Here is a 1,115,917-nt window from a genome sequence, read left to right as displayed (position 1 = left end):
AGAATAAAACTGGATCACTTCCTTACACCATATACACATATAAACCCGAAACCTATTAAAGACTTAAGGGTAAGACCTGAAACCATAAAACTCTTCAGAGAAAACATAGGCAGTAAGCTCTTTGACATTGGTCTTAGCTGTATTTTTTGGATCAGTTTCCTTCAGGCAAAGGAAGCAAAAATAACCGAATGGGACTACATCAGACTGAAAATATTTTGCACTGCAAAGGAGACCATCAACAAAACGAAAAGGCAACCTACTGAGCAGGAAGCGAGGTGTGCAAATGATATGTCTGATAAGGGATAAACATCCAAAATCTGTGAACCCATAGAACCCAAGAACCCATACAACTCCATATAACAAAAATAAATAATCTGATTAAAAAATGGCAGAGGACCTGAATAGGCGTTTTTCCAAAGACATACAGATGGCCAACAGACACATGAAAAGATGCTCAACATCACTAACCATCAGGGAAATGCAAAGCAAAATAACAATGAGCTATCACCTCCCATCTGTCAGAATGACTTTTATTAAAAAGACAAGAAATAAAGAGTATTGGTGAGGATGTGGAGAAAAAGGAGCTCCTCGTGTACTATTGGTACATTTGACAATCAATTGGTGCAGTTACTCTGGAAATCGATATGGAGTTTCCACAAAATAAATCAAACACAGAATTACTATATGATACCTACTTCTAGGTATTTATCTGAAGAAAAGGAAAATGCTACTTTGAAAAGGTGTATGAACTCCCATGGTCATCAGAGCATTAATGGACACTAGCCAAGATACAGAAACAACCTAAATGTCCATCACTAGATGAATGGATAAAGAAGATGCAACATATATCTAGAGTGGACTATTATCTAGCCATAATAAAGATTGAATTCAGAGGGCACCTGGGTGGCTTAGTCAGTTAAGCATCTGCCTTTGGCTCAGGTCATGATCCCAGGGTCCTGGGATCAAGCCTCCAAGTCAGATTTCATGCTCAGTGGGGAGTCTGCCTCTCCTTCTCCCTCTGTCCCTACCCTCCTCTTGTGTGTGCTCACACTCTCTCTCTTTCAAAATAAATAAACAAAATCTTAAAAAAAATGAGTTGAGAGGAAATCGAACTAGGGACATGGGTGGCCTTTGGGAACCAACCCCTAAGCTATGGTCCGGTTTACCAAGTCACCATATGGGAGACAGTCCCCACTCCAACTCCAACAATGGAAATACCATAGGTTATTTCCTCAAATGAAACACATTTATTAACACAAAAAAGCAAGGACAACAGCTTAATTGGTAATAGTAAAAAAAAAAAAAGAAAGAAAGAAAGAAATAGAGCAAGTAGAAAAACGGGTAAGTGGTGGTATGCTCAAACAATGAAATACTACTCAGCAATAAAAATAGGTGAACTGATGATATGTACCAACATGGTAGACTCTCAGATGCTTTATTCTGGGTGAAAGAAGCCTTCCATGAAGAGTACATTCTGTATGATTCCAGAACACTAGTTACCTGTAAGGTATGTTGTATGTGAATATGGACCGTGAAGGGACATGAGGGAAACTTCTGATGATCACATTCTGTACCTTGACAGGGGCTTGGATTACTCACTTATATGTATATGTCAAAACCCAGCCAATGTACCTCTTAAGATGCGTACACCTTGCCGTATGTAAATTTCACAACAAAAGGGAAAAGAACGTTAGTCAATTATGGAACTCTAGGTAATGACATGCATACTGAAATGCTTAGGGGAAGTGTAACAAAGCCTGCAACTTAAGTTTAATGAATATATAGATAAGACAGCTAGATGGAAAGGTGTATTATGAAGGGAGTTCTGTAAAATGTAGAATAGGTGGTGAGTATACAGGTGTTCACTGAAACATTCTTTCCACTTCTCTGTATCTTTGAAAGCTTCACAATAAAATGTTAAAAAAAATTTTTAACCGGAATCTTCCCCTCAGAGGGAGAGTGGGAAAGAGAGAGAGAGAAGAAAAGAAAGAAGATCCTTCATGAATCCAAGTCAGCAGCTTTCATTTAAAACTGAATTGTACCACATGCTTTCAGCACTGGGTAAGAGCAAGGTGAAATGAGAAATTAATCAAGGGTAAACCTTGGTGCTTTTCAAATGAGTTTCAGGGCTTTGATTTATTGTGTGTGGGGGGGAGGGGGCTTATTCCTCAGAAGACAAGAATCAGCATTTCTAGGAAAGAAAAAGTGATCCAGGTGCCTATTTCCTGATTCATTTGTAAAGCTGCGTGGGCAAGTGCAAAGAAAAAAAGAACAGAAAAACAAGCACAATATCCAGGAGTCCTTCTCTCATTTCCTGGGTTATGTACTGCGTATTTTATCAGGGATGTAGCAAAGGCCCTCCTGCTCCCTTTCTTAACCCTTCAAATCCTATTCTTGTCCTTTTCCCTAGATCGAAATCCAAAATCCACTTACAGATCCTAGCCTTGAGGTAAGGCTTTGATACCAGCTAGGTACACGAAAGCTAAAGCAAAAATGCAAGATTTAAATGCAGATAGGGACCTTGTGGGGTAGGAAGGGAGGGAGCCTTGCAGGGATAGGGCAGAGAACAGGGAGGATGCAAAGACCATTTTGATGATTCCCCACACTTCTGCAAAACAACACAAATAAACACACAAATACTGAAGTTCCTATTAGACAACCACAAAAATCATTTAAAGCTCAAAGGGAGTGGGGGGAGCCAGCAATGATCCGATTACCCTGAGATAGTATATTTCCATTCATAACTTTTTTTCTTCGTGTGCATTCTGATTTTCTAAATTGTATTTTTATTTTGAGCTAACTGGAGATTCACATGATATTGTTTCAATAGGAAACAATGCTGAAAGTTTCCATATAACCATTATCCAGATTTTCCCCCATGGTATCATGCTGCAAAACTAACATACAGTTATCACCACAGGGACATTGACATTGATACAATCAAGATACAGAACAGGTAGGTCAGTGTAAGATTCTGCAGCAAGAATTCCTCCCGTTGCTCATTTATAGCCTCATGGGTTTCCTTCATACCTCTACCCACTTAACCTCTGACAATCATTAATCTGATCTCTGTTTCTATATTTTTTAGTTTAATTATTATGCATCTTGGCATAGATTACTTTCAGTTTATCCTGCTTGGGGTTCACTTCTTGAATCAGTAGGTCAACATTTTTTGCTAAAATTAAGAAGTTCTCAGCCGTTATTTTTTAAAGTACTTTTCCAGCCATGCTTTTTTTCTGGTACTCCAACAACACAAATGTAAGATCATTTGTTATAGTCACACATGTCCCTCAGGCACTTTTTTTCAGGTCACCTTCTCTCCCTTATTCAGACAGTAATTGCTATTGTGTTACTTCCCAATTCACTGAGTCTTTCTTCTATCCACACCTTTCTGCTGTTGATATCCATTTGCTTTTTCCTTTTATCTTCTATTTATTTGTGTAGATTTTCTGTTTCACTGTTGAGGCATTCCTTTCTTTTTTTTTTTTAACTCATGAGGGTTCATAATTTGTTTTGGAGAATTCCATAATGACCTCTTTAAAATCTTTGTCAAATAATCCTGACATCCCTGTAATCTCAGTATTGAAATCTATTGACTGTCTTTTTTCCCTCCGACATTTTCCTGGTTCTTGGAAGGATGAAGGCTTTTTTTCAAAACCTGTGCATTTTCACATTATGTCCCGAGTCTCGGGATCTTATTTAAACCTTCTGTTTTAGTGGACTTTTTCTGACACCATTCCAGCAGGGGAAGGAGAGAGTGCCACCTCAGGAGTGGAGTTAGAAGTACAAGTTCTCCACTTGGCCTCTGCTATACCCCATGAAGGAGGAGCTCCTCCTTTTTGCTGTGTGAGGATGGGACTTCTAGTTCTCCACACAGCTCCAACTGACATAATGTGAGGCATGGATTCATCACTCTTGACCTGGCTACCTTTGACATTACCCCAGTACAGAATGTGAGGGACATTTTGCTACTGCAGCTTGAGCATAGAAGTCCAGCCCCCCAACCTCAGATGGTCTCCCCAACATTACAGTGGAAGGAGAGCTAATTACTGCGTGGTGCAGCTGAAAATCTCAGCCCTCAACACTGACATTTTCTGGAGAGCATGTTCTACACAGACTCACAAGAGTGAAAGTTTATACTTCCCACTAAACCTTTGCTGGTGTGGGTGGAGGTAAGGTCGTGGATTTTTCTGGTGTTTGGCTGGAGTAGCACAATTATTTTATGAATATTTTCTAACATGTTAATCTGTCCCTTTCTTGGTTCTTTGCCTAGAGAGAGCAGGCTTGTGTTGAGTTTTTCTGGTTTTTTCCATAGCTATTGAGGTTCCCAGGTTGCTGGCTTCCTTCAGCTTCAACTTTGGGAAATAGGAGATAAAAAGAAAACTCAGAGAACTCACCAATATGTCATTCTCTGGGTCCTGAGGTCCTAGACCAGTCTGCCTTCTTTGCTTTACCTTTTAGAATTTTTGCCCGTTTGTTTTATATGTAACGTTCCAGGCCTTTTACCAGGACTTAGTGGGAAGAAGAGGGAAAAGTACAGCTCTTCTATCCTCCTGGACCTGATTTATGTTCCATTGCCCCAGTCTCCCAGTCCTCCAGTGTGGCAGCCAATGTTATTTCTGTTAACCTTAAAGGTTAAACTGCTAGTTATTTTTACCAGCAAAAGATGGGTTTCTTCAGCAATAGAAGAGAATTGCAGTCCGGGACAAGAAGCTGCGGCAAATCTGCAGGAAAGTCCTGAGAACAAAGGAGAGGTATGTTTTTCTTAAGGAGTAAAGGGGTAAGTTGGGAAGGCTGTTATGAACTAAAAGTCCCCTGGAGTAAACTGGGAGTCTGAAATATGGTAGATTTTCATTGGCTGAGCTGTTGCCCAGGGCAGAGGCTGAGGAAAGTGTTTCTTCATCCTTCTGGAGAAGTAGAGTAGTATATCTACATGCAAGGTCAAGTCCGTGTAAGGTCAAAGACATCTCTTCTTGTTGGATCTGCAGTTGACTAAGAGTTATAGAGCATGAGAGCTTCCCCTGCCAAAACTTCCTGACTCCATTTTAGTGAGGTTTCTCATGACTAATTCTCACATTTCACACAGGAACCACAGGGTTGAAGAAATAAGAGATCATAAATCAAGAGTATCTTTGATTGTGGACAAAGGAGGGAAAGGAACATAGCTTGATTGATCTGCAGCTGTGGGTTTGGAGACAGAACCCATCCAAGAGTAGTCACTCTCATTACCACTGCCCCCAAATTGATCAAACTTTGTGGGGATGGGACATAGAACAAATTTTTTTAGAAGGGACAGGGAAGAATAAGATGGATACGAAGATGGGAAAAGAACAGTGACATTTAAGAGGCAAAGCCAAACGTAACCCCCTATAATAAGAATGGCTGCTACATGCACCACTCTTCCCAAATCTCTACTTGTGCACCTACTCAGAAGCTCTGGGAAGCCTGTCCTGTTGGATTTTTATGGAAATTTCATTCCATTGGCATGGTAGATTAAACCATTGGCCACTAGTGATGGATTCAACCCTCAGCCTTTCTCTCCTCCCCAGAGGTCAGAGGGGTGGCACTAAAAGTTCCAAGTCACTAATCACAAACTGGATTCTTCTGTCAACTGGGGTGGGGGATGTCCAAAAGCAGCCTCATTAACATAACAAAAGACACGTTTCTCATTTTCCTTGCTTGGGACCTTCTGAGGGCTTTAGGGGCTCTGTGCCAGAAACAGGAACAAAAATCAAATATAGTTTTCTCATTATAAATCTAATGAGCACAATATAGTGGAAAAGTCAAAGCTGATACATGAAATAATGTGTTGCCTGTTATAAGGATGCCATTACACAGTAGTGTGGCTGGTATAAGCACTAGAGATTTGTCCGGGTAGGAAAGGAGCATTGACTGAACTAACACAAGGGAGATTAGGATGGGGCCAGATAAAGATATAGAAAGCTTGGGAAATCAGAGCAAAGTATTTGTCCTCGATGGCTGGTGTGGTAGGGCTGACGATGGTTGATTTACCTGGCACAATGACGGGGTAAGTGACCCACAAGAGCTAAGGGGTACACGCTGCCACTCTTGGGAAGAGAAGTGGGTGGGGGGGATTAAAATTGCTGCCTCCTACTCCGAGTAAAGCTTTGGTGCTGATCAAGAAGAAAATGGAGTTCTGGAGTCCACAGAGCCACATAATTAGACCACCCGGCTAGGGTGGAGTATAGGAAATATAAATAGAACTGGCCTAAGGCAAACAAACCCTTGCTTTCTTTTGGCTCTCTGGGAGCCCTTTTTCTGCATAATTTGCTCTTTTTATTCTTTCAGATCCCAGAAGGCTCAGGCAGTAAGACACCCTTCCCCAGCTTTTGGTAATTTGAGCAGGATCAAGGTGCAGCCCAGGAGAAAGGAGACAGAAAGTGGGAGGCTTAGCCCATCAAGGTCTTATTTAAAAAAAATAAAAAGACAGGGAACAGTGAAAAAGAAGGGGAAGGAAAGAATACTTTTTCCTATGTCCTCAATGACTTCCTCTTTTTGGTCAAGCTGTCAGATCCAGTGAAGAAAGGTAGGGTGTGGGTCATGGAGAGAAGGACCAGAGAGAATCCTTGGCATCCTGTTGAGCTCACCCTCTCGTATGGGCGCCGTGCTGGATGGGAAAAAGGAGCCTTTGCAAGCACACATGGTCCTTTCCAGGATTGAATAGAGTGTTTTCTCAGTGGCATTTTATCCCCTGGTGCAGTTGAGGTTTTTGAAAATGGCCACAAATTCACCAAAACTCCTCCTATCCAGGTGTGGAGTCTACATTCCCTCTCCTTGAATCAAGGTGGCCTTGTGACTGCTTCAACCAATGCAATATGTCAGAAGGGACACTATATTAATTTTAATATCAGTCTATAAGAAGCCATGCCACTTCCACCTGGTCCTTTTAGGATAATCCCTCTGAGGGAAGCTAGCTGCCCCATTTCAAAAGCTCTGAGACTACCATGCTGGAGAGGCCACATGTGGGTACTCCAGGCAATAGGTTCTGCTGATCCAGTCTTCCAGCCATTCCCACAAAGGCACTGGACACAGAAGTGAAGCCATCTTGGATCCTCCCAACTATCCCATCTATCACCTACATATCTCAAGTAACCTCAGTTGATACCTCCAGGAGTAAAAGAATCACTCCGCCAAGCTCTGCTTGAATTCCTGAACCACAGCATAATAAAATTGCTGCTGCGTCCCTAAGCTAAGGGCAGTTTATTATTGAGCAATTGTTACTGGTGCAAGTACTTAGTTAGGGTCTCCAGATGGTTAGTTGAGGTTTGAGAGACCCAAGATACCCCACTCAAGTCTCTTTCTGTGGAACATACCCCTGGCTTTGTGGTGATGCTGCTGTTCCACCCCATTTTAGTCCATTTTCAAAAATAAAGCCATGGCCAAACACTATATGGTGATATGGCTCACCTGACCTGGTCCAAGAGATAGAAAAGAAGAAAGAGAAAAATATAAACATTGGGGAAAAAATCAATGCTTCTTAAGTGATTTTGTAAGAAAGAAGTGCCAGGTAGAGAAGGATCACTTCGGAAACTGTCGCAGTATCTCCTTATCCTGAGAATTTCCCTCTGTCTGCTCCAGCTTCCAGGGAGATGGCTCCAGATTTTGGTTCCTTCCCACCATCAGCACAGCTGCCTTCTCTTATCAATTCATGTGGATTCACTATGAAAAACTGGGAATGTTAATAAGCATGACATCTCATCTCAGAATCCTTGGAAGGGCCAGGGAGGTGAGAACAAACTAAAAGGAGGCCATAGAAATGGCCAAGGGAACCAATGTCTTACCATCTGGATTTTCAATCATAACCTTTGACAATCTGATGGATGTTGAGGTGTCCATAAGGTAGTGTCCAAGGCAAGGTGTCCACTGTTAACTGGAATTCTAGAATCTGGGGGCATAAAGACACTCAGAGGTCTTCTAGTCTATTTTGCTCATTGCACCCACGAGAAAACTGAAGCTCAGAAAGGGGAAGCAATTCAGATCTATTTATTAAGCCTGTAAGTAGAAGAAAGCAGGAAGAGAAACCTGGTTTTCCAAGTTCTAACCCAGAGTTATTCTCACCAGTTATTCTCATCAATGCCTCACAAATATTAACATGCACGCAAATCACTTAAGGGTCTTTATAACATGAGATATGCCAGGGAGGCCTGGGATAGATTCTTAACCTGTAACAAGTTCTCAAGTGATGTCAATGCTGCTGATCCTTGGATCCCACCTTGAGCATAATCCTTAGGAGAGGCCAACAAATCCTCCTCTTCTTGAAATGTGGGGGTCATGGCCAGTGTTGTGTTAGTCGTGTCTTTTGCTCCATGAGTAGACTTTCCTTTGCCATCTCCTTATGATTCCCCTTCCTTTTTGACCTTCTGGCTGCATGCCTTGGTATCAGCACCAGGAGAAAATGAAAGCAACAAGCACCAAGAGAAAAGAAGAGAGGCGACAGCATGGCTAGCTAAGTCAATTTTGCTTCTCCATAGTGGCTTTTTGCAGAAGATTTGTTGAAGGTGGAGGTAGAAACTGGCTTAAAAACAAGTTTGGGGGTTATTTCTGGATTTCCTGTCCCCTGTATTCATGGAAAATCCAGAGCATGAAGTATGAATATATAATAGTGTGCCCAGTTTTCTTGTGTGGTTTGTGGAAACTGGTCACATTGCTTTATAGCCACACCACATATATTTAAAGGCTAAAGCTATGCAGTGGGGTTTCAGTCCAAATGATTCAGAAAATTGCTTCAATCCTTTACTTTGTCAGTTGAGTTCTGGCTGGTACTTAGAGAAGAAGTGGATGAAGAACAGGGAACTTATGCCTTCTGTTTATGCTAGCCAGGAGCTTTGACTGAAGCAAGATTATTTTCCTTCCCAATTTTAGAAACTATAAGCTCACACTGAAGATGGTTCTCTGCCTTTTCAGTTCTGTGACCCTCGTGACCTTAGATCATTCACTTTTCTCTCTGGAACTCAGTTTCTTCATTTCTAAAATGAGGAGCAGGACTACTTCTAAAGTTCTTAGATCCTAAGTACTATCTCCAGGCCTAGGCAGTGGTCACTAATAAGCAAAAACAATGACTAAAGCTGTGAAAATGTCTGCCTCAACCTTGTCCTCCAGGTGCTCTCACTTCCTAACATAGAAAAAGAGACATGCCTATGAGAAATATTTTCAGCCACGAGGATCAAAGCAACATCCTTTCTGGTTATCCTATACTTACCCAGAAAAGTAAATAGGCTGGAAGCCTTCTCTCAACCACCAAGAGTTCTGGTATCCGGAGGCTTCTTTCTCTGATAAGCTCTTCTGCTTGTGTCTTTTACGCTCACCAGAAGCAAGCATGGGGGAAAGAGGTAGGACCAGGGAAAGCTGGAGTCTGTACCCTATGGGCCACAGAGTGGGATGACAATCCTTTCCTGTTAGGGGTCAGGAATGACCCCAAGTAATATATGAGATAGGAGTGATGGGTAGGAAACATTGAACCTCTTTCAAAGGTTTAGATTCAAATTCCTCCATCCCCATTTTAGAAAGAGAACCAAGGAGAGGAAATAGCTTAGACCTTCTGGCATCCCCTTGGTGAACCAGTACTGCACCTTCCTTGTTTGTACAGGCACTTAGTGTTTTAAGAACTGACTTGAATGCTTCTGATCTAAGAAGAAATTAAAAAGAAAAATATGTAATAAAATGTGGATTAGCTCTAATCTAGCTGCATCATTTGCCTTTAGGAGACAGATACTGGAGTTCGATACTGCCTAATTTATTTGGGGGTTTTTCCCCCCTCTTCCTCTTCCTCCTCCTCCTTCTTTTGTTATCTGGCTTACATGAGAAAACAGAAAGACCTTCTAAGGAGCCACATTATTTCAGTAGGATCTAATTTTATACTGAGCAGGGGTGTTTTTTTTATTTTTTTAGGGTCTACCTAAACTTTATTTGTTTTATTTACTTTTTAAAGTAAGCTCTAGGGATGCCTGGGTGGGTCAGTTGGTTAAGTGTCTGTCTTCAGCTCAGGTCATGATCCCAGGTTCCTTGGATCAAGTCCCACATTAGGTTCCTTACTCAGCAGGGAGCCTGCTTCTCCCTCTGCCTGCCTCTCACCCTGCTTGTGCTCTCTCACTGCCAAATAAATAAAATCTTCTAAAAAAATTAAAGTAAGCCCTATATTCAACACGGGGCTTTGAACTTATGACCCCAAGATCAAAAGGGTCATGCTCTACCAACTGAGCCAGCCAGGCACCTCAGAGATCAGAGTTTCTTTCTTCCTTTTTTTTTTTTTTTAAAGAGAGAGAGGGAAGGCAGGACAGGAGCAGCAAGAGAGGGAGAGAGAGAATCTTAATCAGGCTCCACCCACAACATGGAGCCGGACACGGGGCTTAATATCACTACCCTAAGATCATGACCTGAGCTGAAATCACTGAAATCAAGAGTCAGATGCTTAACTAACTGAGCCACACAGGTGCCCCTAGAGTAAGGTTCCTTAACCTCAGAATTCCTGACATTTGGAGCTAGATAGTTCTTTGTTTTGGGGGCTGCCCTGTATTACATGCATTGTATATGTATATGTATGTATATGCGTTTGTATGTGTATGTGTTTATGTATCTGTGTTGTGTGTGTGTGTGTGTATATATATACATATATATATGACCTATGTATAAATAGGTCCATTTGGTCCCCGTATAAAGAGCCCACCTTTTAGTTAGAGGTTATCAGAAAAGATTGCAGTGCACACCTTGGAGCCAGCTGACAGTCTTGTTCCTCTGCTGGATGGGCTTGTCCTCATCCATTAAGGGACCTCTTTGTAGGTCCAGGATAGGAGGGCACAAATCTTTCCTCTCAGCTTGACACTTTCATTTGCCACATGGACTTTTCTCCTGCGAGTCCTCTGCAATAATGACAAAGGAATCACAACAGAGGGAGCCAAGGTCTGGTCTGTTTAATAAAGCCATTGCATTGGTTTTGACCTTTAGATTCTGAGAGGCATTGGTGGCTCCTGTGGTTTAAAGATAAGAAACCAGGGAGGAAGGAAAGAAGGGAGAGAAAGGAGGGAGGGGAGGGTGGACTGAAAGAAACAAAGACAAGCAGAGAGAGAGAAAAAAAATATCAGAGGATATCTGGTCTCTCCTTCACATCTAAGGAAGTAGAAACCTAAGCCAGCTCAGGCAGGATCAGCCATATGATGCTTTCAAATGTCCATATATGGAAATTTCACACTGCAGCCTGTCAATTCTGCCAATTCTAGTCAGGAATTTTCTATTCCGTTTGAAACTTCTGTTTTCTGGAGTTATAAAAAAAAAAAGGCACTTCTTCTCCATAAATGTCTTATTCCGGGCCACGGTAAGAAGGGAACAGAGCTGAAAATAGGGGTTTTTGAGCATGGCAGAACAAGCTGATTGCCCAGATACCTGGGTTTCCAGCCCAGGTCTTCTGACCGGCAGTGTGATCTTGGGCAAGTCATCCTTCTACACCTTTATTTCTTTCACCTGGAAAATTAGAGAAGGCCAAACTGTAAAATTTCTAACTTTTCTTCTTTTCAGACAATACACCCAAATATTCGGTTTTGAAACTCTGCTGAAGAGCACCTTGGAATTTGATTTCCAAGCAACTAATAACGCCATCTTGTGGCCAACTTCAGGTTTTCTTTTTGTTCTAAAGATGACTCTCCTTGAGATAAGGCACCAATGATATTTGCATTCACTAAGTACATTTCTACCTACCTACCTATCCGTCCATCCATCCATCCATCCATCCATCCATCCATCCTTTTTTTCTTCTTTATTAAAGTATAACACTATTCATAAGGGTGAATTTTCACAAACTGGGCCCACCTAGCACCAGATCATGAAAGAGAACATTATCAGATCTCAGAAGCCCCCTTTCCAGTCACTTCCCTCCCACAGACAATGGATTTCACAAATGTAATGTCAAAGCAAAAGGAGCCATGTGCAATTACTACCTGCTCTTCCTCCAGTAATTGTTATCCCAATTACCACTGGCATAGACTAGTTTTGCTTGATTTTGTACTTTACACAAAGCAAATTATGCACTATGTACTCTTTGGCAGCTGGCTTCCTTTGCTCAAAAGTATGCTTGTGAAATTTATCCATGTTGTCACATGTAGTTGTGACTTATTCTCGTTGCCGTGAAACACTCCTCAAGGGCCATTTAAAAATCATTCTGTAATTAAAATCAATTTTGTGGTTTTCAGGAGCAAAACAATGTCACGGGCAAGGTAGAACAGTTTTTGGAAAAGTTACTTATAATCCTCCACCCCAAGGCAACCATTGTTAATATTTTTTAGTATTTCATTTCATCCATCAGTGTTGTTTCATGGGTTCAACATACTTGAGTATAGAATTGTATATGAAGATTTTGTTCCCCTAATACTATAATGTAAGCACTTCATTATGTCATTGAAACTCTTTGTGGATGTCATTTTTAATAATAACACTCCTTTACTGTGAGAGATTTGGGGTATTCAGAGTTTTGCTTGTTCTTTTGTTCGTTTTTCATACTAACAAACACAATGAACATCCTTGGCCGAAAGATGTTTTCTGTTTCCTGGCGGGGTTTCTTCATGATTGAATATCAGAAGGAGTATGATGGGATGGAATCCTTTGGAAACAGCAGACAGCTACAGTTTGTGCCTGGAATGGGGAGAAAAGACTGCGGCAAGGAACTTGCACATACTTGGCCCCTCGTAGTACACACACCAGACACTGTGCTAGGTGCTTGGCCAAGATTCTCTCACTTCATTATCACAAAACTCTGGAGGTACAGACAAAACTGCGTTTTGGGGAGAGAAAAATCAAGGCTCAGAGAGGTTAGGTAACTTGTCCAAAGGCACACAGGAAGTGAAGTGGTAGAGACAAGATTTGGACCCTTGTCTGTCTGGCCACAACACTGGAGATCTTTCGGCTCTACCACACTGCCCCCCAGAGTGCAATTTCAATGGTGCAACGGACATGCACCCTCTTCTGGGATTATCTTTCTCAGGCCTATCACAGTGTCTAATTAATTGCATGTTATCTGGGCAAAGGCAAATTATACTTTTCTCAGCCTTTACACTGAGCCAAGATTATCAGGCTGCTTTGGTCTTCTAGTAGGTCCAAGAGATAGAGATCAGACCCCAGGAGAGTATGAACAATGTTACTCACCTATGTTCAGAATTTTTAAATGTTCTTTCCCATGAGCTGAGAGTTGGCTTTTAAAATTTTGTTTCCTTTATATTAATGCCTTTGAGTAGTCTCTCTTCCCTGACTCTTCCTCCTCCTCCTCCTCCTTGTCCTACTACTACAACTGTTCCTACCAACACCATCACCACCACCAATGGAATCTTAGTTGATCTCCCAGGTTACTTGGAACCACTTCAGGAGGCCAAGGGTAGAATCTTGAGAGAATGAGAGAGAAGAAAAAGCCCTATGCTTGGGGCCACAAGCTGTCAAGGCCTCAGCTTCAGGCCCGAGATATGTTAGATAAGTGTTAGCCAAGTGCCAGCCTTTCAGCACCGGCTTAGGGCCGAGGCCTGAGAAAGATGTCCATATGTTCTTCCTTGTTCTCAATGGCCCAACGAGTAGAGCTTTTCTCTGAGGAATGTGCTCCCCTCTCTTTCAACCTGACACCAAACTAAAACTTCCTGCAACATCCTTACTCTGATGCTAAAGTCTACATCAAGTTTGGGAGACCAATGGACACAAGGCCAATGGGCAACAAAATCCTATTTGTTTCAAAAATGGTCGCAGTAACAACTGGATACCCACATGCAGAAATAAATAAGCATTAATGATTATCTCATACCATACACAAAAATTAATAATGATCATGGACTGAAACTATAAAAGTCTTAGAAGAAAACATAGGGATAAATTTTCATTGCCTTGAATTAGGCAAAAATCCTGCAAATATGAAAAAACCATAAGTAAAAAAGAGTAGAAAAATTGAACTTCATAAATATTTAAAACTTTTGTATGCCAAAGAATTAGATAACCTAGATCAAATGGGTGAATTCCTAGAAATCCACAAATTACCAAAACTGACTAAAGGGTAAATGGAAAATCTGAACAGATCTATAACAGGAAGATTGAATTAGTAACTTTAAAAAATTCTATCAACAAAGAAAAGTCTAGGACCAGATGCCTTCACTGGTGAATTCTACCAAACATTTAAAGAAAAATAAACACCAATCCTTCTCAAACCCTTTCCAAATATAGAAGAAGAAGCAACATACTCTAACTCATTCTACAAGGACAGTTATACCCCAATACAAAAGCCACACAAAGGCATCACAGGAAAACAAAACTATAGACAAACGTCCTGTAGGAATGTAGATTCAAAGGTTCCCAACAAAATACTAGCAGACTGAATCTATCAGCATATTAAAAGGACCAGAGCAAGTAGGATTCAACCCAGCAAAGCAAGGATTGTTTAGCATAAGAAAGCTAATCAATGTAATATATCACATTAACAGAAAGAATGATTAAAAACACATAATTACTTTAATTAAGGCAGAAGAAGCAACTGATAGAATCCAACTACTCTGTCTTGATAAAAATTTTCAACAAAATAAGAATAGAAGGGAACTTTCTTAGCATGCTAATGGGCATTTATAAAAGCTTGCAGCTAATAGTGTAATCATGAAGGACTGAAACTATTTTCCTAAGATCAGGAACAAGATGACTGCTTTCACTACTGCTATTCAAAATGTTGAAGTTCATGTCCGGTCAATTAGTCAAGAAAAGAAATTAAATGTACCAAATGTTCCTGAGTTGCTCACTTTAAAATAGTTAATTTTATGTTATGTGATTTTCATATCAATATAAAAAATTTAAAACTTCTGTGCTTCAGAAGATACCAACAAAAAAGTAAAAAAACAACCCATGATTTTGGAGAAAATATTTACAAATCATATATCTGATCAAAGACTTGTATCCTGAGTAATTAACTTTTACAACTCAACAATTAAAAGACAAATAACCCAATTAAAAACTCAAGGAGCAAAGGATTTGAAAAGAAATTTCCCCAAAGAAGATCTAGAAATGGCTAACAAGAAAAAATGCCATGTGGTGCATAAACAATGAATCTTGGAATGCTGAAAAAAAATAAAATTAAGATGTTAAAAAAAAAAAAGAAAAAGTGCTCAACATCACTAGTTTATTAGGAAAATGCAAATCAAAGCTACAATGAGATACTGCTTTATACCACTAAGATGGCTATAATTAAAAAAATGGAAAAAATAGCAAGTGTTGGAAATAATATGGAGGAATTTGAACACTTATACATTGCTGGTAGAAATATAAAATGGTACACCCTCTTTGAAAAACAGTATGGCAGTTCCTCAAAATATTAAACATAGAATTACCATATGATCCAACAATTTCACTCCTGGATATATGCCCAAGAGAAATGAAAATGTATGTTCACAAAAATATGTGTACAGAAATGTTCATAGCAGCATTACTCATAATAGCCAAAAAATCAAAACAACCCAAAAGTCTATCAACTGGTAAATGAGTAATAAAATGTGGTACATCCATAAATGGATATTATTCATCTTTTAAAAGATAGTCCAAGTTCAAAAAACCTTATTCAATTCTTGCCTAGTCTGACTCCAGGGATCACTGAACACTCCCTTCTTCATGTTCTCACAGTACCTCACACATGTGTCTATTATGCATTTCCTCATGAGAAATGAACTTATCTACCACCACACTGTTACCTACATCAACATTACCATTCCAGGAAATTCTTGCCTGAAAAGATTAAAGTTGCAAATAAACCTCATTGTACATTCCAGGAACTTAGTGAGAGAACCACATACTCCTCAACAGAAAACAACCTAGTGTTTATACCCAAAGACTCATTGGACCCCCTCCTCCAAATCCTCACCTGCAAGTTCTACCAATCTTAAGCTGTTTTATCATGATTCTTATCCAATCATAACCAAGACCCTTCTCCACTGAAAGATGTACCGCAAACAAGACTTCAAAATCTCATAAATATCCTGACTTCACCTTCACAGCTTATAGATGGTACTAAGTTTATGAGCTAGTTCTCCCCTTCACTGTGGAGAACATACACTCAGGTTTGTCTCATCAGCAGATTGTTTTGGGATATTCTGGAGGAACCAGAATTCCACATTTGTTTACAGATATGCCTCTTTCTACTAGATCTTTAATTCTATAATACATGGACCATGTCTCTTAATTCTCTGTATCTAGCATACTGCCTGGGATATGCCAGCATTTAACAAAGTATTTTATTCCAGTGAATGGAGAAAGGAAGGGTAAGCAAAAGGCTTTTGAGCAAAAGGTAAGCAAAAGGGTAAGCAAAAAATAAGAGGCTGCTAAAAAAGATTGAGTTTTACATGAGGGCAGTCCAAACGGAGAAGAGAGTGAAACACATTGAGAAGACAGACCATGAGACCACATGACATATTTTATGGGTGGATAAAGGAGAGGTCATAATTAAAACCGACTTTGAGTTTCTGTCTTGAGTGTCTGGGTAGATGTCACCCACCAATAACTCTTTTATTATTTTTTAAATTTTTTAAAAAATTTATTTATCTTTAGAGAGAAAGAGAGATGGGGAGGGGCAGGAAGAGAGGGAGAGAGAGAATCTCAAGAAGACTCCTACTGAGTGCAGAACCAGACCCCAGTGGGGGAGTGGGACTCGACCTCACAACCTTGAGATCAAGACCTGAGCCAAAACCAAGCATCAGACTCTTAACTGACTGTGCCCCCCAGGCGTCACACCAATAACTCTTTTAATGTTGGTTATGATTTTAGGAGGGAGAAGAGTATTAGGGCAAGATAATAGAGTCTGTTTGGATATTTAAGTCAAACACACTGTGGGTGTTTTTTTTTGTTTTTTTTTTTTACTTCCATATTGCCATTCTGACTAAACAACACTGAATCTGGAGTCTAGTGCCAGAGTTCTGGCCCCAGTTTGACTGATTTAGGTACTTCACCATTATCTGTGCTTTGTTGCCTCACAAATGAGACTAAGTGATCTCCATCTATCATTCCCACTCTAATAGTCTTGGACAGAATGATGGTACAGACCAAATCTATTGTATAATCTGAAGTAAAGGGCACAACTCCTGATCTCATTTCAGGGTCCTGAGTTTGAGCCCCATATAAGCTATAACGATTGCTTAAAAAAAATTTTTATTGGAAAGATACATGAACTGGTCAGTTCATGCAGAGCAATGAATATGGGTCATTATCTTACACCATATGCAAAAATCAACTCAAAAAGGATGGATTAAAGACTTAAATGGGCGACCGGAAACTGTAACAATTCTAGAAGAAAACATAGCAGTAAGAACCTTGACATAACTCAGCAATATCTTTTTTATCTGACTCCAAAGGCAATGGCAAATCAACAATAAAATAAATAGGACCACATCAAACTAAAAGTTTCTGCACAGCTAAGGAAACCATAAACAAATAAAAAGACAACATATTGAATGGAAGAAGAAATTTGCAAATCTTATATCTTTCTGATAAGTGGCTAATATCCAAAATATATAAAGACACTCACACAACTCAATTAACAAACAAAAACTTTGATTAAAAACTGGGCAGAAGATCTGAATAGACATTTTTCCAAAGAGTACATAGAGATGGCCAACGGGTCCATGAAAAGATGCATAATATCACTCATCATCAGGAAAAGTCAAAACCACCATGAGATACCATCTCACACCTGTCAAAATGGCCATCATCAAGAAGAAAAGAAATAACAAGTATTGGTAAAGATGTGGAGAAAAGGAACCTCTTGGACACAGTTAGTAGGAATGCAAACTGGTGCAACCACTGTGGTAAACAGGAAAGAGGTTCCTCAAAAAAATTAAAAAGAGAACTACCATATTATCCAGCAATTTCACTTCTGGGTATCTATGTGAAGAAAAATAAAACACTAATTCAAAAATAGATATGCACCTTGTGTTCATTGTAGCATCATTTACCATAGCCAAGATATGGAGGCAACCAAAGTATCCATCGATGAACGACAGGACGAAGTGTTGTGTGTGTGACACGCACAGTGAAATACTATTCAGCTATAAAAGATAATGAAATTTTTCCATTTGCATTGACATGGATGAAACTAGAGTGTATTATGCTAAGTAGAATAAATCAGGCAAAGACAGATACCACATGATTTCTCTTATAGATGAAACCTAAAAACCAAAATGAGCAAACAAAACCAAACCCATAGATGCAGAAAACAAACTGGTGGTCATTGTAAGGGAGGGGTTTGAGGGGTGGGAGTATGGGAAAAGGAAATCAAGAGATGCAAATGTCTAGGCATAAAATAAGTAAGTCATGGGAATGTAATGTACAGCATGGTGACTATGGTAATAAATTTATACGGTGACAGGGGAAACTAGACTTCCAGTGATCATTTCACTGTGTATACAAGTATTAAAAGCACGCCTCAAACTAACATGTTATATGTCAATTATACTTCCATTAAAAAGAAAAGATATCTAAGAGAACAGCAGAGGGCATCATTATATAAAAGGTAGACTCAGGATTAAAAAAAACGAACAGTCTGAAGAGTCAATCAGCCTTTTCAGGCCATAATGGATCTTTAAAAAATAATCTCATACTTGTATAATATTTTGTAAATTGAAAAAATAAATTTACATATGGGTGTTGAAATATTTGATCTTCCTCACCGTAATCATGTGATGTGCACAGGAAATAGATTGTGCTATTTTATGGATGAGGAGATAAGCTCTGACGCCAGCAAGTTTTCCAGGCACACAAAGCTAGTGAAAAGCAAAGATAAGACTAAAGCCAGAGCTTTCAACTCATCTGTTTCAATGCACTGGCTTGGAAGTTGACCCAAAGACTATAAAGAGGTTTGGATGGTTTTGTGAAAAGTAATGAGTGCATGGCCTCTTTTCTGTATGGTGAATAATTATTATACTACACATACATATATATAAAATAAGTTCTCTGTATTTTCTGTAGTTGGTCTAATCTTATCCAGGAGCTCTCCACCTCAGTGGGACACAGGTGGTATAGGGGAAAGTTTACAGATCCTTCTAGAAATTGGAATATGGAAAGCCAATTGACAGTGCCATCCCTCTCTGCTTGTCTCTGCTTGTCTTTGCTGCAGGATGACTGGTCTGGTATTCTTTCTGGACTTACATACACTGCATGCAAGTGGTTCTCACCCTCAGTGGCCTTGTCCAACCTCCAAGCTTCCTTTGGTCCAGTGATCCTGGCAGTATCTCCATGACCCTTCAAGGGGCACATGATAGGCAGATCAATTTGGGTCTTACAAGAAGAAGATACTAACATGGGTTTAGACGTGAAAGACAAATTTCACCCCATTCTAGGGGTCAATGCAAGTTACCAGGCCAGCCCAGATTCAAGGAGGAGAAATAGAATCCACCTCCTCAGAGGTGGAATGACATGCATATACCATAATGGGAGGCATTGTTGGCCATCTATATAAAATATTTGAAGTCATGCAATTGGAATAAATCACTCACGGACTGAGTATAGATAGACATAGGGTAAGGATTGAGGTGAGGGACACTCCAGTGATGAAGAAAAACCACTAAATGAGACTGAGAATAGTAGTAACCCATGAGATGTAGGAAAGTCAGGCCATAGACCTAGGTTCAAATCCCAGTGTTACCTTGGATACCTCAGTGAGTTTCTTAAACTTGCTAAGCCTTAATTTCTTCATCCATAAAATAAGGATCATAATAATAGCTACTTTTCTATTCCTTTTCTTCATCACAAGCAGAGAAAGAATAAGTAAGTAAATAAAATTGTCTTTTCGATCAAACACAAGGAAGCCATTGGTGACTTTGGAAAGTGGAATATTGGGAGCAGAAGAGAAACCGGCTGAGGAATGAAGTGGAGCTTCTTTCAGGAATCCTAGCTATAAAGAAAAGGTAGGGGCTAGAGTGGGACAAAGCATCAATTGTGAAGTTTGTTGTTCTTTTTAAAGATAATAGAAAAGAAGGCAATCCTGCCATTTGCAAAGACATGGATGGACCTTGAGGATATAATGCCAAGTGAAATAAGTCAGTCAGAGCAAGATGAATACAGTATGATCTCACGTATATGTGGGATCTAAAAAAACAAACAGCCTTTGGATACAGAGAACAGATTGATGGTTGCCTGAGGTGATAGCTGAGGGGTGGGCAAAATGGGGAGGGGCCCCAAAAGGTACAAACTTCTGGCTTTAAAATAAATAAGTCATGGGGAGGCAACATGCAGCATGGACACTATAGTCAATAATACCATATTGCATAGTCAAACATTGCAAAGAAAGTAGATGTTAAAAGCGCTCATCACAAGGAAAAAATATTGTAACTCTGAGGGGTGATGGATGTTGACTAGACATCGTGATGTTCGTTTTGTAATTATACATGAATACCAAATCATTCTGCGGTACACCTGAAACTAATATAATTTCATATGTCAATTGAATTGCCATTTTTTTTAAAACAGACTAGGTATTTGAATATGTTTAAAATGCCTATGAGAAGGAGCTCGTAGAGAGGGAATGGTTGAAACTACAAGAGGGAAAGGGAGTCAAAAATGGGGACATGGTACTCAGAGTATGAAATTGGAGGGATCCACGTACAAGCGGGATGATCAAGTTTGGGCAAGAGGCAGGACTCATCTTCCACCAAACCTGGTTGCAAAGAGATAAAGGAAGAGTGCAGATACAGATAAACTTATAGGCAGTATCTGTTTCCTTACTGACTCAGAGAAGAGGTGGTCTGTGATGGAGAGAGGCTGGCAGTGAGGCAGAGTTTAAGGGGTTGAGAGAGTGTGGGGCCAGAGACTGCCTAGGAGGTGGGACAGATCGAAGGGTGGTCCCAGGCTGAGGGTTCAGTTGTAGATCTTGCAGCACCAAGGAACTTGCTGGTGCAATTAAATCCAGCAGAGCTCTGCTGTTCTAGGAAAGGAGCAGGGATGACAGATGGGGTGGCATTATCCAGGCTTGGGTTTTATAGGGCAGAAGCTTGTCTAATTTTAATGCAGACTTTTAGAGATACTGAGAATGAGAAGTCAGGTAGGAGGTCTGTGCCAAGCTTGAATTCTTATTTTGGGTAATAGCCAGTGACCTAAAAATGTCCAGGGACTGAGGAAGGGGGACCTGAAAATTTCTGGGCCCTTACCATTCACCAAGGCCAAAGGACGCATAGGGGCACCTTCTCATTTAGTCCTCAAAACCTGGGTTGCCTTGGTGGCTCAGGTCATGACCTCTGTATCCTGGGATCAAGCCCCACATTCTGGCTCCCTGCTCAGCAGGGAGTCTGCTTCTCCCTCTCCCTTGGCTGCTACCCCTGCTTGTGCTCTCTCTCTTTCTCAAATAAACAAATAAAATATTTTTAAAAATAAACCTCAAAACCACCATGAAAGTTAGCTACAATCATCCTGGTTGTACAGATGAACATCACCAAAGCTCAGGAAGGCTGAGGAACCTGCCTGAGCCTGGTTTTCTTGTTTTGCTTCCTTGGGAATGTGAAGGCAAGTTAGAATATTGAAGGGCAAAGTGCGCATCAGGCCATGATTAGCTTTATGACATTATTTTGAGTCTCCACACACAGTGCATGTTTGGTGTTCCTCTGGGAAATAACAGAGAGGAGGCCAATCAGCAGGCCTCTCTCTGCCTGGATGAGGGGAATGTGCTCATTTATAATTCTGTCTTGTAAGACACCAATATTGTCACTTAGAAACTCCATCTGGCCTACTCTCTTTTTCATTACATTTTCTTGAGGAAAAATGTCTCTCTCTCTCTCTCTCTCTCATCTGTCTCTATCTCTCTGTCTCTGTCTCTCTTTCTTCTGGCAGCCCTAGCCCCAGACCTTGCCCTTAAAAATCTCATTCAGTGGGGGTGTCTTGTGGCTCAGTTGTTGGGTGGCTCTGCTTTGGGCTCAGGTCATGATCTTGCAGTCCTTGGATCAGGGCCCTCCCACCCCCATTCAGGCTCCCTTCTCAGTGGGGAGCCTGCTTCCCCTTCTCCCTCTCCCTGCTGCTCCTCTACTTGTATTCTCTCTCTCTCTCTCTCTCTCTCTCTGTCAAATAAATAACATCTTTTAAAAAAATCTCATTCAATGGCTTCTCCAAGTTCCCTTTTTAGAACAGTCTCTCTTTAATTTCCCTTTGACTCAGGTCAGGATGTCATCCCTCTTTGTCTCTTCATAGCTGATTAATGATGTCACCAGTTCCCTTCCTTGCCAACTTCCGGCTTAATTATAATTACTCTCTCAGGTTTTAGAGAGAAATGACGCAGTGTCTAGCATGACCAGGTCTGTGGGATACTTACTAATCCTAGGTCTCAGGTGTATATGATCAAGTGATGGAATAATCCTGAGGAAACTTCCTGCTGGAGCATCCCTTCATCTTTAGTGTAGGGTGGGTGTCAAAAAAGGTTAGCCCCTGGATTGGCCTTCTGTAACCAATTAGAATGAACTATGGCTTAGCCCTGGACCTGGACCAGGCCTTAACCCGTTAGTTGCTGTATGATGGGGAATATAGTGAAGGCCCGGAGGATGGGCCCACCAGGGTTATGTATAAGTAGGGGTTTTAGAACATTAGCTACTTGTCGGACAGTAGGGGAGGATTTTAAGGATTTTACAATTGGAAGAATCTCATGTGGACAGACCAGCCTTAGTGAGCCATGTGACCATGGCTTCAAGGATTGGCTGAACCACAGGATAGTGAGAGTCTGGATCCTGAGACAAACTCATGCAGCAGAGTCACCATGCAGCTCGGAATGCCACCCTCCAGCGTGAGAAAGAAACTTCTATTTGCTTAAGCCACATTGGTCTGGGTCTCTGTTACAAATAGCTGAAACAATATCTCAAATGGGAGGGTTTTGTGGGTTTATCTCTTTGCTATTTTTGGATTCCCCTGAGCCGAGTACATATATATACATTCAGCTCAGAGGAATCAAATATATATGTATATGTATATGTATATGTATATGTATATGTATATGTATGTATTCCCTTCTAACTACCATGTTAAGGAGAAGTGATGCTAGAAAGTCACAGGTGCTAAGATCTGCCATTGATTTAAGGTCTATTATACCCTCTGATTGAGTGACAAGACACTCACTTCTGCGGTGTACATTAGGCCCTCTTAAAGGTTGTTGTGGTCATTTGGATGACCCCATTTGCCTCTCTTGGATCAGGAATCTAATATTAAGGTACCATCTGGGAGGTAGAAGGAAACAGACCTTGATCTTCTGTAGTCTGTAGTTCAAATAGAGATAGATTCACATTCCCCTTGAACCTGAATATTCCCATGAGAAGAAGGTGATATGAAATAACACATGGAGCCGTGAGAGAGGAAAGGGCCACCTGTTCAGCCAGCCTGGTCAAGCTAGCCCTGGGGATCACTGGGGAGAGAGATGATGCAATTGGAATGGAATACTGTTTGGCCACATTGAGCAGTAGGATCCTCTAGGCTCAGTAGTAACCGGATACCTGTTAGAGTTAATACAGACTTTGTTGCAGACAAGCTGCTTTCTCCCTAAAATAATCCGTGAATTCACAGTTAGCAGAACTCGAAAACAAATGAAATGGTAAAATACTATAAGCCTGTGCTCTCTGGTTAGAGAATTTGAGCTGGAGTTCCAGAGCTGCTCATCAAGAGTTTATTGTAAAGTTGCAGTCAGAAATAACGATTTCCCCCAAGCAACCCCAACAAACATTTCTGCAACTCCCTTCACCTTTACTGAGCATGTATACACATGTGATCTCACGGAATGCTCCCAACAACCCTGTGAAGTAAGTACTGTTATCCCCATTTAACGGATAATGACATCAAGGTTTGGAATGGTGACATGACCTCAAAATGACTTCCAGCCAGTATTGGGAGGTATTGGGAGAGAATCAAGCCTTGAACCCATGCCCGTCTTCCTTCAAAGCCCAAGCTGACAGTAAAGTTCTGCATGAAGTTAATTTTGAAGGGCATGTGAGGGGGTGGATCTGACTGATTCACCTCTTGAGCCCTGGAGTTTGGAGTTAAGGGCTTCACTGGAGACCTGTTTTCACAGAAATACACAATTTCTTATGATTCTTGAGATGTGAGTGACAGTTGTCAGGGACAATATGTTAGCTTTAGTGACTGGCCTGCTATGAAGTGTCCACAGACCTGGCAACATGGGGAGCTCGGGGAGACACCAGGGGTGGGAAGGATCCACAACTCAGATCACTGGTTAGCCTAGGAAAAAAAAAATGATTGTGTCTCCATTTGTTGGGAGCTCATCATGGGAAGACAGATACCTGATTAAAGGAAAATTTTCTTCCAGGAAATGGTTTCACTTCTAGGCACGGGGATGACTTATGTTTTCCAGAAAGTGGTCTTCTACCTTTAAAGTCAGCTGGAGGGTCTTTTACAAACTTTTTAGCACTGCTTGGTAATTCCCCTCACTCTCACCTGAGCATACAGGCAGGAAACCCAATTTTAACATGATTCTAGACATCAGAAGAGGAAGGGACACAAGCTTGTCTGTTTTGGCTTTTTGGTTTGGCTTAAGACGAGGACTTTTGCCCATCCAAGGTGAAATCAGAACCTGGGCCTAGGGAGCTTACACAGTGTATGTTTCATTAGTGATCTGGGGACTTGGGGTCCAAGGTGAGTGGACTTGACCTCTTTCCTCTGGGACCTGATGAGAAAGATCTGTTGTTTGGGTACTGAGCTCAGCCTAGTGATTTAATAACAAATAACAGGGAAGGAGAAGGTCCCCGAGGAAGCAAGATAGCATTTGGAACAGAGTCTGAATTTATAAGACAAGTCTCTGGGGCAATAGTCAACTTCTATGCATATTCACTCTCAAATACACATGCCAACTCAGAGTCTGGTGAGGAATATACAGCACCCACAGGTCAGTAAGACAGAATCACTAAACCAAGGAGGAAATTACAAATACCCATAATCAAATTAAGCAAAAATATCTCATTCATTCATTAATCAAGCACTTGAGTGTGATTCTGGTTTTTCTCTAACCATAATGTACATCAGAATTTCTTTTCCTAGCCACTCCCTTATTATGAAATGACTGCCTATTATCAACCTCCCTAAGCATGGTTGCTATGCAGTTAGAATTCACTAGAAGTCTGGGATTGGCTGTTTTATGGTTGGTTACCTGATTTACCAGTTAAGATGCTCTTGGCTATTAAAAAACAAACAAACAAACAAAAAAACAGAAAACTTTGTCCTCTTTTTAAATCAGGTGATTTGGATTTTTGGGTGTTGAGTTATAGTGGATGATACCTTTCAACTGCTGAATCAACCCACCCTAAAGCCTGCTCTGACTTAAACAGTCAGGTAGTGTATTAGTTTTCTATTGCTGCTATAACAAATTGCCACAAACTCAGGAGCTTAGAACAACACAAATTTATTATCTTATAGTTCTGGAGGTCAGAAGTCTGAAGTGAGCCTTGCAGAACTAACATCAGGGTGTTGGCAGAGCTACATTTCTAAGGATCTAAGGGGAAATTCATTCCTCAACTTTTTCATCTTCTGGAGGCTGCCCACATCTTCTGGCTCATGGCCCAGCGTCACTCTGACCTTTGCTTCCATTCTTCCTTCTCTGACTCTGACCTTGCCGCCTCCCTATCATAAGGAGTCTGATGATTATATTGGGTTCACCTGAATAATCCATCATCATCTTCTCATCTCAAGATCTTTATCTTAACCATATGTGCAGAGTCCCTTTTGCCTCATAAGGGAACATATTCACAGATTCCAGGGATGAGGACATGGACATCTCTGATGGGCCATTATTCTGTCAACCATGGGTAGTTCACTACATTACAAAACCAGGAACACAAATTCAGAGCAGGCTTCAAGTCTGGTTTAGTCAGCAGTTTAAAATGTCATCAAGGACAGCCCAACAATAAAAAAAAGACAAAGGGACTAATTTAAAAAGGGGCAAAGGACTGGAATGGACATTTATCCAAAGAAGATATACAAATGGCCAATAAGTACATGAAAAGATGCTTAAATGTCTAGCCATTAGGGAAATGCAAATTTAAACCACGGTGTGAAAGCACTTTACTTCCACTAGTATGAATACTATTGCAAAGAAAAATAAACAAACAAAATAACCAGTGCTAGTGAGGAAGTGGAGAACATAGAACCCTCATCCTTTGCTGGTGGGAATGTAAAATGGTGCAGCTGCTAGAAAAATTGGTATGGCGATCCATCAAAAAACTGAATGTAAACTTACCATATAATCCAGCAATTCCACATCTGGGTATATACTCAAAAGAACTGAAAGCAGGGACTCAAACAGATATTTTATACACCTGTGTACATAGCAACATTATTCACAATAACCAAAAGTTGGAAATAATCCAAGCATCCATAGACAGATAATGCATAAACAAAATGTGGTATCAACAGACAATAGACATTTTATTCAGCATTAAAAAGGGAGGACGTTTTTACACCTGTTACAATGTGTTTGATCCTTGAAGACATTAATCTAAGTGGAATAAACCAGTCATAAAAGGACATATATAGGGTGCCTGGGTGGCACAGTGGGTTGTGTCTACCTTCAGCTCAGGTGGCAATCCCAGGGTCCTGGGATTGAGTCCCACACTGGGCTCCCTGCTCCACAGAAAGCCCGCTTCTCCCTCTGCCTCCATCTCACTCTCTTTCTCTCTCAGTCCCTCATGAATAAATTAATAAAATCTTTTTTTAAAGGACAAATATTTATGACTCCTCTTAGATGAGGTTCCTAGAGCAATCAAATTCATAGATACAGAAAGTAAAATGGTGCTTGTCAAGGGCTGGGCAGGGAGGGAGAATAGGGAGTTTGTGTTTAATGAGTACAGAATTTCAGTTGAGGAAGAGGAAAAAGTCCTGGAGAGGGATAGTGTTGTGGTTGCACAACAGTAAGAACAGACAGAACAACACTGAACTGTACACTTAAAAAAGGTGTGAAGATGGTAAATTTTATGTTCTGTGTGTTTTACCACAATTTTTCAAAATGTCACCGGTGACAGTGACCCAGGTTCTCTGTATCACTGTGGTCTGTTACCCAGAGATCAGCTGCTATTATTATTTTTTTTAACTGTACTCAAAAAATTTTTATTAACATATATCATAATGTTTGTTTCAGGGGTACAGGTCTGTGAATCATTAGTCTTACCAATTCACACCACTCCCCATAACACATACCTTCCCCAGTGTTTATCACCCAGCCACCTTATCCCTTCCATGCCCCTCCCCTCCAGCAACCCTCAGTTTGTTTCCTGAGATCAACAGTCTCTTATGGTTTGTCTCCCTCTCTGGTTTTAGAGAAAGACAATCATCATATGATCTCACTGATATGAGGAATTGGATAAACAGGACAGAGGATCATAGAGGAAGAGAAGAAAATATGAAACAAGATGAAACCAGTTACTATTATTATAAGGCTCACATGCTCCTCACAGATCATTAGAAAATTGTCAGCAGCATTCGGAGCCATGTATTTTCCGGCTTACAACCTAGCTCTTGAAAGCAAGGACGTTTCCTAAAAGACTCCAATAACCCTTTACTTGAATTTCAGGCAGGTTGAAGTGTCTGAACCATAACAGGCAAAAGGGATAAGTTTATCCTCATACCCATTGGGTTTGCACCTTGAGTTGAGAGCAACTTCCCAACTTGCCTAGCTGCAATTCAATGGAAAAGAGATGAAATGAGTAGCGAAGAATGAGCCACAATGATCATTATGGCAATACTATACGATGTCTGCAAAAATCCCGACTCAAGGGCACAGACCAGGGTGCAAAACCTCTGTGCAAAATTCAAGCCCTCCTTCCAACTCCTCCCCAGCACTCCCATCCCAGTGCCAGCAACACTCCCCTACATCTCAGTTCCATTGCCCGCCCCCATGTCTTACCTTAAGTCAATAGGGGAGGTCATACCTCTGGGGCACGTGTGTAGACAGAGAAGGCATGAGAAAAGAGGCCACACTTACAGTTGTGTCAATATCACCTGGGAAGTGCCTTGAAACTAGGGCTTCCTGAATCCAACCCAAGGAATGCTGAATCAGAAACTTGAAGATTAAATTTAAGTTGCTTTTCTTTCACGAATTTGAATTTTCAGAGGTCCCCTAGGTGAGTCTGATGTTTGTCAATGGAATATGCTTCGGGAAACACTGGTCATGTGTTTGCTAAGAACTGTCCTGGATGGGGCGTCTGGGTGGCTCAGTCTGTTAAGTGTCTGCCTTCAGCTCAGGTCATGATCCCGGGTCCTAGGATCAAGCCCTGCATCAGGCTATCTGCTCAGCGGGGAGTCTGCTTCTCCCTCTCCCACTGTCCCTTCTCCCTGCTTTCTCTCTCTCTCTCTCTTCCCCTCTCTAAAACAAAAAAAATAAAATCTTAAAAAAAGAAGAAAAGAACTGTCCTGGGTGCTATGGATAGAGTGACAATGATATGGGTCATGTCTGGAGGAATTCTCAGTCCATTGGATAGAACAGATACCTTGATAAGTATGACCTGATAGGTGTGATGGTAGAGATATGAATAGAAACTTATGAAGCTTTATCACTGTATTGCACCCCTGAAACTAATACAGCACTCTATGTTAATTACACTGGAATTTTTTTTTAAAGGATTCTATGAGGCTGATACTGTCTAAGGGAGTCAGGAAAAGATTCACAGACTCTTTGGCTATAGTGAGATAGCATTTACAACAGTGACTCCATGTTAAAAGAAAAAAAAAGAGAGAGGCAGACAGAAAGAGAGAGAAAATTTTAATAATGCAGGCTACCAGGAAGACTCAGCACATCCCAGAGTTTGGTGATCATGAGAAGATAGAAATACATTTGGGATTCCCTAATGGGATCTCCCTTCTCCACTTCTCATGGCTTTAGCATTTTACTGCAATGCTCTAAATGTGATCCCGGGATTTAATGATATATAGTTTTCACATACCTATTTATGTCCCAGACTGTATACACAAACCATGCATCATGTGCTTTCAGACGATTCAGTAAATTTTCAAGGGCAGTTTTGACTATATGCAGTTAAACCTGATATTGCTGCCTTTAGACTAAATTTCCCATCTCCATCCCTATCTCATCCTGACACCTTAACCAGCAATTTTAGACAAGGAGTGTCAGTTATCCAGGTGGAGAAGTAGGAAGAGAGATTCCAGGCAGAAGGACCAAAACGTCAGACAGAGGAGTTACCAAAAAGCAGAACCCACCACGGGGGAACAGCCTGTCCGAGGTTCCTTCCACTGGGGTCTCAGAAGATATGTAAAGTAAAGGAGCAGGAGATGTGAAAAGGCAGGTCAGGTGAGTGGAGATAATTAAAGACCAAGCTGAAGAATGTGGTCTTTAAATGGAAGAAATTAGCCATTGAAGAAGTTTAAATAAGTGGTTCACCTATTTATTTATTTTAAGGTTTATTTTATTTTATTTATTAGAGAGAGAGCACAAGACGGGTGGGGGGCGGAGGACAGAGTGAGAGGGAGAAGCAAGCTCCCCGCTGAGCAGGGATCTGGAGTTGGGGCTCAATCCCAGGACTCCAAGATCATGACCCCAGTGGAAGGCAGATGTCCAACCGATTGAGCCACCCAGGAGCCCCAGTAATTCACTTATTTAATTAAAGTGATCTGTGTTCTAAAGAAATCATACGTAGGCCAGGTGGTAGCCAGATATCAGAGGGCCAGGGAGGCTCAGTTAGGTTCATTTCACTAACACCCTTGGTCTAATAAAAGCAACAGAACAGAACAAGCTGCCAAATGTGTAAATTATTTGAGATGATTATGTTTAACCAATTAATGCTTTTAATGTACCCACGAACTGGACTACTATTTCTCTGATCTCATCTGGAGGTGCTGATTCCAAGTTGCAAGCCCAGGCCACACCCCTGCCCCAACCTGGTGTTACTCGCAGATTCCTTTACATCCTAAAACCAGGAACCAGCCATTTAATCTCTCCCAGCCACAGTTTTCTCACCATGGGGAAAAATAAACACTTTATAAGGACTTGGTGCTCGGCAAGTGTTATCTCATCAGTCTTGCAATATAAAGAGTCCATGGCCATGTGCACCCACGCAGGGGCGCCCATGCGCAGACACCCATGCACTTGTGCCAATGTACTGTCCTGGGGCCAAGGTTCGAAGGGAGGATGCATCCCCCAGGCTCTCCCAGTGCTTCTTCCTGCTTCTGTGTTGAATCCCCATCTACAAAGAGAAAGTAGAGCCTCTACCACAAGGACTACCCATCAGAGCTCCCTGCCTGCACCTTCACCTCTGACCAGCTGAGTTATGCCATCACCTTGTTCCTTCTCCCAAGAGTGTTTGCAAAGCAATTTCTAGATCTGGCTGCAGAATTAAAGAGTGCCCTTTTCCATGCATGTTAAAGAGATTTCCGGTCTCCGTTCATCTTTACTAGGAATCCCTCAGAAGTAAGGGTGGGAGGGGCGTTTCTCCCTGCTGGTGAGCTTACACCTGGAAAGGCCCTCATCCACAGGCGCTTTTGGGGTATTTACCCTTCCCCCACCTCCCCCCACCCCCAGCTCATAGGCTCATAGATCAGCACTCCCTTTGGGCTCTGTGTTTTCATCTGAGACCCAGAGACCCGTAACTCACAGTAACAATTCCCCAGCTGAACGACAGCAATAACTCACAGTGGCCGCAACAGGCTTTCCAAGTTCCTGGTAACTTTGCAGAGTCGAGTCATTGAGCTGGCGTGAGATCCAGTGCTTAGAAACTCTGCTTTATAATCAGGGTGATTTCAGAACATATCGTCACCTAAATGGGTCCCTGGGCCTGAGCCAGCCTCCCAGGGCTCCAGTTCCAAGACTCACCATTTGCAGGATTCTGTCACTCAGAAGTCCTCAGGGATTTATTAAAAAAAAAAAAAGATGTTATGTATTTTAAGAGCCAGTAAAGGACCGATCTGAAAAGTTGCTTTGGAGGTTTATTCATGGGACCATGGTGAAAAAAAGAAATCTCCACTTACCATCATTATACATGATGATAGATAATACTTGATGGTGTCCTGATTATACCCAGATCTTTTACTAATGTACATGGCAGAAAATTTGAATGCAAACATAACTGGTTCACTTCTAACTGCCCATTCTCCCTTTAAAAGGAGGTTAACCACCACTGTCTCCTGCTCCAACACGAAATGATTTGGTGGCTGAAAAATGATTGCATAAATGCAAATCATTTTTTGGCTGAAAAATGATTGCATGGTCGTTTCATATCCCCCTACCTTTAAATACATCTGGACTGAAAATCACCCCACACCACTGAGCATCTCTTCCTTTTTGGTGACCCTCTTCGGGGTTTAACAATTTGCGCTACCAAGAGTGTTTGCAATAGCTCTAGCTAAATCCCTCCAGCTGCAAGTTAATCTGTTCTTTAGTTTTAGTCTTCCCATTGAACATCTTCCAGTTGCTAACTGGTCATATGCCATCTCTGTGGGTTTTCTTCCCCACGGTCCTTGTTCTTTGAAACATCTCTAACAAGCTCTGTGCACCAACCTTTTAATCGACTCTGTTAATCTTCATAAAAGCCTCTCCAAATCATCCACGTCTCTCGTGAATTGAGTGACTATGACCAAAACAAAAAAGAAAATTCAGGAGAATGAGAAAAGGAGTCTGCAGGAAGCTTTTCCCCATTCCCACTGTTTATATCTCTGATCTTTTGAAGAATGTTATTTGGTGTTATTTTCACAGAACACACGTAGTACATGTCCAAAGTAGAACATGTTTAAAAAAATAGAACAAAAAGAAGGAACGACAATCTCCTATCATCAGACCACCAGGTCATATGGATTTCGTGTGTGTGCACACATACATGCGTGTTTACTCAAATTGAGATCACACTATATTTGTTGTTCGTATCTTGCTTTCTTCAGGTTGTATTTCACTGATATTTTCTATATCGTTATCTACTCTTCCAAAGTATAACTTTTTTTTTTTTTTTAAATAGGCTCCACACCAGTATGGAGCCCAATGTAGGGCTTGAACTCATCCCTGAGATCAAGACCTGAGGTAAGGGTTAGACACTTAACCAACTAAGTCACCTAGGCACCCCCATCCAAAGTATGACTTAAAAAAAAAAAAAAGATGTTATGTAATTATTTATTTGACACAGAAAGAGCATAAGCAGGGAGAGTGGCAGACAGAAGGAGAAGGAGAAGCAGGCTCCCCACAGAGTAAAGGGAGCCCAATGTGAAATTCGATCCCAGGACCCTGGGATCATGACCTGAGCCAAAGGCAGTCACTTAACCAACTGAGCCACCCAGGCACCCCAAAGTATGACTTTTTAATGCTAACCTAATTCTCTACCTTGTGACTGTATCTCAGTTCATTTCATCATTCTCTTATCACTGGGCATTTAAATGGTTTCTAATTTTTCACCATTTATAAATAATGCTGTATCAATATCTTTGCACAAGTCTTTATCCACATTCCTGATCTTTCCACAAGGCAGCACTTATGTGTGTGTGCATATGTAAATATATTTGCTTTCCATACCCCCAATAAACTGTCATTCAGATTAGATCTCTGGATAATTTTCTATCAAATTCATATGTAGACTCTGAATAACAAATAAACCATGGTTTTCAATACTTTTTTGTTTTGTTTTAAAGATTATTTATTTATTTATTTATTTGAGAGAGTCAGCGAGTGAGCACACAAGCAGCAGGGTAGGGCAGAGGGAGAGGGAGGAGCAGACTCCCCTGCTGAGGAGGGAGCTGAATGTGGGGCTCAATCCCAGGACCCCGAGATCATGACCTGAGCCAGAGGCAGGTGCTCAGCTGACTGAGCCACCCAGGCGCCTCTATGGCTTTCAATTCTTAAAAATCTCCTCCATAATTACAGGAGAAAACTCCAATTCTTTAGCAGACCTCTGAGCTCTATGTTTTGCCCCTGATGTCTGCAACTGTGTATTATACTTCAGTAATTCAGACTTCTACTTACTCACATACTTCATGATGCTTAATACCTTTGATTACACCACTGGCTCTGCCTAGAAAGCATCTCCCATCTTTTTTTTCCCCTCCAGAGTCCTAAGTATTACTTCAAGGGTCCGCTCATGTGTCCTCTCCCTCAGGCAATCTTCCTTGACTCTCCAGGTTGGTCTAAGTGCACCTCTAATGTGCACCCAAGATACCTCGTGTGTGTTGCTAACACGTTATATTGAAATCCATTTTCCTTTCTACTTTTGCCAGTAAACTTGAGGACAGAGACCATGTCTAATTCATCCCCCAGTGTTTAGTAGAGTCTCTAATATATGGTCATAGATACCAGTTCTGCTGAACAGAACTAAGTACCTTTTCGTGGCTGTACCTATGCTCAATGCTCAAAATAGTAGTAGGGTAGAGGAGATTTGTTTCAGAATATGTAGTTATAGAATAACTATCATTCAATGCTACAAATTACTCTGGTTTAATGGAGGAAGGAGCAATCAGTTCTGCTTGGTGCTGGATAGTGATCTGGCTCATATGTTTTTGTTTACTGCCTCTAGGAAGGAAGCATAGGAATCCCAAAGAGTCCCCATGATGCTTGATCAGTTGGATCTATCTGTCTCCTTAATTATAATTTAATTTTAATGGGATTTCTATCGTTGTCCTTGAATTTTTTTTTAAAGATTTATTTACTTATTTAGTGGTGGGGGGAGAAAGAGAGAGAGCACACGTGAGCATGCTGGTGAGGGTGGGGCAAGGGGAAAGGGAGAGAGCAATTTCAAGCGGACTTCCTGCTGAGCACAGAGCCTAAAGCTGTGCTTGATCTCATGACCCTGAGATTTTGACCTGAGCCGAAATCGAGAGTCAGACGCTTAACTGACTGAGCTACCCAGGCACCCCTGTCCTTGAAATTTTCACATGTACAGTCAACGCAATCTTGCTTCCAATCTGACACCATCTTGCCTCCCTGGAAATGTATTTTGAAGTGTGGAACTAGCAGAAGAAAATGGGTCACTAGACTTAAGTATGTCTAGATAGAATGTGTCTGAGAAGTATCCTACATCCTGTGTTTCTCTTCTGACTCACTCCCCTCAGAAGAAGAATGGCTACTCTACAAGAGGGAGGGTCCTGGTTCAGCCACAGGGACTGATGTTGCTTCCTCCTTTAGCAGTAGTGCGATCCCCAGCATCGGTTACTTGTCGATTAGTCCTCAATGACTGCCATGTTCCAAGGCCTGCAGAATGGCAACTAAACCAAAATAGCCCTCTACCAACTAACTTTTTCTAGGAGAAGGGTATGAGAGGGAATTATGGACCCACGGTCCTCTTCCTAGATGGGAGCCTTGAGGCTAAGACTGAAGCAGCTGACACCTGTTACAAAGCGAATCAGCATAGTCCTTCAAGAGCTGGGGCTGACCAACTCTGTTAAGCAAGAGCAGATGGACAAGCCGCCCACCAGCAGATGAAGCTGATACTGGGGCCCCCACATGGAGGACAGATCTGTTCCTATATGCTTTAAAGACCATAGAGCTTTTTAGAAAGGCTGAATCCAGTGAAACAGGCTTATAGCTATGATTTTAATACACACAGTCCCTACCTTACAAATGAAATGTGTTCCAGAGGTTTAATGGTTTGGAACTCCAAACACATTTTTCCTCTAGAATTAAGGTTATGCACTAATTCTGAGGTTCCCATCCAGCCCATAAAAACCGTATTAAATCCTGCAGTGTAGCTGAGCTATGATACTGGAATAGTATTTGGAGTTTTATATTCTAATTCTGGACTAGTTGCTGGGGGCCATGTAATACAGAGAAGCGAAGAGCCCAGAAGAAGTCGTTCTCTTCAAACCCCCACTTCTCTCTTGGGAGCAGTCCTGGCCTGCTTGAGGTAAATTTTCAAACATGCCGAATTGTTTTTGAAAAACCTTCGCCCTCCTTTCTGCACCTTTCCAAGGCAGGGCCTCCGTGCCTTTGAGGCTACACTAAGCCCCCAACTTGACAGCTCCCTAAAACTGTCTTAGTGTCTTCTCCAGTCTCCCTCATGGCTCCCAAATCTCCTCTTCTCCCTCAATCTCCATGAAATGACTCTTTACTCTCAGAAGTCCCAAACCTAGCTCCTCTACTCTTATGCTAAACCTGTCTGCTTCTGATTTTTCAGGCTTGGTTAATAGCAATACAATTCTTATGCAGTTAAGTTCAAAAGCCCAGGGTCCTCTTTCATGTCTTTTTCCCTTGCTACACGTGGTTCCTCAAATGCCTTGTGAATTCCATTTGTGGAAAGATATCACCATCCTTCTTTGGGATCTCATCAGTGTAAGGGATCCCCCCCCTTCCCCCCCCTTTTTTCCCCCCCCCCCCCCCCCCCCCCCCCCCCCCCCCCCCCCCCCCCCCCCCCCCCCCCCCCCCCCCCCCCCCCCCCCCCCCCCCCCCCCCCCCCCCCCCCCCCCCCCCCCCCCCCCCCCCCCCCCCCCCCCCCCCCCCTTTTTCCCCCCCCCCCCCCCCCCCTTTCCCCTTTGTTAAAAAATACAGGTTAGAGAGAGCTGTACTGGATGAAAATCTCAGCTCTCTTATGCATCAACTCTATGACTTTTGGCATGTTGCTTAATAACAACTTTATTGGGATATAATTCACATACCACAAAAATCACTTTTTAAAGTGCAAAATTCAATGTTTAACATACTCACAGTATCAAATCATCACCACCAATTCCAGAATATTTTATTACTAAAAAAATGTCCCATGCCCATTAGTAGCAGCTCCCCATTTTCTCCCAATTCTGCCAGCCCTTGGCAAACACTAAGGTACTTTCTATCTGTATGGAATTGCCTATTCTGGACATTTCACATAAAAGGAATCATACAATATGTGTTTTTGTGACTGGCTTCTTTCTTTCTTTTTAAGATTTTATTTATGTATTTGCCAGAGAGAGAGAGAGAGAGAGAGCAAGAGAGTACAGGAAGGGGGAGCAGCAGGCAGAGGTAGAGGGAGAAGCAGGCTCATGACCTGAGCCAAAGGCAGACACTTAACCGACTGAGCCACCCAGGCATCCGATGACTGGCTTCCTTCACCTGGCATAATGTTTTGGAGATTTGCCCATGCTGTAGCATCTATCAGTCCTTTTTATTGTTGAATAATATTCCAGTGTGTGAATCTACTCATTTTCCTTATCCATTCATCAGTTAATGCCTATTTGAATTCTTCCCCTTTTTTTACTATTAAGAATTATGTTGCTATGACCACTCATGTACAATTATTTTTTGTAAACATATGTTTTCTTTTTTTTTTTTTTAAAGCCATATCCAGCATGGAGCTCAATGTCAGACTCGAACCCATGACCATGAGATCAAGGCCTGAGCCAAGGTCAAGAGTCAGATGCTTAACCAACTGAACCAGCCACATACCCAGTGAACATGTTTTCAATTATCTTGGCTATTTACCTGGGAGTAGAATTGCTGGGGCACATGGGAACTCTAATGTTTAACTTTTTCAGGAGCTGATGAACTGTTTTCCAGTTATTCTACCATTTTAAATTCCCACCAGCAATGTGTGAGAGTTCAAATTTCTCGAAGTCCTCACCAACACTTGCCATTTTCTGGGCTTTTAAAATTAGAGCTATTCTACTGGTTGTGAAATGGTCTCTTGTGGCTTTGATTTGCATTTCCCTAATGACTAATGTTGTTGAGCATTTCTTCATGTGCTTATTGGCTATTTGTACAGCTTCTTTGGTGAAATTTCTAATCATATTCTTTGCCCATTTTAAGATTAAGTTATATATCTTTTTATTGTTGAATTGTAATTGTTCTTTATACATTCAGGATACAAATCCCATATCAAATATATGATTTGCAAATATTTTCTCCCATTCTGTCCTTTCACTTTCTTGATGGTATTCTTTGAAGCACAAATGTTTTTAATTTTGATGAAATCCAATTTATCTATTTTTTCCCTGGGCTTCTTGTGTTTTTGGTGTTATATCTATGAAACTTCTAATCCAGGGTTTTGAAGGTTTGCATCTCTGTTTTCTTCTAAGAATTTTATAGTTTTAGCTCTTACACTTAGGTCTGCAAGCCATTTTAAATTCGTTTTTATATGATGTGAGGTAGGGGTCCAACTTCATTCTTTTGCATGTGGATATCAAATTGTCCCAGAACCATTTTTTGAAAAGACTAAAAACAAAACAAAACAAAACAAACAAACAATCAAAAAACCATTCTTTTCCAATGAATTATCTTGGCACCTTGCCAAAAATCAGTTAGCCATAAATATAAGGCTTTATTTCTAGATTCTCAATTCTGTTTCATTGATCTATGTGTTGATAACTATATTCTAGGCCAGATCACACTGTCTTAATTACTGTTACATTGCAGTACATTTTGAAATCAAAAAGTGTCAGTGTTCCAACTTTCTTTTTTCTTTTTTTTCTTTCAAGACCATTTTGGCTCTTCTTGTTCTCTTACATTTCCATATGAATTTTACAATAAGCCTGTTAACCTTTGGGGGGAAAAAAAGACAATGAGGATTTTGATAAAGACTGTGTTAAATCTGTAAATCAATTCAAGGAGTATTGCTGTCTTGACCTTATTAAGTCTTCCAATCTATAAACATGGGATGTAAGTCATTTAACCTCCCTGGACCTCACCTGCTTTATTTCTCAAACGGAAGTAATAAAAGTCATTCTATCTCACAGGGTTTTTGTGAAAATGAGAACATTCTTCTTAGATGGATTATTTATGACAGCATTATAGGAATCAGTATAACTTCTGGATGTGATAACTTTGAGGAACACTAAAAACATGAGTTCACGGTCATCTTAAAGCCAGTTCAATTTCTTTACAGCCACATTTTCTATTTACAAAGTGCCTATTATGTGGTTGGTGCTTAATAGGCTCCATGGTAGGAGCAAGTTCTAGAGCCAGATGACATGTTTTCAATTCACAGTGTATCACCCCAATTGACCTTAGACAAGTTACATGCTTTTCTGGTACTCAGTCTTCTCATTGGTAAAATGGGGATAATAATAGTACCTACTTCATAGAGTTCTTGTAAATATTGCATGAATTAATTCATCTAAAGTGCTTGGAAGTGTGCCTGACACATAGGATTCAATAAATGTCAACCATCATTCCAGCATCATATAGAAGTACTTTAAGGCCCTATACCAAGTGGCATTTACAGCCAGATGCTTATGACACTGACTCCCATTCCTTGGTTTGCACCATTTGAGTAAGTCAAACATTTGCTTGGAGCTGGAGTAACTACCCTTTGTAAACTAGACTGGAATGGAAATTCTCACATAGCAAGCTGGAGTCTCCAATTTCCCTGGGTGGATATACGAATAAATAATGGCTTTTAAAATGCATTTGACATTGTGCAAAGTAAAGCCCTTCTTAGTTAAGCAGAAAATATGCAGATTGCTTGGGATAATGGTTTCATGGAAAACCAGTGCAATGACATGGCATCGTTTTCTTTCTCAGGAGTCTATTTTCCTCTGCTTCTAAGTTTAGCTTATTAGAAACAGCTAGGGGAGAGAGTCAGAGCTATAGATGTACATCCTTGCTGTGCCTATCTCTATGTCCTTAGACACAGTCTGATCTCTGATGGCATGTGGTTCTAGGGAGGTTGCATTAGATTGATTGCTGGGAAAGCATTCTGCCTGCTACCAGTCTTCTTGAAGGCTGAGCTCAGGGAAATCATTTTTGAAATTGTTGTAGTCTGGAGCATACTGGAAATCAGGGCATCCAATGCCATAACAAGAGCATGAAAAAGAAACAGAGAAATTTCTCATAGAACCAGAAGACCAAGGGGCTTGTAGGGACCCTAGACAGGCCCTCTGTATCCTAGTTTATTCCTTAGCTTCTAGGAAGGCCTAGAGTAAATTCATTCAGAACAGACTGATGTATGGTCCCCAGCCCTGCACTGTCTGCTACTTAATCCATTTCTCAACTGAGGAGAGAAGGATGACATAGGAAATCTTCCCACCTCAAATCCCTCAATTCCCCAGCATGGAAAACCTAAGAGACAAAAGGCAGGGGAGGAAAACCCAAATAAACAGATCCCTTGTGCCGGCCAAGTGTTGCTTCGCAGAACAACCTGGGTATTGGATGTGGGCATAGCCATGTGGAAGCAATAGGAAAACCAGCAGGAGCCTTGTAATCCAACTTCAGAAGAAGGCTCTTACAAATATTTGAGACATTCTGATGAAATGATTTCCTCTGTTTACTGCTAACAATAATTAAAAGCACTTTATGGAGTGAAAAGCTGATAAGTACTGGCGAGAGCTTAATGTGAGCCCTGAGAAGGGTTGCATTCATCTCTTTTGAAACCTAGGATGGTGCTCTCAACCCCCTTGGTCTCTTCTCCCAAATTCTGTTTTCTATTTGGCCCCTGTTTTCATTCCTTGCCACCAAAAAGTGCTTCCATTTCCCCATGTTTACAAATTAGGCTTCCATTCTTCCTGCTCACCATTACAATTCACTAGCTTTATAGTGCAGATCCAGCTAAATATAAGGTAGAGAGAAATCTGATTGAATGTATTCAAGCTAAGGTGGAGATGGTTGAAAGCTTTTGAATGATCTCAGGACTGCATTTTAAAAGATCAGCTTCATCCAAATTAATTTCTGATCCTGAAAACATTGGAAACTAAGTGTTTTGATGAATTTTTCTAAAGGGAATTCTTGGTGCCCTTCAGATCACACAGGACTCTGCCCACACTGTGTTGATTACATTCAAATTGCAAACTCATCCATGGCAGGGAATGTGGTCACAACCTCAAAAAGCCCACTGACTCAGAAGCATAAGTCCCTGAAGCATTAGATTTTAAAGGGAAGTGAGAATCAGAGCTTTGGAAGTTGCTTATTGAGTCCCTGTAAAACTTCCCAGATGGTGTCTCCCTGTTGGAAGCCTCCTCTCTGTTTCACATCTACAGAGCAGTCTGGCCAAGGCTAATGATTACCCTATCATGGAGTTTCCTTGCTGAGAGGGCAATAGGTAAGAGACAAAGGAGAAAATAAGCATCAAGGTGGCGTTTAGATTTTGAGATGCTCTAAACTCAGGGGGGAAGAGAGAGAGCCGCTTGGTGTATACATTAGCCTCAGCCAACTGGGAAGATGGCATCCTCATTGCCCTCTCAATTTGATGGCTGGTGAAACTCAGCATTGGATTGACACACATAGTTGTGATAAGGGCATGCATTGCTCAGCAGCAGCAGGCCAACTCGCTACAGACTACAGGTGACAGATTCTTCAGTGAGGTTCCACCTGGCTGGCCTCTAACTGATTGTCAGGTGCATGACTGGGTTCCAGCTTTGGAAACACACTCTACTGTAAGCATTTTCACTTGGAGTTTCCATTCTAATCATTGGTACCACACTCCTCCCCTGCTTCCACCTCCAGAGACACACTCTGCAGTTTGCAAGGGTGTTAACTGTACAGTTAACACAGTAAAGTATCACCATCACTCTGAATAACAGAACAGCCAAACAAGAACCCAGAGAAAGGGAAAGTTAATGAGCTAAAAGATTGGATAACTTTCAAAGCAGGCTACCCGAAAACCTTGAAAGATCTTTAATGCTGATAGATTTAGCTCCTTGATATCTTTCATAGAAGCAGTGATACTTATTTTTTATTAATAATTGCTTTTTAAAATCTCTTCATTGACACCTACCCTGCTCCTTTACCTGTCCAAAACACCCTGCCCATTGGTTCTCAATCATGATTGTGAATCAGAACTATGAAAGAAATGTTTGTTTGGTTTTTTTTAATCTAGATGGAGGGACCTGGGTGGTGCAGTCCATTAAGCGTCCAACTCTTGATTTCAGCTGGCATCATGATCTTGGGGTTATAGGATCCAGCTCCACTCCATGCTCAGCATGGAGTCAGCTTGTCCCTCTCTCTGTTCCTCCCCTCACTCGTGCTCTCTCTCTCTCTCTCTCAAATAAATAAGTAAGTAAAAATTTTTTAAAAATCTAGATGACCTCGTCCCACCCAATAGCTACCAAATAAGAGTCTTTGGAAATGGGGCACGAATATTCACATTCAAAAGCAAGTTCTCCAGGTGTTTTTGAGGCACCACCAAGGTTTCAGACTAATCTTATCTTTATAACAACATTGCAACGTATGTATTATTGCCTCCATTTTATAGACAAGGAAACCGAAATTCATGAAAGTTTCATGATTGGCCAAGGTTACAGAAAGAGAAATGCGCTAAACTAAGATTCAAAGCCAGGCCCATGCACAAAAGAACATGATCTTTCCACTCTGTCACACTAATGAGCTGTGCATAATTTGTCTCACTACTCTGATATTGACCTTTTTAAAACCAGATGTCTTGATCTTTAGAGTAGCTACAATCTCTAGTAGTTTCTATCTCTTTCTTGATTTCTAATTCTATCATACTGATGTTTGTCCACTCTTTTAATTCCAACCGTCATTTTCCTTAACAGAAAAGATGGAAACCAAGCAATTCTATATTGTCCTTATATTTATTAACACTATCCTATTATGTTATTGATCTCAAGCCACAATCAAATACTCTCCTTCTTTGGTGGTATCGAGAGGTTATTCTTAATAGTTTCTAAAATCATTGAGTCATTCCAGTTATTGGCTTTGCTCATTACAGGGTCATTCCACTCACTTATATTTGTGTTTGGATCAGTGCCCCTTCATTCATCTTTTGTGAATGTATATTATAACTATTTGCACATGTATGGGTTATATGTACATGTGTGTATAGGTACTTCAATGCTACAAATCATGAAAGGCTTTTTTATGGAAGGAGTTTTTTCATGTGAGAAAGAGAGAGACCAGGGGAGGGGCAGGGGGAGAGGGTGAGGGAGAGAGAACCCCAAGCAGGCTGCATGTTCAGTGCTGAGCCCGACCTGGGGCTTAATTTTACATCCCTGAGATCACGACCTGAGTTAAACCAAGAGTCAGATGCTTAACTGACTGAGCCACCCAGGTCCCTCCTGGAAGGAATTTTAGAGATCTTATTTGTTCCAGTGTTTTTTTTTTTTTAATTTTTTTCTAACCACAGAACACTTTCTCCAAGCAAACTTCAGTTCAGAATCCCAATGTATAAAATAAATATCAGTGGAACCTTGGTAGAGCAAGAAAAGATCCATCTTTTTGGACCTTGAGGCAGCTGCACAGCACAATTCAAAAAACACAGTTCTAGTCAACTCTGATTAGGAAATTAGAGTCCAGAGAAGTAAATCAACTTTCCAAAGTGACACAATGTAATAAATCAAGATTAAAAATCAAATTTCCTAATTTGAAGTCCAGTTTCTAACCCGCTTGATATGGTAAAGATGAAAACCAGCATCAGGTCCAGAAAGTTCTGGAGAGCACTCCAGTTATAGGTGAGAAGAGTAACATTAACAGTTAATATATCTTGATTACTTATTATATGCCAAGCACCTTTACTGCTGTACTTCTGGCTATCTTCTGACTCTTTTAGAGTGCCTTTATTTGAATTGCAGTACTGTGCCTACTTCATTTTCATGTCTCTAAGTGGGACACCTGGGGGGCTCAGTTGCCTAAGCAGCTGCCTTTGGCTCAGATCATGATCCCAGAGTCTTGGGATCCCATTGGCCATCAGTTCTCAACCTCCCCTCCCTGAAACTTTGGCTACCACTAATCTACTTTCTGCCTCTATGAATTTACCTCTTCTGGACATTTCATATTAATGGAGTCATACAATATGTAGTCTTTTGTAACGGATATTTTTTTTATGCAGCATGAGGTTTTCAAGGCTCAACCATGTTGCAACATGAATGAGTGTTATATTCTTTTTTCTGACTGAATCATTATATGGATATACCACAATCTGTGCATTCATTAGTGATAGACTCCTTATATCTTATTTGAACTACTGAAATAGCATTCTTTTTAAAAAAATTCTTTATTTGTTTATTTTACAGAGCAAGAGAGGGAGAAAGAAAGTACAAGTAGGGGGAGAAGCAGAGGGAGAGGGAGAAGCAGACTCCCCACTGAGCAGAGAGCCCGATGTGGGACTTGATCCCAGGACCCTGAGATCATGACCTGAGCCAAAAACAGATGCTTAACTGACTGAACCACCCAGGCGCCCCTGAAATAACATTCTAACCAGTGTTCCTATCTACATTATCTCCTCTACTCTTCCCATTGCTATTAGATATTTTGTGTAAGTACCTATTTGCTTTAGTGGTTCCCCATTCTCTGCAGGAAATCACAAACTTAACTGCCTTGAGAGGCAAGACATGATCATACAAAAATGTGAAGTTGTGAGTTGCAAGACAATTATGAGTGGTAAGTTCAGCAGTCAATTGAGAGTGCAAACCCTACTTAAAGGCAACAAAATATTCAAAGTTGAATTTTAAAAAAAACAACACTTTGCTCATATAACAAATACTCATGCTGCTTCTCTCCATGTTTGGTTTACAGAAGAAAAGCCAAACCACTCAGCAGAGCTCTTTATCATGACTTGGCCCCAGTCCTATTTCCAGGTTCCTCTGCTGCTTCTCGTCTTCCTCCTCCTACCCGTTCCCCCTTACTCCATGCTCTAGCCATGTAATGTTTTTGGAAGGGCCCCAATTCATACTTTTAGACCTTTATGGCTTTTTGTTCCCTCTGCCTAGAATGCCCTTTTCTCTTCCTAGAGAGGTAATTCCTCACCCATTATGATCCTGCTTGAACTGAGTGTCACCTACTCTAGCACCCTTTGAAGTATACCTTTATTACCATGCCTACCACACTGTGGTGAAACATCCTGTGTGCAGGTCTATCTCCCCAGTCATACTGTGAGCTTCTCCAAGTCAAGGATATCGTTCTAGTCAATGTTGTACTTTTTAGAAACCTATCAAACTACCAGCAAAACTCTTGTGGTAGTTTGTTGGTTTTCTTGTCCCACACAGCACATGTTTCCAGCTACCAGTGTTCTCCAGCTAGTTGTTGCCTGGGTCTAGATAATCCCCTCTGCCTGGTGGTCCATAAAGAGGAGGCTCCTGTTACCATATCCGGCCAAGAAGGAAGGAGATGCTACCTTCCCTGCCTTTCCCTGGAGCAACTATTCAATGGACCCAGAGAAGGCTGAAGCAGTTCTTGGTTCAAAGCCATCTGAAGTTGGTGTGTCAGGGTCTGAAACTAGACACTATGATCTTGGGCTGGCTACTTCGGTGTCTCATACCTCATAGGGGATGAACCTTATTGTCAAGGTCTGGGAAGTGGAGTAGAGCGCTCCTAACCACATGATCTCTGAAACCCTGGAGAGTTTTCCACATGAACTTACCTCCTTGTCCAGCTTGCCCCCTCCCCTCTCCTTCCCCACAGCCCCCAACCCTTTGTCTTTTTGTCTCAAACTGCCAAGCCACCTGCCAAGCCACCAGCTTACCCCTTCTCTCAGCCACTTTTCCCAACAACAATATTCAAGCCTCCCTCTGAATTGCAAATTGTGCGGCCTCAGAAGATGCACTGGAAGTCAACATATTTTCTCCTTTCCTCAGTTTCTGTTGGTCTGCAGAGGCCAAGGTCAGCCGTCTTAGAGGTGAATATTGATCACAAAGGAATTTTTTTTACTCAAGTCTGTAGGTTTGTTCACTCCCCAAAAGTTGGTGGTTAAATAGATACTTCTTGTTATGAGAATTTCATTTTCTTCTGGAATTTAACTAAGACTCTGAGGGCACCTGGGTGGCTCATTCAGTTAAACTTCTGACTTTGGCTCAGGTCATGATTTCAGGGTCTTGGGATCAAGTGCCATGTTAGGCTCTGTGCTCAGCAGGAGTGTGCTTCTCCCTCTTCCTTTGCCCCTCCTCCAGCTCATTCTCTCTCTCTCTCTCTCTCAAATAAATAGATAAAATCTAAAGCAAAAAAAAAAAAAGACATAACTAGGACTCTATTTCTTATGAACTAGTACCCTTGTTTAATGCTAAGAAAAGATTTGCTATTTCCCAGGCTAAAGTCTCAATCTTTCCCTTCTTTTTTCCCCTCCCTCCCTTCCTCTCTTTCTCCCATCCTTTCTTCTACCTTCCTTCCTTTCTTCCTTCCCTCTCTCTCTTCTCCCAGAAACAGTGGGAAGGGGAGGACAAGAAGACAGTTAAACATAGCTTGTTATATATTTTATTTGTCCAAAGCAAAGGTCTCAACAAGGATAATTTCTGTTAGTGAAATACAATTCCACACACGTTGATTGAATGGCTTCTATGTGTCAAGCAGTGTCCTGATTGTGATTTGTTTCCATGAGCCAATATTATAAAATTCCTCCAGAACTGGCCAAATCCAAGGACTTTAGACTTGATGCCAAATCCCAGAATTTGCTCTAATATTTTTATACAAGATCATTTGCATTCAAAATGTTGCATTCTAAAGATTGGGTTATATTTTTAACAGCCTAGAAGTATTACTCCCAGTGTTTTCATCCAATAGACCAGTGTGGATTTATCACCTACTATGTTCTAGATGCTGTACTAACAATCATGGCTACCATGGTGAAAAAGATACCTCTGTGTCGTAGAGAAGGCAAATGCATACACTACTAAATGCATTGCTTTGTGTTGAGTGAAATGAAAAGAGTGATTTAGCGCAGAGGCTTGCAAACTGCCCACCACCCATTTTTGTGAACAAAATGTTAACCAGCACACAGACACTCACATTCATTTACTTATTGTGTATGGCTACTTTTATGCTACAGTGGCAGAGCTGTTGCAATAGAGGCCATGTTTGCAAAGCCCAAAATATTTACTACCTGGATCTTTAAAAAAAAAAAAAAAAGCTGAGCATCCCTGCATTAGAGAAACAAAGTCTGTTTGGAGAAAAGTAAAAAAGCATCAAAGAGATGGCATGTAAGCTGGAACTGTTAGAATTCACCTTACATTTTTGGGTGGGTAAGGAGGAGAAAATATTACAAGCAGAAAAATCCTACAAAGAAGTTGAACAGAGATCTAGAGGTATAAAAAAAATAGCCTTTACAAAAAACCATTAAATTCTGTATTTTATTTTTTTGGAATTCTATATTTTAAATGAGTGAATTGTAGAGTATATGAATTACATGTGAATAAAGTCCTTTTTAATTTTTTAAAAGATTTTATTTATTTGAGAGAGAGAGTGAGAGAGACACAGCAGGAGGAGAGGGGGAGGGACAGAGGGAGAGAGAGAAGCAGGCTCTCTGCTGAGCATGGAGCCCCACATGGGGCTCGATCTCAGGAGCCTGAAATCATAACCTGAAGCAAAGGCAGCCACTTAACCAACTGAACCACCCAGGTGCCCCTAAAGTCTTTTTTATTTAAACAAGTTGGTTGAGCGTTTGACTCTTGATTTTGGCTCAGGTCATGATCTCAGGGTCCTGAGATTGAGCCCTGCATTGGGCTCCTGCTCAGTAGTGGGTCTGCTTAGGTATTCACTCTCCGTCTTTATCTCTCTCTCTTCCTCCCTCCCTCTAAAGTAAATAAATAAATCGTTTTTTAAAGATCTTTTTAAACACATTACCTTCTTGGGAACTGGCCCCGTATGTTTCAATGGAGCACTCCATTGAGCGGGTCGGTTCTATGTAGTGCATTACAAGATACTTAAACTCTCTGGTTCCCAGACTCTATGACAACCAAAATCACTACTACACATTTCCAAACACCCGTAAGAAGGTGTTAACAGGCTCACTGAGAAACCCTGATAGTCCAGGGTGGCTAGAGCACAGGGTGTATGGAAGGGGCAGCAGGAAGTGGCAGGCTAAGATGTTTACATGTTATCCAGCAGGCAGTCCTCTGCTCTACAGTTCAAGGACCAAGACATTTCCCTTGGAAAAAACTGGTCTCTCTCTCTAGAGAGGGCCTTCTCATAATATCCCAAGATCAGCCTGAGACAGAAAGTCCAGAAAAATTAGATGACTTCCATATTTCTATTTCCTGCCATTGCCCATTCTGCAGAACACTGACCATCCTACCAAACCATGGTCGAGTCAAGTGAACAAATCAGCTATAATCATAGACACAGCTGAAATATGCAGCTCCATATGGAAAAAAGTGGGTCTTTCAGTATGCATTACCAACTGGGAATCCTCCCTCCAAAACCACTATTAACATGCTGATAAGACATCTGAAACAATAAATAAAAGGGACCTTAAGAATGGTGCAAATACATTCCTAGTTTCCAAAGCCCCACAAAGTGACCATGACTTATTTTCATCATTGCTTTTAACCCTTGCAACTTTTTCCTTTTCCACACTTATTCAACACTCATTTGAGAGCAGGCACAAAACGGCATTCTCAGGAGGGAGTGGGTTAACAGTATCCAAATAACAAGCATTTCAACATGCTAAGGGTATTGGGAGGCAGAAATAAAGATCTCTCTTCTCCCTACTCTCAAGGTCAGCCAACTCTAAGCAGCAGTAATGTTTCCTGGGCCTTGATGAGAAGGGAATACTTCGAACAAAATGACAGCCTCTCTGATACATGGGTTTGGTTGGGTGTCCAAGAGCACTCAAGGAGAAAGTTCATTTTCCCAATATAGGAGAGGGAGGGCTAGGGAGGTTTGTAGCTGCTTCCACTTTAAAGACCCTTTCCTGAATATGTTGCAGATTAGAGTCCAATCAGCATAACTTCTCTTTGTGCCTCCATCTCATTCACAAATTAAAACAACATTTTATGGGGTCCAGTTTACTCAAAATTGTTGTAATTATTGCTTCATTGATTGCAAACCAGGAACCACCCTCTTCTCTTAAATACAGACAGCTGGGCCATCTGTTCCCTATGAATCATGTAAACAGAGAAGACTTGAGAGAAGGATTTAAACACTTTCCAACCTGGTTCTGCCTTATTTCAAAAATGCAATCAACTGTCCAGAGACTTAACAGATGCAATGCTTAAGATCTGACCTGCCAACTTGATGCTCTTGTGTAACATAGAAAGTTCTGGTTAGAAAATGAGGTCAAAGCCTTCAACTTAGTCACATTCATTTGCCCTGTTCATTTAATTAAGGTGTTTTTTTTTTAATTATATAGGAAAATACATGAACATGAAATAAAAATTCAAGCAATACTGAGCAGTACAATGATAAATAAAGTGTTCCCTCTCTGTCCCTTGTTCCAGGAAAATCCCTTCAGACTTTTGACTTTTCTGTGTTTGGTACTTTTGGTGTTAATTCCATTATTCTATTTTTTGATTTACCAACTTCAATCTGTATCTATTGAGGCTACCCACTAAGAAAGATGATGAGTTTGGCTCCCTCATCTTCTCTCTTGATGCAGCCAAGAATCTAACTCATTAATCCTACCTCTCCTGTCTTCCTTGAAATTTCTGTTGTAGTCTTTAGTTTTAGCTTTTATATAAGTGAACTTCAAAATTTAAATAATACACAAAAGCCTTGATTTCTTAAGCCATCTCCTTGGGTTTTATTTTATTTTAATGCAGTCAAATTTAATATTTTCCTTTAGAGGGTTTACATCATTTGTCTTGTTGAGGAAATCCTTCCCTGCCACAAGGTCACAAATACATTCTCCTATATTTTATTCTAAAGTTTTATCTTTTACACATAAGTCCCTAAACCATCTGGAATTGATTGTTATTGTTGTGTATAGTGTGAAGTAGAGATCCAATTTCATTTTTTTCCATATGGAGAATCATTTGTTTCAGCACTATTTATTAAATAGTCCAAGTTTGCTTCCCTATTTTATAATGCCATTTCTGCTATATATCAAGTGTTAGATAACACTTTCAGGGTAAGTGTTGGTCTGTGTCTGGGATCTCTGCTCTGTCTCATTAGTTAGTTTGTCTGAATTGAATTGCATACCTTGGAGTCACCGTGCTCTCTGGGCATTGCTTGCCTCATCTTTAAACAGGGGATGACAATATTTTGTCTTAACTACCTCAGAAAGTTGTTGGGAATAATGCATGCAAAGATACTTTGTTAAATGGAGAGTGTTACTCAAATTATGAAATAAAAACATGCTGACAAACATGACTTTAGTTATCATTTATATTTGGAGAGGAGGAAAGTGGGGTTTAGAACAGACAAGCCATCTGCCCACATAAAAGCTATCTTTATTATGTTTCTAGACTATGCTTCCCAAGGCTTCAGCATAAAGCAAAGGGCATTGCATTTGATCCTCAAAAACAAAAAAAAAAAAAAAAATCAAGTCAAGGACTTAATCTGCTATGACTGCGGGACATTGTGCATGTTTTTCCCAAAATGTGATGTAATTTCTGAAGTTTGACATATTATTTCCTGTAGGAGTCTGTGCCTTATGGCCAATTTCAAGGTTGAATGGTACAAATGCAATTTTGCATAAGCCACCTCTGATTTAGCAGCAGAGATTGATACACATTACAACCACTTAAAGAATGGCATCTATCCAGTTGGTGCCAGTCATGCCGCTATTATGTGTTAAAATAAAAGGCACAGTTAGGTGATTTATATTGATGCTTTATGTAAAACAAGAACATCTATTTGTAGACACTGGCCCATCTGCAGATTGGCAGACACAGCTGAACAAGAAGACAAAAGTTTGATTTAAACATTAAAGGGCAACAAGGATAATTAAAATCTATCATTTTCCTTAAGTTAGAAAAAAGCATGTCTTAGTCAAAGACTGAACTTAGGCAGATAGTCTATAAACAGAGAATAACCATTATCATATGATAGAAATATGCTAGTCACCCAAAATAGATTAAACATGCCTATGGTTTAATGATTAATAATAAAATATAAAATAACCAATGAATGGGTCAACCAAGAAATTAAAGAGAACATTTTAAAAATATGGAGAAAAATGGGACGCCTGGATGGCTCACTGGGTTAAGCCACTGCCTTCGACTTGGGTCATGATCCCGGGGTCCTGGGATGGAGTCCCGCATGGGGCTTCTTGCTCAGCAGGGAGTCTGCCTCTTTCTCTGCCTCTGCCTGCCTCTCTGCCTACTTGTGTGCTTTCTCTCTCTCTCTTTCTGGAAAATAAATAAATAAAATCTTTAAAAAAAATATGGAGAAAAATGAAAATACACTGGTCCAAAATCTTTGGGATACAGCAAAAGCTGTTTTAAGAGGGAAGATTATAGCAATACAGGCCTGCCTCAAGAAACAAGAAAAATTTCAAGTAAATGACCTAACCTTACACCTAAGGGAGCTAGAAAAAGAACAAACAAAGCCTAAAGCCAGTTGAAGGAAGCAAATAGTGAAATTAGAGCAGAAATAAACAAAACAGACACTATAAAATACCCAATGGAACAGATCAATGAAAGCAGGTGCTGATTCTTAAAAAAGTGAAACAAAATTGGTAAATCGTTAGCCAGACTCATCAAAGAAAAAAAGAAAGATAACTCAAAAATCAGAAATTAAAGAGGAGAAATAACCACTGATACCACAGAAATACAAAGGATTATAGGAGAATATTATGAAAAATTATATGCCAACAATTTTGGACAACCTAGAAGAAATGGATAATTCCTAGAAACATATATCCTTCCAAAACTTAATCAGAAAGACAGAAACTTTGAACAGATCAAGTACTAGCAATCATAGGGAATCAATAATAAAATAATAAACTCCCAACAAAAGGAAGTGCAGGGCCAGATGGCTTCACAGGTGAATTCTACCAAACATTTGAAGAACAGTGAATACCTATTCTTCTCAAAATAGTTCAAAGAATAGAAGAGGGGGCGCCTGGGTGGCTCAGTTGGTTGAGCAGCTGCCTTTGGCTCAGGTCATAATCCTGGACTTCCAGGATCGAGTCCCGCATCGGGCTCCCAGCTCCTTGGGGAGTCTGCTTCTGCCTCTGACCTTCTCCTCTCTCATGTTCTCTCTCACTCATTCTCTCTCAAATGGATAAATAAAACTTAAAAAAAAAAATAGAAGAGGAAGGAAAGCTTCCAGGATCCATTCTATGAGGCCAGCATCACCTGATACCAAACCAAAGACACTACAAAAAAAAAAAAAATAGGCCAATATCTCTGAGGAACATAGATGCAAAAATCCTCAACAAAATATTAGCAACCCAGATCCAACAATTCACTAAAAAAATCACTCATCACTATCAAGTGGGATTAATTCCAAGGATGTAAGTGTGGTTCAATATTTGCAAATCAATATGCATGACATATCACATTAACAAGCGGAAGAATAAAAGCCAAATGATCATCTCAATGGATGCAGAAAAACCATTTGACAAAGTACAACATCATGATAAAAACTCTTAACAAAGTAGATTTAGAGGGAACGTATCTCAACATAATAAAGGCCATGTATGAAAAACTCACAGTTAACATCATATTCAATGGTGAAAAACTCAGAGCTTTTCCCCTAAGATCCAGAACAAGAAAAGGGTGTCCACTCTAACCACTTTTATTCAACATACTAGTGGAAGTTTTAGCTACAGCAATTAGACAAGAAAAAGAAAGAAAAGACATCTAAATTGGTAAAGAAGTAAAATTTTCACTATTGGCAGATGACATGATACCACATATAGAAAATCTCAAGGAACCCACCAAAAAACTACTAGAACTAATAAATGAATTCAGTAAAGTCACAGGATACAAAATTAACAGACAGAAATCTATTACATTTCTGCGCACAAATAATGAAGTAGCAGAAAGAGAAATTAAGAAAACAATTCCATTTATAATTGCACCAAAAATAAAATACCTAGAAATAAACTTAACTAAGGGGGTGAAAAAGTAAATAAAATTAAAAAATAAAACAAGTCCTCTTGTATCTACCACTCAGATTAAAATATAGTACATTATCAATACCTCAGAAGCTCTTAGTGTATGCTCTATAACACCTCCCCACACCCGGAGGGTGAGGTGACCCCAATCCTGGGTCTTATGTTATTTTCTTGCTTTTGTTTGTAATTTTGCCACATAATGTATGGGTCTCTTAAAAATGCATTGCTTAATTTGTATTTTAATACTTACATAAAAAGGAATCAGGTATGAATGGATGACCCAGTTGGTTAAGCAAATGATTGTTGATTTCAGCTCATGTCTTGATCTCAGGGTCATGAGTTCAAGCCCTGCATTGTGCTCCACATTGAGCATGGAGCCTATTTTTAAAAAATCATACAGTTTGTATTCTTCTGCATTTCTTTTCTCTCATTGAATGAGCCTTAGATACTTTTATAACTTATACAAATTCAACTGTATAATAGGAAAAGGAAAGAAGAAAAAAGAAATAGTAGGAATATTAGAAGAATGATCATTTAAATACTGTTAGCAATTCTCTTCCCCATCTAAAATTATCAAATAAAATACAGGACACCAAATTGCATTTGAATTTCAGATAAACAAAAAGAAATTATAGTGTAACTATTACCTGGGACATATTCATATAATCTAATATTCAAATTTAACTGGGCTTCCTCTTTTATTTTATTTGTTCTCCCATCTCTTTCAGTGACCCTGCACCCAGAGGGCATGAGGCATAAAAAAGTGACTCTCCTTTCTTTAAGCCTTTTCAAATATCATGTAACTTTTATAGTTTGACAATTTCACAATGTTATGTGTAAATCCAGTGCTCAACTGCGGATATGGTAACGTGTTCTAGTGCTGGAGGTAAACAGGCTTGTTGGAAGATATGTTGGTCTAGAGCACAGCACCTTCCCTACCTTATTTTTGAAGGTAATTTTGGTTATACACAATTTCACAGTAAGCACACACAGCCTCTAATAACAGAGACTCAACTACAACATTTTAAATACAAGAAATTACCTCCTCATATGGAGGTAGTCTAGAGATAGGCAGTTGAGAAGATATAATGGACTCAAGTGTCTTCAGGGACTCAGACTCCTCTGTCTTTCTGCTCCATCATCCTTAGTGCCAACTTCTTTCCTAAAGGTTACTTCATGGTTCAAAATGGCTACTGAAGTTCCAGGCATCAAGTCCACATACCAGGAAGGAAGTATGAGAAGTAAAGGTTAGTATGAGCATTCACCAGCAGTCTGTCCAATTTTAAATGGCTTTCCTGCAAGTTCCTCCTAATAAGGTCCACATTGATCTCATTAGCCACCCCTAGGTGAAATGGAAGTTCAGAAATCCAGTTTTTAAGAAGCACATTACCATCCAGGGAAAATCCCTTTAACTAAGGAGGAAAGGGAAAGTGGATATTGGATAGGCAATTAGTAGTCTTTTTCACTGATTTTTTTCCTATCTAATGAATTAAAAACCTACCCCCTGAGTAAGATAGGATTCCACTGCGACTGTTTTCAGAAAAAAATTGTCTAAACTCTTATTCATTGCTCTTTTGGTCATATTCTTTCCAATTATATTAGCATGTTTGAAAAACAACATGTAGGGGATCCTGGCTGGCTCAATCCATAGAGCTGGAGACTCTTGATCTCAAGGTTGTTAAATTCAAGCCCCACATTGGGTGTAGAGATTACTTAAAAATAAAATCTTTTAAAAAAATAAAAGAAAAACAATGTAAACAAATTTGCCATAGACTTTCCTTCAAACTACTACTATACTGCTATAAATAAGTAACCCCTTCATAAACAACATACTTTTGTAACACCTAAATATTAATGGTTGACACTAATGAAAGCAGTCAGTCCTTCTGAGGAACACTTTAGTTTTAGTAACAAATCTAACATCAATTTTTATACCAACAATCTACATTTAAAGTATCTTGCAAACAAGTCATGTACAAGTAATATGATCGTGTTTCCTAAAGTCTCTAGAAGGTTCTCAGAGATACACTATTGAGCCATGGTTCTGGTCTGACACAGGTACATACTGGTGCTACACCTTATCCCCTTGAATATATCAGCAAACCATCATATCCAGTTTGTGGGTTTCCAGAATCCTTGTTTCCTCTCTGAGCCACCACTTGAAAGGGGTAGGATTGTGCAGTATTAAAAAAAGGGAAACAAACAAGAAGTTTAAAAGAAGTTACAGAGAAGTCAGGTAAGGAAAGAGTTTGAAATAAAGAGACAAAATGTCGTTATAGAGCTATTTATATATGCTATTTACTCATGATTTGCTATGACCAAGAGTTAGTTTACAGCAGGGGCACCTGGGTGGCTCAGTGGGTTAAAGCCTCTGCCTTCAGCTCAGGTTGTGATCCCAGGGTCCTGGGATGGAGCTCCACATTGGGCTCTCTGCTAGGCGGGGAGCTTGCTTCCTCTTTCTCTCTCTGCCTCTCTCTGCCTACTTGTGATCTCTCTCTGTGTCAAATAAATAAATAAAATCTTTTTTTTTTTTAAAAAAAGAGTTGGTTTACAGCAAAACTCTACTGTGTTCTGTAGGATGGCTGCTGGCTCCCCAATCCTCAGCTTTTCCAAGTGTGAGAACCAGTTCTAGGAACAGGAAGTGTCTCAGTCAGCTTGGGCTGCTGTATCAAATTACAACTTTTCATTGTGCTTTCCCAAGAGGGAGAACAGAGTCAGAAAGGAAGCTCTCTCATGTTCCTAGAAGTCCATGCCCTCATGGACTCAGGGCATCCATGAGGGCTCTATCCCCATGACCTCATTAGCTTTCAAAGGCCCCACCTCTTAGTATCATCAGTGCAGGGGTTGCAGGGGTTAGGATTTCAACATATGAGTTTGGATGTGGGGGCGGGGGGACACAAACTTTCAGTCCATAATAAAAGGGCTGCCAACTCTTCATCACATTCTTCCCCATTAGCCTCCAAAGCCAAGTCCAGGAACAGAGTGATGAATGTCACTGCAGTTCATTGCTTGGCTCCCACTTTCAGACTCAGACTGACCAGCTACCAGAGATGGCTACTACACACACCGAGATGTACTCGGACTACACAGTGATACAACTCACTATAGTCAAAAGGAGAGAAACAAAACATGTTGTTTACCTTCACGTGTTTCTGCCTTTGATCACAGGATTTCCTCAGCCTGAAATATCCTTTCCTGCATCTTCTTTATGAAATCTCAACTCATATTGCATGGCCCATTCAAGGGCTAACTCTTTGGCAAAGCCATCCCTAATCTCCTTAAGCAGAATTAATTTAACCTTCCTCCATACTTTCAAGTCTCTTTAGTTAGTGCTGGTAATTCTGCCTGGCATGCACTTTATTCTACCTTGTATTAAATGTATCGACATGTTTTTCTCTTCCACTAAATTGTGAGCAACTGATGATCTGGGAGCTGAGGTTAGTTCATCTTTGCTCATGATACGGAATCTCTTGGTCCCCATGGCTCTTCATTCAAAGTGGTCATCATCCCGTGATATTATTTGGGAAGAAAAAATAAACAGTCATTCTTTCTTTTATTCACTACCAATGAAGCCTGCATTGAAACAGAGTCATAAAGTTCTCTCAAGACATAATCTGCTATGAACCAGTATTATATTTAACAAAGGACCATCTTGTGCTCCATCCAGAGGAGTATTTGTAGGGCAAGCTCAGCAAATCCTTTTTAAGATGCACCCCTAAAATCCAACCTGCAGAGTATTCTGGGAAGTCTCCGGAGTACTCTTTGGAAACCATGAGCCAAACACCACTAAAATTTATGTCTGTGTCTATTACCTATTCCTCGACATCTGTTCTTGCTGTCTCCATGGAAAAGAATTTTTAAAAAAAATGAACAAAGCATAACTGTCCCTATCTATCAGCCAGCTTCACCATCAACTGTGATCTAGTCTCAATCCCAGTGGTGAAGTTAGATGAGAAGCTGCATATTTCCAACCCACAGATGTTGGGAGGAGTTCAATGCTGATCTGGCTCTTATTCTAGTTTAGTGGTACGTTCAAGGGAGGAACCATCTTACCCACTCATCACTTGGCCTTTCTGCTTTCATTATTGCAGACACGTTTGTGCAAATGCCAAACCTCTAAAGTCAGCACTTTGAATCACAGTTTAGTCTATAGTCTGGGCCCAGTCTGAACTCTGGGAACATGCATTTCAAAATGCATGTCAGGGTTTTTGCCCCTGCCATCCTCTTGGCTGGATAGGGCAAGAGATTAGCCAGGGAGGTGCAGGAATCAGAAAAATGTTCAGCAGTCTCTTTGCTTCTTCAGCCAGGCTACCAGACAAACCTCTGAATCCCCAAAGTGATTTGTGCTCAGTGACACTGTGTTCTGAGAACAAACACTTTGTAAACATTGTAGAGTTAGAAAGGGCAGGGGATTTGAAATTAGATAAACCTGGGCTTAAGTCCTGGCTCCATCCCTTAGGAACTATGTGAATCTGGGATAAAGCACTTAAATTTTTTGAAGGACATACTATTTTTTAAGCAGTAAAATGGAGTTAATGCTTACCGCATAGGATTAGTAGAATGCATAACTGAGATAATGTAGGGCCCGGCACCCAGAAAGCATTCATTTAGTAATGCCTACAATCTGTGCTTCTGAGTCGTCAACAAAAGCTGAAGGGTAACACGCACTCACTTCCATTGGCGCACAGTATTTGGGGGATTTTTTTCATGTATTCACAGCTCACGTTTTTCTCACAATAACTATGCAATACTAAATACTAAGTAGGCCCTATTAGCTTCAATCTGAGATCTGAAATGTCCTTTAGTTCCAGCTAAATTGCAAAGCCTCAAGGACAACTAAACTTTTAGGCAGCATTTTCAAAGGGCCTGAAAGCAGGAATTCAAGACTTTAAAGATAAAGATTCTAGACCCTAGAAGATGGCTAACACCAGAGAGTAGGGGATATAACCATGGCCTATCTCAAGATTCTGGAATAAAAATAAGAATATTTAATTACTGAACACCAGCTATGTGTTAGGCACTGCTTGAAGCCCTTTGCATGGAAGGTTTCATGTAATCCTCGCAATAACCCTTGAAGGTCATATCATTACTGTCCCCATGTTGCAGACGGAAATACTGAGATATGGAGTGGTTAAGTAATTTTGCAAGGTTTTTTATTGGCAGAGCCAGAATTTGGATGGCAACTAGACCTTAAGCCTGTGATTTTAAGCAACATATATGATAGCAGCTGACATCAAGTAGCCGTCAATGGCAAAATGCACGGGATATAGTTCTAAGCACTTCACATGAAGTCCCTCATAACAATCCTCCAACAACCCTTAAATGGCAGTGCCATCATTAACCCCATTTGACCGATTAACAAAGTGTGGTTCAGAGAGTTAAGTTATTTGCCCAAGACCACACTGCAAAGAAATGACAAATAAGCCAAGATACCAACCTAACCAAACACTTTGGTTCTGTGGCCTGCGCTCTTGACAACTATCTTACACTGGCCCTCCAAGTAGAAGCATGAACCACATCTAACAAATGAAAAAAGCTAAGGTTTCATAGTCACTCAGCAGAAACAGGACCTCAATTCAGGGTCCCTAAATCTTGGCTTCTACTACACCACCTGGCCTCTTTCCATGGAGAACTTGACCACTTCCGGTGGGGAATCTGACCACTTCCCATGAAGACTACCTGCTGGCTTGGGCCTCAGACAGGCCTTTCCAAAGTTCAGCCTCTGTCAAATAGGTAAGCTCAAAGGCAGCTTCTCGGTCTTTGGTTATGTCACAACAGTATGGCTGATCCATTGCTATTCTTTTGTGGTATTCTGAAGCCGAGAACTCCCAAAGACCTGATCTAAGAAGACGATAAGGAATAAATAAGCCCAGAATGTTTCCCCCTAATCTTCTCCCTTTCCCCCTTCAGGCCTTATAGGAACTACACTGGCAGTTATCACAAAAAAAAAAAACCAATCATTCAGCCAGCGCTACCTAACAAATCGCCTTGAAACTATTTTAAAAGTGACAGATGAGCGCAAGGTCCTGGAAGGCACACGTTCCCGCTTCCTTAATTGCCGCTTGACTGAAAGCATGAGGCAAACAATATTGAGAATCTTATCTCAGAAATGCACTACCTCAGATGGCAGAAGACGCTGTACATGTACCTATTAAAAGGGCCTACAGAAACCTTGTTTGCTCAACATTAATTAAGAGATGCTAATATAACCCAGCACCTGCAAACGAGCCAAGAAGACATCTATGGATTACTGGGACAAGTACTTCATATTTTTATAACCCTTTTATTGTTTATTTTTTAAATAGATTTTTATTTATTTATTTGACACAGAGAAGGAGAACAAGCAGGGGGAGAGGCAGGCAGAGGGAGAGGGAGAAGCAAGTTCCCTTACATTCTAGAGGTATTAGAAAGCTAAATTCCAGTGTTTGTTTATCAAAGCATCTTGAGCTACTTCAGCTATTAAAAGGGTTATAAAGGGGTGCCTGGGTGGCTCAGTCGGTTAAGCAACTGATTTCTACTCAGGTCATGATCTCAGGGTCCTGGGATGGAGCCTCATGTTGGGCTCCCTGTTCAGTGGGAAGTCTGCTTCTCCTTCTCTCTCTCAGCCCTCCCTATCCACCCTGCCTCACCCACACCTTCCCCCACCCCACCCATGCTCTCTCTTTCTCTCAGATAAATAAATAAAATCCTTTTAAAAATGCAGTTTTCTACTGGGTCACACAAGGATGATCCATACATTCAGATAGGTCATTAATAGCCATTACTTCCTCAGGCCTAAGCATTTTGAAAAATGTATCCTAGTACATGAAAGAATAGGGCAATCTGGAATAATGTAGAATTACAGTGTCCTATTATACCAAAACACATAAACGCTCAAAGAGAAATGAATAGAATGAGAAGAATAATAATATGAAAGCCAACAGGCATTGCTTTAAATTTCTTTAAGGTGGCCTAAAAAGAAAAGCCTAATCCAATTGCTAGTGAGGTTGGACTAAAACCATGTAAGATAATGCTGAGCCAGGAAATTAAAATTTTAAATAGGTAACGGTGTAGTAGAGCTGTTTAAATTTGATGGTGGTGTAGAACTTTGATAGAAACAAGTTCACTGTATGATATATATGAAAATAAATAAAAGTAATTAGAAGACTATTCCAGTAAGTGGACTACAGTCACTGCAAAAATTGTGCTTTGGGAGTGAAATATGTCATAGAGGAATTCAAGACTTTAGGCGAGTTGTCAATGTCTCAGGACATATTTCTCTTGAATGGAAAAGTTACCAATGTAAGAAAGGAAGGAAGAGTAGAAATTAACTGCACCAAGTAGGTAATGGTGATTCTTCTTGACTTAAAGGCATGAAGGAGAGCTTCACTTTTTCTTAATGCTCTTGTCTCTTTTCCAACTTTATCTACAAATGAAATCTAGTCTTTTGTAATCAGAAGAGACAATCATTATTACCTCCTGGCCATCACCAGAGGTAGTGTGTAGAGAAGGGTTGTACCAATACAGTATTTGTGGGAATGTAAATTGGGGACTCCTTTTGGAAGGCAATTAGCTGTATCAATAAAACGTTTAAGTTTAAATTTCTTCAACCCAACCGTTCATCTTTTCTGTGCCCAGATATGTACATATAAGGACAATCATTGCAGTATTGTTTTAACAGCAAAACTTTGAACATACCCCAGTGTTCATCAATAGGATATTGGCTAAATAATTTAAGTTACATACTAAGGGATAAAAGATTTTATTTTATTTTTTTTTTAAAGATTTTATTTATTTATTTGACAGAGAGAAATCACAAGTAGGCAGAGAGGCAGGCAGAGAGAGAGAGAGAGGAGGAAGCAGGTTCCCTGCTGAGCAGAGAGCCCGATGTGGGACTCGATCCCAGGACCCTGAGATCATGACCTGAGCTGAAGGCAGCGGCTTAACCCACTGAGCCACCCAGGCACCCGGATAAAAGATTTTAAAAGAACAAGGTGAAGGGCGCCAGAGTAGCTCAATTGGTTAAATGTCTGACTGTTTTGGCTAAGGCCATAATCTCATCCGTCATGAGATCAAGCCTCCCTCTGCCTCACCACCATGCACGTGCACACACTCTCAAATAAATACATCTTGGGGAAAAAAGAACAAGGTGAATATGTAACTAATGACATGGAATGCTGTCCACATTATATAGTCAAATGAAAACCAACTGCAGAACAACGTGTGTGTAATCTCATTCCTTATATGTGTATATACACAGAGACACATATTCACACATGAATAGAAAAACTCGAGAGATAGAGAAACTAAATAAAGTGTTAACAGTGGTTAGTTCTGTAAAGGTGAGGGGGAAGAGTGAAGAGGACTTACACTTTTTATATTTATATATCGCTTAAGATTCTTTTAAAATCATTAGCATGTATTGTCTTACAAAAAAAGTTTTTCATCCAAAGTAAGCAATTTGACAGTAGAATAGATACATGCTGGTGTATCTATTAAAAAAAATACTTAAGCAGTAAAATGATTCAATGTGGGTGAATCTCACAAACATAATATTGAGCAAAAAAAAAAAAAAAAAGCTTCAGAAAAATACACCCAGCATGAGCCTATGTATGTAAAGATCCAAAACATGCATACAACCCAAATAACATTGTTTAGAGATATATAAAGAGGAGCAAGGGGATGGCAAACACAAAATTCAGAATCATGGTTAACGCTAGAAAGGAGGAAGGATTACCCAAGGTACTTCAAAGATTTGGGTTATATCGTATTTCTTAGGCTGGATGCTGGGTGGACGGATGCTCATTTTATAATTACTACTTAAACACTATGCATATGTTATATCTACTTTTCTTATATATAGGGCAGACTTCATGCATGGAAATTAGAGGAGAGATTTAATAATCAAAAATTTAAGCAGAAGGGGAAAAAATGCATCTATGTTATCCTGAAAAAAGCCATTACACACAGATACACAGTCAAATTAACTCATTCACATTGAAGGTTTAGAAGCTGAGTGGAGCCATAAAAGTCTGACCTGGGGGCAGATGCAATTTAGCTGCCGGTCTCTAGAGATCTGAAATCCTACCACCAAGGAATGAATGGATGGCATAGATTTGAGTCAGTAGAAAGAAGAGGGGAAGCGTTTCGGGTGAATTGAAGGCAAGGAGTGCTCCTGGTGTTCCCACATTGCATCACAGCACATGGAGAACAGATAAAATCTTCTCCCAAAGAGCTCAGGAAGCCAGTGACTGTATTGTAAAACTTCTCTCTAGGGTTCCTATCGGGAAACCACTCTCAAGTCTGATGTACAGACTGCAGTTACGTCAATGGAAAGGCTTCCAGGACGACCAGTGAACTCTAATAACTCAGCGAAAATAAGAACCCAAATATTTGAAGTGATAGCTCTAGAATAACATGATTTTTTTTATATTTTCAGGCTTCACAGAATATTCTTTTTTTAAAAAAAGATTTTATTTATTTATTTGACACAGAGAGATCACAAGTAGGCAGAGAGGCAGGCAGAGAGACAGAGGGAAGCAGGCTCCCTGCTGAGCAGAGAGTCCAATGCAGGACTGCATCCCAGGACCCTGAGATCATGACCTGAGCCGAAGGCAATGGCTTAACCCACTGAGCCACCCAGGCGCCCTTCACAGAATATTCTGCCATGAGTTCCTATTAATTAAATTTAACTGAAACAACTCTAATCACCCCCACCACCTTCACTCTCCCCCACCAAGGGAGAGAAAACGGAAAAGAAAAAAGGTTTTCATTTGCTCAGACATCCTGGTTTTGTGGAAACGACTTCAAATCCTTTGTTTCTTAATTGATACTTTTCTCCCAGTAATTAAAGCATGGCAATAAATAAGGACAGAGCTTTTTATATTGCTTGACAATGATGGGGTCAGGCTCTCAGTCTCATATTCATCAGCCCGAGATGGGAAGCGGCAGCACGATGGGGGAAACCCATCTGTCTTTATTAAGACTTGGCACCAAAGGAGGACAGAATAGAGAAGAGCTCATTTAGTAAATGGCACTTCCCATTCTGCAAAGCGACAGAAAATTTACGGCCCTGTCAGCAAGAAAAAAATAATCCACTCAAAGAAAGTTGTTGTATTAGGGAGATTTAAAGAGAAAGAGCTTTTTGGTGATATTAGAAAGGATAAAAATTTCTACCTAAGAATACATAACTAAGCAGGACAAAAAAAATCTGCTCCAAGCCATTGTTCACATGGCCTCCTCTAAGACCTTCCCTTCTAGATCGATTGATATCTTTTCTATTATTCAAGGCCAGAAACAAGCCCCAGTACTACCTGAAGCCTTCGCTAATTTCAGTCTAAAGTACTTTCATCTTCCCCTTGCCCTACTAGTGGGCATAATCTAGCATCATAACAATTCAGCATTTTACTATGTATTTTCATTCCCTGATTGTTTTATGAACTGATTGTTTTGTCCCACCAGACGAGAAGTTTCTTCTGGACAGAGACTGTGTCTTCAGTATTCTTAGAGCTCCTTCCAGCACCCAGCAGGTCGCTGGGCCCATCATAATTGTTCCATAGATGCTTGTTAATTGGTTTTTTCCCCTGATCTAAATCCCACTCTCCATGGTGACCATCTTCACTAAACAAAAACCTGAAAAAAAGATAGGATAATTTCTTACATAACAGGTATTTATCAAGGTAATACACAAGCAGGGTTAAAACCTAAGAGAAGACAGGAGGGTCTCTGATGCAAAGCAACAGGCTTCTGGTCCACCATGCCACATCCCTTAGTCATGCCCTCCAGGATAACCTCATTTACCCATTCTGCTGTTTTGTATTTACCTCTTCCTACCCCTACATAAAATGCCTCTACCACCGGTCTCATTTATATCATTCTCTTTCATCCCCCATTCATATAATAGAGTTACATAATTATTTTGATTCCTCTCTAAGTTGCTTTGAATCTCACATATTATGGGTGCAATGTCTTTATTATATGTTTCTTCCATTCTCTTCCTTTTACATTCCTAATGTGCTCGTCTGTTACAAGCGTCGCTCAGAGACATTGCAAGTTCAGTTCCAGGCCATGGCAAGAAAGCAAAAGGCACAATAAAGAGAGATAAATTTTTGGCTTCCCAGTGCATGTGAAAGTTATATTTAAGGTATACAATTGTCTACCAAGTGTGCAATAGCATTATGCCTAGAAAAAATATACATACCTTAATTTTAAAAATATATTGGTGCTAAAAAGTGCTAACTGTCATTGGAGCTTTCTTTCCTTTCCTTTTTTTAAATATTTTATTTATTTATTTGACAGACAGAGATCAGAAGTAGGCAGAGAAGCAGATGGGGGGGGGCAGGCTCCCTGCTGAGCAGAGAGCCCGATGTGGGGCTCGATCCCAGGACCCTGGGATCATGACCTGAGCTGAAGGCAGAGGCTTTAACCCACTGAGCCACCCAGGCACCCCGAGAAGGAGAATCTTAAGCAGGCTCTGTGCCCAATGTGGAGCTGATGTGGGTCTCAAGCTCATGACCCTGAGATCAGCACCTGAGCCAACATCAAGTTAGATGTTTAACCGACTGAGTCACCCAGGCGTCCCATCATTGACACTTTCAGAGAGTCATCATTATTTTGCTGGTGGAGAGTCTTTCCTCGATGCTGACAGCTGCTGACTGATCAAGGTGGTGGTTGCTAAAGGTTGGGATGACCATGGCTATTTCCTAAAATAAGACAACAATATAATTTGTTGCACCTATTGACTCTTCCTTTCAATTGGACACTTAGAGGCCATTGTAGTGTTATCAGTTGGCTTAATTTCAATATTGTTGTGTCTCAGAGAATAGAGAGGCCCAAGGAGAGAGAGACTGGGGAACAGCCAGTCAGTGGAGCAGTCAGAACACACACAACATTTATCAGTTAAGTTCCCTGTCTTAAATGGGCACAGTGCAGGGTGGCCCAAACCAGTTATAACTGTAACATCAAAGATCACTGATCACAGATCACCATAACAAATATGATAATAAAGAAAATGTTTAAAATATTATGAGGGGGAGCCTCGGTGGCTCAGCTGGTTAAGCATGTGACTGTTGATCTTGGCTCAGGTCCCAATCTCAATGCTGTGAGTTCAAGTCCCATGTTGGGCTCCACACTGGGAGTGGAGCCTACTTAAAAAAATAATAATAAAATATTGTGAGAATTTCAGTGCACATATGCTAAATCCATATAACCATATATTTTCTCCAACATATTGAAAAGTTGGATGGCATTCATATGATTTTTCTAAATAGGTGTTGTGTTCAAATTTGCACTTGTTGTCCATGCTTGAGCAATCTTTCTTAAACCATCATCCCAAGTCTGAAAGATAAAAATAATTGAAATGGAATTATGGATATTTGTTTGGATTAAAGTTTTTCTAATGATTGTCATCAATTCAATTTTGTTTAAAGTTATTATTTTACTAAAATATAGTTTTATTTGGCATCAAAAAATAATGTGAGAAGTACCAAAATGTGACATAGGGATGAGAAGTGAACAAATACTATTGGAAAAATGGTGCCAATAGAACTGTTCATCACAAGGTTGCCACAAACCTTCAATTTAAAAAAAAAAGCAATATTTGCAAAGCACAATAAAATAAGGTATGCCTATATATTTCTTTTTTAAGATTTTATTTATTTATTTATTTGACAGAGAGAGAGAGAGAGAGCAAAAGCAGAGGGAGCAGCACATAGAGGGAGAGGGAGAAGCAGGTTCCCTCCTGAGCAGGGACCTCCCCTCTCCCCAATGTAAGGCTTATCCCAGGACCCTGGGATCATGACCTGAGCTGAAGGCAGGCACTCAACTGACTGAGCCACGCAGGTGCCCCTGCCTGTATGTTTCTTTTGCACTCTTTCTATAATCATAATTAAGTCTTCTGTGCTTTGTCTGTAGGTTAATCTGAAATTTAAAGTTAGTCATCAGTGTGTACTTTATCATGACTATGGACATAGCATTTACCTCAGAGCCAAGAAGTACGTTATACTTTCTTTCTTAGCGAGCTTTTTTATTTTTTCTGGAGTTTCTAGTAGCTTTTTATCCCCACCTTATTTTATCTGCCTGTATTACATTTTCAGTTTGGTTGTTGATTTCTTTTCAAAGTCTCCATCATAACCAATAAATGGAAACTTTTTTCTGGAAACTTTCTTGCCACAGGCCTTCAGCTACAGACTCCACTGTGGGCCATTTTCTCTCTAGACTTACTTCACAGCTATCATCCTGGAACTTCATTGCTTAATGGGTCAGAGCCACTCTTCAAGAGTTGATGTCTTCCTCCCTCTCGGTTTATTTCCTTTTTTTTTTTTTTTTCCTGGACTAAACCCTCAATTTCCTTTGAAAGTATTTGCTGCAGATTAATTCCAGAAGACATCTGTATCTGAAAATGCTTTTATTCTACTCACACTTGACTGATTATTTAACTGGTTATAGCATGCTGTGCCTAAGAAAATCATTTTCTTTTTATTTTCTTTTTTTAAAAGATTTTATTTTTAAGTAATCACTACACCCAATGTGGGACTTGAACTCACAACCCTGAGATCAAGAGTCATATGCTCTCCTGACTGAGCCAGCCAGGCACCCTGAAAGTCATTTTCTTTAGAATTTGAAGGCTTTGCACCTACGTTGTCTCATCTGTGAAATTTCTGATAAGAAATCCTATGTTGGGGCGCCTGGGTGTCTCAGTCAGTTGAGCATCCAATTCTTGGTTTCACCTCAGGTCATGATCTCTGGGAAGAGGGACTGAGTCCCACATTTGGCTCCAGGTTCCAGGGTTCATGTTCAGCATACTTGAGATTCTTTCCCCCTTCTTCTCCCTCCCCCTATGCTCCTCCCCAACATGCACTCTTTGTCCAAACTAAATAAATAATTTTTTAAAAAAAGAAATCCCATGTCAATATCATTCTCATTTCTTCCTAGGTTACCTGTTTTTGTGAAAGGTTTGAGAATGTCTCTATACTTTGCATGCTGAAATTCCACAAAAATATACTCTGAAAAAATTCTCTTGTTTTATTTCTTTGATCATTCTGTTTTATTCTCTCTTGAATTCCTTTTAGTCAAATGTTGGATCTCCCAGGTTTACCCTCTATGGATCATTTTTTTCCCTAGCTCATTTTACTTTTTTAAGTCTTTTTTGTGTTACTTTCTTTGATATTTCCTCAACTCTCTCTTCCAGCTCTTCCCTTGAATTTTATCTCAAAAACGATATTTTTATTTCAAGAGAACTTTCCTTTTCTCTGATCATTTATTTTCAAATATTCTATTCCTCTTATATAAACGAAATGTTTTCTTAAAACTCTCTTACTATAGTAATTAGAGTGTTTGCCTCTCTGTTTTTTTTCTCTCTCTCTCAAGGATTCTGTATTATTTTTTTCCTATTTGTTTATCAAATTTAACTTTGAAAGCTTTCCTCAAATATCTGGTGGTCATTGATTTTTTGTTGTTGTTGTTCACATGAGAGAAATGAGGCAATGAAAAAGTGATTGAAAGCTTCATATACATGAATACAGAGCTAACTATTTTGTTGGGAGGATTCCTAAGTGCAAAAAATGTTTAATACTGGGCGCCTGGGTGGCTCAGTGGGTTAAGCCTCTGCCTTCAGCTCATGTCATGATATCAGGGTCCTGATCAAGTCCTGCATTGGGCTCTCTGCTCAGCAGGGAGCCTGTTCCTCCTCTCTTTCTCTCTGCCTGCCTCTCTGCCTACTTGTGATCTCTCTCTGTCAAATAAACAAATAAAATCTTTTTTTAAAATGTTGAATACTTTTCTCTTGGACCTCCCAATATCTTTAAAGAACAATATTCTCGTCTTTGAGAGGTCATGGAGGAAGGCATTCTGCCCACCAGAGTGGGGAGGGGATAGGGAAAATCAGCTCTATTTTAAAAAATGACTTAATTTATTCTCCCCACTGCTGCTTCATACCTCACTCATTCTCTTCTTCAAACCCAGCATTTATGCAGGAAAGAAAACCTTTCTCTTTCACCATCCCACCACTTTGCAAGTATCCTAAGCTGTGGCTTCATCTGTCACCACTCCTCCATCTGTTTCCCAACATTCATCCATCTTTTATCCACTGATGGCCTTTTTCACCCAATCTCTTCATCATTGTGAAATTACATCTTTTGTATTCCTTTGTTGCTTTGGGATGAACAGGCAACATATGCATGTCATCTGTCTGCCATCTTTAACTTATTAAAATACATAAACTTGCTTTCATTACAATCTGAGCTCTCACTGTGCTATTCATCTCATTTCTTCTGGAAGCACTCAAGAGCATCATACTCGGTGCTGGGTTGGCATCCACCTGATTTAGTACCAAAAACCCATGATACAGGATCCTGAAACACTACAACAGTAAACTTCTATATACTCCTTTCTTAAGCAGAGTTTTCTTTTCTTTTCTAGCTCCTTTAAGATATAATTGACATATAACATGTGTAAGTTTAAGGTGTACAACAGATGACTTGATAGGTATATATATTGCAAAATGATCACCAGCATAATGTTAGTTAACATGTCCGTTACTTTATGTAGTTATGACCTCACATAGTTTGCTGGTGAGAACTTTTTTTTTTTTTAAGATTATTTATTTATTTGACAGACAGAGATCACAAGTAGGCAGAGGCAGGCAGAGAGAGAGGGGGAAGCAGGCTCCCTGCTGAGCAGAGAGCCCGATGCGGGACTCGATCCCAGGACCCTGAGATCATGACCTGAGCCGAAGGCAGCGGCTTAACCCACTGAGCCACCCAGGCGCCCCATCTGGTGAGAACTTTTAAGATGCATTCTTAGCAGCTCTTAAGTATATACATACAATGTCGCTCATTATAGTCACCATGCTATACATTACATCCCCAGGACTAATTCATCTTCCACCTGGAAATTTGTGCCCTTTGACCACTTTCACTCACTTTCCTCACTGGCCCACATTGACAGCCACCCAGCCATCTATGTTTCTATGATTTCATTTTTTTTTAAAGATTCTATGTATAAGTGATAACGTACAGTATTTGTCTTTCTCTGATTAATTTCACTTAGTATAATGGCCTGAAGGCCACTATGTTTTTGCAAACGGCAAGATTCTCTCCTTTTTATGGCTGAACAATATTCCATTTCATATATAGATATAGATATACATTCATCTGTCAACACATATCATTTTCATTTCTCCATTGTTGTAAATAATGATGCAAAAAACCTGGGGGTACAAATCAATACAGTAATTTCTTTTTGTTTGAATATATACCCAGAAATGGGATGGCTGAATCATATGGTACTTGTATCTTTAGTTTTTGGAGGAACCTGATGTACTGTTTTCTGTGGAAGCTACACAGTTTAGATTCCCACCAAAAGTGCAAGAGCGTTTCCTTGTCTCCACGTCCTCACTATCACTTTTCTTTTGTCCTTTTGATAATAGCCATTCTAATAGGTGTGGGGTGATAGCTCATTGTTGTTTTGATTTGCATTTCCCTGATGATGAGTGATGTGGGGCACATTTTCATATGTCTGTTGGTCATTTCTATATCTTCTGTGGAAAAATATCCCTTCAGGTCCTTTGCCCATTTTTAATTGGATAACTTGTTTGTTTTTCCCGTGAGTTGTGTAAGCCACGTATATATTTCAGATATTAACCCCCTATAAGATACACAGCCTGCAAAATATTTTCTCCTATCCTTAGGTTGCCTTTCCATTCTGTTAGTCATTTATTTTTCTGTGCAGAAGCTTTTTAGTTTGATGTTGTCCCACTTGTTTATTTCTGCTTTTATTTTGTTGCTTGGGCATTTTGTGTCATATCCAAAAAGACTTTGCCAAGACCAATGTCAAGGAGCTTTTTCTTTATGTTTTCTTCTAGAGTTTTCAGGTCTTACATTTAAGTGTTTAGTCCATTTCAAGTTACTTTTTGTGAATGGTATATGGACATTTCATTCTTTTGTGTATGAATTTCATTTTCCCAACCCCATTTATTGAAGAGGCTATCTTTCCTCCATTGAGTATTCTTGGCTCCCATGTCAAATATAAGTTAACCATATATATATGTATATATATGAATTCTTTTCTAAGCTCTTGGTTATGTTCCATTGGTCTATGTTGTCTGTTTTTATGACAGTACTGTACTGTTTTAGTTACTATAGCTTTGTAATATAGTTTGAAATCAGGAAGAGTGATACGTCCTGCTTTGTTCTTGTTTCTCAAGATCGTTTGGGTTCGTCATGGTGGCTCAGTCAGTTAAGCCTCTGCCTTCAGCTCAGGTCATGATCCCAAGGTCCTGGGATGGAGCCCTGCATCAAGATTCCTGCTCAGTGGGGAGTCTGCTTGTCCCTCTCCCTCTGCCCCTGCTTGTGCTCTCTCTCTTCCTTACTCTTTCTCAAATAAATAAATAAAATCTTTTTAAAAAAATAAGCAGATTTTCTATGTATAGACCAAGGTGTCTGATAAAGTTTTAGTACAGTCAGTTCATTAGACAACTACCTGTCTTATACCCCCAGGGCAGTGTTTCTTAACCTGAGGAGCTTGTTAAAAATACATATTCTCAGGGCGCCTGGGTGTCTCAGTCAGTTCAGCATCCCACTCTTGGTTTTGGCTCAGATCATGATCTCAGGGTCACAAGATTGAGCCCCAAATGAGTTGGGCTCCCTGCTCCGTAGGGAATCTGCTTCCTCTCTCCCTCTCCCTCTGCCCCTCCCCCTGCTCATGCTCCATTTATCTCTCTCTCTCTCTCTCTCTCTCTCAAATAAGTAAATAAATCTTTAAAAAATACATATTCTCAGTTCTCAGTCATGGAGAAGATCTGGGATAGAGCCAACATTCTATATTTTGGAAGAGCCCCCTAGGTAATAAAGCATAGCCCTGGTTAATAACCACTGACCACTGAAATGCCCACAACAGCAAGGCTGAGCCTTACCCATTGTCATTCCTCCCGGTTCTAAACCCTATTATTGCTGACTGTCAGGTGACATGGGAGGCTCTAAGGTGAGCATTTTCAGAGAATAGTTGCTGCATGGCTACCTCAATAAAAACCCACCAAGCAATTAACACGAAATTAACAGATTTAATCTGTGCTCAGAAAATTCACATGTCCGAGGTCATCCATGTGAGCGATAAAGGTAGGAGCAGTACTTGCACCAGTCTCCATATGTAGTCCAAGCCGGATAGTACTATCCCTTCTAAATGCCTAAATATGTAACAAGAAGGTAAGAAATTATATTATCATTGTGCTAAAGCTTAGTTACCAGAAAAAGAACAAAAACAAAAACAAACAAAACAACAACAACAAAAAAAGCACATTCCCGTAAGGATAAAATGAGCAAACTCTGAATTTGAGCAATGTACTCGGTTTGATTAGGTGGAAGTGTTATTTTTAAAGGGGAGCACTAGGGTTCTAATCAAGACAACCTGACATTATTGAAAAACTGTCTTATTTTTAAGACCTATAATAAATCCTTTTGGAACTTTGACATCTTCACCCCCAGGGGAATCAGAAGTGAGCCAGACAGAGCTGCTGATTTGGAAATTAGGAAGGGGCCTTAGGCATAGCTTTCATACCAGGGCAAGAGTATACTACAGTGGCTAAGAGCATGGGTTTAGGGTCAGACACAGCTAGGCTAAGAGATTAGGCTCCATCACTTACTAGTTGTGAGACCTTGATCAAACTGCTTAACCTCTGCAAGCTTCATTATTCCTTTCTGTAGTTTCTAAAGCAAACCAAACTCTGTCAAGCTTTGGTGTTTCTATATAGACAGCTCCCTCTGCTTAGAATACCACTTACCTCCTTTTACCCTAAATACTACTCATCCTTCAGGTCCCAAATTGATGTTGCCACTTTCAGAAAGCCCCAATTCCCCAATCAGAGTCAGGCAATGCTCTTCTGCATCTCTTCCCCAAGTTCATGAAACACAACTTCAATTATAACATACATATGGTAATTGGAAATTTTAAAAAATTTGTTTCTTACACACATGAGGAACCAGCAGACTAGGGCTTATGTGCAAACTCTGATCCATGACTTCTTTTTGTATAGCCTTCAAGAATGATTCTGGCATTTTTTACAGAATTGGTTCAAAAAAGAGGAATATACAATAGGATCTTTAGTGTCCCATAAAGCCTAAAATATTTACTATCTGGCTCTTCGCAGAAAAATTTGCTGACCCCTGCCATAGACTAGCAGTCTGAAGGTGAAGACTAATTTTCATTTCACTGTGTGTCCTATTTCTAACCCAATGCCTGCCACATAATATGCACTCAGATGTTCATTGAATGAAAGAATGAATTAACTAATCCAATCAATATTTTTTAAAGTGTAACTTATGATAAGTTCAAGAAACGATGTTATTTTGTCTCCCGATGTGCAAAGAAAATGTACTCCATTAGGGTAAATTTTTCCCTTGGATAGAAATTTGGGCAGACCACATGACTTTTCTGTTCATTTCTTCGAGAATCAACAGTCATCAGATCACTCAAAGTCACAAAACACGAACTTGGTTCAGTAATCAGGGCATATTCAGTCCGAGATATGAATCAAATTATTCAGGCTCACTGAGAAATAAGGTTCCCCTTCCTACTCCATGCTAAGGCCTATAGGTCATGGCCACCTGCCTTTGGAGAAGGAGAGGCTGTTGGGTTTTCTTCTTTTTCTCTCCACTTATCAACTCCTATTTGGACCCTCACCAGGGCAGAGCAGGAATAGAGAAGACAGTAAAGGTATTAGTCAATTCTTCCTTGGTAGAATGAATGGCTTCCCACTTTCTGGGTCTTTGGCTCTTCTTTGGCTTCTTTAAAGGCCCCCATACCTGCGGATTCCTCCTGTACAATTTGGGAGCCCTGGGTTGATGCATCTCTATTCAGGTTCATAGTTTACAACTCCTTCTTCAGCCCCTGAGAATGTGACTGTTATCTCCAGCTATTTTTTGCTGGGGTTTCTCCACCCCTCTAGGTGGTTCTATTAGACAGGGTCCAGGGTGACCCCAGCTTGGCTCTTTCTTTTGAATGACCCCCATTTGTTTTCCAGGAAACACTCAAACATCCTGGGAATGTCAGCCAATCCCAACACAGCAAACCCTGTTCTCCTGCCAAGGGCCACATTAGCTTTCTCAGAGTGGAGGACAGCCCTAATCCTCTGCCTTTACTGCAGGGAACAAATGTCAAGCTCTCTGCATGGTCCAGTGAAACACCCTCTCACTAGGGTTGAAGTGAAGGAGGTAACATGTCATGTATCCAAGCACTCCTGTGGAAGGTGGTGTGAAGCCTTAGCCTGGCAACAGATCTCTCGAAAGAAATGTTTTCACGAGTTTTCCTTCCCACTTTCCTCCACAATCAGGCTTCTTTTTATTTCTTGGAATCTGTTCTGGAACATTTTCTCTATAAATTCTGTATATGATAATCTGAGATAGGGGAACCTTTTATGTCTCCCTGGAAACTTGACTTTCAATAATATCATGTTACCTAGGGCTTATTTTGTTCTAATTAGGAAAGAAAAAATTAGACTTGGTGAAACCTGATATAAGTAGCCCTATTCTCTTCGGAGCATCTAACATGTAGGGCTTGCTTCAGAGATATTTCCTCATATCATTCTCGTGATGAGAGTCTTTCCTACCTTTACACATGAGAGAACTTAGTCTCAAAGAAATTTATTGGCTTTTTCAAGGTAGCCCTGAAAATACAGATGAAGGTTGAGGCTGAAATCCAGGTCCATCTGACTTCAAAATCCATGGTGTATTTGTTACACTATAACCTTCGAATTTCTCCACTGAAATACCCCAGATGGCAGAATAGAATGAACATGTTTCCACAGAGAAGATGGGTGGCCTGAAAAGGTCCCGCCCTAAGTGCAAAATTTCTCTTAAGTCTCACACTTGATTGTAAAAATGCTTATCAAATGTGTATTTTGTTCTACAATATGTGTTTTTCATAGAAACTGTATTGCAAATTATCGCTCAAATTACCTAGGTCCTCCCTGCTGAAGTTTCAAGTAAAACTAATCCTCCAGAAAAATGCATTATGTTTACCCTGTAATTTCATGAATCTTGAGCATACCACTCCAGTTTGAGCAACCCCAGCAGAGTCCATACGGTATTAGATTATGCCAACAAAATGTTAAGGATTTGAGGGGGAGGGATGCCTGTGTGGCTCAGTTGGTTAAGCATCTGCCTTCAGCTCAGGTCATGATCCCAGAGTCCTGGGATGGAGCCCTAGGTCAGGTTCCTTGCTCAGTGGGGAGCGTGTTTGTCCCTCTGCCTGATGCTCTCTTTTTCTCTCTCTGACAAATAAATAAAATTCTTAAAAAAAACCAAAAAAAAGGATTTGAAGGGAAGACTCCACCCACCATAACTCCCAGAATGAGGAAAATACAGAAGATGCAAGGCTTGTTAGAATTTGGGGATTAAGGGGAATTTCTTAAATACTGGCATAACACTATTATTATATACTACCATTATTATACTATTATTATTGTATACTATTATTACCAATTTTGTAGTAAAAATTGCTGATGACCATGAGTTGTTGAATGAACAATGCACTAATGTTATAATATTGGAAAAGTGACATGAGGTCCATTCAGCTGCTCTTAACCCATGGGCCATGGAGCATGGAAATTCTATGCCTATTTTTGAGGGGGGGAAGGCCCACAGCTTTGATTAGGTTCTCAGAGGAATCCAAGACCCACAAGGGTTTAAGAACCACTGCTTAAAGAGCAGACAATTTGAGATCATGCTGCCTTGTTGTTGAATACTTGCTCCAAGCTTACTAAATTGCACAAGATACTGCCTCCTTGAGCCTCAGTTTCCTAATTTGTAAAGTGAGGATAATAATACCCAGGTCATAGGGCTGTTGTGAGGGTTCAGTGAAGTTCTCTACATGAATCACTTGAAAAGAGTAGGCACCCAAGAAATGTTAATCCCCTTCCTCCTACCACAGTATCTATAACACAGTAGAACCATTTCAAGTACAGGTGGACATGCCATTTATAATAGAACGCATACCCGGGACACATACACTTTCGATAAAGATATTCTGCACTTGCTTAGACGTCCAACGAGAAACTCAGACCTAGATTCCAAAACTGATGTTACATTTCCATAAGAATTCAAAATAAAAGTATTCAGTAGGTGCCAAAAAAAAAAGAAAGAAAGAAAGAAAAAAAGAAAAAGAACGAAAGAAAGAAAGAAAGAAAGAAAGAAAGAAAGAAAGAAAGAAAGAAAAAGGTTTCCCGAACCTGGGAACACACCTCTGCATCCACTCTGTTTGCAAAGATGAAATCATGTAAATCCCACTACATGCCAGCATGCTTGGTTTCAGTTCTAAGCATCTATTACTATCAGACCTTGGATGAAAAACCTCCTGATTTGAGCAAGACCTCTGATCCTATTAAATGACACATGGAGAAGCTTTGACAAAGACAGGGAGTTTTTGCTAATCCTACAGCTGTGTGAGGGAGGCTCGAAAGGGTTAAAGTGGAAGGCTTATACAAACTTTGCCTCTCAGCTTCTCTCTTATCTCCTCCCTCTCCGCGGCACACAGGCACACACTGCGAAGGCAGAGCAAAGCTGATTCACTACCTTTCCTGCATACTCTAAACTGTTGCCTGCAGAAAGAGGACCTGGGGACTTAAGTGCTCAGACTGCTTGCATTCAAGTGTTCCAGACGGTATGTGCACATCCACACAGGCACCCCTCTTGGCTCTTTGGGGTTTATAAGGAGCAGGCATCTGAAACTGCCCTCTGAAGCCATAAGTGGCAACTGGCATTTTAAGTAACTAATGCAAGGTGCTTTTCTGGGTTTGCGCTGGAAAGGTCTGACTCTTGAGGAGACTGAGAGAGAAAGCATACTTTGCACGAACATTGTCCTGCTTCTCTGGCAAAATGAGGCTTGCATTTTATTTTCCAGATATGCCAGAGGTGTTCCCGAACAAGTTGCCTGTCGGTGCAAGCTTCAAAAGAGATACTTAAATGGCCAACCCCATTCATCCCGTAAACCAGGAAAGGTAAGAGAGATTTGGAAATATTATGATGTTATTCACGGTGAAACGAGCGGCATTATCTTATTTATCGGCAGGTGTGACAAATAGGCACCATCTGCAGCAGAAGATATAGCAACTCCCACTTGAGAAAGCTTATTACTTAATGGCTCTAGCCATTGAAGAAGCACTTGCTGCTGGAATTGTTGTTTTTTTTTTTTTTTTTTCCATGGGGCTCATGTGAAACTAGATACTCTTAACAGCTTCTCCCTCAGTTTTCTCACACTCACACTGGGCAGGTAAATACGAAATGGAATGCCTGCATTCACTCCTGCAAGCTGTTGCAATTGATCATTTGGGCTCTCTTGTCTGAATTGTTTCACTGATCATTTTCCTTACCTATCTCTGGGAATTGCAGAAAAATGCAAAGTTACCAGGTAAATTGTTTTCAGAACGTTATCATGTTAAATAACAAAGCAAAAGTAACTACTAGGAGCTCCTTCAGGACCAACAGTGGGGTCCGGGTCCATTTTTCTCTATATCCTGAGCACTTAGCCAAGTGCCTGGTAGGTGGTGGGTACCCAAAGCTTTGCTGAATAAATATGGAACTGATTTAGGTGGTCCAGGCAGAACTTTGTTGCTCTTATTAGGAACAAGCTTTACCCAAGGGATCCCTTTCAGAGATGGATGGAGAAAGCTCCACATTCCCTTCATGATCTGGGTGGGCACATAATTTTACCTCTGTGAGGTTACGTATACTATGTTGATCTGGAACATTGCCAAAGACTTAGCATTATGATGTTTAGACCAAAACACAATAATTCTTTTTTTTTTCTTTTTTGGTTACCAAGAGTTTTATTTACCAAGTTAATGACAAAACATGCAATCAGAAAACCAAAGGTGCATTCACATCCCTTGTGGGTATTTTGATTTACATTAGAAACGTGAAGAGAACCAAATGTTCAAGTTAATGGTGGACATTGGACCATTATTTAAATTAATCTCTTTGCCTTTGTGATTCCCCCAAACTTCCCTCCCCCTTTTTTTCCTCCTCTCTCCTTTCCCAATGTTTTCCTGCATCCCTACCTCGATCTCTGCTTCATAGTCAATCATTCTCTCCCACCTCTTATTCATACATCCCTCATCATCTTACTCCTCACATTTCCTTTCTTCCCTTCTCCCACTTTCTCTCCATTTCCCCTCCCCCCCTAATTCCTTACCCTTTTTCCTATTCCGCACTCCTCTCCTTATCCCTCCACAGCTTTCAATCACTTTTACAAAGACTGGAGTCTGGTGATTATTTTATAAGCTTCTAAGTAAAGACTGCAGGATACTAAAATTGTGTAAGGGTCTTTCCATGAAAATCAAATCCTTCAGAAGCAATAGAATGTCAATTCCTTTTGAAATTGCGCTGTGCTTTTTCTTCACGAATAGTGCATAGCTTTGAACAGAGCAATCACATTATCTGTGCAACCCATTAATTAGTTAGCAATGGGAGCTATGGCAATCCTGTTTGGAAAGCTCTGACAAGAAGCTGTCACAGGTACAGGACCAGAGTAACAAAGGGGATTCCCCAGTACCTCACTTTTCGTTTACCCATCTCAAAGTCCTTAATGGATTTCAGAAATTAAATCAATAGACCTCTCTGAATTCACCAGGGTGTTTGGTCTCCTGCAAAACTATAGAGGTTTTAAGAAATATGTGATTAGTTTTCCAAACCCTCAAATGGAATGTGTAAAGAGATTGACAACTGGACATGAGATCACTGTTCTACACGACTTCTCCAAGCTTTAGAGAATTCTAATAAATATTTAATAAATATTCAGACCTTTAGAAGATTCAGGGTCAAATGTGCAACAACGTATTATCAGTTGTTACTGAAAAGCATCTATAGACACAATTAAACTTCCTAAAATGTAAGTCTATAAACCCATCCCATGTTGTTCTTTAAAATTATATAATGGATAGTAGTAATTCAAGAGCAGAGTTTCTAACAGTGATTATTCCTTAATTCCAGATTATAATCAGGAATGTAGTTTCCTTTGCACAGTAAGAGATGGGAAAGAGCAATGAAAAGAAAAGGGAATTTCCAGCTGTTCTCCAAGGTATATGAGCAGTCAGAACAAAAATAAAACTATGCTTCTCTTCAAATTGTCAGTGCAGGTACATTTCTTTGTACCCATGCATTTATTCAATAATTATCAAACAGCTACTGCGAGCAAGGTTAAGGGATAGAATGTTGAAAAAAGATCCTCAAGGGGTTTATATATTACCACTTGGGGGGAAACACATAAAATAGATATTTACAATATTAGACATGTAAATTCTCTTAGAGTGATACAGAGCATGTGGAAATTAGGATTTAGGTGGGAAATTAAGGTCAGTTTCATGAGCCAAACCATGAAGAATGGTAGCATTTCCCCAAACAGAGATATGTAAAGATGAAAGGAACTGGTCAAATAAAAAAGGAAGGCAGGGATGTAGGTGATAGTGAACATTCCAGCTTGTTGAGAACAGAAGGTAGTGGAAGGATATAAGTCAGCCAGGACCAGGGCATTGTCAGTTTTGAATGCCAAGCTAAGGAGAATGGTGTGAAGTCCAAAGCAATAACAATCCACAAAAACAATATGTGGGCCTCCAAAACTTGACTCCTTTGTCACCCTATTTGATAAGTTGTAGAGAAATCATATGGTAATAGAATGCAGAATAAAAAGAGCTCGATACTTTTTTTATGAAGTTAAAAACAAAACTAAACAACATATTATTTAGGCATAGGTGTGTGTGTGTGTGTGTGTGTGTGCAAATACAAGCAAGGTAATGATTCACAAAATTTGGAGTATTGATTATTTTGGGGGGAGCAGTAAGCAGTAGGACAAGATGGGGAAGAGCTTAGGTAGATATCTATGGAAATTATTAATCATTGTCAATCTGAAAGTTGGTGGGTGTTTGATCACAGATGTTTGTCCATGAGTGTTATTTTTTTTCCATGCATGTTATGAAGTATGCAAATCTGTGTGGTTGAGGTCTGCAGTAGACTAAAAAGATACTCCAACGTTAAAGAGGCATCTCCCCTTGGCTGACACCAACAGTGAGTGTTTATTTTCCTTCCACTTCTCTCCTCTATGTGGGCTGCCCAGGACCATCAGAGTCCTGAATCTGAAGCACTCTCCTGTATTTGGAGAGGGGTGTTGCTCAGCCCCGGCTACAGATCAAGGTCACCTGTGGGGCTTTAAGTATTACAGACATTCATGCCCCACACAGACCTACTGAATCCGAGCCTCTAGGGGAAGGACCTGGTGCACACATTTTCAAACCTCTTCCTAAGGGATCCTGAGGGCAGCAGGGACTAGAAACCATTCCTTGCAGAGTGTGCTTCGAAATTCGAAGTGGTTACCTTATCACAAATGTAGATTTCAGGGTCCTAGCCCCAGAGATTCTGATCTAAAAAACAAGGAAGAGGACCTTGCAGTCTGCATGTCCTAAGCATCTCCCAGTGATTCTGATGAAGGGACTTCCTGGGACCACATCGAGAAACACTGCCCCAGGGGTTCCAAAACACTAGGGACTCCGGGTGATGACTCTGTGTATTCGTTTCCTAGGGCTGCCATAAACAAAGTACCACATAAAGGGTGGCTTAAAACAACAGAAATTTATTCTCCTAGGTCTGGAGGCCAGAAGTCTGAAATCAAGGCATCAGCAGGGCCATGTTCTCTCTGCAGTCTGTAGGGTAGAATCCTCCCTTGGCTCTTCTAGTTTCTATGGTTTGCTGGCAACCCACAGCATTCCTCAGCTTGCAGATACATTACTCCAATCTCTGTCTCTGTCTTCCCTTCTTATAAGGACACAAGTCAAATTGGATGAGGGCTAAGCTAATGACCTCATTTTAACTTGATTGCATCTTCAAAGAGCCTATTTTAAAGTGAGGTCACATTCACCAGTTTAAGGTGTTAGGACTTCAGCATATGTTTTGGAGAAACACAATTCAACCCAGAACGCTGTTTTAAATAGTTGTTTTTTTTTAATTAGGGCCCCAATCCACTGATAAGACCGATTAGCTATGTTCTTTGGCTGGGATATCTAGAGAGAAAAACCTACAGTTACCTTTGAAAACTCGGTGTACGAAGAACCACTTGAAAAACTTGGGCTTAGGATGCATATTCCTGGGCCATGATCCAAGCTATTAGAATTCAGGAGGCCCAAGGAGAGGCCTAGAAATCTACATTTCAAATGACATGGGGGACTTGAGCCATGTATCACGCCCTTGAGAAAAACTGGATTTAAGAGAACAAGCAAGGTCAAGGACCAAGTCATTTGTGGAGGAGCAGCTCCCAAGAACAGACCTGAAATCTGCATTGGTAACAAGCTGCTCTGATGAACCATTGCCTTTGAGAGATGGTGTTTCTAGGGAACTAAAGGATATCTACTGTGATTGTCTTTTCTACTTGCTAGTGAAACAGAAATCAAGATAAATGTAGCTTTAAGTAGTGGAAAAATGTTTCCTAGACCTTTGGTCCAAAGACAGTGAGAAGATAGCCTGTCTTTTCACCCTTGTTTCTTATGAACCAGATGGCTCTGCTAGACAGAGCAGTAGATTGGTAGACTAAGAATGCTGATTACAGAAAGTATAGTATGGACAAGTGAATACAAATTTTAAGTGCTCCCAGGCTAGGGGCACAATTTCAGATTATTGTAAGAGTAGTATGATCGTAGGAGCTATTTCTATGAACTCTCTTCTGGTATGTTAACAAGAGACAGAACTAGGCTACATTGTCAGCTCTCTCCTACTACTACACAGAGAAGCTTGATGGGTGATGGGGGTTTATATCGGTTATTTTAGTCATCCATATTCAAAATTCATGTTCAGCATGACAAGCTAAATCATTTTGGAAGATGTCAACATTAAGTAGTTGACCCCAATCACACACTGCAATGTTTTTACCAATAAAGACAAGGCTCTGTCTTTACCAATAATGGAAGGTATAGTTATTTGTTTGGAACAGACATACCCTCTCAATTCCTTCTGATCTACAAATACTGGGGAAAGAAAGTACATTCTTGGGGCACCTGGATGGCTCAGTTAGTTAAACATCTGTCCTTGGCTCAGGTCATGATCCCAGGGTCCCAAGATTGAGCCCTGCATCAGGTTCCCAGCTCAGTGGGAAGCCTGCGTCTCCCTCTCCCTCTGCCCCTCCCTCCTGCTCTGCTCCCTCTTGCTATCTCTCTCTCAAATAAATAAAAATAAAATCTATTTAAAAAAGTACATCCCCACTCCACAGACCTAAATGAGAGAGAAAAAACACAAAAACAAAGTTGGGGGAAGCCTGCGTTCCTAAAAATTCTATGATTCATTAAAGTGAATCATGGCAGGGGGACCTGGAGTTTGAAAAATGAAGCCTTAGATTTGGGTCTTCTTTATTTTATTTTTTTAAGTAAGCTCCATGCCCAACGTGTGGCTTGATCTCATAACCCTGAGATCAACAGTCACATGCTCTACCAGGCACCCCTAGGTCTTCTTTATTTCAGCACTAAAATCTCCTGGTTAAACGAGAGCAGCAGTTCTCATCTTGGCTGCAATGTGAGAGTCACTTGGGAGCTCTTAAAAAATACCAGTATTTGGACCCCACCCCAGACCAATAAAATCTGACTCTCTAGAGTGGTTTCCAGGCCCCTACTATGGAGGTTATGATTTAGGAATTCTACTTTGGGGCCCTTGGTCTTTATTTTATTAAGTACCTTGGGTAAATCTTATGACCAATTAGTTTGGAAAATACCATCCTAATCTAACCTAGCTATTAGTTGCTGTACAGTGATCTGAATTTTTCCTTTCTTTAATAACCATTTACCACTTAGCAAAAGGCATGCAAATTGAAAACTCAGGATATCATTTTAAAATTACTTTGCCCTTAACAAACATTTTTGCAACATGTCCCTTAATTTGTATCCCAAAAGAAATTGACATCTGTTTCTCTTAGATACCTAAATCTTCTGTTTTTGTTTTTGATTTTCAGGAGTATAAATCTGTTGAAGAATCTTAAGAGTCAAATCTTCTGAGCCTGGACAGAGTGCTGCGGGCATCTCTGAGGTCTCCTCCTTCTGAGAATTACCCAACACGTTCCCTGCAGCCTACAGTGAGGGACGTCAACACACGTTCTCTCGACTTACAGCCCTCAAGCCGTGGCAGCTGGGCAGGAACCTTACCTGCTCCATCCTGAGGGGAGACTCTGAGAGACAAGAAGGGTGAAAATTCAGATATGCTTAGCCTGAAATACACAAAATCCTTTAGAAAGTCTCCTCACAGAAGAACCCAGTTAAATCCACGTGATTAGTGTGCACACTTAGATGAACCGTAGGTAAAAGAGAGAACCTTTCTCCTACCATCAAAGTAGAGTAAAAGCCTGATATCACACTCTGTGATCTCTTGTGCCCATACCAGTATTATAGAGCAGTTTCACCATTATTTGTTTTAATCAGTATGAGAGTAGGACTGTGGAAAATAAGAGTTATATATATATATATTTTTTAATGATTAAGAATTTCTGACAAAACCTATTGAGGGATAGGGGTGCTGGACAGAGTGTGGCCATTGCCAAATTAGAACATCACCATTTTCCTGCTTGTGCACCACTGACTTGGTTCAAGTCGTAACTGCTTTGTGTAAGATTATTAGAACACCTCCAGTGTATTCAGAGACGGTCTGAGTGACTGTGGAATGCCTTGAGGGCAATAGAAGGCAAAGAGAAACAGATACCCACAGAAGTCTTGAGTGATGACGGAGGTGCATTTCAGGTACCATGGAAATCTCACTGGCCGGGCCCATTTCCCCACCCTGGCAACAGAGGTCGACACCACCTCAGATAAGTATTCCAACCTCTACATGTATGTGGGCTTATTCCTGAGCCTCCTGGCCATTCTCCTCATCCTGCTCTTCACGATGCTCCTTCGGCTCAAACATGTCATCTCACCCATCACTTCTGAGAGCACCGAAAGTGTCCCTCAGTTCACAGATGTAGAAATGCAGAGTCGAATCCCCACTCCGTAAAGCCAGGCTGACGACAGGCTTTAGTGGATCTCAGTAAACCCTTGGATGTTGATGTCGGGGAAAGTTTATTTTGTTGCACGTGGCTTCTCGTGTAGGGAAATCAACAAGTTGTTTATTGAATAAGCTGTTCATGGTTTGTGTGTGTGTGTGCGCGCGTGTTGTTCTTTATCTTGATTCTGCTTGTGGGATATCTAAAAGGCTTAAGACTCATTCTGTGCCAGGAATAAAGGAAATGGCAGCTGGTTGGGAGGGCAGGTTGCCATAGTAACCAAAGAGAGCCTGGGCCCTGAGCAAACCTCAGACCACAGAAATTCATATGCAGCTATTGTAAAAAACACAGGATCCCTGGAAGTTCCGAGAACAAGAAAGATCTGCTTTCACGGGGGTTAATGGTTCAAAGAGAGTACCCCTGAGAAAAGGACAAGCTTTAATTGAGCACTTGGACCCTAAAGACTGGCCTCTGCTGACATGAAGCTAATTCATGTCAGAGGTTAATAGAAGGGACCACAAACCCTTTTCCCAAAGAAACTATGATTTTATCATCCAAGGCCATTGGGTTTGTCCCAAACCAAAGAAGAGATTTAAAGAAACTGTTGATGTTTAAAGAGCAAGTTTGCAGAAAGAAGCTGCTAGTCAACAAATTCATTTAGAGAGGGAAAATGTGCATTTTATATCTGTGTTATTACTATTACTAGACTTTCAAAAACTTAGATAATGGCAGATGTATTACAAAAATCCGGAATCATGAGCTTCCCCCAAACCAAGTGAAAAGTAAGTCCAAATGTGGTCATGACAACGAAACCTCCATTATACGTGCAGTTTCTTTACCTTTTTCCTCCCTCCCTGTCACGTTCCAGGATTGAGTTGCACCAAAATATGAATTTTGTTTAAAGATGGCCCTGGCAAAAAAGACCCAACTAGACTTTAAAGCAGAAATGAAATAATCTTGGTATTCTGTCACTGTATGATTGTGGCTTTGGACAAAACATTCAAGCCTCTGGGTGCCAGGTTTTTTTTTTTTGGTTTTTTTTTTTTTTTTTTTCTGAAAAATGATCAGAGAGCTATTTAGTCACAGGGCTCCTTTTAGATCTGAGTGTAAGAAAAAGACAAAGGAGGAAAAGACTAAACACCACCCTCCTGCAAATCCTTATTAAGATCAATGTCCTCAAATGTCACATTTGTCTTTCCTGGAAAAGGCGTTTCCCTTCCTGATCCCTGCCAAAAGAGGAAGTGTTTTGCTTATTACCTATAAGAGAAATATATTTTTAAGAAATTCCACTCCCATAAGTAGCCTAGTATGCCAATAGTACAGAATTTGATTTTTTTAAAAAACGAATGTTCCAAAAGGGAACCAAAGGAGATGAGTCCTGTTTACAAATTAGAAATGAGAAGGCGGGTCATCTACTTGCCGCCAAAAAACGAACATGCACATTGTCAATTTCTACCTGCTTAAAATAATTCTACCCGCCTTAAAAAATAGTCAGTTCTCTCTGGCCCCTAAAGGAGGGTCATCAAATGTCACAGGGTGCTCCCTCGGGAACTGCGGGTGTGGTGAGGGAGAAATGGTCTGGACTGGGTTAATGCGCCCTCCGCCAGACACACAGAGCTCTCTCTAGTCTGTTACCAATTTAGATTGGCCCCTTTACTCTGATCTAAATCTAGCTTGGTGGTGAAATTCCCAAGTGCTTTCTACTTTTATACAGAGTCATTTGCCAATACTCTTCTCTCCAAGGGGCTGCAAAGTGTGAAATCCCCACATGCAGAGCTAAACTTAGCAGCAAGTCTGGTGCCTCTGGCTCACTTGTTACAATAAGCGGACCTTGAGAATTGGCAGCTGATTTCTGCACCATTCAGAAGAGATCGGCAGGCAGGCTAAGACTCCAATAGGGCATGTACTTCCCTTTAGGCATTACGTTTTCCAAAACGCATAGTGACGCTTATATTATTACATTTGGTAGTTCAAGTTGTGTCTGCCTTCAAAGCCAGACTCCACATACCCTTCAACATTTTAGTTCTTAGCAGCCTTACATGGACTTCATCGAGGGCTGGCAATGTTTCCCACAATTTCTTAAGGACATAAATATCCCCTTGCTCCAGGCTCTCTCTTTTGCACTTGCAGTATTTGAATGCACTTTACGGTTAGGAAGTCAGTGGCTGGATAACATGAGGGAACTGATGAGACTTTCAACAGCAGTGACTAGCAAGATATTCAATATCTTGTTCCCAGAGCTGATGAAGAGACAGGCTACAAATTCATTCCTGTTCACCTGACCTCCTGTACCCTAATTTCTGGAGCTTAAAACTGCTCTTTAATCACTGACTTGGATGAAGAGTCCTGATTTATGATTAGGTTACTCACCTGGAAAACAACCACCCTCTTTCATCACAACTTCCCCATGGGATCCAGATCTTCACTGAGCATTAACCAAAACCCACAGCACAGTTGCACTAAAATGGTGACCTAACCAACGCCCCCCCACGCAATTTCTAGTGATAACATAAATGGAGCTGCATCTAAGCAGATGTGTCATTATGGTGACTCACATGGTACTTAATCTTTAGGAAAATAAACCGAATGTTTTCATCATAGCAAAATTACTGTAAAGACAATTATTTTTCCATTTGTATTAATTTTATTCTATCCCTCGATATATTAATTAACATATATTACTACTCAAAGAGGCAGCTAGAGCAATCAGTGGGCATAATTTGAATTTATCCATCTATCCAAAATGCTGACTTGGCAACTCCCTCCCCCATCCCCACTCTCCAAAAGTTGCATGATAACCTAAATGTATATAAACAGGTTATTTATGTGTAGATGTACTCTGTTTTAAGGTGAAAGAGTGATTCTTTACTTTTTATTATGCGGGCCCATAGGAAATTGTCATTTCCATAGGTCAAAAGTGCTCAACTCTCCACAATTTCATATAATTCAACTTAATAAAAAGAAGACTCACATATGAACTTTCTAAATGGTACACTCTCCTAATACGTTTAAAAGTAATTCAATTTCTAAAAATGTACTTTGAATACATTTCAGAATCATGGGTTGTATAAAACAAGGTATATTGTAAAAAGACGTGTGTATTATGTATCAGGCAGGAAATATTAAGGTTAATCAAGTAAAGATGGGTTCATCCAGCCTAACCTTTCTATCCATGCCAAATCTGAAGTTTTGGACTCATAAGTGACTTTGACCCCACTGTACTTACTACGTAGGTCAGAGAGGTCCACTTGATTCAATGAAATGGCTATATTTAGTAATACATTTATTCACCTGCATTTGTAGTAAAGGAACTTTTTTTAACAAAATGAAGAACTGTGTAAAAAAAAATTTGGTTTCTTTTGTTTGAAGTTGTCAATATTTCAGATAGATTCATATGGTATAAAAACAAACCTAATATTTCAATTATTATTTAGCATGTCATTTTTGATCCCTGGAAAATAAACTTCTTGGTTTGCTGATAACACATATCTATTGTCTGAAGAATGTAAAGAACATTAGTCTCTTCACTCTGATATAAATTGGAACAGCTGCCAATTTGTGGAGTTTGTAAATTTTTATTTTTATTTTTGAGAGAGAGTGAGAACGTGCACACTCAGCACATTGCCTGATTCAGGGCTTGATCTCATGACCTGGAGATCATGACCCGAGCCCAAATCAAGAGTCATACACTTAACTGACTGAGACACCCTGTGGGATTCATAATTTTGAGATGTCGTTATTTCTTCTTATTCCCCAATTTCCCAGCCTTTATTTTCTTCTGATTTGCAAAGTTATTGATGCACTTGTTTCTATAGTAGTAAGATGTGAAAAATAGATAATGAGTGCCAGCTTCCAGTGAAAGTGATCGAAGAGTGAGATAAGGCATCTAAAATATCAGTCTTTCAACATTTCCCTCCCCTCATAGGTTATCATTCTTAATGTACCTTTCCCTGTGCTTTCTTTATTTGATCCTCACAGCCACCCTGTGAGTAACTGGGTGGAGATATTATAGTCTGTGTTACGTGAACACAGAGGTGAGGGAGGCATTCATGGTTACACACAGGCTGAGTCAAGGTGACACTGTCAGTCTTTGAACTCCTAGTTTAGTACTCATCCCACCATGCTTTGCTTTCTGAGCACTGAATAGATATTTCAAAGCTTTCCATGCTGGAATACTCCAAGTTCTGCCAGCAACAATTGAGCTCTCTAGATGATTAACTCCCTGTGCCCAAATTCAAAACAAATAGGCAGAATTCCTCCATCTCTTCAATTTTATAGCCAGAGCAATGCATATTAACAGACTGTAGGGAAGTTTACACAAAGGCAGATCCTGCAGCTTTAATTTACATGAATGAAGGGAAGAGGCAGAAATATGGATGGATTATCACCCACAATGCAAATCCCAATCCTCTGATCAGTTGACTTAACACCCACAGTCAATGCCAATCCCTCATCATATGCATGATTATCTCCCGTCTCACCCCTAGAAAAGAGAACCCCCCCCTCTTAGGTAAAAATAGTGCACTTTTAAAAAACTGTGTAGTGTTCTACATGTAAACAACAGTTCTATTTGTGCTTTATAATAGATGCAATGACATTAAAAGGGAGAGAATTGTTGGCAAAAAGAGGGTCCTCCAGCCACAAAGAATGAATTGTTGTACCTGTAGGAAAAGGAGACAAAAATATGGAACATAGGTACGGCAGGACAAGGAAGTACACCTATTAAATATAAGTGAGGAGATTTTGAAAGATAACTTGAGCAATTCTAGGTATTCTGATTCATTTTCACATCCAGTAATTATTGAGGACATCAAGTATGGACACAGAGGAGACTAAAAGAAACAGATTGTACAGTATACTAAACTAGGTTCTGCAGATCTAATCTGCAGTGGGCAAGTTTGCAATCTGGCAAAGATAATGAGTACCTAAATTCATTCATTCATTTATTCTCTTATTCAACATTTATTCAGCACCTCCTAGCACTGCTAGCCAGTGAACACAAGGCACAGCCTATGCCCTGGTGAAGGTTATAGCATACTGGGATAGACAACACCAATCAGATTGTAACGGGGATACTGTGTTCTAAAGACAAGGCATAGAGTGCTTGGGTACAAATAAAATGGCAGGGATGCTGCCCTTCCAGGCCTAGAGTGTCAGGAAAGACTTGACTGAGGAGATACTATCTAAACTAAAATCTAACAGGTGTATAAAAGGAGAGAAGGGGGAAAACCTTCTATTGTGGACAATGCTATAGGGTTTTTTTTGTTTTATTTTTAGTACAAAGAGGAAGAGAACTCTTGCAGGACTATGGAGGACAGATTGAAGAGTGGCAAGAGTAGATGTAGGGTGACCACTTGACAGACCATGGCAGTGGTTCAGAAGTTTAGTAATACCTTAGACTTGCCACCAAGTGGTAGTAGGTAGGGATAAAGCGAAGTGGGTAGCTTGGAGATAGACTTGGAAGATAAAATCAGCATTACTTGGTGGTGAATTAGATAAGCAGTAAGTGGGGTAAGTAAGAAGAAGGAGTCTAGAATGACTGGTTTGAACAAGAATGGTGGCTTTATTCACTGAGACACAGAACACTGGAGGAAAACTGGATCAAAGGAGATGTGAATTTGGTTTCAGATATGTTCAACTTAATGTACCTCTGAGGCATCTATATGCAGTGTTGAATAGACCATTGAATATACAGGTCTGGAGCTCACATGAACATATACATCAGAGGTGTTCGTGGATGTGGTTGCCCAGGGAGGAGGCTGTAGAGTAGACTGAAGAAAGGACAATAATGTAATACATAATAAGTCCAAATATGCTCCTCCCTGTTTGGGGATGATTAGGGACTTATCAAGCAGGTTGGAAAGAAGATTAGGCTTAAGGGTTTTCAAACTAAGATTGCCCAGAGAAGCTTGGGAGCAGAAATAGAAAGTCCTTTGGGGAGAGGGAGGACTTCAGCCTGCGGAGACCAAAATCAAACAATAAGTACAAAGGTTCAGAGCAGGACCAGAAATAAGACGGGAATAGAGCCAATAATCAGAAGCCAGAAACTAAAGGAGCAGTGTAGGTACAGGTATAGAATAATATAAGGAGGATCCCAAAAGTCTGCAGTGACAAAGCGTGGGTTGGCAGACACAAGAATGTGATTGTGTGGATCATGGCTCCAGCTGAAAGCAGGTGGCATTATCAAAAAGGGAGAGTAAAGAAACTTTAAGGAAAGGAGGATTTACAAAGGGGTTGGTAAGATTAAGGGCTAACAACAGATGGCAGAGCACCTAAGGACTAGCAGCAACAGAAAGCTTCTATGACCACTCCTGGGCTTGAAGGGGGCAAGGGGAGGGAATCATGATTGGAATCTGGCCTGACATGTAGCCATGAGGAAGAAACCAAAAACCTATGGCCTTAGATAAAGAGACAAAGCCAGTAGGGGGTTGAAGAATTAAATATCCCACTTTGTCCTCCACCTTCCATTCTGCTGTTGCAGACAGAATCTACCTGGATGCCACAGGGCAAACAAGCCTAGGTAATGCAGTTTGTAGAGGTCAGCCTCCTAAACAAAGAGCAGAGTGGAGAAGTTTTATGCACATGCACGTGGGGAAGACAGGGAATCTCCAGCACAGAAGTAAGTAGCCATACTGGGATGGCTTAAAGATCTGACTAGCGGTTTCCTGAGTAAGATTTTACCAAAAAGCTATAAAGCATACTACTGGCTTTAAAAGTAGTTATATCATTCAGTCCAATCAGAAAAACCAAAACCACTCTAGCTTTCCAATGGAGGGAATTTAATACAAAGACTTGATACATATGATAGAAGAAAACTGGGAAGAGTGAAACAACCTACAGATGAGCAGAAGCAGAAAGGCACCACCAATCCTAGAGCTTAAGAAGTCATGGGAAGAGGTAATATCATCAGAGCTCAGCAGCTGGGACCTTCTTTGGTTCCCAAAATCATGGGACCACAGAAGGGGATATCTGGTAGAATCCGGGACCCTTAATGGAAAGGGATCTTCGGCAGGAGCTACAACCATGAAGGAGAAAGATTTTGAGCCATTTTTGGAAAAGCATGTTGTGGCTGATTCATGTCTTCTGTGGCAGAAAGGCTAGTGGAAACATACATGCCATAGATCTTTTGTTATGGACATTGGTATATTTCCTTATACCATGTCTGTGTAGCATGGGTAGAGTGTTACTGTAAGAGCTAGCTAGAAGCAGAATTCCTCTCAGGAAGAAAACTGTCCTTATCTGGAAGAACACGTATTAATAGGCCATTTCAGTTGTGGAAAGATAACACTCAGAGTATAGCTGGTTTGAGCTAGAAGCAAGAAATAGATGGATAAACTGTAACGTAAGAAATGAACATGCGTTTGAAGGATTGTTGGGCATGAACTAGACATGACAGGTAAAAAAAAGTACAAAGTAGACAAGGGGACCTAGCAACATGGCAGGAGGCTAGGGACCAAGCAAGAGGGAGAACCAATGAAGATTCTCCCTTAGAAGAACTTTGAAGAACAGCAATGGTTAATGTTCAATTTTAAGCCTTTTGCTGTGATAGCCTAAAATATAACCCTCCTCAGTACCCCCCCCAAACCTCCATTAAAGTCTGCAACTCATGCTGCCTGGAAATATCAGTACTTTGGTAAACGAAGGGACAGAAGATGGACTACAAACACAGAAGGCAAAACAGAGCAAAAATGGTGAGTTTGGCAAAAGCCGAAACTTGGACACAAAGGTTAATAAAAGAAATAAAAGACTTTCTTTTACCCCAAACCTTAGATACTAAAACTCATTAGATGCCTAGAAACAGGTTAATTACACACCTAAATCAAGCCCTTTAAATGTTAACATTTCAGACTACCAGAATATCCAATACTTGTTTACCAGTCTAATAAATATGCAGGTGATGCTGAAATCTGCTAGCTATTTTTTTTAAAGATTTTATTTATTTATTTGACAGAGAGAGAGATCACAAATAGGCAGAGAGGCAGGCAGAGAGAGAGGGGGGATGCAGGCTCTCAGCCGAGCAGAGAACCCTATGTTTGTAATTTAAAGGGAGTGGAGTTGGAAAAGTAAAATAAAATAAATAAAGGGAGTAGGGTTTACAGACAAAGACTTTTAGCTTATTATGTTTCTAGTAATGAAGATTCCCCAAAATACAGCAGGTTTTTGTTTGTTGTTTGTTTGTTTTTTGTAGAATAGGCTATTGTTGAAACAGGTCAAGAAGGCTAATGACCATTATGAGATAATGATAATAAAAATCACTAACATATTTTGAAGACTCATTATATATTAAGCTATAGGCTTAATATTCTACATGCATTCTTATTTAAACAACAAAATCCATTCTTACTTAAACAACAAAATACACATTAAACAACAAAATCCATTATCCTCATTTTACCTAGAAGAATATTGAGGCTTACAAAGGTTAAATAACTTGCCCTAGGTCATGCAGCTAGTAAATGACACAGAACTGACATTCTAACCCATCGCCAAATGACTCCAGAAGCCATTTGCTACCATTATCCTCTACTTCCTACTTAATTCTATAGGAGCAATTCATATACTGGCTAAGAAGATGGCCTGGGAGAATTCTAATTGTAAGATTCTATATGTGTGCATGTGTATAAATATGTACATACAACATATGAGCTGTGTGTGTGTGTGTGTACATCTCTACATAAAGACACTCTTTAATCCATGGAAAATATGAATACAAGATGACCTTCTCAATAGAAAAAAAATCAACATAAATTGACATTGATACAAATTGAGAGGAGGTTGTAAAATTTTGGTTGACAAGACATGGGAAGTGATGAGTTCCTATGAAGTTGACCAAGGTAGAACTAGATGGCCTGAGAACCATGATTAGAATGTACTGAAACATCAACTACTTCAATTGTAATATAACTGGACCATCTGTGATGTTGAATCAGAAAAATAAAGATCTATATGGCATCTGAAAAAAAGGACATAAAGAATTGGTCATTGTTTATGAAACAATAGTACCTTTTTAAAAGTTTTGTTTGTTTGTTTTTAGTACTTTCTACTCCCAGTGTGGGGCTTGAACTCATGACTCTGAGATCAAGAGTCACATGCTCTACTGACTGAACCAACCATGCACCCCACAACAGTACTTGGCTGCCTCAGTCAGTGGGGCATGCAACTCTTGATCTCAGGGTTGTGAGTTCAAGCTCCACATTGGGCATAGAACTTACTGTAAGAAAAATTTACTCAAAATTTTAAGCCTACAGAAATGTGCAAAGAAATACTAGAAAAGATATCGCATTTTACTTGTAAACCCATTACTACACCTTGGCAAGTCTTAACACTTTGCAATATACTAGCTTCAGCTTTTTGGTTTTTTTTTAGCTTCAGCTTTTTTAAGAGAAATAAAATATTATAGGCAGAATTGATGTTTCTGCACTCTCCCACTTAATTCTATTCCTCTGCCCTAGAGCTAACTACTGAGAACTGAAGTCATCACCCGTACTCTCTTTGGACACTGAGGACTGAAATGACTTACCCCCCCCCCACCCCACAAATGCCTTATTCTTGACATTAATATGATGACTCTTTCAGGAGATTCTTGTCCAAGCAAATGGCTTGATTGTTTGTTATTAGCAACTTCCTAAAAGACTCACCAACTTTTCAATAGAAAGTTACAATGGCAGTTTGTTTGTTTGTTTTTAGGTTTTTATTTATTTATTAGACAGACAGAGATCACAAGCAGGCGGAGAGGCAGAGAGAGAGGAGGAAACAGGTTCCCCGCTGAGCGGAGAGCCTGATGCAGGGTTCAATCCCAGGACCCTGGGATCATGACCAGAGCCAAGGGCAGAGGCTTCAACCCACTGAGCCACCCAGGCGTCCCTCAATGACAGGTTTTGCCCTAAGATTCTTTGACTACCTCCCAAAATCCTCCCATTGCTGTTGTCACCAGTCCTGCACTGTTACATCATGGTCCTTATCCAGTCCTAATCAAGATCCCACACTATAAGACCCACATTGAACAAAACTTCCAATTCTCAATAAATTCTGACCTTTCCTTTCTCCCTCTGAGATACTACCAAAGCTTCGGGAAGGTGGTATTATCCCCAAATAAACTCCACAAGTTGTTTTTATGCCATTTGAGAAGCCAGCATTTGACACATTATTCTCAAATTGGTATTCATTATTACAGTGCATGATTTAATTTGTTTCCTACATAGGTATGTGTCCATATGATATGTAATATCATATTAAAATGCATGCCTTTAAACTTCATATGAATATACTATAATGTACATATCCTTCTGCAACTTATGATGATGATGATGCTTATTAGGTTTCTGATATTTATCATTAATTTTCACTCTTGTGTTCCATTGTATAAATATACAGCAGCACACCCCCCCCCCAGTTTGCTTTCTGCAGTTTCATTTACCCATGGTCAACTGTGGTCCAGAAGCAGATGATCTTCCTTTTGATGTACAGTCAGAAGGTCAATAGTAGCCTAACACTACATCACAATGCCTAATCATTCACCTCACTTTATCTCATCATGTAGAGACCACATTTACATGGCTTTTATCACAATATATTGTTATGATTTTTCTATTTCATTGTTATTGTTGTTAATCTCTTACTATGCCTATTTTTATAGGTTAAACATTATCACAGGTACACACATATAGGAAAAGACAGTACATACGGGTTCAGTACTACCCTTGATTTTAGGCATGCACTAAGGCTCTTAGTATGTATTCCCCATGGAGAAGGGGAAACTACTGTATCACACTTGCTTTATCCACTTTCCTTGATGAGTGTTTACTGTAGTATTATACAAGTACAACAGCTTTCTTGTGGTTAGTATTTGCCAGGTATATTTTCACATACTTTTACCTATAGTATGTGTTCTTTTTTTAACTTTGTATCTTTTTTTTTTTAGCTTTGTACCTTACAAGTACAATATTAGTTAGATTTAGCTTTCTTATTGCATCTAAAAGCTGTGTGTTTTAACCGGTGAGTTCAGCCCATTTATATTTACTGGGATTACCAATATATTTTGACTAATCATTATCATTGTATTATTTCTCTTGGCTTTTATTTGCTTCCCCCTTCCCATATTTCATTCAGTAGCTTAATTTTTTATTGTTTTCTGTTCTCTCTAGTAATTTGGAAATTAGGTATTTTATTTCTATTTTTTAGTGATTCACCTTACAACATTAAGATATTTTACTTAGTGTAAAGGGTAAAGTTCATCAGCATGTTTAGTCTCTTTCATAATACAATGAGCAGTAGAATTTTTCAGTATAATTTCTTTTCTCTCATCTTCTATAATACTCTTTTTAAACATCTTATTTCCATCATTTCAGTTTTTATTTCTCATTTTTATTAAAGTGATATGTGAACAAATATTAAAATTCTTGAAACATCTTGAGTAAAAAAAGCCTTAGACAAATGGTAGGTGTTTTATGATCACATTTATATTAATTTCTAGAACTGTGCTATCCAATCCAATAGTTACTGGCTATGTGGGGCTACTGAGCACAGGGAGTTACTAAGCTACATGGGGCTTCTGATATGTAATTACTCTAAGTTAAGATGTACTATAACTGTAAATTGCACACTGAATTTCAAAGACACACCATGAAAATAAGGATGTAAAATATCTCATTCATGATTTTTACGCTGATTAGATGTTGAAAATGGGAACATTCTGGAAATTTTGGATTAAATAAAACACATTATTTAACTTAGTCATCTGTTTCTTTTTACTTTTAGTAACATGGTTTATAGAAAACTTAAAATTGCACATGTTGGGGGGCGCCTGGGTGGCTCAGTGGGTTAAAGCCTCTGCCTTCGGCTCAGGTCATGATCCCAGGGTCCTGGGATCGAGCCCCGCATCGGGCTCTCTGCTCAGCGGGGAGCTTGCTTCCTCCTCTCTCTCTGCCTGCCTCTCTGCCTACTTGTGATCTCTGTCGGTCAAATAAATAAATAAAATTTTAAAAAAAATTGCACATGTGGGTTACAATTTTGACTCACATTATTTTTCTATCTGAGAGTGCTATTCAAAAGAAGCAAATCTTACCTATGGTGAAAAAAGTCTAAACAGTAGTTTTTTTGGTGAGATGGGGGTGGGTATCAACAGAGAAAGTCAAGAAGAAACTTCTTATGGTGATAGGTATGTTTTACGGATTGATGGAGGTTAGCATTACACAGGTTTTTAATTTGTCAAAATTTAGACTTTTAAGCTCTAATTAATGGTATGCATGCTAAACTGTTTAGGGTGAATTATATTGCTATTTTCAATTTATTTTGAGATGCATCAAAAACTAAGAATATTTGAGGGATGGATAAAGGGATGCATAAATAGGAAGTTGTATGATGAAAATATTGCAAAGTGTTCATTTTAGAATATAAGTGGTGGGTATACATTTGCATACTGTACAGTGCTTTCAATTTTTTGGTTATGTTTGAAAATGTCCATTACAAAACGATGAATAAAATTATACACATGGATAATTTTATAAGTTAAACACATGAAACAGTGGTTTTCAAGACACTGGTTATCAGGCAGTTAAGGATAGTTGTTTGTAGATATGAGTAGCAAATGAAATGACTCCTACAATGGCCTTAGCTTTAAGAGATTTTCAAAACCATAGCATAGGGTATTGAGGCAAAGGCCAGTGGACTTTCTCTATTGATATGGCTGAGTCTGGAGACACCAATGCAACAAAAGTTAATAAGAAAGAAGCAGGACCCCAGAGACCAGCAGAGGACTGCCCTTAAGTATATCCAACAAATGAGATAAAATGAGATCCATATCAATAATCATATGAATGCAAATGATCTAAAGATCTAAATTTGTCACATAGAATAAAAAACTGAAGGGATGCCTGGGTAGCACAGTCGGTTAAGTGTCTGACTCTTGGTTTTGGCTTAGGTCATGATTTCATGGTCGTGAGATCAAGCCCCATGTAGGGCTCCATTCTCAGCAGGGAGTCTGCTTGAGATTCTCTCTTTCTCCCCCTCTGACCCACCAACTTATTCTCTCTCTGTCAAATATTTTTTTTCAAATTATTTTTAAAAAGATATTTTTAAAATTTTTTTAAAAAGAATAAAAAGTTAAGACTCAATGATATGCTACTGGCAGGAAAAACACTTTAAATATTAAAAAATACAAATAGGTCCCAAGTAAAAGAATAGAAAAAAATAGCATGAGAACAATAAATAAAAGAAAGTGGGGGTAAGGTCATGGGGCACCTGGGTGACTCATTTGGTTAAGTGTCTGACTTCTGCTCAGGTCATATTCTCAGGATCCTGAGATCAAGCCCCACATCTGGCTCCCTGCTCAGAGCTTCTCCCTCTGCCCCTGCCCCCTGCTCATGCTCGCGCTCTCTATCTCTCAAATAGATAAAATCTTTTTAAAAAAATACAAAGAAAATTGGAGTGGCTATAGTAATATCAAAGTCAATTTCAGAACAGAATATTACTAGGGATTAAATATTTAATTTTGTAATGACAATGGGGTCAATTAATCAAGAAGACACAACAATCCCAAATGTTTATGCACTAAATTACCGGGCTTTAAAATTCATGAATCAAAAGTTGATAGCACTGCAGGGAAAATCAGATAAACCCACAATTATAATCTAGGAGTCCCTATGCTCCTTCTAATAATGGGTAAAACAAGTGGGTAGAAAATTAGCAAAGATACAGTAGACTTAAACACCACTATCAACTAGCCTGACCTGATTGCCATGTATAGAACACATAATCCAACAACACCAGAATGCAGTTTCTTCTCAAATGCTCAGGGAATATTTACCAAGACAAACCATATTCTGAGCCATAAAATAAATGTCAATAAATTCAGAAGGATTCAAGTCATTCAAAGTTTGTCCTTTGACCACAATGGAGTTAAATCAGAAATCAGTAACAAAATGATCCTTGGAAATTCTTATAATATTTACAAATGAAATAATATTTCTAAATAAGGCATGTATCAAATAAGAAATTAAAAGTAAAATTAAATAATAATTTTAACTAAATGTAATTTAAGCACAACTTATCAAAAATTACAGGATGCTACTAAAACTATGCTTAGGGAAAATTTATAGCACAAGATGCCTCTATTAAAAAAGAAAGATGGGTTCAAAGTAATGTCATTGTGCACCTTAAGAAACTAGAAAAAGGGGGCGCCTGGGTGGCTCAGTGGGTTAAAGCCTCTGCCTTTGGCTCAGATCATGATCCCAGGATCCTGGGATCGAGCCCCGCATCAGGCTCTCTGCTCAACGGGAAGCCTGCTTCTCTTCCTCTCTCTCTTTGCCTGCCTCTCTGCCTATTTGTGATCTCTGTCTGTCAAATAAATAAATTTTTTTAAAAAGTTAAAAAAAAAGAAACTAGAAAAAGAAAAAATTAAGCCTAAGGTAAGCAAAAGAAAGGAAATAATGAGAATCAAAGCAGAAATTTATGAAATAGAAAACAGAAAAACAACAGAGAAAAATCAGTGAAACCAAAATCTGGTTCTTTGAGAAGACCAATAAAATTGGAAAACAACTAGTGAGATTAATCAGGAAAAAAGAGAGAAGATGCAAACTGGAAATAGCTGGAATGAGAGAGGGGATATCATGACAGATTCTACAGATAGTAAAAGACGTGATAAGGGAATAATTTAACTCTATTCCCATAAATTTGATGAATTAGGCAAAATGAACAAATTCACTGAAAGACACAAATTACCAAAGTTCACACAAGATAAAGCAGAATAATCACATAAGATAAACTGTAATATATATATTACAGGTAAAAATCCTCCTACAAAGAAAACCCCAGCCCTTCTGACTTTACTGATGAATTCAATCATAGCTTTAAAAAAAATAATAACAATTTTATATAAATTCTTTCAAAAAATTTAAGAAAAGGAATACTTGAACTCATCATTACCCTGATATGGAAACCACACAAGGACATTACAAGAGAAGCAAATTATAAACTAATAACCTCATAAACATACACATAAAAATTTATAATATATTTTAGGAAATGAATCTAGCAAGGTATAAAAAATATAGCCCATCATTATCAAGTGGGTTTTATCCCACAAGCACAAGGTTAGATTTACATTCACAAACCAATATAATTCATCATATTAGCAAACTAAAAAGAGAAAAATATGATCATCTTAATAGACACAGAAAAAGTATTTGACAAAATTTATTCATGGTGAAAACACTTGACAGACTAAGAATAGAAGGGAACCTCCTCAACCCATTAAGGGTCATGTCCAAAACCTTACCACTAATCCCATATTTGATGGTGAAAAACTTCATGCCTCACTCCAAAGGTGAGGAACAAGATAGGAATGTCTGCTTTGCCACTTCTATTCAACACTCTGATCAGTGCAATCCAGAAAGAAAAAATAAATACATAAATGGCCTCCAGTGTGGAAAGGAAGAAATAAGACTATTTTCTGATAACATGGTGGTCTATGTAGAAAATCCAACAGAACGTACCAAAAAAAAGCTGCTAAGATGTATAAGGGAGTTTAGCAAAATGGCAGGATATAAGATTAATATAGATCTGTTGCATTTTTGTATACTAGTAACAAGCTATTGGACTAAATATAACCAATGATGTGAATGACCTGCACACTAAAATTGCTGAAAGAAATTATAGAAAACTAAAATAAATAGAAAGATGTTTCCTGTACATGATTTGGAGAATTCTATATTGTTACGATGTGAACTCCCCCAAAATGATTGATAAATTCAAAACAATATCAATCAAAATTGTAGTAAGCTTTTTCTTTTTTAAAGAAATTGATGGTGAGGTTCTAAAGTTCATGTTGTTGGAAAGGGAGAATCCTTCCTACCCTCATGCCCTCAACGTTTTCCTGCTGGACTATGAATTCAATCGACAGGAGACAGATTAACAGGACGTAAAAAATCAAAGTTTTATTACATATGCACGGAGGCCCAATAATGAAAATGGAACCTAAAGAAATGACTAAGACAGGCGGGTATTTTCAGAGAGACAATAGATGTATGAGGAATTTACAGGATAAGGAAAACAGGGGTTTTGGGAGTCCTGTTTTTTGTTTTGTTTTGTTTTAAAGACTTTATTTTTACTTAATCTCTACACGCAGTGCAGGGCTCAAACTCACAGCCCTGAGATCAAGAGTTGCACACTCCACCAACGGATCCAGCCAGGCGCCCTGGGAGTTTTAATTAGTAAGAAATTCTAAGCAGAATTTGGGCTGAGGGAGTAGATTAGTAAAAAGTAACAAGGCTTATTTCTACATCTTTCTCAACTTTAAAGTCCCTATCTCAGGTGGTAAGAATGTTTTTTTTCTTTCTTAATATGGGGAGGGTATTTTTCATATGGGTGATTTATTTTCTGCTTTCAGGGAGACAGAGAGGGGATCTGAGTGTCCTTGCACTGGCTTTTTCCTGAGTAGCTTCAATTCAAAGTAATCAGTATGCTATTGTGGTGTATTTGAGGGTAGGCTGCCCTGGGCCCCTACAATATGGAAATGCAAAAGACCTAGAATAGCCAAAATCATTCTGAACAGAATAAAGTTAGGGGATAACATCTGATTCCAAGACTTATTACGAAACTATAGGAATCAAGACAGTATGTTATTGGCACAAAGGTAAACAAATAGATCAACGGAACGAAACAGAGTCCAAACATAAACCAAGACATCTGCAGACAACTAATTTTTGACAAGTGCAAAGTCAAAGCAGTAGATAAAGAAAAGCCTTTTTGATAAATGACAGTGAATATCCATAAGCAAAACACACCTCCCGATCCATATCTTGCACCATATAAAAAATTAACTCAAAATGGATCTTGCACCTAGATGTACAAACCTAAAACTCCTAAAGGCAAATATAGGAGAGAATATTTGCGACCTTGGGTTAGGCAAAGATTTCTTAGGTTTGACAGCAAGAGCACAGTCCGTAACAGAAGAGAATGATAAATTGGATTTCATCTAATTTCATCTCTTTATTTTTTTTTAGATTTTTATTTATTTATTTTCCAGAGAGAGAATGAGTGGGGTGGAAGGGCAGAGGAAGAGGGAGAAGCAGGCTGCACGCTGAGCAAAGAGCTCCATGTGGGACTCAGTCCCAGGACCCTGGGATCATGACCAGAGCCGAAAGCAGACACTTAACCTACTGAGCCACCCAGGTGTCCGCAAAACTTTGGCTCTTTAAAAGACAATGGTAAGAGAGTGAAAAACAAGCCATTACTTTCTCTTTCATGATACATTCCAGATCACATTCTGCTCCCTCCATCTGGAAAACCCCTTCCACGTCTGTACCTTTAATGTACTGCCATTCATTCATCAAAATAGCTTGGTTTGTCCCCAATATCAAGGTCTATTGCTTCTGTGTGACTCGATGGTTATAATTGCTTATATTCTTGCATTTAACCCACTGAGTCACCCAGGCACCCCTTATATTCTTGCATTTAATCACTGCACTGCAATCTATTCATTTACATAGACGTGAGCCTCTTGATGGAAGACATTAATCTTTACATTCTCAGTGACTGCCACAGAACCTGGTGCCTAGCAGATGTCCAGTCATACTGGATAGCTGACTGCACGGCTAAATACCATATGTTGACTCTCATACTGTATTTCCTCTGGGGTCTCTAGCTGAATTTGCTCAGGGGGCAGATCTAATTCCATAACCTGGCTCGCCTACTCTGTTCCAACCAGAAGCAGTTCATCCTGGTTACCCCCAACTGGATGCTAAAAGACATCAAAGACTGATACATACTGTGAACATTTTAGTTGTCATTACAGAGAGGGTAGGCTCCTTTAACAGTTGGGAGGTTGCTTTAATAAACAAGTTGTTCACTTCCAAGCCTAAATGTGACAGTAACATTGTTTTTTATGTATTCATTATTTACCAAAGTTTTTCCTCATTGTTCTTCGCAGTTGTTGAATTCTGAATATTTCTGATTTGATAGAACCTAGGTTAGGAAGATTTTACTTTACCTGAGGAAAATAAGGATAATCATAATAATTTTGGAATAAAACAAATGTTTTCTTCTAGCATATATCCTAGGACCGCTTTATAATCTTTTTCATTTGTTAGTAGGAATTCAGGTTTGAATGTCTCCATTTATTTTTTTAAAGATTTACGTATTTATGTATTTATCTTGAGAGAAAGAGAAAGCATGCACACATGCTTTGGGGGAGGCACAGAGGGAGAGAGAATATCAAGCAGACTCCTTGCTGAGTCTGTACCTCTCGGAGGCCGATGCAGGCCTCAATCCCAGGACCCTAACATCATGACCTGAGGCAAAATCAACATTTGGACGCTCAACTGACTGAGCCACCCAGGTGTCCCTCCATTTATTTTTAATCAGAGTTTTCATTTTGCTTGATCATTATTAAATTATATGTGTGCTATTGCTATCATAGCAGGTTGTGATGGGAATAGTGGTGCTGTCATAAATGTAGCCCTGTAGCACAAATTTGAAGGTAGAAGAAATGACAGTGGACATAACAAAGGAAAACTTGCTGCCATTCAGATACATGTGATAATTAGGGAAAGAACCATGGGAAATGTTTAAAAAGCAGTTTAAATATACTGATAACTGTTTCTTCAGAATGTAATGGAAGGAGCTCATTTATATTGGATTCATGTATATAATCAATCTGAACAAGGTAGTTACACAGCAGTGACTAATGCATTAATGATGAGATTCGGAATCAGGGACAATTGAATATGTATCACTTGCTTTTCATATGTAAATCCCATCACTAAACAGAACATTACTGTTCCCTTGTATCTCCATATAGCATTGTAACTAATAGGAAGAGCATGATAGAATAACGGGAGAAAAGGTCCCTGTGTTACATCTGCAAATTGACAAGAAGCCACAAACTCCAGATTTAAATTATACCAGATCTTTCCTACAGGTAATTAGCAAATAGTTTAGGATGAGACCGTAACCAACAGATTTGTATCTAATCTACAATTCAATGACAATTCTCTGGTGGGTATTGATTTCTGTCCTTTTCTCCAGGAGCAAAATGTGCAAAGTACTTTTTTAACTCTAGATTCAGATGAATGTAAATATCTGCATCCAGTGATGATATCTGGCCAATTTGCCTAGAATGACATCAATAAACGGGTCATTTTATCCCCTGAAGGAAAATGTAGATTTGCTAAGTGTTCAGCATTTCTCACACTCAAGTAGCAAGAAGGGGCAGGAAGTAATAGAACAGAGGCACTTCAATTAGAAACTGCCTGGTGACCTAGCATCAAAAACTTTTTTTTCAATTTATTTAGCAGAATCAGTCAGAAATATTCCTTTAAGTTTGCCCTGGATATATAATCCTCTGGTAAGCACAGTGGAAGGAAAACTTGACTAAGTGCCACTTTTATCCTCAAGCAGCATATGTCATCTGCATAGGTAGACAAGATTTCATGAGGGAACATTCACAAACTTTTTCTTCATCAGTAATGTTAGGAGTTAGTTGGACAGATGGGTAGTCAGGGCTGGTGCCCCCAACAAGAAAATATGGAGTCAGGACAGCTAACATAAATGAGCCCTAACATTCTGCTTTGCAGCCTTTGCAGAAATGACTTCTGCACAATGTCCTAAAATAAGACAAGTAACCGCAAAAGCACTTGTCAATATCATAGGCAAAGGGCAGCTAACACCTAAGCCCCCAGATGTCAGCAAAAAAAAAAAAAGTCCATTAGCAATAGATTTTAACCTAATAGGTAGTTAGATACATGACCAAAACCTTGACTGACAGGACTTAGCATACCCTGATTGCTTAAGAGAGTTCCATGTATTGCATGGAACACTGGGTGTGGTGCATAAACAATGAGTTCTGCAACACTGAAAAGAAATAAAAAAGAAACAAAAACACTAATTCAAAAAGCACCCCTACATTTATTGCAACATTATTTACCATAGAAAGGATACAGGACAATCTGTGTGTCCATTAATAAATGAGTGGATAAGGAAGTCACACACAAACACACACACACACACACACACACACACACACGAATACTACTCAGCCATAAAAAAGAATGGGATCTTGCTATTTGTGATAACATGGATGGACTCAGAGGATATTATATTAAGGTGAAATAAGTCAGTCAGAGAAAGACAAATACCATATGATTCACTTATATGTGCAATCTTAAAAAACCCACAAATGAACAAATAAAAAGGACTCTTGAAAAAGATTGAGTGATTGGTTGATTGATTGATTGAGGTGAGGATGGGCAGAGGGAAAGAACCTTCAAGCAGACTCCATGGTGAGCACAGAGCCTGACCTAGGTCTCAAACTCATGATCCTATGATCATGATCTGAGCTAAAAACCAAGAGTTGGATGCTTAACCAACTGAGCCACCAAGGAGCCCCCAAATAGACTTTAAATACAGAGAAAAAACTGGTGGCTGCTAGAGGGGAGATGGGTGGGAGGACAGAGCATATAGATAAGAAGGATTAAAAGGTACAAACTTCTAGTTATAAAATAAAGAAGTCACAGAGATGGCAATTACAACAGAGCAAATAGTCAGTAATATAATAATGTTTTATAGTTACAGAAGATGACTACACTTGTCATCATGAGCACTGAGTAATGTATAGAATTGTTGAATTAACATGTTGTACACCTGAAATTAATATAACATTGTATGTCAGTTATACCTCCATAATAAATAATAAAAAAATAGAAATCTGCCTGACAATCTGCAAAAACCAGCCCAAGAACCCAACTTATTTTCTGTAAGCTAGACTGGTAGGCATCTAGTCCAGGAAACAAAACCATAGTCTGTAACAATCAGCGCAACACAGCCAGGACTTGATGTATAAATGACAGCTTTCCTAATTTTCGTCCTGGCAACCAATGTAGGACCAATCGGAGACAGTGAATATGTACTTCTAACTTCCCCATGTGAATAGTCTCCAATCAGAGGATACCTGACGCTATCCTTTTCTCCCACAATAAAGCTTTCCTACTCCTTACCTGCTTTTAAATCTCTGTGAAACACAAGTAACGGTAGCTCTCTCCCTTGCTCTAGTAACCTTTGAGTAGCCCTTTGCTTTTCTCATTTGGGTGGTCTCATTTATGTCCATATGTTCATCTTTGCCTCAAGGTCTTGGCACTTTCTGTACCTTCTGCCTGGAATATTTTTTCCACTTCACATGGGCTGTTTACTTCATGAATTCAGATCTCTGTTCCAAAATGACTTCCTCAAACAGATCTCTCCTGGTTGCTATCTAAAATACTCTTCTTGAAACCATTGGTTCTAATCATTGATGTTCAAAAAATATGTACAGACTAGAAATATTCTACAGGAAGTTCTACCTTTGCATAAAAAGGCGTATAAAGCCCATGTGAACCCAACAGCCTAACACATAAGGAGTACCTATGACAACGCTGAAATTTATCTGAACTGTTTTTCTGGAAGTCAATGTAGGGGAAAAAATATTTTTCCTTCAACCCTGCCAAGTTCTTGGCTGGATTTCTACAACAAAAGACAGATTAATAAGAGAAAAGCAAGCACATTTAAGTTTTACATAACATGGGAGACTTCATAAGGAAATTAAGACATTCCCCCCCCCAAAAAAAAACACTTAAACCTGAGTGTTTTTATATTAGGCTTGATGAAGAATGAAAAGTCATGGGGAAATATGATAAGATAAAAGGGTTAACTTTAAAAATAAAATTGACAGGGGTGTCTGGCTGACTCAGTGTTGTATGTGACTCTTGATCTCAGGGTTGTAAGTTCAAGCCCCATGTTGGATGTAAGATTACTGAAAAATTTAAATTAAGGGGCACGTGAGTGGTACAGTTGGTTAAGTATTTGACTCTTGATTTCAGCTCAGGTCATGATCTCAGGGTCGTCAGATTGAGCCCTGCATTGGGCTCTTCTCTCAGTGGGGAGTCTGCTGGACATTCTCTCTCTTGCTCCCTCCGCTCCCCCCCCAACAATCAATCAATTAATCAATCAATAAACAAACAAACAAACAAATAAATAAAATATTTTTAATATTAAATTAAATTTTAAAAAATAAAAAATAAAATTGTCATTTATTTCACTAGCAAAATTAGTTTACTCATGATTAGCAAAGAATTACAATCCAGGACAGGCAAGCTATGGCAAAACAATGGGCAAGTCTGAAGAGCAAAGAAAAGAAACACTCTTTAATAGAAGAAAGCAGGGAGTTGAGAGGAGCTGTTATAAACAAAATGTCTGTTGGAGTAAACTGGGAGTTCAAAATGTAGTGGTTTTTCACTGGCTGAGTTGTGGCATTCTCTCATCAGCTGGGCTGTTGCTGGACAAGAAGAAAATCTCTTTCTCCTGCTGGGGTAGTGAAGTATAGACTCTTTCCTGGGGGAATGAGAGGTACATCTCTTCCTTTTGGGGTCTGCAATTGACAGCTCTTGGTAGGTTGTGAGACCTCCCCCTTCTAGCCTCCTGACTCCATTTTAAATTACATTTCCTTTTATTAATTTTCACAAAGCCAAAGGTAGCTAACTGGGAGAAATTTTAGCAAGGTCTCTTTGGTCAGATTCTCTCTATCTTCAAAGATAAGGATCCTGCTTTCCTTTGGGTATATGGTGAATAGGCACCTTTCACATGAGGGTCTTATGACCTACTTCAAGGAAAGGTTAGAGAGTCTTTCCTGACCTACTATTTCTCGAATCCCTTCAACTTAAAATATTTAATATGCCAAGGTGCAATATTTTGTTGTAGTGTGTTCTGAACTCCTTCAGTAGCAACTCCTCAGTTAATAAACGCCTTTATATTTCAACTAACATCAAAGGACCATTCTCTTCTCATGTATTTCCAGGTATGACCCATCTACTCCTCCTTTGTAACTCCCATATGCCTCTTGGATAGCTCCCTTGTTTACTTGCCAGTATAAAACCTCAGGTTCCATTCCTTTTGTTTGAGATGTTCCTTATGTATAAATATTCTCCCTATCACAATAGCCTGAATAAAATAATTTCTATAATTGTCTGGTACATTCTGTCTTTCACAACTTACATCTGAAACTCCTTTCCTTTATGTACTCCCCCTACACACACACACAGACACACACATAGACTAATAAAAAGGGATTTTGTTCCATGACCCAAATAGATTAGCTAAGCCTACTATGAGAACATTTGCTTTGGATTGAAATTTCCATGCAAGATGCTTGTTAAAGTGCTCAAGAAGATGGAGCAGTGTCTTTCCCAAGTTTATTTTAACAGGTTGTAAGACTTTCTTGTGCCTGCTTAGTAATAAATATGTGTGGGGGGTAACTCAGTTTAGAAGTTCATTCATCGTTATATGCAGTGTGGTAGCAAAGCTGGGCACATCAAGATCTATAGTCTTCAACTTGTAGATACTGAATCCTGAAAGTTCAATGGTGGACTGCTGTGTCCACAAATCTTAAACTATTGTATCATGATTCTTAGTCATAACCAAGCTGCTTCCCCAATTGAAAGGCCTGCCTTATAATGAATTTCAAAAACCTCATCAATCTCCTGACTTCACCTTCTCCACTTATAGATGATATCAAGTCTGTGTTGAGGTGGTGTTCCCCTTACTATGGAGAGAACAAGCTTAGCCTTGTCTCATCAAGCAGTTTGGTAATATTTAGGGAGCCGATGTTTATAACAAGAACGTTCATCAAATCTTTTATAAGCTCAATTTCCTTAGCTTGATATTTCCCACGAGGTCTTTGGTTCTGCAACCAGAAATTGCCTTTCCAAAGGTGTTTTTTGGAACTCAAGCTGCACAGTTGGGGGACTGTGATTTCATATCATGGTTAGCTTTTCATATATCTCTCTCACTCACATACTTATCTTTAGTTATTTATTTGTAGACATGAATCTGAAAGGACCAGTTTAGAACCTATGTCAATAATCCAGGTGAGCAATGGTGAGGACTCTGACTAATGCAACTGCTATAGAAAAAGAGGGAGAGAATGTTTTTTAAAAAATTAAGATAAAATCCATAGCATTTTTGGGTTAACTAGATTTAAGGGTGAGGGGGGTAAGCCAAGAATTGCACTGAGGTTTCTAATTTTCAAGAATGGTAGAATCGTATGTCATTCAAATGATCAAGATTAGGGACACCTGGGTGGCTCAGTCAGTTAAGCCGCTGCCTTTGGCTCAGGTCATGATCCCAGGATCCTGGAATTGAGACCCGCATCGGGCTCCTTGCTCGGCAGGGAGCCTGCTTCTCTCTCTGCCTCTGCCTGCCACTCTGCCTGCTTGTGCGTGCTCTCTCTCTCTCTCTCTTTGACAAATAAATAAAATCTTTTAAAAAAAAGATCAAAATTACTTTGGGACAGCTGACTGGCTCAGTAGAACATATGACTCTTGATCTCAGGGTTATAAGTTTGAGCTTCATGTTGGGTAAAGAGATTACTTAAAAAATAAAATCATTGGAAAAAACAGATCAGGAATACTTCTATTTTTTAATTTGAAAATTTATTGAGCAGCTACTATATGTGGGGCACATGTAAAGAGAAAGACTACAATGGTGGGAGGGGTTATGTTAAATGAGAATTTCCTGGAGGACATTCAAGTGGATACAATTAATGAGTAGTTGATAAGGCTCTGAAATTCATAGAAGACATTGATATTGGGGAGAAATGTGAGAACCATTAGCATGGAGTTTATTACTGAAGCTATGGGATAACATAAAAATGAGGGGAAAAAACTATAAAAAGGTCTGGAGAGATAGGAAAAGAACTAGGAAAGAAAGTGATGTCACAAAGACTGGAAAAGTAGAACATGTTAAAAAAAGAAGCAATTGGTTAACGAGGACAAATGTTGCCTAGAGGTCAGCTAGGGCTTGCATTCTGTAAATTAGAACATCCTGGGTAATTTCAGAAAAAAATGGTTTAGTAGAGCGGTGGAAGGAAGAATAAATTACTAGTCCTCATAATTAATCTATTTCAAAGGAAGCCTAATAGATTTCAGTTACTTTATGTTTCTGTAAGTTTTCCTTTGAAAGATTAAGGGCATTTTGATTGGAACATTTCAAGAATATTCTCTTTAATGGAATGGATGATCTTTGAAAATGTATTTATTCAACTTTGTATTAACCAGAACCTTGGCCATAGAAGGCATGCAATAAATTATTGTAAAAGTGAAGATAACATTCACTCACATCTCTCTCTCTCATGCTCTCTGTCACAATATATCTCTGTATATACATATATATGCTTTTATTTTGAATAAAATATATTTTGTATTTTAATATATCCAATTTTATTTGGAAATAATTATAGACCCATAGGAGTTTGCAAAAAAAAATGCAAGGGGAAGCTCCATGTACCCTTTCCCCAGCCTCCTCCAAAGCTAACATATTATATCACTATAATACATGATCAAAACCCCAGAAAAACAACTTTGGCACAATCCACTGAGCTTTTTCAAATTTCAATGGTTATACATGCGCTAATTTGTGTATGTATGTAGGGGGTTGAGGGAATTCTGTGAAATATTATCACATGTGCAGCCTTGTGTAGCCACAACGACAATTGAAATACTCAACTGTGTCATTACTACAAGACTTCCTCACTTTACCCCATTATAGCCCCACTTGTTTCCCTCCTCCCCATCCCCAACACCTGGCTACTACTGCTAAGTTCTCTACCTCTATAATTATGCTACCTCATGAATGTTAAATAAATGCAATTATGCACTATCTTTTTGAGACTGGCTTTTTTCCACTCAGCATAATTTTCTTCAGGTTCATCCAAATTGTGTGATTCAATAATCCATTTTTCTGAAGTGCTGAGTAGTATTCCATGGCTTGCATATATATACCACAGTGTGTTTAACTATTCACCCTTGGAAGGACATTTGTGCTGTTTCAAGTTTTTGGCTGTTATAAATAAAGCTGCTACAAGCATTCATACAAAGGTTTTTATGTGAAAATGTCTTCATTTCTCTGGGATAGATGCCCAGCAGTGTAATTACTAGGTTGTAAGTTTCGTGTTTAGTTTTGTTAGAAACAGCCATACTGTTTCCCGAATGGCTGTACCATTTTACCTTTCCACTGGCAATGTATATGAGATCCAATTTCTCTACATCGTCCCATTATATATACATTTTTTTCATTTGGCTATTCTGATAGTTGTGTAGTGATATTTCCTTTTTTCTAGTAAGATTTTATTTTTATTTATTTGAGAGACAGAGATAGCAAGAGAGTTAGCTAAAGAAAGCATGAGCAGGGAGGAGACAGAGAAGCAGGCTCCCCATCGAGCAGGGAGCTCCCATATGGGACTTGATCTCAGGACCCTGGGATCATGACCTGAGCTGCAGGCAGATGCTTAACGGACTGAGCCATGCAGGCACCCCAGTTGTGTAGTGGTATTTCACTGTGGTTCTAATTTGTATTCTCTAATGGGTAATATGAAATATCTATTCGTGTGCTTATTTTCTACCTGCATATCTCTTCTCCAGTGAAATGTCTCTTCCTATGTTTTTCCCAGGTTTTAATTGTTGAATTTTTTTTAAGATTTATTTATTTATTTATTTATTTATTTGAGAGAGAGAGAGCGTGAGCGCGAGAGAGCAGAAGCAGGGGTGGGGGCAGGAGATGCAGAGGGAGAGAGAGAAGCAGAATCCCCACTAAGTAGGGAGCCCAAAGTTATGGCGGAGAGGGGCACTCTCTCCCAGGATCCTGGGATCACGACCTGATCTGAAGACAGACATTTAACCAACTGAGCCACCCAGGCGCCCCTTAACTGTTGAGTTTTGAAAGTTCTTTATATATTCTAGATAACCACCTCTTTGTCAAATGTGTGGTTTGCAAATATTTTCTTCCATTCTGTAGTTTTTTTCATCTCTTAACAGGGTCCTTTGCAGACCAAAAGTTTTCGACTTTAAGGGGCCAATTTATCCTTTTTAAATTTTTTACCTTTATAGATCATGCTTTTGGTTTCAAGTCTAAGAACTCTGCTCAGCGCTGGTCCCCAAAGGTTTCTTATCATGTTTTTTCTACAAGTCTTACAGTTTTTACATTTTACGTTTAAATCTGTAATCCATTTTGACCAGATTTGGGGATATGGTGTAAAATGTAGGTGAAGAATCATTTTCTTTTTGCCTGTGGATGTCCAACTGCTTCAGCACCATTTGTTAAAAGGGCAATCCTTCCTCCATTGAATTGATTTTGTTCATTTGTAAAAAAATTAATTGGGTATACTTGCATGGATCTCTTTCTGGGTTTTTATTCTGTTCCACTGATTTATATGTCTATCTTTCTGCAAGTACCATGCTGTCTTAATTACTGCTAATAAATTATAATACTTAACAGTGGGGTAAGGGATTCCTCTCACTAATATATATATGAGATATATATAGCATATATCACATATATATACACATATATAATTTTTTTTTTACTTTGCCATTTTATAGTAATTGCTGTGTGGTATGAGTTACAAATTACTTCTAACATGGGTTATAGACTTGCAAAGAATTAGAATACAATAAAATACATGTTAATCTATGACTGTATAAGAAATAATTTAATATTAGGTCCTGATGAACTGATATAATAGAAAGAGCATTGGCTCAGGAATCAGGATACCTGGGTTTCATGTCGAGATTTGACACTGACATGCTATATTACTTTAAGCATGCCTCTCTTAACCTCTCAGTCTGCTTTCTCATCTGTAAAATGTGTAGAAAGTAGATAGTCCCTAAGGTCTTTTCTAGAAAACTAAAAAATTCCTGAGTTGATTTAGTCCATATAAATTATGTACACAGCTACCACACTGTATAAGTACAGGAGACACCATTTACACTGTATTCTCTGTCAGGGTTTAGAAATCTATGGCCTGGGTGGAGTGGGAGGTAAATACAGATTATAGCCATTTTTTATGTTAATAAAGTTTTATTGGAACACTGCCATACTCATTCTTTTACATTCTGCCTGTGATCACTTTCTCCACTACAGTTCCAGAGTTGACTGGTTGCAATAGAGACCCTATAGTCACGAAAGCCAAAAATACTTACTTTACAAAAAAAAAAATTGCCAACTCCATATGAATCCTGTTTCCTGAAATTGTGTGACTATGGTTGACCTAATTATTTAAATGTCTATCTATGAGGGATAAAGTGCTGATTTGGCAAGAATGAAACTCCTCTTTAGCCATATTAATTTATCACTACAGTTAGAAAATAATCAGGGTAGGGAACATTCTTTTTTTTTTTAAAGATTTTATTTATTTATCAGAGAGAGAGAGAGAGGGAGAGAGCGAGCACAGGCAGACGGAATGGCAGGCAGAGCAAGGAGCCTGATGTGGGACTCGATCCCAGGACGCTGGGATCATGACCTGAGCCAAAGGCAGCTGCTTAACCAACTGAGCCACCCAGGCGTCCCAGGAACATTCTTAATTTTAGTGACATCATGCCATTATTATCAAATTAATATATTGTAACTAAGCCCTTTCAAATAGTAACAGAAGTTTAGTCTAGGAGAAATAGGCCTTGATGTAGTAATTTAAATTTTCTTTTCATTCAAGTTCTTTCCAGTTCAAAAAAAAAATATCTGAGCACCAATGAGCATCATGAGATGCAATGTGTGCTGTAAGGTAAGAAATGAGTAAGGCAAGCAGCGCCCAGGTAGCTAAGTCGGTTAAGCGTCTGCCTTCAGCTCGTGATCTCAGGGTCCTGGGATCGAGCCCTGCATTGGACTCCCTGCTCATGAGAGAGCCTGCTTTTCTCTCGCTCTCTGCCTGCCGCTCTGCTTACTTGTGTTCTCTATCTCTCTGTAAAATAAAATAAAATCTTTTTTAAAAAAAACTGATATTACAGAAATGCATAGAATCGTAAGAGACTACTGTGAACAATTATACGTCAAAAATTGGGGTCAAGGCCTTCATAAGATTCCCTGCTCAGCGGGGAGCCTGCTTCTCCCTCTCCCTCTGCCACTCACCCTGCTCATGCTTTCTCTCTCAAATGAATAAATAAAATAAACAAAACTTTTTAAAAATTAAAAAAATTTTAAAAAAAAAGAAATGAGTAAGACAAGATTCTTGCTGTCAAGGAAATCACAGCCTAGTAATGGGGGAAGGGAATAAATCAGAGAAAAAGTCAACATGATTAAGACTCATTGTGATAAGTCAAAGGGCTTCTAAGAACATAAAGGCTATGTTGTCCTTCATTTCTTAGCTTCAGTGGCTTGCTTCTGCGGTGGGAGGTAAAAGTTTTCCTCCACCCGCTTAGGGTCTCTGGCTGAGTCTGGAAATTAAACTGACAGGGAAAGATTTACAGGAGAAAAGGTAAGATGAACAAAAAAGCATTTAGGTTTTATTAATTTTTACCTGTACGTAGGAGCCTTCACAAGAGAATGAAGACACAAAGAAGTGGTTGGAACAGGACGCTTTTATACATTTTAGACAAAGAAATTTGTGAAGAGTTGATAAGACAAAAGGGTTTGGGCTAGGGTCGTTAATGGTGAAGAAGTAACTAGGAAGATAACAGTTAGTTTAACAAATTTCTTCTATACGGATTTCTCTGTTGCTCTCTGGGATGATTAGAATCGGTCTCCAGTAAAAGGAGAATTTATATCCTACCTTTAAGCTGAAAAGGAGGAGCTTTTTCAGTGTTTACTGCTTCTTAACTCTGCCTTCAGCTCAAAAAATTTCTTATGTCATATTTTAATGGTTCCTTTAAGGTAAGCTTTCAGGGCGCCTGGGTGGCTCAGTTGTTAAGTGTCTGCCTTTGGCTCAGGTCATCATCCCGCGGTCCTGAGATCAAGTCCTTGGATTGAGTCCTGGATTGGGTTCTCCACTCAGCAGGAAGCCTGCTTCTCCCTATCCCACTCTCCCAAATTGTGTTCTCTCACTGTGTCTCTCGGTCAAATAAATAAAATTAAAATCTTTTTTTTTAATGAGGTAAGCTTTCTGTGAGTCAATAGTATTAATAATAGTTACCCATTCATGACACTTTTGAATTCCAGAGTTTTTAGTTTTACTACATTTAGAATATTTGAACTGAATAAAGAAAATGTGATGTATACACACACACAGAAATACTACTCAGTCACAAAAGAAGAAAGAAATTCTGCCATTCACCACAACAAAGACAGGCCTTGAGGGCATTATGCTAAGAGAAAGAAAAATCCTGCATGTTGTCACTTATATGTGAAATCTTAAAAACAAAAACAAAAACAAAAACAAACAAAAAAAACCTCATAGAAGAAGATGTCAGATTTTGGGTTACCAGGAGTGCGGGTGGGAGAATCTGATGGCGGTGGTTAAAAGGTACAAACTCTCAGTTATAAAATACATGTTGGGGATAAAGTACTGGGGGTATAATGTACAACCTGATAACTACAGTTAACAATGTTGTACAGTACATTTGATAGTGGTTAAGAGAGTAAATATTAACAGTTTTCATCACAAGGAAAAAAATTATTGTAACTATATGAGGAATCAGATGTTAACTATACATACTGTAGTGATCATTTCACAGCATATGTATGTCAAGTCATGATGTACACCTTAAACTTTCATAAGTCTTGGAGCACTTAAGTGGCTCAGTCATTAAGTGGCTAGCTTCAGATCAGGTTATGATCCCAGGGTCCTAGGATCGAGTCCCACGTCAGGCTCCCTACTCAGCAGGGGTCTGCTTCTCCCTCTCCCTCTACCCCCTCCCCCTTGCTCATACTCTCTCTCCCACCCCAAAATAAATAAAATCTTAAAATCAAGCCAACAAAACTTACACAGTGCTATACGTCGATTATATCTCAATAAAACTGAAAGGATAAAAAGAAAAGAAAGAAAAAAAGAAAACAGAATGTCTGACCAGTACATACGTATATATGTGGTTGTTCTCCTTCCCGCAAAATATGCCTGGCACAGTAAGCCCCAAATATGTGATTATTATAAATACCATCCCTCCTCCCTTTGCTCCCTATCTTTATTTAGGTGTTGAGCCATGCATATGTTTTCTCTACCATGCCTCTCCAACCCAGCCTCTCTGCTCTGTTCTCACACGCTCTTACTACTTTTCATCTGGAGGATTCTCCACCCCCCATTCAATTCACCCCACCCAAAATCAAATTAATCTTTCTAAAATGAAGCTCCAGGGGCACCTGGGTGGCTCAGTGGGTTAAAGCCTCTGTCTTCGGCTCAGGTCATGATCCCGGGGTCCTGGAATCGAGCCCCGCACCGGGCTCTCTGCTCAGCAGGGAGCCTGCTTCCTCCTCTTTCTCTCTCTGCCTGCCTCTCTGCCTACTTGTGATCTCTCTCTGTGTGTGTCAGATAAGTAAATAAAATCTTAAAAAAAAAAAAAAAGAAGTCAAGAGAAAAAAATCTTAAAAAAATAAAATAAAATGAAGCTCCAATTATGTGAAACTGCCCCTCTCCGCATACATACAACAGTGGTTTCCAAGTTGTAGACTCTGGACCCCTGGGACCCTAAGAAGCAAAGGGAGGAGAGATTCTGGAATCCGTATGCACAGAAATGTTTTCTCAATTGACAAAATATACTACAAATACAAGATGTGATTACATTCCAGAGACAGAATTCTGTGAGCCTTATAGTGTGTTTCTGGCAACAAGAAATTCTCCAAACCAAAGGCTGGACACTGGACCCCAATGAAATTTCAGTTCAGAATTTTTTTTTTTTACCCTACTCATACCAGAATGAAGTGTGTCTTCAATATATTTTAGCCAATCCATGTATTTTGAATATCTTTAATTTCATCAATGAGAACTCATTTCTAACATTCATTAGGCTAATTAACAAGCCACACAATATTGAAATTTATTTAAAGAAAAATGCCATGAAACGTTTGCATTGATGAGCCCCAGAAAATACTTTTTGTTACAATATTGAAACTTAAAGAAAAAAATGCCCTAACTAACAAGCCTTACATTTCCCCAATAAAAACCAGCTTCCAATAGTCACAATTGCTAATTAGTAAAACACCTGGTGTTGTTATAGATAGCGTTGCTCTAAATAAAGGAAGCACTTGTAGGAGCAACTTTAGGGGTAGATAACTCCTCATTAAAAAGATCTGGCTCTCCGGACTATGAACTTCCAAGTAGAACACTACTTGCATCTGGGTTAGTAACATCAACTAATACACACAAACAATGTCACACTGTTAAAGTTAGGCTGAAGTGTTTTAACTCACAAGTAACCTAACAGTTGTGCTCTGATTTCTACTTGTGGTTATCCCTTCCTTCTTCCTAGGTCATCTCAGATGATTGTTCCGTAAAATCTTTCTACACAGCTCTCTCCTGTGAGCTTCTATTGCATTGAGGACTTCTTTTATGATGCTCACCTTAAGCCCTTATAGTACCTTAGCTCACACTGATCCTCAGAGTTAGTAATAAGGCATAGTCCGTTAAAAGCATGAGCTCTGCAAAGGAAAAAAAAAAAAAAAGCATGCGAACAAGAAACAGACTTTTTCTATGCAGGCTCCATGCTGGGTGGTGCTTGAACTCACAGCCCTGCAATCAAGACCTGAGCTGATACTGAGAGTCAGATGCATAACTGACTGAGTCACCTAGGCGCCCTGAGAAGCTGGCTCTTAACTGTAGAGAATAAACTGATGGTTACCAGAGGGGAGGTGTGGTGGGGGGGTAGGGAAATTGCAGGTGAGGATTAAGGAGTGTATTCATTGTGATGAGCGCAGGGTGATGCATGGAGTTGTTGAATTGTACAGCTGAAACTAATATAGCACAATGTTAACTAGACTGGAATAAATAAAATCAAATAAATAAATAATAAAATAATAAAATAAATAAATGAATGAATGAATGAATAAAATTAAAAACATAATAAAAAAAATCACATCAAATGGAGTAAAAGTATGAACTCTGGATTCAGGCTACCAGAATCTGAATCCTAATTCCACTTGTGACCTTGGCAAGTCCCACAAGTTAGTTAACTACTCTGTACAATTTCTTTATTTGTAAAATGGGGATACGGCAAACTAACTATAATAGGAATATGTCATATTGACCAAGAATATTTAAAGCCGCCATAGTAAACAAGAAAACAAATGGGAGAAATGAAATTCATATGTATGTTAGGATGAGACAATGAGGTTAGTAGCCCATGAGACAGTTTAGACGTAAGGTAGGATGTATGTGTACAAAACATAAATCAGAAGGGATAGAAAAACTAAGTAGGCACTAAATATTCATGAAGCACGGAAGGCACCTAATATTCATGATGCAGTAAATATACATCAGGCCCCTGAGACACCAAATATTCACAACACACTAAATATATGAGGCACTGAGTATTCATGAGGACGTAAATCAGCCACCCACGAGGGACATCTATTCTGTGCCAGTGTATCCTTTGGCAAGGAAACAAAAAAATAAAGTCCCTAACTGCCCATGGGGCTATGGCAAGTTTCAGCTGTGGACAGGCACACTCGGCCCTACAACTCTCCAAGAGAGAATTTGTGCCTAATTGGCTTCACGGTTCTTTCATTCACAGAGCCTCTTTGCTCAACCTCACCGTTGGTTTTCATAATCACACCATCAGCGCACAAGGCTAAGGGATGAGAGAAATAGGACATACAAACATTGCATAACCCGGGTGTGGTTCAGCTCGCTGGCATCCTATCCTAAGTGTGTTAACATAATCCATTTCTCTCCCCTAACATCTTACTGTAAACGTCAAATTGATTGAATAAATTATGTGATTTGAGTGATCTCAGACTTACCAAGTTTTTAGGAGCCCAAGCATTCATTATTCTCCCACACTGTAGTTTTTTTTTTTTTAAGACATTATTTATTTATTTGAGTGAGAGAGAGAGAGAGAGCACATGAGTGGAGAGAGGCAGATGGAGAGGAAGAAGTGGGCTCCCCACTGAGCAGGGAGCCCGATGTGACCGCTCAATCCCTAGACTCTGGGGTCATAACCTGAGCCAAAGACAAACACTCAATAGACTGAGCCAGGTGCCCCAGCTTATTTTTTAAACAGCCTTATTTGAGATATAACTCATACCATTACAATTCGTCCATGTAGTGTGTACAACTCAATATTTATTGGTATATTACATCAACTTTTTAAAAGTCGTGGTAAAATGTATAGCACAATTTGCTATTTTAACCATTTTAATTGCACAATTCAGTGGTATTAATCACATTCACATGCTGTGCAATCATCACTGTTTCCAAAACTTTTTATTTTTTATTTTTATTTTAATTCCATTTATTTAACATACAGTGTAATATAAGTGTCAGGTGTGCAGTAGAGTGATTCAACACTTCCATACATCACTCTGTGCTCATCACAATAAGAGCTCTCCTTAATCCCCATCACCTATTTCCCCATCCCTCCCACCCCACCCCATTCCCTCTGGTAATCATGAATTTGTTCTTTATAGTTAAGAGTCTTGGGGTGCCTGGGTGGCACAGTCAATTAAGCATCCAACTCTTGGTTTTAGCTCAGGTCAAGATCTCACAATTCTGTGCTCAGCTGAGAGTCTGCTTATGACTCTCTCTCTCTCTCTCTCTGCCCCTCCCCCATCTCTAAATTAAAGATTTTTATTTATTTTCTTAAATGATTTTATTTATTTATTTTGAGAGAGAAAGAGAGCACACAAGTGAGGGGGAAGGGCAGAGGGAGAGGGAGAAGCAGGCTTCTTGCTGAGTAGGGAGCAGATGGACATGGGGCTTAATCCCAGGACCCCAGGATCATGACCTGAGCCAAAGGCAGACACAACCAACTGAGCCACCCAGGTACTCCTAAAATAAAGAAATCTTTAAACAAAAAAAAAAAAAAAGAAGAAAAAAAGAAAAGAGGGGTACCTGCGTGGCTCAGTCAATTAGGCATCTGCCTTCACCTCAGTTCATGATCTCAGGATCCTGGGATTGAGCCCTGCATCAGGCTCCTTGCTCAGTGGAGAGCCTGCTTCTCCCTCTCTGTCTGCCTGCCACTCCCCCTGCTTGTGCTCATGCTCTCTCTCTCTCTGTATCAAATAAACAAACAAAAATCTAAAAATAGAAAATGAAAAAGTCTGTTTCTTAAAAAAATGTGGGGACAAGAACAAATAAGAGTCTGTTTCTTGGCTTGCCTCTCACTTTTTTATTACCCGCAGAAGAAATTCTACAACCATTAAGCAGTAGCTCTCCAATCTCCCTTTGCCCCAGCCACCATAATCTCTAATCTACTTTTGATTTCTATCAATATGCCTAATCCAGATATTTCATACAAGTGGGATCACACATTTGTCTTTTTGAGTCTGACTTCTCTCACTTGGCATAATATTTTCAAGATTTATCCATGTCGTAGCATGTGTCAGAATGTTTTTTCTTCTTTATGGATGATTAATATTCCACATTTTGTTTCTTCATTCATTTGTGGATGCACACTTGGATTACATAAAGGAAAAAGCTCAGTCTTCCATTACCTGTGTTTCTCTCCCACGTGTCTCCTTTGCTACTCACACAGAATACTTCACTTATGACACTTCAGGTCACCACCCCAGCTGGGTTTTTCCACCCACCCCAGCTGGGTTTCCTATACCAGTTGGGGGTCCTACAATTCAACTCAATTCTGACACTATCTACCTGGAGATAGTGTTGGATCCCAAATTCAAGGGCCCCATCTCGCAAGACTGCTCCCACCCCTCCTATTACAAGTGGTAGGTCTCCAGGTTACCCTCAACTTCTGTCCGTTTTGGCTCCAGAGGAGAGGTTCTCAGGACTCCCACCTGGGGTTTGATTCATTTGCTAATGCAGCCCACAGAACCCAGGGAACACTTATGTCTGCCAGTTTCTTAAAGGTTATGATAAAGATGAACAGCCTTGGGGTGCCTGGGTGGCTCAGTGGGTTAAAGCCTCTGCCTTCGGCTTAGGTCATGATCTCAGGGTCCTGGGATCCGGCTCCGCATCGGGCTCTCTGCTCCGTGGGGAGCCTGCTTCCTCCTCTCTCTGCCTGCCTCTCTGCCTACTTGTGATCTCTGTCAAATAAGTAAAATCTTAAAAAAAAAAAAAAAAAAAAAAAGGAACAGCCAGACGGGAGAGATGTATAGAGCAAGGCCTGTGGGAAAGGGTGTGGAAGCTACTGGGGCGGCCACTCTACCAGAACCTCAACGTATTCACCAACCTGGAAGCTCTCTGAATCCTGTCAGTACAGAGGCATGATGGATTAAATCATTGGCCAATAGCAATTCATTCAACCTCCAGCCCCTCTTTCTCCCAGAGGTGGGGGAGAGGGGCTGAAATTTCCAACCCTGCAATCACAGGAGTTGGTTGTCTTGGCCATCAGCCTCTAAGCTTAAGTGGCAGTCCAAAAGTCACACATTAACGTAACAAAAGACACCTTTGTTATTCTCATTGCTTAGGAAATTCTAAAGATTTTAGGAGCCCTGTGTCTCTCAAAACCGTGAGGAAGACCAAACATAGGTTTCTTCTTATAAATCACAATATCACACTTTGTTCCCACCTCTTGGCTATTGTAAATAATGCTGCCTACAGATCTTTGAGGTCCCTGCTTTCAGTTCCTTTGGGTATATACCTTGACACTGAATTGCTGGCTTATATTGGTAATTCTGCATTTAGTTTTTTGTGGAACCACCAAACAGTTTTCCATAGCACTTGACCATTTCACAGTCCCACCAGCAACATACTAGGGTTCCAATTTCTCCACATTCTGGCCAACATTTGTTATTTTCATTTTATTTCTTTATTTGAGAGAGAGAAAGTGAGCCTGAGCAGGGGAGAGAGGTAGAGGAAGAAGTGGACTCCCAGATGAGCAGGAAGCTCTATGTGGGACTTGATTCCAGGACCCTGGGATCATGACCTGAGCCAAAGGCAGACAGTTAACGGACTGAGCCACCCAAGCGCTCTGTTGTTTTCATTTAAAAAAATTGTAGCCCTCCTAGAAGTTGTAAAGTGGTATCTCACTGTGGTTTCTATTTGTTTTCCCCCAAATGTCCCCTTTAGTTTTGCCTAAGCATATCTCCTAGAGCAAACTTGAAAAACTCTCCCAGTAAAAGGCTGACAGTAAATATTTTAGGCTTGCTGGGCCACAGTCTCATTCACAACTCCTCAACTCTGCTGCTGTAGCATGAAAGCAGGCAGAGACAATCTGTAGACAAATGAGCCTACCTATGTTCCAACAGAACTTTATTTACAGAAACAGGGAGTGGGCCAGATTTTTTAACTCATGCTCCATAGTTTACAGACCCTTTATTTAGAGCTATAGGGTCACTGTGACTAAATATGGTCCACATATAAAAACTTAAATATGAAGGGTCACATTTTTGTTTATTTAAAACAATATTTACTGAGTACCTACTATATTACCTCCAGGTGATAGCTGCTGGGTGGACAATAGTGAACAAGATTGGGTTCCTGCTCTCAAGGAGCACTTTGGTTAATCTGAGACACTTCGAGCGAAATGACTTTTTATTATTTTTCTCATGCAACTGAACAGTTAGCTTTGCTATGGAATATTGTAGTTTTATTACAACAGGGAACAAAACAAAATACCACAACTAAAGGTCTAAATTCTCCTGGGAAAAGTTTTTGGGTCAATCCATTTGCTCACCTATTTGTTTCCCCCCCCCCAAAAAAAACCATAGTAATTACTTAAGGGAGCAAGAGATGCTCCAACCCCAAATGATTTCCATGACTACTTCTCCACTTAAATTTTAAGTTCATTCAATGTGTTAAAAATCCTAAGGATGTGTAGTTGATAATCTTTGCAAGTTTTCCATGTTTAATCCTCTCCATTACACCTTTCACACTCAGTGATATCACTGAGGTGATAGAAATTGACTGTACAGGGGCGCCTGGGTGGCTCAGTAGGTTAAGCCTCTGCCTTCAGCTCAGGTCATGATCTTAGGGTCCTGGGATCCAGTCCCACATTGGGATCCCTGCTAAGCAAGCAGTCTTCTTCCCCCTCTTCCTCTGCTTCTCTCCCTGCTTGTGCTCTCTCTCCTTCTCTCATTCTCTGTCTGTCAATTAGATAAATTCTTTAAAAAAAGAAAAGAACTGACTTTACAAAAGAAAATTTAAAGGGTGAAAAGGACAAAGATCAATTCAAATATGAGTAGAGATAATCATGTTTTAAATCTTATAATTAATTTAACATGTACAGTGCACAAAGAGATGCTGGCAGCAATAGAAACTTCCTGGATTAAATCAAGACAGTCCGGGGATTAGAAATGACATTTAATAGAATTATTGTAAGCATATCTTATTAAGATGAATGAAATTCGTGTTTTATCTGAGTTTCTGAACACATACTGAGCAATTACGAGAATGCTTAAATAAATCATTAGAAGCTTCCACCCAGGTTAATCCCCTTTAATTAGACAAAAGCTTAATAGAAAAGATTAGTCTTTACAGAGCTATTAGTATTTGAAAACTAAATTCAATTTGACAAATGAAAGAGAGTAAATTCAAGGCAGAGGATAGGGCAAGGGTCCCGCAATCGGGAAGTCTATTCGTGAGTCTGATCCCTTGTCTAAGCCTGTGAAAAGTACTTTAAACCCTCAGTTCTAAATTGATTCATGGACAGAGGGAGGGATGGATAGGTAGATGAACAGGTGATAAGGCAAGTAAAAGAAAATGTTAATCATAGAATGTGGGTGGTGGGAAAATGGGGGTTCACTGTCAAATACTTCTACCTTTTCTGTATCCTTGAACATATTCATCATAAAATCTTGGAAATAAGAAAAATCCTCAGTTCTGTGTAGTAAATGACAACAGCATCACAGTCCCACTCCGACTATAAAATATAGGTGTGTGTGTGTGTGTGTGTGTGTGTGTGTGTGTGGTGTGTATTACCTGACATGCTAACCAACTTGAAGCACCTTCTATACATTTCCCACATATTCCTCTATTGTATCTCTAATTTAGCACATTAGACTGGAAGAGATTGTGGAGATGGTATTCCTTAATCACCTTCATTTATACCCACTTCCCTGGTTTAAGGAGAGCAGCCACAAGAACAATCAGAAGAGCGTGTGCTGGAAGCTCTGTGTCACCACCCTTTATAGAAATTCAGAGTTAAGGTTGTCAGTCCATCAGAGTAGTGCAATGGTAGAGTTCACCATCTGTGGTGAGAGATGAACCATACTTCTCAGGAGGGAGAGGATAATGAAGAAAGACAAGGTTGCTTAAGCAAATGCTCATTCCTTACTATTCAGTTGACAAATTATCCAATTCTACGTTTGTACCATCAAGAAAAAAAGGGGTCTTGTTTTAAAAGGATAACTCTGTCTTTTCACATGGGTTCTTACCGGTTCCTGATCATTGAAGGGATTAATAGTCAGGGCACTACTTAGAAGCCTTCTGGCTAGAGACACAGAAAAAAAAAAACAAAACGTTTAATGCAAGTTAGGTGGAGGAAGGAAACCATGAGATGCAGCGGGGTATTAAAGCTCTGTGAGGCAGAGACTTTGGGGCTGTTCTTGTTCGCCGCTGTATCCCCAGGTGCTGGAACAGAGCCTAGCATAGTAGGTTTCAATAGATACTGAAAGAAGAGATTGTCCCCAGTTGACTGGGCTGTAAACCCGTTTAGGGCATGGATCCTGGCTTATCTCTGATCGTGTTTTAAGAAAACCAGGTAGCCTAGCCCAAAAGAAATCCCCATGGGTTGAAATTAGAATCCCAATGGGATGCAGCTTTTCTTATCATAGACGCTGTGATCACAGCTTCCAAATTGTTCATTCAGCAATGTTAACATCGTAAGAATTTACACTAGATGAGGTTTGCATTTTGAAAAATAAGGAAAGAAAGGAAACTTCAACTTTCTGATGTTTAGAGGACTAATATTTCCTATTTGTAATTTCAAGGCATTTTAGGCAGACTGGAGTATATTCCAATAGACTATTTTCTCCAAAAATTGCCTATCCTTATGTGGCTCTGACTTTTAGATGACTGGCAGAGCACTTTTGAATTAGGAAGTATCAGTGATTGCTGTTCCTGAAAAAGAAAAGAGAATTGATATATTTGCAAATTTTTCACTGACTGTTTGAGATAGAGCTTATAATTCATCCCTTATTCATTCGATCTTTCAACAGATGTTTAATGAATTGCTGTGATGCTTCAGGCATTAAGCTAGGCCCTAAGGAAACAAAAATAATAAGACTTGATTTGTCTCCTAAAGGAAGCTCACAGCCTAGTAGGAGAGAGATTATCAACTATCACAGTGCAGTGTGATAGAAAAGTCCTCTAGAAAAAGAATGGAGGAATGGAAAACTTGGGCATTTTTCTGGCTTACTTGATTAACAACTATCACTAATAATAGAATCATTTCAACCAAAAATGGAATCTTTTTCATATGAGAACAGTTGTTGCAAAGCTATGAACCAACTACATTTTTTTAAAAAAGAAAATGCATTTTACATTATTATTTTGTTAATTATTGCCCATGATTTTTTCAACCAAAAATGAAGAATAAATTATTATAATGGAAGTACAAGCTTCAAAAAGTAGCATAATTTTTTAGACGGGGTAGGCGGAAGAGGAGAGAGAGAGTATTCAGCATGTTCCACAGCCAGTGCCGAGCCCAACTTGGGGCTCAGTCCCACGATCCTCATGATCTCACAACCCTGAGATCATGATGTGAGCCAAAGTAAAGATTTCAATGCTTCACTGACTGAGCCACCCAGGCATCCAGTGACATAATTTTTTAAACTTTCTTGAAATATAATTCATACACTATGAAGTTCACCTTTTAATATGTGTAACTCAATGTTTTTTTAGCATATATACAAGATTGTGCAACCATCTAATTCCAGAATGGTTTTTGTTTCTTGTTTTTTTTTTTAAGATTCTATTCATTTATTTGACAGAGGGAGAGAGATCACGAGTAGGCAAAGAGGCAGACAGAGAGAGGGGAGGAAGCAGGCTCCCCACTGAGTAGAGAGCCCGATGTGGGGCTCGATCCCAGGACCCTGAGATCATGACCCGAGCCGAAGACAGAGGCCTCAACCCACGGAGCCACCCAGGTGCCCCCAGAATGGTTTTGTGTACTCGAATAAAAGTCTTCCCCATACTCATTGGTAGCCACTCCCCATTTCTCTTCAAAACCTCCTTTCCAACTCTAAGCAACTACTAATCTACTTTTAGTCTCCGTGGATTTGTCTATTCAAGACATTCATATTAATGGGATCACATATATGACTTCTTTCACTTAAGATAGTATTTTCAAGGTTCATCAGTGTCAGAAATAACATCAGGACTTTATTCTTTTTCATAGGTAAATAATATTCTGTTTTAGTAGCTATACCATTTTTGTCCCTTCCATTAGTTTATGGACATTTGGATTGTTTCCACTTATTGCTTCTCATTATTGACAATATATTCACTTACTTGCTCAGTCCCCAAATGCAGAATGGCTAACCCATTCTCCTGTAAAAATCAAATCTACCAACAAGAGTACAATATTTGTTTCCAATTCTACTTTTCCTTAAGTTATAGCAAGCATAGTAACCTCACTGTGTCATGGGAAAGTTCCCTCCCAAGGTAAGGTTCAAATGGTGAAACTTATGATGGTAGCCTTTTAGTATGAATAAAATGAAACTGTCTCGTTCAAAAAGGTAAGGAAGCTCCAAGGCAAAAGGTGGGGTAGATGGATGTATGGGAAAAAGTTCAGAACTGAGAGAGAATGAATAGCACTCCACACAGGCATTTTATAAAAAGAAAGTCCTAGTGGCACAAGATTTAGAAAAGACAGGCAGAAGATGCATGACCTTATGGGATATGTGGGTGTTAAGGGGCAAATCTTTTCAGAATCCTGCAGGAGGTGACAGACACAGGTAGAAAATGAACCTTAGAGGTTGTTGGCTGGGAATTATGCGTCATTGGGAGGCCAAAATTTTTCCCGTAGTCTTCATGTAGTGTATCATCAAAATACTGTCATTTCAGTTACTTATGTTAATTAAGTCTTAGATGCCCATAAAAACACACGAATACTTTGATGTGGTCATGTTATTCATTTGAAATAAAGTTAGGTTCATTTGTTTCTATTTCTATTCCATTTTTGTCTTGCCCATCCTTGTTGATTTTATTTATTTTTATGTATGTGAAACATTAATATGGTTCCTAAAGTCAGAACTAGACAAAATGTACATTCAGAGAAATATAACTCATTCATATTTCTTCTACTCTTTTTCCATATCCCCTACTTTCTACTTTATTACTGCCCAACCATTGTAGGTAATCAATCTCATTAGTTTCTAATTTCTTTTCCCATTTTTTTCTGCACAAATAAGCTGATACATGTATATTTTCCTATCTCCCCCTTTATTTCTTATGTGAAAGGTAGCATAGTCTTTTGCACTTTGCTTTTTCCCCTTAACATTATATTCTGGAATATAATGTCAATTATAACATGTCAGTTCATAAAGATCTTCCTTGTTCTTTTTTGTATCTGCACAGTGTTCTATTTTGTGATGTACCTTACTTTATTCAAGCACTTTCTTGCATGAATATTTAAGTTGTTTCCAGTAATTTGAAATCACAATGCTATAATGAATAACCTTGTGTGCATATATTTTATGTTGTTGTAGGTCTATTCTCAGGGTAAACTCCTGGGGACAGGATTGTTTTGTTGAAAGACAAATACACATGTAGTTTTGTTAGATATTTCCAAACATCTCTACAAAATGATTGTACTACTTTGTAGTCCCACCAACAGTGTCTGATAGTGACTGTTTCCCCACAGCCTTACTAATAGCAGGTATTCACATACTTTTTATTTTCACCATGAGACTGGAGATTTTAATCCATCTATACACTTATTTTTTGTTCTCTTGAAATAAAATAAAAATTAAAAATTAAAAAACTTATGCAAGGCAAAAATTATGAAAATAAAGCAGATGTATAAATATTAATGCCATATAAAATAGAATCCAAGGTGAATAAACTTAATGGAATAAAGAGGGATACATCATGGTAGTTTTATCCACCAAAAAGATAGAATAATCATGAACATTTAGGCATCTAATAAAAGAGGGGTGAACTGTAGTAGAAACTTAAGGAGAAATCACTCTCGTGCTAAGCGACTTCACCTTGTGTATATTAGTGATCAAAAAACCAAGCAGACAAAAATAAGGTCTCTTAAGTTGGATTACCCATAAAGCAGACTTTAAAGCAGGACTCAGTGTGGGTAGTTTATCTGGGAAGTTGTCCCAAGAATCACTTCCAAAGAAACAGAGTGCAACCACTGTGGACAACTAGAGCTCAATCCTGTTAGCAACTCTCTGAGAAGCTTCAATAGAGCAGGCCTAAAATGGGCTCATCACAGAACAGAGAAACTGGGACATTTATCCATTGACTTTTGCCCTCCTTTGTTTGAGCGTTGTCCTCCATCCCTGGGACATTAACTCCACATACTTTTAGGTTTCACCTGTACAGTTTAGAAGCCTTCCGCAGCTTCCAAGAAAGCAATAGTAGAGAAATGCTATGACTCGTGCCTGGTGCAGGAAATTGGCAGTGAAACAGCAAGCTTTTACCTTGCTGAGCTAAAATCAGATGGATCCAGCAATCTGGCATGGTGGACCAGAAGCACCAGCCACCATGCAATTACTGATGATTTGAATGATACGAATCATCTTACACGGGGGCTCATGGTTAATAAAGTATAATGAAGCTTAAGTAAGTAACTAAATGATAAGTAAACTTTATCATTTTGCAGGAGGGAGCCATTTCAAGTGTTAAGCCAGGGACTGGCACCAATTGTGTTTTCAGTATATAACTCTGGTAAAGGGCAGGATGGTTTGGAAGAGGGCAAGAAGGAGGGGAGGCTGGCTAATTTATTGCAACTGTTCAGAAAACAGATAAATTGGATCTGATCTGAGCTAATGAAAATGGAATTAAGTAGAAAGACTTGTGAGATAATTTGGAGCATAAGGGACAAGATTTGTGGGAAGGAGAGTTGGGCGAAGAGATGGTGGCTGTAATCAGTTAATCTTGGGACATGTTGAGTTTGTCTTTAGAGCATCCTGATGACATAGATAGGAGAGATATGATGATGTGACAAATCAAGAAAAATGTGGTCCCTGGGTCAGGTTGTACTTGCCTCCAACTACAGAGCTATTTCATTTAAGGCTAACGACTAGAAGCCATGCTTCCAACAGACATCCTGTTTCATGTTCCTTCATTCAAGTAACTGACATGGGTTATGAATGGTGTAAGGGCCTATTTAGCCAGAGTGATGCCATCTGGTTAAACAGTGATTTTGTTGTTTATGTTGTTAAGTAAAACTTAAAGTGTCCCTGCTCGCCCTGCCCCCAGGGGACTTACTTAAAACAAGTCCTGGAAACTAGTCCCAGGTAACAAAGCCCAAATACAAGGGTGGGTCAGGCCAGGTGGAGGTATCCAGTCAGTGGGGGTGCATGCTGTCTCCCTAGCTACCAACGAGTATGGGCCCCGCCCTTTGGGTGTCCTTTTGGGTGCCAATTCTGACCAAGGTGATAGGCTAGCTCAAATATCTACTATAGGGTAATTGTAATTCAATTGGTCACTTATGTGTGACCTAGCAGGACTGTGCAGCTTTCTCTGTGTGTTACAATCTCACTGGCCACCTGTGCGTGGCCAGGCCCAACCACATGGCCTTTGCCCTTAAAACCTAGTCTGTAAGGCAGAAAGAGGCCACCTCTTTGCAAGAGACGGCCCTGGATGGTCAGTTTGATTCTCCATGCTTGGCACGAAATAAAGTTTTGCATGACCTTCACTTTGTATCAGTCTTGTTCATTTGACCATGGACTCAACAATGACACTAAGTTGCTCTTCTCAGTATCCATTTGTGAAGAATATTTTCCCTGTTGCAACACATGACTGTCTCATTAAAAATTGTTTTTTAAAAAAATCAGAAGTAAAAAAGTCTACATTTTATCATACTCTAAAAATCAAAAAGGTGCTAAAAATTCTCATAGAAAATGAGGAGTTTAAGATCAATGTGGAAATGGAAAGTATTAATTGTGGCAACAGTATAACAAGAACATTTTATTTTTTTTTAAAGAGAGACTGAGTGCAGAAGCAGCCAGAGAGGCAAGCACAGGCCAAGGAGAGAAGTGGATTCCCCACTGAGCATGGAACCTGATGAGGGGCTCATCCCAGGACCCTGGAATCATGACCTGAGCTGAAGGCAGATCCTTAACCAACTAAGCCATCCAGACACCCCTAACAAGACCATTTTAACAAATAAGAATATACACATTTGTGTGTTCTTCTAAGTGGGAAAAAAAGAACATTTATTCTATGGATGCCATATCACCTGCAAACATTTTACTTCTTTTTGAAATTGCTTCTGAGCCAGTTTTTGAGTCAGAGAAGGAAAACTAAAAAGAAAATTTATAGCCATACCTCATATACAACTGATGGGAAATTTTTAATTAGTATGCAGCCAGTACTTACAAAAGCTACAGACATGAGAACTGATTCAAGGAAAAGTATTAAAATGCACAATTAATTCCAAGTGAATTAGCAAACACTTAGTCTGGGTCGATGATAAATTGTGTGACAAGAAGTTGGCATAGAACCTAGCTGAGTAATGTGCTTTAGCGTACCTTTACGGTATTATGGTGGGCGGAAAGGGCAACCAAGCTATAAATACCCTGCAGGTTGATTTTATGTGAGATGAAAATTTCTGCAAGTGACTATAAAGCAAGTAGACTAGGAATTATATCTCTCTTTTGTTGAGCTTTCCCCGATAGCATCACACCAGAAATCAGAGAACAATGACTAGAGTGCTGTACTTAGCCTTAGATTGTGATCTTAATGTTCACATTGTGATGCATTCGCCTTACCACCCACAGGGTTCAAAGCATTTTTGAGCTATAAATGAGTTACCACTCCGGATCTCCTTTGGCCACCATGAAAATGTTTTAGAACTAGAAAGAGGAGATGGTTGCATAACATAGTGGATGTACTAAATGTCACTGGATTGTACACTTCCAAATGGTTAATTCTTTGTGAACTTGACCTGAATTGGAAAAAAAAAAAAGACCACCCATTCCTGAAACATACTTCTGGCACTTTGCTTGACCTTATCATACAGCAGCTCACTCTCTCAACAATCCTGTGAGACAAACATTCTAATTTCCGTTTTCAGGATGAGGAAGCTGAGGTTGAGTGTTTTGCCCAAGGTAGTTTAGTAGAAGAGCAGGAGTTCAAACTAAGTCTATCTGATTCCAATTTCCAGGTTTGAATATTAATAGAAGTCCATAAGGGGAATGGTCAGCTACCACTTAGATGAAAATCCTTGAAGCAATTTAGCTCAATATGAAAAGAAGAATGTGCCTGTTGAAACTTGAGTTCTTCACCCACTGTTGTGGTGAAAGAACTATTTGTGAGGACTTCCCCTGAGGAGACCATTTTACTGGAACTGGAGTATAAAGTAGAAATGTATTCATAAGGAGAAAGGTGAGAGCCCATTCACTAGACTAGGCTATCAGGTCAGAAAGGGACATGGTAGGGGCGCCTGGGTGGCTCAGTGGTTGAGCCGCTGCCGTCGGCTCAGGTCATGATCTCAGGGTCCTAGGATCGAGTCCCACATCAGGCTCTCTGCTCAGCAGGGAACCTGCTTCCTCCTCTCTCTCTCTCTCTGCCTGCCTCTCTGTCTACTTTTGATCTCTCTCTGTCAAATAAATGGATAAAATCTTAAAAAAAAAAAAAAGAAAGAAAGGGACATGGTAGGAAGACGAGTTTTATGCTGAGTGACTGACCGAGATGTGAGTAGAGGGTTCTTTACTTTTCCCCCCTGACAACCAGATTGTTCCTAGAGACTGGGGCAAAGTTGAGCCAGCATGTCTGGGCACGTGACAGAGGTTATAGGAGCTAAACTGGAACCTAGAAGCTCACCTCTAGGAACACTTTTTCTCCTCTAGGAACACTTTTTCTCTAGATGGCCAGTTCCTAAACTTCCCCTATGATGGAGAATTTACACATGTGGCTTCCAACACTTTAATTCTTTCTTGCTTTGTCCCCACCCCACACACACCCCCAAGGTATTTGCAGTGTCTGGTGGAAAAGAACTTCCCAGAAGGTTCTGCCATCTGACCTGTATAATCTAATCTAAAAATAGTCAATAAAACTATAAATTCAAGGAATTATTACTTCATATTTCAATTCTAAATATAGCATTTTTGTTTTTTAAAGATTTTTAAAAGATTTATTTTCTTTTTTTATTATGTTATATTAGTCACCATACACTACGTCATTAGTTTTTGATGCAGTGTTCCAAGAATCATTGTTTCCGTATAACACCCAGTGCTCCATGTAATGTGTTCCCTCCTTAATACCCATCCCCAGGCTCAACAATCTCCCCACTCTCCTCCCCTGTAAAACCCTCAGTTGGTTTCCCGGAGTCCACAGTCTCTCATGGTTCATCTCCCCCTCCCATTTCTGCCCCCCTTTCACTTTTCCTTCTCCTAATGTCCTCCATATTATTCCTTATGTTCCTCAAGTAAGTGAAACCGTATGATAATTGACTTTCTCTGCTTGACTTATTTGACGTAGCATAATCTCCTCCAGTCTCATCCATGTTGATGCAAAAGTTGGGTATTATTCTTTTCTGATGGTTGAATAATATTCTATTGAATATATGGACCACATCTTCTTTGTCCGTCGGTCTGTTGAAGGGCATCTCGGCTCTTTCCACAGTTTGGCTATTGTGGGCATTGCTGTTATAACACTGGGGTGCATATCGCCCTTCTTTTCGCTACATCTGTGTCTTTGGGTTAAATATCCAGTAGTTCAGTTGCCAGGTCATAGGGTAGCTCTATTTTTAACATTTTGAGGAACCTCCACACTGTTTTCCAAAGTGGCTCTACCAACTTGCATTCCCACCAACAATGTAAGAGATTTTTAAGTGATCTCTACACCCAACACAGGGCTCGAACTCACAACCCTGAGATCAAGAGTCACATGCTTCACTGAGTGAGCCAGCCAGTCACCCCAGTATTTTTCTTAAGTAAATAGTACAGACAGACATAAAGAATAGGTTGTATTCTTAAAATTCCTTCAAAACAATGGTAGAGCAAAAAAGAAAATAAAGCTTAGGAGACAAATCTGGATTCAAAATCAGATGCCATTATCTTTGAGCAAGTTACCTATCCTCTCTGGGCTGGCTTCTTCCTCTGTAAATTGTAAATGCTCATCCGCCCAAGGGTTGTTATTATTTTTAAATGAGATGTGTCATTATATGTACAATAGTGCCTAATACGTAAGTACTCAATAAATGTTAGTTTCCCTTCCCTTCCCTTTTATAGCAATAATCTTAGAAATGTCTGATTTTACCGTGAAAAGTCAACAAGGAAACAGAGAAAATGGGGTAGGACCAGAAAATGTTTCTAACTGAGAGAGAGGAAAGAAAGCCCTGACATCCAGATCCCTGGCCACCAAGGACAACTAGATCTTGGTGTTCTCCTACTGAATATAAACAGTCTTACAGATCATAAACATCAAAAAGGCCATTCTGTGATTACAGTATATCAAGGCCAAAAAAAAAAAGACTGCTGTGTAATCATGTTTGAACCTAAACTAAATGAGAACACTCTCCAAGGGGCACCTGGGTGGCACACTCTCCAAGGGTCACCGGGGTGGCATCAGTTGGGCATCTACCTTTGGTTCAGGTCATGATCCTAGAGTCCTGGGATCTCATCCCAAGTCAGGCTCCCTGCTCAGCAGGGAGCCTGCTTCTTCCTCTCCCTCTGCCTCTCCCCTTCTTGTGTGCTCTCACTCTCTCTGTGTCAAATAAATAAAATCTTTTAAAAAGTGGGGGAGCACCTGGGTGGCTCAGTGTGTTAAGCGTCTGCCTTCGGCTCAGGTCATGATCCCAGGGTCCTGGGATAGAGCCCCGCGTCAGGCTCTCTGCTCAGTGAGGAGCCTACTTCCCCTCTCTGTCTCTTCCTGCCTCTCTGCCTACTTGTGATCTCTGTCTGTCAAATAAATAAATAAAATCTTTTTAAAAAAAGGACACTGTTCAAGCCATGCAAATGATTAAACATTCCCCTATCCTAGCTGATATTAGTGACTGATGCTACTGTGCCAATTACAGCTCACCCTTGGGCTAGTCTTCCCTTCTTGTAAGTAAGATATATTAAAATACCTAATCATGGGATTACCCCCAATTCCTGACAGCATCCTATATGGATGGCTGCATATCCAGAGAAAAGACTACTTCCTTCAATACTTCCCCAAATCACCTAACATGGACCCAAATCCTATATACTAAGCCCTTTCTGAACACTCTTAATGAGATGTCCCATGGATCCCCATGGTGGGCATTCTCCCTCCCTGCTACAAGCAATAAACACAAATTATTCGATTACAAGTATGCTGCTGGTGGGCCTTGGCTGGAGGGCATTGATGTAACTGATTGTGTGATATCAGCTTCAAGGTCTGAATAAACCAAAAACACCCCCATTTTGTGCTTTTTATACTAGTTCCTTTCCCCACTTTCCTCAGCACATACTTTTCAAAACTTTGCATTTAATCTCAATATTATTAAGATATATCGGGTAATTTAATCCGTACAGAGGATATTCAGAAGCTTCCTTGAACTCTGTTATAGATTCCTGAATCTCTGCTTACATAACAAATTTATGACTGGGCTAGATGTTAAGGGCACATGATGGGTAACTCTATCTTAATTACTAAGTTTAAAGCCATAACCACTGTTTTCTCAATTTTAGCACTACCTTCTGATCAATAGCTCAATTTCCAGGTAGATGTAGCACATGTCCCCCGCCCCCTTTTCATAGTAGCCAAGAAATCTTTTGTGAATGTTTTATGTAAATTTCATTGTTTGTTAGTGTAACATTGTCATGATATCCACTACCTACTCAGAGAGAGGAAATGACACAATCAATATAGATCTTGGCATACACAAGGAAAGGATAAAAGTGAATAAAATGAAGGAAATAGTAAGGACCATATGAGAAGTAAAAATCAGAAGCTTGGTAAGATCCCTCTAAGTTTTAGAATTAGCAATGTCTTTGGGCTCATGTAATGAGGAGAATTAGGGAAAATTTCACCTGAACTGAGACAGCAGAGCAGAGGGCTAAAGAGAGGTGAATGAAATTAATGTTAACTGAAAATCTACCATATACCAGGCTCCATGATAGAAACTTCATATAACTTCATCCCATTTAGTTCTTGCAACACCACCTTGAAATACATTATGATTCCCATCATACAGAGTTTCAGTTCAAGACAATAAAAAGTCTTCCAATCCATAAGTGACAGTGGTCAAATTTTGCTGGTGTGTCCATCTTCCCAGGTTAATTTCTTAATACACTGCCACTCCTGGAAATTATAGTCCTTAGACTCAAAAAATTCATTATCTAATATGGAAGACCAAAAAAGATTACCAGAGGGCTAACTAAAACAATTGCATTCAAACATGGCCTATTAGGAGAAATAGCGTTCATAGGAAAAGAATCCAGATTTTTCTGAATCAGGTAGAAAAATACTTGAGCTAGGAAGGGCTACTTTCTGAGGCTAAACTAAAAATGTAGAACTCAGGAAGTTTCTAAATAAAGTATCTCCTGTGCAGACACTGTTGTTTGCTAACTCATCAGCTTTTCTTTCCGACTTTTCTTTTTACTAGTTCAAAACTGAGTATGACACTTCTTGTTACAGATTGCCATTATATAATGAATTTACAATGCCATGGGTAAAGAGTTCTTCCTATTTCTCTATAATTCTGACATTGATTTCCCCATTTCAAAATTGTTACATAGGCACATATATGATTAGTATTTTAAAGCTGTTTGCATTTGTTTTTACACACTTTTGCTATGTTGAATTATTGTTCTTATTTCATTAGATATAAACTCTCTGCCAATTTCCTCCCTGTTTTAACAGCTTAATTGGACTAAAATTCACATAACATACATTGTAGCCATAAAATAAGTGTATAATTCAATGTTTTGGGTATATTTAGAAGGTTGTATAACCACACTAGAATCTAACTTCAGAACATGTTTGTTTTCCCAAAAAGAAAACCTGTACCTATTAGCAGTCATTCCCCATTTCCCCCAACCCCTCACCCCAAACCTAGGCAACCACTACTCTACTTTTTGTCTCTACAGATTTGCCAATTCTGGAAATTTCATATAGAATAATACAATATCCGGTCTTCTGTGACTGCCTTCATGTTTTTTTTTTAAAGATTTTATTTATTTATTTGACAGAGATCAGAAGTAGGCAGAGAGGCAGACAGAGAAGGAGGGGGAAGCAGGCTCCCCACTGAGCAGAGAGCCTGATGCGGGGCTTGAACCCAGGACCCTGAGATCATGACCTGAGCCAAAGACAGAGGCTTAACCCACTGAACCACCCAGTCACCCCTGCCTTCATGTTTTTAAGGTCCATCCAAGGTATAGTATATATTAGTGTTTCATTCTTTTTTATTGCCAAACAATATTCCATTTCCCTCTATCTTTTGTTTGCTAACAGAACCCTGATTTTGATCATGTATAAGACAGGCTTATACGTCAAGGTAGGTCACATCACCCGATGGTCAATATTAATTAATCCAAACTAGGATTTCTCAAAACCAGGCTGGAATCCATTAGCGAGTCATGAAACCAATTTAGTAGGTCACAGTCAAAATGTTTCTTATTTTGGTAAAAAAGCACATAATACAAAATTAACCATTTTAACTATTTTTATGCAACAGATGTCTAGAACTTTTTCATCTTATGACACTGAAAATCTATTAAACAATAACTCTCCATTTTCCCCCTTCCTCCACCCCCTGGCAACCACCATTGTAACTTCTATTTCCATGAATTTGACTAGATAATTTTATATCAGTGGAATCATGCAGTATTTGTCTTTTTAAAATATTTTATTTATTTATTTGAGAGAGAGAGTTGAGGGAGGAGCAGAGAGAGAGAGGGAATCTCAAGGAGACTGTGTTGAATGCAGAGCCGGATGCAGGACTTGATCTCTCAACCTCGAGATCATGACCTGAGCCGACATCAAGAGTCAGATGTCTAACCAACTGAACCACCCCAGTGCCCCATATTTGTCTTTTTGTAACTGTTTTCTTTCATTTACCATAATATCCTCAAGGCTCATCCATGTTGTAGTATATAATAGGACTGTCTTCTTTTTTAAGACTGAATAATATTTTATTGTGTGCATATACCACATTATCTTTTTCCATTCATCCTCTGATGCTCATTGAGGCTTCTAACTCTTGGCTGTTGTGAGTAATACAATAGTCATGGGTGCAAAAGTACCTCTTTGAGATCCAATTTTCACTTCTTTGGTATGTATATCCAGAAGTGATATTGCTGATGATATGGAATTCTGTTTTCAATCTTTTTGAGGGAACTTCATACTGTTTTCCACAGTGGTTACACCGTTTTACATTCTCATCAACAGTGTGAAAGTGTCCTAATTTCTCTACATTATTACCAACTTTGTTATTTTCCGTTATTTTTTAAAATTTATTTATTTTTTATAGTGGCCATCCTAATGGGTAGGAAGGGAAAGATAGCTAATTATGTTTTTGATTTGTATTTCCCTGACGATTACTGAAGTTGTGCATTTTTTCAATATATTTGTTGGCTTTGTATATATCTTCTTTGAAGCAATGTCTATTCAAGTTTTTTGCCCATTTTAAAAGTCATTTTGTTTGTTTTCATTATGGAGATGTAGTTGTTTTTTTTAAGATTTTATTCATTTATTTGTCAGAGAGAGAGAGAGAGAGCGCGCGCGCACACACACATAAGCAGGGGGAGCAGCAGGCAGAGAGAAAAGCAGGCTCCCTGCTGAGCAAGGAGACTGATGTGGAACTCAATCCCAGGACCCTGGGATCATGACCTGAGCTAAAGACAGATACTTAACTGACTGAGCCACCCAGGGAGGTATAGGAGTTCTTTATATATTCTAGATGATAACCCATTTTCAGATACACAATTTGCAAGTATTTTCTCCCTTTCACATATTGCCTTTTCACCCTGTTCATTGTTTCCTTTGTTGCACAGAAGTCTATAAGTTTGATGTAGCCCCATTTGAATATTTTTGCTTTTGCTGCCCATGTTTTTGGTGTGATTTCCAAGAAATTATTGCCAAATTCAATGCCATGAAGGTTTTCCACCATGTTTTCTTATGGGAGTTTTATAGTTTCAGATTTCAGATTTAGGTCCTTAATCTATTTTGAATTAATTTTTGTATATGGCATAAGATAAAGATCCAACTTCATTCATTTGCATGTGGATATCTACGTTTCCCAGGACCACTTATTGAAGAGACTATTTTCCCATTTTGTTACCTTGGTGTCCTTGTAAAAGTTCAATTTTTCTACATATAAGATTATATAATCTGTGAACAGAAATAATTTTAACTTCTCTCCTTTCCAATTTGGATGGCTTTTATTTCTTTTTCTTGCCTAGTTGCTCTAGTTACGATTTTCAATACTTTAATAGAAGTGGCAAAGGTGGTCATCCTTCCCTTGTTCTTTATCATTAAAAAAGGAAAAGCTGGAGCACCTGGGTGGCTCAGTGGGTTAAGCCTTTGCCCTCAACTCAGGTCATGATCTCAGGGTCCTGGGATTAAGCCCCACATCAGCCTCTCTGCTCAGTGGGGAGACTGCTTCCCCCTCTCTCTGCCTGCCTCTCTGCCTACTTGTGATCTCTCTCTTTCTCTCTGTCAAATAAATTAAAATCTTTAAAAAAAAAAAAGGAAAAGCTTTCAGTTGTTTACCATTGAGTGGGATCTTAGCTGTAAGCTTTTTTTATGGCCTTTATTTTGATAAGGTAGTTTCCTTCCATTCCTGGTTTGTTGAGCTTTTATCATCAAAGTGTGCTGACTTTTGTCAAGTGCTTTTTCTGCATCATTTGAGATTAACATTTGATTTTTATCTTTTGTTCTGTTAATGTAGTGAATTATATTGATTAATTTTCATATGTCGAACCATCCTTGTATCACAGGGATAAATCCCACCTGGTCATGAGCTATGATCCTTTTAATGTGCTTTTGAATTTGTTTAGCGAGGATTTTTGCATTGATATCCATCAGGGATATTGATCTATAGTTTTCTTTTAGTATGTTTGTCTAGCTTTGGCATCAGCCTAATGCTGGCCTCAACAAATAAGTTTGTAGCTGTTCCCGCTTTTTCAGTTTTTTTTTTTGGAAGGGTTACCATCAACATTTTTAAATTAAAGAAATAGAATATCATAAATAACATCAAGACATATTGTGTGAATTATGGATAAGAGTTATTTTGTGAAGTGTGTACAGGCATGTGCATGTTTGTGCATGTGTGTGTGCATGTGTGTGTTATGTAATGTGTAAATTATTTTCTTACTGTGGGTTCTGGTTTTAAAGTTTTAATATTCAGTGGTATAAATCAGTCATGCTAATGTCATTCCCCTTGCCAGAACTAAGCAGAGGTTAGTGAGGCAGTTCTGGACAATGAGATATGGAGAAGTTATTTATTTTATGTTTATAGCTATAAAAGGACATAGAGAACAGAGCACTGTTTTGCTCTCTTCCAGTCTGTAGGTATTTTTGGTGACTAGGAGACATGTGAGGCTGCTGCATTCATCTTGTGACTACGTGGGAAGTAACCAACTTACTAAGGAAACAGATTGGAAAAATACAATGAACCTGAGTCCTAGTAACACTATGGAGTCAAGCAATCACTCCTGAAACTGCCCTACCTTCCAGATTTCCTGTTACGTAAGATGAAATAAATGTGTTTCTTTATTGTTTAGCCACTTTTAATTAGATATGTTTAATTTTGTGATAAGTGAATCAGGGATAAAGATACTTTTTAAAGGTTTTATTTATTTATTTGACAGAAAGAGAGAAAGAGACAGCACAAGCAGGGGGTTGGCAGAGGGAGAGGGAGAAGCTGGCTCCCTGCTGAGCAGGGACATGCAGGGCTAGATCCCAGGACCCTGGGATCATGACCTGAGCTGAAGGCAGATGCTTATCTGACTGAGCCACACAGGTGCCCAAAGAATGAAGATATTTTGTTCTTATTTTTTAAGGTTTTATTTATTTATTTAAGAGAGAGAGGGAGAGAGAGCACGAATAGTAGGGTGAGGGAGAAGCAGACTCCCTGCTGAACAGGGAGATTCCGGGCTCGATCCCAGCACCCAGGGATCATGACCTGAGCCCAAGGCAGACACTTAAATGACTGAGCCACCCAAGCGCTCTTTATTCTTCTTTACAGTTCCTACATCACGCTGTATATATTTGGTGGTCAGGACATTTTTGACAATCAATAATCTTATTATGATGATAAGAGCAGAGTGCCAGAGTGGGGCATTTCTAGAATTTCACCATATTCTTTACAGTGTTTTCTTTGATTTTTTAAAGACTATTTATTTGACAGAGAAAGAGAAAGAGGGAGATAGCAAGAGAGGGAACAGAAACAAGGGGAGTGGGAGAGGGAGAAGCAGGCTTCCCACCAAGCAGGGAGCCCAACAAGGGGCTCTATCCCAGGGCCCTGGGACCATGACCTGATCTGAAGACAGGCACTTAATGAATGAGCCACCCAGGCAACCCTTTTGCAGTGTTTTCAATTAAAAAAAATACTGACCTGCTTATTTTTAGTAAAAATCAGTCTCTAGTACAAAGATTATGTTTTGTCTACGCAGAAAGCTAAAACTGCATCAAAACAATTAAATGAGAATATACCCAGAGCTAAGCATCCTTGAATGCAAATATGAAATACCTATGGCAGTCTTTATCCTAAAAGTAATCTTAATTTCTTTGACAAAACCAGACTTGATTTTTAACCAATGTATACACGGAGCTTAGAACAGTTTCTGGCACCAGTAAGTGCTAGATAATTATTTGTTCAAATTAATCAAATGAGCATAATAAAATTACTTAATACATGATTCAAGTAATGGTAGAGGTAATGTCACAAAATGATGCATGATAATTGCCAAATGAATAGTACTGATAAGTGTGTGCCCTTCCTTTTCTTTCCTCGTTTCGTCATTTGAATTTATATTTTTCTCTAAGTTACATTATGGGTTTTTCAATATGCATATTGATTTACTTGCTATAATGTGCTTAGCATATTAAAAGTAGGCAAGAATTTTTTTTTTAAAGATGTATTTACTTACTGTAGAGAGAGAGAGTGTAAGCGTGTGCCTGGTGAGGGGAGGGGCCGACTCTCCACTGAGCAGGGAGGCCAATGCAGGGCTCCATCTCTCGACCCACAAGATCATGACCTTAGTGGAAACCACGATTCAGACACCCAGCAGATGGAGTCACCCAAGTGCTCCAGGCAAGGTTTTTAAGCTGAATGTTATATAAATCATAGTCTCTGATAACCCTTCATTTTATAAAGAAAGAAATTAAGTCCTAGAGGGATTTAATGATTTTTCCAGGGGGCATGCTGATCTATTAATAGTTGGAATGGCTAAGACTATAAAGGTATCCCCCTCACTTAACAACATTTTTTTTTACATTACCAAAAAAATAGTAGCTATAATCAATGACAAAATTCTATACTTCCGTAGGTAGTGCCAAATAATAAACTAGAACATTTGGATAATTACAGATCAATAGAATACATACAAAGTTCAATCTTGTTCATTTTAAGTGACAATACATACAGAGTTCCTTCAGTCAGTGCCCTGATCCCAGTCTGTTCTTTGTATAGGGTTTCTTTTGCTCCCTGAGGATTCTGTAATCTTGCTCTCTTTCTTTGCTCTAAGCTACGTCTGAACTACATTTTATCAGTCTGAATCTTTTCTAGACCTTAGACTGCTATTTTATCATGTGCTCTTCTTGCTTTTCTTTATCATGGATTTCTTCTGACTCCTAGATGTGTAGTTAAGAGCACGTACTCTGGAAATTCTTAGAAGTTAACTTTGTATGGTGATAGATGATAACTAGACTTATGTGGTAATCATTTTATAATGTATGCATATATCAAATGATAATGTTGTACACCTGAAACCAATATAATATGTCAATTATATTTCAATTTTAAAAATTTAAGTAGGCTCCATGCTCAGTGTGGAGCCCAACATGGGGCTTGAACTTATGACCCTGAGATCAAGACCTGAGCTGAGACCAAGAGTTGAATGCTTAACCAACTGAAAAATGCAGGCATCCTTACCCCTGCCCCCCAATTTTTCTTTTAAATAAGAGCATGAACTTTAGAACCAGACTGCCTGAGCTCATATTCCCAGCTCCACAGCTCTACCAGTTATTAGCCATATGACTCTGGTTAATAGTCTTAACCTCTCTGTCTCTCACTTTCTTCATCTGTAAAATAGAGATATTAATAGTGGTAAGGATTAAGTATGTTAACCTTTAAAAATAAAACTGCCAGTTAGTTTACCAGTGAAAATAAGTTTATTAGGGAATAAAACATTGTGATTTGGACAAGTAAGCTACGGCAAAATCATAGACAAGCCCAGAGGACAAAGTAAACGATCCCTCTCTTATGAAAGAAAGGGAGGAGTTGGCAAGGACTGTTATAAAACAAATAATCCATTGGAGTAAACTGGAAATTGGAAGTATAGTGGCTTTTCATTGGCTGTGTTGTGACAGTCTTTCATTGGCTGGGCTGTTGCCAGGGAAGAGGAAAACTTTTTTCTCCTGCTGGGGTAGTAAGGTAGTAGTAGCTAAAGTAGTATTAATTTGCAAGGTATGTCTCTCTCTATTTTAGTTTGCTATTGACCACCAGTGGTAGGGTATGAGGCCTCCCACCGCTGGCTCCCCAACCACATTCTAAATGAGGTTTCCCTTGATTAATTTTCACAAGTAAAATATTTGTTCTACATAAATATTATCTGCTATTATTTTTAGTACTACAGTTGAGCCTTGAACAACAGGGTTAAGGTGAGGGCTGCTGATTTCCCACCCCAGCTGAAAATCTGCATGTAACTCTTAGCTCTTCAAAACTTAACTACTGATAGCCTACTATTGACTAGATGCCATCCAATAACATCAGTGGTCGCTTAACACATATTTGAGATGTTACATGTATCAGACACAGTATTATTATAATAAAGTAAGTTAGAGAAAAGAAAATGTTATCAAAAAATTTGTAAGGGAGAGAAAATACATTACGGTACTATAAAAAAAATTGTACAGAACAATGTGGTGTGTGAGAAACAGTGTGACTACCAAGCCACATGGACAGAAGCAGCCCAGGGAAGTTCAGTGGCCTCACTCCTGCCCAGTCACCAAGGCCCCACTCCATGTTTCTCAGGCAAGGCCAGGGGTGAGAGCCAGGCCACAGCAAGGCAGCCCTCAGCCAAGGGCGGGTGAGCCACCACTGTCAGATCTCATGCTACTCCCACTGCCACCACCTCTGCCATCTCCAGAAACTCTGATGTCCTTGGTGGCCAAGCTGTACCTGAGTGATTGGTGGGAGTCTGAGAGGCGTTCCAGAAGCTGCAGAGGTTCATCATTGAGGGTACCACCTTGGAGTACCAGGCCCTGGTGAGCCACATCGGAAGCTGCCACTATGGAGCAGTTCACTTTGAACTTTAGGCCTCAGAAGACTTGCACATCTTCACTACTGCAGCATCTGCAAAAAAGCGGAATACACCCTTCGTGGTACTGGCTTCTCGTTTCAAGCTCCTGAAGGAAGCTGAGGGCACAACCACATACACACTCAGCAAGCACAAAGCACAGCACACCTTCCGTAAGAGATACGCCATTCAGAGATTTACACTCCCCCATCAAACCCTGGAGGCTTTGGAATCATTCCATACTGCCTGGCTAAGGATGCTGTGTGGAGTGTGAGCATTGAGAAATTCAGTGGCAGTGACTGCGGAAAAGCCACGAAAGAGCACAAGACCATCAAGAACATGTTTAAGGAGTAAACGCCTGCTTCTCCCTTCCTGAAAAAGAGGAATGACTGGGGTTAGCAGCTTTGCTATCCCCACTGCACCTCAGTGGTGCTTATGAAAATGGCTGACCCAGGCTGCTGGTTCCATTTGGAGCAGCCATCTTGATCTCTGCTGTTTGCTCCAGCTACTGTTTCTTTATAAAATTTAATTTTTTTATTTGAGTATAGTTGCCATACAATATTACATTAGTTTCAGGTCTACAACATAGTGATTCAGCATCTCTATATGTCACACTATCTGCTATATGTCACACACTGGCTACCATTCGTCACCACACAACACTATTATAATACCATTGACTATATTCCTATGTTGTACCTGTTATTCCCATGACATTCATTCCATAACTGGAGGCCTATATCTCCCACTTCTTTTCACCCGTTTCACTCACCCTCTTCCTTCTTGCAACCCTCAGTTTGTTCTCTGTATTTATAGGTCTGATTCTGCTTTTTGTTTACATATTGGTGTGCTTTGTTTTTTAGACTCCACATATGAGTGAAATCATATAGTATTTGTCCTTCTCAGTCTGACTTATTTTATATAGCAAAATACCCCCTAGATCTATGTTGTCACAAGTGGCAAGATCTCATTCTTTCTTATGGATGAGTAATATTCCATTGTGTATATGTATACCACATCTTCTTTACCCATTTAACTGTCAAAGGAACACTTGGGTTGCTTCCATATTTTGCCTATTGTAAATAATGCTGCAATACACATAAGTGTGCTTTTATCTTTTCAAGTTAGTGTTTTTGTTTTCTTTGGGTAAATACCCAGTAGTGGAGATATTGGATCATTTAATATTTCTATTTTTAATTTTTTGAAGGAAACCCTGTATTTTTTCCACAGTGGCTGTACCAACTCATATTCCCACCAACAGTGCACAAGGATTCCTTTTCCTCTAAATCCTCACCAATGCTTGTTATTTCTTGCTTTTTCTTTCCTTTTTTTTTTTTTTAATTCTAGTCATTCTGACAAATGTAAAGTGATATTTCATGGCGACTTTGATCTACATTTCCCTCATGATTAGTGATTTTGAGCATCTTTTCTGTCTGTTGGCCATGTGTATGCGTCCTCTGGAAAAATATCTATTCAGGTCCTCTGCCCATTTTATAATTAGATTGTTTTTGTGTGTGTAGGTTGAGTTGTATAAGTTCTTTATGTATTTTGGATATTAACCCCTTATTGGATATGTCATTTGCAAACATCTCTTCCCATTCAGTAGGCTGCCTTTTTGTTTTGTTGATGGTTGCCTTCACTGTGCAAAAACTTTTTGTTTTGATGAAGTCCCAATAGTTTGTTTTTGCTTCTGTTTCCCTTGCTTGAAGAGACATATCTAGGAAAATGTGGCTACAACTGATGTCAAGAAAATTACTGCTTATGTTCTCTTCTAAGATTTTTATGATTTCAGGTCTCACATCTAGGTCTTTAATCCATTTTGAGTTTATTTTTGTATATGCTGTTAGGAGGTGGTTCAGTTTCATTCTTTTGCATGTAGCTGTCCATTTCTCCAGCACCATTTATTGAAGAGAGTGTCTTTTCCACATTATGTGTTCTTGCCTCTTTTGTCATAGATTAATTGATCATATAAAGCATGGGTTTCTTTCTGGGATCTCTATTCTGTGTCACTAATCTATGTGTCTTTTTTGGGGCCAGTACTGCTTTGGTTTCTATAGTTTGTAGTGTATCTTGAAATCTAGAATTGTGATACCTCCAGGTTTGTTCTTCATTCTCAAGATTGCTTTGGCTATGTGGGATCTTTTTGTTTTATGGATTATGTTGCCTCAGACTGCAGTCGAATTCGCCTCTTTCCTCATTTTGAAAGACTTAACTGATAAGCCTTCTGAAATGGTACTGCTTATGGAATAATCACTGCAAGTTGGTGTTGCTATAAACCATTTTTACTTTTTAGAGTCTTGAGAAGTTCACAAAAGCATGGGAAGGAAAGCCACTTGAACTTTGTGAGGAGGAGTTCAAAGCTTCTTCAGAGTTTGCCAAGAACATCCTGCATCAGACCGTGAGCTGTGCGGAGAATTTCAAGTGCTGATCTACCATATCCCTGGGAGCCTCCTAAAAAAGAGACATTCCAAAAGACCACATCAGCAAAAATACATTTCTTCAATGAAAAAAAAAAAAGGATCTTTGATTTATTATAGCATAGCTTCCTGGTGGCATGCAATTCACTGAAGTTGCCATTTGCTCATCATTTCCAGGTGAATCTTATGAAATGGAGGGAACTTCTACGCATAGCTCAGCTATTTCCTGTTTTCTTGAGTCTTTTTCATTCTGTTATTCCCCATGTATTTCTTCGCCACTGCTAAATGGATGAAGTGGCACCTTCATCTACATGGTAAGCAAACTAATTTTTTAAAGATTTTATTTATTTGAGAGAAAAAAGAGCGCATGCACGTGTGCATGTACACATGTGCACATGTGCGCATGCGTGCACACATTGGGGAGGGCGAGAAGGCAGGCAGAATGCATGCAGACGCACGTGTGCAGGAGCATGGGCAGGGGGAGGGGCAAAGGGATTAAGCAGACTCCTGCGGAGCACAGAGCCCAATTCCAGGATCCTGAGATCATGACCTGAGCTGAAGTCTGACCCACTGAGCCACCCAGGTGCCCCTACTGCTAAGCAAACTATTAATGAGAAAGATCAGAAGGTCTTTTTCTCTGAAAACAGCAATGGAGGTATCAGGCAGGCAGGATAACATGCACTCATGAGCACATACTTTCTGGAATATGATACATTTGGGCTTGCAGTCCAGCTGTGCTACTTATTACCTGGATGATTTCGGGCAAATGGCTTACCATTTCTGAACCCTGTTTTCTCATTTTCAAAATGGGAACAGTTACAGTACTTATCTCTTAAAGCTATTCTAAAAGTCCGCTGAGATAATTCGTGCTAAATTTTCTTAGTAGTGCCTGGCATCTGGTGGCCCCAAAAGGTAGTCTTGGTGAATTTATTGCTATATGATAAGGTCATGGAGTTAAAAACAAGAGCGTAGGTAATCCATTCTGCCACGATGTTTATTTTCAACGAAATACTATTTGGTTGTAATCTGCTCCTTTAAGACTCCCCCCTGTTGATGGGAGCAGCCAGAACATTCAAATAAGGGGAATGAAACTACATTCCCACTTCTTTGAGATGAGTTTCTGAATGACCCTTATCCTGCACACACCCACCAAGCTCTATCCCAGCCTGTTTCATTAATGCTCACCTTGAACTTTTCAGCCTCCTATTACCACTTCTTTGATACCCTGGTGTTACTGCTTCTTTACCCTCTGCTCTACTTTGTCTCCTGGATCCCTGCTCTCCTTCTCTCTCTTCCTTCTGGTTGCTCAGAATGATTTCCTGGGATCTATCCTTTCTGGCCAGGCCTCAGGATCCTCTCTTATTAACTGCCTGCCACAGTCAGTCCAGGTAAGGGCAGCCAAGCACTCTTGGGACCTGTCCTTTTTTTGCATGGTTCTGTTGTCAGAGAATTCAACACCAGATAATTAGCATTTGGAGGGGAGCCTACTATCACCCACCAGAACTATTCCTTACCATTCTGTTAGTCATCTGTTTTTCACACAAATGCTTTCCCATATGCAGCCTCTTTATTTACTATCTACAAAGCCCTTTTAATTGTATAAAGAGAGAAATCATTTCACAGACATAGGCTCATATATGAGGGAAAGCACAAATATGTGCGCATATGTGCGAATTTGTGTATGCATATATTAGTTGCATGGAAGAGGGACAGCTACCTGGTCCGAAATCTGGATACCCTTATAAACAGAAAGGGAGGAAATGAACGCTGGGCAGGCCATCGAGAAATACTCATGAGAGCAAGTGGCTGCAGACAACTTATGAAATAAATCTTATTTGTAATGAAAAACATGTGTATTTTAGCTCAGTATATGATGATGCATAATGTAAGTTAAATATAATGTGTTGTCTTAGGAGTATAAAGTGCTTGATTTTGAGGTGTAAAAATGCAGGATTTGGGTTGTCAACCTGGCAAGTTTTCAGTCTGCAGCTGTAAAATTTCCTCCAAAGTTCAGACCACTGGGCAGAGCAGGAAAGGAGATGAATTCCAGGGTGCAGACCTTCAAAATTATCCCAGAAAGAAGAAGTATAATATAAGGGTTATGGTATTATCAGTAAAGATTTATTTCAATAAATATTAGTGCCAAGCACACACTAGCCATTCAATATCATTCTAATTTTTTTAATGTGCCTTTTTTTTAAAAGATTTTATTTAGTTAGTTAGGTTTTTTTTTTAATTTATTTATTTGACAGATCACAAGTAGGCAGAGAGGCAGGCAGAGAGAGAGGAGGAAGCAGGCTCCCCAGTGAGAAGAGAGCCAGATGCGGGGCTCGATCCCAGGACTCTGGGATCATGACCTGAGCCAAAGGCAGAGGCTTTAACCCACTGAGCCACCCAGGCACCCCCAATATCATTCTTACTGAATTTATTTGAATAATATCATTCTCAACAGACAGACCTGGACATCTACTTTACTGAGTAAATAGTGAACACAGATTACTAAGTTTCACAAAGTAAATAGGGGGTACAGTTACTCATGTCTTATCTAGCATAACAATTAGGAATTTACATTTGGCTGATAGTTACAGAACATGGAAAACCATGGCTCAAACAAATTGGTGTTTTGTTTTGTTTTATTTTGTTTTCTCATTTAGAAGTCCAGAGGTGGGCAATCCAGGACTGGCATGGCTTACTGCCATCCTTAGTGTATGGCTTTGGTCATCTCACCTACCTCTTTTAAGTTATAACCAACAATTTCTCCATCATATCTTTGACGAGAAGTGTGAAATACAGTTGTTCCTGCCAGGGATATTGGAAAGTGTTTCCCAAAAGTTAGTGTTCTGTTAGTGAAAAAAAGAAAGGGAAATGGATATAGCATAAGCATCTTGTATTCTCTGCTCTAGACCACTACTCTGACTACCAAACCTAAATTAAAAGCTGAAGGCTGAAAACATCTCTCTTAAGTACATTTATTGTTCCTTCCATTTCTGCAGCCAGAATTCATCACTTTCGTATGAAGCTTTTCAAAAAGCCAAAAGAAGGGGCCAGTACATGCCAACTTCTGAAATTTCCTACCATTTTTCTTTCTTTTTTTTTAAGATTTTATTTATTTATTTATTTGAGAATGAGGAGCAGTAGAGGGAGAAGGAGAATACAAAGCAGACTCCAGCTCTGACTCAGTGCTGGACTCCACCACCCCGAGATCATGACCCAAGTGGGAATCAGGAGTCAGATACCCAACTGATTGAGCCACTCAGGCGCATGCCCCCCACTATTATTCTTAATGCTACAGCCTTGGTTAACACTTGGTTTATACTCCGAGAAAAACTCTAGCTCCAAGGATGAGAAATAAAGATTTCAGCAAGAAGTACGTTGGGTGAGCCACTCTATAGTGTCTGTCTCAACTGATCTTTTCTTCTCTTCTCAGAAGAAGGGATGTTTCTATTTCTTTTCAAAGTGCAATTCTGATCCTACTACTTGAATTTTTCAGTAGCTGACTCCATCAACTGTTGTTCAATCTATTTTTAATCACCCCTCCACTATCTACTTTCTCTCTATCCTCAGTCTGTCCTCACCTAGACATTCCCATCAAGGTTTTTGCTTTCCTTCTCTCCTTTACTTCAATATCAAATTTATAGAAAATAAAATCTATATTAACTTTTCAGCCCACAGAAATCTGGACAGGTCTGTGTAGCTAACTTTTTCTTGAAAATCTGAATGAAGAGAAAACTCTGATTTTGCCTGAGGTAGTCAGAGTGCAGATAAAAATAGGAATTCTCTTGATTTATCAGTGCTATGATAATAGCACAGTCCTGGTGTTTATATTTTGGAACAAAGTAAGATTTCCCCATAAACCTTGTGTTTTGAGGATACAACGTGTAATTGGGGAAATATGCAAGGAGTTATTTTCTTCTATCTTGGTCCAAGTTTTCTGACCTTTAAGAACAAACCTTTTAGTGAATATATTTGGGTACAAAAAGTACATAAAAGATTTAAGTATATTGAGAAATTCCTAAGTATGTGATCATATCAATAGACTTCTACAATGAAAAGAAATAAAATAAAATGAAAAAATAGCCTTCTAATCTCATATTTTATGGATTTTAATTATGGGTAATTTCTTCCTATAACTTCATATATATAGGAAAATATAATTCAAAATCTGAGACCATTTATCCCCACCTTTCCAAAGCACCATATTTCAGGGCTCCCAGAAACAAGTTATTTGTAAATATTCCCTACCTAAGAAATTAGAAATCCCCCTGCCCACCACATTGGAAGCTACTGAATACTGCAAGGGCTGTGTGATGGGTTGCTTCTGCAAAATAATCACTTCTAGCACAGTGCAATAATTGATGGGACAATAAATCATGAACTCTGTAACCTAGATAACCAGCCAGAAGTAGAATCATGACTAAAATGCTAAAACCTGATATTGACAATGTCAGAATCAGAAAGAAAAAAAATCAAAGATAAGCATACATGTTAAGCCCTACTAATATGATATCCTTTTGTTGGATAAAACAGATTTTCTGAGTTATCCATTTGTTATAACAATTCTTTTCTTTGCTAGTAAGAAACCTACCCATAAAATAGCTTCCCTTCACCTTAGAGGAAAGGCATAACTTTTTCACACCTAGAAGGTTTACTTAAAATGACTAAGTGGGGAAAACAGATTGATATATGTCAAAATAACTTCACAATTGGGGGCTAAGGTAAGGATTGCATTGACATTGTATATGTGTATTCTGAAAAAAAACTCTGATTTTAAACTTTCAGGATTAGGAATGTTTTGCTTGATTTAACTGCATTAATATCACCATTAAACACATGAGATATTCTGGCTAAAAATTCTTTATGGTTGTATATTTAAAAGCCCTTAATTTATTGATTCTTCTATATATTCAGCTATTCCGAGGAAGGGAGAAAATAATTTTTGCTTGTGATCAATAGATCATTTAAAATATGATTATTATTGCTGCAGATGCCAGTAAGAATGAAGATAATCACATTTATTTGCTCAATGAGGTTTTTAAGAACAGCTTTAGTGGGGTGCCTGGGTGGCTCAGTAGGTCAAGTGTCTGACTCTTGGTTTCAGCTCAGGTCGTGATCTCATGTCATGAGATTGAGCCCAGTGTCCAACTCCAGGCTCAGTGAGAATTCTGCTTAAGATTCTCTTGCTCCGGGGCGCCTGGGTGGCTCAGAGGGTTAAAGCCTCTGCCTTCGGCACAGGTCATGATCCCAGGGTCCTGGGATCGAGCCCCACATTGGGCTCTCTCCCTGGCGGGGAGCCTACTTCCTCCTCTCTCTCTCTCTCTCTCTCTCTGCCTGTTTCTCTGCCTACTTGTGATCTCTCTCTGCTGAATAAATAAATAAAATCTTAAAAAAAAAAAAAGATCCTCTTGCTCCCTCTCCCTCTGACCTTCCTTTCCATGCTTTCTCTCACTCTCGCTCTGAAAATAAATAAATAAATCTTTTTAAAAAGAACAGCTTAATTGAACAAAATAACATAAAATGAACCCTATATCTTGAAAGTACACAATTTGTTAGTTGCTGACATATGTATACACATATGAAACCATCCCCACAATCAGGATGGTGAACATATCCATAACTCTCAAAGTTTTCTCTTATCCCTTGGTCATCCTTTTCTTATTCTTCTTTACTCTCCTTCTTCAAGCAACCACTGATCTGCTTCCTGTCAATACAGGCTAGTTTGAATTTTCATAAGATCTGTATAAATAGAATCATGAGAAGGTGCTCTTTGGGGGCTGGCTCCCTTCATCTACCTAAATTGTTTTCATGTTCATCCATATTACTGTATCAACAGTTCATTCCTTTTTATTAATGAGTAGTATTCCATGGTATAGGCATGCACCATTTGTTTACCCACTCACTTGTTGGGTGGATATCTGGTTGTTTCCACTTTCTGGCTACTACACAGAGAGTTTCTTTAATATTCATGTACAAATTTTTGTATGGACATCTTTTTTCTTGGGTATATATCTAGAGATGGAAAGGGTGGATCAGATGGTAGTTGTGCATTTTAAGTTTTTAAGAAACTGCCCAACTCATGGTTGTATCATTTTACATTCCCACCAGAAGGGTTATGAGAATTCCAGTTCCTTCATATTCTTGTCAATACATACATTTTGAGAGGTGTATACCTGGTATTTCATTGTGGTTTCAACTTGCAATACCCTTAATGACTAATGATGTTAACCATCTTTTCATGTGAATATTTGTAATCCATGTATCTTCTTTGATGAAATGTCTGCTTAAATCTTTGTCTTTTATTTTTATTGGATTGTTTGTTTTTTGTTAAGCTTTGAATATTCATTATATATCCTGGATACAAGCCTTTTATGAAAGATATCTTTGCAAATATCTTATCTCAGTTGGTAGCTTTTCAGTCTCCTAATATTATCTTTTGAAGAGCAAAAATTATTTTCCATGAAGTCTTTGATCATTTTTTAATGAGTTGAGCTTATGATGTTGCATCTAAAAGACTGTTCTCTAACCAAAGGTCACAGTGATTTTCTCCTATGTTTTCTTCTAAAAGCTTTGTAGTTTTAGGGCTTATATTTAGGTCCATGGTCCATTTTGAGTTAAATTTTTGTATTGTATCAGGTTTAGATTGAAGGGTTTTTTTGCATATGTATAGTCACTTGTTTCAATCTTTCTTATTGAATTGTCTTTGTACTTTGTCTAAAATTAGCTCTCCATATACGTGGCTTTTTTAAAAAGATTTATTTATTTGAGAGAGAGAGAAAAAAAACAAACAAGTGAGAGGGGGGAGAGGCAGAGGGAGAGAGAAAGAATCTTCCAAGCAGTCTCCCTGTTGAGCCAGAAGCCTGATGCAGGGCTCGATCTCACAGTCCATGAGATCATGACCTGAGCCAAAACCAAGAGTCTGATGCTCAACCGACTGACCCACCCAGATGCCCCTAGATATATGGCTTTGTTTTGGGACTCTGTTCTGTTCCACTGATCTGTTTATCTAGCTTGATGCCAAGACCACATTGTTTTGAGTACTGTAGTTTCATAAGACTTAAAATCAGAGAGCATTAACCCCCAACTTTGTTATTCTTGAGTGACTTTAGCTATGATAGGTCCTCTGAATTTCATAATCATTTTAGAATCAACATGTCAATTTCTGCAAAAAAGAAACCTAGATTTTAATTGAAATTGCATTGGATCTATAGAACAACTTGGGGAAAACTAGCCTACTAACAAATTGAATACTCCAACCTATGCACAGGTTCTATTAATTAAATGATATCTTTTATTTGTCTCAGCAATGTTTTATAGTCTCATCTCACACACCTTTTGTCTTCTTTATCCCTCCCTAAGTATTCATCCCTAACCATCCTTAAGTGTTTTTGAGCCCTAAGTGCTATCACATATAACAGTTTGTAATTGAAGTTTCAATTCCTGATTGTTCACTGCTAATATATACAAATGCAAATTGATTTTTGCATATTGATCTTATAACCTGAAACCTGATAAATTCATGCATTAGTTCTAGTAGCTTTTTTTGTGCATTTCATCAGATTTTCTATACAGACTTTCATGTTGTCTATGAATAAAGACAGTTTTACTTTTTCCTTTCCAACATAGATGTCTTTTGCTTATTTATTTATTTGGCCTTATTGCACTGGCCAGAAGATCTAGTACAATGTTGAAAATAAGTAATGAGAGTAAATCCTCTTGATTTAGTCTTGGTCTTAGGAGGAAATCATTGAGTCTTTCACCTTTAAATATGATGCTACCTATATGTTTTCATTGTTGCTCTTAAGGTGATTGAGAAATTTTCCTTTGATTCCTTTATTGCTGAGAGTCTTAATGAGAAATGGATGTTGATTTGTGTAAAATGACTTTTCTGCAATCACTGAAATCACAATATGTTTGTGTATGTATTAATTCGTTAGTATGATGAGTTGCACTGATTGCTTTTGAGGGTTAAATCAACTCCATATTCCTGGGATAAGCCCAATTTTGTTGTGATGTATTACCCTTTTTATGGATTCAATTTTATAAAGTTTTGTTTAAAATGTTTGTCTCTAGGTTCATAGGAATATTGATCAGTAGTTTTTTGTTTTGTCTTGTTTTAGAGAGAGTGAGCAAGTGAGCTTGGGGGAGGGGCAAAGCAAGAAGAAGAGAGATCTTCTTAAGCAGTTCAATACCCAGCGTGGAGTTCAGCTTTGGGCTTGATCTCACAACTCTGAGATCATGACCTAAGTGGAAATCAAGAGTTGGCTGCTTAATGGAATGAGCCACCAAGGTGCCCCCTGATCAGTAGTTTTTTGTTTGTAATGTCTTTGTCTGGTTTTGGGATCAGAGTAATGCTGGCCTCATAGAACTTTCCCTCCATTTTGGGGGAGAGTTTTGTAGAATGCATATTATTTCTTCCTTAAATGTTTAATGGAATTCACCAGTAATCATAATTTTTTCATATAAATATTTTTAACATAAACAAATATAAGAGAAAAACATAATGGCTTTTTGTGATTTGGTTAATGTTTACATATAGCCATAACTTTTCCAAAGTTTGTCCTTTAGGATCATTAGTTTTCACTGTATTCAATCAGACAGAATGAAACTCCTGTCCACTCATTATATTTTTAGTAAGTGTATCTAGATAGGATATATATATATATAGAGAGAGAGAGAGAGCATAAAATTCACCTGTTTATATAATTTGGTGCTTTTTAATATATTCAGAGTTGTACAATCATGACCACAATCTAATTTTACTTAATTTCTTTTTAGAGAGAGGGTATGGAAGTGGGGGTGAGAGGGGGCAAAGGGAAAGGGAGAGAGAGAATCTTAAGCAGGCTCCATGCCCCGGAAGAGCCCAACATGGGGCTCAGTCTCATAACCCTGAGAGCATGACCTGAGTTAAAATCAAGATCCAGATGCTTAACCAACTTAGCCATCCAGATGCCACTCTGAACATTTTTACCACCCTCAGAAAAAACCCTATACATTTTAGCAGTCACTCCTTACATACCCCTCCCCATTTTCTGACAAACACTAATGTACTTTCTGTGTCTATGGATTTGCTTATCTGAACATTTCATATAAATGGACAGATGGAATTATGCATTTGGTCTTTTGCGGCTGGTTTCTTTCACTTATCATGATGTTTTCAAAGTTCACCCATGTTATAGCATGTATCTGTACTTTAGTCCTTTTTAGTGCCTAATGATATTTTACTGTAAACACCATGTAATTTTAAGGAAAATGCTTTCAACTTATATTAGATACACTAATGCTACAAAAAAAAAAGTCAAATTCTTCAGGAAAAAAAATCAGCAGTTCCCAGTCAAGACAGTGGATTCACAAGGATACCAGGAGCCTAATCACATTAATGCTGGTGATAAAATATACTCTTTTTTCACTAAAAAAAAATAACAAAAAAAAAAGGAGACAAAACCGAAAAACAGACTATTAAGTATAGAGAACAAACTGATGGCTACCAGAGGTGAGGTGAGTGGGGGGGTGAAATAGGTGATATGGATTAAAGAATACACTTACCATGATGAGCACAGAGGAATGCGTAACATTGTGTGATCACTGTATTGTATACCTGAAACTAATATAACATTGTATATCCACTATAATGGAATTTTAAAAAATGAAAAGCAAAAAAAGAAATGAAAAATACAACAGATTATAGTGATGGTTGCACAACCCTGTGAATATACTAAAGCCACCGAATTGTAACTTTAAATAGGTGAATTGAAGGTTTATATGACTTATATCTCAATAAAGCTGTTTTTTAAAGTTGTAACGGGGATGCCTGGGTGGCTCAGTCAGCTAAGCATCTGTCTTCAGCTCAGGTTATGATCCCAGGGTCTTGGGAACAAGTCCCGCAATGGGCTCTCTGTTCAGCAGGGAACCTGCTTCTCCCTGTGCCTGCTCCTCCCCCTGTTTGTGTGCTTTCGCTCTCTCTCTCTCTCTCTCTCTGACAAATAAATAAATAAATAAATAAAATCTTAAAAAAAAAAAAAAAGCATGAAAAATGTCTGTTTACCAGAAAGGGAAGGGAGGTAGCAATGAGCAGAAAACTGAGGCCACAGGCTTGTGTGAGTTGCTCTCAGGAAATTCTACCGCACTCAGTACAGATTACTGCTTATTGTTTCACGAGTTATATTCACTATGTGTGATATAGAGAGAATCACAGGAATTAGGACTATAAAATGGCCCTAAGTAGTAACAAAAGAACTTGTTTGTTCATCCTATGTTTTCTATACTCGATAAATATTGTCTTAGAATCCACTATGTACCAGGCACTATTCTAGGAACTCGTGATCAGTGACAGGCATGGGTGATCATGGTATATGAAAAAGATGCATACAAACACAGCTGATACAAAAGCCTCCAAAATGCAATGTGTCTTTCTGTGGTTTTCAAATTTTCTAAAATGAACATATATTCCTTTCATGTAGTCATTAAAAAAATAAAAAATAAGAGGACTAACATAACTGTTTTCTCTAGAGATTATTTTTATTTGATTGGAAGAGGCTCAGCTGTCATTCAGAACATGCAGTTATGGGGCACCTGGGTGGCTCAGAGGGCTAAGCCTCTGCCTTCAGCTTAAGTCATGATCTCAGGGTCCTGGGACCAAGCCCCACATCAGGCTCTCTGCTCAGCAGGGAGCCTGCTTCCTCCTCTCTCTCTGCCTGCCTGCTTGTGATCTCTCTCTCTGTCAAATAAATTAATAAAATCTTAAAAAAAAAAAAGAACATGCAGTTATCTTTTTTTTAAGATTTTTATTTATCTACTTGATAGACAGAGAGAGATCACAAGTAGGCAGAGAGGCAGCCAGAGAGAGAGGGGGAAGCAGGCTCCCCGCTGAGCAGAGAGCCCGATGTGGGGCTGGATCCCAGGACCCTGAGATCATGACCTGAGCTGAAGGCCGAGGCTTAAACCACTAAGCCACCCAGGTGCCCCCAACATGCAGTTATCTTAACCAAGATCTCAAGTTATTCTTGTGGGTTTTTTTTTCTTATTTTTGTTTTTGTTTTATTTTGTTTTGTTTTTGCTTGCTTGTTTATTTATTTATTTATATCTATATTCATCAGAGGAGGGGGCAATTCTTAGAAGAAAGGGAAAGTGTACTAGTTTTCTTTTGCTGCGTACCAAAATACTACAAATTTAGCAGCTTAAAAAAATACTGTTATTTCAACGGATCAGGATTCTGGGCACAGAGTAGCTGGTTTCTCACATCATCATCTTGTTAGGGTGAAATCAAGGTATTTGGCGAGGGCTGACGGCTCACCTGAGGCTGTAGGCTTTCTCCAAGATCCCGTGGTGTCGGAAGACTTGCTTTCCTTCCAGCTGCTGAACTCATGGTGACTGTCTTCAAGGCCAGCTCAAGGAGCACAACTGTTGTTTGTTTTTCTCTCCTTTAAGGGCTAACTTGATGAAGTCAGGCCTACCCAGTATAATTTCCATTTTGACCAACTCAAAAGCAACATCTGCAAAATTCCTTTGCCATTGTATTCATAGAGCCCACCCACAATTAAGGGGAGGTTATTACAAGGGGTGTATATACCAGAGGATGGGAATCTTAGGGGCTACCGTAGAATTTCACCTACCACAGAAGGGTTCTTTAAAGGATTATAAGCTCTCCTAATTATCTTTCAGTTCACTCATAAGAAGAAGTGAAGTGTGTTCTGTAAATTAACTGCACACACAAAATTAACAATAAAATTATGAATTACAATAGCAATATAGGACTATGTTTGAAGAAGAGAAGTCTTAAATCCTTTAAATGAAATTAACCATTTCTTGCATATACAAATTCCATTGTCATGAAAAATTATAAAAGATCAAAAGGAACAATAAGGTATTAGTTGGTGTCTTGTTCAGTTTATTCATCAGGGTTATCTGCACCTTTCATTGTCTTTCAATTGTTTTATAATTCTAAGTTGTGGGATACTGAAAGCACTACGAATAATTTTTCCATATGCAAATGAAATCTATTAGTGGAAAGACAATTGATTTCCCTCTCCCTTTGTGGACAAAGCCAGTTTTGAATCTATTTGTAAATTCATTTCATAAGCTGTCCCTGTTCTTTGAATTAGCCTTGAACTAATAACATCTTTCTGGCACTTTCATTGGATAATGAAATAAGATCTTTGACACGTATTCATTTTACATTTGTATGATCATCATGATTTCTAAAAAATAGGCTTTAATACTACCGACCTTTCAAATTCCAAAGAATTTTTTAAAATATTCAGTTTCAGCAATGATAATTAGCCATAGCACAGGATTTCTGTTCAGGTCCTGAGCCAGCTTTTGTGATGCTGATTATCTGTTTAGTGGCAAGTATTTTGCTGCTTCCTTGCTCAATATATTTAAAAACTGCCTCTCTTTGTTTTTAATTTTTGAATCATGAATACTTGAAGTAAAGTCATGTTGGTAAAGGAATGATTGCATTAAAACCTGGAAGGCAAGCTTTTAAGAAATCAGAGAATTTGTTCCCCTAAGATTCTATAGCTTACTTCTTCACATTAGGATAAAGGGGATAAATGTTAATTCTCCTTCACAGTTCATTATTTAAAATGTGCTTCAATAACCAGTCTTTTCTGATTCCATAATTCCATCTACCAGTTTTGGTATGGGGAATTGGTATGGTATAGGGAATCTGGCCATATATATATATATATATATACTGAAAGCTTAATTTCCAAAAGAAATAAATCAAATGCAGCTTTTTGGAAATTGGAGCTATTATGCTAAGTTGATGGATCCCTGCAGAGGAAAAGAGCAAAGCACTTGGAACTAATAGAATTGGCTGAATACTGAGATTTTTAAAAGGCCCTGGCCCATTTCCTGGCTGACCTCTGTCACAGCATAATGTAGCAGTAAATTGGAGTGGCATCTGAGTAATACAGACTCACACATCCTTGACATATACTAGTCACAATCATAATGTTTTACAAAGCACTTATTATGATTTTATTCAGCTTAAAATGTGTGCAGCATGCACTCACAAGTAAAATTTAACATTGGATTATTTTCTCGAAATTGATTGGAGTAGTAGGTAATAACTATGTTCCCTAGCAACAACAACACTGCCTAATTTATGAACACTGCCATTAGCCAGCAGAATCAAAGCAGCATTGAGAAAATTTAAGGTGACAGAAATGCCATATTGTTGAACTCCACCTAATAAGACTAAGAACACAAAAGATTCAGCCAATCATCCCTTTATCCTACGTAATTGTTATATAAGGCTTTTTGTTTTGTTTTCTGTCTTCATTAATACTTACAACCTAAAAGAGGGAACTTAATTATCTCTTAGATTTCATCAATTTTCAAAGATGTCTAGCAATGCATTGAAAGCCATCTCTTATCCAGTCATTAACAAAAATTGTTAGAATGCATATATCTTTAGTTTATCACTGTTAGGGGAAATGCCTGATGAGGTCTTAGATTATACTCACAAAGCTGGTTTGGTGTCCTGTGGATAGAGATGCTTAAGTGTATAGATAACAAATACTTGATTAATAAGTTAAGGACTGAGGTCACAAAAAGTAATCACACCATGTCTTCCACTCTGCAGAAGATTACAGCCTACCAGGCAAGACAGACATATAAGAAATTAATTACCATACAAAACACATAATGTGGACATACACGAAGTGCTGTGGAAAAAACAGAGTGAGTGATTATGATGAAATAGAGGGATAATAAAAATGGGAAAAGGCATGTGTCTGATAGCCATTTGTATGTCTTCATTGGAGAAGTCTCTGTTCATATCTTCTGCCCATTTTTTTATATGATTGCCTGTTGTTTTGTGTGTGTTGAGTTTGAGGAGTTCATTATAGATCCTGGATATCAACCTTTTGTCTGTACTGTCATTTGCAAATATCTTCTCCCATTCTGTGGGTTGCCACTTTGTTTTTTTGACTGTTTCCTTTGCTGTGCAGAAGCTTTTGATTTGGATGAAGTCCCAAAAGTTTATTTTCGCTTTTGTTTCCTTTGCCCTCAGGGAGATTCAAATTAAAACCACATTGAGATATCACCTTACACCAGTTAGAATGGCCAAAATTAACAAGACAGGAAACAACATGTGTTGGAAGGGATGTGGAGAAAGGGGAACCCTCTTACACTGTTGGTGGGAATGCAGGTTGGTGCAGCCTCTTTGGAGAACAGTGTGGAGATTCCTCAAGAAATTAAAAATAGAACTTTCCTATGACCCTGCTATTGCACTCCTGGGTATTTACCCCAAAGATACAGATGTAGTGAAAAGAAGGGCCATCTGTACCCCAATGTTTATAGCAGCAATAGCCACGGTCGCTGAACTATGGAAAGAACCAAGATGCCCTTCAACAGACGAATGGATAAGGGAAATGTAGTCCATATACACTGTGGAGTATTATGCCTCCATCAGAAAGGACGAATACCCAACTTTTGTAGCAACATGGATGGGACTGGAAGAGATTATGCTGAGTGAAATAAGTCAAGCAGAGAGAGTCAATTATCATATGGTTTCACTTATTTGTGGAGCATAACAAATAGCATGGAGGACATGGGGTGTTAGAGAGGAGAAGGGAGTTGGGGGAAATTGGAAGGGGCGGTGAACTATGAGAGACTATGGACTCTGAAAAACAACCTGAGGGTTTTGAAGTGGTGGGGGGGGTGGGAGGTTGGGGTACCAGGTAGTGGGTATTATAGAGGGCACGGATTGCATGGAGCACTGGGTGTGGTGAAAAAATAATGAATACTGTTATGCTGAAAATAAATAAATTTAATTAAAAATTAAAAAAATTTTAAAAAGTACCTGCATTAAAAAAAATAAAAATAAAAACAAACAAACAAACAAATAAATAAATAAATAAAAATGGGAAAAGGCAGCTTTTGGGGAGGGTAAAAGAATTATCAAGGAGGGAAGAGGGAAGGGGCATTTCTGTCAGAGGGAACAGCTTAAGTAAAATGTACGTAACACTGACTTTTACATCACAACAAAAAAAAAATGTACATTTTCTCCCATTGGCATTACAAAAAATACATGTTTCCATTAGCCCCTTGAAAGGGGTTGATGGATTTGCTTTCTCACATCAGCAGGTCCATAAGCAAGATGCTTTTATGTCTTGAATAGAGAATTAAATAGGTATCAGGCCACCTGAGTGTCTCAACTATTAAGCATCTGCCTTCCGCTCATGTCATGATCCCAGGGTCCTGGAATGGAGCCCAGTGTGGGACTCCTTGCTCCATGGGGAGTCCCCTTCTCCCTTTCCCTCTGCCTCTCCCTCCTGCTCCCACTTGTACTCTCTGCTCTCTCTCAAATAAATAAATAAATAAATAAATAAATAAATAAAATGTTTTTAACCCACTGAGCCACCCAGGCACCCCTGAAATAAGTAAAATATTTTTTAAAAAGAATTAAATAGGCATGTATTCCAAACCAGCACTAGCCATAGCTACTTTAGTTGACAAAAATATGTTAATGTTAATATAACCAGTGTTGACTTCTTTACTTTAATATTTTTATTCTCAAGATAACAACCATATTACAAATTTCCCCAGTATTTGAAAAAACATTGAGATTTAAAAAGAAAATGACTTTATTTCTGAATGTCTTTTTTAAAGGATTTTATTCATTTATATGACAGAGAGAAAGCACGAGAGCACAAGCAGGGAGAGCAGCAGAGAGAGAAGGAGAGCAGGCTCCCCACTGAGCAGGGAGCCCAATGCTACGCTGGATTCCAGGACCCTGGGATCATGACCTGAGCCCAAGACAGTCACTTAACCAACTGAGCCACCCAGGAGCCCCTATTTTCTGAATGTCTTATTTAGATATATTTCGTCTAAGTAATTTTGGTTTTCAGACTCCCCTTCTAAAATGTAGCAAGCTGGGGCACCTGGGTGGCTCAGTGGGTTAAACCTCTGCCTTTGGCTCAGGTCATGATCTCAGGGTCCTGGGATCCAACTGGCATCAAGCTCTCTGCTCAGTGGGGAGCCTGCTTCCCCCTCTCTCTCTGCCTGCCTCTCTGCCTCCTTGTGATCTCTCTGTCAAATAAATAAATCAATCAATCCTTTTAAAAATAAACAAATAAAATAAAATATAGCAAGCTTAAATTTCATACCTGCAGTACTTGTTACAAACCTTTACACTCTTGCTTAGTGAGTCACAAATACAAGAGGGGAGACACAAGAATTTGTACTTTCTGCCAATTCCTCCGGTTATATTTAGATACTACTGATTTATTTGACCTAAAGGTGAAGCTAAGGCAGACTTGCTTCCTAGATCACCACAGAACTGAGAAGCAATTGCAAATTAATTGTTTAAAAAATTTGTAGACAGGCTTAACTATAACTTATAGTTATACCTATAAGTATAATTTATACTTATAGGTTATACTTATAAGTTAAGTTATACCTATAAGTTAGACAGGCTAACTTATACCTACAGTATGAGAAAGGGTAAAAAGAAAAAGTTCAAAATTGTTTTATTTTAATTTATTTCTTAGTAAGAATAAGAATTCACAGAATACATATTTACCCAAAAATGATTCTTAGGATTTTAAGAAAGGGGTGGGGCGCCTGGGTGGCTCAGTGGGTTGAAGCCTCTGCTTTCGGCTCAGGTCATGATCCCAGGGTCCTGGGATCGAGCCCCACATCGGGCTCTCTGCTCAGTGGGGAGCCTGCTTCCTCCTCTCTCTCTCTCTCTGCCTGCTTGTGATCTCTATCTGTCAAATAAATAAATAAAATCTTAAAAAAAAAAGAAAGGGGTGCTTGGATGGCTTAAGCAGTTAAGCATCTGCCTTTGGCTCAGGACATGATCACAAGGTCCTGGGATGGAGCACCACAACGGCCTCCTTGGCCCACTTCTTCTCCAGCTCACCCAACCTGTGTTCTCTCTCCCTGCGTCAAATAAACAAATAAAATCTAAAAAAAAAAAAAAAAGTATTTTAAGAAAAAGAAAAAGGCAGCTATATACAATAGTTGGTAACACCATGTTTCAATTTGCAAGTGTAGGGGAAGAAAAGCTTTTCCTCTAACCTCTCAGGTTCTGCTTCTAGGGATATGTGAATTAAACTGACAAAAGACAGATCTTCAAGAGAAAAAACAGTACGCATGCAATGTACATATACAAGGGAGTACTTAGTGATGAGTAACTCGAAAGGGTAGTTATAATTTGGGGCTTATATACTTAACTTAGTAGAGGAAAGGGAATGGGGGACAGGCTTCTATGGGAAGAACAAATAGGTTTCTTTAGGAAAGATAAATGAGTTTCTAAAAGAACAAATACTAGAGAAAAATGTCTGTGATAATTTTGTTTATGCAGCTGTGAGTGGTCCTTCTGTCTTCTTCATGGCCAAGAAACTCATCCCGAGAGGAGATTTATGTAGGTTTATTATTGATCTCCCTCTTGGCAGTAGAAGCTTCCCCCAAAAGGGAATTTATGGCAGTCTTCATTTCTCAGAAATTTCTGTTTTTAAGGGAAGCAAGTAAGGGAAGTTCTGAGAAGGCAGGCTTCTTTCTGTATCTGCTGAATTTCAAATGTCTTCAGCTTAAAATAATCTTTATACCAACTATGGGGTTCCAAGTATGTCCTACACACAGTAAGAAGCCATTTTGGAATGGACTGTGTTCAACTACTTAAAGTCAGGCCATGTATCTTTGCTTTAAAACAGGGAAACAGAGCAAGAGTGTATACAAATAACTGGGCAAGGCACACTGGTTATCATACACTAGAGAGAACAGAAACCAGTGTAATTCCCCATCCATTTATTAAACAACTCTAAGAGCAGGCATATTTTCTAGTCCCTCTGTTAAAGTATACTGACACCAAACATACTTTCCTCTCCTTAAACTGGAACCTGGCATAAAAACTTAGCTTCTTACTATAAGAAATAGTTTTTCTTAGAAGATAAGCCAATTTAAATAGCTTGATCATCAAGATTCATTTCAAGATCCTCATCAACCCCAAACTATCTTGTCATAAACTCTGCCCAATCTATAGCAGATTCATGCCTTCAAAATTACCTTAAAATCATCCTTTCCAGGCTCTAAGGCCTCTAAGGGCCTTCCTTAATTTCTCCATCTTGGGACAATACTAAGACTGGCATGGTGTTTTTCTCTTATGCCATAGTAAGTCTAATAAACGTAGCAAGAGGTTGTTAAATAAAAAATGTGAAACACTAACAAAAATGGGAAAAATATCACTAGTTGTCATTTCAATGATATGTTAGGTGTTATCTAGCAGACAGGGATTTATCTAACACTATTAGGGATCTTCTGATACTATTAAGAGCTATGCTTTTCATTCTCTTTGGTCTATCTTACTATTCTGTATATAACAGAAAATTGATAATAATGCAAACTATTTTTATCCATAGAGATGCAAGAAAATCTTGGTTTTTTCTGGTTGGGGATGCAATTGAGATGATTCCACAGGTTACATTTTTACTTCCCAGTGAGTGTTGATCAGTTTTGTAATGGTTAGAGAATTCATATGATTATATATGTCTCTGTTCTTTGGATTCTCCTTTGAACTATTATTTACTTCTCTCTTGTTCAATTATTGAATGAATTAAATAAAACTTTTACAGCATTTTTAAAATATTTTATTTATTTATTTGTCAAAGGGAGAGAGAGAGAGAGAGAGAGAGCCAGTGTACAAGCAAGGGGAGCAGCAGGCAGAGAGAGAAGCAGTCTCTTTGCTGAGCAGAGAGCCCAATGGAGGACTTGATCCCAGGACCCTGGGATGATGAACCAAGTAGAAGGCAGGCACTTGACTGACTGAGCCACCAAGGCATCCCTTACCTAAAACCTTTGATGGGTGTTATTTTGTATTTGTATAAATTGCGATTTTACTTTTGAAGTTATCCTTTAACACTGATGATCTTTTGGGGAGTTGAGTCAACCCTAGGATGGAACAAGTAAAATACATGAGACTTGGTTGAAAATCTACATGAGTAATACGCCGGAACTAAAGGGTGAAGAAAAAGAACATATTTGAAATTAGGTACCTAGGACCATGATAAACAAAGCAGGCTGTATTAGGGTTTTCCAGGCAAACAGAAATAGAGTTATTTGACTCACATGATTGTGGGGCCTGGCAAGGCTGAAATTTGTAGGGTGAGCAAGAAGACTGAAAATGCAGGTGGCAGTTGATATTGCAGTCTTGAGTCTGAAATCTGCAATGCAGGCCAGCAGGCAGGAAACTCTACAAAGTTTCTTCTGTGCTACAGTCTTTTTTCTTTTTTTTTTAAAGATTTTATTTATTTATTTGACAGAGAGAGATCACAAGTAGGCAGAGAGGCAGGCAGAGAGAGAGAGAGGAGGAAGCAGGCTCCCCGCTGAGCAGAGAGCCCGATGCGGGACTCGATCCCAGGACCCTGAGATCATGACCCGAGCCGAAGGCAGCGGCCCAACCCACTGAGCCACCCAGGCACCCCTGTGCTACAGTCTTAATGCAGAATGGCTTCTTTGGAAGACCTCAGTCTGGCTCTTAAGGTCGTCAGTCGATTAAATGGGGACTACTCACATTATACAGAGTAATTTGCTTTGCTCAAAGTCTACCAATTGGAAATGTTAATCATACCTAAAAAATACCTAACAGAAGGGACACCTGTGTGGCTCAGTTGGTTAAGCATCCAACTCTTGGCTTTAGCTCAGGTCATGATCTCAGGGTTGTGAGATTGAGCCCTGAATCTGGCTCCATGCTCAGCTTGGAGTCTGTTTGAGATTCTTTGCCATCTCTTTCCCTCCCACTCTGATCCTCCTCCTGCTCATGCTCACTCTCTCTCTTAAATAAATACATGCATAAATAAAACCTTCACAAAAAACAAACACCTTCACAGCAACATCTTTACTGATCTTTAACCAAATAGTGGTGTACCATAGCCTAGTTATGTTGCTACATAAAATGAACCATCATACAGCCCACAACTTTTTCATATGCTTACAGCTGGGGCAAGAATCAGTCTTTGTTGAAGTGTCCAGAGCAGTGCTTCTCAAGCTTTAATTCACAAAGGAATCACCTGTGGATCATGTTATATGCAGATTCTGATTCAGTATTTCTGGGTAAACCTTAACTAGCTCCCAGCTGATGCTAACAATTATGGTCCTTGGACAACACTTTGATAACAAGGGTTTAAACCAGCACTGTACAATAGAAATACTATCTAAGCTACAAATGTGAGGCTCATATATAATTTTAAAATCTAGTGACTACATTAAAATGTAAAAATAAATAGGTGAAATTAATTTTAATAACTTCACAACCCAAAGTATCAAAAATATAATATGAAAATGGATAACATTTTACATTCCTTTTTTCATATCATATCTTTGAAATCAGTGTGTATACTTAAAGCACATCTCAATTTGTGCTAGCCACATTTCATTGTATTTGCTAGCCACGTTTAGCTGTTGGCTATCATGATGGATAGTGCAGGACTAACCCTTGCATGTAGGAGCCATAAAGGAGCATCTGGCTGAGTCTTGGAGATATTTCCTTTCTTCATCTTTTCATTTCTTCTTTCAGCTAAGTCTTTGTTAAATGAGATTAGTATTCTGAAATCTAAGTGAATTGAGCATAGACCTTAATAACATCCAAGCATGAAGCTGAACTATGCAGATCAACTGTAGCCTTTGATTTTTTTCTCCAAGTAGAGAAATATCTACATTCAGCAAGACATAGTAAGAGATATAAACTATTGCATTGGTCCCTGATGGTTAACTGCACAGATGACATTTGCCCAACTCTCTCTTGGTTCTGCCAGCTGAGACTAGGGTCAATGCAAGTATTCTGGACCATGATGTTATTGTCTCAGAAAAGCTGATCAAGACAGCTGGCCAAAGATGTCCAAAGCAACTCCAATCCCATTCAGTACCCTCATACTCACCTGCAACCCAGGACTGATGCCTTTTAATATCACAGCCCACAGCCAAAAAAAAAAAAAAAAAAAAGAGAGAGAGAGATCCCATCTCCTAGGAAAAGAAAATGGATCATGAAATGCTTTTGGTTGCATTAGGGATGGCACTTGATGGATTGGCAAAAATTTTGCAAGAAAATTCAGAGGGAAATAATATTCTAGAAATAAGGAAAAATATTTTAAAAGGTTTGTATAAGCCTGGAGGAAAAAAGGAAGGTCTTGAGTTTAATCTTTGCTCTAACACTTATAAACACTACAGTGACTTCCATTCCATTTGCTTCTCAATGGGAAGTTCTTGCTCTATTCCTTCTAGTTTTTTGATCCCCTGTTATATAACCCTATCCCTATAACATGCACTCAGTTAGTTTCTGATTTTCTGTTTCTGGGTAGGAAAATTCCCTTATGTTTTTGCACTCCTTTCCTCACTCCCCCACCCCCCTTAATGCACAGTTGAAGTTATCTATTGGACAGCCATTTTTATCTCACTCCTTGATATACAAAGACAACTAGATTTGATTTCACACGAATTATGTTTTCTCTTATCTTTTTTTACTATTTTGTTACAATTATTTAGCCTCTTTGAACCATTTTCTTCATTTATATAATAGTGATAGTAAAGTCTTCCTCATAATTTTGTTAGCATTCTATACAATATGTGAGAATAAATACCTATTAGTAGATCTTCAATAAAGAATGCAGTCACTCTTTAAAAATGTATGAGAAAGAGAAGTTAGCAACTTTTGGAAGGCAGGTCCTTAAAAAATGAATCTTAGACCCTTCTGAGATAGAGTATCAAAGGATAAAAGGTATATTTCAATAATTTAGCTTTTCCTCAACTTTTTACCTTCTGGAAAATTTGCTTACATGCATTTACAGCTAGAAATTCAGTGCATAAGGGGGCGCCTGGGTGGCTCAGTCATTAAGCGTCTGCCTTGGGCTCATGATCTCAGGGTCCTAAGATGGAGCCCTGCCTCTGGCTCCATGCTCAGTGGGGAGTCTGCTTCCCCGCCTCTGCCTGCCTCTCTGCCTACTTGTGATCTCTCTCTCTGTGTCAAGTAAGTAAATAAAATCTAAAAAAAAAAAGAAGAGATGTTCAGTGCATAAAAAGATAAAAAATAAAAATAAAATAAATGAAATTCAGTGCATAATTGTAAGTTATAAAAACATTAAAATATATTACATGTATCTAAAAATATTCATGAGAGTAAATGAAACGGTATTATTGTTGAATTTAAGCCTTATAATAGCTGGGATTAGTATGAGCCAGAATTGCAAAGTCAACCCTAAGAAACTCGTCCAGGGTCAAAATGCCAGTGGTGTATATATGTAATAACACCTTCATAGTTTATGTGCTTAAACTGAAGTTCGGTATGACCTAGGCTAAGGGGATAATTTTGGGTTTTCTAACTCCAGGAAGCTTCAAACTGAAAGGAAAAAAGCTCCAGGCACCTAGACATTGGTCAGGATACAGGTGGTTGAGCATAATTCTCCTGGATAGCAGTTATTTTCTTTATGGTTACAAATTTAATGTCTGACACACATACACTTAAAATGATTATTTCTCTGCATAAGTGAGATTGGCATAGCTCTCTGTTCAAAGAAATTCATTAATTTCACAATATTTCTCTCAAATGAAATTATTTTTTTTTAATTTTAAAGATTGTATTTATTTGAGAGAAAGCAAGCAAGCATGAGTTGGGGGATGTGTGCAGAAGGAGAATTAGACTCCCCACTGAGCAGGGATCCTGATGTGGGGCTCAATTCCAGGATGCAGGGATCATGACCTGAGTCAACAGCAGACACTTAACTGGCTGAGCTACCCAGGTGCTCCTGAAATTATGTTTTTAATGACATAATTTCATAATTATGATTATGACATAATTAGAATTTACATATAATTATATACTTGACCATTTTGCTAGGATTTATAGGAACTTTGAGTAGATGTTTTTAAAATATATCTTCTACCAGCTTTCAGCAATGTTATATAAATATACTTAGATTCATTTGGCAATTTTGCAAGGTCCTATTCATGCCAATGAGAAAAATTCAGTATAAAAACACTGTAGTGGGAACAGACCCAAAAGAAAATTAGTAATAGAAAGAGATACTTTGAGATGAATGGCAAAATTCAACGTCAACCTTGATAAGGACTATTACTAAAAGTGATGTATGTGAGTTTGGTATAGGAATCAGAGTCATTTAAAGTCTCTGAATATTTTGAGTAACCGCTAGAGAAATCACAAGTCAAAAGTATGGTCATGGATTTACTATGCCTCAGGTCACATTCAATACCATTGACCAGAATAGAATTGATTACAATGATATCCTTAGTTTAAAAAATATTCTTAAAAAAAACCCTTATTTTGGGAAAATAGGCACAAGAGGGAATGAAATGATGGTCAGTTGAAGTCCAAATCAGTATTTTGGGAGAATTATTAAACTGATGTTTTTCCTCCCTCAACCATTTACTATTGGGCTCTCAGTCATTAAGGGAAGAGATTACATTTTAAGTACCTGCGATTTTGGCAATGAATACAATACAATTTTCAGGATCACTGAGAAGTGCTATTAGACCAGCAGTTTCCAAAGTAAATATGTACAAAATGATTTATGGGGCATGGAAAGGAAAACCGGAACTTTTATTTCAAATTTGTATTTATTTTACTTTTTAAATAGTTTCATTGAGACATAATTTACATACCATAAAATTCACCTGTTTAAAGTGTTAAACAGTGGTTTTTAGTACATTCAAATTTGTGCAAATATTGCCAGAATCTTATTTTAGAACACTTTTAGTATTCCAAAAAGAAACCACATACCCATTAGCAGTCACCCCCATTCCGTCTTCACCCCATTTCCAGGAAACCACTAATCTACTGTCTCTATAGATTTTCCTCACATAAATGGAATCATATAATAGGTGGCTCTTTCACTTAGCATGCAGTTTTTAAGGTTCATCCATATTATAGCATGTATCAACACTTCATTGTTTTTAAAGCCAAAAAATAAAAAATAATTGGGGCGCCTGGGTGGCTCAGTGGGTTAAGCCGCTGCCTTCGGCTCAGGTCATGGTCCCAGGGTCCTGGGATCGAGCCCCGCATTGGGCTCTCTGCTCAGTGGGGAGCCTGCTTCCCCCCTCTCTCTGCCTGCCTCTCTGTCAACTTGTGATCTCTCTCTCTGTCAAATAAATAAAATCTTTAAAAAAATAAAAAATAAAAAAAATAATAATTAAATTTAAAAAGCCAAAAAATAGTCCATTGTATGGATATGTCCCATTGTATTTATCCATTCATCTGCTGATATAAATTTGGATTGTTTCCACTTTGGGGTTAATATGAATAATGCTGCTATTCATGTGGACACAAGTTTTCAATTCTCTTGATTATGTACCTAGTAGTGAAATTGTGGATCATATGGTAACTCCACGCTCGACATTCCGAGAAACCACCAGACTGTTTTCCATAGCAACTGTACCATTTCACGTTTCTACCAGCAATGTATAAAGGTTCCATTTTCTCCACATTCTCATCAACACTTGTTATTTTTATTTATTTGACTATAGTCACCTAGTCAGTGTGCAGCGGTATCACATCGTGGTTTTAATTTTCGTTTCCCTGATGACTGACAATATTTGGCAGCTTTTATTGTATTTATGGGCTATTTTTTAAAATCTTCTTTGAAGGACTATCTATTTGGATCCTTTGCCCATTTTAATATTGGGTTGTCTTTTTACTGTTAGGTGGTAAGAGTTCTTTATGCATTCTGATACCAGTCCCTTGTATTTATATTTATTTTTATCTTGTTTTACAATGTTTCATTTTTTAATAGGTTTTATAATGAACATAACAGTACAATAATTGCACATTAATTATAACTAAATTTGGGGGAGTACTCCAAGTATTTTCACTGCTAGGGACCTGCAATGAAAACTCCAGAGAGTGCTGCATTAAGCCAAAATTATTATTTTTCCCTCCTGCCTGTTCACTCTTTCCAAGAAGGGGAAACTGAGGGTGCTAAAGACAAACTTCAACCTTATATTTTTTTCTAAAAAGATTTTATTTATTTATTTGACAGAGAGAGATCACAAGCAGGCAGAGAGGCAGGCAGAGAGAGAGAGAGGGAAGCAGACTCCCTGCTGTGCAGAGAGCCCGATGTGGGACTTGATCCCAGGACCCTGAGATCATGACCTGAGCTAAAGGCAGCGGCTTAACGCACTGAGCCACCCAGGCACCCCCAACCTTATATTTTTTAGTCACTCTCCTACTGAACTGTGTCTGATAAATACAAAGCATTTTAGCTTATGCCAGATAACTCACACATGTAACTTAGGAAACCCTAAATATGAGAGATGAGAAAATGTGACTAATATGTGTTACCTTAGTAACACATATTGCTTCAGTAATTAGCAGCCACAGTAAACATCATCATTTTGATTCTACAGATTAGGAGATGAAGGGTCATGATAAGGAACAGGGACAAGGTCATACAGCTCAGGAATGATAAAGCTAGAATTTGAATTCAAGTCTGACTCTGAAGCCCATTGTTTTCCATGTGACACTACCTATCCGTCAAATTACATGTGAGATTTCTGCAATGAGTAAGAAATTGGACTAGATGACTTCCCTTCCAGTTCTGAGACATTATGATGACACTGATGTAAAGAAGCATTTAGGTCTCTTTCAGTGATGATTTTCATAGCTAATAAATGTCTAGGGTCATAAACCATTTTTTCTTACAGCCTCTGAATAATACCTAGTACAGCAACATGTGTAAGTGGAATTAATAACTTTCTACCATGGTAACATGATAAACATTGACTTAAAGTGATACATGATGATTACTACTTTAGGAGCTTATAATTGTCATTTATATAATAATCATTGAATTTTATTTGTACATATTATATTCAGAATAGACACTGTATTTAGAGTAGCAATTGTATTTGTACTTATTCAAAGTAGATTCCACAAAATAAATGTGACATACTTTCATTCTAATTGAGGAAATAATATTCCATGTCTAAGAGAATGAGATGAATGGATTACAGCATGAAGGTCAATTCATTTGAGCCAACTTAACTAATTTTTACATCTCCTCACAAATAATTAAGCTATTGTGATCAGTATGAATGAAATGGCTTCATTAATGTCTGGTTAAATCATAATGTGTATCTTTAGCCAATAGTCTAGGGGCTTAGATTACATCACCACCCAAATTATACTATGGGTGATAAATCCATTTCTTACAGACATCAAACTAAAGGAGAGTGAGCAAGAGTACAATGTATTTTATGAAATAGGGAAAGTTCATTTAACTTTCCCAATAGCAGAAAACAGATTTAAAAACACTTCAAATTTAGTGAAGCAAAATCAAGATTATATAAAACTAAATGAGTTATTTTGTATGCTTAATGCTTTTTACTTATTCCCAATGTAGTTATCTTTCCTTTAACCTCCTTTATTTTAATGCACTGACTGGTACATGACTCCTTTGGCAAAGGTATTGAGACGTGCATAATAATTAGTGTTCTATAATATATAAGATTTCTGGTGGGAATTACTTCTTTACAGATGAAGAGGTTTTTTTTTTTTTTCTCCATTGAGGAATTTATACCATAATTAGAAAAATGATAGTTTAAACCCCAGTGGAAAGATCATTCTTTAATTGGTACTCATTTGTGTTAGACAAGCCCATGGAGAAAACTGGGAGTCACTTTTTACTGAAGTTAAGTTGTTAACTGTGAAATCAACTAAATCATATTCCCACTTAAGTATCTGAAATAGCTGGTGTTTTTAATTGCTTTTTTAAAAGCACTAGTCATGGGGAGCCTGGTTGGCTCAGTTGGTAGAGCATGTGACTCTTGCTCTCAAGGACATGAGTTTGAGTCCCATGCTGGGTGTAGAGATTATTTTTAAAATAGGGTGCCGATGATGCTGGACTAAAATATAAAAAAGCTAGCCATCTGACATTAACTGAACAATCTCTTAGGACATAAAGTTTTAAAACACTTCAGATGAAAATATAGGCTCAGTTAAAGTTGGAGAGGCAGTACAATATTTTGAGTATACTTAAATTTACTTTCTTTTAGAAAATCACACGTTTTACAAATATCTCAAGATGAAATGGTATGTTCCATATTTTGAGGGTTTCTCAGCAGAAAGATTTAGCCTAATGTCAGAAAAGCCAGGGTCAAGACCAAGATTATACTTGACCTTTTCATATATAAAATAAAAATAATAGCATATGCTCCCAACCTATCTCCTAATCTCCCATGATAAAATAAAACCATATTTCAAATTAATTCAGATGGTATTTATTGAGTAGAGTACAATTTTCATGGTAACCTGAAATTTTTAGAACAATAAGGTAACATTCAGTCTGCTTATCTGCATAAACCATCTAAACATCCTGGAAAACCTGAAATTTCATGATCTAAACTATATCTTCTAGACTACATGTTATACATGAAAGTAACAAAACCTCCTTTTGCCAAATGTTTACTATGTGTTGATTTCTAGCAAAAATAAGTGCTAATAAAATGCAAGCTATTTATCCTAGGTTCCAAATAATCAAGTGAGTGGCAAATACTATTCATATCACAGAGATGAAGACACTATGGTACATTATAGATAAGAGATTGTATTTTTCAAAATAATAAATTCAGCAGAAGAATTTATAATATTTTGCATTTATATAAGTTTACATAGGACTTCATTCACTTGTCAGTTACCCTTCCTTGTGGTTCTCCCTAAGCAATCCCAGGCTCCAGGCTTCCCGGAGCTTCACAGTCACATCTTAGTCTTTTTTTATTAATTTTTTTTAAATTTTTTATATTTTATAAACATATATTTTTATCCCCAGGGGTAGAGGTCTGTGAATCACCAGGTTTACACACTTCACAGCACTCACCAAAGCACATACCCTCCCCAATGTCCATAACCCCACCCCCCTTCTCCCAATCCCCCTCCCCCCATCAACCCTCAGTTTGTTTTGTGAGATTAAGAGTCACTTATGGTTTGTCTCCCTCCCAATCCCATCTTGTCTTATTTATTCTTCTCCTACCCCCTTAACCCCCCATGTTGCATCTCCACTTCCTCATATCAGGGAGATCATATGATAGTTGTCTTTCTCCGACTGACTTATTTCACTAAGCATGATACCCTCTAGCTCCATCCACATCGTCGCAAATGGCAAGATTTCATTTCTTTTGATGGCTGCATAGTATTCCATGTGTATATATACCACATCTTCTTTATCCATTCATATTTTGATGGACATCTAGGATCTTTCCATAGTTCGGCTATTGTGGACATTGCTGCTATAAACATGCGGGTGCACGTGCCCCCTCGGATCACTACGTTTGTATCTTTCGGGTAAATACCCAGTAGTGCGATTGCTGGGTCATAGGGTAATTCTATTTTCAACATTTTGAGGAACCTCCATGCTGCTTTCCAGAGTGGTTGCACCAGCTTGCATTCCCACCAACAGTGTGGGAGGGTTCTCCTTTCTCCACATCTTCGCAAGCACCTGTCATTTCCTGACTTGTTAATTTTAGCCATTCTGACTGGTATGAGGTGGTATCTCATTGTGGTTTTGATTTGTATTTCCCTGATGCCGAGTGATGTGGAGCACTTTTTCATGTGTCTGTTGGCCATCTGGATGTCTTCTTTGCACAAATGTCTGTTCCTGTCTTCTGTCCATTTCTTGATTGGATTATTTGTTCTTTGGGTGTTGAGTTTGCTAAGTTCTTTACAGATTTTGGACACTAGCCCTTTATCTGATATGTCCTTTGCAAATATCTTCTCCCATTCTGTCAGTTGTCTTTTGGTTTTGTTAACTGTTTCCTTTGCTGTGCAAAAGCTTCTGATCTTGATGAAATCCCAATAGTTCATTTTTGCCCTTGCTTCCCCTGCCTTTGGTGATGTTCCTAGGAAGATGTTGCTGCAGCTGAGGTCGAAGAGGTTGCTGCCTGTGTTCTCCTCAAGGATTTTGATGGATTCCTTTCTCACATTGAGGTCCTTCATCCATTTTGAGTCTGTTTTCGTGTGTGGTGTAAGGAAATGATCTGATTTCATTTTTCTGCATGTGGCTGTCCAATTTTCCCAACACCATTTATTGAAGAGGCTGTCTTTTTTCCATTGGACATTCTTTCCTTTGTCGAAGATTAGTTGACCATAGAGTTGAGGGTCTATTTCTGGGCTTTCTATTATTTTCCATTGATCTATGTGTCTGTTTTTGTGCCAGTATCATGCTATCTTGATGATGACAGCTGTGCAATAGAGCTTGAAGTCCGGAATTGTGATGCCACCAACTTTGGCTTTCTTTTTCAATACTCCTTTGGCTATTCGAGTTCTTTTCTGGTTCCATATAAATTTTAGGATTATTTGTTCCATTTCTTTGAAAAAAAATGGGTGGTATTTTGATAGGAATTGCATTAAATGTGTAGATTGCTTTAGGTAGCATAGACATTTTCACAATATTTATTCTTCCAATCCAGGAGCATGGAACATTTTTCCATTTCTTTGTGTCTTCCTCAATTTCTTTCATGAGTACTTTATAGTTTTCTAAGTACAGATTCTTAGCCTCTTTGGTTATGTTTATTCCTAGGTATCTTATAGTTTTGGGTGCAATTGTAAATGGGATTGACTCCTTAATTTCTCTTTCTTCTGTCTTGTTTTTGGTGTAGAGAAATGCAACTGATTTCTGTGCATTGATTTTATATCCTGACACTTTACTGAATTCCTGTACAAGTTCTAGCAGTTTGGGAGTGGAGTCTTTTGGGTTTTCCACTTATAGTATCATATCATCGGCGAAGAGTGATAGTTTGACTTCTTTGCCAATTTGGATGCCTTTAATTTCCTTTTGTTGTCTGATTGCTGAGGCTAGGACTTCTAGTACTATGTTGAATAGCAGTGGTGATAATGGACATCCCTGCTGTGTTCCTGACCTTAGCGGAAAAGTTTTCAGTTTTTCTCCATTGAGAATGATATTTGCGGTGGGTTTTTCATATCCAGGCTTTGCTAATATTGAGGTATGTGCCCTCTATCCCTACACTTTGAAGAGTTTTGATCAGGAAGGGAAGCTGTACTTTGTCAAATGCTTTTTCAGCATCTATTGAGAGTATCATATGGTTCTTGTTCTTTCTTTTATTAATGTGTTGTATCACACTGATTGATTTGCGGATGTTGAATCAAACTTGCAGCCCTGGAATAAATCCCACTTGATCGTGGTGAATGATCCTTTTCATGTACTATTGAATCCTATTGGCTAGTATCTTGGTGAGAATTTTCGCATCTGTGTTCATCAAGGATATTGGTCTGTAGTTCTCTTTATTAATGGGATCCTTGTCTGATTTTGGGATCAAGGTGATGCTGGCCTCATAAAATGAATTTGGAAGTTTTCCTTCCATTTCTATTTTTTGTAGAATAGGAATTAGTTCTTCTTTAAATGTTTGGTAGAATTCCCCTGGGAAGCCATCCGGCCCTGGGCTTTTGTTTGTTTGGAGATTTTTGATGATTGTTTCAATCTCCTTTCTGGTTATGGGTCTGTTCAGGTTTTCTATTTCTTTCTGCTTCAGTTGTGGTAGTTTATATGTCTCTAGGAATGCATCCACTTCTTCCAGATTGTCAAATTTGTTTGCGTAGAGTTGCTCATAGTATGTTCTTATAATTGTTTGTATTTCTTTGGTGTCAGTTGTGATCTCCCCTCTTTCATTCATGATTTTATTTATTTGGGTCCTTTCTCTTTTCTTTTTGATAAGTCTGGCCAGGGGGTTATCAATCTTATTAATTCTTTCAAAGAACCAGCTCCTAATTTCATTGATTTGCTCTATTGTTTTTTGGTTTCTATTTCATTGATTTCTGCTCTTATCTTTATGATTTCTCTTCTCCTGCTGGGTTTAGGGTTTCTTTCTTGTTCTTTCTCCAGCTCCTTTAGGTGTAGGGTTATGTTGTGTACCTGAGACCTTTCTTGTTTCTTGAGAAAGGCTTGTACTACTATATATTTTCCTCTCAGGACTGCCTTTGCTGTGTCCCACAGATTTTGAATGGTTGTGTTTTCATTATCATTTGTTCGCATGAATTTTTTCAATTCTTCTTTAATTTCCTGGTTGACCCATTCATTCTTTAGAAGGATGCTGTTTAGTCTCCATGTATTTGGGTTCTTTCCAAATTTCCTCTTGTGATTGAATTCTAGCTTCAGAACATTGTGGTCCGAAAATATGCAGGGAATGATCCCAATCTTTTGACACCGGTTGAGACCTGATTTATGACCCAGGATGTGATCTATTCTGGAGAATGTTCCATGTGCACTAGAGAAGAATGTGTATTCTGTTGCTTTGGGATGAAATGTTCTGAATATATCTGTGATGTCCATCTGGTCCAGTGTGTCATTTAAGGCCTTTATTTCCTTGTTGATCTTTTGCTTGGATGATCTGTCCATTTCAGTGAGGGGAGTGTTAAAGTCCCCTACTATTATTGTATGATTGTTGATGTGTTTCTTTGATTTTGTTATTAATTGGTTCATATAGTTGGCTGCTCCCACGTTAGGGGCATAGATAATTAAAATTGTTAGATCTTCTTGTTGGAAAGACCCTTTGAGTATGATATATTGTCCTTCCTCATCTCTTATTATAGTCTTTGGCTTAAAATCTAATTGATCTGATATAAGGATTGCCACCTCTGCTTTCTTCTGATGTCCATTAGCATGGTAAATTATTTTCCATCCCCTCACTTTAAATCTGGAGGTGTCTTCAGGTCTAAAATTAGTTTCTTGTAGGCAACATATAGATGGGTTTTGTTTTTTTATCCATTCTGTACCCTGTGTCTTTTGATTGGGGCATTTAGCCCATTAATATTCAGGGTAACTATTGAGGGATATGAATTTAGTGCCATTTTATTGCCTGTAAGGTGACTGTTACTGTATATTGTCTCTGTTCCTTTCTGATCTACTACTTTAAGGCTTTCTCTTTGCTTAGAGGACCCCTTTCAATATTTCCTGTAGAGCTGGTTTGGTGTTTGCAAATTCTTTTAGTTTTTGTTTGTCCTGGAAGCTTTTTATCTCTCCTTCTATTTTCAATGATGGCCTAGCTGGATATAGTATTCTTGGCTGCATGTTTTTCTCGTTTAGTGCTCTGAATATATCATGCCAGCTCTTTCTGGCTTGCCAGGTCTCTGTGGATAAGTCAGCTGCCAATCTAATATTTTTACCATTGTATGTTACAGACTTCTTTTCCCGGGCTGCTTTCAGGATTTTCTCTTTGTCACTAAGACTTGTAAATTTTACTATTAGGTGACAGGGTGTGGACCTGTTCTTATTGATCTTGAGGGGGGTTGTCTACACCTCCTGGATTTTGATACTTGTTCCCTTTGCCATATTAGGGAAATTCTCTCCAATAATTCCCTCCAATATACCTTCTGCTCCTCTCTCTCTTTCTTCTTCTTCTGGGATCCCAATTATTCTAATGTTGTTTTGTCTTATGGTGTCACTTATCTCTCGAATTCTTCCCTCATGGTCCAGTAGCTGTGTGTCCCTCTTTTGCTCAGTTTCTTTATTCTCTGTCATTTGGTCTTCTATATCACTAATTCTTTCTGCTGTCTCATTTATCCTAGCAGTGAGAGCCTCCATTTTTTATTACACCTCATTAATAGCTTTTTTTTATTTCAACTTGGTTAGATTTTAGTTCTTTTATTTTTCCAGAAAGGGCTTTTATATCTCCTGAGAGGGTTTCTCTAATATCTTCCATGCCTTTTTCGAGCCTGGCTAGAACCTAGAGAATCATCATTTTGAACTCTAGATCTGACATATTACCAATGTCTGTATTGATTAGGTCCCTAGCCTTCGGTACTGCCTCTTGTTCTTTTTCTTTTTTTTGTGGTGATTTTTCTGCCTTGTCATTTTATCCAGATAAGAGTATATGAAGGAGTGGCAAAGACCCCAGGAAAATATGCTTTAACCAAATTAGAAGAGATCCCAAATCATGGGGGGGAGAAAAAGGATAAAAAGAGGTTCAGAAAAAAAAATTAAAAAAAGGAAACAAATAAAGAAAAAATATAAAAAAGAAAATATATATATATTAGATAAACTAGTTAAGAAACGTTAAAATAGAAAAGGATAAAGGTTAAAAAATTTAGCAGAAGAAGAAAAAGAAAAAAAATTGAAAAAAAAATTAAATTAACTGCAAGACTAAAGAATCATGGGGAGAAAGCCATGAGTTCCTTGCTTTGCTTTCTCCTCCTCTGGAATTCCGGAGCTATCCTTGGTATTGAACCTGCACTCCTTGGTAGGTGAACTTGGTCCTGGCTGGATTTCTTGTTGATCTTCTGGGGGAGGGGCCTGTTGTAGTGATTCTCAAGTGTCTCTGCCCCAGGCGGAATTGCACCGTTCTTACCAGCGGCCAGGCTGAGTAATCAGCTCGGGTTTGCTTTCGGGAGCTTTTCTTTCCTGAGCACTTTCCATAGAGTTCTGGAGGACGGGAATGAACATGGTGGCCTCCCAGTCTCTGGCCCGGAGTAGCCGAGAGCTCATGGCCCCTCTTCTCAGTGCGCCCTCAGAGAATAGCGCCCAATTACTCCCGTCTCTCTGGCCTCCGGCCATACTCCGAGCTCACCGAGCCTGTGACCTGTTCAAGGTAACCCCGAGCTGAGAGCTCACTCCTCGGCTCTGTCTCTGTAGCCGGCTTCCCCATTCAAATACCTGCAAGCTCTGTGATACTCAGACACCCCTGATCCTTCTGTGACCCTGTGGGACCTGAGGCCACGCTGACCCCACGTGGGCTTCACCCTGGTTTAGCCTCTGGAGTGATGTCCCTCAGCGGAACAGACTTTTAAAAGTCCTGATTTAGTGCTCCGTTGGTCCACCGCTTGCCGGGCGCCAGCCCCTTCCCCCGTGGTCTATCTTCCCATCGCTTTGGATTCACTTCCCCGCCAGTCCTACCTTTCAGAAAGTGGTTGATTTTCTGTTTCTAGAATTGCTGTTCTTCTTCTCTTCAATCTCCCGTTGGATTTGTAGGTGTTTGAAATCTTTAGATAAGCTATCTAGCTGATCTCCTGCTACCTGATGTAGTCTCAGCCTGCTACTTCTCCGCCATCTTGACTCCTCTCCCACATTTTAGTCTTGATTCAATTCATCTTCACAAAAATGCATTGAATATCTACTCTTAGCAAGGCACTGTGATAAGTGCAGATACAAAGATGAATAAGATGTTCTCAATAATCTTAAATCTAGTAAAGATCACAATACCATAGTATAATATTATAAGAGATGCAAATAAATATGTGAACACAAAAGGACACTTCCACCATGGCAGAATCAAAGCAGTTTCAGAAAAATTGAAACTTAGGTGTGCCTGGGTGGCTCAGTCACTTAAGCATCTGTTTTTGGCTCAGGTCTTGATCCCAGCGACTTGGGATAGAACTCTGCATTGTGGGGCAGTGGGCCTTGCTCAGCAGGGAGTCTGCTTCTCCCTCTGCCACTGCCCCCACTTGTGGTCTCTTTCTCTCTCTCTCTCACTTTCTCTCTCTCAAATAAATGAATAGCATCTTTTAAAAATTTATCTGGAACTTAGGAATAATGCAAAAAGAGTGGGGCCATGAATTTTCAATGTCATAAGAAAGTGAAGGCCACCCAAGGATGGTCTAGGGGAACGCTTGGTCTCAGAAAATGCTTTCTGTCAATGTCTACGGAGTAAATATTTTGGGTTCTGTGGGCCAAATACTCAACTCTGCTGTTGCAGCAGGAAAGCAGTCATATGTCATATGTAAACAAATGAGAGTGGCCAGATTTGGCCCACAAGTAATTTGCCAATCCCTGGTCTAGGGGACCTAGGATAATAACTCATTCAACTTACTGTTGACTATTTATTTAAGGTTTCAAATTTAGTAAAGTTTCATGTTCACTTGTAGATTTTGTCTATTCTAAATTCAAATAATTTTTAAAAGATTTTTTAAAGATAATTATTAATTTTTTAAAGATAATTATTTTCAAGATTTTATTTATTTATTTGACAGACAGAGATCACAAGTAGGCAGAGAGTCAGGCAGAGAGAGAGAGGAGGAAGCAGGTTCCCTGCAGAGTAGAGAGCCCGGGGCTCAATCCCAGGACCCTGGGATCATGACCCGAGCTTAAGGCAGAGGCTTTAACCCACTGAGCCATCCAGATGCCCCAAATGCAAATAATTTTCGTTTGTGGACAGATAACTCCCAAGTTTTATAGCTCTGTTGGACATTACCCAGTTCCTATCTAATCCAGCAATCTTTTCTTCCTAGTAATACTCTGTTTCAAAATGGTCTTTGACCCTTTCAGTGCGCCTTAATGGTTCCTTTATTAATTAATGAGTTAAATAAAATCTGACATATGAGTGTTATGATTTTACTCATTTGAAAATTGTACCTTGAAAAAAAAAAAGAGAAAATTGTACCTTGACAGTTTTGGAGGAGGTACCTTAAGATGCTCTTATTGACCCACCTGATGGAGATGAGTAAAGGGCATTTTGGTAGAAATGCACCTCAAAGCCTGTTTGAGCCCAGGTACATTTTTCTTGGCTGTCAGCATGAATTCCAAGCAGCAATAGAACTTGAATTATGTTTATTCTGTTTTTATTTTCTCCCCTCTAGATATTTTTATGTTTTTGTTTCTTGTTTGCATGTGACAAAAAAGCTCCCTTGGTGGTAGCAATGATTGGAGATTTGTGTTTATTGTCTGATCATTTGGTGACTTCTATTGGATGGATGGTGGAGAGCTATTCTCTATTGGTTGAGAAACAGAGAATCCAGTTTGTTTGGGATTTCTGTTATCTATTTGTGAATTAAAATCAATAAACTTTTGTGCCCATTGGGAAAGAGAATAGCTCTTTCATATCCAGACCTATGAGTTTTGTGTTTATGTTTTTTGTGTTTTGTGTTTATGTGTTTACTCTCAATCTGTGGCAGAAGCAGTAAACTCTCCCTATATCTGTTTCTATAAATCTAAGAATCTTCCCTCTCTCATGTGGGTGTGAAATAGTTTCCTACCTATGATGGGTAATAAGAAGTAAGGTTGTAACATTTCTTTAAGGTGAACTGTGGGGCATCAGTTAAGCCTCTGACTCCTGATTTCAGTTCAGGTCATGGTCTCAGGATCCTGAGTTCAAGCCCTGCATCAGGCTCTGTGCTCAGTGGGGAGTCTGCTTGAGATTCTCTCTCCCTCTCTCTGCCCCTCCCCCCCACCACACGAGCATGCTCTTGCTCTTTCTCTTGCTGTCACTCTCTAAAATAAATAAATCTTAGGGGAAAAAGGGTCAACTATAATCTACTTATAGTAAATAAGCAGCTGTATAAATCTAGTATTTCTGTTAATGAAAAAATGAACTTGAGATACTTCAAATGTATTATACATTTATGAAATCCTTACAGAAATGGCTGAGAAACATTTTAATAAATAATGTTTACATTATTAAGAATCCTTGGACAATTTTGATTGGTTTGATAATTTAGGCTTAAGAACTAGAGGAGGCATGGGTGGTTCAATGAGTTAAGCGTCTGCCTTTAGCTCAGGTCATGCATGATCCCAGGGTCTTGGGATCAAGCCCTGGAGCCTGGCATTGGGCTCTCTGCTCAGGAGGGAGTCTACTTCTCCCTCTCACTCTCCCTCTGTGCTCTCTCTCTCTCTTTCTTTCAAATAAATAAAATCTAGAAAGAGAGAAAAAGAAAGAAAGAAAGAAAGAAAAAAGAAGAGAAGAGAGATGTTTGGGTGGCTCAGATGGAATGTCTGACTTCGGCTCAAGTCATGATCTCCAGGTCCTGTGATCAGGCTCCCTGTTCAGTGGAGAGTCTGCTTTCCTCTCTCTCTTCCTCTGCCCCTCCTCCCTGCTCATTCTCTCTCTCTCTCAAATAAAAGAATAAAATATTTTTTAAAAAGAAAAGAAAACACCCCCTGGTCTTTTTCTCAAACATATATTAAGTATAATAAAATTTATGTTTTATTTTTATAAAAATTTTGTCTTTTATAAAGAGTACTTAATGTGAATTTCTTAAGCTTCTTATTTTGGTTTACCAATCAAATTAATATAACGCCTGCATAATTTTTAAGAATGTGAAAAATGTAAATTTGTCATTTACTAAATTTTATAATTATTTTGACAAACTTTTAACATCAGCTGTAATTATGTTTTGTAGCTTGAACATAATTTTCAAGATCCTTAAGTAAATTGAGTCATTGGATTAATATCAAATCAAACTAACAAATAATCTTTGATTGCTAGATAATTTCTAAGTAAAATGGAATACTGAAAAAATTATTACTGAGCATAATTTCAAGCTAATGTACATCTTCATATTTTTATATGTGCTATAGGCTATGTCTTTGGTCATGGTCATGTGAACAGACATGCTCCTTTTTGAAACTTTAAGGCGTATATGTGAAGCTATAAAAAGCTATGTACTTATAAGCTTTGCTATTCCACTTAATTTTAGTGTACAACAGGTTTCAGTTACTTACCTCCCAGAGTTTTCTGTGAAATATAAGTTGGTTATTTTGGTTAAAAGCTACAATATGCATATACTAGGAACAACAGTAATAAAGAAATAAACTTGAGTACATCAGGTAATGCTTTCGTTTTTGCTTATCAATGTATAAAGAGACTAGGTTTTTCTCTCTAAAATATCTGATTATTTCAGAATGTGAAAGAAAGAATAAAGACAAAGCCTTAATGGCTGTACAAAGTTGTAGAAGATTTTCAGGAAGGGAAATTTTTTGACCTTGATTTATATATTGAATATGAAAAACAGCAATAAAATGTGTTGAAATTTTGAGAAGGTTTGGATTAGTTTTGATGGGTTTGTTCATACGGAAAAAACAAAAACTTCTGAAATTTTTTACCAATGTTATATTAATGCAAAACTGGATCTCAATTTTCTTTCTGTTAAAATGACAAATTGTAGAGGGATAGACACATAGATCAAAAGAATAGAATATAGAACCCAGAAATAACTCCTCACAAATATGCCCAATAATTTTTGACAAAAAAGCAAAAGCAATTCAGAGGAAGAAGAACAGCCTTTTCTTTAATGTTTTTAAAAGTTTTTTTAAAAGATTTTAGTCATTTATTTGAGAGAGAGAGAGAGAGCACAAAGGGGGGACAAGCAGAGGGAGAGGGAAAAGCAGGCTTCTTGCTCAGGACCCTGGGATTGTGACCTGATCCGAAGGCAGATGTTTAACCAACTGAGCCAACTAGGTGCCCCAAGAATAGCCTATTCAATAAATGGTGGAGAAATTGGTATCCATTGGCAACAAAAACAAAAACAAATCTCACCTTGAAGTTAACTTTATATGAGAACTAACTCAAAATGGATAATGGGCATAAATGTCAAATACAAAACTCTAAAACTTATAGAAAAGAATATGAGAGAATATCTTTGGGATCTACATAGGAGTAGGTCCACTGCTAAGACTTGACATCAAATAGAACAATTGGTAAAATGAAAAATTGATAAATTGTACCTCATCAAATTCAAAAAACTTTTGCTCTTTGGAAGATTCTTTTAAGAGCATGAACAGACAAATTCCAGTCTGGGAGAAAATATTTGCAATTACATATCTGATATGTACATAGACCTTACATCTAAAATATATAGAATAGGGGCATCTGGGTGGCTCAGTGGGTTAAGGCCTCTGCCTTTGGCTCAGGTCATGATCCCAGGGTCCTGGGATTGAGCTCCGCATGGGGCTCTCTGCTCTGCAGGAAGCCTGCTTCCTCTTCTCTCTCTGCCTGCCTCTCTGCCTACTTGTGATCTCTGTCTGTCAAATAAATAAATAAAATCTTTTAAAAAAGTGAAATAAAATAAAATAAAATAAAACATATAGAATATATAAAGAACTCCCAAAATTCAACATTACAAAAAAAAAGCAATTCAATTAGAAAATGGACAGATGACATGAGCAGATATTTCACCCAAGAGAATATTAGAGATGGCAAATGAACACAATAAAGGATGCTCAACATCATTAGCCATTAGAAAAATGCAAATTAAAACTACAATGAAATATCACCATATACCTATCAGAATGACCAAAATAAAAAGTAATAATAACACCAAATGCTGGTGAGGATGTACAGACACTGGATCACTCATAGATTGCTGGTAGGAATGTAAAATGATATAGCTATTCTGGAAAATAGTTTTACAGTTCCTTTCAAACATAAAAATGGACTAACATATGATCCAGCAACTGGACTCTGAGCATTTATCCCAGAGAAATGAAGGTTTATTTTCATGTAGGAATTTGAACATGAATGTTCAAAGCGGTTTTATTTGTGATAGTTAAACACTGGAAACTACTCAAATGGCCTTCTCTAGATGAATGGTTAAATAAACTGTGGTACGTCCATACCATGACATACTATTCAGCAGTAAAAGAGGATGAGTTATTGATACATGTAATAACCTGAATGGATCTCAAGGACATTATCCTGAGTGGGGGAAAAAAGCCATATTAAAAGTTCATATACTGCATGATTCTATTTATGTAACTGAAATGATATAATTATAAAGATGGAGAAGATTTTCATGGTTGCCAATAATTAGAGGTGGATGATACTGGTATGAAATAAATGAGTAACATGAAGAAGTCTCATGGTAATGAGACATGCACTTGTGTGCACTTGTGTGTGTGTGTGTGTGTTTGCAGTTTTATCTCATGTTTAGCCTTATGTAACCACCACCTCAATCATTAACGCAATGTTACAACTGAATTATCAAGCTGGTGGTAGAATACACAGAATTTCCCTCTATATTTTCAGCCTCCTATGAATCTATAATTATTTTGAAGTAAAAACATTGGGACGCCTGCGTAGCTCAGTCACTGGGAACCAGCCTTTCGGCTCAGGTCATGATCTCAGGGTCCTGGGAACGGGTGCATCTGAGTTCCCTGCTAGATGGGAAGCCTGCCTCTTCCTCTCCCATGCCCCCTGCTTGTATTTCCTCTCTTGCTGTCTCTCTGTGTCAAATAAATAAAAATAAAAATATTTAAAGATAAAGAAAAAGAACAAAGTAAAAACAAAAGATGATAATTTGGTCCCATGCTCTTATCAAAAGGCAATGAGAGGTTATATTTACCTTCCGTGTAATCTGCCCAATAGCAGAGATTTCACATATCACAAGAATAATTTTGTCTGCATTTTATTGCCTTTTTCATGTTCTTGATATAAAAAAAAGTACTCCAAAGTGCAAAGAACAAAGGCAGAAAAACTAAGTTTTCCTATAAGCATGTTACCTTGCACTATGGTTATTTTAGAACATTATATTATCATTTTGATTAAATTGATAGCCAAGTGTTGTTTCTCAGGTACCCATGAAAATATTTCAGAAATTGTACAATTTTGTAAAGGCACTAGAGATTTGTCAGTGTCTTTTGCTGTTAAATATGTTCTTATACCTAGGCAAAACCTTGATCAACTCTTTCTTTTTTAAACTTTACCTTTTTTAAAAAAAGATTTTATTTATTTATTTATTTGACACAGAGAGATCATAAGTAAGCAGAGAGGCAGGTAGAGAGAGGGGGGAAAGCAGGCTCCCCGCCAAGCAGAGAGCCTGATGCGGGGCTCACTCCCAGGACCCTTGAGACTATGACCTCAGCTGAAGGCAGAGGCTTAACCCTCTGAGCCACCCAGATGCCCCAAAACATTGATCAACTCTTATGAAATTGTTTTGTACTATGTGTAAACAGAGAATTTTACTCTGCTCCATTCTTTTATTACTGGTGGCTATAATAAATTAACCATAGCCTGTTAGTCTCTCATCAAACAGATTTCTATTTCCTGATGCATGTCTGAAATCTTTGCTGGAATTTGTGTCTACAACAAAGGAGGACTGTTGCTGAGACTTGGGGATGAGACCTTACCAGATACTGTGGACTATTGCTTCTTTAAGAATATACTCTTGGCGGGGCGCCTGGGTGGCTCAGTGGGTTAAGCCTCTGCCTTTGGCTCAGGTCATGATCTCAGGGTCCTGGGATCGAGCCCTGCATCACATCGGGCTCTCTGCTCAGCAGGGAGCCTGCTTCCTCTTCTCTCTCTCTGCCTGCCTCTCTGCCTACTTGTGATCTTTCTGTCAAATAAATAAATAAAATCTTAAAAAAAAAAAAAAGAATATACTCTTGGCTACGGGCATCTGAGCTGACTTTGCTTAGATGAGTTTTAGACTGAATGAATAGAGTGAGTCAGAGTTTCTACTCTTTATAGTCCAGAAATAGATGTATTTCATGAAGGCAAACTGCATATCCATGATGCAGTGGACACAAGTGGAACAAGAATTAATGACACAGGCATGAATGAACTGATGAGGGAATCTTACTAGTTATATCCTTGAAATATGGTGGGCATTACTTTTTTCTGATTTACTGAGTTATCACTTATAAGCTATAATATCAACCCATTTTAAGTGTATGACTCAAAGATTTCTAGTTCTTTTATGGAATTGCACAACTATCACAAATACTAGTGTTTGAATATTTCCATCACACCCAAAAATGTTCTTGGGTTCTCTGGCAGTGAATTTCCACTCCCATCCCCAAGTCCGGGCAACCACTGATCTGCTTTCTGACTTTATAAATGGCCTTTTCTAGAAATTTTGTATCAATAGAATCATTCAGTATGAGGCCTTTTGTATCTGGATTCTTTGCCTTAGCATGTTTTTGAAGTTCATTCATGTTATAGCATACATCATTATTTCACTCTTTTTATAGTTCAACAATATTCCATTGTATGAATATACCAAATTGTGTTTATTCACCAACACTGCACAGTTGAATTGCTTCCAGTTTTTGGCTATTATGAATAATGCTGCTATGAATTCTTGCATGCAAGTCTTCATGTGACATATTTTCTTTTCTCTTGGGTTGATTCCTAAGGGCTAAATCACTGGATCATGTAGAGGTTCTTTTGGATCATATAGTAAGTTTATTGCAACTTTTTATGAAACTGCTGAATTGCTTTCCAAAGGGACCATACTATTTTACCTTCCCACAAACAATGCATGAAAAATCTTGTTTTTCCATATCCTCCCCAGCACTGTTATTGGCTTGGTTTTTCTTTTTTAATATAGCCATTCTAGTATGTGTAAGGTAGTATCTTACTATGTTTTTAATATGCATCTCTCTGATTATTAATTCTGTTGAGCATTTTTTTTGTGGGCTCATTGGCCATTTGTATGGGGTTTTTATGGAGAAATGTCTATTCAGACACTTTGGCCATTTTTAAATTTGTAGTTTTATTATTGAGTTGTAAGAGTTTTTATTTTCTAGATTAAGTCTCTTAATGGTTAAATGATTTGCAATATTGTCTTCCATTCTGTGGGTTGTCTTTTCACTTTCCTAAGTGAAAAGACTTAGGAAACTTTGTGTTTCTTTGAAACACAAAAGTTTTTTATTTTGTTGATGGGACATTTTTCCAAAGAGGATATACACATGGCTAACAGACACATGATAATATGCTAAACATCCCTAATCATTAGGGAAATTCAAATCAAAATAATGATGAGATACTTCACACCCATCAGAATGGCTAAAATAAAAAACACAAGAAATAGCAAGTGTTGGCAAGGATTTGGAGGAAAAGGAAACTTTATGCACTATTGGTGGGAATGCAAACTGCTATAGCAACTGTGAAAAACCTTATAGAGGAAAACAACTGGCTATTTACCCAAAGAAAAAAACACTAATTAAAAAAAATATGCACCCATATGTTTATTGCAACATTATTTACAACAGCCAAGGCATGGAAGCAACCCAAGTTATTGATGGATGAATGTAAAAAGATGTGGTATATACAATGGAATATTCCTCAACCACTAAAAAAAATGAAATCTTGCCAATTTCAACAACACTGATAGATCTAGAGGGTAAAATGCTAAGTGAAATAAGCCAGTTAGAGAAAGACAAATACCACCATATGATTTCACTCATATGAAGAACATAAGAAACAAAACAAATGAACAATGAAAAAAGACAAACAAAAAACCAGACTCTTAAGCATAGAGAACAGTGCTCACTTTGGCGGCACATAAACTAAAATTAAATATAGAGAACAAACTGGTGGTTGACAGAGGGGAGGTAGGTGGGGGTATGGGTGAAATAAAGAGGATTAAGAGTACATTTATCATGATGTAATGTATAGAATTGTTGAATCATTATGTATCATTTATATTGAAACTAATATGAAACTGTATGTTAATTATACTTGAATAAAAAAATATTGAGATTTACAATCCATTAACATAGGGGTGCCTGGGTGGCTCAGTCTGTTAAGTGTCTGCCTTCAGCTCAGGTGGAGAGCCCAGGGTCCTGCTCTATGTCAGGCTCCCTGCTCAGTGGGGAGTCTGCTTCTCCCTCTCCCTCTGCACCTGCTCATGTGTTCTCTCTCCCTTACTGTCTCTCAAATAAATAAATACTTTTGTTTTAAGAAAAAGGATGTTTCTCCCATTTATCTAGACCTTTTAAAATTTATCTTAGCAATGTTTTGTAGTTTTCAGTGCACACACTTTGTAATTCTTTTGTTAAATTCGTTCCTAAGTATTTTATTATCTTCAATGTTATTAGAAATGTTTTCCTAATCGTTTTCTTCATTGCATTTTTTTAAGATTTTATTTTTAAGTAGTCTCGACACCTAACATGGGGCTTGAACTCATGACCCTGAGACCAAGAGTTACATACTTTTCTGACAGAGCTAGCCAGGTGCCTCCTTCATTGCATTTTTTAAAAAGATTTTATTTATTTGACAGAGATCACAAGTAGGCAGAGAGGCAGGCAGAGAGAGAAGAGGAAGCAGGCTCCCTGCTGAGCAGAGAGCCCGATGTGAGGTCGATCCCAGGACCCCGAGAGAGCTGAAGGCAGAGGCTTTAACCCACTGAGCCACCCAGGCGCCCCCTTCATTGCATTTTTTGATTGTTCACTGCTAGTGTATAGAAATACCATTAATTTTTGTATATGGATCTGGTGTCTTGTGACATTGCTAAATCCATTTATTAATTTTACTAGTTGTGTATCTGTGTGTATTCCTCAGAATTTTCTTTTTTTAATTTTATTTATTTGATAGAGATCACAAGTAGGCAGAGGGGCAGGCAGAGAGAGAAGAAGGTAAGCAGGCTCCCTGCTGAGCAGAAAGTCCGATGTGGGGCTGGATCCCAGGACTCTGGGATCATGACCTGAGCTGAAGGCAGAGGCTTTAACCCACTGAGCCACCCAGGTGCCCCATTCCTTAGAATTTTCTTAATATAAGATTGTGTCACCAGCAAGCTTAGACAGTTTTTGTGACTTCCTTTCTAATCTGAATGGCTTTAATTTTATTGTTGTTGTTGTTGCACTGGCTAGAATCGCCAGTACACCACCGAATATAAGTGGTGATAGTCTTGTCTTGTTTCTGATCTTAGAGGAAAATTATTCAGTTTTTCATGATTACATAAGATATTTGCTAAACGTTTTTCAGAGATCCTCTTTAACAAGTTAAGAAAGTTCCTTTCTAATCCTACTTTGTTGAGTGTTTTTATCATGATAGGGTGTTAACTTTTGTGAAATGCTTTTTCTGTGTCTATAATTATGTGCTTTTGTCCTTTATTCTATTAACATGGTGCATTTAATTTTTTTATTATTATGCCAACTTGCATTTCTAGAACAAATCTCACTTTGCCATGCTTATAAATCTTTTTAATATGGTCCTGAATTTAGTATGTTAATACTTATTAAGAATTTTTGCATGTGTATTCACAAAGGGTATCAGTCTATAGTTTTCTTTTCTTCTAATGTCTTTGGTATCAGAGTAATGCTGGCCTTGTAGAAGTTGGGAAGCATTCCCTCTTCTGCTTTTGAAAGTGTCTGTAAAGGATTGGTGTGAGTTTTTTCTTTAAATATTTGATCAAATATACCACAGAAGCCACATGGGCCTGCGCTTTCTTTTGAAGGGGGGGAGAATTTAAATTGCTGAATCAATTTCTATACTTTTTTGTCAATTTACATGTCTTAAAATATCAGACATTTTAGATAATATATTTTAACAGCTCTGAATTGATTTGACTCCTGATGTTTGTTATTTTTATTGTTTGCTTGTTTCTTTACTAACTTACCTGAACTAAGTTTATGAACTCTGTCTCTACTACAGTGTGTGGCTACTGAGGTCTCTGTTCAGATTTTTTCCCTTTGTTTTATTTTCAAAAACTAGCTCCCTAGGAGTGCATGTATACCTTGCACAATGTTTAGCTAGAGGTTGCTTCAAACAACTCTAGCCACTATGTAGCCATTATCTGATTGGGGAGCATACGCATACTTTAAATTGCTGTCACATCTGCTCCAACTTTTTTTAAAAAAATGATTTTATTTATTTGACAGAGAGACAACAAGTAGGGGGAGTAACAGAGGGAGAGGGGGAAGCAGGCTCCTGGCCAAGCAGGGAGCCTGATGCGGAGCTCCATCCCAGGACCCTGGGATCATGACCCACGCTGAAGGCAGACACCCATGACTAAGCCACCCAGGCGCCCCACGTTGGCTCCAGCTTTTACCTTCTGTTGGTCTCACTTGCTTTTCCTCTGTATATTCACAAAGGTGCCGAATTCCAGGGATCTGTGGGCATGCACACAGGATATGTGGATACCTTATCAAGTCCACTATGGCTGTCTCACTTCCTGGAATTCCCTATTATGTCCACTGGTAGTCCATTGCCTGCCCCGAACAGTCCAGTAATCTCAGGGTCTCAGGCCTTCTTACCTGCTTGCCACTGAGATCACTACTTGAACCATTGTTGCTCTAAATCAAGTGAGTTCTTTACAGCAGCAGCAGCAGCAGCAGTGAAGTTGCTGGGTTTTATTTTACAGCCTGCCTTACCTTGGTTCAACTACTGTGCCAATAGCAGGGGTTGGTGTTGGTGAGTAGGAAATTGAAGTAAGCCCAGTATATTAGTCAGGATTCTCCAGAGAAACAGAACAAATAAGGTATATAGAAAGATATATAGAAAGTGATGTATTATGAAGGGTTACTCACATAATTATGGAGGCTAAGAAGTCCCACAATCTGCTGTCTGCAAGATGGAGGTCCTGGAAAAAAAATGGCATAGCTCTAATCCAAACCCCAAATCCTGGGAAACAATGATGTAAATCCAAGTTTTAGTCTGAAGGACCAACTACTGGGAATGCCAATGTCTGAGGGATGAAGACGAAAGTTCCAGCTCAAGCTGAGCAAATTTGCTCTTCTGCCTTTTGGGCCCTCCATCCAGTGGATTGGATGATGTCTACCTATACTGGTGAGGGTGATCTTAGTGACCTTCTTTATTCAATTTATTGATTCAAAGGCTAAGAATACCATATAGACTTGCTCTCTTCTTACTCAAAGTTCAGAATTTCTTTTTTTTAAGGTTTTATTTATTTATTTGACACACAGAGAGAGAGATCACAAGTAGGCAGAGAGGCAGGCAGAGAAAGGGGGTGAAGTAGGCTCCCCACCGAGCAGAGAGCCTGATGTGGGGCTCAATCCCAGGACCCTGAGATCATGACCTGAGCCAAAGGCAGAGGCTTAACCCACTGAGCCACTCAGGCATCCCAAAGTTCAGAATTTCTCACTTTGTTGTATCTTTGGGTCAATTTTCAGTGTTGAAATGGCTGGGTTTTTTTTATAATTTGTTCAGCTTTTTAGTTACTATGTACATTGGCATAAATTCCTCAAAGTCAGGAATTATTCAATTATTCAAATTATTCAAATATGGGAAAATTTCTTCCATTAAGGTCAAATAAACTCTTCTAACTGAAGGAGACATCAGTTCTTGGTGACCATCTATGCAAGAAACAATAGTAATATTGACCTGGAGCTTTTTCTATCGTTTCATAATATAGCCTTTAACCCAAACATATGAAGAAGGGAACTAATATTTAATAGAAGATGGACATCAGCTTTTATGTACTCTTTACTGATGTGATTTGAACTTGGAGCCATGTGGGCAAATCTAGATGGCAGAATAAGAGAACAGAAAGTCATATGTCTGAGGGATGAGAAAGAAGAATTAGGAAAGAAAGTGAAAATATGAATGAGGTCTTAATGATCTTTCCAGAGGGCTCTTTATACCTAGATCAATTTTTTAACTACTTTTAAATCCTTTAAGAGAAGGGGTGTTTGGGTGGTTCAGTCAGTTGGGCGGCTGCCTTCGGCTAAGTTACAAGATCAAGCAGGGAGCCTGCTTCTCCCTCTCCCTCTGCCGCTCCCCCTGCTTGTGCTCTCTCACTGTCTGTGTCAAATAAGTAAATAGAACCTTTAAAAAAAGAATCTTAAAAAAAAGTCCTTTAAGAGCAAGAATAGTTTTCTATGTGCTGTAAAATGTGTTACTATTATGTATTACACATGTATTAAATTAAAATAATAGTCACTAGCTCCAGTGGTCTGGGTCATACTGAAGGATATATTTGTTAGTATTATATGACAATGAAGTCAAAATTTCAAAATTCATCTGTAATGTGATGTAAATATGTTCCTACCTTCTAGAAGATGGGGGACTGAGACACTGATACTAACAAAACTTCAGACACAAGAGTCAGATTTTCTTTTTTTAAAAGATTTTATTTATTCATTTGACAGAGAGAGGGAGAGAGAGAGAGAGCAATCGAGCGTGCGCGAGAGAGAGGGAACACAAGTAGGGGGAGTGGGAGAGGGAGACCAGGCTTCCCGCCGAGCAGGGAACCCAATGTGGGGCTTGATCCCAGGACCCTGGGATTATGACCTGAACTGAAGGCAGACGCTTAATGACTGAGACACCCAGGCGCCCCAGATTTTCTGAACTTCATTTAAGTAAACAATATCTAAAAGCAGGCATATTAGAAACCAAAGATAGCTGAGCTGCCAAAATGCAGCATACTTTGTCATGTAATGAGGAGCTGCATCTAGGTACAGCTATGCTATTTCAAAAATGCACAGGGGAAAAATACACAGGAAACTTAAAATTTACTAAAAATCATAGAATTGTACACTTGAGCTGGGTGAGCTATATTATATGTAAAATATGCCTCAATAAAGTTATTAAAAGTACCCAGAAGACTGAGAAAAAAGCATATTTTTCAAATATGTACTTTGGAAATACACAAATGCAAAATAAAGTAAATTATAGCCATAAGAAAAAGGCAATCTGTTAGGTGGTATAGATATTTAATTCAAACAGATGTCTTATACTGCTGTACTTTAATGTAGGTGAAATATGCCGCTTTTGAAAAGGATTTATTAATGAAATGTCATTTGCAATTAGAATTCCAGCTACTCAGGACTAAAACTTTCAACGAATCAGTTTTTTTCCCGTTTTCTACTGTATCTACCATCACGCATATTTCCAGAGATTTGCAGCACATGTAACCAACACATCAACAACTTTCACCTTGGTCACAGATTTATTTGTATGGAAAAACACAACAGTATTTGCTAAGTCTATGCAGTATCTTCCATCTAATTAGTACCTCAGGGCAGGTTGTTGATAAACAGAAAACAATAAGGGACATATTAAATATCCCCAGCAGTACTCTCTGCATACTATCAGGTTTAGAAAGAAGGAAGACAGTTTGCATATCAAACAATAAACCAGCTAGCTACAGACTGCCATTAAGTACAAGGAATCCAACTAGAATAAATTGCGATTCAGGAAGAAATAATCCTGTCTGCAGCTTTGTAGGTTAGAGAAATAAATATGGTTCCCTTTAGCTTCAAATTAGAAATATGTTTAGAAGGCAACATGGAAATAGCTACTATTATTTTTGTTTTCAATATTAACGATAAAAGAATGTCACTAGAAGTATTTCACAGTTGGGATGCTCTATGCAACTCTGCACATCCCCCACTGCCAAGTGACTACCTAGTATTCATTTACTGGGATCACTATAGAAATCAGCCATTAATCTGGGAACATTTGGCTCAAGGGACTTGTAATGGGTTGCAGAGGAGTGTACATCATGTTTCACATGCAGATGAGGTTGCCATCTGGTGGATATTCTCTAACTAAAAGCTAACATTTGTAGGTATACATAGAACAATCCTATTCTAGGTCGGAAAATAATGCTACTTTTAGCAAGCATTTATTAGATGTCTATTTTATGATTTGTGCTGAATGGATACCTGTTTTTGTACCTTATGTATGAGTAAAAAAATGCCAGGAAAGGAAGTACAATAAAGCTTTGCATTTAAAAGGTAAATAAATAAAAATCTTAAAAAAAAATAAAATAAAAGGGGTGCCTGGGTGGCTCTCTGCTCAGCAGAAAGCCTCCTTCCCTTCCTCTCTCTCTCTGTGTGCCTCTCTGCCTACTTGTGATCTCTATCAAATGAATAAATAAAATCTTTTTTAAAAATTAAAAAATAAATAAAAGGTAACAGAGGGGAGCCTGGGTGGCTCAGTTGTTAAGGGTCTGCCTTCGGGTCCTGGGATCAAGTCCCCCATCGAGTCCTGCGTTGAGTCCCGCATTGGGCTCCCTGCTCAGCGGGAAGCCTGCTGCTCCCTCTCCCTGCTCCCTCTCCTTGTGTTCCCTCTGTTGCTGCCTCTCTCTCTGTCAAATAAATAAACAAAATCTTTAGGAAAATTTTAAAAAAATTTTAAAGTAATAGATATGGGATGGAGAAAGATACTCCATGCAAATGATAACCAAAAGAGAGCAGGTGGGACTATACTTTTATCATATAAAATAAGACTTTCAGTCAAAGGGAGTCACAAGAGATAATAAGAAGGTCACTATATAGTGATGAAGAGATCAGCTCAGAAATAAACAGCATTACAATAATAGTAGGGGACTTCAGTATGTCACTTTCAACATTGGGCAGATCATCTAGGAGAAAATAAACAGTGGACTTGAATAACCAAGAGACTAATGGGCCTACCAGACTTATACTAAACATTCTATCCACCAGCACCAGAATACACATTCTTCTCAAGCTTACACAGAACATTCTCAAGCACAGATCATATGTTGGGTCACAAAGCAAGCCTTAACAAATTTAAGAAGATTGAAACCATATCAAGTATCTTTTCTAACTACAAAGATATAAAACTAGAAATCCATAACAGGAAGAAACAGAAAAATTAAATATGTAGTGATTACACAACATACTCTTTCCTGAAAAACCAATGCGTTAAAGAAGATATCAAAAGGGAAATCAGAAAGTGATAAAACAAAACCAGAACATACCAAAACTTATGGGATGCAGCAAAAGCAATCCTGAGAGGAAAGTATAGCAAAAAATGCCTACATTAAGAAAAAAGACAGGGGCACCTGGGTGGCTCAGTCAGTTAAGTGTCTGCCTTCGGTTCAGGTCATGCTCCCAGGGTTCTGGGATCGTGCCCCACATCCATCGGGGCCTTGCTCAGCAGGGAATCTGTTTTTCCCTCCCCTGTGCTGCTCCTCCTACTTGTGCTCTCTTCCTCTGTCAAATAAATGAATACAGTCTTAAGAAAAACTTTAAAAAATAAATGAGCAAGCAAATACATATGTTCATATATACATAAAAATATCAATACAAATGGGCGCCTAGGTGGCTCAGTGGGTTAAGCCACTGCCTTTGGTTCAGGTCATGATCTCAGGGTCCTGGGATCGAGTCCCGCATCGGGCTCTCTGCTCAGCGGGGGGCCTGTGCTTCCCTTCCTCTCTCTCTGCCTGCCTCTCTGCCTACCTGTGATCTCTCTCTGTCAAATAAATAAAATCTTTTAAAAAATAATAATAATAAAATAAATGAGCAAGCAAATACATATGTTCATATATACATAAAAACATCAATACAAATGGGTGCCTAGGTGGCTCAGTGGGTTAAAGCCTCTGCCTTTGGCTCAGGTCATGATCCCAGGATCCTGGGATCGAGGCTCTCTGCTTGCTGGGGAGCCTGCTTCCTCCTCCCTCTCTCTCTCCACCTGCCTCTCAGCCTACTTGTGATCTCTCTCTGTCAAATAAATAAATAAAATCTTAAAAAAAATCAATACAAATTTAATAGAAATATTAGTTCAAATGTAATGGTTAGTACTGAGACTATGACATCACAATTGCAAATGTGATGTTATGTGAATGTGTATTTATGACTTGGGATAAAATTTCCTTCATGGTAAGATGATGCAAATAGATTCAAATGTTAGAAGTGAGGACACTGAGCTCTGGAAAACAGATGGCAAGAATAGACTCTAATAATGATGCAGACACTAATGTTGAAAATGCATCTGGAAAATTAAAGTTAGTTCATGAAATATGAGGAGAAAAATCAATAAAGCCAAATTAACATTTTTTATAATATAGCTATAGTTATTTCACTGAAGGGAAATTTTAAGTGCTACAAGTAGATATTTGACTCATTCATCTGTATCTCTAAAGCTTGTTATAATCTGGTTGACAAGAAAAATTTTTTAAAAATATTTTATTTATTAGAGAGAGAGAGACAGAGAATGCATGGGGAGTATGGGGGGGGGCAAGGAAGAGGGAGAAGCCAAGTTCCTGCTAAGCAGGGAGTGCAACGTGGGGCTTGGTCCCAGGACCCTGAGATCATGACCTGAACCAAAGGCAGACGCTTAACAGACTGAGCCACCCAGGTGCCCTGACAAGAAAATCTTTTTCGTTTTTTCTTACTGAGGTCTCCTTATATTTGAGAATGTAACACATGCTGATGACTGCGAGATCTGTATCTCTAGCCTCTTAATACATCTAAGTATTTCCCAGGTATCTCCAATGGCATGTTCCTTAAGAGAGACAGCAGAGACAAATGGTTAAGAGTGCAGATTAGGGGGCGCCTGGGTGGCTCAGTGGGTTAAGCCGCTGCCTTCGACTCGGGTCATGGTCTCAGGGTCCTGAGATCGAGTCCTGCGTCGGGCTCTCTGCTCAGCGGGGAGCCTGCTTCCTCCTCTCTCTCTCTGCCTGCCTCTCTGCCTACTTGTGATCTCTCTCTGTCAAATAAATAAATAAAATCTTTAAAAAAAAAAAAAAGAGTGCAGATTAGGAGTGAAACAGATTGGATTCAACTCCTGACTCCATCATTTAGGAGCTACTTAACTTTGGACAAGTTACTTAGTTTCTCTGAGCCTATTTCTTCTTTTGAAAAACAGGATAAAAATAGTACTGACCTATTGTGAAAAGTAAATGAAATATATATATTTAATGCACTTGGTTTAATGGAATCTAGTAAATAATCAATAGGATATATATTCCATTAAAAGAAACACACATATGTATCTCTTTAAATCTAGTATTTTTTTTTTTCTCGTAGTGTACCATAGCTGGGAGCTCTTTTTCTGGACTTGTACCTGACCTGTTTTTTTTTTTTTTGTTAATTTTTTCTAGATTTTATTTATTTATTTGGGAGAAAGAGAGAGAGAGCACTAAGAGAGGGACAGGCAGAGGAAAAGGGACAAGCAGATATGGAGCTTGCCCTGGGCTCACTGCTGGGCTCCCCAGGACTCTGAGATCATGACCTCAGCTGAAGTTAGATGCTCAACTGACCTAACCACCCCAGAGCCCTACCTGAACTGGTTTTAATGATGTTTTACAACTGTCATCAAAGGTCACCACGTATAAATATTATACAAAGAAACGTATTTGGAGTTCACTACATAATTCATTCCATTTATATTGCAATTTGGCAAAACAAAAAATCAAAATACTTTTAGTCATTCAAGTGGCATTTGTCACATAATGCCATATGTAGTAATTTTGCATATGCCTTATCTTGAACACTAAATTATGACCTTCTTGATAAAACAAGACGTTCTTATATCTTCTCTTCCATAATATAACTTATATACAGAGTAGGTACCGTACATACCAATTAAGTAAAAAACAAATCTATTTTGTTCTTTTACAATAAAAAATGCAAAACTTTCAGGATGCCTGACTGGCTCAGTCAGTGGGAGCATGTGACTCTTGATCTTGGGGTTGTGGGTTCAGATCCTGCTTTAGGTGTAGAGATTCTTTTAAAAAAATCTTAAAAATGCAAGATTTTTAATTTTAAATAATCTGCAGGCTCAAATATATCTTATTAGTCTTTGGGAGAATTATTATTTTTTTAAACTAAGCTCTATGCCCAGTGTGGGGCTTGAACTCACCACCTTGATCTCAAGGGTTGCATGCTCTCCTGAGCCAGTCAGCCACTTTGGGAGAATTATTATTTAAATTCTCATTTCCTCTATCTAGATTATTTCCTTTGATCTATGCCACTTTTATACATGTTCAGACCGATGCATTCTTGGTAATTTGACTGAATATACATTAAATCACTACAGGTTCCTATTATCAAGAAGTTTTCTAAAAATTTGGTCACTTGGAAACATCAACTATATTACTTATAAAAACAGATTTAAAAGTTATAGCAATGCCTTGGCAGGTTACTCTTTCTTCTTGTCTTGTTTTATTCCATATCTTCTCTTAAAAAATATTTCCTGGTACATTTTGCAAAGCAGTGAACTATTTAAACCAGAACTCCTGCTTGAAGTTCTAAATCATTAACCTTCAAATTCGAGTATCTAAGATAAACTATTTAATATTATCATACTGAAAAAACACCAAAGGTAGGGATAGTATACAAAATTATGCTATGAATATAAGTCAGTCTAGAGCATATGTGAGAAAGGGAGGAATGGGGGAGAAATAGGAAATGAGAACATTATGGAATTTTTGGTGGCATTCTTCCCTCATCCTCCTTCTCATTCATTTGTCCTTCCTTTTTTTAAAAAAATTCCATTCATTTATTTGACAGAGAGAGACAGCCAGAGAGGGAACACAAACAGGGGGAGTGGGAGAGGGAGAACTAGGCTTCCTGCAGAGCAGGGAGCCCGATGCGATGCGGGGTTCGATCCCAGCACCCTGTGATCATGACCTGAGCTGAAGACAGATACTTAATGACCGAGCCACCTAGGCACCCCTCTCCTTCCTTTTTAACTGTTTAAATTCATTTGTCAAATAATCACTAACAATTTACTAAGAGATAATTCATGAGGGGCACCTGGGTGGCTCAGTTGGTTAGCCATCTGATTTCAGTTTAGGTCATAATCTCAGGGTTCTGGGATTGAGCCCTGTGTTGGGCTCCCCACTCAGTGGGGAGTCTGCTTGTCCTTCTCCCTTTCCCTCTGCTCCTCCCCCATCCCCGCTCATGTTCTCTCTCTCTCAAATAAATATATTTTTTAAAAAAAGATTATTCATGAAAAGTGTTTACTGTGGTTGCCATTACATAGTAAGCACTTAGTAAAAGTAAATTAATCTTAGTGATTATTATTATTGTGTGCAATCCCCCCATCTTTTCCTTTACCATGACCTCCTTTCCCAAATTTACATACAGCTAGGATGTGTGGTCTGGGCTGGGATAGAGAAGGATCATGCAGACTTTTTAAAGATTTTTTTTTTTATTTATTTGTCAGAGAAAGAGAGCAAGCCCAAGCAGGGAAGGCAACAGGCAAAGCAGGCAAAACAAGCAGAGGGACAAGCAGGCTCCATGCTTGAGCCCAATGGGGGACTTTTTTTTTAATACTTAAGATTTATCTGAATAATTTTTTTTTAAATTGTGTCTTGAAATCACCCATTTCATGAAATCCACAACATTAAACGCCAGTCAGGAGTTGGTCCTTCTAGTCAGTAAATGGCATGCTTCTTGAAGTTCCTTAATGAGGACAGTTAATATCTAAAGGTAGTTTTTTATTAAAAGGGATTCTGCATCCAAAAAACACTAGACAAGCCAATATATCTTTTTTTCCATTTATTTATTTATTTTTAATTTTTAAATTTAATTGATATACAGTGTATCATTAGTTTCAGGGGTAGAATTTGGTGATTCATCCAGTGGCATATAATACCTAGTGTTTATTATATCAAGTGCCCTCCTTAATGCCTATCACCCAATTATCCCATCCCCCCACCCACCTCCCCTCCAGCAACCCTGTTTGTTTTCTATATTTAAGAGTCTCTTATGGTTTGCCTTCCCCTGTGTTTTTATCTTAATTTATTTTCCCTTCCTTTCCCCTGTGTTCATCTGTTTGGTATCTTAAATGCCACATATGAGTGAAATCATATGGCATTTGTCTTTCTCTGACTGACTTACTTCACTTAGCATAATACTCTCTGGTTCCACATCATTGCAAATGGCAAGATTTCATTCTTTTGATGGCTAAGTAATATTCCATTATATATATATATTATAACATTCCATTATATATATATATATATATATATATATAATATTCCATTATATATATAGAAAGGGCCCGGATATCCATTGACAGATGAATGGATAAATAAAGATCAATGGATATCTGGGCTCTTTCCATACTTTGGCTACTGTGGATGTTGCTGCTATAAACACTGGGGCACACGTGGCACTTCTAATCTCTATTTTTGTATCCTTTGGATAATAACCTAGTAGTACAATTGCTGGGTCCTAACTTTTTGAGGAACCTCCATACTGTTTTCCAGAGTGGCTGCACCAGCTTGCTTTCCCACCAACAGTGTTAGAGGGTTCCCCTTTTTCTGCGTCCTTGCCAACATCTATTGTTTCCCAAGTTATTAATTTTAGCCATTCTGACTGGTGTGAGGTAGTATCTCATTGTGGTTTTGATTTGTCTAGACAAGCCTGTGTGTCTTATATTTCTGTGTTATCTTAAATTATCTATAGTTGTGTTTGCAAGTTGATATAATTCAATTTTTTGTAGTAACAACTTACTTTTTCACAGTGCAGTGAATAGTCATATATTTGGCTTACATATCATAGAACTGCTTATTTCAGTTTCTGCAAAACAGATTTTTATCTTTTTGTTGCAAAAGTGGGCCTCTTAATCTCCCAACCTCAATGTTATTAACTTTGGAATGTCTTATTTGTCGATACGGTGTGTGCTATAAGACTTTCAGTTAAACAAGGCAGATGAGACACATGCATTTATCTCTGTGGCATCATGAAGCACCACTAAAATGACAGAAAGGGATTTTTTAAGGGTATTAATAGAGAAGGGCAAAGAGAAGAGGAGAGGAGATGACAGCAGATAGATGGAGTCAACAGAATTGTGGAAGTTGGAAAGTATTAGATGAAATGAGTGCTAAGCTAATTTAAGAAACTAGAGAAATCTGAAACCTAAGGCTGGTAGTGATGGGTTCAGTACTTAGGTACAGGATGAAGGGAGGATTTTAAAAGGGAAACTTAACAATTGACCAAAAGTAGATATTAGGGGAAAAAAAAAAGATTCTCAAAGCCCCTTACCTATTCCAACAAGAGATTCAAGTTTTATTTTCTGGAGTAATTGAGACAGCTTTCTAGGGAAAAAAAGCTCTAGTCTAGGAAACAATAGGCATAGCTGAAGGCGGGGGTGTGAACTTTAATGAAAATGAGGATGGAGTCTCTATGTACTAAATAGTAACTCCTCTGGACCCTGTCACCTTTCTGCTGCTTGTTTTTTTTTGGGGGGGGATATTGTCAGCTGAGCATTCTGGAGAAGCTGACTAAGCACTAGTATAAAGCCCTATAGACACTGACATCTGGGATTCTCCCATTGAAAAGGCTGCCCACTTACTCCCCATTGAAACTCAAGAATTCAAAAGTCCCAACAATGGAGACAGAACTTTTTTGTGCCTCACTCTTAAATTTTTATGGGCAGTCAAATCCCTAAATATTTGAGGAAAGTTTCTAAAATGAAACACAGACAAACCATAAAAGACTCTTAACAATAGGAAACAAACTGAGGGTTGCTGGAGGGGAGCTGGATGGGGGAATGGGGTATCAGGGTGATAGGCATTAAGGAGGGCACTTGATGGAATGAACACTGGGTGTTACATAAGACTGATGAATCACTAAACTAATAATACACTCTATGTTAACTGATTTTATTTTTTATTTTTAAAAGATTTTTATTTATTTATTTGTGAGAGAAAGAGAGAACATGAGTGGGGGGTATAGGGGAGGAGCAGAGGGAGAAGCAGACTCCCCACTGAGCAGGGCGCCTGATGAGGGGCTCAATCCTGAGACTCGAGGATCATGACCTGAGTCAAAGGCAGACACCTAACCAACTGAGCCACCCAGGTGCTTCTAATTAATTGATTTTAAATAAAATTTTAAAATTAAACACAGAAACCAAAACTATAAAAGTAACAAAAGTCAAGGCAAAAAGAAACAAAAAGACTATAATCAATATTTTTCAGAGATATGAGAAGATATTTGAAATATAAGAACAGTACTACATTTGAGATATAAGAACAGTATGCTGTAAAATGGACCTTTCAAGGAATGAGAAAGAACTTTTAGAAATTAAAATATTATTGTAGTGATTTTAAAATCATTCTAAGAATAAAAATTTAAAATTCAGGAGCTCTCCTAGAGAGAGTAGAATAGAAAGAAAAAGAAGTGGAAAATAGAATAAAGATGAGACAATTCAAGGATTCAGTAATGGAGGGTCAAATTAGACCAACAGAAATTCCAGAAAGACGATACAAAAAAGGAGAAGGGAAGAAATTACTAAAGGAATAATACAAGAGAAACTCTTAGTACCACAATATATAAATGTCCAGATTAAAAAGGTCTACCAAGTTTCCGGAACAGTGAATGAGAAAATGATTTTCAGTAATGTACATTACAGTGGAATTTCAGAAGATGGAATAAAGATAAGATTTTAAAATTTCCGGCGGGAGGGACGGGTCATATACAAAGGATCACAAATAAGATTAGGAACAAAATTCTAAACTGTAACCCCAGAATCAAGAAGATAAGTTTTCAGGGAAAATAATTTCCAACTGTGGTAGCATAAATAATGCCTTCCCACAAACATGTCTTAATTCTAATTCTTGGACCTGTGACTTTGTTACCTTACATGGTAAAACATGGTAAAGGAATTTTGCAAATGTGATTAAGTTAAAGATCTTGAGATGGGGTGATTTTCCCAGATTCTGGGTAGGCCCAATATAATAAAAAAGGTCCTTATAAAAAGGGGTCAGGAAAATCAAAGTAAGAAAAAGAGATGTGAAAACTGAAACAGAGGTTGGAATAATATGCTTAGAAGATACAGGAAGGACTACGAATCAAGGAATGCAGGTGGCCTGTAGAAACTGGAAAAGACAAAGAAAAAGATTCCCCTCTATAGCCTCTAGAAGGAACCAACCTTGCCAATACCTTGACTTTAGCCCATTGAAACTGAATTCAGATTTCTAATCCAAAGAAAATAAATTTGTGTTTTCAGCCACTGAGTTTGGGATAATTGACTACAGCAGCAATAGAACACCTAATACATCAACCTAGAACTCTATCACTTGAACTAACAATCAGATAATAGATTAGAACAAAGTGTTTTCAGACATTCAAGCTCTCCAAAAATGTACCGTGTTTCTCAAGAAATTACTGGAGGGTATCTGTCCATGAAAATGAGGGAGTTAAAGCAAAAGTGAGGGAAACATAGAGTCCATAAAATGGGGTCCAACACAAGAGAAAGGCAAAAGGAATTTTCAGGATAAAGGTGTGGGGATAAGCCAGGAAGGCAGCTATTCAGAAAGACTAAACCAGTTCACATTGGAACAGAAGGACAAAAAGCCCCAACACAGACATCTTTAATTTTTTAAAAATGAAAGTTATAGATAACTTGATGTATTTGAACACAGAGAAAGGAGATGTGGAGATTTCTTGGACAAACCTATTTGAGGATGAGTAGGTGATAGAAGCATAAAAAAATCCTACACAAATAAAAATTAATTTGTCAAAACAAAATTTTTAGAGGAAAGGAAATGTAACAACATACTCAATACTTGGTTAAACTTTGAATAATGTTTACAAAGTCATAGAAACATCATCACTGAATATGGATTTCACCAACATTTTTGGAAGGAGGGGAAGTATGTATTTGTAGGTGCATAAAAGACAAACTTCCACCTTTCATAATAGTTAGTAGATATTATCTGAAAAGCTGAAAAGTCAAGAAATAGTAATATTACATAAAAACGTGGTAGTAAATATTATAGGGAACAGCTAAAACTGTTTTATTGCTCTTCAAGAGTGAGAATCAGGAATGGAGAGGGATAGGATAGAGGGCTGTTGTTTTTTTGCTGTGCTATTTTTAAAAAAATCTGTACAAGATATAAATTTAGTAAAATTAAACATTTAGTTTAAAGATGTTATTCTTATGAACAATGCATTTTTGGGCTTAACTTAATTCTTCTGAGATACATTGTGTACATGTTCTAATTGAAAAATCACAATTCTTAAGACAGGTAAAAATCCTCTTATATATACGGTGGCACATTTGTCACTTACTCAGTTCTCGAGGAACACAAATAAAAATCCTCACCACTGGGTGCCTGGGTGGCTCAGTTGGTTAGGCAACTGCCTTTGGCTCAGATCATGATCTGGGAGTCCAGGGATCTAGTCCTGCATCAGGCTCCCAGCTCCATGGGGAGTCGGCTTCTCCCTCTGACCTCCCTTCTCATGTTCTCTCTCACTCAATAAAGAAAATGTTAAAAAAAAATCTTTACCACAACCTACAAGGGTATTTGAACTCTCTAATCTCACTGCATGCCAATGGTTCCTTTGTTTATTTCACTCTACATTACACTGTCCTTTTTCATTTCTTTGTTCAAACAAGCACCCTTTCTGATGACCTGCCCACAATCAATTAATTTTGCTTGGAAGGTTATTCCCTCAATCTTTTCCTGGTTAGCTCCTTATCTTTCAAGTCTCAGCTTAAATGTCACTTCTGCAGACACTTTCTCTGACCATTGAATTTAAAGGAGGTCTCCACCCCCAGTCTTCCTGTTATTCTCTCATGCCTTGCTCTGTTTTTTATTGTGTTTTACCACAATTTATAAAAACATATCTGTATGCATGTTTGTGTGTTTTCACTAACCTCTAAGCTGTCTAGTGTAGCTGTGTGTAGCAGAAGGACTTGGACATAGTAAGTGTTCAATAAATATTTTTAAAAAGATTTTATTTATTTATTTGTCAGAGAGAGTACTCTCTTTCCACAAGCAGAGGGAGCATCAGGCAGAGGGAAAGCAGGTTCCCCCCACTGAGAAAGAACCCTCGATGCTGGACTCAATCCCAGGATCCTGGGATCATGACCTGAGCCAAAGGCAGGCACTTAACTGACTGAGCCACCCAGGCGCCCCTATATAAATATTTTTTAATGAATTTCTTATTAAGTGATATATCCATATCTCTGACATTTATAAACAATGGCATGTTATGTTCTGTAGTTTTTGCTATATGTTAGCAATAACTAGATAAAGAGATTAAATAAAAACGAATATAATTTAGACCTTTTGAAAACTTGATTTCTTTTAAGATTTTCTTTATTTGAGGAGAGACAGAGTGAGAGAGAGAGAGAGAGAGAGAGAGAGCATGAGCTAGGGGAGAAGCAGAGAAACAGCCTCCCCACTGAGCAAGGAGCCCAACACGGGACTCAATTACAGGACTCTGGGATCATGACCTGAGCCAAAGGAAGACGCTTAACCCACTAAGCCACACAGGCACCCAAAACCCGAGTCCTTGAAAAACATTAAAACCTTAACACTTTTGGTTCATCTAAACGCTGGCCTCCTCTTATACAATGGATTCTAAGCAATGTCTGGAATTACATTTTACTCAGTACAGTCTCCTTTAATCAAGCATTATATCATTTGTACTTAAGCTGATTATGATAATTTTATACAACAAGGGGTTAATTAACATCACTGATCCACACAGGAGGCACATACCCATATAATCAGGATCACATAAATGTCTTTTCCTTCTTCTGAAAATACATGGTAATGAGATGTATAACTTAGTCTTGTAGTCACTGTAATAAAATTAAATGCTTCATTTAGGTGACTTGTTCCATACTCAATTTGATTTTACTTAAAGAGAGAATTTCATGGTTTTTGATCTTTTTCTTTGTAGTCTGGGAAGGAATGTGAGGTGAAATTCACAAAGGTTCATTTTAATTATTCCAGTAATAGTGTAGCTTTCATATGATTTCTAGTATAATTTCTATGAGTAGTAATTTCATGTACAGATCAGATTTGTAAAAAAATCTTACTATGTAAGCCTAATATAAAGAGATCAGACATGTCATATGTCTACCACAGTGCTTGGCACATTAGGAATATTCAATAAAAATTAGGGGTTTTTTTTCTTCTGACTGATAATTCAAGTAGTGATCAGCCAATCATTCATTACAGTTCACTAAAACCCCAATTTTATACTCATAGAGGGTTTTTTTAACCTTAGCCTAAGACTTCGATCTGATTTATCTGAACTCACTGTTTCTGTTTCTTCCTATTTTCTTTCGTATCTTTTTAAATATATTATTGAATCCTGATTTTATCAGCTGCCTTGTACTCCCTTGGGTAAATGAAGTCCTTTCTTTTACTCACTAGGATCTTGAAGAAACTAGGCAGCCTAGTCTGATTTTTTTTAAGATTTGTTTATTTATTTATTTGAGAGAGAGAGAGTGAGAGAGAGAGCGAGCATGAGAGGGGAGAAGGTCAGAGGGACAAGCAGACTCCCCATGGAGCTGGGAGCCCAATGCGGGGACTCGATCCCAGGACTCCGGGATCATGACCTAAGCCGAAGGCAGTCGCTTAACCAACTGAGCCACCCAGGCGCCCTAGTCTGAATTTTTTAAACACTGTTAAGATAAAAATATTAATTAATAAACCATAGAAGAGGAAAAAGATCTTTTTTGTACTCTCCCCTTCTAGAGTCTCTACCTTGGGCCTTATAAATTAGACTGGCAAAACACAGTTTAGCAAGAGAAAAACTAACAGAAGTTTACTAATATATACATCATGTATAGCACATGGGAGTACTCAATGAGGAGTAACCGAAAGGGGTAGTTAGAACTTGAGTTTACATAGCATCTTAACAAAAGGACAGTTTTTATAGAAGTGACAAGACAAAGGAAAAAAGACTTGTTTCCTGGGTGGCAAACTGTAGGAAGGTTAAAGATATAGGGGAACTAATACACCATAAGGGTGAATTAGCAGTTTGTTGTGTAGATCCTATAGTGCTGACTCCAGGTTTATAAAAGTGTAAAATTGTCTCTGGTGGTTAATTTCTGTCCTTCCTGGTACAAAGGGGAGGACGCCTGTACAGCTACTTTTAGGCATAAACGGGAAGGCAGAGACTTTTTCTTTTCTCTGCTCTGTCAGTCAGCAAAAGACAAAACTGCAAGATGCAAAATAAAATATGTGTGTTTATTTGGGGTTTTAGAAATTGCAGTCTGGGAGACAGATTTGCCTGAAATTGAAAGCATGCTCCAGAAAGACAAAGGAGGTTAGAGTTTTTAAAGAGGAAACAGGGGATTTACATAAGTTGTTTTGAAGAAAAGGTGATTGGTGCTGGTTTCTCTACAAGTACACTAATCTGTATGTGATTGGTTGCTAAGGCTGGTGTTAGGCAGAAAGTCCCATTATGTCCATTTTAACATATAGCAGATGCCTTGGCTTTTAGCTGAGTTCAGCAAAAATTCCAAGAATTTGAGACAGAAGATATGCATAAGCCCCATCTAAATGTCCTCCCAGCTCCATTTTAAATAACTCTTTTAGCAATGGTTATTCCATTTTATTCTCTCTGCTGTCTGCTTTTCAGTTGCCATCAATCTGAAATAATTCTTATGTCAAAGTACATTTTTTGGGGTGGCGTGGTCTCCTACTCTTTAAAATTAAGCCATTTCTTTATGGTTCTCCAAAAATTGACTGTATTATAGTATAATTTTAATCCAAGGTTTTACCAGTGTAGCCAAGAAATGGTTATTTTGGTACCCCTAAAAGTAAGACAGTTGTGTCAATAACATTTTGGAAGGACAAGAAGAAAGGGAGAGTCAAGTTTTGGCAACTTTTCAAGAATACAATGGATCAGATTAAAAACAAATGTTTTATAACATGTGACTTCTCAGCTTTGATAAGATATTTACCATAATAATAAAGAAAAGGTAGACGCAAACCTTTCATGAATGATGAAAAATTAAAGAAATCTAAACACAAGTTAGCCAGCTCAAAGATTCTATGCTGGGCTGTGTTTGAAAGGGTTAAGAAGAAAGACTTCTGATTTATCTTCCTTTAAAAATTATATTGCTGTTATTGCTTTATATCATAATGCATATCTCATTGTTGTCGGCTCATCATTAAAGGATAACTGAGCATATAGTATAGAAGAGCACTTAGCAGACATCTGGAAGGTTGGGTTTAACCCTTTACTCTGCTATTACAATACTGGAAAAAATTACAATCTATTTGAACCTCCGTTTCTTGTCCATAAGATAAAAAGAATGGATTCCATGGTTTCTTAATTCTAAAAGTCCACAAACCATTTGTCAGCCAATGAATAAAACAAATACTCTATTATTGGAACAGAAGAGGAATTATGTTTTAATTACCTCTAATACCCACAGGACCTAGCATGGTACCTAATAACTTAACTTTAATTGAATAAACATTTATTGAGCATCGTCTAAGTTCTAGGAATAGCACTGAATCCTGGGAATTCAGAGATGAGGTAGACGTGGTCTCTACCTTTTAGGATTTTATAGTCCAGAGGAAGTAAAAAGTATATAGGTAATTTAAACATCAAGAATTATGACTGAGGTAGGCCAAGTAGTATTTTACATAATGGACATAACTTACAAGGGTCAGAGAAAGGCTTCAGAGAAAGGCTTCCTGGAGGAAATCACACCTCTGCTGAATCTTGAAGGATTAGTTTTCCATAATGATGGAGAGGCAGAGAAAATAGCAAGAGCAGAAACAAAACATATAAAAAGAATATGAATAAAATGATATGGCATACATTCATTATAATTCCTGAATTACTTAAAAAATCAAATAGCTCTTCATTATATAAAATAATTAAGAGACCACACTTATCATGAGGTAACTAATGCTACCTTATTTTCCATATTTCCTTTAGATTCTCAACAACAGTTCCACGTTTGTTTGTTTGTTTGTTTTTTCTCTGGGAAGGGATATATGATTTTTTTTTTCTAAAATCCATGTCAGGATATCTGGGTTTCATGTGATGAAAAATTCTGAAATATTTTGAAAGAGAAAAAAAAGAAAAAAAAAGGGTTACTAGGCATCTGATAGGAGACTAGGTATTGTTTAGCATATCCTTCCTGGTTATCTGATGCTATGCTATCTGTGCCTTTCATTGGATTAAAATGAGCCCTGGAAATCTTGCCTCAGTCCACTGGTATAGTCTGAAAGTTATCAAAATGATGTCAGCTCAGGAGCCTGAACCCTGAAGTATATTCTTCGGAATGGCAATCATGTGATGCACCTGGTATGGTCTCTTTCCATGAGGTTCTGAGATTGTTCTTTGTTCAAGATGTAAATTCTGGCCTGTAGATTACAGTAGAACGTTCAGATAAGATTTAGAGTAAAACAAGAACATTAAGAGATTTAACGGCTGTGGTCAATTTATTACTATTGCCAATTCTATATATTGCCAATCCTCAAAAGAGAGAGACAAAACTCTGTACTAGAGTACAGCATATAATTATTTCTTCAGAGTTTTGATGAGGGTTATCCCTGAAGGTAAAACAGTATTATAGGCAGAAAGGGCACTGACAAATCCAGGGACTTCCCAGAAATCATACAATTTCTAAAATATTTATATTAATAATATTTACCAGAAAATCTTAATTTAGGGACAGCTGTGTACTTTCTGCCCTAACAACTCTTCCCATGCAACTTTATAGTAGGAACATGTTAAACAAACCTAGCTATTTCCAGCATCTTTCTTTATAAGGTGACAGAGCAAATCCTTGTGATTCCAAAGGCCCTCTGAGAAATCTTAGTCATTTTACACCTAAAAGTTTAGGTACAAAATATATTTTGAAAATATTATTTGTTTGAAATTCAGGAACTGATTTTGGGAAAGCAAAACCAAGAGTTGTCACAAGAGATCTGTGCATTTGACTGGATCATGAGTGACTAAAAAACAATATTTACCTATTTAATCAAAGCACAGAAGCCTCCCCTTATTCACAGGGAATGCATTCTAAGACCCCCAAGTGGCTGCCTGAAACTGCAGATAGTACCAAACCCTATATATATACTGTTTTTCATACCTATAGACACATATGATAAACTTTAATTTATAAATTAGGCACAAGAGATTATTATAACTAATAATAAAATATAATTAAACAGTATACTGTAATAAAAGTTATGTGAATGTGGTCTCTCTCTCTTTCAAAATATCATACTGTACCCACACTTGTGATGATGTGAGATGATAAAATACCTATGTGATGAGACGAAGCTAGGTGACTGACCTAGGTAGGCATTGTGATGCAGCGTTAGGCTACTGTTGACTTTCTGAAGATAAGAAAGAAGTCAGAAGGAAGATTTTCTGTTTCTGGACTGAAGATTGAGTCGGGTAACTGAAATCCTGGAAAGAGAAACAGCTCATAAGGCGGGGGGTGTTCCTGTACAAATAAAGCATTTGAAAACAAACACAGAAGATAACACTATTGTTTAAGTGTTTATTGTTTAAGTGGGGTTTCCCCCCTTTAAATAATCAAGTACCTAATAAAGGTAACTTAAATAATACAAGATTATTCTTGTGAGACACAGAATCTCTGCTATCTAGGCAGACTTCATGTAAAGAATAACCTTTTGTATTGTAGGTAGAGCAATTAATTACTAAATGAGGAAAGCAGGATCATCTAAACTGAGGGGATAATGTAAACATTTGAATATATTTCATAGCCACATTTCGGACTCAGGTATTGTAAGCCAAAGCAAATAAAATTCACTTTCTTAGTTCTGTCTTTTTTTTTTTTAGTACTCTCATATTCTTTTAGATAATCTGTGAGGTTGAAATGATTTCCATAACAATACTAAGATATTATTTGTCTTTTTAACTCTCTTCCTCTCATGAATATACAGTGGAGTTTTCCAGAGGCTATATAATGTGTACAATGCAGTGGTTTAAATGCAGAAGTAGATACAAAGATCTGAAGATCTGGCTTTCTGTCATTAGCCCAGATAGTAAACAATGCTATTACTTCCATGAAAATATTTTTGGGGGGGAAAAAACTATTTTCATAAAAAAAAAAGTCATTTACGTTAACATGCAATGTGCTCATCATAGCTACTTTCCAGTGAATCAACAAATATTTTTAAATTTTCTCATTTTTATCCTGAATATGGTAAACATCAATAGTTTAATGCACATTATAATCCACATAAACAAAAGCTCTTCAAGGTTCTTGGTAATTTTTTATAGTATATAAAAGGGTCTGAAGGGGCGCCTGGGGGGCTCAGTCGTTAAGCGTCTGCCTTTGGCTCAGGTAATGGTCCCAGAGTCCACGAATCAAGACCCCCATCAGCGGGCTCCCTGCTTGACAGGAAGCCTGCTCCTCCCTCTCCATTCCCCCTGCTTGTATTCCCTCTCTCTCTGTCAAATAAATAAATAACATCTTAAAAAAAAAAAAAAAGGGTCTGAAAATGAAAAAGCTACTTTAGGCAAAAACTATTCTTTTTCCTTGAAAAAGGAAAGCCATATAGTATTATAATTGTCACTGCTACTCTTTGGAGAGCCTCCATATTAATTATAGCTTTGGACCAAAGAAACTAACTTCTATTTTAAGAGAAAAGTGAAGGGTGGAAAACAGAACTATATGGCATATACAAACATTTTTACAGACTAGCAGGGCTTAGGAATACATGTGACAAAACTTCCCACAGCCACACAAATCCTTTTTATAACTTCCCAAAGTGGCAAAAGTGAATACATTATACAATTCCAAAATATAGCTTCCCTACAGCATTTCAAAATAAGATGCAAAATTACATAAAAAATTATACTGGAATTATGCTTAGTTCAAACCAATGTTTCAATATTCTATTTTACTTCAAGAGCATCTAGTGGTGCAATGATTATGCATTCATTAACTCAATTTAATATCAGTCCACGATTTTGAGTTGTTTAAAGATCTTGAAAATTATCTTCAAGCTGGCATACCACAAAGCATATTTGCAGCTTAAATAAAGTCTGTCAGAATACTGACTTAATGTAGCTGAAAACACTTACATTTTTCATAACTGTAAACGTTTTTACAGGTAATGTTAACTTATTTGATCAGTAAGCCTGTGTACGTTTAGGAAAAACATAGTCAAGTAAGATAAAATGCATTCTTGTATTATACTTAACACTGACAAAACAGAAAAGATTCACTTGCCAAAATTTTACATTAATTATGTAACCTTGGGTCCTTAAAGCATTTCTGGATTAGTTTATGCAAGAAGATGCTTTACTAAAGTCCAGCACACTTAAAATATTAGAAATTCAATTTTCTGGGAATTTAAGAATATTCAGTTTATATGTGTGCTTATTTTCTCTCTGCTAATCAGAACAGTGCTCCTTTAATTTAATATCTTCTAGATATAGAAAAGACTTCACAGATACAACAAAAGGTAAAGGTCTTTCTGAATTACAGAATGTTTTGGAATATTTTCTCTTCATATTTCAATAAATATTCATAGTTTATTTCTTTTATTGGGCAGAAAATTTGATTATGCTTATGTTTTATTATTTAACCGTGCATGACCTTTCTACATTTGTTATTCTGAGACTAGTTCGTTTCACCATATTATTAATTCATGAAAATCGTTATCAAGAAAGGCATAGCAGCATATCGCTCCTCAAAAAGACAATTACTCAGGCTACAAGATTTAAAGGTTTTTTCTTCAGCTTAAGTTCTAGGCCTAATTCACCTCTAATCCTTTTCCTCTTTATTTTCTTCTCACAACTTCCCTTCTGTATATAATCAGGCAGGGGAAAACAAATATGAACGAAAGTGAGATTTTTAAGTAGGAAATACAGAAAACAGAATGAAATAAATCATCTTAGTAATGGTAGGAGAAAAAAGGGGAGTCTTGAGAAATTACCTCCAGGATACTTGACTACTCAGTATAATGTATCTGTAGTATTTATTCATGCTAATATATAACTTTACATTTCATCATAATTTAAATTTATCATAATTTTACATTTTAAAGGGCTCAATGGATGGGTTCAATGAATTATAGATGCAGGCTTCAGGCCCTAGTGCCTCTATTTTACACACAATGCTTGCTAATGAAGGCGACCGACTTCTTGCAGCTTCCAAGGGACCCTGTAGGGCTCTGGCTTCCTGAGAACAAGTTTGAAGAGCCTATGCTAATGAGCGATCTTGAAAAGGCCTTTTTTTTTTTTCCCCACATGCTCTCTACAGACTCTAGGTAAAACCATAGCTCAAACGAATATTGGCAAAACAGGGTAGCAAATAGAGTCCCGAACTCCTGAAAGATTTCTGGTACTCAAGCAATGACGCCAGCACAGGTTTAGGTGTGAGGCTTCAACGTTTTTCTTAACTACCTTTGGAAAAAAAGTAAATCTGTCAACTGCCACTTTACTGTTGTAATGGCCCGCTGAACTCATCCACGCATCAAGTTTGTGACACGTAGGCCATTGGTACTCTTCGGCCCCACCCCCGCCCCCGCGCCACACCCCCCAGTTCCCACCGCCCTCTGGCGCCTTGGTCGACTTCCGTCTTCCCCACTGAGCGCGGCCGCTGCCGCCCACGTGGCCCCCGCTACGTCACATCCGGCCCTTGCGAGTCGGGGCTGGGAACCCGCGCGATGAAGTGCGTATTTGTCACTGTAGGGACCACCAGCTTTGACGACCTCATTGCGCGTGTCTCGGCGCACGACACTCTGCAAGTGAGTGGGGGAGGTGGGCGTGCGGGCGCGTGGCGGCTTCCTTCGCCGCTCGCCGCCGCTAGCCCTACCACTAGCCTCGGTAACCTTGCCTGACCGCAGCTCTCGGGAAGAAGCCCCACAGCTCTACCTCAGGTGCCGCCGCCCCTTTTCAGGCTCCGCCCTGCGCTCGGCTGGGCCCTCCTCCTGCTCTCCCTCTCCTCAGCGTCTTCCGCCTCCTCTTCCCGCTTTCCCGCCGCCCTCTAGGCGGCTCCTCCCCGTCCTTTCTCCGGCTCCTCCTTTCCCCGGCTTTTCCCTCCCGACTCTCCGCCTCTCCTGCCTCGGGCTTCGCCCCTCCTTCCCGCTGCTCCGCCTCTTCAAGTGGGGCTTCTCCGGTCCGGGCCACCCTCCAGCTGTTCCTCCGTCCGGTTCGGGGTCGCGTGGTCGGTGTCGGGCACCTTCGCGCGCTCGGCCCCGCCTCTCCCGGCCGGGCTTGGCTCGGCTCAGTCCGGCCGGTCCCAGTCAGCGCGCCGTCGCCGCTCTACACTCGCCGCGCTCCGGCGAGCCCGCCGCGCCTCGCGGTCTCCTCAGGGGCTCTCGAGGCGGGCGTCCTCCGGCTGCGGCGGCTCTTCCTGGCCAGTGGTTCGCGCAGCTTCAGACCTGAGGCAAATTGGGGCCGTTTCTTCGTCTCCCCTCTAGTCTCTGACGCCTTTTTCAGGGTCTCGCCTGGTCTTCTGCCTGTGGCGTGGCCAGTCCTCTCAACGGCTTGGTGAGCAGGGTCGCGTAAATCTTAACCGATAGGACTTGTGAGGTACCTTGTTGGGGCCCGGTACGGGGGCAGAGCGTCGTTCTGGAAAAGTAAGATTGGCTGCAGGTAGATTCTGCGGCCCGCGCTCCGGTCTGAACACCGACTTTAGGGTTGTTTTTACAGTAGCTTGTTTAAAAGTCCCGCTTTTTCTTTCTTTCTCCCCCCCCCCCTTTTCAGATCTTCAAGAGCCTGGGCTACAACCGACTTGTCCTTCAGATAGGTAGAGGAAAGCTGGTACCTGAACCATTCAGTACTGAGTCATTTGCTCTGGATGTTTACAGGTACAAGGATTCATTGAAAGAAGATCTTCAGAAAGCGGATCTTGTTATTAGTCACGCAGGTAAAGTGCCTTAGAGTACCACGGTTTGGGTTTTGATAGTAAAAACAGAAACTTGAAATTTTCTGAGGTAAAGTAAAATTGCTAGGGTAAGGCACTGTAGCCCTTTTGAGTATAATACTTATTGGAACGTACCTATTGAGAACATTATTAGAGAGTTTATTATTTCGGGGTGATACAAGGAAAGAAAATTAACAACATAGACCACATTTAAAGTAAGAAACTCCAAACACGGGCAAAATAATTTACCCACCGTTGTGCGTAAAGAGTTGTCAAATTTGAAATTAGTATTTGGGCTTAAAATTGCAGGAATGTTCTGCCAGCTAATTGGTTGGATTGGACATGGAGAAATTGGCTTGGAAAGATTTTTTTTTTATATTTTAAATGTATGAAATGAATGCAGTCAAAAGTATTCTTTAACCAGATGTTGTGGAAACCATTGCCTGTTCTTCAAAAACCATCCTGATCTAGTTAGACTACCAGTACCTTCACAAGAACTGTTTTTGGGGAGCTTTGCAATTTCGATTGCTGGGTAAGTGAGGGAGGAAGCTTCCTGGTTCTTAAGAGTGTAGTTTGAAGGGGGAGAAGTTATTAGAAATAAACATTACTAACACATTAGTGATTAGTAGCATATAGGGTAATATTTAACAGTTCTTGGTACCATTCTTTGTGCTTTGTGTGTATAAGTTATTGAATCCTCCCAGACTTACGAGCTGAGTATTATTAGTATTCCTGTTATACAGATGAGGAAACAGACACAGATTAACTGTAACTTGTCCAATCAAGTTAGTAGATAAAAGTCTGGCGTTGGAGTCTAAAGTAGTCAACCTAAAATCCTTTGTCTACTTATCCATCTCCTCACTCCCATTTACTTTTTTAAGTTTTTTATTGTTTATTAAGATTTTATTTGAGACAGAGCATGAGCGGGAGGAAAGGGAGAGAAGGAGAAGCAGACTTCCCACCGAGTAGGGAGCCCAGGCAGCCCTAAGCAGGGCTCCATCCCTAGACCCCGAGATTGTGCCTTGAGACAAGCCAAAGGCAGCCCCTTAACTGACTGAGTGACCTAGGTGCCCTGGTCACTCCCATTTAAAATACCTAAAGAGTTTTAGATTTCAGAGTTGAATTGACCCAAATGTTGTATATATGCACATTTATGGAGATTAATTCTTGACATTTTGGGGATGGTACCTCACAGGCAGACTTTTAAGGATCGTCAGAATTTTAAAGATTTTACTTACTTGTTTGACAGAGAGAGATCCAAGTAGGCAGAGAGGCAAGCAGAGAGGGGGAAGCAGGCTCCCTGCTGAGCAGAGAGCCTAGTGCGGGGCTCAGTCCCAGGACCCTGAGATCATGACCTGCGCCTGGCTCAACCCACTGAGCCACTCAGGCACCCTTGAACTTAAATCTTAATTGAATTCAAGGCTCATGCCCAGGGCATACTAGTGGAGGGCAAGTGGCAAAGCACTGAATCGTAGGTCGTAATATTGTGGGCAGTGGTAAAGAATGTATTTTTCAAGTCAAGTTTATAACACATAGAGCAACTGATCACTACATTTTTCTGTCATTTGAATGTGTAATTAAAAGGCCGGGTTTGTAGTTCTGCCAGCTAAGTTCATCATCTTCATTTCTACCTATAAAGCTTGGTGGAGGACTTTAGGTCTTTTTTTTTTTTTTAAACTATTAAACAATTTTGACCTAGGTGCAGGAAGCTGTTTGGAGACGCTGGAAAAAAGAAAGCCCCTTGTAGTGGTTGTAAACGAAAAGTTGATGAACAATCATCAGTTGGAATTGGCAAAGCAGCTGCACAAAGACGGGCATCTCTTCTACTGTACCTGCAGGTATACTACAGACTGATAATTTGACTTCTTACCTTAAATCCTCCTTAGCTGTTCTTACCCACTTACCTAACCTGTCTGTCTTTTGAACCTCTTACCTTCTGCTTATCAAATATACTTTGATTTTTCTCACCTGTGAAGCTCTCTTATTTGTCTTCCACTGTGAGTGGGATCTCTGTTCTATTTCTTTCTGTGTCTGTGCCTGCTTCATTTCATGTGAATATCTCTGTGTGTACGCATGTATGTAAGTTCCGTCTGGTGTGCAAGTCTGTGAGAATAAAATTTTTGAGTTCATTAGATTTTCATTATTTGAAGAGGGTATTTGATTATTTTTTATAATTAAGGTTTTGCCTTTAGTAAATCCATTTGGATCCCTAAGTGAAATTTACTCACTCATTAATTAAACTACACCTAATATGTCATATGCATTGTTTTTAAATGCTATAGATAAAGTGATAAACATGAGGTAAAGCCCCTGCTTTCATGATACTTAGATTCCAGTGGTGGGAGATAGAATACTGCTCATAAATAAGTGATGGAAGATAATTTCATGTGGTGAAATGTGTTATGAAGGAAATAAGGCAGGGTGATATGATAGCTGGAAGTGAAGATTAATTAGATTGGTCAGGGAAAGCATGACTGAGTAATGACATTTGAGCTGAGACCTAAAAGACAAGAGCTAATCATGTGAAGCTCTAGAGGAAGAAGGAACAGCAGCAACTACAAAGGTCCTAGGTTAGGAACGAGCTTGGAGTTTGTTTTGTTTGAGGAGCAGAGGGAAGGTTAAGTGTGGCAGGAGTATGGCAAGCAAGGGAGAAGATAGTATAAGATGAGACTGGGTGGAGATAGTTCACATAAGAGTTGTGATTTTATTCTGTGTTTAGTGAGAAGCCATTAAGTATTTTAAGCCAGAGGAATTACAATGGTAAGGAGTATTATTTTCTAGAAGTATATTCAAATTCAACAAGAACTGATCAACATCACTGTAGAAGGATGAAGAAAATTGCTGGTTGGTTTTCTATTCTTCTTGAGACATTAGAAGCTTGCAAAAGGGTCAGGTCAGTAATTCCCAATTATTTGACTTAAAAAGCTATCCTAGTTTGATGTTTTAAAAAGTAAAGACCTCATAGAAGTATTATAAAGTACTTATTTTTATGTTTTAATAATTGAAATTAATTTTAAAGTGAAAAACCTTAAACTGGCTAGAACATAAAAAGTTTGTCTTTTAACTTCACTGCGTGTCTCTTATGCACTCAGTAAATACTTTTTCTTTCATTAAATATTTATTGAGCATCTGCGATGTGCCAGGCATTATTCTAGGTACTTGTCATGTATTGGTGAACAAAACCAACAATTCCTGTTCTCATTGAGCGGGGAGGCAAGTTCATTGATTGCTTCAGGGACAATTATTGATGTCCTAATCCCTGTATGAGATTGGAGGAGAGAAAATATCAGGGTGGCAGTGCAACACCGAAGCCATTATTAAAAGTATTGTGAATCTGGAGAAGCTTGGTAGTAAACATTATGTAGGCTTCAGATAATGGGTATAACTGTCCTTGGATAGTTGAGACTGATAGGGTTTAACATTTTTAAATGAAGAATAAACTCCTCCTCCTAAAGGGGGCACACAAGTCAATTTTTCCAGACACTTTTAATGAGTATTTTTATTCTACATGTTAATTCAGCTTTGATTTTATGTCAGTACATTTAAAAGGAGAAAGCACTGATATCAGAAACATCCTGATTCTTTACTCAAGGTGAAAAGGAAGCTCTACAAGTCTCCCAATTTACTTTTTACAGTTTTAGAAGTCTTTTTCTTAATATTAATTTCAAGAAAGTCACACACATGAATGCTGTAAAGATCAGTAATTGGTTGTATTTTCATTTTAGGTATGTTATTTATTCCCCCAAATCTAGGCTAGGTAGCTGTATATCTTGTTCTAATTTAAGTGGCTGCTTTACTTAAATTTCTGAAGTAATACTTTTATGTCATGGTTTGGAATCTACTTCCAACATGCATGGTGATTGTATATTGCTTAATTATATATGGATTTATGATTTATGATTGTGAAATAACTTTTCTTTGCCAGTAATTTACTACCTTCATGCATGGTCCAGTAGTCTCCCCAGCTTACTGTTCTTGTCTGGCAGCTGTTACTTTTGTTTTTATTTATTCTGTTTTTATAAATTAATTTTGCTTTGGTTTATATCTGCTCAGTCCTGAGAAATGTTCAAGAGCCATGTGATCACATCTTTCATGAAATAGTATTTCTGTAATATTTCAGTTGACATGATATATAGTATGTGTTGAATTGGTATTGATGTGTACTACATAGTGCTATTCATAGTGCTTTAATCTTTGTACGTATGGTTGACCCTCGAACAACACAGATTTGAATGACATGGGTTCATTTATATGCGGATGTTTTTTCAGTACAGTACTGTAAATGTGCTTTCTTTATGATTTTCATAATAATGTTTTTTCTCCAGCTTACTGTATTAAGAATTACAATGCATAACATAATGTACAAAATGTATGTTAATTGACTCTATGTGAACAGTAAGGCTTCTGTGCAATAGTAGGCTATTTGTAGTTAAGGTGTGGGGGAGTCAGAAGTTGTATATAGATTTTCTTTCTTTTAGGATTTTTTATTTATTTGAGAGAGAGAGCACAAGTGGGAGGGAGGGGTAGAGGGAGAAGGAGACGCCGAATCCCTGCTAAGCTGGAGCCCAACATGGGGCTCCATCCCAGGACCCTGAGATCATGACCTGAGCCGAAGATAGATGCTTAACCTACTGAGCCACCCAGGTGCCCTTGCAAGTTGTATATGAATTTTCAATTGCGCAGATGGTTGGTTTCATTAACTCCACCTTGTTCAAGGGTCAACTATACCTAAAATAAAGTTATATTAAAATTCATATGTACAGTTTGAGAAGCATCACAATATTTTTGGAAGTTAGATTCAGTCATCAAGTGGGCAGCAGATGAATTACAGGATTTTCTCCCTTGTTACCTAATATTTTTCTTCTTTTGTTTTAGCACGCTTCCTGGGCTGTTACAGTCAATGGACTTATCAACACTGAAATGTTTTCCTCCTGGCCAGCCAGAAAAATTTTCTGCATTTTTGGATAAAGTTGTTGGATTACAAAAATAAACACTAATCTCTGAACACTTTAAAAACACCCCCCAAATCCAACCTATGGAATGTGGTTAAATCAAGTTAAATATATAGTATATATTTACAGATATAAATTAATAAACTTACACATCTATAGAATGTACAGAAAATTTTAATGGTGTGAATGTTAGCTTTTGGGTCCAAATCCTTACTGCAATTTAGTAAATTCAGTAGATTTTTACTTTATAGTTTAGTTAAAATATGTAGTGAGCATTCACAGGTTTTATTCTAGAATCCCAAATTGATTTAGAAATCACAAAAAAAAGATGAGTTAAATCTGGAAACTTTGACAAGAACCTCAAACGTAGTTATTAGTTTGGTGTTCCTTAGAATAAGAAAAATGAAGCAGTAACAAATTTGTAAAGGCATTTGAGAGTCAAGATCATTAGCTGTACAGTTTAAAGAACCAGTTTTTTAAAAAGCAGAAATGATGAGTTATGTTCTGTGAAATAAAATATTAAATAATTACCTTAAAAAGGTTAATTAAAGGTTAATAATATTAAATATCAAGTCCATTGATTATGGTACTTGGAGAAATTTTAGTGGAATAGATTTGTTCTCTTTCCTCAAATGCAAATAGAAAATGACAAAATAATCTTGTTCTATCTATATCAAAGTTTTATTGGTTTGAAAAGAAGTCAAAAAGGACTTAGGCTAATAGGACTTGATGTTATTTTTAAGGGCCCCTTCTCATAGCAGTGCTGAAACATTTATTGTAACAGTAATTTATAATTTATGTACTTATAAAATTAGTTTTCACTCTTCAGATATACTTTCCATAATATTCCAAAATGTTGGCTATTCTAAGCATTTTACTTGAGATGCTTTATATAATGTTTCTATAGATTTATTTTCCTGATTGTGTTTTACTTAGGTTAATATTAAATTATTAACTAGTAGTAGAAGGTGGTGGCTGAGAAATACTCTGGGTAGCAGGAGGAAGCCAGCTTGGATTAAAATTTTGCTGAGACTAATCTAACAAGTGAGTAATTAACATCTGCTTAGTTGAGAATTCACAGCACCGGAATCCTAAATGTACATTAGTCTAATTGCTAATATTATATAGGAAAGGCCCTTTTCCAATATATGGAGAGAATATACTGGGCTCACTTACATGTTCTAATTTGAGAAAAATTGTGGCTTAAAATGTATTTTGATCACTTGGTTTTTAAGTCATGAAGGACTAACCACAGAATCAGAAACAAAGGGTCTGCTTAAACATCAGGCAACTGTGAAGTGGTATGAGACCGCAAATCCTCTGTTTTCTTTCTCACAAGAGTATATAGCCCTGACTCCATTATTTCATTTAGCAGAGACTTAAGTCAATGGTATTGTGTGTAGTGATACCCCTTAACTATATACCTCTGAAATATTTTTATCAGTTGTTCAGCTTAAAAAACCAGGGATCTCTCAGACTCAATTTGATTTGACAGGAATTCTTGGGATCATCTCATGCAATCCCATCATTTCATAGATGAAGAAGGCCAGAGGTTTGCAGTTGTCTATCAGCCTCTGACAGAGAGCTGCCACTGGAGAAGCAGCTTCTTGACTCCTGGTCTTATACTCTCTACCACACCATAATATATATTGTAAGCTTTTTGATTCTTCATAATTGTTTGTCTAGTATTTAGTTACTTCCTTCCAGGGAGAGTTTTGTTCATTTATTAGAAGTTGTTTACTTTAGTAGGAATTTCACACTTAATTGGGTTTTTCTTTGGTGTTTGATAAACTTATCTTAGACTTAGAAACCTGTGATTCCTCAGTTTTTGGAATCTAGCAAAATTCCATGGGTAGGATTGATACTAGATTGAATAAAGGAAGACTTTAAGACTGAATTGTAGATTTTTGGAGTTGGAAGACAATTTTAAACATAATTAGTACAAACCATTTTTTTATATATGAGGAAGAAGGCTAAGATAAATTAATTGCCAAATTTACCTGCTAATGGTCTTAGGAAAAATTAATGGTAATCAAGATTCTATTTGGAATATTCGCTCTGAATGAAGTTTATTTGGTTTCATTGCATGGCAGGGCTTCAGGTTCTTGAAGTCAGTGGGTAAGTGGAATTTAGTTTATTTAGCAGTTTTCTGTTGGAGTTACTTAAATTTCCAGGGATAATCAAGCAAAAGAGTATTTTGAGAAATTGTGGTATCATGGATAGGTTCAAAGTTGGACAAGTAATAGTAGAAAGTTGATTCTGGAGTACATGAAAAGTGATGTGGGGTTATAGGATGACCTTGGGAAGTAGGGAGTTCAGATGACTGCTTATGATTTGTGAGGAAAAAGCTGGAAGGATTTGGTGGGAGGTAAGATAGTGCAACTGATGAACTTGATGTGGGATTTTGGAACCTTAAAAGGTATAGTTGAGTCTTGAACAATGTGGAGGGTTAGTGGTGCAAGACCTGTGCACAGTTGAAAATCCACATAAACATTTTGACTCCCAAAAGATGGGACTAATATCCTGCTGTTGACTAGAAGCCTTACTGATCACAGACTGTCAATTAACACATATTTTGTATATTATGTGTATTATATACTATAATCTTAATAAAGAATGGAGAAAAGGAAATGTAAAGAAAATCAAGGAAGATACAGTTACAGTACTTTACTATATTATAAAAACAGTCTGTTTAGGTAGACCTGCACAGTTCAAATCCGTGTTGTTCAAGGGTCAGCTAGTCATTATTTGAAAGTACTGCCAAGTGTCTGATTTTAGACGTTTGAGAGTACTACTCTGCTTTTAAAGGTAAATCATGTAGATAAAAAGGGCAATATAAAAATGTGTACCACCACTTTGATAGATCGAGGAAGAGTTTTCTAAGACTAAAAAAAAGTCTAATTACTACATGTAATGTATTCATTTTTCTTGGCCCTTTATTATGGTATAAGCAGTTAATCAGTCTGATTTCACTCAAATTGCAAAATTTTCAGACCAAAAATCTGCATACAGTGTAAGAAGTGAAGTGTATGGGCAGACTATTTGAAACTGATTTGGGGAAAAGGTTTGGAATGGATGGTCCATATAGTTGTATACTAATCTGTTTTTTTGCTGTACAATACTATGTTTTTGTGGGGGAGTGGGAAATGAAAAATAATTAACACTTGTTACTTGCTTAGTATCTCTCATACTATTTAAAGCAGTTTAGGAGTTTCTGGGTGGCTCAGTCATTTAAGGGTCTACCTTCGGCTCAGGTCATGATCTCAGAGCCCTGAAATTGAGCCCCATGTCTGGCTCCCTGTTCAGCCGGGAGTCTGCTCTACCTTTCCCTCTCCCTTACCCACTGCTTGTGCTCATTCTCACTTGCTCTCTTGAATAAATAAAAAATATTAAAAAAAAGTTTACAGGTACGAAGTTACTTAATTTTTACAATAACTTTATGAAGTAGTTACTATTCTTCCATTTTGTGGATGAGGAAACTGAGCTCAGCATCATGCAAAAAGGAAGTTTTATGTAACTTAAGTGTCCGATGGACTGGGAATTTTAATTGCTAGAATGCTGATTTCCACTGTGTTTCTTCCATCATTTATTGGTGACAGGACAATATTTAAAGTCAAGACTATTCCAAGAAATTTTGATTGATAACCACAGATATATTTCAGTCTTTACATTGTTATTTTTAAAAGCATACTGAATGCTAATCAAAATCCATGTGGAGAAACTCCCAAATGGTTTGCCTGGTTGCAACTTACTTACTGTCTCTTTTTTCTCTAAATATTTTGGGTTCTATTTTTGGTCCTGTTCTCTTTATATATATTTTTTTCTTATCATTTTCATTACTCTCAGAGATACCATTGATGCTCCTATCTATATTCCCTGACTCTTCGATTTGAGCTCCTGAATGTATTTCCAGTTACCTGAACTAAAATCTATTTCTCCTTCCATCCTTCTGAAATCCTTGCCTGTGTTGATGATATTATCATTTAGTCCTCTAGGCTTATATCTTTAACCCATTATATCTGATCAATCACCAGGTTCTCTTAGCTTTACTTTCTGAATATCTTGAGCCCATTTATTTGCTCACTTAGTCTTGTAACATAAATGTGTAATAAGCATCTACTTTTTGTATCAGCACTCAAGACATCGATTCCTGCTCCGGATGAACAGTCTAGTTGAGGAGGAACTGTCTTACTCATTGAATCCTCTGCCCATAGCACAGTAGGCTTTCCATAAATGATAAATGTACTTTTTCTCATTTTCTTGATTGGGATTAGGTCTTTAGGAAGCACTGTCATCTTGCACACAGTCATTATATAGAGTCTAGTATGTCTCTTGTTCAGAAGAAAGATGTGACCATCACATTGTATGGTGAAATTTGTAGGCTTAAATGTTCATAGGACTGTCATTAAAACAGTAATACTGATTGTATGTAATATCCTAATGCTATTTAAGTGTCTGTCAAATAAGGGAACCTATTGGGGATTTTTGGTAAAACATGTTAAAAATCAAGAGGTTTGTTAAAAGCAGTAGCTATAGTGTTTTCCAGTAAAAGATTACATGGAGAAAGATTTTTAAGATAACTACCAAACAACAATTTAATTCCTTCTTAAATGGTTTATTCCTTATGTGAATATTCTAGCACAGTCTTTATGCTGAATAGTTCTTTAAATTATAATTTTTGTAGGTGGCTATATAGAAGGTGAGCAAACCTAGCTTGCTTCAAACAGGAATTTCCTAAAGAATATGTGCTCCTTGACTGATAATATTGATTCTCAGAATATATTTAGGGTCTTTTATATCATTAAATACCATCTATTGTGGTATTTTTTTAAGATTTTTAAAAAAGATTTTATTTTTATTTATTTGACAGACAGGCATCACAAGTAGGCAGAGAGGCAGGTGGAGAGAGGAGGAAGCAGGCTCCCTGCTGAGCAGAGAGCCCAATGTGGGGCTGTATCCCAGGACCCGGAGATCAGGACCTGAGCCGAAGGCAGAGGCTTAAACCACTGAGCCACCCAGCTACCCCTCTATTTTGGTATTTTACTTCTAGCTTTTTACTGTGTTAATTAATTTTTTACCACAGCCAGACCAAACTTATTTTGACTGACACTGTCATTTTATTTTGATGGCTATATAGTCCTCCTATTTAAGGCAAACCCTCTTTGGGTCTTAGAACCCTTCAAAATTTCTAAAACTTGCCTCTCTCTCACCGACACACATTTTGCAGTGAATTTCAGGGAGTTTTTACCAGGTACCCAGGCACCAGGTTAAGAATCTCCAGAATGGTTAATTTAAGTATTTTCATTCCTCATTCATTGTTTATTAGTACTCTGGTGATAAGGAAGTCCTCTGATTAAATACATATAAATTTAGCAATTCCCAGTTTTATCACATAACAAATTAGAAACTTAACAAGTTTAACACCTGCCAAACACAATTTGAAATAAATTTTAATATTTATTAACTGTCTATAACCCATAATGTCTTATGTAGCACTATTTCTAATTGATAAATGGAACTAAATGGAATTTTTTTCATTTGTACTAATTCTAGGATATACTAGGTGAGGCTATTTGGAAAAGCAGTACAGTTCTGTACCTTGTTAACTGTCAAGTGTGTTTCTAATGATTTTGCTGAACTGATAGTCACTGTTGGAATGATGTCTGTGAGGCCATATATTGCATCTTCTTTACTGTTCATTTCTTTTTTTGTATAGAACATACTGGTTGTTTCTCCACTGCCAGTGTGCAGTGGGTGGATAGTACACTTCCCAAATTTAGGAGTGAAAAACATTCTTAAATCCTTGGCCTAAGTGATTTTCTGAATCTCCGTTTTCACATTTGTGAATTAGTAAAGCTTATAATTTCCTTCATAGGTGATTTCTAAGACACAAGACCAATTATGTGACATGTTTGAAAATTAAAAGAATGTCACTGAAATAGTGCATTTTCTCGGTTTGAGTTTTTTGTTTTAAGAAGTAGGAGTAGAGGGGCACCTGGGTGGCTCAGTCTTTAAGCGGCTGCCTTTGGCTTGGGTGATCTGAGACCCACATTGGGCTCCCTGCTCTGCAGAAGGCCTGCTTTTCTCTCTCCCAGTCTCCTTCCTTGTGTTCCTGTTCTCGCTGTATCTCTGTCAAATAAATAAAATCTTAAAAAAAGGAAGTAGGAGTAGATTTAGATTTCACCTGGAATTCACAGTATATACTACTAAGTGATACAGAAAGCAAAGCCTTCCTTGAATTTCATATTCAAATTCATTGTCCGTCTCTAGCTGGGGTTATAGTTAGAGAATTAAAGATTATTTAGAATTTTAAGTGCATCAAAACAAGAGTGTTCTGGTTTATATTCTCCTTTCCTTCAATCCCCTGTTTGTTGATAGACTGTTCAGAAACTGTATTTTGAATAATAAACCAACCCCTAGTATTTCTGTGCCATTAGGATACATTTTTAAACAAAGCATTACTTTTTTTTTTTTTAATCTATATCAGAGTGCTTCAGATGAAGTGGGAAGAGTAGGAAATGAAAGCAAGTGGGTCTTGGTAGCGTTTCTTTTACTTTGCATATCTGAAGGATCACTGCTCTGGGAAATCAATTCTTTATTGTCTCTTTACTAAAGCTTGAGGAGGGAGGGTGAATAGGATCGAATGGCCAGATTTTGTTTTGGAACCATTGTGTTCCCTTCCCTCATGAATCCTGCTTTGTTCATTTTGTTTAAATGTCTACTATGAAGAAAGGCAACAGGTTCTGTTGCCAGTGTGCTGTTAAAAATGTTTTTAAAACATTTTTCAAAATGTTTACCATCACATTTTTTAGAAATGAAAAACCTTAAAAAGAGGTCCTGTAGGGTTGAGTTCTTTACCCCAATTGGTCCCATGTTATTTTGGTACTAAAAATAAGTGAAATAAATGATTTAATGTTAGGGTATTTTAAGAGAGTTTATTTGATGGAGAGAGACACAGTGAGGGAGGGAACACAAGCAGGGGGAGTGGGAGAGAGAGAATCAGGCTTCCTGCTGAGCAGGGAGCACAGGTGGGGCTCAACCCTACTGGAATCATGACCTGAGCCAAAGGAAGCTAGGCGCCCCTGTGTGCGAAGTTTTTTTTAATACTGATTGCCTTTTACCAGTTTCCCACAAGTCTTTACATACATGTGATTGTCATTTTTATTTTTTCCAGTTTTGGATAAAATTGATAATAACTGTAAAAGTTTAATGTATATGACATATTATTGAATACATGTATATATTGCAAAATGATTACCACAGTTAATATCTATCACCACACATCGTTATAAATCTTGTTGCCTTTAAAAATCTAGGTCTGTATTTCATTTCTAAGGTAAGATTTACTCATCTTTATGTGGGTCAGTCAACCCCACAATTTGCCAGGATAATAAGTTAATCCCCCTAGATACTGTTTTTATGCTTAAATGTTGATCACAAATTTGACCATCTAAAGGGAGGGCAAATATGTTATCTACCATTGAGTCATAGTTCCTTAGACCTGAAAGAGCTTAAAAATGCAGCATATCTCCTTTCATAGATGAGGAAACAGACTCAGAAAGTAGAATAAGCAAGTTCATAATATTCTTTTCATGGTACCATGTTGCCTCTCAAACTAATAACTCCTGTCCTGTCCTATATACATTGACAACTAAACCTATGTCACAGATACTGTATGCTTTAAAAAAAAATTTGAGGCATATACCTCATTTAATTAGTTAAAGCATGGAGTGTTAACTCAGAACTTAAACCAATAGTATTCATGTGTTGTACTACAGAGAATTTTTCTATGTGATCAGTGAAGAAATGAGACAATTCTAGCAATTAAAACAAGTCACATTTGCAGGTTAAATTTTAATATAAAATGTAGTAATCAAATTAAAGCATTTTGATTTCATAGTAAGTCAAATGTTAATTAATTTTATTTTCTTCAATCTGTTTTTTTTGAACTGGTACCCAGAGTACAGTGCCTAAAAGTTTTTAAGGCGATTATTTTTCTTTCTATCATTTTCAGAAGTGCAAGAAGCCTTATCAGGGTTGGGGAAAGCTCCTCTGCAGAGCTATATTTGAACTTCGGCTTGATTTCCAGAATTTAGGTGAAATTGTTCTAGTTCTTACCTTTTTTTTAAACCAATGAATTTCTTAGTGAATTGTTTTGTCAGGTAGCCCCTAAAAGCAATCAATATGTACACTTTTGTACTATACACTTAACATTTGGTATCTTACCTAATTATTCCAGCAGCCTTAGGTATAGATGATGAAAAAGTTAGTACAGCATCATTTTTTCAAACTGAAACAATTGAGAAGGAAAAGCTATTGTGCATTAGCAGCTTATTAACTTGAATGCTCAAAGTTACCTGCTTGACTTTGAATCTGGCTTTTCCCAAATCAGAAAAGGCCCCCATGAAAAGGCCAGTTCAAAGTTAAGCAGGTGATTTTAGGGTTCCTTAGAGCCTTTAATATTGCTAATGGGCATTGTGAACCTCAAAGATTGGATTATAGTGTGCAGTATTTGCTGAAATTTTCATCTCAGAACTCTTTTTAGAGACACTTATTAATAACTTGTGAAACAACATCATTCGAGGATGCTAGTTCCCAAAGCGTGGCCCAGCAGCATCAGCATCACCGGAGAACTTGTTAGAAATACACAGTCTGAGGACACACCCCAGACCTGCTGAATCAGAATCTCTGGGCATAGGGTAATTTGTTTTATGGAGCCCTTTCACTGTTCTAGAGGTTTACAGGATTAGTTTGCTTTAGAAGAATAGTAAGCCAATTGGGATTTCAAGTGCAATAGATACTTCGAAGGACAGTATTAAATAATATGAAATAGCTATTATACACGGGATGGAGTCTACTATTGTCCTTCAGGTCTTTTTTGAAAAGTCTATTGTACTGATTTGGGGAATATAACTTGCACTTAACACCTGAGCCTTTGTTCATCTTTTCTTTTTTGGTATGTGATTCTTCTTTGTAATAATTGTGTAAGAATCAGAACAATATATAGTTCTTGTACTATTATTGATAGGATGTGAAAACTTGGACACATTTCATAGTCATTTGAAACTTGTTTCTTCATTTGTAAAATAGATCCCTTGTAGCTCTAATCTAAAATTCTGTCATTTTCCCAGTTTATTATGCTATTGTTTCTTCACTTAATATTTTTTAAAAAAATTATTTAAGATAATATACATAAATAGTATAAAATATTAACTAGTTCTACAGTGTGTATAACAGTTCTGTGTCCCACTTCTTCCCATCTCTAATAAGCTTTCTGTGGTTTGCCATAATACATTTTAAGTTTTGTAAGTGAATATGTTCAAACTTGTTTTCATTTATTTAATTTAAATAGCATCTTTAGATGTGCTAGTATGGAGGAGGACACTTTATATTCCTCTTTCACAGTAGGGATTCTGTGGATGATTTATTTTTTAATGGATGATTTTAAATAGAGAAAATAATTTATTTTAGTTCTTGTGAGATTTGTTTACAGTGTTGACATAATTACTTAAGTACAATATTCACATCTGAGTCCTATAGTCAGTGTGTGTTGATTACATTCCTTTTTTTTACTTACATCATTTTTATTTTTTAAAATTTTTTTAGATTTTATTTATTTGACAGAGGGAGAGATCACAAGTAGAGACAGGCAGAGAGAGAGAGGGAAGCAGGCTCTTTGCTGAGCAGAGAGCCCTGGGGCTGGATCTCAGGACCCTGAGAGCATGGCCTGAGCCGAAGGCAGAGACTTAACCCGCTGAGCCACCTATTTACATCATTTTTTTTTTTTTAGATTTTTTATTTTTTATTTTATTTATTTGACAGAGAGAGATCACAAGTAGGCAGAGAGGCAGGCAGAGAGAGAGAGAGAGGAGGAAGCAGGCTCCCTGCTGAGCAGAGAGCCCGATGCGGGACTCGATCCCAGGACCCTGAGATGATGACCTGAGCCGAAGGCAGCGGCTTAACCCACTGAGCCACCCAGGCGCTTTCATTTGGTCGATTTTCTAGAAAAATACTCCCAAACTCTCCAAAAGAGGTATACATCTTTTCTAGTATGTTTAAATAAGGTATCTGTAACTTTATAATTTATTTTTGAAATGTCTGTGCTGGAGTTCTCCTATCCTTTTAGGTAAACTGGTCATTCATTCTGTAGTCCTGCCAAATGTCTGCCCTCCTGGGATTTCCCCTTCACCCTGACCCTAGAAGTTCCTTTTGCTTCTCTCTTGCATTGAATCTCTGTTTCTAGGACTCTCTGCCCCCCCTTTTGTGGTTTAACCACTTTATTTTGGTTTCAAATACCCTTCATAGCTTTCTGAGAAAGGATGGTAATTTTTTTAATCTTTCATGTTTGATAGCTTGATATGGAGTTCAAGGTTGGAAATAGTTTTCCTCACATAATGAACTTTTTCCCTAGCTTTTAGTTCTTTCATTGAGAAGTTTATTGTTATCATATGTGTGATCTTTTGTATATGACCCAGTTTTCATCTCTGAAAGTTTTAGAATCTTGATCCCTGATTTCAGAAATGGTATGTGCATTGCTGATTATCTTTTTTGCTTTTATTTTTCTGGTACTTCATGGACCTTTTCAAGCTAAGTATAGGTACTCCAATTCTGCAGTTCTAGAATTTTCTTTTTTAAAGATTTTATTTATTTGTTGCAGTTAGAGAGCGCACATGTGAGAGAGCGAGTATGGGCAGGGGTGAGGGACAGAGAGAGAAAGGCTCCCAGCTGAGCAGGGAGCCCAATGCGTGGCTCCATCCCAGGACCCATGGGATTGAGCGAAGGCAGCTGCTTAACCAGTTGAGCCACGCATGCACCCCTAGAATTTTCAGCATTATCATTATCATTTCTTCCCCTCCACTTGATCTTTTTGGGGGCCTCTTGTGTTAGATGTTGGCCATCCAGTAGTGATCCTCTGATTTTCTTTCTTTTTTCTCTTCAATCTTGTCCGTTCTGTGAGTTCCTCAACTCTAAATTCTTTCTGCTGCTTTTTCTTTGATTTTTTTCAATTTAAATACAGCAAAATGAGCCTTTTTCTTGTATAGTACTATAAAACTTGACAAACGTATAATTGTGTAACCACTTCCACAGTGAAGATAAAAATTACTTACATCACCCCCATACATCCCCTTTCTTCCAACTCTTTGTAGTCAACTTTTTCCTACAATCCTAGCCACTGGTAGCAACTAATCTGTTTTACTCTTTTTCCAATTTGTCATAAATGTAGTCATATAGTATATAGCCTTTTGAATCTTCACTGAATACAATTCCTTTGAGATTCATGTATGTTCTTTCATGTATTTATATCTCATTTTTTATTACTGAGGTGTATTCTGTTGTATGGATGTGCCAGTTCATTTACCAATTGAAGGATGTTTGAATTGTTTCCAGTTCAGGGTGTCATGAAAATGAATAAAGGTGCTATAAACGTTCATGCACAGGTTTTTGTGTGAGCTGAAGTTTTCATTTCTTTTGGGTAGATAACTAGAAGTGGGATTGCTGGGTTATGTGGCAACTCTGTTTATAGACACCACTAAACAAATTTTTTTGGAGTGGCTGTACTATTTTATTCATACAAGCAACATGTGAGAGTTCCAGTTGCTCCAAGTCCTTGGCAACACTTGTTATTACAAGTTTTTTTTTTTTTAAACGTAGTGATTCTAATATGTATATTATGGTATCTCATTAAAGATACACAGATGGCCATTAGATACAGGAAAGGTTTTCAGCATTGTTAGTAAGAAAATGCAAAACAAAACCACAATGAGGTACCATTTGATACCCACTATGATGGCTATAGTCAAGAGATGGACAGTAATTATGGATAGGATATAGCAAAATGGGAACCCTCATATACTACTGATGAGATTGTAAAATGGTGCAGCTATTGTGGAAGATAGTCTTGTCAGTTGCTCAAATAGTTAAACATAGATCCAGCAACTCCATTCCTAGGTATTATCCAAAAGAATAGAAAGACAAAAAAGAATTTTTGTCCAAACAAAAATTTGCACATGAATGTTTATAACAGCATCAGTCATAAAAAGCCAAAAAAAGTGGGAAGGACTTAAATGTCTACTAATTGATGGATGGGTAAATAAAATATAGTTTAATTGTTGGATTGAATTATTGATACATGCTACAACAACATGGGTGAACCTTTTTAAATTCTGTTTTCAGTGCAAAAAGGTGGCTTTATTTAAGTACAGGGAGAGGACCCATTGGCAGAAAGAGCTGCCCATGGGTGAACTTTTAAAGCCTGCTAAATGAAAGAAGCTAGCTACACAGGACCATATATTGTATGATTGCATTTATTGAAATGTCTAGAATAGGCAAGTATAGAGAGACAACATTGTTGGTTACCTGGAGTTGATGGGCATGGGGGATTGGAGATTGGTGGTTATGGGGTTTGGTTTCATTTGAATGTAATAATATTCTGAAATTGATTTCCAATGGGTACCAGCTCTGTAAATGTACTAAAAATTATTGAAATGTATCACTTTGAATTGTATGGTATATGAACTTAAAAAGCTGTTAAAAATCACCACTTTTAAGTGCTTAATAATTTTTTTAAAGATTTTATTTATTTATTTGACAGAGATCACAAGTAGGCAGAGAGAAGGAAGCAGGCTCCCTGCTGAGCAGAGAGCCCAATGCGGGGCTTGATCAAAGGACCATGGGATCATGACCTGAGCCGAAGGCAGAGGCTTTAACCCACTGAGCCACCCAGGTGCCCTGAGTGCTTAATAATTTTTAGTGAATATATAGAAACGTGCAAACATCACAGTTTTAGAACATTTTTTATCACCAAAAATGATACTTTGTGCTTGTTTGCAGTTAATATGTATTCATACCCCAACCCCAGGCAGCTATTTATCTGCTTTCTATCTCTGTAGATTTGCCTTTTTGGTATATTTCATTTAAATGGATTCTTACATCTTTTTGAATCAAACTCCTTTTTGACCTAGCTGCTTTTACTTAGGTTTCAGTTTCTCTACATCCTTGTTGACACTTGATACGGTCTGTATTTATTATAGCCATTCTAGTCGGTATGTATTGATATTTCACCTTTCTAATGACTAGTGAAGTTGAACATCTTTTTAGTTGATTAGCCGCCATTCCTATATCTTTGGTAAAATGTGTAGTCAAATCATTTAGGCATTTTTAGTTGTGTTTTTTAAAATTATTTTTTAATTTTTTATACAAAGCTTTTAATCAGGCCTGGGTGGCTCAGTCAGTTAAGGAGCTGCCTCCATCTGAGGTCATGATCCCAGGGACCTGGGATCAAGTCCCATATCTGTCTCCCTGGTCAGCAGGGAGTCTACTTCTTCCTCCCCCACCATGCTCTGTCTCAAATAAATCTTTAAGAAGAACTTTTTAGTCAGATGTGGGCTATATTAATATTTCCTTCCAGTTTATGGCTTGCATTTTCATTTTCTAATGATGCCATTTGCAGAGTGAAAGTTGTTGTTTTTTAAATAAAGTCCAATTACCCATTTTCTTTTTATTATATCATTTCTAAGAACTCTTTGCCTAACTCAAGATCTTGAAGATTTTTCTCCTATGCATTCTTCCAGAGTTTTGAAATTTTTGTCTACATTTAGGCCTTTGATCCATTTTAATTCTAGTAGTATAAGATGTGAAGTATAGGGCAAAGGTAATTTTTTATGTGTGAGTGTGATTGTACAGCACCATTTGATGAAAATACTGTCTTTTCTCTGTTGTACTGCTCTTGAACCTTTGTCAATAATCCATTAACCATATTTGTGTTGGTTTTTCTGTGTCTATTTTCTCTGTTTTTCTGTCTTTTCTTCTGTTTCTTTCCTCTTTTTGTTTCTGACTTTTGTTTCCTGTTCTTTCTTGTATTACTTTTCTCATTCTTTTTTCCTCTCCCAGTTTTCCCTTTTATTTCCTTCATCAAAATGAAGTATGTGGATTAGTATTAATTTAAGTTTTATGTAGCTTATTTTTAGTTTCAGTAGCAATAAATACGAAGAATCGGCATTTCTTATCTCAAAAAAACTGCCCAAAATGAGTTAACCTTTTCATTATAACCTTTAATTTTTCTCAGTGAATTTGTGGCCTTAGAAAAAGATGGTGATCCCTCTTCCCAAACCATGTTTCAGGACTTTTTCAAAAGGCCTAATTTCCCTGGTGTTCTGGTTTCTTTTTAAGAAAAGGTAATTTCAAATTAATATGCTAAAGGAAGTCAAGATTTTCTTTTATTTTTTACCGTGCTTTTATTTCATTCCTAAATTATTAGATTATTGATCCATTTCTTATAGGCAGGGCAGTCATGATAACTACTGGATTCACAGATAAAAGAAAAACAGTTTTCAAAGCAGGTTAATTTTGCATCTTCTCCAAAGCCATCTTTTGATCTGTTTCAACATGCTTGTGGCATTTAAATAAGAAGGAGACCGTTGACAGTGGCATCAAGTAATGCAAGTGATCAGTCCTGTTTTTGAACCTTAAAAATACAGCTGTATTTTCTTTGGCTTTCTTAGAATCCAGAGTAGTTTTTCCAGAAAATTGTCCTAATACATGGAAATATCATGTTCAACACCTCTAATGCTGTGCCACAGCATTTTAAATGCAGTCTGTTAGAAAGTTTGTGGGTAAGACATTTTCTTTCATGCTGCTTCAGTTTAAACTTCAATTTTTTCCAGTTTTTAAGAAACACTTCTTGCATTTTCTCTTTTTGTTAATGCTATACAATAATTTGGGGATATTAGTTAAGAACTGTATCTGTTTCCTAGTATAGTTAATTAGTTTCTGTGATCGTAGCAGAGGGTTATTATTATCTAGGAGAACCAAATGAAATTACTTGAAAACCGGAAAACTGTTTTGGCACTTTATTTTAAACTGTGATCTTTGTCCCTATAGATCAAGGATGCCCTGGGCCCTGGACTTTTTTAGTTTTTGGAGATGTTAATACAGAAGTTTACTAGTTAATTAGGTTTATAACTTTTTTTCTCTCATCTCCATTGAGGGGAGCAGGGAACTTGGGCAGAGACTGTATTTGAAAATTTTCAGCAGACATTTTAAAGCAATATAATGTGGGCCAGGCTGTATCATATACACCTGAGTCTTGTTGCAGTTCTGTTGGAGCCTCCTGCAGCAGTTGCCCTGAGTTAAGCTGCAAGCTCCGCTTCTTTTTGGTCCCAAAGCTCAGCTGCTTGTGCATACTTCTCTCACCCTTGGGCTGATTGCGTTAATCCCATCCTTCCCCAGCAAGGTAGCTCCCCAAGTGCCTTCTCCCTTGTCTTCTCAAGTCCAGTTCTCTATTCCTAGGAGCATCGGCTCTTCCTCTTCTTTTCACAGGATCCCGACTTGTCCTGGGCAAGCCAGCCCTTTGCTTCTGCTCCTGAGAAGTGCCAAGATTCTGCAGCGCTGACTCCAACTGCCTTCTCATCCCTAGACTTTGGGCTGCTTTCCGGATACCTGCATAAGCAAGCCCTTGTCACTGCTACCCATTTCTACCTGCATCCTGCTTTTTCTTTCTTGCCACGTTTGTGTTCCTTTCTCCCCCTCCCCACCTCCACCTCTGCCAAAATGCATAAAGGATGGAAAAAGTACTGCGGCCAGAAGTCTCTGAATGAGGCATCAATGGATGAATATTTAGGCAGCTTAGGGCTGTTTCGAAAGCTGACTGCCAAGGATGCCTCTTGCCTCTTTCGGGCTATTTCGGAGCAGGTAAAAGGAAAACAAATATATCTTCCCTATACTGAGTTTTCAGGGTTTGACATGTGGCATGGTACTGGAGCTAGAAGACCTGTAGTACACGGAAAGAAAAAATAATGCCTTTTCTCTTTGCTAGTAAAGACATCCAGGCCTGTCTGCCACTTAGTAGCTTGGTGTATGCCTTTGTTGATGAGTCCAAATATATTGCTTTGCCTTTGCTGTCTTTTTCTATTTTCTAAATGCCAGTTTAGAATGTAAGAATGGAATTTTAGAAAACTGAAATGAATCTTGATCCTTTAGAAGCAATCCCTACTTTTCTAAATTTAGTGCCTAAGGAAAAATTTATAGGTTATACCCAAAAGAACTAAAAGAAAGGGTGGGGGTGGTAAGACATCCATTCTCTCCCAACCCCACCAAAGGTGGCAAAAAGAATTTAGAAATGTTAGGACTTAATTTGTTAATTTCCTACATATGTTTTGAATAAGGGGGACTTAGTGCCCGGTCATCATTTTAATTTAAAAGCTATTTCCAATGACTGTTGACAGCTGGTCTTTCTCTTCTTTTTAGTTGTTTTGCAGCCAGGTCCATCATTTGGAAATCAGGAAGGCTTGTGTCTCGTATATGAGAGAAAACCAACATACTTTTGAGTCTGTAAGTAGAATACATAACCTAAGGTAGAGATGTTAGTAGAGTGTGTAGCAAATGGGAAGTGAATTTTGAGCCATCTACATAATGAAAATTATGTCATGCAATCTCCTCTCAGTGGCAAATATTTAATTTTCAGCTGCCTTCCTCCTAGCTAGCATGCTTCTGGACTACCTCCAGAATTAGACTGTTGTGTACTCTAATCATAAAGTTAAAAAACAATTCATCTGTGTCCTTCCCACTCTCTACTTTCCCACTCTCTATTCCCCATATACCCTCCATAATCTTGCAAGCCCTAAAAAGTTACATTTTGACTACTGTTCTGTATTATCCATACCACTGTTTTCTGGAACAAGTAATCATAGTTCACAGAAAGTTTGGCTATGTTAATGTTTTTAAATGTGTATTCCCAAGTATGTATAAATGGGAAAACCCCTCTGTACTCTTAATTCTGTACACAGTAATCATCACTCAATATGAAGAATCTTATAAAACACAATTATAAGGAAACAAATTAGGTTCTAAACATTTATCTTTATGTGACAAACTGGTAATTGGTGCTCTGCCACTAATGATTGGCTTTAAAACAACTTGTAGAAGACATCTTTGAATGTTTTGAAATATTTGAATTCTTGTTAACAGAATGAGGTTTTATCAAGATCTGATTTGTAGTGTGCCCTTTTGTGTGGCTTAAAAAAAAATTCTTAGCCCTTCCAGTACTATTTTTTTTTTCTGACTATATTGTGGGTATTTGCCTGCTGTTCAAGGTTTACTCTTAATTTTCTCAACAGATTTCAGTGAATTTTAAAACTTTGCGAAGGCTTCTTGACTTTAAAGCTTATTACCTAGGAGTTAATTACAGTCTTTACTACATCTGGGGAAAGGATTATACATGAAATTACTTCAAATGCAAGACCGTGGTGTGAAACAGTGCATCTCAAGTATTTTTGTGCATACAAATCACCTGGGGACCTTGTTAAAGTGCAGATTCTGATTCAGTAGGTCTGAGCTGGGGCCCAAGATTTCTGCATTTTAACAAAGCTCCCAAGTGATGCTTGCCTTGTTCATGATCGAGTAATAGTAACCACATTTTGAGTAACAAAGATTTGTGTAAAATTTTAAAACTTAGATGGATAAATCTCAAAATTATTATGCCAAAGAAGGTAGCCCCTCCCTCAAAGTACATACTGTATTATTTCATTTTTATAAAACTCTAGAAGAATGCAAGCCGGTTTCTAGTGATAGAAAGTAGATCAGTGGTTGTGTGGGGGTCAGTCAGTGGAGTTACAAAGGGACACAAGGAAACTTAAGGGGGTGATGGATCTATTCACTGTCAAAATTGTCATGATGGTTTCTTGGGTGCATACGTATGTCGAAATGTATGTGTGCCGTTTAAATATGAGCAGCTTGCTCTATGCCAGTTATACCTCAGGCTGTTTGAAAGGCTATTAAGAAAAATTTTAAAAACTTTTATCTAGTGATATATGTACATGGAACTAGAAATATATTCTGTTACCCAGGTTTAATTTTATTTTTATTGAGGTATATTTTACACACAATAAAATTAACCATTTTAAGTTCAGCACTTTCAGTTTCGGCAATATATAGTCATGCAACTGCCACTACAATAAAGATACAGAAGATTTCTGTTACCCCAAGAAGTTCGCTTGTGCCCTGGGCTTTTCTGAAACTAATAAAATTCCCTTTAAAGTTCCTCAGTTTGGCTTTGCAAATGCATGTCTTCTATCAGATTTAAAATCCTTGAAATTATTGGGCTTGCATGATTTTTGAAAATTGTCAAGTTAAATTGGCATTTCAAAAGAAACTCAAAGGTGTTATATTTGATGAAATGCACTCGTATCTGGATAAGCCAGGACCATTTCCTAAAATAGTTTTACAGTCCAGCTTTTCTCCACTCATAACTTTTATGTATGTGCAAATCTTCTTGAGGTGCTGTGCAGAATATTAATTTAATACCATAATTATTGAGCTGAATAAAAACCCATTGGAGGATAATATTGCAGAATATAATCAGATTTTTAGTAATGCTATGTATTTGGTTAAGTCAAGTTTGTTTTATTTTTGAAGTATGTGGAGGGATCTTTTGAGAAATACCTGGAACGGTTGGGAGATCCCAAGGTAAGATCAAATATGGGGGTTTAATCTTTTCAGAGTATTTGGAATAGTAAATCTAAATATTCATTCAGCGGTGTCACTTTAGCTAGACGCAACCTATATTCTTAAGTAGCCAGCTGTGTTGAATCAAATAGTTCTTGGAAAAGTTTAGAGGCTGGCAATTGATAAGTTGTTTTGTGTTGAGTATTGAGAATTGTGTGTCAACAATTTATTGTCCATGAACTGTTTGCAAACAGAACAAGCCTAAGCCTTTTCACTTTAATGGGGGAGGAGGGATAGTAATGAATGTTACAAGGAGGTCATTATTTTTTTATTAAAAAGTTCCCCTGATTTGTATTAATCCTTTTAGGTAGAAGTAAGCTCTATAGACACATATTTAATTAAAAATAATTTATATGACTAATTCCATAGTTCTGGACTTAGCACTTACTAAGTACACTGCTAACTTCATATTCCTATCATTAATTCTGTTTTTATTGTGCCTTTTAAATCTCTTATATTAACTGTCCTTGTTACTTAATAGCTAACTGAGAAGGTCTTTAGGACTCCTTTTTTCAAAATAAGTTTATGTTAATGAATAACAATATTCCCAAACCTCACAGCAAGTTATAATGTGTTCTGCAATTCTTCATCTAAAACAAGGCTAAGCATCTAAAATAACAAATACTGAACTTGCAGAAACTTTTATATCATAGCTACAGAGTGTTTTTAAAACATTTATGTACTGTTTATGTTTAGGAAAGTGCTGGCCAGCTGGAAATAAGAGCTCTTTCTCTAATTTATAAGTAAGTTAAATCTTTTTTTTTTTTTTAAGACTGAGTGTGTATGTGATTTGTGTGTAAAGTTTCTATTCAAGTCTCTCTGGGATTTGGGAAATTTGGATTTAATGTAATGATATGTAGAATGAAGAGGTCTAAGCACAGTTAATTGGTGTTAATTTTTAGGTGGAGAGCCTCTAGCATTTATGTCCATTTGAATGAAATAAAGGACTTTAAGAACTGCTGGTGTTCCTATAGGAAATCAGAATGTGTTTCTTAGAATTCTTGTGTATTTAACTTCGTGCCTCTTGCATGTGTCTTCACTGGGGCAATATAGCTTCTAAGAGGGTAGAAATTGGTTCTTCAAGACAAAAAGTTATTAGATACTGCAGTGCTTTGTGGGTGTTCAAAGGGTTACAGTACCTAAACAGATATACAGTCTATCTGTGGTATTAAAATTTCAGAAGGAAATTATGAAAAGAAGACTCTTTAAGGACATAATAATTGAACATTTTGAGAAACATTGCTCCATAACTTTGGTCTTTAAAACTGCAAAAGTTGGGGTGCCTGGTTGGCTTGGTAATTGAGTGTCTGCCTTCGGCTGAGGTCACGATCCCAGGGTCCTGGGATTGACCCCTGCATTGGGCTTCCTGCTTGGCCTGAAGCCTGCTTCTCCCTCTCACACTCCCCCCTGCTTGTGCTCCTTTTCTGTCTCTCTCTCTCTGTCAAATAAATAAAATCTTTAAAAAAACAGCAGAAGTGGCTATTTCTGGAAGCTGTGCAGTTTTGAAAAATAGTTTTATAATGTAGGTTAGAGGCTCATGGGAAACTTGTTCATTTGAAGAAGTTGATTTCTATACATAAGACTCCTTCACAGTTTTTAGGATGGTGAGCTGGCATATGCGGTAGAGTCCAAACCCTCTCATTATGGTACTCATTCAAGTTAGTGTTTTGCAGCCTGCTCAGTTCTCACTAAATCTATCAAGAAGTCATACAGAAAAGGTGTTGGGCAGGTAGCCAATCAGTTGCTTTTAAGTCAGGGGCCAGCTTTTATTTTTTTTAATTTGTTTTTTAAGATTTTATTTATTTATTTGACAGATCACAAGTAGGCAGAGAGGCAGGCAGAGAGGCAGGCAGAGAGGAAGGGAAGCAGGCCCCCTGCTGAGCAGAGAGCCTGACAGCGGGGCTCAATCCCAGAACCCTGGGATCATGACCTGAGCCGAAGGCAGAGGCTTTAACCCACTGAACCACCCAGGCGCCCCAAGGGCTAGCTTTTTAAATTGGCCTTCTTTCTGTTTATGTATTGCCCTCGAGCTAGGAATTTTTATAAAAAGTTTTAAAATTGTTAAATCAAAAGTAGAATAATGTTTCATGGCCTGTGAAAATTATATGAAACTCATTTCTATGTCCATAAGTAAATTTTTATTGGAACAGTAATGTGTACTTATTTATCAGGGTCTGTGGCTGCTTTCATGCTACAAAGTCAGAGTAAACCATATGGCCTACAGAAGCTGAAATGCTTATTATCTGGTCTTAAACCAAGTAAAATTTGCCGGCCAATGCTTTAAATAAGTGGGAGCCCCCAACACTCAACTAACATGCATACATTTGGTAGTCTATCTTCTTTACTCCTCCTTTCCCCAAATTAAGGTTCATTTTTTTAAACAATTTTATTTATTTATTTGATAGAGATCACAAGTAGACAGAGAGGCAGGTAGAGAGAGAGGAAAGGAAGCAAGCTCCCTGCCGAGCAGAGAGCCCGATGCGGAACTCGATCCCAGGACCCTGAGATCATGACCTGAGCCGAAGGCAGCGGCTTAACCCACTGAGCCACCCAAGCGCCCCAAGGTTCATTTTTTAAAGGATTTTCTTCATTTATTTGACAGAGATCACAAGTAGGCAGAGAGGCAGTTAGAGAGTTGGGGGGTGACAGGAAACAGGTTCCCTGCTGAGCAGAGAGCCCTATGCGGAGCTCAATCCCAGGACCCTGAGATCATGACCTGAGCTGAAGGCAGAGGCTTAACCCACTGAGCCACCCAGCACCCCCCATTAAGGTTCATTTTAAAAATCCATAGAAATTTAGTGGCAGTTAGTGGTCTACTTTGAATTAACATTATTTAGCCTCTTAAACATTTGATTATTTTGTATGAATAAGGTGGACACTTTAAAAGCCCAAATACTTGTTTTTACAACTGTCTCTGCATATATTAAATTATCTCTATTCAACCACTTATATTCTCTTCCCGTGTAGTCGGGATTTCATTCTTTATCGCTATCCCGGAAAGCCTCCAACTTACGTCACAGATAATGGCTATGAAGACAAGGTAAGAAGATGAGTGAATGTTTACTAAAATAAAAGAAATAGATGCTGCTGGCTTATCAAAATAGTGAGAAATGATCCTTTGTTACCAAATTAATGGGGGAAAAGCATAGTCTAAATGCCAAGCTTCTCTACCGCCAGCCTTTTCCTTTCCATTCTCTGTTAGCCATCCTCTGAACAGACCTGATCTTACCACTCCTGAAATCGGTTAACCCCCTCCAAAAAAAGCCCACCCAAACCCTAACTGGCTTCTTGTTGACTAGAAGGTAAGGTTCAAACTCAGAAGTTAGGCATTTAGTGTCCCCTAAGGGGTCCCAAACTTTCTTTTCATCTTCACTGTCCTACAACCTTGTATACTATGATTCCAGATAGTCCAATAAGTATAACTTTTTTTAATTTTCCTTTAAAAGTTTATAAAAAGTTATAAAAAGTATAACTTTTTTTTCTTTTCTTTTCTTTTCCTTTGTATCTCAAATGTTAATTCCTTTGAAACTTTCCTAACTCCCCTGGAGTTATTTCCTCTGTGTTCCTCTGGCATCACCCAAGTATTTACAGTATTTATCACACTGTATTTGTTTTCATGTCTGTTCTCATTATTCTGAAAGTTTCTTGAGTGTAGGACAGTGTGCTATTACTGGCTAGTAGGGTACTTGGAAAATAATAGGAGGTTGTTTTGTTTGGTGAGAATTCTCGGCAGTTATATAGATTGTTCTTCAGCATGTAAGTTTTCTTCCAAAAAGCTTTTAAGAAAAGCCTTTTATCCCAATTATTTGATTAGTGAGTATAGACTATATAGTAATTGCATTTTGCAAGTCTTGCTTCATACCATAGACTATAATTGGGGCAACGTTTTGATGATAGTAGGACAAGACTAGACACTGGGAGAACTGTTAGGATATTAAAGTAATCTGGACAAAAGACCTGAACCAGGCAACTGGCATTAGGAATAGAGTAGAATGCAAGAGATAACTTAGAAAATAAGTATAAATTGGGGCACCTTGTTTTATTAGTGGTACTGCCGTCTAATTTGTTTGGCAACATTAAGCTCTTGTAATGTACCAGGAAGCTCACTGGGCTTTGGGGACTCCAAAATGAAAACAATATACCTGTTCTCTAAGGGCCTCACGGACTGTGAAAGCAGACATGCAAATAGTTAATTTTACAGTGAAGTGATAAGTGTTAAAATAGAAGTATGTACGAAGAGCATAGAAGAAAAAGTCCTTTGCTCTGCTTCAGAGAGTTTAGAAAGTTTCATGGTGGTAGAGGTATTTAAGTGGAATATCAAACAATGGATCCAACAAGTATGAAGGGCAATCTATTCAGAGGACTTCTGCAAAGACATGGAAGCAGCAGATGCTTTCGGACTCCAGTAGTTGGGTGGGGGAGAGGCCAGTGGTGTGAAGATAGGTTAGAGTTACATAATGAGCAGTCCATTCCAAGAATTTAGCTTTTTGGAATAGTTTTAGTTTTCTCCCCAATATTTTGTTATAAAGATTTAACAAAATACAGAAAAGCTAAAAGAATTTTATAATGAGCATTCTAATTCCCACCTTTTTAGTATCCTTATTTTTTCACCTATCTATTCATTCATCAGTCCATCTTAATTTTTGGTGTATTTTGGAGTAAATTTCAGACATTCTGTACAATTGCTCCTAAACACTCAAAGTTTTTAAGCAAGGGTGTGACATAATCAAAATTCTTTTAAGAAGGAGGAATGGTAGCTTCTGTTATTTTAGCAATTATATACAGCATTGCCAGAGAGGAGATCTAGACATTTAGATCTTTACCAGGACTCTAAGCCTGCACTTCAGTTTTTTCCCCTGACATTTTATTCTGTGAAAATTTTCATACAGAGAAAAATTAAAAGACTTGTATAGTGAACATCCATAATCCCTATCACCTAGTTCCTACAATTATATAGCTCCATTTTTAAGTGAGTCCTGTATATTTTACAGAGATATTCTATGCGCTAACTAAGGGGAAAACCTTACGCATTGGGAACCATAAGAATACAAATTAGAGTGTTTGCAGCCATGAGAATATCACGTATAATTCTAATCTGTACATACACACAAATACAATACCAGTAGTTGGGCATTTGCATGCACAGGATAGTGTATATATGTATGATTTGCAAATGTATAAAGTATGTTTGTTTATCTTGAAATTTAATTATGAAAAAGCCAGTTGGCAGCAGGGTACTTGTGTGACACCTTGCTTTCTCTAAAACTTGGTTACTGTATCTCAGTTCAGGCTTCTAAGGATTTATATCTGAATTATTTGAGTTTTCAAAAATGACTTCACTTAGCCTCTTTACCTAGAAAGAATTGATATACTTCTATTAAAGATAAAACTTAAAGGTAGAATAAAAAGCCCCCATTTTTACTTTTCATTCTCCTGTGCTTCAAAATAACTATTAAGTTTGAGTGGGTATCCTATATCATTCTCTTTGCATTTTTTTTAATGTAGATGGGCTCATACTAAATATATTGTTCCTTGTTCTTTTCACTTATCCTCATCAGTACTACAGATCTACCTCATTTTTTCCATAGGTAAATGCCATACATCCCACCTACTTACCTATAAATATATATCAGAGAACTATTATTTTATGTTGAGATACTACCAGGAACATAAAAGCCATCATGTCTAGTTTTACCTCTTACACTCAAAGTGGAACTTCTCGCCACATGAATAAATTACATCATTATCTCTGGGGTTTTTTCCTCCTTGTTTATTCAGTTCTAGTTAGCTGGATTCCTTTACTCCTTAACAGCTGTCTCTAGTTATTAACCTTTCTTAGTTGGAGTTTCAAGTTTTTCTAGTCTGAGGTACAAAGGGCTTCTCTGCTCAAAATCTTGTGTACTGTTCTTTCGGATTAATAAACTCTTAAAGGCAAATAACCCTTGGGGCATGTGAAACTTCATAACCTAAACTTTATAGTGTGTGTTACTTTAGCTTCACGCTTGCCTTCAGTACTCTGAAATGAATTATACTGATGGAGTTGGAATTGTGATTTCCAAAAAAAATCTGGGGAAGAATAACAGACCCGAGATAGAGAACTTTATTATTAGAAGGAGTTAGCCCAGAGTAGGTAGGAAGGCAGCAAACAGGGTGCTTATAGTTTTCTGCCGAAGAAGCTTGGTGGAACGTGGTCCCATAGAACACAGAGAATCATCTTTGGTACCTTAGGTTCCTGGTACCAGAGGTAGCTTCAAAATAAAATAGACTTAGTTGCTAGGTATTAATTCTTTACACAAGATGAATTTTTGAACAAAAATTTTAAGTTTTGGGTGCTATTCAAACACATTTCATTATATAGAGCTTGCAAGCATTTTTACTAAAATAAATTTGGTTAGTAAGCATGGCTTTGCATTATTGTTTAGGAAAACTAGAGATTAAAGATCAAAGAAATTAACTCATTTTGTAGCCATCTTAGTGCCTTGATTCATTAAGGAAGTCTCTTTAGCAGTATGGCTCCTACATGGTGTATTCATATATTGCTACTTGGTACGGGGGATAACATTTTGAGTAGACTGTCTCTCCCCCTATAGTCTGAGTTTAGAATATTTGGGTATTTGACCTAATTTCTCCAGCCGTTTTTTGAAGGTAAGCTGGTCTTTTGACTTGATTTACTCAGTTTGTAAAAGTTTCCATTTTTTGTTAATTTATAGATCAGTATTTGGTATATTAGTGGGAATGTGTTTAGGCTCACATTGTTTCCTTTGTAGTGATTTTAATCTTGGCATTTAAAAGTCAGTTTTAAGAAAATCCGTTTGAGTTCTAGCTTGCACTTACCTGTATTTAAATTTTAAAGATCACTTTGCCTCAGCTTTATTGAGATACAGTTGATGCATTATGTTAAGTGAAATGAGTCAGAGACAAGTACTGTATGATAACACTTAATCTGTGGAATCTAAAAACATGTTTTTAAAAACAGTTCATCAGTTTCTGGTTAGCAATTTAATTCCGAGTATTTCATGGTTGTAAGATGTAACATTCACTTTATTGTTCTGTGTCTTTTTCTTTTCTTCAGATTCTACTCTGCTATTCAAGTAATGGCCATTATGATTCAGTATACTCAAAACAATTTCAGTCAAGTGCAGCTGTTTGTCAGGGTATGTGAAGGCTTTGTAAATGCTTAGCTGTATTTCAGATGGTTTTTGTTTTTCTGCCCATTTGTAAATTGAGGGACCCATCATAAACAGCTCTTTTAAGACTTTGTTGGCACCTATTGAAATTGTATACTGGTTTATGGCTATTTTCACATTGTTAAAAAGAGATACTATTTTGACAATTGGAGTTTTGGCTATTTTTTTCCTTTAGCTGTATTGTATGAAATTCTCTATAAAGATGTGTTTGTTGTGGATGAAGAAGAGTTGAAGACTGCAGTTGAATTGTTTCGAAGTGGTTCCAAAAAGAACAGAAACAATGCTCTGACTGGCAGTGAAGATGTCAATATTGACTACAAGAGTTCAACTCAGGATAGGTAATACAGGGAAAGGGGGTGTCATTTACATGACCACATTTAATGTTTCTGTGCATCACCATTTGAAAGTAGAAGGGCCTTGACAAGCTTATGACTTACACTGTGCACACATATGTATCTAGATAAACATTTTTTGATGGGGGAAGAGAAACTTTATCAAGAAGACATGTTGTATTTTGAGATGTTCAGGCTTTGGAGGTTTGATCCAAGTCAGAATCAGTTTTTTTAATTGCTGGAAGTGATTTTAGAGCTACCTAACCCCATGATTCTCAAACTTCAGTTCTAATACAAAGGTATACTTCATAGTGCTTATTAGAAAGGCAGATTCTTAGGCTAACTTTCACAAAATTTGAGGGGCTTCAAATCACAGTGGGGCTTAGGAATCTGCTTTAAGAAAAAAACAAGTACACCCCAAGTGTTCTGATGTAGGTAGGCTGTGGACCATACTTTAAGAAAAAACTGATTCTAAACTAGTACCATCATTTTTGTGGTAACTGAGGTTCACAGTGGTTACTTGACACACACACATCCAACTAAGAGAAAAGAATCTCTCAGGTTAAGGGAAGTCTTAGGAGTTTTCAAAGTGTCTGCCTTTGGTACTCACTAGGAAGGTAGTTTGTGGCCTCTGAGGAAATTGCTGTTAACAGATTTGGTCAAAAATTTTGTGTTAGAGATAATAAAATAGGTGTTGTCTTATATTTCTTCTTGATTCCTACTTCTGTCTAGGAAATTCAGATAGGCTTGGGGCCAGTCAGGTGTCACCTTGTCTTTTTTGGTCTTGCTTGCAATTTTATTCCTTGGATGTTTGTGGCTTGTACTTTTTTTGGTAGAGGAGAGGTTTTTAAAACTTACTTGGGAATGCAGGGGTAGAAGTTGCTTCATTTTTTACTGATGACTTGTCCTAAGGACCTTAGGCTTTATGGAAACTATAGTAGTAAAAAGGTGAGATGTATTAGTTACTGAATTGCTGCGTAACTGTGTTACCATAGATTTTGCAATTTAACACACTTATCTCAAAATTGTATGGGTTAGGAATCTGGACATAGTTTAATTGGGTCTTCTGCTTAGGATATCAACAGAACTTCAGTGAAGTTATTGGCCAGGATTGAGTTCGTATTTTGAGTTTTGACTGAAGAAGGATCCATTTTTCTGCTCACATAGTTCTTGGCAGCATTTAGTTCTTTGCAGCTATAGGACTGAGAATTTATTATTATTTTTTTTTTATGTGGCTGTCAGCCAGAGGTAACTAACCCTCAGCTCCTTGCCACATGGGCTTAGTGAACATGATAGTTTGCTGCTTTATAGTCAGCAAGAGAGAGGCCAGCAGTGCAGGCACTACATTATTAGGCTCTATAATAACATATAGCCTATCTATTGGTTAGAAGCAAAGTTGAGTTAGGGGAATCATACATTGATGTGCACTCCAGGAGGTAAGAATCATAAGGACCATCTTAAGAGATGGAGGTATGAAATATAGGAGATAATCTGCTAAGTATATTGTAGCACATACTTAGAAAAAGGAAGCATAAATGTAACTGTTGGGGTAAAAAAGTATTTGCCCATTTTTAGACCTGAGCCACTTGACCACTAGGTGGTGATGTAGTCATTAGACTTAAAATTTAACTACTGCATTTATATAAAGCTCTTTTTTAATAAATCTTTTCAATTAGGACTGAAGAGCTGGGTGCCTGCTGCAATGCTGAAAATATCCCAGAGGGGTACAATCAAGGAACAGAAGAAGCAAAGGTTTGAGATTTTCTAGGGCAAAGAATTATCATAGTCTTGGCTTGTAGCATCATAACTTAAACAAATTAAGGTCAGGTGGTCCATTCTAGTTGTATGGTGTGAGGGAGGAGTTCAGGTTTGCCTTTGTGGAAGTTTTAATTCGAAAATGTAAAACAGGTGCTTAATGTTCTCTGTATTTTTATTCTTAATGGAATTGTATAGATTATTTGCAGGCAAACTCTGAACACTTTAGAATTTTCAGAAACTTCTGTTTTTCAAGTTAAAGTCAAATAAAGTTACAAATCCAGTAGATACTTAGTTTGTAATCAGTCTTCTGATGCTAAGGTTTCTATTTGCCATTAAAGAATATGCTTGTCCTATTCTATTCAAAGAAAATAAGTAATAATCCTGTTTAGAAAAACAAGAAAAATGTTTACTATCTTCATAGGCCTAAAATCAAGCAGACCTTTAGGTTGAGGCTTGCTAAATAAATACTATTACAGTACTTTTTATGTATGCCTCAGTTGCTGGTAATTTGGGAAGAGTAACAGTATTGGAATGGTGAAATTCTAGGAAAGCAGAAGAACAAGGTAATTTTCTTTGGAAGTTGTAGTAGATTCTGACCAAAATGAAAGGAAAATTTCAGATTTTTGCAGATGATTTTAAGATATAGAAACACTTGCAGCTCTGTATTGTATATATCAAGATGAGATTTATTGAATAGCCTGATTTAATCTTTAATTGGTCTGTGTTGCACTGATTTATATGAGCTGTATCCTGAGTTGCTGGCTGCTTTAGGCAATATTTCCCTTCCTCCATCTAAAACCTTTTAGATTATTTGCGTATTGCTTCTTTAATCTCTTGATTTTTAAGATACACGATAAAACTTAACGGCACTTAGTTTTTTAATAAAAAAGGAGGCATATGTATGTAGTTCAAAAAAGAACTTTCTTTTTTCGTAGAAGAAACATTAAAGCTAAGGATGGTGAATCTGTAGCATGATTATTTTTGTTTTAGTCTCCAGAAGGCCCATCAAAGATGCTCTTTCCCTATAAGGTGCTCAAAGCCCTGGATCCAGAAATCTATCGTAATGTAGAATTTGATGTTTGGTTGGACAGCAGAAAAGGTAATGAAATACCGACAGTGTACTTTTTTGAATCCTGACAGATCCAGGGGAATAATTTTGTATATTGCTTCTGATGAGATGTTCTTAATGTACTATTATTTAAAAAAAGTTGCCTGGTACTTTTTAGCTTACTTGATACATTATTTTATTTTTTTAACAGATTTTATTTGAGAGAGAGAACATGAGCGGGGTGGGGGGCAGGGGCAGAGGGAGACAGAGAAGCAGGCTCCCTGCTGAGCAGGGAGGGGAGCCATATTCCGGGTTGGATCTCAGGACCCTGAAATCATGACCTGATCCAAAGGCAGCCGCTTAACTGAGCCACCTAGGCACCCCATATATCCTCATGATTTTAAATCTAAAAAAGGAAAGAAATAGGTTTAGAAGTGGGAAGCGATCTTTCAGAATCTGATGTTGATCCATGACTTTCAGTTTTGTAAAGACTATGTGGAAATAACTTTTAGATAACTTTAAGAGTACCTGAAACTTGTAACTGCAAATAATCTTATCTTAAATTTAAAATGTTAAGACTCTCCTCATTGATAAATGAATAGGTCAGGTGTCTGCAAACTATGGCCCCCAGACTAAAGCTAGCCTGTTATCTGTTTTTGTATGAGCCTGTGAGCTAAAAATGGTTTTATATTTTTAAATGGCAGAAAAAATGTAGAACAGTGTATTGTGACATGTGAAAATTATATGAAATTCAAATTTACTGTTCATAAATAGATATATGGCGCAGTTGAGTAGTTGTGACAGGGTCCATATGGCCCACAAAGGTTGAAATACTTACTGTCTTGCTCCTTACAGAGAAAGTTTGCCAACTTTTGAAATAGGTAATTGTTACCTCCTTCTAAGAGAAGTTGATGAAATTAGCCCTTAAAGCTCTCTTTTCAAGATAGCCTTTAATTTTTCATACTCAACTTCTTGAACCTTGGTGAACTTAGATATAGTTAACAATCTAACAATCTATAATGAGGTTAAGACCCTGTGGAACACAATAAGTTGTTAAAAATAACAGTCTGCTTTGAAGTAGCTGTGTAGTGTTTTTTTTCTTTTTTCTTTTTAATTGAGGTGTGTTACTTCAAATTGTATCTTACTGGTGCTTGACCAACTAAGATTATAGCCTCTCAGTTTCTATCTGTGTTTTATAGCAGAAAACTATTTTGGGTAGGTCTCCTTAAATTGACTACAGAAATGTCCTTATCAAGTGTAAGAGAATGACCCTTTAGGAACCCCCCCTGACCCCAATTTTACGTTATAGTAGTGGCATTTTCAAAAACACTGGTAAAAGTAAATTAGAAAACTAAATGATGTAAAGTGGGAAAAGAATCAGTTCGGATGAGCTTTAATCTTCATTTTCTTTTAATAGAACTTCAAAAGTCTGATTACATGGAGTATGCTGGGAGACATTACTATCTGGGAGACAAGTGTCAGGTTAGTTTGTCTTTTAAAAACTCAGTAATTTGTTTTCTAAGGTTGTGGTTTTAGTCATTAATATAAGTTTAATAAAGCTCATTTACATAATGCTAAAAAAATTTTTAATGTTTGTTTTAAATTTTAATTACCTCTGTGAGAAGATGTAAGGGTCTTTAAAAAAAAAGATGTAAAAATCTTCTAGTATGTGCCACCTCTTAAATCAGACTGGGTGGCAGTGTTGATTATCAACCACTTTAATAAGTAGATACTGAATTCCTTTTGGGGAGAAGTTGTATTTTTGTTTGGTAAAAGACATATCTGCCAATAGATTCAAGATGAGATGTATTTTTACTGTCTCCTACCTTCTTTTAGGTTCGCTTGGAATCAGGTGGAAGATACTACAATGCTCATATTCAGGAAGTTGGAAATGAGAATAATTCTGTAACAGTCTTCATTGAGGAATTGGCAGAAAAGTAAGAATACAATAGTTTGTTAAATTACTAAAATCTTTGGCTCTTGATGCCTTTTTGTAGTATTAAATTAAGAATTACCAGGATGCTAGTAAGAAATCCAGTTACATTTGGTACCAGCTTAAGATGACTTACCTCAAATATTAAAAGCACATGCTGAAGTATGAAATCTCAGTACACCCATACATGAAAAGTTTTCAAATCCCTAGGCCCTAGCCAACTTACTAGAGATATTAAATAGAATAGAATTCTCGTATAAAACTGTTCATACTAATTGGAAAGCTAGCATGCTAACTGAGCCTCTGCCTATACCAAGATAAACTAATCTAGTCATTCTCAAACTTTAACATCCCCCAGAATTATATGGAGAGCTTGTTAAAACAGATTGATGAGTTCTATCCCCAGAGTTTCTGATTTCAGTATGTCTGTGGTAGGGCCTAAGAATTAGAATTTGAACTTCTGACAAGTTTTGAGGTGATACTGATGCTGTTGGTCCACTTGAAGAACCATTAAACTTTGTTATGCTGCCCTTATAACCAAAAACAATCTCAGTTGCTTAAAATAATAAAGTTCGTTTTTGCTCCTCTAGTATTTCATAGTGCATAAACAAAGGGGAGACCCAGGCCAACAAAGGCTTTATCTAGACAGTTTTCCATGATCATAGGGAAGAAATGAACATGACTAACCATTTGCTGGTTCTTAAAGCATCTGCTTATGTTTCATTGGCCAAAGTGCATTACATAGCTGAGCCTGAAGTCAATGGGGTAGGAAAATATAATCCTCTTCTAAGGAAAGGCAATAAATATTTGTAGACTAGTCTGTCACAGTATTTTCTCTGGAACATGGTATGTGCTACAAGTGGCTTTGAAATTGTTAAAACTACTCTTAAGTTTTCTTGAATAGCTAGTGTCAACAAGTTTAAGTAGAGTACACTTGAAAATGAAGCGGGATGGGTGAGGGTATGTATATCCAGTGAGAATTAAGTCTGCGCTGCAGTGGCTTTATGGTGGTATCTTTAACTTAAAGGCACATGGTTCCGCTGGCTAACTTAAAACCAGTTACTCAAGTCACGCCTGTTCCTGCCTGGAATGCTATGCCCAGTCGGAAAGGAAGAGGTTACCAGAAAGTTTCCGGGGGCTATGTCCCAGAAATGGGTTTGTATGCTGGAGGTTTTTATTATATCCTTCTTCTTGTACTTACATTATATCTTCAAAAAGAAAAAAAAAAGACAACATAGATAAATCTTGTTCTCAGTTAGAGTTTCTCAACTTAGGCATTACTGACATTTTGGGATGGATAGTAACTTTGTTGTGGGGAGCTGTCCTGTGCATTTTGTGCATTGTAGGTTGATTAGCATCCCTGGCCTCTATTCACTAATTGCCAGTAGCATCCTTCCCGCAGTTGCCACAACCAGAAATGTCTCTAGACATTGCCAAAGGTGCCTCAAGGTGAGGGGGGTTGGATTTTAGACTCTAAAACTGCAAGCGAAAAGATTTCTCCAAAAACTAGGAATACACCTCACCGAAGCAACCAGTGACATCATTAGGCATAATTTTTTGGAAAATAACTAATGTATTAATGTATTAAAGATAGTGCTGAGATGTCCGTTGATATGGAAATTACCTGCTGGTTTTGCCCTTCCAAGTGGAAGATCTAGTAGTACATCCTTAAAGAATACAGAAATTTGGTTTGTTCTCTTAAAAAAAAAAAAAGATCTGGGCATTTGGGGGAGGGGAGGACTGGATCTTTTGCTTTGGTTATGAAGCTTATTTGGCTACTTCTTTGTTTCTCTGGAAGCTGTGTCAGAGATGGACATGAAACAACGGAAGAAGATGTTCAAAAAAGTTAGAGGAAAAGAGGTTTATATGACAATGGCTTACAGCAGGGGAGACACCCTCCTCCCACCCAGGCTTCAGCACAGTATGCATTATGGGCATGACCCTCCAATGCACTACCCACAGACAGCTGGCAGTATTATGTCTAATGAACATTTTCATCCTCAGCATGCGTCTCAGAGACAAGGTCGGGGATATGGGATGCCCAGGTAAGGCTTAACTGACTTTCAAGATAATGTACATCTCTGTTTGTGAATAATTCCTAGAGAGAATTACAGTACAATTTAGAAATATCTTAGCAGGTTAGCTCCCTTTTGTAATGTCTGCATAGAGTATGGAACTAATGTATACTTAAATTTTTATCAAATGAATTTATTGGGAGATTTGTATTCTCACTGTCTAAGGAAATATGGAATGGTTGGAGACATGCAGACATGCTAGGGCTATCAAGTTGAGTGCCATGTATATGGTTCTGTATCCATACATAATGGATAGGCCTAATGCCAGTAGTGAGGAGAGCATAGCTCTTTCTATTAGGACATTTCTAGAAAGGTGTGTTAATTCTATTTAAGTGTAAGAATTGACGACGTAAGCACTAGTGAATAAAGAGTTTTGTTTTCCTTTCCCTTCATTCTTAGGGATTCATCTCGCTTTATAAACAGGCATAACATGGAGGGCCCTAAAGTTGGTTTTTACCCTGGCCCAGGTAAAAGATGTTGCCAGAGCTATGATAACTTCTCTTACAGATCTCGGTAAGTGAATTTTAAGTGTTGAAAATCATAAAATGGGTGAATTTGGCTTTACTGCTGAACAACAAATACATGGATTAAGTTTTTTAAAGGTGTCAGCATTGGGGCACCTGGGTGGCTCCATGGGTTAAGCCTCTGCCTTTGGCTCAGGTCATGATCTCAGGGTCTTGGGATCAAGCCCTGCATCAATCAATCAATAAATAAATATAATCTTTTGAAAAAAAGTGTTAACATTGAGATGTTTGAACTGTTACTTAGAAATTACAAGTAAGTTACCACCAAATTTTATTATTTTTCTCCTTTTCTCTGAACTACTTGATACTTAAGTTCCTTCCGACGTAGTCACCGCCAGATGCATTGTATGAATAAGGAGTGCCAGTATAGCTTTGCCCCAGAGAGTGGACAGATGCCCAGGGGCTTGGAAGAAACCATTACCTTTTATGAAGTTGAAGAAGGGGATGAAACTGCTTATCCACCTTTACCTGTAAGTAGGTAAAATTCTATTCAAAAGCTGTTGGCTTTCTCTTTTTCTTTAAAGTAAAGACAGTGTGAATAAATTTTAGCTTTTTGACAAACCACCAAATCAAGCACTTCTGGAAGACATGAATTTTTATCTTAGGAGCTTTTAACGATGGAAGAGGAGAACTTTTTTAAAGCTATTTCTAGAGAAAACGGGTAGAGGTGGACCAATAATCTTGCCTTACATAGTATGAACTAATATTTTCTGTTCATCATTTTCTCACATTTCTTGATTCTAAAGTACATTAAGATATATTTTAGCTTTTTTCCCCTGAACTGCATGTATATGTGTGTATGTTTGGTACAGAATCATGGAGGGCCCACTACAATGGTTCCTGCTGCTTCAAGATACTGTGTTGCAAGGCGAGGACATAGCTCCAGCAAACAGACTTTGAATTCAGAGGAGGGCAGTGGCCAGACTGACAGTGGTGAGTCAGTTACAGTTAAATGTTTCTTTAAAAGATGATTCTTGTGGAATTAGTACATCAGGGCTGTGAAGTAAGATTTAAAGTTTTGGTTTGAGGGGGTCTCATAGTGTTCTGGTAGCTCATTTTGAATGAGTTATCAGTTCTTGTTTCAGAGCTTTCTAGGTGTTTGAAGATATTTCTTCAAGATGTTTGAAGTTTCTCAGGACAGACTTCTATTTCTATAGGCCACCACATTGTCACAGCTTACTTCCTGCTCTCTGCATAGGTCTTCTAGTGAGTTTTGATTTGTTGAGATTTTAGTATGGAAAATACCTATTCCTTATTAGGAAGACACTACTTGTGTTATGGTGAGGACCATTTGTTTATGGAACTATTTTGGACTTTTCCGTGACTAGCTGCTATTTTATGAGACTGCTATAAGATAATTTCATTGTCCAAAGAAGTCTACCCAAGAAAGATGTCCAAAGAAGACTTAGGACGTTACTCTTTATTGTATCCTATTGGTCATCCACTGGACTAAATAACTATATTATAATTTTAATATTTTGCATCCTTCTAAGGAGTCTTTGTTTATATATGAGGAAATTATATATGAGGAATCCTTGTTCATATATGAGGAAATTGAGGCTCAAAGGGCAAATGACATGGTCAAAGTCATACCCTTTGGTAAGTGGCAGAGATTTAACTTTTTTGTAACAGCTTTGTTTAGATATAATCCACATAATGGTATAATTAACCTGTTTAAAAAGGGTACTGTACAGTGATTTTAATATAGTCAGAGTTGCATGACTCTCACCACAATCAATTTTAGAACATTTTTATCACCCCAAAAGGCAACTCTGTACTCAGTAGTAGCCACTCTCCATCCCTCCCCCCAGCCCTAGGCAACCACAAGTCTGTTTTCTACCTTAATGGATTTGCCTATTGTAGACATTTCATTTAAGTGGAATCATGCAATATATGGTCCTTTGTGATTGGCAGAGATCAATTTTGAATTTGGTTTGCCTGTGTGTATGTCCTTAACAATTGCTGTACTGCCCCTTACCATGGGGTGTGCTTATTTTTACCATTTTACTGTAAAATGATGTATGAGTGACAGTTCTACTGAAGCAGTTCTGGAGGAATTGGGTAGATTAAGGAGGTATGAGGCAGTCTCACTGGCTTGATGTAACAATCAGGTTCTTTATTTTCTTGTGATGTTTTTCTTTTTACATATGTAGAAGAAAATAGATATTTCTAGGAATTTACTGAAGACAAAACATCCAGCACAAGAAAGATCTGTGAAGACTTTGTCCCCATGCATGTGCATGCATGTGCTCAAGGATGTGTATTTTCTGCTCTTTTACTCAGCATGACCCTTTTGTCTTTTCCCTTTAGCTTGGTGGGTACCTTCAGATGTACTGCTCACCTGTAGTGCCGTATTCAAAGTAACCAAATCTTTGTTCTCACCTTAAATCCTGCTGTCTGAAGTGGTTGCATGTATGTGTTTGATAAGTGACATGTGTAAGAATCAAATCCAGTTTTGACCTGTGGGGTTTATTTGGTGGAAAGCTGTCCAGTTGATGATTAACTTTCTCTACATTTCAATGGTATAGTAGTATTAGATAAAAATACTTTAGACCACTGAGCTCTCCTGAGAACATACCAATTTTAAAATGTTATTTACTTAAAACAGGCTGAGAAATGGATGAGGCAGGATATACTCCTTTAATGTCCACCTAAGCATAGTATGGGTTATACTCAATTACTTTATAGACACCATTTACTAAATATCAAGCACCATACTTTGTTCTTTTCACCCCCCCCAATGATCTTGGTATTATTATCCCTAATTTATAGGGCAGAAATTGAGGCACAAAGATAAATAACCCACTTAAAGTGGTGTAAATTAATCAGGATTCAAATGTAGACATCCGTAACTCCAGAACCTGTGAATTTAATCACCATACTCTACTGCTTGACTGGAAAAAATGGATACAGCTGGTTTTTCACTTCTGCCTGAACTCTTAAGAGCTGAGGGAATTTTCAGAGGAGAAATTTGTCCTGTTCACAGTCAGTATCTGGCTTCAATATCTGTTAATCACTAGTATGAAAGTTCAGATCACTTGTTTCAAGGACGTATACATTTTAGTTCTGAATATATATCCATAAAACTTGAGAAAAAGCAAGTGCTGGCCATCTGGCTCTGCTGAGCTAAAAAGCCCTACATAAACACTTCTTCTGTCTTTTTTTTATAGGGAGATATCATGAAGAATATATTTATCCTTCAGGTCAGTGAGATCTAGATATAATATGACATTCATCATTGTTTATACAATTTTAAATTATAAAATAATGCTCATTTTTTACTTCACTTTGGCTATATTCCCTAGAACCAGACTATGAAACTTCAGGTGTTTATAGCACAACTGAATCTACAGCAAACTTGGTAGGTATTTAATAAAAATGGCAAGCACTTCTATCTCCTACTGTGTACTAGGGCACTGTTCTAAGAATGATATATATAAATGTATTTAAATTAGAATAATTTATGAGGTAGTTAGGGCTTCGTTCCCATTTTGTAGATGAATAAATTAAGACCCTGAAATTAATCTATTTAATGATACTCCTAATGTGTTGATAGAAGAGGAAATTCAGACATTGGCAGCGATGATTTTTAAGAGGATTTTATTATGATATTTTGGTAAGGATGGGCCATAAGTCATTGCTTCATATAACAAAAGTTTGTTTCTTGGTTATGCTTTGTGTCCAGTGGAGGTCTACAGGAGGGCTCTGCTCAGGGACTCAGGCTGATAGAAGCTCCATTCATGGTTGCCAAGGGAGGAACCAAAAGGTAGTGAATGGCGCCCTGGCTCTTAGAGCTTCCACCTGGAGATAACACCTGTCACTTTCTTTTTCATTAGCCAGAGTATGTTCCACTGAAGTATCTAACTTCTGTTGCCTGAAAGTCAAAAAGTTGGAAATATTTTAACAGCACTAAGGACCATGACATTGAACTCAGACTCCCTCCCACAAGCAAAATACTTGCTTCCACCTCAAGGGAGACAATCCAAAAATCTCATTCAGTGTAATTAAACTTAAAGGCCAAAGTTTCTGGGAAATGTGTAGTACTCTGTGCATTGGGTCCAGATGTGGCTCACTAAAACCAAAGACACAGAGTTGTTTAACCACTAGATACCCAGTTTATAATCGTGGAGCAGGGACTGAAAAATGGCAGTAAAAATTCCCATTCAGAAAGGGGTGGGGGAATGGGAGAAAAAGTTAATGGCCGTAGCAATCCTGACATCATGGACAGCCACTGTGGGGGCCCCCAGCCTAGGCATGGGGATTGTTCTCTGGAGGGGCTCTCTGATTCATTGTTTTCTGGGGCTGTTGGTTGCTGCAATCCCTTCTTTCCTTGGTCATATTTGAAGCAGGCATTGGGGAAAAATCCTTCTTGGCAGCTGAGCAGCTTTCTCAGCCTGCTTCTTACTTGGAGAAAATTGGGAGCCCAGGGGTCATTTTATCTCACTTGGATAGTTTTAGTTCTGCTCATAGTTTCTTTGGCTGCGTGATTAATTTATTCTGCTTCTCTGTATGATTCCTCTTAGTTTCATATGCCAGTAGCCATACTGACAATTTTTTCTTTATAGATAAACTACTTAGATTTGCTATAATTTGCCTTCTTATCCCTGTGTCTCTATTTGATTGCAAGTACCTTGAGCTTATCAGGGATGGAGGAGCCATACTTTTGGTGGAGGCTTTTCCATGAGCCATTTTTTCCAGTTGGAAGGATTCAGTGGGTGTTGCATTCTTAGTTGGAGTTTTGCTTTGAAATATCTTCATGCAGTCAGATTTTAACAACTTGGTTTTTGCTTCAAAGCCAAGTTTTAACTGCTCTTCATTGTTCAAAGTACTTACTCATTTTATATTTTACAGCTTTGGTTGAAGCAGCTGTGTCTTCAACCTTGTAAGTCCCTATATTTCACGGATTCTCTATTCCCTTTCGTTCTTGCCTACAAACTCCTTTTCTACACACATCTTGTCTTAAAAAATGTTGCTAAACTCTGCCAACAGTAATCAAAACACAAAATTAACATTGTTTTCCAAACCTTCCCTAAGAAACACAAATCATTATCTCCTTTTCAAGTTAGGTTTTTGTTAGAGTAGCATTCCACTTCTAATTACCAAATTACTGTTCCAGTCAAGCTGTTATGCTGCAGTAACACCCGTCCCCCCAACCTTAGCTGCTTAACACAGGACAGTTGTTCTTGCTCATGTTCTGTGTCTGATGTAGGTTGGTAGCAGGTTTTTATTCATCATAGTTACTCGGGGCATCCAGGCCGATGGACATGTGTACTTTCAGTCACTTTTCAGGAACAGAGATAGGGTGATTGAACACTGGCTTTTAATATTTCTGCTCATAGTGACCAAGTAAGTCATATGCCCACACCTAACTTTAGTTGGGGCCAGGAAGAACAAGTTACCATGTACCCAGGAGAACTGGAATATTTGTAAAAGCTTGAATAACAATCCTCTGTTCTCTAATTATGTTAATCTTAATCTTACATACTAAATTTTCGTTTTCACTGTTTGGGCAGTACATCTTAGGAATGAAAACTATGATACATTACTCTCTTCCCCTTATTTCTCCTTCCCTTTCCTAACCCCTTCTAGAAGAATAGTTTTTCTTCTCACTGTGCCATTAGTATTCTCATGTCGTATGCTTCTTAAATAGCTACCCCAGTGGAAAAAAAAAGTAAAAATCTCACCATTAAGGATGACAAGAATAGATATTTAATTCCTTCTTTCTTTTTTTGATACTTAATTTCTTTCTATCCCTTTAATTTCATTTGTCACATGTTCCTTTTTGTTTTGAACTTAACTTTATCATACATCCTAACTAGCTTCCAATCTCTTCAGGATGTGCTCCACTCCCCACTCCCTAGTCACCAAGTCTATAGCAAGTTTCTAAGTAATTTTTTCTTCACAGCATGCTGTGGGGAAAGGACCATGCAGGACTTATAAATGTCTAGGCACAGAGCCTCCTAAAAAAAAACCCGCAAATATTTATTGCTGTTCATTTCTCTGCCCAACTCTCAACTAAATCTTTCTGTAGAATTGTTCAGCATTCACATTGGGCCCTCTGAATCAAAGCCAAAGTTTACTTTTTAGCAGGTGCTTTGGTTGTACTTGAAAACTGACTTTAGAAAAGTGCAATCCATGGTAAGTTGGGTTCATCATCCATATGATTCCTCTTGTTTTCTGTGATCACTTCCCTTGATTCCCTCTGTGCTCTTATCATTGTTAAACCAATTTCTGCTGCTAGGTGTTTTGTTTTTGTTGTCATGACAATTTGTCAAGAATAATTGACCCTTTAAATAAGTTTTTTCTTTAATTAAAAAAAAATTATTTATTTGACAGAGAAAAAGAGATCACAAGTAGGCAGAGAGAGAGGGGGAAGCAGGCTCCCCGCTGAGCAGAGAGCCCGATGTGGGGCTCTATCCCAGGACCCTGAGATCACGACCCAAGCCGAAGGCAGAGGCTCAACCCACTGAGGGGGTTGAGGTGCCCTATAACTGCGCCTTTTAAAATCATTTTTACTTTCACAAAGACCTTGAGCCAGAAGGGCATAGTGTTCAGATTATACTCCATCCTGTTTAGATAGGATATATCTGAATAACCAGATATTCACCCTTGTCCCAAGCTACATTTTTAGATGGAATGCTTTTGTTTAGTTAGTAAAACTGTTGTTGGTCCTACTGATTTTGAAGCTTTTAAGGCAAGAAAGGCCACTGAAAAAGTGTTCAAATTATATCCTCCACTTGATTTTAGTATCTACATTGGACTAGAATTGGATATGATCAGGTTCTCTGTGGATGGGAAATAGCACAGTCACCTAAATCAGGCACTGGGGTGATACCTTTTGGAACATTATCTCAGTAGTTGCTTCCAAATCTGAGTACTTTCAGGACAGATCACTTTTCACTTAATTCTAGAAGATGTTGAAACAAAGCACGTTTCTTGATTTATCTTTATTTAACTGTACTTCTATATTCATTAAAGTCTCTTCAGGACAGAAGACCATGTTCTATGTCTCCTCAGGACACAGTTACCTCATACAGCTACCCCCAGAAGGTAATCTTAATAGTGTTACCAAGCAATCAAATGGGGGGACTGACTTTTTTTTTTCTTTTTATTGTCCTTGTCCTTCATCATATTTAAGTATTATTGTGCTTTGTGGTGCCTGGCACAGTGATTAGTAAAATTCAACAAATTGATTATCTACTGTGTTCCAGACACTGGTCTGTGTGCTGGTGTTTGATTACTGATAGTCCTTCTGTTCTGAACCTCTTATGTAACGAGTGAAATAAAATAAATTACTGGTCAAGTCTCTTTCATTTACTGAAACTGAAATGTAAAGAATAGGGAGCTAGTGTCAGAAAAGTTGCTGAAACCATGGAAGTGAATAAGATAATCCTGGGAAAGGAGGAGATTGAGAAGGGCATCCAGAACAGATCCTGTAGATCACCAAATTTTAGCAAAGGGTTAGAGAAGGAATAGTTAAGGAGAGAGGAAAAGTAGGAGAATATAATACTGTGGGAACCTCGGAAGAGCATGTTTCAAGGGGTAGTCAAGTGTCAGTTGCTACCAAGAGGTCAAGTACCAAAAGGACTAGCAAGAGAGTTTTGGGAATTGTTGCCATGAAGACCACTGGTGACTGAATGCAGTTTCTGAGGACTGGAATGGGTAGCAGCCACACAGCAGTGGGTGGTAAGAAAATGGAGATTGCATTGAGAAGAGCATGTTCAATAAGTGTCTGTTACTATGTAGTGAACATCTCTCTGTGCCCGGTGCTGTATTGGGTGCTATGGCCTCATGTGAAAAACAAATTGCAGTCCCGTGAAGTTTACACATAAAAAAGCAAAGCATCTTTTCTGTTAAAAAAAAAAGTGTGTGTTAGTGTGGGGAAATGTATACACCTGTAGAAACAAACATACAAATCTCTGGATAATATGTAGGAAATCCAGAGGTTACCTGTTTGGGGAGAGGGGAGAGGAACTAGGCAGAAGGAAGAGATATGGATTGGAAGGAAACATTTCATTGTATACAGTTTTATAATTGATCTTTGAATCATATTAATGTGTTATTTTTTCAGAAAAATACATTTAAAAATTAAGATCTTGAAGTTAATTGTAGTCTTTGAAGGAAATAACCTTATATAGGTTTTACATAAAGATTGATTTCTCAGTGTTGTAGTTATCTAAATACTGTATCTTGAAACTTAGGTTCAGATAAGAAACAGTGTTTGAGAAATAACTAAACTTCCCTAAATTTTTCTTCTGCACTTACAGGTGATGGTAAATTCTTCAGCAGTTGCAGCTTCCTGTGCCAATAATGTTCCAGCTTCAGTTTTACCTAACTGTGCAGTGGCTAATCAAGCTAGTAGTACCACTTCAGTTTCCTCACAGAATGTTATGCAGCCTCTATTTGTTTCTCCACCTATGCAGGGCAGGCCAGGTAGGTTATTAGTGGTTGCTTAGTTTGGGAAAACTCCTGTTCATGAACATGCACATGCAACAATTCTAGTGATTAGATAGGGTTACTTTAATTTGTAGTATTAAATTTGTTTTAACCTACTTAATAAATTATGTTCTGTATTTAAGGAATCCATGAGATTTAAGAGCCAGGGTTTCTAATTTTTTTCTTGCAAATTTGGCTTTGAGATGATTTTGTAGCTATTGTTTTGCTACCCTACTGAAAATTTAGAGGACTTTACTAGTTAAACTGAGTTAAGTTTATTATACAGGGATTAAAGTTGAGGTGTTTCATGCTTCACGGAAGTAATTCCTGAAAAGTTTGCTGTGAAATACATTGCCATGTACATCATTTTCCCATGAATGTTGTAAGAAAGAATATGGCTCTAGAATTTAAGAAACTTAGGTTAGAATTTTGGTTTTACAACTCACTACCTCTGTAATTTTGGACAAGTTACTGAGCCTTTCTCACTTATGAGCTTGGGGTTACTGGTAGTACCAATTTATGAAGTGGTCATGAAATTCCAGTGAATTAACATAATTTAGAATTCTCAGAATTCTGGAAAGCTGATGGCAACAACAGCATAGCTATTTAATCTGAGTCCTCAAATAAAAATGGAAATAGCAAATCCAAAACCTATGGGCAACATTTACAATAAACTAGGTGACAAGGTGTCCCCACAAACTCCAAAACTTAAGCAGGGAGGGACAAATCACCAGTCACAAGACCTGCATGCTATCAGGGTCTGTGTGGGAGCAAGAAGATGGAAGCATCGGGGAGGTTGTCTGAAGGGCCTGACAACAGAAGAACCCCAAAAGCTAGTAAGAATTCACTGGAAAGTGGGGTGGCCAGTTTGGAAGGAGCAGCTAAGACTGGGAGGGGATTTGACCTCGCCAGTACTAGGTGAGTGTTTGGGGGACATGGTAAAGGGACTTGAAGGGCTTAGAGCAATCCAGCCCCTAAGAACCCTCAAAAGTGACCTGCCAGGGCTCCCTGATAGGATAGAGAAACTGCCGGGAGTGGAATCAGAATTGACTGGAATTGGGAAAAAGGATCTGTCCAGACCAAAGCAGAGGAGAATAGAACCATGGAATCCCAGAAAGCAGCCATGTTTTTGAATGCTACACAAAAACAAAATTACCCTGTATCTACCTCATTCTAAAGTTCATGAAAAATAATTTCACGTAACAAAGGAAAAGCACTAAAATGAAACCCTATACAAAGATATTTTAAGAACAAAAAAAGAATAATACCCCTATAGACCATAAAAGCATGTCAGAAATATGCCAGTGAAACAAACTAATAACTATTTCAGAATGAGCTAAAGATATAAATAATATAAAACGAATAATTGGAATTAAAAATCTTAAAAAGAATAACAAGTCAGAATTAGAAAAACTCAAATGAAGTGACAGAACTCAGAAAAGCATTAAAAATGGCAGAAAGTGATTTCAGGTACTAAGACTAAACTATAAAGAATGTGACCAAATATACACAACAGATAATGCTTTAAAAGAAAGATGTAAGAAGGAGGGGGAATCTAAAACGAAGAAAAGGAAGATAAAGATTCAAAAGTGACTTGTTAAAGTTAGGCAAAGGAGATCAAACATTCATAGAAGTCTCTGAAGAAGAAAACCAAAGTAAGGAAAAAGAACAAATATTGAAAACTATAATTCAGAAAACTTTTCCTGCAATTGAAAAACTTTAAAATAAAACTATATATTGGAACAACAATCTGAATACCTGAGTATATTGACCCAGAACAGCCAACACCAAGATAATTCTAGTAAAATGATCAGACTTCAAAGAAAAAGAAGGTCCTTTGATTATCTAGATAAAAGAACGTATGGAGTATAAAACAAATAAAATGATAATCATCAAACTTTGACAACAGTGCTTCATGCTAGAAGAAAATGAAATAACATTTAAAATACGGAATGTGTAAAAGATTTTATATCCAACCAAAAGTGATTTTCAAGCCTAAAAGGCAGTAAGAATTCAGAGAATATTACTTGCCTGAGCCCTTCCTGAAGAATCTACTAAAACTGTGCTGTCAAATAAGGTAATCACTAGCCACATGTGACAATTTAAGTTTTAATTAATTACAGTTAAATAAAATCTTCAGTTGCTCACTTGCACCAGCCACATGCTAGGTGCTTAAAGCCACATGTGGCCAGTGGCTAGTGTCTTGGACAGCACAGATATGGAATATTTCTTCTATCACGGGAAGTTGTATTAGATGGACATCAGTGTACCAGAGAATTAGTTGATTTTTAGATTACCAAGACAAAGACATCAACATAAGACCTAATGGTAAGTTTTAAATGTATAATTACCTTAAGAGTTAAGACAATGAGGGTTAAGAGGTGGAGAATACACTGTATAATAGCAATAACCTTACATTTGGACAATGTAGATATTGTATGGCTATTCTTTGAAATAGAGTTGAGAGACCATGTGCCAAGAATTTTTTTAATCATTTCAGTAATTACATGAGATTCTTTTATCTAGATAATCAGATTGTTATTCTGAGACTGTGTAATGTCGCCTAAAACAAATGAGTATGGGATATTCTTAATTTTATCTCCTTGTGCCCTTGCAAACCAGGAGTCTAACTATGGAAGAAAGGTAATATGGATATAATAAGGCTAAAGAAAAGCTTTTATGGTCTCAAATTTGAATTGGAAGTATCAGTATAACTTCCGGTGTTTTATCTTTAAATATATGTGTATGTTTCCCAGCTCTGTCCACTGAAAAGACCTAGAAACAATGAATATTCTTAGCACTCATTTTGTGGTCTTGAAATACATTTCTCATTTTAAAACCAAGCAGCTTTGTGGAGAAATGGCTGCTGATTCCAGGTCTGGGCAGGAAATGTTCAAGATGAGCCTATATCATTTTCTCATACCAGAGAGTGAAGAAGCTATTAGACTCCTGGAGCCATGTCAAAAGAACTCAGGAGCCATCTTGAAGAGGTTCCCATTGGCCAAAGATAGAGCAGTTTGAGTCTCAACAATGATAATTACAGCAGACTGGAACATATCAAATACATTGGATTTAAAAGTTCTTAATGATATTTGAAACAAGATGGGATTGGGAGGGAGACAAACCATAAGTGACTCTTAATCTCACAAAACAAACTGAGGGTTGCTGGGGGGAGGGGGATTGGGAGAAGGGGAGTGGGGTTATGGACATTGGGGAGGGTATGTGCTTTGGTGAGTGCTGTGAAGTGTGTAAACCTGGTGATTCACAGACCTATACCCCTGGGGATAAAAATATGTTTATAAAAATTAAAAAAAATTGGTCACCTTAGGAGAAATAAGCCAGTTCATTATCCTAACTGGAAAATAAAGTGAAAGAATAAAGCCTTTGTCCTGCCTACCTTATATGAACTGTACCACTGGGTAACCAAATAGATGAAGGGAAGTTTCTGTATATTAGTGTTCTAATCAGTGAAGATAATTATTTTGCAGTCCTTACTGAATAGGTATTAAATAGCAGTTAGCTGAAGATTGCAGAAACATTATCTATAGATGTGTTAAATCAGTCCTGAGTCTGATCAGTCTCCTGGATCTAGCTGCCTATTTGCAGGAAATAACAGAAGAACATACTGAAACACCGTGACTATATCATCAGGAAAATTAAAGACTGTGGAAAAATCAATAGGTCAAAAGGCCCACATTTTTCAAAAGAAAAACTGAAAGGAGATGACAGAGATGGAGAAAAGACCAATAGTAAAAGAGATTCAAGACGTCAACTTTTAAAAGCTACCTAGGGATGCACATCTGGAGGTCAAAACTCTTAAAACCCCAAATGAGTGATTACTGTGAAAGTCAGGGTAATGGTTAAATTACGGTGGGAAGGAGGGTTGTAATTGGGATAGGACACAAACATGTTTTCTGGAGTGACTGGCAGAGTTTTATTTCTTGGCCTGGATAGTGTCCACCTTAAAACAATTTGTTGTGATTTGCTCTCTGTATCTGATTCACTTATAATTTAAAAATTAAGTTCTTAGCCTAGTTCCTGGAATAAAAACATTCAATATATGTTCATTAATGAGCATAGAAAGTTTGCACTGAAAGTGTTATTGTAGACCCTGGTTTTACTACTTTGTGCTAATTGCAAGGAAAAGTATTACATGTCTGCTTTGGAGACTACTGAGCATAAGAAGAAATGACAGGTGAATCAAGCATTGGAGTACCTCATTTATGTAGTCCTTGAAAGCTTACCATTTAAATGCCAGGTTGTGTTCTGTGTAGATACTTCTAAAAATGTATTTTACTTCTTGTTCTTTGAGTCGCTTATCAACCTCAGCTGTAACTCTACTAGGTCATGGCTGCTAGTTAATCGGTCTTTAACATTCCTTTCACTCCTCTAGATGAAACAGCTCATGTTTCCCATTGTGTTATTCATGTGTCTCTCTGGCAGCCCCAACCCATCCTCCATTATGAAGTCACTTACCTGCCAGATGATTAGATGTGATGATTGCCTTTAATATGAATCTCCTCATAGGCATTAAATACTGTTAACTGAGCTTTGGTAACTGTTCCCAAGGCTTTTGTCAGGGTCAAGACTAGTGAAAATTTAAGAGTGCCAAAAAACCACAGTAATCAAGGTAAATAAAACTTTAATGTACTTTATTTTTTTTTTTTAGAACATGTATATACATAGGAGCCAGGTCAGGGAGTAGGGGGACAGAGGGAGAAGGAGAAAGAAAATTTTGAGCAGTCTCCATGCCCAACACAGAGCCCAATGAGGGGCTCGATCTCACAACCCTGAGATCACCTGAGGGATATCAAGAGTTGGATGCTTGGGTTGCCTGGGTGGCTCTGTCCACTGTCTGCCTTTGGCTCAAGTCATGATCCTGAAGTCCTGGCACTGAGCCTCATAGTGGGCTCCCTGCTAAGCAGGGAGTCTGCATCTCCCTCTGCTCCTCCCCCTGCATGTGTGTGCAAGCTCTCTCTTTCTGAAATAAATAAATAAAATCTTAAAAAGAGTTGGATGCTTAACCAGGTGCCTCTAATGTAATTTTTTAAAAACCAAGAGTAATCCCCTCCAAAAAATTCCATGGTGAACAAAGGATCAAAATTTTAAATAAAGACAGGGTCTGTGGGCCAGACTTAGGGTGAGTTGAGTGAGGAACTCTTTGGATCATGCAAGTGCAGGCTTGGATCCTGTCTTCATTTAGAACTTTGATATTTTACTCAAAATGGATTTTTTGGAGGTTTTATTTTGGTGGCCCCTTGAATTTTGCACCTCACTGCACCTAAGTCCCCACCCAGCCCTTTGATCTGTAGAGAAGTCACACCTTACTTTGTATATTCATATGCTCTTCTGAAACGTCTTGAAACAGACTGTAGCTTCGTAAACGGGAAATAAGCATTTTGAATGTACTACGTTTGTTTCCATTAATATTTTAGGAAAGTTTGTATTGTTTTGGAGCTACCCCTTAAATTCTGTTAAACCCATAGAGCCCTGTTAAGTTTATAAATGAGATGCTCATGTATGTCTAGAATATTTGGAAATTATAAAAGCTTTTTCTTTGGGGATGTACTATAATATTCATTTTCAGGGAAGATGAGTTCAGATAAAATAATCTCCAAATTTCTTCTGCTCTGGATTCTCTCAGGCCCATGAGAACTTACTTAGCTATCCATGTCTAGTAGTTGGTTTTTTATTTTTTTTAAATGGTGTGATTTGAATTCTAGTTTAAAAGGAATATAAGTGGAGCTTTGTTGAAAAAGCCATTACTTCATAGAAAACAAATTTATAAAGCCTTCTGAATACTTAGAGATAAATTCTAAAAATTAAATGCCTCTTCTAAATCTGTGAAAGTGGAGATTTCTACATACATGACAAAACTCCAAAAACAGTTGAGCATGTTTTAAAATTTTGCTGTTTAATTTAGATACAGTAAGAATCATTTTTTGGTGCCCATTTCTGAGACTGGACAAGGTGTAGAGTTGTTTATCCAAGTTTTAAATCACCCTAAGACATCCACTATCACTGTTAGCCTGTAACTGTATAAAGGCTATAGTAAGTATATTGTAAGTATTTATGTTGGTGAATAAAAACAAGGATTATTTCTAATACTTGACCTTAAATTCTCCTTGCTAAATTATCAGAATAACAAATTCAGCTTATGTACGCTGTTCCTGTACTAAACTTAAGTGTTCTAAAACTCTGAACTTAAATCTTTATTGAACAATGAGACTAAGGTTTCTCTACTTCTCAGGGTTAAAATTATAGTGCAGGTAACACAATAAATTCAGTACTTAAATGTCTAAGTTGGCTAAAATGATTGAATTGAATGGTTGTATCATCAAATCTAACAAATTTATCTGGTATGTGTATAGGAGATACTTATTTTTACTATGTTGGAACGGTTTCATTTCCTTTATCTTCATAGAGGAAGAATGTATTCATATTTAAACATAATTATATTTGAATTTCTTACGTCAAAAATTGAAACTCCTGAATGAATATTGTTTTTGCTATAGTCACAGGTATAGAAAGTCAAAGGGACAAGATATTTCATCTAGCCTGTGTTAGATTCTGTGTGTCCTTAGAATTGGAACTGTCATGGTTTAGAATGCCCAATATTCCAGTGATACTATGAAGTAGAAACCTTCAAGGATTACTTAAATCTGTGATCTGTGTAACTTAGTCTTATTAGCTTCTACATATTGTGATTTGACTAAGGATGGCAGATGGCTGAAAACATCCTTAACTTTGTGTTAAGCTAAGTAAAAATTTTACTTTAATGGTATTTCATTTATGTGCTTGTTAGCTGATGTTTTGACCATCAAGACTTTAAAAAAAGTGCAACTTCCAGTTTTTTCCTTTTAATTTCAAGTAATTACTTTAACTCAAAATAATCTGTAATGAGCTCCCAGTTTCAACTGGCATGTCTAAGAACGTAGGCAATTCACCTTCCACATTTTTAAGTCAAACCATAAGAATTAGAATTGTTTGACCATTTGGGGACACAAAAGTAGAAGATGAACTACTGCTTATAAGGTGTTACAGTTGTGCATTTGCTACTTTGTTGTTTTCTTTTTTTTTTTTTTTTTAGTGATTGCTTCACCATCTTATCCATACCTTTCTGCTCCTATTCCTGCTGCTGCTGGTTCTTTACCACCTCCACCTCCACCTCCTCCTCTTGAGGTGGGAGAGGCTTCAAACTTACCACCACCACCTCCACCTTATTCCTGTGATCCAAGTGGCAGTGATCTGCCTCAAGGTAAGGAGATTCTGAGACTTGTGTGAGGGTTATTTAGTCTGAAGTTTTGTTTTTTTTTTTTTTTTAGAGCATATCTCTTTCTCATTGTCTACTAGGGGTAGGGTCCAAATGGATATTGACCTGAGAGCATAATGCCAGGTAAATGACTAAAAAAAAGAAGGAACTGAAAGCTGATAAAAACTTCTCCATAGTCAAGAAGTGGATGTTTTTTTGGATAGCTACTGGTCTGTCTGGAACATTTTCTCTTTGTTCTCAACTACTTCTTTTTTTTTTGAAAAGCAGGAATTGATACCAAAATTTCTCCATTTCTTAAATTCCTACCATAAGTGTATGAAATTGTTATAGCCTTTGATATTTAGGATTCCAAGTGAATTTTGAAGTTTGAGAAGTTTTGTGTTGTTTTTTTTGTTGTTGTTGTTTTTTTTTTTTTTTTTTGAGGAATTGGGGGTCTGATTTGCTTCAGATTTTAATCGTGGTATATTTTAATTAAACTAAGAAGTAGCTTTCCATTGAAAGTTCTTTGTTACTCCTCAGTTTGGCAGTCTCTTTCAAGAGAATTGTAGTTCAAAGTTGTTTGTAGCTTGTTTATACTTCTTTGCTGTAAAATTCTCTGATTTTTCTAGCTGCTTCTCTATTTTTACTTTTTAACTCCTGCATAGTAACCAAAATCTTTAATTCCATGCTGTTCTTTTTCTCTACCTTACAACTTCATTATCATCTTTATATACATGATTCATAAATCTATCTGGTCCTGGCCTCTGAAATTAGTACTTACCCCTAGCTACTTTGTAGACATTTTCACTTGGCTTTTTTTCTTTCATTTCAAACTCTGTCTTTAATGAAATTCCTCATCTTTTATCTCCCTTTCTTCTTTCCAGGCCGGGCAAAACACTGACTCCTTGGCTTTCTATTTTGTTAATACTGCTTCATTTCCGCTTGATTTACCCAGTATCTAAACCCTAATCCCTTCACTCTTCTCTCACTTACCTATCCCAGCCCAGGATCTACTCTGTGAGGACATAATGGTGATTTTGCATTTCCCAGCATTTCATTTTGAAAAAACCAGGGGCACCTGGGTGGTTCAGTAGGTTAAACATCTGCTTTTGGCTCAGGTCATGATCCTGGGGTCCTAGGATGGAGCCCCATGTCAGGTTTCCAGCTAAGTGGGGAGCCTGCTTCTCCCTCTCTTCTGTGCTCGTCGTGCTCTCTCACTACCTGTCTCTCTCTCTCTCTCTCTCAAATAAATAAATAAATTATTTTATAAAAAAAAAAAAAGAAAAGAAAATGCTCAAATATACTATACATGAAACTTGAATTTCAATATGAATATTCATGTATTCACCACTTAGATTCTGTCCATTAACTGTACTAGCTTTATCACAGATCTGCCTGTCTTTCCTTCCATCCATCTCCTTGTCCATCAAGTCATCCATTTCAATTTTGGTGCATTCCAAAGTAAATTGCAGACATCAGCATTCTTCACCATAAAAACTTCAGCATATACCATATGACCTTTCCAATATGAGGAATTTGAGAGGCAGGGTGGGGGAGTCATGGGGGTTAAGGAGGGAAAAAATGAAATGAGATGGGGTTGGGAGGGAGACAAACCATAAGAGACAATCTCACGAACAAACAGGGTTGTTGGGAGGTGGGGGTTAGGGATAGGTTGACTGGGTTATGGACTTTGGGGAGGGTATGTGCTGTTTGTTCACCAGTGAGTGCTATGAAATGTGTAAGCCTGATGATGCACAGACCTGTACGCCTGGGGCAAATAATACATTATATGTTAATAGAAAAATAATTTTTAAAAACCCTTCAGAATACATATCATTAACTAGAGTTTGGAGTTTATTTTTTTCTTTTGATGTAAAGCTATAATGTACAAATCTTAAATGTATACTTGCTGCGTTTTGAGAAATGGGTAGATGCACCTTTGCGTAACCCAAATCCCCATCAAAATATAAAATAATACCATTATCTCACTGTTAACTCATGCCCCTTCCCAGTCTTTTTCTACCCCCGCCTCTACTTACCCTCAAGAGGTATTCACTGTTTGATTTTTTTTGTCAGTTTCACTTGTTTTTAAATTTCATATAAATATACAGTATATACTTGCTATGGTAGGCTTTTTAAACTCAGCCTCATATTTTTGGTATTCTTCCATATCATTGCATGTATCAGTAGTCATTAGCTGTTATTGCTCAGTATTTCATTGTATAAAAATTCCCATTTAGGGGCACCTGAGTGGCTCAGTCCATTAAGCGTCTGCCTTTGGCTCAGGTCATGATCCCAGGGTCCTGCTCTATGTTGGGCTCCTTGCTCAGTGGGGAGCCTGCCTCTGTCTCTCCCCCAGCTCATGCTCTCTATTGCCCTCTCAAATTAAAAAAAAAAAAAACTTAAAAAGATTTTATTTTTATTTATTTATTTGATAGACACAGAGATAGAGGGAACACAAGTTGGGGGAGTGGGAGAGGGAGAAGCAGTCTTTCTGCTGAGCAGGGAACCTGAGGCAGGGCTCGATCCCAGGACCCTGGGGTCATGACCTGATCCGAAGGCAGACACTTACTGACTCAGCCACCCATGCACTCCCCAAATTAAAAAAAATCTTTAAAAATTCCTGTTCATTCTTTTGTTGATAGATATCTGGGGTATTTACATTTTGGGGCTTTTGTGAATAAGGCTGTGAATATTCTTAGAAAAAGTCTTTATGAACCTATGTTTTCATTATCTTTGGGCAGTACTTAGGAGTGGAATTTATGGGTCATAGAAAGGTGTGTGTTTAGCTGTACAAGGAACTGCTGGTCATTTTTCCAAAGTTAAATCTTTTTCTGCTTTTTAAAAAAGATTTTATTTATTTGAGAAAGAGAGAGTACAAGCACAGGGAGGACAGAGGGAGAAGTAGACTCCCTGATGAGCAGGGAGCGCAGTGCAGGGCTTGATCCAAGGACCCTGCAATCATGACCTGAGTCGAAGGTAGATGTTTAACTGACTGAGCCACCCAGGTGCCCCTTATCTCTTTCTAGTTTTGTAAGAATTCTGCACCTGATTATTTTACTTCTAAACATTTTCTGACATGTGATCTACTCAAATTCTTCCCCCTCCAGTCTCCCATCTTTCTGTTAAAATCTGGTTATTTTCATGATACCCTCCATTATATTTCAAAGTGATGTTTTTGAGTTTTTGTAGTCCCTTTCTGTGCTCCTTTTTAAAAACAGCTTGAGATCTAATTCACATACTATAAAAGCCACCCATTTGAAGTATACAATTCAGTGGTTTTTCGTATATCCACAAATATGTGCAATCATCACCACTATTCCTAGAACATTTTCATCACCCCAGAAAGAAACCCTGTACCCATTAGCAGTCATTTCTCATTCCCCTGGGCTACCACTCTTCTGCTTTGTGTGTCTAAAGATTTAGCTATTCTGGACATTTGACATGTATGAATCATGCAATATGTGGTCTTTTGTGACTGGCTTCTTTCACTTGGCATGATATTTTCAAGGTTCATCCATGTTATAGCATGTATCCGTACTTCTTTCTTATAGCTGAATAATATTCCATTGTATAGGTATGTCACATTTTATTATCTATTAGTTGATGCACATGTGGGATGTTTTCTCCTTTTTGCTGCTATGAATAACACTGCTATGGCCATTTGTGTACAAATTCTGTGTGAACATACATACACACACCAAGGAATGGAATACTGTGCCATTTGTGAATTTGCTTCCTGCTATTATCTTTTGATATTCTTTAGTTTAGCCTTTATACCCCTATACTCCTATTTACTGTGGAGTCTTTATACTCCCACATAATGGTTCAAAATATAAAAGTTGATTGTTTTAAAATAGTAGTAAATCTGTTTCTACATATCAGAGGTCTCCAATTTAAGAAAGAGAGGTTTACTTGAAGTTTGTTAGTGGGACTCAAGTTACTTAGAAGAATGTATAGATCCCAGCCAATCAATAAAAACACATTTAGAGATACAATTAGAATGCTACAATTATTCCCTCTTCTCCCATACATCTAGTTTTTATTGTGAAATAGTTAAGTTCTATGGAGAAGTTTTTATCACCTTAGGATATAAACTATTTTGAGTTACCTTTCTTAACTGCCTCCTCTTTTTGGAGTTCTAGTGGTATGGTATGTTAGTCATGTTAAGTAAAAGCGAGGTGACTTGTTTCATACAGTGCGAGTTATATTATTAGGCAACATTAATCATGGCATTAGTAGAGCATGAGTTTGTACTGTGTAGTAGCTCCATTAACAGAAGACCATTATGATTGGTTATGTACTAAATTGCTTGTCTCAAGAATAAAGTCTTGATTTTACTCTTGAGAGGAGCAAGAAAATGGCTTTACTGGATTCTTTCTAAATATTAGCAGAGTAGTATTTCTGCCCAATATTAAGACTAGAAATGAAATATGTATTTGGTAATTAAACCTTGCATCAGAAAATGATCTTACCTGTAGTGGCAGGTAAGTGGTCATTTACTATAAGGTAGAATTGAGGGTGATATTGATGCAGGAAGACTACATTTATAACTATTACTCAAAAAGGCTCTTAAGTGGTAGTTCTAATTGCTTATGTCTTCTAGTTTTTAAAATTAAGATTTTTAATTTTAGATACAAAAGTTTTGCAGTACTATTTCAATCTGGGATTGCAGGTAAGTCATGATAAAACTGCTTTGACAAACTCTAGATTAAAAATGTAAGCTGGTTTGTCTATTTTTTTTAAGATTTTATTTATTTGACAGATAGGTCACAAGTAGGCAGAGAGACAGGCAGAGAGAGAGGAGGAAGCAGGCTCCCCACCTAGCAGAGAGCCCAATGTGGGGCTCGATCCCAGGACCCTGGGATCATGACCTGAGCTGAAGGCAGAGGCTTAACCCACTGAGCCACCCAGGCGCCCCTAAAAGTTGTCTTTATAAGAATTCTGAAGATGATATAAATCAGTTTTGTACTTGACCCTCCCAGTGCTTCTTTTCCTCTTATAAAATAATTGTTAAATTATGGCAAGTGGGGGCTCTAAGCAACACAACTTAAGCATTTATTGACCTCCATATTTAGCATCATATATATGCCAACCCTTCACTGTGTTTTTCTGTTTCAGTAATGAATGGATCATTTGTCTTGCCTGAAACATTTTTATGGTTGTTTCTACATGTTATATGAAAAGTAATTGGACTGATTCAAAGATACTTAAAGGGCTCTATTATTTTTAAAGCAGTTATGTGTTCATAGATATTTACCAAACATTGATTTTCACCACTCCCCTGAAATGTAGAAGGGTGGGGTACTGACAAATATCTTAATACCCTGAAAAGTGTCTCTGATTTCAGGTAAGAGCTCTTTTATTTTACTCTTACAGACGTCATTTCCCCCCGAAATACACCTGACTTCTGATATAACAAGATGGCATATTTCCTAAAATGCAATGATGGATTTTAAGATTTGGCAGATATTAGTAAACTAGACAGACTCCTGGATAATGCTTAGATTAGTTCGTATTCCCAGACAGTTACTTCACTAAAATGTTGGGCATTTCATTTCCAGAAAACTATCTTCTCCAGCTGGCACACATTTATAAATTAAGAATAGTGAATAGGTCTTTTGTTCTTTGAGACTATTTCCCAAATGCAGTTTCAAGAATTGAAAATATAAACTACTTGCACCTTCAGTTATGTTAGTTTATTACAATTACATGTGGAAACATTGTAAGTCATATTAGATGTATAAGGCATTTTATATTAAAAGTAATAGCATTCATTATAGTACTTGTGAACTAAAGTATAAAGAAAATCGAAATCATATGTACAACCACTATACACTGATATTTCCTTATAGCTTATTTATCTCTTTTACAAAATATTTGATAGGCTCTGTAATTTTTTTAAGTTAACAATATGAACATTTTTTCCTTAAATATTTAACAACATAATTTCTTTAATTTCCTGTATTGTATCCCATCACGGGTATGTCATAATTCATCCAGTTCCCTACTGTTGAATATTTGGGTGGTTGACTCTTATTTTTTTAGTTAACATACAATGTTACATTAGTTTCAGGTGTACAGTGTAGTGATTTAATAAGTCTGTAAGCTATGCTGTGCTTATCACATATGTAGGCATCTGTCACCATACAATGCTATTACAGTACCATGGGTTATATATGTCTTATGCTGTACCTTTCATCCCTGTAACATATTCCACTCTATTTTGTTTTTTAAAATAATGCTAGAAAAGACATCTTGGTATACAGATCATTTTGTATATCTGTAATTTACTTAGGATGCCTTCTTAAAAGAATATATGTATTCAAATAGGAGATACAGATGCTGCAAATGGTCTTAAAGTTGTAGTAGAGAAGATTTTCCAAATGTTCTTTTAGGTCAAAAATGCTACGCTACCTGAAAATTATAGCCCAACTTTTTTTTTTTTTTAAAGTGAGGAACTCTGTACTACTTTAAGAAAAGAGATAGTAAAGTGTTTCTTTCTTTCTCACCCAAGTGCTATCACCACAACTACTGGCACTCCATGGTCTATGTGCCACAGATGCAGCAGCAGCAACATCTTCATGTAGAGAATTATCCAGTCTATTCTGAGCCATCTCCTCTGGTAGAGCAGACAGTTCCTCAGTTGTATGGTGAGGTGGGGAGACAAGAAGGCACACAGGTGGAAGCAACAACAAATGGTGAGTATGTAATGAGAGTGCCTGCAAGAAGGACAATTGGACTTTATTATGTGTAATTTAATAATAACCTTCAGATATCTCATTTGGTCCATTTTCTAGACCCATGTTTTCTTGTTTGTCTTAGAGAGTGAGTATGAGCAGGGATGGAGGGACAGAGGGAGGTAGAGAATCCTAAACAGGCTCTGCGCTTAGTGCAGACCCTGATGCAGGGCTCAATATCACGACCCTGAGATGATGACGTGAGCCGAATTCAAGAGTCGGACACTTAAACTGACTGAGCCACTCAGGCGCCACTCAGGCTCCACTAGGCTCATGTTTTTTTAAAGCATGGTATGGACCCTTGAAGTTCTTGAGACCTTTTTATGGGATCCATGAAGCCAAAAGTATTCATCATATATTACACATATCTTAGAGATTTTATTTGTCTCTTCACTGTCACATTTTGCATTGGGGATTCAAAAATCATTAGTAGTAAAACTGCTGCCACCCAAGCACAAATCAAGGGAGGATCACTAAACAGTGCCTTCACTACCATATATAGTCATGATATGAAGATATCAGTAACTTTTGGTTTTAATCAAAAACGTTCTTGGGGCGCCTGGGTGGCTCAGTGGGTTAAGCCACTGTCTTCGGCTCAGGTCATGATCTCCGGGTCCTGGGATCAAGTCCCTCATCGGGCTCTCTGCTCAGCAGGGAGCCTGCTTCCTCCTCTCTCTCTCTGCCTGCCTCTCTGCCTACTTGTAATCTCTGTCTGTCAAATAAAATAAATAAAATCTTTTTTAAAAAAGTTCTTATTTTTACTAAATACTTATCTTTGAATAATTGTATGTAATATTCTGTGTGACAAAATGGGGACTATTCCTAAAGTATCATACATACTGAAATATGATTAACGTAAAAGAATTTGTGAGGTTGACTAATGAGCTGAACTATTTTTACTTGAATGATAGACAAACTATGGTTATTTAGACTGGTGGATCTGGCAGGCATTTTCTCAAATAACATGAGCCTGTCACTTCAAGAAAAAATCAACCAATAGTATTTGTTGTCAAACATAAAAATTCCTTGGGGAGTCTGGGTGGCTCTGTCAGTTGAGCATTTGGCTCTTGATTTCAGCTTAGGTCAGGATGTTGGGCTACATGCTCAGTGGGGAGTCTGCTTTTTTCCCCCTCTCCCTCTACCCCTCCATCAATGCACGCTTGTCCACAGTCTGTCTCTCTCTCTCTCTCTCTCTCAAATAAGTAAATCTTGGAAAAAACAAAGATAAAAATCTCAGCTTTCAAATAAAAATTAGAATTTTGGAAAACTTATATCTGCTGCTATGAACTTGACAGTTTCTCAGTACTTTTCTAATGATATAGATGGAGCTATTGGGGCTCTTGGATAACTCAGTCAGTAGAGCATGCAACTCTTAATCTCAGGCTTGTGAGTTCAAGCCCCGTGTTGGGTGGAGAGATCACTTTAAAAAGGCTTAAAAAAAAGATGGGGCTTTTACTGAATGTGGTTTTTCACATTGTATAATAAAATGTGTTAATATTTGGGAGATCTGTGTAACTCAGTAAACTAATACTTTTCCAATTACCAATGCATGGTGTTACCTATGTATAATTTTGTAAAAGATAAATTCAAAGCATAAGGTAAACTGTGGATTTCAATGTTGAGAGAGTATGAAAAGTCCAAATTGCTACTTACCTTTGGCAACTACCACTTACCTAGTTTTGGTGTAGCATCCAAGAATATCTAATTATCTGAAAAGACTGATTATTAAAAGATTTCTGTCTTCCAGCTGCATATCTGTATGAGGCCATATTTTCATCATATACTTCAAAACAACATATCACTATTGGTTAAGTACAGAAGCAGATGTGAGAATCCAATTGTCTTCTATTAAGCCATACATTCAAGATTTGCACAAATATAAAACAATGACACTTATCTCACAATATTTTTGTTTTGGAATATAAACTTATTTTTATAGGAATTAATAAATTTAACTTTCTCAGTTTATTTCCTAATACAGTAAGTATTGAAATAACTCACATAAACAAAAGTTGTTTGAGATCCTTAATTTTTAAGAGTGTAAAGAGATCTTGAAACCAAAAAGTTTGAGACCCACTGTGCCAGACCATAAAGGTGGTTGCTGTATGAGTTTAACAATATAGTATAGATAGAGGCATTTTTAAAGGGTTTAGAATGGGATCTTGACTGCCCTTCTTGGAAGGAATCGGCAGGAGGTAGAAAAAAATTATTTAGACTAATCAAACCACATCTGGCTCACATTCCAGTACTGCTGCTTAATGCTTATGATCTCGGCTATTTACTTTACCTCCCTAAGCCTGATTTCCTATAAAATGGGAAATATCTGACTTGCCAGGGTTGCTATAAGAACTAAATGAGATAAATTATACGTATGTAGAAGTATACTGTGCCTGGTGCATGTGAAAAATGTGAACCTTCTTCTGTTTCTCCCTTTCTTTAAAGCCTATTAATGGTTTGGAAATATTAGTACTACAGATCTTAGCCCTACTGTTCACCTAGTGTTCATGGCCCATTGTAATAAAAATTAAAGTGTCAACCTTCATTGCATTTTTGTACCATGTACCTTTTATAGAATTATTTTTTTAAAGTAATATGGGAGTTTTAAAAAAAATATTTATTTATTTGACAGAGAGATCACAGGTAGGCAGAGAGACAGGCAGAGAGAGGGCAGGGAGCAGGCTCCCTGCTGAGCAGAGAGCCCGATGCGGGGCTCGATCCCAGGACCCTGAGATCATGACCTGAGCTGAAGGCAGAGGCTTAACCCTCTGAGCCACCCAGCCGCCCCATAGAACTATTTTTAATTGTAAACCATGAGACAGTGGCAGTCTTCATTCCACAGAGTTTGCTCATCTACATAATCCCAGGTAATGAAGGACTCCTTTTTATTATTTACATAGTCACTATAGCAAGGACCGAACTACATCTGTTTTCACTAAAACTGACTCATGGTAGCAAAAGTGGTGTAAAATTAAAGCAATGCCAGGATCTTAATGACATTCAGCATTAAATGTTTGGTCTTTAGGATGCTCTTCAGAACCTTCAAGTATAGACCAGATTGTATACACACCAGAGTTTTTAATTGCTAAAGTAATACATAATGGTTATTTGGAAAATATGTGTCACAGTGGAGAAACTATTGGATGACTTAATTGGGAATTACCCTTATGAGAACTTAAGTGACTAGAAGGACTCTAGAGAATGTTTTTGTATGTATTTAGTCTGTAGGTACCTAAATCATACCAGAAAGATAGCTATCTCTAGGTAGACTACATTTGACCCATTATACGCACACATATATTTAAATTTTTATAATTAGAAAATTTTCATATAATCTTCTAGCAGCCTGCTTTAGTCATTAATGTTCATATCAAAGGTGCTCTGGGATGCCTGGATGGCTCAGCCGGCTAAGCTTCCAGCTCTTGATTTCTGCTCAGGTCATGATCTCAGGGTCAAAGAGATCGAGCCCTGCGTTGGGCTCCTTGCTAGGCATGGAGCCTGCTTGAGGTTCTTCCCCTCTGTCTCTGCTCCTTCCCCACCTCTTTTCCCTCTCTAATTAATTAATTAATTTTTTAAAAAAGTTTTCTTGCCACATTTGCTGCAGATCTTTCCTATAGTTAGTGCTAAGTTTCACTTTTACCTGAACATCCATTTATGTTATGTTTTAGTAAATCTTTGTATGTAAAGTGTACTATATTATGCATTCTTTGTTTCAGGTACTTTTCCAAATGCTGACCCTGCATCTGTCCCTCACGGAGCCGTCTATTATCCAATGATGTCAGATCCCTATGGGCCACCACCTTTGCCAGGTTTTGATTCCTGTCTTCCTGTTGTGCCAGATTATCCCTATGTTGCCCCTTGGCATCCAGTTGGTGCAGCATATGGTGGTTCTTCTCAAATTCATGGTGCTATGAATCCTGGGCCAGTTGGCTATATTGCTTCACCTCCCTCAGCCTCTCATTACCTACCTCAGAATATGTAAGCCTGAGCAGTATGAAGTTACTCTTGCACTGCCATTTTTTGCTGTTTTGGTTTTTAAAAAGTGTTTTATGTTAGTGTTTAAGTGATTTAGGTGGTTAGGGTGATTACTGTTGTATCTTATCTGTCTTTAAGATTATTTTATCTTTTGATTTAAAATACTACTTTAAATAAAGGAATATTACTTTGGGTTGTGGATAAAGAAATTGAGATGGATGTACAGGCTAGCCCCATATTGAACATATTTCATCAGCTCTTTTCCTGTCAGCCAGCTTGTCAACTTTGTATTAGCTGATGGTTCCAGTTGATAAAAGGAATAAATCCTACAAACTATTTCCTTGGTTCAAATGTCACACATCATATTAAACCATGCAAAATTGGAATAACTTGACTTTTTTCTAGAAAATAAAAATATGAACATTTGCTTCTGGATAACTAAATATTAAATGAGAGAGTTTTTCGGGTTTCTTAAGAATTGTCTGAACTCAGTTATGTTCTGTGATATTAATCAGTTTTGAAGGCACATGGTGCTCTGCTTTAGATTTATTCCATATGCTCTTTGATATTGGATTTATGTAACTTTTACTGCACAGTATTGAATTGGTGTCCTTTGCACAGTTAGCAGTAAATAAAAATAAGCATTTAAAATTGCTAAAATGAGTGGGGTTTTCTTTTCTTTTTCATGGCAACAAAGAGTACCAGATACTTGATTGTTCTGATGTTTTCTCATGCTATTTTGGTGGCAAAAAAAAATGTGATTTTATGACATGAACTGGTGGGTCCCCATTGAAACATTATTCAGTCTCAAGATGTTGTTATGCATAGTACCAGCTCTAGTTCTTTTCCCTTGAATATGTCCCTTTTTAGTTTGTGGGGGTTCTTTTAATCTTAACTCCCTTATGGAACTTTAATCTAGACTTACTTTCTCATTGTCCTATACTTTCAATAGTTGTGTCTTTTAGTTTTTATTTTTAGACTTACCTTACATCTCTGTAGGCCTGCCTTGCCTTTTCTCTGACTTTCTGTGAGACCTATTTCATCTTTTCCCTTTTATCTACCCAAAGACCACAAGATTCTTTGTATTTATCAGTTCTCCTGTAAGGGGTTATTCATAATGAATGCTTTGCTGTATCTCACCTGACAAACAGCTATTGAAAAAGTATTCTTTGGTTGCCACAAAACTTATTTATATTGCCATCTTTAAAGGTGATTTATGTTTTTGAATTAGTCCATTTTTCCCACCTTCAGCTATACCCTGGCAAAAAGAACCATTGAGAACCTCCAGGCTCCAGGTGCCTTAGCAGCCTAAAGTACTAGAGGAGAATCCATTTTAAAAAAGATATCCTATCGGGTGCCTGGGTGGCTCAGTGGTTAAGCTGCTGCCTTCGGCTCAGGTCGTGATCTCAGGGTCCTGGGATCGAGTCCCGCATCGGGCTCTCTGCTCAGCAGGGAGCCTGCTTCCTCCTCTCTCTCTCTCTCTCTGCCTGCCTCTCTGCCTACTTGTGATTTCTCTCTGTCAAAAAAAAAAAAAAGATATCCTATCTTAAATGTACTGTTCTCAAGATAATTGATACTAATGAATTCTAAATCCATGTACTAGTTAAGACTCCTCTTTCTTAATAGTTAGGGAACTGGTTGTGTTTTGTTTTTAAATCCTTTATCTTGAGAAGTCCTTACTGTACAAATTGACATCAGACTTTAGGAAAGAAAGATAGGACAACAGTGTGCTGATCTTTGTAACAACCTGACTCTCTGTATTACTGTTTTAGCTTCTTTTCTCCTGACCTCCTGGATCCTCAGTGTGTGCAGCCTACAAATTGTTTGATGTTTTATGTAAAGGTTTATTTTGGTCAAGCTTAAAACATGGAGCAACCTGTCCAGAATTTTTCAAATATGCTGACATTTCTGGAATATATGTAACTCACAGCAAGTGATTTTCCTGTATCTTAAACTCTCAAAGGTTTACTAATTAGCTCGTAAGGATTGTTTTAGAAGGTTATAGTCTATCTTGAGAATGTGGTTCTGGAAATTGTGTGGTTTTGAGACAAGCATGTTTGCCTTGGGCTTCCAGTTGATTTGTTTTTATTTTAAACTTTTGGGTTGCTGCTTTCCTTTGATTTCCATTACTAATTTAAGTGATTTAAAACCAGAGATTTAAGTGATTTAAAACCAGAAAACCAGAGATCAGTAGTTTATAACTAGATCAACCTAATTGTTAACTGTCACCAGTGTGGAAATTGGTATTATGGTCTGTTAAAATCGTACAAGTATAGTCTGCTTGTTGATGTATTATAATCATTCTTCTCAAAGAAATAATCAGGCATGTACCCTGACCCTCCTGTTGTTTTGGGGTTTGAGAGGGTGAGGGTAACCTGTACTGCTGTTCTTGAAAGTAGTTTCTAGGTAAAAAGGAAGTGGTTTTTCTGGTAATTACAAAGTCCTAAGACTTAATGTGTTTAATCAACCTTTTTTTCCCCAACATATTACCTCTTTAGGGCCTTTAATGTTACAAAAAAACTTCCTGTCTTTCTTCTGCAAAGGAACTATGGTTCCTTCTTGACTCTTTACTTCTACTCTCTTCCTGAGACAGATCTGATTACACCAAAGCAAAGGTAGAAAGATGGATCATTTCCATAGTAAGGAAAATAATTAGAATTCTTTTTTATGCTGTGTACACTTATTTTCAAAATTAATTGCAGTTTTCTGCCTTGGTTTAAGAACAAATGAAAATATTAGATCTGCTTTACTATTGAAATTCAAGACTTAGGAATTTTTCAAACATCTTTAATTTCCTTTGGAACCTATAATCAAGGTATAACCTTTTAATTTGCTTTCAAAATAAAAATAGGAACAAATCATTTCTTAGGTGAACACCAGACTTTCAGAACTTAATTTAGACATAAATCTCTATGAATAATGAAATATATATCCCATTGAGGGAGGGCTATACATCAACTTAATACAGACTTTTTCTAAATCTGGGACAAATGTTCACTTTGCATGAAACCTTTGAAGCCATTTTTATTTCCATTTGTCATAAAAACTAAATTTAGGAGAATTACTACAACAAAAGACAACCTCTTGTTTCCCTCATGTCACCTAGAATGTTAAGTTTCAATTGGAGCAGCTTGATTAGAACACTTGTGTAATGTTTCAGTTATCAAAGGCAGTTGCAGGGCTGTGTGTGGGGTCACTGTGCATGAGGTGATAACAGGTTCAGGAAAGGATGGGCCTGAATTTTTGTAACTACAGTGGGACTAAAACCACTTCAGAGTGATAAATCTGGGGATCACCTCAAAATCTGGGAGGCAGGGTTTATAGACAAAAGATGAGCTGTGTGTTAATTGTTGAATATTTGTTGAAGCTTGGGTTCATTATGTTATTCCCTCTACTTTAGTGTTTGAAGATTTTCCTAATACTTAAAAAAAAAAACCTGCCTTGGCAACTGGCAATATAGAGAATAAATGTTTACAAAATTAGAGTTGAGGTTTTAAAGAATTTTGTCTTAATTGCTGAAAAACAATTTTAGAGAAGCCATCACATAAGGTCCATAGATAGGTACATAAGAAGGTACATCTGGGGATTGGGAGAAGCCTATAGTATTGGCAACAGATTCTTCAAAGTCTGTAATTCTCAAGAGTATTCACTAGCTACCTGTAAAACTAAATTTTGTTAAACCGTGATACACATTTATAGTCGAAACTAATCGAGGTAAGTGAACTATTTCAGGTTTTACTGTTTCACTGTTTCCCTAATTACACTTCTTGAATTCACTGCTTATGGCTGCCAGAGGGGAGCTTGGAAATCAGGAATTCCTTTACTGTTGAACAGCTGTTGTATTTTGGGGTTTTCTGGTGGGTGGTCCTCGCCACTGGCAAGATTTTTTGTGAAAGGGAGCTGAGAGAAGTGATTCAGCAGTATTGAGGCTAAACTGCATCATTTCCTGTGAAAATTTGGGCTAGTTCATGAATAAAAATGTTAAGATCTATCTTAGCAAACATTGCTGGTTAATAGTATTGGTTTATTGGTGTTTGTAGGCAGTCAGTCCCTTCACCTAATCAAGTAGTGGATCTTTTTTGGCAAACCTTTATTTGGCTTTTTCCAAACTATACAATACAGGTTTTTCAGATCATTTGCAGAATTACAGAAAAAAAATTCTACCCTAGTACTAGGGTACTAAAGTTCTAGACTTAAAAAAACTAATGTTTTCTTTCCTTACTGGTACATTAGCCAGATCAAAGTGAGCTTTTATCTGGATAAATTTCATTTATGCAAGATGAAGTTCTGGAGGTCTTCTCTACAACATTATGGCTAATAGATAACACTTCTGTATTGCACACTTAAAAGCCTTTTAAGAGGGTAACTCTCATGGTAAGTGTTCTTACCACAATAAAATAGAAAAGTTCTACCATATGGGTGGCTGTACCAAGCACCCCTCCCCACAGAAACAAGCCCCCCCCCACAATTTTATACTTGTTTTGCCTGCTTCAGCAGTTGAATTTTAATTTTCTTTCATTCCTTTCGCTCTGCCAAAATAGCTTCAACTACCTAAGAAGTTTTCCCCCTCCTAGTTTTGAAGCTCAGTATAGATTTGACTTTGGTTAACTTAGTTATTTTCCTTTACTCACTGCTTATTTTTTTCCAACATTTTATTATGAAAAATTTTAAACATACAGAGACGTTGAAATAATTGCGTAGTGAGCATCTGTTTATCCACCATCTAGATTTTGCAATTAATGTTTTATCTACTTGGCTTTTCCCACATCCATCTATAAATCTTTGTTTTTTAATGCATTACAAAAAAATTGCAGACTCCAGGACACTTAACTCCTACTAAACATTTCAGCATGCATATTGTTAACTAGAATTGAGTATTTGTTAAAGGTTCACTTTCTTCTCTTTTGACATAATATTTGCAGGCAATGAAATGCACACATCTTATGTTTGATGCAGTGAACTTTGATAAATCCTGCATCTGTGAAACTGAAGCCCTTTTCAAGATAACATCACCCCAGGAAATTCCCTCATGCTCCTTCTTAGTCAATCTCTGTCACCCCAGACTGTCCCATAGGCAACCACTGTTCCTTCTGATTTTTCCCCCATAAATTAGTTTTTCAAAATATACATATATATATCAGGGGATGCACTCCCTTGTGTAAGACTTCTTTCAGCACATATATTGGGGATTCATTCATGTTGTTTGTGCCAGTAGTTCATGTTTATTGCTGAGCAGCATTTCATAGTATGGATGTGCTATCATTTGTTAATCCATTCTATCTATGGACACCTCAGCTATTCCCAGGTTTTAGATAGGAATAAAGCTTATGTGAACATTTTTGTAGAAGCCTCTGAACATTTGTTTTCATTCTTTCTGGAATAGAATTGCTGGGTTATAGTTTAGGTGTATGTTTAGTTTTGTATGGAACTGCAGGACATTTTTCCGAAGTTGAGTATACATTTTACACTCCCATCAGCAATGTATGAGAGTTCCACTTGTTTTTCAGCCCTGTCAGCATTTGGTAGCATCAATCTTTATAATTTTAGCCATTGAGGTAGGTGTGTAACAAGTTTTATCTCGTCATCTTACTTTGCATTTCCCAGATGATGTTGAGCAGTTTGTCATGTGCTTATTTGCCAGTTGTACTTATTCCTTTTTGAGATATGTTGAAATTTGTTGTGTTTTTGTTATTGAGTTGGAGGAGTTTATTGCATATGACAGTTTTTCAACTATGTTACTACCTATTTAATTGTCCTTACTCACCTAACTAATGTGTAGATGTTACACAGCCAATCATACTTTAAATAATTAGGCCAGGACTTGCAAGCAAGTTATTTGGCTGAAAGTTAAGCTATTCTGGTATGCTAGCCAGTTCTCTGGTGGCCTAAAGTTAGTGTTAGTAAAAACAATAAAACTTCGAACCTGAATTAATTAGGGACAAGGTAATTGCTGAAAAGTCTATTATTAAAAAAGGTTTTTTTGTTTTTGTTTTTGTTTTGAGAGCGAGAATACGCTTGCAAGCATGAGTGGGGTGGGGCAAAGGGAGAGGAAGAATCTTAAGCAGGCTCCATGCCCAGTCTGGAGCCTGTATAGGGCTTGAGCTCACAATCCTGAGGTCATGACCTGAGCCTAAATCAAGAGTCAGAGGCTTAACCAACTGAGCCACCCAGGTGCCCCATTACAAAAAACAAAAAAACAAAACTTACAATATCAACTGATACGTGAGGAAATATTGCCCAAATGTACTTGTACTAGTTTAATAACAACCAGCTTAACCTCAGCTTATGTCTTTTTTCGCTGGCCCGCAGATTCAAACTGTTTTGCACAACACGTGTTACACTTTGGGTACTCCATAAAGAGTAAGACATTTTCAGGATAAGGCCTGTAATGTTGCTCAGTGTGTAAACTCGAGCTTTATAACTGTCTTGGTCCCTTTATGTCATTATCTCAAAGTTCTTTATGAATGCTCATTCAGTTTTTAAATATTTGATAGTCACAGCTCTGATGGTAAAAGGATGATATTAATGTTTATTCTCAGTCATCTGCTTTTCAGAATATATGGGGTGGGACTGCAGAGGTCTCCCTTAAATGTATGGTGGTTAAATTCTAGTGTAAAGTCCATTGTTCATTGACATTCATTAATAATAGCTAGCTATAAATGATGGGAAAACGGAGAAACAAAACACCTTGATTCTGAGTAGCCAGACACTTCAGGGGGAAGAAACTCAGTGCTTTATTTTTCTTCATACTGAAGCTAAAAATACACAAAATTATTTTATTGTACAATATTTTTAACACATTGAAAGATGACATCAACTTTGCACTTTTTACAGAAAGTATTCAAATGAAAGTAAAGTTCCTCAAGGAGGTTTTAGCTTTTAAAATTGTAGTCTGCAAAGCCAAAATGCCATTTACACAAACACATTTGGATTTTTCCCTTTTTCATGAGAAAAATTAGATCAGGAGATCTAATTTTAACCTTAAGTTTGATGCAAACATTTTCTGTAAGGTGATGTGTGATCAGGGCTGTCAAACTAGGTTAAGAAAGTGAATTAAACACCACCTGTGTGTTTTACTATTCTTTGTCTTGTGTCAAATATGAGTTCCAACTGCATTCATTGTTTCATCCTCAGTTTCAACCTCGTTTTTGAGAAATCTTGAAACATAATTGTGTGAAAGGTTTAAATATTGGTATTTTCTTGAATACTGCCACTGGTGTGCATTCCTGTGTTACAAGAAGCAAAAGACAAAATGTTTTCACTTGAGAAGGATGTGTTTGTTTATACTTAACTGAAATGTCCTTGAGAAAGTCTTCCCCTTTACAGTTGAAATAAGAAAACACATGGGTTTACTTTTGCTTTGTTACAGGAGCATTTTCAACAGTTAAAAATTTTAAAGCTAATAATTTAACAAATTGGATTCCCTTTAACATTAAGAAAGCCAGAGACTAATGTGTTAACCCCTTTGGGTTTAGAGGTTTCCTCATGAGCTCACAGGACATTCATTTTAGTGTCATTGGTTCTAATGATCCTGTTAGGTACTTGAGATTTCTGCTTCTCCTGTCCATGTATACTAAGTACAGTTATCACTTTGCTTGTTGGACTACAGGCTACATTGCTTTGGTTATTTAAACTGATCACTGAATATCTGTCATAAAAGAAGTCCTGCAAGGCGTGACCACCAGGTCAAAAGGTAAGGACAAAACCTTACCTTAAATTGTAACTAGACCATACACAGGAAATACATGTGACTTTAAAATGACTTGAACATTCATCTAACTGCTGCCATCCTCCCTTTACAGCCACCTCCTAGTTCTGCTACCAGAGCTCTTCCTGGGTCCAACCCTAACCGCCCTCCATTTTTCTACAAAGGCTGGGGCTTTTCTTTATTATGGCTTCTTCCTGCTAGCAGCTTAGTTGTCAGAACGTCTGCATCATAAACTGTCATTTCTTATGGCTCAAATAAGGTTTGGGAAGCCAATTCTGAATTTGTTCGTGACAAGCGATTGGCGCTTAGGATGTGTTTTACAATTAAACACAAATGTTTCAAGGGTTAATTCATGGTTGTTGCCAAATCAATAGAGGTTTTATACTAAATATGGTGCTCTTTAATGTTTCCTCCTTGGGAGGCTTTGTATGCACTTATTTCAGTAAGGCTGCCACTCACTGTTGTCAGCAGGTTTACGACTAGATTTCAGACTGCAAAGAGGAAGGGGGAAGCTGGGTGTGGTGGAAATTTTTGTATCTTTATGTTGGTGGTCGTTCCAGGGCTAAATAAAACTGCAAAAACTCACCGAATTGTACATTTTAAGGGGATGCAGGTAATTGTATGCCGGTCATTCCTCAATAAAGTTGATAAAAAAAAATTAACTGGTTTTCAAAGAGCAGTTTCAGGTCACTTTACAAATCACACAAGAAAACATTTTGTTTTATATTTGTGCCTATTAAAGTGCCTATTAGGTCTTAGCACTTGCGCCAGAAAAAGTAGAACTTCACTTGATCACCCACCTTTTTACCAAATATGGACCTAAAGTTATTTGGGCAAAATAGGCAGCAAATTGGTGAAAATGACCTTCACACTGCAGGCCCTTTTTACCTACTTCTTCATTTAACCTCTTTTGGTTCTATCAAGTCATTTGGATGGTTGTAAAAAAGGCTGTTCTTTTTGAGGGTGAAGAATGAGGGTAGGGTAGGTGTGTGTTACAGTTACGGATTTATGAAGGTTGACTACGATGGTCGAAAGTGATGGGATCATCCCATTTACTACAAAAATTGCCTTTCATTGTGTAGTAACAGGAAGTCCCTGCACAACTTCACAACTTTTCACACCAGATAAGAAAGCTAGCTTTGGCATTAAGGGCATTCTGCTTAATTTTATATTTAAACATGATCATTCTTGATATGTGCATGTCTCTCAAATACCACAAGCACTGATGGTATGTCTAAAAAATGAAAGACCACAACTCAGATCCAATATACTAACACGTACAAGATACAAGTCCACTCTAGAGTAGGAATAAAACAAATACAGAGCTGAAAAATGCTAGAGCAAGCAGCCTGGCCTGCTGCCTGTATTGTCCCAAGCAATTACCTCCTTTGTTTCTTACTGAAAATTTATTTCATTTTCTAAAAATAAAGCTCTCAAAACCACCTACTGGAATCTTCTCTGGACCACCATGTAGCCTATTAGAGGTGGAAATCATAGACCACATACCAGCGTATGAATAATAATATCTCAAGTATGCAATAAATCCAAGGTAAGCAGATTTAATTTTATTCACCAAAATGCATTTTTATTTTTGCAGGTAGGGCCTTTTCATCTGACCTAAGTGCTTTATTTTTTCTTCAAAAAATAAAGAAACCCGGGACGCCTGGGTGGCTCAGTTGGTTAAGCAGCTGCCTTCAGCTCAGGTCATGATCCCAGCGTCCTGGGATCGAGTCCCACATCAGGCTACTTGCTCCGCAGGGAGCCTGCTTCTCCCTCTGACTCTGCCTTCCACTCTGTCTGCCTGTGCTCGCTCTCACTCTCTCTCTCTCTTACAAATAAATAAATAAAATCTTTAAAAAAAAAAATAAAGAAACCCAAAATTCCAAGAGCTTTCAGTCTTAACAGTTGTGCTACAGCAGATACTGTCATGGCAATTTATTTTAGAAATTCCTCACCATATCTCAGGAAGTTTCTTTCCATTGAAGTTATTCCTGTTCCCCCTCCCTTCAAAATGATTAAATAATTACCCAAAAAGATGAAGGGCCAAGACCAGAACGATCAAATGCTATTAATTTCCGTTGTGGGCATGTGCATGTGTGTGTAACACAGATAAGGATCTCGCTTTTACAAACATCCCCCTAAAAGCAATGCAAGCCAAAACTCAGATCTGTTAGATACAAAGTGTTGGAAAAGGTCGCTGGAAATCCAGTAGAAATAGCATTTGTCTTTCCTAAAGTAATGGTCGCATTGGATTGCGGTACTCGGTTCCCAGTGGCTAATTCTTCACCAGCAAAGTGGATATTTGGAACAATTATCTAGATAAGCCAGAGAAACAATCTAAAATGCCCATAGATTTTAGGCAAAGCCACAGTGGTTAGAGGGAGCTGACAGATAGGTATGAAGAAGTTATTTAAGTGATCTGAACAATTACATCAACTTACATTGGCTATGTCTATACAAGCAATCTGTTTGTTAGCACTGTTTTGAAAACTCGATTACCAGAATAATATGGTCAACTTTTCTTAAGTACATTTAAACAGGAAAGAATGACTGTCTAACTTCAAGTACTTTTTATCTGATGATTTAATAAACCAAGCAAGGTCTGGGCCACTTAAACTGTTAGTCAAAACACCACTTGAGTCTCACTCACAAGACCTAATAAATAGGAACATCAAATGGTCATTGGTATTTTCTGGTTAAGGTATCAGCTCATATTTATCACTGAAATTCAATGAAATTTGCAGGAGAGCTTTTGGACTGCCATAACAACTATAAAGTTCTTATTGAAAAAGTATTTGTTAATGATTTAAGTCACTCAAAAGGTAGAGGCCCTACTTTTTTCCCAGTTCTTTAATCAAATTGCAGGCAGATGTTTAGATGTTTTGAGCCTAGCTGAAATAGCCTAAATTAGGTCAGAGCAGAATAAAAAATGACTATGGGAGGCAGAGAGAAATCTGTAATATTCTGATGTAAATGGACAAAAATATAACTTGGAGCATTTATACCCTTGTAAAATTTGGCATCTTCAAGAAACAGTGACTTTGAATTAGAAATCTTTCCTTTGTCTTTGTACTCCACTGGACTTAAAGTTGGAAGTGGAAGGGATTCTTCAGCAGTGGTCATTTTCTAATATAATTCAGACATTTTCTTTGTGGGATCTACCCTTACTATCAGGGACACCCTGATGGAATTGTGGTGGAATCAAACAAATGAATACAGGTATCTAGAAGTTACAAGAAAGCCAGCTATAATGGAGGTAAACCATGGTATAGATATTTGTACAAGTAGTAAATGATTCTTATACCATGTATCACTATATTTGACTTCGGGGTACATTTTTCACTTTACATTTAAATATATCAGCCTTAAGTTTTGGAGCAAATGGACAAAAATATATGTATAGCGGCCATTTCATTTTCACATCTCCTATACATACTATATCATATATATGCTTAATAATAAATGTCTTGCTTCTGTATGACTTAGTAGATTTGGATTTATTGGCTGGCTCTGTGACCTTGAGCAAGTCATTCTTCTCTGGGCCTTTTTTTTTTTTTCCTGTTTGTAAAATAAGAGGTTGGAATAGAGGTTGGGATAGAGTGGTTTTTCTCTAAGGTACTCTCTTAGCTCCAATTTTCTCTGCTCATAAATTCACTCTCACATCGGCTTATACATTCTCTGGGGTCAGATGACATTTAAGTACTGTATTTGAAATACCTTTCTTGATAGTAGCTGGTCCGGTGGGTCTATAGAGGTCCAGAGGTGAACACAAATCTGTTTTCCTTTCTATTTATATGTTAAGAGTTCCTACTTTTCTGAGTTAAAGTGAATAAAAATATTTATGTCACCAACGTGGAAGTTATGGCAGGCGATAGCTGTCCAGCTTTAACAGCTCACTGGCCTCAATCCCTATCATAACCAGGCCTCAAGGTACCTAGTGCAGTTGTAAGCCCAAGTCATAAAGACAATAACCCTGAGAAGATCTGAAAAGGAATGTACTGCTCATAAAATATGACACTGGTTTCTTTTAGTCGTCGAGATTGGCTGCTATCATTTATACATATTTTCTCCTCAGAACGTAACTGAGAAAAGACTATATTGGAGCATGGTTCTATGGCTACCCTTGTTTTCTGACAAATTGATACAGTGACTGCCAGAACAATTATACTTAGATTATCACAAGTACATGTATTTGTGAGAAAGAGGTATCATTTTCTTTTGATGACATAGGGCCATGTATTGGTTTTTGGTGCTATCAGTATGAATTAGGAAGGTAGCCTGAGTGCTATTTATTACCAAAAGTAAATTTAACAATTGGAAAATTCGAATCCGTAAATTCAGAAACCTTCCTTCTGGAAAACCACCTGTTATTGATAACAAGGTCATTTATGATTGTCCCACTTAGGCAAGCAGGCGAGAAGTTGGAGTTGAGTAAATAATCACTTCAGCTATGATCAAAGAATTATCTGGGGACAATCTCTCATCAGATGGGTTTTGATGCAACTTGTTCTCTTGATCACTTTTCCTTGGATCCAAGCTTTATTCAACACCCCCTTGGATTCCCCCCTCCCCACCAATTTGTCTCTTCATGTGCAATGTTTTGACCATCAGGTACCAAGCTAGAGCTGGAAATAGGAATCAATTCAAATAACCCAGAAACTACACTGTCCCAAGCTATTTTAGAGGCATATATGCATTCTTTGAAAATGCTTCATTTTACTTGTACCAGAAAGTACACACATGAATTTAGATGGATTTCTGTTACTGTTAACATTTACAAGAACAGAAAAACACTTAACTTTCTTACTTTTCTGAGCTATGCACTATTAATTTACTTCTCTTGGACCCACACCTAGGGCTGATCAGGTCATATGTTAGAGGGTGAATTGGAGACAACTCTGTGCTAATGTTGGTAAAAAAATAATAAAAACAAAACCACAAAAATAAGAGGCAAAAAAAAAAAACCCAAAATCAATCCCACCCTTGGTGTGCAGGTTATCACTCAGTGGTTATTGGGTCAAAATGATGACCATATGCATCATAGACTTCATTTTTTTAGCCTGAACGTTCAGATTTTGATGAGGTACTCTTCAAAATGTGGAAAAGAATTTGTATCTATATCTGTGGAAAAGAATTTGTATCTATAAATTCTGCTTTCTTTGAAGACAGAATTTGGATCACGTTTATGGTTCCATGAAGTTAGTAGGGTTATGTTATGTATCTAACATAAGTTGACACATGCAATTCTGCTGTCTGCAATGAATATTAAAACTGCAACCTGAATTAGGTTATCTAGACCTAAAATTGTTTTTTCATCAGAATGCAATGAATTCAAATGAAGATGCTCTTTTTGGATTCTGACACCTCAGCAAGATGTAATTTTTCTGATAAAAAAATATTTTCAAACCCAGACTTTCACCTTAGAAATGCTTTTGATAGCAATGATGACTAAAACTATCGACAGTAGATAGATCCCTATAAATGTACCAGCTAATTATTATTATTTTTTTTTTTTGGCCAATGTATGAGATGTAGCGACTACTGGTTAGAGTACAGCAGAGGGTCTTAAAAACAGCACACGTCCTAAATACTAATCTCAATACTATCACATTTTAAAAGGTAGTGAGTCAACTGAAACACACAAACACAGGAAAGGAATTCACTAACTTATTAGATAGGACACATACTACGTGGTAAATATTTACTGGCACACGTGGGGAAACTAACACATCTTTTAGAAACGAAACACTCAACAGCCCCCACGATAAGGAGAAATCATTGTGTTTAAAAACAAAAACAACGAGAAAGGCCAGTTCTACCCCGAAACCACAAGCTGACAATTCTTTGGAGTCTGTTCAGTCTCCCTTTGATGCTGTTTGTTGAACTGGAATGGGCGACAGACATCGATAGGAAGGTTGGCTTGCCTCATCTGATAGCTGGTGGGGACTGCCGAACACCTCCCTCAGCCCCGTGGGGAAATGGCATGAGATCCTGTGAAAGGTCAGGACTCTGCGCGGCAGCAACAGTAGCAAAGTGGCACCTGGAGCTTCAAGGAAGCAAGGGGAAGAAAAGCAAAGCCAAAGGGTAAAGCACCCGACTGCACCTCTGCTGATTCGGGGCAAACACCCCTGCAGCTGGTTGTGAGATGGACTTCATGTTAATAGGCATTAAAAGGCAAACAATAGCAATAATAATCATACTAACAAGAACAAAAAAAAATGGAAAATGTGGCTATAAAAGACAGTGAAGATACTGGGAGTTTCACTCTCCTTTCTGGTGGGGGCGGAGGGCAATGAAGGAATCAGATGCTATGTCACCTCTGAGAGCAAGGAAATTACAAATTTTCTCTTGTGTTCCACAACAGGGGATAGGGGCTTAGACTTAGAGCCGCGTTGTAACTTGTTCTTCCTGTCCATCACCCCATTTGTGCATGAGCAGGTCGCAAGCCTCTCCCCAAGTTTCAAATACATCCTCTGAGGAGTCTAAAAGTTTAGAATTTGAGGAGCAGATGCTGGATGCACAGTGGAGAGAGCTAGAACAGGCTAGGGGGCATTCACTGCTCTCAGCAGCACCCCGGGCGTCACCTAATTCTACCTCACTGAGGTTAATTTCACTTTGAGAACAGGCCCCTGCTTTCCCTTTCTCCATCTGAGAATATCTGATGTCCTGCCACATATAGTGCTGCTGAGCGATGCCATCCGAAATGGTGTACATTGGCTCTGAACTGGGTTCAGACATATGACCATTAAATTTGGAGAACAAGAGACCAAGTTTCTTGAGAGAAGGACCCATGAAGGACCGTTTACTTGATGACTCAGCTTTTGACTTCCCTTGGGCACCCCCAGCTCTTGGCATGGTTCTGATGAGAGGTGGCCCGTGGCAGGCCTTTTTCTTGCAGCCCAAGTTGAAAGAGACACTCTTGGATTTGGCCCGAGCCCCACCACTGCCATCATTGGCATCATCCCTCTGAGAGAGTTCAGTGCTGCTCGCGGAAAAGCTTCTCCTTGAGTGTTTCCTGTTTCCTAAGAGGTCAAGTACTTCATATCGAAAGCTGGAAATGTCCTGCTTTAATTCCTAGGGCAAGAGAGAAGACACATTAAGAAGCTTGATCTTTAGTTCAAAATAGGCTCATTGGGTGTCCTTCAGAATGTCCCAGGTTTTGCCTAATGGCAAATCACAAAGTACACAGACTACCAGCAAAATCTCACATTATTCCAGCACAAGAAAAACATACTAATAATTCTGTGGGCAGGGCTGGCCATTGGAAAAATTGTGCAGTTGGCAAAGTTGATTTCAGATGCCCCTCATCAGGAGGACACCAACAGACTTGTCCCTGCTAAAGTGCTAACCAGTAAATAAGGTACTAGCTCTCATAGGCATATCTGCATATAGGAAGACTATGGAAGACAGAAAAGCTTTTAGGACCCTAAGGAATAAAAGTAGGGAAGTGGAACATGTCAGGTTAGAGACTGCTCTTTGACTGAAGTTCCCAGGAAATGTCGGTGTAGATTTTATTTATTTGTCAGCGGGCGGGGGGCGGGGGGTACAAGCAGGGGGCAGTAGCAGGCAGAGAGAGAAGCAGGCTCCCCACCTGAGCAAGGAGGCTGATGCGGGACCCTGAGCCGAAGGCAAACACTTAACTGACTGAGCCAGTTAACTGAGCCAGTTAAGGCAGACGCTTAACTGACTGACCCAGGCATCCCCAGGAAATGTCTTCTATCTTTAGCTGGCTGCCCAGATGCTAGATTGCTCCTTTAAAAACCACCTTTTAAAAGCTTAAGTTGGATCCTATTGCTCCCCTGCTTAAAACTCTTTAGTAACTTGTCACTGGCCTTGGGTAAAAGTAGAAATGCTATTCCAAGGACTACAAGGTCTTTCAAGGGCCCATGTGAGCTCTTCCCACTCCTTCCTCGGGCTCTTTACTGTCCACCTGCATGGACGTATTCTCTCATGCCTCTGGACCTTTGCCCGTGCTGTTCTCTCTGTTTAGAACACTCATCTGCAACTCCTTTATCTGGCTCCTCCCGCAAGCCTCAGCTTAAACACAGCTTCTTCTGAAAAACTGCCCTGACTCTCCAGATCCTAGTTGAGTGTCCCTCCTCTCTGTCCCACAGCACCCTGTGTTTATCCTGTCACAATACTCAGTCATTTGTCACCTTCTCTTATTACTGTGTGTCACTCCACGAGAGTGGGGGCTGGTGATATCTTGCTCATCACTGTACCCCAGCACCCAGTAGAGTGCTTGGCACATAGCAAGCCCTTAATGGATGAGTTACATCTATGGCTTAGGATAATGGCTTTTATTAAAAAAAAAGATTTATATATATTTTTTGAGGGAGAGAGAGAGGAGTAGGGAGGGGCAGAGGGAAAGAAAGAGAGAAACCTAAGAGACTGTACTGAATGTGGAGACTGACACGGGGCTCGATCCCATGACCCTGAGATCATGACCTGAGCCAAAACCACGAATCAGAGCCTCAACCAACTGTACCACCCAGGTGCCCTGGATAACCTTTTTATGTTCCTTAGAAAATATGCATGTGTGGACACGTGGGTGGCTCAGTTGGTTAAGCATCTTCCTCACCTGCTCAGGTCACCATCCCAGGGTCCTAGGATCGAGTCCAGCATCGGGCTCCCTGCACAGCCGAGAGCCTGTTTCTCCCTCTGCCAGCTCTGCTTGTTGCCCCCCCCCCATACGCCGCTTGTGCTCACTCTCTCTCTGACAAATATATAAATAAAATCTTTTAAAAAAAGAAAATATGAATGTGTTCTAAGGTAGGGCTTCTCAATCACTTGACATGTTAGCTGGATAATCTCAGTTGTGGGGGGCTGTCCTGTGCATTGTAGGATGTTCAGTAGCAATTTTGGTCTCCACCCACTAGATGCCACTAGCACCCACATCCAGTGTGACAACGAAAAATGTCTCCAGACATTGCCACATGTGTCCTAGGGAACAAAAGTACCCCTGATGGAGAACCATAATTTTAGGCTAATGCTAGTATCAGGAGGATTTTGTTTCGTGGTAGGGTTTATTAAATCTTAGATTTAATAATGGATTAGTTGGTTTTCATCTTATATCTCTGAAGTAAAGAAGGCCTTTACATCTACAGGCATCTTCCTTTTGCTTTCTTGCCCCTCACCCCACATCCTTGTCACAACACTTAGAGCCCTCAATTCCCATACTGGGAGACACCCAGAATATTAAAAGGATGCATAAGGCAAATTTCTTTTGTTCATAAAGCTGATTGTGATGACAGACATTGATGAAATCTCTCCATTGACTGAATGAGAGACTATTCTTACTTTATTTTATTTTATTTTTGAAAGAGAGAACATGAGCAGGCAGGGGGAGGGGCAGAAGGAGAGGGACAAGCAGAGTCTGTGCTGAGCATAGAGCCTGACTCAGGACTCCATCTCACTACCCTGGGACCATGACCTGAGGTGAAATAAAAAGTTGGACGCTTAACCAACTGAGCCACCCAGGTGCCCCAGTGACAGATCATTCTAAGAGAAGATAAAAATCAAAACTGGTTTTGCTGTATTATAGGCAGTCAAATGATCACCAGAAACCTCAAACGCTGTGAAGATTACATAATGCTTAAGAAATGTGAAGTGAGAAATTAAACCACTTCCTGATTCAATTACCTTAAAATTTTCTTCTGTTAGTCCCTCGTTTGTTTTGGAATTTCTTATCATAGCAGCCACATATCTTTTGACTAAATTCCTGATGACTTCCTGGAAATTAAAAAAAAGGGGGGGGCATTCAGTTTTCTTCTCAGGCTCTCAGGAAAGGAAGAAACACTGTCAAGAAATAAAACATGCTTAGACTGTCTTTGCAATAGGAAATCCTCCTGGGATCCAGTCATTTTCTGCAAAAATCCAGTTAAGTGCACTGGCTAAACAAAGAGTGACTGTGCGTCCAAATGTGTTGGCAGAGTAGGCCAGCAAAATCAAATTCACCCAACAAGAAACCTTTCAGCCCACAAAGAAGGCAAACACATATTCACATTTATAGAATAATGAGAGTGGAATATCCTTGGAAAGTCATGGCTAATACCCTCCCTTTGGGGCTACACTAAACTACAGACCTCCCACTGAGATGAGAGTTGTTCTTCTCTCTTGTAGAATTGATAAAGTCACTCTTTGGTGTCACAAAGTCTGCTGATTTCAGTGTCTATTAATTACATAATCCAGATATTTTTCTTAAAGTCAATGCATACTTCTCCTTTACAGGTATGCTCTCTTTTTTTAAAAAAAAGATTTTATTTATTTTAGAGGGAGAGTGGGGGAGGGGCAGAGGGAGAGGGACAAAATGAATCTGGCACACCACTGATCACAGAGCTTGGTGCAGGTGCATGGGGCATGATCCCATGACCCTGACATCGTGACCTGAGCCTGAATCAAGAGTCAGAAGCGCGACTGAGCCACCCAGGCCATCTCAGGATGGCCTCTTTTTACTTAGCCTCCTGGGAATGGCACACACGTGGTCACTCTACTTTGTGTCAGTAAGGGTGAAGATGATAGCTACCGCTAAACATACCAGGACACACACCCACATGCCCACACACTATTATGCAATTATCATTCAATTCTCGCAACCCTGTGAGTGAAGTTATATCACCCCTGTTTAACAGATGATGAAACCGGGGCTCAGCAAGGTTAAGTGACTTGTCCAAGGTCACACCACTGACCAAGAACAATTTTGTTTAGTCCCTGGGATGAGCTTTACCTGATAATGTTGATTCTGTATCAGGCTGTCAGCATGGCGTTCCTGTAATTGACAAAGGACAGAGAGCTCACATCAGTTGTCTCCCAGCAGCCCATCCACTTGAACATATTTCTAAATATTAGGACTGGAGGACAACACAGGAGTTCCTGCCTGACAACCCCCCACACCTCTGTAGGTTGGAGTGATTTTATGCTGTTTAATATAGGGACTGTCATGAAGGGGGGGCAGTCAGGGAGGAAGCTAGAAAAAAAAATTTTTTAAAGAAATGGAATTTTAAAAAGCCTTACCGTGAAGCTTCTCAAGTTGTGCCTTCTCCGTCTACCATCAGGGTCTCTTTTGGGGCAGAAGGTGTTGTTAAACCAGTTACCAAGGTAGAGAAATGACTTGGGACTGGGGATGATGTTGAAAGGAGGTGGCAAGGTGCCACCTTCATCAAAGTAACTCATCCAGAGCTTTGTCCTTGCAAACTTCCACTCAATATCGGCATGATCCTGTGAAAGGGAAGTTCAAGACTTTGGAATGGGAAACTGCAAAATGCACCCATGCCTCCTTCTCAAAGTTCGGCTTGCTTCTTTAGAGGGCAATCTATCAGTAGGTATAAAAATTCAAGTTACACATACCCCAGGACCCAGTAATCCTTCTTTGAGTGGTTTATCTGATCATTATACTTGCAAAAAGAGGTATGCACAGGGTCTTTCGCTGTTAGCACCATAGCTTGTCAGCAAAAAAGCTAGCAGTGACCTAAATATCCAACAGTGGGAGCTTGCTTGAGTAAATGATGTTATGTCCACAAAATGGCTTGCAATATAGCTATTACAAATATAGTAGATCTATCACCATTTTATAGATAGAACATATGTATGTGCATATGCGCTGATCCAAATATCTGTAAGAGCGCCAAGACCTGGAAGTGAAAAAAGCAACATAAAGCCTCTATTGTGTACAATGATGCCATTTATGCACCTGAAGCACCCTTTATAGGACATGCTTACATGTTCTAGACAGGTACATACCAAACTGTCAACAGCAGTTATTTTTAAGGAATGGAATTGGTGTGGGCAGGCTTTTTTAAGATTTATTGATTCATTTCAAAGAGAGAGAAGGGGCAAAGGGAGAGAACCCCCAAGCAGACTCCCAGCTGAGTGTGGAGCCCAACGGGGCAGGGATGGAGGAAGGGGGATGCTCCATCCCAAGACCCATAAGATCATGACCTGAGCCAAAACCAAGAGTCGGATGCTCAACTGATGAGCCACCCAGGTGAAGTGTCTGTTCAGATCCTTTACCCAATTTTTATTGCATTGTTTTCTTATAGGTGAATTCATATATATATATATATATATATATATATATATATAGCATACCTTGGAGATATTGTGGTCTCTGTTCCAGACCCATCACAGTAGAGCAAATATCACAACAAAGCAAGTCAAATGAATTTTGTTGTAGTGCATATAAAAGTTACATTTACAATATACTGCTGTCTGTTGAGTGTGAAATAGCATTATGTTCAAAAAACAATGTGCACGGGGTGCCTGGGTGACTCAGTGGGTTAGGCCACTACCTTCGGCTCAGGTCATGATCTCAGGGTCCTGGGATCAAGTCCCACATCGGGCTCTCTGCTCGGCGGGGAGCCTGCTTCCCTCTCTCTCTCTCTCTCTCTCTCTCTCTCTGCCAGCCTCTCTGCCTACCTGTGATCTCTCTCTGTCAAATAAATAAATAAAATCTTAAAAAAAATGTGAACACTTTAATTAGAAAATACCTTCAAGATTTATTTATTTTAGAGAGAAGGAGTTGGGGGCAGCAGAGGGAGAAGGAGGGGGAGAATTCTTAAACGGATACTGTGCTAAACGTAGAGCCACACTCAGGACTCGATCTCACTACCCCGCAACCATGACCTGAGCCAAAATCAAGAGCTGGATGCTTAACTGACTGAGCCACCCAGGCACCCCAATTAGAAAATACTTCATTGCCAGAAAATGGTAACCATCATCTGAGCTTTCAGCAAGTCATAATCCCTGATCACAGATCACCATAACAAATAGAATAATAATGAATACGTTTGAAATATTGCAGGAATTACCAAAATGTGAGACAGAGGCAAAAAGTGAGCAAATGTTGTTGGAAAAATGGTGCTGATGGACTTGCTTGATGCAGGGTGGCCACAAAACTTTAATTTGTTAAAAAAAAAAAAAACACAGTATGTGTGAAGCACAATAAAGTGAGGTTTGCCTGGGGTGGCTGGGTGGCTCAGTTGGTTAAGCCTTTAGCTCAGGTCATGATCCCAGGGTCCTAGGATGGAGTCCCACCTCAGGCTCCCTGCTCAGTGGATAGATAGTCTGCTTCTCCTTCTCTCTCTGCTGCTCCCCCTTCTTGTGCTCTCTCTCTCTGTCAAATAAATAAATAAAATCTCATTTAAAAAAACACAAGGTATACCTATATTCTGGATACAAGCTCTTTGTCAGGAATGTGGCTTGCAAATGTTTTTTTTCCTGTCTGCATCTTGTCTTTTCATACACTCATTAAGGTCTTTCATAGAGGAAACTACATTACTTTCAATGAAGTGAAATCTGTCACTGTTGGACTGAGGATCTTAGTCCCTTTCTGGCTATTGCCTGAAGAACTTCCTCATTTCCTAGCCACATGGTCTACTCCATAGGAAGGCTTGTAACATGGAGGCAGGCTTACTTCCCAGAAACTGAGAGACTGAATGACTATAATCTTGAGTAACAAATCCTTTCCTAAGTCATATGGTTTTTAATTCCTTGCTTCTGATAAAATATAAAGCAAACCTAATCAAGTTGTCAGATGATAGATTATTAAAATATTATTTTACGAAACATCTTTACATGACTTTTTGGCATGTAACTCAGAGTTCAAGGAAATTGAGTGACAATGGCATAATAAAACTGTCCATTCACATATACTTATTGATATGAAAAGGTTTCTTAGCACTTAATTTTATAAAAATATAAAAATATAGTTGATGCTGAATTTTGTTCCTGAATATTAATATTCTGTGGATATAATAACTAGTTAGAGGAAAGCCCTATTCACATATTTAAGCAATTCATTACTAGTAAAAATGTATTTTTACATCCTAGTTATCAGAATTTGTAAATATATTTGTGTTCTTTTGAGCTGTTTTGTACTGCTAATCATGGAATCATAACTTAATTCAAAGGAAATGCTTTAACATTTATTACCTTCTGGCCACAGGAAATAAAAAAATTAAAATTTAATTTATAGTTTTGTTATGAAGAACTGTTATAGCATGATTGATAGTAATAAAATATTTAGAACAAAAATTTTATAGCATTAGGTTAAAATCCTGTGGGGATGTGAATGGAAATAAGAATTCAAGGAGAAAAGGAATGATGTAAACTTCCTGCCTTTAAAGAAGATTTTAGCCATTTAATTTTAATTTTTTAAAGATTTTATTTATTTATTTGACAGCAAGAGAGCATAAGCAGGAGGAGCAGGAGAGGGAGAAGCAGGGTCCCTGCTGAATAGGGATCTCAATGCTGATCTTGATCCCAGGACCCTGGGATCATGACCTCAGCCGAAGGCAAAATGCTTAATAAACTGAGCCACCCAGGCGCCCTGCCATTTACTTTTTAAATACATGGTTATGAGTTACAAATCACTATGGGATTCAGATTCCATTGGATACATTTAAATGAGTGATTGGATAGTTTTATTTTAAATGTCAGTATTTACCCTATTCCAGAAATGGTGTCATTTGCAATGGTTTAAACTTAGGATGACATATCTAGATGTCAACCTGTAAAAATATAAAAGGATGTATAGATTTTTTTCCTCCAAATTCATAAGAGAGTATGCTGGAAAAGCATTTGAATGCCCTTAATGAGACCCAGGACTAAGACAGCTTCAGTACATTAAGTGCATACACATGCATGCACATGCGTGTGCACACACACATAATACATGTATTATATATAATATATATTATGATAAATATAATATATTTTATATATGTGTGTACAATTTTAGGTATAGTAACCATCACTGCCCTGAAATCCTGCCTTGAGAGACAAAGGTGCTGTAGGCAAGCTGGCATGTAGAGGAGGACAGGGGTTCTTTCCACTACGTTGCTGAGCCCATAACACCAGAAACAAACCTTGAATTTTCATTTTAACTTTTTTTTAAAAGATTTTATTTATTCATTTGACAGACAGAGATCACAAGTAGGCAGAGAGTCAGGTAGAGAGAGAGGGGGAAGCAGGCTCCCCGCTGAGCAGAGAGCCCGATGTGGGGCTCGATCCCAGGACCCTGGGATCATGACCTGACCTGAAGGCAGAGGCTTTAACCCACCAAGCCACCCAGGAGCCCCTGATTTTAACTTTTGATGGCCCCAAATAGCCAAACTTTCATCTGCACAATGTTTCCATAGCTCTTGAAATGAAGTAGCTATTCAGTAAGAATTTCCTCAGATGGATTGAGTCACATTTTCAAACTTGCCTAGGTACCCCAGTATCTGGAAGTGCTCTTTAAAAAAAAAAAAAATTCCTGTGTGAGTTAAGCTTTTTGTTTGTGTTTTAAACGCTAAGAAGTTATGTCCTTTTAAAAAAATAGTTGTCTAAAATGCTGTGGGAAAAAAGATATCTGATTTCAACGAAGAATAGAGTCATACAGTGGGCCAAGTGATAAACCACAGACATCTTTACGAGCTTGGGCAGCTTTCTGGTGTCCCTCATTGTCTCTACTCCATTTAGATGGAGGATATGATTTTGGCTAAGCATTTTGAAAACAGCTAAAGGATGCCCACTGCTACCATTTCCTGCCCCTAGTACTCAGGTGGGCTCAGGTTGGGAATTTTTATGTATTAATTGAGCAGAGAGGTTACTGTAAATTACTGTCTTGATAGTGCTTTTCCATTCATTTATCATGTATTAAGTCATGGTCCACCTAACCTCCATTCTTTGGTTCCTATGTTGAGAAATGATTCCAGAATATTCCAGACAATGTGCTAGGTGCTGGGTAGAGAGAGATGACTGTCCAACAGTGGTGGCAGGAATATTACATGGAACATGATTAGTGTACAGAATTAAACCCCGAAACCTGAAAATCTGGAAATAATAGAGCACCTGGCAGGATTAAACCATGTGAGCCATGAAGTGATTAGTAAGTATTCATTCAAATATTCACTCATTTATCAAGTATATATAGACTTTAGATGTTAGGACAGTAGCAGTGAACAACAGGGACAAAAAGATGATTTGGTGTGTAGAAATCTGTTTTATTTTCAATCCTTGATCTAATTTGAATGGCAAGATTATAGCTGTGTCTTTTGGAGTTGTATTAGTCTAAACTTCCCTGAATGTATGAGGCCCCAAATGTCTTTATGCATCTGCATGGGGCTAGCCTTTCACCTTGTGTGGTGGACAAATCAGACGTTGTCTTTTTCATTGGTTATTTTCAGTGTTTGGTGGCAAAGCTTTCTACTTTCTGCCCTACCCTTTCTGCTCAACTATTACTTTTGAACATTCTCTGAGATCAGCGCCTGGGAGGGTTCTTTTGTGTAAGAAGATTGTATAAGCTTAATAATCTCAAAATGATGTCTATGGTTTATCACTTGGCCCACTGTATGACTCTATTCTTTGTTGAGATCGAATGCTTTTTTTCCCACAGCATGTTAGATAACTATTTTTTTTTAAAGGGGCATAACTTCTTAGTGTTTAAAACACAAACAAAAAGTCAATACAACCATGGGCTGCAATTCTTCCTCTTCCATACTTTCCCAAATTTCAGGACTTCTGCGCTACCATATATGCTTTTATTTACTTATTTTTAATTTTTTAAAAGATTTTATTTGAGAGCGAGAGCGAGTGAGGGAAAGAGAGAGAGTGCGCGCGCGAGAGAGCGAGCGCAGGAGCATGGGGGAAGGGCAGAAGGAGACAGAATCGGATCCTCCACTGAGCAGGGAGCCCCATGCGGGATTCCGGGATCATGACCTGAGCTGAAGGCGGATGTTTAACCAACTGAGCCACCCAGGTGCCCCCATAATGTGCTTTTAATGACACATGGATTTACTTATGTGTTCTAGTTCACACGTGTGCCATGCATTGCCTTTGAGATTATCAGGTCCTGTAGAGCAGGCCGGGGCTTCTACTTATTTTATCCCCTTTCACTGTCCCAGTGTGATGTACTGTGACTGGAGAACATACCCTTAAATGCTGTTGACTAGCTCAGATTCTGGACACATGGCCATAGCGAGGTCAAATGCACATGTCTCTTCAATTTCATATTTCTCAACAAATCCGAGCTCAAGGTTATTTGTCTTGCAGTCAAACCATGAGGCCCATTTCTTACCAGCTTTTGACAAAATCTTACGCATTCTCTTAGATCTCCTGCCAGCAACCATCTTGCCTTAGCAAACTGGAAAGCTTTATAACATAATGCAAAGGGAGAGTGGCAGGCATCGACACAGCAGAGCAGAGCTAATAATAATTTTTAAGAAAAGTTACTCCCAGGAATCTTGGGCCCCATGGCAGGCTGATTGGAGGGTGATTTCGGGTAAGGGGATATTTTGGCATTTTTTCACATTAACTAGTAGCTGCTTACATCATTTGGGCAGAAGCCCAGCTCTGTTTCTCTGCAAGGGGAGAGTAACACACCCCAAACTGAAGTGAGAGAATTCACTTCCCTGGCATTTCAGGGGAAGCCTATCTCGCTTGGAGTGCTTTCTTTTTCTGGTAGAATTCAGGGCATGCTTCTCAAAGGTTGGTGTGCATATGGGGCATTTGTTAAAAATGCAGATTTCTGGACCTCACCCAATGCTATCCGTTGTATTGTGGTTTTGCCTCTGGGCTAAAAATGCCATTTTAAAAAAGATGTAAGTATTTAAAATATATCATGGTTTTTGTAACTCCATTTTTGTTTGTATTCAGTTAAAAAAAACATACAGGAATCTTCAGAATATGGAAGTAGTCTAGGTCTCTTGGAAGTCCTGAGTGGAGAAAGTCCCCTCAGTGAGTATAGTCATTCCCTTCCATATCCTGACCTCTGGCTTACTACGCATGTGTGGTGGTCCAGAGGGGTGCCAGTTCCCATCTCTAAAGAATCGGCTGTCTTCCTCTCTTCCCCAAGGTGGCTGGGTGGGTAGAATGCCCTGTTCCCATTACTCTGGGGCCTGCTGGCAGTGACTTTGATATCAGTTTCTCTAATTTAGAGCCCTCGTAGCGACCTCAGTTCAAGGGCACAAACTCAGCAGCAAAATATCAGAGTCCTTTCTACAGTGCCAGCTCACTGCCAACCATTGTCCCCAGTGTCCCTCGGACCTGAGGACTGGTGCCTCCTCAGTAGTCCAATTAACCCTTCTCAAACTGCAAGATCCTCCTCATTGGATGTTACAAACAGGTTCTTCTCCCAACTGAACATATGCAGTTGTCTGGTGGGTGGCCATTGTGTCTGTGCCTCCCCACCCCTCCTTCAGCCTCTCCCCAGGCATTAAACCGCTGTGAATCCCTCTCCTCCATTCTGTTGCTAAGTGGTTGGAATGACTACTGCTCTGATGACTCAGGGGCTCGGTGCGTGTTACTCTTTTCCTGGTTACCTAGCTTCCAGCACAAATTCAGCTGCTCAACCTCAGCACCCATGCTCTGGCTTCAGTCTCCTGCTCTTAACTCCCCTCACATTCCACTACTGACAGCAAACACTATCTTGTCTCAGGGCTTCCAGAGTGGTCCCAGCTGTTTGCAAATGGGGGCCAGAAAGCAGGGAAGGCGCTACAAAAGAGGATATATTTAAGCGGAGCCTTGAGAGATTGGCAGGATTTCTGCAGGCAGAGGTGGAGGGAAAGAACTTTCCAGAAAAGGGCAACACTATGAAAAGTGAGGAATAGTAGAGCTATTGAGTGTGGCCATTGAAGTAAAATGAGTTACTTGGGATTTGTTGACAGAAATGGTTCTCAAACATCATTGAATATTAGACTTGGCTGGGGTGCTTGCCAAAATGCAGATTCCTGGGCCCCCCCTTCAGACCTACAAACACTGAAGATGCTGCGGGGATGGGAGGAGCCGGAATTTACATTGTTAGCAAGCTTCTTTGGCTGATTTGGATGCAGGTGGTGGTTGACCGCACTTTTGGTAACACTGGTTCTGGGATTCTACCTGCTAGTTCAGGTGTACTCAGCAGTCCGAAGCTCTGCCTCCTCCCTATCTGCCTATGGCCACCCCTCCTTCCATCCCTCTCTTGACAGGACAGCGGGAAGTTTGTACACCCCAAAGATAACTGTCATGGCCACCCCTCCTTCCATCCCTGTATTGACGGGACAGGGGGAACTTTACACCCCAAAGATAAATGTGATGAGGCCACCCTGCAAAATGAGCAAAGCTGACTTATCAGGCTACTATGGAAGGAATACAGGGTGTGTGTGGGGGGAGACGAGGGACAAAGGCAGCTCCCTACGCTTTATTTTTTTTAAAGACTTTATTTATTTCTTTGTCAGAGAAACGAGAGAGTGCACAAGCAGGGGAGCAGAAGGCAGAGGGAGAAGCAGGCTCCCCACTGAGAAAGGAGCCTAATGCTGGGCTCAGTCCCAGGACCCCGGGATCATGACCTGAGTCCAAGGCAAGACCCTAAACTGACTTCGCCACCCAGGTGTCCCCTAGCCTTTCTTAATGTGTGCACAATATAGCCAAAGAGCTGAAAGGTGCTGGAGAGGATATCTGGTGGTCCCTGGGGCTTGGTACTCTCTGGGTTTTCTTTTGGGCAGGGGTGAGGGAGGCTGATAATGTTTAACACTGAGGAGTTATAATTTTTTTCTCTTGGTTTTATTGTGATATAATTGACACATAGCACCTATGAATTTAAGGTGTACAACATGATGACTTGACCTACATACGTTTACCACAGTAAGTATAATTAATATCTGCATATAGATACAAAAAATTTCTTCCTCATGATAAGAAATTGCTACATCTACAGTCTTAGCAATTTTCAATGTATATATATATATACACACACACACATACCATACACACACACAGGCCAATATATACCAGTAGTGTTAACTCTAGTCCTCATGTTGCACATTACATCCCCAGTACTTCTTTATTTTAGAACTGGAAGTTGGTGCCTTTTGACCACCTTCCTCCAATATCCCCTCCAGTGAAGACAAATCTGATCTCTTTTTCTATGAGGCTTTCTTTCTGAGTTTTATTTTTTTAAGATTCCACATATAAATTAGATCAGACGATATTTGTCTTTCTCTTCCTGACTTATTTCACTTGGCATAATGCCCTCCAGGTCCATGTATGTTGCCTATCTCATAGGAAGGCATTAGAGAGTCCCCATGCCAAGATGGCCAGCATCCCTTGTCAGGATGTAGGGAGGGAAATTCTTCCTGTACTGAGGACAATAAAACTGGGAGGAAAAAAAAGACAATTGCAAATTGATCTGGTGTCCTAGATCCCTGAGACTGCAGAAGGATCCACTTTCCACCTTTAGAATGGTACTGCAAGGTTCTCACAAGCATCACAGGGGTTTATTTAAAGATCCTTTAATGGATGGAACACAAGCACACTCGTAGAACAAGATAGGTCCTAATCAGTGGACTGTCATTCTGTTTCTCTCTTTGATTCCAAGGCATATGGCAGGGAAAGAGGCAAACAAATTGGTAACAGCACTGGGTCACTGGAAATCCCTCCTCTGTGATCCACCTCTGACCCACTCTGCTGCCTTCAAAGAAATCATCTACCTCCAGAGATTCAGAATGACATTTGGGCAGTTGTAAGTTCCTACATTCTTGTGAAATCAACCAGTGGGATAGCAATCCCTTACTACCTCCTCTGCTGTCATCTTGACAGTTTCAATTATCTTCCTCTTCTTGTCCTCTCTGTCCTACCGTAAGGTGGGGGTATGTGAAATGGTGGTGGTGGTGGGAAACAAGATGGGGCTCAGGGTAACTGGATGCTGGAAATTAAGGATGTGTTTCTTTCCTAGTGGACCCCACTGACCACTATCTGTTGTTATGTGAGGAAGGTGGGGCTATAGTAGAGTAGCACAAAGCATAGATAAGTTTGTTGTTGTTGTTGTTGCTTTGTTGCTGGGTTTCTTTGTTTTGTTTGTTTCTGGTAGGCTCTACACTCCGAGGAACTCCCCACCCTGAGATCAAGACCTGGGCTGAGATCAAGATGCTCAACCCACTGAGCCACTCAGACACCCCAGCATAGGTAAGTTTTGGTTGAGGAATAGCACTACAAGACTTTGGGTAATATAAAATATGTAGCTCATATGGAAACAAACCATGTTTCTTTCTCTAGGCCTCCAGTTTATCACTGCAAAACAACAACAACAACAACAAACCTAACTATTCTTGTGATATCTCCAGTGGTCCTCAAAGAAAATAAGCTCTAATTGGACTCTCAGATCCTACTAAGCTCCATTGCTGGAAGAATTGTCCCGCCCTCCATCCTGACAAGGGGTGCTGGCTGTCCTGGCATGGGGACTCTGTGAGTGCTTTCTGGAGCCACTGTCTTCTCTATGTAAGTGATTTCTGGCCAGTTTCAAACACAATGGGCCAGAAAATAAAATGCTAAGTGTTTTAGCTTCCCCCTGGGAAAGGGACATCAGACCGCCAGAACTTCCCACCTATCTAGAGCTTCATGCTTTTCTAAGCACTTTTCATATTTTCTCATTTGATTCTCAGACCCACCCCATGCAGTTGGTGGTGCACTGGTTGTTATTCTGTGTGTGGCGAATGAGGTCTGAAAGGAGAAATTACTTCTTGGGGGTCACATGTCTAGTTAGTGGTAAAGCACATCTAGAGTCTGAGTCTTCTGACCCTGTGCTTCCACTCAGATCGGCCACTTACTTGGTTCACTTACTATCTATGGGGATAGTGTTCAAAAAGGATTCAGTTGCATAATGTCTGGAAACGTCCGTAACATCTGGCCATACCCAATCCACCTCAGAAGCTCCTGGTAGCGTGACTTTCTTGTGTCCTCATTCCCTGCTCCTCACTCTCCTGCTAAGCCCTCCACCTTTTTTTTTAAGATTAAAAAAAAAATTTTTTTTGAGAGAGAGTCTGCATACAAGCATGAGTGGGGGTGGGAAGGGACAGAGGGAGAAGCAGACTCCCTACTGAACAGTGAGCCCGATGTGGGTTTTGAGCCAAGGACCCTGGGATCATGACCTGAGCTGAAGGCAGGTGCTTAACTAACTGAGCCACCCAGGTGCCCCTCCTGCTAGCCCTCCTGAGCCTTGAGTGTGGGGTCACCAATACCCAGTGGGCTCCTTAGACCCTCTCTCACATCCCTAATTAAATTGGCAACTCAAGGCTTTACTTCTCCAGGAGTCTCCACAGAATGACTGAAGGTATAATGACCAGGGTAAAAGAGGAGGGATTTGGGGAAAATCTTTTTTCTGTTTATGTTTTAATTGTATTTTTTCCTAGTCAGGAAAATAGGGCTGAATTATTCTTATCTGTCAGTTCTCAGCTTAAATATCACTTCATCAAGGACACTTGCCCTGAACAAGCAATTTAGACTGGGCTTCTCTTCACAGCACCTTGTTCTGCTCTCTCACACCAACAATCACAACTCACTTTAACAGACTTGTCCCCATTTAATTATCCTTAGGCTTTCCACTAGAAGAAAAGTTCACTGAGGTTAAAGACTTTTGTCTTATTCATTATTGCAGCGCTAGAGTCTGGCACAGATTGGGTAACAACAGATTGTTGTTGTTTTGAGAGAGAGAGAGAGAGAACCTGTAAGCAGCTGGAGGAGGGCAGAGGGAGAGGGAGAAAGACAGAATATTAAGCAGACTCCACACCCAGCATGGAGCCCTATGTGGGACTCAATCTCACAACCATGAGATTGTAACTTGAGCCCAAACCAACAGTTGAACGCTTAACTGATTGAGCCACCCAGGTGCCCTTATGACAGCTTTTTGTAGAAGGAATTTGCTGGAAATCAAAGGCAGATATGTCAGTGAAGGCAGCATCAGTAAGGTTTTTCAAGCATATCATCTTACTGGTTTCACTGTACCCTACTGAGGTAGGTTTTATTACTATTTCCTTATAAATAAGCCTCACCAGAGTCAAGAAACATGTTTAAGGACATACTACTAGAAACTGGTGGACCATAATTCCAATCTGGGTTGGGTTGATGCTAGGACCCAAGCTCTTTTTTAAAAAAAAATTATTTATTTGGAGACAGAGAGAGAGAGAGAGAGAGAGAGCGCGTGTACACACACAAGTGGGTGGGGGGGAGCAGAGGGAGAGGGAGAAACAGACTCCCCACTGAGGAAGGAGTCCAGTGATGTGGGGCTTAATCCCAGGACCCCAAGATCATGACCTGAGCTGAAAGCAGAGGCTTAACTGACTGAACCACCCAGAAACCCCTAGCACCCAAGCTCTTAACCACCAAGATGCTAAGGTGTACCATCTCTTTGGGAAGTGCACCAATTGAGATTTTGCAATAAGCAGCAAGTTTATTCCTGTGTGTAAGAAAGGTATCTGCAAAAAGTGCAGAGACAGAGCCTGCTGATCAAGCTCAGAGATTTTGAAAACAGACCCCACCACATTCCTGGCCAGACCTCTGTCAACCCAAGTTTCTTTTCCACTTGTTTCCTTCAGCTTTTTCTGCTTCTGAAGAGCCCTTTGCAGAGCTCTTGCATTCAGCCATGTAGGTTGTACACTGCACAATTTTGGCAGCACCGTTCACAGCAGATGTGGTGGTCCAGAAGCTCACTGAGCTGTCACTTTTTCTGGGGGTCCCCAGAAATGTAAAGTGAAAGGAGGCACAGGTTGTTCTGCCTGCCTGTATCTTTCATTTGGTGAATACGGGCACCTTTTCCTTTCACAGGACAGAAGCAATCAGATGGTGGCGAGAACTACGGTTGGCTGAGCTCACCCTGCAGTTTTCAGAAATAACCAGGACTCATTCAGTCAGGCCTTCCATTTCTGAGCCTGGGCAGAAGAGAGAGGTGTACCTGATCATGTGGGCGTGGGAAATCTACTTGTCTGTCTCCGTCTGCCTCACTTATCAGGACGTTACCAGTTCTTTACAGGACTTACAGAACTCTCTAGACCACCCTCCTTTTTTTTTTTTTTGAGGATATAATTTATTCATTTGAGTGAAAAAGTATGAGTGGGTTGGGGAGGAGCAGAGGGAGAAGCAGCCTCCCCCATACCCCGCTGAGTAGGAAGCTGGACATGGGGCTCAATCCCAGGACGCCAGGATCATGACCTGTGCCTCAGGCAGATGCTTAATCCACTGAGCCACCCAGGTGCCAGGGCACACTTCTATTTTCTGCATTGCTTCTTAACATCACCTGAGGAGTCATGGGCCCTGCATTCACCTTAACCTAATTGCTTGCAGACGGCAGCCTCTCAAGTCCTTGTAGAAAGAAAGAGAGAAAGGAAGGAAGGAAGGTAGGAAGGAAAGAAAGAAGGAAGAAAGAAAGGGCTTGCCATGTAGCCCCGGTCAAGTCGCAACCTTTGGAAGCCTATTTCCTCATCCATAACATGCAGATAATATTGCCTACACTCAAAAGTGCTCATGAGGATCAAATAAGACAATATATGCAAATATGCTTTGGGAAGTATAAAGCGCGATGTTACTATAATTATGAAATCCATCATGTAGGCAGATTTCTTTTCAGTCAGTTAATGCTTCCACCCATTGCCATAGAAATGTATTCATCTCCAAACACCAAACCCTTGCAATGGATATAAATCCGCATTATGCATTTTTTAACATGGTTGACAAACTATAGATCAGGAATGTCCTCAAGCTTCGCCCTGTCAATCAGTGACAAAGTTGAGATGGGTTCCATGTTACTAAGCAGCAGGGGAATATAAAGAAGACCTAAAGCAGAGCCCCTGTCTTCATAGAGCCTCAGTCTACAAAGGTAGAAGAGTGATACATATGGAAACAACTAGAAGAGCAATAAGCAAACGATGGCCTGCAGGCCTAATCTGGCCTGCCACGTGGTTTAGAACAGCTTGAGAACTAAGAGGGGTTGTTACATTTCTAAGAGATTGAAAAGAGATCAAAAGAAGAGTAATTTTTTTACATAAAAACTTTATGAATTTCAAATTTCTGCACCCATAAATAAAGTTTTATTGGCACACAGTCATGCCCATTTGCTTTTGTATTTCTTATGCTTCTTTTGTGTTATAATAGCAGAATTGGATAGTGGTGACAGAGATCTTAAAGTCCACAAAGCCTAAAATATGCACTGTTTGTCCTTTTTTAGAAAAAATTTGGCCAACCCCTGAACTCAAGGACAAGGAGCTTAGCTTTGGTCAGCTTTGTCAGTTGCTCTGTCCCCACACATTAAAATATTTTGCCACATGCATTAGGAATTCATGAATTTGCTCATTTATTCAATAGATATTAAGTGAGAGCCTACTATGTGTCAGACACCCATATCCTGGTTAAGGATAGAGGAACTCCAGCATCGCGTATCTTGCATTAGTTAGATTTCCTGTATGAGATGAGATATTAAGAGAAAAACCCTATAGCAAAATCTCCCAGAAGATTTATTGGGTGCTAGAAACTTCTTTGTACCTCCAGGAATCTTCAGGGCAAGGCCAATGGGAATTTTGGTGGAGTTAGTTGAGAGGATTCTAATAGTTCGAACCTTCTTTAATAATGTTGATTTTCTAATGAATTAGGGGATCCAGAATACTTTCTTTTCTTTAACTCTGGGAGCTTCCAGAAATGCCACATTTATTAAGAGCAACTAAGAGATAAATATTTGTCATAAAGCTTTTGTGATGAAATCAGAATTTTATGGAACTTCTATATAAGGCCAAATCCCCAGGGGAAACTGGGAAAGAAAACAGGAAAAAGCAGAATCCTGTGACAGAAGAAAGAAGGATAAGAAAGAAATACAATGACTTTTTCTCTTAAGTTTTACTCCCCAAACTCCTCTGTTTTTCTCTTTCAAACAAAAACAAATTTACTTTGACAGCTGATGTAATATAACTTCGCTGTCAGACCTCAAGTGAAAGAAAGAGTAATGCAGCGGGTTGTTACCTCCTTCTGGGTATTGTGACTTCTGTGTTGTAGCTAAAGGACACCTCCTGGCTTGTGCTGTCTCTTACATGGATTTGGGCTACAACGCAGGGCGCCGATGACCACGGAAGAGAGAGGCCTTATTAATAGTGATCACTCCGAGCTCGTGTTTGTTTTCTAAACCTCACTTGCTCAGAAATCACAGATTATTCGTACCACTTAGCTTTCCAGTCAACTGACTCTTGGTGCCCAAAACAATGGTAATGGGAACAAGCAGAATCCAAGAAGAACCCTATTTCCCAACAATGCCCTTTGGCCATGGGTCTTTGACCAGTCCGTAAGGAGGTAAGGTCTTCCACAAGGAGCAATTCTTCCCAAGGTTAAGCACTGAAATCGCTGGAAATACAAACATGGTCATTTTTATGGACATGGATCATCCGTTGATAGTTGTTATTTTAGAGTGGCTGAAGTCACCTTTGGCTTAGGGACTGTTGCAAGACCTGATCCTTTGCAAAGCTGTGATGATGATGACATTTTCCTTCAGTGCCTCTAATCTCTTTTCCTTATTATTGGTGTCCCTTCCACAGTCTTTGGGCACTATTCATGGTCTTTCTCACTCGCTTGGCCCCCTGTGCAAACCTGATCTCAGTAAGGGATCAGATTTATTTACACTGAGTCACAAGTGACCTCCTAATAGCTTAACACATATTTGCATGCTAACCGGGGACAGGTCTTTAGGTGAGGGATTTCTGGATGACAGCAGGAGGAGGTTTGTGAATCCTCTGAGATTTTATGCTAAATTTGATCACCTTTGTTCTTTTCTTGTCCATGTTCAGCGGATGATCAAAGCAATCCATGACCCTAAAAAGGTTAAAGGCATTCTTCAAGGAAGAAATGAAATTGCAAGAGAAGTCTGAAACTGGTTCTGTGATTGTAGACCCCATGAGAAGAGGGGTCTGTCCTGTTCACCTGTCACCTAATGCGCCCCCAGTAACAAGAATGTAGTATATAGTACGGTATAGTCTCTCAAAAAATATTTGTGAAATGTATTCATTTATCCATCCAGGAGAGATTTTTTTTTTTTTGTTAAATGAATGGGTGAAAGAGCCAAGGACATCATCCCACAGATGGACAGAGGAATTCTTGGGGCCTGAAGCCCTTCCTGTCACTTGCATAGTTGGTCTTGCTTGGTTTGAGTCACCAAGGTAAGAGTCACCACAACAAGTACGGATGTTCTTGCTGAGCATCCAGGACAGGAGAATCTGGGATGCAGAGGAGCAGTGTGGCCGTCTGCCCTGTCCGGTTGTCTTTTAGCATGAGGAAGGAAAGCTACTTCCCGTCATTGCCTTCTTCCCTTTTGCCCCCATCTCCTCTTTGTCTGTGACCAAGATCATAACTAGGTAGCAGCAGGCATCAAAGGCTGCTGCGGCTGTTGGAAGTAGACCTTCAGCATTTTGAGGTGGAAAGCTCTTGTCCTCAGCAGATGCGGGCTCTCAGACAGCTGGCCGACAAAACTGAGGAGTGTGCCTTGATGCGGAGCGACAGAGGAATCCGTCTCTGTGTTAGACCAGCAGGGGGAAGGCCAGGCCCAGGCGAGATGCAGCGATCAGAAAAGTCGGCCTTTGGTGCCCCCTGCAGCATCAGCAGAGAGAATGCTCCTCTTCTTGAGACTTCCAGAAGCCCGCTCGCTTGTGAGGACAGACTTTCAAGAGAGGCTTTTGGGAAGGAGAAGCGACAGCGTGAGAGGTGCCAAGGCAGTCTGTGTAAGCTGAAGGAGGAATTCTTGTCATGCAAATGAGCTTGAGAGCACTGAACTTTTTACCCTTTGTGGGTGTGATTATCTCACATGGGTTGCGTGATTGTTCACCGAGGAGGCAGGTGGTATTCAGGGCAGAGCTAGGAAGAAACTGGAAGTTCGAAGTGCACACAGGCACACTGAAGGAGAAAAAGAGAGCCAGGGCACACGCGTGCACGTGTGTGTGTTTGTGCGTGTGCGTGTGTGTGTTTCGGGGGAGGGGGAGAAGGGCAGGGAATCTCAGCTCAGAGAAATGGAAGGCCCCGAGTCTCTAGAACCAAGGGAAAGACTCTTTAGAGTCTAGCCCTCTGATTAGAAGTCAGGAGATCCTCTTTATCAGTGAATCAAGTAGAAGGATAAAGCTGAGGGAGTCCAAGGTTGGGGGTGAGGAGTGTGCATCCAGGTCTGGGGGGTTGAAATGCAGGCAGGGAAAGGGGTGGGTATAGTATTGTGATAACTTTGGATTAGAGACACCTGCCAGTGCCATTATTAAAAGTGTGCCCTTGGGTAAGTCACTTTGTGCTCTGGGCCTCAGTTTCCTCACCTATAATATTGAGTTAATAATAGTACCCGTCTCACAAGGTTGTTGTAAAAATTTGATGAGAAAATATGTATGAAATGTGCTTTGTATTGTCTGGCATATACTAAGTGCTCCATAAATGGTAGTTATTATTGATGGTAGCTATAATGATAATAGATTGGAAACAGTTGAATGCCTATCAGATTAATAAAGTCTGTTGGTATCCTAGATATTCATTGCATACTTATCACTGACTTCTCCAAGCCTTATGGCACTGAGAAAGAGCTCGGCTCAGGCCTAGAGGTTGGAGTCAAAGGGCTTGTCCGAGGTGAGGTCCACATAAGGCAAGGTAATTAGCCTGGGGTGCTATGCTGAGTCAGGTGGAGGGCAGTATAAAGACTCAGAGTGGGGATGTGAGAAGCCATAAGAACAGACCTCATCTTTTAAAATTATTTTCCTAAAGGCAGGCTCTGAACTTGGTCATCCAGCTCCTAGAGGTACGATTTCCCCTACATGCTTCTCCTCATTGCTGGGGCATAGTCCCTATTTTCACAGGGAGGACATTATTCCCATTTGAAGATATTTTCTTTAACTTTTTAAGATTTTATTTATTTATTTGAGAAAGAGAGAGAGAACACAAGCATGGGGAGCAGCATGCAGAGGGGGAGGGAGAAGCAGGCTCCCCATTGAACAGAAAGCCAGACCTGGGGCTTGATCCCAGGACCCTGGAATCATGACCTCAGCTGAAGGCAGACGTTTAACCAACTGAGCCACACAGGTGCCCCCCATTTGAAGATATTTTCATGGGAAATCAAAGAAGAGGAGGCAGAAAAGAAAGAAGTCATCTCCTATACCCTTGTTGCTTTCAATCAATACCAGGCCTATCCTTGCTGATGTGCAAACTATTTCCCTGTTAGAAATGAGATCTGAGGGTTATCTGCCTTTTTCTGTCTTTCCAAATTTGACCGTCAAGACTCAGCCCCATCTGTCTTTCATAAACCAGCCCCACAATCACCTGATCAGAGAGGTACAGATAGGTTGGGTTATAGCCAGACAAGTGGAAATCACTCTAGGTCTTTCAAGCAGAAAATTTAAAACAGGGATTAGTATATATCGATGACGGAAGAAATAAGAAGCCAAACAGGACAGTGAGACAGCTCAGAGAGTTATCAACTCAGCAGCAATAAGAATCCCATCTTATCCCTAGAGTTGGAAGGACAACTGGAAGAGGTGGTAAGTGGCATTACCAGAGCCCAGAGATGGGGTATCTGGTGGGAGCTAGAGTGAAGATGCGGATGTCTTGCAAAAGTTGGGGCCAAGGAGAAAGGGGATACTTGGTGCTAGTTGGACGTGAGCCCCATGGGAAATACAGCTGCTGCTGGTCGTACCACAAAAAGTGGGGCTTGGGATGCAGAAGAAATATCCAAGCTCCTCCCTTATTTTTTTCTTTTTTTTACCTTTGGGTTGGTCAAACCTACCCAGAAGCCAAAGGGCAGGCTGATACAAAGCAGAGAAGAAAATGAACAGAATGGGTCTGAGAGTCAGAAGGAGAGAAAAAAAACCTTAATTATCATCCTTTTACAGAGAAGTCATATGAGGCTGAAAGAGGTCAAGTTGCCTCAAACCACACTTAGTCCAGGTTTCAAATTCAGGCAGTCTGACTTCTATGCCCATTTTCTCTGTAATCACTGTTACTATACAATCATGATAATACTACAATTATTATTTTACCCGTCAGATCTCTCTCTCTGAACTAGACTTTAAGCTCCCCAAACACATCAACTCTGTCTACCTTTATATCACTTAGAGCACCAAGTCCTTGTGTATTTTTCAGAACCTACCAAGAAATGTAAGTTGTTCACTGGTCTGGGATTATTAGCAGGTCTTCATAGTTTCCATATCACCCAAAGTGGGGGCACTATTAAAACATCCTCGGTCGTTCTGAATGTCTGCTTTCTTGCTAGTGAAAGTTAGCAATCCCAGATCGGGTTCCAGAGAATCATTTGGCAATAGGGAAAAGCACAAGCTACAACGAGAAAAATCTATGTCTAGGTTGCTTGAGGGTATCCCAAAGGAAAGAGACAGTTATTAAAATTTGAAATGGCTCTGCTCCAATGTCATCAAATTTCTACAGGTTGAATTGAGCAGCTCCTTCACCTGGAAAGAGGCTCTACTATCCCTTGGACTTAGAGCTTCCATAGTTTGGATTGTTTTGTGGGACTGAAAGCTAGCAGGGTTATGTTTTGTTCTGTTTTCTTAAGAAGCAGTTCTTGAGAGCAAGATGAGGGATACAGGTATGTTAGATGAAGTATCCATTTTTCTGATGCTCATGAAATCTTTGGTCACTGGAACTGATAGGACAAGTAGATTGGTGGTTCAGGGTTGCCATGTAACTAGGGAAGATGAGAAAGTGTGCTGGGGACTTGGCAGTGAAAGTGAAGTTCAGGTGCTTCCTGTCCTCAAGGTCTGTGTGATGGGGTAGCAGTTCCTTCCATGAATGAGTGCTGGGGTCAGACTACCTCAATTCAAATCCAGCTTCTACCACTCTTTAGCATATGTTATCCATCTCCTGGGGATAATAGAGTATTATAATATAGTGTACTATCTTTATTTTCTCCTACCTCTCTGGTGGTTCTTTCTCAATCACCTTGGGTGACTATCCTATCTTTTCAACTTCTACACACTGGAGTTCCTCACATTTGGATCTCTTCTCTTTTGTATCCACACTCACTCCCTTAGTGATTGTTCTGAGTCCCATGGCTTTCAATGTGACTCTCACATAGTGACTCTCAAATCTCTTCTTTCCAGTCTGGACCTCTCTCCTAGACATGTAGACCACTCTCTACCTGACATCTCCACTCAGATGCCTAACAGGCATTTCCAACTCCACATGTCTAAAACCTAACTCTGGATCTCTGTCCCAGGCTTAAGCCTTCTCCTTTACTACTCTTCCAGTTACTCAAGCCCAAAGTCTTGATATCATCAAGGACTCCTCTGTTTTGCTCATACCCCACATCTGGTCCATCAGAATTCGATGTAGCTTTGAAATATACCTAGAATCTGGTGACTTCCCACCATCAGCTCTTATTTTGGTTAATTCAGTGATCTCATAATTGGTATCTCTGTCTTGGTTGCTGCACCATTTCTGTCTTTTCTCAATCAGCATATCCTTTAAAAAGATATTTTACTTATTTATTTGAGAGAGAGAGAGAGAGAGAGAGAGAGAGCATGCACAAGCAGGGGAGTGGCAGGCAGAGGGAGAAGCAGGCTCCCTGCTGAGCAGGGAGCCCAACACAGGGCTCGATCCCAGAACCATGGGATCATGACCTGAGCCAAAGGCAGATGCTAGTCTGACTGAGCCACCCAGGTGCCCCTCAGTCAGTATATTCTTATTCAAGTGTAAGTCAGATCATATACTTCCTCTGCTCAAAACCCTTGCATGGCTCCATACTTCACTCAGGGTAGAAGCCAGAGTCTTTACAAAGGTCTCCCAGACCCAACTTTGTTGTTGACTCTTAATACCACTCTGAAATCATCTCCTATTTCTCTCTGACCTGTATACTCCACTCCAGTCACACTGACCTTCCCAAGGCTGAAATCAGAGAGTCAGCATGGCTGAGCTCTTATCTCAAGGCTCTGGAGAAAAATCTGCTTCCAAGTTCATTTAGGTGGTTGGCGGAACTCACTTCCTCATGGTTGTAGGACTGAGGTCACCACTTTGTTGCAGGATGTCAGCTGGGGGCTGCTCTCATTTCCAAGAGGCCACCTGCATTTCTTCCCATGTTTCCCTCCATCATCAAGCCAGCAATGGCACAGGAAACCCTCCTCACACTTCGAATCTCTGACATCGTCTATTGTTACCACCTGGAGAAAACTCTGCTATTAAAGGACTTATATGATTAGATTAGGCCCATCTGGATAATCTCCCTGATTAGTAACCTTAATTACATCTGTAAAATCTCTTTTGCCACGTATGCAACGTAATTACAAATGTGCCATCTCATCATATTCACCGTCCTCTGATGATTAGGGCAGGAAATCTTAGGGGAACATTTTAGGATTCTGCCTACTACAGTGAGATTCAGACTGTTTAAGAAACCGACCAATCAGGGGCTCCTGGGTGGCTCAGTCAGTTAAGCAGCTGCCTTCAGCTCAGGTCATGATCCCAGGGTACTGGCATCGAGCCCCATGTCCAGCTCCCTGCTCCTCAGGGAGCCTGCTTCTCCCTCTCCCCACTGCTGTGCTCGTGCTCCCTCTCTCTTTCTCAAATCAATAAATAAAACAATAAAAAAAAGAAACCGACCAATCAGAATGTATGTCAGAAATAGCACTGGAACAGAAATGTGCAAAACACCTGCTGTTCCAGGCATCACCTTTCACCTGCTGGATTGTGAGGTGATCTAGGGGCATCCCAGAGGGAACAGCTGGAGTGGCAGCTATTTACCAACAGACATGAGACTATTTCAATGTCTTCCCAACTTGTTGCCCTATCAGTGATTAGTAGTTGGTTATCTGCCTGGTTAGAGGGTTACAAATCACTGTGTAGTGTGCTAGTTTTCCTCTTCTCTGTGTTTTGAAAGTCTGAGGTTGGTCCCGGGTGGGCAGGAAGAGCAACTGCCCCCCTTGGCACTCCCGGGCGTGCGATGGCCCTTTCCAGCCTTGTTTATTGCCTTTGCCATGCTGGGATTGTTTTGATGAATGTCTTCACGGGCATAGCTGTCTTTTGCTGTTGGAAACTTCATCCATTATCTCAGACTCCAAATGCTGGCCCCCTGGGGGAGATAATCAATTCTATGTATTTGGGCTCTCCCCAAGCCTCACAGCAGATGTGGCTGAGTGAGGCAACTGCTATTTACTTAATCTAAGCTTCAGAGTGAACGGTAGCCAGAGAAACTGAGGGTTCTTAGTAACTTGCCACACGAGGCTATATCGCACAGATCATTATAAGCCTCATGTTTTGTGAGGACCAGCCTCAGGCAAAAGAGATTCCCCTTTATAGGTGAGTTGGAGGTAGGAATAGGGCCTAAGGTAAGTGAATGTCGTGGGGCTTGTCTGTCCCTCTGACCTTGTGTTTTCCTAAGGGAGAATTTGATGAAAATGGTCTCAAGGGCAGCTTCACTTGATGGAACTGGGCACATACACATGAGGAACAGCAGGGACAAGGTGGGTGTATTTAGAGAAGTGTTACAGAGAGAAATAAGCAGCTTAAGGAAGAGAAAAGCCTAAACAGAGAAGAGGAAATCAATGCTAATCACAAACAATAATAATATAAAATGTGGCCTGCTTTTTGCCTGATGATGCTGGCTGGGACCACAGAGCACAGGCCTGGAGTGATCCTTGCTTCCCTGTATCTTGAAGCTGACTACCTATGACTGCTTTGGAGCCTCCTCTGGCTTAGATATATGAAGTTCTTAAGAGCCATGTCTTTATTCCACCAGCAGCTCTGTACCCTGCGCAGAGCATCAAGAAGGAGCTTGACCTTCCAAGGGATTGCTATTAAACGGTGCTCCTGAGCCCCCCTCTTATGATGTACACAAGATATATTCCCAGTAAAAGCATGTCAACAACTGAGTCTCCCCTTAGACCGAGTCAGCTTGTTGATCCCTTTTGAAGTAGGAGAGACTTATCTTCAGTGGCTTCCCTTCCTATGACATTTCCTCCATATCAGGGCCCTTCTACACACTATGTTGACTACAGAAGTGGAGATGTTGCAAGTGGAATCAAACCTGCTTGCTTGTCTTTACTGCTCAGACAGATCCCGATGTTTTTGTAATCCGTTTGTTCAATATCAGGACCCCCCTGGGGTCCTGTTCCAAATGATAAAGACACATTACCAGAAGATCCCAAAGTAGGAGGCAGTATTCAGAAGGGGTGGCCATGAGTCCATAGGTATGAGATAGTATAGACCCGATTCAGGCCATCTTCCAGCAAACCCTCACCCCTACACCCCCAAGCTCTCTTCAAGCTAAGGTGTTTTCCTCAGGTACAACAGTCAGTTACATTAAAACACAACTTGCTACCAGCAGGTGGTGACAAGGGAGCAGAGTTGATTATTTCCACCCTTCCTAGCAAAATGTCACTGAGCTCAGTGGGAGACAACACAGACCTGTATTAGGTGACAAGAAAATCTCTTTTGTTTTCCACTGCATTAGGAGTGATCAGCTGCAAGACACCCAGGGAGAAAATGACAAGTGCCTCAGCATGAATATTGCCATCTTTGGCAGGGTAACAGGATACTAGGCATGAGGGTGGAAAATTAACCCCCTAAGATTTTAGGCCTGTCCCCTTTATACAGACAGACTTGGAGTGAGCATAGATCATTCCAGAGTTCTTAGTCTGGTTGGGTTCAAACTACTGAGAGAGAGAAGTATAAAATGGAGTGATATCCCATTTCAAAAGCAGCAGATGAACAGCATTTCAGAGTTAGAAGGGACCTTGTGAGTTTAGCCTGTTCATCTAGACATCCAGACTCACAAGATGGCAGAGACAACAGGGATATTAAAGACCACTGCATCAGACTTGACCAGCTGGTGCATGAAAAGGTGTTCAACATCAGTAATCATCAGGGAAATAAATGTAAGTCAAAACCACCATGAGCTATCATGTCACAGCTGTTAGAGAAGAGCTATTATCAAAAAGATAAGAGATAACAAGTGTGGTGCAAATGTGAAGAAAAGGGAACCTCAGTGCACTATCAGTGGGAATGGAAATTGGTGCAGCCCCTGTGGAAAACAGAATGGAGGTTCCTCAAAACAATTAAAAATAGAAATGCCACATGTTCCAGCAGTCCCACTTCTGGGTATATAACCAAAGAAGATGCAACCATCATCTTGAAGAAATATCTGCACTCCCATGTTCACTGTGGCATTGTTCACAACAGACCAGACATGGAAACAATCTAATTGTCTCTTGACAGACAAATGGATAAAGAAAATATGCTGTGTCTATATACAACAGAATATTCCTCAACCATGAGAAAGGAGACAGTCCTGGAGGGATGGAAACTGGAGGGCATTATACTAAGACCAATACTAAAGCAGAAGAAAACCAGTGTCATCTGATCTCACTTCTATGTGGAATCTGAAAAAGTCAAATGCAGAGAGAGAGTAGAAGGAGGTTGCTAGGGGCTGAGAGGGTTGGAGGAAATGGTGAATATTGGTCAAAGGGTATGAATTTATAGTTAGAAGCTGAATAAGTTCTGGGAACTTAATGTCTTATATGGTGACTCTAGTTAACAATATTGTATTGTACACTTGAAAGTTGCTAAGAAAGTTGCTATCTTAAATGTTCTCACCAAAAAAGGTCATTTATGTGACGTTATGGATGTGTTCACTAATGTTATTATGATGAACATTTCACAATATATATGTATCAAATCATCACATTGAACACCTTAAACCTACCCAATGCCATATGTCAATTATATCTCAATAAAGACAATCCATTTCAACCCTCTCACTTTTTGGATGAAGAAAATGAGGCCCACAAAGGGCAAGTAAGTTATTCAAGGTCAAAGTTGTAAATAACAGGACTAGGACTAGAGTTCCTGGTCTTCTAACTCCTAATATCTTTTTTCACTATACACCAGCACCTAAGCACCTAAAATCTAAACCATCCTAATGGGTACTTTCATGTTCTGATTTCTTTAAACTGTCCAGTGAGAGATATTCTACAAACCCATCTAGAAGACTATGTCATTGCTATTTATGATTAGGAAATTTCTCCTAATATATAACTCAAAAGCCACCTGCTACAACATAAACCCACTTCTCTTTGGTCTGTCCTTAATTAAAATGGATCACAGATGTTCACTATCACCAGGAATATGTAAGAAATATGGACAATATGTGTGTGTACCTATGTGTGTAAACATCCATGTATATTTATGTATATATTTATATGCATGCTTATATTTATATAACCAATAATTTAAGCTGTTTTTTTTGTAGGCTAGATGATTCCTCAGTGGCAGACCAAATCAGAGAAATGATATCAATGAAGGAAGAGAGGAGTCAGGTCTTTTCATCTGTCTTCCATGCTAGAGCAAAAACTTTTAGCAACAGATAGACCCATGGGGTTGATCTAATATCTTAATATGAACTAAGCATCCAAATCCACTGATTCTCAACTAAACAGGATCTCAGATAGCCAGAACTCCTTTACTAATACTCCATTTCTAAATAAGATAGGCAAATCATAAGAAAATACACTAAGGTTTGATACTTTGGCATCGAAAACCAGAGCAGGGCCTGGACTGATCCCTTGTATGCCTTCACTATTTCTCGTTTAGGGTAATATTGCTGATCTAAATGGTAGTACCATGGTCAAAAAAAGATTCAGTGATTGACTCTACTAAAGTGGGTCACATGGTGGATTGTAATTACTCATCTATACTTGATCAAAAAATAGTCACTCTCTGTCTGAGAAGTTTGTCTTTGGCAATGGAATGCTCAGTTTTGTAAGGAACAAGTTTGCAAGAGGGAAAGAAGACCCTTCTGCCAAAGGATCCAATCAGCTCAATCCACTCTGGAGATTAGTGGCGCCAGACTGTGCCCATACCTCCCGAGCTCTCCTTTCTAAGGCAAGAAAATGGATTCAGAGTTTTAAACATATTTTTAAGAGGCTACCAGAAAGTCCTATTAACTAGAGCATCCTCTTCTAGATGACTGGGATTCAATGGACTCAGATTCCAAACTGAGCTGCCTTCGAGAGAAACAGTTCACTCTAACAACTGGGAAAGCTAATAGATAATACTCAACGCAGACACACTGCTTCGTTGAGCTTCCAGTGGGCTCTGGGGCCAATGTGACCACTCCTGCAATGAAGCAATCCCCCTGTAAAGCAAAGGTACTCACGGCAATAAGCTGGTAGGAGTTGTTCATCATGGCAATCAGCATGTTCAGCAGCACAACTAGGGAGATGACGTTGTATGTCCCAAACATGGTAGCTCCCACAAACTCTGTGAACTCGTGTCTGGCTTTTACATTGGTGACATAGAGATTTAAAAGGCCAAAGACAGACCAGAAGAGTGACTGGAGGGTTTCGAAGAGCCTGAAAGAGGTAGAAGAGCAGGTTAGTTAATTCTCTAGGAAGGGCAAGAAAAAGAGATAGAAAATGTGAAGGAATCTGCTTAATAAGGGGCCTGTCAGATTTATGTCCCAACAAGGAGACTGATGATGTCACACTATTTTGGTCTCTTTCCATAGACAATGCAATCAGGTGGGTTCATTTGTTTGGTACCCTTTCTGTCTCCTAGGTTTTCCCCTTCCACCTTGGAATACCTTCTTTCTCTTCTCAGTCTACACAGAGCCTATGCTTTTCTAAGAGTTCTTTCCAGGGCTCCTTCCTTTGCCAAACTTTCTCTTTCATCTTGAGACCATGTGATTTATCACCTTCCTAATTACATAATGGCAGTAAATGAGTAGTTAAGAATATGTGGCTTGGGTTAGATTGTTCTAGGTTAAAATCTCAGCTCTGTCATTTGCTAGTCAAGTGAATGTGAACAAGTTACCATTTCTGATACTTCTTTCATGCTTCTGACAGTGCCCAGGGGGGTGCTAAGCTCAGAGGAGGAGCTTAGGGATCCTTGAACTAACACACTGTGTAGATTATTTTAAACACTACGTTAACCAACAATTACCGAGAACTTACAATCTATAAACATGTTAAGCACTTTTCCGTACATGATCATTAATATCCTTATAAAACTTTATTGTTGTGGCTGAGGAAACAAAGATTCAGTGGTCACTCAGCTGTAAGTGCTGAGCCAAAATTCAAATCCAATTCCATCTGACCTCCCCAAACCACTGCATTATTTTATATTAGATGGCTTCACATATTATTGTTTCCTCTTCTAGTCTCCAAATATGTAAGTTTGCAGTGATATGTTTTCAGTGTCTAGGATTTCTTTGGCCTCATATTCTGAAGTCTGTGCTGGTAGCAATAAAAGGCAGCCAACAGCAGAAATCAACAATTTCTCACGCACACAGATGAGGAGCAGAACATAAGAAATGCTACTTTTAAGATTTGATGCCCTTTTTCTATTGCTCAAAATATGTTGTTTTAATTTTTTAAAAAAATTTATTCATTTAAATAAACTTTTTTAGAGAAAGAGAGCATGAGCAGGGGGTGGGGAAGAGGAAGAAGGAGAGAGAGAGAGAGACAGAGAGAGAAAGAGAGGCAGACTCCCTGCTGAGCACAGAGCCTGATGCGGGGCTCAATTTCACGACCCTGAGATCATGACCTGAGCTGAAGTTAAGAGTCAGATGCCCAACTGACTGAACCACCCATGTGTCCTCCAAATGTGTTGCTTTGGGGGTACAATATATTTTGAGAGGCTTAGGCATTTGTTCTTGGGTTCACTTAGAGGGTATGTGGGAAGTGTTTTAACGATTCCCTCTATCTGGAAGTGGTCTTCCCCATATCTCTGCATGACCATCTCCCTAACGTAACTGGAGTCTCAGCTCAGATGTCACTTCCTCAAAGAAGCTTTCCTCGGTCATGCTACCAAAAGTAGCTCCACCAGTTTTTTTCTTTGTCTTTTTAAAAAAGATTTTTATTTACTGAGAGAGATAGAGTGAGAGATCAGGAGCAGATGAAGAGGCAGAGGGAGAGGGAGAAGCAGGCTCCCCACTGAGCAGGGAGCCTGACGCAGGACTCAATCCCAGGACCCTGGGATGATGACCTGAGTTGAAGGCAGATAGATGCTTAACCGACTGAGTCACCCAGGCATCCCGTCTCATTTAACTTTCTTTGTAACATTTAAAACTCCCTAAAATTATAAGAAGTAATTTTTCATTTAAATGTTTATTTAAATGAAATACATCCTCACTAGAATGTAAACTCTAGGAGGGCAGAGACATACAGCTACTCTGTACCTGGCACGATAGGCACTGAATCATACTTGTTGAATAAATGAATGAATACTTATTAGCTATTACTATTACTGTTCTCAGTGGATTAAAGTCTAGAAGACTCCAAGTCCCATTGACAACTGCCCAGCCAGTCGGCAGCACCATGGGGTTAGTCATTTTGATGAAGGCTGTGCTCTGTCTGCACTGGCCTGACTCTCATGGAGTCTCTTTCAGGGCTGTCTGGGCAACATGCACATGTCCCTTTTCAACCAGTTGCATGGCTTTTCTCTTTATCATCATAGGTAACTTCCATGATTTTTCCAGCATCACCTGGCTAGCCTAGAAGGAAGAAATTTGTTTTTTATCTGATGAAGATAAGTGCTGGCTTGTGAAGCATTTGAGGAATCAAAAGTAAGATGAGAGACTGGAGTTCAGGGGGCCAGTTGGCACAAGAACCAGAATATGGCAAGTCAGACTTAGCACAGGGTCCGAATTTCTAGGAGAGACTAAAAGTCAGGGCCAGCAAATGCAGTGCATTACAGAGCCAGGCAGCATATTAAAAATGGGAAAGATAAGGGGCTCAGGAGTCTGGTTCTACTAAGATGGCACAACCAGGATGTGCCAGGGGCCACCTGAAATCAGGACAGGTGGGAGGCCAGCAATAGCACAAGCAGCTAGCTGGTAGCTGGAGAGCAGAAGCCAGGGTGGGTGTGTTTCAGAAAAACAGAAAGGAATTGCAGAAAATTGGAAAGGTAGTTTGAAAAACCAGGGTCTCTGGAAGTTGAATGACCTCGAGCATAGAAACATTCAGTAAGGGGTGCCTGGGTGGCTCAGGTGGTTTAGTGTATGCCTTCAACTCAGGTCATAACTCCAGGGTCCAGGGATCGAGCAGTCATGTCATCCTGGATTTCACATGCCCATTCTGCAGTTCCCCAGGCTTGCAATTTCTTATTCTATCATGCATTTCCTAAGCTTCTAACTCTGGATGGAATGCTCCTGCCATCCTCCCAACTTCTAGCTTCCACTTTCATCCTGTCTCCTTCTTTGCCCACCTCTTCTTTGTCCTGCCCTGCCTCCTTCCTTATGAGGCTGGGTTAGATGTCCCTCTTTTGTTCTCTCACAGTACCTTAGCCTGATTCCACAAAGGCATATATCACAGTGACAGTATAGGAGAGTGGCTAAGAGCAAACTTTCAGACTCCTGCCCTTATCAACTATTTGATTGGAAAACTTAAATACCTTCAAACTTCAAGTTTCCTCATCTCTAAAATGGTTTTTTAAAATTTAATTTTATTTTCTCAGTGTTCCAAGATTTATTGTTTACACACACCACACCATAGTTTATCAGAAGGATAAATACTAATTACTAACATTTACTGTGCCCTTATTATGTGTCAGCCACTATGCTAAGTGCTTTGCTTGTCTTGTAATGTTTGATTCTTGGAATAACCCTATGAAATAGCTACTATGTTTTTTTTTTTTAAGATGAGAAACTAAAGCGAAGAGTGGGCACACTGGTAGGAAGTGGCATAGGTAGGATTTGCACCAGGCTCTTTTGGTCCTGGAGCCCACATGCTTAACCACTTTTCCCCATTACATAAGATACCATATATGATGCACTAGGCACAGTGTTTGGCATAGGCTTTAAAAATGGCAACTGTTTTGCTGAAACAAATACTTCATTCCATGTTAGTAAAAAATGGCAGCTATTCTAATTGTTTACTCATATTCTTCATTAGACTATGAACTTCTTGAGGATAAGGACACCCTCATTGGCTGGCACATAGCAGTTGCTGAATACATGTTTGTTGAATAAATCTGTTAAAGATGATGGGAGAAGTACCCATGGGAGAAGTATTAAGGAAAGTACAAATAATTGGCACCCTCCTGTGATAAGAGTAGCAGGAAGGCTATGAACTTAAAATAGGGGGAAAAGCAGGAGACAATCAACAACAATATTTAAAACCTGGCCAGAAACATAAAGAACCCTTGATGGGGACTGAGTTTGTATCCATGCAATAAGATGGGACAATATGGGCTGAATGCTAGCTAGAGAAATCTCTACTGATTAAGTAGGAATAGCCACAAATGAATGGAGTTGGTCTACAAGGAGGTCCCAAGTGAACTGCTCTGTCACTGCTACGACCTGCGATGGCTTGGTATGTATTCGTGATTATTTCAAGTTTCCACAAATTTTGTGTAACTTCACCAAACAAGTCTTACACCTGCATCCCTGGATAAAAGAACAGACTGCAGCTTGTATGCCTGGATTGAAATCCTGACTCTGCCACTTACAATCTGTGTGACTGGAGACAACCTGTGTAACTGCTTTGTACCCTAATTTCTCTATCTGTAAAATGGGTAATAATAATAATGCCTACCTATAGCATGGTTATGAGGATTAAATGAGTTAATTCATGTAAAGCTCATTTGTACTAGTGTCTAGACATAACATTCAGTAAATATTAGATGCTTTCATGATTATTGTCAACCTTTACATTTCTTTATTGTCTTTATAGATTGTCATTCATTTGGATATCTAGTTATACATAGCTGCAACCATAGTGTGTACAATTTTTGTGTTTTTAAGAGTTACACATTTAGGGTATGTTACTTTTTGTGTATATATAGAATCTGCATGTGTATCATTTTAATAGCTGCCCAATATTCCACCCAGTGAATATCACGCCTGTCTTGACATTTTTATCAATGCTTTTGATAAGAATAGATGGCAAGCTTCTAAGATCTTCAGATGATACAAGACTGGGAGTGATAACTAATAGATGGGATGACAAGACCAAGATTCAGAAAGGTTTCAAAATCATGGAGCAATGGGCTGGAACTAACAAGAGGAAATTTAATAGGGATCAATGTAAAGCTTTGTTCTTGGGCCAAGTGCCCAAATTCAGGATGACGGATGTAGGAGAAATGCCAAGGATTTTCTCTGACAGCAAGCTAAAAGTGGAACAGCAGAGTGATACTGTGCTAAGTGCTTTGCATGTGTTAATATTTGATTCTCAGATCTTCAGTATGGCCAGATACTTCAGCCATATGAGTAGGGACAGTGCAGACGTAAATCTAGATTGAAGATAGGATGGGCATATCGAACATCATTACGTCTTAGGCCTCTGTGGTAGGTACCAGGCTTCTAAAGTGGGGTAATCTCAGTCTGGTGGGTGAAAGAGTGAACAACGACTAACATACAAGTTATATTGTCACAGAGATGTGCTTAGAATGCCATAGGAAACAAACACAGGAGGAGACTGTAACTGTGAGTAGGGTTAGAATGGGTAAGAAGAGACTTAGAAGAGCAGGTTATTTTTCAGCAGAGGCTTGAAAGATGGGTTATAGTTTTCCAGGCTGGCCAGGTGGGGATGGGCATTCCAGCCAGGCAGAGGGAATGGTGTGGGATGTGCAAAGGCCCATAGGCCAAGATGCTTTCCTGTAGTTGGGAAGAACAAGGTGTTACCTATGGGGAAGAGGAGTGAGAAGCTGGAAAGGTGGGGTCCAGATTATCAAGGTCCTGTGTGTTATGGTAAAGAAGTGGATTTTACACTGGGGAAGATTTCAATACCTGGCAGGCATGAAGCTGGGTGGTAAAAGGATAAGACTGGTGTTTAGGAAGAAACTTCTGTGAGGCAGGTGGGAAAATGTTTGGAGGAGAAAGACTGGAGGAGAAAGACTACTGGAAGCAGGGAGACCGGTTGATGGGTGGGGGGGTGGGGGGTAAAGGATGGGGGTAGGGATATGTGCGCATGTGTGTACGTGTGCGCACCCACGCACGCACACGTGCACGCGCGCGCACCCACGTGCACTCATGAGCGCGCATATGCGTTAAAGGCTATATTCAGGAGAGATTTACCGAGTTCAGCTGCACGACTTGGTGAGAGACTGGACGAGTTGCGGACGGAAGAGGGTAAGAGTCATAAATGACTTCTAGGGTTCTGGCTGGTGGCATTTAATAAGATGAAGTGAAGGGGAAATAGATTTGGGGTGGGGATATGGAGATAACGGAATTTAGCTGTCGACATTTTGTGCTTGAAACGCCGGGGCACAGCCATGTGCGTTCGGGAGGTATCTGGAATTGAGGGCTGGAACCTCAGAAAGAGACATAAGATAGGCAAGTTAGCTTCTTGCCACTTCCACAGTTTTTCTATCGCAGGTTCTATGCCCTCAGAATGCTGATGCTTTCCCGGTTACTTCTCTCAATAGTAGATGAAGGCGAGGTGTCCCCAGGATGGAGTACTAGACTTAAAACTGCCGATAGTATGGTCATGTGGTTGTCAGTAAGGATGGTGCGGTCTTCCTGAATTGTGTGCCTGGGAAAAAAAATCTTTTTTTTTTTCTTTTTTCTATTCTTTTTTTTTTTTTTTTTTTTTTTAAAGCCAAAGAATAGCAAAGGCGTCTCTGGAGAATCGGAAGGAAACGGATGACAATAAGCCGATGGCACAGTTTATGTCAGATATATAAATGAGCTTGCTTTCTCTTTGTCTTAAAAGATGAGTTTTCCTGATGCTCTGACGAAATAGTGTATATTTTAGCAGGTATTATAAATGCCGGAGTTGAGGTGTTTAAAGGAAAATGTTAAGCTGAGCCAGACTTCCATGGAGGAAAAAAAATCAACACCTAGAAGAAAAGTTGAGGTGGTATTACTGCTGATTTGGCTCCAGCATGACAACGCTTCTTTATACCTGATGCCCCAAGGTATAATTTTGAGTGTGCCAGGTCCACATTCTTGTTTATTGTCCCTGCTGGGCAAGTGATGGGAGCAGAATGTAAGTTGGCAACAGGGGTATTAATAATGACTATACAAATTCGCAAGAAGGCATTTCATAAACTTCTTCAACAGAGTTTACATGGAAGAGCAATTTGACAGGGGACCTGGCCTCCTGGAAGGCACCTCACTTTCAGGTGTTCAGTTCTATTGCACACTTTGATGTGAACAAATGCAGCCTCTTGGTGCTCAAACTACCACAGCATTGCTCTTCATATTGAAAACAGGTTGATAGAAGAGTTCTGCCTCTAGAGTAATACAGGAGAGAAAGCAGGGCCTAGCCAAGAGGCACTAGCAGGGTGACTGGTTGCTGTTATACATTCCTGGCTGGCTTAACCAAAAATCCCACTCTCTTCTCATCAACTCATTTGACTTCTTTTTTTTTTCCTTTCACATGAGTGCCGTTTCCCCATGCAAGATTTTCCCTTGAGTACTGGGAAAAGAGGCAGGGGGTGTGGCCTAGTGGAGGGGGTGGGGACTGAAAATGCACAGTGGAATGAGTCAGCATTTTTCAAACTCTGTTCATTGGTACATCATCCTGGCCAATGCATTTGGGGTAATCTTTTCTTACATCGTGGATTCACAATGAAGTACCTAAGAAGACCCGCAGTTAAGAAATCCTTTAAAATTTGTCCTAGCATTTCCAAAAGTCAATTCATCATATTTACGTGTCTTAACATCCCCATGAACTGTGGTTATTTATAACCCATTTTAGGAAATGCTGCTAGAAACAAATAATAGGGGTAGGCTACATAGCATTGTTTTTCCCCCTTTTGTTTGGTGCAACTTGGGGGTGAGCAGAAACTCATTTTTTCCTCTGGTCTTTGTTACTGAACACATTTCTAGGACATCTGAATTGTGTGGCACTGAACTGCCTTAGTTTATAGGATTAAGGGGAAAAAATGTAGTTTAGTTTAATGACTAAAACCCTCTCATGAGCTTGGGGTCATTACTGTAAATACCAGTGTTGAGTGGCACTTTCCAGAACTGGGGGGGTTGAGATGGACATGTTACAGGACACTGAGTCTAGCGTAAGCCCAGGACGTCTCTTGAAATCTAACAAATTTCCTATCGTGTGCTTATTTTCTTCTTGTTTGTTTCCCCTAACAGTGATTTGTCGGAAAATAACAGCCATCTTGGAGGCTTGAAGGTCCTAAGGAAGGAGACGTTGAGTTTACAAAGAAAAGGTACACAAACTCCATGTGTCTGGCAGCAGTGGACTCATGGACAGCTTCATGAGCTGCCTCCTTGTGTCTCAAATGGGAAAAGGGAGACATTTCTGATCCATGCTAGGGGAGCTAAACTAATCCCAGAAGGTGAACTGATTCAAATCTTGCCTTCAGCCTGTCCCATCTCTAGCTTACTCCTATGAAAGGACATATAGATGTCACTGGGAGGTGCTCATGAGCTTTTATTCTAAGCCCTGTCTATGCTCTGCTTTGGCCTATGGCCCAGAGAATTTGTCCCTCCCAGCATTCCATCATCTGTTCCACACTGTGTAGACTCAGGCAGTCATACTGGTTCTTATGAAGCATTCCCCATCAATATTGCTTGAAGGGTGGATTTGCATGTGTTCTGTTTTGGAATAGAAATGCTCCCCAGTAGGATGTAATGTCCATCCCCACAGTGCAATCAGGAAAAAGGGATGCAACCACTTTGCATAAGGCCTGTTCAAACATACCAGTTCTCCTATAAACTTTTACCTTAATTCCATCAACTCCTATGGTCTTACCTCCAGTCTCTATTAGGATTTCACTGACAGGCGTTGGTTTTGTAATACTAGATAGGGGAGGTTTTCCTCAGCCAGACATAATAATCCATTCCCATAAAAACATTTGGGTAAAGGAGACACAGGGTTTTTACATAAAGCCTGTTCAAACATTCTAACTTTTATGATCCTATTGACACTTACATTTTTTAAATAAGATTTTATTCATTTATTTAAGAGGGAGAGAATGAGAGAGAGTGAGAGAGAGAGAGAGAGTGAGAGTGAGTGTACACAAGAGGGGAAAAGTCAGAGGGAGAAGCAGACTCCCCGCTGAGCAGGGAGCTCGTTGTGGGACTTGATCCCGGGACTCCAGGATCATGACCTGAGCTGAAGGTAGTCGCTTAACCAACTGAGCCACTCAGGTGCCCTGATGCTTACATTTTTAATTTTTTACTTCTTTTTAAGTAAGCTCTATACCCAGCATGGGGCTTGAACTCATGATCTTGAGATCAAGAGTCACATGCTTTATATATTGAGCCAGCCAGGTGTCCCTATCCTTACATTTTTATATTTTCTCAATCTAACTACAGCCTGAGTCAGGGCATCACCAAGGGGTTTTGGTATTACAGTTAAGAGGAGTTCTGTATGAATGAGTCCAGAAACTTCTCTTTTCCACCCTCTAACCATTTTACTTACTGTTGTACAGAAGACTTTGGGTTCCCAGATAGAGTTTGAGCCAAGGAACCCTGGCCTTTTTGTCAGTCTTTAACTTATTTTGTCCAAACACTGCCCCAAATGATTGCTGGTTAGGTTTCTCATTGTAATTTTTGCCTGCTGGCTTTTTAAAATTCTCCAAACTGGGATAAATAAAGTAGACTTGTTTTGGGCCCTTTAATGTTGGGGGACCAGTATGGAGTCCCTTTGGCCATCCAAACCTTTGGGAGTGTTGTGTTAAAGTCTTTACTTTAACCCTGTCAAAGTCTGTTTTATTCATCTCCGTTCTTAATAACCACCTAAAGATTTCCATCCTGTGGGATGAGTCCTGGGACTCTTCTCTGTTTCCTCTTTGTTTTGCTCCTTTCAATATTTGCTTTATTCACCTTATTCCTTAATAACTGTTTAAAAGCTTCCACTTTGTGGCCTTTTCCTATTCTACTGTTAATTAACCTAATTTTTTTATTAAGACCCATGAGAGAAAGCTGAGACATCAAATTGCAAAGGTTTCCCAGAGTGTTTTTTGGTTTTGCAGCCGTAAGGTTATATGGGGTGCCTGTGTGAAAGAGGCTCCTTAACCACAGCATTTACTATGACCTGAGTAATCGGGGCATATTCAGCAGGCAGATTTCTCAGTCATCTTGAAGTCATTTCCATGTATCTTGTATAGGAAGCATGTCAGCGGCTTCATCTGGGGTATTCCACTTGGCATTTATAGGGGGAATTGAGAAGTCCCCCCTCTCAGGGTAAACACGCCCTACAGGGGCTTTTATCCAGTTAACTGGGCTGGTCATTCCCTTGGGAATAGCCTCCTTTGTATCTGGATCACATATAGTCATCTGTGATTGTTTAGTCATGAGCTATGGGTCCTGTATCAACCCAAACATGCCCTTCCACTGTACAGTATTCAAAATTAAAGGCACAGCTCCTAAATTGGTTACTCTCATAATCTGTTTTACTAATGGGTCTTCAGGAAGCTGATGATATCCACAAAATGAAAACAATTCCTTCATACTGAATTCTCTGGTTTCAGTAGTTTCTTAATTTTGCTGTGCCCCACACTGACCACCTTCTTGGTGACCAGAGGTCTTAGAGGGACCTTCTGTTGTCCTCTACAATTTTTACCTTGAGGGGTGACTTTGAGTCTAGTGGTCCAAACTCAGACTGACCCAAATCTGTGAGCTTCCATGCCTTCTCCAGACACCCTATTGTCCCCAAATCCCCATGTGCTCACCAATCTGTAAGCTCTCCAAAACCTGTCCTTTAAGGTTTTTGTGGAGGCTTCATTGAATAGTCATGATTGATTAGATTCATTGGCCACTGGTTTAATTAAACTCAGTCTTCAGCAACTCTCCCTTCCCTGGTGCTTGAGGGGTGGGACTGAATGTTTCAACCCTTTAGTCACTTAAGGTTGATTCTCCTGGCAACCAGCCTCCATCCTTAGGTTGTTTTCCTAAAGTCACCTTCTTAACACAACAAAAGACACCTTTGTCAGTCTTGGCCCTTAGGAAATTCCAAGGCTTTTAGGAGCTCTGTGCCAGAAACAGGAAGGCCAAATACACATTTCTTATCATACATCACAATATCCCTGTCTACATTAAGATAGTCTTGCATCCCTCCTTTTTCTTTGTTCTTGATTCAGAATACGTAATTTAGCTTTGGTAATCACTCGTTCAAAGGAATAGCCTTGCTCTTTCATTTCCTTGGTTAGTGATGCTTTTAGGAGTGAGGAATTATTTACCCCCTTTTCAAAGATTCCTACCAAAATTATTTAGAACTAGCTCTTTAGAGGAGTTCCTGGGAGCCCATGTATGTGTCTCTTTCTTCTCTCACCTAACTGCTTCCTCTCTTAGTCTTCTATAGCGAGAAGGTTTCTATAGCGAGAAATCCTTTGGGTTGATCCATAAGTAAGCTTTGTGTGGACTGTCAAAAAACAGTGATAAAGCTATGGACTGAAAATAGAGCAAAGAAAGAGAAAGCAGAAAAAGGCCAGGGAGGGGGGAGGGTCTTACGTGGAGAAGGCATTATTCTGTTTCTCACATCGGATTCCCTTGCAGTTGTTTGGCTCATCGATCGCTCTGGTCTCATAATAAAAGTAAAGCTGGTTCAATCCATTGGCAAAAGCCAGCAGTACTAGGCAGTAGATAAAGAGGAATTTGAGGATATCGAGCAGCATGCGCCCCAAAGAGATCTGCAGAGGTCCTAAGTGGGAGTTGGCTGTGAACAGGGATATGAGACGCAACGAACTTAAAATGTTGGATATTGCAAAGAGCGCTTCTGCAATCAGGGTCGGGTGCCACATTTCCCATTCTTCCCTTGGACGAGAACCGTTATACTGCAAGAAACAAGTACACAAGGTGAGAGGTACAGTGAGCATTTATAAATTTTTTTCTTCTTTTCTCCTGTCTAGTACCCAAACAAAGCCACTAAAGTAAGCATCAAGCATTCATTTATACAACAGGCCGTGTGCATGGCACTGTTTGTCTCCCTTCCCCATCCAATCAATATATGATGTTAATAACTCTTTTCCTCCCACTCTCACCCAAATATATTCCCTGCATCTACACAGAGAAAAATGAATTTTGAAGCAATCATCTGGAGCAACCACCTGTGGTTTATCCACAGACATTTTCTAACTCTGAGTTTACCAGATTGTTGGGGAGAGTCACTGGAACAGAGCCATCGGTATGCCCAAGGTAGTGGGGACAAATTACTCTGTTTCCTAATGAGATTTCAGATTCCTACCAAAATTGTTTAGATTTACCTCCCCAGGCCCCCATTTCCTTCTGAGTACCACAGACAACTTGTAGTTACTGAAGGATGAGGGATAGGTTCGGCCTCCTCGGTGTGCAGTGTTCATCCTGCCCTCCTTGCTGACTCACAGTTTGGGGCTGCTAGAGCAACCTTAGAGGGCCATTGCTCAGTTTTCTGTTGGAGTTTAGCAGTCTGTAATGTATTTCATTCAATTACAAATAGCATGTGAGCCTTCCAGGTAGTGAATTTAGTACTGCTCCACATGGTGGTGTAGGCATGTATTTTATAGTTCCTTTGACAGCCCTACAAGTCCACATGTCCTTCTAGTACAAATGAAGAGCCAGGGAGTTGAAGGAGAGGAAGAGCCAGTGTTTCTGGGGTTGGTTACCCATTTTTCAGCCCCATTCTGGACTTCCAGCTCCTGGAACATTAGGAGCAGCTTTATAGAAAGATAGCTTCACTGTGAGGCCTTATAACCGATTTGGGCTCTGTTAACTTAAAACTGCCTGTATCTCTCCATTTCACCGTAAAATGAGGATAGTATCTACTCCTGTCCACTGCACAGGTTTGTGATTATGTGTCCATATGTGAGAGAGTGTGTACTCCATAAGGAGAGATGTTATAGAAATATAAGAACTTGCTTATTACCTTCCCCAAGACAGAAGTAGATTTTGCCTGGAATTCAATCCAAAGCATATTGCCTTGAGCTCTCATCTAAATATCACAATTTCTCAGGACTAAATGTAAACAACTTTTCTGAGAAAATGTTGCATTGGGGGCCAAATTATATTGTTAGCATTTCTAAACTGTGGTTCAGTTCCAACAACTGACAAAACTGGTGTTGTTAAAATCATTTGTGTGTATCCAATATTCTTCTCTGTTAGAAGAGTTGAGAGAAACCTTGCCACCCTTGTGCTTCCGTTTCAGATGAACTTTAGGTAGATAATCTGTTTTATATACTCTTGGCCAAATCTTATATCCCTGCATTTTTCCTTCCCAAAATAACAGCACCCAAAATACCCCACATTGGCTGCATCGCTGTGAGGGGTGGGTATCTTCAGGCCTATTTTACAAGTGGGAGAACTGAAATCCAGGTAGCAGAGTGACTTGCTTCTCATCACACAGCAAGCTGGTGGCAGAGCCAGGCCTAAAGTTGTGATCTCAACACACTTGGTCTAGTATTATCTCTATTAAATATTCACTCAAATGATAGTTGATATCACAGCATATATGTTAGATGGGTCTTTAGAAGTTCTGAGCTCTGAGACATGGAGATATTAATAATGAAACAGACCTATATTTTAGAACTAGAAATTATCAACTGGAACCTGCACAGCTCTTAATTCAGGATTTTCCTCCCTCTATAATCACAGCTGTAAGCACAGGGAAGTCTGGTGCCCGGGGGACAGTGAATCTGGATTTGTAGAACATTCAGAAGTATGAAAAAGGCTTCTTACGGCAAATCTGTGTTTTACATCTTTACCTTTGGAGGAAGATATTATAGAATATGAAAGCAAGGAATAAACTTGGAGATCTTTTAGCGTCAAGGTCAGCGAAACTTTTTCTGTCAAGGGTCAGATAGCAGAAATTTTTGATTAGTGCATTATATGGTCCCTTTTACAGCTACTCAACTCCTCGTTGTAGAAATAATAGGGAATAAGTGAACATATGGATATGGCAGCCGACCAAATTTGATTTGCAGACCATAGTTTGATGGCCCCTGATCTAACACAAGTGGTTTGCAAATTGTGTTCCTTGAAGCCCGAGGGTTTAGTAGAAGCATTTTGTAGCCGCTCTGGGAGCCAAAGAAAAGGCTTGGAAGATTGATTCCTCAATCCAAATTCAATCTTTGAGCTCTCTCATATATTGAAGTTTTGAATAAGTTTTAACTTCAAGATATGGTTTCATGGAAACAGTTAAAAGGCTGGCAGCCACTGATCTAGTCCAATCTGCTTATTTTGCAGAGGCAGAATCTTAGGCTCAAGGAGGTAGAAGGATGACCTATGGTAATCTAGATTGTATCAGAACAAGGATTACATTCAGGTTTCCTGATTCTTTACTTAGTGATACTAGGAGGCAAGAAATTTTTTCTTATATTCTTTGAGATAGAATCCAGATTGAAAATTGGCATCCATGTCTTTCAAAGGGGTATAAATTGGAGTCTATCATTTCAGAAGCCAAATATGAAGAGGGCCAGCCTAAGGTAGGGCCTTAATAATAATAAGGACAGAGTGGGAGATTGTGTCTTCAGCCACGTACTGGATGAAGAAAGGGCCATAACTCAATGGGTATCAAAGTTCAGATAAGGTGGTCTTGGGATAAATCTAGGTGGTACTATCCTAGAAGACACAAGGATAATTATTCTCCATTTGTAGGATTATCTGGGGGCCACTGAGGGCCAATGTTATGTGTATTTGTTCCTTTTGAGTACTTTGGTATGTGCCTTGCCTTTTGGTTTCTGTTGTTGCAGACCACTTGCAGTGGAATATATATATATATATATATATATATATATATATATATATATATAAATATATATAATCTCGTTGACTATTGTTTTTGCTCTAATAAAGGATCTTCTCTAAGAACAGCTTATCCCATGGTATTTCTGTACCACCTTAGTACAACAGTGACCAGAAATGGTTCAAGGGGCATGGGTACCAGCTTTTGTGGCTTTACCTCATAGAGGTTGTCTCAGCCTACTTGGAGAAGTTCATCTCAGACTAGTATGCCTCTATGGATGAGTAGACCAGACTGACCATTTGCAGTTTCTCATTGCAAATCCAAATCTGCATGTGGCATGCCTTGCTTCATAAATTCTCCTCCTTTTTTTTTTTTTTTGAGAAGAACTCCAATTTTGTGGCAATTGTTTTCTTTGGGTTAAGTATTTATCAGTTGCGAGGCATTTATTCAGCTTAGTATAGTTGATTTATCTTTCCACTATGTGATGGGGGAATTTCTAGCTCCTTGAAATCCCTGCCAGTGAAATTGAATAGGTTATAAAATTAGCCAATGTTGGGAATCTATAGACACATGTTTATATCCCAAGAGTAAATCCTTTTCTTGATCATTTATTCTAAATTCCCCTGTTTAAGCAAAACCCACCAGTTTCTAGATTGATAATCTGTTGTCCTTCCTGTAAATAACTACCACTTCCAAAGGAGAGTTTTGTTTTTTCCCAAGGCGAACAGTGTTACTTAGTCAGCAGAGTGCCAAAATCACATGGATTTCATCCAGGCACATTAACCAGAGAGATTCAGACATTTTCCTCACCAGCTTTTTCTTGTAAGAAAGTTGTAAGTATGTGTTAAATGATCACCACAAGTATAAGGCATACTCTTTGGCTTTTTTCAAAAATGTTTCATGACTGCATTCAATATTCATGTTCCACATAACTAGCTCCCAGGGTCCTCAAATTTATACAATATGCATATTTAAGGATATAAAAATAAGTTGTTGGAGATTTGGGGGACAGCCATATTCCCATTCTAAAACTCCTTAATGTGGGAGTTAGTGCCAAAAAGCATGACTGACTAGACAATCTTGGAGACTGAATTGTCAGCTTTTCCTCATGCTGGAGGAGTTCAACTCAGGGTAGAAGGAGCCAGCTATTCTATCATCTAATGAGCACCAAATCTGAACCTAGAGCCTGGGACTAACCAATATGAGATGTTGGACATGAGTTATTTTTCAGGATAATTTAGGTTGTACATTATGTGGGAAAAGCATTAAGATAACCTGTGTGTGTGTGTGTGTGTGTGTGTGTGTGTGTGTGCATGTGCACGTATTCAATATCTGAATTGGTAGAGAGGCATAGGCTGAGTGATACTCAAAAAGCTGGATTTATAACAGCTTGAATGATCATCCTGGAGCTGGAAATAATAAGGGAGGGAGAGATGATTAAAGATCTCTATCTCCCGCAGTGAAGTTTCTAGGGTTCCCCTACCCGTCATATGAGGAACACTTGAAGGAAGTATGAATACTTAGCTTTGAGAAGAGTCAAATCAGCAAGTTAGGGAGAGATGGCTTCACACTGCAAGCACTATTCAGAAAAAGGAACAGCTTTGTTCTGTTTGACCCCACAGGGAAGAAAGATTATTAATGGATGTGTCACAGGGAAAATAATATTAGAAAAACATAAAATAGCACTTTTTAATGAAGTGGCAAGTGTTGATGGAGGTTTTCCGAGATTGTGAATTCAGTGTGTTTTCTGTCCCCTGACCTATGGAAACATCGGTGGATCATCTTGGCAAGGATACTGTAGAAAGGATTCAAACACTAACTGAGTGGGTGGGTGTGTGGCTGAAGATCCTTCTACTGTCAGTTTAAGAAGCGAAAGATTCATTTGCAAATTGCTCTATTCTTAAGTGGAAACTACTTACAAACTATTGAAAGAATATCTATTTATATGGTACTTTCCTGCATGGAGTGGACTGTCAAAGGCACTTTCCCCCCCATGATAAAGCTTAATGTAACACAAATCATTGCATAAGAAAAATGGCAAACATTCCAATTTACCTTGACATAGGCCACAATCTTCAATGAAATAGTTGCCAGGTAGAGTGAGTTCATTGCAAAATCCATCAGGTTCCACCAGTCATGGATATATTCAGTAAATCCACCATCCCACATTTCCTTAATCTCCCCCCAAATGAAACCTAAAAAATGGAGGCAAGAGGTTTATTTCTAGACAGGGTCAAAAGAGTCATCATAGTCATCAGAGTAGGATTCCCCTGAATAAAGACAGGCAAAAACAATGAATGAATTGAGATCACTGGAGTGAAGCCCCCAGAGATGATAATAATAATGTGCCTCTTTTTCTTTCCTGCATCACTTCTCAGTTGTGGACTCACCAAACTTGATAGGCTTTACCTGAAGATGCTCATATGTTACATTTTTCTGGATGCTACTCATTCTTAGCGTTGCTATTATAGTTACTGGAATGCTGCTGCAATTTTGGGTGCTTGATTCCAACCTATTCCCATTTTGAAGTAGGAAATACACTAATTATGTTAATAAACTAGTGAGGTCAATATTATCCTGTAGTCCTTAGTTTCCACCATGTGCTGGAGGGAAAACTTAGTAAGTCTTGAGATGAACTAGCTAACTGCCAACTGAATTACCGGATGTTGAGGCTGACACTAGGCAATGGGGCCCAAAATAATTTAGAATACTCTTTTCTCCTTTCTCCTCTGATTGTGTGTGTGTGTGTGTGGGGGGGTTCTGGAATTCTGCCTGATGATGTAGATGTTTCTTGAGTTTTGGAATTGAGAAACCAGTAAAAGGAGTGGCTGTGGTCTAAGGCAGTGCTTCTCAGACTTTAAAGTGCATGTCAATCACCTGGGGATGATGTTGAAATTCAGATTCTGATTCCCTATATACAGGGTGGGACTTGAGATTCTGTATGTCTAACAAGTTCCCAAGTGGTGATGCTGACATTGTTGATTTGGGAATTACAGTTTGAGTAGCAAGGATTTGGAGGATAGTAATGCATTGGAGGGTCCAGTGCAATCTAGCCATGCTTAGAGACTACTGGTAAAGTTACTTTTACCATGAATTGTGTGAATTTCTCAGGTTCCCCTCCCGATTGTGGAATCATTACCCATATAGGATGTGGACCCTGAATAAGCACTGGGATTCTGTGGGGTAGCCTCAAGAAAGCAACAGGTTCAACTGCTCTTGAGTTATAGGAAGGGCATTGAATAGACTGATTAACACTTGCTCTGCCTAGCTTAGCTGAAACCCATTCTGACTGATACTTGGTTTTTCTTCCACACCAACTGACAGATTAATTTCCTGTCATTGAAGATGTTAGGTTAGCAGAATTAAGCCCTGGGTTCACTGTCAGTCTCACTGTGGGCCAGGTAATACTAAGAGACTGGGGTCTGGGGAAGAAGGAACTACATTTCTGAGACTCCCAACAAAAGGTTTCCCTATGGCACAAAGAAAAGATGTCCTAATTCAGGGCTGGTCCATTTGCCTGTTCCAGTACTTACTGTCTTTAAACAGGAGCAGCAGGCAATCTAGCCATAGCTCCTGGTTTCTTTGACTCACCGAGAACCCAAGGCAATATCATCCATTCCACGACAGTTGGGGGAGGCCCCTGAACATGAAGGTCTGTCCTAACGATGTGCTGAGAAGCCAGGAGAAGCATGAAGAGGAAGGTCAGATATGATGCTGTGTGGCAGATAAACTTGATAAAGGGTTTCTTGATGAACAGCCCAAGGTTGCTTCTGGGGGAGATGAGGTAAGCTATAGACAGCATGGGAAACAGGAACCCAATGGTCATGCAGGTAAGCAGCTTGACTACCCAGTGTTTCCGTCGCCATCCAGGGAAGCCATCATACCACAGGGTGGCAAGTAACTGTTGGCAATTAGGCTGAGCAACAAACTGGGAAAGAAAGAGAACAAGTTAGGCATCTTGGATGTCCAGGTGGAAGTATACATTCATAATACCTCTCCTAGTTTACAGGAAGCTGCATGGCTAATCCCCAGAAGAAGCTTATTTTCCAGGTTTCCATGAATGGATCTAATCCCAGAGATGTCTCTACATGTCAAGCTATGAGACTGGATTTTCCATAGGGTTATTTGTTTCACATATTAGGCAAAATCACTCTGTTGGGTTTGTGCTTTGTCATGCTTCCCTATTCTTGTTCCCATCATCTTAGAGAAATGGTTCCCAAACTTTGGCTTTCCATCAGAATCATCCAGTGAACATGAAAAGATTCAGTTTCCCAGGTCACACCAAAGATTGACTAAATGAGCATCCCTTGGGAGTAGAGCCTGGGCAGCTGTTTTACATAGTTTTTCTGGGAATATCCATGTCTCTTAGCAGAGAATCATGGGGACATTTTGTTTCAAATTGGTTCACTTTTACTCATTCCCTGAGCTTACGTGATGTCATCAACAAACATGCACTATGTTTGGGAAAACACAAACTGGCAGAGAATAAGCTCATGTCTGTGGCTGTGGTTTAGAATGGAAATGAGTTCCCTGCTTGATTTTATCTCTTTCCCACTTTGGTTTCGAGCACCTTTTGGTTGGCTAGCAGTGAATCAGCTTGCTGCTTTGCCATCTATTAACACTCTTTCAAGTCTAGACATGCAGAAGAGGGAACAGTATTCGGGGGCCCAAATTGCAGCACTGTGTACTAACCCAGCTGGGATTTTACTTAATGGCAATCTCCAAAGTGTCAGTGATTAATAGTTAAGGAATCGTCAGCATTGCAAGTCATCATCAAACTGCCACTTCCTGGTAAGCAACTCAATAGGGAGTTCAGCCGTCAGCCGTGATTTTAAAGACTGCCCATATTTCCAGGCTTCCCATGGGAAAGTTTAAACAGAGCTGTACTATATAGCTTACTAGGGCAAAGGAAATCAAATTCTTGCATCAATTACCAAACACCCAAGGTAGACTAGCCCAACTTTACTGTTGGCTTATCTGTGAAGGTCATTGGCTTCCCACTACAACCATTCTGCTCTTCCTTAAGCACACAGCCGGACTACACCTTCCAGTCTCCCTTGCAGTGAAATGTGGCCACATGATTAAGTTCTTAATAACGGGATTGCTGAGAAATGATGGGGTACTTCCAGGCCTGGCTTATAGAGGTCTTACGTGTGTTCCACCATGTTTTCTTCTGCTTCTCATTGACTAGGATATGGTAACCAGCATAACCTATGAGTTTCTGTCAGCTCATGTCTGTCAGTGACCATATAGAGGAGAACTACCTTGTCGATATCTGCCTTGAATTGTTACATGCCTGAGAGTATTTTAGTATGTTTGAGCCATTATATATTTGGAAGTCTAGACTACCCTAAAGCACTTTACTATTACGAAACTACCAAAAATAACCTCTAAGATTTTTTTATTATGTGATCTCATCTTGTTCAAAGATGCTTATGATCCCCAACATGTCCTGTATCACACAGAAAGACACAATCCTCTAGTCTCTTATGACTTTTTTTGGCATTATAACCTATGCTAGAGGCTGGGATGAAAAAGGTCTTAAAAAAGTACAGAAAAGTAGAAGGGTAAAGCAAGATGTTTAGATGCTGTGGGGAGGGCACTGGGAGTGCACAGTCTAGTGAGGGAGACAGATATATAAATAAGCAGTTTTAAAACAGTATAGTAAGGGCTTAAAATTAAAGTGGATATGAACAAAACATAATGGGATCACAAAGGAGAGCAAATCTGGACTGCTCAGCCAAGGCTCCCTGGTGGAGGTGATACCTGAGTGGAGCATTACATGATATGTAGAAGCTGGTTAAGTGTAGGGAGGGAAAAGTAGTAGGGAGTGAAGAGCAAAAGTAGTGGAGATGACATGACTAAAGGCATGACCTGTATGAGGAACTAAAGCCATCTGGGGTGGTTACAGCTGGAACGGCAAAGCTGTGAATGGCAGGAGATGTGGTTGGAGAAGTAGAGAAGGGTTACAGAAGGTGAAAATGATAACCTTTGGCTACTGTAAATAGTATGGCTCTTTTTAAGAGAGATAGGGAGCCATAAGCAATATGTTTTTTATGTGTGTGAGTATGTGCAAGTGTGAGTGTGTGTATTTGTATGTGTTTAGAATAATAGAGTAGTTATGACCCTCCACTGTAGAATCTGGAGCTAGATTGCATCGGTTCTCTTTGTTCTTCAGTGTTTTCATCTGAAGAATGGAGATAAAAACAGGATCTACCAGCTAGGGTTGGTGTGAGACTTAAGATTACTTATCAGAGTGTGTTGTTTCATTGTTTAAAAAAAAGAATATCACTTATCAGGCCCCTGCTTGGCTTAGTCAGTTGAGCATCCAACTCTTTGATTTTTGGCTTGGATCCTGATCTCAGGGTTGTGGGACTGAGCCCTGTACTGGATGGACTCTGTGTTTGGGGTGGGGAGTCTGCTTGAGATTCTCTCTTTCCCTCTCCCCCTCCCCCCATGCATGCATGCTCTGTCTCTCTCAAATAAATAAATAGGTTTGCCTGGGTGGCTCAGTTGGTTAAGCTTCTGTCTTAAGCTCGGGTCATGATCCCAGGGTCCTGGGATTGAGCCCTGCATCAGGCTCCCTGCTCAGTGGGGAGTTTGCTTCTCCCTCTCCTGTCCCTTCCCCTCCACTCATGCTCTGTGTGTTGCTTTCTCTCTTTCAAATAAGGTGATAAAATCTTTTAAAAAAATAAATAACTCTTGAAAAAAGAAAACAATCACTTACTACATACAAAACACTCAGAATTATGCCTAGCACATAGTTAGGGCTCATTCAGTCTTAGCTGCTGATATGATTATGCATATGATAGGATCAGACTTAGACTTTAGAAAGATCCTTCTGGGGATCAAGTGAGAGATGAATGGGAGGCAGAAAGTGGACAAAACTTGAGGTAGGAAGACTGGTTAGGAATCTGGCATATGATTGTGACTTGGACTAAGGTTATGGCAGTGGAAATGGAAAGCCATGCTCAGATGCAAAATGCTGAGGAGGAGGAAGGAAGTGGCAGGATGTAGTGAGGGATGGGGAGTGAAGGAGTAGATGGGGATTGAGTGTAAAGGGGAGAGGGACTTCTCTTGGGAGAATTGGTAGCTATTAATGTCATCAGCTGAGAGTGGGAACACTGAAGCTGGAACAGGTTTATGGAGATGTGCAATGCTGAATGGAGATATCAGGACTGATGTAGTGATGTCTGCAGCAAAGGTTGACAAACTTTTTCTGCAAAAGGCTAGATAGTTAATAAGTGGGGCTTTGAAGTCCATATAGTTCCTGTATTAACTACTCAACTCTTTTGGTAGCAATTCAGCAATAAACAATATGTAAATGTGTAAATGAATAGGTGTGGCTGTATGTGCACCAGTAACACTTTATTTTTATTTTTAAATTTTTTAAGATTTATTTATTTGTTTATTTGGGGGAGAGGCAGGGGAGGGGCAGAGAGAGAGAGAGAGAGAGAGAGCATGAATATCTCAAGCAGACTCCCTGCTGAGTGTGGAGCCTAATGCAGGGCTTGATCTCATGACACTGAGATCATGCTCTGAGCTGAAATCAAGAGTCAGATGCTCAACTAACTGAGCCACCCAGGTGCCCCGTGCCAATTAACACTTTAGTTGTAGTTTGCCAATCCCTGTACTATGATGTTGCTCCCTACTGCTGCTAGGAACAAATATTTGGACCATGTCAGCATTGGTCTTTATGACCACCTGGGACTTCCTGTCATGTATCTCCAAGAACTCTGACCCCAGAGTTCCTTGGCACCTGGGTGGCTCAGTGGGTTAAAGCTTCTGCCTTTGGCTCAGGTCATGATCCCAGGGTCCTGGGATTGAGCCCCACATCGGGCTCTCTGCCCAGAAGGGAGCCTGCCTCTCTGCCTACTTGTGATCTCTATCTGTCAAATAAATAAATACAATCTTTTTAAAAAAAAGAATTCACTTTCCTTTAGGCATAAAGTACAGAGGCGAAGCTTCTTTTAACATAGGATATTACCATCCAGCCTCTGTCTTCACTGCCTCTGCTCTGATTTTTGATTTGGCTGAAGATGGTGATTTTACAGTTTGGACAGGTTTTTAGTTTCTGTTTTTACATCTGATAAGCATAGTGTAGGGTGGTGTGGATTCTGGCAGAACAAACTGCAATTAGAATATTATAAAGGAAGTTTTTGTTAAGATACCATGTAGTATTGAAGCCCAAAACATCTGTGAACCTTGAAAGCACAATCCTGATTCCTGTTTGCATAACGAAGTTCAAATTTGATGGGTTATTTAATCAATCTCTACTCGATTTTAAGAATGCTTCAGAAGGAGAGATTGCAGGAAAAACAGCAGAGTGTGTATTCATTGTATGCTTCATTGCACTAAGAGCCAAACTGTAGAGACTAGAGCTGTAGTTTTTAATTTTGGTGGGGTCCAATTTATGTTTAAATTTGTTGCTTGTGCTGTTGCTGTCATATCTAAGAAACCATCACCTTATCCAAGGTCACAAAGATTTGTACCTAGGTTTTCTTCTCTGGATTTTATAGCTTTAGCTCTTATATTTAGGTCTTTGATCCATTTTGAATTATCTTTTGCATATTGTGTGAGAAAGGGGTCCAAATTCATTCATTTGCATGTGGATATCCACTTGTCCCAGCATTATTTTTTGAAAAAGCTGTTATTTCCCCATTAAATTGTTTTTGGATCCTTGTTGAAAATCAACTAATGATGAACGTAAGGGTTTACTTTGGACTCTTAATTCTATTCCATTTATCAATAAGTCTATCCTTGTTCTGTTCCTGATTTTAGGGAAAAGGCTTTCAGTTGATCTTCATTAAGTGTGATATTAGCTATGGCTTTTTCATAGATGGCTTTCATCACGTTAAAGGAAGTTCTTATCTATTTTCTGAGTGTCTTTTTTTTTATCATGAAAAGGTGTTGGATTATGTCAAGTACTTCTCTTACGTCAATTGAAAGATTATGTATGTTTTTTCTCCCTTCCTTCTATGAATATAATGTAATACATTGATTTTGTTATGTGAATCACTCCTACACTACTGGGATGAAGTCCACCGGGTCTTCATCTATAATCTTTTTTATATATTTATGGATCCAGATTATTTTTTTGATAAGCCTATTGTTTGCCTCAACTGCTATCCACTGTTTCAGGCAGCTGTGATATGAAACAGTTGCTGCTGAATTTTTCAACAAATGCCCTTAGGGGAAAGGGCTGTTGGTCTTGAATAAGATCACATAAACACAAGCTCTGTAAATAGAGCTTTCCTAGGGAGTTGCCAGACAGGTCATATAATGACGATTTTCTTTTGGGATGGGTCTTTTGGGGGAGCTCCAAACCCAGTCTTCTCCTTTCCAGTGGAGAAGCTGCCAAGCTGTTGGTTTTCACAGTTGCTGTGGTTCCAAGGCTGTTGGTTTTCAAGACTGCTATGGGGCTGGGTAAAGGGGGAGAGGAATAGGCAAGTTAAAATATCACAAAACTTGCTACTCTTACCAAGATTCCGCTGTTTTTCTTGAATACATGCTCCTCTGGTTGTTGCAAATCTTTGGTTAATTTTCAGAATTGTGAAAATGTTTATTTGGAATATTTTTCCTATGGCTTGTTGTGTTTTTGAAGGAGTGGATTTTCAGAAGTCCCTACTCCACCATTCTGGAAGTGTTTTCCCTTTGTGACTATTTTACTTTTCATGGGAAGTGATATTGTATTGGGATTGTTGGATTGTGGCTTAGTGCAAAGGATAGAGCCCTTTCCCAATTTCCTCTTCAGGAGGCTTAAAAAAAAAAATAAAAGCCAAAGGGCTGCCTAAACTAATAAACTAAGAGCATGTCATAAACTAAGAGCATGTCTTAGTTTCCATTATATTCCCAGTATTTTGCTAAATGCCTGGCACAAGGTAAGCACTGAATAAATATTTGTTAAATGAGTGATTGAGTAACTAGGTGTATGATGGATGAACCTTGGTGGAATGCTCTTTCCAAAGCTTTCTTTCCTTAGTGTATATAGGGGGTGATGTGTGGTAGTGAAGACAAGCCTCCTGGAAGTTGAAATGGGGAACTACTCTTAACATAAACTAACTCCCATACATTGAGCTCTTACAGTGTACCAAACATTGTAACAGATTTTCTTTCTTTTTTTTTAAGATTTTATTTGCTTATTTGTCAGAGAGAGAGAGAGAGAGAGAGAGAGAGAATGAACGAACAAGCAGGGGAGCAGCAGTCAGAAGGAGAAGAGGAAGTAGGCTCTCTGCTGAGCAAGGAGCCTGATGCGGGATTCGATCCCAGACATCTAACAAACTGAGCCACCCAGGTGTCCCTGCATCAGATGTTCACATACATCACCTAACAACAATCTTAAAGGCAGGTATTAGCATTAAACTCCCTTCACAGATGATGGAACTGAGCCCACGATCACATTTGTGGTACGTGGTGGGGCCAGGACTGGAGCCCTGTTTTGGCTGATGCTATCGAACAAGCCCTTCAACACTGCACTTGGGCAGTCATGGATGGTGTGAGCTGAGGCTGGCAGAAAGCTGAATTTCCCAGTATTGTCCCTACTGGCCTGGCCACAGTGATTGAAATGCTCCTGTCATTTATTGCTTTGGATCAAGGTGTTGAAATTATATTCATGTTTTTATAGGGCACTTAGGTGGTTCAGCCAGTTATGCATCTACTTTCAGCTCGGTCATGATTTGGGGGTCCAAGCCCTACATCAGGCTCTCTGCTGAGCAGGCAGTCTGTTTCTCCTTCTCCCTGTGTTCCTCTTCCTGCTAATCCTCTCTCTCTCTTTCTCAAATAAAATTTTTTTTAAAAGAAATTATATCCATGTTTTTAGGATGTGGTAACATATAATGCTATTAACTAAATAAGAGATTAAAGTGAGTGTATCATATTAGCCAGTTACCTAGCTAGATAAGGAGTCTGCACACCACCAAAGCTGAAGAGCAATGGTCAGAAGGCCAGGTCTGGACTCCTGAGAGGCAGCTAGGAAAGGCAGGAGGGAAGATGCAGAGCTAAAGGACACAGGAGAAGGGTTAGGAGGAGGAGATGCTGAAGATCTTAGTTTCTTGATTTAGCTGTATAGGACCTCCCTTGACAACTGTCCAGATCTTCTCTTCACAGACCTACTAGGGCCATCCATGCAGTTCTTTCTGTTTTTAAAAATCTACGATTCTTCATTTCTCCAATGCTCTTGGGCAATAGCTGAAAATGAATTTTTTCCTTACTGTATAGGACTTTTGAAAAAGCTGTGGCTTTTTTCCTTTGCTATAAAGCTGCATTGTAAGTGGAGGGGCTCAATAGCTCTTTGCCCCTCGATAGAATAATTCTATTTTTTTTAAAGACTTTATTTATTTATTTGACAGAAAGACACAACGAGAGAGGGAACACAAGAATGAAGAGTGGGAGAGGGAGAAGCAGGCTTCCTGCTGAGTAGGGAGCCTGATTCGGGGCTCAGTTCCAGGACACTGGGATGATGACCTGAGCCGAAGGCAGTCGATTAATGACTGAGCCACCCAGGCACCTCTGAAAGAGTAATTCTTGATAGAAATAATGTCAGGTTCTACTGGAAAGAGCCAGAATCTCCCCTAAACCACTAGCAAAACTGTTTCTATTTCACCTGGGAAGAGCTCTGACTTCATTCATTCAGTGAGGAGAATTACCTCCCGAACTCCCCACTGGTACATCATATGTGAACTCTTGTTCCTATAGCTGTCTAAATAATCACAGGCCTTTAGGGCTTGATTCACATGCCGAACCCAAAACAGAACAGAATTTGACTTTCTCGTGGCTAAGGGAAAGCAAGATCAATGTGCTTCAATTCCGGCATTTCAACAAGTATTTCTGTACACCCGCTCTGTGTCCAGTTCTGTGGGATTCATGGAGAGTGGGTCACAACAAGAGAGAACAGTTATTCTGGCCTGTAGGATCTCACTGACAGACCAGTAAAACTCACATGAAACGAGGAATAGGACAGCCATGTTTGTGTTCAGATACCTGTGCAGGCAGGCAAAGAATGTCAGGTTCTCAGCTGGGTAGTGGCCACAGACTGGTAAAGGCTACTCCCTTCCAAATCAGGAGATTTTGCTTGCTAAGTAAGGATGTGATTAACAACAACAACAACAACAAACCCACACCCCTTTGATTCTTCTGTTAGCACCACTTCATAAGAAGAAAGATCAGAATAAAATACATTCAAACTGGTTCCACTTAGCATTAGGGAAAATTGACTAAATAGTTATGAGGCACAGCAACGTAGGAACTCAGGGCATTCAGAGAAGGGATGAATCAGCAGGCACTAGAGTCAGAAGGAAAAGCTACAGAGAATCCTTAAGTCAGAGAATCTCACTTCCTTCTCGGAGCCTTCCCTGATTGCCCAGGCCAGAGGTGATCCCTCCTCCTCAAGCCTGGACCACTTTGCTTCTTCCTTAAGGTACCCCTTAGAGCCTGACCTGTGTTATACTTACTTTTATGTAGAGCCTGTGACATGGCTTTCTTACCCCAGTAAGCTTCTGAGGAGGAGGGACAATTTTGTATGTTGTATGACATTTCATAGCCCATAGGGCTTTGCAGACATTTACTGTACTTGTTAAAGTGAGAAAGTTCTCTTCTCTGCTTTCCTGCTAAACTTCAGTGCTGAATATTCACTATCTAGTGGGCATTTCAAATTCCAAATTCCAAAGTTCCACATGGAACTTTCTCCCCCAAAGCCCCCCCCCCACTTCTCTTTCACCTCATATTCTCTGTACCCACAAGGTATTTCTTTAGTACTAGTCATAATAGTCATAGATTAAATATCCATACAATTTCCTGTGTTTTTGATACTTTTAAAAGCACTTTATATGTATGAACCAACCCAGGATATATACCTATTTTATAGATGAGAAAAACTGATGCCCAGAGAGGTTAAATACTAATGATAACTGCAACAATGAACATTTGAATGCTCACTGTGTGTCAAGGCCTATAGTGAGTGCTCATTTGAGAGTAGGGAGCCCGGAATACACTTCCCTGGTTAGTGACCAAGAACCTGTCTCTGGTGAGACAGTGGAAAATGGGCAAAATCCCTTGGTTGGAGCAGAGGGTGAAGGGTGGGCTCTTGAAAAGGAAACCAGGGGTGTGAGGCAGAGAAAAAAAGCCAGTAGCAGTGAGTTTTCAGTGGCTCCTCTAGGGACAGGCAGTGAGGTCAGAGGAGAAAAATCTTTCCTAACTCCCACAATCCACTCTCTTCTGTGCCATGGAATCTGTTAGCAAGAGAAAGGTCAGTATATAACAAGTCAATCCCACATTGAGTCACCTCACTGGTGATTTGCACATGATTTTAGACTGTTGGGTATGTATAAAGTGCAGTAGATGAGACTAGAAGAAAGATCACCTTGACCTATGTTTAACATTCAGAGCTTTGTTAAGCAGCTCAGGCCTGTTGTTCCCTGAAGTAGTTGGCACTGAGTTACCTTTGTGCGTTTTCTAAAACAGCATCTGACTTCAAGCTGGGGGCCTTATACTGTAAACACTTTTTCCTTTAGTACACTTGGAGGAAAAGAAAATCTGAAAGGTAAGAATCCCCCCCCCCCCACATCCCCTAGGGGAGAAGGTAAGGATGTGGAAGAAAACTTGAGTTCCCAGCTATGGCAGACTCTGAGCCAAGAGTCTTTCTGGGAGGTTGGAAAAAGTCTACTGATCTTTCTAGAACCTTCTTCTGTTCCCTCAGTGAGTAGCTACACAATAGAATAGACCCAACTTTCATTGCCTCAGATGTCAGTTCTTCAAAAGAGTCCAGTTGTGTGTAAGGGTGTATTTTAAAAGCCAGCCTGCAAAAATGATCTGAGATAGAACAGGTTTTGTTGGCTTGTTTTGTAATTGCCAATCAAGCTGGGCTTTGCTGAGGAGAAAAATGCTCAGAAAGGAAATCAAGGGCAAGACAAAATTTTCCAAAGAGGGGAAAATGTGCAAAACCCCTTCCATCACTGCCATTACAATGAGCTTGCTAGGCCGTACTGTTATGAAGTGGTTCAGCTTTTTACCACAGCAGGAGAAATTTGAGACAAAGAACAGGTTTTTGGCAAGTAGCTTAGGCCCAGGTCATAATTCAAAGTGGCCTCTACATTTTACATGTTGTCTCTGTCTAAAACACTTTGATACTTACTTACTCAGAACATAATCCACAGTGAATTTTTTTTGAAAGAAGGGGATGCATTGCTTACCTAAGGATTATTACTGAGACATTTTGTACTCATCTGGCTGTTGCTGCAGTTATCTGGTACACTTGGTACCTGAACTAGTCTACCTATATCAACGGCAACAGAAGTTCAGAGTCATAAAATAAGTCAACTGGCAGTCATACCTCTAATTTCAAATTTGAGCCAAGGCTTACTAACTTGAACTAACTGAAGAAAGGTGAGGCTAGATGCTGAAAACTCGGTTTTAAATACATATTTAAAAAATATAGTTTCCCATTCGCTTGTATATATATACACCAGTGGGAATTTCCTTAATGGGGTTTCCCAGTAGATGTTATAATCCTCCCTTGTTGGAGGTGATCGGCTCTGGAAGCGTTTAGTGCTGCGAAATTAAGTCCAGTGCGGTGGCTTATTTTAGCCATGGGATGGCAGCAGAGAGCAGTGGGAAGGCGCTTCCTACTTGCAAGAGGGGAATTCTAGAAGGAAAGAGGAGGCTGTCTTGGAAAACTCATCTGGGAGGGAGCAAGTGAACCAGCATGTCAGGCAAATTGAAGAGGAGAGCCTGGAAACTCACTAAAGCCAAATAAAAAGTCAGACGGGGTGTGATCAGGTCAGCTAATGGCCCATGGACTAGAACAATGGCAAAATATAATGAAAGCCAAAGAGGCAACCAATTCTGACGGCATTTAGTCTTTTGAGAGCTGGGTGTCCTGGGCATTTCCAAGCCTACTGCTGGGAGGATGCTACAGGTTCACAGATCCACAGTACTTACTCCAAAACCGTTGTGGCCAGATGTGTTATGGAATTCTAAATCTGTCAGATTTCAGAACAATAATAGACCATCTGTACCATATATTAGGTAACACTCCCAGTGGGATTTAAGGCAGCATTCATAATTAGGGTTGCCAAATTTAGCAAATAAAAATGCAAGAAGTTTAGTTACATTTGAATTTCAGATCAACAGTAAATCATATTTTAGTATAAGTGTATCCCTTTATAATACTTGGGACATACTTATACTAAAGCATGATTCACTGTTGATCTGGAATTCACATGTAAACAGATGTCCGGTATTTTATCTAAAAATGCTACTATAGTCAAACACATTAATATCACAGCAGCGTAACCTGTGAATGCTTAGACTCAGTGGAATAAACAAAGACAGTAAATTGCCCCACATCAGTTCATCTCATGTTTTGTCATCATAGGAGTTTTGATAGGAAATTTATAAAATTTTTTTTTTGTTTTCAGGACTTGGTAGATTTTAGAATTGTGGACTTGTAACGCTCCAATTAATAAAAGAAAGCAATGTAAAAATCTGTGGTGAGATGTGTTCATGCCTGCAGGGTATCCAGTTCTTAAGGGCCTGGGTCCTTCTTTTTTCTCAGGTTACAAGACTTGTGCAGGTATGGCAGATCCTGAAACATTGGGGCAAAAATGGAGACTAAGTCAGGTGCACCCAAAAAATTTTCACATTTATAAGAAGGCTTGGCTGGAGGTTTCATGACCTGCTGTGAGCAGCCCACTTTGAAATCTTCAGCATGAAATCAGAATAAAGGGAATGGAGGAAACTTAACCCTTGAAAGAACACTTTTTGGAAACATGTATCTTGAACTCTGACTCTCTCTTGGCCTGTGATTTGTGGTGGGACTTGGAATGTGTCTTTGTGTTTGGGTCTTTATCCGTGCAATTGGTGGTCACCACCCACCTGGCCTTCCTCATAGGGCTTCCCTGACAATCAGATGGATCATGAGGGTGGGAAAATGCTTTGAAACATTCTCAACACCAAACAAAAGGAAGATGGTGTTCCTCATATATGTTCATTAGCTTATCAGTGTTATGTAGGCTTTATACATGAAGACATTTCTAATAAGGTAGAGTGGTAGCATGGTCTCTGTAGTCAGGCAGACAGATCTGAGGTTCAAATTGCAGCTCCATAACTTCCTGGCTGGGTGACCTTGTGCAAGTTGCTTAATCTCTCTGACCCTCAGTTTCCCCATCTGAAAAATGAGGATTATACTAGTAACCCATGTTATAGGGTCATTTTTTAAAAAAAATTTTAAAATTTTAAAATTTTTTATTTTTTATTTTTTTTCATAGGGTCATTCTAAAGACTAAGAGGGTTAACTCAGTGCCTGGCAACAAGGAAAGAGATATTATTATTGTCATTCTCATTGTGGATTATTGTGGGAAATAGACCAAAAAATTTTAATAAATGCTAACTATTTTTTAAAATATTTTGTTTATTTGAGAAAGAGTGTGAGTGCATAAGCAGGGAGAGTGGCAGAGGTAGAGGGAGAAGCAAGCTCCCCACTGAGCAGGGAGCCTGATGTAGGACCCAATCCCAGAACCCTCGTATCATAACCTGAGCTGAAAGGCAGATGCTTAACTGACTGAGCCACCCAGGTGTCCCAAATGTTTTTTTCATCATTATGGCTCTCATTATTATGAGATGGAGAATCATTTATTCTTGGATAGACTCAAAGTGACTCTGTATGAGACTCAACACAGACCTGACCTAGACAGTACATCCAACTGTAGTTAGTACGGTCCTTGTTGTATAGTCAGATCCCATAAATGACTAGAACAAATTCCAGAATGAAAAACTGGATTATTACACAAGACACACTTCAGAGGAAGGGAGACACCTCCATAGATAAAGGAGGGAATTTCTCTTTGAGAAAGATTGGCAAGGCAGGATTGCAGGAAGCATGACTTTTGGGGGGAAGACTGGCAAGTGATAAGCTGAGGCATCTCAGGGGGTTCTTTAAAGCCAAGATGGAAGATTCCATAAGTATGGTTTTGGGTCCAAGCAAAAAACTTACTCTGGGTGGCTTGCACTGGGTGATTGAAATTCAGGAGAATGGCTCAAAGAGACCATTGCGGGGTGGCTTAATGTCATCCAAGGACAGGATATTCTGCACTTCTCTGTCCTCTCAACCATCCCTCACACTCCTCTACCCTCCCCCCTACACACACATGTTCTCTCTCCCTCTCTTGGAGAAAACAGGGATCCTTAGTGCTTGGAGGGCTTCTACGAAGTCACTTTCTTTCTGCTTCCTGGCAGGGTTACTCTAAAGCCAGTTCAATTAAACCAGCAGCATTTCCTGAGCCCCTTACTCTGCGCCAGGCCCTGTGCTGGGTCCTCGGGACACAGGCATGACTCCGGCAGCGAGAATCTCATCCTTGCAGGAAACACCTAACAAATAAAGACAAAATCCTGTTCCTGCCCTCCCATGATGGGGTTCTGGGGGCCTGACAAGTGCTGAAATGAGACTGGGAGACTTTCTCACTAATGACTCTAACAGGAACATATACTCCTAAAATAACAAGGTTTATGGAGCTGAAGGGCAGGAGAAATAGCTGGAATCCTGAGTGAGTTATTTATTGCTGCTGAGTATCAAGGCCATTGGAGCCTTGGTGGCTCAATTTTAAAGACAGCAGTACCTATCCTAACCCCTGACCTTTTTTCTTCCTTCCAGGGACCAGCCTAAGTGTGGGCTTTTATTATTAACTTATTGAGTATTTTACTAGGCTCCATTCCTTTAACTCTGAATTCTCACAATGACTTGACAGGGGAGGTATCATCACCATTTTACAGAGGAAGAAATGAAACACAGAGAGATGAAAAAACCTGCCTAGTAAGTGGTGAGAGCCAGGTCTTGAAGCCTGGTCCATCCAAGTACACTCCAGATACTCTGACCCAGGGCTCATCGAACTATAGCCTGGGCGCCACATCCAGCTAGTGACCTGTTCGTGTACATAAAGTTTACCTGGGATCTGGCCATACTAATTGGTTTACACATTAGCTGTGGCTGCTTCTGTGTTACAGTGGCAGAGTTGAGTGCAACAGAGACCCTAGGATCCATGATGCCTAAAATATTCACTAGTTGGCCCTCTATTAAAAAAAAAAAACCACCACCAACAACAACCCCCCCCCAAAAAAAACAGACAAACTTGCTGAGCCCTGGCTCTCCCCACTGTAATACACAGTTTCTAGTATGTAGACTTTAGAGTTAGAGCTGAGGTCAAACTTTGGCTTTGCCATTTATGAACAGTATGCCCTTGGACAAGTCCTTCTAAGTCTATGTGCCTCAGTTTCCTTATCTGTAAAATGGGAATAATAATATTACCTATCTTCTAGGATTGTAGTCAGGATTGTTGTGAGGTGCTATGCATGGAAGTTTCTCAGCACAGTGTCTCGATACCTAGCACAGGGTAAACTCTTAAAAAATGGCACCTGGGTAGCTTGATCGTTTAACATCTGACTTTGGCTCAGGTCATGATTTTGGGGTCCTGGAATTGACTCCCTGTTGGACTCCCTACTCAGTGGGGAGTTTGCTTCTCCCTCTCTCTCTACCCCTCTCCCTGCTCATGTTTGCGCTCTCTCTCTATCAGATAAATCAGTAAAATCTTTAAGAAAACAGGAGTTAAATTATTTGGAGTAGTAATGAGTGAGTGTCACTTCAATATCAAATCTCTGCATTTGTTTTGTTCCTATTCTTGTCTTTTCTAGGGCCTTTGGTTGCTGAATAAAACACTGAAGTTTGGGGCTGAAGGTAGAGATGTGGGGAGCAGTAGTGCAGGGCAGTGAACACAGTGGTTTTGGCCTAGAGGTTGGTTGACAGCAGAGGATTTACTCTGGAATAAGCGGTTTAATGCTTTAAGCCTGAATAAGCATGAACTGTATTATGTGACCAAAGTGTGTGTGTGTGTGAGAGAGAGAGAGAGAGAGAGAGAGAGAGAGAAAGAACAAGAGATAGAGGGATTACACCTCCAATTCTGTGGGTTTTTTTTTCTCACATCCTCAAAATCCCTCTCTGTGTTACACTTGAGTGACTGATTCCATTCTCTGAAAATTTTGCAATTTTCTTCAAGATTCCAGTGTATGTGCTAACCTCCCCATCTCCAAGTTCCTGTAGCAACTATTAAAAAAAACTACTTTGGGATACATTCTGTTCTCAGTTATGCTTGGTTGGTCTCCCTGATTAGACTCCTAACTCCTGTAGGGCAGATACCATGGGCTCTATCTTCCAGGTTCAAGGAGAAGGAGTGGATTGCTACTATTAAACAATGAAAGGATGTGTTTGCGGGGTGTGTGTGTGTGTGTATGTGTGTTTCTGACCGGAGAGGTCTCTGATAGAGAAAGGAAAATGAGTTTCAGAAGCAAAGGTCATTGGAAGATAAGTGAAATGTTTCAATATTTCAGTATCCTCTTAAGCAACAGAACTAGAACATGAACTCGGGGGGGAAAAAAAGGTCAGTAACCACACCAGGGGACCTTCTGCTGGGTGGCTACCATCTCTCAATTATACGGATGAAAGAAGTTACCTTCAAATGATAGAAATTCCTACATTTGACAGGTAAGCTGTTGGGTGATGGCCTTTCTATTTCTGAGAGCCATCTTTTTCTGATGTCTCTGTGAAGGTCAACCCTTCACTCCCAAAGTGAGTTCCTTCATAAACAATTCACCACTTGCAAGTGGCAGAGAGGACATGGAACATAGATACGTTTTACCAAAGGAGGAAGGGATGAGCTCTCTTTCCCCTCTGGGGGAAGCCCCTGCCCGTCTTCTTTGGATGTCAGTTTTCACTTCTCATAATCTATATTTGGAGTCCCATGTCTATTATTCAAATAGAACACATATTTCCTATCACTGATATAAACATCTTTCAAGCCAGTTCCCTTTTCTCTTGCCAGTCCAGGGTGGAAAGCCAGTGGCTCTGCAACTATAATTTGGAGCAGTTAAGACCCAACAGCCTGGGGCACCCAAGTGGCTCAGTCGGTTAGGTGGCTGCTTTTAGCTCAGGTCATGATCCCAGGGTCATGGAATTGAGCCCCACATTGGGCTCCCTGATCAGTGGAGAGCCTGTTTCTCCCTCTCCCTCTGTCTGCCGCTATACTTGCTGCTCTGCCTACTCTGTCAAATAAATAAATAAATAAAATATTTAAAAAAAAAAAAAAGACCCAACAGCCTATGGGAACAAGTGGATTCTCTCTCAAACTATCTTAGCTTCTGCATACTATAATTTCCAGATGATTCTGTGTCAGATGAGGGTCAAGGCCATAACTGGTCTATACAACCTGGGACTTGCCTAGGAATATTTACTTGCCTTAACTGTGGTTGTCATGTACTCTTCTGAAGAAATGAGATGCAAAACTGTAAACAACAGACTCAGAATTCCCAGTTTTTCAAGCATATGGTGGTTGGTTTTGTTTTGCTTTTCCCTTTCATTACAGCTCATATTATTACTGGTATCACACTGTGTAGTCATCATGCTCGAATACCCGGGAGCTTTGGTTGAATATTGGTCTTACGATTCAGTTCCATGAGACTTCCAGATTGCTGAGATGATTACCTATGTGTGCTCAGATGTGTGTTACAGAATGATCAATCATGGCTGTGTGGAGGGTGAATTGGCAAAGGGGAGTGGCTGGAGATGAGGGGTTGATTAGGAGTCCATTGTAACTTTCCAAGTAAGAGGTAACAGGGCCTGAGTTAGAGCAATGAGAGTAGAAATGAGACTGCGGTAATGGAGATATTTTGGAGGTGGAGCTGACAGTATTTGGGGATGGATTGCATGAAAGGGTGGAAAGTAAAGGGGAGCCGAGGATACCTCTGCTATTACATGAGACAATGGAACATGCTGAGGACTGGGTTTGGGACAGATACTGATGAGTTCATGTTAGGTATGGTGACTTGCAGTCTAGCTTTGTCTGCTATCAAGGGAATGTCGGAACATGGGACTCTCAGAAATAAAACCAACTAAGTCCTGGGCAGACCAGGACAAGTTCATTGCACTAAGTTTAGGACACGTTGGATTTGAGGTGTTTGCAGACAATGTCCAGGAGGTGGTTGGGCATGTGCGAGTGGCATTAGAAAGGACACCAGAGTCAGAGGTATAGTTTGGGAAGTTGTTTGTAACAGAAAATGGGTGAGCCCACAGGATTGGGTAGGATATCTAAGGGAGAACACACGGCATGAGATTATACCTACCTCTTATCCCCTGTGGAACTCTAGATCCTTGTGAATGTGAATGAATGAATCAAATAATTAACGAAGAGTAAGAGGTGACTGAGAACGAGACAGCAAGCCACATTTTGAGGCACACCTACCTATACAGGTGGGCTGTGGAAAGAAATCCAAGACTGAGCCACAAGAGGAGAAAAGAGAGCCAGAACAGATGACAGTGTCAACAAAGTCAAAGGAGGAAGAGAATTTCAGAAGCATGTGGGTTAGGAAGATTAATATTGAGGATAGGCAGTTGGCTCAGGTAATTAATATGTCACTGACCACCTACAAGAGAACATTTTCTGTGGCATCCTAGAGTCTGTGGCATCCTGAAATCAGATTATAAGATGCTGGTGAAATAGCAAAAGAAAAGAAAGGAAGTATGGGTCGCAGAGATTCATCTTTCTTTCACAATGAGGGGAAAAGAAAGAGTAGTTTTCTCCTTTAAATACCAGCTCAAGGCTCAGCTCTTCTTAAGGTTCCCTGAACAATTGCCATGCCTGCTGTTCTACCCCTTTTCAAAGATCTTACAGCACGAGGGGCTCTGTAGGAAAAGCATATTAGCTATGTGTGATATACTTCTTTATTTTCTGGTAACTTCTAGTGTGCTTGTTTGGTCTTCCTATTAAACTCTAAGCTTCCTGAGGGGCAGAGACCACAGCTTAGATCTACCATTGTGCCAACAAGAAAGGCCTTCAAGAATATTTGCTTGTTGTTAGGATGGGAAGGATGGAAAGTTTCTCCAATTCACATTTTCTCAACTTCCACAGTGTTCGCATTTGGGGCTGGATAAGTCTTTGTTTTGGGAGACTGTCCTGGGCACTGTTTGGTGTTCGGTCGTATTCCTGGCCTCTGCCCACTAGTTGCCAGTGGCACTTCCCTATCACCCTCCTATAGTTGTGACAACTGAAAATATTCCTAGACATTACCAAATGTTTTCCCGTGTGTGTGTGCACGCACGCATGCGTGTGCGCACACACACACACATGCACACATGCAGGCACAGGAATCAACTTAGTTGACACCCACTGCCTAGGTGACTGGAGCCTAGCTTAGTTGCCCCCTTGTCCATCAGCAGGGGCAGTCCAAAGCCATTTCCCATTGAGAAACATGGGTGTCCAGTTCACAGCCTTCAGAAAGGGATGTATAACCTTCCCTGGTTACTTGCTTTCAGTTCTGAGACCCTTATACTCATTTCTTTCTCTCCCTCTCCCTGGAGTGCGTTAATGCCTCAGTACTTGCACTTAAACACAAAGTGCTGAAATGATGCCAACACGCTTCCCTTATGATCCCGAATACCAAAGCAGAGCCACAGAGACATCTAATTACGGCAGTGGTTTGTAATGTTTCTACAACTTTAAGGAAAGCATTTATTAATTTTTCACAAAGTGTAACTAGTAGTTAATAATGCTTTTCTTTTCAAAGTATCTTTCAAATATTATATTATAACTCTGTTGGTACCCTCCTCAGAGATTGGCCAGAGGGTGGGGAAATTGGAGAAAGAGAAAATGTATGAAATAGATGTACAGAACATTCCAGTGCCTGAGCAGAGCGGAGAACCCAGGAGTTCTGGGCTCTCATTCTTTAGGTTAAACCTGAAGTGTCTTCCTGACATTTTAAAAAAAACACTATATTTATTTGAGAGAGAGGCAGAGGGAGAAGGAGAGAGAGAATCCAAAGCAGACTCCACATTCAGCATGAAACCTGATGCTGGGCTCAATCTTAAGACCCTGAGATCATGACCTGATCTGAAATCAAGAGTCAGATGCTTAACTAATTGAGCCACCCAGGCACCCCTCTTCCTGACGTTTTCATGTATCATCCCAGTGGGGCTTGTGGTTCCTAAAAGACATTTCATTGGGTTGAGCTGGGCTGTGGGTGAGAATAAAAAAACCACTCTGATATCTTGCCTTGTTCTACCACCATCTTCCAGACTTCTGAGGTTCCTTGGTAGTGCCCTGTGAATCCTCCTACTGCTGCTCTATGGCAAAGTCTAATAAGCCAGTCAGGACACCTTTATTGGGTGCATGATAAATACCCTTAAGATACCAAAAAGTGATGTGGATAAAAGGAGTAAGGTTGCACAACGCGTAGCTCTTTCTTCCTGGTTCTTAATGGAGCATGTTAATTTATTGAACTAAGAATTTTCTGTATATTCTTGGATTTTAGCCCCACGACAGCTCTGTGGAATAGGTATTATTAGTATCTGGCCTCTTTTCATGCCAAAGGCATATGGCTACAAAGTTGTAGAGTTGTGATTCCAGCCCATTCTATATAACTCCAAAGTTTATATTTTTATCCACTATGCTAATGGGATTCATTTATCTGGTCCGCTTCTTGTCCTTTTTTTTTTTTTTTCCCAAATGAGTAAGCTATTCCATTTTATGAAAGGAAGAACCGTGGACCAGAAATTATAAATGAATTGCCCAGGATGACATGGTGATGCTGGTGGTGATGATAGGGGTAGGAGTGGAAGAAGCTAGAAAACACATTTTCTTCCTTTTATTGTGTGAGCTTTTTTCCCTTACTGCATTATTTCTAGTTTAGAAGACAAGACACCTCTCATTCTAGGCAACAGTGAAAGGACTAGAAAAACAAGTCTGCAGTTAATTGTGTGTTATTGAATTTCTGAATTCTGTGATACTGACAAATCAGATGATGGAGCCATTTTCTTTCCCAAAGATATTGGAGGTCATTAGCTATAGTTAGCCTGCCAATAGGCTTTGAGTGGGGAGTACATTGTATCCCTTCAGGATCTCCCAGGAAGATTGAAGAATATATTGAATATATAAAATAGAAGAAAATATTGAAAGAATATATACTACACACTTTGACCAGGGAGCTGGTCTAGAGAATCTGGCTGCCACAAAAGAAGTTTTCTATAACATTATTAAGTTGCTTCTGAGTCACTTAGAGGACCAAGAAGGAGGAAAAATGCAGAACCAATTGGCATCTTCCAGGATTTAACTGAGTGATGCTTCCAAGTCTAGAATAACCTTGGGAAGTCCTTGACCCTGAAGCAGGTTGTCTTCCTATTGTCAGCTGGAATTCCCTTGTGCAATAAACTCCCTTTCATCATCAGGTCAAGGTGAATAAATCAGAGGGATGGGACTGGTCTCTTGTTTCCAAGAGACTTAATTTTATTTTTGTTTGATATAGATAGCATATTTACATGCAAGAATGATCTGTTTTGTTGGCAGAATGTGGGCTATTTAGCATTATCATTTCTAAAAACCCTAGGAATTACTGTAAATCCCTCAGAGATTTTTGTTACATTCAATAGTCACAGGCCTTCTGGTTATTCCTACCCTTTCTCAGTAACTTACAAATCTTCATAAAGTATCCTTTTTCATTTGTTTGCCTCTGACCTCCCCTCTGTGGTCATAGCCCAGAGATTTTATACAATTGTAACCATCATTTTATTTTCGGCCATTGTCCATGCCACACCCCTTGAGGCTTATCACCAGATTTTCACTGCCCCCTTCCCATAAAAACCATATCCCTGCCTGCCCCATCATCCAGAAGCAGGCAGAACTGAAGAAGGACTAGGCTGGTGATGAGCGGCTTTAATAGAGGAATTTGAAGATCCTTAAGCCTCTTGCCTTTGTTTCCTGAGATTTCTAAGGCCAGACATCAGTCCTGGAGTGTGGTGACCCTGGAAAGCTCTTCGGCTCTGGAGTAGGTCAGTTCTGGGCTGGAATCCTGTCTCTGCCGCTTACAGCCAGGTGATCTTTAGCAAATCTCTGTTTCTTTCTTTTTAAAGTGAGGATGATATTCATTTGTTGCTGCTGTTTTTCTGAGCAGCTGGCCATTTGCCCCTGAAGTCCTACACCTATTCTTTCATTTTGAGTTGTGCCCATTGCTTTTGACTTTGCCCTGTGATTTTGTAGATTGTTTTATTTTAAAAATTTTTAAAAGATTTTATATATTTACTTGACACAGAGAGAGAGAGAGTGAGAGAGCGCACCGTTAGGTAGAGCAGCAGGCAGAGAGGAGGGAGAAGCAGACTCTCTCCTATGAGCAGGAAGTCGGACATGGTGCTCAATCTCAGGACCCTGGAATCGTGACCTGAGCCAAAGGCAGATGCTTAACCAATTGAGCCGTCCAGGCATCCCCGTAGATTGTTTTAATTTAGGCTTCAACTAAAGGCTGTGCAGACCTTCCCTTGGTTTTGTCTGTAGAATGAAAACCCCAGGAGGGCCAGAGCTGTGGTTATTTGTGCTTACCATCATATCGCCAGGCCCTAGGACCATATTTGGAACAAAGCAGGTGAACAATACATTTTAATGGGATGAATGAATGAATGAATGTACAGATTTCCTGATCTGGTGCCCAGATCAGTTCCTTTGACCTGCTACTACACACAGCCTAATGTAAGAAATGATTATATCATATAAGAACAGGCCCTATTCAGGCACTATCCTTTGAGGAGGGCTATTTGCCACATGTGCAAACCAAGCACAATACCCTGACACGGTCCTTAGTAAAAAGCTCTTTTGGTTAGGTGATGGTTGATACTGCTGCATGCAGGTCAATCACTGAAGGATATGCTTCATTTATTTAAAAAAAAAATCCCTCCTATTGGCCCACTTTGCCCAGAAAAGTACCCACAAATTTCAATCAGTTCAATTAGGGTTGATCCTGATTCATCCTGTACTTGAAGGGGTTAATAGGACTCTACAGGCTTATTTAAGTTGATAAGGATGATGAAAATGATTAGTGGATCCAAAATAGACAAATGCTCTGGGTTCAGCCTTATGAAGCTTATACTCCTTTTACTGCAGTTATGGTATGTTAGCTATCTTTCTTCTTCTTCTTCCTTTCCTCCCCTCCCCCTCCTCCCCTCCCCCTCCTCCCCTCCCCCTCCTTTACCACCACCTCCTCCTTCCTTTCTTCTTTCTCCTCCTCCTCCTCCTTCTTCTGATGGGGGGGGGGCAGGAGTGGGGGAGGGACAGCCAGTGTGGGGCTCTGTCTCACAGCCCTGCAACCATGACCTCAGCCAAAATCAAGAGCCAGACACTTAACTGACTGAGCCACCCAGGCACCCTGCTATCTTTCTTTTTAATTCCCAATTCTACATTATGGGCAAAAGCCCTTGGGAAGCTATTCTTCTAGTTCTGTTATAAACTTGTTACAAAATGCAGGTGTCCTGGAAGCAGTGAGGCTAGACGTAGCTTATTTCCTGTTGCAGTTGGATAAGGTGGGATTATGTCCATTCCTTTTTATGACCCAGAGGGCTGCCTGAAACTGCAGGGTAACTGAGGTAATAGCACATGTAAACTAGGGGAGGTGAGGGCTAAAAGAGTTTTTGATTGAGGTTACTCTTAGTAAAGAAGCCTTAGGCGTATACAGTCCTATTAACTGCAATTTAGCCAAGGCCTAAGCAGTGGTTAATTAAGGCAAACCCAGGGTCTGTCCAGGAGCACAGTCTAGATAAGGCCTAGCTGGTGCTGAAACCCAATGAAGCCATGGCCCTGGCATAATTAGGCCTGGCCAGGGCACAGCCAGGTTCAAGGCCTAGTTAAGGCCTAGTCATCCCTGTTGAGGGCTAGTCAGCCCAGTTAAGATGTAACCAGAGCCTAAGCCTACTTATGGCTTAGTTGCCCAGTTAAAGTCTAGATAACACAGTTAAGGCCTTGCCAGGGCCTAAACATAGTTAAGGTCTAGTCAGAGTCAGGTTAAGATGTATCCAGGGCCCTAAATGTAGTTAATGACTAGTCAGAGTACAGTTAGTTTCAGCCAAAGCAGGTGTAGCATCTATCAGAGTTTTCTTAAGGTTCCGCCAGGTCCTAAGCTTAGTGTATGTTTAGTTAGAGACCAGTTAAGGCCAAAATCTCCTTAAGTTTTAGTCAGAAACTATTTAAGGTGGATGCACGACCTATACTTATAAAACCTAGTCAGAGCCCAGTTAAGGCCTAGCCAGAGTCTTGCTAAAACATTTCAAGGCCTATGCCTATTTAAAAGCTAACCAACATGGTTAAAATCTCATCAGAGTATTTTAAGGACTAGCCAAGTCCTAAGCCTAGTTTATGTTTAATCAGAGACCAGTTAGGGCCAAAATCTACTTAAGTTTCAGTCAGAAACTTGACTGAACTACTTGAGGTAGGTCTAGGACCTAAGCTTGTTAAATTCTAGTCAGAGTCTGGTTAAGCTCTGACCAATATCTCGTTAAGGTATGGCTAGGGCCTAGACTGGTTAAAAGCTAACCAACATGGTTTAGATCTCATCAGGGTTAGGGTTAGGGTCCAGGGCCTAAGCTTATTCAAAGCTAGTCAGAACCTAGTTAAGGCTTGGCTAGAGTCTTGTTAAGGTATTCCCAGAATCTTAACCTAGTTAAAAGCTAGTCAGCCCAACTGAGGCCTAACTGGGTGTAAAGCCTAGTTTAGGCCTAGTCAGAGCCTAGTGGAAGTTTAGCCAGAACCTAAGAGTCTAGTTAATGTATAGCAAGGGCCTGAGACTAGTTAAGGGATAGTTTGTCCAATTAAGACCTAGTTAGTTAATTTAAGACCCAGCTAGGGCCAAAGCCCTGTTAAGGCTTCATCAGCCCAGTTAAGGCATAGTCAGGGCTCAGCTGAGGCTTAGTCAGAGTTCAGTTCAGGCCTAGTCAGAGCCTGAGACTGGTTAAAGATTATCTAGTTCATGTAAGGTCTAACCAGGGTCTAAACATAGTTTGGGCCTAGCTAGAACCCATTTAAGCCCTAGCCAGGGTCAAAATGTAGTTAAGGTATAGTTGGAGTCTCAATAAGTCCTAGCTGTAGCCTAAATCTAGAGAACCCATAGTCAGAATCTAGTTAGGGGATATCAGGGTTCTAAGCCCAGTTAAGACTTAATCAACCCAGTTAAAGCCTAATAAGCTCAGCTGAGTCCTGGTCAGGGCCTAAGACTAGTTAAGGTCTATTTGAATCCCAGTTAAAGTCTAACCATGGACTAAGCCTAGCCAGGACCCTAGGTCTAGAGAAGGCATAGATAGCCAGAGTCTCATATAAGGTGTAACAAGGACCCGAGTCTGTTTAAGGTCTATGTAGCCCAATTAAGGCCCAGAAGGGGCTAAACTTAGTTATGCCCTAGTCAGAGCATAGTTAAGTCCTAGCCAGAGCCTAATACCAGTTAATGCCTGGTTAAGACCTAGTTAAGGTGAAACCAGGGCCTTACATCTAGTTAAGTCCTCACATCTAGTTAAAGCTTCATCATCCCGTTAAGGCCTGTTTAGGCCCTTCACTTTGTTAAGGGCTAGTCAAGACTAGGCTAACCAGCTTATTCTAGTTTGCCCAAGACTTTCCATATTTAGCACTGAAAGTTCTGGGTCCTGGAGAATCCCTTGGTCCCTGGCAAACCAGACTGACTAGACACTCTAGTCAAGGCCTTTTAAAGAAAACTTTTCTTTGCCTTGGAGCTTAAAAAGCACACTTATAGTCTATAGTTTCATTTATAGTTTATGAAACACATTTTCAACATTATTTCATTGGATTATTATATCTATTTGAGATACGTGTTACCATCCTCCCTGATGTGCAGATGCATAAACTCAGGTTTAGAGAGAAGTGCCTTCCTTAATGCCATATGGTCAGTGTCAAAGGTAGAGTTTAAACCAAAATTCACAATGTTTGAATTCAAAAGCCATGCCATTATTTTTTAAGCTACAGTAAAGGGGCCTCTTTCCACAATTAAAAGTTGTCAAAATTACATAAGTAATACTTGCTCAAGGTCTTACCATCACCCTATTTTCAGACCAGGAAAAGTGTTACGGCATACTTAAGCGACCTGCTGAAGGTAAGAAAACTTTTCAACCTAAACTCAGGTTTCTTTGTCTCCAAATCCCTTATTTTTCCCCTTTAAAGAGAATCTCTTCCCTCCATCTTGCCTACTTTGCTCAGTGTCATATACTTCAGTACACGTCTGTGTAGCTGAGACTATTTCTGTGTCTGTAGATTTCAGAGCTGTTTCCATGCATACGTTATCTGAAGTCCATTAGGCATTTGGTAGACTGCACTGGCGTTGAAACTTCTGTTTGCAGCCTGAGGTTTATCTACTGGCCTGATGCTTGTTGTCTGATTAGGGGAAGTTTGTTGAGCCTGGCAGCAGAGCTGACTTGATACTAGAGTCAAACCTCAACCACTTGATTTTCTGTGATCAAAGGATGAAGACATTGAAGACAAACCTGATCTCCTTAGGAATTCTCGGGAGAGTTACTGGATACATCCATGTTATAATGACATTTTGGGGACCAGGGAAAGAAATCAGGCCTCCCTCTCTGTTACTTTGGATTCCATTGCCAGAAGGCACTGAGAGCTTGGCTTGCCTTTTCCTGGCTGTGCCATTTCTTTTGCCTCCTGTAAGCTTACCAGGGGTGACAGGTGTCTCTGTTAAAAAGCCTGTATGTAAATATAGCTATATCTTCCACTATGTTATCCCGAGGATAAAATAGTTGCCACCCCTGCAGAATGTAGCAGCTTCTGGATTGGATGCCAATGGTAGCAATGTGCCAAGCATGAAGTATCCTGTTCCCCTTACCCCTGCCAAATAAACACCAGCTTCCTCTTCTGTGGTACATTTAAAGGGACAGCCTCCACTCTGCTCATATGGCAGTGATAGAGGGGGAGAGCTTACAGCATGGATGATCAGTGGCTCAAGTGGTGGCACAGTGGAGGAGACCATTAGGATGCACTTTAGGTAGTGCCTTCTTGGACTGCAATTTCCTGCTTTTTGCTGTTAGGTTGCTTTGGGGGAACTGTTTGGTTCACTGTGTAATACAAGAGGAAGACAGAGCTGGTTGGGAAGAGGCAAATGATTTATTCCACTGAGCAGCTGGTAGATTCAAGCGTTGCTTTCTTTCTTGGAGAGGACGCCATGTGGGAATAACATTATTTTCTCTGACATGCACATGGTGACTCCCTGCATAAGCTTTAGATGACTTCATGTGTTTGTATTTCCATGAGCTGGTGAAGAACATTCAGCTTCAAGGCATTGGGTTAATGGCTTAAGCAGACCATATCTCTGTCCTAACAAAAGATATGGAAGGCCTTGGCTTGAGGCCTGGGGGCCTTGCTGTACAATGTCGGGGGCTATGGAAAAAGAGCACAGAACTAGTCTTCTGGTTCTACCACATTCCAGCTATGTAACTCTGGATAGATCATTTTGCCTCTCTGGGTGTCAGTTTTCCTAAATGTAAGATGAAGATGATGTAAATGAACTCTGTGTTGCCGTGTCCACAGTATATGGTAACTGTGAAGATCAAATGAGATACAATGTGAAAACAGTAGAAAAAGTATAAAGTCTTATAAAAAAATGTGAGGAATTATTAGTTCTATTATTCATTCAACAAATAGTTATTGAGTACCCACTGTGCATGCTTAAATGAAACAGAGATCACTATCTTGTTGTTTACCTTCTGAAGGGGGGAGCCATAACACAAATAATAAACATAATAAATAAGTAAACTATACAATATATATAGAAGGTGACCAGTTCTAAGAAAAAGGAAAAGGTAGAGCAGAATAGATAAGGAATAAGGAAGGCTCAGGAGTGCCAGGTGGGGAGGGGGAAGTTAAGTTTTTAAAAGGATGGTACGTGTAGCTCTCATTGAGAAGGAGAGATGTAAGCAAAGAGTTTGAAGGAGGTGAGGAGTTTAGCCATTCAGATATTGAGCAAAGAACATTCCAGGCAGAAGTAATAGCCAGTGTAAAGGGCGTACAGAGGAAGTGTTCCTGGTGAGTTTGGGGAATGGCAAAGTGGCCAGAGTGGCTGGAATGGAGGGAGGGGTAAAGAAGTAGAAATGAAGTTAGAGACTATATTGTGGAGGGCCATGTAGGCCATTATGAGGATCTGGGCTTTACTCTGAAGGGCATGCAGAACTATTAGAGGAGGAGATATGGTCTGACTTACATGTTATTTTATTTTATTATTTTATTTTTGAGAGAGAGCGCTTGCAGGGGGAGCAGAGGGAGAAGGAGAGAGAGAAATTTAAGTAGGCTCCACACCCAGTGCAGAGCCCAACTCAGGGTTCAATCTTATGACCCTGGGCCGAAATCAATTCTTAATTCTGACTTACATTTTAAAGGGCTCACTTGGGCCATTGTATTGAGAAGACACTGGGGTGATGCAAAGGGAATCCTGTGAGGAGGCTGTTGAAATAATCAGGGTGAGAGGTAGATGCTGGTGGCTCACAATGACAAGTTATCAGTTTTGAATGTATTTTGAAGGCAGAGCCAAAAGGATATTGGCTGTGGATTGTGAAAAGAAAAGAGTCAAAGATAAACTCAAGATTTTTTTTGCCTGAGTAGTGAGAAAGATAGAGTTGTCATCTACCGAGCTGGAGAAGGGTATAGGTAGAGTAAGTTTTGGAGGGTAGACCAAGGATCCAGTTTGGGATATACTGAGTTTCAGATATCACAGGTCAGCATGAAGGCAATTAGATAAGCAAGGGTGAAACTCTGGAGGAAGGTCTGAACTAGCTAAATAAACTAGGGAGTCATCTGTGTTATAGGCATTATTTTCAGCCTGCAGAAGATCACTAAGGAAGTAATTATAGGTGGAACAGAGGAGGACCTGGGGAGTGATCAACCATGTCAAGTGTGGAGGCCACTGGGGACTTGGGCAAGGGTACTTAAGTGGAGTCGCCATTACATTTCATTAAAAGTGTGTGTTTTATCTGTTTTTAAAGATTTTATTTGAGAGAGAGAGTGAGCAGGAGAGAAAGCACATGAGCAGGCAGGGGGCAGAGGGAGAAGGAGAAGCAAACTTCCCTGCTGAGCAGGGAGTCCGATGTGGGGCCTGATCCCAGGACCCTGGGTTCATGACCTGAGCTGAAGGCAGATGCTTAACCGACTGATCCACCCATGCCCCAAAAGTATGTGTTTTAGAACAGAAATGTTTAACCTGGTAATATCAGTTATGAGGTAGAGAGATTTTGTTCTCATCGAACAAAACTGTCTTGAGATTCCCCTGCCTCTAGCTAATATTTAAAAAAGAAAACTGAAGAACCCTGAATCTTGAATCTTGAAAGGACAACTCCATCCATTTGAGGGCTCTTGCCAGACCAAAGAACTGGGGCCCTGCCTTGATGTGCTTTTCTGAGCCCCAAGCATATAGTTAATGGGATGAGCTCTTCACCCATGTTTAAATTGCTAACCTTTGGCCCCTTTATGAACCTTGAGAGGTAGAGGAATGAAATCTTCAGAGGGAAAGGAAACTATAAATTCATGCCCAAGGGCAAAGCATTTTTCTGTATAGGATATTAAGAAATGTTTTCTCTGCCTACCTTATTCCAGTTTATTCTGATTGTATTTATCTCAGAGGTCAAAAATGGAGAAGTCTTATTTTTTATTTCCATGGAGCAACATATAGTCTTTGGGTGATTTTAATGTTCATATAGGTTTTTGGTATCTTTCCTTCTTACTAGAATGTTCCGACTATAGGTATACTCTGGGAACAACAGGATGAGGACAATGAGATGGTTATCCTCAAGGAGACTTATGGCCTATGAGTCACTTGGTAAGACACATACCATGGCCATATGCTTTTCTCAATGCCATCCTATCAGTTTTTTATTCTGTTGGTGATTAGGAGTGGCCCAGAATATTACTAGGGGACCACAGTGTAAGGGACAGCACAGAGGGTGGAGAGGCCAAAGAATCAGATTCTCACTCTTGCTCTGCTACTAACCAGCTGTGTAGTCCCAGCAAGAGCCTTATCTGTGTTGGGTCTTCACTTCCTCCATCATAAAAAAGGAATGATCATTTTTCACAGGATGTTATCAGTATAAATAAGTTAATGTATATGAAGGTACTTGAGGATATAATTAGCAGAGGACAGAAACAATGAAATACAGATGAACTACTAAGGGAGGGTATGGAATCTTATTTTGAGATCATTAAAAACAGAAGCACTTCTCCTTTGGTGGATAAGTAGTAAGTACATTTGCAGACAGAAGGAAGAACTATATGGCCTCTGATCTTTGTTCCAGGTGGAGAAAGAAACAAACTGGTTCTCTCCTGGCAAGCTGGCATTTGCCACAGAAACAGAGAGGAGGCCACGACTGGTGCTCAGTCTTGCTCTTGTCAAATTTCTGAGATGTATTCTCAAAACTCAGGATGAAATCCAGGCTAGGATGGTGGAGAATAAAAAGTATAGAAAGATCTATGTATAATGCTCCTTTTCTTACCCAAACAATTCATGTAGGAAGATCTTGAAGTCTGGGCTCGTTCAGGTGAAGTAATGCTAGACACAGGGTAATGGCCTTCATTATCTTGCCTTAATGACTTTGCCAATTACTTTCCAAGTAAATGTTTCCAAGGAATAAGATAGTTAATGCTTTGAAAGATCCATTGTCATAAGACCAAGCAGAGGGCCCTTTCCACACAGCTGGTGCTACTGGAGGAATAGCCAATGAGCATTCTTGACGTGTAGCCAGCTTCTCCCTGCCAGAACTAGGAGCCAAAGTGAGTGTGTGCTTCAAAAGCAAGGAGTTAGGCTTGAAAGATCCACTAATCCTCAAGGAGCCTTACCTGATTGGTCTCAGGTCTTCTGAATGGGTGACCTGTGAGCAAGAGTCACAAGACAGTCCTGCTCCCTCATACCTTTATCCAAGTTCAGAGTCATGTTAGTTCTGTGAGATAAATTGTTATCTCTGGTCCTTCCTTCCAGTTTCTGTAGTATCTGCAGCTGCAGATCTTCTGCCTTCAGGGGGTCACTAGTCAGTACCTGGGATGCACCACACACCATTTTGCAGATCCCAGAATTTCTCCAGAACAACTACATTAGCTAGAATTTATTAAGAGCTTCTTTTTAAACTCATTGTGTATATTAACTCATGTTGTTCTCACTACTGTTATTACCTTCATTTTGCAGATGAGAAACTGAGGCAGAGTAGCCTTACTACCATAGTAAGGCAGTACTCTAGTACCCTACCTTCTACCTGGAAGGTAGTAAGTGGAAAAGTTGAGATTCAAACACAGATCTCTTTGACACGGAGCCTACCCTTACAACCACTAGCATCATGTGACTGTTTCTCCCAAAGAAAATAAACAAACAATGGCGACTTGCCTTTTTCCTTCTCAGAAAGCTGAGAGAAGATGTGAAAATAGAATCTCTTTTCCTGTTACTTCCAACTTTTGTTCTTATTTCCCTTATTTTAGACCCTGTCCTCTGCACTGGTAATATTTAAAAGCCAAGAATCTTTCTAGAAGTAGTATAGCTCTGAAGCCAAGATGTAGGGACAATTCCATGCTAGGTCCCACCAAGTCAAGATGGGGAGCTGTTCTCCAGTTTGAATAGTTTTTGAGGAAATTCTTTGTCTGTCTAGGAAAATAACCAAGAGATACATTTTCAAAAGTGGTTGTTTTTCTCCAGTGACTGAGTTGGTTTTCAGAAGGGTAAGCAAGAATTTGTGATTCTCTCTGCAGCAGTGAGCAAATTTGGAGGAGGAGGAAAGAAATTCAGTACAATTCAGTTTAAATTGACCATAAGGACATTTCCTACTCCCTCTCTTTCCAGTTTCTGTTTTGAATTTTTCATATATTTTCAAGAAGGGACCATGTTTAGCTCTTCAGCTGCACAATTCTTTCCTTTCTCTCTTGATAAATTAAAGATGGTTCATGGGGATTTTAAATGTCAGATCCTATAACAGGCAAATGCCTTATTGCACACAGCGTTTTTTTTTTTTAAAGGCAAAGGTTTGTCACTTTAAAAAAAGAGTTTAAAGGGTAAACACTGTTGTGCTCATTGTAACCCCCCAGACAGCACCAGCTATGTCAAAATTATAAAATTTGTCAGGGTGCCTGGGTGGCTCAATCAGTGAAGCGTCTGACTCTAGATTTCGGCTCAGGTCATGGTCTTAGGGTCATGAGATCGAGCCCTGTTTCAAGCTATGCACCGGGCATGGAGCCTGCTTGTCCCTCTTCCTCTGTTCCTTTCCTAGCTCCTGCTCTGTCAAATAAATAAATAAATAAATAAATAAATAAAAATCTTTTTAAGAATTGTAAGATTTGCCCTTTGGGAACAAGGACCTCTTGATGTTTTCCTCAGGGCTGGGGACAGCAATGAAAAGTAATGTCTGGGTGTTTTTTTTTTTTTTAAAATCTGTATTGAATGCATGTATCTAAATGGTACTGCAGCACCGGAGAAGAGAGCATTATGAAAAAATTTACTGTTTGTAGATAGGAACCTGGCACCTCTACTCACCAAAGGTGCATTTTAATCTCTCCCACATAAGTGCCTCTGTTCCCCTTGGATATGAACTAATTTACCTTGCCTGATGCAGAGAAGCTTATCGACTATAAACATAGACCCAGAGGATTTGGATTCCTTTGCTCCTTTTCCATCCTACTGTTAGACACTTATTGCCAGTTTGCTAGTTATAAGCATCACAAAATAGAGGGGTAGGACTATCAGCTAAAAGAAAAACGATGACTCTTGATTAGTTGTACTGATAAAATTGTCCTAAGAGTGAGATTAATAAAAACCTATGGGGTTAAAGACCCTAGTTATGAGATGGCCAGCTTGCTCTCTGCGCCAGCTGTGTTTCTGAGCTACTTGTAAGATGTGAGTCATCTTATCTTGTGTCAGGGTATAACTATATCTAGCTATAAGGCTCTCTTGCTTTACTTAGCACATGAGCCAAATGGACTCTGCTCTGCACCTTCAGATGTCATTCCATTGTCATTGGCTTTGATGACTGGTTTGCTAAACACTGGCAAGACTCTCATCACTGTCTTGCTGTCCTTACTAGTTTTACAAGGATAGAGACCCAAGTTAAAAGTGAAACATTTCTTTTGAGATATAACACACATACAGTGAAGCACACAAATTTTAAGGGTACAACTGAATTTTTTTTTAACACATATGTAATCATATTATGATGTAGAAGCTTTCTAGCACCCCAGACAGCTTTTTCATATCCCTTGCCAGTCAATAACCCCTACCCAAAGGTAACCACTTCATTCACTTCCATTCCATAGACTTGTTTACTTGTTTTAAAATTTCATGTAAATGGAATTATACAATATGTGCTTTTATGTATCTGGTTTCTTTGAACATTCTTGTACATGTTTTTTTGGGAGGGACATTTGTACATTTTTCTTTTGGATACTTAGGAATAGAATGGCAGGGTCATGGGATAGAAGTGTGTTTGGTTTTAGTAGATACTGTCAGAAGGTTTCCTTTTTAAAAAGATATTTATTTGTCCATCAGAGAGATACTTAGAGTGTGTGCACATGCAGAGGGAGTAGCAGTCAGAAAGAGAAGCAGGCTCCCTGCTGAGCAACGAGCCTGCTGCAGGATTCCATCCCAGGACCCTGGGATCATGACCTGAGTCTAAGGCAGATGCTTAACCAACTGAGCCACCCAGGCATCCCTGTCAAACGGTTTTCTAAAGTACTTATACCAGTTAACACTTTACCAACAATGTATGAGAGTTCCAGTTTCTCCGTGTTCTTCTCCACCCTTGGTACTGTCAGGTTTTTTTCCATTTTAGCTATTCTTTGGTGGGGTTTTGTTTGTCTTATGGTGGTTTTAATTTGCATTTTTCTGATGTGCAGTAATGAAACCTACTCATATGCTTGTAGGCCATTTGGATGTTCTCATTTGTGAAGTGCCATTTAATTCTTGTAAACTTTTTTTTTGTTTTTTTAAAAATTAAATTCTCTTTTTCTTATTGATTTGAAAGACTATAAATTATGTATATACTGGATACAAGTCCTTTGTTAGATATACACATACATACTGTGAATATTTTTTTCTAGTCTGTGGTTGGCCTTTTCACCCTCTTAAGTGGTCTTTTAATAAATGGAAATTATTTATTTTTATGAAGTCCAGTTTATCAATCTTCTTTCATAGTTAATATTTTTTTGTGTCAAAAAAGAAGGTCAAGAAGATATTTGCCTATGGTTTGCTGTTGGAGATTTATTGTTTTATCATTCATATTAGGTCTATAACCCATTTACAATTATTATTAATTTTGGTATGTGATATGAGATAAGGTCATGGTTCTGCTGATTTGTTTGTCCTTGTGCCTGTACCACGCTGTCAAAATTACATAGCTCTAAATTACATAGCTCGCCTTCATATCTGGCAATATATGTCTCCCAGTTTTGTTTTTCAAGATGTTTTGGCCATACTAAGCCCTTTGAAAACCCTTGTATGCTTTAGAATCACTTTGTCCAAAGTGCCCTTTGGGGATAGTTTTGAGTTTTTTAACTCATTAGCAACCCCACAGCCTCCCAGCTTCAAAATCTAGGTACCATTTTGAAGGAAGGACTGGTAGTATGTTTGTGGCAGTTCCCTTCCCTCTAATGAGAATTTGTCTTGGAATACCATAAGACTGTGGGAAATTTCACCCAGTTTTTCCATGCTTAGTAAGGAGCCTTGAGCTCAGCTGACTTCAGGTGAAGAAAACTAATCCTGAATTTCAGGGTTCTCAAATTTCCAATCCATTACACCAACCTCAAATGTTACGGAGATTTCCCCTTTTCCACAGTAGCATCCTTCTGTCTTGGCGCCAAACTTCATCTTCAGCTTGTGCCCGGAATGAGCAAATGTTTCATGAAAAAAGCTTAGGATGACCAGCTCACTTAGGAAAGGCTCTGTGCTGTCAGAAATTTTCATTCATCTTGTTTCACAGATCAGGAATATCTTTACATATTGATTTTGCAGTTTATCCTTCTTTTTGTTTTTTAGTTTGTGACAGGAGTGTTCACATTCCCGCTTGAAAGTGAAAGTCCAGAAAATATTCACGGGTTGGAACCTTGACTTTCTCATCCATCTCAGCTCTATCACAGGTGAGTAGTTTGAGCATTTGGGCCAACTCAGTAGGTCAGTGGAAGGGCAGTTAAAATGGCCACAGCATTTCTTTCGCAGATGATGAGGATCCCTGAGGGCACTGATCAGGTTGTCTCCATCCCTCCGCCTTAGGGCTCACAGTCAACTTGGAATTAAGCCAGTTTCCAGGGAAGGCAGATGGGACTAACATTCTCAGTTCTATCCCTGCTTAGAATGAGATGTTGGCCCTGGTCTTAACAAGGCAAATTTTGCTCTATGTAGGTACCTGAATTGGTGCTCTCTGGCATAGGACTTTAGGAGTCAGACTTGGGTTGACTTTTGGTTCTGCATCTTTACTTGACCACGTGATTGGGCAAGTTTGTAAATTTCTCTGATTCTCAGTTCTTCCATCTATAACTTCATAGGTTAACTGTGAGGAATAGACGTCCTAATGTAAGACAAGTGGATTTCCCAGAGACATAATAGGTCTACACATGTGAGTGTTTATTAGAATAATTATTAATGGGCATGTCATCTCATCTCATATGTGGTTCTTGAGATTGGGATTATGCTTGGTTACAGTTTTGGAAGGAGTAAAATTTACATGCAATGAGATGTACACATCTTAATGAGTACTATTTAATGAGTTTTGACAAATATGTATTCATATTCCCTTATAACCCAAAATTCTACCTAAAATATAATCATTATATTATTATATATCATATATTATGTAAGAAACTTATATCATATATATATGAATATTCTATATAATATATATGTACCATATATATTATAAAAGAAAGTTCTCTTATGTCTTTTCCCCAATCAGTTCTCCCCTAGATGCAACCACTTTTCTGATTTATTTTCCGTCATAGGTCATTTTGCATTTTCTAGAATTGCATATGAATGGAATCCTACAGTACGTATTCTCTCATGTCTGGCTTCTTTCTTTAAGTATAATGTTTTTGATATTCATTCATACTGTGGTCCCTATCAGTAGTGGCTTTCTTTTTCTTGCTGATTAGTATTACATTGTATGAATATACCACATTTTCTTTATCTATTCTCCTTTTGATTGAACTGGGCTTTTTCTTTTTCTTTTTTTTTCCTGTTATGCATAAAGGTGCTATAACCATTCTTCTAAAAGTCTTTATGTGAATTTCATTTCTCTTGGTTAAATACCTCAGAATGAAATTGCTGGTAATCAAGGTAGGTGCTTTCTTAGTTTTGTAAGAAACTGCCAGACATTTTCAAAGGGTTGTACCATTTTATATCCCACCAGCAATGTGTGAGAATTCTGGTTTCTCCACAGCTTTGTCAACATCTGGTGTTGTCAGTCTTTAATTTTAACTAGTTTAGTTAGTATGTTGTGGTGTCTTATTGTGATGTTAATTTGTATTTCTTTGATGACTAATGATGTTGAATATGTTTTCATGTGCTTATTAACTTTTTCTTCCTTTGTGAAATGACCGTCCAGATCTTCTGCCTATTTTTAATTGGTTTATCTTTTTATTACTGAGGTGTAGGGGCACTATTTTTTAATTGAGGTGTCATTGACATATAACAGTATATTAGTTTAAGGTATATGACAGAATGATTTATCTTTGTATATATTGCAAAATGATCACAACAATAAATGTCATTAACATCCATCAACTTACATAGTTAGAAAACATTTTTTCTTGCTATGATAAGTTTTGAGATTTACTCTCTTAGTAACTTTCAAATATGCAGTACAGTATTATTCACTATAGTCCCCATGCTGTATGTTACATCCCCATAACTTACTTATTTTATAATAGAAAGTTTGTACGTTCTGACTCCATTCACCCACTTCCCACCTCCCAGTAAAGGCTCTTTGTATATTCTGGTTACAAGTTCTTTGTCAGATATATGTTTTGTGAATATTTTCTCTTGGTTTGTGGATTGCTGCTCATTTTATTTACCATGGTTTTGATGAATTGGCTTAGCTTTGTACTCCATGCTATGCCTATTCACAGCTGCAACCTGATAATATTTTCTGAACGAAAAAACTGAAAGTTGTCCCAACTTCCTTTAGCCTACAGGTATCATAATGCAAAAATGCACTGCATGCGTAACAAGAAAGGATGGTTAGGGGAGCTGTTTTAGGTTGGAGGGTGAGAAATCGGAGATGATATTTAAACTGAGACCAGAATGACAAGAAGCAATTTTTTTCCCCCTGGGAAAAGGGATCCCAGGCAGAAGGAACAGCTAATAGAAGTGCCCTTAATGAATCCTTAAACACTGTGGGTGGAAATATAAATTGGTGTAGCCACTATGGAAAACAGTATGGAGCTTCCTCAAAAAATAAAATATAGATCTACCATATAATATAGTGATTCTACATCTGAGTATTTATCTGAAGAAAAAACCACTAATTTGAAAAGATACACATACCCCATGTTCATCATGTAATAGCCAAGGTATGGAAGCAATTTATGTGTCTGTCAGTGGGTGAATGGAAAAGAAGATGTGGTTTATATACACAGCAGAATATTACTCAGCCCTAAAAAGAGATATCTTGCCATTTGCAACAATATGGATGAATCTAGAGAGGGTATTATGCTAAGTGAAATAAGTTGGGCAGAGAAAGACAAATACTATATGATTTCATTTATATGTGAGACCTAAACAACAAACCAAATGAATAAAGAAAACAAAACGAAACTCATAGATAAAGAGAACAGGTTGGTGGTTATCAGAGAAGAAGAGGATTGTGTTGTGGGCAAAAAGGGTGAAGGGGGTTAGCTGTATGGTGATGAAGGGCAACTAGATTTATTGTGGTTATCACTTTGTAACATATGCAAATATCAAATTATTATGTCATATACCTGAAACTAATTTAATGCTATATACTGATAGAAAAGAAATAAAAATAAAAACAAAAAGACTTAAGAGATATTTTTTTTAAATGGCCCTTAACATAAGTTGGGGGTAGGCACAAACTATCCTGCATACACCTTTTAGGCAAACTAAGGTATCAGAGGTTACTTGCTTTAAAAAATTATCAAAACTGGAATAAGCTGATGCTATAGTCTTACTCTTTCTTTTAACACCCTTCTTGTCTTCCCCAATACCCCAGGTCCTAGGTTCCAAGATGCTTTGAAGCTAGGGATTTTGGATTAGTTAACACAATGGTCAACAGGGTTAAGGCTAAGTCGGGTATTTTTTTCCCTCAAAGGTGACCAAGTGGTGGAAGAAATAAATCGAAGTTTGCATAAGTAAAAAGCAATTACAGTTATCTTTATAAAACAGCAAACTATGAAATGTTCCACCTCTCTGCTTTGTACATTCAGATTGTATAATTTAAAACTTTTTCAATACAGTATCAATTCAATAAGTGGAATATAATTTATTTTTGAAAATTTTCCCAGTTTAGGGAGAGAGAGAAGAAAAGATGGCAGGAAGGGATAGTGGAAGATGGAGATACAGAGAAAGTCAAATAAAATGAAACACATAGGTGAATAAATGGATGTCTATTGAGCAAGAAGAGGAATAACAGAGTCGTTGAGGGAGGTAGAGATGCTGAGAACACAAAACAAAACAAAACAAAACACCTGAGTGAAGGAGAAGCCAGAAGTTAAATCAGTTTTGTGTGAGCGTATTTCTCTTGTGCCCTTGGGCAATGGGTACCATAGTAGACTATTGCTTCCTTTGAAAAATGTGATGGTACTCTCTAGTAATATATAACACACACTTTTCTTCTGTTTCCTTTCTGATCCACACTCTACATTAATACCAAATTCCTCTCATAATTTCTTTTCATTATTTCTTTCCACCAGACTGCTTTTTCCTCTAGTCAAAATGCAGAGATTTTTTAAGCTAATAAAATAACCTCCACTGCCCATTCTCCTACATTTCAGATCAAAAGTTACCTACAACCATAATCATGCCTTCTGGTCATCATGGTTGTGACTCTTCTTGGGGCAAACTTCACATCTACTGTCAGGATTTTGGACCAAAAAAAAAAAAGTGTGGTTCTAAAAGAACTTATGTTAAGTGAAGATAGTATATAACTGCATGGGTCAAAGCAGGTCCTGTGAAGACCAACAAGTTCCATGTGAAAAATCACAGACCATCTGGTCAATGTTTCTGTACTCCAATAAATGTCTAAGGAGTACAGTTAGTTAGATATGATAGTGCCTTTGGTTTGCTGGGCCCCACTCTGGTCAGAACTGCTGGAAATAGGGCATTGATAAATTTGGCAATATCCTAAAGGAGTGAGGTGGATGGTTGCTTCCTAATACTTTCCACTAGGAAAAGCTTGACTGAGGCTAGAGAAATAAAACCAGCCCCATTTGTAGGACTAGTGGCTAGAAATTCAATGTGTATACATACCTAAGGAAACAATTGGTCAAAGGTATATATAGCTAAACTGATCAGCCATGAACTGAAGATGTATGCCATAATAAATGGAACATTACAGACTGGACTGTTGGCAGGAAAAATAATCTGGTAAAGGGAGATAAGAAAAGAAATTGATGAAAGAATTTCAGCAATTCATATAGGACATGTACCAACACATCAGAACAGGAAGATGCAATAATCTGTTTAGAGTAAAAGAGGAGACAATCTGACCCCTAAAACTAATGTGGACTCTGCAGTCCTGGGGACTCCCAAGTCCCAACTCACCTCCCTTGTCAGTTTAATTTAAGGTCACAGAATGGGTCCATGAAGCCTCCTGGCATTTGGACATGAATGTCCTAGATAAGCAGAGGGGGAAGAGTAGGGGGGAAAATGTATGAAGCAAACAAACAAGTGAGTAAGCAATATGAGACATGTCATATTACTAACATACTCATTTTTTTCTTTTTTTAAAAGATTTTATCTATTTGTCAGAGAGTGAGAGTACACAAGCAGGGGAGCAGCAGGCAAAGGGCGAGGCAGGCTCCCCGCTGAGCAAGGACACCCCCCCCCCCCCAGCAATGCAGGACTCAGTCCCAGGACCCTGGGATCATGACCTGAGCCAAAGGCAGACGCTTAACTGACTGAGCCACCCAGGGGTCCCAACAAACTCATTTTTAAGAGGAGTGGGGCATGTTTAACCAGACCAGTGTATGAAGTAGATGATACTGGGCCAAACTTTAGATGTTTAAACAAAGAATATTGCCTTATAGAAGTATAAATTTCCTTGCCTTATAGAAGTATAAATTTCCTCGGGAAGAGGGTTTGCAGAGCATACCAGGCATGCAGAAGAGAATAGTATGTTCATGCCTTTAGACAAAATTGAAGGAACTGGTTGCTAGATATGCAGTATTGGCAGTAATAGGAAATGACCAAGGAACTAATTTTACAACAGATGTTGTCCCAAATTTGGCAAAAGACATAGACTGTGGAACTTTGATTTCACAAATTCCCCAGGCTGCAGGGCCAATTGGAAACCTTAAGAATTGAAGACTAAAAACACAAAGAATTTAACAGCACCAGATATAAATGGCAATGCAGTAAAGGTGCTAAAAAAGACAGAATTAATTGAGAGACTCTGAGTGAGTGTAACTTCTTCAACAGAGATGTTCAAGAAAGATGGGCAAAAAAAATCTATGGTCTCTGAAAAACAATCTGAGGGTTTTGAAGGGGCTGGGGGTGGGAGGTCGGGGTACCAGTTGGTGGGTATTATAGAGTGCACGGATTGCATGGAGCACTGGGTGTGGTACAAAAATAATGAAACTGTTATTCTGAAAATAAAAAATAAATTAAAAAAATAAATTTAAAAAAATCTACGCTTACTTTGTTCTTAAATCTTGTAAGAAGAGATCACAATGAGAAGTATGAAGGAAAGAGAGTATGAATAGTAGATCCTCATAAGGCCATCAAAAAGGAGGATCCATAGCTAGGGATACTCTTTCAGCCTTATCCTATAGCCAGATCCTGTAGGATGGATAAAGACTCAAGAATACTAATCTTTATATTTCTCTTTTCTATTATTAGATCTGCTTTGCTGTTTTCTTTTGGCGGTGGCAGTCTCTCTGGTGGTCATTATAATTGCAGTTTACTGCCAACAAAAACAAGAGCACCATATTAGGACTACTGGTCTTATTCTGTACTTGATCGTATTAACAGCCTCATTTCTCAACCAAACCAACCTTAGAACCATTACCAGCTCACAGGATCCATTATCACCTAGAGCCCATTTGCTACAGCTTTCAGTAATATTTATCTACTCAGGAGATCACTGAGGCATGGAGTCCACATCAATCCCCATGTTGGTTGCTGGACTTGTTGATTGTGTAGCCCAGTTAATAAGAATAGCTGAAGAGCTTTTACAGCTGATTTCACAGGAACAAGTTCCTTGTGCAGAGCAGAATGATAGAGCAGAAGAGATAGAAGTGGATGCATCTTCTCCTGAGGAGGCTTCGCTCCCAGACCTTGCTGATTTCTCAGACTTAGAGTCGATACTTCTACCAAGAGAAGACGAAGACCTAGTCCTTGACATAGATCAAGCGATGGTAGACATAGAAGACTTATATGAAGATGTACTCTCCAGTATAAATGATGACCTAAGAAGTGGTTAAGACCAAATTTGCCCCCAGCAGCATGTGAAAACTGATAGTTTTTCTGTTTTAAATAGATTCTGATTTTTCTGAGTGTTAACAATGTTTTCTCCTAGTTCTGTACATTTTCCTTACTAACACCTTATAGAACAAGTTAATACTAGATTTACTTCTAGTAGAAGCTAGTCTCTTTTCTTCTTTGTATTTCTTTTAAAAGCTTTTAGTTCTGTACATTTTCCTTACTAACACCTTATAGAACAAGTTAATACTAGATTTACTTCCAGTAGAAGCTGGTCTCTTTTCTTCTTTATATTTCTTTTAAAAGCTGCGACTTTAGCCTTTCTCTACCTGTTCTTGTTCTTCTGTTGGATTTTCTAATAACAGAAGCAAATGATACCAAAAAAAGAAACTCCTCACCTAACAACGGAGTTAAGACCTCATGGACTCTATCAGGAGTTGGAACCCAATGTCATTGTTCTGCAAGTGGAAACCAAAAGGGGGATATTCCCCAAGATGGTATTATAATGAATACATCATGTTGACAGGACAGCATTGGGACACTTTTACTTGAAAAGACAGAACTCCTCACTAGGCCTTTAGGGAGAAGATTTGTCAACCAAAGGATTTTAGGGGAAGCAATTTTGAAAAAGCACCATCTATCAGATAATACAACTGTTTTTTGGATAACTTTTGCCAGGGAAACCTTTGAGAAAGCTGAGGTGAAGAAGTTCCAATGCAGGACTATTCCCTCAAATGATGACCCACACTACAACTAGTCTTCAGTATTGTTCCACAAATGGAAAGGAGAAATTATATCAAATAACAATGAGGGTGGTACTAATACTAGCAGGTCTAAACAAAGCCCCAGGAAGACTGTTCACCAATGCAGTCAAACCCTTTGTGGCATAGGCTCAGACACGACAGTCCACAAATAGAAGTGGATAAAGTATGTCTTCTTGGGTATAGCTAGATTTATAAAGAATAGCTGATAGGCTTATTATAGTGAACCTGCTGCCACCTTGACATAAAAATCTTAACTATTGACAAATGGCAGCAATAATGAATTTGAATAAAGTATGGATTGGTATTTAGACCTAATAATTCTACAAATACCAGAAGTCTAAAATGCAATAGTTGGAGGACTCCTCTACCCATATTAAAATAGAAAGAGACCCAATAAATGTGTGGGAAGTTCACTGCTCTTACTAATTCCATGCCATATAGTAATCTTGCTTCCATTTAGACAAGCCCATGGACACGATGGTCCTCCTTCCTAGAGAATGGCCTTTGCATCTTACAACATGGGCAACAACTAGGTAAGGCATAGTAGTAGTTACGATAGATTGGTGCATTCATATTGTGAAGAAATGATAAGTAGAAGTTAATCCACTCTGGTGAAAACCAGACTATACCCAATTTGTATAGAGTCCTAAGGCATATTATTAGCAAAAAGATTAAAAATATACTGAATACAGATAGCTTCAGAACTAACCAACATGACAGATGCTGCATCTAATCCTAAGTGAGGTCTACATACAGGGATAATTAGCTACTTTTAAAGGTAAATGTGGGGGAAGTTAGAGATCCAATGTGGATAAGCAGTAGCAAGAGAAACATAAGTTAGTTTTGTCACTGAATTTCAGGTTGAGTATACATAACAAATTAAAGAAAAAGACTGCTGTATTAAAAAAAAAAACTACCACATATCTTTTTGAAAATGAGAGGAACTTAAGGGAGATACTCAAACATGTTATGATTCTGTTCCACAATAGACTGCTACATGGAGTAGATGAGGATCCAGGACACTTAGACCAGTGCCCAAAGACACAAAGAGGAGAAATAAAATTTCTATCACCAGGAAATTACTGTGGGTAATTACAAGCCAGACCAGATAGCAGGTTAAGGGACTTTACTGCTGTACTAATTGGACAAATCAAGCCTTACTTTCCTAGGGTAGGGGACTCTACCTGTTGTGGTATGTCCAAAATGGCAAATAAGAGATGCGGTGCAAAGGCACTATGTGAAATTAACTAAAATATAGCACTGGGAAAGCAAGAAGAAATGGTTTATCCCACCATTCCACTTGGAGCAGTTTTATAAGAAGGACTAGTGACCACAGTTAAACAAGGAAATCTGTACATGTAGCAACCAAGAAGAATCACAGAGGAATTGGATAGAAGTTAACAGAATATATGCTTTAATTAAAAGTTTGGAAACAGCTGGGAAAGATATATACTCTCCACTAGGAATTTGGACTCTAGGAAATTGGCTTTAATTTTGTGTCAGAATAAAACCCAGGGCAGGAGTACTTGGGCAAGATCAGGAAACATCCAAGGACAGACCATCAATCTGCTACAAATTCTATTCAGCAAGTAATTTCACTGTAGATGGACAGTTCTGGTGCTCCTCAAATACGATTGATACCAACGGTAGCTATTCCTCTATGTAGAACTCTGGAATATATACTTTATAACAATTCCACAATGGATTAGTATGAGTTCATTAAATCTGTTGCTATTAGAGAATTCAAGCAAGCATACTAACTACAGGTGACCATCAAAATACATCAAGAGAAATCTGTGTTGGGCACCTGGGTGGCTCAGTGGTTTAAGCCGCTGCCTTCGGCTCAGGTCATGATCTCAGGGTCCTGGGATCGAGTCCCGCATCGGGCTCTCTGCTCAGCAGGGAGCCTGCTTCCTTCTCTCTCTCTCTCTGCCTGCCTCTCAGTGTACTTGTAATTTCTGTCAAATAAATAAATAAAATCTTTAAAAAAAAAAAAAAAGAGAAATCTGTGGGACTACTCCAGACTTTGAAACAAGATAAAGCTTGAACCAGCCTATAATGCAACTAATACTCAACATGGTCCTTATATATCAAAGCTGGAAGATGCTGCAAACTCGTAGTATGTGAAGCTGGCTAGCCTTCTGGCTGGATGAGTCATGTGGAAAGATTGTACTACAGTAGCTCCTCAGAATTAGATAAAATATATTGCGGTTTGCTTTGATTGTGTGATTACATGTGTTTAAGAACTGTTAAGATGTAAACCCACTCCAAACAGTGGGTTGTTGTATTAAGTATGATTAGAGTTGATAGTGATAAGAAGTAAGTGTAGGCAATAATAAAGTACTTAGGAATAAGAGCTAGTAAGGAAGTATTTTTATGAGAAAGTGATAAGAAGTAAGTGTAGGCAATAATAAAATACTTAGGAATAAGAGCTAGTAAGGTAGTATTTTCAGAAAAGAGTGATAAGAAGTTAAGTGTTAAGTGTAGGCAATAGCAACATAGTTAAGAATAAGAGCTTATAAGGAAGTATTTTTGAGAGAAGAAAAGCAGTAAGTTACATAGAATAGTCATGCAGCTATTTAGGGGGGAAAGCCATGGTATGAGTTAGTTCCTAAGCAGGTTTATGAACAAAGCCCTGTTTTTATCATATGCAAATCAGCCAACCCTAAGTCATTGATAGTGATAGAAATAGTTGATTGGTGATCGATGGACACAGGTCATGCACTTAAAATCTCAATTAGAAGGAGATATATTACTTAATTTGGCAGTCCACCTTTGAATACCTCTGATTGGAATCCTGGATTTCTCCTCCAGGAGAGTGGAGAGAATGGCTGGTCCTTTATTTAAACTAGCCTTTTTCTGAATCTTCTTGAGACTGACACCAAAGCCAATTCTTGAATGGCGTGGAGGGATAGAGAGGGAGACAGGCTCATCATTCTGAGTCAAGCTTGAGAATGTGAAAACCAAGGGAGATAGGTTGGAGATGGCAATGAACTGGGAGGCATTAGTTTTCATCCTTGCGTGTTTTGGCTAACTTGCATGAGAGGTTGCAACTATGTAATTGTATCCTTATGTGATGATTAATGCCAGTCATTAAATTAGAATTGAATATCATCTTTGTTACTGATCCACACTGTTTTATTGCTATGTGCTTTAACATATTTTAACTAATAAACTTTCATTCATAAATCAAAGAACTTGTGTTCATTTAAATTACCTGGTGGTGAATTTGGAGGTCCCAAATGAGCATAAAAGAATCCCACATGGCAGAAGACGGAGTACACTCAGAGACAGTATTGTACCAGGAGTTGAAAGTTCTACTTCTGGCTTTGTCCTATGATCCTGAACAAAGCTCTGAAATATAGTCCTTTCTTATTTGTAAAATGAGTTAAAATAGTTTTTCTGCCTACCTTCAATGGTAGTAAGGATGAAATACAGTGATAAAGTTTTCAAAGACTTTGGTATGGTATATTTGACAATGGAACAGTATATGAAATCAGGACTTTTTAGAAATATCTGAAAAATGTCCATGTGATAAATCCCAAGAGTCTATGCAACATGTAAAGATTATCTAGTAGTTTTATACCTGTTTTCTGAGAGATTAAGGCTTTCTTACTTAACTGCATGTAAAAATGATAGTTTGGAATCACCTTTTGTTTCATTCTTCTGGGCTCTCTCTCTCTTTTTAACCACGTAGACTCTTTTTGGGAGTCTATTCCAGTGCAAATAGGAATGATAATGAGGAAAAACCAACAATGAAAAAGACCTCCAGGAAACAGTAAATTATATTCCATTTCAGGCTAAGATTTTGTTCCTGAGGGGTTATGTAATTCTGAACACTATTAACCCACTATTACCCAACTAGATTTTTACAATGATTTTTTTTACATCAAACTTGACTGTTGTATTCTTTTTTTAAAAAAGGATTTTATTTATTTATTTGAGAGCGAGAGAGCAAGTGAGAGAGAGTGAGCACAAGTGGGGTGGGGTTGGGCAGAGGGAGAGAGAGAAGTAGACTGCCCGCTGAGCAGGGAGCCTGACACAGGACCTTATCCCAGGACCCTGGGATCATGACTGGAACAAAAGGCAGATGCTTAACCAATTAAGCCACCCAGGTACCCCAGCTATTGTGTTATTGTATTGATAGCCTTATTTCAATAGACTAGAGGTATTGAGCCATTGTATTGGGTTTGTATTTATTTTTTCAAGGACCCTGTTTCTCCAGTCCATATTTAAAACTTGTTTTTCTTCTGCCTGTATATCCCTTAGCTCACAAGCCAGTTAGCCAACCAACTAACCCACCAACCAACAGAACATTAAAAAAAAATTAAAAAAAAAAACCCTAGTTCTTCAGTTATTTGGGAGTTATTTGTATTGACAGATACAACTATCCATCAGTCTTAAATGTCACATCTCTTCAGGGTAATAAAGAATCTTTGGAGGTGATCTCCATTATACCTCTGAAGGATAGAACTTCACTTTAGCAAGGTAAGGAAAACCACTGAATTCTCTACCCCTCACAATTTCATCTTAAAAGACTTAGTAATATGCTGAAAGCATCTTGAGGGATTTCTGAGATTAACATAAGTATTCATGTAAAGTAGACAGGGAGTCACAGTTATGAAACATGACCTGTGTTTCATATTCCTTTGAATATTCCATATTCCTAGTGTTTCAGATTCTTTTAATCAAAGATGCTATTAACAATAATAATTCATTTCCAAAAGCATCCATACCATGAGCCCTCCATAATTACTGACCACCATGGCCCCAGTATGTAGGGTGGGCTCATTTGTTATGTGTTCTTATAGAAGTTCTTCAGATCACTTATGTTTCTTGTAATTACATATTCACTAATGTGATCATTTATGTAATGTCCACAACTAACTTGTAAGCTTCATGAAGGCAGGGTAAGTGCCTGTTTTTTTTTTTTTTTTTTTTTTTTTTTGTATTCCAAACACCTAGAACAGTGCTGAATAAGCATGTTTTGAAACTATGAGTACTTTCCTATCAACAAATCAGATATTCAGCATTTTTCCCTACTTATCTCTCTATAAAGAAAATATGTGGAGGCTGTATGTATCTTGGATAAATGAGCCTCCCTGTTTTATTGAGTCCTGTTGAACCATTCAATTATGAGGACTAAATGGTAGAAACAATGTTGACTCTCACTCTTCTGCACTGGACTTTGGAGGGCTTAAGCTTTCCTGAAAGCAGAGAAAAGCTCAGCTTACCTCTTTCTGGTGGTATTTGATTGCCACCTTCAGCTTGGCCAGGTCATGGTACTTCTGAGGGTCAAGCTCTTCACTGTGGTCATCTCGATGGTTGAGGATGATTTCCAGTTCCCGGGAGCTCCGAGCTTGGTCCAACAGGTCTTTGGCAAAGAGTTTGCACTGTTGGGAGAGCTCCTCATACTCGGCCTTGAATTCATTCTCCACCTTGCTGAGCTCCTTGAGCTCCCAGCCCAGACGGAAGGCAGTTAGGATAGGGTCCTCACTTGACAAGGCAATGAGTGAGGGGCTTGCTAACGCTTTATAGATGTTCAGCCGGGAGCGGGAATGGCGCAGGCTGTCCACCTCTGAACTGGACACACACTCCACACAGTTACAGCGGATCTGGTGGGGCCGTGGGATTGTGACTCGTTTTTGGACAAGCAATTTGATGATCTCGTAGTTGTTGGTGTGGGCAGCCAGCATGATGGGAGTGATGTCTGGTGTGAACTCAGAGAACTGGGTATCCATCATCAGCGTGGGGACCTAGGTACAATAAAACAAAATCATAAAGGGCATGATTAAGTCTGGGAGAGAGAGGGAGCATGGGGTCCATCCAATGTTAGTGATTCAGGAATTGGGAGTCACCATTCTCTTATCAATTCCCCTCATTGCCATAAGTTTTTGTGGAATACCTGCCATATGCCAGGCACACAACACTTTGTGTATTTACTCATTTAATCCCCATGACCTTGTGAGGTAAATATTCTCCCCAAATCAAGAAGCTCAGACACACAAGTTAAAGAACATACCCAAGGTTACATACCTTTTAGTAACTGAGCCAAGATTCAGACCCAGGCAGTAGGACTCTAGAGGTTTGTTCTGAAATTTATGCAACCACAATATGCCCAGTTCTGTCTGAGACATGATGGGGGATATAGAAAAGTAAGGAGTATTTTCTCTTTCTGGCGCTTATTTGGGTGGATCAGACTTACATAAAATTGGTAAGTAGGAGTACATAGTAGCATGTGTTCAGTTCCAAACAAGCAGTAGAGACTGCAGGAATATTTGAAAGTCTAATGACAACCAGTAATTTTAAAGACCATGCCACTAAATCGAGCACCAGATGTTGAAGAAAAGACAATTTCAAGTGGTTCCAATTGACTTTATGTGTGTATAAGACTTCAGGGGACCAAAGACCAACTTCTTGTAGGTCCCAGCAAGGTAGAAAGAATCTGTTATTGTCAGAAGGAAGTGCTCTGTAAATGAAGACCTCTTGGCTTGGGTGAGGGGTTACCGATAGCAAAAGGGACATTTGATAGCATATGCGTTCTGACTATGATGTAATGCTTGGTGTTAATAGCAGCGATTGGAGGAAGATTTAGGGTCCTTTGGGTATTCAGGAGAATTTTTAGGTGAGTTTGCAGAATCCGATCAATGAATAAAAAAACTTTTGGCTTTAAAATGTGTGTTTTGGGACCCAGTCTGTTCTCAGTGTATTAGGGAAATGGGGGCAGCTCTGTACTCACAGAAGAGTCTCAGTGTGTTAGGATCTAGAGCAATGGAATAAGGAGCACTGGAATAGTCAGTCAGAGGAGGCTTCATGGAGGGGTGGATTTGAGTATTGAAAGCATGAATGGGATTCCAGGAAATTGTGAAATATTGATCTTAATATACTTCAAAGGAAACACTTCCAAATACTCATTTGAATTGGGGAGAACAAAACATGGATAATTGAGATTCTCATGGAATAGACAAACACTGTTTTACTCAATAGTTTCTCTTTACTCTTAAAAAACCCTTTTTAGAACATTGAAGTTCCTGATGAACAGACAAAAGGATGTATTCTTTGCCTCCTTCTCACCTTGGATGAAGGATTCACAAACAGGAAAGTGATCAGAAAACAGGGAGTGGGAGAGGGGTGGAGAAGAAGAAGGGGGAGGAGTTTGCAAGAAATCTGTTTCTTTCATGGAGTGGCTGCATCAGCCTCTGAATAGATGAGAGCTGGGTGTTGTTAAACATTTAGAGGAAGCAGCTACAAACAAGACAGCAGGAAGTGAGCAACTGTCTCATAAAGTAAATTGGACACAGGAAAGAATAATCTCCAAAATGAACACAAGCCTACAGGCTAAGGAAGAAGTAGGTCTGAGTGGGCCCATTAATAAATGTAAACACAACCAACATAAAGCCTTGAGTTGGGGGAGACGGTAAGTGAACAATGTGTCACAGTCCACTCAGAAGAAAGGAGCTCAGTTCTGGAAATCTGCCCCTTTCCTGTGGACAGAAGCGTTTCTCAATCTCTGCTATGATCCAGAGGCAGGAGGCGGCAGGTGGAGGGAGGATAGCCTGTAGCACAGGATTCCCTGGGTTGTATTGGAGGAATTCCTCCCTGCCGTGGTGCTCTTCCTGTCATCTTTCTCCCCCTACTTCTTTGCTCTTTCTTTGCTCTTTTCTTACTCTTTCTCTTTCTTCTTTCTGTCTCTCTATGCCAGTGGTGACAAGCCTGTCCAAGACAGACAATAGTACGTGTAACTATTACTTAGCACCACTTGTGTCATGGAACTGAAAGGTTGCTGTCTATGCTAAAAGCTGAAATGCTTTCTAGAGCAATCTGATTCCATTGTCTTTGACGTAGTGCTCAACAAGGAGTCTCTGATTCTCTCTTTGACTTACTGAGTATGTGACACAAGAGAGGAAATCTTTTTTTTTTTTTAATATTTTACTTATTTATTTGAGAGAGAGACAGTAAGAGAGAGCATGAGACCGGAGAAGGTCAGAGGGAGAAGCAGACTCCCGATGGAGCAGGGAGCCTGATGCGGGACTCCATCCCAGAACTCTGGGATTATGACCTGAGCTGAAGGCAGATGCTTAACAACTGAGCCAGCTACCTAGGCACCCGAGAGGAAATCTTTTTAAAAGAAAACTGGTCTAACCAGGTGGTGGGTATTAGAGAGGGCATGGATTGCATGGAGCACTGGGTGTGGTGCAAAAACAATGAATACTGTTACGCTGAAAAAAAATTAAAAAAAAAGATTAAAAAAAATAGAAAACTGGTCTACAATGACCAGATATGTCTTCCCACCCTCCAGTCAACCTTATTATTCACAAGTTGCCACACCCATCTCACTCATTGCTCTCTGGGTATATAGCATTGTGGGAACCCCCGTGTGTGTAGGGATCTCCCCATTTCTCTGCCAGTGAAGGGCCATTGTGAGGCTTCTTCAATAGCTCCTCGTCTTAACTTGATCCTACCTCTTACTGACCACCCAGATGTTGTGGGCACTAGGATACATCAAAGATCTCACTTTTCTTATGCTGCCCCCTTGTATTTTTCTTTAATTACTTCAAATACACATTTCTTGCTTCATCAGTAAGGTTGTGAATCTAAGACAGTTCTGTCTTAGACTGCTTTTGTTTTCCTTCTAGCATCTAGTACAGTGCTAGACACACAATATGCACTGGGCCAAAAAAAAAAGGGGGGGGGGGTTCTGTTCTCAAATTAAGAAATTGACTCATTTATAAACCTGGCTGGCTCTCATGATCTGAATCAATGTGAGATAATCTCCTTGGGTCTTTCCTTCTCATGTCCATCTGAGAAAGCAGTAGACATTCCAAGACTAAGGAGGGTTAGCAAATGGGCTTTATAGGGAATATCTTGACCTAGGGATAGTCCCTGCCTGCCATTTTCTCTATTATGGTGTTTTAATGTGGAGACTCTGACCCAAAGTCCACAGATTTATATTGCTCTTCCGTTCTCTGCTTCTTTTCTCATCCTGCTGCCTTCCTAGGGAAGGCACCATGAGTTATCATCAGGCCAGCTATGGTAGAGAGATTCTATAATGAGGGTGAGAGAATTCTGATAATACTCAAGACTTTGTGATATGGTCTACAACAGTAGGTAACAGAAATGAAGGCTACATGTGGGTACATATGCATAATTTGAATGAATGTGTGATAGGAACTAGTGAACTGTAGAGCACCTGCCCTCTGAAAGGGGGGTATTTGCTGCGGTGCTCCTTGTCGTTATAAAATTGTTGTTATAAGCATGTGTAAGGGCTCAGCATTGTGCTTAAGAGAAGTCAGAAATAATGGATTTTGTAGTAGAATTTCTTATTTCGTTATTGAATAACATCTTTTTTTAACTTGAAGTATAATGGGCAGACAATATCTTATTAGTTTCTGGTGTATGTCATAGTGATTTGATATTTTGAAACGTGATAAAAATGATCCCCACGATAAGTATAGTTACCATCTGTCACCATTGAAAGTTATTACCATATTGTGGACTGTATTCCCTATGCTGTACATTACATTCCCATGCTTTGTTTTCTAACTGGAAGTTTATACCTCTTAATCCCCTTCAGAGGAGAATTTCTTAAAGTTTTAAATGCTGGCTAAAAAAGCTTAAAGATAGTGTGCAGTTCCAACAAGATACATATACGAGGCAATTTAGGCTTGAGTGAACCAGTTTATGACCTTTGAGCTAACATTTAACTTATGAGATGAAGGAGGGGTAGGAGAGGAAGCTGGACATTTAGGCAGGTACCAGATGATGAAAGGTCTAATATGTTATGTTAGGGAATTTAATGTTATCTCTTGGCCATGGGGAGCTGCTGAAGAGTTGTTTTTCTCTTTCCTTTTTTTAGAGAGTGAGGGGGAGAGGGGGAAAATGGGGAGATAGAGAGAGAGAGAGAAGAGACTCTTAAGTAGGCTCCATGACCAGCTAAGAGCCTGACATGGACTTGGTTTCACAACCCTGAGATCATGACCTGAGCTGAAACCAAGAGTTGGATGCTTAACCGACTGAGACACTCAGGGGCCCCTAACTGAAGAATTTTTATCAAGGAGAGTGGCATAGTTGAATAAGTGTTTCACAAAGATCAGTTTGGCCCAAGACTGGGCGGTTAAATATGCTGGTAAATGTTTAATAAGAATCTCTCCATTTAAAAAAAAATCTTGATTTGTAGTGTTTTCCAGTTTCTGTGGTTTAAGTATTCCCATTGTGGCCGATTTCAAGCTACCAATTTGACAACATAGAACCCCGAGTTGGGAAGCAGTATGTACAAGTAGCTCTCACCACCCAGTGTAAGCCAGCTCTAGCTTATCACTGGATGATTTTCAGAAAGATAAGACTAGTTGAAATGTTGGGTCCATGGTCAAAGGAATGAGACTGATACGAAACGAAGGTCAAGCAAAGCTTTATTTCGCGCCAAGCATGGAGAATTAAAATGACTGGCCAGGGCCGTCTCTTACAAAGAGGCGACCTCTCTCTGCCTTATAGACTAGCTTTTAAGGGCAAAGGCCAGGTGGTTGGGCCTGACCACGCACAGGTGGCCAATGAGATTGTAACACACAGAGAAAGCTACGCAGTCATGCTAGGTCACACATAAGTGACCAATTGAATTACAATTTATCCTATAGTAGATATTTGAACTAGCCTATCACCTTGGTCAGAATTGGCGCCCAAAATGCGGGGCCCATACTTGTTGGTAGCTAGGGAGACAGTATGCACCCCCACTGATTGGATACCTCCACCTGGCCTGACCCATCCTTGTATTCGGGCTTTGTTACCTGGGACTGGTTTCCAGGACTTGTTTTTAAGTAAGTCCCTTGGTTGGGGGCGGGTAGGGTCACTTTAAGTTTTATTGCACAAACAACAAAATCACTGTTTACAAGACCAGTGCTCTAACCCCTGAGCTATGGAGCCACCTCACAGGCTCAAAATCACTGTTTAATCCAAGATGGAATCACTCTGGCTAAATAGGCCCTTACAAAAAGATCTCATTAGTTCAGGTGAAGAGATGGTGGGATCTTAAATTAGACAGTAATTCTAGAGATAGAGAGTAGATTTAAGACATTCACTGGATGTGTCAGGTAGTACTGGAAGGAGAAGAAATCAAGAATGTTGCATGCTTGGTTGAATAGTGGTGTCATTAATTGAGATAGCTGATACAGGAGGAAGAGCAGGTTTGACATTAAAACGAGTTCAATTTTGGACATGTTGAATTTGAAGTACCTGCCAGAACAGTGACAAGAAATTGTATAACTCTGGTATGAATCTGAATGAAAGGTCAAGGCTGAAAATACAAGTGTGAGAGTCTTCTGCCTTTAAGAGTAGTTGAAACCAAGGGAGTAAACAGGATCAGCCTCAGCCTGCTCCAGCTCTCTGGCAGCTCTGCCTGCTGATCTACCCCAAAGACTGGACCCAGCCCATTTCCAGAGCATGTAAAGCTTGAGGTAGGGTGTGCTCAAGTAGCCAGTCTCAGCCTCCTCCATCCCAAATTCCAACCAGGACATTCTTGTTCTGTTAGTTTCTGAATCCCAGCTTCTTCCCCACTTGTGCCCTCATTTGTCAAATAAGATTTCTCTCTGGATCTTAATCTGAGTTTCATGTAACTGGTTTAATACTCCAGGTCTGGTATATTTTCTAGATTATCCTTGTTTTCATTGTCTTTGAGCTATTTTACAAGGCTGTAAATTGTCATGTAAATATTTCTTGTTTGGTGAGATGCAATTGATCATTGCCTTAAACATCTGCTTGTAAATATCTTTGCATCTATTTGTAAATTTTTTTTCAGCATTCCTGATGGCCTATATCAGGGGTCAGTAAACATTTTCTGTAAAAGGCCAGATGGGAAATAGGTTAAGCTTTGTGAGCCAAACAACTCTGCCCTTGTGGCAGGAAAACAGCCATGGGCAATATGGAAATGAATGGGTGTGGCTATACACCATAGCATTTCATTTACGAAAACGGGTGGTAGGCAGAATTTGGCTTGTAGTCCATAGTTTACAGACCCCTGGACTCCTGCATCCCTCAGTAATTAATAAATTAAATAAATACTTCAACACGTGTTTACTTTAAATTTGTATAAGGATCATGGTTTAAACTTTTTTTTTTTTAATTATCCTTCAAACAGCCATTTTGTGTTCAGATTGAGGTAAGGTGGAAAATTCAATTTCATTCTTTTCTTACCAAGTTTTGTCTTCTCTTTGAACTCCAAAATTATACTGAATGATACTGCGCTTCCCATTAAGAATTACGATTTTTAAAAGGAAAAGGGGGGAGGGGAATGAAATCAACACACCAAGAAATTAGATTTCTTTTCACATTATCTACTGCTCTCTTTCTAAAGAAACCTGGTGCATAAACGGACTTGAATGAGTTCTAAAATTTGCAATGTTGTGGGTTTAGGGCAAGGCCACTAAAGATGTTACCTTGTCCACCTCTCCCTGGGGCTTTGCATTCAGACACTAATGAGTTTGCACCTGGATCTGCCCTAGGTCTCCTGTTGAAAAGAGAGCATTATAATCCCGGATCCTTTTGGATTAATGAGCACAGAACAGAGTCGTTAGGCTCAGAGCTCATCTCATAAAATTCAGTAGAGTGAACAGAATGAACTAAAATCAGCTTCTTTATATTTTCACCTAACTTCCATTGCCAGAGGATACAGAGGAATAGACAATACTCCACCTTCCCCACTCTCAGGACTGGCTGAGGTTTTTACAAAGTTATTGTAGTCAAGGGGCCCAAATGATACATTTCATTTTCATTAACTCATTACTGGACATAATCTGCTAATAGGAATTTTTCTGAACCCTATTGTTAATATCCTTAGGCAGCCACCCTTGCTGGAATTTATCACAAGCTTCTGAAATTTGTAATTAATGGGCAGACCCTTATCAGCAGCTACCTCATTTGTACCCACAATGTCATCTGGTCATAGGCCAAACCTCTCCAATTGGTGCTTCCTCATGCAGCTGGCCTGATAATATCATGTTGGAAAAAAATCTCCCATCTTGTGCCTGGATTTAGTGAAACTGCAATACTTCTTTTGTTACCTATAGGATCTCCTCCTCTCCTGTCCCTAACATGCCAGATGAAATCAATGTTCAATCTTTTTCAGCAGTGCTGGAAATGAAATTTCGTTTCTCTGTATTACTCAAAAAATGGAGAACACGGGCATCTAATCACGTCATATTACCAGTTGCCTACTCTGCCTTACCTGTAAGGTCAGTTAGCCAGTAGGGGTAACAATACATGAGCTACTTTGGAGCAGCCATTTGCATCAGATGGGAAATAATCTGTTTCCCAGAGTCTGATAAAAACAGAACCATTAGAATTAAGATTTGCTAGATCATCTCCGCTGATATCAAGGCCAAAGTATTTATAATCCAGATTGGAAGACAAACCTATATGGGGATAATGTTACAGAACCCACGTGGTATTTTTAAAAAGTCAGTATTGGGGGCGCCTGGGTGGCTCAGTTGGTTGACCGGCTGCCTTCAGCTCAGGTCATGATCTCAGAGTCCCGGGATCCAGTCCTGCGTCGGGCTCCCAGCTCCACGGGGAGTCTACTTCTCCCTCTGACCTTCTCCCCTCTCATGCTATCTCTCATTCTCTCTCTCAAATAAAGAAAACCTTAAAAAAAGGTCAGTATTGATATGTAAAAATCAATCATGTGTATAACAATGGATAGCATTACTTGATTAACATAGGATAAAAATAATACTAATGGCTACTGGTTATTGAATGCTTTCCATATATATCTGGTGATGTGGGAAGCAAAGGCAAAAGAAAAATTAAATTTCCTTACTACTTACAGACCGTTGACAAGGCCTTGAAATAGTCAGAGTGACCTTCCCCTGGGAACTCAGCTGCCTGGATATTGACACTCTGCTAAGAGTAAAATGCAATCTTGGCTTAACATTGTCCCAAACTGCCAGGATCCTGTGTGTCTGTTTGAAACATATAGACATTCCTTCCTTTATCTCTGACCCCCAAAATGTATGGTGGCATCCTCCTCCAAGCAGATGGCCCACTGTTGTGTATCTGAAGGGTCTCATGACAGAGATTTTATTAAACAGTAATAAATGACCTTTTGCCAACCATAACTAGCCCCCTTAGGATCTAGGAAATCTTGTTTCCAAAATACCTTGGAGGGTTGTGCTGTCCCTAACCCCCGCTGAACTTGCAAGCATATAGTCAGTCACCCGGCACAACCCCAGTGCAGCTCTTTCTGCCCACAGATTTTGTCCCTGTGCTTTAAGAAAACCACCTTTTTAGGGGCGCCTGGGTGGCTCAGTGGGTTAAGCCGCTGCCTTCAGCTCAGGTCATGATCCTGGGTCCTGGGATGGAGCCTCGCATCGGGCTCTCTACTCGGCGGGGAGCCTGCTTCCTCCTCTCACTCTGCCTGCCTCTCTGCCTGCTTGTGATCTCTCTCTGTCAAATAAATAAATAAAATCTTAAAAAAAAAAAACCACCTTTTTACACTGAAGACATCTCAGGAATTCTTTCTTGACTCTTTGCTCTGAACCCCAACATTTCCATATCACCAGGCACCATGCTGGAGCATCTCATTTAGTCCTTACCATGGTTCTATGCTATAGACATGGTAATTATTCCCAGTTACACCCAGGGAAACTCAACCTTAGAGAAGTTAAGTGCCTTGTCCAAGGTCATATAGCTAGGAAGTAGTCACCAGCACTTGAACCTAGGCAGTTTGGCTCCGAAGTCTATACTGTTAACCACTATACTACTTCACCTCCAACCACCAAAAGACCAAATATTTGATTTTATTATATCAATAAACAAATCTATAACAATCCTCACATTGAATATTCAGATATAAGTATATAATATAGGTTTTATTGGGTACTAATTGATCTCATCAGCTAATGTTCTACTTTAAACCCAGATAAACATTATATAACATTGCTCAAGGTTTGGAAGGCTATAAATCCATTCTCAATTTCTCAGCAAATGGGAGCTCTTAATTTTTCAAAAAGACAAGAGCTAAGTCTATGATAAAATAAATATAGCTAACTCCATAGGCGGTGAAAGTTTATAATTTTAGGTTTCTAGGTGGAGGAAACCTAGAAAGATATTCTTCTCAAATCTAGGTGGTCACAAACTATAAATGAATTATTCCATACACTTTCCTTTTCAAAATACAGGTATATCGAATGATGGGGGTCATCAACTCCAAAAGTAAGGTACACCTTTGGATAGATATTAGAAATGAAGGAGGAGGAAAAGAAGCCAAGATAGGAAGGGCATATGCTGTGGGTGGCTTTGGGGGAGCTAGCCCTCTGTGAAGGCATTCTGTGCACTGTTAAGATATGACACTTCCCAGGAAAATAGTGAAAAATGATGCAGTGAGTCAAAAATAAGTAAATCAGAAGATGTAAGTTATTATGGAGGTGGGAAAAAGGTCAGAAGTGAAGGGGCTGATTATTGTGTCTCTAAGACCACCCAGAGGAATGGAGCCCCAATCTGCCAATGTGAGTGTAGTTAGCTTGGCAGATAGTCCTATGGTGGAACTTGATACAAATATCTCTTTAGGAAAGCCATTGTTCTTGATTCATTTTTTTATAGGTTACCAAGTAATTTTTAAATTAAATTTTTCTTGTAGATTGCTTTTCTGGGAAAAGGATACTACCAAGCTGATTCAGAATTTTCCATGTCATTGCTTATCACATGACCAGTGTGAGTTTGGGTAGCATGGTAATGGTTTCTGAACAGTGCTGAGAACCCGGTTACAGAAACCTTAGTGATCCAACCAAGGCAGAGGACCATGTGAGGGAAACTAGACTGGCATCATCTATATCATAGAATTCGATACATATTGACATTGATTATTTTCCAAATTTTCCAATGGGTACTGATCTTTTAAAAAAAATTTTTTAGGGGCACCTGGATGGCTCAGTGGGTTAAGTGTCTGTCTATGGCTCAAGTCATAATCCTGGGGTCCTGAGATCAAGCCCCGCATCAGTCTCCCAGCCCAGGGGCAAGCCTGCTCTCTCTTTTCCTCTGCTGTTCCCCCTGCTTGTGCTCTCTTGCTCTCTCTGTCACATAAATAAATAAAATCTCTAAAAAATTGATTTTTAATTTTTTTAGAAGTGGGGAGGGACAGAGGGAGAGAGAGAATCTTAAGCAGGCTACACACCCAGGATGGATTCCAACGTGGGGCTAGATCTCACAACCCTGAGCTGAAATTAAGAGTCAGACACTTGACTGACTGAGCCACCCAGGTACTGACCATGGGTACTGATCTTGATAGGAACACATTTACCAGCAAAACAAAATCAGAATGAACCAAAAGAAAGTCTTTTGTGAAAACAAAAAACACAAAAAACAAAAAACGGAGCCAACAATCTCTATTTCTTTTTAAGTAGCTCACAGCCATACACTCAAAAAGTATGTTCATTGCCATGCAATTGAAAATTGGTAGGTATGACCAGGAGTGTCAATTTAGGCCTAGAAGAGCTTGCGTGATTAAAGTTAGGCTCAGCTGGTTCTCAGACTAGATAACAAAGTTATAAAAGGGTAATTCTCACTATTACTCTCAAAAACAGTGTGGAATAAGGCTGGATAAAGAAAAGGGCCTTATGTGGGTTTGTGATATGTAAGAGACCTTTTAAAATGGTATAAAGAAAATGAGGCTGGAAATCTAGGGGCCAAATTTGTGTTAAATAATACCAAAAGTATTCTCTCTGCCAATAATGATTTTCATCTCATGCTCCATACAGGTGCCAAATGGTGTTTTGTTTTAAAGTTGCTCAGTTGATATGCAGGCATCAGACTGAAGGGTTATATAATTGAAGGACAAGGCTTGAGAGAAGAGATTGTGTCACATTTGTGAAGCAATTATGGATCCCACATTCCTACTTTTGTTGGCTATCCACACCTAAGACAAGCTAGGGAACTGCTGGCCTTAGTCTCCAGAGGTAGAATACTAATGCTCAAGAGCTACTTTAAGTGTGGGCAGAGGTCCTGAGGAGGTGAGGAGATCATTTTCCTCAATCTTTTTAGCAAAGGCAACATTATAAGGTCATCAATTCTTTTCCATCTAGTGGTAAAACATTGTCAGGGTTCAATTTTGCAAATCTGGCCCTGAGGATTGCTGTTACATGGAGGCATTTGATGTATAGCTAGACAAAGTGAAGTGCAGGGTAAGAGACCATTACATAGCATAGTTTAGAGTTTTCCCAAGCTCAGAGTTAGAAGAAAAATGGGTTGATAGCCTGAATTATCCAGTTTGGCTTTCTAAAATGAACGTAGAGGCTTTTCAACTTCTTCCCTGAAGATAATATGTGAGAAAATGTACCTAAACTGCAGCATGGAGAAATTCAGAAGACCTAAAGCACAAGATCTATACCAATGACTGTCTCAGGCTCATGGGCCTTATACCCCAAATTTCTGTCTCTGAGGCACAGGATGTATACCTTCCATGCTATCAATTTCGAAGAGGCATGGCCCTAATATTTCAGGCTTCTCCAAATAGTCCCTTATGATTTCAGAAGCTGTGAACATAGGGAAATCCAACAACTTTTGAGACTGTCTTTACTCTTTTATACCATATCACCTTTTGGGGTAATGTGGTCAGCTGTTTTATTACATACTGTGGAAATCATAATGTGTCATTCATCCTAAAGCTTTGGCACGTTCAAAGGCTCTCTTTCTTCCCATATCCTATTCACTGGCAAACTAGATCCAGTTTTCTTTGCTATAGGTTCCATCATCTTAAAAATTTCTTTGCAATTCAGATTGAAAAATTGGTTTTTGAAACTCAGTCCCTAATATGGAAAGGAACAATTTCCTTGCAGGTAATTTGAAGAGAGTAAACAGGGGTTTGTATGAACATTGCACTAGATTCTTCAGGAATGTTAGAGATCTCCATCCTTGGAGACTTTTTTTTTTTTTTTTTAAGTAGGCTCCACACCCAGCATGGAGTCTAACTGTGGACCTAACTCCTGAACCTGAGATTAAGACACTGATCTGATATCAAGAGTGAGATGCTCAATTGACTGGACCACCCAGGTGTCCTTGTCCTTGGAGACCTTTAAGAGCACAATAGATGCTTTCTTGTCTGAGGTTGTTTTAGACTCCCCTCACCATACAGGGCAGAGTTTCTTAAAATTCAGGGCCAGAGAGTTCTTTGTTGTGGGGGATCATCCTGTGCATTGTAGGGTGTTTAGCAGTATCCCTGGTCTTTTCCTACTAGACACCACCATTAGCTCTCCCTTTCCCCAGATTTCACAACCAAAAATATCTCTGGACATTGCCAAGTATCCCCTAGGAGACAAATCATCCCAGTTGGGAAATACTGCTCTAGGGTATGAGGCCTGTTTGGCAGTGGGCTGACTGGAGCAGGAGAAGCAGAACTCACTAGAATTAATCATGCCAATTTTAGGCTCATCTATCCTAATCCACCTGAGGATTGCAACACAATCCCATCAGTACAGTGGTTTGCTAAGCCAATAATTATCCAGGGCTGGAAGGACAGGGAGTGGGAATGCCACTCCTATCCCCTGGAGAGTTTATTGGAATTTTATTTTCAGTGGTATATTAGGTTTTAAAATCTCTAGAAGTGTGTTGTGCATTATGATGACCACTATCCATACCTGGCTATTTAAATTAACTAAAATTAAGTAATATTTTATTTTTATTATTATTTTTTTGAAAGATTTTATGTATTTATTTGACAGAGAGAAATCACAAGTAGATGGAGAGGCAGGCAGAGAGAGAGAGGGAAGCAGGCTCCCCGCTGAGCAGAGAGCCCGATGCAGGACTTGATCCCAGGACCCTGAGATCATGACCTGAGCCGAAGGCAGCGGCTTAACCCACTGAGCCACCGAGGCACCCCTCATTTTTATTTTTTGTGTAATATTTAAAAATTTTAGTTCCTCAGTCACAATATCTACATTTCAACTACCCAACAGCCATATTATGGCTACCTTATTTGACAGCATAGATAAAAAAACATTTCTGTCATGGTAGAAAGTTCTACTGGACAGCACTGCTCTGGAGAGTTGATAGTCACTGGATAAGAGAGACCTGCTGAAGCAGTCTAGAAATGCCTTAACAATGGTTAATAACAAATATTTACCATATGCTTCTTTTTTAAAAAGATTTACTTATTTCTATTTTTGTGGGGAGGGGCAGAGGGAAAAGGAGAGAGAGTCACAAGCAGACTCCCGTGCTGAACACAGAACCCAGCACAGGGCTTGGCCATGAGATCAGGAACTGAGCTGAAACCAAGAGTTGGATGTTCAACTGATTGTACCACCCAAATGCCCCCACTTAGTAAATTTTTAAAGATGTGCTAGAAATTTTTCTAAGCACTTGATATGTATTATCTCATTTATGATGTCAGAACAGTCATTATTTATATTTTATAGAGAAGAAAACTGAGGCTCAGAAAGGTAAAGTGACTTGTGTAAGGCTACATAGCTCCTCCTCAAATGGAGGAGCCAGGACTTAAATCCAAGCAGTTTCGATCCAGAGCTTGGATTGTTAACAGGCATGTGATATGGACTCAGGGTAGTAGAATGATGGGTGTCTGGCATCAGAAGTAGCCCAGACATGTTAGTTGTGGATAAGAGAACTTTCTTAAAAAAAAAAAAAGATTTTATTTATTTGAGAGAGAGAGAGAGAGAGAGAGAGAGAGAGGAGAGAGAGAGAGCAAGCATGAGCAGGGGAGGGGCAGAACAAGAGAGAGAACCATACTCTCCACTGAACAGGGAACCTGATGTGATGCTTGATTCCAGGACCCTGGAACCATGACCTGAGCTGAAGGCAGAGGATTAACTGACTGAGCCGCCCAGGTATCCCTAAGAAAGCTTTCTTAATATGTGGGCAGAACAGTGTATCTGGAGAGTGTGGTTGTACACAGAGGTCTAGGAGGCAGGTGCTTGGTATTGTAGCAGTCTGGGAACATGAATTGGAAGTGCTGGGCAGGATATAAGATAGAGACTCAGTTACTGGAGTTAGTCCAGGGTATCTCAACCTTGGCACTCTTTACATTTTGGTCCAGATGATTTTTTTATTGTTGTGGGGGGCTCTTCTTTTCTTTGTGGGATATTTAGAAGCATTCCTGGCCTCTACCCCTTTGATACAAGTAGCACCTCCTCTCCAAGTGTGACAGCCAAAAACATTTCGAGACATTGCCAAATATCCCTCCATGTGACACAAAATTGCCTGCAATTTAGGAAAGCAGAGATTAAAAGCAGAGCCTTGGTTAAGTGACAAGAAGGCAAGGACATAGGTATAGCTACCAAAATGCAAGACTCAGAGGGGATCAGCAGCTTGGCTGACTGGATGCTGAGTTGCTGTGCTGTTGGCCTCCAGATCTAAGAGTCCCATCAATGGGAATAAGACAAATCCCAGAGTCTGGACTGGAAGAATCAACCCATGGGAATGAAGTATCTTTATCTAGAGGTGGTGGTACCCAAGGGCTACAGTGGCACAGAACTAGGCAGCTCATAATGGAGATTATCTTCTCATGGCACAATATTATAATTCTACTATCCTTAGCAGCACTGAAAAGGAGTCAGGACCTACACATCTCATGGTACCAGCATAGTCAGGGCCCTTGGTTATTATCCAAATGGAAACTCCATGAGTTATGGATATTCCAGGCAAACATGAGACAAATCTACAATGATTGCCATTCATGGCAGGAAACATGTTTTATGGTTGGCATTGTTGGAGGCACCTGTGGAATTTTGTAGTTAGGGTCTTTCTTCTTGAATTTCTGACCTGGGATTTCCAAGTGGGTTCTCTCAGAAACACCCATGCAATAAGGAGTCCCTCACTCTGTAGCAGGACTTGGCTGAGGTTGGGAAGTTTTAAGAAAAGAAGTTTGAAGCTTGAGCCTGGATAATGCCAAGAAGCTTAGGTCTATCTAGAACAAGAATCTTGGCAAAAATCATTTCAAAAAAGTAAATAAATAATTTTATTTATTTACTTATTTTTATTTTATTTTATTATTTTTTTTGCTTCTGTGTGTCTCAGTCAGTTAAGCCTCTGCCTTCCGCCCAGGTCATGGTCCTGGGATCCTGGGATCAAGCTCTTTGTCAGGCTCCCTGTTCAGCAGAAAGTCTGCTTCTCCCTCTCCTTCTGCTCCTTCCCTCCCTCTTCCCCTCCCCTCCCTCTGCCCTCCCCTAACTTGTGCTCTTTTTCTCAAATAAATAAAATCTTTAAAAATAAAAATAAATTCTTTTTAAAAAAGATTTTATTTATTTGAGAGAAACAGAGTGAGAAAGAGCATGAGCAGGGGAAAGAGCAGAGGCAGAGGGAGAAGCCAACTCCCCACTGAGAGGGGAGCCAGAATCGGGACTCCATCCCAGGACTCCGGGATCACTAACTGAGCTGAAGGCAGATGCTTAACTGACTGAGCCACCCAAGTGTCCCAATTAAAAAAAAAATTCTTAAGAATATTTTTTCTTCTTTAGCAGAACCACAGGATTCAAAATCTCTGATGGTGGGGCACCTGGGCAGCTCAGTAGGCTGCCTTCAGCTCAGGTCATGATCCTAGGGTTCTGGGATTGAGACCTGTGTGGGCATTAGGCATTAGGCTCCCTACTTTCTGTGGAGACTTCTTCTCCCTCTCCCTCTGCCCCTCCCCCCACTCATGCACCCTCTCTCTCTCAAATAAATAAATAAATAAATAAATAAAATCTTTTAAAAGAGAGTCAGATGGCTATAGCAGGATACATCATGAGAAATAGCTGATTTTTAGGTATACAATGGCCAGAATTAAATTATGGGGTCATAATAATAAATGGGTCATATTCTAAAAAGTATGTAACTTTTGGTTGGTAGGAAGATCTGCTTAGGTCTTTGTATGATTGAACTTAATGCCCATCATATTGACACCATCAGTCACAAGCAAATTTTTTCCAAACACAGTATTTGACAAGCAAATGTTTACTAATATCCATATAATGTACTGCATTTACTCATATTTTCCCTCTATTGATTTTTGAGAGAAAAAACTCAAGATAAATGTCGCCCTCCCCCCCACCCCGCCCCACACCATAATTTCTTCCTCTCTCTGACATTACTTTTAATTTTATTCCTTTGGACTGACAGCTGCATGGTCAATAGGGCCTTCTCAAGCAGAATGAGTTTTATTCATGTCAGAACCGACCAAGTATTAAAGGAAAGGGGCAGGAGCTTGGCTGCCTCTGGTTGAAGATGGGAGAAGGGAGAGCTACTTTGGGCTTTTAACCCCAGGGCTATTGTCTTTCCTGTCTCATGCCTGTCTTTCTCCCATTCAATCCCAGGCTACAGAAGCAGGTTGCTGTCTTCCCAGAGAAAGGTAAGCTAGGTGCTGATTGCTGCCAAATTAGGAAGACATCAGCTGCCTTGTCCCTAAAGTCAAACATGCCCCAAATCTGAAGCATGGAAAGACAAAAGACATTTCAAATGTAAGGATGACCTTTCAGTCATTTGCAAAACATTTCCTTCTCTCTGAAGGACACATGTAACTGGACATGCTTTATGGCTTCACTGACATCTTTCACTCTGGGGTACTAGCATGGAACCTTCTATTAAGAATGCTTCCTTGAGTAGTGACATGACATGCAACAGATGGTGAGGATGTATTCCTTCCTATTTTTTGACTTTAACTTCATGGTAGGGGCAGTTATGGCTGTGGTTGGTTCAGTAGACAACATGTAGTTCTTTGTCCATGCCCAGGAGCTACACATCTTCAAGGTGACTGGCCAGGAGACAGTTGCCTGGATCAAGGCTCATGGAACCTCACTGAAGGGCATCACTCTGGAAGATCAAGTGGTATTTCTAGCAGACACATCTCTAAAGGTTGAGGCTACTCTTGGTTAGTGTCGGATAGAGGTCCTGGCCATGTCCTCCAAAACTAGCTGACTATATGTTTGGAGGGGAAGTACCCTGGCCTGTGCTGGGAAAGTGAGAAGCCAGACTCTCAGAGTAACCCAAAAGGAAGAAAAGGAAGAGTAAATAGAGGAGGAGGAGATGATGATGGGCTGCATTTGCAGTGGATGTGGTACTGTGGCTTCATCAGTATTATATACACCAATGGCAAGAAGTTCACCAATGTTAACTCTTAAGTGCTTTGCAATACTGATTTTTGTAAGGATTTGGGAATAAAGCCATTTGGTCTAGTCGACCCTGCTTAAAAAACAGAAAACAAAAAAACAAACAAGATTTTCTATCTTATAGCTAGTTCATTCCCTAAAGGTACAAGGTGGCTTCTTGCTCATCTGATAAATTTATGGATGCTGGGTTCAAGGGTCTTTTAGGAAATATTTTAGCCTGGTTCCAGAGAAAGAGCTCCAGACTGAAAGCGTCAGCCTAGTGTTCTTATCAGGCCATACTGTTCTGTCTGACTATTGGGTTGTGTTCTCCAATCCTGAAGATCAAGGGGGATGGAATTGACATTACTAGTTGAATCATTTGGTTGAAATTATGAATTCAGGATTCCTCTCAGTTTGAATGAAAAATAGTGGGGATGGCCAAAGAATGATTTCCAGGTAAAAATAACCTAGCTCCTTTAAGTCACTTTCCCCAAAGGAGATCTATAGCATTTTCTCTCGAGTCAGTCCTAGGATCCAGAGAACAGTTCCCATTTTGATCAGACAAGCTATTACCCAGAAAAACTTAGCACTGACTGCAGGATATAGGAGCCTACCTTTTCCTGCTTCCGGTTTACAAATGGGATCAGCCAATTTAGAAATCATGTCAATCTCTGATTAAAATGTGGGAGACTCTAACATTGGAAGAAAGAAATCAAGCTCTCAACAAGGAAGGCAGAAAAATAACTGCATCAAAGATGAGCGAGGGCTCACCACTGTGTTGTAGCCCCCTTAGTAGTTGAAGGGAAGGCTGTTTGGTTGGCAAAAGTTGTGAAATTTGACCACATCTATATCACAGATGAATGTTTCGGATACAACATTAGGGTTATTAGGTTTGGTTTTTAGATACAAATATGTTTTAGTTTTAGAGAAGATATTTTAATGTTCTCCTGCACTAACTGCACTAACCTAGTCTAGAGTCAAAGATATGGTCACTTAGACATTTATGTGATCTTATTTCCTTGGGTCTCTAGATCCCTGTCATGTAACAAGAGATACTTGGTTCATGGATTGATATAAGTCTTTTGGGTCACCATGGACATCAGAAACGTTGCCTTGGATTTTGTTTGTAGCAAATATCAGCTTCCTGAAATAAGAAATACTTGATTAAAAGAAGGTTTGTATATCTTTAGAATGTCTTTCCTCTTTACCAAGAGCTGAAGTAGAGAAAATTGTTGAGCCTATAAGATGAAGGATTTAGGTTAGAGGCAAGGAAGATAGACTCCAGAATGGGTGGCTATGGAATGTCATAGAATTTACTCTGGGTAGCTTTCAAGACAGTACTGTACTTAATGTACTGGGAGCAACACTCAGTGGAAAGTCAGAAGTTATGCATCTTGGCTTTTCTATATGAGTCAGTCCTTTGAGCCTGGAGAAATCACTTTCTCTCTGTGAGTCTCACTGTCCCCATCAATAAGGTGGGAGGAGGTGGACTAGACAATCTTTCTAGGTCTGACATTCTCTTCCTTTCACTCATTCAATAACTACTTATGTGTGATGATAGGACTGGATGTGAGGCTATTATGCCAAGTGAAATAAACCAGAGAAAGACAAATACTATATAACCTCACTTATACATGGAATCTTTAAAAGCAAACAACCAAACTCATCAATACAGGGAATAGGTTGGTGGTTGCCAGGGTGGGAGCTGGGGGAAATGGATGATGTTGTTATTTCTATATAGGGAGATCAAGGAAGGCCTGCCCAATTAGGTAGCACTGGAGTAAATATCTAAACAAAAGAAGGAAGCCAGCCATACAGCTACTTGGATGAGGAACATTTCAGGCAAAGGCACTGAGGCTAGACCATTCTTTTAAGAGGTGACTATGGCTACAGCAGATCAAGTGAGGGAGAGTGATAGGAGATGAGAGCAAAGAGCAGAGGGCCAGATCATGCAGGGCCTTGAAGGCATTGGAAAGGGCTTGGGAGGGCTTTGACCAGGGTTAAAAGGTCTGATTTATGTCTTAAAAGTATGACTGATTGTAGCTGGAAAAAGACTAGATTATTTGGGGACTGAGAGGGAAAGCAAGGGGATTAGTTAGAGACCTTGATAATCATCCAGTTAAGAGGTAATGGTGGCTTGGACTATTGTGAGGTGGTAGGGGGTGGTGAGATATGGTCATATCTAGGATGGTCTGGAATGATTCAAGGCTTGTCATGGAAATCTCATGATTTCCTCTATTCTTTGTGCCCCTTTCAGATATCAAAAGTCTATAATTGCAATTCACATAGTTCAAACACAATAATTTTTTTGCTTATCCCTTTTGTGAATTCCCTAAGTTCCTAGCTCATCTCAAATCAAAGTAGGGAAAAAATACGCTGAGTAACAGACAGTGGAGGTTGTTGGTACCATCAGTCTAGAGAGGTTTTTCCTCTTCTGAGCTTGTTAAGGTTGTTCTATTCCAGGGTTAAATGACATTTTATTGACTGCAGGACAAGAAGACACTAAAAGCTTCTACATTATCAAGAATCTCTCTAGCGTATCAGTTAGGGTTGTCCGATCATCCTATTTTTGACACAAGTATTCGTCTACTCTGTCAGTGTCCCAAACACGTTCTTAATCTAGATGATTGTATCAGTATGTCATCAAGTAAAGTAAGAATTTGGAATCTATCCTATTTATCGGATCCTTGTAGACAATTTGAAGAGTTTAGACCAGAAACAGTATAGCCTTGTCATGTTGTATTTCCTCTCTCATACGTTTCCTTCCTATTGAGGAAATTCAGGAAAATGTTTTCCTGTAATATTTGATACTTTATTTTTTTTTTCCTGGAGTAGCAATTCTGCTGCCAATGAAGCCAGGGCAAAGAATGTATTAAATGGATTTTTGTCATTGCTTGGGTGTTAGAACTCATTCCTCGGCTAAAGACCCACCCTTTTTTCTGTTTCTGTGTCATTTCTACTTCCCATGCACTTGATGCATAGGCCCATCTTGTCCTTTCTATGCCTTCAACTTGGTAAACTCTAGCCTTAACAACCATATAGCCTTCTTTCCTTTGGACAAAGGTACTTAAGCACTAAACTGGCAACTTAAAAATAAAAAAGTGATTAAACATCAATAAGTCTTTCACCCTGGTTTTCTTATCCCAGAGAGACACTAAGACATTTTAAGCATCACTTAAAACAATTGTATACTTTTATGCAAAAAACTTAAAAGATCTAGAATACATTTAGCTTTGCTCTTTCCTCTAGACTTGCTATAAAACTCTGAGCAAATAACTATTCTCTAATAAATCAGAGTGAAACATTTTCAAGAATGAATAAAGTGTTAATTACTTTAATATACAAAGAGTTTAGACAAATCAGTAAGAAAAAGATGAAGACTATTAGGAAGATGGGTTAAAAAAATTAACAGATGATTCACAGAAGAATAAAACACATTGCTTACAATACAATATTAAATGATAGGAAATTAAAAATTTAACTGTAAAACAATAATGAGATAGCATATTTAACTGTCGGGTTGACAAAAATTTCCCCAAATCATTAAATTTTTTGCAATCTTGATTCCAAGGATGTGAGAAACAAGCATTCTCACACACTGTTGGTAGGAGAGCAATTTGGCAATAGCTATAGCAATTAAATAATGCACATACCCTGTGATTCCATAATCTCATTACTAAGAATTTGCCTTACAGATATAATCACACAACTTTTCAAAGACACACACATATACGCAAACCCACTGATAGTCATCACAGCATTGTTTAGGAAAGCAAAATCCAACAACCTAGATATTCTTGAAATAAATGTTCATTAATAGAGGACTGGCTAAATAAATATGGCAATCTGTATGATATAATGTAATATTGTTATTAAAAAGAATATGGTAGGGGCACCTGGGTGGCTCAGTGGGTTAAAGCCTCTGCCTTCAGCTCAGGTCATGATCTCAGGGTCCTGGGATCGAACCCCACATTGGGCTCTCTGCTCAGCAGGGAGCCTTGCTTTCCTCTCTCTCTCTGCCTGCCTCTCTGCCTACCTGTGATCTATGTCTGTCAAATAAATAAATAAAATCTTTATAAAAAAAAGAATATGGTAAAGATAAATATCTTCCTAGGGAAAGATGTCTCCAATATATTGTTAAGGAAAAAGAAACAAGTTGTTGAACATTTGTGAAAAGAAGTCTGTGTATTTGTGTGTATATGTTTCTGTTTGATTATGCATACAAAATACATAGGAGGACACACCTATATTGTTCATAATGATGACTTCCAGGGAGTGGGTTTTGAGAGTAGTAATAACATGTATTATCTTTAAAACCAAAGCTCCCAAGTAAACATGGCGGTGGAGAAGGGCAGTGGCAATCTGGGTTCCTGATACTTGAATAACCTCAGTTTGAGAGTTAAGAAATAATGGGGAGGGAAAAGGGGGAAAATTGCTTGAGTAAATATGACACATCTTCATTTTGGTTGGGTAGACAAAGCCCAAACTGCTCTAAATTCTGGCTGTCTGAGTAGGGATTGAAGCCTTCCTTATGTAGGCCCACTGGTAGGTGGGGAGATCTACCTGGCTATTTGAGGAGGGGATGGATTGGAGGATCTCTAGAGGTCATTTGCAGCTCAAAAGTTCTATCTGCAATTCTCATATGAATAATGGAGCTGATGGTGGCCACAAACATCAAATCACTCCAGGCTGTCCTTGAAGTGCAGAGGGGGATTTATAAATTCTACTCTCCAGTTTCAGAAGTGTTTGCTGTAGGTCATCATATCCCTTTTCCAGATAAGGAGGTAAAGGTGGTAGACATGCAGGAGATTTGCAGTTGTGACCATGTTCCTCTTCCTTCTCTGATTTGTATTTCTTTGGAAAGTTCTTTCAGTGCCTTTTCCTTATCTGGCTCACAGCCTTTTTTTTTTTTTTAAACTAATGGACCAGCAATAACAATCCACTGATAGTATGGTGAAACAGGAAACTCCCTCATTCAAGATCTTAGTAATAATATGCTGATTACCTTCCTTCTGTGGAGGACTTCAGAGGGGTGACATACTTTTAAAAAAAATTTTTATAAGATTTTATTTATTTATTTGACAGGCAGAGATCACAAGTAGGCAGAGAGGCAGACAGAGAGAGAGGAGGAAGCAGGCTCGCCGCTGAGCAGAGAGCCCGATGCGGGCTCGACCCCAGGACCCTGAGATCATGACCTGAGCTGAAGGCAGAGGCTTAACCCACTGAGCTACTGAGGTACCCCTGACATACATTTTAGAATAGAGAATAACTACCAGATTAAGTGTACATTTACCAGGAGGTTCCTGAATCCAGGATGCCCCTCACTAAGATAGCTGTCCTGACTCTGGAGAGGACAGAAGAAGAAACCACTTCCCTTACACTGTCTTGTCCAACGGAACTCACTATCCATCTAAGTTTAGGGCTGGATTTATCAGTGACAATTCGACATGAATTGCCAGGCCTCTTTCTTCAAACTATCAATAATGCACATGTATTTTGAACTTTATTCTACAGGAAATAAGAAGCAGCCCTAACCATTTGAGTGACATGATCAGATACCTATGCTCCTCAAAATACAGTCCTTTCTTATCTCTAACAGCACTTATATTTTGACTAATTGATTATATCTTTGCCTCCTCACCTCAGTTATTTAAAGGGACTTGGTAACCAACTTGGTGTGGGTGGCTGAAGGAGAGGGTGAAGGTGAAGACCACTGCAAGGTTTCAGATCTAGAACACTGGAAGGAAACCTGGAGGGATGAGGATGCCATCACCTTGGAGAGGATACACTGGATGAAGAAGAGGACATGGAGGGCAAACTGAGGTTAGTACAGGCAAGAACACAGACTCTGCAGCCAGACTGCCTAGGTTTAAATCCCAGCTAGTCTACTGACCAGCTCTATAATCTTGGGAAAGTTACTTAACCTCTTTGTGCTTAATGCCTCCATTTGTAAGAATGAGTATTATCCCTCATCATAGGACGGTTGTGAGGCTCAAACAAGTTAATGTATATTATGTACTTAGAATGGTGCCTGACACATAGTAAGTGCAAATTAGTGTTTACTATTTTTATTATTAGACATAGTAAATTGTAAGGGTCTAGGGTACATCTAGGTGTGTATATATATAGCTGAACTTTGGAAAAGAAATTATGGACCTCATGATAGATACTGAACCAAAAATGTAGAAATGATAGAGCTCCGTGTAGCACCAGTATTGTAGGGGAAAAAAGATAAGGACTCTGAAGAAAAGACTAAAAGGGAGTGGTCAGAGGGAGATGAGGCTCCAGGTAGGCATGATATCGTGGAAGCCAAGAGAGTTGCAAACCAATGAGATTACAGTGGAACACCAACATTGAAACTGTGTATATGGGGAGGGATTGGAAGAGAGGCAGAAGAGAATGTCATTTGGGGAAGTAGGTAGATGGAAGGGGAAGGAGTTAAGGATCAACATGGCCAGCTCCTCACAAACACTTGCTGAGGGATACTGCTGTTCAACCAGTCTCCTGGGTTATTATGAACTCTGTTACCTGAATTGCCCAATCTAACAGAAAATATTTAATCTTGTCATAATCTGAAGAACAGCTTTAATTCTCTGGTTTTCATTCTAATATCAAAGTCCTAGACCCCAAAAATGGGTTGTGCCAATCAACTCAAGATAATAAATCAACCACTTCTTGGGAGGAGAAGGTCATAATGAGTGCATCATATCATAGCAGACAAAGTGATACACTGAGTTACTTCCTCTTGTGTTTGTGCTGACTTTCAGTGGACAAGGCCTATTGTATTCTCAAAGCACAACTGTAGAGAGTTTAGAGATTAATTGGCCTGAAGTAACATGTCCAAGATCACTCAGCTCAGTCTGAACTGGCACAAAGCTTCCGGTCTCCCAAGCTACTCTATTATTCCACTCTGCCATGGAGGGACCATCAGAAGCACTAACGATTACAACAAAGCTGAAAATAAGCAAAGCAGCTCCAAGTAGTGTCTCTCTGGAACAACTCATTGATGATAGAGTTTCAGCAAATGATTAATTCACTTCAGTTCTATTCAGTTGTCTAAGTATTTTTGACTGCTAATTATATGCCTCACAATAAAATTGAAAGATACAGTGAGTGCCCTCAAGAAATGTATGGTATTGTGTGGAGAACAAACATGCACATGCTGTCCCTCCAGCCCCCTCCCCTCTTAGTGAGCATGGCCTTTTGTGTTCCAAGAGCCACAAAAGATTTAAGATATTCACCTCTCTGAAAAAAAAAACCAAAACCAAAAACCAAAAAACGCAGTTACTTAAACTTGGTTTCAAGAAAACCAAGATAGCTGACTGCATTATACCTCACAAAGAAGAAATACAAATATCTATCTATCTATATAATACAAATATAAATATATAAATATAATATACATATAAATATAATATAAAAAGGCAATCACCAAATAAAAACACATGTGAGTTTTTAGCTTCCCAGAGCTACCATCAACTCAAGCTTCCTTTCAAGAGCTTTGTGCTCATGGTTGAGCATAGCCCTAACCAACATACACATGTCCAGCTAGGAAGTTTTCTATTCTCCTCTGTCCCAGGGCAGGTATAACTCATCTGCCTGTGATATCATCCACTCCTCCTGTGCCTCACACTGATTGTATAAAAGGCAGCCATTTCTGTCTCCTTTTTACCCTAGGTTCTTCATTGCTATTTGTTTTTCTAGCTTATAGCTCTTGTTGCAAATTCAATTCAAGTGTGAAAAATTGGTGCAAAATCCAGAGGTCTCCTTCTATCTCCCTTCCCAGCTGTCCTATCCCAGTGCACCAAACACAACCCTGTTCCTTTCCATATGCCAACAAAAACCAGGGGGCAGAAATAGAACAGTGCAAGCAAATGTATGCTACATCATCCAAAATGTGTGATGTGGACAATATAGGAAGACACTCCAGACACAAGTAGACACAGAGGTTTCAAGGGGAGAACATTTTAGAAAATAGGCTTTGACCTGGAAAGGAAGAAAGAAGAGGATGGCATGCTGGTCAGAGGGAAATGAATGAATAATACCTCACCAAGACTCAGGGCACTGGGCCCGGTGCATCCTGAGTCTTATAAATGGCAATTGTTGGGTTCCCATGCCCATCTATCTACCCTCCCTCTTGTCTTCTCTGATCCTAGTTGGGAGTAAAGGGGAATTAGTCTGTGGTCACTGGTTGAGCCACTCCTTAGTTGAGACCTTGGTGAACGGTCACCATCATCTAGCTGGTTGTTACTGGGCATCTGACTGGAAGTTGGGGCGGAGAAGACTGAAGTGGGTTGAAAGAAAGAAGCTGGACTCTACAGCAGTTTGTCTGCTATGATATGATGCACTCATTATGACCTTCTCCTCCCAAGAAGTGGTTGATTTATTATCTTGAGTTGATTGGCACAACCCATTTTTTGGGTCTAGAACTTTGATTTTAGAATGAAAATCAGAGAATTAAAGCTGTTCCTCAGATTATGACAAAGATTAAATACTTTCCATTACATTGGGCAATTCAGGTAACAGAGTTCATAATAAGACTTTTATATTAATGCTAAGAATATAAGTATCACATATTGAATGTTAGATACCACAAATTATGCCAAATGTTAAAAAAATAATTCTCATTTAAATCTTGCAACAATCTGTGACATAGACAGTATCATTATCCCCACTCTATAGATAAGGAAACTGATGCTCAATAACTGTAAATAACTTTGTTAAAGTCACTCAGTCTGAACTCTTGCAAGTGGGTTCTTACCACATTTTTGAAAAAAAATGGTTACATGAGATTATCACCAGAAGGTGATATCAGCAGGGTTTCAAACTAATAGGGGTAGGAATAGTACTAACTACCCTTTCCGAGTATTGGCTATGTGTCAGGCACTGTTCTAAGTAATATGTGTGCATTATTCCATTTAATCTCACTTTACCTCTATGAAGTAGACTCCACGGTTGTTCCCATTTACAGATGAAGAAACTAAGGTTTCTAAACTGATATGTTTAACTGATATGTCCAAGGAAACGCATCTAATAAGTGGCTGGCTGCAAAGCTTATTTTCTTTCTACCACTTTAGGTTGTCTATGAATAGCAGGGTAACTTCTGCCATTCTTCCCTTTACTTTCTGCTCTCTTATTGAATGTTTGAGACTTAGAGGTTAGGCTCTTTAGTTCCCCTCTCTGGGCTCTAGCCACCTTTGCCCAGGCCCTCAGTGTTCCCCTCCACACTGTGCAATCTCTCCCTGAGACCATAAGTCAGATAGAAGGGAGTAAATGGAAAGTCTTATTGCTGATTTTCTACAATCTTAACATAAACACTTATCAGTGTTGTTGAAACTTAATCTCACTAGCTCATCTGTGAAACCAGTTTTAATTTGGAGCCATCTGCCACAGACAAATGAGTAATTATGGCAGAACCCAGAGGGGTGGGCCTTGGGGAGAAGGTTGGCTTAGTCTCTTTCCGCCTGCCTGCACTGACGCAAATGACCAAGAAAGAAAATTTTTTGGGTAAGCTGTTGATGGAGAGGCCAGCAGCTCTACCTCCCTGTTGCTTCAATCCTTAAAGACACGAATGAACAGGAAGGGATGACTTCAAGGTTATACAGCTTGCTTAACAGCAAAAGGAAGACCATTGTCATCAATGCCAGGCAGAAGGAGATAATCTGTGAACTGGGCCAGCTTGCTCACCAGTCTCTCTCTCTCTCATTGTACTAGTGCTTCGTTGTGATGTGTGCCACTTGCCAGATGGTCTCTCCACACAATATGACAGGCTAAGTCAAACTGATGGAATGAAGCCAAGAGTAACAGTCCTTGACCTCTGTCTAGCATTTACATTTTTTTCCAAAGACTTCAATGTATCTTTTTTTTCTTTCTTTCTTCCTACCCCAGATTAGGTAGGGACTGGTATCATCAGCTTTGCTTTATATATGAGGAAACTAAGCCATAGGGTGATTCTGTAACTGGACATGTGTAAAAGATCTTGTACCTTGCCCAAGGTCATCCTGTTTGCTGCAAGTTGGTTAGCACCTCAAACTCTGAATTCGAGTCTGTCATTCTGTCTTTGAGATGAGTGGTTTTCCAGCTATGCTTGCTCCTTAGGGGCCAAGGAGGTATAGGATTGTGTGTGTGTGTGTGAACAAGTAGGGCTTTGAGCCCTGATATGCTCATAAACCAGGCCAGCTCTGTGTGGGTCTGTTTGTCTGTTTTACATCTGGGCAGGATTTCCTTTATTTAAAGGCTCTGTTTCTGAAAATGTTTGAAAACCACTTACCTGACTTATATTCCTCATAGAGAGTATAGTGGATTGAAAGGTATCCCGTCAAAAGATACTGTCAAGTCTTAACCCACAGTACCTGTGAATGTGACCTTATTTAGAAAAAGGGTCTGCAGATGTCATGTTAAAATGAGGTCATCCTGCATTAGGTTGGGCCCTAAATCAATGGCTGGTATTTTATAAGAGAAAAGAGATGGAGATCAAGACTGAAAGACACAGGGAAAAGACACAGAGGAGAACTGTGTGTGATGATGGAGGCAGAGATTGATGCAGTTATAAGCCAAGGCATGGAACAGATTCTCTCCTACGGCCTCCAGAAGGAGCCAGCCCTGTTTGTACCTTCATTTCAGACCTCTGACCTTCTGAACGAGGAGAGAATGCATTTCTTCTATTTTAAGCCTCCCAGTTTGTGGAAATTTATTATGGTAGTCCTAGGAAACAAATACAGAGAGGGTCATAGGCCTCTTACCTAGAAATGGGCGAGGGTGGGCCTATTAAAATGTTGGTCCCAGGCTCAAACCCCAAGATTCCGATTTTGTAGGGGTCAGGCATCTGTATTTTGACAAATTCTCTGTATGCACAATGATTAATCTTTGAGCTGGTTTTGACCAGACGCAAGTATAAGACTGCTCTGGATTGTAGTTGCTTTGGCTCCTCAGGCTGCTGATGTTCCTCTAGTGGTTCCTGGACTCAGTGGGCTTTATATACAAGAAAGAGGGGAGTGTTAAATGTTCTGTGATACAAAGCTCTTGAATTCTGTGAGTTATTTAAGAATGTTTATCCCAAGGAATCACAAAATCTGCCACTGAGGAAATAGGCTGTAGTGGTCAGGGAGTGGATGCTGCCAAGGGGGTCAGATTTCCAGAGCAGCAAGACCTCAGAACAACACACACACAAGAAGACAAAAGACTAACACCACACACACACACACACACACACACACACACACACACACGAGTCTTATACTTGTCTGGTGCAGGAAATTCTGAAAAAGCTCCGCCATTTTTACTTTGAGTTTTGGTTCCTATTAAAAATGCAGATTTCCAAGGGAGTGTTGATCCTCAAAGCCAGTGTCAGCCATTTATCCCTGGCATCTGATCTTTATCTGAGAGGACATTTGATAGGCTAGAAGACAGGGAAGAGCACGGTGGGCTGAGCAGAGGGTTTCTTGCTGCTAGCCTGAGACCAAACTCTTTGCCCAATAAAGCCAAAAAGGACACTCGTTTATATACCCAATACAGATGGAGGTCAGCTGTGCCCATCCCTTGGCGAGATGGAGGACCCAGGAAAAAGGTCAGGTGTTTGGAATCTGTGTGTGGGAGGTGTGCCTTTCTGAGAGTAGGCTACCCAGCTGGACCCATGGACATTCAGGAGGCCTACGTTTGCTCACATTCCTGATTGCTTCCAGGTAAACAAATCCTGTTTCTATATCCCAGAAAGGCAGAACTCCAGCACTGTGGCAGCCTGTTGTTATAGTTACTGACATATGACTTATTGTAGCGATTGTCAGAGCAATGGGAGAAAATAAAATTTAGCAGAGGCTGGTGGTGGGGGTTGGGGGAGAGAGGAGAGTGGGAGGAGAAAGCTTTCAGAAAAGACTTGGGGATGGCCTGATGGCTTTGTGCGTTTGTACATATGGTGTGATACTGGAGTATGGACAAAGGAGGTCTTACATTGACAGCATGTCTGAAAGGATCTTGGGAATAGACAGACTGTCCCAAACAGTTTCACCCCTGTTCCATATGCCTGACATTTCACCATTAGTGGTTCATTCCTGTGAGTTAAGCACTGCTTTTCTTGAGGGAGGTCATGCCTTAGATTGTACTTTAGAGTAAGTTTACTGGTGCCTTTCTTCTTCAGAGTTTTCCAGAGGACAGGAAAGATTGGGGACAAGGGGGCCATCAAATAAGGACATAGCCTACTTTCAAAACTCAGATAGGGTTAGTATTGCTAGCCTCCTCTTTGGAAACTCCCCTGTGCTCTCCTATCTTTCACCACAGTTATGAGGATAAATGGGATTGAATATGAAAGTCCAGGATGTCTTGTTCAATCAGCTAGGCATATACTTTTCTGAGGGATAAATGTAATTCCTTCTTATCTATCAGCAAATATTTATATATCACCAATTATGTACTACGAACTGGGTTAGGTACTATTGGGGGAAACATGGAAATGGTTAGGCATTAGACTATGTCTGACATTTAAGAAACAATCTAGGGTAGCTGGGTAGCTCAGTTGATTAAGCATCTGCCTTTGGCTCAGGGCATGATCCTAGGGTCCTAAGATGGAGTCCCACATCCGGCTTCTTGCTCGGCAGGGAGAGTGCTTCTCCCTTTCCCTCTGCCCCTTCCCCTGCTTGTGCTCTCTCTCTCTCTGACAAATAAATTAAATCTTAAAAAAAAAAAAAAAAGAAAAAGAAACAATCTAGTTACAGAGATAAGACATTTAGGCAAGGCTGGCCAGTAATACATAGTAGCATGCAATTGATGTCAACTGCTGGCCAATAATACATGGTAGCACATAATTGGTGTCAATGGAGGGTTAGAGCTAATGGCTACACGATCTCAGAGGTGAGCAAGGTCATCATAGAGCAGGGTATCTGGATAAGCCTTAGTTCAGAGTAACACAGTAAATCACCCAGGACCTTCCAGGACTATGGGAAAATAGGGCACAGAACAAATCAGTTTTGATGGGAATTGGTACACAGACTGAGTAGGGAACATGTTTATACCTATCTGTTTTGCTATTCATCCAAATTCTGGCCTGTCCTTTCCAGAGAGCTCTCCATCCTTCACTGATCAACCCTAGTCTTAGAACTCCTGTGTCGGAAATCCCAAGACTTCGATTGCTTGGAAAGCAGTATAATCAAGTGATTAATTGGGTAGGTTTAGGAGTTCAGTTGCCTGGGTTCGAATCCTGGCTCTGACACTGTGATCTTGGACAACTGATTCAACTATTACTCGATTTTTCAGAGGGGTAGTCATAGTAGTGTCTACTTAAAAGAGTTGCTGAGGGGATTAAATGAACTCAGTGGTGTAACATTCTCAGCACAGTGCTGACTGCAAATGAACTGTTATGAACTACTTGTTCTTAAGATAAGTATTTATTGAGTCCGTGTGATATTACAGGCACTTTCCTAGTGTGGGGATACAGCTGCACTGTATTAAGTGCTGATGGCGGATGGGACATTCAGGACCTTTACTCAAAGAACTTTTAATCTACTGTCTGTTTTTCTGCTCTCTCCATTCCAATGCTTAGTCTATGAGTTATCACTTAGCTTACTTCTGTTCCTTTCAGTTTAACCGGGCAGGCAAGTAGTAAAGCTATGAATTCCCTTAAAACAAGTTTTGGTTGTATCTTATAAGGTTTGATGTCAAGTGTTTTCCTTAATGGAGTACTTTGCAATTTGGAGTTTTATTTGTACTATTTTGCTCTTTAGTGTATTATGGTATTCCAGAGTTGATGACTCTGTATTTTCTTTGTCCATACTATGCTCCAAAGAAAGGCAGCGAAGAAACCTGTCTGACTTGGGAGGTTTAGGAGAAACCTGTGGGAGACAGGGCTGGAAAAGACCATTGCTGAAGGGTACAGAGTGTTAGACTTCATGTGTTGGTTTCTCTTGTAATGAGACCTTGTAATTACTGAAAGCATTGACAGCAATGACAGGATTGTTGTGCTGGGGAGAATAAATTAGCATTGTTTCTCAGGATGGCTTGTGATAAAGGAAGTGTTCTTTAGTCGGGGAATCTAGTTAGAAGATTTTCATGTTAGTCTAGGATAGTGGTTCTTAAACCTGAGTGTGCATCAGAGCCTTCTGGAGGGGCTAGTCAAAGCACAGTGTACTGGACCTCATCCCCAGAGTTTTTGATTCCATCAATCTGTGGTGGGACCTGAGAATTTGCATTTCTAACAGGTCGCACTGGTGATGCTAACTAATGATGCTGGTCTGGGAACCACACTTTGAGAATCACCTATTTAGGAGAGAGATGATGAGGAGCACAGGCAGAGTGGTAGGAGGAAAGAAAGTATGAAAGAGATTGGGGAGGAAGAAACCATAGGGCTTGGGGATTGGACACAAAGGTCAGGAAAAGGAAGGACTCAAAGGTGATTCCAGAGTATTAAGCTTAAGTTCCTTGGAGTGTAGGAGAGTCACAGAGGCAAAACACTAAACACTTAGGAGTGGAATGCAGTTGCATCACAGGTACTGGGAAAATACATGATCCTCTGTATGTGTCTGCATCTATACCGAGGCATTCACGTTTAAAGGCCTTTTGCCATTCTCCAGGAGAGAGGCTAGTGAGGACAAATCCCACATCTATATTTGGTCTCTTCCTTTCTAAAATGTAACCTTTGAGTAGAGGAAGAAAATGAAACTAGAGAGCAGAAGGTAGGAAGGGTCAAATGACCTTGGATATTCTGGAATTGGAATGTATACTTTTGGGTTGCTAAGTATTTTTTAAAGATTTTATTTATTTGAGAGAGAGAGAGAGAAGAAATGAGTGGGGAGAGGGACAGAGAGAGAGGGAGATACAGGCTCCCTACTGAGCAGGGAGCCCAATGTGGGGCTTGATCCCAGGACCCTGGGATCATGACCAGAGCTGAAGGCAGAGGCTTAACTGACCAAGCCACCCAGGCAGCCTTAGGTTGCTAAGTATTGAATGTAAATGGGCGAATGCTCACAAGGAAAAGGCAAATGAGTAAAACCGTGTGGTAGCTCTAGGTAGAAAAAACAGGGTAGCTCTAGGATACCACCTGAGATCACTGATGCTATTTCTAAGAGCAAAGGGTTGTCAAGATAGGGTTTCTTTTTAAAAAAAAATTTGTTTATTTATTTGACAGAGACAGAGATCACAAGTAGGCAGAGAGGCAGGCAGAGAGAGAGAGGAAGAAGCAGGCTCCCTGCTAAGCAGAGAGCCCGATGTGGGGTTCGATCCCAGGACCCTGGGATCATGACCTGAGTTGAAGGCAGAGGCTTTAACCCACTGAGCCACCCAGGTGCCCCCAAGATAGGGTTCCTTAACTCCAACCTATCTAACCTTCCTTAGTTTTCAGGCTTCTGATCCTGGGGCCTTATTGTTCCTAGCTGTTTCCCCAGACCATAGGGATTTCTCTTACCTGCTTCTCTCCACTTGGCCGCCGGTAGCTGAGCAGAAGCTCCACAGCGCCCACCACTTCCTTCCGGATGGCGTAGAGCAATGCATCACCTACATATACGCTGTGGTTCAGTAGAAGCTCCATAATTTCCAAATTCTCATTCTCAATGGCAATAAGCAGGGCACTCCGGCCCAGAGGATCCATGCAGTTGATGTTGACATTGTAGTAAATCTCAGCCTCCTGTAGGGCCTGCTTCACTGTGGCATAGTCCCCCTTCTCTACAGCATTGAGGAAAGCCTTCTCTTCTGCAGAGAGCTCGGTCTCAGCCCTCACAATCTGCAGGGGGATACGATCTCTGTATGGCGAATAGTTGACTTTTTTGTAGTATAGTTGGGCCATGGTTCATAGCATTTAGCAACCTGAGTGGGAGAGTGAGAAACCAAAGATAGTCTTAGATGCCTGAAGTTCTCAAGTGTCCAGTTTATGGGGGAAGTCTGGCTAAGGGGTTGGAAAATCAACCGTCTTCATACCACGATCTTTCTCTACTTGCAAAAGGGTATAGCAGAAAAAGCCCAGGCTTTTGGGTGAGAAAGAACTGGGTTCAAATCCTTACTTTATCAGCTTTGTGATCTTGGATAAGTTATTCAATCCCACTGCATTTTTATTTATTATTATTAAGGTTATCAATATTAATAACATCAATAGCAGTTATCACTTAGTACTTACTGTGCACCAGGCCCTGTGCTAAATGTTAATTCCTTCTTCATAAAGCTCTTGTGAGAGTCAGAAGAGAAAATATATTATCAAAGCAACTGGCACAGTGTAAACCTCCTAAAACATGGCACAAATTAATTCCTTCTTTCCCTTCTGCTGCCTAAAGATACTCATGATAATACTTCTGATTTATGATTCAAAGTTGGAGTTACCTTTGGCCAATTTCCTTTAGGCCCTGGGCCCATGAGCCTGAGCTAATTTTCAGGGTTACATTTGAAGCTGTCCCAGGTGTAGATTCTGGATTGAAATCTGGTTTTCATGCTAACTGAAACCCAGCAGTGAGCTGCTGCTCACTGGGGAACAGTTCTTGGCTCCAATAGGCCAAAGTCAAATATCCCCTCTGCCTATTCATGATTTTTTCCTCTACTACTTGAAACCAAGAAGCTAATGGATCTGATAATCTGTTTGATTCAGTTCTGAGAAGTGAATGGTCTATTTTATAAGCCCCACATCTAAAATCAGATTTTAATGGAATTTATTTTAAAGTAAAACCTATTATTGAATTCCTACAATGTGTTTAACTTTCTCTGGGAAACCAAGAAGTAAAAGACAGTCTTTGCCTTCAATTGTATAGAATGAATAACAGTATAGAGTTCTTGCCTCATAGTTTACAGATCAAATTCATGCATGATCCTTACTGACTCCTTATACTAGCCCTGTGAGATAGGAATGGTTATCCTCCCCAGGGGAGAAGATGAGGCTCAGATCCATAAGGTGATTGGTTCTCCTTTCCCTCTCATCCCTGGGACCTCTAAGATCCTCTGGAGGCTGAGTTGGGCTGGACCGATTTAAGTGTCTCATTACCAAACTGTTTTCCCAGCAAAAGGAAATGGAAATGTGATAAAGGGCCACTTGTCTCATCTCTTGGATGGAAGAGATGATGAAGACATGAAGCTTCCACAAAAATTTGCCTCACTTTTCCAGGTAATGACATCCCCGCTTTGGCAAAGGAAGAAGCATATATTATACCAAGTGACATTTGCAATTCATGTGCTTGTGATCTTCTGGGAAGTTGGTATTTGAAGGTGAGTGTCACCTCTTGTTCTGAACAGGCCCAAATGACAAATTTTTCTCTGCATCTAAGTCTCAGGAGAACAGGGTACTGCTTGGCTATATCAAGAAGCACTGATATTTCCTGTGCTACTTTCCAGTAACTCAGCAGTGACTAAAGGGAAGTGGCACTTAGAGTAAGCATTTGTCACGAAACAGCAAATGACTTAAATAATACTAACTGTAGACTGCCTCCCTGTCTCCCCTTCTACATTATAAACAAACAGGGAGGAGGAAGAAGAGATAGTATGATCTCCTGAAGAGAGAATCAACAATCCGATTCAGTTTATATTTATTTAGTTAATCAATGTGAGCACACTGGAAGCCTGCAGTGTGCCTCACACTACACTAGTCACTTTGGGAGGGTATGAAAGAATAGGTCCATGCGTTCATCATCTCATGCCTAAACCATTCCACCACCTTATGGTTGGTCATCCAGACCATTCTCTTCCCTCTTTGTGGTCTCCTGCAACTTATCACCACCCCCAACTTATCTCACGAAACACACATCTGATTCCATTTTACTCCTCCTTGATTAGTTTCTTGCGGCTCTTGTGATGAAATCAGCTTTCCTTTTTGAGGTCTCCTAGGTCTGGGTTTGTATTTACCTTTCCAAATTCTCACCCTCATCCACTATTCTTTAGCCTCATGAAATTTCTTTTGATTCTCCCAATGTGCCAAACTTTTTTGGCACCTCAACTGTTTTGATTACCTCCTGGAATGCTCTTCTCCAGCTGTCTTCATCTCTTATGCCTCAACAAAAAGTCACCTCCTCAGAGAAGCTCTCACTAGTCACCTTGTCTAAAGTAGTTCCTTCATACTCTTTTCTCCATTGTATTCTTTTCCTTCTTAATGCTTATCACAATTAGTAGTTACATATTTGTCTTACTGGATAATCATCTCTTTTGTCCAATTTGGTTTAAAGCTCAAGTTCAGAGATTGCATCTGTCCTGTTTTTATAACACCTGTACCTAGCCAAGTTCTTGGCATGCCTGGATGCCTGATATATAGTTGAAGAATGAATGAGTAAAGCTTCCATGGTTTTCTCTCCATCCCACCCTAAGTTCTACCCATACTAAGTGGTGCTCTCTAAGTTGCCTTTTTATGACTATGTTTTTATACATAGCTTCATCCCACACTCTCCTCCTAACAAATTCCTTCTCGGCTTCACCACCTTGCTCATAGTGTTACTTCTCTGTGACCTTTTCCCCCAACACCTTCATAAAGTTAGCCAATCTCCCTCTGAGTTCTCCACTGGTACTTGGATGACATTTCTCCAATGTCATCTAACTGTGTGCTTGTCTTTCTGCCGCTAGGGTAGGAGTACCTTGATTCCTGCCTTCTGAGGAGTCACACAGGATCTGGAACATGATGGGTGCTCGACAAACTAAAGTTTGACAAATACAAACTAGCTGAGGAGGGTTGGCTTGCTCACAGAATTAAGTATTAAATTGTGTGGCATTGATCTGATGCTTTGGAATTTCAGAAAGGGCTTGGTGAGGGCTGGAGATCTCAGAAAAGGTTTCATGGAGGAGGTAGTTCTTAAGCTAGTCTTTGGAAGATGAATTAAATATGAAAATGTGAGGGTATTCCAGGCACCATAGAGCATAAGAACAACAGTGGTTAGATTGACCGTGGCTTAGTGGGGGGTGGGGTATAGTTTTCAGGCTACAATAAGATAAAAGGATTAGAGGCGAGCTAAAATTCCAATGCAAGAGCTCATAACCTCAGTTTTCCCATCAGAAAAATGATCTTAAATACTGGCTGCCCATTTGCCACTTAAGAGGTTACCATGGGAAAAAAGGTTAGATGTCTTTTCAGATGGTGTCACGGGTGGTGCTGTGCTAGGCACTGTGCAGCAGGAAGATCTTCTCCATTTCTGTAAGGCAAGGCTGTGTGATAAACTGAAGACAAATGTATTCTAGTGCAAGATGAGAAGGAAGGGAACTAACTAAACTGGTGCCCTGTTATATGCCAGGCACTTTGCCAGGAGCTGGTGCAATAATTAGTAGAGTTTTAATACTTAATATGTGCCAGGCACTGTGCCAGGGCAGCACTATTACTACTACTGCTTCCTGTGCTAATCGTAGTAATAATGAAGTCGACAAGCAGTACCATTCATTGAACTTTCGCTATGTGCCAGATGTGTGGGCTATAGTAGTGAAGAGAGAAGACAGTAAAATCACGGTAATTTTAGACTTGAAGTAAGTATAATTGGATTATATAAGGTTAATTCAGTGTTTAGATTTACTTTTCATCTCTTGCATTTGAAATTGATCTGGTCTGTTGCATTTCCAGTGAACTGTGCTATGAGAAGCCTCATAGAATCCCTCCTAGAGAAAAATATCTCCTCGAGAGGTTTGCCTGAGAGTGTACTATGAGGGAATCAGTCCTTTGTTTTAAGGCACTACATCTCTAAAACTACCCCTGGAAGGAATTAAAAAATCATGTGACTAATAGCTGTTAACACCTTAAGATGGATTCCTTGAGGAGGAAATTTGCTGTGGCCTTGGGAGCTTGGGAATCTCTCTTATGTATCCATGCCCACCTTGACATTACTCATTGACAATGATGTAAAATGGATTCCCCGCACTCTCTGTTTACATGTAGGCTTATGTAGACATTGATGACTTGCTTAATGCCTTCCACTCTTCCATTCCCCACAGCTGGTGCCAGTTAACCCTTACTTACCTTCTACCAGGCTGAGAACAATGCTTTCTTCATATGCTCTTAGTCCTATTCTGCCATTATTCTGGGAACAAATAGGTAATGACAGAGTTTCTGGAATCTCTTGAGGATGTATTATTGAGAAGGTTTCTTCCCGTCACTCTTTACCTTTATACTTGGCAGATTGTACTCATTTGCCATTAACATAAGCCAAGAGATGAGGTTGGCTTTCCCATCATTATGCACTGGCCTTGAGGTGTTTTCTTAACTAAACAAAACAAAACCAGCCAGCACTTTATGCCATTTCTGCAAGTGAGCCTCACTCCCAATGTAGTCCACCACGTAAGGAACATTAGGAATGGTCTAACAGGCTGCCTCAGGGGGCTTATTGTGTTCTCTCTTTTCTGTGCTGCTAGCCAGAGGAGAGTGTCTAATGGGATCTGTGACATTTGTAGGCTTAAATGATGCGATTTAAAGAGCTAAATCAATGGGCTGGGCAGAAAGCCAGAGTGCAAATCCCAGCCCAGATAACTGCCCAGCCCTGGACCTTGTCTGTGAGGAGGAAAGCCTTGCTTTCCACCTAACTAAAAAAAATGTGCTTTTAGTGGGATGTGGTATCTGTGCATGGCTTGCACTCTGTGCCATGAGGATTGAGCTTGAATAGTGAAACCCTTGTGACCTCTCACCCTTATCCATGCTTACCTATCCACTTCTGCATCTTTTCAGAACCCTTTAAGTCAAGCAGATTTAATCTGATAAACTTGTACAATCTCAAGTGTAAATGGTGGATAATGAGCAGATTTAATGACTATGTATCAGGCATTGTGATAGAAGCTGATGAAAATGGCTGGGTGGCTTAAAGCTTCACCTCTTCTAGGAAAACAACTACATTTGAAGAAGAACCTTAAATGCCCAATCCAAAAAGTTACTAAAGTGAAATTTTATGTACAAAGGCACAGGAGTAGGCTGGTGAGAGCAAGACTGTGTGTGTGTGTGTGTGTGGGTGTGCATGTATGTGCATTTGGTGGGGTAATGGTTTTGAGAGCATTTTGGCTCCTTCCATAGTACCACTTTGAGAATTGTCTAATATTAATGTAGTGATACTGATCTTTCCCAGAAAGGACCAGATCTTGAACCTTCTTCAGGGGATCTCAGAGGTCATCTAGAATAATCCCCTGCCCAATGAAAAAGTCTCTTGACAATATCTTTGTTATTATTCAGTTAATGAAAATTTCCACCAATGGGGAACTCACTGCTTTCTTACCTCTGCAGTGAATGCTGACTTTCAGCAAATGCTTTTCTATGATGAGCTGAAATCACCTGCCTACAACTTCTATTCCATTGCCCTAGTTCTTTTCTCTAGAGCAACACTGAGCAAAACTCTTTCTTCTGCATGACAACCCTTTAAATGTTCGATTTCAGCTCTCATGTCTTTCTCAACTCTGAGTCTCCCCTTCTCTAGAATTATGATCATTCTAGTGGTATGATTCCAGTTATAAATTATTTATTCTTAAAGATTTTGTTTATTTATTTGACATAGAGAGAGAGCAAGAGCACAAGCAAGGGAGAAGCAGACTCCCTGCTGAGCAGAGATCCTGATGTGGGGCTCAATCGAGGACCCTGAGATCATGATCTGAGCCAAAGGCAGATGCTTAACCCACTGAGACACCCAGGTGCCCCTCTATATATGATTCAAAAGACAAATGCATAGAACAAAAATTATAAATCTATGTTAATGACCACATAGCCTATGAAGATGTAACTTGTGACAATAACAACACAGAGGGGGAAGAAGGGAGCTGCATAGGAACAGAGTTTTTATACTATGGCAACTAAGTAATTAATTGAAACTAGCTGGCTATACATTGAAGATTTTGATTTTTATTTTAATCCCCTGAATAACCACTAAAAAAATAATTAAAAACATTTAGAAAAGACCCCCTCTTGGTGTACCTAGCTGGCTCAGTCAGTAGAGCATGAGTCTCTTGATCTTGGGGTCATGAGTTCAAGTCCCATGTTGGGGGTAGAGTTTACTTAAAAAATATATAGAATAGGAAATGAGAAGTGAATCAGAATGATAAGTTACTAAAAAAACAAACACAAAAGAAGGCTGTAATGAAGAAATTGAGAAATGAGAAATACCTAAGACGTATAAAAAATAAATAGCAAAATGGCAGAAATAAGTCTAGTAACTAAAGTTTGAAGGATTTGGGTGAGGGCAATACTACATAATGTTATTCCATTTAGATATATTGGTGTTTGAGGGGTTTTTTGGGGGGGCGGGGGTACTGGAGGGGAATCAGGAAGTAAAGATCCAGTCAGCATGTGTAGCACAGCACTGAGATCTAGTGATACAGAGTTGGGAGTCATCAGCATATTGATCAAAGGTTCTCAAATCTGACTGCACATTAGAATCGCCTGAGGACCTTTTAAAAAATATCCGTGATTGGGTCATAATACCCCCCACCACACACTGCTGGTTAAGAATAGTACTCCAGGTGAATATAATACACAGCCAAGTTTAAGTACCATCATTATAAGGTTACTGGAGCTGTTGGTCATGGATATGATCCTCAGTGAGAATGCAAAGAGATCAGGGAAACTGGAGAAGAAATTTCTCTTCAGAACAGAGGAAGGTCTAGATCTTCACTGTCCATTATAGTAGCTGCTAGCCACATGTAGCTATGCAAATTTAAATGAATTAAAATGGGATGAAATAAAAAATTCAGTTCTGCATTATACCACATTTCAATACTTAATAACCACAGGTGACCCATGACTACCATAGTGAACAGCATAAACAGAACATTTTCATCATTATCAGAAGTCTGACTGGACAGTGCTAGATGACCTAGATGTCTCTTCTACCTCAACAATGTCTATGATACAGAGGACTTTTTCAAATGCAGAGTAGAAATATATAGTATCTGTGCTGAAGTGTGGGTACTTTCATTTCCATAATGCATTTGCATGGCTATGGACGTGTGGTGTTTTTATTTCTGTAAGGTCCTCAAGTTTTTATTCCTTTCTCTTTGATGTCCAGGGGAGTTATGTAGAACTGTTGGCAGCTGGATTAAATCTATGCTTTTCATTTCATCAGAGGGAAGGCATGAACAGAAAGTATATATTTGCCTCCCTCAAGTCACTCATCTGAATCGGGAAGTTTAAAATCAGTTGCTCAGCACTCATTATCACTTTGTCTGCATGATGTTCCTCAAAGTAGTCAAGGGAAAGGCAGAACGGGATGATACTGATTACTGTAAATAATAGGCAGTGTAATTGGTTAAAAGTCTTGTTTTGATTGTTAGTCTTGGGACTGGCTTTCATCCCAGATTCCACAGGCCATGAGAAATGAGTGTCTCTTTTCTGTTACCCAAGCACATTGGAATCTAAAGTGACAGTGTTCACATAGGAGCTTATTGGCCAAATGATCTTAAAAGGGGCAGAAGGACTTCTTTAAAAGTTTATTTATCACTTTCAGCAGGAATTGCCATCTTCCAGTGATTCACCAAAATGACCAACACAAAGGGAAAGAGAAGAAGTATCTGTTACATGTTCTCTAGGCTTTTTAAAAAACATGGAGTTCTTCCTTTGGTCACATATATGCAAATCCACAAGAAAGGTGATATTGTGGACATTAAGGGAATGGGCACTGTTCAAAATGGAATGCCCCATAAATATTATCACAGCAAAACTGGAAGAGTCTACAGTATTACCCAGCATGCCATTGACATTGCTAAGCAAACAAGGTGAGATTCTTGCCAAGAGAATTAATGTATGTATTGAGCAAATTAAGCACTCAAAGGGCTGAGATAACTTTCTGAAGCATGTGAAGGAAAATGATCATAAAAAGAAGGAAGTCAAACAAAATTACTTGGGTTCAACTGAAGCACCAGCCTGCTCCACCTAGAGAAGCAAACTTCTTGAGAACCAATGGAAAGGAGCCTGAGCTTCTGGAACTCATTCTCTATGAATTCATGCCATGATAAGTATAAAAAAAGAAAAATAAAAGACCTCAAGATAGTAATAAATAAAGAAATAAATGTTTATTTATGCTAATGTTTAGGAATATAAGTTAGGGGTACACAGGAAGAAGCAAAAAGATCAGTGCCTTGAGCATAGCTGGTATTAACTAAAATTAAAATTAATTAAAAGATCAATACTGGCTGGAGTTTTGGGGAGGTGGTTAGGAAAAGTATGTGGAAGAGGTAAACCTGAGCTGGATCTGAAAAGGCTGTGTGGGATTTAGATAGGCAGATGTGGGAGTTGGGAAACCACCTCTCTTCTATGTGGGAAGGGGATGGAAGTCAAAGGTTCAAATTAGCACTGTCTTGGGTATTGCAGTGTTTGAAGAGAGGGAAGCATGTAGGGGTAGCTAAGCTGGGTCCATTAGTTGGGAGATACTGAGCATTTGGTTGAGAAAATAGTTCTTGATCTTATAGGCATTGGGGAATCACTCTAGGTTCTTAAACAGGACATGATCAAGAAAGCTGTATAAGATGACTCCTATGGCTGTGCCAGTGGTAAATCAGAGTAGGAGAGAATAGGATTTTTTCCATAAGATAATGGAATCCTATCTCCAATGCTGGCTGTCAGAATGGAGAAGGGAAGACTAAGAGTTATTTCAAAGAAAGAGAAAAGCAGGGCTTGGTAATGGATATAATATAGGGGATGAGGTATAGAGAGAACCTCAAGATGATATTCAAGTTCAAGGCTGAGTGACTATAGGACTGGTAGTGCCACTATCCACATGATTGAGAAAGGCTCTTTGCTAGGCTGGTTACTGGGGCCCTGATACTTTCAGAGGAAACTGAATTTATGTCAGACTCCATTTCTTCATAACCTCCATTTTACTTCAAAGATGCTTATTTTGCCTTCTTCTTGGTCTTCATCTGGCAGTGGCTCTTAGCATTTTAACTTTGTTTCTCTGGCCCAGAGAGTTCTGCCAAGTAATAATCATAAATGCTTAGATGCACTCAAGAAGTTCTGCTGAGTATTCTCTTCTAATGCAATCTCCTTCAGTGTGACTGTTTTGTAACCTTCTCATTTTGCATATTGGGATCTTTAAAACCAGGTCACCCTTGTTACTGAGAGAGTTTTACTTTTGTGAAAGGACACATTTTCTGCAAAGTTGGATAGATCTCCACCTCCTTTCCTGACCCAAAATTTAAGATTAGAACTTGAATTGTTACAATAGTACAGTTTCAAAACAAGAGTTAAAAATTTCTCAGGGGACTTCCCTGTAAATAATGGTACATACCAATATATGTGAAATGGTGCAGTTTAAAGTATAGTGCCCAGAGAATTAGGAGACCTGGATTCTAGTCTCAGCTCTTCTGCTAGTTGAAGTATGAACTTGAACAAGTCACATTTATCTCTTCTTTATTTATGTTTCTTTTCCAGTGAAATGAGAAAGATAAAAAAAGATGACTGCTAAGGTCAATGCCAGCCCTAAAATCATCTATGTTGCACAGCTTTAGCAACATTTATGATACTTAGAGACCACTGTGTTAGGTACAGCACGAATATGTTCACTCCATAAAGATAGGAAAATAGGATGATTCAGGCTAAAAGACATGAAATTTGAGACTCAGTTACTGGTTTATATTGTTTTTATAGATGAAATAAACTAAATAATTCAGATTGAATAACCATTCCCTTTGGCTCTGGGGTCAATCCAACAGTATATGCTAGTTCTCCTAAAGTAGAATAGAATAAGACCCAAAGGTATGTTGCTCTGATTTTCTGAGGTCTGTGCCTATAGCTTTTTGAGTGCTGACTCCCAGAAATAGCAGTCATACTTCTCCAAGCCATCTTAAAGAGTCCTAGTAATTTTATCATAGGGGAAACAGCCCAAGATCTTTCCTCTAATAGAGACTCCAAGGAGGGTTTTACTCCACTATGCCCCTTCCAAAAATTATGGCTGTGTTATCCACAACTTAACATTACAGCTTCTGAAATCTGGATAGCAGATCACCTGGAGGTCAGAATGTTCTCTGTGGACACTATAAAATATTGCTATAAATGTATTCCAATTTCTTTAAGTATTTGCATCTACTACCTCAATATGCACTGAGCACCATGTAAACAGAGGGGCATACTAATACATACAAAAGCTCTGTTCAGCAAATTTTTCAGTTCTTAACTCAATTCAACCCTGTCCACCCAGCTACCTGTTCTATCTATACCTTGCTCTCTGGATTAAATGCTGATGTAAATTGTATTCTTGGCTTCAAACTTCAGCTCTTTTAAGACTTTTTTTGCCATTAGAACTGCCTCAGGTTTCAACTGCCTTGTCTTGTATCTCCTGTGTTTCCCCCCTACTATTTTCCTTTGCGAGCAAGTGGCTCTTACAAGTGAGATTGAGACAGTATGTTTCATACTGTCATATGACTACAGGGTATTTTTATTAGCAGTTTAAAGTGAAGACACAGATATGTGACCACAAATAAATAATAGCAAGTCATTGGTGACACCTGGTGTGGTTGTCCTAGGTGTTCTTCTGCTACATGTTCATTGTTTTGCTGTCTGCTTCAGTCACTAAAGGATTTAAGAGGAATCTGGACTGAAAACCTGAAATGGAGAAAATTCTCCCCATGAACTAAAATTATGTTTGCAAATTAAGAAATGACTTCCACAGATTGATTTTGGTGGTGGAATACTTTGATTCAACCTGAAGAGCACCAGTGATTTGTGGACCTGTAATCTGATGAATACCAATTGATCAGAACATTTGGAGTGTTATTTATATAATTAGTCATCCTGTACTACTACTTAATAGTAAGCAGTTCTGTAAGTTATGTTTACAGCTTACTGTATGATATGGGAATTTTATTAACTCTCAAATTTTCTCAAATACTAGCATCTTACGATACTAGTATTTATTAAAAATATTCCTCTTGGGTCTTGTCTCTCCCAGAAGACCTATGTCTCAAGTCAGGAGGCTTTTGAGCTTGCTCTTTAGTTTAATGGTCCCTAATATTTATCAAGGGCTTTATGATTACAATGTTCTTTTATATATACCATCTCATCAAGTTATTTTACATATCTTTGTCTACCTCACTGAGTTGCTATCATTTACTTTTGTTTGTTTGTTTTGAAAGATTTTGTTTGTCAGAGAGAGATAAAGAACACAAACAAGGGTAGGGGCAGGCAGAGGGAGATGCAGACTCCCCACTAAGAAAGGAACCCAATGTGGGACTCGATCCCAGAATTCTGAGATCATGACCTGAGCTGAAGGCAGATGCTTAACCATCTGAGCTACCCAGGCACCCTATCATTTACTTTTTAAAATGCAGTTGACCCTTGAACAATGCAGGCGTTATGGGTACTGACCATCTGTGCAGTCAAAAATCCATGTGTAACTTTTGACTCCCCCACATCTTAACTACTAATAGCCTACTGTTGACCAGTAGCCTTACCAGTAACATAAACAATTAACACATATTTTGCATGTGTTCTCACAGTAAATTAAGTTTAAGAAAATGCTATGGAACACTACATCAAAACTAATGTTGTACTGTACAGTAAAATAAAAAAGGAAATGCTATGAAAATCATAAAGAAGAGAGAATCTATTTATATTACTGTACTATATTGAAAAAAATCCATATATATGTGGACCTGTACAGTTTAAGCCCATGTTGTTCAAGAGTCTACTGTACATGAATATTTTCAGCATCACAGAAATTAAGAGTTTGCTATACCATCCAGGGACTAGTAGGTGGCAGAGTTAGAATTATAAGTCTGTAATACCCAAGTCTAATATGTTCTAGGCTTTCCCATCTGGTCCATTCAATGTAAAATGGAAAAGTGAGGAATACCCTATGAAACACAGCAATCTAAACAAAAACCTTTGTGTTATTTGACCTCTGCAGTGATCCCAGGACTGCGCGTTGTATTTGAAGATAGTTACCATGTTTCTGCTGAGATACAAAGAAGATTCTGCCCTTACATCCTTTAGCAAGTTGAACTATGCTTATAAATCATTTTAAGTGACAGAAACTTTCCTCACATATCAGGACTAAACTATATGCCCTCCCCATCAATTCAGACATTGAAGCCCTAATGTCCAGTGTGATTGTATTTAGATTAAGGAAGTAATTAAGATTAAATGAAGTCATGAGGGTAGGGCTCTGATAGGATTAGTGCCCTTATAAGAAGAGGCAACAGGGAACTCAGTCACTCTTTCCACCATGTGGGGACAGAATACCTGCAGCCAAGAGAGCTCTTGCCAGGAACCAAATCAGCTACCACCTTAATTTTGGACTTCCCAGCTTCCAGAACTTTGAGAAATAAATTTCTGTTGTTTAAGCCACCGAGTCTGTTGTTATTTGTTATGGCAGCCTGAGCAGACTAAGACATCTGCTGTAGGCTTCTTCTTACCTTGGAAAAATTAAAAAGTTTAAGGAAGGTATCACTGGTTGTATCTGGGTGGGTAAATCAGTCAAGCATTTGACTCTTGGCTTCAGCTCAGGTCTTGATCTCAGGGTTGTGGGATCAAGCCCTGCATCTCGCTCTATGTTCAGCATGGAGTCAGCTTAAGAATCTCTCACCCTCTGTGAATCATGGCACACTACATCAAGAACTAATGATTTAATGTATGGTGACTAACATACCATAATAAAATTTAAAAAATTAACAACAACAAAGAAAAGAATCTCTTTCTCTCTCCTTCTGCCCTTCCTCCCCATGTTCTCTCTCTCAAATAAATCAATCTTTTTAAAAAAAGGTATCAACAACATTCTAACAGTTGTGTGTATATATGGGATAGATTGATTATACCTATTTTGTTTTGAGGGGATACATTTAAATGAACAGAATCCACTGATAGTAGGCATTGAGAAGTTGCCCTGGATTTGGAGTTAGAAGGAACTGATGGAGCTTTGTTAATGACTTTTTTTTTCACTAGGGGAGGGAGTCAGTAGTATTCTACCCCTTGAATCTCAGTGTAGCACACCAGGAATTTATGTTGCCTGCTCAGTGGATTGGCCTACAGCTTTGTATAGGAATTGATAATTTATGATTTGAGGGGCTTGATCTGGCTCTTAACACTCTTCTTACTCTAAGGTATTAAAAATGTTACATACATTATACATATTTATCATATTATTATACATCATCCATTTGTAATTTTGGTTTATACTTTGAGCAAAACTATTATTTTGAACTTAAGTCAAAATGACAGTTTCATCACAAACCCAGTTTTATATAGCAACTTCTCCTTCCTCATTTTTCTCTGGTTGCTCATTATTGTATTCCTTTACTTACATGAACTGTTGAACATTCCTAGATTTTTTTGGTACTTTGACATGGATGCTGTTGGAAGGGTATTTTATACCTTTGACATTTATGGATGGTCTTGTTGTCTTTTTCTTCTTTCAATTTTTTTCCCAATGTAAGAATGGTCTTGAGAGGATGGGCAAGACAAAATGGTCAGCAGCTTTCCCTATTAGTGGATACAAAGGCCAAGATAGAATAACACCAGCTATTCTCTCAATATCTAAAAACACAATCCCACATGTGAATACAATAGAGCTGATCTTCTGAAAGACTATGAAAAAGGCAGTTTTTGGACATATTTCTACTTTTCCTTTTTTATTTCCTTTCCATATCTACTGCCTGCACCAAGCATAGAGCCTATACAGGCCAATGAAACAGGACCTTTTTGTCGCTTAGCTGTCCAATATCCATAAAGGTGTTAGCTGATTAAAAGGCTGAAAATATTACTGCTCACAGGAAAATACATTGCCATTTAAAAAGGGGATTCTTGGAAATAAAAAATACTTTAAGACCCATAATAATGAATTTTTAATGGAATTTTCATGGTAACTATTTTTCTTGTGGAGAGAAAAAGGTAGCCAAGTGCTTTATGTATTTGTTAGGGTAGCCCAACACCCTTAGTGGGCAGGGAACACACACACATGTCCCTAGGTAGAAGAATTCTGCTGTTCGCATACATATTATAATGATGCTTCCACAGTGATTCTAATATCCTGAGACAGGCATTAGTGTGCTGTAGATGGCTCATACAGCCTCACATCTTGGATTTGGCAAAGGTTTGCTGTCCAGGCATCATCAGCAAATATAGATAAATTAGACCTTGTTAAAGTTGAAGACTTTTGTGCTTCAAAAGATGCTACCAGAAAAGTGAAGTAATAACCTACTGAATGGGAGAAATGTTTGCAAATCATGTGTCTGATAAAGGGTTTGTACCTAGCATATGCAGAACTCTCATAACACAATAATAAAAAGACAAATAACCCAATTAAAACTATGCAAAGGACCTATATATTTCTCCAAAGAAAATATAAAAATGGTCAATAAGGACATGAATAGATGCTCATCATGAATCACACAAATGTAAATCAAAACAATGAGATACCACTTCATGTCCATCAGAAAGGCTATAATAAAAAAGTCAGATAATAACAAGCATTGATGGCAATGTGGGAAAGTCAGAACCTTCATGCACTGCTGCTGGGAATGTAAAATGGAGCAGCCACTTTGGAACAGTCTGACAGTTTGTCAGATGGTTATAAATAGAGTTACTATATAATCCTGCAATTCCACTTCTAGGTATATATCCAAAAGAAATGGAAGTGTATGTTCACACAAAACTTACACATAAATGTTTATAGCAGCATTATTCATCATATACAAAAGGTGGAAACCACTTACATGTCCATCAACTGATGAGTTAATAAATAAAATATGGTTATATCCATACTATGAAAGATTTGGCCATAAAAAGAATGAAGTCTGATACATACATCAGTGTTGATGAACCTTGGAAACATTATGCTAAGTTAAAGAACTCAAAGAGGCCACATAATATATGATTCATTTTTATGAAATGTTCAGAATAAGCAAATCTATAGAGCCAGAAGATACATAAGTCATTGCTGAGAGATGGGGGACTTGGTTCTATGGTTTGTGGTTGCTTTCTACTATAGTGATGGCTGTGCATATCTGTGAATATACTATACTAAAAAACAGTGAATTATATATTTTAAGTCATTATTTATACACAAACTGTATATGAATTATCTATCAATAAAATTATTTTAAGATATAAATTAGAGACAATGAAGATACAAAAAATCCAAATTGAATTTCTAGAGATAAGAAGTATAGTATCTGAGGTAAATAGTACACTGAATGGGATTAATGGTGAAGAAGAAGAGATTAGATGATGAAGAAGAAAACATTAGCTAACTTTAATACACAGCAATAAAACTATCCAAAATGAGGCACAGAAACACAAAAGGAAACAAAGCAGAGTATTAGTGAGCTATGGAACAATTTCATCATATGTGTAACTGGAGTTCCCATGGGAGAAGAGAGAGGAGATGGCCAATAAGGGATTTGAAAAATAATAACTAAGATACTTTTCAAATTTGATGAAATATATACCTATACATCCAAGAACCTCAAGTATAAGAAACATAAAGGGAACTATGCCAAGAGACATCTTAATCAAATTGCTCAAAATTATTGATGAAAGAAAAAAATCTTAAAAGTTATCAGAGGACAAAAAACACCTTGTATTCAGAGGAACAAAGATAAGATTGACAGCAAATTTCTCTTCAGAAACAATATGAGCTAGAGGGAAGTGGGGAAACATCTTCAAAGTAGTGAAAAAAAAAAGACAAATCTTTCACCTGTAAAAAAAAAATCTTAAGAAAGAAAAATGAAATAAAGAGTTTTTCAGACTGCAAAATTTGAAATAAGTCATTACCAGCAGACCCACACCATGAGAAATATTAAAGGAAGACCTTCAGGCAAAAGGAAAATAATGTAAGAAAGAAAAATGGATCTATACAAAGAATGATGAGCACTAAAATTGGAAGCTGCATGGGTAAATATACAAGATATTTTTTCTTATTTAAGTCTCCTTGAATGTAATGGACTATTTTATCAATGATTTTAACTGTGTATTGTGGAGTTTATAACAAAAAGTAAAACCTTTGACAGCAATAGCACCAATGCTGGGATGGAAAAAAATAGGAATATACCATTTCAAGTTTCCTATGTGGCAGGATTTCTACTTCTAAGGCAGATACTTTTCTCCTATGCATCTTAGGAATAAAAAAACAACCCACATCAAGACACACTGGAAATTCCTTTGCCATTTTGCTTCTAGTCAGAGAATAAGAACTTGCTAATCTTTGTGTCAAAAAGGTGCTATCTGCCTGTCAGTCAGATGGTGATGAAAACTACTTTGTTTTCCCTAGTTCTGTTGATTGAAACATTTTACATAGCCCTACAGTTTCATGGGATGGTAGCTGATACTATGTCGTTTTCTACCCTCTCTTGTTCTTCATCTGGATGCAAAATTTCCCTTATACCTGAAATGACAAGTAGCTTGGAAACATGAGGTTGTCACTTACTCTTGAACTTAAAGTTTCTAGGCTGGTATTCAAATATCAAGTGAACATCTACTATGTCCTGAACACTCTTAGGAGTATGCGTTATATTATTTATCTTTATATTCCCCCCAAAGTGCCTAGCACATTGCTCCATATAGCAGGCACTCACTATATTGTCACTGAAGCAATAAATGAGACCACATGGTGCTTATGATTTGCCTACTATCTATATTCATAGTTCCTAAACCAATGTGCCTGACCATGCTTAGTTACCTTGCATTTTAATGGTAAACAACTTCTTACGGATTCAAATTCATGAGAACAAAAATTGGGTCCGTCACATTCATCAATATATTTCCTCACCTAGTGTAGCATCTGGCACATAGCAGTAGTATCTTGGCAAAATTTTGTTGAGTGGACAAATGAGTGAAGAAACAAATGGACTTTGGGAAAGTCCATCTTTCTCAGCTCTTCTTTCCTAATATGGAAAGTAGCATTAGTAATCTTATTGTGATAATATACATGTAAAGTACCTAGTACATTGCTTGGCACATAGCAAGCAATCAATATATGTCCAAGTTTTTCCTTTCTCCTCCTTGCTCCATCCCACCCCCCAACCTGTAAGCTGTCCTGAGACCATTTTCCATAATGACTTTTTCTAGCATGTGAACTGATAAACCAAATTATCAACCATGTTGATGGCCAACATTACCTTAATTTAACTCTCAAAGTGGGTCTAGGGAACTTCTATGGATGGAAGACCCTTCAAGATCAAAAGCTATAAAGTCTGAAAGGAAGGTTTTTCAGAACCCCATGAGCAATGATAGAGGAAATGTTTATGAGCTCTGAAGCTCTTCAGCACATAAGGCCATGGGTTGGGAGACTCTGGCTTACCAGCTCTGGGAGATCTGAATGCTTAGAATTTTCATACTCTCCAATCTGATGCACCAACATCATGTTAAACCAAGTAAGACCTCCATGAATGAGCCTGGACAGCCAAGTTTTTGAGAAACTCATCTACCTCTCATCTAAGATGTGAATTCTAGTTCCAACTATGCTAAAATGTAACTTAGGTCAATCCTGTAGCTTCTCTGAGATGCAATTCTCTCTCCATAAAGATTTGTAAATTTCCATCAAGGTGGAAGAGGATAAAGGTGCTTTATACAATGGAATGTTGAACTGCAGTTAAGAGGAATGGTCGAGGGGCACATGGGTGGCTCAACTGGTTGTGTCCAACTTGGTTTTGGCTTAGGTCATGATCTCAGGATCCTGGGATTGAGCCCCCCACTGGACTCCATGCTCAGTGCAGAGTCTGCTTGTCCCTCTCCCCACTATTCTGCTCCTCCCCCTCCCTACTCACACACACTCTCTATAAGATAAAATAAAATAAAATAAAATACGGATTGGCCTAGATCTCAAAACAATGCTGAGTGAAGAAAATGAGATATGTACTGTATGATAAATTTGAAACAAAACACAAAAATACTACTACATGTTTATATGTATATAGAATTATCAAATATGATCCAAAAGAAAATCCGCAAACTAATAATAATTCTTACATCCGAGGGGAATGGAAGGGCACAAGGGGGTGTCCCAGATTGTGAGAGGTCCATCAGACTTATTTGTAATGTTCTGTCCTGAATTAAAAATAAAATTTCTTTTCATTTTCTAAATTTTAAAAATAAATTTCTCGATATTAAAAAAAGGGAAAACATTAGATTAGGTACTCCCTAAGGTCCCTTTGAGCTCTAAAATTTTAGTGCTGTAAGATAAAAGAAAGAATTCAGTAATGGAAGTTTGCAACAGTCTCACTTAGCTCACTTTGGCTAAATTCTCCCCAGGGAGATCAGAGCAGACCACCTTTAAGATCTGTTCCAACACTGAGTGTCTATGGAAATAAGAGAAGACAAACTAAGCTCTGTTATATGACTGATTGCTTTCTAGGCTTCTGCATGAACTATGTCCTGACTTCAGTGTAGGAGTTGGAGATCAGAAGGGCTTGGCTACAAGATGGCTTACTACAGAGAGGTAAAATTATCTTGGATATTTTCCACCATTGAATACTTCTATCTTTCGACATGAATATCAAGGGAAGATGTTTTCCCTGTAGACTTTTCTTCCCCTGCTTACTTTTTCTTTTATGTTAACTGCTGCTGCTAATAGAAGCTGCTTTAAGCAGAATTGCTTTGTCTTTGATGAGTAGACAAGGGCTTGTCTGAAGTTTAAAAAATACAGACATCTGATTGTTACTTATTGTGGTAAAAAGATGTAAGAACCAATTGGCAACTCTCTCACCCCCACCAACTGTCTGCCTCTTTCCTTTTTCCTTTCTTGTGGTTCTATCCCTTCTAGGACAGTGATGCAGGGCTGTTAAGGTACCTTCAGCCCTGAACACTGGGGATTCTTTCTTTCCCTCTATACCACTGCACACTTATTCCAGCCTCTAACTCAGTAGTTATCCCAGTGGCTAGATAGATTTGGAATATTACCCCCTTCTCTTCTGGGCTTATGTCCAGCTCTCTTTCACAAAGCCTTCCCTGAGCACCTCATTGCACAGTGACCTTTCATCCCTGTTCACTATGGCATATCATCCGTACCATATAGATTAATCCTTATACTTCTTTGAATTCTCTCATCATTTAAACGATGTTCATCTTCTTTCCCTGTCATTCTATTTCATTAAAAGGGCTTGGAATTGGATCATGGGTGACAGTGGCCAAGGGCAGTGGTCTGTTGGGGCCCCAATGTTCATAGGATCCTTTTTTACTCCCAGTTTTTTTCTCACCATTTAGAGTGAAAATGTTAGGTCAATGTGTGGTTGGAGAACACAGCTGAGCAAATGAACAAAGTTGATAGATACATAAATTTGATAGAGAAAAGGCCTTTAGGGTCCCTATGCATTATTTTTGTAAGAACTAGGCAGTAATCTATCACTTCTAGGTCCATTCATCAAATAAATGTGTTGCGTAGGTTTTATTAAAAAATGAAATTAGGTGTTGACTGGCTCAGCTACCTTTGTCATAACCTGAGAAACTGTCTACTGGGTAAATCAGAGATTTTTCAAAAGCTTATAAATACCAAACCCATTTTCCCCAATACACAGAAGCCCAAAATGATCCTTAAGGTTTCAGTCTATCTGATAAATAATCCGCATCTTTTGTTTCTAAAAAGAAATCAATCAGCCCAGCTGACTTTTTAGATTAGATTTCAAACTCAGAGAGAATTTATCATCATTTTTCTTACTGTAGTTAGTTTGGATGTCAGCCTGAAGCTGAAGCAGAGCACTGAGAATTCCAAGTTATAGATCAGTAAACTATGACACAAATCAAATGAACCCAGTTATTAGGGACAATGCTGATATGATCATTGGCAAGCAGAATATCTGATAAGTTACCGCATTGCATATTCAAAAAATAATATGTGCTTGGAGACAGGGTGGAGAGAGGAAAAGGAGTGGAATAAGGGTTTGCAAAAAAAGCATGAAAACATTTGAGGTGATGGATATGCTCATTATCTTGATTGTGGTGATGGTTTCATATGTGTATGCATATGTCAAAACTAATCAAGTTATACAATTTAAATATGTGGAGCTTATTGTATTTCAATTATACCTCAATAAAGCTGTTAAAAATAATTTGAAGGTATACATTTAAAAGAATTTGCATTCTATTATTGAGACAAATTATTTTATTAACATATAATGTATTATTTGCCCCAGGGTATAGGTCTGTGAATCATCAGTCTCACACAATTCACAGCAGTCACCATAGCATACAGCCTCCCCAATGTCCATAGCCCAGCCACCCTATCCTTTCCCTCCCAACCCCCCAGAAACCCTCAGTTTATTTCCTGGGATTAAGAGTCTCTTATGGTTTGTCTTCCTCCCCAGTCCCTTCTTGTTTCATTTTTTCCCTCCCTACCCCCAACGACCTCCCACCCTACTTCTCAGTTCCTCATATCAGAGAGATCATATTATAATTGTCTTTCTCTGATTGACTTATTTCACTTAGCATAATATCCTCTAGTTCCATCCACGTCATTGCAAATGGCAAGACTTTCGGTTTTTTTTTTTATGGCTGCATAGTATTCCTGTGTGTGTGTGTGTGTGTGTGTGTGTGTGTATAACATCTTCTTTATCCATTCATCTTTTGATGGACATCTAGGTTCTTTCCATAGTTTGGCTATTGTGGACATTGCTGCTATAAATATTCGGGTGCACGTGCCCCTTTGGATCACTACATTTGTATCTTTAAGGTAAATACCCAGTAGTGTGATTGCTAGGTCATAGGGTAGCTATATTTTCAATGTTTTGAGGAACCTCCATACTGTTTTCCAGAGTGGCTGCACCAGTTTGCATTCCCACCAACAGCGTAGGAGTGTTTCCCTTTCTCTGCATCCTTGCCAACATCTGTCGTTTCTTCATTTGTTAATTTTAGCCACTGACTGGTGTGAGGTGTTATCTCATTGTGGTTTTTATTTGTATTTTTCTGATGCCAAGTGATGTTGAGAACATTTTCATGTGTCTGTTGGCCATTTGGAAGTCTTTGCAGAAATGTCTGTTCATGTCTTCTGCCCATTTCTTGATTGGATTATTTGTTCTTTGGGTGCTGAGTTTGATAAGTCCAAGATTTTGGATACTAGCCCTTTATCTGATATGTCACTTGCAAATACCTTCTTCCATTCTGTCAGTCATCTTTTGGTTTTGTTGACTGTTTCTTTTGCTGTGCAAAAGCTTTTGATCTTGATGAAGTCCCAGTAGTTCATTTTTGCTTTTGCTACCCTTGCCTTTGGCGTTGTTCCTAGGAAGATGTTGCTGCGGCTGAGGTCAAAGAGGTTGCTGCCTGGGTTCTCCTCAAGGATTGTGATGGCTTCCTTTCTCACATTGAGGTCTTTCATCCATTTTGAGTCTATTTTTGTGTGGTGTAAGGAAATGGTCCAATTTCATTCAACTGCATGTGGCTGTCCAATTTTCCCAACACCATTTGTTGAAGAGACTGTCTTTTTTCTTTTGGACATTCTTCCCTGCTTTGTCGAAGATTAGTTGACCATAGAGTTGAGGGTCCATTTCTGGGCTCTCTATTCAGTTCCATTGATATATGTGTCTGTTTTTGTGCCAGTACCATACTGTCTTGATGATCACAGCATTGTAATAGAGCTTGAAGTCCCGAGTTGTGATGCTGCCAACTTTGGTTTTCTTTTTCAACATTCCACTGGCTATTCAGGGTCTTTTCTGGCTCCATATAAATTTTAGGATTATTTCTTCCATTTCTTTGAAAAACATTGATGATATTTTGATAGGGATTGCATTAAATGTGTAGATTGCTTTAGGTAGCAAAGATATTTTCACAATATTTTTTCTTCCAATCCATAAGCACGGAGTGTTTTTCCATTTGTTTGTGTCTTCCTCGATTTCTTTCATGAGTATTCCATAGATTTCTGAGTATAGATTCTTTGCCTCCTTAGTTATGTTTATTCCTAGGTATCTTATGGTTTTGGGTGCAATTGTAAATGGGATCGACTCCTTAATTTCTCTTTCTTCTGTCTTGCTGTTGGTGTATAGAAATGCAACTTATTTCTGCACATTGATTTTATATCCCGACACTTTACTGAATTCTTGTATGAGTTCTAGCAGTTTTGGAGTGGAGTCTTTTGGGTTTTCCAGATAAAGTACCATATCATTAGCAAAGAGTGAGAGTTTGATTTCTTTTGTCAATTTGGATGCCTTTTATTTCTTTTTCTTTTTGTTGCCTGATTGCTGAGGCTAGGAGTTCTAGTACCATGTTGAATAGGATTGGAGAACAGGTATTTAATTCTTCTTTAAATGTTCAGTAGAATTCTCCTGGGCAGCTGTCTGGCCCTGGGCTCCTGTTTGTTGGGAGATTTTTGATGACTGCTTCAATCTTCTTACTGATTATGGGTCTGTTTAGGTTTTCTATGTCTTCCTGGTTCAGTTTTGGTAGTTTATGTCTCTAGGAATGCATCCATTTCTTCCAGATTGTCAAATTTGCTGGTGTATAGTTGTTCATAATATGTTCTTGAAATTGCTTATATTTCTTTGGTGTTGGTTGTGAGTGCTCCTCTTTCACTCATGATTTTATTAATTTGAGTCCTTTCTCTTTTCTTTTTGATAAGTCTGGCCACGGGTTTATCAATCTTATTAATTCTTTTGAAGAACCAGCTCCTAGTTTCATTGATTTTTTTACTGTTCTTTTGGTTTCTAGTTCATTGATTCCTGTTCTGATGTTTATTCTTTCTCTTCTCCTGCTGGGTTTAGGCTTTCTTTGCTGTTTTTTCTCCAGCCCCTTTAGGTATAGGGTTATGTTGTGTACTTGACCTTTCTTGTTTCTTGACAAAGGCTTGTATTGCTATATACTTTCCTTTTAGGACCACTTTTGCTGTGTCCCAAAGGTGTTTGAAGAGTTGTGTTTTCATTTTCATTTGTTTCCATGAATTTTTAAAATTATTCCTTAATTTCCTGGTTGAGGGGCACTTGGGTGGCTCAGTGGATTAAAGCCTCTGCTTTCAGCTCAGGTCGTGATCATTAGGTCCTGGATCATCAGGTCCTGGAATTGAGCCCTGCATCAGGCTGTCTGCTCAGCAGGGAGCCTGCTTCCCTTCCTCTCTCTCTGCCTTTCTGCCTATCTGTGATCGCTGTCTGTCAAATAAATAAATAAAACCTTAAAAAAAAATAAAGCCTGTATTTGCTTGTTGATCTTTTGCTTAGATGATCTGTCCATTTCAGTGAGGGGGTGTTAAAGCCCTCTACTATTATTGTATTATTGTTGATGTGTTTCTTTGGTTTTGCTATTAATTGATTTATATAATTGCTGCTCCCATGTTAGGGGCATAGATATTTAAAATTGCTAGATCTCCTTGTTGGACACACCTTTTAAGTATGATATAGTGTCCTTCCTCATCGCTCATGATGGTCTTTGGCTTAAAATCTAATTTATCTGATATAAGGATTGCCACCCTGACGTTTTTTAAATGTCCTTTAGCATGGTAAATTGTTTTCCATCTCCTCACTTTAAATCTGGAGGTGTCTTTGGGTCTACAATGAGTTCCTCGTAGACAGCATATCAGTGAGTCTTGCTTTTTATCCATTCTGATACCCTGTGTCTTTTGATTGGGGCATTTAGCCCATTTACATTCAGGGTAACTATTGAAATATATGAATTTAGTGCCATTGTATTGCCTATAAGAAGACTGTTACTGTATATTGTATCTGTTCCTTTCTGGTCTGTTACTTTTAGGCTCTCTCTTTGCTTAGAAGACCCTTTTCAATATTTCCTATAGGGTTGGTTTGGTGCTTTCAAATTTTTTTAGTTTTTGTTTGTCCTGGAAGATTTTATCTCTCCTATTTTCAGTGACAGCCTCGCTGGATATAGTTTTCTCGGCTGCATATTTTTCTCATTTAGTGCTTTGAATATATCATGCCAGTCCTTTCTGGCCTGCCAGGTCTCTGTGGATAGGTCTGCTGCCAATCTAATATTTCTATGCTTGTATGTCACAAACCTCTTGTCCCAAGCTGCTTTCAGGATTTTCTCTTTGTCACTGAGACTTGTAAGTTTTACTATTTTTTATTGATTTTGAGGGGGGTTTTCTGTGCTTCCTGGATTTTGATGCTTGTTCCCTTCACCAAATTAAGGAAATTCTCTGATATAATTTGCTCTGCCCCTTTCTCTCTTTCTTTTTCTTCTGAGATCCCAATTATTCTAATATGGTTTTGTCTTATGGTATCACTTATCTCTCAAATTCTCCCCTCATGACAGGGAGTTGTTTATCTTTTTCTCAGCTTCTTCATTCTCCATCATTTGGTCTTCTATATCACTAATTCTCTCTTCAGCCTCATTTATCCTAGCAGTAAGAGCCTCCATTTTTTATTGCACCTCATTAATAGCTTATTTTATTTCAACATGGTTAGATTTTAGTTCATTTCTCCAGAAAGGGATTTTATTTCTCCAGAAAGAGATTCTCTAGTATCTTCCATGCTTTTTTCTAGACCAGCTAGTACCTTGTAATCGTCATTCTGAACTCTATCTGACATCTTACTAATGTCCATACTGATTAGATTCCTAGCTGTTGGCACTGCCTCTTGGTCTTTTTTTTGAGGTGAGTTTTTCCACCTGGTCATTTTATCCGAATAAGAAGAGATGAATGAGAGAACAAAATACTAAAAGGGTAGCAATGACCCCAGAAAAATATACACTAACCAAGTCAGAAGAGGGCTGAAACCAGGAGATAGATATAGATAGATAGATAGATAGATAGATAGATATAGATATAGATATAGATAGATATACAGATATAGATATATATAGCTGGTGAATAGAACAAAGCCAGACACTTGGTTTGGGGTGTATTTTGGTCTGTTAGAATAAACTGTTTCCCAAAATATTAAAGAAAGAAAAACATATATACACACAAGAAATAAGGGTAAACTTGATGAAGGGATGAAATAAGACTGTAAAGATGAAAATCAAAAAAAGTTCTAAAAAACGAACTGAGAAGAAGTTGGTTGAAAAAAGAAAAAAAAAAAGAAAGAATGTGATTATGCTGGAGACTAGAGCAAAGCCATGCATTAGATTTAGGGTATATTTTGATCTGTTAGAAGAAACTGTATCCCAAAATTTTAAAGAAAGAAAAACTTATATGTATACAAAAAATAAGGCTAAATACAATGAAGGTATAGAATATGACTACAACAATGAAAATTAAAAAGATTCTTAAGGTATTGATAAGATAAAATAGTTAAAAAATTAGAATAGGAAAGAGGAAAATTTTAAAAAATAGAATAAGAAAAAAATAAAATTAAAAAAATTTAACTTTGAAAGACTAAAGAATTATGGTAAAAAGCCATGAATTCCATATGCTGTATTCCCATATTTCTGAGATTTTGAAGTTCTCATTGATCGGTGAATGTGGTCTTAGCTGGATGGTCTTGTTGATCCTCTTGGGGAGGGGACTGTTTCAGTGATGCTCAAATGTCTTTCTGGCTTTTTTTAAAAGACTTTATTTATTTATTTGACAGACAGAGATCACAAGTAGGCAGAGAGGCAGGCAGAGAGAGAGGGAGAAGCAGGTTCCCCGCTGAGCAGAGAGCCCAATGGGGGGCTTGATCCCAGGACCCTGAGATCATGATCTGAGCTGAAGGCAGAGTCTTTAACCCACTGAGCCACCCAGGTGCCCCTCAAATGTCTTTCTTTGATGCGGAATTGCACCACCCTTGCCAGGGGCCAGCCTAAGTAATCTGCTTGGGTTTTCTCTTGGTAGTTTTTGTTCCCTGAACACTTTCTGTATAGCTTTGGAGGATGGGAGTGAAGATGGTGGCCTCCCAACCTCTGGTCCCATAGGAGCTGAGAGCTCAGGGCCCCACTGCTCAGTGTGCCCTCAGAGAAAAGCCATCAATCCCTCCTGTCTTCTTGGCCTTTAGCCACGCTCTTTGCTCATGTGGCTTGTGACCGAGCATTTCTGTCTCGGTGCATGGCCCTGTTTGGAGTCTCCAAACCCAGCAGATTCTTGCAGCACACTCCTGTGCCATTCCTCCCAGAGGAGGAAGGTAAGTCTCCCCAAATCTGCTGCCTGTGGAGTCACTGCTTGAAGAGCAGTGGCCATCTGTGCCTCAGATCATGGTTTAAGGTAACCCCAAGCTGAGAGCCCACTTCTCAGCTCCATCTCTGCAGCTGGCTTCCCTGCTCCAATACCTGGGAGCTCTGCCACACTCAGACACCCCTGGTATTTTTGTGTCTCTGCGGGTCCTGAGACCACATAGTCCCCGTGAGGGCTCCACCCCATGCTTAGCCTCTGGAGTGATGCCCTTCAGTGGAGCAGACTTCTAAAAGTTGTGCTTTTGTGCTCTGCTGCTCTACTACTTGCTGGGAGCTGGCCCTTCCCCTTGTGGTTTATCTTCCCATATATCACCTTGGATTCACTTCTCCTCATGTCCTACCTTCTGGAAAGTGGTCACTTTTCTGTTCCTAGAATTGCTGCTTTTCTTTCTGATCTCCTGTTGAGTATGTAGGTGTTCAGAATGGTTTGATAACTATCTAGTTGAACTTCTGGGACCTGGCAATGTTAGGTCTCCTCCTCTGCCATCTTGCTCCTCCTTCTGAGACAAATTCTTGAAGCTCATAATTTCCAGAAATTAACCCCAGTGGTTAATAAAATGTGTTTTGGGGTTGGATGGATGTGTGCCCAGATCATTTATTAGTTTAGTGACTTTGGGAAGTTTTTTTTTGCTTTTTAAAACCTCACTGAGTCTCAGTTTCCCATCTGAAAATTACAGATTGAAATGAAAGCACCTAATTCATACTTTTAGGGTTAAATAAGAGAATGTATGGAAAGCACTTAGCACAGCATAGAGCACTAATTAAGCCTTAAAGAAATATGTTATTATTTTACCTGCAAGTGTGATATTAACCTTGTCTTGGGTGAAAGCATACAGAATCCCCAGGAGATTCCTAAAGCAGTTTATTGATTCCAGTCAGCTACCTTTATTAGACACTCACTAGTGGGCAGATCCCCATAACTGAAATTGCTGGTAAGTAAAAAGATATGCAAATCAGAGCCCCTGACCTCAGTGAGCTGATTAAATGAATAGGAGAGATGGGACACATGTATGAATGAGATTGTGCCAGAGCATGTATGGAAATATATAAAGAGGTCCTGGTTTAAGTAATGGAAGCCATAAAAGGACTAGTGAGTGGATGATTTGGCAGGGCTTACTGGGGAACAGTGGTGGTTGGCAGTCAAACAGATGAGGGTTTGAGTCCCATCCCTGCCACTTATTAGTTGGGAAAAAGTGGGTAAGTCGCTGAGCCTTTCTGAATCCTAGTCTCATACATAGAGATACTAACATCTTCTGATGGTTTTGTGATGATTAGATGAAGTAATGCATTTGTAGCCCTTAACACAGAGCCTACAACATAGTAAGAATTCAACAAAAATGAAGGCAATTTCTATAATTATATCTCCAAATTTCAGGGTTCTTTTCACTTTTGTTCCCACATGTTTCTTTCTACCAGATTGATGGGAGATTTCCACAGAAGAATCTCAGGGCAGTTTCATTGACCAAAGCCTCCTGATTTGTTTGGCAGTATGTCAGGTTCTCAGAGGCCTGATGACCTCTGCCATTTTGATTTCCACTTAGCCATTCTACTGGATAATTAGAGCTAACACTTCCATGATACTATGACATAATATTCTGTATCAAATACTACAGGACATTTAAGAGAGATGATTCACTAGTCCAGCTATTTCTGTGCCCAGGTATATTATTAGTCAGCATAGACTTCCATAACAAAATATTGTGGGCAACCTGAATTTATTTCTCATACTATTGAAGACTGGAAGTCTAGTTGCTTGCTAATTCCATTCCTCGTTTGAACACAACACCCTTCTCACTGTGTTATCATATGGTAGGGAGGGAGAGACACACACAGAAAGTCACACACTCACACACACACACACATACACACACAGTGAAAGATCATGTGAGAGAGGGAGGGAGGGTGTGAGGTCTCTTCTCTTAAGGGCACTATTGCCATCAGGAAGGCTCCACCCTCATGAACTCATTCAACCCTAATTACTTCACAACTGCCCCATCTCCAAATAGCATCACATTGGGGATTAGGGTTTCAATATATGAATTGTGGGAGTACACAATTCAGTCCATGGGTTAGTATTTTCTGTTCATAATTATGTAAATAGCAAGTGCATTCTTGCATTTTTTTAGGCCCAAATACTTGGAGTCATCTAGCAGTTAGGATCATGGTTTGCACCTGGGTGGTCCAGATTTGACCCTTAGTGTGGGTATACTGGCCTGGTAAAGATGCATTGGAGTATAGTGCTTGGAAGTCAGACTCTTGAGCAGAACTTCCTGATTTTGAAGAAAAGCTTTGCTCCCTACCAGCTGTGAGATTTCAAAAAACTTCATCACTCTCTCTGTGTGAGGCTAAATGGACAGAGAAGATAGCATGCATGCATACATATATACATTTTTAATTTTAATTCAATTAGTTAACATATAGTACATCATTAGTTTCAGATGTAGTGTTCAATAATTTATCAGTTGCATATAACACCCAGTGCTCATCACATCATGTGCCATACATACCTTATTGGCTTGTGGTGAGGATTAAATTAGTTAAGAAAATGGAGTTTAGAGCATAGGAAGGGCTTAATAAATGTGAGATATTATTATCCGTTAGGAAACAAACTCCATGAAGGTAAGGATTTTTGTTTGTTGTGTCCCAAGCATGCAGAACAGTACCTGCTACCTGTAGAAGGTGCTCATATTTGCTGAATAAATGAACGAATCTTTAGTTCCTCTCTTTCAACCATCATATTCAACCCATCAGTTCTATTTTCAAAATATATCTAGAATGGACCACTTTTCCCTGTTTTCTCTGCTACCATCTGGTCAATAGCCTCTATCTCCTTTCATCAGAATGATTACAATATCATCCTAACTGGCCTTGGTCTTTCTTTTACCGCCACTGTCTATGCTCCCCAGAAACTGGCCTCCTCTCTCCTCGTCCAGAATCGTTTCTTTAAATTGCACTTAAGGTGATTGATCCTTTTTCTTTGTTAACTCATTTTTTAAAAAAGTTTTTGATTAAATTCCAGTTAGTTAACATACAGTGTAATATTAGTTCCAGGTATACAATGTAGTGATTCAACACTTCCATACAGACGACTGGTTCTTTTTAAGCCTAGCTTAAATCACACTGCTCCTTTGCTCAAACCCTCCTGTAATCCCCAGCTAATTCATAGGAAAGGGCAAAATTGGTATCTGATCTAAAATAAAAAATCGTATCTGATCTGATTTTATTTACCTCTTTGTTCTCTTCTTCTATTACTTTCCCCTTTGCTTATTGTGCTTCACTCACACTGAAATAGAACAGTATTTCTTTACTATACCATGCACACAGTCCTGCCCCAGGATCCTTACATTTGCTGTACCTTTTTCTAAGAGTGTTCTACATTCACTTCCTTATTTTCTTCAGATCTCTACTTAAATATTGCCATTAGAGAGACTGTTCCTGATCATCCTATATAAAACAGCATCCCAACTTCCAGTGTTCCCTCACCACCTTCCTCCGTTTTAGTTGTCTCCATAGAATTTACCACCACCTGATATATCTGTTATATTTTTGTTATTTATGATCTCTCTGACCTCACCAAAATGTCATCTCCCCCAGGGAAGGCACTTTGGTAATTTTGTTCACTGCTGTATCCCTAGCACCTGGAATGGTGTATGGAATATTTTGGTTTCTCAGTAATTATTTGCTGAATGAATATATGATATTAAAGAATAATGTCCCTCCAGAACACATGAATAGACATTTTTCTGAAGAAGACATTCAGATGGCTAGCAGACACATGAAAAGGTACTCGACATCACTCATCATCAGGGAAATACAAATCAAAACCATGATGAGACCTCACACCTGTCACAATGACTAAAATTAACAATACAAGAAACATCAGGTATTGTCAAGGGTGTGGAGAAAGGGGAACTCTCTTACACTATTGGTGGGAATGCAAACTGGTGCAGCTACTCTGGAAAACAGTATGGAGGTTCCTCAAAAAGTTGAAAATAGAGCTACTCTACAATCCAGCAATTGCACTACTAGGTATTTACCAAAAGTACATAATAATAGATATTTGAAGGACCACATGCTCCCTGATATTCATAGCAGCATTATCAATAATAACCAAAATGTGGAAAGAGCCCAAATGTCCTTTGACTGATGAATGGATAAAGATGTGGTGTGTATATATCCACAATGGAATATTACTCAGCTGTCGAAAATGAAATCTTGCCATTTGCAACAACATGGATGGAGCTAGAGTGTATTATGCTAAGTGAAATAAGTCAGACAGAGAAAGACAAATACTGTATGATTTCACATATGAGTGGCATTTAAGAAACAATACATATGAATGTATGAGAGGGGGAAAGAAAATAAAGAAAGAGGGAAACCACCATAAGAGACTCAAATATAGAGAACAAACAGGCGACTGATGGAGGGAGATGGGTGGGAGATGAGCTAGCTGGGTGATGTGAATCAAGGAGGGCACTTTATAATGGGCACTGGGTGTTGTATGTAATTGACGAATCACTGAATTCTACACCTGAAACCAATATTGCACCATATGTTAACTAACTAGAATTTAAGTACAAATTTGAAAAAAGAAAGAAAGAAAGAAAAAGCAATGTCCCTCATTAGCATCTTCTTATTCTAAGGAGCATCTTATATTCTATGAAAACTTCCTTTATATATACAACTATATTCGACTTGGATTATTGGAGAGAAGGAAAATGAATTTTTCCTTTACAAAACCAGTTTGGTAAGCAAAATATAGGACAACTGGGGTTTATGGGGGAAACATTTACAAAAGCCCTTGGGGATGACAATTTGGAGGGACAGTGACCTCTCCATGGTATGGGTCTGGTCAAAATGTTCCCAGTCTGAGGTGCTGAATACTGAGGACCAGCTCCCTGTGGCTGCATTTAAAAATCATTCTGAAAAGTTTGTTCTTTTAGTTCCATAATATAACATCTTTCAAAAGACTCAAACTTTTAACAGTGTCTTCTGGGAATTCTGTTTTTTTTTTTTTTTCGGGGTGGGGTGGGTTCATGGCAGAGGAAAATAGAAACAAGGGAAGGGAAAAGTAGCTTTTATTTTTACTTAATTCTATGTTATTAATCTTTCTAATGTGGAGCAAGAGTTACATTTTTAAAATTTTTTTTAAAAGATTATATTTATTTATTTGACAGAGAGAGATCACAAGTAGGCAGAGAGGCAGGCAGATAGAGAGAGAGGGAAGCAGGCTCCCCGCCGAGCAGAGAGGCCGATGCGGGACTCGATCCCAGGACCCCGAGATCATGACCCCAGCTGAAGGCAGCAGCTTAACCCACTGAGCCACCCAGGTGCCCCAAGAGTTACATTTTTAAAATAAGAACATCTTCTCTATTCTGTTTTTTTCTGATGATAATTCTTCCTATTTAAAAAAAATTGATAACATTCTACCTCCAAAAAACTTTTATAGTGGGCAAGTATAGGAAAATAAAAAAAATGTAAAAGCTCTAGACAAAGTTAGTAAAGCTTGGATTATTTAGGTTTGTGTCCTTGCCACCTCATATAAAATGTTTAATTCACAGATCTTTGCTTGGGGCTGTGAATTTATGTTCTAAAGTGGAGGGGATTTAAAAATTAGGATGACTCTGGTTTTCCCATCTGTGTTAAATCCATATAATCAGATGAGTCACAGTGATCTTTTTTGTGGGGGGAGGGGAAGCTCTCCGCTTTTACAAAGCACAAATCCACCAGAATTCTCTGAGCCATTTTGTATGTTTTGGACATACTGGCTGACAGTCGGGAAGTAGCACTAGGCTATCCAAGTGATCTTCACTCCAGCTTCTTTGGTTCTAGCCCAAAACGGAACCTAAAAACTGGGAAAGAAGGACAAAGCAGTCATCTAAAACTCGGTCTTGGGGGTAAGGAAGGGATCAGCAAGTAGAAGCTGACTATCCTAATCCTGACCTCAGCTGTGTGCTACTTCTTAGAGGTCCAGGAGGTGTCCTCAAATAACAGACATCCCAATAATGACAGCATAATGCAGATGCAGCCTCCCCTGCACCCAGCAAGACCGTCAGGATTAGACCTGCTGTGCCCTGTGATACCACTTTCTCCACTGACTGGCACCACTATTCCTTGGCTCCAATGCTTAAGAAGTATGTTTTTTCTCTTCTCAGCAGCTCCTCTCCCATTACAAACCTGTATGTACCTATCACTCTTTTTCTTTCTCATTGCCTAGACTATCAAATTAAAAAGACAAACCACCTTGAAACCACATAGAGATGAAGCAGTCTGTTGCCTTGATTTTCAATGTAGAGCTCACTAGAGAACTGAGGTGTATGTGGCTCCGCCTCTTATAGTACCATGCTTCAAGACCGTTAGACCCTTGACAGAGTGTTTTCCAGATTTTCCAAAAATTGGACAGGTACCCTGCACATCTTGAAAGTATCAAAAGAGTGAGTAAACAACATGCTTTAAATACTCCTTCATTTGTTTTAATATAATTAGGTTTGGGAGCAGGCAATCAATCAGAATGTCTATGTGTAGCATTTTGGAATCAGGAAGAAATTGGAAACATAGCCATCGTGACTCCATTCTAATAAGTTTGAATGCAAGCAGAATAGCTAAAAAGAAAACTCCTTCTACTCTTTCCAGTTCCTCCTCCTCCTCAGAGAGTTCAGTGCAAGCCAGTTGTTCTGAGACCACTGAAACATGGAATCTAGCTAACCACTCTCTCTCTCTTAGGACTTGAGTGAGGCTAGATATTCATTTCAGAGAGAGTGAGTGCCTACTTGTAGCCAAGCATTGTGCTAGGTGTTGGGTATACAGTGGTGAGCAAAAACAGATGTGATGCCTGCTTTCTTGGAGCTTCTGATCTCATAGGTAAGATAGACATTAATTAAATAATTACACAAATGAGTATTTAATTATAAACTGAGTGAAATATTCTTAAATAAAGCAACAGAGTTCTAAGGAAGTGTACACTATAATGGGGAGTTAATGAGACTTTCCTGAAGAAATATTGATTAAACCAAGATTTGAAGGGTTAGTAGGAGTTAAAATGACTGAAAAGAAAAACGTGTTCTAAGTAGAAAGAACAGCAGGTCAAAAGTGCTGTAGAGCACTAGAAACAAGGTCAGTGTGACGGGTCCAGACAGCAAGGGAGTGGTGGGAGATGAAGCTGGAGAATTCAGTGGGGGTGTTTTTCAATGGGAGTGCCACTGACTTTGGAATACTACAATTGTACGCGGGGGTGGGGAGTGCCAGTTTGTATATACAAAGTTGCAAAAAGTTTAGCCCTTTGGTCTCTGCCCACTAAATGTCAAACTGTTCCCCTGGCATTTATGACAACCAAGAAGTCCCTAAACAGCCCCCAGTTAAGAACTGCTGAATTTAGAGCTTTGTCTTACAAGCAAAGGAGAAATAACAGGAAACAGTTTAAGCAGAAGAAGAAATTGACAAAATTTATATTCTGGAAAGGTCTTTTTGTAAATGCATATTGGTAAATGAAAGAAACCAATCTAAAGAGGTTACATTCTGTTTAATTCCAACTATATGACACTTTGGGAAAGGCAAAACTATGAAGACTATAAAGAGATCAGTGGTTGCCAGAGGTTAGTAGGGAGGGAGGAATGAATCAATGGAGCACGGGGGATACTTTTTGGGCAGTGCAACTATGCTGTATGCTAATGTAATGGTGGATAGGTGTCATTATTTATTTGTCCAAACCTACAAAATGTATAACACAGAGAGTAAACCCTAATGTGAACTTTGGACTTTGGGTTGTTATGATGTGTCAGTGCAGGTTCATTAATGATAAAAATGTACCACTCTGGAAAGGGATAATGGGAAAGGCTATGCCTGAATAGGGATATATGGGAAGTCTCTATACCTTCCACTCAATTTTGCTGTAAACCTAACACTGGCCTTAACAAATAAAGTCTATTTTTAAAATAAAAAGTAAAGGAAGGCCAGAAGGATCACTGTCCAAATATTGAAGGTAGGAGGTGAAGATCCAATTCAGAAATATTCTTGAAATTAAAGAGGAGAAAGTACCTTAAAAAAAAAAAAAGATTATTCTGGCTGCAATGTTAAAAAAAAAAAAATAGAGGTATTCCCCAGAGACCCTTCCTAGGTTGTTGTTAGAATGCAAAGGCTGTCTGAGGATCAGGGTGGTGGTAAAGGGGATAACTTGACAAGCTCTCATCAGATATTAATAGTAGCATATTAGTGCATTTGTAAGAGCAACTACTTACTGAATACTTATGTACCAAACGTGTGGTATGTTCTCTACACAAATTATTTTATTTTATTCCTGTGGTAACAGTACAAAGTATGCCTGTTATACCTATATTACAGATGAGACAATGTTGCATTGGAGTTTAGTGACTTTCCCAGTGTTAGAAAATAAATGGTAGATCCAGGAGTCCATAAGGACTGTTCAGGCCCAGGGCCCATTCTCTTAACCATGGTGTTGTATCTAGATGCTGTATTATCAAGAGAACATCTTAGCAGAGCACAGAGACCAAAGGACATGTGAAGAGGACAGAAAAGTCTGGATGAAGCATAAGACCTTTTGCTATGGAGCATTTTGAAGAGCTAGTGACCAGCATAAAAACTCTGGGTGCTTGGGTTGGGATAGGAAGACACTAAAGAGAGATGGAAAGAGGCTGAAGACAAATTTGTTCCTATAATGTGTGCCAAAGGGCAAATCCTACTAGAGTCATTTCTTCCCTGGTAATGCAGTGTCCATTTGAAAGAGGCCTTCTGGAAATTATGGAAGGGGAGAGCAATTTTTACTGAGTTTTAGGGGCAAGCTAAAATCTTTTGGGCTTACACTATGCATTTAGAGGAGAATGGTGTTATCCCATGTGACTTAAGTTTTGTTTGCAGATACTACCCACACAGCTAGGCTTCCTCTAGTTGTTAAGAGTATATGGTTTCATTCAAGACATATTTACAGGGCTCTTTCAGAATGAATGTATCATTAGGCATTAAAGAGGAAGCAAGCATGCCCAAAATATATACAGTCACCTTCAGTGGCTTTATGATCTAATGGAGGAGACAGAAATGCAACCAAATATAATGAACAGAGGCACAGATAAAACACCATGGGAGTACAGAGCAGAAATGCTCATTTTCACCTGGGACGTGAGGGTGGGAAAAGAAGTTTTTTGTAACATTTGAACTGGCCTGACCTAAAAGGTAAATTTTTCTATGTCAGTGGTTCCAGAATGTAGTCTTTAGACCAGTAGCCTTGGAATCACTTGTGAATGTCACTAATTCAAATCTCAGGTCCCCCTTGGACCTAAGAGAATCAGGAATTTTTAAGTGGAACCCAGCAATCTGTGTTGTAATAAGCACTCATGTTTGAGAACCATTAGTTTAAGCAAAGAAGGGGAGGCATTCTAGGTCAAGGAAACAATGTGAACAAAATTTCAATGGGATTGATCTAGGTGGTACCTCTGAACTGTAAAGAACAAGATGTGGCTAATGGATAAAGTACATGGGTAGAAGTCACAGGAAAGCAAATAATGGTCATATTCAGGGGCTCTATGACTTTATATTTTAAACAATAGCTGGCACAGAGTTGTTCAAGGAGGAGAAAAACATCGAATCCAGGAGATTGATTAAGAAGCTGCTAATCGGGGCGGGGGGGGGGCACCTGGCTGACTCAGTCAGTAGAACTTGTGACTTTTGATCTCAGGGCAGTGAGTTTGAGCCCCACATAGGGCACAGAGATAACTTAAAAAGAGGCTGCTAATCTTGTCTAGTTCAGTGGTTCTTTGCCCTGGCTGCACATTAGACTCACAGGGAAAACTCATCATCATCAGCAACAGCCACTCTGCCAGACCTTCAGATATAACTGGCCTTGAGGTGGCCCAACATTGTTATGTTTCAGGAATTTTACAGGTGATTCTCAAGTTTGGCAGGGTTGAAGACCTCTGTTCCAAGACAAGGATAAAACACATCTGTAAGAGGATAGGAAAGAACAGGGAGTGACACAGCTGGAAGCTGTTCTCACCACAGCTGGGCTATTGCAAAGGACCCATGCAGAAGGCCCAAGCTAGGCTCTTACAGCCAACTCCCTGATTACTTTGTGAATGACTTCAGAAGCTCAGGATCAATCTGTGCTGCAAAGTTGGAGTTGATCTGATTTAGGGGAATTTCCAGAGCCATTTCATGCAGATGCTTGGACAAAGCTCATCCAAAATCTCTATGTTTCTCCCAAGGTCCACCACAGGATTTGCCAGAGAGGTGAATAGGCCTTGGCAGGGAGGAGCAGTGGTCCTCAAAGCCTGAATATCAGTTCCCAGAGCTCCTTCCCATGGAAGTCCTCACTGGCAAATATACTTCTTCTCCATGCTTGCCTCTGCAGCTTCTGCTGACCCATCAGGTTGATTTCACACTAGCAGAGGGAGAAGAGAGTTCAACAACATGCAAATTATGATGATCTAAAACTAGAGGAAGGTAGTTGAGGTGTACATGAGAGAGAAGTAGAGGAACATGGCAGGTCACCATGAGATACCTGAAGTCCAGCTAATAATGGGGCCGATTAGACTGGATCGAAGACATGGTGACTTCTAGAACCACTCAGCTCTGAAACCATCACAACAAACAACAATATTAGGAGGTAATATTCATTGAAAGTTTACTAGGAGGCAGGCACCGTGCTTAGAGATTTGTTTCTATTCTATTATTTAATTCCTATACTGACCTTATGAGATAGGCTTTATTGGTATCCTTTTTTTACAGATGAGGAAGTGTGGGTTCAGAGAGGTTAAGGCATTTGCCCAGAGTTACACAACCAGGAAGTATAATGTTAGGACCCTAAGCCAGGTTTTTCTGACTCCAAAATGTGAGCCATTAACCATTCTGCTGCAGTTAGTTCATGATAAAAACAATCCCCAATTTTGGACTGGATTGAGTTTGTATGAGATGGATGGAAGATTAGAAAGAAGCCAGGATGTAGGATTTGGGTTTGATTCTAGAGGCACTGGAGAGCTATTAGAGACATTATTGGCATTAGGAAAAACAAAAAACACTCTGGCAATAAATATGTGTAAGATGGGTCCAGATGGGGAGAGACAGACAGGACTGTTACATAATTTGCAAGGCCAATTGCAAAATGAAAATGCAAGGTTCTTTGTCAAAAAATTATTTAGAATTTCATGGTAGTAACAGCAGAGTGTTAAACCAACTGTGTGTGAGTCCCTGTGAGAGTACATAGATAGCATGTCCATGAAGCCAGCTCTGGATAAAGAAAGACAGTCTGGAAGGTATTGAGAGGAGGAGGGGCTGGAGTATGGACAAATTCTGGGACTCAGGTGGTTGTTGTGGTCTGGGCTAGAAAGAAAAGGATGGATGCAAGTCACATCGGGAAATTAGAATCCATGAGATTTCATGAATATTCCTCTCTCTTTCACCTCCCATATTCAGTGAAAACTCTGAGATCAAGTCTGGATGACAGAATGGAAGAATCAGGAAAGGGAGATTATTTGAGAAAGAAATTGATAAATTTGTTTTGGAAATCTATGCAGTTTCACCTGTGTGCTTGATGTTTAGATGAGTCTGAATGTTATTAATTCATATCAGTTGCTGTCTCATAAGTGACTTGGTCTCTGGCTTAGCCATGACTTACAACCTCCCCTATGTTCTCAACATGTCCTTGGCCCTAATCTGCTTATTAGGACACAGAGGCACTCTGGGCCATCCCAGTCCAAGATGAAAGCCTTTGAGTGGCCCTACAGTAGGTAGACTTGTTCTCCAACCAGATCACTCTGATGAATGAACAGTTTGAACCAAAGGAATCAGAGTGTTTTCAGTCCCAGTGCAGCAGGGCAGGTGTGCTTGTCAACCAGTGCTTGGGCAGCTCCATATTAAAGAACCAAAATGGAGGAGTCCACTTAATGTGGCCTATCCATTTGGGTGATAGGGGAGAGGAATTGTTGCTCCACATCTTATTTATTTCACATCTTATTTATTCCCTGCTAATCTCCTGTCTCAAAGTGTCTGCCTGTACTCCAAAGGTACCCTACAAAGAAAGTAGGCCCTCCATCCAAGGTGAAAAGCACCAAACACATGCTCATGTGTTAATTGTCCCAGTGAAGAGAGCCTGGGTTGGACATAATTGAGGAGAGGGGTGCCTTAGTGGATGATGTGAGTGGCACTGACCCACTTCTTCCCTGCTGCCCAATCTATGGGGTCCTTGGTCTGCCATAGAACTCAGAATCTTTTATACATCCATGTGAGAGATAGAAGATTAGCAGAACTTTATGCAGAAGCCAACTTTTGCATGGACTTGACTGTATTTTAGAAACAGAGAAGCCAGATGTGGGGACAGGCAGAAAGTCCCCGTTTGCTACTTACTAGCCATGTGATTTTTTACTAATTATTTCCCAGGGCTTTGGTTTTCTTATACATAATAATAATTACTTAATAAAGTTACTGTGAAGACTAAATGAATTAATGCCCTTAAAACACAACAGTGTCTGGCACATATCAGATGTTTGATAAAGGGGAGATTTATCATAATCTGAATCATAATGAGAGAAGCTGTGTGGTTTGGGCGTGTGGGCTGTGCAGCCACCAAAAGCTGCAAGTCCAGGTTGCAAGTTGTTCTAGGGGATCTGCCTGTCATTGCCACAGTCAACAACCCTGGCTTATTCAGACCATTAAAGGGCTTTCTTATGCCTTCTGATCTGAATGTTTTGCTGTCACTTCATTCTCGCAAATGCTGCCATAAGGTGGGTGAGCTGGGGGCAGGCTTGACTGAGGAGTGTCACAGCTATGATGAAGGCAGCTTTGAGTTTGGGCATGGTCTTGTGCCTCGGGTACCCAGTATGCTCACATGAAATCCCTAAATACTCAGGACTCCTCATTGTGGTCATTCTCAGGCCTCTCGCTCCCAGGCAATACTTCCAGCCATATACCTTCCCTCAACTCCCTTCCTTGTCTTTACAACTTGCCTGTTGGGGATGGGGATTCTCAAGATTCTGCTTGGCTTTGAGTATGATAACACACTTTGCACCTGAGTGTTGATAATCAATGATGCCTATATTACCCCTCCAAGTTTTTTTTTTTAAAGATTTTTATTTACTTACATGGGGCTCAATCCCAGGACCCCAGAATCATGACCTGAGCCGAAGGCAGATACTTAATGACTGAACCACCCAGGCACCCCATCCCTGACAAATTTTATTCACAATTCAGGAAGGGCTTTGGATGCCTCAGAGGAGGATCAGAGAATGAACTGTGACTCAGCAGGGCAAGGAGGAGATAATACCTCTGAGTATGACCTCTGGCCTTCCCTCTGGCCCATTTACCCCTTAGAAAAACCTTACTTCAAGAGGTGGGATAGTGGGGCACCTGGGTGGCTCAGTGGGTTAAAGCCTCTGCCTTCGGCTCAGGTCATGATCTCAGGGTTCTGGGATTGAGTCCCACATCTGACTCTGCTCAGCAGGAAGCCTGCTTCCTCCTCTCTCTCTCTCTGCTTGCCTCTCTGCCTACTTGTAATCTCTCTCTGTCAAATAAATAAAATCTAAAAAAAAAAAAAAAAAGAGGTGGGATAGTCTAGTCGCTCAGAGAATAGGCTCTAGAGCCAGTCTACCCGGTTAAATCCCAGCTCTCCTACTTACCGGCTCTGTGACCTTGGGCAGATTGTTTCATCTTTCTGTGCCTCAGGTTCCTCATCTGCAAAATGGGCTTAATAACTGTTCATATTGCACAGAGTTGTTATGGGAATAATCAGTGAGTTACTATGTGTATAGTGTCTAGAACAGCACCGGGCACATGGTAAGGCTTACATAAATATTTGTGAAATAAATGTGGGGACAGAGATGACTGGCAGCCAAATTTCCTGCTTCAGAGAGAGCTGGCCAGACAACACCCCACTCATGCAGGGGAGAGCACGAGGAATGTCCAGGCTGGAAACAGAGTAGTCTTAGTCCTCAACAGAAGGAAGTGCTGTTGTCCCCAATTTGACAAAGGTCAGATAGGTTAAGCCTAAGGAGGTAGTGTAGGGAAAAGGATGAATATGATTCCATCATCAGCTGAGAGATGCAGCTGCCTTTGGGAAACCCCTGCCTGGGAAAGTAGCTCCAATTTCTCCTTAGATTTAGTGGGCCTTACTCCCCTTGGCTGATTTTATTGCTTCCAGGAACAAGGGAGCTAAATTGGCAGTGCCTGAACAAGTCAGAATGTATCTAATCTGGTGGGTGTGAAACCCAGCAGCCACCCAAGGAAGGTGGAAATGGCAGAGGTCTGTGGGGATATGCGTATATTTTTATAATGAAAATAATTACAGGCATTATCATGACTGTGACTTGGAAAGAGTCATCTGTTGCTGCTTCCTCTTCTTGGTGGAGGCTGGAGGCTTGTGGAAACGCAGGGGGAAAAAACCTGTTACCCAGCTCAATCTCACTTTGGCTGTGCTGAGCTTGCCAGGGCTTTTCCAGCGGAAGCTGAGTTCTCCACTGCCCTCATATGTATGAGCTAACAGGAAGGAAGGGAATGGGGCTAGATGGGTGGTGGAAAAGAAGGTATTTAAGAAAACAAAAACAAAAACAAACAAAAAAACAATGATTCAGAAAGTGCGGATATCTCAGTAGGTTACTCAGCCAATAAATATAGCTCATTGACTGTCCCTAGGCCCACTAACTGCCTCCATGCACTGTACATTTTGCATTGTATCCAATTCAGCACTTGGTTAAACATTTGAGGATTGATATTGTTTTCCTGCACATCAGTCATTCCTCCGTGGTTTCAGACTTCATGTGAAATGAGTTGCAGGCTCATATAACATTGGTGAGATCAGAAAAATGGTTGAGTGTTGCAATTTTGTGTGATTCTGCCTGCCATTTCTTGGCTATGCCTCTCAGTAACTTACATAGAGCTCAGTATGTAGCAGGTACTTGTCAAATCTATTTCTGTTTGATTAAATTGTGGGTAACCAGGATCTCACAATTCCCTTTGCTTTCACATGCAAGGGTCATTTAGGGTAATAACATCCCCTCATTGACTGACCATTTAAGATTGCACTAGGTTCTATACTGGGCCATTTACAGAGTCCATTGTGCTATTTAATCCTGAGAAAAACCTTATGAAGCAGGTGTTATTTTCTTATTTCCACAGATGAGTATGTGGCTCAGAGATGTTAAATGGTGTGTCCAATCTTTTTGCCATATGGATCTTTGCTGTAGACAGCATCACTGCAAGCTTTTTGCTGTGAACATTTTCACTGCATAACAAATTGGCCATAAGGCAATTTTGCTGTAAAAGATAAAACCATGAAAAATTAAAGAGGGACATTCATTAAAAAGGACACAAGAAACACTAAAAAGGAATAACAAATTTAAAAGACATCACTGTAATATACAAAATATTTGAATACATTAAAAATGTGTATAGATTTATGGCAATACTGTGCAAATAACTGATTTTGTTTTGTGGATTATACCTAAGCCCTTGTCTTCAGTTATTTTGTTCAGAGTATTATACTTTTTTTTTCTTTTTGCCTGTTGATTCATCAGTTCCTTGTTTGGCCTCACACTTTGAATTTTTTTGCTTAAGTTTCTTCTTTCATCAAGAGAGGTATCAATTTCCAAATACTAGCAGACATATTTATAATTGAGCTTTGTGCTGTGTTGTGAAAACCTTTTGCATTGTTGTTTGTTCTTGGCAGACTTTTGATAGACATTCCAAGGTTCTAGGGGAAATGCTAGCTCTGTAATGCATTTCTAACTGAGCTTTGTTACCAGTCACTGATATGTTATGATTTTCCAGGGTATGCCATACGCAACCTGGCTTTATACTCTTCACACTTCCAGTAAATTTTATCACCATATTTCCTATCAAGTCAATATACATAGTTGCTATCCACTTTTTTAAGACTACCATGTCTACTTGCCATTGTATAGACCATTATGAGGGCTAGCTAAGAATTATACAGACCATTATGAGGGCTAAGATTTATATAATACAAGAATTGGAACTTTGTCAATGGAGAAATGAAACCAAACTGTCAACCAGTTATTTTATCTTTTATGGCAGAAAGGCCTATGGCCAATTAGGTATGTGGCACAAATGTTTGCAGTGAAATGCTTGCAGCAAAGATGCCTATAGCAAAGATGTTTAGTTGAAAATACCTAGAACTATTAAAGGACAAGTCTAAGCTTCTACACAGCTACTGTGGAGCAGGAATTTGCACCCAGGGCTGGTCTCTGGCATCCCTTCCTATTGCATTCCCTCTTTATTTGTATTGAGGTTTTCCTTGATCTTTTGTTATATTTTCACCTTCTACTGTTTAAGGGCAGTTGAGGGAGTCACCCAGTCCTACAACCCTAATGAGCCCAGCAGCTTGCCTTCATTTGTGCAAAGTGTTAGCTACTCCATACAGCTTCCTACATGAACTCCTGTGTGCTACTCAGACAATAGAAAGCTCTAATTATTAAATGGTTTGAGGCAGTGTTTGATCAGGTGGTTGCAGGTTGTGACACATAATGATTAAACCACCACCTATAGTAGTAGTAAAAATCATTCATTGGGTGCTGGCTATTGATGATGTATATAGAACATATTCTGAGGCTGAAAGATTTTGTGTTTATATGGCCCTATCTTTGTAAAACTGTCTGGGTCACTAAACTCTCTCAGTATCCCTGGACAGATCTTTAAACAGCAATTTAGATGTCAGTAGAATGATTGGTGGTCTTGCAATCAGAGTATCTCTCTTCCATTTTATAGCTCTGAAAACTAAGGCTGAAAGGGAAAATACCTTGCACTAGGTAAAAAACAAAAAATGGGTTTAAGGGCAGCATGGAGCACTGGGTGTGATGCATAAACAATGAATCTTGGAACACTGAAAAAATAAAATAAAATAAAAATAAAGGCAAAGCCAGTACCCAAATTCAGATATATTTCATTCCTGTTCCCTTCACTATACCCTGCCTCCTTCAGCACCATTATCCTTGGTTTACAAGGTACTCAGATAACAAATATTTTTTAAAAGATTTTATTTATCTATTTGGGAGAGAAAGAGAGTGAGAGCGAGAGCTGGAACAGTGGGTGGGGCAGAGGGAGAGGGAGAGAGAGAATCTCAAGCAGACTTCCCGCTGAGTATGGAGCCTGACCTGGACCTTGATCTCACAACCCTGAGATCATGACCTGAGCCAAAACCAAGAGTTGGACGCGTAACTGACTGAGCCACTCAGGTGTCCCTCAGATAACAAATATTTACTGAGAACCTGCTGTGTGCCAGATTCTCAGTCAGAGATGTTTGGTTACCATTCTAGGGTCATGCTATGAGCATGTATCAGGGTTCAGAGGCCTGTACCTCTGTCAGCGTTTTCCAGTGTGGTTCTGAGGAGCTTGTGATCAGGGGCTCAATAGTCAGGGTCCTTGGTAAATACTTACTGATGTGAAAAAAGGAAAAATCAAAGACTTCTTTGAGAATCCATTGAATGAACTCACTAGAGGTGTAGTTCTCAAAATTGAGCATGCACCAGGGTTACCTAGATAACTTTTAAAAATCAAATTGTGGGGGCCCACCCCCAGAATTTCCAACTTGTAGGACTGGGGTGGACCTGAGAATTTGCATTTCTATCAAGTTCAAGGGAACACATTAAGAATTACTGTCTGAGTCTACAAAACGGGTATCATGATATTTGACCTTGTTCCTACCTAAGGTTGCCTGAATCATCTCAAACTTTTAGATGAGAATGGTTTTGGACACATTACCTCACTTTTCTCTATCATTTTGAATGTGTTGAAATAGTTTCCAAATCATCTGTCCTTATGCTTTTCCATAGCATTCTAGAAGAAATCAGGGAGACTTACTAGGTCATTTAGTCTAGCCACCTTCATCTATGCTGTGATGTACCTGACCCATTCCAAATATATGCTTGGCTCCTTCTACCTTTTTTGTTCATTTATGCCTTGAATGATTATGATGAGCATCTCCTCTGCTTGGTCCTGTGAACTAATCATCTTTTTATCTTAATACCTCTCCTTGGATGCTCTACAATGATTGCTCCCAGGAAATCTACCTGCCCAGGCCTGTGTGGGCCTAGTGCCTCTCAGAGCACTTGGTGCATAGCAAGCACTTGAGGTGCATTAGCTCCCTTGCCTTCCCTTTCTCAAACTGGTAATACATTCCTATTATTCAGGAGCCATCCTGGCATTCCCCTGCTTTGTTTATCATGTGATAACCGAAAGGGGAAAGCCCTCCAGATGACACCTGACCTTTTATTTCTAAAAATGGTGATCCTCAAACCTGGTTGCACATTAGAACACCTGGGACCTGAGTAACTTTTAAAAAATTCTAATGCCTATGTCCCATGTCAGATCATCTGAGTCTGAACCTTTGGGCATTAGTATTTTTAGAGCTCTCCAGATGATTCTAATGCTCATCCAAGTTTGAGAACTACTGTTAAAACCAAAGCCACTTTTCCCTTTACTCTGTCTTCTTGGCTTTTTAAGCAGAGTCTCTCCAACTGTGGGTTTTGCTATAGAAGGGTAATGCAGTGCGTTACCACACTGCATTCTGAAATGTTAGCATGCTTCAAGTCACCTGCATCATAAAGACTTCCGACTTCACCCTCAAAGTTTCTGATTTAGTAGCACTGCAATGGGGCCCGAGAATCTGGATTTCTACCAAGCTCCCCATGTGGTATGTGGATGCTGCTGGTTTAGGGACCATACTTTGCAAACCACAGTTGTTAAGGGAAGGGGCACAATTCTCTTCATCGAGTACTCTTTTAAAAGACAGTAATAATGAGTGATTTTTTTTTTTTACCCTCAAACACCAAGGCAAATTTTGAGCACCGTAAGGGTGTTTACACTCACAGAGGTGTGGTGGGGAGAGCAGTCTCAAAGTTGTCAATTGTCCATTTGCAAAGACAAGTGAAAGCACATGGACTGCATTTGGAGAACTAAGGAAATATTCTCCTGTGTAATGGAAGGCAGCCAGTGGCTGAGGAAAGAGTTAAATCATGAGGTTGTTTATCTTGATTCAGTCTCTGTACGGCTTGCGCTTCATTTCCACCTGCCATGGTTAGAACTTTCTTCTACCATCTATTTTTTTAAGGATTTATTTATTTGAGAGAAAGAGAAAGAGGGGATGCATTGGGGGAGAAGGGCAGATAGAAAGGGAGAAGAAGAATTCCAGGCAGACTCCCTGCTGAGTGTGGAACCAATGCGGGGCTTGATCTTGCGACACCAACACCAGGATCATGACCTGAGCCCAAACCAAGAGTTGGACACTCAATGGACTGAGTCACCCAGGTGCCCCTCTTTTACCATTTAAGGAGGACCGGGTTTATTCATTTTTTAAAAGATTTTATTTATTTATTTGACAGAGAGAGAGAGAGAGAGCACAAGTAGGCAGAGAAGCAGGCAGAGGGAGAGGGAGAAACAGGCTCCACATGGAGCAGAAAACCCGATGAGGGTCTCGATCCCAGGACCTTGAGATCATGACCTGAGCCAAAGGCAAATGCTTAACTGACTGAGCCACCCAGATGCCCCACGAGTGGGTTTATTCTTAAAATGCAAGGGCAAATTAGAGATCACAGGTACCTAGAAAGAACAAAATGAATCAAAGCCATTCTTAATCCAGGGCAGCAGATCAGAAAGAAGAATGTTTTGGGTTGTTTTTGAATATTACAGTTGGCTCTAGCTAACAGTGCTCAGTGCTCGCAAGCTTAATTATTCTCTACAAAGATGGTGATGTTGGGGAGGATAGCTAGATAGGGTTGATAAGGTTGGAAAGGAATTGGTCAGTCTTTCCATTGGCTTGGAATGACTGACAGTGTATCTCTTGCATTTACCATCATGGATCAGAGACAAGAACAGAGGTGGTAAATGAGTCCAGCCCTGAGACACCAATGAATTACATTACACCTTAAAGAGAAGCACCTCTGGGAGATCGGGGTGTGTGTGTGTGTGCGCGCGCGCGTGTGTGTGTACAACACCTATTTTATTAAATATTGAGTCTTTCTTACTAATTTATCTCTGGTGCAGCCCAGAATAGGGATGATCTGGCATAAATGTTAGCCTAGCTAGAGGTACTCAGAAAGCAGTGTTGGTAGGTCAGTCTTGATCCCTGTTCTGTTCCTGGTCCCACATTCTACTACCTTCAGACCATGAGGAATAGGATGCTCTCCATCCTTCTGGGGCCCTCCCTCAGAATGACTACCAGCTCACTTCCTTGAGAGCTTGGTCCAACCTAACCATGTATTTCTCAGGGATAGACTTTTGTTGTGTTTGCATGTGCAGAAGGACATGAAGATGCACTATAGCTTAATGGTAACTATGCAAATTCAGATTCCTTAGGTTTAAATTCCACCCATACCACCTATTAGCTAAATTACCTGGAATAAATCATTTTACCACTCTATGCTTCTGTTCTTGTCTTTAAACAAGGGATAAACAAAGAGCCTAATATAGAGGCCCATTGTGAGACTTAAAGAGATAATCCATGTGAAGCAGTCAGCTTGGCACATTATAAAGACTTAATACATGTGAGCTGTTGTTATCATTATCTTTACTTTCATGGAGGAAGAGAGAGACTTCTGGAGCAGGCAGAGAAGCCCATAGTAGTGGCAACATAAATATTGGGGGGAACTGTAAAACCACTAATTTGGGCCCTCTGGATAGGCTTTGCCTTGGGTGATTGCCATTAACATTGTGGGCAAATTAAGCTATTTAACAGAGTCTTGGTAGGAGGGGTTTAGAGAGTAATGTTTCCAAGCAGGGAAAAGACTGGACAGGCTTTGCTTATAGGGACCATAAGTAGGAAGAGGCAGAGGTGGCTGAGTGCATTAGCTGGCAGTAAGGCTAATTTCATGGTGGGTAACAGAGGGGAATGGGTGTTGGGCCTTACTTTGTCCTTCCCCATTCACAATACAGCAGTATCTGAAATATCTGAGGCTCTCTGACAATGCTCTGCTTTCCTTCCTATGGCTTTTGAACATACTCATCATTTTTCATATGGCCAGTTCTTTGCTTATGCTATTCCTTCATCCCAGTACTCACCCTTGTACTCACCACTTACCTGGTTAACATTTATTAAGCCTTCCTTCTCCCCAACTCCTTCCTTAGGACTGAGTTTAATGCTTTGGTTAATGTTCCCACAGTCCCCAGTAATTCTCATAGCATAACAAAAGATTGCAGTGTGTTGTAGTATCAAGTACACTTGTTCCCTCTGCTACAGTAGCCATGAACCAACCACACTTGAAATGTGGCTAGTCTGAAATAAGATACATTGTATATTGATTATATGGTGAAATTATATTTTGAGTATGTTCAGTTAGATAAAATATATTGTAGTTAATTTCATCTGTTTTTACTGACTTTTCTGAAGGTGGATCATTAAAAATTTAAGATGACCAGTGTGGCTGTTATATTTCTGTTGCACTGTGCAGTCAGCTACATGAGGGCAGATACTTTGTCTGTTTTCTTTACCGTGGTGTCTCTGCTGCCTGCCACAGAGTAGCGCTCCCTAAGTATTTCTGAATAACTGAATGAAGGAATTAATCTTATATCTGGGCTTGCATTGAACCGTGGAACTTTGGCTGGAAGGCACATGGAATCATTTTGGATTTATTCCATCTTCTGGGTGACAAGGTACTTCATACATATTACTGGGTGTCATGTCTTTAATTTCACTAATGACAGGAAGTTGTAGCTATGACTAAGTGATGTTACATTGTTCCACTTACAGATTTATAATCTGTAAACCCTTGTCTGTTCAGAGATGTGATGTGAAGAGGAGGAAATAATTCTCCAAATGAGGAAAATTTAAAGTAAAAACTTAGCATGATGAGCACTGAGTAATGATGTATAGAATTATTGAATCACTATATTGTACACCCAAAACTAATATAACACTGTACACTAACTATATGGGAATTAGAATTAAAAACTTAATAAAAAATATCTCAAAGAGAAAAAGCAGAGGTGACAACAGGACCCAGGACTTTGTGGCTAAGAGGAACTGTAATAGGGATGCCTGGGTGGCTCAGTTAGTTAAACATCTGCCTTTGGCTTAAGTCATGATCCCAGGGTCCTGCAATTCCTCTCACTTGTGCTCCCTCTCACGATTTTTCTCTCTTTCTCAAATAAATCAATCTTTTTAAAAAGAACTTGTTAAACGGAATTATAAAAGTTTTCTATTGCTACATAAAAATTTACTAGAAACATAATGGTTTAAAAGAACTTAAGTTTATTATCTCACAGTCTCTGTGGGTCAAAAATCTGGGCACAGCATTCCTGGATTCTCTGCTCAGGGTCTCACTGAACTGAAATCAAGGTGTTTGGTCTGGGCTACAATTCCCATTGGGGCTGAGGGCCTCTTCAAATTTTATTCAGATTGTTGGAAGAATTTGATTTTCTTGTAGTTGTTATTGGCTGGAGACTGCTCTCAGTTCCTAGAGGCTACCCACTGTTCCTTACCATGTGGCCCCCAACGGCAGTTCACAAGATCAATGTTTGCTTTCTTCCAATCCAACTAGCATATGTCTATCTGACTTCCTCTCTCTCATCAGCCAGAGAACTCTCCTTGCTTTAAAAAAAATATATTTTATTTATTCATTTGATACAGAGAGAGATCACAAGTAGGCAGAGAGGCAGGAAGAGAGGCAGGCAGAGAGAGAGGGGGAAGCAGGCTTCTTGCCGAGCAGAGAGCCTGGCATGGGGCTTGATCCCAGGACCCTGAGATCATGACCTGAGCCAAAAGCAGAGGCTTAACCCACTGAGCAGCCCAGGTACCCTTCTTTTAAAGAACTCATGTAGTTACGTCAGTCCCACCCAGATAATCACCTAAATCAACCGATTTGGGACCTTAATTACATTTGCAAACACTTTCATTGCAGTACCTTGATTAATGTTTTATTGAATAACTGACAGAACATGTGTATGCACCAGTGAATGGGAATCTTGGTGGCCCATCTTAGAATCTGCCTACCACAGGACCTCAGATGAGGTCTTCCATTGCTTCAGTGAGAATGAAATTATGAGCAGAAACTGAGTCTACAGATAGAGCCAATTTTTTCAGAGCCTGAGAAAGCCCATTTAGGAAGTGGCCAAAGGACTTGTGGAGGGAACTCTGAAATAAGGAAATGTGAGGATTAGAAGGCATGTGAAAGCTGATATAAAATAACTCTCCCATTTTACATATGTGGAAATGGAGGCCCAGGGAGCAGCCACCTCATGTTCCCTCTGTAGAATCTATTGAGAGCTGGAAGAGTTGGTGGATGGAGCATTTGAAATCTGGTGAGATTAAAATCTCTCATCCAAACTAACTTTCTCACTTTTCCCATGACTACCTTATTTTGAAACAACTTACAGCCCCAAAACACTTTTATTCTTTGAGTTTTACAAATACAGACTTTGTTCAGAACATTGAGTACATCCTCTTTCACATCTAACCCTGAATGTACTGAACGTTAGGTCATGAATTGTGCTGAATTTCCCATTTTTCAGAAGAGTGTTTTTCTTTATTTTTTTAAAAGATTTTATTTATTTATTTCACACACACACACACACACACACACACATCACAAGCAGGCAGAGAGAGGCAGGCAGAGAGAGAGAGGGGGACGCAGGCTCCCCGCTGAGCAGAAAGCCCAATGCAGGGCTCCATCCCAGGACCCTGAGATCATGACCTGAGCTGAAGGCAGAGGCTTAACCCACTGAGCCATCTCATTTTTTAGAGAGGCTCTAAATGATGAGGATCTTGGAAGAAGAAGTGGCTTTATGTCTCGGTCAGGACAAACTACAGTGATGGAATTATTTGAGGACAGGATTTTAAGGGCAGGGACTTAGAGGACCTGGCAAGTGCAGGCTGGGAGTCTTGATAGTTCGGATGGAAATAACCTTTGAGTCCCAAAGTCCTCTTGCTCTGACTCCTCCAAAAAGATCTGATGAGGAACTCTGAAGAGAACATAACTCCCTGGGGTCTCAGAAGAACATTAACCTGAGTGACATTCTTAGGCCCAAAGTTTAAAAATGCACACATATGGTTGTTCCTCCAGTGCTGACAGTACGTTATCAATGTGAGGAGATGAGCAAGTATTATTTTTTGCAGAGACAGAGAAAAAAATAAAAATGGAATCTCCAGGGTCTGCCCGGCATGACTGAATTTAAAGACAGCTGCCTTCTGTGTTCTTTACCTTTGGATTTAGGCTGAGGCCTGTTTCAGATCCCTGTCAGATCAGCTTAGATAATTCACTGAAAATGTTTTCTTCTCATTGTTCCTGTTTTCAGGGGGTTAGGCACCGAGAATAATTTTTCTACTGCAAAATAATCAATAGCTTGATGGCAGCTGACTTTTCCCCCTCACGACTGCAGTCAATTCTTAATTCTTCCGGGGATGTTTATCTAGTTGCCTGATGCTTCAGGCTACCTGTTTGATGACTTCAATTTGCTTCCGGCCTTTGGGGTCTTTACTCTCCTTATTACCACCTCCACCACAGCGTCACAAGAGGATAGAAGGTACTGGAAGAAAATCAGTTCACATTCTTGTTGTTTGAAGCTTTAAGGAAAGGTCTGGTAGAAGCTGGGCGTAGAAGCACACTATTTTTTTTTTAATTTCTTTTCAGCGTAACAGTATTCATTGTTTTTGCACCACACCTAGTGCTCCATGCAATCCATGCCCTCTCTAATACCCCCACCTGGTTCCCCCAACTTCCCACCCCACCCCCGCCACTTCAAACCCCTCAGATTGTTTTTCAGAGTCCATAGTCTCTCATGGTTCACCTCCCCTTCCAATTTACCCCAATTCCCTTCTCCTCTCTAACTCCCCTTGTCCTACATGCTATTTGTTATGCTCCACAAATAAGTGAAACCATAGGATTATTGACTCTCCCTGCTTGACTTATTTCACTCAGCATAATCTCTTCCAGTCCCGTCCATGTTGCTACAAAAGTTGGGTATTCATGCTTTCTGATGGAGGCATAATACTCCATAGAGTATACGGACCACATCTTCCTTATCCATTTGTCCGTTGAAGGGCATCTTGGTTCTTTCCACAGTTTGGCGACCGTGGCCATTGCTGCTATAAACATTGGGGTACAGATGGCCCTTCTTTTCACTACATCTGTATCTTTGGGGTCAGTACCCAGTAGTGCAATTGCAGGGTCATAGGGAAGCTCTATTTTTAATTTCTTGAGGAATCTCCACACTGTTTTCCAAAGTGGCTGCACCAACTTGCATTCCCACCAACAGTGTAAGAGGGTTCCCCTTTCTCCACATCCTCTCCAACACATGTTGTTTCCTATTTTGCTAATTTTGGCCATTCTAACTGGTGTAAGGTGATATCTCAACGTGGTTTTAATTTGAATCTCCCTGAGGGCTAGTGATAATGAACATTTTTTCATGAGTCTGATAGCCATTTGTATGTCTTCATTGGAGAAATGTCTGTCCATATCTTCTGCCCATTTTTTGATATGATTATCTGTTTTGTGTGTGTTGAGTTTGAGGAGTTCTTTATAGATCCTGGATATCAACCTTTTGTCTGTACAGTCATTTGCAAATATCTTCTCCCATTCCATGGGTTGCCTCTTTGTTTTGTTGACTGTTTCCTTTGCTGTGCAGAAGCTTTTGATCTTGATGAAGTCCTAAAAATTCATCTTCACTTTTGTTTCCTTTGCCTTTGGAAACATAACTTGAAAGAAGTTGCTGTGGTTGATATCGAAGAGGTTACTGCCTATGTTCTCCTCTAGGATTCTGATGGATTCCTGTCTCACGTTGAGGTCTTTTATCCATTTTGAATTTATCTTTGTGTACGATGTAAGGGAATGGTCGAGTTTCATTCTTCTACATATAGCTGTCCAGTTTTCCCAGCACCATTTATTGAAGAGACTATCTTTTTTCCACTGTATATTTTTTCCCGTTTTGTCGAAGATTATTTGACCATAGAGTTGACTATTTTTTTAAATTTTTTTATTTATTTTCAGCGTAACAGTATTCATTGATTTTGCACCACACCCAGTGCTCCATGCAATCCCTGCCCTCTTTAATACCTACCACCTGGTTCTCCCAACCTCCCACCCCCCACCCCTTCAAAGCCCTCAGATTGTTTTTCAGAGTCCATAGTCTCTCATGGTTCACCTCCCCTTCCAATTTTCCTCAACTCCCTTAGAAACACACTATTGATTCTACTAGGCTATGGGGAATTAACTGTCACCTATTCCTTTCTCTGGCTTCCCTGTCTGCCCCATCCTTACATATAACCAGGAACTGACTTAGTGATCCAGGAAACTCTCTGGGTTTGCAGTATTAAATGGTGTCCACTCTGCCAACCCACAGAGTAAATGTGATAGGCAGTTAAAAAACAAGAAGAGAACAAACAAAAAACATTACAGAAAAGCCTCCAGGTGATCAGTATAGGTGCAAACATTTAATTACCTCTTTGCAGCCAACTCAAAAAAAAAGGTTTCCTCCACCAACCAATGATGAAAAAGAGTATCCATAAATTTCACCATTTATACTGATAGCTGAAGCTCCTCTTCTGTTTTTGTGTCAACCTCTATTGTGAAACTGTGGTAACCTCTAATTTTCTAATCCCAAACTGAATAGGAATAGAAGTGCAGACTTTCAGTCACATTCTGATGAATGAATCTTTTATTACCACCACTACCTCCCTGTCCTTTCTTCGTGTCCCCATGTGAATGTAAACTCTAAAGGGAATAATAGCTACTGAACGATCAAGATGATTGAATTTACCTCCTCCAAGGACTAAGGCTGCTGTGTGCTTTGTGTTTGTGGCCATGTTTCATGCACATAGGGGGACTAATAGGGAAAAAGAGTGCTTCCATAAGGACACTAGGGAGCAAGAGCCATGGATTCAAAAGAATATTTTTTTATATTCCAAATGAACTACTTACTAGCTTATGATCTTGGGTAAATTATTGACACATCTTGCTGGGAAACACAAAGTCTAGGTTGCTGAAGAATACCCATTCTGCATCTCCCACAGGGTTGTTGTGAGGAATAAATGGAATAATTATGTGAGCACTTCTAGCAAAACACCTGGTACTTAATGGGTTTTCAGTAAAAGTTGTAGATTCTGAATGATGACTCTAAGGGGTCTGGCTTAAGAAGCCCAGGAGCTCAGTAAGCAGAGCTTAGGTGTACATTTTAGAGAAGATAAGTAAACAAGGAATTAGTGGAAGAAGTTGCTGTCTTTATGCTGTAAGAATTGGATATTCTAAGCCACATTCAGATTTCCATTTACCCCAATCCTGTCATATTTGCTAGGAAATGGGAGTACTTTTCTAGGACTCAGATACTCCACTAAATCATTAAAGAACAGTCAGGGAGGAAAGAGCCTCAGATTCGTTGTGTGTGTCCCAGGATAGGTCAAAAGTCCTAGTTACCAGCCCCCACACAAGCACAATTCACGGGAACACAAGCTTTATGTGAGGGGCTGTGTGTGTGTGTGTGTGTGTGTGTGTGTTTCACTGCTGTATCTCTAGTGCCTAGAAAAATCCCTGACACAATACATGCATTGAATGGATGAGTCAGTGCTCATTCATTGTTCGGGATAGGACCTTGTAACCAATATCTATATATTGCTTTTTATTTTTTTTTTAATTTTTTATTTTTATTTTTTTTTAAGATTTTATTTATTTATTTGACAGAGATCACAAGTAGGCAGAGAGGCAGGCAGAGAGAAAGGAAGGGAAGCAGGCTCTCAGAGAGCCTGATGCGGGACTCGATCCCAGGACCCTGAGATCATGACCTGAGCCGAAGGCAGTGGCTTAACCCACTAAGCCACCCAGGTGCCCTATATATTGCTTTTTAGTTTAATTGTCACAGAACGAGAGTATGGAATCTAGAAAAGGCCTTGTAGTTCCAAAATTACAACCACAAAAAGAAAATTAAGTTGGGAAGTCTTTCCAACTTGGAATAAGCTTAGGAAAAGAGAAAAAAATATGTGTTAATCACCATGGGATTTACTGGAAATATATATATATATATTTTTTTACTGGAGCAGGATTTACTGATATGGAGTTATTGACAGCAAGACTAACACTTTCTATATTCTTATTGTTTAACATTTCTGTATACCAATTCCAATACTATGAGGTTCTCTATTAAACCCATCCTTGGGGATTGGGGAAGATTTATTACAAACAGGACTTTAAAATTCTTCATTGTCTTCTTCCTTCTTGGCCTTCTCTTTGCAATCTTCCCACTTGCCACTGAAATCTGTTCCCAACCACCAGCCTCTGGTAGTTTCTCACAGTCCTTAGAAGATCCTTTTGCCAAAAATCCTGATTCTGTGACCTGTGGACATGCTGGTCCTGGAATGGCCAGATCTTGGCAAGCAGGTCTCAGGCTCCTGTGAAAAAGCCTAAGAGGCTTCCTGTTAGATATAGGTTTATCTGGTTTCCAAGTCTTCTTCTCTATGGATCCTTGTGACAGTCTCTACTATTCTATTTCCTTGCATTTGTCTTGCCATCTAGCTTCTGGAGTCTTCTTTTGGCTCTGATTTGTCATTTTGTTCTGACCTACAGTTTTCATGAATTCCCTGGAGCTGGACTATTTTTTGATATGTTTCTATATTCTGATTCTATAATCTACATTTATATAGAGCTATAATTCCAAATTTTTATGTAGCTCAGTGCCTTTGCCTGATATCCTCATATTCTTGATGTTCTAAGTACTTCCTAAGTACTTTCGGGAAAATGCAAGGTGGGACCAGTCAAAATAAAATAAAATTTGTGAAAGCAGTGAAGGCAGTTTCAACCAGTAATTTTACACCTTTCCTCTATTTATATAGGCAGGGACATGGTGTTCTCATCTTTTCTGTAGGAATTCTGATCCTGGAAGCTTCATTCTAAGTCATCTTAAAAATGAACTTTACCTTCTTAGTGATGATGGTCCATCTCTGAGCCGAAATAGAGACGACTAATGCTTACCCAAGCCCTGTTTCCTCAGACAAGAAGAAAAAAGTTTCTTTCATCCTTGCTGTGATTGTTAATTTTATGTGTTAACTTGACTGGGCACTATTTGTGCCCCAATATTTGGTTAAACATTATTCTGAATGTGCCTGTGAGGGTATTTTGGATGAGATTAACATTTGAATTGATAAACTAAGTAAAACATATTTCCCTCCCTAATGTTAATGGCACTCATCTAATCAGTTGAAGGCCTAAATAGAATAAAAACCCTGGCCCCTGATTAAGACAGAACTCCTCCTGCCCAACTGCTTGAGCTGAACACTGGTCTTTTCTTGCTTTCATACTTAAACTGAAACATTTGTTCTTCTTGTGTCTCAGACTTGCCTGGTTTTGGGCCTAGGACTTACATCATTGGTCTCCTGGATGTCAGGCCTTTGTACTTGGATTGGAACTATACCACTGGTTCTCCTAAGTTCTCAGCTCACTGACTCATCCTGCAGATCTTGGGACTTGACAACCTCCATAGTCATGTAAGCCAATTTCTTATAATCAATCAATCAATCAACCAATCTCTCTCATGTTATTGTGTTTGTTTCTCTGGAGAATCCTTCCCAATTTATATTTCCTTATACATTGACTGCTCCATGGAGAATAACAGATAAGACAAAATTCTAAGAAATCTTATTATACATTTTTGTTGGGTGGACTCCCAGTTTGGGAGCCCAATGCGGTGCTCAAACTCACAACCTTGAGATCAAGACCTGAGCTGAGATCAAGAATCATATGCTTAACTGAATGAGTCACACAGGTGTCCTGGAAATCTTACTATTCTTGAGAAAATATTTCAAGTTAGGGTAAATTTGGAGGAAGGAAGCTTTGTTTCAGAATCAAGAGATCAAAATTGTAACCCTGACTCAATTTACTTGTGGCATGATTTTGGTAAGTCATCTCCCCTGTATTACTTCCATTTTATAGTGAGAAGAATGACTGTAATGAATGTTCACCATATACTCTGACATAAATATGCTATTAAAAAGTCAAGTAACACCATGGAGGACATGGGGAGATGGAGAGGAGAAGGGAGTTGGGGGAAATTGGAGGGAGAGATGAACCATGAGAGAATACAGACTCTGAAAAACTATATGAGGGTTTTGAAGGGGCGGGGTGTCACAGGTTGGGTGAGCCTGGTGATTGGTATTATGGAGGGCATGTATTGCATGGAGCACTGGGTGTGATGCATAAACAATGGATTCTGGTACACTGAAAAGAAATTAAAAAAATAAATTTAAAAAAAGTCAAGTAACTTAATTATTGTCAATGAGCAATAATATCAACTCCCAATATTTTTTCCCTTTTAACCAAGAACAATATGTTATAATTCTCTTAGATGCTATTTATACTAAGGGCAATATGAAGCACTCACTTTCTTTTGTGTATTTTAAATAGAAGTAGAGGTATAGTGTCTTCCAGAAAGAATTTTGTGTGTGTATAGTTGCAACAATTCAACAAAATTATGTGTAGGAAATAGGTGTCCAGATATTATTTAAAAAGTCTAGCCACATATAATCAAAAAGCCCTATGAATTATGGTATTTCAGTTTATGGGATAGGATTTGATACTTTATTTCCAAGTTTGTTGTTGGAGATAAAAACAGCAATTGGTGAACATGCCAGTCGTCAAAACTGCAACCTATTATGGATCATACTAAAGCTTATTTTATAGATTCCTCCATTACTGACACCATTCTACAAGGGTCAATAGAAACAGATTTTGTCAAAATAGGAATCAAAAAATTTTGAGAGCAGGAGACATAGGTAACTACACCATTTCCACAAAGAATGCCCAGAAGACCATTTTGGATGCATCAGCACCCCTGTACCTCTACTCAGATTATACCTCTATCAGGATACCCTCTCTTTCCAGTTGTTGAAGCCCTCCCCACAGGCCATAGCCCAGATTAAGTTCAGTCTCCCCTAGGAAGCAGTCCTTGCCCACTAGAGCCCTGTGTGCAATTCTGTCTACCCACATGATTTGTGTCCAGCACTAATTTGGCACTTGGTGGTAGCACAGATACCACAAGGCAGTATATATTCTCCTCTCCAACACTTCATGGCTTGGCTAAACACTTGCAGCAAAATCTTGGACAGACTGCCAGACTTTTCTGGACCTCCATCTCTAAGATCTTTGAAGTGAAGAATTTGGATCAGAGCTGTGGTTTTCAGTTTTTTTTTTTTTTTTTTTTTTTTTTTTTTTTTTTTTTTTTTTTTTTTTTTTTTTTTTTGGTCATGGAACCCTTCTTGCAACAAAATCTGTAGAGCTCCAATACACAATACAGGGACAAAAAAGGGGATTTCTTTTTAAAAACAAGGCTATGGACTGAGAGTCTTCTGGGTACCAAACCAAACCAAACCAAACTAATAAAGTCAAACCAAAATAAAAAACTTAGACCCTTCTTAATACTCGTTTGAGGTCCTTCTGTGGAATCCTAAAAGCTCCATGAGAGAGTGTGAAAGCCACTGAATGAGATGATCTCTAAAGACTCTTTCTAGCCTCTGTAGTCTATACTCTTTGTGAATATTTGCAATCCAGTTTTGGCTGGATTACAAATTTCTAAAGGGCAGTGATTGTGTATGACATTGGATTTCTAAATTATATATTGTCTGTGGAGAGAAGATACTACCTTAAGATATGTGGGACAACAAAAAGGGTGAGCTCCCTTGGAGTAAAAATTTAGTCTTCTGTTCAATAGTTGGAAGAAGTTTTTGCTTTTTTCCTAGATTAAGGAGATAGAGGCAATAGTTACCACATTCTGACCTTGACCTTGATTCTTTGAATTTGCCCTTTAGTAAACTTATCTAAGTTTTATCTTCTTAGGACCTCTACACTTGGTAGCATCGGTAGACTGCTTGACTTACTGGGTAAAAATTATTCAAGTCTCCTTGGAATCCCATCTAATTCTATAATTTGAGAGACAGACTCTACCTCTTTTTGGAGAAGAAGAACGTATGTGTATGTATGTGTGTGTGTATGCATATGTTTGTGCATATTTATGAAGTTTTATAAGTCCTGTTATGTTTTATCTTTTGAAGTACAGGGGTCAAAGCTTAACTATGTAAGTTTGATGTTAGGTAAAAATGTCTTCAGATCTGAAAGTAGGCTATGTTGATATTTTAGATCAAATAACAAAATTCTCTTTTCTAGGTACCCTTTTATCATTTTCTCAAAACCATTTTAGACCAAAGAACTTGTCATCATGTGCCTGAAAATATGTTGATTCATTGCATTAACATAGTGACTATTACATACCCATGTTATTTGTGTACTCATCATTTTATGCATGTAAAGTACAGAGGCTTACTTTCAGAGAGAATAAACTTCAAAAAAAGCCAACAAGGGAATATTTATGGTCTCCATCCTAGGTGTTGGGCTTAAATTAAATAAACGAGTTGAACTTCTGAGGTCCTACAAATAACCATAGGTCCATTACTCTTTTCTTCTTGCTGTTAGAAGTTGTGACTTGTCATTCACTATCAGCTTTAGTGATCAGTTTCATGTAAGTTTGAGACTAGAAGGGATACCTGAGTCCAAGCTCCTCATTCAATGTTTGTAAACATAGGGCCAGAGAGATGGTGTGCTAGTAGAAAAGTTAGTGCTAAATTTAGCAGTGTGTTGTACTCCTTACTGATAAAACTTCTCATCTCTCAACTTCTAAAGTGAGCCAGCAGGGATGTACATAGCCTAATGTGGGGTCCCTGAAGTGATCATTTGAATGAAAAGAAAGGTGGAGATGATTTCATTTTCATGGCCGCTTCATCTTTAAAAAGTAGTCCCTTTCTGTAAGATATGGTAGAATTTTATGTAATAGGATGAGGAAAGGAATGAATGGGTTATTGAGATGTGCTCAGCACTTTACATATATTATCCTGTGTAATACACACAACAAACCTACACGGTAAGTATTTACTCATAATTTAGAAAGCAGTCCAAACCTCAGAAAAGGAAAATGAGTGGCCTAAGTTTATGGGTGGTGAGCAGGAAATCTGGGAATTGAAGCAGGATCTCTCTGAATCTGCACACACATTCTTGTTAGCTACTATAGCATTCAGAATCCTGGCATGCTCTGCGAAGGATAAGGAAACCATTCCTCTTCCTACTCAAATGATTTCATTGTGATTCATTCATTAACTGTATTTCCCTTTGTTTATGGGATGTGGATACTTTTGGTTTCTTACAGAGTCATTAGAAAAGACAAGGATTCTGGGGTTAAATTGTCCATCAGCTTCATCTTTCATTCTGCTGATCTCTCTTGGAGGAATATGCTTTAGTCAGCCTCATGCAGGATGTTTTACTAGGTAAAAAAAGGTATTGCTTTAGATACTCTGCTTCATCACTTGATAAATTGTCTTTGTATATTTTGTAATTGAAGTTTTGGTTTATTGGTCCTTTCTCATCAACCAATTCTAATTACTTTTTTTGAAGGGGAAGTGAAGTGAGAGGAGAAGGCATTTGTAATTTGATGGAAGAAAAATAACTAGCATCAAGTATTTACCTGTGCCAGGGATTGTGATGGGCATATTGTATCTAACTCAATCCTCACAACAATCTTTCAGAGTTATATGTCTACATTTGAGAGAAGGGGAAACCAGAGTTTGAGAAGGCTAGGTAAATAGTGTGAGTTCAAAAGGCAGAGTTAGGATTCGAACCCAGGTTTTTTTTTTGTTTTGTTTTTTTTTTTGTTTTTGTTTTTGTTTTTTTTTTTTACTCCAAAATCCAAGGTCTATTCCACTATTCTACTCAACTTTCATTTAAAACATGGTTACTGCTTTTTATGAGTCTAGATAAACTGAGAAATCTCAGTCTTGTTTAATTGTCTTAAATTCTGGCTCCCCCTCTCTGGAGTTTTCTCTGGAGCTGAATGAACATCATCTACCATCTTTCCCAGAAAGAAAAAGGGCCGGAAGCACAGCTCCTTCAGATGTGGAATTAAAAGTTTACTTTCTGTTTTCTCCTGTCTGCATGGATGAAAGGTCTAAGTATGTCTCTCTTGCCTCTAGTCAAACCAAAGATGGACTATGAAAGTCAGACAGTGTTTTTATTGTCATTTTAACTGCTAGCATTTCTTCCAACCTCCTGTTTCCAATTCCTGCACCTGCTAACTGGTTAATTTTGTTTTCAGTTTGATGAAGCTTGTGTATTCTTAATTATGTTAATAGGGCAAGCTATTTAAAATATTAACATTTAAAACATGCACTGAATACCAACCAAGTTTTTTAAAAAAACAATAATTTATTTAGATAAAATTAACATAATATAAAACCATTTGAAAGTGAAAAATTCATTGGCAATCAACACATTTACAATGTTGGGCAACTGTCACCTCTATCTAGTTCTGAAACATTTCCATCAAGACAGTAAAATCCCTAACTCATGAAACAGTTCTTCCTCATTTGTACCTCCATCCCCAACTCTATCCCAGCCCCTAGCAACCACTAATTTGCATTTTGTCTCTATGGATTTATCTATTCTAGATATTTCATTTAAATGGAATAATATAATATATGACATTTTTTGTTTGGAATCTTTCACTTCATATAGTGTTTTCAAAGTTCATCCATATTGTAGCATTTATTGGGACTTCGTTGTTTTTATGGCTGAGTAATATTCCATTCCCTATATATATTGCAATTTCTTTGTCCATAAATTCACTGGTGGACATTTTGGCCATTTCTACTTTTTGGCTGTGGTAAATGGTGCTGCTATGAACATGTGTGTACATATATTTACTTGAGGACCTGTTTTTAATTATTTGGGGTATATAACAAAAAAGTGGAATGCAGGTGCATATTACAATTCTAGTCTTTGTTTAACTTTTTGAGGAAACACCAAACTGCTTTTCAAAATAGCTGAACCATTTTACATTCTCATCAGCAATGTACAAGTTCTAATTTCTTCACATCTTGGCCAGCACTTATTATTGTCTTTTTTCTTTATAAATTTTAGAGAGAGAGAGTACACAAGTTCATGAGATGGGGATGGGCAGAGGGAGAAGGCAAAAAAGGTAGAGAGAAGCAGACTCCCCACTGAGTGTAGAACCCAACATAAAACTCAGTCTCACAACACTGAGATCATGACCTGAGCAGAAATCAAGTCAGACGTTTAACCCTCCGAGCCACACAGGCAGCCCTGTCATTTTTCTTTTAATTATAAACTATCCTAATGGCTGTAAAGTTCTTCATTGTGGTTTTGATTTTTATTTCCCCAATGACTAATGATGTTAAGCATCTTTTTATGTGTTTGTCAACCATTTGTGTATTTTCTTTGCAGAAGTACATACTTAAAATTTTTGCTCATTTTTAATTGGGTTCTTATCTTTCTGTTGTTGAATTGCAAAAGTTCCTTATATTTTCTGGATACTAGGCCCTTATTAGATATCTAACTTATAAAACATTTCTATGATTCTATGGTTTATCTTTTCAGTTTCTTGATAATGTCCTTTAATGCATATGTCTTTATGTATCAATTAAGAAGATGATGTGGTATTTCATCTTATTTCTTTTAATGTAATGTTTTACACTGATGGATTTTCTGATATTGAACCACCTTGCATTTCTGGGTTAAATCCCATCTGCTCATGGTATATAATCCTTTACTATGGTGTTGGATTCAATGTGCTAGTATTTTGTTGAGAATTTCTACATCTGTATTCCTAAGGTATATTGTTCTGTAGTTTACTTGTGATGTCTTTATTTTACCTTACAATGATGTAGGAAATTTTCTCTCCTATCTTTTCAAAAAATTTGAATGATTGGTGTTAGTTAATCTTCAAATATATGGCAGAAATCACCAGTGAACTTTTCGTTATTGAGAGGGAATTTTTTGTTCACTTTTTACTAATTTAATCTCTCAGAATTTATATTTCTTCTTTAGTTTTGGTTAATTTGTGTTTAGTAATTTGCCCATTTTTTTCTAGGTCATCTAATTTGCTGTCATAGAACTGTTCATAGTATTTTGTTATAATTCCTGTTATTTCTGTAAGGCTGGTAATAATGTTTGCATTTTCATTTCTGACTTAAGTTATTTACATCTTCTCTCTTCTTGTTTTACCCAAAGGTTTGTCGATATTGTTGCTCTTCTGGAAGAATCAGCCATTGGTTTCTTTTATCCTCTGTATTAGTTTTCTGTTCTCTATTTTGTTTAGCTCTACTCTGATCATTATTTCCTTTCCTCTGATAGCTTTGTATTTATTTTGCTCCTGTTTCTAATTCTTTAAGGTATAAAGTTATGTTATTGATTTGATAATTTTTTTTTTGACAGAGAGAGACAGCAAAAGAGGGAACACAAGCAGGGGGAGCAGGAGAGGGAGAAGCAGGCTTCCCGCTGAGCAGGGAGCCTGACGCAGGGCTCTATCCCAGGACCCCGGGATCATGACCTGAGCCGAAGGCAGCTGCTTAACAACTGAGCCACCCAGGTGCCCCGATTTGATAATTTTCTTCTTTGGAGTATAGGAGCTTACAACTCTAAATTTATTTCTTAACAATGAACTCCCCCGGAGGTAACTTCTATTGGCTTCTTTTTTTCTGGCGAATGGGCCATACTTCCCTGTTTCTATGTATGCCTTGTGATTCTTTCTTGAAAACTTGATATTGAATAAAATATGTTGTATAGCTCTAGAAATCAAACTTCTAAAGAGTTTGCTTTTTTTTTGGAAAATTTTTACTTTAATTCCAGTACAGAGTTCACTACTTTTGATCATAGAGGTCTTTAAAATTCAAACTGTTTTTGCATAGACTGTATTCATTGTCATGTGTATTCAGTGAAGTCACTTTTTCTTTAGTTGTGTTTAACTAATATTTTTTTAACCAGTGTAGTTTTTTGTTGTTGTTTCTATTTATTATTATTATTTTTTACATTTTTATTTAAATTCCAGTTAGCTAGCATACAGTGTAATATTTGTTTCAGGTGGATGATATAGTGATTCAACACTTCTGTGCATTGCCAGGTGCTAGTCACAAGTGCACTACTTAACCCCCATCACCTATTTCCCCCATCCTCCCACCCACCTCCTCTCTGGTAACCATCAGCTTATTCTTCATAGTTAAGAGCCTGTATCTTCATTTTTCCACCTCTTTCTCTTTTTCCCTATGCTTGTTTGTTTTGTTTTCTTAAATTCCACATATTAGTGAAATCATACGGTATTTGTCTTTCTCTGACCGACTAATTTAAATAGTATTTTGATTTCTTTGATCTCCAGAATACACACACACACACACACACACACACGCACACACACACAGCCTCCAACACCAAAACACAAACCCAAAAAGCCCACATACCCCAATCTTTGCAGATTAGTTCTGTGTTGGGACAGTTCCATTTCAACACTTAGCCAGACTGTTTATAGCTCTGGCATGGCCTTCACTTCCTGTTTATACTGAGCCTGGAGATCAACCAGAGGTGAAAACTTAGGATCTTCTTAGGTCTTTTATGAATTATCCTGCCCTGGGAATATGTGTGGCTTTCTAATTTCCCTAGTATACATGGGTAATTTTGAATGTCTTCTTTTCCCAAAAAAAACTCTTTTCCCAGATAATCTTCCAGTCTTTAAGCAGTCTATTATTTTTCTGAACCATAATCTTTTACCCCAGGTGGGTGCAGTTTTTTTATTTGCCTGAACAATGTTTTTGTGCAAACTCCACTATTTTTCTGCCCTGAGTGATTTCTGAGTTAAGTGAAACAAAGATGAGTGCCTTACATCAGTTCATCAGGGAGTTTCCAGACAGTTTAGAAGAGATAAACATAATAATAATCAGATAAGATCTACTCTACTCCCTCTAGAACCAGAAACCATGGTCTTATACAAGGAATGGAGTTTGTTTTCTTCAAGACTGCTGCTGAGCTGGGGAGGGGGTTGGTAAAAGGGCAAGTGAAAATGCCATAAAGCATTCCTAGAGTGTGGGAGTTGCTTTTCTTCTGGATTCAGCATTTTCTTGGTTTCTATAAATCTTTGACTATTTTCCATAATCCTGGCAAAATAGATGATGCCAGTTTCTGCTGTTTATCAATGTTTCTAGGGAGGGATGGGAGTTTGGATCTACCTACTCTGATATTTTCCTGATACCACTCTCACCAACAAAGTTTTATCTGGGCTATTGAGTCCAGGGCTTGTTCTGGAAGGCTTGGCTTGAGAAGACTATTACATTTGCCCACCACAGATACTTCTTTACAGTGACACTTAAAAGGAACCCTGGTCTCCATAGGCCTACCCCACATAGTCTTATAGTTAGGTCTTGAGGATACCCACAAGTATTTGAATGTTGATGGATGATGGGAAAAGACTCTGTTAATTATTAAGGCAATGGGAAGAGAAGTCAAGCAACATTTCAGTCAAGTGGCCGTATTCCAGTCTTCCCTCAAAATATGTCCCCACAAATGGCTTTCATTGGTGCATATAGTATCCTCTTGGGTTGTTCTTTGTTACTTCTCCTTTCTTTCTCCATCAATTGTAAATCCCTTTGTCCAGTGGAAGACATATTCTTTTGTTAAACATACCTCTGAAATAGTATTACATACCCACCATGTTGGGATATTTCTCTGCTATCTAGATTTACCTGATCAGTCCTCTCCTCTTAGTCTACACTTGGCAATTTTTGCAGTTCATCTACCATTCCTAGTCTGGACTCCTTAACATAGAAGGCTCAGATCCACTCAAAGTCTGCTCCAGATTTTTCTTTAATTCCCCTCCTACTACTGCCACCAAAGGTCAGGCAAAATAATACATTAATCAGATTTGCCCTATCTAGATTACACTGGCTATTTACTCTGGAACCTAACCCTTTTACTTATTGGGAAATTCATGACAATTTTCTTTTGCCATCTTGACTTTACCTTTTTTCTCCTCCTAAATCTTTTTTGCAGCATTGCCCTCTATGATAGGTAGCTTTTTTAGCCCTTAGTAGTAGCTCTTAGAACTAAGCCATACAATTTCCTCTTCATCTCAGTTTTTCTCTCTCTTTCTCTCTCTCTGCTAGGGATCCATTTATTCTTACCTTTTCCCAAAATCTCTGCCCTGTACCTTACAAACAGGTAGTTTCCATTTCTTTGGCATTTTCAGAAAATGTAAGTTATGGTACTGTCAGACAAATTTTCAAAGCTGCAGTTGCTATAGGTGAAATGGAGACTAAGTGCTTGAGTGTACAGATGAGAAATCACAATAATTGCCTTGTAATCTAATTGGACCAACATTCTACAGCAAAGATGCACTGTGGGTAATTTTCTTCTAGTTTGGGGGGCTGTCTATATTTGTACTGGATTTTAATTGGAAATTCACAGCTGATATAAGATTCAGGACATTTTGTGACCCCTTAGAAGCATTTAAAAATATGAAATTAAAAATAAAGATCCCCCCTTCTTCTAAGAGTTGAAAAGCTTGGCAAAACCAGGTGCACATATTTTTCCACTGCAAAAAGGAGTACCAGATGCAAAATCATCACTTTCTTTCACTAAGAGTTGACCAATGCTATAAAATATGAAGTCAGAATGATGTGGAATGAAGCCACAACAACACATGGAGTTCTTGAAAAAGGAATTTTTCTGGATAATAGAATTTTCTGGAGTTCAAATTTACCTCTTTGCATTTTGATGATTTTAAATTTAATCATTTCGGCTAGAATGTTTTCTAACGTGTATTGCATACTTCCTTGCCTCCTTAAGTAGAGTATATTGAATATAATTTCATCTTTTCTTGATGACTCAGGGTCCATGCTGTGATTTTTAGTTCCTCAATGTGCTGTATCCAGTGATACCCTCAGGGCCTATTACAGGCTATAAGAATGTTTGCTCCAACACTAAATGTTCCCAGACTGCAGAGAGTTATTTTGTCAGCTTTTTCCTAGTTTTTTTTCCCTCTCTCCCTTTTCTATAAGTGTTCTCCTATCTTTGTTTTAACATCCACTATATCGTGATGTTCCTAATCTTTTGTAGGATTAAAAATAAAATAGCTAAACTTGGTTATAATTGTGCATAAAATACAAGTATAGGGATCCTGAATCAAGTCCTATCACAGCTCACCTTGAGAGAAGCTCATGTGTTAAAATGCATGAATGCAGTGCTCAGATACCCTCTTTGCATTGTTGCTGGTTCTTAGCTACATGACAGTTAAGTGATATTGTGAAGTTAAAAGGTGAGGTTGGGAAAGGTGGAAGGTTGCTTTTTACAGTAACTTTCAAGTTATTGTAAAGCCAGAAGTTAGTTGACAATGTACTTCATGTTCTAAAATGATACCCTTATTACTTCACCTTTCAGAGAAATACATTAAGCCATAGCTGAGGGCCATAATTTAAGCATACCAGTGGGTTGTGCCTCTTTGCTGCAACCTCAATTTAGGATCTCATCAGCATCTTATACTTAAAGCTGAGGACTCTAAAGACTTTCACTTATAGGTCCTGTAGATGGGAGAGATGAGATAGACAGCAAGGGTCAGGGTAAAGCCCCTTTCTATTTTTTATTTTTATTTTTGCAGGAAAATAGAAGCGTCTGGTTTGATCACATTCCTCGGTTTGAATATTGCAACAGAGATGATTTCTTCCTGGGAAAATGTTCTTTGAGGGCTTAAATGAAAAGCTCCTTTGATTATTCTCTTAAGTAATAACTATTAGGAGTTTTTCACTCATGTTTGTAGTGAAAAAGACATTTGCAGATCTTTTTGACAAAGCTAAGTGTCTTGTTTGGTTCTTTTATGTATCCAGAGCTGCAGGGAGCCTCTGTTACTATCTTCCAGAGCCCAAAATCAACTGGAAAAAACAGGGACAAGGAAAACAGCAGATCTGTGCTGAATCAGGTTCAGTGAGGAGCATTCCGATGTAAGTAAGTTTTGTGTCTGTCACTTAATTCAATCAATGATTTATTTTATCCCAACCTCTAGACCCAAATCATTTTTTATGAAGAATAAAAATAGCCCAATGTGACCTTGGCATTCACCTGAGTACTGAATGTCTTGGAGGGAAGGCAAGCACAAACAAGTTTTTCACTGATGTATCTGTTTATACATTGCTTCCCTAATTACAGTCCTTCATGCGGGACCAGATGGCCATTAATTAAGGAGGTTCTCCAAATAAGAGACCCCAGTATACAGAACCTTCTTGTGCTCTACATCTTACAGATGTTCAGTCTAATGAGCTTCAGTTTTGGTACCCAGGGTTATGGGGTACTTTCCTTTTGGGTAGAACATACAGAACATAGAGACAGCTTAGAAAAGATGGTGCCTCACATAGGTAAATCCTTATTACCCAGTAGTGTGTTAGTTGGGGAACCATCAGCACCCAGCTCTTTTGTATGTCTCCCAATGTAATGAGAATTGATATGTATGCACATGACCCTTAGGCCTTCTAGGTCCCCAATTTCCTTCCAAATCACCAACAGGACCTTAATTTGTATTCAGTGTAACCACCATGCCAAATGTCACTTTAAAAATGTTTTAGCTAATTCAGAACTTCTCTACTAGCTAGACTTTTTGATGAACTTAGAACAATCAATTTCCAGACTCTGACAGATAATTTAGTTTTCATTAGGTAGATGGCTAGTTAAGTTTATACCCTTAAAGAACAAACTGATAATTATGCATGTCACACATGGAAAAGTTCAATGATATGAGGAGTCAGTTGGAGTATGACCCTTTCCTGTCTTGTGCAGACATACTTCTGGGAGATCAACTGATACACAATAAGGAGGAAGATAATGGGGGAATTACTAAAATTAATCTGTGTGCTGCTGGAAAAAGCTACAATGTACATATTTTGGTAACAGAAAAAGAATGTAGGTGGTCACGAGACTTGCATTTTAGGGCCAACTCTTCCATTAAATACTCACATGACCCATAACTCTACTTACTGCAAAATTATGTTTACCTCTACCTATCTCACAGGTTTGTAAGAAGATCTTTGGGTTTCCTAAACTAAGACAAGGATTTAAGTGTAAGTAGTTTTAGAATTGAAGGGATGCTGACAGAAGAATGGGGTAGTAAAATAAGGAAGGGAAGAAAGCTGGCTTTAAAGGGAGCTTTATCAAAGTAGCTACCACAGAGAGTGACTGGTGCCTTAGCCTTCAGGGGAAAGTCTGAGAGGCAGTGTAAGTCATTTGCTTCAGGATTATCTCACCCGAGAGGTGAGGTGATACTAACTCCTGTCAGTCTTGTTTAGGAACATTAATGCTGTGACATATCCAACCTGTCACACAGGTTGGCAAAACAAGTTTTGACATCTAGAAGTCCTCAGGAAAAGAAATGAAAATGCTGGCAGTAGGAAGCTGGGGTAACATGCTTTGAAGTGGTGAGTGTGAAGAGGTATGGGCATATAGCATCTGCTACATTCAGTACAAGGGCATTTTTGTATAAATAAAAGTTTTTAATAGAGATAAGCATTAGAATTATAGTTGTCTGCTAATACCCATGAACCTGATGACTTTCCATATAGTTGAAAAGAAACTGAAATAATGAGTATACCATCTATTAAATACTTGCTGTGTGTCAGATACCATGATAGGTATTTTAAATACATTGACCCATTTACTCCTCTTTATGAGCTAAATACTACAATTATCTCCATCTCCCTAAGACTGAAGTTCAGAAAGCTAACATAACTTGCTCAGGGTCATAGAGCTAATAAGGGGCAGACCTGGGGTTTGAACCCTGGCATTTAAACAAGCCATCCCACACTGTTAAGATCACTATATTCTACTTAAAAACCTTGGGGGTAAGGGGTGGAACTGCATCTTTGGTGACCTTGAAGATTCTGTGTCTTTAATGTTTCCTTTATTATCAACGGCCTCATTTCAGCTGGTACAGAGGATTGAAGATATCTTGCTGAGGTTTCCTTTGCTGGTTTTTGGACCAGTGCCTTGAAAATGACAGGGATCTCTGATATACTTTTTACAGGTTATATTGCATATAGCTCTGTAATGGGAAAGAAATCAACATGTTTTATGAACGTGGCTCCCCTTATTGAGGAAAGATATTTTATAACTTGACTCTTTTTTCTCATACTCAATGGTTTTAGCAAGCTGGTCAATTTGGAAAATATTTTTTGTTTTACCTGTCACCTTATGGACAGTGGGACGGTTACTCAAATGCAAATCAAACAAACCAAGCTTTATTTGCATGTCTCAATCCACTCCAGAAAAGCAGCATGGGGAAGCTATAGTGTTGAGGATTAGAAACTAATTCTCTATTTGTAGCCTATGATGAAGCTGCCAGATGCTCAATGCAGATATGACAAGTGCATATCTTACCTGAAAACTGTCTTCTGCAAAGACTTTGGTATAAACCTTCTAACTGATGTCCATGAAATCACAGTGTTGTAATCAAGTTTTCTGAGTGACGTGACAACAATTAAATGTATGATCTGTGGGAAGGGAAGATAAATGATGATGTACATTTGGAGGAAAAATAGAAGGTGCCATATTGGACACAAGGACTCCTCTGATGTTATTGATGGGATGTGCTCAGTTGCTCCAAGAAGCAGGAATGTTTTTCCTTTAATTCTCTTCCTCTATCTGAGTCAACGATCTTCGATGGTCTCTTCTGTGTGTATACTTATCACCCTCTGAGACTAACCATTCCAAACACAACTCATATCCCTTCTCTGACTCTTTTTGGGCTTCTATTAGTGCTGATGGCTTTCTGCTCCTTTTCCTTGGCTTACTTCCTGAAGATAATTGTCCCTCTCTTTGCTTCTCATGGATTGGTCCTCTTCAAACCCCACACCTGGCTTCTCCTCTATCATTAATCCGAACTAACTATAGAGTTTGTCCCACCTGAGTCTTTATTCCCACTACTAAAGCCCAGTCTCCACACTGGGCAGACAAAAAGTATTAATAGGCTGATCATCTTTTCCAAAGTCTCTGCCTTTAAAGCCATACATGGTAAAACTTGACTATATTTCTCCATCCCAGTTTTCATTCAGGTAAATCCCTATTCTGGTCTGCAAGCCTAACAAGTTTGTTCTCACCTCTCTGATTTTGTGAGCCTTAGTCCCTCTACCTGAACTATTCTTGCCTCTTATATATGCTCATGTGAATTCTCTCCAGTGCTCCCCTCCACAAAACCATTCTTTCTCTATAACATACTATACTTCATACTATTTGCAATCATTCTTCTTGATAAGTACTTATGTATGCACTTTATTTATATTATAGAAATGCTTCACTTAAGAATATTATCTCCTTGGGGGCACCTGGGTGGCTCAGTCAGGTAAGTGTCTGCCTTCAGCTTGGATCATGGTTTTAGCATCCTGGCGTTGAGCCCTGCATTGGGCTCCCTGCTCAGTGGGGAGTCTGGTTCTCTCTCTCCCTCTGTGCACTTGCCCCCACACACTCTCTCTCTCAAATAAATAAATAAATAAAATCTTTAAAAAAAAAAAAAGAATCTCATCTCCTTAACTGGATTGTAAACCTCTTGAGACCGGAACTGTGATGTATATTTCTTCTGAGTTTTCACAGTTCTTTACAGAATGCCAAGCCTAGATAGTCTCACTTTTAAGGTTGGTGACAGACTAGACATTGTTAACTACAATGTGCCAGTGTATCTTTGATACAGCCATCAAACACATACATATAAAAAGTGCTTAAATGTGTAGGTTCTTCAATTTAGTTTTAGTGTGAGCTTGGGTTGACTTCATAGCCTGCAAAGAAAAAAGAACCTACCTGTGGCAGAAGATACAATGGGGATGTTGTAGGTAGTTAGCAATTTGCTAAGGAAACTCATCACATGTAAATTTCAAGTTACACTAAGACAGCCCTTACTTTTGGAAATAACTATTAGGCGGAGGAATGTTCTGATCTGCTATAGAGTAAATACTTGTGTCCACCCCAAATTCATATGTTAGAAGCTAATGCCATGTGTGACACTATTAGGAGGTGGAAATTTGGGGAAGTAATTAGGTCATGCTAGTGAAGTCCTTGTGAATGGGATTAGTGTTCCTAAAAAGAGACCCCATAGAGCTCCCTAACCCTTCCTATCATGTGATGATACAGTGAAAAAATAGATGTCTATGAACCAAGAAGTGGGTCTTCACCAGACACCAAATCTACTGGCATCTTGATTTTGGACTTCCCAGCTTCCAGAAGTGTAAGAAATAAATGTTTGTTTGTTTTTTTTACAAGCCCTCATCTATGGTATTTTATTATAGCAGCCCTGATGAACTAAGGTACTATCTTTTAGGGATAGAATAAAAATTTACCTTATTCTTATAGTGAGGAAAGCTATGGGGCTCTTTGCTTTCAGTAATTAACACATAGCTGTTTGATAGTTTCTCTGCTGAAAAGAGGCAGAAAAGATAGACAGGAAAATCAAAAGGAGAAACTTCTGAACTAGTCTTTACTCATTCTAGAAGCCTCTTCCATGAAGTCTTAGATAGAAACTAGTTAAGAATAAAAACTTGTCCACCTAAGAAAAAGAACCCATGGTTCTTTTGTTGGTAAGGCTAATAGAAATCTTGAAGCCATGTACTAGTCAGAAAGGAATTTGATTTAAAAATAAAGATTCAAATTGAAGTAGAATACAGCACCATAATTATAATGTGAGGATGAGACCATGCTTTAAACTATAGTTGATAAAGGATTATTTAGAAAGACACCAAATATATGTGTATTTTTCTATAAATGATTTTATGTGCCTGATCTTTAAGCATGTCTGATCATATTGCCTAAAGTAAGATAGACCAGCAAAATACAATATTCTTTATAAAATGTAAAGTCCTAGAAATCCACCATTTTTGTTGTGATCTAAGGTAAGCACACACACAATGATTTAAATTTCATCACTCAAACCACTTACCCAAGGAACTTACTGCCACCTGTTGTTCATGTATCCGAATTACATGAAAAGTGCCTGAAGGGTATTTGAGTCTCTTGAGGGTTGAACTACATAACCACATATATAATGTGGCATTTGCCACCTATACTGACATCTTGATAATTTTATGAGACATCTGTATATTTCACTCTTAAGTGAGAGATAGCATTTGGAAGAGAAAATTGTGATAAGAGGAAGAAAGCTTGGATTTTATTCCAGCTTGGGAAAGTCATGTAACTTCCCAAACCTCAGTTTCCTCATCCATAAAATGGGATAATGATAATGATTGCCCTTACATACAGAGAGAGGTGTTTTGAGAATCCAACCAGAGACTATTGTGTGGAAAAGTTTTGTAAGATTGTGTATACCATATGCCTATTCTGTGTTGCCAATGTAAATGTTGAATAGGAAATGAAACAACATGCTGTCATGGGCTCAATGAATATTAAAATGCTACAGTTCACCTTCCTCCAATACCAGGTTAAATCTACTTTGGTTCCCCTGTGCTGTTCCAATATCTTGGGAGATTCTGTGTGGCTGCCCACCCCTAAGCCCCTCAGCATGATATGACGTTTGCCAGAATTTTCCCTAGCCTAGAATATTCCACTTCTTAATCCCTCTTGATTGTACAAACTCCACAGTGCTTTTAACTGTGTTTTCTGAAGGAAAAGGAAAAATGACTATCCCTCTGGGCCAATAGTTAATTAAAAAGAGGAATTAGGAGCCCTGGATTTTTGCCCCATCTCTGCCAGTCTCTCATTATGCAACCTCTTATAAGTCATTTAACTTCTTTTTAAAAAAATTTATTTATTTATGCAACCGAGAGAGAGAGAAAGAGAGAGAGAGTGAGCACAAGAAAGTGGAGTAGCAAGCAGAGGGAAAGGGAGAAGCAGACAGAGGGAGAGGGAGAAGCAGGCTCTCCACTGAGCAAGGAGGTTAATGTAGGTCTCAATCCCAGGACCCTGGGATCATGACCCAAGCCAAAGGCAGATGTTTAACTGACTGAGACACCCAGGCACCCCAAGTCATTTAACTTCTTTATGCCAATATTTCCTCACCTATAAACAGAAGTTATAATCTTTTCATTTTACCTGTTTCACAAGGGTAGTGTGGTAGGCTGACAATAACCCCCCCAAAACATATCCATGTCCTAAATTCTGAAGCCTGTGAATGTTACCTCATATGGCATAATAACGTCTTTGCAGATGTGATTAAATTAAGAATTTTAAGATGAGGAAATTATTCCTGGATTATTTGGGAAACCCTAAATTCAATGATATGGATCTTTTTAAAAAAGATTTTAAAAAAATTTTTATTTATTTGACAGACAGAGATCACAAGTAGGCAGAGAGACAGGCAGAGAGAGAGAGGGAAGCAAGCTCCTTGCTGTGCAGAGATCCCAATGTGGGGCTTGATCCCAGGACCCTGAGATCATGGCCCAAGCAGAAGGCGAGGCTTAACCCACTGAGCCACCCAGGTGCCCCATGACATGCATCTTTATAAGGGAGGCAGAAGGAAATTTGACAGCACAGAGAAGAGGGGGAGGTAACCTGACTACAGAGTCAGAGATTAGAGTGTTGTGGCTACATGCCAAGGGTTTCTGGTAGCCACCAGAAGCTGCAAGAGTTAAGGGACAGAAGATTCTCCCCTAGAACCTCTGGAGACTGTGTGGGCCTGCCAACCTTGATTTTTGCCCAGTAATGCTGATTTCAGACTTGTAGTCTCCTGAACTGTGAGAGAGTGCATTTCTGTGGTTTTCAGCCACCAAATATGTGGTGATTCATAATAGCCACCACAGGAAACTAATAAAGGTGGTATGAGGATTATAGGCTCCTGGTGCATAAAATTTAACCAATGAATGTTACACTGAACTCAAATCTGTTACAGATGTGAAAAATATAAAGTGCCATACATTTGTAAGGAGCAGTCATCATAACTTGATTTGGAGCCCCTAAACATTGGCCTTCAGGAATTCATCTTTAGAGAGTACAAATAGTGCTCCAATAATGCTGGGTTGTTTAAAGTCAAGAGAGGCAATTGAAAAAATATTATATATGGGAGAGAATTAAATATCCAAATTATTTATGTGAAACCTGAAGTGGTATCCTCTATATGTAGACCACTTTGATCCATCAGGCTTAGAAAATACAGTCTGTGTGGTTCCCCAAGGGTTAATGTCCAGGATCTCTAACTGAACTTATTTCTAGGACAGTAGTTCTCAACTGGAGGCAAGGAACATCAGTGGTAATTCAATACATTTTTGGTTGTCACGATTTGGATTTGGGAGGGAGGGAGCTTTTAACAGCTAGTGGGTGGAGGCCAGGGATGTTGTTATGCATCTTACAGTGCAGAGGATGGCCCCACAACAAATCATTATCTGGCTTAAAATATCAAGAGTGCTGAGGTTGAGAAATCCTGCTCTGGGGAGAAAGAACACTAGTAGCAGACTAACCTGTTCCCTGTGTTTTTTTAAAAATTTACTTCTTCTGGATTAGAAAAGAATATTTTTAAAAAGTTCATTCAATACTTTGGGAGTTGGTGGGATGGTGAGCTTATTAGAACCCTCATCTGGATGGCTTTGTTGGCTTACAGCCAGTGGAAGGAGAAGATCTGGCGTTCTTTCCAAAGTTCTCATTGCAATGAACAGCTCTCCTGGGAGGATGAGCTGAGCCAGAGCCTGGAGTTTCCCTCTATACCAGTTCTTGGATCAGTGGCTTCATTCTCAACCCCCTGCAGGTTGTCATGCTCTTACAGTCACCAGGGCCCCCAATATATTATTTAGAATGAGAATGTTTGTTTACATGCCTAGACAAAGTGGATCTGGCATTTCTGTTGCACTGCAGTAAAAGGTTAGAGCTTACATAAGCCAGATAAATGCAAAGTCAAGGTGACTCTATTTTATGTATCACATTAACACAGAACTGTAAATCCTTGGGGGCACATTTTAGGAATCAAGGGAAGCCATAGCTATACTGCCTAGAAAAGGAAAAAGATGCATGCAATTTAGAGAAAGAACATGGATAATGAGAACTGTGTAGAAGTATAGAACCTTGGCATCTTTCCCAACTGGAATCTACCTTGGTTGTGAAGGAAGTCTGTAAAGGAGATTCAGCAGGACCAAGTCAGAAGGACCAACTGTGTCCACTTCTCTCCTTCTATTTTTGTCTACCTTATCTTGACCATATTATTTTTGCCCCACTTTTCCTGCTCTCCAAGAGTTAAAAAGAATGTACAAGCTAGAACTTTTCTTGGCCATTTAATTCATTTAACAAGGAACTTCTCCACCAGACAATGAACTTCATGAGGGTAGGGACCCTTGTCTTACTTCTTCAATCTTCAGCACTTTGTGCAGTATCTGCTGCATAGTAGGTGCTCAAATATTTGTTGGAGAATGAATGAATGAATTCTCAAGTCTTTTTTTTTTCTGTCATTGTTGCACCTGAGGCCCATATTCTGATTTGTTTTCGGTGATTCTTTTGGTCAGATGACTGACATCCATCCACAAATATCCACTGAGTATCCCTTTGAAAGTGGTCTTCAAACTTAATGAGACAGCAGAATCATGGAGAGGGCTTGTTCAAACACTGATTGCTGGGCCCCACCCACAGAGTTTCTGATTCAGTGGGGCTTGAGAATTCACATTTCTGACAAGTTCTCAGGTGATTCCAGTGTACTCTAAAGTGCCCAGAGGCAGCATACTTTGGGGAACCACTGCCTGAAGTTTATGCTATGGTTTTGTATAGTAGACACAGCTTGTCACAGCTGAGAACAACAGTGCTATTGATTAGCTCTTCTGGTGGAGAGGAAACAGCATGAAGTAAAAATAAATGCTCAACTTTACCAATATTTCTTAAAATGCTAATTTAAAAAATGAGTCTTCTTCCCCAGCAGAGCAGTTTAAAAAAAAAAAAAAGGAGACTATTCCATAATGGTAAGAAAGTAGGTATTTCATGCTTGACTTGTGGGAGTCGACTTTGGTACAGTCTTCCCTTCACTGTCTATTTCTTATCCTTCAGATCTCAGCTTAGTTGTCCCTTCCTTACAGAAGACTTTCATGCTTGCCTAATCCAAAGAAAGATTGTTCTTATCATTCATAGTGTTTGATATTTTATAAACCTCTGTGAATATTTATTAATGTGTTTACTGATTTAATGCTTGCTATCCCTACTATACTAGTCCCTGGAAGGTTGTGTCCATACCTATTTTGTTCATTGCCCTATCTCTAGCATGCAGTACTATGTTTGGCATCTGGTAAGACCTCAATTACTTGATCGATATCTGTTGATTAGTGCTGTTTATAGTCGTAAACAATTTAATTATTTATTTTTTATAGTTGTAAATTATTTAAATGACAGGCAATAGGTGTTTGACTAAAAAAATATGGTACAGTCAGTGGACAGTTTTGCATCTACGAAATATATTTTTATAGAAATATATCTATTGACATGTAATGATGCCAAGAAATATGAGAGATGATAAAAGCAGGTTCCAAAACAGCAATCTGACATGATTTTGGAAAAAAAAAGATTTCTAATTGACTCTAAGATGCCATGATTTTAAGACACATCATCTATATGATAACCCTAACCATATTTGTGTGGGAAGCACTACCACATCAACTGTGAACATCCATTGGAAGACACGGTCTTATTCCAAATCACAAGCATATGAAAGAAAATGCATAATAGAGTCTAATATACACAGAAAAGGGTTTGAAACATTATACACTGAGGTGTCAAGAGTAGTTTTTTTCTGTATAGATAGTTATGGGTGTTTATTGGTATTTTTTTCTTCTTTTTGCTTATTTGCAGTTGCTGACCTTTTGTAATGAGTATAGTTAGTGTTTGCAATAAAAGGGAACCTCTTTAAAGATACCATGCTTATTCCTTTCTTCTTGGAGGTTAATCAAGAACAAGAGCAAATCCTCAACCCTGACTCCTATCCCAACAGTGGAATGCTTAATACCAAGTACCTATTGAGTTTGGATCATTGCAAGGTATTAAAAGAAGCACTGGATTTGAAATGTCTAGATATGATTTTGAGTCCTGGCTCTGCTGAGTAAACTTAAAAGTATACATAGACTTGCTGTTTTTCATCTGTAAAATGGACAAAAAAATGCCTTAGATGATTATCTCAGGGATAGGATAGTTGGTCTCCTACATAGTGTAATGTAGAAGACAAAGTAATAATTAACATACTGGTTCCCATTCTCATGGATGGCAATATTGCTTTGACAAAAAGCAAAAATAATAACTGGGGTTGAAGGGTTGAGGGGAGTGACATCACCAAAATGGCAGCATAGGTTATTCCTGACTTTTCCACCCCTTCCCTGAAAAACAAATATTTAAGAATGAAACACCACTGAGAGAATCCTAGAACATGGGGGCAAGGCTGAAGTGGCCCACTGCATCTCAGAGTCCAAGAGAGACTATCTTAGAAGGGTAAGAGAAATGGCTATATGTTGACCACAATGCCCCTCCCCCAGGACAGTGCAGTACTGATTTGCCTGTTCTTTCAGTGGGAAAGAGAATTCAGGAGGGAGAACCAGCCTACCTTAGCACTGTGTGTCACTTTTTGGGAGCCTATATTCTGATCTTGGACAACAAGGACTGCAGGTTAATCTGCAGGGCCCAGCCACCAAGAATATGACTATAATAGAAAAGGGGAGAATGGCTTGCAACAACCAGCACACAGATCTTGGCAGACTGAGTTCATACCTGCTGTGCCCAAGTAGTAATCCTAACCAGTGGCTTTTGCTCTTCTATAGAACAAAGTCAGGGGTGCACTCAGCAGGGTGCAGATCTACATGATTCAGATCCCCAGACAAAAATTTTGCCAGGCCTAGAACCTGGTGTGTCCATACACAGGCAAGGTGCTGAGTCATAGCACCCTTTCCCACTGTGGAAAGTATCTTCCCACTCCATCTGACCAGAAGGGCTGGTGACAACTCCTGGGGGCTCTGTGTCCCTGGGGTACCTGAGCTTAGAGAAGGACAGACAGAGCCAATAGTTTGTGGTGCAAAATCAGTGGCCCAGTTTGGCCAGGAACTTGGGGTATAGGTCAGCGTAAATTAAGACAACAAATAGCTTTACCAGTTTTAAAGCTGCTTTTCCTGCTGTGCCCAAGTACAGAATTCAATTCATAGCCCTACTTGTCACTGATACATCCTTTAACCTGTCCAGAGAACCTAACCAGAACACACAGGAAGGTACAAACACCATACAACAGCCCTATGTACCATGGCACTTGAAACTAGAGCACAGCTCATGTCTTTCCCTCTCTGCAGAGCAAAATTGGTGCTCTCACCTGACCAGAAAATAGAGTGTAAACTCAGGCCCGATTTGGACTTCCAAATGAGCTATATAGGCCCTGGGCTCTGGCCTGCTGCCCTTCCATTGCAGTGAAGTTAAATCCTGACTCCCTCTATGACTGAATATAATATCCAGTCCTGTTTATCTAATAAACCTGATCAGGGAATTCAGGCAATTGTAAAGCCCATCATTGGGCAGGGAACCAAGTCAGTAGTCTTATCCAACTGTTTTCAGTCAGTGGTATACCCCTATCCCTATTCTTGGAGCTCAAATAGTTGCCTCACCCCAAAATAGACCATAAAAACAGGACCCACCTATCCAAAGACATTACTAGCAGACATACACAGAAAACCAAACTGCAATGACTGGTGAAGAACTATCTCTGCCAAAGTGGATCTATAAAGTCTGAAAGAAGAGCCCCATACTCAAATGCACAAATACCAACATAAAGAATCAAGAATAATAAAAAAAATGAGGTAAATAAGACAGCACCAAAAACAAAACAAAACAAAAAAACAAAAAAACCTCTGGAAAACAGCATGGAGGTTCCTCAAAATGTTGAAAATAGAACTGCCCTATGACCCAGCAATTGCACTACTGGGTATTTACCCTAAAGATACAAACGTAGTGATCCAAAGGGGCACGTGCACTCGAATGTTTATAGCAGCAATGTCCACAATAGCCAAACTATGGAAAGAACCCAGATGTCCATCAACAGATGAATGGATCAAGAAGATGTGGTATATATACACAATGGAATACTATGCAGCCATCAAAAGAAATGAAATCTTGCCATTTGTGACAACATGGATGGAACTAGAGCATATCATGCTTAGCGAAATAAGTCAAGCAGAGAAAGACAACTATCATATGATCTCCCTGATATGAAGAAGTGGTGATGCAACATGGGGGCTTAAGTGGGTAGGAGAAGAATAAATGAAACAAGATGGGATTGGGAGGGAGACAAACCATAAGTGACTCTTAATCTCACAAAACGGACTGAGGGTTGCTGGGGGGAGGGGGTTTGGGAGAAGGGGGTGGGATTATGGACATTGGGGAGGGTATGTGCTTTGGTGAGTGCTGTGAAGTGTGTAAACCTGGTGATTCACAGACCTGTACCCCTGGGGATAAAAATATATGTTTATAAAAAATAAAAAATTAAAACAAAACAAAACAAAACAAAACAAAACAAAACAAAATAAAAAAAAAATGAATAAAGCTCCAAAAAGCTGACCCTAAGGAAATACACATCTGTGAACTGTCAAAAAATTCAGAGTAATTCTTTTAAGAAAATCTAGTAAGGTAAAGAAAACACAGACAACTAAATGAAATTAGGAAAAAGATGTATAAACAAAACAAAAATTTGGCAAGAAATAGCAGCCATCAAATACACACACACACACACACACACAACAATCCTAGAGTTGAAAAATACAGTAACTGAAGAATTAAGTAGAGAATTTCAAAAGTAGACTTGATCATGAAAAAGAAAGAATTAGCAATTTGAAAGATTAGGACATTGGAAATTACCCAGTCAGAGGAATAAAGAGAAAATAGAAAAAAAGAATGAATAAATCCTATGGGAATTATGGACACAATGAAAAGAAACAAAATTAGCATTATTAGAATTCCAGAAAAAGAAGAGAAGAGAAAGATACAGAATATATATTTAAAGCAATAAGGGCCAAAAACTTCCTGACCCTGGGGAGAGAAATGAACATGCATATCCATGAGGCCCAAAAAATCCCAAATGGATTGAACCTGAATAGGGGTACATTGACACACATTATAATTAAATTGTCAAAAGTCAAAGATAAATAATTTTGAGTTCAGCAAGAGAAAAAAGAGGAGTTATACATAAGGGAACTCCCATAAGACAATAAACAGATTTCGTACCAGGAACTTTTCAGATCAGGAGAAAACGAGACGACATATTCAAAATATTGAAAGGAAATAACTGTCAATCATGAATTCCATACCCAGCAATGCTGTTCTTCATAAACAAAGGAAGAATAAAGACTTTCCCAAGCAAACAAAAGCTGTAGGATTTATACCTATCTTATGAAAAATTCTACAGGAAGCTCTTTGAAGGGAAATAAAAGAACACTAGTTAACATCATAAAAGCATAGTATATGTCTCATTGGTATTAGTAAATATATGGTCTTAATTACATTCTACAATGGTAATAGTAGTGAATAACTCACAACTCTAGTTTAAAAGTTAAAAAATGTAGCAAAATAATCATAAATACAATAACCTGTTATACAATATAAAAAACAAGTAAATTGTAACAGAAATAACTTAAAATGTGAGGGAAGAAGTAAAAGGATAAAATATATGCATTATATTGAAGTTCATTTATTATCAGTTGAACATAGGGTATTATGAGTTTGTGTTTGTCTTATTATAAGTTTGTGTTACCTTAAGGTAAACACAAGGAAAAATCTTGTAGTAATTACACAAAAGAACACGATAAGGAAGCCAAAGCATACCGATTCCAAAAAATGTTAAAACACAAAAAATACATCAGGATACCAAAAGAACAATGGAGGTACAAAAATATATAAAATATTTAACAAAATGGTAATAGTAAGTCCTTACCTATCAAAATTACTTAAAATGTAAAGGGATTAAATTCTCCAAAAGGAACAATGACTGAATGAATTAAAAAAAAAATGAGATCCAAGAATACGTTGCCTACAAGAGAATCACTGTAGCCTTAAAGGCACATATAGATGAGAGTCATATGAAAAAGACATTGTAAGCAAATAGCAACAGCAACAAAAAAAGTAGGAATGGTTATTTTATATCAGACAAAATAGACTTCAAAAATGGTAAAAAGAGATAAAGTCATTATATAATGATAAAAGGGTCAATAAATCAAGAAGATATAACAATTATAAATATTTATGTATCCAAAACATCAAAGCACCTAGATATATAAAGCAAAAACCGAACTAAAGGATGAATAAACAGTACTACAATAATTGTAGGGGACTTTAATACCACACTCTCAACAGCTGATAGATCATCTAGAGAATCAATTTGGAAACAGCAAAATTGAACAACACTGTATAGATCAAATGAATGGTCTATCCAACCACAGCAAAATATACATTCTTCTCAAATACACATGGAACATTTTCTAAAATAGACCTTATGCTAGACCACAAAAGAAGTCTCAGCAAATTCAAGAAGATTGAAATAATACCAAGTATCTTCTCTGGCCACAATGTCATGAAACTAGAAATCAATAACAGGAGGAAAACTGGAAAATTCATGAGCACATGGAAATTGAACAACAGTCTCCTGAACAAAGAAGAAATTAAAGGGGAAATAAAAAAATTTCTTGAGACAAACAATAATGGAAACACAACATACCAGAACTTATGGGAATGCAGCAAAAGCAGTTCTAAGAGGGAAGTTTATAGCAATAAAAGCCCATGTTTAGAAGCAAGAAAGATCCCAAATAAGCAACCTAACTCTATACCTTGAGGAACACAGGAAAGAAGAAAAAACTGCACCCAAAGTTAGCAGAAGAAAAAAAATAATAACAAATATTAAAGCAGAAATAAATGAAATTGAGAACAGAAAACAATAGAAAAGATTAACTAAGAGTTGGTTCTTTGAAAATATAAACAAAATTGACAAACCATTAGCGAGACTAAACAAGGCAAGACGAGAAAAGACCCAAATCAATAAAATTATGATTGAAAAAGGGGACATTAAAACTGATACCACTGAAATTCAAATGATCAAGAAGCTAATATGAACAACCATATGAAACAAACTGGACAATCTAGAAGAAATGGAAAAATCTTAGAGATGTACAACTTACCAGGGCTTACCAGGAACAAACAAAATCTGAATAGACCAATAACTAGTAGGGACATGAAATTAGTGATTGAAAATCTCCCAATGAAGAAAAACTCAGGCTTCACTGGTGAATTTTACCAAACATTTAAAGAAGAATTAACATTGATACTTCTCTAAATCTTCCAAAAAATTGAAGCAGAGGAAACACTGACAAACTCATTTTATAAAACCAGCATTATTCTAATACCAAATAAGAAAAAGACTGTACTAGAAAATAAAACTACAGGTCAGTATCCCTGATGAATATAAATGCAAAAGCTTTCAATAAAATGCAAGTAAACTGATTACTATCACATTAAAAGGATCATTCACCAAGACCAAGTGAGATTTATCAATGGAATACAAGGATGGTTCAATATACATAAATCAACCAATGTGATACATTACATTAATATAATGAGAGAAAAGAATTATATGATCATCTCAGTAGATTCAGAAAAAGCACGAGACAAAGTTCAACATCCATTTATTATATAAACTCTTAACAAATTAGGCATGGAAAGAATATATCTCAACAAAATAAAGACCATAAATGACAAACCCACAGCTAATGTTATACTCAATGGTGAATGGATTGAAAGCTTTTCCTCTAAGCTCAGGAACAAGACAAGGGTGCCTACTCTCATCAATCCTATGTAACATAGTACTGGAAGGACTAAATACATCAATCAGGTACAAAAGAAAATAAAAGTATCTGAGTTGGAAAATAAGAAGTAAAATGTATCTATTTGCAGATAACATGGGTTTATATATGGAAAATGTTAAAGACTCAGAATAAAAATACTGTGAGATCTAGTCAATAAATTCAGTAAAGTCACATGATACAAAATAAACATATAAAAACCAGTAGAATTTCTATATATTATCAACAAAATTTCTGAAAAACAAATAATTGCTCCAGTTTATAATACTATCAAAACCAATAAAATAATAAAGGTAAATATCTAGTAGTAGAATTATTGAATCATATGGAATTTCTATTTTTAATTTTCTGAGGAACCTCCATTCTGTTTTCCATAGTGTCTATACCAATTTACATTTCCACCATTCCCCTATATCTTGCCAACACTTATTTTTCTAGCCACTCTGACAAGTGTAAGGTGATACCTAATATAATTTTGATTTGATTTTCCCTGATGATGAGTGATGTTGGGCATCTTTTCATATGTCTTTTGTCCATCTGTATGTTTTCTTTGGAAAAATGTCTATTCAGATCCTCTGCCCATTTTTTTTTTAGATTATTTATGGGTTTTTTGTTGTTGAGTTGTATAAGATCTTTATATTTTTTGAATATTAACCCCTTACCAGATATATCATTTGAAAATATCTTCTCACATCCAGTAGGTTGCCTTTTTGTTTTGTTTCCTTTGCTGTGCAAAGATTTTATTTATTTATTTATTTGACATATAATGTATTATTTGCTTCAGGGGTACAGGTCTGTGAATCATCAGTCTTATACAATTCACAACACTAACCATATGTGCAAAAGATTTTTATTTTGGTATAGTTCCACTAGTTTATTTTTGTGTTTGTTTCTCTTGCCTGAGTAAATATATCTAGAAAAATGTTACGGCTGATATCAAAGAAATTTCTGCCTATTTTCCTCTAAGAGTTTTATGGTTTTATGTCTCATATCTAGGGTATTTACTTGGAGAAGACAAAAACCTTAATTCAAAAAGATATATGAACTTCTATGTTTATTGCAACCTTATTTACAAAGATCAAGATATGAAAGCAACCCAAATGTCTGCTGATAGATGAATGGATAAAGAAGATGTGAGAATACACACACACACACACACACACACACACAATGGAATATGACTCAACCATAAAAAAAAATAGATCTTGAGTAAAGGGATGGAGGAGCATTTATCATACACATGGATAAAAAAGAAAGCCAGTGTAGCAATACTTCTATCAGATAAAATAGACTTTAAAAAACTATAACAAGAGACAAAGAAGGACACTCTGTAATTATTAAAGGGAAAACCCAACAAGAAGATAGAAAAATGGCAAATATTTATGAACCTGAAATAGGAGCACTCAAATACTTAAAGAAGTTAATAACAAATACAAAGGAAGTAATTGGTACTAATATAATAATAGTGGGAGACTTTAACACCCCACTTACATCAATGGGCAGATTATCCAAACAGAAAATCAAAGAAACAATGGTTTTGAATGATATATTGAACCAGATGGATTTAACAGGTATATTCAGAACATTCCATTCTAAAACAACAGAATACACATTCTCTTCAAGTGCACATGAAACAGTCTCTAGAATAGATTACATATTAGGCCACAAAACAAGTCTCAACAAATTGAAAATGATCAGTCATTCCATGCATCTTTTCTGACCGCAACTCTATGAAACTAGAAATCATCCATAAGAAAAAACCTAGAATGAACACAAATACATGGAATTTACATAATGTTCTACTAAACAATCAGTGGGTCAACCAAGAAATCAAAAAAGAAATGCAAAATAAATGGAGACAAGTGAAAATGAAGACACAATGGTCTAAAATCTTTGGGATGCAGCAAAAGTGGTTCTAGAGGGAATTTTATAGCAATACAGGCCTACTTCAAGAATCAAGAAAAATATCAAATAAACAACCTAACCTTATATGTAATGGAGCCATAAGAAAGAACAATAAGCAAAACCCAAAACCAGTCGAAGGAAGGAAATAATAAATATTAGAGAAGAAATAGACAAAATAAAAACTAAAAAAGAAAAAACAAACAAAAAAAAACCAACAGAACAGATCAATGAAAGCAGGAACTCATTCTTTGAAAAGACCAACAAAATTGAAAACCTTACCCAGAATTATCAAAAAAAGAGAGAGAAGGCTCAAATAAAATCAGAAATGAAAGAAGAGACATAACAACCAACACCACAGATATACAAAGGATTATAAGAGAATATTATAGAAAAATTACATACCAGCAAACTGAACAACTTAGAAGACACGGATAAATTCCTAGAAACATATAACCTCCTAAAATTGAAGGAGGGAGAAATAGAAAATTTGAACAGAACAATTACCAGCAATGAAATTGAATCATTAATCTAAAAAAAACTCCAACAAACAAAAGTTCAAGACCAGATGGCTTCACAGGTGAATTCTACTAAACATTTAAAGAAGAGCTATTACCTATTATTCTCAAAGTATTTCAAAAAAATAGAAAAGGAAGGAAAACTTCCAAATTCATTATGGGAGGCCAGCATTACCCTGATACCAAAACCAGATAATGGTGATACAAAAAAAGAGAACTAAAGGACAATATGTCTGATGAACACAGGTGCAAAAATCCTCAGCAAAACATTAGCAAATTGAATTCAACAATATATTAAAAAAATCATTCACCATGATCAAATAGGATTTATTCCTGGGATGTAAGGTGGTTCAATATTTGCAAATCAGTCAATGTGACACATCATGTCAATAAGAGAAAGGATAAAAACCATATGATCATTTCAATAGGTACAGAAAAAGAATTTGGCAAAGTACAATATCCATTCATGATAAAAACCTTCAACAGAAGGCATCCAGATTGGTAAGGAAGAAGTAGAACTTTCATTATTTGCAGATGACATGATACTATATATAGAAAGCCCTAAGGAGTGCACCAAAAAATTACTAGAACTGATAAATGAATTCAATAAGGCCACAGGATATAAAATCAATGTACAGAAATCTGTTGCATTTCCATATAATATTAATGAAGCAACAGAAAAAGAAATTAAGAAAACAATCCAATTTACAATTATATAAAAAATAACAAAATACTTGAGAATAAATTTCACCAAGGAGGTGAAAACCCTATACTCTGAAAAGTATAAAACATTGACGAAAGAAATTAAAGACCAACTCAAACAATTAAAAGATATCCCATGCTCATGAATTAGAAGAATAAGTATTGTTAAAATTTCTATACTACCCAAAACAATCTACAGATTTAAAACAATCTCTATCAAAATACTAACAGCATTTTTCACAGAACTAGAAAAAATGATCCTGAAATTTATGGAACCACAGAAGACCCCAGATAGCTAAAACAATCTTGAAAAAGACAAAGCTGGAGGCATCACAAGTCCAGATTCAAGTTACAGTGCAAATGTGTACTAATTAAAACAGTATGGTACTGGCACAAAAATAGACACAAAGATAAATGGAATAGGATAGAAAGCCCAGAAATAAACCAATGATTACATAGACAATCTTCAACAAAGGAGGCAAAAATATGCAATGGGAAATAGTCTCTTCCTCAAATGGTGTTGGGAAAACTGGGCAGCAACATGTAAAAGAAAGAAAGTGGACCACTTTCTTAGACCATACCAACAATAAACTCAAAATGGATTAAAGCCTTAAATGGGAGACTTGAAACCATAAAAGTCCTAGAACAGAGGACAGGCAGTAATTTCTCTGACATTGGCCATAGCAATTTTTCTAGGTATGTCTCCTTAGCCAAAGCAAATATAAATAGTAAAATTAAAATTAAATTAAATTAGCTAAATTAAATTAAAATTAAATTAAAATTTAAATTATAAATTAAAAAATCAAAAATAAACTGTATCAAAATAGAAAACTTCTGCACAGTAAAACAAATCAAATAATCAATGAAACTAACTAACTTACTAAATAAATAAACTAAATAAATAAATGAACAAATAAATAATCAATGAAACTAAAATAAAAAAATACGGAATGAGAGAAGATATTTGCAAATGACATATCCAATAAAGAGGTAGTATCCATATATAAAGAACTGATACTTAACACCCAAAAGTCAAATAATCCAATTAAAAAATGGGCAGAAGACATGAACAGGTATTTCTCCAAAGAAGACATCTAGATGGCCAACAGACACATGAAAAGATGCTCAATATCATTCATCAGCACAGAATGCAAATTCAAAATAAATGAGACATTAACTCACACCTGTGAGAATGGCTAAAATCAACACAAGAAACAGCAGGTGTTGGCAAGGAAGTGGAGAAAAAGGAACACTCATGCACTATTGGTAGGAATGCAAACTGGTACAGCCACTCTGGAAGACGGTATGTAGATTCCTCAAAAAATTAAAAATAGAACTACTCTATGATCTATTGGTTATTTATCCAAAAAATACAAAAACACTAACTCTAAAGGATATATGTACCTCAATGTTTATTGCGATATTATTTACAATAGCCAAACTATGGAAGCAACCCAAGTGTCTATCAATAGATGAATGAATAAAGAACATGTGTTGTATATACATATTAATAATATGGAATATTTTTCAGCCGTAACAAAGAAGGAAATCTTGCCATTTGCAACAACATGGATGTAGCTAGAGCATATAATGCTAAGCAAAAACAAACAAAACAAAACAAAACAAAAAACACGCAAAGAAAGAAAAATACAATATGATTTCATGCATATGTGTAATTTAAGGAATTAAATTAACAAAAGGAAAGAAGAGATAATCCAAGAAACAGACTCTTAGCTATAGAGAACAAACTAATGGTTACCAGCTGGGAGGTGGGTGGGAGAATGGGTGAAAAAGGTGATTTAGATTAACGAGTACACATACCGCGATGAAAAAAAAATTAAGGAGAGATTACAGAATTTAAAAAAGTGAGATCTTGTCATTTGCAACAACATGGATAGAACTACAAAGTATTTATTATAAGTGAAATATGTCAGACAGAGAAAGACAAATACCAAATGAATGCACTTATATGTGGAGTCTACAATAGCCAGGGGCTCTTTGGTGGTTTGGTTTGTTAAGTGTCTGCCTTTGGCTCAGTTCATGATCCCCAGGGTCCTGGGATCGAACCCCACATTGGGCTCTCTGCTAAGTGGGGAGCCTGAGCCTCCTTTTCCCTCTGCCTTTCCTCCTGCTTGTGCTCTCTCTCTATCAAATGAATAAATAAAACCTTAAGAAATAAAAAATAATTAATTAATTTAAGAAATTAATTAAAATTAACTAAAAATTAAAATAACCAAAATATGGAAAGAGCCCAGATGTCCATGGAACTTTGGGAACTTGGTTTGCATTTATATATATGGTTATATGTGGTGCCTTCCTTCTAAAGCGGAATCATAAAAGACTATTTAACCCAGAATATGTTTGAAATAGTAGCTATTGCTAATAAAAAATATGGTAGGCTTGAATACCATTTTGTTCTTTTTTTAAGTTTTAATTTTAGTTCTACTATAGTTACTATACAGTATTATATTAGTTTCTGTTGTACAATATAGACCATTTTGTTCTTTGAAAGACAACGAATGGAGATCACAATTTGTTTGATGTATTTTAAAAGCTAGTCCTGAAGTAAAAGCAAATTTAATTCGAGAAATCAGAGAGGAGAATGGTGAAGACTTGGAGAATCTGAAGAAACTGACAAACTGTGGATAAGAATGGTAAGGGAAGGACTTTTAGATCGGATAATCCAAGTCTGCTACTTTTTGCCTGTATGACTTAGATTCTTTGAGCTTCAGTTTCCTCATTTATAAAATGGTGGTAAGCAGTACCAATGTTTTCAGGATTGGAGTGAGAACTAAATGAAATTCTGTGTGCCACAACACCTACCATAGTAAGTGCTTAACAAATGCTGTTCCCTCACCTTTAAAGGGCCTTGGAGATTAATGACACCACTTCTGACGCTGGTACATCAATAGCACCATCCCTATACCCTGCTATTTAAAATTAATAGAGGAATGACAAGTGGAGCTTTATGGGAAACTGGTAGAGAGTTATTCTGGTACAACAGATCAAGAGTTAGCCTAAAGAGGAAATATCGGAAGGCGGTAGAAGAAAGTGTGCATGTGCATGAAACAATTTCCTGGTGTGATAACGAAGTATAGGAAAATGGACCGCACTGCAAGTGTATACTTTCCCTGAGGTTGGACATCATGTCCAACATCTCCTTTGTCCAAGGGGAGGGTACATGGCACCAGGTATCAGTCTTTCCATATATAACAGTCCCTAATGTACTTAAAACTGTTTTTAAGCAACCTGTTAGCTTACATGTATCAAATTAGCTCACATGTATCTAGCTTACATGATTCCAGTTGTTGTGTCATAATTTTACACAAGTCTTAATAAAGCAGACCTGGCAAAGCTGCTATGTGGTAATATTTTGAGAGTCACCAGTTTAGGTGGATACATGCATTTAAAAAGTATTATGAGCTCCACATTCCTCAGATTTGATCTTTTTCTTCATATATTGGAATGTTCAACCAATTTAAACTAGTTGAGGTTTGACTGTGGTACAAAATTACCAACAACTTGAGGTGATATAGTACTATAAAGTAATGAGGGTGGGGTAGATGAATATGGGAAATATCTCCTGGAAGCAGTATGTTCTGAGCTGAGCCTTGAAGAGAGTGATGTAGATTGGTAGCAAAGGGGAGTGAATTGTCAAGGGAGAAGAACGTCATATATTTAATAATAGAGGGACAAGGTTTTTTGTGGATGAAGGTCTCAAGAAATCGGTACACAGAGATGAGGTGGTTGAGGTGAAGATGCTGGAGGCTGGACTAAGATGCTTGGATTTAGTTGCATAGACGATAGGGAACCACTATGAAATACTGCAATACGGAGTGACAGGATGTGAGTTAAAAGACTGTAACTGGTGTGCCTGGGTGGCTCAGTTGTTAAGTGTCTGCCTTTGGCTCAGGTCATGATCCAGGGGATCAAGCCCTGCATCGGGCTCCCTCCTCACTGGGAAGCCCGACCCTCCCTTTCCCACTCCCCCACTCCCCCTGGTTGTGTTCTTTCTCTCACTCTCTCTCTCTCTCTGTTAAGTAAATAAATAAAATCTTAAAAAAAAAAAAGACTATAACGATGACTGTGGCTATGGTATACTTTGATGGTTCCCAAACCTGGCTTAAAAAATTCAGGTGTCAATACAGGTGGGTATGAGATAGGTGGGCATAGGGAATCAATGGTGACATGTGACAGAGGTGAGGACCATGGCCAGAACCAGGGATCAGAACCCCAAAACCTGACTGTCCTTCAATATATACAAGCAAAACCACCTGCTCTTTTTGAAAGTTCTCGTATTGCTTCCTCTTCCTGGGATTCCTTTTCTATCTTGAAAATTCTGCCCATTACTCAAGACCCAGCTCAGATGTAGCCACCCCTCAGGAGGCTAACCTGGTCCGTGTCTCTCTCTCCCGACTGCTGTGATCTCTCCTGTGATTACTTTGGGAGAGGATACAAGAAAACCATAGGACTAGAGTTCATAGGGGAATTGGAGGAATTCAGCCAGTTGCACATCATGAATAAGGGAAGCGTTTGAAGGGAGCATGGAAGTTACAGGACAAGGGAAAGTTCATGATGTCATCCTCACTCACTCTCCACATAATTGAAACACATTGCAGTTTGTGTGTGCCTGCTTATGTGCAATTACAGAAACTTAGTGTAAGCACAAGAGAAAATGGCAGAGCCAATGCCATTTTAAATCTAGAAGTTTCTACTCCTAGAATGAGCTCATTGTCAGTCATATTACCAAATAAAACCAGCAACAATCCAATTAATAAACTATTATTAAGTGTGCTACAAAAATTATCTAGAGGTCTTTGTGAAATATCTTTTTTTCTTTTTGGTGAGGGGGTGTTTGACAACCTTTAAGACCAGAAATTGAAAGTACTGAACTTAGAATTGGAGCTTCAGATTGCTAAATAATGAATGATTAAACTAAGATTTTAAAAAGATTACTCTCTCTAAAGATATTATTTTAATACTAACTGTTTTAGTGAAAACAAAGAGGATTTGGAACTGTTAATATATTTATAAATTATTTCAAAATATAGTTAATTTCACCTTATATGAAGTTAAATATGTTTAAATTGTATACTTTCAAATTTCTTTTTTGTGTTTGTTTTGTAATGTATACAGTATGGTAGTTTGTGTGTGTGTGTATCTATCTATCTATATATATCAGACTTCTCTTAATAGCAGAGAAATAAAGAAAACTTGAAAAGCTTTGTACTAAGCAACTGCATATTTACAATGAGAAGGAAAGGGAAAGGGTACCATCCACTGAAAGGGCTTTTTATTTTCAGAGACAAGATAGGGGCAACTACCAAATTAAGCGTTTTTAAGATTGGTATTTTAGTATTTTAAGATCACAGGTTAAAAGAGTATTAGTGTATCACAGGAAAGTAGAGCAGGGAGTAGCAATGATACCTGTAAGAGATGGGAGTCATGGATATTAAAGCTGCTGTTGATCCATACTGTGCCTTTGTACAAGCTAGAAAAAGGTTCACCTTCCTTCAAGCAGATGCAGCTTCACACCAGAGTCCATAGCTTGGTCTGTTTGTCGACCGGCTCAAGCTGAGCCCCCATTTACTCCCATCACTATTGTGCAGTACATAACCTGAACAACTGTATACAGTGGCCCTGTGAGAATACTTAATAAATGGCATATCCACTTTAAAAGCCTTCCTAAGTGATTCTGACGACCAGTCAGATTTATAAACTATCGGTCTATACAATAACATGTTTACTTATTTATTCTATAAACTGTAAAATTCTTTTTTTTAAAGATTTTATTTATTTATTTGACAGAGAGAGATCACAAGTAGGCAGAGAGGCAGGCAGAGAGAGAGGAGGAAGCAGACTCCCCGCTGAGCAGAGAGCCCGATGCGGGGCTCGATCCCAGGACCCTGAGATCATGACCCGAGCCAAAGGCAGCGGCTTAATCCACTGAGCCACCCAGGCGCCCCTATTCTATAAACTGTAAAATTCTTAAGAGAGAAGCATTTTAAATATAATTTTAAAAATATATAATTCTGATATATATGTGTGTGTGTGTATATATATACATCTATCTATCTATTTATCAAATATAGATATATATATTTCTGACATTTCATTTCACGAAACTTGCCTTCCCACCAATAAGTCTGATTTAGGGAATGTCTATAACCAGTAATCTTGCTGGAGGACCCTGGGTTACTCACCTTCCCTCTCTGAGCCTGTTTCTTCTGTTCTAAAATGAAAAGAGTTGAACAAGATGATCTGGAAGATCCTTTCCAGACATAGTACCGTATGTTTAGTGCATTTTACTGCTTAGCGATGTATGAAAATTCTCTGCCAGGCAGCCTGTGCAGCTACATTTTACTGGCTGAATTTGGCTCATTTTCCTGAGAGGGTTGAAGGCATATGTTCACTCTAACTCTGCTTTTTAGAGAGGGGCCATTTTTTACCATTAATTACACTGTTTTCCTCTTGCCAGTGTCTTGCAAGCATCTCTAAATTGGGGTAGCATCATGGGCAGCATTTACAGCCAACCATAGAGTTGCATAATACAATTGTTGGGTCGTCCTTCGTATGTCTTGGAAATTATTAAAACAAAAACAAAAACAAAAACAAACCGTTTCTTTCCGGCTGCTCCCCGTAGATAGCTGTGAAACCAAAGGTTTAGCATCAGCAATTTGAAGGCTTGATCGGAGCAGCTGAAGATCTGTGAACAGTGTTCTTGGAATCTTTTCATTTTTGGTCACAAAGTGTCATTAGATCTCCTTTCGATGCTCTGCCCAAAATCTCAGAAGAGTTTTCTGCTTCAGCCAATAAGCAATAAATGATGTTTTCTTCTCAGATTTGGGGGAGGAGAGGGAAATGTAGGCAGATCGGCAATTAAACCAAGTAAGTTTGGTCTTCCTGTTAATGACGGATTTAATAAAGACATACAACCCATTAACTAGCTATGTGGCCTTGGAGAAATGACTACCCATCTCTAAGCCTTAGTTTCTTCCATTGTAAAATAAGTTCATATGTTTTCATTAACCTCAAGAAATGCATAGAGCATAACCAAAGACTTTTTTTCCATTATTTTTTCATTATTCTTTCTGGAGACAGAAATACAAACCTCCCTTAAGGTAGTTCAGGCTTTATATAGTTCAGTATTTTTCCTGAATGAACAAACCTAGTCACCTCGTTTTAAAAACAGAAATATGTACTATGAGTTTCCACAGCTATTGTTGGTTCCACATTCCTATGTGCTTGCCTGACTTACCTTGCTGGAAAATCTTTTCCCCAATATAATTCTTTTCAGCTACAACTGGATTCGGGAAACTGATGATTGGTCAGACCGGTGATTGGTTAAATCAATGCAGTGATTGGTTCATAAGCAACTTTCTCAATGAACAAATGAATCACTTGGGGAGCTTACTAAAACAAATTCCTGGGCCCTACTACCACAGATTCAGAGCCAGTGGGTCTAAATAGTGCCTAGGAATGTAACATTTTTACAAGCACTCCAGAAGATTTCATTGTAGGTAACCAGTGGTCCACCATTAGAGGAACAACTTCCTTAAAAGACAGTAATGGAGAGAAACCACTAAAGCCAGTTACTACTTGTCATTTCTCTAGCCTCTGGCCTCTTTGTTTCCAGTCCAAGTTACTGCTTTCTAGATTAGAAAACGAACCTAGAGATAAAAACTGGTAAGACTAAAGCCACACAATGGGTTAATGTTGTGACAGCAAAGACTCTGTCCACCTTATGTGTTACCATAGTCTTGGGAGTAGTTCTGTGGGGTAACTACAGCAGGCTTAGGATCAGCCTGAGCTGCTCTGATGAATTAAGAAAGTGTATGTGTAGCGCACTGACTCCAGGCAAGCCATGAAACACACTGGTTAATATTTTTGCTTTGTAACCATGGATCTGAGGAGTTTGGGGATGTTTTGTACCAGCTCATCAGCATTTTAGTTTTAATTGAGGTATAATTGGTATATGACATTATATTAAGTTTTAGGTATACAACATAATGATTCATTATTTGTATGTATTGTGAAATGATCAGTTAACATCTGTCACTTTACATAGTTATATGTGCGTGTAATGAGGACTTTTAAGTTTACTCTCAGCGACTTTCAAATACACAGCACAATGGTATTAACTAGAGTCACCATGGTATACATTATATCCCCATGACATTTATTTTATAACTGGAAGTTTGTACCTTTTGACCCCATTTGATCTTGTTTCTGCTCCCCATGCAGTGTTTTTGTGAGAGGAGGGACAGTGATTGCAAACTCTTGTTTTCTCCAGGTTCAGAGAGGTAAAGTGACTTCTCCAGACCCCCACCCAGTGAAGTATCCTCTCCTAGATAGATGCTCATCTCCTAGGCTGGACTTTTTAGAGCAGTCTTACTCTGCCATTCAGCATGACAATAGGTCAGGAGGAGAAGAAAGTCAATGTGCTAATCTTAGTCTTTTTATATACCAGCTGGTCTGTGTAATTCCATTGACCAGTGTTAGGTTGATAGGGAAAAAAAGGAACAAAATATTGTCAAATGTTTGCTGTAGCTTTCTCTGCTAAAGGATGATCTCTACTATTCCCCAGCAGCTGAGGTGAGCATGTGAGCTGGGAGCAGGAGCCTATAATTTCCCAATTCTGATATCAGAGTTAAGGCAGAGTAGATAGGACCACTCTTAGTTTCAGGGACTAAGAGGATCGAAATATGCAGAATATCATTCCCTTATACTAAGGTATAGATTTTTAAAAAGAAACATCAACCAATCTTGAATAAATGTTGTACTACCAAAAAATTCTTGGAAAAGTAAGATATTTTCCATCATCTCATTTTACAGATGGGTAAACTAAGACCCAGAGAAGGGATGTGACTTGCTAAGGTCTCTTTAAACCTTTAAATATTTAGCACCGATTTCAGTTCTTACTCTTTAAAAAAAAAAAAAAGATTTTATTTATTTATTTGACAGAGAGAGTTGACAAGCAGGCAGAGAGGCAGGTTGGGGGGGCGGCACCCTGCTGAGCAGACAGCCCAATGAGGGGCTCGATCCCAGGACCCTGGGATCATGACCTGAGCCAAAGACAAAGGCTTCAACCCACTGAGCCACCCAGGCGCCCCTCAACTTATCTATTTGTGTATTACATGTCAGCACATGTCAGTATTACATGTCCGTTCCACCCAGGTGCCCCTCAACTTATCTATTTGAGTATTACATGTCAGCACATGTCAGTATTACATGTCAGTTCCATGTGCTTCATATTTAATACCAACGCAACACTGTAGGGTAAATATTACTATCAACCTCATTTTACAGATGAAGGAACTAGGCACAGAAAAGTTCAGCAAACTGCCCATGACCTCACAGATAGCCTTAGAGTTGTGATCAGAGGCCAGAGAGTCTGGCAGGGGCAGGATCACCAAAATAATCTTCATCAAACTATTCCATCTCATCAGTTCCTTGTTCAAAGACCCACATTGGGTTCTGATTATAACAATAGTAATTCTTGATTAGCTTCACTGAAGTTTGAAGAATTCCAACAATGGTGAAATGAGAATCCCAACACACCAACTACACTTTGCATGACTACTCATAGACTACCATCTCTCCAAGTCCATTCTGCCTTTCTAGGTGGCTGTTCACCGTCACTAAAATGTATTTGGTGCTATTCTATTCACAACATATGGAACGATCTCTGCCCTCTAAGAAAATTTACATCTAAAGCATTTCTGTAGCTGTCATGGTCAGCAGAGTTTCTCATTGCATACTGCTATTTTGGTTGCTGAAGTCTCTGTCACATGATGCAGTTCCATTTCTAGAACTCTTCAGATTATGTTAAATCCATTCAAGGAGCATGGTTCAGGGTAGACACTTAGTGGACAAGGTAGCTCTCTAGAGCTTCTGAGTTATGTTAGAGTTTAGGGATCAAAGGTTATGAAGATGTAGAAAACAGAGTCCAATCACCAAGCCAGTAGTGGTCTGCTAACTCAAGAGCGCCAAGCCCATCCTTATCATCATAAATTTGCCTTAGAGTGTCTGTTTCTCAGTGTTTTCATCCATTTTGGCCTCAGGGCCAAGATAGGGCATCAGATCCATACTCTTGAAAATGCCAAGTAGCTCCCACAAGGAATAATTAGGGACAATGTTGATGGTAAATGTAAGAAACTTTATGGAGATGTTTAAGTCAAAGGAGAATCATGCAAAACTTTGTTTTGGGGGATAGAATACGGGGAGTGGTATTTAATATAAGAAAAATTGATTTTTACAAAAACTCACTTAGAATCTGATCCTTAAGGATCAGATTGATTGATTTGCAATGTTAAATACAAAATAACCAAATCCATCTGAAAGATGCTGAAGACTTACTGAGCCCATCCCACTTCCCTTGCAGTTCTAACCAAGGGCAGAAAAGGAGGTGCCCAAAGTTCAGAGTCCAAACTCAGAAATATGTGTTTGGCAGGCATGTGGTGCGACGAAATCAGAGAGGGAGACAAACCATGAGAGACTCTGCACGCCAGGAAACAAACTGAGGGTTACAGAAGGGAGGGGTTGGGGTATGGGGTAGGTGGTTGATAGGTATTAAGGAGGGCACGTGTTGTGATGACCACTGGGTGTTATAAGCAACTAATGAGTCATTGAACACTACATCAAAAATGAATAATGTACTATATGTTGGCTAATTGAACATAAACTTTTGAATTTAAATCTTTTGGTGGGCATGTCCTCTCCTGATTACCATAGTTCTCACCACTCCCAATTGTCTTGTATCCAATCATTTTACACATTTATGTTATTTAATCTGGCTCCTGAAGACATTTAAATTAGCAACCTCTGCCAAACTACCTCAGAATGATGAAATTATATACTCTGAAGGAGGGGTGGCCACCCAGGGCCATATACAACTGTCCAGAACTTGAAACAAAAGAGAATGAAAATATTACTCTTATAAATTCAAGTGAGGTTGCAAATACTAATACTAGTAATATGTTTTTTAAAGCATTTAGGATCTAACATTTTCCAATATTGATGCACATTGAGGGTGTTCTTATCAGTATAATATATTAGCATTATTACTTAGATATGAACAAATTGAAAATAACCTTATCTGAGTCCTGTGTCAAAGACATTGGTGCTTTCTGATTCCCGTGTTTGGTTGCATTGATCACCCTAATTTAGCTCAGTGGTTCTACTCTGGGGGAACACATAAACATATCAGAGCTTCCCAAGGGAAGCTCACACAGTAAAACACTCTGTACATGAAATATGTTGCTAATTGGAGTATGTTGTTTGTATGAATGTTGTAGAAACAAAACAAAAAAATGGTTGAAAACTACTGACAGAGCCTATTTTGAAAGTCTTCCCAAGAAAGGGTTGGTTTGTTAGGTGCAATTTGCTTTCTCCTTAAACTCATGCCTCTAGAGATCCTCTGTGAAGTGGGGAAGATAAAACCTCTTTCTTGATTTTCTTATTTTGTGGACTCCTAGATGAAAATGCCTGATGGCTTAATTTTGGCTTTCCCTTTGACTCTCTCAACAATTGGCCATTTCCTGGACCTAAATCCGTTTTTTCTTTAGAAACTTTCCTCCAATGCTAAGGAAAAAATTCCTGGGTTGGCTCCATTCTGATTTGTGTCTGATTCAGTGTATAGGCAATTGAAACTGCGCAGCAACTGCTTGTTAATTAAACTCCCACAGGGTTTCTTGGGCTGTACCAGACTCTGCTACTCTATAGCCAAGTTCAGTTTTGATCAAATCTGAGCTGAAGGCTACAGGGCAGGTGGCAAAACAAGAAAAAGAAAGTTGACAGAAGGTGTCCTTCATCTCGTGCTGAACACCAGCACTCAACCCTGTTATATTCCCTGTGGTGTACAAGTCTCTAGGGCATACTTGGAACTTCCTGGATATTAAAACAGGTTTGTTTCATTGGGAGGCCAGACACAAGTTGAGGCTAAGGGAGAATGCAAACCTTGTCTGAGGAGGAATGCTGCAGGGGAAAACAAGACCATATTAGAAGTCTTCAGATCTGAGATGAGTGTGGGGCCTGAAATCAGAGCTGAAGCAAGAGAAGAGGAGCTGCTTAAAGGCAGAGTAGGTCAGGAAGCAAGCCCCCTGAGAGTCTCGGCATTTGGTTTGGGGCTGAATCTGAGTAATCCAAGGAGGCAGAGAAGTGCAACCTTTACTAAGGAAGCTAGCTTTCTCTCCCTCCTGCTTCTCTTTCCCAGTTCTCCCTCTCTCTTGTTCTCTCTCTCTCTCTCTCCCTCCCTCCCTTTCTCTCTCTCTCCCCCTCCTCCACACTCACATTTGAATGTGTGTGTGTGTGTGTGTGTGTGTGTGTGTGTGTGAGAGAGAGAGAGAGAGAGAGAGAGAGAGTGTAGGGGCCCTAGGAGCAGTTGTGGACACAGCAGGGAGGAAATAGTGTAAGACAGGGAGGGAAAGAGAGTAAAGGAAGAAGTCCAGAAGCAGGTTCTTCTGGTGCTGGTTCACCTCTCTGCTCTTTTTTTCTTTTTTTTTTTTTTTTACAGTAATCCACGATCTGTAAGGAAGCCTAAAGTGAATTCCTAACTGGAAGTTACCGAGAATTTTGAATTAGTTCTCTTGCCTAAAACCAGGAATAGTTTATTCTAATAATATAATGGTTTGATTTTCCTTTGTGAGTTATAGTCATATTTTTATTTCTCCTATATGATATAGGCATTTTTTGTATCTCCAGGCCATTCTGTTTAATCAGCAAGATCTGTTTTCCATCTGGACTTGGAATTTGTGTTGTGACAGAGACAGCTAACTTACTTTACTTTTGCTGTGCTTCACTTAGACTGTTTTGATGCTGTCTGACAACTCTCCTAAAGCAATAAGATTTCTGATTGTAAATATGCTATTACAAAAAATAATTGAAAAAATATTTATTGACTTCCTATCATATGCAAGGCAATGTGTAATTTTCAGGGTGTGGAGTGAGGATCGGATAGGAAAAAATACAGAATGGAGTCCCTGCTCTCAAGGAGCTGAGTCTACTTGGGAAGAGAAAATGTTTAGACAGAAAACTATGGCTAGGAATAATAAAATGGGAATCATTTAAAAGGGTCACTTGTGAAATTCAGATACTATCTTATGAAGTCAGAGGAGAGAACAATTACCAAAGACTTGGAAGACTAGCAGTCTTTAGAATGCCTCGTACATAGTAGACATGGAATAAATGTATTTGTTGGCTGAAATAGAATTTGAGATAGATCTTGAAGGACAGGTAATAACTTCTTGAAGGATGGGTAGTTTATTGGAGGAACAATATTCTTTTTTTTTTTAAGATTTTATTTATTTATTTGAGAGAAGACAGTGAGAGAGAGCATGAGAGGCGAGAAGGTCAGAGGGAGAAGCAGACTCCCCATGGAGCTGGGAGCCCGATGTGGGACTCGATCCCAGGACTCCGGGACTGTGAGCCGAGCCGAAGGCAGTTGCTTAACCAACTGAGCCACCCAGGCGCCCAAGGAACAATATTCTTGATAATATATATAATATAGGCAAATGTGGGGGAGGCATAGATTGTGCTGGGGATACTACAGTAGTAGTTTTTCTAGAATAAAGTGTTTATGAAAGGAAATCACATTGAAAATGTGTCTGGTGCCAGATGATGGAAGGCCTAGGGAGCATGGCAAAGGAGTATGAGCCTTATCCTGTAGGTAGTACAGAACAACTGAAGGTTTTGAGAAAAGAATTATATCAAGGGAGGATGCATCTGGTGATACTGTGCAGGATGGATTGACAGGGAGAGACTGGAGGCAGTTGGGCTAGCTAGCTAGGGGGCTACTAGAGTGGTATGGACAGTTAAGTAATAAGGACTGTAACTACAGTAGTAGCAGTGGGAAATGTAGTAAAATATAGAGTAAACAACATGTTAAAGATGAATGAGCAGGACTTAATGACTTAATTTCATATATGGGGCAAAGAAAAGTGGACAGTAAGATGACTCAGGCTTCTAGTCCACAAGACTGAAGAACAGAAGCATTACCAGAAATGTTTTCTCTGCTTAGAACTTGTTTAAACTGTGTTAGGCTAGAAAAACACGAGACTCGGGGAGCTATTTTTATTGTCTGTTTAAGTCCATTTTGTATTGTATCTTGGGACTTTTGTATTGTATCTTGGGACTCTGGAAGAATCCTAGATATTCTAGACTGACATGTTTGAAGTCTGGACTATAGGCAGGGCCAACTGAAGTTATGACAGATCATTTCCATTGTGTCCTGATTCATCTTTGCTGGTTCTATTTGGACTTACCTTTTTTGGTACTCAGTAGGGGCTGAATAGCTTTTATTCATTGAGGTGTCTTCCTCCTTACTCCCTTGTGCAGCACTGTCTTTCTGCTTGATATTAGCACACGTCTTCATGCTCATTTTCAGACTTTGAGAACTACCAGACATCTCAGGGATTGATGCTTGCTGCTTTTTTATGCAACTGAAGACACCAGCCCTAGAAAACTAATGATGCCTTTATTTTTATTTTATCAGTTTAAATAAAGGAACCCCTTTGCCTGAAAAGCAGACTAAGAGGCGCAGGAACACTGTTTATCCTTTCCTCACAGGGGATTGGGTTCAATAGTGTATGCTTGAATGAATTCCTTGAAGCAAAAGAGATACTGAAGGAAAATATATGAAAGATTAAAAGAATAATGTCAGGTAGTATATAAAAACTTAATGTTTTAAACATTTACTTATTCCCAAACCATTTCTAATAGTTTGTCTACAAGCCAGCATATTCCTCAGCACACCCAAATGTATGCACACTCCAAAATAACAAAGTTCCACGGTCACTTCTATCATATATAGGAAAGTAAATGGGTGTAGTAACATTTTTTATTGGAACAATGATAAATTGGAAAGTGGATCTCATGGATCTTGGTGCTTGGAATTATACCATATTTCATTTATAGTGTATTTTTTAAAAAAAAGTTTTCATTTATCTATTTAAGTAATCTCCACACCCAACATGGGGCTCAAACTTATGACCGTAAGATCAAGAGTCACGTGCTTTCTTACTGAGCCAGCCAGGTGCCCCTCATTTACCATTTATTTTCAAGAACATTTTCATACTCCATAGTTCATTTGATTCTCACAGCTCTCTTATGAGGTAGATCAGGTAGATATCATTATTTCCCAAGTTACACAGAGAAGACATTACTCATTCAAGGTCACCAAGCATTATAGCATCAATGCCCTTTCTCTTTCTCCTCCTCTTTCACCTCCTCCTTCTTTTCCTCCACTTCTGTCCTTTCCTCATTTCCTTCTTCTCTTTCTTCCTTATTTTCCTCTGTAAAGGAAAGGTTATTGCCAAGCTTTGCTCTAGGTCTCAATAGTATATCAGTCAACAGGGACAAGGGACAACTGGAAAATAGATCAATTCCCTCCTGCAACGTAAAGATCATGTAACTGCTGTTCACTGTAGCAGCCCCACACACTTCTGGCAGCTAACTTAAGAAACAGGAAGGAAGCACTCAGGGTCTTTGGTTCAAGCCCTCAGAATGGGAACGAACTCTTTTGTCCTTTGCAACAGATGGACTTTCCTAAGCATCCAGAACTGTTGTATGGGGAACAGTCTCCTTATTGAGGATGAATCAAGTCATGGTCTAGGTGATTTAAACAAAGACCAATCTCACCCATGCACATAGTTTCAATGACTGATTTATACAGCAATGAATATCAATTCCATCTCCTTCTACTTCTCTTTCCTGAACTTAAGATCTATGTGTCAAACTGAATACTGAGCACTGTCAATGGAATGTAATCCTTCTACACATACTTCAAATTCAACAAGTCTAATACCAAATTCATCATCACCCCTATCTTAACCTACCTCACATATTTCATATCTGTTTTTGGTGATACCATCTATCTTGTTTCCCAGGCTAGGAAATTAGAAGTCATTCTTGAATCCCACTTTTCTATGACTCTCCCACACCCTAACCCCAAGAGGTATCAGTACAGCCTCTAAAACCTCTACTTCCCATTCCCTTCTCTTCATTCCCATTCTTGTTGTCTGGGTTCAGGACTTTGCCATCTGGATTTGCCATTGCACCTTACTGTTTCATGGTCTTCCTGACTTCATGTTCTCTTCAATCTTTTACTTAGATTATGAGATTTCCATAGCACAAATCCAACCACATCTCTTCTCTACTTAAAAGCTTGCTGATGGTTTCATTCTGGCTACAGGATCAAGTTTGATCAGTAGGCCTCTACCTGGCTTTCCAAAGGTACCTTTTGGTATGCCTACTCAAGTATCCTGGACCCCAGCAACAGCATACTGCTATCTGTCTCTGGCACACCTCTGACATTCCTTATGCCTTCGTCTTGGCTTGGGATGCCTTCACCTGATAACCTGTGCTCTGCTTGTGAATACCTACTTCTTTAAGTTGCAGCTTAAATGTTACTTCCCCTCCTCATAGCTCTCGCTAAGTGCTATATTTAGAACCCAAAGTTGCTGCTTTTCTGATCCCATGGTCCCAGAGTTGTCGATAGTTCTGTAAATATACGGAAAATAGCCGCTGTCACAAAGTATTGCCATTATTTGTTTTTCACAAATAAAATAAGCTTGGGGGTAAGGAGATGGGTCTTCTCTACTCTCCTCACCATCCTACATACTTTGCATAGTATTTGGTACTTAGTTGGTTTTCAGAGAATACTCACTGAATCTGTAATTCATTAATAAAAATATTCAATCATTCAGCACCTATATAAGTCCTGGGTTTTTGGTGCTACACCAGCAAGGCCTGTCTCTGGCTCTCATGGGGCCTATGATCAATGCTTAGGATGGTGAGGACATCCAAAAATAAATGCAGAATTCCAATGGGGAACATGGTAGGTGTATAGTTTGAATTTACATTGTCAGACAGCATAACATACAGGCAAAGAGCATAATCTCTTCTCTAGAATTGGGCTAGCCTGGGTTTGAATACTGGTTTCATCATTTATTGGTTGTGTTGTTTTAGGCAATTTACCTAATGTCTCTGTGTTTTGCTTTCCTTATCTGTAAAAGAGGCATTATTATAGTCTTTATCTTATAGAGCTATTTTGTGGATTATATGAATATTTGTAAAACACTTAGTGTCTGACAAATAACAAATATTTAATAAAATAAATTAAATGACATCTAGTGCAGAGCACAAAGAAACCTAAATTGCTTGGTTTAAAGGATAATGGGGCTAGCCTTGTTTCTGCCTTAACACTTCTTATTTTACCTCTCATAATGACCTTTCATTATGCCTGCCTGTCACTTTAGGTTCAGAGCTTATTTAGGGAAAAAAAAAAAAAGGAAGGCATGGTGAGGAATCCACTTGACAGTGGAGTGTGAAGCCCAGCATCCTGCCATTCCCTCTACTTAACTACTTCACACACCGGGCACCTCAGCCTTGCTCAGGGTCTGTCACCTGCATGGCAAGGGCTGATTCCTAGGGCCCTGATGAGTGGGCCTTAAGTACTTCTCTGTCTTATTACCAGTCTCATCTCTCTTCCATCCACCTTTGGGAGTGGCTCTCAGCCTATCTCTACCAGCTGTCCTCACAGAAGAAGACTGTGAGGATCCCTGGGACTCGCAGGCAGACATTTCACAGGGCTTTTGACAATCTCGGGCCGAATAGGATCCTTGGCCCCAGCCATTCTTTCCTTTGCTGCCACTCTTCCTCTGGCTCCCACCTTTCCGGGGCCTCTGAGCCCAGCAGGGTCAGGGAGGGGGAAAGGAGAGATGAAGACATTGCTAATAGTCTTGGTAATTATTTTTATATTGCTTTATTTATTTGTTGAGACAACTGTTTTGCCATATTGCTAGAACGTGTGTCTGCTGTCTCAGATTTGGCAGGCCAGTTATGTCACTGCTTTAATGACTCTAGGGCCGTGTCCCTGAGAGGTCATCCTAATTGTTTCTGCCTCTTCAGCTTGGTGCCAGAGGCTTTGTGTCTGTCTGGAGGCTGTGGCTGGCCAGGGGAAAAGCATACAGTCTCAAGCACCTTGCCTTCTGCCCATTGTCCATTCTGCAAAGCTCCTGAGACCTAGTTCCAGCCCTAGGGAAAGCTGGTGAAGTCCTCCCCTTTGCCAGAGGTAGGGAGGGAGACGAACTCAGAGGTGAAGCAGGTACATGAGACGCTCCACTGAATGGCAGAGAGGCTGGGAGGAACACTCGTGCATCTCATCTGGCTATTAGTTGTCAAGGTCCCTGCAACCTTGAACCTCTTTTGAGAAGTTTTCTAGGTTCCTTTAGTTGCCAGCATCTTAATAATCCTTTATACCTGGGCAGGGATTTATAAGCATGTTTACACAAAGAGTTTTCCTCTTACTTTTTAAACAATCTGATGAAGTAGATAGAATTATCATTTCATTTTACAGGTGAAAAAACCATGGTTAGAGAGATTAAGAAATGTGCTTGTAATATGGGAACCCTGGCCTTTCCATTCCAAGTCCATACTCTTTTCCACATTCCAGGGATGTCTTTTTGGACCTTCCTGTCCCTCCATTCCCAGAAAGGGTACAGATAGGCCGCTTTAACAGCCTACCCTTCATGTGCCTCTCTCTCCATTTATAATATTTCCCCTGTTATCTCTAGAATCCTTTAGCTGTATGGGAGGCCTGAATAGTGTCCTATATCTTAGATTTTCTTTTTTTCCCCTTCCCAGAGAGAAAAAGAGCTGAAGATTTGATTGCTACTATTGAACTGATGACTGATCCTAAGTAACAAGCATTGTATGCAGATTCTAGGGAGTTCATCTTTTGAGCCAGGGCTGAAGCTTATAGGAACAAAGCTCACCTGATGGAAATTCAGACACCAAGGTCAGGTGGTAGTGGGGAAAGGAAAGTATTTTGAGAGAGATGGTAGTTAGAGCTCTGTATTTTTAAATACGATTCAGTTGCAACCAGGGCAAAGAAGTGTGTTAAGTCCTTGCTCCTGACATCTGCCTGAAAGAGCCTCTGTCAGCATCATAGCAGAGCCTCCACTGCTGACATGAGTGGGGACCCTTTATTCTGATACAGAACCAACTGCTCCCAGAGAATACAAGTGGGAAGAGCCATGGGTTAAGAGTAGAGGACCTTGGGTTCTCATTCCAGGTTTGTTGTTTACCACTCAGGTCCCTTTTTCTGTCTATAAAACGAGGAGGAGCTCTCTCAAACAGAAAAATGAGCATTTGAATAGTAGTGTGTACCTTTGCACACAAAGTATCTTGTTTGATCAGGAAGTCTGATTTAAATTTAGGATAAGGAAACCAGCTCAGGAAGGTTATGTGGCAGGTCCGATTTAAGCCCAATTTTGTTGGAAGTCATGCTTCAGGGTCTTTATATGATAAATGAAAATGATGATGACAATGATGGCAGCCAATGAATGCTTATGATAACCCAGACTCTGTGATAATCACCACAACATATCTACAAGGACAATACTCTTATCCTCATTTTAGAAATGCTAAAAGCTGAGGCCCAGAATGGTTGAATGTCTTTCTTAAGATTACACCACTAGAAAGTAGCAGATATAGTGCTTAAATCTAGCACTCTTTTGACTTCTGGGTCAGTGCTCTTGATACCGCACCCATCTGCTTAAAATGCTAAATGAGAGAGTGCTTTGGGAAATGTCCTGTGCCATGCTACATGACTGCAAACTTCTCGACATCATTTTAATAGGTCCGCCAAATGAGCCTGGCAGCCTCCAAGGGGAAAACACACTTGTCTGGGCCCCACGTCAAAAGGTCAGGCAAGATGAAGAAATGCCTATAGGAGAAGCTCTTTCACCAGCAGGAAGGGAATGTGTCCAGAATCCTCAGATCTACCCTGTTGTGTCAGTTGAACTGCACATCACAAAGGGAGCTAAGTGAGCACTTCTTTGGGAGCACCCATTGTTCCATTTTTTCACTGCCACTCTGACTCTTAGCCAAAACATTCATTTCTTCCATCGCTAGCCTCTTCCAGCAGCAAAGGAGACACGTCCCTTTCTCCCATCCCTGCTCTGCCTTTGGTTTGCCCAGCCAGGAGTTGGCCTGTTAGCCTTCTCTTTACCTTTGGGGTCTCGAGGGAACCAAACCTAATAAACTAGCTGTTGTAGCATTTTATTTGGATATGTGCTGGGACAGCATGAAACCTGTGTCTTGCATCTCGTAAATTAAAAGGGTTTTATTGTCGGGCTCATGGGAGTTTTGCTAGGTGCTCAAGCCACTTCAGGCACTAGTTCCCATTAGCAGTATCATTCTCTCTCCATAAAAGCCACAGTTTATGTTCCTCCTCAGACCTTTCCAGTGCACTGTCTCTGTTCCCATGTTACAAAGAGACCTCAGGGAAAGAAATCCAGGAATGTTTGGGAGGCTGTGCCATCATGCACATGTACACACATCATGCACATGTACCACACCAGACAGGATAAAGATGAGCATGGTTCAGAGTCTGCTGACAAGTTGGTGGTTCCAAGGACAGGCTGGTGTGGGTTCAAGTGGGCCGGGGTTAACATTGCATTTTCCAAGACTTTCAACACTTTTCAAGTCCCAAGTCCACTCAAACCTTTATTTCCTAGATTTCTTCTCTCAGGCTTTTGAGTACCTGAAGAGAAAGTCACCTTGGCTGTGCACACTGGTGTCACCAAGTTCTGATTTTCTAAGCTCTGTCAACCTCATGGTGCTATTATATACATACTTCTTTTTTTTTTTTATTTTTTTTATTTCTTGGGTTGACTTTCTTTTGAAAGTTCCACTGACAGGGATCCATCCTGTTACCCTGTACCTTGCCTTGTCTCCTACTTCACAGAAAAAAGCCTGCCTTCCTCCCTCCATGGCAAATCTTCTATCTGTATCCAATTTGACTTTACTTTTTGAGGCGTTCCTATTCCTTTCTAAGGCTAATCTCTGTACCCCTGCTCTTGATCCTCTACCTCCTAATTCTGCTGTATGTTGCACCATATTTTTTCCCAGATGCTCAGTCCTCTTCACTCAATTCTCTCCTTCTAAGCCCTTGAATGTGTTTGAATCTCATCATCCAAAATACAAATTCCCATTCAAGCTACTTCTGCCAACATCCTCAACTGCACTGTGAAAATTCTCAAGAGCATAGCTTTCATTTGTATAGTTTTCATCTCCAATTCCTTTCGCCACCTATTATAGTTGATCTTCTGTCTCCATGACTCATTTCTACAACATCAGAACATTAAAAGCAACTAGTATCTATTAGGTTATTATGATGAACCAGATCATTGTGTTGGGCACATTATAGCAATAGTCATATTTGATCCTCACAACAACCCTCTGACCTAAATACTACAATAATCTCCATTTAATAGACAAGATAGTCTTTGAGCAACTTATTTGAGGTCACATAGTCCCATGAATAGTAGAACTGGGATTTGAACAGAGGTAATTTGACATAAGAGCCCATACTTTAACTCAGTTACCCACAGACTTGTTCTTTAAAGGCCTAGATAGTGAAGGTTTCAGGCTTTACATGCCAGATGATCACTGGTATTACTGTGCAGCTCTGCTCTTGTGTGAAAGCAGACATAGATAATATAAATAAATGGATGAAAGTGACTGTGTTTCAATAAAACTTACTTATGGACATTGAAGTTGAATGTCATAAGTTTGACATGCTATGAACTATGCTTCTTCTTCTGAGTTTCTTTCAGGCATTTAAAAATGTGAAGACTGTTGCATCTGGGTGGTGCAGTCAGTTAGGTGACCAGTGCTTGATTTCTGCTCAGGTCATGATTTCGGGGTTATTAGATTGAGCTCTGTTGCAGGTTCTGTGCTGGGCATGGAACCTGCTTAAGATTCTCTCTCTCCCTCTTCCTCTGACCCATCTCACCCCACCCCAGCTTGCACACACACTCTCCCTCAAAAATAAAATAAAAAACAAAATTAAAAAACCCATGAGGACCATTTTTAGCTTGCACTCCACATAAAAACAGGCAATGGCCTGGATTTGGCCAATGGTTGTGGTTTGCTGGCCCCTGCTCTAAACATTAAAATTTCCAGGGCTCCTCACATTCTCAAATCCAATAGATAACTTCTTTTTTTTTCCCCTCAGTGGATAACTTCTTAATGCTGATGATATACCCCCACTCTTTTCTCCTCCCATGATTTTGATGGCAACACTCATTTCCAGCTTTCCTTCTACCTTTATGATCCATTAGTCTTCTTCTGAAAGCTCTTTTTTTCTATCTACCTCTCAAATGTTGGTATTTCCCAGGATCAATAGTTGACTTATTTCTTTGTTTACTCTCCTAGAGTAATTGATTCTACTTTCATGGCTAACACCTACTGTTAATGTAGTAACTCAGAGCATGGGCTTTTGAGTTTCCTTGCTTAGGTTTAAATCCTGGCTCCAATAAATACTACTTATGTGACCTCATAGGGTTCTTGTGAAGGTTAAATGATTTATTATTTGGAAAACACTTGGAACCATGTTGTTAATATATGTTTAATAAAAGATTCATTTTCATTATGTTATTTTTGTGCTACTATTATCAGATATTTACTTCCTAATCTGTATCTCTAGCTCAGACTTCTTCTCCTTTGAGTCCTAGACCCATATATCTAACTGCCTATTTAACATCATCTGTATTTAGATGTCCCACTGGCATCTTGACTTCAACGTGTTCCAAACCCAGTACATCATCTCTCTCCCACCCCCACATCCCCTCACCCTAATGTTATTTTCTTCCATACATTATTATTCTTGTTAACAGCAAGGCTGTACACTCAGTCACTTAACTAAGAAAGCTGGGAGTCCAGTTTCATGTGAGAAACAAGTGACATGAAACATCCACCTTTAAAACCAAGAAGAGACTGAACATTTTAAATTCCCCTCCACTGGAACTTGAGATTAGCTATGTGATTGATTTGAAAATTTTTCCTCTCTTCCCTTTATTAATCTTCTCCCCTTCACTCCTGTCAGAATGATCTCTCTATGCTTTATACTTGATGTGCCCATTTCTAACTTCTCACCTTTGATCACACAATTCCTCTCATCTAAAAGGCACCCCCCCCATATCTCCAAACAAATGCCATTCAAGAGCTAAAACACTCATGAAATCATCTTGACTTCTCTAGTCAACAAGATGAGGTATAGTTTAGAACTGAGAGCTTCTATGTTTAAATTGAATTTATTACATATTTCATGCTTTATAAAGATTTCCATCACAAGTCTATAAGTCAATTTGTTTCAACTGGATTATAAACATCTTGTGTCCACAGAGCATAGAATGTTCTCTTTTGTGAATTCTCCATAGTGTTTCACACAGGTCTCCTTTTGCCTTCAATCATTTTTTTCTCTGTCTCCTTTCCCTCCAATAAGCATGGACCAAAAAATTCTACTTTATTCACTATTATCCTTTTTCTGACTTTCTTCCTTGGAGATTTTTCAATCTATTTTTTAGAGATAATTTTTTATACCTATACCTGTGACTTCCCAAATTTTCATCTCATTTCCTAAGTTCTCTCATGAGCTGCATTCCTATATCTCAAATTTTTTTTTAAATTTTTAATTTTTTATTTATTTTTTTTATAAACATGTATTTTTATCCCCAGGGGTACAGGTCTGTGAATCGACAGGTTTACACACTTCACAGCACTCACCAAATCACATACCCTCCCCAATGTCCATAATCCCACCCCCTTCTCCCAAACCCCCTCCCCCCGGCAACCCTCAGTTTGTTTTGTGAGATTAAGAGTCACTTATGGTTTGTCTCCCTCCCAATCCCATCTTGTTTCATTGATTCTTCTTCTACCCACTTAAGCCCCCATGTTGCATCACCACTTCCTCATATCAGGGAGATCATATGATAGTTGTCTTTCTCTGCTTGACTTATTTCGCTAAGCATGATACGCGCTAGTTCACTCGGCATCAGGGAAATACAAATCAAAACCACAATGAGATATCACCTCACACCAGTCAGAATGGCTGTATCTCAAATTTTTTGATGGACGTTTTCTTGAGGATGTCTTGCCTGACGTCTAACTTAACATGATATTGAAATCTTAACTCATCATCTTCCCTTCTCACCCCACCTTCATCATTGCTTAAGGCATCACCATTTTCTGTCACTGGATAAAATTTACAGTCATCTTTGACTACCTTCACCACAAATATATAGTCATTCACAATCGTATATCTACTGTTCCTTTATGTGTCCTTTATGCACCATCCTTTTCAGGTCCACTACTATAGTAACAACAACAATAGTGATAACTGTAATAGTTAATGTGTATGAGTGTTTGCTGTGGCTAAGTACCAGGCTAAGTATTTTAAATTTATATTTACTTCATAGCATTATGAGGTAGGTATTCTAAGTATTTTTTTTTCCATAGGTGAGAAAACTAAGGCTCAGAGTGGCAGAGCTAGAATCACACCAGAATGGGTTTGGACTTAGATTCCTTACTTAACCACAGTGTTACTTATTCGTCATCCCTAGATTTCTATAATTTCTTCCTAACTGATATGCCTGTGATTTCTTGCTCCTCCACTGGTCGTTCCTACATACCATTTCCAAAATAATCATCCCCAAACATAGCTACCATTATTTCATTTCTCATCTCCAAATCAATTTCTATCTCCCTTTTATCCACTAAATTAAATCTAGCCACAGCCTAATAGATAAAATCTTCCACAATCTTACCACAACTTTTTCCAGCTCTGTCCCTTGGAAGCATGGATTTAATCCATGAATGAATTAAACCACAATGTTCTACTAAGCCATATCAAGACTTCATTTCACGTTTGCTCCTATCATCCACTCACTCCTTACCCTGTTGTGAGTTCCTAGAGGGAAAAGGATGGGGATGCATGCTTGCACCCTACAGTGTCTTCCATCTAGTCTATACTTAGTGAGTATATGTCAAGAGCTTGATTGTAGGAGCTGAGTTACCACTTGGAGATTGGATTGTTTAATTGTTCCTTAACACTCTTCCTATTTCTCTCTTCCCATGAGTCCTCTCATTTTTCCATTCCCTGGCATAATTACCATACAAAAAATGTAAAAATCCTCTCTTCTGAGATATCAACATCCTAGGAAAACCTTTACCTGTGCATCATCATGTCACCAATTTTTTCCTCAGTTTATTCCCAAACATACCTCCATGTCAATCTTTCTTCATTGCTTGGTAGTTACCATTAAACTAAATTTTACTCATCTAGAAAAAGTTTCTGGAGATGACCACTGTGTGAAGATGACAACACAGTCTACAGCACAAAGTTCTTTGGTGAATCTTGAGGTAAAATATTTTACGTAAACTGCAGACATTCATGTTAGTTTCAGCACTGGTCAGGGCCCCTGAGTGATTGTTATCTAAGAGATGGCAAAGGAAGTGACCACTAGGAAGGTTAGTTCCAAATGCAGGTATTATAAATCTCCAGATGTTCTATATCCCAGAGAGAAAGCATTTCTGTTTTTATTGGATTCTTAAAAATTTTGTTCATTTGTGTTTTAGATCCTTGCTGCTTTCTGAGTATTGCCACAGATTAGGGACCACAATGTCAAGGTACAGCATGGAATGCCTTTATAGTTCAGAAGTTTATGGTTTTTATGTTTAAGCAGAGATTCTTTTTTTTTTTTTTTTTTTTTTTGAGAGAGGGAGAGTGAACATGGAGGGAGGGGCAGAAGGAGAGGGAGAGAGAAAATCTTAAGAAGCCTTCACCTTTGCAGACATATACACACTAAAACACACACACACACACACACACACACACACGCATTACTGAACAAAAGTGTCATTAAACAATGTTTACCCTTACTACACATGATTCACATTTTTCTCTTTTAATTGATTTAATTTAAAATAGTGGTGATAATCTGCTAAACTGATTTCAAAGTACTTTGAATCATAGCCCACATTTTGAAAAACACTGGTTTAAAGGATGGAACAAAAAGAGATGATAAGATGTTCTGTTTTGTGCTACTAGAGTTCAAGCATATATTGCATGCAACTGATAACGCTGGGAGGGGTCAGTTCTTAAATCACAGCTAACGACCAATGCCCACAGCAGGGATAACAAAAATAATTAACTGGAGTATATTGATTTTGTTATCAGCTTTGCACAATTCCTTGTTTAAATGTAATTTTTCGTGGTTTTGTGTGTGTGTGTGTGTGTGTGTGCCTGTCACTGCATAGCATGCTACCCAACTATATGGTAGTCTCTTTCAATGTTTACAATTATGTAAGAATTCCACATTCTTTTGCAAGTTAGGTAGAAAGCTATGGCAATTTTTCAAAGATTATTCATAAATAAGATATTGTGCTTATTTATTTGAAAATATGGTCATCTTATTATATATGGAATAATATTAGCTATGTTTCATGAATTTGTTATGGTTGTTTTTTCCCCCAGTGTGGGGTATATAATAATATTGAGGCATTAGGGTAATATAGTGTACAGGGTATTCAGGTAAGCATCATGGGGCCAAAGGGACTGTACAGTCTTAAAAGCTGAGTGTAGTCACCAGTTGCTCGGATAACTGATTAGCTCAAAATTCTGTCCCTTAATACAGATGTTAGTTCTTCTAAAGTTACACTGTAGTAAGAACACAGCAAAAGGACAAGACAGATTTGAGCTATTGTTTCAGAGATTTTGTTATGATATAAAGATCTTTCTGAACATCAATTCATAGTTTCTTGCATTTGCATTCAGAAGTTCTAGATGAAAAAATAAAGTAAAATAAGGAAAGGATGGTGGCAACCAAGTAGATAGATAGTAAACAGAGTGGGAATAAGTTTTTTTTTTTTTACTGCATATCCTTTTATTCCGATTTTGAGCAATGGATATAAAATACCTATTCAAAAATTTAATAAAAAAGAGAATGCACAAAGAAAAAACAAGGACAACAAAAAATAACAACCAAAGAGAGCTTTCTGACAATGAAGAGGCAGCATAATGTAGGCCAAGTGGGAAATGCGATTTGGAGGAAGAGAGACCTATTTTCCAATCCTGCCTCCACTCTTTACTACCTGTGCAGTATCAGGTATACCAGTTAGCTTGCCTGATCTTTTCTCCTCAGCTGTTAAATGAGAATAATAATACCTATTACATAGAGGCTGTAGTGAAAGTTATTTAAGTTAACATATTTGTAGCACTCAACACAAAGAAGATTGTGGTAGGCAGGATAATGGCCTTCTAAATATGTCAGCACATCTCCAGAACCTGGGAATGTGTTAGGTTACTTGGCAAAAGGTTTTTTGTTTGTTTGTTTGTTTTTTATTCAGATGGAATTAAGGTTGATAATTAGATGACCTTCAAATAGGGAGACTATCCCGGATTATCCAGGTGGGCCTGATGTCCATACATGGGCTCTCAAAAGCAGCAGAAGAAAGCTGCAGGGTCAGAGAAAGAGATGCAAAGGAAGAAGAGGCAGGAGAGATTCAGACTGTGAAGGGACTTACCTGTCCTGACTGACTTTGAAGTTGGAAGAATGGGGCAGCAGACCAAGAAATGTGGGGGGCTCCCAGAAACCTCCAGCTGACAACCAGCAAAGAAATTGGGACTTCAGTCCCACAACTGCAAGGAAGTGAATTATGCCAAGAACCTGAATGAGCAAAAAAAAAAAAAAAAAAAAAAAAAAAAAAAAAAGATTCTTCCCTAGGGCCTCCAGAAGCAAATGCAGCCCTGCTGACATCTTGATTTTTAGCCCAGTGATCTCCATTTCTGACACACACAGCTATAAAAATAATAAATGTGCATCGTTTGAAACTGCTAAATTTATGGTTGTTGTGGACACAATGGAGAACTAATACGAAGATGTTCAATAATTGATAGCAATTGCTATTGTTAATTTGGGGTGATCACAGAAATCTTAGAAATCAGTGATCACTATTATCTATTATAAGATTATTGATGCCCCACTAATCTGGATCCTCTTGAAAATCAATGGTTGTTGGGTAACCTCAGTGCCTCAGAGCTGGAGGGTGCAAACATGCCAAAGGACTGGGACCCCAGAGGCTTTGGCACCTGTTTCTGTGTCTTTGTATTGAGGCTGCCCCAGACTCCATATGCCAACCAAGAAGTTTTGGAGAATCAAGTGCTTATTGATTTTATCGGAATGCATAAAATTTATTAAAATTCATAGAATTATTGGAATTCATAGAAATATTGAAATTCATGATATACCTATCATCTTTTATGGGTGGGAAAATTGAACAGGTAGAGATCTGGGTGAAGGTAAGAGTTTCCCATTTCTTTCACCTGTAAAATAATGATAGGTATGGTGTTTACCTAAGTCATTAAAGTCTACAATGAGCAAGTTACGTAGTTCCTTTGAGCTTTAGTATTGTCTGTACAATAAAGAGGATAATGTACCTATTTTATGGACTTGTCCTGAGGGTTTACGTGAAAGGTTGCATGTAAAACGCTTAGCACATAACTTCACACTCTCTAAGTGTTAACTGTTGTTGAGTTGTCCTTTGGAAGATGTGTTGATAAGGAAAAGTATTTCTTATCTAATAATAAATCATGACTTCCTAGGGGAAAAATCACTGTATCTTCATGTATAATGTCTTATTTCCTTTTGTGAGTTCAGGTTAAAAAATATATCTTTTGATTTTCTCTGTTCTGCTTTTACCATCATCATTTTTTTTTTTACTTGCATCATTTCACATCTACCCTATGAAGTAGGGGTTATTATTCACCCATTTTACAGGTTGTTATCAGGCCAGAAATCAGTAATATTTAATTCTGCCCCTGGAATGCTATTTTAGCCTTGATTTTTTTCACAGTTGCTCCACTGAAGGGTGTGTGTGTGTGTACATGTGTGTGCCTACTGCACATATGTGCAACATGCAGAAAGAGCCTCACTACTAACTTTCTAACGGTAATTTTGAGACATGTCATATAATAGGCCATTCTTGTGTATGTGTGTATGTGTGTGTGTGCTTAGGGAGAGGAAGAAAGCATGTGTGTGCATGTGAGTGGCGGAGAGGAGCAGAGGGAAATGGAGAAAGAATCTCAAACAGGTTCCACCTCTAGGTGTGGAGCCTGACATGGAGCTTGATCTCACAACCCTGAGATCATGACCTGAGCTGAAACCAAGGGTCACACACTTTGCCAACTGAACCACCCAGATGCCCTGAATAGGGCCACTTCTGACTTTAGTCCTATTCTATGAAATGATTTCATCAGGACCACCTTTAATTCTTTCTGAATAATATTTGTTTTGGGACCCCCATTCTATTGAAATATATTTTGCTTTTGTATGTTTTTCTTAATGTTCTATTTGTGGAAAGCCTAATGTGATTCACACGAATTAGAAATAGGTGCTAGATGCCCTATTACATCACATCCAATGACTAGTTTTCTAACAAACTAAAATTAATGACCAAAACATATTAATTATAATAATGTCTTCCATGTATTGATTGTTCACAGTATGTCAGTGTCTTATAGTGTCTCATATAACAATTCAGTCTCAGAAGATGTTATTATTAATCCCATCATACTGATGAGGAATCTGAGGCTGAGAGACAAAGTACCTCGTACAAGTTTACACAGTTACTTGTGGACAGGGTCTGGATTTGAACTCAGGTCTGTGTGCATCCCCCAAGTCCAGGTCCTCCTGGTAGTCAAAACAGTCCTATGGTCTGACTCCTTTTACATCAACTCTCTTGCCCACATTTAAGGCTTTTACACTGGATAATGGAAGAAGTGGACCTGGGGAAAGTTTATATTTTAATTTTTTTTAAGTGATAAACCACTTGAACTGTCCCTGCATGCCCTGGGGATAATTGCTTATTTTCAAATGACTTTCAGATGCTTTTTGGGATAAACTCTAGTCCATTGCCTCTCAGACTTCAGTATGCAAACAAATCATTGGGGAATCTTAAAAATCAGATTCCAATTCACTAGGTCCGAGAAGGAGTTTAAGAGTCTACACTTATAAATAGCTCCCAGGGCATGGTGCGGCTACTGCTGTGGGGACAACAGTGGGGAGTAGCAAGACCCAAACCCTCTCCATCCTAGCCTCTCTTTCCTAACCTTGTGATATCCTCACTATTATATAGAAGTTCTTCATATTATCTTCCCTACTGGGTTATAAGAGATGTGCTTGCATCAGCCTATTTTCTCAGATCCTTAAAAAAAAAAAAAAATCTAGTGTGGGATTAATTGAAACCAGGTATCAAGGCTAAAGAATGGAGGCAGGAAATAACACTCCTCTTCCCCCCTCCCCTACAAACCTTCCTTCTCAGACTCTACTGTGAAAACCATCTGCCTGTCTTTTCTGCTTCTTTTGTCTTAATTTTTCAGTAAGTGTGTGAATGCGTGTGTGTGTGCATTTATGGGTGCTGGTTCTGAGAATGGCTATACAAGGCCAGAACCATAGTCACTGGAATCCATCGGTTTCCATTCTCCAAAATAACAGAGTGCAGCACAGTCTGGATTTTCTAGATGTCTTGCTTTTGGTGGTGTGAGCTAGATCAGATAAGTGTGAGTAGTTAAATCTTTGTCATGTTTAATTCTGCCCTCCACCTGAATATGCTAGCTGGGCATATGCTACGTTTTCTTAGCTGCCAGTATAGAAGTGTGTGTGTGTGTGTGTGTGTGTGTGTGTGTGTGTGTGTGTGTATTGGGGACAGGTAGAGGGTGAGAAGGCAAGTCACAAGGATATGGCAGTAAAGATGGTAAATATAAACATGACAAGGAAGTAGAGGGTTGTAATCTTGGCAAATGTGGTTTTAGTTTCCTCTTGACTTCCTGGAAAGATCTCTGGAGAGCTTTAGGAAATGTGTTCAGTACTAGCAGGCAGTCTTGGGTTCTGGCTTTGATTCTCTTGCTACATAGTTGTATGACTTTGGAAAGTCATATTTACTCTCTGGGCCTCAACTTCTGTGTAGGTAAAATGAGGGCATTGGGCCCTGCCCTGATCCCTGCTTGATTCCCACCATCAACTCTTCCTTGCAAAAAGCTAGGGCAATTGCATTGGCTACCAGCGTCTAAGTGCTAACCCCACAGTGAGTAATGGAGAACCCAACCTAGGGAACCTGCAATTTTTTGCTCTGTCCTACCAGCTTTTATTTCTTTTAGAAATCATCTTTTGTTGCTCAATCAAGCATGATGCACATGTTGTGTATGAGACCACAGTTGAATCACTCAGGACTCCTTCTTTATGATCAGGATGGGTCAGTTGGTCTTATGGCTCAGAGGACTTGAGAGACCCATCAATAGAAGGGAAGCTATGGAGTTTTAGAAAGAATGACATTATGAAAATCTCAGCTACTAAGCTCTGGCCTCACCGGCTAGCCTCAGCTTTGCCCTGATCTAGAACAGATGACTGCAATTTCTGCCTAGAATGAGGCATCCTTTCTGCCTATAGGATGCAAACTTTGTCATGCCCCTCTATGAAAACCTGGAAAATGACCAGGCCAGGTTAGGTTGGTGGCACCTTAGGCTGCAGGATGCTTTGGGGAGAAAGGTCCTGTCCCTCATATTCCAGCTAACAGGAGGCTTCTGAACAGCTTAGTGTACTTAGCTAAAAACAAGCATGTTTGGCAGGAATAAAGCAGGTAGAGATCCTTTGGTGCCTCTCCTTCAGTGATAGAGCCATGGCAAAAGACAAATTAGAATATTTGAAAGTAGGCTGGAAAGAAATAGCATGACACATTTGAAATATCCATTCGATAATTAAGTAACTGAATGGCTCAGAGATTGAAATTTAATATGCTAAGGAGTGAAATGAAATGGCAAAAGAGAAAATGTACTCCATTGCTCCTAATTCTCTGGTTCTAAGGAGTTCCATTATTGTTTACTCAGGGTTTACAAGACAAATCGTATGCAATTTTAGCATGCTTCACATCAGAATCAATTATCTGGACTAATTCTCTCCTCAGCTAAGCAAAAGAAAGCAAACACTTGGATGGATTTCTTTCCACATGTTTCAAAACATCTTTGGGTTCTCTTCTGTCCCTCTCCTCTTCCTTCATATCTTTAATTTTCTGGCCCATCCTTCTCCAAGCCTGTATGGCTTTGTGTGTCATTCTGGTTGTGAATTCTAGAAAGAATGGAATCTTAGGACTGTGGCTCATATAGTTGGCAGAGATGAGAGATATTTGGTGCAAGTTTCTATGTTGGAGCATATACTGAAGCCAGAGGAACCTGTGACAACACATTTGAGGACTGTATTGGCTCTATATCCCTTCACTACGTACCTCCTTGTTCCCTGAGTAACTGTGGATCAGGACCCACCGTGGCAGCCAGATGCTCACATCACCAAGAACAGAGCAGAGACCTATGCCTTCCTTAGTCTCCATCTTTGTGGATGCTTTCAGTTTTTCCCCATTATGAAATTGCCAGTTCTTCCCTACCTGTCTGCAACCCGATCTTTGCTATTTATGGGTAAGTATAATTTTAACCCATCTAAGAAGATATTTGCTTATGATTGCCTAAAAAAAGTAACAGAATGGGCGCATTTTCAGATCCTACTTGAGTAATCCTCATTCTGTTCTGTCTCTAAGCAGTGAGCATTAGAACAAATTGCCCAATACAACATAAACAGTTTCACTTAATGTAGAATCTGTTTCTCTCATTTGCTGAGTTGGAAGGAGGTAATTCATTATATTCCGGTAACATAGTAATAAATAGAAAGTTTAACACAAGAACCTGGGTGATTTGGAAGCACAAATTCAAACATTCCCCTCTCTGCTACAGCAGCACAGAGCCCGTATTGTATGGGGTTGATCTGAGTCCTTGAAAAAAATATACACACGCGCGTGCACACACACACACACACACCCCATGTGAGATATATATATATATATATATATCCATCCATGAGAGCAGCATCTCCAAGGAATCAAAACATAGATTTCAAGTGGCATTGAGTTTTCCTTCAATCTTGCAAACAGAGAAAGAGCAGCTCCTCTTGACCCTGTGGGTTTCCTTTATTTCAGGCTAAATATTTGCTTTGAAACCACTTGCTACTATGTGAATGTATTTTCATGCCTTTTGAGTTACAATAAGCAGATTTTAAAGAGTGAGTGAAAGGTACTATTTGGCACCATTTATATCTCAGCTTTGTAAGAATCTATGGGAAAGGAGACATGATATAAATCATCTGTAAAACACCAACCCCCCCCAAATCCAGTCTGAGACAGACAAAAGACAATATTGAATGCTGATATACAAACTTGTCATATTTGCTAAATGCCACGAAGATAAATTATATGGCAATAGACAAGTGGGTCTGGGTACCATATCAATGTAGTAATTTCTCATTTGAAGTAGGGCTGACACACATGCACAATCTCTAAAGGGAGCATTATTGATTCGTCTGTGTCTCTCTTACTCATATAATAAACTCGGGTAAAGTTCACAGATTCTGTCTTCCAAGCTGGTTTCTTGGCTTCAGGCTTTTCATGAAGGAGTGATAACCTTGCTAGCCACTCAGGCATCACAGCATATCTGACTATGGCCAGAAACCCAGTTTGGCAATGGGGAAGAAGCTCTTCTCATAGTCACATTCTTAGAGTCCATGGAGAAATACCAGTATCTGCAAATACAGCTCAGTACCCCTGTGTGTGTGTGGGGGGGGGGTATGATAATGTCCAAGTCAGTATATGTGTTTGGAGGGAGGGGGTGTCTACTTTAGAGCAGAGATCTGACTGAGGTCCCCCCATTTGAATTTCCTAGTTCATTTAAGGAAGCCAGGAAAACAAATCTGGTCATTTCTTAAGTTTGAAAGATACAAAACAGAAAGAAGGGTAAATGGACTCTCATGAGTTCACCTCAGGTCTCTGCATCTTAAAGTGGGTTTGGCAACAAGGCCAGTGTCCTAATTCCCATGCCCGTCTACCTCCCAGGTGGTTTTTGAGGAAGCCTGGGAGCAGCTTCTTACCTGCCTGATACCTACCCAGGGATGGAGCAGATCACTGACTAGGGTAGGGCAAAGCTCTGGTGCAAGACAACATCCGGAAAGAAAGGATTCTTTTGGAGATTGACAAGAGCCACCTTTCCTGACACCCCTAGAGCTTTACCCCATCTCATCTCTCTCCCTGTGTCCAAAAAACAATCTGTTGCTGGCTTTGCTCTGCACCCCACTACCTCAGCCTACAGCCCGACAGCCAGCGCCTCCCAGTCCTCAGCATCCCAAGCACCCTCACTTAACCCGCACCTCGCCATCCCATACGGCTGCGCTCCAGCGCTTGAGCAGCGAAGCTGAGGGCACAGGGCCTCCTGTCGACTTACCCCGGGGCCAAGTGGTTTGTCCGGATCTGCGTGCTCTGGTGTCGGCGAACCAGGGCGCGCGGTGCGGCCGCCTCGCGGGACTCGGTCTTCGGGCGGCGCGCAAAGAGCAGCCGCCTGGGACAGCCGCGGGCCTGGAGGCTGCCGGGCTGTGGGCAGCGGAGCACAGGGAAAGGGGCGGGGTGTGGTGAGAGGCGCGAGTGCGGGCTCCTACCTTGGTTTTTTCCCTCCGCTCTTCAGTTATCCCTAAACTTCCCAGTAGCTGGCCGGCCCTCCTCACCTTTCGCCTCCGTCAGCGCCCCGAAACTCTTCACTCCACCCGCCCCCTGCCTGTTCTCTCGCTTCTCCGGGCTTGTATGACCCAGCCTGGGCCGCTTCAAACACACGCACTCTCTTAGCGCAGCCAGCCACACAATAAGAGCCAGGGAAGAAACTGACACGGGCAAACTGACAGGGGCGGCCGACACGGGACTGTGAGCGGGGAGAGAGAGAAGAGACGGGGAGAGAGAGACAGGGAGAGAGAGCCACAGAGAGAGAACCGCATTTACACTCTCACATGCACAAACGCACACTCAAGCTCCAGCTGCCAGGTAGCGGCTGGCGGGAGACCCCGCCACCCCTCCAAATCTTTCTCGACTAGAGGTTTCTGTCCCCTTCTGCTGCCGCTTCTGGAAAATGCTGTACAACGAAGGGGAGAGAAAAGCAAAGAGGGGTGGGGAGGGGAAAATCAAGGAGGTGCGCTCCTTTTCTCCTCCCCACCCCTAGCTCCAAAAATGTCCAACCCTGAGCTCTTTTCCCTTCTATCTGCTCCCGGCTTCCCTCTGCTCCTCTTCTCCCTTTCTCCCTCCCTTCGGGTGTCTGCGAGCTGCGGAGAACCCGTCGCGGTTGAGGGGTGTGTGTATGTGTGTGTGTGTGTGTGTGTGTGTGTGTGTGCTGTGTATGGGGGTGGGGGGGAGAAAGCTGCGGATGGCGAAAGCACCTCTCACCTCCCCCAGCCCCGGCCGAGGCCTCACACACCCCCAGCTCCCGGCAGGGGCGGGCGGGGCGGGGCGGGGGAGGCGGGGAAGGGGGAGGGAAAGAGGGAGGACGGGGCAGCCTGCAGGGGCAGCAGCTACTGCCGTCTCTGCAGCTCGGTGGCCAGGGGTGGAAGGAAGCCGCAGCCGCAACCCCAAGTCACCCCCCGCTGCCCTGTCCCACCGCCTCATCTCTCCCCCCTCGGTACGGAATTTTCTGTTTCGTTCGTATGCTCTCTCTGGGCCTCCCCCTCCCCTGGGTGGTGGCAGAGACTGGGGGGCTGAGCGCGGGTGCGGGTAGAGGGGACCGGAATGCCTCGGGGCGGTTGGCTTGCAGACTCTCTTTTTGCCCCTTGGCTTGAGTACCCCCTGCTTTGGACAGTGACACCCCCACCCCCACCCCTCACAGCCCAGGCTCTGTGCTGGCGGTGGTGGGGCTGCACTGGCAGCCACCAGTCATCCCGGGGGAAGGGGAGTTGAGCCAATGAGAGCGTAGGCTAGCGGCTGGTGGACAGCCGGACAGCGGGACAGTGGGACCCTGAGTCGCCAGGGGCTGACCTGGGGTCATCTGGTCTGGTTTTAATCCCTGACGGATTTAGTGTAACCCAGTGCAGGCAGCCCGGGAACTAGCCAGAATCTCACACTGTGTCCTTCTCACCCTCAGGGTCGGTCTCCCAAGACCAGCCTAGATTGAAAGGAGGTGGGGAGTGGGGACGGATAGTGTGCTATTGTAGGATGTGGGAGTAAGTTGCTTCGTGGTGGCAGTGGCGTCTATGTGGGGAGGGCAGTGTCACCGGACACTTGGGAGACTCGCTGATTTTTGTACCTCTGTGTCCCATGAGCCCTCCCCCCATACTCTTACACCCCAAATGCAGATCCCCTTGAAGCTTCCTGGGGACAACTGAATGGCTCCACGCCGCCACCCCCCCCCCCTGCCCCCAAGCCTGAGATTACTACCTGCAACCTGCAGGCACTTAGGTCCACTAGCTAGCTGGCAGCGTCTTGTAGCCCGACCTCACAGCCCCAAAGCTCGGCGGCTTTGTCTTTTATCTCCCTCATTTCCTCTCTTCAGAAAGGCGGGGGTGCGAGGCTCTCTGCCTTTTGAACGCTGCACTGGTACTTGAAACCCTTTTCCCTACCCATTCTCAGAGTAATCTGGAGTTCAGAGAATGCTCCACTGTTCTTCCAGGTGTTGCCTGCGCGCACACTGTGAGCTTGAGTTGAGCTCTAGAAGGAGCCAGAACCTTCTGCCCTAAGTAGCCGAGTGTTCCATTGCCTTGTCATTGAAGCTTGGCATCCTTATGTTTAGTGGGAGCCCTAGCAACTCTCCTAGGCTACCCTGGGAAAGTCCCTCAGGGCACCAAGCAAGAAACGTTTTTCTGTTGTCCTCAGTCCTCTTCAGCCTGAGGTGGCCCAGTATTCTGGAGAATATTAAGCTCTGTGTGGGAGCAGGTCATCTGAGAAAAGTATTGCTTTGGGGGATGAAGAGTTTGTGTCTGTGTGTGTGTTTGGGGGATGGTGAAGATGGACCCCCCCCATAGGGTTTAAACACTTCAGGAAGTGTTTCTAAACATTGGGCAATGATATACAAGAAAAAAAAAATCACTTGATTCTGGAAACCTTTCTGCCTTTCTCCCATTCAAAGGCAGTTTTACTGTGGCCAAAATCCTCAAGTGCAGAGCTTCCCAAACAAGCGAGGTCAATGTTGTGATTAATCTGGTTCCTCTTTTGGCATGAGGGGTCAGTAAGAGAAGTGGCTCTGGACAAGACCTTGGACAAGTGGGGTGTCTCTTTTTCTCTGACCAAAGTGTGGTCTAGCTGAGCATTCCACCCAAGCCTAAGATGCAACAAGAAGCAGTGCCCAGAAAGAGAAGGAGAACCCTATTCTTGTGAGCCTGCTCCTTCAAAGGCCTTATATACAGTGCAATTGATAGTGGGATTATGGGTTTTTTTGAATTTTGATGCTTTTCCAGTGGATTGTGGATAAGACCCCAAATTTTCTTCTTGTACTCACTCTACCCTGCTAACCTCTTCAGGAGATCAAGGATATATAATCTCTTCCAAAGTTAAAAACACCAAGCAAATGTCAGGCACCACCATGTAACTTCTAGGTCAAACTCACTGGAGGGTCTCTTAATGCAGTACGCTGACTTGGGCAGGAACCTAAGCTTGCCTCAGTTGCTTGTCAGCCTTAGAGCGGGGGTGCTCATCTTCTCTGTGAATATGGAAATATTCAAGTTTTCTTTTCTTTTTTTTTAAGATTTTATTTATTTATTTGACAGATAGAGATCACAAGTAGGCAGAGAGGCAGATAGAGAGAGAGGGAAGCAGGCTCCCTGCTGAGCAGAGCCCGATGTGGGACTTGATCCCAGGACCCTGAGATCATGACCTGAGCCGAAGGCAGCGGCTTAATCCACTGAGCCACCCAGGCGCCCCGAAATATTCAAGTTTTCTACTTGGTAGCTGAGAATGTGTGTCTGATTGAACTATCCTAGGGCAGTTTGCAACCAAAGGCTACAACTGCAGAAGTGGTTCAAAACCAAAAGTGGAAGTGAGTATGAGTAATGGAGGCTAAGTCTACCTGGCTTTTAGGGGAGGTTAGCTGCCTAATGTCCTGGCCTATTCAAACACCATCTGGATATGACTTCGTAATGCAATTGAGACTTCAACACTCATGGGCGCTGTCTTTACTCTTCTCACAGCCTGGACTAGAGTGGTAAGTGGAACAGGTAGATCAGAGTTTGGTGTAGTATCAGAGACACAGTGAGATTGATGTGAGAGACCCAGAGAGTAAAGGCATTTAAAATCTTTTCCCCCTTAAGCAGGATTTCTCAATGTAGGCAGTACTGACCTTATGGGGCCATGTGGTTCCTTATTGTGAAGGGCTGTCCTGGCATTATACACTGCTTAGCAGCATGTCTAGCCTCTGTCCACTAGATGCCAGTAACACTCCCCACCTTTTGACAACCCAAAATATCTCCAGACATTGTCACATGTCCCCTAGGGGGCAGAATTGGCCTCCCCACTGAGAACCACTGCCATTTAAAGTAGTGTCCTACCTCAAAGATGGTATTTTACCTTAATTCTCCCCACACAGCCTGTCCAGATCTTGTATTGAACAGAATCTCCGAAAGTATGGAATAGCTTGTAAGGAAACAGCATAACAGAGAATTCTGACAAATTGAAAAACGTTGACAAATGATTACATTCATTGTTATATTCATTGTTATATTCAACATGGAACTTCTGTTGAGTACTCACTATAAGTAGGGTGTCGATTATAGCAAAGACCTGTAAAGGCACAATTCCAGCCTTCAATATACTAAGAAACTATTGACCTTTATGGCCCTAAAGGGAAAGGGTTACAGATTTTCATGGATAACCCGTTCCTGGATTGAATCCAACCCAGATTTCTCCTCCTTTTATTTTCCTTTGTCCTCAAACAGTGACTTACTCTTTAAGGTTCTGCCTTAGGGAGATTGCTCTTTGTCTTGCTAAGCACCATAGCTCTAAGTTTAATTTTTTGTGACTTCTCTTTCTGTGACACACAGGACACCATAACAATGTATCCAGCATTGGCATTACCACAGCATCACAAAGCCTTTAACAAATTGAACAGTTTGAAAGGCAGCCTTTTATTTACAAAGGAAAGGGCTTCTAGTCACCTGCACAGTAGAGAAATACTCAGCAGTGGCAAAGACAAAGGACAGGAATGGAATGGAAAAAGAGAGGATTCTTAAAATTCTGTGGAGTGTTGATTGTAGGTTTTAACTCAGCTGTCTCTGTCTCTTGTTGCCCCAGGAAGCCAAAGAACACTAATGTGAGTTGTAGGATCCTGCTCAGGATTTCAACAAAGGAAAAGAGAGGAGGAAGTGGGAGTATCTGTACAAAATCAGCTGAGTGAGTGCCTGACTTTGAAAAGGAGTTTCTGGTGAGCCAGACCTATACCAGGGTCACTTGCTTTGAATAAGTCCTAGGTCAACACAGTGCAGATATAGATGGCAATATGTCACTTGTGAAAATCCAACACAGGCACTACCAATCGGGACATTTGAACTTTATATATTTGTGAATTACTATTCTCTGGCCAAGGCTAATTCTTTGTTTAAGTGAAAGTTTTGCCTGAATTGGAACCATGAATGGCTGTAAGTAATTGAAAACATATTTCACGTTTCAAAAGGGTGTTCAAATTCTTATATCATAAGAGGTTCCCTGTAATCACAGCATATGGCCTCAAATAGTGATTCATCTTAATAAAAGAAGTGCAAACAGAATTGTACTTCATGGATTAGGTAAGGGCTTTGCTGTGCCTACCATTAATAGGAATGCAAATGCAGCTAGCCCTGGGCAAATTTATAAAGTGGAATTACTACATCACAGAACATCTAGGAAACACTGGGCCTTGCCTAAGTTTCCTTGATAGTGACAGAGACAAGACCCCAGTCAAGTCTTGCTGCCTTGTGACTGACTCTGTGTGTGGTCTCAGCAAGGGCAGGTTTAATCTTTATTCTGCTTGCCCCCATCCCCTTAGCTTATTAAAAACCTGCCCTCATGGAATGATATGATCTGCCCTCATCAAAATACCAGAATGTTCTCACTCTCAGGAATAGCTCTGTCTTCAGCCTTTTTTTTTTTTTCCTTGTTGTCAAGAAGTAAAGCCTCTATCAACTTAGTAAGGAAAGTGAAAGCATGAGGGCATGGTATTTTTTTTTTCATACAAAGACTTCCTGAGAGATCTAAAAGCGCCCTAGTTGCAGGTCAGGCTTTGTAAATATGTGGAGGACTGGGTAGGACAGAGAAAGTTTGTTTCTCTTGCCTTTTCAAGAATAGGCGATTTTCTTTTTCAGGAAGGGCTTGGTACAAAAATGAAATTTTTAATTTGAGTATTTTTCTCTGGAGGATTGGTTGGTGTGAAGGAGTATCTGGTGAGCTGTGCTTTATTCTTGATCAATGACCCACATCCTTAATGGGCAGAGTAGTGAGGAACTAGCTATGAAAGTCTCTTGGAGAGTGGGTCCTATAAGAATATGTAAGCTTTGGAGTCAACAGACTTTGGTTTTAATTCCAGCTCCATGTCTTATTAGTTGTAAAAGAAAAAAAGCTATAATTTTGATCAAGTTTGATGATTTTGTATGAATATTTTATGCTTTTATTTCTTATATTTAGGTCTTTGATTAATTTTGAGTTAATTTTTGTTTGTGATGTGAGATTGGGGGTCATTTTCTTTTTTCTTTCTTTTTTTTTTTTGCATCTGGATATCTGGTCTCAGAATCAGCTGTTGAGAAAAATGATTCCTTCTCCATTAGACAGTCTTGGCACCTTGTCAAAAGTCATTTTGTCCATAGATACATGGGTTTATTTCTGGACCCTCAATTCGTTTAAAAATATATATATTTATTTATTTATTTGAGAGGGAGAGAGCACATGCATGAGAGTGGGGGAGGATCAGAGGGGGAGAGAGAAAGAGAATCCTCAAGCAGACTCCTCACTGAGCCTGGAGCCCAGTGTGGGGCTCCATCCCAGAACTCTGAAATCATGACCTGAGCTGAAATCAAGAGCCAGCCACTTAACGGACTGAGCCACCTAGTTTGCCCTGGAGCCTTAGTTCTATCCCAGGTGGGTTAATTTGTCTATCTATGTTCCAGTATTGCACTCCTAATTACTGTAGCTTTGTATTGAGTTTTGAAATAACTAAGTGTGAGACCTCCAAAATTGTTCTTCTTTTTTCAAGATTGATCTGGGTGTCCAGGGACTCCCACCTCCGTATAAATTTGAGCATCAGCATTTCCATTTCATCAGAAAAGGCCATTAGGATTTTAATTGTGATTATACTGAATCTGTAGATCACTTTGAAGAGTACTTCCATCTTAACAATAATGTCCTCCAAGTATGACACACAATCATTCCACTTATTTAGGTTTTCTTTAATTTCTTTCAGGAGTACTTTATAGTTTTCAGTGTGTAACTCTTGTTCTTCCTTGGTTAAGTTTATTCCCAAGTATTTTACTCTTTTTGATGCTATTGAAAAATTAAATTGTTTCCTTAATTTCCTTTATGAATTGTTTATTCCTAATGTACAGAAACATAAGTGATTTGTGCACATTGATCTTGTATAGCCTGTCACTTCATCTAATTTGTCCATTAGCTCTAATAGTTGGTTTGTTTATTCTTTACGATGTTTTCTGTGTATAAGTTCATACTGTCTGTAAGTAGAGATAGTTTTATTTCTTCCTTTCCAATTTGGATTCTTTTTATTTCTTTTTCTTGACTAATTGCCCTGGCTAGAACTTTTGTTCCAATATGGAATAGAAGTGAAAAAGTGGGTATTCTTGTCTTATTTCTGATTTTAGAGGAAAAGATTTCAATTTTTTTGTAATTGAGTATAAAGTTATCTGTGAGTATTTCATAAATGCCCTTTATCAAGTGGACAAAATTGCTTTATGTTCCTAATTTTTTAGGGTTTTTATCATGAAAGGGTGTTGAGTTTTATCAGATGTTCCTTTTTTTTCATTAGTAGAAATGATCATGTAATTTTTCCCTTCATTCTATTAATGTGGTATATATTAAATTGATTGATTTTCTTGATTCAACCTTACATTCTTAGGTTAGTTCCCATTCAATTATAGTATGCAATCCTACTAATATACTGCCGAGTTCAGGTTATAGTATATTATTGAGGATTTTTACATCTGTATTCATAAAGGATACTGGACTATAGTTTTGCCTTTTAAGGTCTTGGTCTTACTTTGGTATCAGAATAATGCTGGTCTCATAGCATGAGTTAGGAAGTATTCTCTCCTATCTTTTGGAAGAGTTTAACAATGATTAGGTTTAATTCTTCTTTATTGATAGAATTCTTTATTGATAGAATTTATTGATAGAATTGATAGAATTCACAAGTGAAGCCATATGGTGCTGAGCTTTTCTTTGAAACAATTTTGATTATGGAACATTTTTGATTACTGACTGAATACCTTTGCTTTTTACAGATCTTTTCAGGATTTCTATTTCTTCTTCAGTTTTGATAGTTCATATTTCTAGAAATGTTTCCATTTTATTTCCAGTTATCTAATTTCTTTGTATACAACTATTTAATTTTTTTCTTATACCTGTTTTATGTTTGTACGATTGAGAGTAAAATGTCCCCACTTTCATTTCTGGTTTTAGTAATTTGAATCTTCCCCCTTTTCTTAACCTGTCTAATGAAATATTATTAATTTTGTTGATATTTTTAAAGAACTACACTTTGCTTTGTTGATTTCCTCTATTTCTTTTTCTATTCTCTGCTTTATCTCTTCTCTAATCTTTATTATTTCCTTCCTTCCACTAACTTTGGGTTTAATTTTTTTTTTAGTTCCTTAAAGTGTAAAGTTAGATTGTTGATTTGAGTTACTTTTTTTAAAGATTCTATTTATTTATTTGACACAGAGAAAGAGACAGCGAGAGAGGGAACACAAGCAGCAGGAGTGGGAGAGGGAGAGGGAGAAGCAGGCTTCCTGCTGAGCAGGGAGTCTGACATGGGGCTCGATCCCAGGACCCTGGAATCATGACCTGAGCGGAAGGCAGACACTTAATGACTGAACCACCCAGGCGCCTTGAGTTCTTTTTTTTAACACAGATGTTTGCAATGTAAGTGTCCCTTGGAACACTGCTTTCATTATATCACATGAGATTTGGTGTGTTATATTTTCATTTTTATTCTTAACATATTTTTAAATTTTCGCTTATGATTTATTCTTTGATACTTTTGTTGTTTGAGAGTTTGCTATTTAAATTCTATGTTTGTGAGATTTCCTGTTTTCCTTGTCTTATTGATTTCTATTTCTAGCTTTACTCCATTGTGATTGGTGAAGATACTTTCTATGATTTCAATATTTTAAAATTTGTTGAGATTTGTTTTGTGGTCTAAACATTTGTTGGGTGGAGTATTCTGCAAATATCTGTTCCATCTAGTTGGCTTATAGTATTATTCAAATCTTCTATTTTATTATTAATTTTTTTGGGTCTCATTTTTCTATCCATTATTGAAAATGGGGTACTGAAGTCTCCAGCTATTATTTTAAAACTATTTCTCCCTTAATTCTTGAATCATATATATTGGGTCTCTGTTGTTTGGTGTATGTATATTTATATTGTTAGATCTTCTTGATGAATTGAACCTTTTATCAGTATATAGTATTTTTCTTTGTCGCTTACAAAAATTTTTGACTTAAAGTCTATTTTTTCTGTAATTAGTATAGTCACTCCAGCTTTCTTTTGGTAGCTATTTGCATAGAATATCTTTCCATTCTATTCTTTCACTTTCAAAATCTTTGTATTTTGGCTCTAAAGTGAGTCTCTTAAATGCAGACTATTCTTGCATTATGTTTTTTGTTAAACCTATTCTACCAATCTCTGCCTTTTAATTTTAGACTTTAATCCATTCACATTTAAAGTAATTACTGATAAGGAAGAACTTTTTATTGCCATGTTACTATTCTTTTTCTATCTATCTCTTTTGTTTCCTAATTCCTCCATTTATACCTTATTTTTTGTTTAATTTCCCTTTCTGCTTTGGCATTCTGTATGGTAAATGACCATTATGGGAAAATTAATAATCTGTTCTTCATATATTTATGCAATAACTATGAAATAGAAAACCCTCACTTGCCTCTATACCTACTTTCTCATCTTCTTTCATAGGCATGCAAATAAACTTCTCTGGTTTCTACTTCTTATAGCCATACTTATCTACTTAAATGTTCAACCATCAGTTCAAACTCAGTTCTGAAATGGACTACTTTCCCCCAGAAAACCCATTTTATTTTAATAAGTAAAATATAATCAGGAATTCTTATTATTTTGGTCCTCCCGACTTAAGTTTATTGTGGATTCTTCCCTCTCCCTTGGGCCTCCACTTCCATAAAATCATTAACATCTATTGGCAATTTCTCCTTGTCACTTGGATTTGAGGGAAAAATTCCAGACAAAGGTCATAGTATGTGAGGATTTCTGGGCAAAACATGATATGTTTTAGGAAGAGAAAGAAAATAAAAACAGAATATTCAGAGGCTAGATTATGCAATTATATAAAATCATGTGATGACTTGTCATGCTAGAGACTTTGAAATTTATCCCAAGAAAAATGAAAAGCCATTGAAGAGGAGAGTTATGTGACCAGGAATCCATGTTAAAATGATCACTCTGTTTCGATAGAATGGATTAGAGGAGAAGAACAATAGAGGCAGGAGGATTAGCTATGAGGGTGCTGAAATAATATAGGAAAGAAGTAATGGTGGCCTAGAAAAAGGCAGTCACAGTCAGGTTGTAGAGAAGAGGACAGAGTCATCAGATAGTTATTAGTGATGAATTGACTGTAATGGGTGCGGAAGAAGAATGTGTCAAAGACCATTTCCAAGCTTCTGGCTTGAGCAAGTAGGTGAATAGTGATACCATTTTACTGAAGTGGGAAAACTGATAGACATATTTGAGAGGAAGAATGTGGGTTCAGGCAGGATAGGAAGAAATTAAGATGCCTGTGAGACATCCAAGAGGAGATGTTACAGAGTTGATCATATAAATCTGGATCTCCAAAAAGATGTCAAGGTCGGTGACAAGATTTGAAATTGTCAGCATGTGTATAGTATCTAAAGCCATGTGATTTAATATCACCTAAGGAGAGAGTATAAATAGAAGAGGGCAGAGGGCTAAGTTGGTGTAGTCCTCCAACATTTATAGATCAAACAGTGAAGTAAAGGCCACAAAAGAGACTGAAAATACTAGAGAGATAGGAGGAAAATCAGAATAGTGTGATATTCCAATAACAGTTGAGGGTGGTAGCCAAAGGATAAATATTTCAAGAGGGAATTCAAGAGAGTTGGCAGAAAAGAGGAAAAGAAAGAGGGATTAGTTGGGGCATATGGAGTCAAGTGAGGTTGGTTTTCTTTGTTGATTTTTAAGATGAGAGAGCCTTTGAGATGTTTAAATCATGATAGGAAGAATCCAATAAAAAAGGAGGGAAGAAGAAATGAGATAATCAATATAGTGGAGTCCCCAAAGGGTACAGAATTAGCTTTAGAGAGGAGGGGGGCATCTTTTCTACTGTAATATAAATGAAGGAGGAAAAAGCATCAGTGTGAATTAAGATAAGTTTGTAGATTTCATGGTACAAAGGTGGGATAGTTTCCTTCTGACCTTTTTATGTTTTCTGTGGAGTACTGGGAAATGAGACCATTTATTGAGAGGAAGGGCTCAAGGTGTAAGGGTATGGAGGTTTAAGGAGCATGTAGAAAATAATTTTGAGAATGGGAGATCCACTAAGTGTGTAAATTAGAACCACCAGGCACTGTTGAGAGCAAATTGGTTTTCTTCTAACCCTGCTCAGCAGACTGAGTGCAGATGCAGAGAAGGGAGATGGTTAAATTATTCAGGATTTTGCTAAGTGGGTGTGATAGAATTATTGTGGATCCAATGAGTGGGGGATGTGATGGATGGTTGAATCCAAGCTCCATGCAGAGAGAAGTAAAGGCAAGTGGAGGCTATGGTTGTGGTTAAAATAGAGGGCTCAATGAACAGGTGGTCCCAGTGAGGTTGAAGAACTTCATTGTCTTGAGAATGAAGTGCACACAGCAGAAGGATAGAGAGACTTGTGGTAAGAGAGTGGGGTCAGAAATTAATTTTAGAGAAGGAGTGGTTTCTAGCCTGACAAAGTCAACGGTGTGGCTGTGAGAGTGGATGGCTGAGGTACAGTGAAGGAGGAGAAGATAACTGGAAATAGAACTGAAGGATTAGGCTGTTGGTTGGATCATCCATACAGCCATGGATGTCACTAAGGGTGATGGCAGGAGTTGGTGTGTAGACAAAGTTGAAAATCCAAAATTTTCAGTGAATGGAAGAGGGTGGGGATGGTGGTGATAAAGTGACTGGGAATTTGGTGTATAATAAGAATGTTAGAAGTCTATTTAGCAGAATGGTATGAGTTTTAAAGTATCAGGGATTATATAGAATCTGGAGTGAGACTGCCTGAGCTTAAATTCTGATCCCACCACAGAGTGATGATTGTGAAGTTACATAATCTCTGTGCCTCAGTTTTTTTTTTATTTGTAAGGTGGGAATGATAATATTACCTACCACATAGGTATGTTAAGAGATCAAATAAGTTAAAAGCCGAAGAATATTTAAAATAGCATCTGCCCTGTAGTTATATTTTTATGTAGTATCTTTCTTTACATAAGGCTGGGTACTCATCTCTGATTATTTTCAGATATAGGATCTCAACCACCTATAGACATCCCATTTGTCAGCCTGAGTGGTTTTATTTTTATCATCTGTGACCCACTCTTACCAAGGCTATGTTCAGCAATGAGGTCATCAGATTTAACCAGGTCATCAACAGGGAGGCCATGTTTTCTGAAGCCCACTTTGTTTAGCAAGAGGCTGATGGGGAATATATCAGTTGTGTCCTTAAAGTTGTTTTGGTAATGAATGTCATTAGACTTATAAGCAGAGTGACCTGACAGGAGCTTCATCAGTGCCTTCGAAGCCACATTAAATAATGTGGTGTAACCACTACAAATAAACGTTTTCCTATTTGGGAACTAGAAACCAACCAGCAAGACCCACAGTATAAGAGCCTCACACTGCACAGGAAAGCAATGTCGAGTGGGACGATGAGAGGGTAAAGCCATTCCCAGGGAAATCCTCTGTCAGAGACAGTTATATATCCCTATAAATACTTAGTAGTCCTAGAGGGTAAAGCTGGAGGATATATCATCATGATTTGACATTCTAATGCATGTCCAAAGCAAGCATTTATTCTCTAGTTTCCCCCATCCCACCCAGATATGCCAATATCAGATGATTCTAATAGAATCACAGGTTCAGATGTGGAAAAGGCCTTAGAATTGAGGTGTGCATTAATGATAAATGTTATATAACAGGCTCAGTGGATTATGATTTCTTGAATAGTTGGAGGAGGGTGGGAACTCTGAATCCAAATAATACAACCATCCCTACCCCTACTCTCCTATACACTTGTACTTTCATTTAACAAATAGTTATTGATTGGGATATATCAGTAAACAAAGCAAAGATTCCTGCTCTTATGCAATTTCCAGGAGGGGAAAGGTAGAAAAGAATACATAGCAGTGTATTTGACAAAAATAATCATGGTTATTTATTCTAAAAGTGTTGAGTTACTTCCTTTTTTTCTACCAAGATGACACAGGACTATATTGAAAGAAAAACAACATGCCAACAAAGCATGCTGATTTTTCTCCCATTTCCCCAATAAGTACCTAGTACTGAAAATGCAGTTTTTTAAAAAGATTTTCATTTATTTATTTGACAGACAGAGATCACAAGTAGACAGAGAGGCAGGCAGAGGGGTGGGTGGGGGAGCAGGCTCCCCGCTGAGCAGAGACCCCGATGTGGGGCTCAATCCCAGGACCCTGTGATCATGACCTGAGCCGAAGGCAGAGTCTTTAACCCACTGAGCCACCCAGGCGCCCCTGAAAATGCAGTTTTTATGCGTCTCTAAATGTGTTCTTTAGAAAAGGTCTGGTAAAATAACTATGAGCACTTCTGGCCCATCTCGGAGACACATCTCCACAGTAGTGAGTGCCTTAAGTCAGAGGTGGAAAGGTAGAATTTTAGACATTAATGGGCTGGGAGGGTGTAGGTGATGTGAAGACCAGGAATCTTCATTCTGGCCATGGCTATGGGTTCCTTTTTTAAGCCAGACATCGTGTTAGATTCTAGATTTAGGAGTAAGACAGTTCTTGGTTTCAAGAAGGTTTAAATCTGTAGGAGAGAAATAAACACTGCAAAAGATAATCACAACATGATTAGTGCTGTATCAGTGGTGTGGGCAAAGTGGTGGGATATGTATAGAGGAGAAAGAACGACTAATCACTAACTCTGTGGGAGTCTGGGAAGGCTTCATGGAATAGGTGCTATTTTAACTGGAGATTGAAAGATTAATGAGAGTGTGCTGAAGAAAGAATAGAGAGAAGATATTCTCTGCAGAGGGAACGACATGTACAAAAATAAGAAGCCGTGAAAGGATTTACCGAAAGCACATTTTCTAGTCATGTGAGAACTCTACTATAGCTGGAGCATAGGAAGTGTGTGGGGAAGGTGTGGGAGGGGATGAAATGGAAGAGGGAGTGTGTCAGATTGCCAAGGAATTGGGCAGTGCAGAATCAACAAAGATGTTTTCAAAGCAAGGTGGATATGTAATCAAATATTTTTGGTTTTATTTTTCAGAGAATGGGATTGATAGCTTTATGGAGGATGAAGGAGAGACTAGAGGTGAATGGGGTCAGGGAACTGTTTCCATAGTTCAAATAAAGGACAATGAACATCTGAACTAAAGCAATAACTCTGATAGAAAGGATGGAAGAAAAACTTTTGAGGTCAAATTGGTAAGATTTGATAACTAATTGGAAATACACGTAAAGCCCAAAGAAGAGTGAAGGATCATGCTAAGGTTGGTTGTGTCTATATTAACCAAAATGAGGTATATTGAAGGAAACAGGCTTAAATGGGATTAAGATGAATTCAATTTTGAGACAGCTGTGGGAGATTCATCTAGGTGGTCGGAAATGTGGCTCTGGGTTTCAGAAAGAAAACCAAAGCAAAGCAAACCAAACTAAACAAAACACAGTATCTTAAAAAACAAGTGTGAAGTGTTCTAGAAAGATAAAGTATAGTGAAGATTGAAAGCAGACCAAGGGAATTCGGGAATAAAGAGACATTAACAAGAGGGATTTCAGTTCAGTGGTGGGAATATTGGTTTGAAGTTTAAATGAGAAAAGTTAAAAACAAAGAGATTGTCAAATAATAAAAAGAGTAAAATTAATACCAAATGAATTAAAAAAGCAAGGCATAATAAATTAGTTGGGGAAAAAAGCATTATTTTTTCTTAACAAAAGCTAATATCTGCAATAAACATGAGGCATGAACTTTTATGCACCACCTAGTGTAGCATGACAGTTTATAAAAAAAAACTATTAAAGGAATAATTGACAAAATAATGATCATAGCGGAAGATACTGACCTACCTGTATTAATCAGAATTACTTTTGGCTGCGTGTAAGGAAAAAACTACAATAGCAGGGGCTCAAACTGGATAAAGTCTTATTTCTCCTTTATGGGAAGAATTCTTGGTATAGATATTCCAGGGCTTTATGTCTTGCTGTTCAACCATCATTAGTGTATTGCCTTATAGTCCAAAATTTTTGCTTGAACTTCAGCTATCATAGCTACATTCCATGTAGGAGAAAGTTGAAGAGGAGCTTTCCCTGCCACACACACTTACATCACTTACATCACAGTAGCCAGAAAGTAGTCAGTTGGGAGCTGCAAGGGAAGCTGGAAAATATGGTCTTTTATTTGGGTGACATTATGCCCAGCTTAAAGTCAGACAGGCCTCTGCTATCACGAAGAAATTAAAGAATGGTTGTTGGGTTGACAAGTAGCAGTCTGTGCATTATAATTGTCTTAGTCATTGACAGATCAACTAGACAAAGAAGAAATTAGTAAGTTCAACTTTATACATATTATATATCTACAACTTGGCGTACTACACAGAACACACATTTTTACTAAATGCTCATGAAACTTTTACAATAATGTTTTCATATTTAAAAGACCACAAAAGAAACTTAAATATATTACAAAAAGCAGAGGTAGTTTAGGTCATAATCTCACATTCTCCAATCACAAGTCAATGTGCTTAGTTATTAAAATCCAAAAGTAAATACATAAACAAAATCAAAGCAGGCAGAACATTTAGGAAACTTTCTCTAATAAATAATTTTTGGATCAAAGATAAAATCAAAACTTCAGTTACATATTATTTATGTAATAATGATGAGTACAACATAGTAACAACTTAGAGAACATTCTTAATGTTTTATTCAAAGAAAAATCCACATACTTTCTTTTGTCAAAGGAGAAAGATAAATCACAAAGCTAGAAAAGGAAAAAGAAAAATTAGGAGGCATGAGTAATTATTATAGATGAAAAGAAGAAAATAGAAACCCAGAAAAACTGATAAGTAAGAGTAAGCATCAAATGTTGAAATGCCGCATAAGTTGAAAAATCCTGATTTACTCTTGAAATCAAGAGTAATCAAGAATATAAGAGGAAATAAAGAAGAAGGCACAACATTAGAAATATTATGTAGTTGTCCAATAGTGTGCCCTCAAAATTCAAGTTCATTCACAATGTCAAAGTGCGACCTTACTGAAAATACAGTCTTTGCAGATGTAATTAAAGTGAAGTCATACTGAATGATCATGAGCCCTAAATCCAATGGCTGGTGAGCACCCAGAAGAGGGGGCAGACAGAATGACACACACAGTGATTGGTGGACACACAGAAAAACACAGAGAGACACAGGGAAAGGGGCCACGTGAAGATGGAGGCAGAAACTGGAGTTATGCTGATATAAGCCAAGGAATATCAGGAGCCCCCAGGAGTTGAAGGAAGCAAGAAAAGATTCTCCCTTTAGAAACTTTGGAGAAAATAGCGTCTTACAGAAAATTGATTTTAGACTCTAGCTTCCAAAACTGTAAGAGAATAAATTTCAGTTGTTTTAAGTCATCCAGTTTGTGGTATTTTGTAATGGCAGCCCCGGGGGGGGGGAAATTATATATATATCTATATATATATAGATATATATATATATAGATATATATATATCAGCTTAAAAAACTGAGGGCTAAATATATTATAGGGACTGTTCTAAGTGTTCCACATGCTTGCATATATTAACTAATTTCATCCATACAACACCTGGGGAAGGCGCTGAAGCAGGTGCTATTTTACAAATGAAAATATTGAGAGTGTAAGTAATTTGCCTAAGTTAAAGGATTCAAACCTACGTAGATTGATTTCAGGGCCTGGGGTCTAAATCATACAATTAACATCTTCTCAGACATAGTGTAGACATTATTGGAGAGAGAGAGAGAGAGAGAGAGAGGATGTTATATATTTAAAATCTTGAATCTTGAGGAAAGTTATACAAATTGACCCAAGAAAGGTAGAAAGTTAGAAACTATGGAAAATGTTGTCAAATACCTATATATATATATATATATATATACACACACATATATATATATAGTTATTATACACACATACACACACACACATATATATAAATTTTTTACCACAAAAATGTTGTCAAATAGCTATATATATAGACACATATATATACAGTTATTATATATATATATATATATATAACCACAAACCAAACAACAAAACAAAATAAAAACAAAGAGAAATAATACTACACAGAGTTTCATGGGTGAGTTCTTTCAAACTTTAAAAAAAATTTGTGGGGGGAATTTAATTATGTACTCTAAAAGTTTAAAAACACTATACATTAAATATTATAGATAAATAGCATTATTTCCTTAGATTAAATTACTGAAAGTAGAACTGCTCATTTTTAGACTTTAAATGAGCAGTTCTACTTTCAGTAATTTAATCTAAGGAAATAATGCTATTTATCTATAATATTTAATGTATAGATACATTAATTATATTCATAATATTGTTTGTAATTTGGAAGCAACCTAAGCATGAAATGATAGGGGATCAACTGGGAAAATTATGGTTTACCTTTAAAATAAAATATAACACAGGCATTAAATATAATAATATTAAGCTCTTAGTTATAGAACTGGAAATATGTTCTTTTTCATTTTTCCCAGCTTTTTTGAGGTATGATTGACAAATAAAAATTATATATATTTAGGTTGTACAGCATGATTTTCAAGGTGTACAAGTGATGATTTTATATATATAGTGAAATTATTACAAATATTACTCAATTATTATAATTATTTACTTAATTGTTATAATTGAGTAAATTAACACATCAACCACTTCATATAGTTACCATTTTTGTGTGTGTGTGGAGAACATTTAAAATCTACTCTTAACAAATTTTAAGTCATTTTATTGTAATAAAATATTATTAATAATAATTACCATAGTGTATATTAGACATCCAGAACTTATTCATCTTATAACTGAAAGTTTGTATACTTTCACCAATATCTCTCCCTCCCCTGCCACCCCCACAACCCCTGGAAACCAGTGTTCTACTCTCTGGTTTTATGAGATTTACTTTTTTAGATTCTACATATAATTGAGATCATACAATATTTGTCTTTTTGTTTCTGGCTTATTTTAGTTAACATAATATCCTCCAGGTTTATTCACATTTTTGCAAATGGCAGGACTCCCTTCTTTTTTATGGCCAAATAATATAACATCATGTGTATGTATATCACATTTTCTTTATCCATTGTTTTATGACATTTAAGTGGTTCTATATCTTAGTTATTGTGAATAATGCTACCATGAACATGGGAGGGCAGCTATATCTTTGATATATTGACTTCATATCTTTTGGATACATGCCCAGAAGTGATATTGCTGGATCATATGGTAGCTCTGTTTTTCAACTTTAAAGGAACATCCATACTGTTTTCCACAACTGTACCAATTTACATTCCCACCAAGAGTATACAAGGGTTCTCTCTTCTCCGCAATCTCACCAACATATTTTTTTTATAATAGGCATCTTAAGGTATGAGATGATATTTCACTGAAGTTTTGATTTGCATTTCCCTGGTGATTACAGATGTTAAGTACCACTTCATATACCTGTTGGACATTTGTATGTCTTTTTGAGGGAAAATTGCCTATTTAGTCATTTGCCATTTTTTATTCAGGGTATTTTTTTTTTTTTTTGCTTTGAGTTGTGTGAATTCCTTACATGTTTTGGATATTAACCCCTTATCAGATATCTGGTTTGTAAATATTTTCTTCTATTCTATAGGCTACCTATTCATTGTATTAATAGTTTCTTTTTCTGCACAGAAGTGTTTTAGTTTGATGTAGTCTCACTTGCCTATTTTTGCTTTTGTTGTCTATGCTTTTGGTGTCATACCCAAAAATTCATTGCCAAAACCAATGATAAGGAGTTGTTCCCCTATGTTTTCTTCTAGAATTTTTATGGTATCAGGTCTAATAGTTATGTCTTTAATCCATGTCCAGTTAATCTGTGTGTACAGTGTAAGAGTAAAAAGTCACTCTTTTCTATGTGGATTTCCAGTTTTCCCAGCACCATTTATTAAAGAGACTGTCCTTTCCCCACTGTGTATTCTTGTCAAAGATTAGTTCATCATATACATGTGGGTTTATTTCTGGGTCCTCTATTCTGTCCCATTGGTCTGTGTCTGTTTTTATGTTTGTACTATTCTGTTTTTATTACTATAGCTTTGTAATAGAACTTCAAATAAGGAAGTGTGATGATGCTTCTAGCTTTGTTCTTCTTTCTCGAGATTGCCTTGTCTATTTGGGATCTTTTGTGATTCCACACAAATTTTAGAATTTTTTTTTTCCGTGAAAAAAAACACATTGGAATTTTGATGGAAATTGCATTGACTCTGTATATTGCTTTAGGTAGTATGGACATTTTTACAGTATTAATTCTTCCAATCCAGGAACATGGGATAGCTTTCTTTTTTTGTGTCTTCAATTTTTTTCATCAATGTCTTATAGTTTTCAGTGTATAGATCTTTCACTTCCTTGGTTAAATTTATTCCTAAGCATTTATTTTTTTTGCTACTATTATAAATGGGATTGTTTTCTTAATTTTTTGATAGTTCATTGTTAATATATAGAAACATAACTTATTTTTGTATACTAATTTTGTATCCTGCAGTATTACTGAATTTGTTTATTAATTCTAACAGTTTTTTAATGGAGTCTTTAAGTTTTTCTATATATAATATTATGTCATTTGCAAATAGAGACAATTAACTGTTTTCTTTCCAGTTTGGGTGCTTTTTATTTCTATTTCTTATCTACTTTCTCTAGCCAGGACTTCCAGTACTATGTTGAGTAGGAGTGGTGAGACTGAGTACCCTTGTCTTTTTCCTGATCTTCGATGAAAAGCCTTCAGCTTTTCACCATTGAATATGGTGTTAGCTATGGGATTGCCATATATGGAAACATTCCTGTTGTTTTACTTTGTTTTCTCATTTTCATTAAGTTTTTAATTTTACTTCCAGTGCAGTTAACATACAGTGTTATATTAGTTTTAGGTGTAGAATAGTGATTCAACAATTCTATACATTACTCAGTGTTATCATGATAACTGTATACTTTAATCCCCATCACTTATTTCATCCATCCCTCCCCACCCTCTTCCCCTCTGGTAACCATCAATTTGTTCTCTACAGTTCAGAACCTGTTTCCTGGCTTGTCTCTCTCTCTCTTTTTCCTTTGTTCATTTGTTTTGTTTCTTAAATTCCACATGAATGAGATCATACAGTATTTGTCTTTCTCTGACTGACTTATTTTGCTTAACATTATTCTCTCTAGCTCCATCACATTGTGGCACATGGCAAGATTTAATTCTTTTTTATGACAGAGTAATATTCCATTATATATATTATACAGATAATATATATAATGTGATTTGCAAATAGAGACAATTTAACTGTTTTCTTATATAGTATATATGTGTATTTATATATATACACATATATATGTACATATGTATATATGTGTATATATACATACCACATCTTCTTTATCCATTCAACTGTCAATGGACTTTTGGGTTGCTTCCATAATTTGGTTATTGTAAATAAGGCTGCTATAAACATAGGGTGCATGTACCTTTTTGAGTTGGTGTTTCTGTATTCTTTAGGTAAATACGCAGTAGTGTGATTACTGGATCATAGAGCCATTCTAATTTTAATTTTTTGAAGAACCTCCATACTGTTTTCCAGAGTGGCTGCATCAGTTTTCATTTTCACCAACAGTGTGAGAGAGTTCCTTTCTCTCCATATCCTTGCCAACATTTGTTCTTTCTTGTGTTTTTGACAGGTATAAGGTGATATCTCATTTTGTTTTGATTTGCATTTCCTTGATGATGAGTGATGTTGAGCATCTTCTCATGTGTCTGTTGGCCATCTGGATGTCTTCCTTGGAGAAATATCTGTTCATGTTTCCTACCCACTTTTTTTTTTAAGATTTTATTTATTTATTTGACAGAGAAATCACAAGTAGGCAGAGAAGCAGGCAGAGAGAGAGGAGGAAGCAGGCTCCCTGCTGAGAAGAGAGCCTGATGCGGGGCTCGATCCCAGGACCCTGAGATCATGACCTGAGCTGAAGGCAGAGCCTTTAACCCACTGAGCCACCCAGGCACCCCTTTCTACCCACTTTTAAATTGGATTATTTGGTTTTGGGGTGTTGAGTTGTATCAGTTCTTTGTATATTTTGAATACTAACTTTTAATCAGATATGTCAGTTGCAAATATTTTTTCCCATTCAGTAGGTTGTCTTTCAGTTTTGTTGATTCTGGCTTTGCTGTACAGAAGTTTTTTATTTGATGCAGTCCCAATAGTTTATTTTTGCTTTTACTTCCTTTGCCTCAGGAGACATATCTAGAAAACTGTTGCTATGGTCCATGTCAGAGAAATTACTGTCTGTGTGCTTTTCAAGGATTCTTATGGTTTGGGGTCTCACACGTAGGTCCTTGATCAATTCTGAGTTTATTTTTGTGTATCGTGTGAGAAAGAAGTCCACTTTCATTCTTTTGCATGAAGCTGACATGTTTCCCAACACCATTTGTTGAAGAGACTTTCCCATTGCTTATTCTTGCCTCTTTTGTGAAAGACTAATTGACCATGTAATTGTGAGTTTGCCTCTATATTTTCTATCCTGTTCCATTGATCTATGTGTTTGTTTTTGTGTCAATACCATATTGTTTTGATTATTATAACTTTGTAGTATAATTTAAAATCTGAAATCGTGATACCTTTAGCTTTTTTTCTCCAAGTTTGTTTTGGCTATTCTGGACCTTTTGTGGTTCCATCCAAATTTTAGGATCATTTGTTCTAGTTCTTTAAAAAAAAATGTAGTTTGATAGGGCTTGCATTAAATCTGTCGGCCGCTTTGGGTAGGATGGACATTTTCATGATATTTGTTCTTCAAGTCCATGAGCATGGAATATCTTTCCATTTGTGTTGTCTTCAATTTCTTTCATCAGTGTTTTGTAGTTTTCAAAGTACAGGTCTTTCATCTCCTTGGTTAAGTTTATTCCCAGGTATTTTATTATTTTTGGTGCATTTATAAATGGGATTTCTTTCTTCAATTTATTTTTCTGTTGCTTCATTATTAGTGTATAGAAATGCAACAGATTTATGTACATGGAAATATATTCTTGCAAGAAGCTGGTTCCTGAACACTATGGTGATAATTGTCTATTGCTACATAACAAATTATACCAAAACTCAATAGTTTCAAACAAAAACCATTTGTGGTATCATAGTTTTCAAGGGTCAAGAATATGAGAATTGCTTACCTGAGTGGCTCTGGCTCAGAGTCCCTCACATATTTCCTGAAAAGTTGTTGGCTAGGACTATGGTCATATCAAGGCTTGACTGTGGTTATATCAAGGCTTGATATGGCTTGTAGAATCCACTTCCAAATTCACTCACATGGTTGTTGTCATCTCTTGGTTCCTCCACTGCTATTGGTCAGAGGCATCTTTTCCTTACTGTATAGGAAAACCAATAGCTGCTGGAGTGTTTCCATGGCATGTCAGCTCACTTCTCCTAGAGTGAGTGATCCAAAAGAGCATAGAGACAGAGACAAAAAAAAAAAAAAAACCCACAGTCTTCTTTAACCTAATCTCAGAAATGCTATACTATCATTTCTGTCATCTGATATTTGTCAGACAGACAAACCCTGTTACAATGTGGGAAAGAACTACACAAGGGTGTGAATACAAGGAGGTGGGAATCATTGGGGATCATCTTCGAGGCTCACTACCACAGCAAATATGGATATGTTTGTGTGTATGAAGATGGGGAGGAAAAAGACATCAAAGTATCAAGACTATCTCTCTCTGCGTGTTAGGATTATGGGTATCTTTAAAGTATATTTTTTCTTTTTTGTCTGTTTTCCAATTTTTTATAGTGGCCACAATTATTGATTTTCAATGAAATCAGCAACCAATCAATCCATTTTATTAAAGAAATCAATGGGAGACAGGGTGGCACAGGAGAGAGAAGGGACCATTAATGGAGTTCTGGTGAATATGGAAGGAAGTGCACTCCAGTGTAGAGGTGGCCATTGTCCTAATCATAGGAGTGATAATGAAAAAATATATATGTGAAAGAGCTGGCATTGGATGTGAAAATGTGTGAGTCTTGGAAAGGATGCATTAGCTTTGGCCATGACAGCCTTTAATTTTAGTGGGGGAAACATGGGCCTCTGAAATATGAGAGGAGGAAAATATGGTTGCTATTATTAGAAGTATTAGAGTGTTAAGGAAGGAAATTTGATGGATTTCACACTTAATGATACTTCCCCCCCCACCCCTGATAAAGGAAGCAAGACATTCTGTTGAGTCTGGCTATGATGGGAGCAATTTGTGCAAGCTTAAAACAGCAGTTGTTAGGAATGGGAAAGTTTGCCAACCAGAGAAAGGATTATATAGAAATTTGAGAGCCCAGATGATAATATCTGTGTTTCTCTTATGTCATCTTTAAACTCAAAGAACAGTGTTATTAGCTCTAATGTGTAATAATGCTCATCTGTTGATTAACTACAGTACTTGCTACCTTTCATGTTAAAGGAAACTATTCACTTAAAAACTAAAACTACTTACTACCCTCTACTCACAACACTTCTAATACCAAATATATAGCTTTTCTTCCTCGCACCAACCAATTTTCCAACTCTGAACTCTTACTGGATGTCTTATAATTTAACTAAATTCTGACATTAATTATTCAGATTTAGTGTCAGCCTTCACATGTTTAAATGTTCAATTTCACAAGATTGCCCTAACTTTTGATGCCATTGGCAAATAGTGGCTCCTTAGGGTATCCACACATCTCTGTCGTGGCTACAAAGTTAGGGGTCCCCACGTGAACCTCCTCAGATTTGATAATTTGTTGAAAAAACTTGCAAAACTTAGAGGAACATCTACTTACACTTACTGGTTTATTATAAACATTATAAAGGATACAGTGAACAGCCCAATGAAGAGGTACACACAATGAGTTCTGGAAAGGTCCTGAGTGCTAGAGCTTCTGTCTCCATGGAATTGGGCTGTACCACACTCCTGGCACATGGATGCGTTCACCAAGCCAGATGCTCTCTAAGCTCCATAATTTAGGGATTTTTATAAAGGCTTCGTCATGTAAGCATGATCAGATATTAATGAAATCTCCAGACCCTCTTCCCTCCACATGGGATGGTAATGGAAGTAAAATTTTCAAGCTTCTAATCATGGCTTCGCCTTTCTGGTATCAGTCTTCCCTTCTGAAGCTATCTAGGAGTACACCAAGAGTCTCCTCATTAGGATAAAAGGTGCTCCCATTACCCTTAAAATTCTAAGGAATTTAGGAGCTCTGTGTTAAGTTGCTCCTATCACCTCCATCATTCAGGAATTATAAGAATTGGGAATTCTGTGTCAGGAACCATGGTGAAAGACCAAATATTAGAGATAACAGTGCTCCCAGCACACCTGTCACTCAGGAAATTATAAGAATTCTAGGAGCTCTGTTTCTTTTTCCTTTTTTTTTTAAGTATTTTTTTCTTATGTTCAATTAGCCAGCATATAGTACATCATTAATTTTTGATGTAGTGGTCAACAATTCATTAGTTACATATAACACCCAGTGCTTATCACCACATGTGCCCTTCTTAATACCCATCACCTGGTTACCACCCCGTTCCCTTCTGTAACCCTCAGTGTGGTTTCCAGAGTCCAGAGTCTCTCATGGTTTGTCTCCATCTCTGATTTCTTCCCATTCAGTTTTTCCTCCCTTCCCCTGTGGTCCTCTGTGCTATTCCTTATGTTCCACATATGAGTGAAACCATATGATAATTGTCTTTCTCTGCTTGACTTATTTCACTTAGCATAATTCCCTCCAGTTTCATCCGTGTCAATGCAAATGATGGATATTCATCTTTGCTGATGGCTGAGTAATATCCCATTTTATATATGAACCACATCTTTATCCATTCATCTGTTGAAGGGCATCTTGGCCCCTTCCACAGTTTGGAGCTCTGTTTCAGAAGCAGAGGGAAGAGAACAAATACATATTTCCTATTATGCTGTGCCTGTTATTGGCCAGCCTCTGGTGTGGTTGATATCTCTTTAAAGATGATGATGATGATGAGGGGCGCCTGGGTGGCTCAGTCTTTAAGCATCTGTCTCTGGCTCAGGTCATGATCCCAGGGTCCTGGGATTGAGCCCTGCATTGGGCTCCCTGCTCAGTAGGAAGACTGCTTCTCCCTCTCCCACTCCCCCTGCTTATATTCCCTTTCTCATTCTCTCTCTCTGTGCCAAATCAATAGATATAATCTATAAAAAATAAAAATAATAATAATGATGATGATGTGTTGGGGCACTGGGGTGGCTCAGTCGGTTAAGTGTCTGACCTTGGCTCAGGTCATGATCTCAGGGTGGGATGGAGCCCTGCATTGGGCTCCCCACTCAGCAGTAAGAATGCTCATCTCTCCCCTTCTCCCTCTGCCCCTCCCCCCTGCTCATGCTCTCTTTCTCTCTCCCAAATAAATAAAATCTTTTATTTTTTTTAAAGATTTTATTTATTTATTTGACAGACAGACAGAGATTACAAGTAGGCAGAGAAGTAGGCAGAGAGAGAGGGGGAAGCAGGCTCCCTGCTGAGTAGAGAGCCTGCTGCAGGGCTCGGTCCCAGGACCCTGAGATCATAGCCTGAGCCGAAGGCAGAGGCTTAACCCACTGAGCCACCCAGGTGCCCCAAATAAAATCTTTTAAAAATGGTGAGCTAATATAAGATGTTTTCACAGCATTTCTCCTTACTGCTTGCCAAGTCAGCTTTCTTGAATTACGTTTATAGAAAGTGAATGATCTAGTTAACTTCAGTTTTAGGATGACTGTTCCCACTTGGGTCCAAACCACAAGCAAAATTTTGATCTTCTTTTCAAATTGGTCATGAAACATTTTTAATTGGATTTTTTTTGGCATTGAGTTGTATAAGTTCTTTATTTACTTTGGGTTTTAACACTTTATTGGATATATCATTTGCAAATATTTTCTCCCATTCAGTGCGTTGTCTTTTTGTTTTGTGGATGGTTTCCTTCACTGTCAAAAGATTTTTATTTTGGTGTAGTGCCAATAGTTTAATTTTGCTTTGGTTTTCCTTGCTGACGAAAACAAAAACACTAATTCAAAAAGATATATGCACCCCTATGTTTATTGCAGCATTATTTATTATAGCCAAGATATGGAACATAGGTGTTCATCTGTAGAAGGATGGCTAGAGCTCACACACACACACACACACACACACACATTATTACTCAGCCATAAAATACAAAATCTTGCCATTTACAATAACACAGATGGATCTAGAGGTTATAATGTTAAATGAAATAGGTCGGTAAGAGAAAGAGAAGTAACATATGATTTCACTCATATGTGGACTTTAAGAAAACAAAGAACAAAAGAGAAACAAAAAAACAGACTTTTTTATACATAAAACAAACTAGTGGTTGCCAGAGGGGAGGTGGATAAGAGGATGAGTGAAATAGGTGAAGGGGATTAAGAGTACACTTATTGTGATGAGCCCTGAGTAATGTATAGAATTGTTGAATCACTATATTGTACACATGAAACTAATATAACATATGTTAATTATACTGGAATTTAAAAATACACAAATAAAAAAATTTTAATAGCATGGGCATAAAAATATAATTTTTGCAAGGTTATTTTATGTAGGTTGCCTGAATTATTTTTAATTTGAAAATCTTCATTACATAGGTCAAGCATTTGCACATGGGTATAAAAAATAGAATTTTAAGAACTTGTAAGCTCATTAATATATAAGAGAAGCCCTCAAACTTAGCAGTTTCTCATTTTCTGAAAAAACAAAAACAAAAACAAAAACTACCCAAAATTTTGTATTACCAGGGAACATGAAAAACACTACATACCTGATTATAGGGATTGAAAAGCATATTTGGTAGCTATATTTGTGGTGAGCATAGCATAATGTATATATTTGTTAATTCACTGTATCGTACACCTGAAACTAATGTAACACTGTCAACTATACTCAAATTTTTAAAATGCTTTTCAGCAAATTGAAACATACATCTTTTCACCCTGCATAGAGAGAATTTGATATACACTAAAAATTGTATCTCTACATTCCAGTAAAACATATTGACTGATGCCCAGGGCTTACTAAATGCTTGCAGCTAATAAACTCCTCTCTATTAAGTTATAATAGTCTTCCTGCCACCAATGGAGAGGTAAAAGAGACAAGATAGGGTTGTATTTTTTTTCCCAAACCTGTTTATGCCAATTGAACTTACTATTGTAATTCCATAATTTAATTTTAATATTATGACAATAAATGAAACATGACTACAAAAGTAAAATGTTATTTTTGTGAAAACCAGTTGAATGAGCAATATTAGGAATAAAATAAAGGATTTAAGTAGTGATATAGCAGAGATTAATAAGAATATTATAAAGCACTTCATACTAATACTGTTAAAAGATTAGAAGAAATAGACTTCTAGAAAAATATAAACTATTGAAAGTGATTCAGTAGTTAAACATATAATTGCCAGACAATCCAGGAGTTTCACTTTTTTTTTATATACCCAAGATAATTAAACACTGGTATTCAAACAACTACTTGCAACTGAATGTTCATAGCAGCAGTATTTACAATAGTCAAAAAGTAGAAATGATCCAAATACTCATTAATAAATGAGTAGGTGAGCCAATTATGGTACATCCCCCCAAGGGAGTATTACTCAGCCATAAAAATTAATGAAATTGTGATACATGTTATAACGTGGATGAAGCTTGAAAACATGTTAAGTGAAAGAACCCAGACACAAAAGACCACATATTGTGTGGTTCTATTAGTGTAAAATTTCCAGGATAGATAAATCCATCAGGTTAATGGATTAAAAGTCAGGTTAATGTTTGCCAGGGGATCAACTGCTTTGTGGGCATGAGTCTTAATTTTGGGCTGACAAAAATATTTATGAACTAGATTGATATGGTGATTGTATAACATTGTGAATGTAGTAAATATCACTAAATTCTTCACTTCAAGATGATTATTCTTATGTGATTTTCACCTCAATAAAAAAATAAAAAGAATGTCCCAAAACAATTTTCCAAGAATACTTAGTAACCTACTGTCAAAATTACTATGCACAGGATGCCTTGGTGGCTCAGTTGGTTAAGCGACTGCCTGTGGCTCAGGTTGTGATCTTGGTGTCCCAGGATCTAGTCCCACATCAGGCTCCCTGCTCAGTGGGGAGCCTGCTTCTCCCTCTGACCCTCCCTCCCCACCTCATGCTTTCTCTCTCTCTCTCTCAAATAAATAAGAAATCTTTGAAAAAAAAATTACTACACACAAAATATATCAAGGCACCATGAATGAGCTCCAGCAAGGAAAAAAAAAAAAAACCAGTAGTATCCCCCAAAGTCTTCAGATGTTGGTCTTATAAGTTACAAATTATTTCTTTAAACTGTTTATAAAGTATGTCTTCTATGTTTAAAAAAGTATGAGATAAAGTGAAAATATCTCTAGAGAACAAGAAAGTATGAAAATAAACCAGCAGATTTGAATTGTAATGAAATAGAATTTCTAGAAATATAAAAATACTGTAACTTAAGTTTAAGATTCGGTAGATGAAAACTGACTACAGAAGATGTAGAAAATCTAAATACCTTTACATCAATTTTTTAAAATTGAATTTATAATGAAAAACCTCTGTACAGAGGAAACACCAATCCCAAATGCCTTGATTGGTAGATTCTACCAAATATTTAAGAAATAATATCTACTGTACACAAAGTCATTTAGAAAATAGAGGAAGAGGGAACATTTCATGGCACATTTTATAAGGCCAGAATTTCCCTGATATGAAGATCAGAAAAATAAAAGACAAGGAAACTATAGATCAATATACCTCATGAACAAAAATCCATAACAAAACATTAGCAAATAGAACCTAGCAATATACAAAAAAGATACTAACTCATGGTTTATTTTCATCCCTATATTGAAAGTTTGATTTCCTATTTGAAAATCAAGCAATGTAGTTCACAACATTGATAGACACTAGGGAGGAAATCTTAGATTCTTCTCAAATAGATGCTGCAAATCATTTGACAAAATTCAGTACCCACAGAGTTCTGCCTGCAACCAAGATGGAATAATAGGAAATTTATTTGCCCTTCTGCCTAAAACAACTTTAAAAATCTGGGCAAAGCATACAAAATATTAATTTCCAAGACATTGGTTATCAATGAAGGAAGGATGGTTAATACCTGAGAAACAGGGAAAAAAATAAGGTGAGCCCTAGATTATTGTCTAGAGAGAGTATTTAGATCATGGCACAGGGAGAGAAACCAAGGCTGAGCCCATTAAACTGTAATTAGAGGAGAGGAAGCCGAGAGTCTGGGGAGGCAAGGATAATTAGGGTTCATGAGGCAGAGTATGGTATCTTTGTTGTTGTTGTTGGAAACTGACACACTCATTCTCAAAGATGAATGTAATTAACAGATGAAAACAGAAAAGCTGTATGATCATAATAGACACAGATAAAACATTTGACAAAATCCACCTTCCATTTTTGATTAAAAAAAAAATTCTCAGCAAACTAGGAATAGAAGGAAATCTTAACCTGATAAAGTGTGCCAGGCAGAAAACTATAGCTAACATTGTAAGCAAAGGTGAAAGTATGTTTCTGCCCTGAGATCATGAAACGATGCAAGGAAGTCATCTTTTACCACTTATATTCAACAGTAGACTGGCAGTTCTGTCTATTGCTATATGGCAAGAAAGAGAAATCCAGATAGGAAAGGAAAAACTAAAACTAAAACTGCCATGATTTTAAGACTATATGACCTTCTATGTATAAAATCTGTTGGAATCTATTAAAAAAAAAAGCTACTGAAACTGGGTGAATTTAGCAGAGGTTCAGGATAGAAGATCAACATACAAAAATCAGATTATTTGGTTTATTGTGGTGTTGAGTTGTATAAGTTCTTTATATATTTTGGATATTAACCCACTATTAGATATATTCTTTGCAAATATCTTCTCCCATTCAGTAGACTGCCTTTTTATTTTGTTGGTGGTTTCCTGTACAAAAATTTTTTTTTATGTAGTCTCAATTATTTTTGCTTCCCTTGCCTGAGGAAACATATCTAGAAAATGTTCCTAAGGCTGATGTCTAAGGGATTACTGATTATGTTTTCTTTAAGGGTTTTTTGTGGTTTCAGGTCTCATGTTTGAGTCTATAATCCATTTTGAGTTTATTTTTGTGTATGGTGTAAGAAAGTGGTTCACTTTTATTTTTTTGCATGCAACTATCTGGTTTTCCAAGCAATGTTTCTTGAAGAGCTTGTCTTCTCCATTGTATATTCATGCCTCTTTTGTGAGAAGTTAATTGACAATATAAGCATGCTTTTGTATCTGGGCTCTCTATCCTCTTCCATTTATCCGTGTGTCTATTTTTGTGTAAGTACCATACTGTTTTAGTTACTATAGTTTTGTAGTATATCTTTAAATCTGGGATTATGAAACCTCTAGCCTTGTTCTGCTTTCTCAAAAGTGCATTGGCTATTAGGGGTCTTTGCAGTTCCATACAAATTTTAGAATTATTTGCTCTAGTTCAGTGAAAGAAAGATACTATTAGTTTTTTGATGGGGGTTGTACTGAATCTGTAGATTACTTTAGGTAATATGGACATTTCAACAATATTGTTTCAATCCGTGAGCATGGTATATCTTTCCACTTTTATGTCATCTTCAATTTATTTCATTGGTATTCTATAGTTTTCAGAGCACAGGTCTTTCACCTCCTTGGTTAAGTTTATTCCTAGGAATTCTATTCTTTTTGATGAAATTATAAATGAGAGTATTTTCTTAATTTCTTTTCCTGCAACCTCATTATTAGTGTACAAAAAACACAACATATTTCTGTGTATTTATTTTGTATCCTGCACTTTACTAAATTTGTGTATTAGTTCTAGTAGTTTATTGCTGGAGTCTGTAGGGTTTTCTGTGTATAATGTCATGTCTTCTGCAACAGTGACAGTTTTACTTCTTCCTTACCAATTTGAACGTCTTTTATTTCTTTTTTTTTCTGATTGCTGTGGCTAGGATTTCTAGTACTATGTTGAATAAAAGTGATGAGAGTGGCCATCTTTGTCTTGTTCCTGATTGTAGAAGAAAAGATTTTAGCTTTTCGCCATTGAGTATGATGTTAGCTGTGGGCTTGCCATATATGGCCTTCATTACGTTGAAGTATGCCCCATCTAAACCCATATTGTTGGAAGTTTTTTTTTATCATGAGTAGATGTTAAATTTTGTCAAATTCTTTTTCTGCATCTATTGAGATAATCATATGTTGTTTATACTTCATTTTGTTAATGTGATATATCACATTGATTTGTGCATGTTGAAACATCCTCATATCCATGGGATAAATACCACTTAATTGGACCTAAATAGACATTTTTCTTAGAATACATGCTGATGGCTAATAGACACATGAAAATATGCTCAACATCACTAATTATTAGGAAAATGTAAATCAAAGCCATAATGATATATTACCTTATACCTGTTAGAATGTCTTGAATCAAAAAGACAAGAAATAGCAAATGTTGGTATGGAGAAAAAGTAATCCTCCAAACACACTGTTGGTGGGAATGAAAATCGGTGCAACAACTGTAGAAAACAGTATGGAGGTCCCTCAAAAAGTTAAAAATAGAAGTACCATATGGTCCAATATTTCCATTACTGGGTTTTTACCCAAAGAAAATGAAAACACTAATTTGAAAAGATGTATGCATCTTTATGTTTATTGCAGCATTATTTACAGTAGCCAAGTTATGGAAACAACCTAAAAGTCCAGGGATAGATGAATGGATGAAAATATATATAATGGAATATTAATCAGGCATAAAAAAGAATGAGATCTTGGATTTGCGAACAACATGGATGGACCTAGAGGGTACTATGCTAAGTGAAATGAGTCTGGCAGAATGACAAATCTCTTATTATTTCACTTATATGTAGAATCCAAGAGTTAAAACAAACAGAAACAGATCCATAAATACAGAAAACTAACTGACAGTTGCCAGAGGAGAGTGTGGTGGCAGATGGGCAAAATGGGTGAAAGGGAGTGGGAGGTACAGTATTCCAATTGTAAAATGAGTAAGTCACAAGAATGAAAGTTATACCATAGGGAATATAACTAATGGTATTGTAATAGTGTTGTATGGTGACAGATGGTACCTATACTTGTGGTGAACATAGCATATAGAGTTGTTGAATCACTATGTTGTACACTTGAAAGTAATGTAACATTGCATGTCAACTGTACATCAATAAATATTTGTTGTATTTTTATATATTAGCAACAATCAAAAATTACAATGGAAAAAATGCCATTAACAATAGCATCAAGATATGTTAAATACTTATGGATTAATCTGAGAAAAGATATGTAAAACTGAGAAAAATCAGAGAAGACCTAAATAAGTAGAGACATATATTGTTTTCATGAATCAGAACAAAGATTGATATTATTAAAATGTTTAATTATTTACAATTTATCTACAGATTTAACTCAATCCCAATTAAAATACTGGCATGCTTTTTTTTTGAAATTGAAAAGATAGTTCTCAAATTTACATGGAAATATAAAGAACCTAAATTAGCTAAAACAAATTTAAAAAAGAAAAAATTTGGAGGACTTGTACCAGCTGACTTTCAAGTCTTAATATAATACTACAGTATCATGACAGTGTAGAATTGGCATAAAGAAAAACAACTAGATTGATTTTTACCAACATCTGTGAAACTGTGGCAGGCCACCTTGTCAGTTTATAAGTAAGGTAAAATCTCGGACAGTTGACAGTTCTTGACATAGAGCCTTCAATGTTATTTGTGATGATATATTTCTTTTTTTTATAAAGTAAAAATTCAGTTTATTCATCTGTTTATGACACAGTACACAAGAGGCAAAGTGTTTCACACCATAGATTTCACTTCCAACTCCTGGAATGCTCATTTCTTTGGTTAAAAGGAGAGAGTAGACATAAGAGGCAGGCAATGCTTAGGCAACTGCAATAAGAAGGGGGAGCAGGTGATACTAATGCCATCCCTGCAGGGATGGGCCCAAGGGGACTATTAGTCACAACCTATTTTCTAGAATTGTTAGCCGGAAACAAAGGAGCATCCTGGATGCTCAACCGTCTTGGGCCTCAGTGATCCCCACCACACAGGTACAGCAGCGCTTTCTGGTAGTCGCCCTTCGTGTCTTGCTCGATGTAGTAATACAGGACTTGCCATACTTTCTCTTGAATTCAGACCTAATTTTCAACACGTCCACTTCACTGTGAGAGACCATGATTCTTATCAGAACTTTATCATGAATCTCCTTGCCCTTCATGGAGTCATACAGTTGGCCAGCAAAATACAGGGGCTTATTCTGAATGCACTGGGCCAGGTTTAGCATTTTCTAGGTCTCCTTTGACCTTCTTGATGCTCTCCAACATGTCATAAAGGCTGTAGCTCTTGTACCTATCAAATACTTTCTGGAGGTGACACACACTCCGCTCAGTCATGATGCTGATCCACTTGGGTACATCAGTTCCTTTCCTCTTCACTCTGACATCATAGAGATCCTGGGCATCTTGGTCAATCAGTTCATAATCAATGACAGAGCCATCCTCTGCTCTTCTACCCTTTGCAAGGGCAACCATCAGCTTGTGGAAGTCACCAGATGTGTCAGAAACGATGTCCTTCTCCAGATCAGTCTTATACATTTCCTTGTGGATTCTGTTAGTTTCCTGAAGCTCTTGGTCCTTGAGCAGATGATCTCAATGAGGGAGTCCTCATCAGTCTCCAGTCCCTTCATGGAGGCTTTCAGCTCAGAAGCATCATACTGACCAGGTGTTTTTAATAGGCCCCAAATCACTGTCTCCAGGTGGCCAGACAAGGCTGACTTCAGCATTAATACAAGTTCCTTTTTGGTCCTTCTCTGGTAGGTGAAGGCAATATCCTGTCTCTGTTCATTGCTGCGTTTGGTCAAAATGTTGACAAAGGTGACCTCATCCACACCTTTGGTCTTGATGGACGTTTCAATGTTCAGAGCATCATGCTCAGCATCAAAATTGGTATATGCTTTGACCAACCCATATGCACTAGGGGGCATGGAGTGATCACCCTCCAAGCTAGCTTGCAGAGAATTTTGTGAACAGTAGACATTTTGAAGGAAGCTGGGCCTGGCGCCAAGAGTAGCAAGCATCCCCAGTTGTAGAGCCTGTGATAATACATTTCTTTTTTTTTTTTTTCAAGATTTTATTTACTTATTTGACAGACAGAGATCACAAGTAGTCAGAGAAGCAGGCAGAGAGAAAGGAGGAAGCAGGCTCCCTGCTGAGCAGAGAGCCCGATGCAATGTGAGGCTTGATCCCAGGACCCTGGGATTATGACCTGAGCTGAAAGCAGAGGCTTTAACCCATTGAGCCACCCAGGCACCCCGATGATATATTTCTTAAGCTAGGTTGTGAGTATGTGGATCTCCATTTAATGTTTATTCTTTATATTTTACATTCCCATTATAAGTTATTTTTATATGATACATTTAATAATAAAAACAAAATGCTAAACTGATTTGGAAAACTTCAGTAAATCCATGTCACTAAAAATGGGACTATCAGGTCAGATGGGATTACTACATCGATAAATAATTGGGAATAAGATTACACAATATAGGATTCTTCACTCAGTATGCTTTACAAGTACCTATAGATTCTTACTCCATGTCAAATGAACTGAAACTAGAAATCATTAATGACACTTATGGATGAGTTTTATACAAGAAAAATTATAATGCTGGCCTTGGTCCTACATCAGAATATTGGGAAAGGAAGGTACATTTATGTTTTAAGTTAAAATAAAATAAGGCATTTATGTATCCTTTCTTTTACTATTTTCTCTTTTAAAAGAGGTTTTTAAATTAGTCAACCCTCTATCTGTCTCTACGGCATTGGTAAGTGTGCTCGCATCATATTTTAATTAATTAATGTAGCAAACAAGTTCTTGGGTAAATATTTCTCAGATGTTTGGCTTTTCAATTAAGTAAAAGCGCAAGAGCTCAGGGAGAACTTCAAATCTCCATGGCACCCCTGGGACTTATTTTCAGCTCAGAGTACAACAGGAAACCTGATATTGATTTAGGCTGAGATTGAGACATTCAAGGGGACATGGTAAGTTTAGAGGTAATTACGTATTTATAGATGAGATTTCAGGTGAAGATGCAGAATTTCAGTAATGAGACCTGATATCCTTGAAATTTGGCTTTTATTTTCCCTTGACTATTCATGTCTTAATTCTAAGTTGCTTCATATTTCTCTCTTTCCTGATAGGTAAATAAAAGGGAAGACAGATGTATAGTGAGAGAAGGAGAGAGATTTAAAGAGAGGAAGGTAGAAAGATACTGGGAAAGAAAGAGGGGAAGCAAGGAAGATGGAAGAAAGGGGCCAACCAGGAAACAGATTTAGCAGAACAGAGAGAAATACGTAGAAGGAACTTAAAAACAACAACAACAACAACAACAACAAAACAAAAACAACAACAACAACAACAACAAAAACTGGAGTAGAAAGATTGTGCCTATGGTGGTAATACTGAATTCTAATTAAAAATTTTCTACTATTTATTATGCTCTTTCAATTTACTAGGCTCTTTGCCTTATACCATTTAACCTTACAACATTAAGAAGTAGTTCCTTTATGTGCTTTGGTGAGTGCTGTGAAGTGTGTAAACCTGGCGATTCACAGACCTGTACCCCTGGGGATAAAAATATATTATATGTTTATAAAAAATAAAAAATTTAAAAAAAGAAGTAGTTCCTTTAATTCCCATTTTATAAATTAGAAAACAGAGGCCTAAAGAAGTTAAGTAAATTGTCGCAAAGTGGTGGAGTCTTGATTTGAATCAGCGTCTGTTTGTCTCTAAAGCCTATACTTTCCTCCACTGTGTCAAACTAGCTCTGCATGACACTGAAACAACATGTTAAAAGGCAAGAGTTTATGCTAAATAGGTTATCTGGCATCGTATAAAAGAACACAGAGAAATAATCTAGCTTTTGTTTCTCTTTATTACCTCTCTTCATACTCCCCACAAAGGAGATTAAGCAGGCAGGCAGGGAGAAACATAAAATTCCAGCTTCAGTTTTTACTATTGCTGGAGCTTTCAGGTCAAAAAAGCTAGCTTACCTCCCTCTGATCTCACAAAGGGCATAATGCCCAGTGCACTCATAGAAACTCAGTCTAAACTAGCATTTCTTAACCTTTTAGGCATTATGAACTCCTTTGAGATTCTAAAGAAAATTAAGTATTCACTCTCTAGAAATATGCACATACATGCAAAATTTTGTGGAAGGATTCAGGAATTTTGTAGGCCCCCTCAAAGTTCTGAGGTTTATATCTGAGATAAAGGTCTTAGGGTTTGGAACTGAAAAAATGGCCCTGAAATCTGAGATGGAGGATGAGCACCAAGCCTAGAACTTGGCTCTGCCAGAACTTGGTTGAGTCATTTTCAAATGCAAGGTTGGCTGTGGTTATCTTCTCTTCTGTTTTATGGCATATCCTTAGGAAAAGCTTATGCATGAAGCTCAAGTTTAAATTCTTACCCAGACTCGTACCTGATATGCATTAAGAAAGTTCCATTATAGCATTAAATTATTTGTGCACTTCAGTACCCACTAGTGGTCAAGGAAAAATATTTTGCTTAGAGTACTGGATGATAGAGATGGCTGTCACTTCCTGGAGTACAGCTCACTCTGAATTTCAGAATAAGGTCTTCTCTTTAGATATTGCTTACTTTCAATTTTGATTTTTCAAAACTCATGTATTCCACTAAAATTTTGATAAGACCTTGTTGGGGTTCATGGTGAAATAATGGCATATGAGAAAATAATGCTGGACAGAGTCAAGACCTGCCACTAACTTGCTATGTTATTGTTACCAAAGGTAGAGCACGTTCCCCTTGTGTCCTCAGTATTTTCATTTGTAACATGAAGGGATCCTACTATTGTCAGTGCTTTTTAAACCTCTTTAAATTTTTTTAGTATTGAAAATGTGTGTTCAGTGGAAATCTTACATAAACAATTGGAAGTAGAGTTACTATGATCACAAAGTGATGATAGTAATGGCAAAGAGTCAGATTCCCTCCCCCCTTCTCTATACCACCAGCACATCCATGAATGAATTTCATATAGTTTGAAAATACTTGACCCAGAGAGCAATTGCATGTAATGGTTGAGAATGTGCTTTAGAGTCATGCATATATGGGTTCTGTTCCTGACTTCCTCACCACTAAACAGCTCTATGCTTTTCAGCTAATTAATCCCTCTATGCCTCAATTTCCACATCTGACAACTGAGGATGATAAATAACTCTTATTCCATAAGGTTGTTGGGAAGATTTAGGAACTTAATGCATGCAAAGTGATTATCCAGTGAGTGGATATTAGTTATTTATCTGTTATTAGTTATTAGTATTTATCTGTATCATTTTATTTTTTTTAAGATTTTATTTATTTATTTGACAGAGATCACAAGCAGGCAGAGAGGCAGGTAGAGAGAGGGGAAGGGAAGCAGGCTCCCCACTGAGCAGAGAGCCCGATGCGGGGCTCGATCCCAGGACCCTGGGATCATGACCAGAGCCGAAGGCAGAGGCTTAACCTACTGAGCCACCCAGGTGCCCCTTATCTGTATCATTTTAAACAAAGACTTGGCTCATGAAAAATTAAGTCATCTAGCTTTCCCATTGTGCTTTCTTTCTCAATAACTTCTTCCTTCCTATGTTATGCTATAACTAGAGAAACTAGCATAGTGGGCAGGATCTCCCAGTCTCTTTAACATTTTAGCTACACTACAATAAGTACAATAAATGGATGTAGTAAATTATTAGTCATATAGCACATTTTTTGAGCTATACCTGTGATTTCTCATTTTTATCTTTTTAGTCATGGGGTGTTTTTATTTTTTTTTAAATAAACTATTACTCAGGGCGCCTGGGTAGCTCAGTTGGTTAAGCCTCCCACTCTTGGTTTCAGCTCAGGTCATGATCTCAGGATTGTGAGATTGAGCCCCACATTGGGCTCCATGCTGGGTGTGGAGCCTACTTAAGATTCTCTCTCTTCCTCTGCCCCTCCCTCCTCTCAAAAATTAAAAAAAAAAAAGAAAAAAAAATACTACTCTGCAATTCAGTATGTAAAACATGTAAGAGTAGAGCTACTCTGATTGAGTCAGGATGGAAGAGTAAGAATTACCTCTTCTCAGCTCTTCTCAGCTTCTGCAACACCACCCTCTTCACACACTCTGGAGAACTCAGAAGTACTCCAGTGCTCTGTGGAGCAATGTTTGAAACCTCTGGACCTCTACGACACTTCTATATCTTGTGTTCTGTGGAACTAATTCATTTCAGACTTGGGCATACAATTTGAGATTTTTCCATACTCCCATCATTACAAGGAAAATACAGATCCTAGAAAAGAATAATTAACCCCTAGAGATCATTCTTAACACTCATGAGATGAGAAATGTAGCTTCCGTGCCCTACTACTGTGATCCATTTTGAGTCTATCTGCTCAGAACTCCCACAGTACATTAAAAAAATAACCATGACAGCTTTATGGAGGTATAACTGGCATACATAAACTATATATTTAAAGTATATAATTTAATTTTTTCACATATGTGTAGAGCCATGAAACCATTATTACCATAAAGATAGTGAATATATCCATTATCTCCCAAAGTTTTAACAGGCCTTTTGAGAATCCCCTCAACCCCAGAAAACTGTTTTTGGTCACAGTATAATAGTTTACATTTCTTGGATTTTTATATAAATGGAACTATATAGTCTAAATCCTTATTTTGGTCTGGCTTTTAAAACTCAATGTAATTATTTTGATATACATCTAAATGTTGTATATCAACAATTTATTTCTTTTTATTTATGAGCAGTATTCTGTTGTATGGATATACCATTTTGTTTATCCATTCATATGTGGATGGACAATTGATTCATTTCTGGTGTTTAGACCATCTACATTTAATGTAATTGTTGATATGGTTAACTTTAATCCTCTCGTCCTGTTATTTTTTTCTCATTTGTCATATGTGTTCTTTGTTCCCTTTCCTGTCTTTTTTGTTTTTTGCTTTATTTTGGATTAACTGAAATTTTTAATTCTATTTAATCTCCTTCACTGTCTTATTAATGTTAAGTCTTTGTTTTCTAATTTTATTAGTATTTGGGGGTTGCTTATAATATACATCTTTAGTCACAATCTATTTTTAAGTGATATTATACTACTTACCATATAGTATGGGAGCCTTACATGAGTATAATTCCACTTCTCTCCTCTAAGCCTTTGTACTACAGTTGTTATGCATTTTGCTTTTATTCATGCAACAAATATCACAATAAATTGTTTTTATTTTTTAAACAGTCAATTATCTCTTATGGTATTAAAATTATAAGAGCAAATTCTCTTATATTACTTTTATGTTTGCCATTTTGGTGTTCTTTATTTCTTTTTGTAGATCTATGTATCTATCTAGTATAATTTTTCTTCTAAGAGACTTTAACTTGAAGCATGGGTTTGCTGATGATGAGTTGTATCAGCTTTTCTGTGTCTGAAAACATCTTTAATTTCCCATCAGTTTTAAAGTTTTTTTTTATTGTGGTAAAATATATATAACATAAAATTTACCATTTTAATCATTTTAAATTATTCAGTTTAGTGACGCTGAGTATGTTCACATTGTTGTATAACCATCACTGGCATGCATATTCAGAACTTCTTCATCTTTCTTAACTGAAACTCTATACCCATCAGATACTAACTCTCCACTCCCCTGCTATCAGCCCCACACCTTCTCCTTTCTGTCTCTGAATCTGACTACTTTGGGTACTTCATATAAGTGAAATCACGCACTTTTTTTGTCTTTTGGTGAGTGGTTTATTTCACTTAGTATAAAGTCCTCAGTGTTCAGCCATGTTGTAGTATGTGTCAGTTACCTTCATTTTTAAGGCTGAGTAATATTCTACTTTATGTATATATCACATTTTGTTTATCCATTCATCAGTTGATGGACATTTGTGTTCCCATCTTTTAACTATGGCAAATAGTGTTGCTTTGAACATGGGTGTACAAATACTTGTTCAAGTTCTTGCTTTTACTTCTTTTGGGTATATACTCAAAAGTATAGAGGTATGCCCCCTTTATTTTCAGAAGACATTTTCTCTCTCTCTCTCTCTCTTTTTTTTACTGTGTTGTGTTAGTCACCATACAATACATCATTAGTTTTTGATGTAGTGTTCCAAGATTCATTGTTTAAGTTTAACACCCAGTACTCCATGCAATCCATGCCCTCCATAATACCCACCACCAGGCTCACCCATTTCCCCACCGCCCTGCCCTCTAAAACCTTCAGTTTGTTTCTTGGAGTCTATAGTCTCTCATGGTTCATCACCCCCTCTGACTTCCCCCACCTTCACTTTTCCTTTCCTTCTCCTAATGTCCTCCATGTTATTCCTTATGCTCCACAAGTAAGTGAAACCATATGATAATTGACTTTCTCTGTTTGACTTATATCTCTCAGCATAATCTCCTCCAGCTCCATCCATGTTGATGCAAAAGTTGGGTATTCATCCTTTCTGATGGAATATATTTTCTCTTGACAGTTTTTTTCTTTTGGTGTTTTGGATATAATACTTCACTGTCCTCTCACTTGCATTGTTTCCAATGAAAAAAATCTATCATTCTTACTCTACATAGGTATCTTTTTTCTCTGACTACTTTTAAGATTTTCTTTTTATCACTAGTTTTCCTGAAATTTGATTATGATGTAAATTGGTGTGGTTTTCTTCTTTTCTTCCTTTTTCTGATTTGAGTTTTCTTCATCTTCTTGGGTCTGTGTTTTATATTTTCATCAAATGTGAAAATTTTTGTCCATCATCTTCAAATATTTTTCTTCTCTTCCTTCTCCTTTTTACTTTTTGTCTTTTGTTTTGGATACTAGCTATTTTTGTGGATTTAGGTGTATTGACCTTTTTAAATTCCATATCTAATCTGTTATTAATTATTTCTAGTAGCATTTTCCAGCTCATACATTATAGTTTTCATCTCCACAAATTTTATTTAGGTCTTTTTTATATATTCCATATCTTTAACTTTTAATGTAGTAGAATACAGTTATAATATATTTTAAGTATCCTTTTCTGCTTATAGTAATATCTATGTCAATAGTGGACCAGTTTTGGGGGTTGATTTATTTTCACATCATGGCTCATCTTTTACTGCAACTTTGCATGCCTGGTAATTTTTTATTTGATATCTGATATTGTGGGTCTTGTTACTTTGTTGGAGTTGGCTCTCTCTCTCTATATATATATATATATATATATATATATTTTTTTTTTTTTTTTTTTGGTATTCTATAAATATTCTTGAGTTTTGTTCTGGAGCATAGTGACACCACTTAGAAAGAGAACAATATGTTCAGTTCTTACTTTTAGGTTTGTTAGGCAAAACTAGATTTATGTTCAATCTGGAACTAATTATTTCCTATTACTGAAGATAGATACTTCTGTCAAAGATCAGGGCCTGCACAATTGCGTGGACTAGTCATACCCAAGGCAGGGGCTTGGGGAGACTAAACAACGTCTTTGGTCTATGCAATAAATGAGTAGTCTTTGTTCTAATAAGTTCAACCAGACGATGGGGTAGGAGACTAAAAAGCTAGGTGGAGTTTGAAAGTCCTGTGATATGAATGTGTTTCTGTATGTGTATGTATATAATTTGTGCATGCACAGTATATGTTGTTTTAAGCTGAATAGTAGACTACTTCATCTGCCATTTATGGCTATTATAAGCATATGTCCTTTCATAGTCTGGAAATAGAGGAGAAATTTTAGATGCCATTACTATCACTGAATATTTATGGATTGTGACTAGAGATGTATGGTGTTGGGCTGGTATAGGATAGGTCAGTCACAAAGCTGTGACCTCTTCATTACTTTACATGCCAAGACAGGTATTCTAAGGCATCCTAAAATTATTATGAGATGAACTTAGGAAATTAGATCATACAGTCAAAATAAGTAGGTCCCAAACAAGAATTAAATTGAAAATATAAAATAAGCTGCAGTCAGCTTCCACATGTCCACTTTATGGGTCTTGTTTTTGGCATTATTGTTCTTATTCTGCAATTCTGGGCAGGTAGATTCAGCATTCAAGAGGCCATTGAATTCTGTAGTTATTTTCTTCCCAGTTAGTATATAGCCACCAGAATGATGTCAATAGGTATGTTTATTTGCAAGGTCATATGATTAATTCTACAAGGGACACATTTCATCTGCCATCTAGACCACTGACACTGGGATTCAATCAGAATTCTTTTTGATCAGCCCATTGATAAGATTTTATTTATTTGACAGACAGAGATCACAAGTAGGCAGAGAGGCAGGCAGAGAGAGAGGTGGAAACAGGCTCCCTGCTGAGCAGAGAGCCTGATGTGGGACTGGATCTCGGAACCCTGGGATCATGGCCTGAGCTGAAGGCAGAGGCTTTAACCCACTGAGCCACCCAGGCGCCCCAGATCAGCCCATTGATAAAACCAAGTTCATACAGTACAGCATTTCTTAAAGTTTGGTAAGAAGACCACCTACTAAAGAATCACCTAAAAAATTCACTGAAAATGTAAATTTATGGGTCTCACTCCAGACCTCCTAAATCAGAATCTCTTTGGGGTGCCTGGGTGGCACAGTCGTTTGAGTGTCCAACTCTTGATTTCAGCCCAGGTCATGATCTCAGGCTTCCAGAATCAGCCTGTGCTGGTCTCCCTACTTGGTGGGGAGTCTGCTTGTCTCTCTCTCCCTCTGCCCCTCCCTGTGCTCTCTCTCTTTCAAATAAATAAAATAAATCTTTAAAAAGTAAATGAGAATCACTGGGTGTGGAACCCAGGAATCTATATTTTTAACAAGCTGCCTATTCTGTAGCACACTAATTTTTTTTTTAAAGCACTTCTATAGAACTAATATTTTTTTAAAGAAAAGTCTTCCTTTATGAACCAGTACCTTTGTTGTTAATTCCTAAATATTTCCAGGTATCATCTAAATTTTGATTTAATTTAAATAATTAGATTTAATCTAAACTTTGATTTACATTTTGGTTCAGTGTTCACTCTTAACTCACTAACATTTTCTCTAGAAGTGGGAGCCCCACAAAAACCCAGTTCCAGCTGCAGAGCTTCAGTCCAGTTTGTAGTCAAAATGCCTCTAGCTGCTCCTTGCACCTCAGCTGTTTAAGTCTATTAGTTAGAGGGATATATTCACTTTGTTTAATCTGTTACTTCTGGTTAAAGAAGTGGTTCTCCGGCTTAGGGGTGCTTTATCACCTGGAGGGCTTGTTAAACCACAGTTCACTGGGCCCTGTCCCCAGAGTTTCTGATTCAGCAGATCTGAGTTGAGACCCCATGATTTGCATTTCTAACATATTCCTGAGTGATACTGTTGCTGCAGATCTGGGGACCAACTTTGAGAACCAGAATTAAAGAAACAGGATGCCTTCTGAAGATTTGTATCAGCTAAAAATTGTTCTCAAACCTGACTGCAGATTGGAATCCCCTTGATAAACTTAAACAGCATAGTAGTGCCTGGGACTTGCTCTAGGTTAATTAAATCAGAATCACTGGGAGTTAATCCTAGGGGTGAGTGGCTTTTCATATACAAAGGTGATTCTAATGTGAATTCAGTGTTGTAACCTACCATGCTATAAACTCCAGGCCAAATTTCCTTCTATTCTTTCACTTATTTCCCATGTAACTGAATATTGACTGGAGATGTTGAAAAACCCTTGCACTTATCACTTCCTCCACTGGACAGATTCCTGAATTATACATTGCGCATTGTAGCCTAGGGACACTACTGCTTTTTAACCCCAACTTTGATCTGTTTTCAAGGATCCTGATGCTGGCTTGGAGTGACCTGCACATCAGCATGATCTTCTCCTCCTTCCCCATGTCTATAGTTTTACAAGTCAATTTCTTTCTGTTGCAATAAGCGATTCATCATCAGAGGTATTATCTGAAGGATTCTGTGCAGGTGCTCTTCTCTATACAATGTTTGCAACAGGTGATGTTTTTCATCTTTTTATTTCTAGCATCCTCCATAATTGGAATGTGCCAAGCAAGTGACACTAGTTGGAATATCTTAATTATTGCACATTCATCATGAGCATAGTTAGGAATAGTACTTTTGATCATGATGGATCCTTTCTCATTAAAATCATTTGTAGACTGGAGAAACCACAGTTTTGCCACAAAAAGAACTCTCTGAGAGCTGTATTGGTGTCTAATTTGTCTGTCAGAGTTGAGATGAGGTGGAATGCAGTTTCTTCCCAAACTTCCTGTGGTCTTACCTAGAATGTGGACTCCATTTGGGAAGGGAGCTTCACAGAGACAGGCAGGGAATGTTGGAACCCAATGAAGTCAGGTCTCTAGTTCAGTTTTCTATATTCATTCATGTGCTTAAAAATTATTTGCTGAAAGTCTACTGTGCCAGACACTGTTATAAATTCTGGGACTATAGCAATGGAGAAGTTAAAGTTCCTTCTTCGTGGCAATGACATTCCATTGACCAGTGTGTACGTAGAAGACATTTAAAAATGTAAACAAGTAAAAATATTACATATGTAGGTACATAAGTTTTCAAATAGTGGTAAATACTATGAAGGAAAGAAGTGAGATAGTGAGAAAGAGTGCGTTGTGAGTGAGGGCAAGGCTATGCTGCTATACCTAAGGATGGCCAATGAGAAGTCATTGCAAAAGCACATTTTCTGGATAACGATTTAAAAATGATCACTTTGGCTACTACACAGAGAATGGTCTATAAGATGACAAGAGTAAATACAGGGTGATTAGGGTAGAGGTGGCTGAGCCTAAGACTTTAACAATGCAATAATGAGAAATGAATAAATCTGTGATTATCATGAATATCATGAATTTTACAGGCATAGCCAATGTGAATTGCTGATGGACTGGCTATGGAATGAGAGGAAAAGAGAAAAGTACCTGGGTTTTTGGTTTGAACAACTGGGATGATGTTGTGGGTATTTATTGAAATGGGTAACAGTGGGAGGAAGAGCAAATTTGGGAGAAAACTCAGGAATTCTATTTTAGTCATATTTACTTTGAGATGTCTATACTGAAATGGTTGGTTAGTATCAGTTGATATGAATCTGGAGTTCAGGAGAGAGAGAGGTCTGAACTGGTGATATACATTTTTGAGTCTTCAAACATATAGAGGGAATTTAAAGCTACGAGCCTAAATAAGATGTCCCAGGGGATGAGTGTAGAAGAGAGGAGAGATCTGAAGCCTGAGCCCTGTGGTTAACAGTCGGGGGAAATGAGGAGGATGTGGAGGAGATTAAGAAGGAGCAGCCAGTGAGATAGGAGGAAAAACTCAGTGAGGGCCTATCCCAGAAATCCAAATGTAAAAAGTAAATCCAGGAGGAAGGAGTGATCAACTGTGTCAAATCATGCTGACCAGTGCTGCTGAGAGGATTGTCCTGAGCCAATTTGATATAGAGAATAGAATGCTGGTTTGCAAGCAGGAAACTTGAATTTTAAATAATTAGCTGGAACTAATTGCATCATCATCATAATCACCATCATCACCATCATCATTATCATACTGGTAGTAATCAATTTTTCCCCTATCTATTTTGTTTCAGGCACTGACCTACATGTTTGAATACATTAGCTCTATGTATTACCAAAACAATGATGAGGAATACACTATTATAATTCCCATTTCACAGAGGGGGAACTGTAGCTCCTAGAGGTAAAATCATTTGCTCCATGTTGCAGTGGCATCTGGGCAAATTATTTCCCTACTTTGAGCCTCAGTTTCCCTTATCTGTAAAATGAGTGAGTAGATTAGTTTTTTTTTTCTCCAAAATTTTATTTAAGTTCTGGTCATTTTACTCAATTTTTTTCAGCAACAGGATGCTCATCTAAAGCAAAAGCAGATGCAGAAACCCAGTATAAAAACATCACAGAGTTGCACTACTTTGAACTTTAGTATAAGGTCAGTAACCCATATTCTGGGCTTCTACTCACCACCCCCCACCCCTGCTCTCTGCCCTGTGTTTTCCAAACCACTCAATTGGTTAGATTCTGTGTCCTCTAGAATTTAGATTTAGATTTTCATTTGCCCTTCTTGTGACCAAGGGTTGGTATTACAGGGTTGTTGGTCAATGTTAGGAAATTCTTCCGTACCTCTGGGCCACATACCACAGACCCATCAATACATGTGGGGTGAAATCAGGACCACTTGCTCTTCAATGAACTGACTATAATGTAAGCTCTTCACTGTCTCCATTTGAGGTAAACATCTAGATGAATAGGGCTTAACATCATAACTTGAAAACTTGGGTGTTCCAAAAATGGTTAATTGAAAAAGAATTGAGTAGTTATTTCACAATTCTTTAGAAAAATTTTCCCTATATCCTCTAGAAAAAGTCAGACTTTCTTCTCTTTATGTACTCTCTGGATCCTCTTTCTACCCCCATTATAGTCTTTGCCATGCTCGGCTGTCATTTATGATCTGATTATGTCTGTCTCCTCTAGTAGATGAAATCACATTCATCCTGGCACTTAGCACAGGGCCCGACCTTTATGTTCATCTAACACACACTGAATGAATAGCAGACTTTCCTTTTTGGGAGAGGGTGGCTGTAAGAAGGGAAGGAAAATCATTTGGCAGACCTCAAGGGAGACTAGTGCCTTCCGCTCATTTGGTGTGCATTGGAACATTTTGTTTCTGGAAACTGGCACTGTACAGTCATATAGGCTTGGAATTCCTTAGTGCCTATAAGCATATTATAAACAAGAAGGAGTACATGTGTTCTACTTCTCCCAATGTGATCAGACTGCTATGTGACACTTGAAGTGTGAAATTCTGGTTTTGGTCTTCCAGCTCCAGCTCTGCTAATAGAAATGAAATATAGTGAGGGACATACAGGCAAATACATCAACAGCCTGCAAGATTGACATTTGTTGTCATGTGCTTCAGGGGGTGGGGCAGGGCAACAAATAATTTGTGCCAGTGCAAAGGCTGTCTGTAGCTGAGAATGGAAAATATTCTCTGCAGTTGCTAAGTAATGCCAAGTCTGAAGATTTTGACATATTGTTCATATGAAAATCTTGGATAAGGGGACATGTCCTCCCTTCAACTATAGAAATATGGTAGAACAGAAAGAACGGAGTCTCTGTGCACTACTGACCTGGGTTTGAAACCCAGTTCTCTATATTTTTGGTCACGTTACATTCAGTAAGCCACTCAATATCTCTTAGTTTCTTTTCTATAAGATAGGGACAATGGAGTGCCTGTGTGTGTTGGTTAAGTGTCTGACTCTTGGCTTCAGCTCAGGTCATTATTTCAGGGTCTTGAGGTTGAGTCCCGCATGGGGCTCCACAGTTGCTGGGGAGTCTGCTTGAAATTCTCTCCCTCTCTCACTCCCTCTGCCCCTCCTCCTGCTCTCTCTGTTTCTCTCAAATAAATAAATAAATACAATCTTATAAAAATAAGAATAATGATGTATACTTTGATAAGTTTGTGTGAGGAGTTTGATGGTTATATAAAGGGTATGGATATAGTAAATTCCAAATTTAGAGTACCTTAAAAAATCAAACTAGTTTTACCTATGCCACAAGTAGTCTCTGCATCTTATTGTATTAATGAATCTTGTCTGCTAAGCATCTTCGGTAAGCAGTGGGTGATGATGGCACCTCTGAGGCCAGGTAGGGAAGGCAGTCTCCTTGCCCTTAAGTATCTCAGTATATCCTTCATCTATCTGCAAATGGAGACATGTATTTTCACTGTTTAAGCTGTTCAATCATTCTTTTCTCCTGGAAAGAAAAAGCCTCAACTGATGATTACATTAGCAATTTATCCTATAGGATTAATCTTGTTCACTCATTCACTCATTTAATTCCTTTAGAGATATTTAATAAATGCCTGCTATGAGTGAGGCCCTTTTATAGGTACTAGGGATAAAAGACAGACATAAGTCCTCACTTTTTTAGAACTTAAAATATTTCTGAGGGTGACGATCAATAAAATGGTAAGTAGAATATGCCACTGTATTTTAGACAGTGCTAAGTACCAGGGAGAAAAATAAATCAGGAAAATGTGATAGAAAGTATTGAGAGTATCTTAAGTGAAAGTTTCAGTTTGGGATGGGGAGATGAGGGAATGGATCACTGAAAAGGTGACATTTGAGTAAAGGGCTGAAGAAGTACAAATAATATGGGGAGGAGAATTCTATGCAGAGGGTACAGGACAAGTTCAAAGATCCTCAAGCACAAGAATGGCTAATGCATATACAGAGTAGCAAAGGGGCCAGCGTGGCCGGAGTTGAATGAACAAAAACAGCAGTAAAAAATTCGGCCAGAGAGGGGCACCTGGGTGGCTCAGTTGGTTGAGTGTCCAACTTTTGGTTTTGACTCAGGTCATGATCTCAGGTCATGATCTCATGGAGACTGAGCTCTGTGTTGAGCTCCACCCTCAGTGGGGGAGTCTCTTTGGGATTCTCTCTCTCCCTCTCCCTCTGTCCTCTGTCTCTCCCTCCACTCATGGGCTTGCTTGCTCTCTCTTAAATAAATAATAAATAAGAGACCTGAGAGGTAACTGGGGAGTTGGAAGGTAGATGGTGAGAATCTTATAGGTAATAGTTAAGTACTTTGCCTTTTACTCAGCATGAGATAGGGATCTATGGAGAATTTAGAAGGATATCTCTGGTTACTGTGTGAAGATTAGACATTGGTGGAGGCAAAAAGTAGGGGTAGAATATTACTTTGGGAGGTTACCATTTGTTTTACCCATAGTCATCAGCAAAGAAGGTGGTAGAAAGAAAAAGTTTTCTTGAGAGGAGGAGACTGGCCTGTCAGTCAGTCTGATGAAACAATCACCACTTGAGGATGTAGCTGGAGAGCATAAAGAAAGGTAGCAGTGTATTAAAGCACCAACTGATTTAACAATTTTGCTGTTATCTGGTTTTTCCTGATAGTAGGTGTAGGGGGAGAGTCTCACCAACCTTAAGATGTTGCCTCAGCTCAGCTGTGATGGTCACTGTGACAAAAGCCTCATCTTGGGTCTCACTCTGGCTCTGTAAAAAGGCTCAAACATATGGTGAAATGCCAAACTGCAAATGCCTCTTCCCTACTGTGTCTTTTTTGCATCATTTCCCCCCCTCAGATTTAATCTCAGACTTTTGCCATGTATTCATCACCAAGTTCTTTAGTAAAAACAACTGGGTGTTGAGAGATCTGGGAAGTTTGTGGCGTATGTCATTTCTTCTTTGGATGAAGAGATTGTGCAGTACAAGCTCTCCAAGTTTCAAGCATTTGTGATTGTCCACTTTTTAAAACTATATTTACTTTGAATATCTAGAAATACGAACATGGGGCTATTTCTAAGTTTCCTGTCATCTGAAAAGTGGTCTAGGTACTAATGGCAGGATGTGACATCCAGCCTATTGCTAATTGCACCCAGAGGCAGGGAACATATTTGGCAAATTCAGTAAATAGGTAAACAGGCTCCAAGAAGGATGAAAGTGTGCTATGTTCTCAGCCATCAGGTGCCCATAATAAGGGCAAAGCTAAGGTTATGTCTCTGCAGGCAGAATAATATGAATGCGGCAGAGCTAATCTATTGATTTCCACTGCCTTAATGATCCACACTGCTTGCTGTCCAGAGCAGTGCTGAGTAAAAAAATGGCTGACATGAACCAGGCTGTTCCACATATACACTATCCATGATGCAAAGTTCATCAATTGCCTCCTGCTTTTCTAATACAACATTGCTAGTATACTTAGTCCTTTTTAGATTATTTTCACACATCTTATTTCATCATTATGAGGTGAGCAAGGCAGGGATTATTATGTTTATTTTCAGGTGATGAAACTGAGATCCAGAAGAGGGGAAGGGTCTTGTGCATAAACAAAGAGTAGACCCATACCTTAGATCTAGTCTTCATTGCTCCTTCCTAAACATGAATCATGATGCCCATCACAAGATTATTAAACAGATTTTATTAAGTGCCTGTTTATACTAAACTTGAAGCAAAAAGTACATAGAGCTGTTTTCTCTAAATCTTCATTTTATATATGCAAAGGATAAACATATGACAAATAAGAGCACAGGGATAAAATAAATATCAAGTTCGGTGACATCAAATTTGGGTTATAGTTATGGGCAATGTAAGGTCGAGAGAGGGTAAATTTGTAGATACAGTCTGAATGACAACTAGGGTGATGAACCATCCTGGTTTACCTGGGACTGGGAGGGTTCCTAGGACACAGGACTTCCAGTGTTAAAGCGGAAAGGCCTGGGCAAACCAGGACAAATTTGTCACCCTAGAAAACAAAGCTTCCATATGGGGAAAATATGGAAACAGAAGGATGTCATAGAAGGAGCACTGAACTTGGAGCTAAAAAATCTAGATTAAAGTCTTTACTCTTGAGGTGCCTGGGCAGCTCAGTCAGTTAAGCATCTGCCTTCAGCTCGGGTCGTGATCCCAGGGTCCTGAGATCAAACCTGGGGTCAGGCTCTCTGCTGAGCAAGGTATCTGCCTCTCCTTCTGCCCCTCCCCCCCCCATGCTCTCTCTCATGCTCTCTCTCTCTCAAATAAATACATAAAATCTTTAAAATCCTGGCTCTGTCATCTATCAGCCATGTGACTTGGGTAATTTCCTTACTCCTTGCTAGGTCATAGCTGATTCATGTGGAAAATGGTGATATCATTAGTAACCATCAGGAAGAGTAGTGAGCATTAAATGAAATAATTTATATAGGTTAAACTGTTCAGCTGTGGATAGTTATGCAAATGTAGAGTTTTACTTGATTGTGGCTCCAAAAGAAACAATGAAAGAAGTTTTATGCTTGTTCTCATGCATCTGCTCTATCTATGAAAATAAAGTTTCAGTGAGCTTTGAGTGATTTGAAGTCAAGACAGTAAACGGAATTGCCAAATTTAAAACAAGTCTGTGACTGTACTACATGTCATCTTCATTCCTAGAATTGGAGAATAAAACATTAACAGTATGTTGTGCTTATGTTTTCTTTACCAAACCAAATATGAGAAAACATCCTTCTCCCACGTCCTCCTATTTGACCAGGTTCTTTTTTGTTTTTCCCAAAATTTGTAGCCAGGCTCCACATAAATAGGTCAAAAATGGAAAGTAAAATATTCATATTAATTGGAGGCTTACTTTCCTATATGTCCCTACTTTAACACCAAATATTTAAACACTGATTTTGAGGGTATTATCCATTTTTTAAACTGTATCCTTTTCATTGGCATTGGAACAGTCTAGCTAAGAAAAAAGAGGATTTAACTTCTATAAAGTTCTTTTCATTTATTCCTTTACTCTTTCAACTCATTTATTGAGAGTCCTGCAAGTCCCCATCCATGACTTGGGCACTAGCAATACAAGTAGTGAACAAGGCAGATTGTGTCCCTGACCCCTCATTAGCTTTCATTCTAATAAGAAGGAGAACATGTTGAACATCTTTTAAAAATAAATACATGACAATTGCACATGTTGAATAGTGCTATGAAATAAAAGGGCAAGGAGCTTTGACAAAGAATAATGAGAGTTTTAATTTAGATTGGAGTGTGTGACAGTGAAACTTCTACTTCAAGGTCTCATCTCACTTTTGAATAGAAATGAAGTGCATGGTTAATAGAGATACTTTTTCTTTTCCCCTAAATTGCCAATGAGAAGCCCAATTTGAGAGCTTTTATTCTGAGCTCTCTGTTCATTGTTCATTCAACAAATATTTGAGTACCTATAATATGCTAGGCATTGCATTAGGTGTTGGGAAAAAGTGTGGGAAACATGGTAGATAGAGTTCCTGCCTTTATAGAGCTTATAGCCTAGTGAGGGGAGAATATAAATATACGTTAGGTGGTGAAAAATACTAAAAAGAAAAATAAAAGAAGGTAAAGGATAAGGAGAAACCTGGGGTGGCAGTTACTCACTACTTGAAATACGGTGGTTAGGAAAGGTCTTTCTGGTAAGGTGATATTGAAGTAGAGACCTGAAGCAAGCATGGGAACCAAATATTCGATTTTTTGGTAGGAAATCCTTTCTAGATAGAGGGAACAACTTGTACACAAGATATGAGGCTAGAGTGTGCTTGTGTGTTCAAGGAACAGTGAGGAGGCCAATATGCAAGGAGCAACATGAGAGAGGAAGAAAATATGGAAGAAGATGAGGTCAGAAAAGTAGTGAGAGTGACTGGGGAAGGGGGACGTTCAACTTTGTAGTCCATTGCAAGGAATTTGCTTTTTATTCATCTGAAGGAAATGTTGGTGAACCTTGAAAAAATTGCTATCTCTAAAACTTGGCAGGCCAATTCTACTGTCCCTATGAAGCGAAGGATATGTGCACTGCCCAGGAAGCTAGAATGATGTTAGGCCAGCACTAATTAAGTTATCTGTGTTTTAGAAGTTGTCAAGATATAACTTGGTAGCTTTTCTTAGAAACAAAAATTTCAATTTGGTACATGAAAAAGAATATAAAGACTATGAGATGGGAAGAATTCCAAGTGTGGACAGTATTTCCATGTATACGTAAAAGAATCTTGGGACCAGGCTCTTAAAACAGATGAGGTTCTTAAAATAGATTTATTAGTCTGTGTTTTTCAAGTTGGAGTTTGATGGTTTGTCACTTCCGGAAGGAGCAGATAAAAATGGAGAAGGCAGGTAATCTTGAAGAGGTTAAAGGATATGGCAGAAACCTAGGCAGTGGAGATGCTTTTCCAATTCCAATAAATTGCTCCTGACTGAAACAAATTGCCCCCCACCATCTGAGCATATATAGCCACTTTCCCTTTATATCTCTATCCCCTGCTCTAAAATACTGAAATTCAAGAGTGAAGACAGAAAATGGTTCAATAGTGGCAGGATCCACAATAGTGGTGTTTAACCTTTTTAGACTAAAGGATTCCATTGAGAATCTGATAATAGCTAAGAAATATGTAGATTCCATTGAGAATCTGATAATAGCTATGAAATATGTTTTTCAAGTTGTATAGACACACGATTGTGAATTTCTGCCTATTTCCATAAGTTAATGGACCCTCTTAGGCCTATTCATGGATGCTGGTTCCAGAGGAACCTGGAATTCAGGTTAAATTCAGGTTAAATAACTGTACTAAGAGATCAACCTGGGTTTTTGCTTTAATAAAGGCAAGTATGGAATATGGAAGACTATGGGAAGAAACAATTGGAAACTATTTCTCTGATAACATTAATTGAAGTTATTTTCCCACCTACCCATTTTCTCTGGACTCTGAAAAGCACTCTCTTTCCACTCTTCTCAGTGCTGACCATCTGGTTTACACATGGAATTCAGAGGGACGTCAGGCAGGGACTTCTGAGGAAGCCCCTGTTTTCTCACCCTCCTGTGGGAAAGGGATCTGACCACATTGTCTGGAATGAAGTCAAGAAAAAAAAAATCATCACGATACATCAAGAAAGCTAAATCTTTCATTTTTTAATTCTTCCAAAAGGAAGGATGTTATTTTTGACCAGGTTCAGGCATACAAGAGAGCCTCTGACTGGCTGTGAATGCTGATGTCAGTGCATGGTCGCACAGAGATTTGACCCATTGGGAATGGGTTTTTTTGTTTGTTTGTTTGTTTGTTTGGTTTGTTTTTTATTTGTTTGTTTGTTCTGGAAGCTTCCCTTTTTTGTGCATGATTTTTAAGCCTCTCAGCACATATTCAATGGAAAAAGCTCAGCGTTGAGCCAAATGTAATTATGAAGCACTTATAGAGCTGGAGACTGATAAGTGGTAATTATTTGGAGATGCTTGTTCTCCTTGCTTCTTCACCACTTTCTCCAGTGCCACCTCACAACCTGGTGTGGACTGACCGTTCAGTTATCCTGGCTCATTATGAAAGTTTGCCTTTATCTCCTCTGCATTATGTAGAGAAATATCAGTAATGAAGCCATTTATGCTACTTCTCCAGCACTGAAGTTAGTGAGAAGTGTGATGATTTCATGTCAATGATGAACGCCTTTTCATAATTTCTTTTCATTAGCCACCAGGAAAGAAACAGATTGGATGATGTTCAGTATGGTCTATATGTTCCCCTGGAAACAAAATGAGTTTAATTTGTTTCTACAGTCTCACCTTTTGTCCCTCTCAGCAAGGCAGGTGTTCATGCTGCTTTAATCCATTCAAAGCAATGACTAATCAAACTACTTTGCAGCAATTTAGTTCCAAGCCCTGACCTCATAACTCCTCTGATCACAAAATCTCCATGTTAATGTTCATGCAGGTTTACAAATGGAATGTTAGAGGGAAACAGAGGAGAAGGAGAGAGCAACTGTAGGTCAACACATATTTTAATGTGCTTATTGAGCATTTAACCAAATCCATAAAACAAAACACCATTTGGGAGGAAGTGGTTCTTCCTATAGATTTCTAGACTTTTAAGGACAAAACAGAAACAAGGGAATAAAGTTATAGTATCCTGCCCAGGGTACTTTCTTCTTTTCTTAAAAAAGATTTATTTATTTATTTGAGAGAAAGCACGAGTGGGAGAGGGGTAGAGGGAGAGAATCTCAAGCAGACTCCCTGCAGAGCACAGAGCCCAATGTGGGGCTTGATCTCATGCCCTGAGATCATGACCTGAGCTGAAACCAAGAGTCAGTCACTTAACCGACGGAGCCCCCAACTGCCCCTATTTTTTTCTTTAGGTGAATCAAGAGTACTATTTTCAGACTGGGCCAAAGAGAAACAAATGCAACCTAAATGGCCATAGTTGCCCCTAACAGCTTCACGGGATATAGTACTATGGTCTTGAGGGATATAAATGGGGCTGGAGTAGGGGTGGAGGTTTCTAATTTTTTCTCAGTGCTCTGCAATTTGGAAAATGCTGAAAAAAAAATCACTTCATTATTGACTCCAAGTTTCAGTGGTTGATGGCTAACATAAATTTGGAGTGGATTTTGAAAGACATTTAGGAAACCCTTAATGAAAGTTTTTATAATTGGAAACTTGGAGAATAATTAATCTTCATTAGACTGTAACCTCCATAACAATGCAATCTGTGTCTGTTAACGATCACAGTAGTATCTCTAGGGCCTAGTACAGTGCCTGGTTCATGGTAGCTTTCTGTTACATACTTGTTGAATGAATGAATGAATGAATGAATGAATAACTTACCACCCTGGTAGTGACTTGACTTTGTATTCTCTCCTGCCCAGCCACACAGGCCTTTAGGAAAGAAAGTTATTGCTCTGCAGATTAACCTAGCTAAGTAGCAGTCCTGTTAAAGAAGGTTAGAAGAAGTGGTCTCTGCCCTCTTCCATGTCCAGTAAACTTTCTGAAATTGTTCCCCAACATATTTGTACTACTCTTATATCCTCTAGAGAGTTAGACTCAAGAAAAATAAGACTTTGGGTCTTTATAGGCTTTTTCTTCAATCAAGCTCACAGACCTTTCAAACTGTTGAAGCAGATTCTTCTGTTACAGCAAAGTCTCACTGGCTTTAAGAAAGGTTTCTTAGAAAATTGGGTGAACTTACCATGTCCCTAGAGGACCTTAAAAAGCCTATGAAGAAGTCTACTGAACATTTCCCCAGTCATTAAAAAGTGCTCAATAGCTTTCAAAGTACTTCATTTACAACCAGGTAAAACAATTGTTTATGTATCTGAAGTCTAGCCCATACAAAGGTCAAATAAGCAGATTTCTTTGGTATTTTCTACCCACTGCTTTGATGAGAAAGAATAAGCAAACTGACATAAGGAATTGATTTTTTAAAAAGCAACATCCAAGGACTGGTTAGGACTTGGTACATATTCAACTCAAGTTTCTAAAACCAGTCATATTTCTAGTACTGGATAATGAGCATCATAATCTCCATGGGAACATTAAAGCTATAAACAAGGTTCAATCACTGAAGAAAAAATGGTCATTCGCTGTAGAGTAGATTTTCTGTTTTTCATGTTATCTTGATTAATTGAAAAAAATGGCAATTTATGTAGAAAATAAAAAGGGCTGATAAGTTTTAGTTGCCCAGAGTGATCAATTAAGAAATACGCCATTTCCCAATCATACTGACTAAATGAAAGTTGATTGTTGAGATATTTCTGTAATAGCTTTTTATATTTTGATTTATTTAATAATCAAATTTTTTTCCTCTGAAATAATATGCCTGTAAGCATTTTGATTATGGATTCAAGACTCAGAAATCAGTCTTTCTGTAAGCTAATGTAACAGCGAAATAAGTACAATTTTCCATATAGGTATTCATTTCCATAAAAATGAAACTGTAGGGGCACCTGGGTGGCTCAGTGGGTTAAAGCCTCTGCCTTCAGCTCAGGTCATGATCCCAGGGTCCTGGGATTGAGCCCCATATCGGGCTTTCTTCTCCACGGGGAGCCTGCTTCCTCCTCTCTCTCTCTCTGCCTGCCTCTCTGCCTACTTGTGACCTCTGTCTGTCAAGTAAATAAATTAAAAAAATCTAAAAAAAAATGAAACTCTAATGCTTGTGTTTGGCTACTTGAATATGAGATGACATAAATAGTCCTAAATCATACATTTCATTACTTTTTTATTTGAGTATGATTGACATAATGTTACATTAGTTTCAGATGTACAGTATAGTGATTCAACTTCTCTCTATTTTATCCTATGCTTACCACAAGTGTAGCTACCATCTCTCACCCTAAAACAAACATTTTAGAATAAAAAATGTAGAAACAACTACATGCAATACTTTCAAGATTTTTTCTTTGACTTTCAAACAGTTTGATTATAATGTGTTGTCAAAATTCTAGGTAAAGCAAAATGAAAATCTCCAAATCAGTAGAGTATTTAGCCAGAATTTATTATGCATATAAGAACATTTCATAAATCGAGAGCTTTCAGATTCAAAGACTGATATGAAGCTAGGGACATGATGTTACAAAATGGCATATAAAGGAAAAATGAGGAGTTTGCTTAATCTGTATTATGATTGGTTATTACAATGGGTGTTTCCAGATTAAAAGCAATTACCTTGTGCCATTGTAGCAATTACCTTGTACCATTTTAAGTTTCTTTCATGATTTTAAGAGGCATTTGCAAGAGCAGCCCAAGTTAAGTTTTGCTTGTTTAGCAGAACAAGCTTAATTAAGCTTCATTTCTATGACTTAAATGGTTTTGTTTGTTCAGGGAATTTTCAAGTCTGGTCTCCATTTTGTGTTTTAGCAGTATTTAGGTATAAATATTCTTGAGTTTATCCTACCTAGAATTTGTTCAGTTTCTTGTAGATTAAGATTTCTCATCAAATTAGTAGCTTTAGCCGTTGTTTCTTCAAATAATTTCTTCTGTCCTCCTTTCTTTCTCCTCTTCTAAAACTCTCATTAGGTATATTTTAGTGTTCAATGGTGTCCTTAGGTCTCTTAGGGTCTATTCATTTTTCTGTATTCTTTTCCATTTCTGTTCTCATACTGGATAATCTCAATTGACCTTTTTATGAATTTGCTGACTCTTTCTGCCTTCTCAGATGGATGGTGAGCCCCTCTCGTGAAAATCTCATTTCAGTTACTGTACTTCCAAATTTCAAATTTTCTGTTTGGTTCTTTTTGTAATTCCTATTTCTTTATTGATGTTCTCTGTTTGATAAGGCATCCTTCTCATACTTTCCTTTAGTTCTCTAGACATAGTGTTTTAAAGAGGTATTTAAAGTAGCTCATTTAAATCTTCATCTAATAAATCCAACATCTGAGCCTTCTCAGTTAAGGCTCAGATGTTGGATTTATTAGAAATTATCAGGGATAATTTCTATTGAGTGTTTCTTTTTATATCTATAAGTCGTAATTTCTTATTTCTTTGCATGTATTGTAAGTTTTTGTTGAAAAGTGGATGTTTTCAATAATATAATGTGCCAAATCTGTAAATTGGATTCCCACTGCCCAGTGTTTATTGTTGTCATTGGTTATTATTGTTAGCATACCGGTTTTGTTTGTTTATTTAGTGACTTTCATGTACTAATTCTGTATAGTCTCTATTCTTTTTCATGCATGGTCACTGAAGTTTCTGATTAGTTATCTTAGTGGTCAGCTAATGATTGAACAGTGATTTCCTTAAATTATTCGAACCAAACTGTCTTTTAATCATTGCAGAGGGTCCTTGTGTGATTGTTGGGGCATGCTGTTAGCCCTCCAACTTATAAAGTATATAAGGTCTTGCCCTTTATCTCCTATTTGCAGGAGCCTCAAGATAAGACAAAGATGAGAGATTGGGGCTTTTTAAAGTTGTTTTTTTTTTTTTTTTTTTTTTTTTTTTACAGGGGAAGGACATTGTCTTACCCATTTGTATGGCCTTTTAGATCCTTAAGAATTATACTGGAACTTTTAAAACCTCAATATGTGCATCTCATTTTTTTTCTGGCATTGACTATATTTGAAAGAACTACACTTGAGAAGGTACCATGTTTGCATACCCATACTACATTATAGAACCCCAGAATGGGGTACTAAAAATAAACACCCCTCCCCAAAATATACACACAGGTGCGCACATGCATACACACACATCTTCTCAGACTATCAGTGTGCTATAGCTGTAAAATGAGGTTTAGGGGTTAGAGCCATAGCTCAGACATTGAAAGTAAACCTTTGGGGAAAAAAAAGAAGAAGAAGAAAAGGAAAGGAAAGGAAAGGAAAAGATAAAACCAGAGTTTTCCAATGTCTTTTTCCTTCCAGAGAGTAGGGGCATGGAGATAAGAGTGAAGGTTAAAAGATCTAGGGCCTTTTTTCCCACCACATGGCCCAATTCTACAGGCCCCAGTTCCATTGAATCATGTGACTGATGGTCCGTTGAGTTGTGCAGTGCCCAGCTGTAAGCTGCAGCCTTGAGAGGAGGGAACAGCAGGGAGGGGAAGGGCAGATAGAGAGGCAGAGTGGCTTCTGCTGTTTTATTTGTGACTTTCTTTTCGTTCTGTTTCATCTTTCCTGAAGAGAATGACAACAGTGTCCTCTTCTCTAATAAAAACTCCAGGAGTACTTTTTTCTTTGAGTTATTTCCTGTATCACCTGTGCCTTAGAGGTCATAGAGCTAAATTATTTAAAAAACCAAGTAAATAAAAGTATACAGTAAAGTATAAATAAAAGTAAATGAAAGACACTTCAAAAGTCATTTGATCAAAATGGCATGGTTAGTTCATGGAGAATTCTTCCTTTCATAACACACAACAATGATGGATAAAATATAGATGGAGGAGATGTAGAAAACACAGCTGTTCCCCAAATAAGGTAAAAATTTCCATGGATGGGAAACTAAACAGAAACACATACACACACAAAACTCTCTCCTGAAGGTAAGGTTAATATCATATGTCTATTTCAATCCTACTCTAGATGCAAACACAGGTAGATGGATGATCAACTATTTTGGAATAGCAGAACTTAAAGTGCTTTATAGGAGGATTAAGAATTAGAGCTAGGCTTTTTACTCAGAAGTAGGGACTGATATTAGTCTTTACTGCATTGGGGCTGAAGGTCAGACTTCTCAGCATTGAGAGAAGGTTGAAAACAGGTTCTTCATTGCTTGGGATTATGACTTGTGTAAAGCTGTATACCAAGGACGTGGGAAGAAGCAGACATATGCTAGCATTTGGAATTTAAGCAAAATCTCTGACTAGCTCAACAATTGTATCTACAATATCACCAATATTATATCAAAATATGGGACCTAAGATACGTGGTTCTGAACTACAAAGGGGGGTGGGGGTTTTGTGAGTAGTGGCAACTAAAAACATACTATACAGAGTATTGATGAAAGAGAAAGATTGGCTAATCATCCTCAAGTTGAGCCTGCAAATTAACATTACAAAATTGAGAAAAAATAAACCTAAGGAAGATAACCAACCAGGAAATGAATTGATTTCCAATGAAAATATCATAATCAGAAGATGATATTAAAATATGCTTGTTTAAAATACTCAAATATACATAAAGACATCCATTAAAAAATAATCCAGGAACACATCAATAAAAGAAAGAACAAGAACCATATGATACTCTCAATAGATGCTGAAAAAGCATTTGACAAAGTACAACATCCCTTCCTGATCAAAACTCTTCAAAGTGTAGGGATAGAGGGCACATACCTCAATATCATCAAAGCCATCTATGAAAAACCCACCGCAAATATCATTCTCAATGGAGAAAAACTGAAAGCTTTTCCGCTAAGGTCAGGAACACGGCAGGGATGTCCATTATCACCACTGCTATTCAACATCGTACTAGAGGTCCTAGCCTCAGCAATCAGACAACAAAAGGAAATTAAAGGCATCCAAATCGGCAAAGAAGAAGTCAAATTATCACTCTTCGCAGATGATATGATACTATATGTGGAAAACCCAAAAGACTCCACTCCAAAACTGCTAGAACTTATACAGGAATTCAGTAAAGTGTCAGGATATAAAATCAATGCACAGAAATCAGTTGCATTTCTCTACACCAACAGCAAGACAGAAGAAATAGATATTAAGGAGTCAATCCCATTTACAATTGCATCCAAAACCATAAGATACCTAGGAATAAACCTAACCAAAGAGACACAGAATCTATAATCCAGGAATAAATTAAACAAAAAATACACACAGAAATCTTAGAAATATAAAAATACAGAAATTTAAACTTAAGAAAAAGCTAAATAAATTCTAGGCCACAGAGAGTAGTAGAAGGCAGATTTTCACTCAATGTGCTAAAAAAAGTATCAGTTTAGAGTACTATAACCAGATAAACTACCATTCAAAAGTGAGGGATACATAAAGGCACTTTGAGATATAAAGAAGCCTAAAAGAATTTACCACTTACAAGACCTTTTAGAAAGAACTACTTAATCAGAAACCGTATAAGTATGAGTGGAATGAAATATTTAAATTGGTGAGAGAAAAAACCCTAGCAACCTATGATTCTGTATTCTGTGAAATTACCCTTTAAAATTGAAAAAAATTTTTTCTCTGACAAAAATTGAGAGTTTTGTAGCCAGGAAGTCTGTTTTGTAAGATATGTTAAAAGAAGTTCTTAAAAAAATAAAAATAAAAGTAAAAGAAGTTCTTTAGAGAGAAGAAAATAATATTAAGTCAGAAACTCTGATATACATTAAAAAGGAATAATATTAAGGAAGGAATAAATGAAGGTAAAACAAAAATTTTTATTTTTGTTCTTAATTGATCTAACAAAAACATCAAATAGCAACAGGTTATTATTTATGTATTCCTATGAATATGTTTTATATATGTATATGTGTATATATATGCTAATTTATAATTATATATAAGTGAAATGATTGAAAGCAATGATAAAAGGAAAGAGAAGAAGAAATTGGGGTTATTTTGTTATTATAAAGTGTTCACACTAGTAGTGAAGCAGTACAGCATTATTTGAAAGTGGACTTGGATTCGTTGTAAATGTATATTGAAAACACTAAGTAAACACTAAAAAAAATTGAAAATAAATAAATATAACAGATTTTAAGAGGGGTGATAGAATGGAATTATATAACATGTTCAATTAAAACCACAAGATGCAAAAAAAGAGTGAAAGAAAAATAAGAACAAAGGCAAAAAATTGAAAACAATAATATAAATATGATAATAAATTGAACTATATCAATAATCATTTTGAATGTCAGTGGTCTAAATTCACCAATCAAAAGTCAGAGACTGTAAGAGTGGATTTAAAAAAACACACCCAACTACATGTTATCTACAAAAAGCCCCACTTTAAGCATAAGGCATAAAGATTAAAAATAAATGGCTGACTTATTTTGCTCAGCATAATATCCCCTAGTTCCATCCATGTTGTTGTAAATGGCAAGATTTTGTTCTTTTAGATGGCTGATTAATATTCCATTGTATATGTATACCACATCTTCTTTATCCAGTCAACTGTCAGTGAACAGCTGGGCTCTTTCCATATTTTGGCTATTGTAGACATTGCTGTTATAAACATTGAAGTGAATGTACCCCTTCAAATCACTAAGTTTGAATACTTTGAATAAATACCACATAGTGCAATTGTTGGGTCATAAGGTAGTTCAATTTTTAATTTTTTGAGGAACCTCCATACTGTTTTCTAGATTAGCTGCACCAGTTTGCATTCCCACCAAGAGTGTAAGAGGGTTCTCCTTTCTCTGCATCCTCAGCAGCATCTGTTTTTCCCTGAATTACTCACTGTAGCCATTGTGACAGGTATGAGGTGGTATCTAATTATGGTTCTTCAGTTGGTTCCTTTGGACAAACTGAATTTTCTCATTGTTGGATTCAATTTGTTTTGGTGTTGTATATAAAAAGCCATTACCAAACCCAAGGTTATCTAAGTTTTCTCCTATGTTATCTTTAGGAATTTAATTGTTTTGAATTTTACATTTAGTTCTGTGATCAATTTTGAGTAATTTTTTGTGAAGAGGGTATGGTCCGTGTCCAGATTCAGTTTTTTGCATGTCAATGTTCTGTTGTCCCAGTACCATTTTTTGGAAAAAACTATCTTTGCTTTATTCTATTGCTGTTAATCCTTTGTGAAAGTTCAGTTGACTATATTTATATGGGTTTATTTCTGGGTTCCCTGTTTTGTTCTATTGATCTATTTGTTTATTCTTTTGCCAATAGTACAGTGTTTTGATGAAATAAATAATTGATAAACTGGACCTCATTAAAATAAAAAATTTTTGTTCTGCAAAAGACACTATCATAAGAATAAAAAGACAAGACACAGACTAGAAGAAAATATTTACAAAAGACCTGTCTGATAAAAGGACTGTTATCCAAAATACATAAAGAATGCTTAACATTCAGCAATAAAAAAAAAATTGAAGAATGGGTCCATGACCTTAACAAAGACCGCATCAAAGAAGATATATAGATGGTAAATGAACATATGAATACATGTGCCTCATCATATATCATCAGGGAAATGCAAGTTAAAACAATGGGATGTTTTTTAAAAACCCAATGGGATATCACTAGATACCCATTAAAATGGCAAAAATCAAGAATACTGACAATACCAAATGCTGTTGAAGATGTGGGGCAACAGGAACTTCCATTCATTATTTGTGGTATTGCAAAATGATATAGCTACTTTAGAAGATGTTTTGGTGGTTTCTTGCAAAACTAGACATGCTCTAACACGATCCAGCTATCATTACACTCCTTGGTATTTATCCAAATGAGTTGAAACTTACATGCACATATGAACTTGAACACAAATGTTTATAGCAGCTTTATTTAATGATTGCTAAAACTTGGAAGCAACCAAGACATCCTTTAGTAGGTGAGTGAATATATGAGCTATAGTATATCCAAACAATGGAATATTATTTAGCACTAAAAATAATTGAGTTATCAAGATGTGAAAGACACAAAGAACACCCAGTGCATTTTACTAAGTGAAAGAAGCCAATCTGAAAAAGTTACACTTCATATAATTCCATGTATGTGACATTCTGGAAAAGGCAAAACTATAAAGACAGTAAAAAGATCATTGGTTGCTAGGAGTTAGTGGGGAGGGAGGGATGAAGACAAACAGATTTCTAGGGCATTGAAAATACTCTGTGTGATACCATAATCACACGTATATTTCATTATACATTTGTCCAAACCCATAGAATGAACACTAAAGTGAACCCTAATGTAAGGTATGGACTTTGAGTGATAAGGATGTGTCAATGTAGGTTCATCGTTTGTAACAGGTATCCCACTCTGGAGGAGGATGTTGATAATGAGGGAGGTTGCATGTGTGGGGTCTGGGGCTATATGGGATATCTGTGTACTTTCTTCTCAATTTTTCTGTGAACCAAAAACTGTTCTAAAAATATAGCCTTAAAATACAAAAAAGAGAACTACTTTATTTACATTTAAAAGAATTTTTAATTGATGTGTAGTTGGCATATAATATTACTTATGATTATATTTTGACAAACAGAAAGTGAACCCAAAAGGAAGGAGTAGGGTACAGGCAACAATGATGTAAAGTTACTCACTAAAAAATACATGCTATAATTTCCAACCAGCAGGAGGAAAATTAAAGAAAGAAACTCAACAAAAAGTAGGAATGGATAATGAGTGGTGCAGGGAAAATTGGACAGCTATGTCTAGAAGAATGAAACTCAACCATTCTCTTACACTATACACAAAGATAAACTTTAAATGGATGAAAGACCTCTATATGAGACAGAAATCTATCAAAATCCTAGAGGAGAACATAGGCAGTAACCTCTTCGACATTGACCACAACAACTTCTTTCAGAACACGTCTCCAAAGGCAAGAGGAACAAAAGCGAAAATGAACTTTTGGGACTTCATCAAGATCAAAAGCTTCTGCACAGCAAAGGAAACAGTCAACAAAGAAACAACCCACAGAATGGGAGAAGATATTTGCAAATGACACTACATATAAAGGGCTGATATCCAAGATCTAAAAAGAACTTCTCAAACTCAACATCCAAATGAGAAATAATCAAGTCAAAAAATGGGCAGAAGACATGAACAAACACTTCTCCGAAGAAGACATACAAATGGCTAACAGGCACATGAAAAATTAGCCATCAGGAAAATTCAAATTAAAACTCCATTGAGATACCACCTTACATCAGTTAGAATGGAAAAAAATTAACAAGACAGGAAACAACAAATTTTGGGAAGGATGTGGAGAAAGGGGAATACTTTTACACTGTTGGTGGGAATGCAAGTTGGTACAGCCACTTTGGAAAAATAGTGTGGAGTTAAAAATAGTTAAAAGTTAAAAATAGAACTACCCTATGACCCAGCCATTGTGCTACTAGGTATTTACCCCAAAGATACAGATGTAGTGAAAAGGGCTACATGCATCCCATAGTTCATAACAGCAATGTCCAAAATTGCCAAACTGTGGAAAAAGCCGAGATGCCCTTCAACAGATGAATGGATAAACAAAATGTAGTCCATATATACAATGGAATATTACTCAGCCATCAGAAAGGATGAATACCCAACCTTTGCATCAACATGGATGGAACTGGAGGAGATTATGCTGAGTGAAATAAGTCAAGCGGAGAAAGTCAATTATATGGTTTCACTTACTTGTGGAACATAAGGAATAGCATGGAGGACATTAGGAGAAGGAAGGGAAAAATGAAGGGGGGCAAATCAGAGAGGGAGATGAATCATGAGAGACTATGGACTCTGGGGAACAAACTGAGGATTTTAGAGGGGAGGGGAATGGGGGATAGTTTAGCCCAGTGATGGGTATTATGAAGGGAACATATTGCATGGAGCACTGGGTGTTATATACAAACAATGAATCATGGAACACTACATCAAAAACTAATGATGTACTGTATGGTGACTAACATAATATAATAAAAAGTAGAAATGGACAAACACAAAAGCCAAATTACAAAGTTTGGTAAAATGCAAAAAAAAAAAAAATTCCAAAAGCAGGTAAAAAAATAATTAATCACAAGGAATATAAATTAAACAAAATTTTTATAAGAAAGGACCCATCAGACTGGATTAATAAGAAAGTTCAATAAGTGATCTAGATACAAGAAAAATATTTAAAAATCAAGGGAGGGGTGCCTGGGTGGCTCAGTCAGTTCAGTGTTTGATTCTTGATTCTAGCTCAGGTCATGGTCTCAGGGTGGTGAGATTGAGCATGGAGCCTTGAGATTCCTTGAGATTCTCTCTCTCCTTCCCTCTGACCCTCCCCACCTCCTCTCTTAAAAACAATCAAGGGAATACTTACACGCTAGTAATTAAATTTAGAAAAATGTGATGGAAAGAAATACATTCACAAAAGTAACAGACACTGTAAAATTATAAAACATTTAATAAAAGAAAGAAAAATAGTCCTGAAGAAAAAGATAAGGATACTCCATTTTAGTAACCAGAAGACTTGATATCACAAAGACTTTAGTAGAAGAAGCAAAACTATAATTTTTGTATAGCCAAATATATAATCTCAGAGCTGGGAAGAATTTCATAAACATGACATAAGAAGGACAAACCATAAATGAAGCTATTGATGAATGCATTAAAATCAATTCTTCTGTGCATCAAAAGATACCTCACAGAATGTAAGATGTTTGCAGAGCATTTAACTGGCAAGTGATCCAGAACATTTTAGGAACATATACACACATATTTAAAAAAAAAAGACTAATGACTTGATTAGAAGAATTAAAATAAAAAATGTATAAGCATGCAATTCACAGAATAGAAAATCTGAATGCTTATGAATCACTGCTAAATTCTACTCCTGAAACCAATATTAAACTGTATGTTAACTAACTAGAATTAATTAACTAACAAATTAATTAATTAATAGCATGGATGAATGGGGTGTGGAGAGGGAGAGGGAGAGAATCTTAAGAAGACTCCATGCCCATTGTGGAGCCTGATGCAGGGCTTGATCTCATGGTACTGAGATCATGACCTGAGCAGAAATCAAGAGTCAGTTGCTTAGCTGACTGAGCCATCTAGGCACCCATGTTTTTTTTGAACAGACTAGAATTTAAATAAAAACTACAAAAAAAAAAAAGAACCATGCCTATCTTCAGTAGTTAGGAGGGAAATGCAAATAAAAATGATCAGACACCACTTTTTACCTATACATTGGCAAATTTTTAAAAGTCCAAGGATTCCAAATGTTGTTGTGAATGTGAAAAAAATGGTACTAAGGGAACGCAAATTGGCACAGATATTTTTAATGAATGATTTGCCAAGGTCCAGTCAAACTGGAGATGTTTAGATCGTATGATCTTGCTGTTAGGGAAGGCATGCTTCCTCCTCATTTTGGATATCTCCTTTCACTCCAAGAGAGTCCCATTAGTACAGCACTTTTGGCCTGTCTCTGCTCCTTCACTCACTCCTCTCCAGGGGAGAGAAGTGATTGATTTTTATTGGTGAGTTTGGAAGCAGGACTGAGTCAGTGAAGCCCAGCCCTTCCACCTTTCCTTCCTCTTAGGAGGCGAGGATGAGGTTAAGCACCTGTCTTCCTGTACTTCTCTGAGATGTAAGTTTTACTGTTTAATGTTGCTTGTGACTTAAGTGGGGGTAAATCTGGTTTTAGAAAGAGAAAGTATACCTGGCTGATAATAAACACGTTCCCTAGTGTCAGCTTTATTTTTTAATATCTTTCTTATTTTTTCCTTATTTTTAAAATGAAAAAGCCAAAAATCTCTTGAGTGATAACCTGAGTGAGGAAAGGAGATGCTATTTCATTAGAAGGTCTTCAACACCCAACACCTATAATTCTACTTCTGTAAATGCCCTAGTGAAACAATCACACCATGCCGGGAGGGCTACTTAAATCCAACATGAAAACCTCAGCACTCATGCCCTCCTCTACTGCTTCTTGAGCTGCTGCCCCTCGTTCTTTCTGAGGAGTCTCTCTTCATCATTTATTCCTTTTTGCCTGATTTGAAGCCTTTGTCTGGCCCTCCCCTTAAATGCAGACTCTGCTCCCACCCTTATGCTTTAGCACAGTCTAGTGCTGTAAAAACTGATCTTTGCCAGGCTTCCCTGCTGAGATGCTGAGATCTTGACTTTTATTCATTCCTTCTAGATCCTTGGTACCCTCTTGACTGCCCTGAACCTGCCCCTTGCTTCCCTGTGGCCCAATGACTCTGTGACTTCTCTTGATTTTACCACGCTGGCCTGACCTTACCTGCCTTGACCCACTGCTTCCTAGGTGGCTGTCTTGAAAGGCAACTTGAATAGAATTTGGCCCCAGCATCCAATGTTGAAAGGAAACTGCCTGCCTTTGATAAAACAAGAAGTCCTCATAATCTCAGCCTAGACCAGAAATGGTTCTAAATGAGCTCATGTCTCTTAAAAAACAAGCCATTTTAAAAGAAATATTTATTAGACATCTAATGTGATTTTTATAATAGAACTTTAGAAAATACAGTAATATTTATTACATAAAATATAGAATACAGAAAAGCAAAAAGAAGGTAATAAGGACTTGCAGTCCCACCACTGAGAGATGACTACTAACATGTTGGTGTCTAACCTTTTTGGTCTTCTCTCTCTCTTCACATACTATGAAAATCATTAAGTATACACACACACCCCCACACACATATATACGCACACACATACATATATGTACATACAACCACACACAAGTAGATTTTTTTTACCAAATGTGACTGGATTCTGTATGTTTTCCCATTCAATGATATATGATGGCCATCTTTCCATATTTCTTCTATGACATTTTTAATGACTGTGTAATACCTACTGTACACATACTAAGATATAATTTAACCATTCTTCAATTGTTGGACATACAAATTATTTGCATTTGTTTTGACTATTAGAAATAATTATGTAATTAATCTGTGTGGCTAAATCTTTGTGTTATTCTCTGATAATTTTCTGAGGCTCAGTTCCTAGGAATGAAAATATTGGGTCAAAGAATATGCATTTTGAAGGTCTTTGAGATGCATAGCCAGAATGATTTTCAGAATATTTGCACAAATATACACACTAACTTGCATACAAGAGAAAGCCTGCTTCTGGGAACTCTTGTCACACTGGGTATTATCTGTCTCACAAATCTTTATTTATTTATTTTTTGTCTTATAAATCTTTAACTATCTGTTAGAAAAAATGGTATTTATCCTTGCTTTCATTTACATTCTGTTTATTGACCATTTGTATTTCTTTTTTTTCTGTGTTTTGCCTTTTTGTGTCCTTTGCTCATTTTTCTATTAGTGTGTTTGTCTTTGTCACATTGATTTGTAGCATCTTATAATGAGATTTTTTTAAGGTAGAGATATGAAGTGGCTTCACTGCAGCCATCATAGATAATTTTAGTTATTGCAGGAGTAGAATATTTTGCTCATTTTTTATTTCAGCACCAGTATAAGTTTCCAATGGAGCCAGAGGCAGGGTAGACATATTTGAGAGCCTGAAAATAAGTCCCAGAGAAGTTCAGTGGCTTACCCAGTACCATTGTGAACTTCCATGGCTGATCTAAGATGTGACACCCATCTTCCCAAATACTTTTATGTTAAATTATTAATCTACTATTCCAAAGAGATTCAGAGGGGAAATAGTGAAAATACCTCTCTTCATGCCAATGTATTTAGATTCAAGTAAGTCCAAAATCTCAGTTTTATATAGGCTATTTAATAATTGACTGGGTAAGACAAACATTTTGTCGCTTTCTTCATTTGTCACGTTATTCATTGTCACACAAACCTCTGGGGGCTCTCCACTGTCCCCAGGTATGTTCAGACCCCCAGCTTGTCATTCAAGACCCTCAGTAATCTGCTTCTGTGTAGCCACGTGCTGTTTTCTCTCCATTGTGCCAAATGTACTCCATTCAAATTGGTCTCCTCAGTGATCCTAAGTGTGTCCCTCTCTGTAGCAATCCCTGTGATGGTACTGTTCTCCACATCTGCAATACTCTTCCTCCAAGTGAGCCTCTGTATCTCAGTTTTTATAGATCCTTTCCCTCTCACATATCTTAAAGTCTGACTACACACTCTGTTACTTTAGTCTTTCCAGTGCTGTCCTATGTCTTAGGACTTCGTGTGGTTTTGTCTTGAGGGTTGGGACAGAACCCGAGTACATTTTGTCTGTTGGTATGGGATAACCTGGGGCAGAGGCTTATAAGCTGGTAGGTGTTCATTGGTATTTGTGGAGTCTACCATTTCAGTGAAATATATATTAAGCACTTACTGCGTGCCTCTATTTACTAAGTGCTGAAAAGTTTGTGCCTTTAAGGAAGTCATGGTCCCTTGGGAAAGGTAGACCTAGGCTCTAAACCTGTCTCTGACAAAGACTTAATAGTTTACCTTGGGCGTTTCATTCCTTCTACAAGCCTTTATGTGTCAGGAAATGTGCTTGGCATGGGGTATAAACAGATGCATGGTATTAGGTTCTGCCCTCCGAAAGCATATATGTGCGCAGCTCCTTATAATACAATGTGGTAAGTGCAATAGTGAAAACATGTGCAGAGTGCTATGGAAATGGAATGGAAAGTCACGCTAAAGGGCTTATCAGGCAGCAAGCGCTATCTATTTAAATGCTTTCAGCTTGGAGAGTGGTGGGACATGGGGAATTTAAGGGAGGGTTTTGAGGAAGGTGCACATTACAAGTGGGTATGTTATAGATGTAGCAGATAGAGGGGGAGAAAAAGCATAACTGATCAGAATATGTTACAGAGCTGAGGGTGGGTGTCTATGTGTGTCTTGTGTGTATATTTTGGGAGGAAGTGGGAGAGTAGGAGAGCTATGAGAGATAGGTTAGAAATGGATTACAAAGGGCTTTGAATGCTATGCTAAGGAATTTGAGGAAAGAGATAAAGTTTTGCAACATTAACTGTGTAGAATGAGAAAGGAAATGTTAAGTAGGAGTGAATAAAAAAGAATGTTCTTTTTAAAAAATTTAAATACAAGGGGAACTGCCTCTTATAAGCGCCTGTGTGGTGTGTGTATGTAAAGGAGCTTGGTAAACTATGAAATCTTGCAGTTGCAATGTCTTTATTGTTGCTTCAGTGAAAAATATGTGGTCCCTAAGCCCACCTCAAAAATTTCTCTCCAACTCTTTAGTATGTCAGTTCTTAACATGTTAACAGGGATTCATTCTTTGGAGAAAAGCCCTCCCCTCTCTCCATCATCCTTCTTTCAAAATAGGAAGACCTCTGCTGTAGCAAACACATTAGGCCCCTTACCTTTCAGTGTGAATGGAAGATTTAATTTCGCTTTTTCTTGAGGGGTGGCAAAGAACAACATGAGGGGAAGGAGCCCTGGAGGGCGGGAATATAGAGCTTTCCCTGCCATAGGAGTAATTATGGACAGGTATTTGCTCAAATACACAAACTCAGACAACAGCAACTAATTTGTTGAAGCACCAACTATGTGCCAGGAACTCTGCTAAGTACATATACCTGATCTTGTATTTTAAACACTACAAACACACACACACACACACACACACACACACACACACACACAGAGTGCAGAGTGGATATGAACATTATTCTCATCTTCCAGTTGAAGAAACTTGGGCATGTAGAAAGGTTGAATCATTTGCTCAGGGCACATACCTATGAAGGTGCCAATCCAGGATTAGAATACAGAACTCCCTGCTTTCAAAGCCCATGTTTTTAACAACAATAACATTATATTCCCCCAAAATGTTCCTGACAGGGAGGTCAAATTGAAATTTGCACTCATTTATTCTGTAGACCTTTCATCAGCCAGTGCTACTGAGCTTCTACTCTGTCCCCGAACAGTGTTAGGCCCTATAGAAGCTTATAGTCCTAACGGGAGAGATTAGGCCATATGAAATAGTAGAAAGAATCTAGAGTAGGGATATTTAACCTGTGGTTTGTATGTCTCCACTCCACTCTCTCATGCCCATCACTAGATGTGGATAGACTATCACTTTGTTCATTCCCTTAAAGCCTAGACTCAGATTAAGAATCCTTCTCAACATATATCTGCAGTCAATAACAGCTAATTAGGCTGGTGTGGAAGATGAAACCTACTTTACTTTCCTTTTCTAGAAGGACAGAGGGAAAGGAGTTCATGGGGGGACTGGCGCTGTGAAACTGTGTAGATTTAGACTGGGAAAGAGGAGAAAGACTTTGGGGAGATTATTATCTTTTTAATTTTATTTTATTTTTATTTTTTAAAATCTTTTATTTTTTATAAACATATATTTTTATCCCCAGGGATACAGGTCTGTGAATCGACAGGTTTACACACTTCACAGCACTCACCAAAGCACATACCCTCCCCAATGTCCATAACCCCACCCCCCTTCTCCCAACCCCTCTCCCCCCAGCAACCCTAAGTAAGTCAATTGGAGAAAGACAACTATCATATGATCTCCCTGATATGAGGAAGTGGAGAAGCAACATGGGGTGTTAAGGGGGTAGGAGAAGAATAAATGAAACAAGATGGGTTTGGGAGGGAGACAAACCATAAGTGACTCTTAATCTCACAAAACAAACTGAGGGTTGCTGGGGGGAGGGGGGTTGGGAGAAGGGGGGTGGGGTTATGGACATTGGGGAGGGTATGTGCTATGATGAGTGCTGTGAAGTGTGTAAACCTGGCGATTCACAGACCTGTACCCCTGGGTCTAAAAATACATTATATGTTTATAAAAAATTTTTAAAAATTTAAAAAAATAAAAAGAGGCAGAGGATCTGAATACACATATTTTCGAAGAAGACATACACATGTCCAACAGGTACCTGAAGAGGTGCTCAACATCACTAATTAGCAGGGAAATGCAAATCAAAACAACAATGAGATCACATCACACCTGTTAGAATGGCTATTAGCAAAAAGAAAAGAAATAACAAGTATTGGGAAGGACATGGAGAAAGGGAATCTACATCACCATGGTAGGGAGGTAAATCGGTGTAGCTATTGTGGAAAACACTATGGAGGTTTCTCAAAAAATGAAAAATAGAACCTCCATATGATCTGACAATCCCACTTGTGAGTATTTATCTGATGAAAATTAACTCAAAAGATATATACACCCCCATGTTCATTGAAGCATTGTTTATAATAGCTGAGATATGGAAGCAAACTAAGTGTTCATTGATGGATGAATGGATAAGGAAAGTATGGTATACATATACAATGGAACATCACTTAGCCATAAAGAGAATGAAATTTTATCATTGGCAACAACATGGGTGGACCTTGAGGGCATCATGCTAAGTGAAATAATTCAGACAGAGAAAGACAATTACTGTATGATCTCACTTAAAAAATATATATTTATTTATTTACTTATTTACTTATAGAGAGAGGGACAGTGAGCAGGGCGAGTGACAGACAGAGAAAGAATCCTGAGGAAGACTCCTTGCTGATCATGGACCCTGACACAGGGTTCACCACCAGGACCCTGAGATCATGATTAGAGCTAAAATAAAAAAAAGTCTGACGCTAATCCAGCTGAGACACCCAAGCACACCTGTGTGATCTTACCTCTATATGGAATCTAAAAAGCAATAACAAAAACAGTAACACAAACAAGCTCATAGATACAGAGAACAGATTGATGGTTGCCAGAGATGGGGGATGGGAGTGGGTAAAATGGGTGAAGAGGGTCAAAAAGGACAAATTTCTAGTTACAAAATCGATGTCATGGGGGGGTGTAATATATAGCATGGATACTATGGTTAAAAACTGTATTGAATATTTGAAGCTTGCTAAGAGAGTAAAACTTAAAAGTTCTCATGACAACAAAAAAATTGTGTAACTATGTACAGTGATGGGTGGTAATTAGACTTTTTGTGGTGATCATTTTGCAATATGTATGTGTATTGAAGAATTATACTGTACACTTGAGACTAATATTGTGGTATATGTCAATTATGCCTCAGTAAAAAAAAGGGGGGGGAGAGGGAAAGAAAACTATCCATGGACCTTCAGACTTTGTATTTCTGACAGTAAATGTGTTAGACCTTGATGACTTCAACAGAGAAATAACATGCTGAAAAGGTGCTTTAAGGAATATCAAGCTGGTACAATGAATTAAGGTTGAATTAGTCTGGAGTCAGAGAGCATTAGTCTAATAAATGTGGAAGGAAAAAGTGACATGATTTACTATCTGGAAAAGGATGAGGAAGAGTCATGTGAAAAGGGTGACCCTAGGCTCTGGTTTAAACCAGTTATCTTGGCATTATTTTTAACAGCTCCCCCTTTTGCTCTTAAGTGTCCTGATTTGGATGACAAATTTTATGTTTACCATGGTTTTCAGCCTGGAGGACTAGGAGAATGGAATATCAATGGCAGAGATAGATATCTAAGGGAAGGTGATTTTTGTGTGGTGAGAGAATGATATGACTTGGTATGTTGAGCTACAAAAAACAGTGAGATGTGCCCAGTAGACTGGATCCAAGAGGCAAAGATTACCCTCCACTCTCTGATTCTCTTTATGTAAGCCCCAAGAGAAACTAAAATTAACATTCTTGCTTCATTTGGCAAGCTGTATTCTTGCCTGGTCTCTTCACTCTTAATTGCAAATTCATGGTCTCCTCTTAATGTTAATTTGATAATTTTCATGGAGAGAGAGCAGCTTCTAAAGAGAAACCAAACAGCCAACTAGCGAATCTAAGACTCTCCTCTACTATACCCAATCACTTACTAGTTATGTAATTGATGCCTACCATGAGCCCAAGATCATGCTTGTCACTACTGGGGGAAACACAATAAGCAGAAGACAAGTTCCTCACTTTCAATCATTTTAAATCTTGTTAATGGACTTTAGTGCAATATTTCAATCAGTTTAATTGATCTTTACATTTTCAATTTAGAGACTAAATATAAATTGTGAATGTGACATTTCTGTTGTGACCTAAAGCTTGAAAATGCAAGTATTAAAAACGTTATCCATCCCTCTATACCTGATCCTGCTCTTCTGACATTAGGTAGGTAGTATATACCTTGATTCTTTGGTCTAGAGTATTTGAACAGGCATATGTTCTTTGAGGTCCAGTTACAGCTATTATTTTTTACAGCTTTCCTTTACAATATCTGTGTCTATGTCTTATCTCTAGTTATAGGTCTTTAAAACAACTAAACATAGCACAGATAGTTTAATTATTCAGAGCAAGTACTAAACATGGAGATACAATATGATTCCTTATTAATCCTTAACCATTATAAGTTATAGCTTAATTACCCTGAAATTTGCCCCAGACATCAGTGAAATTTAGAATCTATGCTGAATCCTATCTTCAAGCTAATTCATATGAAAGACTCTTGGAACTTTAGTGCTGGAATTTCTTAACAGTGGAGTTGCAAAAACCAACTAGAGTATTTCTGCCTAAAAAATCATTAAACATGGTGAAAAAATAATGAATACTGTTTTTCTGAAAATAAATAAATCAATTTAAAAAAAGAAACAGGAAAAAAAACATAAAAAAAAAAACATTACACAGCTTGTTGTCAAATGCATGCCCTCACATTTAACCTTTTATTTCCTTCCTTTCTATGGACCAAAGAAGACAACCTGGTTTGATGTGGTTCAGAGGACCATGAGGCCTCGTGCTTGCCAGGATTACTCTGCCAAGTTGCTGTTCCCTCCCTCCATTCCTTCCTTCCTTCCCTCCCTCCCTGTCTCTCTGTCTCCCTCCCTCCTTCCTTTCTTTCTTTCAAATCCATTTGAATATCCCCCTCACCTTTCTGACTAACACTTTTTCTTCCACTTGCAAACATGACTTGCTAGGGTCATTTCCTTATAACCAGCAACTTTTATAATTAGCTTCAACAGGATAGAGTTTTAGAAATAGCTGGAGATTATGCTAAGTGAAATAAGTCAAGAAGAGAAAGTCAATTATCTTATGGTTTCACTTATTTCTAGAACATAAGGAATAGCGTGGAGGACATTAGGAGAAGGAAAGGAAAAATGAAGCGGGGGGGGGAATGAGAAGGGGAGATGAATCATGAGAGATTTTGGACTCTGGGAAACCAACTGAAGGTTTTAAAGGGATTTAAAGGGGGGGATGGGTTGGCCCGGTGATGGGTATTGAGGAGGGCACAAATTACATGGAGCACTGGGTGTTAGACACAAACAATGATTCATGGAACACTACATCAGAAACTAATAATGTACTGTATGGTGACTAACATAACATAACAAAAAATTTTAAAAAAGAAAAGCTTTTGAAAAGAAATTTTAGACAATTATATCACAGGTATATGATTTGTAATTAACCAAATCAATCTGGTTTAACAATAATAACAAAACAATAATAATATTACACTGTATGTTCACTAACTGGAATTCAAATAAAAACTTAAAACAACAATTACAACTGTATGAAAAATGATTTCAATTATTTCACTTTGTATCAATCCTGACTGAAGAAAATCACTGTGGGGCAACAAACTTTCCTCCAAGGAGGCAGGTTTTCTGCTCATAGCATCTAGGAAAATTCTCCTTTCTATTTTTTCCCACTCTTCTCATTAGTGGATTAGTTTTGGGGATGGATATCATAGGGACAGTGTTTGCATGATCGGTTCTAAAACTGATAAAAACTGTCAATCATTTTCCAATTGAAAAAAACATTAACCTGGCAACATTTCCCATTTAGGAGAGGAGAAATGATTTGCCTGATATTTTTAGTGATAGAATTTGGTTTAGAAACTCCTGCCCACAGTACTTTCTACTACCACTATTTTCTAGGAGGCCTAACCTGTCCTGGTTAAACTGAAATAGTCCTTTAGTTAAAATTATATGGGAGAGATGGAGCGCCTGGGTGACACAATTGGCTGGGCCTCTGACACTTGGTTTCCACTTGGGTCATGATCTCAGGGTTGTGACCCCAGGGTTGTCATCTCAGGGTTGTGAGATTGAGCCCCGTGTCAGGCTCCATGCTCAACATGAGTCTGCTTGAGATTCTCCCTTTCCCTCTGCCCCTCCTGCTCATGCTCTCTCTCTCTCTCTCTCTTTTTCTCTCTCTCTCAAATGAATAAATATTTTTAAAAAATTTATGGGAAAGGGTAAACCTCAGGGCAAAAAGTGACTTTAGTACTCATCTACTAGGAGACCTTTATTATGGTTAATTGTCTTTGATTCCATCTCAGAAATGCATGGATTCATTTCATGTCCTTTGCCATCTGAAGTAGATAAGCCTCCTCTAAATGTAGTTTATTCAAGAATTTCTCCTGCTGATTTTGCTCCAATTTTGCTTAGTATTTTCTGCTTCAGAGGAGTGTAAGGAGACAGAGTTTCATCTTGAAAAGTCAGAAGAATTTATTACTATTATTGTCATACCAGGGAAAGGAGATGAATTTATTTAGCGGCATCTGAAAATAGAATTGCCTCAACGTTGACGCCCGCTGCTGATGCTAAATGATGAATACTAAGCACCTGGCACACACTTTACACTTCTCTTCATTTATATGTTCTTTATATTCCCATGTTTTAAGATGCATGGAGCACAGTTTCACTGTGTTCTACTCTTGGTCAGGAGCCAGGCAGTAGATGTCATTGATTATTTGTTGAGCATCCACAGCACATGGGGAACTGTACAAAGCACAGCATGAAATTGTAGAAAGAACACAAATGTGTAGACTCCAGCCAGAAATCCTGCATTTGAACATTGGCTCTGTCAAATTCTTGTCTTTGTGACCTTGAGCAAATCACTTAACTTTCCCGAGATCCACCATCATTAACTCTGTGAAATGGGAATAATAATGGCAGTCCTATGTACCTTAGAGGGTTGACATGAGGTTCCAATGTATTATTCCTTGGGTCAGATTTTTGCAAACCTGTTTTCTGAGTACTGTGGCAAGGGGCAGCACACTTACCATAGGTAGAGTGGGCAGCATCTTCCTCATTTTACAAAGTACCCCCCACCATTCTACCGAGGAACCCTTGAGATCTTCGTTTCTTTTCCTTGAGGACAAAGCCTTTCATAGCACAACCAGATACTGCTTCTAATGATGGACACATTTGGAGCAGAAATTGTGTGCGTGAACTCTGGAGTCAGATCCACTCAAGTAAAGTACTAACTGTGTGATCTTGGAAAAGACATATAAGCTCTCTGAGCCTCAATTTCTTCAACTGTAGGTTGGAGATGAATAATAATACCTAATATTAAAGCTGCCTTTTAATTTATTTAATTTATTTAATTTTTTTTTTGAGAGCGAGCGAGCAAGCACATGAGTGGGGGGAGGGGCAGAGAGAATGAGAGAGAGAGAGAGAAGCAAACTCCATGCCAGACTTTGGGAATGGGGCAACTAGTTTACTCTCTCTGCAGTCATGGGAGATAGTTTGGTGAAGGATATAAAATTAACATGCATCCTTTTGAAACCTCAGTCATCTCATTGGTAAAATCGGTCTAAGTTTTATAATTAAGGAAACTCAGGTGTAGGGATGGGGGGGTGGAGTGATTTGTCTATGGGAAGCCAATTAATAAGTGGTGGAGCTGGAATGAAACCAGGCAGTCTATCCCAAAGCCTGTGTGATTTCCACTGATTGCAAGTAGCCTCATGTGGCTAGAGTTCATGATACTTCTTGAGGCAGCTGATGGGAAGAGGGGTGTGTGGGAGACCCTCCTTGCAGGCATCCAAGTCCCTGACCTCCAGTTCTGACCTCTACTTAGGGTCCTTCCTGGAAATGGTGGTTTGACCTTAGCTGTCCTTGCCTCCATAACCATCCTGCTGACGTTCCCAATGGCTGTTAAGCTTTTTGGCTGGGGAAAAAAACAAACTCTTTTCTGGAAGAAAGTATTAGGTAAGTCAAAGCTCTCCACTCCAGTCAGTTGCTATGACCATATAATAATGGGATAAGTAAGTCCTGTTTCTCTCTGTCTTCCCCTTATACTTGCTAGCCTTTGACAGCTTACAGATGACCCAGCAGGGCATAGAGAGGACATGTCACTCTGGTAGCTGTTGGTTATGCCTGTTGTCCAGAGGGGACTGAGTCCCACTATCTTTATCTAAATCTAAAAATCTGTCTATAATCTGCTTCCAGCCTACCCTTTCCTGTTGGGATAGTCCCCCTCCTTTCTGACTCTGGTCTGGTTCCTCACTTCCTGTTCCTGTTTCCTTACAACTAACTGCCTCTCAAATGCTCACCCTCCTGACTGACCTCAGGGTGCCTTCCTCAATTAGCTCATTTCCTGAACATGGCAGTTTGGTTATAGGATACCTCATAATGTAGGTCTCCTAAAAAGAGCAAGGCCCACCTGTTTCTTCTGCTTGATCTCCTGTTAGTCTTGTAAACAACTTCATTTCCAGCTGGGCTCCCCTTCCTATGTGAGACCACATTTCTTCCTGTCTCTGGCATTGTTCAGGTTGTGTGTCTGTCCCTTCCCATTATCCACAACAGCAGTGCCTTCTTTGCCTCATTCTAATGTGTTCATTTTTCAGGTACCTGACCAGATACTATCCCTCATACTAGATTGTTCCCATTTCAAGTAATCAGAGCACAAATACCATATTTCTGTCATTCTAAGATGAACCATTGCTATTAAAAATAGTTTTTCAGACAAAAAAAATGAAACACTATATGAAATGCACATAGTAACTCAAAGACAGCCTTCTTTTTCAGAAGCATTGAAAAGGCAGAAGAAATACACAGGTCTTAGTCTTGAGAAAATACAGTAGTTCACACCATCTTATCCAACACTTGTTTATAGATTGGCATGAACTTATCCTTTGTCTACTGTCAGTGTGTCTTCTTTCTTGCAACTAAATGGTCCATTGATTGAAGGAAAGGACTTTTTTTCTCCTTGTTTCTTCTTCTCTAATCCTCTCTTCATATCCCACCTCCAGTCTTCCCTCCTCCCTGGCTCTGGAAGTAAAGCTAGGTACATAGATGGACCCCAGCAAGTCCTTAGGGAATTGGATTGATTGAACCCACTCAACTTAAATCATCTGTCTCCTGCTGGGCCACTCCCAATATGAAATCCCATTCCCTACTGACAGAGCCCACTGGCTTAAATCTGCTGTCTTTTATTTTTTTAATATTGTTGGTTCTAGTTCATTTGCTGTAGTTTTCATTACTTTGTGTTTTTATTTCTATCACATTTCTATTACTTTAGCTTTCTATTACTTCTGCTCAGTCAGGCAACAGCCAGGGAAGTCCTTTTGGAAAACACTGAATGATCCTTTCTCTGTCTTTAGGTGCTCTTCCAGCTCCCAGATGGTTGGATCTTGCAGTGTAATGTCAGGGACCTCCTAAGGTTTGTTTGTTTGTTTGTTTCTTATTGTCAAGGAATGCCAGCACTTTGCCTTCCACTCTAATACCATTAATGGAGAACATATTCTTTAAACATGGAACATACGTTCACTAAAATCAATTCATATAGAAAAATGCAGCACTTTTCAGGAGGAAGGAGATTAAGGAGATTTGCAACCTGAGGAATAATTGACTTGTGCATACCTCCTCCATCCAAAGGATCAGCTCTTCCTTTTTTTTTTTTTTTTAAAGATTTTATTTATTTTTTTGACAGAGATCCCAAGTAGGCAGAGAGGCAGGCAGAGAGAGAGAGAGAGGGAAGCAGGCTCCCTACTGAACAGAGAGCCCGATGCAGGGCTCAATCCCAGGATGGTGGGATCATGCCTTAAGCCACAGGCAGAGGCTTTAACCCACTGAGCCACCCAGGTACCCCGGATCAGCCCTTTCTTAAAAGCTCTAATGAATAATTAATATAATGTTCTTGACAAAAGCATTGATTAATAATGGTTTACCAATCTATATTACTCAGCAATGTCTTTCAGAGGTGCTACTCACTAAAAACACTCCAAGTGCCAGTGTAGCCTCTGAGTCCACTAACTGGGAATGGAAAGATAGAGTACAGTATATTTTTTGGGTATTTAATTCTTTCAGTTCTTTTTCTCACTTCCTATAAAACACCATGTTCTTGAATGGACTGAATTGGCAGGAGGAGCAAGAGTAGTACACACAGGACATTTTTTGTGTGTGTATTGGCAAACTACCCAGGGCACAAGATCCAGTGAGTGCAGGTAAATGAGAAGGCAGGGAAGAAGTAAGAGGTTAGTTTTCAGAACCTGCTGGAGGCTATGTTCTGCTGAAATTTGTTTTGTTTTGTTTTGAGTTCCTAAGTGTCAGTAATTATGGGTAAGTAAAAAGAGGTAAGTAAGTAGGGATAAAGATGGGCATTTGAAAGAAAAACTTCTTGGATAAATTCAGAAGGAACACATCAGGGGTTTCTTTCTCTCTCTTTCTCTGTCTCTTCTTACTGGAGTATGTCAGACACACAATGTTACATCAGTTTCAGGTGTACAACATAATTGCTGTGCTCACCACAAGTGTAGCTACCATCTGTCACCATATGATGCTATTAAAGTACCACTGACTGTATCCCTTATGCTGTGCCTTTTATTCCCATGACTCTTTTATTCAGATTAACTTCAGCGTGTGCTTGAAAGTGTTTTGTGCCCTAGAAAGGTGATATAGTGCTGTGCTTTATAAGGAGAACCTAGCAGTTAGGCTGTCTGATTCTACCACTTATTACCTGGATTACCTGAGTGAGTCTATGCTTCAGTTTCTTTATCTGTAAAATGGGATAGTAAAAGTACCTACCCCATGAAGTTGTGTGAAGACTAAATGAGTTGGTGTATGTTAAGTATGAGCAGGACTTGATACACAGTAATTCCTATACATAAGTAACATTATCTTTTTTGTTTTATGATGACTTTCTGAGTCCATTTGTCTTCTGCTGTGGTTGCTTATCTTCTGAATTTGGATTGACAGGCATTCCCTACTCTGTTGTCTTACTTGATTTCTTTTGTTTAAAGGTAAATACATGGAAAGTCTCTATCTTTGTGTACCTGACAAGAAATAATGAGATAAGGCAAACTTCCTTTGAGCAAAAAAATATACCACAGATCATGAGTTTTCAGGTGAATAGGTCAGATTGGTTTGAACCAAATTCTGTGTGTACTTAGAGAATCATGGATCATTATGGTCAGTACCAAAAAGGGCAGATGCCCACCTGTGTGTTAGATTTACATCTCACAAGGTGGATCTTCCATTGACATACCTGAGGACTCCGTTAGGTCTATTCAGTCTTCTATATCTCCAGGAAAACGGAAAACAGAGGAGTTAAAGCAACACAGGAGTGAACAATGGCATGGCAAAATGTTTTAATAGAATTTAGGTAACTTTCTTCCTTCAGAATAAGGTTCCTCATTCTACCTATGTTCCTTCATCTACTGCTTTTTCCTGACCTCTAGAGGCACAAAACCTTAGCAGTTTGACCCTGAATTCAGGGACTTCCATTGTTTTTATTTTTTTGCAGAAACAATCTCATATTTATGTTACTGACACTCTTCTTTCAGAGGGGGTTCTTTGTTGGCTTAAAGAAAAAATTTTTTGAGTTCCTGCTATGTATCTGCTACTATTTCTTTTGATCTTTATAACAATCTGTAAGGCACTGGTATTATCCTTATTTTATAAGAAAACTGAGTTTAAGTGAGGTTTGAATGTACCCAAGTCATGTAATATTTTATTTGTTGTGGCATTCTTCAAAATAGAAATAGCTTTACTGCTATTATTTTTTATTGTAGGAAAATGAATACTCAATGTTAAAGTAAATGAAAAAGTAGAGAAAAGCCTGAAGAAATTTTATTTAAAAAATTTTCAGGCTTTTCTGTACTTTATTTATTTGATTTGAGATTTATTTATTGATTTAAGGGAGAGTGCATATGTGCAAGAGTACGTGGAAGGAAGGGCAGAGGGAGAGAATCTCAAGCAGACTCCCCACTGAGTGTGGGGCCCATGCAGGGCTCCATCTTACAACCCTGAGATCATGACCTGAGCTAGAATCACCAATTGGATGCTTAACCAACTGAGCCTTCCACCTAGGTGCCCCGACCTGAAGAAATTTTAAAAACATGAAAATATTACTGTTAACATTTTGATATGTAGCCTTCCAAAACTGTTTCCATATATATATATATATATATATATATATATATATATATATATATATATATATATTTCTTTATCACTTCATTTGTGTTTGGGTAATCTCTAAGATCTCAGGCCCTATCTGATCAGGGCTGATCTGACTGACACATGTATTTTAGAAAGGTTCGTCTATTTGTCCATAAGTCCATTTTTGCTCATGCATCTCTCTTGCATGCTGAACAAAATATTTATCAAGAGAGCTGAAATGGTTCTAAAAAGCTGGACACGAGGTCCCCTTGGGTGCCATCACTATACTTCACTGTGGTGGATTATGCTTCTCTTCCACATTTCTCATGCCTGACTCTCTCAGACTCTCTGAAAGGCAGCCTGAGGAGCTGATATAGCAGACCAGGAGAAAAGAAGGGGTTATACATTGAATATAAGGCACAAAATCTTTGGCAATCAGACTGTCAGTTTAGCCATCTTCAAGCTCAGGGCTTTCCAAACATCTGTACTGTAACTGTGGCATAAGTAAAAATATATTTCTGTGGAATCTTGGTGTAAAAAATGAGAGTTGTGAGGCACCTGGGTGGCTCAGTGGGTTAAAGCCTCTGCCTTCAGCTCAGGTCATGATCGCAGGATCCTGGGATCACGCCCCGAATCGGGCTCTGCCTAGTGGGGAGCCTGCTTCTCCCTCTCTCTCTGCCTGCCTCTCTGCCTACTTGTGATCTCTCTCTCTCTGTCAAATAAATAAATAAAGTCTTTAAAAAAATGAGAGTTCTAGCATCCAGAGGCAGTTAGCATTGGGACTTTGAGACTAAGGGATCCATATATCATCAATATATTGGCAAACCTGTAGCTCAATTGCAGCACACTGGAGTGCTGGGACAGACTAAGGAACACTGCTAGTTAACAGCATTGTCCCAGGCTCTGCTCATATAGCTCTCCTGGTTATGTCTCTTTTGACCTCTCCTGGTTCCAGCTTCCACATGGCTTCTGGCAGATATTCTATCAGACAAAAATTGGCCTCCAGACTGTAATTAGATGGCTGATGACAAAATTTGGTTCCAAGAAAACAGAGTGGGTGTGTAACAGGTGCTGCTAGAACATAAAATGAGCCTGAGTAATCCCTGCTGCCCCTACAGAAACATGACGCACTTGCATCAGGTACTCTAGGAAAGTACCTGATTCTAAAATAATTGTTAAAGTGTATTATTTTTCTGATGTTTCACTATTAGCAACAAACAATGAGATGATGGAGGATTATAGAAGATTTGAAAGGTTGTCTAGTGTGGTGACAAAGTGTGTAATACTCTAATCAGTCCTAGCTCAGTTCCAATGCCTCTTACCGGCTGTGTGATCTGGGGCAAGTTACTTGGCCTCTCTGAGCCTCAGTTTTCTCATATCTAAAATGGGGACAATAAAGGCAATTATGGTTGTATGACTTCTGAGACATAAGGAAATGAGCAGCCCGCTCTTGAGGGAGCTTGAGGAGAAAGAGGAGGCTTTTAGCCGAGCCAGGTTTCAGCTAAGCAAAGGAGTGTTATGTGAAGTTGACCATGTCAGAGAGTTTGCTTACCTTGAGGTTCTGGTTCCAGAGAGCCCAGTGGAAAAGTCTAGAAGGATGATATAGGTAAAGGAAGTACAGAGCAATCCTAGGAGTGAGAGTGAATTGGGATTAAATGGGGACATTTAGACATTTTGATATTTTCTCTATTGTATTTTTATTATAGGTGGTTTGGAGCATGTCTTTTCTTCCTCACTAAAATCATAATGGTTCAACACCTCTTTGTAATCCCATAGGGCCATGTACTAAGTGTTCAATAAAGATTTTAATGATAAAAATATTATCTGATTAAAGTCATCCTAGAGATGCAATTCTGTCAAAGAAAGGCAACAAAATATTTTAACAGTTTATGCCCATGGGTTTCCTTTATTTTTGTTTTTTAATATTATCAGTCTCTCAGAGCACAGGTCAGTATTGACTTCCCCCTTCCAACAAGCAAGCATTTCCAGATTTTCTGTGGTTCAGTGATAGACTCTTAATTAGAGATTCCAGCACCTGGGGCCTGGGGTAGAAGCCAGGATCAGCAGTCTGATGTTCCCAGAGTCTCCAGGGAAGCCTCACCTACTACTGGGTATGCCACTAGACATGCACTAGACCTCTGACTGACAGTTACACAGCTTCCACTTGGTAGAGATCCAGGCTCTTATTTCTCTATCTCTTGACTAAATCTTGATCACTTTTCCTATAAAGGGCCACACAGTAAATATTTTAGTAAATATTAGTAAATATTAGGCTTAGTGGGCCAAAGGGTCTCTGTTGCAACTCATCAACTGTCTTTGTAGTGCAAAAGCAGCCATAGTCCATATGTAAGCAAATGGAAATGGTTAAATGTTCCAATAAAACTTTATTTACAAGAATAGGCAGCAAGCAAGTTTTGGTCTGCAGGACTGTAGTTTGCACACCCCTGGTCTAGAACATTCCATGTGTTTCTCACACCTTGGTTTAGTAACTCCAGCATGCCTACCTGATAATATAGGTTTGCATTCTTTTAATTTTTTTTTTAGGTTTGCATTATTGATAAACTCAGAGGTGAGGAATTCGTTCACTGTATCAGCCTGGATGCCTGAACATTATACCTTTTCATGCCTGAGCACACCTCTGCCACTGTGTTTATTATGGAGTCCTGTTGAATTCATGGTGGTGTCTTCTCCTTGATGCATTTGCAGAAACTCTGATTAGTGACTTTGGAGGCTCTGGGCAAATGGTCATCAAATTCTTTTTTGTACACCTAATCTCTTCTTCGCACCTGATGTTGTTCTTTTTCTTTGCTCTCATGCTTTTTCTATTATCTGAAAGATGTCATTCCCCTTGCAATGTCCTTTTTGATTTTGCTGTTTAGCCAAACTGCTCTTGGCTGCACCAGGCAGTGCAGACTAACCAGGATTTGCAATCAGAAAAAAAGAGTCCCGAGTGAGCAGCTTTCCCCTAATGAGCTCGGCCTTGGCTTGGCCTCCTGATTAGATCTCACATTCTACCAAAATCTGTTAAATGCAATGTGAGATCCTAGATTGGACCCTGAAAGAGTAAAAGGACATTAGTGGAAAAACTAGTGAAATTAAGTAATTTAGTTAATAGGAATGCACTAATGTTAATTTCTTTTGATAAATTTACCATGGTTATATAAAGATGTTACCATTAGAGGAAACAGAGCGAAGGGTATATGGGAACTCTCTGTGCAACTTTTCTGTAAATCGAAATTATTCCAAAATGCATAGTTTATTAAAAAATAAACTTGCCTGCTTAACTGATCTCCCAGCCTCACCCATCCCATTTTATTGGTAGGTGATATGGCAATCTCATTTATGATAACATGTGAAAAATGCAAGCCTCCCCACTCCCACCACAGTTTCCTCATTAATTCCTTGGTATGACATAACATATACCAAGGACACTTCTGAAGTAGATGGAAACACAATTCTCATTATATTTCTCTCCTCTAATTACATACTTAGAAAATAATTTCTTAACACACACTGGGAGCAAAGAAAGTGTGAAGAGTCTTTTGAATTGTCAGTAAGGAGTCCTCTTGGGTTCTTCGCCCAGTGGCACAAGTTAAAATAGTTAATTGTTAAAGAAAAAGTGTTTGGTTAGATTGAGCCCTCCCTGAGGAACAGATTCCTAGTATTTAATATTTTCTAAACTTTTTTCTAAGGGTGGCCTACCAAATAGGCTGGTAGATGAGGGGGCCAGTTAAACTGACTTGACTAGAGGTTAAAAAGGTCTCCAATTTCTGCTACCCCCTAATTAATGTGGCCCATAGTTCTTCACTCCTGTGATTTAGGCCTAGGGCGTTAAAGTGTTCCCCATTAAAATGCAAACATTGCCTAGAATGGGGAATAAGTCCAGTAAGGCTAACCAGAACCTGCTTAACCAGAACCTAAATGAAGTATGATTCATTCATAAGGGGGCTGTGGTGGGTTGTTATTTTTGTGCCTCATATATTTAGGTAAAAACCATTTTATGTGCTCACATATACAGTCACATGGAAATAGCTTTAAAGAAAAATGAATAAACAAATGAATAGCTTTGTGGGTGGACCATTTTGTATGCAAAAAAAATGTTGATTTAGTTATTTTTGTTCCTGGGTTATATGTGGGTCAAGTTCGTTAATCAGAATCTGGTTATGTCATGTAGGGCAAGCGAAAGATTGATGCCCTAAGAACAGGAAGATGAGGTTAATGCTTCAGAGCTGGGACATGGAGATTGAAGCCCAAAGAGTTTGCTAAGGCAAAATGGAACAGACAGGTATCATTCATTCATTAGTTTATTTAACATATTTTCTTTGAGTGCTTAATTATATATTGGACACTCTTTTAGGCACTGAGTGAACAGTGGGGTTTATATAGATTGTAAATGGAAAATGTATAATATGTTAGGAGGTGTTAAGTTCTATGGAATAAAAAAGCAGGACAAGGGAATAGATAGTGATGATGAGAGTTGGGGGTGCTGTCCCAAAACCAGGTGATCATGATTTAGAAGCTAAAGAAATCCAATATAGCAGCAAGTCAACACTTGTGAACAAGAGAAACTAAAGACAAACACTAATGCTAGGGCAGAAGCATTTGCTCTGTACTTTGGTTTATTCTTTGCTGGATGTAGCAGACTTCTGTCCATAGGTACTGTCAGAATCCTGAAGTAGCAGACTTCTGTCCATAGGTACTGTCAGAATCCTGAAGGAGTCCAATGAACGGAGGCAAATTTTGCTATATACGGTCACCAAATAGTCTTGACATTTTCAGACCTTCCCTTATATCCCCACCGTGGCTTGCATTTATGCTACCTTGTATGCCACATCCCCTTTCCATTTTCCTGATAGTCTACAACCTAGATTAAAGGGGTGGGTTGGAGGAAAACCAGAAAGGGAGGAAATTCCAAAGCAAAGTGAAAAATCTTAAAATTGACATTGAACTTTTAGCTCCAGAATCTTAACATCTAAGCATATTTCTTAAAAGCCCAAGAAATATAGTATCTAGCACAGTACTTGACATAAAATCCATGCTTAATAGATATTTGAAAGAATGAGTGAATTGAACAAATGCCACAGCAAAGGAGCAACTAGAAGCAAAAGAAGGAGATAAAAATGGCTTCGTATGATATCAGCTTTTTTCCAAACATAAACTCCCCCTGCGGATTTTGCATCTTCTGGAATAGGGTCATTTACAAGCAGTTAATTAAACTTCTTTTTTTCCACTTAAAAACTAGTCCATGCTAATTAAATGAGGTCATTCATTTCTCTTACTTAAAGAACTACTTTGTGTACCTTATGGACTTGTAGGTCAAAGTAATGTGATCTTGCTGCATCCATAAAAGTTCAGGACCTTGGTCTTCATGGACCTAAGAATAATCTCTTTAAATCACCTCCTGCTCTTTAAAGATAAAAGGAAGACTCCCCTCCACACACCTAGTGTTTCAGTTATCTGATTCAGATGCTTCAGGATATGATGCTAAATCTGTACCTGTTATCTTCCTTTCTTCAGTTAAGAGGTGGCTGCTTGAATTATATCCTTAGCTATTATACCTGAACTGCTCACTTACTTAAAAACTCTGTCATTTTAAAATGTAATTAGAAAAATGTATTGAGTTCAATCTGCAGAACAACAAACATAATTGAACAGAACAAGTATTTTATTTCTCTTAACTCCCACTTATCAAAAATTATAAAGATGTGAATCTAGATTTTCTGAAATGGAATTTCTAATACCCTCACTCCCACTCTCTCCCAAAAGAAGAGAGCAAATCAATTCTAGTTCATGTTTTCCTTCCTGACCAAGGCAGAAAGTATTCATCATTCTCTGGGCAGAAGGTCATGTGGTTTCCTTGAATCATGCTTTGCTTTCACATTCTGCTATTTGATAAAAGTCCCTGTGGAGACTTCTTGAATGAAGAGATCACCTCTCCAAAATGAATGTGTTCATCTCTTTTATTATAACACAAGAACTCATTTGAGATCTTGGTCAGAGAAATGGATTATAAGCTATAGCCAGTGACTGTAAGACTGGTTTATGACCAGGTAAACGAGCAGCCATCCCTTCATTCTCTTCAGGAGCTCCAGCAAAATTATCTAAATGTTACCTCTCTGGTTTTCTATTAAGAGTCTGCAAATAATCTCCAAGGAGTCCCCAGCTCATTACCCAAGTGTTTTCTTAACGGAGCTAAAAGCCTGGACAGACTCGGATTTCATAGTCTACTGGTTATGGAGTCCCAGAACTAGAATGAGTCTTAGAGATTATGGAATCCAACCATATAATCTTAGAAGGGGGAAACTGAGGTTCAGAGAAGGAAAGTCACTTGCAGAGTTACACAACTAATCAATGATAAAGTTAGGATTATAAAGGCAGTTTTCTTGATTCCCAATCTAGTGTACTTAACACTAACCTCTCATTAATGTTCAGCACTGCAAACAACTTATGCATAGTTATGCACTTACTATGCTTGTTTCTTTGTTGTGGAGTAGACAGCCACTGTATCCCAACAGTGATTCAGGAGAGGGGAAGTGCTCTTGATTTTATTCACCTTTGCCCTATTTTAATAAGGTTAGGCTTTTCTTCTTGCATCAGCTATTTTGTTAAATATACATTTTTTTCTAAGCATATAGATAGGATTGATAAGTAAACAGAGAGATGGATATATAATCTCATTTATGCTTCTTTGTTACATGCTGTGCTGTTACAGAATTGTGTGTTTTTTCTCATTGTATGTATTTACTTCTGTGTGCATAGCTTCAAACTGAGGTTTAAGAGGCAAACGAATGTGTGTGTGATCACACACACACACACACACATACACACACACACAAGCCAAACTACTTGGGTTCAAAACTTGGCTCCCCCCATTTGTTTTCTGCTTAACTTTGGACAATTAGCTTAACTCCTCTGTGCCTTAGTATTCACATCTTTAAAAATGGGGATACTAATAGTACCCACTTCAGTCTCAGTTAAAAAGATCAGTCAGAGAAGCAGAACCAGTATATGTGATAGATAAAAAGATATGTTATTATAAGGATTAGATATTATGCAATTGTGGGAGCTGTAGCATGGCTCATTTTAGTATTTGGCGTTGGGCCTAAATCAACTGGGGAAGTGGGGGAGAGGTGCTTAAGAGGACAAACTGGATTCCACAAGGACAATCTGGAACCTATTATCTTTCATCACCTTCAGCCTTGATGATGTGGGTAACCTCCAGGAAAAGCTGGTATCCTTCACCATAGAACTGAATATGTACCTGGTGCAAAGTTAGAGCAGCTAAAGAAGGACATCTTGAGGGAGCTAGAGGGGCTATATGAACTGAAATCTGACCCCATAAGGACCTTCAGTGTCATAGTGGTAGCTCCTTCACTTTCACCATTCAGATCTTGTGCAAACTTCTCTTGTAGCTAACCGTAACTTGGAGCCGTACAGGGGAAATAATTCTGAGAAACATAGCTCTAGATAATAAGTAATTTGGCATAATACAAAGCCACCACACTGTGCCCAGTATACTGTAAGCATTTACTAGACATTAGTTCTTATACTTGCTAGTGTGGTTCTTTAATTAGTGCTTTTCTCTTCTACTAGATTGCTTTTTCTCTTCTACTTTTCTTCTCATGAGAAGAGAGAATATGTATGTTTTTATGTACCATTGTATCTCTCCACCTAGCACAGTGGCTAACATATGATGGAAACTCACGAAATACTTGTTGAATGAGTAGAAAGGCAGGCAAGACATAAAGAAGACAATGCTCCAAATTGTAACTCTTGCAAAACAATCTGTCAGCAAGTATTTTAGATGGTATATGGAATACAAACAAATGCATAAGATCTAGTCTTTGGCCTACCTTGCAGTTAAAGGGTGGGAATTGGACATTGAGATGGTACGTACTTCAGCAGCACAAGGAAGTTTGAGCAGAGAAGGACTGGTGATAGCAGAACTGGTCCACCTGTTGATGTAGTCTCCAACAGAAATATTCATCTGTGCTGAGCATTTTCCATTTGTTTTTCTAGACTCGGTCCTTACCCTTCTGCATTCTTGTGCTCCAGGAAGCTGACCTTTACAGATGTACCAAATAAGATATTTTGCCTTTTGCCTTTTCAGTTATGTGCAGCCAATGTAAGACAGCACCAGAAGATGGGAGGAGATGAAGGTCAGGACAATTATTCCCTCAGGTTCCTGTTAGTTCTCAGTTGCTGAATTCCTCCCTCAAAGACCACGATTTCTTTCTTTTTTTTTTTAAATTAAATTTAATTTTTGTCAGTGTTCCAAGGTTTATTGTTTATACATCACACCCAGTGTTCCATGCAATATGTGCCTTATTTAATACCCACCGCCAGGCTCACCCAACTGCCTCCTCCTCCCTCCAAAACCCTCAGTTTGTTTTTCAGAGTCCACAATCTCTCATAGTTTATCTCCCCCTCCGATTTCCCCCAACTCCCTTCTGCTCTCCAACTCCCAATGTCATCTGTGTTATTCTCATGCTCCAGAAGTAAGTGAAACCATATGATAATTGACTCTCTCTGCTTGACTTATTTCACTCAGCATAATCTCCTCCAGTCCTGTCCATTTTGATACAAAAGTTGGGTATTCATCCTTTCTGATGGAGGCATAATATTCTTTTGTATATATGGACCATACCTTCTTTATCCATTCATCTGTTGAAAGGCCTCTTGGCTCTTTCCACCGTTTGCTGACTGTGGCCATTGGTGCTATGAACATTGGGGTACAGATGACCCTTATTTTCACTACATCTGTATCTTTGGGGTAAATACCCAGTAGTGCAATGGCAGGGTCATAGAGTAGCTCTATTTTAAATTCTTAAGGAATCTCCACACTGTTTTCCAAAGTGGCTGCACCAACTTGCATTCCCACCAACAGTATAAGAGGGTTCTCTTTTCCCCACATCCTCTCCAACTCTTATTGTTTACTGTCTTGTTAATTTTGGCCATTCTAACTGGTGTAAGGTGATATCTCAATGTGGTTTTGATTTGAATCTCCCTGATGGCTAATGATGATGAACATTTATTTCATGTGTCGGTTTGCCATTTGTATGTCTTCTTTGGAGAGGTGTCTGTTCATGTCTTCTGTCCATTTTTTGACGTGATTATCTGTTTTCTGTGTGTTGAGTTTGAGGAGTTCTTTATAGATCTTGGATATCACCTGTTTGTCTGTAGTGTCATTTGTGAGTATCTTCTCCCATGCCAGGGGTTGCTTCTTTGTTTTGTTGACTGTTTCCTTTGCTGTGCAGAAGCTTTTGATCTTGATGAAGTCTGAAAAGTTCATTTTTGCTTTTGTTTCCTTTGCCTCTGGAAACATGTATTGAAATAAGTTGCTGTAGCCGATGTCAAAGAGGTTACTACCCATGTTCTCTAGGATTCTAATGGATTCCCGCTTCATGTTGAGGTCTTTTATCCATTTTGAGTTTATCTTTGTGTGTGGTATAAGAGAGTGGTCAAGTTTCATTCTTCTATACATAGCTGTCCAATTTTCCCAGCACCATTTATTGAAGAGACTGTCTTTTTTGCACTGTATATTTTTTCCTGCTTTGTTGAAGATTAGTTGACCATAGAGTTGTGGGTCCATATCTGGGCTCTCTACTATGTTCCACTGGTCTATGTGTCTGTTTTTGTGCCACTACAATGCTGACTTGGTGATCACAGCTTTGTAGTAAAGCTTGAAATCAGGCAACATGATGCCCCCAATTTTGTTTTTTCTTTTTCAACATTTCTGTAGTAATTCAGGGTCTCTTCTGGTTCCATAAAAATTTTAGGATTATTTGTTCCAGCTCTTTGAAAAATGATGGTGAAATCTTGATCAGGATGGCATTGAAAGTTAAGATTGCTCTAGGCAATATAGATATTCTAACAATGTTTTTTCTTCCAATCCATGAGCATGTAATGCTTTTCCATCCTTTTGTGTCTTCTTCAATTTCTTTCATGAGTGTTCTATAGTTCCTCGAGTATAGAGCCTTTACCTCTTTGCTTAGGTTTTATTCGCAGGTATCTTATGAGTTTTGGTGCTATAGTAAATGGAATCAATTCTCTAACTTCCCTTTCTATATTTTCATTGTTAGTGTATAAGAAAGCAACTGATTTCTGTACACTGATTTTGTATCCTGCCACATTACCGAATTGCTATATGAGTTCTAGTAGTTTGAGGGTGGAGTCTTTTGGGTACACCAGTACTCTTTACACCTTAAAGAACTGGAAAATCAACAGCAAATTAAGCCAACCCCATGCAGAAAAAGGGAAATAATCAACATTAGAGCAGAGATCAATGAGATAGAAACTAGAGATAGAGTAGAACATCAACAAAACTAGAAGCTCAGTTTTTTTTAAAGAATCAATAAGTTCAATAAACCAATGGTCAAAGTAATCCAAAAGAAAAGAGAGAGGACCCAAATTAATAAAATTATGAATGAAAAAGGAGAGCTCATGACTAACACCAAGGAAATAGAAATAATCATCAGAAATTATTAACAGTTATATGCCAATAAGTTATATGGATGCATTCCTGAAAACCTATAAACTTCCAAAACTGAATCAGGAAGAAAATGACAACCTGAATAGACCAATACTAAGTAACGAGATTGAAGCAGTGATCAAAAACCTCCCAAAAAACAAGGGCCCAGGACCTGATGGATTCCCTGGAGAATTCTACCAAACATTCAAAGAAGAGATAATAACTATTCTCCTGAAGCTGTTTCAAAAAATAGAAACAGAAGGAAAACTTCCAGACTCTTTCTATGAAGCCAGCATTACCCTGATTCCCAAACCAGGCAAAGACCCCATCAAAAAGGAGAATTTCAGACCAATATCCCTGATGAATATGGATGCCAAGATTCCCAACAAGATCCTAGCTAATAGGATCGAACAGTACATTAAAAATGATTATCCACCATGATCAAGTGGGATTTATCCCTGGGATGCAAGGGATAAACTTGCAAATTAATCAATGTTATAGAACAAATCATTAAGAGAAGAGAGAAGAACTACATGGTCCTCTCAATTGATGCAGAGAAAGCATTTGACAAGACACAGCATCCGTTCCTGATTAAAACGCTTCAAAGTATAGGGATAGAAGGAACATTCTTCAAATTCATACAATCTATCAATGAAAAACCCACAGTGAATATCATCATTCTCAATGGGGAAAAGCTGACAGCCTTCGCTTTGAGATCAGGAACAGGACAAGGATGTCCACTCTCACCACTGTTGTTCAGCATAGAAGTCCTAGCAACAGCAATCAGACAACAAAAAGAAATAAAAGGTATTCACCCCTGGGGATAAAAATACATTATATGTTTATTAAAAAAATTAAAATTAAAAAAAATAAAAACGAAAAAAAAAAAGGTATTCAAATTGGCAAAGATGAAGTCAAACTCTCCCTCTTTGCAGATGACATGATACTTTATATGGAAAACTCAAAAGGCTCCACCCCCAAACTACTAAAACTCATGCAGCAATTCAGTAATGTGGCAGGATACAAAATCAATGTACAGAAATCAGTTGCTTTCTTACACACTAACAATGTAAATAAAGACTACGAGTTCTCGAGGAAAAATGTTCAATCTCCTATGTCTCAGCTATAGGTCTCTCTCTGTGTCCTAGTAACTGCTCCCCCCAACTTGTCCCTTCAGGCCTAGAGGTTGTATAGGCTTCTCTGCTATTGCTAGCTTAAGGATGCTTCACCACCCTTTGTTGGATTCTCTTACCATTTGCTACACCACTTAAATAACCCCTTCATTAAACTCTCCTAAATTAACCACTTAAAGTATGACATGTGTTTCCTCCTGTGACCCTGACTAAAATATCAGTTCAATCAAGTACTCAGAGGAATGTACTGGGGTTTCTGAAGCATGAAAGCAAAAGTGTCTAGGTGACAAACAACACTCAAAGCCTGATGTGGGGTGGCATCCTGGTTCTCAATTATTAGTCTGTTTCAATAAGAACCCTGACCATATCTGAGGTTCCATAATGCAGAACCCAACTTCCTGTGAAAGAACTTGTTAGATATAGGGAGACAGACAACATAGTCCTCATTTGTACCAAGAAACTGAGGTAGAAGCTCAATCATACAGACTGAATCACCATGGGTTAAGGAACAGAAAAGCCACAGGGACATGATTCCTGGGGTCACTCCAGGCTCACTGGACACCATGTATGGGGAAGAACAACTAAGACCAAACCTAGTCACTGGAAGAGATAAAGTTCCCAATACACTCTTAGTCATGGTTAGGATTTGTAGGGCTATTGAGCAGGCCTGGGATTGCAAGGAAATGGCTTCAAAGTCTAATGAAGTGAGAGAGGCTGCATGTAGCCAAATTGTAGAAAGCATTAAGTACTAAAAAAAGGGGTTTGGATCTGAAACCCTAGCAAATAGGAGACATTGATGATTTTTAACATTTGATATCAATGACCTTTGATAAGTCATTTGTTATGTGAATGATGTGGAAATATCTTTACTCTCAGAATGGAGAGAAATTGGTGATGATGATGGTGTTAGCAGTTGCAATTTATTGAGCACCTACTAGGTGTCAGGTGCATGCCCCTCCTTTTATAAACAATATATTCTTTAATCTTTACAATAATACTTACATTGTCAATATGATTATTACCTTCATTTTATGCATGAAGTAACTGAGGCTCAATAAACAGTTAAACACTTTGCTCAAAATACTAGAGCTAAAGTTGAGCCTAAGATTGGATGGCTCCAAACCCTGTGCTTATATTCTCCATAATAGATCATCCCATTCCCATTCCATTGTCTTCTCCCCACTTCCAGTGTACCTATGGGTGTCTTGAAGTTGGCATTTTCTCCTCAGCTATAATACAAAGGGTACCAATTTGGCATCCTTATTTATGAGCACCAAACACCAACTTTATTCTCAGACAGATACTTGACTTTTTGCCAAAGTAATGGCCCTGATATGTATCTTCTTTCAATCCTCCTGCATTTGGACAGCAGATGATGAGAAAGAAGAATCTGGAAACTTTGAAGCTGACTTTGGAGTTGCCCTCTACAATTACCCTGAGGAGGTCTTGGAGTGAATCACCAACTTTCCAGACTGCATTTACTGATTCTTGGATGGATATGTTATCTATCCCTGGCATTGTACTTCTATGGCCCTCAGCTTCCAGTGACCCCAAAACATTGGGATGATACATCATGCTCTTGGAATAGAAAAGACATTCATCTTCCAAAAATTGAAACCCTTGTTAGCATGGATGTTCAGTTATTTTCTTCCCACTTTTATTCAATCATTATTTTTAAGTAAATGTCTGAGTTAAAAAGCCCCTTAAGAATTTATTTCAACCTCTTTAGCTTACACATAGGAAAACTGAGTTCCATAAAGTAGAAAGGACCTGTCTAAGGTCTCATAGTAAGTGAATGTGAAAGCCAAGACTAGAGCCCAGATTTTCTGGCCTCCTGGTCCATTGCCCTTTCCTGTTTCTTTTTATTATCTACTCATGGTTTATTTTTCACAACTAGTGTGTAGGCTCTTGAACACAGTGACCTGTTCTATATGTTCTTTGTACCTAGGAAATTCTGAAAGGTACTTGGCATGTGGTGGGTTCTTTGTGAATGCTGATTTTTTTTCCCAGTTGACCTTAGTTGGAACAGAACAGATCTTTCAGGTTTGGGGTATTGGCTTAGTTTAGAACCATATTTCCCATTTTAATTTCCTATTGGTCCAGTGGAAAAGCCAGCTGAATTTATTCACTTAGCAAAATGCCTATCAAAGAAGCCTAGAATTTTGTCTAATCCTAATTCTTATAAACTCCTCAGGAAACAAACTTCCTGACAAAGCCTGATTCCATTTCTTTCTTTGAGAGCGAAGAGTTAGTGAAGTCTTATTGGGAACTCATCTCATAGCTTATATGCTATGGGAGCCTCTCCTGCGTTTCCCTTCATGTGGGAAATTTATGAATGTTATTAATACTCTACAATTCAATTTCTCTGTCTTGTCTCCTTAAGATTCATAATTACCTATGACATTAATTTGTTTTTCTCTGCCTGGGGCTTGCAGGTCTGAGAGTGGTTAAAAAAACACTTCCAGAGACATTGGAAATGAAATAGCTTTATCTCATGGGAGGACCTGTTTTCCCTTTTGAGGTCAAATTTCTGCATATGTTTAGTTCCTAATATGGTAACAAATGATGGGTAATTTAGTGCTGTGGCTAGTGTCCATGTATTGCATTCAGGCCAGACTTCTGAGCTAGAGTGTCACAACTTACCTTCTACCAATAGGGAAATCCCGTTCCCTATACTCTAAAATAAAAATACACCAATGAAGCCACCTGGAGCATGCTGAGCAAAATACCATAATTCCCAGTCCCTGAATTGGGCAGGGGGGGGTATCATGGAAGGTAGGGATGATGATACATGATGATGAACCAGTGGGTTAAAAAAATAATAATAAGTGAAGTGTGGCCTTCATACTGTACTGGTTGCCATTTCTTCTTTCTTGTAAACTCTATTTCTCCAAGCGCCTCATCTTGGCTTATTCTCTGGGAAGATTGCATGTGCCCTTTACATAATACTTCCTTTCTATCAAAATGATCTTGATCTCTGACATAGTCCCATTAGAAAGCACATGTATGCCATGGAAACAGCAATAGACTTGGATTCAGAATATCTAAATTCTTCATTAACTTTAAATACTGATAAATTACATGGATATTGAAAATCCATTTCTTGCCTTCCCCTTCACGTCCTGACATCCTAAGGTGTCATAGAGAAAAGCCTAGACTAGTTTTGCTTGAAAAAAATTTTGAGAAACTTTGATGATTTTACGTCTGCCGTCACCGTGGGACTAGGCATTAAGTTATCTTAAGCACAAATCAAAGTGGAACTCTCGCTACATTTTGTAATGCAAACTCCCCTCATGAGATTTTCAGGATCTCCTTCCAGTTCAGCTCCTTTCTCCTGTTACCAAAGAACAAGGACATAGGCATTTTGAAAGAGCAATGGGAGGGATAAGCTTGCAAATGTGACCTTGACACCCCAATTCAGACATGTTACCCTCAGTGATCTCATCAAATAATTTTTGAACAATGTTTGGCATCCTGTGGCAGAGGGTCTGTCAGATGAAATGAAATAAGATAAAAACAGAGAGGGAGACAAACCATGAGACTCTTAACTATGGGAAAAACTGAGGGTTTCTGGATGGTAGGGGGCATAGGGTAACTAGGTGATGGGCATTAAGCAGGGCACTTGATGTAAGAGCACTGGGTGTTATATGAAACTGATAAATCACTGAATTCTAACCCTGAAATTAATAATACACTATATATTAACTAAAATGAAATTAAATAGAAAATTAAAAAAAAAAGAAAATGTCAGGTAGGGCTAACTGCTCCAAAGATTTTGACACTAAGGTTATTATTTAGCTCTGTGTGTGTCTTCCCAAATATTCAGCATAAATTGATAAGAAGAGTTCAAGGTGGCACTAATCACAGTCTAATCTGTGGATATGAAAATACAGGGTGTTAGAAAACTATAAACATGTCCTTCAGGGAGAAAAAGAAGAGAAAAAAGTACTCATCAAGGTAGGCCAAACAGACTAACACTTTAAACCTGGTTGGGTATAACTTATCCCCATTCTGCTAGCAAATAATAATAATTATTGTTATGATAATAGTAATATTTTGAATGATCACTATGAGCCACACATTATGCTAGGGGTATTATATCTATATTCTCATTTATTCTTAAAAACAATCCTATGAGGTAACTAGTGCTACTATCACTTTTACACTTAAGGAACCAGGCTGGAATTTTAGTTTAAAATAATTTAAAAGTTGAAATAATAAGTTTAAAATAATTGGTAAAGATTATAAAGCCACTAAGTAGGGATAACATAGATTTTTTTCTTTCTCTTTAAATTCACATAGAATTCACACACATAAAATGCACCATTTTAAGTTATACAATTTGGTGCTTTTCAGTATGCTCACAATGTTGCACAATCATCACTACTATCTAATTCCAGAATATATTTATCATCCCCCAAGAGAAATTCTATACCTATTCAGCAGTCCTGCCACAATTCTCCTCTGCCCCCAGGCCCTGGAAAACCATAGTCTGCTTTTTATCCCAATGGATTTATCTGTTCTCAATGTTTCATATAAGTGAAAATACATAAAATGTGTTTTTTTGTGTCTGGCTTCTTTCACTTAGCATAATGTTTTCAAGGTTCACCCATGTTGTGGCAAGTATCAATACTCTATTTTTATGGCCAAATAACATTCCATTTTGTTTATTCATCATTGATAGATATTTGGGTTGTTTTTATCTTGGCTAGAGCGATCAGTCCTGATATGAACATTTGTATGAATACATTTGTTTAAGTATATATATATTTAATTATTTTCAGTAGCTACTTAAGAGTGGAGTTGTTGAGTCTTATGATAGTTCTATGTTTAACTCTTTGAAGAACCAAAAAACTATTTTCCATAGTGGTTGCAGCATTTTACATTCCCAACAGCAATGTATGAGCGTTCCAATTTCTTCACATTCTTACCAGGACTCGTTATTTTCTATCTTTCTGATTATAGTGTACCTGGTGGGTATTGAAATTGCATTTCATTGTCATTTGATTTGCATTTTCCTAACAACTAATATTGTTAAACATTTTTTCTTTTTTGGATAAAGATTTATTTATTTATTTATTTATTTATTTATTTATAAGAGAGAGAGAGAGAGAGTGAACGTACACATGAGCAAGGGGAGTGGCAGGGAGAGGGAAGAGCGGGCTCCCTGTTGCACAAGAAACAGGATGTGGTACTTGATTCCAGGACCTTGGGATCATGACCTGAGCTGAAGGCAGACACTTAACCAACTGAGCTACCCAAGATTTGGAAGCATCTTTTCATGTATGTCTTGGCCATATGTATATTTTATTAGAAGCGTCTATTCAAATCTTTTGTCCATTTTAAAAATTGGGTTGTCTTTTTAATTTTTTAAGATTTTATTTATTTATTTGACAGACAGAGATCACAAGTAGGTAGAGAGGCAGGCAGAGAGAGAGAGAGGAGGAAGCAGGCTCCCTGCAGAGCAGAGAGCCTGATGTGGGGCTTGATCCCAGGACCCTGGGATCATGACCTGAGCCGAAGGCAGAGGCTTTAACCCACTGAGCCACCCAGGTGCCCCTAGGGTTGTCTTTTTAATATTGAGTTGCAAGTATGCTTTATATATTCTGGAGACTAGAACCTAACCAGATACATTATTGGCTAATATCTTCTCTCCCATTCTTTGGATTTTTTTTTTCATTTTCTTTATAATGTTCTTTGAAGCGCAGAAGTTTTAAATTTTTATGAAGTACAATTTATTTTTAACTTGTGCTCTTGGTTTCATATCCAAGACACCATTATTAATGCAAGGTCAGGAAAATTTATGCCCATGCTTCCTTCTACATGTTTTTTGGTTTTAGCTCTTATATTTAGATTAATAATAAGTTAATGTTAACTAACTTAACACTTTAAATTAGTTTTTGTAAATAGTGTGAGGTAGGAGTCAAACTTCATGTTTCTTTGCATGTAGATATCCAGTTTTCCCAGCTTTCCATTCATTCCCAAATTGTTTTAACATCATTTACATTTAATGTAACTACTGATAAGGCAGATTTATGTCTGATACTTTGCTATTTGTTTGCTATGTATTTTATGTCTTTTTGTTGTTGTTGTTCCTCAGTTATTCCAGTACTCCTTTTTTTTTTTTTTTGGTGTATTAAATAGATATTTTCTGATGTACCAGTTTCATTCCTTTGTCATTTATATTGCTGCATACTTTTGTGCCATTTTGTTAGTGGTTGAACTGGGAATTGCCAATATCATCTTAATTGCAACAATTTATTTCAAATTAATACCAAGTTAATTTCAATAGCATACAAAAGTTTTCTCTGTAGCTCTGTTTTCTATTCCATAAATGCTGTTATTGTCACAAATTATATCTTTAAGCATGGTGTGCTCATCAACCTCAATTTATACTTATTGTTTTATGTGCTTAATTGCCATCCATATATCCTCTACAGTGAAATGTCTCTTCACATCTTTTATCCATGTTCTAACTGGCTTGCTTATTTATTTTTTGCTATTGAGTTTGAGGATTTCTTTATATATTCTAGATGCTACTTCTTTGTCAGACATGTATACTACAAATACAGTCTGCCAATTTGTAGTTTGTTTTTTCATCCACATTCAATATATTTTTTTAAAAAATTCTAGTTAGTTAACATACAGTGCAATATTGGTTTCAGGTGTAGAATTCAGTGATTCATCACTTACACACAACAGCCAGTGCTCATCATAACAATTACCTTCCTTAATACCCATCGCCCATCTAGCCTATCCCCCACCCACCTCCCTCCATCAATCCTCAGTTTGTTCTCTATATGGTTTGTTTCCCTCTCTTTTTTCTCTCCCTCATCATATGCTCATCTGTTTTTTTCCTTGAATTCCACATATGAGTGATATCATATAGTATTTGTCTTTCTCTGACTTGCTTATATTGCTTAGCATAATACACTCTAGCTCCATCCACCTCATTGCAAATGGCAAGGTTTCCTTCTTTTTGGTGGCCAAGTAATATTCCATTGTTTATATATGTCACATCTTCTCTACCCATTCATCAGTTGATAGACATTTGGGCTCTTTCCATAGTTTGGCTATTGTTGATAATGCTGCTATAAAGATCAGGGTGCATATACCTCTTTGAATCAGTATTTTTGTATCCTTTGTGGAAATACCTAGTGGTATAATTGCTAAATTATAGGGTAGTTCTATTTTTAACTTTCTGAAGAAACTTCATACTGTTTCCAGAGTGGCTGCACCAGTTTGCATTCTGTCAGAAGTTCAAGAGGGTTCCTCTTTCTCCTTATCTTTGCCAACACCTGTTGTGTTTTGTGTTCTTAATTTTAGCCATTCTAACAGGTGTGAGGTGATATCTCTTTATGCTCTTAACAGCATCTTTAACAGAGTAGAAGTTTTTAGTTTTTATGAGCTCGAAGTAATTTCTTCCTTCCTCTCTCTCTTTTCCTTCCTTCCTTCCTTCCTTCCTTCCTTCCTTCCTTCCTTCCTTCCTTCCTTCCTTCCTTCCTTCTTTTTTTCCTTCCTTCTATCCTTCCTTGAGTTCCAATATATTTTAAAATTTTTAATTCCAGTATAGTTAAAATAGAGTTTTATATTAGTTTCAGATGTATATAGTGACTCAACAAATCCATACATCACCCAGTGCTCATCACAACACTGTGTACTTTTTGATCTCTATTGCCTATTTCACCCATCGCCCCACCCACTTCCCCTCTGATAAGTATCAGTTTGTCTCTATAGTTAAGGCGCTATTTCTTGGTTTTTCTCTCTCTTTCTTTCCTTTGCTCATTTGTTTTGTTTCTTAAATTCCACCTAGGAGTGAAATCATATGGTATTTGTCCTTTTCTGACTTATTTCACTATTTCACTCTCCAGCTCCATCCATACTGTTGCAAATGGCAAGATTTCATTCTTTTTAATGTCTAAGTAATATATTGTTTATATATACCACGTCTTTATCCATTCATCAACTGATGAACACTTGGGCTGCTGCCATAGTTTGGCTATTGTAAATAATGTTTCAATAAACATAGAAGTGCATTGTATTCCTTTGATTTAGTGCTTTTATATTTTGGGGGTAAATACCCAGTAGTGCAATTGCTGGATTGTAGGGTAGCTCTATTTTTAACTTTTTGAGGAACCTCCATATTGTTTTCCAGTGGCTGCACCAGTTTGCATTTATGCCAACTGTGCATAACTGTTCCTTTTTCTCCACATCCTTGCCAACACTAATTGTTTCTTGTGTTGTTGATTTTAGCCATTCTGATATGTGTTAAGTGATCTCATTTAATTTTGATTTGTATTTCCCTGATGATGAGTGATGAGCATTTTTTCATGGATCTGTTGGTCATCTAGATGTCTTCTTTGAAGAAATAAACATCTGTTCATGTGTTCTGCCCATTTTTAATCAGATTATTTGTTTCTTGGGCATTGAGTTATATCAGTTCTTTATATATTTTGGATACTAAGACTTTATTGGATGTGTCATTTTCAAATATCCTCTCCCATACTGTAGGTGACCCTTTAGTTTTGTTGATTGTTCCCTTCACTGTATGGAAGCTTTTTATTTTGATGCAGTCCCAATAACTTATTTTTGCTTTTATTTCCCTTGCCTTGGGAGACATATCTAGAAAGATATTTCTGTGGTTGATGTCAAAGAAGTTACCGCCTGTGTTCTCTTCTAGGATGTTTATGGTTTCAGGTCTCACATCTAGGTATTTAATCCATTTTGATTTTACTTTTTTGTATGGTTTAAGAAAGTGGTTCAGTTTCATTCTTTTTCATATAGCCATCCAGTTTTTGCAACACCGTTTGTTGAAGAGACTGTCTTTCTCCCTTTAGATCCTCTTTCCTGTTTTGATGAAGGCTAGTTGACTACAGAATTGGTTTATTTCTGGGTTTTCTATTCTATTCTATTTATATATGCGTTTATGTGTGTGCCAGTACCATACTATTTTGTTTACTACCGCTTTCTTGTAAAAATTAAAATCTGGAATTGTGACACTTCCAGGTTTTCTTTTTCAAGGTTGTTTTGGCTATTTGGGGTCTTTTGTGATTCTACACAAATTTTAGGATCATTTGTTCCAGTTCTGTGAAAAATTCTGTTGCTATTTTGATAGAGATTGCATTAAATGTATAGATTGCTTTAGGTAGTATAGACATTTTAACAATATTTGATCTTCTAAACCATGAGCATAAAATGTCTTTCCATTTCTTTGTGTCATCTTCAATTTATTTTACCAGTGTTTTCTAGTTTTCCAAGTACAGGCCTTTCACCTCTTTGGTTAGGTTTATTCCTAGGTATCTTACTGTTTTTGGTGTAATTGAAATGGGATTTTTTTTTCTTAATTTCTCTCTGCTGCTTCATTATTAGGGTATAGAAGTGCACCAGATTTCTTTACATTCATTTTATATCCTGCAACTTTACTGAATTTGTTTATCAGTTCTAGCAGGGTTTTTTTTTTTTTTTTGTAGAATCTTTCAGGTTTTCTACATATAGTACCATGTCATCTGCAAATGGTGTTTTACTTCTCTCTTACCGATTTAGATACCTTTTATTTCTTTTTGTTGTCTGATTGCTGTGACTAGGATTTCCAGTGCTATGTTGAATAGAAGTGGTGAGAATGGATCTCCTGATCTTGTTCTTTTTTTTTTTAATTTTTAATTTTTTATAAACATATATTTTTATCCCCAGGGGTACAGGTCTGTGAATCGCCAGGTTTACACACTTCACAGCACTCACAAAAGCACATACCCTCCCCAAAGAACATACCCTCCCCAATGTCCATAACCCCACCCCCCTTCTCCCTACCCCCCTCCCCCCAGCAACCCTCAGTTTGTTTTGTGAGATTAAGAGTCACTTATGGTTTGTCTCCCTCCCTGATCTTGTTTTTGACCTTACAGGAAAAATTATCAGTTTTTCCCCATTGAGTATGATGTTCATTGTGGGGTTTTCACATATGGCCTTTATTACATTGAGGTATGTTCCTTCTTTTTTTAAAGATTTTATTTTATTTATTTGACAGAGAGATTTTATTTTATTTATTTGACAGAGAGAGACACAACAAAAGAGGGAGCACAAGCAGGATAAGCAGGCTTCCCGCCAAGCAGGGAGCCAGATGTGGGGCTCTATGCCAGGACCCCAGTATTATGACCCAAGCCAAAGGCAGATGCTTAATGACACAACCACCTAGGTGCCCCAAGTTATGTTCCTTCTAAACATACTTTGTTGGGGTGCCTGGGTGGCTCAGTCATTTAAGCATCCAACTCTTGATTTTGATGCAGATCATAATCTCATGGGTGGTGAGATTGAACCCCTCCACCTGGCTCTGTACTGAGGTGTAGCCTCCTTAAAGATTCTCTCCCTCTGCCCCTCCACACACTCACTAATGTGCTCCATTTCTCTCTCTCTAAAATAAATAAATCTTTAAAAAAAAAACTTTCTGGAGAGGTTTTATCATGAATGGATGTTGTATTTTGTCAAATGCTTTTTCTACACATATTGAAATGATCATATAGCTTTTATTCTTTTTTTATTGATGTGATGCATCTCATTGGTTGATTTGCAGGTATTGAACCATCCTTGCATCCTGGGAACAAATTCCACTTGATCGTGGTGAATAATTTTTTGATGTATTATTGGATTTATTTTGGTACTATTTTGTTGAGAATTTTTGCAGCGATGCTCATTAGAAATATTGATATGTAGTCTTCTTTTTTTGGTGGTGTCTTTATCTGGATCAAGGTGACATTGGCCTCATAGAATGAATTTGGAACTTTTACTTCCTTTTCTATTTTTTGGAATAGTTTAAGAAGAAAACATGTTAACTTTTTTAAAAAAAATGTTTCATAGAACTCTCCTATGAAGCTATCTGGGCCTGGACTTTTGTTTGTTGGGAATTTTTTAATACTGATTCAATCTCCTTGCTGATAATTAGTATGGGTAGGATATATGTTTCTAAAAATTTACCCATTTCTTCTAAGTTGTCTAATGTGTTGGAATATAGTTTTTGATAATATGCTCTTATAATTACTTGTATTTCTGTGGTATTGGTCATTATCTTTCCTCTCTCATTTGTAATTTTATTTATTTGAGTCATTGTTGTTTTTCTTGGTAAGTCTGTCTAGAGGTTTATCAATTTTATTGATTTTTTTTTTTCAAAGAACCAGCTCCTAGTTTCCTTGGTTTGATCTGCTCTATTGTTCTTGTTTGTTTGTTTTGGTTTTGTTTTTGTTTTTTATTTAGTTTCTACATCATTTGTTTGTATTCCAGTCTTTATTATTTCATTCTTCTGCTGGTTTTAGGTTGTGTTTCTTGTTCTCTCTAGCTCCTTTAGGTGTAAAGGTTATGTTGTTTATTTGTGACTTTTCCTCCTTCCTACCATAGGCCTGTATTACAATAAACTATCCTCTTTAAACTGTTTTTGCTGCATCTCACAGGTTTTGAACTGTTGTGTTTCCATTTTCATTTATTTCCATGTAATTTTTAATTTTTTCTTTTATTTCCTGGTTGACTCATTCATTGTTTAGTAACCTGTTTTTCAACATCCATGTATTTTTCACCTTTCCTAATTTTTTTTCTGTGGTTGACTTCTAGTTTCATAGCATTATTGTCAGAAAAGACAATAATCTTCCAGTATTTGTTGGGGCTTGTTTTATGCCTTAATATGTGATCTCTCCTGGAGAATGTTCTGAGTGCACTTGAAAGGAAAAGTGTATTCTGCTCTCTTAGGATGGAATGATCTGAATATATTTGTTAAATCCATCTGGTCCACTGTATCATTTAAAGCTATTGTTTCCAGATTCTTAACCAACTGAAGCACCCAGATGTCCCCCTACTATTATTGTATTATTATCAGTTAGTTCCCTTATGTTTTTTTTCCCCCTTATGTTTGTTATTAATTGTTTCATGTACTTGGGTGCCCCTATGTTGGGTGCATAAATATTTATGATTGTTATATCTTTTTGTTCGTTTGTCCCCCTTTATGATTATATAGTGTCCTTCTTTGTCTCTTGTTAGGGTCTGTGTTTTAAAGCCTAGTTTTTCTGTTATTAAGTATTGCCACTCTGGCTTTCTTTTGACATCCATTTGCATGATAAATATTTCTCCATCCCCTTACTTTTCAATCTGCAGGTGTCTTTGGATCTAAAATGAATCTCTTGCAAGCAGCATATACATGCATTTTGTTGTTGTTTTTTTTTAATCCATTTGTCACCCTATGTTTTTTGATTGGAATCTTTAGTCCATTTACACTCAAAGCAATTATTGATAGATAGGCATTTATTGCCATTTTGTTACTTGAGTTTTGGTTGTTTTTGAACATTTTCTTTGATCCTTTCTCCTCTTTCTTTCTCTAATTTTTTGTTTTTGTTTTCCTAATAATATACTTGGATTCCTTTCTCTTTACTTTTTGTACACCTATTACTGTTTTTGATTTGTGCCTACCGTTCATTTTATATGTAACATCTTCTGCATGTTGCAGTCTGTATTAAGCTGATGGTCACTTGATTTGGAACTGATTCTCTCCCCTTGCATGGTTCAGAGATTTGGTGTAATATTTTACATCATTTTCTTTTGTTCTTCCCTTGACTGATTTTTACTGGTATACTTAGTCTTTTTCTTTTGTCCTTATTTTTCTTCCTCTTATTTTTGGTTTGTTGTTGTTGTTATTGTTTTCTACTCTCAGAGCCCCCCTTAAAATTTCTGGTAGAGCTGGTTTAGTTGTCATGAATTCTTTTAACTTATGGTTTTCTGGAAACTCTTTATTTCTCCTTGTATACTGAATGAAAACTTCCTTGATCATGTATTCTTGGCTGTAGATTTTTCCCTTTCAACATTTTGAATGTATCATGCCACTTCTGGCCTGCAGTATTTTTGCTGAAAAATTAGTTGATAGCCTTTGGGGTTTCCTTTGTATGTAGTTCTCTTCTTTTCTCCCATAATCCTTAAAAATCCTTAAAGGGGGGGTGGGAGGTTGGGGTACCAGGTGGTGGGTATTATAGAGGGCACGGATTGCATGGAGCACTGGATGTCGTGAAAAAATAATGAATACTGTTATGCTGAAAATAAATAAACTTAATTAAAAAAATTTCAAAAAATTTTCAAAAAATAAAATCTTTAAAAAAAATCCTTAAAAAATTTTATCACTATTTTTTTTTTTTTGGTATTTTAATTGCTATGTGTCTTAGTGTGTACCTTCTTAGGTTGAGTTTGTTGTGGTATCTCTGTGCCTTCTGAATCTGGGTCTCTGTTACTTTTTCTAGATTTAAGAAGTTTTCAGCTTTATTTTGTCAAATACATTTTCTGCACACACACACACGCCTTCTCTCTGTTTTCCTTCTGGAATCCTTTTAATGAAAATGATATTTTGCTTGATGGTGTCACTGTGTTCTCTAAGTCTATTTTCATTAAGCAATATTTATTTCTCTTATGTTCAGGTTGATTGCTTTCTGTTATTCTATTCCCCAGGTCACTGATATGTTCCTCTGCTTCCTGTAGTCTACTATTTATTCCATCTATTATATTTTTAAAATTTGTTTATTTTATTATGTTCAGTTAGCCACTTTAATACATCATGAGTTTTTGATGTAGTGTTCAATGTTTCATTAGTACATATACCACCCATTGCTCATCACAACACATGCCCTCCTTAATATCCATCACCCGATTAATCCCCCACCCCCAAACCCTCAGTTTGTTTCCCAGGGTCCATAGTCTCTCATGGTTCATCTTCCTCTCTAATTTCTCCCCCTTCAGATTTCCCTCCCCTCCCCTATGATCCTCTGTGTTATTGCTTATGTTCCACATATGAGTGAAACTGTATGATAATTGTCTTTCTCTGCTTGACTTACTTCACTTAGCATAATCTCCTCCAGTTCCATCCATGTTGGTGCAAATAGTGGGTAATCATCCTTTCTGATGGCTGAAATATATATATATATATATATATATATATATATATATATATATCCCACATCTTCTACATCCATTCATTTGTTGAAGGGCATCTCAACTCCTTCTAGAGTTTGACTACTGTGGACATTACTGCTATGAACATTGGGGTGCAGGTGCCTCTTCTTTTCACTACATCTGTATCTTTGGGATAAATCCCTAGAGGTGCAATGGCTGGGTCATATGGTAGCTCTATTTTTAAGATCATGAGGAAACTCTATATTGTTTTACAGAGTGGTTGTACCAGCTTGCATTCCTACCAACAGTGTAAGACAGTTCATCTTCTCCACATCCTTGCCTACATTTGTTGTTTCCTGTTTTGTTACTTTTTGCCATTCTAACTGGTATAAGGTGGTATCTCATTGTGGTTTTGATGTGTATTTCCCTGATGGATAGTGATGTTGAGCACTTTTTCCTATATCTGTTAGCCATTCGTATGTCTTCTTTGGAGAAGCATCTATTCATGTCTTCTGCCCATTTTTTTGACTGGATTATTTGTTTTTTGAGTGTAGAGATTGAGAAGTTCTGTATAGATCTTAGATATCAGATCTTTACTTATAATGTCATTTGCAAATATCTTCTCTCATTCCATAGGTTCCATCTATTGTATTTTTAATTTTACTTATTAAGACTTTCATCTCTGGTATTTTTTTTTATCTCTTTGTCAAGAGTTTCACTGATGTTCTCCACTCTTTTATGAAGTCCAATGAATATCTTTACAATCAGTACTTTTTTTTTTGATCATTACTTTTAATTCTCTAACAGGCATGGGGAATCTGGGTGGCTCAGTCAGTGGAGCATGTGACTTTTGATCTTGAGGTTGTGGGTTAGAACCCCACACTGGGTGTGGAGATTACTTAAAAATAACACATTCTTAAAACATCAAATTCTCTATCATGCATATTACTTATTTCTGTTTCATTTAGATCTCCTGCTGTGATTTTGATTTGTTCTTTCATTTGGGACATATTCCTGTCTTATTTTGTCTACCTCTCTGTGCCTGTTTCTGTGTATTAGGAAAGTCAGCTACATCTTCTGCCCTTGAAAGTAGTAACTTTGTGAAAAAGAAGGCCTGTAGTACTCTGCAGTGTGGTGTTCCTTGTTCACCAGAACCCGGCATTTCAGGAGAGTCTTCCATGTGTGTTTCTTGCATCCTGTTGTTTTGTCTGAGTCACTTTTTCTTTTGGTCCCGATGTCTGCACTGACGCTCTGCCTGTTGTGGGCTGTGCTTGCTCTCTGAGGTATTAGTAAGACCCGGGCACACCAGTTCTGAGGCGGCATGACTGCAGGAGGGCTTGGGGGTAGGGAAGTGGTGTAAACAAAATTTGGGCTAAGCTGCTAGTTTTAGGCCAGATCCCCTGAAGCATGGTGGCCGCCGGGGCCTCATGCATGAAGGTGGTAGCAGCAGCCCGGGGTTATAGTATGAAGAGGTGGCAGCAGCTTAGGGCACAGTTCACAGTGGAAGTGGTGGTTGCAGGAGATGCACAATATCTGTGTGGAAGCTGCACAGGGTGCACACCCACAACACTAACCAATTTGCCCTGAGCCCAGGGCTGAGACCTGCAGGCTTGGAGTGACAAGTACTCAGAAGAACATGTGAGGAGGGTACACTGCTAGCAGGTTAGGTAACAAGTGTCTGTGCAGTGCTGCCTCCCACAGGTGGCTCTGTTTATGCCAAGGTTGGGGGAGAAAAATGGCACCTGCTAGATCATTTGTTCCCAGAGAAGTCCCCACAAAAAGCTCTGAAATCAGTATAGACAGATCTCCCTCCTGTTATGCAAGCTGTGGCTTCTATGTTGCCTCCCCATGAGCTGCTGTTTCTTTAATGGTGGTGACCCAGCTATCACTCATCCTCCAGGCTCACCAGGGCTGAGTCAACTTTTAAAGACCCCAGCTCCAACTCCCTGCTAGTTATACAAACTCAGGAAATTCAGCCCCTCTGGTATTCAAAGGCAGACTTTACGGGTATTTGTGTGAGCTCCCTGGTGCTTTTCCTTCCCCACGTTCCTTCCCGACCAATCTTTCTGCCCTACCTAAGTTCTCAGATGTGACTTCTCTACATTTAGTTGTGCAGTTTGTTCTGCCTGTCTGTGGATACCTCTCCAGTTTATTTACAAAGGTATGAGTGATATCTAACTGTAAACGTGGGACAGAGTGAGCTTAAATTCTTCCTACTCTGCTATCTTCCCAAGCTCCCCTAAGTTAAAATATATTGATATTTCCTTTTATGGATCATGTCTTTGGTGTCAAGTCTAAGAGCTTTTTGCCTACCCCTAGATCCTGATGTTTTTATCTTTTTTTTCCTCATCATTTTAGATTTTATTTTTAATGTAGTGACCACTTTGAAATTTTGGGGGGTATAATTTGTATGTGTGAGGTTCAGGTCAAGGTTTTGTTCTTTTCCCTCATAAATGTCAAAGTGCTCACCACCATTTTTGAAAAAGCGGTCTTTCCTTCACTGAATTGCTTTTGCATCATTGTTAAAGGAGACAAACCATAAGAGACTCTTAATCTCATGAAACAAACTGAGGGTTGCTGGGCGGTAGGGGATGGATTTGGTTGGCTGGGTTATGGATATTGGGGAGGGTATGTACTATGGTGAGTGCTGTGAAATGTGTAAGCCTGAGGATTCACAGGTCTGTACCTATGGGGGCAAATAATACATTATATGTTAATAAAATTAAAATAAAAATTAAAAAATCATTTGGGCATATTTGTGTTGATCTATTTCCGGATTCTCTATTTTGTTCTCTTGATCTATGTGTGTCTCTCTATTGATAACCATGCTGTCTTGATTATTAAAACTATGTAATAGTTCTTGAATTCAAGTAGACTGATTTTCATCACTTGTCTCTGATTCTTTCCACGTTGCTCTTTTTCTCAATATTACTTTAGTTAGTCTAGTTCCTTTGCTTTTCCATAAAATTTTAGAATAAACCTGTCTATAGCTACAAAACATTTTGCTGACATTTTGATAGAAATTTGATAGGAATTAAGCCCATGTATCAATCTGAGAAGAATTATCATCATTACTGTACTGAACTATTGTTCTTCCAATCCATGAACACAGTATATCTCTACATTTGTTTAGATGTTCTTTGACTTCCTTCATCAGTATATAGTTTTCAGCACACAAGCCTTACACATGGTTTGTTAAACCTAAGTAGTTCATATTTTAAATAAATTGTATTTTTAATTTTAATGTGTACACTTTTATCACTACTATATAGAAATACAATTGTTTTTCCATGTTTATCTTATATCCTGCAATCTTGCTGAATTCCTTTAATAGTCCCAGGCAAAGTTTTATAGATGTTGTAAATTCCTTGGGATTTATTTAACTTGTAAATGCAGTGAATTATAATGAATGCTTTTTGAATATTGAACCAATTTTGCATCCTTGGAATAAACCACACCAGGTCATCACTTATAATTCATTTCATATATTGCTGAATTTTAATTGCTAATATGTTGTGAAGGATTATTGTGCCTATGTTCATTGGTCTGAAAATTTCTTTCTTTGTGTTTGTAGTATCAGGATAATACTAGCTTCACAAAATGAATTGAGGAGTGTTCCCCCCTCCTCTCTTTTTTGGATGTGATTGCGTAGAGTTCATATTTATACTTTAAGTGTTTGGGTAGAATTCTCTAGTGAAACCACCTGCAATTAGAGATAATTTTTGAGCAGTTTTAAAATTACAACTTTAATTTCCTTAATAGTGATAGACCTGTTCATATTATCTATTTCATATTAGATAAATTATGGTAAATTTTGTTTTTTGAGGAATTAGTTCATTTCATCTAAGTTCTCAAGTTTTTGTGTGTAGACTTTTTTAAAAAAATAATATTCCTTTTTTTTAAAAAAATTAATTTTATTTTTGGTGTGTGTTCCAAAATTCATTGTTTATGCACCACACCCAGTGTTCCATGCAATTCGTGCCCTCCTTAATACCCACCACCAGGCTCACCCAACCCAGACCCCCCTCCCCTCCCCCTCCCCTCAGTTTGTTTCTCAGATATCCTTGTGATATATGCAGGATTTGGAGTGATAAGAGTTGTTTGAGTTTCCCTATGGTAATTTGTGACTTCTCTCTTTTTTTCGTCCTCAGTCTTTCTAGAGGGTTGTCAATTTTATTGATTTCTTTAAAGTATTAGCTCTTTGTTTTATTAATTTTTTCTATTGTTTATGTTTTCAATTTCACGGATTTTTGTTCTTTATTATTTTTTTCCGTATGTTTGTTTTGGATTTATTTTGATCTTTAATTTGGTTCTTGATGTAAGTGCTTAGATTATTGTTTTGAGACTTTCCTCTTTTCTAATGTTTGTATTTATTGTTATAAATTTCTTTCTCAGCACAGCTTTATCTGTGTCTTACAAATTTTGATGTTGTATTTACCTTGTCATTCATTTCCACATATTTAAAAAGTGTCCATTAAGAGTTCTTCTTTCAGTCATGTATTATTTAGAAATGTGTTCCTTAGGGGCACCGGGGTGGCTCAGTTTGTTAAGTGTCCAGTTCCTGACTTTGGCTAACATCATGATCTCAGGGTCATGAGATTGAGCTCCCTGCAGTGCTCTGTGCTGAGCATGGAGCCTGCTTAAGACTTTCTTCCTTTCCCTCTGCCCCCTCCCCCTACTCATGCAAATGTGCTCTCTCACTCTCTCTCTTAAAACAAAGAAAGAAAGAAAGAAATGTATTTGTTAATTACCAGGATTTTTAGGTATTTTCCTTTTATCCTTCTATTACTGGTTTTTAGTTTGATTCCATTATGGTCAGAGAATACATTGTGTGTGATTTTAATTCTTTTAAATTTTTTATGGCTCAGGATATGGTCTATCTTGTTATATGTACATAGGTACTTGAAAAGAATGTGTATTCTGCAATTAGGTGGAATGGGGACAGGAATGGAGCCCTGTTAATGCTAGAGATGGATGGAAGTCTAGTTGCCCCACTTGACCTCCACTGACAATGTGGAGGGGAAAGCTCATTCTGGTCATACGGTGATGAAAGTGTCAGCTTCATGCTTGGTACCACCCTAGCATGGAAGTTAGGCTGCCTTGTTGCAACCTTGTGAATTTGGAAGTCTAAGCTGTCTATTCTTCTGGTTTGAAATTTTTCTGTGGTATGTGGCTGGAATACAGTAGCATTGCAGTATTTCACTGCAATATTGTTTAAAAATTTTCTCTCTCGTTAGGCTTCTTCTTTCCTGATTCTCTGGCTAGAAAAAGCAGACTTTTGCTGGCAATTTTTTGGATTGCATCCATTGGCACTACCAGATTATTGGCTTCTTCCACTACAAGTTTGAGATATATGAGCAAAATAAAAACCCAACGACCATGTCTCCATGTTGTTTTCTGGTCCTGAGGTCTTTAGCTGCTGTACTTCTTGTCTTCACCCTCCAGAATCTTCTTATATTTGCTTTTTATGTAATTTTAGGGATTTCAGTTGTACTTCCTGGGAGAAATAGGGAAAAGTATGTCGACCACATTTCTGGAAGCAGAAGTCCTAAATTAGTTTCTGTAGATGTCACTTTTATGACTGGCTTCTTTTCACAGACTCATAAATAGCCAATCCCTGACTTCTTTCCCAAGGTACAGAGAAACAAAAGAAGAGAAGTTCAGAGCAGAAGGCCTCATTTGAGTGTCTGATACTGAGCACGTGCTGAGGGATTAGGACTCAGCAAAAAATGCAACTGGGCAGAAAATGGAATACTAAAGAGATCTAGGGTTTTGATGGTCCATTGGGAGGCCAGCATGCTCTTAAGAGATATGTGTATGAGTGGACAAATGGGGCAGAAGGAAAGAAACTTGGGTATGCTATTTTTAAATTTTTTTAAACAATTTTTTTTATTTATTTGAGGGAAGAAGGGAGAGGGAGAGTCTCAAGCAAACTCTGCATTGACCATGGAGCCTTACACAGGGCTTGATCTCATGACCTTGACATCAGGACCTAAGCTGAAATCAAGTCAGATGCTTAACTGTGCCACTCAGTTGCCTCCTGTTTTGTGAGATTAAGGGAGACAAACCATAAGTGATTCCTTTTTTTTTTTTCCTTAAGATTGAAAGTGAGTTTGGCATATGTTCAAGAAAGAGAGATGGATTTGCCACCCTTTAAAAAAAAGATTATTTATTTATTTATTTATTTCACACACACACACACACACACACACACACACACACATACAGAGAGAGAGAGAGAACACAAGCAGGGGGAGCTGCAGGTAGAGGGAGATGAAGAAGCAGGCTTCCTGATGAGCAGGGAGTCTGATGTGAGGCTGGATCCCAGGACCCTGGGATCGTGACCTGACTGAAGGCAGATGCTTAACCAACTGAGCCACCCCGGTGCCCCAGATTTGCCACTCTCTAACCCATAATTTACTTAATAACCTGTTTATGGTATTTTTCTTCTCACTAGTATACAGGCTCCATGAGGGTAGGGATTTTCACCTGAATTGCTTACATGTATCCTCAGAACCTAGAATGGTGTCTGGTATGTAGTAGGCTCCCAATAAATATTCATTGAATAAATAAATGTGAATGAATGACATAGATATTGGGAGACCTAGATTCTGTTCCTGACTTTTCCCTAACTAGAGATCTGAACCAAGCCATGATCCTTTCCCTAGGCTCAGTTTCTGAGGTTATGAAAGGTAAGGATTACACTGAAAGGTAATTTAGGTTCTTTTGTCCTCCCTTATTCAATAGTTCTGTGAATATTTATACTTCTGTGAATATTTGTATTTTTCTTATAACCTATTTATGATTTCCATTCCTGAGTTTACTCTTCCATTTACTTAGCCATCAACTCATTTATGCTTCTACCTATCCTTCCATCTACCAATCCAACCATCCAACATTTCTTATTTTTTTTTCTTTTTTCCTCTTTTTTTTTCTTGGTCCCCTTTATTTATTTTAACCCTTCTTCCATTCATCTCCCCTCTGAAAACCACCAGTTTGTGTTCCGGATTTACGAGTCTGGTTTTTTTCCCCCTTCTCTTTTTTTCTTTGTTCATTTGTTTTGTTTCTTAAATTTCATATATGAATTCAATTATTTGTCTTTCTCTGACTGACTCATTTCACTTAACGTTATACCCTCCAGATTCATTCATGTTGTTGCAAATGGCAAGAGCTTATTTTGTTTATGGCTGAGTAATATTCCAGTATGAAATATATATCACATTTTCTTTATCCATTCATCTATTCATCTATCAGTGGACACTGAGGTTGGTTCCGTGTCTTCACTATTGTCAATAATACTACAATAATCATAGGGGTGAATATGTCTTTTTGAATTTGTGTTTTGTTTTCTTTATGTAAATACCCAGTAGTAGAATTATTGAATCATATGGTAATTCTAATTTTAATTTTTTGAAGAGCCTCCATAATGTTTTCCATGGTGGCTTCCTCAGTTTGCATTCCCACTAACAGTGCATAAGGGTTCCTTTTTCTCCACATACTTGACAACTATTATAATTTCTTATATCTTTGATTTTAACCATTCTGATGGTTGTGAGGGGATATCTCATTGTGGTTTTGATTTGCATTTCACTGATGATGAGTGGTGTTGAGCAACTTTTCATGTGTCTGTTGGCCATTTGTATATCTTGTTTGGAAAAATGTCTATTCAGGTCCTCTGCTCATTTTTTTTTCTCTGCTCATTTTTAATTGGATTATTTTTGGGGTTTTGGTGTTCAGTTGTACCAAGTCTTTATATATTTTGGATATTAACCCCTTATCAGATGAATCATTTGCACATATCTTCTCTCATTCAGTAGGCTTTTAGTTTTGCTGATTGTTTCCTTTGCTGTGTAGAAGATTTTTATTGTGGTTTACTCCTGAGAGTTAATTTTTTAAAATGTTTTTTAAAGATTTTATTTGACAGAGAGAGAGATCACAGTAGACAGAGAGGCAGGCAGAGAGAGAGAGGGAAGCAGGCTCTCCACCGAGCAGAGAGCCCCATGTGGGACTCGATCCCAGGACCCTGAGATCATGACCTGAGCTGAAGGCAGCGACTTAACCCACTGAGCCACCTAGGTGCCCCCTGATAGTTTATTTTTGCTTTTGTTTCCTTTGCCTGAGGAAATACATCTAGAAAAATGTTTCTATCACTGATGTCAAGGAAATTACTGCCTATATTTTCTTCTAAGAGTTTTATGGCTTCAGGCTTCACGTTTAATTCTTTGGTCCAGCTTGAGTTTATTTTTTTTTTTTTTTTTTTTTATAATTTTTTATTTTTTATAAACATATATTTTTATCCCCTGGAGTTTATTTTTATGTATGTAACAAAGTGGTTCTGTTTTCTTCTTTTGTATGTAGCTGTCCAGTTTCCCCACCACCATTTGTTGAAGAGACTGTCTTTTTCCGCATTGCATATTCCTGCCTCCTTTGTCATAGATTAACTGACCATATAAACATGGGCTTATTTCTGGGTTCTCTTTTCTGTGTCTTTGACCTATGTGTCTATTTTTGTGCCAGTACCATATTGTTTTGTTTACTACAACTTTGTAGTATATCTTGAAATCTGGGATTGTGATACCTACAAGCTTTGTTCTTTCTCAGGATTGTTTTTGCTATTTGAGGTCTTTTGTGAGTCCATACAAGTTTTATTACTATTTGTTTTAGTTCTCTGAAAAATATTGTTAGTATTTTGATAGGGTTTGGATATTTTGATAGGGATTGGATTAAATCTGTAGATTATTTGTGTAGTATGGATATTTTCATTATATTGGTTCTTCCAAATCATGACCATGAAATATCTTTCCATTTGTTTGTGCCATCTTCAATTTCCTTCATCATTGTTTTATAGTTGTCAGAGTACAAGTTTTTCAGCTCCTTGGTTAAGTTTATTCCTAAGTATCTTTTATTTTATTTTTGAGAAGGAGAGAGAAAGAGCCCGTGCATGAGCAGGGAAAGGGTGGGTGGGAGGGAAGGGCAAAAGGAGAGGGGGAGAGAGAATCTTAAGCAGGATCCATGACCAATGCAGAGCCCAATGTGGGGCTTGATCTCACGACCTGGAGATTATGACCTGAGCTGAAATTAAGAGTCTGATGCTTAACTGACTGAGCCACCCAAGTGTCCTTTTTCCCAAGTATTTTATTATTTTTGGTATAATTATCAATGGGATTGTTTTCTTAATTTCTCTTTCTGCTACTTCATTATTAATGTATAGAACTGCAACAGTTTCCCATATATTAATTTTCTATCTTGTGACTTGATTGAATTAATTTATTATTTCTAGTAGTTTTTTGGTATATATAATACCATGTTATGTGCAATAGTGAAAAGTTTTATTTCTTCCTTACCGATTTAGATGCCTTTTATTTCTTTTTGTCTAACTTCTGTGGTTAGGACTTCCAGTACAATGTTGAATAAAAATGGTGAGGGTGGATATCTTTGTCCATTATCTTAGAGGAAAAGCTCTCAATTTTGCATCATTGACTATGATGTTAGCTGTGGGCTTTTATTCTATGGTTTTTATTATGTTGAGGTGTATTCCCTCTAAGCCTACTTTGTTGAGAGGTTTTATTATGAATGGATGTTGTACATTGTCAAATGATTTTTCTGTATCTTTTGAGATGATCACATGGCATTTCTCCTTTCTCTTGTTAACATGATACATCATGCTGATTGGTCTGTAAATATTGAACCACCCCTGCATCCTTGGAATAAATCCTACTTGATCATAGTGAAATATTTTTTTAAAATGTTGGACTTGGTTTGCTAATATTTTGTTCAAGATTTTGGCATCTATGCTTATTAGAGATACTGGCCCATATTTTTCTTTCCTTTTGCAGTGTCTTTATCTGGTTTTGGTATCAGGGTAGTGCTGTCCTCATAAAATGATTTTGGAAGCTTTCTTTTCTTTTCTATTCTTTGGAACTGTTTGAGGAAAAAAAGATAGGTATTAACTCTTCTTTAAATATTTGATAGAATTTACTTATGAGTCTAACATTTCTTGAATACTGACTGTGTGACAGGGACTTCAAGATACACAAAAATTTGTGTCAGAGGTAAAGCAAGTGATTGAAGTTGTGCAGATTATTACTCTGGAGAACTATGGAATACCGTGGAGTATATAACTATATATAACTTCTAAGCTAAGGGATTAAGTAATACTCGGTGCTGAAACTAGGTAAGGGCACTGGGGTTAAGGTAAGGGCAGAAGTGGGTCCGCAGTTACCAGCAGAGGAAGCAACAGATGCAAAGGCCCTGAGGCATTAAAGGAGCTGTACATATGTTAGGAGAAAGAATGACCTGTTTAGGGGGGAGTTTAGTGAGCTAAGTAAGGGCAGAGGGGTGTGAGATAAGATTCAAGAGGGAGATAGGTACATGTGAGTCCGTAAAAGAGTGCGAAGAGACCAAATATGTGCACATTTTATTTTTCCTATAAGCTACTTGAGGAAGAATGGGTTGAATGATATGTGTGAGAGGCTCCATTAATCTTCTAATTCCCCCGTCTGTTTTTGTATTTCCTTTTTGGAGACTTTTCATAGGATGAAATAGTAGTAAATAACACTGTTACATTAGAATCAAGAAAGGAATATCTGGTTAAAAGTTACAGGGCTTGTCATAGAACCGACTGCTGTGTAGGTTGCTCCTTATTCGACCATTTGGATGAATCTAAGTTCCCAGAAGGGCACTTGAGCTCATCAAACTCTACCAAAAAATGCTCAAACTTTTCATAAGTAATCCTGGATTCTTCCCAGAAGTAGCTGTTAATCACGTTGCACAACAAAGTTCTGCTTCAGATCATCTTTTTTTTTTTTCAGATTTTAAACAATTTCCTTTCCTAATTATAAGAAGAGTAGTATTATCGTAGTATAATCATAGTTAAAATTTATGGAGCATTTAAATGTAGCAGGTACATTAGCAATGGCTTTCCACGCATTATTTCATTTATTATGTGCCAGGCACTCTTCTAAGTGCTTTATATAATTCATTGAATCTCCATCACAACCTAAAGGTAGGAATTATTATTATACCCATTTCACAGATGAAATTGAAACCTAGAGGAATAAGTTTCTGTTCAAGGTCTCCCAGATTGTAAGTGAGGATCTAACAATTCAAACTTAGGATGTGTAATTTTGGGGATTGGGCACTCAACTATTTGGCTCTATAGTGAGCCAAACCATCATGGGTTGCTAGTGCCAAAATACAAAGGGGCCAAAAATGACAAAAAGTAACAGACTTCAGAATCCAGTTAGTGAATTTAGAATTGGGGAGAAGTACAAGCTCAGATGTGGGATAAATTACCCAGAACATCCAAATCTGAGTAGGACTAATTTGAGTACCAATGTTGATGGGGTGATCGTTAGTCAAAAGCCAACAGGTAAAGGTTGAGAATATAATTCATGAGGCTCTTATGGTTTGAACACATACTTCCTTTGAAAGGCCTGTTTTATTACTATTATTTGAATCTTAACCCCTCCTTGTTCTATCATTCTACTATTTCTACTTTGTTGTATCAATAGTTTACATTCAGTCCAAGATTACTCAAGGAGAATTTTCTTCTAACTTGCCTGCATTTAAAGGCATATTTAAGAGCGTGATTATCTTTCATCAGTGGTTATAATGCACTTGAAACCTATCAAGAACCAGAGAAATGCAAGTAATACACAGAAGGAAAGAGAGAAAACTGAACATATCTGACCCATGGGGGACACAGTTGTGAACCAGGTAATAAGGGAAAAAAGAGCCTGTGAAAAATCAAATTAGACTCAATCAAGAGCCTGCCAGAGAACCTCCTTCTGCATGAGAAATGCATTTAAGACATTGATTTTTACATGTATGTACCTATTTTATGTGGATTGATTTTTTAAATGTTTTGTTTTGAAGTAATTTTTCTACATGCAGTTATAAGTAATAATGCAGAGGTATCCAAGAGCACACTACCTCATTTCCCCCAATGATGATATTATGCATAACTATAGAACATATCACACCAGAAAATTAATATTGATATAACTCAAGGATCATATTTAGATACCCACATTTTTATTTGTTGGGTATGTTGGGTGTGTGTGTGTGTCTACTTCTATACAGTCTTATCACAGGAGCAGATTTGTGTGACTACCACCAACATAGTCAAATGCTGCCCTTGTATAACCAAACTCATCTTTCTATAGCACACCTAACCCTATCCTTAACCCCTGGCAATCACAAACCCATTTCTATAATTGTGTCATTTAAAAAAGTTATAAAAGTGCTATTTGTCTTTCTCTGACTTACTTCACTTAACAGTATACCTTCTAGGTCCACCCAAGTTGTTGCAAAATACAATATCTTATTCTTTTCTATGGCTGAGTAATATTCTTTTTGAATTAGTGTTTTTGTTTTCTTTGGGTAAATACCCAGTAGTGACATTATTGGATGGTAATTCTATTTTTATTTTTTTTTAAGATTTTATTTATTTTATTTGACAGAGAAAGATTACAAGTAGGCAGAGAGACAGGCAGAGACAGAGGGGGAAGCAGGCTCCCTGCTGAGCAGAGAGCCCGATGCGGGGCTAGATCCCAGGACACTGAGATCATGACCTGAGCCAAAGGTTAATCCACTGAGCCACCCAGGTGCCCCAATTCTATTTTTAATTTTTTGGGGGAACCTCCATATTGTTTTCCCATAGAGGTTGCACCAATTTGCATTTCCATCCAAGGGTATAAGGGTTCATTTCTCTCCACATCTTCACCAACATTTGTTATTTATTCTGTTTTTGATTTAGCTATTGTGACAGGTAAAATGTGATATTTCACTGTGGTTTTGAATTTCCTGATGATTTCATTTCCCTGATAATTAGTGATGCTGAGCTTTTTGTTCATGTGTCTATTGGCCAGCTATATGTCTTCTTTGGAAAATTGTCTATTCAGGTCCTCTGCTCATTTTCAATCAGATTACTTGTTTGGGGTTTTTTTAAATTGTTATTTTTTATCTATTTATCTATCTATCTATCTATTTATTTATTTATTTATTTGATGTTGAGTTGTATAAATTTTTTATATATTTTAGCTATTGACCCCTTATCAAATCTATCATTTGCAAATATCTTCTCCCATTCAGTAGGATGGACAGCAAAGGTATAATGCTAAGTAAAATAAGCCAGTAAGGGAAAGATAAATTCCATATAATTTCACTCATATGTGGAACTTCAGAAATAAACAAACAAAAATCCCTAATATAAATGAAAAGACAGACTCTTAAATACAAAAACAAACTGGTAGCTGCCAGAGGGAAGGTGAATGGGAGAGTAGGTGAAATAGATAAAATGGATTAAGAGTATACTAATCTTGATGAGCACTGAGAAATGCATAGTATTATTGAATCATTGTATTGTACACCTGAAATTAATATAACACTGTTAATTATACTTTAACAAAAATATACAGTTTTGGGGGAAAATTCCCCTTACACATCTTTAAAAAACTTATATATATGGAATCATGCAATACGTTATGATTGTTTTTTTTCTTACCCTACATATATCTCTAGAGATTCACCCAAGTCATTGTTTCTATCAATAGTTTGTTCCTTTTTACTGCTGAGTAGTATTCCATGGTAGAGATGTACCACTGTTTGTTTAATCATTTAATCATTTATTGTTAAATAACATCTGGTTTCTATATAGTTTTTGGCTACTGTGAATAAAACTGCTGTTGATATCTGTACATATTTTTGGTTGCACATGAAGTTTTAGTTCTTTGAGATAAATAAACAAGAATAAAATTTCTGGGTTGTATGATAGTTGCATGTTTAGTTCTGTAAAAAAAAAGAAACAAAAAACAAAAAAAACCTGCCAAACTGTTTTCCACAGTGGCCATACCATTTAAATTTCAAATGGCAATATATGAGTAATCTTGTTCCTCTCACATACTTCCCAGCATTTGGTGTGGTCACTATTTTTTGTTTTAGCCATTCTGGTAGGTGTATAGTAATATGTCATTGGGGTTTTAATTTGCATCTCTCTGATGGTTCATCATGTTGAACTTATTCGCGTACTTATTCGCTATCTGTATATTCTCTTCATTGAAATTTATCTTCATGTCTTTTGCTTATTTTATATTTGAATTGTTGTTTTTATTTTACTGATGACTTTTGAGATTCTTTATACATTCTAGATAGTAGCACTTTATTAGTTATATGGGTTACAAATATTTCCTTTTCATCTGTAACTTGTCTTTTCATTCTCATAACATGGTCTATCAGTGGAACAAAGGCTTTAAATTTTGAGGAAGTCCAGTTTATCAAATTTTCCTTCTTATAGCTTAAATATTTTCTCCTTTTTTTCTTAAAAAATTATAGTTTGAATATTAAAGTCCATGATCCATTTATATAGGAAATTGACATTTCCTATATAAAATATGAAGCTCAGGCCAAGGTTCATTTTTTATGCCCATGATAGTCCAAGTGCTGCAGCATGATTTGTTGAAAATGTTATCCTTTCTTCATTGAATTTCTTTTGTATCTTTGTCAAAAATCAGTTGGACATATTTGTGTGGGTCTATTTCTGGCTATTTCTATGTTCTAGAAACATATCTATGCTCCACTGATCTATGTGTCTATGCCTCTATCAGAACAATACTATCTTCATTAATTTAGCTGTATAGTAAGACTTAATATCGGGTAGAATGATTTCTATCACTTTATTCTTCTTTATAAAGGTTGTTCTAGCTTTTCTAGGGCCTGTGCCTTTCCATATAAATTTTAGAAAAAGCTTGTCTAATTTCTAAAATAATTTTGCTAGGATTTTGATACAAATTGCTTAAATTTATGTTAAATCAGTTTGGGGAAATTCTCTATTATGTTGAGTCTTCCAATTCATGAACACAATATATCTTTCCATTTATTTAAGTTTTCATTGATTTCTTTTGCCACATTTTATATTATTTAGTATGCAGATGCTATACACATTTTCTTAAGTGTATACCTTAATTTTACTGGGTCAATTGTAAATGGCATTATGTTTACAATTTTAGTTTCCATGTGTTCATTGTCAGTATATAAAATTATGCATTTTTCTGTGTTGCTCTGTGTATGCTACAACCGTGTAGATATTTAGTTTCACTCCTCTCATAGTTTTAACAACTTTCTGTGTAATGCCAACTGAATATTACCCCCACCTTAAAAGACCACCAGAGATGTGAGTCAAAGCCAAGCAGCAAAGGTCGTTTATTGCAGGTTCGAAGCTGGACCTCTGCGCCGCTCGTTGCCGATAACGCCGAGAGGTCTGGAGCTGGGTGGGTGCAGGATTTTTATAGACAGATACAAACAAGTTTCGGGTGGGGCTGAGCTGATTGATAGTTTGAACAGGCATACTTGGCGTCAGTGGAGTAGATCAGGGGACCCGCGCGCGAAAGCAGACAAAGCAATCTTACAGAAGCAGAACTGGCCGGTTAGCCCACGCATGCGAAAAAAAGCACTATCAGGATATTGAAGGCCTGGTTACTATCAAGCCAAGGCCACTTTCCCTCTAATGAGGCACTAACATAAAGACAATTGGGAGTCTCCTGGTGAAATGTTACATTCCTGCTATCAAACGTAAGGTAACTTCTTTGTTGTAAATCTCAAGGACATTTGCAAACCAAGGGAGACTCCTACCCTGCAGGACTGTGATTTCTGCAAGTTAACTATTTATCATTTTATGGCAGTCAGGGGTGCCTGAGGAATGCTACACATATGGAGGGGAGCGGGTGAAGGGGGGGTGCAAAGCGCCAGCTTTTGCTTTGTCCTCAGCCAGCCTCCTGCTCCTTCATCTGAGCCTGACTTCCAGGATGGCTACTAATTAGGAGAGAGTGATTGCCTCAGGCAGATGCACTTACAGCAGTACAATATGGAAAACTGACATGAAGAGTGGAAGGATATAATTAGGTAAATATATATACTCCAAATATACAGGGTTCTGTGGCCCATTGGCAAAGAAGCATATAGATCATACTCCCCTAAAATATCCTGTATAATTGAGATTTGTGATGACCTTAGAGGTCATTAAGAGGTCATTTATGACCTAAGAATCATAAAATGAGGTTCTGAATAGACTTAAGTCAAGGAAAAAATGCTGGAATTATATAAAGATATTTTGCCTTATAAAGGAGCACATACCAAATAATTTATGATATGTCTCTACAAAATAAAGTCAATCAAATTCTTGTTCTGGTAGTGGAGGTAAATACAATTGAGTTGATCACCCTGAACAGATCATTTCTCAAATGTACAGTGTCTCTTGATTCGTACATGCATATGTGCATACATACACACATGCAGACACTTCCACACTGCAAAGAGTTAATTGATCTGTATTAATTTTAATATGAGGGACTTAAATAAACTGCTACAGATAAATCTTTTATTTTTGAGCTAGCCAGTATTGAATGCCCAGTGGTAATTATGATTCTATTTCACCAGTCTGGATCAGAAGACTTGTCTCTACCATATGTTAAGATGTATATACTGGGGGAAAAAACAAGTCAGTGGGCAAAGAGCTGGCTAGACATGGGCAAGCAAAGTATACAGTGCATCAGAAGAGGGTATGTTGATTATATGTTGCAATACTCATAAGGGGCTGGGATTTCTAGGATATCTTCTTTAGATATAGATTGTGGTTTCAAATTGCCTACACAGCTTTTTGCTGAGATTACTTACATGTCATTTGCACAGGGTTAATATTGGAAGTTCTCTGTGTACATTTTGAATCTCTCATTAAATAATGCTCTTTTCTGGGGGGGGGGAGAGGAAGTACACTTTTCTCTAGGCACGTCCCTGGTCATGTTATGGCCTTTAGCCCCCTGTAAATCAAAGACTTGATCTGTTAAAATCTAGGAGGCCACATCTCTCTCCTAGCAATAGTTTTAAGGAACAATTGACAAGAACATGTTTATTTACAATGCTTTCTCTTTATAACCTTCTCTCTAGTTCTTTCATAAAGGTCTCTACTGACTACAGCTATTCTTATACCACTGAAATTGGGGGCCAGTGAAGTGATAGGATCTCACAAAAGGTGGGAAGACTGTAATGACTTGCCCTTTCCCCCCAGTCTTCCTACTCATTGGCAAATCCTGAAATAACACTACCACCCTGTCTTTACCTTATTGTATATCTCAGAAACTTTTGACAAATGTGGCCACACCCTCCTTTCTTAAATACTCTTCTCTCCAAACTTTCAGGACACCACATGGTCCTAGTTTTCCTCCTACCTGGTAGACTGCTTTTTCTCTGCTACTTTATTGGAAATCCCTTTCTCTATCTTCTAAAATTGGGGGTTCCTCAGTGCTTAATTGTGTCCTTCCTTCTCTATCTATACTCATTATGTAGGCAATGTCATTTAGTTTTATTGCTTTTATATAATTTCTATGCTGAAAAATCCCAAATTTATATCTTCCTAGTACTTTGGATACCTATAGCCAACTGGCTTCTTGGTATCTCTTGGATGTCTAATAGGTATTACAAACATAATGTGCTCAAAACATAATTCACTTCCCTCCTCTGAAGTGGTTAAACCTATTGTTCTTTACATAGTATTTTTTAAATCTTCCTTAGTGTTACTATATCATTCATCCAAATGCTTAACACTGTTAAAACAAGAATCATCCTTGATTTCTCTTTTTCTCTCACAAATCACATTCGATTCAACAAGTGCTCTCAAATTTACCTCTAAAATTATATGCCACATAAATCTACTTTTCTTCATTTCCCTTGTTACCATTAGTAATTAATCACCATCTTTGTTCAACTGAACTATTACAACAGTCTTCTTAATGTTTTCTCAATTCCTCTCTTGTCCTCTTCCACAACTAGCCCCAGGACTAACAACATTTTGCAATGTTAATCAATCCATGCTTACTTAAACTCATTTGGTGGCTGCATGAACTATTTCTCTGACTTCAACTTGAGTTATTGCATATATTGTACTGGTTCACTGAGTACAAGCTGAAAGTTTTGTTTTTCTCTTCCTATCATCTCATCCCAGTGTCACCTCCTGAGGGTCTTCTCTCTCATCCTATCTAACATAGTTCCATTGTCTACCACTCTGATCATGCTAGCCCATCACCCTGTTGTATTTTCTTCTTTATACCCCTGGCTATCTGGAAGTACTTGACTGTGATTTAGACTGAAAACATTGCTTCAAAGTGGATGTGATAAATTAATGGATGGGGCTATTCTTGACACTCCAATTTCATTTCTTGTAAATCCCATCCATGTTAATGGTCAATCATGTCTGAATTAATTTCAGTAGTGGCTTATAAAATAATATTTTTTAAAAAGGGCTACACTGTTTTCAAATGAAATTTTCTGTGGAACCCCAATAAATCAAACAGATAAATGGAAATGCTCTGGGGAAGCAGAAGATAGGTTGGGATCCTGTGCCTGCCTGTTAAAGCTTCTTTAGAAACCCCTAAGACCCAGCATAGAATCCTGGGGCTCTAAAATATGGCTTGAACCATTGAATTAGATATTTAATAGAATTGAATTCAGGGTCACAACACTGGGTCCTACTTCTCTAGCTTATGTTTATTCTAAACATATATTTAGCAGTACTAATGGAAATCAGAGACCTTATACAGATTGGTCCCATTGAATTCCATGGCCTGAAAATATGTCCCATTTAGACATTATTAGACCAGGGCACTGTTCATTTTGCTAAGAACAGGAACTTATGGTACTGAAGTCCAAGATTAAATCAGAGCACCTATTGTCATTGCAGGGGAAATTACCCTGGAGATTAACAGATGATTCCAAACTACTGTTAGTTGAAGAGGAGTTCAGCTCAAAATGTCACAGAGTAATTGCTTGTGTAGAGAAGATGTTCATGTTCCTCTTGTTTCTTTATAAATCAGTGGTGCCAATAGAAATTATGGTTTCCAATGTGTTGGGAAATAGGACCTCTGCAGTGTTGGGAAATAGTGGGAATGGCCAGTTCAGTAAACATACTTGATCTGAGAGTCCTCACTATCACTAATCAAACCCAGAAATTGTTCTGTTTGCAGGATCATGTCCTTATAATAGTAGTTCTGAGGCCAAGAGGTTGACATTGCAACAGTTTATCTATATTCTTTCAGTAATTGATTAGAAAAATAAGATCCTTGAGTTCTTCACTAAAATTGTTTCCAGGAGCTAGGATGATGTACAATAATAGTAAAGTTCATTTAGAGAGACTGAAAAAGTCAATACAGTCCGCATGTACTTATGGCCTCAATTAAGCTGCCATTCTAATCAAAGGAGAAAGTGTTTCATTATCTGTCTTGCTAGATAAGGAGATCTTTTTAAGCTGCTTAAAAATAGGTTAAATTATCAGAAAGTCTTAGTGTGTATGTAAAGACATAACCATAGATACTCTATCCTGTGTTTAGATAAGAAATTGACCTGAGGAGCACAGTTCAACTGCTTCTGGAAGTCCCTGGGGAAAGGGCTATTTTTGAGCCTCTTAAGAACCTTCCAGGTATGATATGTAGCAAAGCCCCAATGTGATATCACAGGCTGAAGAGCTGTACTGTGTTCTATCTAGACTTTAAATCCTTTTATCAGTTCACAGTGAACTCTTCTTGGGCTCCTAGTGATAACAACAAAGACCTTCAGATTGATGCACCAATCAGCTCTCTATAAACAGGACTGGGTTAGAAGCAAGATCAACTTATTTAGCAAAATGCACCTAAGAAAGAAGGTCCTATGTAACTATTCCTTCTCCATCCACTTCTACTACTGTGTATGCAAATGCCCAGAAGGATGTCCTGTAGTGTGGGCAGGCAGTGCTGCAGTCTCCCAGGTGTTCTGGAAACCTTGTGAATAGGGCTCCTGGTGTTTCAGGACCTTGGACTTCTAACCCTTTTAGATCTTTATTTCTGAAGCAAGTTTCTGCCATGGTATACTTCTGATTTATTCTTACCTCTTGGCCTTTTTTTTTTTTTAATGTTCCATTAGCCAGCATATATTACATCATAAGTTTTTGTTGTAGTGTTTTTTAAACAACAGCTTTATTGAGATATACTATAAAAATTACCCTTTTATTTTTATTTTTTTTTATCTATAAAAGATATTTTACTTTTTTAAAATTTAATTGTATTTTTTTGTGTTTGTTCCAAAATTCATTGTATATGCACCATACTAGGTGCTCCATGCAATACATGCCCTCCTTAATACCCACCACCAGGCTCACCCACCTCCCCACTCCCCTCCCCTCCAAAAGCCTCAGTTTGTTTCTCAGAATCCACAGTCTCTCATGGTTCGTCTCCCCTTCCAACTTCCCCAACTCACTTCTCTCTATCTCCCCATGTCCTCCGTGTTATTCCTTATGCTCCACAAGTAAGTGAAACCATATGATAACTGACTCTCTCTGCTAGACTTATTTCACTCAGCATAATCTCTTCCAGTCCCATCCATGTTGATACAAAAGTTGAGTATTCATCCTTTCTGATGGAGGCATAATACTCCATTGTATATATGGACCATATCTTTATCCATTCATCTGTTGAAGGGCATCTTGGTTCTTTCCACGGTTTGGCGACTGTGGCCATTGCTGCTATGAACATTGGGGTACAGATGGTCCTTCTTTTCACTACATCTGTGTCTTTAGGGTCAATGCCCAGTAGTACAATTTCAGGGTCATAGGGTGGCTCTATTTTTAATTTCTTAAGGAATCTCCACACTGTTTTTTAAAGCAGGCAAGTCAATGATTTTTAGTATATTCACAGAGTTGTGCAATCATCATAACTAATCCAGAGCATTTTCATTATCCCATACTTATTAGCAGTTACTCCTCCCTACCACCAGCCACTTCTCTCTTTATAGATTGCCTATTCTGGAAATTTTCCTCTTGTTAACTACATTCTTTTTTCGAAAGGTGTTTTCTTAGATGTTGGGATAATTTTCAGTTTTGTTTCAAAGCTGGCTTAGAATATTTAGAGTTTGCTTTACTGTAAAAACAGCTCAACTATGATCTTTTCATGCTTTATGTATATATATTTTTTCACCTAGCCCTCTTAAACCATTACTCCTTGTCTTATCTGAGAGTCATTATAAGACAGTAGCTAAGAGTGTGATGTTTAGAGTCAGACCTGTGTTATAATTTCAGCTTTATCACTTAAGAGCTTTGTGATCATGCGGCAAGTTATTTATTTCTCTGTACTTCTGCTTCCCCATGTATAAAATGAGAATAGCAATAGTAGCTACGTCATAGGGTTACCTTGTGAAAATTTAATAATTGAATAAATGTGCACATAACGCAGTAACTGGCACATATTAAGTGCTTATTTGATGATAGATTTCATTATGTTTTTAAGCTATAGAATATGATGTAACAGATTATATGATAATGTATAGTTATGACATGTTCATTTCTATATGACTTATTTCAACAATAATAACTTAGAACATTGAAGATACTGACATACAGAGATAATCTTTTCATTTCTTGTACATTGCTACATTTTCATTATATCTTATCCAAAATTCATGTTTATTACTTTCCCAAAGGTCAGAAATCTCTGTATCTTTTCATCCCAGATTCAAGCTGAGCTCTCTAGAGTCAGTGGGGACTCCAAAAAGAGTGCAACACAAACCATTGACATAGTCAGTTGATTTGAATTCATTAAAGTTTCAACTGAAATTTTCAGATGGGCTTCAGGGCATCATATCCAAGGAGGAAAAGGCTCATGGTATCACGTCTTAGATTTTTCAGCTTCTTTGTGAACTTGAGACTAAAAGTTTGCATTTTAGCTTGGATTTCATCAAGTCCTAGAGAACATCATGTTTTCCTGAAGGAGAGCAATTTTTCCTTGAGAATTGTCTCTACTATGTCATGGGCATATGCATTCATTCCTCACCGTTAAAATCCAGTAATAGGAATGGCAAGGACATAAGGGAGCTATTCGTTCAAAAACAGTTGGTTTGTGTGTTCTAAAACTCTCTGTAAAAAAAAAGAATAATAAGGCATTGGAGATAAGACTTCACCCCCTTCAGAAAATGACACCACATGGAATGCTGAATACATCTTTCTCTGCATGAGATGATATTAGTGGCCTAGAAATAGAACTTAGTAAAATGAAGCTCACAGTCATAAATAGACAACTGAAGGTTTGCAAGTGCAAGGAGAGAATTTAATCAGGAAAATGTTCTTTTAATTTTAACAATTTTTTTTATAGCAAAGCCACTGAGGAACTTAGACGACTAATTAAAACAGAGGGACAGAAGGTGAAATACATGATTCTTGTACCAAGGCCACTGGAATGCAGGAAAAGTGCTTTGGCATATTTGCTTCCCAAGAAAATTGTGGGTCTGCTTGTGTGAGCCACACCCCAGACCAGCCCCGCGTGGTAGGATGCTTTATTAGAATGTGTATTCCAGTAAGAACAGTGCTGCCTAGAATTGGACCATGGGGGTGGCACACAGAGTAAGACAGCATTTAATAGACTGCCTTAGGAGTTCTGCCTGCTGTTGATTTGGCTGCTTTGACACAGCACATGGATCTGGATTTGTTGTGAACTTTAGTAGATGACTAAATCAGAGTGTTGGCCAAAATTTCATGCTGGCAGCCTGTAACAATTCAGCAGTGTAATTCAGTGGATAAGAGCATAGGTTCTGACATTAGATCTACCTGGGTTTTAGTTTCTCCCTTCTTCTCTGCTTCCTTCCATCCCATAAGTATTTATTGAGTGCTAAATAATATACCAGCATTGCGCTAGGCAGTGGAGATAAAATGTGGAACAATACTAGCTATAGAACTTGCCCTTTTAGAATTTATAGTCTAGTTAAGGAATGAACAAAAAATAAAATAAGTACAAATTGTAGGAATTTCTATGGAAGAAACAAATAGGGTTTGGTGATGGAGTGAATGGGGAATGTGTAATCAGGTAGTATGCAACTTTATTACTTACTTACTTTGCCAACTTACCCTCTGTTAGCCTAAAATTATCTCACCTGTAATCTAAGGAAAACAGCAGTACGTTCTTTATTAGGTTTTTGTGGAAATTAAAAGATGTGATGCATCTGCAGTTCTTAGGTCAGTTTTTAGCACTGAGTACAACTATAACTACTGCCTTTCTATTATGAACAAGGCCTTGTGGCACTAAACCTTTTCTTTTTCAAACTAAACATCCTGGGTCCTTTGGCCATTTTTCTAAAACACTTTCCTGATCTCTTGCTCTTTTGCTTTTCTTCTTCCCAGACACCAAGGCTGGGGTTTTGAGTACTATCTCCATTATCCACGAAACTAGCACTGAGAGAGGACCTAGCTGAGGTTCTGAGAGAGGGTTGCTAGTAGCAAATTTGAAGTGCAAACATATTTGCAGGGTGGGCCTAAGGCAGAATGGGCAGTGAGATATTCTGTGCTGAGTGTGGAGCCCAATGCAAGACTCAATCTCACAACCCTGAGATCACGACCTGAACCAAAACCAAGAGTTGGATGTTCAACCAACTTTGCCACTCAGGCACTCCTGTTTGTTTGTTTGTTTTTTTAACTATTATTTAAGCTCTACATTTTATTCAGATTTAATGAGTTTTCTTAAAAAGAGTGGTAAAATATACATAACAAAAAATCTCTCTCTATTCCCCTTTCCCACAACCTCTGGCAACCACAATTCTGCTTTTTGTATCTATTTTTTTGTATTTGATTACACTAGCTACCCCCATGTAAGTGGAATAATAAAACAATTGGTTTTTTTAATCAAGTTTACTGCATTTAGCTTAATGTTTTCAAAGTTCATCCATGTTGTAGCATGTGTTAGAATTTCTTTCCTTTTTAAGACTAATAGATATTCCATTGTATGGTTATACCACATTTTGTTTATCCATTCATCTGTTGATGAACACTTGGATTATTTCTACTTTTTGGCTACTGTGGATAATGTTGCTAGGAACATAGGTAACAAGTATTTGTTTGAACCCCTGCTTTAAATTATTTTGGGTATATACCCAGAGGTAGAATTGCTGGGTCAAATGGAAATTCTATGCTAAGTTTTTGAGGAACTACCATATTGTTGTCCACAGTGACTGTGCCATCTCGTATTCCTATCAGTAATGCATAAAGGTAACTGAGTATATTTAAAGGCTTTCAGACTAATTTCCAACGCATGAAGAACAGAACATTTCACATTTGTCAACATTCTTTTCCTTTATATCAAGGGCTGGGGAGAGGCAGTGTTACTTGTTTAGATTCCACATCAAAGGTCTAGGGAGCAGTGCCAAATCCAAGTAGACATTCTAGGGAAGTCAATCTGGACTCAATTTGAGACACCTACCTTAAGTGAGCTGCTTTAGGAAAAAGAAAAAGAGTTCCCAGTCAGCTTTTGAAGCCCTACCTGTCAGGGACATTTCAGAGAAGATTGGTGAAGCAAGTGAAAGTTTGAAATAGAAGGCCTCTTTGAATTTACTTAATCCTAATCAAATATTCTACCATATTAGGCACTAATGCTGCAATTAAGCAAAAAGAGTGGTTTAAGTGAATGTTTTAGAATATATGACTTTATAATGACCCTATATCTAACTATAGGATATATTTATTTTGATAGATGTCATAGCCTTAAACCCCCAATAATGAACCTATCCCTAAAGGAAGAATTTTTAGGGTTTAATATTTGGGTACTGGAGGGATATTTTGTCTGCTCTAACCCATCCCATTACTTATTTTGTTGATATGTTCTGGTTATAGGAACTTGGTTATAGGAACTTGTAAGAAACCTATCTGAAAATTCTGGGTTAAAATTGGGGTCTGTTTTCTCCCTTTCCCCTATTTTATTTCCCTTTTCATGAACAGTTTTCCTACAATGATGGGTGGCATCTATTTTTAATGGACCTGTAAAGATGAAAAGTGTGATTGGCTTAGAAAGACTTGGAATACAATGGTCTCCTTGAGTATGTTTAAAGATTTTGTTTATTTATTTTGAGAGAGTGAGCACACATGCATGAGGGGACATGCAGAGAGACAAGGAGAGAGATTCTTAAGATTCTTTTTTGTTAAGATTTTATTTATTTATTTGACAGATCATAAGTAGGCAGAGAGGCAGGTAGAGGGGGAGAGGGAAGCAGGACCCCTGCTGAGCAGAGAACCTGATGTGGGGCTCGATCCCAGGACCCTGAGATCATGACCTGAGCCGAAGGCAGAGGCTTAACTCACTGAGCCACTCAGGCACCCCATGATTCTTAAGATTCTTAAGCAGGCTCCACACCCAGCACAGAGCCCCACATAGGGCTGGATCTCACAAACCTGAGCCAAAATCTAGTCTGATGCTTAATCCACTGAGCCACCCAGGTGCCCCAAGTATGTTTATTTTAGTACAAAGGGGTAAGAAATCCTTTTCAGCATCTGTAGGATAAGAATTTGGCTCATTTCTCCCAGTAGCAGTGGAGTACCCTATCAACATCCATCCATAAGTTGAGAGCATCTTATTGCTCATTCAAAAGTCTTTGGCCTCTGTATACCTAGTGAGAAATTTAGTCTAGCAGTTTTCACTAGCTGTATGAAGAATTAATGATTCATTCTTGACAATTCTGATTAGATATTCTTCCTGCAATTAAAGCAACTACCACTTTGTAGACATTAGTACTGCTTGGTTATCAACTATGGTATAAATGATTTGAGTTCCAGGAAGTAACCATAGTCATGGTAGACTATGGTTGGTGGTGTCTGAAATTATTTTGCTTCTACCATCATTTGCATTTTAATTCATTTATCAACAAATAAGCAAAGAAAAACATTTGCATTTTAAAATTTATTTTTAGCAGTCACAAAGACTACAAGATAATTTTTTTGTTTTTAAAAAATTAATGACTACATTTCTTTTTATTTTTTAAAATGAAAATATAGTGTATTATTCGTTTCAGGGGTACAGGTCTGTGATTCATCAGTCTTACACAATTCAGAGCACTCACCATAGCACACACCCTACCCAATGTCCATCACCCTGCCACCCCATCCCTCCCACTCCCCTCCACTCCAGCAATCCTCAGTTTGTTTCCTAAGATTAAGAGTCTCTTATGGTCTGTCTCCCTCTCTGGTTTTGTCTTCTTTAATTTTTCCCTCCCTTCCCATATGATCCTCTGTCTTATTTCACAAATTCATCAAATCAGTAACATAACATAGTAATTGCCTTTCTCTGATTGACTTATTTCACTTAGCATAATACCCTCTAGTTCATCAAATCAGTGACATAACATAGTAATTGCCTTTCTCTGATTGACTTATTTCACTTAGCATAATACCCTCTAGTTCTACCTATGCCATTGCAAATGGCAAGATTTCATTTTTTTGATGGGTGTATAATATTACATTGTATATATATACCACATCTTCTTTATCCATTCATCTGTTGATGGACATCTAGACTCTTTCCACAGTTTGGGTATTGTGGACATTGCTACTATAAACATCGGGGTGCATGTGCTCCTTCTGATCACTACATTTGTATCTTTGGGGTAAATACCCAATAGTGCAATTGCTGGGTCATAAGGCAGCTCTATTTTCAACTTTTTGAGGAATCTCCATACCGTTTTCCAGGGTGGCTGCACCAGCTTGCATTTCCACCAGCAGTGTAGAAGCGTTCCCCTTTCTCTGCATCCTCAACACCTTTCATTTCCTGACTTGTTAATTTTAGCCAATTTGACTGTAAGGTGTTATCTCACTGTGGTTTTGATTTGTATTTCCCTGATGGCAAGTGATGTTGAGCACTTTTTCATGTGTCCATTGGCCATTTGGATGTCTTCGTTGCATAAATGTCTGTTCATGTCTTCTGCCCATTTCTTGATTGAATCAGTTGTTCTTTGGGTGTTGAAATTGATGAATTCTTTATAGATCTTGGATACTAGCCCTTTATATAATATGTCACTTGCAAATATCTTCTCCCATTCTGTTGGTTGTCTTTTGGTCTTGTTGACTGTTTCCTTTGCTGTGCAAAAGCTTTTGATCTTGATGAAGTCCCAATAGTTCATTTTTGCCATTGCTTCCCTTGTCTTTGGCAATGTTTTTAGGAAGAAGTTGTTGCAGCTGAGGTTGAAGAGGTTGCTGAAGGGTTGGATTCCTATCTCACACTGAGGTCTTTCATCCATTTTGAGTCTATTTTTGTGTGTGGTGTAAGGAAATGGTTCAGTTTCATTTGTCTTCATGTGGCTGTCCAATTTTCCCAACACCATTTGTTGAAGAGACTGTCTTTTTTCCATTGGACATTCTTTCTTGCTTTGTCAAAGATTAGCTGACCATAGAGTTGAGGCTCCATTTCTGGGCTCTCCCTTCTGTTGCATTGATCTATATGTCTGTTTCTGAGCCAGTACCATACTGTCTTGATGATCACAGCTTTGTAATAGAACTTGAAGTCCCGAATTATGATGCCACCAGCTTTGGTTTTCTTTTTCAACATTCCTCTGGCTATTCAGGGTATTTTCTGGTTCCATATAAATTTTAGAATTATTTGTTACATTTCTTTGAAAAAAGTTGATGATATTTTGATAGGGATTGTGTTCAATGTCTAGATCACTCTAGGTAGCATAGACATTTTCACAATATTTGTTCTTCCAATCCATAAGCATGGCATATTTTCCCATTTCTTTGTGTCTTCCTCAATTTCTTTCATGAGCACTTTATAGTTTTCTGAGTATAGATTCTTTGCCTCTTTGGTTAGGTTTATTCCTAGGTATCTTATAGTTTTGGGTGCAATTATAAATGGGATCGGCTCCTTAATTTCTCCTTCTTCTCTCTTGTTGTTAGTGTACAGAAATGCAACTGATTTCTGCACATTGATTTTATATCCTGACACTTTAATGAGTTCCTGTATGAGTTCTAGCAGTTTCAGAGTGGAGTCTTTTGGGTTATCCACAAAAAGTATCATACTATCTATAAAGAGTGAGAGTTTGACTTCTTCTTTGCAGATTCTGATTCTTTTTTTAAATTTCTTTTTGTTGTCTGGTTGCCAAGACTAGGACTTCTAGCAGTATGTTGAATAACAGTGGTGATAATGGACAGCCTTGCCATGTTCCTGACCTTAGGGGAAAAGCTCTTAGTTTTTCCCCATTGAGGATGATATTTGCTGTGGGTTTTTCATAGATGGCTTTTATGATATTGAGGTAGGTACCCTCTATCCCTACCTGTGAAGAGTTTAAATCAAGAAAGAATAGTGTACTTTGTCAAATGCTTTTTCAGCATCTATTGAGAGTATCATATCATTCTTGTTATTTAATTAATGTACTATATCACATTGATTGATTTGTAAATGCTGAACCAACCCTGCAGTCCTGAGTTACTTTCAGGATTTTCTCTGTCTCTGAGACTTGTAAGAAGATTGTAAGAGTGTTGACCTATTTTTATTGATTTTGAGGGAGGTTCTCTGTGCCTCCTGGATTTTGATGCCTGTTTCCTTCCCCAAATGAGGGAAGTTCTCTGCTATAATTTGCTCCAATATACTTCTGCCCCCCTCTCTCTTTCCTCCTCTCCTGGGATCCCAATTATTCTAATATTGTTTCTTCTTATGGTATCACTTATCTCTCGAGTTCTCCCCTCATGATCCAGTAGTTGTTTATCTCTGTTTTTCTCAGCTCTTTTATTTTCCATCATTTGGTCTTCTGTATCACTAATTCTCTCTTCTGCCTCACTTATCTTAGCAGTAAGAGCCCTCCATTTTTTATTGCACCTCATTAATAGCTTTTTGTTTGTTTGTTTCAACTTGGTTAGATTTTAGTTCTTTTATTTCTCCAGAAAGGGAGTCTCTAGTATGTTTTATACTTTTTTCCAAGCCCAGCTAATATTTTTATAACCATAATTCTGAACTATAGTTCCAACATCTTACTAATGTCTGTATTGATTAGGTCCCTGGCAGTCGGTACTGCCTCTTGTTCTTTTTTCTTTTTTTCTTTCTTTTTTTTTTTTTTTTTTTTTTTGAGGTGAGTTTTCCTACCTTGTCATTTTGTCCAGAGAAGAATAGTGGAATGAGAGAACAAAGTGCTAAAAGGGTAACAATGACCCCAGAAAAATATACACTAAATTAATCAGAAGAGACCTGCAACCAGGGTCAAGGGGAGAAAGAGAATAAAAAATATATATATATGATTAGGCTGGTGAAAAGGACAAGCTACACATTAGATTTTGGGTATATTTTGGTCTGTTAGAAGAAACTGCCTTCCAAAGTTTTAAAGAAAGAAAAACATATATACACAAAAATAAAGGTGAATATGGTGAAGGGAAGGAATATGACTATAATAATGAAAATGAAAAAAAATTTTAAAAAACTGATAAGATGTTGGTTGAAAAAAGAAAAAAAATTTTAAAAAAAGAAAGAATGTAATCAGGTGGGACACTAGAACAAAGCCATACACTAGATTTAGGGTATATTTTGGTCTGTTAGAAGAAACTGTATCCCAAAATTTTAAAGAAAGAAAAACATATATATATATACAAAAAAAATAATGTTAATACAATGAAGGGATAGACTATGACTATAAAAATGAAAATGAAAAAAGATTTTTAAAAAAGGTATTGTTAAGACGTTGGTTTAAATAAGAAAGAGGAAAATTTTTAAAAAATAATGAAAATGGAAAAAATAAAGAAATTTTAAAAATTTAACTTTGAAAGACCAAAGAATCATGGGGAAAAAAAGCCATGAATTCTATGTGCTCTATTTCCCCTAGCACTGGAGTTTTGCAGCTCTCATTAATCGGTAAACTTGGTCTTGGCTGGATGTTCTTTCTGATCTTCTTGGGGAGGGGCCTGTTGCAGTAATTCTCAAATGTCTTTGTCCCAGATGGAATTGCACTGCCCTTGCCAGAGGCCAGACTAAGAAACCTACTTGGGTTTGCTCTCGGTTGCTTTTGTTCCCTAAAAGTTTTCTGTATAGCTTTGGAGGATGAGAATGAAAATTAAGACCTCCCTATCTCTGGCCCATAGGACCTGAGAGCTCAGGGCCCCACTCCTCAGTGAACCCTCAAAGAAAAGCAGTCAATCACTCTATCCCTGGTCTCTGGGCACACCCCATGCTCACCCAGCCTGTGACCAAGTGTTTCTATGTCTGGCACATGACCCCTTTTGGAGTCTCCAAACCCAGCAGATTCCTGCAGTACACTCCTGCACTGGTCCTTCCAGTGGAGAAAGGGGGAGGTCTCCCCAGATCTGCCACTTGTGGGGTCACTACTTGAAGAGCAGTGGCCAGACCGTGCCAGGGATCATGGTTTATGGCACCCGGGAGCTGAGAACCCACCCCTCAGCTCCGTCTCTGCAACTGGCCTCCCCACTCCAATACTTGGGAGCTCTACCACACTCAGGCACCCTCAGTCCTTCTGTGACTCTGAGGGTCCTGAAACCACACTGTCCCAGCAAGTGTCCCACCCCTGATTTAGCCACTGGAGCAACATCCCTCAGAGGAGAAGACTTCTAAAAGTTCTGATTTTGTGCTCTGGTGCTCTATCACTTGCTGGGAGCTTGCTGAAGGAGGCTCCCTCCACATTCCTTTGTGGCTATCTTCCCATATATTGTTTCGGATTCACTTCTCCACATGTCCTACCTTCCAGAAAGTGGTTGCCTTTCTTTTCATAGAACTACTGCTATTCTTTTCTTTGATGTCTCATTGAGATAGTAGATGTTCAGAATGGTTTGATAACTCTCTAGCTGAATTCCTGGGACCAGACAAAATTTAGATCTCTGACTCCTCCGCCATCTTGCTCCTCTACAAGATAATTTTGGCTTTAAGAATTAGGAGCAATCAGTAATCATCAAGGAAATGCAAATCAAAACCACAATGAGCTATCACCTTATACCTGTCTGACTGGCTATTATCAAAAAAGATAAGAAACAAGTGCAGGTGAATATGTGGAGAAACATATTCCAACACAGTGTCCAACACTGTGCACTGTTGGACAAAATGTAATTTGTTGTAGATATTATGGAAAACATTATAAAGGTTCTTTAGAAAATTAAAAATAAAACTTCCATATGATGCAGTAATTCCTCTTCTGGGTATTTATCCAAAGTAGATTAAAATGCTATTTTGAAAAGATATAAGAACTCCTTTGTTTATTACAGCATTATTTAGAATGGCCAAGATGTGGAAACAACCCAGGTATCCATTGATAGATGAATGGATAAAGAATCTAATGGAATATTACTGAGCAATAAAAACAACACAGTCTTGCCATTTGCAATAACATGAATGGACATAGAGGGTGTTATGCTAAGTGAAATAAATCAGACAGAGAAAGACAAATACCATATGACTTCACATGTGAAATCTAAAAAACAAATGAGCAAATAAAACAAAACAGAAACGTACTGATAAATATAAGACAAATTGGTCATTGCCAGAGGGAGGAGGGGTGGAAGATGGGCAAAATAGGTGAAGAGGATTAAGAAGAACAAAATTCCAGTTATAACAAAAAGTAAGTCACAAGGATGTATAGATGTATAGTAGAGCCTAGGGACTATGGTCAGGAATATTATTATTACTTTGTATGATGATAGATGGTAACTAGACTTATTGTGATCATCTTATAAGATATATAAATGTCAAATGTACACCTGAAACTAATATAATATTGTATGTCAATTATACTTCAATAAAAATAAAGAAGTAGGCAGAGGAGATCCTAATATCTCATTAAACTGATCAGGTGGATAATAAATGAAGCATGACTTAGGCCTTTTAGGAAGATGCCTGTCTATGTGTTGTGCTGAGGAGAGTTATAGATTAGTGGTCTCCAGAATGGTGTGCTTGAAGGAAATATTAGAAATTCTACTGATTTATTAACTTTAATTATATGAAAGAATGTGCTTATATTTAAAACTCAAATTGTCATTGGTACCCTTATTCATTACCTATGTTAAGAGGGACTCATTCCATCTAAGATTTAAAAGATGTACTGAAGGAAGGCAGAAACTCATTGATTTGCTTTCAGAACATTGAACCTCATTGCAGTTTTTGTATGTCTACCTCAGTGAATTTATGAATTATATTATCTGTTTTAAACTAACATAAAATGGATATATGTCTTCAAAAATATTTTTTCAAGACAACTGTGGATTCAAGATCATACTCATAAGGTAAGCACAAATGAACAACAATAAGATGGCAGAGCTGGCACCTCTCCTATTTGTGGCATGAGATTGTCATCAGCTATTGGTTTATGAGGTAAAGAGAGTGGTGAGCTAATTATTTTGGAAAAACAGTTTTCCAAAAGCAGAACAAAACAAAATTATTGAGAAGATTATTTGAAAAAAAATCCCTATTTATATTATCATTAATGATCATATCTCATCCCAAATATATATTTGCCTTGAGGTATTAGTGACTCATGATAGATTATGTACATCATTTATAGATAAATAGTTTTACATATATTTGGAGATGTTTTCCAGAATATTTTGTAATGTGGAACATGATCTGCTCTTATGCTGTGTATAGCTCTGGTTAGACTATTGGTGACTATTGGTGACTTCATTGCTTAGGATAGAATAGGATTGCTTAGGATAGAAAAATCCTTCTTCTTCCATACATTCTCCCTGTATTTCTCAGCCTTTATTCTACTTCCTCCTTCTCTGTTTGTTTCCCCCGTCTCTTAGATTCAAATCATCCTAATATTTTTATCCCTGCCTCCATCTGCACTGTCAAACCAGTAGTTCCCTCTCTATATTCTCAGTTATGTTTACTCATTAAAAACTTCTCATAGCAGTTTTATAGCTGACTCTTGACACTACTATTTTTCCTCAAAGGGACTCTGCCCTCTTCTAGAACATAATTGTATTTTTAAATAAACTTATGAAACGGGGATTTATCTTTTTTTAACAGGTAGAAACAAGGAACTTTTTTTTAAAAAAAAGGATTTTTAATTTGTTTATTTGATAGAAAGAGAGACGGAGAGAGAGGGAACACAGGCAGGAAGGGTGGGAGAAGGAGAAGCAGGATCCTGCTGAGAAAGAAGCCTGATGCAGGGCTCAATCCCAGGACCCTGGGATCATGACCTGAGCCAAAGGCAGACTCTTAACAACTGAGCTACCCAGGCACCCGTGGAACATTATTAATAAGTGAAATAAATAAGCAGAATTTCAGTGATTGCAGCAATGCAAAGCATTTATACATTTATATATTGCCTATGTATGAATAAAGATAAAGGCATGAAAAAAATGGGGAAAATAAATTCCTTAATTCTCAAAGATGTTAAGTATATGGCAAAATAATGACTTCTTAAACTAAGAATAATGTCAAATTGTTTTGCTAATCTAGATTGATTGTATTTGATAAATTGGAAATTGCTCATTTTTTGTGGGCTCATAATATTTTTCAAAAAACTCTAGTCAAGTTGAAGCAATGGTACAATTGAGGCATTAGTGACACTATTAGCAGTATAGCCAGTAATCATTCGATTAATTGGATTGAAAAGAACAGCAAAGTACTCTCTAAATAACAGATATAATTATTTGGTCATATAACTATCAGTATTTTTTCAGCTGTATAAGAAAAAAACTTAAAGTGGTTCTGAACGAAAAATTGATTCATGTAACCAAACAGTCCAGTGGAGGTACTTGACATCAGGCATGGCTTGATCAAGGTATTCCAGCCAGGTCATAAGGAATATGTTTCTATCTTGTTGTTCTGCTTTTTTGTATGTTGTTGGTCTCAGCCAAGTTTTCCCAAATGCTGAGAAAGATAGGCACTAAAACTCTAGACTTACATCCTACCAGCTTAGGAACTCTAGCAAGACAACCCTCTTTTCCAGTAATTTAAGTTAATATCTTGAGGTTTACTCTTACTGACCAGGCCTGGGTCACCTGCTCTTCTGTGAAGTCATGAGGTTAGTCTCATCCAAATCACATCAGGAGTTGTTTTCCAAAGGAAATTCAGGGTATTACCAAAGGAAGGAGTAATGGACTATCAAAAGCAAAGATTGAACTTCCTTATTATGGCATCCCTTGGGCTGAATGGAACTTATTTGGGATTGCTCAGTTGCTTTCATTGTTCAAGATGGATCTGTTTCCTGTGAGATTCTGAGCTTTTATTGAAAATATGGCCTCACTTCTATTGTTTTCATTGTGTCCTAAACAAGAGAAATAATGAGTATGAAACAATAAAAATCTTGAGCTCGTCTTGTATTCCTTCTGCGCTCCTTATTCGTTCACTCTAAAAAGAGCTCATTTCTTAGAATGGAGAGTTAGTTTTAAGATAGCACTGTAACTGTATAGTATCTTAAGAAGTCAATATCTTAAGTGATTATCTTGCATATATGGAGGCTCACCAGATCTGTAAGATCTTTAGTCATGACGGGGGGGGGGGGGGACATGATGGTAAGACAACACTCTCCGTATGTTGTCTCCAGAAATTCCACTCTCTCCTCCCACCCTGTCCATTACAGTGAGTCCTCTTATCACTTGGGACAGGAAATGCATTCTAAAGCCTGGAAGAATGACTAGGACTGCAGACTTCTAGAATCAGAAATAGGCCTGCCTTTCATAGCTACAGCCAGTGAAGCACTCTTTTTGTATTGTTTTTAACAGAAAAGATCTTTCTGTCATTCATTAGGATCCAGTGAAAGAAATACTGAATGGGGATGATGCCATGTAATTGGCAAGAATGTCCCTTGGCCCTGGCTTACTGCTGACAACTGTCTTGTACTTTCCTTCCAGTCACCAGTGAAAAAAGTGGGGGTTGGACGGAGGAAATCATTACCAATGTTTTCACCCTTATTTAGTACAGATTGAACGTATTATGATACAAGTGTTAATGTATCATGAAAAGAGAACTATTGGCAATTCCCAGCAGTGACCGAGGCGTGCATGGGATGTTGAACACTGCTCTGGCTGACATTTTGCAAGCAGCCTGAACTGGGTGCAGGAAAGGGAGAGGGTCAGGAGATGAGATTAACATCACAAGGTTTTTTTTCTGCCTGTTCAAGCTGTCACTTGTTAATTGTATTCAGCTCTCATCACTGTCGGTATAGGAGGGTGACTGGAATTATGAATATGAAAATTTCCAGCTTTTTAATTCATTTGTAACCAATGACTGATTGACTAGCACAACTGGGTTTGCATTTTAAATAGCTTTTTTGGCATCTTTCCAGCACCTAATACAATACAGATAATTCCCTGACAGCATGCCAGAGATAATGCAATTATCATTGAGTTTCCTTAGACATGTTTTATATTATCTACTTAAAAGAATCCTATTTCCTTGCTGTAATCTAATCTAACTTGGACCTGACTATCTTAAATGAGACAGATAGTTTAAAGACAAAGAATAAGCTGGGGATGGGGTAAGGTGCTTGCTGCCTTTGCCTCTCCTGTGAGACAGCATCTTCTGGGTAATCTGGGTCAATGAAAGGGCCCCAGCCCTCAGTTCTGCATCCTCCTGTCCTTAGGGACATTTTCGCTTCCTTCAGGCTATTGCCATGAATGTTTCCAGTTACTGTACTCATAGGAAGAGATCTTGAGGTGACTTTTTAGTTCTTTTCCCTCCCTCTGCAAGGAATTACTTTGGGACTATTCCTGAAGGACTTGTTGCAAGTTCAAAACTCCACTTGAATGAGGACCTTCAGCCTCTCCCTGCCCTGTCCAACAATCCACAGGAGTGTCTATTCCCCTTTTTTCTCAGGAAGTTCTTCTTTATATCTAACCTAAGTTACTGATAGAATATCCCAGTGCTCATTTTTCCTTAATGGAGATTTATGTAGTGATGCATTAGAATTCCTGGAAATCACAGACAACTCACTCCTTGGTCTTCCCTGGTAAAACTGTCCTGGAAATCACAGTCAACTCACTCCTTGGTCTTCCCTGGTAAAACTTTTCTATTTCCTTCATTTTTCCCTTTTAGGCCTCAGTTCTGAATATCTGTTCACCCTGGCCCTTACCTGGTTTTCCATGTGTTCTGAATTACTGGAGCCCAGAATTGCTCCCTATGGGTATAGCCAGAATAGGTTCAGCTTGGGACTGCTTGGGCAGTTAGGGATAGGCAGTCTGATGGAGACTCATGCCAGAAAAGACACGGCCCACAGAGTGAATAGTGCAACTCTGCAAATGAGCTTAATTGCATTATTTGTACTATGAAAAATAAAAATAATTACAAACCTTCCAGGTTCTTTCAGAAAAATAGTCCAGCCACCCACGGGCAGGTAAGTTTTCACTTCCCACTCGCTCATATGTCACCTTAATGGCAGAAAAGTTCTCCCATTGGTCACATAAAACAATCATAGTGGTTTCATTCCCACACAGGTGAGAGTTTACTGGAGGGGATCCATGCTGCATTCCCCACCAATTTGATTTTCATTAAACAAGTGGTCAGACTCTAATTCAGCCATGAACACAATGTCTGGCCCACAGCCCTCAGGAATGCTTTTGCTTCTAACTGACCATTTATTTGTTTATGTAACAAACACATATAGGGCTTCTGATGTGCCAGGCACTATTTTAAGTACTTCACAAATATTAAGTCATGCAATCTCCATGATAGTCACACGAGGTAGTTACTCATAACACCCTTATTTTACAGATAAGGAATATGTGACACAGAGTTAATAAATAACTTGTCTGAAGTCATACCGCCGATGAGGGGCAGTCCGAAGATTGAAAAGCTAGGCAGTCTGATTTCAAAAGCCGCCTGCTTATCTACAATACTTCTCTGCCTTTTTTACTCTTTTCTCCATCCCACCCTCCAAGTCTACCTTTTTTCCAAGACTAGACATTGGTCTCTCCTAAATTCATTTTTCCAGTAATTTTCTCTAGTACATTATACAAGTATGTAGTGCATGATTTGAGCAGAGAGATGTCTGGGAGAATCGCCATGCCTAAATGGTAAGCTTTTCTTCACTTTGTGCATTTTGTTCTTGTGTTTTTGTTTAAGATTTTATTTCTTTATCTGAGAGAGAGAGAGAAAGAGAGACAGAGAATGAGTGAGGTTGAGGGGCACAAGGAGAGGGAGAAACAGACTCTCTGCTGAGCAGGGAGCCCGACGTGGGGCTGGATCCCAGCACCCTGAGATCATGCCTGAAAGGTGAAGGCAAACACTTAACCAGCTGAGCCACCCAGGAAACCCACGTGCTTTTTTTTTTTTTTTGCCACCTTAATTATGAGGAAAGATTTCTTTCTAGATGCTTAATCAATTGCTTTCCCAAAGCTAAAAACAGAAAACCTGGTGAGAAGTTTGAGTGATTTCTTTTTAAATTTCTCAGATGTCCGTGATTGGTGTGAACTGAGAGCCCTGCATTTTGCTCTGCCTGCATTGCCTGCAGTGCCTGTATACTTGAGATGAGACCAAATACCCTAGATCACCTCCAAGAGAGATCCAGGAATAACACATATTAGCACACATATTAGCAGGCTCCCCTCCAGCGATTCTTATACAAGAAGTTTGAGATTGCTGCCCCAAGAAGCTTTGTGAATGGCCTGTCTGCAGAATTAATGTGGAGGTTTTAAAAGAACACAGATGGCCTGGTTCCACCTTTGGAGGGTTTGCGTGGTGGTATGCTAGTACCATGTCTCTAAAAGAAAAAAAAATCTGATGTATAGCATTTGCCAATTTAGTGGGGTACATATTTCCACCAAGATTTATTTCCAGCTACATATGTGAGGTCCTTGAACTCTGAGTTGGGAAGCCACATGCACAGTTGATTCTTGCAAGCCTGTACAAACTGGCACCTGCACACTTGAAGGGGTGAATATGAGAGGGTGTGCGTGGGAAGTTGGCAGTCACATAGGAAGGGGAAGGACATCGAATGCGGGGAGTAGGTGACAGAGCTGGGATTTAAACCCAACCCTTTCTCACTCCCAAACCCACGCCTTTAATCCCTATATTGTCTATCCCTTTGTTCACACTATGCTGCTAGTTTCTGGAAGATACTTTCCCTCTAGCTCTCTCTGTGAAAATTCTGCCCATCTTCCAGCACTTGCCTCAGCAGCATCCTCCTCCTTGAAGCCTTCCCTGTATCATTTCCCCACTCTCATTAGTATGGGATTGGTTATGGAAAGTCATTGTTGCCAGAGGCCTGCTCTAAGCAGAGCCAATCTGCTTAAAACAGGATAGCAATGAAATCAATGGAACACAGTGATAAGAGCACGGATTTCAGAGCCAGACATACATGACTCAAACCCCAAGTCCACTATTGATCATCTGTGTAGAGAAGTAGTTATCTTTTTAAGCCTTGGTTTCAGAGATGTAAAGTGGGAATAAGAGCAACCCCGTGGGATCATTGTAAAGATTAATAGTAACTTATGGGAAGTGCCAGGAACTTATAAATGGTGGTTATTATTATTCATGCATTTGCCCTATGCTGACAAATGTCATCCATGGCTTTGCATCTTGAATTATTTGATATCAAAGTCACCATCTATAAGCACAGTTCTCCTTTACCAACCTTGAATGCCTTTCTCCTACCTACCCAACAGAAAAGCAGGATTTGAGTTTGCCTTTGGTCACTTTCAGCCTCGCCCCATGGCTTGGTCAGGGCTCCTGACCCATGCAGGAGCTATGGCCTTAAATGGCTGACTTGCCTGATATCCATTTGCCCCTCCTCCCTCATGTTGTTTGTGATTTTCAGGGCTACGAGTAAATCAGAAGAGATAAAGTTGGAATTGAGATGTATTACCTGGCTATATACTAAAGTTCCAATGTAACAAAACTCGCTTCCCATGCACTGTGGTGGGCTTGAGTGGCAACCAGCCTCAGTGGGCTGATGAAGTGATGAAGAGGTTTTCAAAAAAACAACAAATACCAGTCCATCAACTCAGCCTTTGGCCTACAGGTTGGAGAGAGCCAGATGTGTCTAGAGTTCAGAAGCCTTGCTGCTGGGCTTTTGTGCTGGAGATTAACCAACTCTACATAACTCTGTGATACCTAAAGTCTTTCTGGAATGCTCTTTTGTAAACTCAGTTATTATTGAAGGCTGCTTTCAATATGTGATCATTGTGAGTAGAGCCACTAGCTGCTGTTAACACCCATGCAGAAATGAATGAAGTGGCTTTCACCAAGCATTTGGTAATGCTCAGTGAGTTTCAGGCAGATGAGGCTTAATGCTGTGGCCAGGATGGGCTGCCTAGGTATCAGAACTGGGTAGGGGTTAATAGAGCACTTGAATAGTAGCATGTGAGAAGGGGGAGAATATTAGAGTATATTTAAATAAACTTGGCTGTTCAGAAATGGGAACTGGGTGGCTCAGGAGACAAACTTTCCAGACTTTACCATTTTGCCTCAGGCTGATTCTGAGGCCCAGGTTCAGAGCAGCTCCCTGAATTGCCAAGCAGCAAGTGACTTCGCTTGCTGTTGGTCTGCACTGAGAAGCAGTAGATAATGGTGTGACAATATTTGGACATACTTGTATGCACTTGCTGACAGCCCAGGGACTAGAGGGTTGCAGAGCTGTATTTCAACAGCCTTTTTCAGTGCTTGATCTCCCGCTTGTGGATGCAGGGATTGTGAGGATATCACTGAGTCAGAAGTAAGGATTTAAATAAGGGAAATAAGTGCTGATTACATTTCTTGGAAGTGCCATAGTGGTAGGTGGTGAGGACAGGGCCCCAGAAACATGATAGACTCTGCTTTGATTTCTCTTCTGCCATAGCCACAAGTTCAAAGAAACTATTTCTTTTACTTTTTTAAAAAGATTTATTTGTTTATTTGAGAGAGAGAGGGTGAGCAGTTGGGGAGAGGGGCAGAAAGAGAAGAAGAGAATCTCAAGAAGGCTGCATGCCCAGCATGGAGCACAATGCAGGGCTTGATCTCATGACCCTGAGACCATGACCTGAGCTGAAATTAAAAGTTGGACACTCAACCGATTGAGCCACCCAGGTGCCTCAAATTATTCTTATTTTAACTGTAACAGTGAAATCTGTGAGGGTTTTTTTTCCTCCATAAAATTCTAATTTTGTTTCAATAGGATCTGATTAGCTGGGAATTATCTCAGAAGAAAATTTCAAATCAGTTTATTAAAATGAAGCAACTGCTCCCAGTCTTCCCTCACTGACTCCCTGATAAAAACAAAATGCCAGATACTCAAACCCTCTAGGAGATGAGTGAAGCTTGACATTTATTCCAAAAAAAGGTGTCCCCTCTAGGGAAAAAAAGTACCTCCACAAGGATTTGACATTATTAATACTCATTCAGCCCACTAATTATCTTGTCTACTCCCATCCAGTCTTTTGAAGGGTTCGCCCTTGCTGCAGGTGTTAGGCTGTTCATTTCCACTCCATAAATATTTACTGAGCATTTATTATGTGCCAGGTACCATGCCAAGCATTGAGGCTAAAAATATAATTATTGTAGTTACTATGGATTGATTATTAAATATGTACCAGATACTTTAGATGTATTTTCACTTAAATCCTTCCAACAACTCTACACAGGTAAGTGTAGATAACTATTATCATCCCTATCCTGCAGATGAACAAATTGGTGTGCAGAGAGGTTCAGCAACTTTCTAATGGCCACAAGTGGTAGAAGTATGACTTTAAGCCCGTTTTTTTTTTCTAGTTCAAGATTCAACATTTTTGCTCAATCATGTATATTACCGTGATAAAGACTTTGCCTTCTGTCATGTGATATAAAATCCCTATATGGTAAATATTATTAATATTCACATTTTAGAGATCAGGAAGCTGAGAGAAATTATGTGACTTGCCTGAGGCCATATGAGGAAAAAGTGGTAGGGACAGGATTTAAACCCTGGGAGTCAGACTCCAGAGCACATGCTTTTAACTGCTATTTTCCTTTTTGTCAAATCAATCTTTGATTATTACATGAGAGCAAAGAGGTCAAAAAGGCATATCACTAGCAATACAACAGGGCAAACTAGAACTAGAAGCCCAGGTAGATGAACTTGAAATAGGCAGGTATTGTAATTCAGGTGGACCAGTGCAATGACAGAAATGTTACAAGCAATAGAAAGCAGGTAATTTCAAGCCTACTTTGAGCCTTACCATCTCCTCCTGGGGTAATAGTAAGCAAGTTAGATCTCTGTGATCCTCAGCTTTTCCATCAGTATGATCCAAATTACAGTCTCTGCTCTATCTGACAGAGGTATTATGAGGGTAAAAGAAAATAATAGATATCAAAGTGCTATTGAAATGTTTTCATTTCTATTAAATTCATTTTTGGAGTAATTAGATCCATTTTCTATATGTGTTCGTATGGCATAGGTACCCCCTGATCGTATCTGACTCCTGGTGATTAAGTGACCTGAATGGACCTAACAGTTGCTTTTAGAAATATCTAGAAATGAGAGTCAACCATTTGTTACTGAAAAATTAACAGCAAAAGGAATGTTGTTGGACTATCTAAATTGTTCCATTATCACTCTAGAGCTTTGCTTTTACTTACTGGAAGATTTTTCTCAACAATGATATATGATTTTGGTTTTAAAGTTAGCTAGGTCCCTTACTGGCTGTGTGACATCAGGCAACTCACCTTATCTTTCTGAGCTACAGTGTTGTTTTTCCCCATCCAACAGGATTAAGAGTCTCATGCTCTACCGACTGAGCTAGCCGGGCGCCTAGGATTAATAATATACTCCTCACAGAGATGTAGTGAGGATTAAGTGAGAGACTGTAAAGCCACCAGCATAGTGCCCTGCCATAGAAGACATGGTCAACAAGTACCAATTCCCTGGCCCCTACTGTTTTGACATTATTTGGCAAGATGACATGGATATTGATTTGCCTTAAAAACAAAACCAAAAACTTTCTGCCACAAATAGTAAATGGTTGACTTGTTAACCAGTACTGTCTCTTCTGGAACTTAAGGGCCAGAGTATCACCTTATGTAGTCTTATCCCTTTGTTCCTTCTGTTGGGTCACCATCCCTAACAAGTAGGACATAACCATGGAAAAATGGAACCAGCAGGTATAAAAATCTAACTTGGATTCATGTGAAATAATTGAATTTCCTGGGGCCCTCCACTGCAGTGGGGACAGGGAACCCTCTAGGTTTTTAATTTAAATATAGGAGTTCTATCTCCATAATTATGATCAGCTCCAGGACTAGTGGTTAACTTGCAAAGATCTGTGATTTCCACAGGCTGCACTTGGGTCAAGGGCTCTAAGCCATTGAGGCTGTAAGACCTTTGAGTCCCACCTATCCACCTGTCCTCCTTCCTCCTTTTCCTCTGCCTTTGCCAGAGAAATTAGTGGCTGAAGAGGAGCCAGGTTGATGGGTTCCTTTTTGTACTCTGTAAAAGCTGATTTTGAATTTCTACTTCAGGCAAGTGGGATCAACATGACTCTACCCAGTAAAATGCAAACCTGTGTGACTTAATTTATCTCTCTCAAACAATATCATTATGAACACATTATGTTTAATAGAGCAAAAAAGAGAGGGAGTGTGCAGTAGAGCTTTATGATATTGGTCTGGTGACTGCTTATATTCACCCTGGCTTTGAGGTTTGGCTAATATGTATCAAGTGGGAGGGTAGGCTTGGCTTTTTAGATGTGTTCAGGGATTCTGCTCTTGGAACTTATGATTCAGACTTGGCTGTTTTCAGGATTCAGGTACATTGCCTTTTTTATTTTTTAAGTTCCAGTTGTTTCTGACAACAAAACTAAGAGATATTATCAAGGCCTGCTCATAGAATTATTTGCCACAGATAATATCAAACTCAAATGAATAGACATTTCTGTTTTAGCTTCTTTACAACCTACCACTTACCACAGCCAACTTATATTAGTGGCCTCAGTCAAGGACAAATGACAAATAGCTATCCTAGACTAGAATACAGTCTCCTTAGCAGCAACTGACATGAACACATCCTAAATGTGAGTCAAACCTGAGCCTGCAGCCTATAGGTCTAAAGCTGAGTGGATTTCAGCCTATAGGTCTAAAGCTGTAGAATGACTCTGATAAGTTCCCAGAGTGCCTTAGTGCTTCATAACAGCTATATTCCTTTGATTTGGGCCCAAAGCAACCCCCACAATTGGCTTCAATGCCAGGGCTGTTGTTTGCCTTAGAAGCAGTGTACCTGATTGTGTCTTAGTGAAGGCAGGGTTTGACCATATGGCCTGGCATAGAATTGAGCCCCTCCCAGAACTCTAAAATATTTCTACCCAAGTTATTGGGCATGATCATTTTAGTTATTGTGACATAAGCAAAAATGTAAATATTAGTTGTAGCCAATAAAAACGCCAAGGCAATTTAGAACTCTTTAACGGATAGTCAAGGTTTTATTTAGAAGTTGGACCTAGCACCCTTCTCAGAAGGTCAGTGGACTGCCTTTACTGATGCATCAAGGAAGAAGCCATTCCTGAGCAAGGATTCTGACTTGCTCCCACTCTGTCCTTGGCTGTTTAAATCTGGGAAATATTACAACCAGCATATAGGGAAATCTCAGCTTCCAAGTGTCTACTCACAAGTAAGGCTGAGGAAATGATCCATTTTAGAGCTGTAAATGTTTGTGGAAATAGCTTCTTACAAGTACTCATATAGAGTCATGCACCCCAGACTGCACCAAATGTTTTTGGCAATAGAGAAAGTCATTGCTTTGGAGGTAGGGTGGGAAAATGATGAAAGGGAAGAGAAAATGTGAAATAATTTAGACTGCAAGGCTGGCCCAAGTGCCAAGGAGGGGAAATGAATGGTTTGAATGAACCTAGCAATTCACCTCTCTGGTTATTTTTATCTACTTTTGATGAATTGGTTCTGAGAACCCACTATCACAACAGCATTCTCTCAACTATGGTTTGCCCCTTCCTGTCTTTGTGATCTAAATAAGTGATGTGACTCTATGAGCTTCGGTTTACCCATTTACAAAAGAAGGATAATAGTATCTACCTCACAAGTTCACTGTAAGGATTAAATGTCCTTTTCTTCTCCTATTCATGGGGCAATGCCTGCTCTTCACTCTCTAGGTACACTCCTAAATACATTATCCTGTCAGAATAACCAAAAGGTAGAGAAATGCATCCTGTCTAGACTCAAACCAGGGTTAATACCAAGAATTAGTAGAGACACCAGAGACAAGTATTGGATCAGGAGCTGAGACTATGAGGTGGATAAAACAGCAAAGTAGAATAATGCCTCACCCCAGCCAAAGATGCCCGCATCCTGATCTCTAGACTTTGTAAATATGTTACCTTACATAGCAAAGGGGGCCTTGCGCATGTGATTAAATTAAGGATTTTTAGATTGGGGAGATTATCCTGGATTATCTGGGTGGGGCCAGTGTAATTGCAGGGGTCCCAGTAAGAGTGAGCCAGAGGGTCAAAGGCAGAAGACAATATAACAACAGAAGCAGAGGTTCGAGTGGTGCCATTGCTGGCTTTGAAGATGGAAGGATGTGATAATCCAAGAGAAATGAGCAGCTCCAAAAAGCTGGAAAAGCAAGGAAACGTTTTCTCCCATAGAGGTTTCAGAAAAGAACCAAAGAGCCCTAGAATTAAGTGGTCTTTAGTAAATAATCCAAGATTTCAGGCAAGTTGCCTCTTTTCTTCATCAGGACTAACATTATGTAGTGCTAGGTCAGCTGCCAGGATGGTTTTATTTTAGGGGCATCATAAAGCGCTGAATTGCTCATAAAAATTCACATTAGAATAATAGAGGGAAGACTTGCACAGTTCATTGAGGAAGTGGGACAGTTAGACATCGGCCTATGGTTTACCATATAGCTGTTTCACTCATACAATCCACAGTATATCTGTATGATACATTTTATTACTAAATATTGCCAGTGTCTTATTCACCAATATATGCTCAGCACTGAGCATGGAGACAGTGCACTTACTATACATTCTTTGTGGATGAATGAGGAGCAGTTTGTTCTGAGAGTCAAATGCTGAGTGAGTCTTAATAACATTGGTACATGAAGAAAGCGAAAAACCATGATCTACTAAAGGAACATGTCATCCTTTTCTAGAATTAAAAAGGTAGCTCACTAGAGACTGCATAATGACCATTTCTTCAGAGAAGATTTCACTAACATGGCTCCTACTACAAAGCAAATGTGTCTTTTGACTTCCACTGAGATGTAAAGTACAGAAAATTATAAAGAATAATAACACCCATATCCCCCCAGCACTATAATTAACTCTGAGCATTTTGTCCTACTTCCTTCTAGTCTGTTTTAGGCACTAAGACATTAAAAGTAAGCTAAAGTCCCCTTTAACCAGCACCCCAGTCTCATTTCTCTTCACATTAGAGATAAACAGTATAATAAATTTTATACTCTTATGTGTATCACCATAAACAGTGGATATTGTTTTTATGTATATAATATTTTACTTATATAATTGGCATCATATTTTATTTATTATTCCATTATTACTTTTTTAGGTCATCATTGTTTTCTAAGATATGTCCATGATGATATATAGAGTTCTAGGCAATGCCTTATAATTGCTGTAGTAGTTTGCCTTAAGGCTACACCATATGTCTCCCTCTTTGATTTCTTCCTATTATGTTTTCCTTCTCTTCCCCTATGATTCCTTGAGAGACTCTTAACTCTAAGAAACAAACTGAGAGTTGCTGGAGGGGAGGTGGGGGGGATGGGGTAACAGGGTGATAGGATTTAAGGAGGACATGTGATGTGATGAGCATTGAGTGTTATATACAACTGATGATTAATTGGACTCTACATTTGAAACTAATGATCTACTGTATGTTGGCTAACTGAATTTACATTACAAAAGTACATCAGATGTAATTATTCTATTTCCCTCCTGATGGACAACTAGGATGTTTTCACTCTTAGTGCTATACGAAGAGCACTAGAATGTACTTTTTGCAGACAAGGTGGAGCAGTCTCATTCCTTTCGTATTCTCTCTCTTACCAATAAATCATAGACTTAACACATCAAACAAACAAGAAGTCTCCAAAAGGAGAAAAAAATGCAGACTGCCTTAGGGACCCCAGGACTTAAGAAACAACACAGCCGTGATTTTGCTGTGTTCCCTTTTTACCTTCCATATATCCCAGATAGCATACTGAAGTAGCCTCTAACCTGGAACCAACAGGCACAGCCAAAAAAATCTCCAAGAAAAGCTTGTCACTCCCAGCCAAAGCACTAGGGAAAGGGTGACCTAACAAGAAATTTTTTGGCAATACCTGTCCTACTCCAACTAAACACCAATGAAAAAACTATATCCCATCCTCCCCTGTAGTTTCAGTTGGCCAAACAGAAGCAAAAAGAAGTGGCTATGCTCCAATTCTCCTGCTGGGAAGCACAGCTTCTGCCATATCCCCACCTGGAAAACAGTTGAAAACATCTGAGTTCCCCACCTAGGTGGCATCAATGTACAGAGTAGGGAGCTGATCTATTCTCATCCCTTCACCCCATCTTGCTCTGTGGAAGTAGATGATATTCTGATTCTCTCTCTGGAGTGGTGTTGGTAGAGCTGAACAGGAAGGATTTAACTTTCCATCCCTACACCTGGCAGAGACAGTGGGGCCCAGTGGGAAGTGAGATTCCACCCCGCCCAACATCAACAAGGTAGGATGAGGAGGAGCAAGATTATGTTATCAGGGTCTAGTAGAGAGATCAGTGGGGAGCTGAGTTGCTATTCACACAACAATGAAACTGAATGATGTTGTATAGGGCTGGGCAAATGAACATTCTGTTTTTCCCCTTCTTGGTGTCAGCTTGGGCCACAGGGTAGCTGATCTTCCACTCACACATGGCAGCAACGAGGCAGAACATGGTTGTGCAAAGTGTCTATGTCTCCTCCTCTATGACTGGCATTAGCTAGCCCACAGGTGTGCTGAACTTACACACCCTCTTGATGTGCCCCATATTCCCTGAAAAGGTATGAGTAGGGTGACGAGGGGAGCTGAACTTTCACCTCACCATTCACAGTGAGGTGGTTTGATTTAGCTTCTACTTTTGTTAAGGTGCTATTAACAGGTCCACACAGATGCTGAACATCAACTCCACTCATACCTACGTATTATGCTTAAATATGGTGATTGCCTGCTATAAAGAAGGTTAAAGTGGTCCAGAGTCTCACAACATAACAGCTACATTTTCTAAGATATATTTGAAAATCAAGGATCAGGAAAACCAGAACTCAAATGAGAAAAGATAATCAACAATGTGAGGACTCAGATTTTAGAGTTATCTGACAATGATTTTAAAGCAGCAAAAAAATAAAATAAATAAAGTAGCAATCATAAAAAAGCTTCATTGGGCAATAACAAACACTCTTGAAAGAAAGGAAAAATTAAATAATAAAGAAATTTTAAAAATATTTAAAAAACCAAAAGAATGTTATAGAATTGAAAAACATAATAACTGAAACTAAGGGGGAAAAAAAAAGAAACTTCCCAGACTGGCTCAATAGTAGATTGGAGATAACAGAGAAAAGAATCAGTGAACTTGAAGAAATGTCAATGGAAATTACCTAATCTGAACAACAGAGAGATAATAGGCCAAAAAAGCTATGAGAAAAGCATCAGTGCCAGTGAGAAATAACAAAAGGTCTAATATTTGTGTTATCAGAGTCCTGGAAGGAGAGAAGAAATACTGTGGATTGAAAAAAAAATACTTGAAGAAATAGTAGCTAAAGACTTCACAAATTTGGCAAAAACCACAAACCTCCTGATTCAAGAAGCTAAGTAAATCACAGGAAGGATAAATCCAAATAAACCCATGTCAAGATCTCATAATAATCAAAACATTGAAAACGAAAGACAAGAAAAAATCTTGAAAGAGGCTAAAGAGAAACAATAAGTTACCTATAGGGGCCCAGTGATTCAAATGTCAGTGAATTTATCATCTGAAGTCATTGAAGCCAGAAGGAAGTGGCACTGAAAGAACTGTTGACACCAAATACTATATGCAGCAAAAATATCCTTCTGTCATGAAAGGATAAGGAAAACAGTCTCAAATTTAAAAAAAAAAAAAAAAAAGAAAAGAAAAAGAAAAACAAAACTAAGAGAATTTGTTACCAGCAGACCTACCCTTAAAGAACAGCTAAAGGAAGTTTCCTAAAGAGAAATAAAATGATCAGAGCAGAAGGTTGTGATTTCAGAAAGTAAAAAAATAAAACAACAAACAACCACAAAGACCCCCAAACCACAATGTAATGGGTAAATACAACAGACTGGTCTCCTCATCAGATTTTGAATGGTCTGTTGGTAGCTGCAATGGCCACAGTCACCAAACTGTGGAAAGAATGAGGATGCCCTTCAACAGACAAATGGATAAAGAAGATACGGTCCATATATACTATGGAGTATTATGCCTCCATAAGAAAGGATGAATACCCAAATTTTGTATCAACATGGACAGGACTGGAAGAGATTATGCTGAATGAAATAAGTCAAGCAGAGAAAGTCAATTATCATATGGTTTCACTTTTTTGTAGAGCATAAGGAATAACATGGAGGACATGGGGAGATAGAAGTGAGTTGGGGGAAGTTGGAAGGGGAGACGAACCATGAGAGACTGTGGATTCTGAGAAAAAACACTGAGGGTTTTGGAGGGGAGGTGGGTGGGAGGTTGGGTGAGCCTGGTGGTGCGTATTATGGAGGGCACGTATTGCATGGAGCACTGGGTGTGGTGCATAAACAATGAATTCTGGAACACTGAAAAGAAATTTAAAAAATAAATAAAAATTATAATAAAAATAAAAATAAATATAAATTAAATAAATGAATAATAAATAATAAATAAATAATTTTAAAATTATAATATTACCTGCCCAATGCATGATGAGAAAATACTTCAGAGATTTATATTTTAAAAAGTGAGCATATTGTAAAGGGACTTAAATGGACATAAGGTTTCCTTATTTCATTTGAAGTCGTAAAATATTAGTCCAAGTAGCCTTACTATGTTTAGTCTATATAATATTTTAATTGATATATATATGAAATATATATATATGTTTATCTAGAGCAACCTCCTAGAGGTTGTAATACAAAAAGCAACCAACAAAAACATATATAAATACATTATAAATTGTAGAATTTAATTACACTAAACATAAATCAAAATGGATTTCTATTCAATGTTCAAGTGACCCAAAAGAAGGCTTTTAAAGGGAAACAGAGGAATAAGAAATAAAACAAATAGAATACAGATAATAAAATAGCAGACATATGAATACTTATAGTGGTCTAAATATATCATTTAAATGACTGAGATTGTCATCACCTCAGAAAGAAACTGGTACCCATTAACAGTCATTACCAATGCCCCACTCCCCATTCCTAGCCTTAGGCAACCACTAATTGATTTTCTGTCTCTACAGATTTGCTTATTCTGGACATTTCACATAAATGGAATCATACAATGTATGGTCTTTTGTGACTGGCTACTTTTACTTCACACTATGTTTTCAAAGTTCCTCCATGTTGTAGCATGGCCCTTCATTTTTTAAATTTCTCACTTAATTGGGTACAAAACATGGTACCAGGTACAATTATGGGCTCATTGAGGTGTTTTATTTTGTTTGCTCTTCAAAAAAATCCTTTGAAATTAGCAAATAAGATCATCTTGATTATAGATGAGGAAAATGAAACTCAAAGGTTAAATTATTTGCTCAATGTCTTTGAGCTAGTAAGTGGCTGAGCCAGGTATTAAGCCCAGGTTTGATACCAAAGCTCATGTTTGTTCCCCTATGCAATGCCACTTCTCCATTTAAGACAAAGTAGACCTGTTTCAGAAGATAACTTGGAATTTGCCTGATGACTAGTGATGATTATTATTTGGCCATAGTAACAACATTGGAGGATTCTGTTGGCCTTGGCTTGACTTGGTCCCCTTGAGAACAGAAAGGACTGGTTTTCTCCAACCATGAAAGCTGGTCTTGCAGAACTGGGCCTCCCACATCTTTCATTTGTGACCAATTCTGCTTTCATGTCAATTGGTGAATATTCTTCCTCATCTATGACAAAGAGGTTAAGCATCTTCAAACATTTGAGGTTTTAGATGAAAGGAATATATATTTATTTTATATTGTAGTTGGTGGCAATTTATCTAGGCTATCATGCTTAATTAATGTAAGTGGAAGGCATAATTTGCTACAGAGAGCTATAATTATTTCCAGGGGAAACTGGAAAGTTTTAGGGAAATTTGGTGTTTCATTCTGTAGATTCTTTCTATAGTCTCTTTTAAAAATATCTATTTTTCTTTACTGGTGAAAAGAGCATTTTGAAATTTCCTCTCAGAGACTTGCAAGCAGAAAATTTGTTGAGCAAATAATGTGCAGTTGGGAAAAGCAGCTTAAGTAGCCAGATTTTCAGTGGATAATTTGATATTCTTAGATTGTCAGATACTGTAAGGCATCCAGGTAATTTGCTGTTTTGAACCAAAACACAATTGCCTCTCCAAGCCCCCACAACTTAGTTTTGTTGTTTGAAATGTTGCCTAACAATGGCTTTCTCTCTTTAACTCACCATTCTGCACCATCTGTTAGAGAGTGCCTATTTTGAACACAGTGTCTCATGCACCCTATCATTCTTATAGCTCCTGGAGGAGCCAGGCTGTTTGGAGAAGGAATTACAGCATTGAGAAAAAGAAGAGGAAGTAAAAAGGTAGAACAGGAGTTCTCAATATATTTCTAGGAAGTTTCTCTTCTATAGCAGGATAAATATCCCATTGTGGTCCACCCTTTTAATGTGGGGAGTGATACCAAGTCAAAAATGGGTTTAGGTGTAGTCAAAGCCAGATCCGATTCAAGCACAGAGTTTAAAGGTCAAAAACCAAGGAGTACTCATTGGGTGATTATTTTCTCTTCAAAACAATCCTTTGGGGGTCAGGAGGGTATGTTTAGCTATGCAGATCTAATATTAGAGGTAGAATCATGAATGAGAACGTAGGTTAGCAATAAGATAGCAATAGAATGGTCCTGAAAAACGAGATACAAGCAGTCCAGCTTATCCTGAGTGATAGCGTATTGCTAGTACAAGCTTAATTTAAAGTCCTGGGGACATCCTTCCTAGGGGATTGCTCTGTCTTTACTGAGTCAACCAGAGCCCAGCACTGTAAAGTGGCTGGGGAGACAAACAAAGGTGGGATATTCAAGTGTTTTCAATGTGGCCAGAGTGAGGTTAGTGAGTGGGTTAAGGAAACAGTCTTGGGTTATCCTCCTTAACTCAAATAATCCCTTTATGGGCTCTTGCTGGGATAAACAGAAAGTGCTGATGGGTGACAAACCTTGGGTGATACTGTTGCCAATGAATAAAGATTTGGGGGGATGGCAAGTGAAGGCCAATATATGGGCATGTGAACACCTTGCTAGTTTATTTGGCCATTCATCTTGAGCAACCCTTAGATTCTGTGATGGTTAATTTTGTGTCAACTTGACTGAACTATGGGTGCTTAGATATTTGGTTAAACCTTATTCCTGGTTGTGTCTATCAGGGTGTTTTTGATGAGATTAACACTTGAATTGGTAGACCAAGTAAAGCAGATTGCCCCTCCTAATGTTGGTAGACTAAGTAAGAAAAAATACTTCCTCTCTGCCTTTTTGTGTTCAAGCAGGATGTTGGTCTTTTCCTGCCTTCAGACACCTGGGTCTGGACTTCTCAACATCCATAATCATGTGAGCCAATTTTTGTGATCTCTCTCTCTCTCTCTCATACACACACACACACACATACCCACGCACACATACACATTCTACTTCTGTTTCTCTGGGGTGCCCTAACACACTACCAAAATTCCCATTGTTTGTCTCTTGATCAGTCCAATTCTCCCTCCAAGTGAACTTCTTGGAATAATAGAGTGAAATGTTCTTGCACTGCTCCTGTGAGAGGAAGAAATAATTGTCTTCTACTTAAATCCACGACTGCCTTCTTTCATATAATCACAGAGACCCATGTGTGGGCTTAAGATTTTGAGAATTGAAGTTGTGTGGTTGTTGACTTATTTAGCCTTGTGCTTGCTTGTATGTTGCTATAACTGCACAGGACTAGAATCAGCTCTTCTGGCTGAATTGACTGGCCAACAGATGAGTGGAAATGTTATGTAGACCCAGACTGTGCATCCTTTATGTTTGTGGGTGTCACTGCTTTAAATGTTCACAGTGCAGAGATTGCATTGTTTTATTGTGTTTACAGCAGCTAGGCTAACGTCACATGCATATAGGGGCTTCAGTGGAGTTAAGTGATAATAAAATATTATTTACTCTCTATATGCAGATCTCTCAGGAGAAAAAAGATTAAACAAAAGCTTTGTTATGGCTACATGGCAAGCCATATTTAAAGCTGCAAAGGAAAATTGCAGTTAATCATCAAATGTTTGGTTGTTATCAGTAGTGGGGAACATTTAGCCCCCTGAGAGGAAAGATCACATTGGCAGCTTATTTTATATTTAGCCCACAGATCATACTCTTGAAGACTGTCCTATTTACGTGTGTAGCTGGGAACACAAACATAATGTTTTAAGTATTTTGTGGATTTATTTAAAAAACAATAAGAGAGGAATGGTTTCCCATTTAAGATCTTTATCTGGGCAAAATGTAACAATAATGATGATGATAACTGTGATGTTGACTATGATGATGTAGTAATAGTAGCTACTGTATATAAAATATTTTTTAACTCAATGTGGGAAAGGTAAAAGAAAAAATTAAATTTCCCTACTACTTCCAGCCCATTGACAAGTCCTTGAAATATGCAGTGACCTTCCTCTAGGAACTCACTGCCTCGATGTTAATACTTTGTTAAAAGCAAAAGGCAATCTTAACATTATCCTGACCCTCCAGGATCCTGTGATTCTACTTTAACATATAAAAATTCCTTTGGAATCTTTCTTTATCTCTACTGTCCCCTCCCCAAATAAATGTTAGCAATCATCCTCCAAGCATAAGGACCATTGATATACATCTGAAGGGTCTCATGACTAAGATTTTACTAGATGGTAATAAATGACCTTATCGTAACAACAGCTAGTCCCCTCAAGGTCCTGGAAACCTTGCTTCTAAAATTCCTTAGAGACTTACGTTATCCCAGCTTGAAAGTATATAAACAGTCATCCATTACAATTCTAGTGCAGGTCTTTCTGCCCATGGGTCCTGCCCCCTGCTTTAATGAAACCACCTTCTTTCACCAAAGACGTCTCAAGAATTCTTTCTTGACCATTTGCTCTGAACCCCAACATTTCTACTGGTACTGTTCTAGGCACTTTACCATATAACAACTCATTCAATCCTCAAAAAGACTACTTTTAGCCACAGAGCTTCACTTATGGATGCTCCTTGAATGAGAAAAAGGATGTATTTTAGAAGTGCCTGCCCCACTGCACTTTAAATAGAAACTAAATTCTGTCCATTTTTACTTACTGTTAAAATATAAAGGATTGTACATGTTGTTTTCCTCAAAATGTCAGTGTGTTAGATATTTGTTTCTTGGTTCTTTGACCAACATCAAGCTCTTTCTTCTTTTCCGACCTGGCCTCCTCCTCTCTGCTCATTCCTACCTTTTCTTTCCTCCTGCTCTTCTTCTTCCTTCTTCAGTGGCCATGTGTAGAAAGATGAAAGACATTCTTTGTGACATGGGCCCTGTTTATATCCTGCAAAAGACAGTACTGCACATCAGGCCATTTGAAAACTTCTGGATTATTAAGGGAATTTTCCAATATTCACAATGTTTAAAGTAAACAAATTAAGTCTTGATCCAACCAAGTTTTATATAAGGTTAGTTTTGACCATCTTTGACTATTTTGCACACTCACATAAATCATATATAATGTGTGTGTGGGTGTATGTGTTAGAATCAAGGATAAAATATTAGAAATGACTCCATATTGACCTTGCAGGCTGGCATTCACTTCTCAAAGATTTATAGTCATAATTCTCAGTCTCTATCCCTCAAAGACCTGGTAGTAATAAGCTAGGGTGAAATAGCTTTTCATTTTACAGCAGATATACAGCTTTATTTTAAAAAGTGCCCCAGTGCCTAAGAGAAAAACAGGTACACTTTGATTTCAAAGGATTTACTTGGTGAAGTTGTAAGCATTCTTAAAAAAAAAATGTGTCTTTGAAGGTTATGAAAATGAGATACACTGAAGCATGGAAAGTGAGGAACAACCAAAGGACACCCAGAGAGACAGATCAGTCTCTGAGCTCTCTGTCGTCTGAGCTCTGGGAGATGATTTAAGTGGAACTTTTTCCATACTATCAGCTGCTTCCCTCTTTGTCATGAAAGATAAACAACATTGCTAGGTGCCATGAAATCTACCTAAAATGAACTGGGTTTAAAATAAACTGTTTCATACCATTTTACCTGGCCCAAATTATTCAAGGCATCCTACAAAGAGCCATGTTATTAAATAAAAGGAAAAGCAATTAAAAAAAAGCTTACGCCTAAGCTGTGAGCTCATTAATCTTTACACTCAATCTTATGACAAGTACTGCTCTGATAACATGAGCTTGGGAGGTATTTGCTGTACAACATCCAATGTCAGGTTGATTACTGAAATAAAAGGTAGTATCTATTGTAAACTATTATATTTGGAGAGGCAGAGACTATAAGAGAGAGACTGTGTGCATGCATGGATCTGTGTGTGAACATGGAGAGTGGATGGAGCCTGTGCATTGCAAAATTATACACTAGGCTCCAGCAACTGTGGGTGCCCAAATTTTCCTGCTGCCTGAGTTCTCTGGCTAGTGCCTCTGCCAGACTTGGCTCCATGCAGTGTCCTCACTTTGCAAATTTCTCTCTCCCTGTCTTCTATCACAACTTACCTATTCTGAACTCTCTTAATTAGATATCTCTTTCTAGTTGATAATAAGTACCCTCCTGGGCTAAAGAAACATAAGAGCATAGAAAATCAGAGCTTGGAAATAAGTCAATCAAAAAAGACAATTATCATATGATCTCCCTGATATGAGGAAGTTGAGAGGCAATGTGGGGGGTTTGGGGGGTAGGAAAGGAATAAATGAAACAAGATGGGATCGGGAGGGAGACAAACCATGAGAGACTCTTTTTCTTTCTTTTTTTTTTTTTAAAGATTTTATTTACTTGTCAGAGAGAGAGAGGGAGCGAGAGCAAGCACAGGCAGACAGAATGGCAGGCAGAGACAGAGGGAGAAGCAGGCTCCCTGCCGAGCAAGGAGCCCGATGTGGGACTTGATCCCAGGATGCTGGGATCATGACCTGAGCCGAAGGCAGCTGCTTAACCAACTGAGCCACCCAGGCGTCCCAAACCATGAGAGACTCTTAATCTCACAAAACAAACTGAGGGTTGTGGGGGGGTGGGGGGGGAGGGGGTTAGGGAGAGGGTGGTTGGGTTATGGACATTGGGGAGGGTATGTACTATGGTGAGTGCTGTGAAGTGTGTAAACCTGGTGATTCACAGACCTGTACCCCTGGGGCTAATAATACATTATATGTTAATAAAAAAGTTAAAAATTTTTTAAAAAAGAAAAGAAAATCAGAGCTCGATGAGATTTGGTTTAAACCCTCATTTTTTACCTTGATGGTTCTAGAGCCCAGAAACAACCAAAGTCATACAGCTGGTTACATAAGCCTCTGGAGTTAATGCTTCCGCCAAAAGGAGACTATAACAGTGAAATTACTTCATGCGTGATGTGGAATAATAGATATGAAAAGGTTTGGAGCCATGTTGAGGCTTTTAAAGGGAAGTCATTCCTTCTTCTCTGCTACTGATTGGCTTCTGTCTCTTGTGCAAAGCATGGGCCCTGTGCTAAGTGAGCATATCATCCTAGCTGGCTACACCTGCGCTGTGTGCCACAGAAACTACCTCTGGTACCTTCTCTGATGGATGTCAAAGAAGTGGCTTCTAGGCAAGAGGTGAGTCTATTACAAAGTGTTTTCACCTTTTCATAGAGCTCATTTCCATTTTCTTTTGCAAAGTACTGATATGACTTGCCACATAAATAGAAAAAAAACAGCTCCACTTAAAGAAAAAAATGTAAGGGGCTGTTCCCTAAGAATTCTACAGTGGGAAGCTATCCAGAAACATTTCAAAAATCACAGTCATCTTTATGCTTTCCTTGCTAGATTCTGCTAAGAACTTAATAGACCAAAAACCAAAAGGCCATGTAGGCTAGTATCAGAGTCCCATGAGAAACTCACAGAGGTGGAATTCTTTTTGCCCTAGGCTTGCTGTCTCTTGAAGTGTCCAACAGGCATATCGTATAAGGTTTGGACTCTAAGATGTTACATACATAATAAGGATCCTATAAGTCCCCTTCTTGACTAGGCCTTGATTTTGGCCCCTACCCTGTCTTTGGCCTGCTTAGCTTATTCTTAGCAAAGAATCCTGCTACGGGGGGCGCCTGGGTGGCTCAGTGGGTTAGGCCGCTGCCTTCGGCTCAGGTCATGATCTCAGGGTCCTGGGATCGAGTCCCGCATCGGGCTCTCTGCTCAGCAGGGAGCCTGCTTCCTTCTCTCACTCTCTATCTGCCTGCCTCTTTGCCTACTTGTGATCTCTGTCTGTCAAATAAATAAAATCTTTAAAAAAAAAAAAAGAATCCTGCTACGTAACTAATCTCCCCACTCCTGATATCTAATTACCCTTCTTATCTGATCAACTTCCTCATCCCTCATTCTTGCTGTCTAAGCCCTTGACCGGCCTTTAGAAAGAATCCTGTTAGGCCAATTTCATAAGAACCCCTTCCCACCCATTGATATTTCTTCTCAGTAATTTTCTATCCATTGATCCCCTCACCCTGCCCATTGGCTATAAATACCCCGCTGTCTTTGCTGTGGCCAGAATTCTAACCCAGAGCAGTAACTCTATTGCAATATTCTTTGAATAAAGTCTTCCTTTCTGTTTTCACAAGGGTCAGAATATTTTCTTACTTAACATTCTCAGTTCCAGAATTCCACCATACTGCATCCCTAATGAGGTGATAACTCAGGCTCAAGCTGAATACTTCCAGGGACAGGAGTTCATTACTTTGAGGTGGACTATTTAGATGATGTGCAAGATGTGAAAGGCAGCATCCTATTGGAAAAAACAACTTTGGGGTCAGATAGTCAGCCAAGGTGGCTGGCTGGTTTCTTTGTTCTAGCCTTCTTGTTGCTTCCATCCAACAGATATTTTATGAACCCTTTGCCAGCAACAGGAGAAAATGGGATAAGGAATCTGTTCTAGATAGAGGGAATAGACTATGTGAAGGCCATGAGGCAAGAAAGGAGAGAGCAGCATGTATTCAAAAATAATTTTCAGAGAAAGGTAAAATCATGATGCTTATAGACATATAAAAAGAATATGTATTAAAGAATTTATTTTACTAAATGATATGAGCAAACCAGGCAGATGTTGTAACTGGTGTCAAAACAGCACAGATTTATATGGAGTAAAGGAATATTGAGATGGACCGCAAATAAACACAATACTGGCTTTTTCACAGGGGTGGGGAATAGTCAACTAAATCACTATGGGGTAGGATATAACTTACAGGTCTCTCAGTTATCTGCAACTTGGAATGACTTGCAAAATGGCTCAAAGACAAAGAACAGGGATAGAATCTGGTAGCCCAGAAAAGTGTACTGCAGAGGATGCATAGTTTTCCATTAAAATACATTTTTTTTCTCTGTGTGTTTTGAGTAATTCAAAGATATTCTTTGCAGCTAAAGTACATTTCCAAGAAGTAAGTGATTAGAGTGTGGTAAGCAAGGGCCAGATCATGAAGGGCTTTTTAAGTTAGGCCAAGAAATTTCAGCAGGAAAGTAACATGATCAGATCTATGTTTTAAAGAGAGCGTTCTGTATATATGGACCACATCTTCTTTATCCATTCATCTGTTGAAGGGCATCTCATATTGCTCAGCCATCATAAATTACGAACACCCAAATTTCGCATCAACATGGACGGGACTGGAAGAGATTATGCTGAGTGAAATAAGTCAAGCAGAGAAAGTCAATTATCATATGGTTTCACTTACTTGTGGAGCATAAGGAATAACATGGAGGACATTGGGAGAAGGAAAGGGAAAGTGAAGGGAGGATATAAGAAGGGGAAGTGAACCACGAGAGACTGTGGACTCTGAGAAACAAACTGAGGGTTTTAGAGGGGAGAGGAGTGGGAGGATGGATAAGCCTGGAGGTGGATTGCATGGAGCACTGGGTGTCGTACATAAACAATGAATCTTGGAACACAGCATCAAAAACTAATGATGTATTTTATGGTGACTAACATAACACAATAAAAAAAAATAAACAGAGCATTCTGGCTGCATTGTTATTGGAGGAACAAGATGAAATGTATGGACCAAGTTAAGAGTGTGTTGTAAGCTGGACTCAAATCCTTCCATTGCTGCTACTAGCGGTAGAGTCTTAGATGAAGTTACTCAACATTTCTTTTTTTTTTTTTTTAAGTGAAATGAAAGTTTGTTAAGTGAAGATAAGAACAGAAAGGATAGAAAAAGAGCTTTCCAGAGTGAGAGGGGTCCCAAATGGTTTACCACTGAGGACTTTTATGGTCTGTGTTCCACATTTCTGAAATTCCATTTTCTTTTCTGGAAAATGGATAATAATACCTTCCTTGGAAGATTGTTGTGAAGGTTAGTATTATGTATGCATGTTGTAGACAGCAACTATTAATTTCTTTCCCCTCTGCTCTCACTCTGCAACCAAATTGTTAGAACATTTTCATATTGAGCCAAAACTTGCTTCCCTTAACTCGTGTGATTGTGGAGGTCCTAGTAGTGCTATTTGGATATATATGGACATATAAAATAAGACTTCTCTCTTTTCTTCTAATATTTAAAGATAGATCTATTATTTTCTTTAAGTCCTCCTTTTTGAAACTAATCATTGAAACTCTTTCATAGTTTTTTTTCTCTCTCTCCTGGATACTGTCCCCTAGATGAAGGGAGTATCTCTCCTGACTTACAGCATACAAAGATGAAATGAGCATAATACTCTAGGTATGGTTAAGAGAGTATACTGTAAAGTGGAACAATCAGTTCTCTTGATATGGACAATAAAAGTATTTTATTGCCTAAAATCATATTAGCCTTTTTGGCAACCATGTCATATGATTGGTTTATTTTTAGCCTATGGCTAATGAAAGTGCCCGAGTATTTTTCGCATGAGTTCTTTAAATGAATTTCCCTTCATTCAGAACATACGCAATGGCAATTTCAACTTATACACAGGATTTCATTTTGCCTACTAAGTTTTGCTTTGGTTGCTTCAGACTAGCTTTCGAGTGTGTGTGTGTGGGTGTGTGTGTGTGTGGTATATATTCATCCGAGTATCACAACATTTTATAACAGTGACCAGTAAATTTCCCTCCACTGATACAGTCTTATAACCCTTACCCTGAAGGACTCACTGTTCCCATTTCCTTGTGAATCCCTTCAAAAAATTCTATTTCTATACAAGCAAATGTACAACTAAAAATACAAATGATATCATACTATATATGCTTGTCTGCACTTTGTCCTTTATATGTAATAATTCCAGTAGAATGTAAGCTGTAGGAAAGCGGGATTTTTGTTTGTTTTTTTAGCACCTAGAAAAATGTCTGACACATACTGGAGGCTCTAGAAATATCCATGAATGCTGAACAATGTATTTGAAAATTTTCCATATCAGTATGTTCCAAGGATCAACAAACTTTCTATAAAGGACCAGATAGTAACTGTTTTAAGATTACAGTCCATATGGTCTCTCACAACTATTCAGTCCTGTTGCTGTAGCATGAAAGCAGCCATAGACAGACAATATGAAAACAAATAGTCTTGACTCTGTGCCAATAACATTTTATTTACAAAAACCAATGCGAGGCCAGATATGTTCTGTGGGCTGTAGTTTGCCAACCCCTGGTACATACAAATCAAACTGGCCTATTTTCATAGTTGTGTACTAGTCTATCACATGGGTAAGTTATAAATTCTTTAATGGGACCCCTGTTTTATGTTCTTCTAGGTTGACGATCTTTTGTTATTATAATCAATGCTGCAACAATATTTCAGCGAGAAAACTTTTTCTCTGTGTGCTGGTCTGAAAATATATTCTAAATTGTATTGGCCATGTAAAAGAGAGCAGACATTCTTAATTAAACTGATATCATATAATTGCCATCTCAAAAGGTTGCATTAATCTGTGCTCTTACCTCCCAATGTGTGACAGACATTGCCTACTTCTTCATACCCTCTCAATGCTGTGCATTATTAAATTTTCATTTCTGCTAATCTAGAAGGTGAAAACTAGGTGATCACCCATTTTTATTTTAATTTTTAAAAAATTCAAACACAAAAATACAGGAAATAGTATTATAACAATTAAATAGATGTTATTATTTTAACTTCTTTGCTACACATCTCTCCCTCTTCTTTCTTTTTAAAGAGATTGAGCTAGAATCCCTCTTCTGATCCTTTTCCTCTCCCTTCATCCTCAGAGATAACCAGTTGATTATATATCACTACCCATATATATTATAATATATATATTATATAGCGATATATAATATACATCACAAATACATATGGGTTAATGATCTATAATAATATATTTAACAAATTTATAATATATATCATTCTATTTATGTTTATATATGCATACTTATGATATATACACTCACATTAATATGTAGTATCTCTGTGTGTTTTTAAGCTTTATATAGTAGTAAATTGTTTGCAACTTGTTTTTTTAGTTCAAAATTATTTTTGTGGTTTATGCACGTTTTTTTAAAGATTTTATTTATTTATTTGACAGAGATCACAAGTAGGTAGAGAGGCAGGCAGAGAGAGAGGCGGAAGCAGCTCCCTGCTGAGCAGAGAGCCTGATGTGGGGCTCAATTCCAGGACCCTGGGACCATGACCCGAGCAGAAGCAGAGGCTTTAACCCACTGAGCCACCCAGGCACCCCTATGTACCTTTTATTTATTCACAATTGTGTTTGAGGTTTCTGTGGATATATGCACATCTAGTTCATTTTAGCTGTAATGGAGTATTCCCTTGTATGAAGAAAGCATAGTTTATCCATTTTTTTCCTGTGCAATAGTTAGATGTTGTCAAAGATTAACAAAGATGGACACTAATTAAACTTGTAGGGATGGATTATAATCAGTAATGTACTATTACCACAGGAAAAAGAGAATAGTGTGAACTCAACTTGGATTTATATGTAAATGACAGATTTTTAAAAGAAGAATGAGGGAAGAAGGATGGGTATAAAGACTCAGAAGAGTCAGGATGGTGAAAGATTAAAAAGTAGGATGGGGGTTTGTCCATGTGAAATTCATCTGGATTTGCTTACTGGCCCTTACTGAAGTTAGGCTCTTATCTTCCCATAGAGACTGGGAGATGGGGCCCTATCTTCAGATATTGGCTGGAACAGTCAATTCTTTGTTTGGGCAGACTTGAGTTTTTCTCAGGAAGGCACTTTAAGGGTGGGGGGAAGAGCTAGGTCATCCTAGCCATGTAGCTTTGAGCTGTTAGAAACCATGTTAATGTTTTTATTCTAGTCCTTATAGGCCTAGTCAAGAAGGGGCTCAGAGGAGCTTGAGTAGAGTTGGGCCAAGGAGAGAATCTTTTCAATGATTGCCATTTTTTCCTTTCTTTAACAGTGTGGTACAGCATACCCTTGTACACTAGAGTCAGTTTCTTTAAGATAGAATCTTAGAACTGGAATTACTATGATGTAGGGTCTGGCATCTACATATTATCAAATTATTCTCCAAATTAGCTGTTCAAATTTATGTTCCTACCAGAAATACATAAAATATCCAGTTTTCCCAAATCCTTAGCAGTCTTTTGATCCACTAGACCAACATTAGGGTTAAGGCAAATTAGATGTCATGCAAGTACATGGTCAGATCCTGTCTATTTAAAAGTTTGATACTTTGTTCATTACTTTTTTTTTTTTTTGCATTAACTTGAGTTTGTAGAATGTTGTTTATCTTGACTAGTAAGTTTTTTGGTACTCCTTTATATTTTCTGCCTGAGTAGAGTGCCTTAGTTACCTCTCCCTAGTCCCAATCCCACTAGATGTTAATTAAATTTATGCCTTTTTGTCATTCTGAAGAATATAAAACGGTCCTTCATTATCCTAATTTGCATTTGCCTGATTGTTAGTGCGATCAAGTCTGTTTTCCCACATTTACTAATCATCTAGGTTTCTTCTGTGAAGTACATGTACATATCCTTTAGCTATTTTCTTTAGGGTGCTTTGCCTTCTCTATATTAATTTATTGAACCTATTTATATATTCTGCATTAAAAAAAACTTTTTGGCTATATTCATTACAAATATCTTCTCCCAGTTTATGTCTGGCCTCTTCATTTTGTTTATGGTATCTTTTGTTATGTAGAAAATTTTAATTTCAATATAGTCAAGTTTATTTGACTACCTTTTCATTTATGACTTGCATTTTTCAGTGAGTTTTAAAATATTTTCTGTACCCCAATATCCAAGCTCTTCTTTCTTTCCTTTTAAAAGTTTTGAGGTTTTGCTTTTCATATTTAATCCTTTAATTCAGCAAGATAAAACGGGAATCTAATTTCATCTTTTTTCATACTGATAGCTGGTTGCTCAACAAAATTTATTGGCTAGTTTATCCCATATTTTAAAAATCAATTTATAATGGAACCTACATACTATACAAAGTTCAGAAATGAAAATGGGTGTTTTTCTGAGTTTTCTATTGCATTCTAGTGTTCTATTTGTCTATTCTTATACTAATAATACACAAAAAATGATAGCTTCCTCATGGCCGAATAATATCCCATTGTGTATATATACCACATCTTTTGTATCTGTTCATCTGTTGATGGGTATTTAGGTTGTTTCTGTATTTATGTCTATTGTAAATAATATAGTAATAATTATGGGGGTATAGATATCTCTTCAAAATCCTGTTTTCATTTCCAGGTGTATAGGACAAAGTGGAATTGTTGGATAACGTGGTAGACTTATTTTTCACTTTTTGAGGCATATCCATGTCATTTTTTAGAGTGGTTGGAGCAATGTGCATTCTCACTAACAGTGTATAAAAGTTCCCTTTCACCACATCCTCACCAGCACCTGTTGTCTCTTATCTTCTTGATCAAAGCAATTCTGACAGGTGTCAGGTGATATCTCATTATGGTTTTGATTTGCATTTTCCTGATGATTAGTCATGTTGATCATCTTTTCATATACCTCTTGGCCATTTTGATGTCCTCTTTAGAAAAAAAAAGTCTAAATAAAGGGTAAAATGATAGTTATTAGGAGATAGGAGAATAGGACTAGTGTTGTTTAAAGGCACAAACTTGCAAAGAGTGGCAAATAAGCCAAAGAGATCTAATGCATAGTACAAAGAATATAGACAACCATATTGTACTATAATTATGTAATGTGATAAATAATGCCATAACAGCACTCATAATATAATATACACATATATCAAAGTAATAATTGTGCACTTTAAATTTATATATCGAAGGAAACAATCAACAAAACTAAAAGGCAGCCTAATTAATGGGAGAATATATTTGTAAATGACATGTCAAATAAAGGGCATATCCAAAATACATAAAAAACTGATACAACCCCCCAAAAAACAAATAATCCAATTAAAAATGAACAGAAGAAATGAACAAACATTACTCCAAAGAAGACATCCAGTCAGCCAAGAGACACATGAAAAGATGCTCAACATTACTCATCATCAGGGAAAGCCAAGTGAGCTATATCACCTTACACTTGTCAAAATGGCTAAGATTAACAACACAAGAAACAAATGTTGGTAAGGATGTGGAGAAAAAAAAAAAAAAAACCCTTGTCCGCTGTTGGTGGGAATGCAAACTGGAGCAGCCACTGTGGAAAATAGTATGGAGGTTCCTCAAAAAGTTAAAAATAGAACTACCCTGAGAACCAGTAATTACACTACTGGGTATTTACCCCCCAAACACAAAAAACATTAATTTGAAAGGATATGTGAACCCCTATGTTTATTGCAGGATTATTCACAATAAACAAATTATGGAAACAACCCAAATGTCCATTGATAGATGAATAGATAAGTAAGAAGTATTGTGTGTGTGTGTGTAAAATTTGCAATGGAATATTATTCAACTGTTAAAAAGAATGAGATCTTGCCTTTCGCAATGACATGGATGAAGCTAGAGAGTAAAATGCTAAACAACTTAAGTCAGTCAGAGACAAATACCATATATGTTATTTCATTCATATATGGAATTTAAGAAATTTTTAAAATGAGCAAAGGGGGCACCTGGGTGGCTCAATGGGTTAAGCATCTGCCTTCGGCTCAGGTCATGATCCCAGGGTCCTGGGATGGAGCCCCACATCGGATTCTCTGCTCATCGGGGAGCCTGCTTTCCCCTCCCCCTCTGTCTGCCTCTCTGCCTACTTGTGATCTCTCTCTCTCTCTGTCAAATTAAAAAAAAAATCTTTAAAAAAAATGAGCAAAGAGAAAAGAGAGAGAGACAAATGAGTAAATAGACTCTTAAATATAGAGAACAAACTGATGGTTATCAGGGGGAAGGTAGGTGAGGGATAGGGAAAATAGGTGATGGGGATTAAGGAGTGCACTTGTGATGAACACTGGTGATATATGAAATTGCTGAGTCACTATTTGGTACACCTGAAACTAATATAACACTGCATGTTAGTTACACTGAGATTTAAAATGAAATAAAGTATATAAATAAAATAAAAAATAAATTTATACAATATTATGTCAAATTTATTTAATAAAGAATTTAAAATAAGACTCTTGGGTGGCTTAGTTGGTTAAGCATCTGACTACTGATTTCAGCTTAGGCCATGATCTCATGGATGATATTGAGCCCAAGTTGGGTTCTGTATTCAGTGGAGTCTGCTTGAAGATTCTCTCCTTCTGCTCCTCTTCCCACTTACATGCACATACTCTCTTTTTAAAATAAACAAATAAATCTTTTTTAAAAAATGAAAATGATTATAGTTTTATAAGTCATGGTTTCATGAAGGGTGAATCCTGCATTTATTATTATTATTATTATTATTATTATTAATTATTTGGTGTTTTCCTGGATACTCTTGGCCTTTTATTCTTTAGTATAAATTCTAAGATCAGCTTTTGACGGAAAAATTTTGTCGGAATTGTATTGGATTTATGAAATAACTTGGAAGAAATTATAATCTTTGTGATACTTACTGATTTTCCTATCCATGAATATGGCCCACGAACATTGATGTTTCTTTATATATTTATATCTTCTTTCATTCTTTTTTTTAAAAGATTTTATTTATTTATCAGAGAGAGAGAGGGAGAGAGAGCGAGCACAGGCAGACAGAATGGCAGGCAGAGGTAGAGGGAGAAGCAGGCTCCCTGCCGAGCAAGGAGCCCCATGTGGGACTCGATCCCAGGACACTGGGATCATGACCTGAGCCGAAGGCAGCTGCCTAACCAACTGAGCCACCCAGGCATCCCTTCTTTCATACTTTTAATAATATTTTATAATTTTCTCCATAAAAGTGTTATACTTCTGTTATTAGATTTATTTTTTACTACTTATAGTATTTTTTCTATTGTAAATAACATCTATACTTGGTATTTATTTTACTTTTAAATTATTTATTGCTGGTGTATAAGAACACAGTCTTTATACATTAACTGTATATCCAATGATATATTAGTTTTAAAAGCTTATAGTTTTTCTTAGGTTTTATGTGTAGACAAACATTGTCCAAATATTGTCAATTTTATTTTTTTCTTTCCCATATTGAAATATTTGATTTCATTTTCTTGTTCAGTTGTATTGACCAGATTTCGCAGTATAATACTGACTAAAAACAATGACAGTAGGCATTCTTCATGTGTTCTTGACTTTAAATAATATATTTCAACCTTATCAGCAGTTACAGTTGTTATACATTTTCCAGTAGGTAGCCTTTATTAAGGTAAAGACATCAACTTTTAAAAAGAGATTTTATTTATTTATTTAAGAGGAGGGGGAGCAAACGAGTGGGGCGAGGGTTGTGGGGGGAGAATCAAACTCCCTGCTGAGCAAGGAGCCAAATGTGGGCCTCTATCCTAGGACCCTGGGATCATGACCAGAACAGCTCCTTAACCGACTTAGCCACCAAGGCACCCCAGGACATCAACTTTTTAAACAGACTTTGTTGTTTTAGAGTAGTCCTGGGTTGACAACAGAATTGAGAGAGAGATACAGTGATTTCTGATATAACCCCTGCATCCACACTTGCATAATCTCCCCCATTATTAACATTCCTCACCAGACTAGTAGAGCTTTTTACAAAGGATGACCCTACAGAGACATCATAATCACTCAAGTCCATAGTTTACCTTGGGATTCACTCTTGGTGTTGTACATTCTATGGCTGTGGACACATGTTTAGCGAGTGACATATATCTATCATTATAATATCAGTGTATTTTCATTGCCCCTCAAAATCTCTGTGCTCTGCCTATTCATTTCCTCTCAGATCACCCACACGCACACTAGCAATCACTAATTTTTTTTTTCACTGTCTCCATGGTTCTGCCTTTTAGAAAATTAACTTTTTAAAAATTAATTAATTCATTTATTTGAGATAGAGAAAAAGAGAGGGAGAGCATGAGCAAGGAGGTAGAGGGGTAGAGAGAGGGAGAGAGTATCTGAAGCAGATTCTACACTGAGCGTGGAGCCTGATGCGGGGCTGGTTCCCACAACCAAGAAATCATGACCCGAGCTGAAACCAGGAATTGGATGCTTAACAGACTGAGCCACCCAGATGCCCCTAGAAATTTTACTTTATTCTCAGTTTTTATCCAGAAAAAGGTGTATATATTTATCAAAAACTTTTCTTGCATTTCATCAAATTATTTTTCTGTTTGATCTTATAATGTTAAAAGACATATTTTTTTCCCTTGAATGCTAAACCATCATTGTAATCTTCAGATGCCAAACTTGGTCATGAAATGATATATAGATGGATTGGTTTTGTGATATTTTATTTAGTGTTTTAGTGTTTATGTTCATAATTGAGCTTGGCCTATAATTGTTCATTTTTGTTTTATCCTTTTCTCTTTTGATGTCAAAACAAAACTTGACTCATTAAAGAATTGAATATTTTTTTCTAGAATATTCATATAAATTAGATATTATATGTTCTTTGAAAGTTTGTTTTTTGAAATTTGGTTGAGGGAGATTTTTAACTATTTATTCAATTTTTCAACAATAATTGTAGGGTTTTTCTGGTTTTCTGTTTCTCTGTGGGTTGGTTTGGAGGAAATTTTCCCTAAGTTTAATTAGCGTAAAGCGCTTTGTAGTCTTCTCTTTTGATGGTTAAAAATATTCTCACTAAAAAATTCATTTAATTACAATGGTGGGTATATGTCATTACACATCTGTATAATGCAAAAGCATATGTATAATGAAAAGACAAAGGTATAGAGACAGTAAAAAGATCAGTCTTTGCCAGGAGTTGGGTGGTGGGGAGACAGGATGAAAAGAATGAGCACAGAGTATTTTTAGGGCAGTGAAAATACTCTCTATGGTGACATAATGATGGATACATATCATGATATATTTGTCCAAATCCATAGGTTGTACAAGCGAAGAGTGAACCCTAACATAAACTTTGAACTTTGAATAATTATGATGTGTCCATGTAGTCTCACTGATTGTAACAAATGTACCACTTTGGAGGGATATCAATAATGGGGGATGCTGTGCATATGTGGAGACAGGGGGTATATAGGAACTTTCTGTACCTTCCATTCAATTTTGTTGTGATCCTTAAAACTGCTCTAGAAATGAAATCTATTAATTAAAAATATACATTTAATTATGGGTGAAGTTAACTATAAATTTAAAAGCTATTTAAAATTATTCTGTGAACTGCATGTCCTTGTTTATCCATTCTCATTTGAATTTTTAGTATTTATTATAGGTTTTTAAGAACTATTTATATATAAATGAAATTAGGTCATTACCCTGTGCTATAAATATTGTTTCATTTTTCTTTAAATGTTTAGAATAATTTTTGCAGTTATAAATTAAAATCTTTTCTGTATTGAAATTTATCAGTCTTTTCCTGGATGACTCTTAGGTTTTGCATATTGCTTAGAAAGGCTTTCCTCAATATTAAATTAATTTATAAATGTCCTGTCATACTTTCATTTAGCATTTTTATCATTTTATTTTTATGTTTAAGTCTTTTGTTATCTGGGATGTATTTTTGGTTAGGGAATTAGCCAATTTAATAACAATTGATAACACCAGTTATCAATCAGTAATCAATTCAATAACATGAGTTATTGAATATTTCCTGACAGATTTTAAATACCATCTATACAGTGTAAAACTCCTTTCTTTATAGGTGCTCTATTGGATACTTTTTTCTGTTCCACTGACCAGTTTGTTTTCTTATTAGCCAGTCATAAAGTGTTTTAATGACCATAGCTTTATAGTCTATTTTCTAAAACTTTTCTGGCTATTCTTACATGTCTATTTTTCCCCATGAACTTAATAGCTGCATGTTTAAATCCAAAAAGTCCTGTTAGTATTTTCATTTGGATCACAAGTGAATAGACTAAATTTTAGACTAATAAAAAGTGAATTGTTATCTTACAATATTGAGCTTTCACATTCAAAAGTAGTATATCTTTCTATATGTGCAAGTTTTCTTTTATACCTCTCAATGATACTTTAAAGTTCTCTTCATAGAAATATTATGTGTTTTTGTTTGGCCCTCTTCTAAATAGCATCTTTACTTCCATTAAGGTTTCTAATAATATGAAAGTTAATGGTTTCCTCATTTATAAACTGATGATGGTAATCATAACTATTACTTCCCAGAGCTGTTTCAGGGATTGAAGGAAATAATGTATTAAAGCACTTGGCACAGTGCCTGGCACCTAATAACCATTTCATAATTATTGGAGAATTTATTCTTGGACATTATGTAATGAACCTACCAAGAGTATACAATACAGTGCCATCCAGATATTTGTCTTTTCACCCTAATATCTAGACTCTGTATGCTTTAGAATCCCCATTGGAACATGGGGCTAGCAATTCCAATCTCCATTTCAAGAAGTGGTAGTCAAGAGAATGACTCATTGTTTAACCATCACCAACTAGGGCAGTTCCCAGGAGCTCTTTCCTCTGTTTCTTTCTGTTCTGAGTACTTAACCAGATCATAATTTTCTTTTCTTTTTTTAAGTACTTTTTTTTTTAAAGAGTCTATTTATTTATTTGACAGAGAGATCACAAGTAGGCAAAGAGGCAGGCAAAAAGAGAGGGGGATGCAGGCTCACTGTTGAGCAGAGAGCCTGATGTGTGGCTTGATCCAAGGACCCTGAGATCATGACCTGAGCCAAAGGCAGAGGCTTAACCCACTGAACCACCCAGGCACCCCCATAATTTTATTTTCTATAATATTTCTAAAATATTTCATATTTTCTCCAGTCCCACCAATGACTTTCCTGATTTCTGAGAAGATAGTAATGTGGAATTTCTAGCTATGATTGGAAAACATTTTCTAAGGTGGTTAGCCCTGGATTATTATAAAAGAAATTTTGGTGGGCTAGACAGATGCTTCTGCTTTGGAAGACTTATTTCAGTTACTCCTCATGATCTGAGCTTCGATCCTGATAAGCCAATTTTTGAAATTTGAGGTAGAGAGAATTCTATCTTCTGACTCCCCTGGATGGAAAACTCCAGGATATTTTTAATGGTAGGGCACAGAATCTTAGCTGGCTGGAAAGAAGAACAATTTATCTAGGGCTGTTGGCTGCAATATTTAACTCATTTATGCTTATCAGCACCAAGTCACAGGAGACCCTGAAGGAAATGGATCTGGGTCTTGGAAGCAAGTACAACTTTAAAGACTGGTCCATCTTAATATTTGGAGGTCCAAGGAAGTCCCATTGCCCTTTAGAGTTCTTCTCTGTTAGCTCATGGAGGCCTTTGATTCTGCATTTGAGAAGTAAGCACAGAAGAAAAAGATGGCAGTAATGTGCAATTAATTCGGAAGGAAAGACTTGTGTTAGCTGGCTAAGTTTTCAAAGAGGAAGGCCTTGAATGTCTGTAGGTGGGGGTATTATATTGGGGAACTGTTAGAACAGGGTATTGATAATGGGTCTCAAAGGGAAGGTCTTCTAAAGGCAAATTTTTTAAACACAAACTTGAATATACAAATGGCCAAATTAACACAATCACCATCCTTCTAATATCCTGTTATCAGTGTTACTGTCTTCCACATAGCCAGGCAAATGACCCTCTGCAAGAATGAGGTAAATGATCATATAGACATCAGGCTTCTCTTTTCCCGTTCATTTAAGTCCCATCTTTCTTACCTCAATCCAGCTAGACATATTCATCACCTTACTTACATTATACTAAGTCTAAGCACAATTGCAGAGAGTTTATGCAGATTTGGACCTCAGGATCATAAGGAAGCCCATGAAAATCTACTTTTAAAGAAGCAACTTTGCCTTGAGGCATAGGCAAAGTAAGGGGCTTATCTAGCCTTATTTAGAACACTGAATGGTTACTTGATAAATTGTAAACCCAGCAATTGATTCCGGGGGATTCACAATTTGGTAAAGCCTAACTAAGGCCAAACCTTAGCTTGAAGTCTTTGTGAAACAAATTGATGGAATGTGCATAATATAACAGGCACTGTGTGTAGCACCGACAATATAAGAATGAACACCAGGCATGGGCTCTGATCTCAAGGAGATTGTAGACAAATGGGAAGACAATTATGAAACAAGGGGCTAAGTGCAGTGGTAGGGAGAAGCGTAGGGTTCTGAAGCCTCAGGTTCAGAGTTGATCACTCAGGGAGGCTAAGGTGGAAGTCTTAGAGCACAACAATGTTTTAGGTTTGAGTGGGGCAAGAGAATCTAGAATGGAAGACCAAAGATAAATGGCCAGCAAGGGAGAGAGACTAGGAGACAATGAGAGAATGGTTTCAAGAAATCAGAAGAGGAGAGAGACGTTGAAGGAGTAGACAATAATGTCAAATGGAACAGAGAGATCAATTAAGAAAATGACAGACGAGTATCAGTTGAATTTGGAATTATGAAGATCATTGGTGACTTCAGGGAGACCACTGTTAGTGGTATTGTGAGGGATGAAGCAAATTTACAATAAGTTGAGATATTAATGAGAAATCAGAATGTTAAAATGGTAAGCATGAACTATCATGTCAAAGAGCTTTGCTGGGAAAAGAGTAAAGCAAGAGGATACTAGCTAGAAAGGGTTGCAGGTTAAGAAGTGTTTTGAATTTTGTTTAATGTGAAAGAGCCTTGAGCATGTCAGTATGCTGTGGAAAAAGAGTCAGCAGGAGGGAATGAGGTTATGGATGAGAGGGAGGGGATGCCTTATACACTAGTGTCCCTGAGAACAGAGGGGGCAATAGGAGCCAAGTGGGTAAGGTGGCCTTGGATAGGAGTGATAGCTTTCTCTTTGAGACTGCAGAAAAGGAGTCAACAGTGGGAGTGGTTGCTAGATAGGAAGGTCTCCCTTGATGACCTTGATTTTTCTCAGTGAAGCAAAAGGCTTGAGCATATGTAGTCTGTGAAGGGAGAGGTGGCAGAATAAGATTTAGAACAGTTAGGTGTATGGCAGAAATCATGGTGTCCAGGAGAGAATATAGGAAAAAACAAAGGTGATGACTACTACTACTATTACTACTACTAGTAGTAGATATTTGGAAATTCAATAACCCTAACAGTTGGGTATTTTTAGGCTAGTGTGGAGAGAGATGCACCATGGCCAAGCAAGGTCAGCAGTTTCTTTAGCTCCAGGCCTCTAATGGGTTATTGAGGTCAATGAAATTCCTGTTTGGAGCCTTCCCACTTTCCTCTGTAAATAGCTTCATACACAATGCAGGTCGGCAAACTTTGAAATAAATCTGCTGATTACAATGATGGAGAGGAGGAAGAATAGTTAACATCCATTCAGTGTTTACTAAGTGCCAGACACTGTTTTAAGCTCTTTATATGGATTAGAGTTAGCTAAGTAAGTTAATCCATGGAAATTGATTGTGTGTGTGCATGTATGTGTGTAGACATATGTATTACAAACATCATACAGATGACATATAGCCTTTGTACTCCTACATATAACCTATGTACACCACACCATGCCTGACACTTAATGGCAACTCTGGTTGTCCTCTCTTTCCCCATCTTCCCACCCTTCATAATTAGTCCTCAATACTTATCACTCCACCCAGGGCTGGGGTAAGAGAGAGGTGAACACAGTAGTCATCATTTCTTTGAGGACAGGGGCCATGCTCTACCTTGTTTGAGGTCCCCATAAGCACTGGCATGGTAGTGGACATGTGTCAGGCTCTAAATAAGCTCTAAGGTTGAGGCGCTAAGGATCCAGTGTTGGAGCCATGACTGGCAGGTTCTCAGGAACACAAAGAGCAGCCACCCAGTAACAGAACTTTTGGCAGTGCCCAGCTGGGGATGGGGCACTGGGCCTGGAGCCTGAGGACCTGCATTCCACATGCAGCTCTGCCACTAACCAGCCAGGTGACTCTGCAAATCTCTGCTTGCCTGGGCTTTAGCGTCATCACCTGTGAAGCGAAGGTTGCAATCCTTTCTCTACACAATTCATAAAGGTTCTGTAAGGATCCAGTTTGGCTGACAGTCATAAAAGCTCTTTGCAAAGTAAAAAGTGTACAGATGTGAAGGGATGTTAGCTCCCAGGGCCAGGCCTTGACTCAGAAGAAGAGAGGAAGGGAGAGTCCCTGAGTAACCTGGACATATGGGGGTTTTAATTTGTTTTCCTCCTTTTTAACTAACATCCGTGATTCAAAGTGGCACAGCATTGGAACACTCTGTCCTTTGAGATCCTCAGGGACAGGAGAATTTGTAAAGCAGTGAGGCAGCAACCAGCTCATAGCATAGTGAAAAACAGATGAAATATGGCAGGGTTCATACTTGCGAATTTTCAAAATTGCCTAACAGTGGTTAGGTGAAATGCAGGTGGCGCGCCCTCTGCTTCCCTAGCAAATCTTCTGTTACCCTTGCCTGCTCTGGCAGTGTAGTTAGACTCCACAGCTCTATCCTGAACCTTCCTCCTTCTTTTATCTTTCCTACCTCCCTTGCATAACACCATCCATTCTCTTGGCCATGAGAACCAACTCTGAAATCTGTGCCTACAGCCCACAACTCTGACCCAAGCCCTAGATCTGAAACCATTCAGAAGTCCTATAGATGTCCCAGATTTACCCTTCCAGAATCTAACTTCCCACTTTGAATTGGCTTCTTCTCCTGCAGCTTGAGTTATGCAGAAGAGATCATCTCAGAGGCAAAAAGGGAGATGGTTTGAAGTTGAGGACATAATCCAGACACCCTTTCATGTGCAACTGAACAGAAAGGAGCAGGGGTGAAGGCTAGGGAGCTGGAGGGAATACAGATGAAACCTTGCATTAACTCTCACTATTTTCATGACCATTAATCTCAGCTGGACCCTTGGTGCTGCCTCCCACTCCCTTTCCTTGGTCCATTCATGCACTCTCTTACTATACTTTTCTTTCTTCCTCAAACCCTCAACACCTCCTCCCTCATGACCCTTTACAACTGCTGACCTTCTAAAGCAATCAGAATAGAAGTTCCACAGATTCCCACATCTACACTGCAAATATACCCATATTCTTTCTCTTCTCTCTTGTTACTGTGAAAGAGCCATCTCTGCTCTTATCGAAGGCCAACTCCTCCCTATGTGCACTATATCCCAACACCTCTAGGTTGCTCAAGGCTATCACTTCAGCAATTCTCCCCTTGATCTCCTGAATTTGTGATTTTCACTCTTTAGTAGTTCATTCCTACTGCTATATAGACATACTGTTAACTGCTAACATTTTTAAAAAATCCTCTTAACTCCACCTGCGCTCTGTCTATGGCTTCAGTTCTCAGCTCATTTTCTTAGCAAAACTTCTCAAAAAAATTGTCTCTACTTGAAGGGAGGCTGGGTGACTCAGCTGGTTAAGCATCTGACTCTTGATTTTGGCTCAGGTAATGATCTTAGGATTGTATGATTGAGCCCAGTATTGGGCTCCATGCTCAGTGGAAAGTCTGCTTGAGATTCTCTCTCTCTCTCTCATTCTGCCTCTCCCCCTGCTTGTCCTGTCTCTCTTGCTCTTTCTTTAAAACAAATAAATCTTTAAAGAACTTTGTCTCTACTTGCTGTCCCCAGTTGTCTTTTGTGCTCACTCCAGTCAGGTTTCTTCCTCCATCACTCCACCAAAATCATTCTGTGTAAAAGTCACCAATGACCTCCATTTTGTTAGTAAAGTGTTCAGTTCTTATTCCTTATCTTGCTAGACTTATCAGCAGCAATTAACACAACTAATAATACTTCCTAAAATACTTTCTTCACTTGGTTTCCAGGACTTGACCCTCTTCTGGTTGTCCTCCTACCTCACTAGCTGCTCCTCGGTTTCCTTTGCTGATTCCTCTCTGTGTTCTCTGATCTCTGTGATCCCTGGGGTTCCATCTCACAACACTTTTTTGTTGTTGTTATCTGTACTCATTCCCTTGGTGTTCTCATTCAGACTCATGGCTTTTTTTTTTTTTTCAGACTCATGGCTTTAAATACTTTTTTTTTTTTTTTTAAGAGAGGGAGATAGCGCAAGCCAGGGCTGGGAGGGATAGCAGGAGAGTGAGAGAGATAATCTTAAGCAGACCCCCCCCCACCCAGATCAGGGAGGCAGATGCAGGGTTAAGGCTGGGCTCCATCTCATGACCCTGAGATAATGACCTGTGCCAAAATCAAGAGTTGGTTGCTTAACTGACTGAGCCACTAAGGTGCCCCTCATAGCTTTAAATACTAACTATACAATGATGACCCCCAATTTGTTATTCCCAGTATGGACTTCTCTAACTTGTAGGCTCCTACTTCCAAAATGAAATCCTTGATCTTCACCTCCAAACCTACTTGCCCCATATTCTTTCTTATATAGGGAAATGGCAATTCTATCCTTGAATTTCCTTTTTCTCTCTCTTAATCCTTCTCCCCCTGTCCATCTAATTTGTAAGGAAATCATGTTGGTATTACCTTCAAAATGTATCCAGGATTCAGCCAATTCTAACTAGACTCCCTGTTTCTGCTCTATACCCCTACATTATATTTCCACACAGAGCCATGAGTGGACCTTTTGAAATGTGAGTTATGTCAGTCTTCTATTTAGAGCCCTCATTGTTCCTATTTCACTTAGAGGAAAATTAAAGTCCTTAAAATGGCCTGCAAGATCCTCTCTAATCAGACATGGATCCCCATCCTGTGATGATGATCTCCAACCACTCTCCCCTTTCACTTACTTTGCTCTACCATAGTAGTCTCCTGGCTCTTTCTAGAATATGCTAGTCATATTCCTGCTTAAGGGCCTTTTTCCTTGCTGTTACCTCTGCCTGGAAGGATTTTTTTCCCATGTATACATATATAGCTTGTTCTCTCAGTGAATGAAAAGAATGAAAACCATGAGTAAATGATAAACAACCCCTTGAAACCCTCATAACACCTAAGCCCAATAAAGCCCTTCTTCTATGTCTTTCTATAAACTCTCTTTGGGAAGTTTCATCTCTTACCTAATTCTAGCTGGTTACTGGCAGAGCAACTGCAGCTAGTCCTGGAGGAAATAGATGGGCTGTAATCTGGCTGGTGCTCACCAAGCCCTGAATCAGGCTACACCATGCAGACTGGATAAAGGGGTGGCAATTTTTTCTCAGGAATGTGATAGCTGTCTGTTCTCTGACCAAGTCTTATGCTTGGGGCTAGCTACCTGGAGAAAGCATCCTGTTAACTACTGACACAAAAACTCCAAAAACGCTAGCTGTACCTCTGCCTCCGGGCATCACTGAATATTCTACTGGAAACTCAAACACAACATGTCAAAAATGAACTCATCTCTTTTCCATCACCACTGTGAATCTATTCCTATTCTTGACTTCCAAATGTCTGTTAATAAAATCACCATTTTTCCAGTTATCCAAGCTCCAAACTTTAGATATCTTTTCCCCATACCTTCTTCCACTTTCATGCAGATTGTCAGGTTCTGTCAGTTCCATCTCCATGTCATTTCTTTTCTCTGGAATCCTAGAGCCCCATTGTATCCACTTGACTATAATCATGTTCTAAATAATTTTGAGAGCTGCTTAGGAAGTTCCCTCAGCAAATTGCCATGGAAGTTGTGGGATGCAGGTGGGTAATTGTCCATTTAAACTACAAAGCTAACTTAAGTAGAAACCCTATGAAAAGATTAGAGAAGAGCACCTCCTTTTCATGTTCTGAACCTGGCTAGGAATGAATAATGCAGAGCAAATTATAAACTTCCCCAGAGTGTTGAGATTAGATCAGTAGCCCCATTCCTATTTTATAAAAAGTCCACTAAGGCACATCCAACGCTTGTGAACTTTTGTTTCCTTGTCTATAAAGAAGAGGTAATTCAAAAAGATGAACTCTCAGCTTCCTCTTGCTCTGACAGTGCAGGGTTCCAAGCCTTTTGCTCAAACACACACTTCACATCAGGAAAAAAGAAGAGAGGGGAACTAGCACTTATTAAGTACCTCCCATGTACCAAACTCATTATACCCATTATGCAGTTTAATACTTACGACAATTCGGTAAGAAAGGGATGCCTGTTTTATAGCTGAAGAAGCTGAGATTCAACCAAGTTAAATAAAAAATGTAGGATCATATGCTTAATAAGACTGGGCTTGATCCCAGGTCCCTTTGCCTTGAAAGCCTGTTCCCCAGATCAAGATGTAGAACTTGTCCCTGTGATTTTTCACTTAGGTGCATTTTTTCAGTCCCAAGTTACAAAATAATTCATTTTCAAGCTAAGAGCACTGAACCAATCATCTAACCATTATATATAATCATTTGAATACCAGAACTCACCTTTCCTTTCCTCTTATTGTCCAATTCACTTCAAGCCACATATTGTAGTAATCTTGAAGTACGGTGTTCCCTTCAGGGAAAAACATAATTGTGCAGAGCTTTGTGGCATGACCAGGATTAATTATGGAGAAGGATAATTAGAATTTTAGGTAAGACCATTTATAACATCATTCAAATCAAAGTATTGGCAGCATCCTCAGAAAGGGCCCATTCCCTTCCCTCTTCAACTATAATTCAGTGCCTTTTCTCTGACCCCTGGAATAATTCTGTTGGTAAAGCCTACCTTTAGGTGAGAAAGTTTAATCATATCCATTAGGGTCACATCTACCCGTTGGAAGGTAAAACAATCAACCTGTTTACTGGGCACTTGGAATCTCCTCAGGTGCCTCAACTGGGTTTGGATGATTTTTTTAAAATTACCAATGATGAATTAAAGCTATTTCTTTCTCTCTCTCTCTCTCTCTCTCTCTCTCTTTCTCTCTCTCTCTCTCTTTTAGTGTTCAACGATTCATTAGTTAAAGCAATTTCTGTAACACTGTAGAACTGTGAAACATTTACTAGTTTAGAAATGTAGTCACATATCTGGAGTTCTGGGTTTCCAGTTCTGTTGGTAACAACTGTTTTGATTGACATAGGAGTAAGATATTTTAAGACAATAATCTTTATTAATGCCTTTTCTCAGTGGCATTACCCAGCAAAATTCCTAGGGAGGGAGGCAAAGAACAGGTAAACTTTGGTGAGAAGAGGAGAGGTTATGGAGTTTGGGCATTGGTTTCAATTGCTATAACTGAATTAGGCTATTATATCATTCTTTTTTTCTGTCTTTCTAGGATTAGGTCCTTCTTTTCTAGATAGTTAGCAGATAGGCCTGTACCATTCACTGAAAGGGGAAATGGATTGGCAATTAAGAGGTGGCAGGATGATGATTGGTGCTTAGAAATGCCTTCTGCTTGGAGGAAAGAGGGTATACCTGAAGAGAAGGAAGCTCTCTTGAGTCTTAACCCTGAGAAGTAATGTGAAATGCCACTTCTTTACTGTATCACCGTCTGTAAAGGAGTATTTGAAGGCTGGTGGACTTTTTTTTAAAGGCCCTTCAGTAACACAGAGGTAACCCATGTATGTAGGCCTGCTGTGCCTATTAGCGATCATAGCCCCACAGGGGTAAAAAGCACAGTCAAGAATCGATGAGGCACCCACTTTAATCTATGAAGTGCTGTGAAAGATTTGGTCCTAAAGAGAGGAAAAAAATGGAAGGGAACAACAGTAGTCCACATCTGTTTGGGTTTGGAGGAAAGAGATAAAAACATCACAATGAGAACTAAATTGATACTCTCTGATAGGATTAAGGAGAACAATCATGGCTTTCAGAGACAAAAGGATATGGCAGCGGGAGAATTGAATGATTCACATATAAAAGGGAGCATGAGATTAGTAATGACTCAGAAATAGCAGAAAGCCAGAGCCGTTTTGAGATCAATCTTTTGAAAGGAGTAAGATAAAATATATACATATATATGTATATATATATATATATATATATATATATATATATATATCCTTGACAGTTTGAACATGTTGAAGGGTTGGCAGGAATCAGTATAGACCAAATTTCCCCCAAGCCAACTGCTTAATTTATTCTGGTTGTTCTGTGATATACTCATCCATATAATTAATTGCTGCTGTCTGTGCTTTCTAGACGTTTGCATATTGCATTACTCTGTTTCATTCATTTTATTTAATAAAAACCCTTATGCACCTGAAACTGGGGTAGAAGTTAGGAACACTTAAAAAAAAAAGAAATGAAAACATACATGTTTCTTCCTCTCAAGGAGTTTGTGATTTTGATTTGGAGACAAGATTTTCAGTCATTATACGATTTAAAAATCATGGTGACACAGAAATTTTCTTGAAAAAATTGAAGAAACTAAAAATTTCATGACTTAAATTGTCATTTTGGTATGTTGGCCCTGAATGAGCATGTCTCATATTATTTTCTCCAAGGAAATGGACTGAATTGTAAATTTAGAAGCAAAGGGGTCATTGGGAGTTAGGATTCATCATCTGGGAGGTGAATCCTCAGCTGGCCACTGCGTGGATGGTTATGGAGGAGGGGAAAAGCAATAGGGATAGATGCAGAGGCAGGAAATGCAAAAGGTGTACTTGGTAGCAGTGAATAGAAAGGTTTGACTGGAATATAGGTTTCATGTTAAGGAAGTAAGTGAAGGCTCTCGAATGTCAACCTGAATGTGCATATTTTAATTCTATAGGGCTTTTGGGTAGAAGAATGGTATGATCACTTTTATTGGTCACTTAACAGTATAGCATGTCCATTACACACACCACAGGGCCTTTGAAAAGACTACATTTTCAGTTGAAACAAATAAGAGTAAGAAAAAGTAAAGTGTTTAGGGCTGTTTTCTAGATTTTTTTGTCTTCCAGGTCCATGTGGCCATTTAGAGCCTAAAATTAATATTCACAGTTGAAGGCAATAAGCGTGACACTCTCCCTGCCCTAGGTGTGCCACCTTAACAGTTCTATACTCAGGTGAAATCTCATGACAAAAGAGTTCTTCCATTTAACAAAGTGATTTGCAATGCCTATGGACAGTCCTCATCTGGTTATAGCAACTTCACAGTGACCTTAAAAACAGGAACATTCCCCCCACCCATCATATGAGAAAAGAACTTTCAGTGCCTAGAAGCATGAGTTTTTAAAGTCATATAGCTCTGGGCTGATTGGACTCCAATTCTGTCACTTCCTACTCGGGACACTTACATAAGTGTTTTTGCCTCTCTGAACTTCAGTTTCTTTATCTATAGAATGGAGAGAAGTGTTCATACTTCGTAGAGTTTAGGATTAATTAACATCGTGTATGCAAACCTTTCAGCGTGGTCTCTGGCATATAGCATTCAGCATTCAGTAAGTGTCATCATTTATTGAAAATAGTGAGAGTTTTGAGTGCATACTGCATAGAAGGTGGAAGAGTGGGTAGTTAAGATAAAAGTATGACTTCTGGAGCTAACCTGCCTTGACCCCAATACCAGTTCCACCTTGTGACCTTGAGCAAATAACTTAACCTTTCTATGCCTGAATCTTCTTGTCTGCAAAAAAAGGATAATAATGGTAATTATGGCATTGCATTATGAAGGTTATATGAGTAAATACAAGTAAAAAGTGCTAGAACACTGCATGGCACATAGAAAACCTCAGTAGGTGTTGGCTGTTATTACATGTCAGGCACTAGACTGATGGTTTTACATGATTTTCTCATCTGTTCCTTAGATGCCTTATGAGGGGTAGATATTATTATCCTCCTTTCATAGAAAATGAATTTGAATTGAATTTGAATTGAATCTCAGATATATTCTAGTTAGTAATGTGTCTTAGACACTAGTGTGTCTAAGGTCACACCAGTAACAAATAACTCAAATCCAGGTCTGTCTGACTCCAAAGCCTCTGAGCCACTTTTCCATGGTAGGACTTGCTTATCATAGAAGGGGTGTTTAGGTGTGGTACACCAGGGGCTGATGGGAAGGAAGGGGTGAGGGAAGGGAAGGAGGGAGAGGCAAATTTGATGTCAGGTATATTGAAGTTATGAGGCTGGAGGGGACTTTCAGAGGAGAATATCTTCTATTCTCGGTGGAAAGATGTGTTCCCTTTAGAAGTCAGTCGTCTGTTCTTAGTCTGTGCTGTAAACACTTCAGGGGATTTGCAGAGCTTAATTAGAAAACTTCAGCAGTATTTTAAAATAGTAATAACACAAACTTCTTTAAAGGGCAAAAAGCTAGTGAGAAGAAGTTGTAAAATGAAGAGCAAACCTCCTGACTGAGAAAGGTCAATCATGCCAAACAAATACAATATCCAACAGGAGGCAATCTGAATTTCTACTTTTTGAGATTTCTTTCTTTAGCTCCAGAAACCTTCCCATAATAAAATAGTAATAGTCCTAATAGTGAGATTATAACCATAACTAGAGCAAATAGAATGCATATCATGAGCTAGACCCTGTTTTACATGCTTTACATATACAAACTCGTTTAATCCTCACAACAGCCTTATAAGAAAGATCTTATTAGGGGTGCCTGGGTGGCTCAGTGGGTTAAAGCCTCTGCCTTCAGCTTGGGTCGTGATCTCAGGGTCCTGGGGTTGAGCCCCACATCGTGCTCTCTGCTCGGTGGGGAGCCTGCCTCCCCATCTCTCTCTGCCTGCCTCTCTGCCTACTTGTGATCTCTGTCTGTCAAATAAATAAATAAAATATTTTTTAAAAAGAAAGATCTAGGGATCAAAGGAAACAGTCAAGAAAACAAAGAGGCAACCCACGGAATGGGAAAAGATATTTGCAAATGACAGTACAGACAAAAGGTTGATATCCAGGATCTAAAAAGAACTCCTCAAACTCAACACACACAAAACAGATAATCATATCAAAAAATGGGCAGAAGATATGGACACTTCTCCAATGAAGACATACACATGGCTGTCAGACACATGAAAAAATGTTCATCATCACTAGCCATCAGGGAGATTCAAATTAAAACTACATTGAGATATCACTTTACACCAGTTAGAATGGCCAAAATTAGCAAGACAGGAAACACTATGTGTTGGAGGGGATGTGGAGAAAGGAGAATCCTCTTACACTGTTGGTGGGAATGCAGGTTGGTGCAGCCACTTTGGAAAACAGAGTGGAGATTCCTCAAGAAATTAAAAATAGAGCTTCCCTATGACCCTGCAATTGCACTACTAGGTATTTACCCCAAAGATACAGATGTAGTGAAAAGAAGGGCCATATGTACCCCAATGTTTATAGAAACAATGGCCACGGTCGCCAAACTGTGGAAAGAACTAAGATGCCCTTCAATGGACGAATGGATAAGGAAGATGTGGTCCATATACACTATGGAGTATTATGCCTCCATCAGAAAAAATGAATATCCAACTTTTGTAGCAACATGGACGGGACTGGAAGGTATTATGCTGAGTGAAATAAGTCAAGCAGAGAGAGGCAATTATCATATGGTTTCACTTATTTGTGGAGCATAACAAATAACATGGAGGACAAGGGGAGTTGGAGAGGAGACGGGAGTTGGGGGAAATTGAAAGGGGAAGTGAACCATGAAAGAAAAACAATCTGAGGGTTTTGAAGCGGCGGGGGGTGGGAGGTTGGGGGAACCAGGTGGTGGGTATTAGAGAGGGCACAGATTGCATGGAGCACTGGGTATGATGCAAAAACAAGGAATACTGTTATGCTAAAAAAAAAAAAAACAAAGAACCCAAAACCAAAACCACACAAAAAAAGAAAGAAAGAACCATAAAAAGGAAAGAAAGATCTTATTATTATTCCCATTTTGTAGATGAGAAAACTGAGGCATAGAAAAACCAAGGAATTTATGAAAATCATACAGCTTATAAATGGCAGAGCCAAGATTCAAACCCTAGTAGTCTGACATCAGCATCTGTATGTTATACATCACATTATACTGCTTTATTGGGACATTATCTGTTATTAACACATTAGTTAGGTCTAGTTTTTCTGCTTTTTTCCAGTATGATAGCTGTCCAATAGCTGGGTAGAAAAAATCTTGAAGCCACCAAAATCATATGTAGGACCAGCCATAGAGCTAAATAAAGTTCCATGCCTCCCTCCAGGGGAAGAAGTGTTGGTGTGGTTAAATGTGGGAGTGTGCCAGTTAGGCCAACCTGGACTAGCTTCAGAGTTAACTGTGGTCCTTTTGCTGAAATTATCATAATAGATTCTTTTAACAGCTTATCCAATGAAAGATTTTTTTCAAATATTTATTTATTTTAGAGAGAGAGAGAGAGCATGTATGCGGGGAGGGGTTGGGGAGGGCAGAGAGAGAGAGAGAACCTCCAGCAGACTTCACTAAATGTGGAACCTGACGTGGGGCTAAATCTCACGACCCTGCAATCATGACCTGTGCTGAAATAGAGTCAGACACTTAACCAACTGAGCCACCCAGGTGCCCCTCAATGAGAGAATTTAACATGACATTTAAAAGCACCACCTCTAGAGGCATCCAAATGGGTTCAAATGCAGGCTCTGGAATTTGCTAACCATGTGACCTTGTGTAAATTATGTAAGTTTTCTGTGCATTGATAACACTGGAAAAATTGTGAGAAAACCAGGACCAATCCCACAGGATGGTTGGAAAGAAAAATGAAATAATCAGTTTGAAAAGAAAGTAGTGCAGAGTTAGAACTCAGTTCATTTGACTGTTATTCTCTCCACGGAGCTTTTGGGAGCCTCAGTAGTTCATTTCTGAGTCTGATTCACCAGTCATTCTTTCCTTTTCCTGTCATCTTTTAGAAGGTCTCCAAGGTTTTCATTCATTTGTCTCTATGGATTTTCTTTCCCCTCCATTTGGCTTTCAATTTAAAGTGGACATTTATTCAAAGCAGTCAACCTTTCGACAGCCTCAACCATATTATTTGCTAAAATGTGTCAGTAAATCCAATCATTTTGCTCAGGGGCAGAAGTGAAAGGAAACATGAACACGAGATTGATGTTGAAAAGGCACCAAGATGGCAGTACCTATTTTCTTAATGAGGTCTTTCTCAAAGTATGGTCTGTGGAACATTAGCCTCATGAGGTCCTCCTAGGGGGAAAAAAAAGGGTTATTTTGTCAAAAAGTTTGAGAAATAGAGCATACTGTACTTCCTTTTTAGAAAGCCATACTGTATGCTAGTCTATTACAAACTTTAAATAATTTTACAGGAAGAAAATCAGTTTAACTCTGACTTACCCAACACTTACAAATTATTTTGACCTCAGAACCTCTTGGAGTGGTAAATTACCTTCATGAAATGGTCATCTCAAAGTACGGTACCAGCAGACCACCCTATAGGTCACTAAGCAGAAAGGCTTACAGACTAAGGTAGGATGCTTGAACCATATAGCTTATTGAATTAATATAAAATGTACAGGAAAAAGCAAAGGAAATAGATGGTTGCATTAACACATGGGATATGTGGCTGTTGATACAGCTATCAGTTCATTAAAATTTACCTATTAAATTTGTCATTTGTTTTCAGATAATAGTAACAAATAATACTTCTTGAGTTCCAGGCACTGTTCTACACTTCTTATGTATACTCAACAGAGCCTTAGTTGTGCATATGTGGTGGGGAAATGAATAAAAGGTTCAGTTCACAAAATACACACTTGGCTTTGTCCTAGGTTAATGACTCGAGTAGCTAATTTTTTTATTTATAGTTATCCCTGTAGTTTTAATAAAAAGGAAAGAAATAGACAAAAATTAACCTGCTGGTAGATTGAATACATGCATCTGACTTTACTCCATGAGTTCTCCTCATTTCTCAGGTCCAGTGAAAGCTTTGAGTATAATCCGGAAAAGGTAAGAGTGTTGTACGTAAGACCAGGGAAAGTGAGTGAATCTATGCATACTGAAATCAGAAACCTCTTATTTTCTTCCCCTACTCAACTCTTAAAATGCTGGCAGCCAGATCTTTACTCTGCAGGTAGCTTGGAATCTTGCTAGGAAATCTTACCAGTTTTGGAATAAAGATCAGAGAGATCTCTGACATCAGAGAGTTCACCAAACCTCCTGAAGTGCCTCTAAACTGTATTAAAATGATTCTGTTTTAAAGACATAAAGCCCACAAATAGAAATGGGGGAAAGACAACAATATTTTGGGAGATGGAAAGCAAATAGATCAAGGTCAACAGAATTTTTAAAAAGGTTTTATTTATTTATTTGCCAGAAAGAAAAGGAGAGAGAAAGAGAGAGGGCAAGCAAGGGAAGCAGCAGGCAGAGAGAGAAACAGTCTTCCCACTGAGCCAGGAGCTCCATGTGTGGACCTGGGGACTCTATCCCAGGACCCTGGGATCAAGACCTGAGCTGAAGGCTTAACCAGCTGAGCCACCTAGACATCCCAAGGTTAACAAAATTAGCAAATCTGAGAAACATGAATTTCTTTAGCCTAGCAGTGGGGGAAGCTGAGAGCCAACCTGGTTTACCCTGCAGTATCATCAAAAGATCACAGGTAGAGGTACCATGTACCTCTTGAACTGGGCATAAAGGGGAAGCTATTAGAGGAGGATTCATGGAAAGCTGTTTAAGAAATAGGTCCCTGGATGTTTTCCCTCAACTCCACACTTCTAGGATACTGCCCCATCTCAACCTCAGGAGAAAACTAGAGATGGTAAGACATAGGATCTCTAGCTGTGAGATACCTTGACAAGCTCACAGCTTGCATATAATAAAGAACACATGATTATGTAAAATGAATCCGAAAGCTAAAACCCCAGGCTTTTCCTGTCTCTAGAGCTATTTGGAAAAATTATCCAAAAGTTAGAAATAAGGTTAAAAGAGTACAGCATGTCATTTTGATGTGATATGGAACACTGTTTAACAAGCCCACCCAAGGATGATTTACCTATATAGGGAAATATATCTTTATTTGACTTTGATTTTTATACTAAGGACTCAGACTCTGGGAAGTTATAAGTTAACTTGCAGGGTGCAAATAATTTTTGCAATAGAGAAGGTAACTTCAAAGGTTATAGTTTGTATTGCCTTGTTGGACATTAACTAGAATACCTAATTAAGCAATCTTATTCTAAAATTGTTTCTTAAATGACTAAAGGTCATGTCTAGTTCCTCAAAATGTTCTTAGAACCTGCCTGACCCTAGACTTGTGTGAAAATCTTGTTTTTAATTTTTTAAAAAATTTTATTTATTTATTTGACAGAGAGTGTGAGAGAGCACAAGCAGGCAGAGCAGCAGAGGGAGAGGGAGAAGCAGGCTCCCCACTGAGCAGGGAGCCAGATTCTGGACTTGATCCCTTAACCTTGGGATCATGACCTGAGCTGAAGGCAAACGTTTAACCTCACTGAGCCACCCAGGCACCCTTGTTTTTAATTTTTTAAAACATTTTATTTTGGCAGTTTCTTGAATGTTGGCAGGCAGACTTTCAGCTCTAGGTAGGAAAATGAGAGTATTTCTTGGGAAATTTGACCAACCAAAAAGAGGAAAACCTAAAAATCTACTAACATTCAGTTTCCCAACAAATGGACCAGGGAGATCACCTTGTGTTTACAATGACCACTTATTTTATTATACAAAGTAAGACATTTTTGCGAGTAAAAGGAGGCTTCATTAATAATTATCCTGGGGCAGCAGACATAACCTGGGACTCTCCTGGTGATACCAGGATGTATCACTTATACTACTTATAGTGAAGTTCTTGGTCAACAATCTCACTCATGCTCTCCAAATTTCCAGTCAGCTCTTTTGTCTATCAGTAAATGAGCAGAGAGCCAAGCATTACAATGATTTGATGAAAGCCTCTAACTTTGAAAGATAAAGATCAAAACAGAAAATTAGTTAAAGGCAACAGGAAAGAAATGGAAAACATACAGGGAGAATAAAATCCCTTGTTCCCAGAAAACACTACCATAAATTTCATCAGAGAGCTAAAATTTGTATGAAATTTATTAAATAAGAAGAGGGTTATGTAAAAAGAAAGGAAAAGGAACATTCAGAGAACACACACACACACACACCTTGGAAATTTAAAACATAATAATAAAAACAAACAAAAATAAATGGAAAGGGTAGATGATAAGGTATGAAAATCTCATAGAAAGTGGTGATGCAACATGGGGGCTTAAGTGGGTAGGAGAAGAATCAATGAAACAAGATGGGATTGGGAGGGAGACAAACCATAAGTGACTCTTAATCTCACAAAACAAACTGAGGATTGCTGGGGGGAGGGGGTTTGGGAGAAGGGGGTGGGATTATGGACATTGGAGAGGGTATGTGCTTTGGTGAGTGCTGTGAAGTGTGTAAACCTGGTGATTCACAGACCTGTACCCCTGGGATAAAAATATATGTTTATAAAAATAAAAAATTAATGAAACACACACACACACACAAAAAAAAAAAAAAGAAAGAAAGAAAGAAAAGAAAGTAGAGCAAAACAAACAAGAAGTGGGTTATAAGAGAGAGGTTAAGAAAATCGAGGACCAAAGAGGCCCAACATCTAAATAATAGGAAATGCAGAAAAAGACAGATGTGACAACAGAGAAAATGGAAAAGAAGAAATCATCTGTGAAATAATATAAGAAAAATTTCCCATAGTGAAGACCATGAATTTCCCTATTTAAAGGGTTCAATTAGTATCCAGGACAATGAATAAACATGAGCCCACAGCACGACACCTAATTGTGAAATTTCAGACTATTAGGTGAAAAAAAGAAGATTCCACAGCTTTGGGGATGGGATAGAGGAAAGTCACAGACAACGCATCAAGAATGATCTTGGACTTTTTAATGGCCAAACAGCAAGCCAGAAGATAGTGGAGCCATGCATTTAAAAAATCTGAAGAAAAAAAATTCTAACTTAGAAACCTCAGACAATTATTAATACTAGGGAAAAATAAGAAGTTGTGCAACAAAATAAAAATAGACAAAGGTTATTATTTTGTTGTAATGTAAACACTGATCTAAACTAAATATAATTATATTGGGAGTTCAGAGAGATGGGAGATGTGTTTGTGGTTGGTAGAGAAAAGAAAAAATAGCAAATTTTCATCTTCTGAACATGCAAATCAATAGATAAGCCTAATATAGAAAACTCAGGAGCTAGCAATACAAGCATGTAAATTTAGAGATATTGAGATATGCATCAAAAGAATCAATGAAAGTATTTGAAAGTGGTTTCTTAGTGGGAAGGGAAAAAGGAACAAGGGAAGGGGAATAGGGACTGTTGTTTGGCCAAACAAACCTTGTAGAATTCATTGATTTATTATAATGGGTGCATGTGTAACTCTGATTTAAAAAATTTTAAAAAGATTAAAGAAATGAATAATCATTTTGTTTGGGTCATAATTCTAGAAACAATACTAGAGTTTGGAAAATTAAGTACTTGGTTTCAGCTTTGAAGCTTACATTTTGATAAGAGATTCTAGTTCATGAACTTAATTCAAAAGAACCATTGTAGAAATGGTTTTGTCTTTCATAAAATCTATTTTGGCTCCTGGAATGCTTCATTTGGTTTTTATCATATGTGAAAAAAAAATGTTTTGAGGCAGCATTTTCTTAGATAATGAGCACTTAGGAAGAAAAGACTACTGAATATCTCTTCTGCCACTGTATGCTGTACCATGGCATGAACAAGCCATTCACCTTTTTTTGGACATTAGTTTCCTCAGCTTTCAAATGGATATGTTAAGAGAAGTTATGTCTACTATCATCTAGTGGGTCAATAGTCTTCTCTTCCAGAACCCTGATTCCAATGCCAGGGAGATCTAGAACTCTCTGAGACAAAGACTGATGAAGGTGCAACAAAGAATACCTGTGGATAGTCCATTTTAAGTTGGAATGGAATCTTAGATGTTCAGAGGAGACCCAAACCTTCCCTTAGAGGTGCAGTATTCCCAACAGGATCAGAAGCTTCTTGAATAGGTAAGGATAGCTGTTAAAAATAAAAACACGAAGTTCCTCTAGCAAGCCTACTGCCCTTTAAGATCATATAGGCTCCACTCCACAGCAGAGCTCTCCAGACCACAACTTAGCTCCAAGTTGAGTAAATAAAATCTTCCTTTTGCTTTACATCAAATTAGTTTTTCTGTGCTTCTTTATTCCTTTCTCCCACTGTGCTTTTGTTCTGGGACCCAATTGCTCATCTTCTTGTCATCACCCTGCCCAGCAGATATTTTATAACCTGCTCCTCTGACCATATCTTTTCCAGAAGTTGGCCTTCAGCTCTAATCTTAATTCTCTGCCAATCTAGTATATATCTCAAAAGGATGAGTAGATACTCAATGGAAACAATTCCATTTTTTAAATTTTGTTTTTTATATTTTTGAAAATCCGAGAGGTTCATAGTGATGTTTCAGGATCCAAAGAGTGGCTGGGGTGTGAGGTGGGAGGCAAAATTAAGGTTTAGTTCGTAGAACTCCAGACTTCATTCTCTTTCAACTGGATCAGATACACACACACACACACACACACACACACACACACACGTATATACACATATTTACATATACACATGTAATATATAATGCCCATATATGACTTTTCAGCATGAAAAGTTCATCTTTAAAAGTTTTAATTAAATTTAATGAAATTTTAAAAAGCAAATGTCTAATATATGGAAAAATATTACTTGGACTCAAATCCCAGTTTTTTTCACTTACTGATTGTGATTATCTAATTATGGGTAAGCTATTTAGCCCTCTCTGAGCCTCATTTTTACCAACTGTATCATGCAATATATATTATGAAAAAGAAGGATCCAAAGGTAAGGGAACATTATTTTTACATTCTCCTTGAACCTTCTCACCCTAGCATCTCAGGTGGTCATAGCCTTCAACAAAAGTTCTGTCCTCTGCCCATGCCAAATTTAGGGGTGAACAGACAAGGTTCTCTAAACTATGAGAGGCCAAAGTGCCTTGAGTGGTTGTGTATGTAGCCCAAAGGAATCTTTGCCTGGGTCTGGCTGTAATCATTATTTAATGGCAAGGTGCCACATTTCTTTTTTTCCTTTAGGGTATGACTCACTAACACCTGGTATCCAGCCTTGTATGACTCCTCTGCTTACACTGCTTAATTCTTGACTGCTTATTGTGCCTCTGACACAAAAAAGAAATGTTGTCCCAGGCGTCATCAATTTAGCATATTTCAGTTGTCTACTCTGATCACAGAGTCACTCCAGAGCCTTAATTCTTAACTGCTGAAAATTAATCTGACACTTTGTGCACTCTTAGATGGAGACAAATGGACCTTGAATAATTTAAAGGACATTTTCTTAAAGCATCCAACGGAGTTGAAGTCTCCTGATTTTTCATTTTTTTCTCCAACATTTAGCCCAACAAGCTAAATGACAAATATTGATGCTTTCGTTTCTCTAAAAACAAAGTCTCAGTGTGCATGCCCAGTGGTCACAATGTATTTGCTTATCAAAATTGAAAATCCGTTTTGGGGAGCTTATAACTATGTACCTGCTTCCTCTTGGGTTCCTGACACTGAAGAATGAATATTGGTATAGCTTCTCCTAAACTATTCAAATGGGCTATAGTTAAAAAGAAGGAGGGACAAGCACAGAAAGTAGATTAGATGAAGGCCAAGGATGATCTAGTAGTTACAGTGATATATGCCTAGGTTTTAATATTAATAGAATTCCTAATAATAGTGTCTTCACAGATTACTTAAGTAACTCTAAACCACAAACCATAATAAACATTGTTCAGGCATATTTTCAATGGATGGATCTTTCCTAAATTTGGCTCATCCCTTAGAAGATCCAGCAAAATGCTAGTCTCTGAGGGTGGGTTTTATTTTGTATGTGTAGGAGTAGTTGTCTCTTTTTAACCCAGCATTCTGCCAAATTAGGACAAACCTTCTGGAAATAGACATTTAAGAGCCAAGGAAGAATTGGGAGAGACTGAAGGAAGAAGATTAAGGAAGAATGATAGCCATCACACTGGTCTTTAATATTATTGATTGCCATGGCCCAGTCCTGGGTCCTCTCCTCTTTTCACAGTACAGTCCTTTCTAGTTGACCTCATCGTCCATTCTCATGGCTTTAAATACCATTTTAAGCTCATGGATCTCAAATTTCTATCTCTAAGTTGATCTGAGCTCCAGACTCTACTATGCAACTGCCTACTTGAACAGCCCAGCTTGAATGTCTCCAAATCATTTCTAAATCAACACATCCCAAACTAAACTCATTGTCTTCTCCCATCTCTGTTCCTACATATTAGGTAACAAACACAATATTAGGTATCAGAGATATAACAGTAAACAGGTTTCTGACTTCTGAGGTTTACATTTTATTGATAGGGAATGATAACAAAAACACAAAGAAATAAGTAAGTCCAATTTTTTTTAATATATAAAGTGTACATTAAGTATATTGAAGCAAAGTGGGCTAAGGAGATATAGAGTGATGGTGAGCATACTGTACTTAATAGGATGTCAAGGAAAGTCTCTTGAAGAAGTTTTATTTTGAAGAAGATGTTAATTAAGAAAAACTTGAACAAAAAGAAGGAATAAACCATGCAGATATCTGGGAGAATATTCACATGAATCAGAAGTGCAAATGCCCTGAATGTGGATATACTTGGTTTGTTTGAGAAAAAGCACAACAGCTGGAGTAAGAAGCCAAAAGAATAGTTGTGAGAACTATCAGAGAGGTAGCCAGGAGCCTGATCATATATGGGCTTGTAGGCCATGATAAAAAGAATTTGATTTTTGGGGCGCCTGGGTGGCTCAGTGGGTTAAGCCGCTGCCTTTGGCTCAGGTCATGATCTCAGGGTCCTGGGATCAAGTCCCGCATCGGGCTCTCTGCTCGGCAGGGATCCTGCTTCCTCCTCTCTCTCTCTGCCTGCCTCTCTGCCTACTTGTAATCTCTCTGTCAAATAAATAAATAAAATCTTTAAAAAAAATTTGATTTTCATTCCAAGTGTGATAAAAAGTCATTGTAGAGTTTTAAGGCATAAGTTGATCTGGATTTTGGAATTATCTCTAGCCCACTGTGGGGAGAATAGACTGTAGGGGGCCAGAGTGGAAGCAGGGAGTCCAGTCAGGATGCTATTGTGGAAGTCCAAGGGAGAGATGATGGTGGCTTAGATTAAAGCCATAGCAGTGGCTATAGTAAGAAGTGTTTAAAAACACTCTGCATTTTGTAGGTAGAGTCAATGGACTTGCCTATCTAAAGGAATGGCACCACTTTCATCCTTGCAGTCTGCAAGCCAGTAAACTAGGGTTTATTCTTGACTTTTTTCTTTTTTTTTTTTTTAAAGATTTTATTTATTTATTTGACAGAGATCACAAGTAGATGGAGAGGCAGGCAGAGAGAGAGAGAGAGGGAAGCAGGCTCCCTGCTGAGCAGAGAGCCCGATGCGGGACTCGATCCCAGGATCCTGAGATCATGACCTGAGCCGAAGGCAGAGGCTTAACCCACTGAGCCACCCAGGTGCCCCCTTGACTTTTTTCTTTTACTTTACCTCTACGTATAATCTATTGTTAGTGTCTGTTGATTCTCCTCAGGTGAAGCCTGGGAAGAAGAGCATTCCTGGCAGAGAGAAGCATGTAAAATGAAATAAAATGTATAGTAGGATCAATTAAAACATAGACTATTTCTCAAGGAAACTAATTGAAAAATAGCATCTAAGATTAAATACCACTACATAGAATGACCTTGTCTAACTCCTCTCTCAACCTCAGTTATGTTAATCCCATTTCATCCTCGCATAGTTCCTGTCATTTTCCTTCACAGCCTTATCACAAATTGTGGATACATACCTAATCATTGGATTATTTATTTAATGTTTGTTTACCTCACTAAGCTAAAGGCCTAGGTGGAATGCAAGGACTAAGTCTGACCTTGTATCTCTAGTGTCTAGCACAGAAACGGGCTTATCGAGTATACTCAGTGTTTGAGAAAAGAATACATGAGTGGGCAAAAAAGATTATAAAGAGAATGCTGACAATCTTCTATACGTGATTTAGAGTACTGACAAAGAATGAGATTACACATAAAAAAAATCTTGACCAAAATATTCTTAAATCCTAGAATAAGTCAAAGAGTAGTAATATCACATTTCTGACAGTCAGCAAACAAGAGATTTCCAGGTACTAGTACAAAATAGATTTGTTCCTACACAGACTAAATGGTTTCTAAACTCCCTTCTAGGAGTATAGGATTCTGAGAAGTATAACTGGCAATCCATTAATCTAGGGAGCATTTCACTGACTTGTTGATTTCATAAAAATATATTAAGTACCTACTCTGTACTAGGCACTAGGCTAGGCTTTGTGGACTCAATATTGTTTCACAATACCTACTCTCAAGGGGCCTGCATACCAGTGAGGACATTCATTTGAGAGATATGCATGGTATAAGTGGACATGATTTCTTTCTTTCAGGTGCAGGTCCCAAGTGTGACATCTTAAGGACTGGCAACAAATTGGCCCATACAGTTGTCAAGGTTCTTTGAGAAACAGATACCAAGATATTATTTAATGTCCAAGGATTTCATTAGGGGAAATCACCTGTGAGAGAAAATGGGGAGAAGGCCACTAAAGGCTAGGAGAGCTGTTAGATCACAACTTAAGTCTGACCCTGAGTAAAGGGGACAGGGAAAGAAAAGTCCATGCAGTGTCCTAGACTTCTGAGCATTCTAAAGAAGGGTTGATGAGGCCTTGGGGAGTCAACTATCAGAGGGGTCCTGTATCTCCCAGGGATAGACCTGCCTTAATTTCCTTGCCATACTTAGTTGGGAGTAGCCTGTAGGGAGTGTGACTTGGGACAAATGCTGTGATAGATTTTGGGGGGCAGCACCTAGGGTCCTTGGTCAATTATGTTTATTGTAGATTCGATGTTATGGCTGCCAAAGCCCACTACGGAGTTATGATGATGTAGGTAGACCACAAATATTTACTTGGAAAATGTACAGTGAATAGATTCCCAGGGATAACGTTAGAAGTCAACTTTTATGGAAGACAACCAAAAGAAATAGTGCAATATAAAAAATTGATTACCAGATTGCTAGTGAAAGAAGCACTCAAGCTTAGCTCTCCTGGGTCTATGCAGATACATGTATATAATTTCTTTATACTGGTGTCTATTTTTACTGACAATCTCTAAAGACGGTGCTACCTACTTTGTTGAGGATACTGCTGTAGCTATGATTGATACTGAGCATTGTTTACTCTCAAATGTGCTCATATTCAGCCTTCCAAACCCCATCAGTCAATTAGACAGCTATTAGTAAATCCATAGCAATGGACGCAAATGGGAGTGAGTTGCTGTTTTCTTTATTTTCCTCCTTTAACTCTATCAAACAGCATATGCTAGATTATGCTGCAGCTAGAAGTCACCTGAAAAATTACAATGGCTTGAACTGGCAGATGTTTATTTCTCACTCCTTGTGAATTGGCTGGGGCTCTTCTCTATGCCATCCTTATTCTGGGACCCAGGCTAATTGAATAGCCGTCATCTATAATGTTGCTGCTCATTGCTACAAAGGGAAAATAGCATGCCGTATGTCTTAAAACTTCTGCTTAGAAGTGACGTATGTCTCATTACATTGCCCAAACAAGACAAATGTCCAAGCCCTGACTTCAAGGGAGAAGGAAGTATTATACTTCAGCCGGGAGGTGATCCTTATGTTAATGAACACTACTGTAGAGTCTGGAAGTTCATCTGGACAGTCTTGCCTATACCCCTGCTACCTAGAAAGTTACCTGGCACATAATTGGCACACATAATTGAATGAATGATTAGAACTTAATCCTGAACCTGTGAGGCCTTTCAAATTCCTAGCATCTCCTCATTTCATCTCTTGAAATAGGGATTATCTAGCCTGAAAGTACAAACGGAAAGAGGTATAAGAAACTAGCTGGATTGGTAGTGAATGATCAGGGAGGTTGATAAGTCCTAGGCAGGAAAACCCTTTCATGAGTTTGGCAATAAGGGAAGTGCTACTCATGTGCCTGAAAGATTACAGTTTCTAGGCTTGACTCAAAAATTGTCCTCCAAGTCAGTAAGTGAAAGCCAACATTGAAAGTTGAAAGCCAACATTGTGGCAAACAAAAACTGAGGATTACAGTGGAGATACTGTGGATCTAAAAGTATTGTGAAACATAGATTTTGCCCTTGGAAGTTCATAGTCCTACTGGAAAGACAAAGTATAAACAGTAAAAAAAAAAAAAAAAAAAAAAAAAAAAGAACAAGTACTGTGTAATGGAAAGAACATTGACTTAAAACCAGATCAATCTTGGTTTGAAACTTGGATTTATTACTTTGTTTTGTATGATTAGGACAAAGGTTTTAACCTTTGTAAGTTTTTTTTCACTCATCTGTGAAATGGATGATAACAGAGCCTGTGTCACAGAGTTGTTGTGCATATAAAATGGGATAATGTATGTCGCAGCCTAGCACATATTTAGCAGACAAGAAATAATAGCTAATATTTACTGAACACTTACTATGTGATTATACAGTTCTAAATGCTTTGTATATATCTACACACATACACACTTCCAATATTCATTCCAAGAATATTATATAGATACCTGATATATATATACTCCTTTAATCTTTACCACAACTTTGTGAGGTAAGTGAAACGGGTACTATTTTTATCTCCATTTATAAGTGAGAAAGCTGAGGCACAGAGAAATTATGTAGCTCACCCAACATATACAGCTAGTAAGTGGGAACTCACTTTTAAACTCTGGTAGCCTGATCATGATCTTCGGGGCTGTACTCTCAATCACAACGCTATGCTGTAAGTAAGCATGGAACATGCAGACAATAGTTACTAGTTAAGACTATACATGGCATAAGTGTATATGTCAGAGAATAGTAGGCTATAGAACTGAAAGTTAGGTCAGGAAATATGGTAGAGTATTAGAAATACTATGATTACTAAAGTTATTGTCTTAGAATTCAGTGAAGAGTAAAATATGCAAGCTATTATTGTAATGAGTAACTAGAGAACAATTTGAGAGTAGTTATAAACAACTGCTATATTTCTTGGCAGAGATGGGGTTTTAGGGTCTTCAAAAAAAGAAGGTGTGTGGGGCGCCTGGGTGGCTTAGTGGGTTAAAGCCTCTGTTTTTGGCTTGGGTCATGGTCTATGGGTCCTGGGATCCAGCCCCGCATCGGGCTTTCTGCTCTGCGGGAAGCCTGCTTCCCCCTCTCTCTGCCTGCCTCTCTGCCTACTTGTGATCTCTCTCTGTCAAAATAACTAATAAATCAAAATTTTTTTTTAAAAAAGGAAGCTGTCAGTACAGAGTCAAATTATGAGGGAGGTCTTCATAAAAGAGGTAGAATCTGAAGATTTGAATTTTTCAGATAGAAAAACAAGCTAGCGGGGTACCTGGGTGGCTCAGTCTGTTGAGCATCCAATTCTTGATTTTGGCTCAGGTCATGATCTCAGGGTCATGAGATGAGCCCATGCTGGGCTCCACACTTGACAGGGAGTTTGCTTGAGATTCTTTCCCTCTGCCCCTCCCCACTGCGTACTCTCTTGCTCTTTCTCTTGCTCTAAAGTAAATAAATCTTAAAAAAGAAAAAAAGAAAAATGAGCCAAGGCATGGCATATGGAGAGGTGATGACAATGACAAATAGTCTTGAATGAAGAGGAAGGATTATCTTAAGAAGTCACATTAAAATTTGGTAATGCAATCATAAAATGAGGACAGTGGCATTAATACTTTTTAAAGAGTATTGCACATTCCTGTTTGTTTCATTCAGTAGTGTGTGGTAGAAAGAGCACTGGACTGAGAGTCTGTGAATCTATTCCCATATACCTCTGCTGTCACATACTAGCTGGATAGACTTGGCACTTAGCTGACCTATCAAATAGGCAGTGCAAGTTTCATTTTTGAGCCTTTTTTTTCAGAGAAAGAAATTAAGTGATTTCAACCACAAACTACATGACCAGTTAGTGGTATAGGGTAATTCTGACTTCTCGTATAAAATACATTTCTTTTTCATTACATTTTCAGTAAGACAGCTGGGTGACAGCACCATTTTATGGGAAGAGGACCCAAGATAGCAACATTTTACAAGAGGAAGAGTGGGGTGAAACCAGCTATGAGTGGGTCTTTGCATGGGAGAAGGGTATCAGAAAAGGGCCCTAAGTAGTACAGAGGCAGCATGAGGGTCCAAGAGGTGGGATAGGTACCCAAGCAGGTTGCAGGATGTAGAAAATGTGGAGAATGCCACTGAGCAAATTTCTTTCCTTTCATTTTGACCAGGATGAGAGTTCACTCACTTTTATAGTGTGCATTTGCAAAAAGGATTTGAGACAAATTCATGAATATAAATATGTGTATATGCGCACACATGCACACATACACACACATAGACAAACACAAAATGGTGAGCTGGTAGGGAGAAAAAGGAAAGAGTGATGTTTGGGATTGTTTTCAACAGAAATATTGGCATGTAAAAATGGGGTCCATAGATCATTACAAAACATTATAAGGCAAAAGCCAGAATAAACACCATTCACCAGAAAGTACTTGACCTAATCAGACACCTACTAGTTTCACCAACCACCTCTTTCTATCTTTTCACTCCTGCTTTATCTCCCTAGGAGCTGGACAGCCTCCTCCCCCTACTTCTCCTACACTCACCAGTTGCAGCAGAGTGATTTCTGGAGAAATTGAATTCATTAGGATTTTTATGGATAATTATAGTTGCAATATGCTTGGAATCATTTTATTAAAGCAGTTATGAGGTAATTAATCTTGTCAATAACCTCAGGAGTGAATGTGCATTTTCTGTATTCTCCACGCTTCTTGCCTCTGTTCAAGTCTCTGAAAATATTCAGATGTGTTTGCTTCTGATGCTTCCACCCCATCCAGACTGAAAGCCAGCCAGGAGCCCAGACCATAATTATTTTCTTGGCCAATGAAAGGGATATAAGACAGAAGACCTTTAGTTGTCCTTTGCTTTTTTTTTTTTTTTCCTGTTCTTTCTATTTGAGAAGGAAAAACTACCTGTGATCTGGTATCTCTCTATAACTCCTTCTCCCAAAATTAGGAGAACTGACAATTTTTCTGGATAATAACTAGCAACGCAAGGGCCTCTGAAGCCTCTTCCCCACATTGAATACCCATGCATCTCCATTTCTAATAGCACCCAATAAGTAAAAATCTGAATGCACAGTACTATGAAATGTGGGTGCTTAGCATCACAATTATCAAAAGATGATTCCTTGCTCAGAGGTTTCCTTTAAATGGGCATTTATACAGGATCTAGTTTATAAAACCAACTATATTAAAATTCCATTAAATGAAAATTTTGGAAAATGCTAGTTTGTTAAACTCAAAATCAAACTACATCTCAGTATTTCTTTTTGTTTGACGATGAGCTGACCTCAAGATTTTACCCCGAAATATATGGAGCAAAACAGCTCAAACCAGAATATATGTTCATTCAATAAGAAAAAAAAATCTGAATATATGTTATATAATTTAGATATATGTGTGTGTATGTCTGTGTGTGTGTGTATATATAGTTAAATATATAATTTTATAATATATATTATATATCAATATATACATAATATATTAATATATAATAAATGCATAATATATTAATATGCATTATGTATATAATTTTTAAAATAAGACCTTACTAGAAAGCCAAACATTCTTTCAACAGAACCAACTGTTCAGTAACTCACTGACTTTCAGTCCTCAAGTTATATCTGACTTCCCAAGAACACATCTACAGTGTAAAGAGGGAACCTTTGCTCTTCCTACTCTGCTTGTGAAAGCTTCTTTCCTAAGAATTGCTAATGGAACACAGGCAGCCTGCAGAGAATCAAAGGACAAGCCAGTCTGGACCTCTGGCAGCTCTCTGATTTTCTTCTTCTTATAACTCTTGTTTTCCGTGACTCAAAGGAAATGTCAGGGATGGTCATTGTCTATGAGGGCAGGATGGCTAAAGAGATAGATATGACAAGCTGGTCTTCTGTTAGGAGGGCTTTCATCTTCCTTCCATAGGAGTCACAGAGGGTCTCCATTAACGGTCCCCAACTGTAGTCATATACCCAATTCTGAAAACATGCATTCCACTAATAGACATGTTCCTCATCTTCCCCAACTTTTGCTTTATGCTTGCCCTTTAGTTTCCAACTCTAAAGAATGGGGCATACATTATCTGTTCAATTTGTTAAAATGAATCATATACTTTCGTGAGATTTCAGGGATGATATGGTTACCTGCCAATATTACCTGCATACTATCTGCTCATAACTTTTATAATCTTAATCAGTAAGAATGAGGTGACAGTCTCCATGCAGTCACGTGAACAGCAGGGTGTTTGGTGGAATTATGCCTACCTTGGAGTGGAACCAAAATGGTTCTTGGTTAAAATTAATTTTCTTTCTGGTGCTAAAAGCAATCTTATTAATTAAGAGTATACCAGTTTCTAATCTATAATATTTGCTGGTCATAGAAGTGTTTGTATGGTTATATTGTTTTTAAAACAGCTTCCCAGTTTCTGGACATGGAAATAGTGCCCACAGGGACTTGGTGGTTGTTCAGAATTTAAGACGTGAGGTAAATAGTGACTTGGCCAAATTCCCTAACTCTATTAGTTTTGAGCAGAAATTCCAGAATCAGTTTCCGTATGTGCTGCCCCATTGGTTAAGTGTCTAGGACTAATGGATAGGTATCAAATAGCAAGTACTAACACTCAAGAAGGCTTACTGGGATAGTTCTTCCTAAATAAAATAAATTTAGAAGTGAGTCTTTGTTTCAGCAGTGGGTGGGTCTTTGACCACTTTGGGAATGACGTAAAAGTTACTAATTCTCTCCAGAGAAATACCTATATGCACACATTTTGTAGATAATTATGGTGGGTACACAAATCTTATGAGAGCTGGTTTAATTAATCTTATACTAATGACATAAGCCCAAGCAGGCTTGGGACCCACAAAATAGAGCTTTGGGAAAAGAGGGCAGTGGATCAAATATTTGCAGTGTGTTCTAGGGTTTCTCAAAAATAACAACCATTTGTCCCTCAGAAATTTGCATATCTGTCACATAGTTTGACATCTTATGCTACTTTTAACCCTGATACTTTGACTCAGTCTTAGTCTTCTGAGAATATATACCATGTTAATTGTAGCTTCCCTGGTGTGTTTTACATGGCTAACATCCTAGGAAGTTCAATTAATTAGTATTAGCAAGCTCAATACCTGGTCTGACTGCTGAATACTAGATGAACCTCTTTTAGAGAGAGCTCATATACATTCTAGTATATCCAGCAGTGTACCAGCCAGGCTGCTAGCGGAACAAGTTTCATCTACTGTGATTAGATATTGCTACAAATACTTTTTTATAATTTAACTTTACAACATACTTTCTTTTGTCTTTAAGCGCTACCTTAAAGCTAAGGGCATTCAAATCTTAGTATGTCCATGAGTTTCAGTATGCCTATGTTTCACTATAGAAGATTTTATGGAAGCAACACAAGAGCTATTTGCTCCTCAAAAGTTACTTCATTATTTTTAAGTTCATCCAAAATGATTTGGGGAGCTCACAGAAACTTTGAAGTAAACCTCTCGAGGCAAGAGCTGATGAGCTCTTTCATCTCACTTTTATACAATCCCACTACTGAGACTTTAAGCTCTCCATTTGGTATTGTTGCCTTCTTCATCCTACTAACTTCCCATCTTCTCTCTGGCTTCCAGGGCATTATGATTTTTGGTATTTCCCAAGAGGTTCCTTTCGTCATGCCCACTTGAAATATAGACACTCAGCTTCTCTTCTCTTCAACCTGTTGCTCTTAAATGGTTTCAGTAAGCCCTAATCTTCAAAGGGTCAAACCAAGTGCATCTTTGACCTTACTGCAGAAGCCTGCCTTCTACGGGCAGGACACAGGACTATCAAGGGCCACAGGGACAGTCCATCCATGCCAGTGGCACCCAACAGATCGTACCCATTCTCCTCTTGTCCTTCCACAACTCCAAGCCTCAGAGACAAAGTCAGTACCTTGAGCTTCTGAGGTTTTACGGCCAGTCATTTTCAGCTGTGACTAATGGGCAGCATCCCAGAAAAAGTGAGTTTAATGGATCTATTTCCATTCCTGCCTTCATTGTCTATAATGCCAAGTTCATCAGGCACTCAGAGTATAGCCCATTAAATTTGCCTTCTTCCCCCTCCCCGCATTGGGATCACCGTGTTATTTGTATGGAGTGTTTTATATTGAAGTACACAAAGATTGTACCCAAATGCCCCAATTCTGAAATCAGGTAAGCGACAATAATCCGTTGAATTTTACATTGCTGAATATATTACTGAAAAATGTTGCTGAAATATATTCTTTATACTGGACTGAACTATGTGGCTATTTCCTTGCTTAGCCTTTATCACACTGCAGAGGGGTAGAGGATGAAAAGTGCTTTTCCTTCAGAGAAGTCAAGGCCCTGTGGGGGCAGCTGCCAAGGCCTGCCTTATAGTATAAGACTATCTTACCCTTTGGCCTTCCTTTCCATCCAGCCTCATCTTCCATCACTTCCCTGTGTACCCTAAAACTGGCCACACCAAAGGTCCTAAAGTTCACCAATCCTATTATTCCCTGAGTTGCCTTAGTGCCTTAATTCATGCTACTGGCCCATTTCCCCTTTACTAGGTTAATAGTTATGTGTATTTTAAGACTCAGCTTGAAATTTGGTTCCACTCTAGAATTCCTGGGTGCATTGCATCTCAGGAGTTATGGCAGAATCAAATAAGTCCCTTTTAGCTTTATTCCATTTTGTATTTCACTACCCCTCTTACCTTTTAGAGATACTATGAACTCCTCCTACCCCTCCCCTCAGCTTTCAATATGAACTCAGAGTATCCTTCCCTATTTTCTTGCTTTCTTTTCCTTTCTGGGTTTCCCCCGCTTAAGAATCCCTTTTCTTTGCCTTTTATTCCTCAGCTTTTCTTCTCCCTAAGTTATCCTTAGGTTAAAAAAACAGGATTTGAGGAAATGGAAAGACTGATTTTGTCCATCTTTGTTCCTTTTCTAGTGCTGACTGCCTTGTCTTGCATTCCAGTGAACTGTCACTGTCATAAGAATTCTAGAAGAGAATATAATATCCTCCATGTTACCCATTTTCCATTTTTTTAGTTTTTATTTATTTAACATATTAATTTTATTTTGTTTTTACTCCAGTGTGCCAAGATTCATTATGTACCACACCCAGTCTTCTGTGCAATATGTGCCCTCCTTAATACCCACCACCTATTTTCTATCTTTCCTCAGTCCCAGGTGGAATTAATGGTTTTCTCTTGTGTGTGCCTATAGCGCGGTACAGAGACCATACTATAGTTATTGGTTTCTAGGTCTGTCTTGCACCAGACAGAGGATCTCAAGCTTTTTTTTTTTTAAATGTAATACATATGTTCATCTACCCTAGATTTTTCATGTACATACTCCATTTAAACAATATAGAAAAGATGAGCTGTGGGTTCTGGAACACTCCTGTCAGGACAAAGTGCTTTTCCTTCAGAGAAGTCAAGGCCCTGTGGGGGCAGCTGCCAAGGCCTGCCTTATAGTATAAGGCAAATAAGTCCTATTTTTATAAACATATATTGTTATCCCCAGGGGTACAGGTCTGTGAATCACCAGGTCTACACACTTCACAGCACTCACCAAAGCACATACCCTCCCCAATGTCCATAATACCACCCCCTTCTCCCAAACCCCCTCCCCCCAGCAACCCTCAGTTTGTTTTGTGAGATTAAGAGTCACTTATGGTTTGTCTCCCTCCCAATCCCATCTTCTTTCATTTATTCTTCTCGTACCCACTTAAGCCCCCATGTTGCAACACCACTTCCTCATATCAGGGAGATCATATGATAGTTGTCTTTCTCCGCCTGACTTATTTCGCTAAGCATGATACGCTCTAGTTCCATCCATGTTGTCGCAAATGGCAAGATTTCATTTCTTTTGATGGCTGCATAGAATTCCATTGTGTATATATACCACATCTTCTTGATCCATTCATCTGTTGATGGACATCTAGGTTCTTTCCATAGTTTGGCTATTGTGGACATTGCTGCTATAAACATTCGAGTACACATGCCCCTTTGGATCACTACGTTTGTATCTTTAGGGTAAATACCCAATAGTGCAGTTGCTGGGTCATAGGGCAGTTCTATTTTCAACATTTTGAGGAACCTCCATGCTGTTTTCCAGAGAGGTTGCACCAGCTTGCATTCCCACCAACAGTGTAGGAGGGTTCCCCTTTCTCCGCATCCTCGCCAGCATCTGTCATTTCCTGACTTGTTGATTTTAGCCATTCTGACTGGTGTGAGGTGATATCTCATTGTGGTTTTGATTTGTATTTCCCTGATGCCGAGTGATATGGAGCACTTTTTCATGTGTCTCTTGGCCATCTGGATGTCTTCTTTGCAGAAATGTCTGTTCATGTCCTCTGCCCATTTCTTGATTGGATTATTTGTTCTTTGGGTGTTGAGTTTGCTAAGTTCTTTATAGATTCTGGACACTAGTCCTTTATCTGATATGTCGTTTGCAAATATCTTCTCCCATTCTGTCAGTTGTCTTTTGATTTTGTTAACTGTTTCCTTTGCTGTGCAAAAGCTTTTGATCTTGATGAAATCCCAATAGTTCATTTTTGCCCTTGCTTCCCTTGCCTTTTGTGTTGTTCCTAGGAAGATGTTGCTGCGGCTGAGGTCGAAGAGGTTGCTGCCTGTGTTCTCCTCAAGGATTTTGATGGATTCCTTTCGCACATTGAGGTCCTTCATCCATTTTGAGTCCATTTTCGTGTGTGGTGTAAGGAAATGTTCCAATTTCATTTTTCTGCATGTGGCTGTCCAATTTTCCCAGCACCATTTATTGAAGAGGCTGTCTTTTTTCCATTGGACATTCTTTCCTTTGTCGAAGATTAGTTGACCATAGAGTCCTTGGGTCCTTTCTCTTTTCTTTTTGATAAGTCGGGCCAGGGGTTTATCAATTTTATTAATTCTTTCAAAGAACCAGCTCCTACTTTCGTTGATTTGTTCTATTGTTTTTTTGGTTTCTATTTCATTGATTTCTGCTCTGATCTTTATGATTTCTCTTCTCCTGCTAGGCTTAGGGTTTCTTTCTTGTTCTTTCTCCAGCTCCTTTAGGTGTAGGGTTAGGTTGTGTACCTGAGACCTTTCTTGTTTCTTGAGAAAGGCTTGTACCGCTATATATTTTCCTCTCAGGACTGCCTTTGTTGTGTCCCACAGATTTTGAACCGTTGTATTTTCATTATCATTTGTTTCCATGATTTTTTTCAATTCTTCTTTAATTTCCCGGTTGACCCATTCATTCTTTAGAAGGATGCTGTTTAGACTCCATGTATTTTGGTTCTTTTCAAACTTTCTTTTGTGGTTGAGTTCTAGCTTTAGAGCATTGTGGTCTGAAAATATGCAGGGAATGATCCCAATCTTTTGATACCGGTTGAGTCCTGATTTAGGACCAAGGATGTGATCTATTCTGGAGAATGTTCCATGTGCACTAGAGAAGAATGTGTATTCTGTTGCTTTGGGATGAAATGTTCTGAATATATCTGTGATGTCCATCTGGTCCAGTGTGTCATTTAAGGCCTTTATTTCCTTGCTGATCTTTTGCTTGGATGATCTGTCCATTTCAGTGAGGGGAGTGTTAAAGTCCCCTACTATTATTGTATTATTGTTGATGTGTTTCTTTGATTTTGTTATTAATTGGTTTATATAGTTGGCTGCTCCCACGTTGGGGGCATAGATATTTAAAATTGTTAAATCTTCTTGTTGGACAGAACCTTTGAGTATGATATAGTGTCCTTCCTCATCTCTTATTATAGTCTTTGGCTTAAAATCTAATTGATCTGATATAAGGATTGCCACTCCTGCTTTCTTCTGATGTCCATTAGCATGGTAAATTCTTTTCCACCCCCTCACTTTAAATCTGGAGGTGTCTTCGGGCTTAAAATGAGTTTCTTGGAGGCAACATATAGATGGGTTTTGTTTTTTTATCCATTCTGATACCCTGTGTCTTTTGACAGGGACATTTAGCCCATTAACATTCAGGGTAACTATTGAGAGATATGAATTTAGTGCCATTGTATTGCCTGTAAGGTGACTGTTACTGTATATGGTCTCTGTTCCTTTCTGATCTACCACTTGTAGGCTCTCTCTTTGCTTAGAGGACCCCTTTCAAGATTTCCTGTAGAGCTGGTTTGGTGTTTGCAAATTCTTTCAGTTGTTGTTTGTCCTGGAAGCTTTTAATCTCTCCTTCTATTTTCAATGATAGCCTAGCTGGATATAGTATTCTGGGCTGCATGTTTTTCTCATTTAGTGCTCTGAAAATATCATGCCAGCTCTTTCTGGCCTGCCAGGTCTCTGTGGATAAGTCAGCTGCCAATCTAATATTTTTACCATTGTATGTTACAGACTTCTTTTCCCGGACTGCTTTCAGGATTTTCTCTTTGTCACTGAGACTTGTAAATTTTACTATTAGGTGACGGGGTGTGGGCCTATTCTTATTGATTTTGAGGGGCGTTCTCTGAACCTCCTGAATTTTGATGCTCGTTCCCTTTGCCATATTAGGGAAATTCTCCCCAATAATTCTCTCTAGTATACCTTCTGCTCCCCTCTCTCTTTCTTCTTCTTCTGGAATCCCAATTATTCTAATGTTGTTTCGTCTTATGGTGTCACTTATCTCTCGAATTCTCCCCTCGTGGTCCAGTAGCTGTTTGTCCCTCTTTTGCTCAGCTTCTTTATTCTCTGTCATTTGGTCTTCTATATCACTAATTCTTTCTTCTGCCTCATTTATCCTAGCAGTGAGAGCCTCCATTTTTTATTGCACCTCATTAATAGCTTTTTTGATTTCAACTTGGTTAGATTTTAGTTCTTTTATTTCTCCAGAAAGGGCTTTTATATCTCTCGAGAGGGTTTCTCTAATATCTTCCATGCCTTTTTCGAGCCCGGCTAGAACCTTGAGAATTGTCATTCTGAACTCTAGATCTGACATATTACCAATGTCTGTATTGATTAGGTCCCTAGCCTTCGGTACTGCCTCTTGTTCTTTTTTTTGTGTTGAATTTTTCCGTCTTTTCATTTTGTCCTGAGAAGAGTATATGAAGGGGCAAGTAAAATACTAAAAGGGTGGCAACAACCCCAGGAAAGTATGCTTTAACCAAATTAGAAGAGATCCCAAATCGTGACGGGGGAGAAAGGGGATAAAAAGAGGTTCAAAAAGGAAGAAAGGGAAAAAAAAAAAAGAAAAAAGAGAAAAAGAAAAAAAAAGAAAGTAAAGAATTAAAAAAAAAAGAAAACACCTAAGAAAAATATAAAAAAGAAAAAAAATATATATTAGATAAACTATTAAAAATCGTTAAAAAAGAAAAAGGTAACAGTTAAAAAAAAAAATTTTACCCGAAGGCGAGAAAAAAAAAAAACCAAAAAATGAAAAAGAAAAAAATTAAATTAACCGCAAGACTAAAAAAAATCACAGGGAAAAAGCCATGAGTTCTGTGCTTTGCTTTCTCCTCCTCTAGAATTCTGCTGCTCTCCTTGGTATTGAAATCGCACTCTTTGGTAGATGAACTTGGTCTCGGCTGGATTTCTTGTTGATCTTCTGGGGGAGGGGCCTGTTGTAGTGATTCTCAAGTGTCTTTGCCCCAGGCGGAATTGCACCGCCCTTACCTGGGGCCGGGGTGAGTAATCCGCTTGGGTTTGCTTTCAGGAGCTTTTGTTCCCTGAGCGCTTCCCGCTTCCCGTAGAGTTCTGGAGGACGGGAATACAAATGGCGGCCTCATGGTCTCCGGCCTGGAGGAGCCGAGAGCCCAGGGCCGCACTCCTCAGTGCGCGCTCAGAGAACCGTGCCCACTTACTCCAGTCTGCCTAACCTCCGAGCTCACCGAGCCTGCAACCGGTTCAAGGTCACCCCGAGCTGCGAGCTTACTGTCGGCTCTGTCTCTGTAGCCGGCTTTCCCGTTCCAATACCCGCAAGCTCTGCGACACTCAGACACCCCCGATCCTTCTGTGACCCTGCGGGACCTGAGGCCACGCTGACCCCGTGTGGGCTTTGCCCCGGGTAGCCTCTGGAGCGATGTCCCTCAGCGGAACAGACTTTTAAAAGTCCTGATTTTGTGCGCGGTTGCTCCGCTGCTTGCCGGGAGCCGGCCCCTCCCCCCGGGGTCTATCTTCCCGTCGCTTTGGATTCACTTCTCCGCCGGTCCTACCTTTCAGAAAGTGGTTGTTTTTCTGTTTCCAGAATTGCTGTTCTTCTTCTCTTCGATCTCCGATGGATTTTCAGGTGTTTGCAATCTTTAGATAAGCTATCTAGCTGATCTCTGGCTAGCTGAAGTAGTCTCAGCCTGCTACTTCTCCGCCATCTTGACCAAAAAAAAAAAAAAGACCTTCCTATATTCTTTATACCCCAGGAACTGGAAGCAATGTTTGTATGGATGGATGTGTGGTCTGGGACTCAATAATTGTTCCTCTACATAATGGCTGGCTTAGTGTTCTTGATCCCAGACTTTGCCTGACTTGGATGAGCATGACTGCTGCAGCCCCCATGACTGACTGCAAACCCCAACTCAATGAGAAGTAGGGTTCTTCAGGAACCCTTTACTGTGCTAGATCCCAGAAGCAATTTGAGCTTCCTGCATGGTACTAATAGTAGAAGAAGCTCTTTAATACACCTTCAGCTGATGGCAGCATTAACCAATCCTCTATGAAACGAACTCGCTGATGCCCATGATACTCTGGTCTTTTTGAGTCATGTAAGTGGGCTCAGCTGTCTTTGAGTCACTGCATTCCCAGTACTTTTGTGCCCTTTCCCTTTTTGCAGACTGTTCTTGCTAATCACAGGACATTCAAGGCAGGGCTCTCACCACCAGCTTTTTAACTTCAGATTTTGAGAGTTGTTTCCCTCAGTCCTTTAAACACTACTTTTTCAACTGGTAAATTGAGGCATACTAATATGCTCTGAGTGAGTTATAGGTGTGCTGAGCTATTCATCCTTCCAAGTGGTCTGGTAGATACCGAAGCAGTCAGAGTCCATCAGTAGATTTTGCCTCTGGTTATAAACAAACTTACCATTCTACTTAGATGCAGCATACAAACTGTATCATTTTTCACCTGTGCCATGGCCTGGAAAAACCAGGAAGTATTGTGTTTAGAGCATTAGTTATCAAATGTCTTTTTTTTTTTCCATATACACTATGGAGTATTATGCCTCCATCAGAAAGGGTGAATACCCAACTTTTGTAGCAACATGGACGGGACTGGAAGAGATTATGCTTAGTGAAATAAGTCAAGCAGAGAGAGTCAATTATCATATGGTTTCACTTATTTGTGGAGCATAACAAATAGTTATCAAATGTCTTTTAACTATGGAGCTGCAATGTATGAATCAGGTTAAAAGTGAATCTCCTTTCTTAATACCACTGAACTGCAAGCTTAAAAATATTTAAGACGGTAAATTTTATGTTATGTGCATTTTACCACAATTTAAAATTCTTTAAAAGGTGAATCTGCTTTGAGCAATATGGCAGCCAGGTAGTGAAAAATTGGCATCTCTTTCAGCACCCTCAGAGGACTTCAGGGAACACAGCTGAGAAAGCATTGCTTTAGAGCAAGAATTGGAAGCCTCATTTTCCCTTTGGGCTCTGGTGTTTGCAATAGTGGGTCAATCTGGGAAGACTGCCTTTAGCAACTCTGCAATGGAGCAGAGTGGTTCCTGTGCCTTCCCAGTGGACATGTTTACTCTTCCTGACAGTATGTACTCTATCAGCCTCCTTGAGCACTCAGTGCCAATATAACTCATCCCTGCCTTTCCCTCCCCAACATGTAGAAAAATCCATATCATAAATATGTATAAATATTTAGTGAAACGGTTTTTCATTACCATGTACCATATATATACAGTATGGTGTGTGTATACACACACACACACACACACAGAGTATGGTATATATATACATACACACGCAGGATGGTATATATATGATATATATATATATATATATATATAATATATAGCACAAGATAAAATAGTCAATCTTTTTTAAGAGTATAAAATTAAAGGGAAAAAAAAGCCTCTTTCTGCCCATTTCTAGTCCTATGCCTCCCCAGGTAGAACTACTGATAACAATGTTGTGTTTTTTGTATCTATACGTCTTTCCAGAAAAATCTCTGCACATTAAAACCATGTACCTAAGGTACAGTCCATTTTACACACGCGATCTTGCAGTTTTCTCTTTTTACTTAATAACATATCTTGGTAATCACTCCATATCATCACTCAGTATTCTACATCAGGCTTTGTAGCAGCTGAATAGTATTTCACTGAATGGTTGTGCCATTTTATTTAATTAATCCTCCAGCAGTAACATTGAGGTTGCTTCCAGTTTGTTTGAGTAACAAAGAATTTGAAACATGTTCAATATTTAGAAAATACATTAACTCAACTTTATGTATGCTATAGTATGATGTAGTCTATTAAAGAGGATGTAAAGCACATTCAATGCCATGGCAAAGTATTCACTATGTCTTTTTACTGGAATAATAAGTTACAAGTTAGTTTGAATAGTTTTTACTGTGCTGTGTAAAATCTATGAGCATGCATGCATAAAACAGGTATGAAAGAATGTGCACTAAACTGTTAAGCTCTTAACAGAGGTTCTTTCTAGGTAGTTAGTGACAGAGTTTCAAGTATTTTTCTCCATTTTGCATAAGCATATTTTCTAAGTTCTTAACACTAGATGTATACTGCTTCGTAACAACAACAAAAGATTCACCGGTACCCTGTGGTACTGCAGCCACACTCTCCTGTCCCTACTGTACTCATGTCACTCTACTTATGGTGAAGAAATAGGTAGCCAGAACCAGCTGTAGGGGAGGAAAAATAATTTTCCCTCTACCCTTCCAGATTCTTGGCTGAGACCCTCCTGTAATAAAAGACAGATTAACAGGAGAAAAACAAGCAGAAGTTTAATAGCATGTATACCTCCTACATACAGAAGAGACCCAGGAAAGCTGAAAAACTTCGCCAAATGACCCAAGCCACCACCTTAAATACCATCTGCAGCCAAAGACAAAAGATGTTGAGGAAGGGAGTGGAGAGCTGGTTATGGGAGGTTACCAGGAAAAGCACTGTAAACAAGGATAAGGTTATTATGCACATTTAACTCATTGCTTTCCCCCCTGATAAGAGTTTCTAGAGATTTGGTCATCTTCCTCCTTCTGGTACAGAAAGAGAGACACCCTTACAAGGGGGAGATTTTAAAAATTAATATAAATGTCCCTTACAAAAGAGCAACTTTTTTCCTCAGTTTTCAGAGCTTTTCCTGTGACTGCTGTTTCTTAAAAATAATTACCTCAAGATAATCCTTACACCAAAGAGGCATATGTGGTGGTGGCATATTCTGCTCCCCCTCACAATGAACCTGGGTTTTGCACTATGTGAGCTCCCAGTCCAAGCAGTGAGAGAACAACAGGCATCCACACCAGAGAAGCCAGAGACCAGTGCAGGGGAAGCAGGAAGTGACAGCTCTTTGAGAACTCACACATACAGTGCTGAGGGGGACCTAGCAGGGAGAACAGTCATTGAGGAGTAAAACAAAAGTTGGCGAAAGCTTCAAGGAGTTAAGTAAATTGGGCTGAGTAAGAAAAACAGTAGGATTTATACAAAAGCCAACAGGAGGAGGGTAGGACTTATTCAAGTCCTGACCACAGTTGATAAGGCAGCAGCAGTAGGATCTACTGTTTTGTCATATGGACTGGTTTATTAGCTAGTCATCAGTGGTGTGGTAAGTGACTGAGATCATGTACTCTGTAATCTGACACACTTGAGTTCAAATTTCAGCTCTATCATTTACTGGATATTTGCCAAGGTAAGATAGTTAACCTTTCCAGCTCTTAGTTTCCTTGTCCACGGGACAATGGGAATTATAACAGTGCATACTTCCTCAGGTCACTGTGAAGGTTAATTGAAATGATAGATATTGATAAGAACCAAAATTCAGAATGCCAGGGTGCCTCAGTTGGGTGAGTATTCTACTCTTGATTTTGGCTCAGGTCATGATCTGAGGGTCTTGGGATAGAGCCTTGTGTCAGGTTTTGTGCTCAGTAGGGCATCTGCTGGAGATTGTCTCCCTCCAACTCTGCCCCTTCCCCTACTCCTTCACATTCTCTCTCTCTCTCTCTGTCTCTCAAATAAATATTCTTTAAAAAACAAAACAAAACAAAACAAAATTAGGGCACCTGGGTGGCTCAGTGGGTTAAAGCCTCTGCCTTTGGCTCAGGTCATGATCCCAGGGTCCTGGGATGGAGCCCCACATTGGGCTCTCTGCTCAGCAGGGAGCCTGCTTCCTCCTCTCCCTCCCTCTGCCTGCTTCTCTGCCTGCTTGTGATCTCTGTCTGTCAAATGAATAAATAAAATATTTAAAAAACAAAACAAAACAAAATTAAAACAAGTAAATTTTTTTTTAAGATTTTATTTATTTGACAGAAAGAGATCATAAGTAGGAGAGATGCAGGCAGAGAGAGAGATGAGGAAGCAGGCTCCCTGCTGAAGCAGAGAGCCTAATGCGGGGCTCTATCCCAGGACCCCGGGATCATGACCTGAGCTGAAAGCAGAGGCTTAACCCACTGAACCACCCAGGTGCCCCTAAAACAAGTAAATTTGAAGATCTTATTGGCTTTGTTAATCCATCATGAATCAGGCAGCATCCCATCTAGCAAGTAGAGGGGAACTCCAAGTTGTATAAAATGGTAGTTTTTTTTATAGGAAGGATGTGGGGGGGGAGTAAGAAAGTTATTAGTAAAAGAAAAGGTTTGTCCCAGGCAAAGTCACTTCCCTTAGAAGGAAGAACAGGAGGTCTTATCATGCAGATTACCTCATCTTTCTTTGGAGGATGGAGAGAGCCCATCTGGCAGATTATTTCACTGGAAGGGATCAAAAAATTCCTGGCTACCTGGTTAAGACTATATTTCTGGGAGAGGTTGAAACTACAATTAATTGGGTTTTAAGCTTTGGTTTGATGATTTGACTTAAGTGACACCATTTTGTGCCTTTGGTTTTCTTTTCAACAATATAATACTATATAGCACAGTGCCTGATTGGCACATAATGAAGGTCCAACATTTGGTAGATATAATTATTATTGATTCTAGTAAAAAATACGTCATAACATTTAAAGGCTTGGCCTAACAGTATTGATGAAATCATGTGCAGGACGTGCATAATTTTCAGAAGCAGATAGTTTTCCAAGGTCTCTGGCATGAGGTGTCAGAAAACACTATAGCCTATGGAACCCAAACAGTTATCTGAAGTTTGGGTTTTTTTTTCTTTTTCCAATTAGCCAACATATACTACATCATTAGTTTTTGATGTAGTGTTCAACAATTCATTAGTTGTGTATAACAGCTGGTAAAGTTTTAAATGAAAGAAGAGAATCATGTATAGGATGGTAGTTGAAAACATTGGCTTTGGACTCAGGAAGGTTCAAGTCCCTGCTCTGACACATGAATCATGCGATGTTGGCCAAGTTCCTCTTTAATTGTAGGCCTCAGTTTCCTCATCTGAAAATGGGATTAATGACACTGTCTACCTCATAGGGTTGTTAATATTAAGATTCATTGAGATAAGACAGGCAAATTGCTCAGTGCCTGCTATTCAGTTTATGCTCAAGTCATTCATGGAACAAATATTTGTCAAGCATTTGTGATGCGCTGAGCTTTGTGCTTAGACACTGGGACTACATTGCTGAATGAGACAAATGGGGAAGTTTCTCTTAAGTTTTCAGTAAATGAGAGCCTACCATTACTACTACTATATAGATATTCCTTGCTATCTGACCTTTCACTATCCGGACAATCACTATAACAAGTTACAAAAATGTTTACCTAAAATTCTCTATTCATATTTAAAGCCCTCAAATGAAACATTTGAGCCATATGGAAGTCCCATCTGAAGGACATAGAATGTACCCCTCTCTGAATAAGATGGCATCTTGTGTTTCAACTGATGTAAAGCATTATATGAAAGATATCACTATCATTTCCCCCACATTTTTCCCATTTAACCCTCTGTGAGTTCCAGTATTTGCTTATGTAAGGTGCTGGAGGATACTATCAACCAGGGCCCATGGGGAAGCATCTTGATAGTCTTGAACATATCATTTCATTGTTTATTTGAATTACAGTATATGTTCAATGCAGCTTAAAAAGGAAATATAATTTGTTTCTGAGATTGTAAATTATTGTATACCATTGTATAATTATACCACTGTATAATTATACCATTGTATAATTGTAAATTATTGTATACCAAACATAAAAATACTTATTGAGCTTATAAAGTGTTACCTAGTTAGATATTGACATTTTAAATGCTTTATATTATTAACAAATAATTTGTGAATTAATATATGGTTATTTAAGAGTGTTTAAGTAAATAATTAGGAGTGTTTTAGAAATATTTAATATTGGTTGGTGCTTTGGATGAATTGGGAATGTATTGTTATTTTCTCATTCAAAGCAATGAAATATAAAGTGGCACTTAATGTTAATTCACTATATAACATGGTCTGAATAATGTTTTACATTTTAATATGCAGGGGTATCTGTACTACAACCACCACTACAATGTTGCCTCCACCCACTAACTAATGCTGAGAAAGTAGTAATTGTTACCTACTACCCTCCACCAACTACTGACCTCAGAATTACATTTATGATCTTTACAGAAGCTAATGCTGCTCTCTTTCTCTTTTTTATTTGAGTATGGTTATGCAGTTTGGTGTGGAGCCTAGTCCTCAAAGTGAGGGATCTGGACCTTGTTATGGCTGATGTCCAAGGAAGGCTGCCTAAAGATAATGTTTACAACTCTGGCTATATCTTTTTGTGGCACTGAGGCTGTGCTAGGAAGACAGCAATGCCCAGAGCCAACGTTATTTAGCAATGGTGAAGGAAACTTCACATGGAAAGGTGACCGAGATGTCCTTCTTCAAGTTACCAGCCTGTTCTCTCTCTCTCTCTCTCTCTCTCTGTGTGTGTGTGTGTGTTTATAAGGATGTTAGCTCCTGGGGTACTGTAAAGGTCTGTGGTTGTTTTGGAAGGCATTGATAAGCACCTGAGTGGATAGATGTAGACCACAATTCTAGTTTTACTACTGATTAAAAATGTTTTAAAGGAACCTATTCCTGATGAAAGGACCAGAAACATGTCCCCTAGTTAAAGAAGTATGGCAAAACACTGTACACAGTATCTTATGGAGGTGTGGTCAACATATGAAAGACCCCAAGTCGTCCTGCAGTAAAGAAACCTGATTACTCTTTGCTTACAAGAATTCTCCCACATAATTTTGATTCACAGAATTATTACCTGTGTGGCAGCCCACTGAGCAATATCCCACAACACGCTTTAGAAACACTGTCCTATGTCTTTCTAGAATGAGATATAATAACTGTTAAACTTCCTGATCTGCCCATTATTGTCTTACTTCCACCCACTCTCTCCTCATGCTCTTCCAAATCTCCTTGCCTCTCTCTCCTCACTTCCCTTCCACACACACTGACACATTACTAAGGAATTTGACTGTCACCAAAAGCATTTCAAGAATATTTTTTGTATCAGGAACAATGCCAAGGGCTGTCAAAAGGTGAAAAAAAATATACCCTTCCCCTCAAGAGCTGTTAGTAGATCCTATATCTGGGTTGGCTGGATATACAGATTCTGCATAACATAAATAATCTATATGCAAGCAAATGGCTGAACACATGGCATGTTCATAGAGGGGATGAGGAGTAGACATAGTGAATTATAGCTACACCTTTTTCAGTACCAACAACTTGCCAAATACAACTCAGCAGGGGAAGAAGAAACACAATTGTTATTCCCTGTATAATATATGCCATTGTACAGCCAGTGCTGTACTTTCAGAGGGACATTGTGCAATTTTCAGATTTTGTCACGTGCGGCCTCCTTTGGAAAGCGGCACAAGAATTAGGGAGTTTGGTTTCCACTGCCAGCTCAGCCATATATTTGCTGTGAGAACTCAAACAAGCCACTTGGCTTATCTGGGCCTTAGAGAAGGTTGCATTAGATGACCTGGAGTGGCCTTTCCCTTCCTGGTCTGAAATTCTGTGATTGCTCTGACGAAATTGCTGCCCCCTTGGTGGTGGCTTTGGGTGAAGAGAGGTAGGGGATGTAGCAGAGATACTTCCCTTCAAAACCTATTGCTGGTTTTCAAAAGCCCCTGGCCAAATGTCTTTGGGAAGGAAGAGAAAGATAGATTTGTAAGTGAGAGCTGATTGTGGGTGGGTGTTTGTGTGTCCATCTTGATACTTTTCACCCTCCCCCAAACTACAACAATGTTCTGCTCAATGAATATTTGAATTTGAAGCACATTTGTTCAGTTCTCATTTACATTCTGGGAGTGTGCTAGTCAAGAGAACAATGTGTGACAATTAAATAACCATAGCAATCACTTATCTAGAACTTAGACATAGTCAGGGCTCCAGGAGAAGAACCTAACATGCATTATCTCACTCAAGCCTCACGACAATCCTGTAAGGAAAGTCAATTCTAATTATTCTTATCTTACATTACAAAGCTTAGAAAACTAAGCTTTGGAGAGATTCCATGACTTTCCCAAGGTCATACAAGTTATTGGAGGAGCAGCTTTCAAACATTACCAGACCGATCACAGAGCTCTTAACTAGCATGTTTTTCTTTTAACTAGATAAAACAGGTGGCCTGGAAAATAATCAGTTACGAAGAGGGGAAGGATGGAAGAAGGGAAGCAGAACCACTTTCCTAGGTTGGGTGAGCCCTGGGTTTGGCAAATATTTTCTGTCTTATGCTAACTTTGTGTAGAGGCATTGGATGCAGTGAAGACCAGTCTCCCTACAACATTTAGCACTCCCTTCTACCTCTGTTGGAAACTGTACTCCCAGGGAGGCTGATGGAGAAAAGTGGAAAGGCTTCTGCAGTGGCCACATCAGGAGGCTTGTCGCAGTACTATCTGTACACATAACTGACCAAGAGCTAAATCCTGAAAGATGAGGAACTTGTGCTCCTTTCAAGGTCCTTTTCTTTCTTTCCTCAGCATCTATTAGAAATCTTGTGTGCATATACCACCTCTGGGATCCCAGGTCCCTTCATATTGGCACTACCATCCTCAAAGTGCCATACTCAACAGTTTCCAGTGCTCCGGATCTATTCATCCTCATCCTCCAGTTGAAATCTGATCCTGATAATAGCCAACATTTATTAATTATTTTCTATGTGTGGGGCTCTGTTCCAAGCATTTACATGCAGTATCTCATTTAAGTCATTCAAGCCTGTTGGCAGGCACTTATATTGTGTCCACTTGACAGGAAGGATGCTGAAGTTCAGAGTTTTACTTGTTTAAGGTCAGTCACCCAACTGGTAAGTTGCTGAGAAAAACTCACACCCAGGTTTTTGTAACACAAAAATCCATGCTCATGGATGTCCACTAGTCCATATTACGTCAGAAATAGCATGTTAATAGCCTACATCCCCAGTCTTCCTGGTTGGATGTTGCTTTCCCATCTGAGGAAGTAACTTCATGACACATTTTTTCTTTACAGGGGGATCACACTGCAAATAATCTCCTTTCAATGTCTTTGTTCTATTGCATAGACCCTATAGGATACACACAATTTAAGATTCCTCAGGACTTTTTTTAAAGTATTCTCTCATTTTCCATTTCTCTCTTCAATTCATGTCACCCAAATTCAGCACATTTTTCTAGCTGCCTCCTGAGTTTACATTCATACATGATCCCCACTGTGCCCTAACTTGGTTAGTTTAAACTTTGAGAACTGTTAAAAGTCTCTTAATCTTGCCCTGATATTTTTTCTGTTGCTCTTTCATCATTGTTCTATCAACAAGAACTGCATGCCATCTTCCCTTACAATTCTCTTACTGGCTTCTCTATTTCCTCATTGCCACACAGAGGTGGATTCATTTGTTCCATATTTCCTTGTGATCATAGTCTCCCCCTCCAGTGGTAGGTTTTCCCTAGTACTCTTAGCTACAAGCGAAAGTAGGTTTGGGGAGTGACTGAGATCTGCAGGGGCCTCTAAAATACATTTTGACTTAAAATCACACCATTTTTTGCTAAAACTCCAGGATTTGAATGGGCTGAGCTGGTTTAGAAGCCTCTAAAAGATCTCAAATCTGCTATTTAATGGGGAGAAGGTAAATTTGATACTTGAACATTATTCAAATATAGCAAAGTAAATCAGCTGCTACTCTGAGACAAAGTTAGGATAAGACTTGGTAACTTTTTTTAAATGATCTTCTTATTCCTTGGTTGGATATTCCCAATACCATAATGAATGCGGATATTGAAGGCAAACACATAACTAACAGTATATACAAACTGATGTTGTGAAAAATGAGCTATATTGTGGGCAAGGTCCCACTTTTCCTCAGTACATAGCTTCACAATATTTTATAAGTAACTATTCTAGTTCTCTGGATAAAGGGCTAGTAAGTAGGAAGTTTGAGGACAGGTTGAGCATAAGGGAAAAAGAGCATCTTTCTTTTTTTCCTGGATACCAATCACACCTTCCTGGTCTGATTTTCCCATATCAGATGGTCTTTAAATTCTCTCTGTATGTTCAATATCTGTGCAATGTGCCTACTGCTTCACACATACTAGACATTTGGTAAACAGTGGTTGTTTAAGTGAATGAGCAGATTTGGGCAGCAGTTGTATGTTGATTGCTTGTTCTGGATTCATCATTCAATGTGCTAGCTATGCTGTTTTTACCAGGGACTCATTGGGGCCAGTACACCCAAACCCTAGGTAGAGTAAATCACTTCATGTGGTATGGAAATGCAGGAGGTTTAGTATGATTCTAGCAAACCAAAACTTCTTCCTGCCTTTAGAACCCTTCAAACCCATCTCCAAATACTATCATATTGGGGATGAGGGCTTCAACATATGAATTCTGTGGGGGGTGCTATTCAGTCTATAGCAATATCTAGTAGAAAAGACTGAAATTTATATAACTTCCTCTGTTTTATAATAAAATCAGAGATAACAAAATAATTTCAGTCTTGAAACATATCACTTTGGGCTATGACATTGCCCATTGTGGATATTTTTTCCTTTTCCTCTGCCCAGGGGTAATCAAAGTGATGTTTAGGAAGCACTGCCAAGGATGCATAAGCTGCTCCGGTCTGAATGGCGCCACTTGAAGTTGTGCCCTGAAGAAGACTTAAGGTCTGCAAAGTTATTAGGAGTAGGCTATGTGTGCATGTGAATTAAAGAAATAGAAATGAGTGTGATAAGGCTGAGAACAGGAAAGCACTGAAGGAAAGGAAGGGGCAGAACTGAGAACTGAGAAGCTGGGTGCCTTGATGATCCTCTTCCTCAGTTTTAGTTTGTTGAGGGGAAGGCTAGCCTTCCTGTGACCTCTTTCCCAGCTGACTTCCTGATGGAAACATAGACTATTAGCTGTACTTCTAAGATGTCCTCAGATGAGTTTTAGGGAAATAGGTTGATCACTGGATCCCAACAGTTTTTGTTTCTGACAGTAGGAATGGGAAGCATTGGACAAGAATTCTGATTCAGTAACCTTGTTTAAACCTTCTACAAGGCACATGTGGTCAACGTCATGGGAAGTTTTTCTTCCTCCCCTCCATATTTAGAAAGCAATATGTAATGAGCTCACATTCCTTCCTTTATACCATGTAAGTCATAATTAAGTATAACTTTCTCCATCCATTAGTGTATAGGATTTCCTGAGTTTTGCTTTAAAATCTTCCTTGTAGGTACTCTGGCCTGTCTCCTAACTCATTCTACTTCCTTAATTTGTCCCGTTTTCACATTCACTTCCTTTCTGTCCTTTAGCTCCCTTTTGGTACTTTCATAGACACCTTCCCCTTTAGTACCCCTGTACATTTAAGAAGACTTCTTGCTCACCTCAGAGTGTTTACTGTGACCTTCCCAACCCAAACCAGTTTCTTATAAGTTTCATTCACTAAAAATAATTAAAACTAGATATATGGTACCTTGTCCACAACAAATATTATGTTAGTTTATGAATGAACTCCTTCCTTCATAAAAACCAATTAAAAATAAAATTAAATAAATAAAAATTGATTCATTCTCTTAGCAATAATATTAACAGTAGCAAGGACAGCCACCATTCATTGAGCACCTATGGTATTACATTTCTTTTCATATTCAATCATTCAAACAACCTTTTATGTCAGGTATTGATATTCTTATTTTAGAGTTGATGAAATCAAGGCTCAGGGAGAATGAGATTTGCTCATGGTTTCTGCTAGAAATAGTCCTATACTCAAAAACATCTCTGTTGTTAACTTGGTACAGAGTCATTCCTTGGGTATATAATTAAAATGTTTATATTCTTGAGATAAATAACCGGTTAGTTTCTTTCCAGGCAGCAAAGTGTAGTAATTGAAAGCACAAGTCATGGGACTGGACAGATTTGGGTTTGATTCATGGCTCTGTTGGGTGACCTTGGAAAAATCACTTTAACTCTCGATCTTTGTAAAATAAGGACAATAATTACCATGTAATAGTGTTATTCTAAGAACTAAATAAAATGGTATCTGTAAAGTTCTAACAGAGTAAGTGTTCAATAAATGACAGCTTGTCATTAAAATCTAAAATTTGGGTTGTAAATGATATAGATCCTGCCAAATAAAGAGCAGAGATTAACTTCTAGCTAGAGAAAAAGTTAATGCATTTTGGAAAAAAACATCAGGACTCCTGGGAGAACTTTGAAAAGATTTCATAGTTAAATACTGTGTTCTTTTCCTTATGGAATGAGGCAATATGTTTAGAAAATAATTTGACTTGGTTTAAGAGATCTTGCTGCATAATTTAAGTAAAGCCCAGTTGAGTCATGGTACCATCTCTCCCAGTGTTATAATCAAAGGAAAACAAGTCTCACATCAAACTAATCAAAGAGCAGTTGATATCTTCACAGCAAGCTCTTTCTAAAGTCAAAGTGCCCAGAACAGAGTACATTGATAAGGAACAGAGAGAGTTCTTCAAAATCTCTTTGGCCATTTCCTGATCTTGCATTTTCCACACACCACAGCTGCCCCCAGGTCTTATTTCTCCTCAGCTCTAACTCCCTAAATCTTTCTCCCAAATGAAGCCCACGGAGACACTTGTCTTTCTGTTCTCCCCCACCCCTCTTCCCTAGATCAGTTCTTTGTTGTATATTTTCTTTTACCTAAACTTCTGAATCAAAAAGAAGAGCTGAGAACATGCTCTTAATGGCTTGACCATAGTTAGGGAGTGTAAGCATTTGTATGGGGAGTGCAGAGGGAAGTATAGTTTGGGTGGTAGATTGTGAACACTTCTCATTTAATGGCTTCTAGATTTGGAACAATTTAAGTCTATTGAAATTAATATTTATTAAAAATATGGCTTCTCAGACTAAAAAGTACTTTTTTTCTCTTTTGGATAGGAATTTAGCAATTCAGATATGGAATACTGACCTTTAGAACTGTTCTGGTTGGTAGGTATTTATGTTTTTTAGGAAAGCATATTTACCTTATATAGTTCAGTCCCCAAAAAAAGAAAAATCTCAAAACCTAGGTTCCAGAGTTATGGTGGCTGGGGAAAATATTAAGATGGGTTTTATAATCAGAAGATAATAAGATTTATCTTCACAAGAAGATAATAAGATGGTAAGAAGTTTGGAAATCTCTGATGTGCTTCCAACCTTACATATGATCTCATTCAGTCCTCCTGATGCCCTGTAAGGTGGGTGTAGTTAACTCCATTCTGCAAGTGAGGAAACTAAGACTTCTGGAAATGAAGTCTGCTGTCTAATATCACTAAGTTTAGAAGGGATGAACTTGTGGCTTGGTCTCAGAGATGTATAATTCCAGAGTGACAAGAGGAATAAAGCAAAGGTGCCCATATAGTTTTTCTCCCTCTCTCTCCCTTCTTCATCCCCCCTTCCCTCCCCCTTTTCCTACTCCTTTCCCTTCTCCTCCTCCCCTTTTCTCCTTCCCTTCTCCCCCTTCCCTTTACTCACCTCCCCTTCTTCCTCTCCTCCTCCTGCTTTAGAAAGTACAGTCCAATCTGAGAGAAGTAGACTGAAAATTGGTATGGCTATATAAAGGCCAAACAGTTATAGAGCTTGAAGATAACATTGCTCTGGAAAGAATGGAAGAAAGAGAGTGATTAAGGAACATAGGAAATAGCAAAACTTGTCCAAATGACAAAATCATAAAGATGGATGCTACTCTATAACCATTTATGTACTTGCTACCGAGTGTAAGAAATAAAACATTAACAATAGCTTTGAAGCCCCTATATAACCCTGCTGCCATCTCAGAAATAAGCACTGTACTGAATTTGTCTTTTTCATCATTTCTCCCTGCCAAAAACCAGATAGATGCCAACGGGAAATTTAAGGATACCAAAGAGAATGGGCAGAGAGGTAGAGTAGACGTGTATCCTCAACATGGAATTTAGAGGGAAGAGAGATACAAAAAGGAAGGCAGTCCAGGTTTGAATGCCTCCATACCTCAAACACTATAATATATAGAAATAAAACTTCAACTCTACTAATAGTTTATCCACATATTGCTTATCTCACAATCCTACAAAAAAGTTATGTTCATCATTATTTTATAGATTTTCATTCAATTCTTCAGACATAAAAATGTCTGAAGCCCAGTTAAGTCATGGCCCCATCTGTAAAGTTACATGCCAAGTACTTGCTAGTGTGAAGAAACTGACATTCAGAGAGACCCAGAAAGATTACTTATTACTGTATGGCATACATATGGCAGAGCCAAGCCTTGAACCGAAGTCTAAATGGATCTAGAACCCAGTTTTCAATATCTACTGAAGTTTTAAAGTTTAGAAAATAGGATTCAAGCAATTCCTGGTGCTAGTTTTCCTGAAGTCACATACAACTCCCTAATACCAAGTGTGATCCTAGTGATGGGAATTTTTTGGCCCTGGTTGACAGGAACTCATTTACCTTACTGTTTTGTTGGAGGTTAGGATAAATATTATGGAATGACAGAGATGTGGACCCCTATAAAATGAGCAAAAAGGCTGAGAAAGTAGATGATTCATTAGTGATGAGGGAGGTAAACAGATGAAGGGTATATAAAGGATTTTTGAGAAAATGGTATACAATGCCTGTGGGAAATTTTGTGAGCTTTGGCGACTAGACAGATTGTAAATATGAAAATACTTAAATGATACAATTAACTTGGAAATTTACACTATTCCCACATCTGCTCCTTCATTAGAGCTTCACAGATTGTTCTATTGATTTCCTCATCAATGTGCTCTTTCTAAATACAGGACATTATTACTAAAGAACATGTCTCACTGTCCCAGTTCTTCTACAGATTTTTAGGCCTTACCAAGTTCTCCCTTTCCATGCATGCTCCACATCTGACCAAGCTCATTTGGAGGATCTTGAAGGAGAGAAATCCCTATTTCTTCTGTCTTCTTTGTGCAGCTTCAGACTCTTAATTCCATAACCCCAAATTCTGGCTTGGCAACTTTAATAACCTACCTTTTTATTGTAAAAGTGGGAAATTGTAAAATAATCATGGACCATTATTAGCTGTAATTAATATTATCCTGTTGCCGGGGAAGTGAATACAGAGTGGCAGCCATTATAGCAAACCCTCCTGGGAGAAACCAATAGGAAGCTCAAGAAGCCTTCATTCTACTGAGGAGAGAAAATTCCAGAAATTGGAACAAGTGTGGGAACAGAGGTGATTAGGGCAGAAAGCTCTCCTTTCAGGAACCAAATGACAGAATTTCAAGTGGGAATGATAGAAAGTAGGTCCAGCAGGCTCCTTTGGCCTAGACATCTCCTCAGGGAGTGCTGAATGGAGGTTTTTAGTGAAGGGATCAAGGTGGAAGAGTTTGATCCATAAGTGAAGCCCGGGGTTACCATGAGTGGTTCAGGGCTCTCAAATTCTTCCCCCAAAGGAACCCTATAGGTAGAACCAATAACCTCCCCCATGCCACCCCCAACATTATGTTCCATAAGATTGGAGACTAAGTCCAAAGTGAGTCTCAAATAGAACATGTATTTGAAATCTACTGTTTTCTTTTAAAATTTATGTGAATCTGGCATTCTATGTCTTGTTTATTTCATTTTAATTTTATTCCCCTTTAGCCTCCTACCCCCCTTCACATTTTCTTCCCCCAACATATGTAACCATACTCATGTGTTTTTGGGTATCTCTTTATTTGAATGTACTATTCCAAATGTATTGTTTTACATGCATGCATTTTAATTTATGTAAATGATATTTATTATATATCTTCTTTTCATTATTATACTTTTTCTTCTCTTAAGATTTTGTATGTAAGAGCCATCCATGCTCTTCGTATGCCTCTAACCTGATGCTACTCACTAGGACATTACACTCCAGAATATACATCCATCATATTTTACCTCTCTACTTTCCCAGGAATGAACATTCAGATAGCTGCCAGTTCCCTCCCTCCCCGGGCATAGATGCAGGGAACATCTTTGTGCATGTCCCCATATGGACCCATGTGAAAATTCATGTGGAGTATATACCAGGAAGAGAATTGCTGGGCTATAAAATATGTGTTTTTATCATTAGATTAAGTTGTGCCAGATTGCTCTCCAGAATGACTGCACCAGCTTTGACTCCCACCAGCAGTGAAGGAGAGTTCGTTCCTTTTTACCCTCATCCCTTCCAATCCTTAGCAATATCCAAATTTCTGTTTTTCATCAGTCCGAGAAGTGTGAAGCGATAGTCCAGTGAATATTTTAATTTGCATATCTCCAATTATGAATGATTCATGTTTATATTAGATGACTAATCCCTGTGGAAGCTGATGTGTCAAGAAAGGTCAAGTTAATCTTTTTGTTTCTGGTTCCCCTCACACACCAGTACCTGCTCCCTGAGTTAGGCACATATCATTTAGGGGAGCACAGTTGGTGGCTGTGTGATCTTGGGAAAGTTGCTTCCTTCACTTCGTCTCCGTTTCCTCCTCTATAATGGAAGATTGGACTAGATAATCTCACAGAGCTCTTCAAGGTCTAACATTTTGTGATTCAATGATGTCATCTTGCACTATCAAACACTGTGCTAACTAGCCCTTCTGTGTGAAACACTCCCTCAATCGAAAAAATCCATTCAGTTCATTTTTCTATATAGTAGCAATTTACTCTCTGCTAACAGTCCATATCTTTCCCTCCCACTTCTCCCAACCAGGGAAGTAAACTGCCTCTTTACACTCTCTCTCTAGCATGTGAACAGAATGGCACCAATTTGTTCCTGCTGTTCTTTAGTCTCCCTCACAGCATTTGTTCAAATTACAGACCTATCAAACTTGGCTGTCCCCAGTCAGAACAAGAGGAAGATAAAAGACAAGCTTGAGTTCAACCACATGCTGCTGTAAATATGAAATGCACAAAGGGCTAATAATATGACATTATCATTTGACAGTCACATGGTACTCATCATTCTTGGCACCAAATAAGCATTATTTATGCCCTTATTTTGCAGGGGAACAGGGAAGAACAAGTAATTTCTAAGCCTTCCCTCATTTAAGCCATTAGGAAAGAAAATAAGCAAGCAAGAAAGCTTTTTAAAGTCCCTTAAAATCAGTCATGATTTATTATGTTGAACTATGTGAAATTGCAATTTTTGTAGGCAAAAACCAAATATCAGAAAGTTCATATGGTTCAATCTCGTACATGTGGCATAACTAAAAGCTCTCTTAAAAATCCCCAAGGAATCTTTGCGATGACGTGGATGGAACTAGAAGGTATTATGCTTAGCGAAATAAGTCAATCAGAGAAAGACAATTACCATATGATCTCCCTGATATGAGGAAGTTGAGAGGCAACGTGGGAGGACTGGGGGGTAGGAAAAGAATAAATGAAACAAGATGGAATTGGGAGGGAGATAAACCATAAGAGACTCTTAATCTCACAAAACAAACTGAGGATTGCCGGGGGTTGGGGGGTAAGGAGAGGATGGTTGGGTTATGGACATTGGGGAAGGTAGGTGCTATGGTGAGTGCTGTGAAGTGTGTAAACCTGGCGATTCACAGACCTGTACCCCTGGGGCTAATAAAACATTATGTGTTAATTTAAAAATTTTAAAAAAAATCCGCAAGGAATCATTATCAGTGATTTCATTAATACTACCCTCAAGCCTTTCCAAATAGGACTGACGAATACTCTTTGTCCAGTAAACAGGACTTAAATAGAGCAAGGCATCCTTCCCCCAGCTCACTTGACCATGGGCTGTCCCTTCCCTTGAATATTTTTGAATGTTTGCAGTCCATGCTCCTCACTGTGACACTGCCTGCCCCACCCCCCCAGGTGTTGTGTAAATTAAATGCAATGATGGTAAAATTGTTCATTTAGTTTTATTTAGTTTATTGATTCATGTTTATATTAGATGACTAATCCCTGTGGAAGCTGATGTGTCAAGAAAGGTCAAGTTAATCTTTTTGTTTCTGGTTCCCCTCACACACCAGTACCTGCTCCCTGAGTTAGGCACATATCATTTAGGGGAGCACAGTTGGTTGCTGTGTGATCTTGGGAAAGTTGCTTCCTTCACTTCGTCTCCGTTTCCTCCTCTATAATGGAAGATTGGACTAGATAATCTCACAGAGCTCTTCAAGGTCTTAGTTTTAAGGCATCAGGTATGTACAAGGAATGGGGAGGAGCTACTATTTAAGTATATGTTAGACGTGGTGCTTGGCATTTTTTTTTCAAGATTTTTATTTATTTATTGGACAGACGGAGATCACAAGTCGGCAGAGGGGCAGGCAGAGAGAGAGGAGGAAGCAAGCTCCCCACTGAGCAGAGAGCCTGATGCAGGGCTCAATCCCAGGACCCTGAGATCAGGACCTGAGCCGAAGGCAGAGGTTTAACCTACTGAGCCACCCAGGTGCCCCATGGAGGTGCTTGGCATTTCACATGCCCCATCCCTTATAATATTTGCAAACGTATGAGAAAGTCACTTTAATGTTCATGTTATAAATGAGGAGTTTGGGGCAGACGTTAAATAACTTGCTAACAGTTGCACAGCTAGGAAGTACATGATAGAGATGGGACTGAAACTCAGATTTGTCTGACTCTAAAGTTTATGCTCTTTCCAACACTGTGTTCTTCCTCTAATGACAGTCTTGAATAATTTCTAATAACTATATTTGTGGATATTGCTTCAACAATGACATAGAAAGTTGATAAAAAGTGAGAGCTCTTGTACCTGAAATTGTTGCCTATTGTAATTATACACAGCACTTATTTTACAAATATTTCTTAAGCACCTATGTATGTCAAGCAAAACACCACCAACAAAACTTGTACAAACAACCTTAACTTACAAATACCTTTATGACTTGGCTTTCATTTTGCCCCTGTCCCCCCAGGTGGCTTTCTGCCATGTATACCAACCAGAACCTGTCACAATCTTTTCCAGTTCTTGGAACTTTCTCTTCCAGCTTCTGAAACATTCTTCCCTTCAGGCCAAATGTTACTTCATCAGAGAGGCTTTCCTTAGCCATTCAATCCAATATAGAAGTCTCTGTTAACCCCTCTTTTCTACTCTTCTTTATTTTTCCCCATTTCACTTGTCATCATCAGATTTGTACAATGTCTATTTTGTTCAACACATATTCCCAGCTACCTAGAACAATCCCTGACACATAACAGATGTTTAATGTTTGTTGAATGAATGAGCAAATAATTTTCCTAGTTGAAGGAGATTACATGAGCCATCATCATTCTAATGAGTGAAACAAAATATATGTGATTGGGTTATTATATCACATTAGTAATACTGTCAGATAGCTTTTTTTTAAGAGCTATTTTTCTCCTTACTGAAATACCTATACTCTCGCTTCTTCTTACTCTTTATATGGCTCCTCTTTTACCAGCTTCTCTAAGTAAGACACTTGAATTACATGGTGTACTCATTATAGATGATGAGATCTCATCACACTCCCTCCCGCCAAATTCAGACACTGTGCCTAATTACTCTTTATAAAAAGCACACCTTTTAATATCTACAAAAGATACTTTTTTTTCAGGAGTTTCAAACCCTGGGTTATTGATTACTGACAGCCAGATTTCATAACAATCTATAAATAGGGAACTGAATGAACTTAATATGCCTATAGTCAGCCTAAGAGCAAAAAGTAAGAGGAAAGAGAGAGGGAGAGAACATTCTAAAGTCTTCCTAATTCTTCCAAAGGTCAGGGCTATGGACCAACACTGAGATCCTCTACATGGGAGCTGAATAAAGAGTTACTCTGGGCTTGAAGGGAGTTGGGCATGCATTATGTGTGGGGCTTTTCTGGGAAAGGAAGGATCCAAAATTCATCTTTTACAGCCAGATCCAATCTTTGCAGACTAACAGTTTATTATAAAGATACTTAATCTTTGTATGTCTCTTCTGGCCCCATGAAGAGTGAGAAATAATGAAAGCCTTAGAATTTATAAAGTCTAGTTCTCTCTTCATACATAATGCAGGTACCTGCTACTTAGGTAATAGATTCCTTTCTTCCCTACCTTTCTTCCTTTTCCCTTACTTATATTCATCAATTGAAAGATCATTGAAACTCTCTTTAAGATTTTATTTATTTATTTGAGAGTGAGCAAGAAAGCAGGAGCAGGGGCAGAGGCAGACGGAGAGGGAGAAGCAAACACCCCTGCCGAGCCAGGAATCTGACATGGGCCTTGATCCCAGGACTGTGGGATCATGACCTGAGCCTAAGGCTGCCTGAGCCACCCAGGCTCTCCCGCATTCAAACTTTCAATAGCACACACATACTGACGACATAGACAAGGTTGATGGACATACTAAAATATTTGTTCACTCTGTCCTATATTCTATGTATAGAACATTCTCCATGGCGATAAAGGTCAGGCAACAAAACCTTAGGGAAACCATTAAGTAATTTGCTTTGTGAGTAACAAAATGGTATCTTAGACAAAGCATGTATGATTAATGGTAGGAGTTGAGAAAAAGAAAGAGTGAAGTGATTAGAGGGTTAGAAGCTACCCAAAGCTGTTAGTTGGAATGTATCTGGAGTTCGAAATAATATCTTCTTGACTCTAACTGTAGCTAATAAACTTACTAACTATAAACTTCAGTTTATGGCATCAAATTCACAATTACACAATTGTCTTAAATTCCAGTTACCTGCCTCTTAACCTAGCATCAACAAAAAGTCAAATCTTCTCACATGTAGTAGTTTAGCTTGTCTTTAAACATCTCCAAGTATTTAATTGTGAGGAAAGAGTGTAGCTTTGTTTTGAAAGAGGGTGGGAAGTAGTGGCATGAGTGTAACACATCTGTGTCCCATGGTGACCATTTGCTGGATAGTATTTTCTGGGGATATGGACTCACAAATTAAATAGGGAAGCTTCCTTAAGTATATTAAAAAAAAATGATCAGTATGCTTTGCAACTCATCTGACTCTTCTGAACCTCCTGATTCCATTATAACATTTTTATTAAAATATCAAAGGAAACTAACACTTTTTGAATGCCTACAAAGACAAAGGTATTGGGCTGACTGCTTTAAATATGTCATCTCATTTAATTCTCTAATAACCCTAGAAGATACCATTAAACTCATTTTTGAATGAGGAAACTCATGGACAGAGAGATTAGTAACTTGCTCAAAATCAAACCTCTAAGTAATATCAGACCTGGGAGTGAACCCAGGCATTTTGAGTCTAAATCCCAGACATTGTCTTTCCTATACACTCTGGTGTTAAGCAATTTGTCTCAATAGATTGAACATTTAAAACATTATTTAAATGAGTAAAAACTCCCAGGCACAATCAGAAAATTAATAATTACATTTTCAATGACTATTTAATCCAACCATGTTTTTTCTTCCAGGCTATAGACTATAATACTTATTCCAACTCTAATTTTATAGATATATTCAGAATTATGAGGGACTGCCAAGCACCTTGAAATCAAAATATTGAAAGTTGTAACTTTTCTCACCTAATAGCTTTGGAGCAATTGCAGTGACTTAAATAAGTATAAACTTGCTAGGTAAGTTCTATATGAAGCTTCTTATTATCTCTATAATCCCACCTAATCAAAACCATTCCTCCCCAACCAATTCCAATATCATATAACATCAAAGTAAAATAAGGACATAGCATTTTTACTAATGACTTGCTTGAAGTTAAGCTGTTTTCAGTTTTTTGTTGTAGGAGGTTTCTTAGAATGATTGCATATGTCTCCTCATTTTATAATACTAGAGTCTTACAGTCTTATATAATAAAAATTTTTTTTAAAAAATTATGATCTTTTCAGTTCACAAAGCAAAGTATATTCACATCGGTTTTCTCACTTGACCCTTCCCGTAAGCCTGCTGTGGTAAATATGTGGCTTGTCCAAGCTAACAGCCAGGTTTCCTGATTATCAGTCTTTTGGTATAGTTCTCCTGCCACACATCGAAATGAAGTCTATGTAGATGATAGCTAATGTGTATTGAGAGCTCACTATATGCACTTTTTCCTAGTAATTTATGTGTAATATCAGGTTTAATTCTCAAACAATTCTATAATGTAGGTACTGTTCTCTTTCTTATTTTATAGGTGAAAACTAAAGCACAGAGCGAATAGGTAACTTAATTATGATCACAGGGCAAATAAGTGGCAATGCTCGGATTTGAAACCAGGGAGATGGATTATAGCACCCAAACATATTGAATGCTTAGTAAGGCAGGAGGATATATTTAAAGATTTTAGTAAGATTTACATTAACAAATATTTAAAACAAAAATATATAGATGCCTATATAATTTTATACAGTTGTGATCATAATCTGCTTTTACCTTTTCTTTTTGCTTGCTCTCTCTTCTGTTTTATTTCTTTCCATCAAGTAACCCATGTTACTCTTAGGATGCATCCTTCCATATTTTCTCATGCTCATATACACACGTATATAGGATTTTGTTATTATTTATTGGGATTATATTATACATTCTTTTGCATATTGTTTTTCTAAATCAAGGATACCTTTTGGAAATCTCTCCTAGTCATCTGAGGTAGCATTACTACATTAATTTTAATCATTATGTAACATTCTATGCAGTAGATAACAATAATTTATTCAGTCTTCCCTATTCTCTAATTTGCTTTTGCTTTTGTCAGTTTGTCAGTACAAGCAATGCTGCAATAAACATCCTTGTACATATGCCTTTATTACAATAGAATAAATGGGACTACTGACTTAAGAAGCAAATTAATATTTTATTTTAATAGATGTTTCCAGACTGCTTTCCAAAATGGCTGTAATACATCACATTTACACCAGCAATATGTGGGTATTATTGGTCTTTAAACTTTGCCAGGACGATGGGTTTAAAGTATTACCTCATTTTTACTTTGCTTTGCATTTCCCTGACTGCTGGTGAATCTTTTTGTCTTTACTCTTCTATGAATTGATTTTTCATTACCTTTACCCATTTTTCTATTGAGTGATTTGTCATTTTCACCCCAGTTTAAAAGAGTTCTTTGTTTATGGATAGTAATCTTTCATCAGCATTATGAATTTTTGTTTAAATATTTTTGTGTATGATGTATTTTATCATATAGAAATTTTTAATTTCAAATAATCAAATATGTCTGTCTTTTGATCTTAAAGATTCTAGCTTTCCTAGATCTCTTGTATACTCTCTAGATTGTACCATGTAGTACCCTGGCTTTCTCAGAAGATATTCATTATATTATTACTACTGTATTGATATATAATTCACATATAAAATTCCATCCTTTAAGCTGTACATACAAAATGTTTTCAAAGTTTATCCACATTGTAGCGTTTATCAATACTTTATTCCTTCTTATGGGTGAATTAATATTCCACGGTGTGGATTTGTTAATCCATTCATCAGCTGATGGATATTTGTGTTATATCTAATTTTTGGCTATTATGAACAATGCTCCTATGAATATATGTATACAAGTTTTTCTGTGAACATATGTTTTCAGTCCTTTTGAGTATATACCTAAAAGTAAAATTGCTAGGCCATATGGTAACTCTATGGTTAACAGTTTGAGGAACTGCCAAACTTTTCCAAATCAGCTGGACCCTTGTACATTACCACCTACCAGTAGGGTATGAGGATTCCAATTTTTCTACATCCTTGCTGACACTTGTTATTTTCTGTCTTCTTGACAAGCACACTTAGTAGATGTGAGGTGGTATCTCACTGTGATTTAGATTTGCATTTCCCTGATGACAAAAGATGTTGAGCATCTTTTGATGTGTTTATCAACCATTTTTATATATTTTTGTATAATTGTCCATTGAAATTCTTTCATCATTTTAAAATTCTGTTGTCTTTTCATTATTGAGCTGTTTTCCCTGACACTCCCTAGCCTCAGGCAACCACTTTTGTATTCTGTATCTATGAACTTGAATTTTTTTTTTTTTTAGATTCTACATATAATTGAAACCATATAATATTTTTCATTCTCTATCTGGTTTATTTCACTTACATAATGCCTTCAAGGTCTATCCCTGTTGTTGTAAATGGATTTTCTTCTTTCCCATGGTTAAATAATATACCATTGTATAAATATACCACATATCCTTTATCCATTCATCAATTGATGGGCACTAAGGTTATTTCCAATGTCTTGGCTATATGAACACGGGAGTGAAGATATCTCTTTGATATCTTGTTTTCATTTTTTTAAAGAAATATACCCAGAAGTGGAATTGCTGAATCATATAGTAGTTCTATGTTCAATTTCTTAAAAAATCTCCATATTGTTTTCCATAGTGGCTGCACCAATTTACGATCCCACCAATAGTGTAAAAACGTTCTCACCTTCACATCTTCACCAGCACTTGTTGATTCTTGTCTTTTTGATGACAGCCATTCTGTCAGGTATGAGGTGATACCTCATTGTGGTTTTGCTTTGCATTTTCCTGATGACTAGTGATGTTGAGTACCTTTTCATGTACCTGTTGGCATTTTTTTTTAATACTGCTGTTGGCATTTTTATGTTTTCTTTTTACTATTCAATTTTAAGAGTTCTTTATATATTCTGGATACTAGAATCTTACTGGATATATGATTTGCAACTATCTTCTCCCATACTGTAGGTTTTCTTTTCACTTTTTTGACAGCATTCTTTGAATTTCAGAAATTTTAATTTTGATGAAGTCCAATTTATCTATTGTTTCTTTTGTTGCACGCTTTAGGTGTCATATCAAAGAAACCATTGCCAAATCCAAAGTGACAAAGATTTATACCTATGTTTTCTTCTCTAAGAGTTTGATCATTATAGCATTTGCATTTAAGTCTTTAAAGCATTTTCAGTTAATTTTCATAAATGGTGCATAGTAGTTTATTATAACTTTATTCTGTTATATGTGGATATCTTGTTGTTTCAGCACCATTTATTGAAAAAACTACTATTATCCCATTCAACAGTGTTAGCACTCATGCCAAAAATCAACTGATGCTAAATGTTACGGTTTATTTCTGGACTTTTGAGTAGATTGCATTCACTTATGTGTCTATCCTATGTCAAAACGTGCAGTTGTAATCACTATAGTTTTGTAGTAAGTTTTGGAAAGACACATGTGCTTTGTAGTGAGTCCTACAACTTTGTCCTTTTTCAATATTGCTGTGGCTATTCTGGGTTCCATATGAATTTTAGGATCAGTTGTGAATTTCTGTAAAAACAACCAAAAATCTTTGAAACAGATTGAGTTAAATCTTTAGATAAATTTGGTACAAAAGTATTGCTATCTTATTAATAGTAAGTCTTCCAAGCCATGAACATGGGATATTTTTCCATTTACTTACATCTTATTAAATTTCATTGATTAAGGTTTTGTAATTTTCAGTGTACACATCTTGTACTTCTTTAGATAAATTTATTACTGAACATTTTATTACATTTGATATCATTTTAAATGGAATTATTTTTCTTAATTTCATTTCCAAGTTGTCTATTTCTAGTGCATAAAAAGACAATTGATTTTTGTTCATTGTCTTATATGCTACAGTTTTGCTAAACTCATTATTAGCTTTAATATTATTTTTGGTGATTCCTTAGAATTTTATATATACAAGATAATATCATCTGCAGATAGGAATAATTTCACTTATCTCCAACCTAGATACACTTTGTTTCTTTTACTTGTCTGATTACCATGACTAGATCCTCCAGTACAAGATAGAACAGAAGTCATGAAAGTGGACATCCTTGCTTTGGTACTCATCTTGGGCAAAGTATTCAATCTTAAACCATTAAATATGATGTTAGCTATAGTTTTTTTATAGATGGCCTTTTTTTAGGTTGAGTTCCCTTCTATTCCTTATTCCTATTGTTGAATGTTACTATCATGAAAAGATGTTGGATTTTTTCAAGTGTCTTTCTATGATTATGTTATTTTTTCTTTATTGTAATAAGAGGATGTATTACATTGATTTTCATATGTTGGACCAAGCTTGCATATGTGAGATAACTCCTACTTGGTTATGGTGTTTTGGAGCAAGTCTGGCCTCATAGAATATATTGGAATGTGTCATTTTTTTGTCTTCTATTTTTAAAAGAGCTTTGTTTTAATTCTTTAAATTTTTGGTAAAATTTAAAAGTAATGCCATCAGCCCTGGGCTGTATTTTGTGGGGAAGTTATTGATTATTATTTCTATCTCTTTACATATTATTGATTATTCATATATTCCATTTCTTCTTTCGACAGTTTCAGTAGTTTGTGTCTCTAGGTATTTGTTAATTTCATCGAGGTTATCTAATTTTTTGTCGTACAGTTGTTCATTGATTTTCCTCATAATTCTTTTATTCCTGCAAGGTTGGTAGTCATGTCTTCTATTTAGTCTGAGTCTTCTCTCTTTTTGAGTCAGTCTAGCTGAAAGGTTTTCGATTTTTCAACTTTTAAAGGAAACAACTGTTGGTTTTCTCTATTGTGTTTCTATTTTCTATTTCTTATTTATGCATTGCTTATTGTTTTTTATTTACTTCCTTCTGCTTGCCTTGGGTTTAATTTGTTTTTATTTTCTTAGTCTTCTAAGATGGAGGATTAGGTTATTGATTTGTGGTCTTATTTTTTTTTAAATGTTAAGCCTCAATAGCTATAAATTTCCTTCTGAACACTTTTATTTGTAACATCTTAATTTTATTTTATTACTTTCAGTGTTCAAAGATTCATTGTTTATGCACCACATCCAGTGCTCCATGTATTATGTGCCCTCCTTAATACTCACCACCAGGCTCACACATTCCCCCCATCTCCCTTACCTCCATAACCCTCATTTTGTTTCTCAGAATCCACAGTCTCTCATCTTTTGTCTCTCCCTCCAATTTACCCCAATTCACTTTCCTTTCCTTCTCCTAATGTCCTCCATTTTATTCCTTATGTTCCACAAGTAAATGAAACCATATGATAATTGACTCTCTCTGCTTGACTTATTTCACTCAGCATAATATCCTCCAGTCTTGTCCATGTTGATACAAATGTTGGATATTCATCTTTTCTAAGGACTGCTTAATATTCCATTGTATATATGGACCATATCTTCTTTATCCATTCAACTGGTGAAGGGCATCTCAGCCTTTCCATGGTTTGGCGATTGTAGCCTTTGCTGCTATGAACATTGGGGTGCATGTGCCCCTTAGGATCACTACATTTGTAGGAGTGCATTTACTAATTACATGTATCCGGTCCTTCTTTTCACCACATCTGTATCTTTGAGGTAAATACTCAGTAGTGCAATTAGAGGGTCATAGGGTAGCTCTATTTTTAACTTTTTGAGAAATCTCCACACTGTTTTCCAAAGTGGCTGCACCAACTTGCATTGAGGGGTCCCCTTTCTTTACATCCTTTCTAACACTTGTTTCCCTTCCTATTGATTTTGACCATTCTAACTGGTGTAAGGTGATATCTCAATGTGGTTTTGATTTGAATTTCCCTGATGGCTAGTGATGATGAACATTTTTTCATGTGTCAGCCATTTGTATGCCTTCTTTGGAGAAGTGTCTGTTCATGTCTTCTGCCCATTTTTTGACATGATTATTTGTTTTTTTGGGTGTTGAGTTTGAGGAGTTCTTTATAGATTTTGGATATCAGCCCTTTGTCGGTATTGTCATTTGTGAGTATCTTCTCCCATTCTGTGAGTTGCCTCTTTGTTTTGTTGACTGTTTCCTTTGCTGTGTAGAAGCTTTTGATCTTGATAAAGTCTGAAAAGTTCATTTTTGCCTTTATTTCCTTTGTCTTTGGAGACATGTCTTGAAAGAAGTTGCTGTGGCTGATGTCAAAGAGGTTACTGCTTATGTTCTCCTCTAGTATTTGATTCCTGCCTCACATTGAGGTCTTTCATCCATTTCAATTTAATCTTTTTGTACAGTGTGAAAGAATGGTCAAGTTCCATTCTTCTACACATAGCTGTCTAATTTTCCCAGCACCATTTATTGAAGAGACTGTCTTTTTTCCACTGTATATTTTTTCCTGTTTTGTCGAAGATTAGTTGACCATAGAGTTGCAGGTCCATATCTGGGCTCTCTACTCTGTTCCACTGGTCTGCGTCTGTTTTTGTGCCAGTACCATGCTGTCTTGGTGATCACTGCTTTGTAGTAAAGTTTGAAATCAGGCAATGTGATGCTTCCAGCTTTGTTTATCCTTTTTCAACATTTCCTTAGTGAGTCAGGGTCTTTTCTGGTTCCATTCAAATTTTAGGATTGTTTGTTCCAGCACTTTGAAGAATGTTGGTAGAATTTTGATCGGGATGGCAGTGAAAGATTATATATATATTATATATATAATATATATCTAATATATAATATATATAATTAAAATAAAATAAAAAATAAAATAAAAATATATAATATATTATACAATATATATTAGATATATATTATATAATATATAATAATATATATCAGCATATATATAATATATTATATAGATAGATAGCTAGATAGATTGCTATATAGACATTTTAATAATGTTTATTCTTATGATCCACGAGCATGGAATGCTTTTCCATCTTTTTGTGTCTTCTTCAATTGCTTTCATGAGCGTTCTGTAGTTACTCAAGTATAGAATTTTTACCTCTTTGGTTAGGTTTACTCCAAGGTGTCTTATGGTTCTTGGTGCTATAGTAAATGGATTCAATTCTCTAATTTCCCTTTCTGTATTTTCATTGCTAGTGTGTAAGAAAGCAATTGATTTCTGTCCATTGATTTTGTATCCTGATACATTACTGAATTGCTGTATGAGTTCTAGTACTTTGTGTGTGGAGTCTTTTGGCTTTTCTATATAAAGTATTGTGTCATCTGTGAAGCTCTCTGAACACTTTAAGTTCCATCCCAAGAGTTTTGGTATGTTGTGTTTTCATTTTCATTCATCTTAAATTAATTGCTGATTTTCTTGTGTTTCTCATATTGTGGTCAGAAAATGTACTTTGTATAATTTCTTTTACTAAAAGATATTATTTATTTATTTGAGACAAAGAGAGAGAGAAATCAGTTGGGAGGGGCAGAGAGAGAGAGGGAGAGAGAAGCAGCCTCTGTGCTGAGTGGGGAACCTGATGCAGGGCTCAATTCCACAACCCTAAGATCACGACTTGAGCCAAAACCAAGAGGTGGACTCAACTGACTGCACCACCCAGGTGCCTTTATACTTTGTGTAATTTCAATCCTTTTAAATTATTGAGGTTTGTTTCATTGTTTAACATTTGGTCCATATTGGAGAATGTTCCATGTGCACTTGAGAAGATGGTGAATTCTGTTGTTGTTAGGTAGAGTGTTCTGTAGATGTCTGATGTCTGTTAATTCTAGTTAGTTTATTGTGTTGTTTAATATTCTATTTCCTTGTTGATATTCCATCTAGTTGTTCTGTCCATTGTTGAAAGTGGGGTATTGAAGAATCCAACTGTTATTGCTCAATTGTTTATTTCTTCCTTCAAGTCTGTCAGCTTTTGCTACATTCATTTTGGTGCTCTGTTAGATGTGTATGTTTAAAATTGTGATGTCTTTTAGATGGATTAATCCCGTTATCATTATAAAATGTCCTTCTTTGTCTATAGTAACAAATTCTGCCTTAAAGTCTATTTGTCTGATATTAGTATAGCTCCTTTCCCTCTCTTTCGGTTACTGTTTCAATGGTATATCTTTTTATCCATCCTTCTATTTGCAAACTATTTGTGCCCTAGAATTTAAAGTATCTCTTGTGATAGCATATAGCTGGATCATATTTTTATTTATTCTCCTAATCTCTGCCTCCAGTTGAAGTGTTTAATCATTAACATTTGATATAATTGCTGATAAAGCAGGATTTATATTTGCAATTTTTTCATTTATTTTCTTTTTTTAAAAAATTTTATTTTATTTTATTATTTTATTTTATATTTTGGAGAAAGAGAAAGTATGTGAGCAGGGGGAGGGGCAGAGGGAGAGAGAGAGAATTCTTAGAATTTTAGACTGCGGGCTTGATCTTACCACCCTGAGGTCATCAGCTCACTCAGCCACCCAAGCATCCCTTATTATTTGTTCTCTATATGGCTTGTGTATTTTTTGTCTTTACATACCACCATGAATGCCCTATTTTGTGTTGAATAGATATATTCAAATATATCACTTTAATTCCCTTATCATTTATTTTAGTCTATTTCTCGAATTATTTTTTTAGAGACTCCCCAGTTAACATTGTAATTCATTAACAGTCTTGTTTGGATTAGTGTCAACTTAGGTTCAATTGTATGTAAAATCTTTTCAAATCTTATTTTTATCAAATTTAAAGTAGGAGTTTTGCAGATGTAAAATGTACTGAGAGCCTCCCATTGTTTTCTATGGCCTGGAATTATTTATATATCATAATAATATTTAATCTTTAAATGTAATATAAAATTTGATGGTAACTCCTGTGTCCCAGATGAAGTTTTTTTCAATGGTAACACATTTATCTTTTCAATCTCTCCCTTTGATATTTGGCGTAGTCAAGTTCTTCACTTCTTTTTGGGTCAATTTTGGAAAGATTTTCAATGTTGTTGTCATGGAGTTTCATTATTTCTCTTTTCATGATTATGTTTGTTTCTTATTCCTATGCAACTATTTTGGCATTCTCTGACTGTCTTTTTCTCTTTCTGAAACAAGAACATTTGAAGTTTATTTTCCTCAAAAAAATCAGTTTGGGATTTATTTGCCTTTTCATTTTGTTGTTGTTGTTGTTGCATTAAGTTTTAGCTTTTATCTTTATTTTTAAGCTTTATTTTGTTATTTTTCTACTTTTTGAGAATGAGGAAATTTCTTTAGTTTCATTCTTCCTCTATGTTGAAGACAAGGCTACATATTTTCATCTGACTACAGTTTTCATTTTCTTATAGATTTTAATATAAAGTGTTCTTTTTCCCATACCATCTAGATATTTTATAATTTCCTTTTATATCCTCTTTGATCCAAGGGTTTTCCAGAAATATTTTTTAATTTAGTTTCCAAGTCATTAAGATTTTTATGTTCAACTTTCCATCTTCAGTATTGTTAGATTATGATCAAAGACTTCAACTAGTAAAGTTTTTTTTCATTATTTTATGGTTTTCCTTGTGGCCAAATATCTGATCAATTTTGTTAATGTTCCATGGTCATACCAAAGAATGTATGTTCTTCGTTTGAAGGATATAAGTTCATATATATAGTTAGTAAATCAAGTTTGATTGTTTTCTTCTATTCCTTTATATTGTTTTTTGTTTACTAGGGCAGTCTGATCTCAGAATGGTACATAGGATCTCTCACTATACTTTTCATTTTGTTTTTATTTATAAAAGTTATTATTTTATGTAGTTTTGTATATACGTGTGTGTGATTTTTACCATTATTTTAATATCCTTCTTATTATGATTTGTGCATTAAACCTTAAATTTACTTTGTCTGATATCATGATTTCCAGTTCTGCTTTTTTATTTTCTCACAACCACCACTATCACCATAATGCCTAGATTTTGCATAAATTAATACTTTCTTTTTTAAACTTGTGTTGCCTAATATATAGCCACTGGCCACAAACTACATATGACTATTTAAATTTGCCACAGTTAAAAATAAATAAAAATCAGCATTCAATAACTCATTTGTTGTCACATATCAAATGCTCAGTAGCTACACATAGCTAATGACTATTGCTTTAGACAGCACATTTATGGAACATTTCTATCATCACAGAAAGTTCTATTGACAACACTTCTCTAAACCAGGAATTGACAAAATTTCCATAAAAGGCAAGATAATAAACATGCTAGGCTTGCAGACCTTATTGCCTTTTTTTGCAGCTACACATTTCTGTTTTGTGCATATATCAGGGATAATACATAGAGGAATGAGTATAGCTGTGTTCCAACAAAACTTTATTTATGAATACTAAAACTTTAATTTCATATAATTTGCACACATCATGAAATATTCTTTTAAAAGTATTTTCAATAGTTTAAGAATGTAGAAAGCATTCTTAGCTCACAGGTCATACAAAAATAGGCAGCAAATCAGATCTGATCAGTGGGCTGTAGTTTGCTAGACACTGCTCTAGACTGTTATAGAGTTTCTCTTAAAGTATGTCCCTTATTGGTTAAGTACTTATCACACATTTTAAACAGATTCCCAGTCCATGTATCCTAATGTATGTATACGAATTCACATCTTAATAATGACCATCTTCTGTTTCAACTTATTTGTAGAACAAAATAGATGAAAATTATTGTTTTATTATTCTAGAAAAATGTTTTTCTTACTGCACTTGAACCTCATTCAGTACTCTTATTTTTTTATTTAAGTTTTCATCTGTTTCATATGTTTCTTCCCGCAGCTCTATTTCACTGAGCATGTATTCAGTTTGTTTTGCTTGATCTTTCTCTTTTTAGCTGCTGGGTACCTTCCACTGTCATCTCTTTGGGATTCAGGTCTGGTATGCATGTCATATGTGTCATGTAGTAAATGTATGTCTTATGGTAAATACAAAGTGCTTTTTATCCCTGTAAACCAAGAGTACAGAAGTAGCTAGAGTACTAGTTTCTTATTATGGCACTTAAAAGAAGTCTCCTTGACCTCTTATTTTCCTTGTACTCTTTATGATTCAGAAAGAAAGGATTTGGGGCGCCTGGGTGGCTCAGTGGGTTAAAGCCTCTGCCTTCGGCTCAGGTCATGATCCCAGGGTCCTAGGATCGAGCCCCACATCGGGCTCTCTGCTCCGCGGGGAGCCTGCTTCCTCCTCTCTCTCACTCTCTGCCTGCCTCTCTGCCTACTTGTGATCTCTGTCTGTCAAATAAATAAATAAAATCTTTAGAAAGAAAGGATTTGAATCACTTTTGTCATTTCTTCTTGAACATTTTAGGAGGCAGTGTGACCTGGAAATCTCACGTAAGACCAATATCAACCCTCTTCATGAGGACTCATGGGTCTGTAAAAGTCAGGATCTAGTAATTTACAGTCTTTACCTTAGAAGATCGCTGATGCTGGTTTTCATACACTTACACAGTATACAGGAAAGGAGAAAGGAGGAAAATCTCAATTTTCTCACTAGGACCTGACAAAACTCCAGGTCTTACTTGTTTCCAGTTGCCATGGGGACTAGTTCCCAGTTCGCTCAGGAGAAGCAAATAGTTTGTAGTTAGGATTTGAGGGGAAAGGTGCTATATATTTAGTTCACCATGTTCCCAGAATCTTTCTCTCCTAAAATTTAATTAACAAGGTCATTTCATTATCAGGACATGTGTGTTTATTTTACACAGTCACACACACTGTAAATAAATTTTTTTCTCAGTTTGAAGAACAGTTTGGAGCAATTCAACTGAAAATGGCTAGCAGAGAGTCAGTTTGAGGTCGATAGTTTAATTGAGGGTGAATTCAGGTAGTTCTAGGGAATATATTACTTATCCTAATCCATGTTGTACTAATGACCTGTTGATTAATTTATTTTTTGAATATAATAGAATATTAGCTTTTAGAAGTCATCCAATCCAACCTTATTTCTTCAACAGATGGGAAAACTGAGAAAGAGGGAAAGAACTCTGTAGGTAAAAAATATCAAAATTTTCATGGGAACAATAGAGTTGGAAGTGATCCTCAAAGGAACAATATGATTCATAGCTAAGATAACCATATAATTTCTTGTCCAATCTAGGACATTTTTGAGAGGGAAAGGAGACATCATATTGTTACATCAGGATAACAGTTGTAAACTGAGATTGTCTAAAGTAAATGTAGATAAATGATCTCTATATTCATAAAGAGAATGAAGAGTTTAGGACATTTCAAAACAAGGAAATGGTTTAAAGAAAAGGCAACATTAAAGATGAGCTGGGTGTGTTTTGGACAAAGCAAAAATGATTCTTACAGGGAACAAGTAAGAAAGAAGACTTGAAAGGGCCTGGAATGCTAAGCTAAGGAGCTTGATTTTATTCCATGCAAATAAAAAATATTTAAGCAAAGATGATTTTCAAAATACTTGACAACCAGCATGGCATGAGCACTAACAATTAAAAGAGTAAGGCTATAACAGTGCATACCGCTGAATATCATGTATACTTTCAAGATTTTTTGTGCAGGAGAGTGACAGGATGAATTAGTGTTTGATTTGGAGGATCAATGAGGATGAGATAAGAGCAAAGGCCAGCAAATGTTTTTTTGTAAACAGGTAGTATGTATTTTAGACCATATGTTCTCTGTTGCAACATTCAACTCAACCATTGTAGTATAAAATCAACCTTTGCTAATATATAAACAAATGAGTGTCACTGTGTGTTAATAAGATTTCATTTACAAAAAGTAAATGGTCTGTGGGCCAGATTTCCCAGTGCCTAAACTATAGGTAGAGAGACTGGTTAAATGACAATTACAGTACTTCAGGCCTTACTCTAGCTAGGTTTAAAATAGAAGAGATCTCAATATATACTGAGAGAGAGAGAGAGAGAGAGAATCTCAAAAAAAATGTTAACTAGTTATAATTGTCTGGATAATTTGGGCAAAAATCCATCTTTAGCAGTTTAAAAGAGACAAATAATTGAAGACGAAGTATTTTTACCTGTATTATCCAGTTGCTCCTTTCCTTTGCTTTCTGTTCATAAATACAGTCCTAGTCTTCCAAAAAGTTGTGCCTGTACACATACAAAGGGGACCAAAATGAATAAAAACAAATAATTAACTCAGTCCCTTCAACAGATACCATATAATCAGTGTAACTGAAATTTTCACTAACTTGAATTATGATTCCAGTGAGGATTATATAGACATGACTACAAACCAAGTGAATCTGTATGCTGAGGGATTATCAGGTACCAAAAATTAGCCAGAGGAGGTGAATGAAATATCTGAGAAGCTAAGAGCACCTTTGAAACGAAGACCAAAGAGAATAGTAATGCTATATTGTTAGAGGTGATGAAGTTCTAGAATCTAGGTGAGGTTCGGTGGGCTGAGGTCCGGAGACGATGACCAAGAAGGGATTCTTGAGACACCTTTGGTGCAAAATGGTGGTTTATTAAAGCACGGGGACAGGACCCGTGGGCAGGAATTGCTGCTGCCCGGGTTGTGAGGGGATGGCAGGTTATGTACCTTGCGGTTGGGGGAAGGGGAGGGGAAGGGAGGTTTCAAAGGAACTTTTATATGCTAAAGAGGGCCTACCAGGTGCCGGGATACCAGAGGCCTTGCGGCTTGATCAATGTTGTCTTTTGGCAGGCCATTCAGCTTTCTGCTATCAAGCGTCTTTGTTAGTGAGATTTGGGTTTAGAAATTTAACTTTATTTAGGGCTTGAGGAACTGAGTTATTGGCCTCTGGAAATTGTGCTATCGATAAGGTAACTTCTTTGTTTGTGGCTCTCTAGGACATTTGTAAACCAAGGGAGACTCTATCTTGCAGGATTGTGATCTCTGCAAGTTAACTATTTGTTGCTCCCTTATGGCAGTCAGGGGTGCCTGAGGAATGTCACACACATGACCGAGGGGAGCGGGTGGAGAGGGGGTGCAAGGTGCCAGCTTTTGCTTTGTCTTTAGCCAGCCTCCTGCTCCCTCATCAGAGGGAGATGGAACTTTTAAGACATTAGTAAAAAGGCAAATAAGAGCATTTTAAATGGCACTAATTGAGTGTTGTCTTACATGAATTGAACCAAAAAGCACACTGATTTTTTAAAAATATTTGATAAGGGCAAATGTAGGTATTTAGAGAGCAGAAAGAGATACTATCATTGAGATGTGAATCTGTAAAAATATTCAGTCGCCCAATGACAGCCAAGTATGGCTAAGAGAGTTAGGGGTGACACAGTAGACTCTGGCAATAAAAGGGGTTTATTGATCACTTATATCTAACCTGTATCCATTGGAAACCTACAAGTGTCTACTAAGAAGTTAGAATGTTGAATCCCAATCCAATGATTTAGTCAGTGGCCAAGTGATGGGTTGAGGAGATGTCAGTGAAATTGACAACATGGTAGCAGGACTTCAGGTCAGTTTTGTTAAGTCTCTAGAACAACTGGTCCCCGGTGGGGCTGGGGAGTCAAATCACTTTTTTGTTGTTGCTTTTGCTGAAATTCATGAGGAAGATTTTATTAAATTGGCTCACCAGATTGAAATCAATTTAGTGGCCTATATGGATACAACCTGCATTACTTGCTATTCTGACTATATTGTTTAGAGGAAAAGACACAAAGAAATTCTTAACATCAAAAAGTAGCTCCCTTATCCCAGTTCTTTAGAGGATACCAAATATGTTATCACCGACAGGGACAAAATAGATAAAAATGACTCACAGTTAGTTCACAGGCAGCAAATGTAGAGGGGTCAGATGAGTAATCTTAAAACTGAAAAGGGAGGGCAATGGAGGAGTGCAGAGAAGGAAGCAGTAAACTTTTGATGCAATTCTTGGCATTATCTCTGAGTAAGTAATGTTTTTCACTACTACTCTTCCTACTCCTTTCTGACCTTGTTAGGTGACAGGCTGATCCATTAAATGACATGGTGCCTGCTAGTGACTAATCATAGCTTTAGTGTTCTCTGTCTCCAGAGGGTATTTGCATTTTAAGAGGGGTCTCTGGGGGGCTAACATAAAAGAGCACATTGAGAATAGGGAGAATAGGGAGAATTTCTAGCACAGTGGTTAGGCTAAAGAGAATCCAGGGACTCAAGAAGGGTAAATTTACCCAGTGCCCTCCCAAATCATCCCATGTTGGCAGAAACCTACTCTGACGGAATAGAAATCTGGCATGAAATAATGAAATCACAAGATCTATCATACTAGGATTACCACTTTTAATGAAGAATTAAAAATGTCTAAGCCAGCTATTCTCAACTTTAGATGCATATTAGAATCACTTTTGGGCCTTTAAGCAATAAGATGCCAAGGACCCACCTTTCAGATTCTGATTTTTTCATCTGGAGGGAAAGATAGGCATTGGCATTTTCAAAAAGCTCCCCATGAGATTTTAATGTGCAGAGAGATTTGAGAACCATCAACCTAATTCTAAATTCTTAGGTTTGGAAGTTATAAAGACTAATCTCTATTTCCTGACAGTCTTGCCAAGTGATTACTACATTCTGCTTGCGTATCTCCAGGGAAAGGATGCCTCCAGGAAGCCCTCCATTTCTTAACATGATTTCCTCATCAGCTATAGCCAAGACACTCTACTAGGAAGAAGGAGAAACTATGGGAATGTCTCTATTTTCTAAGGCCAATGACATGCTCCAATTCTCAGTAACTGGGACTGAACCAAGTTTAAAACAAAACAAAACAAAAGAGCATAGTTATCAGACAGAGCTAGAGATAGACAAAGTTAGAGATAAAGACAAATAGATGAGAAAGAGAAACAGAGAGAGAGACTTAGCATCAGGAGGTTCAACAAAAAAGTTGCTTTCATGTCTTCTTACTCTTATAAGTACTCATGTTACTCTTACTCTAACCTGAAGCTGAAATGGTTATTTGTTCATCAAATCTAACAAACTCAGATGCCATATGCATCTTAGTCTAGGCTAAAGGAATTAGAAATGGGTGCTGGTTTAGAACTCTGTTTTCCAATCATGACTCTGTGGATGAACGAGCTTTTAAAATGTTTTGTGTCTATTTCTTCTCCCTTGCCCTCTTTAGTGACAGCAAATTGGTATTTAACTTCTAAGACCCTTACTCTGTTTTCTCTGTTTATTATCCCTCATTTTAGGGGGTTTTGATAAAAAATTTTGAATTGTTTACTTTTCTGTAGTGGTGTCTTCTACAGTGTGTTCTGTAGTACACTAGCAGCATGGAGTGTTCATAAGTATTTATTCAAACAAAAATTTCCTTAATCAAATTGTTTTCAGAAATATTGGATGAGAATATTATAAATGACTTATTTATTTATTGCAGGACTTTTCAGAGAGTTTATTGTGCTAATACGCATTGTGAATCTCCAAGGGGAAATTGCAGCACTTCCCAATTTTGACTATGAAAATCTTTGAAAATGAAGCATCTCTGGACTAGTGTATTGCAGAACATTCTTTAGGTAGGAGAGACTGGTCATCATCATAATCTAGGTTGAGGAACAATAGTTTGGAAAGCATGGTTAGAACTGGTAGGAAACTTGGTGATGAGAAATAGCTTGTCCCTTTGCTTTTCCAAACCTTTCTTAGTTTTTATTTTTCCCACCACCTGGAAACCTTCTTCAGTCTTTCTTGCAAATAATGATATCCAGCTTCTCTTCTTTGAATTCCTACACATTCGCTGGCTATGGTACTCTAGTTCTACACACTAAGAAAATGAGTATCTTTTCCTCTCTGTTTTGTTTTTCTTCCAAAAGGAATAAGCTCTTTTATTTTTTTTTAATTTTTAATTTTATTTATTATTTTTTAAAATTTATTGGACAGAGAGAAATCTCAAGTAGGCAGAGAGGCAGGCAGAGAGAGAGGAGGAAGCAGGCTCTCTGCTGAGCAGAGAAGCCCGATGCGGGACTCGATCCCGGGACCCCGAGATCATGACCTGAGCCGAAGGCAGTGGCTTAACCCACTGAGCCACCCAGGTGCCCAGGAATAAGCTCTTTTAGAACACGTGGTACATTCTTCTTTCTTATGTACCACTGTGACTACCCTGGGGCTCCCCTGAAGAATTTTTAAATTAATTGATACTTACTGAACATCTACTATATGCCAGACTTGAAAGTTAGCTTCTTTTTTTTTACAACAAACTACGTGACTTTGTAGTCCACATGACCAAACTCTTCAGTTAATCCATATTCCAGCACTCCACCAACCTCATGTCCCCTCAACCTGATACTCATCATGTTTGGCAAGGATTTATGTGATTTGAACTGTATAAAAGTGGTATTTGATCATTTTTTAGCACAAAAATGGCAATTTCCATTTTCATATGGTTTTTAGAAAGTTCCCCTGTGAAGATGTTCTGTATTGTCAGTCCAGCTTTCTACCCTTCTCTATGTCCATTGCTGGGTAGTGATTGCTGACAGTCCCAGCAATGATTTGAATCCTCTTGCCTTTAATCAACAAGTAGAGTTTCTATGGTGGTTGCTGTTGCAACTGTAATGGCACTCTGGACTACAATTCCATGGGTACAACCCCTGAACTATGTAGAGTTCTTACTGAACTCTTATATACCTTCACCAAGACTGCTAATATGCAGACAGCCCTTCTCCAACACCTGGTTGTCACACAGTTGTGTTGATAGCTTCTGACAAAGATCCTAAGTTCTTGTGCTTGGTCCCCCTGAATTTCCCAACTGGTTGTTTATCTCTATCTTGAATACCTAATCCACACCTATGTTTGTACACTCAGACTCTGCACTGCCCTCCTGCTTACATTTAACCTTCTCAGCATTGATCCATGACCTATGACTCTACCTGTGCTATGCCTCAAATTAATCTGGACCTCTCTAAGTATTACTCTCAGCTTACATATTATAATTTGAAACTTTGCTTTTGTTCTTTCTGTCTCTCCTGATTCCTTGGATACTGTTCCCAGCTTCATCCTATGACTTACTTTGGTGTGTGAACCAAGTCCCAGTGAGACTCTAGTTAGATTATTAGACACAGGCCCAATGGTCCAACTTGGCCCCTACTTCTGGTCCTTCTTTGCTTGTCTTATTTTTCAAGTATCCTTGTTGCAGACATGGCAGCTATTAGACTTTTAAAAAAAACAAAACAGGAACTTAATTTAACCACTTTACAAACTTTTCAAACATCATATTTTGTATAAGGGTATTTAATGAAATAGGAAAAAATGTTCATTTATTATTGATATGATAAAAGTCAAGATCCAAAATCTTGTGTACAGTATTATTCCATATTAAAAAAATATGTCAGGGGAGTCTGGGTGGCTCAGGGGGTTAAGCCTCTGCCTTCGGCTCAGGTCATGATCTCAGGGTCCTGGGATCGAGCCCCACATCAAGCTCTCTGCTCAGCAGGGAGCCTGCACCCCCAACTCTCTCTGCATGATTCTCTGCCTACTTGTGATCTCTGTCTGTCAAATAAATAAATAAAATCTTTAAAATTAATTAATTAATTAATTAATTAAATTTAAAAAATATGTCAGAGGGGGTTGGAGAATGGGTGAGCCTGGTGGTAGGTATTAAGGAGGGCACGTATTACATAGAGCACTGGATGTGGTGCATAAACAATGAATCTTGGAACACTGGAAAAATAAAATAACATTTTAAAAAATTCATTATTTTAAAATAAATTTTCTTTTTTAAAAATAAATTTTCTAGTAAAAGAGTTAAAAGTTTGGTTATCATCTTAATGTTTGATCACTATGACCAAAGACTAATTCCTCCTATCGATAATCTCACAGAGTACTTCTGTGACCCAAGATGCATCAGACATTCAGTACCTTCAACTTCTTCCTTAAGCACGTTTCTCCCTGGGAGACAGTGGCAAGAATAAGGAAAGGACATCTAGAAAGGGAAAGAAAATCTTAGCAAACGACTCAAATGCCATTCTTTCTGAGAAGACAGATCATACCATTGTGATGACCCCCTCCTTTTTTAATTATGTTAAGTAGCTCACCATACAATACATCATTAGTTTTTGATGTAGTGTTCCATGATTCATTGTTTGCATATAACACCCAGTGCTCCATGCAATACATGCCCTCCTTAACATCCATTACCGGGCTAACCCATCCCCCCATGCTTTTCCCCTCTAAAACCCTCAGTTTATTTCCTGGAGTCCATAGTCTCTCTTGGTTCTTCTCTCCCTCCCATTCCCCACCTTCATTTTTCCTTTACTTCTCCTAATATCCTCCATGCAATTCCTTATGTTCCGCAAGTAAGTGAAACCATATCATAATTGACTTTCTCTGCTTCACTTATTTCACTTAGCATAATCTCCTCCAGTCCCATTCATGTTGGTGCAAAAGTTGCCTTTCTGATGAATGAATAATATTCCATTGTATATATGAGCCACGTCTTCTTTATTCATTTGTCTGCTGAATGGCATCTCAGCTCTTTCCACAGTTTGACTATTGTGGATATTGCTGCTATGAACATTGACCCCCTCCTCCTTTTTTAATGGACTGAGCATGACACAGAAATGCTTGAAATTCAAGCCACTCTTTGTGGTTTGTTTGGAAGGGTTCAGGAAGCAAAAATATTCCCTCTAGTGTGAAACATAGAATAGTATCTTCTCTGAAGCAACAGAGACCAATTGGCAATCACAAAGAGTAGGCTAATGAAGTCTATAAATGTGTACAAAATGCTGAGGTATGCAGTAAGCAGGCTATACAGAGAGAAATCATGTCTCTTATGCTCTAGTCAAGAGACACAAAACATAAAGTTATACCAAGAGTCTTAAATAGAAATAGCTGGCAAGAAATAATGGATATCAAGCTCTGTGAGCATGAAAACCTATATAAAGTCAAGGGCGTTGCTATCAGTAGAGTTTTTAGTGTAGTGGTTCTCACAAACTTCAACAGATAGCTAAACTTCAAGGGGCTAGAGAACATTAAGGTTCCCAGATTTCCTTTTCAGAGATCATCCTTCAGAAAATTTAAGGCAAAGCTTAACAACCTATGTTGGGTGATTTGGATGCCTTTTGTCTATGGATTGCACCCTAAAAACTATAATACAGTGATTAAGAGCCTGGAATATGGAGAGAGAGAAAAAAAAGGTGTTTGAATTCTGACCCTGCCATTTACTAGCTATGTGACCATGGTCAAGCTACCTAAACACTCTGAGTCTGTTGCTTCATCTTCAAATAGAGATGACAACCCACCTCAGAGGGCAGTGGTGAAGGGCGAGATAATTCATAAAAATCTTCTAGTACAAAGATGCATTTAACAAATTTTGGCTACCACAACCACCACCACTATCACCATCATCATTAAGATGTACATTAACTGTCAAAAGGGTGGCAAATACATTATATGCTATAGGAGTTGCAAGTAGTGAGAGATTACTTCTTTCTTCCAGAATGGTCAAAAGACTCTTCACCAGGAAGATGCAACTTATCTTGAAAAGTTAAGATTTGGCCAGGTAGGGAAAAGAGAAGATACACAGACAGGGTAGAAGTCAAACTTCACCTACTCCCTAATTATTTCAAGGTCCAAGTATGGAGAAAAGCAGATCATATCATTCCTGATAGAACTAGACACAGTCAAGGAAAAACCCAAAGCAAATCTGTAGCTGAGGTAAGATGGGGAATAGGAATTCTGAGATATTCTATTCATTTAACTGGAAATTATCTCTAGGACCAATAAGACTATTTAGGCAGGACTGAAAGTAAAATTCTGTGCCATGTAACTGAATGGTTCATTACCCACCAAATAAAAAGCCATAGAATCTGCCCTCCATTGAGTGGTTTCCTACCTAATGGAAGGGTAGGTAACAGGGCTGGTCTGTTTCCTACTTTTTCTGCTGACCAGCTATGGAACTTTTTGGAAAGCCCCTTAACCAATCTTCAAATTATTTCTTCAAGTATAAATCATGGCTGTACTATCTGTCATGACTTTATACTTTTGAGTTTACCAGTTTAGCATCCAAGACTCCTTCTTGCCTAATTATTTCCCTATAGCTAAAGTACTTTTGCAGTATGTCGATTGATTCATATGGTTTCATGAACTGAATTCCAAGCCATATTTTATGCAATATACAGATAAGAACCAGGAAATGTTTTGAGATCTTTGCATTTTCACAAGATATAACTTTTCTGCATTCTAAATATAATCTTACAGAGCAGGTGTAAATAGTCAATACCTAGGGACACTTTGTATATATCTCACTAGTTGAAATTAAGCATTATTTTTAAAGTCCTGGTCTTTTGTTTTTATTAAGATGTTCCATTTGTGATTGGACATGGTCCCAGAATTACTTCAGGTGCTAGGATTTTGTTAGGCTGGTTCCTGATCAATTCCTTTATAAGTAGTTAAGGCCTTTCTTCCTCTCTCTTTGATGAATAATATGATCACTGCATTTTAATTGTTAAAATTAACTAAAGGGATAACTTGCGCTTGTGCTTTTAGTGTTCCAGATTAGTTAGGGTGTCCTTGCTGTTCTTTTAGTTTCTCTCTCTCTCTCTCTACACAAGATAAAAAGCAAAACTCAACAAACAAATAAGCAGACAAACAAAAAGACACAGAAAAAGAACAGATCACATAGCTGTATCTCTCCTGATAGTAACATAAACCTAACATGACTGGATTATTGCCATCAGAAAGTGGCACTTGTCTACTTTTCAGACAGACCCGGCATTTGAATGTACAGTACTGTGTTCCTAGAGACTGTGTCTTAAAGTAGGTCCCATATGGCAAATTCCTGTCTGCGCATGTGCCAAAACCTGACTGTATGTGCTGTTGCATTTTTTCTGTTTGATCATGGACAGAAACCAAGGAAAAAGTGGTTAAAGATGATTAGAATTGAAATGAAGTCAGTGGCCTGAGTAAATAGTATGGTAGAAAATTTGAGGATACAAGGGGAGATAAGAGCTCCCTGTATTATCTGATACATATAATGCTTACCAGACATTTTTATAATACCTTTATATATATTTGCTTGTCTCGTCCTCACAATTCTATTAGTAAATCCTATTATTATCCCCATTTTAGAAATGAGGAGACAGAGGCACAAAGTAGTTAGGTGACTTGCCCAAGGTAACAGCTGGGCAACACACAGGTAACACACAGATTAATTAAAGAAATTAGATTTGAACACAAGAAGTCTGGATCCAGAGTATAAATACTATACTATTTTTAAGAAAAGGAATTGCATTCAGTTTAAACATTTATATACAATGAACTATAAAGGATGCATAATGGGTTCTGATAACAACTTGTCATTTTCCCTCTTTAGAGGAGTGTGACTCCATCTGTTCTTTGTGCCTGATGTTATCCTTGCTTCCCTCTGACTCCAGAGGGATGCCCTCTCTCTGCTTCAGGATTTGTTATCAAGTGGTCTAACCAATTAAAATAGAGATTATGGCCTTTAGAAAGAAAAGAGCTCCGCCCCTCCTTTTATTCAAGCCAAGAAAGTATGTGGCTACTTAAAGAGAGGTTTGGTGTATTGTGGGGCGAATCTCCCAGAAAGAGAAAGCAAGTGATTCTTTTTAAATCATCAGTTAAAGGAATAGAAGATACTGCCTTAGAGTTAGAGCTAGAGTTTTTGCATGGTTCTGGCTACTACCTTTACAGTACCCATGTGCAACTTTGCAATTATTTCATGCCTCTCTCTGGCCAGTAGTTTTATCCCCTAGATAGAGCGGTGGACTAAGGTATGCATAATTTTGCTGCCAGAAGCTTTCTTTTCAGAAGTCTGCAGATGCTGAGAAGGTGGTACTGAGAGGAGAATTACCTGGGAAAGCATTAGTCCATAGTCTTTCAAGGGAATGTACTTGCAGAGGGAGGCAATGCAGTATTATGGTATGGAGCACAGACTGGAGCGAGAATCCAGGCTCCACTACATACTGGCTGCATGATGGTGGGCTATTGGCTAGTTCTACTTTGCCCCGAGTTTCTCAAAAGTAAAATGGTGATAGCCACATAATGGTACCTAACTTACCGCTTTGGCTTATTATGAAGACAACTAGATTAATATTTATAAAACTATTATATGACTGCTAGCACCATGAGAGTGTTTATTCATATATAGAGCCCCATAAAGTTGGTTTCCATACCTGTTTATTACTTCATTTTTATTTAGTACTTAAAAAGTTGTCTTTATGCAGTGATAAAAGTGAAAATCTTTGTCTGTCTTCAACATTGCAAATGAAGCTATTTAGTGCTTTTATGAAGAGAAACCCCCACTCTCTCAGCATTTTCTTTCTGAAATGGTAATGATGACTTGAATATAGTAGGCTTTTACTCTAGCAACTGTTCTAGCTAGAAAACTGTCTTTAAAAAAAACTTCCAGTTACACATGCAAACTTTTATCAGAACAAAAGTGAGGTCTTAAATGTGAAAGCACTTTAATGTGAAGAGACCCTGAAATTCTGATGCTAAAATTTTTGAGGTTAATCTTTGGGACGGCCAGTTTCTAAGGGTATCTTGAACAACAAATGTGAATATTTAAAACTAATGATAAAATAGTAATAGCAACAATAACACTAACATGAATAATTAACACTTACTGAGTCCTCACAGTGTACCAGGAACTGTGCTAATGCTTCATGTGCATTATTTCATGTAAATGCTGTTTGGTACTGCTGTTTCTGCCTTTGAGTCTCTGATTACTGGTTTATTCCCTTTCCTCAGCTAGGAGGAAAAGACTAAGACTTCACAAGGAGAAATCAAGTTGGGTTTAATTTTTCTGACAATGTGGAAGAAGTATTCACTTCCCCCTTCTCTGTTTCCAAATTGTTTTAACAATGCTTTGGTTTATTAATTCCTTATGTAACTTTGGTAGGCTAGGCATTTTTAATAGTAAGCTCATTTTAATGATACAAAAAGCATCCGCCTTAAAAAAGGGAGAGAGAGAAAATAAAGAAAAGGAGGGAGGAAAGAGTGTTAAGGAAGGGAAAACAACTCTGCCCAAATCATTTGAATCACAGGCTTAAAATATCACCAATATCTAGGATCCCTCTTCTTCTCTCTTTCCCTTTTTCTCCCCTCACTTTAAGTTAGGAAAAAATAAGAAGTTAAAAAGAAAGTCTTTGATTAACCTCTGGAATCATAGAGAAAAACTAGACTTTTCATACGAACCAAAGTTACGGTTTTAAGGTCCTTGCTACTTCTCCAAGAGTTGAGCTTCCAGGAAACCCTATATATATGAAACCATTTCATTACTTCTAAAAAATCTCTCACTGGCCCCACGAGCCACTTCAGGGAAGAATTTAAGAGGGATACTGGCCAAGATGGGACCAGGGCTACATTATGTTTCATTTTCCCTACCCCAGCGTGGGATCCTAAGGATTGGTTGACAGTCTGGAAGATGACCTTAAGTTAGCTGGGAGAACCTGAATTCCACAGAAGGTGTTCACTTGCTTTGGCCATGTGATCCCATCCTGTGAAGCAACTCTGGAACTTTTTTTCTTCCCAGGACATTTTGCCCTGCTTTTTCTGTATAGCAATAGAACAGACCAGGAACAGAATAATATCATGTTTTAAGGCACTCATTTTCAAAGTGTTTTAATTTACCTCATGTAGGACAATGAGAATCATCTGTCCTCCCTTAAATCTCAGACATAATCCCTTAAACCATTTAAAACTAGCTGGGAGGGTGCCCATCAAATGTGAACTGTATCTAGATTTTGATGTTACCACGGTAGCCTTCTGAATACACACAGAGTTCATTTATTGATATGCACAATGCTCATTGATGTGTATGCAGAAAGTAATTAAGATGATAATATAAACATTGTTATAAACACTTGTGGGGGAGATCTTCTCTAGTTTCCATGGACAAGGAAGCCAGTCCACAGATTTTTAGGCTTTAAATTGAGTCAAGAAATTGAGGCTTAACAGTTGGTCTCCTTTATGTTCAAAATTCATGCTACAGACATTCCATCGTCTTCTGCGATTAGCTCTATTTCCTCTAGTCCAGGTAGGTTTGTAATGAATTTTCCTCCTTTGGCATAGTGTTGGGATCTGTGGGTGAAAGGGGAAGCAGATTGTAAAGAATAGAAGCCCACCTGGGCTAGTTTAAATTACAAAGGGAAGTTGCATTAGAAGGATGAAGGTAAGGCATGGCTCTTGAAGGAATGAAGTGAAGGAAACATTGTGTTTTGTATAGAAAATCACTAAGCAACTATATCTTCTTTTACTTGGTGCTACATGGTCTCTTTGTTTTTATGTGCTTTTTACTGCTGTTCTCTCTTTACAGATTAGCTTTCCCTATTTATTCATGGTTATCTGTTTTCCCATAACTCCATAACTATGGTTTGTAAATCACTTTGTGTTGCCATGGCACCAACTCTGGCCGAACTAGAAAAATACCTTATAGCTAATTCCTTTAGGTACCATGGCCAAATAATGATAGCAGCATAGTTTATGGATTGGTAACTTCAGGGTCAGATGTTCACCCCAGTCCAAAACATGACCCCTATCCTTTCATCAGAGGCTAAAATTAGGTGGACAAGTTCAAATAGGGAGGCTTTGGCTAAGTGACAACTCATATCTTCTACACATGCCACCTGTGGATTTCAGAGGAATAAACATCTGCCTTGGGACTCTTTTGGTGACAGAAAGCACAGTTCAAACTGGTTTCATAAATGAAAGAGAATATACCAAGTCACATATCTGAAAGTTTTATCAATAAGGCTGACTATAGTGGAGAATTCAAATGATATGTTTAGAAGTCTCTATCACCTTTCTACTCCCCTTTCCTTTGTGTTGGAAGTTATCCACAACAAGGTGATGAAGTCAGCATCACTAAACTTATATTCTACTGGTGTAACAACCTTGGCCAAAAACAAACAAGCAAAAAAACAAACAAACATAAAAAATAAAACAAAACAAAACAAAAAATTCATAAGCTCCTCATCTCCAATAATATCTACAAGTGTCTGACATTTTCTCTAATTCAACTGGTTTGGATATCTGCTCACTCTCAAGCCAGGATGATATTGGCCTTTTATTGGCTGTTCTTGAGTCATTTGCCTCTTTTTAAATCTGGAAGGGGTGATTAAGCCAAAAGGAAAGGGTGGAAAGGGTGGGTTCCTTAACTAGAAAAAATGGATGCTGGACAAGTAAAAATTACTGATGTCCACCTCATTGGCACATAGAGGATTAAGACAATGCCCTTAATCTCATCTAAACACATCTCAAATCAATAGCCACCTGGCTTTAAGGGCAGCATGTAGGTTAAAATATCAAGCATGCTGCATGGATGGCAACTTTCTTAGGAAACCATCTGTATATGCAAGAAGCTTATATGAGGCTATACAAATAACATTGAGGTTGTAAGTCCAAATATAAACAACACTGATATAATCAAGGTTTGTTTGGCTACTAATTCTCTGGACTTGTCACTGTCCCTCTGAACCTCAGCTTACCCATGTACAAATTAAAGTAGTTGTACTAGATAAGCTTGCCAAGAACCTTTTAAACATACAACTTAACTTCAAGTGCTCAGATAGCAACCAACTGAAAGACTCTAGGACAAGTATTTAAACATGAACTGACCCTTATGTCCTGAGCCCCAAAATGATAGATAGTAATAGGGTCTTTTGTTATACTACCAATATTATTCATATGTCCTGAGCATGTGCCTTGTGCTTTAAATTTTTCTTTGTAGTCATAGGAATGAGTTTCCACTGAATCATCCAAACTCACTTTCTTTTTTTTTTTTAACTCACTTTCAACCAATTCTAGGATGCATCTGTGAAACAGCTGATCACACTTACGTGGCAGATAAAACATGGTCAAAGCCAACTGGCCCATTTTGTAGGAAGAAACCGAGATAAAACTAGTTTATCTGTTAGAATTTTTTATGTTTTAAGTGACTAAAAACCAACTCAAAGTAATTTATATAATAAAGGGAATGTGTAGAGGAGACTCATATAACTTAAAATCCTGAAGTTAAATAAAGCTTGATCCAACAACTCAAACAGTGTCACTGACAACCCAGCTTCTGTATATCTTTCTACTCTGATTTCTGCAGTCCTGACTTCATCCTCATGGTAGATATTTGGCAGTTGTAACCTTTCCCACCTCATGGCAACAAAATGGCTGCTACCAATGGCTGTAATTCCAGACCTCTCACTCTCCCTATACGATATATGGGAAGATAGAATTTCTTGCAGTAGTTCCTGCACTAGTCTTATTCATTCTCCATAATTAGCATAAATTAAGTCTAATATTCATCCTTGAACTAATCACTTTGGCCAGAGGATGAGATTTGCTTATTTGTTCGGACCAGTCAGTGCCCATCTCTGGATTTAGGGGATGGAATCCACCCCATCCAAACCATAATGACTGAAAGTCAAGGAAGAATGAATTCTTCAAGGGACAATCAGTACATCATTGCTGAAAGAGAAGCATGGCTGCTGGAGAGACAAACAACAAGTGTCAATGTTTAGAATGAAAATATTAAGTCTGCAATCCATCAAACCAAAAAACCATACCATTTAGTTAAATATCAGAAATGCATTATTTTTCTATGAAGATAATTAGATTCTATGACCAGTTAGTTAATAAATAATAACCGGAACTTGAAGAGTTTTAAAAGGAAATAGTTTTATTTGTTTACTCCATATGACTCTATTAAGACTCCTTTTCTTGAGATGCTTGGATGGCCCAGTCCATTAAACTTCTGCCTTCAGCTCAGGGCATGATCCCAGCGTTCTGGGATGAAGTCCTACATTGGGCTCTCTGCTCTGCAGGGAGCCTGCTTCTCCCTCTGCCTGCCCCTCCCCCTGCTTATGCTCTCTCTCTCTCTCTTTCTGATAAATAAACTCTTTAAAAAAAGGACTCCTTTTCTTGCCCCATAATGATTACTGGGAAGAGTGTATAGCTTTTCAGTTAGCTCAAGGATCTATAGTAAGGAAGCAGGGCGATCTTTCTTCCTCTATTCCTAATGGCTCTTAAACTCCTGTACTTTGATTCTTTCAAACCCTGTTTACTGAGACAAAAGAAAAAGATAAGCAAGAGTCTGTTTTTATGCAATTGGTGGTTCTGACAGTTCTCTCTTGGCTAACACTGAGGGCCATTATGACTGGCATTGAAAGTCAGGCTCTTTAAATGAAACATGTTTTGTAGTTTTCTGAAGCTGCTTCCCTAGATGCCACAAAACTGTACAGTTTCCTGATGCAGGCAATATAAGCTCTCCGTAACCAGAACTAATGCACATTTTGAAAGCTACATTTTTTTAGATGCGGCAGCAATTTACTAGATCAGAGTGAAATTCTTGCAGGAACATGGAAAAACCCAGAGGTTCTTACACATCTAACACAAAATAACCATAATAATAGCAATTGCAAGTAAAAAAATATTTGTTATGTAAGCATCCTGTCTTAGCCTTTTTTTCACAAGAGTTGTATGCATTAAGTCTATTCTGTCTGGGCCTCACTCACTGAACAGTATTTATTTTCTTCTTTCATATTTCTCACCCCTTACTCACCGCTCATTTTTTGACAGATAAAATTCTTATACTGATCCTCTTTATCCTTTGGCCTCTTCTAATACTGACTTCACCTCACCTTCTTCCAGGTCCATTTTAAATCAAATTCTGGTGTAAGATAATAGAATACAGAGAAGAAACATTAGAAATTCCACAACAATGCAGACTCCAATCAACCATTTTGTTGTTGTTGTTGCTTACCAAAAGACCTAGATCAGAAACTATTCTGATCTAAGCCAAGAGGAACTCTTTCAGGGTATAAAATACCCAGTTTAAATATTTATTTTGACTCTCATATGTATTAATTTGACAGGTCTTTGACATTTTAGTCCTTCTTCCTCCATCCTCATACTATGTTACTATATATGTCTGCCTTCTGTTCTTTGGTTCCCTTTACGAAACACATTTCAACATTTGTCTTTGGCCTTTTGTTCACAAAAATATTATGGTAAGTGAGTTACTTCATTCCATTCCTCTCTTGGTAATTTTGTGTCATTTTCCCTACTCTGTGCTTATTAAAAAATGGAGAAGACGCATTTCATTAAACCTGATAGGCACAATGAGTCATTTAAGATAGTTACGAAACCCAATTCATAATAGTATGACTTATTCCAATGTCCCTGCAGTTATTTATGGCCTAGGGAAGCAGAGTACTCTTTGTATTCCAGAGGAGAAACAGAAAAAAAAAAAAAAAAAAGGAAGAAAAGCTTTAGTTGTTCTAAATCGAATTAACTTTGAATTAGCCACCATGTAACAAGGAATAAAATATTCATGTCACTTAAATGCATACAGTTGACCCTTGAACAACATGGGTTTATTCATGGATTTTTTTCAATAAATAGCATACAGTACTGTAAGTGTATTTTCTCTTCTTTATGATTTCTTAATAACATTTTCTTTTCTCTAGCTCCCTTTATACAACATATAATACATGTAACATAGAAAATTTGTGTTAATTGGCTATTTATGTTATTGGCAAGCCTTGCAGTTAAGAGTAAGCTACTAGTAGTTAAGTTTGGCAGGAGTCAAAAGTTATATCTGTTTCTGCCTGTACAGTGGGGGGGGGGTCAATTCCCACGTTGTTCAGAGGTGAATTGTACACACATAATTTCACACACAAAACCACTCCAAAGTTTGCCTGAAAGCCTATTTTCCCTATTGCAGTGCTCTTTTTTTAGGGAAAAAAATTCTTCCCCAGATAATTCTTCCCCAACTGGAAAAAAAAGGTCACGCATGGTATCTCTCTCTCTCTCTCTCTCTCTCTCACGCACAAACACACACACACACACACACACACACACACACATTGGCAATGGTTTTAGTGTATAGTTTTAGAAAATCAACACTGTCCACGCTCCTATTCTTGTCCCTAGGGTCTCTGTTTTTAGCCATTGCATGCTTCTTTCTCTCTCCCCCCTCCCCCCACCCCCACTGCCATTTCCCTATGGTGATAGGTAACTTTTGCAATTTACTTTTTTTTTTCAGAGAGAAAGGGAGGAAAGGGAGGGGCAAAGGAAGAGGGAGAGAGAGAATCTTACACAGTCTCCATGCTCAGTGTGGAACCCCAAGCAGGGCTCCATCTCAGGATCCTGAGATTTTGACCTGAGTGGAAGTCAAGAGTTGAATGCTTAACTGACTGAGCCAGCCAGGTGCCCCTAGAATTTACTTATTGACTTCAATCTCCAAAAAGCTCAAAATACAACTTTAGAATTTGCTTTTTATTCTTTTTGTTCAAGACTGAGTGTTAGGGCTGAATTATTTGTGATTTTGATCAGATAGCTTCCCTCTTCAAAGAAAACTCTAAAAGTTTTTATTAAACAAACTCCTTATTTTATCCTATAGTCTGATCTTTATGCTCTACCTTCTTCATACAGGGGAGAGATTCTTCTGCTATGTCTGGGCAGTCTCATGGAGTATCTTTCATGAGAACAGTCCTGGCCTCATAAATGTGCTAAATATTCCTGTTAAGTCCCTGATCTCTCTTCCCTTCCCTTCCCTTCCTTTGTCTTCCCTTCCTAAACCTCCTTTCTCTCCTCCCTCTTCTTTCCCTTTCCTTCCTTCTCTCTTTCCCTCTCCCTTTCCCTTCTCTCTCCTTTAATTATATTCTCACTTCGGTTAATGAAAATTTTTTTTATCAAGAGGCTCTGTCCTTAATTCTGGTGAATTTACACTTTTTCATCACAACAGCTAATTCTAACTGTAGGGCCAAAAATTTTGCTGAGTCATTGACTCCAAGGAGGTTAAATTCTCTTTCTCTATTTCCCAACTTTGATAGCCACCTTCTTTCAATAATGTATGCCATTCGCAAGTAACTATAGATTCCTTTTTTAATCCTCATTTTCTACTACCAAAGATCCAGGGAATATTTGTAAGACACATACATATTCAGATCCCTTTTGTATAAATGTCCCTCTAAGAAGTTACTCAGATATGATTGTGAAAATAAAGCTATCTCTTGGCTATTACTTCTGTAACATCTCCATCAGTGATGTGCATATGGCAGTGCATGAGCACCTGGGTGCTGGTGGTAGAGCATGGAACAAAAAGAGCATAGTTCTTGCCATCATGGGGTTTTCATTTAGTGACACATTTCATTGAGAGACACATAATAAACAAGTGAAAATATTGATAAAATAATTTGCAATAGTGCTAAGCACTATGAAAAAAAGAGAATAATATGCAAGAGACTAGGCAGAGAGAGGGGGCCATTTTATAGTGAATGGTTAGGGAAGGTCTCTTTGATGATGTGAAATTTGAGTTAAGACTTGAAAGATGAGAAGGGAAAAAAAAACAAGTAAAGAGAAAGCATTTTCAGGTACAGAGAACAGCTCCAGCATGAACTCAGTTTAGAGTGTTTAAAAAGCAGAAAGATCAATGTAGCGGGATCAGAATGAGCAAAGGGCAGCATGGTAAGAAATGAGATCATAAAGATAGACAGGGAAGCTCCTGATAAAGTTTTGGGAAAGATTTACTATAATACACATGGCTTAAAGGTCTACACAGAGAAGGTTTACTTTTACAGTGCCCTCCCCAGTAGACTCTCTCAGCCCCTTAACTACATCTGAGGTAACAAATGATCCTCATTTTCCTGGGACTGTCTTGATTTAAAACTGTAAGTCCAAGTTGTAGGAAACCCCCTTAGTCCCAGGCAAACCAGGATAGTTAGTTATCCTGTAACATCTTAGATTCCTTGTCTCTAATATGTCCAAATAGCATTCCAAGGCCTGAGCTGTATGTCTCCTAAGTTTGCAAATTGTACTCTGAAACCTACTTTATCTCCCTTCTTTTATCTCAAACCTCAGCTCCCCTATTCTCTTCTCTGGGAGAAGGCAAACTAATCTGTTCAGGGAAGGGGGGAGGTGGGAGAGAGGTGAGTTTGAGACTTGAGAGATCAGTTCTGAAACAGATTTTGTGATGGGAACACTTGGAAGTCAGTAAAAACAGTAAAAGATTTGCAGGTTGGCAGCAAAGGCCCACTTGATGCCAGAAAGCATGACTTGGAAATAGATCAGCTCTGCAAGGTTTTGTGGCCCTTCCTATCTGCAGGGAAACCAAGAAATGCATCATCATTAAATGCTTGGACAGTCTCCAGGGCAAGGTGCTATCTGCATTGAAATTAGTCCCAAGAGGACAACTGCTTTTAAATCAAGGGCAAGAGGGAAATGCATTAGAAAATGATGGGGTCACCTGTGATATAAACTCCTTGCTTATTGTTGGTGTCATCTCCAAGAGTCCACAGCAGTTTGCAAACTGCCAATAGATTCAGGGAGCCCTACACACACACTTAAGCCAAAGTCAGACCAATCAGTTACAGGTTTCTGATATTTGCATCTTAAGTGTAACTATTTGGTAGATAAACAAGAGAGAGAAGTTGAATCACCATTTTACTGCAGAAATAGACACCTGCTCTTGTTCAGTTGCACTTTGTGAAGTGCCCTTTAATTTCAGATGCTCTTATTTTTGCTATTGTCTTTTTTTAAAAATAAAATCTCATTATCTGAAGCACCATTAACCTTCAGCACCATTGACATAAATAAGACGTACTCTCCATATTAAAGACAAATTGTTCAGCCGTTTGAGGACTGACCCACAAGCAGGACATACAAGAGGTGAACACAGTGAAATGCACAGTTATCTGGGGAGCCAGAAGCACTAATGGAGGATATTTTGGGGGAGATGGATGAAGAGGGAGGGGAAACAAAATAATTTCTGATTATTAAGGGGTTTTGCTTTAGCTAACCATTATAGAAGCATGAGTAATTTTTGGTTTAGAAGCACTAGCGTCCACAGCCTCAGTACCATGCATATTACAGGCAGGCATTCCATAGGATTTGTTGAGTTGAATGTGAACAGGAACAATATGAGTAATAACAATCTACTTTATCTAAAAGTTGCGAAGTTAATTTTGACAGATCTTCCAATTTCCTTCCAAAGAAGTAAATGTGATTGACTTGGATATTGTCTTCCATGGTTTCTCCAACACAAGACTGTAATCACAGTGAGATCATGTAGACTATTGCTTAGGCCACTGTGTGGTCTGGAGGGCACCACCTCCCAAACACACCCACCAAACCTCACTAGGAACCATTCACAAATATTAAGCCCAACTGAAATTCCAAAATGACAGATTTATTTCTTTGGCTTTAAAGCACTGGGGTTTCAGAAATGGGCTGTTGATGCATAATAATTTTGGAACTTGCAGGACTTAAATCAATTGTTGGGTTGGGTATCAGAATTTTTTTTTATTTCTTTTCAGCATAACAGAATTCATTGTTTTTTGCACCACACCCAGTGCTCCATGCAATACATGCCCTCTCTAATACCCACCACCTGGTACCCCCAACCTCCCACCCCTGCCCCTTCAAAACCATCAGGTTGTTTTTCAGAGTCCATAGTCTCTCATGGTTGACCTCCCCTTCCAATTTCCCTCAACTCCCTTCTCCTCTCCATCTCCCCTTGTCCTCCATGTTATTTGTTATGCTCCACAAATAAGTGAAACCATATGATACTTGACTCTCTCTGCTTGACTTATTTCACTCAGCATAATCTCTTCCAGTCCCATCCATGTTGCTACAAAAGTTGGGTATTCATCCTTTCTGATGGAGGCATAATACGCCATAGTGTATATGGACCACATCTTCCTTATCCATTTGTCCATTGAAGGGTATCTTGGTTCTTTCCACAGTTTGGCGACCGTGGTCATTGCTGCTATAAACGTTGGTGTACAGATGGCCCTTCTTTTCACTACATCTGTATCTTTGGGGTCAATACCCAGTAGTACAATTGCAGGGTCATAAGGAAGCTCTATTTTTAATTTCTTGAGGAATCTCCACTCTGTTCTCCAAAGTGGCTGCACCAACTTGCATTCCCACCAACAGTGTAAGAGGGTTCCCCTTTCTCCACATCCTCTCCAACACATGTTGTTTCCTGCCTTGCTAATTTTGGCCATTCTAACTGGTGTAAGGTGGTATCTCAATGTGGTTTTAATTTGAATCTCCCTGATGGCTACTGATGATGAACATTTTTTCATGTATCTGATAGCCATTTGTATGTCTTCATTGGAGAAGTGTCTGTTCATATCTTCTGCCCATTTTTTGATATGATTATGTGTTTTGTGTGTGTTGAGTTTGAGGAGTTCTTTATAGTTCCTGGATATCAAACTTTTGTCTGTACTGTCATTTGCAAATATCTTCTTCCATTCCATGGGTTGGCTCTTTGTTTTGTTGACTGTTTCCTGTGCTGTGCAGAAGCTTTTGATCTTGAGGAAATCCCAAAAGTTCATTTTTGCTTTTGTATCCTTTGCCTTTGGAGACATATCTTGAAAGAAGTTGCTGTGGCTGATATCGAAGAGGTTACTGCCTATGTTCTCCTCTAGGATTCTGATGGATTCCTGTCTCATGTTGAGGTCTTTTATCCATTTTGAGTTTATCTTTGTGTACGGTGTAAGAGAATGGTCGAGCTTCATTCTTCTACATATAGCTGTCCAATTTTCCCAGCACCATTTATTGAAGAGACTGTCTTTTTTCCACTGCATATTTTTTTCCTGCTTTGTCGAAAATTATTTGCCCATAGAGTTGAGGGTCCATGTCTGGGCTCCCTACTCTGCTCCAATGTTCTATGTGTCTGTTTTTATGGGCATCAGCATCTTGACATGACTTTATAACTTTGAATTGCATTCCAGTACAAAATCTCACTGAGATCTTGGGAAAATAGATCTTTTTTGATGACGGGGCAATGCCGATGGGAATATAAAGCATAAAGAACAGTTCCAGAGCATGGATCATACCTGGGTAGGGCAGGAAGAATAACAAAGGCATGCATCTCTGAGCTGCTATGGGACCAGAGCAGAAAGTGTTAAAAAAAAAAAACAGGTAAGAGCAAGAAGAAATATAAATAATCAAATGGCCAGCAGATGGATAAAAGAAAATGAACTAGGTTAAACCAAGTCTGGGATTTATTGGTATAGACTAGTATCATATTGTCATGGATGCTTTATGAAATGATGCGTTTTCTGAGGTCAAATTATTGCTAATATTAATTCAATTTAAGAAGTATTTACTACATCCTTATTGTATATCACATACTGTGCTAGGTATGGGTATATAGCTGTGACAGAGCCCCTTATATACTTATTGTGATATACTTATTGTATATCACACACTGTGCTAGGTATGGGTAGAATCTCTACAGTCTGGTAGAGATTACCTGCAGTTACAAACCATGTATAGGATATAAGACAATGTAAAGGAACATGGAGGAGGTGCCTAATCCAGGGTTGGCACCTTAGGTAGGGTTGGGGAAGACTTCTTAGAGGAAAATACTTTTAAATAACTATAAACAACTTAAAATACTTTTAGGCTACTATACCAGGATTAAACAGTTGCAGCTTATTTCTGCTGGTTGTCATTCCTCTGGTTAGGAAACACTCAGCTATGTAAGGGTTTAATCTTCATAGCTTAATCTTCATAGATTAAGACTGTCAAATCACCAATGTGAAATTCTTTTTGTTGCCTGTTTGACTTACTTCATAAGAAATTTGTAGACTCCCTGGGATGGTCACTTGACCAAGGTAGAAAGAGCTACCCATGGAGTTTAATGTTTAATGTTGATGTTGAGATCTGGATCTTGGATTTCCATGACTATTAGCCTAGATAGTCTGTCTTTCACTTCTGTGCTCTTTCTGTAACCCTGTGCTAACTGCCTAAGTGTAAGGATATTAGGAAGGTACAAGCTACAATCACGTAGGCCATAGGCCCAGTTTTATCCAACTTGGGAAAGGGTCTTCCTCTGCCTTCTCAGTCATGGCTGCCTCTGAACCCAAGTTAAATTCTTCCATCCCTGATTATTCAAGCTAGATATATTCTGATCCCAGCCTATACTCCTGGCTAAGCTTGTCTGGTTGTTCAGGAGGCCTCTATCTCCTCTCGTGTAGAGCACTTACTGACTTCAAGACCTTCCTTCTTTCTTTCACTTCTGATGGCCTCCTGGAAACTTAGATTCAGCTTGAGCTGTGGCTTGCAGGAAACCACAGACATTTTCAACTACCCCAAGGAGAGAGAGAGGCTTTGCTTGTTCAGCTGTTAGACAATACCAGTATGTTATGACAGTGGAGAAAATATAATTAGGTAGAAAGTACATGAACATCAGCAGACTGGAGTTTTAGTTCAGCTCTGTTCTGCTGTGGCTGTGGGATCTTGAGTAGGTCATTATTTTTTTTTTTTTTTTTTTGCTGTGTCTTGGTTTTCTTTTGAAAAAGAGGTGATAATGGATGTGACAGTGCTCTGAAGAGTAGAATATTTGAAAAAGGTAAAGTAATAATAATTAGTATAATCACCATCACCACCACCATCATCATCATATGCAGGCCTGACATATGCTACATAGATGACACACTCAGGTGTATGCATTGGCAAATGACTTCTCACAAAGTATAAACACACCACACTGCCCTTCTCACCCAGCAGCTGCCTCTAGGGAAAGATGAGGTGTGATTTTGGAATAATGGCAAGATGTGTGTTCATGGAACTGTTTCTCTATCCGGATAACTGTTCTGCAATCCAGAGTTAAGTATCTGTTTATTCAGGGGCTTATTTCACCAATATGTTAGGCTGCCTTCCCAGGCTGTCTGACATACATTCTTCACGCATGCACGCGTGCCTGCCAAATTCTTCTTCTGGAGACAGCCCTCCCCCTAACCCTTTTTTTTTTTGTATTCACAATCCATAAATTTGTGCAAACTTCAAATATGTTTATATTTGTAGTATTCACAAATAATATATAATTTTTTCTCTGTGTACTTGATAAGGACAGAATAAAAATGACAACTTTTTCTTTCTTAGTTAAGGAACCAAAGTGCCAACTGGTAAGGCTGGAGATCTGGTCTGAGGCAGCTTTGACCAACTCTGAAATGGAATACTGAGAGGCTCATTCTGACTCCAATAAATAGAGTATGGGCTCCCAGCTGTGGGGGTAATGGAGATGACTAGGTGGTTACCTTTTAGGCAAGCTGTCCTGCCTGGAGCAAAGCTGAGACTCAAGGAAGGTGTACAAAGGACTACTAATAGTCAAAATAGCTACTAGATATCCTAACATTCATATCTTTTATACAGGTAGAAAATCCCTTCATCCTCACCCTATACCAATAGTTTTATTTTGTATACATCTCTAGTATAATTGGCCATTTCCTTTCTGGCTATAGTAGATTAGAAACATCAAAATAGAAAGGGAACAAAGCATAGAACTCCCCCATTCCTATTGCTAGGTTATTAGTGTCAGTCATGTTGATAACTTCAAGAAATGACACAGGAGTAGAAACTGATAACTAAAAAGACCCAAGAATGGAAAACTTCAGCTGTGTGGGACCTTTGAGTGGCAATGCAAATAATAACAACTGTCCTCACAGTCCCTAAAGGCATCATTACATGAAAGCACCCCACAATGCTTAATGACTCATTAGGAAGAAAAGAAACCTCTAAATTATATTAGATATCTTGTCTTTAAGTAAGCACAGTCCTCTGTGTGTAATTTTAAAGAATGTTGTAATGAAAAAAAGCACTGAAAGAATCCCATTGACTCTTTCACTTGTGAAATATGAATTGAGCACTCTGCTATGTGCCAGACACGGGATAGAATGGTAAATGATACATAGCCCATGCCACCTTGGAGATCACATTCTAGTGGGAGAAACAAAGGAACAAGTGATTAACATGCAGGGTGAGAAGGGGATGAATAGGGTGCTAAGAGACCATACAGCAGCAATACTGGATATGAGCATTCAGTGAAGGTTTCCCGGAGAATATGATGTCATAGTTAATAAGTTAACCAGACAAAAATAAGTGAGGGTGAGTAGTTCTATGTAGAAGGAACATATTTGTGGAAATACAAGTAGTTCAGTAGGGGAGGGAAAGTCATATGAGTGACAGATAACAAGTTTAGATGTTTGACATTTTTCATGAAAACAATGGGAAGCCACTGAAGAGTTTTGTTCTGTTTTGTTTTAATTTTATTTTTTCAGTGTTCCAAGATTCATTTTTATGCACCATACCAAGAGTTTTAAGTTACTTTACATGAATAAATTTAAAGATTTTTAAAGGTTTACCTTAGCTACACTGTGGGTAGTAGATTGGAGGAAGCAAGATGGAAGACAGGGAGTAGAGTTGGGAAGCTGTTTTAGCGACACAGGTGAAAGAAAATGAAAGCCGGGTTTAAGACAGTGGCCATATCAATGGAGAGAACATGGATTTGATAGAGATTTGGAAATGGCATTGATAGGACACTGTGAATGCCTGATGAGAGAGAGAAAGGAATCAAGGATAATGCCGAATTTTCTAGCATGTGCCACAGGGAAGATGGTGGCTAGGCCATTCCATTTAGTAGTCTTTACTTTGCTACACACTAGGTTTTAAATAAATTTCAGTTTCCTCATTTGTAAAATGATCTAAAAAGATCTTTTTGAGATCTTTGATTCTCAAAAAGGGAGACTTTGTCTCTTACCCAGGGTACATTTGGCAATGTCTGGACATACTTCACTTGTCACATTCAGGGGAAGGGGTGTTACTGATGTTTAGTGGGTAAAGGCTAAAGATACTGCTAAAGATCCTACAATGCACAGGAGAGCCTTTCCCCTCAACAAAGAGTTATGTTCAAAAAGTCAACAGTGCCAAAGTTGTGAAACCCTGGGCTAGACAATATAAAGGACTTGGATTAAACTCAGAGGTCTATCCAAAGCTTATGAGTTTACAAGCTAAACTGGTTATGCTTATTTTGATACTTTAAGGGATCAACTTTAGTGTCCTGGAAGAGTCTCTTTTGTGGACCAGCTGGATAAATGAGGCATCACTAAAATTATTGGACTGTTAATAACCAGACATTGGTGAATGTGGTCTCAATAACCTAAGCCAATTTCCAAGAGTTTTGGGGTGAATCATGTGCTACAAGTACTTAGAGTATATGTGCACATGGCACTTAGTGTGTACCTGCAAACTTATTCTAATCTTTTAGAGACCCAGAGGGCCTCTTACCCATGTTCTTTTTGTTGAACATGCAGTATACCCACTTGCACTTTAGGACAAAGGAACAAGAAAGAAATGATGGGGCTGCAGTAGCTCCTGCCCAAACTGTGAATCTCCTAGAATTGTCCTTGGGACCAGAAGAGCTATTTGTGCAGCATTAGGCCGTATGTGTGGGACCACTAGCAGAGCCCCTACAGAGTATCTACCCCAGACCAAGATATTTTTTTAAGACTTTATTTATTTATGTATTTGAGAGAGAGCATGAGCGAGAGAGCAGAAGCAGGGGCAGCAGCAGAGGAAGAGGGCGAAGCTGACTCCCAGCTGAGCAGGGAGCCCAATGCGGGACTCAATCTCAGGACCCTGGGATCATGACCCAAGCCGAAGGCAGATTTTTAACCTACTAAGCAACCTGTGCCCTATACCCAGGCCAAGATATTTTATAAGATTTTTACTTTAGGCCAAATGTGATAGCAGGTGCTCTTCCCCCATTCTGTGTTAAGAGACACCCTTCCTGAAGGCATGTCTCCCACTGTCAGGCCGGGACTATTCAGGGGCTTCCTCATAGAAAGGTAGTGTAACTCATAGAAAGGTAGTGTAACTCTATGTAAGGCTATGGAGCTCCCATTCAGAGTCTTCCACAGAGATGTAGGTAATGGAGTATTTACATCAGGCCTTCACAACACATAGTAGGCATTCAATAAATAAATACTTGTTGAATGAATAAATGAGGTCCTTGCATTTTGGGCAGCAAAGAAGAACTCCTGAGTTCCTTGCAAGGGAAAAAGGAGAAAGACAAATCCACTTTTTATTAGTAAATATTTACTGAGTGCCCACCAAGTGGCAACACTGTCCAAAGTACTTAGAAATTTTCAAATCTGATGTTTATAGACTGACTTTTGTGTCCCCCACCCTCACAAAAATTTCGTATGTGGAAACCTAATCCCCAATTTGATGGTATTAAGAGGTGGGGTCTTTGGGTAATGTTTGGATTGTGAGAATGGAGCCCTCATGAATGAGATTAGTGCCCTTATTAAAGAAGCCCCAGAAAACTCCCTAATCTCTTCTACCATGTTAGGATACAGCAAAAAGTCAACTCGCTATGAACCAAGATGTAGGCTTTCACCAGACACTGAATCTGCTGGGCCCTTCATCTTGGACTTTTAAAGCTCCAGATCTGTGAGAAATAAATTTCTGTTTCTAGTCTATGGTATTTCTGTCATAGCAGTCCAAATAGACTAAAACACTGACTTATGCTTTAATATAATCCCTCTGGCTAGAAGCTGGAAGACCACCTAGAAGTCTTTTGCAACAATCAGAAGCAAGCAAAACCAGCAGGGCTGCAGTGAATGTGGTAAGAAATAGGTGGATTCTGGATATATTCTGAAGGCAAAACCAATAAGGTTTCCTAATGAATTGGATGTCGCTGTAAGAGAAGAGAGGACTTCAGGATGACTCCAAAGTTTTGAACCTGAGCAATAAGAAGGATGTAGTTGTCAGTTGTGATAAGGAGTAGTGTACATGGATTGAGATTCAGTGCTGGACCTAGTAAATTTGAGATGCAAATGAAACAGCCAAGTAAAGATGTCAGGAAGGCAATTGGTTGTATAATCAAGTTTGGAGAAGGGTGTGGGATGAAGATATAAAAGCCATGAGACTGGATGAGAGTATCAAGAAAAGGTGTAGAGATAGAGAGGAAACAAACAATATCTGGATCTAGTAATAATAGATGTTTATAGCTTGAGCAAGGACTAATTCTGCCTGTCTGCTTTTTGTGCAGTAAGCATTGCAGCAACTAACCTGCCCCCATCAGCCTTGAGAAAAGGGTTTGGGTCTTTAGAACCTTAACTCTCTAGCCCGTGTCCTATTGTGCATTCTGCTCATGGCAACAACAACTATATTTTCTGTGTGATATTTAAACCTCAAGAGGTTACTTGGTCATAAATATTTATCATTTCCTCCTGGCTAATATAGTGATTATTAATCTTAGCTGAATAAGAATCCATTCTTACTGGTATAATTCATATGCAAATATTTTGAAAAACAGTTTGAAATGCAAGCTGCCACCTGTTGTTTTGCTTTACTTAAGGGAAGGGAAGGCACCATTGTCCAGAATTCTGAGAAGAGCAAGCCTTTGCCTTGCTCCCCATATCTTCAGTTTGTTATTTACAGACCGAAAGTCTCACATAGTAGATATTACTTTAGGAAGAAGAGTCACTCCCAGTGCTGTTCTGCAGTATTTGTCATCATATTAAAAGATATTTCTCTTGCTTTTGAGGGCACCTTGCTCCTCTTAACTCTTGTTTGCAGAGTCAAAGATGGGAGTGTTGATTTCTAAAGGAGGAACAGGAAAAAGAGAATCAGTAAATGGCTAAAGCATTGTTCCAAGGTCACCATGTTCCCTGCTCTGCCTCTCAGATAGGACTGCTCCCAGAATTGGTCCTAATTTCCTTGAAACTGCTAACAGATATTTCACATCATAACCAGAGTAAATCAATCTTCATTTTTACGTTTTATGGCTCTGGTGACAATGATAATTCTCAGAGAAAGACTCTTGGTGCAGAAGCACACATGCTAATATAAAAGTCTTATAACAATATGTACAGACTTTGCGGGAGCATGAAGACTTTCTAAAGGACACCTAGACACAGTTTTAAGAAAATCAATGGCCAGATTCCCAATTTTTATGTGTATTTAAAGAAATAGACCTGTTAAGGCACCTGGGCAGATCAGTTCATTAAGCATTTGACTCTTGGTTTTGGCTTATGTGTGAACTCAGGGACCTGAGAGTGAGCCCCATGTTGGCATTCATCATGACATCTGCTTAAGGTTCTTTCTCTACCTCTCCCTCTGCCCCTCTTCCTTGCTCTTTCTCTCCAATGAATAAATAAATAATTGAAAAATAGACTGTAATTGGACTGCCAGGTTAATTCTCCTTTGAACCTCTTCTTTCCAAGCCCTTTTCCTGCTCTACAAAAGAAAGGTATACCTCTCATCCATCCTGAATTATTATGATGTAGTCCATCCTCTGACTAAAGAATGCAATATTCTGGACAGAGTGCCTAGTCAGAGTAATATAAACAAAGTAACTTAGTATGAAATGTCTTTCATAAATTCTGTATTTACTATTAGCCAAATACAGCATCTTCTTCTTGCTGTTAATTTCTACAAAGTACATTAAGCTGAAATATTTTTTAAAGATTTTATTTATTTATTTGACAGAGAAAGACACAGCGAGAGAGGGAACACAAGCAGGGTGAGTGAGAGAGGGAGAAGCAAGCTTTCTGCTGAGCAGGGAGCCTGATGTGGGGCTCAATCCCAGGACTCTGGGATCATAACCCGAGCCTAAGGCAGACGCTTAATGACCGAGCCACCCAGACGCCCCTAAACTGAATATATATATACATATATGTATATATATATTCTAATGTATGTATATATATTCTAGTTATAACTAGAACATTAGAATATCACTGTCATTTCATTAGGGTTAACTTCTCTCTCTGAGATATGTGCTATTTCTGTCAAATTGTTTTCAACCATGAAATGAAATTACTGACCTATCTATGTATAATAATTCTCAAATGTCCATGTCTCTATTCATCTGTCACACGATTTAAGGCACTTTGAAGCCACCTATGTTAGAAATTGAAATTTAGCATTAAACATTTAGATCTTAATTCACAGCCTATGGGAAAAAAACATAATATGTGCACTTTTAAATTTTATGATTTTTTTCTTCTCCAGTTTTATCTACTTTCAAGTCCATAGACAAGTGAAGGAGTTACATATATAACTAATATGTTTATTATTTTATAAATAAATTGCTTTTGTTGATGAAATACATACACAAAGTATGCAAACAATAAATGTACATCTATATAAATTATTGCAAATAGACTTATGTAAGCAGTCAAAAACTAAAAGTATTTCCACCACTATGGAGGAGTCCTTGAGCTTTCTAATCACTGTGTCATTCTTCTATATAGGTAAACACTCTCCTAAGAGCATAGATTTGTCTTTTTTTTAATTTCTTTAATTTGAATTATACAGCATATATTTTAGTGTGCCTGGTTTCTTTTATTCAATGTTAATTTTGAGAGGTTCATCCATGTTGTTTAGTGTGGCAGTATCCAATTATTTTCATCGCCATGTAATAGTCTACTGCATGAACATAACCTAATTTATTAATAATTTCTACTGCTGATGGATGTTAGAGTTGTTTCCAGTTTGGGGCTATATAAACAATGCTACTACACTTGTGTCTTGAGAGTAAGAGGGTTTTCTACTCTTCCCAGAGGCAGATGATTTCTTCTACTCCTGCTCTAAAAGCAATGAATTTTTGCCTGGACCTTAAGGAAGAAAGTTTTTGTTGCTCCACAACATCGGCTTAATCCTCACTTCCTGGTAAGATGAATGCTGGGGAGCAACTGAGACTCAACCTGTCAAGAAGCAGCTAATCACATACTGAGCCAACAAGTCATGGAAGCTTTTTCTTTCTTTTTAAAATTTAATTTAATTTTTTCAGTGTTCCAAGATTCATTGTTTATGCAACACACCCAGTGCTCCATGAGTACATACCCTCCTTAATACCCACCACCAGGCTTACCCAACCCCCCCCCCAACCCTCAGTTTGTTTCTCAGTCTCCTGGCCTGCCTCCAATCTTCTTTACAAGCACCCTGAAATTTCTTTTATTAAAATATGTTTGTCAATCTTTATATTAGTACCACACTGCCTTCGTTAGTATAGTTTTATAGTGAATTTTGAAATCAGGTTAATAAGTCATCCAATTTGGTTCTTCTTTGAGATTTTCTTGGTTGTTCTTGATTCTTTGTACTTCTATATACATTTTATAATTAGCTTGTCATTTTTCCCCCCAAAATATTGCTGTACTTTTCATTGACTTATAATTTGGGAATGGCTGATATTTTTACAGAATGAGCTTTCCAACCCACAAACATGGTATATATCTCCATTTACTAAGTTGTTTGGATTTTATCTCCAAATTTTTCTGAAATTTTCTACATAGACAACTTTCATATTTTCTGCTAGATTTATTTCTAGCTGAAGTGTAAACTGTGGTGTACTACCCATATCTTCTCTTTCAGAAATAAAGAACACTCTAGTCAAATGCTGTTGGGAGTCTTGAGGATTGAAGGCTTTTGGCTGAGTCTTTCCCCATGAATTTCCCTCAGCTGAAAAGAAATCCTTCACCATAAGTCTCACTGCCCCCTAGTAACTGGTTGATATAGGAAAATAGTTAAAATACCTTGTTTTTTTTGACACAACAGTAGGATTGCCAAATAAAATACCAGATACCCAGTTAAATTTGAATTTTGGATAAATGAGAATTCTTGTATTAATGTTTAAACATACCTATATTAAAAATCATCTCTTCTTTATCCAAAATTCAAATTTAACTTAGCAGCTTATTTTTCATTTTGTTTTATTCCTGTTTTGTTTTTAAGTAATTCTGTCAATAATACTCAAGAGTAGATAATGAAGTTCCATTCCAGTTTTAGAGAGTCCCTTGGTTTATTTTTTCCTAATGATTTTATTTATTCTTTATTTGAGAGAGAGGTAGCAAGAGAGAGCATGAGCTGGGGTGGGGGCTGAAGCAGGGACTCCAATGCAATCCTTGATCCCAAGACCATGACTTGAGCCAAAGGCAGACACCCAACCAAATGAGCCACCCAGGCTCTAGTTCTATGGCTTTGTTCTATGAGTTCTATGCAAGAACTCTGTGCTTTGTTCTATGGCTTTGAATGAGGCTGTGTTGCTATTGCATTGCACTTCAACTCCTTCCTTTGCATAAATCTACTTCTTCCATTCCCCCACAAGTGTTGATGCTAAATGTACACTCTAATAATCTTACAGCATACAAATCTTTGTTTCAGGATCTATTATCCAAGCTGATTAGTACCAGGGGTGGTCAGAGGATGCAGACTAAAAATAGAATTTGGGTCTGAATCACCCACTGGCATCTGGCAGTTAGAACCCCATCACTATAAAGAAGATATGGTATATATATATATACAACGGAATACTATGCAGTCATCAAAAAAGCTTGAAATCTTGCCATTTGCAATGACATACATGGAACTAGAGGGTATTATGCTAAGTCAAACAAGTCAATCAGAGAAAGACAATTATCATATGATCTTACTGATATGAGGAATTTGAGAAACAAACAGAGGATCATAGGGAAGGGAGGGGAAAATGAAACAATATGAAACCAAGGAGGGAGATAAACCATAGGAGACTCTTAATCTCAGGAAACAAACTGAAGGTTGCTGGAGTGGACGGAGGTGGGAAGGATGGGGTGGCTGGGTGATGGACATTGGGGAGGGTATGTGCTATGGTGAGAAAAAATAAGTAAATAACATCTTAAACTCAGAAAAAATAAAAAGAACCCCAACACTAGTACTTGGTAGAGCTCTTAGCCATTTTCTAGTTGTGAAATGCTTAAAACTTTCATATGTGGTAAACAAGGATGGATGCTAGTTGAAGAGAGTGCAGTGGTTACTGGTGGTTATAATTTCAAGCTTTTTGAGAGTTTTTTTTTTTTTTGAGAGAGTTTCGAGTTTTAAGTTTTGAGAGAAATACTAATTCTAAAGAAAATGGAATCAGATAGCTCTTCTTGAAAGCTATCAGTGCATTGAAGAAGGACAATGAATGGCTGAGGGTGATTAAACACCAACTAAAGATAAAGTGTGAAAGTCGAAGGGTATATTTGGTGACATATAAAAACACTATTACCTCCTGCAATGGAAAGGTAAAAACTGAGGATCAGACTCAGGACTTACCCATATAAGTAGCCATGCGCCAGAGAAGGTTGATTTCTCAGCCACAGAAAATCTATGTCAAATTTTGATGCCTAATTATGTAGGAATCCTGGGAGCCGAAACAAGGATAACAGGGTCAACAACTAAAAACCCTGGGGACACCAGCTTCCCTTGAGCCCTCTAGGCCTGTGGAAGTGGTCTACTTCTCCCTGTTAAAGATGAACATTCCTCCTTTATTTGAAGATGATGCAGAGGACGCTGCCTTACAGAGCAACATGCAATTCCTTCATAGTCTACTCCTATCTCCTCTCCTAGCACAAGACTAGAAATTAGTGCCAAGTCACAACATAAACAAGCTGCTGAAGAAGAAAAGTAACTATATCCCAAAACAGATAAAGGACCTGGTGAAGAAAGGAAAGTTATGTGTGGGACTGTTTAATGAAGGTATTGGATCAAGGTGGAAGGGAAGGGGAAATAGAAGATTGAATAAAAGATAGTATATTGATGTGGAAGGATTCTCCATTGATCCAGGCTTTACCACCCTGAAAAGGACCTTGAGAACCAGTGCTAGTAAGCTGCTAGGATGGCTCTTACAAACTTAGGGAAAATGATGGGTTTCACTAAGTGAAGTAGACATACAAGAACTGTCATAGGTGCCAGTGAAAGAAGAGATCATAAGTCTCAGAGAAGTGAGTATGTTAGAGTGGGTGTACTATATAAGGCTGGGAAACTCACTGATTATGTACTATGAGATGACTCAGAGGCACTCAAAGCAATAAGGAATGTGCTGGTGAGGAGGAGGACTAGCATTGTTGAAAAGTTTAGGATGGGATGTCTTTGGGCTAGAGATTATGGCTGAAAATGCTATTACAAAACTAGGGTCACTGATAGCCAGAGGGAGGAGAGAATCCTGATATAGTGGGGGTCAGCTAATGGTACTTTATTATCAGAAAACATGATTAATAATACATTGCATCCTTAGAGGCAAGACAAATTTGTAGACAAAAGAAACAAAAAGGTATTTCCCAATCTATACCACAATCAATAAACTATAACCTATGGCCTAATAGTCCTTTTTTTATAAATAAAGTTTTTTATTGTAATACAGTCATGCCTAATTATTTTCATATTGTCTATGGTTGTTTTCACTCTACAGTAACAGAACTGGGTGGTTGTGACATGGACAAGCTGACTTGCAAGTGTACAATATTTGAATAAAAAATTTGCTAACCTCAGACTTACATAACCAAGACAAATTAAAGATGGATAATCAGGAGGCTAAACCCAACTACATCAATAAAGATTCACAATACCTTGCCCAATTTCGAGACTGGACATGTATCAGATTTTAGGCCTCAAATACTTGCAACACCACAACAAATGTATATATATGTTTTTCCTCAGTCTTTTCCTGCAGCACTGACTCAACTAGGAGTGACTTTTGTCCTCTAGGGTATATTTAGCAATACTTGGAGACATTTTTGATTGTCATTTTGGGAGGATACTACTTTCATCTAGTGAGTACAAGCCAAGAATGCTGCCAAACATCTTATGATGCACAGGACCTGATGTACAACAAAGAATTATCCAGCCCCAAACTTTAATAGTGTAAGGTTAAGAAACGCTGCCCTAAAGTTACCTATGGTCATTTACTCTGATAACTATATACTGGGGGAAAATACTCAAATATTTAAGAAACTATTGAGTTTGAGTTGACATTAATATTCAAGGACTGGAATCATCATCACTGACTGCCCCTTCTGAATCAGGAAGTATGGGATAAATGGAGTCCTCACCCAAAATCAATTTACAGGGAATCCATAGTTCAAACCCATAGTTATTTCCCAAGTCTTCAGATGTCTAATTGGAATGCATAATTGTCAGAACTCCACTCTGGTTATTAGGCCTATAGGGTATGAGCTATCATAATAGGGAAAGGCCCAGTGGAAGCCTCTCGAACTGCCCCCCACCAAATCCCAGGCTAAGATTGTAAATTTAAAAAAGTAATATTACTACCCAAGTAAAATGGCACTGAATAGTTTCCTCCTGAAAATCTTAAGACTAGTGGTACCCATCCTATTTCCATCTAATTTACCAGTCTTGTTCTTATAAAAACTACACATTTAGTGCAGGATAACAGTAGCCTTGATAGCACCTGCTGCAACAGACATTTATCTTTGCTAGAGCTGATTAACAAGGCCCCGTATAGTTGGTAAGTGGTCATTGATCTGGTAGATGAGTTCTTTTCCATCCCTATCAAGAAGAAAGATCAGGAGCAGTTTGCATTTACTTGGAATGCATAACAGACCACCTATATATTCTTGTCACTAGCACTGTTAATTCAACTATTCTCTCTAAATAGCACCAAAAATAGTTAATTTTCTAAACATTCCACATAGCATATATTGGTGCATTACATCAATGATGTCATGTGAACCAGACAAGATGAAAAAGAAGTAATTGAAGGCATTAGTAAGAAATGTGAGCATCAGAAGCCTGTAAAGATTCAGAAGCTCATGACATTATTAAAAATTTTGGGATAGATCTGGGGTATTCCAAAATAACCCCTTCAAAGCAAAGGATAAATAATCATACCTCTCCTCACTAAAAAGAGAGAACAGTATTTGATAGGAATGCTGGAGGTAGCATATTCCACATTTTGGAATATTATTTCAATATATTACCTGATGACATGAAAGGCTGACAGCTGTTAGTAGGGCCCAGAATACGAAAAAGCTCTATAGCAGGTCCAGGCTGCCATTTAAGTAGCCCTGTTTCTTGGGTCATATGACTCAGCAAACCTTATGGTATTCAAGGTATTGGGCATAAAAAAAGATGCCGTATGGAATTTATCACAAGTTTCAATAGGAAGATTACAGTATAGACCAATGTGTTCTGAAGCAAATCCAAGCCCCTTTCAGTGGAAAGTTACATAAAATTTCAAAACCAGTCCCTGACATGCTATAAATTATAGGAGAGAGACTTATCATATAGAATAGGTGGCTATGTGGCCAGAACTACTTGTCATGAGTTGGGCTGTAAGAGATTGTGGACTGAGTTATAAGATTTAGTGGACTTAGCAGCAGTTCACTATAAGATGGAAATGATATATTTGGAGTCAGTCATGAGCAAGGCCAAAGGGCACAAGAAAGCTGCATGAGTAGATGTACCAGATTTTCACATCATCCATCACTATTATATTTGTACCTTTCTCTTAGTTCACACTTATGGCCACATGGGTGATGGTGGTGGTGCAGGGGTATCTCTTATGACTGGCTTAAGAATGAGGGAAAAGACCAAGAGTGGTTCATTATCATGTCAGTTCATTATGTAGGTGCAAAACCCAGAGTGGACTTCTGGTCCACTACAGCCCTACTCAGAAAAGAACTGATCCTAAACATTTACATTCTGTCTGAAAGAGAGCTTTGAGGGGAAATTCTCCCAGTGGGCAGGTCTTTAGTGAATACACTTGGTCATTTAATTTGTGTGGAAAAATAAGTGGTCTAAGTTGAGAATATTTTGAGAACGGATGATGGTGAAAGATTGAAAGATAAGGAAAAAGAAGTTCTGGGAAAGAGGCATGTGATAGACTTAGAGAGTGTGGATAGACCTATAGGATAGGACACCTAGGTATGAAGATCTTTAAATCGCATGTTAAAGCCCATTGGAGTTATTGGCCACGGAAGAGGCACTAACAACTAGGTCAACGGGATTATTTGGCCAGTTTACATTGCCTAACCTCTATTTTTGACAACTCCAGTACTAGCACATGAGAACATAAATAGAATATTCAAGGTGACAGAGTTGGAAGCATGTGCTAAAGCAAAATGAAGTCCCACTCATCAAAGCTGATCAGGGAAATTGATCTAAGATGTTATTTAATTTTTTTTTTAATTCTACAGATATCTGTTGGTGGTTTAAGTAAGTGCATTTCACTTTTGTATATTGACTTTGTATCTATCAGCATTGCTAAATTCACTATTAATTTTAGTAGTTTCTCTAGAGCTCTTTTTTCTATTTTCTACATACAAGGTCTATAGTTTATGAATAGTGACATTTTTATATGTTCCTTTTCAATTCTTCTGCTTTTTTAGCTTTTCCTTGCCTAATTTTACTGAATAGGACATCCAAATACAACGTTTAATAGAGGTAATAATAGCAAGCATCTTTGTCTTATTTGGAATCTCAAAAGGAAAGCTATAACATGTAACCATTCAGTATGATACCTGCTATTCATGTTTTGCTTCTATTTTAATTAAATTTGTATATATTTTAATCAGAACAAGAACATTTCATTTTACTTATAGTTTTCTAATAATTCTTTTTGTTGACTCTTATCAAACACTTTTAATGCATTTTTATATGATCATAAGCTTTTTTTCTTTATACACTTTATTAATGTGACTGATTTTTTTTAGTAGAGAGGAGTTTATTTTTATTCTAGCTTTTACTTTACATACAGTAAATTTTACTATTTTGGAATATAGTTCCTCATGCTCCTCTTTGTACTAAACTCTTCACTGAATCCCAACCTCTGGCAATTATTGATCTGTTCTTGGTCCCTGTATATTTGCCTTTTTTAGAATATCATATAAATGGAATCATAAAGTATGTAGTCATTTGAACCTGAATCCTTTCATGAAGTGCAGTGGATTCGAGATTCATCCATGTCTGGAATAGTTTTTGTTTTTTATCTGAGACTGGTATTCCATTGTAAGGATGAACTGCAGTTTGTTTATCCAGATAGTCACTGAAAGAAGTGTGGATTATTTCCAGTTTTGGGTGATTATTAATAAAAGCACTCTAAATATTTTTATATGGGGTTTTTATATAGACATATGTTTTATGTCATTTGCATGAATGTTTTGAAGGGAGATTACTGGGTCACCTGGTAGGATATGATAAACTTTAAAAGAAATATCCAAACTATTTCAATGTGGCTGAGAGAGTTTATATCTCTTCGATCAGCATATGAAAGTTCTAGTTTCTCCGCATCTTTGTCAGCACTTGGTATTGTAAGTATTTTTTTATTTTAGCTATTATAATATACATAGTATTAACTCATTACAGGCTTACTTTGCATTTCCTCAATGTCTAATGATGCGATTATCTATTCATGTGCTTTTTGCAATTCATATATTTCCTTTGGTAAAGCAGTCTTTCAAATATCCCCCCCTTTTTAATTGGAATTGTTTTTTTCTTATTACTGAATTTTGACAGTTTCTATTTATTCTGGAAACAAGTCCTTTGTCAGATATGCAGGGATGTGTTTTGCGAATATTTTTTTCTTAGTCTGTGACTTCATTATTTGAAGTAACTTTCACAGAACAGACACTTTCATGTCTGATGAAATATAATTTATCTATTTTTTTAATAAGTTCTCTTTGCTTTCTTTCTTTTCTTTTTTTAAAATTTCTTTTCAGTGTAACAGTATTCATTGTTTTTGCACCGCACCCAGTGCTCCATGCAATACGTGCCCTCCTTAATACCCACCACCTGGTTCCCCCAACCTCCCACCCCCGCCCCTTCAAAACCCTCAGACTGTTTTTCAGAGTCCCTAGTCTCTCATGATTCACCTCCCCTTCCAATTTCCTTCAACTCCTTCTCCTCTCCATCTCCCCATGTCCTCCATGTTATTTGTTATGCTCCACAAATAAGTGAAACCATATGATACTTGACTCTCTCTGCTTGACTTATTTCACTCAGCATAATCTCTTCCAGTCCTGTCCATGTTGCTACAAAAGTTGGGTATTCGTCCTTTATGATGGAGGCATAATACTCCATAGTGTATATGGACCACATCTTCCTCATCCATTTGTCCATTGAAGGGCATCTTGGTTCTTTCCACAGTTTGGTGACCATGGCCATTGCTGCTATAAACATTGGGGTACAGATGGCCCTTCTTTTCACTACATCTGTATCTTTGGGTCAATACCCAGTAGTACAATTGCAGGGTCATAGGGAAGCTCTATTTTTAATTTCTTGAGGAATCTCCACTCTGTTCTCCAAAGTGGCTGCACCAACTTGCATTCCCACCAACAGTGTAAGAGGGTTCCCCTTTCTCCACATCCTCTCCAACACATGTTGTTTCCTGCCTTGCTAATTTTGGCCATTCTAACTGGTATAAGGTGGTATCTCAATGTGGTTTTAATTTGAATCTCCCTGATGGCTAGTGATGATGAACATTTTTTCATGTGTCTGATAGCCATTTATATGTCTTCATTGGAGAAGTGTCTGTTCATATCTTCTGCCCATTTTTTGATATGATTATGTGTTTTGTGTGTGTTGAGTTTGAGGAGTTCTTTATAGTTCCTGGATATCAATCTTTTGTCTGTACTGTCATTTGCAAATATCTTCTTCCATTCCATGGGTTGGCTCTTTGTTTTGTTGACTGTTTCCTGTGCTGTGCAGAAGCTTTTGATCTTGAGGAAATCCCAAAAGTTCATTTTTGCTTTTGTATCCTTTGCCTTTGGAGACATATCTTGAAAGAAGTTGCTGTGGCTGATATCGAAGAGGTTACTGCCTATGTTCTCCTCTAGGATTCTGATGGATTCCTGTCTCATGTTGAGGTCTTTTATCCATTTTGAGTTTATCTTTGTGTACGGTGTAAGAGAATGGTCAAGCTTCATTCTTCTACATATAGCTGTCCAATTTTCCCAGCACCATTTATTGAAGAGACTGTCTTTTTTCCACTGCATATTTTTTTCCTGCTTTGTCGAAGATTATTTGCCCATAGAGTTGAGGGTCCATATCTGGGCTCCCTACTCTGCTCCAATGTTCTATGTGTCTGTTTTTATGCCAGCACCATGCTGTCTTGGTGATCACAGCTTTGTAGTAAAGCTTGAAGTCAGGTAATGTGATGCCGCCAGTTTAATTTTTTTTTTCAACATTTCTTTAGCAATTCGGGGTCTTTTCTGATTCCATACAAATCTTAGGATTATTTGCTCCAGCTCTTTGAAAAATACCGCTGGAATTTTGATCAGAATGGCATTAAGAGTATAGATTGCTCTAGGCAGTATAGACATTTTAACAATGTTTATACTTCCAATCCAAAAGCTTGGAATGGTCTTCCATATTTTTGTGTCTTCTTCAGTTTCTTTCATGAGTTTTCTGTAGTTCCTCGAGTACAGCTCCTTTACCTCTTTGGTTAGGTTTATTCCCAGTATCTTATGGTTCTTGGTGCTATACTAAATGGAATCGATTCTCTAGTTTCCCTTTCTGTATTTTCATTGTTAGTGTATAAGAAAGCCACTGATTTCTGTACATTGACTTTATATCCTGCCACCTTACTGAATTGCTGTATGAGTTCTAGTAGTTTGGGGGTGGAGCCTTTTGAGTTTTCCATATAAAGAATCATGTCATCTGCAAAGAGAGAGAGTTTGACTTCTTCACTGCCAATTTGGATACCTTTTATTTCTCTTTGTTGTCTGATTGCTGTTGCTAGGACTTCTAATACTATGTTGAAAAAGAGCGATGAGAGTGGGCATTCTTGTCGTGTTCCTGATCTCAATGGGAAGGCTGCAAGGTTTTTCTCATTGAGGATGATATTTGCTGTGGGTCTTTCATAGATAGATTTTATTAAGTTCAGGAATGTTCCCTCTATACCTAAACTTTGAAGTATTTTAATCAGGAAAGGATGCTGGATTTTGTCAAATGCTTTTTCTGCATCAACTGAGAGGACCATGTGGTTCTTCTCTCTTCCCTTACTGATTTGTTCTATCACATTGATTGATTTGTGAATGTTGAACCATCCTTGTAACCCAGGGATGAATCCCACCTGGTCATGGTGGATAATCTTTTTAATATGCTGTTGGATTCTGTTGGCTAGGATCTTGTTGAGAATCTTAGCATCCATATTTATCAGTGATATTGGTCTGCAATTCTCCTTTTTGGTAGGGTCTTTGCCTGGTTTGGGGATCAGGGTAATGCTGGCTTCATAAAAATAGTCTGGAAGTTTTCCTTCTGCTTCATTTTTTTTAAAGCAGCTTCAGGAGAATAGGTGTTATTTCTTCTTTGAAAGTTTGGTAGAATTCCACAGGGAATGTGTCAGGTCCTGGGCTCTTGTTTTTTGGGAGGTTTTTGATCACTGCTTCAATCTTGTTACTAGATATCAGTCTAGTCAGGTTGTCAATTTCTTCCTGGTTCAATTTTGGGAGTTTATAGTTTTCCAGGAATGCATCCATTTCATCTAGGTTGCTTAGCTTATTGGCATATAACTGTTGATAATAGCTTCTGATGATTGTTTCTACTTCCTTGGTGTTCGTTGTGATCTCTCCCTTTTCATTCATAATTTTATTAATTTGAGCTTTCTCTCTTTTCTTTGGATTAGTGTGGCCAATGGTTTATCGATCTTATTGATTCTTTCAAAAAACCATCTTCTAGTTTCACATTCTACTGTATCTCTGGATTCTACCTCATTGATCTCTGCTCTAATCTTGATTATTTCCCTTCTTATGTGAGTTGGTTTGATTTGTTATTGATTCTCTAGTTCTTTAAGGTGTAGATACAGCTGGTATATTCTGGATTTTTCCATTTTTTTGAGGGAGGCTTGGATGGCTATGTATTTCCCTCTTAGGACCACCTTTGCTGTATCCCATAGGTTTTGGACTGAAATGTCTTCATTCTCCTTGGTTTCCATGAATTGTTTCAGTTCTTCTTTGATCTCCTGGTTGAGTCCTGATTTGTGACCCAGTATGTGGTCTATTCTGGAGAAGGTTCCATGTGCACTTGAGAAGAATGAGTATTCTGTTGTTTTAGGGTGGAATGTTCTATATATATATATGAGGTCCATCTGGTCCAATGTGCCTTCAATGCTCTTGTTTCTTTATTGCATTTCTGCTTTGATGATCTATTACTGAGAGAGGTGTGTTAAGATCTCCTACTATTAATGTATTCATATTGATATGACTCTCTATTTTGATTAATAGTTTTCTTATGCAATTGGCTGCTCCCATCTTGGGGGCGTAGATATTTACAATTGTTAGATTATCTTGGTGGATAGTCCCTTTAAGAATTATGTGGTGTCCTTCTCTATCTCTGACTACAGTCTTTAGTTTAAAATCTAATTTATCTGATATGAGAATCGCTACCCTGGCCTTCTTTTGAGGTCCATTGGCATGGAAGATGTTTCTCCGTCCCTTCACTTTCAGTCTGGGTATATCTTTAGGTTCAAAATGGGTCTCTTATAGACCACATATGGATGGGTCCTATCGTTTTATCCAATCTGCAACCCTGTGTCATTTTGGGGCACATTTAGGCCATTCATGTTGAATGATTATTGATAGATATGTTTTTAGTGACATCGTGTTACCTTTGAAGTCTTTCTGTAGATTGTCTCTATATTTCTGTTCTGTGATATTCTTGGATTTTTTCTCTTCTATAGAACCCCCCTTAATATTTCCTGCAGTGTCAGTTTGGTGGTTGCATAGTTTTTTAAGCCTTGCTAGTCTTGGAAACTCTTTATCTCTTTATCCATTTTGAATGTCAGTCTTGCTGGATAAAATATTCTTGGCTGCATGTTCTTCTCATTTAGTGCCCTGAATATATCTTGCCAGCCCTTTCTGGCTTGCCAGGTCTCTGTGGACAGATCTGACATTATTCTGATGGGCTTTCCTCTGTATGTTAGGAGCTTCTTTGTCCTAGCTGCTTTCAAGAGAGTCTGCCTACAATAATAATTCCTCATTCTTACTATTAGGTGTCTCGAGGACTTTCGAGAATCTATAATGTTGGGGGGAGACGATTCTGCCTCTAGTACATGAATGCTGGTTCCAATGGTGAGAGTGGGAAAATTTTCATGGAGAACTTATTCCACTATATCTTCTGGACTTCTTTCTTTCTCCTCCCCTTCAGGGATTCCAATAATTCTGACATTGGAATGTTTCATGGCATCATTTATTTCTCTGATTATGTTTTTGTGGCTTCTAAGCTGTGTGTTTCAGGCTTCCTCCTGATACTTTCTCTCTATCTGTTTGTCCTCCAGATCACTAATTCTATCTTCTGTCTCAGTTACCCTAACTTTGAGAGAATTTAGATTAGATTGGAACTCATTGAGAGCATTTTCAACATCATCCCTGGTGGCTTTCAGTTCTGCCCTAATCAATTCTGTTTGGTCATCCATGGCTTTCTGCAACCTAGCTATTGCCTGGATAAGTGTTAGCCTGAATTCCCTTTCTGACATATTGTCTATGTCAATAGCCATTAGCTCTGTTGCAAAAGGCCCATCCTCTGAATTTTTCTTCTGTTGGGCATTCCTCCTCCTAATAACTTTGGTGAGAGATGACTGAAAGGATGTAGCTGGATGTATCGAGCATGGTGCAGTCAAGGTGCACCCTGGAACGCTTCTGAGCAATCAAGATTCCCCACCCAAATGAGAGAAAAAAGAAAAGAAAATAAAAAGAGAGAGAGAGAGAGAAAGGAAAAAAAGGGAAGATAAAAGAGAAGGCTCAGCCCAAATGGGCCCCAAGGTAAGATTTATGAAGTGTACAAACAAAAACAGACAAAGAAAAAGACTGATAAAAATATATGACAAGAGAAAGATATATATAAAGATATATATATATATTTATATTTATAAAATATATATAATATATATTTATAAAAATATATAATAAATATATATATTTAAAAATTATTATAAAATATATACAATAAATATTATATATATTATATATATATATGCAAAAAAAGGAAGAACCTCATGAAAAAGAACCCCAAGTATAAGATTTATATACTATCAGGACCAACACAAATACACAGAAATACTGGTGGAAGAAAAAGATGGGAGAGTGGTTATAAGTTCTCAGTGTGGACGAGGAAGGTTATTTTGATTCTTCCTGGATGTATCTTGATATCTTTGTTAAAGGACTCAACTTTCCTAAGATAAAAGGGGATTAAAAATTCGTTTACCTATAGGGGTAGCATTCATTGGGGGAAAGAGGATTACCTTGAAGTTTAACTCTATATGAATATTAGAAAATAAAAATAAAAAAGAATAAACTAGACTAAACTAAACTAAAATTTTAAAAAAATTAAAAAATAGAAAAGCAAAAGAAAAACACGGGTATATGTATCCAAAAGTTCAGGTTAAAAGGTTATTATGGAATTTGATGTACTGGATGTACATCTCCTGTGATGGTAAATAGGTTTAAAAATTATCTATATAAAGAAAAATGATGAACCAGAATAGTGAGAATGAGTTAAAAATAAAAGTTGTATCTATGAAGTAGTGGTGGTTGTTCTCTTGTTGTCTTTTTTTTCCTTTTTTTTTTTTTTTCCTGGTTGGTTTTCTGGGGGAGGTGCCTGCCCCCTGGGTTTTCAGTCAATGATGTTCCCTGAGTTAAGTCCTCCCGCCCCTCTCAAGGGGGTGGACTCTGAGGAAACAGGTTTTTCAGGCTTTTGTTCTCTGGAGGTTTTTATGTTTTTCATTTGTTTTCTCTCGCCTTGACAGCTTTTGATGGTTTTTGGAGATTTGGAGGAAAGCAAACTGCACCCCGACCTCCCTCTCAGAGAAAAGCCTCAGTCTGCTCCCCTGTGGGTGCCGCAGGGCACATAAGTTCCCCCTCAGCTGCTGGCAGAACAGGTTCCGAGTCGCGGTCCCTGGGGATGCAGGATCTCCTGCTTTTACCCAAAGCCACGGCAGCGGCGTCTGTCTGGGCAGCTCCAGACCACCAGAGAGGTTCCAAGCAGTTCCAAGCACTGAGATTTTCCCACTGTCCAGGGCTAGGAGTGCCTGGTCTTTCTGAGTCTGAGAGCACCAGGCTGGCACCTTTCCCAGGGGAGGGTGTAGGGTGTGCGCATCTCAGGCTCTGATAGCAAGTCGAGGCGTTCTGCCATCTGGCAAGGCTCCCAGCTCCTCACGGGAGCTGGATCCCACGCGTTCTCAGCACGCTGGTGGCTCAGGGACCAAGACCTTGTTTCTCCACCGCACTCTCTCTAGTTCAGCACCAGGGGTGGCTATCCTGGGTCCGGGGACTTAAGCCCCTGTCCCTACTGCCCCAATTCCCACAATTTCCCCCCACGATCCTTTGCTCTTTTTGAGTGCTTTCAACCAAACTCCAAGTTAATGCTGGTCCCCAGGCACAGGGCACTCTCGTATTGGGGTATTACTTTCCAATCGGTCGCCTCTGGTGGATCCCTCCCTGTTTTGTTTATCTTTCAATATCAGTCCAACGTTCCCACTCTGCTTTACCTGCCCACTGGCATCTTCTACCCTTGTAGAGATCCAGATGTGTATAATTCTGATCTCAGGCTGATTTCATGGGTGATCAGAGTTCTTGGGTAGGTAATCAGCTCACTTTACAGTACAGGTTGAAACGGCGCCTCCCCCTACTCCCCCGCCACCTTGTCTCTCAAATCTAATTTATCTGTTTTTTTAAGAATCATGCACTTCGCATATGTCTAACGAATCGTTGTCTAATACATGATCCCCAGGATTTTATTGTATGTTTTCTTCTAGAAGTTTTTATGGTTTTGGATTTTACATTTAGGTCTCTGATCCATTTAAATTAGTCATTCTATAAAGTTCAAGTTATGCTAAAAGGTTTTTTGTTTTGCAATCATATTTTTGTATTACTTGAGTTCAGTAGTTTCAGCAACATTTGTTGAAAGACCATCCATTCTCCATTAATTTACCTTTCCATTTCTGTCCAAGTTGATTGACTATATATTGTAGATCTATTTCTAGATACGCTGTTGTGTCCATTTGATTGATGTGTCTATTCTTCTACTAATGCTCCACAGTCCTGATTATTGTAGCTAGATAGTAAGTCATGTTATTGGATAGACTGATTCCATCTACTTTATTCTTTTTCAAAGTTGTTTTGGCTATAGCTCCTGTACCTTTCCATATTACATAATTTTTTGCAATGGAGTAATTTAATTTTGTATAATTCTAGCTTGGCCATTCCCACAAGCTACCACATATGGTAGCCATGGCGGAGAGGTGGGGGTGGGAGGGGTATAAAAACAAAGTTTGATCTAAGCCAACTTGAATTTATAGATCAGTTAGGGAAGAATTGACATCTTAAAAGTATTGAGTCTTCCAATCCATGAAAACATTAGAATATGTCTCCACTTATTTTAGTCTTCATTGCATCCTTTGTCAGTGTTTTATAGTTTTTCAGCATACAGATCTTGCACATATTTGGGGAAGTTTATACTTAAGTCTTCCATGAATTTTGTCTCATGAACCATATATTCTATAACTTTGCTAAATTTATTTATAGTAGGTTTTTATAGATTCCTTAGGATTTTTTTAACATGGGAAATAATATTGTCTGCTAATAGGAACAGATTTCTTTCTTTCTTTCTAATCTAGGTAAGTTATATTCATTCCCCACCCTGCCCACCCACATTGCAACCCTAGGTCTTCAATATGATGCTGAAGAGGAGTGATGAGAGTGGACATCCTTACCTTGTTAGGGTAATCTTAGGGGGAAATCCTTTAGTCTTTTGCCAAAGTATGATGTTAGCTATAGTTTTATTGTAGATGATCTTTTTAAGTTTGAGGAAATTTCCTTCAACTCCTAGTTTGCTTAGAACTTTTTATTAGGAATAGATATTGGATTTTATCAAATGTCTTTTATATATCTATTGAGATGGTCATGTAGTTTTGCTCTTTTTAATTAAGTAGGATGATGAATTACATTGTTTGCTTTTTGAATTTTAAACCAACCTTTTATTCTTGGGACAAATCTCTTCTGTCACATTGTATTGTCCTTTTTACATATTGTTGTATCAGATTTACTAAAAGTTTAAAAATCTTTTGCATCTATGTTCATGAGAGTATCGTCTATATTTTTTACCTTGTGATGCCTTTGTTTTTAATTAGGGAATGATTCTTTTTAACATTTCTAGAAAAGTTTTTGTAAAATAGATATTATTTCTTCTTTAAATATTTGGCAGAATTCCCTGATGAAGCCATTTGGACCAGGAGATTTATTTGAGGAAAGTTGTATAATATCTTTAAAAGATGTAATTCTGTTCAGATTTTCTATGTCTTCATTGAACCTTAATGGTTTCTTTCAAGGAATTTGCCCATTTAATCTAAGTTTTTTTAATTTCTTGGCTTAAATTGTTAATTATATTCCCTTACTATTTTTTTAATATCTATAGAATCTTTAGTGATGTCACCTCTCATTTCTGATATGTGTTCTCCTGTGCACACTCACTTCCTCCTTCCTATCCTTCCTTTATTCCTCCTTCCCTTTCTCATTTTATCTAAAATTCTCAGGAGTCTGGTTAAAGATTTATCAATTTTATTTATATTTATAATTAACAAGCTTTTGGCTTTATAAATATTGTCTTTCCTGTTTTCTATTTAATTGATGTCTGCTCTGATCTCTTTGATTTCCTTTCTTTATGCTTTAGGTTGCATTTGCTCATTTTCTAGTATGTATGTATGTATGTATGTATGTATGCATTAATTAAGTATAGTTGACACAATGTTAACATTAGTTTCTGGTGTACAACATAGTGATTCAACAACTCTATATGTTATATTATGCTCACCACAATTGTAGTGAGCATCTGTCTCTAAGCAATGCTGTTATAATATCATTGTCTATATTCCCTATGATGTACCTTTTATTACCCTGACTTACTTATTCCATAACTGGAAACCTGTATCTCCTACTTCCCTTCACCCAATTTCTCTTTCCCCACCACCCTCCTCTCTGGCAACCATTAGTTTGTTCTCTGTGTTTATAGGTCTGATTCTGCTTTATGTTTGTTTATTCAATTGTTTTGTTTTTTTAGATTCCACATAAGTGAAATCACATCATATAAACTGAGATTATTGATTTGATTCCTTTCTTCTTTAATATAAGTGTTTTAATGCTACAATTTTTTTCTAGGTACTACTTTAGCTGTATTCCTGAATTTTAATATACTGTGTATTCATTTTCATTCAGCTCAAAATACTTTCTATTGTCATTTTTTAACCTATTTTTTTTTTAGAATTTTTAAATTCAGATGCATCTGAGTGACACAGTTTGTTAAGTGTCTGACTCTTGTTTTTGGCTCAGGTCATGATCTTGGTGTTGTGAGATCAAGCCCCACAGTGGGCTCTGTCCTCAGTGGAGATTCTGCTGAAGATTCTCTCTGCTTCTCCTTTCTCCCTCTCCCTGCTTCTGTGTGCTCTAAGTTAAGTATATAAACATTTAAAAAAAAAAAGAAGAAGAATTTTTAAATTTAGTTTCCAAATATTTGCATATTCCCAGAGATCTTTTTGTTATTGGTTTTCATTTTAATTCCATTATGGTCATGTGGCATACTTTGTATGGCTTCAATCTTTTAAAATGTTTGAAGCTTGCTTTATGAGCCTGAATATAGTCTATTTTGGTAAATATTCCATGAGCACTCAGAATGAATGTGTCTTCTACTGTTGTTGGGTCTTTTATAAATGCTAATTTAGAAAAGTTGGTTAATAGTGTAATTCAAGTCTTTACTGATTTTCTGTCTACTTGTTCTATCAATTATTGATGAAAGTGTGTTGAAACCTCTGGATATAAGTGTGGATTTGTTTGTTCTACCTGAAAGGCTATCAGTTTTTTTCTTTATGTATTCTGAAGCTCTGTTACTGGAGGCATAAACATTTAGGATTCTTATGTTCTGTTGATGCATTGACCCTTTATCATCATTAAATTACACTCTTTACCCCAGATTATACTCTTTATGCTAAAATATACTGTCTGATATAGACACTCCAGCTTTCTTTTGACTAGTGTTGCATATTCTGTTTATTCCCATACTTTTATTTTTATTTTGTGTCTTTATACTTAAAGTTGGTTTATTGTAGGCAACATATAGTTGGATTTTGCCTTTTACAATCATATCTGATAATCTGTGCTTTTTATTCTGGGTGTTTAGACCATTAACATCTAATGTGGTTATTGATATGTTTGAGTTTTAATCTATTATCTATTTATTTTCTATTTTCTCCATGTGATTTCCACTTTTTCTACCTTCAATGAATTGGATAATTTTATGATTCTGTTTCATATCCTTCTTGTTTTATTAGCTATAGCTCTTTGTTGTGCCGTTTTCTGTTTATAATATACATTTTAACTTATCAGTCTCACTTCAAGTGCTATAATACTACTTCACACATAGTATATACAGAAATCTTAAAACAGTATCCTTTTATTTTTTCCTTCTCAATGTTTGTGCTGTTTTCATCATATATCTTACTTCTTCATATGTTATAAACTCCAAAACACGTGTTTTTTATTTTTACTTCTAATAGTTGCTTTAAATTTATAGGAAAAGTCTTTCTATTTATTCATATTGTTACTATTCTTGGAGCTCTTCATTAATTTTTGTAAATTTATATTTCCTTCTAGTGTTATCTAGTGTCTCCTGAACAAAGACCAACTTGCACTTCTTGTGGTATAGGTCTGTTGGATATTAATTCTTTCAGCTTCTGCATGTTTGAAAAAGTCTCAATTTCTCCTTTGTTTTTAAAGGATATTTTCTTTGGGTAAAGTAGTTTAGTTTGACAGCTTTTTTCCCCAATATTAAAAACATTTTATTTCACCATGTTCTTCTTTTTTCTTTTGAGGAGCTATCTGCTGTCATTCTCATCTTTGTTCTTCTATAGCTGATGTGTTCCTTATTTTTCTGCTTGTAAAATTTTATCTTTATCATTTGTTTTAAGCAGGTTAATTCTGATATGCCTTGATATAGTTGTCTTCATACTTATTGTTTTTACAGGTTTTGAACTTCTCCAGAGCTATGAATTTATAGTTTTCATCAAATTTGGAAAAATTTGGAAAAAAGTACTTCTTCAAATATATTTTTTGTTCATCCCCTTTCTCTTCTCCTTCAAGGACCCCAATTATATGTATATGGGAATATTTGAAGCTGTCCCACAGCTGTCTCTCATGTTCTATTTTTTCCAGTATTTTTTCTATTTATGTTTCATCTTTTATTATTTCTATTGTATTATGTTCAAGTTCACTAATCTTTTCCTTTGTAATGTCTACTTTGTCATTAATCCTATACAGTGTTTTTTCTTAGACATTGCAGTTTTCACATCTAGAACTTCATTTTTTCTTTCTTATTTTTTAGATCTCTTCTTAACGTGTTCCTTTTTTCTTCTAGTTTCTTGAACATATGGAATAAAATTATGTTAACTTTAAATGTCCTAGTCTGCTGATTTTGTTATCTGTATTCTTCTGTGGTAATTTTGATTAATTGATTCCCCCCCCTTCATTAAGGGTTATATTTAACTGCTTCTTTGCATGCCTGGTAATTTTTGTTTAGAAGACAGGTATTATAAATTTCACTTTACTAGGTGCTGGGTATTTTTGTATTCCTATAAATATTCTTGAGCTCTTTTTTTGGGACATGTACTTCAAAACATACTAATCACTTTGTGTTTGCTTTGAAGATTTGATGGGTGGGATTGTGGTGGTGCTTAGTCTAGGAGGAATTATTTTTATTTTGGAGGTAAGACTCTTTAGTGCACTCTACCCAGTGATCTGTGAATACTGAGTTTTTGTAGTCTGAATAGTGGGAATAAGCACAATTCCCAGCCTATGTAAGCACTGAATACTCTTATGTCTAATCACTTCAGATGGTATAGCACACACATATGTTGATCAGTACTCAGCTGAATACTTGAGGAGACCCTCTACAGATCAGCATGATTCTCTTTTCATGTAGCTCTCTCCTTTTTGGTATTCTGTCCTAAAAACCTAGGTTGCCTTGTTGTCCCCAGATCCACAGCTTTGTGTCTTCAGATCAAGGAGACTACCAAGTTTTCCTGGGTTCCTACATTTTGTGCTGTAGAAGCACTCCAAAGGCATTAATCTGGGGGCAATCATAGAACTCACTTTGGTTGTTATCAATCTCTCAGGGAGATTGACTAATATCTAATATTTTGGGAAAACTATTTTTTTATATGCTTGTTCCAACTGTTTTAGTTGTTTCAGTAAGGAGAGTATATCTAATTCCTGCTGTTCCATGTAGGCCAAAAGTGTGTTTTCCATCCTTTATTTTTGAAAGTTTACTTTTTCTTGGTTACTGTGATATGATTTCCACTTGATTATCCTCCAATTTTTTATTTTTATTTTTATTTTTTTTTGAAACTACTCTTCTTTCACTCACCCTTTAATCTGAGTATCTTTGTTCTTGTCTCAGAGTTCATTTATGATTGTGGGTCCAGGTACCTTCCCTTCCAATAGAATCTTAAGTATTCATTCACTTGAATGTCTGTACCATACTTACTGCTCCCTTCAGGGAATCTAACATGGATATCTTTCTCCCATTTCATATTCCACAGCTTAACGTTTTATAAAACGCACTTGTTAAGGTGTCAAAAGTCCTAGAATCTGGCCTCTGCTTTGTCACTAACTACTTAACTAGGTAACCTTAGAAAAATTGCTTACATTTTCTTAGCTTCAATTCTTCCTATATAAAGTGAAGAAGCTTTATTAGATGATTTCTATTTTTTTTCCTAGCTTTAATATTTTTTACTCTAGGTATATATGATTAAAAAATATTAAACTTTTGGAATGCCTGGGTGGCTCAGTTGGTTAAGCCTCTGCCTTTGGCTCAGGTTATGATCTCGGGGTCCTGAAATCAAGGCCCACACAAGGTCCCGGGATTGAGCCTTCAGCAGGGAGTCTGCTTCTCCTCCCTCTACCCTGCCCCCTGGCTTCTGCCCTCTCTTTCAAATAAATAAGTAAACTTTTTTTAAAACAAAAACATTAAACTTTCATTATCATGCCTGCCTTTTTTCTGAAAGCTAGCTGCCTTCACCTCATATCTGCATTAATGCCATAGTTTCCTAACAAGCTTCCTTTCTTCCATATAACCCTATTGGACATTACAGCTAGATCAACTCATATCTCTGTATAAGAACTTGGAATAGCTCTCTGTTTCCTGACTCATTAAATAACAACTCTTCTGCTTGACTTTTAAAATACTTATCCCATCTCTATAATATACTCTTATGTATCACAACTCACAGATATTAATTCTCAAACTTATTCTGGATGACCTTTTCTCTATTCTTCATCTTCCTGTTCCTGCTCATTTTCCTAAAGTCCTTCTAGCTTGGTATAAGCTCTCTTCTATCCAGCCAAGTCCTAACTATCCCTCAAGACCCAGCCCAAGACCCTCTTACTCCATGAAGCCTTTTGACGATTGCTTCAGAACACACCAATCTCTTTACTTTGTATGTTCCTTATTGTACATCTTCAGTACATCTCAAAGTATAACTGCCAAATATCTGATTAGTTCATGTCTGGTAATATTTTGTCTCCTCATACAGAACTTAAGATCCTTGGAAACAAACCATGTTTTTTCCTTTTCTTGGTATCGTCCAAGCATATGATATTTATCAAGAAATCCTCATTGATTGATTAAAAGCTATTCATCTCAGGTTTAGCTCATGTCATTCTTAAGTTATCTGTGTGTGTGCGTGTGAGCGCGCGCGCGCGTGTGTGTGTGTGTGTGTAGACATTCTGGTTCCTAAGACAGTTTGAACTCATGTGTATATATTGACATCTGCATGTACTTTCTAACCACAGTCCATCTCTAAGTTTTCAGAAGCAAGTCTTGATTAGTGACTCTGAGCTGGGACTTTGGAATGCAGATCTGTCTGGATGGCAGAAGCTGTGTTTGCATCATATCATCCTTTCCTTAGTGAATTTGGCAGCTCTTTCTTGGGAAATCTGTGAGTGAATCACTGTGACAAAGAGGGTGAGAAAAGCTCAAAGCTCTAGACCTTGATGGCTTAAGAAAAAACATCCAGTATTAGGGGGGAAAAAGAAGATGACAAAATTATGTCATGGTATCTCTAGGATAAGCAGTCAGATAATGGTAAGGACCTGCAGAACCAGAGAGCTTTAAGGAAGGGTGGGAAAAAAGAGTTTTTAAGCAGACTTTCTTGGAAATAAAAGTGTGCTAAATAAGGGAAAGGAAGCAGCGTACTGTAAAATAATTTCACAGAAGCAAACATCTTGAATTTGTTTTGAGTAACTTAGTATGCGGCATGAACAGTATTTTAAGACTTCAGAAATCACACTTTGCCCTGTTCAACTCATAACTCATTCCTGGGCTTCTAAAGTACTGAAGTGGAAGCAACTCAGCTTCTTGGTTTCATATAGATGTGGTTGGAATAAATGCATACCACCCCTTCACAATCCCTACCCCTTTCTCTACCAAAATTAAATGCTCAGAGTCTTGCTTTTATTGACTTTTTTTTTTACTTGCCCCACCAAGTTGGATATAGTAAACAGACTACAATCCATATAGCTGTCTGTTGTGCACAGGAACCACAAAGTTTTAGTCACAATCAGGTATTTCACTACTATCTACAAGGAGGAAAATAAACAAAGGCATGCCATTTGAATTGGTGGGAAACATTTATCATTTTTTCCCAAGACTGCTTTATTAACAGGTTCACTGACCGACCCTCTAGTGAGAGCGTGGTCTGGTAGAAAGAGTTCTGGACTAAGTAAGAATCATGAGACCAAGATATTAAATGGCTGTTTGAGTTTGAGCAACCCTCTTAACCTCTGTGTTTTAGCTGTCTCATCTGTTAAATTAAGGTGTTAAACTATACAAGTTCTGAGGTACAATTCAGGGATGATGTTTGACATATATGTGACTGCTCTGTTGCATGAGTGCTTCTGATACAGTCTTTTCCTTGGTGCTCCATCCATTCTTGGATTCTGAGAAATAATCTTCTCTCATCTCCTTAATGAATCCTTAGTTTTCTTTCCTGAATCGTTTGTTTGTTTATTATGTCTCTTTTGAAAGGTGAAAGTTAGAAATATGTTAAATGTAACTAGATTTAGAGGCCTCACATAGTTAGTTCAAGGGCCAATCCAGCTTATAATTTTACCTCTCTAACTAGCACAGTGTTTATTTTTGTTTGTTTGTTTTTCTGAATTGTGGGTTTTGAAAAATTGAATTAATTATCAGCATTTAAAAGTCACGAGATCTCACATATCTAGAGCTCTATCTTCTCTTAAAAAAAATCAAAATAGGGGCATCCAGGTGCCTCAGTCAGTTAAGCATCTGACTCTTGGTTTCAGCTGAGGTCATGATCTCATGTGTCAGATCAAGCCCTGCATCGGGCTCCACGCTCAACAGGTAGTCTGCTGGAAGATTCTCTTCCTCTGGCCCTCCCCCTGCTCATGTATGATCCTTCTGTCTCTTTCTAAAATAAATAAATAAATCTTTTAAAAATCATAATATCAGGAAACAAGAGGTCCTCATTTCCACAAGGGATCAACAATCTGGCATGAAAAAGTGACATCCCCTTTTAAACTGGGCTCTCCAATTTATCATCACCTCATTCTTTTTTCCCTTTGTCTCCCTGGCACTGAGGCCAAGAGTAGTTGCCATTTTTTATCATGTCTGTTTTGTTGATTTGCTCTTTATGTGTGGCACTGACTCCCCAATTTACTGCATCCCCATCACTTCCTATAGTACTGAGGTTGAATGTCAGTTACTATTTATTATCACATTTGCACTGCTTTTGTTCCTGTACCAGATTTAAAAGGCAGATTTTTATATCTGTATCTCTATCAAAATAAGAGAACGTATCAAACCAAAAAAGCCAAATGTTTTATTTGTCCCATCCAATTTACTAACATTCTGTTGGGCTTTGTGTTTCTAAGCCCTGTTCTAAGTTGAATATATTGTCATTATAGTCCTCATTTATGAAAGGTGTTCATTTCAGAAACCTCTACATTTCTTCTTTGTCACTTCTTAAGCCCCTATGTTCTGCATAGAAGAGTTGGTGGAGTTCATTGGGCACCTGCAACAGAAAAAAACAAGGTAGCAGATTTAAACTTCCATAGTAAAACAGGGAAGTACTATACTGGTATTTTTTGAAGGCAAAATGTTTGAATTCACCTAAATCTGCCACAAAAGACCATGAATAGCCAAATCAATCCTGAGGAAACAGAACAAAGCTAGAGACATCATACTTTTTTTATTTCAAGCTATATTATAAAACATTACTAATAAGAACAGTATGGTACTGGCATAAAAACAGATACATAGACCAATGGAATAGAATACAAAGCCTAGAAATAAATTCATGCATATTTGGTCAACTGGTCTTTGACAAGAGTTCCAAGAATATACAATGGGGAAAAGATAGTTTCTTCAGCACATGATGTTATGAAAACTGGGTATCCATAAGCAAAGAAAAAAAAAAGTGGACAACTACTTTATATCATACATAAAAATCAACCCAAAAGGGTGAAAGACTTAGATGTAAGACAGAACTGTAAAACTCCTACAAGAAAACATAGGGAAAGATATTCATGATATTGGTCTTGGTAATGATTTTACAGGTATGACAGCAAAAACACAGGCAGCAAAAACAAAAATGAAAGCATTGTGACTACCTCAAACTAAAAAGCTTCTGCAAAGGAAAACATCAAATAAAAGAAAAATAATCAGTGCAGCAAAGTAGATAATCAACAGAGTAAAAATGTACTCTACAAATGGGAGAAAATATTTGTAAACCATATAAATAATGAGGGATTAATCTCTAAAATGTTTAAGAAACTAATAAAACTCAATAGCAAGAAAACTAACAGCCGATTTTAAAATGTGGAAAGGACTTGGAGAGACATTTCTCAAAGAAAACATATAAGTGGCAAAAATATGAAAAAAGGTTAATGTCACTAATTGTTGGGAAAATTCAACTCAAAGCCACGATGAGATATCACCTCACACCTATCAGGATGGTCATTATAAAAAAAAAAAAAGAAAGAAGGATAGAAAAGAAAGAAAGAAAGAACAACTGTTGGCAAGGATGTGAAGAAATTGGAACATTTACACAATGTTGTGGTAATGCAAAATGGTGCCACCACTATGGAAATCAGTATGGAGGTTTCTCAAAAAGTTAAAAATAAAACTACCCTTGGGTGCCTGGGTGGCTCAGACAGTTAAGCTTCAGACTCTTGATTTCAGCTCAGGTCATGATCTTAGGGTTGTGAAATAAAGCCCCATGCCAGGATCCATGCTGGGTGTGAAACCAGCTTAAGATTCTCTTTCTCCCTTTCCCCGTACCCCTCCCCGCCAGCTCGCTCTCTCTCTCTCTCTCTCTCTCTCTCTCAGAAATAAATAAAGAAACAATTCTACTCTATGATCCAGCAGTTGCACTACCAGGTATTTACTCAAACGGTACAAAAATACTGATTGAAAGGGATATGTGCACTAGCAACAGTAGCTGAATTATAGAAAGAACCCAAATGTCCATTGACTGATGAATGGATAAAGAAGTTGTGATATGTGTGTATATATAATGGAATATTACTCAACCATTGAAAAGAATGAAATCTTGCCATTTACAACAACATGAATGAGGCTAGAGTGTATTAGGCTAAGAGAAATATGTCAGTCAGAGAAAGACAAATACCATATGACTTCACTCATATGTGCAATTTAAGAAACAAAACAGATGAATATATAGGGAAAAAAGAGAGAAGAAAATTTTAAAAACAGACTCTTAACTATAGAAAACCAGCTGAGAGTTGTTAGAGGGGAGGTGGGTGGCAGGGAGGGAGGTGAGTTAAATGAGTAATGGGCATTAAGGAGGGCACTTGTTCAGATGAACACTGTATATTAATATTGTACAATATTATATATATATATATATATATATAGTCAATAATAATGCATTTTTCAAAGAAATTTTTGTTAAAAGGTAGGGTAGCCAGATAAAATGCAACCAGTTATATTTGGATTTCAGAAAACAACATAATTTTAATATAAATATGTCCCAAATGTTGCTTGGGCCTACACATACTAAAACATTATTCATTGTTTATGTGAAATCCAAATTCAACTGGAAATTCTGTATTTTTATTTGTTAAACCTGACAACCCTGTCATTTTAAAAAAGATCACTTTGGTTGCAAGTAGAGAACAAGGAAACCTTTTGTAAGGTTGGATTGCACTGATTCAGATGACATAGTTGATAAGCAGAGCTGAGGTTGTAGCGGTGGAGACAGAGCAAAGGAGAGAAAAAATTAGCATGTCTTGGTGAAACATGGGGATGGAAGGAGAAGGCATTGTGAAAGATGATCTATAGTGATGTACGTTTTGATTTCTGAGTTTGAGGATTTGAAGGATGGTCATAATTTATCATCTAGAGCCAAATTTTTTTTTTTTAGAATGAAGGTGTATGCTAAGCCCGGACATCTGATCACCCTAGTAATTTGTGGATTCCCTCTTTTCTCTTGATCAGTATTACCAATGCATACCACCGAGTTTCAGCGTTATTTATCTTTTTAATTATACATTTTTAATTCACTTAACCTGCTTTTATTTTTATTATTTCCTTCTTTTTTTCTTTGGCTTAATTAACTATTCTGTCTATACCTTCCTGACAAGAATAATTAGATCACTGATTCTCAACCTTTCCTCTTCTTATTTTTTAAAAGATTTTATTCATTTATTTGTTAGAAAGAGAGAGAGCACAAGAAGGCAGAGTGGCAGGCAGAGGCAGAGGGAGAAGAGCTCCTCACTGAGCAAGGTGTCTGATGAGGGACTCGATCCCAGGACCTTGGGATCATGACCCAAGCCAAAGGCAGCCACTTAACTGATTGAGCCACCCAGGCATCCCTCAACCTTTCCCCTTTTTAAAGATGCTAAGAATTTCCTATAAAAATAAATTTACCTATATCCCAGAAGTTATGATATGTAGAATTTTCAAATTCATTTCAAAATATTTTCTTATTTTCATTGCTATGTTTTCTTTGATGTATGGGTTATTTAGAAGTGTATTTTTAACTTCTTAACCATATGGGGAGATTCTAGTTATCTTTTTGTTATTCCTTACTTATTTCTAGTGTGGTCAGACCCTATCCTGTATGATTTCAATCTTTGAAATATTCGAGACTTGGTTTTTGGTCCAACACATGATAGATGGTCCACATGGACTTGAAAAGAATGTGTATTCTGCAGTTGTTGGGTAATCATCTATAAATGTCAGTTAGATTAGTTTGATTAATGGTATTCAAATATTCCACATCTTCACTGATTTTTATTTTATTTTTACTTAAATTCAAATAACCAACATATAGTACATCATTCGTTTTTGATAAAATGTTCAATGATTCATTAGATGCATATAACACAAAGTGTTAATCACATCATGTGCCCTCCTTAATGCCCAGTACTGAGCTATTCTATTCCCCGACCCACCTCCCTTTCTGTCTTGCTCATTTTAAAAAATATATTCCATATCTTTGCTGATTTTTTGCTTGTTCTATCATTTTATAAGAGAGATGTGTTAAAACTCACTCTAATTGTGAAATTAGTTTTTATTAACCTTCTATAATTTTGAAATGAAGCTACATCTCTAATAATTTTTATTTCCTTAAAGTTTATTTTTGTAACATTAATATGCTAAACAACTTTTGTTTGGCTAATTTTGCAAGCTATAGCTTATTCTATCATTTAACTTTAAACCTTTCTGTATCAGTATTATTCCAATGGGTTTCTTGTAAGAAAGTTACACTTGTTGTTTTCCTTCAAGTCCATTTTGATTATTCTATTTTAGTGAACCAATTAGTCTATTTATATTTGGTATAATTTGTGAATTATTTAGATATAAATCTATTACCTCATGTTTTCTTTCTTATGTCTAATCTGTTTCAAGGCGCCTTTTTTTTTTTGTAGTTGTTGTGTTCCCTTCTTTCCTTCTTTTTCCCCTCTAGCTCTGTTATTTTTTTAATGGTTCACCTAGAAATTACATTTTTTCTTGACTTATCAAAATCTAATATTAATTAGCTCTTCTCTTTTTTAACAGACAATGCAAGGATCTTAGAATACTTTAAAAATTACACAGAATGATCCCTGGATATTATTATCTCCATTTTAAAGATGAAAATACTAATGTTCAGAAGAGTTAAATGATTTGCTTATGCTCTTGGAGCTAATTAGTGGCAGAGGGATTTGAACTATGATAGTCATAGGATATACTCCTTGGAGTCCTTCTTGGCAAACTGCTACCACATATTTTTATAGTGCTTATGAGACCATAGACTGTTTCCTTCACAACAGCCTAGAGACAGGATGGTATTGCCATTTACCCTCCACACATACTTTCATTTTTAATTTGTATAGCAGTTTATCCTTTGTAGTATATCCTCATATCTATTATCTAATATGTTTAATGATTTTAAGTGCATAGAACAAAGATTATTACCACTTTTTGAAAAATAGAAACTGAGCTCATAGAACTTAAGTTGTTAGTACACAGGCTCTAACTGGTAAGTGCTGTCCTAAAACCAAGTTCTCCAGATATCTGCTCCATGCTATTTCCTTTGTAGATGTACGGAACTCTGTTGTTACCAATATTTTTATGAAATCTCTTTGATGCCATAGAAAGAACTTTTGGCAAATGTAGAAATTTCAAAGGAGGACTAGTTAGTATAAAATATAACAGGTGAAAATGATTGTTCAAAGCTAACAAAATGAAACTTAATAAGGATAAATGTAAATTTGAATATTTATATTAAACTATACTCAAATAAGGAATGAAGGAGAACTAACTTGCCAACAGTTCAGTTCACGAAAGTTCTGGATTTATTTAATATTTTTAATTAGTTGCCTACAAACTTAGTATGAGCTAATTACAGTATGTGGCTGGGCAAAACCCATCACTGGCTACAGCAGTTATGCATAGATTTATGATGTGGAGCATGGACTTTGGAGCCGGACTTGAGTACACATCCCAGTTGTAGCATTTACCAGTTGTGTAATCATAGGTAATTCACTTTTCTTCTGGGCCTCAGTTTCTTCATGTGTAAAGTTAGATACTAACAGCACCTGTCACATAGAAATGCTGGAAGATTAAATCAAATAATGCATTTATAGGGCTTAGCACTATATCAGACACATAGTAACACTCAAAAAATATCAGCTATTGGTAATTTAATTCCATCTCAAATACAATAACTAATTCTATATACCAAGTCATAAGAGGGACACTAACAAATGTGAACACAGCCAGGGATGGAAAGAAACTAAAACCCACTCAATATGAGGAATTATTGAAGAAATATAATCTTTGCTTTGGAGGAGAGAAAATAAGAAAGATATGACACAATTTTTTGAAGACACTTTTTTCCTTGAAGAAAAGGAATTATGCTTAGTCTGCTTAGTCTGTGTGGTTCTATGAGAAAAAAATCAGGTCAAATTGTCAGAGGGTAGAGAGGTTACAGGAGGCATATTCTGGCTCAAGGTAAGCAAGAAAAATTTTGTGAGAAGAGTAGTATGGGATACCTAATGAAGTTTTGAGTCCCTCATCATAGAAGATATTAAAAGACTTCTGTCATGGATGTTGACAAAGTGATTTCTTCCACAGGGAAGAAGCTGGATTAATAAATTCTAAGATCTCTTTGACTCTAAGAAGGTAGTCCATTTTGGAGATGAGAGTTTCTTGATCTCACCAGACCAAATAACATAAGTGATCCCATCTTTCCAAGAGCCTACTGTTGTACTTTGTCAGTGTCAGTGCTTATCTTAAATTTCTCTTGGTTAAGAGTGAAACCATTGCAAAGTCTTCATTGAAAACAATAGAACAGCATCTCACCAATATTCTATAAAATATGTGTTAAGCTCTAAAATGGTGATTACAAATTCCATCATTCCTTTCATTTTTCTTCTTCATTGACTCTTGTCCTCTAGTAATTACATCTGTACTATAGGAAAATAGGTATATTTAGAGGTGAAAAAACCATTATTTTCAGTAGGATAAAAAAAAATGGTTATTTCTCTTTAGCTCAAACTCAAGAAATAACTCCAGGAGCTATACCAGCTTTTTGGTCTATTTGATTTTGCATCCAAATATCTAGGACAGGATTATAGAAAGAGGAGGGATGTCAGGAAGGGGAAACAAAATGGATGTGTAGTGGGCTAGGACCAGTGTTTGGACTACAATTCCCAGTCTCAACTGACACTTCTTAAGGCTCATAGTCATGATCATGGTTAGGGCCTTGGGAAAATATACACCCCCTAATGGAGTGTCATAGCAGAAATGAATTCTCAGTACAAAAAAAAAAAAAAAAAGACACAGAGGAATAACACAGCTAATAGCCTGTAGCAAACTATAGTCTACAGGCCAAACCAGCCTGCTACTTGTTTTTATAAATAGTTTTATTATAGCAGCCATGTCCATTTGTTTACATATTATCCATGGCTGCTTTTGCACTACAATGACAAACTTAAGTATTTTTGATAGGACTATATAGCATACAAAGTCGAAGACACTATATGGCTTTTTTTACAGAAAAAAACTGCTGACCCTCACCTACAACACTATTTTCCAAAGTAGTGGACAACCCAAGGAGTACACAAGCTGGAGATGGTCTCACTCTCTGTCTTCCCTGAAGTCCTTTCAAGCATTCAGTTCATACTGTGTAGGATTGCTTTGTCAATGGAGTGTTTATCCTGCCCCCTTACCTGGTTCATTGACTAGTAACTCTTATTCTTTTCTTCTGTTTCCTATAGGTGCAAACACTGGACTGGGAAAGATCTTGTTGAAAAATAGTATTTGGTTTGAAAGGGCCTCCTCTTGAACTATAGCCTATATATTTTTTCTAGCTTTATTGAGATATAATTAACATGTAACATCGTGTAAGTTTAAGGGGTACAGTGTGATAATTTGATACACATATATATTGCAAAATGCTGATGAGAAAGGTTGGTCAACACATCCATTACCTCTATAATTACCATTTTATTACTTTTTTTCTTTTGTTTCTTTTTTTAAATTTTTTATAAACGTATAATATATTTTTATCCCCAGGGGTACAGGTCTGTGAATCGCCAGGTTTACACACTTCACAGCACTCACAAAGCACATACCATCCCCAATGTCCATAACCCCACCCCCCTTCTCCCAAACCCCCTCCCCCCAGCAACCCTCAGTTTGTTTTGTGAGATTAAGAGTCACTTATGGTTTGTCTCCCTCCCAATCCCATTTTGTTTCATTTATTCTTCTCCTACCCACTTAAGCCCCCATGTTGCACCACCACTTCCTCATATCAGGGAGATCATATGATAGTTTTCTTTCTCTGCTTGACTTATTTCGCTAAGCATGATACGCTCTAGTTCCATCCATGTTGTCGCAAATGGCAAGATTTCATTTCTTTTGATGGCTGCATAGTATTCCATTGTGTATATATACCACTTCTTCTTGATCCATTCATCTGTTGATGGACATCTAGGTTCTTTCCATAGTTTGGCTATTGTGGACATTGCTGCTATAAAAACTCGGGTGCACATGCCCCTTTGGATCACTACGTTTGTATCTTTAGGGTAAATACCCAGTAGTGCAATTGCTGGGTCACAGGGCAGTTCTATTTTCAACATTTTGAGGAACCTCCATGCTGTTTTCCAGAGTGGTTGCACCAGCTTGCATTCCCACCAACAGTGTAGGAGGGTTCCCCTTTCTCCACATCCTCGCCAGCATCTGTCATTTCCTGACTTGTTGATTTTAGCCATTCTGACTGGTGTGAGGTGATATCTCATTGTGGTTTTGATTTGTATTTCCCTGATGCCGAGTGATATGGAGCACTTTTTCATGTGTCTGTTGGCCATCTGGATGTCTTCTTTGCAGAAATGTCTGTTCATGTCCTCTGCCCATTTCTTGATTGGATTATTTGTTCTTTGGGTGTTGAGTTTGCTAAGTTCTTTATAGATTTTGGACCCTAGCCCTTTATCTGATATGTCATTTGAAATATCTTCTCCCATTCTTTAAGTTCTTTTGGTTTTGTTAACTGTTTCCTTTGCTGTGCAAAAGCTTCTGATCTTGATGAAATCCCAAGAGTTCATTTTTGCTCTTGCTTCCCTTGCCTTTGGCAATGTTCCTAGGAAGATGTTGCTGTGGCTTAGGTCGAAGAGGTTGCTTCCTGCATTCTCCTCAAGGATTTTGATGGATTCCTTTCGCACATTGAGGTCCTTCATCCATTTTGAGTCTATTTTTGTGTGTGGTGTAAGGAAATGGTCCAATTTCATTTTTCTGCATGTGGCTGTCCAATTTTCCCAACACCATTTATTGAACAGGCTGTCTTTTTTCCATTAGACATTCTTTCCTGTTTTGTCAAAGATTAGTTGACCATAGAGTTGAGGGTCTATTTCTGGGCTCTCTATTCTGTTCCATTGATCTATGTGTCTGTTTTTGTGCCAGTACCATGCTCTTTTGATGATGACAGCTTTGTAATAGAGCTTGAGGTCTGGAATTGTGATGCCACCAACTTTGGATTTCTTTTTCAATATTCCTTTGACTATTCGAGGTCTTTTCTGGTTCCATATAAATTTTAGAATTATTTGTTCCATTTCTTTGAAAAAATGGATGGTATTTTGATAGGAATTGCATTAAATGTGTAGGTAGCATAGACATTTTCACAATATTTATTCTTCCAATCCAGGAGCATGGAACATTTTTCCATTTCTTTGTGTCTTCCTCAATTTCTTTCATGAGTACTTTATAGTTTTCTGAGTAAAGATTCTGTGCCTCTTTGGTTAGGTTTATTCCTAGGTATCTTATGGTTTGGGGTGCAATTGTAAATGGGATTGACTCCTTAATTTCTCTTTCTTCTGTCTTGTTGTTGGTGTAGAGAAATGCAACTGATATCTGTGCATTGATTTTATATCCTGACACTTTACTGAATTCCTGTAGAAGTTCTAGCAGTTTTGGAGTGGAGTCTTTTGGGTTTTCCACATATAGTATCATGTCATCTGTGAAGAGTGATAGTTTGACTTCTTCTTTGCCGATTTGGATGCCTTTAATTTCCTTTTGTTGTCTGATTGCTGAGGCTAAGACTTCTAGTACTATGTTGAATAGCAGTGGTGATAATGGACATCCCTGCCGTGTTCCTGACCTTAGCAGAAAAGCTTTCAGTTTTTCTCCATTGAGAATGATATTTGCGGTGGGTTTTTCATAGATGTCTTTGATAATATTGAGGTATGTGCCCTCTATTCTTACACTTTGAAGAGTTTTGATCAGGAAGGGATGCTGTACTTTGTCGAATGCTTTTTCAGCATCTATTGAGAGTGTCCTATGGTTCTTGTTCTTTCTTTTATTAATGTGTTGTATCACATTGATTGATTTGCAGATGTTGAACCAACCTTGCAGCCCTGGAATAAATCCCACTTGGTCGTGGTGAATGATCCTTTTAATGTAATGTTGAATCCTATTGGCTAGTATTTTGGTGAGAATTTTCACATCTCTGTTCATCAAGGATATTGGTCTGTAGTTCCCTTTTTTGATGGAATCCTTTTCTGGCTTTGGGATCAAGGTGACGCAGGCCTCATCAAATGAGTTTGGAAGTTTTCCTTCCATTTCTATTTTTCGGAACAGTTTCAGGAGAAAAGGAATTAGTTCTTCTTTAAATGCTTGGTAGAATTCCCCCAGGAAGCCATCTGGCCCTGGGCTTTTTTTGTTTGGAGATTTTTTGATGACTGTTTCAATCTCCTTACTGGTTCTGGGTCTGTTCAAGTTTTCTATTTCTTCCTGGTTCAGTTGTAATTTATATGTCTCTAGGAATGCATCCATTTCTTCCAGATTGTCAAATTTGTTGGCGTCGAGTTGCTCATAGTATGTTCTTATAATTATCTTTATTTCTTTGGTGTTAGTTGTGATCTCTCCTCTTTCATTCATGATTTTATTTATTTGGGTCCTTTCCCTTTTCTTTTTGATAAGTCTGGCCAGGGGTTTATCAATCTTATTTATTCTTTCAAAGAACCAGCTCTTAGTTTTGTTGATTTGTTCTATTGTGTTTTTTGGGGGGGGGTTTGGTTTCTATTTCACTGATTTCTGTTCTGATCTTTATGATTTCTCTTCTCTTGCTGGGTTTAGGGTTTCTTTCTTGTTCTTTCTCCAGCTCCTTTAGGTGTAGGGTTAGGTTGTGTACCTGAGACCTTTCTTGTTTCTTGAGAAAGGGTTGTACCACTATATATTTTCCTCTCAGGACTGTCTTTATTGTGTCCCACATATTTTGAACCGTTGTGTTTTCATTATCATTTGTTTCTATGAATTTTTTCAATTCTTCTTTAATTTCCTGGTTGACCCATTCATTCTTTAGTAGGATGCTGTTTAGTCTCCATGTATTTGGGTTCTTTCTAAATTTCCTCTTGTGATTGAGTTCTAGCTTCAGAGCATTGTGGTATGAAAATATGCAGGGAATGATCCCAATCTTTTGATACCAGTTGAGACCTGATTTAGGACCCAGGATGTGATCTATTCTGGAGAATGTTCCATGTGCACTAGAGAAGAATGTGTATTCTGTTGCTTTGGGATGAAATGTTCTAAATATATCTGTGATGTTCATCTGGTCCAGTGTTTCATTTAAGGCCTTTATTTCCTTTTTGATCCTTTGCTTGGATGATCTGTCCATTTCAGTGAGGGGAGTGTTAAAGTCCCCTACTATTTTTGTATTATTGTTGATGTGTTTCTTTGATTTTGTTATTAATTGGTTTATATAGTTGGCTGCTCCCACGTTAGGGGCATAGATATTTAAATTGTTAGATCTTTTTATTGGACAGATCCTTTGAGTATGATATAGTCTCCTTCTTCATCTCTTATTATAGTCTTTGGCTTACAGTCTAATTGATCTGATATAAGGATTGCCACTCCTGCTTTCTTCTGATGTCCATTAGCATGGTAAATTGCTTTCCACCCCCTCACTTTAAATCTGGAGTTGTCTTTGGGTTAAAAATGAGTTTCTTGTAGGCAACATATAGATGGGTTTTATTTTTTTATCCATTCTGATACCCTGTGTCTTTTGATTGGGGCATTTAGCCCATTAACATTCAGGGTAACTGTTCAAAGATATGAATTTAGTGCCATTGTATTGCCTGTAAAGTGACCGTTACTGTCTATTGTCTCTGTTCCTTTCTGATCTACTACTTTTAGGCTCTCTCTTTGCTTAGAGGATCCCTTTCCATATTTCCTGTTGAGCTGGTTTGGTGTTTGCAAATTCTTTCAGTTTTTGATTGTCCTGGAAGCTTTTAATCTCTCCTTCTATTTTCAATGATAGCCTAGCTGGATATAGTATTCTTGGCTGCATGTTTTTCTTGTTTAGTGCTCTGAATATATCATTCCAGCTCTTCTGGCCTTCCAGGTCTCTGTGGATAAGTCTGCTGCCAATCTAATATTTTTACCATTGCATGTTACAGACTTCTTTTCCTGGGCTGCTTTTAGGATTTTCTCTTTGTCACTAAGACTTCTAAATTTTACTATTAGGTGATGGGGTGTGGACCTATTCTTATTGTTTTTGAGGGGGGTTCTCTGTACCTCCTGGATTTTGATGCTTGTTCCCTTTGCTATATTAGGGAAATTCTCTCCAATAATTCTCTCCAATATACCTTCTGCTCCCCTCTCTCTTTCTTCTTCTTCTGGAATCCCAATTATTCTAATGTTGTTTTGTTTTATGGTGTCATTTATCTCTCGAATTCTCCCCTCATGGTCCAGTAGCTGTTTGTCTCTCTTTTGCTCAGCTTCTTTATTCTCTGTCATTTGGTCTTCTATATCGCTAATTCTTTCTTCTGTCTCATTTATCCTAGCAGTGAGAGCCTCCATTTTTTATTGCACCTCATTACTAGCTTTTTTGATTTCAACTTGGTTATATTTTAGTTCTTTTATTTCTCCAGAAAGGGCTTTTATATCTCCCAAGAGGGTTTCTCTAATATCTTCCATGCATTTTTCAAGCCCAGCTAGAACCTTGAGAATCATCATTTTGAACTCTAGATCTTATATATTACCAATGTCTGTATTGATTAGGTCCCTAACCTTCAGTACTGCCTCTTGTTCTTTTTTTTTGTGGTGAATTTTTCTGCCTTGTCATTTTGTCCAGATAGGAGTATATGATGGAGCAAGTAAAATACTAAAAGGGTGGCAAAGACCCCAGGAAAATAAGCTTTAACCAAATTAGAAGAGATCCCAAATCGTGGGGGGGGGGGAGAAGGGGATAAAAAGAGGTTCAGAAAAAAAAGAAACAATTAAAAAAGAAAACACATAAAGAAAAAATATAAAAGAGAAAGAAAAAATATATATATATTAGATAAACTACTTAAAAACGTTTAAAAAGAAAAGGGTAAAAGTTAAAAAAAAATTAGCAGAAGAAGAAAAAAAAATTGAAAAAGAAAAAAAAAATCAATTAACTGCCAGAATAAAGAATCATGAGAAGAAAGCCATGAGTTCCATGCTTTGCTTTCTCCTCCTCTGGAATTCCGCTGCTCTCCTTGGTATTGAAACTGCACTCCTTGGTAGGTGAACTTGGTCCTAGCTGGATTTCTTGTTGATCTTCTGTGGGAGGGGCCTGTTGTAGTGATTCTCAAGTGTCTTTGCCCCAGGCGGAATTGCACCGCCCTTACCAGGAGCTGGGCTGAGTCATCCACTCGGGTTTGCTTTCGGGAGCTTTTGTTCCCTGAGCGCTTTCCGTAGAGTTCTGGAGGACACGAATGAAAATGGCGGCCTCCCAGTCTCTGGCCGTAGGAGCTGAGAGCTCGGGGCCCCACTCCTCAGTGCACCCTCAGAGAATTGCACCCAATTACTCCCGTCTCCCTGGCCTCCAGTCGCGCTCTGAGCTCACCGAGCCTTTGACTGGTTCAAGGTAACCCCGAGCTGAGAGCTCACTCCTCGGCTCTGTCTCTGTAGCCGGCTTCCCCGTTCTAATACCTGCAAGCTCTACGAGACTCAAACACCCCCCATCCTTCTGTGACCCTGTGAGACCTGAGGCCACGCTGACCCCACATGGGCTTCACCCATGTTTAGCCTCTGGAGCAATGTCCCTCATCGGAACAGACTTTTAAAAGTCCTGATTTTGTGCTCCCTTGCTCCGCGGCTTGCCGGGAGCCGGCCCCTCCCCCCACAGTCTGTCTTCCTGGCATTTTGGATTCACTTCTCCGCCAGTCCTACCTTTCAGAAAGTGGTTGATTTTCTGTTTCTAGAATTGCTCTTCTTTTTCTCTTCGATCTGCCGTTGGATTTGTAGGTGTTTGCAATCTTTAGATAAGCTATCTAGCTGATCTGCTACCTGAAGTAGTCTCAGCCTGCTACTTCTCTGCCATCTTGACTCCACCCCCATTACTTTTGTTCTTATGATGAGAAAATTAAAGCTCTATTCTCATAACAACTTTCAAGTATACAATACACTATCATAACTATTCTCAATGTACTTTGCTTTAAATCCTTAGAACTTATTCATCCTATAACTGAACATTTGTACCCTATGAGTAATATCTTCCCATTCCCCCACCACTCAGCTCCAGCAACCTTTATTCTATTTTCTGTTTCTGAATTTGATGTTTTTAGTTTTTACATATAAGTAAGATCATAGACAATATTTGTCTTTCTCTGACTTATTTCACTTAGTATAATGCCCTCAAGATCTACCCATGCTATTGTAAATGGCAGGACTTTCATTTTATAGCTGAATAATATTCCAGCATGTGTATGTGTGTGTGTGTGTATAAATATGTACATATACATGTCTACATATATATGTATATACATACACATGTATATGTGTGGACACACTGTAATATTCACACTGGAATATTCAGCTATAAAAATATATACATATATCTGTATATGTATGTATATATATATACACACACACATACACACATATATGCATATATATACATCATGTATCTATACACACATGTATGTGTGCATCACATTTTCTTCATCCATTCTTCTATCAGTGAACACTTAGGTTGTGTCCATGTCTTGGCTATCATGAATAATACTGCAATGAACACACAAGCACAGATATCTCTGTGATAGTGATTGCAACTTCTTTGACAATATACTCAGAAGTGTGATTGCTGGAGTATATGGTACTTCTATTTTTAATTTTTTGAGGATATTCCATACTGTTTTCCATAGTGGCTATATTAATTTATATTCCCACAAACACTGCATGAGGTTTTCCTTTTCTCCACATTCTTCCAATACCCATTATCTCTTGCCTTTTGGGAAATAGCCATTCTAACAGATGTCAGGTGATAGCTCATTGTGATTTTGATTTGCATTTCTCTGATGATTAGTAACGTGGAGCACCTTTTCATGTACCTCTTGGCCATGTGAATATCTTCTTTGGGAAAATGTTTATTCACATCCTTTGCGCATTTTTAATTGGATTATTTTTTTTTTACTATTCAGTTTTATGAGTTCCTTATCTTCTTCCATTCCATAGGTTGCCTTTTCATCATATTGACAGTTTCTTTTGCTGTGCAAAAGCTTTTTAGTTTAATGTAGTCCCACTTACTGACTTTTGGCTTTTGTTGATTGTGACTTTACAATACCCAAAAATTGGTGTCATACCCAAAAATTGATTTCCAAGACAAATACAAAGGATATTTTCCACCTTATGTTTTCTTTTCTTTTTAAAAAAAAATATTTTATTTATTTATTTATTTTTTGAGAGAAAGAGAGAGGAGAAGCAGAGGGAGAGGGATAAGCAGGCTTCATGCTGAGCACAGAGCCTGATTTGGGGCTTGATCTCCTAACACAGACATCATGACCTGAGCTGGAACCAAGAGTCAGATACTTAACCAAATGAGCCACCCAGGCTCCACTCCACCCTGTTTTCTTTTAGGAGTTTCATGTTTTCAGGTCTTATGCTTAAGTCCTTAATCCGTTTTGAGTAAATTTTCATAAGTGGTATAAAATAGGGGTCATTCTTTTGTATATGGATACCCATTTATTGATGACACTATCCTTTCCCCATTGAATATACTTGGCTTCCTTGTTGAATATTAGCCGTATATGCTTGGATTTATTTCTGGGTTATTGATTCTGTTTCATTGGTCTGTCTGTTTTATGTCATTACTATATTATTTTGATTACTATAGCTTTGTAATGTAGTTTGAAATAAGGAAGTGTGATGCCTCCGGTTCTGTTCTTTTTTAGGACTGCTTTAGCTATTCATGGTCTTTTGTAGTTTCATACAAATTTTAGGATTATTTTTTCTATTTTGATAAAAATGCCATTGGATGGTGCAGCCACTCTGGAAAACAGTATGGAGGCTCCTCACAAAGTTGAAAATAGAGCTACCCTACAACTCAGCAATCACACTACTGGGTATTTACCCTAAAGATAAAAATGTAGTGATCCAAAGGGGCAAGTACACCCCAATGTTTATAGCAGCAATATCCACAATAGCCAAACTATGGAAAGAACCTAGATGTCTTATCAACAGATGAATGGATAAAGAAGATGTGGTATAGATATACAATGGAATACTATGAAGCCATAACCCCCCCCAATCTTGCCATTTACAATGATATAGATGTAGAGGGTATTATGCTAAGCAAAATAAGTCAGTCAGAGAAAGACAATTATCATATGATCTCTCTGATATGAGGAATTTGAGAGACAGGGTGGGGGGCTGTAGGGGGAAGGGAGAGAAAAATTGAAACAATATGGGACCAGGGAGGGAGACAAATAATAAAAGACTATTAATCTCAGGAAATAAACTAAGGGTTGCTGGAGGGGTAGAGGGTGGGAGGGATGGGGTGGCTGGGTTTGGGACATTGGAGAGGGTATGTGCTATGGTGAGTGCTGTGAATTGTCTAAGACTGATGATTCACAGACTTGTACCGCTGAAGGAAATAACATATGTTAATAAAATTTTTTAAAATGCCATTGGAACGTTGGTAGGAATTGCATTCAATGTATATATGACTTGGTAGTATACACATTTTAGCAATATTAACTCTTCTGATTGTTGAACACAAAATATCTTTCCATTTATTTGTGTCCTCTTCAATTTCTTTTTTCAATGTTTTAGTTTTCAGTGTATAGCTCTTCCACTTTTTAAAAAAGATTTTACTTATTTTTTTGAGAAGAGACTGAGAAAAAGAGAGATTGAGAGTACAAGTGGAGGGAGGGCAAGAGGGTAAAACAGACTCCCTGCAGAGCAGGGAGCCTGGCATGGGACTTGATCCTAGGACCCCCTGGGATCATGACCTGAGCTGGAGGCAGATGCTTAACTGACTGAGCCACTGAGATGCCTTTAGTTAAATTTATTTCTAATTATTTTATTATTTTTGATGTTATTATAAATGGGATTACTTTATTTCATTTTCAGAGAGTTCATTCTTAGTATATGGAAATGCAACTGATTTTTGTTACATTGCATTTGTATCCGAAACTGTACTGAATTCATTAATTAGATCTAACAATTTTTGGGTGGATCCTAGGATTTCTTACATATAAGATGATGCCATCAGCCAACAGAAAATTTTACAACCACTTTTTTTTTATTTGGATGACCTCTCTTCCCCCTTCCTTCCTTCCTTCCTCCCTTCCTCCCTTCCTCCTTTCCTTCATTCCTTCCCTCCTTCTTTCCTTCCTCCCTTCCTTCCTCTCTCCTTCTCTCTCTCTTTCTTTATTCCTCTCTTTTTCCCCCTCTTCCTTCCTTCCTTCCTTCCTTCCTTCCTTCTCTCTCTCTCTTCCTTTCTTCCTTCTTTCTTTATTCTTTTCTAATTGCTCTGACTAGGACTTCCAGTACTATGTTGAATAGGTTTGGTGAGATTGGCACCCTTTTCTTGTTTCTGATTTTAGAGAAAACACTTCCAGCCTTTTACTATTGAGTATTATGTTAGCTATGGGTTTGTCATATATACTTCCTATTATGTTGAGGTACATTACTTCTATACCAAATTTGTTGAGTTTTTATCATGAAAGGACTTTGAATTTTGTCACATCTCTTTCCACATCTATGGAAATAATTATGTGATTTTTGTCATCCATTCTATTGTGTATCACATTTATTGGTTTACATATGTTGAACAATCCTTGCATCCTAGGAATAAATTCCACTTAACCATGGTACATGACCCTTTTAACGTGTCATTGAATTTGGTTTGCTGGTATTTTGTTGAGAATTTTTTAATCTATATCCATCACGAATATTTGCTTGTAGTTTTATTTTCTTGTACTATCTTTATCTTTGGTATCAGAGTAATGCTGGCCTCATAAAAATGAGTTTAGGGATATTCCCTCCTCTTCAATATTTTTGGAAAATTTCAGTAGATTTTATATCAATTCTTTAAATGTTAGCATTCACCCATGAAGCCATCTGATCCTCATCTTTCCTTTGTTGGGAGGATTTTGATTACTGATTCAAACTCTTTTCCTTGTTACTGGTGAATTCAGATTTTCTATTTCTTCATCACTCACTTGGTAGGTTGTATATTCCTAGGAATTTACCCATTTCTTTTAGCTTGTCCCATTTGTTCGCTTACAACTGCTCATAGTAGTCCCTTATGATCTTTTGTATTTCTGTGATACCAGCTGTAATGTTTTTTTTTTTTTTTCATTTATTATTTTATTTGCGTCCTCTTTCCTTCTTTATTGGGAGTTTAGCTAGAGGTTTGCCAGTTTTGTTTTTCATCTCAAAAAGTCCCAACTCTTAGTTTTCCTGATCTTTTACATTGTTTTTCTATTTCATTTATTTCTGCTCTGATGTTTGTTATCTCTTTTCTTCTGCTAGCTGTGGGCTTAGTTTGTCCTTATTTTGCTAGTTCTTTGAGGTGTAAGGTTAGGTTATTAATTTGAAATCTTTCTTTTTTTCTCTTTTTATTTGTTTAAACTTCCTTCTTAGCACTACTTTTGCTGAAACCCATGAGTTTTGGTATATTTCCATTTTTGTTTATTGCAATACATTTTTAAAAATTCTCTTGTGATTTCTTTTTGACCTATTGCTTGTTCAGAAGTGTGTTGTTTAATACATAATTATGAATTTTTCAGTTGTCCTATTATTGATTTTTAGTTTCATAACATTATGGTTGAAAAAGATACTTGATATAATTTCAGTTATCTTAAATTTGCTGAGATTTGTATTATCACTAACATTTGGTTTCTCCTGGAGAAGTTCTACATGCATTTGAGAAGAATGTGTTCTGCTATTATTGGATAGAATGTTCTCTATATCTGTTAGGTCCATTTGGCTTAAATATAGTTCAAGTCCAAATGTTTCATATTAATCTTCTGTCTATATAATCTATTCATTGTTGAAAGTGGGGTATTGAAGTCCCCTAATGTTATATTGTTGTCTGTTACTCCTGGCAGATCTGTTATTATTTGCTGAATATATTAAGTTCTGCGATGTTGGGTACATATATATTCATAATTATTATGTCTTATTGATTAATTTACCATTTTATTATTACATAATGATCTCCTTTATCTCTTTTAAGAATTTTTTTCTTGTTAGAGTTTTTTACTTAAATTCTATTTTGTCTGATATAAGTATAGCTACCTTTGCTCTCTTTGGTTTCCATATGCATGGAATGTCTTTTTCCATGCCTTCACTTTGAACCTATGTGAGTCCTTGAAGCTGAAATGTCCCTTAGGCAGCATACATTTTGGCCTTATATTTTTTTAATTCACTCAACCACTCTATTAGGCTGTATGATTTAGAATAAAGAACAAAGGCTCTGAAGCCATGGAGATAACCCTGTTCAAGTTCTGACTATTTCACTTATTAGCTGAATAATCTTAGCCATGTTAAATACCACCCCCCCCACTATCAATTTACTCATTCTTCAAAAGGAATAATAATTGTTAAGTTACGTCAAGGGATGCTAATGAGCATTAAATGCAATAATTCATGTAACAGGCTTAATGCCTTTCCAGGAACACAGTAAATTCCCATTAAATGGTAGCTATTTATTTTTCCTAAAATTAGGAAGGTAAAATCATATACTAGTTATGATCAGAGCTTTATAGACAAACAGACCCGGGCTGTAAGTTACTTAAGTAACTTAATCTTGAGTAAGTTATTTAATTTCTCTTAGGTTTAGACCCCTCTTCTATGTGTGAAAGTTAGAATAGTGTCTACTTCATAGGGTTGTTAGTATGAAATGAAATAGGAATTATAAATTGCAGCATTTGATAAATAATAGTAACTTAATAAATGGTAGTTATAATTGTTGAGGAAAAGTAAAGAAACAGAGGTTTATGTCAACAGCCAAAACTATCACCTACTCATCTGCAGTCTAATAGCAGGTAAGAGAGTAAGTGCGGGCTTTCTACTATAGTTCTTGAGGAAAAAAACAAAAAAAATTCACTTTACTGAGTCTCGGTCTTCCCAGTTTATCCAGTGGTTCATAGAAGAAATGTTTGTGATGGCATTTAGAATAAAATCTGGTTCATATTAAGCCCTAATAAATATTAGTTGAATCTGAATCTGGACACATTCATTCAGTCTGTATTGAACATTTCAACATTCCATGTAATTATTTTTGTCGTTGGCATTATTTTTTAAATTTTTGACTTTTCAAATTTTAGTGCAATTAAAATAGTGCTGTGCTAGCTTCAGGTGTGCAATATAGTGATTCAACAGTTCTATATACTACTCAGTGTTCTTCACAATAAGTGTACTGTTAATCCCATTCACCTATTTCACCCATCCACTCACCCACTCACTCCCTCTCTGGCCATCTCTGTATTTAAAAGTTAGCATTATTTTTATTTCAAAAATAATATATATATATATATGCACGTGGTGAAAATATACAAATAGTACAAGGTATATACAATGAAATACAAGTTAAAACTCTAGCACCATTATTTATCAATTCTATGGCCTTTGACAGTTCACTTAACCTCTCTGTCTCAGTTTCTTTAGCTATGAAAATCCTGTCAGTACCTACTTTTTGGGTTGCTGAGAGAAACAATATGTAGATTATTTGGAACAGTACTTGGCCCATTATAAGTACTAAAAAAGTTCAGCTATTTTCATGTGCCATTTGTATTTTTCTGTGAATTTCTCATACATTTCCATTCTTCATTTTCTATTTTGGTTGAGTTGTGGGGTTTTGTTTTGTTTTTCCTTTTTTTTTTTTTTTTTGGTGAAAGCTCTTTATCTATTAAGGAAATTTGTCTTTTACGATATTTTGAAGATGTTTCTTTCAGCTTTCAATTTTTCTATGAATTTTTCTCATAAATTAATTTTCCCCTGAAAAATTTTTCAATGTTTTACAGTCCTATTTATCAGTCTTTTGTATTTGGGTTTCAAGGGTTTGAGTATCACTTAGAGCAAACTTCCACATTCCAAAATTGTTTCTTTAAAAATTCTCCCATGTTCTCTTTTGCTGCTTTTGCAGTTACCCTCTTTTGTTCATCTGGGCTTTATTCTGGTGTAAGAAATAAAATGGTGATCTACTTTTATTTCTCTTCCCAATGGTTAGCCTGTTATTTCAGCACTATATATTGAATATTATATGTTAATTAAAACCCTTTTTATCTCTCAGATAACTTGATGTTTAACTATTCTTCAAGTTAAAACAACGTGTGGCCTAATCCCAATTCATTTCTCCTTCATTTTCTTCTGGTTTTGATATGAATACAAGCTGACTTGGACAGACACATTTCTTAGGCAAGTTACTTTCCCTCCTTATAAATGAAAACAAACAGAACAGAAGCACAAAGTAAGAGGTTACACTTATCTCTAAGATCCCTTTAACAAACAGTCTATTAGAGTTGTTTAAAAAACCAAGAACTCACTATTTGACAGACTGGATATAAAAAACCATTTGTCACCTAATACTCTATTATATGAGTATATCATAAATGTTTAAACCATGTCTCTCCTGTTGGATATTTGCATACATTTCTTTGTATTATCGATTAGAAATATTACTATGATGACTATTCTCAGACATATATTTGGTTTTCTCTTAGGACATCTTTTTTTAAAGATTTTATTTATTTATTTGAGAGAGTGAGTATGAGAGACAGCATGAGAGGGAAGAAGATCAGACAGAGAAGCAGACTCCCCATGGAGCTGGGAGCCCGATGCAGGACTCAATCCCATGCCTTGGGGATCATGGCCTGAGCCAAAGGCAGTCACTTAACCAACTGAGCTACCCAGGCACCTTCTTAGGACATCTTTTTAAATGTGGAGTTACTAGGTCAAATGGTATGAAGTTTTTAATGTTTTTATTAAAATATACTCTATGTACAGAAAAATGCACATAAATGCACAGCTTGAAAAATTTTCGCAAAGTGAACACACGCATATAACGAACTCGTATCTAGAAACAGGATGTTTCCAGTATCTCAGAAGCTGCCCTCAAACCTCATACAATCACAACTTCCAAGGGTAAGCACTATCAGGACTTCAAATAGTATATACTAGTTTAGCCAGATTTTTGAATTTTGTATATGTTTGAAATCACAGAGTATATAGTTATTTTGTTTTGACCTCTCTCATTTAACACATTTACAATATTTGTAATTGAAGCATTCTTTTTTTAAGGTTTTATTTATTTAGTTGTGAGAGTGAGAGAGCATGAGCAAGGGGATATGCAGAAGGAGAGTGGGAAGCAGGCTCCCTGCTGAGCAGGGAGCCCAATGCAGGGCTTGATCCCAACGTTCCAGGATCATGACCTGAGCCAAAGTCTGACTCTTAATGGACTGAGCCATCCAGACACTCCATATAGGGCATTCATTTTAATTGCTATATAGTATTTCATTGTATGACTATACCATAATTTATTTATTTATTTTATTTTCAATGGGCTTATGACTTTTTTCCCATTATGAATGCTACTACTACAAACACTGTAGTATATTCACTTCAGCTAGGTATATACTTAGAAGTAGGTTTATACCTTAGAAATTACTGTTATGAATCTACCTTTGAAAATAGTGGATCATAGAGTATACACATGTGAAGCTTTTATGTATCTTTGTACAAAGTTGTTTTGCAGAAATATGTGTTTATAATGATGGGAAACAATCCTCTTGTTAATTGATAAATGATTTCAACTTCAGATTTTTTTAATGCTCATAATAACCCAGGAAGTAGTTAGCGTTATTATTTTCTATTGATGAATAGATAGAACTGCTTATGGAGATGTTAATCTTCCCAAAACCAGTTAGAAAATGGCAGGGCCAGGGTTTGAACTCATGTTTGTCTGGCTTCCAAGAGCATGCTCCTTTTGCAGTATGCCTTATATTAGTTTCCTAGTGCCGTCATAACAAATCACCACAACTGCACGATTTAAAACAACAGAAATTTATTCTCTTACAGTTCAGGAAGTTAGAAGTCCAAAATCAGGGCATTGGCAAGGCCAAGCTCCGTCTCTTGGCTTCTGATTGTTACTGGAAGTCTTTGACATTTCTTGGCTTGCAGTTGCATAACACCAGTGTCTGCCCATTTGGTCACATGGCAGTCTCCTGTGTGTGTGTCTGTATCTGTGTCTTTCCTCCTTTTCTTACAAGGACACCAGTCTTATTGGATTAAGAGCCCACCCCAGTGCAATATGACCTCATTTTAACTTGATTACATTTGCAAAGACTCTATTTCAAAATAAGGTTGCATTCATAGATATCAGAGGTTATGACTTCAATATATCTTTTGGGGGGACACAATTTAACCCACAACAACTTCCTTCTTGTCTTATTTCAAGCCATTCAACATTGAACATAGTGGATAAAAAGGTACGATGTTGTTGTTTAAAATTACAGTTCTTATGACTGTAAAGCTGATGCCTGTGAGGTGTGAACCTTCAGGAACTGCACTTGTATATGACTTTCCAGGAGGATGGATGCAGTGGTTGGCAGTGTTCAGTGTCAGGTTGATGTTTCCTTTACTGGTGGGCTTGGTAATCCAAATAAACATCCATAGTACTACAGAATACATAGTATTCTGACTGGTGCCATGTATTCTTATGTGCATTAGGAAAAAGGGAATATGGTCAAGGTGAGGCCTAGGTTGAGGGAAGACTATGCCTACGTACTTATTTCTGCAGATGGGCTCCAACATCTAAGAAACCTTGCATTTCTATTGTTGGCAAGAAGGGCTGGCCAAGAATTGCTGTTTTTCCCCTCTCACCAGCAATCCTTGTTTGCTCTTAAACCCCAGCAGAATCATAATCAGTACTTGTGTTTTTTAATGAGCACCTGCCATGGGCTACCCACTATCCCAGGGATTTAGTACACATTATTTCTAATTCTTAACACAAACTTTAAGTAGATATTCATACAAGTGCGACATTTAGAATTAGCCCTGATAGTGAAAGGCAGGCAATAGCACCTGGTAGACAGTGTGATCCAGAGAAGGAGGACATGTATCAGTGCTGGATGCTCTGTAGGAAACCAGATTGTCCTGATGTTAGGGGTATAATCAGAGGATGAGAGAACCAGAAGCACTTCACTTCAGAATGACTCCTGGGGACATCTTGAGTATGGTCATCAGGCTTGGATCCCCAGTAGAGTAAATTTGTCTTTCTTGAGTATAACAAGTGATATACTATGCAGGTCTCTTTTCAGAGATATGAGCACAGATCTAAGATGGAACAATACAAAGGCAGCATTATTGTTGTGGCATCTCAAGAAGTTCTCTAGTACAATATCCTTATGTTAGGGCAAAACTGCACCTAAATCAAAGCCTTAGGGCCAGAGAACTCCAATTTCAGTTTGATAAATGGGCAAGTGGTAGGGGAAGATAGTGTCAAGAAAACTGAATTTGGGGAGAGTTTCATTGTTTCTAGATTGCAGAGATCACAAACCAGTAACTCAGGTTTTAAATACAGCCCACAGGTATTCTTTGTTTTGCCTACATAGTTGTTTTTTTTTAAATTTCAGTTGCTGTAATGCAAAAAAAATTGGAGATTATTATATAAAATTCCATATTTCTGGCTTTTTTTTGCAAAGTAATTGAGTCCACATTTCAAAATGACTCAGTTTGCAGTTGCTCCCTTTTAGAAGGCAGGCTCCTCCTGATCTGCCATACTCCCCTCCAGTACTGATGCAGGGTCCTTCTTTGATGTTATCTTCTTGTTTCCTGTAACCTTCAAGTTTGTGCTAGGTCTTTGGCCAGGATAGATTTAGAATCAGACCACATTCAATTCTCTACTGAATTAAGATAAAGTAAGACAAAGCATCACCAAAATTGAGAGATCAGTTCTATTGGAGGTGATGGAAATACTTTAAAATTAATTGTGGTGACAGTTGTGAAACTTTGTGAATATACTTTAAAAAAGCATTGAATCGTACACATTAAATGGCTGAATTATATGGTATGACTTATAGCTCAATAAAGCTGTTAAAAATATAAATCAGATGAGAATTAGAGGAACACACATGATAAATTAACTTCTCAATTCTAGTCTTTGTCATCAGTTTTAGAAGGTCTGTAATACTGCAATATTAGGGTGGCAGCAGACTTGTGTCTAAAAGCATGAAAAATAAGAATTAAAAATAACACATACTTCATAGGGTTGTTAGGAGGAGTAAATGTGGTACTCCCTTCAAAGCATGTATTACTCTGCTTGGTATGTGGAAAACAATAAATAAATATTAGGCATTATTGGCTACTGTGGCACAGAAAAGTCTTATCAACACTTAGCCTAACAACACTGAAACTATACACCTACCCAATATGCTGAACCCTGGAGCAGCTTTTCCTGGAGCCTCTCCAAACGTCTAGTTGGTTCTAGGTAGCTACAGATCCTCAGCGAGAGCTTCAAGAGCCTCAGAGATTCTTAAGTGATAATGGAAAATATAATATACAAATACTAAAGTACCTAAGGATGTGGGGTCAACCTAGTTGTGCCTTATTCAGGCAATGAGATAGAAGTAGAGTCTTAACAATGATGACAGTATGGAGACTTGAATTCTAATTTTTACTTCCACTCCAAATTGAATTCCCTTTAAAGAATACTAAATTTTTCTAGGCTTTAGTTTCCTTAAACATTGAAGTACAGTGGTATTTACCCTGCTTGCTTTACCACATAAGACCACATTAAAGAAAAGAATGAAGCTACTTGGAAGAATACAAAATTACATATAATGTAAGGCATGTTTGTGTATATAAATCAGTGATTTTAAACAGGTGACATGCTTACTTCCACAAGAAGGCTAAAGGGGCTGAGATTCTTGTTGTAATAAGAGAGGGTCTTCAGGATGGTTTTAAAATTTTAGACCCATTGTCTTTGTAAAGATTCCCCAGAAGATGGTGAAACTCTGGGCAATCAGAACAGATGCAGCTTGGGCCGCCGTATGCCGTAAAAGAAAAAGATCTTCTGGCAAAGAAAAATCGTCAAACCAATGTCTTCACCCTATTACAGAATCGAAAATGTCAACTTCCTTAGATTACAGGGTATGGCTCCAAAGCAGAGAAAATTACATTCACACCCAGAAATGGGAAATTTCTTCTCTGGGAAGAGCTAAGCTGTCATTAGGAAAGTGGGTAGGTGGCTGTGACTTTTTTTTTCTTCTTCTGAAGTTCTTTATGACTCTCCATAAAATTCTAAGAAAGATTTAAAAATTTATTAACCCTGTTATATCTTCCCCCCACTCCACACACAGAGCTGTCCAGATAACTTTCAATAATTCACCCAGTGGATATGGGATAAGCAGGAGCATTTTGCCAATGTAGCAATTGATGGGTCACCCTGATGAACCAAAGGCAAGATCCCTATCCAAGTTTGAAGGACTAGCTGACCTCTAATATGTCCCCAAATATTCTTGTAGTTGGAACTGGTAGACTAAGGAAATAGCCTCCAGCAGCACATTCTAACTCAATTTGTTGTCAAGAGATATTTTAATATGAAAGAGTCAAAGGAGGGAGATGACAGATGGGGAATAAGGTGGAAGTATTCCTGGGATTTGACTGGAAGGGAGGAGTGTCTTGATAACAGAGAAATAAGTATGTCAGGCAGTGTTGCAGAGTGGTTAAGGGCATAGGCTATGGTGTCAGAAACACCTGATTTATACCCTGGCTCTGCCACTTATATTCTGAGCTAAATATAAAATAGGATGAGAACAATACTGGTCATGTTCAAGCCTTATGAGAGAAAATGAGTTTGTATACTTAAGGCATGTAACACATTACCTGGCACATGGGAAATGCTAAAATTAAAAGTGGTTATTATGATATGCTTTTCAGCATGGTATTAAAATTCCTTCCCAATTTAACCCAAGTCTATATTTCTAACTTCATTTTCCATCACTCTTTGCCACATACCTTCATGTCTGGCCACAAAGGACCACAAGAGTGTTCAGCGATCCCAGATTTCATCATACATGTTTACATTTTCCCTTCTTTGCACATGCTAATTTTTTGGCCTAGAATGCCATTTCTTTCTTGTCTACCCAGTTAAAAATCTTACTTTCCCATCAGGGCCCAGTGTTCCACCACTTTTATGAAGTTTTCCCTTTCCTTTAATCTAGGCAGAATCAACACTTGCTTTCTTTGTATTCCCATTACATTTTCTATTTCCATGGGTTAGGTGCCATGCAGACATTTCAACAACTTTGAATGTTTTAGTAATCCCTATGACCTTGTGAGAACAAGGGCTTTAATGTATATATTTTTATACCACCTGTGCAGTAACTGGCACATAGTAGGTAGTCATTAAAGTTCATTGACTAGAACTGAGTCTGTGAAGGGGCTTATGAATACCTATTCCATCTATTTCATATAGATTATAATGAGGAAATAGTGAACAAACATACATGAAAGTACAAAAAATGTGAAGTTTTATACAAATTGATTATCCAGAATTCAAACTGGAGAGTTTAAATAAGAGAATTATTCTGCATTTCCAGGTCATGAAGTGCCTCCTGAGTTATCACTAACTTTTATAAAAGATGTGTTCTGATTCTATAGTGTTTGAGAATTTATGGACAACATAATTGTAGTTCTCTTATATAACTGGGAAGATAGTTTTATTAGACCAAGATACCACAACCTCTAACCACTCTGGAGAAATGGATCTTTGATGTACAAAAGAAAGAGTGGGAAAATTAACAGCCTAACTACCATTGGCATCCACATAAAGGCTGATGTGATGTTTTGAATGACACAAGGGTGATCCTTCTAGAGCATATACTGCAATTCCTGTCTGTAATACACATATTTGATGATGTTCTTCAGTTTGGGATTTGCTGCCATACACTCATTCATTTTTCATTCATGAGTCTGATCTTGCCTTTGATTCCATAAACTCTCTGAGTTCAGGGACTTGATCTATTTATGTTATCCACAATAGTGCTTAGCATAGTTGCTGGAAGCATTGAGAATTCTTGTAAATCATGTTGAACTTAACTGAATGTAAGAAAATATGTAAAGAAGCTAGTACATAAAATAAATAAATTTTAAGACAGTTTTAGACTCAACAAAAATGTTAAATACATAGATGGATTAATCTCAGAACCAGTTTTATCAAGTACAGAAACATTTTATTACTGGGAGTACTTTTATAATTATTTGTCATTTATGAAGTGCTCTCATGTACTCTTTCTCTCAAAATGGCAAATCTGAGTAAACACAAATACTCTGGTGTTTAGCTGTCAAATAAAAAATTAGTGAAAAATATTATTCCTAGAAAATAAGATAGTAAAAAATAATACTTACAGAACAACTACTATAAGAAAAGCATAATTGTAAGTGGTTTCCGTGTATTCTCTTATTTAATTCTCTCAGCAGCCCTGTAGAAGAAGTATGGTCATTACTTCCATTTTATAGGTGAAAAAACTGAGGCTTAGATGAATTTGTTTGCCCAAAATCACACAGCTAGTAGTTGATGGAAGATGAGTCTCCACCAAAAAGACTGAGTCAATGAACTTGCAAGAAACTTCTACCATATGAGGAACTAGACAGAACTGTTTGAGAAGACTCTTTATAGCCCTCGTATCTAGAAAAAAATTTGTCAAGAGAAAAACATTACTAGCTCACAGTGAAATAAACAGAATAATAAATAACATCTTGGCTAACAAAAAGTAATTCGAAGTTTAAATGACACATTGGATTCAAAGCAACAGCCTCACACTCAGAAAGCATTTTTCTATGAATGTGATAGACAGAGAGAGGATGGGTCTTTATATGGAACTGAAGGGAATAACTTTATAGAAAAACATGAGTCCCCTGAAGCAAGAATTTTTTGAATGACCAAAACAAGAAGTCAAGAAAACACAATATGTAGTTGTTTAGAATGGGATTGATAAAACAAATTTGTATGATTATTGCAATGAGAGCTTTACTTAGAGGTAAAGGGGCCATTTTAAGGTGATAGCATTGAACTCTTTCTTAACCCCCTTTTTTTAGTTCAGCCTGACAGTATGAATGGGTTGGCTCTTCTGTAATACTGCCTTATTATGTGATCTTTTTGCATTGGCTCATGCTCCTGAAAAACTTGCAAATGCTTAGCACATATGCTGCCCTTCCCATTCCTATGCCCATGGCACATATTATAAATAAACCACAGAACTCTTTCTTGTCTGGAACCAACCTCAGAATCATTCTTGATACAGCACTGCAGATGGTCACTACCAATCAATTTGATTTGGCATGTGAAATGAAGCCTATTTTTCATCTAGGCCCCAGAGTATACAGATTATTTGCAAACTGAGAGATAGCAGGTGTCATACACAGCAAACACTAATAATGAGTATGTCTTTAGAACCCAGTGCTACTAAGCAATGAAGGCTTCCTTCCCTGGTTTTATCTTTCACTGCTGCTTTAGTCAACCCTCACCCATCAGCAACCATTTTTTTTTTTTGATAAAGAAATAAATTTGCTAGGCATGAGGTACCTTCAGGAGGAGCTTAATGATCAAGACCAATCCTTCCTACTTGTCTATCCCAACCCTCAAAAGCTTTAGGAATATGATGTCAAATATAGAGCCCTAAGAGTTTAGATTCTGCTTGCAAAATGCTCATTTAGTTTTAGTTCCTTCCCATATAGAGCAAGCTGAGATGTAGTTAAAAGCACTGAAGTATAAATAAGATGACCTGGCCTCTAGTCCTGCTTCTGCGTCCTTAGTTATGGTTTTCCTCCCTCAGCCTCAGTTTCCCCATCTGTAAAATGGAAATAGTAACACCTGCCTTATCTACCAAATGGCTTATTGTGAAAGTGTTAAACCATTCATTTCTTCTTTTTGATTCTTTCATTTTATATCATTATTTCTCAAGTGTTTTGCCTCACATTGTTGGAGAGGACTGGATTTGACTCAAAAGAATATTTAGAAAAATAGACTGCGTAAAAGTTTTACAAACATGTTTTTGTCTTGTTTCATTTGCTGTATGTGTGCATGTGAGGGAGGCTGTTTCTCTTACTTGTTTGCTAAAACCTCCATTTTCATAAGTGACAGAATGGTTTGACTTGTTCCTCAGCCATGCGTCTGTATTGGTTAGAACTTGGTCAATGGATGTGAATCATGGACTTACAGAAAAACAAAGCAACTTACTGACTGGCCCAAGTCTTTAGCTCAAACGTGTTCAATCTTTGATAGAAAAAGAAGCAGAGATTCTTAGAATTTACTGCTCAACACCACCTCTCAAAAGTGCCTTGGTCATCTAACCCAGTGGTTTTCAAACTGTAGTTTTTAGTTTCCTAGTTCTGCACAGGGATGCTTCAGGGGCTTCTTTATATGCTTTTAACTATCTTACAGGGTGCCTGCGTGGCTCAGTTGGTTAAGCATCTGACCTGGCTTAGTCATACTCTCAGGGTCCTGGGATCGAGCCCCAGGTTGGGCTCCCTCCTCAGTGAGGAGTCTGCTTGGCTCTCTGCCCCTCCCCTGACTCGTGCTCTCTCTTCAATAAATAAATAAAATCTTTTAAAAAACTGTCTTGCTATGAATTAATTAATTAATTAATACAAAATTTGGAAAAATATAGTACATGGTTTACCTTCTTTGGCTTCAGATCCCTATTTGATTTAGACTAGTATAATCATTAACTGATACTCTGTCCAGGCTCTTGGAGTGGGGTTATCTAATATTCCCCTTAACAAATGTCTTAAAATGTAAAACCAGGACTTGACTTATGTGCCTTTGACTTTCCCATCTTTTCTCTCTTTGCCCAGGTTCCTTTTTCAAATATGGATGCTTGGTACCCATTTCTGAAACCTGTCTTTAGCTCATGAACATAATGTATGATTTTGCAAAGAACACTTATGGATTATGGAGAATCAGACATGTAAATCCAAAAGGAGAGTTCTTTCCAGTTGGGTCTTGATATCTCAAGATTTAATGTAAATTATGTAAATGAAAATACCCAAATTAGCTCAAGTACATTAATAACAGCACTAAGACATGCTATGAAGTGTGTTGAAAAAATATTTAATAAATGCACTATTTACAAGGCAGCAGATACATAGACTTGGTTAATATCCTTGGAGAGTCTGGCTTTGACAGAATTATTTCCATTTAGAAATTATCTTTGGTCTAGCTACACAATCTGATTTATCTTCTGCACTTTGAGTTATAGAAAAGTTCACAGGCATTGCAAAACACTCATTGAAAACATAAAGGTTGATTACCATTGTGTGAGAAGGTTGAAAATAAATCTTTTGGCAACTGCTGCATTTGGGCTTGCAGTTAATGACCTTTCTGAATCAGTGCCCAGGACACAGATCTTCCATGTGCACGATTGCTATGGTTGCAACCAGTTCAAAGCAAGCAAGGTAGCAATTGAATAAAATGGCCCAATATGAAAAACCATTTAAAAGCATTAATGTCATCATGTCTATCTGGGGAAGAGCTTCTCACCAGCCTTGGTTTTTTTCCCCTTATGTATGGGGCAGATAGGGGAAAAAAAAAAAAAAAAAACAAAGCTGGTAATTAAAAAAATATTACTGACTTTTTAATCAATAAACTTTATTTTTAGGGAAACTTTAGGTTTGAAACAAAATTTAATGGGATATACAGAAATTTTTCATACAACCCCTGTCACTACACACACACACACGGCATCTTTCACTACCAAATACCAGGCTAGTATATCTTGATACATTATTGTCACCCCAAGTCCATAGTTTACATCAGAGATTACTCTTGGTGTTATACATTCTGTGGGTTGTAACAAATGTACAGTGACATGTACCCATCATTAGAGTATCATAAAGAATAATTTCACTGTCTTAAAAATAACTGTACTCTGCCTATTTAGTTCTCTTGCCCTCTTAACCCCTGGAGATCACTAATCTTTTTACTGTCTCCATAGTTTTCCTTTTTCCATACGGCTACAACCATATAATATGCTGCCTTTTCAGATTGTCTGGTTTTTTTTTTTTTAGAGAGAGAGAATGCATGCACACACAAGCAGGGTGGGGGCAGAGGGAGAAGAGAGAGAAAGAGAATCATAAGCAGTCTTCATGCTCAGTGTGGAGTCCGAGACAGAGCTTGATCTCACAACCCTGGGATCATTACCTGAGCCAAGATCAAGAGTTGGAAGCTTAACCAACTGAGCCACCCAGGCACCCCACAGATTGACTTTTTTTTTCTGAATAATATGCATTAAAGCTGCTTCTGTGTCTTTCCTTGGCTTGATAGGTCATTTCCTTTTAGTGCTGAGTAATATTCAATTGTCTGATTTACCACAGTTTATTTATCCATTCACCCACTGAAGGATATCTTTGTTACTTCTAAGTTTGGGGAATTATAAATAAAGCTGCTATAAACATCCATGTATAGTTTTTTATGGACATAAATTTTCAATTCACTTGAGTAAATACCAACCAGCATGTTTGCTTGGTTGTATGGTAAGATAATGTTTAGTTTTGTAAGAACTTGCCAAACTCTTTTCCAAAGTGTACCGTTTGGCATTCCCATCAGCAATGAATGAAAATTTCTGTTGCTCTACATTCTTGCCAAGACTTGGTGTTGTCAGTGTTTTGGATTTTGGGCCATTCTGATAAGTGTCTGAGTGGTATCTAATTTTTGTTTTGATTCATAATTCCCTAATGTATGATGTTGAACATGTTTTCATGCTTATTTGCCACATATATGGTTTCACTAGGGAGATACCTGTTCAGGTCTTTCAGCCTTTTTTTTTTTTTAAGATTTTATTTATTTATTTGAGAGAGAGAGACAGTGAGAGAGAGCATGAGCGAGGAGAAGGTCAGAGGGAGAAGCAGACTCCCCATACAGCTGGGAGCCCAAAATGCGGGACTCGATCCCGGGACTCCGGGATCATGACCTGAGCCAAAGGCAGTCGTCCAACCAACTGAGCCACCCAGGCGTCCCTCTTTCGGCCTTTTTTAAAATGATGTTTGTGTTCTCACTATTGAGCTTAAGGTTTCTTTGTATATTTTAGTTAAGAGTCCTTTATAAGATGTGTGTTTTGTAAATATTTTCCCCAATCTGAGGTTCATCTTCTTACTGTCTTGACATTGCCTTTCAAAGAGCAGAAATTTCTAGTTTAAATAAAGTCCAGTTTATCAGTTATTTCCTTAATGGTTTATGCCTTTGGTGTTGTATCTGAAAAACCATCACTGTACCCAAAGTCATTTAGGTTTTCCTCCTATGATATCTTCCAGGAGTCTTCTGGTTTTGTGTTTTATGTTCAGGTCTATGATCCATTTGAAGTTAAATTTTGTAAGGGGTAAAATATCTGTATTTATATTAATTTGTTTTAGATATGGATGTCTAGTTATTCCAGCACTATTTGATGAAGAGGCTGACTCTGCCCCATTGTATTGTCTTTGCTTGTTGTCAGGGATCAGTTGACTATAGTTATGTGTGTCTACTTTTGGGCTTTCTATTCTGTTCCATTGATATGTTTGTTCTTTCACTGATATCACACTATCTTGATTACTGTAGCTTTATAGTAAGTTTTGTAGTTGAATAGTGCCAGTACTTCAACTTTGTTCTATTCTTTCAATATTTAGTTGGTTATTTTGGATCTTTTGCCTCTCCATATAAGCTTTAGAATCAGTTTGTCAATATACACAAAATAACTTGCTGGAATTTTATTTGGGATATATATATATATGAAAAACTGATAACTTGAAAATATTTAGTCTCCCTATCCTTGAACATGGGATGACTTCCATTTATTTATTTCTTGATATCGTTCATCAGGGTTTTCTGGTTTTCTTCACATATATCTTGCACATATTTTATAAAATATATACCTATTTCATTTTGGGATGCAAAATTCTTCCAGTTTTATTGAGATATACTTGACATATAACCCACAGTACGAGTTTAAGATGTGATGATTTGATATATGTATATATTGTGAAACATTTATCATAATAAAGTTAGTTAATACATCCATTACATCACATAATTATCATTTTGTTGTGGTGGTGGTGGTGGTGGTGAGCACATTAAAGAACTACATTCATAGAAACTTCTAAGTATGCAATACAGTTTTGATAAGGATACGCAACATTATAAATTAGATCCCTGGAACTTATAACTAAATGTCTGTACCCTATAAACAACATCTTCCCATTTTTCCTACCCCTAAGCCCCTAGTAACATCCATTTTTCTCTGTTTCTATAAGTTTGATGTTTTTAGTTTCCACGTATAAGTGAGTGCATACAGCATTTGATTTTATTTGTCTTATATATTTCACTTAGAATAATGCCCCATAGGGCCATTCATGTTTTTGCAAATGGCAGGGATTTCCTTCTGTTTTATGGGTGAATAATAATCTATGGTATACATACCACATCTTCTTTATCCATTCATCTGTCATGGATGCTTATGTTGTTTCTATGTCTTGGCTATTGGAATAATGCTGCAATGAACATTGGAGCACAGATATCTCATTGAGCTAATAAATTCATCTTATTTGGATATAGTCCCAAAAGAAGGATATTTGGAACATATGGCACTTCTAGTTTTACTTTTTTGAGGAAACTCTACTGCTTTCCATAATGATTATACCAATTTATATTTCCACCAACAGTGCACCAGTGTTTCCTCTCCTCCATAACCTCAGCATTTATCTATATCTATTTGAGAACAGCCATTGTAACAAGTGTGAAGTGATATTGCATTGTGATTTTGATTGGCATTTCATTGATGATTAATTATGTGGATCACCTTTTCACATTCCTGTTAGCTATTTGAATATCTTCTTTGGAAAAATGTCTATGCAGATCCTTAGTCCATTTTTTATTTGGATGATTTGGTTTTTTTTGTTCTTGTGTTACATTAGTTCTTTATATATTGGATATTAACCACTTATCAGACATGTGGTTTGCAAATATTTCCCCCATTCCATAGGTTGCCTTTTCATTTAGTTGATAACTTCTTTTTTAAAATTTTATTATTTTTAATTTAGTTTTATTTTTTCAGTGTTCCAAGATTCATTATTTATGTATAACTTATTTTACTGTGCAGAAGCTTCTTAAAATTTTTTTATTTAAATTCAATTTAATTAACATATACTCTATTATTAGTTTCAGAGGTAGAATTCAGTGATTAATCAGTTGCATACAGCACCGAGCTCATTACTTCAAGTGCCCTCCTTAATGCCCATCACACAGTTATCCCATCCCCCACCATCTTCCCCTCCAGCAACTTTCAGTCTTTTTGCTATAGTTAAGAGTCTCTTGTGGTTTGCCTCCCTCTGTTTCCCTCCTATTTTTTTTTCCTTCCCTTCCCCTATGTTCATCTATTTTTTTTCTTAAATTCCACATATGAGTGAAGTCATATAGTATTTGTCTTTCTCTGACTGGCTTACTTTGTTTAACATAATGCCCACTAGTTCCATCCACTCCATTGCAAATGGAAAGAGTTCATTCTTTTTGATGGCCAAATAATATTCATGTATGTATGTGTGTATTCATGTATGTATGTACATATATGTATACATACATAGGTATGTGTATATGTATGTGTATACACATGCATACAAATGGTATATATACAATATGTTATATAATACATACATATCTTCCTTATCCATTTCTTTATCACATTTCTTTATCCATTTCTTCTTTATCACATCTTCTTTATCTATCCATCTGTTGATGGACATCTAGACTTTTTCATATTTTGGCAATTATGGACATTGCTGCTAATAAACATTGGGGTGTTCAGAAGCTTTCTAACTTTATGTAGTTCTGCTTGTTGATTTTTGCTTTTGTTGTCTGTGCATTTGGGGTCATATCCAAAATGTTATTGCTAAGACCAATGTCAATAAGTTTCTTTTCCCTAAATTTTCTTTTAGGAGTTTTATGGTTTCAGGCCCTACATTTAATTTTTAAATCCATTTTGAGTAAAGTTTTGTTAGTGGTGTAAGATAGGGATCCAATTTCATTCTTTTGCATGTACATGCCAATTTTCCAAGCAGCACTTATTGAAAAGACTATCCTTTCCCCATTCTTGGCTCCCAAATATGGTCAAATATTAGTTGACCATATTTGTATGGGTTTATTTTTGGCCTCTTAATTTTGTTCCATTGGTCTACATGTGTTTTTATGTGAGTACCATACTATTTTATTACTATAGCTTTGTAATATAGTTTGAAATCGAAAAATGCGATGCTTCCAGTTTTGTTTTTCTTCCTCAGGATTGATTTCACTTTTCAGGATCTTTTGTGGTTCTAAACCAATTTTAGGATTTTTTTCCTCTATTTATGTAAAAAATGCCATTGTATTCTTGATGGAGATTGCATTGAGTCTAGGTTGGGTTTGATCATTATGGACATTATGAAATATTAATTCATCCAGCCCATTAACATAAGATATATTTCCATTTATTTGTCTTCTTCAATTTTTTCATCAATATTGTATAGTTTTCAGTATACAGATCTCTAACTTTGTTGATTAGATTTATTCCTAAGTATATTATTGTTTTCCATACTATTATAAATGGGATTTTTAAAAATTTTCTTTTAGAATAGTTCATTGTTAGAGTATAGAAATGTAACTAATTTTTGTACATTCATTTTATATCCTGAAATATAACTGATTTTTTAAATTAGATCTAACAGTTTTTAGGTAGAGTCTTTAGGATTTTCTGCATCTAAAATCATGTCACCTACAAATAATTTCACCTCTTTCTGTTCTGATTCAGTTTATTTCCTTTTTCTGCCTAATTTCTGTGGTAGTACTTCCAGTATTCTGTTGGATAGGAGCTGTGTGAGTGGGCATCATTGTTTGGTTTCTGATCTTAGAAGAAAAACCTTTAGTCTTTTACTATGAAGTCTAATATTAGCTTTGGGATTGTTACTTATGACCTTTATTCCTTTCAGGTTTGTTTCTTCTATATTCAATTTGTTGATTTTTTTATTATGAAAGGATGTTGAATTTTGTCAAATGCTTTCTCTGCACCTATTGAGATGATATAATTTTTATCTTTCATTCTATCAATGTGATGTACCACATTTATTGATTTGCATATTTTGAATCATCCTTGCATCCTAGTGTTGAATCCTGCTTGATTGTGGTGTATGGTCTTTTTAATGTGAATTCATTTTGCTGGTATTCTGTTAAGAATTTTTTTGTCTATACTTATCACTGATATTGCTTTGTAATTTTCTTCTAGTGCCCTCATCTGCCTTTAGTATCAGGGTAATGCTCCTTGTAAAATGAATTCTTCAAATTTTAAAAAGAGTTTGAGGAGGGTTGGCATTAATTATCCTCTAAATGTTTGGTAAAATTTGAGTGAAACCATCTGGCCTTGGGGTTTTCTTTGCTGGGAGATTTTTGATTACCAATTCAATCTCCTTACTCATAATTGGTCTGTTAAGATTTTCTATTTCTTCGTAATTTATTTCTTTTTGTTGTCTGATCGCTGTTTTAATCTTGGTAGGTGATATGATTCTAGGACCTATTCTGTTTTCTAGGTTGTCCAATTTGTTGATGTATAGTTCATAGTAGTCTCTTAAGATCCTTTGTTTATTTCTGTGTTATCAGTTGTAGTGTTTCTTCTTTCATTTATAATGTTATTTATTTGTGTCCATTCTCTTTTTTTCCTTAGTTAGTCTAGCTAAAGTTTTGTCAATTTTGTTTATTTATTCAAAAAACAATTTTTAGTTTTATTAATCTTTTCTATTGTGTTGTTCTCTGTTTCATCCAATTTTGCTCTAATCTTTATTATTTCATTCCTTCTGCTAACTTTAGCTTTAGTTTCTCCTTTTCTTCTAGTTCCTTAAGGTTTAAAGTCAGGTTGTTTATTTGAGATCTTTTTATTTTGTTGACATATGCATTTATTGCTATAAGAGTCCTTCTTAGAACTGCTTTTGCTATGTCCCTTAAGTTTTGGCATATTATATTTGCATTTTTGTTTGTCTCAAGGTATTCTTAAATTTTCTTTTTTTTTTCCTTTGATTCATTGATGTTTCAGGAGTGTGTTGTTTAACTGCTATGTAAATTTTACTCCTGTTATTAATTTCTAATTTTATATCATTGTGGTCAGAAAAGATAACTGGTATGATTTCAACCCTCTCTAATTTGCTAACATTTGTTCTGTGGGCCAACATGTTCTAACCTGGAAAATGTTCCATGCTTACTTGGAAATAATGTGTATTCAGCTTCTATTGAATGGAATGTTCTGTATATATGTTAGGTTCATTTGGTCTATGGTATTGTTCAAATCCACTGTTTCCTCATTGATTTTCTGTCTGGATGACTTATCCACTGTTGAATAGTGTGTTTAAGTATCCAATTATTATTGTATCTCTGTTTATTTCTCCTTTTATTTCTGTTAGTATTTGCTATCTTTTTTCTTAGTTAGCCTACCTCAAGGGTTATTCAGTTTTCAAATCTTGTCAAAAAAAACTTTTGTTTTTACTTATTTTTTGTATTGACTTCATGTTTTTAATATTATTGATTTCTGTTCTTCTACTTCTTATTTTTCTCCTGCTCATTTTGGATTTAATTTGCTCTTCTTTTTCTATTTGTCTAAACCAGAAGCTTAGATAATTAATTTTAGATGTTTCTTTTCTGATGTATACATTCAATGTTGTAAGTTTCTCTCTAAGAACTGCTTTTGCTGCATCCCACAAATTTTGATAAATTGTGTTTTCATTTTCACTCAATTAAAAATATTCATAGGGGCACCCGGGTTGTGTATTCACTTAAGTGTCAAACTCTTGGTTTAGGCTCAGGTGCTGGGATTAAGCCCTGCATCAGGCCCCATGCTCAGCATGGAAGTTTGCTAAAGTTTCTCTCTCCCTCTCTCTATGCTTCTCTCTGCCATGTTCTCTCTGCCAAATAAATAAATAAATAGATAATAAATCTTTTAAAAATATGTCTAAACGTCAGTTAAGATTTTTAAAATTTAATCTGTGTGTTATTTAGAAGTGTGTTCCTTAATTTCCAAGTACTTGGGGAATTTTCTAGCCATCTTTTTATTATTGATTTCTATTTAATTTCAGTGTGGTCTGAAAGAAGACATTGTTTGAGTTTTAGATTTGCTAGTGTTTTATTGCCCAGGATGTGGTCTATCTTGTTTAATGTTTCATGTGCATTTAAGAATGTGTACATGGCTGTTTTTGAATAAAGTAATTTATATATGTCCATTATATCCACTTGACTGATAGTATGGTTGAGTTATCCTGACTTTTTGATTTTCTGTCTGCTGGATCTATCCTGACTTTTTGATTTTCTGTCTTCTGGATCTGTCTGTCTACTGGATCTGCCCAGCAGAGGGGCATTGAACTCTTCAAACTTTGTAGTCGATTAATCTGCTTTTTCTTAAATTTCTATCAGTTTTTGCCTCACAGTATTTGCTGGCTCACTTTTTAGATACATACATGTTAAGTATTATCATGTCTTCTTGGAGAATCAACCTCTTTATCATTATATAATGTCCCTTTTTATCCTTGATTATTTTCTGCTTTGTTTGAAATATATATTGCTATTTCTACTTTCTTTTTTTTTTTTTTTTTTTTTTTTTTTTTTTTTTTTTTTTCTTTAATTTTTTATTTTTTTATAAACATATATTTTTATCCCCTGGGGTACAGGTCTGTGAATCACCAGGCTTACACACTTCACAGCACTCACCAAATCACATACCCTCCCCAATGTCCATAATCCCACCCCCTTCTCCCAAACCCCCTCCCCCCGGCAACCTCAGTTTGTTTTGTGAGATCAAGAGTCACTTATGGTTTGTCTCCCTCCCAATCCCATCTTGTTTCATTTATTCTTCTTCTACCCACTTAAGCCTCCATGTTGCATCACCACTTCCTCATATCAGGGAGATCATATGATAGTTGTCTTTCTCTGCTTGACTTATTTCGCTAAGCATGATACGCTCTAGTTCCATCCATGTTGTTGCAAAATGGCAAGATTTCATTTCTTTTGATGGCTGCATAGTATTCCATTGTGTATATATACCACATCTTCTTGATCCATTCATCTGTTGATGGACATCTAGGTTCTTTCCATAGTTTGGCTATTGTGGACATTGCTGCTATAAACATTCGGGTGCATGTGTCCCTTTGGACCACTACATTTGTATCTTTAGGGTAAATACCCAATAGTGCAATTGCTGGGTCATAGGGCAGTTCTATTTTCAACATTTTGAGGAACCTCCATGCTGTTTTCCAGAGTGGCTGCACCAGCTTGCATTCCCACCAACAGTGTAGGAGGGTTCCCCTTTCTCCGCATCCTCGCCAGCATCTGTCATTTCCTGACTTGTTGATTTTAGCCATTCTGACTGGTGTGAGGTGATATCTCATTGTGGTTTTGATTTGTATTTCCCTGATGCCGAGTGATATGGAGCACTTTTTCATGTGTCTGTTCGCCATCTATTTCTACTTTCTTTTGATTAAGGTTAGCATGTATACCTTTCTCAAGCCATTTACTTTTTTCCCCCCCTAGGGGCTGGATGAAGTGTGTGGGTTTTTTTTTTTTTATAAACATATAATGTTATTATTTGCTTCACAGCCATTTACCTTTAATCTATGAGTCTTTATATTTAAATTGGGTTTCTTGTAAACAACATATAGTTGGGCCTTGTTTTTTAATCCACCATGACCTTCTCTGTCTTTCAATTGGTACATTTAGACCATTGATATTTAAGGTGTTGATTGATACCATTGGATTAATATCTACCATATTTGTTATTGTTTTCTACTTGTTTCCCTTTTTTTTGTTCCTACTATTTTTTCCACACTTTTTCTGCCTTTCGCAGTTTTGGATATTATATATGACTCCCTTTTCTATTCTTCCTTAGTATATCAACTGTAGATTTTTTTTAACTTTATTTAGTGGTTGTCCTAAAGTTTACAATATACTGTTATAATAAATCCAAGTCCACTTTCAAATAAAACTATACCAGTTCATTGGTAGTACAAGTACCTTAAAAAAATATATTCCTAATTCATTCCTCCCATCCCTTGTATTATTGTTGTCATTCATTTCACTTATATATATATAATACATAAGCAAATATATGTACATAAGCATAAAAAATTGAATACATTGTTGCTATTATTTTGAACAAACTTATTTTTTAAAAACAATTAAAGATAAAAAAATAAAATTTTCATTTTGCCTTCATTCTTTCATATTCTTTCCTTATACAGATCTCAGTTTCTGCCTATATCATTCTCTTATTTAAAGAAATTCTTTCGAGGCATTTCTACTGGCAATAAATTCCCTCAATTTTTCTTAGAAAAAGTCTTTATTTCTCCTTTACTTTTAGAGGATAATTTCATGGGATACAAAATTCTAAGTTTTTTTTTTCCTTTCAATACTTCAATATTTTACTCTATTCTTTTGTTGTTTGCATGGTTTCTGGGAAGTCAGACATAATTCTTATCCTTGTTCCTCTATAGGTAAAGTGTTTTTTCCTCTGGCTTCTTTCAAAATATTTTGTCTTTGACTTCTGAAATTTGAAAATGATATGTCTAGGTGTGGCATTTTGGTGAAGGCATTGTGTTCACCTTGATTAGTGTTTGTTGAGCTTTCTGGATCTTTAGTTTGGTGTCATTAATTTGGGGTAAATCCTAAGTCATTATTGCAACAGTATTGGTTCTTTTCCTTTCTTTCTTCTGGTATTCCCATTAATGTGTATAAATTACACCATTTGTAATGTCACACAGTTCTTGAACATTCTGTTCGGGGTTTTTTTCAGGTTTTTTTCTTTGTTTTTCAGTTTTGGAAGTTTGAAAGTCCCTATTGTCATCCCTTGATCTCCATCTCAGAGATTCTCCCATAGCTCTATTTCCTCTATTAATGAGGCTATCAAAAGGATTCTTTATTTCTGTTACAGTGCTTTTGAGCTCTAACATTTCTATTTGATTCTCTCTTGGAATTTCTGTTTCTCTGCCTACATTACCCATTTTTTGCATGTTATCTACATTTTCCATCAAAGTCTTTAGCATATTGACCATAGACTTTTTTTTTTAAATTCTTGTCCTGATAACTTTAACATTACTGCCATATCTGACTTTAGTTCTGATGCTTGTTCAGTGTCTTCAAACTGTTTTTTTTTTTTTTACCTTTTAGTATGCTTCATAATTTTTGTTTAGAGGGAAACATGTTATACTACTTAAAAGAAACTGCAGTAAATAGGATTTTAATAACGTAGTGGCAAACTGTCAGGAGAGGGGAAGTGTTCTATAGTCCTATAATTAAGCTTCAGTCTTTTGAAGACCTATGCTTCTGGACTGGGAAATTCTCCAGTGCTTCCCAGGACTTTTCTTCTCCCCTTAAGTGGGACGAGATGGCTGGAGGGGACTGGAGTTGTATATTTCCTTTACCCTGTGTGGAAAACTAGAGGGGAGTAACACTGGTTATTTCACTTTCCCCAGGTAAGTTAGATCTCGATAAAACCCCAGGAGGTTAGGATCTGGTGAAATAGTTTCTCCTGAGGGCAAGACTTGTTAAGAAGAATAGAATGCTCTGGCATATTTCATAGTCATTTCTTTTCCTCTCCAGATAGAAGCATAAGGGAATTTTCCTCCTTCATCCACTGTGAGAGTCAAATTGAACTTCTGGAGGTAAAACTCATAAAAATGTGGGCTCTCCTATGGTTGGTTTCCCTGGAATTTTTAACTCTTACAGTTATCTACATTGAGTTTCCAGCGATTTTTCAATTATAATCCAAATTTTTTTACCCAGTAGTGATTCCCATGGAGGTTTTTACTCCAGTAAGCTGATTCTCTGCATCCTCCATGTATCTCTCATCTTGGGGGGCAGTGGTTTGCCCTATGACCTCACTTCTTTGCCAGAACTAAGAAGAGTTAATCATATTTTTTTTTTTTAGTTTGTTCAGCTTTTTACTTGTTGTTAAAATAGAGTGGCAACTTCTAAACTCCTTAAATGCCAGACTAGAAACAATGTAAAGCTGGAAATTTTAGGTACAAAATTACTGTTGGCTTTTGGACTCTCCAGGCCCACCATGTATCTTCTCTACCAGCTGAATCCATAAGTAAAGCCACACCAATACTCATCCTCCATCAACACTACCAAGCATTCGAAATACTCATAGTCTCTTATACATGTTTGAATTATTCTTCAAAGCATACTCAGATTTGAATATCAGCTATGTATCCATTTGCTTTTTTCTGAAGGAGACAGTTTCATGTGTTTGGCACGTCTGTGATTGTTTATAATTTATGGCCCAACTTTTATGCAGTTACTATTCTGATCTCCTTGAGAGTTTTATGAAATAACATTACAGTCTTTTGCGAGATTTTTTTTTCATTTTTGGAAATTATAGTTCATAAAGGAAACAATTTTGAAAGAAGTGATTGCTAACAAGCCCTCCATGCACTCATGACACATCTCCAGTAATTGGCTTCCTTTGGATTTGAGCTCATTTATGGTAGGAAAGATGGAGGTGGAAGGAAAGCAGAAGATTTAGGAGGTGCCAGAGAGGAGGCTGAAGAAAACCCAGTGTGAGGAGGAAGCTAGAAAGAATCTAAAATGAGCCAAGCAATGTTGTCTTGAGAACTATTGACAAAGCATAAAGAAAGATTTTGAAAATTTCTTTTTTAAACCTTTTCTTTTTTCCAAGTTTTTACTTAAATTCCAGCATTAACATACAGTGCAATATTAGTTTCAGGTGTAGAATTTAGTGATTCATCACTTACATGCAACACCTGGTGCTCATCACAACAGTGCCTTCCTTAATACCCCACCTGTTTAACCCATTCCCCCCAACCTCCCTTTATTTCTTAAGGATATGATAATGTATTAGATTATTAAATCCAAAGATACCCACCATATTTCTCTCTTTACCCCTTTAGGGAAGATATTTATCAAATGGTCAAGTTTAAACTTTTAATGCCATCTCATCCAATTCTTGAAAATACTAACTTAATTTAAAATATATGTTTGCTTTGAATTACATAATAAATTTAATATCTGTGAAAAATCTTTTTGTAGTTTTGTTATTTTATTATAAATACCATACTAGAGTTTTCTTCTTCCAATTGACTTTGCTCATTTTCTCTGTATCAAAGCTGATTTGCTGTGGATATTTAATGAGGAATTGTGAAGATTGAGTGGAGAAGTCATAGATATTAAAAAAAAAAAAGTTCCTCTGGGTCTCTCAATGAAAAAAAAAATCTTCATAATTGAAAGTGCCAACCACTCATCTCCTCAGCTGTGAGCATGGGAGTTCAAGACTAAATCATACTATTTTAGGAAAAATCAATAGGTCTCATAAAATTACCAGTCTCCTTATGAACACAGAACAGTGTTTCTGAAAGCAAATATGATTTGTTTCTCTGTTCTATATCTGTATTTATAGAGATCGATCAGAGATATGGAATACCCAGAGGATTCCTTTGTGGCCCCTGTTAAATCACCTTTCCTTCAATTGTGAAAGGAGGAATATTTTTCCATTATGTACCTGCCAGAGTAAATTTCCCCTGGCTTCTCTAGCACCCCATATGTGAGACATAAAACCTGTGAACCTCTGTTGTTCAGTATAACTTTCATTCTGTCCCTTTACGCTAGCAAAAAGAGGCTCCAAACACTAATTGTACTACATGGGTTTTCCTCATCACTGAGAAAAACACATCAGTCAACAGGAAACCCGGAAGACAGTCACAGGATAGCCTATTAAATAAGAAACAAGATGGCATCCGGAGGGAGACAAACCATGAGACTCTTAATCTCACAAAACAAACTGAGGATTGCTGGGGGGAGGGGGGAAGGGAGAGGGTGGTGGGGTTATGGACATTGGGGAGGGTATGTGTTATGGTGAGTGCTGCGAAGTGTGTAAACTTGGCGATTCACAGACCTGTACCCCTGGGGCTAATAATACATTATATGTTTATAAAAAATTTTTTAAAATTATAAAAAAAAGAAATGTGGACTAGTGTTGAGGGCATTTGGGTCCCATAGTATACACTCTATCCTCTGGATTCAGCATCTATAAAGCAGAAATAATCAGTGTCTTTCAGATTATTATAATACATGAAAATTATGAACAAATTCCACAAAAATTCCTCCATATCTATGTTGACCATTGGCTCCTGCCTGCTTTCCTATCTCAGTCATCCCAAATTTCTTTATCTTTTCCTGGGGAAAGAACAAGGGAACAGTAGAATGGTAGATAATGAATAGAAGGATGCAGAGAGAACAAATTAGGAACTCAAGGGCTTCCACCAACTTAAAAATTGATTCTTAATCTCAAAGTCAGTGTATATGTTACCAGATCATCTCTACCAAGCAGTTCAGCATAATCAGTTAAAAATATTGGCTTTTGTGTCAGATAGACTTAGGTCTGAATCTCAGCTCTTCAACTTACTGTGGAACCAGGCAAGTAACCAATCTTTCAGGTTCAATTTCTTCAAATGAGGCTAAGAATGCCTTCATTAGTTTATTTTTATGGTTAAATTAAATTACTGATATAAAGAGAATGCAGTGTTTGTCCCCAGGTAAGTATTCTGTAAGTGGTGGTTGTGGTCGTTATGGAGTTTATTTGTTGTCTTTCATTGGAACCCATATACATCGGGTGTTTAGATTCTTTTAACGCTGTTGGGGATGGGCCCAGTGCCCATTGTGTAAGCTGGTATAAAAGATTATGGGTCTGCAGCAACTGAACACCTGTTGTTTTTTTTTTTTCCCCGAAGATGATTTTTGTTTTTGTAAGGTTCTTACTCATCTTTATGAACACAAGTACTTGGGTTCATGACCCTGGATCCTGTGGATTTCCCAGAGATTCAATAAATATATTTATTTTAAGCCAGGATTAGCTAGTTGTCATACTAACTACCCAGAACTTTGAACAAAGATTCTTTCCAAACTAATCTGCTGATAAAGCCAGAGAAGCTGTTCAATTAAAATGAGTTTGTGTTTCATGTTGCTCTTCCTCCATTAAGTAGTAAAACCTGTGGTGTGAAGTGTGGGTTCTGAACCCAGCAAAGTTCAGTCACTTGGGAGATCATGGAAGCTACCAAGTTTTAATTTAATAATAACTGGGGAAGCTAATGCCCATAGAGAACCCAGAATCAGGAAGTAAAACTATTAGCTTTCCCTAGTTTTTCATAGCTCTATCTCCTCAGAGTCTTCACTGGTAGGCCTCAACTCACACTGATTCATAAGGGCTTAGAGCAGATTAACCCCTCATTTACACCACCAAATCAAAGATAGGGATATGGAGAGCTGGTGTGCAATCTTGTGTCTAAAACACTCTACATCCATGGTGAAGTTAATGGCCAATTTTCAGCATTCATTTATCTTCTGTAAAGATGGCCAAAGTTGACTGAATTAATCAAAACCATGGCTTCCACCACTGTCGATACATAGACTTTCAGTACTCTGGGGCATGGGGTTGAATATGATAAAAAATTAAGAGTTCCATTTCTTTCACCTACAATCACTGAGAGTCAATCATATTCCCTCTCTGTGTCTCCATTATCTTCCTGAAATGACCTAGATGAGGGGATTTCATATTTCAAGATGATGCTACCCATAGATGCTTCTCTCAGGATTTTGAAAAATAATCTGCCAATACACTTTTAAGTGATATTTTCATATGAGAACAATTAAAAGCCATATAGGCAGAAAAAAAAATGAAAGGAAGAGGAACACAAAGGGTCCTCTATATCACTGCCACTATGACAAATACACTTGAGGCCACCTAGAGCAGTGCCCTGCCTCCACTATAAGTCAACACAAATCCATTTCATAGCTGGTGCTTTAGCCATCCCTGAGTATACTGATTCCATTTTTTGTTTACTCATGTACACAAGTTCATCTCCAGATCTAAATAAACATTTCCTTGATGCAATTCCATCCTATTTCTTTCTTGGTTTATTTTATGAAGAAGGGGATCATGTGGCTTGGTGACATTTTACTCTGGCACAGATTTTCAAGGTCTCCCTGCAGACTGAATCCCTGAGGCCTGGTGGCAAGTCACAACCAGTTTCCTTTACAGTGATACACCCTTACAGAAGATAGGATGACTTAACAGTCTGACAGACATTTAAAGTGTGAAGATGAATAAAAGATACATGATTCCTGATGGGTGTGTGCGTGTGTGTGTGTGTGTGTGTGTGTGTGTGTATGCTGTCAGTCGATGTAAGCACTATTCTAAAAACATACAGTACCATATCAGCGCAAGAGGGTGTTGGAAATAAAAAAAGAGTTGGCACATGGACAATTTTGGATAGGTCTATGCGGATGTGAAAACCAAGCTGAGAACTAGTTTGTTAGTCCTCATCCATTGCCCTGCTTTGAAAATCGTATTTGGGAGTTTTGTTTCCTTTCTTTTTTACTTCTTTCAAGTCTCACATTATTAGCCTGTAGATATACTGCATAATGATCCAGAGGTGCTATGTCTAATGTGAGTGGTGACAGGTAAGAGACTCTAGCCAAAATATATTACTCACTGGTTGTTAGTTTGCCTGAAATTCTACCATTAGAATTTCTTATTTGAGGAATGTACTATAACTCAGATACTGGAAAAGGGAAACCTTCAGCTTACTCTAGTGAGGATTGATTTCCAGACATTCAGGGCTTTAAGGACTATGGGCTAGCCAGAAGTCCAGGTGAAAAAGCAGAGAACAGAGAGTCCGAAGTCACAAAATTTCAATATTGTTTACTTCACACGCTCATAGAAACATTTGAGGATGTTCATTCAACCTTTATGTATTTCAGAAAATCCCCTAAAGTATTCATCCAATTATTACTTAAATACCTCCAGTGATAGAAAACCCCTTTCTTAATGAAGTGTACTTTATTGTTAGACAGTTGTAAACTTTAGAAAGTTCTATGCTGTAGGAATCCCAAATCTGCCTCTTTGTAGCTTCCATACAATTGATATTTTTTCTTCATAGACCTAGATTGTTTCCTTGTCCCCATGAAGACTCTTTGGACAGGTAAAGGCAGCTTTCCTGATGTCCTACCCTTAATGCATCTTCTCCCATTTCATACGATATTCTTTGAAGGATGTAAGGATAGGGATAATAATGAACAGCCAATAGGAGAAAGAACAAATGACTCATGGCCTTACAGCATCTTCTCTCTCTCTCCCTTTTTTTTTTTTTTTAAGATTTTGTTTATTTGTTTGACAGAGCGAGAGCACAAGCAGGGGGAGTTGCAGGCAGAGGGAGAGGGAGAAGGAGGTTCCCCTCTGAGCAAGGAGCCTGATGCAAGGCTTGATCCCAGGACCCTGGGATCATGACCTGAGCCAAAGGCAGATGCTTAACAAACTGAGCCACCCAGGTGCCCTGACCCTTCAGGGTCTTTTATAAAAACACACAATACTCACCAAAGCACATACCCTCCCCAATGTCCATAATCCCACCCCCTTCTCCCAAACCCCCTCCCCCCAGCAACCCTCAGTTTGTTTTGTGAGATTAAGAGTCACTTATGGTTTGTAAACCTGGTGATTCACAGACCTGTACCCCTGAGGATAAAAATATATGTTTATAAAAAATAAAAAATTAATTAAAAAAAAGAAAAAAATGTTGGAAATGCACATTGTGTAAATTGATAGACAGTTGACCCTTGAACAATATAAGCATTAGCTTAAAAATCCACATATAATTTCTGACTCCCCAAAAATGTAACTACTAACAGTCTACTGTTGACCAGAACTTTATTAATAACATAAATAGCCAACTAACATATTTTCTATATTTTATACTGTATTCTTGCAATAAAGTGAGCTAGTGAAAAGAAAATGTTATAAAAAAAAACACACAATAATAAAATGTAAAAAACTGACAATGCCAAGTGTTAGCAAGAGTGTATGATGGGAATACTCGTATATTGCTGGTGAGAATGCAAAATGGTATAGTCACTTTAGGAAATAATTTTCAGTATCTTATAAAGTTAAACAGTCTTACCACATGACTTACTCCTAGGTATTTAACCCAAGAAAAAATTAAAATATATGTATGCACACAGACTTCTACACTATTGTTCATAGCAGCTTTATTTGTAATGTCCCCAATCTGGAAACAACTCAGATGTTCATCAACAAGGTGAAACAAGATGTAATGTAAAAACATAATAGACTCTTTCTGGCAATAAAAAAATATGAAGTTTTGATATATCCATGACATGGATGAACCTCAGAATTATGCTAAGTGAAAGAAGCCCATCACAAAAGACCACATATTGTATGATCACATTTATGTGAAATGTCCAGAAAAGACAAATCTATAAAAGCAGAAAGTAGATTCATAGTTCCCTGGGACCAGGGACGTGGGAACTGACTACAAAGAAACGTGACATAATTTTGGAGGTTATGGAAATATTCTATAAGCCAAATACAGGAGTGGTTACACATATGTATATATTTATCAAAACTCATAATCTGTATATTTTAAATTGAATTTTATTTTGTATAAGTTATACTCCCAATATTTCCACAGATTTTTTTTTAAAAGCCAGACAGGGGCTAGCTTCTTGCAAGGTCATGTTGCTTTTGGTCCCTTTGTATCCCCAGTTATCCTTTGGGGACTCCAAATGCTAATGGCAGCACCATCCTAGATACATAGGTCATCAAGAACACAGAAACACAAGTAGGTAGAAAAAACTAAACCTTACTGGAAATATGATCTACAAGCAAGATGAGAGAAGAAGCCTTGGCTTTGCTGAAATCTGGGGCTCAAGACAGAAGGGCTTTGCAAAGGGGGTATTTTGAGCATATTAAAAGCAAAGACCACACATATAATGACAGCATTTTCTCACCTGTGATGGATGTGAAGAAGGGAACTGTTTGTGTGTCAACTATAAGCTATTTCCCTGTCATATCTGTACTTAGAATGTCATCAGAGTTATCAGCCCTTCTAACAATAGTTTTTCCGTTCACTTTTCTTTTTGCTCTAGACAAATTTCAAGCAGCTCAAGAAACACTCTCCTTGAAAGGCTTTTTATTTTTGATCCAACTAGACTTGTTTCAGTCTTGAGTCATTAACTTTTAGATGGAGGAAGACTTGCTGTAAGTTTCTCATTCATCCTCATCTGATCTTCCCAAACTTATAAAACAGTTACAATCATTATTAGTTATTTTACAGGTGAGAAAATTGAGGTATGTGAGGTTCAAAAACTTGCCCAAGTACTAATAACTAATCTATGGAGCTAATAGTCTGAACTGTAACTACTACCTAGGTCTGGGCTCTTAACTGCCAAAACCTTCTGTCTTATACTATTAAAATAATAGCTATCATTGATCTAAATTGCTGTTTTGAGAAGGTACTGTGACAAGCAGTTTGCACACATTACTTTAGTAATTCTAGAATGCCCATGAGTCTATGTGGGCTTATTACTATTTCCCAGTTCCCAACACAGTGCCTGGCATATAATAGACATTCAATAAAATTTATCATATGAGTAAATGAATAGCCCTCTGTGGTAGATATTATTGGTCCCATCTTATGATAAAGAAAATGAAGTTCAAATGAAAAAAAAAAGAAAATGAAACTCAAAGAGATTAGTTTGCCTAAGTTTACACAACTCTCAACTGGCAGCGCCCAAAACTCTATACCACTCTGTGTCTGTCCCAGTGTCAAAGGGTTGGAGAATGTCAGCCAGTGAAAATAGAGCACTTTATCAATAAGAGCACAGAATTAGGGTTACTGCTGCTGCTTGGGGTACTAAAGAATCCCAACTCTTCTCATTTCATCTTTTCATATCTCCCAGAATCTACTGTGACTGATTCTGTTTGGAGCATAACACATAAGAGGTTAAGTAATTCTCCTGTTTTCACTTGAGAGAAGTTGAAAATGCCATATCTTTAAACAACTCTTATGTGGATTATTTCACATTTGTTTTTTTTCCAAGTTTGCCAGATACTGCTTCAAACTATTTCCAGGACATAGTGTTATGAACAAGAGTTAAGTATTCTAGTCCAAGATCTAATACTAAACAGTAATATGTCCTTAGACAACTCTTTATCTGTTGGAGGGAGTGTTGAGTACCTGGCATACTTCATAGTTTGTCAAAATGATGATGAGACGGGAGGAGAATACTTAGATCACATAAAATGCTCTGCATACCTGTGGGATGTTACCAATTATTGAATGACGTTAAAAGGTTACTTCTGCACTATACTCTATAATCCCTGTATTGCTTGTTTACTCATAGTCAAGGGTGGGAGGGGAAAGAAGGGCTGACAAGAAAGGGTTTGGAATTGGAACTTAGCAAAGAAAGTCATAAACATGACCCAAATCATTTTCCATTTCTCGAGCCTCAAATTTTTCATCTCTAAACTGTGACTACAAGAAGTCTTCTTGTAATTGAAAAACATGATACATACTAAGTTGCTTATATTAAGTTTTATCCAACTTGAATAGGGCCACAGTTTGCACACACACCACAGGGACCTGAAAATGAAAAAAGTTTAAATCTAAGTGGTTTAAACTCAGTCAGCTCATCAGTTGTAAGTGGTATTCAGCACTTAGTGAATTGCACTTAATGAATTAAAGATGAAAGAGACAGCAGGGAGCCCGAATGCAGGAGAAGACCTTTCATTTCAAACTTAAAGGGCTAATTTTATGACTATTTGAGATCTGCAGATCAGAATTTTTCCACTCTTCCCCTAATTGTTTACTCAAAACAGCATATACTGTTTGAAACGTTGGGAGCATTGGGAACGGATGGAGAAGCCAAGCTAAGCCCTCAAACTGATGAACAAGGCCTGCTGTATCTTAGCCAATGAGTCCTCTACAGAAATAGGGGTTTGCAGGTACATGAACAAGATAGGTTACATTCGTTGTGGATCTGAAGATCAGATTCCAAATTGCATACAACTCCCAGTCAGTGCCAGCACCCACATTTCACCTGTGTTCTCAAGCAAGTTATAGAATCTATAGTTTTGGAAGGACTAGATCATCCTTATGATACTTTCTTACCTGACTCTTGGGAGTCCCTACTCTAAGTCCTTGCCAGGTGGTAATCCTAACTTTGCTTACATTTTTCCAATGATGTGGAACTCATAGTTGACTTGGCGGAAATACTCATCCCATTTCCACCCCACCTTCCCAAAGGTATCTTCAGTTAGTTCTTCCCTTGGCCCTGAGAGCAAGTATTCTGCATGAGTCCTTCAGAGACAGTTATACATGTATCACACTTCCTCCTTGCCCCTTGATTTAACTTAATATCTCAGTGCCCTGGTTTTCTGGCCTAGAAAATGGCAAAATTGTAATTAGGATTAAATGAAGTAATGCATATTAAAGTGATTTTTAAGATATCTGAATCTGTGTTCACATAGACAGTGAAGCTCACTGGTGTGGGAAACTCATTTTTTCTTTTTGGTTGCTTTTTTAATATCTTCACATATTGATTAGATGGTGCTTAGATTGTTATGGCAATAGCTCAACCCAGCTTCACTGAGATGGTCCCAATTTAAAATATTTCATTGCATTGTTCTTGTAAAACACAGCAAAGAGCACATTCAGTTATGCAAAACATCCCCTCAGACTACTTCGTTTTTTTCTTAACTTTTAAGTTATATCTATGTTTCTGCATTTCAGTTTCAGAACTCCTGGCAGCTTTATTCCTATATTATGTGATATTTGTGATATTTAGTAATCTGAACCACTGCAAACACATGTTCATTTTTTAGTTTTAATTCCAGTATAGTTAACATAAAATGCTGTATTAGTTTCAGGTGTACCATATAGTGATTCAAAAATTCTATACATCACCCAGTGCTCATCACAAAAATTGCACTCCTTAAATTCCATCACCTATTTCACCTCAGACTATTTTCTTGAACCTAGAAGTGATACAGAAGTCTTTATCAGACCCCATCATTTGTTTTTGATTGCAAAAAACAAGATCATCGAATGTATGAGGCTTAAGGAAGAAGGGAAAAATAAAGGAATGAAAAGCTAAGAACTGGTGATACAAATGCTTACTGGCCCTTCTCAAGTCCCAGCCATTTCTACTAAGACTCTATTCCCTGCTTGCTTAATAAGCTTCCTCCTGTTTTGACAAGATTTTCATGACTAGATTCCAGGTCTTCTTTTTCTTATCATAATTTTAATGTCAGACTACTAGCAGGGATTCTTTTGTTTGTCTTTCCGCTAGCCCTATCTGTCAACACAGATTTATATAAAGCTTATGGGACCAGCCCTGTGCAAAGTATTATGTGGGTTTAAAGAAAAGAGTTTTCCCCCTGGAGAGCTCATACAATCACGTGTCCTTCCATAACTCAGGGGATGGAGATATTAGTAATTGAGTAGTCAGAGAAGGTTGCATCAAAGAGGCTGAATGTGAGCTGGGCATAGGAAGAGAAAAGAAATGGGCTTTCAGATGAGGGGAGAGAGAGATTAAAAGCAGAAGTGGGCATGATTACATGTTTGGAAGTGGAGGCAGGGGCTTGATTTCCTTATGTGTAAAATGCAAATCGTTATACCTACTTCATAGGACTGCTAAAAGGATTATGTGGTCTGGTAGAGAGGTGGCAGAGGTATGTTTCACATATTGCATTTATTCCTCCAGTCTGTGGCAGACACTGACAGTTCTCCACTGCATTCTATCAGTGAGGCAAGCTGCAGGTACAGAATACTTTTAAATAAGGCTCCAGACAGCTAGTATCAGAGTGTATAAACTGACATAAATTAGGCATTCAAGAAATCGTAAGTGTTATTACGTCAAAGACCCACACAATGTCTGATATTACTGGACAAAAATAACTTGTCTATTCCACTCTTACCAAATACAGATGCAAACCTCTACATTTCCAGTGTGTCAGAGGCCCACCATGTCCTCAACACTTGCAGGATTGAAATGAGACTTGGGCTTGATCCTGCTACAGAGCTTATCTGCCATATGTTGTAATATCTCCTGTAAGCTTTAAGTACTAGCACCCTTGATCTTCAGGAGTTTTCAAACCTCCAGAACACAGCTACTTCCACTAAAATTATCATTTCACCACCCATATAATGTTGGTACCCCTCAGGGACTGAACCAAGCAGGCAAGTGTAGTGAAGAGACAAAATGGAATTTGTCTTTGGGATTTTTCTTTGATTCTATGGAGCTCTTTTATATATTGACTCTATTTTATTCATAATACTCTGTTATTGTGTTATGATTCCTGCCCAGTGGCCAGTATTACCCTCTGCCCAGACTCCAGATTCTTGCCTTCCTCTAAAAACTCACCCATTCCTTCAATTCTACTTCTCTGCAGGACAGAGAAAAGAAAGCTGCAAATGGGTCATGCAGTGCTGGGACAATGTTATCAATCATGGTTCCGGGTGGTGAAGGAGCAAGAACATCCAGGCATTTGTTATGGCTGCCAGCAGGGACAGCAGGCAAGGGGGAGAAGGCAGGGGAAGGAGGAGACAGGGAAATACAACCTTAGAATGTTAAATAGGCGCATGGAACAGGAAGGCTGATGGAGCAAGTGTGGCTCCACTAATGTTATGCACATTAGAAAGGTCAACCGGGAAACTGTCAGGGAACACTTGTAGAGAGTGTTCATGACATGTTTAACTTCATAAGCCACTTGGCCATGGCCAGCTGAGCCAGAAGAAAGGTTGAAGGTTAAAGGAAGGTATGAAGTCTGAATCATACTGGTAGCCAGATTGACCCCAGCTGGGCTGCTGCTGTTCTATCTCTAATATAGGGATATTTCTGCCTCACTCACAGGCAGAGAAGAGCAGTACAAACCTCCCAACAGGAACCATAGAGCCTGAGAGCAGGGTCAGCTCAATTTTCACCCTCTCTGTTATTCCCAAGCCAGCTACATTTCACATTCCTGAGCCAGGCCTGCACTAGACCACTGTTTAGACATGACCATACAGTCTCAGGCAGAGCCTCGGAAGGAAGCAATCCACATATCACATGCTTCACAGGCCACTTTAGGGGCCAAATATTTTCTACTTTCAAAAACATAGATAGTGCTAAAGCAGAAAGATTCTTTTTCCCCCCATTTCCTTTTCTTTTCTTTTATTATTTCCTTTCAGTGTTCCAAGATTCATTGTTTATGCACCACACCCAGTGCTCCATGCAATACGAGCCCTCCATAATACCCACCACCAGGCTCACCCAACCTTCTATCCCCTCCCCTCCAAAACCCTCAGTTTGTTTCTCAGAGTCCACAGTCTCTCATGGTTTATCTCCCCCTCCAATTTCCCCCAACTCACTTCTCCACTCCATCTCCCCATGTCCTCCGTGTTATTCCTCATGCTCCACAAGTAAGTGACCATATGATAATTGACTCTCTCTGCTTGACTTATTTCACTCATCATTATCTCTTCCAGTCCCATTCATGTTGATACAAAAGTTGGGTATTCATCCTTTCTGATGAAGGCATAATACTCCACTATATATATGGACCGTATCTTCTTTATCCATTCGTCCGTTGAATGGTATCTTGGTTCTTTCCACAGTTTGGTGACTGTGGCCATTGCTGCTATGAACATTGGAGGTACAGATGGCCCTTCTTTTCACTACATCTGTATCTTTGGGGTAAATACCCACTAGTGCAATTGCAGGATCATAGGGTAGTTCTATTTTTAATTTCTTAAGGCATCTCCACACTGTTTTCCAAAGTGGCTGCACCAACTTGCATTCCCATCAACAGTGTAAGAAAGTTCTCCTTTCTCCACACCCTCTCCAACACTTATTGGATACTGTCTTGTTAATTTTGGCCATTCTAACTGGTGTAAGTAAGCTGGTATCTCAATGTGGTTTTGATTTGAATCTCCCTGATGGCTAATGATGACGAACATTTTTTCATGCGTCTGTTAGCCATTTGTATGTCTTCTTTGGAGAAATGTCTGTCCATGTCTTCTGCCCATTTTTTTTAGAGTATTCAACCTAGAGTTTCTCAAATACTGTCAGAGAAACTTCCGCATCAGTATCATCTGCAGAGCTTGATTAAAATGCAGATTATCTGGTCCCACCCCAGATCCAATGAGTTTCACCTTCTAGGGGTCAAGCCCAAGAATCTGCATATTAAACTTCCAAGAGATTCTTATGTACCCTGAAACTTGAGAACCTCTGACAAATGTCATACCTCTGTGTGGTCAGTTGCCCAATATTCCTAAGGTAAAATCTGAAGACCTCTTACCACAGAATCATTTGGAGTGTCTATTAAAAAATTCAGATTTCTGGATCTTCTGGCTTTCCTGAATCATAATTTCTTAGATGTGATAAAATTTGAGAAACCCTCTCCCTTCATCATACAGATAAGATAGAGGAAGTAACTTGCCCAATGTTGTCAGTCCAGATGATGGCAGAGCTAGGGTTATACCCAAATCTCCAAACAAATCTAAATGGTATGCCCCTGTGGTTACTTCTTGAGGGTTGATTATGTCTCAGTTTAGCTTTCATGGCCAGAGCTACCCTTAGAATGTCTGGAGCTCAAGAGCAAAAATGCAAGTGCTCTGGGTAGTTGGATGACAGTAGTTGAAAACTTCTCCAAAGTTTAGTGAAGAACAGTTCAGAAATAAAGTAGTGTAAAGTCATAAAGCTCTCTTATAAGCAGAAGTGTACTTCAGGCCCTTCACCAAATGGAGTTTCTGAGGACTCCAGCATGGAGTAGTTTCATGCAGGGAAACTATCAATCTTGGCTTTAAGTCAAACTGAACATAAACACCAAAATGGCCTTTAAGAGTTTACTAAATTTTATTTTTGCCTTGTTGTTTTTATAATTGAGCACATGGCAATCAAGTAAAAACTTAACATATGCAGTTTTATGTTAGACCTTGTCCACGCTCACTAGTCTGATTCCCCAAACCTGTGCATTTGAGGTTCCAGCTTAGTTTCTGCTTTATCTCCTCAAGACTGAGGTCTGGAACTCCTCCAGACTGGCATGCTCTACACTAGGATCTTCTGGGACAATCTGATAAAGGCCATTGACTTCTAAAAGGAGAGTAATTTCCAAAACAATAAGGTGAGATAGATTTTCTTTGAGAGATTGAGAAATTACCATTGACAAGAGTGCCATTGTATGATTTGCATTTGGGCAAATGCTTATAATTTTGGCAAATGTTTCACCAATGCTACATAATTAGAAAAATTAAATGCTCTGCAACCTTGAATATACAATTCTATAAAGAAACAGAAGACCTCTACAGATATTCTGGAATTGCTGAGGGTGGAGGGAAAGGACAGAAGGCAGGAACAAAGAAAGAAAAGTTATAATCACACTCTTCCAACCAAAAGAAGAATTTGGTAGAGAGGTCTATACCTCTTATTTTCGATTCTGAAATCAAAGAGCTCTCTATAGCAGAGGTATTTTTTCATTAATTTGATATCAAATCTGACCTAAACTGACATGAACTTAGTCTTTGTCTCTTTTAGAATGAATATTCTGACTTTTTTTTCCTACATTTTTCCTGAATAATTAATGGCTCAATTATGGGATATTTTCCCGGAACAACTGGGAGTGTTATATAATAAACTGTACAAACTCTGTGTTACCTTTCAAAAATTAAAAAAAAAAAACTGAATTCTAAAACACAGATAACAGATTGTGGACCTAGAAAAATGATAGCTAACATTTATGAATCATCTGCCATCTACATGAAGCTGTGTTAATCTCTTGTCATTTCATTTAATACTCACAACAACACTATGAGGAAGGTATTAAAATCACCTCCATTTTAAAGGTTGAAAACTGGTTCTTGGAGAGATTAAGTAACTTTCTAGAGTCACATGACTTTTGGCCAAGCCAAGATTTGGACCCAGGTCAGTCTGACTGTAGAACCTACAGGCTAAATTCTTATACGCCACTGTCTGGGAGAGAAGAACAGTTCTGAAAAACAGTGTGAGCTCTATGTGGACTTTATGCAGAAGTATATGCCACCTATTATTCAATGTCATTTGAGGGCCTCCTACTTCCAAATATGTCCCCTTCCCCATTCTTACTTCTTGTGATGTTATAATATGGCTTTATTCCTTGAGGTTCATCTGGATGGCTTTTTCACAGGGACCACCAACATCAGAAATCCTCTGGGCAGCTTGCTAGAAGTACAGATTTCTGGCATCCACCCAGACCTATTGAATTGGAATTGTTGGAGATTGGGACCAAGTTGTTTCTTATGCACATTAAAGTCTGAGGAAAAGGTAAATGACTTGAGAAAGGCCAATCATTAAACCACATTAATTAATTAACATCTTACTTTTCAGTGACACCTAGCTGGATTGAGAGAAATAAATTCGTGAATGGCCACCTGGAAAATGAAAAGGTAGACTAACTAGAATGGTGAGATATGGGAAGGAAGGAAGAAAGAGTATGACAATATCTGCCTTCTTTGGCAATATGCAACAACGAAAGAGCCTCACCAGTGATATTGTTAGCTGCACTGGAACAATCTTGAGAGCATCTCTCTGCCACTTAGAGCATCTATCTACTATCTCATTGATACCACAGCCCTCTGATGTGGACAAGTTAGTCAACCTCATTAAAGAGGAAATTGAGGGGCGCCTGGGTGGCTCAGTGGGTTGAGCCGCTGCCTTCGGCTCAGGTCATGATCTCAGGGTCCTGGGATTGGGTCCCGCATCAGGCTCTCTGCTCAGCAGGGAGCCTGCTTCCCAATCTCTCTCTGCTTGCCTCTCCATCTACTTGTGATTTTTCTCTGTCAAATAAATACATAAAATCTTTAAAAAAAAAAAAAGAGAAAATTGAGACCCAAATGAGTTCTTTAATGTCATCCAACTGATTAATGCCATGTTTGGGTAAGTTTCTGGCCTCTAATCTTGTACAGTTTCAATCCTCCAGTAATCTCTTCCATAGGTCCAGAGAGGAGGAGCCATCAAACAAAACCTAGAGAATCAAGTCCTACACTCAATGATGCACATTTTTGCCCAATAGTGACCAATTTATATACAATTAAATGGTATGCTACACAAGGAAAGGGCAATGAGAGGAATTATACTGCAGAATAGTTCAACTGATATGCTGTATGTTTGGGATTTGTTTTGTAACTTACAGATTCCTTTACTCTCGTTATCAATGTAGGGATGACTACTAAACATTTTGATCTTTATACTTTAAAGAATATTCTGTTCTTGTTTACTAAGTTCCCAACTTCACCTCTTCATCTTGCTGGTGGTATGTTAAACCTCCATTACAGCCAAATGTATCCTTAGATAAGGACTAGGAATCTAAAAAAACATGGATTAACTACCACCATAGTAATCAGATCACTACAGAAATGCAGGCTAGGGTTGGGGCATTGAGGTTCAAGTCCAACCAGTGATTATTCCAGTTAAGCTACTTGCTCTCTAAAAAAGCTTTTCTCAAATTTCAGTGCACATTTTAATCACCTGGCAAATCTGTTTAAGTGGAATACTAATTCAGTAGGTCTGGGTTGGGACCTGAGAGTCCGCATTTCTAACAGTCTCCCTGGTGATGCTTATGGTGCTGGCTCTCAGATTACATTTTAAGTAGCAAGGGCCATGAACCATCATCATGCCCAAGTAGCATGTACAAATTAACATATTTGTGGTCTTGGAGGAAGTGCTGTTTCTGACAGTAGTACTGGTGAGCATGCCAGCTCTGATATTAAGTAGTTGTGTGACCTTGGGCAAACATCTTTACCTTTCTGGGTCTCTGTTTCCTCATTCATGAAATTATGAATTTGGCCTGGGTAATTTTTAATAATAATAATAATCTCTGATAAAAAAGAGATACTTTAGAATCAAAGGCTTAGTTTGATGGTAAATTTCCCCCTATATTACATGGAAAGGGAATGGGGAGAGAAATATGTTACTTTTGCATTTGTCTTCTTAATTCTAATTCTCTATGTGTCCTAGGGTAATTTATCACTTCTGAATGTGCAGAACATTGGCATTCTCCATGAGAAGAGTCAACATTGAATAGTGGGCAACAATTTTGGCATCTCTCCAATTCATCTCTTAGTGTCCCCTTGTGACTGCTTCATAAGTAGCAGTTTTGGCTACTTGCTCATGACACTATTTTTCTGATAACAGAGGAAACCTACCGTCTGCCCATTGGTTTCCAGTACTGCCACTCAATTCTACTTAGTCTCACTTGATTTCAGAAGAGCCAATGGAGAAGTACACAGAATCACCACCTACCTTGCAAGTAGAGCATTCCTCCCTTCAGACTGAGAATCTGATTCTACAGCCACAAATACAGCGTCTAAATGAAGAGGGCTCTGATCTGAGGGGCCAAGTCATGCCTACCCTGGCTACCGTGATGATGTCTGTACCCCGCTCACTTGAACATCTCTCTCAGTTTCACCATGACCCTGCCAACCTCTCAATATTTCTTGCACAGTTGACAACTCTCAAGTTCCCCAGTCCTGCAGATGATATCCAAGTCAAGTTCTTTTTTGACTACCTATCTCAGCAGATGGAAAGTTGTGGAGTCATATTTGGGCCTGACCAGAGCTCTCAGCAGAAACAATATGAGAACTTTGTTTTTGCATTCCAGCAATCACTTGGTGTGCCTACAAAACAGGAAATAGACACTCTGAACAAGGAGGACAACTCCTCTCAGAAAGATGCTTCTACTTTCGAGCACCTTGCTCAAAATATGAGCTATAATGAAACCAGTCAGAGTGATCACTTCCAAGAAGGAATAGCTGACTCCATCCAGGACGATTTGAGTGGCACAGATATGATGGATAACCTTCCAGACCTGATCACTCAGTGTATTAAGTTGGACAAGAAACGTAGTGACAGGCCAGAGCTTCTTCAGTCAGAGACACAGCTCCCAGTGTTGGATTGCATGATCCACCATCAAGCCTTTTCCATCCCCACAGATCTGCCACCCAAGGAAGAACCTATACAGTTGCGTGGAAGCCAGCCACCACTCACTCCGGCCAAAAGAGCCCGCCAGCAAGAAGCTCAGTTGTGCCTCTACTGCAGCCAGGCTGGTCACTTCACAAGAGATTGCCTTGCCAAACGTTCTCGAGCCCCAGCAAGGATAAACAACCCAACTCACCAGTAAGAGAGCAGGTCACATTGTAAACTTATCTCCCTCTCACCTCCAGCCTTAAAAATATATATCCTGCACTAACATTTAAAATACAGGTGAGGAACTGTGATACCACTTCATAGACTGTCATGAACTCATGTGCTTCTGGAAATTTAAATAACTAGATTTTGTTCATTTGGTCACCCATCACCAAACCAAACCCAACCCAACAATGATGAAAACAACTCACAGGCACTTTCTTCAATTGGAACCAATTCCCCAAGAGTACTGAAAGTCTGTAGATGAAAGTCTAGCCAGTCTGAGACAAATGAAAACAACCCTGGACGCGCACTAAGAACCCCATTCCTTCCAATGGGTGAGATCTAGGTTGAGTTTGTTGGCTTAAGTCTTCTGTGCCTAAGATTGGGCCCAAGACTTTCACCCTAACCCTCATCCATCTGTATTATAGTTCCCTGTTGGTTTAGGACCTTTGAATTCCTGATTGCATTCCATATCCTACCAACATTTTTCTACTGGAAGCTGATACCTGCTCCTACCTATTGACTAGAGTCCAGCTTCAATACAAACCAATCTTCATGGAAACACAGCTCCACTACTATTTCATACAGCTGTGTATTTTGTTGCCATTTAAAGACCTCTACTTGCTAGAAAAAGAAAAAGAAAAGAAAAGAAAGACAGAAAGAAGAAATGAAAAGAGAAGGAAAAGAAAAGAAAAAAAAGAAAGAAAAGAAAAGAAAAGAAAAGAAAAATACCCTGGATCTCTTAACTACTGACAAACCAGATGGCTTGGCCATTTGAAGACTGATTGGAATTGTTGGTCTATTTCCTTGAGAACTAGCCCTTCAGGCACATACATGTTTTTAGCCAAGCCCAACTAATTCCAAATTACTCTCCTCTTTCCCAACAACCTACTTCAGGTTATAGCATGTCTAATGGCCAAGTTTAAATGGTCTAGGATAATGACCTCTGAAAAATATTAACGAAAGTTGGGGAAGGAATCTTCACCATAATTATTATGTCTACAGCATGTCTTTGCTGTCTTACCTGGCAGGTAAGGGAACCTGGTTAAATAAATCTCTACTGAAGACTTAGGGTCAGGTTTTGTAGTAGTTTATGACCCTAGAGGTCTCAATGTGGTCACCATTTAGGATCACTACCATTGATATTGAGCTCTGTACCCTTATGGATCACCTCTGGGGATCCTCATTTAGTTGAGAATCTTGAAAAGCAAATAATGACAAACAACTTTCTGAACCATCCCATCTGAAAAATCCTGGGGCATGGACATCAACACCATTGACAAATAAATCTTAAGAAGAAGGGGTTTGATTGCTTGTGTTATGCTCTTCGCACACAGGCACACACATCAGCTCTGTATGGATTCCTAATGCTTCTGAACAAAAGTAGTGTCATGCTGGAGAGACACAATTTTCTAAACTATTAAAGATATCCAGTAACAATTGATGCTTGCTAGTAATATTCAGTCCTCTGTTCCTTGTTTCTTGGTGCTGATGTATGTCCCTATAAATAATTGATTTCCTGAAGAAAGATCAGTAACTCCATATTCCCTAGCAGCCATCAAGACCTCTCAGAACATGAAGTGTTATTGTACTTTGGCCTTGTTCCTGAAGAATTATGCTAACTTTGACAATACTTAAACCCACCTAGGACCTTACCACTTTCATCCTATAACTAACAAGTAGATCATTTTTCCCATCAGTGCCTCACTAACCACTGTGCCAATTTTAATTTGCATTTACAAGGGGTCTCCTTTATTAACGGCTTGCTATACATCCACCTTACTCCATATGTTCTCACAACAAGGAGACTGGAATGTTCATATTCCATTTATGCCAAGAAATTCTCACTGTAGTACTGGGATTGTAGGAAAGCCTCTAACAAGTAGATTTATTTAAACTTTAAATGTCTCTGGGATTACCTGGAGGTATCCTGATCTAGCACCCTCAATTCTATAACAAGAGAGTAACCCAACAGCCTTCAGTCACTTTCCTTACTGACTCCAGTATGGTCTTGGAATGTTTCATCACCAATCTTTCCTTACCTTGGGGACATAATTTGTCATTATGTGCTCTCTCACAAAGATGCATCACCTTATTTCCTGTTTGGGCCTTCCCTCTGCAGCAACATCACCTTTTTCTCCAAGAAATCTTCAGATTTGATAGCCTCTTGGAACAGATAATTAATTCTGGGCTACTAAACTTCCCATTTCTAGAAGCTCCTTGTTGAGGAATTCCCAGTCAAGGAATTCTTGTGTTCTATGTGATACAATCCAACAATCATACTGAGCATAGGGATAGGGTACTGAGATAATGCTTTACTGTCTACTAGCTAGCCAGAATTGTGTTTATCACTTAAAATTTTTGTTATAATGACGCCATCCACTTCATCTAGAACAAACTCATTATTTAGCATAAAGAGAGCTACACAGATATCAGATCTTATACCTAAGTGAACTTCTCTGAGAGTGAAACTAAAATCTACTGAGAACAGATGAGATGTAACCTACTTGGTCATGTAGTCTGCAACTACAAAGGCTTGGGGAGTCCCCAAGTCCAGTCAAAATTGTAGTTTTAGGAAGGCAGATCTGCTACATGATTGATGACCATCCAGCAAGATAAGGTCTAATCATTTTATAAGTCTGAAGAAGGAATTGTTAACAAGAAAATAGTCTTTAGGGAGTCTAGAAAAGGGGGCAATTAAAAAGCCATAGGGTAATCTCTCCAGACTCAGAGAGGGGATGTTGACCAATATATGATTTGGCAGGTCTATATACAGTGGGGTCGAGGCACCAGGCCATCCCAACTTATGTTATTAGTCATTCAGATTGCCACCTAACTCCCCTTGCTGTGACCCTATGTGCTGAGAAGTAATTTGATTGTAATTATATTCCCATAAAAACTTTGTTATGAGGAGAAAATTTGTTAGTCAGCTGACCTGAATATTCTAGCCTATTTATCAGTTAATTCTCATTATAAATAAATAAATTGGTTTTGACTTATACATTACTTTTTTGTGGGTTTTAATAGGATCAATCCTCCAGATCCCAATCACTGATGAGTGCCCTGGGTGGGGGGGGGGGAGATTCTCATGATGCAAAGTCAGTACCACAGTGTAAACCACAGTGAGTCCACAGAAGATTGGCTTCTCTGGGAGCCTTACATCAACAGTCATCCTCCTTTTTTAAATCTCCCTCATTTGTCTACAGCTGTAATAAAATTCCAAAATGTCTATGGTTTTTAACTACTGCAGTTAACTCTGTTCATACCCAGAGCCATGGTACCTGCCATAAGTAATTACTTACTTTTTTAAATTTTTATTGTGTTATGTTAGTCACCATACAATATACATCAATAGTTTTTGATGTAGTGTTCCAAGATTCATTTTTTATGTATAACACCCAGTGCTCCATGCAATATATGCCCTCCCTAATACCCAGCACCAGGCTCACCCATCCCCCCACCCCTCTCCCCTCTAAAATCCTCAGTTTGTTTCTCAGAGTCCGCTGTCTCTCATGGTCTGTCTCCCCCTCTGATTTCTGCCCTTCATTTTTCCTTTCCTTCTCCTAAAATCCTCCATGTTATTCCTTATGTTCCACAAGTAATTGAAACCATAGGATAATTGACTTTCTCTGCTCAACTTATTTCACTCAGTATAATCTCCTCCAGTCCCACCCATGTTGACACAAAAGTTAGGTATTCATCCTTTCTGATGGCTGGTAATATACCATTGTATATATGGACCACATCTTCTTTATCTGTCTGTTGAGGGGCATTTCAGCTCTTTCCACAGTTTGGCTGTTGTGGACATTGCTGCTGTGAACATTGGGGTAACACCAAGGAAATACCACCAAGTTAACCCCAATTAATTACTTACAATACTACACAGTTCGGTCAAACCATTAGAATATATCATCGTGGATGAAGGCATAACACATGATTATAGACCTGAACCCCGGACAAGCACCTCTAAAGAGGGAGGAGTATATAATTGTCCTAAATTTCACCATTTCTCTTCCAGATGGCAGCACATAGGGCCCATGCTGTCACTGCCTTTATCTCCATCCAGGATGGGAAAACAGATATCACCCCTTTATGGATGGAAAATCTTTTCTACCCAGCACTAGCGAGCCTATGACCACATTAGTCATTCCTGAAACAAAATAGAGCATTTAGGATATACCAGCATTTTTGCAAAATCTAACACACATGCCCTTGAGAAAGCTCTGGGAGCTTAAGTCATATCCATAAAGCCTTCTACATTGGTGAGTATGTTTCATTGCCTCCCTATGAAATTTCAGGTCTCACTTAGCCAAGAGAATGGAAATACCTTCAAAGGATTATAGTGTCATGGATCCTCAATATCATCTTCATGAAAGATTCACTAATCACATTTTAAAAACAAAAGTCCCAGAAGTGAGTTACACTATTTAGTAGAGTCAGTAGAAAGATCTTGGTGCCTAGACCATGCTGTCCAGCCATTGTTTGCCACTATAACTTTGAGCATTTATGTATTAAATTATCTGTACCACTTCCTGGTATTGGTTTTGATTCTTGAGTTTACTTGAACCTGCTTCCTGCACACTGATTTCTAGTACATATATAACATGGCAGTAGTTCTCTTGTTGGTCCAGTTCAGCGAAAAGCCTAGTTGTAACTGTATTTCATCAACCCCATTTGCTTCATAGTAACCCAATAGAGAACCTTGTAAAATTTGTTTTCCCTATGAATGGAAGACTCATCCCTTTGGGCATAAAGTCTAGTTTTGTGCACATCTAAAGAAAGGGAACAAACAGTTGGTAAATGCCTACTTTATGCCAGGCCCAGTGTTAAGTGCTTTAATTTGTTAATGATACTCACTTAAGTTCACATTACTAAAAATAGAATATCCATTTCTGGCATTTAGTGCTCACCACACCCTTATAAGGTCAGTGTTATAAATTTGATTTTAAGATAGTGGGCCCTCATGCATTCACCCCATTCTTCAGCATGTCCTTTCTAAATCTTCTCCAGCTCTACTCTGTATTTAGTGAAGGACAATCATTACAAATGTATGCAGAATTCCAGGTGTGGACTCAAAGTAAATTTGAACAAGATAACTTTTTTTGAAATTAATGATGATTTTAAAATGGCATGCAGTAATTCTTGGAATTTTTGGATTTCATCAGTATCTTGAGAGAAGAGTCATTGTGGACTCTCCCCTGAAAGCTGTACTTCTTTTTCTTAAGTTGTATTTGATGACACAAAACCCACCACTCTAAAAATATAGCTGGAATGTTTTAATAAATATGTATCCTTAAAACAACACTGAAGTTTATCTTTCTTCCCTCTCACAAGATTTTCCTACAGTTTTCCCCCAATGATATTAATAATAATAATGGCTACAATTTACTGACCACTTACTATACACATGTCAGGCATTATTATACTCTGATTTCTGTGTATTTTCCTCTTCAATTCTCACAATGACTCCTTTATATATCTTTCGTTATTATTTCTATTATGCAGATGAGGAAATCAAAGTTTAAAGTAGTTAAGAAAATTATCCGTAGACACAGAACTAGTGAGTATGAGGTAAGACTCAAATCCAGATACATCTAATAACAGAGCCCATATTCCCACATAGTATATTCCTATTCATCTCTAACAGGATTCAACAAACTACCACCTATAGGCCAAATCCAGCCTACTGTCCATTTTAAAAATAAAATTTTGTTGGCACCCAGCCAAGTGTATTTATTTACAAATTGTCCATGGGTGCTTTCATGCTAGTATGTGTATGGCCCATCAAACCAAAATTACTTATTATCTGGTCCTTTACAGAAAAGGTTTCCTGATCCCTGATCCACAACATATTAAAGTATTAAATTAGACTGGCCTTTGGGGCATCTCACCATTTATTTATATCTCCTTTCAAATGTCCTATTTATCCCTAGTTTTTTGTTTCTCACTTCTAAATTAATCCCATATTCATGATAAAACAATGGGATTTTGGGGGTGCCTGAGTGGCTCAGTTGGTTGAGTGTCTGACTTTGGATTTTGGCTGGAGTCATGATCTTGGGGTTGTGGGATCCCTCCCTGCATAGGGCTCCATGCTCAGTGTGGAATCTGCTTGTCCTACTCCCTCTGCTTCTCCCCCAACTCTCTCTCTCTCTCTATATATATATATATGTGTGTGTGTGTGTGTGTGTGTGTGTATGTGTGTGTATTTCTCCATCTCTGGAATAAATAAATGAAATATTTTTTTAAACTTAAAAAAAATGAGATTTTGTAGAGGCTTGCATAGGATGCTTTGGGTAATCTAAATAAATAAATTCCATTGGTGCCCTTTTATCAACATGCAAACTTTCTGTGTCAGACCACTCCAAAAGATTATCTAGGTGTGGTTGTGGGGACCATTTGCTGTTCGCCTTCCAGCAAGCATTCTACTTTTGCCAATGGACCCTAATGGACCCTAATTTTCATATAGAGACCCAACTTCTTTCCCACTTTAGTCCACCTTCCTGGTTGGAATTCCACCTCCAGCCCTGAGACCCAGGTGTAACTCAATGGTCACACAGCATTTGTCTGGCCACTGTGACTCCAGGTGTGGACTTGTGTCCTAAACTTATCAATCAGAGTAGATTTTATGGTTTTTCTTGGAAATGCTGGAGAAGTATTTTCATTTTTTCCTAGTGGAATGGGATATGGAAAGATAATCTGAATTACCGCTGACAGCCATCTCTGAGTAAGAGGAGAGCCCATTTAAGAAAACAGACATTCTGGGGGCTCCTGAGTAACTCAGTTAAGTGTCCAACTCTGACTTTGGCTCTGGTCATAATCTCAAGGTCGTGAGTTCAAACTCCACGTTGGCTGTGCACTGGGCATGGAGCCTGTTTAATATTCTCTCTCTCTCTCTCCATGTCCCCTCTGCCCTTTCCCTGCTCTCTCTCTCTCTCCATCTCCCTCTAAACAAACAAACAAAAAACAAACACAATACAGACATTCTGAGGAAGCAGAACTGAGAGGTAGGGAGAAACAAAATCTTCATGATGGTTTTTTGAATCACTGAATCTAGCTGTGCCTGAAGGTGTTTAGCCATGTGAGCTAATAAAATCTTTTTATAGATGTACATTAGGTAGGGTTTTCTGTGTTTTGAATCCCAGAGTCATGACAAAATGATTTCACCTACTGAAACTAAACTATTTTAGCTTAATATATCAATTTGAGTAATCAATGCCTACCAAGAGAAGGGAAAAGTTCTTACATTGCATTGATAAGGTATTGGGCAATCTTATGCAGTGTGACCCATGTTTAACCCTCTAATACAGAAATTCCCAGCTTAATTCCTGAAGGATATTTTCTCCTGGATGTGGGACTTATGGTTGATAGTTCTTTTCTTTCTGGCAAAGGGCACAGAAAGAGGAAACAAGAGCTAGGGAAAGTATACTTCCCCGTCTGGGGGGTTTTATATTGGCTTTAAGTAGTTGGAGACCTGATCTTTAATCTTGTACTGATTGCTATTGAACTGACAAGGATTTTGACACTGCTTTATAGTGATCTTTCACTGGCTGAGGTGTTTACCCCGTTTATTCTCCTGAGGACAGTGTTAAGTAAATCAGTGCAAGTGGCTAAGTCCAGACATGCTGACCTGGGAGCCTCTGTACAGTAGCATTTTATTATTACAAATGATTAGATTTCCAAAATACAGTGCATTACTCCCAGGCTAGCATAGCAGTCCCTGAGCCCAATTCAGTGCTAAAGCAGGAGTAATGGTTAGTAGCCTTAGAATGCCTCTTATATATATAATTTTCTTGGCAAAGACTGGGAGCCTGGCCTTTTATATGTCCTCTAGATTTGACTCTAAGCACTATCTTTGTAATTTAGACTCGTGAAAAATGTTTTAGAAATACCACCTCAGTGGAAGTTCCTTTCCCAGGAAAAATTAATGCACTATGTATTTGTCACAGGTGGGAATTTTAATAGACTTACTGTTCATTTGGAAAATGTAGACAAATTAATTTTTGACAGCCCAAGGCTGGTAAAATTACCACATATGTCAGTGCCTATTTTTGATATATGGCCTTGATTAACACCCAGATGCCTAGGGATGCAGACTGTGGAAAGTGAGAGGTGAGGTGGAGCCTGACATCTGCATTTCTGCCATGAGCTTTATTTGTGGTAACAGGTTACAACTCAAGCAATTAGTGCACACTGAAAGCCCACTATGGCTGGGAGGCAGAAATGTCTATGACAAATTTTCTGCCTTTACGGGGTTTACAACCATGGCAGGGTTTATGAGGCCTTTGATGGTGATGATAGGTATAATGAAGGTCAGAGTGACATTGAACTGAGTGCTTATTGTTTTCCCACTAATCTGCTTAGCGTTTTACAGACATTTTCTCATTTACTCCGAGAACCCTATGAGGTATATGCACCACTATGTCCATTTTGCAGATTCAGAAACACACGTAGAGCCATCAAGCCATGAGACAAGGGTCACAAAACCAAAATTCACCCCTGGGTTTGCCTGACTCAACAACATCAATTTTTAACCACTGTAATACAAATAACTAAGCCATAAGATGGCCCATAAGATAAATCTGAAAGAGAACTCCAAAAATCACAGACTCAAATATTTCCCAGACTGGAAGGACTTGGGGGGAGATGGAAGCCAGTTAGTGATCCTAAAAGAACACTGGACGGCAGTGGTGAGGTCAACACTATGCTCTGAGAATTGATGCAAGGGAGCAAGGCAAGGTAGCTTTCCTAACTTTCTGTTTCCAGTAGTCTGTCTAGGTTAGCTTCTCCCAACCAACAAGGAGACTGGAATTCACATACTTCAAAATACTGGCTGACGTCAGCACTACTAGAAAAGTAAACTTCAGATTTGAATTTGGCAGACAGGACCTTCCACCTCATTTCTGGCCACTCTTTGAACAATCACTTATAAAGCAACTATGGGCAAAGTATTGTGTTAGCTATATTTAGAAAAGGTAGAGATGAGTGAGACTTGGTCCCTATACTCAAATTATTTCCTAAGGCAGAGGTCAATATTTTATGTAATGATTCAGATAGTGAATGATTTAGACTTTGGGGACCCAGTAGTATCTTACAACTACTCAACTCTGCCATTATAGTATGAAATGAGTCATATAAAATGCATAAATAAATGGATCAATAGAATTTTATTTACAAAAATAGGCAGTGGGTGAGAGTTGGCTTGTGGGTCAGAAATTGCCAACTTGTCTTCTAAGACATGGTTTTTAACCTTGGCTGTACATTACAATCACTTGGAAAAGCTGTAACAAATGCTGTTGTCTGAGTCTCACTCCTAAAGATTCTCATTTAACTGTTCTGTCATAGGGCTTGGATCAGGACTCTTAAAGGTCCCAGATGATTTTCATGTGCTGGTAATATTAAGAACTACTGCTTTAAAGGAAAACAGACTTGTTATTAGCCCTAGTATGAAACATGGGCCAGAATCAAGTTGTGAACAGGTTCCATGGGAATATAGGGAAAATAAACAACTTGTTTCAACCAAGGAAGTCAGGTTAGTCTTCCTGGAGGAAAAGGCACATGAGTTAGCAAAGGGAGAAAAGGGCAGTTCAGGCAACCTCAGCACATTACTATTACTACTACTATTACTATCCATATTCATCTGCAAAGCTGTTGTCTACGTGCTTTATATACATTAAGGCACAGAATTGTCACAAAAACTCTCTGAGGCAGGCATTATTGTCATTTTTTTTCTTTTAGAGGAAACTAAGACTTAAAAACAGTGAGAAATTTGCCTTTGGTCACACAGGTAAATGGCTGAGTGGCCATAGTGCCAGTGTATACATACAAATATGATAAAATGGGAAGTAAATCACAAAAACCATAAACACTGAATACAATATAGTTGTTATCTGGTGGCAACAAAGGGAACAAAGAAATAAGATAGACTGGGAACACATAGGCAGATATAAGTTTCTAGGTTGATATCTTAGTATTTTTTCCACTGGGCAGTAGGTTCACAAGTGTTCATCATTTTGTCTTTATCAATCAATCAATCCATGTGTGGGCCAATGATGGCGATATATCATGATATCTAACAATAAATGATGTAATATATATTATGACATAATATATATGTTAGATACCATGGCATATTTATATCATGCATATAAATATGTAAATAATCCAACTGTGTATACCAGATGTAAAAAAGAGAGGAGAGAGAAGAGGAGGAGAGGAATAGGGAAAGAGACAGAGGTCATGTTGGAGAATTGGGAAGATTTAAGAGGAGGAATTATTATTATTATTTTTTTACTTGACAGAGAGAGATCACAAGTAGGCAGAGAGGCAGGCAGAGAGAGAGAGGGGGAAGCAGGTTCCCAGCTGAGCAGAGAGCCCAATGCGGGGCTTGATCCCAGGACCCTGGGATCATGACCTGAGCTGAAGGCAGAGGCTTTAACCCACTGAACCACCCAGGTGCCCCAGGAGAAGGAATTATTTAAAATACAAAATTCCCCACTCACCTTTGGCCTCCAACAACTCTTCATTAACCCTAGCAACCTATATAGTCACCCCAAGAGTAGGATTATCAAGCTCAGTCAGGCTTCATGTCCCTGAGAGGTCCTTATGCCCTGAAGGATTTTCATTAAGTCTGGGAGGCTAAGGAAGGAGTGGGTCTCTCAGGCTTGTCAAATTGTCATGTACTTCCTTTTTGCTGCCAACATCGAGAGGAGGTCCAGGAGAAGTATTTAACAACATGGCTTCCCATGGTAACCCAGCTCTACCTTTCCTCTTCCTTTCATGCTCCTACTTTCCCCAAATGATGACAACTATCTGCTTCCCTTGGAGAAACAAGGGTGACTTTGAGATACACGGTAATTTGACCCAATACTTCTTACCTACCTATTAGTTTTTGTCATAGTTCCTTTCTTTCCTTCATCATTGTTCTGAGAACAGAGCCTAAATCTAGGATTCTGAAACAAAAGCTGTGACAAAGCAGTGGTCAGGGACAGTTACCTTTATTTCCCCATTTGATATAGTGTTTATAACAGACATCAAATGAGATAAAACTGCAGCAACTTTGTGATGAGGCATTTAAGATATCTGAGAACTTTCTGGAAATGGTCCTATGTGAGTCCACAGAACCTTACAGAAGGCTCACAATCTAGTGGGCTTACCTTAAGGCTTGCCACAGTAGGGTTGTCCTTTTTCCTTTAGCACTATCTGAGATGTCTGAGGCACAAGCCCTGCCACCACTTCCCCTTCCCCTATTCAGTGGCTCCGGCGTTCTCTCTCCCCTACTGCTACTTCTCTGTCTTAAGTGTTTCCTTCTCACATCTCTATTTTTCCTTCTTTTTGTGTCCTGATTTTTTTTCTTTTCTGGTTTTTCTTCTTTTTCTTTTTCATTTTCTTTTCTTTTCTTTATTTCTATTCCCATGCCCTATAGCATTCCCCACTCCTTTCTATTTCTGATTTCCTCTCTCCTGGCATCTCTCTGTCTCTTCTTTTCTCTTCCCCTTCCCTCCCCTTCCTTTTCCTCCTCCCTCTTCTCTCCCTCTCTCTGTTAGCATTATTTTTAACAGCAAAGCATCTCCATCCTCCATATTTCCATTCCTCTTCCAATTTCTCTTATTCAAAATTAAAATGGAAGGGAGCCCAATCCCCTAGACTACTAATATGCAGTGGGAGATTTGAAACAGTCAGCCTAGGAGCTACCTCTACTGGAATCCTCAGAGGGTTATATTTTAGCAACAGACACACTAAGCATGTATGTAGGTGTGTGCGTTGGGGCCATGTTGTGGGTGGAGAGTGCTGGACTGGTAGAGCTCCCTATGTTTGCTTCATCACCAGCCCCAAAATGCTGGATCTGGAGCCCATTCCAAGGCCAAATATGGCTATTGAACAGATGTCCCTGAGATAGAGACAGCCAGTAAGCCAAAGCAAAGGGCAAGTTAATTCCCCAAGGAATCATGGCAGAGCAGACAATCTTTATGGAGAGGTTGGGGCAGGTCAACCAGCTCAGCACAGGAAAACAGCTGCTGGAGAAGGAGTATATGCAGTCTTCCCTTATCTGCTTAGCAAGTAAGGGCCAGGCCTGAAAATGGCTTGCATTTCTAAATGAAGTTTATTTTGACATATGGCCATAACCCATTTAAAGGATCTGTGGACATATGTGTCCTAGCACACTCAGATGCCAGGAGATGACCAGAAGAACAAGAAGCCAAGCAGTTCATGTACACAGGGAGTTACTGAAGAGCCTTCAGGCACCTCACCTCTCTGACCATTGTCCCAGCCCTGCTTGGATAGATCAGTTTGTACAGAACTGCAGCAAAAGGCCCTAGGTTAGAAATGAATTTTACACCTGAATTTGTGTATTTCAGTTGAGGTTGCTATAATTTAAATCTAATTGAATATTGAGCATACCAGATTAGCAAATTATTATATTAGTCTTAAAGGTTAATTGCTATGACAAAAAAATCTGATATCTTAGGGACTTGTCATAATAAAAGGTTTATTTCTCACTCATTCCATACCCTCTTCATACCATAAGGTGTTAGACAGGCTGCCTTCCACAATGTATTTCTAGGTTCCAGTCTCCTCCCATCTTCTTCTAGAGCCTTGATGTTCTCTACTAGAACCTCTGCATCCAACCAGCATACAAAGGGAGCAGAAGAGGAGGACAAGTCCAGTCTTATTGGATGCCAAAGGAGGGAACACAGATGGAAGTTGGTAGTAAAAATTTCACCAGTCTCTGTCACAGAGTTGTAACAAAGGGGCCTGCTCATGTGTGTGTGTGCATGTGTGTGTGTGTGTGTGTGTGTGTGTGTGTGTGTACTATAAGCAATAAGCTCACAGTGACATAGCATACATATATATTTAATCATTGACGGAACTGGAATTTGAACTCAGATCTACCTGACCCTAAATACTACCACTACTAGCTAATATTTGCTGAGCACATACCAGGTTCTAGGTATTATTCTAAGTACCTCACATATGCATTAAAGTCATTATCCTCACAAAACCCAGTTGCAGATAAGTGCCACTATTATCCTCAGTTTATAGATGAAAAAGCCAAGACCGAGACAAGCTAAGCAAAAACACTTGTCCAAGATCACACAGCTGCTAAGTGATAAAACCAGGACTAGAACTCATTTTCTTACCAATATTTTGTGCAGACACTAGTTTATGTGCATCTGAGAGCATCTAAGAGAGAAGATAGTTCTGGTCCTGGAAGAAATTAATTGGCTCCTAATTGAGAAGCTAGGCATCCACGTATGTTATATTCAAATAAAAATATGATACATTATGTTTAGGGATAAGAATATACAGTTATGTTAATATTATGAGAGGAGGATTCATGGAATTGGTAGACTAGACTATTATTTAGAAGGTAGTAGGTATTGGGGTACCTGGGTGGCTCAGTCAGTTAAGCATCTGCCTTCAGCTCTGGTCAGGATCTCAGGATCCTGGGATAGAGCCCCATGTCAATCTCCCTGCTCAGTAGGGGGTCTGCTTCTCCCTCTCCGTTGGTCCCTCTCCCATCTCATTCTCTTGCTTTTAACTAACTAACTAACTAAATAAATAAAAAGTGTTTTTTTTAAAGAAGGTATTGATAATCACAGTTTTAATGTTTCTCTAGATTGTGGTTTATAGATTTACCTCTTAAAAACAGTGTGCTGGAATGTCCTACTGGGGGACAGTAGCAACTTTCTCAAAGGTGATAGGATGCAGAACATTATAAAGCTTCCTGACAAGGCAGACAGGAAAAATTCCCCTTAATAAAATGTCCTAACTCTTAGGTATATAGCCCAAAGAATTGGAAAAAATATGCAAACAAAAACATATATATAAATGTTCATAGCAACACCATTCAAAATATCCAACATGTGGAAACAACATAGATGTCCATCAAACAATGAGTGGATACACAAAATGTGGCATATCCATACAATGAAATATTATTTAACCATAAAAGGAATGAAATTCTGACACATCCTGCAACATGGATAAACTTACACCAAGTGAAAGAAGCCAGATCCCCAAAGGCTGCATTTATTTGATTTCATTTATATAAAATACACTGAAGAGATGAATCGAGACGGAAAACTGTTATTGGTTACCAGGGGCTAGAGTGAGGGAGAAATGAAGACTGGCTAATTAATGGATATGGGGTTTCTTTTGGGAGTAATGAAAATGTTCTGGAAGTAGAGAGTGTGATGGTTATACTACATTGTCAATGTACTAAATGTCACTAATGGTAAATTTTATGTTATTGTGTTTTTCCATACATAAAAAAAGTCATAACTCTCACTTATACCTACAAAGAGGGACTTTAAGTGATTTAAAAATAAGATCTAAATGAGTTCTTAAGGATGTTATGCTACATGAAATAAGCCAGTCACAAAAGGGCAAAAACCTTATGATTCTCTTATCTAAAGTATCTAAAGTACTCCAACTAATAGGAAAAACAAAAACAAAAACAAATAAAACAAAAAAAGAATGGTTTTACCAGGGGATGGGGGAGGGGAGAAATGGGAAGTTGTTGTTTAGTGGGTATAGAGTTTCAGTTTTGCAAAATGAGACAGTTCTAGAGATCTGTTGCACAACACTGTGACTATACTTAACACACTGAACTGTACACTTAAAATGGTTAAGATGGTAAATTTCATATCATGTATTTTTTACCACAATTAAAATAATTTAGAATACTTTAAAATTTAAAAATAGGTGGGGCACCTGGGTGATTCAGTCAGTTAAATATCTGCCTTTGACTCAGCTCATGATCCCAGAGTCCTGGGATCTAGCCCTGCATGGGTTCCACTCTGAGCTCCTTGCTTAACTGGCAGCCTGCTTCTCCCTCTCCCTCTGCCTGCCCCTCCCCCTGCTGGTGTGCTCACTCTCTCTCGCTCTCTCTCTCTGTCAGATGAATAAATAAAATATTTTAAAAATTAAATTACAATAAAATAGGAGAAATATATATAAATAGAATCATGGTTGGAATCTTAGGGATTCTGGCTCTACTAGAGTTTCCTACAAAAAAAAAAAAAGATATTTATAGAAAACCTTGTGGCCTAGTCTTTCAGAATAAGAGTTTCTTGTCTCACCCCATATTGTTGATGTCACCTGGGACCAGGCAGTACCCAGAATTTTCTTGATATACGTTTATATTTTTGTGTAACTAATGAGAAGCTATGGGTGAATTTATGTGTGAACCGCCTACTGGAGCTTTAATGGCTGAAAAGCCTCTTTTATTTCCCTTCCTCTTCCCTCCTGTTTCCTATGTGTTGACTGATATGCTCAGATGTTCTTCGACCAAGAGAACCAATGAGCAAAAACTGATCACTATTGTTCCTTATGGGTTATCCTGGTAAGAAATTTAACTGCAAGGACTTAAGGACCACACTATGATTACCTTACATGATGTGTGAATTCCAATAATAAAGGCAGGTGGAATCATTAATGATTGTGTACATCCTATACAAGAAGACCCACCAGAGAGCTACTAGCCTGCCTGCTGGTCATACTAGTTTTTTGAGGTCTGTCACATATTGTAAAGAACAGAAAGACTGGTACATTACCCAAGATGAATGCTTTGGAGTCAAACAGCCCTGAGCTCAGCCACTTACAGTTTGTGTGAGCTTGAACTTGTCACTTAATCTTCACAGACCTCAATTCTCCCATTTGTTAGGGATTGTACTTTGTGGCATTGTTTTGCAGATGATACAATATATGTGAAGGACTAAGCCAGATTCTGGCACATGGAAAGTAGGCAGTAAATGTCAGTTCTTTTCTCTGCAAGAAGTTGGCCTTTACCTGCAGGGAGAGGGACTCAGAGGCCATAATCCAACAGATCAATTGAGTCCAGAGAGACACATTAGTTTCCTTCTATCATAAAATATCTAACATCCACATTTTCCTCCCAACCTGAGTTGGAAAACTTTCTTAACTATCTCTCACTTTCCATGTACATTCTCTCCTGCATAAGAACACGTTCTTGCTTATCCAGTGAATTCAGAGCTATATGTATTCTCCCCTCAATTCTCTCATACTCAGGCTTTCCAATTTTTTTCAAGCCTTCTCTCAACATAGTCAATACCAGAATTTTCTCTCACACCTTTTTGTGTCATGTTTATGCCATCCTTTCCTGTTCTTCAAATGGCTTCTGCAATTGACTTTCATACAGTCAAAACTTAGTGCAAAATCTCCTTGGGTACGGTCTTTTCCAACGGGTAAACCCCCTTCATAGTCACTCTCCACAAGCCTTCAATTTATGCAAAATGTTTTTTCTTTGCTTCAATGGATTTAGGTTTGCATCTGTGTCCTTCTTCCACATTTTTTTCCACCATGCAAACAGTTATGCTATCCACAAACATTACCATTTGTCTAGATGGTAGGTGTCGCAAGGGCAGGAATTGTGATTGACGGTTTATCTTCCAACATATGAAATAGATTCCTATATACACAGAAAGCCACTTGTGGGAAAACATCTCTGGGAGGCAAGCAGGGAGTACACAGGTATTTTCAGTGCAGACATGGATCAGACAAGAGAGGCCAATTAGCGCTCAACAGCCTAAATCCTAAAACCTCACACTTTTTGCTGCCATCACTTTGCAGACAAAACATAGTCCTACTAGCAGAGGATTGGGGAGGGAAGGGGGAGGAAAATTACCCTGTGCTTGTGTCCTCCCCCTAAGTATAATTCAAATGCAATGAGGTAACAATCTCAATCAGTGGTTAAGGCAGGAGAGGGAATTTCTCTACCCTGACTAGGCAGTTATGTTCTCTTGAGCAAGTTAGTCTTTTAACTTCCTCTTCTGTACAGTGGGATGATAATAATAGTATCTACTTGACAAGATTTATTGTGAAGCTTAAATGACATGTAAATCAATTAGTACAGGGCCTGGTATACATTAACAAGTGTTAATGCTGCTGCTGCTGATGATGGTTTTAAGACAACTTGCTTTGAAGAAGGACTGTCTCAGTCTTATACTGAGAATTACCAACAAGTCTATCATTTCAACTAGACTACTATTCTACCATGCAAAATGAGCACATATTAATCCTGAACTAACTTTTGGAGTGCATATATAGGATAAGTTATCTCTCGGGGTTGCCTCGGAGGGATTATAGTCAAGAGGCATTGTTAAATGTGTATCTGATGGGATGGTCGAAAAGAATGGCTTCACTAGCTCCCAGATACCCTGGCTGCTGGCTGTGGTACATAGTCTCGCCTTCTAGTCTCTGAGTAAGATTCAGAGACTCCATTCTGGACAATTGACAAACTAACCCAGGCATGTAAGGTTAGGCTCCCTTAAGCACATACCAGATTTCTTTCTGGAAAGAACTTAGTGTATGTAATTCAAGCCCTTTTGCCATTTCAGGTAAGACTGAGATTCCGATGAAGCTTAACATAGCTGCTTAATCAAGCATGGTCTTGGTCCCTTAGAACTTTCCTCTTAGAGGGAAAGTGTTCTCTGTCACCTTGGTTTTCTCTTTATAGCTTATACTCTCTCCACTCTTCATTATTATTTTGTATACAATAGGGGATTTTTTAATTATATACATAGGTAATACCGAAAAGCCAAAACTTAAAATCCATAAGGTAACTTCCTAACACAAACACTACCACTAATTTACTGTGTCCTTCCTGCTGCTTTATTTTGCTATGCACTGTATTGTATGTTGCTGTCATGCTATAACAGTGTGATGTAATAGGAGGTAAACGGTCTGTGGGGTCAGAAAACCTGTGTTTAGGTCTTGATGTTTCACTCATGAGCTATATCAATTTTGGCCTACTTTCTTAATCTCTCTTGGCTTCTATTTCCTCATCCACACCATGAAAGTGAATAATGTCTACTTCATAGGACTGTTGTAAAGTTTATGGGTAATAGCATATATAAAGATGCTCAGCACATAAAAAGAAATTCTCCTATGTTAAAAAGAAAACTGCAGGCCCTGTATGGCGTCATTAAGGTTCAGGCCCCATGTCGGTAAGCTAATACTTAATACATAACCTAACTGCTGTTTCAGCCTCCCAGAATGTAACCTTTAACTGGTTACCATGGAATTTCCTGTTTAGCACTAGGAATTTTACTGATAGACCCCTTCCATTCCCCTTAGGCGTACAACCTTGTTTAAAGCAATGGATTCTTTACGAATAATTTCCTTTTTTTGACTCCTTTTCTACTTTAAAATTTTTCCCTTTTCCATAGCCCTTTGGAACTCCTCTCTACTTGCTAGATGGAAAGCTGCCCAATACATGAATTAATTTAAAAAGCCAATTACATCTTTAAATTTTATTTGGTTGGATTTTTGTTATTCTACTCTTCAGCATGCATCTTTTATCATGTATCTAGTAATTTTTATGCAAGGACCTATCGAGTGCTATGAATTTTTGTTGTTGTTGATTTGCTTTATTCTTTCACATACCACCATGTTTGAACTCTTGTCACCTTACAATATCTGTCTTAATATCTGGCAGAACTGGTCCCTTCTCATTCTTCTTCTCTTCCCCATCAATGTATCATTGTTTGTTTATTCTTGTAAATTGATAATTAAATAAAGTTATTCGATAAACTAAATAAATAATTTAGGTTAATCGTTAACCATAGTAATCTTTTTAAATTTTTTTTTTTAGTGTTCCAAGATTCACTGTTTATGTACCACATCCAGTGCTCCATGAATTACGTGCCCTCCTTAATACCAACTACCAGGCCCTCCTAACCCCCTCACCCATCCCTCCAAAACCCTCAGTTTGTTTCTCAGAGTCCATAATCATTAATAAATATAAAATTCTTTATTGAGGGAGGGGCAGAGGGAGAGGGAGAGAGTCTTAGCTCTACACCCAGCACAGAGCTCTACTCAGGGATCTATCTCAGGACCCCTGATCATAATCTGAGCCAAGGTCAAGAGTCAGATGCTTAACTGACTAGCCACCTGGGTGCCCCTCTTTTTGTTACTCTTTTAATTTGTGTGAAATTGCAGTCAAATGGCAAACATTTGGCATCAGATAAGAATCTTTTTCAATATTCTGCACATTTAAACTGAGGCTTAACTCTGTCTATCTGGCTAAAATCATGGCCCAGTCTGGTAGTGGTTGAGTGGGAATATGAGGCAGTAGCAGAACATACTCACAAACCAAGCATAGAATCCCTATGCTACTACTTACTAATCATTTTATTTTGGACAGTTTTCTCATCTGTAAAATCAGAATAATAATTCCTAGCTCAAGAGTTGCCATGAGCATTAAATGAGATAATTCAGGTAAATATCATGGCACCTACCAAGTGTGCAATAAAAAATTGCTGATTGGGGTGCCTGGGTGGCTCAGTTGGTTAAAGCCTCTGCCTTCAGCTCAGGTCATGATCCCAGGGTCCTGGCATGGAGCCCTGCACTGAGCTCTCTGCTCAGCAGGGAGCCTGCTTCCTCCTCTCTCTCTCTGCCTGCCTCTCTGCCTACTTGTGATCTCTGTCAAATAAATAAAATCTTTAAAAAAGAGAGAGAGAGAGCTGATACTCAATGTGCTTTTGTATTTAACTCTGACAGATTAAGTAACTAAACCATAGTCATGAACCAAGTTAAGGACAGATCTAGAAACTAAACATAGATTTGTCTGACTCTAAAACCCAGGTTCTTCTTATTACATATCATATTGTTTCAATCTAACATGCAAACAATCCATTGCATTGCAAAAGAAAACTGCTTAGTAGGGGCTCAATAAAAAGATAGCTAGTTATAACCAATGTGATTCTACTATTTTTAAAAGTGCAATATATTCCTGATCCTCTAAACCTACACTATTCTTCAAGCCTTGTCATAGTTTAGACTTCAGAGCTGGAAGACAGTCTTACATCATTTATGAAGGCTCCTCCAACTAATTCACTGAAATGGAAGCAGAATAGAGTGCTAGGCAATAGTTGCTCTGCACTGACAAAGTCTAAATCTAAGTGCTTTCACTCACCACCTGTTCGACCTTGGGGGAGTTCCCTGACTGCTCTGTGCCTCAATTTCCTTATCTTTAAAAGTGGAGTAAAACTGGTACCACACTCAATAGTGTTGAGAGAATTAAAGAAGTTAATACTGACAATACCTGGCACATATTCAGTGCTCAATAAACACTAAGTCTTATTATTATTACTATTAGTGATTATTTCTCTCTTCTGACTTTCCATAGCACCTTTTATACTGGTACTAGTTTACATGTAATTTCTTACATAGCTATGAAGTGCTTTCTGCTAATCTGTTGGGTGTGTATTGTGTCTTTTAAACTAGATTGAAAACTCCTAGAGGCAGAAACCCTTTCTTGGGCTTTGAATCTCTCATAACATCTGGCACAGTGCTGGGCACAGCATATTTGCTGAAGAAATTCTTGTGGATTGAAATTGTACATGAACCTCAGGACAAAGGACAGTCAGAAAGATTCTTTGGTGTATTTTAAAATAACTTAATGTCCTCACCATCTCCCATTGCTCTACAGAGAGCCACATTAAAGCTTTCAGCCCTGACAACTAATGACCAAATCCCCAGGAGCTCTGTGGCTTGCTTCATGGTCTGTGCCTCATGATTCTCCAGGACAGAGGGCACAGAAGCAGAGAGAATGTAATTGAGAATTCAATCTTCTGCACACAAAACCTGCAGGGCTAGACTCCAATGGCCCTTTGCAGGATGTACTTCATACTGGTTTCCTGCAACGTAATTTCAGGAAAGGTCTAAAAATGATAGAAACACCTCAGGATTTAGGTATATAGGGTAGGGAGGAATGGGTTGGTAGGGAGTGGGTAATAGGGAATGATCTATTTTAGGAAAATAACCTGCAAGGTTTTTTTGTTTTGTTTTGTTTTGTTTTGTTTGTTTTTTGTTTTTGTTTTTTATTAAGCTTGAGTGGAGGTTTGCAAAATGGAGGAGGCTGCCAACCCACACAGTGGTCACCAATCCCAGCAAGCAGAAATTGTGCCATCATCTAAATTCAGTCTCAGGCTCTGGAACTAGACAGCCTACGTGTGAATCCTTGCTCTGCCACTTGATAACTATGTGGCCTTTTTCTTTGGAAAGAAGAAGCAAAGAATCAGATGTTGAAGTTAGGAACATAGAGGACTTTTGCTCAAGAGCCCTAATGCTTTGGCCCATGGTTATCGGAGATGTAGTAATGTCACCTGCTGTTCTCACTGTAAGGTGCTGCTACTAGGGAGCCAAGATCTTGAGAAAGCCAAAACAAGTGTTCCCTCTTACCTTTGTAATGTTGCCTAATTAAGAAGATTACCTATAGCAATCAGCGTAATAGAATCCCTGAAGTCTTACCCAAAGTTAATTTTATCCCTTATTTTATCCCATGGTCTATACAACTCAGATCAAGCCTCCTTTCTTCTCCAGAATCATCCATTTTCACTGTTCTCCAGAGTCTTCTGCTTTCTCATTTACCTATTAATGTTGCACTATAAAGACATCACAGTGCTTTTCAAAAATTTTGCAGGGGGGACAAAGGATGGATAGATTACACACACACACACATGCACACATGCACACACATGCACACACACACACAACCTTAGAGTGGACTCTTTTTCTGAGTTATTTAAACTGATCATCCCAACAGTCCAAAGAAGCAGACTCATTACTTATCCATCTCACTCTGTAGTCATAAGACATATTCTAATATTTGAGATAGGGATTAAAAGGGAGTTGTTTTAAAACATTGCATTTTCATAAAAGTAATTCCTTTGGCTCTAATGCCAATAAAAACCCTCTGTGGCTTCCTCATTATCTGTTCCCATGGTTTTCAGAGTCACCCATCCAGGGAGTTATTAGTCTAGAACATGTGCTCACATGTTGGTTTCTCCATTAATTGAGACAGATTTAAATGGTACATCCAGAAATAGACTTCAAACCTTATTTCTGTTAGACTCTTTCAGATCATGGCACTTCTGCCAGGTCCATGGGCTGCTTGGTCTAAAGCTGAGAGCTAAAATAATTTGAAATTATGGGCCCTGACCACCAACCTAGACCATACCCCCAAGGAAGTCATGGCATCTGACCTGGTCTCCCCCCCCCACCACCAAGTTAAAGAGAGTTCATGGAATTCTTTCATTTATGGCAATAATTCATTTTATATTTGTATGACACTTCAAACTTTATTAAGTGCTCCCAAATGCACTATTTCATTTTAGATCTTCAAATTCCATGAGGTCGGCAAAGATAATATTGTTAACCCTATTTTATGGATAAGGAAAATAAAACCAAGAGAGACAAAGCATGTTTCTCATGTTCACAAAGCTCATAAAAGACAGTGCTGAAAGTCATATTCAGGATTTCAGATTCTAAGTCTAAGGCTCTATCTACCTCTTTATCAATGAGATTCCTCTCAGAGCTTCCTCTCTTCAGAGGCCTAACCTCATTGGTTGGATGCCAAACCTTAATCACCACTCACACACTTTCTGGCTTGGCCATTCTCAAGAGGTTGAGCATAGATATTTGAGCCATATTTTAAAAATCTTAGAGAAAAACATAGGTAGTAACCTCTTCAACATCAGCCACAGCAACTTATTTCAAGACACGTCTCCAGAGACAAAGGAAACAAAAGCAAAAATGAACTTTTGGGACTTCATCAAGATCAAAAGCTTCTGCACAGCAAAGGAAACAGTCGACAAAACAAAAAGACAACCCACAGAATGGGAGAAGATATTCGCAAATGACACTACAGACAAAGGGATGATATCCAAGATCTATAAAGAACTTCTTAAATTCAACACCCACAAAAGAGATAATCATGTCAAAAAATGGGCAGAAGACATGAACAGACACTTCTCCAAAGAAGACATACAAATGGCTAATAGACGCATGAAAAAATGTTCATCATCATTAGTCCTCAGGGAGATTAAAGTCAAAACCACATTGAGATACCAGCTTACACCAGTTAGAATGGCCAAAATTAACAAGACAGCAAACAACAAGTGTTGGAGAGGATGTGGAGAAATGGGAACCCTCTTACACTGTTGGTGGGAATGCAAGTTGGTGCAGCCATTTTGGAAAACAGTGTGAAGATTCCTTAATAAATTAAAAATAGAGCTACTCTAGGACCCTCCAATTGCACTAGTGGGTATTTACCCCAAAGATACAGATGTAGTGAAAAGAAGGGCCATCTGTACCGCCAATGTTCATAGCGGCAATGACCACAGTAGCCAAACTGTGGAAAGAACCAAGATGCCCTTCAACGAATGAATGAAAAAAGAAGATATGGTCCATATATACAGTGGAGTATTATGCCTCCATCAGAAAGGTTGAATACCCAACTTTCGTATCAACATGGACAGGACTGGAAGAGATTATGCTGAGTGAAATAAGTCAAGCAGAGAGAGTCAATTATCATATGGTTTCACGTAACTGTGGAGCATAAGGAATAACATGGAAGATATTGGGAGATGGAAAGGAAAAGTGGGGGGGGGGAATTGAAGGGGGAGACAAACCATGAGAGATTGTGGATACTGAGAAACAAATGAGGATTTTGGAGGGGATGGGGAGTCGGGGGTTGGGTGAGCCTGGTGGTGGTTATTATGGAGGGCACATATTGCATGGAACACTGGGTGTGCTGAATTAATAATGAATGCTGGACCACTGAAAAGAAATAAAATAAAATAAAATTGATTTGGTGGTAGCTCCTTTACTGTTTCATTCTGCACCACCTGACCCCCAACATCATCTCAGCTTTATAGGACTAGTATTTGTACCATTTCATGAGAATATTTTGTCTTATATAATAGATCACCAAAGGGTCACCACTCTGGAGGACTCTCAAGTGAACAAAATGTCTCTGTTATAGATGTCAGACAGTCTCTTTTCCCAGTTCTCCAAGTGCTTACTCAATGAACTTACACATAAAGTGTCCTTGGAGGGGAGGGGCAGAAACAGAGGATATGCACGACATCGACCACATGGACTCCCCTTTACCAGGCTGATTTGGCTACTGTCTCTGCTGGGTGCCCACATGCCAACACCAGAGGCGCATACTAAGCTGCTAATAGGGCCTCATTCTCTATAGTGACCAGGTAGTAGATTGATTACTTTGGATGCCCTCCACTGTGGAAGAGGAACCCATTTGTCCTCACTGGGAATTACATTTACTCTGATATAGGTTTGCTTTTCCAGCTTGCATTGCTTCTGCAAGCACCACCATCCATAAATTTAATGAATATCTCTTCCACTGCCTTGTATCCCTCACAAGAAGCTTATTTTATAAAGAAAGAAAGTGATGGATTAATACTCACTAAACCCACTGATCTTACCATAGACATCATGGGGTTATCCAGTTATCTAGCAGTTATCCTGGCAGAGCAATGCAATCATCTACTAAAAACTCAACCATGGAATCTCCAGGAACCAAGATCAGGAAATTGGAGGTGCTATCCTGTAGGACATGGCACATGCTCTGAACTAGTGGCCAACATACAGTGCTGTTTCTGTTATAACCAGTATTCCAGTAACCAAGGGGTAGAAGTTGAAGTGTCCTTTCTTAATATTATATCTAATAGCCCACTCAAAAATGGTATGGTTCTACTCATTTAGAAATTTCAGTATTCAAGGGAGATATACTTTTTCTGGACAGACATACAACAATTTATCTGCAACCTAGAGGATAATAGAGTTACCTGGCTATTTTGGGTTGTTCATGCCACCAGAACAACAGCCAAAATAGGAATTTCAAAGCTGGATGATGTGACAGGGTTGCCACTGTAGAGTGAATAGGGGAAGACTGTATCTGGGACCCAGAGGATCCTTCAAAGCACCTCCTTCTGCTGCCTTTCCAGTGGTGAATATTAAAAGGGAAGATTCAGACAATCACAGATAAGCAGGGACACCAAGGACCATGACACTTCAGGAGTGAAAGGTTAGGTTATGTCTGAAGTAAAGAAATATGAATATAAGGAAGATCCAAAAGAAATATTGACTGAGTAGTAGGGGGAAAATTGTAGAACAGACTATAATAGCTACGCATAATTTCTTCCTTGCTATGACATATTCCATTTCCCCTTTCATTCTACTATTTTATATATAGGTAAATTTATATGTAGTTTCTAGTTCAGTATGGAATTGTGGTGGAACCAGAGGATAAATGCACATCATCCAAAGATCCTGGACTGAGAGCTAGATATAGTAACTTATCAGAATTTGAGATGCCGGGACGCCTGGGGTGGCCCAGTGGTTAAGCCGCTGCCTTCGGCTCAGGTCATGATCTCAGGGTCCTGGGATCGAGTCCCGCGTCGGGCTCTCTGCTCAGCAGGGAGCCTGCTTCCCTCTCTCTCACTCTCTGCCTGCCTCTCTGCCTACTTGTGATCTCTCTCTGTCAAATAAATAAATAAAATCTTTAAAAAAAAAAAAGAATTTGAGATGCCACCATTTTGCATGTTTTCATTTATATCAGGAAAAGTTACTTTATATTATATGGAGGTATTTCTTGTTGTGAAGCTTAAGTATGGAAAAAGGATATATGTTGATAATGGTCAGCTAAAGATATGGACATTAGACTTTGTTTTAGAATTAGTTCCCCAGAATGGATTCTTGTGTAAGTGTTTTATTAGGAGAATGTTCTCAGGGGAAATCTGTATGGAAAACAAGATAGGGAAGGGGGAGAAGCTAAACAAAGATGTGTTTTCAGATGAAATCTGCCTTAACCTGATTCTATAGGTAACTCTCATATACAAATGGCTCTAAAGAGTCTTTTATGTTTTGAGGCAGAAGGATGGAGATTTGGGACTACTGCCCCAATCAGTCATTGGCTGTGGTCAGCCTCGGAAGGAAGATTTAACCCTCAGATGAGGTGGCTTCAGTTGCTCAAAGGCAGTCTTACAGAGAAGGTTATAGATGTAAGCCTTTAGCAGCAGTATTCACAGCCACTGAGGGATGAATAGACCAGACCAGTAAAAGGGATCCCTGAGGATCTGGGATCAACAACTAGTCTGTTCTTTTTTTTTTTTTTTTTTAAGATTTTATTTATTTATTTGACAGAGAGATAGAGAGCACAAGTAAGCAGAGCAACAGGCAGAGGGAGAAAGAGAAGCAGGCTCTCTGCTGAGCAGGAAGCCCGATGTGGGGCTCGATCCCAGGACCCTGGAACCATGGCCCGAGCCGAAGGCAGCTGCTTAACCAACTGAGCCATGCAGGCGCCCCTAGTCTGTTCTTTTGAATATCATTCCTATATTTTGAGAATTCCTCACTTTAGAAGTCCCAGACTCCTCAAAGAAACCAGATATTTGTTTTTGAAGCCTCTTTGCTGTTACAGATACGTGACCTATGCTCCTTCAATCACATGTACATACTCAGACCTGGAATCAGAATCTAATGATGCAGAAGAGCACATATTATATGGACTTCATTCTGGCCAAGAACAGGGGAAGTTCCATTTAATTTTTAGAGGAAGTAGTTGCAAAGTTTCTAGGGGCACTGTCTGGTGCCCACACTAAATGGCATTGGCAGTTGTCAGTGCTGTCTAGCCAAAGACCATTAGGAAAACATCTTGTGGGTGAACAAGTTGAATTTGTCACTCATTGCTATAAGGGAAAATGAAAACCACGGGCAGAATATTAGAGAGGACTTATTATAGGATTTGGACTTGTGTTAGGTGATTTGGTGGAGGGTTTAAGGAAATGGAGCTTCGTTCTGGATTGGACATTGTCAGGAAGCAGTGGTAATGCTATGATAGGATATCTCAATAAATCTTATCTAGGAGAGGGGTAGCTAACCCCAAACTGAAGTTGTAATCGGTAAAGAAACAGTAGTCATTCATATTAGCCAGGGTAAGGGGATGTCTGGTCATTTTTTAATGATATAAACAACATTTGCATTAATGACTTGACGTGTCACATTACAGAATAACCCTGTCTGATGTTGCTGTTTTGTGAAAATGTTTATGTTCAACAGAAGAACAGCTAAGGCCTAGCTCGGAGTGCCAGACTAACTCCTAACAACACCAAGTCTTAGGTGATAGCATCAGGCCAGCTCCTTCATGTCAGGGTCTGCTTTTATCTTTCTCATAGCTCAAGCTATGGTCTTCGTGTCTAGCAGTAGTGTCAGTGGTGTCTCTACTTTTGCTTTGCAATTTTGAGTATTATCTTTACTGCCTTGCCTTCAAGTTGGTTCTCTGGCTTTCTCAGCAATTGTATCAGCTTCTAACAAGCCTCAAATAGTTTATTTCTGCCTAAAACTAGACAGATTTGGGTTTTGATTCTTTACAACTAAAAATCTTATTGATACACATTGACTCCACCCTTATAACCCAGCCTCCAGGACTACATAGGTTGGCACTTCCTATTCTCATAAAAGAAACAGGATTGGCTGAGAAATTCCCAAATATTTTGGAAGTGTGAATTGTCTTCATAGTTCCTTTGATGTTGATGTATTGTCATATTTGACAGAGCCAGATATTGAAGGATACTGGATTTCTGTAGGGAAGAATCAGACTCACCCTTTATTCTATTAGCTACAGACCCCTGTGCTAACCCCTACCACCAGCAAGGTAAGAACAAATGTAAAAATGGCTAGGAAATGAGACCCTGCATAACTAAGTGCAAGACTATAGACATAGATAACGAGCGAAGGAGATTTTATTATGGGAAGTTGTTGGAAAGGCTTTATGAATGGTGGAACAGAAGGGAGATTAAGGGACAAGTAGGTTTTGAACCAGAAGCAATGAAGGAGAACACCCAAATGGCAATACTTAATTTAACTCTGCCTTCTAGTTTTGACCTTTGGCTGCTAGTGACCCTAGACTCATTGTTTGTAGTGACCTCAGTGAGTTAATAGGACATGGTCTTGATCCACATTATAGACTTCTGCACTGGATCTTTCCTCCCTAGAACATAAGCTTCATAAAAGCTGGAACTTTTTTTCCTTTTCCTGTTTTGTTTCACTAGCTCCTTAAATAGTAGTTGATACATAGTAGACCCACATTAAATGTTGAAGGAATGGTTGACTGAATAAATGGCTGAATAAGTAAATGAATCATTTCTAATGCTCTCTCCTCATAGACAGAAACCCAAAAAGAAAAAACAAAACAAAACAAAAAAGCCAAGAAAAATAAAAACAAAAAACAAACCTACTAGCTAGATTTACCAATTTATTTTTCCTGTTGTTCTGTCTCTACCAAAAACATTCTACTGCTCCCCGACTCTTCATGAATAGCTTCATTTCTTAGGGTCTCAGCTGGCTACTGACACGTTCTTCTGTAGCTTCAGTTGAACTCTTATTGTGCAACCAGCCCAAGAGACACCGAACACACCTCTGTATTCTAGGCCAATTACACTCAGCTGGATTGAGGTATTAATTAGGACACAGACAGGAAATATTCTACCCAGAATTCTGCATCTACCGGGGCAGGTTTCCTCTGAGTCAGGGACTGTTTTCAGGGACCAAAGAGGAGATACATATAGGTCAGTTTAATAGAATAAGGCTTGATTCTAGTTAATTGATAATCCTACCTTCAGTTTTTTGATGGGGACAAACCTGTTTGCTTGCAAGAACTGTCAAGCATAATTTACTCTGACAATTATTTTTATTACAAATATGCCCCTATTTGGACAATCCAAATATTGCCCCTATTTGGACAATCCAAATATTGCATTCATCATATTTATACTAAATATTATTTGTTGTTTATCTGAAATTCAAATTTAATGAGGCAGCCTCTATTTACCTGGTAGAGTACAACTAATTCCAGTGTACTCTAAAATTGGAGGACCACTCATTTAGAAGAATGTGGGTTCTAGGGAAGCTGTTTTTTTAAGAGCTTATGTCAGGGACTGCAGAAGAACCTTGTTATTCAAACAGGAGTATGGAGTGGAGAACTACTCGAAGAGAAATAAAAGTGCCTTGTTCACTAGTACTGGGGCAAAATCAGGGTAAATCATCAGGCAGAGTCATGTTGACTTCATTCACCTTGGTCTCAAGGTCTGGGTTTTTCCTAGAGCAATGATTCTCAATGGGTTGGAAGTCAGGGGTGAGTGACTTTTTCAAAAAGCATCTCAAGTATTTCCAATACCACTTTCTGTCCCTATAGGGAAGGAAAGATATTTTCACTCTATTCTTTCAGGTTCTGTACCTGGAGACTTCAAATTGTGGAGAAATGACAGACAACAAGAAGGAAAAGGGTTGGGTTTATAGGTTTGGTGAATTGTAGGAAAATAAATACGTGGAAGAAACTGGTAATGTCTTTTGTGCAGACCCATCTTCTGCCAACTTCCTATCTTTAGTTGTAAGTGTTGGTCTCATAGTATGGAAGAGGGGATGAGAAACATTTTCACAATGGGAAATTTATATCTTTCTTTTAGGCAGATGGGGAGAGTAAAGAGCTCTTCTTTTGTTTGCTGTTTCTTAATTACCTTTGGCTCAAGATAATCTTTACGTCAAAGTAGCATATTTTGGGATGGCCTATTCTGATCTCCTTTACCTTCATATTGAGGACTACTATCACAGAGCTTCAACCTGCAAATAGAACAGAAGGATAGGTCATTATGAAATGCGTCTATTGTCTCTACACTGACTCAGCAGAGTCACTGTAACCCATACAGCCCTTTTCCTTCTTGGTCCCACAGGTTCTTCTCTCAGTTTTTACAAATAATAAGCAACTCTATAACCTCTGCACCTTTGTGGCCATTTCTTTCATCATGGCTATTCCTAAAGTCTTAGTAGGCACTTACTACTTAGAGACTTGGCTCAGTTTTCTTGATACAATATATTCCGAAAGTTTCCCTATTGCCATCAAGTCATGTGGGCTGTGTTTACAGGTCTTCTGTTCCAAAGCCATACACCATCCACTGTCCCAGGCTGTTATCAGGCCAGTACAGCCAGACTCTATCTTCTGCCTGCTGTCTTCTCACATTTTCATTATAAACCAAAAGTCAGCATTGAAGAGCCTACTTTCAGATGGATTAAGAAACTGTTTTGATGAGACTAATTCTCCTCAGTTCTGCAAGTATGAAAGGAATGTCTTTTCATGGGAGTGCCTTACTAAACACTAGTGCCAGTGACTCAATTTATTTGCTATTTCTTCCCACCAATCCCAAGTGTTATGTCAAAGGGTTGCTGCCTGGCCAAGAACAGCTTTGTCTTAGCTTCCTCCTTCTCCTCCCCCAGCACCACCAGAAGCCGTTCCATTGAAGGATAATAGATCAGAGTGCATAGCTTCAGCTCATTATAAAATGACTTTTCAGCCATTCCAGAGATCAACTGGCTGCTGGTAGAACAGAAAGGAGACCATGTAATAACCAGCCAGGGATAACACACATGCACCCACACATATAAACATATACTTTCTTATAGCAAAATGTGGCATAATTGAGGTCTACCAACTGCGTAGGTGGAAACAAATACTCTATGCCCAACTGAGAAAGACAGAATTCACATTCCTCTTAATAATATGCTTTAGCGTTCCCAATGGCACTGGCCAGTTTGTTTTGATTGAGAGTTATTGGTGTCATCTTATCTGTTCCCATATTCCACTGAACTATGAACTCCTTTAGTGTAGGAGCATATGCTATTCATCTCTGTTATTTACTTGTAGCACATATCACAAGGCTTGGTTTAGAGGAAGCACTTTATAAATGCTTATAAGAATAAGAGTACTGGCAGAAAATACTGGCAGAAAGATGAGGAACAGAAGAGGAAGTGAAGGGCAACTTTTAAATCTATACCAAGTATCAGCAATTGAGCTGAAGCAGACAAAAGTGGTGGTAGACTAGAGGAAATGGCAACAAAAAAAGCATATGGACAAGTAGGCTGCAGCTTTGGACAGCATATGACTTAAAAGTGGCCTGACCTTATCAGTAAGAATCACAAGAAAACTCAAGCTGCTAGTGTAACCCACTATTGAGAAGTTTGTGGGTTTTTTTTTAATGGGAAGACATTAATGAAGATAAAAACAATGAAAATGAAAACATTATTTAACACCTTGGTTGGTTCTAAATCTGCATTCACACTATTCTCTCCTCCTTCTTCCCTCTGCTGATGAAATCCTCTCCATATTCTAAGGTACATTTCCACAGATTTCCATGAGATTGTTGGAATTTGTGTCATATGTCTCATCCAATCCAAAGGAGAGCTATTTTGGGGGAACCACAGACTATCTGGTCTTTTATGGCAAACACCAAGTCTTATGTTTCTCTTCTAGATACTTTAAGAACCTAAAATAGTTCCGGGTCTAGTAAATATTAGTTGATTGTCTACTTTATGGTGGATATAAAATCAATCCTGCAGAATGCTAGAAATGCTTCCTTTCCTGTGGAAACAGACTTAATTTGGCTTAATTAAATGCAAAGCCTGGCCCATCTCATGCCGAATGGTCATGTTACCCTTTGGAGATTGTTTTTTCACTGGCTGGTAGAACAGTGATTCTGTTATGATTAAAGAATAGAAAGTGTATCTACCTCTAGTGCAGGAAATTGGAATAAATGACATAAAATTCCTCAGTGTGAGGACTGATGGTTTATGTTTTCTCTTTAATCAAGAAAAAGGGATTAGAAGCTATGAAGGAAACTTTATATTCCATGTCCCTTAGTGGTTAAACAACAATAACACGAATCTGGGTTATTTCAAAGAACATACATGCCATACAGGGATAAAAAAAAAATAGTAAGGGAATAAGGACATTCTCAGAGAGCAGCTAATCAAAAGTGGGAATAAAGGCTCCTGTGAGGGAAATGGAGTCCAGAAAATAAAAGCTGTGGAAAGAAGAACAAAAAATTCTGCCAGATTTAAGAGTCAGAGACATCTGAGGATGGGATGAATTAAGTTGTCACATTATTGACCTAAAGAGGAAATTCCTGGTGAAAGATGAGACGATAAGCAGAAATTACCCTAAGATTGGGATATTCTAAGAAGAGGACCCCAAATCCTGGAATTCTCAGCATACCCAGTGTAGGACAATTGTGGTAGGGAGCCTTCTGAGATTCCCCACAATTCTCATTTTGTACATTTACTATGCATACAATTTTATTAAGTGCTGCAGTTATAAAACCTGTTTATCTTCGTTACACCCATCAGATCCCAGTCATATAAGCAGATACCTTCTCCTAAAGATTATTTTATGATATACTATGGATCACTATTTGGAAAATGCTCTCAAATATTGAGAAATATTAGTCAAGAGGCCTCTGAAAGTCATCCAGTGCAATGCCAAACCTGTATTTAGGGGTTATTTGGATTGTGTAGTAGTAACCATTTCTGTCATTCCCTAGGTTAAAAGGAAAAGCAGACATTTCATTATTAAAAGGGCCAGTATGCTTATAGTAATGAACACTGACATTCTGTAACCCTTTATTTTGACAGTAAATATACATAATGAGATTTGAAATACACAGCCTTACTGAATATATTTTTTGATGGAATTCATTTTTCTCAGAGTGTCTTAAGGAACTACAGTATGTCAGAATATAGTTTGTGAAATATTGGTCAATGAACTATATAAAATGTGCTTTATAAATTTATTATATTAAAACATAGGTCTTCAGTCTTGAAAACCACAAAGGGAAAAGATTTCACCAAGTACACATAAAACTTTTCTAGGCTGTGTGGTTCGCTGGGAATGGTGAAAGAAATTTCCCACTGGAAATGTGTCAGAAACACATGTTTTATTTCCAATAACAAGGAAAAGCCTTCCTCCCCTCACTACTGATGAAATGGAGTGAAGTTTGAGAAAGTGAGCCAAACATTTAAACCCTCCATTGAGCTGGCACCTAACTACTTCAGCATGCTTTCCAAGCCCTGTGTGCAGCCCCTAAGCAACTATAGTTTATGCTCCATTATTCAATCAAATAGCCCAGAAAACTTCATAGCACAGCTAAGGTTCTGGACTTGATGTGTTTTGAAAGACATAACCATGAAAAAGACACCAGTGTTAGGCCAAGTAATGTAGCCCTAAAACCCTAGAATTTTCCAGTTGATTTTGCCACACTGACAAGATAGGCACAGGTATATGCTGTCTTTGTAGACTTCTAAAGGGGCTCTTCAGAACCAGGACTCTTGACTCATCTGAGATTGCAAACAAACAAAATCATACAGTGTTTTCCAACACTTCTGGCTTTACTCTTGCTCTTATTCCCATCTTATTGAGAAGAGGGTTTCATTCCTAAGAGTAAGTGCCCCAATTACTTTTCCCCACCAGAAGAGATGTTCTGTCTTAAGAGTAAAATCTCCCAGAATATTAGAGCTGAAGACATTGAAAAGCATCTAGCCTTGCTATTGCTCAATTTAATCCAAGGAAAAACCGTTTTGTTTTTTTTTAAACGTAAGGATAAGAGTGCTGGCATTGCGGGGGTGGGGGGGAACGAACTTCCTCCTCTGAATTGTGTTCTGCACCAAAGGGACAAAGATTTCTCCAACTGTGAAAATAAAACATGATTCTCAAATGCCTGCTCATTAACCCAAAGTGGTAATTAAATGGCTGTGTCACAATCACAGAGAGTCTTATTTAAAAATACACATTTCTGGGGCGCCTGGGTGGCTCAGTGGGTTAAAGCCTCTGCCTTCGGCTCAGGTCATGATCCCAGGGTCCTGATATCGAGCCCCAGGTCGGGCTCTCTGCTCTGCAGGGATCCTGCTCCCTCCTCTCTCTCTCTGCCTGCCTCTCTGCCTACTTGTGGTCTCTGTCTGTCAAATAAATAAATAAAATCTTAAAAAAAATACACATTTCTGGCTCCCCTTCCAGATATATTGAATCAGAATTTCTAGAAGAGGAATGAAAAATCCAAATTCTTAAGAAGTTCCTCAAGAGATTATGGTGCATAGCCAGGGTTGAAAAACATTAGATTAGATGATTTACAAGATCTCTTCTAGACTTAACATTTATAGGTTTCCTATTTTTAAAAGATAGACATAGATCCTCCACCTACTATGTGTCAGGAACCCTGCCAGACTTGCAGACTTTTTCAACAAAGGTTCCTCATCTGAACCACTGAAAATGATTTTCATGACTATTTTTTCAGTCCTCCCAAAGATGATACGTAAATAATACCATTATAGATTCATAGGAGAGAAGTTAATGAATTACATACGATGGTGCCTTAGGGCATTAGGGCTTAGTTTTCTCGTGGTTGCTAAAGATTACTTGTAGAGAGACAGTTTGTGAGGAACAAAGCATCTGAAATATGATGTATTTACACTGTAGATAGTTCACCTACAAGATGGGTCCACCAGCTGCCAGACCTGAGTCTGAAGACTCCCTTACTTCTGCTTCTCTCCCATCTACATCATAAACACATAGTGATCCATAGATAAATTACTGTTGAGATTTGGGGATTAACTTCTTACCGCAGTGCAACAGCCTATCCAGAGTAAAGCAGTAACATTAAGAAATTTGGATCTTATTCAAACATAAAACTACTGAAGGATTTTTGACAGGATGAGTAACAGGATCAACTACACATTTTTCAAATATCACTCTGACTGCAGGGTCAAGAATGAAATGGAGGAGGGCGAGACTCAATGTAGATAGATCAACTTGTTAGTGAAATAGTTATTGAGTTAATGTGTTTGGAGTTGCAAAGATAAATTATATAATTATAGCTCATGTTAAGTACTATGAAGAAAAGAGCAAGGGTGATGTGAAAGGGAAAAAGGAAGGGCTAAATAGTTTATATGGAAGAGTGATGATAGAAATATCATGTCAGCCACATACTTTTTTAAAAAAAAATTCTGGTTGCTGTGGGCAGAATGAAAAGGCTGTAGTGGGACAAGACTGACCACTGAGTCCATCAGGATTAGGGAATCCAGGCATCCAGAACAGAAGAGGGTGAGTCAAATACCAGGAACACCCTGACCTCCATATTTTGCAGAGTTGAGTCAAAGCCTTGAGCCATAGGGAAGCCCTTAATCAGTGGAAATGGTCTCCAGAGCCCTGTGTAAACATACCCAGGGGGAAACGGGAGAAGCTTGTAAACTTGACCTGACCTGAGAGTACAGAGCTGTCAAAATTCATGGAGCTTAAAATTTAAGGGCTGTTCATTTTATTGTGTATACATGATACCTCAATAAGGTAAAACAACTATTCAAATGATTTGCCTTAACCAATAGTACTTTTTTGGTGAAGGACAGGATGTGAACATAACCATGTTCTCCTGAAATTCTAATGAAAATTTTTGACTTGGATAAGGCCCAATATTGCTATTGGGAATAGCAATAGCTATTAGCAATTTCCTAATAGAGGAACTATTCAGAGGAGAGAATGACAATGCATGAAGTGATTGTATAATATCTGATTGTTTACGTGTTCACTAGAGGTTTTGTTACTAAAATCTGTGTAACTAAGTCTTTGCATGATTGAAATGTTTTTTCCCTAGATATCCAGATGGTTCCACCCACCCCTATCCCTCTTCTACCATAATCCACCATAATGGTTCTCTCTTCCCATTCTCTCACTTTTGAGACTTCTTTTCCAGAAGAAAACAATTTTCATGACAGAGAAAAGACTTTTAATCAGAAATCTTCTCAGGGTTGTCCCTTGGGTTCAACCAGTCTCCCCAAAATATTCACACATACTGGGAATCAGGGTCAATTGTGGAAGATCTATAGGGTAGGACTGAAATATTGAGGTGTAGTCTGAGCCATGAATTGCCAATGAACAGAGATTGCTGGATTCTAATTTGTTCACAGAATCACTGACTCCCACTAGCTACTACCCTATCTCTTCCTCCTGAGTGGAAGAACATTTTGCAAAGAATACTGACTATAGAGAATTTATTAGTGTCTTCCACTGATTCTCCCTTTCCTTCTCCTCAATACTCATATATTGCTATTTCCTCAGGTTTTCTTTTCATGCTACATAGTCTTCTTGGGTGATCTCATTTACTCCAACAGCTTTAACTGTGACAAGTAGGGTAGAGATTCCTAAATCTTTATCACAAGTTCAGATGTTTTTCTTCAACACTGGATTCAAATATCTAAAAGTTTATTGGTCAATTGCACCTAGATACCTACAAAAACATCAAACTCAACATCTCAGTAATCGAACTCAATATTTTTTCCTAACTCTTGCCCTAAATCGGTTTTTTTTTCCTTTCAAATTTTCTCTATATATTAATGACAGGCTCCATTTACCTAAACTAGAAACCTAGGATTCATTCAACATCAATTTTTATTTTTCCTTCTCACCATTTCCTACCACCACCCTAATCACTTGCTGTATCTCATCAACTCTGTGTTCTAAATATCTTGTTTATCTTTTCCTTATACTCATTCTTGCTATTACTGCCTCAGTTTAGACCATTAACATCTTTCATCTGTTGCAATCATATCAGGAGGAGGTATTCCTTCAGTCCATTGTCCACAATACTGCCTCAATGATCTATCTAAATATTTATTCACTTGTTTTTCTCTCTCAATATATTGTGAGTTCTTTAAGGGCATAGGGCATATTGTATTTGACTTTATATCAACAGTACCTTGCACAGTGTTTGGCACAGAATATGCTAGATGGATAGATGAATGCATGAATGAATGAATTACAGAGGAGTCCAACATCATTCCTGAAAAATGTTAGAGATGCAATGGCACATAAAACAGAACTGGACTGTTTTCTTTCCTCACAAAGCCAATTTACTACCATATGTGATCAGTTAATTTTCCAGGGTCTCTTGTCTTTGTGTCTTTTCCTCACTCTTTTTGTCACTGTACATTGAACTTTTGATCTATTTCGTTGCAATATGTTTAAGTGACCACTTCCCCCAAGCGCATCTGCAAGTTTTGCAAGGACAGGGATTGGTAGTATGTCTTATTTATCTCTCTGTTCCTAGCATTTAGATCAGTGCTTGGCTTAAAATAGGTAATCAATGTGCAATGAATGAATGAGATAATGCAGTCAAGCTACCACCTTCCTGTAGCTGGCTGTGGTTATATTCCTACCACAGCAGATACACTGCAAATCTTAGAAGAGCTCTATCTCCAGAGCTTTGGATAAAGCCTTGTCCACCTGACTTCATCTGGGTCTTTAGTACCCATCAACCTATGATTACATGCATGGCTGGTGGAATCCCTTAGAGTGGAGCTTAGTATAGAGGCCCATGTATACTGGCAATCCTTCTGAAATATTACAGTGTATTTGAACAGCTGGATGGATGCATGGTAAATGTGGAAATAAGGCTAGCAGTAACTCCAGAATGACCTGGTGAGAGAATTCTCTGTCAAGGATATATCACAAACAGGAACCTTCTAAGTTAAATCAAATGGAGTGCCACTTTTCTTTATTATTGAAAATGAACCCTTTCCTAATTTCTGTTTGTGATTTTTAAAAAGATTTTTTTTTAATTCCAGTTAGTTAATATACAGTGTAATAATATTTTCAGGGGCACAATATAGTGATTCAATGATTCCATACATCACTTAGTGCTCATCACCACAATTGCTGGAGTGTCACATTTTATTTAGCTACACTACCCACTTGACATTGCCAGATTTCTCACAATAGGTAAATATTTCCCTCTGCTGATACAAATCTCCTCTATCTTTTCAGATGGATACCCCAGAGTAGGCACTGAGTGAACATTTGATGATTGGAGGAGATGTTCAGAAGGAACCTCCACCCCACTTCATCATTTGCTGTATACTTTCTCCTCAGGAACATGTAGGTGGCAGAAGGGACTAGAGAATGGAACTCTTCCTATGAACTCCCTCTTGCCACCTTTATTTCTCCCTTCCCCACAAACCCACAAATCACAAATACCACATTTTCAGATTCCTGTTTTGGGAGCACAGCCAACAGATTGCAATTCAAGAGAAGGTCAGTGTAAGTTGTAGGGATTCTTGTATTGTATATATTTTTCTTTTTTTAACATTTTTATTTAAATTCCAATTAGTTAACATATAGTGTAATATTAGTTTCAGGTATTCAATTTAGTGATTCAGCACTTGCATATAACATCTGGTGCTCATCACAAGTGTACTCCTTAATCCCCATCACCTACTTAACTCATCCTTCCACCACCACCCCCACCTCTGGTAACTATAAATTTGTTTTCTATCATTAAGAATCTGTGATTCTTGATTTGCATCTCTCTCTCTTCTCCCTTTGCTCACTTGTTTTCTTTCTTAAATTCCACATATGAATGAAATCATATGGTATTTGTCTTTCTCTGACTGACTTATTTCACTTAGTATAATACTAGCTCCACCAACATCATTGCAAATGACAAGATTTCATTTTTTGATTGATGAGTATTATTGCATTGTATATATACCACAACTTCTTTATCCACTCACCAGTCAATAGACATTTGGGTTCTTCCCATAAATTGGCTATTGCAGATAATGCTGGACTCCTGAATATTAAGAGGATAGCTTTTTTAATTAACATGTAATATATTATTTGCTTTGGGGATACAGGTCTCTGAGTCATCAGTCTTACACAATTCACAGCACTCACCATAGCACATGCCCTCTCCTATGTCCATAACCCAGCCACCCTATTCCTCCCTCCCCATCCCCCAGCCTTCAGTTTGTTTCCTGAGATTAAGAGTATTTTATGGTTTGTCTCCCTCTCTGGTCCCATCTTTTTTCATATTTTCTCTCCCTACCACACAAGAACCTCCACTCTGCCTCTCAAATTCCTCATATCAGAGAGATTGTGTAGTAATTGTCATTCTCTGGTTGACTTGTTTCACCTAGCATAATACTTTCTAGTTCCAACCACATCCTTGCAAAAAGCAAGATTTCAGTTTTTTTTCTTTTTGATGGCTGTATAGTATTCCATCATAGATATATGCCACATCTTCTCTATCCATTCATCTGTTGATGGACATATAGGTTCTTTCCATAGTTTGGCTACTGTGGACATTACTGCTATAAGCATTTGGCTACATGTGCCCTTTCAGATCATTACATTTGTATCGTTAGGATAAATTCCCAGTAATCTGATCAAGAAATGGACAGAAGACCTGAACAGACATTTCTGTAAGGAAGACATCCAAATGGCCAATAGAGACATGAAAAAGTGCTCAACATCACTTGGAATCAGGGAAATACAAATAAAAACCACAATGAGATACCAACTCACACCAGTCAGGATGGCTAAAATTAACAAGTCAGGAAATGACAGGAGTCAGTGAGGATGTGGAGAAAGGGGAACCCTCCTACACTGTTAGTGAGAATGCAAGATGGGGCAGCCACTCTGGAAAACACTATGGAAGTTCCTCAAAAAGTTGAAAATAGAGCTACCCTACAAAGAATGAAACTGGACCTTTTCCTTAAACCACACATGAAAGTAGGCACTAAATGAATGAAAGAACTCAATGTGAGAATGGAAGCCACCAAAATCTTTGAGGAGAACACATGCTGCAACCTTTTTGACCTCAGCCACAGCAAATTCTTCCTAGAAACAATGCCAAAGGCAAGGGAAGCAAGGGCAAAAAGTAACTATTGGGACTTCATCATCAAAATCTTCTGCACAGCAAAGGAAAGAGTCAACAAAACCGAAAGACAACTGACAGAATGGGAGAAGATATTTGCAGATGACATATCAGATAAAGGGCTAGTATCCAAAATCTATAAAGAACTTATCAAACTCAACACTCAAAAACCAATAACTTCTTTTTAGAACTACCAATGTAGGGGCTCCTGGGTGACTCAGTCAGTTAAATGTCTGCTTTCAGCTCAGGTCATGATCTCAGGGTCCTGGGATAGACCCTGGATTGGGCTTCCTCCTCAGTGGGGAGTCTTCTTCTCCCTCTTCTTCTGCCCCTCCCCCTTGATCATGCTCTCTCTCTCTCTCTCACTCTTGTTCTCAAATAAATAAATAAATAGATAAACAAAATCTTTTAAAAAAGAATTACCAATGTGTGAATGACAACATGGAGAAATGTGCCAACATCTAACTTCCAGGTTAAGGTGAAATCCTGTGTTTTCCACCTAACAAAGATTATAAAATAGCCTCAGCAAGAGGTGGTAAAGAGAGTTAAATTTGAAGTGATATAGAAGACAATATAAGTTAGGCTGTGCCTGAAAAACTGTGGAATTCAATTTCCTGATTTCATTTAGGTACCAACCAAAAGCTACGGTAAGTAATTGTCCTGCCTGTTTCCATGTGTACTAACCAGAGCTAAACTTCCCTGGGTATAGATCAATTTGCCTTTTTTGATTATGTGGTCTTATCTGCATTTTGTATACTTTTCTGATGGACTGGAACAAAAGGACCCCTGCCACTCTCACTACTCAAGCTAGTAGGAGTTTGTTCAAGCCTGTTTTCTCAAGCCTACCCAACTCTACACATTAGTTTATGTTCTGCTTTAAATTTTTACTTGGTGTTTTTTAAATTACTAAATTATTTTTTGTCTGATAGTGTCATTGGCTACTTCTTAACATCCAAAGGCCAATGATACATGTTTTTAGCAAAGACTTTTATAATTAAAGATCTTAAATGCAGCCCAGGAGAAAAGCAGAATCCCCAGAAATGGAATTTCTTGTCTAGGAAGGTCTTTGGAAGAGCCAAGAGCATGGAGGCCATGATAGAGATGTAGACTGGAAAGCAGCTTCCTTCAAGGCAATAGTCAAGATAAACCACTGGAAGCATTTTTTGCCTGAAGATATTATAGTGGGATCTAAAAAGCCCTACTATAAACCACACACAGAAAAAAATCCCACAATACAACATTCATTCCATTCTTTAATAAGCATTTAAGAGGGACACCTGGGTGGCTCAGTGGGTTAAGCCACTGCCTTCAGCTCAGGTCATGATCCCAGCGTCCTGGGATCGAGTCCCACATCGGGCTCCTTGCTTGGCAGGGAGCCTGCTTCTCCCTCTGCCTCTGTCTGCCATTCTGTCTGCCTGTGCTCGCTCTCTCTCCCTCTCTCTGACAAATAAATAAATAAAATATTAAAAAAAATAAGCATTTAGGAAAGCATTTATATATGTCAACCACTTTAAAAGTGGTTGGAGCAACAGAGATAAATGTCATATTCTTCTCAAGAAGTTTTCAGAAAAGTAGACTTCCCATGGTTCTTAAGGCTCTACATTATCTGGTTTGCCTCTTCCAATTCATTTTGGACTAGCTTTCTCACTATGAAGCAGGTACTCCCACTTTTTCTGTTCATTGAATACATTAAGCTGCGTTCTAGTGACTTTGCGTTTTCCCTTCCCATTGCCTAGAATGCCGTCAATACCAATCTTTCCCTAAATGGCTCCTCTTGATAATCACCAGCTCAAAAGGATCTTCCCTGATGATTCTACCTAAAGTAATTATCTCCCTTACTTGTTTGTTTTCTTCAAAAACTTATTACAATTTATATGTTTCATTTATTTATTTATCTTGTTTGTCTTCTCTACTATAATATAAATATCATGAGAGTAGGCACTGAATGGTGTTCACCATTGAGTCCTCATCAATCAGCACTCTACCTGGTACAGAGTAACTGTTTAAAAATATGTTTTGAATGAATGAATGAGATAATAAGGCATGCATGCAAATAACCACTGTACAATGCAGTGTAGACCAAATGCATTGGGAAAATATTGTGGGCATTTACCTCCCCAAGGTAACAGATTTGAACTGTCCTTCCCAAATGTAGTCCATGCTTAAACTTAGATGGTAAAACATGTGACCCTAGCCAAGAAGTATATGACATTGCCCCAACCACAGTTAGTGATTTGGTGATTGGCATAATCAGAGCAAATCTCAGGACTTTACTAGGAATCCTGACATTCTTTTGGCAGGATTAGTGAGACTGGAGCTAAAGAAGCCATCTTATAATCATGAGGGCAAAAAAGCACTTCCCCTTCCTTCCTTCCTTCCTTCCTTCCTTCCTTTCTGTCTTATTCAAATTGGAAAGAACCTTAGAGATTTAAAAAGAGGACACTCAGAGGAGTGAAATGGCTTGCTTACATTCTTCACCTGAAAAATTAATGGCAGAGTTACAACCAATATCCAGACCTACTATGTCCTGACCCAGGAATCTTTCCAGTTTATAGGAAGGATTTTGTATGTGCAGTTTGAGACTCTAGATGAAGGGACAGATATACCATAGAAAATTTGGCATAAAATTTAAAAATTGCTCATCAGATAGTAATCTATGTGGCTAGACGAAAGAATATCAGTAAGAGGATAGCAAGAGATCAGGTGGAAACATTAGTTGGAGTCATATTTTAGAAGGCAAAGGAAGCCATTCATAATCTTTGACTGATTTAGATACCATGGAAGATGGGGACAATGGAGAGACCAGTTAGGTAGTTGTTACACTAGGTTAGGTATGCCATAATATGGTGCCAAACTAATGTAGTATGGGTGTTTTTTTTTTTAATAAAAAAAAAAAAAAGGGACAGATGTTCATGACAGAGCTCAAAAATACTTATATTATTGTCTAAAAGAAATTCCAATTATGTTCATTTGCATGAATGGCTTAATATGCATACATATATAGATGGAACAGCAGCATTTTGGTCTTTTACTATTACATAATATTTACTATTTACTATTAAATATGTGTCAGATTAATTATGCTATAATCTTATTTTACTTTAGCCATTGAATTTTATTAATGAGTTCTCATTCAACCTTCTGAATTTGGCATTCATTATGATGAGAAAGGAAAAGTAGAGAAACTAGGCCAGCCACTTGGCCTTTGGCTTTATCATTTCTCATCAATTTCCATTTGAGTGTAGGCTTTTCTTTTATTTTTCTTTTTCTTTCTTTTTTTTTTCTTTTGAGAGTAGCCTTTTCAATTCCCAAAAGGGAGGTGAGTTCCCTCCTTTGTTCTAGGTGGAAATTTTGGGGTAAACTCCATCAGTTTGGGACTAAGCCAGAGTGATAAGTTACAGAGTGATAAGTGATAAGGCCAAGGCCACCTCCGAAGCAAAGAACCTGAACAAAGCTGTCCACCTGCTTATTCTGTTGCAGGAACCAAAGTCAGCCACTTCTCAGTTACTCCATTGGGTACCTACCCGACATGTACCTCAAGTTATTATATCTGGCTGCTCAGCTGGGGAGGCTATCCAGACCAGACCTGGTGGGTCTGCCTTGCACTAAGTAACATATCAGAGGCAAAAAGAAGACTATAATATTAGAGGGGAGGAAACAAAAAGAGCCCAGGGGAGAACTGGGGCCCATTTGAGTAATCAATCATCAGTCAAAGCTCAGCATTGCAGCTATTTATTTGGGAATTTTTAGATTGTAATAGCAACATTATTCATGGCCCAGCTTTTTTCTAGGTCACATATTTCAAAGAATACACATACTCTCATACACATACATTTTCTTGCTCCTCCTGAAGAGGAAACTTGGGCTAGAAGATGAAGCAGAATGTTTTAGAGTGGAGGAGTGGGAAAGAAGCCAAGCAAAAAAGTGGGCAGGTTGGACAGAATGAAATAAAGGTCACTGTTAGGGTGACCACAACCTGAATTTCTGAGGACAGTCCCATTTTATCCCTGTTGTAGATTAACAACAGTTAATAATTATTTCACTTCAAATTTGTCTTGATTTAGAGGGTAAATTGTATGTTCATTCTACTGAGTCCATTACTTTAAAGATAACCACTGTGCATATTTATAGCTCATTATAATTTTCAGTAGGCTTTATTTTCCTTTTTTTTTCTTAACATTTAAAACAATTTTATAAGGTAGGTACAGCAGGTGCTATTAACAGTTGAGAAAACTGAGGTCAAAAGAGGTTTTTTCCCAAAGCTGGTAAGTGGTAGAACTGAGATTCCTGTTTTTAAGTCTTGTGCTTTTCCCAATTGAACTGTTTTGTTGTCCTTATTATTTAAGACATGTGGTCATCTCTACTGTACCCAATAATCAGCATAAATTTAGCAGAGCCAACTCAGTACAATGTTTAGCTCATTGATTCCTGGGCTAGACACAAAATTCATAAAAACCTGGGAAGAGTGAAGAAATCCCCTGTAGGTGAAAATGAGAAAGTACATGTTTAGTAAAGCCTTGCTTTACTACATTGGAGCTACATGGTAGTTCCAATCTGGGGCAGTAAAAACTTGGATGACAAATCTGGCATGTTGATTCATTGATGTAGTCCAAGTAGATTCTTGATAAAATGTTAAGCTTGAATTCAGGACTAACACCTTTTATGCTAACCTCTGCTAAATCCATACTGTCTCTGGACCCTTACTCTGCTCATTGCCCATCGTCTTCTGCTTGTCCATCTACCACTGTGGTAAGTGACAGATTCACAGTGTCCTTTTGTTCAAGCCCAGATCTCCAATGAAAGCAAGTTAAAGTCAGGTAGCAGATGAAAGGGTCCTGATTATCTAAGTGAAGTTACTCACTGCAAGTGGGGAAATAGATATTTGAGCCTTCACCCTCCCAGAGCTATTTGCATTTGGAAAGAAGCCATGGGGCATTTTCAGTGTCCCTTCCAGTTTCCAGCTACAATCCAGCTAATCTGACTGCTTGCTAGGGAGGAAACAGCAGCCCAGCACATTCCTCTACAGACCTGGCAATCCATTCTGCTGAAGAGGCAGAACAGGCAAAGATGACGTCACTGTTTACGGTAGCTGCTATAACTTATCACTCTAGCTTAGCTCCAAAGCACACAAAATGTCTCATTTTTTCATACAGGGAACCCAATGTTTTGAGTTCTGTCTTCTGGGTCTATTATACCTAATCTATGTTGCATTGCAGCAGTAAAACTTAAACTGACCCTGCCCACCCCTCCAGGGGAACCTACTTAAAAGGAAGTCCAGGAAACCAGTAAAGTATGGTCGACCAGTCCCAGATAACAGAGTCCAAATACGAGGGTGGGTCAGGTCAGGTAGAGATAACAGAGCCCAGATGCAGGGATGAGTCAGGCCAGGTGGAGACATCCAATCAGTGGGGCACACATACGGTCTCCCTAGCTACCAAGCAGTGTGGGCCCCACCTTTTGGGTGCCAATTCTGACCAAGGTTATAGGCTAGTTCAAATAGCTACTATGGGGTGAATTGTAATTCAGTTGGCCACCCATGTGTGACCTAGCATGACTGTGCAGCTTTCTCTGTGTGTTACAATCTCATTGGCCACCTGTGTGTGGCCAGGCTCAACCACATGGCCTTTGCTCTATAAAAGTTAGTCTGTAAGGCAGGGAGGGGTCGCCTCTTTGTAAGAGACGGCCCCAGCATGTCGGTTTGATTCTCGATGCTTGGTGCGAAATAAAGCTTTGCTTGACCTTCACTTTGTATCAGTCTCATTCCTTTGACCATGGACCCAACAGTAAAAAAGCAAATAAATAAATGAATAATTACAACACAGTATAACTAGTATTATTCATTCACTTGTTGATTCATGTGTTCAGAAGTATTTATTGAGCACCTATTATATGCCAAACCTTGTGCTAGGTACTGGGAACACAATGGTAAGCAAGAAAGATAAGAGGCATTTCCCATATCCGTGTGCCTTAGTACTTATCACCTAATACAGTACCTGGCACAAAGATAGCTCTTAGTAAACAAATGACATGGTTTAATCTGAAAGGCCCCCTCCCACTAATTTTTTTTAAAATAGTATCTTTCATGTAAGCCTAAAATAGCAAATAAATGAAAGGGGGTAGGGAAAGAATGTAAAAAGTAATCTAAAAAACAAAATAAAGAGAAATTTTCTGATTGATCTTGAAGTACGTTCAAGAACTCTGCTCTATTAACAATATCCCTCCCCCACAATATCTCTTCTGCCTCTAAGCAATCCATGAGACATCTCAACAGTACAAGAAAACCAATGGATCCATTTGTTTCTCAAATGTTTTTCAACCCAACATATCGGTTTCACCTGAAGAGTTTGTTAAAGAGACTGATTTCTGGGACTCATCCCAGATACACTGTATCAAACTCTTTGGGGATGGAGCCCAAGAATATCACCTTCCAGGTGATTCTGATACATACTTGAGATTGAGAAACACTACCTAGTAGGTTTTGTTCATAAAAATGTAAATTCACATTTTATTGCTGCATAACAAATTACCACAAACTGAGCAGCTTAAAACAACACCCATTTATTAGCTCACATTTCTGTAGATGAGAAGTCTAGGCATGGTGTGATTGGGTTTTCTGCTCAAGGTTTCACAAGACCAAAACCAAGGTGGGCTGCTTCCTCATCTGGGCCATAAGGCCCTCTTCCAAGTTTATGTAATTGTGCCAAAATTCAGTGATTGTAGGACTGAAGCCCCCATTTTCTTGCTGGCTATTAGCTGGAGGCTGCTCTTAACTACTACAGGTCACCCACATTCCTTGCTGCATGACCACATTCAGCAATAATCTCCCTCATGTTGAGTCCTTCTTGCACTTGAAATTGCTTTTGCCAGGAAGTACCCAGTCCTTTTAAAAGTCTCACTGATAAGGTCAGGCTCACAGAGAATAATCTCATTCTTAAAGATAACTGATTGGGGATTTTAATTACATCAGCAAAATCATGACAGTATCTAGATTTCTGTTTGATTGAATAATTGGGAGAAGGTATGTATAAACCAGGGGATGGAAGTCTTCAGGGCTTGTATTACTTTCTTAGTCCTGCCATAACAAAATGCTATAGATTACATGTCTTAAACAACAAATTCTTATTTTCTCACAGTTGTGGAGCCTGGAAGTCCAGAGATTAAGTTGTCAGTAGGTTTGATTTCCTCTAAGACCCTCTCCTTGGCTTGCAGATGACTCCCTTCTTGGTGCCTCTTCATATAGATTTTTTGTGTGTGTACCTATCCCTGGTGTCTAACCTGAGTGCTATTTTTGTAAGATAGCACTGTCTTACAAAGCACTATCTTACAAAGATAGCACTCGTGTTAGATTAGGGACCTACTCTAACATCCTAATTTTAATGATCTTTTTAAAGATCTTATGTCCAACTACTGTTATATTCTGAGGGACTAGAGGTTGAGACTTCAACATATGAATTGTGGGGGAACACAATTCAGCCCACTACAGGGACCACTTTAGAATTCTGCCTACCATATTAGGCATATGTATCACCATTTTTTAAATTTCTATTTTTTTTTAATTTTTTAGACAAAGTTCCACATACAGCACTGAAACAACATCTTTTTGAAAAACAGATACTCTCAGTTTTGTATTGCGGTTTTACATTACAATAGTGAACCCAAAACAATGTAACCTATAGGAAGCCTCTGGGGGCTTCATATATATCAGAATACTGAATTCTAATCAGACAGCATCTACTTCTAGGGAGTAGGGTGGTGGTAATGCCATGACAGAGGTTTTGAAAGAAAAGGCATAAAAACAGCTTCCTGGGTTACTGTTTTTACAGGCATGAATTAAGTTTAAGCTGTGAATAACAACAGCATTTCTGCACTGTGGTTTTGACATTGAAGAAACAAAAGATTGGAAAACCCTTCTCTACAGCCATGAGTTTCAACCCTATTCCTCCTTAGCAAGGCCTGTAGCCTTACCTCAAATTTACTGAATGAGAGCTTCAGGACAAAGATCAAAATATCTATCTTTTTCCATCTTCACTGGTTAATTTAATTAAGTACACCAATGACACAGAAACTAAAGTGCCTGGCACATCAGAGTTGCTCAATAAATACTTTTACTTGAATAGAAAACTGTAGATAATTTTTAGTAGTTTGCTAATCCATTTTATAATCATATAGAATTTTGGGTTTTGTATGTAAACCCTGTGTCTGATACACCTGTAAGGATATCAATCCCCAGGATCTACCTGAAAGCCAGAAGCAGCAATGTTTGGGTTTTGTTCCCAATTAAGACTGCTGACAGACCTTGAGGTACTGTTGTTTGTGTCTTGAAAAGCAGCACTTTACACATGAACTAATAAGATTACAATTATTGATCCTATTGTTCTCATAGCCCTACAGATGGTTGGGGACTATGATCCATAGCTGGCTTCTTACTCTACTTTCCTTGGGTCAGTTTTATTTTTTCACATGAAGAAACTAAGCGACATCACTTTTATTGGCAGATTGGTATGCTTTGTTGTGACACGAAGCCCCTATGAGCTTCATATAGTCTCCCTATCCACAGCTCAAAAGATTATATTTAAGTGAGTTATAAGAGCCACATGAATGAAAGAATAGGCAACTACCTGAGTTAGCATACACATTTCAGATGAGGTCATCTAACAGGAAAATATTGATACATGTGTGAGAAGGGCAAGAGCAAAGATAAATGAGAGGCATGGTTGCCATAAGCACAGCTCCTGGGGCGCCTGGGTGGCTCAGTGGGTTAAGCCACTGCCTTTGGCTCAGGTCATGATCTCAGTGTCCTGGGATCGAGCCCCACATGGGGCTCTCTGCTCAGCAGGGAGCCTGCTTCCCCCTCTGTCTCTGTCTGCCTCTCTGCCTACTTGTGATCTCTCTCTGTCAAATAAAATAAATTTTAAAAAATCTTAAAAAAAAAGTACAGCTCCTATCATATAAAAGGAAACCATGGAGGGCCCTGATGAGTGATAAGGATAAAAGCATGAGACAGGTGAGGGCCATGAAAAGATCTAGTAAGAAGAGACAGAGTTATTAGAGTCACAAAAACCATTCTTGGTTTTTGTTGCACAACTCCACAAATTTACTAAAGATCCTTAAGTTGTATACTTAAAACAAGTGAGTTTTATTATATATAAACTGTATCTTGATAACGTTGTTTAAAATGTAGATTTCTAGGTACCACTTCATATCTACTGAACAAGAGTCTCTTAGAGTAGAACCCAGAAATTGATATTTTTAACAGCTTCCCTTGATGATTTTTTAAAGATTTTATTTATTTATTTATTTGAGAGAGAGACAGAAGAATAAAGAGAGAGAGAGAACATAAGCAGGGTGAGGAGCAGAGGGAGAAGCAGACTCCCTGTTGAGCAGGAATCCCGATGTAGGGCTCAATCCTGGGACTCCAGGATCGTGAACTGAGCCAAAGGCAGATGCTTAACCGAGCTACCCAGGCACCTCTCGCCTGATTATTTTGGTTTTTGCTGAAGTTAGAAGTGTACCTGGCAACATAGATGAATCATAAAATATTAGAGCTGAGTGGGAAAAGCAGCAGTGAGGTTTAGAATGATGTTTATGTAAATTAAAAACCTATATAGATTTTGCAAGAATACATACAATCAAAAAGATATGAATTGCTGACCTTGGAATGGTTGGCTGCAGTAAAGATAAGAGACAGACACAGAGTGCAATTTAGCAGGAAGACTTTTGACTAGTTCTAGGGAGCATTAAGATATTACCCTTAAACCCATCAAGGGAGAAAATAATACCTTTGTCACTTACCAAACATCCCCATTCTAGTTTTAGAGCTTGCCTGATCTTTTTGTTTTACACTGGTCTCTTCTGATGCCACACGAGCCCAACACTTCCTGATCAACAGAAACTTCCCAAGCTTTAGCCAAAACAAAAACAAAAGCAAAAAACCAAAAAAACACAAGGCAGAGTATGTTTTGCTGACTATTAGAGTGACTCCATAGGGAAAAAATGAAGGACTTAGAGCTCAGGTTCAACTGAGGCAATTTCCCATTGATTGCATTTGTGTCTCAATTAAAATCCCATCTAATTAAATACTTCTAATTCTTGAACTATTTGCAGAAAAAAAATCTGGGCAATTAGTAACAGAAAGCATGCATTAAGAACATGCAATTAAATCAGCTGGATTATAATTTTTATGTCTAAGCCTCCTAAGCATAAATCATTAATACAGTCTCCTGTGAGTTATCCCTCTTCACCAGAGGTTAAGGTTTCACCAGCAGCATCAGCATGGTTGGTGAAAATTATCTGGGCTCCTCCCCAGACCTACTGAATGGAAACTCTGGGAGTGAGGCCCCTCTATCTTGGATATAATATGCCCTCCACGTGCTTCTGGTGCACTGAACTACTGATCCCCTGATCTATACTTAAGAAGCTAACCAGCTTAGTCACTGCTACTGCCTCTCCCAGCCAACTGCTCTGTTAACTGGGAAAGTGAGCCACTTTCAGCTGGGTCAAGAAAGGAATGAAACTCTTTGAGAGTTGGCCCCCAAGAGTAAAACCCAGGCACTTTTTTTTTTTTAAGATTTATTTATTTATTTATTTTACAGACAGAGATCACATGTAGGCAGAGATGCAGGCAGAGAGAGAAGGAGAAGCAGGCTCCCCATTGAGCATAGAGCCTGATGCGGGGCTGGATCCCAGGACTCCGGGATCAAGACCCGAACTGAAGGCAGAGGCCTTAACCCAATGAGCCACCCAGGTGCCCCCCCAGGCACTTAAAAAAAAAAAAAGACTGTACTCACTTCTTCCCTGCCAGAAGCATCCACAGTCTCCCTATGTTACAAGAAATCCTTGTTCAAAATTCTGTGTCAAAATACCAATTCCGAAGAAAATTAATTAGAAAAGGGTCTCTTAGCAACTTACTGAAGCTTCTAAAGATAATTCTGTATACTTGCTCTACGTAAAGTTGTATAGAAGGACATTGTAACTTCAAGGTACTAAGGAGATGTGTAAGTAAAGCAGTCCATCTGAGGATTTTATTCTGTCTCTCTCTTTTGCTCTCCCTCTCTGTCTCTCTCTCTCATTCCCTTTATTCTCTCTCAGTCCCCATTCATGTATGTTATTAATAAATGCTAGTCTTTAAAATTTATACTTTGTTGTCTTTTCTCCGTGGTATTTTTATATCAAGTTACAAACTCAATTACCTATAGGAACATGATGAATAACATAAATGAGTAATGTGGGACTGGCATAAGTAAACTTCACACTCAGCCTGTCATAGAGCGATGGGAAGTGGTGAAGACAGTGACAACCTGGAGAACATGTCATCAATTGAGGGGAGCTGGCTGTTACTCAGATCCAGCTGATTGTAAATAAATGTAAATGATTTTGATGTGAACTTCCTGAATCTTTAAATGTTGGCTTCCATTAAAGCTAACACATTGTGAAAGCCAAACAAAATGTATGAGCTCGTGGATCTACTAGTCTGGATTTCTGCTGTACATTGAACCAACTCTTACCAAGAAGCCTTGTGTGTCTGCATGCTGACTTCCTGCTTTCAAAGCCAGTATAAAGAATTTTCAGCTAAGTTACATAACTTATCTACATGTAGAAGCCACCCCACTGTCAAAATCCCAGTAAGAGGTCTGGATTTAGAAAACTCAGACTGTCTTGTGCCCTATATGGATTCAAGAATTGTGACCCAATTCTAACTCTTAATAACTGGTGGTTATATATTCCATGATGCAGTTTATTAAACATGGGAGTAAACTTCCTGACCTCCTTCCTCTGGATCCATATTTACATTATCCGAGTTTCTCACAGCCTGGTTTTCCTTGGAAGGGGAAAATGACACTAACTCCAAAATGTGATGATTCCACAAGAGAAACTACAAATGTAAAGTCAAAAGATTAATTAAAATTAATTGAAAGTACAATGAGATAACACTATTCACCTGCCAAATGGCTAAAATCAAGAGGACTAATGAAACTAAGTGATGAGGAGGATGTAGAACACATGAAATTATCATATGTTGCTGTTGGAAGTATAAATTGCTTCAACCACTTTGGAAAACAACTTGGTATTATCTGTTAAAACTTAATGTATGCCTATCCTGTGGTTCAGCTGTCTGGTCCTTAGTATTTATCTCAGATAAAGGAGCACATGTATATATCCAAAGACTTGCAGCAAATGTTAACAGTCATTTTATTCATAGGAGCCAAAAACTATAAACAACCCAAATATTCATGAATAGTAGAATAGATAATGAAATTATAGTGTATTCATAAGATGGAATACAACTCAGTATGTTTTTAAGAACAAACTGCTGATACACCCCCAACACACTGACGAATGTCAAAAACATTATGTTAAGTAAAATAAGTCATACAAGGGAGACCTGGCTGGCTCAGTTGGCTAAGCATCTCACTCACTTCAGGTCCCATCATGATCTTGGGGTCCTGAGATTGAGCTCCACATTGGGCTCCTTGCTCAGCAGGGAGTCTGCTTTTCCCTCCCCCTGTGTCTCTTCCCCCCTTTTGTGTTCTCTCTCTCTCTCTCAAATAAACATATTTAAAAATCTTTAAAAAAGAAGTCACACAAAGGGTACACACTCAATGATTCCTTTTGTAAGAAATTCAAGGACATGTTAAAATCAATTTAGAGAGCTACCTTGCAGGCAGTATTGGCTGCGAAAAACCCCAAACGAAAATCCTAGGGTGCTGGAAGCTGATTGAGGAAGTGGTTACAGATATGTACACACTTTTCAAAACTCATCCTAGGATTTTTCCACTTTATATAAACTGTGCCTCAATAAAAACAAAAGGATGTGGGAAATAAACTGAAAAAATCGGTTTTTCTGATTTTCTGAAATCAGAAAATCAACTGAGAAAAAATGTTCAACATATAAAGGATACATATAGGATTTATATATGGGACATAAAAATGTCCTGCCCAAAACAAGTCAGATGAAAAACTGGGCAAAAGAGAAATAGGTCAGTGACCCAAGAGAAGTTGTATATAACTAAGAAGCCCATTAAAAATATCACTAATGATAGGATTAATGCCACACAAAACACAACAGTTCAAACCCTACTTTCAGTATCAAACTGGTTAATTGTATTGGAAGAATAATGGAAGTGTAATCTCTCGGTAGATGATAGATAAATGTCTGTTTTGTTTGATTTATTACTTATTATAATGAGCACAAATTACTTTTTAATTAAAAAGTAATAAAGTAAAAAGTGAAACTCCTCTTTTTGTTCTATTCGAGTCTTCAAATGATGGATGAAGCCCACACACATTAGGGAAGCAATCTGCTTTTCTCAGCCTAAGTATTTAAATGTTAATTTCATCCAAAAACACCTTCACAGACACACCTAGAATAATGTTTGATCAAGTATCTGGACACTCCATAGCCTAGTCAAGCTGATATACAAAAGAAATCCTCACAGAGCACTTGGCCACATTAAAAAAGAAAACAAAACAGTTACTCAGTTTCCTGGACTCTGTCTAAAAGAGATAGCATGATTGGATAGATAAAATATATTTTACTAATGCTATTGTCTGTATACGGTCTCCTGAGTGGCTTAGTCAGTTAAGCATCTGCCTTTGGCTCAGGTCATGATCCCAGGGTCCTGGGATCCAGTCCCGCAGCAGGGAGCCTGCTTCTTCATCCCCCCCACCACCATGAATAAATAAAATATTTTTTAAAAATAATGTCTCTGTACAAATTCTTGAGTAGATTACTAAAGATTTCTAGGTCTCAGTTTTTCTCCTCCATAAAATGAAGATGATAAAGTCTTCTACCTCACAGGAATGTGGTAAGCATTAGAGTTCATACATGTAAAACACTTGAAACAGGGTCTGGTACAAAGATGCTACTATGGTCTGAATATTTGCATCTCCCCAAAATTCATATGCTGAAATCCTTACCTCCAAGAGTGACAGTATTAGCAGGTGGGGCATTTGGGAGATGCTTAAATCATGAGGATGGAACTCCCATGATGGGATTAATGCCTTATAAATGGGGTCCAGGGAGTTCCTTAGCCTCTTCTACCAAGTGAGGATATAACAAAAATTCTGAGACCCAGGAGAGGGCCTTCATACAGCCATATTGCCATGCTGGTATCCAACTCAGACTTTCACTCCCCAAAACTGTGAGAAATAATTTCTGTTGTTTAGAATGCACTAGGTTTTTAGTATTTTGTTATAGCAGCCCAAATGCACTAATACAGATACCATATATTTATTAGCTATGATTATCAAAGTGAATATAAAGTTTAAGAAAGCAGGGATCTTGGCTTCCTTTTCCCCTGATATATCCCAAGTGCATAGAGCATGACCATTACATAATATTTGTGGAATGAATTACTCTGTATAAGTGTTTATACTTTCCAGAGGATATCCTTCTCTCATCTGAGAAACATACTTAACTTGTTTTGTTTTGTTTTGTTTTGTTTTGTTTTGTTTTGCTTTGGAAGATTTCTACAGGGTTTATTTCTTCCTTTTTTTTTTTTACATTAAAACTAAAATTTAGTTGAGAGAAAACTTACATCTTTATGAAACTGAAAATGGCATATATTTTGTTTCGCCTGAGTTTCTCTTACCCAGAAGTGTGTGTGTGTGTGTGTGTGTGTGTGTTGCATTTTTAAACTTTTTTCAGTGTTCCAAGATTCATTGTTTATGCACCACACCCAGTGCTCCATGCAATACGTGCCCTCCATAGTAACCATCACCAGACTCACCCAAACCCCCACACCCTTCCCCTTCAAAAAACTCAGTTTGTTTCTCAGTATCCACAATCTCTCATGGCTTGCTCCCCCCGCCATTTACCTCAATTCATTCTTCTTTTCCTTCTCCTAATATCCTCCATCTATTCCTTATGTTCCACCAGTAAGTGAAACCATATGATAATTGACTCTTTCGGCTTGACTTATTTCACTCAGCATAATCTCTTCTGGTCCCATCCATGTTGATACAAAAGTTGGGTATTCATCCTTTCTGATGGAGGCATAATACTCCATTGTATATGTGGACTGTATCTTTATCCATTCGTCTGTTGAAGGGCGTCTTGGCTCTTTCCACAGTTTGGTGACTGTGGCCATTGCTGCTATGAACATTGGAGGTACAGATGGCCCTTTTTTTCACTGCATCAGTATCTATGGGGCAAATACCCAGTAGTGTAATTGCTAAGTCATAGGGTAGCTCTATTTTTAATTTCTTAAGGAATCTCCATACTGTTTTCCAAAATGGCTGCACCAACTTGCATTCCCACCAACAGTATAAGAGGGTTCCCCTTTCTCCACATCCTCTCCAACACTTGTTGTTTACTGTCTTGTTAATTTTGGCCATTCTAACTGGTGTAAGGTGGTATCTCAATGTGGTTTTAATTTGAATCTCCCTGATGGCTAGCGATGATGAACATTTTTTCATGTGACTGATAGCCATTTGTATGTCTTCATTGGAGAAGTGTCTGTTCATATCTTCTGCCCATTTTTTTATATGATTATCTGTTTTGTGTGTGTTGAGTTTGAGAAGTTCTTTATAGATCCTGGATATCAACCTTTTGTCTGTACTGTCATTTGCAAATATCTTCTCCCATTCCTTGGGTTGCCTCTTTGTGTTGTTGATTGTTTCCTTTTGCTGTGCAGAAGCTTTTGATCTTGATGAAGTCCCAAAAGTTCATTTTTGCTTTTGTTTCCTTTGCTTTTGGAGACATATCTTGAAAGAAGTTGCTGTGGCTGAAATCGAAGAGGTTACTGCCTATGTTCTCCTCTAGGATTCTGATGGATTCCTGTCTCACGTTGAGGTCTTTTATCCATTTCGAGTTTATCTTTGTGTACAGTATAAGAGAATGGTCGAGCTTCATTCTTCTACACATAGCTGATTTTCCAGTTCTTTAAGGTGTAAAGAGAGCTGGTGTATTCTGTGATTTTCAATTTTTTTGAGTGAGGCTTGGATGGTTATGTTTTTCCTCCTTAGAATCACCTTTGTCCTATCCCATAGGTTTTGGACCAATGTGTCTTCATTTTCATTGGTTTCCATGAACTGTTTAAGTTCTTCTTTGATTTCCTAGTTGATCCAAACATTCTTAAGCAGGGCGGTCTTTACCTTCTAAGTGTTTGAATTCCTTCCAAACTTTTTCTTGTGGTTGAGTTCCAGTTTCAAAGCATTGTAGCCTGAGAATATGCAGGGAATAATCTCAGTCTTTTGGTATCAGTTGAGCCCTGATTTGTGACCTAGTATGTGGTCTATTCTGGAGAAATTTCCATGTGTGCTCAAGAAGAATGACTATTCTGTTGTTTTAGGGTGAAATGTTCTGTATATATCTATGAGGTCCATCTGGTCCAATGTGTCATTCAATGCTCTTCTTTCTTTATTGATTTTCTGCTTGGATGATCTATCTATTACTGAGGGTGGCATGTTAAGATTCCCTACTATTAATGTATTCATTTCAATATCACTCCTTATCTTGATTAACAGTTGGTTGATGTAGTTGGCTGCTCCCGTATTGGGGGCATTAATACTTATAATTGTTAGATCTTCTTAGTGGATAGACTCTTTAAGAATGATGTAGTGGGGGCACCTGGGTTGCTCAGTGGGTTAAGCCTCTGCCTTCGGCTCAGGTCATGATCTCAGAATCCTGGGATTGAGCCTGGCATCGGGCTCTCTGCTCAGTGGGGAGCCTGCTTCCCCCTTTCTCTCTGCTTGCCTCTCTGCCTGCTTATGATCCTGTCTGTCAAATAAAAGGAAAAAAAAAGAATGATGTAGTGTCCTTCTGTATCTCTGACTACAGTCTTTAGCTTACAATCTAATTTATCAGATATGAGAATCACTACCTAGCTTTCTTTTGAGGCCCTTTGGCATGAAAGATGGTTCTCCATCCATTCATGTTCAATCTGGATGTATCTTTAAGTTCCAAATGTGTCTCTTGTAGACAGCATATGGATAGGTCCTGTTGTTTTATCCAGTCTGCAACCCTGTGCTGTTTTCTGGAAGCATTTAGGCCTTTCACATTGAAAGTGATTATTGAAAGATGTTTTTATGTTGCCTATGGAGTCCTTGTTCCTATATATGTCTCTGTAAATTTCTGTTCTATGTCACCTTGGGTTCTTTCTTCTTCTATAGAACCCCCCCCCTTAATATTTCTTGTAGTGCTGGCTTGGAGGTCACATACTCTTTTAAATCTTGCCAGTCATGAAAGCTCTTTATCTCTCCATCCATTTTGAATGTCAGCCTTGCTGCTATAAACATAGGGATACAGATGGCCCTTCTTTTCACTACATCTGTATCTTTGGGGTAAATACCCAGGAGTGCAATGGCAGGGTCATAAGGAAGTTCTATTTTTAATTTCTTGAGGAAATTAAACACTCTTCTTGAGGAAATTAAACACTGGAGAACAGAACACTGTTCTCCAAAGAGGCTGAACCAACTTGCATTCCCACCAACAGTGGAAGAGGGTTCCCCTTTCTCCACATCCCCTCCAACACATGTTATTTCCTGTCTTGCTAATTTTGGCCATTCTAACTGGTGTAAGGTGATATCTCAATGTAGTTTTAATTTGAATCTCCCTGATGGCTAGCGATGATGAACATTTTTTCATGTGTCTGATAGCCATTTGTATGTCTTTATTGGAGAAGTGTCTGTCCCTATCTTCTGCCCATTTTTTGATATGATTGTCTGTTTTGTGTGTGTTGAGTTTGAGGAGTTCATTATAGCCTTGCTGGATAAAGTATTCTTGGCTGCATGTTCTTCTCCTTTAGTGCACTGCAGATGTCTTGCCAGACTTTTCTGTCTTGCCAGGTTTTTGTGGACAGGTCTGACTTTATTCTGATGGACCTTCCTCTATACATATGGAATCTCTTTCCCCTAGTTGCCCTCAGAAGCTCTTGTCTAAAATTATGATTCATCTGTCTAATAGCGAAGTGTCTCTAGGTCTTTCTAGATTCATTCATCTTGGGGGGTGTTCTTCCTGTCTCGAGGACATGAACACTGCTTCCATTCCCAAGACTGAGAAAATTTTCAACCAGAAGTTGTTCAAATATATCTTCTAGTCTTCTGTCTTTTTCTAGCCCCTCAGGAATTCCAATAATTCTGATGTTGGAACGTTTCATGGCTTCATTTATTTCCCTAATTCTGTTTCCATAGCTTCTATGCTATTTTTTCCAGGCTTCCTCCTGATCCTTTTTCTCTATCAGTTTGTCCTCTAGATCACTAATTCTATCTTCTGCCTCGGTTAGAGAATTTAGATTAGATTGGATCTCATTGATAGCATTTTTAACTTCTTCCTGGGTGGCTTTCACTTCCACCCCAATCGATTCCATGTTTTCTCCAACCTAGCCATTGCCTGGATTATTGCTACCCTGAATTCCCTTTCTGACATGCTGCTTATGTCCATATCCAATAGTTCTGATGGAAAGGGCCCAGTCTCTGAATTTTTCCTCTGTTGGGTGTTCCTCCTCCTAGTCATTTTGGTGAGAGGTGGTTGAGGGGATGTAGAGCTGAATATATCAACCATGATCCAGGCAAGGTGCACCCTGGAAGGCTTGAGAGCAATAAGAAGTCACCACCAAAAAGAAAGAGAAAAGAAAAAGAGAGAGAAAAAAAAAGCCAACAGAAGACCCAGTCAGAATGAGCCCCAAAAGTAAGATTTGTAAGGTATACAGACAAGAACGGTCAAACAAAAAGACCGACAAAAGTAAATGCCAAGAAAAAAAAAAAAAAAGAACCCAGCCAAAATGAACTCCAAGGATAAGATTTATATAATACCAGAACAAAAACAAATACACAGAAACACTAAGAAAGAGATGGGAGGGTGGTTATAAATCCTCGTTGTGGGCGAGGAAGTCTATTTTGATTCTTCCTGAGTGTATCTTGATATCTTTGTTAAAGGACTCAACTTTCCAGAGATAAAGGGAGAATAAAACTGGTTTATATATATAAGGGTAGTATTCATTAAGGAAAGAGGATTACCTTGAAGTTTGTATCTATATGTATATTAAAAAAAATAGAAAAGAAAAAGAAAAACGCTATATGTATGAAAAATTTTTTGCTCGAGTTAAAAGGTTATTATAGAATATGTTGTATTAAACTTCTAGTTGTAATGGTAAGTAGGCTAAAAAATTTAAAAATAACAAGAATAGTGAGAACAAATTAAAAATAAAAGTTGTATCTATGAAATATACAGGTTTTAGGGCAATACTGGGAGCTTAATATATTGTTTTCCCCTGGTCTTGGGGTTTTTCAGTTTCATGGGGACCCTGAGGTAGTTGTCCTCTCATTCTTTTGGCTTGCATTCTGGGGAAGGGGCCTGCTGCATTGGTTTTCAGTCAGTCTTACTTGGGTTGAGTCCTCCTGCCCCCTATTGAGGGGCTGGGCTCTGTGGAAACTGGTTTTTCAAGCTTTTGTTCTCTGGAGGTTTTTGTTCTTTGGTGGCTTTTTGGAGGTTTAGTGGAAAGGGAACTGTACCCAGACCTCTGCCTCAGAGAGAAGCCTCAGTCTGCTCCCCTCTGGGTGGTCCAGAACACACAGACTCCCCCTCTGAAAACTCTGCTGAACTGTGCAACCTCCCACAAGCAGTGCAAGCCCCCAGCCACTGTCTCAGGGGTTGCCCAAAGCACCTGCTTGTCTCTGCCACTAAAGCCACAAGTGATATTGGTGCAGGTGATGAGGGAGCAGGAGCCCGGCTGAAGACAAAGCAAAAGCTGGCACCTGCACCTCCTCTCCACTCAGTCCCCCCGGTAATATGTGTAACATTCCTCAGGCACCCCTGACGCCAGAAGCGAGAAACAAATAGTTAACTTGCAGAGATCACAATCCTGCAAGACAGGAATCTCCCAACTATCTTGATGTTAATGGCTTGCTAAAAGACAAGATTGCTCTTCCAGCACCTTGTAGGCCCTCTTTAGCATATGAAAACTCCGTTGAAACCTCCCTTTCCCTCACCTTCCCCCAACTGCAGGGTACTTAACCTGCCATCCCTCACAACCCAGGGCAGCGGCTCTTCCTGCCCACGGATCCTGTCCCCATGCTTTAATAAACCACCATTTTGCAACAAAGATGTCTCAAGAATTCTTTCTTGGTCATGGGCTCCGGACCTCAGCCCAATGAACCTTACCTAGGTTCTAGAACTTCATCACAGGGAGCCTGCTTCCAGTGGCTGCCTTTGCTGGGACTGCTGTCTGGGGTCCAGACCTCAGGGCTTCACAGGTCACCACCCCTGAGGGATCTTTTCCTTCAGGCACAGGCTGGGAGCTTCCAAACCCTTGGCTGGTCCTAGAGACCACCAGCTAGCACCCGCATGATCTCTCTCAGGTGCAGGTGGGGAGTGTGGTTCAGAACCTGGTTGTGCAGTGTGCAGAGTGCAAAAGGCTGTGGTTCTAGAAAGCGTCCTCCAGACTCCTTCATGTGGGGGCAGGAGTGCCCCAGCCAAGCATTGGTGCAGGCCATGCAACCCCAGGGGCTCAGGGATCAGGAACTGGAGGCTCTGCAGCACTCTCTCTGACATGGGTGGTTGCCGGGCAGTGGCCATCCTGGGTCCATGGGCTTAGGCCTGTGCCCATGACCGCCTGATTCTACCAGTTGTCCCTTAAGACATTTTGCTTTTTTTGAGTGCTTTTAACCAGACTCCAAGATAATGCTGGTCCCCAATCACAGGACACTTTCCTAGTGGGGTATTACTTTCCAATAGGTCACTTCTGATGGCTCCCTCTCCCTTCTGTTTATCCTCAGATATCAGTCTGAGTGTTCCCACTCCACTTTACCTCTCCACTGGTATCTTCTGCCTCCATAGAGATCCAGAAGTGTATAATCCTACATCTCTGGCTGAATTCATGGTTGTTCAGAGTGTTCTGGCAGATATTTAGCTCACTTTAGGGGACTGGTTGAAACAGGGTCTCTTACTTCCCCACCATCTTGATCCAGAACTTCATACTTAACCTTAAATCTAAGATCCCTTTCTGGACAGTTATTTGGGTAACCTTGCTGGTAACAACTTGGCACAGTGGGCAAGGATGGCCATTGCATGTTTGGATGATCAGGTTAATATGCAGACTGGCTGTAGTGAAAAGCAAATCTTGCAAAATGTATCCACTTAGTCCCTTCCCCAAAATACCAGACCTCTCAAGTAGAAGGTAAGGCAGAACTGCTGGGAGATTGCGGGGTCAGCTTTTTGCTTTTTAGAAAGGCTCTACCACCTATCTCCCCAACTTACTCCTGCTAAGGTCAACTCTTGCTTTCCTAGAGGGCAGAGCCCTGTCCTTTCTCTATCTTAAATGAGCTCTCCCTGACAAGGACCACTCATGGGCCTTTATACACTAGCAAAAAAGAATACAGCTCCTCTTCCCTGAGCAGCTTTTAGCTAAAGGTAGTTGAGAGAAGGGAGTGAGAAAGGAAAGGTCCTAGGAAGAGGGTTGTAGCCTGCAAAGCTACCCATACCTTACAGCAAAATTTCCTTCTGCTGAAGGCCATGGCTCCTTGGACACCTGTCCCAAGAAAGCCATGTAGTCCAGAAAGCCCACCACCAAGTAACCACAGTGGCTCCTGGGAACTTTTACAACCCAAGTCTGCCCAAAACATGTTACTGAACTTAGGTTTAATATTAGGTCAATAATTAGCAATTTTACCACTTTGTTAAAATGTTGCCAAACTTTTGCCAATCATTTCTACCAGTTTTTTTCTTTCCCTTTTTCTTATGTAACTCCCAAAAGACTTTTGAAAAACATGTACTTCCTGGTACATGTTTAGACTAACATCTAGCTTGTATCATAAGTTTAACAGTTAGAAAAGATATATTTTCTAGCATATTATAAATATTGACTTGTTAAACAAAGTGTTATGTTATCCCTATAAATATATCCAATGTTATCAAAATACCATAGAGGTTTGATACCCAACCTTGTCCATTTTAAAATATGTGAACACATTTTCTCCTTGAACATGTGCCTCTTTTCTACTTACCTTACAGAATATTATAGTAATATACTTAAAAGCATTTTATTGATTACCCTGACATACTTTGATTTCTCTGTATTAATTTTTTAAATCTTTTTTGTTACCATAGTCGATAATAACTATTTTTTTTTCTTTTGGAGTAATTATGAGTAATTATTAAAATTATGGGTAGTACATAATTGATAAAGCTATATGAATATATTACACATTTTTAAAAATTGCTAAATATGATAAAGGAAAATGTTATGGATATACTGTAGATTTAGGTACTTTAGTACTGATTCAATTTCTTTCTTTTAATATTTGCTTTTTATAGAATAAGTATTAAGGAGGGCACATGATGTAATGAGCTTTGGGTGTTATATGCAACTAATGAATCATTGAACCCTACATCAAAAACTAATGGTGTACTATATGTTGGCTAATTAAATTTAAATAAGAAAAAAATCTTGTCCACCTAAATAAGCATATGGCAATTGAAGTTTTCTTATTACAATGTCAGTTAATTTTTTTAGCATCTTCTGGATGACATATAAAAAGTTACAGAGTTCTCTCACTGACATTGTTTTTAATGATCAATCAGTTGATAATTCAACTAGTCCCTCCATTTTGTTGAAAGTCAATAATTTAAACCATCTGACTTGCAATGGAGTTTCTTTCCAAATTATTAAAGATACCAATTTCAAAGCTGGAATAATTTGAGAAATGAAATAAATAACAACAGCACAGGATTATATCCCATCAAGATACAAGAAATATCCATGAGTCCATATTGATATAATACATAATTGAATGAATGAATGAATAGAGAAGGGGTAGCTATTCCATTAGAATTCCAATTAACAAATGTAGAAAAAATGAGGGAACTGGAACACCACAGTGTTAGTACATCACAGTAAAAATTGTAGCAGATAAAATCCATGAAGAGATGCTAAATATAGCCAGCAAATTTTACAGAGAACCAGGACATTCACACAGTCTGAGAGTATCTTCCCCAAGATATACATTTATTACAATAGCAAAATCCAAAACAATTTCAAAATAAGAAGTTATGAACAAACTAAAAAATTGGAAATTGTGCATTTTAGAATTTGCTTCATGGGCTATAAACACATAAACACACACCCATATGTATATACGCATATACATACGTTATATGCTATATTTCAGTTTTCTAATCTAAATTTTCTAGAAGTGCCCTTAAAAGTCAGAGTACACAGAAAGGAAGATGCTAAGAATCATTACATACGGGTAGATTAGTAATTTAATTTTATTGCTGAAAATTGTTGCTTATAATTATTCACTTACCAAATCAGTAAAGTGTATCAGCTACAGAGAAAGATTTTTTTCCTAATTAAATGAAACTGGTTTCCTAAAGTTCGGGCATCACATTCTAGAAAACATTTTAGAAACATTTTGTCCTACACTTATACATAGGTACATGTTCTGCTTTTATGAAAGCATTTTTAATCTATGTGTTTAAGTTAATAGCAGTTCTCTTCTCTGAAGAGACGCTACAGGACCATTAGGAAGTGAGGGGTTCATGTAAGTATTTTTTGTCAGTGCTCTCTTTACTCTCTTAGGATTCTCATATTCCTGAAGATGGCATCCATTATGGTAAGAGTAAAGATGAATTTTCTGTTTTCTCATTTGTGTAGGGAGAGAAGTATGATTGTGAAAGGAGAGATAAGAAAGAGAAGCCTTGGTAGGACACCTTGACTGTAGGAATGTTCTCAAGCAGATCAGTTTTATGAATTATACATACAGAAGTTGAGATGACACTGGAAATTGATTCCCTTAACTCTTTGCCTACATACCTCTTGAAATTGTTGTGCTCTTCTGGAAGATTTATGGTGATTCCAGAGTTGTAAAAATACCTGTCAATTTTTGTTTCAGTCCTTAAATAGCTTCAATGTGAGCATTAATTATGATGGTTATAATTGGTATGAATACTGCTAATGTTACATAAGTAATATTAATAGCTTATATTACATATCATTTTTGGGGTTTCAATTTCTCATTTATGTTATTTCATGTCATCCTTTCTTGGCCTTAGTTATCCTGAAAGCAGAGGCCATGCGAGTGGCTTGGGTACAGGTAATATATTTGGGGAGTTATTCCAGGGAGAAAGATGGGGAAGTGAAACAGGGAAGGATAGAAAAGATAATACAAGCAGACCTTCTTGAGTTTGGTATCTCTGTGGGTAGTTGGGAAGTTGAGGTATAAAAGAGTACATCTTACAATTACAGACCAGAGGGAAAATGTGGGAAGCATTTATCCATTAGCTCTAGCTCCCATTGGTAAACGCTGGCCCCAAGGACATCTAAATCCTAGATGTCCTCAAAACCACAGGGTAGGGAGCAAGAGCTAGCAATATTGGGTCCAAGAGGAAGCAATGTCAGGTTAGTAGTCTTCAGGAAAATAAACAATGCAGTAGTGGCGAGAATGGGAGGTAAGGTTAAGACAGTTTGAAGTCACACATGCCCTTATAGCAACAGTTTGAGATAAGGCAGACATTCTTATTAATCTCATTTTAAAAGACAAATGTATTAACAGTGTATTGCACTATTGTTAATAAATGTCTTGACCACTCCGTGCCTCAGTTTCCACAGCTGGAAAAAAAGCAGGGAATAAAAATTCTTACCTGTTCCAATATGAAAATAGCTAAGAGAATAGCTGCAAAATACTGTGAGCTCCCAGGACACAGCTATGTAAATAAATTATTATTATCATGCTTTATAGTCTATTTGAAAACAAGATGAGTCTTTTGTCATTTTGAAATATTGAATTCTACATCAGGCAAAATTGAAAAATACATAGAGGCCAGTTTTATCTCTCATCCTTCATGCATATCTCCCACTGGTTTTAGAGGGAGTTTGGCTCTCTTTGTCTATATATAATTATACAAAGTAATCATAAAATTCCATATTTTACTTGTATAATGAGCCTCAAAAGTCAATAATGAACTACAAATTTCATAGAAAATATTACTTTCTAGGGGTACTTGGGTGGCTCAATGGGTTAAGCCTCTGCCTTTGGCTCAGGTCATGATCTCAGGATCCTGGGATTGAGCACGGCATTGGACTCTGCTCAGCAGGGGGTCTGCTTCCCCCTCTCTTTCTGTCTACCTCTCTGCCTACTTGTGATCTCACTCTGTATGTCTAATAAATAAATAAAATCTTAAAAAAAATAAAAACAAAATTAAAAAAAGAAAATACTCCTTTCTAATTTTAGGATTGATAATTCATTGCTGCTTCTATTTGTGCATCAAGAACAACTATAGGTATGATTACTTCTCAGAATTTATGCCCTCATTCTGGAGCTAAGTGACTTCTTTTGACTGTACTGCATTTGTATTATTTTTTGAAGGAAGCCATATTGAAGCTTCTCCTGACTCCATGGCAATCTGTGATTCTGTGCTACACCAATACATCTCCACCTCAAAATATGAGGAGGAGTTAGTATCAAGTGACCCGCATGGATATTGGTGGCATAGAACTGCTGGACTAGTAAGCTGATGACCCATGATCTGAGTCTTGGAACACCTAATTAGCTTGAATGATTCTATTTTTTTCTTGATGAACTGACTGTGTTTTGGTGTGGTCACAGGCCATCACAGTCACCTTCTTGAGAACCCACACCAAGGTAATGATATAGAGAGAATCCAAGGACTGTTATAAACTTGTAAGACGTCATTTCTCCTTTTTCTCTTTCTCATTCATATTCTTCTTATTAACTCTTTGTATTATGTGCTAGATTCTGTTTTACATTTTACGCTCATCAGTTCTTGCAATAGCCCTATGCAGTAGATGTATCATTGTAACTACTTTACTGATGAGAAAAGTGATGCTTTTAGATAGGCTAAATGAATTGCACAAAGTCCCTCAACTTGTCAGTGGCAAAGCTGGTATTCAAACCAAGATCTTCCTAATGCTAAAACATTTATTTCTTTCTGTTAAGTAGTATTCTGCTTGCAATAAAAGAAAAATGCTGTGTTCCCTGGTGATTTGTTATCAGGGCCAACTTCATGCTAGACTTGAATTTATTGTTTCAGTCTTTTCTCTTTGACCTAATACAGATTAAATTACTGCTCTGGCTTCCATACCATGTGCCCTGGCCATAGTAATCTCTGGTTCTGATCTTACCCTGAAAGTTTATACCTAACCTGAACAGACCTTGGTGGGGCCTTAGCCTGAGGCCTAGAGAACCCATAGTTTTTAGTCTCTCTAGATCTTCATGATGCCTATATTCCAGAATCTTTCTTCACTCATTTGTTCATTTAAAGCATTTTTTTACTAAATTGGACATGGACAATAGATGGTCATTGACCCTGCATTCCTGGATCTTGCAGCCTAACAGGAGAGCCATAAATGCGTGCACACACAGACACACACAGAAACACACACACACACAAACACAAACACACACACACACACACACAGGTGAAGTAATTTTAAGTTGCAAAAGTATGATGAAAAAAAACCCAAATAGGGTGCCATGCCAGAAAAATAGAGTTACGTCTAATTTAGATAGCCAGGGAAGGTTGCTCTGAGGTGGTTATCTGGTAAGTTAGGAAGGACCAAGCCATGTGAGGATCCAGAGAAAAATAGCAACAGGCAGAGGGCAAAGCCAAGGGAAAGGGCTTGGGCTGGAGGTGTAATCAATAGGGAGGAGACCAGTGTGCCTTGGGCTTAGTGAGCAGAAGAGAGAGAAAGGCTGATAGATGAGATTGTAGAAATAAGCTATGGCCAGATCTTGACCCGACTTTGTGGAAAGCCTTGAAAAAGTGTTCCCGTTTAATTCTTAGGGTCATGGGAAGTCATGTTTTTAAGTGGAAGAGTGATATGATCTAATTCATAGTATGTAAGATAATTTTGACTGCTTTGTGGAAAATGGATTAGATGGTAAAAATGTGGGGGCAGGGATATCTCTTAGGAGTCTCTTGCAGTTGTTCAGGTGAGAGATGATAACAGGCAGATTGGGACGATAGCCATGGAGGTGGTGAGGATGGTCAGATCTAGCAGGTATTTTGATGGTAGTATTGACAAGATTTGCTGACAGATTGGAGATAGGAGGGTAAAGAAAAGAAAGGAACCAAGGATGACTCTTAGGTCTTCATTTGAGCAACTGGAGGAGTGGTGAGGCCATTTATCAAGATAGGATACATTGTAGGAGGAACAGATTTTGAGAAAAAATATCAAGGACTCTCTCTTAGTCATGTTCAATTTGAAGGTCCCATAAGACCTAAGTGGAGTCATTAAACTGGTAATTGGATAAGTGAGTCTGGAGTCCTAGGGAGACCTCAGGACTAGATATTTAAATTTATGAGTTAGAATAAAAATGGTAAATAGAGCCATGGAGCTGGATGATATCATTCAAGGAAAGAATCTGTTTCTTTTGTTTCTTCCTGTCTCCTACTCCACACTGGGATGTAAACTCCATAAGGGCACATATTTCAATTCACTTGTAGTTCTTTAGTTCCTACAACTTCATTTATTTAAAAATATATTTAATATGTAGAGTTAGTTGTTTTAAGTTTCTTATTAAATACCTCTCAATAGATGGCTTTCACAGTGACATGTGGCCCCACCCTAGCCTCCCATCCCCGGTTTCTTTATTCTTTCTTATTTCTCTCATAAAGAGTTATATTCATTCATGATAATGACAGCCATCATATCTCCAAGGTACAGAGAACATTCTTACGTGGTCACATTTGCCTATACTGATGTTTTCTTCTCTGTTCTTCTCTCTGAACTTCCTTTGCCTAAACTTGCGACCCCTTGATTTCCACCACTCCCTCTTCTTCAGTCTAAAATCCTAACCTAGAGAGGAAACCTAAATTTGGACCCCCCATGGAGGTATTTGAATCATGGTCAGCTTGTGAATTGGCAAAGGCTGCTTGTAGCACTACAGATATAAGAAGGAATACGTGCACTAACTTCAGATTTGACAACATTTCTTGAGGCAAATGCCTCACTGCTTATGCAGACCAGGCTGCTTAAATTTCTTGTTTAGGGGCACCTGGGTGGCTCAGTGGGTTAAAGCCTCTGCCTTCAGCTCAGGTCATGATCCCAGGTCCTAGGATCAAGCCCCGCATCAGGCTCTCTGCTCAGCGGGGAGCCTGCTTCCTCCTCTCTCTCTGCCTGCCTCTCTGCCTACTTGTGATCTCTGTCTGTTAAATAAATAAATAAAAGATTTAAAAAAATAAAAATAAATTTCTTGTTTAAAGCTTTTAATTCTAGCAAATGTTCCCGGGATCCTTATAATCCAATTGTATTGTATAATTTTCTTCCGATATTTAAAACAAATCCTCATTGCATAATCCAATCTGAGCGCCACCAAACATGATGCCACACTAAACTGATTCCTTCTAAACAGGTCGGTACTGGCTCAAGCCAGTACTCAGTTAGAACCTGCCTTCCCTGGGCTGTTTGTCTTTTTTGGAAGTGCATTGGACTGCCTGGGGTAGTCAGATGGCTTATGTTCCTGTAGACTAACAATGAAACTTGCTTGTAGTGTTATAGGCCATACAGCATGCAAGAAAGTGCAAATAGTAATTTTCCAGATTGGTTTGGCCTAGTCCAAATCAACAAGGCCTGAGTCACATTAAGAAGTAGTTTTTCTGAAAAACAATCTGAGGTGTTTAAAGCGGTGGGGGGTGGGAGGTTGGGGGAACCAGCTGGTGGGTATTAGAGAGGGCACGGATTGCATGGAGCACTGGGTGTGGTGCAAAAACAATGAATACTGTTATGCTGAAAATAAATAAATAAATAATTTTTTTTTAAAAAAGAGAAAAAATATCAATTCACTGCTAAAAAATTAAAAAAAAGAAGTAGTTTTTTCTTTTCTTTTTTTTACTGACATAATCCATTTGTTTTACTATAACAACCTTAGAGGACACATCATAGCAGCCTAATACACTGGGAAAAGCATCCTTTCTTTTCATAAGAACAGTATTACTAGAGATAAACATCAATAATTACTTGATAATCTAATGGGAAATCTGAGATTTAATAAATCACAGTCTAAAGAGTTACAGAGAAGTTTTATTATTCAAAATTCATATAACGATTTCCTCAAGTAGAGGAAAAAAGTGAGCCAATTGTCTAGAGAGGGAACACGTAGTACTCGGTTTGTTTTGAAACTCATAATTGCTTCCCTACGACAGAGAATTTGAGTTGGATGAAAAGTGCTATGGACCTGGAACAGGATTTTCTTCTCTCAGTGAAGGTAAAATCACTCAGTAAGAAGGTGAGCTGAAACCTTTAAATTTCCATACCCCACCCTCCAGCAAGGGAGATAGCACAGAGGTAATTTCACATATATGATTCTGGAACTGGTATCCTCTGAGTTAATCCTTTCCAGGATCTTTAGTTTCTTCCCTTCCTTGACCTGGATTAATGCAGTAACTTCTTACTCAGACTCTCATCATTTTCATATGTGTGTTCTCTAGGTCACAGCATATCAGCTCCTAAATTCTTCTGGCAGAGTACCATTGTCTGACTCCAACTTGGTGCTTTGTAAATCCCACCCCTCCTAACATGCGCGCGCGCGCACACACACACACACACACACACACACATCCTCTTCTACTTTCATAGCCAGGCTGCTCCACTACCACTCCCCTTCTTCCATGCTGGTGCCAACTGCTATGCTCATTTCTACTTCTGTGTGTTTGCTTACGCTTTAGCCTCAAATTGGAGCACTTTCCACTCTTTGTAAACTGAAATCTTGAATTTATTTTAAGACCTAGCTTAAATCCAACCTTTCCTGTGGAATCCAGCCCATTGTGGTATTTTCTTTCCTCATGGTTCCCTGGTTCTCTCATATATATTTAATATATATATTTTATTGTCCATCTTAAGCTCTGTCCTCTTGATGATAAAGTTTTCTAGTCCTATGAAACCCTTCAGAATGCTTATGGGAATGGGCAAACCATAGACATTTAATGAATCCTTGCTGAGGGAATCTTAACATTGTTAAACCTTTCCCATAGGATATAGTGAAGGAGAGCTGAGAGACACAGCTCTTCTACTCCCATCCTCCTGGAAAACCGTGTAATCAGAGTGGTTCTTCCTCTATCTATTTAGAGTAAGATTACATTTGAAAGAAAATGTTATACAGAGTAAGATTACGTTTGAAAGAAAGTGTTCCGCTGATTTTTTTAAAGTATGAAAGCCACCAATGTAGACCATTAATTCAACACTTAATGAATACTTACAGTGTGGTCAGCACTGTGTTAAACACTTCTCTGGGAAGTTAGAAAACAGTTAGAATTATTAAAGAATTCTCCACACCAAGGATTTGAAAGTGTAGAGACAATGGGGAAGGGTTTTCTGGAAACCAAAGTTAACTATTCCCCTAGTGTGTAACCCGTTAAAGGTGCAGGTGTTGGCTCTCCTTTGCTGATCTCTAAGGGAGGGGCACAAAAAATAAGACATCCGTTCCCTAATGCATTTTACCAGACCCTCTCCCATTGCCCTGTCCCTTGCCAGTCTTGTCACATCAGAATAATGGAGGCCTTAGTTTCTCAGAACTCTAAATCAGACCAGACATGTTATGGTTTAGGGTTGATTGGTTTTTTTTTTTTTTTAAGTCCCAGGCTCCCCTGTGGCATCTGCATCTGCTTACATAGCAAGCTGCCTACATGAAATCTTCCTCCTGACCCTCCAGGTCTACTGGGAGACTGAGCTGGCATCAGGAAACTGCTTTTCCCATAATTCATTTCTATGATTCTGAATGCTAAGCACCTGAAGAAAACTGTCCTGCTGCTACCACCACCAGGCAAAACTGAATCATGTGCAGACACCAATGCCCCAGGCTGTTGGCTAACAATAAGATAAGCTCAAAATAACCTGCACTATCCCCAGGGGACCTTGTTGCCTGCCAACCCTCTCTTTACCATTGCCTATGATTGGCTGAAGAACCAGGTAGACAACTACTCCATGAACCTTAAAATAACACTGTCAACAGAAATAAATCTCCTGCCTGGGTTAGAAGCTCATCAAAGCCAAAGGAAGAGATGCTCAATAATCCTGCCACTTACTCAGATGTACTCAGAATTTCTAGTATGGGCTTCTGGGGTTCTTGGCCTCTCCATTTCAGGTGGGTGGTGAGTGCTTTTGCATAGTGGAAGTTGGGAGGTTGGGAGAAGTAACTAGACTTAACATCAGAGGGTGATCAGGAAGTCTGTGTCCATGAGCTCAAAATTCCATTCTTGTACACAGGCCCCCAGTCTCTATGAGCAGACCTGTATTCAGGCTGTCTGAATGGAAAATTATAGCCAAATATGCCTAGTTAATGAAAAGCAAAGGAAGTTAAGATGGGGGGTCCTCTTTGGCAATGAGAAATCATACTACTCCACACACCTCCTCCAGAGCTGGGGGCACTTTTTCTAAGAGTGAACACAAAGCAAAAGGAGGAGACATTAATGTTTCCTAAATTGAGACTCATCTATTGAGCGATCTGATAGCCAAGAGATCCAGGAGCCCTTACTTACCTGTCTCATGGTTCCCATCAACTTTGACCTCAGAGAAGGCATTTTCCTCTTACTTAGCACCTAATCATGGTACCATAGGTTGAGTTATATTCTTGCCTCTACTTCTTGGCAGAAGGTGCTGATTCTTTAAGGACTAGAAGTCTTATCAAGAGCAAGAAGTGGGTTTATAAGACTGCAGACCTTTCTGACCCAAAATGATCTGTAATATCAACACTGGGGACTCTCAATAGGAACAGGAAACAAAGTAGTGAAACATTAGTGTTTTGAAAAATATGCCAAGGTTATTATGATCCTCACCTTGAACTTTATATTCATGCATTAGAAAGTTATTCTTATTAATCTCCTAATTCACTGAAGAGGAAAAAATGCCCCAGATAAGTAACATGATCTACAAAAGGTCACTAGCTGAAAGTGATGCCAGAACCTTCCTGTATCCTCTAGTGCTGATACATCCACCACTGTTAGCCCACATAAACCTTTCAACATGAGAGAAAGTGACTTTAGGGTGATCCTCATCTAGCATTGAGAACCAGGGCTTGAGGCTTAAGAACAATCCTCCTTCACATATGTGTTAATCTGCTAGGGTTACCATCACAAAATACCACAAATTAGGTGGCTAAAACAATAAAAAACTTATTTTCTCATACTTTCTAGAGGCTGACAGTCCAAGATCAAGGTGGCAGCAGAATTAGTTTCTCCTGACACTTTTTCTCCTTAGCAGGTGGATGGCTACCAACTTTCCATGTCCTACATGGCCTTTTCCTCTGTGCACACACATCCCTGGTATCTCTTCTTGTTACTATAAGGACACTAGTTCTTTTGGGTTAACTTCCCAAACTTATGACCTCATTTATCCTTAATTACCTCTCCAAAGACCCTTCTCCAAATATAGTCATATTAACAGTCAAGGCTTCAACAGCGGAATTTTAGGGGGACACACTTCAGCTCATAACAATATGAAAACTCTGTGACAACTGGGCACAATAATGTTCATTCCTGCTTCACCCTGCATCCATGAAACTATATTTCAATTATCCTTCCTAACCACATACTGCAAAGAAACGTTCTCTGCATCTTGAAAACCATGACTGTTGCTTTTACTAAGTTATATTCCTTCCACTCTTCTCCTCTAGCTCTGCAATAGGCTGTCACCTCTGTTCTTCTGCATGATCCTGGGACTGCCTGTCTTTTTCATATATGGGCTCTCTGCTCCATGGCAACCTTATTAGTTCTTAAGAGCAGGGACCAAATCTTCTGTTTCCTTTGAAGACCTAGAACAGACAGCAACTGTTTTGGCACACAGTGGGGACTTGTACTGAAACCACTTTGTACCCTATTTTGTGACATGACATGAAATGACAGTAAATGCCATTGCACTCCAGAAATGTTGACTGAGTAACTGCTAAGAGACAGGAAGAGGGTCACCTCATCTTCCTTTCTGCCCCCTATTTTAATCTTTTCCAAACACCATGGAAAAGGTCTTGCTCTCTGCTTCTGTTAGACTGTTCTATTTTCTACCCTTACACTCTAGGCTGTGAGAAACTCAAATAAGAATAAAGGGCATTTATCTCACTTAGAGAGGCTAAGGTTTTTTTCTGCCAGTGCTCTGGGGCTCTCACTCTCCCAACCAAACAGCTCAATAGGAAGAAAATGAAATTAGAAATTGGGGGCAGGGGAAGGGAAGAAAGGAGGAAGAAAAAGAAGAGATGGAGGCAGAAGGGAAAGCAAGCCAACTTTACCATGGCCACTTCTGCCCTCCCTGCTGAGAAAAGGAGGGGAATTACATTTGCAAAGCACATGTAAATATAGCCTTTCTCTGGACAGAGGCTCTAAGAAAACCAAAGAGGAGTGAGCCCCTTTCCATTCTCATGATCACGTTAAAAGTGCAACTTCATCATCTGGCTCACCAGCCCAAGAACGAGGGCAGCAAGTGCCTAGTGGTTTATTTTTATCCCTGATATCATCTCCCTGGTCCCAGAGGGAGCCCAGTCTGGCTTATTTAAGACCACACGATGTTGCTGTTAAACTCGTGTGTGCCTGAGGGACCCTTCCAATCTGTTGTACAAGAAGAGAGAACCTAAGCTGAACCCTTTGGCTCTCTTGCCCTTGTTTTCCAGCCAGCAGCTTAATAGTAGCAGTGAACCACAGAAGCAGCTCAATGACACTCCAAGTGCAATGAGCACGTTGAGCAATTGTACTTGGCCCAGTGAGCTTTCTAGTTCTGGAGTATGCACTGGACAGAGGACTGCATTAGGGGTAGTGTGCTTTTCTGTAGAGATGATATGATCCATGCCTTCGGGAGCTCCATGGTCCTGGGACAAGATTAATTCAGTAATATATTATTTTTTGATTGCTGCCTAACAAATTACTATGAACTTTGTGGCTTAAAATAACACCCATTTATTAGTTCATTGTTCTGTAGGCCAAAAGTACAGGACGGATGTGACTGGAATCTCTGTCTAGGGTCTTACAAGCCTGAAAACAAGTTGTCAGCTGAGCTGCGTTCACATCTGGAAGCCTAGGACTCACTTCCAAGATCATGTGGTTGTGGTAGAATTCAGCTCCTTGCCGTTATAGGACTAAGGTCTGGGGACCTCTGTTTGCTGACTATAGCCAGGCATACATTCTGCAGTCAGAGGCCAGCTGCTCCCAGCGGCCACTTGCATTCTTTCTGACATGGTCCTCTCCATATTTTAATCTGCAGTAGCACTTCACATCCTTCTCATGCTTTGAATCTGACTTCCCTTTCTACCTTTCCCTTCTGCCACCAGCCAGAAAAAATTTTCTGTCTTTAAGAACTCATATGGCTAGATTATGTCCACTGAGATAATCTCCCTCTCTGTGAGTCCATAAATCAATATACATCCAGGAGGTAGCAATACTCAGACTTTTCTCCCAACCTCTCTTCTTCTTGTCATGATTCTGGAAATAAAACAGAACCTACTCTTTTCATCATTTCAGATACCAGTGTAAGCTTTGGGTTTCTACCACAAAGAGTGAATGAACTTACAGTTGTGATAGAGCACCATTTTGAGAAAAAATTCTCCCTCATGGTTGTCCAGAAGAATGGAAACCATTTTTTGTTGAATTTATAAAAGTGCTCAGATAGTAAACAGCAATGAATGGTAGCCATTTACATTTCATAATGGAACCCTAAATGTCTTTGAGCTGCTGGTTTTTAAAATACATAAATTTATCTGAATGTTCATGATCATTTTATCATTTAAATAGGTTTCTGACTACTGTCACATATGATAGTCTAAAATATAAATTGAAAAACAGAATAGTGCATAAGTGAGGACACGAAAGCAGGATATATTTAAGTTAGTGCTGCAACTGGGAATCAGGTTGGGTAGAGGTTAATGTCCGTGCATTGCTATGATTTACAGAAGGAAAGAGATATGTATTATTCTTCAGAACCCAATAGGGATGAAAAATAGATATGATTATATTTGAATGGTAGTATGCTAGCCAAACAAATAATAAAAGTTCTTTAAACTTAAGATGTATGGAGATTCTAGATTTTTTTCATTCTAAAAGCAACCAGGGAAAGATAAATTATAGAGGATGGTCCCCACATATACCTCCACCCTGTATCTGAGTTTGCCCCATACTAATTGTATAAATATATGCCATTTCTACTTACATGGATTCCTTTGAACTTCCCAACTACCCTGTATACAGAATGGCTCTGCAAAAAAAGGGGGGGCAGAAAAATCGCTCCCTCTCCCAATTTGCTAATTGAAAACAATTTTGTTGTTAGTGAATTAATGTCCTACATTACCCTTGACGCAGACCTTAAAATATGGTCTGGAGATGTTCTGGTCCTGGCTGCTAGAGCAGAAGTGTGAAGGAGCTTAGAGATCTGTAGGATGTGTAGTGTTAGAGAAGGGGAAAACTTGCAGAACAATGAGAAAGGTCATTTTTCCTAGGTTGTATGCCAAAGAGTTTGGAGTTTGGTTCTGGATCCTGGAATGCTACTGAGTCAGAATTTTGTATGAATAATGAGAGCATGTCTGACCTAGAAAGGAGAGATGAAGTGTATAAAGTTCAGTCAAAAAGGATTTTGCATTTTGGGGGAGTGAGGGAGCTGAGACAGAAATGTGACATTATACTGGGAGTATAGAAGTATAAGGAAATTTAACAAAAACTATAAAAACACAATTTATATTTCAATCTATAATAATTGGAGAAAAGCACCACAAAAAGTGAGAGAAGGACTGGGACTCCAGGAGCAAGGGTCTCAGAGATGAAGAAACCTCTAGAATGCAATCAGGGAGAATTAGCTAGCAACAGCAACTTCAAGGCTGCTTTTTTGGAGGTCACCCTGACAAGTTACTGATCATTGGCAGATCTTATAATTTTTTTTTCATATAAGGAAGACAACTCAGAGAAGTTAAGAGACTCACCCAAAGTCGTATAGTTAATTAGTAGCAGGAGCCAGAGCTAGATACCCTGTCTCCTGGCCTTTTTGGCAGCTTTCATTTTTAGGCTCCAGACCTTGAGTACATCATTGTACGATGTTACTGAGTATGACAAGGATTGTAGAAACAGAAATTAAAAGATACGGAAAGAAATCCCTTCATGACATTTATCATAAACACTAAATAAGGATAATCAGTGACCAAAATCATTGATGATTTTTGAGCTGGTTAGGTAATAGATGTACTCTAAAGATTTTTTTTAAAAGATTTTATTTATTTATTTGAGAGAAAGACAATGGGAGAGAGAGAGAGCATGAGAGGGGGTAGGGTCAGAGGAAGAAGCAAACTCCCTGCTGAGCAGGGAGCCCAATGCCAGACTTCATCCTGGGACTCCAGGATCATGACCTGAGGCAAAGGCAGTCACTTCACTGACTGACCCACCCAGGTGCGCGCAATCTAAAGGTTCTTAAATACACAGACACACACAATGGTAATAATGTAAAGTGATGGATGTGTTAATTAACTTTATAGTGATAATAATTTCATAATGTATATTTATATTAAATCATCACGTTGTACACCTTAAAATGTATTACCTAAATATATGCAATATTTATTTTTCAATCAAATCTCAATAAAAAATCCTTATGGAAATAAGGATTCATAAAAACATGAATATTTATTGGTACAGATGTATGAATTTTACAAAGAATTAATCTTGCTGAATTGATGAAGTAAAACAGTTTGTTGTACAGAACTGACAATCTTAGAGGAGGCTTTTGCAGGCTGAAGACAGGTATGTTCATTTGTGCTACTTCTTAGTGAAGATCGTATTGCAATCCAGATGGAACTGCACAGTTTAAATGACCAAGAGTGAATCTAATTTCTCAAAGCAAAAAATGTGGTCTCAGAAGTCTGTGAAATATCAGCCATCCTGAGGGCTTGAGGAAGGGGCAGAAGGAGAAGGAAAAAAAAACACCAAAGTGTTGGGCACTATAGCTTGATCACATAATTATATAAATTTTAACCTACTTTCCTAAACTCCTTTGCACTCAGGTTGGGGCCATGCAACTAATTCTGACAAATGGGCTCTAAACAGAAGTCCTATGTACCACTTGTAGGTCCACGGGATTAAGATCTAGTGTTTCTCTCCATCTTTTTCTTCTGCTCTTATGATCTCACAAGCTATGTGTTGAGATGGTGATGTCACAAATGGGTGGAACCTAAATCCTAAGTCATTGCTTGGAGGAAAATCCCCAGCAACTTGCATTAGACCTGGTGAAATAAACTTTTGCTGTATTGAGATACTGCAATTTTCATTTGTCTTTTGAGGCAATTACTGGTTACTAGTCTTAATGCAATCCTACCCTCATACAATTATCCAAATCAGTCTTCTGCATGATTTCCATATTTTTCCCACACATGTCACTAAATACATTTTTACTTGTATGATAAGTATAAAAGATTTTGGTCACTTAAAACTGTATTTATAGAAACCTGTTTTGTACCACTTCGTTGGAAGACATCTATTCCATAAAATAATGTAGCTAAAGCTTAAATATCTTTAAGATTCCCATCAAGAATACTAAGTAATGGTACAAGGAATACATCCAGAAGGCAACCATAAATATTCTAAAATTGGATTATAGTGATGGTTGCAGAACTTTAGAAATGTAATAAGGATAGCTGAATCATATACTTAAATCAGGAGAATTTTGTGATGCTTAAATTAATAATAAGATTGTTTTAAAAAAGAGGTCAACTAAGTATAGGTATTTGCACAAAACATCACAAATATTTGCACACCAATTATAATAATTCCAGAATTCACTTCAAAGAGTCCTAATCACATGTACATGAAATAAGATATGAGCAAAATAATGTATCCTTATAATCAGAAGAGCTAAGGATAATATTCGCAGGCCCAGGAAGAAGTCAGGCCAATAGCACGTGTGTAGTGAGTTTAGAGTTGGTTTCTGTTGGCAGGTCTACAATAGTTAAAGATATGATAGGGCATAAAACAGCTAGCAATAGTCTTCAGAACATGGAACACTTGGAAACCTTAACAGAATAAACATGCCTCACAGATTTCCAACCTCTCACCCACATTATAAGTAACAGACACTAGAGAGTAGGTTCTTGCTGAGAAAGAATATGACTAGAGCAATTTTGAATAAGACCATTCCTAAAAAGGAGGTGCAACTAACCCAAGGTTTCCTTTGGAATTTGTCCTTTTACTTCTCTTCCCAAGCTTGTACTCAAGTCCCTCATGTTCCCCATCTTCCCAGGAACAGAGGAAAACCAGCTATCACATAAAGCTAATGATGCAAAACTCTTGGCAGCATATTTCCAATGAAGTTTATAAGAGGTAGCTGGAATGGACAAAATATAAACCAAAAAAATAATTCTATATGGTGAAATTTAATATCTAAATGGCAGGCTGCTGTAGAAGATATTATTTTAGTAAGGAAACATTCCAAATACTCTTGAACTTATACCACACAAGCAATTGCCTATATTGTAGTAGAGGTGGTGGTGGTTGTGGTGGTGGTAAAACAGCTGATATTTACTGAACATTTACTGTGTGTCATGTCTTGTGCTAAGTGTTTAATGTCTTTATATAATTTAATACTCCCAAGCAACCTACAAGGTAGGTATTACTGTCCCCACTCTGTAGATCAGAAAACCATGACATGGAGTGGTTAACAACTTAAGACTGAACAGCTAAGAAGAAGTGGAACCCACACCTTGAATGCTAAGTACATTATTGAGATAGTTCAACAGAAAAACTGCAGATTCAGAATAGAACAAGAAAGGAGATTGATGTAACCGAGTACCTTGATGATAGGCTCAACACTACATATGCTCAGAGACCCACACCCTTTAACCAGAGTTAACAACTCTGCAAGGCCAGTAGTATTGTCCTTACTTATGGATGTTTAAACAGCTCTATTTTTTCAACAAGTGTTTATGGAGTTCCTACCATGTGCTAGGCAATACACTGGATGCTTGGATCACAACATTCAACAAGTAAGAAAAGTTAGTTGCTTTGTGGAATTTACATTTTAATGGAAGGGAGAGGGAAATGATTAACAAACATATGCTATTAGGGAAAATGAAGCAGAATATAGGAAAATAGGATCCCTTGTTCTTATCCTGGAAAATAACCACTCTCTTAAACATAGTGTTTATTATTCCTGGTTTTATTATACATACACACTTATTATATATATACATAAACTTGATGATATGTATAGTGTATATATGTATATGCATATGTATTTATATAATATATATGTATGTTGGATGAAGCAACACTCTTTGGGGTCTGCCTCCTCTGGGTTCACACTAACATATTGTGTATATATAACATATATGTTATATATGTACATAAACAATATTGTACCTTTAACTTTTTGCTGTATATCAAATCTACTATCATACAACAAGCTTGCTTCTCTTGCTGCCCTGGTCTGTGTACCAGCTGGGGCAGCTTTTCTCCATGCCTTTTCACTCTGAGGCTGACACTGACAGGGTAATCTCAGGGAACATGATGTGTTCTCACAAGACAGAGAGAGACAGAAAGAGCGAACTCTCTGGTATCTTTTCTTATAAGAGCACTAATCCTATCATGAGGGCCCTACCTTCATTACATCATCAAAACCTAATTACCTCCCAAAGTTCCATCTCCAAACACTGCCATATTGTCAGTTAGAGCTTGGACATATGAATTTGGGGGGAACACGGTTCAGTCTATAGCAAACCTCTATTCCTCTACAGCTATTTCTCTATTCTGTTCCATCAGTCTATTTGTTGATCCCTGTGTCGACATTACACTTATCATTATAGCTTTGCATGAAGTCTTGATATTTGAATCCAAATGTAAAACTCAGCAAGTAAAGTTACACTAAAAAAAAAAAAACTCAGATGGAATATTTATTGGAATGCATAGAATTTACAGATTCATTTAGAAAGAACTGACAAACTGAAATACCAAGTTTTTTAAATTCATGAAACATATTTATCTCTCCTTTTAGTCTTTTCCTGTGTCCATCAGTAATGTTTTATAACTTCCTCTGCATTTCCTGTTAGGTTTAGTCTTAAGTACATTTTATTTTTGGTTGCTGTTGTGGACTGAAATATTTTTCGTTGACTTTTTCTTGACTTAAATTAGAATGTTTCTAAAATTCACTATTTGGTATGATTTTTGTTGAAAGCTTAATATCTGTTATCAGGTTAGGATACCCTGCTTTTAGTACCAGTTTGCTAATACTTTTTATCATTAATGTCTTAGGATGGTACAGTGAAGATATGAGAAGTAAATAGATAAGGAATGTTGTTTGTAGGTATAATTGATAGAACTTGCACATGGATTGAATGTAGGGACCAAAGGAATCAGAGATTACTTCTAAATTTTTGGCAGAAACAATGGTTAGAGAAGGGATAAAGAAAACTAGTAATTTTATTTTGCATATGTTAGATTTGAAGAACCTAATCATGTTTAAATCATCACCATATAGATAAGATCATCTAGGGAGATTCTTCATCTTGAGAGAAACAATGTGCCCTATAGTATTTCAACATTAAGAGGTAGAACAGAAACAGGAGAGCCAGTAAAGGATGAGAAGGGCCACCAAAGGAGGTAGGGGGGTAACCAAATAAGTAAGGTGTCACTTACTTACTAAGATGGGGATAGTTATAAAAAAGCAGGTTTAGGGAGGAAGGTATGGATCTTGGTTGTGGGTGTGTATAATTTGTAAAGCCTATTAGACATCCAAGTAGATATGTGGAGTATGTAGTTGGACTTACCAGCCTGGAAATCATGGGAGAAGTTTGGTCTGGAAGATACTAATTTGAGAGATATCTATATTTAAGTCAGTGGTTTTCAATCATGGCTGCACATTAAAAATAACAATGATTTATAAAATTTATGCTTGTACAGGCTCTACCCTAGACCACTTAAATTAGAACCTTTGAAAGTGGACCTGGCAATAGAGGTTTAACTCTCCATGTGATTCCAGTTTGCAACCAGAGCTGAGAACCACTGGTATAGATCATTGTCTTTCATGCACCTGGAATCTAGCTAAAATGCAGATCATGATTCATTAGGTCTGGGGTGGTGCCTGAAATTCTAAATTTCTAATGCACTCCTATGTTTTTGAACTACAGCTCAAATTTTGAGTAGCAAGTGTAAGGATATTTAAAGCCATGAGGTTAGATGAACTCATCAAGGGAGTGGGTATAGACAGAATAAAGGTGCAAGAACAGTTACTGGTTTTTTTTCTCTCAATGGTTAGGAAATTGGTACAAGCACAGGCCAGGAAGATTACTAAATTTAAACAGAATTAAGGCTTTGTGGGAAAAAATATATGACAGGAGCAAAAGAGTGGAACATTTACCCAAGATGTGATTATATTAATGAACTATGGACTCTAGATTAGTAAGATGAGATCAAAGAGTTGACAGAGTGGAGACATTAAGAGGGTGAACTAAAAGGATAAGAGGTGTTGATCAGGAATAGGAGGCTTAAAACCAAGATTTTGGTGCTGGTTGCATTTCTTGCTGATTTCTAGAGTGGGAACAGCAGAGATTAGGTACAAGAAGATATAATTGGAGGTAAGGAAGCCAAAGAACCTGGAGGTCAAGAAATTGGCACAGAAATTCACATGAATGTTGAAATTTCCGAAAGGATGGTAGACATGAAGTAAGTGACGTGCTGAAGTACTCAATAAATGAGAGATGAATGGGAAGCCAGCAGACGATATTAACAATGAAAATGGGATGGGATGGTCTAGTGGCCCCTAGAGGTTGTGACTCAGTTAAATTGGGGTGGTACCTAGCCATCAAACTTTTTTCAAAGCTTCTTAGAGGATTCTAATGTGAACCAGAATTACAAATTACTGTGTTAGAATCATCAATGAGAAGTGGAAGGTATGGAGCTACTGAATGGTAAATGTCTAGCATAACTCCTGGGAATGTGAAGGCCAACAACAAATAGGAGATGGTGTCTTAGAAAGTTTAGTAAACAAAGAGAAGTTAAGTAACTTGCCCAAGTTGTCAAAGCTTGGAAATGTTTGGGCTGGAATTGAAACCTTGAGCTGCTTGACTCCAAAACCTGGACAGTCTTCACTCTACCATGTTGTCTAGGGGTCAGTATTTTAGCTCAGAAGGTACAAAGAGATGTCTTGGAAAGAAGCGCAAAATTGCAAAATTCCCCAAATGAGATTCTTTTTTTTAAAAAAAGAATTTATTTATTTGACAGAAAGAGAGAGAGAGAGATCTCGCACAAGCAGGGGGAGTGGCAGGCAGAAAGAAGCAGACTCCCCATTGAGAAGGGACTCCAATGCAGGGCTTGGTCCCAGGACTCTGGGATCATAACCTGAGCAGAGGACAGACATTTAAATGACTAAGTCACCCAGGCACCGCCACCAAGTGAGATTCTAATAGGCCACATTGGGAAGAAGCAACATGTCTCTGGAATAATTCCAATATTTACCTATTTATCTATTCTCCTTTTATTCCCTTTGACCTTTCTACCAACTTTGTTTCCTTTCTGTTGTTGCCACCATCTCTCCAGGAAGTGGGGGCTGTACATCAAAAGAAGACAGCATTGTGGGCTGCCCTCATGGATGCCAGCTGACTCCAATGTCTCCCTTTCCCAAGTACTGTTCTCTAGGTCCTCCTTTCTAGAGAGGAAGGAAGGAATAGGATACAGTGCTGCAGTCAAAACCAAGCATTTTGTCTCCCCCTACTTCTGCCTCCTGACATATCAGCAGCTCTGTATAATGAAAATCTAAATCATTTGTGTGCACACATAGCAACTGTTTATTTTGCTTTTAGCTTTGAGGACTCAGTGGGGGTTCAATGCATTCAGAGGAGAGATCAACCCTGCGAGAGCCTAATCTCATAAGTAGACAAAATGAAAATTGAAGCTGAAAATACATATCTCTACATCTGAAAAAGAGGCCAGTAATAAATATCTTAAGCTCATGCTTTTAAACCAAGGGCATGGAGTGGAGATGAGTCCTTGAAAGGGTCCTGCTTCCTGTCTGCTAAGAAAATTTACTGGGCCTGGTAAGAGGTTGATAATGCATTCTAGAAATAGCACACCTTTCCCTTCAAACCACCAAGGGGGATGCCTTCCATCTTTTACAAAACGCATTCACTATCTTCTTGAAACTTCCTACCCCCTTCCCACCAACAGGCTGCCTTGGGACCAAATACCATCCTGAAGTTTCTCCACATTAGTATTTCTACCAAAAGTGAAAGCCAGACCAAAGAAAGTGTCTTTATCACATATGAAGGGGCCAGGCCCTCCCTCTTTGTGCACCTTGTTTGACAATTCTTGAAGCCTGTGCTTCTCAGGAGCTTCCTCATGCCCTCATCTTCTCAGGGTTTCCCCTCATCTAGCAAAAACCCCATATGGTCACCAATTCTTGCAGAAACCAGAAACCCCTTACTCAGAGGTCAGAGTCTTTTCGTCTTCATTTCCTTTCCACCTCGGCAAGGCAGGATATCAGTGCCGGATCACAAGTAGCTGCAAGTGAATGGAGGCAGCTACTCCACTGGGACCAGGAATAATGAGGGACAAGATCACCTAAGACACACCTGAGTGACTTAACATTTGCAGTATACCAAGGGCCACCCCAGGTGGAAAAACTGTAACTCTACAGACATGAAGGCATGTGAATGGGGGCAGTTACTGTCAATCTGGCATTTTTTCCTGAAAGAAAGTCCTGCTAATGGGCTCTTATGAAATACTCAGTGGATTGTGAGCTTGTCTAGGTGAATAGCCTCCCTCCTGTCACCCCTCTCAGGAAGATCTCTGTGTTTCCAGGAGTCACCTGTGTACACAGGTAAGGAGCATCACTGCCACAGTCTCTCACTTGAGTCATTTCTCCTTCCTCTCTGTTCAACAACAGCCAGAGGAGGCAGGCTTAGCTTTCAAGAGCCTATTCCAGGCCACAGTGGGGGTGGGGATGGGGAACAGGCTAGTCAGACATCTACACAATAACAAGGCTTGACAGCAAAGAAACCATACACAGACAGAAAGGAATTGAAATTAAAATTGAACAAGGGGCTGGATCCCTTTTAAGTAGAAGACCCTGTAGGCCTAGCTTCCTTACAGGAAAAAAAGAAATCCCTTTTAAATCCTATCTCCTTTCTCTGGAAAAGGAGAGGAAACATTCCAACTAACTAGTACCTTATAAGAGGTGAAAGTCATTTAAAATGGTTCTTTGGAATTAACTCCTTCCTGACCAGTCTCCTCTCTAGGGTATAACTACTTCGCAGTGTGTTTGGGTGTCTGTGCCATGGAGGGCAACAAAGCAAAGGCTTCCTGGGGAGCACTGTGTAAGGGAATGACATTGTCAAGGGCCAAGTACACTCCCTGCACTGTTATTTTCCATTTGCCCTTCACACACACCCTCCCCCCCCAGGTCTATTCTCTACCCTTCTCTGCCATGTTCTGTGCCAAAGCTGACTTCAGTGGACTGTAGCAACAGGCTTCCTTAGCAGCTGGCATCTGGCTGGGTCTGGATAATGGTGGACACTGACAGGAGATCAGAGTGGTAAGAGAGTGAGATATGCAGAGTTTATGCCCCCGTCTCCCTCCCAGATGTGTTGCATTTAAGCTGAGTCCACATTGTGCTACCTAAACCAAAGCTCTTATCAGCCAGCCCCGCTCTTGCACCTGTATAGCTCTTTCTGGGTTCCAATAACAGTTTCTTCCCCTTACCCTTTCAGGCTTACAGGTGATAACAGCTCCCCACTGTTCATAGTATTTTTATGTCCCACAAGCACTGGCAGTTTCCTTTAATCCTGCACATACCACCACAAATGGCCCTTGCATTAAGCTCATCCCAGTTAAGTATACCTTACTGAGTATGCCATCTGTTTCTCACCAAAACCGTAGCTTAAAGACTTATAACACTTCCACAAATTCCATCCCACAGAATTCCAGGAGGTTCCCTATCCTAAGAAGACATATCACCTGATCTGTCTTTTCTAAGGAGAGTGGTTTGCCTTTTCTCAGATACTTGAGCTCTTATCCATATCTTGGGGTTTCCTAAATTAAAGTTGCATTACTTTGTCTATATAATAAAAATGAGGCTTGAACTGGTTCCATTTTTGTTTTATCTGTTCTTAGTCGTCTTCTTGGTCATCTTTCTTATACGTGCAAAACCAACTACAACAGTTTCCCTTCCAATGAGGTGTGTTCAAATTGCCTTATCTTAAACAATCTAGTTCCATGAGGAAGATAATTTTTTTAAAGATTTTATTTATGTATTTAACAGACAGAGATCACAAGTTGGCCAAGAGACAGGCAGAGAGAGAGGAGGAAGCAGGCTCCCCACCAAGCAGAGAGCCCGAATGCGGGGCTCCATCCCAGGACCCTGAGATCATGAGTCAAAGGCAGAGGCTCAACCCACTGAGCCACCCAGGTGCCCCAAGGAAGATAATTTTCGATGTGAATTTAATCATCAGTTCCTTATTACGTTATTCCTCTAGTATTCCTCAACTTGGTAATAAGAACCACCAGTATCCCAAAGTGGTCATCCCAAACTTTCACTTGCACCCTCACCTATACATATCCATTAGACTACGTGCTATGGGACCTAACCTAATATAGTTTCTTCCAAATTCATCCACCTGCTCAAGCCCCACAGTTACTACCTTAGTCAGGACTGGATATTTTACGCTTGGGTTACTGAAATAACTCCAGTTTCTCCCTGCTCTCTTTCTCCTTACTGTCATCAAACTGATCTTTGAAAAAACACAAATATGTTCATATTGCTTCCCTTTCTGTGGTGCTCCTTTAGGATAAAATCCAAATTCTTTATCCTGGTCTAGAAAGCCTCATGGAATCTGGGTAGTATCTCCCTTTTCAGCTTCATTTTTTTGTCACCACCCATTTTACAACCCTGTTCATTGCTTTCATGATGATGCCATATTCTTTGATGTCTTCATGCCCCTGCTCCTTTTCCTACTACACTCTTGCTTTTGCTAACTGCCCCTATTCAGCTCTCAGACTTATTTTAAGCATCATCTTTTCTATAAAATTTTCTCATGAATCCCTTCACTCCAAGTTGATTTAATAACTTCTCTGCATGATCGTTTAGCCCCCTCTTCTTCACTTACTAGCACTTAACACACTGGCCATTATTTATCTATATGTCTGTCAATGCCTACCACTCTCTCTTTTAGGGTGAGAAAGTGTTTCTTCTTCCTTCACCCACAGCAATTAGCACAGAATGCAGCATCTAGAAGTATACTCAAGAGATGTGTCCTGAATGAGTTACTAGATTAATGAATGAGCTCATGAATGAAATATATGCTTGAAGTCACTTACCTATGTAAGGTCAATATCAGGACCCTGACCCTTCTTGAAATGGCATGTAACTAATGAGGCCAGTTTTTGCCATTTCTTCCCTTCCATGTGGGGCTGTACCCAAACCACTCTGGAGTGATCAAGGATAGAAAGAGATGAGTTGGTGTTTTGAGCCCTAGCTCTCCCTAATCCCTAAAGCTGTAGTTATGGAACAATAGAGCTGGCCTGAACTAAATGGAGTGAGATAGACGAATTTTGTTCCTGGGAGACACCAGGTTCATCTACACCATCCATCAGACTTGAGCACAGATGGAATGGAGGCCAGCCCTAAAAATACATCCACCCGAGGTAACACCAAAGCTGTGTTCTTTCATGTCTAATTCACCCCAGATGGAGGGGAAAGAATTTGATGACCAGACTCTGAAATAGGCAGAGAAACTTATATTATGTTAGGAATGACTATTGGAGCAAAAGGCCACTGTGAATTTCTTAATCAATAAAAATGAACTCTAATAGAAATTTTAATAAGGAGCCAGCAGAAATATCCTTATCATCATTGTGAATTCATGTTTATTGAATGTACAACAAATGCTAGTCTCTGCTCCGAACATTGGATGAACATCATCTCTGTATCTATAAGGGACTAGGCAATACTTGCCACTAAATTATTGCCAGTCACCCAGCCAGAACACAAAATGAACTCTTATGAATATTCTAAAGCATAATAAGGAAGGGGTCTTAGACTACATGCAGTCATCCTTGATTAGTATTTTCCCCAATGGGAGTACTCCTCCCCCACAAGCTTCCCCACAACTGGAAAGGAAGAGAAGCAGGAGAGAGTAGGAAGAGTCAAGGTACAGTCCAGAGAAAGTCACAAAAAATTGAGCAGTGGCACTCCATAGATGTTTGGATATGGCAGTAAAAACCAGGGGGAGAGCCATATGCATGGAATGGTAGGAGCCAGCCCTGTTCATCTCCTGGTCCTTCCCTGCACATGTGCTCTTACACAACCTTTAAGTGATAGACAGGATCTGTAGAACTCTAAAGATCTGCTTGATCATGAAGTTACCTTCCAGGTGAGGTTTTCTCCTTATTTTGCACAAAGGAACACTTTGGGACTTGAGGGCTAGTGGGTACTCACCAGTTAGGCAAACATTTGAGAGAATCATTGTTCTTGATGAATTTTGTAAATAAGCACTGACCCACTGGCTTAAGGGAAAGTGAAATTGAGTGACTGGTGACTTAAAAAGCATGCAAACATGAGGCTACACTACTAGCAGGTGGTTAGCAAGTGGCCCAGTCTTAGTGCCTCTTCTCAAGGCCATCTTCCTTTCTTTTTCCCACCCTCTCCAATCTTCTGCCGCACCTCAAGATTTGAGGCAATGGTCAAGCTCCATGGCATAAGAATTGGTGTTCCTCATGATGTTTTCTGCCAACATGACAGGCTTGGGGTTTCTTCCAGCAAAGCAAGAGAGCCAAGTGCAGATCAACATGGCTGCAGCTGCTCCACCTCCAGCACAGTAATAGGCCCAGCCAAGCCGACAGGTACCTGTAGAAATAGGGACAGAGACATGAGGGTTGGGTTGTCTTCTCATACATTTTCCTTGGGGTATTAAAGTTAATGTGAGAATATGAAACAGTGAGTGCAACTGGGCCTCCTGTTTCCCTCTTTCCTCTTTTGCTGATGGTTGGTATTTGCTTTACCAAGAAGTTATAGAATTTTGTTCTGTTATAGTAGGAATCTGGAGGTGGTATGGGTGGTAGCGGTGATGGTGCCATAATGAAACTGATGACAAGAACAATTTGATCAAGTGTCAAGAATTATGCTAAACTCCCGAGACATACATCTCATTGACCATTACAGTAACTATATGAGAAATGCACTCTTATTATCTCTGTTTTATATAAGATGAGGTAACTGAGGCACAGATTAAGTTAATTGTGAAAAATCAGAGAGCTAGACAGCAATAGAGTCAGAATATAAACTCTGGTTAATCTTGACTCTAAAGCTTTACCTTTTTCACAACATCGATGTACAGCCGTGCACAGTTTATTTCCAAAGAATTGTATTCTACACCATCAGGAGATTTGACAGGCACAAAAATAAATAAAAATCCATTTCCCCTTGTTACATGCCTCTATCTTAACCTACCCTTTCAGTATCCAAGGAAGAAATATATTAGAATCAAGGTCAAGCTTGTAAAGCAGTAGTTTCAATTTAAAGGGTAATAGGGAAGGTCACCTGAACAAAAACATCCACTCCACCACCTGCCTTTCTATCAGAGGTAGATTCTGTCCTTTGAAGTATTTATGTTTTCTCAGAGAATTTTCCCTCAGAAAATGTCAATGCCCAAAGAAAGGAGAGCTATTAATTTATAAGGGAATAGAGTAACAACTAATTGTTAAAATAAAGTGTCTAAGCAAACAAGACGCCAGAAACTGGAGAAGATGCAGTGATAGAAAATTGTAGAAGGGCCTTGAGAAAAGAGGTAGACAGTGACCTTCACCTACCTCACAGTCCTACAGAAAGCTAGTCCTGACCATTGTCAGTTACCTGGAGATGTCAAGACTGATGTTGATAACTTACTTTTTTAAAAGATTTTATTTATTTATTTGACAGAGAGAGAGGGATCACAAGTATGCAGAGAGACAGGCAGAAAGAGAACAGGAAAGCAGGCTCCCCACTGAGCAGAGAGCCCCATGCAGGGCTGGATCCCTGGACCCTGAGATCATGACCTGAGCTGAAGCCAGAGGCTTAACCCACTGATCCACCCAGGTGCCCGATAACTTACTTTTTAATAACCAATTGCTTTTGTTCACATGGTGCTTTAATTTTCCTTCTTTTAATTGACTATTTGGCATGTCACATAAAGAATATAGCATGGCCTCAAGCTAGGCTCTTCGCTCTTCCATTCAGGCCAGCCTAATTTATCCCAAATTTCTCACCTCAGAAATAGTGTTCCTACCACCACCAAGGTATTATCCATAATGTCTCTCCTGCCAGAAATAGCTTCTTCCCTCTTATTCATCAATTCATATCTTCCTCAGGACACTATCCAGGACTTCCAGGAAACTTTTCCAGATTAATCCCAGTGGGCTCAAGTCACCTCAACCAAGTAGCCCTCTAGGAGTTGATCTATATCCCTTACATGGGTGTACCTGTTGGATAAAATGTTGGGAGGAAACTTTGCATGTGACATATTTTTCATCTGCCCTTTACCCACTTCTAGACTGTTGACTCAATAGTGCAGATGTATTTGTTTTTTTCTTGATAGTATCTCCTAAGCTCTATTAGTAGTGAGTGCTTACTGTGCATGTGTTAGCCTAACAATACTCCAAATATGGATACACTTGCATTTTTAATCCTCAACATACAAATCTATGGCTTAAATTTTTTATTAAAGTTATGAAACCAGCTGTAGTATTATTCTATTTGTTTCTGGAATGTGCTACAGCTCTTCCCATCATAAGACCTATGCCTACTTTCTTGCTTAAATTGCTTACTGCATATGGACATGTGCACAAATACTTCCCACCACTCTCTTTGCCTAGTCAGTTTTCAGTCATTCTTCAAAGCTCAGCCCAATCATTAATAACTGACCTCCTAAGTCAGATTCCTTCATCAAAGGTTCTTGTTAGTACTCTGTATACTTCCTTCTGTACTTGAATCCCTTATCCCCTGCCATGATAATGTCAAAGTTTAGTTCTTCAGAAGAGACAATATTTTACCAATAGATGGAGGCAGTCATATAACTCTTGAAATCCCATGGTCCCACCCAAAATTAGACTGAGAGCCAAACTATAGTAGATATGGAAACAATGCAATCCTTAGAGTGAATTTGAAAGTGAACCCTTCTTAGAGAAAATAATTCAACTATCCACAAAGTGGCCTCAACATGAACAATAATGGTGGGCCTCTGGAAAAGGTAAACTGAAGAATACCATACTGAGGTAATCAGCCAATAAATTTGTATCCTCTGTCTACCTTGTCACACCTCCTTTTAAACATACACACATACTTATTCACTAAAAAAAGGGAATTTTATATAATGCTTTCAGTTTCACAAGGTGAAAACTCTACATATGGGCAAACCTTCAACTGCCACCATCCTCAGGAAGAAGCTTGAAGGTTGTATTTTACCCAGTTCACAGATATGAATGTGATGCTTAGTTCATAGCCCTAGGAACTCTCTCAGAAGCAGAGAGGTAGAGGCAGGGATCCAGACCAAATCTCTTTACTCTCAAAGTGGTACTCTGTCCTCTCTACTGGTTTCCTCACCCTCCCAAAAGCCATTTTTTCCTCTTAGAGGACCCTTGACCTATAAACCCTAAAGAGGGGGTTCCTAAGTTAATTAGTAATACATTTACCTGAGCTTCTCCCATAGCCCTCCTAACCAAAATCTCCTGTGCTCACATGATAGAGTAGAAGGAGCCAGCCCTGGAGTGGACCCACTGTCAGGCAATTTCCTTTTCTCTGGCATGCTCCCAGTCTAATCTAGACAAGGTATCAGAAGTCTCACTCTGTTTCTTCAGTTACTTGTCAAGTCATCCCCCTATTAGAGTAGCAGGGATATTTTTATTAGATACATGCAACCTAGGATCAGGGAAAGACTTGTTTCTGTAAATGAAAGGAATAAATGTATAGCATGACATTACCCCAAAGCCCCAGGCAGGAAGAAAGCTGACAGAGTGGGTAGCTCCAGAGTGAAGAGCTGGCTAGAAGGGCTTCAATCAATCTTATTGAAGTCATGTCAGAACTAGGTATCACAGAGTTAGGAGCCAGCACCAAAATGCTTCCATGACCATACCAAATGCAATCAGTTTCTTCTCACAGAGACTCCTATTAGTCCACTGAACAGCACCTAAGCTCCAGGCTACTGCCACAGAGGCAACCAAAGAGAAATGGAGGAAACATATCTTCTATCCAACCCTTCCCCACAACCCTACCTGTTATTTGCTTGAGGGAATAGAGAGGTTATACCAGTAGCATTGCAAAGGGGTAGAACAAAGCAAAATTTTCCAGAACTATGTCTTCAAGTTGAAAGGAACTGTCAGTATTCACATACTCCACAGAAAGCGTGGATACTGGTATGATGGCCTACAGAGGAATTTGTGTTTCGAATGGAAAGGTACAAAATAGAGAGCAGTGATAATGAGATACCACACTTTACCTCCAGTCACCTTTTAGTGAAGTCCCATGGACCATCACCAATCCCTAAGTCCCACTCCCTAAAGCACTGTTTATTATTCTATTCATGTAACAAATATTTTATTAAGTACCTACCACGTGCCAGATATTTTGAATACACCATCTCATTCAATTCTCACAACAGTTAATTTTCATTAACAGCTGAGAAAACAGAATCTCAGAAAGGAAAGTCACTCTGTTGACTTACAAGTGTCAGAATTCAGATGTGAGTGCCAAGACTGAAAGTCCATGGTCATCTATTTCAGCCATGCTAGTAGAGTGGAGCCAAGGATACAAGTTACTATGGTCCAAGACTTATGGGAAAGTATGCCTTCAACTGATCACTTCAGCTCTCTGGGTCTCAGTTTCCTTTTCTTTAAGTGAAGGGAATTTTTCTGGACAGATTTTTTAAAAAGATTTATTTATTTACTTAAGAGAGAATGAGGAGAGAGAGAGAAAGAGAGAGAGAATGCAGAGGGAGAGAGGGAGAGGTAGAAGCAAACTCCACACTGAGCAGGGAGTCCAATGTGGGGCTCAATCCCAGGGTCCTGAGATCGTGACCTGAGCCAAAGGCAAATGTCTAACTGACTGAGCCACCCAAGTGCCCCATTGCTGGACAGATTTTTAAAAGCCCCTTCCAACTCAAAATTTCCATTCTACTATGAACATGATAAATGCCTTAAGAACATGGAAATACTACAGGAACATCTAGGAAAATAATTATTTGTATCTGAGAGAATTTAGGCTTGGTGTAGTGTTTCATAGAGAAGAAAGCATTTCAACTTGACTTTAGCAGTGGGAAGTGGGCATTCTATGCAGTTGGAGTGGTTGGTGTGACCAAAGTTATGTAAGCGAGAAAGCTGACAACACATTTCAAAAACAGTACCCCATTCAGAGTTGCTTCAGAAAAGGAGCTGTAGTTGGCAAATAATAAGCTGAATATAGACCAGGAGGACTTGTGAAATCTGGCATCTTTCCCACAAACAATGGGGAACAATGGAAATTTTCTGACCAGAGGATGAAATGATAGAACAAGGTTCCTCAGCCTTGGCACTAAAGATATTTTGGGCCAAAAAAATCTTTGTTGTATGGGAGTGGAGGGGGAGGTTTGTCTTGTGCATTGTAACACACTGGCCTCTACCTACTAGATGTCTGCACCTTATCCCTCCCTCCTGAGTGTGGAAACTGAAAATATTGACAGATATTATCAAGTATCCATGGGGATGGGAGTGGAGTGGCTTGCTTCCCATTAGGAAAGACTGAGCTAGAGGTAGAGTTTGGGAAGGTTAGCTTAAAATCTTTGTATGAAAGGGATTGGAAACAGTTGTATACTGTAGGAAGAGACCAGTTAACCAGAAGACAAGGATGCTAGTACACATCCAACAATACATAATCCAAAAATACATAATGCTAGAGAACAAAAAAAAAAAAAATCTGGCCAAAAATGTCAGTATTTTTGAGGTTAGGAAACCTTCATCTAGGCAAACACCAGATATTTACAGTTTGAATTACCTCCAAAATGAATCTTGATAACTGAACAATTAGGCCAACAGAAAAGAATCTTTTTCTTAAAGAACAGCTGTGCATGGTTTCCTATTGACTTGGGAAGCTGACTGGAACTGAGACAGGGTCGGCTTTGAGCATTCTAGTATGCTTGCCCAGGGATGCTGGGGAAGGTCAAGGAGAGAGATCTCACAAGATATTCAGGAGAAAGTACTGATTCCCTGAGAATCAGGAGATAGGAGTCTTTGAAGAAATCTCTTAACCCCACAGGACTTCAGCTATCTCACCTTTAAAATGGGAGAAAGTAGTTAAGTATCTGTCTAAAGACAAAGCAATAAAGACCAGATGTGTTCTTGAGGTCCCTTTCAGAAATAACCAGGCTCAATTCTGCCTCACCTTTCAGACTGACTGAACCAGTTCTGAGCCTCCATGCTAGAATTGTTCTCATGTCCTCAGAAAATAATTCAGTGAGCTAACATCACAGCTGGGGATTGTCTCTACATACATGCATAGGTATCTGTGAAGAGAAAGACTGGGCAGTAGGATAAGGGGAGAAAAGAGGTCCTAACTACAAATTAGCTTCATGCAAAAATTTCTAGAGGAGCCCTAAGAGAAGCTTATTCCTTTTTGTGCTCTTCTGTATAATTTCTAACACTCTATCTGTGAGTCATTCTATTCCAGTGCTGAATTTGCTGTGACAAGATCCCTCATAAAAGTTATTAAATCATCACTCAGCAGTGGGCCTGACATTTAAATCAAGACATGTTGCTTTTATTCCAAGTTGCAAATCAAAATGGTTTGGAGCTTGACTCTATTTCCTTTGATTCAGCATTAAGTTATATTATTACATCTCCGCTGTTTAGAGAACAAATTGTCACTGGCTGCTACTTAAACTGACCCCCCCTCCATAGAGCACCAGCCCTATGTCCTTAGGGACAAATATATTGGTGTCTGGCCATCTGTAAATGGATCATTATGAACTACTGGAAGGTGTAAGCCACAGGCTGATGTTTTTGGTCGGGTCTAGTACTGGTGTGGATATCAGGATTGGGAATCATAGTAGGGAAGAGTCTAACAGAGATGCTCTCTTTGCAGAATGCCAGCTTAGAAGCCAACAATGCTAGAGAACTAATCCAAAGAAAGAATTCCTGCTTAGAGAAAGAGGGATAAGGCATAAAGAGAGTAAACCCACTTTGGAAGACAGTTTGACAATTTCTTATAAGACTTAAGATACATATACCATATGATCCAGCAATCATGCTCTTTAGTATTTACTCAAAGGAGTTGAAAACTTAGGTCCACACAAAAACCTACATAGTGATGTTTATAACAACTTTATTCATAATTGCCAAAACTTGGAATCAACCAAGATATCCTTCAATAGGTGTATGGATAAATTAACAATAGTACAACCAGACAATGGAATACTATTAAACACTAAAAAGAAGTGAGCTATCAAGCCATGAAAAACATGGAGAAAATTTAAATATATATTACTAAGTGAAAAGCCAATCTGAAAAGGCTGCATATTATAGGATTCTGACTATATGACATCTGAAAAAGGAAAAAAAAACTATGGAGAGGATAAAAGAATCAATGGTTGCCATGAGTTGGTAGGTTTGGGAAGGGATGAATAGGCAGGGCATGGAGGTTGGTAGAGCAGTGAAAATACTCTGCATGATAGTATGATGGTGGATACATGTCAATATATATTTGTGTAAATGTATAGAAGTTACAACGCAAGGGAACAATATTGTCATCAGTTTTATCATCTAACAAAATAATATATTTATCATCTAATATACTCCAATATCCAGGGAACTTGAGAGATACTGCTCTAGTCTTATAGGCATAATAAAGGGGAAAGTGACTCCAAGGATGGAGGAGGACCTGCATTGGGAAGCAGCATATTGCCCTCAAACTCACCTTCCAGAGTAGATAGAATAGATATGCAGAGATGTCCATCTAGGATCCACCTGGGGGACCTTCCCAGCCTTTGTCATATCAGACCAGGTTGCCTGCACTTGCCCTGCAGAGCAATCACCTCAGCTACAGAGAGATACCTAAGTTCCTTTAGAATTCTATGGAAGGAAAGGGGAAGATCTAGAGAGAGATCAAAGAAAAGAGTCTAAAAGAGAGTCAATGGGGGTAGGTAGAAGAAGAAAAGAAAGGCAGGTGGAGTTCATTTAGAAAACATTAGTATAAGATTAGAACACCGAGAACCTGTTACATAAGGACTGAGTGGAGAGACTGAGGTCTTCAACAGACCTCTTCCTAATAAAGGTGGGGTTTTTCCAGAGTAGACCCAGCTCAGGAAAATCAGCTGCTCTTCCCATCACTGCAGCACCATCTGAGCTTATGAAACCAGGACTGCAACCCACCTCCCAAACTGCTGTTTGGTGTGTATGGTGGGGGGAAGTATAGGGTTGTTATTTGCTTATTCAACATATTTTTGCCATGGGGATCTGCATTTTGTGTTAAGCAGGCAGCAAGAGTTTGGAAGAAGCTGGTGGTCCCATCTGTTCAGAGAGATACTGCTAACTATAGGGTCTCCATAGGTAGCAGCATAAAAATATTTTCAATGCAGCCAAGCTAAATGAGGAGAGAACTTTCTCTGCTAGGTCCAGCACAGATGAATAATTGTAAAAAATAAAGCAAAGCCAATGAATTCAAGGGCAATTGCAAAACACCCTATCCATCCCCTACCCCACTATAGCCCCCAACAAAAAGATAGCCAAAGCTATGAGGACAGCTTTCTTCTCACTCTCCAGGCTGGGCATGAATTTCAACAGCAGCCCGGATTGGAGGCCCAGAACCTATTAAAGATTCCATAAGCCTGTCAGGCTCCCTTGCCAGATAAAAAGGCAAAACAAAAAATCCTTTGGAAATGTAATTCAATTTAGGTAAACGTGTTTTTTGTTAGTAGCCACTATTTCTAGCCACTTCCTAGAAAGTCAAGGTAGCACTCAGTCAAGAATCAAATCCTCATGGTAACAGAGATGCCCTGATAGGGTTGAATTTTTTTTTTCTCATACACTTCTGCCAAAAACATTGAGTCCTTCCATTGAAATCTTTCCTGATACAAGTAAGCATTTGCTTCTGACCCATCCTTGTATGTTACCAACCAGTCTTTCCTATTTATGTTATTTCCTGCATAGCTATCCTGAGTTTAACTACTCTGATCATCTTTTTCTTCAGTGGGTAATAAAAGGGAGTAATTAAGTCTCAGGTCAGCTTAGATTGGGCTTCTGTGTCTTTCTCAAGATTGGCCCCCACCTACCCCTGAATAAACCTTCATGTCACTCTGTGTTGTTTTTTATATAGCCCATCAGACTAGACTTGAAGAAACATTTCAGAAGAGCTTTGGGAATTGCTGTAGACTGAATGTTCATGTCCCCCAAAACTCATGTTAACTTCTAACATGCAATATATTGGTATTTGGAGGTGGAGCTTTTAAGAGACGATTGGATCACAAGGGTGAAGCCTTAATAAATGGGAGTAGTGCCCTTATAAAAGGGACCCCAATGAGCTCCCTTACCCCCTTCTTCCATGTGAGGACACAGTGAGAAGACTGACAAATATGAATCAGGAAGAAAAAATTCACCAGACACTAAATCTGCTGCCGCCCTGATCTTGGACTTCTTAGCCTCCAGAACTCTGAGAAATATAGTTCTGTTTTTTGTAAGCCATCCGGTCTTGAGCATCTTTCACAGCTGTCCAAATAGACTAAGATAGGTACTCTCCCCAAAGGACTAGTCAAAAACCAAGTACTAGACCAGCCTGACTCAGCATGAGCTCTGTAAGATACTTGGCCTCTAAGAAATTGGCCCCTGTCCTCTAGCATCTGCTTGATAGATTTCTGATTGCATCCACTTGAACTTTTTCAGCTAATAAAGGCACTGTGGTAAGCTCTTTAAATACGTTGTTCTTGCATAGGTAAGATCAACAAGCTAGACTGGGTGAAAGGGAGCCAGAGACTGAAATGGAACAAGTAAACAGACTATTAGTGTGACAGGTGCTATGACATAGAGCAATAGGACGATATAGATGTGGGGCATCAAGGGCAAATGAAAGAGGGCAGGGAGTTTTCAAGAAAAAGTAGGGAGTTAACTAGCTGAGGAAGGCGAGAAGGGTATTCCTAACTATGGGAAGAACACATGCAAGGTTGTAAAGGTTTGAAAGAACATGGTATTTCAGTGTGGCTGGGCAGGAGGAGGAACTTGAGTGCTGATGGAAATGATGGCCAAGGTCCCTGCAGGCTATGCTTAAGGAATTTTTTTCCTGCAGGCAATGGGGAACTATTGTTAAAGAATGGGAATGACGTCAGATTTGCATTTTTGAAATATCACTTTAGCCACAGAATGAAAGACATACTAAGAGAATGGCGTGCAGTATCTTCAAGAATATAGAGAGAGTCATGGGTTGTTTTCTATAATATAGATGAAAATTGAGGCTAAGAGAAAGAAGGTAGGTTCTAGAGTTCTCATGTGCCTTAGCAGTATTGCAGCATTTATTCCTCCTGATGACTGATATCATTATGATTTGGGATTGATATTATTATGGTTGTATTTGATAAATAGACATATATAAAATGTCTCCTCAAAGCTTCTTGAAGACTATGTTCTTGAATTCTTTTAAAATTATGTAGGGTCTCATTCGATATCTCATATACAGTAAGTGTCCATCATATGCTTACTGATTGACTGTTACATACTTATTTTTTTTCTGATGGGACTAAGTGGCTTTATTGGGGAAAGCCAGGATTACAATGGATTTAAGAGTTGGCATTGAGGCCCTTCTTCTTGCCAAAAGTGGGAAGGAACCATGGACTTTACCTCCAAGCATGAGGCTGGCTACTTCTGGGACGATCAGAGCCTCCACTCTACGCTGACCAGGATAGCCTCATCCTCTAGGGCTGTGCCTGCCAGGATCAAGACTTGATCTTCTACAGTGATGCCCTCCAGCAAAACTGAACAGTAGCCACTGCAGCCTCTACCCCAAAGACGGAGTCCAGAAAGAGGAAGGAGCAATGGTACATACATCCTCACCACCCTCAGCAAGCCACATCACTGCTCTACTGTTACGTACTTTTGACAGAATCTTCAAACACTTATGAATGCTAGAATGCCAGAACAGGAAAGCCGACAAAGCTCAGGACTCAGAAGCAAGTAAGTGCTCCCTCATTCCAGCCATTGACTTAGCCCCATACCTGCAAGGTTAGGTTTGAACATCAGCTATTTCTATCCATGCTCAATTGGCCAATAGATATAGACCCTAAAGGCTCTCCTTGGACCCAGTATCTCTGGGAAACAACCAATGCCACAAATAATACCATCGAACATGTGTATAACACTTTACAATTCACAAGGCACTTTTCCTATTCATTATTTCATTTAATCATCTTGTATTTGTTTTATTCATTCATCAAGTCCCAGGTAGAGGCAGGAATGTCATTAGAGAGAAAGCCATGGAGCAGACAGATAAGTATTTGATCAAGTTTGCCACTTAGCCAGAGAGTAGAATCCAGCTCAGGCCCATACGTGCTCAAGAAATCATGTGGTACACAAACAAGGTCCTAAGTGAGAATGACAGAGAATGCTATTTGCAACCATGACCTGTCATTTACAAACTGAACCTACGGGCAAGTCATTTAACATTTCTGAGTTTCAACTCTCCCATGGGTACAATGGAAGTGACACCATAGAGCAGTGGTGAAGGTCAAATGATATGACACATATAAAGCACTCAGCACAGTACCCAAAATGATCAGTACTCTGGGCCCATTCTCCTCTCAGCTAAACACTTTTCAGCTAATCCACTAGTTTCCACAAATGAGCCATGAGAGACTATGGGCTATGAAAAACAATCTGAGGGTTTTGAAGGGGTGGGGGGTGGGAGGTTGGGGGAGCCAGGTGGTGGGCATTAGAGAGGGCACGGATTGCATGGAGCACTGGGTGCGGTGCATAAACAATGAATTCTGTTATGCTGAAAAGAAATTTGAAAAAAATGTCTGGAGAAAGCTTTAGCATACAGATTTCTAGTCCCTGCTAGAGATACATAGAACTGTGATTTCTGGGGAGAGGGCCCAGATGATTGCAACGCACAGTCCAGTGGGGAATCACCTGAATGAGACCATATCATTAGTTCAAACTCATCCAGCCTTTAGACGAAAAGTCAAACTTGAATTAAGAACCTATAAGGAGAGGGGCCCTGGGTGGCTCAGTTGGTTAAGTGACCAGCTATTGGTTTCAGCTCAGGTTGTGGTCTTGAGATCCAGCTCACATAGGACTCTGCACTCATTGTGGAATTTGTTTAGGAGTCTCTTCCCTCTGCCCCTGCCTTCTATGCTCTCTCTCTCTCAAATAAATAAATAAATAAATAAATAAATCTTTCTTTTTTATAGTTTTTTTAAAATAATTTTTTATTATGTTATGTTAGTCACCCTACAGTACATCATTAGTTTTTGATGTAGTGTTCCATGATTCATTGTTTGCATATAACACCCAGTGATCCATGCAATATGTGCCCTCCTTAATACCCATCACCGGGCTCACCCATCCCCCTACCCCCTACCCTCTAAAACCCTCAGTTTGATTCCCAGAGTCCATAGTCTCTCATGGTTTGTCTCCCCCTTTGATTCTCCACCCCCCTTCACTTTTCCTTTCCTTCTCCTAATGTCCTCCATACTATTCCTTATGTTACACAAATAAGTGAAACCATATGATAATTGTCTTTCTCTGCTTGACTTATTTCACTTAGCATTATCAATGTAAATTTTAAATATTTCCATTGTATCAGTCAGGATAATTTTTTTGAAATCTATTTTTTAATTTAATTTTACTTTTTCAGTGTTCCAAGATTCATTGCTTATGCACCACACCCAGTGTTCCATGCAATACATGCCCTCCTTAATACCCACCACCAGGCTCACCCATCACCCCACTCCCTTCCAAAACCCTCAGTTTTTTTTTTCTCAGAGTCCACAATCTTTCGTGGTTCATCTCCTTCTCCAATTTTCCCCAATTCACTTTTCCTTTCCTTTTCCTAATGACCTCCATGTTACTCTTTATGCCCCACAAGTAAATGAAACCAAATGATAATTGACTTTCTCTGTTTGACTTGTTTCACTTAACATAATCTCCTCCAGCTTCACTCATGTTGATGCCAATGTTGGGTATTCATGTTTTCTGATCACTGAGTAATATTCCATCGTATATGTGGACAACATCTTCTTATTCATCTGTCTGTTGAAGGGCATTTCGGCTCTTTCCATAGTTTGGCTATTGTGGACATTGCTGTTATGAACCTCGGGGTGCATATGGCCCTTCTTTTCACTACATATGTGTCTTTGGGTAAATACACAGTAATGCAATTGCTGGGTCATAGGGTAGCTCTATTTTTAACTTTTTGAGGAAACTCCACACTGTTTTCCAAGGTGGCTGTACCAGCTTGTGTTCCCAACAGTGTAAGAGGGTTCCCCTTTCTCCACAGCCTCTCCAACATTTGTTGTTTCTTGCCTTGTCAATTTTTGCCATTCTAACTGGTGTAAGGTGGTATCTCAAGGAGATTTTGATTTGAATTTCCCTGATGGTTAATGATGTTTTGACATTTTTTCGTGTGTCTGTTAGCCATTTGTATGTCTTCTTTGGAGAAGTGTCTGTTTATGTCTTCTGCCCATTTTTTGACATCATTAACTCTTTTACATGTGTTGAGTTTGAGGAGTTCTTTAGAGATCTTGGATATCAGCCCTTTATCTGTAGTGTCATTTGCAAATATCTTCTCCTTTGCCTTTGTAGATGTGTTTTGAAAGAAGATACTGTATTCAACACTGCTGTGGTTGATGTTGAAAGGTTACTGCCTATGTTCTCCTCTGGGATTTTGATAGATTCCTGTCTCACATTGAGGTCTTTCATCCATTTAGAGTTTATCTTTGTGTATGGTGTAAGAGAATGGTCGACTTTCATTCTTCTGTATATAGCTGCCCAATTTTTCCAGCACCATTTATTAAAGAGACTGTCTTTCTTCCAATGGATATTTTTTCCTACTTTGTCAAAGATTATTTGACCATAGAGTTGAGGGATCCATATTTGGGCTCTCTATTCTGTTCCATTGGTCTATGTGTCTGTTTCTGTGCTAGTAACATGCTGTCTTGGTGATCACAGCTTTGTAATATACCTTGAAATCAGGCAACCTGATGCCCCAGCGTTGCTTTTTATTTTTCAACATTTCCTTGGTGATTCAGGGTCTTTTCTGGTTCCATACATATTTTAGGATTGTTTGCTCCAGCGCTTTGAAAATGCCATTGGTATTTTGATTGAGATAGCATTGAAAGTATAGATTGCTCTGGGCAGCATAGACATTTTAAGAATGTTAATTTAAAAAAAAAAAAGAACCTACAGTCAACTTGATGCAATGCTATGGGCTTTCTCTTGAAAGATACATTGTAGGCAATTTCTCCCAACTCACCTGGGTGAAACTCAGATTTTAAAAAGTCATGCATCATAGCAGATGTACATATAGGTTAACCCCTAATATGTGATTCTGACTTTGCCAGGGAATTTCCCTGAGGGTGTGCAAGAACTGTCCCTGGTTTTCCTCTTGGTTCTTGCCTTTGAAATCTATTTCACTTATTAAATAACATGGGTCAGTCTAACCTATAAAAACAGCAATAATAATAATGACAGTTTTTATGACATTTATTCAGTTCAGGCCCTGTACGAAGTTTTAAGTATGTCACTTCATTCCATCCTCACAAGACTACGGTGAAATGGGTACCATGGTACTAACACCCCTATTTAAAATGGGTTTCTGTTTTTCAACAAAAATTTAGGATACTGTCTCATCCAGAGTAGCCAAGGTAAGACACTCACTAAAAGTGAGGGGGATAAAGAAGACTTGTATTGAGGTTTATAGAAGGAAATTTGAGTGGAGGATACAGAAGTAGGTGATGAAGCAAGAGATCAGAGGCCGGACAGAAAGTAGCAGAGGAACAGAATGAATTCACCTGACTTTACCGCCATCTGGTGGTGGTCTGGTGGACAGACAATCAGCTCACTCTTTCAGACACAGGGACAGAGACAGAGAGCCTGCTAGACCCTCTGCAAGTCCCTAAGTGGGGGAAATAAGGTCAAGTAAAACAGAGAACCTGCCCTTTGCGGTCTTTTCTAGGTCCTCTGGAGTCACCATCCTGGAAGTCACCTTAAGGATTGACTATTCCAGGAGTAAACACCCTTTTTCTCAGGCAGGCTATTTTCAGGAAAGGCAGAAATGTTTATAAGCACCATCATTTTTTTTTTCTATCAAAATGAAACTAGCTTAGCATCCCATGGGATGTATAGAGTCTCATTACTTGAAGTTCTTGACTATTTTTAATAGAGGATGGTCAGTGAGAAAACTGGCACTGAAGTTTAGTCATTAAAATGATAGGAGGAATCAGTAGATACGCTTTCTCAACTTCTACTCCTTAAACCTGTAGGGCATTGTTTTCATAAATCACATTCACATGCACTTTGTCATTTCATGGCCATAACAATCCCTAAGGGTAGATAAAATCATCCTCACTGTAGTTGCTGGGAGATAGGCTTAAAAAAGTGAAATGTATATGAGAAATCTGAAGGAGCCAAAGTGGTCCAAAATAGAGAGCAAATGGTGGTTACCAGGAGATGGAGGCAGGTGGGGAGATAGGACAGATGTTGTTTAAAGGTACAAACGTGCAATAGGTAGTCAATAAGCCCTAGGGGCCTAATGCAAAGTACAGTGAGTATAGACTGTAATATTGTATTATAATCGTTAAACTTGCTAAGAGACTAGAACTTAATTATTCCAAACACTACAAAGAAATAATGATGTAATATGACAAAGGTGCTAATAATTATTATAATGGCAATCACATTACAATATAGAACTGTATCATTTTAACATGTTGTATACCTTAAATTACACAATGTTATAGGTCAAATATATTTCAGTAAAAACCACAAAAATATAAGGATCTGAAATGACTTGGGTATGGTCACACAGTAAGACAGCAACAGAGCCACCTACTCAGTGCAACATTTAGAGAGCGCCAAGCATGTGCCAGGCACCAGGGATATGCTGTTGAATTATGTTGCACCCTGACTCACTCACTGTTTCCCTCCTGCCTTTTCCAGCTTAGCTATCCCAGCTTCTCTGGGTGGGAACTCCTCTTTGTGTGAGCCAGGAGGACAACTGAAAAATCTTAAGCAACACCTGAGCCATGAGTTTTCCAGAAAGATAGTCTCCCCAGGACATTCTAGCTGTTGGTGCCCAACAAATGAGTTGCTTTTCCCAATCCCCTGGGTCAATCCCTGGCCCTCACTCCCATGGGTGAATGATACTAAAAGCCTCCTCTCCTCTAGGATGGCTGCCTTATACTTAAGGTTTATCTTTCTGGGGTTTTTTAAATTTTTTAAATTTTTATTTGTTTACTTGAGAAGGAGAGAGAAATAGAGACTGCGTATGAGTGGGACAGGGAGGGGCATGGGAAAAGCAGACTCCCAGCTGAGCAGGGAGTCCGATAACTTTGGGTTCAATCCCAGGACCCTGCGATCATGACCTGCGCTAAAGGCAGACATTTAACCAACTGAGCCACCCAGTCACCCGTACCCTTCTGGTTTTTTAAGAATACAGTAGATAAATATGAGATTTAGTCAAAGACCTCAGGTAACATCAGGGATCTAGGTAGGTATCTGGGGCCTCCATTGCTCATCAGTCTAGTTCAATGCGCTCTCTGCTATAACAGGGAAACCAAATCTCAGGGTGGGGAAGTGACATGCCCAAGCAAATTTCAGAAAATTAAAACACAGCTGTCCTGATACCCAGGCCAAAACTGTTTCTACCACACTCTGCTGCCCCTCTGTGGACATGAGAATATATTAAGCTGCTTCAGTGTGTTCTCGTGAGCACAAGAAAACACACGGTCCACAAAGAAGGAAACTGATAGAGAGGAAAGGTAACAGGAAATGCCTGGAAACTGAACCCATAAAGTCCAAACCCCGAGTCACCGTAAAAGGCTTTGAACTGGCAAGAATGAGAGGAAATGATGAGAGAGCAAAGGAAATGGGCCTTTGAGAGAGGAAACACAGGGAGCACACACAAGGCCTTTGGGTAGCCTCTGTTGCAGGCCTTTGTCAGATGGAATGAGTTTCTCGGTCCTTCCCAGAAGCCAAACCTGGGGCATCCTCCCTAACTAAGGAGGCTCTTGACAACTGGGCTGACTACCTACTAACACAGATGACATTTAGTGCAGCCTATTGGGCTAAATGCTTTGTATGCATGTATTACTTCCTTTAATTTTCTCAATAACCTTACAGGGAAAACTATTTTTTCAATCCCTATTAAGGGAGACACAGTGAGATTAAGCAGCATGCCCCAAGATGCACAACCAGTAAGTGGCCAGGGCTCAGATTTCTGCTGCTAACCTGTGTTTTTAAGCCATCATGCAATAAATAATGGCTCCTTGCTGTAATAGGTCCCTTTTCTGAAAACTACTGAAAAGTGCTGGGAACATTTCCATTTCAACAATTGGTATTATTATAATGACAATGATGATACTGGAACTGGACAACAACTGTTGACAGGTAACTGTATACCAAACACTGTACTACGTGTTTTGCATGTGTGATCTCATTTAATCCTTACAGCAGCCCCATGAGGTAGCAATAAGCTCCCACATGCTGAAAACTGGCCCAAGGTCACAGAGCTAAGGATGCAGCTGTGCTAAAGCCCACTCTTAACACTAGGCGATCTTCCCTTGGGTTTCTACCATGGTTCCCACTGCTTTGATGCCAATTAGAGGCTTGATGAAGGACAACTAGGAGGTGGAGTGAAATGCATTAATTTACTGTTGGACTCAGGATTCATTTATGTGGGATCAAGTTGTTGAAATCTCTATTTGATGGCCAGAGTTTAATTAACAACCATAAAAACACCTTTCTCAGCTTAAATCTTTCATTTACGTAATCAAATTAAAGTGTGGGAAAGTTTGCACTTAACAGGACTGTTGCTAGGAGACTTTGTCTGACTTTCCCCTTATTACTGATTGAATTATTCATTCAACAAACAGGTATGGGGTTGCCATTGAGCAGCACCTACAATATGCCTGAGAGTCAGGAAGCTAGTTCCAAGTCCCTTATTGTGGGCCTTGAAAAAGTCACCTACCCCTATTAGTTTCACTAACTATAAATAGCCCCAGTGATTAATCTGCAAGGTCCCGCCTATTGTAGGTTTCAGTGCAAGCTCCTGATTAGTGTTTGGGGTTTTTCCCCCCTGTTTTATATACCTGATTGTAATTTCTTATTTTATTTTTATTGAGATATAATTGACATATAATATTATATTCATTTCAAGCATACTACATAATGATTCAATATTTGCATATATTGTGAAATAATCATCAAAATAACCCTAGTTAACATCCATAACCATATATATTTATAATATTTTTATGAAAACATTTAAAATCTACTCAGCAGCTTTCAAATATATAATACACTATTATTAATTATAGTCACCATGCTGTACATTATATCCCCAAGATTTACTAATTTTATAATTGGAAATTTGAGCTTTTTGACCCTCTTCATCTATTTCATCCACCCCCTGTCTCTGGTAATAACCAGTCAGTTCTCTACATCCATGACTTTGGTGGGTTGTTAGGTTGGTTGGTTGGTTTGGTTAGCTTTATAGGTCATAGAGTATTTGTCTTTATCTGACTTATTTCACAGAGCAGAATATCCTCAAGGTCCATCCATGTTGTTGAAAATATCAAGGTTTTTTTTATGCTTGAGTAATATTCCATTGTGTACATATTCCACATTTTTTAAATCCATTCATCCATTAATGAATACATAGTTTGCTTCTGCATCTTGGTTACTGTAAATACTGCTGCAATCAATAGGGAAGTGAATATATCTTTTTGAGATAGTGTTTTCATTGTCTTCAGATAAATACCAAGTAATGAAATTCCTGGATCATACAGCTTTTAATTTTTTGAGGAACTTCCACAGTGTTTTACATAGTGCACTCCCACCAACAAAAGTACAGGAGTTCCCTTTTTGCCACATCCTCACCAACACTTGTTACTTGTTGTCTTTGTGATAGTGTCCATTCTAACAAGTGTGAGGTAATGTCTTGTTGTGATTTTGATTTGCATTTCCCTGGTGATTGGTGGTATTGAGCACCTTTTCATGTACTTGTTGATCATCTGTATGTCTTCTTTGAAAAAAATGCCTCTTTAGATCCTCTGCCCATTTTTTAAATTGGATTGTTTTGGGGGGGCTTGATATTGAGTTGTATATGTTCTTTATATACTTTGGAGATTAACCCTTTACCAAATATATGATTTGCATATACTTTTTCCAATTTGGTAGTTTGCCTTTGCATTTTGTTGTTGGTTTTCTTTGCTGTGCAGAAGCTTTTAGTTTTACACAGACCCACTTGTTTATTTTTGCTTGTGTTGCCTTTGCTTTTGGTGTCAAATTCAAAAAGTGATTGGCAAGACCTATGTAAAGGAGCTACTTCCATACTTCCTATGTTTTCTTCTAGGAGTTGTTTGGTTTCAGGCCTTATGTTTAAGTCTTTAATCCATTTTGAGTAAATTTTTGTGTATGGTATAAGATAGTGGTCCAGCCTCATTCTTTTGCATATGATTGTTCAGTTTTCTCAACACCATTTATTGAAAAGACTTTCCTTTTCCTATTGTATATTCTCGGTTCCTTTGTCATAGATTAATTGACATATTTTTTAAAAGATTTTATTTACTTATTTGGCAGAGAGAAAGATCACAAACAGGCAGAGGCAGGCAGAGAGAGAGAGAGAGAGAGAGGGAAACAGGTGCCCTGCTGAGCAGAGAGCCCGATGAGGGACTCAATCCCAGGACCCTGAGATCATGACCTGAGCCGAAGGCAGAGGCTTTAACCAACTGAGGCACCCAGGTGCCCCCAAATTAATTGACATATTTGTGTGGGTTTATTTCTGAGCTCTCTAGTCTGTTCTATTATTCCACTTGCCTGCTTTTATGTCAATACCATACTGTTTTGACTACTATAGACTTACATTATAATTTGAAATCAGGACACAAGATACTTTCAGGTTTGTTCTTTCTCGGGACTGTTTTGACTATTCAGGGGTCTCTTACGGTTTCTTACAAGTTGATTTCTTCTTTAAATGGTAAAAAAGAAAAAAAGCAGTCAATTCCTTAAATGGCTCAACTAATGACTCTCCTGGGTCAGAGCCAGGTGTGTTTCCAGGGTGTTAGAGCAGGCACTGAGGGAGGATAGGGACAGCAGTCTGCAAGACATGAGAGAAGAGCCTAGAAACAGGAGAGGCAGTGGAAGGAAGGTGGTCACGTAACCAAACCAACCTGCGTTGGCTCCTTGGTGAGTCAGCAACAGCACTAGGTTGAGTTGTTGCACAAAGTAAACTTTATTTGCAGCAAATAAGGAGGCTATGGGAAGTAGCTTTCAAAGCCATGAGTCCCCAAACAAGGGTGGATGGGTTCCTTTTATTTAGGGTGAGGATGAATATTTAGATAGGGAAGCCTTGTTATTAGATGTAGAGACAGGCATAAGGTCACAAATGTGCCTTAAGGAACCATGCCTATACATATATTGAGTGTTATGTAAATGAGGCTGAGTCTCCACCTTGGGTGGAGATTTTAGCATTATAATAAAGGTAGTTAATCTCTCATTCTAGAGGTCAAGCTATGGTCCATCTGTGCAGATGGGAGTCAGGGGCTATTTTAAAACTGGTCTTGATGGTTGGCGTGGCTGGAGATCTTTTCAGGGCAGCCACTATTGCTCCAGGCACAGTTTCACTTCCCATTTGCCTGAGTTAGGAGAGAAGCTGGAAAGCAGAGCCCAAGGAAAATGCGGGACAAAGGTCTGTGAATACAAGCAGGTAGGCAGTAAAGGCAAGGTGTTGGGGTCTTGCTGGTGATAGTCAAACTTTTGGAGTGCCAGAGTATGGGGATTCCTTTTACAGTTGTGCTTTTTTCTGGAGAGCGCCCTCTGTTCTTTTATTCTTCTTTCTTGCCCCACCCAATCTCTTTCTTTCAAGAAGAGCGACTAAGATAAGTAGTACAGTAGGGAGTAGATACGCTAGAAAACCAGAGTGGCCCTGGAAGATTGTATATGATCTAAGAGCATATGAAACAAGAATTTTGTATATCTTTCTCCTATGACCAAGTTTAGCAAAACAGTGTAGGTGTCTTTATTAATGCAAGTCAAATCTAGAGGCACTTTATAATTTCCTACACATGTCCATTCCACTTACAATCTCTTCCAGAATCCCATCAGGTTTAGCTGCCCCCTTCTGTATTTGTACCCTGGTTACACTAAAAGATCAACAGGGGACTTAGACTGAGGCTGGAAGTGAAGGAAGCAAGATGTAAAACTCAGTACTTTCCATGATGTTTCAGACATTTGTTGAGAAACAATAGAGATAAATTTTATCTTGAGGAGAATTCACAAATGACTTGACACACACCCTCACCAATGGAGAGGGGGAAAAGTCATTGTAGTTACTTACACACAGAATGGTGAATTAGGAGATAAGCACCAATCACAGTTCTGCCTTTCACTTGATCTACGACCTTACACAAATCACTTTACTATTCCTACCTTCAGGTTTCCTCATTATAAAATGGGCATATTACCATCTGCTATCCATGCACTTTTGAAAATCAGATTAAATAATACTCATGAGAACATGTTGTAAATGTGATCCTTTGATAGAAGGTATAGCCCTTACCTTAGAATTAAGTGCTACTGATAACAGTAGTTTTGTAAGCTAGCCTGAAAACAACTATGTCGCATTAAAAGTATTTAGCTTCTTGAAATCTTCAGTGGGGCTTATCTGGGTGATAGGCCATTGGGTGTGAAGGAATTCCCTAGTAGTTTTGTGGATCTGAGAGGATTTTGAAAATCACAGTGAAGCAAAAATATATGTATTTGGAACCCAGCTGAAATGAAGTCTCCATTCAAGGTTCCCTTTCATTGTACCTTCACATTCTCAAGGACATTGCTTTTCTGCATCAATCTCTCTCCATTACAGAATCATTATCATCATGAGTCAAGTATTTGGCCAATTTAGAAAAAGCCTCTGTTTTTTTTTTAAAGATTTTATTTATTTATTTGACAGAAAGAGAGAGATCACAAGTAGGCAGAGAGGCAGGCAAAGGAGGGGAAGCAGGCTCCCCACTGAGCAGAGAGCTGGATGCGGATTCGGGGCTTGATCGCAGGACCCGAGGATGACCTGAGCTGAAGGCAGAGGCTTTAACCCATTGACCCACCCAAGCACCCCAGAAAAAGCCTCTCTTAATCCTATATTCTCCTCCAGCTACTGCTCAGTTTCACAGCTTTCCCCTGTAGCAAAACTTTTTGAAAGAATTGTTTATACATGCTGTTTTCATTTTCCTCACCTCACAATGACTCCAGTATCTATAACTGCAAAACTGCTCCTCTAGGACATCATTAGAGTCTGGCTGACTCCAATGGTCACTTCTCCATCCTCATCTAGCAACTTGAATCAACATTAAACACAACTGGTTACACCCTCTTTTTCAATGTACCCTCTTTCTCTTGGATGTTGTGACCCTGCATTCTTATTTTTCTTTTCTGGCTTTTCTTTCTGAGTCTCCTTAGTAGGCTCTTTCTTTGTGGAGGAGCATAGCAGATAAGGACCCAGATTTTCAGGCTGTGCTTTCCAATATGGTAACCACTAGTCACACTGCGGCTATTATATTTAAATTAATAAATTAAATTAAATTAACATGATTAAATATTTATTAAATTAAATTATACATTCAGTCCCATCAACCTAACATTTCAATTGTTCAATAACAACATGTGGCTAAAGGCTAACACATTGGATAGCAAGACGCAAAAATTTTCCATCATTGCAGGAACTGCTATTGGATGGTACTAGCTAGAACCAGACTTCTAGAATTTGAATCCCAGCTGTGCCAGTTTATCAGCTGAGAGTCCTTAGGCAAGTTACTTAATCTCACAGAAAAAAAAAAGAAATCCCTGCCTTCATAGAGTTTATGCTATCCCTACAATGGGAAAATATGGCATGCCTAAAATGTAGAAGGGAGATCTATAAACATTAATAGCTCTCCGAGAGATACTGGTGAATGAAAAATGCAAGGTTCAGAATGGTATAGTTAGTTATATAGATAGATAGATATATAATATGGTCTTGATTGAATAAAATAAAGATATGCTCATATTTTTATATTTATTAAAAATTCTGGAGAGATACAAAAAAACTCAATGGTCCCTTTGGGGAAGGGAGTCAGGTTTAGGAAAAAGACTTTGACTTTGCATTTTATACATTTATGTACTATTTTATCACATACAAAAATTACTTTTGATTAAAAATAATAAATTTAAATGTATACGATTTGGCATTTTTTGGTTAATCTATTATACAACCATTATTGTAAAACAAACTAACTCCAGGACATAGTAGCTTAAAACAACATCCATTTTATCATATCTCATGAATCTGCTGGTCACAATTTAGTCAGGACTCAGCTGAGCGCTAGCTCCACTGCAATTGGCTTTAACTAGAGTCATTCAGTGATATTCAGATGGCTTGAACGGAGGGCCTAGGACTGCTTTACTCACACGTCTGGTGCTTTAGAAGGGATGGCTGAAAGTTTGGACTCAGCTGGGCCTTTCTCTATTTCCAAACATCTCTGGGACTTTCCATTTGGTCCCTCCAGCAGAGTAATCAAATATTTCATATTGCTGTTCACAACATTTCATAAAATATATTTTTTAAAATTTTACTACATGTTTTGTTGCTGCTCCTGGCACCTCTATATTACAAGGAATAGCTGCTAATATGGTTGGCACTATCATGTATGTTTGGGCAGCTGACTGGAAAAGGATCAAGGATGGCACAGGATGTCTCTTCTTTTCAGCATTAACCAGAAAAGTGCTAATACGGAGGCCTGTAATTGAAGAATATGGGCAGGAAATGTGACTCATGGATGAGACACGCTTATGCAGTTGGAAGAATTTGAAAGAATAGTTCAAAAAAGGAACTGGGAGGGTTTGACTCAAGCAGGATTCAGCAAACCCTTCATCCCTAAGGATTAACAGAACAGTATTCAGGGCACTGAAGAGAGGGGAGCCAGAGCCCTTGGGAAGACATGGTGCAGGGAGAAAGGTAAATAAGGAGGAGAAAGAAACGATAAAAAATATTGAGTGAAAAGAGAAAAATAATGATCCTATGGCAAATGTGATTGATGACCATCAACTTGAAACAAAGATAGTTGCACACAAAATTGCCCATTTGTGAACTAGTCCCTTGGGGGGTGGTGGTGACTAGTGCAGAAAACTGCCAAATGACTATGTACAAATCATGCCTGCAATTTTTTACTTTGGCATTTTATATTAACCAAAATAGCAACTCATTCTATGAGACCAATGTTACCTGCATACCAAAATCCAACAAACATATCATAAGAAAGAAATTTATAGGCCAATATTCCTAATTAATATAGATACAGAAATCCTTAATAAAATGCTAACAAACCAAACCAAGCAACATATAAAGTGGATTATATACCATGGCCAACTATGATTTATCTCTGAGATGCAAGATTGGTTTAACATATGAAGAGCAATCAATAAAATGCATGTGATCATCTCAGTAGGTGAAGAAAAAGGATTTGACAAAACCCATCACCCTTTCATAATGAATGCACTTAACACACTAGAAAGAGATAGAAAGGAACATTCTCAACCTAATGAAAGCCACACATTTAAAAAAATTATTAACATCAATACTTAATGGTGAAAAACTGGATTCTTTACTCCTTAGATCAGGGATAAGATAAGGATGTTTGCTCTCACCAGTTCTAGTCAACATTGTTGTGAAGGCTCTAGCCAAGGCGATGAGATAATAAAAAGAAATAAAAGATACCTGAATTGAAAATGAAGAAGTAAAACTCTCTATTCTCAGATAACATGACCTTGTATATGGAAAATCTCAATTATTCCAAAGTATCATTAGAATTAATAAAGGAGTTCAGCAAGTTTGCAGGATACAAGGTCAATATAGAAAAACACTTGTATTTCTATACACTAACAATGAACAATCAAAATATAAAATTAAGAAAACAATTCCACTTATAATACTATAAAAAAACAATACAGAGGCCTGGGTGGCTCAGTCATTTAAGCATCTGACTCTTGATTTTGGTTCAGGTCATGATCTCATGGGTTGTGGAATTGAGACCCACACTGGGCTCCATGATCAGTGGAGAGTCTGCTTGAAGATTTTCTCCCTCTGCCCCTCCTCCACTCCCTCTCATAAATATATAAATTTTAAAAAAACAATACTTTGGAAGATATTTCACAAAATAAGTGTAAGACTCATATACTGAAAACTACAAAATATCATTGAAAGAAATTAAAGTCAATCCAACTCAGTGGAATGTCATCTTGTGTTCTTGGATTAGAAAACTTAATATTGTGAAAGTAGCAATACTTTCCAAACTTATATACAGATTCAACACAATCTCTATCAAAATCCCAGCTGGCTTTTGTGCAGAAATTAACAAGTTGAACCTAAAATTTACATGGAAATGCAAGAGATAGCCAAAACAGTCTTCATGACCTTGGGTTTGGCAATATAGTCTTAGATATGACACAAAAAGCACAAGAAACAAAAGCAAAATAAGCAAAACTGGATTTCATCAAGATGAAATAACTTAGTATTTCAAGGGATATCATCAAGAAAGTAAAATATGACCCACAAAATAGGAAAAAAAACTACTTGCAAATCATATATCTGAAAAGAGTCTAGTATCCAGAATACATTAAGAACTCTTTCAACTCAACAACCATAACAAAAAAGGTAAATAACCCAGTTAAAAATAGGTAAAGAATTTGAATATATATTTCTCCAAGGAAGATATAGGAAGGTTATGTCCAATAAGTAAATGAAAAGAAGTTCAACATCATCAGTTATCAGAGAAATGCAAGTTAAAATCACATTGAGAGGTCACTTCATACCCATGGGGATGGCTATAATTTTAAAAAATGAAAAATAAGTATTGGTGAAGATGTTGGGAAATTGGAACCCTTGCACATTGCTGGTTGAAATTTAAAATGATGCAGTCACATTGGAAGACAGCCTGGCAGTTCCTCAAAAGACTTAAACATAGATTCACACTTGACCTAGCAATCCTGCTTCTAGAAATCCACCCAAGAAAAATGAAAATATATGTGCATCTAAGAATGTGTACACAAATATTCATAGCAGTATTATTCATAATAGCCTAAAAGTAGAAAAACCCAAGTATCCATCAACTAGTGAGCAGATAAACAAAATGTGTTATAGCCATACAATGGAATACTATTCAGCCATAAAAAGCAGAAGTATTGATGCATGGTACAAATGGATGAACATTGAAAACAATATGCTAAGTAAAAGAAGCAGACCTAAAAACCACATATTATTTGATTCCATTTATGTGAAATTTCTAGAATAGGCAAATCTATATTGGCAGTGGCTGCTGGGATATAGGGGGAATGGGGAGTGACTGCTTATGGGTATTAATTTTCCTCTGGAATAATCTGGGATTACATAGTAGTGATGATTGCACAACTTTGTGATTGTACTGAAAACCACTAATTATAGCCTTTAAAGGGGCAGATTTTATGGTATAGGAATTGTGTATCAATAAAGCTATTATTTTAAAGAGGAGAATTATGTGTCTAACAACCATGTAGGAGAAATGTGCTAAGTTTCAATTTTATCTATCCTGACTGGCTGGATCAGTAGTCTGCTTCCTTCTTCTTCAGAACCTGCCCCCAAATATTTACTGATTCCTTCACCTATGGCAGAAGGTGCCAGAGAGCTATGGCTTGATCCAGTAACACTGGACATTACAGGGGTCCACATTTGTCACATCTTATATAGAGCCCTTCCCTCATGTTATATTTGTATAGTGAACAACCCCTTTCTCCAAAAATGAGTCATGTGAGACCCAAAAAAGTCTGAGGCAACAGAGAGAAAGGAAAGTATTGGAGCATAAGCTATAAGGAATAGTTGTCCTCATTGTTCCAAAATCCTCTCCTACAATTGAGAATAATCAATTGTATTTCTACTTCTACTCCCTTCTACTCCCTTCCATCACAGTAGATTGGGAAAATATTTTTAAGACTTTCAGTTAGAGACTAATCTATTCCCAGTTCACATTAGTGAACTTAAGCCATTCTCAGTGAGGACTGGCAACCATAAAAGAGTCCAGAGGTACTTCTGTCGTCCATTCTAATACTTGACAGCTCTGGCCATTAATATACCAGTAACAATGTAACAATTCCAGTAACAATTCTCCATATTTAATCTAGTTCATAATGCTTGGTGTAAACCAAATGACCTCTTGTTACATCCTTGGTAGAGAGTGAGAAGAGATACTATTGATTTATAGTTGGAAAACAGTGCCTGGGAAAGAAACAATAATAGGAACTAGGAGTTTTTCAGAGAATGACAAATCATCAGTCTCTAAGCATTTGAAATCCCCCTGTAGATAGAGTTTACCCAAACTGGTCACAGGACTCTGGGTGAAAGTGCATAAAGAATGTGGGGAGATATAATTTTAAAAGAGGAGTTTAAGTCCTTTGTGAGTTAGTGAGGCCAAATGAATCTGGCCAAGCCAACACTTCCCACAAGCCAACATAATGACAGAGACTCAGATAAGCACCACTAGCCAGCAGAGTCCCCTTCAAGAGGTAAAGCACTTTGAAAACTAGATTCCCAAAAGAACCATCACTACCATCCTGCCCAGGCCACCTTACCTAACCGAAATTGATTGGAGACATTCCCACATGTTTGCATTATCTCCGGGCTATTCCATCCTAAGGGGTATAATGCACAGCCCGAGCTTATCAGCAGCCCTGGAAAGAAAAGCATACAAATAGGTAGAAAAAATATAACAGATTTTCCGTCACCCAAAATTTCTCTCTGGATTAGCTTGGCTCAACTTCTTCCTCTTCTTTCCCCTTTAACCCTAAATGTCTATGACACTACCAACTCAACAGAATTTCTTTGCCATGCCATAAGCAGTGAGTTGAAGTAGATAGTAGAGGGCACAACTTATAAAGGAAGGGCAGTGTTGGGAATTGAGACAGGCCAGTGTACTTTTTACAACCCAAATGTTCTTGACAATAACTTATAACACTAAGTTGAACTTCCCAGTCCGACTCCTCTTCTATCTTGGTCTGATATTCAAAGAATAACAATGTAGAGACTGCTACTCTTTCCTAAAATTCAGCTTTTTCTAAGAGTCAAATAGGTCCCTCTTAGTTGAAGGTACATCATGATTTCTATCAGTTGGAATCACTTCTATCTCAGCTGCCAGACTGAGATCTAGAGAAAACATACAAATTGGGTAGGCTTCTCCTGGTGAGGAAGGCACCACACTCCCTCTTCCAGAAATAATTTCTTATTCTGAGAAATCATTCCAGCTTTATGCTAAGCATTTCTCCTTTATTTGGATTCTAATGCTTTTCACTACACCCCTTGTCTTCCTGTCCATTTTGTTTAGGTTATTTGGTCACTGCAGAGAAACTGTGGGATCTTGGTGATAACCTTACTCTTCCAACAAAAGGTACAAGTCTGGGTCTGCTTGCTGACAGTGCCTTCCAAGGGCAAGTGCGTCATCCCTAGCTCTTGCTTACTGCCTAGGTTTACCTTTTATAACCTACAACACCCCCAATCCTGCCCCATGCCTTTGGTGACAGTGAGTTGGACTAAGCATTGACCCTGGAAACAAAAGTGACAAAATTGGGGCACCTGGGTGGCTCAGTGGGTTAAAGCCTCTGCCTTCAGCTCAGGTCATGATCCCAGGGTCCTGGGATCAAGCCCCACATCAGGCTTTCTGCTCAGCGGGGAGCCTGCTTCCTCCTCTCTCTCTCTCTCTGCCTGCCTCTCTGCCCACTTGTGATCTCTGTCTGCCAAATAAATAAATTTAAAAATCTTTAAAAAAAAAAGTGACAAAATTCATTGGCTGGCCAGTGAAAGCTGACATCATAACCTGGCATGAAGAGAAGAGTTGGGCCAGATTCTTCTTTCTGGAAATTTTAATCAAGAAACAGAAATGCTGAGCTAGTTAGCAGATAGAGTAGAAGTTAGAGGAAAAACACCAAGAGGTAGAATCAAGTCTGTGTCAAGCTGAAGCCAAGTTCAATTCAAAGTTATGGACAGATGTCAATTCTGGGGAAGCTGAGTGAACTGATTGCTAGAGAAAAAGGATACAGTAGTATGAAGCAGATACACCGTGATGAAAAACTCCATACTCCCCCTGAAAGAGCTACAGAAAATCCAGTCCTTCCCAATGGCTTTCCAGTTTCACTTTCCTTGTGTTATAATAAACTCCCTTTTAGTGAAAGAACTCAAGTGAGCCTCTCCTACTAGCAACAAAGAGAGCCTAATAACAAGAACACTATACTCAGGTGCTATACCAAAGGTTATGGGAAAGTGATGTGCCACGAATATAAATGCAGAAACTAGCACATAACACAGAAGCTCCACAGAGAAGGTGTTTGATCAATGATGAATGAACGGCATATTTAGAGGTTCCAGAGCTCTGGGGCTCAGCTGGACAGTGAAAGGCAGAATATTCCAGAGACTGCTGGCCTCCCCTCCACCTCTCTTTCCCCACTGAGGAAGATTCCATATACACTCTGAGAAGCTAATAAGCCCTCTTTGTCTTAAGATGAATCCTTTTGGAAGAAGATCACAAAGTACTCTAAGCTTGTCTGCAACATGGCAACCAGCTTTTCTCACTATTCCATGAGTCCAGAGAAAAAGATGAGGGCCTTAAGAAATAGCAAGAAAGGCTTATCTAGGGGTGCCTGTGTGGCTCAGTCAGTTAAGTGTCTGCCTTTAGCTCAGGTCATGTTCCCAGGGTCCTGGGATTGAGCCCTGCATCTGAACAGGAAGTCTGCTTCTCTCTCTCCCTCTGCCCCTCCCCCTGCTTGTGCTCTCTTCCTCGCTCTCTCAAATAAATAAATAAAAATGTTTTTTAAAAAAAGAAAGGTTTAAATAGGATAATAGTGATAACTTTCTGACAGTGAGAGAGGGTTTAGAAACTAAAAGAATGACCAATTAAGGCTAGAAATTCCCTTCAGTGGAATGCTTAAAATTAGAAGGCATTCTTATCTGTCTCATAGTCTTAAAGGAAATGAAGCTGGTCACTCAAAGACTTTTCTAGGCTCTGGAATTTATCCATTGACAATGGAACAGCACTCCTATTTGTTTAGGGCTTCCTTTGTTTGCTTGTTTGTACCACAGATAAACTGAAATCCTGAGAGATGAGGAGGTATGAGCCAGAATATGGAACCCAGAGTATGCACAGTGGGTTAAGGACAAAATTGGAAATGAAATCTAAGCCTTTTCCTGCTTCTAGTATATATATCCTTTGAGGGAAGAGTTACTAAAAAGTGAGCTTTTCCACACAAACTAGGAAGAAAAGAACATAAGTTCATAAAAGTACAGCAGTTCTGCTTTCCAACCTCCACATTCAGAACCCTGGGACTGGCATGAACTCTGATTTCTCAAGCAGGTATTCCTGCTGGCTAAGTGTCTGCCTCAACATGGCAAGGGGAACCTTCTACTTTCCTCAGCCCTCTCTTGTTCCTCAGACCTTACCAGGTTGAGGAGCTCAGGTCAGGAATTACCTCCTCCAGGAAGCCTTTCTCACCAGCCCCAAGGTCCCACCTCCAGACTAAGTTACGTATTCCTTCTTTTTGTTCCCATAGCACCCTGTGCTTAATCCTGTGATTTAAATATCCCGAGATATATATGCTTTACAACTGACTGAGGTCTGCTTCCCTCACTAACGTGTGTGTTCCTGGAAGGGAGGAACACTTGGCACCTGGTATGTAATAGGTGTCCAATAAATGCATCTGTTTCAGAGTATATTATGTGTACCTGACAGACAGCTTCCTTTGCCCATGCTACCCAAGGGGGAACCTTCTAAAGGTATCTTCATAGCAGGGATGGGAGATCATCCTAGACACCAGATACAGACATAGAATCTTAAAGAGAGAAAGGCCTCTGGAGTTTACCTACTCCAATTTGTCCCCATTACAGATGTGGATATTGAGACTCAGAGAGGGAAAGAGATTTACCTATGGTCACATTGCCAGTTACTGACAACAGTTTTTCCCACTAATCAGAGTGATCATCAACCCTTACAAGCTCTGCTGTTCCGGAGATGGGTATCCAGAAATGACTACTTTTTGACAACAATATCTCTAGCAAGCACTAGGAATCTTATAGGTGTTCCATCCAGAGAGACAACACAACACAATGACTTCAGAGAACAATATCGTATTCTATACTTGAAAGTCATTAAAAGAATAGATCTTTAATGTTCTCGCCACACACATACACAAACAAGATGTGAGGTGATGGATGTGTCATCCAACCTTATTATGGTAATCATTTCACAATATATATGTGTATCCAATTATCCAATTGTACACCTTAGACTTACAGGGTGTTGTATGTCAATTACATTTTAATAAGATGGGAAAAAAGAGAGAACAGGTTCTGTAGTCAGTCTAGATTTAAGTTCAAATTCCAATTCTGCCACCTAGAGTCTGTATGTGACTTTTGGCAAGTCACTTAATCTCTCTGTGCCTCATTTATCTTGACTTTAAAATGAGAATATAGTACTCCATCTTATAGGGCTGTTTCAAGAAATAATACTTAGAAAGTGCTTAGCATATAGAAAGTGTTCGACAAAAAAATTATTTTCATTAAACAGCAGCCTCTCCCTATGACTCCTCTCTCACTTTCCACCTATTTTCTCCGTGCTAATTTCTTCCTCAACTCTTTGTCCTCATAAAAAATACAGCTGAAAAGTCAAATGCTCAACAGGGCTCGATTCAAAAGCTTCCTGGCTGGAGTTGTTATCTTGCAATTTTTTGCAGGCATCAAGCCAGAGACTAGAAATCTTGGCCAGGCATGTGTTCTGCCCCAGTGCGTGTGGCCCCAAGCTCTATCCAACCAGGCCTCCTACTCTTCCCATTCCCTAGCCTCCCTCCTGCCTTTTAGATAGATGAGTGCAGTAGCTTGTACACAGGCTTCATGGAGATGTTTGACTTGTAACTGATAGCTGATTCCATCACATTTGCTCATAGCTGGAGAAAGATGTGTCCTGGGAGACATATTTTAAAAATGAACTCACAAGGTAATTTATCCTCAGTTATGTTTGTTTCCAAAAGTTCTCATCAATTTGGGATTCTGAAGATGAGCTTCAAATAGAAATGCAGAAGTCATTTGCCAGTGCCAGGCCTTGCCATCTTCTGGAAGAGTGGGGATTATTAAAAAATGTTGATTCTTGGGCCTCAGCCGTAGATATTTGATTCAACAACTGTAGCCTAGGAATATGCATTTCAAAAGCAACCTAGTGATGCTGATGCATCTGGTTCTGGTACCAACACTTAAGATAAACACCACTAAAAATATGAAGAACAGCAGCTCTGATGGCAGAGAAAACTAGTTTAAATCCCAGCCCTGCCACATATGACCTATAGCCCTGACTCCCACCTCTCTAGGTGCTGTTGCTAACTCCTGGACTTATTACCTCTCCAACCACATATGTCCCCTGGTTCCGCTAGGAACTTTCTTATTCTCATCTGCCTCTAGAAAGGGTATTTTATTATCCTTATTTCTCTACTATACAGTGACCAGTTGGACTGACATCTTGCTTCCCTTCCTCAAGTTTTCTTTCTACAAGAATCCCCTATTGCAAAATGTACCAAATGTCCTCCCCAAACATGGTTGCTATGGCTAGTATTTACTTCTCTGACCAAGCAGAGGACTGGAGTTAAGCACTTTACTCTGTTTCGGCTCAAACCTTCACACTCACCTTCTTGGATGAACTCGGAACCCTCTTTGAAGCTACTTCTCAGCTACAGTCAACCTTCCCCTGATGCCACAATTAACTACTTCACCACATCCCAACAGTTGTATAAACTCCTCCAAACTGCACATTCTCCATTAGGTAGATGACAAATCTTTGTCTCTGGGCAGAGAAAGCCCTCTCCCTGGGTGCTATCGACCCCCTTCACTTCCCCCCTGCCAGCCATTCATAAGTACAAATACTGAGTGTGCAATCATTGTTATACTCTCCACCAAATATCTGTCTAAATATGATTATTAGGTAGTCTGAATTTACTACCTGAGCAAAAGTCTAGTATGGGTTTATTTGTTATTAATTTGCTCAATTTATTGCTCTTAGAGCACTTCAACTCAAACACAGTAGAAAATTTTTAAGTCTGCCCTCCAGCTATAATCTCAGCTTTTCCTGCCCAGGGAGCTCCCCACTCACTCTCCCTTTCATTGGACCCCATATTCTCTCGGAGTTACAAGACAATTTACTTCTGTGAGCGATATTTGAAGTAGATCAGGGGAGTCTTCACACAGAGGCTGCATTTGACATGAACTTTGAGAAATAGGCAGATGTTTACAGACAGAGATGGAAGAAAAGGGAACTCTAGAAAAAAGCAACACTGTGAATGAAACTGAGCAGAGGCTCTCAAATTTTAGCATGTCCTGGAATCATGCTGGAGAATGATAACAAATCAAAGACAGTAGTTACCTTTGCTCTAGGAACAAGGGACCGTGATCATGATATGAAGGCGACTATAACTGTATTGGTAATATTCTTAAGCTGAGTGGTACATACCTCTGAACTATTTTATACTATATTGTAAAAAATAAATCAATCTGAAAGGCTGTGTAAAATACAGAGTAGAAGACATCAGTTCTGATTCAGTAGGCTTAGAATGGCACTAACAAGCACCCAGGTAATTCTTACACAGGTGTTTCATGGACCACTCTGAAAAACATTGTGATAGCATTTCATCTTCAAGGGGGTAAGGAAAAATCAATAGTACCAGTGCATAAAGCTCTGGGCTGAGATTCAGGAGCCCTGACCCATATTCTCTGCTCTGTTCCAATTTGCTACACAAATATTTGCTACTTAAATACTATTTACTACTTTAAATACTATTTTCCTAAACAGAAAGCCACTTTTATCCTTGTTTAGCATGGTAAGGATAAATGAAATGATGCCAGTGAAACTTTGAAGGATTGTCCAGGAAATGCATGGTTTCCAGAGAAGATAATGGTTTTTAGAAAAATAGTTCCCTTTCCTTGATTCAGGTCCTCAGTGATCTGTCTCCAGTGGCAATTTTCATTGAGCTTGAAGCATATAGCATTAGGACCGTGCATGGAAAAAAAAAAAACACTGGTGCCTGTCTGGGTATGTTGAATTCTATCTCCTTAAAGAAAAAAAAAAATGTCCAGGGTGATGTTTCTCACTTGAGTTGAAGAAAGGGAATACAGTGTACACATCAGAGTCACTGGGGAGATTTTTCAAAACACCAGACTTCCACCTGTTCCTATGTATATCAGAATGGGAAAGAGGATGGGAGAGATGGGGAGTCCACATTTTTTAAGCGCTCCAGGTGATCCTGATACATTCCATGCTCTAGAAAGTTTCTTGGCCTCCCTCAAGTAACTCAATCCAAGATCTTACACTTTTTCCTGCCAAGAAGTTCCTTATATTTACTTCTCAACTATTTCTTCTTTGTTTAGCTCTTACCGAAGATAGAGAACAATTCACAAGCATCTTGCATATGTATACACAGGGGAATGTGAATAATGACCTTGTTCTCAGGGACTAGGGGCCAGCTGGTTGGAAACCTCAGCATCCCCAAGGTTGAAATAATCTCCTGGCCAGATGTTTCCTTCACCGGTTGGAGCAGGGCATGAAGGTCCCAGTGGAAGGCTCTCTGGACCCTAGGCTTGTCCAGCTGGATCAGCTGCAGGTGGAGCAAATGGGACCCAAGGGCCCCATCAGGTCACCTTGCTAAGTCTGACTCAGGCCAGCAGCTCTTTATTTCTTCCTGTCTCTCTCACTTCCCACCGTTCATCTCTGTGGGCAGCTGCCAAACTGGGGAACAAGAGTCAGGAGGGGGAGGAGGTTGTTCTTAATGGATACTCCATCTCTTCAGTGGTTTGGGGTCTGGCAGAGATAAACCAGACCTAAAACAAATTGGCTCCACCCACTAATGTATTTCAGTTAATGCACTAGCTGCCGAGAAGCTGCCAGACCTGGAGCAACAAAATCAATTCCCCTTAGCTGAACAAGCTTAAACTTAACCCCCACAGTTCCTTCTCTTGTGTCTTTTATCCATGGTGCTAAACATGCTGTTCAGGTTTAGCTTCCTGACACTGGCAGAGTGTATCTGTAAGAGGTCAGATCCAAAGTCTTTGAAGACCCTTGGGTTATATGATCATGTGCCAAGGGGCTTCTAGAAAATATGATACGTCCAAGCAGTCTTCACCATTTCCCTACGTCTGATAAAAACGTGACAGGCACGAGTTTCTAAAAAGGTAGTAGGAATGACACTCATTTGGCTGGTGTTACAGATGGGGAAGCTGTTAGAATTTAGCAACCTGCCCAATATCATTCACATATCCAGGGATAAACCTTGTACTACCATGCCTTGGGTGTTGACTCCTTCCATGACTACTGTCAAATGGCGTTTTTTTCTTGAACTTTAAAATCCCTCCTCTAAGTGTAAATACTGTGGCCATGTTCCTATGAGCACGAGTCAATGGGGAATCATTCTATAAGGGGAAACATATGAGATGTAAAGGGTGCTGATGTTTTTACTTCCTCTGTATGACACCTATCACTCAGCCAAAGTACCTCCCCACTCAGTCTATGAGTATCTAAAGCTCCATGACCTACCCACATACCTCCTCAAGAATTTTCTTTGATTTTCCTGACCTAGGAAGTGGGACAAACTAAAATGTATCCTATGGAGAATGGCAAGGGTTTCATAAATGTCTCAGTCAAGCCCAAGCAAGCTGGGAACAGAAGCCACTGTTAATGGTTGGAGTCTGATGGAAGCTGTTGCTACTGGCCTTCTGATTTCTGCCAGTTAGTCCCTCCTCACTCTCTGCTAGCAACTCTTAGAAATTCAAATGAAGCTAAGTTGCCACTCTCAAACCAGAAAAGGGCTCAGGGCGGTAGAGTGCTAAAGGCTACCAGACAGGGCTAGCCATAGAGAGATATAGGCCAAATAAGCAGTCACTACAGTCTGTCTGGTATCCAGCATTTCACTTTTAGAGCTGTATTTCTTTGGTGAGGATCATACATCAAACTTGTTAGTAATTAGCACTTGTGTCTACATGTTTATCAGATCACTGTCCTCTGAGATAACTATCAGAGATCAAGGCTTTTAGATACCAAGTATATTTAGAGTACACATTGTTATCCCTGAAAAGTGGATCTGGATAATATCATTAAATGGGCACTATTCAGGCAGAAGAAGGTGATGAAATGGAGGGTGAACAAACCAGATATCAACTCTGCTGCTAGTCAATTTTGCTGCGAATGAAGTCTTGGTGTAAATGGCAGTTTAGGGAGTCCTAGGCTGGGTGTTTCAAAGGAGTTCCCATTCATAGCCTTTGGGTTGGGTAAAGGGGAGGGGCTGAGAGTGGATTTCTCCATAAATAAACACTTCCCACCCCTACCCCCACTGCCAAGCTCCACAACCTACCCAAGCCCCACAACAGTCTTACCTCCCACGAACTGTGCTGCTCCCATGCAACGTCCCATCATTCTGGAGATGAGCTCCTCCATGCAGCAGCCCAGGACAGCAGCCAGTGCCACGAGGAGCAGCAGAGCACAGCCGGCACCTGTCACCACCGTGCACATCTGCCAGGCCAGGCTTGGGATGGCACTGAAGCTGGCATAGCGCCCACACTCTTCCACCATGATCAGACTGTGCCCCTCTCCCCGCACAGGGTAGTTGCACCTCCGGAATGTGCTGAATGACACTGGCTTCCCCAGCTGGGATCCAAAGAGCCAGTAAGGCAGGAAGTAACTGGTAGAACTGGCCACAGCAGTAACAAGGGACAGGAAGGCCCAGAGGGTCCCCACCAGTGTCAGGCTGCTCCTCATGGTCCCAGGTTTCTCTGCAGGGATGGGGAGATGAGTTGGGTCATAGCACCAAATGCAGAAAGTTAGCATGTAGGCTCCATTGGCCTATTTTTCATCTGGCTAGCCAGTCCTAGGACTTGTTTATAGACAACTTGGTCTTTGCCTTTGGATAAGATCATTCTTTCGAGGCCCATTTAGGTCCTTCTGGGATTCTGCTTTCCAGCACTTTTCCCATCTTCCCTTCCTCCCACCTGATTCAGAGTTCTAGGGTCTCTAGGCTGCAATAGAAGAACCATAGAACTGAATTAGTGACTCTTCGGCCAACTCAAATGCAGCCTAATTAGTGAGCTTTCAACTAACTCTTGACATCTACCTAGCATGAAATGAGTGGTAGGAGCTGAAACTGGAATGAAACCAAGGCAGCCCAGAGAATCGTCAGCTTCCAGTGGAATGGCCTTGCTGTCCTGGGAACCTGGAAGAAGATGGTATCTCAAGGGGGTCAGAAACCAAGTTGTTTTCAGAGAATAAAGGAAGAAGGAAGGAAGAAGATGGAAGACAACTTACAGGGCTGCCCCTCCTACAAGACAGAAGAGGGAACGAGAGCTCACTATGGAGTTAAAGGATGTGCCCATGGGACCTATGTAGGATATCCAGTAGTGCATCAGTATGAACTGTTCACAGGGTTGTAACATTTAGAATAAAACAAGGGGTGTCTGTCTCACACCCCATCGTTGTCACTGAGTGAGCACTGTTCAGTCACTTTTTCCCCAAAAACAATATGGGATGCAACTTTCTAAGCAGTGAGGGTTGTTTAACTCTAGATGGGCTACTAAGAAAACCTGCCTCATCCTTTACTCGATATAGTCAGGAAAGCTTCTCCTCTCTCTGAAATGGATCAAGTACCCCCTGCCTGGCAGTAGGAACATACATCTGTAACTGTAAGGACATTTCAAGGTGCCTTCTGGAACAAGTAATCTCAGATTCAAGATGCTGAGTTTTTTCAGATCTAATCTCAGCCCAGCTCACAAATGGCTTTCACAGACCCCCTCTGTTAAAAATCAACCACTTCCCTCCCAACTCCATTAATCTGCCATTGCTTTCTGGCCTCAATTAGGGCAGAGACCACACTGCAGCTTGATGACAGCACCGTGAATGTCTCCAGCAGGCAGATGGTGGAGTATATTTCAGAAACTTCTCCATGATTCATCACCGTTGCTTAAAGCTACAGGTGGTGGGAGAAAGGTTCAGCAGTGGGGACGCAAGGTAAGGGGGAATACAGGCACTGGGTGTATGAGGCTACCATACTGCCCGTCCAAGACATTGTCAGGAACAAGCAGCAGTTATACTCAGGGTCTTGGGGATTGTGCCCAGCTGTGGACATTTTCACAAACATGTCTGGCACAGAGCAGACACTCCAACTCATGTTTGTCTAATGAAACCCATTTCATAGAAGCAGCCAATTTCCAGGCTGGTAAGGACTGTAATGAATCACCTAATTCAACCTTCTTGTTTTACATATGGGGCACATGGCCCAGTAAAGGGGGAAATCATTTCCCCCAAGTCATAGAAAAAGTCAGCAAGCAGCAAAACCGGAATAAGAAACCTGATCTGCAGATTCCTGGGCGAGTACTTATCTACTACATAGTACTAACACCCCTCCCCCAACACTTTGCAGACTGGAATCCAAAGAGGAAATGATTTACCCAAGGGTAAAGGGCTATGAGTACACTGGCCAGACTGGAGCCCAGTTATTTGATTCTTAGCATAATGCTCTGTTTTCAGTCTACCACAATTCCCCTCCTGAAACATATGTATTGTCTGCTATGTGTTTTGTGCAGGAAGAGAGAAGGGATCATAAATTGCAGGTGCTTACTTTGGAATGCCAGGGCCTGGGAAGAAAGTGCCCTGAGCTGGGCCCCTGGGAATGAGGTTTTGTACCCAAGGCGGGCAGGGTGAGAAGATGTGATGAGGGATTGAAAGCCAATGGGAGAAGAGGAACTAGTTTTAAGTAATTGCTGTTAGAAAACAGGTACACTTGGCCACAATGAGATAATGCTTATGCTTGTTATTTTAGAGTTTGTAATATTATGAGAAATGCAAGCAGCCCTCTATTATGGTCTCACTTCCCAGTGAAGAAGCCCAGGCGGGAGGATGAGAGGAAACCAGCTGACAAACGCTTAGGGCTGCATCAACATACCCCCTTACAAAGGTCATTATTTCATGAACTCTGCTCAACAACCCTCTCTGTTTGGTAAAAAATAAAATAAAATAAAAAGTCACCTCCAATTTACAAATGAGCACAGTGAGGGTCAGAAAGCTAAGTGACTTGCCCAAGGTTGCACAGTAATTTAATGGAACAGCCATTACTTTGCACTTCTCATTCACCCACCACCTTTCCCCCATGTTCTCCTTTATCACCCCAATAGTATTACAATTAAAAGCCTCTGTGGTTTCCCAACCAGAACTTGAAAAAAATGTTTAAGAATGGGGAAAGAATTAGAAATGCAAACTGGGAAGGTAGGAGGAAGGCCGCTTTCTCTAAGCACTGTGTAAACCAGTAGAATAAGAGCATTAGCCGTTTCAAGCTCAGCAACTCTAGTCAGAACCAACCCCATATGTTGCCCATAAACATCATCACTTTGAGATCAAAAGTCTCGGTATGACAACCAGTAGAAGGGCAGATAATTTAAGGTGTAGAAAGAAACTTTATCACTGAGTGGTACCTAGGCTATACTAGAAATAAAAGGTGGGGGTCTGACATTAGATTATCATCATCTGGGGGCACCCAGGTGGCTCAGTCGGCTAAGTGTCTGACTCTTGATTTTGGTTCCGGTCATGATCTCAGGATTGTGAGGTCAAGCCCTGTACCCAGCTCCATGCTCAGTGCAGAGTCTGCTGGAGGTTCTCTCTCTCTCTCCCCACCCCTACCCTTCCCCAACTCATGTGTGCACAGGCGCACATGCAGGTTCTCTCTCTCACAAATAAGTAAATAAATAAAATCATTATTTTGAGAGAGAGGACAGTGTGCAGGCATGGCAAGGAGGGGCTGACCATATCTCTTTAGAGATATGGTCGTCATTCTAATACAGAGGAAAAGGGAGAGAGAGAATCTCAAGCAGACTACACACTGAGTGTGGAGCTGGATGCAGAGCTTGATCCCACGACATAGAGATCATGACCTGAGCTGAAACCAGAAGTTAAATGCTTAACCAACTGAGTCATCTGGATGCTCCAATAAATAAAATCTTTTATTTATTTTTTTAAATTGTTAAAAAAAAAGATGATCATAATCTGTAACAAATAAGGATGTTTTAAAAAAAACTACAATACTACCAACCACTGTCACTATAATTTTATTTTTAAAATCGAATTTTGAAGCCAAGTTGTAAGAAGGCAGAATCACAAAATCCAGTTTAAATTACGTATGCTTAGCTTTAGAGAAACTCATCAGCTTTCAGAATTTAAATACTTTTAATTTCAGGAAAGACCCATTGTCCTTATTTCACTGAGGACTAGGACAACCAATCATGCCAGTTCTCCTGGAACCAAAGGATTTCCTGGGATGTGGGACTTACACAGTGACAAAACTAGGAAAGTTAATCACCCTCTTTAGGACTAAAGGTGTGGTGAGCCAGCACTGTTCGAGGACAACAAGCCGAGAATCACTGCCACAGATAATTCTCTAATGTTCTCTTCCCAGGACTCAATATGAAGTTAAAAGTGACCATGGCATTAAACAATGGAGAGATGAAGCCTATGTATTCTGAATGTAAACCTCTCTGAATCATAGATGTGACCTCATGAAGTCAAGGAAGAGAACTCAGAGATCCAATTGCTCAATGTTTTCTGAGCATAGAATAAGCCCCAACCCAGCTTCACCTGTGGCTGTTCAGGGAGGCATTGGGCCATGTGGAGTCTATGCAAGCACACTGCTACATGTTCACATGTGCCAGACAAGGAGGTACATTCAGGAAAACGCTTTTAGTTCCTGTATGGCTTTCAATGGATGTCCACCCATGACACTCTTCCAAAGCAATCCAAGTTCAATCCCAGGAACTAGCCAAGTCTCTTTGCACTCACATAAATAAAAATCATGCACAGTGCTATACTTCATTCTATCTTTATTCTTTCTGTATATGTCACGTATGCAATGGCTGTGTTTCCCTGTCCTGGAATTCTAACCACACAGTTACACTGGAGTTCAGAAAACAAGAACTCAACCCTGATGTTCCTGCTAATTTGTCCAGTAACAAGATATTGATAGGATTCTTATTGATCCTCTCTCTTTAGGTGTCACATGGTCCCTCATCCCTTAGTTTCTTCATCTCCTAAATGGGTCATGTGCCTGTTTCTGAGAGTAGCTGTATGAAATGCAGTGAATGTGGCCAGAAATTTGTGACAACCAGGGTGGAAGCATGAAGTGTGTTCTATATTTACTGTCCTTACTGAAGGCTAATGCTCACTAATCTTTAGAGAGATGATCATCATTCTAATTCAGACTCATGGGTAGGAATCCCTTCAACATTTTGAGGCAGGAAAACCACCTAAGCCATACATGTCAAATGGTTATCTATATTGCTTTTAAAGAACTCCAGAGAAGGGAACTCTGATTTTTCGCAGTATGTTAACAACTCTCCCTGTCAATAAATCATTCATTTTGTCTCATTTGAAACCTTCTGTGCTGTAACATAAGGATAATTTCTTTGGTTGCATCCTCAGATAGAATGGAGAAGAGCTTGGCTGGTCTTCCAGATGAGAGCCCTTAATCAACTCAGATTGCTGGGAGCTTACCTTTAGCCCTCTTCCCCCTAAAATGAGCATTCTACCTCTCTCTGTGGTGTCTCGTTGTCATGTCTTTAATTATTTGTTTTCACCTTTTCACTCTCATGTGTATGTACTCATACATAGGCACTTACTATCAAAGGAAATTGGAAAAACTCTTGTTATTTTCTGGGTGGAGGAAAAGAAACCAAGTCTTTCCTTGACCTCATTTTCTCCCCAGTCCTCATAGACAAAGACTCAAATACTTTTGTCCCCATTTGAGCTTGTCATACAACTTTTGAGTTAAGGAAAGCACTACCTTACCAAAGGTAACAGGGTCCAGGCAAAGCACCCAGTGAGTTAATGACCAGAATAGGAAGTGGTCAGAAAGGGCGCTTCTGACTTGCAGCTGCTAAAGAAAACATGGTTGCAAGACTATTGGTTTCAGACTGGTCTGTAAGGAGTGGGTTTGTTGGCACTGGTGTTGGCAAAGGAATATGAACAGGCCTTTATCCTCATGCCCCCCAGATGGTGTGCATTGCCTACCTGCCAACCCTGTTACAAACACATCATATGCAGCGTTGAGACTTTTGTAGGAAATGAGCAAGATACACAGGCAAATGCTTCTGGTGGTAAATAGGGCTACACTCTAGAGTCATGTCTTTGCCCAACATAGTTCTTTGTATAGAGTTGGATATATAAGTACCCTGAACCTGAACATTCTAGATCTTTCTACTTTAGACAGCCCCAAACATTTCTCTCCTTATTTCCTGCCACCTGAGTCCTTCAGGAATTATTCCTCCTCTGTATATCTCTGCAATGGGAGTGACTCCAAGTTCTCCTATGCCTGAAAGCATCACATGATGCAGTTACTATAAGGGCTTTATTTCCCATTTGTGTAATTGATATATCAAAAAAAAATGCGCACATTTAGCACATACATCTCAATGAGTTTGGACATATGTTAATATTTTTAACACCATCACCACAATCAAGTTAATAAAACATACTCATAACCTTCAAAAATTCCTTGTATTGGTTTGTCTTTGTAAAGAATACAAGGTGAGATCTATCCTCTTTATTTATTTCAAAGTGCGCACAACACTGTACTGTTAACTTCAGGCACAAAGATATATGGAAGATCTCTAGAATTTACTCATCTAGCATCTGAAACTTGACACACATTGAGCAACAAGTCCCTATTCCCCCCTCCCACCAGTCCCTGGCACCACTATTCTACTCTGCTTTTAATGTCTCCCTTTTGACCTAAGCCTTATCTTTCAAATTCCTCAGCTGTCATGCTTGCTGATCTCTTTCTAAGCCTTCTCTCTTCTTCCCTCCTCTTTTATTCTGGAAATAAAAAGATTAGCAAAACTATTTGGTTTATTTGTTTACTTTCATCTGAGATGTTCACAAACAGGCAAGGCAGTTGAAGGCAGGAAGTTAGAGAGTTCGTGGAGACAGAAAACCAACTGAATCACTGACAACCTGGAAGGCTATTACTGAATAATCAATTTGGCCATGCAGAGAGAGAACCTTACAAAGATCCTCCATGTCAGGTCCTGGGCTATTCCCTTTCTCTAGAGCTGGAGGTTGAAAGGGTGGGAATTGGAATGATTTCCCTAAATTTCATATGAACACCTCCCTTTCCTGCAGAAAAAGTTGTGCTTACTGAGCTCCCCATTTGTCTTCTGTTTTGATGAGGTGCCAATTAGAACTCTTTGTCCCAGTTCTTATTCTGACTAGACAGATGCCACTACCATCAGTGATCAGTTGGTCAGCTCGGAGTCGCATTCATCAGTTAGAAACCATTCCTACCAGCCTGCTCTGGCAAGACACTGTTAAGTCTTGTCAACAGTGGGCTAACTCGTACTGTATCTCTCTACACCCTTAGTTTCATGGTCCCATCCTTGCTGCTGTTGCCCAGTAGAACCTCTACCTGTTGCCTTAATAGGGAATAGAATGCCACCACAGCTAACCACCTCCATTCAGTGAACCTGGACAGTATAGGAAGAAGGTGGGCTAGATACTTCACCAACCACTTTGGCAGACATGAGAAGCAGTGTGGTATATTAAGAGCATTTCTCAAAATGATGGCCCCAACCCCTCTGCAATAGAAGCACCCTCAGTGCTGTTTAAAATGCACACTATGACTCTCCTCAGAGTCACTGAATCACAATTCATGAGATTTGCATATTTAAAAAATTTCTCAATTGACTGGAAACTGATGATTGAGAAATATCATTTTAGTGGAAAAATGTCCAGGTTTTGGATTCAGATCTGAGATGGGGTCCTGAAGTCTTCCCTTTACAGGTTACATGAACTTGAGAGGATCACTTAAAACCTCATGGTCTCAGTTTCATCTATAAAATGGAGATGATTAAACATAGTTCAAGTGAAATGACATCTGTGGTACACCTAACACTAGGCTGGGTGCTCATTATTCTTCCCTCTACTGGAAAAGATTCCATTCCACCATAAGTAATAGAGAAGACTTGAAGTTTCCCAAGAAGCCGAACATCACCACAAAATGGAACTATTGAGCCCAATGTTCTTTTCGAGAATGGATTTATAGTCAAACTCTTTCAGGTTTTTCTGTAAATCATCATGCTTGGCACATAGTAGGAACTCATAAATATTTATGGAGTGAATACAATCTTTTGTTTCCAGCCCAACTGAATGACTTCAACATCTGCATTTCAGTTTAACCCCATCACCCCATTTTGGTCCCGTAATCCCAATTTAGGCAATTCTAAGAGACCAACCCAGCGCACCAGCAAACCGGATCCTCTCTTCTTTCTATAGCTGTCCCAAGCAAAATCCTTTCCTCTGCTCCCAGAGACATGCACTTCCTCTCCTCAAGTTACCAACTCTCCTGGGAAAATCAGCTGACAGTTAACCCTTAGGTCCTCAACCCCTGTCAATAGGAAATAGGAATCCAGCCCAGATTCCTCATACCCTCTATGCAAACAACAGGCTATGAGGGAGTAAAAATGCACAAGGCCCTCTTTGGGAAGAAAACAGCTTCTCTGAGCTATGAGATGAAAGTACAGGAAGCCTGAGAAAGGAAAGGGAGAAGAGGGGCTGAGCGAGGGGAGAGCAAAAGCAGTTTCTTATCCAGCTGTTTCCATTGCATTTGGCTCAAGTTGCAAATTTACCTTCTGACCACGCCGATTGACTTGTTCCCTCTCTTCAGACTCAGATCTGAGAAACAACTTCTCCTTACAGCTTGTCAGAAGGGGATGGGAATCCCAGCTGCTCTTTGCAGTGATGCCTGAAAACCTTGCTTTACCTTTGGGAGAGAGGGGCGGAGTCCAACCTAATGGGAATTAACTCCAAACACGCTGGAGGCTTGAAATCCAGCCTCAGACATGCAGACACTTGAGTAGCTTGGCTGGCACAGAGTTCCCCACCTCCATCCTCACAGCTGCCAAATCAGCTGTGTGTGTGTGTGTGTGTGTACGCACACGTACGCTCCCATGTTACAACTGCATCTCTGTCTCACTTCCTCATCTGCTGCTCGCGTGTCTATGGAGGAATAGAGATTCTCCCTAACTTTCCTAAAAAGCCCTAAATAATCTCCACCATATACATTAGGCAGCAGACCTAAGTGACTGGAAATGACAAAAAACACATGCCTGAATGAACTAAGACAGAATAGACTTTTTTCTCCAACTGATTTCCATTGTCTGATGCTCCAACAGTGCAATCAATGGCTCCAAGATGTAATGACTTTACATTTAAGAAACTTGAAATCACACATTGAAAAAGCTTAAAAATGCCTCTTTGAAAATAACAGCACTACCAAAAGTCAGTGTCTAACTTATCCCAAAGCACCAAAAACTGCTTTTGTGCTTAGAGAGATAACTGAGAAGTCTGGAGATTAATGGAGTTTGGCCAGATGCTTTGCTCCAACCTGATGTCATCTCTCCCACCTGTGAATGTCCCTGGCACTCCATATTTATTTTGAGAAACTTATCACCTTATACCTTGTGTTAGTTTTTCGCATATGTTTCATTTCTCCTCCAGGATGCCTTGTGAATAGGGAACTTTGCTAAACAAAATGAGTTGGAAGGAAGAATGGTAACCAGTCTAACTTAATAGAGCCTACTAGACTGGTCCAAAGTGTCTTTACTTCTATGTCCTATTTGCCCACCTAGAATGCTATAAAGGTTATCAGACCTATTTTCTGGCATTTTGTGACAACAATTTAAAAGAGGAGAATAAATGAACTAGCAGTTTGACAGATTAATTGTACCCCAATTATTTAACGAAGTTGAAAGTTTTTCCTGCCTGCTGTGGATACAAGTGGGCATCCTGTCTTTTATCAGTGATACAACCTTATATTCATGTATGCATTTGTCTATCTTTTTACTTTTCATCAGCAGTTTTTTATCATTTTTTCCCTGCCCTAACACATTGATAAACCACATTCCTGTCTGTAACAATGTCTTACAAGGCAGTCTCTGGGGGAGTGACAGATGACCTAGTAGGTGAAATGTCAGATTTTTGGCAGTGTGAGTCCTGAGATAAGTTTTAAAATTTCCCAGGTGGTGTCCCTTTAAGAATCACTGCTTCAGATGCAGGGCTGTATTAAGGGAAATGTTAGACACTCTGTCATTAAAAATAAGTCAATATTAGCATACATGTAATAACTGTATAAGAGCTAAAAATTTTGACATAAGAAAAATAGTTTATTCCACTCTATGCATCAATAAATATTGCCCCTTGCTTAATGGTACACCTATCATTTGGAGAACTGATCATTTGTAACTCTAAGTAGAGATCATTTTTACTTAGCTCTTTTTATCCTTTTTTCCTTATGTTCCTAGTTCCCTTAAGTGGAATAATATGAAAACTTACATGTCTACTAAATAATGATCTAATTTATTGGATAGAGGCCTGTTTCCTGTTCTTAGTTTAACAGTTGATAATTCTCTCAGGGGAAAAAAATGATTGTATCCTGTGACTCTAGATAATTTTTCATTTAAAATGTGCTTTTCACGAAATCAGAGAGGGAGACAAACCATAAGAAACTCTTAATCACAGGAAACAAACCGAGGGTTGCTGGAGGGGAGGGAGGTAGAGGAATGGGGTGGATAAAAATTTTAAAAATAAGTGAAATATGCTATTTAGCCCTACTTTTCTAAGATCATGGGGGAAAGATTAAGAGGGGAACACATCTTGTAATTTATTAGAGGATAGGATGGTACATAATATTTTTAATAACGTAAAAATGGATATTGGTCAGGGACCCAAGGAACACCTAAATTTTGCCTTTGGTGAGTGTGGAATAAGAGTTCCTGCTAAGACAAGGTATAGTGATAGATGATTCTGATACATATCCTACCCCTATCCCTAGTTTGTAAACCATTGCTCTATGCAATAGAATTTCTCAAACAAAATCAACACCCTACAACATTTTGCAGTCTAGACAAAAGGTCAGCAAACCAGAGGCTGTGTTATGCACCAAATCCAATAGACTGCCTGTTTTATAGTTTTATTGTCACACAGCCACAACTTACTCATTTATGTATCATCTATGGCTGTTTTCATGCTACAATTGTAGATTTAAATAGTTGTTACAAGGATCTTATGGTCCACGAAGTCTAGAATGTTTACTATCTGACTCTTAACAGAAAAAAAAAAAATGATGCTGACCCCTGGTTAAATCCACGCTGATAGAGACATTATGTCAATTGTTAAGTGAAAGGGGTTGAAAAAGAAGGGGAATGGAGGGAATTTTTTTTTTAAATGCTGCTTGCTTTCATCTTTGTTAAGGTGCCAATCAACCCTCACCAGGTTTTTAGAATCCTTGAAGTTAACCATATACTACAGATCAGTATAAGCTAAATATTCTTTAAGCTCATGAAAATGTATTTCTCTGTTAACTATCCTTTGAACCTGTGTTTATGTCGTTAGCCAATATACCTTAACTATTTTTTTACTGACAACTTCATTGAGTCCTAAGTCACATACCAAAAGATTTACCCTTTTAAAGTGTGGAATTCAGTTTTTTAAGTATGTTCCCCAAATTGTGCAACCCATCACTACAATCTAATTCTAGATTTTTTTCCTTAACCCCAACTCATCAGCATATACTTTATTTTTGCCCTTTTGTCAGAGTTGCTTCTTTTTGGGGGGTTACTTGGATTTTGTTTTGTTTTGTTTTAAGATTCAATTTATTTATTTGACAGAGAAAGAGATCATGAGTAGGCAGAGAGGGAGGCAGAGGGTGGGGGGAGCCGGCTCCCCGCTGAGCAGAGCACCCAGTGCGGGGGCTCCATTCCAGGACCTTGAGATCATGACCTGAGCCGAAGACAGAGGCTTTTTTTTTTTTCTCTTTATTTTTATTTATTTATTTATTTTTTTATTTTTTATGAACATATATTTTTATCCCCACAGAGGCTTAATCACTGAGCCACCCAGGTGCCTCTACTTGATTTTTTTTTAAACAAAAAAGTTTCTTTTTACTATGGGGTGCGTATTCTTTCCTAGTCTATAAGAAAGGGCCATTTATTTATAGAGGCATTTGTAGAACACCATTACCCTTGAACTTTGGAGAGTTTGCATAAAAGGGCTTGCAATAAACAATGAATCCTGCAACACTACATCAAAAACTAATGATGTGGAGCTTAACAAATAGCATGGAGGACATGGGGAGTTAGAGAGGAGAAGGGAATTGGGGGAAATTGGAAGGGGAGGTGAATCATGAGAGACTATGGAATCTGAAAAACAATCTGAGGGATTTGAAGTGGCGGGGGGGGTGGGAGGTTGGGGTACCAGGTGGTGGGTATAATAGAGGGCACGGATTGCATGGAGCACTGGGTGTGGTGCAAAAACAATGAATACTGTTATGCTGAAAATAAATAAATTTAATTAAAAAAAAACTAATGATGCATTTTATGCTGACTAACATAACACAATAAAAAGAAACCCTGCATACTCCATGGCCTGTCAGGTTGAATACGGAAGGTATACCTTGCCTATGCTGTAGTATCAGTTCTAGACTGAAAACCTAGAGATGAAGCTTATATTTACGTTTCTATAAAAAACAAAACTGACAACTATTTTGTTGAGTTTTTTTTTTAATTGTCCTCAGAAGATCAGCTGATAGTGTTAGCTAACGATGTATGTGCTCATAAATATTTAGTAACTGGATTCAGTTGGCAGGAGACCAAGAAAGGCCTAATTTGTAGCATTTGCTTATTTCCGTGGTGGAAATATTCCCACCATGGCCAACTGCAAGCTATCAACTTGAAGTCAATAAAAGTGAAGTTGGGAAAATATACATGCAATCTACTGTCTTGAGCTGGTACAAGCCAGTTCCATCACATTGCTGTAGCTCAGATTTAAAGAATTATTTCAGTCTTAGTTTGTATATCTTTAAAAATTACATACAATGTGAACCAAAATAGGGTAGTTTTCATAGTTGTTTCGTATGTTACACATAGATGTCTACGCACTCTACACTGTTAGCTGGCACTAAAATATTCCATTTTTTTTTTTTTTTTTTTTTTGCTGTACCAACTTTTAAGCTTTTAGAGTATAATTTGTGTATTATACAGAAGTAAACCAAAGATAAATTACTTGTGATATAGAATGACTAGAATTCATTTCTAGGGCAGTGTCCTAAAAGATTCATTGCTGCCTGCTTTAACAACTTTTGAGACAGGTTTTTTATTATATTTATAAAAGATGAAAAATAAACCAGGTTTATATATAAAAGATGAAAAATAAACCCTTTTTTTACCTTGTTATTTACCAATTTTCAGTATACTTTCAGTGTAAGTTAAGCTAAATTGCGTTATATTAACAACTATGAATATCTTTCTGTGAACATATTTATATTGAGTATGAATAAACTTCTGAAAAAGAATAGAGAACATTTTCATCAAGACGTTAAATGAAACTCTTAAAAAGTCTGATATACCAGATGAGGAGGATTCATTACCCATGCTGATTGTTGCCCTATTGGAGAAAGACAACCTGCCAACAATTACAAATCACCAACATGTACCAGGCACCGTGTTAGTTACTGGAAGCACAAGAATTAAGAAGATAGACAGTGTCACTACCCTTATAAGTTTACATTCTGGTCCAGCCTAAGTCACAGCAATAGGAAGCCACTGCCTGGTTTAAAGCATTATCTGCTTCATATTTGAAAATTACCTTCTCGTAAAATATAGAAATTTGTAACATTGGTATTTCCAGGTCCCACATTATTCTCAAATCTTTCTTATTCTTTCAGGAATTACCTTCCATTTATAACCTCCAAACTTCACTTTTCTTTTCCCTTTTAGCATCTGCATTCAAGATGCCCTGATGCTGAACTAATTATGAGAATGCTTTGCCTAAGAACAGAGAAGTTAACTAAGGTTTGACTAGAATTGTATTCATAGTGCAGTGTCCTAAATGATGGTCCAGACAGCTGAAAGAACAGTCTCGTCCCAAGTATCCCAGTAGTATCTCCTCTGGGGGCGCCTGGGTGGCTCAGTGAGCTGAACATCTGCCTTCGGCTCAGGTCATGATCCCAGGGTCCTGGGATTGAGCCCCGTGTCAGGCTCTCTGCTCAGCGGGGAGCCTGCCTCCCCCCACCCCGCCACCTCTCTGCCTGCCTCTCTGACTACTTGTGATCTCCGTCTGTCAAATAAATAAAGAAAATCTTTTTAAAAAATAGTACTTCCTCTGTCATTCTTCCCCATTCCTCCTCTCCCACCACAAAGTCCTCAGTGTCTTTTGAAGCTTTTCTAGCACAACACCCCTGTCTTTGCAGCCGGCCAAACAATTTGGAAGAATGACCACTGGTGGCCTAACTAATTTTCTAAACCACCCTAATTCGTTTCCTAGAGGGTTAGAAGAGTTTCCATGAAACAAGAGAAGCAACATTCCAGAACCAAAAAATCCTTATTATCCTTGCTTCTGCTTCCTGAAGCAAGACATGGAGCCATTTGTCAGTTTTGGAACCTCATTCACAAAGACTGGTTTCTAAGCATCCAGTTGGTTATCGCAGCATTACTACATTTCACTGGCTTTGCTGAATGGTGTAGCCTGTCCTGCTGCTCCAAAAGACCTGAGCAACTACACTGCAGAAGGACATTAAAGGAGCTGAAAGGATGATTGTGTCTCCCGCCATTCTGTTATTGGCTAAGAGGCTGAGGGAAATGTGAGGATTATATGATAATCAAAATATGCTCAGGAAATGAGATGTAAGGCTCAGGAAATATACAACAGCATTTTCCACAGGCGCAATCTGATAGGGCCAGTGGCTAGCCAGTGGAGACAGTGCTATGAGCCAGACTACTCGCCCACAAAATACCATGAAGGAACAGCTGCAGGAAGCAAGGATCACACAATAGGAAAGGCCCTGCTCTATGAACCTCAGCTTTGTTCTCTGGGTATTTGGGTGCTGGGGTAAGACCACCCCAGGGCATATTTTGGCATGTGCCTAATGACCTGCAGTATGCACCATGTTTTCTGGACAGCTGTGAGTCAAATACAACTGACAACCAAAGAACTTTGTTCTCTTGCTTTCTGGGATATAATTCTACTTTCTTGTGACAGTAAACCCATCAATGATTCTAAAATGCCTTCGGTCTAGAAGACCTGAGCAGGAGGCTGTCATCATGGATATGTTCTGGAAATTGTGAACTTATATTTATAGCTTAAATTTTGCTAGCAAGACTTGCTTTTACCAAGTAACTGTCCCTTAAGTTTGAATAGTAAATTTGGTCCTCACAACAACCTTATGAAGTAGGCATTACCTCAATTTTCTGGGCAGAAACTGAGACTTAGAAAAGTTATATGACTTTCCCAAAGCCATAGTGCTTATGGGTCTAGTAAATGATGGATTCAGAAAAGGACTTGAAGACAGAAGACAGGCTGGATGGGAAACAGAGTGGGTGGGGCCAAAAGGAGTTTGAGGAAGAGGGAGAGATGTTGGTATGATTCCTACATTTCTGCTTCAAGAACCGCCATTCATGGAGATATGCTTCATTAAGATAAGAATAAAGGCACATTGTAGTGTGATGTCCCCACACTCCTCTTTAATGGCAGACATTGAAGAGCAGTAAATAATTGTTTTCATCTTGGTTATTAGGTGAGAAGCATCTTTGGCACATCCTAGTGTATAGTACAGACATAGTTATGTGGGTCTGGAGGAAAATTCTGGGCTGGAAGATCAATGTGAAAGTCAGAAGCCCTAAGAGTAGAAGATGTGACCAAGGTGCTTATCAAATATGTGAACCAAAGACAGAAAAAAAAAAAAAACCCTTATGAACATCCACATTTAAAAGATAGGTAAAGGGACAAGGATCTTTGAAGGAGACTAAGATTGCTCAGTCCTCCTTTTGCCATCCTGTTTCCCACACACCACAGCCTCTTAAGAATAAGAGCTGGCTCAGGAAGAATTGGCTCAGGAAGGATGTGGGAACATAAAGGTTGAGGTGGGCAGAGTGGTTTAAAATCCTTCAGTGTTAAGTGCTTTATCGATCAACCATTGTCCAGAGGTAACCAAGAATGAGCTGTGAAAAACCAGTCTTACTCAGAAATGTAATTGTACTTCCAGCTTATTTAACAAGTCTCTTTCATTTTTAATCTATTTTAAAGGACTACTCAGTAAATGATGTTTGCTACAGTTGGCAAAGTACCATCAACACTAGTACTGCCTGGTTTTCTTTCCTGAATTTAAAGAAATTTCAAGGAAGGGCAGGGAAGCTGAAAGCAGGTTCAAGCTCCTTGGATTTGACCTTGAACAGTCTCCGGTGTCTTTCTCCTTTACTCTTGTGGGATGCCACAAGCTAAATTAATGTCGTGGGAATCACTCCACAAGTTAAAGTCTTCCTGTTTGACCTTAGAGAGTCACTTTTACCCTTCCCAGAACTTAATTTTCTTATCCAGAGAAAAATTTTAGAAAATTTAAAACTATTCTTATATAGTGTGGTGACATATCATACATTAAGTTGAAAAATGACTTGGAGGACATTGTTGTCAGTGTTATACTACTGATGGGACCTCTATGTTCATTCTACAATGTTCGTTAACTGCCTATTATGTGTCAGGCACTGAAGATACAGTGATAAAACAAGATAAACCAGTTCCCTGCTCTCACACAACTCACATTCTTGTAAGGAAGAAAGCCAATAAACAAGTGAGCAACTAATAAAATAGAGTAATGAATTCTAGAACAAAATAAAATTTGGTTGTAAGATAAGATGTTAGGATGGGAATAAAAGCAACTTTAGATTAGATAGGGTAGTTAGGAAAAGTCTGAGGTGATATCTGACATGAGAACTGAAAGATCAGAAGCCAACCATGCATAAAGCCAAGATAAGAAACCTCCAGGCAGAAGAAATAAAATTAAGAGTTCTCAAGTCTTAAAAATGAATGGAGTGTATAAGAAACTAAATCCAGACTAAGGACAACTGGATGTTCACATGCAAAAGAGAAGCTGAACTGCTACCTCGTCTCATACCATATACAAAAATGAACACCAAATGGATCAAATACCTAAATACAAGAGATAAAACCGTAAAACTGATGGAAAAATATCCAAGCATAAATCTTCATGACCTTGGATTCAGCAAAGTGTTTTAGATACAATACCAAAAGCAAAAGCAACAAAATAGAAATCAATAAATTGGACTTCACTGAAATTAAAAACATTTGTGTATCAAACAATACTATCAAGAGAGTGAAAAACAACTTACAGAATGGGGGGAGTTGATAATTATATATCTGATAATCTGAAATTATATATCTGATAAGGACCTAGTATCCAGAATATGCAAGAATGACTCAGGGGTGCCTGAGTTGTTCAGTTGGTTAAGTGTCCAACTCTTGGTTTCAGCTCAGGTCATGATCTCAGGGACATGAGATGGAGCCCTACATCAGGCTCCATGCTCAGCAGAGAGCCTGCTTGAAATTCTCTCCCTCTCTCCCTACTCCATCCATCCATGCTCTCTCTTCTTCTCTCTCTCTAAGATAAATAAATAAATCTTTAAAAAAAATACTTACAACTCAAAAACAAAAAGTCAAGCAACCCAATTTTAAAATGGGCAAAGGATTTGAGTAACTATTTCTTCAAAGTTATGTAAATGGACAATAAGTATGTGAAAGATGCTCAACATAAGTAGTAATTAGGAAATTGCAAACCAAAACCACAATGCAAAACCATCTTGCATTTAGTAGGATGGCTATAATATTAATAATGACAATAACAAACATGGAATATATTAAGGTTGGAGAGGAAGTGGAAAATTTGGAACCCTTGTGTTTTGCTGGTGGGAATGTAAAATCATGCAACTGCCATTAAAAGCAGCGTGGCAGTTCCTGGAAAAGGTTAACATATAGTTACCATATGATCCAGCAATTCTACTTCTAGGTATATACCAAAAATAACCCCCTGAAAACAGGTACTCAAACAAAAATTTGTGCTTGAATATCAAAAGCAGCATGTTTCACAATTGCCAAATGGTTGAGAATACTTAAATATCCATCAATGGATGAATAGATAAATTGTGGCATATCCATACAATGAACTATTAGTTATCCATAAAAAGAAGTAAATTTTCTTTTCTTTTAACTTTAATTTTATATTTTCATTTTAACTCCAATTAATTGATACACAGTGTTAAATTAGTTATAGGTATACAATATACTGATTCAACAATTTTATGTATTATTCAGTGATCATCAAGATAAGTTTACTCTCACATCCCTTCACCTAGTTCTCCAATCCTCCCACCCACTTAGCCTCTGGTAACCATCTGAGAGTTCTCAATAGTCAAGACTCTGTTGTTTGTTTATTAAATTTCATATATGAATGAAATCATATGGTATTTGTCTTCCTCTGACTGAGGAAAAACCCTTAGCATTATACTTTCTAGATCCACCCATGTTGTTGCAAATTCCAAGATTGCATTCTTTGTTATGGTTGAATATTACACTGTTTTGATTTGCATTTTCCTGATGATGAGTGATCTTTAGCATCTTTTCATGTGTCTGTTGGCCATCTGGATGTCCTCTTTGGAGAAATGCCTTTTCATACCTTTTGCCCATTTTTTAATTGGGTTATTTATTTTTTGACTGTTGAGTTCAATAAGTTCTTTATATATTTTGGATATGAACCCTTTATTGGATAGGTCATTTGAAAATATCTTTTCCCATTCTGTAGGTTGTCTTTTAGTTTTGTTGATAGTTTTCTTTGCTCTGCAGGAGCTTTCTACTTTGATGTAGTCCCAATAGCTTATTTTTGGTTTTGTTTCCCTTTGCTCAGGAGACATATTTAGAAATATGTAGTTACAGAAAATGTCAGAAAAAATACTGCTTGTGCTCTCCTCTAGGATTTTTATAGTTTCAGGTCTCACATTTTGGTCCTTAACCCATTTGGATTTTATTTCTGTATGTGGTGTAAGAAAGTGGTCTAGTTTCACTCTGTTGCATGTAGCCGTCCAGTTCTCCAACACCATTTGTTGAAGAAACTATCTTTTTCCCGTTGCATATTCTTGCCTCCTTTGTCAAAGATTAAGTGACTATATAATTCTGGGTTTATTTCAGGTTTTTTATTCTGTTCCATTGTTCTATGCGTCTATTTTTGTGCCAGTACCATATTGTTTTGATTGCTTCAACTTTGTAGTATAAATTGAAATCTGGAATTGTCATACCTCCAGCTCTGTTTTTCTTGTTCAAGATTGCTTTGACTATTCAGGGTCTTTTTCGCTTCCACATATATTTTAGAAATGTTTGTCCTATTTCTGTGAAAAATGCTATTGGGATTTTGATAGGGAATGCATTAAATCTGTAGATAACTTAAGGTGGATTGGACATTTTAACAATACTTGTTCTTCCAATTCATGAGGATAGAATATCCTTTCATTTATTTGTGTCATCTTCAATTTCTTTCATTGATATTTTCTAGTTCTCAGAATATAGGTCTTTTCTTAAGTTAAGCTTATTTGTAGGTATTTTATTATTTTTTGATGAAATTGGAAATGAGATTGTTTTCTTAATTTCTCTTTCTGCTTCCTCACTACTTGTGTATGAAAATGTAATGGGGCTGTCTGGGTGGCTCACTCAGTTAAGCATTCAATTCTTGATTTTCGCTCAGGTCATGATCTCAGGGTTATGGGATCAAGCCCACATCAGGTTCCACACTCAGGGGAGAGTCTGCTTGAGATTATCTCCCTCTCCCTCTTCCTCTGCCCTTCCCTTTTTCACTTGCACTCAGTCTTTCTCTCAAATAAATAAATAAATAAATAAAACTTAGAAAAAAGACAGTAAAGAAATGCAATGGATTTCTGCACAGAGATTTTGTATCTTGCAACCTAATCGAATTCATTTGCCAGTTCTAGCAGTTTTCTGGTGGAGTCTTTTGGTTTTTCTGTATATAGTATCAAACCATCTGCAAATAGTGAAAGTTTCATTACCCCCTTAACAATGTGGATGACTTTTATTTTTTTATCTGATTGTTGTGTCTAGGACTTCCAGTACTATGTCAAATAAAAATGGTAAGAGTAGACATCCTTGCCTTGTTCTTGATCTTGGGGAAAAAACTCTCAGTGTTTTACCATTGCATGTTATGTTAACTATGAGTTTTTCATAAATGGCCTTTATTATGTTGAGGTATGTTCATTCTAAAGCTACTTTGCTGAGGGTTTTGTCATGAATGCATGTTGTACTTTTTCAAATGCTGCATCTATTGAAATAATTATATGATTCTTACCCTTTCTTTTTTTTTTAAATGTGTTGTATCACATTGATTTATTTGCAAATATTGAACAATCTTTACAATCCAGGAATAAATCCCACTTGATTGTGGTGAATGATTTTTTTTAAATGCATTGTTGGATTCAGGTTAGTTATGTTACTTTGAGGATTTTTGCATCTATTTTCATGAGAGATATTAGTCTGTAATTCTCTTTTATTATGTCCTGTCTCTGTCTGGTTTTGGTTTCAGGGTAATGCTGGTGTCATGGAATGAATTTAGAAGTTTTCCTTTCTTTTCTGTTTCATAGAATAGTTTGAGAATATGTATTAAGTCTTTTTCAAATGTTTGATAGAATTCATCCATAAAACCATCTAGTCCTGGACTTTTGTTTGTTGGCAGTTTTTTTATTACTGATTCAATTTCTTTGCCGGTTACCACTCTGTTCATATTTTTTATTTCCTCCTATTTCAGTTTTCGTGGTTTATATGCTTCTAGGAATTTACCCTTTACTTCTAGGTTGTGCAATTTTTTGATGTATAGTTTTTCATAATATTCTCATAGTTGTTTGTATTTCTGTGGTTTGGATTGTCATTTTTCATCTTTCATTTGTAAGTTTGTCTATTTGAGTCCTTTCTCCTTTTTTTTGTTTTTGTTTTTGTTGAGTCTGGCTAAAGGTTTAGCAATTTTATGGAATTTTTTTTTTTCAAAGAACCAGCCCTTCATTTCATCTATCTGTTCTATTTTTTTTTGTTTTTCTGTTTTTAATGATTTTATTTATTTATTTGACAGAGAGAGAGATTACAAGTATGCAGAGAGGCAGGGGGAATGCAGGCTCCTTGCTGAGCAGAAAGCCTGATGAGGGGTTTGATCCCAGGACCCTGAGATCATGACCGGTGCCAAAGGCAGAGGCTTTAACCCACTGAGCCACTCAGGTGCTCCTATTTTAATTCTATTTTGTTTATTTTACTCTAATCTTTATTATTCCCTTCCTTTTATTGGTTCTGGGTTTTGTCTGTTCTTTTTTTTTTTCTAGCTCATTTAAGTGAAAAGTTAAGTTGTTTATTTGAGATTTTTCTTGCTTCTTGAAGTACACCCGTATTGTTACAAACTTCCCTCTTAGAAGCTCTTTTGCTGCATCCCAAATATTTTAGACTGCTGTGTTTTCATTTTCATTTGTCTCTATGTGTTTGTTGTATTTCCTCTTTGATTTCTTGGTTGATCCTTTCATTGTTTAGTAGCATGTTATTTAACCTCCATATATTTGTGCTGTTTCCAGGTTTTTTCTTGTGGTTGATTTCTTATTTCACAGTGCTGTGATCAGAAACAATGCATGGTATGACTCTGATGTTTTTGAATTTATGGAGACTTGTTTTGTGTGCCAATATGTGATCTATGTTGGAGAATGTTCCATACACACTTGAAAAGAATGTGTATTCTGCTGTTTTATTTTTTTAAAGATTTATTAATTTATTTTTTTTTAGAGAGAGAGAATAGCAGCATGGAAGGCCAGAGGGAGAGGGAGAGAGAGAATCTCAAGCAGACTCCCCACTGAGCATGGAACCCAACATGGGGCTCAATCCCATGATCTTGAGATCATGAGCTGAGCTGAAATCAAGAGTCTGATCCTTAACCAACTGAGCCACCAAGACACCCCTATTCTGCTGTTTTAGGATGAGATGTTCTGGATATATCTGTTAAATCCATCTGTCCAATATATCATTCAAAGCCACTGTTTCCTTATTAATTTTTTTGTTTGGCTGATTATGTCTACTGAAATAAATATGATGTTAATGTCTACTAATATTATTTTTACTAATATCGATTAGCTACTTTTTGTTTGTAATTAAGTGCTTTACATATTTAGGTGTTCTCATACTGGATGCATAAATATTTACAATTGTTGTGTCTTCTTGTTGTGTCTTCTTGTTCAGTTTACAATTATATATTGTCCTTTGTGTCCTGTTTCAGTTTTTGTTTTAAAGTGCATTTTGCCTGATGTAAGTATTATTATACCAGATTTCTTTTCACATTCATTTGCACAGTACATGCTTTTCCATTTTTTCACTTTCAATCTGCATGTGTCTTTTAGTTCTGAAATGAGTCTCTTATAGGTAACATATAGAATAAATGGATCTTGTTTTCTTGTTTTCTTTTGTTGTTTGGTTTTTTAAGAGAGAGATCGAGAGAGAGTGGGGGAAATGGGTATAGGGAGAGGAAGAGAGAGAATCCCAAACAGGCTTTATGACCAGCACTGAACCCATTGTGGGGCTTGATCTCACAACCCTGAGATCATAACCTGAGCCAAAATCTAGAGTTGAACACTAAGCTGACTGAGCCACCTAGGTGTCTTAGGTCTTTTATTTTTATCCATTCCATTATCATATATGTTTTGATTGGAACATTTAGCCCATTTACATTCAAAGTAATTATTTGTAAGTATATATTTATTGCCACTTTGTTACTTGTTTTATGGTTGTTTTTGTAGTTCTGTTCCTTTCTTCCTTTGCTCTGCTTTCTCATGATGAATTAATTGGCTTTCTTTAGTGATATACTTGGATTCCTTTCTCTTTATATTTTACATATCTATTACTGGTTTTTGATATATGGTTACCATTTGGTTTATATAAAACATTTTCTGCATATAGTACTCTACATTAAGTTGATGGTAGCTTAATTTTGAACCCACTCTTTTTTTTTAAAGATTTTTATTTATTAATTTGAGAGAGAGAGAGAAAGAAAAAGGGAGAGAAAGGATGAGCAGGGGTGGGGAGGGTCAGAGAGAGAGAGAGAGAGAAGCAGGCTCATCACTGAGCAGGGAGTCCAACATGGGACTCAATCTCAGGTCTCCCGGATCATGACCTGATCTGAAGGTAGATGCTTAACCAACTGAGCCACTCAGGTACCCCTAATTGTGAACCCATTCTTAGTCCTCTCCCCCTCACATTTTAGGTACATAGTGTCATTACCTTGCGCCCTTTTATTTTGTGTGTCTCTTGACTGATTTTACAGATGTACTTATTTTTTTGCTGTTTTTGTGCTTCCTACTTTTCTTACTCTTTCTTTTCCAGTTAGAAAGTCTCCTTTAGCAGTTTTTGTAAGGCTGGTTTAGTGGTCATGTTCCTGTAATTTTTTTCATCCAGGAAACTTTTTATCTCTCCTTCTCTTCTGAATGTCAGCATTGCTGGGTAGCATATTCTTGGCTGCAGGTTTTTTCCATTTCATTTTTTTTCAATATATTATGTTACTCTCTTCTGGCCTGCCAAATTCTTCTGGAAAATCACCTGATAGCCTTATAGGGTTACCCTTGTATGAAATGGCTTTCTCTTCTTTTGCTGCTTTTTAAAAAAAATATATTTTATTTATTTATTCCAGAAAGAGAGAGAGACAGAGAAAGAGCGAGTGAGCTGGGGAAAGAGCAGAGGGAGATGGACAAGCACGTTCCACACTGAGCACAGAGCTCAATACAGGGCTCAATTCCAGGACCCCACAATCATGACCTAAGCCTTAAACAACTCAACTGACTAAGCCAGGTGGGTGTCTCTCTCTTGCTGCTTTTAAAATGCTCTCTTTAACACTACTTTTTTCCATTTTAATTACTACATGTCTTGGTGTGGACTTCATTGCATTGATTTTGCTGGGGGATTTCTGTGCCTCCTGGATCTGGATTTCTGTTTCCCTCCCCAGATTCAGGAATTTTTCAGCTATAATTTCTTCAAATAAATTTCCTATCCCCCTTTCTCCCTCTTCTCCTTCTGGGATCCCTATAATGTGAATTTTATTATACTTGATGGAATTGTTGAGTTCCCTAAGTCTATTCTCATTTTGTATAACTTTTCTTTCTCCCACATGCTCAGCTTGATTATTTGGCATTACTCTGTTCTTCAGCTCGCTGGTTCATTCTTCTGATTCCTCTTTTCTATTTATTTCATCTAGTGTATTTTTAATTTCATTTATTGTCTTCTTCATCTCTGATTGGTTTCTTTTTATCTCTTTCTTAAAGGTCTCACGGATGCCCTGTGCTCTTTTCTCAAGTCTAATGGGTATCTTTATGATCATTATTTCAAATTCTCTAATAGTCATATTACTTATCTCCATTTCACTTAGGTATCTTACTATAATTTTGTCCTGATCTTTCATTTGAGACACATTCTGTCTCCTCATTTTGTCTCTCTGTTCTTGTTTCTGTGTATTATGATAGTCAGTTACATCTCCTATTCCTAAAAGTAGTGGCCTTATTAAGAAGAAGTCTTGTAGTGCCTTGCAGTATAATGTCCCTGTTCATCAGGATGTGGCATTTTGTGGATGTCTCCTATGTGTGTTGAGTGTGCCATACTGTTGTGGCTGAGCCACTTTTCCCTTCAGTCCAGTCATCTGCAGTGTCTTTCCTTGTCTCTTTATGGCAGTGTTTCATCCCTGTGTTATTAGTGGGACAGTCTAGGGCCACTTTGGGCTTGATTTATGTCAGACCTTATTTTCGCAACATGGAATAGCACCAACTATAAGGCACTTTCCTTGTATTGTGCTCTGAGAAGCTTTCATTGGTGAGGAGAGCCTACAATTATAACAGCTGTCTTCCTCCAGCCCACTGCTAAGGCCACTGTCTGACTGGTGTATGTGGTTAACTTTCTTTCTCCCTGGGGCAGCTGTCTTTTTGGAATGGTGTTGGCCCTTGTTAGGGCTGGTTGAGCGCTGGAAGGCTTGTGGTATTGCTTTGGATGGGATATGGCTAAGAGCATATTGGAGTGGGTAGATCTGCAATATGCACCAGGAGAGGATGATGCAATGTTTGCATGGTTTGTGCACCAGTTTTCTGTGAGAGGTGACCTGCCACAGAACTGAGGCTGGCCAAGTTGGAGGGGGTGTGCCTGCAAAGTACACAGGGGGCAGGAGTTATGGTGTTGGCAAGGTTTATCCTGGTCCTATGCAGGGGGATACCTGCAGTAACAGGACTGAGGCAGTACCACCTGGAGGGGGTCGATCTACCAAAGCACAGAGGGAGGTGGGTGGAACAGTGGTGTTAGCATGTCCAGTAGGGAGAGTCAGTGGTATGCTGGTTCCTGCAGGTGGACATGTGTTTATGCTGGGGGGCAGGTAGGGAAAGGAAATGGAGCCTGCCAGCTCTTTTGTTCCTGGAGGAGTGTCCCAGTGGTCTCTGTCCCTCCGAGACATGCTCTGAGATAAATAAACAACTCTCCCTCCTGTATGTCCCAGGTGTAGTTCAAACTACTGCTTTTATGCTGTATCTCTGCAGGCTGCTTTCTGTGCTGCCCCCTAAACGGCAGGGACTCAGTTTCCTCTCACCCTCCCAACTCTCCCAGAGCCAAGCACACTGATTTTTAAAATTCCTGGTTTTTAATCCTGCTGGTATAAAAACTCACAAAACTTGGTCCCTCTGGTTTTCAAAGCCAAATATTATGGGAATTCATTTTCCCCATGCGGGATCCCTGGTGTGATGGTCTGTTTCTTTCCCCTCTCTATGCCTTAGGTCCCTCCCTCAAGTACTGTCTTGCATGTACATTTAGTTCCCATCCAGTCTCTGCCCTTCCCACTTTCTTCAGTGAGGACTTTTCTCTACCTCTAATTGTGGAGTTTGTCAGTGTTCAGGTGATTTTCTGGGTTATTTACACTAATGAGAGTATGATCTAATTTTATCTGTGAGATGAGGTGAGCTTAGGGTCCTCATATTCTGCTATCTTTCACCTTATCCAAAGGAAGGAAATTCTGACATATTCTACATCATGAATGAATCTTGAAAACATTATGTTAAGTGAAACAAGCCTGACACAAATGATCATATATTATATGATTTAATTTATATGAAATGTGCAAAATAGGTAAATTTATAGAGGTTAAAAGTAGTTTAGTGGTTGCTAAGGGCTCTGGGGAGGAAATGAAGAAATAAATGCCCTTTTGGGGTAATGAAAATATTCTGAAACTAGATAATGGTGAAGGTTTCACAACTCTGATTATACTAAGAATAAATTTAAATGGATGAATGAATGGTATCTGAGTTATATCTAGGTAAAGATGTTTTCACAAAACATGCTAATATTATCCAAGAATAGTGAGAGAAAGTGATAGAAGGGGAAGAGTTGTAAATTGTCTAAGGATATCATCCTCCTAAGGCCCCATGCAGTTCTAAGTTTCATAATGCTAAATATATACATTGAGTAGGTTCCTTGGCCTCTTTGTGCTAGGCCAAAGGCTTTTTCTTTCCTTTCAAAAATTAGCACTCTAAAATCAAAGAGCATAGAACTGTAGGGGAGACCGAGGATATTTGTCTCTGTATCTAGAACAGAGGTAATCTAATTACTTTCCCTTGTCCTTTTCAGGGTGGGAGCTTCCTCTCAAGCCCCACGAAAGACTCCAGAGACACCAACTGAATCAAAGGAACAATGGAGAGAAGATATAATAAGTGTGTTCCAAGGACATGAAGGTTTAATGGCTCCCTGCATGACAACAAAAGCTCTACCCTTCAAAACTATACCCCAAGGATCACCTTGGCTAACCTTAACAATTAAATTTTATTAAATGATTACTCTGTGCCAGGCATTATGCTAGGTGAGATTTTGTTGATTATCTCATTTGATCCACACAACAACCCAGTGAGGATTTTTCACATTTGTATCCCCAATTCTACAACTGAGAAAATTGACGCACCTCTGTGTCAAAACCTTGTCTAAGGGGCCCTTGGGTGGCTCAATTAGTTAAGTAGCTGACTCTTGATTTCAGTTAGGTCATGAACTCAGGTCATGAGATTGAGCTGCACACTGGGCTCACACTCAGCATGGAGTCTGCTTGAAATTCTCTCTCTCCTTCTCTGCTCTACCCCTGCTCACTCATTCTCTCTTCCTTCTCTCTAAAATAAATAAAATCTTAAAAAAAACCCTGTCTAAGACTTACCAGGTAATAAGAAGGCATACCCAAGTTCTGTCAATCTAAACTTACTCTTGAGCTCCACATTATACTATTCTGTCCCCTTGGCCCCCATGAGTGCTCCTCTTCTGTGGAGTTAAGGAAGCTCTGAGATCCTTATTGGAGTTAGGGGTATGGTTCTACAGTTTTTATTCTTTCTCCGGCAAATTTCGTGGTCTAAATAGACAAAGCTTTGATCAATTAGGGATGTAGCTGGCTACACTAAAATAAATAGGCCATCAGAAATGTCCTGGCTATACACCTCCGTGATGCTGCTTCTCTGACCCACCTGAGGACTGTGAGAAAAAAGAGGAAGAATTGTTTGGTCATCAGAGTTCAAGCTTTGTTTCCCTCATTGTATGAAAAATTTTACTCTAGAATTATAGCCTAAAGGTGTCCTTAGCTAGCAATCATGCTAATAAATACTAAACACTTACCAAGTAGCAAGAACTGTGGTAAGTGTTTTTACATAAATTATTTCATTTGAGCCTGACAACAACTCTGTGTAATCGGTACTATGTTATCATCCTATTTTTGTAATTAGAAGAATTGAAACGTAACTATAACAAGCTTGTCCTAGAACTCTTAGCTCATAAATATACTGAAGGCAATGGTCACTTTCAAGTCAATCAGATCTCAGATCCCTTGTTTCTCTAAAACTTTTTTTATTGTGGTTAAAAAAACACATAAAATTTACCACCTTAACCATTTTTAAGTGTATAGTTTGGCAGTGTTAATTATACACACATTGGTGTGCAAGAGATCTCCAGAACTTTTTATCTCACAAAATTGAAGTCCTATACCAATTACGCAAAAATTTCCTTTTCCTCCTCTACCTAGCACCTGTTAACCATCACTCTACTTTCTGTTCCTAGGAATTGACTAGTTTTAGATACCGTGTATAAGTGGAATCACACAGTAATTGTCTTTTTTTGTAACTGGCTTATTTCACATGACATAATGTCCCCAAGGTTCATCCATGTTTTAGCATGTGATAGGATTTCCTGATTTTTTTCTAATGGCTGAGTAATATTCCACTTGTATGCATGTCTTAGTCTGTTCAGGCAGCTATGACAAAATACCATAGACTGGGTGGCTGAAACAACAGAAATTTATTTCTCACAGTTCTGGAGGCTCGGAAGTCTGAGATTAAGGTGTTGCCAGACTTAGTCTCAAACTCAGGGCCTTCTTTCTGGTTCACAGATGGCCATTTTCTTGATGTATCCTCACACAGCAGAAAGGTCAAGGAAGTTCTTTAGGCTTTCTTTTACAAGGACCCAATACCATTCATAATGGTTCCACCCTCATGATTTAATCACCTCTTAAAGCTCCACCTCCAAATACCATCACGTTGGGAGTTAGTAGATTTACTTATTTATTTTAGAGAGAGAGAGAGCTGGGGGATGCACAGTGGGAGAGGGAAAGAAAGAGAGAATCTCCAGCTAACTCCCTGCTCAGGATGAAACCTGACACAGGCTTAATCTCAAGACCTTGAGATTATAACCTGAGCCAAAATCAAGAGTTGGATGCTTAACCAACTGAACCTCCCAGGCACCCCAACATATGAATTTTGAGGGGACAGAAACATTCAGTCTGTAACAATGTATATACTACATTTGTGTATCCATTTATCTGTCAATAAACATTTGGGTTGTTTACACCTCCTAGCTACAAACTGTGCTATCGACATGGGTATAGAAATATCTCTTCAAGATTCTGCTTTTAATTCTTTTGTATATATACCCAAAAGTGAGATGGTTAAATACTGTGATAGTTCTATTTTTAATTTTTTGAAGAAACTTCATAATGTTTTCTTAGTGGGTTGGACCATTTTATAACCCCAACTGTGAACAAGGGTTTATATTTCTCCACATCTTCACCAGCACTTGTTATTTTGTGTTTTTATTTTTATGGTAGTCATGCTAGTAAGTGTGATGTAATATCTCACTGTGATTTAATTTTCATTTCTTTGAAAATTAGAGATGTTGAACATCTTTTTATATGCTTGTTGGCCATTTGTAGCTCATCATTAGAGGAACATCATCAGGTCCTTTGCCCATTTTTAGTTGGGTTGACTTTTTTGTTGTTGAGTTGTGGGAGTTCATTATATATTATGGGTATGTTGACTGTGTCCTTTGATGTAAAAAAGAAAGCTGTTAAGTTTGATGTAGTCCCAGTTCACTATTTTTTATTTTATTGTCTGTGCTCTTAGTGTCATTTCCAAAATATCACCACCACATGCAATGTCATGATTTTCCCCTGTGTTTTATTCTAGGAGTTTCAGAGTTTAGGGTCTTGTATTTAGGTCTTTAATTCATTTTGAATTAATTTTTGTGTATAGTGTAAGATAAGGGTCCAACTTCATTCTTTTGTATATGGATATCAAATTTTCCTAATACAGCTTGTTGAAGAGTTTATTCTTTCCCCATGGAGTAGTCTTGGTACCCTTCTCAAAGATAATTTCACCATACACGTGATGATTTATTTCTAGGCTCTTTATTCTACTCCATTTGTATATATGCCTGTCTTTATGCCAGTAACACACCACTTTGATAGCTGTAACTTTGTAATATATTTTGAAATCAGGAAGTGTGAGGCCTCCAACTTTGTTCTTCTTTTTCAAAATTGCTTTGGCTATGTGGGACCCCCTGAAATCCCACATGAATTTAGGGTAATTTTTAGTGCAAAAATAGAAAATTGGAACATCAAACTTAACATCAAACTTAACAATTGTTGTACATCAAAGGACACATCAATGGTCTGAAAAGGCAACCTATAAAATGAGAGAAAATATTTGCAAGTCATATATCTAAGAAAAGATATCCTTTTTCTGAAAATAAATGCTGTTAGGATTTTGAAAGATATTTCATCAAATCTGTAGGTTGCTTTGAGTAGTATGGAAATCTCAATGATTGTTTTCTAATTCATGAACACACATATCTTCCCATTTATTTTTGCCATTTTAAATTTCTTTTACCAATGTTTTGTTGTTTTCAGCATATAGGTTTTTCTTTTTTTTTTTTAAAGATTCTATTTATTTATTTGAGAGAGAATGAGAGAGAGAGCATGAAAGGGGAGAGGGTCAGAGGAAAAAGCAGACTCCCCGCTGAGCAGGTAGCCCGATGCAGGACCCAATCCTGGGACTCCAGGATCATGACCTGAGCTGAAAGCAGTTGCCCAACCAACTGAGCCATCCAGGCCCCCAGTATGTAGGTCTTTCACCTCTAAAGTTAAGTTTATTAAGTATTTTATTCATTTTGATGCTAATGCAAATGAAATTTCTTTAAAATTTCCTTTTCAGATATTTTGTTAGCATATAGAAATGTAATATATATTTTTGCTTCTTGCTTTTGTATCCTGAAACTTTGCTGGATTTATTAGTTTTGATAGTTCGTATGGAATCTTTTGGGTTTACTATGTATACAATCATTTCATCTGCAAAGAGGAATAATTTTACTTTTCTTCTAATTTAGATGTCTTTATTTTTTTATTGATTAATTGCTGTGGCTAGGATTTTCAGTATTATGTCAGGTAGAAGTAGTGAGAGTGGACATCTTTACCTTGTTCCTGATCTTAGAGTAAAAGCTTTCAATTTTTCACCATTGACTATAACATTAGTGATAAGCTTTTTGAATACGACTTTTATTATGTTGGGGTAGTTTACTTCTATTCCTGGGTTGTTGAGGGTTTTTATTATAAAGGGGTGTTGATTTTTGTTGAATGCTTTTTTCTGCGTCCTTTGAAATAACATGTGAGTTTTGTCCCTTATAATGCTAATGTGATATATTACATTTGTTGATTTGTCTATGTTGAACCATCCTTATATTCTAGGAATATATTTCACTTGACTATGGTGTATAATCCTTTTAACATGCTGTTGAATTCAGTTTGCTGTTATTTTGTTGAGAATTCCTGCATCAATATTCATCATTTCGTATCAGTGTATCCTAGCCTCACAGAATGAGCTTAGAAATGTTCCTTTCTCTTCAATTTTTTTGGAAGAGTTTCAGGAAGATTGATGTTAATTGTTTTTTAAAAATATTTTATTTATTTATTTGAGAGAGAGAAAGAGAGCATGAGTGAGGGAGAGACAGAGAGAGAGGAAGAAGCAGACTCCCTGCTGAGTGGGAGCCTGGTTTGGGACTCAATTCCAGGCCCCTGGAATCAGGACCTGAGCTGAAGGCAGATGCTTAACCCAGGTGCCTGGGTGTTGTTATTCAAATCTTTGGTAGAATTCTGCCTTGAAGTTGTCTGGTCCTAGCTTTAATTTGATAGGAAATATTTCATTACTGATTCCACATCCTTACTTGTTATTGGCATGTTAAAATTTTCTACTTCTTCATGATTCAGTCTTGATAGGTTGTATGTTTCTAGGAATTTATTCATTTCTTCTATGTTTGCTAATTTTTTGGTACTTAGTATTTCACATTATTCTCTTACAAGCCTTATTATTTCTTTGGCATCACTTATAGTTTTCCCTTTTTCATTTCTGATTTTAGTTTTTGAATCTTCTCTCTTTCTTTCTTAGTTAATCTAGACAAGGGTTTGCCAACGTTGTTGATATTTTCAAAAACAATGCCTTCATTTTGTTGACCTTTTTCCCAATATTTTTCTATTTTCTGTTTCATTTACCTCTGTTCTAATCTTTATTATTTTCTTCTTTCTATTAGCTTTGGGTTTCATTTGTTTTTCTTTCCCTAATTTCTTGTTGTGCAAAATTATTTTGTTGATTTGAGATCTTTTTACTTTTTTCTTTTCCTTTTTCTTTCTTTCTTTCTTTTTTTTCACACACAGATCTTTAAAATTCCCTGCTTTCATTGCATCACATAAGCTTTAGTGTGTTGTGTTTCCATTTCATTTATCTCAAGGTGTTTCCTAATTTTCCTGTGACTTATTCTTTGATCCATTGGTTGTTTAAAAATGTGTTGTTTAATTTCCACATATTTGTGGCTTTTCTAGTTTTCCTTTTGTTATTGATTTCTAATTTCATTCTATTGTTATCAGAAAAGATACTTCGTATGATTTCAAGCTTCTTGGTTGTTAAGACCTATTTCATGACCTAACATATGGTCTGTCTTGGAGAATGCTTCATGTATGCTTAAGAAGAATGTGTATTCTGGTATTGTTGGGTGAAGTATTCTATATATGTCTATTGGACCCAAATGGTTTGTGATGTTGTTCAAGTCATCTATTTCCTTATTCAACTTTTGTCTGATTTTTCTATAAATTTTTGAAAGTGGGGTATTGAAATCTCCTACTATTATTGTGTTGCTGCCCTTTTCTACCCTGAGTTCTGTCAAAGTTTGCCTTATTTATTTAGGAGCTCTGAGGTTTGGTGCATAAATATTTATAACCACTATATCTTTTTGGTGAACTGACCCTTTTTTCACTATATGATGCCCTTCTTTGTCTCTTGTAACAGTTTCTGACTTAGAATTTATCTTATCAGATATTAGTATAGCCACCCCTGCTCTTTTTTATTTACTGTTTGCATCACAGTCCTTACTTTTATTTCTCAATATTATATGGCCTCTTTTCAAGATGTTTCATACTTCCCCCCTCTGGAGTGAGAGAGGGTGCCTTGAGTTCCTTCTAGAAGTTAGGTGTATGCTACTAGGATGTTTTATTATTTTTCCTATAAATCGGGTGGACTAATGAGCAAGTTTTTTGGTCATCCAGGGATGTAGCTGGCCCCCTCAGAGAAGAAGGTCTGTATAATATCCGACACTCTTGCCTAAACATTCATGAGGCCACTTCTTTAAAATCTTCCATTGCTCTTATGTAACCACCTCTGACCAAAGAGTTAATGATTCAACAACTCGAATCCTTTTCTAAGGGTCTCTGATATTGCCTCCCACTGAAATGGAATGGAGCTTAAAGAACTCTAACCTTTTAAACCTCCTTCATCTTGTCTTTTGCCAAGAGTGTTCTGTGACCTTAAAATCCAGACTTGGCTGTGGTCAAGGCTGATGGAGGCCTTTGAAGTCTTTTCTGTGAAGTCAGAAAAGAGAAAGAATAAAATGAGGATTCATGCTAGATCTATAATCAACTTCTATGCAAGTCAGGTTTTCTAAACTAACGTAAAAGTCTGCTTTTAAAGTGAACCTTGTCCTTATCTGTATGCTTGGGTTCCAAAGCTACTCTTGGACCTTTCTACTGAGTGGGACCTTTCAAAGCAATCTCTGAAAGCAATGCCTGCAGGGAAGACACTCTAGCCACTGCAGCTATGACTACCAATGGCACACATTCCCATTTTCACCTTCCCATACCATAGCCAGTTTCAGTTCTCCCTGACTTCTAACCTTTGCAGAACAACATCTTCCTGTAAATGCAAATATTCAGGTTGTCCATAGCTGGCTTTGTGCCTGTGGCTCTTTGATAGAAATAAGGCTAATAATAGAGTTTTGTGTGAAAATAGAGAGCTGAATCACATCAAATAATCATGAGGCATTCTGCTGATTAATGGGCTGATTGTCCTGAAGGTCATATGGTCTGAGCTTGGCTAGAAATCATTAAAATGCGGGTTGTTACTCAAAGCAACAGCTGCCTCTTCTGAGCTTCCATTTTGGCCCAGAATAAGAAATGACAATCAAATTTTTGACTTAAAAATGGACTGTACCTTTAACTGAGGTTGCACCAGTTTGTTTTCTTCTTTCCTAAAAGGGCAGCTAATCCTTGATGCATATAACCTGATTTTCCCCTTTGTGGGATTCCCAAATGTCCCATCTCTAGGTGCTTTTTCTTCTACAATTTCTATAAAAATTGGCTTTAAAATTGTTTTATTGAACCACTTGTGTCTAAGCCCTTGGTTTCCCCCCTAGTTTTTCTTACTGTCATTTATTTTGTTTTCTTCCTTTGGGCAAAGGTAGGAAAAATGCTTTCTAGTGTTTCCCCTACAGAATAAAGGAAGCCCTTAATAAAAACATTCTATCACTGAAAATAAACTATTGGTACCCCTACCACAAGGGACAAACAAACAAAATACATCATCAGGAAATGAAAACATCTTGGTAGGTTTCAGTGCGGTAGCTTCCACTTTAGTGAATTTTTACTGGTGTGCATTTTTTTTTCTCATTCTTTCTCAATTATTTTATTTTCCTTATTTACCAAGAGGAAGCTATTATAATATTTTAATAGAAGATGAGCACTTTGGCTTTGCTAAAGCAATCATTCAGGACAGATCAGAAAAGTTAAGAGATTTCCTCACCAATGATTGTCCATTCTGGGTCTGCTGCTCACTCTGTCCTTGGGTCTAGCTAATAGACCCTCTAATAGGAGTTGGCCTTACCAGGAGGCCTTCTGTGTCTTGAATTTTTATCCCCTACCCCCACCCCCACATACACATAAGAATCCTGAGAGACTCATCAGGCCTCACCGTGTAAGACACTCAAGCCATAAAGTTTCCTTTTACAGATCTGGCATCACACAAATGACTGGAGGCCTTCATGTGTGTTCCCTAGAATCAATGCTTTTTGTTGCTTTTTGTTTGGTTGGTTGGTTTTGAAAATGTTTATGTTCTTCTATTATTCAAAAAAAAAAATCTCCCTTGTTTCATCAGCCAAGACTAACTCCTGTGGATCCTAAAAACTTAAAGACATTCTCACCAGTGTCTATCTATTCTTCAATCTTTAAGTAATAGCACACTCCACCTCAGGCCAGACCAAGACACTCTCCTTGGGGCAAACTTGGTACCCTTGGGCTTTGTAATTTAAAATATGAACAACTGGGAGAGTTCAATGTGGTAGACATCCCTTTTCTCATTTTTTCCCTTTTTGGCAAAAGAATGGATTTCTTATCTTTAATAAAAAGAATAGTACCATGTAGTTAACTACAGCAAATGTGCAGAATGCATTAGAATGAATGATTTCCTCATGAAGGCCTAGAGATTGCCTCATGGACAACTGTATATTCTGGAACCCTAAGTGTTTTAATCTGAGCATTCTTCTCCCTCTTGAACCCTACCTTCATGTGTAGCTGGTAGACGATCAAAACTAGGGGTTTGCCATTCCAGGAGGTTCTCCACATTTTGGCTTTTTAAAACTATTATTATTGACTAGAAGCCAGACCTTTGACAGCTCTCTTGCCTTGCCCAGTCATAAAAATCAGTATTCTCGGTCCATTATCCAGTTAAGCCTTAAAATCTTATTCTAAATGTCTTAACACCACACAAAGAAATGGTAGTCTTCAGGTGTTATCCCACAAAGGGATACCACTAATAGTTACTATATTTTTTGAGATATATAGTTCTTTTAACTTCTCTTTCAACAGCAGGACCCCAGTCATGTGGTTGGTCAAGGTGAAACCCTATTTGTTCTAAAAGTTTCTCATTTGTCAATGTCTATCTGTTCTTTTACCTTTAAATAATAGCACATTACTACCCCCTATATCCAGCCTTCTGAGTGTTTCTGGATACTACTTCCATCTGGGCACACATGTGGATGGACATGCAAGCCCTTGGTAGTTAGTATACAAGGAGCTTTGAGGAACCATGGCCACAGTTTATCAGTTGAGATGCTGAGAAGAGGCGTACTTGAGGACCAGTCTGCAGTAAGAGTGCTTTGGAAGACCAAGGTCAGTTTAATGTATTAGAGAGGAGGTGGTTTGAACTTCAGTGGCAATTTGTACTGGCTCTCCTCCACCAGCCCTAGATCTCAAAGGAAGTAGTCTCTAGCCTTTATCAGAAGATGGGAAATCAGGTCCCTCTCCTTGAGCACAGGCCGAGAGGAACCTGAGAGGGAGGCCTGGAGTTTGCTAGGGCAACACTGATTGGTGAAGAAATCCCTACCTCTTTGGCAGGGAAGTTATTAGGTTCCAAGTTGCTGGAAGAATGTGACATAAGTATGGTCAGTAAGAACTGATTTGGAAGCACTCCACCCCCACCCTTCACTATTGACTTCCTTTTACCCTCTGATAGAAGGAAGCAGATACATAATAATCTTCTTGATTTTACTCATACAAATCAGGTCTAACTGATCTGCCAGTGTCTAATGTGGAATTTTGAGGAGGAATGAGAGCTGAAAAATACAGAAGAAAATAATCATCGAGGAAGGGAGCCCAGGAGGCAAGGAGAAAGGAAAGAATAGTCATACATCATGCTAGGAGATGCCATGTGCTCCCCATCTACCTGGTGTGTGAAACTTTGTGATATTGACTGACACCCTGTTTCAAGGCCTTCTAAATCACTTGAGCCATAAATGCATGCCCTGGCACCTCACCACACCCATGGTTGGTGCACTTCATGTGTTATCCTTCTCAATGACATCTACTATTTTGCACAGCCTGAAAAAAAAAACTTTTAGAGTATATTTTTAGATGTTTTCTTATTTCTGTCTTTTGTATTTATTTTATGTTTACTTCTGTTGTTGTTTATTTTTTCTTTGCAATATAAGTGCTGCAGTTGTTCAGTGTGGTTCACTGTGTAAGCTGACCTTGCTCTGGCCAGCCTTATCCCTTTTGGGTTTGTCTATTGCCAGCACCTTACCCTGAGCTTTGCCCTTTTTGAACAAAACTAAAAATCAATTTAGCCTCCAGAAATTATAACAGTCAGTGAAAGAATCTATGACTGATAAGGCTGGATGTGGTAGTCTCCTTTCATTTTAGTCTTTTAGTCATTTAGTCATTTAGTCTTTTAGTCATTTAGTCTTATTTTCCTGGTGAGAAGGAATAATTTGTATCTTAGTCATTTAGTCTTATTTTTGTATCTTTTAATGGAGGATAAACTCCTGGTAATTAGCTAGAGAAAAACATGGGTACCTATTCTGCCCTTTCTTAAATCAGAGCTCACTGTTCCCTTGACCTTGGGTCGAGTCAATGGACCCCTTAAGCAGGGAGCTTGCCTTCCCAAAAAGCCCTTTGCATTAGTCGTGGTGAGTCACTAGAAACCAGTTTCTTGACTGACCTTTCTTACATTCTCACCAACTGCCACAGGAATCCATAATCCTGAGGAACCCACAAGGCTTTCTTCCTTGAGTTACTTGAACCAAAAAATATTCTGTTAAATATCCTGGCACCAAAGCAAAGAGTGGTGGTTCTCAAGCATTATCCATTAAAGGAATACTTCATGGTTCTCTTCACTTTTGGAAATTTGTGTTTGTTTTTTCTTATGTAGACAATAACTCCCTAAGTCTTGTAGTCAGCCAAGGTAAAAAATGAGTGGTCATCACATCAGCTTGGAGAGTCCTGGTCCAATGTCTTGAAGTTCCATAATTAATTAACAATGATTGGTTGTACTCAGTGTCTCCAGAGTAAGCCTTTAGCCAATGGGCTCCTCTCTTTTTCCTTCCTATTTCTCTTGCTGTCTTCTTGGATCCTGCTTGCAGCTTTATGTCAAAAGAAGCACGCATACATGTGTATGTACACACACACACACACACACACACACACACAATGTGTTCTCAAGAAATTTGTAAGTCTTTCACATGCCCTATATAAGGACTGATTTGAGAGCCCTTTAGGGTGTTTTCTCCTCCGTGTGAAATGTATAGTTGTTGGGGGAGGTTATTGGCTTTATTTCATTGTAAATTCATTTTATTCTTTGTTGCTTTTTTAGAAATGTTCTCACTGGTAACTCCATTTTCTATAATCCTTAAACCACAGCATATGCTGTCATCTTCAGTCTAGCAAAACTGACCTTCCTGTATCTCAAGACCTTCTTACTTTTTCTCTTCTCAATACCAGGCTTTTATTTCAAGCTTTTCCCAAAAACATTAAGAGATCTTCAAAAAAAACAAATATTCATTAAGATGGTCGTAAAAATGACAGGCAAGTCTGACTGTCATAAATCCCAAACATTTCCCCTCTTGTTATGCTTGTTTTCTTTTAAAATGAGAGATTGTTTTATTCCCCCTAGCTTATTTATTTACAGATATCCTCTAACAAAAGTGTATGTTGGCTCTCTGGGTCAAGCAGTGGTGACCCTTCCTTAGGAAGTATAAATTACTGGGCTGGTGCCTTATGGCACCCTTTTAATGGTAAAAGCAAGGAATTCTCATAAAAGAAAAAAAGAAGAAGAATATAACTTTTCAGTTAAGTAGAAAAAATAGGAAGCATTCATTTTTCAGATGGATTCAAATTTTGCATCCTTAAATGATTTAATCTTAGAACACTGCCTCCCAAAACCATGAGTCAAATTTATAGACCCTCTTAACTGGAAACCTATCTTTGCAGAAGGTTGTTAGCATTTCCGTTTTCTATTCACAAAATGTGAGCTTTTTGCCTTACCCCTTTCTTTGCCATCCCCACCTGCCTCTAGCCTCCTAAAACCCCTATAAATGACTGGGGGTGGTCTGTAGTATGTTGAAGTATTTAAAAAATTGATCTACTAGATTTGCTTTCCTTGGTAGACTTTTATCTACAATCATTCGACATCATGTGGAGACCCCTTAATCAATGTCTACCTGGGCTGCAATATTTTAATAACTGTGCACTTCAGCCTTTCGGTCCAGCTGACTGACCTTTCTCTGGACAGACTCCTCAGTTTTTGGAGGAAGACTAAGGTAGCACAATCCCAGAGCCTCAAGAGGAGGCCCTCTGTGTGCCATTTGACCAAGAAAACCCACACCAGGACTGTCTATAGGTGCCACATACATGCTAATCTTCAAAGCCCAGCCCTTGGCTGCCTCTGAACTGAAACAGAACCTGGAGCCTCTCTGGGCCTTTAAGAGATGCACTGCTGCTTCCGCTTGCATTCCTCAAATGTGTAGTAGCTCCTCATTAAGGATGAGCAGATCAGACCCTCCCTGTGACCAGATCTGAGATGAAAGCCCACACAGGAGGGAGGTATCCTTCAAAAGGCAGCAGGACTTGTGTACTGGTCTTAAAGAAGCCCCATCTTGTTTGAAGAGTCACATCAAATGTGCGAGGCTGCTGGCCACCAAGACATGCATGCCCAAGAGTGTGGCAGAGCCTGATACAGAGATAGATGTGTCAAGAGGACCAGTTCTCACAGGAAAGGCAGCCAGTGGCAGTGTTGCTGAGATGTGTCTCTCAGGGACCTGGAGCCCCACTTCTTTGACTAAGGCGGCCCACCTTTCTCATGGACCCAGCAGAGACAGGTGGGAGAATTAGAAGGGAATTGATCCCTAACAGGGGTAGAAAAGGATGAACCTTGGGGCACCTGGGTGACTCAGATGGTTAAGCCTCTGCCTTCAGCTCAGGTCATGATCCCAGGGTCCTGGGATCAAGTCACTCATTGGGCTCCTGACTCAGCAGGAAGTCTGCTTCTCCCTCTCACTCTCCCTCTGCCTCTTCCCCTGCTCATGCTCTCTCTATCCATTTCGAATGAATAAATAAAATCTTTATTTAAAAAAAAAAAAAAAGGATGGTCCTTGGGGGAAGAGGCACCTGGGCCATGAGAAGGGACAGAATAATCATACCTCATGTTAGGAAACCCCGTATGCTCCATGTCTGTGTGCTAGATGTGAAGGTAAACACACAAATGCACTGGGGGGACAGGTAGTCTGGGACCAAGGTATGCTCTTAGAAGGCCAGCGACCTTCATTCCTCCATTTAAGACCTATTTTTCTTGCTCAAATCTCACTCTCTGGTGCTGGATCTGAATGAATTCAGCCTTCTTAGGTTTATTTCAATGACAACAGTCTCCTTTTACTGGACAATTATACACTGTTCACCATTTTACACTATCTGCCATGCACTAGATTCAGACTCTTTGTCCAGTTCTCAGGCAGAAAGCGTGTGGGCCATCAATTTCATACCAAGGGGAAGAACCAGTGAAATTAGTGTGCCCCCACAAGTGTTTCTTGGTGTGTCCAAGGTAGAAGGTGCAACCTTCACACCTTGGGCTTCCTAATTATAAATACCCTACTTTGAGAGAAAGAAAATAATCATGATCTTAGAGGACTAAATAAAATGTTCATCAAATGAAGGTATAAATGAAGAGGAAGCTTTTCTTTGATTGCTTGCCTGTTTTTCCTTCCTTTTTTAGTGACAATAATGAATTTCTATCTTTAATGAATAATGTCTTGTAGTTAGTTAAAGCATGTGCCTTTATGAGTTCTCATTTTAAAGATTCCCTCCTACTGACTAAATATTCTGTACCTTAATTTGTTTAATATGACTAATGGTGTAAACTTGGGCAGGTCACTGTCCCACCTAGTTTCCTCATCAGTGAAGATCCTAGATTGGAGAATTGACTTAAATTTTGCTGAGTATGACTTACACAAAAGAAATTGATTTTACAAGGAGATCAGATTTTTTTTTTGTGTAGAGAACTAAACATTTATTACTGACTAGTACCTACCATTACTTGTGGGTGAGGGTCTCTGATAGTTTTTGTTCTATTCACCATTTTAAAAAATATTACTTGTTGTAACTCATGAAACCAACTTTACAGTCCTGTAAGGATGGTGACTGATATTTTACAGATTATGGAACTGAAAAGTCTTAAAGATTTTTTTTTCTGTTCTAATATCTTAAATAAAAATCAGAGGTATGTATTCAGAACATGGCAAAACAAAATAACATTTATCCACAGTCTTAGTCTTACTGAGTCTTTCCCTTTGACCTTCCTCCACTTATCAGCTATTATAAAATAAAAGGGAATTTTCTGCATCTCCAAGGAACAAGGTCCCCTAGACACTGGTCTAGGCTTAATCCCCCAATCTGGACACACAACAGCAGGTAGCCCAAGGCACTTAGCACCTCTAAACCCCAGCACCCTCATCTGTAAAAGGTAGCTATAATGGCGACTTTACAAGTTGTGATGAGGATAAACGAGGTCGTAGTATGAAGGTGTCCACAAGGGCCATGGCCTGTCGGTCCCTTGAGCTGAACGTGACCTACAGGTGTGGTTTGTCATGCATCATGCATATCTTCCACTTTGCCATTGTCCTTACCATCCATATTTGACATGTGAAAGTAACAAAGGGTGCATACACAGAAGAAACTTGAAGGACATGCACTTTATTATGAATTAGAATTTTGATTCTCACCTTCTCCTATAAGGACAAGGGTGTATGTTTGCCTGGGCTCCTTTCACTCAAGCAGCCTACCACACAGCTTTGATCCCTTAAACTCCACTTATGAAGCAAGAGAAAGCCCTAGGTCACCTTGCTTCACTACTCTTAAAGTAGATGATCCAAGATATTTGAAGAGAACTAAATGGAGGCATCTTAACCTTTTCAAACTTTTTTCCGTATACCACCATCTACTCTGTAGTTGGGTACTTTATCCTTAAGAATTCTATTATTTTGCACTTAGTTCTTATTCATTAAGGGGACAGCCAAAGGAAAATGTTTAGGCCCTGAGACACCCCCCACATTTTCTTCCAGGGGTTAGAGAATATAACTGGTATTTGTTCTAAATATCTTGTTTTCTTTTTTTTTTTTAATTTTTTTATTTTTTTAAAATACATGTAGCAACATGGACGGGACTGGAAGAGATTATGCTGAGTGAAATAAGTCAAGCAGAGAGAGTCAATTATCATATGGTTTCACTTATTTGTGGAGCATAATAAATCTCTTATTTTCTTTCTTGACATCTTAGGCCTCAATAAGCAATCCAATGTTCAAACAGTGGTGTTGCTGTTCCTAACAAGGAGAGAACAGTGGATTATCAAAATCCTGTGTATACTTTGAAGCTGAATTTGCAGTCTTTGCTTTTGCTCTATGTATCTTGCTAGAACCTGGAATATAAATGTCTCAAGAACAGAAATGTTTGTCCTTTGTTCACAGATGGATCTCAAGAGGCCCGGCCCATAGCACATGCTCAACAAATGTGTTGAAAGGATGACCTGGAAAATGAATAATTAATCCTAGATTCAACTCAATTGGACTTTACTGAATACATATATTTCTATTACTTTATTGCCTCTAGAAGCTACAAGAAATTATTAACCTCAAACCCAAAGTATATGCTAGAAGACATCCTTCAATTCTATTTCCTATTTTAAATCATACATAGTTATGTCGTCCAGACTTATCAGAGTACTGTGTTTAACGTGTGCAAGAAACACACACATTGCCAGACATTTGCTACTTCAAACTTTAACTTTTCTGTAAAATGTAAGATTACCAAGTCTATCCTTTTGTCAACTCAACCTTTTGTTTGAAATTTAAAGCTCTAACAAAATTAATCTCCCCAGACAAACCATGAGAGACTCTTAATCTCAGGAAACAAACTGAGGGTTGCTGGAGTGGATGGACATGGGAGGGATGGGGTACCTGGGTGATGGACGTTGAGGAGTGTATGTGCTATGATGAGCACTGTGAACTGAGTAAGACTTATGAATCACAGAGCTTCACTGCTGTACTCCTGAAACCAATAATATATTATATGTTAATTTAAAAACATAACCTCCCCAAAGATAAGTCAACTTAATAATCAAAATGCACAACTAATTGACTAAGTAAGTAAATAAATAAATTACTAAAGCAAACTGAATACCTTCTAAGAAATGTGTAAGAATGGTCATCCTCTACCATTTTCTACTGAACCCATTGTCCCAGAAGGATGAGGGATAGTAACATGTTGAAGTCTATGGTAAGCTCATGAGCCTTTTAAACCAGGTCTGATGTTGAGTTACTGCCACATCAAATCTCTCACAGTTCCATTTCAGAAGCTGCAACTAAACATTAGGAGATAGCAATGTCTGTGCTTATACCCACAAAAGAGAGCAAACACAATCATAACCAATGTGACCACAGCAATAGCCTAATTTAGGTACCTACTCTCCCACAGGAAACACTTCCCAAGCAAAGGTAATGTGCCCCATATCCAATACAGATTTTATAATCTAGGCTACTGTTACCAGCATAGAACATAGAAAATTTTCAGGTGTGATCTGGAATGAAAGAGAAAATGGTCAGATAAGAACAAAGAACAAAGGAAAGGAACACTCTTCTTTTTTTTTTTATTTTTTATAAACATATAATATATTTTTATTCCCAGGGGTACAGGTCTGTGAATCGCCAGGTTTACACACTTCACAGCACTCACCATAGCACATACCCTCCCAGAAAGGAACACTCTTCTTACAGTGAAAAGGGAAGAGTTGGGAAGGGGCTCTTGTAAACAAAAAGTCTGTTGGGGTAAACTGAGAGCTGGAAATATAGTGGCTTCTCATTGGCTGAGCTATACCTGTCTCTCATTGGCTGGGATTTTGCTGGAGGTGGGAGAAATTTTTCTTCCTCCTGGTCCCATAGTAAAGCAGCATCCAATTAGAATGTAAGTCTCTTCCTGTTGGTTCTACTATTCACTGTGTGTGGTACCTCATTGGAGCTCCTTCTGCCAACTCCCCATTCTACATTCTAATGATGTTTCCTTTTATTGTCATACAATTCATTTAGACTTTATTTAATATATTGTGAAATATATCAAATATATTGTGAAAAAGGACAGTTGATCCAGCTGTTAGCTCTGTCAGAACCTCTGTAGTTAAATGATTCCAACTGAAATTATCTAAGGTTTATTCTTTACTAAGTTTGAACTTAGGTGACAACCCATCAGTTTCTATTGTCCAGAGTCCAGCATCTGGGAATCAGCACAGTCGAGAAATTCTACTGTCAGGGCCTTGGCCTTGCCCTGAGTAGTGTGACTATTATCACATTGTGTGGCATCTGGAGGTGTGGGTTTCCCAGCTGAATGGTACCCAAAATGCTCCCTTGAGACCCTGGGACTTTGTACCCCTCTGGCTTTGCACAAAAAACTGAGGAGGCTGTCCAATGTAGAATCAGACAACTGGGCCCAAGAACCACAGGACACTTTCATTAAAATGCTATATCACAAGTGGACATTGGTTAGGGAATCATGACTTCAGATGGTGTTAGGAAAAAGAAAAGTTTACACAAAGAGGAAAGAAAGAAAGAAAGAAAGAAAGAAAAGAAAAGAAAAGAAATATATAAAGAAAGAAAAATGGTATGGTCACCATACACTGGAAAAAATACAACTCTGTGAACTCCCTGCTCTCTGAGTGGTATTTCAGACACTCCTGTCTTTTTGCAAAACTTCAAAATATGCAGTATGCCACATAAACAAATGCCCCCAATCACTGGAGCTTACCTATAAAGTCTGTCCCATACATTTCATATCTTTAAATTCCCACATTTCCTATGAACTTTGTGCTTCAGAGCATCTGAAAGTTGAACCGAGTATTGTCTCTATCAAGTAACTTGGCCTTATAGTGAGCAAGGTAACCGGCTACTCTCCAAGCATTCTATTGCCTATGTTCTTCACAGTGCCAGTTTCCTGCCCCTTTTCACCTATACTTATCAAGATCAAGGTGTTTTTTTTATCCCTGGGCCACAGGAGCTTGCTTTCTCCCCTGTAATTCTATGCAAACGTCGGACTTATTTACACTAACTGGTGACTACGTTCATAAGAGATATTTAAGCACATAGCCTTGATTCGTCTTGTTAAACGATAACTAAAACACCCCCTTATTTTATTTTCCTCATTTATTTTGACATTTATTGATGAAGATTTGCAGACTTTTAAGTGGGACACTTTTGTCACAGTTTCAGTTAAAAATCCCAAAGCTGAAGATAGTAAGAGTGAACTACCTTGCCACACATACACATCCTTAAAAAAAGCATCAAACAGCTGCTAGACACCCACTCTAAGGCTTTCTAGCATATTTAAACTGTTCCTGTGAACCTCACCCCACCCCCACTCCAGTTGAGCTATAGGGTACAAGTATGTTGAATTAAATTAATTCATAGGGACAGTGACTGGTGGGGAGATTAAGGGGTTTCCCACAGTCTGAATATTGCTTTAGGTAAGAGACAGTGGAAATGGAAAGAAAGACGTATGCAGATAACAAAAACAAAGTCCTGTATCCTGGTTTTTGGCAGTGTGGTTGTGTGAGGTCTCATGACTCCAGAAGGAAAGTACTATGGGATGTGTATCTAAGAGAGGACAAAAAGAAACCTCATAAAATATATCAGTGTCCCAAATGTGGAAGAGAAGCCATAGCAAAATTGCTTTGTCCCGAGCAGGCATTGAACAGCAGCTCTGTGCTGGGTTGAATGAGTCATCAGACAGGGACAGTAGCAACAAGGCAATGAGGCAACTTGTGTGAATGAATAGATAAGAACAAGATGGCTCCAACTTTCCCTCTTCCCAATGCTTTGATATTGAAAAAAGGTCTCACTTGAAGAAGTAGCCATTACTTAGCCTAATTATTTTATGGGGGTAGATTCTTAATAAGACAACAAACTTTTTACTGAGGGTAATGGGGTGGGGAAGAATATAGTAGGGCATATTATTATTCTCATCAGGAGACTTGGTGGAGCTAAGAAGGATATTATACTAGGATCTAAGGATTCTTCTGGGAAAGAATCGTATGGGAAGAACCAAGGTGAACAAATTTGATTCAACAGAAATAGACAAGTGTTTGAAGACAGTGGGGAAGTAGAATTTAAGTATAGCATGGTAGATCAGAATGTATTTTAGGCCAGGCCTCAGACACTTAAGTCTGAATCCCTTAGCAAAGAGGATGCAGTAAACAGAGTAAATCTCCATAAGACACCAAAGCCAAAGAATCAGCAGCATTGGTGCCAACAGCTTTGGCAGTAATAGAATGTACTATCTTTGAGGCAGTGTTAGTACTCTAAATGCAGGCATCTGCAGCATTGTCACAAGGAGGGATTCAGCATCAGTAATGTTGCCTTGGTCCAACAAAGAGTTTAGGCATTAGTGTTTCTGGTGAAGCCTCAGCATCCTGAAGTCATCTGTGGAGAGTAGCAGCAAGAGACATCATAATTGTAGATAGGGACAGAAATTGGCTGAGATTCTTTAGAAGGAGATTATTGCAAGGGCTGTAAGCTGGTTAAATTAATCAAGAAGCTTATGTTCAGATTCTATTTGGCCAATCCCAGTGCATTCCAATGCCATTTCACTATCTTAGTCAAGGCTACTGACTGGACAATGGCAAGGAAGGAGGCTAAAAAAAGCATGGATTTTGTAGTAACAAAAATAAAAGTAAGAAGAATAAAACTCCTATGAGATTCTCAAAGGTGACTACAGAATTCCTTCAGATTTATGGATGAGATCTGAAGTGTGTCTAGTTTCTCCCTCCCTCCTTCTCCATTCAAGACAAGGCCATGTGGACACAAAACATTTTTCTAGGCTAACATCAGTACTTGGCTCTTTGCACTGACCCTGCTTAACATTAGGAACCTAGGAGAAAGTGGTAAAGGAAACCAGCATCAATGGTGTCTGATGTGACAAGAGGAATAGTGGGAAATTCAAGTAGAGTACAGAGGATTTGACCAACATGGACATTTACCACTTGAATGAGATAAAGAGCAATAAAACTTTATACTTTTTTTAACAATACAATTTTATCTAGTATTACCTTAAGCTTAGTGTAAATATAAAAAATACCCAAAACTGAAGGATTTCCATTTCAGAAAGGAAGTGTGCAAACAAACATCAGCTTTTCTATGTGGGCGGTACCTTCAGCTCCACAGGCCTAAAATGTAGCAGAAATCATGTTACTGAGATCTCTGAAACCTGCCAATATGACCCATAAAAAGTAGTTTCCAATTAAAGTGTCTTTACTCCCAGGAAGTTTTAATTGACATTATTACTGCATAACAGAAATCCATGTGTAACTATTTTTATGGACTGGATGATGACATACAGATAGGGAATACATTTTTTTAAACCAAAAATTGGGGCAAATGGTTTTTCAAAAACTTCTTCTCTGATTTGCTAATGTATTAAGAACATTCCTGCAGGTGAATAAGCATTAAATCACATTTAGTCACACATTTACATCTTCTTTATTTAAAATTAAATAGTAGTATTTACCCTAAAGATACAAATGTAGTGATCTGAAGGTGCTTGTGCCGAATGTTTATAGCAGCAATGTCCACAATAGCCAAACTATGGAAAGAACCTCGATGCCATCAACAGATGAATGGATAAAGAAGATGTGGTATATATATACAATGGAAAACTATGCAGCCATCAAAAGAAATGAAACCTTGCCATTTGCAATGACATGGATTGCACTACAGGGTATTATGCCAACCGGAATAAGTCAATCAGAGAAAGACAATTATCATATGATCTCCCTGATAGGAGGAATTCGAGAGGCAGAGAGGGGGTTTGGGGAGTAGGGAAGGAAAAAAATGAAACAAGATGGGATTGGGAAGGAGACAAACCATAAGAGACTCTTTTTAAAAAAAAAAAAGATTTTATTTATTCATTTGACAGAGAGAGAGAGATCACAAGTAGGCAGAAGGGGTGGGGAAGCAGGCTCCCTGCTGAGCAGAGAGCCTGATGTGGGGCTCAATCCCAGGACCCTGAGATCATGACCTGAGCTGAAGGCAGAGGCTTAATCCACTGAGCCACCCAGGTGCCCACCATAAAAGACTCTTAATCTCACAAAACAAACTGAGGGTTGCTGGGGGGAGGAAGGTAGGGAGAGGGTGGTTGGGTTATGGACATTGAGGAGGGTATGTGCTATGGTGAGTGCTGTAAAGTGTGTCAGCCTGAGGAGTCACAGACCTGTACCCCTGGGGCAAATAATACATTATATGTCAATAAAAATAATAAAATAAATTAAATTAAATAGTAAAAATTTGGAACTGTTCCAGAAATACCCGTGTGTACTTTTTACTTACTTGTGCAATTAATATGTTGCTAACTATTTCAGCTATATTCAGCAAGCATCCTAGAATCCCTCAATTCCTCACTTTTCCCAGCTCTTTACCCTGACACCATACCCAAACATCTGTTTTGTATCTGCTGAATTCTGCAATAGAAAGTTCGCTTCACTACAAATGTATGCCATTTAATCTCAGTTCAGAGTTAATTACTGATTGACAATTCCTTATTCATCCCTATGTTGATGCCCCTCAAACAGCTGTTCAAAATGATTTCACTTTTCATAGGCTCTCAATCCTCAAAGAAGAAAATCAAAGGAAGAGAACAACAACTTTTAAAAAGTCTAATTCATGAAAATGTCCCTGAAATAGGATTTAAAGCTACATATCAAAAAAGGAAATTGACCTAGCCAAAGCAACCAACACTGAGATATATTCTGGTAAACTTAGTAGACTTTAAAGAGAAAAAATTTAGTAAAAGGACCAAAATCACTCATAAATGAGAGGAAAGTAGACTGTCATCAGACTGTTACAACAAATCATTATGCCATCAGAAAATGGAATAACATATTTAAAATACTCAAGGAAAGAGTATGTGAACCAAAAATTTTATACTCAGGCTAATTTTCACATAAAAAGCCACAAACAAATCTGTCAACATCTGAGAATTCAGGGACCATTGTTCCCACAAGTCCCTCCTTATTTTAGAGAATGAGCTTCTAACAACTAAAACACCTGGAGAAATTTCATCAACCTAAAGACTGTTGGCATTGATCATTAATAGCAAAAAAAAAAATATTACTATGCTATGAAGTCAAAGGAAAAAAAAAAATCTGGTCCAGTCTGTAGAACCAGCTACCCATCTTTAGGAAATTCAGGACAGAGCAACATATTAAACTACAACAGAGTATAACATCGAGTAAAATCACGACTGTGGGAAACTCTAGAGTTCAAGGTACATTTCTTCAACAAATAAATCACAAAGACAAGCAGGACAGTCTCCAGCTTAAAAGAAACTTATGGGAAAGGAGAAAGGATAGCTAAACTAGTGCTTAGGAAGGAACATTTGAGTGATAAATTTATAAGAAAATTAAAAATTCACTATCATAAAGGTCATAACTGTGATTACTTTTGAGGAGAGAGAAGGCCTTGTGATTAGGATAAATGGGTTGCAAAATTTTACCTTTTAGCTTACATTGTGGCTATAAAGCTATTTGCCTCATAAAAACCAATTACACTATACATTCGTTTTAAGGGGGTTCTTATTTCTGTTAGATTTTACAATAAAACAGTATTTTTTTAAAGATTTTATTTATTTATTTGACATACAGAGATCACAAGTAAGCAGAGAAGCAGGCAGAGAGAGGAGGAAGCAGGCCCCCTGCCGAGCAGAGAGCCCGATGCGGGGGCTTGATCCCAGGACCCTGGGATCCTGACCTGAGCCGAAGGCAGGCTCTTAAATGACAGCCACGCAGGTGCCCCAAAACAGTATTTTTTTTTTAAAGAAAACACTATATGTTCTTTTGTATAGCTTATTCTTCTATTTTATAGCAGTGAGGTATTAAGACCCAACCCAAAATATACAAAATATACCCAAAACAGGGCAAGTCTGGAATGGTCTAGTAGCTTAGGAAATAAAGAACAACTCAGGGCTTATTCAGATTCTTGCAGTGAAAAAGTAGTAGTAGTAGTAGTAGTAGTAGCAGAAGAAGATGATGAAGAAGAAGAAGAAGAAGGAGGATGAGGAGCAGGAGGAGGGGGAGGGGAGGAAGGGAAGAGGAAAAGGGAGGGAGGGAGAGAAGATACACATCATGAGATACATTCCTCTGCTTTTGTCCATGAGAAGTATCATCACTTCCATTATTTCTATTATAAGTGGTGTTTCCTCGTGCTTTCAACAAAGTAAAAGAGAATTGTTTAAGAGAACAGTTATGCACAAAGACTTAATCAAATGTTGGCAATTGATGCCATTGCCTACAGAAGATCAAGACCAACAAAAGCCCTAGAAAACTAATATTCTGCTAAAGTTAAGATTTCCCACTTGACAGTTGTAATTATGCTGCCTGTTAACACCAGTGCTTATGGAAGATTGAAGCCAACACATTCAACAACTTTTTCTGGACATTTTGTAATACCTTACTAAATTTTAAGTTTGCGCTGTAAAGGTTGTACTTTAAAGTTCAATCCCTCCATATGAATAACCGAAGGAGAATTTACCTGGAAGCAAGGTTTGGGCTAGCCGCAGCTATGCTCTAGATGAAATCACTTAAAATGTTGAGCCTGTCACCTCACAGGATGAGTGATACCAAAATTTCCTTGAAGTTCTATATTTCTTTGTGTTTAACAAATTGGTTTTGAGTAGTGTTATCTTTCTATGGAGTTAGAAAACAATGCTTAAGAGCTCTTTCCAATGAGCTAACTCTAGTTGAAAAATGCTTCAAGAAAAATTAGGTTAGGATATATTAACAATTTAAAGAATATTTTAAATAAAAGTTTTAGTTAAATATACAATCACTGGTATTCTGAGGAACTGCTGTTCCTGAGACTTTTTTCCTAGCATAATTTTGGAAATACAAAGAGATACTTTTCTCTAATGAGCTGGAAAACCATTGCCTGGCTATATAATGCAATACTCAATGAAGAAGTATGTGGAAATAAATAAGAAGTACATTAAAGCAAGATTCTGCTTCAGATAAATCTCAGAGCCAAATTTTTACCCTGATCTTAACCTCTGGAAATGATAAAATATGGTTAGCATTGTCATTTCTAGAAAAATATTGAACGTGAATAACACTTCTTGATAGGAAAAGTAATCTCTGGATTGAAAATGCTTGTTCACCATTAATTGAGATTTTTAGTGCTCCAAACCTTTCCTCCTACCACCACGAGGAAAGCCTAGAATGCGGCATGACCGAACACATTCTAGTGCTGTCCTTTAGCACATTGCAACTGCCATGTCTTCGGACCATGCTGCTCAGAGCAATGAGGCACAACTCCTAACCCCTTCAAAGACTCACTAAAATCATTATAATAAAACTCAATTTACCTTTTGATATCTTACCCATGTAGAGAAAGGCTTCAGTTTTCTTTTCTTTTCTTTCTTTTTTTTTTTTTTTTTTTTAGGCTTCAGTTTTCTATTTCAATTCTGATCCTTTTACAGCTGCTCTTAACTGTGAGTGGGGGTGGAGGGTTCAACAACTTACTGGAGCTCCTCAAAAGTCCAGCAGTCCAGTCTCCAAGACCTCTGCTTCCATACTGCTGACCTAGCAGATCATGGTTGATTGGCCACTATCTGGCATACATCTCTGTCCACTTCAAGATTTGATCAATGATTCCTGACTACCTAGGATTCTCTGTCCTCTTCTCTTTGCCCATGTTCCTTTTCACTGTAAGATTTCTTTCTGGCTCTTCATTCACAATCAGGATTCCCTGGCAATGTGGTTGCCCACTTTCCTTTCCACTAAGAAAGCAGATTTGCTTTCCATTGTAGTTGGAATTTCCTGTCCATTGACAGATTTCTCATTGGCTGCCAGGTAGCTGGAGTTTCCTGCCCGTGTTAGATGTCCACTTCCTTTTCTACCATGACCCAGGACAATGTTGCCACTATTCTAGAGTTCCCTGCCCACTCTGAGATAAGACTTCTAACACTTCTTTCTATCATAGATTGCCTCTACCATGTTCTGGTGTTTTCTTCTTACCAGGAGACTCTTTCATGCTCCTACCTATTTTTCTTCAGCAAAATTGCTGGGATAAAAACCAGTGCCACTCACATCTTTTCAATAAACAAGTGGCATATAATTTAACTTATCTGGCCATGTATTTGGTGATCACTTCTTTTGTCCCTCTCGTTCTTCAGGCAAGATTAACTTGTATGCATCAGGCAAAACTAATAACTAGTCCAGAATCAAACATCACTGCAATTAACTTGAGATGCCACTTTTTCTCTCCTTTCTTCAAATCAGCATTTACTTATATTGATCAGGCCCTACTTTGACTAATTTGCCCAGGATTCTAGATCACTGGAACCCTTTTCGCTATTAGCATTTTTCCCATCCTCTTTCATATAAGCATTTACTTAAAATGATTAGACAACACATAGAGTCTAGAAAAAAAACATCGCTTCATATAATTTGGGGGTGGCTTTTCTTCTTTCTCCCTCTTCAGAGAAGGGGTTACTTACCTGGATTAGACCCCATGACTAATTTATCCAGAATCCTATGTCATTTGGATTGATTTTGGTGGTGACAGTTTTGCCCCTCCTCCTTCAAATAAATATTTACTTATGTGGACCAGACAACATAGTAAAGAAACAAACATTGCTGGATGTTATTTTGTCAATGACTTTTTTAACCCCTCCTCCTTCTGATAAGCATTTAAATGCATTCTCCAGACCCCGCAACTATCCTAGCCAGCCTCAAATAGCAGTGGAATTTATTTCAGTGTTCACCTAGAGCCCAAGATGTCCCCCCTCGGTTTTGTCAGCTTCTTTGCCCAGTCCCAACCTCAAGTCTTGCCCTTTTTCTAGTACCCTTCCTATTGTTTTCACTTTATTTGGCACTGTATGTCACTTTTCTTCCCCATAAGAGTGAAAGATATCTCCAACTTGGCACCTCTAAATAATTCGTCTATATGGTTTAAGGAGTGTCTAAGGCTGATACACTCACTTGGATAGCCAGAGTCCATGTTTAAAGATATAATGAAGGAGAAAGGAGGGGCAGAAGGAGATCAAGATAATACAAAGAAGTTGGTCCCATAATGTGACTTACAATTAGAAAGAGCTAAAGAGTGCCAGCTTTGATAAAAGGAAGAAAATACACATAATAAAAGCAGTTGGTCCACTGTCTATTTAGAATCTTGAGACTCATGATCATATATGATGATCAGTCTCCCTATCCAAAAACAGCGTCTCCTAAGCTCTGCCTTTTATCATATAGCTCTTTCCAGAAAGTTCTTTCCTCATTCTTCCACCTTCAGGGAAACACCCAGGGGAGGGGGAGGTTAGTGCGGCAGTTCCTCAACCAAACACATCTGACCTCACAGCCCACAATTTGCTTCTTCCGGAATGTTGTGTCTTCGGATCTCTGCCCTTGCAGAAATTCCTTGGGAAGGAGTGCTACTCAGCTCTCTTTTAATCAATCATGTTCTGAGCCCACCCGTGATATTTTCCTCTACCACTCACAGGCACTCTTGCTCAGTCTTTTCCTTGTCCCATAGTCCAATTTGTCTGGCCTCTCCTTCAGAGCCTGGTGCCCAGACAAGGCCCCGAAGTGAATTATCTCAGGGGCTGTAGCAATGGCAACAGAGGGCTGGTTTGGAGCAAGGGGTCTTATGGATACTGTCTGCCCTGCTTCTAGCATGCACCCAGCCCGCTCCTCAGAACACATATGTGGCTAGACATGCAGGTACGGGGGAGTGGGCCATGGACACAACTCCTCAGGAGGAGCTGCTGAAAAGAGTCATGCCTGAAGCCTGAGCTCTAGTGACTTTCTTCAGCTTTTCCTCAGTTCCCTATCAGTCCAGCTTAAGAGCTCTGCCCACTCATCCAGACCATAAAATAGCTTCTTAAAAATACTACCCTAATGAAATTTATAAATAATGATGAACAGTTTTAGCAAAATAGTCCCATTCCCAGTGTGTACAGTGATGGTATTTTCATGAAGCAAAAAGTAGGGCACGTCTTGTGGCATAAGGACTTAGTCCCAGTCAGAGGTTTTGGAATTGAGGCTACCTTGGGTCGATCCAGAGCTTTCATTTCCTGGGGAGTAGGTATAGACTAGTTTTTTTTTTTTTTTAAAGGAATCTGAAGTCCACTTCACTAAAATGAACATAACTCTGTCAGCTGGAATTTATGAGGTGCTCATGTGGTCAATGCTGTGTGCTATCATATCAGACCCTCTAACATTTCTTTCCTCAAGAGAATGACAGAAATTGTTCCAAAATATTAGAAGCTCCAAAATATTAGAAGGGGCACAAGGTTCTCCTTAAATGTGAACATGTGTAATAGCAGAATCTGCAGGGATTCTGATGGTTGTTCAGTGTGAACACCTAGTAAACATGCTCAGAGTGATTATTTATTAGATGTAAGTTTGTTTATATACCACTGACAATCAATATATATTGCAAATATTTCCAAATAATACCTTTTATAGGTACATTGATGGGTGACAAGAGCTATGAACCAGTCATCAGAACACCAGGCAATTCCATTCATTAGGTTGTTACCTTAAGCCAGTATAAGTTGCTTGAAGCAGGTTACCTAAAAATCTTTGCCAATGATGGATCAGAGTCTGGACATTTTCAGTTTTCAGGATCCCGCAGAAAGGAGAATAGTAGCAATTTGGATCGATAAATTCTTGGCTTTATAGGCCCTCTTCAAGTCTAGGTGTACCTGCAGATTAGCAAAGGCATCTCAAAGAAGGAGTAACTCCTCTCTTTTTCCAGGTTAAGAAAGATGCTGTGGTCTACACTGCTATGTTTGCTCAAATACAAATGACCACTTTACTCAATAGACTCCTGAACAAGGTACCAGGCATTTCTCTTTTTCATCCGGAACTACATACGTATTGATAAATGTGTAACAACTAGCTTTCTAGGGGCAAAGGAGTCTTGATTTGTAGCATCTACATATTTCAGTGGTCCAGCTATGGTTTATATCAAGTCAGCAAGGTGATATCACTGAATCATTAAATCAGTGAAGTAAGAGTTACACAGAATTAGTTCTGATAAAATGGTGTGAGCTGGCTCCAGTTCTGTGACCAAAAATATAATCCATCCAGAAGAGAAGACCAAGTTAAAAGGATAAAGAACAGAGGCTTCTACAGTGGTGAAAGGCTATCATTTAAAAAAATGGTGTTTATTCATTCTTTACTTCAATGGTGCACAAAACAAGTGGAACAGTCTATGCAGGAAGATGAGTAATTGATATGGACACAGAAGTTAGAGCCAGTTTGGATCCAAATCCTGGTTCTGTCATTACAAATGTGGTCTGTTTATCTTATGAAACTTTAGAATCCTCATCTAGAATAACTCAAAATGTAATGCAAGCAGGATTCTAAGAACAATATATGGCACATTCAATAAAATATCAGCTCTTATCAATATCACCATCATTACCATTTTTTGCGGAGTTGGTATAACAACCAGACTGCTTTCCTTAAAAATGTATTACAGGGGCACCTGTGTAGCTCATTCAACTAATCTCTGAATTTGATTTCTGCTCAGTTCATGGTCTCAGGGTCATGAGATTGAGCCCTACATTGGGCTCCATGCTGGGCATGGAGCCAGCTTAAGATTCTCTTAAGATCCCCCTCCCTCTCTAAAAGGTATTACAAACTGAAATATTGCATGTGAAAATAATTTGTATCCTACAAACACTATTCCAATCATTTCCATGATGATTTGCTGACCTCAGAGATGTAAGAAAGCTAAAGGTATTCCTAAAGGAAATGCATGAGTTCTCCAGAAAGCTCTAAAATTAAGAGTCTCATCGTCTATGAGGGATCCTGTCATAGTCACAGTCACAGGCAAGTTCCTTAGACATTGGAGATCATTGGATCATATAGAGGTGAAAATAGTTGCTGAAAGTTTAGGAAACTTAATGAAGAGTTAGCATCAGAATTAGAATTAGCATATGGGGCATTTGACTCCATATTCTTGCCACCAAGGGCACATCAGTATTTTACCCTTTTGGAAAAGAACTTCTTAAGAAAGAGAGTTGATTTGAGTCAGACACTATGCTAGGTCTAGGAGTGAAGACCTAGGGTAATCTGATTCCAGAGGTCAATTAGACTTGTAGATCCTGCTGTCTCCCAGCCAAAGAAGGATAATAATTTTTTTAAAAATTGACTAACTCTTGAGATCAGAAATTATTGGGAGTTTTGATACAGTTATGTGTTTAATTCAGTAACAGGTTGGGAATTTACTCTCATGACATTTTCACACAGGGTGGAAAAACTGAAGGATTTGGTGTAATCTAAGTTGTACTTCCAACAGTTAACAAAACCAAAAGACAACTGACAGAATGGGAGAAGATATTTGCAAATGACATATCAAATTAAGGGCTAGTATCCAAAATCCATAAAGAACTTAGCAAACTCAACACCCAAAGAACAAATAATCCAATCAAGAAATGGGCAGAGGACATGAACAGACATTTCTGCAAAGAAGACATCCAAATGGCCAACAGACACTTGAAAAATTGCTCGTCACTCACCATCAGAGAAATATAGATCAAAACCACAGTGAGATACCACCTGACACCAGTTAGAATAGCTAAAATTAACAAGTCAGGAAATGACAGGTATTAACGAAGATGTGAAGAAAGGGGAATCGTCCTACACTGTTGGTGGGAATACAAGCTGGGACAGCCACTCTGGAAAACAGCATGGAGGTTCCTCAAATTGTAGAAAATAGAGCTACCCTGTGACCCAGCAAGAGCACTACTGGGACTACTCGGGATTTACCCTAAAGATGCAAATGTAGTGATCCAAAGGGGCACGTGCACCCGAATGTTTATAGCAGCAATGTCCACAATAGCCAAACTATGGAAAGAACCTAGATACCATCAACAGATGAATGGATAGAGAAGATATGGTGTATTTATACAATGGAATACTATGCAGCCACCAAAAGAAATGAAATCTTGCCATTTGTGATTATGTGGATGGAACTAGAGGGTATTATGCTTAGCAAAATAAGTCAATCCGAGAAAGAGAACTATCATATGATCTCCCTGATATGAGGAAGTCGAGAAGCAACATGGGGGGTTTGGGGGGGGTAGGAAAAGAATAAATGAAACAAGATGGGATCGGGAGGGAGACAAACCATTAGAGACTCTTAATCTCACAAAACAAACTGAGGGTTGCTGGGGGGAGGGAGGTATGGAGATGATGGTTGGGTTATGGACATTGGGGAGGGTATGTGCTATGGTGAGTGAGTGCTGTGAAGTGTGTAAACCTGGCGATTCACAGACCTCTACCCCTGGGGCTACTAATACATTATATGTTAATTTTAAAAAGTTGTACTTCAAGTTATAGTAGAATTCTGGGGTCACTTTTTGCCTGTTCTTTTCAAGAGGAAAAAAAATGGTCTACTGAGATCCAAAGTGTGATCTTGTCCAAAAGTGCCATCAATTCCCTGAGCCTCAATGTCATTGGCTCGTTTGATTAGAAAATTGTTTCCAGTCCGGAAAACATTTATTGAGTGCCTATTATGTGGCAAATGTTGTGCTAGACTCTGGGGATACGAAGAAGAAGCAGACAAGCCCCTATCCCTATTGACTTTAAGAGTCTAATGGAGGAAACAGACAGATGAAGTATGCTACAAGTGTAATTATACTACAATTTGTGTAATAATAACAATAATATGTACACAGTGCCATGGAAGAGAAAATGACTCCTGGTAATAAGGAAGGCTTCAAACAGCAAATGATATTTAGCCTAGGTCCTAAAGGATGAAGAGGAGTTTAATAGGTGAAGAACTTAAGGTAGAGCACCCTAAGCAGGAGAAACAGCCCTCACAAAGCTCGAGAAGAAACAAAGTGTCTGGTCAGTTTTAGTAACATCAAGAAATTTGGAATGACCTCACTTGAGTGTCTAATAATAGTAGCATCTAACACGTATTAAACACATCATATGGATGAGGAGCTATTCTGGAATCAACATAAAAATACTGATGACATATTGGCTTTCTTTTAAATTTGATATGCATTTAATGTCTGCTTACATCTCAGTTCAAACCAGACACATCTCAGGTGTTCAGAAGCCACTCGTGACTAGCAAATGCTCTAAGTTGCTCTCTTTATTATGCTGTAGTGTGTAGAGGGTTTTTTTTTTTTTTTGTATTGCTTTGTTTTTACTTCTGTTTCAACACTATCACAGTTCATAGGTTCTTTCAAGGTGATACCCTGTAGATCCTGAAAACCCAGAGACTCCCTTAACCGACCTGTTCTGACCTGTATTCTTTGTATTCTTGGGCTTTCCAGTAACTAAGCGAATGTTTATACCTGTACCTCAGCATAGACTAGATTTATAGCAGGAGATATGCAAGGTGACTTATCCGTCAGCATAGAATTGTAGTTGAAACCTTGAGAATGAGTAGGTTCATCCAAGGAAAGAATGTATATATGACAGAATGACAGAAGATGGCTGAGGGGCTCCAGAAAGCACCCAACTGAAGGGAAGAGCAAAGGATGAGAAATGGTCTAAAAGTTACAAGCAGAGCCAGGCACAGAGTGGTGTCTCAGCAGCAAAGGAAGAAGAACATTTATAACCATAGCAACAACTGGAGAGAGGTCAGCATGATTAAGGAGTCTATCCGCTCTACCACTTTACAATTCCAAGATCAGTTAACTAGTATGTTTTCAAAGATAACCAAGTTCAATTTTTAGTAGAAAGAAAATAAAGATAACAGAGCGTACATTAAATCACCTTTATTTTCATTTTAGCTAAAAGCTCCCTCTTGTGTCTAGAATGGGGATTTCCTTGTCAGCTCACAAAAAGGTTTTAAGAATAGCATCTGTTGGCTTATATTTATTTTCCTAATATTCTTCCATAATAGTCATTTTTGCCAACCCATGTGCATTAATGTTATAATCAAACAAATATTATGATAAAAAGAAAAAAACAAGACTGTTTTTCATCTAGATTTAAAGCTGCATTGGACAGAAAGTGATAGTGTAAACACAAAAAATTCCTTTCTCAAGGAGGTAGAGGGTTCATTGAAATCCAGTAACATCTGGGAAAGACTGACATGTTTAATAATCAGCTCAGGTGAACCATATCACTTTGGAGTTTGAAAGCTATCTCTCTGGGCACCAAAACTATCATGTCTCCAATAAAAGGAGAAAAGAGGAGCAAAAAACTCCCTTTTAGGGACCCAGGAGATCTGTAAAGCTCAAGAATCCAGACACAGGGAATAGAGTCTCCCTGGAAGGTGCCAGAAGCAGAGGTCCTAGCCTGGTTTGTTCCACTGGTGGGTGTGCTGGGGAATTGAGGAAAAAACACTGTCCTAGAGAGTTGGAAGCCTGGGGGCTAACATCATGAATCTGCCTCTAAATGGCTGTGTGTGTGTGTGTGTGTGTGTGTGTGTGTGTGTGTGAGAGAGAGAGAGAGAGAGAGAGAAAGAGAGAGAGAGAGACTGACTTTGAGCTGGCCTTTTCTTTCTTGGACCAGACTTCAGATTCTCTTCTGATGGGACTTTTTCATTCTGTGGTCTAAGAGTCACACCTCAAGGGAGGCTGGATTATAAAGCAGGTGATGTTTCCTATCTTCCTGTCTCACCTATTTTCAGGACTATTACCCAGCATGAGAGTCCAAGGCCCGAAGGCCCTCTATTTCAGCACCTGTGCAAACCATGAGCACTTTGGACCAACTTCCTCTCCACAGTGCCGTTTACTTACTGGACAAGTTAACAGTACTTTGGCAGTGGTTGCATTTGCAAGATGAACCGAGGGTTGCTGTGCAAAGAGTAGAGCTTTTGCTGTATACCTTTTGTTAAGCTTGGATTGTTTACCATGTACACACTGTGTGGGTACAAGTATATGTTCCCGTGTATGCATAAAGCCACTCCCTACTTTGTCTGTCAGTTGAAATCTGGTTTCCTCATAGCCAAACACAGGTGAGAAAAGTGGATTCCCAGTGAAAGATTCCTGGCACCCCACAATGATAGAAAAAAACTCTACATCCCAGTAGTGTTGGCAATGCTGCAGGAGGTGTGAGAGAAATAGAACTTCGTAATAGATCCAATAGAACCTTCTTAAGAAAGGGAATTTGAGTCAGACACTGTGCTAGGTCCTGGAATGAGAACCCAGGACAATCTGATTCCTGTGCCTTTCCTCCCTCCACTATATCATATACTTTGCTTAACCCCACAGTAGAGACTGAAAAAGCTATAGCTCAATGAAATATTCTTTGTGTAATGAAGTGCTGAGCAGAGAAGCAGGGACAGCCACACGAGCTAGGTGTGAAGCCTGAGAAACTGTTGTTTCACAGCTTTGGTCTTTTTTCATTTCCTTTCTTTTCACTCCGTTCTCCTTTCCTGTTCTTTCCTTTCTTCATCTTACCTTGCCTTGCCTTTCCTTTTTGTAACAAAGGCTGCAAAAACACCTCTCTTCCTCTCGTCTCCTGGAGACAGGGGTCAATAGAGTGACAGCAGTGACAAGGATGTGGTGATGTGAAGGCTGATGTGTTGGGTGTAGTAGCTGTAGCCTGGCAAGGGATTAGCAAACCCACTTCGACTGATCAATGCAAGTCTTACCTTGGATGAGAGCACAGCTGACCTGTGGAGGAGCAGAGAACAGCAGTTTTGTAGGGGAGACAGGGAGGTGTAGGCTGCTGGAACATTGACTAGAGTTGTTTTTCTTCTAAAACTCAAAACCGTACTAAAAGAAAAAAAAAAGGTATGTAGGAAACAAAGGATTCCAACCTCTTCTCATGAAAAGAATCCAGGGTTACATTTGGATTGGATTGTTACTACTAGTCATTGGGAAGGAAGTAGTTTTGTGGGATTTAGGGCACATCTGGTATTAACCATTGCAAGTACAAATCACACAGAGAAAAATAGCGCATGTCAGGGGCAATGCATATTCTCTCCTTTCTGTCTCCCCTTCCGTCCTCCTCCTCTTCCCTTCTGTTTCTTAATTTCTCTCTCTGCGTCTTTCCTCTCTGTCTCCCTGTCTCTCGCCCTTCATTCCTTCCCCTTTTCTCTCTCCCTCTCCTCCTCCTACCCCTTCCCTTTCCTCTCTTTGTTTTCTTCTCTCTCCCCCTTTCTCTCTCTCGCTCTCTCGCTCTCTCTCTCTCTCTCTCTCTCTCATAATCCGACCAGAGAGTACCTTCAGAGATTTATTACAATTATGTTGAAAGAAAGCAGAGTAGTTTGGTTCTCTCCTATAAAACCCTATGCACAGATGGCAACTCAGTACTCACCGGGGAGTTCTCTAACTTCCCTTCTCCCTTAGGAGGGAGAGGATGTAAGCAGCTAGTCAGGCCCGCCTGCTGAATGGAGGCCAAGTGTGGTGGAAATGACAGAGTGCTACTCCTGTGCTGTCGAACGGAGTTTGCCTTGAGAGCCAAACCCACTAAAATGGGGTCTGGAAGCTATCAGAGAAGAAATCTGATACATGTATGTTTTTACCCACAGTCGTCCATCACCAAGGATTTTTGCATTTGAGGCGTGTTGCATAGACTCAAGCAAGCTGCTGTATATCAACTGTGATCAATTTTTAACATGCTGTAATAATCTAAAGGGAAACAGCCCTTGGAATCTATACCATTTTTTTTGTTGTTGTTGTTGTTCTTTTACTAATTTGCCTTTCAGTGCCAAAAAATTAAAACAAAAACCTGAAAGGCAAGATTTTTTTTAAGATTTTATTTATTTTAAAGAAAGATACAGAAATGAAGACCAAAAGCAGAGGGTGCGGGCAGAGGGAGAGGGAGAGAGAGAGTCTCAAGTAGATTCCATTCGGAGCAGGGAGCCTGATGCAGGACTTGATCCCAGGACCCTGAGATCATGACCTGAGCTGAAACCAGGAGTCAGATGCTTAACTGACTGAGCCACCCAGGTGCCCCTGTAAGGCAAGATTTAAATTCAGCCATCACTACTTCAGAAAGACCTAACTTACTTGTACGTTTGTCTGTAGCTACAGGGCAGAGTGAGCATATAAAGGTAAACGGTAAATTCAGGTAATGAGCTGTGTTGGCCACCTGTGCTCCTAAGCACTGGGTCGGGTGCTGAATATTTTACATAGGTTAAAACTAAGAGGAGGAAACTTTAACTGGGTCAAAAGTGACGTGACATTTCAAAGTATTTTAGGTCAATGAAACAAAGAAAGTACATCCAATTTTCTGCTTAGAGAGGCTTTCGGGTAAGGAGCTCAAAAAACTTTATCCTGAACACTGTCACAAAGCAATCTGCAACAATATTCAGAAAAAGGTACTGTATTAGAAACTGAAAATATGCCATCCTAAAGTTTGTTAATATCCTCAATTATATAAGCTACAAAAGTTTTACAAAGTTCCAAGAAGGAAAGATTGAGGTCACTATATTGGAGTTTCTTACTTAATCCCACAGTCCCTAAAATATACAGTCCAGACAAGTACCAACATTTCCTGGACCCTCCCCTCTGTCTTCCCCTCAAATGGTGATAATCTTCCAAGTTTTTACCTTTGGCCCTCCTCTGTTCTCACTGTATGTCTTCTCTCTAGGTGATCTCATCCTCTCTTGGTGACTTTTACCATCATCCATCTGCTGATGCTTTCCAAATCTCAATCTTCCATCTTGACATCTCCCTAGAGCTCTAGACTCATATACTGAAAAATGTCCAGTGATCATCTATCTCCACTTGGATGCCTCCAAACCACCTGAAACTCAAGAGGACCAAAGCTAAATTCATCATTTTATTCCAGATTCTATTCCCTATTCTTTGTCTTGGCTGGCAAAACCCAAGTTCACTCCTCATTTAGCCCATAAATCTGGGAATCTTTCTCAACTCTTTTCCCTTCAACCAGCATATCAAACCACTCACCAAGTCCTGCCACCTTTATCCCCTAACTCCCCCATCACTCCCCTCCTCTCTGTCACTGCTGCCTGGCCTTAGTCAAGGCCCTCATCATAAGTGTGAACATTCCATGCTGTTGCCTACCTCTGCATCTTTGCTTGTGTTATTCCTGAAACTAGAGTAACAACCCTATTCTGACCTTTTCTTTGCTTGGATAACTCTTTTTACCCCCTCAAGACTTCAATTCAGAGGTCCCCTTGTGAGAAGTCTTTCCTGAACCCCTTGCCCCCAGAGCAATGTTCTTTCTCTGTGCTTCTCCAACACCTTATGTGTGTGTGTCTCACCGAATGTACCACATTGCATTTTAACTGTAGGTTTGCCTTTGATTTGGGTTCTGTCTTCTGCACTGTGTTGTCAGCTCCTTGAGGTTAGAGTAGAGGCTACATAGCAATTGGGCTTATCTCACCATTGGCATGGCTGCCATGTTAGTGCAGACCATCACCATTGCTGGCTTGAACTCTCTCCCTGTATGCAGCATTTTCATGTCCTTGATGATTCTCTAGAGGGTAAAATCCAAAATTCTTAGCTTGGCGTACACCAATGGGTCTTGGCCAATCTCCAAGTCTATTTCCTGGCAATACATAACCCTGCTCATGTCTGTAGTTCAGCTATCCCCAACTACCATGCATTCGCCTTTGCATACTTTCACCCCTCTTGATGGACCACCGCAGATGGGCTGCCCTCTGTGATGCCTTCCCTAAATCTCCCAAGGCAGGACTGGACATGTCCATCTTTGTAATTCTGTTGAATCTGTTATAGCATCTTCTACACTCAATTATAATCATTATTTTAACTTCTCTGGGCCTCAGCTTTCTCATCTGGAAAATGGAAGATTACCATAACTTCTACTTCACAAAGTAGTTGTAGTAAGTAAAGGAGAGACACACAAACACATAGCCCAGAGCCTGGTACATCATAAGTACTGAATTCATAGTGGCTAACATTGTTTGAGCTTTCAGTCTGCGCCAAATACTACACCTGCATGAACTCATTTCATCATCCTCATGACATACGTATAATTACTGCCTCTACATTCCAAATGGGGATACAGTGACTCAGAGAGGGAAATGACTTGCCCAAGGTCACATGGCTGGCTGGTTAGCAGGAAATCTAGTTGAATTCATGTGGCCTGGCACCAGGACCATACTCTTAACCATTATACCTCCAAGTATTCTCTTCTTATTCTGACTCCTCAGAGGAGAGGAACCCCTCTAGGAGAGAAATTACTTTTGCCTCCATCCAAAAGTCAGACCCACAATCTCTCTTTCTGATGTGATCCCAAGAGGACCTACGGATGCTGGTGGCCAGCCCTCAACTCTGCTTAAACAACAAGCACTTTGCCTCTGCTCCCTCACTTGCCCCTGTACTCAGTCCCATTGCCCTAAAACATTTCTAAGTATTTTACACCTCTAAGTCTGTCTCCCACTGCTGCTTTTCTCATTCACACTGCCTCATTGCCTTTAATACATTCCAGGTCTACCTGAGGAACCCAAGTACACTTCTGATAAATAGAATACGGTTCTACACTACATAAGGATTTCAGTCAACATTCATTAACTGTTTTATTGAGTATAGTTTTACAGTGATTACCAACAGAACTGCAAATGCACCACAGAGGCTGCTATTCTGATTGATACGTCCAGGCTACAATCTGGGAACTATACACACCAGCTAAATTCGACAAACATCGCCATCCATTTCAAAGATGGTAAAAGTTGGTATTGTTTAGCAGTCTTGAAAAAGGCAGCAGCCTATGAAGTGAATGGCGAGCAGTAGCTCCAGAATGTCTATACGGGCATCTGTCCCCAAACATTGTGTTCATCCTCTGTATTTATGTGGGAAGGGGCTTGAGGAGGCTGCAGAGGAGTAAGGGGTTTGCCTTTAAAGCGCGTTTGTAGAGCAAGTAAGCACACTTTTTGCAAGCCTATTTGGGGTAACTCAAGGGTGACTAAGATCCTCCTCCCCAAGCCAAATGACAGTGTCCGTGAGAATGGCTCATGGTCACCTAGTAAGTCTCAGGTAAAAGGCAAAAGTTTCTACTTCTCAGCTCCGGGTGCAGGGTTCCTGAAAACTTTGTTTCACTGTCCTTTCCAGACTTACTAATTTGGGAGAAGATGGAGACGCTTTGCTGGTGAGAAGTCCCAATTAGAAAGATAAGAGAATCAAGCCAGGAAAGGAGGGAGTAGGGGGAAAGTGGGCCAGGAGCCAAGAAGAAGGAAATCACACCCACACCAGAGTCAAGGCAAGGTTTGTAGTTCCCACTAAGAAACCAAGAAAGCTCAAAACAGGAAGAAAGAGGTGAGGTGCAATCCAAAAAGCAATCAGCTCACTGACATTTTATTTATTTTTACCTGGGGTAAATGGGTGTGGGGAGGAGGTTGGGGCCCCCAGGCTGACCCAGCAGCTGCAGCTGCCATAAAGAAAGAAGGTGTTGGAGGAGAGGGAGAGGGGACCAGAGCAGGGAGGGGGGTGGCAGGCAGGGACAGCCTATTCCTTGCTCCCAAGAGAGGCCCAGAGAATCTGAAGGAAAGAACCTGAAACTGTGTGAAGCCCAAGAGACTCAAGTATTTCCAAGCCTGCAGAAAAGGAAGCTGCTCTCCAAGGACACGGAATTTATCCCAGTCCAGACGTGGAGACCCAGAGGAGACCTCCCTCCCCCACTGCCTTTAGACTGCACTGTTCTATTCACCTGGGGCCATATCAAGTACGGGTGAAGGTAATGGGGGTGCAGAGGGGTTGAAGAGAAACTATGCCAGTAAAATATACAAAATTAACTGAAAACAAGACTTTCCTGGGATTTCCCCCCCCTGCCCCCCCCCCCAGGTCTTAGAGCATCTGGTTTCATTTCTCTTCCCCGAAGGAAAAAAAAAAAGGAAAAGAAAACGGTCGGCGGTGGGGGGTGGGGGGTGGTGACCAAAGCACATGTGTTTTCAATGGAGTCCCTTTAAAACGTACACAGGCAGCTGGGAGCTGGAGCCCCTAAAGTAGAGCTCGTGTTGCGGCCAGAGCCAACACCACCCTTCCAGGTGGAGAGACCGGATTCTGAGCGGTCCTGAGGAAGTCACTTAGCTCTCCGTCCCAGCTTCTACCTCACAGAACGAGTAGTGAGACTTCCAAAAGAAGTAACAGAAGAAAACATGGTACAAAGCACAGTAACAATGGCACTAACATTTTCTAGAAGCTTTCTTGTGCTTGACCTGCAATCTCCTTTGATTCCCACAAAACTCAGCATGATTGTTATTCTTATTGTCCCCCTTTATAGGTGAGAAAACTGGATTATACTGAGGTTCGACTTGTTAATGTCAAAGAGTCATTAATTAGAGGAATTTGAATCCAGCTCTGACTGACTTCAGAGTTTTTAACTCCTAGATCATACAAGGTTAAGATCTGGGGTATTGTCACTAAATTGTACACGTCATCATTTCCATATTTTGTCTGGAAAAGAGATGCAATCGGAATAGGGTATTCTTAATGAACTCTGAGAGATGAGGACAGGAGATACTTCTGTCTGGAGAGTGGGAGTTCAGAGAAGGGCATTTGATGCCACGACCCAAATTCCAAAGTTATAACTGAAGCAAGTGACACCCCCCGCCCCCGCATTAGGCATCCTAGACTCAGTAATGTCACTCTGACCTGGTCAGGGAATGCTTCCACTAAGTACTGAAATCCCCAAACTCTCTGTAATTGTTTTCTCATCTATAAAATGGGGCAATAATAGTACCTATCACATCAGATTTTGTGAGACACAAAAAAGCTTCTAGAAAATGTTAGGGCTATTGTTGTATGTCTCCTGTCCCTCAAGTGCACCATCCGGGAGCTTCTTCCAGCTGCACCCTCCTAAAATCCAGATCGCGTCGGGGAAGGAGCATATCTACTAGGTATGGAACTGTGGAAAGTTCTCCAGAGCTAAAGACGAGATAACGATGTTCCACCTCTAGCTTTGTTTCTCTCTCACAATATAACCATGAGCAAGTCACTTGCCTGTCGGTATATGAGGGTTAATCACACTTGTCCAGTCTGCCTCCCAGGGCTATACCCTAAAAGAGAGTGAGTCATACAAATACAGAGTTCTATAGTTGGTTCCACAGACCATGTAATGACTATGCCTTGTAATATCAAAGACTGAAAAAGCATTCTGAGATGGTGAAAGCAGCCTTTTTGCAAAGTGACACTATTGTTTTTTATTGGTATGTCACACCATTTTTTCAATGAAGAGACGAGATTTCATCTTTGTCCACACTGAACAGGAACAGCCCCCCAACCCCCTTTACTTCCTAAACCTTAAACCTATACATGGGTGGCTAGGAGAGGATGCAATGATCAGAGGCAGTGAGTAGAGGAGAATGTGACCAGCCAGGAAATCACCCTGGAGAGAAGAAAATACAACTCTCTTTTCTGGCTATGGCTTAGCCAGCAAAGATGAAAAGGGAGTCAGAGAAGTGGGAGACAAAATCCGATAAAGGAACAGAGAGGCAGGAGACAGAGCCGGGAGGCAGAGGGGAGGAAGGCAGGGTGAAGAACAGAGAATTGAAGAAATCCAGATGGGAGTCTTGGGCTTTAAACACAACCAGCAGATGCTTGACCCTGGAGCAGACAGGGAAGGGCATACAGATTTTCATTTCCTCCGTGAAACAAAATACAAAAGAAGCCTTTGGCTTACATGAAGATAGTTTGTGATTTCTTGAGTCACCGATGCTTGCCTGAGCCCAGACACTAAAGGGTGTTTCTGCTATGAACTGACTATACTCTTTCTCCAAGTCTTTCCCATTACCCAAGCTTTGGGCCTCTCAGAAAGAACTGGAAGCACTAGGGTTGGGAGCAGAGGAGGAGAGAAGGATTCAGAACCTAGGTCAGCAGGATGAGGATGGGCTTCCTGGCCTCTGCATGGATTCCCCAAGTGGCCTAGGACGCCAGTAGAGTATAGTCATTGGGATATGGGCACCAAAGGTAGCCAGACCTGGGCTTGAATCCTGATTCTGCCATGTACCAGATGTGTGTCCTTGAACTAGTTGCTTCCAACTTCTGTGCCTCTCTTTCCTCACAGGTACTATAAATCTAACTCAAACTTCTTTCATGTAACCTTGAGAATTAAATCGGTTAGGACAAGTAAAAGGCCTGGCCCTGGACCCAAAACCCATTTGTAGGCACTTCACAAGTGTTTGACATTACTCTCTAATAAGTTGGTACCAAAACAGGTGCCACCCGAGCCATATTTTGCAGAAGCGTCTTGTTTCGTTCAGCGTGATTGCCAGAACCACAATAGCCCATACCCTCCAGGCTCTTGGAAAGGCTTTCTCAAAATCCTGAGAAGGTTTTTCTTTTATCAGTGTCTTTCTCGCCTTAGTGCCCTCCCCAGCTCTCTCACGCTCTCTTGTGCTCTCAGCCTCACCCCTCCTCCCCTGCCATCACCAAAGAAGCCCCCAGTGCTCGAAACAGATATAAAGATGTGGCGGTACACAGGCCTCGCTTCATTTGAAGCGGGGTAGACTTGTCCAAAAGGGATGACAATATTGCTTTTGTTTCTCAGATCCTAGAATCTCCCACAAATCCTCAAGTGGACATTCCAGCGCCTCTTCAATCCACTCCTAGCTACTTCAGCCCAGGCTCTCAGGAATCCAACAGTGCCACCTTTAAGGCCTCACTCACAAGTCTGACACCTGCATCCTGGCTCCTATAGAAATGCTTTCCCTCTTCTCAATGTATGTGATGTTGAGAAAACCGCAGGATGAATGGGGAAGGCATAATCATAATGTTAATGGGACTTTAGACATGCAAATGTATGTTCTGAGCATGGGTGAGCTGAACAAAGTCGATGTGAGAGGCAGGAATGGACAAGTGCCATCAGAGCCCCAGATGTGCGACACTGGGAAGAGAGGACCGGGACAGGATGAAAGGAAACACAGGGGTTATTTAGAAAAATGGGACATTTGAAGGACTCAGTGAGAGGTGTGTAAATGGACGGACAGCATGAGAAAGTAGGAGAAAGAAGTCTGAGTGTCTGCAAGGAGCACAGATCAAGAGAATTCTTGAAAGCCAGGGAGCAGGAGAGGAGGAGCCTGGGTGGGAAACTGCCTTCAGCTGGGCGCTTTGTGCTCAAAGGGCGACAGGACACGAGGCCATGGGAGCCTGGGCAATCAGGCTTCCAGGTAGATTTAGAGCTGTTTCCACCTGGGACCAAAGGACCCACCGAGAAATGAGGCTGAAAGGATCTTGCTTCCCGCTGATGAGTCAAGCTAGACTGTAAAACTGGACTCTTCTTAGCTCTCTTTTCCTTTGCACCTTGCATTTCTTCCCATTGTAATAACGCATTTCAAATGGAGACCCAAAACTCCTGGCCAAGAGCACCAGAAGAGGCCAAGGGACACAGGGAGGGCCCGCTCTTGCGTCTAGCTCATATCAGTATCTATGCCCCAGGAAACTGCTCTGCTCTTAAATGTTTTTCAGACTGTCCTCTGAGAGAAGGCCGTGTCCTCTGAAAGCCAGACAAGCAAACAAAAGAGTATTTGGTCACTAAAAATGGAACAAACTGAACTTGAAATGAAATGGCGGTCTTTCCCCCAAAATTTTTCAAAGAAAGCAAAACATCGATGGATTGAGTATTCCCGTAAATTCTGCGGACTTCCTGCTTCCAAGGGCCCATACTAGAACATAAAAGTTAGCGTCTGAGTTATCACAGAATTAAACAGAGAGAAATTTTATGGTTCAAGTATGAATATTTCATGAAACTGAGCAAAGAGCGCTGTGATTTCCAGTGCTGTCACTGAAACAGGATTAAAAGTGCCAGAATCAAGGACTGGGATCATAATCTTTATCCTGCATGACGATTTTCTCCCTTTTATTTTTACTTTGTTTGTTCATTCTCCACACAGTGGCAAGAATGATCTTTCTCACATGCCACCAGATCACGTCATTTCCCAGCTTTAACCTCTTTCCTGGCTACTCATCGGCCTCAGACTAAAACACGGACTCCTGACCATGGCCTCCGAGCCCAGCGTGAGCTGTCTCCTGCCCACCTCTCCATCCTCATCTTGCCCCACTGTCCACCTTGTTCACAATGTCCTGGCTAAGTTGGCTTTTTCAGTTCCTCAGATATGGCAAGTTGGAGTCCATCTTCTTGTACTTGTTCATGTTGTTCCCTTTGCATAGAATATCCTTTCGATGTGTGGTAAGACAGAATTTGGGACCCCATGACCTTCACCCCTGGGGTCACACTCATTGCTATATAACATTATACGGCAAAAGGAATTATTCAAACGTAATTCTGACTACTGGCAAAGCTCCCCTTAAGACCGAAAGGTTATCCTGGATGATCCAGGTAGGCCCAGAAAGCTGAGAGGAAGCCCCGCAGAAGCTGAGATGAAGAAAAAAGGAAGTCAGAGAGACTGGAGGCATGAGAAGGACTTGAGTGACTCTTCCTGGCTTAAAGATGAAAGGGGCCACATGGAAAACATGAAAAGGAGAAGAGCTCAGAAGTGGATTCTTTCTCAGAGTCTCCACTAAGGAATGCAGTCCGGCCTACCCCTTAATTTTGGCCTCGGGAGACCTTGAGCCGAGAACCTAGCTGAGCCACACTGTGCCAGGACCACTGACCCATGGAAACTGTGAGACAGTAAATCAGTGTTGCTTTCATTGACTAAGTTTGTGGTAGTTTCTTCTAACAGTGATAAAGCACTAACACACCATCCTTCCCTTTTCATGATTATCTCCTCCAAAACTTGTGGATATCAACTGAAATGTCACCACGTCAGAGGGTCTGGTGCTGACCATCCTACTCTAAATGAGTCTCCTCTCGCCACTGCCATTATTTTTCTTCTCAGTCCCTACTGTTTCCTTCCTTTGGCACCTATCCTCTTGTTAGCTGTTTTACTTATTTGACTTTTTTTTTTTTTAACATAAGCCCCATGAGAACAAGGACTTTTGTTCAGTATTGTAGTTCTGGAACACAGAAGGATGATTGATCCAGAGTGAGCATTCAATAAATATTTGTTGAATGAGTAAATGAACACTTTTTAAAGATTTATTTATTTATTAGAGGAAGAGAGAGACAGAGAGACACAGAGACAGCACAGGCAGGGGGAGTGGCAGAGGGAATAAAAGACTCCCGACTGAGCAAGGAATCTGAGGCGGGGCTGGATCCCAGGAACCCGGGCATCATGACCTGAGACCTGAGCCTAAGGCAGATGCTTAACTGACTGAGCCACCCAGGTGCCCCTGGAGAAACGAATATTTAGTAAGCACCTTTGTGCCAGGCACTATGTTCTGCATCAGATCTGTCTCATTTCATTGCAACCTCACAATACCAACTCAAGTTAGGCACTATTATTTTCCCGAGTTTATAGATAGATGATACTCAGAGTGGTGACATACACTGTTCAAGATCACATAGCTATACAGTGGGTAGCCACAATTCAAAGCTAGGTCTTTCTGGCTCCAAAGCCTATTCCTTTCGCCACACCACACTAACTCTCAAGTTTTAACACAAAGGCCTATGTTCCGGCCCAACAAGAGCTTCACAATGGGTAAAAACTTGGAAAAATGCACCTGTGCGCAGGCACATGAAACTTTGCACACAACTGCAGGTAATTCAGAGAACCCACAATCCTCAGATTAATTTATATACTACCTGCATCAAAGAGTGTTCGCACTTTAATAGAGATTAGCTGGGTTGGATCAGATGCATCTCAGACACCCTTCCAGTTTTTAGACGGGCATTCCTGAAGGTGGGGAGAAAAAATTCCAAGCCTCGAACACTTTAAATGCCAATAGTAAGATGACAGGTATGGTGGCAGCTAGGATTTTAGGGACGAGGCTCTCTCTAATATTCTCTATGACTGAAAAAACGGTAAGACCTGTGGCACTGTAGGAGTTCCTTCAGTGGAACCTAATATTCCAAGTATTTGTGAAGTCACCAGAGATTTGAGAATAGCCTAAAGCAAAGCAAGTGACAAAAAGCTTACAGTAGAGTTGGGAACTTTGAGGTAGGTCAGGATTCCTAACCACCCAGCTCCTGTGGTTCAAGGTCTAGGAGCTGTAACAGTTTCCCTTCCTTCAAAAGCTCCCACCCAGCGCTGGCTCTGAGGAGCTTTCCAATCCCCCTCTGAGCACTATTTCATCGAAACCAAGTATTTATGTTCCCTCGCAGCTTTGTGTAACACTTGAAATTCCTTCCAGATAAACAACAGGACTGTGGCCAAGAAGGAGCCAAGAAAGAAGTAAGAGATAAGACCTCGAGGCTTGATTTATGAAGTTGAGTTTCTGAAAGCTGCTCCTATCCTTCAGTGGCCAGACAGCAGCGGGCAGATTCCTCCCTTCCAGCTTGGCGGCTGCCACCCGGGAGTTTGCTGAGGGTCTTCAGGTGCCCGCGGCCTTGGAATGCTACTCTTCTTTTCCTCATTTCTCCCATCCCTTCCTCACGGTGAGTCCTTACGACAACCACAGACTCCCAGGCCGGACTCCCCGAGTGCAGCCGAAACCCCTCCGGGACAGAGTTCAATGAGTCATGCCCCACAGATAGGGGTCATCCCCCAACCTGTGTTCTCTTAAGGGTCTGGACACTTTCCAGCTATATCCCCTTCACTTGGCTAAATAGCCTCCTCACTCCCCAGAGGCTCTCCCAGGGTTTCTGCTTCGAATTTGCAAAGGCATAACATAGTGGTGAAGAGTCCAGGCTCTGGAGCCACACTGTCTAGGTTCGTATCCAGCTCCACTACCGCTCGCTAGCTAGATTGTGTGGCCTGCAGCCAGTGACCCAACCTCTCTGGGCCTCTTTCCTCCTCAGTAGACGGGAGATAAGAATGATAGCCCTGAACTTGGCCGGGCTTGTAGTTAGCACTCAGTGGACACTTTTTTTTTTTTTTTGCCTATTCTGGAAACATTCTCTCACATATCCATAGCACAAGTGGATAGCTTACCTGCTGCGTTCAGTGCTATTACTATGTACTACCTAGAGCAGTATGTGGGGTTTTAACTAGGGACCATGCACTGCCCCACTATGATAACAATAGCAGATAGGACTTCTTGAGCACTCACTCTGTTTTGGGACCTTCCCTGTTAAATGCTCCTAAAGTGCATTTTTCATTGAATACTCACTGGAAACCTAAAAGGTGGATGCTGTTGTTTTCTTCATCTACCCCATCAAGGCACAGAGAGATTAAATAACTATGTAATGAAAAATCAAAATAAGCTTTGCCTAAGGGGTACTTATCGTGGGCTGGGGCAAGAAAGAAATGCTCTAGGGAAAAAACCGAACTTTGATTTTGAATCACATACTAGAATTTGGCCAAGCAGAAGGGAAGAGGAGGGGGAAATGGAAGTAGAGGAAACCATGGAAATGGGAGGTGAAAAATGAGCCTAGTGTGCGTGGAGTAAGGGCGTACACTGTCCTGAGGTCAGTGATGGAGAAAAGACTAACACAAACCTCATGGATAGAACAGCACGAGAACAGCATGCTAGAACAACTGAGCCTTGTTAGCAGAATAGCAGCACTCAGCACTCCGATCCTGCAGCAAACTTTTGCTTTCCTGCCCTACTCTATCCACTTAAGATCATCATGCCTTCTAGATCATCCCTCTGGGCTCCCCCCAAAATGGCCATTTGGCACACCCTCAGTTTCCTTCCTAGCACCCCATGGAGATTCTGCAAGGTGCTTGGGCTGGGTCAGGAGAGTGAGGCTCGTGAGGTTTGAGCTAAAATTGATCCATTCCCTACCTTAGGATCTCAGAGCACTTGAAATCGGAGACAGAACTTTGCCACACTCCCAGACCAGTCTTCATTTAAATTTCTTGTTTCACTGCTGACCTTGACCCTTGGGTTTTGCTCCAGGTGGAGACAGCCCTTTAAGAAAAATATTTATTTTTGTCACAAAAACGTGGGCATCTCTCATCTGTGTGCCGTTGGTGGAATCCTATTGCAGCATATGAAATCAAGAGAAAAGAGTTAAGGAGAGCTGGATTTCCAAGGAAGGACATTCAGCTAGAACAATTTTTATCCAGGCTAGAAAGGGTTAATGGCAGCGCAGTGTTTTATATTGCAAGCAAAACACCTCCCTCTAAACCTCCCTCCCTCTGTCTCTTCCTTCCTTCCCTCCCTCCCTTCACCTTCAAAAATGAGGACATTGCAAACAGGAAGAAAAGAGTGTCCACCTTCCCATCACCCTCTTCCTGCCCCCCTCCCCTTGACAGTTGGCGGTCCAGGCTCTTTGAGTGATGAATCCCATCTTGACAGGAATGAGAGGCCAGGCAGTATGTAAGAATTCTATCTTCTCCCTGGAGCCTGAAATGCATGCCCAAATGTTGCCATGGTAACTCACTAGTAATCAGGCTCCAATCCACACAGGCATGATGCTTCTCCAGTGACCACCCAGTTCCATAGCTTTTATGTTTGTTTCTTCTTTTCTGGACATCAATAACATGCTGGAGTCTTAGCAGATCACAGACAAGTCTGGGAAACAATCACACCACCAGTAAATACAAAAGGAAGAAGAGGCTGAAACAGGTCTGTGAGGAGGAAGATGGTTTTACTTGCAGCTCTGCGTCAGAGCTATGCAAGTTAGCAAGATGCTTCACCTCTCCTGATCTCACATTCCCTTTCTAGTATATAACAGGTGTGGACTCGCGGATTTCCAAGGGCTCTTCTCTCCCCCACAAGATTTTGTGTATATCTTCAACATGCACAGAAGTGTCATTGGTAACTGTTTCTAGAGCATCAGCCGGGATCCTGAGAATTTTAAAAAGAGGCTGTTTAATGAAAAGCCTGTGAAGGGAGTGAGAAAAAGGAAATAAATGGGGTTGGAGGTGGCTAGGAGCAGGAGACAAACTGTATCATCATACCGTCCGGTTTGGTGGGAAAACACTCAGGGTCAAATGTAAGTGGAAAATGGAGCCATCCTCACTCTTCTGTCCTTTGCAGCTACTGGGTAGGTGGTATCCCTCACTTGACTTGGCCTCCCAAGTTCCCAGATTTCAGGAGCTCATGTGCACTTTCTGGCCTCTCTGGGAACAGATTTCCCCATCCGAACTCCCTATCAGTTCTACCAACCAAATCCAACGTGTGTGTAGAGTCTAGTGTAAGTCCCAGTACCCCCATGCAAGCTCTCTGTAGCTCTCTCGCACTACAGGGATCATTCACGCTTCCAAAGTTGTGTGGGATGTGCACCTCCTAATTCTTAATCACAGACGGCTCTCCCATTTGGGATATTTTTATTTTTATTGTCGTAAATGCATTTCTTTTTAAAATTTACTTACTTTCATATTAGTTTTCATATGGAAAGGTACAAAGAAGGAAATGAAAATGAGCCATAATTTTCTCCCTCCTGTTGAGGTTTTTTTTTTTTAATACATTAAAGTAATAACACATTTAAAGGGGAGCAAATTCAAACTATGGAAAGGTAACAAATGAAGAGCAAAAGATTTTCCCTGCCATCCCAAGTCCCTTTCTCAAAGATCACTATAAAACATTTTGTGTGGCATCCTCCAGGAAAGAAAAGAAAGTAACATATACTAACATATGTGTGTATCTGTATTCAGGGCATAATTGCTTATCCTAAACCCTTGAGGGCAGAAATATGCTGGGATTCAATGTTTTTAAGATTTTAAGATTTAAGATGATGATGCAGTGCCTTTGACATTTAGTATGTCACTCCCTCAGCAGGGTTTGGGACAGCAAAGACATAAATTATATATGTTCAGTATTAATCAAGCACATTAACATTTATGGAACCAAGTGAAAATTCACACTGCTTGGGATAAACGAAGATTACAAATAGCCATGTGTCAATTAATACCAGGTTTTTCCCCAAATGAATCTAGGCCAAATTTGGGGGGGATGGGAATTGTTCTGTTTTCTCAGAGCCTTTGAGATTAGGGAAAAGTAGGTAGGGGATTTCTTTATATTAATGTTCTCTTTCTTTCTTTCTTTCTCTCTCTCTGTCTCTCACATGCATGCACACTATACCCATACAATACCCACAGTTCTACCCTTGCTTCTCTTTCCCCTGAAAAACATCTATTAGATATGTTTTTGTATCAGCCTGTACAGTTCTAACTTAATCTTTTCTTTTTAATTTAAATATTTTTTTTATTTATTTGACAGAGAGCGAGAGATAGAACACAAGCAAGAGGAGTAGGAGAGGGAGAAGCAAGCTCCCTGCTGAGTAGGGAGCCCAATATGGGGGTGGATCCCAGGACCCAGGGATTATGACCTGAGCCAAAGGCAGATGCTTAACGACTGAGCCACCCCGGCACCCCTAACTTATTCTTTTCAAGGCTATCCCCTAACATTCCAATGTATGGCTGTACCAATATTTACCTATTTACTTATTTATTTCTTAAGTCCCCTACTGGTGAACATTTGGGTAATTTCCAGGTTTTTCATTGTGGTTTTTGTTAGTTTGTGCATGTGGTTTGGCTTGTTTTATTATTATAAAAGTTGCACTGAGTATTTCTTCAAACTTCCTGGTGAGACTTAGCAAGTCTGCCTGTAGGGGAAATTCTTACCAGTAGAATTTGGTAACGTTTATGTGTTTGGGTCTTGCTTTATGGATAGACAGCAAGCTCCAAAGAGCACAGTTGGTATCTTTAAATACTTTGTATCCACCTGAGTCTTGACATACAATAAGTGGTAGTAAATGTTAAATGACTAATAATGAAGATTATGAAAATTTTGAAGATAATGAAAATCCTCATGAAGATCTTCATGTAGATCTTAAAATATGTAGCACAAATTTTGTCTATTCTGTCAACAAAAAGATATACCAAGAGATTAAAAATATCATAGCATTTGATCCTGTAGCTCCACTTTTAGCTTTATTTTCCTAAAAAAAATCATTTTAAATGTAGAAATTTATGAATAAAATGATCGGGTGAAACAGTGTTTCTAATAGCAAAACCTTTGAGAATGCTTCTATGCTCAACACAGCTGGGGTGTAGTGTGCATGTTTGCAAAACTTTTTTATGATATGGGGAAAATTTTAAGATCAAGTTGGAGGGGGCAAGTGAGCTAAAAATAATATACACAATTCTCACCTCCATAGAGGTGTTTTAAAGGCGCTGGAAGGAAAGCAGACCAAAGCAGAAACAGTGACTGCGTCTAGGTGGAGAGTAAGAAGGAACGCTTTTTTCTCCTGTTTTACACCTTCCTATACTATGCTTATTACATTTCCACACCAACTTGTATTGTTTTGATAATTGGGACCAAGATTTTTTTTTTTTTTAAGTTAGCCAGAAGGAAAGTGCCGTCTATCTGAGTGGCTCTCACAAAATACTATAGATTGGGTAAACAACAGAAATCTATTTCTCACAGTTCTGGAGGATGGGAAGTCCAAGATCAAAGAATCAGCAGATGTCAGTGTATGAGGAAGCCCACTTCCCAGTTCACAGACAGCACCTTTTCTCCGTGTCCTCACATAATGGAGGGGATGAGGAATCCCTTTGGGGCCTCTTTTATAAGTCAGGAACCCCGTTCATGAAGGGTCCACCCTCCTGACCTAATCACCTCACAAAATCTTCACCTCCTCATGCAACCATCTTAGGGGTTAGGATTTCAACATATGAATTGGGCAGAGAGCGGGGGATAGGAGCATTCAGTCTATGGCAGAAAAGATTCCTCTTTCCGTCTCCACATGGAGGTAAGGGGACATCTTTCGGTACTTCCTCATACCTTCCCCAACCTGGTACCCTAGTGGATGCTGCCAAGTTCCCCAGGATGCATTGCTGGCCATAATATATGTTCTGTCATGTACCCTTTTCATAAACTCCAGCCCAGCTTGAACTATACCTTCCTCAGAAAGCCTTTTTCTCCTCATCCCTAGCTCCAGAAACAACTATCTTTCAGACCCATTCTAATTCAGATTGGTCAGGTTGACTACTTGATCATTTTAACAGCTTTTTTCATTCTTGGTATTGTCTCCATAAAAGTTGGCTGGTTTCTCTTTCAGAAGCTTGCCTACTTGAAGTCCCCTAAGACCTGGGGAATAGTCATACCATACATCAGAAGGACAAAATCCAAAGAGGCTAATGAGACAGTCTGCACAATATGCATCACTATTTGGCACCAGCTCTCTTCTGCCTGATTAGTTTCGATGGGTATTTTTTCCTGAGTTCTTTATTCTTGCCTTGTCTTTGGGACTTGCATGGAGGGTGGAGGCTGTTTATAAAGCCAGATCTATGTCGTATCCTACCTGTATCCAAGCAAAATTTTATCCTCAAGCCAGTCCTGTCTTTATTATAGCCATAACCATATTTTTTCCCAACTTATACACATGATCATATGTCCTAACTGGGGGAAGGGAACCTCTGATCTACATGTTACCTACCACATTAAACATATGAATTCTCTAGGCCAAGAATTGGCCAATGAGAGCCTATCTCTCAAATCTGCTCAAGCCGCCTACCTGGGGTGGCCTATGAGCCAAGAATGTTTTCAGTTTTTACTTTTTTTTAATGTTTAAAAATGAAAAGAATAATTTGTCATGACCATGGAAATTATATGACATTCCCATTTTAGAGGCCATATATAAAGTTTTATGCCAAGCCCATTCATTTACAAATATGTCTATGTCTGCTTCTCCAAAACCATGCCAGAGCTCAGGAGGTGATTCACAGACTACATGTCCCACAAGGCAAATAGTATTTACTATCTGTCCCTTTACAGAAAAAGTTTGCCAACCCCTCTTCCAGCACATGCTCATCTATTGATTGCTAGCATTCTCCTGGAGTCTTGTACTTGGAGAGTGTCAGTCTGTTGACACAGATGAGGGAAGCAGCCTGGATATAAAGCAATAGGGAAGGAAGTGGCAAAATAAGGAGCACATCTCTATCTAAAGATGACAACCATGACTTGGGACCATTCATGGTGCAGGCTCAGCTTTGCCAGCTTTTCTTATTTTTCCAAGAGAGGACAGAAATCCAGATTTTTAGGTGACCTTTCCTGAGTTTTTATGTTGGCAAACACTGCTCGGGTCAAATAAATCATATCTGCCAACTACCAGTTTACGAACTCCTCCTCTACAGCTTCCAACATGTGATGAGCCTGTTCTGGTTGTAAGTCAGAGCCCCACACTGCACCAGCTTTGCAAACCAAGAGTGCAAGCAAAAGACAATTAAGCTCGTTATGATAGTCTGTTCTACTGCAGGTGCTGCAGTGTTCAGGGGTATGGACTGGAAACGAAAATCAGGAGAGAAGCCCATCAATTTCTTCTGCTGCCTTAGCTATGTGACTTCTCTGGTGGCTTTTCACGTAAGTGACCACTCTGGGATTTTTCTCTTCCCTCTCTAACTTTTTTACTCTTTGTTTCTCTGGCTCCTCTTCTGCTTTTGTTTCTCTGTCTCCTCTTCTGCTCTCATCTATTTTCTCTCTTTGATTAAACTTGGGTTCTCTCTCTCAAATTGCCACTCTTTCAGGCACCTGGGTAGACAAGGGATAACAGAATTTGCCCTTGGCTCTGTTGTTCTTACAGCTTCCTCCAGAACTACCCAGAAAGTGATGGGCTCTAGAAGGTGGAAGCCCTATTTAGGCCTGTGACCTAAGCTATGTACACCAACCCAACTTTCCTAAAGAGCCATGCACCAAGATTTTAGCTTTTCTATTAAGTGATACTTTGTCCCCCATTGGGATACTGTTCTTTGCAAATCTTTCCCTAAGGAATCTCATAAGAACAAAGACTTGATTGGCAGTGAAGGATTTGAACTTGCCCATGTCATCTGTGGACAAACTCGTAAAATTTCAGCCCAGATCCCAACAGAAATCTTCCCTCTTTGTTCTCTTCTTTCCTCTCTGGCTGTTCTACCCCAGGATCCATTACTAACCACTCTTCTTGTGCTCACCCCTTATATGTCACTGTAAGCCAGGGTTCTCTTCATGCCCCTTTCTTTTTGCACTCTGTATACCCTTCCTACACAATCTCAGCCAATCCAACATACAAATTGATGATTCTAAAGTCTTCATCTTTAATCTATATCTCTCTCCTGAGCTTCAGACCCATATATTCATCTGTCTACTGGTCATCTCATCTCAGATGTCCCAAAAGCATCTCAAACTCAACATGTCCCAAACTAAATCATCTGTCTGTACTCCCTCCTGTCAAACCTTCTTCTCTTCCTGTATACTCTTAGTGAATCGCCCCATTATTCACCAAGATACCCAGGCCAGAAACCTGGGAGCTATCTTAAATTCCTCTCTCTACCTTCCCCTACAACATTCAACCACTCACTATGTCCTGTAAATGCCACCTCCTAATTATCTCTGACATCCATTCCTCTTCTCCATTCTCATTGTTTCTGGTTGCCCTAGTTCAAGCATTAATTATTACCTATAGAAAAAGGGGGGAAGAAAGCTATAGGAACAATGTGTCTCGAGACTGTCCCCTTTCAATCCATCCACCAGAGTGCTGCCGGAGTGATGATCTTCCAAATGCAAAACTGGTCATGTCCCTTTCCTGCTTAAGGTCAAGTCTAAATCCTTGAGTGTGGCATGTGAGACTTTATATAATGTGACTTCCGTTTGGACACTCTACTTCAAATACGCCCTTGACCAGTTATCTTGAAAATCTGGCCGTCCTCAGTCCCAAACACACCATGCTATTTCTGACCTTCATGCCTTTGCCTGGGATACCCTTCTCCATGCCACCTCTATCCCTTTCAAATCTGATAGTACAGCTTATCCGAGCTTTGCTGGCTGACAAGCTAGCTAACATCTCATAGACGCTCATACTGAAATGGCTGGTGGCGACTTCTTGTCAGAGAATAATGCTAGTTACAGCCAATACTTATGTGGTGCTCATTATGTAACAGATGTTCTTCTGAGTATTTTCTTATATTAATGTATTTAATCCTGATCACAGCTATGAGATAGGTTACCACTAGCATCCTCATTTTATAATTGAAACCAATGATTCACGTTCACAACAGCTTGAAAGCTGTAGAGCAAATTTAAACCCAGGCATTCTGACTCTAGGTTGTGTGCTCTTAACTCCAGGTCTCTTGTTGTTAATGTCACATTAACTGTATTACCACTTTGTGGAAAGGCAATATAGTATAGCAGTTCAGACTATGGGCTCTAAGGTAATCTGGGTGGCTCGGTCAGTTAAGCATCTTTCATTGACTTAGATAATGATCCAGAGGTCTTGGGATGGAGCCCTGCATCAGGCTTTCTGCTCAGTGGGGAGTCTGCTTCTCCCTCTCCCTCTGCCCACAGCTCCCCCTCCTTGGGATCTCTCTTCTTTCCACCATCCCATCAAATAAATAAATAAATAAATAAATAAAATCTTAAAGAAAAAAAAGAATGTGGGATCTTCAGACAGAACTTGTTTCAAATCAAAGCTTTGCCCTTTGCTCACTGTATGACCTTGAGCAATGAACTAACCTCTTTGATTCTCAGCTTCCTCTTTCTTAAATGAAGATAGTTGATACAAAGGTTAAGTGATAAAGTCATAGCTGTAAAATACTTAGTGCAGCACCTGATACCTAGTAAGATTTTAATAAATGTAACCATTGATGACTGTTACAGCGAATGAAAACAATGATTCTCCTCTGGTGGAGATTTCAGATATCAAAATGAAAGGAATATAAGACAGTTCTTAAGAAAACAAGTTTGACCCTTAGCTCTGTTTCTTGACAATTTAGGCAAGTTACTTAATCTCTCTGTGCCTCAGTTTCCTCATCTATAAAATAGGGTAATAATAGTACTTATTTCTTAAGATTATTTAGATGGTGAAATGAATTAATAGATTTAAAAATTTAAAACAGTGCCTGGTACTTTAGCAAGTACTACAGAACTCTTGGGTTAAGACAGTGAATTTATTTCTTTGAAGTTCTTGCCTCTTCTGGCCATGTGTATGGTCTACCCTATATGCAACTTTGTTTTGGTAACATTTGTGCCAGACAGCTACTGTTGCTTCTTTTAATCGCTAATGTCCTTAAAGGCAGATATTTAACTTCTTCACTATATCTCCAGAGCCAGCACACTATCCTATGACATCATTTGATGAATAAATGAATAAATGAATGAATGAGTGTCAATCAAAACATGAACAAATACACAAAAGAATGAAAAATTTGGGTGAAGTTCTGGCACTGCTACATCAGCAGGTAGGATCAATTTTTCTGACCAAACAGTAAAATGAAAATTCCTTCCTGCCCACTCTGGGGATTTATTAAATATTTACTAAATGGCAATATGCACATGACATATTCCCATTCCATTTAGTTCAATGTGCTACTTCAGGCTTCTTCGTTTGAAAGCAAGCATGAGAGATCATTCATTTGCCTTACATATCATGCATCAGCACAAAATAACTGCCTTTTTTCAAACCACGGTGGCCTGAGGGTCTGGAACTGATCTAGTTAAAGAAAGCTGAGACTGGCTCTTCTCCAGTTATGTCCACCTCTTAATTTTGGAGGCCCTCTAAAGGAAAGGGCTTTTAATCCTGACTGTGTAACAGAATAACTTGGGAGTTTATTCAATAGGCAGATACCCAGGTCTCATAACCCACCTACCAAACCATATCCTCTGGGAACAGATTCCAGGTCCCTGTATTTTGAGAAATCTGCCCCCAATGACTCTAAAACAGTGCCTCACAGATAATCAAGATTGGCCAGTAGTTGTCACCAAATCCTAGCCTACATCACCCACTTGTCCTGTTGTCTTAAACTTGATGCATTTACTGAGAAAGATGTCTGTAGCAAGTAGTTCTGACCATATCCCAGAGTCATCCATAGCTCAGGTCACACAGGCCATGAGAGAGAACAAGGGCCCTGGATATCCAAATGTGTTCTTGGGCATCTTGGTGAAGTAAACTTCATACAGCCTGTACAGGAAGCAATCCTCAAACCTGTGGGTTGGTTTGTTTGTTTTGTTTTTTGTTTCATCTTGATGCATTGACTGCTAAGATGATACAGTCTGAAGGAGCCACTGTTGGCTTTGGATACCTGGAAATAAATAGATCTGAGCACAGAATCAGAAGCAGCAATAGCAATACTTTAAAAACAAAACAAAAGAAAAAGAAAAATAGTTTACTTTCTACATGGACTTCAATTTTGAATTTACTTTTAGTTCTAAAGAAACAGGAAAAAACCATAGCAGAAGAAGGTACAGAAATAATCCCATCTGCTACAGAATGCCTCTACAGAACTTGACTACTAAAAAAAGAAACAGACTGTTTCTTGCTTCAGCAACTCAGCTTCTCATGGTTCCATCGAGCCAGCCTTACTACAGAAGGTTTCAGCAATTTGCTCAGAAATGTGGCATTAGTTTAAAACACAAATGACCCCCTGCTGGAAAACAGTTGTTGATTTCACAAACCTACCACTGACTTTCAGTGATACTTGTCTGGGAATAATGGCACCACTCATTCACACACCACACACCACTGCTCCCCATGTTTAGGGACCTCAGATCAGGGTGGAGTTTCCATTCCTCTTGATTTGTAGCCTTTTCTTCCCCTGCTTCTGTGTTATAAGTCTGCATGTGCCCAAAGTGTGATGAGATCTGTCTTTGTCGGCTCATACAAATACTGTCAACTGCCTGGCTTAAACGACAGATACTTATTTTCTCATATTCTGGAGGCTGGGAAGTCTAAGATCAAGGTCTGCCAGGGTTTGGCCTCTGACATCCTGGCTTGCAGACAGCCATCTTCTTTTTTTGTGTTTTGCATGGCTTTTCCTCCTTGGCGTGCTGGTGTTCGTGGAGAGAGATCTCTTTTCCTCTTCTTGCAAAACCACAAATCCCATCAGGTTAGAACTCCACCCTTATGACTTCATTCTACCACAATTACTTCCTTTTAGCCCCATCTCCAACTACAGTCACACTGGGGGTGAGGGCTTCACCATATGAATTCTGGGGGGGCCACAAATCAGTCAATAGCAAGAAGGCAATGTGGGAAGACAGCAAACAGACACTTAGCCCAGCTTGCTAACAGCTTCTGGAAAGACCAACCCAGGAAAAAGCAGCACACCACAGACAAAGGAAAAGTCAGCTCCCAAAGGGCCAATCAGCACTCCCGAACTCCCATCCTCCAACCCCAAAGCAACCCTGTTTCCATCTTCAATGGTTGGATGTGTATGCTCTGCCATGGAGTGCCTACTGTAACCCACATTTCAACAGTTACTCCAGACAGTAGATTTATGGTCCCTACAGCTCAGTTTTCCTCCCTCCAAGGAGAAGGAGTAAGGGAAGTTGGATAAATTGGGTATCAGTGATCATCAGCATGTTAAGTTAAAAAAAAAAAAGAATACTAGCTATGTAGCACAAGAGCAAGGATGTGAAATGCTTGTACAATGATGATTACAGTTGCATCTGTAGAGCATGGCTTACTTTGACTAAATGCATTTTTGCCCATTACCCCATTTGGTCCTCAAAGTAAACCAGGAGTTATTGTTCCCATTTGATAGATGAAGATAAAGATGCAAATGAGCTATGACAGTGTCCAAGATCACAAACCAAGGTACTGGTAGAGACAGTACTGGAGTCTTAAGGAATGTCAGTAATCATCAATAAAGTAATAGGGACACACTGGCTCCCTGAGCCCCAGAGGTGCTGTTATGTAGACAGCACCACACATTTAGTACTGAAATCTTCTCCTATTATCTCACATACATTTATTCAGCCTCCTTGGATTGTCAGCTTCTCAAAATCAGGGACCTAAGTTTTTATATCATTGAATTGCCCATAAGGTTTAGTCAGGGTGGGGCCAAGAGGATGAAATCCCTAAAAATGCTTAAATGTTAGTATAATACTTAAGAGCTTTCAAAGTGCTTTCACATATATTATTTTATTCCATTTTTATGACAAGCACCAGAATAGCATTTTTGGGAAGGTCATGTTGTCTCTTCATCCTTGTGATGCTTATTTTCATTCTATTACAATACACTCATTTTATGAGACATTAAGAACTCACTATTATTTTTATCATTAGTAATTAACACTGATTGAGCACCTACTATGTAGCAGGCATTGAACCAGGCATTGTACCAAATGCTGAGAATACAGACATAAATCTTATATGTCCCTGCCCTGAAGGAGCCTTATGAATAATTATGCAGTTTGATGAATGCCTGTTAAGTGATCATTTGGCCTCTGGACTGTACTATTCCAATGATGAGGATCTAATCATCCTCTAAGCAGCTCATTCCATTTTCAGATAGTTCTGACGGAAAATTTTTCTTAACCTTGCGTAAATCTTCCTCATTTTTGCTACCACTCCTCACTCCTAGACCTAGCCCTTAGGGCACAGAATGTAAATCTTCCTTTTCATTTGACAGCCCTTCAAATATTCAAAGGCAACTATCCTCTTCAGCCATCTCCTCTTCAGCTTCCCTGTCTCTGCCTCTGCCTGTTCCAGCTCCCCACAGGTTGGCCTACTGATCTATGCCAAGGACTGAGCCTAGCCCATTTCCCGAGCAAGTGAAGCTTGAGGTACGAGGTGCTCAAGGGGCCACTCTTAGTCTCCTCTCTTCCACATTCCAATCACTGTCCACCCCTCTTCCCACATTAGGGCACTCTCCTTGTTCTCTTAGTTCTTCTGCCTTTGAAGATGTGTCTAGCAAGAAGTTGCTGTGACCAAGGTCAAAGAGGTTGCTATCTGTGTTCTCCTCAAGGATTTTGATGGATTCCTGTCTCACATTTAGGTCTTTCATCCATTTTTTAGTCTATCTTTGTATAAGGTGTAAGAAAATGGTCCAGTTTCATTCTTCTGCGTGTGGCTACCCAATTTTCCCAACACCATTTGTTGAAGAGACTGTCTTTTTTTCCATTGGACATCCTTTCCTGCTTTGTTGAAGATTAGTTGACCATGGAGTCAGGATCCATTTCTCGGTTCTCTGTTCTGTTCCATTGATCTATGTGTCTGTTTTGGTGCCAGTACCATACTGTCTTAATGATGACAGCTTTGTAATAGAGCTTGGAGTCCGGAATCATGACGCCGCTGGCTTTGGTTTTCCTTTACAACATTCCTTTGCTATTCAGGGTCTTTTCTTGTTCCATTCAAATTTTAGGATTATTTATTCCAGCTCTGTGAAAAATGCTGATGGTATTTTGAGAGGGATTGCTTTGAATGTGTAGATTTTCTCTGGATAACTTGATACTTACTCTTTGTTGAAAACTCAAAAGAGTCCACCTCAAAATTTTTAGAACTCAGACACGAATTGAGCAAAGTGGCAGGATATAGAATCAATACATATAAATAAGTTGCATTTCCATACACTAACAATGAGACAGAAGAAAGGAAATAAAGGAATTGATCCCATTTACAACTGCACCAGAAACCAAGGGATACCAAGGAATCATCCTAACCAAAGAGGTAAAGGATCTGTACTCTGAAAATTATAGAACACTTATGAAAGAAATTGAGGAAGACACAAATAAATGGAAAAAACATTCCATGCTCATGGATTGAAAGAACAAATATTGTTAAAAATGTGTGGAATACATTCTGAAAGGAACAAGAAACTGGCCTAGGGCAAATACAGAAGTTCCCAGCTGAAACTGAGGTCTCTAAATGTGTAGTGGCACCAGTTTCTTCATCTTTCTCCAGAAACTACAGTAACTTAGTTACAGGAGTGGAGAATATTGTTTGCTGGACTGAAAAAAAAGAGTTAATAAGCAGTTACTTTTTTTTTTTAATTAAGTAGGCTTTACTTCCAACGTGGGGCAGAGGGTGGGGTGGTTCAAACTCAGGATCCTGAGATCAAGAGTCACTCAACCAACTGAGTCACCCACTTACTTTTTAATGAGGCACTATTCTATACTCTAAGGATATAATAATGAGCAAAAATAAGGTCATTTACAATATCAAAGTAGTGTATTGCAATATCATAACAGCGCATTTCCCCCATTCACTCTCTGGGAAATCATGCAAAAGTAACAAGGAGAACAAAAGAAACTTACGAGCTTCATCTATCCACTAAGACAGATATATACAGACTCAAAAATAAAATTGCATCTTCCAAAAGTATCTGAGATAAGAGAGGAATGGGAAGAAGGGATGGGAAGTGAAGAACTGAGAGTGCAGCAAGGGTATAGCTGATCTTAGGAAGCTTCAACAAAAACATACTTTCTGGGCACCTGGGTGGCTCAGTGGGTTAAGCTGCTGCCTTCGGCTCAGGTCATGATCTCAGGGTCCTGGGATCGAGACCCGCATCGGGCTCTCTGCTCGGCAGGGAGCCTGCTTCCCTCTCTCTCTCTGCCTGCCTCTCCATCTACTTGTGATTTCTCTCTGTCAAATAAATAAATAAAATCTTAAAAAAAAAAAACATACTTCCTGTAACTGACTGGTACATCCTGAGTTATAAAAGCTTTGTCTCTAGTTTGCAGCAACATGTCCAGGCATCGGGATGGATAGAGCAGGGGTAGATGCCTTCCTGAACTAGGTTTAGCTCAGAGAGACTGATGACAAGGGACAAGCCAAAGAACCACCCAGAGGAGCCACATTTGCAGTAAGATATCCGCCTTTTTGCCTGTAGGGGATAGTGCTTTTGGATAGTGAAGCATGGAAGGCTACTCTGGCCCATTTTCCATAGCCAGAATCTTCTGCAAATAGCCGAGACCAGATAATCCAAGTCATTCAAGGATGAGTAATAAAAACGGAACTGACACAGTACTGACAAAAGTATACTATCTTTTAAAAAGTGGAAAAGTGCGGGGCACCTGGGTGGCTTAGTGGGTTAAAGCCTCTGCCTTCGGCTCAGGTCGTGATCCCAGGGTTCTGGGATCGAGCCCCACATCGGGCTCTCTGCTCGGCGGTGAGCCTGCTTCCCCCCTCTCTCTTTCTGTCTACCTCTCTGCCTACTTGTGATCTCTGTCTGTCAAATAAATAAATAAAACCTTTAAAAAAAAGAAAAAAAAGTGGAAAAGTGCAACAAAAACAAAACACCATAAAAATTATACCTCTGAGTAGATGAAAATTGTATGCAAATGTTGCTCCTTAAAATTAGTGAGGTAACCAACTCGCTGACAACACAAAGCAGACATGAAGAAACTGGAAGAGATGGTGATGCAACAGAACATTAAACTAGCAGAACTCAGTGGGAAGATCAGATTCTGGGTATATTTTGAAGGTGGAACTAATGAGATTTGCTGATGGATTGGATATGGGATGTGAATCTCATGGGCCCATTCCAATGCTGTGGGAGGGTCTCTGCAGTGATCGGTAACTGTGTGTGCCAACTTTACTAGGCTATGGGGTCCAGTTGTTTGGCAAATACCACTGGAGGTGTTGCTACGAAGATATTTCTTAGATGCAATTAACATTTAAATCAGTAGACTGTATAAAGCCATTTATGCTTCATAATATGGGTGGGCTCCACCCAATTAGTTGAAGGACTTAACAACACATACTGAAATTTTCCAGAGTAAAAGCAATTCTGCCTCAATATTTTGGACTTGCCAGTTTCTCTCTCTCTCTCTCTCTATCTCTCTCTCCATATACATATACAAGTACATATACATACATTTATACTCTTGTCATTTCTCTGGAGAACCCCAATATAACTGCTGTCTCTTTCCACTCTGACTCCCATACAGTACATCCTCTCTCATTTTTGAGATCTAAGAAAGGGGAAGTTCAGTTGGAGATAGATTTAGTTTGTGTTCAGTGACATGTATTTGTGTGGTTTGCAGTCAGTCCTGTGTATAGATAAATCATTGCTAAAACATCCTGGTAAAAGAATAGCTTCCAGAAATACCCCAATTGCTCACTCTGCTGACTTCTCTAGCACGGTAGTAGAAAGGTTCAAAACCAGAGGTCTTATCACTATATGAATGGGTCTTTTGTTCCTTGACACTGAAAATATGTGGGTACTGAAGTGAGGTTTGAAATGTATAGATCCAGAATCTGATCCACAGAAAATGCCTTTGATCACCTGATTTGCAAAACGGGATGCAGAGTATTCAGTTCTCACTAATGTATAAAGACAGAGGAAGTTTTCTTCTGTTAGGAATACACTCAATAATGTAGTGTATACAGCTATGCATAATACTTTTGTTCATTCTGTGATGGGAATTGCATGCGATACAATTTATCAGAATTCTTATGTTTGTAGAGTACAAACCTGGGTCAGTTCCATAAGCATCAGTTCTGCTTCAAATGTGAAAGTTGTGTGCATTAGCTTGTCAACTATTGATAATAACAATACATTTTCATCAACCATGCTATTGAAAAGACTAAATTATCTTCCTGTTCTCTTGACAGAAAATGATATTGTAAAACCATTAGCATATGAAGAAGCAAACACAAAATATGAAGCCAAAAGTATAGGAAAATAGTACTATTGAGGTGTGTTGGACAGTTAATAAAAAATAATGTGTTGATAACACCTCACACCTGTCATAATGGTGAAAATCAACATCACAAGAAATAACAGGTATTGGAGAGGATGTGGAGAAAGGAGAACTCTCTTGCACTGTTGGTTGGAATGCAAACTGGCACAGCCACTGTGCAAAACAGTATGGAGTTTCCTCAAAAAGTTAAAACTAGAACTACCCCCATGATCCAGCAATAGAGCTACTAGCTATTTAACCTCCAAAAATACTAATTCAAAGGGATACATGCACCCCCGTGTCTATTGCAACATTATATGCAATAACCAGATTATTAAATCAGCCATAGTGTCCATTGACTGATGAACAGATAAAGATGTAGTATATGTGATGGAATATTACTCAGCCATAAAAAGGAATGACCTCTTGCCATCTGCAATGACATGGATGTAGCTGGAGAGTATTATGCCAAGCAAAATAGTTCAGAGAAAGACAAATACCATATGATTTCACTTATATGTGGAATTTAATAAACCAAAAAAAATGATCATAGGGGGAAAGAAAGGCAATCCAAGAAACAGATTCTTAACTAGGGAACAAACTGATGGTTACCGGGGGAGAGGAGGTGAATACGCGATAGGTATAAAGGACCACACTTGTTGTGATGACCTTTGGGTGTTGTATGGAAGTGTTGAATCACTAAATTCTATACCTGTAACTAATATTATACTCTATTAACTAACTGGAATTTAAATAAGAACTTTTTAAAAAATGTGTTTTTTCTTATTTATTATCATGTTTGTGATATTTGTCAGCTTTCAAAAATTTTAATTAGCTGTGATTTCTCATTCTAAATAAATGCTTTAGAATCTCGTGTATGCATAACATTTTAAGGTCTTTTTTTATTAAGAGGGTCTTCCAAATTGTCTAAACTTCAAGAATAACAAGATGTGGCTCTCCCCCTGGGCATGAGAGAAAGAAAAGAGTTTTTAAAAATACATGCTTTTAATTTTTTGGATCTTTTAACTTTGGTCATTGGGAAGAATACATGTTTTTTAGTTTGTTTGTTTGTTTGTTTGTTTGTTTATTTATTTGAAAGAGAGACAGCCAGAGAGGGCACAAGCCCCAGAGGGACAGGGGGCAGAGGAAAAAGCAGACTCCCCCTGAGCGGGGAGCCTGATGCGGG

General features: G+C 38.6%; 6 protein-coding genes and 3 pseudogenes across 9 annotated transcripts; 6 read left to right on the top strand and 3 right to left on the bottom strand.

The window, feature by feature from the left end:
• Positions 1–81,048: 81,048 nt before the first annotated feature.
• SERTM2 (serine rich and transmembrane domain containing 2) lies at positions 81,049–81,558 on the top strand. Its single transcript, XM_045068240.1, has one exon. It carries the CDS (start codon positions 81,233–81,235, stop codon positions 81,503–81,505), a length of 273 nt encoding a protein of 90 aa, XP_044924175.1. The 5' UTR covers positions 81,049–81,232; the 3' UTR covers positions 81,506–81,558.
• A 57,949-nt stretch (positions 81,559–139,507) lies between these two features.
• LOC101673048 lies at positions 139,508–140,240 on the top strand (annotated as a pseudogene).
• Positions 140,241–210,704: 70,464 nt separating this feature from the next.
• ALG13 (ALG13 UDP-N-acetylglucosaminyltransferase subunit) lies at positions 210,705–277,348 on the top strand. The gene is given in 29 exon segments (XM_004769084.3): positions 210,705–210,857; positions 211,819–211,981; positions 213,678–213,816; positions 232,249–232,274; positions 232,277–232,620; positions 233,176–233,259; positions 235,342–235,392; positions 236,128–236,174; positions 238,399–238,471; positions 242,504–242,585; positions 242,794–242,956; positions 244,627–244,702; positions 245,699–245,807; positions 247,174–247,238; positions 247,593–247,693; positions 248,717–248,844; positions 249,488–249,734; positions 250,164–250,277; positions 250,602–250,758; positions 251,101–251,221; positions 253,459–253,491; positions 253,594–253,649; positions 253,974–254,054; positions 257,267–257,338; positions 258,556–258,721; positions 265,815–265,982; positions 270,611–270,651; positions 272,494–272,677; positions 276,430–277,348. Coding segments are annotated over 29 exon segments (3,438 nt in total). The 5' UTR covers positions 210,705–210,776; the 3' UTR covers positions 276,696–277,348.
• Positions 277,349–286,208: 8,860 nt separating this feature from the next.
• Positions 286,209–540,617, bottom strand: TRPC5 (transient receptor potential cation channel subfamily C member 5). Its single transcript, XM_004769088.3, has 11 exons — positions 539,636–540,617; positions 419,353–419,750; positions 386,148–386,669; positions 339,281–339,617; positions 337,745–337,884; positions 332,485–332,807; positions 321,280–321,475; positions 295,410–295,613; positions 295,123–295,164; positions 294,039–294,128; positions 286,209–291,470 (listed from the first exon to the last, which is right to left on the bottom strand). The coding sequence occupies exons 2-11, from the start codon at positions 419,728–419,730 to the stop codon at positions 290,778–290,780; spliced, it is 2,925 nt and encodes a 974-aa protein (XP_004769145.1). The 5' UTR covers positions 419,731–419,750; positions 539,636–540,617; the 3' UTR covers positions 286,209–290,777.
• On the top strand, positions 360,398–382,765 carry TRPC5OS (TRPC5 opposite strand). 2 transcript variants are annotated; one of them, XM_004769085.2, is made up of 3 exons: positions 360,398–360,545; positions 373,535–373,635; positions 379,568–382,765. In XM_004769085.2, exon 3 carries the CDS (start codon positions 379,819–379,821, stop codon positions 380,149–380,151), a length of 333 nt encoding a protein of 110 aa, XP_004769142.1. In that variant the 5' UTR covers positions 360,398–360,545; positions 373,535–373,635; positions 379,568–379,818; the 3' UTR covers positions 380,152–382,765. The 2 variants fall into 2 exon arrangements, with proteins under 2 accessions (XP_004769142.1, XP_004769143.1); XM_004769086.2 differs by having other exon boundaries at positions 360,398–360,588.
• LOC101673351 lies at positions 427,336–427,808 on the top strand (annotated as a pseudogene).
• A 110-nt stretch (positions 540,618–540,727) lies between the features above and the next one.
• Positions 540,728–906,735, top strand: RTL4 (retrotransposon Gag like 4). 3 transcript variants are annotated; one of them, XM_004769089.3, is made up of 2 exons: positions 540,728–540,850; positions 902,560–906,735. In XM_004769089.3, exon 2 carries the CDS (start codon positions 902,816–902,818, stop codon positions 903,719–903,721), a length of 906 nt encoding a protein of 301 aa, XP_004769146.1. In that variant the 5' UTR covers positions 540,728–540,850; positions 902,560–902,815; the 3' UTR covers positions 903,722–906,735. The 3 variants fall into 3 exon arrangements, with proteins under 3 accessions (XP_004769146.1, XP_004769147.1, XP_004769149.1); XM_004769090.3 differs by lacking the exon at positions 540,728–540,850 and adding an exon at positions 900,693–900,867; XM_004769092.3 differs by lacking the exon at positions 540,728–540,850 and adding an exon at positions 900,901–900,989.
• LOC101673642 lies at positions 572,983–574,000 on the bottom strand (annotated as a pseudogene).
• An 83,083-nt stretch (positions 906,736–989,818) lies between the features above and the next one.
• LHFPL1 (LHFPL tetraspan subfamily member 1) lies at positions 989,819–1,027,020 on the bottom strand. The gene is made up of 3 exons (XM_004769093.3): positions 1,026,617–1,027,020; positions 1,017,802–1,017,900; positions 989,819–990,820 (listed from the first exon to the last, which is right to left on the bottom strand). Exons 1-3 carry the CDS (start codon positions 1,026,996–1,026,998, stop codon positions 990,639–990,641), a joined length of 663 nt encoding a protein of 220 aa, XP_004769150.1. The 5' UTR covers positions 1,026,999–1,027,020; the 3' UTR covers positions 989,819–990,638.
• Positions 1,027,021–1,115,917: the final 88,897 nt, after the last annotated feature.

The sequence above is a fragment of the Mustela putorius genome, unplaced genomic scaffold (assembly GCF_011764305.1).
Source record: "Mustela putorius furo isolate JIRA1106 unplaced genomic scaffold, ASM1176430v1.1 tig00003901_pilon_pilon_pilon, whole genome shotgun sequence".
NCBI lineage: Eukaryota > Metazoa > Chordata > Mammalia > Carnivora > Mustelidae > Mustela > Mustela putorius.
The sequence above is the reverse complement of the archived record's forward strand: the minus strand, read 5'-3'. Positions and strand labels throughout refer to the sequence as shown.

Excerpts from the sequence above, each read along its gene's own strand:
- SERTM2 (XM_045068240.1), top strand. The coding sequence starts at position 81,233 with ATGACGGAGGTGCATTTCAGGTACCATGGAAATCTCACTGGCCGGGCC.
- TRPC5OS (XM_004769085.2), top strand. The coding sequence starts at position 379,819 with ATGGAGTCCACATCAATCCCCATGTTGGTTGCTGGACTTGTTGATTGT.
- TRPC5 (XM_004769088.3), bottom strand. The coding sequence starts at position 419,730 with ATGGCCCAACTATACTACAAAAAAGTCAACTATTCGCCATACAGAGAT. Across the intron at positions 321,476-332,484 it reads CAGAATAATGCCTTCTCCAC|GCTCTTCGAAACCCTCCAGT; the intron begins GTAAGACCCTCC and ends TACCTCTTTCAG. Across the intron at positions 295,165-295,409 it reads ACAACTTGAGAAGCTTCACG|GAACGCCATGCTGACAGCCT; the intron begins GTAAGGCTTTTT and ends TGTCAATTACAG.
- RTL4 (XM_004769089.3), top strand. The coding sequence starts at position 902,816 with ATGGAGAAGTACACAGAATCACCACCTACCTTGCAAGTAGAGCATTCC.
- LHFPL1 (XM_004769093.3), bottom strand. The coding sequence starts at position 1,026,998 with ATGAGGAGCAGCCTGACACTGGTGGGGACCCTCTGGGCCTTCCTGTCC. Across the intron at positions 1,017,901-1,026,616 it reads AGCAGCACAGTTCGTGGGAG|GGCTGCTGATAAGCTCGGGC; the intron begins GTAAGACTGTTG and ends TTTTCTTTCCAG. Across the intron at positions 990,821-1,017,801 it reads CTCCAATCAATTTCGGTTAG|GTACCTGTCGGCTTGGCTGG; the intron begins GTAAGGTGGCCT and ends CTATTTCTACAG.